This window comes from Sus scrofa, chromosome 17, assembly GCF_054392235.1.
Source record: "Sus scrofa isolate SSC_HxYL_T2T_F1_AM1 chromosome 17, Sscrofa_HxYL_maternal_Yorkshire_Landrace_v2.0, whole genome shotgun sequence".
Lineage (NCBI taxonomy): Eukaryota > Metazoa > Chordata > Mammalia > Artiodactyla > Suidae > Sus > Sus scrofa.
This window is the reverse complement of record NC_139399.1, coordinates 24,212,778-25,230,939: the sequence shown is the minus strand read 5'-3', so window position 1 is coordinate 25,230,939 and position 1,018,162 is coordinate 24,212,778. Positions and strand designations below refer to the sequence as shown.

Below are 1,018,162 nucleotides of genomic sequence, written 5' to 3'. Positions count from 1 at the left end.
TATTGAGTTTATTAAGGAATCTCAATTCGGAAGCGTATAAAGATTAAATAGTTAAATGTTATTCTGAAGTACAAAGTTCACTTTGATTCTTCTGAGGCTGCCTTTTCCTCTCTTTAATAACATCTCAGACAGTCATTCATTCAATAAACATTTTTGAAATCATTTATGAGCCAGACACTTTTTTTTTGCCCAGATATGGAGATAAAAGAGAAAAATCATTGCCTCTGTGAAGCTTAGACATTATCAGAGGAGAAAAACAATAAGTAGCGTATTAAGAATATATACCATCAAGTAATTCTGAGAACTTTGATAAAGAGGAAAAGCAAAAGGCTTTTGGAGGTGCAATGGGGGACTGCTATTTTAGACAAGGATCAGAGACAGCTTCCCTGAGGGTATAATATTTGAGTAGAGATTGGGAAAAAAGAGATGTTTAAGTGGGGAATAGTGCCGTCAGCAGAGGCGACAGCAAAAACCCTGATGTACTTGGCAAGCTCAAGAAACAGAAAAAGAGCAAGGGAGAGAGTGGGTGGAATTGGGGTCACAGAGGCAGCAGCAGAGGGCCAGACCGTGGAAAGGCCACAGAAAGGACCTTTGGGTTTGGTCTAAGCGTGATGGAAGCCCTTGGGAAGGTGTTGAGCAAGGTCAGGACATGATCTGTTGACAATTCAGAGAGCTCACATTGAGAACACCGTGGGGGAGGAGAGAATACCAAATGGGAGCCCATTAAAAAGACAGCAGTGATTCTACTTGGCAGGTTTTATCATTTTCAGTTTTAAAACTCAGATGACGTTAATTCTTTAACTCGATTTAAATCTAATCTAGTCCTCATTGCAGGCTCTAGCTGGATAGGGCTCTAGCTGGATCCCTTACTCCTGGAAGTGGAAGGCTGATAGCACAGGATCTAGCCCATAAACACTTTCTCTGCAGCCCCCTGCCTTTGGCACCTGACCTCCAAGGCTTAGTTCCTCCAGCAGGGTGGTCAGGAAAGAGGAAGGAAAGGGATGAGGGGTCTTTTGACCTGTGGCCATCATGGTTCTTGCTCAATGGGCTTCTTTGGCAAAGAGAATAGTGACACTGGGGCAGATGTCCCAAAGCCAGCTCTCTGCCACGGAGGATATAGGGAGGCCCTGGGAGGACCAGTTCCCTCCCCCAAGCTCAGCTCCTTTTATCCCAAGCCTCACGGTTCTCTCCATGGTGGTTCAGCCCAGGGCATCTTACTGCTCGGGCTCACATGCCAGGCAGGCCACCATAGGGTAGGACACCCACTAGAAAGTTAGCCCAGCATCCTTCCACAGTGTCCACTGGAAGCAGAGAGAAACTAGAGAAAATTGCTCATCCCAGCTGGGCTAAAAAGTTGGTAGGAAAGAGATGAAACCTATTTCTGCCACAAGGATATGTCTAGGTCCAGTTCTTTTTCAAGAATGTGGATCCCTGAGCACCTCTTTGTGCTTAACTGCAGGTTCTAGGGATCAATTCTGGGGCAACATCTTATAATGCGAAATAACATTCATCATAAGAAAGGCCAAGACGAAATATCAGTGTAACCAGTACTTTATTTAGCTTTTTATAAAATCTTACATGTTATTGTTGCCTTAGATGAAAGGAGGATAGGGGAAATGAGGACCTTTACGTTAATAGTCACACCTTTATTTGCAAAAGATCACATTGCATTCTTTTTAGAGAAAGGGCAGTACACCTCTTGTCCTGATTTAAAGCAATACATTAATCACAGCTTCTACCTAGCTCTTTGTGTGCTGTCCTTTGTAAATGAAAAGATCACCACTGGCCCATTTGTCCAGTTTGCCTTAATTAGGGACAAATATCTTTGAAAAGTGGGCAGCACACAGAACAACCTGACATGGGCTGTCTCTACCCCAGGGTGTCTCCTCCTTAACCTTGTGTCTCCTTCCACTAAAATGTGTTAGAGGCACTGGGAACCAGAGAGAATGATAGTGAAGAAAATCGCCTAAGGATTCAGTTTATGTAGACTACAGTGGGAGGGGGGAGAGAACAAACACTAAACTTCCGTTAAGTTAGTTGCTGATTGGCGTGTAAAAGGAAGATAGAAAGAAAAATAGAGAGGAGAGTTTAATTCCGTTCCAAACAACTTGACTTAAGAATGGAATTTTCTTCGTGTGAGCTAGGCTTAGAATTTGCTTAGAGTGCAGAGTGTCAAGCCTGCTTTATGATAATGATGACGGTCGTGGGGGTGATGATGGTGGTGATGATTGCTATTGCATTACAACATACGAAATAGAGCGTGAAAATCTTTAGTGAGAGCTCAAGGAATTTTCACTGATATAAATACCTACACGGCCACCCCCTGGATCAAGATGTTAAAGCATTTTTAGCACCCCCCAAAAGTTCCTTGTGCTCCTTCCCAGTCAATACCACACACACCATACCATCACCACCCCTACCATCACCTCCACCCCAGGTAATCACTATTCTAACACCATAGGATTGTCCTCTCTGCTTTTGAACTTCATATAAATGGAGTCATGCAGAATGCTCTCTTGTACTTGGCTTCTTTGGGTTAGCATTATATCTGTGAAATTCATCCATATTGCAGGTTCGTACCTATAGGTTATTCCTTTTTATTGTTGTGTTAAATATATCATTGTATGAATGTCTCAAAATGTTGTTTATCCAATGTATTGTGATGGTAAACTTTCGCAGGTGTTTTCAAAAAGTGCACTTGTAGACCTTGAAAGCCTGTCCTATTCCTTGTTACTGGTACAATAGTATACTAAGAACTCAATACTTAGTGGGTAGTTCTGTGAAAATAAAGGTTATTCTGTGTCATGAAAAAGTGAATTCCTGAGTGTTTTATGCAAAAGCACAAATAAAATTATGACATATTTCTGGATAAAAAATAAAGGATTTTTCCCAAGTAAGGCAAAGGACAATTAAATTATTTTTTTCTGATGCCAAAACATTTGTAATCATTTCCTTGAAGTATAAGGAATACGTGCTGTTAGATTTTTAAATGTTAGAAAGCCTCAGACATGGATGTCATCATTTAACCTGCAGGATATGATTTATAAATGAGTGCAATGTTCCTACTTACCTGATGTTTATGGCAAGATTACATAAAAGGAAATGAGAGCATATGGAAAATATACACACCACTTAATGAGGCTGCTAAAGTGCTGGCCTAATTGCATGGTTTTATGTTTCTCTCCATCCTTTAAATGTGAACAAATCAGTTTTTTAAGTACAATGACTCGTTCCTACCATTTCTATTATGCAGCAACAAGATTAGAAAAATACATTAACTTACAATATAAATATCAATTGTGCATTCAACAAGACTCAATGTTCTTTTCTTTCCTTCACTGACTCTGTGTGGTTGGAATCACAACAAAAGTACAATTCAGTTTAATTGATTGTTCGTTTATGTCTCAGGAAGTCCTAAATTTTCACCCACATGCAAAAATGAATTTCTTTGATCTTCCTTTTTCATTCATTCTTGCCATTGTGTTTCATGCTAGCCAAGACAAAAATAATGGTTTTTATAATTTGCCACCCAGAAGTGATCTAATCACTTCAAGTAATTGATGAACATTTTAAGTCTCAGAGAGATAGTTTTGATTTGCTCAGGTGGATGGCATACCGGAACCCTAACTTCTGTGTGCTGTCTGCTAACATTTCCTTGCTCCAGGTGAGTCAGTGGGTTAAGCCTCATGTCTAGGGACAGAACAGGGTGGCCTGCCCATAATGGGAGGCTACCACAAAGGGAAGGGTGAATAACTGAGGCCATCATTGCCATCTGCCACCCTGCATTATTAGACTTCACATTCCTTGAGGGGAAGGACCATTTCTTATTTAACTTCTAATCCTCTGGATTCAACATGGTGCTTGGAATATAGTGAGGTAGTAACAAATGTTTGCTGAGCTAAAAATGAATGGCTCTGCAAACCACTGAGTGGCTGGGACCAGAACCAGTGGGTCATTTTTTACTTCTTCTGCAGCCTCATATTACTCCTCAAGCGATCCTTAAGTAATATTGATTGACTCCGTTTTATAAATATCTCTTAAATCATTCTTCTTTCCATTCAAGACTCAGCTTCTCTAATTCCTCCAGGAGGAATTAAGCCTCTTATGTTTCCCCAAAGCACCTTGTACATTTCTATTTTATAGCACTTGCCTCATTGTTTAGAGGTATCTGTTTGTTTCACCTTAAAGGAGTGTGAAACTCTGGAGGGCAAAACTCAGGATTCTAACTGTTTTCTTGCAAAAGAAATAACAGGATATGGTTTAAAATAGGTAATACAGGCACAAGATACATAATTCAAAAGGTGTAAAAAGGATATAAGTCAAAAGTAGGGACTACCTCCCACCACCAAGCCTTTAAGTACCAAGATGAAATCATTATATTCCTGGGCCTGTGAGTCTTTTAACATACCAATTTAGACCAACTTACACACATGTATTCCTTCTGCTTCTTACACACTATACTGCTTTTTAAATTTAATACATTTCAAAAGTGACACCTACACTTGTAGAATAGCCTTAATCTTTTTAATGGCTTCATACCATTTCATTGTATAGATGTGCCACAATTTATATGAGTAGGATTTATTATTACTCCTTGCTATAAGCAAGAATGAAAGTAATATATTTTCACTTCCTCCTCATTTTTCTGCCTCCTCTTTATAACCAAAAATATTGATTATTTATGGGTTTTTTTAGTGTTTTTGTTTCTAGCTTTAAATCTGTCTTCACTTCTGTCACTTGCTTTATTGGTCTGTAACAATGTCTTTGATATTGTCTGTAAAGGTTATCAGTGTATTTTTACTGCTTTGCACCTTCTCTCTTTCTTTTCTGAATGTTACTTATATAGTTTTGTGGGGGGTTTTTTGTTTGTTTTTCTTTTAGGGCTGCACCTGTGGCATATAAAAGTCTCAGGCTAGGGGTGGAATCAGAGCTGCAGCTGCAGGCCTACACCACTGCCACAGCAATTCCAGATTCAAGCTGCACTGTGCCCTAGGCCACAGCTTGTGGCAACGCCAGATCCTGAACCCACTGAGTGAGGCCTGGGATTGAACCCAAATCCTCATGGAAACTAGTCAGATTCTTAATCCGTTGAGCCACAATGGGAACTCCTGACTGTTACTTATATTACTCTTACATTTTCAGAGTTTGGTTGGCATCTGATTTAATCCTTAGTCTTAAGATTAAATAGATCCCCTGGTAATCTCTTTGCTTCATTTTCTCCATCCATAGGCTGGTTTGATGAAATTTGGCCTCTAATGTCTTTTAGAAGGACTATGGGATTCATAATTCCTAATGATTAAATGTCAGGTTCTCTGTTCAGTGTATACTTGAATGATTGTTTGGCTTTGTATAAAATTCTTGGTTTACCTTGTCTTTCATTCAGGACTTTACAGGACTTTTTTCTAGCATCGAACATTGTTGTGATGAAGTCTGAGGCCAGCCTAATGTTTTCTTCTTGAAAGGTGATTAATTTTTGTATTCATATACCCAAAGAATTCTTTTTGTTGTTGTTGTTTTTGTCTTTTTGCCTTTTCTAGGGCAGTTCTCATGGCATATGGAGGTTCCCAGGCAAGGGGTCTAATCGGAGCTGTAGCTGCCAGCCTACACCAGAGCCACAGCAACTGGGGATCTGAGCCTCATCTGTGACCTACACCACAGCTCATGGCAATGCCGGATCCTTAACCCACTGAGCAAGGCCAGGGATCGAACCTGCAACCTCTTGGTTCCTAGTCAGATTTGTTAACCACTGAGCCACGATGGGAACTCCTCCCAAATAATTCTTTATTTTTGAAGTAAGATAATCCTACTAGAATACTTTTGCTCCTTTGGTAGTATTTAGTAGTGAGAGACAGCATGCTTTTCAAGCTTTAGATTCTAAGTTACTATGTCTAGAACTTTTTCTTGGGTATTATTAAGTATTTTACATTCTATTATTTCAGTTCTCTATTTTATTTATTTAAAATTTTTAATTGATTTTCCTTGTGACACAGGGGTTAAGGATGAATGTTGAAACTGCAGCACTAGGGCCATGTGTCCCTGGCCCGGGAATTTCCACATGCCATAGGCACGGCCAAAAAAATTTTTAATTGAAGTATAATTGACTTAACAATATTATATTAGTTTCAAGTGTATGGCATGGTGATTTGATATTTTTATACATTGGAAAATGATCAGCACTATAAGTCTAGTTATCGTCTGTCACCATACAAAGTAATTACACTAATTTTGACAATATTCCCTATAATATACATTACTTCACTGTGACACAATTATTTTCTAACTGGAAGTTTGTACTTTGTAATTCCCTTTACCTATTTCATTTAACCACATTCATTTCCCCTTAGGTAACCAACAGATTGTTCTCTATGAGTCTCTCTATTTTGTTATGTTTCTTCTTTTGTTTTGCTTTTTAGAATCCACGTAGAAGAGAAATCATATGGTATATATCTTTCTCTATCTGACTTATTCCACTTATCATAATACCCTCTAGTTTTATTCATGTTGTCACAAATGGCAAGATCTCATTCTTTTTTATGGTTAATATTCATGTGTGTGGGTATGTGTGCGTGTGTTTGAATTACCACATCTTCCTTACCCATTCATCTATCAATATACACAGGAGTTGCTTTCATATTTTGGCTATTGTAAATAGTACTTCAATGGACATAGGAGTACACATATCTTTCAGAGTTTGTCTTATGGTTTTCTTACAAAAACAAAAAACAAAACAAAACAAAACAAAAACCCCAGAAGTGGAATTTAGAAATCATATGATCCGGACAAAGCTCTACTTAAAAGAGACACATGCACTCGCATGTTCATTGCAGCACTATTCACAATAGCCAGGACATGGAAACAACCCAAATGTCCATCCACAGATGATTGGATTCGGAAGATGTGGTATATATACACAATGGAATACTACTCAGCCATAAAAAAGAATGACATCATGCCATTTGCAGCAACATGGATGGAACTAGAGAATCTCATACTGAGTGAAATGAGCCAGAAAGACAAAGACAAATACCATATGATATCACTTATAACTGGAATCTAATATCCAGCACAAATGAACATCTCCTCAGAAAAGAAAATCATGGACTTGGAGAAGAGACTTGTGGTTGCCTGATGGGAGGGGGAGGGAGTGGGAGGGATCAGGAGCTTGGGCTTATCAGACACAACTTAGAATAGATTTACAAGGAGATCCTGCTGAATAGCATTGAGAACTTTGTCTAGATACTCATGTTGCAACGGAAGAAAGGGTGGGGGAAAAATGTAATTGTAATGTATACATGTAAGGATAACCTGACCCCCTCGCTGTACAGTGGGAAAATAAAAAAAAATTATAAAAAAAAAAAAGAAATCATATGGTAACCCCCCGCCCTTTTTTTTTTTTTTTTCGTCTTTTTGCCATTTCTAGGCTGTTCTTGCAGCATATGGCGGTTCCCAGGCTAGGGGTCCAATCGGAGCTGTAGCCAACGCCTCCGGCCTATGCCAGAGCCACAGCAACATGGGATCCAAGCCGCCTCTGCAACCTACACCACAGCTCATGGCAACGCCGGATCGTTAACCCACTGAGCAAGGGCAGGGATCGAACTCCAAACCTCATGGTTCCTAGTCGGATTTGTTAACCACTGAGCCATGACAGGAACTCCAGTAACTCTCTTTTTAATTGAGGAAACTCCATATTGTTTTCCATAGTGACTGTATCAATTTGCATTCCCATCAACGGTGCACAAGTGTTCCCTTTTCTCCACATCCTTGCCAAGATTTATTTGTGGTCTTTTTGGTAATAGCCATTCTGACAGGTGTGAGGTGGTATCTCATTGTTATTTTGATTTGCCTCTCTAATAATTAGTGATGTTGAACATCTTTTCATGTTGGCCATCTGCATGTCTTCTCTGCAAAAATGTCTATTCAAGTTCTCTGTCCATTTCATTCATTAAGCTGACTTTCATTATGTTGATAGTTTTGTTCACTGCGCAAAAGCTTTTTAGTTTGTTGTAGTCCAGTTTCTTTATTTTTGCTCTTATTTCCCTTGCCTGAGGATACATATCCCCTAAAATATTGCTAAGATTGAAGTCAAAGAACATACTGCCTATGTTTTGTTCTAGGAAATTTATGATTTCAGGTCTTTCTTTAATCCATTCTAAGTTTATTTTTATATATGATATGAGAAAGTAGTCCAGTTTGAATCTTTGGCATGTACCCATCCAGTTTTCCCAGCTCCATTTATTGAGGAGGCTGTATTTTCTGCACTGCATATTCCTGCCACCTTTGTCATAGATGAGTTGACTATATGAGTATTCCTTTATTTCTGGACCTTCTATTCTGTTCCATTGATCTATATGTCTGATCTTGTGTCAGTACCATACTGTTAATAGTTCATAAAATTGTATTCAATTTATTTACTAAAATCTCAAACCAATGTATCAGTAGAGCTGCTTTATTTATTGGAATAGGGTTGATTTTTCAATGTTACATTAGTTTCAGGTATACAACATAGTGATTCAAAATTTTGAGAGATAATACTTCATTTACAGTTATCATGAAATATTGGCTATATTCCCTGTGCCATGCAATATATCCTGTATTTCACTTATTTTGTACATAGTAATTTGTACATCATAACCCCTACCCTTACTTTGCCCTCCCCTTCCCCACTGGTTACCATGAATTTTTTGTTCTCTATATCTGAGAATCTGTATTTGTTTTATTATATTCATTCATTTGTTTAATTTTTTAAATTCCACAGATAAGTGATAACATACAGTAATTGTCTTTCTCTGTTTAACTTATCTCATTAAGCATAATACCCTCCAAGACCATCCATGCTGTTGCAAATAGCCGAATTTCATTCTTTTTTATAGCTACGTAATGTTCCATTATACGTAGATACCACATCTTCTTTATCCAGTCACCTGTTGATGGACACTTAGGTTTTTTCCATATCATGGCTATTGTAAATAATGCTCTATAGATATTGGAGTTCATGTATCTTTTTGAATTAGTGTTTTGGCATCTCTGACTTTCTTTTCTTCCTGGCATTTCCACTTTCTGCAAAGTCCTTTTTGCCGTGTAAGGGAACATTTTAATAGGTTCTAGAGGTTAAGACATTGTCATTTGTGAAGAGGATATTATTCTATCTACCACAGAAGGAGAAAATGGAGTAAAGGAAAAAATTACCTGTTCTTATGCAAATTTAATTCTATACAGCGATAGTGAGGTTCTACCCGATATTAATAAGAACTTTAAATTTTCACGGTGATTAAGCACTTGGACTATCTGTGAGATAGGTGAAAATCTTGCACCTTTCAGAACAAGGTTGAAAATTATGGAGTTCCCATGGTGGCTCAGCGGTAACAAATCCAAATAGGATCCCTAAGGATGCAAGTTTGATCCCTGGCCTCACTCAAGGGGTTAAGGATCTGGTGTTGCTGTGAGCCGTGGTGTAGGTCGCAGATGTGGCTCAGATGCTGGGTTGCTGTGGCTGTGACATAGGCAGGCAGCTGTAGATACCATTCAACCCCTGGCCTAGGAACTTCCATATGCTGCAAGTGTGGCCCTAAAAAGAAAAAAAAAATTATATTGTGGCTCATATAAACAGGTAGATGCCCTGACTAGTCTTGTATCTAGAAGGAATAAAATATATAATTTAAATATATTATTTGAAAAGTCTGTTAAAGCATTTCCTAGATGTCCCATTTGTAAGTGTAGTAAATAATATAAGGGGTCAAATATAAATATAAAATTAAGTTTAAATATAAAATAGTATTTATAATTTAATTATAAGTATAAAATATAAATGAAAATATGCCATAATAGAAAGGCAGATAAAGAACTGATAAACACTGAACTTTGAGAACAAACAAGGAAATATTTCAAATTTATGATGATGAAGAAAAGCTTTCTTAAAGTTATTTTCTGAAATATGAGTTTATCATGGGAAATAAGAGGAAATATATGGGAAACTTTTGATTCAGAGAGACTGTCTGAAAATATTAACACGTGTCGATCAGAAATTATGGAAATGAAACACCTAGAACCTAGTTGTAAAAGGTAAGAGGTAAACTACTGATGACAACTTGGGTTTACTCTCTGACACCTTAATGAAATAGATAAATTCATTATTTTTAAAAAGATAATGAAGAATAGTTCTGAAATTCACTGTGTATATTACAGAAAATCTCAAAGCAAATTGTTTCTTTGAAACTGCTTATAGCATGTAGAAAAGGTTTTTATTTCTGTGTAAATTCTATTTGAAATATCAATAGATTCCGTGATGCTTCTTCAGGTGGCCCTATCGTCCCCAGTGCCCGTATGCAGATCCAGAAGCTTGGAAATGGCATTTGGGATGGGTAGCATCTATTGCCCACTGTGCCTCACTATTTTTAATACTCATTGATGTTTTCCCAAGGAAGCAGAACTCTAATTTCATCTGCTTACTGGAATAAACAGCTTTGGGCTCATTTTTCTTTTTCCTACTTTAAGGTCATTTCTGTGAGGGCACAGCCACACTTTTTCAGTGAGCCAGACCCATCTGATTATGGGCATTAAGACTGAATTAATTCAGGATTTCCCATTGTGGTTCAGCATGTTAAGAACCTGACTAGTATCCATGAGGATGTGGGTTCCATCCCTGGCCTCCTCAGTGGGTTAAGGGTCTGGCATTGCCACAAGTAGGTCACAGGTGCAGCTCGGATCCGTCACTGCCATGGCTGTGGCATAGGCCTGCAGCTGCAGCTCCAATTCAACCCCTTGCCTGGGGAACTTCCATATGCTGCAGATGCAGCCCTAAATATAAAAATAATAATAATAATAAAATAGTTCATTTAATTGGGGGGAGTGCTTGAGTGTAGTCCCAGAGTTTGTGAAACTGAATGAACACTAAGTATAATGCCTAATTCTCACATGAACCACTCTCAATTCTTCGAAAATGATGAAGTCTAGTAAGATATCTGCTAATATTAAGTTCTCTCCTTCTGGACACGCACGCACACACACACACACACACACACACACACACACACACACGCACACACTGCCTTTCTCATCCTTCTAAAGGGTATGCAGAGCTGTGATTTAATTCTGGCCAATAGATTATAAGCAACAGTAGCAGTTCTTTCTTTTCTTTCTGTCTGTCTGTCATTTTATGGCTGCCTCTGAGGCATATGGAGGTTACCAGGCTAGGGGTCAAATCAGAGCTGTAACCACCAGCCCACACCACAGCCACAGCAACACCAGATCTGAGCCGTGTCTGCAAACTACATCACAGCTCATGGCAATGCCAGATCCTTAACCCACTGAACAAGGTCAGGGATTGAACTTGCGTCCTCATGGATACTAGTCAGATTAGTTTCCACTAAGCCATGACGGGAATTCTGAAAAGTGTAATTTCTGATCTAAGAAACTGAAAATCCTTGGAGATTCCCAGTGTTTTCTTCTTCTGCTGAAAATACATGAATTTTTTTTAGAGTTTAACTGAAGTATAGTTGATTTACAATGATCTGATAATTTCTGTTGTGCAACAAAGTAATTCAGTTATACATATACATGCATCCATTCTTTTTCAGATCCTTTTCCCAGAGAGGTTATCACAGAATACTGGGTAGAGTTCCCTGTGCTATAAAAGCAGGTCCCCATTGACCATCCATTCCATATACAATACTGTGCATATGCCAGTCCCAAAACCCCCATCTGTCCCTCCCCATGCACCTTTCCCCTTCAGTAACCATAAGTTTGTTTTTGAAGTCTGTGAGTCCGCTTCTGTTTGTAAATAAGTTCATTTGTATTAGTTTTTAAGATTCCATATATATGATAGCATATGATGTTTGTCTTTCTGTCTCCGACTTACTTCACTTAGTATGCTAATCTCTAGGTCCATCTGTGTTGCTGCAAATGGCATTATTTCATTCTTTTTTATGGCTGGGTGGTATTCCTTTGTATATGTGTACCACATCTTCTTTATCCAGTCCTCCATCAATGGACATTTAGATTGCTTCCATGTCTCGGCTATTGTAAATTGTGTGCAATGAACATTGGAATGTGCATATCTTTTCAATTATGCTTTTCTCTGGGTAGATGCCCAGGAGTGGGATGGTAGGATCATATGGATTAAACAATCATAAGATGGAAGCGGGTTGAATCTCTGAGTCACCTCTTAGGAAGGATGTCCTGGAGCTCTGCTTGGTCCCACGGCATATTTTCCACAGTGAGAAACAGACCTTTGTTGAGGTCACTGGGGTTCCTGGTTCACTTGACTGGGATATATGAATTAATTGTAATAGGATAACTTAACCTATTCTGACTAATGTAGAAACTGAAACTGGAAGCACGGTGCCACCATAACAAAAACTTAAAATATTTGATAGGGGTTTATCAAGTCAAAGGGTGAGCACTAAAGTAATATGTTCATGCGTGTGTGCATGAGCATAATATTTGTTAAAATGCTAGTCAGAGACAACTTGGGAGATAGATTTCTATTACTGTTGTAACAACTCCCACACATTCAGACTTAAAACAACACAATTGTATATTATTTTAAGGTTCTGTTAGGTCAGAAGTCCTACACAAATCTCACCAAACTGTCATCAAAATGACAGCAAAAAGCTGCATTTTTTTCCTCAACCTGCTTCCTTGCTCAGTTGGTGGTTGGCAGAATCCAGTTCCTCGCAGAATTCCAGTTCCTTGTAGAACTTAGGTTTACATTTCCTGGCTGGCTGTTAACTAAGGGTGACTCCCAGCATGAAAGGCCTCCACATTCCTTGTCCTGTGGCTCCATTCCTCCCTCACCAAAAATAGCAAGGGCAGGGATAATCCTCACGTTGGATCTCTTTAACTGACACTTCTGCTTCCCTTTTTCACTTTTAAGAACTCTCATGAGGGGAGTTCCCGTCGTGGCGCAGTGGTTAACGAATCCGACTAGGAACCATGGGGTTGCGGGTTCGGTCCCTGCCCTTGCTCAGTGGGTTAAGGATCTGGCATTGCCGTGAGCTGTGGTGTAGGTTGCAGATGCGGCTCATATCCCGCGTTTCTGTCTGGCGTAGGCCGGTGGCTACAGCTCCGATTAGACCCCCTAGCCTGGGAACCTCCATATGCCTCGGGAGCGGCCCAAGAAATGGCAAGAAGACCAAGGAAAAAAAAAAAAAAAAAACTCATGAGGAGTTCCCATCATTGCTCAGCAGAAACGAATCCAACTGGTATCCATGAGGATGCAGGTTCCATCCCTGGCTTCGCTCAGTGGGCTGGGGATCTGGTGTTGCCATGATCCTTGGTATAGGTCGCAGGCACGGCTGGGATCCTGCATTGCTGTGGCTGTGGTGTAGGCAGGCAGCTGTAGCTCTGATTCGACCCCTAGACTGAGAACTTCCATATGCCATGGGAGCAAAACCAAAAATTGACAAATTTTTAGCATTAATAAAATGAATATTTTCCTATTAAAATATAATATTACATTTTAACAAAACAAAAATTGACAAATTTTTAGCATTAATAAAATGAATATTTTCCTATTAAAATGTAATATTTAAATTTTATTTTAAATACGTAAAAACATTCTTAAAAATAACAATTCATGCAAAGGAACCTCTGATAAATAAAATATCTACATTATTTATTTATTTTGTTATTTTTTATGGTCTCACCTAAGGCATATGGAAGTTCTCAGGCTAGGGGTAGAAGCAGAGCAGCAGCTTGTGGCAACCCTGGATCCTTAACCCACTGAGCGGGGCCAGGGATCAAACCTGCATCCTCATGGAGACTATGTTGGGCTCTTACCCCACTGAGCCACAATGGGAACTCCAGAATATCAACATTTTACATGAAGACAGACTCCATAAACTGAGATTATGGTAGAGGAATGAAGCCCTTGCTCTCAGATTTGTACAAGGCTCTTTTCTCTGTTGGATGCCAGATGTTTTGATGATAGAGCCACAGTATGAAAGCAGATAGAAACCTCAGACACCATTTGGACACGTGCTACCCTGGGGAGCCACCAGATCCTCAGTAGAGTTTGCATGAGTAAAGGACCCGAGAAACATAGATTTATATGACATAGGGCTTCTTTTTAAAATCTTTCTCCATTTTTGGTTTTCTCTAAGCAGGCATATTTTTATTTTTTGTTATTTAAATTTTTAAAATTAAGGTATAGTTAATTTACAGTGTTCTATCAATTTCTGCTATATAGCAAAGAGACCCAGTCATACATATTGAGCTATACAGTGGTTACTATCCACATATCACTATTTAGAATAAGCGTTTTAAAGGTAAACAAAGTTTGAAATTTTGTTCCTTAGTCACACTAGCTAGTTTTAAATGCTCAGTAGCTATGTGTTGGTGGTGGCTACTGAGTTGGACAACGTGGATACCTATAACCACTTCCTAGCATTTCATTATCTCAGAAGACTCTTTGAGACTATGCTATTATTCTAGAGCCTTATTTTATTTATATTTATTTATTTATTTTTGGTCACACCCAAGGCATGTGTAAGTTCCCAGGCCAGGGATCAAACCTGCACCACAGTTGTAACCAGAGCCCCAGCAGTGACAATGCCAGATCCTTAACCAGCTGAGATGAGGGAACTTCAAACCTTATTTTGTTTAAAGCAGAAAAACTCGTTGAAAATACTAAGACAAGAGAAAGAAAGATAGTAGCATGTGATAAGAATGCTCCTAAGATAGATAAATATAGGCACTCAGTACGCATTTTTATGCACATATATTTAGAAGCTATACTTTGATTTCTAAAATTATTCTTGAAATTTATCTAGGAAAAAAATAATAGGTTTGACTGTAGCAGACGATTGATCATATTATAAGCCTTAAGATATAAGTGCGATTATGAAATGTTCATTGCTTGCCAGTTGAGTTTCTTCATTTGTCTTCTTATATTGGATGTAGTTCTCTCTCGGTTTTTCCATTTTTTCAGTCAATTCTTTAAGAAGTTATTGCTCAATTACTTATGATCAACTTAGCTTAAAATGTGTTACTAAGCTCTCCTTGGAAATATTGCCCTGTTTGAATAATCTTATGAATTTGGTTCCCCAGTTAACAAAGAATTTTCATATCACCTCAGTGAATAGAATAGATGCAATTGGGAAGTTTTTATATGATAAGGATATTTAAGTATGTACCATTTTTGGCTACCTTCTTCCATGCAATTGATATAGACCATATTGGAGTTATTTTTATTTTAATTTTTTAGGTTTTTTTTTTTTTGCTTTTTTAGGGCCACACCTGCAGCATATGGAGGTTTCCAGGCTAGGGTTAAATCAAATTGGAGCTATAGCTGCCAGCCTACACCACAGCCACAGCAACACAGGATCTGAGCCGCGTCTGCGACCTACACCACAGCTCATGGCAATGGCCAGATCCTCAACCCACTGAGCGAGGCTGGGGATGACACCTGCTACCTTCATGGTTCCTAGACAGCTTTGTTTCTGCTGCTCCATGACGGGGAACTTCTATTTTTATTTTTTATTTTTGGTCACGCCTGCGGCCTGCAGAAGTTCCTAAGCCACAGCAGCGACCCAATCTGCTGCAGTGACAACCCCAGATTCTTAATCCACTGTAACTACAGGGAAACTCCTGAAGTTATTTCTCCATGTAGTATCTCCCAGTCACAAATATCTAAAATATTCCTAGAATTAAAAGATACTACTGTAGGAGTTCTAGCTGTGGTGCAGTGGGTTAAGAATCTGACTACAGCAGCTCAGGTCGCTGAGGAGGTGAGGGTTTGGTCTCCCGCCCAGTCCAGTGGGTTAAGGATCTCACATTGCTGCAGCTGTAGTGTAGACTTGGCCTGGCCTGGGGAGTTCTTATTGTGGCTCAGCAGTAACAAACCTGACTGGTATCCATGAGGATGTGGGTTTGATCCCTGGCCTCGTTCAGTGGGTTGGGGATCCGGTGTTGTCATGAGCTGTGGCAGATGCAGGTGGGATCCCGAGTTGCTGTGGCTGTGGCATAGGACTGCAACTGCAGCTCTGATTTGACCCCTAGCATGGGAACTTTCATATGCTGCAGGTGCAACGCTAAAAAGAAAAAAAATTCCCTGGCCTGGAAACTTCCATATGCCATGGGTGTGGTCATTTAAAAAAAAAAAAAAAAAAGACTGCTGTTAAGTCCTTCCTTTTTGTTTACAGCCCCACCTGCAGCATGTGTAAGTTCCTGGGCTAGGTGTCTAATCAGAGCTGCAGTTGCAGCCCTATATCACAGCCACAGCAACACCAGATCTGAGCTGCATCTGTGACCTACACCACAGCTCACGACAACACCATACTCTTAGCCCACTGAGCAAGGCCAGGGATGGAATGCGATTCCTCATGGGTACTAGTCTGGTTCTTAACCTTCTGAGGCACAATGGGAACTCCTTTTTTTTTTTTTTTTAATCTTTGATTATTTCATTAAATTTCTCTTATGAGTTCATCAGATTAAAATTTTACTTTTTTATTTTTTTTAAGTTTGTAATAAATTTACAAAGGTTAAAATTTTCAAAATAAATAAAACTAACAATAAGAATCTGAACTCCAAAAGTTTCAGAGTAGAGATTACTCTCTAGAGAACCCCCAGATTGTCCTCTCTTTCCTGATTAGTTGCAAATGTGTGAAATGGGGTAAGGTGTGGATGTTGGAGCAGCCTTTCTTTTTTCTTTTTCTTTGCTAATATCATTATTATTTTTATTACTTATGTCTTCAGTTCACTCAAACGACCCATGTAGACATGTACTTATATTAAAATAAGATATAGTTCTTTGGACATCAAGGAAGATCAAAAGCATTTTTTTTTTCTTTTTATGGCCACACCTGTGGCATATAGAGGTTCCCGGATTAGGGGTTGAATCAGAGCTGCAGTTGAGGCCTATGCCACAGCCATTGCAGCAAAGGATGAGAGCTGTATCTGTGACCTATGCTGAATCTTGCAGCAATGTGGGATCCTTAACCCACTGAGAGAGGCCAGGGGTGGAGTCCACAATCTCATGGTTACTAGTCGGTTTAGTTTCCACTGCACCACAATGGGAACTCCCAGGAGCATTTCTTAACTTACTGATTTTATACAGTCAACTCAGTCTTGAACTCCACGCTGAATCATCTGGTTTCATTCCTCCTGGATTCCTGTCCAGGATTCCTTCCTTCCCATTGCTCACTCACATCTTGCTCATTTTCCATCTCTAGGTCTTTCATGTAGCTGGAGACCACTAAGGTTCCTTTTATCAACTTACTTACCTGGAGGTTTGAATGGCTCAGGCTCTTTTTAGTCTGTGCACCTGCATCAAGACTTAAATTGTTAGAGTCTCAGTTATCAGTAATGGGAGAGTAATGAAAGCACCTCATTTATGAATTGTTTTAAGGATTAAATGAGAAATAAAGTACTCAGCATGTTTCCAGGTACCTATAAGAATTCAATCTCGGGAGTTCCCGTCATGGCTCAACCCTAGAACCATTAACCATACTAAATGCCCCAGACAGAATTGTGGACCAAAATTTCCCCTCCTGTGTACTTTTGCTGTCCCCAGAGCCATCTTTCTGACCCTCTTACATGTCTATTTTGTTATCCTGCTGTCTTTACTTTTTGCCTACTCCCATGAAAGACTGCTTTAAGGGGTTAAAATCCAATAACCTTGTTCACATCAAGATGTAAATTAGAAATTCCCTGCAAGGCTTCATAGGGTCTCTTCCATGGGGGATTTATATTTTAATGTGGATAAAAGAACCACATCTATAAAAGTATAATTTCGAGGATCAGAAAATTAGGTAGAGGAGGTCACACAAGGAGGCCGTAGGTACTTATCAGTTTTACAATAGTCAGATCCTGAGTCATGGAGCACAACAAACTCTGCAAAGAATAGCCAGGACCTGAGGACCAGGCAGAAAATTGTGGATGCTACTTTGAGAGTCAGGGCAAAGTGGGAGGTGGATTGGAAGGCTCAGTGGCAAGGAGAAGTCAGTGATCCAGCTCTTCCAGGGGTCTCCTATGAGAGGCCCAGGAAGACAAAGCTGGTGAGGCTCCTGGCATACAGAATAGGAATCTGGCAACACACAATAGGCAGACTGCAGACAAGTAGACAGCAGCGTCAGGAAGCATGGACTTCACTAGGAGAATCGGGCTTTTTGGTTTCGTTTTTTCTTTTTATGGCAGCACCTGTGGCATATGGAAGTTCCCGGGCTAGGGTTTGAATCAGAGCTGCAGCTGCCAGCCTACACCACAGCTACAGCAACATCAGATCCAAGCTGCATCTGCAAATTAAGCCACAACTTGTGGCAATGCTGATCCTTAATTCACTGATCGAGGCCAGGAATTGAACTTGCATCCTGGCAGAGATGACGTTGGGTCCTTAGCCCACTGAACCACGATGGGAACTTGGGATTGGGAGTTTAAGGTAGGCTCTGTTAGAAGATCAGAATGAGAAATTCTGAAGTTGAGTTCAAGTGGCATGGGGGCACCAGCCAGGAAACCAGAGTCAGGAATCACCATGGTCTTTGTAGCACCTGAGATGTTGGCTCCACTATTCCCTCAAAAGCAGCTAGATCCAGCCCAAATGGTTTGGAACAAATGGGCCATGGCTTTAATCCAGACAGACACTTACTTGCCTGGTTTGCAACACTCCAGGCCTTGCCTTTCTCCAGGACTGACCTCCACTCACTTCTCAGCTTGCTTTTTTCCAGTGGGCAGTTTTGAGTCTCTTGCTGCTGACCTTCCTGTGCTCTGGCCCTTTGGTTCTTGTTGTTTCAGGCTCCCATTCCTGTTTCGCACCAGCTAACTTCCCTCCATTCTCCATATCTGGCACTAGTTCCAGCTTCTCAGACTCACTTCCCTTGGAGTAACTTACACTGCACACAGAGTAATCAAGAGATGCTTCTGACAGTGTCCAAACCACTTCCCCCCTCCTAAGCCAAATCTCAATTATATTCAATGCCCTGAAGAAACTTTCTCTAGGAAGAACCTGCTCTATGCATGGTAGTTAAAAGCTGTGATGAGAAATCCGGTCTAGTAGCCTGAACCTTTTACCTATAAGAAGATAAGGTGCAGAGCCTCAAATTCACTGTCCCAACTAGCACTTCCACTATGTCAGGACCTATTCCAGATGCCACAGGTCTCCTTGAATGAGGTAACAAATTTGGGGAAGACTCTGAGATTCTATTTTCTGGAGGGCTTGGGGACTGTATTAATCAGTTTTTTTTTTAACTTCAATAATGCTGCATAATAAACAGACCCCAAATCTCATTGACTTAGAGGAACAAACATTTTGTGCTCAGATTCCTCTCTTGGAATTAAGGTTTACATCTGCTCCCATGTCTCTCATTTTAGGAATGAGGACCTCTTGGGCCATGTTCTTCTCATGGCAAGTGACAGGGGAACAAGAGAACAAGCCCAACTATATAAGCACGTTCAAAACCTTTGACAGACATAGTATAGATTGTATCTGCTCATATTCCATTAGCCAAAGAAAGACATTGAGAGATTTTGGTTAAGCCCAAAGTCAGTAGATTGTAGAGTAGTGTTCCCTTCTTATAGCGAATACTGGCATATCCCCAGAACAACAATAGAATTGTGAAAAAATAATACAATCTACAACACTGGACTATACAGTGGTATAGCAATAAAATGATTAGAGGAAGAGGATGAGGAGGGAGAAAAAGAGAAGGAAGCTCTTTTGACCCTTTGTTGAGTATCTTCTTTGGGTTAATCAATGGCCTAAGCATTATCTCATCCATCCTATGGACAAATCACAAAAGTAAATATCTTTTCATCCTTCATTTGATCAATGAGGAAGCTAAGCAACAGAGAGGCCAAGTAAACAACTAAAACAAGTAAAAACAGCAACAGAGTTCATAATTATTGAGCATCAATTTTGGATCTTTTCTACTGTAAATAATAGAAAACTGAACTGACCTTGCTTCAGTGATGTCCTTAATTGCTTACTGTGCAAAAATCCAGAGTTAAGAGTTTCCAGGTTTGGTGAGCTCAGTGATTCATTAGTATCTGCAAAGACCCAGGGGCTTCCTTCTTTCTGTCCTATCATCCTCAGCGTGGTGATATTATTCTCCTCATGTTACCAAGATGGCTGCAATAATGCCAGGCTTCTCAAACAGATGACAACTTCCAAAATATCCCTATCATGAATACCATTATTAAAGCCTTTATGAAACACTTCCCATCATATCTAGTTCGCCAAAATTACATCACATACCTATGTCTAAATCAATCGCTTGACAAGAGGTAAACAACTCAAATTGATTTAGACAAATTATGATTCACCCCTTTAGTCTTAGGAGAATCCTGGTCTTCTAATGGATATGGTCCTCTGAGGCAGGCAAATAAAATCGGGATTTTATTAGTGGGGGAGAAAGGTGTTTGGGTAGGCACCCAAAATATCTGTAAACATCTCTTACCATATGCCGGCCACTGTGCCAAGCATCTTGCCCATATCAACTCATCAAATACTAATGATTCTATTTCATAAGCTGTCATTAGGCTCCTGTAGGTTGCTTTTTTTTTTTTTTTTTTTGGCTACACCCACAGCATGTGGAAGTTCCTGGGCTAGGGATCAAACCCATGCTGCAGCAGTGACCTCAGCTTCTGCAGTGACAATGCTGGATCCATAACATACTGTACCATAAGGGAACTCATGTAGGTTGCTTTCATTTCTTGTGATTTGGTGTCATGACCAAAAAATTATTGCAAGATAATGTCAAGGAGATTCTTTTACAAGTTTTATGGTTTTGGATTTTATGTTTAAAGTTTTTTTTTGAATGAATTTTGTAAGTTGTATAAGACAGAGGAGATCCAATTCCACTCTTTTGCATGTGATTATCCAGTTTTCACAACATAATGTATTGAATAGACTTTCCTTTGCTCATTATGTGTTTTTGGTTTCCTTGTCAATCCTTAATTGATCATATATGTGAGAATTTACTTCTGAGCTCTCAAATTAGTTCCCTTGGTCTCTGCATCTATTTTTGTGCTGGTATCCTACTGTTTTGATTACTATAACTTTATAGTGTAGTTTGGAGTCAGGAGATATGATGCTTCCTGCTTTGATCCTTCTTCCTCAGTATTACTCTGGTTACTGAGGGCCTTTTATGATTCCACACATGCCAAAATTACATCACATACCTATGTCTAAATCAATCGCTTGACAGGAGGTAAACAACTCAAATTGATTTTAGGGTTTTTTTCTGTTTCTGTGAAAAATTCCATTGGAATTTTCATAGGGATTGCATTTAGTCTTTAGATTTTTTTTTTGTGGTAATGACAATTTAACAATATTAATTCCTTTGATCTATGAACATAGGATATCCTTTCACTCGTTTGTGACTTTTCTAATTTTTTTCATCAGTCTTACAATTTTCATACATAGTACAGACCTTTCTTTTCTTTAGTTACATTTATTCCTAAGTATTTTGTATGTTTTTTTTTTGTTGCTGTTGTTAATGGGACAATTTTCTTTATTTCTTTTTCAGTTATTTTGTTATTAATGTATAGAAATGCAACTGATTTCTGTATGTTGATTTTATATCCTGCAATTTTACTGAATTCATTGTTCTGTTTCAAAAGTTTTTTGGTTGACTCTTTAGAATTTTCTATGTATAATATAATATCCTGCCACCTGCAAACAATGATAATGTTCCTTCCTCCTTTCTGATTTCAATGTCTTTTATTTCTTTATCTTTCCTATTTGCTCTATCTAGGACTTCCAGTACTATATTAAATAAGAGTGATGATAGTGGGCACCCTTGTCTCATTACTGATCTTAGAGGAAAAGCTTTTAAAATTTCACTTGAGTATGATATATGGGATTTATTATGGTGATGTATGTTTCTTCTGTATCCAATTTGTTGAGAATTTTCATCATAAATGGATGTTTAATTTTTTCAAATGCTTTTTCTTCCTCTATTGAGATGATCATATGATTATTAGCTTTATGAATTTGGATGTTCAAATCTCACACCAGGTTTGGAAAGATCTCAGCCATTATTTCTTTTAATAAACTTTTATTGTCCCTCTTTTTTTCCTTCTGGAAGCTCAATAATTCTGATATTTGTTCATTTGATGATGTTGTATATATTGTGTAGTCTGTCTTTGCTCTTTTTTAATTCTTTTATCTTTGTTCTCCTCTGACTAGCTTTTTAAAAGTTCCTGTCTTCTTGATCTTTGATTCTATCTTCTGTTTAACTATTCTACTGTTAATGCTCTTTATTACATTTTTTAATTTCATTCCCTGTATTCTTCAGCTCCAGAATTTCTGTTTGGTTCTTTTTATGCTTTCTGTATCTTTGTCAAACTTCTCATTTTGCTTGTGTATTGTTTTCCTGATTTAAATGAATTCTTTTTATGTTTTCTTACAGCTCTTTTAGCTTCCTTAAAGCAGCTATTTTGAATTCTTTATCAGGTAAATTGCAGATTTCCATGTCTTTGGGATTGATTACTGGGAGATTTTTGTGATCTTTTGATGGTGTCATGTTTTTCTTGATTTTTCATATTCCTTGAAGTTTTGTGTTGCTCTCTTCATATTTGAAATAGTAGTCACTTCCTCTAGTCTTTACTGTCTTTGTGATAGAAATACCTCCATCAGCCCTGCTAGGGATTCTGAGGCTTTCGTTGACTTTCTATGGCTATGCCTACTCCACACTTCCTACTCCCTCTTGTGGCAAAATTCTTAAATTTATAATCCTCCTTTCAGTTGCACAACACACCAGGCCAGGTGCTGACAGCCACACTTTTGCTTTTCCGATTGTGGCAATAAATCTCAAGTTTGTCATCTCTCTGTGGCCCACATGTTTGGGCTGCCTTTCTGCACATGCTCACTAGCCACCTGCTAAACTTGCTCTCTTCACCACCACTATGAACTCACACGTGGATATGGACACAGGGTGGAGATTTGTGTGAGGGTGCCACAGGGAGCCTTGGGGTTGTACATGGGCCATTTTGTGGGGGGGAATCTTCAAGTGAGGTGAGTCAAGTGGCTCATAGGTAGGCTTTTTGATGGAGTCCATGATACAGTTAGTATCTGTGTCACTTAATGCCATTGAGAGTCCTATCTGCTGCTCTTCCAGCTTCTTCCTATCCATCAATCACAGTTCAGTACTCTGGTTGTAGAAAAAAGAGAGAAATGGGATTTTTTGGCATCACCGACACAGCTGGAGAAGCTGGACCCTTATTCACATGCTCTCACTCTCTACCCCCAGGCCCAATGGGAGAAATCATAGGCAATGATGATCTCCTTTGACCCTAAGCTGTACCACCTTGAGGGAGGGATGATATGGATAAAGTCAAGCTGTCCCTCTTATACACACACACACACACACACACACACACACACACACACACACACATACATACATATATGAATGTATATATTTTGTTCCAATGATGTTCTTCTCCCCTGGAAACCTGGAATTCCACAAGGGTTCTCTAATCTATGGATGATTGTCTGAGACGATACTCTTTAGGAGTTCCCATTCCATGGCAGAGAGGGGCTAGAGGTGGTTCACAGGCCTCTGCAATGTCCATAGCTGAGACCTAGATCTCTATGATTTTTTTTTTTAATGGACACACCCACAGCCTCTGGAAATTCCTAGGCCATGGATATAATCTGAGCCATAGCTGTGAACTATGCCATGGCTGCTGCAGCACTAGATCCTTAAACCGCTGCACTGGGCTGGGGATCAAACTTATGCTATTGCAGAGATAACACTGGATACTGCTGTGCCACAGCTAGAATTCCTCTATGATTTTTATTTAAAGCACAGGTGGCATATACTTTTGGATCAGAGTCTAGACACAGCCTGGCCTTCCAGGGAGCTCTGGAGCATGAATGTCACTACAAATATTCTCCCTTAAAGCAAGGGAATTGGGCTTCTCTTCCATTTCACCAACCACTGATTGAAGGTTCTTCACAGGAAAAGGCGCAGCTTCCCAGGCCATTCCAGGTCAAATGGCTCCCATAGGCCAAGGACAGTTCTCCAGGAAATAGTGCATCTGTGAACTATGAATAGCCATCACATATCAGCTGGGTGTCTGCATGGGGGCACCAAATTCATTAATAGCAGAACAGTTTCGATAAGGCTTAGTGGCACACTGGATATTGATTTTTTTTTAAATGACCTTTTTATATTATGTTTCCGTTTTGGGTTTTTATGGGTCTATACAATGAATGCATGTATTTCGAAACTATAAAACAATGTACAAAAAAGAGAGTGAGAAAGATGTAACCTATTTTATTTTTATTTTTTGTCTTTTGTCCTTTTAGGGCCGCACCTGCGGCATATGGAGGTTCCCAGGCTGGGGGTCTAATCAGAGCTGTAGCTGCTGGCCTACACCACAGTCACAGCAATGCCAGATTCAAGCTGCATCTGTGACCTACACCACAGCTCACAGCAATGCTGGATCCTTAACCCACTGATCGAGGCCAGGGATCAAACTTGCAACCTCATGGTTCATAGTCGGATTCATTTCTGCTGTGCCATGATGGGAACTCATGTAACTTGCTTAATACTGAATTAAATCTGCCTTTCTCCTCCTTTTCCATTCTAATAGAGATGGTATAGAAGAATGTCTGGGACTAGATGACAAGCTACATCAGGAAAGAAGTCAAGCTTTTCACCAAAGCTGTATATAATGGGACTCAATTCAAACTTGTTGGACAAAGAGGGACTTTATCAACTCGGGTCACCAGAAAGGATGCATTTGGGGTTGACCTGTAAGGTGACCTATGTAGGAATCATAAAGTGGTCAAGACTCAGTACTTTGACACAGATTCTGTTTGTGTGTTGATAATTTTTCTTACTCTGTGGATAGAGTAGAAAGGAACACTGTTGGACAGACAACTTCAGGCTCACCTCAGCTAATGAACTTAGAATTAAGATTAGACTTCTTACAATCCATTTCAGTATATGTAAATCTCAGGTAAGAATTCCGATTGGCTGTCTTGGGTCACATGTTTACCATTTGGACCAATCATTATGAGCGGGGTAAGTGGCATCAACTGCCATAGGTTGACAAATATTTTACTCCTTTTCTTGCTGGCACATAGACAGACCTCCTTTTCCAGCCTCCTTTGCAGTTCAATGTGGCCACATAACCTTGTTCTGGACAAGAGAATGTGGAAGGGAGTGCATGTCACTTCTAGGTCTTATTTATAAACACCTTCCACACCCAATCATTCACTTACTCTCTCTTCCCCTTTGTGCTGGGCAGATGCAGAGGACCAGGCTGAAGACTCTAAGGCCAAAGGGATGATGAAGGCACAAGATAGAAGGAGCCGGGATCCCTGAATATCTGTGTGGAAGGCAGCCTGCTGTCCCAACACCCAGCTGGCTCTTGCATGAGCAAGAAATATCTTTTGTTTATGAAAAGGCACTGAAATTTGGGGGGGGGGGTTGTATGTTACAACAGCCAGTATTTCTTTCTTTTTTCTTTTTTTTTTTTTTTCTTTTTTTTGTTGCTTTTTAAGGCCGCTCCCATGGCATATGGAGGTTCCCAGCCTAGGGGTTAAATCAGAGCTACAGCTGTTGGCCTACACCACAGCCATAGCAATGCAGGATCTGAGCTGTGTCTGCAACCTACACCACAGCTCACAGCAACGCCAGATCCTCGACCCACTGAGCAAGGCCAGGGATTGAACCCACAACCTCACGGTTCCTAATTGGATTCATTTCTGCTGTGCCACGATGGGAAATCCCATAACAGTCAGTATTTCTTGGTCTAAGAAATACAGGGTTAGGAAGAGCCAGACTGGCTTTGTGCTTCATTTTGTGGGAAGCAAGATGAGCATATAAATGTGGCCTTCAGTGGCAAGTGTCAGTAGTTAGTAACTAGGTCTGACTGGACTCTAACTGACCATGCTATAGTCACATGTCCTTGCCGCAATAATCACTAATGTCACAGAGATAGAGTACCAGATTCAGCTGGACCTGAGTCACACACCTTCCCTTGTGACCAAAGGCATAGAATTCTGTGATTGACAGTACCCTCCCAGGGCCACACAAAATGGGGAAGAAACTGATCCTCAGAGGAAATAGGAGCACTCTGCAATCATATCATCTAAAGTGAAGCCCTTAATGCCTACTGTTTGTACAATGATGACAAAAGAGTAGGATTATCTTCAAACAGCATGTAATTCTTTTTTGGGGGGGGGGCTGCACTTGGGACATATGGAAATTCCCAGGCTAAGGGTCTAATCAGAGCCGCAGCTGCTGGCCTACGCCACAGCCATTGCAATTCCAGATCCAAGCCTTATCTCTGACCCACACCACAGCTCATGGCAACTTTAGATCCTTATCCCACTGAGCAGGGCCAGGGATCGAGCCTGCATTTTCATGGATACCAGTCAGGTTTGCTACTGCTGAGCCACAATGGGAACTTCGAGCAGCATGCAATTCTTATTTAAAAATTTTTGTTCAGAGTTCCCGTCATGGTGCAGTGGAAATGAATCTGACTAGGAACAATGAGGTTGTGGGTTCGATCCCTGGCCTTGCTCAGTGGGTTAAGGATCCAGCGTTGCCGTGAGCTGTGGTGTAGTTCACAGACGCAGTTCGGATCTGATGTTGCTGTGGCTGTGGTGTAGGCTGGCGGCTATAGCTCCGATTTGACCTCTAGCCTGGGAATCTCCAGATAAAAGTGGGAGTTCTCTTGTGGCTCAGCAGGTTAAGCATCCAGCATTGTCACTGCAGTGGCTCAGGTTACTGGTGTGGCACAAGTTCAATCCCTGGCTTGGAAACTTCCACATGCCATGGGTGTAGCCAAAGTTTTTGTTGTTGTTGTTCAGGAAAAACCATGTTGACTTTCTCAATGTCTGAAAATAATCACCTTAACATATTGGTTGATTGCCTCTCTTTCTCTGCATGATTTTTTGTTTTTCTACCATCAGTGTGTACTTCCTGCTCCAACCATGTAAGTTTTCACCCGTCATAACCTGGGAGGCCCATCCCTGTAGCTATAGAGCAATGTGCTCAGCTTGGGTGTACATGAGACCCACCCAGACAACTCGTGAAAAGACAAGATTCCTGGGCACTGCACCTATGTGTGTTTGATTTGAAAGATCTGGGCTGAGGTTTTGCATTTCTAAATGTCTATCAGGTGGTGCTGATGCTGCTCGTCTGGCAATCAAATTCTGAGAACCACCACTCTAGGGAAAGTAGATGGGACAGTCAGCGTGTTGCATGTTGGCAACTGCAGATGAATTTTAGCAAAATGGTAGATCACAATTAGCTTAGACAAGAAATAGCTGGTTTCAAAGCACATCAAGAGAAATAGAAAGAATTCCTGTTCAGGATTGGACCCTCACACAGTAGTAGATCAAACTGAAAAGGCTTTGATTAAGTTCCAGGAAGATTTCATCATTGAACGAAGAGATTCAGCCAGAGGCAAAGATCAGATTAATGGCCTTCCCTTCTTCTCACCTTGAGCCTCCAGTTTCACATGGCCTCCAAGTAGCTGCCATTAGCTAAAGAGAAAGGCATGGGAGCTAGGACACAAACTAACAAAAAACAGATTTGAGATCTATGTTTAGGTTCAGAACTATGTGATGACGCGAGCACACGAAATTTTTTAAGCAATTGCATTGCCAAAGAAACTGTGAGCCAGGACTGAAAAAGTTTGGAGCGTTTGAACTTTAAAACAAACTTCAAGATATAGGAAAAGAGGTACCTCGCCTGTGTTTTCAAACCACTGTACTTGTGCCTTGCATGGGGTTACATGCAGGTATAAGCTTAGTAAGTATGTGTTGGGAAAAACAAAACGAAATAAAACAAAATTGTTCAGAGACCTGAAAGTTGCACCAGCTAGAATCTGCCTATGAAAGCTGTGTATCCACAAAGACAGTGTCTTCTCTGCACACCTCAGATATGGCCCTGGATATTTATGGACAAGAAACTCTTTGAGGACAGATCTGGGGACATGGGGATATGGTCATAAGGGTTGTTCCCAGAGAGCAGAATCATGGTCTATCAAGTATTACCTCCCCCACCTCAGATTCGATGTGGGAAGGGCTTCAAAACGCATGTCGAGCAGGATGTCATGATTGCTGAGTGTGTCTCCCAGTATCCCTTTCATGAATGTGGAATCTACTGAGTCTCTGCCGGATCACTGGTTACTGTGTGTTGGGGGGACTTCCAGATATGTCCAGCTCTGTTCTGATCCTGGAACAGAGCTGGACATAGTGATTGGATGGAGCTTTGAGTTGTCTCCTTAGGGAGGGAATATCTTCTTCTTTATTTTTTTTGTCTTCTTAGGGCTGCACCCTTGGCATATGGAAGTTCTCAGGCTAGGGGTCAAATTAGAGCTGCGGCGGCCAGCCTATACCACAGCCACAGCAAAACCCAATCTGAGCCATATCTGTGACCTACCCGCAGCTCACAGCAACGCCAGATCCTTAACCCACTGAGCAAGGCCAGGGATGGAACCCTCCTCCTCATTGACACTAGTTGGGTTCGTTACCGCTGAGCCATGACGGGAACTCCGGGAATATCTTCTTTTGTGGGAATAAAAACAAAGTAAATATTTTACCACTGAAAGAATGACGATGTGTTCACCAATCTGTTTCCTCTTCTTTTTCCCTGGGCTCCCAGATGGCCTACATCTGCCAGTCTCTTTGGATGTTAGGTGTGGCCACATGACTGAAATGTAGTCAGTTTGGGCTGCTATAACAAAGTACCATGTACTGGGTAGCTTATAAACAACAGATGGTTATTTATTACAGTTCTCGAGGCTGGAGGTCTGAGGTGCCAGGAGGGTCAGACTCTGGTGAAAGCCTTCTTCCACCTGGCAGAGTCCTAACATCTTACTGTGTCCTCACATGGTAGAAAGAGAGCCAGATAGCTCTGCAGCCTCTTTTCTTTCCTTTTTTTTTTTTTTTGTCTTTTTAGGGCTGCACCTGCAGCATATGAAGTTTCCCAGGTGTAGCTGCCAGTCTACACCAGAGCCACAGCATCGCAGGGTTTGAGCTGTGTCTGCGACCTACACCCCAGCTCACAGCAACGCCAGATCCTTAACCCAACTGAGCAAGGCCAGGGATTGAACCTGCATCCTCATGGATGCCAGTCAGATTCATTTCCTCTGAATCACAACGGGAACTCCTCTACCGCCTCTTCTAATAATCTTATTCATGAGGGCTCCACCATCGTGACCTAACTACCTCCCAAATGCTTCACCTCTCATCACTGTCACACTGGGGATTAGATTTCAACACATGAGCTAGGGGAAGATGCAAACGCTCGGTCCAGAGCAGTAGAAAATAGAACGTTCACAAAACTGTCCGGCCTGAATCATAAAGGTTTCCCGTTTGGGTTTCTCTGGGCCTTTTCTTTGTTAATATGTTGGGCAAGTCTCAAAGTCACCTGTTACAAATGGCACTGCCTCCATCAACATGGCCCCCTCACTGACTGAGTGAACCACCCACCACCTCCTGAGTAGAACACTTGCACTGGATTTTATGAGAAGCAAATAGATTTTGCAGTGTTAGGCCACTAAAATGTTGGATTTATTTGTTATAGCAGTTAGCATTACTCTAATTTATACCCTATTATTCTCCAAAATTATAAACTTAGGTAATGTAAAAGCTATCCATCTCTTAAGAAAAGAGGTCATGTTGTATATTACAGGGAACTATATCCAATCACTTGTGATAGAACATGACAGAAGATAATTTGAGCAGTTCCCATCATGGCTCAGGGGTTAACGAATCTGACTAGGAACCAAAAGGTTGTGGGTTCAACCCCTGGCCTCGCTCAGGCGGTAAAGGATCCGGTGTTCCCGTGAGCTGTGGTGCAGGTTGCAGATGCGGCTCGGATCCCGCGTTGCTGTGGTTCTGGTGCAGGCTGGCAGCTACAGCTCTGATTCGAGCCCTAGCCTGGCAACCTCCATATGCTACGGGTGCGGCCCTAGAAAAGACAAAAAAAAAAAAAAGATAATTTGAGAAAAAGAATGCATGTATATGGATTTTCCATAAAGCAGAAATTGACAGAACATTATAAATCAATTATAATAAAAAAACTTTTTAAAAAAAGCTATCCATCTCCACCTGGATGAACCCTGAACATCCAAACTAACAAAATATGCCAGTTATCTCAAGGGCAAGTTCAAATTCTACCTCTTGCCTGAATATTTTACTAATAGTTGAGAAAACATATACCTTGTCTTTTTCCTATGCTGTATTAATTTCCTGTGCTTGCTGTAACAAATTGCACAGACTTGGTGGCCTCAACTGTATTCTCTCACAGTTCTGGAGGCCAGAAGTCTAGAATTGGTATCACTGGGTCAAAAACAAGGTATCTCTGTGGCTGCCCTCACTCTGGAGGCTCTAGGGGAGAACTTGTCTCCTTCACCATAAGGTGGCTTTGGGCATTCCTTGATTCGTAGCCACATCACTCCAGTTTTCAAGGTCTGCATCTTCAAATCTCTCTCTGCTCTGACCTCACACCGCATTCTCTCTGTGTGGATGATCTTATTCTGATGCCTCCTGTAAGGATTCTTGTGAATGCCTTTAGGACCTACCTGGATAAACAAGAATAATCTCCCAATCTCAAAATTTAACACAACTGCAAAAAGTCTTCTTTCTTGTTGCCACTTGCGTATATTCCTCATAGAATACAAGTTGGAAGCTAATGTCATTTAATTTAGAATTTCATTTTCCATGTCACTTTGTATTGAACTCTGTTGCATGTGTTTCTATCACATACAATACTGATGTCATTCAATCATTTATTCATTCAGTAATTATTTATTTGTTCAAAGCGGTGTACTAAATTTTTTTGGAAAAATTCAAACCTATACAAAAGTAGGCAGACTATTATAATGACCCCATGTACTCTGGACCCAGCTTCAAAATGTTTCAACTTGCAGCTAATCTTATACCAATTACTTATTGAACATGTTATCTATGACATGCTTATGCTACCAAAGTGTAAGATTGTAAAGGTAAAAGGGAGTCAATCGTACCATGTTAAAGGAGTTCATGGGAGTTCCTGTCGTGGCTCATCGTGTTATGAACCTGATAAGTATCCATGAGGATGTGGATTCACTCCCTGGCCTTGCTCAGTGGGTTAAGGATTGCTATGAGCTGTGGTGTAGGTTGCAGATGTGGCTTGGCTCCTGTGTTGCTGTGGCTGTGGTGTAGGCTGGCAGCTGTAGTTCCAGTTCAACCCCTAGCCTGGGAACTTCCATATGCATCAGGTGCAGCCCTGAAAAGCTAAAAATAGAAATAAAAATAAAATAAAAATTAAAACATTTTTAAAAATGGTTCATAAACTCATAGGCAATACCCATGACTATAATAGACTGATGTAGTATGATGCGGGGCCAGTTGAGGGTGAATGAATAATACAATATGTGATGGGACAATGGGACACAGAGGAGGGCAGAGGAGGGATACTTAACACAGACAATACCACACTGAGACCTGAAAGACTGATTCTGTTAATGGGGTAGTGAGTGGGAGAAGCATGTGGTTGGGGGAATGGAATGTGCCAAGGCACCAAAGTTTCCAAGTGCATGGTTTGTACAAAGAAGTTCAAGTGGTTCCTGATCCAGTGGGGGCACAGAGAGAAGAGGCAGGAGGGTCACAAGACATGAGGCTGATAGGCAAACGGAGGCTGGATCATGAAAGGAGACATTTGCAAACCGTGGTGAAGATTTTGACTTTATTTCAAAGGCAAAAGGGGGCATCTGAAGGATTTTAAAATTGAGGATTATGCGGTCAGATTGGAGCTTTGGAGACATGACTGTGGCATAGTTTAAAGGATGGATTGGAGTTGGGCCATCATGGTCTCTGAAAGAGCCATGGCTACCAGCAATGACCTAGGAAAGACATGATGATGGGTGAGCGGGCATGAAGTAGGATTTTTAGACTTGTTACTAATCTAATTCCATCATGCCCATAGAACATACTCTGTAGGATTTCAATTGGTTGAAATTTATAAGGTTGTTTTTTTATGTTCAACATTTGGTCTATTGTGATGAACTCAATCTTTGCACTTGAAAAGAATGTGCATTTTGCAGTTATTGGGTAATATTGCTATAAATATCAATTAGGTCGATGTGGTTTATAGATCCTCTTTCATTTTAGGAAAAAATTAAAATGCCCAGTCATTTGGGGAGTGGAAATTAAATATGGTAAATTCACATGCATGACTATTTTATCCCTAAGTACTCATGAACAGTTTTGCCCATGGACAGTCTCAAACTTGGGAAGTCCTCTTACTGGCTCAACTCTGTTCTCTGTATTTTCCCATCAGACAGACTTCCTGAGTAGATGGGCATGACTGACATTTATTGGTGCCTACGTATTTATCATCAGGACTTCTAAAGCATCAGAATAGTTTAAGCTTCAGGTTTTCAAGTATTTCCCTGAAGGGCTTTTCAAAGCTAGAGTGACCAACCCATGAATCTGGGAATGGTTACATTTTGCTCCCCTTAATCACTGAAGACACAGTCAATTGAATCAGCTAATTTCTCTAAAAGAATGAGAAACTTGGAGTTCCCATCATGGCTCAGCGGTAACAAAACTAACTCGTATCCATGAGGATGTGGGTTCGATCCCTGGCCTCACTCAGTGGGTTAAGTATCCGGTGTTGCCACAAGCTGCAGTATAGGTTACAGATGCGGCTGGGATCCCATGATGCTGTGCTGTGGCATAGGCCAGCGGCTACAGCTTCAATTTGACCCCTAGCCTAGTAACTTCCATATGCCGCAGGTGCAGCCCTAAAAAGTAAATAAATAAATAAATAAAAGAATGAGAAACATGAGGGTCTGGGCAGTTTATCTCCTACTGTTACTATTCAGCTATGAGCAATAGCTTCCATGGATGCTAGAAAGATGGCCTGATTTTCAAGGTTCAGCATAAACCCAAATACTGGGAAGCATTCATATAAAATCAACAATTCTCTTGCGGCTTAGAGGATTAAGGATCTGGTGTTGTCATTGCAGTAGCTCAGGTGGCTGCTGTGATTTGGGAACTTCTGTATGTCCTGGGTGCAGCCAAAAATAAAGTAAATCAATAAATAAAATGAATTTTAAGTTGGTGCATTTGATTAGCTAGGGTTCTCAGCTGCAAGCAATGGAAATAAACCCTGGCTCTTGTGAGCCAAAAAAATGAGGAATTATAGGAAGCTCACGTAGATAGGAAGAAGGACAGATAGTTGAGATTTGAAGATGGACAGGGAAAAATGTCAGTCCCAGGCTGAGGGTGGTCCCACAGCATTGCTGTTCCAGGGCCTGCAAGAACATAAGGAGCTGATATGTATGTTTTTCAGAACTTTTCAGAGCATTGCTAAAAAGTTCTGGGTAGGAGCATCTGATTAACCAAATCCATTGTCCAGCCACCAGATAAAGGAGAGAAAAAAAAAATTTTATTTTTCTCCTAAAAAGCCCTACATTTCACTAAGCCTCATGCAGGAGGAAATGTCTTCAAAACAGGAAAAGGGTACAGACAACAGCAGGGAAAAAAGAGACAAATGTCTACTCAACAGTCCCCTGTTTCTGTCTTTGTAATTGAATATATTTACACCAAAAGGCCAAGGGAGGGCTTTTTGGGGTTTTGTTTCCTATTTTATTTTGTCAAAAGAAGTAAACTGCACTTCAGTCTGGTGTTTATCTGCACACTGGGCTGGGGAATCAAAACGGGGTTTAATGCTGGATTTTTTTGTGAAAGGGCTGTGTGATATTAGTCACATCACTGTTCTCTTGATCCTCATTTTCCTCACCTGTAAATGAGGAAATTTGAGTCCATAAGTCCTAAATTGTCTATCAAGAAATTAAAGTCTCTCTCTCAGCGTATCCAATAGAACTTTTTTATTTTTTGGCTTTTTAGGGCTGCACCTGAAGCATATGGAGGTCCCCAGGCTAGGGGTCTAACTGGAGCTGTAGCCACCAGTCTACTCCACAAACACAGCAATGTGGGATCCGAGCCGCCTCTGCAACCTACACCACAGCTCACGGCAACGCCAGATCCTTAACCCACTGAGTGGGGCCAGGGATCGAACCCAAGTCCTCATGGATACTGGTTGGGTTCGTTACCACTGAGCCACATTCTAATGGGAGCTTCTCCAAGAGAACTGTAATGCTGCTGCTCTTTACCTGGTCTGTCTGTCCTACATGGAAGCCACCATCCACAAGAGTCTATTAAGCATGTGAGTGTGGCTAGTGAGCTTGAAACACTAAATCCTTAATTCTTCTTAATTTTAACTAATGTAAATTTTAGTAGCCCCATTACATTTTAACGTGATTTGGGAGTTCCCATTGTGGGTCAGTGGGTAAAGAGCACAACATAGTCTCCATGAGTATGTGGTTTTGATCCCTGGACTCACTCAGAGGGTTAAGGATCCAGTATTGCTGCAAGCTGTAGGTCGAAGATGCTTCTTGGATGCCGTTTAGATCTGGTGTTGCCTTGGCTGTGGCGTAGGCCTCAGCTGCAGCTCCGAGTCAACTCCTAGCCCAAGAACTTCCATATGCTGCAGGTGTGGCCCTCAAAAATGGTGTGTGTGTGTACACATATATAGTATGATATCTATAGTGATATGTAAATAGTGATATATAATGTGATGTATATTATATATTGTATATATATGCATAATGTGATATATATATACACATAAAATGTGATTAGTGACTACCGTATTAGACAGTTTAACTCTAAATTCTAAACCCTGTAAAAGAAGGTACCATGTCTGTCTTGCTGACTTATTTACTCTTAGGGCCAGGGCAGTGACTGGCTGAGTGTTTGGCAGGAGTTTTGTTATTTAAATAGGGACATCAGGCAAGAGGAGGGTGTCATTTGAGTAAAGGCTTGCTGATGCATGGAAGTCAGCCATATAGATCTCTGGGAGGGAATATTCTAGGCAAAGACCCGAAGGCAAGATCATGCCTTGGAGGCTCCAGAAACTACAAGAGGCCAGCGTGGCTGAGTGTTAAGAGGGATGACAAATAAGGAGGTTGAAAGAGTAGCGTGGTGCAGGTGGGGGTGGGGGAGGTGGTTTCTGTAAGGCCTGGCAGGTTTTTTTAAAAGACTGGTGGGAATTACTGGAGGGTTTTGAGCAGAGGGCAGTGACATGATCTGATTTATGTTTGCAAAGGATCACTCGCTGTCAGCCAAGTGAAGATGCAGAAATACCCTGTTGAGGTCTGTGCACACGGGTCAGAAAGAAGAATTTTCTGGATCCAAAGCAAGGTGAAGAAAAAACAAGTTTATTGAAGTGAGAGACACTGTTAACCCAGTGGGCCAACTTCGTGATAATCAGGGAGAGCTGATCCTCAAAAGAAAGAAGAGTTTATCATGAGAGATATTGCAAGTGCAGCAGGACAATTTCCTGGCAATCGGGGAGAGCAGACCCTGAGGACGTGGTTGTGTCTGTTTTTATAGCCCAGGGAGAGGAGAGGTCTCATGATACACCTGCTGACCTGCTGATTGGTTGGGGAAAGAGGGGTCTTAGGATACACTTGCTGGTAGGTTGGGGGCACATATGTCCCTATAGGGCAGGGTGAGGAGTGGGCCACATACCTGTCCTGATAGGGGGCAGGAAGGAGTAGGCCATGTTGCTCAGGGTGGGGGAAGGTGCATTACAAAGAGACTGGTGGGGGAGTTCCCGTCGTGGCGCAGTGGTTAACGAATCCGACTAGGAACCATGAGGTTGCGGGTTCAGTCCCTGCCCTTGCTCAGTGGGTTAACGATCCGGCGTTGCCGTGAGCTGTGGTGTAGGTTGCAGACGCGGCTTGGATCCCGCGTTGCTGTGGCTCTGGCGTTGGCCGGTGGCTGCAGCTCCGATTCGACCCCTAGCCTGGGAACCTCCATATGCCGCGGGAGCGGCCCAAGAAATAGCAAAAAAAAAAAACAAAAAAACAAAAAAACAAAGAGACTGGTGGGTGATGATAAAGGTCTGGTAATTCTTGTCTTGGCCAGAGCCTTTGAGTTCAATCTCCTGGAAGGGCCCTTGAAGTCCAACACACCCCATTGACCCAACAAAGCAAAGGATGGTGGTGACTTGGACCACAAAAGTGGTAAAGATGATGCCAATGACCAGACTCCAGTTTCAGAGGGAGTGCCAACAGCTAACGGGTTGTCCACAGGCTGTGAGACAAAGAGATGAGGCGAAGATGACAGGAATCATCTCGGCAGCTAGATTGCTGGAGTGGCTCTTCATTGAACTGGGCAGGACCAGGGGTGCAGTGGGTTGGAAAGCAGACCAGGAGTTCCATTTGGCATCAGTTAAGTCTAGGATGAAGGTGTTTCTGAATCTCCAGCTCCAGGGATACCGGAGGCTGTAATTACAGCAGAAGGTATCTCTGCCCACCTCAAGGGACCCAGAGAAGCATGAAGCTCTGCTCTGTCAGGATGTGGATGTCCCTGGCCCCCACCCCCGCAAGTCACTCCCTCTTTTCTGAGAGCCCTGGGTCATCTATGACAGCCCATTTCCCAAGGAGCAAAGCATCCAGCTGGGCTGGCCACTGTTTATTCTGCCTGAAGGAAGCTGTCTAGACAAAGTCTTTCCCTCCTTGCTAATAGAGTTCTGTCTTTTTTTTTTTTTAATTTAATTTTAAGGTGGTGAATAGATTGAAATACTTTGTGTTTGTTCCCCCAAGGTACTTCCATTCCAAGACTCGAAACTATTACACAATTTGAGCACAAAAGGGATTTTTAAAATATGTATATCCTGGGGACAAAACATTGCCTATTGTTAGGGCATTTAAAAATACATTTGCCTTTATTTTGCATAATTTTTATTTAAAACTAGAAAGATATGATATAGGAAACAAATACAATTAACTTTGAAATGCATAGACACTGGGTTTAAAAAAATAAGGAGCCTTTCTCCACCGCCCCTCTGGAAAAAGCTCTGGAAATGATTTTCTAGGCTTTAGAATCTTTGATTTAGGAAAAGTCTGGAAGTCTGGCATTTGCTTCTTCTTGAGGTAGTGCCAAGAAAATAAAATGTTTATCATGTGACAGGACAGAAATCCTCTTTGATTTCTGAGGAGAACACAAACTTAGAGAAGGTAAAGCCAGATGAGAGGTAGCAGGAGAGGGAACCTCCATAGAAGGCCTGCAGGCCTGCCAAGCTTTCTCCTGCAGCAACCTTTGCAGAACAGGGGCTGCACTGCTAAGCCAAGAGGAACCCAGGGCATCTCCCTACTTCCCCACTGTTGAGTTTCTGGCTGGTGCTCCAGATTCACTCCTGGGTCCTAAACATACCCATGTTTCTTCTGTCCTAATTGAGGACTCAGGCTAGCCCTTTGCTTCTTTCACATCTCTCTGGATCTCTGCTTGCCTCTAACTGCAGTGTCCTTGGCGGGGGGGGGGGAGTCCACATTGATGCAATCTGTGTCCACTGCTGTATCCATTCTCATTTGCAGTGGACACCGTTGGTGCCTGGCTCACACCCTCTCTTACCATCCCGTACACTTGTCCCAGCGGTGAGAATTGTGATATTGACTCACAGAGGCACTTATCTCTGGAGAATTGACCTCAGCTGATGGGAGCCACCTTGCTGGAGAAGCCTGACAGGTAAACTCTCCCACCTCCATGTGCCCAATGACTAATCAGAGAGCACAAAAACTTGATCCCTTCTCTCCACGGGTAGACAACTCTGCTGTGGAGTTTATGCTCCAGAGTCCCCCTGATGTGATTCAGATTATGGGTCTTGAGCCCACATCCTTGCTCAGTGCCCCCCCACCCCCCCCACCGTCTTACTTCCCACTCTCATCCAGGCATCCTCTGAGATCACTTCCTGGATAAATTATGTGCAGCCTGGCTCAGGTTCTGCTTCTAAGGAAACCAAAGACTCTGATTCCAGAGTGAGGAGTATAGACTGTGACATCTTTGTGTGGTGGGAGAACCCCGCTGTTTTTGTTTTGTCAAGCAAGTTCTCTTGGTGTGTACCAATGTCATGTAGAGTGAGCTGACAGGAGGCCATTGGCAGCTGTCTATTTTCCCTCAAAGAGAAGCTTGCAGGTGTTTAGTGCTCACCTGATTGCCATGGACTTACTTCAAGGCTGAATTTATAGACAAATGCCACAGCATAAGTGGGCAACATACATGGCAAAACAAGGTACAAAGCAATCACAAGGATTTCACAAAACACCACTTTATTTTTGAAAATTATTTATTCATTTATTTGGCCACACCCAGAGCATGAAGAAGTCCCCAGGCCGGGGATTAAACCCGAGTCATGGCAGTGACAATGCCAGATCTTAACCTGTTGAGCCACCAGGGAACTCCTAGAACATTTTAACCTGTAAACGGTTTAACTTTTAGGAGTTTCCACTGAGTATCTTCACATAGCCTTATTATTATTATTTTTTTCTTTTTTGGCTGCACCTGTGGCATACGGCAATTCCCAGGCTAGGGGTTAAATCAGAGCTACAGCTGCTGGCCTATGCCACAGCCACAGCAACTTGGGATCCAACCTGCATCTGCAGCTTACACCCCAGCTTGCAGCAATGCCAGATCCTTAACCCACTGAGCAAAGCCAGAGATCTAACCCACATCTTCAGGATACTATGTTGGGTCCTTAACCCGCTGAGCCACAGCAGGAACTCCCATATTATCTTATTGTTAACCAAGACCAAAGCTGGTCTGGGTGGAGTCCTCCATTGAAAGCACCCTAACACCTTACCTCTCAAAGTGTGGTCCATGGACCAGCAGTGTCAGAATCACCTGGCAACTTGTTAAGGATGCGGAGTCTTGGACTCCATCCCAGACCAGCTGAATCAGAGTATGCATTTTAAACAAGATTCCCCAAGGACAGTCTTATACCCATGAAGGCTTGAGAACACTTGCTTGAAGATGTCCTATGGGTAAGTTTTGCATGGTTGATAACTGTAAAAAATTGAAGCTGACAGAAGCCACAAAAACAAATGCGCAAGATGGAATAAAATCTCACCTATCTAGAGGTTGTTTATTCTCTACCTTGAACTGCCAGCAAAAAAAGCCTAGGCCTGGGGATATTAAGTATCTTGTTTTAAAGTCCTCTGGAAGTTTGAGAGAAATTAAAAGGGGGAAAGTGGTTTCCTGGAGCACTTGTTCTCAAAGTATAATCCTGGACCAGCAGCACAGGCATGCCCTGGGGACTTTCTAGGAATGCAGGGCTCCTGTCCAGCCCCATGCCCTTAATTTAGAACTGCTGGTGGGTGGGGTCTGGCCTTCTGCAGTTTAATGGATCCTCCAGGTGATTCTGATGTGCGTTTGAATTTTGCTTCCACCATCCTAGAGTGACACCAATGACAGCAGAAAACAAAGGTAAAAAAACAAACACAGACACTAAACAAATAGAGAGAGGTCTTAGGATCACTTCAGTTTGAATTAAAGGGGTGAGGAGGGGGAACATCAATGAAAGAATTAATCAATTGTCAACCTAAGAAAGAGATAGTTTTTTTTTTTTTTTTTTTTTTTTTTTTAACAGCTGCACCTGCAGCATATGGAAGTTTTCAGGCTAGGGGTCGAATCATAGCCTTGACTGAGGGCTACGCCAGAGCCAGGGCAGCACTGGATTTGAGCCACAGCTTGAGGCAACGCCACATCCTTAATCCCCTGAGTGAGGCCAGGGACTGAACTTGCGTCGTCACTGACACTATGTCAGGTTCTTAACCCACTGAGCCACAATAGGAACTCCAGAAATGGAAGTTTTATTTGCATCAACCTGAGGATTATAACCCGGGAGACAATATCTCAGAGAGCTCTGAGAATTATTCCAAAGAGGGCCAGTCTGTATGTGATTTTGGCAAAGGGGTATGTGCAAACACTCCTCTTGGTAGAAGGTTACTGCTATTTGTGAGGAATAGATATCTCAGTTCATGGTTTTAATGCCTTTCTAAGTACGAGACACTGAAAGATGTCTCATTTTCTCCTGAAAATATCTAACTCTCTCAGGGCCAGTTCTTCAGTTTTCCCAGACCACAAAGTGCTTTGTTCTGAGTTCCTTTCCGGGTGCAGTGTAAATCAGTGACTGCAGTGGCTGGTGACTTTTTTATTGAAGAAATGGATGGAGGGCAACATGCTTTTTTAATTTTTTTTGTCTTTTGTCTTTTGTCATTTAAGGGACACACTCGTGGCATATGGAGGTTCCCAGGCTAGGGGTTGAATTGGAGCTGTAGCCGCTGGTCTACACAACAGCCACAGCAATGCCAGATCCAAGCCGCGTCTGCGACCTACACCACAGATCATGGCAATGCCAGATCTTTAACCCACTGAGCGAGGCCAGGGATCAAACCCGCAAACTCATAGTTCCTAGTCAGATTCGTTTCCACTGCGCCACGATGGGAACTCCATTTTTATGTTTTTTTTTAAGATTAAAAAAAAAATTAGGGTATAGTTGATTTTCAGTATGTTGTCAATTTCTGCTATACAGCACAGTGACCCACTCACAAACATACATACATTCTTTTCTCATATTATTTTCCATCATGGTCTATTCTAAGAAATTGAATATAATTCCCTGTGCTATACATTCTTTATTTCACAATAGGTCTCCTTTCCATCTTTTTTTTTTTTTTTTTTTTTTTTTTTTTGGTTTTTGGTTTTTAGGGCCACACTGGAGGTTCCCAGGCCAGGGTTGAATCAGAGCTACAGCCCCCGGCCCACACTACAGCCACAGCAACGCGGGATCCAAGCTGCATCTTTGAACTACACCGCAGCTCATGGCAATGCTGGATCCTAACCCACCCAGCGAGGCCAGGGATTAAACCTGCAACCTCATGGTTCCTAGTTGGATTTGTTTCCACTGTACCACGACGAGAATTCCACCTTTCAGTCTTAATTTTAGCCAAGGATTGGGAGTCATTTTGTGATTCCTTTGTCTCATGGCACTAAGAATGCTCATTCCCAGGTGAGGTGAGGGTTTTATTGACAGGCCACTCAAGGTGCTCCTTTTGGATTAGGTCTGTTACGGTAGCCAAAGCCCCTGGACTGCCTGTCTTATTTGGGGCTCAGTCACACATCTGGTAATACAAAAAATAATAATCTTGGAAAATAGGCAGAATACAAGTAATATACCTAGTAATACGAGTAAGGTCATAAGTAAGTATTTAAGCCAAGAACTCCCATCAGGTGTAGCCCAGTATATCCCCAGGTCATCAGACAAGTCTGTTCCACACTAATCGCCGTCTTAATGGAGAGGATCAGTTCGCATTGCACATACCTTTCACGCATGGTGTCTGCATGTACAGGTGAGTGGTGGGTTATTGTGACCCTTTACAGGTTCAGAAAGGAATGCATGCTATCTTCTAAGGAGTTCAATGGCTGGCTCCAGAAAAAGAAAAGTTGATCTTTATTGTTGAACAGGTATTTCTGCCACTGGGGAGGTCTGGTTTCAAGCTCAAAGCAGATAAACAATGCGCGCCAGAGGAGAGCAAGGAGACCCAAATGGGCAGAGAAAAAAAATGTTTACATTTTCCTTGCCTTGCCCTGAGATATGAATTTTATTTCATCAGGTAGATTTCAATAAGAGGAACCAGGATGAATAAAGATGTGGCGTCATTAAAGGATTATGTGACTGGGGCATAGATTTTAAAATATGGTAGAGAAGATGCTAGCAAGGTAGTGAAGGGGTCATTCATTATAGAATACATAAGGAGTTTGACCTTTTTACTTCCAAGGAATGTGGGAGCCACTGAGTCTCCAAGCAGTTGAGTAACATAGTTAAAAAAGAAAAAAAAAAGTTTTATAGTTGAAAGGGAGAGGATTCCATTATCTAAAGATTTAATTTACCAGTGATGCAGAATGAAGGAGGCATTTTTATATTGAGTTAAATCGTGAATAAAGCCCTGAGGGTAACCCTGAAGTCATAGACACAAATTTCTATGGTGACAGGATCTGGTTGGACCAGTTATAGGGGGACTGGGACTTTGTTTTGAGATAGAAATCTTTGCAGAAAATGAAAATGCTCATGTCACCATATCCGGGTACCCTTCAGTGTTACACTAAAGAACTATATCTCTCTTTAAAACACTCTTCAATTTTGTTCTAATGGTATTTTCACAAAGTCATATTTGCTTTCCCACTTTCCCTTCCCACCTTTCTACGTCTACCCACCGTTTTCTTATTCGTAATTATAAATACTGCATAATAAAAGGAAACCACATTTTTAATACTCATACAAAGCACGGTGGAGCTCAGCCTGTGGAATACACGTCATGATTTTCTTTCACTTTCTTGATTTTTTTTTCTCATTTCTTTCGAATGAGATATGCAGAGTGACATAGCATCACACACCATGTCACTCTGCCTAGTAGATAGCGAAGCAGAAAAAGTAAAACAGGATGCTCAAAATGTCCTTCAGGATGGAGAAATACGGTGGATACATTAAAGCATATCACTCTGGAGCTCCTGTTGTGGCTCAGCATGTTACCAACCTGACTAGTATCCTTGAGGATGCTAGTTGAATCCACGGCCTTGCTCAGTGGGTTAAGGATTCGGCATTGCTGTGAGCTGTGGTGTAGGTTGCAGGTGAGGCTGAGATCTGGTGTTGCTGTGGCTGTGGTGTAGGCCTGCAGCTGCAGCTCCGATTCAATCTCTAGCCTGGGAACTTCCATATGCTGCAGGTGTGGCCCTAAAAAAGCAAAAAAAAAAAAAAAAAAAAAAAAAAAACAAATAAAAAAATAAGAGAAACCTCCCAAATAACCAAAAAAAAAAAAAAAAAAAAATCATTCTATGTGCATTACTCAGTAGCTGCACTGCTTGGTGCTTTATGGTTAAATTATCAAGCAGTAAAAAAACACACACAAACAACTAGATGATGTTTTAGTGGCTTTAAGAAGTTAAGTGTCTCCTTTAAACCCCAATGCCAAAGGCAATTATATTAAATTAAGATGGTCATGTCATTTTGAGATAGACTGCAGCTGCGTTAAATGAGCGCCAGAACACTACATCGCATGGATGGGAGAGCTTATGCTTTTACCCCTGTTGAGGGTTCTGAGAGAGATGACAGCTCCAATGACTAGCCCAGTCTCAAATATGTCTTAATTTTCACCAGCACAAGGTGTTTTTTTTTTCCCTCCAACAGAAGAGAAAGACAGTTACACTTGACAGCCTTTGCGAAAACTTCAGAAAACATTCTTAACAAATTCACAAAATGTTCTCTGTAGTTCTACTATCAATGCGGTCTTTTGTTGATTGCAAAATAGAATGCCCACTTATATAACTGAGCCAAATTAAAAACATATTTCTGGAAATTTTTTTAGTGGTTGTATATAACCATACAGGGATAAGCAAAACCATGCCTTTCAAATGACGTAACATAGAGACATCATGGATGTTCCTTTCATAATGTAAAAAAGAATATTTATATGGTATGCTGAGGCAGAATACCTATATAGCTGTGTGTGAGTATATCCCTATATATATGTGTGTGTACATATACATATATATGTAATTTTTTACACACACACACAAACATAATCTGGGTTTGGTCTCATGGGTTACATGGTAAATTCCTCATAGATTTTGAACAATTCGCTCATGGGCATAGACCTGCATCTCTCTCACACACACACACATACACACACAGATCTATTTCACATCTTAAAGTGCAACATGTAAAAATAAGGGGGAAAAAAAAGGAATAACAACATCATAATCATTACTATTCCTTCATCAATGCAAAACAAGAAGATAGTAGTTGCTAACTTTATTGAATCCAATTTAGAGTAATGGGCATTAGAGTAATTCAAAATATTAAAAAAAATTTTTTAACTCTATTTTTTTTTGTTTTTGTTTTTTTGGTATGTTTCGTCCTGGAAGAGAAGTTCCATGGTTCTTATGCTGCCCTCTTATATGGGCTCTTTTTACGTCTCCAAAACCTATAAGCTCTCAGCTTCTCTTCCATGAGTGTATGTCTTGGCTTCCCAGGACCTCTGATTGGAGTTCACCTCCTTCAGGAAGTCTTCCCTGATTGAGGGCTGAATCGGGAGCTTCTCCTTGTTATTCCTGTGATGCACCCCCTCCCAGCATTTACAACTCTGCATTTTGTTCCTCAGTTTATCTGTCTGTCTTCCCTGGAAGACTGAGCCCCTTTGAGAGTTGGTAGGAAGTCTTATTTATTCCGGTGTCCTCAGGGCCCAGCATAGTTGTTAAATAAGGATTCACTTGTTGAACGAGTAAATTCTTATATTATTAGGAGATTTCATTTGGACTTTTTATACTCTGGTCATTATGTTCAGATATAACCTACTGAATAACCTACTGAATGCAGCAGTTTATAATATTTGACTCATCTGTTTCACAGATTTATGATTAAAGCTTTGCCAATGCACCTATAATGTTTAAGAGGACAAACTCTGGGGCCGGGAATGATGGGGTTCCAAATGCAGTTCTGTGAGAACTTAGAAAACTTACCCATAACTTTCAGGTCTCATTTCCTCATCAGTGGAGTGTTGTTCTGGATATTTAATTAATGCATATGTGTGCAGCAATTTGATTGGTGCCTGGCATTTAGTAAGTTCTGCAAAGTATATGTTGTTATTTTTAATTTTTTTTTTTTTTTTTTTTTTTTTTTTTTTTTTTTTTTTTTTTTTTGGTGGTCGCACCCACAGCATGTGAAAGTTCCTGGGCCAGGGATCAAATCTGAACCATGGCAACGCCGGATCCTTTAACCCACTGTGCAGGACTGGGGACTGAACCTGCATTTTTGCAGGAACTCAAGCTGCTGTAGTCAGATTCTTAACTCACTGCACCATAGCGGGAAATCCTGTTGTTATTCCTACCACTATTATTATTTGTAAAACAACTCACTGTTTTTTTAATTTATTTTTTAATTTTTTTGTCTTAAAACCACTCACTGTTAATAAGACTATTGAATATGTTTTGACAAGCTAGTTCTCTAAATATAGAGCTTTATTTCCTTTATTCTTCTAAACACATACATTTATTTTCTTTACCCTTTTTATTCTGCAGCAGCTGGGATGTAAAACTGCAGGCTCTGGAATCAAATTTATGAGCATATTTACAGTTCCTATCTTTCAAAGGCACTTTTTCTTCAGTTTCCATAAAATCCAAGTCCTCCCTTGTAACTTGCTTTGTACTGAAAAGAACCTCGCACTTTGGCACAATTTGAGATGCAAACTTGACACAGGTTCTACTGTCATTTTCTTGAGCTAGAGCACTGTGGGCTCTGAAGAAAGAGGACATTTGCATGTCAAATCCTCAAATGAATAGTATTTCCTCTGAGTTCAGGGTTGTGGAATGGATCCTGTTATTGTGATGGATGAAGAAGAAACAATTGTTTGCGCATAGTGTCTGTCCAATGCACGCTGTCCTTACATAAGGGATTTCCCTGTACTCTCTTTGGTTTCGTCTTCATATGAGGAGGTTGTTTAAACGTCAAAAATATTCATCCTTAAAATTTCCCTCAGAGTTCCCGGGTGGCTCAATGGGTTAAGGATCAGGTGTTGTCACGGCTGTGGCTTGAGCCGCTGCTGCAGAAGTTCTTTGGTCCCAGAACTTCTACATGCCACAGGAGGGGCCAAAAATAAAACAACCTCCCTATATATTCTTATCCTTAAAAACTTAGAGACCTCAGTAGCTTTGTCTTTAATTTTTTTTTTCTTTTTAGGGCCACACCTATGGCATATGGAATTTTCCAGGCTAGGGGTTCAACTAGAGCTACAGCTGCTGGCCTACACCACAGCCTCAATAACTTGGGATCCAAGCCGCATCTGCAAACTACACCACAGGTCACAGCAAGGCCAGATCCTTTAACTCACTGAGCAGGGCCAGGGGTTGAAACCACGGTCTCATGGATACCAGCTGGAATCTTTTCTGCTGAGCCACAACAGGAGTTCCTAATCTTTTATTTCCCTTTTACCTACTACCCCTTGATAAGCACTCAAAAAACTGTTTCCTGGTACAGGAGCCCATAAAAGTCCCTCTCCTTTGTCCTGTCACAGATGCAGTATGGTTCTTGCCACAAGGAACATGGCATATGTCAACTGTACTGTCTATAAAATGACTGCGCAAACATCTGATAGGGATGGAGTAAGCACAGGTAGTTGTAGAAGTCCCAATAAGGAACCATAGATAGAGAGGTAAACCTTGGGAACTTTGGGAGATCACTGTAAGCAATTGCTCTAGAAAGCCATCAGAACAATGCAGGCTTGCTTGACTATGGAGGCATGAGATTTGCCTCAGGTGGTTGGGTGGGGGATGTGATGAAGCCTGCATTCAGGTTCAGACCAAGTGCAGGAATCTAAGGACCACCTTTCCTCTGATTTGAGTACCGTATACCAAGGAGGAGCTGCTACTCCCAGAAAGGAAGGTTCGGTCTTTTCCCACTCCCACTCCACTTGGATGATAAAAGTGTAGCCCACTTAATTAATCCTCGGGGCAGAGCCTCCTGGCCTACCTGCTTGCACCTCTCACAAGCCTCCTATTTTAATAAATATTTCTTGCCTATCACTTTGTCTCTTGCTGAATTCTTTCTGCATGGAGGCATGAAGAACCTGAACCTCAATAAGTCCAGACACCAGCTGAGTGATTATAGTCTGAAACTGTGGGTTTAAGTCCCAATCTGGGTTCAGGCTGGGTTTGAGTCCCAGCACATGGGTTCAAGTCCCAATCTGTATTCTGGCTAGGTTCAGGCCCTTAGAGCTGTCAGTTTCACATCTGCATGCTGAAGCTTTCAAGCTCTCATCCCAGGGTATCTACATTCATGTACTCCCTGCCCAGAAGCCATTGCTTCTACTTGGTACAATAAGAAGTAAGGAAGAAGCAAAAAGACAGGGTGACAGGTTTCTTTTTTCAAAATCACAAAAAGAATTAGAAGAAGGGGAGAAAAGGGTGTTTCTGGGGCTTCCATTTGTTGAGTCACTTCCTTTGTTCATATACTTTTTCAGTTTTCAATAGTAGAATAGTTTTTTGGCTGCACCCACAGCATAAGCATTGAATTGCTAGAGCAGGGAGTGAATCTGAGCCACAGCTGAACCTACGCCACAGCTGCAGCAGTGAGGGATCCTTTAACCCACTGATCTGGACCAGGGATTGAATGCATGCCTCGACAGTTGATCAAAGGCACTGCAGACAGATCCTTAACTTACTGTGCCACAGCAGAAACTCCAATAGCAGTACGGTTTTCGTGTGTACAAGAGGAACAATACCTCAGCCAAAAAGGAAGACATGTCTTGAATATTGAGAAAAATCACTTGAAAACTGATTCCAATTAGAGATATGAAGCTAAAACTTTGCCAAATATCTGTGTATAGCTCCAGGCTCAAAACATGTGCATTTGAGTTACACCATTATTTGTGTGCTTCTCTGTTCTATCATGAATGTGTGGGAAAACTTAAGAACAACTCATAACAGAGGGCCACTTAAATCTGAAGCATCCCTTGAGTAAGACAAAGCTTTATAATCTATTCTGGATAGGGCAGAATTCTAAAAGTGAATATTCTAGTGCTCTGATTTCACTAATTTAAATGAAAGAATTTCACCATGGGCATACATTTTGTTCCAGGAAAATGAACATTTTAATGTAATTCTCAAAGAGTTTATGAAGTGCAGGAAGAAAATTCAAAGCCAGAGGAATGCGCCACAATGAGAATGCCAGCTTGGGCAACACTGACATTATCCAATAAAATGCATGGTAAAAGTATGCCATAGAATGTTAAGTTACCTGAGGATAATTTAGGCATCCTCAGATGGCATCTGCAGGCCATTTTTTCAAGTATGCATTTTATTTGTGGACTGTTGTCTCCATGTCAGGCTCTCTTAATTAGTGAGGGCTGGAGTGGGTGGGTCACAAACTCTCTCCTTCATGGACATGTCTGATGGCTCAGAGGAGTCCATAGCCATCTGGCCCAGGAGCTTGTGTTTGCTTGGTTGTACATTCTCAATATAATAACAGCTAACATTTACCAGGCACTGTTTTCTAAGCAGTGGACTAAGTTTATGTAAATTATTCAATTTCATGCTTATTACAAAGATATTTTGAGGATTCCTGTTTTAGGAGAAAACTGAGTATTACAGAGGACGAGCAGCTTATCTGAGGTCTTGCACTTAGGAAATAACAGAGTAAGTTTTGTATCCAGTGGTCCGTCTCCAAGACTGGTGATTTTTACCACTGGGCTACATTGTCCACACCTGTTACTCTTTTTTTTTTTTTTTTTTTTGGTCTTTTTAGGACCACACCTGCAGCATATGGAGGTTCTCAGGATAGGGGTTCAATCGGAGCAGTAGCCACCAGCCTATGCCACAGCCATGGCAATGCCAGATCCGAGCTGCATCTGCAACCTACACCACAGCTCATGGCAATGCTGGATCCTTAAGCCACCAATTGAGGCCAGGGATCGAACCTGTATCCTCATACTCGTCAGATTCATTTCTGCTGAGCCACAACAGAAACTCCTGTTACTTTTTTAAAATTTTCCCAATACATTATTATTTTTTTCTACTGTACAGCATGGTGACCCAGTTACACATACATGTATACATTCTTTTTTTCTCACATTATCATGCTCCATCATAAGTGACTAGACATAGTTCCCAGTGCTACACAGCAGGATCTCATTGCTAATCCATTCCAAATGGAATAGTCTGCATCTATAAACCCCAAGCTCCCAGTCCACTCCCACTCCCTCCCCCTCCGCCTTGGCAACCACAAGTCTATTCTCCAAGTCCATGATTTTCTTTTCTGTGAAAAGTTTCATTGAATTTAAAAAGTTTTTTGGCTGTGGCACTGGCATGCAGGAGTTCCCAGGCCAGGGATCAAACCCAAGCCACAGCAGTGACAATGCTGAATACTTAACTTCTAGTCCACCAGGGAACTCCTTCTACCTGTTACTTCAAATCAAATATGCATAGTATAAATCCAACTCTAGTTTATTTACAATAATTGGGAATTACTCCCAAGACAGCTAACCCTAATATCATTTGCCTCCTTTGTTTGGTATCTAACAAATGCCTTGTTCTGAGATGGTGGTGTGCGGTTTAAGATATATACTATAAAAGTGCCATTTACTGACCACCTACCATGCCAGCTACTATTCTGATTATCTATAAATGGCTCTGTATCAAACTGACACAACCTCAGTGCCATAAAACAACAATGGGTTATGATCATTGTCTCCCCTGGTTCTGGGGGTTGACTGGGCTCAGCAGGGTGGTTCTGATTGCAGCCTCTCAGACAGTGGCAGGTTGTGGGTATCTGCATGGTCAGGCTTGCAGACGGGGTGGAATCAACTCGAAAACTCTTTCACACACATGCCTGGCATCTGGGCCAGGAGGATACAGACAGCTGTACTGGAGTGGCTGGGTCTCTGTCTCTCTCTACCTCTCCAGCATGGCTGCTTGCGATGGTCAGACTTCTGAGATGCAGTTCACAGCTCCAAAGCTGTGTGACCTGAGAAAGCAGGGAGAGTCATGCCATGCTGGCCTCCACCACAGCCACAGCGATGCCTGATCAAAGCCACATCTGTAACCTATACCACAGCTTGTGGTAACGTCGGTTCCTTAATCCACTGAGCATGGCCAGGGAACAAACCCACATCCTCACAGATGCTAGTCGGGTTCTTAACCCTCTGAGCCACAAAGGGAACTCCAACCACATTCTAGTCTCTTTAGAGGAGAATCATTAGAAGGGCCAGCCCATCTTCAAGGGAGGGGAATTCGTTTTCATCTCAGGACAGGAAGAGTGACAAAGAATTTGCAGACATGTTTTAAAACTACCATAGGGGAGTTCCCATTGTGTCTCAGTGGGTTAAGAACCTGATGCAGTGTTAGGGAGGATGCGGGTTTGATCTGGGGCCTCCCTCAGTGGGTTAACAATCTGGCATTGCCGTAAGCTGCTGTGTAGGTTATAGATGTGGCTGGGATCCAGTGTTGCCATGGCTGTGGTATAGGTTGGCAGCTGCAGCGCTGATTCAACCCCTAGGCTGGAAACTTCCATATGCTACAGGTGTGGCCATAAAAAGAAAAACAAACAAACAAACAAAAAAAAACCGGCTATAAGAACAATTACAAGCACTCTCCATAATTACCTTCTTTAATTATCAAATTATCAGCAAAGTAGATATTATCTTTTTTTTTTTCTGTGCCAGAGTCATATGGAAGTTCCCAGGCCAGAAATTGAACCTGTGCCTCAATAAGGACCTAAGCCACAGCAGTGACAATGCTGGGTCCTTAACCCTCTGAGCCACCAGGGAGCTCCAAAGTAGATATTATCTTCATAGTACTATGGAAGCATCAGACACTGAGGTAGGAAGTGACAGAACTTGGATTCAAACTCACATCTGCCTGAATCCACAACACAATCCTCTTCTCTCATCCACTGTACTCCAATACCTTAGTCCAAAAAGATGTGAAGCTTCCAGCAAAGTTAAAACAGAAAACTTCAGAATAAAAAGTAAGACAGTTCCAGCAGTAAATCAATGGTATCAATTATTCATTCAACCATCAAATATGTATTAAATGCCTACTAAGTGCCAGGTGCTAGGGAGGCAAGGATATACAAATAGGATCCAAGCAACATAAGGATATGAAATTTTGGGGGATTGATTATTGGTATCAGCATTTTCCCCACATTTCCCATTCTTGTGGACATTAGTTCTAGAGCAACTGGCAATTTATAGACAACCAAGACACATTTTATGAGTTGTGACAGGTGCTCAGAAGGGAGTAAAGGGGATGGTGAAATTTGTGGTAGGTATTTTTCATTCTAGGTGGTTCTTTGGAATTGACAATCATATAACCTTATCCTCCCTCACACAGAAAATAACTTAGCTCAGGCCAGGCTCCAAATAGTGCCCCATTGCTCTGTCAATAGTGATTGGTCCAAAAGATGGACATGTGACTTAAGAAGGACCCATTAGAAAGTTTCCTGGAATTCACACGTGCGCAGAGGAAAAAGCAGCTTTCTTCCTGCTAGGGTTGCAAAGCTGGGGGAAGACGCTTGGGAGCAGTGGGTGGTCACTTTGATGAAGCTTATCTGGCTAAAGATGACATGATGCTGACACATCGAGAGAGAGGAACGCCTTGGGTTGGGGAGAGGCGAGCAGAAGCAGGAGAGGGGAAGAGGAGAGACAAAAACACGCAAGGAGAGAGAGAGAACTGATAACACCACGGAGCTCAGTCTGGGCCACTGGGCACTGTTGCACTCTCCAGAGCGTTCAACTTACCCTGACAACCTCGCACTTCCATTGCCCATTACCCTTTCAGCTAAACCCACTCAAGCACGAGGTTGGGACACAAGGTCTGGGAAACAACTGGTGTTCAATGAATATTTATCTAATGAGTGTAGGGTTGGTGGATGAGGCAGCAGGTGACTTTGAAAACTAAAAGAAAAGGAACCATGGAGAGGAAATTTGCTTTCCTCTGCCCAACTACAAGACCAGAATGCCTAGCTAAGCTGAGGAGTCAAGGAATAGTTTAGCACGTTCATGTTTTTAAAACATGAACTAACTACCCATGGACTAACTACCCATGGACTAACATAGAGTTTCCTCAACAAATTAAAACTGGAACTGCCACATGTGCTAGCACTTCTGGGTATATGTCCAAAGGAAATGAAAACAGAGTATCAAAGAGAGCTGCATCTCTGTGTTCGTTGCAGCCTTACTCATCATAACAGCCAAGACACTGAAACAACCTGAGTCTACCCACAGTGAGTGGATAAAGAAGATAGGTGTATATATACAATGGAATATTATTCAGCCATGGGAAATCCTGCCATTTGTGACAGTATGTCTAGACCTTTGAAGGCACTATGCTATGTGAGAAGATGAATAGGGTGAGGTATCACTTATACGTGGAAATCTGGAAAAAAAAAAAAAGGCAAACTCATAAAAAGTTGTTGCCATGAGCTGGAGGTTGAGGAAATACGGAGAGCTTTTTTTTTTTTTTTTTTTTTTGTGTGTGTGTGTCTTTTTAGAGCCACACCCATGATATGGAGGTTCCCAGGCTAGGGGTCGAATTGAAGCTGTAGCCACTGGCCTATACCACAGCCACAGCAACACCTGATCTGAGCCATGTCTGTGACCTACCCCACAGCCCATGGCAACGCTGGATCCTTAACCCACGAGCGAGGCCAGGGATCGAACCTGCATCCTCATGAATGCTAGTCAGTTTAGTATTTGCTGAGCCATGATGGGGTCTCTGGGAGAGCTTGATTAAAAGGCACAAACTTACAAACTTCCCACTGTCAGATGAATAAGGTGTGAGGATCTAATGGAAAACATAGTGGCTAGAGTTGACAGCATTGTACTGTGTAATTGAAATTTGTTAAGAGAGTAGACCTTAAATATTCTCACCACTGTCCCTCACCTCCCCATAAAAAAGGATAAATATGTGAGGTGGAGGATATGTTATTTACCTAGATGATAGGCATCTTTCCACAATATATATATATACATCAAATCACCACAATATACACTTTAAAAATCTTAAAACTTCATCTTTTTTTTTTTCTTTTTTTTCTTTTTTTTCAGTTCCCGGGCTAGGAATTGAATCCAAGCTGCAGCCGTGATCTGAGCCACCAGGGAGACAACGCCCAGTCCTTAATCCACTTCACTACAGCAGGAACTCCTCTTACAATTTCATATGTCAATTATATGTCAATAAATATGAAAAGAAACAACTTATTTAAATAAATGTTTTTGGTCATACCTGGAACATGTGGAAATTCCTGGGGCCAGGGATCAAACCCATGCTATGGCAGCAACTTAGACCACTGTGATGATAATACCAAATCCTTAACCTGTTGCACCACAAGAGAACTCCAAGAAGCATTAATGAAAAAAATAAAATAAAAAAAACCCCAGTAGTTCTCGTTGTGGCTCAGCGGAAATGAATCTGACTAGCATCTATGAGGACGCAGCTTCTATCCCTGGCCTCGATCCATGGGTTAAGGATCTGGTGTTGCTGTGGCTGTGGTGTAGGTCGCAGACTCAGCTCAGATCTGGCGTCTGGCTGTGGCATAGGCCGGCTGCTACAGCTCTGATTCGACCCCTAGCCTGGGAACCTCCATATGCAGTGGGTTCAACCCTAAAAAGACAAAAAAACCCTCCAAAAAACCAAAAAAACAGGAGTTCCCATTGTGGTGCAGTGGAAACAAACCTGACTAGTATCCATTAGGACGTGGTTTTGATCCCTGGCCTTTCTTCCTTACTGCCCTGAGCTGTGGTATCGGTTACAGACACGGCTTGATTCCACTGCTGCTGTGGCTGTGGTGTAGGCTGGCAGCTGTAGCTCTGATTCACCCCCTAGCCTGGGAACTTCCGTTTGCTGTTGGTGCAGCCCTAAAAAGCAAAAAAAAAAAAAAAAAAAGAGCAAAACAAACCATTATGGCTGGCTCAGCGGGTTAAGTACTGACTAGTATCCATGATGATGCAGATTTGACCCCTGGCCTCGATCAGAAGATTAAGGATCCACTATTGCCACAAGTTGTGGTGTAGGTTGTAGATGTGGCTTGGATCTAGCGTTGCCATGGCTATGGTGTAGACCTCAGCTGCAGCTCCAATTTGACCCCTAGCCTGGGAACTTCCATGTGCTGCAGGTGCGGCCCTAACCACCCCCAAAACAAAAAACATAGCATTGATTCAAACACTACATTATTGACAGTCATCAATTATAGCATATAATGTACAATCATAGCAGAAGCTATAATTTTTCTTCCACATGGACATGAATACGAGTTAGGTAATAAAACCAAATATCCCGAACCCTTAAAATATATACAAGTTTCAGAAGCAGCTTAGCTTAAGGAAACTCAATACTGACAGGTAGAGCACTAAGTCATGAAAAAAGTAAGAAGCAGTTAAAACATTCAGAATTCCTAGCTTTCTGCCATCTTAGGCTTCAAGCCTATAAAAACAATGGAACTTCCTTCAGAATCAAGTAGGAGATTAAGATGGCGGAATAGGAGGGCTGGGGCGCAACCTCTCTCCTAAAAACAACAAAATTCACAACTAAGTGCTGAGCATTCTTCACCCAAATGGACCGGAAACCTTAACAAAGATGTCCTAATCCAGAAAACAAAGAGGAGGCCACATCAAGAGGTAGGAGGGGCGATTTCGTGAAATAAACAACCCCATACCTCCCGGGTGGGAAGCCCCACAGACTGAAAACTAACTGGTTCACAGAGACTCACCTACAGGAGTGAGAGTTCTGAGCCCCACATCAAACTCTCATGTGTGGGGATCTGGCACAGGGAGAAAGAACCCCTGGAGCGTCTGGCGTTGAAGGCCAGTGGGGCTTGTGGGCAGGAGCTCCACGGGACTGGGGGAAACGGAGACCCCATTCTTAAAAGGTGCACACAGACTTTCATGTGCACTGGGTCCCAGGGCAAAGCAAAGTCTCCATGGGAATCTGGGTCAAACCTGATTGCAGTTCTTGGAGGACATCCTGGGAAAACAGGGGTGAATGTGGCTTGTTGTGAGGGAAGGACATTGAAAGCAAAGCTCTCGGGAATATTCAAAAGCTGCCTTTCTCTGGAGGTGGGCATTTTGGGAAAATCTGGCCCCACCTGTCAGTCAGCTGCTGAGAAGCCCCAGGGCAAACAACAACCCAGGTGGGATCACAGCCCCACCCCTCAGTAAACAGGCTACCTAAAGACCCCTCAGGCACACAGCTGCCTCTAATCCCATCCAGAGACTGAGCCCCACCCACCAGAGGGATTAGAATCAGCTCCACCTACTAGGGGGCAGGCATCAGCCCCTCCCATCAGGAAGCCTACAGCAAGCCCCCCATACCGACTTCAGCCACAAAGGGGGCAGACACCAGAAGTAAGACAGGCTACAACTCTATTAACTGTAAAAAGGTCAGAATCAAATAATAACAACTGGAGTTAGAACAATCAGAGAAGAATCAGGAAGCTAAGGCCCCAGAACCAAGACGTTACCAGATTGGATGTATCTTCGTGAAACCTCAGAGGTATAATTCAAAAACTTACTGGGTTAATTTGCTTTTTTCTATAGCCAATGGTCCCTGAAAATGATGGTGTAATTTATCACCCAGGCATGCGAATGATAAGTTCCTGGTGGGTAGCCAGGCCTTGTCTGCTCTCATAAATTTAGGCATTGTGAGATTTCCTCCATCCCTGGCAAGTTTATGGACACGGTAGATTTCCATGTTATCACCTTTCATTTCCAGTTCTGGCAATCCAGACCTTTTTATTAAAAAGAAATCAAAACAAACATAAAAGCCAATAAACATTCAGCCATAAAACTCATAAGGAATCCAGACATAGAGGAAGTTAGTATCTGATGTTGCTGGTCATTAAATTCCTCTTTCTTCTTTTCCATCAAGCTCAGGAAACTGCCACCCTCAAGCTCCTTCCCCTCCAACCCCCCCAAACTAGCCTTCACTCATCCCCACGCAGGAACAAGCAACAGTAACTAAAGGTATTTCTCTTTCAAAATGCCTTGGTGATTTAAGAGAGCAAAGCTTTAAGACAGGACAATGGGTTCTGATGGCGAGATGCCTAGATGAGAAGATAGATGGAGGCGTTTTGAGGACGGTGGGTTTTTCCAAAAACATTTCCTGTATTGTGGGAGAGCAGGTTTTTGCAAATCAACTCAAATTTGTCTTACTAACCATAAACTAGAGAATTTCCCTTCATTGATTTCTTCATCCTTTCATATAATCATTTTTTCATTTATTCAATAAACACCTGGGACTCATTTATTTTCCATCCTTGCCTAGATGAATAAATTTGGTAATTAATTACTTGATGCATCCGTTTCCTCTTCTGTAAAGTGAGGATAGTAATAGTACTTACAGTGCTACGGTGAGGGTGAATTAAGTAGTATGCAAGTCTCAGAATTGTGCCTGGTACCTGATGCTAAGTGTTTCAGATTCATCGTAATTATTGAGTAAATAGGAATTCCTGTTGTGGATCTGTGGATTAAGGACCTGATGTTATCTCTGTGAGGTTGCAGGTTTCAGTCCTGGCCTCGCTCAGTGGGTTAAGGCTCTGGTGTTGCTGTGGCTGTGGTGTAGGCCTGCAGTTGAAGGTCTGATTTGACCCCTAGCCTGGGGACTTCCATGTGCCACAAATGTGGTCCCAAAAAGAAAGAAAGAAAGAAAAAAAAAGGTGTTATCTCTAAATGCCGTTGCTCCTCTAAAGATACCAGGAAAATGGGTGTTTCTGAGTCCAAGGCAGGAACTGTCCATGATGTGCTACTAAGTCTCAAGAGTAAACTTGAAGAGTCATTGACCAAAAATGGGAAATTGGGACCATTAATCAAGTTAGTAACTGCAATAGATTATAATATATCACAGTTCAAAATGCAAAATCAAATAATAACAGAATAAAACATCTATTTGCTCACCTTTGGAGGACACCAGATGAAAAATCATTATTTTGAAAAGAACTTAATATGAACTCTATTTCAGGTCACTAAACAGTTGATTAGGGGAAGTTTATCTTTTTAATGAATCCTAGCTAACATTTTAATTTTTTTTCAAGTAAACTTTTAATTGTGTTGTGTTACTCTTAATTGCAGATTTTCGATCTTGTTCAGCTAATATTTTCTAGGTAAGAAACAAAGAAGAAAACAGGATATATTGTCACTTTGCAATCCTTAATAATTTACATGCATATCGATCTAGGCAATGATCCTTGATACCTGCTAACATCCTAAGAAAGCAAAGTATTACGTGCTTCCTAATTGAAATATGTATGCACACCAATGCAAAGTACTCTTTAAAAACATAAATCTATTTTTATTTAGTCTTTAGACCTAACTACCAATGCACAGTAAATACAGGGAACAAAGGAACGGGTTAAATAACTTCTTGGTGATATTGATCATCAGACTCAAGACTGTAGGAAACCAAATAGGACAAAAGCCCAGATTTATTCAATAAAAAACATCAAGGACCAAAAATTTGAGGAGCATATTATGTCAACCAAATATAATGTATAAGCCTTATCTGGATCTTGATTTATACAAAGAAAGTCAGGACCATGAAGGGAAAGTCAAAGACTGATGCATATGGGAAGATAGGAACTATTATTACTTTTTAAATGTGACACATGGCAGAAAAGTTATCTTTTTAAAATGGTGTATTTTGGATAAAGTGACATCATGGATAATATTTCTGGGATTGGCTTCAAAATAATATGACAAGGTTGGGGTGAGAACTACACATGGAGCCAGATTTGTTATGAGACAATAAATATTAAAACTGTGTGAGAGGTACATATGGGTCATTATACTAATTTCTATTTTTTAGTATGTGTTTTAAATTCTCAATACTGAAAAATTTTAATTCATATCTATGGAAGATTAAAGAATGAATATTGGCAAGAAACTGGAAATTTCAATTACCATGTATAAAATAAGGTACATTCATTTTATAGATAAAGAAACTGTGACTTAGAAGAGAGATCGATGGCATGGCATCCTAGGTTGGTACTTGAAATGGACAGACTTAGGAAAAGGAACCAGGAGGAGTCAGAGAAGAAGAGGGGCCAGTAGGGGGGTAAAGATAGAAGGATGCCGTAGAAATGAAGTTGGAGTTTGGAAAGGAAGAATCTCTGTGCTCAGAAAAATATGCTTTTTTGTTTTTTGTTTTATTTTTCTTTAAGGAAAATCCACTAATCAAGCATTTATAAAAGACCTACTGTTAATTCCCACTGACCAAAGCCCTGCTGGAACACACCCTGAGTCAAAGTAAAACTGAGTAAACCTGCAGCAAAGGAGAACAGAGCCATGGAAGGGAGTATCTTAGGGGGTTGGGGTTCATGGTGGATGATTTTACAGTGGGTTTAAGGAAACAGGGGCCAATTTTGTGGGGAGGGGGGATGTTGTCCAAGCTGAGGTATCTGCATAATTTTTCTCTGGGAGGCAGGAAGGTTAAAAGCAGGGCTAGATCGTATATTGTTGGTGGTCAGGAGAGGGCCATGGTTTGTTGAGGCTGCCAAGTGGCCTTGCCTCTGTCCTGTTTATGTTCAGTGAGGACATAAAGTGACATGGCCCAGTTGTCAGGAGGGCCATTCCTCCCTTTCTTGTTCCTCCTACACAGAGCTTTATGCTGGGTTTGCAAACCTCGGTAGCAAGGCTCTAGCCCCCAGGGGGGTCAAAGTCAGCTTGTCGTTTCAAGGCCAGTGGGATGGAGGGCTTGGGAGAACACGTTAGCACCTCACATGTTGAGCAAATTTATTTTGGATTTTGCTCTTTAAGAAGTGCAGACATAGGAGTTCTGTTGTGGCTCAGCAGCAGTGAACCCACTAGTAACCATGAGGATGCAGGTTTGACCCCGTCCTCACTCAGTGAGTTAAGGATCCATGAGCTGTGGTGTAGGTTGCAGAATGGGCTCAGATCCCAAGTGGCTGTGGCTGTGGTGTGGACCGGCGGCTTCAGCTCTGATTTGAGCCCTAGTCTGGGAACTTCTATTTGCCACAGGTGGGGCCGTAAAAAGCAAAAAAAAAAAAAAAAAAAAAAGGCACACATAGGCATCTGAAACACTTAGTCTCCCTTGCTATATAGCACAGCAAATTCTATCCAATAGTCTGTAAAATCTATGTGGAAAAAGAATCTGAAAGAGAATGAATATGTGTATATATATGATAGAACCATTTGTTGGACAGCAGAAATTATCACAATCTTGTAAACCAACTACACTTCAATAAAGCTTGAAACACAAAATGCTCAGAGGGAGACAACAGAGATTAAAAATAATCCCCAAATGGTGTGACCAAACATCAATCTCACAACTGAAAGGTGGGATGAAACTAACATTATCAATTACCCGGAAAAGTCCCATGTCAAGAGAAGAGATAATCCATTAAATAAAAAATTAAAATGTCTCATTAACGGTTACAGCAATCTTCTAGATTGTTTTAGAAGCTATTAAAAGAGAAAAAAAAATCCAAGTTGTGTTTCTTTAAGACACTTCACGCTATTCACTTTACATTAATAGCAGTGCCATCAAGAAATAAATGAAACAACATGACCAGCATTGTAGGCAGGATAATTTCAGAGAATCACCAGGTAAAAACAAAAACCCTAGATGCTTTAGCATTTATTTTTTGGTATTGGCCATATCAAACCTTTTCAGCCCTAAGAAGAAAGAGTAAAATAAAATAACTTCCCTTTATATATTCTAGGTTAAATTGGTGCAGCTGCTAGACAAATTTCTACCTTCTTGAGAACGGTTTTCAAATCACTTTTTGTTCTTCACTTTTTTGTATTTGGGATACAGATTTTGTAATGGAAATTTTGTTCATGGGTGTGACACTGATTCTAGAAGCCCCAAGTCTGGAAAAGAGAGCCCCTCTGGTTCCCCTTGTCACTGCCATGTGAGGCGGGTGGCAGGATTGGCTTGTGGATGGGGGCAGAGACAGGGTTTATTCTGGTCCTAGAGGAAGCGAGGTCATTCCTAAGGAGTAGAAGCTGAGCTCACAGGTCCCTGAAGTGTGAGCCCTTGAGGCAGAGGCAAGGAGTGAAGAGAGGAGAAAGAAAAGGGAGAAAGAAAGAATGAAAATGGGACAAAAGAGAAATGGACAGAAGAGATAGAAGGATGTAGGGAAAATGAATGAGGATGGATTGATTACCTTCAATATGCCAGCCACTCTACTATCCAGAGTGGATAACCCCATTCATTCTCAGAGAATCCCCTAAATTAGATGTCACCACTAAATTATAATTTATAGGAAATAGAAAGAAAGAAGGAGTTGAGTGACATGCTTACCTGATGTAGGGCTGAAGCTGTTGGAATCCACAGCCTGTGTTGTCTAAGGTGTTGGATTCATGCTTTAATTACTGCTCATCTACAACCAGGGACTGCAGACAGATTCCAAAAGAAACCACGTAGGTAGCATGAAGGGGTGGTTTGAACTGGGGGTGAGGAACTGCAGCCAAATGGAGGATATTTGCCCCAATTAAAGGCATTCCATTTTTTTTTTTTTTTTTTGTCTTTTTGCTATTTCTTTGGGCCGCTCCCGCGGCATATGGAGGTTCCCAGGCTAGGGGTTGAATCGGAGCTGTAGCCACCGGCCTACGCCAGAGCCACAGCAACGCGGGATCCGAGCCGCGTCTGCAGCCTACACCACAACTCATGGCAATGCCGGATCGTTAACCCACTGAGCAGGGGCAGGGACTGAACCCGCAACCTCATGGTTCTTAGTCGGATTCGTTAACCACTGCGCCACGACGGGAACTCCGGAACTCCATTTTTTAAAAAAAATTTGTTGGCATATAGTTGACTTCCAGTGCTGTGTTAGCATCAAATGTGTAGCAGTGTGAATCAATTATACATATACTTATATCCATTCTTTCTCAGATTCTTTTCCATGATAGATTATTGCGAGATAGTGAATATAGTTCCCCGTGCTATACAGTAGGTCTTTGTTGGTTATCTGTTTTATCTATAGCAGAGTATATATGTTAATCCAAAACTCCTAGTTTGTCCCTCCCTCCCACGTTTCCCCTTTGATAATCAAAAGTTTGATTTTGAAATCTGAGTCTGTTTCTGTTTTGTAAATAAGTTCATCTGTATCATTTTTTAAGATTCCATGTATAAGAGATGTCATATGATATTTATCTTTGACCGACCTCACTTAGTATGATAATCCCTTGTTGGATCTGTGTTGCTCCAAGGTCACTTGGCTTTTGACAGAGCCAAATGGTAAAGCTAAATGTCTTCATTCTTTCTATAGAATGGTTTCCGCTGTCTTTTATTCAGTTAACAGAAGATCCCAGCTTATTCATTCATAACAATTAGGAAAAGGAATTCAGGTAGCAAATACATCAGAGGAAGGGAAAATATGTCATATTAAGACAAAGCTTCACAGTTTAAAATCATCTTATTTGTTCGTACACAGCAAGCTTAGGAGAAGGAGAGAAAAGGTATTATTTCCACTTTCCAGATGGACAAATGGAGACTGAGAGGCTATGACTTATTTTGCTAAGTTAGACCCTAACTGGATGAGAAATCCAGTCTCTGATTCTGAACTGAAAGCCCTTGCCATCATGCCACTGTTTTCTCTTTTCCATAAAGAAATCAATACTTAGAGGACTTAATTCTGTTTCATTTGTTTCTTTTTCTTCTAATTTGCTATTTGCTAATGTGTTTTAAGGTCATAAAAACAATTCAGTTTCTTCAGTGCTGTCAAAAGCTATCTCGCGTGAATCCCTGATACCAGCCTGTGAACAAGCCCAGTCTAGTTTACTGCAGGAAGAGAGATCACATTGGAAAGTAGCCCATTTGTACTAGCTGAGGCCAGCCTAGTCCAGCCTTATAGCCAGGCAACCCTCAGGTGCGCAAGAGAGCCCAGCCAAGATCAACAGAACCACCTCCTTGATCTATAACTACCTGCAGAAGGCAAGACTTCAAGGGCACTCAACTGGCCTGGAGACCTGTGAGCAATAATAGTGTGTTGTTTTAAGATACTGAATTTTGGGGTGAGTTGTTATGTAGCAGTAGCTAAAGGATGCAACATCTTATCTTAGGGACGGACAGTATGGCTTCGACTTTAGACCCCCTCCCCCAGTTTCTACCGACTGCACAATTAGTTTTAGAGCATAGTACATTTGGAATCTGACTTCCAAACAAAACTTTGAACTTTCTTTTATCTTTTTAGGGCTGCACTTGTGGCATGTGGAAGTTCCTGGAGTAGGGGTTGAATCGAGCTGTAGCTGCAGGCCTATGCCACAGCCACATCAATGCCAGATCTGAGCCGAATCTGCAACTTACGCTGCAGCTTGCAGCAGTGCTAGATCCTAAACCCACTGAGTGAGGCCAGGAATCAAACTCGCATCTTCTTGGATACAACTCGATTATTTGAAGATGTGTTGGTTGCTAGGTCAACATGGGCCAATTGGCTAAATATCATTAAAAATAAAATCTATCTGGCTGTTAATATTTTGATGAACAGCAGTAGGTGGTTCGAAAAATACCTGTTCATTTCACTAAAAACATCTTTTAATTACCTGGACTGTATATTTCAAATCTCTTTATTGAGGAGTCTAAAAGTTCCAAAGGAATGGGCCCAGAATACAGACTGAAATATGTGTTATTATCCCAAGATTCTCAATGGGGGTGGTATTGCCCCCAAAGGAAAGAAAATTAGTTCTTGTGGGGGGAGTGTCAAAAAAAATCTTAGGTATTACAATGGCATGTAGCCTTCCAAAGAGTCATAATACATAGACAGTGTATCTATGACATTAGAATTTTTTGGGAGAGGTGACTTAGTATTTAAATAAGTCTAAAAAGTCCCCTTAGGAAAGGCAATAATGGAAAAGATGTTGAGAAACACTTTTTAAAGCAAAGGCCAGCACCAAATTGTCATGGGCAGTAATTTTTTCATCCTGTCCTCTCACATTGTTTATTTTCCTCTTAATTTATATCCATTAATGCTTCTGGTTTCCATTTTCCATTTTCACTCAACATGAAATCCATCTCTCCTCATTTCTGGAGTAACTTCCAGGGTAGAATCCTTGCTGATATTTCCATCATCAGCACCATCATTAATTATTTACTTTTTGTAAGGAGCCACTAGCAAACAGTCTCTCTGGATAAATATATTCCATCTGCCAGTGAGTTCTCTATCCTTGTTACCATGGCGTCTCTGAAGATAAAAGTCCCTTACACCTGGCTAGTTTAAGAGCAGGTGTTAGAGAAAACAGCTGATCGGTGTACCTGGATAAAGAGGTAAGAGAGCATTTTCATAGTGTGTTCTACTGGGGAGGCAAGGATTTCTCCTGGAGTAACACTCTGACCTCTCTCCATTCCCTTACTCATTCCTCCCTTGGACGGAACAAAGACTCAATGAATAGGTGAGTTGCAAAGAAGCTGAGCATGCTTGGCCCAAGTCTTGCCTGTGGGATCCATTTGCCAGTAAAGAGCATTTATTCCCATATTTCCCTTAACGTGAAATTTTCAGGAGCATGGAGTTCCTCTTGTGGCTCAGTAAGTTAAGAACCCTTGCTGTCTCTCTGAGGATGCCGGTTCAATCCCTGACCTTTCTCAGTGGGTTAAGGATCCAACATTGCCATGAGCTGCAGCGTAGGTCACAGATGCTGCTTGGATCGGGTGTTACTGTGGTTTAGGCCTCAGCTGCAGCTCTTATTCAACCCCTAGCCAGGGATCTTCCATATGCTGCAGGTGCGGCCCTTAAAAAAAAAAAAAAAAAAAAAGTAATTTTCAGGATCATGCCCTCATGGGAGAATACAAGTACCTGTAACTGTATGTAAGTTCCAAAGGAGCCATATTGGAGAGCAGATAGAAGGTATTTTCTTGAACTAGTCTTTTTCAGTCATAAACATTTTTTGATCTCTGATACTTTTATCTATCAGGTGGTTCTGAATTTGGGTGACTACAAAGATGGGTGTTAGACATTTGCTTCCTTAAATCCACACATGAATTTCCCTTAGAAGTTTTTCCAAAGTGGAGATAACCTTCTCAAGTTCAACTTCTATACACAGCTTTAGACCATAGAACGGCTCTATTCCATTGTTTATTCCACCTGTATAGCTAAGCCCATGTCTCATGTGCGAAACACACAATAATTGGACTTCTATAGGAGTGCCACAAATGGGTCAGGTGTGACCATCTTAGGCTAAATACCTCTATAGGGTTCATGATGTGAGAATCAAGAACTTTTAAAAGGAAAAATTCAGTATTCTTTCATCTGAAATGCAATTCCCTCATATATTTATTCAACAAATATACATGCCACACACATAAAAATCAGCCTTTATTTACTACCCTATATTCTTGCTGCAAGTGTTTCCCATAAGACACATTTCTAAATTATGAGACCTAAAGAGACTTTTTTTGTGTGTGCTTGTCTTTTTTTTGGGCTGCACTCATGGCATATGAAAATTCCCCAGGCTAGGGTCTAATTGGAGCTGCAGTTGCTAGCTTAGGCCATAGCCACAGCAATGATAGATCCGAGCTGAGTCCCCAACCTATACCACAGATAGCATCAATGCTGGATCCTTTAACCCACTGAGCGAGGCCAGGGGTCGAACCTGCATCCTCATAGATAGGGGTTCTCAACCCACTGAGCTACAATAGGAACTCCAAAACAGACTTTTGCTGCTCAACTTCTGGAAAGACTTTTGCTTTCATAGGGAAAAAGTATAGGAGTTCCCTTGTGGTGCAGCCAGTTAAGGATCTGGTATTGTTACTGCAGAGGCTTGGGTTGTTCTATAGTGCACATTTGATCCCTTGCCTGGGAAATTCCACACGCTTTGGGGCATGGCCAAAAAACATAAAAGAGAAAAAAGCATAAACCTGGCTGGTATTTCTTTATTTTTTTTCCCTTTTCCTGATCTAATTGTAGACCCAAAAGCACAGCAGCAATTTAGCACCCATAATGATAATAATAACAATAATGATGAAATGAAAATCAGTCAAGAGCTAAGTATGTTGAAGCAGGAAGATAGAAAGAGCCAGAATTCTATTTCTATTGTCAATCAAAATGATAGGAATCAAAGCCACCAAGTGCCTTCCCCTAGACTTCTTTTTTGGGGGGGAAGGGGGCTGGGTCCACAGCATGTGGACATTCCCAGGCCAGGGACTGAACCTGTGCCACAGCAGTGGCAAGCTGCTACAGTGATAAGGCAGGAAAGCTCTCTCCATCTCCAGATTTCCTTTTAGTTTGTGGGGGTAATAGCTTTTATTTATTAGGGCTCTGCTAGTCTGCTAGTCTTTGTCACTTGCCGTCAAATGTTTCTCTAATACATGATGTGCATCAATGGACAAGACAAGACATACGTCCTACTCTGAAGTTGCTCATAGTCTAGAGTGACCTCAATATAGGTGAAAAGCATTAGGATAAAGGTAAATACAGGAAGGCTACAAATAGAAAATGGGCCACTACCTTAGTCTAGGACAGACTTTTTGAGATAGTTAATTCCAAGCTAAAATCTGAAAAAAAGGAGTTAGGTACAGGGTTAAGGGGATTACAGCAACAACTAGAAACAACAGCAACAAGACAGTAGAGTTAGAAGAGGGGAGAGGAGCAAAGCCAAATGAAGATAGAGAACCAAGGGCAAAGTGTGATCAAGTCAAACCCCAACCCACGCTGTGGTTAAAATATCACTTATTCTAGGAGCTCCCTGGTGGCTCAGTGGGTTAAGGCATTGTGACTGCTGTAGCTCTGGTTACTGCTGTGGTGCAGTTTTGACCCCCGGACTGAAAACTTTTGTATGTCATGGGTGTAGCCAAAAAGAAAAGAATGAATAATTACTAACTCCCCCAAAACCAAAGCATCACTTATTCTATGCCAGGGAGCAGAAAAATATTGTAGTCATAATGCATTATAGGTAAGAGATTATGTTCAATCATTATTTATTTCCTACTGGTCTCCTTTTTGTCAAGAAATACATTTCCTTAGGAGTTCCCTGGTGGCCTAGTGGTTAAGGATCTGCTGTTGTCACTGTTGCTTGGGTCACTGCTGTGGCTCGGGTTTGATCCCTGTCCTGCGAACTTCCACACGCCTTGGGCACAGCCAAAAAAAAAAAAAAGAAAAGAGAAGAAATAGGTATTTTTACATGTGCTACATGTGCTGAAAATTTGGGGATTATTCAATATACAAATCTTGGGAGTTCCCGTTGTGGTGCAGCAGAAGAGAATCTGACTAGGAACCATAAGTTTGCGAGTTCGATCCCTTGCCTCGCTCAGTGGGTTAAGAATCCAGCATTGCCTTGAGCTGTTGTGTAGGTTGCAGACATGGCTTGGATCTGGCATTGCTGTGGCTCTGGCTTAGGCTGGCAGCTGTAGTTCCGATTGGATCCCTAGCCTGAGAACCTGCATATGCCACGGGTGCGGCCCTAAAAAGATAAAAGATATATACATACACACACACACACACACACACATCTCATCAGCCTTCCTTAATCTTAGCTGAGGATAATGCAGAAATCAAGCTTTGTTTCAGATGCTTAACACAAAATGTTCTATTCAATATTCTTTTAAAAACATGTTTTGAACCCAAATCTGTGCACTATCTTCCTCAAATTTCTCCAAGCTCTTTATGCTTTCATGGTCTGGTTCCCCTTCTGCTTTTGGTGATGGCTGAGTGAACCATGGGTCTGTGGAAGATACTAGTAATTGGCATTCATGCCTGAAGGGAGAGGAGGAGGAAGCTCAAGGTGCCTGGGTGAGCTGAGCCAAGCAACCCTCAGGGTAGGGGTGTCTGGATCATCTCCTCGGCTTGATTCTCCTTTCAAGAGTCACCATTTCATTGACTGTAAGCATCTTCTACGTGCCAGTGAGTGCTAAACAAACCTCCCCCAAACTTAGTGGCTTAAGGCAACCATATTTATTTAGCTCATAATATAGAAGTTCAGGTTCTTGGTTCAAGTTTGGCTTATCTTGATTGGGCTTGCTCATGCATTTATGCATAGTAAGGGAGCTGGGACTGGCTGTGCTTTTGATGATGATTGTAATTGTTACAGCTGGACCACTGGGGTCTCTCAGCCTCCAAGCTCGTTTCCATGGTGTCTCAGGTTCCAAGAGCAACAGATGAGCAAGCTCCGATGCATAAACACTTTATAAGTCTCTGCTTATGCCATGTTTGCCATCTGTCCAAGGTCATACTCCTCCTCCTGATGGAGGGAATGAGGAAGGACAAAGGCACATGGCAAAGGACATATACTAGGAAGGGCATCATTTGTGGCCATTTTTGGTGATCAGCCCACTACAAATGCACTTTAAAATCAGTTGGGGATGTGCCTAATGCCTGGGCAGCACACCAAACCAATGATATCAGCACTTCTGGGACTGGGACTAGGTATCAGTGCTAATATTTATTTATTTGCTTTTTTTTTATTGAAGTATTGTTGATTTATTTACAAAGTTATGTTAATTTCTGCTGTGCAGAAGTGATTCAGTTATACATTCTTTTTCACATTATTTTCCATTATGGCTTGTCACAGCATATTGAATATAGTTCCTTGTGCTTTATAGTAGGACCTTGTGTTTATCCATTCTGTATATAATAGTTTGTATCTGCTAACTCCAAACTCCCAATCCATCCCTCCCTCACCCTCATTTTTAATTTTTTTTTAATTTTAATTTTTTGCTAATAGTCTAGGGCTCTATCTCTAGCCCTGAAACACCAGTTTATAATTTTTTTATGGCCTTACCTGCATAATATGAACATTACCGGGGTCAGGTATTATATTGCATTATTTATTTATTTATCTTTTTAGGGCCACACTGATGGTATATGGAAGTTCCCAGGCTAGTTTTCAAATCAGAGCTGTATCTGCTGGCTATAGCAACTCGGGATCTGAGCCACATCTGTGACCTACACCACAGCTCATGGCAAAGCTGGATCCTTAACCCATTGATCAAGGCCAGGGATTGGACTCACGTCCTCATGGATACTAGTTGGGTTCATTACCACTGAGCCACAGTGGGAACTCCCCAGGCCAGGGATTAAATCTGAGCCACAGCTGTGCCCTGTGCCAGATCCTTGAACCCACTGCGCCAGGTGGGCAATTGAACCTGCACCTCTGCAGCGACCCAAGTCAAATTCTTAACCCACTGTACCACAGCAGGAGCTTCCGAAATACCCATTTATAGAAGAGAGTTATTTCTCCTGAGAAACGTATGTTGCAGTTGGTAAGTTTCAATAGTTTAGTTCTTTTTGATACTCAAACATTATTTCAGTCCAGCTGACTTGGCAGGTTGATCTGGTGAAAACAGGACCAGTCTCCATAGATCAGATTCCCTCAAACTTCATTGTGTATCTGAGTCCCATGGAGGGCTTGTTAAAGCTCAGATTGCTGAGCCCCACCCCCAGAGGTTTGGAATAAATAGGTCGTAGGTAGGGCCCAAGAATGTGCCTTGGAAGTTCTCAGGTAACTGCTGCTGCTGCTGATGGGTAATGACTTTGTAAGAAGCCACTCATGTAGAGGCAGCTTCATTTCAATACAGCGTTTAACTAGCGTGGGCTCATTGCCTGTAGACGTGGTTATCACTGTAAGCCAAAGTGACTTTTGCACAAGTTCTCAAAATCTTTTCCTTCAGGGCATTTCATCAGTAATCACATCCACAGAGGAAGGGTCCTCTGCTGGGACAAGAGACCGTGTGCCAATTTCCTGAGACTTTACATGTCCCTCTACGGGACATTCACTTGACTAACAATCCAGTTCTGTGCCTTCCCTCCCAGCTTGCTATTAAAAGATGAGAAACATGAGGATGTGGAGGAGCTGCTTCCCGCCAACAATGAAAGCTTGAGACTTTACAGTGACCTCATTCATCCAGTTAACAATTTTCAATCAGAACTCACAAAAGGGCTCAGATGAATCCCTGGGGAGTTGATGAACTGAACCCTCTACTAACAGAGAGTTAGCCATAATTGAGAAAAACCACTTGCTCTTTCCAAGATAAGAGCGGATGTGTTTTAAGTGCAGTATTTGCAGCTCATGCCTTGGGCAGGAGGAACAAAACGCCCTGGCTTATTCTGATAATTGCAAAGGAGACTGAAGGGGCTCTTATCAGCACTAGCCAGAAAATTATTTTCTATTCTTTAATGTAACCACCCATCTCTTTATAATACACACTCCATCGGAGTATTCCCACCCAATTCTAGGTAACACGACTTTGTTTTGAGTTTATTAGACACACAGTCCACTCTCTGTGGGAATCTACAAAGGGAGAAGGCTGGTTTTATATAACATGTAAGCCACTACTTGATAACTCGATTTTTGTGTCCATAGAGACATTACCCGCTTGGGCAGAGCTGGACACTCACCTCTATCCCCAATCTAAGCAATGCTCAGCCTGGGCCTCTGAAGTGGTGCTGACCTACTCTTGCCCCACCTGCCCCAATCAGTTTTTATCCTTGGGGCTCCTGCCTTTTCCTTATGCCTGAGTTTGTTTTAGTCCGTTAGAACACATGTTCTCCTTAACTCCTTTTTTGAGACTAAGCCCCTGTAGCAGAGATGTTTGGGCCTCAATTAAATGGTTTTTTCGGGTTTTCTTTCTTTCTTTTTTTTTTTTTTTTTTTTCAGGGCTGCACCTGTGGCATATGGAAGTTCCCAGGCTAGAGGTCTAATCAGAGCTGTAACTGCCAACCTACACCACAGCCACAGCAACGTGGAATCTGAGCCACATCTGTGACTTACACCACAACTCACGGCAATGCTGAATGGAACCTGAGTCCTCGTGGATACTAGCTGGGTTCTTAATCTGCTGAACCACAATGGGAATTCCCACTTATTTCAGTTTGGAGCTCTGTGAACTCTCTCCTCCCATGCTTAGGTAGGAATGCCCCAGGGGCACCAGTTCAGGTACATATTCATGTAACAGCAAGAATTAATATTAGGGAAAAAAAAGTTCGGACTGGTCACCGCTGTTTATATTGAATTAATTTCTTTAAGAGTTAGAGGTGATTATTTCCATTTTATAGATGAGGAAACTGAAGCAGAGACTCTTTGTTTCCTAATTTCCTGTTACATTAACTATTAAACCTGGGCCTGCTGTCTTTTTCTATGTTTAGGGCCTGTTGGGTGTAGGTTATGTCTCAAACTCCTCCTCAGTTAAGGAAACTCTCCTCTCTAGGTCCCTCATGGCTGTCATGATGCAATGGTGGTGTGGCTTATGGAAAGCTGCCAACAAGCTCAGTTAGAAGATTAAATACTTCTTTAAAGGACAAGGATACAGAAACCCATGGCCCTGGCGACACAGACTTTTGAAATCCCCACGTTTGTGCAAGTATCAGCAGCTGCTGCGCTGGTCCCTCGTTAGAGAGGGCTTCACTAGGACTCAGAAGATTGCCTTTGCTCTTCACAGTCAGAGCTGAGCATTTTTCTAAAGTCGTGCATTTCTCTTTTGGCTTCCCCTCCTGCTTTCTTTTTTTTTTGGAGAGTGTTGACCAAAATGGGACAGCATATATGACCTCTTTCACAAGGATTTATGGTTTGAGCAGAAGAGTGAAAGATCAAGTTTCCCAGCACAGCATGCTCTCCAGGCCAGGCTTAGGCTCCTTTAATTGTTTTCCATTCCTGGAACCCTATCCTCTTCCCCACCGCTCATCTTGGCACATCAGTTATTTTCCCTCTCTTTAAGACGCTCAAAAACTTGCCTCTTTTTCTTTCTTTTTCTTTTTAGGGCCGCACCCATGGCATATGGAAATTCCCAGGCTAGGGGTCAAATCGGAGCCACAGCCGTGGGCCTACACCACAGCCACAGCAATGCAGGATCAGAGCCGAGTTTGCAAACTACACCACAGCTCAGGGCAACACCAGACCCTTAACCCACTGAGTGAGGCCAGGAATCAAACCCTCGTCCTCATGGATGATAGTCAGGCTTGTTACCACTGAGCCTCAATGGGAGCTCCCCTTGCCTGCTTCTTAGTTGTGAAGTTTTAGTCTAGGTTAAGGTTACATTATTCTCTTCGTGGTCACTCTGGTTCACATATATATATTAGGAGGTTGGGTAAGATGCCAGAGGTGGTGATGGGACCGAGGGGAGGGAGAGGGGGATTAGCTGTGTACTCCTTCTTACTGTCACATCTAATCCCTGGCCTTAGCACCAGAAACCCTATTATATTTTCTTCAAAAAAAAAAGTCAGTCCGTCTGATAAAGTGTGGGGCCAGTAAAGTGTGGGCAACCCAGAAGCATAGCCGATTGATAATATTAACATTATTTACTATACACATTTGTAAGTGGCTTTGTGTGAAATGACCACTTGTCCAGGGACTATGTAAACAAATTCACTCTGGGTGAATAAAACAAATATGAGCCACATGAACATGTTTATCTCAAGCTGGTCAACTTGGAGCTATTTTGAGTTTCATAGGAACCTCATAGACCATAACATTGAGATTGAGAAAATTGTTTCAAATGTGTTTTCTAGTACAAAATTTAGCCAATTAATCAAAAGAAAAAATAGATTCAATAATTTGCAAGACCCGGAGCTCCCTTCCTGGCTGAGAGGTTAATGAACCCAATTAGGATCCATGAGGATGTGGGTTCGGTTCCTGAGCTCACTCAGTGGGTTAAGGATCCGGCACTGTGGTGAGCTGTGGTATAGATTGCAGACGTGGCTTAGATCCAGCATTGCTCTGGATGTGGTGTAGGCCAGCAGCTGTAGCTCTGATTTGACCCCTGGCCTGGGAACCTCCATGTGCTGCAGGTGTGGCCCTAAAAAGAAACTCACAGTAATAATAATAATAATTTGCAAGATCTAACTTTATAACTTTCTTTCTAGGATTTCAAATTTCATATTCTTTGTCCAAAGCAAATTCAGATGAGACCAATTTGAATATTTGATTAAAAAATTTAGTGACTTTTTTTTTTTTCCCTGCAATTGCATCATGTGGAGGTTCCCAGGCCAGGGATTGAACCCGACCAGAGCTGCTGCAGTGACAATGCCAGATCCTTAGCCCACTGTGCCACAAGGGACTTTCTAGTGTTCTTTTAAAATATGTTTAATATGATAATATTTGATTTATTTATATTTATTGTCATTACTGATATATTATTGAACTCACTTATTCCTTTTCATTTTGCCTATTTGACCTGTTAAAATAGTCATTTTTGTTCTGCTTTCTTAGATTGTTTTGAAATAAAGTTCACTCTAACTTTATCTACTAATTTTTTCTTTACTAAAAAACCAGTATTCTTTTCTTTTAGAAAATACCCTGAAAATTTTAATATCACTATTTAACCTAATAATAGCCTAAAGTGACTTATCAGTATATTGCCTGCCTCCTGAACAATACAATGCTTTTAATATACTTTAATCATCCACTTGAGTTACAGGTTTTGTTGTTCAGGATTTTGGTTTTATTTCGAATTTTGTGTTTTTTCTTATTGTTTACACTGCGAATATTTGTTTCACTTCTTGTGTTTTTTTTCCATTTTTTTCTTGCCCACAATTCATTCTCATACCTAGCTCTACCTTTCTAGATAATTTGTTTTCTTCCTAGATGACATTTTTTAGAGGATCTTTAGAAAGGAATTTTTTTTTTTTTTTTAATATGGCTGTGCCTGAAGCATATGGAAGTCTCCAGGCTAGGGGCTGAATCAGAGCTGTAGCTGCTAGCCTACATCACAGCCAGGTCCAAGCTATATCTCTGACCTACACTGCAGCTTTCGGCAAAGCCAAATCCTTAACCCACTAAACGAGGCCAGGGATGGAACCTGCATCCTCATGGACATGGTGTTGGGTTCTTAACTGGCTAAGCCACAATGGGAACTCCCTAGAGAGGAGCTAGCGTGAGTAAATCCACTCATTTTGCATATGTCTTTCTTTCTGTCTCTCTCATGAAGTACACCATCAATAATATAATGAAAATGTGTGGTTTAAATATAACATCAAAATATAACACCCGCCCAGGTTAAGCTTTCTCTCTTTGTCTAAAAGTATCTACATTTTCCCCTTGTTCTTGAAATATATATTTTTTGTTGTTGAGAATATCCTCTCTCTTTAAAGCTATCATCACACTATTTTACTCTTCCATTATTTTTGGAGGAGAAAATGACCAAGTTTTATTCCTTGGTAGGTAATGTGTCTTTCCTTTCTGGCTGCTTATCAGATCTTTTCTTCTATGCTTATTAAAATATGTTGAGGTGCTAAGAATTTATTGCACTTCATGAAATTTGATTAATTTTGGAAGTTGATAGCCACTATCTCTCAAATGTTGCCTCTCCCCTCCCATTCAGTTGGTTTTCTCCTTCTGAAACTGTGGAGAGATGTGTTTTGGAACTTCTCACTCTACCATCCACATCTCTTAACCTCTGTTTCAAAATTTCCATCTTTTGCTCTATGAGTTGCATTTTATTTTGTCTTTTTGTCTTCTTAGGGCCACACCCGTGGCACATGGAGTTTCCAAGGCTAGGGGTCACATCGGAGCTACAGTTGCTGGCCTATACCACAGCCACAGAAACTCGGGATCTGAGCTGCATCTGCGACCTATACCACAGCTTACGGCAAGCTGGATCCTTAACCTGCTGAGCAAGACCAGGGATCAAACCTGAGTCTTCATGGATGCTAGTCTGGTTCACTAACCGCTGAACCATGATGGGAACTCCCCATGAATTGCATTTTAAATAATTTCTTTAGATCTCTCTGACTCCTCAATGTTTCATCTATCCATTAGACTTCAGATTATTTTTAAAGTCTGCCTGATAATCATTAATAGTCTCTTCTTCTAGACTTGTGGTTGCCTGATGGGAGGGGGGTGGTTGCCTGATGGGAGGGGGAGGGAGTGGGAGGGATCGGGAGCTTGGGCTTATCAGAAACAACCTAGAATAGATTTACAAGGAGATCCTGCTGAATAACATTGAGAACTATGTCTAGATACTCATGTTGCAACAGAAGAAAGGGTGGGGGAAAAACTGTAATTGCAATGTATACATGTAAGGATAACCTGACCCCCTTGCTGTACAGTGGGAAAAAAAAAAAAGTCTCTTCTTCTGTTGTCATTATTTCAGTATCCTTTGGGACTTTTAAAAATTGGGAGTTCCCACTGTGGTGCAGTGGGTTAAGAATCCCACTGCAGCAGCTCTGGTAGCTCCAGAAGCATAGGTTTAATTCCCAGCCTGGTGCAGTGGGTTAAAGGATCTGGCATTGCAGCAGCTTCAGCATAGGTTGCAGTTGAGGCGTGGGTGCAGCCATAAAAAATATTTTAAAATGTCTTTGTTATTTCTTATTGGTTAATACAAACATCTGCTTTTTTTTTTGGTCTTATCCTGATGTCTCTGATCCTGCTTTGTTCTTTGTCCATCCATTAAAACCAAAGGTCTAAGATTCCGCTCCCTCCTGTAAGTTAAATACTTCTTCACCTGCAGTTCAGATCTACCTGGTTAGCCAAAGCGATGGCAGGGCGAGAACCAGAACAGAAAGAGAGTATGGAAGGTCTACTTAGTTAGACCCTGTCTGTTGTCCCTGTCACGCAGACACAGAAAGCATGGTGCCTGCCGTGATTAAGATGAGGGCAGAAAGAGCAGGCAAAAGGACCAGCTGTGCTGGAGTTTAACCAGGCGGTTAAAGAAAGGGAATAGAGATGAGGCTGTTGGGGACCCAATAACTTGGCTTACTGGTGAAATGGGCCCAATAAAGATCAATATATGCCCAGTTGAATTACTCAATATACATCCTTGGCAGAGAAGCAAATGAGGGAGAGGAGGTATTGGCAGAAGCCCCTCCTGAAAATGGTGTGCGGAAGACACTTCTGGTTTCCCACGTCACAATCTCCTGGCTCAGCTCTGATGCCAGCTACAGCTGTTGTGGAGAGTTTTTGTGAGCTCAGCCACCTCGATGACAGATTGCACCTGTAACAAGCTGTGTCTTCAGCTCTTTATCCTTGGAGTCTCGTTTGAAGCCTCAGCAAGCTGCTCAGCCTTCCAGCAAGATGGTAAAACTCAACGCACAGGGAGTCAGAGTGGGCGGAGGACCTGGCAGTTTCTTTGGGAAACTCTCAGTGATAGTCCTTTGGGTCTTTTCTCCTGAGCTGCTAACCTTCCCTCAAGACTATCTTCAATTCTCTTGCCATCTGGTAGCTAAAGTGGGAAGAAGGCAGAGTTCTCCATATTGAATATGTGTTTATGTAATTTCCTGTTTTCAACTGCAGAATCACCCACAGGGATTACAAAAATCTCCCATGTCCTCAACACTGTTCACAATACCCATCCGTGGCCAGAACAGTTATTGAACCTTTTCTAGGTGTAAGAGTTATTCTTTGTGTTGCAGTGCACAACAGCCCTCATTTTACATAGCTGGCTGTTTCTTTTCTTTTTTTTTTTTTTTTTATTTTATTTTCCCACTGTACAGCAAGGGGGTCAGGTTATTACAGTTTTTCCCCCACCCTTTCTTCTGTTGCAACATGAGTATCTAGACATAGTTCTCAATGCTATTCAGCAGGATCTCCTTGTAAATCTATTCTAAGTTGTGTCTGATAAGCCTGGCTGTTTCTTTTGAGCTTAGCTCATCCATTAGAAAAATGAGACACATTTATTATAACGGTGGTGGAGGGAAGAAAAGGTTTTTTTGTTTTTTTTTTGGTCTTTTTTTTTTTTTTAGGGCCACACCTGAGGCATATGGAGGTTCCCAGGCTAGGGGTTGAATCGGAGCCATAGCTGGCAGCCTACACCACAGCCACAGCAATGCCAGATCCAAGCTGTGACTGTGACCTACACCAGAGCTCACAGCAAGGTCGGATCCTTAACCCACTGAGCGAGGCCAGGGATCGGATCTGTGTCCTCATGGATATTAGTCAGATTCACTTCTGCTAAGCCATGATGGGAACTCCAGGAAGAAAAGTTAAAATTAAACCCAGATATATGTGAAAAATAAAGATATTTATTCAGTAACATTTCTCTAGCATCAAAATTAATGATCAACTGTGCTTATATTTTAAATCCTTTTTATTTGGAAAACATTCAGATGTTCAAGGAGTAGTGCAATGAACATATGCTTCATGTAAATTCATCAATTAACATTTTGCTACATTTGCTTTTCCTCTCTGTCTTTCTCTGTTTCTCCATCTCTCTTCTCTGTGTGTGTGTATGTGTACATACACATATATATTTGATGAACCATTTGAGAGGAAGTTGCTATGACCTTTTTTCTAAATACTTATGTATGCATTTGCCCAGACAAGTGTATTCTTACATGACCACATTGACACAATATGACTTATCCAATATAGAATACCTATTCAAATATTGCTAATTGCCTTGATGTCTTTGACAGCAATATTTTTTACCATCTAGTATTTAACATAGGATCAGGCATTTTATTTAATTGTTTGTTATATCTTTTTAGTCTCCTTTAATCTGGAAAAGATCATCAACTTTTTTTTTTTGTCTCTCGTGACATTGATGTTTTTGAAGGTCACATGTCAACATATAACCTGCTGACATTAAAAAAATAGTTTTTAAAATAGCTGATCTGAGAATGGGTAGTACTTCCAATCTATAGATACAGTTGCAGTTTCTTTAGATTAAATCTGTTGTTATCTTAAATTTGCAAAACTCCCTTTTGCCTTCAAAATACTCTTATGGAGATATATATATATATATATATCCATAAATTTCAATTAGGAGAAAATAAATGAACTTAGGGCTTTGAGACACTCCCTGATATAATTGAATAATTGGGGTCAATGCTGTGGTGTCACAAAGCTGTGGTTAGGAACCAGTGGTCTATTGTGAAATTCAGAACATACGGATCTGAACACGTCTGACAGATCAATGATCTCAATAAGTTACCCTGAAGAGTCACGCATCTGGAAATAAAATTTCAGGTAGTATACAAAATTAAAATGGTATTAGGAAAGTGATTTTTTGAATATTAAAATTAAAAAACATTTGCTTGCCTGCTGAGAATAAGATGGGTGATTCTATACAGTTCACACGAACAATGATATATGGTAACCTACTTTTTATATGATTTCCCTTTAGAACTAAAATCCCAGTTATGATGAAGAAAAAGGATATTACTTATTAGAAGAACATCCCAACGCCCAAGCACAGAAGATAAGCTACATTTCCACACAGCAGCCCAGCTCCCTGAGCTTTGCCATCCAGGATGTTCCAGGTGAACCAAAGCTCAATTGTTGCATTGCCTTTGAGGAACCATCTACAGAAGGATTTTCCCCTTAAGGATTTTGATTTTCAGAACAAAATGAAAGACAAAAATGAAACCAAAGTGGATTAGGAAGACAAAGAGTGGCCACTGGTGCTTAATCTCTGGACTCCTACAGGTTAATGGACCGGGAAGCAGGAACAGGTAAGTTATATTGATTCTATAAGCCTGCAAGCGTGGTGTTTTCTTGTTTGTTCCCTAAGTGTTTTCTGTAAGTGTAGCAGAATGTGATAAGAAAGACTCAAGCATGTGGTGCTGTTTTGGAGTAGTATTGCACTCCAAAGTAATTTTTTAGATACGGTGGTGTTGAAAATTTTAAATGTGTCTGCCCTCTGCCTCCGTCCACGGTACTCTCGTAATTACATTATACTGCATTATAGTTATGTTTAATTTCAGGATATTTCTGCTTTGTTTTAAAACTCTATTGATTACCCAAGGCACGGCACTGAGTGCCTTTGAATTTGTGCTGGTACTAATGTCAGCTACTGAATTATCCAAGGGTTTGTCAGATTCAGAGAAATGGAAACTCTTTCTGTAATCTGTGTGGCATTCCAGATCAAAGGAGGGAAAGAAATGGCCATTTGTCAAGGAGCATTATTATTCATTTTGGACTGAAGCCATAGGAAGGTGCTCTATAATGTATGTCTGTAGAGTGTGTAATTTAACAGGAGATAGTGTCAGAAAAAGGGGATTACAAAGTTGTATTTAGGTTGATGTTATTAATCTTTTTTACCTTTTAACTGTTGACTTGGTTCTCTGCTAGGAAGATCACACTTGTACTTTTCTATTTTTTATTTAAATGAAAAATAGTGAAACCATACACAGCAACGTAACATTTTCATGTGTAACTTTTACATGGAGACAATGTATGCAGATAAGGACTGTGGTCACATGAATAATTCACTTGATTACCTCATTCTTGTCCTGCCCTTAACAAGCTTAATGGAATCGTGGAAACTGAAATGACTTTTTGTCCAATGGATTTAGTGCCTCTGAGTGACCTTAAAAATACAAGATTTCTATCACAGATTTTTGGTTTGTTTGAATGGAAGGATCAAGAAAGGGGAGAAACTGAAATTGCCTTTTTTCTTGAGAGGTTGAGAGATGAAACTCAGAAACACTGAGGGGTTTTAGATACCTTGCAAAGACAGCATCAACAACAGAAACTCCACAACCTCCCTTTCTCCCCATGAAACGTTCTTGTTTTATTTTTGGAGCCACTTTCTCCTGTTATAGCAGCAGCATATCACTCATAAGAAGCTTTTCCATCAGGTTTGAAAACTGAAGTTTTAGGAAACTATGTGCTAAAACCCAAAGGCCTGTCATCCTGGGAAGGATGTGTGATCCCCACACTGAGGGAAGGATAGGGCAACACCGAAAAGATGTTCTCAAACCCTTTGAGTTTGGAACTCAGTTTGGTTAGTTAAAACGCTTTCTTCTTTGCTAATTCTGTTTCTTCTTTTCTTCCTAATCTTTCCTCTCTTCCATCCCTGCTACACGGTAATATGTTGAAAACATTATTAAGAACACACACACGCCCTGGTGAAAGGGATGGGCCTATTGTGGCTGAAACCCAGGGTAGAATAATGGAAAATGAGAATAAAGATCACACCTGAAGATCCTTTATTCCATATGCCATGAGTTGATAAACTACAGTCCACTGGTCAAATCCTGCCACTGGCTTTTTTTTTTTTTTTTTTCTTTTTGTAACTAAAGGTGTATTAGAATACACTTATACCCATTTACTTACATATTGTCTGTGGCCGCTTTCAGGGTAGAATATAGAGCTGAGTAGTAGTGACAGAGACCAGATGGCCAGCCAAGCCTAAAATATTTATTATCTGGTCCATTACAGAAACCATTTGCTGACTCCAGCTAAAAAGCCATACATTACTTCTCAAAGGGTGGTCCAAGACCACCAGATTCAGCATCACCTAGAAATTTATTAGAAGGCAATTTTTCCAGCCCCAAGGAATCAAAGTATCTGGAGGTGGGGTCCACAATCTGCATTTTAACAACCATTGGGTAATTCTGATGCACTTTCAAGACTCCTCTGGGTCAGAGCATCCCAACCAGATGTTGCTAATGGGTTGCAGGTGTGCCAAAGATATTAGTTCACAGGCCATGGGCTGGCATCATGTAGGATTGCAAGGCATCACAATCTGGCCAGAACATAATTAAAACTGTATTTTACAAGTTAATTTGGGCAAATCGATGATGATTCTCATACAGAATGGATTTCCCATCATTCTCAGAGCCAATTTTATAATTAAAAAAAAAACATTTTGCTAACAGTTTTTAGTTTACAAAGTAGTTCAGGGTGGTCTCAAAAGGCATTTTCAACTTGATGATGTTACTTTAGGATGCATAGTTCCTTCCGGATGGAAGGCATGTGTCTGTGTGTGTTTGTGTGGTCTTAATACCTTTTTCTTCAAGAAAGATATATATCTTTCAGGTGGATTCAGTAGAGGGTTATATAAATTTATTTTTAAATATCCTTAATGCAACCCTGTTGTAGCATAATTTAAATAGACATTATATATGAAAATCCAGACTAGATAAATTAGCCTAGGATTCCAAGATAGTCAATGATCAATTTACTTGAAATAGTCGTCTCCTTGTTTCTACCTAAATAGGACTCCACTGACAATAATCCATTGTAGGTCATATTTTCAGAACATTTTTGTTGCTTTCATTAAGGCAAGACTATAAGCTAGCATCCATAACTGGTAAGTGCTTGCTTGAATGTAAACTAGCAAGTAGCAAAAATGGCCCACTGCCCATCCATCCTAAGGACAGTGAATGTGGACTCTTTAATGATATCTAGAATAGGGCCAAAATAGAACACTGGCCTTGGGAACTGGGCCTATGGCTTACTGACTCTGGGTCATCAGATTCCTTTCTGCAAATCTCTGCCTTGGAATTTAGGCCTGTTCCAGGATCCCCACAATTATCTCAGAAGTTAGATCACTGGGTTGAAGGTGCTCTGAAAAATTCCCAGTGGCTTTTGACTATCTGGAGATTTCTTCGACATTCAGAGTCTTGCCCAGTGAGTTGTGCCTGAGACAATAGTTGGGCTGCCACACCCTGCCATCCCTATCCTTGCCCGCCAAATATACACTGGCATCAACATGGAGCATATGGGCATTTAGATCCCCAATGCTTATGGGGTGTGAGATGTTGCTGCAGGCTCTCCACAAGGTAAATAGGTCAGACCCACTTGACATAACTTCATGGTAGGGCTAAGATTAAAAAAAAAAAATCACACTTCCCCTCACTGGGAGGGGGAGCTTTGCGTGCCTGCACCCCAACCTCAGCTGGCCTTCCACTTACTATACTTAGGGGTACAATGCATTACCATGTAGGTATGCCACAGGGGAGACAGATGCAGGAAGAGGCCCCTACAAGCCCTGTGCAAGTTTTTTTTTTCCATATAAGTGCCATTTTATTTTATTTTTTTCTTTTTATTTATTTATTTATTTGTGTGTGTGTGTGTGTGGTGGAAAGTATTAATTTTTATTAAAACTGACAGGAAACTTAATTGAAATAAAGTAGCATATATTTATTTCCTTGTAAACAAAAGTCCAGAGTGGGCTACAGTAAGAAATGAAACATAGATAGATTATATTTTAGTTGAAAGAGCCAAATAATAAACACATATTTAAATTTACATATTCCATTTATGCCATTATTGAAAAGACAAAATTTAGTGGTTTTCAAAATTTAGGGTTTGGTATAGTGTGTTATTGGTTATATGTTGCTCTGCATGCACTAAAATTCATAAAAACACACATCCAAAAATAAAGTTTTTACTGATCATAACCCAAAGATAAGTAGACTGGTTAAAATTTAATAAAATGATAATAACAAGTTTTGGTAATGATGTACAATGATTGAACCATTAACTTACCAGATTTGTAGGAGCTAGCCCTACAAATCAACTTTAGAAAACTCTTTGGCGTATCTACCACATATGCATAACTTACAACCCCAAAATTTCTATCCCATAAATATATCCAACAAGAATACATACATAAGGCACTAAAAACTATGTAATGTGTATCTGAGTAGTTCTCTTTATAAGGGATTTTTGTGTGTGTGATATTTTCAAGGACAAAAATAACTTCAAGATAATTTTTTAAACGAGCGAATAATTTGAACTTAATGTTTATTTCTGAAACATATACAATTGCACTTTCTTGTTTTATTTTTTTCCTTTTTAAAAGTTTTATTGAAGTAAAGTTGATTGACAGGGTTGTGATCATTTCTGCCATGCCACAGAGTGATTGACTTATATGCACATGCAAAAATGATTTACTTGTATGTATATACAAAGTGATTTACTTATACATATATCCAAAAACGTCTACGGATAATGTGTGTGAAACTTGACCAAATGCTCTTGGCTGAGAACCACTGTTCTCTACCAAATACCACTTAGTCCCTGCATGTGTGGATCTCTCTTGATTGATCAGAACCAGATCCTCCCTCACAAGGCTTTTGAAACAAGAATGAAATGCAAAGTGAAGCAGCCCCTTTCCATTATATTCTGTGTCATCATTGTGCAAAATGGTGGTTCCTGGACTTATTTGTTCACAATTACAATGGAAGTTGAAGTTGGAAATGTGGTTTTCTCAAATTTTATCAGCCTGACATTAGAGCTAAATCCATCAGGCAGGTAGTTGCTATTTTAGAGCCAAACATCCAAAAAAAAAAAATCATCATCTCTTGCACCAGTTCTATCCAATGCTTACAATAAAAACCCAGACTTTGATTCCATTAACTTAGAAGAAAATCTATTTGGTGTTACAAATCCAAAGTTGAGAACAGAATGAAAATGTTCAGAATAGAAATAATGTCCATCAAAATATATCAAGAATAGTGGACATTACATGCAAGGCCAATTTCAACATGTAGCTAAATCTCATAGATTAGGGTCCTCTTGAAATCCTATTTCTATCATTCCTCCAAAATAAAATAATATGAAAATAATTAACAAGCTACCTGCTATTCCAAACCAACCAAATTTATGGTGTTGAGTTTTGCTCCATTTATTTATATTATTGAGTTTTGCTTTTAGTTTTTTCTTTCTTTTTTTTTAGCTTTTAATTTTAATTTTATTTTTATTATTGGCCATGGCATGCACTAGCTTGATGTGGAATCTCAGTTCCCAGACCAGGGATTAAGCCCAGGTCCCAGTGGTGCAAGCGCCAAATCCTAACCATTAGACCACCAGGGAACTCCCAGCTTTTTTTTTTTTTTTCCTGTAAATGTGCCTATTAAAGAAGGAATTCTGCTTTCATTAGGCAGGAAAATATAGGAAATTATATAGGACAGTACTTAGCAAATGATAGCCTGTTGCTCAAATCTAGAAGGTTCCTACCTTCTAAATAAAATTTTATTGTAGCACAGTCGTGCTTATTTATCTACTTCTTTACTATGGCAGTTTTCATAGTACAAGAGCTGACTTGAGTAGTTGGGACCAACTCAGACTCTATGGCCTGCAAAGATGAAAATATTTATCTTCCCTTTGCATGAAATATCTTTGACCCCTTCCTATAGGAGATATAGGCTTGTGGGGTGTCACTTTACAGGGCTTCCAAATATTTAAGTTAGTTCAAACCTTCATTCCTTGTCCTGACTGTACACTTAAGCCCTCATTTCGTGTTAATGAGTGTTATGGCAGTTGTTTTTGATCATTTTTATGGACATGCCAGAATGTAACTTGGGCACCAAGCCATTGTTTGCAGGACAAGGATGTTGTGTTTCTCAATGGATAAATCCAGGTTCTTTATGCCCTAGATGTTCGTCACAAGGGGATCTTGATTAAACGTGTCATTCTGATAAAGTTATCTCAAATCTGATTATATCTCCTTAAATTACATGTCCAACAATGTCATTGAAGGTTGCAATGGCCGTTGGAAGAAGCATCGCTCTTTCTCTTTTTCTTAAAAGCTCTCCTGATGTGTTTGCATTGGTCATATTTTCTGCTTAGTATCAAGAATGTACTTTCAAGATGGGTTCTTTGGTGTGCTCATGTAGAAGGAAGGGCAGTGGCTATTTTGAGGCCTACCATTCGTCATTAAGATGATTGTCCTGTTATTCTATGGCATTTTTATATTCTGATTATTCTTTTCCAGTTCTGGGAAAGTCAGTGATAGAATTCCATTAGGATGCCTTTGTGCACTTATATTTGTCTCAAGCCATCCATAAGAGTTTGTGAATGCTGTACTTGAGAGGATCGAAGAAACTGTAGAAAACATAAATCCCAGGGCCACAGTCTACTTTATAATATGTATTATATGATCCTTATATATCAGACATGTGGCTCTAATATATATCATACCATTAGTATCATAATATGCAATAACATATTAAGTAGCCTTAGTGTATATGTGGGGGTACATGTGTGTAGACTCTATGTATTTGTAGGTCTGTGGGCATATATTGTACAGTGTGTGCAAAGCAAAAACCTGCAAATAAAAGGAAGGATAAGAGTCTGAAACCAGAAACCGTTGCCAAGCTCAGATGTTTCTTGATGTAACTGAAGTCATTTATACTGACATTGCTGGCTTTGTGCGGCTTAGAAAATGCTGATTATGTAAAATGATGGGTTCTTTACTTCTCTGTCTGCTTTTTACTTTTAGAAACAGATTTCTTCCTTTTTCTTTTACATTTTATTGTTCACTGGCTTTTCTCTTTGGCTAATTCTGCAAAGTATTATTCATTGCCCTGGAATCCAGTGTTTCTTTCCCAGTTTTTTCAGTAGCATCTCCTACAAAGCCAGGCTTCCAAGGAGCATTCTGATCACCTGGTTGGAGATGATAAGGTGCAGCTCCCCACCCACTGATCCCACTGTCCTTAGGTCCCCAGCCCCTCTTCCTATCTGTTGACTATTCCTCAATAAACCACAGACAGCTTGTCTTAGGTCACAAGAAGGGCAGAAAACATAAGAGCAGCTAGACCAGCCCAAACTCACCCCCACTGACGGAAGAGAGTTCCTCCTGTGTGAGCCAAGTCTCAAGGTCATCTTTGCTGTCCTTCTAGAGAAAGCACCTCCCTTTAGACCATTTGCTCAGTTTCTGTACCTTGTATGCTTATCTCCTTCTCAGGCTCCCAGGCTGTGAGCTGCCATGTTGGAAGAACCACATCTTGATGATTTTTCTATTCCCCAGAGGGGTATCTCTGGACACAGTCAGTGACAAATGAATGTTTATTCAATGAAAAAAAAATTTAAAAATTAGTTTAAAGCAGTTTACAACAGAAAGAGCATGTAAGGAAACAGTGGATCCTGCTCTGTGCCAGCTGAACTGACCTAATCTCTGACACTAAAATGTAACAGAGGTCATGGAATTTTGCAGCTCGAGAGGAAATTCAGGCCACATAGTCCAGCCACTGCAGTTGACTTTGGCAAAGCATGAAGCTCTGAGAGGAAAGGCAAAATAAACATTTATAGGGCACCACCTGTATGCTGGGCCTGTACTTTGCAAATACCTAATTTTCACATAACTGTTTGCATACATCATTTGCTATAAAAGAGAGATCCACGCTATGAGAAATCATGGCATGTTTTCAAGAGACAGGCTCAAGTCCATGAGCAGAGCTAGTCCTGCTGACCTTCAAAGCCATGCTCCTTTCCTTGTATCCTGCCCAGGTATCCCCTAAGCTCTGGAAGTTTGCATTGCCTGATACTAACTTAGAACCAAATAATAGTGAACTAATTATTTACAAGAAATACAAAGTTAGGGAAGCATATTACAAGATAGCACAAGGAAGCCATCAGCCTTAAGTAGAATTGGGAAAGTCCTCTAGGGTAAATGACCCTTATGATCCTGTTACTTCCGCAAATAAATGACATTACAACAACAATAACAGCAACATTAACAATAGGGAGAGGACTGTTACATTACAAGAGGCATATAGGAGTTCCTGCTCTGGCACAGTGGGTTAAGAATCCCATTGTGGAATTCCTGTGGTGGCTCAGCAGTAATGAACTGGACTATTATCCATGAGGATGCGGGTTCGATCCCTGGCCTCACTCAGTGTGTTAAGGATCCTGTGCTGCCATGAGCTGTGGTGTAGGTCGCAGACAGGGCTCAGATCCCACAGAGTTGCTGTGGCTGTGGTGTAGGCTGGCAGCCGCAACTTGGATTGGACCAGTCTGGGAACTTCCATATGTTGTGAGTATGGCCCTAAGAAATAGCAAAAGAAAAAGAAAGAATCCAATTGCTGTGACTCAGGTTGCTGTGGAGGGGTGGGTTTGACCCCTGGCTCAGTGCAGTGGTTAGAGGATCCTATGTTGCCATAGCTGTGGTGTAGGCACAGCTGCTGTTTGGAATCCATCCCTGGCCTGGGAACTTCCCTATGTCATGGGTGTGGCTGACAAAGAAAAAGGGTATGCAGAGTGAAACCCTAAATTGGAAGAGGGTCTCCTCTTCTTTGGGGAGACTGTCACCATGGGGTCAGGCTGGACCACACTCTGAGCGAACCCTCCAAGGTCATCTGACCTGTCACACTTGGAGGCATCTCTCAAGCCAAAGCAAAGATCTCTCTATCCTATAGTCCTAGGGCTGGAAGCTCTGAAGGGAGCAAAACCAGTGGGCACAGTGACAGCTATTTTTGAAGATTTTTCTAAGGCCTCCTTTGCACAGCTGAGGAAAGTAAGACTACACAGCTCATTTACCTAAATGCTGTTGACTACAGCCTCTAAGAACCGCTATCTTGTTTTTAATACTCCTTTTGAAGAGTCAGTGGAGAGAAGAAGGAAAGAAAGAAAGGACTCACTTCCTGATGTCCTCTGTCCACAGACGCCCTCTAGGTGGGCAGCTCCAAGGTGGAAATTAAAGAGGGACAGGAATTGAGGAGAGACAGACCTTCTAAGGTCTCCACAGTTTGGAGGGAGAATAGAATCTTCTTTATCAGGGTAAAAAAAGGATATCCTCAATTTCTGCACCCAAAATGACCTTTAGTGCTCCCAGACCAATGCTTCTCAATCAGCAGTGTGTCCACAGAAAACCCTGGGGATTTTGCTAAAATGCAGGTTTGGGGTGGGCCTGAGATTCTGCATTGAGTTCCCAAGGGAGGCGTTGCTACTGGTCCGAAGACTACACTTGGAATCATAGTCATGTGGTCACTTTTAGAGCTGAGAGAGCATTTTCTCTTTCTCTCTCTCTCTCTCTTTTTCCTTCCTTCCTTCCTTCTCTCTTTTAGGGCTGCACCCGTGGCATATGGAGGTTCCCAGGATAGGGGTCTAATCAGAGCTGTTCCCGCCAGCCTACACCACAGCCACAGCAGCACTGGATCCGAGCCGCATCTGCGACCTACACCACAGCTCACAGCAACACTGGATCCTTAACCCACTGAGCGAGGCCAGTGATTGAACCCACAACCTCATGGTTCCTAATCAGGTTCATTAACCACTGAGCCACAATGGGAACTCCTTGTCTATCTTTCTAGGGTCAGGTCTTTATTATACATCATTTGTGCCAACTCATCTGTTAGCCCATGTGAATTCTGAGAGTCTAATTAAGACGTAATGTTAAATACATGGTGACTCTTCAAAACCAAAGATATTAGAAATCATTGGAGAGGACTGGAGGAGGAGGTGGCGAATGGGGATCAGAGACCAACATGCTTCAACCCCTGTTCACTGTGATGCTCTGGGCTTTTTTTTTTTTTTTTTTCATGTATTTTTCCCATTAAGCCTTAGAAGCATTCTCCGAGCTAAGTGTATTGTCCCCATTTTACAATAAAAAGAAGCTAAAGCACAAGCTTACAACCATCCAAAGCAAAATGTGGGGAATTCTACAGGAAAAATGACCTTAAAAAAAAAAAGGCATAAAAAAAAGAGGAAGGACAGGAACTATCATGGATGAAAAGAGGCTTCAGAGATACATTAAATGAATGCAAAATTGAGATCTTCTTGGAAACTGATTTTACCCTACAAAACCCATGAACAGATACTTTGAGACATTGGTAAAATAGATCGTGGACTGAGTATTATGTATTACAGAATTCTTCCTAATTTTGTTAGGTGTGGTAATGTTATTGAAATTATGTTATAAAGCAGAGTTTGTATCTGTCAGAGGCTGATTGGTGAAATTATATCCTGTCTGGATTTGGTCTAAAATACTCCAGCAAAACAAAACACAAAATTTTAAATAGATAAATAAATAAGGACTAGAAAAGGAACAAGAATCAAGAATGGCAGAATGTTGGTTAATATTTTTTAAAACTCTATTTTGAAACAATTTTAGATTAAAAAAAATGTGTTATTTTTAGCACAGGGGTCCTGAATTCATGTTGCCTGACTCCCCTAATGTCCACATCTTATGTAACTTTGGAGCAATGATCAAAACCAGGAAATTACCATTGATGGAACATTATTAACTGATCTACAGATTTTAATCTAATTTCCCCTCTTTTTTTTTCCCCATCAAGTCCTTTTCTGTTGCAAGATCCAACCCAGAGTCCCACATTGTATTTCACTGACCTGTCACCTTAGTCTCCTTGAATCTTTGACAGTCTCTCAGTCTGTCCTGTCTTTCATGCCCTTGACACTTGAAGAGTTCTGGTCAGTTATTTCGTAGAATGTGCCTCCATTTCATTTTGCATGTTTTCTCTTGATTAGATTGAAATTATACTGATAATTATTGAAACTGGGTGAAGTGTACCTGAGTTTTCATTTATACAATTCACCCTGCTTTGGGGCATGTTTGAAAATTTCTATACTAGATATAAAAATTTTAAAAAAATTAGGATGGGAGGAGTTACATAATTTGTTTTAAATTGACTTTTTTTTTTTAATGGCCAAACCCATGGCACATGGAGTTTCCCAGGCCAGGAAATGAATTCCAGCCAAAGCTGTGACCTACGCCACAGCTACAGCAACACTGAATCCTTTAACCCACTGCACTAGGCTGAGGATCAAACTTGCACCTCTGCAGCGACACAGCTAGTGTTGTCAGATTCTTAACCCACTGCACCACAGTGGGAACACAGCAGGTTTAGTTATTAAATGAGCAGTGTTGAGATTAGAACCCAGATTAGTTTGACTAAAAAAAAATATGTGACCTTTACATAATATGATACAAAATAAATGATATCTAGTTGTTAAGGTTGTTTTCATAGGTGAGCCCTGCAGAGAGATTTTTTTCTTTACTGCTCTGAAAATAATTAAGCCCTTATTTTTAGGTACTTGCCAATAATGATATATTGGATCAAGATTGAATTGTCTTGCAGGATGCCTTACTATATACAAGAAACTAAAACCCACACAAATCAGTTAAAATAAATATTGAATAAATGGTGGAGAGGTGGATCATGGAATTCAAAATCAGGAGACTGGCAGACAGGAGACAAAGACTGGGAAAAAGAAAACTATAGATATTCACCTCTATACGTCGCTCGGTCTGTGTGTCTCTTTGGAGACACATGAAACAGGGATTTTCTGTGTCTCTCTGTGTCTTCTTCACTGTCCCGATTTTTGGGATAATCATTTTTTATTACGTGTGGCCATAAAGTAGTAAACGGATACATCATCTTGAGTCTACAGACCTTAGATACAGGGATTATTACCGAGTGATGCTCAACTTCCAGGCTTCTTCATTCAAACACTCAGCATTAGAATCCAATCCCCCCTGTTTTATGGGTTAAATGACCATACTGGTCCAGTGAACTGTGGCTAGCGAGGGTGGGATATATGGTACCCATAGTAACAAGAGCCTTCATTCCTTCATTTACAGTGACATCAAGGCAGCGGATAGGGTCAGGCTAAGCTCAGAAGAAGCAGCAACGTAATATCTCACCTCCATAGAATTAGGCATTGATGAGTCTTGTCCATGTTTTCTTGACTCTAAGCCCTTGGAAGAGGCGACAATTGCCAATTCCTGGTTTTCACTGTTCCAGAGAGAAAAAATAATCTACTTATACTAGGTGATTTGAATTACTTGTAAGTCCTACAATTTTATGCTAAGAAAGAGGCATGATAGTAAGTTCTTTTGGTAGCTTGGCGCTTTTCTTGCCCTTGAAGAGATCAGAGGTGAGAAGAAGAGCCATATTAATAAAAATTGACAATATCGTGCGATTAGTGCTGCAGTGGAAGTATATACCAGGTTCATTGATCTGATACAGAAGGAAATGCTTAACTGTATCTGGAGAGCATAGATGAGAAAATCCTCAGAAAGAAGGGGACATCTGAGCTGAAGTTGAAGGCCAAGTTGGGAGGTGAAATACTCTTCTAAGATGACTCTTCTTGGAGTTCTCTGGTGGCCTAGTGGATTAAGGATCTGGCACGGTCACTGCTGTGGTGCAGGTTTGATCCCTGGCCCAGGAATTTCAATATGTCATGGGCTAAAAACAAACAAACAAACCCCTGACTCTTCTTTAAAGATCAACCCTCAGTCCCTGATCTTGAATCTGTAAGGAGTAGAAACCGAATAACTGGAATAGAGCACTCAGTTATTCAATTATTCAGGCCTCTCGCTGTTCAGGTTTAGTTGTGTGCATTTATATGTGTCCTGCTTTACTGATTGCTGAGGTGTTTGAAATTCAGCCCATTGATTAGGCTTTCTCCTTGACTTTTCTTTTTTTCTTCTTTTTTATGGTTGCACCCGAGGCATATGGAGGTTCCCAGGCTAGGGGTTGAATGTAGGCCACAGCCATAGCAACGCCAGATCCAAATTGCATCTGAGATCTATGCCATGGCTTGTCACAATGCTGGATCCTTAACCCACTGAGAGAGAGCAGGATTGAACCCACATCCTCATAGACACTATGTCGAATCCTTAACCTGATGAGCCACAATGGGAACTCCTTCCTTGACTTCTTCTTCTTCTTTTTTGCTTTTCTAGGGCCATACCCATAGCATATGGAGGTTCCCAGGCCAGGGGTAGAATCAGAGCTACAGGTGCTGGCCTACATCACAGCAACAAGGGATATGAGCCTCTTCTGTGAAGCTACACCATAGCTTGGGGGAATGTGGGATCCTTAACCCACTGAGCAAGGCCAGGGATGGAACCCATGTCCTCATGGATACTAGTCGGGTTTGTTACCACTGAGCCACAACAGGAACACCCCTTCCTTGACTTCTTAAAAACACTAACTTTATCCAGCCATGAGGCCCTCTTGGAGGGCATCACAGTGTGCTCCAATTTGGATCCATTGTGAACAGCATATCTGAGTGATCACCTTTGGAACAGAGAGAAAGGCAGTGTGAGTTGAAGAAGACCAACTGGTGATTTTTCTCCCTCCCTTACATTGTGAAAGTTAAATGTGTAGGGTGGGAAAAGCTCTTTTGTGATTAGGTAATTCCATCAACTATCCTGGTCTTAGAGGAGCAGATACTGGAAGAAGACTGGGTATGGAAAAGGCTGAGCCTATGAATTCTAAAAACCAGATTGTTTGATGTGAATCTTTCCTCATGTCCCAAAGCAATCATTTTAACTGCCAGGCTGCTGAATTGCAGGGTGGAAGATGGATTTGGTTACTTACCGGGAGTGCTGGGTGGAGAATGTGTGTACATATCAGCATTATATACCTACTGCCCTGTGGTCAACCTCTCTGTAACCAGAAGTCACAATGTTTAGAGTAACCATATGGGTAAAACAAAGCTGGATTTATTATAGAACAATGTAATAGTCACACTTCCCCCCGCCCCATAATATGCACAAGTGAAGCCAAAAAAGGGCTAAACACATTAAGTCAGAATTTAAAACGGGCATGTCTGTTTACTACCCGAGGATCCATTGGCCATCTGGAACCTACAATAAAAGGAAATCCATTAGAAGGAAACGTCCGAAACATTCAAACATTGTACTTGGCTTTGGAAGGTTGAAAGATGAGGACGGCAGAACCAGTTCCTACTTGGACTGGATTTTGTTTATTTTGCCTATTTGAAATCCGAGCCAAAGGCCCTAATGGTTTTGACTAACTCTCTAAGTGCTTTTTTGTTTCTGTACCTTTGGGCTCAGCCAGTATTAAGTGAGTCTTTGCAGATGGCATAAGACTTTCCCCTCTAGTCTGAAGGACCTTCAACATTTTGGGGAAATCATTCCTAAGTCAGGTCTTCTCCAAAAAGGTGCCTCTGTGTCGTGAGAAGACAAAGCATTATTTAATTTACAACCATTTACAGAGGCCTTGCTCCGTGCAGGCAGGATCAGTGCTGGGTGGCAGAATGGAAAAGAGGTATGAAGTGTAGACATGGGGAGAAATACATATGAAAGGAATAACTTTTACCCTCCGAAAATCTGTGCTTCACTAGGGGAGACAAACATATACCCAAGTCCCTTGACTTTGCCAAGGGAAGGATGGAGAGAAGGGCGAGGTGGGAAACCCAGCAGTTTAACAATATTGCAAATGGTACATGGTACATGTGGTACATATTCCCATCTCAACCTAGGGATGTGATTGAGCCCAGAGACTTCCCCATTCAAGTGCACATCACCAGCAGCCCAGGTGGAGGCCCCATCAGGCATCTCATTCTGTCCACGTGGTCCGCGATGGCAGACCCTCAGGACCTAGGACCCTGGAGAAACGTTTGCCTGTGATGGTGGGAGGATGTCTAAGGTGTCTTTGCTAGGAAATGGTAGAGCTGGGATTAAAAGCGCAATCTGACTGTCTTCAAATCCCATAGCTCAGGCCCTGGCACAGAAATATTGCAAACAGCACATAGTACATGTGGTATAACCTTTTCTATTTATCATTTCTGTTCAGCCTTTTAATTTTTTTTTTTTTTTTTTTTTTTTTTGCTTTTTAGGGCCACACCTATGGCATATGGAGGTTCCCAGACTAGGGGTCGAATTGGAGCTATAGCTTCCAGCCTTCACCACAGCCACAGCAATGCCAGATCCAAGCCGTGTCTGTGACCTACATACAGCTCACGGCAACGCCTCATCCTTAACCCACTGAGTGAGGCCAGGGATCAAACCTTCATCCTCATGGATCCCAGTCAGGTTTGTTTCCGCTGCACCATGATGGGAACTCCTAGACTTTTAATGTTGAACGTTGTACTTGCAACTTTTATCAAAGTATACATTCCAATCTGTAGTGTCTTTGGACACACGTTCTCCTGCTGGGAATTCCCTTCCCGTTCTTTTCTGCCTTCCAAACTCGCACTCATTCTTTAGGACACAGTTCAAACAGAACCTGCTCTGAGAGCAGTCCCCCAAATCAGCTGGGTTGATGCACTATACTTTGTAATGCACTGCCTGGAGTTTTTCTTCTTTATGTGTCTCATATGATAAACTATGACATTCTTTAGGGCAAAAGTCTGCCTGGAGTTTAGAAACTCAATAATGAGACTAGATAATATTTATTGAGCACTTGCTAAAGAACATAGATTAGGGAGTTCCCTTTGTGACACAGCGGAAACAATCTGACTAGGAACCATGGGGTTGCAGGTTCAATCCCTGGCCTCGCTCAGTGGGTTAAGAACTGAGTGTGAGCTGTGGTATAGGTTGCAGACACGGCTTGTATCTGGTGTTGCTATGGCTGTTGTGTAGGCCAGCAGCTGTAGCTCCGATTAGACCCCTAACCTGGGAACCTCCATATGCCCAGAGTGAGGCCCTAAAAGGACAAAAAGCCAAAAAAAGAAAAGAAAAGAAAAAGAACATAGACTATTTCAAGAATGTTACACTAGCTCATTTAACCTTCTCAAGCATTTTCCTTTTTTTTTTTTTTTTTTTTAAACGTCTGCATCTAGGAGTTGAATCAGAGTTGTAGCTGTAGGTCTACGCCACAGACACAGCAACATCAGATCTGAACCTGCCTCCTCTTGGACACTATGTCCGGTTCCTAACCCTCTCAGCCACAACGAAAACTCCTCCAGCATTTTATTGGCACAGTTTTGCCAATGAGGAACGAGGCACAGAGAAGTTAAGTAACTTGCTTGAGGTCACACAGCCAGGAGATGGTTAAAACAGGTTTCAAACCAAGCAGAGTACCTAGTGTGGCTTCCTGGTCTACCTCTTAATCTTATCAGGGCTTTCTCCCCTGGCATCCACAGACTACTGAGTCCATGAATAGAATCCAGGGGACCCTTATACAGGGATGGGGAAAATTCCATCTTTCAATAATTTTTTAAGCCAATTGTAGCACTTCCTTCAATTGTGAATATATGTAGCAAACCGTAACAGTGTTTGCAGAATCTGAGACTTTATTACAGGAGAGTATGGCTGTTCTCTGAAAATATTGTGTATTTTCTCATTTGCTTAGTAATTAGAGTAGTTAATATACCCACTGCCATGTGCTATTATTTAAAGTATTAAGTATTAGAGTTTCCTGGTGGCCTAGTGGTTACAGATTTGGTGTCTTCACTGCTGTGGCTTGGGTTCAATCCCTAGCCTGGAAACTTTTATGTGCTGTGGGTGTGGCCAAAAAATTAAGTATTAAGATATTTTAACTGTTTCTATAATAAATTGTTTTCCTTTATAATCCTGTTCTTAATTTATGCATTTAAAATATTCTGAGTGAAGTACTGATACATGCTCCAACATAACTACACCTTGAAAACATCATATTAAAGGAAAGAATCCAGCCACAGAGGATCACATATTATATGATTCCATTTATAGGAAAGGCCAAGAATAGGCAAATCCATAGAGAGAGAAAGCAAATTAGTGCTTGCCAGAGGCTGGGGGAAGGGGAGATGGGGAATAACAACTTAAGCGTATGAGGGTTTTACTTGAGGGGTGAAGAAAAATGTTGTAAAATTAGTTTCTCGCAATGGTTGCACTGTGTAAGTATACAAAAGGTCATTGAATTGTACATTGTAAACACATGAACTTTAGAGAATAGAAATTATAGCTCATTATGGCCATTTAAACAACACCACTGTTATTTGGAGAAGGGGGTCATGGGCTCCCCCAGACTGCTGGTGGGGTCCCTTGGTGGGTACACAACGTTTCAGAGAGGTTCTGATTTAAATTTTTGGAAAAGTGCTAACTAACCGTGGCAGCTTTAAGTCACTGAATTTATTTCATGAAATAAACCACGATGGAGAACTGGCAGGATGATCTGAACATCAGAGAACTCTCCTGGGTCACTTTAAAAGGACAAGGGCCCGTGTCCATTTGACCCATTGCTCCTTCTCCGGGTATCAATTTCCTTCCACTTTTCCAATTAAGACCCTGCTCCTCAGGAAACCCCAGAGGGCGCAGGAAACAGTGCCTTCCTTTCTTTCCAGGCTTCCCCCGCCCCACAAAGATGCCTCTGTGTCTAGGGCAAAGCAAGTCCTCTTCTGCCCGTTCACAGAGCCTTCACCTTTGCAGCCAGAGTTGACTTTTGTGGCTTCTTTGTGGAGGTTGGTGGTATGCCCCGAAGGAAACGTAGCTGTTTTTGTGGTGACTTTGCTTCATGCAGCTCCAGGCAGGGGCCTCTTCTAGAAGATTCTCTGGTGCCCACCAGTGGACAGCCTGCCTGGGCCCGAATCCATCCTCCTGTCCTTCCTCAGCTCCTCTCTCACTGCAGCACATTCACTTGGTACCCTGCCCAAGGTCTGCTGCAGCCCTGGGGACAATTTCCTTTTACTTTTCTTTCTTTTTTTGCTTTTTATGGGCACACTCACAGCATATGGAGGTTCCCAGGCTAGGGGTCGAATCGGAGCTACAGCTGTTGGCCTACACCCAGCCACAGGAACGCCAGGTCCAAGCTGTGTCTGTGACCTACACCACAGCTCATGGCAATGCCGGATTCTTAACCCACTGAGCGAGGCCAGGGATCGGACCCACATCATGGATACTAGTTGCTACTGCACCACAAAAGGAACACTGCAGGGACAATTTCTATCCATGAGGATGGCTTCCTATCTCAAGCACCTGAGATGCTCTTCCCCTGAAGGGTTTCCTTGGCCCCAGGAGGGTGCTCAGCAGGATGGTGCTCAGCCTGGACCAGCCAGGAAATAATGAGCAGAGAAAAAAAATCTGCAGCCAATCAAGGGCGGGAGTTGGTTGATAAATAGCCCATTTTCTTCACCCTCCAGGAGGATTATTCTCAAGTGTATTCCCAGAAGGACTAAGTCCCAGGTGTTCAACTGATAATCTGCTCATTAACACATTTTTTTATCAGCTTTCTTTCCTTCTCTGTCTCGCTTTGCCACCCCTACTTGTGCTTACTGCAGTCCTCTTCCAATAAAACTCCTTTGTACCTACGTGCCTGTCTCAGGGTTTGTTTTAGGGAGATCCCAGCTTAGGCAGCAGGGCCCACTGAGTAACAAGCCCAGGGCCAAGCAGATGCACTGGGACAAAGGCTCCCTGGACCCCTAATACTGCCATTGTTCAGATGTAAAGCTTCTGTTTTAAACTGCCTTCAGTGCCCACAAAGACTGGATTCACATCTCCAGAAATTTTCACATGCTGAGCACTAAGCAGATGGTTTTAAACTGCTTGCACTTCATTCAGGCCAAGTCTAAAAATCAAGTTTGATTCAGGTAATGTGAGAAAACTCTCCTTTTGTGGATCAAAAATAGCATTGAGAGGGAATTGCAAGAATGTGTTATCCAGTTCTCACAGCCACAAGGTAGGAACAACCCAAATGTCCATCAAGTGACAAATGGACAAACCAATGTGGTCTATCCATACACCGGAATATTATTCTTCCCTAAAAAAGAATATTGACTGGTACTTGCTACAGTGTGGATGAACTTCGAAGAACTTAGGTGAAAGAAGTCAGACACCAAAGGTCACATACTGTATGATTCTATTTATATAAAACATCCACAAGAGATGTGTCCAAAGAGAAAGAAAGCAGATTAGTAATTGCCAGGGGGTGGGTGGAGATGTACAATATAGTAATTCATAACTTTTTTTTGGCCATGCCCATGTCATGCAGAAATTCCTGGGCCAGGGATCGAACCCTTGTCACAGCAGTGACAACACTGGATCCTTAACCACTAGGCCACTAGGAACACCTGTAATTCATAATTTTTAAAGGTTATACTCCCTTTATAGTTACTATAAAATGTTTGCTATATGTGGAGTCAAAAAATACAACAAACTAGTGAATATAGCAAAAAAGAAACAGGCTCACAGATACAGAGAACAAACCAGTGGTTACCAGTAGGGAGAAGGGAGAGGAAAATACAATATATGGGTAAGGGATTAAAACATACAAATAATTATGTAATAAAATAAGCTAGAAGTATATATTGTGCAACCTAGAGGTTTTTGTTTTTTGTTTTGTCTTTTTAGGGCCACACCCACAGCATATGGAAGTTCCCAGGCCAGGGGTCCAATCAGAGCTGTAGCTGCCAGCCTACACCACAGCCACAGCAACTCGGGATCCGAGCCACGTCTGTGACCTACACCACAGCTCATGGCAGTGCTGGATCTTTAACCCACTGAGTGAGGCCAGGGATCGGACCTGAGTCCTCCTGGATGCTACTCAGATTCGTTGCCACTGAACCACGATGGGAACTCCCCAGAGCGGGTTTTGACTGAGAACAACTCCTCCTTCCCGCCCCATGGTCCAAAATGAGGGTGTGGCTACAGCCTGGCTGTGTCTTGGGGAGAGGTAGGGCTGACGCTAGTGACCTCACCTAGTAGCCATCAAGGCCTGACACCATGAGGACAGACACTTTTGAGCAGGATGTTAATCTTTACAATCTCATCCTTTCCCTACAAGCTGGGAAAAAAAAAAAATCCATATTTTGGAACCAGTGGAAGCACAGGTGGGAGGCTGCGCTCCATGGCTTTGGTATTCTAAGAGTGTTCTGAGACCAGCAACTGGGGTCTGCCCTGGGAGCTGGATAGAAATACAGAAACCCGGGGTGTTCCCGTCGTAGCGCAGCAGAAACGAATCCAACTAGGAACCATGAGGTTGTGGCTTTGATCCCTGGCCTTGCTCAGTGGGTTAGGGATCCGGCGTTGCTGTGAGCTATGATGTAGATCGCAGACGTGGCTCAGATCTGGCGTTGCTGGGGCTCTGGCATAGGCTGGAAGCAACAGCTCCAATTAGACCCCTGGCCTGGAAACCTCCATATGCTGCGAGTGCGGCTCTTAAAAAAAAAAAAAAAAAAAAAAGCAAAAACCTGGAACCCACCCCAGCCCTGCTGAATCAGGACCCCTGGGTGGTTTCTATGCACATTACAATTTCAGAAGCTTAGCTTTGGGGAACCATCTCTTAGGACCGCCTATTATTTGGTCTCAAATTGTAGGCTTATGTCTCTCTCTCCTGCATCCTCTTATAGCCAGAACTTGGAAAGAACATGTCATATCTTGTTGGATACCATCCAGGGCTTTTCTGGACACAACCAAAAGCAGCTCATAGAAATCCCTTACCTCTTCCCTTCTTCCTTTCTTTCCTCCTCCCTTCCTTTCTTTCTCCCTTCCCGCTTCCCTCCCTCTCTTCCTTCCCTCCCTCCTCCTTTTTTTTTTTTTTTTCTTTTTAGGGCTGCACCCGTGGCATATGGAAGTTCTCAGGCTAGGGACTGAATTAGAGCTGCAACTGCCAGCCTACACCATAGCTACAGCAATGCCAGATTCGAGCTGCATCTGTGACCTACAGCACAGCTTGTGACAATGCCAGATCCTTAACTCACTTAGCAAGGCCAGGGATCTAAGTCACATTCTCATGGGTACTAGTTGGGTTCTTAACCCACTGAGCCACAATGGGAATTCCCCCATACTTTTTAAAAGTCTTTTGCTCCATCTTACAAATTCATGTGAATGTTGTATTTTGTTCCATCTATATTGATGTTTACCTTAACCTAAAACTGTTTGCTTTTTACATCCAAAATCTTTGAATCAAATGGAGGTGAAGATGTAGTGTATTTTTATTTCCAATGGCATTGTATCCCCAGCACTATTTGCATGCTGCAGCCTGCAAAGCAGATGTAAAGTGACTCAGGAAGTTAGTGATTCCACAGGGAAACCACTGACCATTTCAGGCTCTTAATTATTAGGGTCAGTATAATGAGGCAGAAATATGATTAGCTTCTCTTTGAATTCTTAACTTTGGGTGGTGACCACAGAATAGAAAGAAAACTTCGTATGAGGTCTTCAACTAAAGCAGGAGGGATTTAGAACAGCTCTATAAAAGATTTCTAGACTCTGAAACTGTCTCATGTTGGGTTCCCTAGAAGCTGAGCCTGAGACAAGGATTTGGGTGCGTGTGTGTCACTCATTGAGGGGACCTCTCAGGAGATGGGGAGTGAAGGATGAAGAGGGGGAAGCGGGATGGGGCTAGGAGCTGGGCAAGGACGTGTCCTTAGGGGAAGTCTAGGCTTGGCTTGATTCACAGGGAGCTCTGGAGCATGGATCTTACCACAGAGTTGTCGCACCTTGACACTTTTGTACCTGAGGGTCAGCCAGTCACGATGGTAGGCTGCTTCTGATGGTGCATCTAGGTAATACGATCCCTGTTCAAACCAGGGCAAATCTCTGGAGAAAGGAACCTTCTTTATTAGCAAGTCATCACTGCAGCCCAGTAAGGAAATCTGAGTGGGCAGAAACAGTACCCACTACTACCTCCAGAGTGGTACCTACCACTGATATTCCCATAATGCCATTCTTTCACTTAGAGATGGTCTCTTGTTTGATTTAATCCCTTCGGTGTACATTGATGTCATTTTCCTTTCCAAATGGCTGCTGGCAGGACCACTGTGGACAGCCTCCGATTTCTGCTCTTGAAAACAAAATTCCCAGCGGATCCTGGTGATTCCCACCCATAGCCTTGCCCACTTGTCATCTCATTCAGGTGAAGTTCCTGAGGTGCCTCCCTTCCTTCCTACTTTGATTTCCATGTGGTCCTGGCCTGGCCACACCCATCAGTCCAGGGGGAGCTTTTTCCTGAGCACAGAGTCCCAAGGAAATAACAAAAGGGCAGCCCCGGTCTTATCATTCTAGCTGATTATTTAAACAGCTGCTGGAGAGCTGCAGTTGCCTTGGCAAGAGTCCCCATGAGGAAGGGAGTGAACCTACAGGAGTGAGCAGTTACCACACAGTGAGGCCCCTGCTGAGTGTCAAGTGGCCTTTAGATTCGGAGATTGCAAGGGTCTTGCCATTACCTTGAGTGACGAGGTATTGGGGAAGGTGGCCTCCTCTCAGACTATACAAAAATCTGGAAAGGGTTTAATTAGTGCATGAGTTAATTAGGATTCTTGTGTCACAATGATCTGGAGGCAGGCCCACTGTTTTCTGTGCCCCATTCATTTCTTTTTCACCTCATTTTCCTCTCTGTTAGAGGAACTAACTCTAAGTGATAAACAGTATATCTGTTTGGTATGTAGATGGCCTTTCTGAGATCAGCCTTTTTTTATTCTTAAACTTGTAGTATGTTCCACATCCTCTGCTATGTTGCCTGATAATACTTGACCAGAGAGTTCTTTTTCTTTGAAGTCTCTCCAGAAATAAGTGCTTCCGAAAATATTCTGAGAAGCCTTGGATTTTGTATTAGTCTGGGGTCTCCATAGAAATAAGACCAATAAGAGATAGATAGACAGACAGACAGACAGATGAAGATGATAGCTAGGGATGTACTATATGGAATTGGCTCAGATGATTATGTTGGCTGAACAGTCCAAGGACTGCAACAGGCAAGCTGAAGACCCAGGAGGGTTGAAGGTACAATTCTATTCTGAATTCAAGGGACTGAGAACCAGGAGAGACAATGGTTCTGGTGTGAGTCCAAGTCCAAAGGCAGGAGAAGATCAATGTCACAGCTTGAAGACAGGCAGAAAGAGAATTTTTTCCGACTCAGCCTTTTATTTGATGCAGGCCCAGCTACATTGAGGAGAGCAATGGGCTTTCTTAGTCTATCAATTCAAAGGTTAATCTTGGAGTTCCCTAATGGCCCAGAGGGTTAAGGATCCAGCATTGTCACTTCAGTGGCTTGGATTCAGTTCTTGGCCCAGGAACTTCCACAAGCTGTGGGTGTGCCCCTTCCCCCCCAAAAAAAAACCCCAAAACAAAAACAAAAACAAAATAAAAAAATGTTACTCTCATCCAGAAACACCCTCACAGACACAGCCAGAATAATGTTGAACACAATATCTGGGCACCCCTGGGTACCCTGTGACCAGTTGGTCAGATGGATAAAATTAACCATCACATATCTATTTCAGCCCCTTTCAAGTTGAGTACCCCAGGTCTCATCCTAATCATCTCTGTTTTCCATGGGCATGAAAATCTACCTCTTGGGGCCAATTTGTTCATCTGTGAAGTTTGAATAAGACATCCTATAAGATTCTGACTATACGATTTCATATTATTTCACAAAATTCATAAAAATGCAGTCATAATCATATTTGATCTTTATTTGGGATATAGGAATTTGACCTTGTTTTATGCCTAGAATTGTATTTGTCTGAAAGAGGGTCTGGAACTGTGGTGGCAGAGAAAGTAAGCTGCCTATCAATAATTGTAATTTTAATTCAAGCAAAAGACTGTATTCTCAAAACGCTCTTAAAAACCATGAGATGCCAGGAGTTCCCATCATGGCTCAGCAGTAATGAGCCTGACTAGTATCCATGAGGATGCAGGTTTAATCCCTGGCCTCGCTCAGCGGGTTAAGGATCTGGCATTGCCATGAGCTGTCGTGTAGGTCACAGACACGGCTTGGATACTGCATTGCTGTAGCTGAAGAGTAGGTGGGCAGCTATAGCTCCAATTGAACCCCTAGCCCGGGAATTTCCGTATGCTTCAGGTATGGGCATAAAAAGACCAAAAAAACAAATAACCAAAAAACTATGGGATGCCAAAAAATTTAAGTGGGACTTCTGGGCAAATTCCTTTAGAGAGATATAATCTAGATCTAGAATAAGTCCTACTTTACTTATTTCCTCTTACTCCTACTCCTTGCCTGGAAGAGTGGATGTAATAGTTGGAGTCATTTAAAGCCCTGAAGACATCTTGAGATTGGAAAACATACACTAAGGATGACAGAGCAGAAAAAAAGAAAGACCCTAGGTCTCCTCTGACACCATGGAGCCTTCATATTAACCCTGAACATCCAACTCTGAATTTCTATTATGTGGTGGATCAATGAACTTCTACCTCGTTTAAATTAATGTTATTTGAAAGTCTTTTTTAATGGGAGCTGAATTCAACACTGAACTGGTACCAGCGAGATCCTAGCTTCTGATTTTCTCAGGACATTATTTCTCAAACCTCAGGATGCATCAGAGGGTTTGTTAAACCATGAATTACTGGGTGTACCCCTGGAGTTTCTGATTAAGCAGGTCTCAGGTGGAGTTAGATAATTTGCACTTCTAATGAGGTCCCAGATGATGCTGATGATGTTGGTCCTGGGACTACACTTTCAGAACCCTGTCTCAGAACATCTCCAATTCATTTGGACAGGAAGGAAGAAACCTTTGCCTCTTGGCAAAATGATGCCCCAACCTAGATTATAGTGTGTCGGCAAAATGCTGTCTTACGACACATTTAAGTTTTATTTCCAAGTTTGCAATGAATGGTGTCCTGAGAACTTTTTATTTAAATGCACAGGAGAGGATGGGTCCTGAGTTCTTCCTTTGAGAAGGCAGAGTTGACTTTACTCTGCTTTTAAGTTCATGGGCAGAGAAATGGCTCCATGGAAGGTGGTGTGTCGCCATTTTCCACGTTTGCTGTTGCTGTTTTCTGTTGTCACAAACAAAAGTCCATCAGAGTTTATAATTAGTGTCAAACGCTCTATTGATGTCAAGATTCAGAGGGACATTTTTTTTTTCCCCCTCAAAAAAGCCAAAGAAGATAAACAACGAGGCCAGTTTAACCCAGTGTTTTGGAAAGTCACGTCGGGACGTCCTCCAGCTGAGGAAATGTGATTTTCCCAAGTCTCTTTAGGGCAGCCCTTTGTTCCTTGTTTTCTGAAGGGAACAGTATGTCTGAGAGGGTTTCCTCATCCCTCTGCTCCAGTTCACCAGTGACTATCAGGAAGCTCTTGTAACCTGGGCTGGGTAACTGTGGAAATCTGTCTCAATGACCCAGGGTGGTGGGGCTCTGGGGCTCATGGCCACCTGTGTCCCCGTGAATCACATCACATCAGCATCAGTCTTAAGCACCTTCCATGGGGATCGTGGCTGGGAAGTACTGGGCTTCAGGGTTGTGGGTTTGTGTTCAGGCTTTTAGGGAGAAAGAGAAATGTGAACACAGGTGGACTGGGGTCTCAGGAACTCCCTAGTCCCTCCAGCCCACGTGCACGGTCACCTCCTCTTCAAACCTTTCCCAGGAGCACAGGTGCTTCACCCTCAGACAGAACTAATCCCGCCAGGTCTGAGCTCTGGGTACTTACCTATTTGCTTCAACTTTTTTTCTCTCTCTCAGGCCACTTGGCCCAGATGAGGGGCTCAATAAAAGTTTGTGAAATGAATGCATGGCAAATGTGCAAAGGGTGTGACTCAGCTATGACAGCTTGGGGTAAACAATTGCTGTCACCTTTCTTTTTTAAAAAATTTTTAATTTTTTATATTTTTTTTGCTTTTTAGGCCTGCATCCACGGCATATGGAGGTTCCCAGGCTAGGGGTCCAATCAGAGCTACAGCTGCCAGCCTATGCCACAGCCACAGCAATGTGGGATCCCAGGTGTGTCTGTGACCTACACCACAGCTCATGGCAATGCTGGATCCTTAACCCAGAGCGAGGCCAGGGATCGAACCTGCATCCTCATGGGTGCTAGTCAGACTCATTAACCACTGAGCCACGATGGGAACTCTTTTGACACCTTTCTTTCCATCTTTCCTTCCTCCCTTCCTTCTTTCCTTCATGGATGCTGTGGGAGCTCTAAGTCAGTCTGTTGAGGCATAATGTACACATGGTGAAATGGACAAATCTTCACGTAGTTTGATAGTGGTGTGACTGTCACCTGGATCAAGAAAAAACATCTCTATCACCCCAGCAAGTCCCACTTTTCCGGCACTTGCTCCCTACTCCCATCTCCAGATGAAACCATCTGTTCTGATCTTTCTTGTAGATTTCCCTGATTTTGAATTTCATAAAAACGTCTGGCTTCCTTCTTTCAACATAATGTTTTTGAGGTGCCCCTTTCTTAATTTTCCTTAAAATTACCCTGAACCCCTGCTGAACATGCATCTGGATCAGTAGGACAGCCCTCACCCCACCTCAGTTACGATGTCACAGGCAAACCTCAGGTAGGGAGGAGGCAGGGTCTTAAGCACAGAAGCCTTTGGTGAGGTCCCTCCCTTTCCCTGTCCACACCAATTGGGCCATCGTCTGACCCTTCAAAGAGCTTGGAAACCGAGACCATTGGGCTTCCAGGAAACGTGGGACCTGGACTGAAGTCCCGGGACGTCAGTGTGGGGAGAAGGCCCCCAGGCATGTTTGCAGCTGTCCCTAGAGGTCCTTCCCCTCCTCCAGGCTCTGTCTTGAATCCTCAGAACTGGGGGTCCCCCATACCCAGTCTAGGGTAACCCCCTCCCTCTTTCTTTACTTTCCCTTCTCCCAACTCCACAACTCTGCCTCTGTGTCCTTATCCTTACCTTTTACAAAAGCCAGGAATAAGATTGCTTTCTCCCAGCAACTTCTCTGTAGCCTGGCCTGAGACAAAAAGGCCACATCTGATGAATTCCCCTGGGACAGGTGCTCCAGGGCTCTGCTCAGCTGTTCTCTGACTCCTCAGCAAAATCTCTAGTGTGGGAGTTCCTGTTGCGCTTTGGTGATAATGAACCCGACTAGTGTCCGTGAGGACATGGGTTCTATCCCTGGCCTCGCTCAGCGGGTTAAGGACCTGGTGTTACCATGAGCTGTGGCATAGGTCACAGACAAGGCTTGGATCTGGTGTTGCTGTGGCTGGGGGTAGGCCAGCAGCTACAGCTCCAATTCAGCCCCTAGCCTGGGAACTTCCATATGCCGTGGGTGTGGCCCTAAAAAAGACAAAAATAAAAATAAATAAAAATCTTCAGTCCACCACAGATGGCTCACTTTGGTGAACTAGTATAGTCACTGATTGCAATTTCACTTCCACCTTCTTCGTAGTCAACTGCCAATAAAGGGATAAAATAAACCAACACAAAATTGCAATTAAAGCTAAACACCTGCCCAGTCCACACCAGCACCAGAACCACAGCATGTTTGTAAGGAAAATGCACAAGCATGCTAGCTGGTCTTACTTCAAATTTGAGGCCACCCATAACAAACAGGTCTGGAATCCTTTAATACTTCCCAAGAATGTTCAATTTCCTGGTTTCCCAAGCAGCTCCTCTACTCTTCCTTCTCTCTCTTCAAACTTCCTGCTCAATTCCTTCCCTGCACTCCACAGACATACATCTTCCACCCCCTTAGCTGATGACTTGGTTCAGATTTCTGGGAGAAAATGGAAGCAGCCTCACCACAATGCCAAGCTCCTTTTATATCCGAATCTGCGAGACACCCACTCCCTTGGCCTTCCCTCCTGCTGCTGAGGAGGTCCAGCATCCTCTGGGTCCTCTGTTTTGTCTCCATTCTCAAGGATTCAACTCCTGAAACTATCCTCTTTTTCTCCTGTATCACTGATTTCTCCCTCTTTACTGGATTATTCTCTTCAGTACCCAGACATCCTCCAGTTAATTTTATCATAACAAACAGAAAATTTCTCCTGGAACCACTCTGTTTCCTAGAACTGCTGTAACAAAGGGTAGCAAACTAGGTGGCTTAAACAACAGAAGTGGGGAGCTTCTGTTGTGGCTCAGCTGGTTATGAACCTGACTAGTATCCACAAGGATTCAGGTTCGATCACTGGCCCACCGCTCATTGGTTTAAGAATCTGGCATTGCCATGAACTGTGGTTTAGGTCACAGACATGGCTTGGATCCTGCGTTGCTGTGGCTGTGGTGTAGGTCAGCAGCTGCACCTCTGATTCAGTCCCTAACCTGGGAACTTCCATATGCTGTGGGTGTAGCCCAAAAAAGCAGAAAAAAAAAATCCTGAAAAACAAATAACAACAAAACAAACCAACAAACAAAAGCAGTGGAAATGGATCCTTGTACAGTTCTAAAACCTAGAAGTTCGAAATCAGAGTGTCAGCAAGAGGATCCTTCTTGCCTCATCCCAGGAGGCTGAGTGTTTTCCAGACAGAATGAATTTCCGCTTTCTTTCTCTAATAGACATGGCGAGAAAGCATCAGCTTGTGAGGGTCCAAACTGAAAACAGAAGGATGAGGGCATTCAGATACCCTGGGTGACTTCTTCCCAAGTTCTACCTGGTAATCCACCTGCACTTTTTTTTTTTGGCTATGCCCATGGCTGGTGGAAGTTCCCAAGCCAAGGATCGAATCTGCACCATAGCAGCAACCTGAGCCACAAGCAATGACAACACCAATCCTTCATTGCTAGGCCACCAGGGAACTTTGCCACCTGCATCTTGCTGTGGCTCCTTGGAAGAGATTATTCTTTAAGGCCTGGGTGTAAATCAGTTGGCCTCATTCTGAGGTGGTGTCTTTGGACCAATGCCAATCCCAAATGAAATACCAAGGCAGATGCAGCTGAAGTTATTATAGGTAACACCAATCAAACAAGATGGCACACATTGGCCTCCTTAATTGCCCTGTCTAAGCCATTTTTTCACATTTCAAAAAGTCTCCAAAATGACTGATCCTTGTTCAGACCAAAGGAAGTCTCATTCCTCAGGATATGGTTTCTAACATATTTCTGTAGACATCATATGTAGTGTAAAGGGATTTTCTTCTTATTTGTAATAAATGCATTTTTGAAACCTACTACTAATGTAGCGCTTTTCAAGGCTTCAAAGGGAAGGAAAGTCAAAAATCTAATGCAAAAATTATATTTCAATAAAGATGACTCTATGTCTACCTTTTCATGAATAAAAATATCAAATCATAACACCTCTTTAAAAATATTTGACTTTTTTGGACACTCTAATTTAATCACAAACAATGCATATTACAAGAAAGTGTAAGTAAATGAAGGAAAACTAATATCACCATTAAATGCACAAGCTAGATATACCATCTGATTTTTATAGTATTAATTATAGAGAGAGGAACAATTTTCTAAATGGTTTTACTTCTCCTCATGGCCCTAGAATAATTACGGTTATTGATTATGCAGGAAGAATCTGGGAAGCTACAGGAAATTACTATTTAAAATGCTACACGAAGCAGCAAATGATGAACTGAGTTCTCCAGGGTCAAGTGGTGGATAATGCATTTATGGACAACTTTTCATGAAGGAAGACAAAGGTGCTGCTGAGATATGACTTCAAAGGCACAGCAGCTCTATTAAAATTTCCATTGCTAATCCTGGGATAGTCAACCTAAACCCTTTTAAGTTATTACAAGTGTTCAAGTGTCCTTGAATGCCTTGTCTGGAAGTCTAATGTCGCTGATTATTGTAATTTGTTAGAGACTTGACTTAGAGAGAGATCTGGAATCAGGGAAGAAGTGACAGAGTTTCTGCTCCATGGTTCACTTTTGAAAAGAGACAGAAGCAGTGCAGAAAATATTGAGAGTGTTTGTCCCAGTAAAATCTCCCTCTCTATTTCATCTCTGTGAAATTACAGTTCATGACCTGAACAATCTATGTAACTGAATCTTCAATGAATTACAGTTCATGACCTGAACAATCTATGTAACTGAATCTTCAATAGAAACACTTGGCCTGATTGCTGTCTATTTTATGGGACTATTTTTCCAAGTGACATAAAGTAATTAAGAGTTATCACAGAAAATCAAGCAGCCCAGTCAATCTTACATCTTCTAAACTCAGAACAATCATCATGACACTTAATTCTAAACTATGCCATCAGTCATCAGAAACAGATTCTCATAGATTTGGAATTATGAAAAATTTTTTGGTAAACAGCCTCATGGCCCTAGATATTCACTATTGGGAATATTTTTGGCTTTCTGGGCTGTATGCTCTCTGTCTGGACTACTCACATCTACCTTTGTAGCCCCAGAGCAGCTGTAGATAATATGTAAATGAGAGAATGACGTTGCATTCCAACATAACTTTAGTTACCAATACTGGGTGGTCTGTATGCCTTGGACTATAGATGTAAATTCTTTCAGAGTCCTCCAAGCAAATAGCCATTCTGTGTTGGTTCTTGGCTGGGGAGTGAGTTAGAGACTACCAAGGTTGGAGAAGCCAAAGCTAAAAGTTTTGGAAAATAAAAGCCCCCCACCAAAACAAAAAAACAGCAACCCAAGATGTATGCTAATTTTACTTGAAAAATAATGGTTTGCAAATATTTTTTTAGGTCAAGAAAAATTTATTTTTTTTCTCAAATGAACATCATCAGGAAACCTCAGTGTATAAAAGAGATTAAAAAGTAATGGCTGGGAGTTCCTGTCATGGCACAGCAGAAAGAATCTGCCTAGGAACCATGAAGTTGTGGGTTCAATCCCTGGCCTTGCTCAGTGGGCTAAGGATCTGGTGTTGCCATTAGCTGTGGTGTAGATCACAGACTCAGCTCAGATCCTGTGTTGCTGTGGCTGGGGTGTAGGCTGGCAGTTCTAGCTCTGCTTTGACCCCAGCCTGGGAACCTCCATATGCCACGGGTGCAGAACCCCCCCCCCCAAAAAAAAAAGAAATGGCTGTATTTGAAAGGGGAGCTGTGACAATTCATCTTCCCTTTTGCCATCTCAGCAACCTCCAAATGTATTTCTAGAAAGTTCCAAGACCTCTTGAATGGAACTTAAAATCTACTGCTCCAGTGTAATAGAAACATATCTTAATGCTATTATGATTCAGCAAGTAAAAATACAGGATGCGGAGTTCCCGTCGTGGCTCAGTGGTTAGCGAATCTGACTAGGAACCATGAGGTTGTGGGTTCAATCCCTGGCCTTGCTTAGAGGGTTAAGGATCCGGCCTTCCCATGAGCTGTGGTGTAGCTTACAGACGTGGCTCGGATCCTGCGTTGTTTTGGCTCTGGTATAGGCCGGCGGCTACAGCTCCTATTCAACACCTAGCCTGGAAACCTCCATATGCCGCTGGGAGCAGCCCAAGAAATGGCAAAAAGACAAAACAAAACAAAACAAAACAGGATGCATGGAGTTCCTGTTATGGCTCAGCAGGTTAAGAACCTGACTAGTGTCCATGAGGATGTGGGTTCGATCCCTGGCCTTGCTCAGTGTGTTGGGGATCCTGCATTGCTGTGGCTGTGGCATAGGCTGGCAGCTGTAGCTCTGATTCAACCCCCAGCCTAGGAACTTCCATATGCCACGGGTATGGCCCTGAAAAGACAAAACTAACTAAATAAAATTTAAAAATAAATTAAAAAAAATACAGGCTCCCAAGTTAAATTTTAATTTCAGATCAACAATATGCACTTTTTTTTAGTATAAACATATGATATGAAATATATGGCATACACATGTACTAAAAACGTTACTTGTTATTGACCATTGTTGATCTGAATGAAGTTCAAAATTTTTAAAAATTATTTTTTTATTAAAGCATGGTTGATTTATGATGTTTCAGGTGTATGACAAAGTGGTTCAGTTATACATATATGTTTGTTTTCAGATGCTTTTCCAATATAGGTTATTAAGAGATACTGTACATAGTTCCTTGTGCTATACAGTAGGTCTTTATTGTTTATCTATTTTATATATGGTAGTGTGTATCTGTTAAGCCCAAATTCCTAATTTATCCCTCCTCTTCAGTAACCATAAATTTGTTTTCTATGACTGTGAGTCTATTTCTGTTTTGAAAATAATTTCATTTGTATCATTTTTCAAGATTCCACATATATGTGATATCATATTTGTCTTTCTCTATTTGACTTAACTTGCTATGATAATCTCTATGTCCATCCATGTTGTTGCAAGTGACATTATTTCATTCTTTTTCATGGCTGAGTAATATGCACAACATCTTATTATCATTCATCTGTCAATGGACCAAAAAATTCAGATTTAACTGGATCCTGGAATGAACTGGCAAGCCCATCCACTTTATTTAGCCTCTCTGTATCTTATCTGTAATAAGGTGAAAATTCTCATCTCTAAAACGGGAAATGATAGTACCTACATAAATGGAATTCTTTTAAAAAGAAGTTAATATTTGAAGCACACAGAAGGTTTCCTGGCATGTAGTGAGTTGCTCTAATACTACTTATTAACTATTCTTAGCTATATTATTGGATAATTATTGTTAGTAGTGTATTTATTATCGGTGGTTGCAATAATACTTAGTGATTGATATACTTGTTATGGGCTGAATTATGTTCCCTCCCAAATTTATAGGCCAAATCCCCCCACCCCCTTTGCCACTGTATAGGGTGTTTAAAGAGATAATTAAGGTTAATGAGGTCATAAGGGTGAGATCCTGAGGCAATATGACTGGTGTTCTTATCGTTATAAAAAGGAGAGACACCAGGGATATGTACACACAGAGAAAAGGCCATGTGAGGACATAGCAAGGGGTGGGCCATCTACAAACCCAGGAAAGAGGCCTCAAGAGGAACCCAACATACTGGCACCTGATCTTGGACCTCCAGCCTCTAAAACTTGAAAAAAATAAACTATTGTTTAAGCACCGAGCCTGAGATGCTTTGTTGTAGCAGCCCTAGCAAACTTATACAGTTACCATACACATGACTTTAAAAATGTATTTCCCTTGGCCACTTCAGAAATTGAGAATTTATTTATTTATGAATTTTTATTAAAGTATAGTTGATTTACAATGTTGTCCCAATTTCTGCTGTATAGCATAGTGAACATATATATATTCCTTTTACGTTCCTATATACATTCCTTTTTTTATATTATCTTTCATCATGTTCTATCCCAAGAGACTGGATATAGTTCCCTGTGCTCTACAGTAGGACCTCATTGCTTATCAATTCTAAATGTAATTGTTTCCATCTCCTAACCCCAAACTCCTGTCCATCCCACTCTCTCTCCTCTCCCCCTTGGCAACCAAAAGTCTGTTCTAGCAATTGAGATATTATTTAAAATATATGTTAAAATAATACTTTGGTAAACTGTTCCAAGGATTCCTTTTATTAAACACACTTTGAAATGTTTCTCATTTTTGGACTTTTAAAAGTCTTGTTCTTCTGTGACATTTGTAACTCATTTGAAGTTTATTTTTGTACTTGTCCTTTATTTTAAAATGTTTCAGTAGATGAAAGTGAAGTGTCTTGAGGAAGTGAGGTTTTGGCCAAAAGCAATACAATTCTATTCCACAGATAAATTAATTTTGGTTGGCCTCTTGAAATTCTGTTACTTGAAATTTTCTTTTCTTCTTCCTCCTCTTCTGTCACTAGGATTCACGAACTAGATAAAAAGTAAGCGTTTACTTGCAGTTTTTTGTGCTCTTCATTATTCCAACCAGACCAGGCAGTTAAATATAAAACTCATCAATATTCAGCGTAAACCTCCCTTGACAGCATCTTGGAACTGACTCTCAATATTGTTGAACATGTTCTTGTGCTTTATTTCATGTCAAGTCACCTTACTAGTAAATCCCTTTTATTGTTTGGTAAACTCTTTGAGGCCTAAATAATCTCCCATGTCCTGCAAAAATATAGATTCACTTTCTGCCCTTAAAAGGCACACATAATATCCAGCGTTTGCTTCAAAATAATGAGGCGGGGGAGGGGGAGTGAAACAAGATTAGTAGTGAGATGACCGATGTAGCTGATGATGAGTACACTGGGGATTGCAATGACATTCTGTCTACTTTTGGATATGTTTTAAAATGTTCCATATTGTGGTAGATTTCCAATGCTTCACTCCCTTTAAGTAATAGGATTACATGTGTACACACTTTGCTGTTTGTGCATCGCCTCCTCCCGCTCTACTAGGCATAGTAACTGTCCCCTCTCCTCAGAGATTGGACTCAGCCCAAGGACATTCTTTGGCTAATGGAATGTGAGTAGACTTGACATGGGATGTCCAAGCAGGGCCTTTAAATGTACTTGCATGATTTACCTTGGCTTCTTACACTCCCACTCTTGGTCTTCAGAAGAGAGTGCCCTGGGTAACTGTTGTTCCTTGAGCCCAAGGCCTGGAAAGAATAATGAAGAGCAGACCTAAATTTACCTCAAATTTGGGTCCAGCCCAACCTAGTCCAGCCCAGCCCAGCCAAAAATGGTCAAACCACAGTCAATCAGCAAACTGGAGACTACAAAATAAATGCTGTTTTACACCACTGAGGTTTTGGAATTGCTTGTTATGCAGTATTATGATCAGAGAAACCTGTTGAATACACATAAATAATTTTTCTAAATAAAGTAAAACACAAAAATCTATATTCTAGCTTAAAAATTATATGTACCATAATTCATTCATAGTTAATCTTGATTTAAGTTATTTAGCTGCTTTCTTCTCTAAAACTCACCAGTATCTATTGAAAAAATTTCAAAGTTAGCAATTGACTTTACCTTTGGCCCCAATTGTCCTGCCCTGTCCATAGTAATTGAGAAAGATGACAGTGGAATTTTTCTGCTGTTGTTTTAAGGCCAGAGACCCCCCACAAGTTCTGTTTAAGAACAGAAAGAAGGTAGTAAGGATTCTCACCAGAATCCAAGGGCAGGGACCTGGCTATCTGATCCCCAGGGGAATAAGAATTGAAATTGGAACCAAGGTAAAGCCAGAGTCATCACATAAGTTTGTGAAAACTGGGCACCTAGGGTCGAACTTGCACATCTTAGCTATTACACATTTTGTGTTTATTATGACAATTTCCTGGCAGGTAACAATAAAGTGCCTTGTCCTCTATTATAAAATGTTTCAGTAAATCAAGGTAAGGTGTCTTGAGGAGGTGAAACCGCTCTGAAATTTTCAAAAGGCACCCTATAGGCTGGTAGTGGTTGTGATAACTTCATTTCTCCCCTGATCTCTTTTCTCAATTGACTTTCTCAGGTTATTCATAATTTTTATTCTCTCCTAATTTCAACTTGTGCTTGGTGCATTGTGTTAGGTCAAAGTTAATGGACTTTGAGGGAAGTGTCCTATTTCTCCATTTCACTCTCCATGTCTTAAGGGTTCTCCCCAAAGGCAGTTCTAACACAAGGCTGTGTGTACAAGCGGTTGATTTGGAGAGGAACCACAGGAAAGCACAAGGAAAGGAGTTAGGCATTGAGGCAGGGAAAAGAGAGAAGCCAATAAATGGAGGGTTGGGGAGCAGGTTACCTCTGTGGGCACCCAGGACTCAGCTCACTGGGGACCCTCTGCAATGAAATGCCTGAGATTGCCTTGTGTGGTTATATATCCACCTGACTAGGTCACAGGGTGCCCAGAGAGATGGGCACTATGGCTGGTTGTGTCTGTGAGTGTGTTTCTGGAAAAGGATTAATATATGAATCAGTAGAGGGAATAAAGCAGATGGCCCTCCGTAGTATGGCTGAGCCTCATTCAATTCACTGAAGCCTGAATACAGCAAAAGGGCCAAAGGAGGCAGAATTTGTTCTATCTGCTTGACTCCTGAGCCGAGATAGTGGTCTTCTTGTGCCCATGTACTAGGACCTGCATCCTCATTGCTGTTGGTTCTCAAGCCTTCACACTCAGGCTAGAATTAACCCACTGGCTTTCCTGGGTCTCCAGCTTGCTGATGGCAGATTCTGGGACTTCTCAGCCTCCATGATCACAGGAGCCAATTCCTCATAATAAATCATATATATAGGTTCTTCTATGGATTTTGTTTCTCTGGCAAACCCTGAGTAATATATTTCGGATAAAGCAAAGAAGCTGAGGTATTTATCTACTGACTCCTCTTTTGCATTGGTTAAGAGCTGATCCTGGAGGCAGTCAATCCCCAGCTTCCTGGCCGCATTGCAGGTGGTCCGAGCCAGCTTCTGAGGCTCTGCAGAAAGCCCTCAAACAGTGAAAGAGAGAGAAGCAGATGCTTCAGGTGGGGAGCTGATGGAGCAATAATGAACTGTCCCCACCCCACTGCCCTTGACTCAGGGATGGGTTGCAGGGCCGTGGGGAGGGGCTTACAGCTGCTGTAGTTACTTGGTTAGACCCAGAGTGATGTAAGTAGGAAAAAGGCTCTGTACCCAGTGTTGCAAATGCATTAACATTTAGGCTTGATAATCGACTCCCTGCAAAGTATATCTGAAGCCCCTAGGGCAAAGGAAGAAGAATTGAAAGGTTATAAAAAACAAAATTACTGCCTCCTATCCCCTTTGCGACCTTCTTCCTCCCAGGCTTCCCTTTGCAGGTCCTTGCAGAGGGAGGCATGGCAGGAAGCGTCTTCCATATCCAAGCTACCATCGCTTTTCTCTGACAGTGGGGCCAAATTTATGCTACCTTACAATAAAGATTTTTATCTTGTTCTCCCTCAGTTTTAAGGCTTCTTAGCTGCCTTAACATTTTCTTGAACCAAAGAGTGCTCTGAATACATTCATAGTCCCCAGAGCATCTTCAAGAATCTTTCCTATGGAAAAATACCATGTAGCCAGTAAATCAAGGAAAGGGGCACAGGACTGTTGAGATTATTTTGTGAGAAGATCTCAGAAAGGTAATGTCAGTTGCACTTCCCCTACCTGTGATGTACTCAGGAAGACAAGAATCGCAACACTGCAGGATGTTTAGTCAATGAAATGGGTTCCCTGGGCACACGTCATGATGTTCCTGAGTCTGCTTTTGTTGAAACACGGGTTGAGTTCTCTGCTGCTCATTGTCTTAGTTCCTCTATTTATAAGTCTAAATTTTCAAGGTGAAAAGACAACCTATGGAATGGGAGAAAATATTTGCACACTGTATGTCTGATATGGGGTCGGTATCCAAGATCTACAAAGAACTCATAAAACTCAATAGCAAAAAAACCAAATAACCCAATTTAAAAAATGGGCAAAGGACCTGAATAGACATTTCCTCAAAGGGGAATATAAGAAAGGCGAATAGGTACATGAAAACATGCTTAGCATCGGTATTCATTAGAGAAATGCAAATTACGACCACAATGAGATATGACCTCATACCTGGTAGAATGGCCATCACCAAAAAGACAAGAGATAACATGCTGGCATAGATGTGGAGAAAAGGGAACCTTTGGGCACTGACGATGGAATTGTAAATTGGTTGCAGTCACTATGGAAAATAGCATGGAAGATCCTTAAAAAATTAAAAATAGAGGTACCATAAGATCCAGCAATTCTTCTGGGAATATATCCAAAGCAAATAAAAATACTAATTAAAAAACCCCCCCTGCAACCCCATGTTCATTGCAGCATTATTTACAATAGCCAAGCAATGGAAACAACCTAAGTGTCCCTTGACAGATGACTGAATAAAGAAGTTGTGATAGTGTATACAATGGAATATTATTCAGCCATAAAAAACAGGAAATCTTACCATCTGTGACAACATGGATGGATCTTGAAGGCATTACACCAAGTGAAATAAATCAGACAGAGAAAGATAAACACTGTATGATTTCACATATAGGTGGAACCTAAACAACAACTAACCAAATCCATAGGAGAAGAGATCAGATTTAGGTTATCAGAGGCAAGATTTGGGTGGGTGGGGGGGGAGATTGGATGAAGGTGGTGAAAAGGTACAAACTTCCAGTTTTGAGGTAAATAAGTACTAGGGTTATAATGTACAACATGGTACATAAGGAAAGTTGTTAAGAGAGTGAATCCTGGGAGTTCCCTGGTGGTTTCCAGGCCTGCAGACATGGCCGGAAAAAAAAAAAAGAACTAACAGAGAGAGTGAATCGTAAGTGTTTTCATCATGGTGAAGGATGTCAGTTATTTCTCAATAAAACTGAAAAAATACACATACATATATTGATATATATTTTTGGTCATGCCCATGGCATGCAGGAGTTCCCAGGTGCCAGGGACTGAACCTGTCACCACAGTGACAACACCAAATCCTTAATCTTATAAGTCACCAGAGAACTCCAAAACATATATTTTTTTCAAAAGAAAGAAAATAATGGGGAAATAATGGGAAGCAGGTCGAAGAGGAGGAAGCTGAAGATGCAATATCAATAGAGGAAACTCATGATTCACTTAGGTCAAACCAAACTGTAAAGAAGCCAAAGGGTCAAATGTGGTAAAAGACACTTGAAGGTGCAGATCCAAAGCTAGATTCTTAGTGGGCAGGTGTTGCCCAAGGAAGGTCTCTGGATCATACCTTGTGCTGTTTCCAGCAGCCCTGCTTCCTCTGAATTGATGAACAGTTGGCAATAGTTCTATCAATTCCTGAAAGAGGAATTGAAAGAATCATTCTGAGCCCACTGCTTTCTTCCTCTGTGCAGATAAACATTTGGAAGTGAGGCTGTATCCACATGCTCTGCACAGGAACTTTCCAAGAAACTTCCCGGTTAGAACGTTTAATCAAGCCAGTCTGTCTGTAGGTGGCAGGATCAGCAGAGGGCACAAACATCAACATCCCTGACGGGACCACAAATAGGACATCCACTGCCAGCTGGTTGGACGGAAAACTGCATTCGAAGCCCTTCTGTTGGTACACAGACAGTGTCCGAGTGAGGGGTTCATAAAATCCATTCATTCTTTCAGCATCTAGGCTCTGTGTTTAATTTGAGATTAGTTTAATAAATTATTCAGAATGTACCCTGGGCAGAATTGCCAAGATCTTTTGCAGCCCTTGATAGATTTGGCTTCTGGCTTCTGACCCAGGGGGCCTGAGACTTCCCACTATTTAAAAGTCTCTAGTGAAGAGAGAAATTGCTCTGCCAAATAGGTGTAAACTCTGAATGCCACCTGTTCTGGAATGTCTAAGTCAGATTTCTGACAAGGCTATTTACTCTAAGTCAAGAGGGCAGGGTCTCCACTTTCTGTTCTGCACGGTGGTTACCAAAAAAGACCTTGCCTAGATCAAAAAGCAATTTTGAGGAGTTCCCATTGTGGCACAGCAGAAATGAATCCAACTGCTATCCATGACGATGTGGATTTGATCCCTGGCCTTGCTCAGTGGGTTGGGGATCCAGTGTTGCTGTGAGCTGTGGTGTAGGTCAAAGATGTGGCTCGAATCCTGTGTTGCTGAGGCTGTGGCCCAGGCCAGCAGCTGTAGCTCCAATTTTACCCCTAGCCTGGGAACTTCCATATGCTGCAGGCGTGGCCTTAAAAAGCAAAAAAAAAAAAAAAAGGATTTTGAGAATCAAGTAAGTGAAAGGATGAGGAAAAAAACCCCAAAACCAGAAAAGCCCAAAGTGCTAGGGGAAAGAAATGAGATCATATAGGGTTTGCTGCTCAGAGGAGTCCCTTGGGAAAGGCAACGTCTTCCCCCACAGTGATTCACCAATAGTGGAATGTCAGGTGCCGGGAAATAAGGTGGCCCCCAATTCTTCAGACTGTGAAATTGTGCCTTCTACCTGAATCTACCTGTTCCACCCTTGCTTATGGCTGAGTCTCTTTCCCTCAGGGTTTAAAAGCCCACCGGGATGCTGGTTATCTCAAGAGAAGGCAAACCAACAGCTACATCAGCAGATGCTTAGATACTAGTCTGCTCCACAACAAAAACTCATTTGAATCCAGCATTTTTTAAGCATACATTCTATGCCTGCTATTATTCAGAGCTATTTGAGCTTAAAAAAGTGGCTTTCCTTTCTGGCTCAGTGTAGGCTCTTAACCAAGTCTGTTGGGATAAAAATGAGTCAGATAATGTCTCATCTGCCTGTAGGCGAGAGAAGAGGTGAAGCAGATGCAAGCCCCAGTCAAGGTGCAGCAGGTGGTCCTCTTTTCTGACCTCCGCTGACACTTGCTACTGCAGACCCCTTAGCAGTGCCCACACACACAGCTTTCCCCATTTTCTCTTCTTAGTCTGAGCTGGATGGCAAATTTAGGCTATGCCTCTGACAACTGGAGAAACAAGAATTCATCTTCTGAGGTTTTGCTAAATCTTTCACAACCATCGCTTGAACATCCTACAAAAGCCCACTCTCTTAGTAGATGCCCTATTTAGAGTGATAGAACTGAAATGAAAGAAACTTCTCGTTCATCCTCTTAAGTTGAGTTCCAAAGCTTCAGCCACCATGAGGACTGATCTGCCCCCACAAATCTTATGAGTAAGAATAGATCAGATGTGTTTTTTTGTTACATGTAGTTGCCAGGGATCATTGGCAAGGGTGGCCAAGGGTCCGGGGCAGCCAGGAAAGCCTAAGTTCAAGGTAATGCTGAGTCCTGCCTTAGGTTTGTGACTGCAGTTTGAGTTCTTTCCCCACCAAACCTCTCACGATGGCTGCTAATAAGTAGTCATATTTGACAGAGCTTTCTTTCTTTTTTTTCCTGTTCCGTGGTAAAATAGGGCATGCAGAGAAACGATACTGCAGCAAGGGACTTACATAATTCAGTCTTGGAGGAGAGTTGATGGAGTTACATGACTCGATCCTAATTATTTCCCCTTTGGGCTCCAATTATATGTCAGGAACTTTCAGGCTCTCCACACATTTATCATCTTCAAATTCCCATGGATTATAAAAACCAAAGGGCCTGATCCTGAAGCTTAACATTGTTTCCAGTGCCAGCAGAAGGCTTAAAGGATTAGATCACGAGGAGCCTGGAAAGGATAGTTTATATCTTAAGTGGGTAAATAATGGCCTCAAATTTGGCTGGGGTTCTCATTGCAACATCTCCCTTTTCTCATCATGGTTAAAGGGGCTACCACATTATTGTTTCTTACAGTGGCATGTGACCTTTGGACTCAAGGTGAAGTCTGCGAGTGATCAAAATTATTGCTTCATGTACGGCCACTTTCTGTTAATGTTTTGTAGGGTCCTGACTTTCTCACCCTCTTTTGATATGTTCCTAGAGAATTTGGGGAGAATTGAGTTACCTTCCCCCAGTATGTTTTTGGTGTGGGGGTCATAGATGTTTTCTGTGAAATGGCACACATTTAAAACAAATTTGGATACTATTGCCTTCTGTTTATTGAATGCTTACCTAGGGTTGGGCATTATTTTAAGATGTTCTGGTCTGGGCCTCCGTGTGAAGCACAGGGTATACTCCAAAGGGATGGTTGAAAGGTGCTTAGTGAAGGGACCATTTGGGGAAACTAACAGAGGAAGTTATCCTAGCAACAGTATTTATCACTCATTAGCCTGAAGGAGGAGGGGTTTTAAAATTAATGAGGTTCTGAGAAAGGGCTGAGAGACTGGAGAATTTGGGCACTGCCTTGGTTGTCCAGTCTCTGGATGTGCTTCCCATTGGTCAAATGTAATCAGAAGCAGAGGGCAGGGGGGCTGGGAGATTTTGTCATTAATGATCAGCTTCCTGGGGCACAGAGCTGGGCGAGGCTGAATCTCATTCACTTTATTGTTATCATCCCTGTTTTCTTGGTCTTTTTCTGGTTGAAGTGTAGTTGAGTTACAATGTCGTGTTAGTTTCAGGTGCAGTGATTCAGTTACTCCCGTATATGTATATGTGTATATATGTATATATTCTCTTTCAGATTCTTTTCTCTTACAGGTTATTACAAAACACTGAGTACAAGTCCCAGAGCTATACAGTATGTCCTTGTTGGACCTACTGATGTATAGTAGTATGTGTATCATCACAGTTTTGCGGAGAAACAGAGGTTAAATAACTGGCCTACAGTCCCCTAGGTAGGAAGGGAAAGAACTGGGTTTGAATCCAGAGTCTCCTTGACTCTGACCTCCCCATTACCATGTTGCCACTGGCTGCCCCTGGGCACAAAACACTGAGAAAAATCCCAGAGACCCAGAGACAGTGATTAGTGCTTATCACTCTTAGCAATTGTCCCTTGATCTACAGGATGACCAGTCCTCCCAATAGACTCTATATTCCAGGACATGACTTTATGTCTGTTTCTTTCAGGGCTGAATTCTTAGTACAGAGCACATAGCAGACACCCACTCAGTGTCTTTTGCAAGGAATGAATGAAGGTATGGAGAACCTCCTATGGCCAGGTTCTGTGCCAGGTGCCACCTTGCTCTTTTCTTGAGGATGGCTTTCTATAACTCCCTTCTGCTGACTTGCCTGCAGGAGTCATCTTCTTTTTAAAGGCAGAAGTTCCTCAGGTCAGTTCTCCAGGCTGAATGGGCAAGAGTTTGGAATCCCAGGCTACAACCCCTCATGGCAGAATAAACGGATCTAAGAGGCACTGACTTCCCGCCTCCCTCCCTTCCTCTGCTCACGTGCTAACTGCAGGTGGATGGATGGAGCATCTCCTGCTGCCTCTGCAGTGGAAGAACACATAGGAGCCTTAGAGAGGGTCCCGGCGGCGCTCAGCTTGCTGGCGCCTTTGTTTTCTGCCTCTTTCTTTCTACTTTCCTTTTCTTGCCCTCAAATATGCAGCTGAAAAGTGATACTTTCTGACATTGGCTAGACCACATCTAGTCCTTATTTTTCCCATTTTTTCCAAACTGAGAGAACCCCAGCTTAACGAGCAATTGGATTTAATTAACCAAGATTCAAAGGAGGTTGGTGGTTGGACTTCCAGAAGGAAGCTACCAGGGCAGCGCAGAGAGTTTCCAGGCACTAATTCATCCGCCACGAACAGAGCAGAACCCTCAAAGACGGCAACACCATTTCCATAGGCATCCTGTATGGGAAAAAGAAGAAATCAGTAAAGCGGTTCCCTCTCCCACCTTGAGAACTAAGGAAATATTGTAGTTCTTTGACACATTCTGGGCTATTGGGTGGTTTTCTAAGTATTCTCAGGCAGAAGAATACCTTGGCCTTTGTTTTGGGAGAACAATTCAATTTCCAGTATAGTGTAGCAGAGCTGAAAAGTGTGTGTGTGTGTGTGTGTCTGTTGTGGGAGGAAAGATCCTAAAATATCTTTTGCTCTATGTCCCTGTTTCTAGGCCACTCCACATCATCCAAGACATCTCTCTCTCTTTTTATGACTGCATCCACAGTATATGGAATTTCCCAGGTCAGGAATTGAACTTGGACCCCCACAGTGACTGGAGCCACTGCAGTTGGATTCTTAACCCACTGTGCCACAGTGGGAAATCCTCTCTCTTTATTTTTAAATGAATTGTTCGAAAATATTTTTAAAAGCATGCATGAAGAACTTGGCTTTTTAAATACATTAAGCAACTTAATGTATTTAAAATCTAATTTTTTAACTCTAAAATATAGTTTCAATATTTATAAATGAAATTTTCTAATACATACAAAGTAGAATGAATACTACGATGAACCCCCATATACCCATCACCCAATTCAACAATTACCAAGATTTTGCCAAAGATGTTTATCTCCTTCTTTTTTTTTTAAAAAAAAAGGTTTATGATGGAGTTATTCTGAAGGAAATCCCAGAAATGTCATTTTGTGCCTACATACTGCAGCATAAACTGTGGTACTGCATACTACATAACTGTAGTACTACATACTACATACGCATCCATAAAATCTATGGCCACTGGCTTCCATAGCAATAATGCCAATTAATAATGATTAAAAAAATAGTAATAACCATTGTCACGTTACTGAACAACAAACAGTTCTGCACCAGAAATGGCATATTGCTCAGTCAGGGCATGTCTGTGATAAGAGACAAATTTATTAACACTTGTTTTGAGGCAGGATTTGTGCATGATTATCTCCCTGAATTAAGGGCAAAAGGTAATCAGGTTGAACCCAAGGGCATGAAAATAGGAAATGGAAAGTTGTCAGCAATAGGGGCTTCCCCAAGCTCTGACACATCTGCAGCAAGAGAAATCTCTGGCCCCTTCGCGTCTGTTCTATCTTATAAATTCCTGCCTGTAACCTACTCCTACGCAATCCTCAGACCTCTGAGGGTGTGCAGTCAGAGAGTTGTTATGACAACTTCGATCTGAAGCTCAGGTTTTTAATAATTTGTTGCTAGGAACACCAGACTTGCTGGTTTTGATACTCGAGTTCCAAAGCTCTGCTTTTATATATGGGCATGGGTAACCAATCTCTGCGTGTCATTGTTTTCTTTGTTAGTCTCTTCTCTGTGATGCTGGAGGATTCTAAATGAAAGGGTCTGCCGTGAATGTTTAGCATAAATAGTGGAATAGAAGGGACCCTTTCTCTCCCCTCTTTCTGGGGCTTCTCCCTAAGGGGGTGTGGATGCTTGAGGGACTGAGATGTGTGTGCAGCTAGGAGATGGAGGTGGGTGTGGTTCCATGGGCAGAATTTATGGCTTCAGATCTGGACTCATGAGCAGAACACCAAGTGCCACGTGGAATGGTGCAGGAGGCCTCTGTCCCAGGAGGAAGAGACTACTTTCTTTCTTTCTTTTCTTTCTTCTTCTTCTTCTTTTGCTTTGTTTTAGGGCTGCACTTGTGGCATATGGAGGTTCCCAGGCTAGGGGTCAAATTGGAGCTGTAGCCACCAGCCTATGCCACAGCCACATCCACAGCAGTGCCAGATCTGAGATCTGCTACCTACACCACAGCTCAGGGCAATGCTGGATCCTTAACCTACTGAGCAAAGCCAGGGATCGAACCTATGCACTTATGGATACTAGTCAGATTTGTTTCTACTGAGCCATGACAGAAACTCCTACTTTCTTTTTTTAAACAATTTTTTATTATAGTTGATTTACAGCGTTCTGCCAATTTCTGATGTACAGCAAAGTGACCCAGTCATACATACATATACATACATATATATATATCTATATTCTTTTTCTCATATTATCTTCCATCAAGTTCTATCACAAGTGATTGGATATAGATCCCTGTGGTATACAGCCGGACCTCATTGCTCTATTCTAAATGCAATAGTTTGCTTCTACTAACCCCCAAACTCCCACTCCATCCCACTCCCTCCTACTCCCCCTTGGCAACCACAAGTCGGTTCTTTATGTCTGTGAGTCTCTTTCTGTTTTATAGATGGTTCATTTGTGCCTATTTTAGATTCCACATGTAAGTGATATCATATGGTATTTGTCATTCTCTCTCTGACTTACCTCACTTAGTATATAAGAACCTCATCCATGTTGATGTAAATGGCATTATTTTTCTTTTTTATGGCTGAGTAGTATTCCATTGTATATATATACAACATCTCTTAATCCATTCATCTGCAAGAGACTACTTTCATTCTCTCCAAATAAATATCTTATTATGTGCTCATTATGCCCAATCTGCAAACCAGTTTCTTCTACCACTGCTTGTGGCCCAAACGATTGGCTGAAGTCCAGCTGCCTCAGATGAACTAACTGGACTTTCTATGTTCCATTTGTAAAAATTCAGGGGAAAAGAATCCAGGTCCAGGATAGATTTTGGTCCAGGACATATTTTGCCTTGGGTGTCCGTGCTTGTCCAATCGGAGGCCAGAGGAGAGGAGGTCAGAAGAACAGCACAGGTTTCCCCTGGAGTTGGGGGAAGAGTTCTCAGAGAAAGGACTTTTGGATGGGTAAACACATCTAAAAGGTGTCTACCCTATCTAATTTAATCACCACAGCATCCTACAAGGAGGAGAATCTTATTCCCATTTTACAGAAAGTTCAGTTGAGGCTTAGAGAATTGCCCAAGACTACCTGTTTAGAGGATGTGAATGCAGCTATCCATGATTGCGAAGCTCTCAGTCTTTTGCCAAACCCTCATCTTCATAATTCTCAACCTTAAATGAATTTATGAATCCAGTAATTGGATTCCTTTGAAGAAGGAACAATTTCTTTTTTTTCTTTTTTTTTTTATGATTTTCATCCTCTTAGAAAAAAAGAGAATGACTATTGCTGTGTTTCAATATAGGGGCCAAAAAATCACTTTAATTACCAGGTTTCAGCCATAGGCTTAGGAATATGTCCCCCATGGATGGAACCCCAAGAGTGCAAAAAGCAAGATTTTATCAGGAGATTGGCAAAGTTATTCTGTAAAGGGCCAGGGAGTAAGTATATTAGATTTTTGGGGCCAAAGGTCTCTTTTACTACTAAACACAATTGTTTTATTTTTTATGTTTTTTATTTTTATTTTTGACTGGGCTTGTGAAATTCTGAAGTTCCCAGGCCAGGGATCAAACACTCACACAGCAGTAACCAGAGCCACAGCTGTGACAATGCCAGATCCTCAACCTGCTGAGCCATGAGAGAACTCCCAACACTATGATTTTAGCACAAAATCACTAAAGTGCAAAAGCTACATGTTACCTAGACAGTATATAGATGCATACTGAATTGATTGACTGTGTTCCAACAAAACCTTTTTTGTGGACACTGAAACTTGAATTTCATATAATTTTCAGGTCATGAGGTACAATTATTCTTTTGATTTTTTTTTTTTTTTTTTTTTTTTGTCATTTCTTGGGCTGCTCCAGTGGCATATGGAGGTTTCCAGGCCAGGGGTCCATCGGAGCTGCAGCCACTGGCTGCAGCAATGCAGGATCCAAGCCGTGTCTGCGACCAACACCACAGCTCACTGCAACACCAGATCTTTTAACCCACTGAGCAAGGCCAGGGATCGAACCCGCAACCTCATGGTTCCTAGTCGGATTCGTTAACCACTGAGCCACGACGGGAACTCCCTGATATTTTTTTTTTTCTTTCTTTTTTTTTTTTACCATTTAAGAAAATAGAATCTATTCTTAGCTCACAAACCACACAAAAACAGGTGGTGGGATGTATTTGATCAGTGGGCCACCATTTGTCTACCCATGGTTTAAATTATTCTCATTCTAATAATTTGTTTATTAAATAAACATTGAGAAGACACCAGCTATATTTTAGGCATTGTTGGCAGGCCCTGAGTACATGGTGAGATAGATCTAGTCCTTGTTTTGTGGAACTCACCATGAGTGGGAAGATAATATCAGTCAAATAATCCCACCAAAGTTAATAAAAAAATTTCAATGGTGTTAAAGGCCACTAAAGAAAAGACAACGGAACTTTGAGTCTGTATTACAAGGGTCAGTGACCTAATGGGGGGGATGTTGGAAGAAACCCTTATGTATTGAGGTAATTTTTCCAGTGCCTCCCCTAAGCTCCACAGATGAAACTAATCATGCTGACTAACCCCATCTCATGGTGCCCATTGGCTCTTGGACGAGCCTCTACCACTGTTGTGTCCAGCCAGCCTCGCCCCCCTTTGCAGCTAGGTGGATTTTCATTAGGATGAGCAATAGTACATTTGTTTCCACTGTATTTTCTTTCATTTCTAACCTGCTCCTTTTTAATTTTTTCAGGATACTATTGAATTCTAGTATGATCCCTGAGCCCTTAGGAACTCCATTGAGTTTCATTTCACTTGCTGCATTAATCCTTATTAATCTTCCATTCCTTCAGCCAGGCAATTGATAAAGATATTCTGCACTCAGAGTCAAATTTTCTTCCCTCCTGGGTGCAGGGTTCTGATGCAGTTCTAAACATTTAAAGATTGTTTATTCCGTTTTCTTTGCTCAGAAGAGCAGCAAGTTGGCACTAGCTCAATGCCCAGTTTCGACAAATGGGTCAGAATATCCTGAAATTCTTTGCTAGGATGTAAGATATACTCATTTCCAAAGCATCTAGGGTCTTGGGGCAGAATATGTCACTGAAATGATTGACATTCACATAAACTCTAAACTCTCAGAGTCATAGTTTTAGGTATTGGACTTAGAGTCAAAAAAACCCAAGTTCAGATTTTAGTCCTGCAACTGAAGAGCTAGGGAACTGGGAGCCTTTCTAGGTTTTAGTTTCTTCAATAGAACAGGTAGAGAACAATGCTTTTCCTACAAAATTATAGGGTCAAGGTAGAGATATCTATCAGTTTTCATTAAGTGGGAACATCTTGTTGCTTCTTTGACAATAAATCTGTTAGAAAAAATTGGTTAGTTGTTTTGCATTTTTATGGCTATTTTTAACATTCTGGGTGAAGATCCCAGAGAAACATCAGTATAAGGAAGCAATCAAATTTAATGTGGTTATCGCCCTGGTCATAGTGTGACATTTTTAGAAAATGATTGAAAATTCATCTTCCTCCTATCCGAAGGTAGGGTCTAAGCCCCTTCCCTCTAATTTGGGTGGGTTTGTGTCTCACATACTTGTAACAAACAGAATGCAACAGAAGCAAGGTTGGTGTCTTCTGAGGCCACATCTGCATCCCTGAATTCTCAGGGAACACTTACCACTTACCACAAGGAAGCTATAAGTTAGGCACTCTTTAAGAAAACTGACTACCCAGAGACTACTGTGCTGGGAAGTAGTTGTCAGTGCTCCATTTATCAGCCCCAGCCGACCCCAGCTGACAGCCTGCACTGGGCAGCCATCTGAGTGTACCCACTCAGATGTCCAGTCCAGGCGAGCCTTCAGATGGCCACTCAGCTATTATCTGATTGCAACTTCATGAGAGATCCCAAGAGATAACTGCCCAGCAGGGCCATTCCTGAATTCCTGACCCACAAAGCCAAGAGCAAAACCTGAAGCTGCTATATTTGGGGGTAACTTGTTATGTAGCGATATTGCCAGGGAAAAAAACCAGAAGGTACAGTCACTATACCAGGTGAATGTGACAGTATGAGGATGGTTGGTAGAGATGCTGGGAGTGGTGGTGTTAACATTTTAACAGCTTTAAAATGTTAGATTTAATCTCTAAAATATACAAACAACTTATACAACTCAAAAAAAAAAAACCAACAACCCAACTGAAAAATGGGCAGAAGACCTGAATAGACAATACACAGATGGCCAGTAGGCACAAGAAAGAATGCTCGACATCACTAATTATTAGAGAAATGCAAATCAAAACTACAACTACATTCACACCAGTCAGAATGGCCATTATTAACAAGTCAATATATAACAAATGCTGGAAAGGGTATGGAGAAAAGGGAACCCTCCTACACTGCTGGTGGGAATGTAAATTGGTACCACCACTATGGAAAACAGTATGGTGGTACCTCAGAAAACTAAATATAGAACTGCCATATGACCCAGCAATCCCACTCTTGGGTGTATATCTGTACAATACTTTCACTGAAAAAGATACATGCACCCCTATGTTCATTGCAGCACTAGTCACAATAGCCAAGACATGGAAACAACCTAAATGTCCACCGACAGATGAATGGATTAAGAAGATGTGATATATATACATAATGGAATACTACTCAGCCATAAAAAGAACAAAATAATGCCATTTGCAGCAACCTGGATGGATCTAGAGACTCTCATACTAAGTGAAATAAATCAGAAAGAGAAAGACAAATACCATATGATTTCACTTGTATCTGGAATCTGACATATGGCACAAATGAACCTTTCTACAGAAACAAAACAAACTCATGGACTTGGAAAACAGACTTATTGTTGCCCAGGAGAGGGCGGGGAGGGGGAGGAAGTGGGATTTCTAGGAGTTTGGGTTTAGTAGATGCAAACTATTGCGTTTGGAGTGGATAAGCAATGAGATCCTGCTGGATAGCACAGGGAATTATATCCAATCACTTGTGGCGGAACATGATGGAGGATAATGTGAGAAAAAGAATGTATATGTGTGTATACACACACACACCACACACACACACACACAGGTATGACTGTTCACTTTGCTGTAGGGTAGAAATTGACTGAATAATGTAGATCAACTATAATAGAAAAAATAAAAACCTAGATTTTTACGTGTTGATTGTGACTTTTGTGTCACTTGAATAGAATCAAATAAGAAACCTACTGGAAACACTAGGTGGGGTTCAAGCCTTGGTAGTCTCCAATTCCCATTGAGGTGTTGGAGATAATGTTTTAATTGCTGTATTAACTCAACTGCACTTGTCAAAACCATGACTGCTTCTCAATCTCAGACAAGGTCTGGTTTTATTTCAACACATTATCTGTGAAGCACAGACCACATTTGAACCTTAGCCATGGCTTTAAAATGTGACCTTTGCTTATAATAAAAAACTAAAAGAGGTGAGGAAGGAGAAGAGGAGTCTAGTTCTGAAACTCACTGTCCAAAACCCACTTTTTGTAAAACAGTTTTTGACCTGGTGGAATGTAATTGACAACATAAGACAAAAATCCTAGGTGGAATTTTTTTCAAAAGTATGTGAGCAGTAAGGTAGTGATTCATTACCTGAGATCTCTAAACTTTGAGGGATCTCTACATGTTTACTTAAGTATTGTGTTTGGAGTTTTAAGTAAATGTTTTGTTGAAGTGTAACATATACACGGAAAAATGTACTAAAAATATCCTGTTTTTGAACTTTGTACAAAGAGTGTCACACATCACGTATGGTTTTGCCTGGGCTTCTTTTGCTCAATATTGTATTTGTGAAATTCATATATGTGGTCAGATGTAATTGAAAGTTTGTAAATTCTCTTTGCGGTATAGTATGTTGTTGTGAAAATACACCATCATTTTCTTATCTATTTTTTAATTGATGGTCTCAGTGGGTTAATAATATTTCATTCAGCTTAATAAAGATTTTGCTGCTCTAGCTGAAATCAGTCCCCTGAGGATTTTGAGCATCTGATGTGGTAACTTTTTTGGAATATGGGCTGTGATCTTATTGTTGATCTCCCACTATGGAGACTTTCTGAATGGCAGCCACTGTCTTTGATGAATTTTTTTAATGGCAAAGAAGCTCGGACTTGGCTCTATGTGCATCATGTTAATGATCTTGGTTGAGTCACTGAGGGCCTTTGGGCCTCAGCATCCATTGGGATATAGCTCTAAAAATGTCTGAGTTTTCCGGTTGAAGATAAATTTATGGCAATGAAAACACTGAGCTAAGGAAATCATTGAGCTCATGAGGCTTTTCAGGAACATCCACATCAGTTTTTGGAATTGCAGTCTGCAGTGTTAGTGGGCTTATGAAGGACAAGTTCATGTTAGCTTCAGAAGCCATGCCATGAGGCAACTTTCTTTATGTGAAAATATCAAGTGAAGCTAGACTCATGTTAGGAAATAGAATCCATGCAATTCACACCTGTTTGAAAAAAGCAGGCTCATTAACACTTTCCAACAGCGATGATGACTGCAATCAACAAAGAAGCTCTTCCAGCATCAGTAAGGGTTTGGGGCAGGAATAGACTGTGATATTTGCCTACAACTTGGGCCCCCACCTGACCAGTTAACTCTTCTTTTGTATAAAACAAGGGAACCTGGAGTTCCCGTCGTGGCGCAGTGGTTAACGAATCCGACTAGGAACCATGAGGTTGCAGGTTCGATCCCTGACCTTGCTCGGTGGGTTAAGGATCCGGCATTGCCGTGAGCTGTGGTGTAGGTCGCAGACGCGGCTCAGATCCTGCGTTGCTCTGGCTGTGGTGTAGGCTGGCAGCTACAGCTGCGATTAGACCCCTAGCCTGGGAAACTGTATATGCCGCGGGAGCGGCCCAAGAAATGGCAAAAAAAAAAAAAAAAAAAAAAAAAAAAGCAACCAGGGAAACTTGTGTTAAACCTAAAAATTCTCTCCGCAACGTTCTTTATTTAGACTCCTTAACACCTTGATGCAGGGCTATTTTAGGAAGGATTCTACTCCTGTAACCTCTAATTATTGCCACAAGGTGAATTTATTCTTTCCGGAGGTGGTTTCTTAAAATCTAAACATTGCTTTTTCCACTTGAGTCATTTTGTGATTTCCTGCAATGATTGTGTATTAATGGGTGGTGATATTAACCGCTGTAACAAAGAAGCCCCCCAAATATCAGTGCTTCAAGATAATAGATATTTATTTCTTGTCCACATAGTAGTCTAATGCAGGTATTCCTGGTCAATGGGTGGTCTTGCAGGGGACATTCAGGAGTTGTTTCCTCCCGTTTTGAGTATCAGCCTCCCCAGAGCCTCAGAGCCCTCTGTAATTTAGAAAGCTAACAAGGGGGCAGAGAAAATAGAGACAATACTTCGATCTAGAAAGGACACACATTACCTCCATCCACTGATTGGAGCTAATCACAGGACCCTGCTGAGATGCAAGGAACTACGGGACATGCAGCCACTGTGAGCAGCTGCTCTCAAGTTAAGCAGGATATCACAGAGTAGGGAGAACAAACTTTGGTGGAGAGCTAGTCATCTCCTCTCTGGAAAGTGTGGGATGTTACATTTTACCTTTTTAAATAAGAAACAGTTATAATAACAGCTAACACTTGGGTTTTAAGTGAAGTTTGAGAATCTAAGACTTCAAAATTGGGTGTGCAAAAAATGTATAATTTTACTTTCTGTAACTTGAAATGATTTGCCTTTTGAAGCTCTATCCATCTAGTACATCTAGCTGGGGGGTGGGAGCTTCAAGGTGTTCTTTCCAAGAATTTATGCTAGGATTCTAGAATGAATTACTGATATTTGGGGGGGAGGGCAGGGCAGGAATCTTTTCATTGATTCATCTGCTGACATAGATCCTTGTGAGGTGTCCGCTATTGAAGAAATTATTCCCTTTCATTTTAGTGATTTTGCTCTTCTCAGGACATGGGAATTTTCGTACATCTCCCCACAAATGAATCTCTTAGAAAAGAAATATTGAGGGAGTAGGGTGCTGTCCTTCTTTGATCCGAGATCCCAGATCCTTCTCAAGCACTGTTCTCCTAAGCCTAACTCCAAATGGAGGAGTTTAGCTAGAAATCTTAGCAGGAGGAATCCTTCTTTTTAACATTTTCTGGCCAAGATATTTTGTCTAAACCCAAATCCTTTCCTTTTTCTGTTAGTTCCTCAAACATGTAAGCTATAGTACTGCCTCTGGACCTTTGCACTCTCTATCAGTAATGAAGCCCCAGTACTTAAAACAGTAGTAGGTATATATAGTCATCACGCTATAATTATGTGGGGAATAAATTATTTTCAAGACAGATCATATAGTTCCCATTTTACAGAAATGAATTCTGAAAAAGATTCTAAAACTAGGGTCAGAATTTTAACCTAGACAGTCAATCTGCATTCATATTTATTTTTTAAAATGAGAGAAATATGTTGCCTTCTCTCAATTCACCTATAATGCATTAGAGAGATCCCTGGACTTGGAATATGAGAAGTTTCAGTTACCTACAATTGCAACAGTACACAACAGTGTAACAGCACACGGGCACAACCACACAACCATAGTGGCATACAACAGTAAAGTTATTGCTCACACATCTAGGGTCAGCTGTGGTTCAGCTGGGCAGCTCTTCTCTTGGCTGAACTCATTTATGTATCTGGGGTTAAAATGACTGTCAGCTGATCTAGGCTGGCTTTAGCTGGTCCATTTATTTCTCATCCTCTATCAGGTTAGCCTGAAAATGTTGTCATGGCAATAAGAAGGCACAGAAGGCAACAGAAACACGTGAATTCTCAGAAGTAGAACACCATCACTTCCACTGCATTCTGTTAACTGAAGCAAGTCATACAGCCTAGCTCAGAGTTAAGGACTGGAGGAATTCCCTCTGTCTCTTTAGCGGAAGGAATTGAATGGCAATTCACAAGGCAAGGGGCTTGAACATGGAGAGGCAAATAATTGGGCCATTAATGGCCATTAATACCCTTGGTCTTCCATTGTGATCAATAAAGTTTAGTTCAACCTGAGGGGCACTTGGGCATGTTAAAACCTGGAATCCATTTGGCAATCCTTCTAGAATCAGTTTCATTAACTTATTTTAGCCTCTTCCTTTTCTGTTCCATTGGGTGGATTTCTAGCTACCTCTGGAAAGGGAAGAGGTGGGTTGACATCTCTCAGCGGAGAAAAGCCTGCTCATCCAACTGGAGATTCTCCCTTCCTGCCCAGATGTCCACAAGGAGTAGATGACCAATATCTACCCCACTCTCTCATTTCCCCCAGTGAAAGGAAAGTCACTCTATTGTTGCTAACCTTTAAGCATTTCTATATGCAGAGGGCCAGGCAAAATTTTCATCAGCATAGTTATCTAGGACAGTTACCAAGCTCCTTCTTGTATCAGGGTCTAGTGAGTGTGTCCTGGGTGTTCTAGTGGACTCGCTCACTTTCTGACTTTTCTCTATTACGCTGACTATGAAGACGACTCCAAAGTCATGGGATGATGGGCGAGGCAGTGAGGGGCTGCTTCTTATTAAAAATCTTCTTTTAAAAAATCTTTTTTGGCTGCTTTATAGCATATGGAGTTCCTGGGCCAATAGGATCAGATCTGAGCCACAGCTGCGACCTAAGCCAAAGCTGTGGCAACACCGGATCCTTAAAACACTGTGCCTGGGCCAGGGATCGAACCTGTGTCCTGGCGCTCCAGAGATGCCACTGATCCCATTGCGCTACAGGGGAACTCCAGTGAGGGACTTCTATTCTGGACTCCTGTTTGTTCTCCGACAGAATGTCTGAAATAAAACACATCCCACCTTACAAGGAGGAATTCCTTCTGAAATCCCCTTCTAGTCTGTCTGTAGTATTTGTAATCTTTCTAATAATAGAACTATGACTTGTTTTTAGTGAACGACAAGCGTTTGTCTCCTACCTGTTCTAGGCATCATTATGAAGTTTTTATTACACTGAGTTGATTTTCCTAATTGCCTTGAGGTCAGTTGGTACTGAGTAGTCTTGTTTTACAGTGTCGGCGGAAATAATGAACAAACAATCAATAATAAGAACAGAAAAGCATTTACTGGAGCCCAACTGAAGACTATAACCTGGAAGCCAGCTTCCCAGATTAATCTGAGAAAATGCTCTGGAGAAGCATTGTTTTGAAGCAAGTTGTTTTTGCTTTTGTTTTTGTTTTTTTATCTCGTCAGAACAAAGAACATTAAATAAGTCAGGGGGATGCAATTTTTTCAAGGTTTCAAAAAAACCAGAGCAGCACCTATGCAACAAGTCAGTCTGGCCTTAGCACCATGGAAGGGAGTCTTATTATCAAAGGATTATTAGCACTTCTTCCCAAGAAGAGAGGAATTTAATCTTTATTTTTAACATGGACATTCTTTTGGTCAATGTGCCCTTTCTTTAATAATTAAAGCCGATGTGCAGTATATATTTGACAGGCCACAAACAGGTTGTTTTAGCATAAAATTCAAGTTTACTTATGTACAAGCCAGCATGACTTCTCCATACCTCAATATGTAAAAATTGCTTTTATCAATAGCCCACCCACAAATCCCCTTCCAGATAGTTAAGTTTAAAACTAACCGTATTTTTTTTTTTTTTTGTCTTTTTAGGGTTTCACCTCAGCATATGGAAATTCCCAGGCTAGGGGTCAAATCAGAGTTAACAGCAGCTGGCCTACACTGCAGCCACAGCCACAGCAACATAGATCTGAGCTGCATCTGTGGCCTACACTGCAGCTGTGGCAACACTGGATCCTTAACCCAGGGATTAAACCTGCATCCTCATGGTTACTGGTTGGGTTCTTAACTCACTGAGCCACAAGGGGAACTCCCACTAACCACATCTTTTTTTCCATACATATATCCCACCCATGTTATATACAAAGCTATGTTTTTCCGAGCATGCTTTGTCAATATATAACAAGCAGTTTTCCTTTCCATTAAATTTCTGTCTATAATGTTCTAACCAAATATCTCATCGCACGTATGGACAGAAATTCATTTAACCAAATTTCTTTGCTGATCATTTAGATATTCACTGGTTTGCCATGGTCATAAATAAAGGCGAAAGTGCTGGGTGTCATATTTCCACAACAGATTCTTACAGATGAGTTCTTGTATTAGGTGTTTGCATCATGCAGGTGACAGAGCTTAAAACCGTTTATACTGGACACCTGGTTATTATCCTAGAGCCTCAACTCATCCTCGAGAAGCTAGGCTAAAATCATCTACACAGGGGAGTCTTGAAAACCTACATCCTGAGTTCCTGTTGTGGTGCAGTGGAAATGAATCTGACTAGTATCCATGAGGATGTGGGTTCGATCCCTGGCCTTGCTCAGTGGGTTGTGGATCCGGCGTTGCTGTGAACTATGGTGTAGGTTGCAGACATGGCTTGGATCCCATGTTGCTGTGGCTTTGGCATAGGCCGGCAGCCATACCTCTAATTTGACCTCCAGCCTGGGAATTTCCACATGCCTGGCATGTGGCCCTAAAAAGCAATAAATACATAAATAAAGGAAAGAAAGAAAAAGAAAATCTATATCCATGGGGAAGAGAAGGGTGGGTGCTGTCTAGCCTACTTCTATTGATCAGGATTTTCAATAATGGTACCTCAACTGGCCCCCTCCTATTGTTAGCAAGAAGGGGAGACAGATACTGCTATCCCCATCATTGAGAAAGGGGTTCTGAAAAGGTCAGTGCTTGGTCCAAGTCACATCCCCTGAAGTGGTGGGATCTGTCCTTGAGCTCAGGTTTTCTGACTCCAAAGCTGGGAGTTGTAATAGGTAATTTTATCAGGCTTTTATCATATGCAAGACCAAGTTCTCGGTGCTTTGCAGGTATTAATTCACTCAGTCCTCAGAACAGTCATAGATAGTGGATGTTATTATCATTATTATTATTGTTGTTGTTATTATTTCCATTTTGCTGAGTAGTAACTGATTAACCAATTTTCCAAGGTCACATGATTGGTGAGTAAAAAAGCTGCAATTCAAACTCAGTTGAGAGCCCAAGCTCTCAGGAATTCCATTGTGGCTCAGTGGTAATGAGCCTGACTAGTATCCATGAGGTCAAGGGTTTGATCCCTGGCCTTGCTCAGTGGGTTAAGGATCTGGCATTGCTGTGAGCTGAGGTGCAGGTCATAGGCTCAGATCCCATGTTGCTGTGGTGTAGGCCAGTAGCTGCAGCTCCAATTCGATCCCTAGCCTGGGGACCTCCATATGCTGCAGGTGTGTCCCTGAAAAGACACACAAAAAAAGCCCAAGCTTTTAACCCCTATGGCACATAGATAAATATCGACTGACAAACATAACTTAAGGTCAGCCTAGAGGCTAAGCTATCAATGTTATTACCATGTTAAGTCCCAGGAAATTCCTTTTCTTCTTCTCTTCTTCTTCCTGTTCATCATTCTCCTGTGAACACACACACACACACACACACACACACACACGCTCACATAAATTGGAATGTTGCTTGACTTACCTCCAGTTTACAACCCAAAGGATGTTCTTATCATCAGAACAAAATAATCCCTTTTGGTAATCCTTCTCTCCCCCTACAAATCCCTTCTGGACCAAATTGTCAGTTGTCTTGTCTTTAGCCATAAATGATAAATGCATTGCTCATATGGATTTTATTTCTTGTATAAAATACTGTTGTTTTCATCTGATTGCCAAAATAGTATGCTTTTACTGAAGAAAAAAAAGGGAAGTAAAAATATAGAAAATAAAGTAAAATGACCTATCATCTCTCAGAAATAACCACTGTTAACATTTTTTCTTCTTCTACATGTTTTCCATAGGAATAGATCAGACAATAATACATTTTTGTGCTGACTTTATTCACTTAGTATATCATGAACATCCCCATGTTTTATTATCTAAAATGTGACTTCTAACAACTGCACAATATCCTCTTGTATTAATTAACATAACAATACACATTGATGAGCATCCTTTTACACACATATGAATGAATCACATTCCTGATGGTTTCTTTAGGAACAATTCCTAGAAGTGGAATTGTTGCATCTGAAGCATACAATTTTAGGAGTTCCCAGTGTGGCTCAGCGGGTTAAGAATCCGACTAGTATCCATGTGGATGCAGGTTCAATACCCTGGCCTCACTCAGTGGGTTAAGGATCCACCATTGCTGCAAGCTGTGCAAGGTTGCCAATTTGGCTTGGATCCTGTGTTACCCTGGCTGAGGTGTAGGCCAACAGCTGCAGCTCTAATTCGAGACCTAGCCTGGAAACTTCCATATGTCACAACTGAGGCCCTAGAAGGAAAAAAAAAAAGTGCGTACTTTTAGGCTCTTAGTAACAGTTGTCAAATTCTTCTCTGGAAACATGGACCAACTGGCACTTGCATGAGGATTAAAAAGAAGTCCTGAATCCTTTTTTATTTCCCCCATTTTTTAGAGTTTTATTGAAGTATAGTTGATTTACAAGGTTGTGATAATTTCTGCTGTACAACAGTGATTCAGCTATACATGTACACATATCCATTCTCTTTCAGGTTCTTTTCCCACATAGATTATCAGATAATATTAGGTAGAGTTCCTGTGCCATACAGCAGGTCCACAGTGGCCAGTAGTTCCATATACCTGAGTGTGCTTATGCCAGTCCCAGACTCCCAGTCCATTCCCCTCTCAACCCCCATCCGCCACTACCTATCCCCTTTGGTAACTGTAAATTCAATTTCAAAGTCTGTTTCTGGCCTGAATCCTTTCTGAGCTTACCTCTATAAGGACCACAGCTATGCTGTACTTTCTTCTTCTTCTTTTTTTTTTTTTTTTTTTTTTTTTCCTGAGCCTGTGAAGTACCCATCTTTTTTTGTTTTTTTCAGGGCTGCACCCATGGCATATGGAGGTTCCCAGGCTAGGGGTCCAATCAGAGCTGTAGCTGCCAGCCTACACCAGAGCCACAGCAACGTTGGATCTGAGCCGTGTCTGTGACTTACACGGAAGCTCATGGTGTGCCGGATCCTTAACCCACTGAGCAAGGCCAGGAATTGAACCCGCGTCCTCATGGATGCTAGTTGGGTTCGTTAACCACTGAGCCACGATGGAAACTCCTATGCTGCACTTTCCAGATCTCTATCTGGATATTCCAAGCCATAGGGATAACATTTGTAGTCACTGTGGGTCCACTTACATCCAGGTCCCCACAGGTAGATAGATGCGTCGCTGACCACTCCGAGACTGGTATTGATCCCATTTCAAAATGACAAAGGGGCCTACCTATTAGGAAATGATGTCTTTCCTACAGGCTCAGGGAATCAAATTCTCTTTTTTTTCTGTCCACCTGCCACACTACATTGGAAGGGGCCAACTGAGGCCGCCTTCTCCGATTCTATCAGCGCCACCCAGCCAGGCTTTGATTTTCCTAAAAATCAGTCTTTTGATTTCATTCTTCCAATTTCACTCTTCCAATGAAACCAATTCAGCTATGAACAAGTTCAGTAGTTTCTACGTAATGAGTTCTTAGAACTTGCATCATCGAAACTCCGCTCAAATGAAAGCTTGCATTAAAGATTTCAAGGTAAATGAAATCCCGGTCTTAAATGGTGTCTGTTCATGGAAATATTTATTGATATGCTAGATGTTAGGTGGTAAGACACAATTTCTCCCTTAAAGGAGGTCAGAGTCTGGAAGGGGAGGCAGTTAATTAGACCAATACAGAGAGTTGCTAGGGCATCAACAATAAGCAGAATGTTCCTTAGGACTTTAACCATTGTCTTTGATTTTGTTCCCCCATTCCCCTCCATATTTACTGCACAGGTCATGGCTATATACGTCTGTCTTTCTTTCCTCCTTCCTTTCTCTTTCTTCCTTTCCCACCCTGCGGCATGTGGAGCTCCTGGGCAAAGGATCAGATCTGAGCTGCTGTCTATGGGGCAGCTGCAGCAATGCCAGATCCTTTAACCCACTGTGCCAGGCTGGGAATTGAACCTGCATCCTGGCACTGCAGAGACACCAGGCACCTGTCCTGCTCTACCACAGAAGAAACTTCCTATTGTCTCTGAATGGCAGACTGTAGGAGGTAAATACTACACAGAAACTAAAGAGCTTCCAGAGGGTTAGCTTTGCTCCACTAACCATCTTATCACCCCCTCACCCCCACCATACCAGCTAGCCTATAGAAAAAGTTAGTGGAATTTGCTGGAGACTTCAGGTTGAGTTTTCAGGTAGCTACTCCCTCCTGTAAGATGTAGGAAAGGGATGCTCTTCCCTTCCTGCAGCCAAGGGAGAAGGGCCCAAAAGATGGGTTACCTGGAAGGAAGAAGGTCTGTCTCACTGTGCCCGACAGCTCTGTGCATTTGCCATTCTGATACTGAAACTTTTGCCCAAGTTAGGGTACTTGGTGACAGATAGAAGGGAAGTAGAGCACCCCCAACTCCACTTTGGGCACAGAGAAGGAAGTTTCTTGAGTTTCTAGGTGGGCCAGTTGCCCAAGGGGACCCTGATCTGGGGCCTTCTTTTTGTTACTTCCAATAGTTGAGGGTCACAAGAACAATAGCAGAAGGAGGTTGTGGGAAGCTGGGAATGGAGAATGGAGGAGTGATGGGGCCCCCTTGCAACAGAGAGCATCTCCCTGCCAGGGGACTCTACCTGGGAAACATCTTCAAGGGTGCCCCACCAAGAATTGAGTGTTTGGACAACTAAGCCATCAGGGGAGGGTCATAGCAGTGCCTGTGAAGTACCTGCCGTGCCTCCACTTCCTTCAGGTTTTGGATCATTGGCTATATCTTTAGTCATTCTCAATGACTGCGTAAGAGTGACTCATCTAAACTCTGTATTTCTACGTCCTGTTCAAAGCTGTGGTGGGAGACATGGTTGACTATACATAAATCCAGATAAAAGTTTGGTTACTGGGAAAAGCTTGCCTGAGGAAACAAATCTGGGGTCAGGTCCCAAAACTGACATGTTTTCCTTCTTGTCTTAACTGCCGGTAACCTCAGAACCAAGGTCTCCTCCAATGATGGCAATTAGTCCATCTGCTGTCTCTAGAAACATCAGGCTTTGTTCCATTTAAGTGGCTTCTGCCCTTCTGATTGTGCTGTTTGACAATTTGTTTCATTTTGCAAACTGCCTCAGGCCACTTGGTAAGTGTTGAAGCAAAAGTTTGTGTGTGTGTGTGTGTGTCCTAGTGTGAGATGTGAGGAGTCACACACCGACTGGTGACCTTAGATCTACTCCAAAGGAAGTGTGCTGTCCAAATAAACAGATGACTATGGCTGAAGACAGGAGTGTAAATATGACTAATCAGCAAACATAGATCTCTGTTTAAGAAATTAGCCCCAGTTTTACTTTTTTTTAGATCTTTTTAGGACCGCACCATGGCATATGGAGGTTCCTAAGCTAGGGGTCTCATTGGAACTGTAGCTGCTGGCCTACGCCAGAGCCACAGTAACTTGGGATCTGAGCAGCCTCTGCAACCTACACTTCAGCTCATGGCAACACCAGATCTTAATCCACTGAGCGAGGCCAGGGATGGAACCTGAGTCCTCATGGATGCTAGGTGGGTCCCCTGACCGCTAAGCCATGACGGGAACGCCCCAGTTTACTTTTATGTGTATGGGTATGTTCTCAGGTTTCTGTAGTTAAGGAAAGCCCTAATTTGTAATGCCTCTTTTAGCTATAAGCAGAAAACATCCCACCACCTGAAGCCAGTCAGTGAATCTTAGTAAAAATTTATCTCTGTGATTTAAAAAAAAAATCAAGTTAGTATTTTTGAAAGTACAAGTATTTTTCAAAGTTCTTAGGGGCATGGCTATGGGCTTGACCCGGTAGACACAAGAGTGAACACATTGGATATGGTTTTGCCCTCAGAAAGCTTACAGTCTGGCAGAGTTCTTTGCTTTCAGGCCAAATGGTTGTTCCTGTTCCTTTTTCTTGTCTTTTTAGGGCAGCATATGGAAGTTCAAATAGGCTAGGGGTCAAACTGAAGCTGCATCTACCAGTCTACACCACAGCCACAGCAACATGGGATCCAAGCCGTATCTGCAACCTACACCACAGCTCACGGCAATGCTGGATCTTTAACACACTGAGCAAGGCCAGGGATCGAACCTGCGTCCTCATGGATACTGGCCAGATTCATTCCACTGGGCCACAACTGGAACCTAGCTTTAGATACAGTGTCACTTCTCTTGTATTCTTTTGATTTCAGTCAAGTCACTACGATTGGCTCAGATTCAAGCAGAAGGGACATAGAGCTCTTCTTTTGATTGGAGGAGTCCCAGAGAATTGGAGGTCATATTTTAAAACCACCACAATCATAATCTGGAAGAGAAATTTTTCAGATGGTGTCTGGTCTTGCAAGATCTATTTGACTATTTAGGGAATCTATTGCTGGCGAGGCTGAGGCCTTACTTAGACATGGCTGGAATTTGAATCTACACCAACATAGCCTCCTCCGCTCTCGCTCCCTCTACATTTTCTGCAAAACTAATTGAGGAAGTGATTTCTCTACTTATTCCATTGCATATCAAGCTTCTTTTTTATTAATTCATTTATATTTTTAGGGTGCACCTGCAGCATATGGAAGTTCCTGGGCCAGGGATGGAAGCTGTGCCACAGCAGCGACCTGAGCCACTGCAGTGACAATGCTGGATCATTTAACCCACTGCACCAGGCCAGGGATTGAACTGAAAATGACAGAACTAATGTCCTGAACCTAGCCAGAACCCAGATTGGGAGTTGAACCCCTGTGTTGGGACTTGAACCCAGCCTAAAACCAGATTAGAACTTGAACCCAGTTTTAAATTGGAATCACTCACCTTGTGTCTGGAACCACTGAAGTTCAGGTTCTTCAGCATCTGCACAGAAGGAATTCAGGGTTAGACAAAGTGATAGGCAAGAAATTGATTTATTAAGATAGGACACTTGTGAAAGCAGCAGACAAGCAAGGAGGCTCTGCCCTGAGGATTCGGTGGGCTATGATTTTTTCACCCGAGGGCAGTAGGGATGGGAGAAGACCACCTCTTCCTCTTTCTTCAAGTTGTAGCTCCTCCTTGGTATCAGGTCCTGGTGCTTATTTATATCAGCAGAAGGGCGGTCCTCAAACTCCTGCCCTTGGTCTGAATCTGACTTGAGGCATCTATCTCACACCTCCACTAGTCAAGCAAGCTTATTCTGGTGGACCTCTTAAGCAGTTATTAACTTTTAGTGATCTCCCAAAGTCCCCTAGGTTTCCCTCTCTATCTATGGTTCCTTATTGGGACTTCTACAACTACCTGTGCCTACTCGATCCCTGTCAGAACCCAGCAGCTGCAGGAGGATTCTTAACCTACTTTGCCACAGCTGGAACTCCCATATCAGGCTTCTTAATGGCTACTTGGGACAAATGTAAACAGGAGTTTGCAGGAGACCACGCTGCAGCTTTCACATGGTTTTATTCCTCACCATCATTCTGGGCACGGGGGCGGGGTGGGGGTGGGGGACACTCAATCTCTATGTTAAAAATGGGACAACAGGGGGTGCAGTGCATCCTGAGTAACTGGGCATAAGAGTCAGAATTCCCCCTTTGGGAGTTCCCATTGTGGCTCAGTGGTTAACAAACCCGGCTAGTATCCAAGAGGATGAGGATTTGAATCCTGGCCTTGCTCTTTGGATTAAGCATCTGGTATTGCCATGTGCTGTGGTATAGGTCACAGACACGGCTCGGATCTGGTGTTGCTGTGGCTGTGGCGTAGGCCAGCAGCCATAGCTCCGATTCGACCCCTAGCCTGGGAATGTCCATATGCTTGCGGGTGTGGCCGTAAAAAAGACAAAAAGACAAAAAAAAAAAAAAAAAAGAATTCCCCCTTTGGCAGAGCATTCCCCCCAGTGTTCTTACTGGCATCTTCTGATACTTTGTGGGATGCTAGGGAAGTATGCATCAATCTCTGATTGAAGGTAGGAGGGCAGATGATTCCTAAAAAGCTAGAGACTGGCCTGAGATGAGATGCCCTATCATATGAGTCCTCATAATCTCATTCTCTCTCCACATACCATACCTGAAGCCCTCCCTCCACAAGAAGACGAACAGGTACTACTGGCAATACTGCACTACCAGCAAACAAGGCAAATCTGGCCATTCCCCAGAGCTCTCAAAAGGGAGATGTTTGTCAGTTTGGAGAATTTTAAATGGTGCTGGGCTCTGAGGCTTAGAAAACAGTGCTAATGAATTCATACACCCAGGGGTGGGCTTGAGGTTGGCCAAGTTTGTTAGTTTAAGAGGCTTGGAGGAGTTCTCTTTTGGCACAGTGGGTTAAGGATCTGGTGTTGTCACAGCATTGGCTCCAGTTGCTGCTGTGGTGCAGGTTTGATCCCTGGCCTGGGAGTTTCCACAAGCTATAGTAACATGTAAAAAAAAAGGAAAGGAAAGGAAGAAAGTAAAGAAAGAAAGGGAAAAAGAGGAGTTCCCGCTGTAGTGCAATGGGATCAGTGGTGTCTTTGGAGTGCTGGGATGCAGGTTCAATTCCCAGCTGGGTTAAGGATCCACCCAAAATCTGAACATGGTAGGTAGGTAGGTAGGCATTTACTAACGCTTGCTTTCTGCCTGTGAGCAGTGGCAAGGGGCTATGTGGCTGGAAGGATGAAATGTCCCTGCATTGTCAAACATATCTTGTTATGCCTGTGAGCAGTTTCCCAGAGTACAGTGCTTAAGGAGAGGTTGGCAAACCATATCCTGGAGGCCAAATCCTGCCACACATTACTTTAGGGACAGTTTATGGCTGCTCTCTGCTACAAAGGCAGAGCTGAATAGTTATGACAGAGACCATACTGCCCATGAAACTGAGCACATTTGCTATTTTTAGAAAAATTTCCTACTCCTGCATCAAACTTCCAAATGCTACAGTAGGTGAACAGTGGACACCTCGCTTCTCCTCCAAGGCTCTGTGTCCTCCACAGTGTCTGCCCAGGGGTCGTCACATGCTTACAGCTTTCATTATGGGCATCTTCCCTCTTCATGGCATCTCAGCTTCCAGATTGTTGGAGGGAACATGCTTGAAGCATAGAACTGTCCTTGCTGAGTCATTACAGGGGAGAGGAGCTGGTACAGAGGGAGGAGGTTCTTGCTAATACAGCCCCAAGTGACAGTGTGTTGCTCCTGAGTAGCAAGTGTGATAGTGGCCCACCTCTCAGCAGGGGAAGTTAGTGTCTGGACCTTTCAGCCAAGCTCACTGAGGCTGGGGCTCCTTGGGTTCAGTCCAGGATTGGCGAGATAGACAAGGGTTGGTGCTTCCTGCCCCACAGGCCAGGATGAATGAGGACTGAACTGAATTTTTTATGAATAAGCTTAGGAATGGGTTATATGATGAATTTCTCCAGGGAAGGCTCACCCCATCCTTGCTATAAAGCTGTCTACAACTTTGGGTCAGGAGTGTTGGTGGTGGTACTTAGTTCCCTGTTGCCCAGTTTTAAGGTATAGCCTGGTGTTTCTCAGGCCAGGAAGTACATAGGAGAGAGTGGAACTCAGGTTTGAAACCTGAGTTGTTTTGTTTTGTTTTGTTTTGTTTTTTGCCTTTTAGGGCCATACCTGTGGCATGTGGAAGTTCGTGGGGTAAGGGTTGAATCAGAGCTAAAATTGCTGGCCTAAGCTGCAGCCACAGCAATGCACAATCTGAGGTACATCAGATTGTGACCTACACTGCAGTTTACAGCAACACTGGATCCTTAACCCACTGAGCAAGGCCAGGGATTGAACCCATGTCTTCATGGATACTAGTCAGGTTTGTAACTGCTGAGCCACAACGGGAACTTCTAAAACCTGAGATCTTTATCAGAGCTATGAATAAAATTTAGGGATTTAACAAAATTGTATACAAACCCCTGGATTTGTGTGAACACTTCTTTAGGGACAGAGTCGATTTAATCAGATTCTTAAAGGTGTCAATGACCATAAATCAGTTATGTTTATAGGATTCTGTTTCTTTGCATAGAGTCCCCAACCCATTGGGTATATATTGTACTGCTTTCTCTATAAAATTCCTTAAGAATCAGCATTTTAGCTGATTTCACAGAATCCTATGAAACCTTTGAAAGTGATTTATTAGTTATCAACTGGCTATCTAGCGAATGCCATTCATAGAACTCATGTTTTAGTCAGTCTGGGATGTTATAAGTGAGTACCAAGGACTGGATGGCTTATAAAGAACAGAAATATATTGCTTGCTGTTCTGGATGGAAAGTCTTGAGATTAGGAAACCAGCTTGGTCGTGTTCTCATGAGAACCCTCTTCTGGGTTGCAGACTGCCTACTTCCCACTGTATACTCACGAGGCTGCAACAGAGCAAGCTAGCTCTCTGACCTGTTATTATAAGGGCACTAACCCCATTCTGAGGGCCCCACCCTCATGACCTAATCATGCCCTATAGGCCCCACCTCCAAATACCGTCACTTAGGAGATTAGATTTCAATATGGGGCAAGAGGGTAGTACCTGCTACAGGGTTTGTGAGGCTCAGGGCAAAATGAAAGTGCAGGACCCTGTATTAACTCATTATTAGGTATTTTCAGACAGTGACAGCAGAGCCTGAAGCCAAGCTGGGAGCCCTATGGGACCAGCACAGGCTGCAGGAGGGAGATCTCACCAGATAGGTTTTCTCATGGAAATAGGAAGAAAGAGGAGGAACTGGAGGAATGAGAGAATAGGTGGAAATTTGTCCTTTAGGGGAGTTGGAGATGGTACTGACTATGGACTGGAAAGAATTACTGGGCAGGGATAAAAGGACAGCACTGGTCCTAGAACAGGAACTTGAGGTAATATTGTGATATTTCACTATTGGATTTCAAAAGATTAGGAGTTCCTATCATGGCCCAGGGGAAATGAATCCGACTAGGAACCATGACGCTGTGGGTTCAATCCCTGGCCTCGCTCAGTAGGTTAAGGATCCAGCATTGCTGTGAGCTATGGTGTAGGTTGCAGACACAACTCGAATCTGGTGTTGCAGTGGCTGTGGTGTAGGCTGGCAGCTGTAGCTCTGATTTGTTCGAGTTTCTCTAGCCTAGGAAACTCTATGCCATGGGTGTGGCCCTACAAAACAAAAACAAAAACAAAAACAAAAAAAAAGAAACATTAGTTATAGGGGAGTTCCTGTCGTGGCTTAACAGTAATGAACCCGACTAGTATCCATGAGGACACAGGTTCAATCCCTGGCCTTACTCATTGGGTTAAGGATCCAGCATTGCTGTGAGCTGTGGTGTGGAGTGGGATTTGGCTTTAGTAGATGAAAACTATTACACTTAGAATGGATAAGCAATGAGGTCCTACTGTACAGCACAGGGAACTATATCTAATCACTGTGATAGAAGATGATAAAAGATAATATGAGAAAAAATGTATATGGAGTTCCTCTCGTGGCTCAGTGGTTAATGAATCTGACTAGTATCCAAGAGAGTGTGGGTTCCTTCCCTGACCTTGCTTAGTGGGTTAAGAATCTGGCCTTGCTCTGAGCTGTGGTGTAGGTCACAGACCTGGCTCTGATCCTGCATTGCTGTAGCTGTGGTGTATGTAGGCTGGCAGCTACAGCTCTGATTTGACCCCTAGCCTGGGAACCTCCATATGGCCCTAAAAAGGAAAAGAAAAGATTAGTGATAGGGCTTAAAACAACCTGAATGGTAGGAGTGAGGTTTTTCTTGGCAAATGTTCTTGAAGATCAAATGAGCAAAAGAATCAAAGCTAATGATTAGACTCATTGTAATTACTAAGTCCCTGAGGATGGGTTAGGGAAATTGCTGTGCATATAAAGTGCTCATATAATGCCTGAGAGTTGAATGGCCTATAGGTCAAGGTCTAAAAAAGCACAAGTGTAGAAAAATGAGCAAAAAGAAAGGAATGTTGAAAGGCTATGGACTGAGATGGGGTCATCAGGATTTCAGATTTTAGATGTGGAGTTCCAGGTTTTGATGGTCCGGGATCCATTTCTGCTGGGTTAAGGCTGCTTGAAATGATAACGACTTGACTCCCAGAATGTCAAGCTTCAAAGATGTGAATCTTCAGATCTAATTGAAGCAAGTTATTCTCCTACATGGAAGGAGCATCCTTGACTACACACGGCAAATTGGGTGTTGATGGATGCTGCATATGTTGTGACAGATGGGGAAAGTCGGGGAACGTGTTTTCCCTTGTTACAGAAGTGTTTTCTCTTGATGGCTTTGCTCCTTTATGGGCATAGCTGTGCTTCCCACACTTCGCTCCTCTTTCCTCCTCTGGTACAGAGAAAGGATGTGCCAGGTGTGACACTCAGAGGGAGAGGAGGAAACTGGCTGGTGTACAAACTGTCCAGGGAACCACAGCACCGTTTCATTTCTTCAAATCTATTTCTCATAAAAGTTTATACAAGTGCTGCAAACCATGAGTCGACACACAATGGAGTCAATACATTTGGCCCCTATGCCCCTTTGCTGTCACATCTCCACAAGGGTGATGACTTTCTTGGTTTTTAACACTAAAGTTAATTTCTTCTTAGTTGTATTTTATAAATAAAATTATGCAATATGTACACTTCTGTATTTGACTTCTTTGAGTCAACATTATATTTGTGAGATTTATCCATGTTGTATTAACTGAAATTCATTCATCCTAATTGATATATAATATCTCCTTGTATAAACACACTACCACTTACTTATTCATCCAGTGGGATATTTGAATTGTTTCTTGTTTGGGGTTACTAGGTAAGAATAGTGTTTCCTTGTAGATCTTCTGTTGAACTCTATTTATACTTCTATTGTGTTTGTACTTAAAGTTGGAATTGCTGGGTCCTGGGACATACCTATATATTCCGCTTCACTCAACAATGCCAAATAGGTTTCAAAGATAGTTGTGTTAATTTTCATTCTCATGAGCACTGTGTGGAAGTCCCAATTGCTCCACGTCTTTGCAACATTGGTATTGTTTATCTTTTTAAAGTTTAGCCATTCTTTTAGATGGTGTAGTATTTTACTCTATTCCTTTCTATTTGAATTTAAGATGTATTTATTTTTATTTATTTAATTATTTTTATTTTTTCCATTATAGTTGGTTTACAGTGTTCTGTCAATTTTCTACTCTACCACAAGGTGACCCAATCACACACACACACACATATATATACATTGTTTTTCTCACATTATTCTCCATAATGCTCCATCACAAGTGACTAGATATAGTTTCCTGTGCTATACAGCAGGATCTCATTGCTTATCCACTTCAAATACAATAGTTTGCATCTATTAACCCCAGGCTCCCAGTCCATCCCACTCCCTCCCCCTCTCCCTCCCCCTTGGCAACCATAAGTCTGTTCTCCAAGTCCATGAATTTCTTTTCAAAAACCTGTCATGGGCCTAGGACTAGGCTGGATTCTGGAGGATGTTTCCAATATATTTGTCAGGACTTCTCTACTTGCAAGTGAGAAAAACTCAAACTTGTTTAAGTGAAAAAGGAGAGATTTATTGTTCACATGACTAAGGTATAGGAGGGAGCCTCAAGTAGGAACTTGAACACTGTCAGGATGCTCTTGGCCTTTCATCTCTGCTTTTCTCTGTGTTCTAGTTTCATTCCTTCCCATGGAAGGCTGGTTTTTTCTTATGGTTAGACCTATGGACAATGCCCAAACTAGACTTACTGCAAGAACAAGGAAGGAGAAAAGTAGCTCTTTATCATAAGTTCCAATGATGAAAACCCTAGGGAAGTGCTCTTATTAGAATAACATGGGTTGTATGCCTATTTCTGGACCCAACTTGGAGGTCATCAGTGGGGGAATTGGGAGGGAAGATGGCAGATAAGTTACCATAATTCACACATTTAGGTCAGAAACTCAACCTTTATCCAGTTATTTGTACAGGAAGGGACTGGTTATGGAAGAAGATAAAAATTCCATTCTAAGAACATAGGTCAAACTGAGGAAGGCGCAGTTCTCCATAATGAGAAGGATAAACAGATGTGATTCCTGGAAGAATCCTTAGGAACCAGATTAGCATTGTGAGGTGGGTTATTTGTAAAAATTATGGCAACTAATCTCTCTAATATTCACTCCCTTTTGCAGTGTTATATTGTAGCTCTTCCTTAACAGATAGAGCCTATATCCTCATTCCTTGAATCTAGGCTGGGCACATGACTTTCTTTAACCAGTAGGAATGCAAAGAAATATCAGTGTACCAGTTCTGAGCCTAGCCTCTGCAAGAATTGTGAACCTTCATTCATTCTCTTTCCACTCTTCCCAGCTGCCATATGAACAAGCCCAGGCTAAGCTGGAAGAGAGACCACCCCAGCCATAGTCAAGTTTGTTCATTTGTCCCAGTGGAGGCCTCAGACATTTGACAGAATACAGCAAGATTAGAAAAGCCAAGTCTCAAATGAGAAGCCTGGCCAAGAGCAGAAAAATTATCCAGCTAAGTCCAGCCTAAATTGCCAGCCTGCTGAACTGCGAACAAAATGTAGGGCTATTGTTAACCATACATTGTTTAGTCACTCAATCTGGGGACTCTTTTTCAAACTTAACAATATTGTTATTGCTATGTCACTTAATTTGGGGATTGTTTATTGTGCAGCAGTAGCTAACTGATGACAAACATCCCAATTTGTGGTCATTATAAAAGAAAATTGTAAGATATGTTTATACCAGAAACTCATCATTTTGGTAGAAAAACAGAGTATTCACAAATGAAAAGTTTAATAGAGTTAATTGAATCATACATTGTAAAATGTGGAGAAACAACGGGTAATATAATGAGCGTAGAGAGAACAATATATGAACTTGAAGAATGTTTCATGGAGAGGCAGAGATGTGGGGAAGCCTTTGGGGAAATGAGAACATGAAGTACAGAAGAGATAATGGAAGGCATCCTAGATGGGTGAGCAAAGGATTCATGGTCAGATATGAAAATGAGCAGGACAAGTATGGGGAACAGATTAAGGAGCCAGCGGGTGCATGGAGCCAGCGGGTTAAGAGCTAAGAGGAAGAGGAGGGATTGGAGAAAAGTGTGTTCTGCGTGAGGGCAGAAAACAGAAGCACAGGTGGCCAAATGGAGACATGGTTTGGATTTACATTCTTTTCTTTTTTTTTAATGGCCCCACACATGGCATATGGAAGTTCCCAGGCAAGGTACTGAATCCAAGCCTCAGCTGTGACCTACACTGCAGCTGAGGCAACACAAAATCTTTATTCGACTGTGCTAGGCTGGGGATTGAACCGAGCCACTGCAGTTGGATTCTTAACCCACTGCATCACAGTGGGAACTCCTTTCTTTTCTTTTTCTTTCTTATTAGAGTATAGTTAATTTACAATATTGTGTCAATTTCTGCTGTACAACAAAATGACTCAGTTATATATACATTCTTTTTTATATTCTTTTCCATTATGGCTTATCATAGGATATTTTTTCTTTTTTCTTCCTTCCTTTTTAAAATTATTATTATTAAAGTTTAGTGGATTTACAACGTTTCACCAAGTTCTGTTGTGCAACAAAGTGACCCAATCACACACATGTCCATGTGCTGTGCAGTAGGGTCGCATTGCCCATCCACTCCAAATATAACTCCCACCCCCCAAATGCCTATCCATCCCACTCTCTCCCCTTTCTCTCTTGAGAACCCCAAGTCTTCTCTTCTTGGCCATGATCTATTTCTGGTTTTTGTTTGTTTGTTTGTTATTTTTAGATAGGATCATCTGTTCCATATTTTAGATTCCACAAATAGGTGATATCATATGGTATTGGTCTTTTTCTTTCTGGCTTACTTCACTTACATATTAAATGTAGTTGCCTGTGCTATACAGTAGGACCTTGTTGTTTATCCATCCTACATATAATAGTTTGCATATACTAACCCCAAATTCCCAGTCCATTTCTCTCTCCCCTCTCCCCCTTGGCAACCACAAGCGTGTTCTCCGTGTTTGTGAGTCTGTTTCTGTTTCATAGATAAGTTTATTTGTTAGGCTCATATTCTTTTTAGCACAGACAACATCTTAAAAATAAAAAAATATATATTTTGGCAGAATGCAGAAATGGCCCCATGCCTTTTCTCTTTTCTATATCTGTTTCATTTACAGGGTAGCTCTGTATCTCCTCCCATCAATAGATGTCAATCTCTTCACTCCATGAAGCTTCTGATTTGCTTTGGACAGTAGACTGCAGAGGAGAGGGTTGCATGCCAAGTTTTATGCTTAGGTTTGAAAAGGCCTTGCAGGTATTCATTTACCCTCGGAGGTCTGCCTCTGCTGTGTGGGCAAGCCCAGGTTAGCCGCTGGAGTTGAGGGGCACGTAGATCAATGGGGAGCCGTCACAGCTGATGCCATCCCAGAGCAACTGGTCCCCCATTGGACCAGGCAGCAGATCCAAGAGGGATGCCCAGCTAAAATCAGGACCCACCCGATTGTTGCAGAATTGTCACGGAATTGTCATTTGACAAGTAAAGTAAAACAAGTAAATCACTGTTGCAGGTAAAACAATGTTGCTTTAAGCCACTAAGTTTGGGGATGGTTTATTACACAGTAAAACAAATGGATTCAGATGCCAACACTGAAAATGCTTATTTCTCATAGTGATCTGGAAAAATGTCTTCCTTTGAAAAAAATCATATGATATGGAAATACTGGGCCTCCATTCCTGTTTGGCAACAAGTGGGAGTTGAATGGATCTATCTCTTAGGTGAGAATTGCAAAATCTAATTCCTTACAATTCCCACCACTCCCTATTGTCTCTCACCTGGCCTAATTATTCATTTGCATGACCTGATTGGCCCCTATGAAGATATTAGTTTGCAACTCTAGTTTAAGTAGTGTTAATGTTTTGGAGGGACTTGGCGGGCAAAAGAATTACATGATAAATGTAATTTTTTTTTAGTTTGTCTGGTGGCAACGTGCAAAATGGGGAATGTGGAGACAGGAAGCTAAAGAGTGAGAGAAATTTAGCATGAAGGAATTTGGAAGACATTGCAAATAAAAAGTATCTGAAGACCTGATAACTGAATGGTTAGTCATGAGCAAAAAGGAGAAATTAGTCAAATTAGTTATGAGGGTGGAATGATGTTTGGTTTATAAGCAAAGTTCAACTGCTCCCTTAGGAAATGAAAGCTATTACAATACAGCCTGCAATTAATAGCATCCACTTCTAATGATGAATTAATTATTCAGGAAAGACAATTCAGTTGAGCATGCAGGATCACAGCTTCTTCTGTCCTAATAAACATGGGGCATTATGTATTTTATCCATTGCTGTATAATAAATAACCCCAATTTTAGAGGCTTAAAACAATGATAAGCATTTTCTCTTGTGGTTTTAAGGGTTGACTGGGCTCATTTTGGCTGGGTGTTTCATGAGGCTGCTGTCATACTGTCATTGGGGCTGGTGTCATCTGAAAGCTTCCTTGGGCATATGTCTGGTGATCAGTGGTGGTTTGGCTGGGAGCTCAGCTGATGATTTTAGCAGGAACACCTACACATGGTCTTCCCGTGTGGCATGGACTGCTTCACAGCTTGGCAGCTAGGTTCCAAAAGCAAATGTCCCAAGAGAACCAGGCAGAAGTGCCGTTTTTATTGTATAGTCTTAGAAGTCTTATAGTGTCACTTCCACCATTTTCTGTTGGTAATGGCAATCACAAAAGGTCTGTCCAGGTTCAAGGGGAAAGGACACAGCCCCACCACCTGATGGGAAGAGTATCACCATCACCCTGTAAGAAGAACACCGGTGATAAGATTTGGTGGTCATTTTTGTAAAATCTAATCTGCCATACACCTATAGCAATAACAATTCAAAAATGGGTATAATTCCTGTTTTTTTTTATTTTGGTGCATGCCTAAGAATAAATGAGATCATGAACTAGAATGAGGGCAAAATGAATGGACAATGGAAAAAGGAATAGTTTGAGTTTGTTATCAATACAATTTAACTTATCAGGTCTGTGGTTCTGAACTGAAATGTCTTTCTACCTCAGGAATAGAAAAGTAAACTCAAAATCATAGAATTGCTGTGGTGGAGGAGGTCACTAGGGAATATTGAGCACATTCCTTTGACTCCAGACAAAACTGAATTTAACATATTCCAAGGAGACTTTTTAAAATCACTCTGCCCAGAATGTACCCATACAAGGAGACTCTTCTATGGAATTTACTGATTGTGTGTTCCAGGTTTTTAAAGAATTCAGAAACTTTAAGATTTTTAAAACTGTTATCAGTATTTGTATTTCCCTTGTCATAACATCTCATGGTATTGCTGAAACCTGGGTCTGAATCTGAAATATGTGAACAAATTAAATCAACCTCCATGGACTGAAAGATCTGCTTCAAACCACAATTGAGTTTTTCATTCTCTTAAATGTTTCTCCTTCCTTTCCAGAAATATCTTTTTTTTTTTTTTTGTCTTTTTAGGGCCACACTTGCAGCACATGGAGATTCCCAGGTTAGGGGTCAAATTAGAGCTACAGTTGCTGGCCTATGCCACAGCCACAGCAACGAGGGATCCGAGCCGTGTCTGTGATCTACAGCACAGCTCATGGCAACACCAGATTCTTAACCCACTGAGGAAGGCCAGGGATCAAACCTTTGTCCTCCTGGAGGCCAATCAGATTCGTTTCCACTGAGCCATAATGAGAACTCCTCCAGAAATATCTTAATGTTAGATATTCTAAGATCTACTAACTATATACAACCAGAGTGATAATCAAAGCCAATGACTTGCTTTAAGAGGGGACTATTAGGTCCAAATAAAATTTATTTGCAAAGAAATTGTCAGTCTTTAACATAGAAAAGTGATCAATGCAAAAATGCTCACCCATCCTTTTGATGTTAACGTCAATCTGTGGGTTTGCCAAGCCACCCAGCTTCCTCTCCTACCCTCCTCTCCCTCTGTGTTACCATAAGACCAAGGGCGCCACAGAACTTGGTTTGAAAACCACTGGTTACTACTTAGAATTCTGAACAGATTGGTGAGAATGATTATGAGGGAGATTTTGAAGCATTCTCAGCATGTCATTACCATCACTGTCATCATCATTAGAAACACTAAAAGCCTAAATGTTCATAAACTCTGTGCGAGGTTGAATGGAGAATAAGTAAACAGTTCCTTCATTCTAAGAAAAACAGCCCAGGCTGCCACGGTTCAGAAAACAAAGGACATGGTATAAAATTCATCGAGTTAATACATTTGTACCCACATTACCCAAAGTACCCACTTTCCCCCACCAGCTATTCTGAGAAAAGGGAGTGGGTTTAGGGATGACTGACCTCCCATCTATTTCAAATCCAAAAGGAAAGATGGAGAGCTGGGAGGGGCCGGTGGGGGGGGCGGTTCCTCTATGATAGGAGTCAAACTTCCTTGTCTTAGGCATTGGTAACCTCTCCAGGGGGAGTTGAGAAGTACATCACAGAAGCCTGTAAATTTTGGTTTAAACTATGATCTTCTAGTCCCAAATTTTGTTAAAATGCAGATCCTGACTTAGTAGGTCTGAGGCCGACACAGCATTCTACATTTCTAACAAGCCTCCGGATGATGTCCACAGAGCACACTTGGAGAGAAAGGATCTAGAGAAACATCCTTATTGTGTTTGAATGCAAAGGTTTACCAGATTATAGCTACCTGGAGAGGAAAGGGGTAATTAAGAACTTCTGGCTCATTAGTTGGAAACAATGACGAATTCCATCTACTTCCTAATACTTAATGGTGGCTGGACATGGCTATTTATTTATTATGGATACTGGTGAAAATGGAAGATATTCTTTATTACATAAGTTGGGTGTTATATACATATAGAACACATTTATATATATATAAAGAATATACTACATGATGTTACTATACCAAAGCAAACGCACATATATTTGTATATGTAAAACTTTTTTTACCCAGCAAAATTTTGCTATTTTTGCTTTCCTGTTAGACTAATGTAGAACAAGTTTCACACTGGGCTTTGAACAGGAAGACCATGTAAAGTAACCACATCACTAATTTCTTCCTCCATTAAATCAACAACTACTGAGTGTCTATAGTATCTCAAGCATTGGAAGAGAAGTTAATGTCCTTTCCTTGGCGGGGGGGGGGATGGTGATTCAGCCTAGTGCAAGAAACAAACATAAATTTCTAAGCAATGTGGCACCTTTGGCGACAGGTATCTCCCCTGAAGTTCTTTCCATATTGTAGGAAGAGTCTTGACTCATTACCAAGCCTGAGAAGACATTTCTGTCTACAAACACATTGTTGAAAATTGCAACAATGCAGGTGCAAAATGGGAAAGAATTCTTGTCCTGGAAAGCATATGGTTCTGACAGATGGCTGTTTTCGTAAGAGAGGAGACTGTCTAACAGTGAGAAGACGTCAGGATTCCTGTTATGTTAAATAGCTTAAATGAATGAAACGAAACCACCAATTCTTGACAACCTGCCATATGGAATCTCCAGTGAAAACCGACTTTTGTTGTTTTTAAATGATATACTTCTTTTTCTTTTTCTGAGGCCCTCTACTCATCTGTGAGTTTGGTCCATGGCCATTAGCCAAGTTTTTTGCTCCTGGGTAGGTAATGGCTTCTTTGAAAAGTCCTGAAAATAATTATGGATCTTGTCCACATAATGGCATCTTCCCTCTAAGGAGTGCTGGTAAGTTTCAGTCTCTACTATTTTCAGATCCATAAGCAGAAAGTTTATCAAACTTCCCTTGACCGTGACCAGCACCTGCAGAACCTTTGTGAGAATTACTTAAAAATGCAGGCAGTCAAGTTATAAAGACAACATCCCTTCCTACACAGCAGTTCTGAATCTCCTCAATTGAGACTTCCTCTTGGATTTGACATGATCTTGGATAAATGGCAATCTCTTCCATACTACAGATAGCTTGGTTAATACTTTCCAAGGACCAGACATTTCAGGCACTGTTTAGATAGTCAGTAAAATGAGGCAGAGACAAACTGAAGCTCAATGAAATTTATAAAGGCCACCAACAAAGCAAACCTCGGAGTGGGACTGAGAAGTATAGGAAGTGTCCACGGTACCTGGATCCTTGGAGTTTGTCACTCTGCCCTGAGGATGCTATAGGCAGTCCAACTCATCCTCTGTTGTCTTTTTAACTCTGTCTGTACTCGTATACATGGAAGAAAACGCTCAACAGAAGATGCTGTACTGAGACAGGCTGGGACCTAGGACCTGGGACCCTTTGCTGCAGTGCTTGCACCTGGACAAATATCTCCTCATGCAACAAAATACAAAGAAATCATAGGGACTAAAAATAACTGTGTGCATGCAGTTGTGTCAAATTATGAATAAGATACAAAAAGACCGAAAACCCAACTGCCACTTCTAAGGAACTGGGAGCAAAAGCAGGGTACTGCTCATGATCCCTGCGCTCAGCATCACCGAGGGGATGGCAGACCATCTAAACCACCACTCCAGCCTGACCCCTGCACCCACCCCTACCCTCACCCCATATAAGGAATCAGCTCACCACTGCTCCCTCCACCCCTGCCCCTCCAGAGAGCGAGCAAGGGAAACTATTGTTTTCACTCCCTGTGAAACTCCAATAAAGCCTTGCCTGAATTTCTTGTCTGGCCTCTTATCAATTTCTATTGATTAAAAAGGCCAAGAACCCTGGTTGATAACTGTACCCCTTCCCAAAGACTGCTTTAGTGGACTGGCACTATGTATTTCAGGAAGCTTTACGATTTTTTTTCTAGGGTCAGGACATACCTGAGGAAACAAGTTTGAGAAATGGCTTGTTTCAGAGTGATCTTTCCCACCCCGGCTGTCTCTCGGAATCGGCACAGGTTGTTGCATGCCCACTTGTCTCCAGACATTGTCATGTTCATTGCATCATTTAATCTTGACCATGATACGGTGAAGTAGGACTTTTTAATCCCTGTTCTGTCGTTGAGGAAAGAGGTTAATAAAAACAAAGGAATCTTGTCCGAATTCAAAGAGCTAGTTTGAGTGATGGGAAGAGTTTTGGCCCAGGGTCTTCAGGCTGAAGATCTATTTTCTTAATCACAGAGTGTGGCTTTGATTACTTGACCCAGGGGGCTCTGGGCCCAGTGTAAGAGCCAACACTGAGTCTGAGGTATGGAGATTGACCAGAACAAGTGTGATCGAGACACACATTTTATACGTAGCCATTGCCTCCCTACCTTTCAGGGAACCCCTTGTTTGTCTGCATAGGTTCCAGGTCTTTTTTCCTTTCCAGTGATTTTTGGAGAAATAGATGGGAAAAATTGGAAGAAGCAAATATGATTAAATAGTTCTTATAGAGGACTTCAAAAAGCTGGAGATAGGAAGACAAGTGTGTCATGTTATGCAATAATACTTACCTTTACCTTTGACACAACTTTGAGTATTTTTGGAAGACTTAAATTAATTTTTTTTTAATTTTGCTTTTTAGGGCTGCACCTGCGGCATATGGAAGTTCCCAGGCTAGGGGTCAAATAGGAGTTACAGCTGCTGGCTTACACCACAGCCACAGCAACACGAGATCTGAGCCGAGTCTGTGACCTACACCACAGCTCATGGTAACACTAGATCCTTAACCCACTGAGAAAGGCCAGGGATTGAACCTGGATATTAGTTGTGTTTGTTTCTGCTGAGTCACAATGAGAACTCCTAAATTAAATAATTTTTTTAAAATTAGGGACTTATATTTATTTGGAATGTGATCATGTACCAAGATTGGCCAAGAGGTAGTCCAGTTATCTCTGTCTTTTGTCTTTTTAGGGCCACACCTGTGGCACCTGGAGGTTCCCAGGCTAGAGGTCTAATCAGAGCTGTAGCTGCCAGCCTACGCCAGAGCCACAGCAATGCCAGATCCAGGCCACATCTGCGACCTACACCACAGCTCATGGCAATGTCAGATCCTTAACCTGCTAAGCAAGGCCAGGGATTGAACATGCAACCTCATAGTTCCTAGTCAGATTCGTTTCTGCTGTGCCACGACAGGAACTCCCAGTTATCTCTGGATTCTACAGTGAATAAGGAATCACTGAGGAGGTCCATCTTATTTATCAGTCCACTTCTGACTAATATTTTCTTCAAGGTTTTTCATGAATCTTGGTTCCATGGTCTTCTTACAAAACACCAAGGGGGGTGTGTGTGTGTGTGTGTGTGTGTGTGTGTGTGTGTGTGTGTGTGTGTGTATGAGTGCACATGCACTTTCATTCAGGTTTAAAATGGCAATAGGATCACCTGGCTCCACGATTTCTTCAGAAAAAGAATTTTAGAGGAATTTGTGCCCTATGTTCCAATGCCCTGAGATTCTGCCTTAAAAAATAACACCACGAAAGTGGTTGACTTTTCTACTTAGAAGGCAACAAGACAGCAGAATAAGTATGCAATATTCATATCAAAGAAATCCCCCAAGCTACCACCTATTTGCGGATTTCTTACATTAGGCTGATGTCTATTAATGTGCCCAGGAAGTTTGCCTGCACAGATTAGAGCTGAATATCCAGCCAAGGATTGTGTTCTATGCAGAACAGGCTGCCTGGGAACAGGGACCCAAGACAACCAGGGGAGAGAGAGACCTCTGAGGCAGGGCACAGATGGGATGGAAAAACCTTATAGTGACTGCTCCCAAGTAATTACTTGAACATCTTATATGAAGCATTTTGAATATCTTCACCAAGGTCATTAGCTGTGTATGGAGCAAAGGCTTATTTTTAAAGTTTGACGTAGTTCCAGGAATGCTTTGTTCCTAATTTAGAGCACTTGTACTGAGAACTTCCAAGACTTTCGGCATCTGCTGCCACCCACCACGTGCTTTGCAGCAGACCAAAGTTCACTTGTAGTGAAGCCCCGGAGTTTGTCAGGTCAACAGGGAGCCAACAAGGCCTGGGAGAGAGGTTGTTTTGGGGAATTCTTTAGGAAGAAAATGAGCTTTTGAAAAAGACATCTTGAGTATGAGAGTTTGGATTTTGTTTCCATAAGTATTCACTTCTTTCCCATTTCTGCTGTGGGAAGAGTATTCTTCTGTGCTTTTTTGATTTTGGGGTTGGCCTTGTGATTCACTTTGGCCCTAGCAGATAAGGAGGCAGACAGAGGCCTTAAATGAACTTGTGGAGTGCAGCCTGGCACTTGAACTCTGGTGATCTGCCAAGAGAAGAGTGTCTTCTTGGTACCTGCCACTCCTACAAAGAACAAACCTGAACTCCATGTATGATCTAGAGGACCTACACCCTAAAGCAGAGCTATTCAGCTGATTCTAGCCCAGCACTGTGATTGTGGTATTAATGATTGTCGTTATAGGCAGTTAGGATATTTGTTACATGGTATTGTCCTAACAATAGCTGACTAATACATGGAGTTTATATATATATATTGCACGTGGGTGGACATTTATATAGACTGATATAATAGAGTTAAAACTCTTTTCATATTATGATCCTAGGCCACATGTCTGTACCATAGTTTTGACTACAGGAAGTGAGTTTCTAGTGTCTATTCTGGGGATATGCAGGTTCACAAGGTAGAAAGACCCCCAAGCACAAGAACAGTGTTTATAAGGTGCTGAGAAGGCAAAAAGCATAAAGAAGTCCACCACATGAATGTGTAAATATGTTGGCTTTTCTGAACCAAGGGTTCCTAGTTTTCATCAGGTCTTCCAAGAGGTTCCTTATTCTCATATGTTAAGAGTCACTGTAGGAGTTCCCATTGTGGCTTAGTGGGCTAAGGATCCAATGTTTTGTCTGTGACCTTTGCTCAGTTGGCTAAGGATCCGGTGTTGCTGCAAGCTATGGTGTAGGTCCAAGATGTGGCTTGGATCCAGTGTTGCTGTGGTATAGGCCCCAGCTGCAGCTCTGATTGACCCCTGGCCCAGGATCTTCCATATGACACAGGTGTGACCATAAAAAGAAAAAACAGAAAAAGAATCACTGTAACATGGATTTCCCTTGTAGAGATCCAAATCTAGGTGTTTGTACTTTTCAGAATTGAGGACTGTGAGGTTTAATTATCTACATCTCTTTACTCCAATAATATAATCAATTAATAAAAGTTGGATGGGGAGTTCCCATCCTGGCTCAGTGGGAAACGAATCTGACTAGCACCCATGAGAATGCAGGTTCAATCCCTGGCCTCACTCAGTGGGTTGAGGATCCAGCATTGCCATGAGCTATGGTGTAGGTCACAGACACAGCTCAGATCCTGTGTTGATATAGCTGTGGTGTAGGCTGACAGCTGCAGCTCTGATTTGACCCCTAGCCTGGGAGCCTCCATATGCTGCAGGTGTGGCCCTAAAAAGAAAAAAAAAAAAAAAGCTAGATGGCTATTAGAGTGGTATTTTTGTTCCATTGTTAGATCTGTTCCATTGTTCCACTGTTAAATCTGTTTTATGTCCTCTTTGGGATGATGGTAAAGTATAAAGTTCATTAAAGCCTTGTGATGCCAAGGATGCTTATTTGAATGTATGGCAAAATCAAAAGAAAAAAACCCTGTAGACAGCTTCCAATAAGAATTTGTTTTAAAAATATACTTTCGGAGTTCCCGTCGTGGCGCAGTGGTTAACGAATCCGACTAGGAACCATGAGGTTGCGGGTTCGGTCCCTGCCCTTGCTCAGTGGGTTAACGATCCGGCGTTGCCGTGAGCTGTGGTGTAGGTTGCAGATGCGGCTCGGATCCTGCGTTGCTTTGGCTCTGGTGTAGGCCGGTGGCTACGGCTCTGATTCGACCCCTAGCCTGAGAACCTCCATATGCCGCAGGAGCGGCCCAAGAAATAGCAACAACAACAACAAAAAAGACAAAAGAAAAAAAAAATATATATATATATACATATATATATATATATATATATACTTTCTAGGGTGGGGTGAGGTGGTTGTACCTTAGAGTAAGAACATATTCAGCTCAAGTTTCTATAATTTCCAATACTTGATATACAAGCAAATTCCTTGGAGACTTGACGAGCACTCAACTATTTTAAAAAATCAACTTTTCTTCACTATTTTCTCTGCATTTAGGCAGAAATGTAGAGTGAAGCATTTTTAAAGATTCCACACAATGTATAAGATTAGAATTTAAAGGAATATCAAATCTGGGACATAGAGTGAAGTGTTTTGTGCAAGATTAGCAAGTTTATGGCAGCGACTGAGCTGGAATGGAGGACTTTTTTCCGGGAGTGGTACCCTCTCTAAAACAGCCCTAGGAAGGTTTGTAACAAAGATTTTGTATCAGTTAGTTACTGCTGTGTAGCAAACCACCTAAAAATTTACTGTTTGAAAACAAAGCCATTTATTAATTCCTGTAACTTACAAGTTTGAAGATTGGCGGGATGATTCTGTTGCTTTGGGCCAGCTCTACTACCTCAGCTGGGCTCACTCACACATCCATGATCAGCAGCTGGTTGACGAGATGGCTTAGCTAATCTTGGGTAGGCTCTTTCACACATCTAGCGTGATGTCACATCTGGTGCTTCAGCTGGGAAAATGAGGTCACCTCTTCTTCATGAGATTCCATTTTTCCAGCAGGCTACACAGACCTGCTGCCATGATTATCTCAGGGTTCCAAAAGATGGAGATCCAGTCTGAGAACTTGATTATTGGAGTCATTTCACTCTTAGCTAAAGCTCATCCTAAGGCCAGCCCTGTTCAAGGGTGGAGATGGGAGAATGCTCCCTTTTGATGGGAGAATCTACTAAGTCACAGTACAAAAATATAGGATGCTGGAAAGAATTAGTGCCATTTTTTTTTTCAATCTACCACAAGTTAAGTAATTCATTCAAACTTTATTGATTGTCATCCTGTCATACTTTATTGATTATGCCCAGCCTAGCACCACAATGAGCTCTGGGAATACAATAAAGAATAAGAATCAATCTTGTACTTATTTCTTAGTGAAAAATATCCTATAACTAACATATCTGTTTCCTTTGGTAATCTGGTGACTCGGGATCAGTTTTGTTTTTTTTTTAATCACTGTCCTGAAAGTCATTAGTCCTTAAATTTGATATTATACCTTTTATTTAAAAAATCACATAAATTTGGGAGGTATTTAGTGTGCATAAATTAAAATTGGCTTTGGTGAGAATAATTGACTTCTCAGAGGTGCAGCCAACAGGGAACTGTCAGGCTAGATGAGTTTTTACACATCTCAAAGAGAAATTGGAGCTCTAAATGCTAAATTTAGCTTACAAGGATATCATACGAACATTTGACAACCTGAAGGTCTTTGGATTATAAGACTGGTTTTTGCCATCTCTATCTGATATTTCTCTATCTAATTGCTATTTCAGCAGAGATGTGTTAATGGGACGTAGAGTGTCCCCAAACAGCAAATGAGCCACTTAATTTTTACCCTTCGATTGGCTACTTGGCAAGGTTATTGGCAATAATATTTTCATGTTATCCAGGTGCAGGACATAGTCTAGGCAGGATCAAAGGTGTTCCTCAGGAAAATGGCTTTAAAATTTCAAAGTACATATCCAATAGAAACTGAGTGTCTCTCCTGCAGAGAACAACTGAAATGCTGGATAAAGTAGAAACAAAATATTTCCTTAAAGGTAATCAAGAGGCGATGAGGTAGCAAGTAATTACTGGGCCAGAATTTAAGGGACATCTAGAATCCAGAGCAGTAAGTAGAGCACTGAAGCCAGTTTTATCCATGAATATTTACCTATTTAGACAAATTCAAACTTCAGTTTTTTCTTTTTATGACTGTACCCACAGCATGTAGAATTTCTTAGGGACAGGGATTGAATCTGAGCCCCAGCTGCAACTTACCATGCTGCAGCAATGCTGGATCTTTTAACCCACTGTGCCAGGCTGGGGATTGAATCCACACCTCTGTAACTACCCATGCTGCTGCAGTTGGAGTCTTAACCCATTGCACCACGGTGGGAACTCCTGAAGTTCAGTGTTTTTTTTTTTTTGTTGTTGTTGTTGTTTTTTTCTTCTCTTTTTAGGATCGCACTCACAGCATATGGAAGTTCCCAGGCTAGGGTCTAATCAGAGATGCAGTTCCCGGCTTACGCCACAGCCACAGCAACACCAGATCCAAGCCATATCTTTGACCTATGGCACAGCTTGCCGCACTGCCAGATCCTTAACCCACCGAGCAAGGCCAGGGATCAAATCCACATCCTCATGGATACTAGTTGGGTCTTCACCTGCTGAGCTATAGCAGGAACTCCCCTGAGTTTCAATTTTGATGGTCTCACTGAATGAGACAGATAAAAATAAAAGTCTAACTGTCCATTCAAATGAGAGAAGCTAATAGTAGACCCTTCATCCATTAAGCTAGTACCCCCAGGGGTTCAGTGTTAGAAAAAAGTAAAATCAGAAGTAATCCTAACATTATATTTATTTGTTTATTGATTTTTATTTTTTTTGTTTCATTAAAGTATTGTTGATTTACTATGCTGTGATAATTGTTGCTATACAACAAAGTGATTCAGTGATACATACACACACATTCATTTTCAGATTGTTTTCCCATATAGATTATCAGAGAATATTACTTAGAGTTCCCTGTGTTATATAGCAGGTCTAACCCTGTATTTATTATAGGACCAGTAAAAAGTTTCTTTGATTCTTGGCTGGAGGAAAAATAGTCTCAAAGAGATTGCATCTACAAACTATCCTCAAAAGAATTTTCATCTTTAAAATAGACCTTCATATATATTTATGGTTCAGAAGCATTAAAAAAATAACATAAAAGGTATCTGGGTTAGATGCCCCCTAGGTACCATGTGGAAACAAGCAGCAATTCTTTTTGTCAGAAGCCACTTCCGTTTTGGGTCTCAAAGTTGTTCATAGATAATTTTTCAAAGAAAATACATATTTTACAATAACAATTAATTGAGCACACAGGAAGATAAAACACCCTAAAAAAGGACCAGCAGAAAACAAACCGTAACACCGATGGTTATAAAACAATTGACTGTATCTAAGGAAAAAAAATAGAAATTATTTTCAGAGAACTGACATCATGAAAAGTGACCTAACAGTTTTTAAAAGAGTACCAAATAAAGTATCTAGAAATTTAAAAAATAAATGCAATAGCTGGGATAACAAACAAATGGCTATCCTAACTCAATGGCAAGGATATCAGCAAATTAGACACAGCCTTGGAGAGTATCACTCATTGAAAGATAGGTCAGAAGAATTGTGAGCTAGGTTTATCAGCTGTAAATGGCAGTTTTCTCAGAGGCAATCAACGTGCTGAAAGGACAGAAAGAAACTTGGGATGAGCAGAGAAGATTTGGGAAGCCGTGGATAGCCAGAATAGCTAATTTAAGCCACGTGGGTTATCCAATTTCTCTTTGGATTATGTGGGGCTTATGGAGGGAATAAATAAGATGAATAGCAAAGAGCATGGCCTCATATCCCCAGAATTATAATCTAGTACACAAATAAAATAGGATAATCTGATATATTGAACCTCAGACCAGTATGAGCCATTGGAACAGAAAAGGCAGAGTGTGGCATCAAGCATATTTATGTGAAAAATATTCAGGTGAAAATTCAGGTATGCCAGTGTCCTAAAATCAGAGAAGGCCAAATTTGGGATTAAATGAGACATCACCAAGATTGCAAGCAGGGAGAACAACTGCTTGATGGATAGTCAACATGTAAATCCCTAAAGGAGCTTTTTCTTTACCATGATTTGGCCAGTTGAACAATTTTCTACCCTGAATATCATAAAAGTGTGCAGTCCTCTGGGTTTTAAAGAGCACTTTGCATGAACTCAGGCCCTTTAGGTATAAAGAATTATCTTCATGAATTTAGAAGTGTTTGGTAGGATGTGCATTATTATTTTTTTAAAACTGAAGTTCACTTTTTTGAGCACTTTACTAAAAGATCTCAGTAAATTCTTTTCAATTGCAGCTGTGTTCCAGAAATGCTAATATATGCCAGAGGGAATACCTACCTGATCTTTAATTCATTTTCCTATGCAGGCCTCTACTGAGTCATCCATTGTCATGCTTTGTTCTGATCCTCCTGGTCCATTTATATCCAACAGTTCTTTCTGCTTCATCTGTTCCATCCTTGGGGGTCCTGGACTTTTTCTGTTGTTTCCATGCCATTCTAGGATGTAGAAATTTCTTGAAGCTAAGTGCAATTTGATAAGATTAACTGTGTTCCCTCTGAGGTCTTGTTATTTCTTTAATGCTTTGCATAAGGAGCAAAATTCCTCTTTTGATAACCCCTGAGACCTGTACTTATTATCTAACATCTCCTCCTTCCTCTCAGCTCAGGCAAGAGCTACTTTGTCTCATGATTTCTCCCAAGTATTTTGCCCATAGGTGGAGTCATTTCCAGCCTCCTAAGTGTACAGGCTTTAGAATAACAAAGACCAAGAGAAGAGACTCACAGATTTTCAGCTTTTCACTTTGCTGACCTCCTGTGCTGAGACATGGAACATAGGCTTAGCTTTTTGGATTAAAGGAAAGATCAGATGGAAGAAATGTTTTGGGCAAAGGACTACCTTATTTGATTTTAAAAATTATCCAGCTGCTTATATTTGGAAGAAGTGTGGCCCTACATCCAGCCAAGGGGATCCATGCATTAAAAGGCCTCACTCTGGCCTTTTTCTGGCTGTGCCTCTCCTATAGCAAAGCACTGGCTGTGTTTAGGGCACCAACCAACTAGGAAACAGATATTTTATCTATGACAATCATTTACATGGACAGGAAAAATGGGAAAAGTATTTTTTAAGAGACTTTATAGCATATTATGAATCAAATCCTACTTTGGTGTCAGTAATAGAGATTTCAGTCCATATTTATCTCCCAAATAAACTATTTGGACTCATAAACCTTTCAGTGGAATAGGGGGCCATATCAATTTTAAAAAGTTGGGGCTTCCCCTTGCTGTGGGTAACTCGGGAATGACCTGGGGAAGCAACTCTTAGAGGATAAAAAGGTACTAAATGTCATTTGATGCTGAAGGTCCTCTGTCCCCATCTGGGTGAGTGTGTGTGTGCAAATGCATGTGTGTAGCACTGTAGTGAGAAAAGGGAAGTACACTTTTCCTTTTTAACTGTGTTGGGGTATAGACACAGTATGATTTGAGGGAGTAGTCGTAAAGATATACCTATCTGGGCACGATTATGACCAAGAAACATAATCCATAATCCAACAGAGCCTGGGGTAGAACCAGTGCCTGGAACATAGCAGGTGTTTATTAAATTGTGTTGACTGAATGTATTACTGGGAAAATGTTGATGCTGGAGTATATACAGCCTCTCGCACTGTAAGAGTCATTCTATTTTTGCCTGCTTTACTTGTGAACATTTTAGAGGCTGAATTAGGCAAAATGAGAGCATTTAGGAAGGACAGAATGATTTACATTTAAAAGGTTAAAGGATTACACCAAAGGTTAAAGACTGTTGAAGAAAATAAAATAAATCCAAAGATGAAGGCTGGGGGGAAAAGAAGGCAAGAGCCCTCCCACGCTGGTGTTTGAGGAGATTTGGGGGGGGAACTCCCTTTATCTGTGACTATCACATACAGAGAGACAAGAAGAAGTGGGAAAGCAGTTTTAAGAGATTTGGTATAATGGATAGAAAGAGGAGATGAGAGGAGATGTTGAGAACAGAGAAAGGAGAAGAAAAAAATGGAGAAAAAAATAAGATGTATAATAAAATCACAAGGTGAATGAAAGTGAAAACATTAAGTTAATGAGGTCAAGGTCTGGAATATTGTCCAGCATCAGATTGTGGCCCTAGCTTTGTCACCCAACATACAGTATGTCCTAGATCACAGTGGCATGACTTAGCTAGAGAATGGGGATGGTCTAGTTCACTGGTTTTCATATTGTTTTGACCACAAAACAGAGTTTTTTGGTTGTTTTTTTCTAATGCCAGAATGAAACAGTTTTACAAAACAACTGACCAAATGTGATAGTCTCTAATATTATCTATCAGGTCGAACATGTGGTTGAACATAAAAGGCAATTGCCTTTTATCTGGTAAAGAAATAGTAAAGTGCTGGCAATTTTATTTGATTTTAATAAGCTAGTATTTTTCCCTTTTAAAATGTTCAAGATCCATTAAATTGATTTTGAATGGTTAAAAAAAAAAAGAGTTTGTACTATGCTATGAACCAAATCCTATTTTGATACATTTTATTTATTTATTTATTTTTTTTTTTTGTCTTTTTGCTATTTCTTTGGGCCGCTCCTGCGGCATATGGAGGTTCCCAGGCTAGGGGTCGAATTGGAGCTGTAGCCACCGGCCTACACCAGAGCCACAGCAACGCGGGATCCGAGCCGCGTCTGCAACCTACACCACAGCTCACGGCAGCGCCGGATCGTTAACCCACTGAGCAGGGGCAGGGACCGAACCCGCAACCTCACGGTTCCTAGTCGGATTCGTTAACCACTGCGCCACGACGGGAACTCCTGATACATTTTATAGAGATTTCAGGACAAATGTGTTTCCTTTTCAATTATCTTTTTTTTGGTCTTGGACTGGTGTTACTCCAGTGTTCTCTGGAGATTGGGCTTTCCACTGATTTTAAATAAATGAAATGTACGAACCTAGGTGCTTATGAAGCAAATATTTCTTTGAAATAAAAAAAGAAAGGAAATTATGATATTTTATTGATTCTAAGATACCCTTTTACTTTTTACAAAACCGCTAACATTTTTAAAAATTGAACTCTCTTTAATATTACATTGGTTTCAGGCATACAGCAGGGTGCTTCAGTATTTTTACAGATTATACACCATTAAAAGTTATTACAAAATAATGGCTATACATCTCTGTGCAGTATGATGTATTCTTGTTACTTATCTATTTTATAGATAGTAGTTTGTATTGCTTAGTCCCGTACTTTTATCTTGCTCTTGCCCTTTTCCTCCTTCACTGGTAACCAATAGTTTGGTTTTTATACATGTGAATCTGTTTTTATTTTGCTACATATATATATATATATATTTTTAAGATTCTACAAGTAAGTGATATCATACAGTATTTGTCTTTCTCCATCTATTTCACTAAGCATCGTATTTTCTGGGTTAATCCATGTTGTTGCAAATGGCAGAATTTCATTCTTTTTATGACTGAGTAATATGCCTATCTTTATGCATTCATCTCTTGATACATACTTAGGTTGTTTCTATATCTTGACTATTAGAAATATTGATATTATAAAGAATGAGGTGCATGTATTTTTTTTAGATTAGTGTTTTAGTATTTTCCAAATATATACCCAGGAGTGAAATTGCTGAATCATATGGTAGTTCTATTTGTAGTGTTTTGAGGAACCTCCAGAAAACTTTCCATCGTGGCTGCATGAATTTACATTCTCACCAAAAGTGTGCAAGTGTTTCTTTTTCTCCACATCCTCACTGATATTTATTATTTGCAGACATTTTGATGATAGCCATTCTGACAAGTGTGATTCATGGTTTTGATCTGTGTTTTCTCTGATGATATGTTGATGAGTGTAATATTCTCTTCTTGTATTGATGCTTTTGTCATTATATAATGCCCTTCTTTTCCGTTTGTTAGAGGTTTTGTTTTAAAGTCTATTTTGTCTGCATTTGCATGAGTTGCATCTTTTTCCACCCTTTACTTTTAATCTGCACATCTGCATGTCTAGCTCTGAAGTGAATCTCCTAGTAGAATATAGTATTTTTTTTTTTTTTTTTATCCAATAAGCCACACCATGTCTTTTGGTTTTGGCATTTATTTCATTAACATTTAAAATAATTATTGAAGTTGTGTACTTGTTGCCATTTTATTATTGGTTTTCTGGTTGTTTTTATAGTTCTTTGTTCATTTCTTCTTTTTGGTTCTTCCCCTGTGGTCTGATCATTTTCTTTAGTAATATGCTTAGATGCACTTTTAACCTTTTTGAAATTGGAATGTGCCTTTATGTTTGATGAAGAGTCATAGTTTTATTGGCTTGATTTTTTTTCTTTGTCAGTATTTCTATTGACACATTAAGCTTTTTTGACAGCCTAAGTTTGATAACATGCTATGTAATTCACTTCAAATCTTAAAGGCTATGTGGCAAATATTTCCATGGTAATATTCAAACTTTCACTTGTCCTTAATAAATTTCCTTTCATGAAAATTTCACTGAATCCCAGTGAATTCAACCCACATTTATGACACTTATTTTGCAGTTTGTTTTTAAAGGGAAAAGAGAAATCTTGGAAAATAAACAAATATTTGATATTTAGTAAAAATAGTAAAATTTTAGTAAAAATAAGCAGATAGATGACTTTAGGGCTTCACATAGAAAATAACCAGAACTGTTTTCTAAATAACCTCTAGCTAGTCAGTGGCACAGGAAGAAATGATAATTGAAAGAGGTTTCCGAAGACAAAGCTTTGGAGTGGATAGGCACAAAGGGGACTGAAGGACAAAAAATCGAGAAAGGGGGCCCAGATTTTAAAATAAATATCCACCCAATTAAGAAATGTATAAGAGATTTGAATAGACATTTCTCCAGAGATGATATGCATGTGATCAAGACACAAATCATCATTAGTAATGAGGAAAATGCGAATCGAAACTACAGTGAAATACTCTTCACATTCACTAGGATGGCAATACTCAAAACGGCAGAAAACAGCAAGTGTTGACGAGGATAAGGAGAGACTGGAATCTTCTTACATTTCTGGGGATGTAAATTGGTGCATCCACTTTGGAAAACTGTCTGGAAATTCCTCAAAAAGTTAAACATAGTCACCATGTGAACTAACAATTTAACTCCTAGGTATATACCCAAGAGAATAGATAATATATTTCCACACAAAAACTTATACATAAGTGTTAATAGTACCATTATTTATAATAGTCAAAAAGTAGAGACAGCCCAAATGTCCATCAAGTGACAAATGAATAAATATCTATACAGTGGTGCATTATCTGATCATTAGAAGGAATGAAGTACTAATACATATGCTGTAACCTGAACCTTAACCTTTTTATTCTAAAAGAAAGAAGCCAGACACAAAAGGCCACATAACGTGTAAATCTAATCATGTAAAATGTCCGGAATAGACAAATTCACAGGGATAGAGGACAGATTAATGGTTTTTAGGGACAAAGGAGAGGAGATGGGGAAGAAAGAGGAATGGGAAGTGATTGCGGTTGAGTATGGGGTTTCATTTTGGGAAGATGAACACATTCTGAAATTAGAAAGTGGCAGTTGATAAGCAACTTTTTTTTTTTTTTTTTTTTTTTGGCTTTTTAGGGTCGAATGTGCAGCATATGGAAATTCCTAGGCTAGAGGTCAAATTGGAGCTGCAACTGCTAGCCTACACCATGGCCACAGCAACACGGGATCTGAGCCACATATGAGACCTATACCACAGCTCACGGCAACACCAGATTGTTAACCCACTGAGTGAGGCCAGAGATCAAACCCGCCTCCTCATGGATACTTGTCAGGTTTGTTACCGCTGAGCCACAAAGTGAACTCCCAAGCAACTTTTTACTAAACTAAAAATCATTGAAGTGTTACTTTATTTTTTAATTTTTTTTTTGTCTTTTTGCCTTTTCTAGGGTTGCACCCATGGCATGCGGAGGTTCCCAGGTTAGGGGTCTAATTAGAGCTTAGCTACCAGTCTACGCCACAGCCACAGCAATGTGGATCTGAGCCGTGTCTGCAACCTACACCACAGCTCACAGCAACGCCAGATCCTTAACCCACTCAGAGAGGCCAGGGATAGAACCCACAACCTCATGGTTCCTAGTCGGATTCGTTAACCATTGTGCCACGATGGGAACTCCTGAAATGTGTACTTTAAAAGAATGAACTATAAAGTATGTTATAGCTTAAAAAACTGTAATTAAAAATATGTGTAGAATGCTAAAGAAACAACGGAACACTGCATAGATTCCAGGGAGCAAAGAATGGCTTCTGGTTTTGCCTGTGGGTCAGAAGAGGCTGTTGTTAGGACTGGAGTCCAAAGTGAGCCTCACTCATGCTTGGAGTCCAGGCACCATATTGTGAGAAAGCCCAGGCCATGTGGAGAAGACACATGTGATGTTCCAGCCTGGAGCCCCAGCTAGACTCTTGGCTGATGTATCATTACCTACCAGACGTGGAAGTAAAATAGTTTTTGGAAAACTCCGGCTCCTAAGCTTCTACTCTTCCAGCTGAGGCCCCAGGCATCATAGAAACCTGGCATCTCTACTCTGCCTGTCTGAATTCTTGACCCCTGAAAACTATGAAAGATAAATAATTCCTATTCCTTTAAGCCACTAGGCTTTGGGGGAAATGTAACCTAGCGATAGTTAACCGATATACTGCATTTGGAATATCTATGGGATGTTCTAATAACTCATATGTATATTTTTCAAAAATCAATGTTGCAGAGTTCCGTGGTAGCCTAGTGGTTAAAAATATGGGGTTTTCACCACTGTGCCGCAGGTTCAATCCCCGGCCTGGGAATTTCTGCATGCTGTGTGTGTACCTCCCCCCCTCCCCATAAATGAAAGTATTTATTAAAAAAATCAAATCTTCAGACCCTTTTAATCTGTTTTATAAGAAAATTTACATCAAACACTCTGTCAGTTCTTGCCACACCCACTATTTGACAGTTCCTTAGCTTGGGGCGAGGAAGGAAGGGGAGAAGGGAGGATCCTGAAGGTGGAGCAAAGGACAAGCGCAGTGCTACTCCTGGATGGACGTGCTGAACTGACAGAGGGATGGCCCCCTTGCCCTCTGGCACAAGCATGGCAGTCTCTTGATTTCCTACACAGCTACAGGTGTGCTCCATCAGGACGGGCTTTACTTCCATAAAAACTGGCATGACCACTCCCAGCTTCCTGCCCATCAAAAGAACGTTGGCCCTGACACCACGGAATAACAGCTGGGTTGTGTTAAGAAATTTTTATTGTTTCCTTTGGATCTGTGATGAAAGCACATAAAATTACAAGTGGAAGAAACATCATGCCACAAAATTGCATAGAATTATTACAAAAAATGTGAATTATGCATTTTAAATAATTTGAGATAGAAGAACCAAAATATGTACATTTTAAGAGCTTCAAATACTTTGTCCTATCTTTTTTTTTTTCTTCTGAAAAGGCAAAAGTCACAATGTCTAATCCATCACAAACAATATTTATACAGTGCACAAGAGCAACATTAAATTCAAAGTAACGCAAGCAATGGCCCTTTCTTTCGGAGTTATTTAACGACGGCTTATCTATCACAGGAGTATTCATTAGTGTATGGTGATACTGAAATGTTAAAATGAAATGTTAAAACCCTCAAACACATGGCATATCATTAGAACTTTGAAAATTGGTTTACATGGCCAACACCACGCTATTCTCAGTAGTGTAAAGATATCAGAAGGGCATAGTCTAATTCAATACACAGCTCTACTCTCTATTATAGGAAAAACCACAGTACAGAATTTCACACATTCAACAAAGAACAAGGCAAATACATAAAGGCACAAAACTGCACATCATATAGACCCCTTTTCTTTATCTTAGTCTATTTCAAGTAGTATTAATATTATTAAATGATAGTATCACTGTAGTAGTTTCAATGATGCAAGATGGACAGTGTTACACACTACCCCACAACTGCAAAAAGTGTCATTGTAGAGATATAAAAATGTGATTACAGGAAATGGCCAAATACAAACGTATTGCAAAATGACTACAGTCACTAAGATAATGAAATCCAACTACCAAAACAGTTTTGTGTACATCAAGGTTATTCAACTTTAGTCTATCTCTGGACTAAAATGTGATACACTGTTCTGTAATAATCACCATTGTGTTTGGTTATTAATGCTATTATTAGTTCATTCTTCAGCAATTTTAGACAGTCTGTAATTTTGTTTATAAAAATGCAGCATTCGATTTTGACCATTCTTGCTTCCTTATGATTAATGCCTTTCCTTCAAAGTGCAAAAGTAGAATGATTTACAAAAGATTTCTCATTCAGTGGAAGTTAAGTTTTATTAGGTGTCTAATTAACACCCAAATCCTTTAGATCAAAATATAATCATCTCCAAAGGGGATGGGTTTTTTTTCCCCTTGTGTCTCTTGCTAGATGCGTTTTTTTTTTTAATCAAACACTCTTTCCTGATGTTTGAACTAAGACACCATTTTGATTAAAACTTAATTGTGATCCTTAGTTATTGCTTAAATAGAATAATTTTCATAAAAATATTAAATTCTTAAAACACAATTTTCAGGACACAACTAGTTTTTGTGTTTTAAAATGTTTTGCTAAGCTACAATCAGACAGGTTTATTTTAAAGTAAAATAAAACTGTGAGAATCTTGCTTCAGGGCTTTAACTTCAATGTCCTTCGTGTTACTCTCTATATTTTCCTCTCTATAATTACTTTTTCTTTCTTAAGACCTTTCAATAACGTTTTCTATCAGTTTTAACATAATATAATTTGTTTCTCTTATGCCACTTAACATAGGAACTTAACAAAAAGACAGTTAAGTGAATTAAATGTACACAGTAAATATATAATGAAAGTTTTTTAATGTTAGAAATAAATTGAACTCTATCAGACTTAAAAATTATGGACGATACTTGCTGTCCTATATATTTTGTATATTCTGATCATTAAAAAACAAGCTTAAAATCTGATATCTAAAATCCAGTTTTTGATCTTGCAAAATATACATCAAAATCATATTCTAAATTCTCAATCTACCTCAGCTTGCATCAATGGCTTCAGTCAATGGTTTCTTAGAATTTCAATATAATTTAATATTCACATAATATCACCGCTTGACCATTTTTTTCCTCTATGGTTGAATTTGGTTTTATGTCTTTTGGAAAAGTTGGGTCACTGCCAATTAAGAAACTCATATCCACACTCATTTGAATGTGTGTGTGTGTGTATGTACTTACATGGCTGAGTGCATACATATATATATATACATGGAGATAATATATATCATTTATATGTGGGTTTGTGTATTCTCTAGATAAATATTCAATCTTTATCTCTATATTAAAAATAAATGAACCTTAAAAAAGTCAGAGAGCAAAATAACTGCTAGAACCTGTTCACTCTGATTGAATCTCTGCTCAACAGACATCAGCTCAACTATTCTTATTCAATCAAACAGATCTTTGTAGTTTTTTCAATCATTTTAGGCCAATGACCAATGAATACCCAGACTCTGAGTACCAAATAATTGACTCAGATAGCACACTGCCTGGAAGTGTGCGGCCAACTCACTCATGCAGACAAATGTACAAGCCATGTTGCCAAGTCTGGGAATGGCTTCACTGGATAAGGATGCAATCAAGACAGAAAACCAGCTGATTGGAATCACTACAGATTATACAGAATCCGATAAAGCCATGTCCACAGCAAATACACCGATGCCTCTATGATAAATAAATTAGCAAACTGCAAGCCACCAGTGCTTGCAAAGCAAAGGATGAAACAATTTAATATGCATGTTAACTGGAAGATATGACAGTTGAGGGGCAGTTAGGGAAAAAAATGCTCAAAGTTGGCTGTTCAATAGTGTTAAATAGTGCTATGCATTTCTCAAACTATTTCTATTACTTGGGACATACTTTACACCAGAGCCTCAAATCAAAACATGAGCTTGATCTTCTTCAAAGAAGACACGGTCCTTCATGAAATGTTCCATGGAGCCTGGAAGTTGCCTGCTTTGAATTTACTATTGGAAAGAAAACCCAAGTCCCACATACATGCACTCTCCACTGTTGGTCCTACAATAGTTTCCACATAACATATGGAGCCTGGACATGGGGAAACTGCATGGATCCTTCTGGAACTCTCCCTCTGGTGCAGATTTTAATCTAAGGGATGCTTCTCAGGAAGATGATCCTGGGCAGTGATCTTTGTGAGAGGAGAGAGTCTGGTGGAGCCGAGGTGGCCATGCGTGTTTGGAAGGCCTGGCAGGAACAATCACAGAGGAGTATCAAACTCTTTTCCTGGGTTTTCTCCTCCCAGCTCCTCACTGGAAGAAGGCTTGTGGTTCAGTTTTCCGGGGTCTGGGGCCAGCGGGGGAGGGGCAGAACTATGATTGCTATCTTCACTGATCTTGCCTTTCATGGCTTCCTGCACGAACTCCAAAATCTCCAGAGGCAGCCTTTTGAACTTGTCTTGGTATTCTTGCTCCAGCTCCACCTGCAGCTGGGAGACAGCAAGAGAGAGGATGGTTTTATGTCTCTTAGGCTTCTACGTAGAAACTCCTTGAATGAGATGTGCAAAGATGGGGAAGGAATCAATGAGTTTTAATATCATCCACTGGTTACCCACAGAGAAGATGTAGAACCAGGTTTATGTCATTTGTCCAGAGCTAAAAGTCAAGTTGAGGTTTTGCGTGGCATAATAAAGCTACAGAGCTATGACGCTCTAAATAAATACATACACACAAACACAGATGGGTCTTTTGAAAAAGTTTATAAAAGTAATATGCAGTGATGTGAAATTCTTAAATGTGAAAATTGGAAGCTAACTGATAGCTAGGAGTGTCAGCCATGAGTTAGGCTGGGAAAGCCAAGAAGTGAAGGGAGTGGACAGAGAGTCAAGGCACCAACTTAATGAAGTGCAGCTTCACCTAGAGGCTGGGAAGCTAATGCTTCTAAACAAGAGTTTGATACATTTCTTTACAAAAGGAACATACTCATGTAACCAACTTGAACTTCTATCTTGACTTGTTTTATTTTTTTGGCTGTGTTTGCACATGCTGAAGTTCCTGGGTCAGGGATCCAACCTGCGCTTCAGCAGCTAGAGGTGCTGCTGCAGTGACAACACCAGATCTTAAACCCATTTAGTCACAGGAGAACTCCTGTCTTGACTTATTTTATCACCTATGTATTTTGATTCCCTTTTCATTCTAATTTTTATTTGCCTCATAAACTGTTTTAGCTACCTTATAAACTGTCTTCTAATTTTATCTATTGAATGCTCTGGAGAATGTTCAGACTTTTAAAAGTCACAGAACCCTTTCTTCAAATGCAGACTTACCATTGGCCTCAGCCATAAAACAAGTAAAAGCTGGGCTACTGGTAGAAGTGGGGGTGAGGGGCGGGGCCAGCAGTGGGTGGAGCCTGCTGAGATGCTCTGCTGAGCAGAGCCCAATCAAAACCCAGAATTTTGAATAAAATGCTCTTTGCTTATTGAATGGTAAGCAGGGAGCTTAATCTTAGAAATGGCAAGCCAGACTATCTGCTTTTTCTCCTTTCGGTATATAGCCTTGATGTAGCTTTTCTTAAGATAAGTCCTTAACACCATTAAGAAATTTCTTTTCATGCTTCTCAAACTTTAAGGTGCTCACAGATCATCTGGGATTTAATTTTAATTGATTCAGGAGATGGGGTGGGGCTGAGAAATCTGGAATTTCTCAGCTACTCCTGGGTGATACTGATATGGCTGGTCTTCTTTGGACCCCCTGATGAGCTTCCTGTCCTGGTTTTATTCTGAGATCCCAGTTCTACTTTGGGTCTCCATCCTGGCCATATATCCTCCATTGGCAGCTTCGGTGCAGTCTGACCCCTGGACCTTCCCGGATGAAGACAGCCCTCAGGGCATCCGGCCCGTGGTGACCTGACCACCCTCCTCATCCACATTCTGGATGGTGCCAGCAGCTTGGTAACATTCCCTTTAGCTAAATTCCTTTTTGCTCTTGCTGCTCCACCAGAGAAATTTTGCCAGATTTATTTAATACAGATCCATAATCCCTTATCTGCTATTCTAAAATTCCCAAACTTCTGAAATTGGGGAGCTTTCTATAAATTTGTGGTGAAGTCATTGCCATGAACTGACATAAGACTATTTATTTATTTAGGTTGCCCCCGCAGCATGTGGAAGTTCTTGGGCCAGGGATCAAACCCATGCCCCAGCTGCTACCTGAGCCACGGCAATGACAATAATGGACCCTTAACCACTAGGCCACCAGGAAACTCAGATATAATAATCCTTACTTAATCCCGCTGCATGTGAATATCCATACATGGTAGGGTAGACAGGTTCATTTGTTTTATTGTGAGGATGAACCAGGTCCCCTTCATAGTGCCCATCATATTCCCTTTCTAAAGAAAAATTATGAATTCTGAAACATGACAGCCCCTCAGGTGTCTCAGACAAGGGATTATGGATCTGTTTGAATGAACTTTTTTTTTTTTTTTTGGTCACATCAAAAAGTGCCTGATAAAAATGGCTTGACTTGAGTATTGAAAGTTACCTATTCTCCCCAAATATTAAATGTTGGGCATTTATGAATATGTGTTGGCATGTGAATTCCAATAAGCCAAGGAGGAAACATGCTAGGAGAGGGGGAGGCACGGGACTGCAGGATTCACACTGCTGTGATGGAGCAAAGGCACCTTCACACCCAGCCTCACTCAGCATTGGGGACACACCTCCAGAGTATCAGACACAGAAGACAATGGCCAATTCCTCCGAAGGTGGGGCTTTTGCACTGTCACGTGCTGCTGTAAGTGAACTCTCAACTTGGGGCCTGACTGTTTCCACTGACTACCATCCAGACCTCCTCATCAATTTGCTTCAATTTTTACTCGAGCAATACATGTAGTTAGAGTTTCATTTCCAAGGAATGTAGGGAAAGGGAGAAAAGCATGGCACCCAGTGTTTAGGAAACAGCAGATTTCATTTAGGTTGGACTGGGGGATCTGCAGCTACAGATTTATTGCCCTTGACCTAGCGACCAGTTTCTCTTCATTCACTGGTGGATAAGACCCTGTGTGCTTGAGAGCCTGTTCTCTTTTTTCATTTGTGAAAAAAAGACATGAAATGTGAGATAAATATATTAAAATATTCTAATAACTTTAAATAATCTAATATTAATAATTATACTTCTGCACCCAATTCTTATATGTGGGTATTCTTCCCCACACCACCAAGCAATTCTCTGTGACAGTAGCTGGGTGTTCTACAATTGGACTCAGTTCTGACACTGTACACTGATTTTTTTTATTCATGTATTTATTCCACAACTAAATAAAAATTTAAAGCCATAACATTTTTAAAAGGTAAAGGAGAATTTGTGTCATAGTTGAACTAATAAAACAGACATTGGTCTAAAGTGCCACACTAAACAGGTGTTCTTTGGTCCCATGGTGGAATAAATACATACTCACGTCTAGCATTACATCTCAGGCACGGGTGAAGGGCTCAGTCCTATAAGGCTGCCTCCCACCTCCACCCAACTTTAGATGCCAAGTGCAAGTCCAGGTTAACACCTGTGCTTCTGACTGACTGGCTATAGCTTAGAAGCTCCCACGATTTTCCTGGTTTGATTTGGATTGCTAGATTGGCTCATAGAACTCAGAGAAACCTTTTACTTCCCAGACCATCAGTTTATTATAAAAGGACACAACTCAGGAATAGCTAGGCATACAAGGCAAGGTAAGGGAAACTGGCACAGAGTTTCCATGCCCTCTTCAGGTGGGCCACTCTCCTCATCTCCACGTGTTCACTAACCTAGAAGGTCTCGGACCCTGGCCTTTTGGGTTCTTGTGGAAGCTTCCTTACAAAATCATGACTGATGTGACACATTGGCCTCTGGTGAATGAACTACATCCCCAGCTCCTCCTCCCTCCCCAGAGAGGTGGGGAGGATGGACCTGGAAGTTCCGACCCTCTAATTACTAGGTTGGTTTCCCCTGACAACCAGCTCCATCCTTAGGTGCTTCTCCACAGTCACCTCATTAATATAAAAAAATATACCTTCATCACTCTCCAAACTTACACAATTCCAAGGCTTTTAGGAGCTCTGTGCCCGGAACTGGGGAAGATCAAATGTATATTCCTTACTATAAATCACAATGTCATCATCATAATCTAATTTTAATAATTATCTTTTTTTTTTTTTTTTTTGGCTTTTTGCCATTTCTTTGGGCCGCTCCCGCAGCATATGGAGGTTCCCAGGCTAGGGGTCGAATCGGAGCTGTAGCCACTGGCCTACGCCAGAGCCACAGCAACGCAGGATCCGAGCCGCGTCTGCAACCTACACCACAGCTCACGGCAACGCCGGATCGTTAACCCACTGAGGAAGGGCAGGGACCAAACCCACAACCTCATGGTTCCTAGTCGGATTTGTTAACCACTGCGCCACGACAGGAACTCCAATAATTATCTTTTTAAAATTTAAAAATTGGAGTTTCCATCATGGCTTAGTGGAAATGAATCTGACTAGCATCCATGAGGATGCAGGTTTGATCCCTGGCCTCTCCCAGTGTGTTAAGGATCTGGCCTTTCTGTGTGCTGTGGTGTAGGTCACAGTTGAGGCTTGGATCTGGTGTTCTTGTGACTGTGGTGTTAGGCCAGCAGTTACAGCTCTTATTAGACCCATAGCCTGGGAACTTCCATATGCCAGAGGTGCAGCCCTAAAAAGAAGAAGAAGAAAAAAAAAAAAAAAAAAAGATGAGCCAGTTGTGGCTAAATTATAACTTTGGTAGATTCTTCCTTTTATTATGGGTCAGTTGTAGATTTGACTCTAAACTATTTTCACATATTAACATAATTTAATTTATAAACTAAATTTATAAATTTAAACTAAATTAAATTTACATTAAATGCCAGATATTTCACCCTTTCAAAAAAGTCTTTTATTAATGAATGAATTACAAAATTGCACTCATTATTGAATTTCACCTTAGAGCTTTTAATTATTTCTTCTTCTTATAAATGGAATACTTGTTCATTGTAAGAAAATATGAAAAGTATGCAGGGCAAAGTCTGGCTCTGTTTCCAAAATGCCTTTCTAGCAGGAGTCTTGGGTTACTTTAGTTCAAGGCTGCAAGCTCAGGTGTTGGGGTTAGGGTGAGGGGAGACAAATCATGAAAATAGGAGAAGCAGGCTGTGTGCAAGGACGTCGGAGTGGTGGGGAGGACATGCTGGTCTAAAAGGGTCTAAAGGAGGTGCCAGGAACTCATCTCTTGCTGAGGCTCGCCAGGTTCTCGTTTTCAAGAAAAGCCAGAAATCCAAATTTTCATTTAAGGCCTCTGGATTTTTTATTGTTGGCAATCAATTCCATCCACTCTCATGGGCCCTATTGGGTTTGTGGAAAGGTTCTAACTTCTCTCCTGGCAGAACTAAACCTGGCTGAGATCAGAGGACAGAGCATCAGTCCAACTGCAGAATTTCAGTTTAGATTCCTCCTAGTCATCTCTCCCCGCAGTACTGAGCTTCAGATGGTCCTTCATTGAACACCAAGGCTTGTTCTTAATCATCCCTCTGCTGCCATTCAGTGCCCTCCCATCTAACTGCCACCTTCTGGTTCATGTACTCAAATGTGTTGAATTTCTAGTCCATGCAACTCAAGCTTTGTGTTCTTCGGGAATGACAGACAGACTGGACAGATGGCAGCCATTCTTCACCCCTCCTTATAGTCATAGACTTCTCAGCCCCTCCCACTTCACAGAGTGGCATTTACTTTTTGTGGGACTTCAAGGGTCTTTCAAGGAGATAGAACTCAAAGCCTCTGGCCAAGGTAGGAATTACCAGACCCTTATCATTGCCCCATCTGTCTCATTTTAATGCCCCCCCCATGAAGAACCTGGCCTACTCCTTCCTGCCCCTCCTGGGAAAGGTATGCGTCCCACTCCTCACCCCAGCCCTATAGAGGGTGCTGCCCTCAACCAACCAGCAAGTGTATCGTAAGACCCCTCTTTCCCCAAACAATCAGCAGGTCAGCAGGGGTATTATAAGACCTCTCCTCTCCCTGGGCTATAAAAACAGACATGACCACATGCTCAGGGTTGGCTCTCCCAGATTACCAGGAAGTCATCCTGCTGCACTAGCAGCATCTCTTATCTCAATAAACTCTTCTTTCTTTCACCCTGTTATGCTGGAAGATTCTTTTTCTGACCTGTGTGCACAGACCATGACACTTTTCATCTCTCTGTATGGGGGGAGAACTTGTGATTTGCTTTATCTAGCAGAATATGCCAGAGTAACAGTATGCAGTTATGAGCATAGACCCCAAAAGGTCTATGTGCTTCTGTTCTTCTTGTTGGAAGGTTACTCAGGCATCATGCGAAGAAGCTCAATCTAGCCTGCTGGAGGGGAAGACACATGGCCCAGTTACACCCATTTCCATCATGTCAATCATCAGCCATGAAAGCGCAGCTGTCATAAGTCAGCCAACCTTGGAGTTCCCGTCGTGGCGCAGTGGTTAACGAATCCAACTAGGAACCATGAGGTTGCGGGTTCGGTCCCTGCCCTTCCTCAGTGGGTTAACGATCCGGCGTTGCCGTGAGCTGTGGTGTAGGTTGCAGACGCGGCTCGGATCCCGCATTGCTGTGGCTCTGGCGTAGGCCAGTGGCTATAGTTCCGATTGGACCCCTAGCCTGGGAACCTTCATGTGCTGCGGGAGCAGCCCAAAGAAATAGCAAAAAACAAAAAGGACAAAAAAAAAAAAAAAATAATAAAAATAAGTCAGCCAACCCTTAGCTGACCCATCAGCTAAACACAGACTAGAGCTAGGCTAGTCATCAGCTGAGTGTGGCCCAGATTAAAACTGTTCACAGTCTTGCAAGTTTAGTAAACATTTATTGTTTTATGCCACTGAAAGTTTTGTGGTTGTTAGGCAACATTATTGTGACAATAACTAACTGATACAGTGGGGAGAGTACAAAAGAATGTCATATATGGCTTGGCCCCATCTTTTTTATTGCTATGGTTTTGAAACACATTCTTGGGGAAAAGTCACCATAAGACATATAGATCTCTATGAAAAATCTGATTTTGTAGGATATGCCTTGGAGCTTTTCTATATTAGCAAATGTGAACTTAGTTGATCTTAAGTTCATAAGATCTATTTTTAGAAATGGGATAAAAGAGGGAAGAAAATGGTCAAATTTAATCTCTAATTTTAAGGCAATTATATTTGATATTAATAAAAAGGCATTGCTAGAGTTTGATATTAATAAAAAGGCATTGCTAGAGTTTGTTTCATTATAAACTAAATTATCTGATTTGACTAGCTAGACTAAAATTTGAAATTTCTTAGTTAACATGATTTGCAAAAAATGTTGCTCACTCATTGCTTCTGTGAACTCTGGATAGTTAAGCAGGAAAAGGCAATTCAGTCGGGTTCAACTGTGTTCAGCCCTGCCTGATTATATCATTTGGGTTGCTCTTCTGCCTCCAACATTTTCTCAGCTGCCTAAAGTAAAGGTTTGATCTGGTTAAGCAAGGTTTTTAGATGCATAAATATAAGTGAAGACCAAGGAGAAAGCAAAGTTACTCATAAAGGTTCATTTACAAACAGGAATAAAAATCCTTAATACTCATTATAACATCAATGTGGTGTAAATACAAAATAAGCCAGATTACTGAGTTATTAAAGTGATAATAATCAAAACCAATTTTCTAAGAAAACCAATCAAAACCAGAGAATAATAAGCAATAATGGATAACAAAGACAGAAGAACTGCTAAAACTTAAAAAAAAAATGCTACAGACAATGCATAGATGAATATTTAAGAAGATTTTTGCACTTTGACATCAGGTATAACTCGAGTTATTTTGCCCAATGAAGTGTATTGAAGACCTTAATATAAAACATGAGGCAATAAGAATCTTAGGAGAAGACTTAGGGGAATAATTGTGTAATTGTGGGATATAGAGACCTTTTAAGCTAGATGGAAAAATCATAAGCTACAAAAAATTATAGGTATATTCATCTACACGAAAATTACATCTTTTTATGGGAAAAAAAAGGGGTAAAACCCAAGCAGTTCATAGGAGAACTGATCAGTTCTCTCACTAGCAATCAGGGATATGAAATGGCATAACATCTTTCCAAGGGACATCGTGTTGGCAAAAAAAAAAAAAAATGTTTTTTTTAAAGAAGCAATAACATCTAGTGGGAAACTGACATTTTCAAACCTTGACATTTGTCATTTATTGACATTTGTCTGATAATATTTATAAGAAGGAAAACGTACAAAGTTTTTGACTCAGCGCTCCATATCTGGGAATATGGCCCAGAGAAATAAAAGCACCAACATATAAGAATAGAAGAATTATCATACACACTGCAGCATTGTTTGTAGAGGCAAAAACCAAAAAACCAGCATCAATGACAACAGCAAAATCCCAGAAAACAACTGCAATTAATTTTAACTTATGCCACCTGTACATTACCATTGTCTATCACTATATTTTGGGGTAAGTCATTCGAAAATAAATTTCAAACATCACGGCACTTCAGCCATAGCACTGCACCACACATCGCTTAAAAATAAGGATATTTGTGTACTGAATGCCAATAGGTTCATCATTTTAAGGAAATTAATAGTAATTAACTTGTTGGCTAACATTCATCCATGTTAAAATCTCCCTGTAATCACCCCTCACAAATTTTTATGGTTTATCCTTTTTGACAAGAATTCAATCAAAGTTCATGTATTGCATTTGGTTGTTATGTCTTTCTCATTTTTAACATTTGAATTATTTACATTTTTTGACTTGGATTTTGTTTGAAAAACTCTGTTCTACTTTTTTTTTTGTCCTTTTATCTTTTTAGGGCCACACCCATGGCATATGGAGGTTCCCAGGCTAGGGGTCGAATCGGAGCTGTAGCCACCTGACCATGCCACAGCCATAGCAATGCCAGATCCAAGCAGCATCTGCGACCTACACCACAGCTTATGGCAACCCTGGATCCTTAACCCACTGAGCGAGGCCAGGGATCGAACCCACAACCTCATGGTTCCTAGTCAGATTTATTGACCACTGAGCCACGACGGGAACTCTGCCACTTTTTTAAAAAATAGAATGCCAACACTGAATTTCTCTAATTATTTCCTTGTGGTGTCATTTAAGTTGGTCCTAGAAACCCTAAATTTTCTGTAAACTAGAAGTTAAGCCTCTAGGCTTGATTGGACTATTCTTTAGGCAAGAATAGTCAGCAGGTACTCATATTGCATCAAGGCACATAGTGTCAGGTTTCTGCATTGTCTTATTCTAAATTTAATCCCTTAGCTAAAAGGAGCAGAACTTAATTTTGCCAAATATTTTTCCTTTTGCAATTGGCAGTTATTCTGTGAACTCTGGATACACTCAGAGCACTTTCATGAATGTGATGATTTTTGCTCATCTTACTGGGGTAAATGGTAATTTTCTAATTTTTTTTTTTATTTCGCTGGTATTTTTCTGTAAGGAAGATGTGGGGATGAACTAGAGTTCCTCTTGAAAAGACAAATATCCTCCTTTAATTATAAATATTCTGGGTAAGAAGTTGGGGCAATAATTATTTCAAAAGATGGCAACTGAGTTTCTTTTCCTTCTCTTTCCCTGAAAATAGCTACCAATAACACATTTAATTTTAGTTTAACTCCTTTTGTTCAAATCAGTCGCTGCCATCATTCCTTTTTAACCTCAAATCGTCCCAGGTGTGGTCAGAGGGGAGGCCTTTCAGGCAGACTCCTGGGTCCTTTAAACATGCCCTCATTAGTATTTGAGCATTTGTTTGCTTTTCGAGGTATAACAAGGTACCCCAGACACCTCTTGTACTTTCCCTGCCTCAGCTCTGGAGTCAGGCACTTTTCCAAGCAGCTTGTAGTGAAGAAGGTGTTAATAAGCCAAGCTCTGGGTGCTAAAATGCTTGCTGCAAACTGACATTGTACTTAGGCCATCTCAAGGGACAGGATGTGTATTTTGAAAAATTAGCACATATTGATATTTCAAATTTAAATGCAATATGTTAGAACTTTTTTTCTTTGATTTTATATTTGTATTTTTTAAAACTTTGTGATTAATTTTGTATATTTTGTTTTCCTATAACAATAACCTCTTTTCCTATTTGCTTTACATGCAATATATGGAAATACTTTCAATAATATGATCAATCAGTAGATCTGAAACTTGAGACTTTTTTGAGTTTCTTTTTTTCACAGAATACATCCCATTAAGGATGCACACTTACATTACTCTGCTAAATACACTTGAAATGATTACATTTTTTGCACAATTGTGTTGCCTTTGATATACATATAGGATCATTTGTTTCAGTTTGTTTTCTCATTAGATATTTTAGATTATTTCACCTTTTTTCCTTACTTTTAGAGTATCTGCTGTATTTTTAAACATTTGATTACTTGTGGTCTTTTAACCTTTTAAAAATATCTCTGGCCTTTTGGAAATAGGTATGGTAATAGAGTACTATAATTATCTTGCTCAAAATATTTTGAAATTTACTGCTAAAGATTAGGAAAATAATAAAATATGTAAACAAGCAAAAAAATCAATAAAACTAGAGTTTCTATAAAATAAAACATAAGGCTTCCATTTAAAGAAATATAATGCAACCAATAAATGTAAACCAATAATTGGCTATGAAAACAGGGAAAATGTATTACTGTGATAAATGAAGACAGTCTATGTATAGGAGTATATGTACTGTGGTTATAAGAATATATTAAAAGAATATGGAATGACTTTGAAAGGAAATACTGAAGTATAAACTGTGTTAGGATTATGAATATTTTAATTTTTTTATATTTCTTGTTTTTATGGTAATGCGATTATTTTAAACATAAAAATTGAATTCTAAAATAAAAGTGAAACCTAATATACATTAAAAAAATACCAAACAGAAAAATACAGAAATGCTGCATGTGGAATAAACAGGAACATTTTTTGAAAAATTACTACAGAGACTATAGTATTTTAATCATAACATCATCAATTAATTAGCTAAGAGGTTATTAAAAGCATTACAAAATACATACATAGGATGGATGGTTTCAAAATCTGCCTGAACAACCTTGCAAAGCCTCATCTTATTTTTAGAATAATCTCATGAACTTCACTTCAACCTAGAGTAGAAATAACAGGATCACATAAAAATTTACAGAGTGAGGTCAGTCAGATTATCAGAGGATTGTTAAATGACATATGGGAAATTGGGACTACATAATATATCTCAGCTATTGAAGGTTTTGTTTATTTGTTTTCCTCTAAATTTTTGTAGAGGAGTTCCCTCTGGTGCAGCATGTTAAGGACCTAGCATTGTCCCTGCTCTAGACATGGGTTGGATCCCTGGCCAGTGAACTTCCACATGCTATGGCGGCAGACAATAACTAACTAAATAACTAAATAAACTTTTGTAGAGTAAGTTTCTATGGGCCTTTGAGTCGAAATGGTTGACAGTGGGTAATTCTTTTTTCTACCTAAACACAGGTAAATGTGCAATGAAACAGGATATCTGGATTTATTTACATTTAACTGAGTTCTAATAAGAAAAGGAAATCCCTAAGTCACAGGAATAACAAAGGAACTCAAAGCCAAAAGGCCCATGGGTGGCAGAGTAGATGTAAGTCTTGGGGAGCTGGAGTTTTCATGCTCTAAGATGAGAGAGAAGGCCTCAGAATTTTGGGTGTTGGAGTGCTAAAACTGAAGACCCTGCAGAAAGCCTGAAGTATCCACACTTGAAATGGGAACTCAGAAAATGCAATTCATAATCTTGAGTATGGGTTGAGGAAGTTAGTGATTCATGGCACTCACTGGAGGGAAAAAATTCAGCAACAAGGAATCAGAAACCCAAACCAGCGCTGTGAGTAAGGCTCCAAATTCACATTACCCTTGTGAATGAGTACCCAGAGCCAATAAATCAAAGCAAGAACTGTTCAAAAATTGATAAAACCCATGTTGTCTCGAAGCAAAGGCATAGGAAATTTAGATAATTTGGATTCTCTACAACCCAAGGCAGGAGTGACCCCTATAGATACATAATATCTGCTGAACATGAACTCAAAGTTCAAAAGTATAAACCATTAAGGAAAACTGCAGCATTTGCTCAATCTTGTAACTGAAATCTCAAGAGAATGAGTAATGGTGATCACTGTATTTCTAGGTTAAAATGGAAAATATTCCAGACCCACACAGACATAATTTGTCTATGTGGAAGAATACAGTTAATTTATGAGTATACATTCCTGATGCTTTTAATCAAGTGTTGGAGTAGGGTGCATCCTATAATTTTGGAAGATGTTTCCTAAATAATTATATCTGCTTGAAAATGATATTAAAATTAATTTTCATCTTTTGAATAAATGCCACCTAGCAGCAGAGCCTGTTGCAAAGGGCTAGGCAAGCAATCGCAAATTAAACTGTTGCCACAGACCCACACAAGTGGATAATTCACTGAAGGATAGATAAAATTCTTTGGCCACAGACGGTGTTCGCATTTTACTAAATATGGCCTTGGCAGCTTATTTACCCTCTTGGAATTTAAATCATCTCATATATGAAATGGGGATAATGCAGTTTCCACAGACAAGGTTGTTATTAAAAGGTTTAAATGAGATCGTGCATGTTATGTGATTAGCATATTGTGCTTGCTTATTAATTAATTTTGTATAACTCTTAAGAGAAAGAGAAAAAAAGAACTTACAGCTGAAAACATCTGGAACCCTATCTATTTAAGGGGTCTTTGTTCTTTCCATTTATATCATTTGAGTTATTATTTGGTCAATGCAATGCATTTATGGCACTTATTAAATCTCTCTTTTTTTTTTTGGACTCTTTTCTGGGTTGTTGATGCTGAAGCAATTATCAGCAAATAGTATTTTTGAACACCCTGACTAGTACAAGGCTGTAGAGAATGAACAAATTAGACTCTCTTCAGGGTGACAAGCGATGTGTATGACAAATATAACAAGTTGGGCTGAATAGGTGCTGAGACAAGATGTGTTATGGGTGTTAAAAGTGAAGAGTGTATTGTAGCCTTGAAGTGATCCAGGAAGCATTTTATGAAGGAGGTGGGACTTAAAGATGGGCTTTGTGAAATCGGCCAATACCCTTGGGATTATCATCCTCCTTGTGTAGGACTTTTAGTCTTCTCCCCATAGGACATATAATAGGTGATATTTCTAGAGGGGTGGGGGAATAGAATTCTTTAGCTGTAACTTCTCCTTATCTTGCTCTAATAGTATGCACTGTAACTATTATCTATGCGTAGATATAGGTATCTATAAAGAGCTATAGATAGGTGTCTCTACATATCTGTATCATTGAATCTGCTCTAATATATACAAATTAAATCATTATCAAATTTCTTTTGTCTGTCCTTAGCCACAGATTACAATGGAGGAGCCTCCTAGTCTGTGGTTGAGAACACTGCTTTAAAAGATGGCTTCATGTTTAATGTGACAAGATAGGCAAGCTTCAGATTGGTGCCTCTCAAAAATTAAATTACCTGGTGATACTATTAAAATGCAGATTCTGATTCAATAGATCTGGGGTGAGGCTTATGATTCTGCATTTCTAAGATGCTCTCAGGTGATGCTGATGGTGCCAGTCAATCTAAGTACCATTTTTGGCATAGTACCACTTTAGACAAAGGATGCACAACAAAGGGCTCTTCTTGTGTTTCCCCTCAATATTTTTTTCAGGGTCCAGATTTATATAAAAGGACCCTCTGTAAAATTCATATTTCCAGCCCTCTGGAGTTGGCTAATGTTCATATTTGGACTCAAAGTATTTGTTGGAGGCTATTGGGTGAAGGCAGAATGAGTGTTGCTAAATTGGTAGAAAGCAAAGATGGAGAGATTAAGGCTAAGGTAGGCAAAAGATCCAAATACTGAGGCAACAAAAGAGGAAAGACAGGAGCTAGAGATCCTGTGATTTACTAAACTACTAACATGTATTTGAATTTTAAATTTTATTTCAATTCAAGAGCCAAATGCATTCTGATGTAGCTCTATATGTAAACTCCTCCCTACATCCATTACTCCATGAAACTGCCAATAGAGGTAACTTGTTCTTTATACAGCAGAGAAAATCAGATTCCTATGACATTTTCCCTAGCTCCAACCCCATTCCTCTTCACTGCCATTTCCCCAATACACCTCTCTTGAAAAGCTGCAATTTCCTAACTTAACCCATAATTTATACCTCCTCTGATTCTTAAAATGTATTTTAAAACTTCTGTTGTAATCATCTTACAGGTGTCTAGAGATTACTGTAGAAACCTGTGAAGGGATGTTAGCAATTACATAGTCAATTCCTCCAAGACTTAGTAGTATTGGAAAGGAATTTTAGAAATTATATAGCCAAACCTTTTTTTTTTCTTCTTAGTATAAATTTGTGGCTGAAAGAAGTTCAGTCGATTTTTCAAGGACACAGCTTGCTAATAGCAAACCTAGTTGATTCTCCTCTGCAGTAGATTGAGTGGAATAATGGCCTGATACTTCATCTTTCTCTCTCTCTCTTTTTTAGGGGCACACGCGTAGCATATGAAAGTTTTAGGCTAGGGTTTGAATTGGAGCTACAGCTGCGAGCCTACACCACAGACACAGACACAGCAATGTGGGATCTGAACCATGTCTGCAACGTACACTACAGCTCACGGCAATACCAGATCCCTGACCCACAGTCTTTGCGGGATCAAACCCGCATCCTCACGGATACTAGCTGAATTCGTTTATGCTGTGCCACAACGGGAACTCCCATCTTTCTCATATCCACCCACAGTCTTTGCTTTATGATTCTAAGTTCCTCTTAGGAAAGAGGTAGGGTCTATCTCGCTACCATTTAATTATGTTGGTCATGTGACTTACTTTAGCCAATAGGATGTTAGCAGACATCACACAAGCAGAGACTTATAAAAGCACTTGTGCCTATCAGTTTTCACTCCTGTTATTCTGCCATGGATATGGAGGCCATGCTGGATTATTCTGGCAGAGGATGAGGCACATGGAATAGATCTGAGTAGCCCCAGTTATCCCAGTCACACAGCCCAAATCATCCAAGATCAAACAGCAGCTGGCTGGTACCCAGAGATGTAAGCAAGTCCAGCTGAGATCAGTAGAGTCAACTACCTGACCTGTAACTGATCACAGATGAACAAGCCCAACTAAGATCATCTATACTCAGCCTGGATGAACTGAACCTTAAAAAGTTGTGAACTAAATAAATATTTATTATTGTATGTCAGTAACATTTTGTATGCAATGTTTATTGTGGCATTCCCCCCTAACCCCCAATGACCTCCATCATTTCTCTCAAAAAATGTTCGTGAAATTCTGTGGGGGTGGATATCAAAATCTAAAGATACTCAAATCCTTTGTATAATATGGTGTAGTATTTACATATGATCTATGAGCATCCTGTCATATGCTTTAAATCACCTCTAAATTACTTATAATACCTAATACAATATCAATGCTAGGTAAATAGCTGTAAATCCAATGTAAAGTCTATATAAATAGTTGCTGGCATGTGGCCAATTCGAGTGCTACTTTTTGGAAGTTTCTGGAATTTTTTTTCAAAGATTTTCAATCTGAGGTTGGTTGAAACTATAGATGTAGAAGCCATGGATATGGAGGGCTGACTGTTTACTACAATGTAGGCAAAAATTATGCTACTTGGCAAGCCACTTCATCCCAGCTAACATGAGTGTTCTAGACCTTGGAAATTTCTGTTAGCACTGGAATACTCTCTCCTTATAGGTGCCTGCTATTAAGGTCTAATGAAACTGAGTTGCCCTAAAACAGAGATCCCCTGCCAAGTTTATGATTAATCTCTTTATTTAAACCTTTATTCCCTTTCTTATCCCATGATGGTTCTCTTGAGGATTGTGGAGTATCAAAGAAAAGGGGAGATTGGAACTGAGCAGGGCCCTGGGGGACCCTCCTGGGTACAAAAGCCCCTTCACATCCCCTGTTTTTTGTTTGCAGAAAAAAGCTTTAGTCATCTAGGCCTTCCTTGAATTCCAAAGAGCAGACACAAGCAATTACTAATTAGGGAAGTGAATGGAGAAGCCATTAAGCAAGACAAGTAATGATGGCTTAAACAGTAATTCAGCTATAAAACAGAGTCCTAGTCCCTCTACAAGAGACATGCATAACAATCTGATAAATTATCTTTGAGCAGTTCTGAAGAAACTAAGGCCTCTTTCGCCCTGTAGTGGAACGCGGAGGTGGAAGCCTACATGCTCACCACAAGCACTAGACCCCAGACTGGCTGGAACCAGGAGGTTGATGATTAATATTCCTGAAACACCACTGTATTACCTCACCACTAACCAGTCAGAAGAAAGTCATTCACCCTGAAGCCCTCCCCTCAAATGTTGCTGTTAATAACCCTTACCTGAAAGCCATTGGAAAGTTCAGGTCTTTTGGGCATGAGTTGCCCATTATCCTTGCTTGGTGTCTGCAATAAATGTTGTACTTTCCTTCACCACAACCTGGTGTCAGTAGATTGGCTCAGCTGTTCAGTGAGTGAGTGGACTCAAGTTCAGTTTGGTAACACTAGGAATTTTCTATTTTTAGTTAATGCTTTCTGTAGGAAGACTCAGCTGAGGCCTATCACAGCTGGGCATAAAAATGATTGTGAATGAGAACAACAATTTTTATTTTACTCAAATGATTAATCATGGTCCAGAGACATCTTGTCAAATTGAAAGTTGCTATTGTATTTGAAATACCAAAAGATGGTCTAAATCGTTGAAGACCTGTACTCTGGGCTAAGGAAGCTACAAGACTTGAATGAATACAGATTCTGCACATTATTTACCATTATTCTTTAAAAAAAGAAAGTAAAGCCAACCACCCAAGTAGTTTAGTACAGAATCAAGATCTGAACACCAAATTCTTGCCTCCTAATCTCGGGCTCCATCCCCACCATTTTAGGCCAACCTCTCACTCTATAAAAACAGGATTTGTGAAGATCTCAATAACCTAATATTCTGTGTGTTGAGAGAAGAAGAACAAATAACTTCAACATATTTTCCTTATATGTACAGGATTTTAAAAATGCTTCCACAAAAAATTTGGAAGTGTATTTTACTGAAAAGTGATGCTGAGGAGGGGCTCCATGGCATAGTGTCTTATCGACATGTACTCTTAATAATATAGGCATACTTCAGAGATATTGTGGTTTCAGTTCCAGACCACTGCAATAAAGTGAGTCACATGGATTTGTTTCCTAGTGCATATAAAAGTCATGTTTACTCAGCACCATAGTCTAACATTATAACATTATAACTAAGAAAACAGTGTGTGTACTTTAGTTAAAAAATACTTTATTGTTAAAAAATGCTAGCAATCATCTGAGCCTTCAGTAAGTCATAATCTTTTTGCTTGTGGAAGGTTTGAAACATTGCAATTACCAAAATGGGATAGAGAAACACGAAGTGAGCAAAGGCTGTTGGAAAAATGGTGCTGATAGACTTCCTCAACATAGGGTTGCCACTAACCCTCAATTTGTTTTTGAAAAAATCAATATCCACAAAGCACAATAAAGTGAAGTGCGGGAAAACAAGGTATCATGTAAAACTAAGTATCTGGGTATGAACTTGTGGAGAACAATAAAGGCCGTAATCCAGCTACAATTAGTCTGGTCTATTTCTAAGCCTTCCCTGGGCTTTTCTGTTAGCGTCTTGTCATGCTTGGAAGATACTGGTTATGTAATTCTTCAGTTTAGGATCTGTTTATTTGGTCAGCTGGCTGTTTTCCTGTTTGTCATTAAGTGCAGTCTAATTTAACCTGACTATTTCTGTAAAGAGTTAGATATTCCATGAGAGGATAGGAAAATGGAAAACTGGAATAAAGAAAAAAAAAATCCTAGTTTAAAAGAAAAAAAGAAGGCTCTCTTGGGATAGAGCCAATCTAGTAAATATTGCTAGTAAGTTGCAATGAAATATAGAACCACAAAAAATAAAGCCGTAATATAATGAAGGCAGCCATTGCAATTTTCTCAGTGCTTATTGTATGGCATGCCCTGTTCTTAGGGTTTTTCATGTATTAATTTAATACATGAATATTAATTTCAAAGTCTCTAAATTCAAATATCCATAGGGCCTAAGAAACAACGTAAATCTGTGAATTAGGTTTGATAAAAAGCTACAAAGGGAGTTCCCGCTGTGGTGCATTGGGGATGGGCAGTGTCTTGGGAGCACTGGGATGCAGGTTCATCCCTGGCCCAGCACAGGGTTAAGGATCCCATGTTGCCACAACTATGGCTTGAGTTGCAGCTGTGGCTTGGATCTGATCCCTCGCCTGGGAACTCCATGTGCTGCTGGGTGGCAAAAAAAAAAAAAAAGACTATAAAGAGGTACCAACACCTGTGGCCAAGTGGAATTGTATTTTATGTTTCAAACATTCAAATTCGAAAATGTTAACATGTACCTGGAGTCAAATAAAAGGCTCACTTTAGGCTGCAGTCTGCAGTTTATGGATCCTAATTTAGCTGCTCTATAAGGAGCCAGGCCGTGACAGCAAAGGGCGATTTATGTCCACAGGAGTGAGGCTAAGAAGGCAGGAGCAGAAGAATTCCATTCTCTTAACCACATAACCTCCCAAAGAATCAATAAAAAGCCTCAAGTCAATGGAAATAAAAGGCCATTCAAAGGCTAATTATTTTTAGATGAAGTGTGTACTTTTTCTCAATCAAGTGGACTGCCGCCAATAGGGAAGAATTGAACATTAGGAATTCAATTCCTGGGCTGAGTCACATTAGAAACAAAGATCTACAGGGCGGATGGGGCTGTGACCATCTCAGAGAAGTGGGAGTCCCAGCAGATGGTCCTGCTAGGAAAGTCTCAGGCTGGGGGCCCTTAAGACCTGCCAGAAATTTATTCTCATGGCAGTCCCACCCTTACATGGGCCTCCCTTCAGACTACTCGCCTTACCTGCACACACCTCTATCTTAACTCCTTTGAATTTGTAATTACCCTACTTGAACCCCAGCTGAAACTACTCTCTCTTGACTTAAGCCTGTGCATTTAAAAAGCATTGAGAACTATGTCTAGATACTCATATTGCAACAGAACAAAGGGTGGGGGAAAAAAATGTATACATGTAAGAATAACTTGATCCCCATGCTGTACAGCGGGGAAAAATAAAAAAAAAATTATAAAAAAATAAAATAAAAGTTGATGTGATAGAAAAAATAAAAAAATAAAAATAATAAAAAGCAAAAGACAGGCTGTGTCAAGTGTCCTAGAATGAACTCAGCCATGTCCCTGGAGAGTGCTCTTCTCCTGATCACCTAAAATTAGTTTTAGTTTTTCCTTTTTCTTTTTATAAATGTGTATTTCAAGAGTGGTTAGCTGTACTTGGGTTGTATCAGGCTAATTGATTTTGATGTTTAGGGAGCGAGTATTTTCTAATTAGACAGTCAGTCCTAAACATGTTGTTTATGTTTTCTATTTAAATTGCTCCAGTTTCAGGTTGACCGTTTACAACTTGATCTGGGAGGAAACTAGACATTTATCTCCTGGCCTCATAAGGGTATGAGAAGTCTGACTATCACTTTTGAATTCTCCACCCAAGGTAAAGTTGGAATCAGTGAAGGTGATGGATTTTCTCAGAAAGAGCAAACTGACAGGGGGCTAAGTGTGGAGGCAGAGGAGAGATGGGCTGGGAGGACCTGCGGGGATTGGTGATCTCAGAGGGTGGCCCTCAGGTCCTTGCTTACAAAAATGAGCTGCCCAATCTTGCCAGTGAGATGGCTGTGGCTATTCTGAAGCTACTCTCGTAAGGACAGAAATGGGTGACTTCAGTTAAGTATGACTACAAATCGATTTGAAACATTATTCCCTTTGCTTCTGCTTAGAGAACAAAGCAGAACTAATCAGCTAAACCTTACTTTTTGCTTCTCTTTCCATTAGTTAACCATCTCCTGGTGTGTGTAACCCTGAGGCTGCTCCCAAAACCTGGGTATTTCTTTGAATTATGCAATCTAGGAAATTAACAGCCCTCTGATGGGTCACAGCCATCCTTACTTATACAGGGATAAATGGCTTTGGGGAAAGCTACTGGTGACAGAAGTCTTCTAAGTTCTACCACGCTTGTTGTAATTCTCAGTTGACTTTGCCGGCCAGTGAGCCACCTTAATCCCAAATTATGGAACACGTCCCCAGACTTAAAGTACTGGGCTGGACGGCAAATACCACTGATTCATGGATCATTCTCTACATGAGCCACTTTTTGGCCTTTACCCCCTCATGCATTCTTTGGTTTATTCATTCATATATACAAAATTTACTGAGTCCCCGTCAATGTACCTGGCGCAGTGACTAACGCAAGGCATAGACACAGCCCTGGTTTCAAGAAGTTCCCAAGACTAGTGGGAGATGTAAAATATAAACAATAGATAACACTATAATGAGACAGGCTGAGAAAAGTACCATGATAAAGTGATAAGCAACATACAGTAGTAGCACAAAGGAGGAAGTGATCACCTCTTCTTGGCATCACGGAATGGGAATTAACTAAGACCAGAAATACTGGAACATCATTAAACTCCAGTCCTTTTGCACACTTGTACAGGTGACTGACACTTAACTTTACCAAGGGCTCACCCATGTCATCTCCGACTTACTCCCTGTGGCATATCCAATTACATTCCAAAATAACTGAAAACAAAACAATGTAAGAATTCTGAATTATCTTTTAAAAACATGACTATTTTGTCTGTATGCAAAGTAAAACACTGTAAGAGTTGGAAATACCCTTTGATACAGCAGCTATCATTGACTGGAGCAATAATTAGAACATTTGGAAATCCATCATTTTTCATAGTGCTAAATGGAATCCCACTCAGAAAACCCATCTATCTAATCCCTAGGAGTCCTTCCTATGAATCACCCATGTTCTATACATGTCACGCAAATAAATCTTAGAGAATTTCAAAGTTGGATAGAAGACTCCAACTCTGACTCCTTGAGAGGTGGAAAGAACTTCCTCTGTCAACGTTTTCAGTTCAATGGACAATGTATTTCAAGGCCTCTTAACATTTTCTTTCTTACAAGTATAATATTCTTTTGGTAATAATGGTAAAACACAAGAATGATTAGGGCTGCAGCAAGCAAAGTATATGCGGATACATAGAGCTTATGGGATCTTATGAGAAGTGCAAGCTATCAGGCCCAGGTCAAACTTACTGAATTAGAACTCTGGGGGTGGGGCTCAGTTATCCGTGTATTTTTAAACCCTCTGGCTGATTCTGATCAATTTCAAAGTTTGAGAACTGCTGATTTAGAACTTAACAAAGCTTTGAGTCTTATTAACCCACTGAGCAAGACCAGGGATTGAACCCGAGTTCTCATGGATACCAGTCGGGTTCTTAACTTGCTAAGCCATGATGGGAACTCCTTCCTTACTTTTTAGATGGAATAACTCTAAGGTGCATGTTATACATAGATTGTTGAGAACCATTCTTTATATTTAATGATTAAGTCTTGCCCAAAACGTAGCATCAGATTTGGAAAATATTTTATAAATCTAAACACATTTGACTTGTCAAGGTACATATAGCAGATATTAGGCACTGGGTTCAATGTCATTGAAATCTGAATTACTGAGGCTATAGAATTATAATCTTGAATGAAGGGGTGTGTGTCTCAATTCAGAAGCTAAGTATAGTGATTGTCATGGTTTAGCCTAGAACCCTTTGGATTAACCACTGTAATGTAGCCTGCCCTATTTCCAACTGCCTGCTTTCTCTAGCAGACAGCACAGCTGGCTGAAAGTGCAGCCCAGTGGTTGGCAAATACATACTCCAGCTCCCTTACCTTTTTTTAAAAATCTTTTTAGGGCCGCACCTGTGGCATACAGACGTTCCCAGGCTAGGGATCGAGTGGGAGCTGTAGCTGCCGGCCTACACCACAGCCACAGCAATGTGGGATCTGAGCCTCATCTGCAACCTATACCACAGCTCATGGCAATGCCAGATCCTTAACCCACTGAGTGAGACGAGGTATCGAACCCGCGTCCTCATGGATACTAGCTGGGTTCTTAACCCGCTAAGCCACGACAGGAACTCCTCCCTTATCTTTTAGGTGGAATAATTCCAAGGTGCGTTTCTACATAGTCTCCCAATAGGACTGAATACCGGTAGCCCAGGGTTGTAACGTGCTTGATAACAAATACACCTTTTGCTGTTGTCTTCCCTTTCCTGGCTCCCTTCTCCACTCCCTGCTAGTTTCCTGGGATCACTTCTCAGAATCACTACTTGTACTCAAACCCTTAAATCGGGGTTTGCTTCTGGGGGACCCCAAACTAAAACATTTACTTAGGTTTTGATTTTATTAGCTGGCATATATTAGGTATAAAAACTGCTGTGGTTTTCTTGTAGTTTGAGGATCGATGTGCCCTGATGTCTAATGCACATTGACCGTATTTGACTTGCTTATAAACTACCTGAGCTGAAGATCTACCATAAATCCTCCACTGCTTAGATTTAGATTAAAAAATAGCTATTCCTTTCTGAATCTACATAGATCTAACTGGTCTTGAAGCACATTAAGTTCAAGCAGCAATCCAAGTAAATGTGAATTTGGATATGCTTTGGGCTCTGCTGTATAGACTGTAACCTCAGTGGTCATATATAATGTAGCAAGAGTCTAAAACTGCTGTGAAATTATTTCTGTGGAGAAGAGACATTGATGTACAGGAGAAAAGATAGGCTGTGTCTGAAATGTGCCTGGCAGGATGACAATGATAAGCATTTATTTCCCTGTTTATTCAGGAGCACATGGGACAGAGGGATAAACTCAAATGCCAATTGGTTTCAGTGTTTTTGTTACCTAACATTTCAAGTGAAAGAGATGCTGTCAAGAAAAGTTATGCTGAATGTTGAGAGGAATAAATAATGTATGATGCATTCCACAAGAGGAAATACTTTATACATGCACTAGATTTAGTAGCATAAATATAATGACACCTTTCAGAAAATGGCCTTTGCATTAAAATAATAATTGAATTATAATACCAGAGAAATAATTTACGTTTAAAGGGAAAGTCTTCTGCCTTAAAAGAAACATCTAATATCTAACTCAAAATGTATGTTTTCTTTCTAAAAATTTTTTTATTAAGGTATAGTTGATTTACAATATTGTGCCAATTTCTGCTGTACAGCAAAGTGACCCAGTCATACATATATTTACTTTCCCTTTCTGCTTCTTTTTTTTGTCTCTTTTGTCTTTTTGGGGCCACACCTGTGGCATATGGAGGTTCCCAGCCTAGGGGTCGAATGGGAGCTGTAGCCTCCAGCCTACACCACAGCAATGCGGGATCCGAGCTGTGTCTGCAACCTACACCATAGCTCACGGGAACACCAAATCCTTAACCCACTGGGCAAGGCCAGGGATCTAACCCATGTCCTATGGGTACTATTCAGGTTCGTTAACCTCTGAGCCATGACATTCCCTTTCTTTTATTACCTTCCATCATGGTCTATCCAAAGAGATTGGGTATAGTTCCCTGTGCTATACAGTATATATTTTCAATGTTTTTCTAATAAACCAAGTTTATACTTTTTCTCTCTAGCCCACCTTTTAACCAAATGCATTGTCTCAAAGAAAATGACCCACCTCACCAGTTAGTGAATTATCCTTCATTTATATTTCAAACAAACATTGTAAGTGCATGATTCTTTACTAACAGTTCCTATGCCTCTATCCCGTGTTACCACAAACACACAAACTAAACTTGTTTGCTTTATACAAGTTTGTTTGCATTTCATACTTGGGAGCCAAATGCAATCAACATTTTCAAGTGGAAATGCTGCTAATCAAGACATGGAACCTGCTTAAAAATATAGTCTTTTGGGTTAAAATATAATCAGAAGAATAACTGGTGACTTTTTTACCTTTACTCATCCATAAATTTCTATTTTCTACTTTCTTCTTCTACTCCCCCCAAATATTTATTTTTAAGTCTAATATTGACCTCATAAATCACTAAATTAATTTTTATGTCTAGTCTTGACTTTGGAAAACATGTAACAGAATAAAATTGTAAATGTGTCTGTCCTGGGCGCCATGATGATATGAACTCCTCCAAGAAAGTTGTGTCTACCATGAAGTCAACACAATGAGTTGAAAGTCAAGCCACTGGTTGGAATTATTTCTCACTGAACTTAAAAATTAATTAATGGTTATCCTATATGTGTACAAAATCTTCCTATGAGTTCTTTTAAGACATCAGGAAAATCATGTTCAAGAAACAAATGGGAGCACACTGATTATATACTAATTTCTCAAAGATAACAGGCCTTAAGATGCTTTTCCTGATTCACCTGCTTGAGTCCCTGTGGAGGTGTCTGAATTGCTTCAATTAGTCACTGAATTGACTAATGAATATTTATTGAGCATCTACTAATGTAAGTGATTGGCTCTGTGGTAGTTGGCTTGGGGAAACCTGAAGAGTATTTAATGGTCGTCTCTTAAGTGGTTAGAAACAAAATATAATTGGTGAGCCAAAGCAAAGTTATACAATAACATGAGCTAGTCATATAAGATGAATTGCTACATCAGTAAGTAGTATTGATTTGGGAACTGTGAATCACTGTGAGGAAACTTGCATCTGAGTTAATCCATGAAATGAAAGGCTCCAGTTACCAAACATGAAAATGAACTAATCGCCAGCGCCTTAGGGACAAAAGCTTTCTTCCATTGGGCCTGTAGTAATTTTCTATAATAGTTTTCAAATAATAATGACTACTACCATTAATATTTATTGAACATATTATGTGCTGGGCACTAGGTTAACTGGCTAGGACGGATCATCTGCATGAATTACCTCTGAGTTCTCACTTTATTCTATGAGGTAAATTCTACTATCGTTTAGTGACAAAGTGACACACCTAATCACACAGTTGGTAAATAATGAGGTCAGAATTCAAACTCAATAATTCTGACACCACAGTTTCTACTTACAATCTCCTCTCCTTTCAAGCAGCAGCAAGAAGTCATATATTTGTATCCCCTCAAAGATTCACTAAAGCAGAAAGTTGATAGAAGCTTTTGTATTAGATTAGAGGAAGAACAAAGGCAAAGTTGATGTATATTATGGTAGGCAGAATGGAGAGCAGGCCATTCTGTTTTTTGTTTTTTTTTTTTCTTCCCTCTCCCATTCTCACTGTGTTGTCCAGGTCTTACCACATTCAAGTAGACATTTATTCAGTTGAATATTCCATAACCTTTGAAAATATTTCACATAGATTAAGAGGTTTCAACTAAGGATCTAAACTAGAAAAGACTTCAACATGAAATATCAGACCAATGGTCCAAAATTAGAAAGGGATTCCAAAAAATTTCCAGAGAGATTTAAAAAAAAAAGACAACTAAAAAGTTTCTTAACAGAAGCCTGATGTAAAAGTTTCTTAACAGAAGCCTGATGTAAAAGCTTTACCAAAGACAGCCAGAAAGAAGGCCATCTCTAGAAACTAAAGTTCTCCAGTTCAGCTGTGTGTGGTAAAAATCATGTTTAAAGTATTGCTACGCAAAGTACCAGGATGAGCAGTGTCACATCAGGCTTATCCCAGACCCAGTGAATCAGAATTTGCATTTTTCACAAGAACTCTAGATAATTCATATGCATACGAAAGTGTGAAGAAAGTGGATTTAAAGGCATTTGTTATGATTTTTAAAATGCGGACATGAAGGGTTAAACTGAAAATGTTTAGGCTGTGCTATTTTGAAATATATATATTTGTCAGAAGATGTTATTTATAAAAGAAGTTCCAGATTTGGTGCTTCTTGGAGATAAAGAAAAGTTACTGAGCCAATCAAGAATGAGCTCACTTTTCCTAAGTGCTGCCCTTAGAGGTGGATGAACCTATTAGGAATAGGGAAGGGTATCTTACCAGGCACAGGGTATGCAATGGAATTATAGTAATCAAAAGATTGGTGCAGACACAGGATAGGTACGTTAACCAATGGAATAGAATAGAGACTGGACTATGCATGTATGCAACTGTGATATGTGAATATGGTGGCAGTGCAGATCAGTGGGAAAAAGAGAAATTATTTGATAGATAAAGCTTTAAATATGGTAATTTCTATAAATAAGTATGAAATTAGTTCCTCGCTGCACACCCTGCACAAAGATAAACTCCAAATTGATAAAAGATTTAAAAGTCAATATCAAAACTTTTAGAAGACACCATAAATAAATATAATTCAGACCTTGGAGTCATTAAAAAATGCTTAAACAAGCCTCAATAATTAACAAACATGAGAACATAAACTAAACATTTACCATTAAGGTCTGTTAATTAAATGACACTTTCATTAAAGTGAGAAACAAGTTGTGAACTTGGCAAAGACATTCATAACATACACATACGACGAAAATGCACTATTGGGAATATATTTTAAAAATTCTATAAAGCTATAAGATAAGAAAAAATAAGCCTAAGATACAAATAGGCATTTTACTTAAGAGACACATGTAGCCAAATCCAAAGCAACAGCAAACAAATACAAATGAAAGGTTGGTCATTCTCTTCACTCATCAGAAAAAGGCAGAGATGGCAATGAGATGCCATTTTATTCCCATCTTAGTGGGAAATACTAAGAAATCCGACTTGAATATTCATTGATAGCAAGTGTTTGGATCAACAGAGTCTCTCATGTACTGCTTAGGGAAGGGTAAAGTGGCAGAGTTACTTTGGAAGACGATTTGGCATCACCTCGTAAAACTGAAGATTCATATTCCTTTTGACATAGCAATTCCACACTTTCGTGTACAATCAAGAAAAATTCTTGAACCAAATTTGCATAATAGGGGACATGTGCAGGAATGTCATAGCAGATCTGTATATCACAGCAACAAACTGAAAGTGTCTAAAATGCCCACCAAAAGGAGAGTGAATAAGTAAACTAGAATACATTCATGGAGTAAAATGTTAGCAAACAATCTAGAGCCACACCCAATGATACGGATATGTATCTATATCTATATGTAGATATAATCTATACATAGATATAATGAGTTTTATGAAAATTGTTTAAATGAGAAAAAATAAAAGTGCATATATCACCAGTCTGGTAGATTGATTTTTTAAAAAGCCACACTTTTTCACTCCTCAATGGTGATTGCTTTTTTTTTTTTTTTGGGGTTAATAGAATATGATGAAGGTGATACTGATACTGTCCTGGTTCTATTTCTCAAAGGCCTCCTATACTTCCTCTCTTGCTTATTGAACCTTGCTACCAGCATGTGAGTGAGCCTGGGCTCACCTGGGGGCAGATGAGAGGCCAGGTGGAGGGACTTTGTTTCTTTTATGTGACTTAGAATGGATACATGAGCACATATGTTGGGGTTAGTGTGTATTGTTATCATACCTCACTATGATATTTTACGGCATATGATGCTATTTTATGAAATTGAAAACTAAAAATAAAAAATAAAAACATGTTATATGACTACATATGCATATGATATGCATGCATACATCTGTCCATATGCATATGTATGTATATATACAATTATATGCATAATGTATATGTATATCTATGCCTATGTAAATATAAAGATACAAGAATTATACACACAAGATTTAGATTAATGGCTACCTTGGAGGATAGAGGATTGGGAGAGAGGCAGGGGTATCAGAGGGGGGAAAAACCAGTGTTCTAGTTTTTTGTGTTGTATAATTATTTCACAGGTACTTATAAACAGACCAATATGGTCTTTCATGAACCAGTGAGCAAGGTGTCATTAACTAAGGATTATTATTTATACAATTCCATACACTTGATGTAACATCTATTAAAAAGTGTGTATAGCTGCTTAAATAAAGTAGGTGGTTAGAACTGATGGGTCCTGAAAAGTCACTAATCCATGTGGCAATTTTATATTTGAAAAGACCAAAGACAGGTTAGTTTAAATGACTTGGCTAAAGTCATTCAGATATTTTCATGACATGGATCCAGTGTGAAAAAGAACATTTTAAAGGTAGTTTGGTTTCCTCCTCTGTAGTTTATGATTGCTATGAATTGTTTCCTTACAAACTCTGAGCTCTGATGTTGAAAATATTGCCGACATAGTCTAGCATCATAGGTCTCAATCTCTTCTTAAAATGTTCCTGTTCTTTTCCATTTGAAGAGTATTCTTTCTTCAGATAATTTTTTTTTTTTTTTTGTCTTTTTAGGGCTGTACCCATGGCACATGGAAGTTCCCAGGCTAGGGGTCAGATTGGAGCTGTAGCTGCCGGCCTATTCCACAGACACAGCAATGTCTACACTGCAGCTCATGGCAATGCCGGATCCTTAACCCACCGAATGAGGCCAGGGATTGAAACCACATCCTCATTTATACTAGCCAGGTTTGTTACTGCTGAGCCACAGTGGGAACTCCCTTTATTTATTTATTTATCAATCAGACAATCCCCTCATTCTGGGGGGGGTGTGTGTGTTAGGCTGTGGGAGGTGGGTAGGGAGGACCTACTCCCCACCCCCTTTTTCTGAAATGTCTAATCTTCCTCTCTTCTAATCTTTCTCTCTTCTCAAGAATATCAACAGGGAAAGATTTTCAGATCGATTCTACATTTTGGTCACATCCCCTTATTAATCAGTTGTTTTCGCGACTTCCAAAACGGAGAGAAATTCTAAATTTCACGGTGCACACACATCATTTAAAATTTCCCCTTCTCTGTTATGTTATTTAAACTTTTCCTACATATCAATTAGTTTGAAATAATAAGTCTTTAGGCTATCCATTAATTGCTGCACTGTAGACATGATCTGTAGTTAAAATTACGCCAGGAAAATTAAGCTGCAGCGCAAAGGAGTCTTGGCTAACAGAGAAGGCTTCTTAGCTCTTCGGAGAAGCAGGAGGAAAGAATGGGGACAGAGAATACACAGGGGGCTCCTTTCCGAGTTTGTCATCTGTCAGCGTGAGATGTGAAAACAGACTGCTCCAGCTGTAGGCTTTTCTTCCTTGCTTTTCAGTTTTCATTTTGAATTCTTACTGTATTTGGTCATGCGAAGGCAGAAGAAAACAGTTGTCAGCCAAATGTCCTTTTCTAGTAGAAATTTATTATAAATAGTCTAAAGGCAACTCGGCTTCATAATGAATTTCCCGACCTCTCCTAACCCTGCCAAAGACAACACATCTCGATTGGTGATCTTGGGGAACTTTGTAGGAGGTAGAGGGGATGAAGGGAGGACAGGTGGGGTAGCTGGCAGCCTTACCCACCAGTGCCTTGATTTTAGTAAACACTCTGGTTTTATTTCTGGAAGAAATATGACTTGTAAGGAAGAGGAGGTGCCAGGACTCCCTGTTGGTTGCTGAGCACCCCTGAGGCTTTGGGGGTTACATAAACCTCCCTCTCTCCCTAACCAAGGCTCTAGGTTGCGCTGAAAAATGCCCTCTAAGATCTGACTCAGTCCCACCCTGCGGAGTGGTAGTTTCAATAACTGAGGACCATGGAATCGATTTTTAAAAATGGGAAGGGGAAAGGAAAGACAGAAAGAAAGTTAGATAGTGGCTCATGGGTGATTTTTTTTTCATACCCTCCCTACCCAGGAAAGTTTAAGCTTATGAGTGTTTATTTTGTTTTGCAGTACTCACCCCTTTTCTCTCTGGCTTCTTGTTTCTGCCTCCCCGTGATTCATCATTTTGACTACAGTTCTGGCAAAGGCAAGTGCTGCGAAGTCACCCTTGCCCTCTAGTGGTGAAATGGTACCTTACCCTGCAGGTTTCCCCCATTCTCTGAAAGTAGAGCGTTCCTAGGGAACCTTTGTAAGCAGACATGGCCTAAAGTGAAGAAGCCGTTTCCTAAGGACACATCTTGCTAATGGATGCACAAAATAAACTGAGATAAAGCACAGATGCTCACAGACAACAGCTGAAAGCTCTGGGAGCCTGATGCTGTGATGCTGAGAGTTATTCCCAAGGAAGGATTTTGGCGGTGTCCTTCTCCCAGCCTGGGGTCCGCCGCCAAACAGATGCTGAACACTGTTCTCATGTTTTTTTCCAAAGTGGAAATCCTCTTAGGATTTTGTTCGGTTTGCAAAACAGTCACTAGTGTAGGTCTTTCAAAAAGTGCAGTGGCGTAGAGTGAACTTTAAGAAGCAAGAGATCCTGTACTAGAAACACTTTATGACAAGTAAATGTTTAGAGCTTGGAAGAGCATTTTCTCTGTAGAATAACGCTTTGGCTGGAGCCCACACCATCTTATAAAAGGTCTCCGCACAGGAAATTGTCGCAGAGGCAAAAAATATCCCATTTTGGGTGTCGTTGTTCAAGAGATTCACACAGAAGAGGGATTGTTTTCTTTCCTTTGCCTGGATTGAATTTATAATTTTGAGGCAATTATCTTTAGGTCTTCACATTTTTCACTGTAGTACAAGTGTTTGTAGCAGCGTTTCTTACAATAGTCAAAAACTGGAAACAACCCAAGTTTCTATCAACAGTGAAATGGGAAAATAAAATTGTGATGTATTAAAATACTGTATAACAATGAGAAAAACCCAACCATGACTACATACAACAAATAAGTAATGCCAGATGCAGAAGACTACAGATTGTATGATCCTCTTAATAGAGAGTGCCCAAACTTCTAGAAAAAAAATCTCTATATTGACTGCAGTCAGCACTGTGTTTATTTTACGATGGAGGTGGTATTGATTGGACTAGTGCAAGGAGGCTGGTAATATTCTGCATCTTGATTTAAGTGATAATTTCATTATCTTTTTAAAAAATGATCAAGCTGTTCATTTATGACTTGGGCATTTCATTTTTTTTTTCTCCCAGGCTCTTACCTATGGACTAATAATTTATTTTATGTCTTGTATGCCCTTTGTTTCTTTGAAATGCCCTTTTTCTGCCCCCCCCGGGTAAGATAATTTCAGAAACTTTCCTATGTATCTGTATTTTTGTGGCATTTTTAAAGTCCTGTGGTTGGTAAAGGCTGTTATCAGGGATAACCAGCTCATCTTGCCTCTCTGGTCCTCAAATTCCCCTCATTGCTCTATGGACTGTTGCACAGTGGCCACTCCCTGGGGGTCCTGGTAAAGTCAGAACTCACTTCCAGGACCCTGGGGGCTGTCCAGGGGCTGCTTGGATGTAATTATGCTGGCGTATTAAGCTTCCTCTGCCTGTGATATCTGGCACTAGGGAGGTAGAAATGTCGGGCGAAGAGTATAAGAAAACAAGAAACATGACACAGAGGGGAAAGAGTGGGGGGAATCAGAAAGAAAACAATGATTTGGAGGTTTCTGGTGACTTCTGGCACTTTCCCATTTTCCTTCGTACACTTAACCCATCCATCCCAGAAAAAAGAAGTGCCTGTTTATTTGCAGTTTGCTCTTTGCCTGGGTCTGACTCTCTGGAGAGCAAGGGAAAGGTGAGGAGGGGGATTTCCTGGACTCCCAGGCTCACACCGAGAAGGCTAGGCTATAGCCTGCTAGGGTCCTGCATGGGTGAGGATCTCCTCTGCTCCTTGGGACATGGCCCTGATGTCAGTACCACAGAAAGAGGAATCCAGTAATTGAACAAAGTGGGCAGAGGAGCTGTTCTCACTTCTAGAGGGAGATCCCAAGGCTGGCATTCGACCCTTGCTTGGTTAGAGGGAGTTGGGTTTCCCTGGTTCTGTCCTGAAGGATGGTTTTGTTGTTGATGGAAAAGAACAGTCTGTAGTGGGGCAGTTTTCTCAAGTTCTTCAATTAGGGGTTAGAAAAATAATCACCTTCTCTTTTGGAAGACCTAATGAGAAGGCAGTCACCTAATGAGAAGACAGCAACAGTAGCTACCATTTAGAAACGACACTCAGTAATCCCAGAGAGGACTGGAATGACAGAATAATTAAGAGGCAGAGAGGAAGCACACAATAAATAAAAAAGGTATAGGGCTTAGGGCTCTGATAGACAGCAGCAGCTGTGGTGACCGTGGCAGACATCACTAATCAATTGTGGCAGTATTTTTGGGAGAGTCTGGATAGCCATGGAATCCTTATCAATATTAATTCCTAGCCATCTACTGCCATATGTCAGAGTTGGCATGCAAAAGGCAAACCAAGCCATCAGGATAAGGCATGTGGGGACTAAGCTTGGGTGGGCACTCAGGGTTATTCTGCAACCCAGTGTCGATTCCTAAGCAATGATTATCTCTAAGGCTAGTGTGGCCTGTTGAAGCAAGATTCATATATAAACATATACAAATAAACTACAAGGGATCTTGAATAGTAAACATGCAGTTATTAAATGCAAATGGCTATAAGAAGAAAAGAGGTAAAATAAGGAATATAGTGGTCGTGGTGATGGTATGTGGCTATAAGGCAACAATGAGTGATGGTGATTGTGGCTAAAGGGAGCACAGATGCTCATCTAAGGGGGAAATTCATTCCTTTGGTCCAGTTGGTTACTGCCAAGTAATAACAATGACTCCCTGCAGCTGGGTTTTCCAATATTTCAAAGGGCAGACAGAAAACATTTTTCAATAAGAAATCTCTTGATTTTTAAAAGTTAGGAAACCCAATTAAAAAAGAAAGTAAAGAAAAAGAACTATCACAATTTGTTTTGTTTTGTTTTGGGTTTTGTCTTTTGTCTTTTGAGGGCCATACCCGTGGCATATGGAGGTTCCCAGGCTAGGGGTCTATTGGAGCTGCAGTTGCCAGCCTATACCACAGCCACAGCAATGCCAGATCCAAGCCATGTCTGCGACCCACACCACAGCTCACGGCAACACCAGCTCCTTAACCCACTGAGTGAAGCCAGGGATTCAATCTGCAACCTCATGGTTCCTAGTCGGATTCATTTCCAGTGCGCCACGACGGGAACTCCAACTATCACAATTTGTAAGTCAAATAAATTGGGTCTGCTGGTTCTTTTCAGCCTGGCTGTCTGTTTGCCACCTCTGGCTTAAGGATTTTGCTTGGAAATAGGATTGCCAGAGATGGGCTCTGCGAACAGGCAGAAGGATTTTTAATACCAGTTTCTTCAGTTACTTAGGATGAACTCCACCGATTAACTCCCCTGGGAAGTTTAGCCTTTTATCTCTTCCTGAGCAAGTAAAGGGAATCCAGCCTGGTTTCTAAGGAACATTTGCCCCTGGAAGTTTCTGGACATCCATGATTCATGAGGACTATCTGTACAATTACAGCTTCTCACATGTGAAGCACACTTCCTGGCTCTGCAAGCACAAGCAGAAAATGTGGGTAGTTTTGAGCGGCTTGATTTGCCCTGAAGCTACAGGGTCTGTTCTGGCAGCGACAGACATTAACATTCATAGCGTCACCTCCTTTGGATTCAGAGGAAAGAAACTCTGCTGGGAGCCACCCCCGCTCCCAAATGAAAACTGCCCCACGTTTACACACATGTGTTTTGAGGAGGCGGTGGGAGGGGAGTGATTGGAGAATGTGAATTCCAGGGAGAGGTGCCTTGATTCACATCTCCACTCTGCCTGTGAGGAGCTGCAGGAGCTATGGGGCCGATGGTGGGTGTCTGTATCTCAGGTTCCTTGCATCACGTGAGGATGCTGAAGGCAGCCCCACAGATGCTGCTGGAGATCACAGGAGACGGCTCTAGCAAGAACTCACTCAAATAAGCTCTAACAGCTTCAAAATCCTGGAGCCAGGGCAGGATTTACTTTCCAGGGGGAACACCCAGATGAAGGCAGTGCCCACTTGGCTACTTGGCTTCTAAGTGTTTGGCTTCTCTTTTATTTCTAAGTCCCCACACGACAACAGCGTTCTAACAGAGCTTTCAGAGGCAGGAGGTGCAGCCAGCCTAATCTCTAATTTTCCTGAAGCCTGTAGCCACTCTCCCCAGGTAAGCTGTTTGGAGACTTTTTTCCTTCTCGGCCCTCAAAACCTGATCCATCTGCAAAAACACCACACGTTGCTGATTTGACTACCCGAGGGTAACTTCTAGGGTCTGATTTTTACTGAGGACTGACGGGCAGAAAAGGAAAGAGGGAAAGCTGTTCTGTAGGTCTAATTCTCCGGCAGAGTATCTTTCCCAGTGTACCTGGGGAATCATCAGCTTCAGAATCATCTAGGAGATGTCAGATTCACCTTGGACCTCTCATGATAGCACCCTCAGATCTGGGTAAAGGAGCCCCTACCTTGAGCCCTTATGACTCCTTCCAGCCCTCCTTCATGCATGTACTCCTGGCTAGGCACGCTTATCTGGAGACAGGGCCTCCTTGGTGTTGGAATACCCAGGTGGGCGTCATAAGCACTATAGTGGGTCTTTGTCTCTCGTTCTTGCACCAAGCTCTTAAAACCCTTGGAATTTCTTGGGTGATAGGCGTGCCTTTAGATCAGAGTTAATGCTAATGAGGTGACTTAGAGTAGGGCCCCTGGATGGCCTCAGAAGGACCAAGTAATGAGAAGGTTGGCAGTTTCAGCCCCCAGTCCAACCACCGTAGAAGGAAGGACGTAGCTGGAGATTGGGTTATAAAAACTTTTTTCTTATTATGGCCACACCTGTGGTATATGGAAGTGTCTGAGCCAGGGGTCAAATTGGAGCTGCAGCTGCCAACCTACACCACAGCCATAGCAATGCTGGATCTATTGGGTTCTTAACGTGTTGAACCACAACAGGAACTCCAGAGTATAAAAACTCTTGAGCAACAGTGTTTGGAGAGTTTCTGGATTTGAGAAGGTGTTCTAGGAGGATGGCAATCCCTTGACAGAAGGTCCTGAACTCAGGATCCTTCCAGACATTGCCCTATGTGTCTCTTCATCCACTGTTCTTTGTAAACCATTTAATAAACCAGTAAACAGAAGTGAAGTGCCTTTATGAGCTCTGTGAGCCATTCTAGCAAACTATCAAACCTGAAGAGTAGGTTGTGGGAACCACAACTTATAGGCAGTTGGTCAGAAGTATGGGTGGCCCAAGACTTGTGCTGAGCATCTCAAGTGGGGGCAGACTTGTGGGACTAAGCCTTTATGCCATGGAGTCTGTGCCAACTCTGAATAGTTAGTGTCATAATTGAATTAAATTTCAGGACACCCAGCTGGTCTCAGAAAACTGGTCAGTGTCATACAAACAAACCATTGGCATACTAGGATTTCCTTCCCAACTGGCCCCAAGCCCTCTTCCCAGTCCCTCATGGTCGTCTTTCCCTGTCAGTCCTCCTGAGAGCAGACCTTATCACCATTTTGCATACACCTAAGTCTAAGATACCTCCAAGGAGTGGACGTTTGACAGGAGTAAGGACAGATCTTGGACATATGTGCTGGGGTGTCCACTTCTATGTATAGAAGATCCTCTATGGTGGAAGAAACAAACAAACAAACAAAAATCCCAAAATGGGATAGGGTGGGGTTTTGGAAAGGAAGGAAGACAGCCATGGGCTTAAGAGTTTCCTTTTGTCTTGGGTGCTGCAAATGTTAGGAAGTAGGGGGTCCTGACCTTTTGAGTCAGAGTCTGAGGATGGTGGCTAAGAATCTTGCTGCAGTGCCTGCCTAATTGATTTGAACAGACGTTCTCAACTTTGGCTGTGCATTGTAATTACACAAGAGCTTTTAACATGACCCCCTCTCACCTCAAACCAATGACGTGAGGATCTCTGGGGTGGACTCAGGCATCAATAAGTCTCGAAGCTCCCCAGGTAAGTCTAATATTTAGCCAAGATTGCGAGCCCTCAAAGTTACACCGGCAGATGAACAATGTGATGGCCCATGAACAAGGGGTCAGTGTCACAGGGTTGGGGCTTATCATGGAGGGTAAATCATGGTGTCCCTAAAGTGACAGCTTCTACTGGGCTCCAGTGGACTGTTGCCATGCAGGGAAGAAGGCTTACTCTGACCAGTTCATCCCAGTTTTTAAGGGAAGCTTTAGATGCTTATATGAAATTTCACAGTTTGTATAGATTAGTAACTAATTCCACACAGGAGGAGGTGAAACAGCCACTGTCACAATTTGGTGTCTGGGCCGCCAGTTTGGGCTTTCAGTTAGTCTTCCTCCTCACAGTGTGGTCCATGGACCAGCAGCATTGGCATCACCTGGGAGCTTGTTATAAAGTCAGAGTAGAAAGGCAGACCTGTTATAAAGTCCCCCCAGGCCTAATGAATGAGAGCCTGCATTTTAATAGGATCTCCAAGTGATTTGCATGCATATTAAAGTTTGAAAATCACTGATTAGCAGGTAGAGTAGTATGGTGCCTGCAAAACCGAAACAGCGGGGGACTCTCTTCTTTATGGGCCACCAATTTTTCTGAGTTCCATGACTGTAAAATTGCATGCCTCCTTCTATGTGACTTCAGCAATAATGCCGGCCCCCTGGGGAAACTTGGCATCCAACTGTACCTGTGGCTCTGCTCTGTCTTCACTATTAAATCTAATATTTGTGGTCTGGTGTTCATGTTCTCCTACCTTTCTGAAAGGTGAAATAGAAGAGACACTCTTTTTCATCTTTGAAAAAAATTAGTATTTAATTGTTCTTCCTTTCCCACACTGTCCATTTGAAAGACCCTTTGTCCATTTGAAAGACTGTTTGAGTAGTTCCTGTTGGGGCTCAGAGGGTTAAGGATATGATATTATGTCATGGGGATTCAGGTTTGACTCCTGGCCTTGCCCCCGGCCCAGGAAATTCCATATGCCACAGGTGGGGGTGGTTAAAAAAAAAAAAAAAAAAAGGAAAGAGGGAGTTCCCATTGTGGCATGGTGACAACAAACCCAAGTAGTATCCATGAGGATGCAAGTCTGATCCCTGGCCCTACTCAGTGGGTTAAGGATCCAGTGTTGCTGTGAGCTGTGGTGTTGTGGTGTAGGTTGCAGACATGGCTTGGATCCCACATTGCTGTGGCTGTAGCGTAGGCAGGTAGCTGCAGCTCCGATTTGACCCCTAGCCTGGGAACTTCCATATGCTGCAGGTATGGCCTTACAAGGAAAAACAAAACAAAAACAAAAACAAAACAAAAAAAAAAGGATGAAATAAATAAATGAAGACCCTTGTTTTATTTGTCACATCCTCTGCCCTCAACAAGGTCACAGATTTACCTCCCCTTCAGCATTCTTTCCTCTCTCAGTATTTTGTGATCCTGATTATGCTCTTATCATTGTGATACAACTGATGAAAAACAGGCTTTAAAAAGCCCGGCATAATGGAAAGAGAATTGACTTGGATGGAAGGTTAGCAAATTAAAATTTCAAAGTCAACTTCTTTGTATCTGGGCAACAGGTGCAATTAAGTTCATTAGAGAGAAATCAGTCTTGGAAGGGGTGTTTATCAACTGTATTAGTCATGTTAGACTAATAAACTAAACCTTTAGCCTTGTGGAAATTCTCTAATAGTGCCTATTTTCTAGTTTGTTGATTTCTGGGTTTCATTTTTATTCTTTCAAAATTTATTTATTTATTATTTTTGAGACTGCACCTGTGGTATGCAGAAATTACTGGGCCAGAGATGGAACCCATGCCACAGCAGTGACCTGAGCCACTGCAGTAACAACACTTGAATCCTTATCCTGCTAGGCCACCAAGGAACTCCTGTTTTCATTTTTAGTATTTGTTTCCTTCTTCTTTCTCTGGGTTTAATGAGATGTTTCCTTCCGAGTTTCTGGAGATGGAAACTTAGAGCATTGAGTGTCTTCCTTTCGAATCTCTGCATTTAAAGTTACCCATTTTCCTCCAAACATTGCATAAGCTTCATATACATTTTGGTAAGTTGCATTTTCACTATTGTGCAGTTCAAAATATGTTCTCCTTTTGATTTCTAGTTTGACCTCTGGGTTATTTTAGAAGCATGTTCCACAGCCACAGCAACGTCAGATCTGAGCCGCATCTGCAACCTACACCACAGCTCATGGCAATGCCAGATCCTTAACCCACTGAGTGAGGCCAGGGATTGAACCTGCAACCTCATTGTTCCTAGGCGGATTCGTTTCTGCTGCGCCATGATGGGAACTCCAGCTTCATCTGTACCTTTCATAAAGTCTGACACTGGTGCCGTATTAGTGTTTGTCAGGTTATGAACACCATCTAGTGCTAAAGGCCTTATGAGGGAAGAGGAGGGTTTCATATCTTCGAGGGCCGGACCTAAGAAAGAGGTGCCCTTGCTTATACATTCACTTGCAGCTTCCTGCTATATGTTCTGTTCACCTGTGGCCAGGTTAAGTGGATTCACAGGCTACTTTAACTACTTTAACTAAACAAACCCTCATCAAAAAGATGAAAACGAGGATGGACATATTAGCAACGATGCAAGTGGTAAGCCAAAGGAAACTGACAGAGTTTTCACATTTCCCTGTCCTACATTAAAAAGTGAAAACAGAATCAATTTAAAAATCAGTTTAAAAAAGAAGACCGTTTGAAGTATAGATCGACTTCCTCTACAGCTAACAATAAAATTTCTCTTAAGCGTATAACCTGTAATAAAGGGTAGAGCCATCATAATTAACGAGCACTGAAAATTAAACACCCACCATAAAGTCTAACCTTCATAATTGGTGGATGGGATTGAATAAAAGGGATGTCATAATGTGGGAGCCACAGCAAAGGATGCACGTCTTCCATTACACTCTTCAAATCTATGCAAGGAATCCTTTTTTTTTTTTTTTTCTTCCAGCAGTGCCAGTCATTAAAACCAAATATTGAAAACAAACTAAATATAGAGCCAGGACTTTGAGTTTCTGAATCAAAGAGTCAAACTAAGAGTTTTGAAAATTGTGAAATTGATACAAACACATGTGCTCTCACCTGGAGAGCAAAGAGGCATTTCATTAACAAAATAAAACATGAATTTCATCTTTATCTCATCCTTTTCATTATTTTCATTTCATTATAATTTAAAAATAAACATATATTACACATACATTCAGTTATAATGAATATGTTATTCTAAGAATGCAATAACTAACTAAATATGCCTGTGGGTGAATGCTCAGTTTTTAGCAGTGTAAATTCAAAAAATTTGAATGCCGGAGCTCCCATTGTGGCTCAGCTGTAACAAACCCAACTAGTAACCAGGAGGGTGCAGGTTCGATTCCTGGCCTCGCTCAGTGGGTGGAAGATCCTGCTTTTCTGTGAGCTGTGGTGTAGGTCACATACGAAGCTCAGATCTGGCGTTGCTATTGCTGTGGCTGTGGCGTAGGCTGGCAGCTATAGCTCCAATTGTACCCCTGGCCTGGGAACCTCCATATGCTGTGGGTGCGGCCCTAAAAAGACAAAAAAAAAAAAAAAATTGAATGCCGTTAAAAAAAGTAACATACCCTAAAATATAGTCCCTAACATGTAATTTTGTTCCAGCAGGAAAGTAAGTCTTTGGGTTGCCAATGTCTAACATTAATCTTCATGAAATGAAGTTTTCCAAAGCCAGGAAGTCTTAATTTTGAAATACTTCCTTACAAAGGTCCTGTATATTTATAATGTAGAAGTTTCACAAAATTTATGTCTAGATGATGCCATCAGGTCATGATTTATTCACAACTTGGTAAAACACAAATGAGTGAAATATTGTTATTCTCCCAAATCAAATACTCACAGTTTCATCTCAGTAAACTTTGTATGTTTTTTGATATTTTAAAGACAATGTTCAAGTTAATATAAAAAATACATATTTAGAATTTATGATTTCTTTTCTTTCACATTTTGGCTTGTTATTCCTAGGTTACTTTGCTGTCAATTCCATAAATTAAATCTGTTATGTACTGCATCTGCCTAATCTCTAGGTTCAGTATGAAATATATATAAAACATAGCAGCATTATTTACAATTGCAAAGATATGGAGGCAACCTAAGTGTCCATCAACAGATGGATAGATAAAGGTGTGGCACACACACAAACACATGAAATACACACAGTGGAATACTACTCAGCAATAAAAAAGAATGAAATTTTGCTGTTTGCAGCAACATTGATGGACATGGAGGGCATTATCCTAAGTCAAACAATTGTCAGACAGAAAAGGACAAATACTGTATGATCTCATGTGGAGTATAAAAAAAATACAACAAACTAGTAAATATAACAAAACAGACTCATAGATATAGAGAACAAAGTGGTGGTTGCTAGTGGGGAGAAGGTGAGGGGAGGAAAAAAAAGAGTAGGGGAGTAGGAGGTACAAACTATTGGGTATAAAACAAGCTTACAAGGATGTATTGTGCGATATAGAGAAAGTAGCCAGTATTTTGTAGTAACTACAAATGAAGCATAAGCTTTAAAAATTGTGAATCAGTATACTGTACACCCATAACAGGTACAGTGTTGTGGTTATACTTCAACTTAAAAAAGAGAGAAAAAGGAGCACATAAAACAAAACAAAGCAAAACAAAATGCTTCAGGAGCAGATTTTGCATTGCCACAAAGTACTTTATGTGATTCAAAACCACACTTCTGAATAAACTGTAAGACAAAACCTACAAATAATCAAAACCAGTACTCATTAGCAAGAAATAACAATAAACTGTTTGATATATGGTTGACAAAACGCCAAAATTGATTAAATATTGAAAATTCATATAAAATTATCATTATTTACTTTCTATGTAAGCATTTATACTGATTGTTGGTCTATCTCTGTGCAGAAGGAAGCTGACCCTAGCCATTTTCTCTAGGCTTTGAAAATGTAAAGCAAGGCATTTCCAGCAGTCAAATCTCATTCTACTTTACACGGATGTCATCACTTCCTTGTTTTATCCTAATTTTATTACAGTTGGCAAGAGTGGCCTCATAAGCCAAGATGCTTAAAAATACAGACAAAGGATATTAATTTGAACTCTGAGAAAGGCTGGACAACACTAATGACTTATTTACATTTACCCTGTTACTACTCCAAAACAGAAACCACATCAAATACCTAGCTCTTTGCACAAAGCAAAAGGATCAAGCAAAAGCCTCTCCAGACAAACAAGTTCAACATCCCTATAAAATGACTCCCAGATGTTATCACAAGTATGAATCATACATTCAAGGACATGAGCTCAGTCAGTGGAGAGCTTGAATTTGAAATGGCAGAACCTGACAGCCCCGCGCATATAAATAAAACCAACAGAAATTGCCGCCTGCATAGCTCAGATTTATTTCATTTATTGGCATGGTCCCTGGAATTCTGATTTTAATATCTATTAACACAAATGTAAGGGTGGAGATTACAAACCAGAAGTTGCATGCACACGTCTGCCCATGTGTTTGCTATGGAGCCCCTGCCAAGAAAAGGATTTGTCTTATGGAAGAAGAGAGCGAGGAAGGCAGAAAAAAATTGGGCTTTAACTGAACACAGAATTAAGAGGACTGCTGATCCCAATTACTGTGATTGTGCTGATTTCCTTTTAATAGAGATTTATTTTAGAAGGAAAAAGCAAGCACATTAGCCTCATGATCCCTATACGGGGAAAAACAATACGTCTGTATTTATAACCATCATGAGAAGAGGTTCTGTTCTTTAAAATACAGCCACAGCTTAAGGTAATTAAGGTAACATGACAAAGTGTATTGTTTTAGAAATGATTTCATTAAACGACTTAATAATTACACATTTTAAGGAAACTGCCTTGGGAGACAACACTAGGCTACTTCTGCACGTAGACTGCAATTCATAGAAAATGCTGATGGACAGGGTTTTATGAGTTTTTTCTTTTTAACTTATAATTGTTGTGGGCTGCGATGCCTGCATATAAAATAAACACTGATTTCAAATTTAAAAACACGGGGAGTCATTTAGTACAGTGGGTGGCTCAGGTCACATTATTCTTGATGAGATTCAGTCTGAAGAGGTCTCTACTAAATTAAAAAAGAAAATGAAATCAACGGAGGGTGTTCCATTTGCTCTTACAGCATTTATGAATTTATTGCCTCAAAAAAAAAATGCTGGCCAAAGTTATTGAGAAGTTACAAAAGCTCAGAACTTTAAAAGAGGGCATCCATATTTTGCTCTCAGATAATTTGCTCAATTGTGTAGACGCTTTGCAGGTTTTCCACCTTCCCTAGATCTTTGGAATATCTTTCTGCACACAACTCACGATGTCCTTTCCCCTGTGCAGTTTCTACAGGCTAATCAGTCTTTTTTGTTGGTGGTGAGTTTTTGTCAATGTCACATAGCCTGGCCCTTATCTCATCTCATCATTTCACTTGGTTATATCACCCTAATGAGATTATCAGTGAACTGAAAGCAGGGACCATGTCCTTTCATCTTTAGAAGCTCAAGGATGCAAATGAGCTTATCTGCAGAACAGAAAGAGACTCACAGATTTTGAAAAACTTATGGCTACCGAAGGGGACAGGTGCAGGGGGGAAGGGATGGACTGGGGGTTTGGGACTGGCATATGTACACTGATTTATAGGGAATGACTGGTCAATAGAAACATGCCATACAGCACAAGAGACTTTACTCAATATTCTGGGATAATCTCTGTAGAAAAAGAATCTGAAAGAGAATGGATGTGTACATGTGTAACTGAATCACTTTGTTGTACAGCATAAATTATCACAACCATGTGAATCGACTATACTTCAATAAAACTTAATTAAAAAAAACCCAAATTCACACTATCTTTGGATTGGCTGATTGAGGAGCAGGACTGTGCCTGAACTCAGATAAGAGACCTACTAATGCTACTTCAGTTCAGTCTGTGAGGTACTGTCAGGCCCTTATGGCAGCACTGCAAATGCTGGAGAATTCTCAGCAGTTCTATGAGATATGAATAGGACACTGGGGAAAATATGTAAGAAAAACAACCCCAGATCAGCCTTGAATATTTTGGGGTCCACAGCTCTAGCAGTTTCTTTTAGAAGTATTAAAAAAATCTAATAAAGTAATGGAAAGAAAATAGGCTTTAGAATCTTCCATAACCATGTCTGATACCTCATTCTCTACTTATATGTTATAAAACTAGTCACCTGGTTTGAGCTCTTTGTTTCTTCATGGTGTGTGTGTATGTGTGTGGTGGTGGTAATATCTATTTCCCAGGTTTATTGGGACATGATACATAATATTACACCTAGACACTACTACTGGATCATCCAGTCAGTTGCAGGCCTAAATCGAACACAAAGCTGACCCTCTTCCAAGTAAGAGACCATTCTCCTACCTAATGGCCTTTGAAGTGCAGTATCTTTCTGGTTCCATAGCAGCTTCTGGGCTTTGGACTTGAACTCGGACATCTGCTCTGCAGACTTGCCAGCCTCCCCAAACCTGTGAACCAAATCCTTCTAATAAATCCTTTTATATCTCCTATTGGTTTGGTTTCTCTGGAGAGCCACCTCCTTAAGGTCGCTCGCTCAGTTATGCCTTCCCTGACCATCCTGTTAAGGATGGAGAACTTCCACTCCCCATCCCTCCTTTTCCTTTAATTTTCTTTGTAGTTTAAACAGGGAGTTTTGTCCATTTTCTTCCCCACTCAGAGCAATGCCTGCCTGGCACACAGAAGATGCTCAAAAAAAAATGTGTCGCATGAATGAACTTTAGAAAAAAGTAACTCACTAGCTCAAGAGTTGTTTTTAATCAAAATCGGCTTTTGAGCTCTGCAGATTTCACACATATAGTCTCTAAGAAATGCAGTTGTCATGGTTTAGACCACTGCCACAGAGGATATTCCAGGTGCGTGTGCAAGAGTATGGGAGGGAAAAGAGACCTTTAAGATTCCTCATCCAGAAGTGCAGATATTAGGGAGGTTACCAATAAACAGAGGGAACAGATTCCAGCAGTAGCATATTAGTTTCTCATGGGGGCTGTAACAAATGACCATAAATTGGGTGGCTTAAAACATTAGAAATTTATTCTCTTCCAGCTCTTGGAGGTCAGAAGTCTGAAATCAAGGTGTTGGCAGGACCCTACCCCTTCCAAAGGCTCTTGGGGACAAATGGGTCCTTGACTCTTCCAATTTCCTCATGGCTGCCAGCACTCTTCGACTTGGACCTGTCCCATTCCAGTCTTAGCCTCTGTAGTCACACTGCCTCCTTCTCTTCTGTGTCAAATCTATTCTTGACTCACTCGTACAAGGACATGGCCTGTAGGATTTAGGACCCACCTGGGAAACCCAGGCTGATCTCATCACAAAATCTTTCACTTGATTACATCTTCCAAGGCCTCTTTTCCAAATAAGGTTAACAGTCATTGGTGCAGGGCATTCGAATGTGGACATACAATTGAGGGGGCCACCACTCAACCCACTACAGTTTTGATAAGAATTGGAGTTTGCTATGACTCCTCAATGACAATTCTTTTTTGTGGTTTTTTTTGTTTGTTTGTTTTTTGTTTTTTGGTCTTTTTAGGGCCACAGCCATGGCACATAGATGTTCCCAGGCTAGCAGTCGAATCAGAGCTGTAGCTGCCAACCTACGCCACAGTCACAGCAACACCAGACCCAAGCCACAACTGTGACCTACACCACAGCTCACAGCAACACCGGATCCTTAACCCACTGAGTGAGGCCAGGGATCGAACCTGCATCCTCATGGATGCTAGTCAGATTTGTTTCCACTGAGCCATGATGGGAACTGCTCAATGACAATTCTTGATTGTTTTTCTAGCTGCCAACCTGGGGTGCTTTCTGAGGCTTTCCCTAGGAACCCAGATGAATCCATGCAGTTAAATTTTAAACAATGATTTATTAAAGATCTTTGCTCTGGAAGCCAAGTGCTGAAAAGAAGATCAAACATTTTCTTTAAAATAGAGTCATGTGTGGGTCAGGCTTCAGGTCCTGATTCTCTCCTCTCATTTCTCATAATCTTATGATAGGGATTCTTATAATCTGGCTCAAGAGCTATCATGTGTTTCAGTCCATGGAATAGACTGTACTTTACACTTCATAAAATGTCAGTGGTCATCAAGATCATCTTCTAAGCAATGATGCCAAACAAGGACATACGGAGAAATCCAAGTTCAGAATTTCTGGCTGTTTTTCTTGGTGCTAGCCTTTCTACCCCATGGCTGCATTTTTCACCTTCCCCTGACATTCAGGAGACCTGAAACTTTTATATAAAATATAATTTGTTTAAAGTAGTATAAAGGGCACTTTTTAGGACCAAGTGCTCCACAGTTTATTTAAATATGCTATATAACTCTTCATTTCCCTGAGTAAGTATAAACAACCATTCCATTTAAATTTTAAGACCACTAAATTTTATTATAGCCAGTAATAGTTTCCTTTTTGCTGTTAGAAACGAAACCACTTAAGTCTCAGTTCTTACCATCCCCAGGTCAATAAAATGTCTATTAAAAGGACATATACAAATGGCAAGTAATATCTCCAAGGTGAATTCCATAGTCTGAACCTGACTTCTAAAACTCCATGAAAAGTCAGTTTTAACTGGAAGAACAGGGAAGTATTTGTGAAATTTATTTCACAAAATGTATTTATCAAAAAAATTGCCATTTAAAGTTTTTTTTTTAAATTTTGAAGCTTTCAAGAAAAGGAGGCACATTACAATAAAAGGAAGTGGGGGGTGGGGCATTTATTCAACATCCCAATATCTAAGTTATGTCCTGAGGTCATTAGTAATGGACTCTACTCTTCTATAATGACCTGAGCTTCATACTAATGACCTTAGGGCACTGGAAATCAAGGCCAAATCATCCAATGATTTGGATAAATAATAGGAAGATTCTAAGTAAGTATTGAGAGAAGGAAAAGTCATTGATTAGCCTGTAGTCGACATTCTAGTAAAAACTGATAGGACTGTTCATCTTGTGACAGATAGCTGTGTGGCCAGTGGAAAAACAGAGCTGCCCTCATCTCCTGCCCAGGCTGCTCTGAACTTGAGCAGACATAATATTCTCTGAGAGTAGTGGAGACCTCCTCCTGTGGAGAACAGCATTACTTACAAAGGTTACATCTGGGACTCTAGTGTCATCCATGGGAAATCTGGGCTAGAATATAAGCCCTGCCTAGATATACTGATGCCAGCCTTTGGATAGATTTGATGCCAATCAATACATGGAGATTCCCATTCAAGTGGTAATCATGAGACTCTTAAATATTTTTTGAAAGCAATGATAAAGCTTCATTTCATTTGGAAAGGGTGCTTGGTTTGATACATAAGGGAAAATGAAGGTAATGAGTTGACAGTCTCCTAACTGTGTTCATTATCTTCCTTCATCCTTAGTTGTGGAAGAGTCTTATTCCACCAAACATGCATGGGGTGACCCTTACCTGTGCTTCTCAAGGACATAAACACAGAACATCACTGTTTATGGATTATAGGACGAGCTATCTAATTAGCCTCTTCGTTCACCTTTCAATTCACCATCCAATTTACAGAGAGATTCTATTAAAACAGTGATTGGAATATGTGTCTTCAATGGATGCTACTGTCCTCTGGATAAAGCTCAAGCCCTTACTGCTTCTAGCAATGATCTGCCTGTTTTGGTCTTTTTTTCTCCCTCAGCTTCTTTTCTATCACAGTGGACTTCTTTCATTTTCTCCAATGGTCCACTTGCTTTTGGGCAGCCACACCTCCCAACCCTCTGCCCAGAATCTCTTCCCAGAACTTCTAGAGTTCTCCCTTATTCACAACTTTATTATTGCCTTAGCACCCTCATCTTCCAGCAATGATGCATGGTGAAGCTAAGCCTCTGTTCTATTATTAATGGGCCATTTCTTGGTCCAGTGGTTATAAATCAAAGATCACTGATCGAACAAGCATTTAAAAAGAGACTTAGGATAATAGATGTAGACAATTTGAAACAATTATCAAAGACAGGTTGGCTTCATGATATTTTCTGACAAAGCCATCTATCTGGCCTTAGATACTCTACATGGTGAAAAAAGATCCAGTTCTTCCAAAATTGCTGCTGTGTGCTCTAGGAACCTCAATAATAATAATTCCAAAATCTTTTCAGTAATGAAAATTTTTATTCCAATTTTTTATTGGGTTTGAAAACCAAATGGCTTATACATTTCCAAACAAAATATTGTTCTACTCTCCCCATTCTTTAATACTAAATTGAATTCAATAAATCAGATGCATGTCACTGAAAAATCTAAACATTCAAAAGGATGGTTTTTATCTCCCTTTTGGTATGTCAGTGATAGTCCAATGACCCCCTCCAAGAGTGCTCTTGGTAGCACACTGACACTGAATGACCTCTTGATTTTCTATCATGAACAAATCAGAGTCCTCAAATTCACCTACAGGACATTCTGAGAACATCTGATGGCTGGAGGATGTAAAGAAAGACAGTGCAAACTAAGGTAGGTGTGTAGGGATCAGGCTCAGAAATGGCAAAGACTCAAGTATAAGGGCTCACGTTCTTTCCTTTGCACCATGGTCTAAACCTGAATTCCCTCCCAACGGCCAACAAGTGGCCCTGAGGCGAGAGGTCAGTGGGCACACATTACTGAGGAGGGGACTTGCATTTGTTCCTGAACCAGAGCCAGGCCCAGGCAAATCTGGACAGCAATCTTTAGGTCACAGATGATTTACTCCTTTGAAGTCAGTTAGGCTTAAAGCTAAGCCTAAGTAATTAGGAGGCTTCAACAAGCAATGCATTTGCAGAGAATTTTTTTCTCCAGATATAATCCTGTCCAGAAATGTTATCCAATGGGTTGTCTGGGCTCCTTAGGGTGCGTTGTCATGGGCTAGTCCATTCCTAGGTATAGATGACAAAATCTAAGCCTGCAAAAATTCTCAATAGCCTTGTGGCATTCCTAATAGGAATGACTAAATAGGAGTTCCCATCGTGGCTCAGTGGAAACAAGTCTGACTACTATCTATGAGGATCCAGGTTCAATCCCTGGCCTTGCTCGGTGGATTAAGGATTTGGCATTGCCCTGAACTGTGGTGTAGGTTGCAGATGCTACAGCCTCAACTGGACCCCTAGCCTGGGAACATCCATATGCCGTAGGTGCAGCCCTTAAAAGACAAAAAAAAAAAAACAAAAACAAAAACCTAATAGGAATGATTTAATAGAGTTCTTGAGTATACTTAAGCCTGGCTGAATAACAGACGACATGTTCTTCTCTGTGAGCTCATTCCCACGAGATGGGGAGAGATGGTAGCAATGAGAGCAGATTAATGCTGAGTCGGCTCAGGTCCACTGCAAAATAATTTTTCATTGTCTCAGCCATTAGCCTAAGAGAAGGTTAAGAAGATAATTGGCACTGCTGTCAAGAGGGTAAGTGAATTTCCTTGCTTCATATTGTCAAGCCTTTGTCAGAACTTAATTTGCCTTTGACAATGTAGAGGATAGTGAGCTGTTAGAAAGAAGTAAGCTTTAGACAGTATCTTAAAAAAATTACAGAAAGACACTGAGAAAGCTGAGAGTTCGATGAAGCCCTTAGGATTCATGTTAAAGGCAACCTCCAGCATTTCTGGAGCCGTTTCAGTCCACTGTCAGATCCTAAAAGGCAAGGTGATATCCTACAGCAATCCAATCAGGGCATGAGGTTTGAATACACTTTCCATTCCTCTGAATCCCTTTGGCAAAGCACACAGCTCAGTCTCTGGGGAAGTGATATGCGACACTGCTACCTTCTCTCCTTTAGCTCAAAAGTTGGCAAACTTTTCTGTAAAGAGCCAAAGAGTAAATGTTTTTAAACTTTGCAGGCTATAGGGTCTCTGCCACTGCTACCCAGTTCAACTGTTGTGGTGAGAAAAGTCATAGACAGGATGTAAAGGGATGGGTGCAGCTGTGTTCAACAAAACTTTATTTAGTGGCACTTGAATTTGAATTTCAAATGCTTTTCATGGGTTTTAAGACATCATCCTTCTTTTGATTGTCTTTAAGTCATTTCAAAATGTAAAATCATTCTTAGTCTGTGGGCTATACAAAAACTGGCAGCAGGTTGGGTGAGATCCCTGCTCTAGTTCAGAACTGTTCAATAAAACTTTCTGTGATGGTGGAAAGGTTGGATATTGGCACTGTCTGTCCAATACTGTAGACATTATTAAAATGAGGCTAATGTGATGGAAGAACATAATTTTTATTTTATTTAATTTTAATTAATTTAAATCTGAATTGCCATTTGTGGCTAGCGGCTACCATGTTGGATACTGCAGCTCCATAGTATTTTTTTATATTATCTTAAAAAACATTCTTATCTCTTGCCTACATTAAATTGAACAGCAAATCAAAAAATCCTACTACTTGCTGGTTAAGTTAAATAGTTAGTGCTCCTTCTGGGGAGATCACAGTTGGTGTCTTGGTTTTAATTATATAGTAAATATGGGAAAACACACAGAGAATATGCATCTACCCATAATGCCCATGTGCACACATGAACACAATGCAGCTTTTCCTTGGCATGTTGTCACTACCAAGTCCAGGGAACAAATAATCATGGAAAGAAAGCCATGCTTATCAATAAGGATCTTTCCATCTTAAGTAATATCTACTATGAAAACACAATATTGGACAATGAAATCTATTGTAAAATATGAACTTAAAATTTTCTGTTGGTTGTCTCAATTATCTGTTACAACATCCTATACTCTCTTTAGCCAGAGCTTGCAGTAATGAACTTGTACAACTGACTGAGGGATGTCCTCTTCTAACATATACAAAGTGATCATTTCTTTTCCTTTTTCTTTTGGTATGGCCATCCCCACAGCATGTAGAAGTTCCTGGGCCAGGGATCAAACCCACACCGCATTCAGTGACAGTGCTGAATCCTTAACCACTAGGCCACTGGGAACCCCAAAGATCATTTCTAAGTAGAGGACAGTGAGTAAACCCCAGGTTTTCTCAAAACAACTCTCAGAGCATCTCTGGGCAGAATTTCATGCTGACCTGACAAGTCAAGGACAGACTGATCATTAAAAGACAAATGCATAAAATCACTAACACCTAGATGGCTTTAGTAACAAGCATCATTTAGTGCATATATAAAGTCCTATGTATTAACGTCTAACCCAACTGTATTCTTCATCTTGATTGAGACCATTTATGATGAAACTTCTCCTGTCATCACTGGAAGAGGTGGTTTAGGATTAACTAAGGAATTCCAGAGTGAGGAAATTCTAGCCTTGGTAAAACAAAACAAAACAAAATAATAGGAAAGAAGTTTAGGTCAATGGTGGGGGGAAAAAAAAAACAAACAAAATTTGTCCCTAGCACAGTTTTCAGAATAACCCCAGGCCAAGGAGCTCCTTGAATACATCTCAAGTCTCTATCTGAGGTCTTCTCTTTCTTTTGTTATAGGCTTTATCTTGAGAACCTCATCCATGCTCATCTATTCCTCCATTTTTATACAAATATATGACTCTCAAATCCTTTCTTCTCCAGAAGACCTCCTCAATTCCAAATTGGTATATCTCACCATCTACACGACTTTTCCACTCAAATGCCTCAAAGACATCTCAATCATCCATTGTCTAATACTGTCAAGATGGTGTGCTCCCCTCATTCCAATTTGTCTGCCTTTTACAATTCCCTAGGTAAGTGATAGGTGACAAACCCACCTAGTTACACACACTACAAATCCAGGTTCTGCCTTGACTCTTCCCTTGCCCTCTGCCCTATCATCAAGCTGGTACGAAGTTATAGCTCTCACATCCTTATACATACTTCTCTCTAACTTCTCTCCAAGCCCACACTTATAATGTCTTGCCTGCACTAATATAATAGCCTTAACGAATCTCTTGCATCCTACTTGCCCTTTCCAACCTTCTATTTGTTCTCCTCTTCAATCATTAGAAATCTTTTGAAAATCTAAATCTGGTCATATTGCTACCTATACCCAGGTTTAATTCTTGTTAGGGTAAACACTGCTAAGGCAGCAACCAAAGCTGTATGGCTTTCACTTTGTCTACCTTTCTTTCCCCATTGTATAGTCTCTTCCTTGCTCTCTGTGCCCTATCTACCGTGGCCTTTCAATTCCTTGAACATACCGTGGTGTCTGGTACCATGCACTATTTCCATGAACTATTTCCTCTCTCTCTAAAGGCTTCCCTCCACTCATATACTCCTCCTCACCCCAATGGATCCCACACCTTTTACTCAGTTATTTCCTACTCAGCTTCAGTTCTCAATTCAATCAGGACTTCCTCTGAGAAGTCCTGCCTGATCTTTATCTTTCTATACCCACCCCATCCAGACCATTCTGGATTTTTCTTCTTGTAACCATGTTCCTTTTCTACATAGAAGGAATCTCAGTTTGTAGCCACACACTCATTTTTGTAAACATATGTTCCTTGTCCCCTCTGTCACTTTTCTATAAGTTCTGTTAGAGTCGTGACCATGTCAACTTGTACAAACCATGGTTTCCCAAGAACTTGGCATGGTGTTGGCACATTAATACATCCCAGAAATGCTTAGTGTGTGTTAAATGAGTACAATACTGCGGATCTGGGGACAGTTTAGGTATATGGAGGCCTCTGACTATGGGAAAAGTGTCTAATGCCAACCTTCCTTACAAGCCAAACAACTGCAAGGGTTTTTCTCCTCTTATGGACTCTGTGGCTCAACACCAACTAAATCACAGGCTATTATGGGGTGTGTGCTGTGTGTGGTTTACTACTGTACTCCTTCTGGCCTCTAAGTTACTTTTCTATTCTTATTTTCCCATGATCTCATTTTTCTCATTTACTCCCTGTTGATTTTTATCCTTCTATTCTGCACACACTATTGTCATCTGTGTTCCAACTTTATGGAACCTTTGTTAAATAATTTTATAATTATTAATCACAATGCCTACTGTGGCACTAAGGCCCTGAAATCCAAGTTGGGAGACAGTTCTGATGGCTACATGACAATCCACTAACCAGCTGGAGACACAAGCCTCATTGTCTCAGTATTAATTTTGCCTTTGAGGCTACTTGTAGTTTCTGTCACATGCTCTTCCTCATCTGCTCCCTGCTGCTCCTGAATTCCCCTGAATTTCTGGGCATGCAATAAAATTAAAGCAGATGAAGCAGAGATAGGACTTATTCAGACTCTTAGTATCCAAAGAAAATAATAGGAAATCATACAGACAGTATTTAAACCTGTGCTATGGTGTCTTTGGATTTACCCTTAAAGAACTTTTCTCTGGGAGCAGGTAAAAGTCCTGGGCTCTGTGCTTGTTGTATCAGCACTGTCTCCCAAGGTCCCCTCTCAGAGATCTATTTGCATCTATCTGACATTGAATCATATAGCCAGATGGCAGAGGACAGAGCTGGATCACTTAACAGAAGGTGTGACCTACTTAGAGGTCCAAAAATATGTGGTTTAATATTAAATAAAATATGGAATCTTTGAGTTAAAAAAATGCAGATTGGTTTGTTGGTTATCTTATACTCAGCATGAAGAATCTGAATGCTGACTACGTCAGTTTCAACAAACAAGGAGATAAGATGCAAAACTGATTCCTCAAGGATGGGTGATGAGATGTGTGGAAGGTGTCATGACCAATTCAGTGTTCTGGGGACAAAAGCCACTGAGAACCAGAAATGCACATTTTATGGAGCAAAAGGTCACTAGCAGACAACTGTGATGACCTTATGGCATGGTCCAAAGTGTCCCATAGTTGTTACAACGTGCAAATTCCTCAAGAGTTTTCTGAATTATCTCAGAAAGAGTGTACAGGGTAAGTGCAAAACCTTGAGTAGAAAGCCTTCCTGCTTCAAGCAGGTTCCCTATCAAAAATGGTATGAATCAAAAGAATATGAATAGAATTAGAACATCCCATAAAAACAGAGATACAATTGGGAAAGGTGTCTCCACATCAAGAAACAATGGGTTCAAGATGGCCTTGATCAAAACTGGCCACAAACATGTCAAATCAAATATTAATATTTCAGTATGATGTAGATCTGGGTAAAGTGTATATTAATTGATTAGGATGCTAATATCGGGAAATATTATAGAGACATCTCAGTTCTCCCATCTTCACATCTCATTTTTCTTGCAACCGGCCAAAAGGAGAAGCATTATTTCCTTAATCAGTCTTGGAATTCAGAAGGGTTTGCCCAGCTGGGGTTTTCCAATGACATTTATGAGGAAGTGTTTAGAAGGAGGTAGGACCATTGCTTAAGAAATGGATCCAGTGACTCATGTTTCACTGCTTTTTATTTTTGCTTTTTGGTGGAAATTCTAGAATTTTATAATGAAAGCTTTTGTGTCCTAAAGCTTTCCTTATCTCTGATATTCTCATCCTTTAATCTCCATGCAGTCTAGACATCACTATAGAACTAGTGACGAGAAATACCCAGAGTCCTGCCCTTAGCCCTTCAGTAAACTTGCCTTACTGCCTTGTTGATTTTACTCTGACCTTCATAAGCCCCTGCACTATCCCTAGTATGAGGTTCCTGGCTACTTTCCTATTCATTCTGTATTCCTAACATCTAGCACCATGCCTAATAGATAATAAATACTTGTTGAGTGGATGAAATAAATGGCTCTTTAAAGTTTATTGTTTCCAAAATTTAAAAAATAAATAAAAAAGTATGTTAGCTTTGGGAGTTCCCTTGTGGTGGTGGAGCAGGTTAAGGATCCAGCATTGTCACTGCAGTGGTTGAGTTTGCTGCTGTGGTGCAGGTTTGATCCCTGGTCAGAGACTTCCACATGCTATGGGTGAGGACACAACAAAATATGTTAGCTTTTTTTTTTTTTTTTTTCCCCTTTGGATGCCTCACAGCATATGGAATTCCCAGGCCAGGGATCAGATCTAAACCACAGTTGTGACCTATGTGTATGTGACACTGCAACAGTGCTGGATCTTTGAACCCACTGTGCCTGGCTGGGGACTGAACCTGCAGCAGATCCCATTGCACCACAGCAGAAACTCCTATGCTAACTTTTTATTGCCCCAAATATTTATGCAAAAAAAATTAACTCACTCTATTATTTTTAATTGATTGCCTATATGCCAGGTTCTTGGGGAAAAATAAAAGGGATGCTGTCCCTGTGTGGAAGTGAGACAGAAGACGAATAAGTAACCATACAAATAGGATACTTTCACAGTGAACAGTGCCACAAATAAAACAGAGAAAGGAGATGAGAGCCTGTTCTGTAGCCTGAGAAGGTCTCTATATGGACATGACATTTGAAATGAGGACAGAAGAAAAAGGAATCGATCACAGGGAAATCTAGAGGGATGGCAGTTGACAGCCAGAAAGAGCAAAACCAGGGGCCTGTTCAGAGGCACAGAGAGAGCGGGTGTAGCTGGAGCACAGCGTGGGGGAGGGGAGCAGGTTGGAGAGGAAGCAAGGACCATGGAGAAGTCTGTGGGGAAGGTAGGAGTTTGTGCTACACTCTCTGATAAGACCACAGAAGATTTAAGGCAAGGTGGTGGCTTGATGTGAATGACTTTATTTTCCACTTTATGTGGCTGTGGTGAATCATTTCAACTTCAGGAAAAATACTAAAGATGGTAGCATATGAAAGTATTCCATCTATCAAAATTATGTTCAGTGAACCAATACATCATGACTACACTCTTTCTCCCTTTTTATTTAAAAATGGTGTTTCTTCAATATTAAATAGACATAAAAGAAGATAAAATAAGATATAAAGAACAGTGAAAAACTAAACAGCTAAAGGATCCATTTACAAACACCAGGCTTCAGGTTCAAAGTGTGTCTCTCCAGGATCCCATCTCTTCCCTGACGTCTCAGAAGGAACAGCAGTTTGGATTTTTGTTTGTTTATTATTCCCACAGTTAAAAAAACATTTTACCATGTTTATATCCCTAAGCAATACACTGATCTGCTTTGCGGGCTTTTAAACTCACAGATGTGGAATCACGCCGTATGTATTTTCCTGCCACTTGTTTTTTCACTAAATACTGTGGTGCTGATATTTATCTAGGTCATTGCCTGCAGCTCGAAATCATATTTAGTTGCTGTGTGTTGTGGTTTTTTTTTTTTTTTTTTTTGGAGGTATGTGTTAAAATTTCTTCATTCGACTCGAAGTATAGTGATTTCCAATGTTTTGCTGATATAAAAAGTATTTCTATGAATCTTGCCCAACTCTCCAGATGCATATATGTGAGAACTTCCCTAGGGTGTTTCCACCTTGGCAGGGATTTTCTGGGAATGCATGTCTTTAACATTCCGAGATCCTGCCAAGTTGTTTTTCAGTATGTCTGTACTAATTTACACTCCTACCAGCAGTTTACAGTTGTTCTGGATGTGCCATATCCTTCCAAATTACTTGACATCATCAGACTTAAAACTTGCCAATCTGATGGTGTACAGCAATATAACATTATGGCTTAAATTTGCATTTCCTTGATTACTAATGATATTGAGTCTATTTATAGGTTATTGACCATTTGTGCTTCTCCATATAAGAAGCACTTGAGTTCTTACACACTTTTCTATAGTCTTTTCCTTTTTTAATGGAAATTATATTTTTATATTTTTGGATTTTTGAAGTAAAATTGACAGACTTTTAAAAATAGTAATTATAGTTAAATTTTATCATTTATTTTTGAAATATAATTGGCATACTTTTTCTTAATCTGTAGGAATTTTATTTTATTATCTTTTTTTGTGGCTGCACCCATGGCATATGTAAGTTCCCAGGCCAGTGAGTGAATCCGAGCCACAGCTGCAACCTAGGCTGCAACCTAGGCTGGCTATGCCAGATCCTTTTAACCTACTGCAATGGGCCAGGGGTTGAACCTGCGCCTCTGCAGCAACCTGAGCCTCGGCAGTTGGATTCTTAACTCACTGTACCATGGTAGGAACTTCAATCTGTAGGAATTTTATATATCTATGGACATGAACTTTTATGAGTTGTATGTGTGGCAGTTATGTCTTTCCATTTTCTTTAGAGAGTCTTCTGATGAACAAAATATCTTTTAACGTAGACCAAATTATCAGAGTTTCCTTTTATGTTTTCTTCTTTATATCAGTAAAGAAATCTTTCTCTTTTCCGAATTCACAAAATCACTCTGTTCTCTTCTAAAGATATATAGTTTCAAGGTTGTTTTTTTTTTTATTATTATTTCACATTCAAGCTTTGAAACCATTTGGACTTGATTTTTGAGTATGTTGTGAGGTATCTATCCAAATCTGTTTTTTTCCATATCAATAACCAATAATCCTGACAGTATTTATCAAAAAGCCTGAGTTTCTCCACTGATTTCCAGTGCCAACTTATCATTTCATGTTCCTCTCATCTCTGTGTATTTGAATATGTACCATCTATTTTACCAATGTTCAAATTGCTAATAATCCACCAATATTTTATTACTATATTTTCATAATGATTCTTGATGTGTGATATCTTTATACTCTGTTCTGCTTTGGGAGTGTCTCAATTTCTGAACCTTTGCTTCTCCATGTAAATTTTGAAATCAGCTTATCATATTCTACAGATATTGAGGGGATATTTTTGGCACTGCATTTAATCTATAGCTCAAGTTTAGGAGAACTCATTTTGTGCTATTGGTTGTTCTAATTCATTAGCATATTATAACAGATATTCTTTGATGTTTTCCAGTAAAGTATTATATATTTTTCCATAAGCTCAATATGTGTTGAGAAAGCTATTGCTGAATACAGCATATTTGCTATAATACTGTAAATTTTAATGTTATGCTAGTTGCTACTACTTATTTATAGATATGCAACCGACTTTTGTAAATTGATTTCATATTCAGTAAGTCTGTGAACTCATTAATTAAAGTAATTTATCTTGAAATCTTAGAGATTCATAGCATTTGTAAATTGTATTTTTCTTTACTTAATATCTAAATGTTATGCCATTTTTTCTTTTTCTTGGATAAGAGGGAATCACAGTGGTCATCTTTGTCTAATAGGAATATTTTAATTATGAAGTTTCTTTGGATTTGCTTTTGTTTTGTTGTACACACACATATACATATGTACATATAAACATTAGAAAAGTTTCTAATTGTGTTGTCTTGTCCAAAACTTGTATACTTTGATGATATTTTTGGAAAAGTCTGCTTGAAGTACTGCTTACTGAATAAGTATGAATATTTTCTACTAGAGAAGTAGATTCAATCTTGTCATTATTTTGCTTTATTCATTGTAGGAGTACATTATGACGTACACATAATGTTAAAATTTTTATATTCTGTTTGAGAACTGAACATTTTATCATTACATAGCCTTAACTCCCTTCCTTTCTGCCTTAAAATCTATTTAATTTGATATGAACATAGCTAAAGCCGATTTCGTTTGGTTAGTGTTTGTGCAGTGTCTTTTTTCTTTTCCTTTCCTAACCCTTATTCTTCAGCCATGTTCTTACTTTGTATCTTCAATCTTTGATATTTGTAAATGGAACATTCTAACATATGTTGTATACATTTAATTCCTCTGATGAGCATTAGGAAATTCCTTCACTAATTTCTGCTAGTGAAGGTCTACTTGTAGCAAACACTCAGCTCTTCCTGCCATACTCTCCCCCCACCATCTCCAGTCATCCTGAGCTGAGCTAAAAATGCCTTTATTGCTTTCACTCTAAAGTGATAATTTCCCTGGGTCTAGACTGACAAATGTTTTTTATCAGCACCTTGATGATATTATTCCACTGTCTTTTTGGCTCCATTGTCACTTCCAAGAAGTCACTAATCCATTTACTTGTCATTTCTCTACAAATAATTTCTCTTTAGTTGTTTTTAAGATACTTACTTTTTCTTTGGTTTTCTGAAAATTCAATATGGTATATCTAGACACAGAATTGCTTAGAATGTATCTTGCTTAGGATTTCTGAATCTTTGAGTTTATGACTTTCATCAGTTCTAAAACATAACTTCAAATATTTCACTGGCTTCATTTTTGCTCACCTCATCTTCTCACTCTGTCCTTCCTGCCTCTTATTCTATCATATTTTCCATCTATTTGGCACTCTGTTATATTCTGGATAATACTATAGACCTCCTTTTAAATTTACTATTTCTCTCTCTATTGCTGGAGTGATGCATTGAAGTATTTATTCATTCGTAGAAAATCAATTTGTTTTCAAACATACACCACTTTTTTTAGTCAGGTGATCTTTACTCATATTATCAGTCTTTAAAGCACTTGTTTAGGAGTTCCTGCCATGGTGCAGTGGGTTAAGAATCTGACTTCAGTTGTTCAGGTTGCTGTGGAAGCATGGATTTGATCCCTGGCCCGATGCAGTGGATTAAAGGAGCTGGCACTGCTGCAGCTGTGGTATAGGTCACAGCTGTGGCTTGGATGCAATCCCTGGCCCAGGAACTTTTCATAAGCTGTGGGTGCAGCCATAAAAGATTAAAAAAAGAATTTTAAAAAGTACTTGTTTAACATTCAGTTTCTCATAATTCCAAAATATTAAGTTTTTTATAGGGTTCATTTTACTCATCTTTTGTTTCTGCTGGTTCTCAGCCATGTACTTTCACTGTAATTGCTTTAATGAACTGGCATTTCTTGGAACTTTAAATGTGGTAATAGCTTAAGGTCTGATCTGAAGATAGGCTCCTTTACAGACAAACTGATTAACCATGCTAGGAGACCAGAGGATTTCCAGGATGAGACAGATCTGCATTACATTCTGAGTTTGTCAGGTAGTGTGAATTGAATTCAGGCTTCAAGCCCACATGAGGGAGAGCTTATATTCACGAATTCTCAAGAAGAATTTTTTCTTCCTCTATTCAACACTTAGTTTTGAGACAAGCAATGTTTCTTTGCAGTTCTTTGAGATCATGGGTTTATGTTTTTATTCATGGCTAGCTGGAGGCTATTTGGCCCTTTGTGGCCCCAGGTTTACGTAGTGGGTCTCTTATTAGACTCCTCACTTTGGTTTCGTTTTCTGTCTTCCCACTACCCACACACCATGAAAAATCTAAGCTCAGTGTCAACTTGGAGGCTACTTTCTTTTACTGCTCTGTCTACTTTTCTGGGTACCTGCTGTCACTTGGAACTTGTCCTTTGAGCAGTTCCTAATTGCTTTTCCAACCATTGATTCATTTAAACATATTTTAAAAATTACACAGAATTTTATTGGAAATTCAGGTCTCTCCAGCTTGCATTTTGAAGTTTTCACATCTTGCATCATATCAGCAACAGATGTAGGGTTTTATATGGCTGAGGGAACTAGATGATTTCAGGATTGCTTCAGAATCCTGTAATTCTACTAAAAGCCAATCAAATTTGAAGGCCTCATTACGTGAAATGCAATGATATTCAGGAACCATAATGGCTTCTTTTAGCCAAAATCGGCTTTTTTCCAAACTAAAAGTTGAAAGAAAGAAGGCTCTTGAAAGAAGTGGATCCAGATGAACAACTAGAGAAAAGCTTAAGATTTCAAACAATCTTCCATTTAAAATTAACTTTTAGCAGTAATAGAGTCTTTACATTAAACTTCAGAATATTTTGATCCCTCAGATAATATATAGATACGTTGTTTTGAGAAACACATACAAACACAAAACATGGAGAGCTGTACAGCACTCTTTGACCACCTGTCCAATCCCAGCCCCTTCCTCAAATTAGCCATAGTTTAAAAATTTAGTGTGTAACTGTCCAGAACTTCTCTATTTATTCTTCATATTCAAAGCTATGCACATACACAGAGAGAAACATAGAGTTGTGTTTTGCATTTTAGAAAAATACATAGGTGTTATGGTGTTTTGCATGTCTGAACATGTTTTTGTGTTCTACTCTCTCATAATAGTCCAGATATACAATCTCCATTAAACCATTTGATGGAGACTTTGCTTCATGCCCTTCAAACTTCTAAATTTTCTGAAGAGAAGCCTGATCCCATTCTGTCTTTCAACCCCTCTCTGATCTCATTGTGACCTCTAGTTTTCTTTCTAGAAACATAAGTCTCTTTTTGTTTTTGGTGTCCAAAAACTTCCCAGCTTTGGGATTTCATGTGGATTTTTTTCTTTCTCGTTGCTGAGCAATTGGTTTAGTTTCAGTCTAGTAAATAATGTCCTTCAGTTGTAAAAAAGTTTATCACCTTTCTTTGATAATTTGCTTTCCTCAGTTTTCTTTCTGGCACCCTTCTTGGTTGGGATCCTTTGCTCTGGACATTTAATCCCCCCCCCCCTGTTTTTTCCCTGCAAAATCAGTTACCTACCTTCCATTTGACTGCTATCATCTATCTTCCAGTTGTATATTGGTTTTCTAAATACTATTATCTCCTCTTTTGTATTCTTTGACTCTCTTTTTTACTATCATTTTATGAGAAACCACTTATATATCACTAGGAATCTGTCCCACAGAAATACTCAAGAATCCTTAAGAATATCTATAGATAGTTTACATAAATATATGTTTAAATATGTGTTCCATATTTCATGTTTTTTGTTGTTTTACTTTATACATAATTATATATACACACACACACAAGAAAAATTATTGCTGCTAAGAAGTATGTTTCTGTTCTTTCTTTTTTTTTTTTAATGGCCGCATCTACATATGGAAGTTTCCATAGAAGGAATTCTTAGAAGAAAATTTATGACCTTTAATATTTAAATTGCATCCAGTGACTAATAAGATTATTTTTTCTTACAGAAATTTTCAATAGTCTTATAATCAGCAGATAATTTTTTTTTTCTTTTTAGGGCCACACCCTGTGGCATATGAAAGTTCCCAGGCTAAGGAGTCGAATCAGAGCCATCAGAACCGCAACTCGTGGCCTATGCCACAACCACAGCCACGCCTTATCCTAAGCGCATCTGTGACCTATGCCTCAGCTTGCAGCAACGCTGGATCAAAACTGCTTGCATCTCTCATTGTCTATGTAATTTTCTACAATTCTCTAATTTAGGCTCTTCAGGGTTAGCAAGAGCTCTTTTATTCCACCTATGGATGATTACAAATTTAATTTTCCCATAGCCCATCAACACTTTTTGTGAGAATAATGAGAACAGCAGAGCATGGCACCAGGGTCTGAACTCAAGATGTTGTCAGACCAGTGGAAAAATCCTCTGTTAAGTCAGGGCAGATAAACCAATCAGGGGAAATGCCATTCCTGGAGACTGCAAGCAAACCCCTCAAGGCTATGTAATCAATTTTTCAATTACTATGCTTCCCTTCCCCTTTAATTGTGTATAAATTAATAGCAGCTGAAAAAGAATAAAGAAAGGAACACAGAGGAAAGAAGACTGGAACAAACAATGCAATAGAGCAGAAATTGCATTTCTCTGACATCTGCACAGCAGAGAAGGGAAGCATGTGATCTGAAATCAAAGGAGACAGGGTTTTAAAAAATAATGGACATTGTACCTGGGTAGCTAGTGGGGAGATAGCTGGGCAGCAAGACCTAACGAGGTGTGCTCGTCTGGGAATGTGTTTGCTGGTGTCACAGAAGAAGGATGTGTGTAATAACATTTATATGTGTTTTGAAAAAAATCCAAGGATTCACAAATTTGAGAGGGAATGCACATGGTGCAAAACTTAAAATGGACATGAGGCTATTTAGAGGCACTCATACCCGTCCTGCATTCTTGGACAATTTTACTGAAAATAAGCTCTTAAGTACCAACCCAGTTTTCTTTATATTAGACCTATGTACCAAAACAGTGAGTAGGATTACCCAGGTTACCAAAGGGGAAAGGTGGCAGAGAGGGATGGTTTGAAAGTCTGGAATTGGCATATGCACACTACTGTATGTGGAATGAATGGTCAATGCGGACCTGCTGTCTAGCACAGGGAACTCTGCCCAATATTCTGTGATAACTTATACAGGAAAAGAATCTGAAAAAGCATGGTATGTGCATATGTACAACTGAATCAGTTTGTTGTACAACAGAAATTAACACAACATTGCAAATCAACTGTACGTCAATAAAATGTTTAAAAATAGAAAATATGTTTACATACGTATATACATGCAAATATGTATCATGGATGGATAGACTGATGGACAGATGGAGGGATTAAGTGCTGCTTTCAAAGCCACTGCCCTCCAGTTCCAAGAGATAAATATTAAAAAGAAAACCTATTTTCCATTTTACTCTTTGACAAGTGAATATTATTATAATTCCAAACATCTAGGTGATAAAAATGGTTCTAAATATACAGTCTGTAGGATTTCCAATTAAATTACCTTGAATCTTTAGCCAGAATGTTCCTACAGGCCAGAATCCTGGTAAAACAATGGTAGAAATGTGATACCATTGATGACAAGGCAGCTTTCCTCTTCATCTTGGTTTCTTGTAAAATCTCACATGAAAGCTTTTTCACATTTTCGTTTGTCAATAGGATTTCAATATGGAGGAGGAATTGTAGAAATATAAATGATCATGGGAAAACTCTGGCCAACACACCAAACAACATATTTAGGCACAAAGCTTTACAGAAAAGGAAAGGATTATTTCTGAAAACCCCAGCTGAGCCCTGGTTCTGGGAGTCAGGTCAGCACAGAGAGTAAACTGGCAGGACACAGAGAAACCTCCCCTGGCTCTATGCTCTTGAAGGGACATGCATTCACCTGTGGATACAGCTATAAGATAAACCCACTGAAATAACACCAAAGAAATAGCTGTCAAGATCCAGTCCAATGAATTTATCTATTAAGAATAGTTTCTTTTAGAGCTTCTTTTAACAGAATCCTGGTAAAACAATGACAGAGCTTCTCTTAACAGAAGCTCTAAAATAACATATTTATTCTGAAACAGACATAAATAAAAAATTAATAAATATTCTGAAACAGACATTGAAAAATTTTTTTTCTGGAACTGGGCAAAATTTTCAGCCATGCCACAGCAAACATTTCTTCTTCTAAGCAATGAGCCCTGCCTCAAATCTAAAAATGTGAATTTAAAGGCTTTGACTAAAAACCTTGCCAAAGCTTTTGACCAGAGTTCAATCTAGTCGAGTAAATGATAAGAGAAAACAGGGAGAGGCTGGTTCCACCTCGTCCAGTGTGCCTTTTGTTCCCGTGTGACCCAATCATCACAAAACTGTTTCTTATTCATCTCATTACAAACATTTCTCTGTCGCAGCAGGTGATGGGTCAGGAGAGGACACGGTGTCCAGAAAATGTACAATCAGGTTAGAAAACTTCCAGGCAACCCATTCCTTTTCGATGGGCTCTGAATGGCTGGCACTGCCCACCACAGTCTTCGAGCTGCCTGCTAGTGAAATGGCTGTCATTCCCCCACTCACTCTTCCTGGAAGTGTAGCAGCTGCTCTTCCAATGACAGCGAGGGAAGTTGTCTTAGTCTTCCTATCCATTAGAGGAAATAGACAATTTCCTTAGGAGTTGCTTCAAAATTCCAACTCCCCATAGAACAGGTCTTAGAAGTTTCTTGCATCAATCTGTCTTGTTGGGGAAAGTTCAGTTTTTCAAAGATGTCCTCATTTTTAGCTCCCCAAGATGATGGCTAAGTCTACAGAGAACTCTGTGTCTTCACAGTGGGAGAAGGGAAGGTGGCAGGATCAAACCTACCATGCTTCCTTTTATATCCCCACAGGACTCTGCAGTGAAGTGGCTGTTCTAGATTTCTCCATGGACTAATTGGCTACTGGCCATTTGGGGTGATTGACTGGTAGCCACTGCTTGAGTCCACGATATGGGTCAACCGACCTGAGGGAACCCCCTTTCTCTTATTCTTGGATTTCCACCAGCCCACTCAGCACCACCACTGCCCATCACTGGGGCACTCAGGAACTTTTCTGTCCCTTCTAAGGCACACAAGATATAGGAGCAATGAGCCCTGTCTAGAACCTTCCAGATTTCTGCCCAGAGAGTAGAAGTCAGAGAGGTCCCTGTGAATGTCACTTCCTGCTTTATCCTCTCTTCCTTTGTTTTTTCCCACAGTACCTAGGGTTGGAAAAGTCAGGTTTTCCCCTTCCTCTAAGTCACATCCTGAGCCCTGGGTGGGTGTTCAGTAAGATGCTAGCCCATCTGGCCTGGAATTAAAAGAAGCTAAAGGAATTTGGAAAAATCCCTTACTGTCTTGAAATCTCTCTTTTTCAAGATTTCTTCCCTGCTCATGAGGGTCTTCTCCCTAAAGGAGTCCAGCCTTGCCTTTCCTTTCCTGCAGCCATGATTGGTCAGAGCAGGGCAGTGGGGCTGGGGGAGAGTGGATGGTGGGGGGCGGGGAGAGAAGGAGGTAGCTTAAAAGGAAAAGAACATATATCAGCTTGTTATGTGCAAAATAATTTCACTGCTACACAAGGCAGAGTGAATTTTAATTACAGAATGGGACATGTGGCCATATCTTGATCTTATAGATGCTTTAGTGCACCAGCCATGAAGGTTTTGTGCCCTTCAGGACCAGCTCTTAAGATCACAATGTAAGTTCTGTTATAATAGTACTTATACTGTGTAAGCACTGTTGTCAATGTACTACTAAATGGCAAGAGAAAACAAGCTAATGTTTATTTAAAAATTTTTTTTAAATGTCCATAATTTTTAATATAACTAAATAAATTAATTAATTTTTCTTTTAGGGCCCCACCTGTGGCATATGGAAGTTCCCAGGCTAGGGATCGAATTGGAGCTGCATTTACTGGTCTTTGCCACAGCCACAGCAATGCAGGATCCCAGCTGTGTATATGACCTATGCCACAGCCAGTGGCAATGCTGGATCCTTAACCCACTGACTGAGGCCAGGGATTGCGCCTGCATTCTCATGGATGCTAGGTGGGTTCTTAACCCACCGAACCACAACAGGAACTCCCAAGCTAATGTTTAAACGGTGTGTAGGGAAGCTGTTTACTGCTCTTGACAGTTCTGGAGAGTCGATGCTGTCCACGTATTAAGACACTATTCTTCCGCTGAATATTGATTTATCAGCAGAAAACACAATCCTGCCAACCACTAAGTGGGTGAAACCTCTTTTTCCCTGGCAATCATTATATTTAGTAATCTGATGATAAATTAGACTGGACCCTAGGTTAGAAGGGCTCGTTCATCTCTTTTCAAATGGGTTTTCCCCTAATTCCCGACATGCCCTCCGACCACGCCAGATTTCTGCTTCCATTCAAGCCTGGGCTTCAGGAAGAGTAGGAGACAAGCTGTCCCCTATTCCCTTGCCTCCTGCTCTCCCCACTCCTGTCTCGCTCCACTCCCATCTTTCCCGTGACCCCTCTGTAATAGCCAGGGCACCAATAACCTCCTGGTCACTAAAGCCAAAGGATACCTTTCTGTACCATTCAGTCATGTAGACGCTATGGACCATTCCCTTCACACTGATGTCTTTTTTTCCCCTCTTAGTTTCTCTGAAATCCCAGGTTTTCCTCCCAACTCACAGGTGGTACCTTTTCTGTCTCTTTCAGGTTTTGTCTCCTCCATCAGACGTCTTATAATGAAGACGTATTTGGAACTAAGTCCTGGGATCCTCTTTTCCCTCTCTGCCATGGATTTTATCCATCTGAAGCTGAAACTCAAGCTAGACTCATGATTCTCAAATTTCTGTGCAAGTAAGTTACACCCAGAGGAAGGATAGAAACTTCAAGTTACTTCTTTTTTTTTTTTTTTTTTGTCTTTTTAGGACCGCACCTGTCGCATATGGAGCTTCCCAGGTTAGGGGTCGAATCTGAGCTATAGCCGCCTCCAGCCTACGCCAGAGCCACAACAACTGGGGATCCAAGCCGGGTCTGCAACCTACACCACAGCTCACGGCCACGCCAGATCCTTAACCCACTGAACAAGGCCTGGGATGGAACCCGCAACCTCATGGTTCCTAGTCGGATTCGTTAACCACTGTGCCATGATGGGAACTCCAAGTTACTTCATTTTTTCTGATTGAATGTCTTATATAATCACCCTCTTAACAGCCTCATGTAAGATGCTGATAAAAGAAATCATAAAAGAACACGGCTTTGTTCAGAAAGCAAGAAGTACTGGTGTCAATTTGAAGTGAGACCTGAGCAGGAACTGACAACTGGCCCCTCCTTTGCTCTGTGCTCTGTGACCTTCATCAAGTCACTTTCACCTCCTGGGCCTCAGAGGCGAGAGACCCTGGTTGTGACTTCATTGCAGTTTTAATAAAAGACTGAATGAGAATTGTGCCAAATGGCATTTCATTTCCAAAGTCTGAGCCACTTCTTGTTTAGAATAAAAGGGCAACCTTAGAGAGAAATGTTTCCTATAGAAAATAAAACTTCATCTGAAAACTGCTATTTACCCCAGCAGGTTTCTATTCTATTTCATTTATTGTTACTTAAAACTGTTAATGGAGAAAAAAATGGCCTCTTGAAAACAAATGAGGCAAGTGTTAGTTTACCATTGGGTCTGGGGTAGTATTAGCAGTGGGAGGGATATTTTGTTAGAGCTGAGGCAATTTTTGAGTGGAAGACATTGCTGAATGGATTAGAAAAATACTGTCCGTATTAGATTTATGTTTCAGGGGACTTTTCTATTGTCCCCCAAATATTTTATATCTGTAGGGCCTGAAGTTCATAGGTCGGCAATGCAACACTGACTCTTTCTGGTGGAAGAGACATGAAAAAAAAAAAAAAGATCTTAAAAAAATAATAAATTATTTTTCAGTAGAAAGTTTTGTTTACAAATGATGGATAATAATGTTTTCTATTATGGTAAGTTGCAAAAGAAACTGAATAATCCTGGGAAAAACCTATTCCAAAAAAAAGTAAGGTTTGTACAGTGGTGTGCTGGTTAATGTTTAATAGGTGGTTGTCTGAGGAAAAAAAAGAGCCTGATTTGTAATGTTTGTGAATTCCATGGTGTGAATATACCCACTGTAGCCATTTTCGAGTTACCAAAGTGATGATGCTGACCAGAGTTGGAAGCCGTGTGTGGTACTAATCCATTTGTGTGACCTCGCAGACTCCACAGATGTCACTTACCTCCAGAGCATAGACACTAGGGAAACGTCTTTACTAATTAGCAGTGGTGAGTTTGGGACATTTGTTACCTTTCTTTTTTAATATAATTTGTTTAATTGTGAATTTACATAGTTTACTTTTTAACAGTGTCTGTGTTTAAGAACCAGACCACAGAGAGTTCCTGTTGTGGCTCAGTGGTAACAAACCCAACTAGTATCCATGAGGACACAGGTTTGATTCCCTGGCCTCACTCAGTGGGTTAAGTATCTGGTGTTCCTGTGAACTGTGTTGCAGATGTGGCTTGGATCCTGCATTGCTGTGGCTGTGATGTAGGCCTATAGCTGCAGCTCTCATTTGACCTCTAGCCTAGGAACTTCCATATGCCTCAGGTATGGCCCTAAAATGCAAAAGAAAAAAAAAAAAAAAAAAAAAAGACCACAGAATCCTTGGGAAATTTAAAAATGAGTTCCCTGTGAGCTAGTCTGACCAGCTCCATCACCAATTGTTTGTCCTTAGGGAAGAGAGGGAAATTAACATTAATATTTGCTTAAGCAATATTTAATTACATTTGGGTTCTGAGAGATGGACGCTTTGTTTTAGATTTTTTTTTTACTTGTTCATTTTCTGTGTTATCTGTTAATAGGCAAATAAAAATGGATAAAAAATCATCAGATGTTAGATCAGTAGGTGATCATTTTCCATAAATCTGTATGAGCTGAGCGTGGGGCATAGATCTCCTTTTCTCAGAAAAAAAAAATAGAGAAAAAGATATTTGTTTATTGAATGACATGTTTTATGAACTGAATTGTGTCCCCTCAAAATTCACAAGTTGACACCCCAAAGTGACTGTGGAGATGAGTCTTTAAGGAAGTAACAAAGGTTAAATGAGGTCATAAGGGTGGGGCCCTAATCTGACAGAACTGGTGTACTTCTAAGAAGAGGAAGAGAAAGCAGAGGTCACTCTTTCTCTCCCTCACTCTCTCCCTCCCCCCTCTGTGCAAGAATGCAGGTCAAAAGTCAAGTAAGGACACAGCCAGGAGGCAGCATCTGCACGGGTGAGAGGCCTCGCAGACAGCAACCCTGCTGGCACTTGATCTTGGACTTGAGACTGCAGAACCGTGAGAAAACAATTTTCTGTTGTTGAAGACCACCTTGTTGGAGATATTTTGTGATGGCAGCACAAGATAACTAATACAGCATGTGAATTACAAAATTACATGCAATTCCACAGCAGTAACATGATTCTTACACCTCAGGCGTTGTCATAGGTTGTCAGAAAAAAGAACTTCTATTTCATCCTACAGGTCAAGGGTTACCAGTTCTAGGAAGTTTTCCTTGATTTCTCCAAGTAGAATCAGCACTTCCTCCCATGAAAACAGCTCTGTTATGCCAATGATCGTAGGGCTTTTTCCCAACACAAATCTTTTGTAGAAAGGCAGATTACCTATTAGAAATTCAGATTTATGCAACTAGACATTCTCATACTAAGTGAAGTAAGTCAGAAAGGGAAAGACAAATGCCATATGATATCACTTGTATGTGGAATCTAAAGTATGACACAGATGAACCTGTCTATAGAACAGAAACAGACTCATGGACATGGAAAACAGACCTGTGGTTGCCAAGGGGGAGGGAGAGGGAGTAGGATGGACTGGGATTTGGCTTTAGTAGATGAAAACTATTACACTTAGAATGGATAAGCAATGAGGACCTACTGTACAGAACAGGGAACTATATCCAATCACTTGTGATAGAACATGATAGAAGATAATATGAGAAAAAGAATGTATATAGAGTTAACTGTTGTGGCCCAGTGGTTAATGAACCTGACTAGTACCCATGAGGATGCAGGTTCGATCCCTGATCTCACTCAGTGGGTTAAGGAGTCGGCATTGCCTTGAACTGTGGTGTAGGTCACAGACACAGCATGCATCCTGGTGTTGCTGTGGCTGTGGTGTATGCTGGTAGCAACAGCTCTGATTTGACCCCTAGCCTGGGAACTTCCATATGCTATGGGCATGGCCCTAAAAAAGCAAAAACAAAAGAATGTATAAATATCTATGACTGGGTCACTTTGCTGTATAGCAGAAATGGACAGAAAATTGTAAATCAGCTATATACTTTAAAAAATCAGAAAAACAAGAAATTCAGTTTTAGCATGTCACCTTCCTGTGCTGCCCATGAATTAGCCACTAATAGCATGTGGCTATTCACATTTAAATTTAAATAAAATTTAAATATTCAGTTCCTTAGTTGCACTAATTACATTTCAAATACATAAACAACCACCTGTGGCTAGTGGCGACTGCATTGGACTCTCGGAGGTGGAACATTTCCATCACTTCAGAAAGTTCCATTGGACTGGACTACCCTAGCCTGTAAATAATTGGGGGGGAGAGACTGCATCTTTTTGCATTATTTTCCCAACACATAGCCTAGTGCCTGCTATGCAGCAGCATTCAATACATATTAGTTAAACAAATAAAAGAAAAAAAATTAACACTATTTACCTACTTGTAGCTACTTAAGCATTCATGGTTCCTAGAGACCACGGAAATGAACACACATATAAAAGTGTATTTGTATTAGGGGACAAGTAAATGAAAACAGCAATTTTCATTTCCCCTAGGATGAGAACACCACTATGCAGCCTTAAGATATAATCATAGAATTTCTCTCTCAGGTGTTCATATAGCAATCTATAGCTGTTAATTCAGAAGCACAATCGATTTTAATTTATTTTTTCTAGGTCATCTGTGCTCCATTGTTCTATAACTGACCCTATGGACTCATTAAATCTTTCAGCATGATATTTATGCAACCCTATTTAATGAGTCCTCTAACACCTTGAATTCTCTGGATCTCATACCTATTATTTTAGTGGCAAACTTCTGAGTTTAATTAACCGTATTCTTCATGCACTGAAGGAGAACATAAAAAGGTCAACCAGTTGGTACACAACTCTCTGCTTGCAGACAGCCTCTTCGTTGGCACATTTAAAGATCTTCAAAGAGACACTGAAGGGGGGAGAGGGGAGGGACTGGGAGGGACTGGGAGTTTGAGGTTAGTAGATGCAAACTATTACATTTAGAGTGGATAAACATGTATGTATGTATGTATGACTGGGTCACTTTTCTGTACAACAGAAATTGGCACAGTACTGTAAATCAGTATACTCTAATAGAAAAAAAAAAAAAGAATGGATAGGCCATAAGGTCCTATTGCATAGCACAGGGAGCTATATCCAATCTTCTGGGATAGACTGTGATGGAAAATAACGTATATAAAACAAGAATGTATATATATGTATGACTGGGTCACTTTACCATACAGCAGAAATTGGCAAGACATTGTAAGTTAACTGTAATTTTAAAAAGGACACTAAATAATCCTTGGGCATTGTTTTAGGTATTTAGATATTCTACCTCCCAGAAACTTGTTTTTGTTTCTTGCTTAAATATTTCAAAATTTAGCCCAAGGCTGTTCTCTCGCTCTAACTCCAGAGCAAAAGGAGAAGAGTGTTACCTGTCACATACTCTGGAGATGTCCTTCCTGTGTTTTAAATGAGACTTAATTACAATCTAAAAGGAGATATTGCTCTTCCAAGACATTCCTTTGGCTTTCCTGGTAACCTCAGGGATAAATACGAGGGATGAGCAAATATTATTTGAATGAAAAAATGAAATCCATAAAAACAATTCCCTAACAAACAGACCATGGCCAGAGCCTGGGGTGGATGCCAACTTCTTTCTCACAGTCCAGTTCACAACTTTTCAAGTGGGGAAGTATGTGTTAGGGTGCGGTTCTAGAGCTAGGGAAAGAGAAGAATTTAAGAGGGAGTGTGGAGAGAAGAGAGGAAAGGAGATCTCAAAGGAGGCAAACCCGTGGGGTCTCTGGGTAACCTCAGCATCAACACATGTGAGCTGTGTGGCCTGTGAGTGGAGATGAAGGGAGGGAGGAGGTAAGTCAAGGTTTGGGGGAGGTGAAGGTGTCTGCCCTCAATCCTGATGCTTTAAAGGGGGTGCATGTGTGTGAGTGTTCAGTGGCTATGGATGGAGTAGTTTGTGTCAAATCCTTTGAACCACTCATGTGGTTCTGCTATGTCTCAGAGTCTCCCCACCCTGCTTGGTAGTGCTTTCTTGCTGGATGTGATGTAATCAGAAAATAGCTGCCTCCCTCTCAAGGACAGGCTTTATGCAGTTAAGGTCTGTTTTCACAAGGCTAGAAGTTTTCTAACATCTAGTCCTGGGAGATGTTCTCTAAGACATTTGTTATATACCTGTGATTTTGTGAAACTTGAACATCCTGCCTATGATGTTTAATTCTCCTGTGTTGTGACCAGTTTGAGGTTAAAACCCTGGCAAGATTTGGTTGTGCTCTTGTGGAGGCAGGGGTGTGCCACCAGCAAATGAAACACACTTTGTTACATGTGATGGATTCTGTCCCTTCCAACCACTTAGGGATCTGTTGCCTCCCACAGAGAGTCTGAGTCCCTCCATCTTACAGATGCATGTACCAAGGCAGACAGCATACCCTTATTACTTGCTCATGTTTGCAATATAGATAATAATTACTCACTACTTTTCTCACATTTGTATTATATGAAATGTGACAAAGTGACATCACACTCCTGACACCTAGATCACAAAATCATGGCTTCAGATGTTCACCAAGGAAGCTGAAGGACAAAAAACAAGGTTGGGCACTTCTTATATGACATTAGCCAAGTTCATTAACCTTTTCAAGCTTTAATTTCTTCAATGCCACATGGCAAGTATAAGAAGATAACACATGTGATGTGCTTTGAAGGTGCTTGGCAACATAGTAAGTGCTCAATGAAGCCTAGTTGTTCTTGTTTTTTTATTACTTAAGTATCCGGAAAAAACCTCTGTAATGTTTTTCGATGGTCTTGGATTACTCTTTATTTTTTAATTATTAATTTTTTAGGGGCACACCTGCAGCATATGGAGGTTCCCAGGCTAGAGGTTGAATCGGAGCAAAAGCTGCTGGCCTACACCTCAGCCACAGCAACTTGGGATCTGAGCCTTGTCTGCAACGTACACAGCTCACGGCAACACTGGATCCTTAACCCACTGAGTGAGGCTAGGGATTGGACCTTCGTCCTCATGGATGCTAGTCAGATTCATTTCCGCTGAGCCATGACAGGAAGGCCTGCTTTTTATTTTTTTTAAACATGAAGGAACTGTGGTTTCTGTGCATTTGTACTCCCTATAGAAATTGGCATAGCTCAGGATAAAGCAAGCACTTAATAAATACTTGGTATAAATGTATAGTTTTCCAATGCTATTTCATTTTGAGAGATTGCTCATTTTTTATTATATTATTTATTTTTGTTTTTATTACTATTTTTTAAATCAGTCATTTTACAGCATTTTATTGGTTCATACATACACACTACGAACAAACATCCTTTTTTTTTTTTTTTTTTTTTTAAGGCTTGCTCTACAGGAATTTTTATTTATGAAAAAATAGAAGTTACCAGAGTTAAAAGTATGACTAACTTGTCCCGCTTTACCTATTAATCTCTAGCTGATGATAAGGAATATATTTTTCACCTGAAGGTCTGCACTGACACATTTAAAGCTGTGAAATTTCAAGTATTTATGTGATGAGTAGTCTTGGAATCCATTTTATAGGAAAAAATCCATTTTTTCCTGGCCAATGTATGACAGCTTTAGGTAGTTACTTTTTATTCATTTACCATGTTTTCAGCTTTAGTCTATCAATGGAGATGTTTAAGGTGAGGAAGGAACATTTGGGGAAATTTTAAACTTGGTACACAATGTACTTTCCACATACTGTTATAAAAGAAGAACTTTTTGTTCTTTTTCAAAAAAACACAAAAGAGTGTGATCATTATTTTTTTCTGTTTTAGCAACGAGACCTATTTTTCCATGGAAAGTGTGAAATTGGTTCATTTTTATGTTGTCTTTTATATGTGAGAAGCTGAAGGGGCCAAACTCTGTGATTAAAGATTTTTTTAATGTCCTAGTATTGTGGGGATATCTGTCTTTTGAAAGTCATTATTTTTGCTAAGCAGGAGGCTCAGTTGACATTCTGAAGGGAACTCAAGGTTGTGAAACAGCCATCCCAAGACTGAGAGAGCACAGGGACAAAACGTAACCTTTATATCTCTATTGCATTTTTTGTGAAAGAAACAACCCAAGTCATGTGTCTCTGCTGTCATTTACTTCCTCTGAGAAAATTCAATACTCTACCTGGAGTATTAAATGTTTCACAATAGCTCTCAAAAATACCAGCATGGAAACAGCAAGTGCAACAACGAACAATCTGCTGATGCTTATAATCGATGACTTAAAAGGTAGCCTAAACATTTATAGCCCAAAGAGGAAGACATCCTCAAGGTCTCACTGATGTCTTGCTGTGGGGGGGGGGGGGGTCAATAGTACTCGCCCCTCCCCTGCCCCACCTTTGGATGTGGCTGCAGCACAAGGTCACCACAGGGACAAGGTCATCAATGCTGGGAGGACATGGACAGAATTGACAGCCAGGCTGTAGCTCTCAAATGGCATTGTCTGCCCTACTCTTTCTAGTGTCACAATCAATAGGACAACATAAAAAAGATATCAAAGGGTCAGACTTTTGATTAGATCCAAAGGCAGCCTAAAGCCTTTCTTTCTATGTGCTCCAGCCAGGAAGAAGGAATGTACTAGATCCCTGCTAAGTCAAATGTGATCCTTGGAGATGCGGCAACACAGGCTGGCAACACAGGCTGGTCAGCAGTACAGATCTCAGGTCCCACCCAGAGCTCCTGAATCAGAATCTGCATTTGCATAGGATCTCCATGTAATTCCTGGAGGATTCACTCATTCAAAATGAAAAGGAAAATCACTGAGCAAGAGCATAATTGTGGCAACTGATGTACAGAGAATGAGAAAGAACTTACACCTCTTTCCCAGTAAAATTGTTTTCACGAATGCCTCAATGTTTCAAAAGTGTACTGCTTCACAGATCAACCAGTGCCTGAAGACAAAAACATATAAACCTCTAGAACTCTTATTTTCAATACATCAGAATAGGAGTTTTCTTTTTCTTTTTTTTGTCTTTTTGAAATTTCTTGGGCCACTCCCAAGGCATATGGAGGTTCCCAGGCTAGGGGTCAAATCGGAGCTGTAGCCACTGGCCTACACCACAACCACAGCAACTCGGGATCTGAGCCGCGTCTGCAGCTCACAGCAATGCCGGATCATTAACCCACTGAGCAAGGCCAGGGATTGAACCTGCAACCTCATGGTTCCTAGTCAGATTCGTTCACCACTGGGTCACGACGGGAACTCCGGAGTTTTCTTTATAATCACCATAAAGTCTCTTTTCTCCTGAAATGCATACCCATTGGAATGGCTTAAACCAGTTTTCTTTATTAAGAAAGGAATCCAAGAGATTTCATGATGTGTTTCCTCTAATAAGTTAAAGTCCTTTTTAACTTATTTTCAAGCTTCAGTTGGCTCTAGCCAGCAGCTCCTGGCCCAAGCATCCCTACTGGTGAGGTATTTGCAAGAGCTCTTGATTCTGGAAAATCAGGAAAGACTGAGCTACCCCTTTACTCCAAATACTGTGCAGGAGGAATACAATGACTTTTACTGGCATTTTAGAAGGAGGGGTGTAGTAAATTGAATGGACTGTGTCGAGAAGACCCCCTGAGAATTAATTTAATCCCATTGGATTTTAAGGTAATAAGATTGTGGGAAACCAGTATTAGGAGACATAGGAATTTTTTAAATGTTTCAAAAGTGGAAAAGTGTAAGAGAGAAAGATTGAGGTCAAAAGGGAAAGCCAGTTAAGCAAATAGAGAAACAAAAAGAAGAAAGGAGAATAAGACAATACGTAAGGATGGAATTTATGTTAGAAGGGGAGAGAGCAATGATGAAGAAATAAATACCCGAGAAGGTAGGCCCATCACCCACCAGCATGGCCTTGAACTAGGGCAGGAAAGAGATGGGAGTGTAAAGAACAAAGGACGAGGAACAAAGAAGCAAGTCCACGATGCCTGTAAACCAGATGGCCATGTGCCACCTTCTCTCAAAAGCGACCCCTCCCATCCTGTCCTACCTGGCCGGAAGGACGGTGGTCACCACTTGAGAGCTTGAGGGTTGGGGGGAGTAAAGTTGGGGGAAACAGAGGGATCCTCATGGCAAGTTTCCGACAAGAATGAGGAGGAACCGTCCCCCTGTGTGGGAAAAAAAGGGAGGCTGTCATTTTTGTGACACTTAAATTGATTTCTAAGTCACCTGTTGTTTCAAATTATCTGTCTGGGAGCTCTCTTGGAGTGCCTTCTAGAATGGAGATTTAAAACCTCCACCTCCTTTACCTACCTCAACGCTTCCCCTCACAAATGCAATGGAACCGGAAATTGCATTCTCTTTGATTCTTCCCTGCCTTTGTAGGAAGTGGATGTTAATAATGATCGCTACTGCTACTTTTGAGTTTTTCTCCCCTAAATCCCACTACTGTCAAGAAACCTGAGAAAAGATTGCACTGAGTTACTGACAGCAGTTGAACAGCATGGCCCAAAGATTCTGAGTTAACGGCTGTACTTTTCTCTCCCAAAAAGAAAGAACTATCTTTTCACATACAAAGTTAGTTTTTCCTTTTAGCCCTCATCATGTCCTTCATTCAAAGAATATGCATCAACTATGAGCCAGGCATTGTTCTTGGATGCCTAGACCTCAAGCGCATCTGTGAGCAAAAGAGTCAAAGTCCCTGCCCTCATAGAGCTTACATTCTAATGGGGAGGGACCAACACTGAGAGACACACTTAAGGAAGAAGTAAATGACCAAATGAGAGATTATTAAGGCTGTAAAAACCATAAAGTAGAGCAGAATAAAGGGGAGAGGAGATGCCAGGGATGGGAGAGTGGAGGAGGGGGGTTTTAAACTTAAATGAAGTAGTCATAGAAGGCCTCTGAGAATACAGATTTGAGCAAAGACTTGAAAGACAGGAGAGAGTTACTCAAGCAGACAATTGGGAAATGAACATTCTGGGCAGAGAAAATAGACCATGCAATATCCCAAGGTGGTTTGACCTGGCTTGCGAGGGCCCAACAAGGAGCCCAGGATGGCCTAAGCAGTGGTCCATGAGGAAACCAAGAGGGACTGCAGCCAAGTGGGGTCAGATCATGTCAGATGCTGTAGACTTTTATTCTGAGAGCTATGGGAACCAGGGAGGCTCTTGAAAAGGGGAGTGACCTGACTTATGTTCTCAAAGGATGACTGGCTGCCATGTTTGGAACCAATTGTTAGTGGGCACATATGGAAGTAGGAAGACACTTTAAGGCTACTTAGAAATCCAGGGAAGAGATGGTAGTGGTTTTGGCTAGACAGCTTGAGCTGCAGTTGGCATCTTAACAATTAAAAAGATATTCTAACTGCTTTATAATATTTTTCAGGTCCTAGGGCTGTTTTGATTCCATCTAAAACAAAGACACAGTAAACATTTTAAGAATTGAAATAGTTCATTACGTTATTTCCTGAAACCTAGTGAAATCCTTTCAACCAAAGCAAGAAGACAACATATTTCCTGTTTTCTATATGTCACCGAAAACATTACCTGCTGCTGGCTAGTAACTTAGACATGATTTTCCCATATACTAGCAATAATTAGCTAAATCAAAATATATTTTGATGCCCAAATGGTTAAACATGCTAAGCTTCCCCCAAGTGTATAAAATTGTTTCTGTGTGTGTGTGTGTGTGTGTGTGTGTGTGTGAGTGTGTGTGAGAGAGAGAGAGAGAGAGAGAGAGAGAGAGAGAGATGGCCACAGAGAGTATGCAGTAAATAATCCATCCAAACTATCAGAAACATAAACTGTTTACTATTCTATCATAAATATCAGCAAAAGTTAAAACCACTTCTATTGATAAATGTTGAAATATGAAATTATTATTTGAGTCTTGGCTTCATCTACAAATTCAAAGACTTCCTTGTCAAATTCAAAGATTATCCTCAGCAAATGATTATAATAAATGCAGAGGCTTGTGTTTATTTTTGTTGACAGAAAATATATAGGTAGGACTCTAAGTGGAAGATTTGTTACATTAATTTGGCTTTAGGCATAATACATGGAAAATAGAGCAATGACTCTTGCTCTAAGAAACTGCTCTCCTGTCTTGAAATGAAATTTCTTCAGCATATGCCCTTTTTCTTTTTGGCCACAGCCACAGCATGTTGAAGTTCTCTGGCCAGGGATCAAACCCGAGCCACAGTAGTGACCTTTGCCACAGCAGTCACAATGCCAGATCCTTAACCTCTAGGCCACCAGGGAACTCCCAGGATATGCCCTTTTGCACTGCCCTTTTCTCTAGTCTCCACATACTGCTTCATCAAATATTTCAAAGCACAAGCACATTGCCTTTTTGGATATACTACATGCAAATATTTCTCTCGGTTTGAGTTTGGCATTCTTTCCCTTAAAATGTTGAAGATCATAGTAAAATCAGACAGCAGTTTGCTGAGATTGATTAATTGCTTCCATTTTTTTTTTGCTTAAAAAGTTTTTATGGTGTATGTGTTTGACTATTTTTATTATGCTTATTATAGCAAAGCAGAGCTTTAAAAACAAACTAGAGATACATTTGGAACAAAACATCTAATTCATACAAATTGTGCATGATGAGAGGCATACAGAGTAGAAATAGAAGTAAATCCAAAAGGTTTTGTGGGCCATTCATGGTTGTGAACTTCCAGTTTATGGTAGTTTATGGTAGCTGGGCAGATGAAATTCGTGGGATTGATGTCCACATCATTCTATTCCTGATGCTAAACTTGGTGCTAGCTGGGAAGACTCAACTCCATTAACACACACATTGTCTACTCTAGCAGGTGGTGAGTATTCTCTTTGGATCCCCTCCCCTCCATCCAATACACCAGTCACCATATTCCCATAGTAAAATAAGGACAAAGGAAAGGGAAAGAAAGTTAACGGGGTGGAGAAAAGGGAGAGGGATTGCTAGTGTCCACGTGAATCTCAGTGCCAATGCTGTTTAAATCTCAAACTCAGTTTTCTTGCAGGGGTCAACGGATAATAGAAATCCACAAAGAAGCCCAGGGAATGCCCTATAGACCTAAGAAGCAGCCTCCTCTCAGCTCTAGAGGTTTGTTTCCATGTTGGATCACTGTAATCATATAATCTAATTGTAAAGAAAAGGGGTTTTTTTTTGGATAGGAAAATCACAGATTTAAAAATAGTAGAGTTCCCGTCATGGCTCAGTGGTAACAAACCTGACTAGTATCCACAAGGATGCAGGTTTGGTTCCTGGCCTCATTCAGTGGGTTAAGGATATGGCATTGCTGTGAGCTGTGGTGTATGTCATAGATGTAGCTTAGATCTAGTGTTGCTGTGGCTGTAGTGTAGCTATACCCCTAGCCTGGGAACCTCCATATGCAAATGGTTGTGGCCCTAAAAAGACAAAAAGATAATAAATAAATAATAAAAAATAACAGTGTGATGGCTTTTTACTATGCCAACTTGGCTAAGCTGGACATGTGCCAGAGTTCCCTTTCTGTATTTCCCAGTTAGGGTGGATTACAAGGAAGAGTCTCCCAAGAGGTGGAGGATTGATCAGGGAGGCAGCAGCCACTTTGTAACACATGGGCATTGTTGCTGATCTGTTGAGCCATCTTGTTGGGGTCAGGCAGCAACTGGGCCTGTGATCGCTTTCTCTTCTATTTGGGTCTTCCTTTTTTTTTTTTTTTTTTTTTTTTTGTCTTTTTGGGGCTGCACCTGTGGCATATGGAGGTTCCCAGGCTAGAGGTCTAATCGGAGCTACAGATGCTGGCCTACATCACAGCCACAGCAATGCCAGATCCGAGATGTGTCTGCGACCTACACCACAGCTCACGGCAATGCTGGATCCTTAACCCACTGAGTGAGGCCAGGGATTGAACCTGCAACCTCATGGTTCCTAGTCAGATTCATTTCTGCTGCACCACAATGGGACCTCTGGGTCTTCCTTTAGTTGTTCTAACTCCTGGGCCAAGTGTATGTGCCTATGTGTGTGTATTCAGCTCTGTGACAGAACTTCAGCTTCTGAAGATTATCCTAGTTGCCAAGTCCCCCCATCCAGACTGCCTGGCTTACAGAGAGATTGCATAACCAGTCCCTACAACTACACAAGCCAATTCCCTGTAACACACATATAATCTCCTATGGATTCTGCTTCTCTAGCTGAACCCCAACTGATACAGATGTTCAAATGATATCCAAAGTGATGCTAAAGGAAACATTTTAGAAACACTATGTGAGAACTTTCTATTTCTGGTACTGGTTGCTTAGGTTATTTGGACCATTATTCTCACTGGAAATAACTAGAAAAAAAAGCTGAATTGGGTAGTAAAATTATGCTCTTTAAAAAAACTAAGAATCATAAAAGTTTAAAGAATGATCAGGCCCAAACTCCAAGGAACATCAAACCCAGACAGGTAATAAGCAGGGAAACTGCTTTTGTCCAGAGGAGTTTTGCTAATGATGAAAATTCTGAATTTATCTTTTGATATGCTTCTAGGATGAGGTCAAAATTCAAAGCCTGTGGCTGCCTAGAAATGAGGAATCTCACAGGAAACTTTCCCAACAATAAGCCAAACATACAAATGGTAGATTTGAAAATTAACCCAATAAATAAAGCAAGGAGAACTCCTAGGATTAAATGAAACACAAAAGCTATAGTTAGCTTAGTGGATGAGTAGAATAGCAGGACAAAGAATCAGTGAATTAGAAAAAGATTCAGAAAAAAAAATTGTCCACAGGGTAGCATAGATTATACTAGAAAAAGTTAAAAGAGGAGATGGAATAAGAAGGTTCATTATAGTTTGCATATAAATAATGTGAAGGAAGGAAGTTTTGATAGAATCCACTTTCAGACATGATAGCTGAGTTTTTAAAGACTAGTGAAAGCTATCCATCTAGCCATCCATGCATCTCAAATGCATATTTAGATATATTATAAAAATTGCATAAAACGTAAGAAAAATTCTAAATGCAAGAAAAGGAAGAAAAATACAATTATCACCAAAAGAATTACACTAAGACTCACAGTTAAAAGTCTCAATAGTAAGAGAAGCCAGAGGACAGTGCTATCTTCTTTTCAATGTGATAAAAAAAATAACTGCCAACCTAAAATTCTATACCCAGTGAGAATATCAATGCAGAATACAGGTAAAATAAATACATTTTCAAACAGAAATGAAAACAAGCAAAAAACCCCAAAGATTTTTACCACCAGTAGATTGTATAAAAGGAACTTCTAAGAGATGTAGAAGATAATGCTCCAAATGGACAATCTAAGGCACAAGAAAGAATATTCAGTTAAGAAGCTTGTGACTTCTGAAGATAAATCTAAATGAACACTGCCATAATGTCTTATGGCTTTAGAAATATATAGAATTAAAATATCTTTCAAAAATAAAGAGAAAAATGGAGGTAAAACTGTTTTAATGTTTGAAGATTGCCTGAAGGAGAGTAAATTTTACTTTCAAGAAAATAATAATGATATATATATATATATATATATATATATTTTAAAAAGGTAATGCTTCACATAGAAATGAAAAGGAGATTTCTTCCACACACACAAAAAACAAAAAATAGTCACTGGGTGGGTCATCTAAGACTTGACAAAGAGTAAAAACAAAGTAACCAGCCAGCTTGCACTCTTTAATCTGGCTTTTACCAGAAAGTCCAGTGGATGCTGGCAGGGAGAGTGCATATTTACCAATCACATAGCAGAGGATTAGAGGAGACACAAATGAATCATGTAAGAAGCATTTACTTTAAATCCCCATGTTAGTCTCTTTCTCCCTGAATCCTGGGAAGGAAGGACTTAAATAGTTGCATTTAGAGTTCTGTCTCAGGGCCCTGGGGGTAAGTTCTACAAGACTAACTTCACCCAGAGGGATGAGTCATGCTGTGTTACAAAGATGTCAGAGGGGAAATGAGGAAAATCTGTCTATATTCCCCTGGTGGAGGAAAAAAAACAAGCCAGTAGCTACATGATGAAATGTTCTTTGAGTATAAATTAAAATGCCCTAAAGCTTCCTGGAATTCTCTCTTGCTGATGAGCTAAATTAAAGCAGAAAACCTGTGTTCTAAGAAGCATCAAAGACAAATTAAGTGTCAGAGAAAAAGTAAATTACACATTTATCGACTGTTTTATGAGGTTATGGAGACGGTTCATTAAAAAGTCCCCTCAAAAGATGATTCTTCTTGTAATAAGAGCCAGTAGCTACAAAGTGATCAATATATGTTGGAATAACCACAGCAGATTCAGGGTGACTCCTGATTAATGATGTTTCAACATGTTAAAATAAATCTCTTTGAAGTGTTTGTGAGAAAGGATTCCTTTTTATAAGGAATCAATTCAGAGTCAAGCACAATCACAAAAGATGTGGTTTCTCTGCACTGGCAGTTGGGTCTCTGAGTTGTGTCTAACACTGTTTATACACATAAAATCTTTCCTGTTGGCTTTGGCAGACCCAGGTATGGAAATCCCAAAGAAACCAATTATGTCACTGAGTTGAAAGACTGGTTAGGGTTTATTGCATTCATCTTAAGACCTCTGAAGCTATGGATTTCACAAAAAGCTTTGAACAAAGCTGAAAACAGCGTACATTTGGGGACTGAATTAAATATTTTACTGCTAAGAAACATGCAGCTGAACATTTCTTGCATTTAGAACTCTACTGTAAAGGAGCTGAGATTTCTCTTTTAAGAACTTAATAAATTTCAGTGGGATTCAGGTACAAGGGTGCACAATGTAATTTCATGTTAAATTGAAGACCCAAATATTTATCAATTGCATAAGTTGCCTCCAGGGATCCCCTACTTCCAATTTCCTCAACTCTTTCAAAAATTTCATACAAAAGGAATAGAATAATTGTATCTCTTTTTGAATGAGAGAGTGGACTCTTCACATGCAAAAACTCTGGCACATGTCACAAAGAGGAATATTCTAAAATAAACTTTCACATTGTAGGTGCTGGCCAAATTTGGTCCAATACAGGCTAGCAGGATGGAAATTCTTGGTCCATGTGTGGAAATGAAATGGATTTTTAATCTAGTTTTGATTGAGGCACATTGTTCTGTTGCATGATGATAAAAATGCTGGAAACTTGTGTTGATCCTTCCAGATTATATAAGTACATGGTTGAGTAAAAAACTACAGTCTGTTGACTTGCTCTAAATCTAGCAAGAACTCCTTGCCACTGAAGAACTGTTGTCTTGGAGTTCCAGTCGTGGCTCAGAGGCAAGGAACCTGACTAGTATCCATGAGGATGTGGGTTAGATCCCTGGCCTCGATCAGTGGGTTATGGATCCAGTGTTGCCATGAGCTGCAGTGTAGGTTGAAGAAACAGCTTGGATCCTGAGTTGCTGTAACTGTGGCACAGGACAGCAGCTGCAGCTCCAATTTGACCCCTAGCCTGGAACTTCCATATACTGAAGGTGGGGCCCTAAAAAGACCAAAAAAATATATATATAAATAAATAACTGTTGTCTTTCAGCAATTGGATTTTCACATTTTTTTGCTTAAAAAATGTTTTTTATACTTGTTTGTTCACTTTTGTGTGTGTGTGTGTGTCTTTTTAGGGCTGTATTGCAGCATATGGAAGTTTCTAGGTATATGGAAGTTCCCAGGCTAGGGGTCAAATTGGAGCTGTAGCTTCCAGCCACAGCCACAGCCACAGCAACACAGGATCGAGCTGCATCTGCAACCTACACCACAGCTTGCTACAACACCTGATCCTTAATCCACCGAGCGAGGCCAGGGATTGAACCCTTGTCCTCATGGGTACTAGTTGGGCTTGTTAACTGCTGAGCCATGAAGGGAGCTCCTCGTTTGTTCATTTTTTTAAAGGAGTAGTTTAGTTACCAAATGCTTGGAAAACCACAGACTCTGATAGGGGCTCAGAATTCCAAATAACGACACTAGAAGAAAACAAGAATGTGAAAAGAGCTTCTTCCTTTTTCCAGAGGAGGTTAGAAACACAAAACACATTATCATATTAGTTAGAACAAGTAGATAAAGAGGAAGTAAGTGATCATAATCTACAGTAAGGGAAAGAAACTGATGAATGGAAAGAAATATGGTGCCGTGTAGTATATGCTTTTGCTGGAAGTGAAAGATAAGACTTTCTTGGTTTTTAGTTAAATATTCCTTATCCCACCCATAAAATACTTGAAAGAGGAACTCCATTCCCCTAGGCAAATTTTGGCAAAGTCTAGCATGCTTTCCTCTTCACAAGAGCACTGCAACTATTTTTAATATTACTACTACAGTGTCACCTCAATTCCTTGTCCAACATTGAGTGACAAAAGAGTTCATAAATTTCTAGATGTCATAAAACTACCTTGTTTTCTCATCTTTCTGACAGAATGGAACTCACCTGATTAACCTCTTTATAGATACTGTTGGTCAGTTTCATTTTCTTGAGTTGCTCCTCTTTCTTTTTGGTTTCTACTTTTGTTCATTTCCCTCATATCTATGTCAGGCTTCAAAGGCCATTCCAATAGTGGATGTAAAGAGGGATTAGGACAAGCCAGTGCTATTCTATTTCTGGTCCACATCCAGTAATTTATGGGAGCATGGATGACTGCTCCACTGGCCTGGCCTTTCATTTGCCCACATCTGCTGTCCTGTGCTTTGGTCTTTCTCCTCTTGACCTACACTTGATCTAATTGTTTTATTCTGCTGATTATGATTGTTCCTTCTGGTCATGGTCACTTCCCTTTATTAGCCACTGTGCCCTACAACATTAACAGTCATTGTTTCTTATTATATTACTAAAGTCATGGTTCCAAAGCAATTATTTTTAGACCCTGAAGAACACCTCTCAATAAATGTGTTTGACATGGAACCAGCAATCTTCAAGGGCAAACTTCAAGTACAGATACAACAAGATGATCATTAAGAGCAACCTCATAGGTGAAAAGCAAAGAGAAATCATTGTGGTCCCTATTTACAGTCAAAAATAAAGCCAATGAAATGACTAAAAATTCACAGAAACTCTTAAGATTTCTTTCTAAGGGGCCAAAAAGAAATGAAAACTTGATATACCTGTGGTAAGGGCACACATTGTTAATTACCCACCCAACTGTTCTCTCTCCCTTATTTCTTTTCATAAGAAAATATCAGTTTTATTCAGGTACCTGGTGACCGTGGAATTGAGAAAGTGAACTCCCCCCACTCTTCTGAGTGAGTCTTAATTACTGTAAGCCATCAGAAAAATTACAATCTTGGGTTTGTGATTGGTTTAGAAATGGGCATATGACACAATTCTAGCCAATGGGATGAGGCCTACTGGAGAGATTTAGGAAAGTTGTCCTCAAGCCTATGAAGGGTTATCAGATGAAGACATTCCTTTTTCTGCCTTTGAATAGTTTTATGTAAGGTTGTGATGCATGGAGCTATGGCAGCAATCTTGTGATTGTGGATTTATAGCTTGGGGATGAAAGGCAACAAACTGAAAAAACCCAGTAGAAATTCTGAAAATACCCTGATTCTTGATAATTTGTTGAGCCACTAACATAACCATTCTTCAAACTTCAATACCTCTGAACTTCCAGTAATGTGACTTACTAAATTTATTACTGCTTAAGTCAGTTTTAATTGGGTTTTCTGTAAAGTTGCTGCTGAAACATCCTTTCTGATAACAAATTATCCAACAGTTGTTTTTTCTTCTAATGTTTGGTTATATCCCATGAAGAAATTTACTACTAAAGTTGATTTTAATCACAATGAGCTGTAGAAGTAACATAAAATCTCACAGGATTCTTTATACTGAGATTTGTGTAATTTAAACACATCTGTGATTTCATTTTATCTATGAGCAAAGTAGTGTGACATTTTTTGGACAAAAATGAAAACAAAGCAAAATAAAACTGTGTGGGAATAACAATATTTTCCAAGAGAGTTTTTTTTTTTAGAAACATAAAAACTAACTAATGAAGTATCAACCATAAGCAAAGTATATCATACCAGTGTAAAAAGTAATGACAAATTTGAATTCAGACAACATGGATTGAAATGTATGTATTTGAATATATAACTAAAGACTCATTATTGTTAAGATGTTTCTGAAATTTCATTCCAACCTGGATCTTTTGCTCCAAACATTTGAGCATTTTAAAAAGACTGATCCTAAATGGAAAATATTTCAATGTAGGTAATTACGCTAAAATTTATTCTACCTTACCAATGCAAAATCAACTTGAGGTGGTGGCTAAGAGTATTTAAATTGCATATTTTTAAAAAACCCATAAAAATAGCAGCGTATCTCAGTAGTTATTAATTCTTGGATTTTCATTATGGACAGATTGTCCAACCTAAATACTTTGAGTTAAAAATATGAAATAAGTATTCTTCCCAGTAAATATAAAAGAATAAGAGCAGAAATAACCACAAAAAAACATATTTTAAATTATCCACAAGCAATCTATAAGAAGTAAATTGATGAATGGACTATACTAATATGAACCAAAACTAATACTTGATCTTGAAGGTTCAAAAAGTACTTGTATGTAATATCAGTGCCTTTTAGAGCAAATATTTTAAACTGCAGATGGAAGGACAAGAAAATTGAAGAGAACATTTTTCACAAACACAAAAAAATTCAATGATTAATCAAAATGATTTTAGATGGAATGATCTAAAACAGATTTTGCTAACCTGAAAGTATCTGATTTATGGATATTCAGTTCACTTAAAATTAATATTCATAAAACAATTGATTTTGACCAAATAACCATAAAGTAATTTTACAGTATACCCCCAATAAACTATTATGGGGAAAAATATTTTTTTGGTCTGGTTTATAAGAACATTTTGTCACATTAAAAACCAGGGTGATTTTGGTACAATAAATCCTCTGCTGGACAAAGTTTGCCTTTATAATATTGCATCATCAATTCAGAGCTAAAGAGGCTTGGTTAATTTCTCCAATTCTCTCTCTCCTGGTGGGGAAATGGCGGCAGGGGTCAGGGGTGTGCTTTAAAAATATCTATACCTGAGTCACATCCCAGACCAACCAAAACCAACAGGATTCTGGTTTTGTGCGTGTGCAGTTTTAAAAGCTGACCAGTGATGATCACTGCTTACTGAATATGGCTATAAAGATTTTTGCCATCATTGAGGAAGATGCACAAGTTTCACATTCAAGAACTGGTCTGAAACTGTGTGAGAGATACATGTACTAGGGAGGCTTTATTCTACTTCAGTGAAAGTGAAATTACTAAGTTATCATTTGGTTCAGTTTACCTTGGGTTTTTCATCCAGGATCTGCTGACGTATCTCTTTGTGTTTCTCTAGGAGTTTTTCTTGCCGTTTACTTTGTGCCTCTTCTAACTATAAGAAAGTGCCAGAGAAAGTCATTTTCATCTAAATGTTCAAGTGAATATTTTCAGAAAAAAATTAAAAGCTTGGCAGATCTACAGCATACATTTAATTATTTCGGTTCAAGATCTGCCCTTCATGTAGGAGACTGTAAGTGTTGGCATTGGGTACACAGGAGTGGGAGTGAGGTGATCAATGGATCATACCATTCTCACATTTTTGCTAATGTTTGAAAATTTCCATGATACCCATTAAAAAATAAAATAAGTGCCTTTGGAGGTTGCCACCTTCTCTGCCATTGGTGACAACTACAGGCTCTTCTGGGGCAGCCCCCATTAACATCATGTTTCTGTGTTTGCGACTTTGGAAAGGATTCTGAATGTCTATCTTTAGATGAAACTTTTTATATAGAGGTTTGCAATTAAATTTACAGAAATATTGATTACAGACCGCCTGCTCTGCAAGTAGCGCTGCTGGGTGCTGGTGATAAATCGTGGTACCAAGGCATGGCATTTCCCTCCAGAGGCTCCCATGGTACTTATCAAACATTCGCACGTGCTTTGCAAAGGAAAGAGGGATTAATCAACAGGACATACCCTCTTGATGTACTGCACCACCTCCTGGATGTAAGACCTGATCATCTCTGTCTTTTCCCTGAAAGCAAATGACAAAGAGATCATCAGCTGAGCTCATCCATCATGGGCAGACACAGGCACCTCAGGCTTCCCACTGAAAGTTTACAGAACTCTCAACATTCTTATTACTGCTGCAAGGAAGGTACAATCTGCCAGCTCTGAACAAAGGTCAGATTCCACCCAAGGCACAAGTTCTGTTTTTACTAAATGCCAGGAAGGCCATCTGACAATATCAGAAGTGAAGATTTAGCCTTTCCCTTAGGGAAGGTCTTTACTCAGCCTTTACCTAAAGACCCTGTGTGTGCCTCAATCGTGTGTTGAACTCCTCTTTGAGTTCACTGTGAAAAAGGGATCCTCAGAAAGGTTAATCAGAGGAGTAATTTCACAGATGGGTCTTTGTATGATGAAGCAGCTGTTATTTTGGTATAGAACAAATTCCCAGGTAAAAGGTAAAAGGTGGGAGAAAGGGAGCTCTTTCTACTTACTCTTCCAAAAAAAAAAAAGAGAAGAAAAGGAAAAAGAAAAAAAAAATACTTACTCTTCCATCTGGCTTTTGTCTTTGGATTTAGCTTCTGTTATCTTTTCCTGCCTCTTTTTATCCATTTTCTTCTTTAATTCCTTCTTCTCTCTGAAGGCAAAATGGAAGTAAAAGGGAAAAAAACAGTCAATCAAATAGCCATTTGTGTGAAATACATTTACATACACGAATCCATTGGGATGAGAATGGAGGCTTACTTCTCACAGATTTCTTTGAGCTTCTTTAACTGATTATTCTGACATTCTTCAGCAACATCCGTCAATTTTTGAATAAGCTGGGGAAAGAAAATGCCAGTTGGCTATTTTACATTATCACAAACAAAGCACCCTTTCTCTTCCTCCCCCTCCACAACAAGCAGTGGTGTCTGAGGTTAGAAACTCTGGGATTGATGCTTAACAATAGTTAAAATCATCACCATAAGGACTTCTTTTTAATTAAAGTATAATTGATTTACAATGCTGTGTTAATTTCAAGTAATAAAGACATAATTTAAGACCATCATATTATCTAGGTTTTAATATGAAATTCTTCTCTCTTTCTAATTAAACAGGATTTCTTAGATTAATAGCCTGGTTACTGCCAAGTGCAAAGACAAGTAGCAGTGTGGACCCAGGTTCCAATCTCCACTTTATGACTTACTAAAACTATGATTTTGGTCATGGGGGTTACATTTTCGGAACCTAAATTTTCTTGGTTATAGATGAGACTAGCAAGGCCTTTATCTCCTGGAGGTACTATGAAGCTTCAAATAAAAACGAGTGTGATACAAATGTAAGTTATAATCCACTGTGAATTATAAGCCTTGGTTTCCAGCTATCATTCATTGCTCAATTGCTTCAAGGACAGCATGAGTTACCCATCTTAGAAGTCAATGTTTGTGACCCCGGGCGGAAAACTTCCAAAGAACATCGGAAATTCTCTTCTGTGCTACCATTTTGAATTATGAATACATTTCCACAAAAGCAGTTATTTCATTGTCTTGCATCTGTTTTCTTATCAGATCAAGGTTCAAGAGGGCAGCACTGTGTTTTCCTATCCTTGGCCCTCTGCACAACTTCTAGCTTTCAGTAAGTGCTTAGTAGATGCTTGTCGATTATGTGAGGGTACCTGTGCCATTAATCCCTCCTCTTTCTTTATTCTACATGAAGACTAATGGAATTTTTTGCCATTGCTCAGGCAACAGAAGCAACTGGACTCAACACTTCTCACTGGAGCATCAAATAGATGGTGTGAGCTTCCTGTGAAAGGCCCACTCAGTACCAAGAGATGGAGGTTCTTGGATCCAGCAGACTGAGATGACCAGTTTTATATAAATGTGGCTACAAGAGTAACAAAGCAATATAATCATAATACCAGCAAACTCTCATTGATAATGTTTACATGCCAGGCATCATTTGAAGAGTTTTAAATGTATTAACTTACACAATTCTAAGAGCTGCCCTGTGAGGTCAGTGTTATTATCTTCATTTTACCTATGAAGATACTGAGCCCCCAGACTCAAGTTCTGAACTCAGGGCCATAGTGGTAGTATGTGGGCAGAGCTGGGGTACCAACCCAGATAAATCAGGATCCCCAGCTTGTGGCCTTCAGCACTCTCACCTTTTCGTTATGATTTTAGAAATTGTTTTTAAAAACCTCTTCTTATCTAAGGGAATAAAAAAGTCATGGAGGACATTCTCTTACAGAATTATAATAGTGAACCCACGTTGGGAGTTCCTGTCATGGCTCAACAAAACAAACCTGACTAGTATCGATGAGGACACGGGTTTGATTCCTGGCCTCACTCAGTGGGTTAAGGATCCAGCGTTGCCATGAATTGTGGTGCAGGTCACAGACTCAGCTTGGATCTGGCATTGCTGTGTCTGTGGCTGTGGCTGGCAGCTATAGCTCTGATGCGACCCCTCTCCTGGGAACTCCCATATGCCACTAGTGTGGTCCTAAAAAGCCAAAAAAAAAAAAAAAAAAGAATCCACCTTAACCGAATATCAACATGAAATTTGATGTACCCATCTATGAAACAGATAAAATCTGAACAAATATTAACTGGACCTTGGGCCGGCAAAAAATTTATTTGATCATTCAAAGGAGATGGCCTGGTCATGACTGTCACAATTAAAGAAATCATGAAATATTACAGTCTGGTAATGCTATTTTTCAGACTGTCAAGATGTAGAATTCTGTTGTGCAGAGATTCTGGCCATTTCCTCGAGGATTTCCATAGCGCCTCTCTGCTAGCTGAAGGTACATGCAGTCCCTCCTCCTCCCCAGAGGACCCTTCACACCAAGGGGTTACAGAGCATTATCCAGGGACCTCCAACCTTGGCTGCAACATGAGACTCCCTTGTGAGCAATTTCTTAAAAAATACAGATTCCAGGGCCTGCTCCTAGGCCTATGGACTCCTCATGTCTGTGGGGAGGACCAGGGAACCAGTGTTTTCAAAATCTCAGATGATCTGAATTATTTGCCAGATTAAGGGGGTCTTGGTGGGTCTGTCCTCATTCTATAGGCCACTGCTGTCTCCCAGCAATGCTTTTGATTCAATGGCAGGCATGCTTTGATCTCCATGTTTTTATCTCCAGCATTCACCTGAGTCCAGAATTGTTTCTGGGTTTTGCAAGCACCTAATGTAAGCTTTCTTCTCCTCTCCTGCCTTCTTCCTCCACAACATCAACATCCAGGCAATGAAGCCACTGAGCTTGAGATCTCCCAGCCCTTCTACCCACTCCATTCTGACTTTTATCTCCATTTGTTCTCAGCACCCACACAACTGCCAACACCAACCTCCTTCAAGGTTCTGCAGAAGTTTCCTGTCTGCTGCAATCCCTGATCTTCCTCTTTGCCTCTCTTTCGGACCATCTGCACTTGTTCTTTATTCTCAGAACTGGTTCCCACCTTCTGTCTCCCATAACACACACCTTTAGCTAAACCATTCCATTTAGCCACAATCTAACAAGTGATTTAGCAAGTGCCCACTAAATACCTGGCATTATTCTAGAAATTCTCAGCTGATGAGCTGGCTTTCTAGATCTTGCTACTCCACGTGTGGTCTATGAGCTAGCAGCACTGGCACTGCCAGGGAATGCATCAGAAAAGCAAATTCTCAGGCCCCACTTCATAAACTGAATGCAAATCTGCATTTTAACAAGATTCTGGAGAGATTCATGTGCACATTATTAAGGAAGATGTAGACAATTTAGAGGCTCTCTTATGGACTGAATGTCTGTGTTCCTCCAAAATAAGTACGTTGAAATCCTGACCCCCAAGGTGATGGTATTAGGAGGTGGGAATTTTACGTGATTAGGTCATGAAGGTGCCGCCCTCACCAATGGGATTCGTGCCTGTAATTATAAAAGAGTCCTCAAGGGTCTTCTCCCCCCTTCCACCATGTGAGGACAGAGCTAGAAGAAAGCTCTCTCTGAGCCAGGAGGTGGGCTTTCACCATACACCAAATCTACTTGTGCCTTAATCTTGGACTTCTCAGCCTTCCGAAGATGTGAAACAGATGTTCGTTGCTTATGTCACCCAGTCTCTAAGACACTCCCTCAGACTCTCTTTTCTCTGTCTTAAAGAGCTTCAGGACCTTATCTACATTGTTTTCCTTACCCTAAACTTAGCTTCCTCGCCTCTGAGATAGGGACAATGTTGTGAGAGCTGGAAGGGAAAACACACATGCGATTCCTAATAAACCACATCATAGGTTTTGGCTTAGTTTCCTTACCTACCTTTCCAGGGAAAGGATCTTCCTTTGCTTTTCATCCTATCTTCACACTCTGTGGTGGGATCACCATTTCATGTTCCTCTCTCCAACTTTTTTTGCACTGGGTATATTCATTCCCTTTGCCTAAAAACACATTTCTATTTTCTTATCCTCCCAGAACATTGAAATTTTGTTCTACCTTTGACCTTCCTTTCCTTTCCATCCCTAAAATGGAAGACCAATGGCTGCTTCCAAAGCTGCAATGCCCCACCCCGCCCCCATGCTTCAACCATCCCATCTCATTTCTACTCCAAATGATTTTGCATTAAAATTACAAAAACTTTTTTGTTACTAAACTTATTTGCCATTTCTCAGGACTGAACCTTTCTTAGTCCAGAGATTCATAAACATTCATAAGTACAGTGCCCTTATGATCTCAGTAATTTTTTCATGGTGTTCCTGGGCCAAAAGAAATAAAGGAACAGTTTCATTTATTTATTAAATGATTAGATCCAGATCTAATAGTTGTACTTTACACAGTATCCAATAGATGTTGCTGTTTGATTTAAAAATGTAAAATATCACACAATGACCCTGTAAATCACATGCAGTGCCTCAGGGTGACATGGCACACAGTTTGGGAATCCTGAATTTATCCTCTTAATAGGATGCCAGTTGCCAATGGCATGATGCTGTCCTTCTCAGATGATGCTCTCCTTCCTTAACCTATGGTAGCGCCAGCAGCTCCCATAGTCACTCTTCTCTGACTCTTTTAAGTGCTTCAATTCATTTCTACATCAGCACCTGCCTTAGGACAAACTCTAGCTGGGGATGGCTCACCAGCATCTCAACATCTCTACAAATTAAGTTTAGGATTTGTCTCACAGAAGACAAATCATCGAATTTTCCCTTTAAGTATTATCACTCAGTATAAAGGTGTACATTGCATTCGATGGCCCTCTTGGGGACTTTCCACACCTGGTGAGTCATGGAGATTTATTCATTTTTCCATGGCCCTCTCAGTGTTACCGTCAGTTAACCAGTGTTAACATCACTCTGGTGTAGATTCTCATTACCTCCTGTCTGGACTTGGCAAATACTCCCTCCCTGCCCTCTGTCTCTCCTTAGTCCTTCTACTCCATCCCCAATATTCTTTTTTGTATATCCCAGAGACTTCACTGGCTCTCTATCCTCAAAAAAGTTATGCTCCAGCTCTACATTTCCTTTGCTGATTAGCATTCAGCAAACTCAATAAGCCAGGCAGGATTTTACTCTCAGGCTTCTGGGCACACACTTGCTTCTATGCTTTTTCTCATTTTATTCTTCCACTTTGATGATATTCTCATTTGAATGGGAGACAGACAGCACAGATATAGGGCATTTCCAAGACTGCAGAAAGTTCCATTGGTCTGTGCTACTCTAACTGCTTTTTTTTTTTTTTTTTTTTTTGTCTTTTTAGGGCTGCACCTGAAGCGCATAGAAGTTGCCAGGCTAGGGGTCGAATTGGAGCTGTAGCTGCCACCCTATGACAGAGCCACAGCAACACTAGATCTGAGCCACGTCTGCAACCTACACCACAGCTCACAGCAAGGCCGGATCTTGAACACACTGAGCGAGGCCAGTAATCAAACCTGCGTCCTCATGGATGCTAGTCAAATTCGCTTCTGCTGAGCCATGATGGGAACTCCCTGCTCTAACTGCTTCTAATAAGTAAGTGGGCACCAGTCAAGGCCTCCTATTGTCCATGCCCTTTTTAAACCAGCCTTTGCTGATTCTTTCCTTTGGTTGCCCAGATAACTCTAGTCCTTGGCTCTTTATTGGCTTTTTCAATAAGATATCGCTTATATTTAATTGCCTTTGTGGGTATATACATTATTATTGCTCTAAACGATGCCACTAATGTAACCTTCCTTTCCTAATAATTTTTTGAACACCTAGACTCTACAAAATATAGGCATTCAACAATTATTGCAGATGAAATAATGTGTAAAAACCACATTGACCCCCAACCTTGGTGATAGCTATACAGAATCATAGCCATCACCATGGGCTGTCTTATTGAAAACGCTTTCTTCTTTTTACAGCTGCATCTGCAGTACATGGAAGTTTCTGGGTGAGGGGTTGATTTAGAGCTGCAGTTTCAGGCCTATGCTACAGCCACTGCGATGTCAGATCCAAGCTGCATCTGCAAACTATGCTGCAGCTTGCGGCAATACTGGATCCTTAAGCCAATGAGCAAGGCCAGGGATTGAACCTGTATCCTCACAGACACTATGTTGGGTTCTTAACCCACTGAGCTCCAACAGGAACTCCTAAAAATACTTTTAAAACTACATAACTTTGGTATTTAACAAACTAAGTTTTGTTCTTTAGGAACAAATGCCTTATTGTGAAATCCAGGAATGTGTATGTTTTACTTTTTGTTTACTTAATTAATATATTTTTAAAGTCATAGATTTATTTTTTGTTTTCTAATATCTTTGTTTTTAAAATGATTATTATTTTTTCCATTATCGTTGGTTTACAGTGTTCTGTCAATTTCTACTATACAGCAAAGTGACCCAGTCACACATATACATATACACATACTTATACATATACATTCTTTTTCTCACATTATCCTTCATCATGTTTCATCATAAGTGACTAGACACAGTTCCCTGTGCTATACAGCAGGACCTCATTGCTTATCCATTTCAAATGCAATAGTTTGCATCTATTAGCCCCAGACTCCCAGTCCATCCTACTCCCTCCCTGTGGCTTTTGCATACAACTAATGGAAACAGTGTTTCCCTAAGAATTTCAAAGAATGTATTTTAAAAAAGGACATCATCTCTGTGTTTAACATGACAAACATGAAAAATACCCTTCCACTCTGTTCAGTTCCCCATGGTCTGCCCCATTGTCCTATATTATAGACCGTCCCTGTGACATTGTGCCCTTTCCCACTATTTTTAAAAGACCATCACTCTTAGTATAATTCTGTCTTTACACTGTTTTACTGTTTTCATTCAAACTTCCTCTACTTAAAATCCAGGAGGCAGAATGATGAATATGATGACTTTGTTGAAAATATCCACTATTGTCAGGCTCACATTAAGCTGGCAATGGGATTATATGTATGCATCAATAATTTATTTCTTTCAGACACTAAAAAGAGAGTGCATGGGGCTCACCTAGAGTTTTCTCTATCCAACACTACTTCTTCAGCAAGAACTTCCTCTGCTTTCTGAGAACTAGGTCTGGGCCTAATGTGTGGGCTTCCCGTGGAGCTGCTGTATTCTTTGCACTCATCCCTTAATCAAGGTAACTGTGCCAGGGAAGGCACTGATCCAAGTTGGACCAGTCGTACCTTGACTCTGGCCACAGGTGATTGGTCTAAGGTTGTAAACTTGGCCAATCATATGATCCTAACAAGGCTTCCCCCAAGATTTTGTCAACGTGTCATTAGAGAAAGAAATATAACTGAGAAGGGGTTGGTGCCTATATTTTCTGATAAAGGGAAGCCTGTGTGCTGCTTTGGAAAAGAATAATACTAACATACAGAGAAAATCAGGAGAGAGAGAGACAGACAGACAGACACAGGAAGTGCTGTGAGTAGTTTCTGGCCGGTGTCTTTTTTTTTTTTTTTTTTTTTTTTTTAGGGCTGTACCCATGGTATATATAGAAGTTCCTAGGCTAGGGGTTAAATCTGAGGTGCAGCTGCCGACCTATACCACAGCCACAGCAATGAGGGAGCCAAGCCAAGTCTGCAACCTAAACCACAGCTCATGGTGACACTGAATCCTTAACCCACTGAGCGAGGCCAGAAATCAAACCTGCATCCTCATGGATAGCAGTTGAGTTTGTTTCCACTGAGCCACAATGGGAACTCCTGGCAGGTGTCTTTTTCTTCCTTCCCTTCTCCTGTGTGGATGGTAAATCTTTTCTTAGGTGACCTACCCTGTGTACTTTTCTAGTACATACTCTTCTTATCTAAGTTAGTCCAATATAGATTTCTGTCACTTGTAGCCAAGAGGATCTTGATAAAAAAAATAAAAACAAGTAAAAAATGTCATTCCTTAATCCCCCAATAAGATGATGGAACCTCTGAGTATTGAGCTAAGGTATTGTTTTCATGAGCTCAGAAAACAAGATGCAAAAGTGGGATTTTTCACACAATAATCGAAGTGCTTTTTTGCTACCCCAAGGGTCCTTTCACTTTGGTGTATTTATTAGCAGACTCTACTCAAAGAACTGTCCAATCATGAACTCACCACAAAAACTCACGGAGGATAGAAAAGAACAAAAGATTAGTTTAGGATTCTTAGGGGAAAAAAAAGAAAAATCAAGGAGTACATGGTAAACTGAAATACAGTAAACAATATTTAACTTTAACATTTATTTATTTGTTTGTTTGTTTATCTTTTTTACAGCCACACTTGCGGTGTATGGAAGTTCCGAGGCTAGGGGTCGAATAAGAGCTGCAGCTGAGGCCTATGCCACAGTCACAGCAACACCGGATCCGAGCTGCATCTGTGACCTAGTCTGTAGCTTGCAACAATGCCTGACCCTCAACCCACTGAGTAAGACCAGGGATTCAACCTGCGTTCCTCATGGACACAATGTCAGGTTCTTAACCTGCCGAGCCACACTGGGAACTCATAATTTTAACTTTTACTATGGTTTTTTTCCTGGCCCAAAGGAACAGACACATTTCAATTATTTTGCCTATTTGTTTACCACTCATGACAACTCTCCTAGTTAAATGTTCCAAACCTTTTAAGGAATGAGAAAGCAAAGCCCTGGGGAATATAATTTCATGCTTGTTCTGAGCTCTATGCTGAATTTCACTGGGTTGAGTCATGTGAGGGAGAGAACTGTTTCCAAAGAAGAGGATAATTCCTTGACTCTAACTCAAAAGGGCTTAAAATATATGGACAGAAATTGACATGTTTGGAACCTCTTCTAAGAAGGGAAATTTGGAAAAATGGGCAAAGAGTCAAGGATAGACTATTCAGACTTCAGACAAACCCATCTTCCTGCCCCTTCCACTAATATCTAGGGAAGACAGCCTCTTCTTTTCTGCTGGTTAAAGCACCTACTCTGAGTTTTTACCTTAAATTGTTTTTCTTCTATAAAGAATTAATTTATGATGCTTCTAAACGAAGCAATGATCTGTGGACTTAATGCATACTGACAATTTAAAAACAAGGTGGGTTTTTACACTAGGGTGTACCCTAGCTATTCACATGGAGAAATATCCATTCATTCATTCATTCATTCATTCCACCAACATTCACTGAGCACCTGTGATGTGCTGGATACTGTGTACTGATGGTCCACCTGGGAGCCAGCAAACAAGCCCTGTCCAGTGGAGCTGATATTTCCCACCAGTTTCCTTCTCTTCTCAGAAGCTGGAGATAGTCTTGGACTAAAGGAGCAAATACCCTGGTCATTCCCTGAGATAGTCTTTCCTACCTATGCAATTAATTGCTTTGTAAATTTCCATAGCTAAACAGAGTTTTCTAGCTACTTATTTGAATCCAAAAGGTTTAAAGGATCCTTGGATTTTTCTTTTTACTTGCTGGGCCAAGCAAGAAATGAAAGTGAAAATCTGACCACGAACTCCTAGTTGATGTCAACAAGTGGGCCAGATGAATCTATAATATTTAAAATTGTTTTTCACTTTTAAGATATGCCAAAGTGAATGTCAGCTTCTTAGCTTTCTGGGAAATATAAATGGTTCAATGAAGCATACTCCCTTGAATAATATTTCTGGTATTTTTTTTATAAGGCCATTAACAGGAAATATCTTCAAACTTAAAAAAATTAAGAAGTCTTGGAGTTCCTGTCGTGGCGCAGTGGTTAACGAATCTGACTAGGAACCATGAGGTTGCGGGTTCGGTCCCTGCCCTTGCTCAGTGGGTTAAGGATCCGGCGTTGCCGTGAGCTGTGGTGTAGGTTGCAGACGCGGCTCGGATCCCGCGTTGCTGTGGCTCTGGCGTAGGCCAGTGGCTGCAGCTCCGATTTGACCCCTAGCCTGGGAACCTCCATATGCTGCGGGAGCGGCCCAAAGAAATAGCAAAAAGACAAAAAAAAAAAAAAAAAAAAAAAAAGTTTAAAAAAAAGAATTAAGAAGTCTGATAAAGGAAGCTCTAGTTGCAGTGTTTTATCATCTTGGATGATGCTTGCATTTTGCCATCTCAATTCTTGGGCCCTGTTTTCTCATCAGTAAAATAGAGCATCTAAATGATCTCTAAGGTTCTTGTGATAAAATACAAAATTACATTATTCTATGGTTTTATTTTTAGAACTCGATTACTTTAAAATATCCTGAAAATAGTAGATATTTATGGCCATGAAATATTTATTTTCATGATAAAGGTGCTTTATTTTTATGATAAGGGAAGTTTCATTTAAAATGATTCATGGAGTTCCCTGGTGGCCTAGTAGGTTAAGCATCCGGCATTGTCAGTGCTGTGGTCTGGGTTTGATCCCTGACCTGGAGAATTTTGCATACCAAAAAATAAAAATAAAATGATTCATATATATATTTAAGTACAAATTTATAACATGCAAAAAATCATTCCTTTGTAATAGGGATAACTGCCCATAAAAAAAGAAGATGCCTGTAAGAGTCATTGATAAGTTGGTACAAGTAATGCAATTACAGATTTCCTGGTTAAATTAAAAGAAAATGAGAACATGTTTGTATATGGTTGAATTAGTTGAGATATTATATTTGATTAAACCAATCAAAAACAAAAATCCCAACCACCAAAATTTTAGGATTAGGCTTCAAAGTCTAAAAGATGTCAAGACGATTCAGTCTAGAATAAATGAAATAAATAAATATTGCTTACCACTCAGATGTGGGAAAATAGCAATACCATTCAAAGTGGAGGTTTTCAAATAATTAACAAAGGAGATCTGACTAAAAGAGGCATGATTTGTCTGGTGGTTTGTAACCACAATAGTGCAATAAATCAAGGGCTTAATATTTCAACAGCGTGTTTGGAAGTTAGACCCGGAAGAGCTGCCCATGAAGATAAATAGCAAGGCATGTCAGCTCCTTTTTTTTCTTAATGCAAAATATATCATTTCAAGCATCTCTCACTTGCCAGATGGAATGCAATGAGTCTTGTAATTCCTGAGGGCACAAACTCAATGATCAGACTGGTGGATTCTATTTTGGAATTTCCTTTTGGCAGAATTTCTGTTCTTTAAGCTTCTTTAAATTGACACAAGTCAAAACTATTATTTTCTTTGCCTTTGGGGATGGGTTCTGTTTACTGCCTTTTTTCTTTCTTTTTTTTTTTTTTTTTTTTTTTTTTTTTTTTGCCATTTCTAGGGCCGCTCCTGAGGTACATGGAGGTTTCCAGGCTAGGGGTTGAATTGTGGCTGTAGCCGCCAGCCTATGCCACAGCCACAGCAACGCAGGATCCGAGCTGCGTCTGTGACCTACATCACAGCTCATGGCAATGCCAGATCCTTAACCCACTAAGCAAGGCCAGGGATCAAACCCGCAACCTCAGAGTTCCTAATCAGATTCGTTAACCACTGAGCCACAATGGGAACTCCCTGCCTTTTTTCTTTCTTAACCTTACCTAAATAGTTATCAACTAACAACAAAAAAATGCGTTATGACCTACTGCACATGCACAAAAGGAAAAACACAGTTTATTGCATTAAACTGAAATCTCTAATTATTAATTTAATAGATCTGAGAGTTGACTCATCTCTACATTTTATAAACTAAGTGTAGCACTATAGTCCAGAGGGAGACTTTACCAGCATTCCTGGACCAACTTTTGCTTTTAGAAACAGGGATGCAGACAAAGAAGTGAACTGGTTTAGCTAAAGTTACATAACTAAAAATGGAAGTCATGTCTCTTTACTCTAAATCCTATGCAAACTGTCCTTTAGTCAAGAATGATGACAATGTTCTAGGCACTATGTTAAGTTTCCATGGATTATTTTTACTGAATCTCAGATGCAATCTATGAGGGCTGTGTGCTGATCACAACAGGTGCTAATGTTGGTTTGAGGCCCAGGACTGGTTGCTGATGGGATGGAGAGGAGGTATGAGAAAAATCCTACCCACTAAAGTCTATGTGAAGGAAGGGAGAAATGAATGGGCTTGGAACACGTGGAAAACAAAATATGAGAAAAAGGAGAAAAGGCAGGAAGCCAACAAAATGAAACAAGCCTCCTCTGTAGAGGATAAAGTATATGGTGCTGTGAGAGAAAATGAGAAAATCTTTTCTTGATGCAACTAAAAAGGAGAAGGAAGAGAGAAGACAAAATGGCAGGTCAAACACTGCTGCAACAGAGAAGTGATCCCATGGATGTCACTAAAACACCTTCTCTCCCTAGGCCGTGGGTGGTGAGGCTTGAGTGTGACGCTGGAGCTGATTCTGGGACTGATGGAGAATGCTCAGAGGGACCCTCCTCCAAGACTTTCTATCACTTACCAAAGTCATTTAAAATTAAGACCTTTCCCTAATGGCATGATAAAACTCAGGGTCAATCTATGGCATTAGTGAAAAACAGGCAAATTAGGGCAGATTTCTCAACCATATAGTTCTCCTTAACTGGGCTCCACAGACCCCCAAGAAGTCAGTGAAGAGACTTCAGGGTATGCAAGAACTTGAATGGGGTTGGGGAATTTACATCTTTATTTTCACTCACCTCTAAGTGAAAGTAACTGTCACCCTCAATTGTAAATGCAGACAGGAAATCACAGGTGTGATTTCCATAGGACCTGTGCTTTTGTCACCAACAGACAAGCATCCAGCTGGATGATCAAGCTCTGCGGAGTGGAGAGCATGATGTATTGCCTACGTCAACAAGCGGAACTTTAGTTTTGTTCTAAAATACATTTTGAGCAAAGGTAAGGATTAAAGGCATTAAAACATCATTCTTCAACTTCAATGTGTAAAAGGTCACCTGGGACTCTTGTGATTCAGCAGGTCTTGGGGGTGGGGACCTGAGGCTGTGCAGGTCTAACAGGCTCCCAGGTGATTTGGGGACCATCCTCGGAGTAACCAGGATACAGAGCTATTTGGATGTGGAGTTTTAAAGATAATGATCCTTAAGAAAATGTGGTACATACGTATAGTGGAATACTACTCAGCCATAAAATAGAATGAAATAAGGCCCTTTGCAGCAACATGGATTCAACTAGAGATTATCATACTAAATGAAATAAGTCAAAAAGAGGACAAATACCAAATGAGAGCACTTATATTTGGAATTTAAAATATAATTAGGTAAAATGAACTTATCTACAAAACAGAAACAGACTCACAGACATAGAGAATAGACTTATGGTTACCAAAGGGGAGGAGGAAGGGAGTAGATGGACTGGGAGTTTGGGGTTAGCACATGCAAACTGCTACATTTAGAATGGATAAGCAATGAGGTCCTACTGTATAGCAGGGAACTATGTCCAGTTTCTTAGGAGAGACTATGATGGAAGCCAATATAGGAACACATGATTGGGTCACTTTGCTGTACAGCAGAAATGGGCACAACATTGTAAATCAACTATACCTTAATAAAAATTTTTAAAAATTAAAAAAATAAAGATAACAATCCTTATTCGGATAGGTAGAACAAGTCCTTTAAAACTTCAGAGTCTATGAAGCTTGTGCGCATTTGACACCTCTTGTGATAATACGAACAGTCACCTCAAAAATATTCTCTCTGAAAAAAAGGGGTTCCCATTGTGGTTCAGTGGTAATGAAACTGACTAGTATCCATGGGAATGCAGGTTTGATCCTTGGCCTCACTTTGTGAGTTAAAGATCTGGTGTGGCTGTGAGGTGTGGTGTAGGTCACAGACATGGCTTGGATCCAGCATTGTTGTAGCTATGGTGTAGGCTGGCAGCTGCTGCTCTGATTTGACCCCTAGCCTGGGAACTTCCATATGCTGCAAGTGCAGGCTAAAAATCAAAAATCAAAAAAACAAAAAATAATTCTTCGGGAGTTAACCAATCTCTATAGTCAGGCCTTGTTCCCACATCTGTGTCTCCGTATCGGTTTGCTGACAGATTTATGGTTGTATTTATCACATGGTATCAGGACTGTAGTACCTGCTCCCTCACTTGTACTGACAATGCCTTCCTCACCTTCACCGCCAATGTCTATCAGTGAGTTTGGCAGATATTAAGTTGTAATGAACATCTGGCAGGAGTTTACAAGCCACGGTTTCTTTTTCAATCCTTGAACTGTGGGTTCACATTTGCATTTAATTCCCAAAGCAATTTTGGGAGATAAAATATCTTCTGCTTAATTTTCCTCATCACCCAATACTTCTTTTACCTGAGGCTTCCTTGCTTTTTAATTACACTTCCACGTATCTAATTTAGCCTAAGAGGCCCGCTTGTAATTCAGAACCACAAGCAAAGAGAGAACTGACACTCCTAGGTCCCCTTCAGTCAAAAGGCTTCCTGGCAGAACAATTTCTAGTTGTGGCAAATGGGGTTGATAGAAAGTTCTGATCTACACGTCAGCTGAAAGCATGTAGTATAAATTGTGAATGCCCTGAAATGGCCACTAGGTAAACTCTGTGTGGTTCAAATGCAAGGTGTTTGGATCTTAGCCTTCTTAACAAAAGCCCATTTATAGGTGTGTTCAAAGGCACTGGGGCTTTCTCTAAACCCAAATCCACAATCACAATAGTGAAAGGAGGATCATTTTGAGTAGTTTGCTTGTATCTGGCTTGAAAGGACCAGGCTATGTTGGACACAAATGTAAGTTTTCTTAAAACTCTTTGAAGCTTTCACTATGGACACACCCATTCTTTCTTGGGGAGGAGGGAGTGGAAGCACATATTCTAGGTTAGTCACCTCCAGTGGGAGTTTTACCACCTCTCCTGCTCCAAGGGTCCTTCAGGTGGGATTTCCCACCTGTAAGCTCCGCTTGCCCTTCCCTAGCTCTCCACCAACCTTCTCCTCCAGGAGAAAATCTGTTGGTGGGATTGGATGTGGAGCTCACACTCAGGTATTCCTCCCGGGACTTTGAGACTGTGCAGCTGTTTCTCGTGATTTCAGCTCCCCCTTTTTTGTAGCTCAGGTCTCCTCCTCCCTGGCAGGCCTTTCTGGGATGTGTGGGCTTCTGTTTTCATCCACACTCTAATTCTTGTTTCGAGACTCTTCTATGAGAACTCAGCTTCTCTCTCATTCTACCACGCCTCTTTCCCTGGGGAACAGACCTTGCCAAAGCTTGGCCCTTGGAGGAAATTCATGATGATTACAGCTGGATTGCCTCGTCTTTGAAGTAACATTGACCCTGTTGGTCACCTCTGTCATCTGCGGGAGAACCCCGGAGTCTCTGACCCTCGGACCACAGTTCCTCTGGACTATGCTTTGGGAGGGCCCTTTCCTAGGACTGCACTTCCTCCCTGTGCTCTGGGCAGCTCAGCCCCAGAGCAGTTCTTGTGGAAGTGACTTCAGATGGTGTCACTTCCCTGCTCAGAACCCTCCAGTGGCTCCCACTGCCCTCTGAGTGTAATGCAGAGGACACAGAGGCCCATAAGACCCCGAACCATCCATCTCTGGCCCCAGAAATCCCTTCTCTCAACCTCAGATCCTGATAGCCCTCCTCGAACACAGCCACACTGCTGTGCCTCCATCACACGGGCCTGTTCCTGACCCAGAGTCTTTGCTTACTCTCCCCCTTGGGAAAACTTTGCCCCCTAAGTTGGCACAGTCAGTCCTTCTCCTCCTCATTCAAATGCCGTCTTCTCAGTGAGTCTCATCCTGTACTCATTTAAAATTTCAAAGCACTCTCTGCATCCGACTCCACCTCACTCCCTATTTTCCCACTTCAGAAAGATTTCTCTCCTCGGCTCTAATCACCAACTGACATATCACATATTTTACCAACTTATTTCATGTACGGTCTGGATCCCCCGGTCCAATCTAGAATGTAAGCTCCATAAAGGTTAGGATTGTCATTTTTATCTGCTACGATTTAAAAGTATTTGCTCAGTGGACATCTAATAAGTATTTGTTGAATAAATGAGTGAATGAATCACGGTTTCTTTCTGAGATGATGAAAAGTTTCTAAAATTTGGGATGGGACTTTCTGTTGTGGCTCAGTGGTAATGAACCAGACTAGTATCCATGAGAACATGGGTTCGATCCCTGGCCCCACTCAGTGGGTTAAGGATCCAGTGTTGCCACAAGCTGTGGTATAGGTCTCAGATGTGGCTTGGATCCTGCGTTGCTGTGGCTGTGGCGTAGGCCGGCGGCTGCAGCTCTGATTTGATCCCTAGCCTGGGAACTTCCATATGCCTCAGGTGTGGCCCTAAAAAGAGAAAATAAAATAGGGGATGGCTCTCCATATTTATGAGTGTATATATATATTCTACAAACCTTTGAACAGTGCATTTTAAATAATTGCAAAGAAGTTGAAATAAAACTGTTTAAAAAGAGATAGGCGGCCCAGTTACACATACATGTACACATTCTATTTTCTCACATTATCATGCTCCATCATAAGTGACTAGACCTAGTTCCCAGTGCTACACACCAGGATCTCATTGCTAATCCATCCCAAAGGCAATGGTTTGCATCTATCAAACCCAAGCTCCCAATCCACCCCACTCCTTCCCCTTCCTCCTAGGTCACCATGCTGTACAGTAGAAAAAAAAAAAATTGTATTGGGGAAATAACAATTTAAAAAAATAATTAAAAAAAATAAAAAGAGGTAGGTACAGTGTCTCAGCCATCATAATGCAGGAGTGGGCTGTGTGCTCTCTGCTGCTGCATGAGAACTTAGCTGGAAAACTGAATTAGGAGGAATCTGCACAATGGTTATAAAGGAGGGGCTCCAAAGTCAGAGAACCAAGTTCAAATCCCAACTACTCCACTTTCTAGTTGGAGAAACTTGGGAAAGTCACTGCATTTCGCTGTATGTTTTTTACCTGCCAAATGGGTTGACAGTAGTACCAAATGCCAGTGTTGTGAGGATTAAATAGGGCCACTTAGCACAGCCTACGGCCTTGTGGTGGGGGGGTGCTCAATACACAGTTGCTATTTTAATTTTTATTATTATTATTTTCTGGAGTCCTAGGGGGATAGGGTACTGAGAAAGACAGAGTTGTAGCTGGGTCCCAAAGCCATTATCTCCCATTAAAATTCACATGGTCTTCTCAGGTCTTCTGCAGCCTGCACCAAATCCCCCCCCTTTGCCCAACCATTCTTTCCCTGCTTAGGTCTTATTTCAGGAGTTCACAACAAGGCAGACCATCCAAACTGTGGGGAGCTTGTTAAAAATAAGTCCTTGAGCCCCACATTTAGGTATAGAGCAGTGGGTCTCAAAGTGTGTGCCTGGTTCCAGAAGCGTCACCATCATCAGCCTTACGCCAGGCCTGTTAAATTGGAAATTTGGGGTAGGGTCTGACATTCTGTGTTTTAACAAGCCCTCCAAGTGATTCTAAGGCATGCTTAAGTGGACACTAACCAACCAAATGGAATCTGATTTTTTGATAAGCTCCCCTTGTGATTTTTTTGGACCTGCTCATTTGCATACTGTCATTGAAAAGCTGAACCATCTGCTACACAGTCATGACTAAACCACCCACTGCTTGCAACCTGCAAGCAGAGCAGCCTCCGAATTCTCTTCCATGGACAGGCCTCCAGCAATGAGATGAGCAGGTTATACAAACACCTCTCAGAACCCATTTCCTCTGGGTATACTATTTATTTCTGTTCAGCTTACTCATGTGTTTTGTGTTTGGCACAAGCTTGTTTTCAAGGTTCCTGTATTGCATAATTCATTTAATTTACCTGTCAGTAAATACTTGTCATGACCCTACTATGTGTCAAGCCACCCACAACAGCGGAATGTCACAATCTCTGAGAAAACATTTTGGAGGACAAAACTGACTACTAAGGGAGATCATGGCATTTCTTTTCATAAGGAACCTCACTGGGTAGATAATATTTCATATTGGCCACTTAAATATTGATTTTTCTGAATGAAGGAGAGTGGATTTTATAATTTTTTAGCTCTTGTTATTACTGTAAAGCTACACTACTACATAAACAAATGAACATTTATTTGCAGCATGTTCTTAATTTTCTTAAAGACATGTGTTGTGTAATTTCTTGTGTGATTTCAAACATCCCCCCAAATTATTAGAGCCCAAAAATGAGTTCGTGAAAATAAAAATAAAACATGGCCTTACTGGAGAATAGAGAGGAGCCTGGCAAAGATGCTGGAGGAGCAGGGCTTGTAAAATAGTAGTTTAATGGACACTATGTGGTCTATGCAATTTTCATTTCTAAGAAATGATGATTTCATTGCTTTTTTATTTATGTTGTTGCCTTTTAAAACCCAAGTACTGGGTTTTGATTGTGCTTTTACGTTAAGCACATGTTTAATCGTATGTCACAATATGGATCTAAGAAATGCATCTTACCTCTCTCTAGAACTTGGCAAAAAAAAAAAAATAAGATTATTCAAGTAAGGAAGTAAAATGAAAGTGCCAGCCAGACCTGCTGCTGTCTCCCTTTTTGTTATCCAAGAGCCTCAAAAATTTTCTAAAGAAAAGAAGGTTCCAGCAATAGAAACTTAAATCACAATTTTCAGGCTTACCAGTTTAATGTGTTCTCGCTTCTGGTATTTTTCACTGTAATACTGTTCTTGTCGAAGGTTAAGCAGCTGCTGCTGTTGTCGGTCCTTCAAGTCTATTAGCTTTTGGGTCATTTCGGCATCCAGGGCAGCGAGGTCTTGCTCAATGGTGGATGAACCATGGTCAGGGCTGCTGGGTTCTGATCTGCAGAAAACACAGAGCTTGACTCAAAAAAAATATGCATGTCAGAGCAAGGTGGAGGGAGAGGGCTGTTCACCAGATTTCCTCCTAGGGAGAGCACTGTGTTTGGAAATAAATATTTAGATAAGCCACTTGAGGCTGAAACCGCAAGGACAAGCTTAGCAGCAGAGGGTCTTCATACACAGTTGAGGTAGAAAAGGAAAGCCAGGAAGCTGGGGGGCTGAGTGGTGGTGATGGAGAGAAAAATAATCCTCCCTTGGGAGAAAACATGTCTAGTAAGGACTTTTCACAGCTTTTATTTATTTAGTTAGGTTTTTTTTTTTTTTTGGGCTGCACCTGCAGCATATGGAGGTTCCCAGGTGAGGGGTTGAACTGGAGCCGTATCTGTGACCTGCCCTGCAGCTTGGGGCAACACCGATCCTTAACCCACTGAGCGAGGCCAGGGATCGAACCTGCATCCTCATGGATACTAGTCAGGTTCTTAACCCGTTGAGGTACAACGGAAACTCCAATTTTTTATTTTGTTTGTTTGTTTATTGATTGATTGATTGTCTTTTGTCTTTTTAGGGCCACACCTGCAGCATATGGAGGTTCCCAGGCTAGGGGTCTAATCAGAGCTGTTGCTACCAGCCTACGCCACAGCCACAGCAATGCCAGATCTGAGCCACACCTGCAACCTACACCACAGCTCATGGCAACGCCGGATCCTCAACCCACTGAACAAGGCCAGGGATAGAACCCGAAACCTCATGGTTCCTAGTTGGATTCATTTCCGCTGTGCCACGACAGGCACTCCTATTTTTTTTTTTTTTTAACATGGCAAGTATAATGTAATTCCCAGCCACATTCCTCCTATACACCCTGCATGATGATTCTGCAGAGGGAGTTGAAAAGAAACTGAATTTTGCATCTGGGCCACATAGATTGACAACAGAGAGCATGTGCAGATGCCACATACAGGCAATCCTCCCGGGTGCACATTCTGTCTCCTGACATCTTTTGCTAGCAAGGATTTGTTATTAAAATAAGTTTCTTTGGGGGCTGAACCAACATCCTTGATCTCTCCACCCCAGATGGTACTTTCTTCAAAATGCTTTCATTCCCAGCGAAAAGAGGATGAATGAGGTTGATTCCAACATATTTATTGAGTGCTCACTTTGTACAGGGTGACTTTCTTTGAGTTATTCACAGCAGAGAATTATACAGATATTTAGAAATTTAGGACGGACACACGTGGAAACAAACCAGGGCAATTCTCACTAACTTCTTATTGTCTTAAAACAGTGTGATTTCTTCAAGCTTTGTGCTCTTACTTCTTGGAAGACAATTTGAAAGAGGGACAGTGTTGGGAACGGGATACTGAGAGCAGGTTTGCTCTTTGCATTTGTATGGAAACCTCTGGAGAAAGAACCACCTAAGATCCCCAGCACATCAGATTCTGTCTCTGTCTTTCCACTTGCGGCCAAGTGGAACAGGCAGAAGAGGTTTCTGGAACCAGCTGCCACGCATTCCTTATGCTCTCTCTTCGCATCAGGCCAACATCAGTGGTGCCACACCGAGAGGCCATTCGTAGAAGTTGGTGTTAGGATCCGATTTTGTCTAATAAGGAATGCAGAATTTCCTCCATAGTTTCTATGTGCATTTTACTTACAATGCCAAATGAGAAGGAACCCTCTCCCAGGCTCTCGGACAAGGTTGCCTGAGAATGGCAAGGTTGCCTGAAGGTGGCCCTCCATCCTAGGATAAGTCTATTCCTCAACCTCAGAGCAGAGAAGCATGGGTGGGGGAGCCTCCCTCTTGGCATGAACATGAGATCCATTATCGTCTTTTGTGGCAGGAAGTCAGTGTAGTCAGAGCATAAAGGTGCTGCTTCATTCAGCCACCACCACCACAGCAGAGGCAACGAGGCAACATTTCCTGACCACTCAGCAGATGCCAGGGACCTGCTGCTTTACTTCTGGCTTTTGTGAAACCCAACTAGGAGGTGGGACCACCTCCAGTTTACACTGGAAGAAACTGAGGCTCGGTGAGACAACGTGCCTAAGGACACAGAAAGGGGGAGCAGCAGTGCAGCTTACCCAAGGACAGACATCTAGAAAACAGCAAAGGCTGTGTTCTTCACATTATGTGGAAGCTCAGTTGAGATGATAGATGTTTGGATAAGAAACTAATCTAATGTAATACTGTACACATGCAATGCACATTGTTATAAGCAATGTTACCTCAAAAAAAAAATCTAAAAAAATTAACAAGAACCTACTGTAGGAGTTTCCACTGGGGCTCAGCAGGTTAAGAACCCAACAGAGTCTCTGTGAGGATGTGGGTTTGATACCTGGCCTCACTCAGCGGGTTAAGGATCTGGCGTTGCCTCAAGCTGTGGCGAAGGTCACGGATGCGGCTTGGATCCTGGGTTCCTGTGGCTGTGGCATAGGCCTGCAGCTGCAGCTCCAATTCGACCCCTGGCCCAGGAACTTCCATATGCTGTGGGTGCGGCCCTACAAAGAAAAAAAAACAAACAAAAAAAAAAAGAAGCAGCAGCACAGGAAAACCTACTCAATAATTTTTAATAACCTATATGGGAAAAAAGAATGGAGATATGTATAGGTATAACTAATTCACTTTGCTGTACACCTGAAATGAATACAATATTATGTCAACTATATACCAATAAAATTAAAAAATAATATTTCATTTGAAAATAATATGCCTATTATGTATTGATACATTTTTGTGAAAAATAACTGCACACTCAAAACAAAAAGAAAATTAGCGAAATTTTTAAAATTTCACTGGCAAAAAAAGGAATTAATCTAATGGACATTATGACTGTCACATGGAGGTATTTCCGGGATCTTATTATGTATCAACGGGGATAAGATATGGACAGACATAGTCAGATCTCAGTGGTTTTGCTTCTTGAAAAAAAGTTTCTCCTGATGTATTTTTCAATACTAGATGCTTAGATGCTTAGGGAGTTTTGTTGTTTATTGTTTGAGAGGAAAGTACAAAAAATAATAATAATAATAATAACCGAAGGAGCGATGTTTCTGCATCTCCTCCAAAAACAAGGTTGAAGACATTTTCCCCTGTTGCCTAATATTGCCGACATAAGATCCATGAGATGAATTCTCCTGTAATTTAATACCAGGAAAATGTTTGTCTTTCTTGAAAAAGCAAGCAAGTTTTCTTTAATCAGATAAGGAGACTGATCAAAGCCATCCATATTCCCTTTTCTCAGAAGCTAAGCACTAACTTCAGTATTCAAGGCCAGAAATTACATTAAATGGTAAGTGCTGTTGAGTCAAAATACAATGTGGACCACGCATTTGATTTTTTTCTCACATATGTGATTTGAAATTTCTTGTAGCTACCTTAAAAAGAAATCAGTGGAATTAATTTAATAATATATTGTGCATAACCTGATCCTTGAAAATATTTCAACATGTAATTAAAGTCAATATAAGTCAATATAAAAAAGGAGCTATTTTCCAGTCCTTTTATTAGTGAAGTTTTGAACTCTTCTGTGTGATTTATACTTAAGGCACATCTCAATTTGTGGGGTTTTTTTGGACTTTTTAGGGCTGCACCTGTGGCATACAGACATTCTCAGGCTAGGAGTCTGATCGCAGCTGCAGCTGCTGGCCTACACCACTGCCACAGCAATGCAGGATCCAAGCCTGTGTCTGTGTCCTGCACTGCAGCTTGTGGCAACGCCAGATCCTTAAACCACTGAACGAGGTCAGGGATCAAACCCCCATGCTCATGGACACTATTTGGATTCTTAACCCATTGAGCCACAATGGGAACTCCCACATCTCAATTTCAAGGAGTCACTGTTTGTGGCTAGTGACTCATGTATTTGACAGCAGGTCTGGTAACTGGTAGACAGTCTGTGTGCATTTTTTCCCTATTTTTATAGGATTTTTATACATGTCTTCTATGATAAGTTACTTCAATATTCTATTGGAAGTTTGCAGGATATGACTTACAAGTAAATAAATACAGGAATAAACTGATGACTACATACAAATCGCTAAGAAATTAGAAGTTTTAGGCCAAGCTTTGCTTGAACTGTTTGTATGACTGTGGGTACATGTTAAGCCTTTAGTTTTCCGCTTCTTCATTGAGGAAGTGACAAAAGTTCACTCAGACAGCTTCTAAGGCTGCTTTGGCTCTAAGAAATGATGACTTTGCTGCTTTTTAAAAACCAAGTACTAGGTTTTGATTGTGCTTTCAAGCTAAACACATGTTAACCATACGTCATAATATGTATCTGACAAATGCCTCTTACCATTCTCTCTAACGTGGCATCAAGATGGGATTATGGAGTGAGGAGTGACGGTAAGGATGTGGTACAGCCTGTCTGACTCAGCTTCCATGCTCATGTAATTCCTGTGTTTCCATGTTAGCCACTTTGGGGTGATAACTGGGTGGGCTGTATTCACCATTGTGTTCCCAGAGCATACAGTAGGCACTCAATAAATATTGGTTGAATGAATGTGTGAGAGATGCTTCTCCCCAGCACGATCTGAGTACAGGGGGCTGTGGGGACCCTTAGATGCTAAACAAGGGTTATCTCTCCAGGGCTTTGTGGGTTTCAGATAGAGCAGCAAAGGGTAGCAGAGATTTGATTTTCAACAAGACAACTTGCAGGATTTCCCTGGTAGTGACTGAATTAAGGATCCCGAGTTGTTACTTCAGGCTGCAGCTGTGGTCTGTTGGCCCTGGAGCTTCTGCATGCCAAGGGTGTGGCCAAGAATTAAAAAAATAAAAACCAATCTCATCCTCAACACAAGTTGCCCCTCCAACTAGATTCTAGTACAGCGAATCAGCTATCAACTCAGCCAGCTGGTCTTGAGCCCTGAGGCTAAAACTCAAGAGTAGGACTTCCTGAATCTCTAGTCTTAGGATTTTGCCAAATAAAGAAATTCAGCCTACAAGCAAAAGTGAGCTGAGGGGAAAATGGATGGTTTTCCTTCTTGCAGGGGTGTAGGTCCGAGACAAGGTATAACACATCGATTATCCATCAACTATACTTCAATTTAAAAAAAAAAGATCAAGTGAGCATCATGATATGAAAATTTGCAAAGGAAGAAACAGAAATCAACAATAAATATGCCAAAAATTCAACTTAATATGGAAACATAAATTAAGGTATTAATGATATAACATTTTTTTGCTCTTTCATACCTTGATGATAGTTACAAACTAAAAAACAAAAGGTATAAATTGATCTAGGGATCCCATTTCTAGAATTTTATTTAAAATAATTTATGAATATGTGAAAAGATTTATCCAAGCATGTTTATTACTACATTTCCTTTTTTTTTTTTTTTTTTTCCAGGCCACACCTGCAGCGTATGGAAGTTCCCAAGCTAGGGATCAGCTGGAGCTGCAAATGCCAGCCTACACCACAGCCATAGCAACGCCAGATCCGAGATATATCTGTGCCCTCCACTGCAGCTTGCAGCAATGCCTGATCCTTAGCCCACTGACCAAAGTCAGGAATCAAACCCACATTCTCATGGATACCAGTCGGGTTCTTAAGCTGCTGAGCTGCAAAGGGAACTCTGTTACTACATTTCTTTTTTTTTTTTTTTTTTTTTTTTGTCTTTTTGTTGTTGTTGTTGCTATTTCTTGGGCCACTCCTGCGGCATATGGAGGTTCCCAGGCTAGGGGTCGAATTGGAGCTATAGCCACCAGCCTACGCCAGAGCCACAGCAATGCGGGATCCGAGCCGCGCCTGCAACCTACACCACAGCTCACGGCAACGCCGGATCATTAACCCACTGAGCAAGGGCAGGGACCGAACCCGCAACCTTATGGTTCCTAGTTGGATTCGTTAACCACTGCGCCACGGGAACTCCCCTGTTACTACATTTCTTATAATAGCAGATAATCAAAAACAACCTGTATGTTCATCAATAGAAAATCATTTAAATAAACTGTAGTCTGTCCATTAAAAAAAAAATCACCGAAAATCCATATTGATGATTCTCTTCCTTTATACTATAAGACAAACCAATAAAAATATACCTATTCAACTTACTTTTTCTTACTATCCTTTTTGGCTGTCTTTTCCAAAGCTGCCCTCCTTCTCAAGTAGTCATTCTGGATTTCATTATATTTTGTAGTGTGTTCTTTGATAAGGTCAGTGGTTTTCTTGTGGTGTCTCTTAACCAGGTCTTTCATTTCTTTGTAGTGCTTCTTTTGCAGTTTTACAAATGACTTCTGCTGCTTTAGTTCTTCAATAGTCTGAGCTTCCACTTCTGCAACAAATGGGTATGTGAGGCATGGAAGGGCTGAGATACAGATGTGAAGAGAAGTAGCAGCTGTTTGTTAAGCAGCATTTGTCTCATCTGCGCCCTTTGAAGCTTGAGAGTGGAGCTCTGATATAAAACATTTATTCCAGTTGGGCTCTATCACTTGCTAACTTTGTGACTATGTTACCAAATTTCCTGAAGACCTGATTTCTTTACTTGCAATTTTTTTTTTAAAGTATGGGTTCCCTAGAAACAGAGCCCAAGAGAGGGATTCAAGTGCCTGTGATTTGCCGAGGGGGGCTTTCTGGAGGAGGGAAGTAAGGGCAGTAGATACAGAAGTGGCTGAACAAGGATGTTGTCACGGCTAGAGTCTGGTTTCTTGCCTGATCCTAGGGGGAGCTCTGGAGCAGTGAACTGTACTATAGAATCAGTCTCAGCTTGTGGCAAAAAAGCCAGTTCTTTGCATATATGGGAAAGTCACTGGGGAGAGGCAGAAGCTCCAGGAGAGGGTGCTTCCTTTTGGCTGAGGGCAATTTTCCTTCCTCTGAGGGCAGAGGAAGCTATGAGCTGTTAGTAGCCAGCATTCACCACAGTTGGGTGCGCCAGATGGTGAAAAGGACCTGAGTGGGCACCAACAAGATCCACTTAAGGATCACGGTATTTCTCCTTTTTAGGGTTGCGAGGGTGATGAAGAAATTAAAGAACGAATGCAAAGTTTTTCACATAGTTTCTGGCAGTGTGCTTTTGGAGGCTTAACAAGTGATTGTATAGGTTCTCCCGCACCATGTTTAAGGGGCACCATTCACAGAATAGACATTGTTGGTTTGTATATTTATCACAGCATTGCTCCCGTATAAATCAATAAAGTGAGGGAAGGCTCTTAACTGTGATTTGCCCAAAGGCACCGTGAGGTTGATGGTAGCTTACATCACTAAACAGTGTTTAATTTAAAGCTGAGAAAACTTTTAATGTGACAGAGCTTAATTTTAAAACAGTATATTTTACTGATTTATGTAATCAATTCTAGAATAGGCATTTTAAAAATACCCTAACATTTCTAAAATGAAGATGGGTCATGTAGTCAATGGAATGTCATGATCTATTGGAGCTTTTCTTTCTTGACCATCCATGAATAGTGGGTGCCTTAATATTGATGGTGTCTTAAATTCAGTGAGTTACCATTTATTTAAACCTAGATTAAGCCACAGTTCACATGTGTGCATCCTTTGATTTGAACTTTCTGCTTCTGGGAAACAAAAATAAGTTATCACAAATATTTAGAACTGTTAGGAGATTCAGAAATAATATATCCCATGAATAACAACAGACTAGAAAAGAAAATGAGATATGCAGTGGATAAACATTGAAATCAGAGTAATAATTTATGTTCTTAATGTTAAGGTCTTGAAGCAATTGAAATATGCTCCGCTTTTAAATAATGTATGTGTACTCCTGACATTTGATTCTTTTTCAGAAAGAGGCCAGGGAAGAATCAGGTACATTTATTTAACGGTTTCCCTCAGGTCCAAATGGACTCATTATGGTTACATAATGACTTATTATATTAAAATTCATAATCCTCAGGAATTTCTGCAGTTTGGTGACAGATTCAACCCCACTTCTTTAAAAATGGTGTGGGTACCAACTGTGGTAAGTTTAGCAGCAGAGTTCAAGATGTTCCATCCTATGATTAAAAATAATTCCACAGAAAGCACTATTTTTTAAAAGTCTGTGCAACAAAGGCTATTCTTTGAGTATGCTCTTAAGCATAAAAGTAAGGTCCATTTATCTGAAGGAAACAAATATCACTCATAAACTATCCAGAGATAAGCACTGCTAAGTGCTAATAAGTACAGATCCCTGATCCTCATCTCTGCAGTTATTTAAGTAATATTAGAATCGGTAATTACTTATTTACACGTGTCTCTTGTTTTATGTGTTAACATTGTATCATTTCCCATGGGATTAAATCTTTTTTGTTAAATTTTTACCTTTTATATTTTTTGGCCACACCTGTGGCATGCGGAAGTTCCTGAGTCAGGGCTAAAACTCCTGCCACAGCTGTAACCCAAGCCACAGCAGTGACAATGCCAGATCCTTAACCTGCAGGGAACTCTTTGGAGTTAAATCTTTAAGCACTTGTTTTCTTTTAACACATTTCTAAAGTAATTTTTCAATGCATATTTTATGTATTATTTTGCTGTGCACATACATGCATAAAAGTGTATAAAACATAGATACCCCTTTAAATGTACACACAGTGAACAGGCTTCTATAGCTATCACTTAGATTAAAATCGAAAACCCCTTTAAATGTACACACAGTGAACAGGCTTCTATAGCTATCACTTAGATTAAAATCGAAATACAATCAACACCCCAGAGGCCCTCTTTTTGTTTCCTGCTCCCCCCACCCATCCTCCTAAGAATAATCCAAATCCATATTTCTAACAGCACAAATTAGTTTTGCCTATTTTTGTACTTTATGTAGCCGGAATAAAAAAAAAATGTGCTCTTTTGTATCTGTCCTCTTTTCTTCAACATTATGCTTGTGAATTTTATCCATGTAGTTGTATAGAATTGTAGTTTATTTCTATAGCTGTATCCTATTTTATCTGTGACTATATCAGAATTTATTTATTCACCCTGGTGTTCATGGACATTTAGGTTGTTTACAGTTACCCACAGTGCTGCTTTTGGTGAACATGTATGTACATTTTTGTTTTTCTTTGGGCCAGTATTACAAAGAAAGCTTGTATCAATTTTAATCCTGCTAGTTTCAGTAGCTAACAAAATATAAAATATTTCTAAACTGTATCATGGTTCTTATACACTGTGTATTCTATGGTCACAAATCGTTCATATTATGCATTTCTAAAATATGCTTTATTGTGGGCACTTTGGGAAGAGTGAATTCCTGTTCACTAGGTCACATTTTCAGTTTTAAACTATTCCTTGATTCTAAAATACATTTTGTGAAATTATGTTATTTTTATACTAACAGGGTTCTATCTGCCAAGTATGGTTCCTTCTCTGTGCTTACATTGTGTGGCTTGAACCAGGAGGCATATCTGGAGACGGTTTTAGAAAAGAAATATTAATGGCATTATATTTCAAAGCTGAAGAGACATCTCTCCTCTAAATCCTTAGACTGTATAATATTCAGCTGCCTATTTCCATAGGGGAAAAGTGTAGTACTTACCTGTTAAAACACTCTGAATAAGATCTTCTGTTTTGGCAGGTGCCTTTACAGAACCTAAAATGAAAAGATAAAATAAATAGCCTCCTTTAACTTTAAAATTTTTGCCCTTCCTATAAAACAATATTTGGTCCTTGACTCTAAATTTCCTTATGGAGAAATTACAAACTGCAGGAGAAATTTCTCCTAAAAATATTCTAAGGAATGTCTTCATGTTGTACCTTTGGGGAAACCTAAATAAATGTGAACCTATAAGCTCCATTTATAGAGAGAAAGGAAATCTTTCCACTTTGAATCAAAACTGTCAACAGATTCAGTTAGGCAATGATATTGCCACCTTTTGGCAAAATCAGGAATAGCAAGTGGTGTTTTAAAAATCAAAGGCTTGGAGTTTCCATCTTGGCTCAGCAGAAACGAACCCGACTGGTATCCATGAGGGCACAGGTTAAATTCCTGGCCTCATTCAGTGGGTAAAAGGATCCGGCACTGCTGTGAGCTGTGGCTTGGACCTGGTGTTGTTATGGCTCTGGCATAGGCCAGTAGCTACAGTTAAAATTCGACCCCTAGCCTGGGAACTTCCATGTGCCATGGGTGCACCCTAAAAAAAATCAAAGGCTTGGAGTTTTCCTGTGGTGCAGTGGGTTAAGGATCTGGCGATGTCACTACTGTGACTTGGGTCACCCTGTGGCTCGGGTTTAATCCCTGGCCCCGGAACCTCCATATGCTGAGGATGTGGCAAAAAAATAAAATAAAAATCAAAGGCTAACCAGTAGGAAGGAATAATTTGCAGCAAGATCCATTGGTGGTGCCAGAATCACTGTACAAAAGTTTAAGAAGAAACAGGACAGTTGCATATCTAAAAGTACCTCCCCCAAGATATCAATTAACTATAAAAGGGAAAATTGTAACTTTCAGTGGAGAAATATGGCACCTTAACCAAGTGATCTGATATCACTGATGATGAGATAGTAACCTCACGTACCCCGAATATGGTGCTCTGAGAATGGCATCACTTTTGTGATATTCTTGCCAAAAATGCATAACCCAAATTTAATCACGAGAAAACATCAGGCCAACCCAAACTGAGGGACTATTGCCAAAGTAACTGACTAGTACTCTTGTGTTAATTAATTAATCAATTTTTTTTTTTTAGGGCCACACCTGAGGCATATGGAGGTTTCCAGGCTAGGGGTCGAACTGGAGCTGTAGCTGCCGGCCTATACCACAGCCACAGCCACAGCAATGCGGGAACTGAGCCATGTCTTTGACCTACACCACAGCTCACGGCAACACCGGATGCTTAACCCACCGAGTGAGATCAGGGATCAAACCCTCATCCTCATGGATGCTAGTTGGGTTCCTTAACTGCTGAGCCACGACGGGAACTCCTATTTATTTTTTAAATGGGAGCACCCTCGGAATGGAACGGGAATTCCTATGCCAGTGATTCAGTCCTAGCTGCATCTGAGACCTATGCCGCAGCTGCTGCAATGCAGAATCCTTTAACCCCACTGAGTCAGGCTGAGGATCAAACCCGGGTCTCCGCAGCAACCCCAGCTGATGAAGTCAAATTTTTAACCCACTGTGCCACAGCAGGAACTCCTGACTAGTACTCTTTAAAAAGGCCAAGGGCATGAACACTGTCAGAGATTTAAGGAGACTAAGGAGACATGATAATTAATACACTGTGGGATCCTGAGTTGGAACCTGGAACAATAAAATATGTTAGGGGAAAGAAGGTAAAGTTCAAACACGCCTGCGGTTTAGTTGAGTATTGCACCAATATTAATTCCCGGTCTGACTTGGACAAGCATTAATGCCGGGGAAGAGGAGGCCATTTTCCAATGTATTCTGTACTATTTTAAAAATGATTCTGGGAGTTCCCGTTGTGCCTCAGCAGAAACAAATCTGACCAGTGTCCATGAGGACGCAGGTTCCATCCCTGGCCTTGCTCAGTGGTTTGAGGAACCGACGTTGCCTTGAGCTGCGGTGTAGGTCACAGGCGTGGCTCATATCTGGCACTGCTGTGGCTGTGGCTGGCAGCTGCAGATCTGATTCGACCCCTAGCCTGGGAACCTCCATATGCTGTAGGTGTGGCCCTAAAACAGCAGGAAAAAAAAGACAAAAAAAAAAAAAAAGATTCTGAAAGTCAAATGATTCCAAATCATCCAGTTAAAAGACTAAAATACTAAAATGTTAAATTCTCTTTTACTTTCCAAAGCATAAGGTTATAGTCACTATTTCAGGGACTTGTTCATATTCCAGAAGCACTTAATGATTTGGTATATAAAATTTTCACTTAGAAACATCACTTCTTGTTTTATACTCAAGTCATCTCCTTACTATTATTGATCTCTGAAAACTTTCTCTCTTTTTTTAAGGGGTGCAGATATTGGCATATGGAAATTCCAGGGCTAGGGGTCGAATTGGAGCTACAGCTGCTGGCCTACACCACAGCCACATCAACGCCAGATCCAGCTGCGTCTGAGACCTATACAACGACTTGCGCAACACTGGATCCTTAACCCACTGAGGGGGGCCAGGGATTGAACCCTCACCCTCATAGTTACTAGTCGGGTTTGTTTCTGCTGAGCCACAATAGAAACTTCCCATGACTTTCTTAAGTGGCCTCAGTGGGAGCACAGAAGCTAAAAGCAAGAACTTCAGGACTGTGGAGAAGTGAGGTACTTCCAGAGGTACCCTGTCATTTAAAAACTGCCATTTCTTCCTCTGCAGCATGGGATTCTACAAGAGTAGAATTGAACTTCAGATGCCTGGTCTAACAGTTAAATGAGATAATCCATGGGAAGGGTTGAATAGAGTACTCAGCACATGGTAGACACTTAAATTCTTGAAAAGTAAGTTGGAGGAAGATGGGAAGGAATTCTTGGCAGAGACTTAGTGAGGCAGAACTACAAACATGCTTCTAAAGCAAAACAGAGTTCCCTTGTGGCTCAATGGGTTAAGGATCCTGCATTGTCACTGTGTGCATGTGATTCCTGGCCTGAGAACTTCCATATCCCTTGGGCATGGCCAAAAATAAAACAAAAATAAACCACACCCTGCCAGTGAATGGACCATAATCTATGACTAAACAAAGACATGGAGAATCTGGGTGATATACCGTTGTGGCTTCATATGTTATCAGCAGGGCCAGATGAGCACTTATGAGTCTCTTTTGGGGTTCATTAATTTTTTCCTCCATCCCTTCCCTTCCTCATTCATTCCCTCATCACACATTTCTGAAGCACCTCCTAGGCCCATGCATCTCTATTTACGTGATGCTAGTGCTAACTCAATCATGCCACTTCCTTTAGTGGAACAAATAAACTAGAGGCTCCTAGTCATGTGGCACAGCTCTTGCCTCAGAGTTTACCTGGAGCTGGCTGGCTGTGGAGAGCCTGGGAAGGTGGTTTTGGTGCCAGGGATGTAGTGTGATTCACCCCGTTCTCTGCCGGAGTTGTCCTGGTTTCACTTGGAGCTTCTGATGGTGCTTCCCCAGGATCAACCTAAAATTATAAACATCCCTTCATTTTCCACACTTTTTACTGTGCTTCTGTTACCTTCCTAAACCCACCAGGCTACATCAGATAGCATTTTCACAACTCATTTGGAATCTGAAATATCACATTTGGAACTGTGTAGAAAGTAGGATGTAAACAGCATGGTGTTGAACAATGATTGTGGCAGGTTAATTGTATTAAGGGCCCCGATTTTTCCACCTTCCTTTGTCCATGGCCCTTGGACATGTCCTCCTTGCACTGACGCTGGACCTCAGCATGGGATCTACTTCACTTAAATGAGAGTAGAAACCTTGATATCAGCAGTGAATTGAAAAGGAGTTTCCATTTTTTTTCTTGCTTTCTCAGACCCCTGCTAGAGCAGTTGAGAATGAGAAACCACATAGAGGAGAGCTGAGTCAGGTAGGTGGGGTGGGGGGGAGGTCCTGGGCCAGCCAGGCCCCAGCCAACCACATCCATTTAAGTGAGCTTGGCAGGATGAGCTGACCCCGTCCAGATCAACAGAACTGCTCGGATGACAAAATGACTCATGAACAATAATAAGCAGCTGATGTTGGAAGCCACTAAATGTGGGGGTTGTCTGTTATGCAGCAGTAGCTAACTGACACAGTAGTCATAAGCATAGGCTGTGGAGTCAAACTTATCTGATATCAAATTCTGGCCTTGCTGCTTATTAGAGTGTGATACCGGGTACGTTACTTGTCTGTGCTTCAGTTTTCTCATCTTTGTAGATGAAGATGTATATGTACTGGGGATCAAAATATTATCTATGCAGTAAGGCTGTTTAGAGGATCAAATAAGTTGTCATTTATAAAATGCTTAGAGTATTTCCTGGCACAGAGTAAACATGTGCATGTTAAATAAATAGATAAAACATTTAAGCTTGTATAACATCACCAATGAATAATAACAGGGAGTTCCCATCATGCCTCAGAGGTTAACGAATCCAACTAGGAACCATGAGGTTGCGAGTTCGATCCCTGGCCTTGCTCAGTGGGTTAAGGATCCGGCGTTGCCGTGAGCTGTGGTGTAGGTTGCAGACGTGGCTCAGATTCCACGTTGCTGTGGCTGTGGTGTAGGCCAGTGGCTACAGCTCCGATTAGACCCCCTAGACTGGGAACCTGCATATGCTATGGGAGCAGCCCTAGAAAAGGCAAAAATAAATAAATAAATAAATAAATAATAATAATAACAAATGCATTAAAACCTATGAAATCTATTCCATCCACTCTAGCTGCTAGTCTGCTATGCCCTGTGCAGAGCAAATATTTAATGCTTGATGAATAAATGATTTTTATAAAAAATAATTGCCTCAGGAGTTATGTACCATTTTGGTGATGCTTTTCAGGGTTCTGCAACTCTTTCCTCAGAACTGCCTTCTGAGTTCAAGGCAGATTTTACTGAGAGTGAGGCTATCCCAATGCTCTACTTTATAGTACATTATATTAGGAAATGGCCAGAAGTCCTCTGGAGCCCAATGGTGCAACATTTTGTCCTGTAATTACAGACAGCAGATTGTCTTCTGATAACATTTCCATAAAATGTAAGATGAAAACGAAAATAATGACACTGATTGTCACAGTGGCTTTTAGTCTGTCCCTGAGAGCATCTCTAAAACATGAGTTCCAACATTGTTTTTGGTGATGGCAGGACTCATCGTAATTCAACCAACAATCTCTATGGACACACTGCAGTCTGCTCTGCTCAGCTGCCGGCATTGAGATATAAGGGATGAGCCCTGAGGCCAGGAGGGAATCAAGTGGAGGAGGCAGATGCTAAGCCAGTAACCCAGGCTGCCTATAGAACTCATTATGTGGAACTTTTTGGAAAAATGGCTACTTTGGATGGGGAAGTTCTAGGTATATTTATGTTATTCAGTTACCCCCATCAGGAAAATTCTCCCTAAAGTCAACTATGCCAAGGGAAGGGATTGCATATTTTTTTTCTTCAGTAAGAAATTGTACACTAGAGGCTTAGGGTCCAAATGCAGTGCAATGGAAATGCTCACTCAGTGTTGTCAGATTTTTTTTTTTTTTTCCGGCTCCCACAGGCATTTGGAAATTCCCTGGTGGAGGATGGAAGCACGTCACAGTAGCAACCCAAGGCACTGCAATGACAATGCCAGATCCTTAACCAGCTGCACCACAAGGGAATTCCAGCATTGTCAGATTTTAAAATGGATTTCTTGCTTCACTTGAAAAAGCAGATTGGGCAACAGTGGGCCTGCATGCCCACTTGGGATCAGAACAGAGGGGTTTCTGCCCCTTCTAGGATGTTCCTTTCTGTATCATTTAGATTTCGCTTGCCTCACTCCTGTAGGCATTTGGGTTTGTAGGACACACTTGAGAAGATGGAACTATCAAAGATGTTTGATGACAAAATTTGGAAAAGAGATGCATTTGCACAGGAAAGACTGAAGGAAAGGGAGTATTCTTTCCTTCAGATCATCAGCAAAGTTACCCACTGGGCTTGGTCCTCTAGCTTGGATACAGTTGGGGTAAAGTCTCCCAGGCTCCCAGCCATAGGAGGTGCCTGTGGCCACCAAACTCAGTTGCTTGGAAAACAGGGATAGAAAGTGACCCTGTTCCATGTGCAGCTGAGCTTCTTCATATATATCCAGACAGGTTTCTGAAACCATGTGTGGGGTGAATCAGATTCTTCCTAGGGTGACTGCTGGCTGAAATTAGCCCTCTGGAGAAAGATCTGGAAGAATAACATTTTGATGGAGGAAAGAATGGAAGTAATAGAAAGCCAGTTTCCACAAAGGCAATAATGTGTGACTTCTAGGATTGATGTCTTGAGGGTCTCAAGCTGGAGGTGAACGCAACATGAACCCAGCAAGCCTGTTTGTCTGTATCAGGTTGGTTTGCGTGGAGTGGTGTGTCCTTAGGAGACCAAGTTCCATCATTAACTTGAGTCAAGATGCAGGAAATAGAAATCTCTGCTTAGCAAGGGTAAGACAAAGCCCTTACATTCCAGAAACTGACATAATGGATGACTTCAAGGATATTTTTTTAAAAGCAGATCAATTCTGAGGAAACATACTGGCAAACACTTTGTAGTTATAACTGAGGATCAAGAGTTCACCAAGGTTTGGGGTTGGCTCTGAGGGAAGCTTTGGAGAAATGCTTGGTCCAGGGGTCCTGGGGTTGCCACCAGCACGGAAGGTTGCATTACACAACCCTGGGGGTGGGGGTGGGGTGAGTGGGAAGCACCCTACACACTGTATAGGAACAGGCAGTTCCTAGAAATGATGGAAATGAGTGAAAAGGACTAGATTTAATGCAACAGAGCAAAGCGAGTCTGCGCCCAGAGCTGGAGAGGAAGCTCTTGGGAAGGGCCTCCTGAATTCAAGACTTTTACTGCTTAGGCTTCGAGGAAAGCCAGAACGCTGAATTTTTATGTCAAATCTCCCAATTTAAAATCACTGTGAAGCCAAACAAAGCTCATTTTCAGGCTGCACGTGGCCCAGGAGCAGCCCCCTCTATCATCTGCTCAGAAAGAGTTTGCCTGGATTTCCGGGATTGCGTCAGGGTGGGCCACCCACCCACAGTGAATGCCAGAACCACAGTGCATGGTGGGCAGGGCCGACTGGTCTGCAGCCTCCCACCCCCCACCTCCTTGCCCCAGTGGCCTAACAAAGGTGGAGAGAAGAGGGCTGGTGGGCAGGAAGGATGCTGAATGCTGGGCTAAGGAATCTGGGGCCCCTCCTGTAGCTTGTTTAGGGGCCTCTGAGGATTTTCTAGAAACAGATTTTGTCAGTTTTGTGAGAATCTATAATAGCAAATATTTCAGACTGATGCTTAAAATATGCTGCTAACAGGGCAGTATACACAGATTTTAATTGACATTTCCCTGATGGAGATTGACAATAGAAACAGCTGTAGATCACCCTATGCCAGACACTGTTATACATGCCAGCTTCATGGCACCCAGAGAGCGACAACCGCTCAACTCCATTATACAGCAAAGAAATCAGAGGTGTTGTTAAAGGTTTTTACTAAAGACATTATTAAAAGTCATGTAACTTGCTAGAGACCACACCGTTAACAGTGGGATTGGTGTTTGAATATAGGTTACAGTCTAAAGTCTGGATTTTTCTACTGCCCTAATTCACTCTGTATCCTATGATAATTGCAACCTAAGGAACCACTATAGTTGCTTACTTTGCTGCCAGAGATACAGAGATGTATAAACATTATTCTCAAAGAACTTACTCTGCTGCACTAAAAAAAGGCATTCATATATTAAAAGTTGAACGAATTAAATAAAATAGTTAAGTAAGTTAAATACAGGAGTTGAAAAACAAAAAAGCCCCTCTACAATTAAATTAAATTTCTAACATAATAACTAGAAGGTTGAATAATTCCCACTCCCTGGATATATGAGATGAAATGCAAAAGCCAAATTCTTTGCCCCACTCACAAGAATCACTGGAAGCTAACCCTTGTGACTTTATTTCTCCTCAGTCTTTTTCCAAATTTTTTTTTTTAAATGAGTTTGAACAAAATAATCATGAAGTCCTTTCGTATCATGCTGGAAATTACAATAGAAACAAAAGCACTAAAATTATCAGTTTTCTCAATTTAATAGTGAGACTTTGGGGATCCAATTAAACAAATTTCAAAGAAAGAAGGTTTAGAAGTTAATATTTCAGGTGTACTAGATATTGCTTCGCTGAATGGAGAAAAATGTGCATAATTATCTACAGCAGAAGTAGGTCACTGCCCTCCAGTGGCCAAATGAAAGCATTACAATATTTTCCCTTCAAAATACAGAATTGTGAATCTGTTAAATTCAAGGTTTTATAAAAATAATATTTATGTCCTTCCTGTTTCAAAATGAATAACACTGCCTTTAAAACATAATACAGAAGTACCCTGGTGGCTCAGTGGGTTAAGGATCCTGCATTGTCACTGCTGTGGCTTGGATCACTGCTGTGTTTTGAGTTTGATCCCAGGCCTGGGAACTTCTGCATGCTACAGGAGTGGGCTAATAATAATAATAATAATAATAATAATAATAATAATAATACAAGTGGATCAGTAAAAGAATAATAGGAAAGGCCATTTTTACAAGTTTTAGAGAAGGTAGAAATGCCATTTGGTATACTTGCTAGTTGAAAAGACTTCCATCCTGGGCAATGAAAATTTGGATCTGACAATCAAGCAATAGAAAACTAGGATTTGGGAAATTGGTGGTTAATATGTTAAGAAAAGGGTCTTTAAATACCAAAATACATGACTGCACTGTTGATGTGGGTGTCTTGCTAAGTCATCTAAAAAGTACAATCCATTCCATATCATGGTTAGGATGACAGCATCTTCCCTCAGAAACCAGATGGGTAAGGGGCAAAGACATCAGTGTTTCCACAATGTTAAGAGCAAGACTCATACTTTCATAAAGCAAAAGTCCAGTCCACTCAAGATGTGGGCAATGGATGTGGTTTCACCAAAACTAGCCTTTCCCTTAAGAAAGAGCTTCCTTAAACATATGTAAAACTGGTACCTTAAATTTACATTACTTGAGTGAAATTACATAATGGATTTGCCCCACATTTCTAAAAAATTCAGAACATTTGAAAAAAAATTATATCCTGATGTATGTGTCTTGAAGTGTTTAGGGATAAAGTATACTAATATTTGCAGCCTACTTTGAAATGTATCAAAAATAAGATGGAATAAAAAATGGCTAGAAGCATAGATAGATGGAAATATATGTGATCAAGAGAATGCATCAAAAATATACGGGTGTTCTTTGTACAATCCTTTCAACACTTGCATATGTTTGAAAATGTTCACAGTTAACTATGGCAAAACTCCTATATTTTGAAGAGTTCACCAGAGTGAGTTTGAAGCAAAAGATAGCTTTAAGGAGCTGAATAAATTCATCTGTTGGCTTCAGTCTTTGTCATCATATGTGTCATCATACAAAGAGATCATCAGCATTGACTTGGTGTCACTCTGTTGAAGTCTTAGTGACAGCAGAAAGTTATACGCATGTGTGAATTTTTACTAAAGTCCGTCTCTTCCTCAGACTGTAGGGCCTATGACAGCATATGATTTTTCTCATCATTATATCTCTATAATGCCCAGCATGGTGATTGACAGAGTGTGTTAAAAAAAAAATAAAAGCTTTTCTTGAATGAATGCATGGAGAAATCCAATTTGTTTCAATAGATGAGGTAATAAGTGTAATCAATAGATGCAGTATTAATGACAAAGTCAAGAAACTAAAAAGCCACATAAATATTACGGTAAAAATTTTTTTCAAATAAATGAATCAATGAGTCAAAGAAGCTATTCTTTCGTTGCCTGTGGTTAGAAAATCTCCATTTGATTCATAACAATTGTAACACTTAATTTAGAAAGTGATTGAAAGGTGACAGGACGTAGCTCTGCAGACCATTTTGTGTTGCATATGTTGCCATTTCCACCAATTCTAACTTATTAAAAATATTTTGACATAGTCTTCAAAGAAGTCAGTGGACTTGAACTCTATGAGTTAGGCAGAAATCATGGATTCCTCCTTTAAAGAAAACGTGGACCAACCACCCTTTTTACATTTATCTTTAGGAAATGTATCTTTCATATTAATTAAGCCAAGTTATTTGGCAAAGACGATAGTTAATCACTCACAGAACAGGTTCTGGAAAATTTCTCCTATAGCCCTTCCAAAGTCCTGTGATTGAACTGGCGTTTTAGAGTAGATGGAATTAATGGCTTTTTAATTCCATTTTAATTCTATGTAGGGAGAGGCACATGCTTATAAGAGACAGATGTAGGGCTCTCAATGTATGTTCCCTGGACTGGAAGCATTAGCATCACTACAAACTTATTAGAACGCAAGTTCTTGGGTTCACCCCAGATCTACTGAACCAGAAACTCTGTGCTTTAAGGAGCCATCCAGATGATCCTGATACATACTAAAGTCTGAGAGCTTTGCTACTCAAAATATGGTCCAGGAGTTCCCGTCGTGGTGCAGTGGTTAACGAATCCAACTAGGAACCATGAGGTTGCGGGTTCGATCCCTGCCCTTGCTCAGTGGGTTAACGATCTGGTGTTGCCGTGAGCTGTGGTGTAGGTTGCAGATGAGGCTCGGATCCCGTGTTGCTGTGGCTCTGGCGTAGGCCGGTGGCTGCAGCTCCGATTCGACCCCTAGCCTGGGAACCTCCATATGCCATGGGTGCGGCCCAAGAAATAGCAAAAAAGACAAAAAAAAAAAAAAAAAAAAAAAAAAGGTCCATATCCAGCAGCAGCAGCATCACCTGGGTGCTTGCTAGAAATGCAGAACTTTGTGCCCTGCTCCAGACCTATTAAATCTGAATTTGCACTGTAACAAGCTCCCCAGGTGCTCTGTATTCACATTAAAACTTGAGAAGTTCTGCTCTGAAGCAGAGTGAAACACTCTGTCATTTAGAGTCATTTATAATCCCTATGGTATTGGACAGAGAATGGATTACAACATTCAAGTTTCTGGATTCATTGCTGTTTTAGGCAGATGAACCCAAAGCCCTTCACTGGAATCCACTGAATTTTTAAAGAATTGTTTTGGAGGAGGTTTGTAAAAGCAGTAGAACTGAACTGTTCATTGAGTAGTTTTAACTCAAGTGAATACATGGTCTTCCTTTGAGATTTCCCTGGTTCTTCCGTTCAATGGCCATTGGTATTAGGCAGCCATTCTACCCTTATAAGCAACTGTTCCCTCTTCTAAAAATGGGGACTGTATGTCTGTCCTGGTTAAGGCTCAGTTATCCAGGGTATCCAATAAAAGTGCCTGGTAAACACCAAAGCTGTGTAGAAATGAAAGAGTCTATCTCCTAAAAGGGAAACTTTTGCTTCCTACCTTATTGAGTGCTTTAAAATTCAGGGATGGTGAGAAACTATTGTTTCTATAAATTGGTATTTTGCTACATCATTATTTGAGGAGGAATAGGATCTAAAATGACCCTAAACCTCATCTTTGATTTTAGCACCAAGGTCATGAACAGTGGATAAAGTGTCAAGCTCCCATCATGGAAAATTTAAATGACACCAAGGCCCTACTGAGTTTAAACACTATCATTTTTGAGAGCACCACCTTAGATTTTATTTTTGCTGCTGGATTACCTTACTGGTGAAATTCACACCAGATCACAGGATGTTTTTTTCTTTTCAAATAATCAAATTCCACTGAAGATGCCCATGGAGCCATACATTGAATTAGGAAATAAACTATTTTAGTAAAATTTCAGCTACTTATAAGAGCATCAGTCAAATAATTTAAAAAGTAGGCCCTTGGAGTTCTTTTCATAGCTCAGTTGAAATGAATCTGAGTAGCATCCATGAGGACACAGGTTCGATCCCTGGCCTCGCTCAGTGAGTTAAGGATCAGGTGTTGCTGAGAGCTTGTGGTATAGGTCGCAGATGCAGCTCGGATCCCGTGTTGCTGTGGCTGTGGCATAGGTCAGGAGCTACAGCTCCAATGTGCCGCCTAACCTGGGAACCTCCATAGGCCACAAGTGCGGCCCTAAAAACACACACAAAAAAATTAAAAAAATAAAAAAGTAAAAAGTAGCTCTCTCAGAATAAAAGAAATTTCATTCTTCTCAACATCAAAAGGACGTAAGGACCATGCACACACCTTCACTTGTGTGATGCACACACAGATGGCAGATGGCCAGCAGCTAGTGCACAAACTCATCAAATAGATCCCACATGTATAAACCTGACTTATTGAAGAACAAGCTCTGGTAATACCCAGTGATTTAAAGGGAGAAATTTTGATATTTGATTCAATAAGAAATTCAATTCAGAGGACTCTTATTTCAGGTAAAGGTCTTATATTCTGTGCTCAGTCATCCAAGTCCTTGCTGTGGAAGACAGATGAGTAAGAACTAGTCCTTGTTAAAGATTACTGGAAAGTCAGTTTTGTTGAGGTAGTGCTATGTGCTGTGGTGTAGACCCTTCCTACTCAAGGTGTGGACCATGGAACAGCATTATCCCATCACCTGGGCTTGAAAGAGATGCTGAGCCTCAGGCCCTCACCAGACCTGCTGAATCAGGATCAGCATGTTATCACGATGCCCTGGTCTGCACATGAAACTTCTGGAAGTGATAGAACATGAGTTCTAGAGCCAGAAGGACTGAGTTTCAATCCCACCTCTGCTCCTTAGTAGTTGTTTGGCTGCTAGTGCCTAAGTTTCCTCCTCTGTTAAATGGGAATAAGAGCAATATTAGGACACATGGATGTTTTTTGACTTCTCTGTGTTAATACATTAAAGGCTCAGAATAGTGCCAGGTACATAGTAGGCACTCAACAAAAATGTTTCTGCACATGTAAATGCTAAAAAACAAGTCATGTGTAAATACTGCACTTGAACATTAATGATAGCACTTCATATTTTGTAGTCAATATACTGGATATTTACTCTCTTTAGAGGTATTCTTTTAAAATAGAAAATAAAAGCATTACTTATGTCTCAGTTGTCTTTATAACTATATTAAACTATCAGGACTGTGAAACAGTTTTTTAATTAGGAATTTTTGCAAAGAAAAAAATATAAAACACACTAGGAGGATATGTAACAAAAATATTAACACTATCTGCAAAATTACTGAGAGGCCTTCTGTTTTCCTTCTTTATTATGTTTTTGTGCAACATTTATTTAGAGAAATAACCTATAAATATTATAAAGCCTTGTTATGATTCAGAGTAGGCAACTTTTACTAACCCGTGATCCTGAATTATGACTTTAAAAGAGACAAATTAAGTCCAGCAACTCAAATCTTGGTTATTCCTTAACTTCCAACATATATGTTTGGGAGTTTATATATATTTGGAATTATATATATTTAGAATTTTATGTAAACTAATATAAATAATTTTTTTCACATGATTGGAAATAAATGTCTGTTTAAAGCTGGGGGAATGTTCAACTTTCCTACTTATTTGGTTTGCAAATTACTCCATGAGGATAGTTTATTAGACTATCACAATTCTGGGAATATTTTGCAGACCAATGAAGTCTTTCATTTTCCAATAGAAATGACCTTTACAACTACCAAGTTAAAAGGATTATACTAAAAAAGTCTTTGTTGCTAAAATAGTGTCTCCAGTGCCTGCCATGTCCTAGATAGAATTTTCTTTTGAGAAAACCACAACTACTTATTTTCAGTGGCCTCATTCAAAAAAACTTATATTATCACAAGACAAGATAAAGGTCACATTGGTGTTCAGAGGTGTGAAATGACTTTTCTCTCCCAGCATTACATGGTAAGGGCAAGTGATTTTTTTCTTGAGCTTCAAAAATGAGGTCAGTTAAGGGTTTAGACATTGCAAAGGAAAAAAACTGTATTTTCTCTGTTGGACTATATGGAATCTTTGTGATTCAATGACTCTAATATTATGTCTAAAACTGAAAATATTCGAATGTTCTTTATATTTAACCAAAATTGTACATTTACTAATAATCCTTATAACCATCATTTTTATTTACTTATTTTAAAATTATTATTAATATTTTTTTTTGTCTTTTTGCCTTTTCTAGGCCGCTCCTGTGGCATATGGAAATTCCCAAGCTAGGAGTCTGTTTAATTGGAGCTGTAGCCACCGGCCTACGCCAGAGCCACAGCAACACGGGATCCAAGCCACATCTGCGACCTACACCACAGCTCATAACAATGTTGGATCCTTAACCCACTGAGCAAGGCCAGGGATCGAACCCGCAACCTCATGGTTCCCAGTCAGATTTGTTAACCACTGAGCCACGATGGGAACTCATAACCATCATATTTAGAGGGGAAACAAAAATAATGTTGACCTGAATTTCTACTTCTGTATTTTTATATCTATTAGTGTTAGATATAACACTGTTTTATAAATAGGTTCATTTGGGGGGGGGTAAAGTCAGACAGAGAAAGCAAATATCATGTGATATTACTCATATTTTGAATTCAAATAGCTTTTTGATTTGTCATGAAAGGACAGTGATGTAAAATACATGCACACGGTGAAGTGACTGACCACAGGGACTTGCTGTATAGCACAGGGAACTCTACCCAATATTCTATGATAATCTATATCGGAAAATAATCCGAAAAAAGAATGGATATGTGTATATGTAAAAAAAGGGGGGTCATTAAATAAACTACGTACTACAACAAAAATCTACAATCTCAAAGACCTTAGGTCTCCTACTCCTCAGAGTAACATCTTTTGCAATCGTTAGAAAAATGGTCTCTCTGAGGAACCATCAACAAAAATTTTTCACTACAATATTTTTCCCTCTGTTGCTGTACTATAGAAGCTGAAATTGATGGTATTTTGAAATGTTCTCTTCAAGTGAGTTCTTGCTCTTCAGAGACCCTAACACACAAGTAGAAGTTGATAACAAAAACAGTATTGTTTCATAATGGTGTTGAAACATGTAATTTTACCTGAAAGTGCTTTCTTTGAACTGTATTTTAGAAAATAAAATACATCCAGTTATTAAAAGGCTTCCTGTTTCCTAATTAGAGAATGCTTAATAGTAATTTATTTATAGCTATCTATTTTGAAATGTGTTATTAGTAAGCTAAAGCCAGTAGAAAAAAAGACTTTCTGAGCTTAGAAACCCACTGATTTGTAAGGAGAGTCTTTAATTTCATATTGGTGTTTATATGAGTAAAACAAGAGATTCATTGAATTCTCTCATCTGCATCTTTTCAGAGGCTATTGGAAAGGAGAAAACAGTATTGTCTCTGAAGAGACACTGGAATTAAAGAGGTAACTACTGTCAAACATTTAAATTCTAGTGTCCAAGCAAAACATTCAGAATTTAATTCTAATACAGCAGCTTCTTAGCATTGTGGGGTTCCCTATTATAGCAATGGGACATAGAATTCTTTATTGAAAGGAGGCACTCAGCAGAGTGAAGCAAGAAAAGCAGGGTAAGACAGGAAAAGAGAACAAACTGAAACACAGTTTCAGCTGGAGTCTAGCCTTAGCCTGACCCCATGGTAGGCATGGAAGCTTGAACTGCATCACAGAAGTTGCCCAGACACCTGAGCTGTTATTCTCCTGTATCTTAGAGTTGCTGGACATTGGTCATCCCCCTTCTGAGAAGAGCCAGTCAGATGCCTCCGAACAAGGTAGTTCCTTTCTATCAGCTCAGGCCAGTCCTCTGGAGAAGTCTGCAGCCATGAGCCATATGCAGCACCCCCTCTGGTAGCAGCACCCCCACAGCAGCCCTGCAAAGGAGATCTGGGCTAACCACCATCAGCATCTGCTTAGAACATGTACAGACACCTTGGACTTCATGACCCTGTACCAGTCAAGCAGTGAGTGCTTAGACCAACCTCTCAAAATCCAAGCAGGAGGCCTAAGTGTTTTTTAGTGTTTCTTTTTTCCCCTCTACAGATGCTAAGCATAAATGCTAAAGGCACAAAAAACTTTGGAAGTAAAGTCATGTCTACCATTAGGCACGATTTTCTGGCAGTGTAAAATTTCCTTATAACCCTGTTTACTGCGTGCAACAAAAAGCATTATTTACGGAACTTTCTAGTCTAATATCACAGAGGAAGATAGGCCTATTGGTTCCATAGGATATGATGCCTGAAGTGTAAATAAGAGCCTGGAAAATGTTACTCTTATGTTAACTATTTTTCTCCTTCATTTTCTTTGTGTTCGGTAACTCAACATCTTATATCAAAAATTTCTCTAATTCCATACAAGAAAATCATCATAGATGTGTTCAAAAACATATTTACATGATGTTCACTGAAGATCTGTTTAAAATAGTGAAGCTTTCAAAATATTCAATAACAGGAGATTGGAAAAATAAATTATAGTATAGCTATAAGATGGAAGATGAAGTTATGATGAAGTTATTAAAAGTCACGTTGTAGGAGCTCCGGTTGAGGTGCAGTGGTTAACAAGTCCGACTAGAAACCATGAGGTTGCGGGTTCAATCCCTGGCCTTGCTTAGTGGGTTGGGGATCTGGCGTTGCCACGAGCTGTGGTGTAGGCTTGGATCCCTTGTTGCTGCGCTCTGGTGTAGGCTGATGGCTGCAGCTCCGATTAGACAGACTCCTAGCCTGGGAATCTCCATGTGCCGTGGGAGCAGCCCCAGAGAAGGCAAAAAGACAAAAAAAAATAAAAACTCATGTTGTAGAAGAATATTTTATGACATGGAAAAATCTGCGTTAAATAAAAATAAAAGGCTGAAATACAAATTATAAATATTATTCAATTTTATGAAAAGAAATAATTATGCATTAAAAGACTAGCTACATATATACCCCATATTTACAGTGTTATCTCTGGGCGGCTTGGATGTTTGGATTATAGGTAATATATTTGTGATTTTCTTTTCTAATTTTTATTTAAAATTTTTTTCTATGATAAACCTAGGTTTCTTTATTCTTTTAGAATAAGAAAATAATTATTTAATAAATAGTATCCAGTTTAATGGACTTCCTTTTGGTCGTAGTGACCTAAACAATTTTCAAAGTTTTTTTCTATACTGATAATTTTCAATGTTTCTAATCTTTTCCCTTGAATACATCCTCTGAATATTCAAGCGAAATATGAAAATAGCTAGTTTCTATCACTATTTATAATATTGCTATCATGTCCAATAATCATTGAATTATATTTCACTCTCCTTAGAGGCGCTATACTTTCAAACTTCGCTTTTAATATTTTAGATCCTTCTTTATTCCTTGCATTGTAACATCTAATTTAGAATACTAAACCACTTATTGTGAGACTATGTATTATAATACACAAATATACAGAAATAATAGTAAATACTTTATGGCTCAGGTATTGTATTAAGTATTAACATGGTAAGTAAGGATGTGCTATAAGACATTACAATAGCACTTTGAAAATCCTGCTCTTTAAGATCAAGGAAAATACCAAATGACTTGATGATCACCTTTCTTTCTAAGTGACTTATTCACCTTTCATCAACATGAACTGATCTAGAAACTTTCACCTGAGACAGCAAGATGTGTACTGTTTAATGTGGGTCACAGAATAAGATGCTGGTGGTGGTCCCAGACTGCCAAAAGAGAAGCAAAACTGAAAAATTCAGGATATCATCCAGATGTTTTCTAAGGTGATGCTGAATTCCATCAAAGTGGTTTTCCAATGTGCTCTTTTCCTCTCCTGGGGTGTGTGTGTGATGCTATATAGGCAAAGCCAGCCACAAGATGTGGAAATCAAGGTTAATACCATGCATAAGATTAGAACACCCTTTCACCTCTTTCTTGACTTCTTCTTCATCTTCCAGTGTCAGTGCAGCCAGTTGCTTAGCTCTCTGCTCCATCAGATTCACATATCGGATTGGATTTGACAAAGCTTCAATCACATCTAAATGGGGAAAAAAAACATTTTAGATCCAAGGTCCTGTAGATGCTGATGATCCACCATCTATCAATCCACCCACCCACCCATCCATCCATGGATTCATTCACTGTCCATTTACTGATTCACTATCCATCCCCATTCTTCCAGCTACTCATACGACTATCTACTTATCCATCCAACATTTTGGAAAGGACAAGAGTCAGGACCCTTTGCTGAAACCTCTGGAAGAGAGAACGCAAAGGACACACTGGACAAGTTCCAGCTCAGGATGCTTCGATAATCCAAATTTGCAAATTTTTTAGTTTCTTTTTGAGGGTTTCATCCATTCCAGCAATGACCGATACACCTAACTTATTTGGCCTAAATGGTGTTTCATGATGGAGACGTTTCACATAAAAAGGCTGCTTTCCAGATTCTTGAAACAATCCAATGATTTGGCAATCTGGTCTCATTTGCGCATGATACTGTCTAGCTGGAGGGAGTTATGGCTGCCATCTTTGGATGGGGCATGTGTTCCAAGATTGCCAGAGTCTCCACCACTCCCCAGTATCTTGCACTCAGGCCACTTGGCACAGCAATATTAATGACTCTTGGTTAACATCATGATAATTTCTCTAAATTTAAGATTTACCCATAGAAAAGATCAGGGTTCTAAAACTGGCCAAGGGCAAATTCATTGCACAGATCTAGATAGACTGTGTAGTATCAGGTAGCATTGGTTAGAAAGTACTGGGCCCATGAGAATAATACAACCAATGGATAAATATGCTCAATATTTTATAGGAACTTATGGTAAACAAATTATTCACAAATTTTTGATCAACTTTAATCATGCATACAAAAATAGAAGTAATTCTGAGGCAATTATCTCTGCCTTTGGTCCAGTTTTCTTTCACTTTGCCACAAAAAAATGGATAATCCCAGGTGGAAATATCTTTTTTTAAAAAAAGCTGTAATACTTTTCTAGTTTTTCTCTTTCTTTTTTTCTTTTCTTCCTTCCTTCCCTTCTTTGTTTCTTTTCTTTTTCTTTCTTTTTTTTTGTTTTAGGGCGCCACCTGTGGCATATAGAAGTTCACAGGCTAGGGGTCAAAGTGGAACTGCAGCTGCAGGCCTACACCACAGCTTCAGCCACGCCTGGATCTGAGCCACCACATCTGCAACATACACCACAGCTTGAGGTGACGCTGGATCCTTAACCCACTGAACGAGGCCAGGGATCGAGCCTGCATCCTCATGCATGCTATATCGTGTTCTTAACCCGCTGAGCCACAACAGGAACTCTGGAAATATCTTTTTGAGTTAGATTGTTTACCTGCATATGTATCTGGAACATAGTCCTTCACCTCTATGTAGACAAAGACAGCTGGCAGCATCAGAGGCTGGTTCCTCTCATTCCTCAGACAGATGTAGTGGTAACCTGAAGGGTGATATGATACTGTACATATCATATTTTCTTCACAATGTAAATTATACCACGGGAACATTTATTCAATGGGAGTGTTTGTTTTAGGTGACTTTGGATGACAAACAGCTCACTTCTTTCTCTTTTTAATCATCTAATTTTCAGGGATAAGGTATTTTTCTCACCAGAGAGGAAAACAATGTTTTGTTTGTTTGTTTTTTGTCTTTTTGCCTTTCCTAGGGCCGATCCCACGGCATATGGAGGTTCCCAGGCTAGGGGTCTAATCGGAGCTACAAGCGCCGGCCTATGCCACAACCACAGCAACTCAGGATCCGAGCTGAGTCTGCGACCTACACCACAGCTCACAGCAACGCTGGATCCTTAACCCATTGAGCAAGGCCAGGGGTGGAACTTGCAACCTCATGGTTCCTAGTCGGATTCGTTAACCACTGAGCCAGGACAGGAACTCCAGGAAAACAATGTTGATTCTGATTTTTGTTTTATTTTATTTTTTTTTGCTTTCCACCATGCTTATTTCCACAAGAGAGATTTTGAAACCATATGTCATAGACTGAATGAATGAATATTCAAATCTGTCTCTTTTATATGATTTCTTGACTTGAGACTTAGTCTGCTTTGGACAATGAGATGTTAATGAGGTCGTACAAGCCAAGGCTTAAATGCACTTGCAGAAACAGGTGTGCCCTTATGCATTCCACTAGGCTTCCACGAGACCACTCCTCTTTCAGCCAGAGCCCCTGAATGAGTACCAGGGACAAACAGCTCGATGCACAGCCTAAAGCATAGCTACATGGCTTTGCCAAACATGGCCACCACTCAGGCCTGTGAGCATCAAGATAAAACACTTGGTAGAAGCCTTTGAGTTTGTAGACAGTCTGTTGAGTTGACCAATGCACCACAGCACATCACAAAAACAGAAAACTGCCAGATTTAAATAAATAATCATATAGTCCTCTTTTATATAACAAAACACCAAAGCAGCAGATAGCTTCCTAAATCATTCATTAATAATCATGGAAGGCAGTGATGATTTCCTTTACAGCTTTTACCAAACGTTTCTCACCACACTCTCCATACCTGGTCGAATTGCCTGTACTGGCAAAATCCGATGGCCAATAAATTTGCCTCCTTCTTCATAAACTGCTATCCTCAAACAGGCCAGAGAAGGAAGAACCACCTATAGCACACAAAAGATACACATGGTTCAAGAAGGAGCAACTCCGAGAAAGACCTAGAAAGGTATTGTTCCAACAGGTCTTACTTTTCCATATCTGAGCAGAAGTTTCTACTGAGCTAATAGATAAAAAGTTAAGCTGTTGCTCTATCATTTGAATTTTCAAAAAGAGAAGGACTAAGATATACTTCCTCTGCATTTATCACCTTGTCCTAATAAATTTGTTCACAGATTTTCTTTTGACATGAATAGTCTCAATGTGGAAATGACGAAAGTTCTATATTTATGAACAAAGAGTTAGTGGCATTATTACTGTTTGAGCATTTACTATCATATTTTCAATGCAAATTGCTTTCATACTTGAGAACTTTAAAAGCAAAGGCAAAAATTTTAAAATAGCTTTCAAGAATAGATTTCAAAATGAGATTTGCTTTGGAGTCCATGCTGTGGTGCAGTGGGTTAATGATCCAGCTCGTCTCTGTGGAAGTGCTGGTTCAATCCCTGGCCCCAGCGCAGTGGGTCAAGGATCTTGCGTTGCCACAGCAGCTGCAGTGCAGATCACAAGTGAGGCTCAGATTTGATCCCTGGCCCATGAACTTCCATATAGCAAGGGTACAGCTGGGAGGAAAAAAATGAGAGTGCTTTATATATCTGTAAATGCCCAAATTAGCAACACGCAATTACTCAACTTTTCCCTCAATGTAAAACATATGGAGTATACAGCTATATCTCATGTCAAGAACATGAGACCAATTTTATCATTAAATATTTATTTCTTTGATAACATATTTTCAATATCTAAGACATTTTCTAAACGTTTTCAGTGTATTAGGGAGTATTTATAATAACTCCACGAAGTTGACAGCATGTTAAATCCAATTAAGGTATGATTAAAAAAAAAGTTGGAGCACAGAGACTTTACCATAGATATTCTCTTTGCAGAAGAATGCCTCTGTAGAAGTTTTGGCTAGATAAAAGCAAGAGGGCATGGTAAAAAAGTCCACTCTACCTTCTTTCTTTTTTTTTAGGGCCACACCCACAGCATATGGAGGTTCCCAGGCTAGGGGTTGAATTGGAGTTGTAGCTGCTGGCCTACACCACAGCCACAGCAATGCAGGATCCGAGCCACATCTGCAATCTACACCACAGCTCATGGCAACGCTGGATCCTTAACCCGCTGACCGAGGCCAGGGATCAAACCTGCATCCTCATGGATCCTAGTTGGGTTTGTTAACCAAGCCACGATGGGAACTCCGTCTGGCATAGACCTTAGAGTGCCAGAATGGGCTTGTGAGTTCCAGTGGTGTCCTATCAAATAGATTGATGAGAACATTGAGGCTTAGTGTCGTTAATGCAGTTAGGGACTCTGCTTTAGTCACAATCCTAAGCATACATCTTTTATAAAAAATTTTTTATTGAAGCATAGTTGATTTACAATGTTGTGCCAATTCCTTGTTAACCACTGAGCCATGACAGGAACTCCCCACTCTACTTGCTACTGGATTTGCCATCTTCCTTTGTGTGTGATGCATGTTTGCAAAAGATCTGCTTTTTGGTCAAAGCAAAGGGAAAGCCCAGTCAAATGTAAAAGGTTCTAACTCTCTCAGAATCCAGACAAGATAGAAAGACCAACACCAGTGGCTGGAAATTCTAGGTAGTTGAATTAACTTTCTTTTTTAAGAAGTATGGACTTCCTTTCTCTCAGCAACCATATTATTCCCTACATTCCACTCTACTTCATTTAAATTACAGTGATGATATATCATTTATCACTTGTATTATGAAAGGCTATGAGTTAAATTTATGTTATTGTGGTCTTCAAAATGAAGTATCCTAGAATTAATTGATTCACAATACAATCATGAAAAATCCAAACAAGTGATTCACAGAAATCTTAGGTAGTTTTTAAGATAATTTTGGAAATGCTATTGCATTAGTAATGTGTAAATTCCAAAATGAAGCAACAAATAATTCCTCATTTCATTTTTTCCTCCCCAACATAGAATACCTAGAAGATGCAGTAACATCTCATGTGAAGGACAAGAGACCAACCTTTTTGAACACAATGGGTTCTTCTTCCCAGACAGGATTTACAGCATTTCCTTGTGATGTCTTGGTCTTAAATGCCTTCCTCCTTGTGTCCACAGGCAAACCAAACATATCCACTTCCACGTAAGTCCCGACTTTCTTATCAGAGAGAAACTGACCTGAAATAATCTAGAAAGTAATAAAAAAGGAATTCTTGATAAATGAATAACAGTGATATAAGAGAATACTTTAAGGAGGTACAAGAGGTGATGGTAAATGTTGAACCATAATCAAAATAAAACAGAAACAAGAAGACAATTATGATTTCTTTGTTGGGTAAAGAATTGGTTGGGGGAGTTCCCGTCGTGGCGCAGTGGTTAACGAATCCGACTAGGAACCATGAGGTTGCGGGTTCGGTCCCTGCCCTTGCTCAGTGGGTTAACGATCCGGCGTTGCCGTGAGCTATGGTGTAGGTTGCAGACGCGGCTCGGATCCCGCGTTGCTGTGGCTCTGGCGTAGGCCGCAGCTACAGCTCCGATTCAACCCCTAGCCTGGGAACCTCCATATGCCGCGGGAGCGGCCCAAGAAATACCAACAACAACAATAACAAAAAAGACAAAAAGACAAAAAAAAAAAAAAAAAAAAAAAAGAAGAAGAATTGGTTGGGGAATATTGAAAATGCTGAAGTTGGAGGTCAATTAACAAGACAGAGTTGTATAGGATGAAATAAATGAACAAGTGTTGAAAGTCTGATGAGATTACACCTTTTGTATTTAAGAGATATATCTATTAAGTGATAGAGATTGATCTTTAGAGCCAACCGAATATAAAGGTTTTCCTAATACTTAAAAATAATAAATTATTACTTTATCGTGATTGTAGATGAAACTAAAGGGTCATTTAAGAGTACCAACTTAAAACAGAGCATAACAGAAAGTTCAGCATTTAAAAAATATTTTCTTGTTCATAAAATGCAACTAATAAGAGTGGTGATAATATCACACTATTCTCTCAAAGTTGTCACACTTTAAATAAAAAGCCATGGTGATGATCAAAAAAAAAAGCCAAAAACAAACACCAACTTTAAACCATTAAACCCAGTTTATCATCACTCCTAACCCCACCTGATTAACCATCCACACAATGGTGGAGATCCTTTGCCTAACTATAAAATTAATTACTATTGTGGAGTTAAATGAGGTTTAGAATCACATATTTATAAAATGTCTCCCACATATGCCTATTTTCCTAACCCAATTTTTAGACTCTGAGGGGTTTTACAATATGTGTGAAACTCCCAAGTAATGTGAGTCACACTGGTTATTCAGAAGCATCAAAGAGGTGAACTTAAACACTATTGTTTATGGAATGGATGGTCAAGGGGGAATGTTGTACAGCACAGGGAACTCTACTCAATATTCTGTGATGACCTAGATGGGAAAAGAATCTGAAAAAGGATGGATATGTATAGAGGTATAACTGAATCACTATGCTGTACAGCAGAAATCAACACAACATTGTAGAATAGCCATACTTCAATTAAACCTAAAAAAATGAAAACAATCAAATAACTAAAAATGAAAAAAAAAAGCATATTATACAGAACAGACTTGTGGTTGCCAAGGGGGAGGGAGGAGGGAGAAGGATGGACTGGGAGGTTGGGGTTAGTAGGTGCAAATTATTATATTTAGAATAGATAGACAACGAGGTCCTACCGTACAGCACAGGGAACTATATCCAATCTCCTGGGTTAGAATATGATGGAAAAGAATGTAAAAAAGAATGGATATGTATGTATAACTGAGTCACTTTGCTGTACAGTAGAAATTGGCACAACATTGTAAATCAACTATACTTCAATAAAAAATTTTTAAAAATAGATGTATGCTTAGGAGTGTGACTAAAGCAGAGTCCTTAACTACGTTAACGACACTAAGCCTCAATGTTCTCATCGATCTATTTGACGGGACACCACTGGAACTCACAAGCCCATTCTGGCACTCTAAGGTCTATGTCAGACGGAGTTTTCATCTCAGCTCGGCAGTTAACAAACCCAACTAGGATCCATGAGGATGCAGGTTCGATCCCTGGCCTCGGTCAGCGGGTTAAGGATCCAGGGTTGCTGTGGCTGTGGTGTAGGCTAGCAGCTGTAGCTCCAATTTGACCCCTAACCTGGGAACCTCCATATGCCGCAGGTGTGGCCCTAAAAAGCAATCCGTCAATAAACCATAAAGTCTATGTCAGGAGATTGAAGCAAAGGTGGTGCTGAGCGGATGTGAGCTGCAGCTTGGCTCTAGCTGTCCTACTGAAGGCAGGACTCAGCTGCAGCTTGGCCTGTCCGCTCAGAGGACACTGATGTCTCCAGAACACTGTCTCCATTCTGCACTAGATGGCCGTTTACACCTGTCTGGGATTGAGCTGTTTCTGCTCAGTTTCTCTCTGTTTATAATGGTTTACATTGTCAGGGTAGAACTTTTAAGACAAAGCAAATAAGCAAGCAAACATGTAAAACAAGATGAACTGACAAACAAGGACAAAATATTATTTTGTGAAAATATTGTTTTTTCAAAATGTTATGATTTGACCCCACTATAACTACAATTGACAAGGATTCTAAAAATAACATTTTATCAGTGTGCCACTTTTAAGAGTTTATCTTAATCAGACTTGAGAGGAATTTAACATCCTTTGCAGAAACCAATTTCCTAAACTAAATATAATTTTAAAGCTTTGATTCTGCCAACTCTACTCTTGAGATAAATGGTGTGAAGTAATTTCAAATGATATCATTGTGAGACACTTCATTGGAATCTTATTTTTACTCTTTGGTATAAAGTGATAAAAATTTTAAAGCAAAAGTGGGCCCAACAAGCTTAAGGTAGAATATAAGTTAGTAAAATTGTTACAGAGCATTATTTCACATTATTTTTCAAATGCTTTTGATTTAGGGTCAATTGGAAAATGACATTTATGTCTGATTTTAAAAAATTTCTTAGTGCTGCAGTTATCCAGTTAAACAGAAAAGAAATGCAACTTAAAAAAGTGAATGAAATCTAGCTACAACAACCAAAGGCTACGGGATTCATCGAAAAAGCTCTTTATACAAGTTATTTCCCATTCATAGTATTAAAATATTTTCTCAAAGCTAAAAAAAAAAAATGTATCTGCTCAAACATCAATTTCAAAGCCTGCAGAAAACATTTGGAATTAATTTTTTAGGGTCACATGTATGTTTACTGACACAATTCTTGCATTTACGATCATTACTCTGTGTTACAAATCCCTGAATACTCTCATAGAGATTCAAAAGCCATACTTCATTAACTTGAGAGCTTTTATTCAATATTTAACAATTTATTGAGAGAATACTTTTTTCTCTAATTTTTCTCAGTGTGGCTATTTTTTCTAGGCCTAATGGGGTCAAAAAAAAGACCAGAAGATTTCTCCAATATAAGTCACTAATTTTCATGGTAAATTTCACCATGGGAATCTTTATATCAAAAGAAATTATACTAGCCACAGTGGACTACCCACTTGTTTTACTGATTTGGGGTATGATATTTTTATCCTACTAAAGAGTGGGGCTTAGTCCACTTATTTCCTGCATGTAGCTTTTGAAACTTCTAAGTTGGATTCAATCTTTAAAAAAAAAATGTACGAAGGAAGTGAAGACTTTGCTGGCAACTAAATTCTTTTTCTTTTTAAATTTTTTTAAAATTCAAGTATAGCTGATTTATGAGGCACCATATTTATAATTTACATATATACTTCTATATATATAAATTCATTTATACATACATGCAAATATAGAGAGATTCAGTTATAAGTGTGTGAGTGTGTATATATATGGAATATTTTTTAAGATTCTTTTACTTTATAGGTTATTACATAATATTGAGTATAGTTTCCTGTGCTACAGTAGGTCCTTGTTGGTTATCAGCAACTAAATTCTTAATGCCTAAACTACTTTAGACAAAACAGGTGATGTTGAAGACATCACCCTTTCCTGGGTGCAGTTGTGTGATGGGGTGTACGCACCTTAACAGACAAAGTGTTGGCCACTATCCCGTCCACGATGCCTTCGGTGAATGGATCAAAGCTCTTGTCAGGCCTCCTCATGAACTCCGGCTTCAGTCTGTAGCCACTCTTCCCGTTGTATTCATACATCCCCATATTTATTTGCATAGCCAGGTCTGAATATCAAGAACACAAACCTTACTGTGACTGTATTTCTACTCAGAGCAAGAAAGTAAGATTGTATTACAGTCCACTTTTGTTCCCCCTTTAAAAAGAAATGTTTCATCTTTGTAGAAACTTAGGAAACACAGACAAGAAATAAATTGGAAAAAAAAAAGAAAAAAAATTGAACTGTCTTCTCCAAATGTAGAGGTAAACCACTGCCAACAGGTTGGTGTGTATTCTGTTTTTATACTTAAAGTATATTTTAGACATGCAGTATGTCCATTTCTTTAAATATCTGTCTGCTTTAATTTTATTAATTGCATAAAATACTTTGAATATAAATATCAGACTACATGGATTATATCGTCCCCCTCTTTGCACACATTCATGTCTCATCCAAGTTTTCATCATTACATATAATGTTTTGATGAATAATGTTGTGGTGGTCTTTGAAGCCATCATTAATGATGGAGTGAGATTTCTAGGTCAAAAAAATGGGCATATGGAAAAGTTCTTTCTTTTCCCCTCCTGCATGTGCAGCATGGAAAAGTTCCTGGCCAGGGACTGAACTCTTGAGCTACAGCAGTGACAACACTGGATCCTTAACCACGAGTCCACCAGGGAACAAAATGGAAAAGCTTTTTAGTAATTCTTACTAAAATGCCCATCAGAAAGGTTAAACCACTTTACACCTCCAAGCCATGTTTTTGAGGGTGGACTTCTTTACACCTCACCAACAGCGAATGCTCTAATGCTTCTTTTGTTAATTCATAGGAAAAAAAGATTTCCTTTCGAAAATTATCATTTCTTTGACTACTTACCACCAATATCTAATCACACATTGACTCGTTTCTAAGGACAAAGATTATTGGTCAAAGTTTGGCTAAGGTTCCATCAATATATGAAATAAATGTCTACATTAATTGCAATTGCTAGAGTTAAACAAAAAATTATTTTAAAGGCATAAGGAACCTGGGAAGCTGTCAATTTGCTCCAGATTATGTGATTCATACCTCATCTCTATTGAGGTGGACAATAAAGAGGTGGTAGCAGATTTATTTTAAAGTTCTGCCTAACATCATTTTTAGAGCAGGGAAGATATGTCTCAAATCACAGCCAGCATCTATTCTATTGGCATCACAATGTGAAATTCCCGTTAGTGTCAGGATGAAAAAGAAATGCCCACTCTTAATACTATTCTTTAATATTGTTTTAGAACAGAAGGTCCAAGGTACTAAGAAAGGGGGAAAAGTAGATGTGATTAAATTATTGCAATTGTGTATCTGAAATGGCATCTGCTGGCAAAATAGGCTATTATGAGTTTAGAAAGATGATCACGTATAAAATAAATATACAAATATCAATATCCAGAAATAATCTGTGAAAAATACAGTGTTTGAAAAGCCTTTCATCTAAAGAAACTAGACCTCTAATGAAGAGGAGTGCGTTTTTTTGAGAAACTTAATATCATAATTTTTAAAGTGAAAAGAAAAATATTCTTTCTGTGACTTAAAAGAAAACTAAAAGTTGAAGTTCCTTGTTGGCTTAGTGGGTTAAGGACCTGGAATCACTGCTGTGGCTCTGGTTACTGCTCTGGTAAGGGTTTGATCCCTGGCCCAGGAATTTTTGCATGCTGAGCATGTGGCCAAAAATGAAAAAAAAGAAAAAAAAAAAAAAACACCTAAAAACTGACCTTTTGATGTCAGTTTTCTTCAGATGAATTTCTAAATTTAATGTGATTGTAATCAAAACCTTATTTGTCTTTCCAGTGGGGGAAAGGGGAACATAATAACAATTAAACTAATATGAATTTAATGTGATTTTAATCAAAATCTCATTTTCTTTTCGGGGGGGGAGATAATAACAAACTAAATTCACTTGGACGGAGAATCCCACTGGCAGTGGTGAGGAAAGAAGAACTTAATAGCCTTAATAGCTATGAAGGAGAATTTGGATTTCCTGGTATGAAACCACATCATTAAACATTATATAATAACAATGAGTTATTGGCTCCAGGAAGATGAAAAATTTATTAATGCAGAAGAATATCAGTGGAAAAAAATGGACCCAAAATAACAGCTAAAAAGGCCATATCTAAAAAGTTATACTTTCAGTTCAGTGTAAATAAGATTTGATCTGGGAGTTCCTGTTGTGACTCAGGGGGTGAAGAACCCGAGCCCACCTGGCCTCACTCAGTGGGTTGAAGATCCAGCATTGCTGCAAGTTGCAGTGTAGGTCACAGATGCGGCTCCAATGTGGTAGTTCTGTGACTGTGGTGTAGGCTGGTAGCCGCAGCTCCAATTCGACCCCTAGCCTGGGAACTTCCATTTGCTGTGGGTGCGGCCCTTGAAAAAAAAGAAAAAAAAAAAAGGTTTGATCTCTTACTGAGATTATACATGAAAATTAAATTTGGCTAAAAAGGTTAAATTACATATAAAAAAAAACTATGAAAGAAGTAAGGGTAAATACGGAACTGATCCTTGGTTGTGGAGCTTGTAGTCATGAAAAATAAACCAAGACTCCATAAAATAAAGCATTAATCAATCTGATCTCATCTGTTTCACAAAATAAGACAGCAGGACTTTAAGATAAAAGTGCTGCTATAATGCCACTGACTTTGATGATAGACAGGGAGTCTTGAGGAGAATTAGCTTGTAGTGACACTAGTGAGAACATTTTGGAAGAGGAACAGCAAGAAAACCATCACAAGAAACTTTTGCCCTTATCAGGAACACTTGAGGCTTTTTATGGAACTGCAACAGAAGACTTTTTGTCACCCTCCTTAACACCACACCCAGCCATCCCAGAACAAAAAGAAGCTCTGTCAGGAATATCAGAAGGAACAAAAGAGGGTTTCGAAGTTCAAAACTGCCAGATTGCCTAGAAAAACTAGGGCCTGCCTAGGACATGGGAGGTTGACATCCTAAAACCTAGTTTTGCAATTGTTTAGAATATATACAGCAAAATACATTACATGTAATTTGAAATAAGGCATCCTGAAGTAATTTGGTAGCAAGTTCTCTTATCAGGGGTATTTAAAAGGGTCAAAGTAAGTATCTAAATACTTTAGTATTTGGCTTGTTTTGTTAATTCTCTGAATATTGTCAACACTCTAAGTTTGCTTTATGATGCAGTGGCAGCATTTTGGGTTATTTTTCAAAGAATACTATGCACATACACTGTTTTTGTGTTTCGAACTAAGTACAAGCAGTTTTGCACCAGCTGTGATGTTGTGCGTACAAGATGGACCATTTCAAAGAAACTTTAAAAATTTCAAATAGAGTCAACAATTATATTACTTGCTTTAGCATTTTAAAGGCACTTAAAAAAAAAAAACCTACTTCTTGTAGGTTTTACAGCTAGGTGGCTGTTTAAAAAAATCTCTTCCCCTTTGACTGTCATTCTGTAATCTCTAAAGCAGAAAGCTACATGTACCCAAGGGAAAGTTTCTTTGATTAGAAGAATGGTATTTTGTAAAACTTTTTAAGTAAAAATTTTTATGAAAAATAAATTAATAAATAAATACACAAATAAATAAATAAAAGTGCTGCTATAAATTTATAGGAAAATTGACAAGTCTTGAATAGACAATTCATAAAAGGAGAAATGTAAACATAAAAACACATACTTAAAATGTTCAACCTCAACAATAACTAAAGAAGTGAAATGCATAAGAGTGAAATCATATTTTATCTGAATTATTATTATTATTAAATGATAATACTTAACCAAGATCTCAAGTGAGAGGGAAAAACTTATACATTGCTGATGGAGGAGAAATCTAGTGTAACCTTTCTGATGGACAATTTGGCATTATACACAAAGGTTCTAAAAACTTCCATATCATTTAACAGAGTAATTCTATTTTTAGGAACTTTTCCAAAAGGACATTAGGAGACATTAGGAGATAGATTTGACCATTTATATTCAAGACTGTTCTCAGGATATTATTTATAGCAGAAAAAAATGCCCTAATGTTCAGTGATAGGAAATGGGTTTTAGTGAGTTGTGAGATGTATTTAATATACAGCTATTAAAATTCATGTTTCTGTATAATTTAAATATAATTTAAATTAGGTATATATATTTAAACAGGTATATATATTTAAACAAGGTGTTCAGTGAAAAAGTATGTATATATATATATATAGCCAAAAAAACCTTACAGATGACAAAACCAAAAATGAACAATGTTGAATCTCTGAGTAGTAACATTACTGGCTGTTTTATGCTTTTCTTTACATTAAAAACATTTTTTAACATTTTCTATAATAAATACATATTACTTTAAGTAGTAAAGTATACAATTTAAAAAATTTATATGTATAGTTTTTTTTGAAAATAATGCAAAATAAGTAGAAATAAAGACTTGCTTATAAACTATTGAAAATAATTTCTCAATTTTCAAAATACACTTTTTTTGCAATGATATTTCCTTCCTAAAATATAGGCTTTGGTTTGTTTTTTCAATTAAGTCTAGCAGTTTTTCTCTCTTTGGGAATGGTTTTCAGACACTTGGAAATGTGGCTTTAGAACACAATGGAAATGAGCATTAATTGTGCTACTTACCCACTGTTTGGAAATTCAGTGCAACCATTTGGCAGCCTGCGTTCCAGAAGAGCTGAGGCATATAGTTGGATGAATCCACACGTGTTCCTTTTGGATATATCCTGCTAAGCTGCATTTTGTTATATCTGGACCATCATGTTAAGTAGTGAATCCAATTAAGAACTAGCCAATACTATTAACTGAGCAGCTGCCTCCCATCTTTCTTCACTGGGGAAATGAATTAAAGATGGATGATCTCATTGGGCTGGTGGGTCAAATAATTAAAAAAGAAAACTTTCCGAACAAACAAAATGAACGGGCTTTTATAATATAAATGTGGCATCACTTTTGCACAGCCTTGTGAGTGAAAACAAATGAAGTTGCAAAAGTGGTTGAGTCAATGTGATTTTGTGCAGATTATTAAGGACTGACTTAGCGATTGAGGGAGCATGAGGAAGTTCGAGCATGTCAAATCATGTGAGAGGATGATATTTTGTTTGGCAGAAGCAGATGATATGAACTGTATGGCTATTTTTGAAATGCTCTCTGCTCATTTTCTTAACCTTCTCTGGGAATGCTATTTGCCAAGACTGTGGTACTCTTTATGATTGATAACGAGGTATATATAGCACAGAAGGTTTTGACCTTGTCTTGTATTTTGGTTCTACCACCATGAGTTTTCCATCCTGAGAACCTTTTCATTATCAAACGATGCAATGTCTTTAAAACACTACTGACTCTTTCTATTACCATGTTTGGTAGAGGTGAGCTCTGGTTCTGAGCTTGGCAGAGGAGTTAGGCCAAGTAGAGTTTGAATCTCCTAATTCTGGAACTTGCTAGCTGTATGATCTCTTTTCGGTTAGTTCCCTTTTCAGTGCCTCAGTTTCCTCATCTATAAAAGAGGTTAAACAACTCCTACAGTATAGGGCTATTTTGAGGATTAGTGAGAGAAGATATATAACAAAAGGCCTATCACATAGCTAGTACTTAATGAACACTAATGATCATGATACATTATTTTGTTTATGGAGTTTACCCTTGTTTCCTCTCCTATTGTTGATGAGTTTTTTTTTTTTTTGTCTTTTGTCTTTTTGTTGTTGTTGTTGTTGTTGCTATTTCTTGGGCCGCTCCCGCGGCATATGGAGGTTCCCAGGCTAGGGGTTGAATCGGAGCTGTAGCCACCGGCCTACGCCAGAGCCACAGCAACACGGGATCCGAGCCGCGTCTGCAACCTACACCACAGCTCACGGCAACACCGCATCGTTAACCCACTGAGCAAGGGCAGGGACCGAACCCGCAACCTCATGGTTCCTAGTCGGATTCGTTAACCACTGCGCCACGACAGGAACTCCTGTTGATGAGTTTTAAAGGTGACTTTTTTTGTTTTGTTTTGTTTTGTTTTGTTTTGTTTTTTGTCTTTTTGCCTTTTCTAGGGCCACTCTCGTGGCATATGGAGATTCCCAGGCTAGGGGTTGAATCGGAGCTGTAGCCACCAGCCTACGCCAGAGCCACAGCAACGCGGGATCCGAGCCGCGTCTGCAACCTACACCACAGCTCACACAACGCCGGATCCTCGACCCACTAAGCAAGGCCAGGGATCGAACCTGCAACCTCATGGTTCCTAGTTGGATTCGTTAACCACTGCGCCATGATGGGAACTCCTAAAGGTGACTTTTGAATTCTAGGACTTTCATGAAGTTGGGCTGTTTAGGGAATTTAATATTAATTTTATGAAAAAAATTAAAGATTTGTGTCATTTTATTTTGATTCGGGGGTAAAATAATTTTTTTGTTGGCAGGAGTAATATATGTTTATATTCTTATTATCATCCCAACTATTTTTCAATTGGCTATCACATATAAGGATGTGAAACACTGAAAAGGAGTATACATTATATACACATAACTTTATACATATTGTATTTTACATATGTATAAAATACCCACACATGTTTTACATAAGTTGTCCTTAACCCAAACAGAAAGCCAAAAAACTGGTATCATCATTTCTGTCCTACAGGTCAGAAAAGTCAGCAGGATTAAGCAAATAGCCAAAGGAAAAAGAGCTTGATGGGGTGAAGGTGCACTTGAAATCTGGGCTTCCTTTGCTCCAAGGCCAGTTCTCTTTTCTACATGCCAGACTGGCCCACTCATCATTGCATATGAAACTTGAAACTATTTATCATTCCCAGGTGACAGACTTAAGCCATTTCATGCCCCTTTCTCCTTATTAAAAGGCAAAAAATAAACCAAGAGTGCATGACTTCACTCGTGTTGATTCAGCAGACATTCGTCAAATCAAGGATACTCTACAAATTCCACCGGAGACTTTGTAAGTTGCTCAAGTCCTTTGGTTTCCACGAAGGAAGACATTTCAAAGCTTCTGTTTCTTTCTGCGTTGACGACAACAAAAGAAAAGGTGAGGAGGAGTAAAATTCATTATTATAAATGATAGCCTGCAAGAAGTAGAAAAATGTTCCTGGAAGCTGAGGGCAAAGACTCCTCAGATAATTTGTATCTTCAACGCTGTTTTCTATGAACTATTTACCTGTAACAAAAGCTGAGTTTTCTAATATTTGTTACCTGGGTCAAATATGCTTACGGTTATACAAGTTAGGGACATGGTAGCCTTAGGGTAGGAAAATGAATTTTAGATGTGAATCCATTTATTAAATGAATTTTATAATTTTAGGTTGTATTTTATATTAATATAACATATAAAACAGTTTTATATTATTAGTGTGTGGCCATGAAAGCTATTTTGTCAAAAGAGCAGGGACATTTTGGGAATCTTTGGCTTAAATCCATTGAGATTGGTTTCTCGAAGCCACTGCTGAGGACTAACAATACAGATCAGTGTATATTCCCACTAGTTGCTGACTCTTTCTCATACCCTTGTTGTCATCACTTCAAGTTTGTAGAGACCCTTCTGGTTCTCAGAAGTAACGTGACATTAGAATTTTGTTCTTTTAAAGCAGAAGGGTGCTTGGACATTTTCCAGCCTGATGGCCTCATTTTGAGATTAGATGACGGGGGCATTAGATTCCCGTAGAGAGGAATGTACTAGAGGTCTTGATATTCTTAGACCCAGAGCAACATGTTGAAAGTGAAAGCCAAGCTTCCAATGAGAGTGAGAAACAAAGTTTAAAAAGACTGAGGATCACACAGCTTCTTGGTCCTCTTCCCAACCAGAAATCACTGTTACAACCTGACAAGACATGCCATCCCTGGGCTGTTATGGCATTGAATTAACCTGATGTAAATCCCGAGGCCACTTGGATCCCACGTTCCATCATTAAGGCCTCTTTTTCCTCCCTGTGTATTTCCAGAGTCTTCCTTTATCCGCCTCTTTACCCTCCCCAGTTTAATCAACTCTAAAGAAAATCCTTTACTTCTGCTTTGGTCCATCAACTTTCATAAGACTACTTTAAGCCTGTTAATTAGAATTAAGTCAACTTAAAAATAAATAAATAAATAAGCCAGTTTAATAGGTTCTTTGCAAAACATGTGCAGTGCTCTTTTTTCAAAAAGTGATAAAAGGAAGTGACATGCAAGAAGGAAAGTACTTGCTTGCTAATCCTTGGCTGGTACGGTCATTACCAGATTCCTAAGAGTCTAACTAGATCAGCTGCTTCTCAGCTTGGCTACTTGTCTAGGAACTTTTGACTCATGAATCAGGAACACTCATTTTATAGCCAAAGAAAGTTACAGTCATATAAAAATCACTATTTAAGGATATTTCGCATTGAAAGGCTCATAGTAAGAAGCACCAGTAATTATAACATCAAAGTGTTGAAATCTTTTATGCATGAACCTTTTTGGAAGCTAAATTCTTTGTTGTAGAGATCTAGATACCATAGGTTATTAAGTATCTTTGGGCAAAATTATATGATGCTACATAAGGGTGTTATGCAGAGGCTGAGACTTTGATATATCTATAAAACTCTCCATTGTAAAAGGCTGCTGTGTTTAAGTGAAAATTCAGCTTTTATGAGCATATGTTATAAAAGTAGCTAAAATGCCGCAAGGATTCTCTTAACCTGATAGCACTTTACAGTTCATGTAAATATAAAGAGCAATTTCATAAAAGGACTCTTTTCTCTAGGTGGAGAAAAGCTTATATATATATATGTATTATATATATTTGTGTATATATTGTATGTATCTTTATGTATATTATATATCTATTAATGTATTTTTTGAATACAGAATGGATGGGGAGTTGGAGGAAAGGAAAACACCAACTGATGTGAAGTTAATGATATATTCTGCTAAGTATATAAAGCACAGGCTGGACAAACGGAATGTGGGTGAATTGGTTTATTTAGTTCTATTTCTAGTTATCAGGGCTGATCATGTCTCTGGCTGCTTCCTTTCTAGGGGATGGCTAGATATTTTATTTCAACATTGTAACTTACATAATTGATGGAGTGTTCTGTGCAGTCACAAATGAAAAACATCTAAAACCCTCAATTAGCTGTACTCCGGTCTAATATCTTTTAGATAACCATGTATGGCTTGCAGCCCTATTAAGAATTTTGGGAGAACATCGTGGAATACTTTCTCACATGGTTATATAAATATAAGTATATATATATATATATTACATTTATATTTACATTTATATATATATATATTTACATATATATTTACTTAGATTATATAAAAACCAAATAGTAAACTCACCCACATATTCAAGCTTTCATAGAAGAGTTCTAATAAGAGTAACATTCTTCTTTTGCCTAATTACCCTATGTTTAAAATATACTCATTATATGCTAGGGGGTTTTCTCCAAGGAAAACTTACTTTTTGAAATTTCGAATGACTCAAACTTGACCGGCTGAATATAGTTCACCAGATTAGACATTTCTTCTGTGGCCATGGCCTCACTCCCAGCAGTCCCCTGGAAGCAGGGATAAAAATAACATCCCTGAAGTCAGCATTTATATTATTATTATTATTTACTTTTTTAGGGCCACGCCCAAGGCACGCTGAAGTTCCAGGCTAGGGATTGAGCTGGAGCTGTAGCCGCTGGCCCACACCACAGCCACAGCAATACCAGATCCAAGCTGCGTCTGCAGCCTACACCAGCTCATGGTAACGCTGGATCCTTAACCCACTGAGTGAGACCAGGGATCGAACCCGCATCCTCATGGGTTCTAGTCGGGTTCGCTACCACTGAGCCATGATGGGAACTCCAGCATTTATATTATTGAGGGCTGTTTTCCCAGGGCAATGATCAAATGACCCACAAGAGCCAAAAACCACATCTCTCCTTTTCTGAAAACAATTACTGCCAACAGAAAATTGATTGTGGGAGGAAGGCAAACAACACCAGGTACACAGTGAGGGCTGGAGGCGGGGGTTGGGACCAGCAGCATCAGCACCCCACACCCCCAACCGTGAGAGCTTAGGAGGGGGGCAGCCTCTAAGCCCCTTGCACAGGCCTCCAGAATCAGAATCTGCATTTTACCAAGGTCATTTAAATGCACAGCAGAGTTTAAGAAGCCCTGAGCTGTCTCATTAGCCACAGCAGGGAGTCTGCAGACAGTGTCTAAGGTGAATGTATCAAGAAGTCACTGAAAAATAAGAAAATGAGTATGTAGGTGACCACTGGATGAATTTAAAATTATTATTTAAAGAAAGGTTGCAGGTGGATGTGGGTTGGGGTAGACAAACCAAAAAAATGCCTTTTTTCCTCTCTCTCTCTTTTTTAAAATTTTGGCCACACCCACAGCATATTCAAGTTCCCTGGCCAGGTGCCAGGGATCAAACCCTCACCACAGCAGCAACCCAAGCCACAGCAGTGACAACGTTGGATCCTTAACCCACTGCACCAGAAAAGAACTCCATTTTTTTTTTTTTTTTTTTGAAAAACTGCTTTTCTCTACGTTCCTCCCTCCTTTTCTTCCTGACTCCTATGCAATGCACTGTAGGTCAGTAGCTCAAGTTCTAGAGTCAGACTGTCTAATTTTAAATCCTAAGCCCACCACTTAGAAACTGGGCAATCTCAGGTAAGTTACCTAACTGCTCTGCTTGGGTTGAGTAAACTGCTCAGTTTACTCACCTATAAAATTAGGATAAGTCTGTTCTCCATGTCCATGAGTTTGTTTCTTTTCTGTAGATAGGTTCATTTATGCCATATATTAGAGACTTGTGGTTGCCAAGAGGCAGAGGGAGGGAGTGGGATGGACTGGGAGTTTGGGCTTAGTAGATGCAAACTATTGCATTTGGAGTGGATATGCAATGAGATCCTGCTGTATAGCCCAAGGAACTATAACTGATCACTTGTGATGGAATATGATGGAGGATAATGTGAAAAAAATAATGTATATATATGTATAACTGGGTTACTCTGCCATACACCAGAAATTGACAGAACATTGTAAATCAACTATAATAACAATATTATTTTTTTAAATATATTTTGTATTTTTCTCTTTGGGAAAATACTCACCTACAGAATAAAGCTATTTACAAGTTCAAACAAATAAATAAAATTAGGATAAAACCAGTCCCAGTTGCATATAGGGTTTCTGTGATTATTAAAAGTTGATTTATGTGAAAAGGTTCAGAATGATACCTGGCACAGAGTAAAACCTCAGGTTACTTTAGCTCTTATTAGCTATTATATACCACTTTGATAAATTTTTAAAGGAGAAAGCCAATACTGAAGTACTGGCAAGGACAGACCTCTATAGGCTGATCTAATATTTTCTTCCATTTTTAATAGAGATAATACATGGAGACAAGGTTTCTTTTGAAAACTTCTTGAGTGGTATTTAGATTAAATGCTAATTGAGAAATATCCATTTGCCATCGAATTAATGACATTAAGTTTTAAATTATTAAGAATCACTGGTAAAAAGTTATGCATAATTGAAATAATTCGCAGGAAAATGTACTTTGTACAGTTTTCCTTCTGGACATTACGTTAAAATATAATGGCGGAACATAATTAATCAAAAAATTAGAGTACATATTCTAAGAGGAATAAATCATGTAAGAACAGCTTATTATTCATTACGTAGCCTTATTAACTAAATTGTAAAGACACAAATACTGAGACAGACACTTTCCAACATATTTGAAAGCAGATTCAGCATAAACTTTTTGAACAGGACTCCTATTAAAACAGTTTTAAATTCCAGTCCACCTCTTCCTGATTTGCTTCTAGATTCCATGTAATTAATATTTCTGAGCTGATGAAGTTATTTGGGAAGCTTGAGCTTATGTCAATAGGCACCTCTAGTGGTTCCAAAATTACAACAATGGAATTCATGTCATATTTCTGACAGTTTTTCCAAACCTCATGACTTCTCTGGACTCTGGTCCATTTAATAATCCAAAATTGAATGGGGATGCTGGAGGTCATAAATTTTGAATTCACCCTCAAGAGACGACATTTGATGGAAGCCAGCCTCAGCAACACTTTACTCACAGAGAACTCTGCTTAATGCGCTGCTTGTGCCTTTAGTGACCCAAGTTGGCAGCTTCCTCTTCACCACTAGATGGCAGAAGGCGACCACGGACTGAATTCAGCCTGGTCACGCAAGTGAGCAGAAAGCGTCTGTGACCAGAAATCAAGCCCTGGAAGCCTACCTCATCCATGGAAGACTTTTTACAGTCATCATCATCGTCGTCATCATCACTCTCCGTATCAGCTTCTCCTGTCAAATTTTAATAACCAATCATGAAACAAACATTTATAGGTTTGAAGCACGTGTACCACAGATTTCCTTGCAAGTTGGCTTTTCACTGTTCTGAAATTATTCTTTGGGATATTTAAATGTTATTTATGATTGAGAATTATACCGACAATTTGGATCTAGATTGTTTTTCTAAATTTGATTTGTGAATACCACTTGAAGTTCCCCAACTGTCAAAGATGGTTAACAGTTTTATTTATATATTTTAAAAAATATATGGCATCATATATGGTTAGCTATCTCTGGTACATGTATATTTTATTTCAGGATGTCCATGATTCTAAAACAGATAAACTATCACTTTTCCCTCTTTCTTTTTCTCAGCCCCGATTTTTCTATGTGGTGCTTGGCTGGCACTGAGTGACATTTGGTGCTACTTTTCCAAGTCCAGAGAGGACCTCACACAAGTCAAGGTAGGGGACAAGAGTTGGGACAGGAACAGGTGCTACAGTAGCACAGCTGATTCCTCAAAAACTGTAAGGTATCAGCTGTATCCTGTGACTTGCCTACAGGCTTATTTGATGGAGGTACTGTCATCTAAACAGTGCACGTATCTTTAAAAATGGTGATATTCTGTTTAAAAGGGTAGGATAAAATGGGTGAACTCTAAAATAATTATGCATAGAAATTACCTCATTCATATATAATGCAGCTTCACATTTAGCCAATATATGGTCATTTCAATAGATTGTTTTTCCTTCTGAAGATTAGGTGGCTGATTCCACTAGCTTAAATATTCCCATTGATATAAGGCATTATGTTCTTCCAAGTTCTGGGCTTCAGTCAGACTCAGTCATATCAATTATGTAACAAGATGTTCAAGTCAAAAAGTAAATAAAGCATACTTTTAAATTGTTGGATTTGACTTCTTTCAGGGTCCACTTGGTGCAATAGCATAAGAAGCCCAGTAGATGGCAATATTGGCTCAACAGTGAGGTAATTTACCATGGGCTAGTACCTCCCCTCCTTGCCTTCTCTCAGCTTCTCAATCTCTATAAATGACACTGCCCCCAGCACTGCCTCCAAGAAGCTGATAAATGTTTTCATTTGGCTGACAAAGTTCAATCGATTACTGAATGATAGCAGCGAGCAAAGTATTCATGAAATAATCTTTAGAGGGAAAAGATGTCTAGAACCAACACAGCTTATAATTTACAGTTTGTTTATTAAAGGGAAGCCACATGTAACTAACTATGATGCTGATACTGTTAGTTGATAAGATGAATCAATTCTACTTTGACTAGAAAACATTCTATCAGAGACACATTCTTTTAAGAGGTTAAAAAGTTTTTATAATCAAGTTTATTGCCTCGAGTTTTTGTAACTTTTTTTTTTTTTAATTAGAGGGGGGATTCTTTTGATTGAGTAATTTAGGAAGGTGTTTGGCAGAACAGTGCTTCGTGGGTCACAGCAACCCAGCAGTCATTTCAAATAATCCCGCCATTCTCTGACATACGTGGGAAAGAAAGAATTTATCTTCTTTTACTCTATGAGCAGGAAACTGATTTCTCCCTTATACATTTTTAGAGGGAACTTGGAGGAATCTTTTTGAACAATAAAAATTTACTATATTCCAGTTCTTTGACAAGGGTACAGGCAAAGAGCTAGATTTTGGGGGAGGATGTGGCCAACAGGGGCCGTGATAGACGAGCTTTGATATACGAAACATTTCAAATGTTTCAAGTTACATGGGTTTCCGATGCTGAAAACATCTAAGTTACATGTGTTCCTGATGCAAATGGTAAATGAGCAGTGCTCTTTATTCAGGGGCATACCTACATATTAAAATGCTCAAAACTTTCCATCAAAATAAAGATTGCACAACCGAGTTCGGGAGCTAGCTTAGGAAATCTACCCAATTACTAACAGATTGCTTGCTCTTTCTCTGAATTAAGCAACAGTGTTCACTGCCTGTAAAAATCGTTATTTGTGTTATGTATCCAGTTAATAAAAGGGAGGGGACTGGGAAAGGCAGATGGTAAAACAACAAGCTCCCACATGCAAAGGAAGGCACGTTTCCCTCACTAGCATTCAAGAGACAGGATCATCCTGAGAAAGAGGTGGCCTGTGAGTGACATTCATTCCAAAACTGCAAAAAGAACATGCTTACTGGGAACAAAAGTTATTTTTGAAAAAAGAATCAGAATTGCATAATAATGTTTGAAACACCCAGTCAAAAACTACCAAAAAACAAAACAAAACAAACCCAAAAAAACCCCAAAACCTAAAAAACCTTTCAAGGAATTATAAAACATCTGTTGATGAGGATTTTAATCTAAACAATAAAAGTAATTGGCAGTTGAGGTGGAAACATGGAAGAAAAGAAAGAGTCTTGGCCAATCTTTTTTTTTTTTTCCCTGATTGCCCTAGAGTTTATATTTCAATTTTTAAAAATGACTTTTAAATCTTTTTACATATGATTGGTATACAAAGAAGTACACATAGCATACGTGTACAGCCCATAAACAGATCACACAGACCTTAGGAAACAGTACCCAGGACAAGAAACAAAATATAACCAGTGTCCAGAAACCTCCTTGGGTTTCTAGTCATTCTTCACCAAGGGTAACCATCTCCTGACCTCCAATGGTCCAGGTTAGTTCTGCATGTTTTTGTACTTTATATAAATAGAAGCATAGAGTGGATACTTTCTGTTGCTGTTGTTGTTTTGTGTTGTTTTGTTTCATTTTGCATTTGACTTCTTTTACTCAACATTGTGTTTCTGGGATTTGTCCATACTGCTGTGTGCAATTGTAGATCATTATTGCTGCTCATTATTCTGTGGCATGATTATACCATGATTTACTTATCTCTTCATGGGCTAGTCTGAACAGTGTTGCTTTAAGCAATTCCTGTACACATCTCCTGGTGAACAGCTCTATGCATTTCTCATGGGGGTACATCTAGGGATGGAATTCTCTGGGGCCCAGAGGTTCATAGGTATGTGTTCAGCTTAGTTTTTGCAGATGATGCCAAACAGTTTTCCAAAGGGATTGTTCCAATGTCAGCTAAACTTTTTTTTTTTTTTTTTTTTTTTTTTTTGTCTTTTTTTGCTATTTCTTTGGGCTGCTCCCGCGGCACATGGAGGTTCCCAGGCTAGGGTCGAATTGGAGCTATAGCTACTGGCCTACACCAGAGCCACAGCAACATGGGATCCGAGCCGAGTCTGCAACCCACACCACAGCTCACGGCAACGCCGGATCGTTCACCCACTGAGCAAGGCCAGGGACCGAACCTGCAACCTCATGGTTCCTAGTCGGATTCGTTAACCACTGCGCCACGACGGGAACTCCTCAGATAAACTTTTTAATTGAAGAACTTCCTACATTCAAGCTTAAAGTTTCCTTCACTTGTTTAGCCTCCAATCAGAGATCTTCTTATGGCACATTGTAGATTGCCAAGATTTTGATTAGAGTTGGAAAAGAACTGAGACTAAATGAAAAATAATTAAAAGGAAATAGGTGATCATTTTTGAATTTTTTCCTCATCAGTCATAAGCACCTTTCTTTCTCCCTTCCTCCCTCCCTTCCTTCCTTTCCTCCCTCCCTCCCCTCTTCCTGGTCTGTACCTGAGGCATATGGAAGTTCCCAGGCTAGGGGTCAAATTGGAGCTGCAGCTGAGGCCTATGCCACAGCCACAGCAACACTGGATCTGAGCCACATCTGCAGCCTAGGCTGAAGCGCATAGCAATGCCAATCCTTAATCCACTGAGTGAGGCCAGGGATTGAACCTATATCGTCACAGACACTATGTCAGGTTCTTAACCCATTGAGCCATAATGGGAACTCCATGAACATCCATTTTAACTTAAATCTAAAATGAAAATTAATGGTACCAAGCCTCACCTAGTGGTATTGATAGATAACTCAAGTCACTTTACCATTTCATATTTTAAAAGAGCTCTGCAGACTATGGATAAATTGAATGGCCCAAACCTCTTCAGCATATCATCAGTGAAAATGCATTGGGCGAACATCTTCTGTCCAAATCTCGAGTTAATGTCAAGGGATTGTTGCCTTTGAGAAGTTTAAAATCATGAGGTCACTCCAAAGATTACTTGGCTTATGTGGGAACCAGAATCATGGCCTCCCCCAAATGCCCATGTCCTCTGAGTATCTCCTGTGTCCTGTGAACACACAGCCAGGAAACTTCATAGATGAGATTAAGTTAAGGACCTTGGGATGGGGGAGATTATCCTGGATTATCCAAATGGGTCCAATGTAATGATATGAGTTCTTAAAAGCAGAGGACCTTTCCCAGCTGTGGTCCCAGGGAGATATGAGGACAGAAGTGAGATGGGCTGGCTTTGAACCTGAAGGAAAGGGGCCATGAACCAATAAAAGTGGGTGGCCTCTATAATCTGGAAAATAAGGAATAGGATTCCTCAGAGCCTCTGGAAAATAAAGCAACCCTGTTGACAAGTGGAATTTAGCCCAGTGAGGACATGTGGGCCTTTTGTCCTACAGAACTGAGGGGCTAATATGTGTATTTTTTTTTTTTCTTTTTTTTTTTATGGCCGCACCTGCAGCATTCGGAAGTTCCCAGGCTGGGGGTTGAATCAGAACTGCAGCTGCTGGCCTACGCCACAGCCCCAGGAACGTGGGATCTGAGCCATATCTGCGACCTACACCACAGCTCACGGCAATGCCAGATCCTTAACTAATCGAGCGAGGCCAGGGATTAAACCTGCATCCTCATGGACACTAAGTCAGGTTCTTAATCCACTAAGCCACAAGAGGAACTCCCATGTGTGTAGTTTTAAGCCATCAAGTTTGTTGCAGAAATAGAAAACTAACACACTTTAAAGCTGTGCCCAAGTAGAAATGTTAAAAGTCCTTCTAAGCTGATTTCAGAGCAGCAATTCTTAACCTGCACATAACAAGGGATTGAGAACCTCACCTGCTCCTGGGGACGAGGGTTCAAATACACTGGAGGAGTCACTGTACGTGTTGGAGGCTTGTTCTGAGAGCTTCTTTTTGCCACTTCCTTCTGACGACTTGTGTGATTTCTTCTTATTTTTCACCAAAATTTTGTACATTAAATCCATAGGGCTTGGGAGAGGAACTCCAGATTCCAGCTAAAAGAGAGAAAAGCACATCCTTAAAAATTGCCGCCCCTTCCCTTGAGACTTCCTCCCAAACCCCCAGGACTGGGTTAAGTACCAAGAGCTTTTAGATTATTCTTTACTATATTCAACATAGTTCGTTAAGCTCTTCCAAGAATGGGGGCTGTTTCCTGTGAAAGGTATATTTTAATAACTGTACTTTTTATTTTTTCCACAAGAAATCGACATGAGTAAGACCACCGAAATGTACTGAGAGATTTGGCAGGATAATCCAAAATTTCACGAGTTTTCTGATGGACCCTATGAATCCAACCATCCTGACTTAGGACAGATAGGAAGGCCTTGGCTTGGACTTTCAAAGGCTGGAAGCCAGGTAAAGGGTAGTGTCTGCCAGGAAGACAGGATAGGCAGGCCCTGAGAATCAGCTTTTCATATGCAGTCGAAAACTAGCAAAATCCCCCTTCTGGCAGGAGGTCGTTAAGTGGCCCATCTTCTTGGCATCCACAGAAATGGACCTGCCGGCTTCAGAGTTCCTGGCCACCCCGGGATTCAAACTCTCTGCAAACCTTCTTTCTAGTGTGTCCAGCTTGGACATCTAATGAGAAAATCAATTTCTCACGGAGGGTTATTAGATATTGTATCAGAAAGATGTGTGTAAGTTCCAGGATGGGTTATTTTTGGAAAGTCTATGAACTCCTGTGAGCTGGTCCTTTATTCTTCCCTTGCAACCAGTGGGGGACTGATATGAGATCACTCAAGGATGTGTGGAGATCGGGGAAAGGGTTGGAGAGGGAAGAGACTTCCTGACGCTCCTTCTGCTGCTTTCCTTCGCAAAGCAGGGATGTGAGCACGGCACTAGGAGGCTTGGGTTCTGCTGGGCGCATGCGGGGGAGTGAGGGGTGGCCGGCAGGGAGAGGCCAGAATATCACTTTGCCACCTGCAGTGTCCCATTTTGCTGACCCATTTCTTTCAAGGGGGTGTGATGAGGTTCCCTGAGAGGTGATCAGAGCCAGTCCCCTGGGACGCCCTCTGCGGGCTGCTTGTGATTGTGGGAATTCTGCCGTTCTGACGGGCTGGCGCTGGCGGGCTGGCACCTGGCAGCCAGGGAAGGAGAAGGCTGTGGGCGGAGGAAGAGGCTGCATGCAGGTCTTCCACCCTCGGGCTGTGGGGAGGGCTCCCTGCCTGCCTCCCTGAGTCTGAGGCTCACTGTCAACGGCAAGAGTCACACCAAGGAACATAAACATGCAAAGGATGTCAGGAAGTCTCTCCCTAATCCGATCATAAAGAATGTGTGTGTCTCTCGAGATGCACGTCCAAACTGCTTACTGGGTACTTTTCCAGCGGCTCCATGAGAAGGGCGTCCCCGAAGATCAGCCGGCAGTACTCCGCCATCTTGGCCTGCTGCTTGGGGCTGAGGGGACAGAGAAGGAAAGAGAGCCCGCAAGGGGGTTATGCTAAGGGGCCGGCAGGTTTACTTTGTGTTATCAATGACAGAGAGAGGTCATTTCTTCCTCCTACCCTTCAGGGCTGTTTTCATCATCTAAATCCCTGGTCACCATTCTGGATTTGAATGTCACACGCAGGTGGGGGTGGGGCGTTTCCCAAAGTCGAGTTGCATGGACACAGGTGGAGAAGACAGCCAGTCACCTGCCTGTCACTGGATGCTTGAATGTCCCAGTTAGAGACTCGGTCTCTTTTGTTGTTTAATTTCCTGATTCCGAGTCCAATGCCAGAGACTGGGGCAGGGGGCGGAGGAGCTTATTCAGGACTCCCGTGAACTCTTTGGTGAAATTTGTCTAAGGGACAGAGCTGTGTGTGTCTCAAAGAAGTGTTTGCAAGGAGTCGAGGGAAGAGAGGAGAGGGAGAGAGGGAGGTGGACAGAGAGAGCAAGAATCTCAAAACATAGAAGAGAAAGGGCTGACACACAGAAGTGTGTCCACTTGGGAGGGGGCCCTGAAGGAAAGATGAGAGAAGCAGGCACCTTGGGGAAGGGTATCTGCAGTCCTTTTATGCACAAGAGGGAAGCAAAGGTGGTGTCAGCCTGTTGATGTTTGAGTGGGAACCTGATCTGATGGGAAAAGACTGGAGCTGCTGGGTTTGCCTAGTGGAGCTTCAGGCTCTCAAATTCTCAGGACCTATAAAATGAGGAGGAAAAGAACTGTTCTCGGAAAGGGGCAGAAGATACTGAGAAGATAAGTGAAGTAACAGATGCGAATGCCCTTGAAATGTAAGATGATTCCGGCGTTACAAGGCAGCCAGGTAGACCAGATGGATGAGAGCACATTCACATATAAACATGGTTGATATGAGTCCATAGTCTTTCATACTCCTGCTTCCTTTGACCTTTTAAAAAAGCCGTTCTCATTCTACAGGATGTTAAATATCATTGTAAAGGTATCCAATTCCACTGGGTTTTATGGACTGTGATTTTGATCTACAAGCTGTCAGACTTGATTTCCAGCAGTTGTCTCTACATGCTGCAATGTGAATACATTTTAGTAGAACTGGGGTGGTAGTAAGAATAAATAAGTGATAAAAAGCCTTTTTAAAAAAACTACAATTCAAATCAATTACAGAACCTGATTCTTATTTTCATTCCTTCTTTCATGACTGTTAAATCTGAATCATGGACTGTTTGTTCCTAGAAAAGGGGGTGCTTTGGGTGTTCAAATCATACTGCAGTGGTCCACAGGGAAAAGCACTCTTTATAGCCCCTATTTTAAAATCATATATTTTGGGGGTCAAACGAGTTTTCTGGGATTCAAATATGAGCCCAAGGTCACTGCTTTCTTGGAACAGCAGGGAGAGACAAGGGAGATATTCAAAGAACTTGCAAAGCCCTACATAACAACCTCCCACCTTCTCATCATGCCTTTCTCAACCTGTAGATTTTACTGTGTGGCTCATGCAGCCCTCAGAATACCCTGCAGCTTTCTTCCAGCTATCATTGAGGGTGGAAAACCTGCCAATCAGAGAACTGATTCTGCAAAGCACCGGGGGTGGTTGTGTAGGGATAATGTGTTATAGTTGGGGGTGGGAAGGGCAAGCAGAAAAGTGACTGACTTGGCAGAGGAGCTGTGGGCATCCACAGGTCAAAAGATAGCTGGCCCAGGGCTCTGTCAAGCCAGCGGGCTCTGGATCTGTAGCTGAGACAAATCCATTTGTGCTGGGCCTACACTTCCAGGTTGCACAAAAGAAATTGCCAACCTTCCCGTTTCATTTTCACAGAACGAGGCTGTTACATTGAGCTTCACTATTCCAAGCGTGGTCCATTAAAAAGCAGCATCAACAGTGCCTGGAGCTGGTAGGAAATGCAGATGCAAGGCCCCCTGAGAAGGCCCTTGGGAGGGTTCTGATGCACAGTCAAGTTTGAGAACCCCTGTGATGGATGAACTAAGTCATCAGGTGCTTACATAGATAACACTTTTCTTAAGTGTTGGAACTTGAGAGCCCTAGGTTCCTTTGAACAGAGGCTTTGGGTAAAAAGTAAAGGTTTTCCCCTAATGCACTGCTTTCAGGAATTCTACTGGAGCCATATTCTTACTAGAATCCCAATAGAGGGATTTCCTGGTGATATTCCAGTTGTCCCTAAGCAAGTGACAGGCACAGTCCTCGGTCCCCTGTTAAGTCCCCGGCAAGGATTTTGCTGGAGCAAAATCTTACCTGATTCCACTTAAGAATCACCTGGGCTGTTAATGTTGTGGGTGGCAGAGCCCTGTCCCCAGAGCCACTGCAGTGACAAAGCCGTATCCTTAACCCACTGCTCTACAAGAGAACTCCTCAGGGGAGGATCTTTAATGAAAATGCTAGTTCACAAATTAGGTGGCCCATCAGCTAAGTGGAACTTTAAACAAGACATTTCAAAGTCTCATTTCTGGAAATTCACATTCAGGTGTAGGAGTGAAGCTTGGGAATCTGTATTTTATGGGATTCTGATGTAGCTGGTGGAGAAGGATGAGTTGCCAGGAGCTCATGGCCAATGTCTCTTTGTTGTCTGTGGATAGGTGGCTTCACATATTTGGAGAAAAAGCCAGAAAATCCAATGACTTTCTCCTTTTTTTTTTTTTTTTCTTTTTGCTTTTTAAGGCTGCACCTGAGGCATATGGAGGTTCCCAGGCCAGGGGTCAAATTGGAGCTGTGGCTGCCAGCCTATGCCACAGCCATAGCAACACAGGATCCAAGCCACGTCTTCGACCTACACCACAGCTCACCTGGATGCTTAACCCACTGAGCAAGGCTAGGGATCAAACCCGCAACCTCATGGTTACTAGTCAGATTCATTTCTGCTTCACCACAATGGGAACTCCAGAAAATCCAGTTAAACAGGTGAGCTTTGAAGCCACACTAGCCAGATGCAAATCCCTGCTTTGTTACATTTCAGCAGCACAGTTTTGGGCAAATTACTCTTCCTCTTTAGGATTCTGTTTCATCATGTATAAAATAGGGATAATCATAATATTTACACTTAGGAGCACCTGGATTTGTGATGAGGGTTACATGAGCTGATGCTGTTCAGTACATTATTCAATAAATATCAGCTGTTGTTATTGTTTGTGGTGGGAGTGGCTGTTGATGCCCCTCTGGCTACTTTATGGCAGAGTTTAATGTAGCAGGTGTGACCATCAAGAATGAAACCAGAGCTTTTCATTTTGCCTAATTTAATTTTTTTTTTTTGTCTGCACCCATGGCATGCAGAAGTTCCTGGGTCAGGGATTGAACCTGAGCCATAGAAGTGACAATGCTGAGTCCTTAACACCTTGGCCACTAGGGAACTCCATTTTGTCTAATTTATATAGAAACATTTCTTGAAGAAAATAAATGTGCTAGATTTGGAGATATTTCTCCAAAAACAAAATGATGCATTAACCAAGTCTAGGAATTATAGTGCCTGAAAAAAAAGTGCTAAGGCATTGTTAGAGCCCAGTTACAAATGGATGGGCTGAGATGAAGAAAGTCATGTGATATCAGAGCTGTCACAGCAAATGAGGTGCTAAATATAGCGAATGAAGAGGTGCTCCCTTTAGTTAGAAATTACAATGAAACAGGATAAATTTTTTCTTTTCCATTGGCCCTCAGAAATGCTAGAAAAACTATGTGCCAAATGATTGCAATATTCAGTAGCTAATTGTTTTCTAATGAACCAGAATCATATGCTGCTAAATGCAATATGGATTTCCTCTGGGCAAACTAGAAATACAGATAATATAATTTAGTTACTTCAAAATAAGGTCTCTCTCCATTTATCCATTAACAAATGATCACATTTAATTACTCTGAAATTCCTCAAGCTGAAATTTGGTTACAACCAAACTGGTTTCTTAAGGTTAAGTAAATACTCTAGGAATTAGTGAATTAAAGCATGTGTTGGGAACGATTTCTGATAGGTAGGAGGATAAAAAGGAACTAAGAAACTTGAAGTGAAATTAGGACAGGTGTTGCAGGCTTTTTTAGTTGAAAAACTGGCTTTTTTCAAAAGGTCATTGAAATGACAGGAAAGGGGCTTCCCAAATGCTCTTTTGAATAGTGATGTTCATTACTCCATGGTTTTGTTTTTGTTTTTGTTTTTCGTTTTTGGCAGCCCCCGAGGCAGGTGGAAGTTCCTGGGCCAAGGATGGACCTCGCAACACAGCAGGGGCCACAGTCACAACTGTGACAATGCCGAATCCTTAACCCACTGAGCCAGCAGGGAACTCCCACCACCACCTAGTCTTGACGTTAATTCCATGGACTGGAATTTTAGTTTCTTGAGAACCTTTCATTTTGAGGCTCTTTAAATTAAATATGATAAATTGAATATATGATCAGCTAATATCCACGTATCCAATGTAGACATGTCTTGTTCTGATCCTTTGTGATGAAACGAATGTAAGTGTTACATCAAAATGACCTCTTCTTTTTATGCTTCAGCAAAAAGTACACGCTACTTTTGAAATAGGAAACTACTTACAAATATTGACAAAGAGAGAAAACCAAGAAAACAAGAAAAAAGGAGTATGTGGTGGACTGAGTTCTGTGTATGTGCAAAGTGGCAGAATAAAATTTAATTTATTTAGCTTTCCTTCACCCAACTCCGGTGTGTATAGAACTGGCCATATTAGGGTGGCAAAACCAACTACAGATGTTTGCACGCAAAAAAAGGAGCTAAAAAAAGGAAGAGGATTATAAACGTGGCCCACTGAAAGAGAGACACGTGTTATATGAGGAAATGTTTCTCAGCATTGTCAATAGAGGAGTCTCATTTGACATCCTGCCATGGCATGAAGATAGATTCCACAGGGCCAATGGATCATTCTAATGTTAATGAGATTTCAGTGAATGAGTTCCATCATATACAGATGAAAACATGCCACTTAATGTATAGCATAATTGAGGAACACCATTAATAATGTCAAATAATCTTAAACCTGATGAACAGTTATTTTGCATGCCCTATTCAATTCATCGTTATTGAATACTCACGAATCCACGTGGTTCTCAAATGAAAGCAGAATTGGAAAAGGTGACGTCTTAAAAGCACACTCAGCAATGGCTTCAATCACTTCCTACAAGAGAGAACAGATATATTCAATGCACCAGAATTTTAATATGTATTTTTTCCTTTGGGGTTACACTAACATGGTTGTCTTTTTCATTCATAGAATTGTATCAAAGGACTTAAATACAGCTAGAGGGGACTGGGCAGACGGCTGGATTGTAAATTTTCTTACTCTTGACTTAGCAAGGTAAAATGCTTTGGGTGGAAGCAGAGCCACAGCTGTGAAGGAGAATGGTTCTTGTCTGGTAATTATATCTCCTTTTTTTATAATAATAAAAGAAATTGAATCACATTATAAAAATTTTGGACACCAAGAGAAGGCAAAATTTCACCCAAAATACACCCTTTGAATCAAAGCACTGCTGGCATTTGTTTATATATTTATTTCTCATTCTTCATGTATTGGTATAACTCAGTTTTAATTACAGTGAATATTCATATTTTTTAAACATTATTTTGAGATATAATTCATCTATTTACAGTATGCAATAAATGGTTTCTAATAGTCACAGAGTTGTGCAACCATCACCCCAATCTGTTGGGACATTTTCATCACCCCCCAAAAAAACCATGTTCTCACTAGCAGTCACTTGCCATTCCTCCCACCCACCCCACCCCCTCAGACCTAAGCAACCAATTATCTGCTTTCCGTCTCCAGAGATTTGCCTCCTGTAAATATTTCAAATAAATGGAATCATGCAATATGCGGCTTTTTAAGCCAGCTTTCAGGGTTCATCCCTGCTGTAACATGTGTCAGTATATCATTCCGCAGTACATATTTTTTAAAAAATGTATATGTTATAGCTTTAATATCTATATAACATTCTAGGGAGTGGCAGTATTATAATTGATTTAACCATTACCCAATTGTTGGACAGATATATTTTAGGAGCTATCATTCAAATAATTCTACAAAACCCTCTTCCTTCTTCTTCCCTAAGATTTTGAATTATTTTCAAGGAAGGAATTCTCAGAAGGGAAAGGATTAAAGAATAGGAATACTTTTACAGTCTCCCATGTTCCTCCATATTACTTTTCATCTTAGATTACTTAGAGTAATATATGCAGATTTCAATGCATATTCACCAGCTTTGGGCATTTTTAAAAATATATTCCTTATTGAACTGGTATTAAAGGGTGATCTCATTTCTTTTTAATTATATCACTGTCAATACTATTGTAGTTTCAATCCTTTTTTTTTTAGTTTTGCCATTTACTTAAATTTTGGGTTTTTTGTTTGTTTGTTTATTTGTTTAGCTTTTAGGGCCACACATGTGGCATATGGAAGCTCCTAGGCTAGGGGTCGAATCAGGAGCTGCAGCTGCCAGCCTACACCGCAGCCTACGCCACGCAGGATCCAAGCCACATCTGCGACCTACACCACAGCTCACTGCAAGCCAGATCTTTAACCCACTGAGTGAGGCCAGGGATGGAACCGCATCCTTATGGTTACTGGTCAGGTTCATTACCACTGAGCCACAACAGGAACTCCTGCATTTATTTCTAGTAGGCATTTTCACTCTCATTCCTTATGCCTAAGCCTTTTCTACAACCTTCTCTACCTTCCTTAAACAATTCATAGCTTTCTTTATATCCATGCCAGAAAGCTATTTCCAGGGCCCCGGAGTAAAAATAAGGTTTTCTAATTCTGTACTACATTTGCATATATCCTCTAGGAAGGATTTGCCTGCATGGAGCAAAAGAATCCCTTACTGTTTCTTAGAAGTGAATTCACAGATTGCTTTTCATACATTAGCAATTAAACTTTTATGATAGTTGATACCATCAAAAATAAGTGCCCTATAAATAACAAGCAGCACCCAGAATTTAAATTCTGTATTTGATTTACTTGAGTATAGGATTTGGATTCAAACAGGATTGTATTTGAATTCTTCTCAGCCTTACAAGCTGTGTGACCTAGGGAAAAATCACTTTATGCCTCTGTGCATTGGTTTGCTGGCCTGTAAATTGGGAGGGATAAGCCCCATTCTACAAATCTGTTGTGGGGATGCAGGGAGAGGAGGTCCCAGCTCACGGTGGACAGATAGTCTCAAATCAGCTAAAATTACTTACCTTGCTGATGTCTCTTTTTCCATTCACCCTAAACCATTCCCCTGAGACTCTAATTCATACAAGAGCTACCATCAAATGAGCACTTATTATGTTCCAGATACATACTCTATCTCATGCTATAAACATTCCATAATGAAACATCACCAATCACCTTACAGATTATAAATGGAAACTCAGAGATATTAAGCAATTTGCCCAACATCACAGACAGGAAAGACCAAGAAACCCTGGGCAAGTTTATCTAACTCTAGAATTTAGGTTCTTAACTGTGGCAGTAACTCCCATGCAGCTAATGACCTTAACTACCCAAGTTCAAAGCCCTCAAAAGAATTGTGACTAGGTATCACAAAGGAAGTAAGTGGTACCTGGTGGGGTGGGGGAGGGCAGGGGCTAGATTTGGTTTTATTTCCCAATTTGGCCCTGTTTTATTAGCTGCAGATAAAATAGATGAAAGCCATTCCTGATCCCTCTTTCTCTTACATTTTTCTATTCCTCCACAATCCTGTCAAAGATATATCAGAATATTACTGCATCTCAGTACATCCACCTCTATCACCCTGATCCAAAAGCCTTTGCAATAACTGCTGTCATAGATTTTGTTGTCATTCCCACATATTCACTATCCCCTTCCTGTGAGGTCTGTCGACAATAGGCAAGGCCGTGGGTTTTGTTTTGGTTGATGAAATGCATGTGAAAACGATATGTGCTGCTGTTGGGCAGAGTCTTCAAGAGCCACCTTGGGGGTTCTGCCATTTCTCTTTCCCCACTGCCATAAGCCCAGTGATATCACAGATTGGGGTCTTCTTTCTATATGGATGGCAGACAGTATTTACCAGAGCAACATCTAATCTGAGCAAATTGTGTGGTTTGAATCCAGTGAGGTTCTGGAGCTTCTTGTTTTTGCAGCCAAATCTAATGGAGGCTGACAATGAAAGCCTTCTAGCTGCTTTCCTGGCTTCTGCGTTTTCCTCTTACACTACCTACCACAACCAGAATGATTGCTCCTAAACCCAAGTCAGATGACTTCACTTCTTTGAAGTAAACTTTCAATGGTCTTCCCTTTCACAGAGTGAAATCCAAGGGCTTGATCAGATCTGGCATCTGCCATCTTGCTAAATGCATCTTCTTTTCCTATTTACCATTGCTCATTCTACAACACACCACTGACCTTCTTGCTTTCCTTCCAATAAATATCCCAAGCATGATTTCATCTCTTTACGTATCTCTTACATATTTTTTCATCTTTATTACTTCTGTCAGGAATACTCTTGTCTGAAAGCAAGGCTTATTTCCTTAATTTTGGAGAGTAGGGGTCTCTGCTCAAATGTCACACCACCAAAGTCTTTCTCCCACCATCCTGCAGAAAATAGCATACCTCTAGCATACCTTTGCCTTCGATATTGATTAATGTTATCTTAATGCCATATTGTGTGCTTATTTTGGTCTGTTTCTCTCCACTAAAATATAAGCTTCTTCAGGGAAAGCACTCAGTTTTCACCATTGCTTTGTTCCCAGGATGCAGGAAGTACTATGGAGCATTCTAGATGCTTATTAAATATTCACAAATGAATAAATGAACTCTTAAAATCGTTAATAGAAATAAACACAATTTGTCTGGCTGTGTTCCCATTTATTCCTCCATTGACTCTTTCAGAGAATGGTACATTTTTTTTCATAAAGGGTTTTGCTGGCCCTATGATTTCTATGGCAACTCTTCAACTCTGCCATTATAGCCCCAAAGCAGCCACAAATAACATGTAAACACATGGAGGTACCTATATGCCAACAAAACTGAATATACAAAAACAGATGACAGGCTGGATGTGGCCCACAAGGGATATATTGTCAACCTCTGGATTCATCTGATCATTGGCTTAAGCAAATCTTAAAAACTAATTGTAACCAAAGGTAAATGTAATTTTATATTACAGAAGTTTGAATGTTGAGTCTATACTGAATAGCCCATTTAACTTTCACACTTTTCTGGCCAAAATTTCCAATCAAGGTGAAGTCTTACATTGAAAAATGTCTTTCAAATGTAAATGTATATGATTATGTAATTAGTCTCTGGTAACTTTGTCTGTTTCAAACTGCTCCAGCTACTTTTAATAATGAAAGTTGATTGTAGACCCATCCCATCAGCATTTGGGCCAATGGAGAGTCAGGCCTCCAAGTGAGTAAGAACCCAAGGGTCTATCTCTCTTTATCTCTGGTCAATGAAATGTTCCCATTTTTCTGGGCTTGCTCTCATTTTTGTAGGGAATTAGAGTCCCACCTATGTTACTAGGTCTCTGGGTGGGGTTCTCTCTTCCCACACTAGGGATGCTGGTATGCGTTGAGTTGCTATTAGGGTCTCGGGTTCCTAGACCTTCTTGACACATGTCTCCTACATCTCTCCTTTTCCTGCCTCTAATGTTGTACATGTTTGGTCTTGTGCACTTGATTCAGGGCTCCTGTTTGCAATGAAGCCTCTAGGCTCACCAGTTACACCCTTCTCAGCTCCCACAGGGCCTTTCACTAAGGCTGGGCTGTGTTTCATTTGCCACATGATTTGGGTTTCTGGTTTCCTCTTAGAGGTGAAGTGGATGCCAGGGGTTGTTCTGGGTTATGTTTATAGCCTCAACCTTGGCAGCCTTAGAAATGACTTCCTTCAACCCCTGACCCTCACCCTGACTTAACAACTCCTTACATATATAATACCACTATGACTACATGCCTAGAAAGAAAGCTAAAGTGTGGCTTTAAAAATCTCAATTATAATAACATTAGCTAACATTTATAGTGAACTTATGCATGCCATGCATTGTTCTAAACCGTGTCTGTATATTAGCTAGGGTCACTGAATGCTTACAACAACCCTTGGAGGCAAGCACTCTCATCACTTCCATTTTCTTATGAGAAAGATGCTTGGTCTGTAAGGGAAGTTTCCCTGGCTATGCAGGCCATTAGTACTGGTTCTGGAACCCTCACTCTCAGCTCCAGAGCTACATCCTGGGGAGTTCCCATTGTGTTTCAGTGAGTTAAGAGCCCAACATAGTGTCTGTGAGGATGTAGGTTCAATCCCTGGCCTTGCTCAACGGTTAAGGATTTGGTGTTGCTGCAAGCTGCAGTGTGAGTCACAGATGCAGCTTGGATCTGGCATTGCTGTGGCTGTGGTATCAGCTGGCAGCTGTAGCTCTGATTGAACCCCTAGCCCGGGAACTTGCATATGCTGAAGGTGCAGTCATAAAAAGAAACAAAACAAAACAACAAAGCTGCATCCTGAACTTCTACAGTCTTCTTTCTTTTCCTCTCAGCCTCTCCTTCTTCCTCTGTCTGTCTCTCCCCATCTCTCCCATAACTCTAGTCACCAGCATAAAAGAATTTTCGGAACTTTTAAAAGAAAACATTTACTGAATTTCATTGAACAATTTTAGTTGCAAGCCCCTGGAAACTTGAATCGAAGTTCCCTTAAAAACTTTCAGATTTTCATACCTTTGGAATACTTGGCATGATGTACCTGATCTCTGAGGACGAGAAAACTAATCATAGGTTTTATGTTTGGTTCTTTCACATAAGCTATCCTTAGTGGACACTGGATGTGAAAGTATCTTACTGCTTGATTACTCCTTATTGGGCCAAAATCATTTTTTCAGATCCTCTAACACTGGATTCAATAATCTATAAACCATATGGCTCAATTACTAATCTCCAGTGGGAAAAAACCGCCCTTGAAATCCTTTATCCTTGACAGACAACAGCAGGGTGTATTTGGATATCCATTTTATGTGAGCATTTGTGCAGCAGTCAAATCACATCCTAAATTATGATTATTTCTTTCAGAGAATGAAGCTTTATTTTCGGAAATGCTCCATTTAACCACATATTCAAATTTAATATATTTTCATCATATACTTTATTGCATAACTCAGCTTTCCATCTTATACAATTGCTGGTTACAAAGGAGCTGCCTGAGGAGGAAAAAGGGAGCAGCTTGGGGATGGAGTAGGTAGGTGAGCGTGCAGAGTGGGGAGGAAGCAGATGGGGTGAGAACAGAGAGGATGCAGGCTAAGTGGCGAGTTATTGTCTTGACCACTGGAAAGGCTAAGGCAATGAGGCAAAGACACCAAAGAGCAAACAGATGGGGTAGATGACAAATAAATCTGGAGTGCAAAATAAAAAGTCCTCCATAAGGAGTTCCTGTTGTGGCTCAGTGGTAATGAACCCAACTAGTATCCATGAGGATATGGGTTCAGTCCCTGGCCTCTCTCAGTGGGTTAAGGATCCAGCATTGCCGCAGGTTGTGGTATAGGTCACAGATGCAGCTCAGACCCAGTGTTGCTGTGGCTATGGGCGTACGTTGGCATCTACAGCTCTGATTCAACCCCTAGCCCGGGAACTTCCATATGCTGTAGGTGCAGCCCTAAAAAGACAAAAATACATTTCAAAAAAAAGAGTCCTCCACAAAGAGGTTGAATTACAGCATGTCCCCTTTCCCAGAACACAACGTTTTATTTTGGCCCATACAATAAATCGGTAGGCAATGCTAATGGGAAATTTTACTTTGAGGGATAGATCAAAGATGGTACAGAAGCGTTCCAGACTGCACAGACTCAGCACAGATAAACAGTTTGACATAAAAATGATGAACTTTTGCAATTATTTTGTTGCTGCAATACACTCAGGGGCTATAGAATATAGCCTAATTATCCTGTGAAGATCAGGTCCAAATACATAGGCTAGCCCAAGCTGGCAAACATGGGGAGAATCTTTTCACTGCCTACCAACATATAGACTTTCATGTGTGAAATGGGGAAAGACCAAATTCACTGGTCTGATGAACAGACACAAGAAAGACTAAAAACAAAGGCTCTACTATAATTTGCCTATTTGCTTTAGGATGGAAAAAGTCATTAAAATTTAATGAGCACATACTGTATGCCAGATTCTTTTTAAAGTGCTTGGGACAGATCAGGAACAAAACAAGGATCCTTGCCTTTGTGAAGCTCACATGTTGGAAGGAGGCAGACAATAAAAAAGGAATGTAATGTCGATAAGTAACAAGGATCTATTGTATAGCACAAGGAAATCTATTTGATACTCTGTGATAGCCTACAGGGGAAAGAAACTGAAAAAGCATGGATATATGTCTATGCACAGCTGATTCACTTTGCTGTACACCTGAAACTAACACAACATTGTAAGTCACCTATACTCTAATAAAGTTTATTTTTTAAAAAAAGAAGGAACATAATAATTGAATAAATCAAGCAGAATAGTAGAAGGTGATAAGTGCCACTTGGTAAATAGAGACATTAATTAATTAATTAATTAATTATTATTTTTTGCTTTTTAGGGCCATATGGAAGTTTCCAGGCCAGGGGTCGAATCAGAGCTGCAGCTGCAGGCCTGCATCACAGCCACTGCACACCGGATCCGAGCTGCATCTGTGACCTACACCACAACTTGCGGTAATACTGGATCCTTAACCCACTGAACCCGCATCCTCATGGATACTAGTTGGGTTCCTAACCTGCTGAGCCACAACAGAAACTGCAGGTAAATAGAAATAAAGTGATAGTGGGCATATCAGGAGTGTGGGAGTGGGCGTATTAAACAGAGTGGTCCCAGGAGGCATCCTTGAGAAGGTGGCATTTGAGAAAGGCTTTAAGGAGGTAAGAGGTGAGCCAAGCAGACACCTGAAGGAAGAGTGTTGCAGGCAGAGGGTCTACCTGTGCAAAGACTGTGAGGGGGGACCTGCCTAGTGTGAGACCAATAGGGCTGTAGCTATAGCTGATGGAGTGAGGGGTGCGTGGTGGTGGTGGGATGGATCACATGGGGCCTTGCCCCCCATTTCTCTTTGTATCCTTCCTTACACATTCACTGTACACTGTGGTTTCCGGAAAAGCAGACCACATGCTGATAATCATGCAGAGCCGGGCTGGAATAGGGAAGCAAGGAAGGTGTGTAAATGCAAAATTTAAAGAGACATTCAGTCTCAGGTGCCAACTTTGCATTTACACACCAGTGACAAGAAGCACCTCCTTAAATTTTGCACACGAGGTGCTTCACTTGCCTCACTCTGTTCCTCGTCCTGATGCACAGGATTCTTGCTCTGTGTATTTGTCCACATCACAGGCTGACATTTCTCCTCCTCACACTCATCCCCATCCACCAGCACCACCAGCACCACCCACTTCTCTGCCAGAATTATTGCTCCTGCAGCAAGCAAATCTGTACCAACCAACCAATAGGATGATGAGTTTCCTGCTCTTTTTTGGGCACCGCCCCCCCTCAACTCCAGCAGGCAGAGAGGAAGCAGAATTCTGAGCTAGATTTAGTCTTTTAGTCTCTAAATCTGTCTGCAAGTGTGTGTTTGTGGTTGAGAACTTATGCTTCCGGGGCCCAGGAATAGATGTTCAATCAGCCCATGACTCTGGGATCGCAGATGTGACTGAAGGACCACTTGTATGGTTGAGTGCACAGGGAGAGTCACTCTAAGCTGACTTGATGGCTGAGGCCAAGAAGCCAATGCTTCACATAAAATAAATATGCCTTAGAGGGTTCTGAGTGTTTAATGTTCCTCCCAATGTCCCCCCTCCTCCTGAGGAACTCAGAGAACCTTGAGAATTAAGACAATATAATTGCTCCTCACATGGACCATGAGTGGGGGTGTGTCTGTGTGTCTGGGACCTTCTGGCAGTCGGTGTGTACACAAGGCCATTGGCCCCCTGCCTCAGCATCAGGATGTGCTGTCTCCCACTCCAGGGTCCTCTCCATCCATCAACAGATAGATGAGCCCAAATTGCATACCCTCCATGCCAGGGTCAGCCGTGCCCTTTTTTTTTCTTTTTTCTTTTGGCTGTACTTGCGACACATGGAAGTTCCTGGTCTAGGGATCCTATCCAAGCCACAGCTGTGGCAAGACTGGATCTTAACCTGATGTGCTAGGCTGGGGATCTGCTACAGAGATGACAAAGGATCCACTGCGCCACCATGGGAACTACTACTAATAATTTTTAAAAAGCTACTAATAATTAAAAAAAATTATTTCAAATAATTATTTAAAAATTAATAATTTTTTAAAAACTATTAAAAATTTTTAAAAAAATTTCATTTTTAAAAATTATTTCATTTTTTTGTCTTTTTAGGTTTTGTCTTTTTAGGTTTAGAGCCACACCCCTGACATATGGAGGTCCCCAAGCTAGGGGTCAAATCAGAGCTGCAGCCGCTGGCCTATGCCACAACCACAGCTGTGCTGGATCTGATCCACTTCTGTGACCTACACCACAGCTCACAGAAACACCAGATGCTTAACCCACTGAGCAAGGCCAGGGATCAAACCTGCGTCCTCACGGATGCTAGTCAGATTCGTTTCTGCTGTGCCACGGGGGGGAACTCCACCCGCTACATTTTTTTTAAAAGGCCAAGCATGTTAGGGTTGGTACTGGATAGCTGACAAGGAACAATGGAAGAAGCTGAAGAGGTGGGGACTATGGAAATAAGACAAAACCTCACTGAGTTCCCGTTAAAGAAAATGAAAAGACACTAAGAGTGCTCAACTGCAGGAGCAGATACAGCTTCTAAAAATTTGGATTGAAATTAAAGTCAATTCCATTTTAAACTTTGTTGTAAAATTTAGTAAAGGGTGCTATTTTTCACTAATTGCTGTATTCTAGCCTAAGTGAGAAATCATGAAAAGTCAAATTCACAACATAGTCAATACATTTTAAGCTGCTAATATTATGTCAGAACACATCCTTATTGCTGTCGAATACAGTATCTTTGATCAGGAAATCCATTTTTCTAAACTGAAACCTGGATGCCCCTTTAAAATCTTGCTTCTTTTTTTTGCTGCCCTCTCAAAAGACAGATGTTTATTTTATCACATCCCAAGTGCTCCAGGGCTAAAAGCTGGATATTGAATTTTTTTTTTGCTCCCAATGCTACTTCTGAAACACTACCTTTCAATCTTCTTATCTTCAAACAAAAAAACCCCCAGTTTTCATGAGGTGGCCTATCCAGCTTTTCCACTCTGCCATCCACTGAGTTCCCCCTCCTTCAGCAAAGACTGTGGCACGACTCACATTTTGTTCATGCAGAGCTTTGTCACCAGTCTTAGGGACATTAACAACTAGCTCATCCTATATTCTAGCCTCGCAGCAGTGCAGCCTCCCCATTTTTAAGGACCTTGTTCCCACTCCATCTTAGCCACCACACACTTGGGCTCTGCTTTGCTTGCTTAGGGCAAGAGTTAGTGACCCAGAGCCAGTTCTGCCCTGAGACCCAGGTAACATAGGGCATCAAAGGTCTGCCTTGGGACCTGTGCTCTAGAGCTGTCCTCTGTCCCTTCTTTTCTGATTCCTTCCAAAGACTGAGACACCGGAGTCAGTCAAGAGAAGTCCCCCAAAGCCCATTTAACTTCTTTCGAGATCACTCTCTGGTAACACAGGACCCTGGATTTCCTCAAGCCAGATGGCTCCAAGCTCCTGGGGACAGCTCACTGCAGGGTATTCGAATAGAACTTGGATATTTGGGTGTCCATATGCATGCATATTAGGACTTTATGGTGTAGGATGGTGTTTTGGGTAGAAAGAGAGGGAAGATGACCAAACACACCCTCATTCCTGACTAATAAGAATAGCTGATGCTTTTTTTTTCCCCCTCAATTACCACTTTAATCTTGACTCCTAAATGGGAATTAAGATACCTAATCATAGAATTATTTCTGCTTACTGACAGCAAGCCAGTCTATAGCAAAATGCTGCCTCCTTGAACCCTCACACTATCACCTAATACAAGCCCAAATCCAATAAGTTCTCTCTAAGACACTTTTACTGACAAACACAGTCCCTCAGGCTATGTGTGCTCCCTTGTTGCATGAGCCAATAAAACCAACTTTGACCACAGGTGTTTTCCTAGGGGTCTTCAACTGATAAGCACTGGTGTGTGCAAAAAGCTGGCTATAATAGTCAGTGGTTTTTTTTTTTTTTTTGGTCTTTTTAGGGCTGCACAGATGGCATATGGAAGTTCCCAGTCTAGGGGTCAAATCGGAGCTGTAGCTGCCAGCCTATGTCATAGCCACAGTAATGCAGGATCCAAGCCATGTTTGTTACCTACACTACAACTCACAGCAATGCTGGATCCTTAACCCACCAAGGGAGGAGAGAGATTGAACCTGGCCCTCATGAATACTACTAGTTGGATTCATTACCACTGAGCCTCAATAGGAACTCCCCAGTATTCTCTGTTGATTATTATATGCTATTGCACAAATGGAATAGTATATGATAATTAAAACATGGCAATTAATGTTATCATCATCATCAAGAAAGCAAAGAAGCTAGAGATACATGCAATAATATTGTTGAATCTTCCAAACAATATGGAGTTAAAAAAAAAGCATAAGATGAACTAAGGCATATTACAGTGTGAATCCATGTATATCAAGTTAAAACACTGGTGAAACTGCATTGTTTAGAGCTGCACATAAAGTAGTACAGGTCAAAGAGAAGCAAAGTAATGATCCCTGTCATGGTCAGAAAAGTAGTCATCTCTGGAGGTAAGAAGGTCATCCTAATGAGAACAGGTACATAGGTGTTTCCGAAGTGTCAGTAACCTTCTATTTCTTTCTTTCTTTCTTTCTTTTTTCTTTTTTGGCTGCGCCACAACATATGGAGTTCTTGGGCCAGGGAGGAGATTCAAGCCATAGTTGTGACCTACACTGTAGCTGTGGCAATGCAAGATCCTTTAACCCATTGTGATGGGCCAGGGATTGAACCTGCATCCTGGGGCTGCAAAGACTGCCACTTCCAATCTAACTGTGCCACAGGGGGAACTCCAGTTTTCTATTTCTTAACTTAGGTGGTAGTTACATGAGTATACACTTCATATTCATTAGTTAAAACTGTACAAATAAGTTGTATATATTCTTTGTGTATGCTATATTTCACAATGATAACATGCAGTAAAAAAGAATGAGTGTGGCACAGCGGAAATAAATCTGACTAGGAACCATGAGGTTGGGGGTTCAATCCCTGGCCTTGATCAGTGGGTTAAGGATCTGGTGTTGTCTTGAGCTGTGGTGTAGGTCACAGACGTGGCTCGGATCCTGCATTGCTGTGGCTGTTTTGTAGGCCGGCAGCTGTAGCTCCAATTATACCCCTAGCCTGGGAACCTCCATATGCCATGGGTGTGCCCCTAAAAAGCAAAAAAAAAAAAAAAAAAAAAAAAGAGTGCTAAATAGACGAATAAATTGATATTTCCTTTTATAAGTTAGTTTCTTTTGATTTTGTTTAGCGATTCACCTCATGGCAATTACTCCTGGATAAACTGCTAAATTTTAGCCTCTGAAATTGCAAAGATGATTCATAGCCTATGGATTTAATTGTGACCACTGGGACTTTGTTTTAGCAGACTTTACCCAAAAGGGAGTCTGGTCTCCCCAGCTTCCTCTCTTAGCAATATTCATTCACTCTACCTTGAAGGATATTTCTGTGGTCATGGTGAAGCCATGGGTGATGACTGGCTCTTCTTCTGCAGTCCGTCCCTTCCAGCAGTCCAACTCCACACAGCGACAACCAGACAGGAGCACTTGGCGATACATCTCGACAGAGGAGTTTCCAGCCAGCTGACCAGCTATAACACACAAACAAAATGAACCTTTCTCAGGAGCAAGAAAGCCACTGGTGGTTTCCTAGAAAAGCTCTTTAACAATGGGAAAACACAGAGTTCAAGAGTTTGAGTAGTTCTCAGTCTTTCTTCTGCCTCAACTAACCAGAAGGTAGCGGCACAACTGGAAATGTAATTGTGGCTCCATTTCCACGACTGGGAAGAGTGAATAGCAGGAGGAGAGCATTGTAGCAACAACAATAACTTATGCTTACAACATGCCAGTTGTAGTTCTTTGGACTTTACATGTGTTACTACATTTAATCTTCACAAAAATCTGTATTATTTTTAAATACCCTTAGCTTCAGTAAGGACGTTGCCCTGGACTTTTAAGCTAGATAAGGTTTAATGATAGATTGAAGGGGAACACACTAGAATGTTCTGTCACGAAAGATTCAAACAGCTTCCAGAAACATTTCTTTGGATTCCTTGTGATTATCTTTATCATTCAAAGAATAAATAGAAGGAACTTGATGTACATTTTGAATGCTGATAAGTTAGGGTTTTGAAAGACATGGTAAGGCATGGTATTGGGTTTGTGAGATGGAAATGATTCTGGGGGGTACAAAGCCCTGAGAAATGGGAGGGTGTGTGTATGTGCATCTGTGTTGTGTTTACTGTCCAGCATTGAAGCCCAACAGAATTCCTCTAAGGTAAATTTATTCATTCTTAAAATGAATAATCTGCATCAGAAATAGAAATCTCTCAAAGAAAGCATTAAAAATTCACATTTATCCATAATTGTCCTATTGCTTAGAAAGCATATTAGATTTTCTTGTGTGTTTTTCCTCCACTTATGGAAATTTTTTTCCAAATATGTGCATTAATATTCTCCATTACCCTTTCCTTTTCTGCCTAGTCTCAAAGCTGGTTTATTTTTCTTCCCTAAAATTCCTAAGCCCTCACTATTATATCTCGTCCATCCATTACATTTCCATTTGATTAGATGCAATAAATAGAGCTTCTGGGGCCGGGGGATTGCTGTGAGTTGGGATTAATGATATGGCATGAGTCACTCAACCATGGTTGTTTCTGAAACTAGTATCTGACATCATCTCTGCTTGGCTGCGAACATCCTTTGGAGTACATTCCAAGGCCATGATTGAACTTTGGAGCTGAAGCTCCATTTCACATTAATTCATAATACTGCCCCAAGTTACAGCGCTGCAACTTCTCACTTGACTGCATTCATCTGGGGCAGCTGGCTATATTCACTTGAGCTTTGTCTTAGATTACCCAAGGCATCCATGGAAGGAAGAGACCAGAAAACTGAAAATAACAATCCCTCTATTAACACAGGCTTCTGAGAAACTTCCCGTCTTGCAGAGGGTGAGGATTAATTGCCTGTATTTATACTTATCATGACTTACTGTCTTCTCTTCCACCTCCAGGGTAAGAAGGTTCCAAAATGTGACGCATTTGTTAATTCAGTGGCTTTCTTCAGTAAACACTGTCTCCATGGAGGTGGGGGCCATTTCTCCTTGCTCTCAATGTGGAGATGTGAGCCACTCAGGTCACATTATCCAACAGTGACACTGGAGGGCACTGTCCAAACTACAGCAGATGTGTTGTTCATCCTGACCATGTCTTGGGCCATAAGTTTGATGTGATCTCTCTCCTCTACATTATCTGCCTGCTGCCCCCATGTGACCATGAAGTTTTTTTGAACATAGATCCAACAGCTATGGGATGGCTTTGTGAGAAAGTGAGAAAACAACTTCAAGCACATGCCTTATACCACTAGGGTCTGTGCACATTCTCAAACACATTCTCTATGGGAGGCAAAATCTTGCTTGCTTCAGATGCAAAAATTACACAAGACGTGTTCTCCTTATCCTCACCTTCTAGGTAGGGAGACAAATATAGATAAAGGAGAAGGTTCTCATGTGACAGGGAGTTTAAACCCTATTATACTTCTAGTTTTTCTTTCTTTCTCTTTTTCCTTGCCAACAGAATATTGTTTAGGTTCTAATATGCTTCAGGGTCCCCTCGCCAGCCCTGGGGCAAATCTGAATTCTTCTCAACCAGTTACAGTAGTTCTGTGACCCTGTTAATGCTTATTGCAGTCACTGCTGTATGGTGTCACTCTAGGCTACATCTAATAGGGCATAAGGGAAAGTCCACTGGGTGGGGTGGGGGAAACAAAGGGCCACAAGACAGGCTTCCCCTGGGCCACCAGTGGATCTTACTTCCTAAAGGGTCAATGCTTGGGGTGGACAATCATCTTGAAACCATTAGAGGAGCACAAAGATGAAAAGCATCTGGGTCCCCAATGACATCAATGAATTCCTGATTTAACCACCCTTCAGCTACTCTGCTTCTGGACTTGTTTCTGAGTGAGGTAATAAATTCCTAAAGTTTAAGCCACTAAGTAATAATTCTCTTACGTACAGACCAAAATACTCTAGCTATTTCAACTTACTTTTTTTTTTTTTTTTTTTTTTTTGGTCTTTTGTCCTCTTTAGGGCCGCACCCACAGCATATGGAGGTTGCCAGGCTAGGGGTTGAATCAGAGCTGTAGCTGCTGCCCTACATCACAGCCACAGCAACTCAGGATCTGAGCCACATCCTCAACCTACACTACAGTTCACACTGGATCCTTTACCCACTGAGTGAGGCCAGGGATTGAATCCACATCCTCATGGATACTAGTTGGGTTCGTTAACCACTGAGCGACAACAGGAACTCCTCAACTTACTTTCAGTTTATAAATGAAGAAATAAAGGCTCAGAAGAGTTATTTGACTTAAAGGTAAATTTAGACTTGGTCTGTTTATTTGCTCAGCTCAACTTCTTTCCATTCTACCTCAAACTTTCATAGGTCTGTCTGGTAGTGCTTTACACCAAAAATAAATTATGAAAGGTTACATAGGCTGAGGACTAAATGAGTAGAAGAGATATAAAAGGAAGGAGTGATACTAAGCATGAGTTGTTGTGAATGACTGATGAGGATAAAATTATACCTTAAAGGTTAAACCTACACCAGTTTTAGAACTTTGCAGTCAAGAATGTACACCTGAGGAGAAGAGGGGAATAATCAGTTTAATTCATCAGAGGGATAACTCAAATGTCTAGCTAAGGTTTTATTTCCCAAGCTGAATAAAAATGTTAATTATTCAGAAATATGTCACTTTACTTTCCCTGAGTTTATGCAGCCATTATCTCCCAAACGGTTTGGAGGATGGGGAAGATGCATGAAGAGCTGAGAAAGTGTAGGTTGAAATGAATGCACCCTGTTTAGTCCTGAGAGAATCTTGTTTTGAGTCATAAATGTAGGTTCCTCAAGGGAAAACAATAATTTAAACCATAATCACCACTTGATGTACTGCCAAGTTTATCCAAAACCCTAGAAAATGACCACTGTAATTAAAACTCAACTCATTCTTTGCATATATTTCTCTAAGTGATTTGATTTTATTTTTCCTTCTGGGTGTCTTGATGGTCAACAAAGGGGCAATAATGAGCAGAGAAGTAGACATATTAGACATCATAATGCTTTGCTAAATTGATTGGTTTTATACTGTATATTTAATTTTTACAGTTCCTTTGAATGCTCCAAAGAAAACACTCCAAATATTGAAATTCTCCTTACTTGAATTTACACTGGCATTTCTCAGGAATAGTAGTTTTCCTTCTTCTTCTTCCTCTTTTTCCTTTTGAGGGCCACACCTGCAGCCTATGGAAGTTCCCAGGCTAGAGCTGCAACTGCCAACCTACGCCATAGCCACAGAAACACCAGATCCAAGCCACATCTGTGACCTACACTGAAGATTGTGGCAACACCAGATAATTTACCCACTGAGTGAGGCCAAGAATCGAACACACATCCTCCTGGATACCGGTTTTTAACCCACTGAGCCACAATGGGAATTCCAGGAATACTAGTTCTTAAAATGTTCCAAGGATAGAAGTAGGGTGGTCATGGTGAGGGGAGGAGAGTCATAACGTCAGTGATTGTGAATCTGTCCATCCTGCAGTAGGTGCCAACCTTTGCTGTAGCTAGCATTTTATTTATTTTATTATGTATTTATTTTTATGTCCACACCTGTGGCATGTGGCGATTCCAAGGCCAAGGATTGAGTCAGAGCCACAGCTGCAATTTATGGCAGATCCTTTAACCCACTGCACCTGGCCCAGGATTGAACCCACACCTCCACAGTGACTGGGGCCACTGCAGTTGGATTCTTAACCCACTGTACCATACCAGGAACTCCATAACAAGCATTTTTAAAAACTCACTTGAATAGGAAAACCTTCCTTTTTCCACAACACAACCTTTCCATGAAATAATGTTTCTATAGAAAATGTTCCTACTTGTTCTGGAATTGCTTGTAAAGTAAAAAGTTGAACTATGAATTCTATTGGGTTATAAATTAATTTTATAAAATTCTTTTTTTTTTCTTGCCCTTTTTAGGGCTGCACCTGCAGTATATGGAAGTTCCCAGGCTAGGGGTTGAATTGGAGTTGAGCCACTGGTGTACACCACAACCACAGCAACAACTGCAGATCTGAGCCTCATCTTCGACCTACACCATAGCTTGCGGAAATGCTGGAGCCGTAACCCACTGAGCAGGACCTCATGGATACCAGTTGGGTCCGTTACCACTGCGCCACTAGGGGACCTCCCCTTATTATATTCTTTTTTTTTTTTTTATTGTGGCAAGCTTTATTTATTTTAAAAATGATTTTTTATTCATTAGAAAGACTCATTTATTTTTTCTGAAATAAACTTTAAGAGATACATGCATCTTAATTGGCTCTGGGAAGACTGAATTTCTACATTATAGGTATTTATATTTACCTAAGTCTCTGAGAGGATAGTTTTTAGTTTAGGTTTGTTTCTAATTTTAAAAAGGACACTAATCATTATCATATGAAGTAAAACCAAATTTTACCTATTAGTCACAGGAGAATTTCAGACAAAATATTAAGAGCCTATGTTAGAACTTATATGTCATTTTTAAGTTAATTATATGGAATTCTCTTTCATTCCCCTGCAGAGAGACTACTTCCAGGACAAGGCAATATTGTGAGAATGGGGATTTACATAATGCAAACCATGGTATGATAATACATGGCTCAGAAAATTGAGGACAAGTGAGAAATTAAAAAAAAAAAACCCTGAAGATCAGAATATGATCTAACATAATTTTAAAAATTGAATATTTGAAAATATGTGAATTGTATACTACTATAAATTTTAAAGTTGGGGAGAGGGTTGGTTTACTCAGTCAGAAATCATTTATATCAGATGGTGGTGATATGAAATAATTGTACAGAAATTTGGAGACAGTTATTTGAATTCTTTCTTCAACAAAAAAGTAGAGATCCTTTACTTTTTTGGTAGCTGAAAGCTCTACTTTCGGAAAACTATTGGCCATTAACATGCTAACACCCCAAACCAAACAGACACAAAGAGCTAAATTCTCTACACATATGTCCTTACCAAGTTATTGGTATATGTTATATGTTATATAGTTATATGTTCTACCAAGAGGAAGGGTAAATGACTCAATAAAATTAATTGTACCAAAAATCCTTAGGAAAATGCTTGGGGGAGCAAAAAACAAAAAAAAAACAAAAACAAAACAAAACTGAATATTATCCTGTAGTTATATTGTTTATATTGATATTGAACACTTTTCTTGGAGCTCTTATTGTGTTTCAGTAAAGCAATTGAGTAATTATGTATAATTTTCTAGGTATCAAGATTGATAAAGGAAGCACAGCTTATTCTTAAATCAAGAATTTAAATTGGAAGATAGGATAGAAATATTTACATAAACTCATGTGCCTTGACACAAGAAAAAAATATATCTTTTCTTTCTTTGTTCACTGCAATGCTCCAGAAACAATATTCCATAACAAGGGTTCAAATTTCTGTTACCCATATACATATTTTTTAACACTAAAAGGAACAAGGGGTCCTTAGGGGAAAAGTCTGATTCCATGTGTGGTGCAGAGGGGAACAAGGTGAGCCTGGAAGATCTTTATGTGCCAGAAAGTAAGAACATTTTTGAAGATCAATGGGTCATGTCGAGAGGACAGAGAAGCCAACATAAAAAATATTTCCACTGACCAAAGCTGAGACAATTTGAACATCAAAAGGGGAGTAGTGGTTGTGCTTGAGTGAATCCGTGTAAACTCAGAAAATATTAAATCCATCATGATATGCAGAAAGAGAAAAATTAATTATATTCTGAAAGAAAATAAAAAGAATAGAATGTATACCCAGTCGGTCTTGTCGTTCAGTGGTTTTGGTATCACTGCCTCATATATTATATGGCAAATAATTTAGATAGTAATGGATGTAAATATATTCATTTTTGGATTTATAAAGGACTATTGGTAAAATTACTGCCAATTGTGACTTCCAGATGGATGAAATAATATACAATGTCCAAGATTTAGCTGAACATGCATTTAAGTTTTTTTTAAGAATTTTGTGGTCCTAAGTATATGATAAATGCAACATTCAATCTTGTGTCGAAGTCTTTAAAGTTGTATTTACTAGGCTCTTATCAAGTCAAAGATCTAGATTCAACTTGAGGTGCAAGAGACCTCTTCAAATTTGAGTGAGGAAAAAGATTACATCTTTAACTCAAACCACTATTTGCAATTTAACATTCTCTTCAATTATGAATGTAGGTCACAAATCAACATAGTACTAGCAGGATTGTGACTCTGTCACCAACAGAAGTCACTGATATTTTCGTAACGTATTTCAGTTGTTGCAAATATAACATGTATTATTTATACAAATTTTAAAATTGCGTTAATAAAATATATGAGATTTTATTACAGATTTGTTTTTTAAAATTTGATAAAAATATTTCAATGGAATTTATTTCATTTTTTAAAAATTTTGGCCACACCTGAGGCATGTACAAGTTTCAGGGCCAGGGACTGAAACTGAGCCACAGCAGTGACAATGCCAGATCCTTAATTGCAAGGACACCAGGGAACTCCTGTTTCCTCTTAAATATTATGTACATTATTTTATGCATTTAACATTCTTAGAAGGGTCCATAGCCTTCACCAGACTGCCAAATAGGTCAATGATACCAAATAAGATTAAGGATTTCTGAGAAGGAAAAAGTCCTTTACAAAGGCTCATCAATTTGAAAGGGTGATGAAAAATTTTTGTAATAAGCCTAAAAAACTGAATCTGAGAAAATGAGCTAAGTGGACACTCTCCTCTTGAAGTTATGAAACTTGTAATAATTTTAAAACAGGGATAAAAATATTCTCTGAAGTTTCTCCCATTGGGAGCTGTGGTCTGTGTCCCCTTCCTTTAAAGCTGGTTTGTGATTTTTTTTTTTTTTTTTTGACACATAAAGAAAGAAGTGACAGTTCAGAACTTCACAGGTTAAGGGCAAAAGGCAATTAAGCTTCTTCCATGTTCATGGGACACTTGTTCTTACAGCTATAAGTTGCCATGTAAGAAGTCTACCTATCCTGGGACCGCCATGCTGTGAGGAAGCCCAAGCCACATTGGGAGGCCTCTTGTAGCAATCAGATAAGAAGTCCTAGCTGAGCTCAGATGTTGGGTCATTCCAGGCCAAGTGCTAGACAAATTGGAAGAGAAGCCTTCAGATGACTCCAACACTCAAGGCATTCCCCCCCCCCAACCCCGCCCCCATCATTCAGTTCCCAGATGAAGCCCAAGACCCCAGGGAACAGAAACAAGCCATCCATCCTGTGTCTTTTCTGAATCCTTGAGATACAGAATACGGATCAACATAAAATGGTGGCTATTTTCTGCCACTAAGTTTTGGCATGATTGGTTATGTAGCAAGAGATGACCAGAATAATATATTGAAAGAAAACAAGCCACATATAGCCTGAGAGCCATCCACGTTTCACGAAGAACATGCAAGGTGGCAGTTCAACTGACTATAGAATGTAGAATATATGATACCGACTAGATGGTCTCAGATCCTATGGGCATCCTGAGATTGCCCATTCCTGTTGTCCAGGGGCCACATTGCTGTCTTTGTCCAAGAGTCATTTCTATTCTAAGCTATTTTTCACCAAGTGAAGGATACAGCCCAAAGCTAGATTTGATGCCAACACAATATACACTTGTGCTGAGAGAAATGGCTCCCTGAAGGAATTCTGAAGAAAGAATTGGTTATTTGCCAGATTGTCAAACCCTGTCAAATTCTCTTGGACACTCATGAATATCTAGTGCCAGGATCTCCCTGCCATTATGTGCATGACACTGCTGGTCTGTCCTGCAACATAAACCATAACATCCCTCAGCAATGGGTCATGAGCACATCAAAACCTCCCCCAAGGCATTGCAAGCATGCCTTACAAATATCAAATGAGACCCTTGACTTCGGTATATATGCATCTTAAGATCTGGCTATCTTATATTCATTTGGGTGATGGACTGTGTGAAGCAAAGGAGAGATATGGTTTTTAAAGGACTTTTTTTTTAACCAGTAGATTTTTTTTTTTTACTAAGTTTTTCCAAGGCTGATAATCAGAGAGTATTCTGCAAGAAATATATTTAGATTATAAAAACATTTGTACCTTGTTGAAACCTGTATTTATTAAAAATTTTTTATTTTGGAATTCCCGTCATGGCTTAGTGGTTAATGAACCAGACTAGGATCCATGAGGATGCAGATTCGATCCCTGGCCTTGCTCAGTGGGTTAAGGATCTGGCATTGCCATGAGCTGTGGTGTAGGTCACAGACGTGGCTCGGATCCTGTGTTGCTGTGGCTGTGGCTGTGTCTGGCCAGCGGCTACAGCTCCGATTCAAACCCTAACCTGGGAACCTCCATATGCCTTGGGTGCAGCCCTAAAAAAAAAAAAATTTTTTTTCAGCTCCATCCATGGCATATGGAAGTTCCTAGGCTAGGGCTCAAATCCAAGCCACAGCTAGGGCAATACGAGATCCTTTAACCCACTGCATGGGGCCAGGGATGGAAACCACGCATCCCAGTGACCCAAGCTGATGCAATCAGATTCTTAACCTACTGCATCACAGCAAGAACTCTGTATTTATTAAAAATTTTAATTCTAAGCTATGTTGAGATAATATATATTATGTACAGTTTTAATATTTTTTCTACTTAACAACACAGAGCTATTTTTACCTCCTTTGTTATAATATTTACAACAAAATACATGTTGTCACTCACAGGGAAACTTTTTTGTTTCTAAAGCTTGTTACACTTTGAGCAAAATTATTATTTTTAATTCACTTTTTGGTAAATACAGAAGCTCCCAGGCCAGGGATCAAACTCGAGCCATAGAAGTAACTGGAGCCACAGTAGTAGTGACAAAACCAGATCCTTTAACTCCTAGGCCACCAGGGAACATTGTGAGCAAAGTTAATTTGCCTTGAGCAGAAGTTATTCAGGGATTCAGAACTTTGCTGTAGATGCAAAGGGTCCAGAGGACTACGATCATGAAATGTCTTGAAGTCCACTGAAGAATGAAATCAGTTACACAAAAATTCCACTGGTCTGAAGATACCAGACATAGGTATATTTTAGCAGACTTGAAAACCTAGGAAGAGATATTTTGTGAAGATATAATATTTCTGACTGTAGGCAGAGCCTCTGGTGGTGGAACTCCTGCTCTCAGAGGCTTTTCAGAGGAAGTGAAAGAAAAATGCACCTTCATTTCTGAGCAAGATTAAGCAGAAGTTGGTGAAATTTGGTGAGACTGGATAAAGTAATTGTCAAAGAACTATGAATTCATACCTGTGAGGTAGGTGTTGTGTGAGGAATTAATGAAATAGTGAGAAAGGGGCTGAGACATATCTTCATTCAAATCCAGTTTCTCAGGTGAAACGACTCCATTTTCTTCTCCACTCAGATAGCGCATAAATCCATCCACTGATATCTGTCCTGGAGGAAATGAAGAGTTAAGAAGAATGTGAATGTATTATTTTTTATGGGTTTCTGGTATCATATTGCTTAAAAAAATTTTTTTCCCAGAAAACTCTGGTAGCATCCAAAATGGAAGACAGTAGCCTCAACTGAAATTTAATGTGGATAAACAGTAGTCTAGGATCATGCTATTATATTCCAATTGTCTCCAAATGCCAGAACTAATAGGAAAAAAATGTAGTTGCATGACTCTCACAGACTTTCAGAAGATTTAAACACCTAAACACTAATCTCCTACTTTTAAATATAAGTATGGCTATCAATTTTATGCAGGGACACCAAAATGTTATTAGTGCTTATTTCTCAGTGATAGAATTAGGGGTGAATTTCCCAATATTATATTATCAATATATGTTATTTTTATATTAAAAAGTTATTCGCAAGGGGTTTTATTATTTAAAATGAAGTGAAAATATTTTCATATAATGATCTTTTTCTCTGAAACAGAAAATAATGATGACTTTGAGGAATAAAAAAATCAAATGCTCATAAAAATGAAGGTCTTTACATTTTTAATTTAGAATGATTATTCAAATGGGAAAGCATGTGACTCATACTTAATTTAATTTAGTCAGATTCTATTTAGAGTTTTTCTTTTGTTGTAAGCTTTCTGGGGTGACTAATGCTAAATACTCAGATAATTATCGTTATTAAAGTATGTTTATATAATAGCTAAAGAGGGCCCATAGTCACAATTTTGGTTTATCATCAGTTTATTTCTTCAACCTTAAAAATCAAAGCCTCAAAAAACAAAGAAACGAACTCAACCACCAGTGCAATCATGCATAGCAAAGATCTTGCCAATAAATGTTGGAGGGCAGTATTTCTTTCTCCTTGTTGCAAAAATTTTGTATTAATATAAAAGTATGTGTTCATGGAAGAAAAAGTAAGAAATGAGATGAGCAGAAAGGAAAACTGAAACTTTTCTGAACATGCCTAACTTCCTTCAGTGGTAATTACTATTAAAATCTTGCTGTAGGAGTTCCCGTCGTGGCTCAGTGGTTAACGAATCCAACTAGGAACCATGAGGTTGCGGGTTCGGTCCCTGCCCTTGCTCAGTGGGTTAAGGATCTGGCATTGCCGTGAGCTGTGGTGTAGGTTGCAGAGGCGGCTGGGATCCTGAGTTGCTGTGGCTCTGGTGTAGGCTGGCGGCTACAGCTCCGATTGGACCCCTAGCCTGGGAACCTCCATATGCCGCGGGAGCAGCCCAAGAAATGGCAAAAAAGACAAAAAAAAAAAAAAAATGACAATAAAATAAAATCTTGCTGTATATGCTTCCAAAAAAAAAAAATGTGTGTATGTGTCTGTGTGTAATTCTTTCATGAAGATGCAATCATATATATGTATATGATTTAGTAACCTTTGTATTAACTGACTATATTATGAATACTGTCATATAATATTTATATTTTATACATTATAGAATATATAACCATAACATGGCTAAGTAATATTCCATTATCTTTATAGTTGTTTCTCATTTTTCACTAGTATAAATAACATTGTAATGAATATTCTGGAGGTTGAACCTTTGTACAAACTTTTTTTTTTTTTTTTTTTTTAATTTTATTTTCCCACTGTACAGCAAGGGGGTCAGGTTATCCTTACATGTATACATTACAATTACAGTTTTTCCCCCACCATTTCTTCTGTTGCAACATGAGTATCTAGACATAGTTCTCAATGCTATTCAGCGGGATCTCCTTGTAAATCTATTCTAAGTTGTGTCTGATAAGCCCAAGCTCCCGATCCCTCCCACTCCCTCCCCCTCCCATCAGGCAACCACAAGTCTCTTCTCCAAGTCCATGATTGATTTTCTTTTCTGAGGAGATGTTCATTTGTGCTGGATATTAGATTCCAGTTATAAGTGATGTCATATGGTATTTGTCTTTGTCTTTCTGGCTCATTTCACTCAGTATGAGATTCTCTAGTTCCATCCATGTTGCTGCAAATGGCATGATGTCATCCTTTTTTATGGCTGAGTAGTATTCCATCGTGTATATATACCACATCTTCCGAATCCAATCCTCTGTCGATGGACATTTGGATTGTTTCCATGTCCTGGCTATTGTGAATAGTGCTGCAATGAACATGCGGGTGCATGTGTCTCTTTTAAGTAGAGCTTTGTCCGGATAGATGCCCAAGAGTGGGATTGCAGGGTCATATGGAAGTTCTATGTATAGATTTCTAAGGTATCTCCAAACTGTTCTCCATAGTGGCTGTACCAGTTTACATTCCCACCAACAGTGCAGGAGGGTTCCCTTTTCTCCACAGCCCCTCCAGCACTTGTTATTTGTGGATTTATTAATGATGGCCATTCTGACTGGTGTGAGGTGGTATCTCATGGTAGTTTTGATTTGCATTTCTCTTATAATCAGCGATGTTGAACATTTTTTCATGTGTTTGTTGGCCATCTGTATATCTTCCTTGGAGAAATGTCTATTCAGGTCTTTTGCCCATTTTTCCATTGATTGATTGGTTTTTTTGCTGTTGAGTTGTATAAGTTGCTTGTATATTCTAGAGATTAAGCCCTTGTCAGTTGCATCATTTGAAACTATTTTCTCCCATTCTGTAAGTTGTCTTTTTGTTTTCTTTTGGGTTTCCTTTGCTGTGCAAAAGCTTTTCAGTTTGATGAGGTCCCATGGGTTTATTTTTGCTCTAATTTCTATTGCTTTGGGAGACTGACCTGAGAAAATATTCATGATGTTGATGTCAGAGAGTGTTTTGCCTATGTTTTCTTCTAGGAGTTTGATGGTGTCCTGTCGTATATTTAAGTCTTTCAGCCATTTGGAGTTTATTTTTGTGCATGGTGTGAGGGTGTGTTCTAGTTTCATTGCTTTGCATACAGCTGTCCAGGTTTCCCAGCAATACTTGCTGAATAGACTTTCCTTTTCCCATTTGATGTTCTTGCCTCCCTTGTCAAAGATTAATTGACCATAGGTGTCAGGGTTAATTTCCAGATTCTCTATTCTGTTCCATTGGTCTGTCTGTCTGTTTTGATACCAGTACCACACTGTTTTGATGACTGTGGCTTTGTAGTATTTCTTGAAGTCTGGGAGAGTGATGCCTCCTGCTTGGTTTTTGTTTCTCAGGATTGCTTTGGCGATTCTCGGTCTTTTGTGGTTCCATATAAATGTTTGGATTGTTTGTTCTAGTTCTGTGAAAAATGTCATGGGTAATTTGATAGGGATTGCATTGAATCTGTAGATTGCTTTGGGTAGGATGGCCATTTTCACAATATTGATTTTTCCAATCCAGGAACATGGAATATCTTTCCATTTTTTTACATCTTCTTTGATTTCTTTGATTAAGGTTTTATAGTTCTCGGCATATAGGTCCTTTACCTCTTTGGTTAGGTGTATTCCGAGGTATTTGATTTTGTGAGGTACAATTTTAAAAGGTATCGTATTTTTGTATTCCTTTTCTAATGCTTCATTGCTGGTATACAGAAATGCAACTGACTTCTGAATGTTAATCTTATATCCTGCCACTTTGCTGAATTTATTAATCAGTTCAAGGAGTTTTGGGGTTGAGTCCTTAGGGTTTTCTAGGTATAGAATCATGTCATCTGCATACAGTGACAGTTTGATCTCTTCTCTTCCTATATGGATGCCTTTGATTTCTTTTGTTTGTCTAATTGCTGTGGCTAAGACTTCCAAAACGATGTTGAAGAGCAGTGGTGAGAGTGGGCATCCCTGTCTTGTTCCAGATTTGAGTGAGAAGGCTTTCAGTTTTTCCCCATTGAGGATTATATTTGCTGTGGGTTTATCATAAATGGCTTTGATTATATTCAGGAATGTTCCCTCTATACCCACTTTGGCGAGGGTCTTGATCATGAATGGATGTTGAACTTTGTCAAATGCTTTTTCTGCATCTATTGAGATGATCATATGATTTTTGACCTTTTTTTTGTTAATGTGGTGTATGATGTTGATTGATTTGCGTATGTTGAACCATCCTTGTGAACCTGGGATGAACCCAACCTGGTCATGGTGTATAATTTTTTTGATATGTTGTTGGATTCGGTTGGCTAAGATTTTGTTGAGAATTTTTGCATCTATATTCATCAATGATATTGGGCGATAGTTTTCTTTTTTGGTGGTATCTCTGCCTGGTTTTGGAATGAGGGTGATGGTGGCCTCATAGAATGTCTTTGGGAGTATTCCTTCTTCTTCAACCTTTTGAAAGAGTTTAAGGAGGATGGGCACCAATTCCTCTTTATATGTTTGATAGAATTCACCTGTGAAGCCATCTGGTCCTGGGCTTTTATTTGTAGGGAGTGATTTTATGACCTCTTCAATTTCATTTCTGGTGATTGGTCTGTTCAGTTGGTCTGTTTCTGCTTGATTCAGTTTTGGCAGGCTGTAAGATTCTAGAAAATTGTCCATTTCTTCCAGATTGTCAAACTTATTGCCATATAGTTGTTCATAGTATTCTCTTATGGTTTTTTGTATTTCTGCTGTATCCGTTGTGATTTCTCCTTTTTCATTTATAATTTTGGTGATTTGGGTTCTTTCTCTCCTCTTTTTAGTGAGTCTGGCCAGGGGTTTATCAATTTTGTTCACCTTTTCAAAGAACCAGCTCTTGGTTTTATTAATTTTCTCTATTGTTTTTTGAGTCTCTATTTTATTGATTTCTTCTTTGATCTTTACAATTTCCTTCCTTCTGCTGACTTTAGGACTTCTTTGTTCTTCTTTTTCTAATTCATTTAGGTGGAGGGTTAAGTTGTCAATTTGGGATCTTTCTTCTTTTTTGAGAAAGGCCTGTATTGCTATAAATTTCCCTCTGAGCACTGCTTTCGCAGCATCCCATAGATTTTGAGAGGTTGTGTCTTCATTATCATTTGTTTCAAGATAGTTTTTAATTTCCTTTTTGATTTCCTCATTGACCCATTGGTTTTTTAGTAGCATGTTGTTTAGTCTCCATGGAGTAGGTTTTTTCTCTTTCCTTTTCCCATGGTTGATTTCTAATTTCATGGCATTGTGGTCAGAGAAGATACTTGAGATAATTTCTATGCTCCTAAATTTATTGAGATTCGCTTTATGTCCCAATATGTGGTCGATTCTTGAGAATGTTCCATGAGCATTTGAGAAGAATGTGTATTCTGATTTTTTTGGATGTAGTGTCCTGAAGATATCAATTAAGTCTAACTTTTCTATTGTTTCCTTTAGGATCTCTGTTGCTTTATTGGTTTTCTGTCTAGAGGATCTGTCCATTGATGTGAGGGGGGTATTTAGGTCTCCTACTATGATTGTATTCTCATCAATATCTCCCTTTATGTCTGTTAATATTTGTTGTATGTATCTGGGTGCTCCTATGTTTGGGGCATATATGTTGATGATAGTAACATCCTCTCCTTGGATGGATCCCTTAATCATTAAATAGTGTCCTTCTTTGTCTTTCTTTATGTCTTTTGTTTTAAAGTCTATTTTGTCTGATATGAGCGTTGCAACTCCTGCTTTTCTGTCATGTCTATTGGCATGAAATACTTTTCCCCAGCCTTTCACTTTCAATCTATATGTATCTTTTGTCCTAAGGTGAGTTTCTTGTAGGCAGCATATTGAAGGTTTTTGCCGTTTTATCCACTCAGCCATTCTGTGTCTTTTGATTGGGGCATTCAGTCCATTGACATTTAAGGTGATAATTGATAGATGATTATTTATTGCCATTTGATCCTCGTGTTCCAGTTGATTCTATGGTTCTCCATTCTTCCTTTCTTTTTTTTTTTTTTTTTGGTTGGATGGTCTCCTGTTATTATCTGCTTGAGTGTATTTTTTTTTCATTTTTTGCAAATGCAATATTTGGTTTTGGCTTGTGGTTGCCCTGTTTTTTAAGTATGCTAACCCCTTCCCATAATTGTGTGTTTTAGCCTGATGGTCCTGTAAGTTCAAACACTTCATTATTATATTAAAATTAAGAAGAGAGACATACATACAAACAAAAAGGATTATTTACCTCCTAACATCCCTTGCCCACATTTTATGGTTTTGATGACTCTTTTATTTTTTTCTTTTTAATTTTATTTTGTTTGAAGCATGTTCATGATTAAATCTGTATGCTGGCTTATTTGAATGACTGCTCTCTGATTGTATCTTCCTCTGTCCTAGTTCTTCCTCTTCTTCTTCTTCTTTTTTTTTTTTTTTCTTTTCTTTTTTCTTCCCTTTCCTTCCTTTCTTTTGGTTTAGAGAAGCCCTTTCAATATTTCCTTTAACCTGGGTTTTGTGTTGCTGTATTCTTTAAGTTTTTGTTTGTTGGGAAAAATTTTTATTTCCCCTTCTATTTTAAATGATATTCTTGCTGGATAAAGTATTCTAGGTTGCATATTTTTTCCTTTGAGCACTTTAAATATCTCTTGCCATTCCCTCCTGGCCTGTAGTGTTTCTGTAGAGAAATCAGCTGATATTCTTATGGGGGTTCCCTTGTAGGTAACATTCTGTTTTTCTCTTGCTGCCTTTAGGATCCTCTCTTTATCACTAACTTTTGCCATTTTTATTATGATGTGTCTTGGTGTGGGTCTGTTTGGGTTCAGTTTGTTTGGGGCCCTCTGTGCTTCTTGTATCTTGAATCCAGTATCCTTTAGATTTGGGAAGTTTCCAGCGATAATTTCTTCAAATATATTTTCCATTCCCTTATCTTTTTCTACTCCTTCTGGAATTCCTATTATGCGTAGATTGGCTCGTTTTATATTATCCCATAGGTCTCTTATATTGCTTTCCAGTTTTTTGATTCGGTTTTCTGTCTGTTGACCAGATTGAGTGATTTCCATTATTCTATCTTCCATATCACTGATTCGTTCTTCTGCATTATTCATTCTGGTTTTTACTGCCCCTAGTTCAGTTTGCATCTCTGCAAATGAATGTTCTAGTTTTTCTTGGCTCCTCCTTATATTTTCTAGCTCCTTTCTGAGGGTATCTGCATTGCTGTTCATATCTTCTCTTAATTCCTTCAGTATTTTCACTATTTCTCTTTTGAACTCCAGGTCTGTCAGACTGCAGAGATCAGTTTCATTGTTGACTGTTTTAGGTGAGTTCTCCTGTTGGTTTGACTGGGGGTGGTTTCTCAGCTTCTTCATCTTGCTTGTTGTCTTCTTTCTCCTGAGGGAGTTGTACTCTCCGTTATCGGGTAGTGTTTGCCTTGTCACTGCCGTGGAATATTTCCTGAGGGCTGTCGTTGTTGGTCAATCTTTTTTTGAGGCAGTGTGGCTTTTCTGGAGTGTTGATGGGACTAACAGTGTTTCTTTGAAGCAAAGGAGGACTTCCTGAGGGCAGACAGGACTGGGAGGTCCACCCCACGATGGTAGCAGATTTCACTTGGTTCTCAGCACCCCCTGGGGTCTTGGGCGGGTAGCAGGGCCCTTGGAGACTCAAGAGGTTCCTCCCCAGGGCAGCCCGATTCAGAAAGACCGTCTGAGATCTTTTCCCGATTCCGCCAGGCTTGTTGCAGCTTTTCTGGGCTGCAGGGGGTCCTGCCTGGAGCTGGCAGTCCTATGCAGCTGGTCCACTAGGTCTCAGCACCCCTTGGGGTCTTGGGCGAGTAGCAGGGCCTTTGGAGACTCAAGAGGCTCCTCCCCAGAACAGCCCGACTCAGAAAGACCGTCTGAGATCTTTTCCCAATTCGGCCAGGCTTGTTGCAGCTTTTCTGGGCTGCAGGGGGTCCTGCCTGGAGCTGGCAGTCCTATGCAGCTGGTCCACTAGGTCTCAGCACCCCCTGGGGTCTTGGGCGGGTAGCAGGGCCCTTGGAGGCTCAAGAGGCTCCTCCCCAGGACAGCCCGACTCAGAAAGACCGTCTGAGATCTTTTCCCGATTCCGCCAGGCTTGTTGCAGCTTTTCTGGGCTGCAGGGGGTCCTGCCTGGAGCTGGCAGTCCTATGCAGCTGGTCCACTAGGTCTCAGCACCCCTTGGGGTCTTGGGTGGGTAGCAGGGCCCTTGGAGACTCAAGAGGCTCCTCCCCAGGGCAGCCCGATTCAGAAAGACCGTTTGAGATCTTTTCCCGATTCGGCCAGGCTTGTTGCAGCTTTTCTGGGCTGCAGGGGGTCCTGCCTGGAGCTGGCAGTCCTATGCAGCTGGTCCACTAGGTCTCAGCACCCCCTGGGGTCTTGGGCGGGTAGCAGGGCCCTTGGAGGCTCAAGAGGCTCCTCCCCAGGACAGCCCGACTCAGAAAGACCGTCTGAGATCTTTTCCCGATTCCGCCAGGCTTGTTGCAGCTTTTCTGGGCTGCAGGGGGTCCTGCCTGGAGCTGGCAGTCCTATGCAGCTGGTCCACTAGGTCTCAGCACCCCTTGGGGTCTTGGGCGGGTAGCAGGGCCCTTGGAGACTCAAGAGGCTCCTCCCCAGGACAGCCCGACTCAGAAAGACCGTTTGAGATCTTTTCCCAATTCGGCCAGGCTTGTTGCAGCTTTTCTGGGCTGCAGGGGGTCCTGCCTGGAGCTGGCAGTCCTATGCAGCTGGTCCCCTAGGTCTTAGCACCCCCTGGGGTCTTGGGCGTGTAGCAAGGCCCTTGGAGACTCAAGAGGCTCCTCCCCGGGGGAGCCCGTCTCAGAAAAACCGTCGGAGAATTAGGTCGATCTATTCACGGCCTGGCTAGGCTTGTTCTAGCTTTTCTGGGCTGCAGGCCTTTTCTAGGGGGCTGGTGGTGTTTGGTGCTGCTCTGTGGAAGTGTAGCCCCTCCAAAGGGCAAGCAGGCCTGTGCAGGGAGAGCCCCTGCGGTGGTAGGCTTCAGGCAATTGTTGAGGCCAGCCCTCCTGGATGGCAGGCAGCCCCAGGTTCGGCGAGAGCGTAGGGGGTGGCGGGGGTGGGGGGAGGGAATGCACTGGGAAGCACAGCTTTCTGCTAGCTAGCGGGCCTGTAAGCTTGCTGTGGCGTGGGGGGTATTCTATGGGGACCCACCCCTTCTTCTCTCCCCTCCCCAGCACGGGCGCAGACCAGGCTCTTCTCCCAGGTTCCCTCTGAGGCGGCTTTCCACTTCCCCGCCCCTAGAGTATTGCTCCCTTCCTCTGCGACAGCTTTGTTTTCTAGTCTCCCAGGCAGTCTCTGCCCCGTCAAATGGTTTAGAGACCTCCCAAGCAGTTTCCGCTCTTCCCCGCCCCCCTAGCCCGGGGACTAATCTCTGGAGCCGAGGTCTCGGTGCCCAGCCCCCACCCAGGCGGCGCCCCCCGGCCCTTTCTTGGGGACTAACCTTCGGAGGCGAGGTCTCGGTGCCCAGCCCCAACCCAGGCGTCCCCCGGCCCCCTCTCGGGGACCAACCTTCAGAGCTGAGGTCTCGGTGCCCAGCCCCCACCCAGGCGTCCCCCGGCCCTTTCCCGGGGACTAACCTCTGGAGCCGAGGATTCGGTGCCCAGCCCCCACCCAGGCGTCTCAATTTTTGGTGACTGTGCCCGTAGTTCAGATGGTCCGTTGGGTTCTTGATCGTTTTTCCGTACTCCGACTTACTGCTACACTCTTCTCTGCATCTGGAGATTCCTCCGGTTCGTTTGATCTTTCCCCCGGTAGGAGACTTTCCAGGGTGCGGGATCCCTTTCTCCTCCGCAGTTCCCTTTCGGGAGCGCCCGTCCCGCTCGGATTCACCTTCTCTCACTCTCCTCTTTTCTCCCGTTCTGCCCAATAATGTCACGAACTTCTTGCCGTTATTGGAGTTTAGGTTCCTCTGCCAGCGATTGGTTGTTGTTCTGTGCGAGTCATTTCTTCTGTAGATGTGCTTTTTTTGTTGTGTTTGTGGGAGAGGGCGAGCGTGTCCCCCTACTCCTCCGCCATCTTGTCCTCCTCCTGTACAAACTTTTAATTATTTCCTTAGAAGGAGTTCCCCCGAACAGAATTGCTGGTTCATAGTTTATGCATATTTTTAAGGCTTTTAGTATATATAACCAATTTGCTTTCTGTCAAAGTTCTAGCAATTTACTCTTTCACCAATGGTTTGCCTTCTCTTCAGTCCTATGCCAAACACATAGGTAAAGACATGATATCTAATAATTATAATTTTTATTAATTTGAATATTAGTCATTCTTGAATAGTAAGAGAGATGTCATCTGTAAATGGAAAAGTTAACACTACTTACTACAGTGTAAATCTTTTTTTTATATCCAGTAAATTTCTTGAAATAACTGATGAGTACTTTCCCTAATTCTGGAAACATTATAGCTAAATCACCTTGATTACCTTCCAGGAATAAATAAACACAAGGAGAAAGAAATTTGGTTATTCGTGTTGGATGAGTGGAGCTGTTTTATAAAAAGAAAAATCGTCCTAGACAAACTTAAATAGGAACAATGATTTTTACTGTAAACACCTTATAAATCAACTCTAACATATACCTTCAAAATTTCAATAGTGATGAAAGGAAATAGTCCTAAGACTGCCTCTTGCATTAGAAATGAGAAATATGGAGTTCCCATTGTGGCTCAGTGGTTAATGAGCCCGACTAGCATCCATGAGGACACAGGTTCGATCCCTGGCCTTGCTCATTGGGTTAAGGATCTGGCGTTGCCGTGTGCTGTGGTGTAGGTTGTAGATGCAGCTCAGATTCCTTGTTGCTGTGGCTCTGGCACAGGACTGTGGCTACAGCTTGATTCGACCCCTAGCCTCGGAACCTCCATATGCTACCTGTGCGGCCCTAAAAGACAAAAAAAAAAAAAAAAAAAAAAAGAAAAGAAAAAAGACAAAAAAAAAAGAGAGAGAGAGAGAGAGAAATGAGAAATATGACATAAAGTTCCACATACTGGTATGTCTGTGTGACCGATTTTTAACAGATGTCGTAGTTTATACCAAATATCTGTCACCTACCAAGGTGATCATTCCAGTAACGCTGCCATCAATGACAACACGTTGGTGACTGCCTTTGGAGCCTTCCTTTGAAATTCACTTAAGGTAAAATGCATTGATCCTTTCAGACTGGTTTCAATTTTTGCAAACAACCCAAAGTCAATCCCACTGCAGGCCAAAGCTATTAAAATAGATCGCTTCAAAAATATTTTGGAGCATTAAACATTTAGAGGAAAAATTAAAAAAAAACCCAAAAAACAAAAAACTAATTTCTTCCTAGACTTCCTTTTTCCTGTGACAAGTCCATTCCTGCCGGCTTCTTCTCAAACCACAGTCCATTCCTCCCTCCTCTTTCCTTTCCTTTCCCCCTCCTATCTTTCAGTCACTTAAAAATATATTGAACATCTGCCATGTGATGAATGTACAGAAAAATAAAGCAAAGTTCAGCCTCTGTCTTTAAATAACTCATAATCTGAAAGAAGACAGTTCACACTATGAACAGCAGGCAGGAGTTTCGCCAAAGCAGGATGCATGTATTTATCTATCTCTGTCATCCTTGGAATCTACCATGATTTGCTGCATACAGTAGGTGTAAGAACAGTGCTTAATTTTGATTGTCAGGGATTCAAAACAGTAAACAAACTGTTTTGAAACTGGAAGATCACCAAGGATGGCATCATTTTGATGCTTTTATTTGATTAGGTTGAATCCTATGAAATTGTATTTGGTGTTTTTAACCAATGCACATGATAATGTCCTACAACTCAATCTCTAGCTGTTGATACACTTCAACGGACAGGTGGTAAGTGAAAGTGTCTTTAGGGGCCAACAAAGGAAAGTAATGTAATTCCTGGAATAAAGGATGTTCCAAGGAAAACTCACCAGTGTTCACTCCTTCTAAAGGCATGCAAAAGACAGCAATGTGTGACCAAACATGCCATCGTTAACAGTGCTGGAGTGAACCCTGAGGCTGTGTTTATGTCTGGTACCTTGAGCAAAAAATATCCTTTGGTCCTATCAGTAACTTTTAAAAGCAGTTCAAACAAAACATATGCCAATATGGCATGGATGGCAAATGAATTTTAACTTTAGCATCGAGTTCCATGTATTGCCTCTAGGGCCTTCTAAACATTTATGTCGAGAAAGATTCAGAACCATGCCTGTGGTTAATGCTGATGTCGCTCATGGGTGCAGGACAGAAAAGAGGGGGTATACAAGCTGTATATTTGTTATTCCTTAATGAGGAAATCAGGAAGATGATAAAGCCATTTCAAAGGAGGCTATGAAATATTGACACATACATATATGTGTGTGAGCAACACATTAAAACAAACAAAAAATCCCTTCAAACCTATAAAAAAATTGCTAAATTGAATATAAACCTGGTTAAAGTTCTACAGGTATACTAAACAAAACCTTTGGGTTATCTTCTCTACCTTTATTATTTCATAGAAGTCAAAAATTTAACATAACTTTTAGCATTTATTAAAATTAGTAAAAAAAAAAGAATTGGGTGAATTAGTGTTTGTGAGGATTATTTACAATTAATTATATTAAATATTTTAGGAATCCCCAGTGGAGGAATTAACCTTTTTAAAAAATTTGCGGTATTGTTGATTTACAGTGTGTTCGTTTCAGGTGTATAGCACAATGATTCACTTATATATTATATATATGTACAATGTATGATGTATAAATATATAACAATATATAACATACAAATATTCTGTCAGATTCTTCTTCCTTATAGGTTACTACAAAATACTAAATACAGTTCTGTGTACTATAAAGTAGGTCCAGTTGGTTTTCTGTTTTATATGTAGCAGTATCTGTTAATCCCAAACTTCTAATTTATCTCCCCCCCCCTTTGATAACCATCAGATTTTTTTCTACATCTGTGAGTCTCTGTTTTGTAAGTAAATTAATTTGTATCCTTTTTTTTAAGATTCCACATATAAGGGATATCATATGATATTTGTCTCTCTCTGTCTGGCTTACTTTGCTGAGTATGATGATCTGCAGGTCCATCTGTATTGCTACGAATTGCATTATTTCATTTTTTTGGCAAAGCAATATTCCACTGTATATATGTGCCATATCTTTAAACCTTCTTAACCATATACTTAACCTTGAATCAGAACAATGAGTGAGTCTGGAGGACAGTTCGGACTATGACTGTAGACTGCAAGTGAGCAGACATCAAAGAGCTTTTCAACCCCAAAGCTTTGCCTTGCTAAAGAAGCAAATGTTCAAGATTTTTGATGCATCAAATGACTAGTCAGAGATATGTCAAAGTCAAGAAAAACCAATGAAAAATTAAAGATAGGGAGTTTACATAAAAAAGTAAAGAGGCAAGACCTCAGCTGAGGGGTCAAGAGTTCATGGGCAAAAATGTCGATGTTTTGGTATAATGAATTAGCCTAAAAATATAGTTGTGACTAGTAAAGGCTTTGGGACAGAAAAAAGACCCTTAGAGGATTTTTCTTTGTTTCATCGTTTCATTTAAACTATAGCTGGAATATTGCTGTTGTTGTTGACTTAAATGCATCAGTGCTCTTCTACTAATTTTTAACTGTTTTTGCAAAACTCTTTACAGTTTTTTTCAGGTCCACTTAGGCACAAGGAAGAATGAAAAACCTTGAGAATTCAGATAGGAAAAACACTGTTTTTCTAAACAAATTAGTCTAATTAGTAACAGTACAAGAAATGCAACTTCCATTCCTGCCAGCAGTAACTGGTCAGCGACAAATTCTTCAACCACAGGATGAACAAACTAGATGGGCTCTGATATCTCTTTCAGCTCTAAAATTCTATGACTTCAACTCGTTTAATAAATCGGGGGTGGTTATGAGATAAATTAAAACAAAATGTCCCATATTCGAATGAGATTATGAAACATCAAACCACAATTAAAAGCAATGTGATTCTTTTCTGGAATAAACTCAACAGGAAGAGAAGTTAAGTTTGTGAGGATAATGCCAGCTGAGAAAGGCTAAAAATAAATTCCCTTACATATTTTCTTAATAAAAGACTGGGATGCTTCCAAGTGGATATGTCACTCATATAATGGCACCTAAAGATCTTTGTAAGCATGTTTGACTCATTTAGAGCCAAAGTAGGAAAAATATAAATCTCTTAAGGATTGGAAAAAAACACTGCTCTATGAAGCTTTTCCTTTTAAAAGATGTTCTAGTTTACATTGAAAAAGTGAAGGCTAGTGATCAAGAGGGAAAAGATTTGACTTCAATGGTAAGGAACCATCTTCAGAAGGATACAGGAGGAAAATGGTCATTTAAAGGTCTCATCATTCTTTTTTTTTAATTTTTTTATTATTTCTTGGGCCGCTCCCGTGGCATATGGAGGTTCCCAGGCTAGGGGTCGAATCAGAGCTGTAGCTGCCAGACTACACCAGAGCCACAGCAACGCTTGATCCGAGCCGCGTCTGCAACCTACACCACAGCTCACGGCAATGCTGGATCGTCAACCCACTGAGCAAGGGCAGGGATCGAACCCGCAACCTCATGGTTCCTAGTTGGATTCATTAACTGCTGCGCCACGACGGGAACTGCGGTCTCATCATTCTTTAGCAAAATCTTTGCTGAAAAGAAGCTCTCAAGTGTCACACAGCTTTGCACACATCCCATGGCCAGCAACTGTACCTTTGCTTCCTTCTGCTTCTCTCCTTTCCCTGGGTAGATAATAACTGAGGCTCTACTGGCATTCTCCTAAACATGTCAGGAAGACAGAAATTTGAAATTTTGTTGTGACAAGATAAGGCTTTCTATGGATGCTTGAAAATCTTGCAGTGTATCCAGCGACATTCAGCTGGATACATTTCACACTTCAACAATGCATGCCAAGGCCTTTGACTATACACCGGGGAACAAGCTGCTCCCTGTCTTCTTTAAACCTGGGACCATCCCATGGACATTGGGAACAATTAAGAAGAGGAGGATCTGTGTCCAATACAGGGAGCTCTGGAGAACAGAAGGGAACAATCTACAGATCTAAAGAGCTTTGTGCACTGGTTCTCTCATTTTCTCAGGTCTTGATCTTTTTAATCTCTTGACCTCTAGAAACCTACTTCCAACATAACTTTCCAACTTCACCTCTTGTTCCAGGCATCTAAGAAAAGATGTTTTGGTTTAAGTCTCTCCAGGAAGAAGACTCTGTTATCCTTACCTTTTGTAATATGTTCAGACACAAGTATTCTCCCAGTTGCATTTTCTTGAACTCTTTCCTGGAGTCTTATGACCTACTACAATCTAGATTGATCAATTAACATTTTTTCACTTCTATTTTTTGTTGAATAACTTTTATTTATTTATTTTGGAAACCATGTTTTCCTCTTTCATGGTTAGCTTTTCAGTGGGAGCACATTTGCCAGTAGCTTGCTGAGAAAGTGCTCCTGAGTGTTACATTTTTTAAGCCTTGTGTATCTAAAAATGGCAGCATGACATTGGCATACTCAATTGCTAGTTTAGCTGGGTATACTATTGCAGGCTGGAAATTTTTTTCTTTTAGATTTTAGTGAGATTTGTTTCATTGCCTTTTAGCTTCTAGTGTAGCAGTTAGGAGATTTGAAGACTTCCTTATTCATTATCCTATAAACATATGTGGCCTGTTTTTTTTATTTAGCCTCTTTTGGAAATTTCTACCATATTATTCAGTTCCAGTTTCTTGAGACTTCACCATAGTTTGCTTTGGAATAGGTTTATCTTTATCTCCTGTGCTGGACACTCTTGGAGCCCATGCAATGTGAAAGCTATTATCCTTCTATTTGGAATATTTTCATAAATTATCTCTATGCTAATTTCTGTTCTTTCTCTTCTAGAATATTGTTTTTTTACATTTTTATACATTATCCCTCTGGTTTTTTATTTTTATTTCTCTCTCTCCTTTCTGGGAGATTTCCACAACTTTATTTCCAACCATTTTGAGTATTTCATTTCTGCTATCTTTTAATGTCTCAGAGCCAGTTTATAGCCTCTGACATTTCCTTAAAAAAATAACATTGTTCTTTTTTCAGAAGTTCAATATGTTCTATTATCTTTCGAAGGAGATTAATGATATATGTATATGTGAAGTTGTCTTCTCAGTCATTGTTTTCCCCAAGGTTACTTTTATTCCTGCTTATTTCAACTTTTAAAGGACATTTTCCTTAGATGTCTAGAGATTTTTAATAGTTCATATTTCAACTAAAAAGCTGATTGGAATTTTCAAAGCCTCTGTATATCTGGATATGAATTTGAAAAGTCTGAGAGTGATTAAAGCATCATTGTAGAGGGATCAGTCTTTGTCTCTTTGGAGTAACCCCTAATGCCAACACCTTTAGATCTTTCTTCTTGGGCTGATCAAGTCCTGAGAAAAGACCTGTTTAATCACTTGCCAGCAGGATAAAGGCCTGGATGCCAGTCTTCCAGAGCCAAGCAGGGGAAGAGGTACTCACTATGTTTATGATAACTTTATTTCCTTGTTTTCAAATGGTAGCTCTGGCTTCACCAAGGACTGTGCTATCCTCAGACCCTCTGCTTTCTGGTCTCTAGAAGGTAAACCTTTAGTTTTCTCCCAGGCAGGAGTTCTGACTAATCTTTAAACACCTATAAACCACCTTTGCTTTTTTTTTTTTTTTGGCCTCATCTCTATACTCACTTCCAGAGGAACCTAACACCATCCATTGCTGAGACTTTTAAGATTTTCGTAGAAAAACTCAAGTTGCTCCCCAGGGTCTCACGTGACTAATCTACGATCAGTTTTCTCAGATGTGTTATAGCTGTAAAGCTATAGGTAGCTGCTAAAATTATGCAATCATTGTCTCTTATCCTATTATTTCCACCCTAACCATATTATGTCTTTAAAAATATTTCTTTTAATGCTATTTTACTGTGGTTTCAAGAGAGAGTTTAATTAGATGAATATGTCTAGACTATTCTATATATCATGATGTTCCATGATTTTTCTACTATACCAGACTGCAGAATTTTTGTGGATTAAGCTTAAAAAGTCAGATTTCACAAGCTTTGTCCAAGAATCCTACAATTTTTTAGGTAAAATGAAATCAGATAGGAGAAACTGAAGGTCTGTCACAGATCAGCTTTGCCTGATCAGAGGCTTATTAGGGATCTCCCTGGTTTTCTTTTACTCACATCTTTCTGGTGAAAAGTATGCAGTGACTAGTATCTCACCACAGAGGGCACCATGTGGATAATTTGTCAGTCTGGTTTTCCTTGCTGTGTCTTTTCCCAAGTAGAATGTAGTCAGATTCACAGAGGCAACCTCAGCTCCCAGGTACTAATCAGGTGGAATATTTAACAGATGAGGTATTTCCTCCCTTATACTTTTCAGGACCCTCTGATTCTTCTCTGATACGGGCAGCACCAAAGCATTCTAGCTTTGTCTCAGGGAAGAAAAAGATGGCAGAGAAGGGAAAATTAAAGTAAGTGTATTGTTTCTGCTTGGTTATGAGGGCATTCTTCTACTATGGCTTCCTTGTCCCCATGCTTAGGGGAAGCCTCAAGTTTGACGTCCTGAAGAGAGAAGCCTGTGTCTCCTTTCCTTAGAGATGCTCCAGAAAGTTCCAAGCCCTCGAATTTTCCTCTGGCCAGAACAGCAGGAGAGTTTTAGCTTTATTTCCTCCCTCTGTCTAGTATCAGAGAGTATTAAAAAGAAAGGCATGAATATAGACCAGAAATAGGGGACTAGGGTAATTCTCAATAGAGTAAATCAATCCTTAAACAACACAAGAGTTGATTGTACTTCATTACATTGCCATAAGTTCCCTGCCCTGTCAATACTTCCTCCTCCTAATTTCTTTGCTCAGCTCTGCTAGAATTACTTTTGGAATTCACAAGTATGAAGTTTATTTGAAATAAACCCATAGGCTGTTCCTTTCTACTGAGAAGTTTAGGAAAGTGACTTTCAATAAGATCAGGTAACAGAAGTTGATGCTCCTTGTCACACCAAAATGTCTGAGCCTGAGGGCAAGTTCTTAGCACCAGAGTCTGTGCTGTGTGCTTTGCTCTAGGACTGGGCGAGGAAAAAGGATAGTGGGGCATGGGTGCAAGCTAATCTCTCTTTTTTTTTTGTCATTTCTTAGGGCCACACCCATAGCATATGGAAGTTCTCAGGCTAGGTGTTGAACTGGAGCTGTAGCTGCCAGCCTACACCACAGCTCACAACAGCACCAGATCCTTAACTCACTGAGCAGGGCCAGGGATCTAACCATCCTCATGGATACCAGTAGGGTTTGTTACTACTGAGCCACGAAGGGAACTCACTAATCTATAAATAGAATTCATGGTACTTGACTAGGTGCCTTGAAAGTCCCCTGCTCAGGCTCTTTCCTGTTCATTGTGGTTACCAGGATGGTTACCTTGGAAATGACCTCACGGCATCAAAGAATCAATATGGAAATGCTCCTGAGCTGGTTCTTAAAGCAGATGTAAGATGACAATGGGCTAAAGTAAAAAAATAATGCTGTGGAGGGTCAAGGAAAGAGCATGCGTCATCGCATCCAAAAGAATAAAATACCTAGGAGTAAACCTACCTAAAGAGACAAAAGACCTGTACTCTGAAAACTATAAGACACTGATGAAAGAAATCAAAGATGACACACATAGATGGAAAGACATACCATGCTCTTGGATTGGAAGATTCAATATGATCAAAATGACTATACTGCCCAAGGCAATCTATAGATTCAATGCAATCCCTATCAAATTACTAAGGACATTTTTCACAGAACTCAAACAAAATAGTTTAAATTTTGTTTGGAAGCACAAAAGACCCAGAAAAGCCAAAGATATCCTGAAAAAGAAAAATGGAGCTGGAGGAATCAGGCGCCTGGACTTCAGACTATACTACAAAGCAACAATCATCAAAATCATATGGTACTGGCAACAAGACAGAAACAGAGATCAGTGGAACAGGATAGAAAGCCCAGAATTCAACCCATGCACCTACAGCCAAGTAATCTATGACAAAGGAGGCAAGAATATACAATGGAGAAAAGATAGCCTGTTCAATAAGTGGTGCTGGGAAAACTGGACAGCCAAATGGAAAAGAATGAAATTAGAACACTCCCTAACACCTTACACAAAAATAAACTCCAAATGGATTAAAGGCCTAGATATAAGACCAGACACTATAAAATTCTTAGAGGAAAACAGGCCAAACACTCTCTGACATAAACGACAGCAACATGTTCTCAGATCCACCTCTTAGAGTCATGACAGTAAAAACAAAAATAAACAGATGGGACCTAATCAAACTTAAAAGTTTCTGCACAGCAAAGGAAACCCTAAACAAAATGAAAAGACAACCCACAGAATGGGAGAAAATCTTTGCAAATGAATCGACTGACAAGAGATTAATCTCCAAAATTTATAAACACTTTCTGCAGCTCTATACCAAAAAAACCAAACAACCCCATCACAAAATGGGCAGAAGATCTAAACAGACAGTTCTCCAAAGAAGACACACAGATGGCAAAAAAACATATGAGGGAGTTCCCATTGCGGCGCAGTGGTTAACGAATCCAACTAGGAACCATGAGGCTGTGGGTTCGATCCCGGGCCTCGCTCAGTGGGTTGAATGATCTGGCATTGCCGTGAGCTGTGGTGTAGGTTGCAGCCGTGGCTTGGATCTGGCATTGCTGTGGCTGTGGTGTAGGCCAGTGGCTTCAGCTCCAGTTGGACCCCTAACCTGGGAACCACCATGAGCCACGGGAGCGGCCCTAGAAAAGGCAAAAAGACAAAAACATATGAAAAGATGCTAAACATCACTCATTATTAGAGAAATGCAAATCAAAACCACTATGAGGTACCACCTTACACCAGCCAGAATGGCCATCATCAAAAAGTTTACAAACAATAAGTGCTGGAGAGGGTGTGGAGAAAAAGGAACCCTAGTACACTGTTGGTGGGATTGTAAATTGGTGCAACCACTGTGGAAAACAGTATGGAGGTTCCTCAGAAAACTAAACATAGAGCTACCATTTGATCCAGCAATCCCACTCCTGGGCATCTATCCAGAGAAAACTATGACTCGCAAAGACACATGTACTCCGAAGTTCATTGCAGCACTCTGTACAATAGCCAAGACATGGAAACAACCTAAATGTCCATCGACAGAGGAGTGGATCAAGAAGTTAATGAACAAAATACCAGCATTTTTAGCCACATGGATGGACCTAGAAACTATCATGCTAAGTGAAGTCAGCCATCCAATGAGACACCAACATCAAATGCCTTCACTGACATGTGGAATCTGAAAAAAGGACAGACTGAACTTCTTTGCAGAATAGATGCTGACTCACAGACATTGAAAAACTTATGGTCTCTGGAGGAGACAGTTTGGGGGGTGGGAGGATGTGCTTGGGTTGTGGGATGGAAATCCTGTGAAACTGGATTGTGATGATCATTATACAACTATAGATGTGATAAATTCATTGAGTAATAAAAAAAAGAAATTTTTTTTAAAAAAGGAACGAGCATGTGACTAGCTGTGTTTACAAACAGTACTTAAAAAAAAGAATGGGAGTTCCTGTCGTGGCGCAGTGGTTAACGAATCCGACTAGGAACCATGAGGTTGCGGGTTCAATCCCTGCCCTTGGTCAGTGGGTTAAGGATCCAGCGTTGCCGTGAGCTGTGGTGTAGGTTGCAGACACGGCTTGGATCCCGCGTTGCCATGGCTCTGGCGTAGGCTGGTGGCTACAGCTCCGATTGGACCCCTAGCCTGGGAATCTCCATATGCCGTGGGAGCGGCACAAGAAATAGGAAAAAAAAAAAAAAAAAGAATGGATTCTGACTTGAAAGAAAAAAAAATATATATATATGCATATGCAAGCAGGATGATAACAGAAGAGACATAATAGCCTTGTAAGAGCTTCATGAATTTAATCTATTTTCCATATATTATGTAACACACCTTTATATACTGTATTTACTACATGCAAATAGTAACTCATTCTATCCTCATAATAATTCTACAAAGTGGGTACTATTTTCATGCTTATTCTATGAATTAGAAACTCCAGGCAAGTAGCTTGCCCAAGGGCCCAGGGCTTACAGGTGGATAAAGTGGGATTTGAACCCAAAGACAGGTTGCGTGTTCCATGCTATTAACTGCCATGCTAGCCTGCTGTAGAACACACCATTTAATATTGGGGGAAAGTAAACCATCACCATCATAAGGGAAAGAGCCAGCATTACCCATGTACTGACCATGTGCCAGGCACAGACACCCTCTGAGAGAAGTTCTTTTAAATTCCCATTTTCAGCTGAACAAACTGAGGCTTAGAGAGGGAAGCAATTTGTCTAAGGTCACAGGGGAACTCAGTGTGAGAGCTGGATCTGGAGGTGGTGCCATGCGATGGAAAGCCAGATGGTGGTGGGTGGTGAGTGCAACTGATGATGCTTTTCCCTAGAACTTTCCCAACACCAGCCTGGATGACAGACAAGAATGATGAAAGCAGAAGATCCTGCCTTCAAAGCAGTTGGCTTCAATCTGGGCATCCTGGATTAGTCCTAAAAATAGCCCTGAATGTGACCAAGAAAGTTTTTTTCCCCCATGATTTACTTATCTCTCTAAAACATGTGACTTTTATCTTTCTGTTAAAAGAAGCTGGGCTCAGGCAGGACAAATGACCCATCATCTGGCAGAGGCGTGAGGATTAGCTCTTTGATTTGGATTTGTCTATCAAAGTCTAAAGTTATTTTCCAGACTTAATTTGCATTCTAAACTCTGCATGTAATTTAAAGGCATCCTCTAACATTCTTATTCTCCAGCCCAGGAGTCTTTCCTTTGGGGAGGACAACGAGTTATGCCAATGTGAGGACAACAGAAACGCTAAACAGAAAACGTGATGTTTTGTGGCTTTTGCAAAAAAAAAAAAAAAAAAAAATATGCGGCTTACCTTGTAAAAGAAATAGCCAAACACATGCAAATAACATCTTTCAAAGCCTGGAAGCATGGAGAAATCTCTACAAATTATGCCTTGGAAGACAGATGGCCTGTAAATCCTCATAGTCATCACACAGTTGAGATGGGCAAAACTGGACAGCACGTCTGCCAGCTACCATGGCCACTACCCTCACTTTTTTGAGCCAAATGGCAATTAGGCAGGATCTGGCACTCACATGATTGGATGTCATTGGGATTCAGGGGTTGCAAATCCATTCATCATCATTCAAGCCATGTTCTTAATGTAATGATAGCAGAGCCTGTTGGAAAGTTACTGGTCCAATGGCTTAGCACCTCCTAAAATCACTTCCAAGCAGAGCTCTGAGAAGGTATTTTCTTGGCTCACATTTCTTCCTGGTGCTGTGACCCTTATGTGAGTTCTGCTAGACCAGCTCAGAGAAAGTTTAACTGCAGATGGCTCTAATATCCCAAGGCTCACTCAAATCTATTAGCCTGCTTTCAGAAATAATCTATAAAGGGTTCCGTTTTCAATTACCTTTGCTTGGGCACAAACTTTCCTTTTACCTTTGCCAACTAGCTGTTTTTGTATGGTACATGAACTTTGCTGGCATCTTTGTCTATTTTATCAATTTCTTTCCAGTCCCGGAGTTAGTATATTCTATTCATGTTCTCATGCATTATGACTTTATCTTTGGCTGAAAAGTGTCACATGTTCTTATTCTATCTTGGTTGGGGAAAAAAAATTCTATTACCATCACTGTGTTCAAATTCAAGTCCAAGATATCAGATCCATCCCATGACCCTGCCGTCATGGCTTTTATGCTCCTAGAGTCTTCCCTGTATTTTGTTGAACTTGTTAATGTGGTTTTGTGTGAAAGTTGTAATAATAACACAACTTTGATTTAGCACTTTCCCTTTTTCAAAATATTCTCACTTTTGCAATTTATTTACTTCTCACTGTTCTATTTGGTAGGTAAGAAAACATTTTATTATTTAACAGGACAGATACACTTTGACCGAGTGAGATTAAACAGCCCTCTCTTTTTGGTGGTGGGGGGGGGGGGCGCTGCATCTATGGCACAGGGAAGTTCCTGGGCCAGGGATTGAACCTGAACCACAGCAGCGACAATGCTGCTGCAGTGACACCACCAGATCTTCAACACGATGTGCCACAAGAGAACTAAATGGTCCTTTTAATTTGACATGGCTAGATGAGAACAGAATCCAGATTATAACTCCGATCTCTTAAACATGGGCTTGGAGTATTTTTTACTAGATTTAAGTAAGGACTGATTTATCATTTAGGGCTAGAAGTCCCCAGAGGGTAAGGAATAGGTCCACTGCATTTTTTTTTTTTTTTTGGTCTTTTTAGGGCTGCATCTGCAGCAAATGGAGGTTCCTAGGCTAGATGTTGAATTGGAGCTGTAGCCGCTGGTCTACACCACAGCCACAGCAATGCCAGATCCAAGCCGTGTCTTAGACCTACACCACAGCTCACGGCAATGCTGGATCCTTAATTCGCTGATCAAGGCCAGGAACTGAACCTGCATCCTCATAGATACTAGTCAGATGTGTTTCCCCTGAGCCACAGTGGGAACTCCAGTCCATTGCATTTTATTAGAGTACTGTCTGTCACATTGCTCTATCAGGGGAGACCTTTCACAATGGTTCATGACTATACACAAAGGAGACCAAAATGTGCCAGATCTTTAAGCAGAATATCAAGTTCCTTGGTTAAGATGGACATTGGCTTTCTAAGGGCGAGAAACATGACCTTCACTTTGTTTACATCTTTCTCAGTGTCTAGCATAAAAGTGGGCTCAGGAGAATGCTCACTAATGCTTTCCAATGAGCTATTTAGAACACATTATCTCTTTGGGCCTTAAATGCCACCTGACTTTAGTCTGTCCCCCATCCAGCCCTCTATCCTATAGCATTCCTAAATACAGCTTAAACATTGCTTCCTCTTCAAAAGCCTTTGAGGTCACATCTTTCCTCACAGAGGATGTTCTACAACAGAGAGGATCTCACAAAGATGAGAATGGCAGTTTTCTATTGTCCAGCTCAGAGGTGGACACGAGCAGTAAGACTCAGTGCATTGATTAAATAAATGACTGAATGATGGAGTTTCCATTGTGGCTCAGTGGTTAACAAATCCAACTAGGAACCATGAGGTGGCAGGTTCCATCCCTAGCCTTGCTCAGTGGGTTAAGGATCCAGTGTTGCCGTGAGCTGTGGTGTAGGTTGCAGATGTGTGTAGCTCGGATCCTGTGTCACTGTGGCTCTGGCGTAGGCCGGTGGCTACGGCTCTGATTCGACCCCTAGCCTGGGAACCTCCATATGCTGTGGGAGCAGCCCTAGAAATGGCAAAAAGACAAAAAAAAAAAAAAAAAAAAAAAAAAAAGACTGAATGAGCCAAGAGTAGCATCAGTTTCCATGCCTTTCTAGCCTTGGACCTAATTCCTTCTCAAAGTTTCCAAAGTTCTTTGTGCCTTCAAAGACTCAGTTTCCTCATTATTTAATGAAGATAATAGTACAGATTCAAAGATTGGTTCTGAGGTTTATACAAGAAAATTAACAGGTGAAGAGCTCAGAGCAATTCATGGCACTCCCCAGAACCTCAATAAATAACATGCCCCTTTTCCTCAAAGCTTTTCCAGCACCTTAAAGACACTCATTAGAGACTGACTGGATGAATGAGTAGAGTGCCATATTCTATCTGCAATTACAGTTGTTTGTACCTATCACCTCCTCTCCGAATTACAGTCTCCTTCACAGGGAAGACTTTATCTTGATTTTGTTCCACTTCTTTGTAGTTCTTAAGTTAGATGGAAAATATAGGTTAGATTAAAATATCCAAACAACTGCATCAGGGATGGTAGAATAAGGAAAAGAATTCAATGAACATCAGGTACTTGGACGATCCTTTTTGACACACTTGTTATACACTGGGGATTCTTGTTACAGCTGCAGAACTGAATGGAAAGATCCTTTTTCAAACTATTGTGATCATGGTGAATATTGTCTTGTGGGTAATGACATTGAAGCTGACTGTACTGGGGCCCCAGGAGATACAGTGGGGCTGGACTTCCATCTGGATTTTTTGGCCTAATGGCTTACTTTCTGTACAGCAGATTGGAAGTGTTTGAGAGGAATACTTCCTAAGAGCATCTGCACACAGTAACTGTGTTTGAGAAACTCTGGTATGTGTTCTACACTGGCTTTTAGACTTTGCTGAAGACTGAGATGATGACGCAACACTTATTGGCTGCCTTTCCTTCATCATTCTCACTTCCTAAATTGCCTTCTGGTGCTACCTGGGATCACCTCTCAAATAAAACCTTTATCCTTGGATTCTCCTCCCAGAGTCAGCTTCTGGGAGGATCTAAACAAGACAAGTAGCAACATTGATAAAAAGCATTTGGGGCTCCTTTTCTACATATGAGGTTGAATGTTAGGTGAGAAGTTTAAATGTTTCAAATATCCTCAGTTAAGAATTCTTCTTAAAATAATTCCTACTCTGCAGGTAATTTTGCTTTTGCAACTGGAGTTCTACAGACCACAGTGGTTCAGAGAGACAGAGCTCCTAGAATCTCTATAATGAATGAATGAAACTATCAGTCATTCTCAGCTTCCGGACACCATTTCTCCCAATACCATGGCATGTTTTCCAGCTTTTCTGTTAAGTGTTAGGGTAGAAATCCACCCCTTACTTCATTTGGCTTCCTTGTGGTCATTGTACATTCTCCATGGAGTTGACTCTCTGCATTCAGTGTGTTTCCTTCCTGCTTATTTGTGTTAAAACCAACTATCAACAAAACTCAGGTCTGGGTGAAGCAGATGTCGGGGGCCAAATGTTTGTGGCTTCCTGGCTTTTCTGCAGGGTAGTGCAGGACTGCTAAGCTGTTCCTTCTAATTGAGCCATAGTCCCTTCCCCTCACCTCTGCTGAGAAGGGGAAAGGAGTAGTTGTCAGCCATTGTTAAAGCTTTGTTCTAATAAGAGGTTACCTCTAAGGGAAAAATAGCCATTACCTGCTTTGTTCTAGTAGTTCTCACATGCAATGGCAAGGCATCTTGGGAAGGTATTAGTCTGAAGAGGGATAAAGTTTTTTTTTTTTTTTTTTTTTTTTTTTTTTTTTTTTTTTTTTGTCTTTTTGCCATTTCTTGGGCCGCTCCTGCGGCATATGGAGGTTCCCGGGCTAGAGGTCGAATCGGAGCTGTAGCTGCCAGCCTACGCCAGAGCCACAGCAACGCAGGATCCGAGCCGCGTCTGTGACCTACACCACAACTCACGGCAAACGCCGGAACCCTGACCCACTGAGCAAGGGCAGGGATCGAACCCGCAACCTCATGGTTCCTAGTCGGATTCGTTAACCACTGCGCCACGACGGGAACTCCTGAAGAGGGATAAAGTTTTTAACCAAACTCAGCAGACTGGGCTAGATTATGTTACCAATTCATTTTCCCGACTCTGGCATTTGTTTTTTCCTTTTACTACATATATTTTTCCTAACTGGTTGTTTCTCTGAACAAAGGACATTCTAGCTGTGAATGGACATGGTTGTAGCTCTCTGGTTAGAATCATGCTTCTGAGTAGACACTTAGGTCCCTGAAAGAAAGGATGCAAGAGAAAAAACCAGGGCTGCTGGGCCAGGCATTTGCTTTCCTCAACCCCAATTCCTGCCTCCTGGGAAAGGAGGAAATGCAATCAAGAAAGGAAAGGGAAGGAAGTTACAAGTCTCTAACGAACAATGGATTCATAATGGTTGTCTTGGAAAAAAAATTTTTTTTTTCATTTTTGCCAATCTCAAGTACTTCAGAGAAGTTTATGAACATATGAAACACAGAGTTAAGAGGAGCTTGGAATATACTCACAGGTGATAACATCATTCTATGACCTTCCACAGAGGCAAGAAAGTCAATAGGTGGGATTTAAATGTGATCATAATCAATAAAATACTAGAGTGCCTTTTGGGCAGCTTTCTCAGTGTAGTAACTTAATTAAAGCATGAAAAGAACTGGCTACATCATACAGCTTTCATCTGTTACTGTCTTTTAGGAAGAAAATCTGTCTCATTTAAGTTGACTTTGTTCATTTATTTCTGTCTTTTTATTTCTTGTATAGATACACAGGTCATCTATATAAAAATACAATGGATGCCACCTTAATGGTGAGGCAGATCATTAAGCCAGTCAATATCTTCTCTAGATGAGTGGTTTTTAAACTGAGCATCCTGAATCTCCTGGGGCTTGGGCAGAAGTGGCTGCAGAGAATGGGATGGAGCAGAAGAGGAAACGGGAGAAGGGCAGCCACTACCAGCTACAATGCCAGCTCCCCTCACTCAACCAAATACTGCAAATCTAAAGGTTTTTCCTATACATTGGCTAATCCAGTGGGCTTTGTTAGGAAAAAACGAACACAAATAAAAGGCTGTTATGCCAAGGGCAGTCTGAAAACCACTGCTATAGATGCAAAGTGCTAACTTCTAAACAGCTGGCATTGCATCTCTTTCCTGAGCAAATCCTAGTGGAAGGTTCCCCTAGTGGGGCCCAGAGTAGTGCAGAGTGGTGCACAGAGAGTAGGACTGTGTTTCCTGTGTTCTGCCCTGGAACACTGGAAACACAGTCCTACTCTCAACATGGTCACTTCTTTTTTTTTTTTTTTTTTTGTCTTTTTGCTATTTCTTGGGCCGCTTCCGCGGCATATGGAGGTTCCCAGGCTAGGGGTTGAATCGGAGCTGCAGCCACCAGCCTACACCAGAGCCACAGCAACACCGGATCGTTAACTCACTGAGCCAGGGCAGGGACCAAACCCGCAACCTCATGGTTCCTAGTCGGATTTGTTAACCACTGCGCCACGATGGGAATTCCAATATGGTCATTTCTTTAGCTGCCTCTTCTACGACTTGAGAGTTTGGGTTAAATGGCTAAGTCCTTTGTAGACAGGAGATCCCATGATTAGAGCCACTGGCCAGGACTTCAGAATGGTAACAGCTAAGACACTTATGTGCCAGGTTGGAAAGGATGAGTCATAGGTACAGTCCTCCTTCCTTTTTTTTTTTTTCCTCTCTCAATGCTCAGCTACTCTGACTTTACCCATTTTTCACTTTAGATTCTGTTAAGGCCATTTATAGAAAAGTGCTTATCTTGGTTTGGGTTCTTTTTTTTTTTTTTTGTCTTTTTGCCATTTCTTGGGCCTCTCCCATGGCATATGGAGGTTCCCAGGCTAGGGGTTGAATTGGAGCTGTAGCTGCCGGCCTACACCAGAGCCACAGCAACACCCGATCCAAGCCACGTCTGCAACCTACACCACAGCTCATGGCAACACCAGATCCTTAACCCACTGAACAAGGCCAGAGATCGAACTTGCAACCTCATGGTTTCTAGTTGGATTCATTAACCACTGAGCCATGACGGGAACTCCTAGTTTGGGTTCTTCTAAAAGTGGGCTTTTAGATTAGGATTTGAGTGTAAGGGAATTCCCATCGTGGCTCAGCGGAAACAAATCTGACTAGCATCCATGAAGACGCAGGTTCCATCCCTGGCCTTGTTCAGTGGGTTAAGGATTCAGTGTTGCCATGAGCTATGGTGCAGGTTGCAGACATGGCTTGGATCCCCTGTTGCTGTGGCTGTGGTGTAGGCTGGCAGCTACAGCTCCAATTCAACCCCTAGCCTGGGAACCTTCATATGCCGCAGGGGTGGCCCTAAAAAGAAAAAAAAAAAGAAGGATTTGAGTATAAATTGCTTACTTGGGATATAACCCAGGAACTAACAGTAGGGGAGCTGGAGTGGCAAAGGATGCTGTTGACTGTGCTGGAAACATGGGTACCAGGGGAAACTGGATAAGCACTGATGTTTGCTAGTGTTGGTATCATCCCCTTTTACAGATGAGGAACCTGAAGTTCAAGTAAGTCAAGTCACTCACCTGAGTTTAACTGGCTTAACCATAACCCGATGCCAGCCTCTTTCCTTAACTATGGCATGTTTGATCTCTCAAGGCTGCACAATGGACATTAATAAAAATAATAATTATTGCTTATAATGTCTATGTGGTAAAGGGAGGTGGTGCTGGGAAAGCAATGATTTTTTAAAATTCTACTAGGAATATTAAGTGATAAAGTAAATGGTAAGATTTCAGTGTAAATCTTTACATTTTAAACTATAATTATTATTCCATTTTAATAAAACTATAGATAACTGTAGGGCTTCAGTGGCCTTTCAAGGAGACAGAACTCAAAGCCTCTGGCCAAGACAATTACCAGACCCTTATCATCGCCCACCCATCTCATTGTAATACCTCCTCCAATGCCTTGAGCAACCTGGCCTACTCCTTCTTGCCCCCTACTAGGAAAAGCAGGTGGCCCAGTCCTCACCCTGCCTTCCTAGGGGCCTTATAGGCCCCCAATCAATCAGCAAGTGTAGTCTAGATCCCTCTTTCACTAACCAATCATCCAGTCAGCAAGTGTATCCTGAGACCTCTCCTGCCTCTGGGCTATAAAAAGAGACATGACCATGAGCTCAGCATCAGCCCTCCCTGATCATCAGGACGTTGTCCTACTGCTGCAGCAGTGCCTCTCATCTTAAACTCTTTTCACTTTGGGGTTGGCTCTCCCTGTGTGTCAGGAAGTCATCCCGCCACACTTGCAGCATCTCTTATCTCAGTGAACTCTACTTTCTCACCATCTCGCATGATCAATAAACTCTTCTTTCTTTTCTCCCCTATATGAGTCTGGAAATTCTTTTCCGACCTGTGTGCACCGACCATGACATTTTGGTGTCCTGTACAGGACCTTACTGGGGGGTCTCTCCTATACAGACCACGACAGAAATAATGACTAAGGCACACATGAACACAGGGTACAGATATGGATTGCCATATTTTTTCAGTTTTCATTATCAAGAGAGTCTAATTTATTATTAATTGCAGTAAGTTTTTTTTTTCCTTTTATGGCTGCACCCTTGGCATATGGATGTTTCGGGGCAGGGACTGAATCCAAGGTGCATCTGAAATGTCAAAGCCAGATCCTTTAACCCACTGCACTGGGCCGGGGATTGAACTGGCACCTCTGCAGCAACGGCGGCCGCTGCAGTTGGATTCTTAACCCACTGTGTCAGAGGCCACAGTGAGAACTCCTAAGCCACAATAAATTACATAAGCCTGTTAGCCAGGAGACAGCAGTGTTCAGGAGTGCCTCTGCCTGTTGCTCTCAATCTTACTTCCAGACCCCTAAATGGGTTGAAATAATTGGGTATAAGTGCCAATTATCATTTTTTATTAGTTCAGATTAACAAGGGTTTAGTGGGAGTTCCTGTCATAGTTCAGCATTAACGAACCCGACTGGTATCCATGAAGACTTGGGTTTGATCCCTGGTCCCGCTCAGTGGGTTAAGGATCTGGTATTACTACGATTGTGGCGTAGGCTGGTAGCTGCAGTTCTGATTCTATCCCTAGCTTGGGAGCTGCGGCCTTAAAAACCAGAATAACAAAAAACAAGGGTTTAGTGGCAACAATTCATAATGCAACCTTCTTATCATGAGCAACTTAATTCTCCCAGCAAAATTCTCTCAGGGAAAATTTTCAAAGATGAGAAAAACTAGGGGGTGGGGCTGGTCCAAAAGATTAAACGGCTTCTCAAGGTAAAGTAAACAGTGATGATGGATTGTTGATTTCCGACCCAGTTTTAGTGGATCTGCCATCTTCATCTACCTGGTGACTACTCCTCCTTTTTCTAGGTAGCACTCCCCTGAAGAATTTCAGGGAAGTATCATTCTCCCACTGTCAGTCCTTGTGGTTCAGGCAGCTGACCCTTTATTGCTCAAGGGAAGGTCAGGTGACAGAAGTCTGTCCAGTGGGTACATTTCATCCTCCAAGCTACAGTGATCCTAGTTCAGGAGTGGCTGTGGGTGACTTAAGCCAAGCTCTGGTTTCTTTTGCTTTTTTAGGGCATATGGAAATTCCCAGGCTAGGGGTCAAATCAGAGCTACAGCTGCTGGCCTGTGCCACAGCCACAGCAACGCCAGATCTGAGCTGCATTTGTGACCTACACCACAGCTCATGGCAACACACCAGATCCTTAACACACTGACTGAGGCCAGGGATCAAACTCTCATCCTCATGGATACTAGTCAGGTTTGTTTTCACTAAGCCACAACAGGAACTCCATGGTTTCTGGTACTTCATATGGAACAAGAAGTACAAAGAATTTCTGTATATTGAAATAGGTAGGCCTGAGCTGTTGTTGGCTTTCTTGTCACTTCAGGAGAGTCTGCCCACCAAGAATTACAGGCAATACAGAGGACATAATGGGAGATGAAAGACAATTCTTGATGATGTCATTTGATCCTCTGGATAGAGACATGGCTGAAATCATTAATTCCTTCACTTTTTGCTTATATGCACAAGTCAATATCTTTCAGTGATACAGTTTGAGTAAAGTTTGTCTTATTTATTTATTTGTCTTTTTCCAGGACCACACTCATGGCATATGGAGGTTCCCAGGCTAGGGGTCTAATTGGAACTGTAGCCGCCGGCCTATGCCAGAGCCACAGCAGCGTGGGATCCGAGCCACATCTGTGACCTATACCACAGCTTATAGCAACACCGGAGCCTTAAAACACTTCTCGAGGCCAGGGATTGAACCTGAAACCTCATGGTTCCTGGTCGGATTTGTTAATCACTGAGCCAGGATGGGAATTCCTGTCATTTTTAAACTAAAGGAGTTCCAGCTAATACTACAGGTTGTAAGATTCCCAAGTACAGTGCTCTCTCTAGCACATTCTGGGTGCTTCTTGCTATTGACAATAATGACACAATATAGTTCACTTGCATGAGTATTTTAAAATTAAACATTATTGAAAATACAATAGGGCTATTTCTACTGATGCAAATCATTATTAGCTTAGGTCTATTTGAAGCAAAAATACAAGCTATACCTGAACTTCTATTTTCTTTGCTTAAAACCAAATTGGTCTGCTATTATTAAGTGGAATTCATTTCACCTATTAAACTATTAACACAGGGAGTACTGATCAAATACTAAAAGAGATTATGTAGCTTCATATTTATGATTTAACTGCAACAAAGCAGAAAAGCTTTTGTATACTACACCTGGTAAAAATTCAAGAGGAAAAACCGATGCTAAAAAAAGAAATATAGCTTGAAACATCTGCTAATATTATAATCTGTTATATTAATTCAATCGCTTAACAAAGCTTCATGAACACCTGCTCTTCACAGAAGAATAAAACATGAACAAACTCAACTGTTTTCTTTTTCTTTTTCCTTTTTTTTTTTTCTTTTTGGGCTGTGCCCACAGGATGTAGAAGTTTCCTGGGCCAGGAACTGAACCCATGCCACAGTAGTGACCTGAGCTGCTGCAGTGACAATGCCAGATCCTTAAGCCTCTGAGCCATGAGAGAACTCCGTCAACTGTTTTCTTTTGATCTGGCAGTTTATTTTATCAAAATTTGGCCTTCTTTTACAGGCACAGAATCTAAAGGTCTAAGGTACAAATATAACGATTTCATTTTTTTCATATTAATTGTACCCACTGCCTTTCTTCTAAAGAGTTTAAATGATTTAAAAAAAAAAACCTCCAAGACATTAGTCTTCAAAGTGACAGTCATAACCCTTTGGTTTGGAAGAGGCAGGGGTCACTGTGTAATCCTGTGTTAAGCACCATTAGGCCTACAGTGCAAACAGCATGGCAAGAAAAAAACATTTGTTGATCTGGGGCCACAGTGTTTTCCAGTGTGTGATTTTTACTTGTAAAAATAAACCTAACTCCCTTGAGAACAGTATCTTCTGCAACAAGATTCCAACTCTGTGAAACCCAAACATGTTAAACATTTGGCCTTAGACTGCACAGAAATCTTCTGATTATTTATAACCAATATGTACATCCAGGAACAGAAATTCCAGCGTGGAAATGTGGCTCACATACTAATGACAGCAGGCCCATGATGCATCACCATCTGTTATCTCACCTGAATTTTCACCTCGCACTCGCAGGTGCTGCGCCATCAGTCAGCTCACCTATGCTCAGATTTAGCCATTAGGCTTTTAGTCACATTGAAAATTTTTCATTTAATTTTCAATTTCCTTTTATGTAAAAACTATATAAAATGCAAATAAAAACTAAACACCAGCATATGTCAACTTTGTGTATTCCTTCTTTGTTTAACACCTACTTTAAAATATAACTTTCTCGATATCAGAGAGTATATGTATATTTATGTATATGTGTATAGTATATTATATATATATCTTATTCCTGTAATTTTATATTAAATATAGGCAATATGGAAGTGTCTTTTTCAGATAAATGAGACTGAGTTTATGGGCTAATTTAATTAATCCTTGGGCACATTTGAAGAACTACTCAAAATGTAAGCTGCAGCAGAAAAAATGATAATGTTACGTTAAATTTCTCTCTTTTCTTATGTGTTTATTGATCAAAACATATTAACTAGTTGACTGAAAGTTAAAAACTTTGCTTTCTTAAAGAGCACCCTGGTAGGAGATCTTAGGTCAGTCATTTGACCTCTAAGCCTTGGTTTGTTTCTTTGCAAAATGACAAGGTATATTTTGAAAGTCCCATGATAAATGAGAGCTAATTTCCTTGCATATCAGTTATCATATTGAAGCCATATAATAAACACTTTCAGTTTGTACTTTGTAATAGAAAGGAGTTCCTGTAAAGATCTTAAAGTCAAACATCAAATATAAGCTGCAAAATCAAGTAAAAAAATGACATTTATCATCAGAAAAAATATTTCAAACTCTTGGTTACTAAAAAATTGAGGTCTAACCCATCAATTTCTTTTTCCTACAAATGAAGATTTCAAAATTGTTATCTTTTTGACTCTGAAACAACAGTTTATAGAATAATAAGACAATCCTCTCTAATTGTCTATGTTCACATAAACAGGGCCAATTCAGCAAACAAAATAACTTGGTATGAGACATCTCACGTTCATCTTCCTACTGGTGTTTTATGTTTGAGAAATAAATGCTGTGAGTTGAAATAATCGCATCAAGGCTGACATAGAGGCTTCATGATCAATGTCACATTAAATTGTAGAAAAACAAAGTTGCTATTTTAAGTATACATGAATTTGTGTCTATCAGGATTATGGAAATCATATCTAGTACAGCTATAAGATGGCACTAAATACTCCTGCAGATGCTAAGAGACAGAGTCTTAATTTCCATGAGAATAAAAATTGGATCTTCCAGGATTGAGATGGTTGTATAAGAACCTATTGCAATTTTTTTTTTCTTTGTATCCTCAGAGTATGATGTATGGTGCATCCCTTGCTAGATGAAGCATGGACCATCAGCAGTGTGGTGTGAAGGGAGGAGAAAAGGTCAACGTTTAGGTTTTGTAGTGCCTCAGTGGTTTCACAAAAGCTTTTTGCTTTGCTGGTGTCATGGGCTAGCCGTTTTTGAGGTCTTGTCAAATGCGTTAGGTATTTTTGGTGAAGTTTGGATTTTAGAAGGGAACTGTCAATCTATCTGGGCAAAATCTCTAAGGAGTTGTTCCATGCTTCTTGCAAAGGAGAAATCCCATCTCTGTGGCACCAGAGAAGAAAGACAGTCAGATCTGAGGAGGTTGTGGGGGCAGGCCAGGCAATGCCAACATGTACTGTTGGGTCAGTTGTTTCCTTTGACCTGGGCAACAATTAAGAATGATGATGAAAAGAATTTGAAAGAGAATGGGTGTATGAATATGTCTAACTGAATCAACTGTTGTACAGCAGAAATTTTCACAACCTTGTTAATCAACTATATATCAATGAAACTTTAAAACAATGAATAAGAAGGCATGATGACAACAACAAAGGCAAAGTGCCTGACGAAGAAACTAAAGCCAAAATATGTAAAATAATAAAACCGAGAACTAAAAAAAAATCATCCATAAATTCCCAACTAATAATAGTAGGATAAAATTAATGATAAGATTTTACTTTGATACTTAATAATTTCATTGTTCACTTAGAGGACCAGTTCCAGAAAACATACAGAAGTTTAAAAACTTCTTAATCTACTTTTATGATAACCACTCTTATTAATAACCATAAGTTTGCTAGAGCTTTTTGTTAGTTACAAATTGCTTGCATATTAATGTAAAATTTATTTCTTCTTAATAATTGGTTAATTGCACTTTATTTTCTCCCTATGGACTATCTAGGCAATTTACAATAACTTCAGTGATAATACACTAATTTTCTCAGTGAAGGTATTTCAATCCAGATAAGACTGTCTTACTGGTAAAGGAACAGCTGATGATCCTGTTCAAGGCAATGATGCCACATATAATTGAAAACTCCAGCAATTAAGTCTTCATAATCTCATTTTAGCAAGTCATTTCTCCAGAATCAAAAATATAATGACTTTTAGGAAACTTAGTGCTGTCTTTCTGATACCAATTTTTTTCTACAAACACTTTTTTTTTTAACACAGAATGCCAAAGTTTATAATATTTTTTCAAGTGGAAAAATTCATCAATAGTGTATACTAGAATAAGATAAAGGTCTGATGGACTGAATGTTCTCTTTAGTTTTAGAGATTTAGAAAAAACTCTGGGACATGTCAGAGAACTAGAAACAGACTCAAGAGGGCAACCTTTAAGATCATGAAATTCCTGTTTGAAAAAAAAGATGCATTCAGTCACTGAGAAATTTAAAACAAAGCAAATAATTAGAAATTTAAAAAACAATGTTACATACACACATATACATAATAATAACAAAAACATCACATATCAAAGTTAAAAAAAAATCCTATGATTAAATCACCATTTTTTTTTTTTTTTTTTAAGGGCTTCACCCACAGTGGAAGTTCCCAGGCTAGGGGTCCAATTGGAGTGGCAGCTGCAGGCCTAAACCACAGCCACAGCAATGCCAGATTTGAGCTGCATCTGCTTGGGCCAGTGAGTGGAACCTCAACCCACTGAGCCACAACAGGAACTCCAAACCATCAGTGATTTAAGACAGAAAGAAAAGCAGGCATACAAATGTGAGAAACTGCTCTAAATGATCCTTGATGTTCCTGACTACCAGGAGTGGCCCACTCACAATGAGAACTTGAGTTTCACTCTAGTGCAATGAAGTGGACTGACCTTTTTTGGCGAGGCTGCTGTTGGGTTCATACTTCTCAATCAGCACTTGAACTTGCTCTTGCTTTAAGGGTGGGTAAAGTATTTCGTTTAGCCGGGGATCTCTCTGTTTTAGATTGATAAAATCCATCATCTGATCAACTGTAAGGTATGGTTTGCTTTTGGCACCACTAAAAACAATTACAAACCAAGTAATTAGAATATTCTTCCTTCAAGTCTTGTCCATATGCTTGCATTTACCTGCATGTTAACAAATTCCTGCATACCTGGCAAGACATGCTATATTGGGATTCCTATCTTGGCCTAAAAACAGTGTATTGTTCCATCACAACTGCTTTATCTCTATGGGATAATCACTGCCACAAAATCCCAATGCCCTTGAACTCTACCAGGTGCATAAGAAAACCACAGTAGGGAAACATTGCATCTTGTGTGTGAAGACACATAACTCTAAATGGAACACAAAAGTATAGATTGTTTTTTGATTATGATACTAAACTTTCGGTTTAGTCATCAAATTCTCATTGCCCACTTAATCATTTAAACCTATATTTATCACTCATTACTAAAAAAAAAATACGTTTGGGCACATTTTTCTTTTCATTAAAATTATGCTTCTGTAAGAGTCTATAACCCTGCAATATAGTGTGATTCAAACTTCCCATTTCTATCCTGTTGATAATCCAAAGGCAAGTTCAATGGTACAGATGTTGCAGATATTCAATAAATAATTGATGGCAATGAACACGACAAAGTGAGTAATCCAGTATGAGTCTTAGCACTGACTGTTTGCTTGTTTCCATTGTTTTTGTTTGTTTTCATTTTTGGCCACCCCTCAGCATATGGAATTCCCATGCCAGAGATCAGATCTGAGCCGCAGCTGTGGCAACTCTGGATCCTTGAACCCACTGTGCTGGGTGGGGATTGAACCTGTGTCCTGGTGCTGCAGAGACACCTCAGACCCTGTTGTGCCACAGTGGGGGGAATCCAGTTTATCAACTTCGGATTGAACTGAATCATGTAGATTTCAGTATATCCAGAAAGGTAAATTGCTATTTCCCTATATTTGCTTTGTTACTTTTTTTCATTCATTAAAAAAAGAATGCCTATATAATTTCTAACATAAAATCAACTAATTTTCCATCCAAATTTTTCATTTCATTAGTGCAATGCAAAGAGGTAAAATGACTGGTTCCAGGCAGCATGAAACTATCTCCTCTGAATAAGCCTAGATGCTACTCTGTTCTAGCCATAATCTTCAAACCACAGAGGCCCCTGAGGACATGAAAACTATACCGTGCAACCAATCACAACAAACTTCACCCATTCAAAGCAGTGGTTGAATCTCAAGGGTAGGAATGTGTGATTGTCTCCAAAAAATTACACAGAAGCACTGCTTTATTCATTGTGTACAAAGAGGTTCTTCAATCCCCTCTTCTGCTCAAAATCCTGCCCTAACTGCCCTGAGTACCACTGCAAGCCAGAACAAGTGGATTAAAATGTGTTGCCTTACAATTCAGAAAAGATGTTATCAATTTCAGGTCGAGGACAAAGGTTGTTCAGGAAAACTCTGTACACTTCTGGAGTGAAATCTTCTTGAGGTATCGAATCATTCTGGGGAATAAAACAAGAGGGTCAGTAAATGGTCTTTTTCTTCGTTATCTTCCCGTCTCCCTCTTTCATCTCTCTCTCTTTCCCTTCCTTCCCTCCCTCCTTCCTTCCTCTTATCTTTCTTCTTGGAGGTCAGGGTAAACATTCAATAAACATCTATAAGACCAGCTGTAGAGTTGACTTGGACACTGGCTTTGAGGTATAAAAAGTCTTATTTTATGTTTGTTGTTGTTATATTTTAAGCTTAGAAGTTTTCTTCTTCTAAAGGGATGCTAAGGCAATTTTTTAAAGTACCTTTACTAAAGTAAGTCAGACCTAGTGAAAACAGTCTGTTCAGATTTTTATTTTATTGGTGGCTTTAATCTCATTTTTATTTCTCATTAATTAATTAATTAATTTTGGCTGCTCCTGCAGCATGTGGAAGTTCCCTGGCCAGGGACTGAACCCACACTACAGCAGCAACCCAAGCCGCTGAAGAACAAGAGGACTCCAAGACTTTTGAATGATTACCTTTTTTTTAAAGTAAAGAACCTGGAGAAAGCCATTTCAAAATGAAAACATACAATTCCAATTTTGTGTCTTTTTTTTTCCAAACTGTTCCTTCTGGTTTAAATCATCTGATAAGTTGCAAAACAGTTTTCATAGGTAGGACATCAGTCAGGATTTCTCACTGACTCCTTTTGGCCCTAGTGTTTGGAAAGCAAGTTATTGATATGAAAAGTGACTTCTATGACTTATTTTTCTGTTTAGTCGGGCTGCCATGGAAACAGGAAGCATGTATTCAAGCCTTTGTTAACAGGAAGGACATTATTCATGTCGGTTTTCCTATTTCAGGTATGTGTTTATATGATTATTTTTATTTTCAAGCCTTCAAACCAAAGAAAACACCCTTCCTTTTACCATATTCATCTGTTTGAAATGTACCTTTATAGAAATATCTAAAAATTGCTGTCTGAATTATTGTCTGAGACTGTACACTGCTTGCGAACAGATAAGAAAACTTAGCTCACCACTTGTCAGACAGCAGGAGTCCCCTATTTGAGGAAGGAACAAGTAAAATAATATTTTCTTTACTAAGTCGATTTACAGAGCAAGAAAAAAAAAATCTGTTTTTCAAAAGAGAATTTCGAGATAACCCACCAACGCAAGTATCATTTCTATATAGCAAGGTGCATTATTACACCATTAAGCTTAGTTACATGGACACCAACTTTGAAATCATGAGCACAAATGGCCAAATCCAAGAACAATGGGCAATCCCCATGAACTGTTTCATGGTGTTTTGCCACGCATAAAATGGGGACAAGTATAACCTGTAATGAGGTTTCCAAAATTCTACTTAATTTACAAAATGAAAACAATCCTTTTGGCTTAGAGAATGCACTTTATTTATTTATTTTAGTGCCACCTTGTCTCTTTTAAGTAATTTTGAAAATAGCTACAAATGAACCTCTTTATTTTACTCTTTGGCTGAGAGATACAGGGAGGAGAGATTTAAAATAAAGCTCAAGGGAATACTCAGTGGCTCTGCTGGCCAACTCAAGCATCAGACTTCACTGGATAAAATGAACCTCAAACGTGTTCTCTCACTCTCCCTACTGTCTAGTTACTATTTAGAGTTCACTGTGCACCCTCCTCCCCACAACCTCTCCCAGATGAACTTGAACAGATTTTGTCTAAGGATATCAATTATTGTCTTCCTTTTCTTAGTGACTTCTTTTTTTTCTCTCCTTTCTTGTCTTAGCCTAAAATCTCCTCCTCCTAGACTTAGTTTTGTCTTCGAATCTGTGCTTGTCTGTGCTTCAAATACGCTTGTTTCATGTTTTAATACTTATTTAACGTTTTTGTGCTTCCAGCTATACAGGTCTCTGTATTATTTGCTAACCTGCAGATCAGCACAAGCTAGGACTCGTGCATTGCTTGTTAACTGCTCAATCTCTGTAACATGGAGCAGATCCACGATAAATATTTACTAAATGAATGAATATAACTTATGAAAACGGTGGGCATTGAGAGCAAGTATGCTTTCCACTGATTGGATTCACCTAAAGCCGTTTGCATAAGATTCCATACACATAATTTCATCAAACAATATGCTAAACTTTAACCATTTTTTATTTACCATCTATGAATTAGGACTTCCTATGAAAGAGGACAAATTGATGAGATAACTGAATGAACACAACATTTTATTTTATTATCAGTTGGATATTAGCATATAGAAAATGGAAAACATTTCAATACAGCTTCATTTGTTTCTTGCCCCATCTTAACTGATGAGGATACCCTTTGGGTCAATGAGTGAAAATGGGAGAAAAAAATATGTTGGAGAAATAAGTTAAAATGAGCATCATTGATAGTTAAGAGTATGGGGGAGATCTTCAGGGGAAAGCTGTGGGCAATGCTACGTTTAATTTCTTACATTTTAAATAAGGATGACATTTGCAAAGCTCATTCACTTATTTTCTTTTCTTGGATCTCATGACTTGGTGAAGTGGATAGCACAAATTCATTGCGTCCTGTTTGAGCAGGAGGAAGCCCAAGGTTTCATTCTCTGAAGATCACACTCAAAGTTCAAATTCTCCTCTGTTTCCTGACCAGACTAGGTAGAGATGACACACATTCTTTTTTGTGTGTGTGCACAATCCACCTTCCTTATAGCATCCATCACACAATTTCCCTTTATTTTAATATTTCTGATGATCTATTAGACTGTGTGTTTATGAGTAAAATGGCAATATCTTCATTCCCTTGTGTCCCCAGAATGATGCCTAGCATGTGATATATACCTAATCAATGTTTGTTGGATGAACCCAGGGGATGGGGCCAGACCTTAGGTCTTCTCTTTTATTGGCCAGGACTAGATTCACCACATCATGACTCTAACACAAAACTGATTGTCAGTGATTATTCGTTGCCATGGCTATCAAAAGCTTTTGGAGGAAGAATTAAGAAGGCCTAGTTAGTCTGAATCAGGCCCATTTATTCCAGAAACTACAATAATTTCCATACTTTAAAAATGGAGTTGCTCTAATTCCATGCTTGTCTATGAAGTCCCTCAAAAGGCAGGAGATTTTTTTTTTTTTAAATATGATAACAGTACTGGTGGTATTTGCATTTCTAGATTCCAAAGACAAGGTTAAGATATACCCATATGCCAAATTAAAAGTAAAAAAAGACTGTGGCTATGGAGTACGCCAGCAGCTGCAGCTCTGATTCGACCCCTAGCCTGGGAACTTCCACATGTTATTGGTATGGCCCTAAAATGACAAAAGACAAAAAAAAAAAAAAAAAAAAGAGAGAGAGAGAGACAGAGACAGAGAGAGAAAATCATATGTAGATGTGAAAAAATACTCAGAGGATAATAAGAATTAATATTTGTCGAGTACTTACTGTGTGCCAAGTGTATGGTTCTATGAGCTTTACTTAAATGTTTTCATTAATCCCATATCAACGCTATGAGTTTGGCATGACTAGTGACCCCTTTTATAGATATAAATACTAGGGAGTTGGGAGGTTGAAATTGTCTAAGGCCTCAAGTTCAGGGGGTGGTTTGCTATGTTTCAAATCCTTGTTGCTTGATTCCTTAACTTACACTGTAATCCATAAAACTAAATTTCATGTCAAATTTTGGATGTTTGTACTTTCTCCTTTATATTTTTGTAGCTTTTAAACAATAATTCTATACTAAATAGGTATTTAACTCTCATAAACATGTTATTCAAAAATATATTAATTTGATTCTGTAGACTCTAATGAATAAAGAGTCCCCAGACCTATTTTATCTTGACTAGTTGATGAAGTATTTCCTAGGAAATTCAGAGTTTCAACCTAGTCTCAGTATTTTTGTTCTACAGCTATAAATCAAAAGTTGAGTTAGCCAGAGAGTACATGAAATAATTACAAGTAAACTATTCATAACGAATCAAATACTTGGTGTGGTTCTAAAATGGAATCTTGATGTCAGTGTTTTAAGAATCACAGCTGAATAAATAACTGTATTTCTCATTTACATCCTGGGCATAGGGGAAAGGCAGCATATTACAATTATCCTGAGAGAAGCTGTTTTGTAAATTTTATTCAGGGTATCTTTTAGTAAAATTTATGGAATTCTTTAAATCCAAAATAATCTCTATTTTCTTTCATATTACGTGTATGTTGACAACTGTAGTAAACTGTATTATTTTAAAAAATACATGGATTTATTACTATCTTCTTCACTAAAAGGCCAAGGCTATGCCAAGACTATAATATGATTTCAAATGTCACTGAGGTTTTCTTTTTCTTTTCTTTTTTTCAAGTTAATAAACCTCAAAGGGAATTTGATGCACGTAAACTATTTTCTGTTCTCAAAAAGTTTGTGGGTAAAGTAGTAGTTTTCTGAATATGGAAATGTCCTCAAAGATCTGACTGGAGAATTTGTTTGGTTATTAATAGAAGACAGTAATTGCTTTGTCTCTCTTTAGAGAGAGTACTAGTTTTAACAATTAAGGTAACTTTGGCAAGCAATTGAAATCTCTAAAGGAGCACCCTTTAAGGAATGTGTTATTTCAGTGGATCATGTTGGTCAGGATACAAGTTCAAGTGCATTAATTATCCCTAACAATGTGCACAAAGATAATGTTTAAAAAATCTCAACAGGATATCCACTGTGTTTCTGGTAATGTATCTATTTACAGAACACAATTAAATCTAGTTTGAATCACTGCCGGCTATATGAGGCCTCTAGATACGCAGTACTAGCTGCCATTTAAGTAACCTTCTCTACTTTCTGTGGAGTATTGAAAACACCTCTTGTTCAAATCCTTTTTTTTTTTTTTTTTGCTAATTAGTGGTTAAATTTTGAAGCCACTGTTCTCTACATATGAAATTACAATAAGGATTTAAAATATAGTCAGCTCAGCTCAAGGAAACATTTATTTCCTAGCTCCAAAACTGACTTCGATTTTTAGATATTTTTATAGCATTCTTAATTCTATAAAAGTACACTTTACTATGAATAATGAGCTTTCAAAACTTCATGATGGAAGTTGATGATATTTTTAAAATATCTCCAATTTGTTTTCAGAAAATTGTCACAATGTTTAATTTAAGAAAGATAAATATTTTTTCAATTTAAATATAACTTCTGTTATTTGAATCTCAATTGAATCCAGTTGAAATTGGTCTGAAAGTGTGAAACTCCAATAGACATAGTGGATTGTAAAGACTCAATTTATATCTATTGACTGAATAGTCAGAATCTAATTGTTTAGAAAATTGCAATTTACAGAGAGTTGATTGATGGATTTGATTTTCTATTCAGCTTCATTTTCCTAGTCTTTCTTTCCCTTAGATAGGTTTATAATAAGTTAACAATTTTGATCATTTTTTTCCTGCAAGCTATTTTCCAGTTAAAGGTCAAATCAGGAGCAACTACAGAGGAAAAAAATTCTTTGCACTTTTTTCTAAACTCATGTCTCATGATTTCTTTTCATGCTTAAATACAGTGTTCTGTAATATGCTGAGTTATTTCCAGCCTCAGAGTTTTGTATATGTTCTTTTCTTTTTTCTGGAATGAGCTTCTCTTATTCTCAATGGCAGGGCTCATGCCTTTTGTTCATGGAGTTCCCTCCATTTACAGTGTCAGTCACATGTCTGACCAGCTCTCAGAGACTCTATGGTCCTTGAATCCTGGCACTGGAACTTCATTTTGCTCCTACCATGTTCTTAGTGATGAAAAACACGTAGTAAGAGTTCAATAAATATTTGTTGAGTCAATGACAGGACCTTAAATGTTATATTATTCCTCATGTAAAGCATCAAACCAAAAAGCAATAATAAACAAGTCTGATCATTATCTTTTGCATATTAAGGTGAAGGTTAAATGTTTGGGGAAACTTTCCATAGCTCTGCCCAGTGTTTGAAGCGTCAGCAGCTTTTTTGGTGCAGAGACCCAAAAATAGATAATGGAGAGTTACGCTTTTTTCCTTGTTACCTACCAAAGTTGTCAATAAACTTTACTTTTTTTCTTTTTTTTTTTCTTTTTTTTTTTTTAGCTGCACCGGAGGGATATGGAAGTTCACCTGCTAGGGATTGAATCCCAGCTTCAGCTGTAACCTGTGCTGCAGCTGCGGCAATGCTGGATTCTTAACTCACTGTGCTGGCCTGGGGATGGAATCCCAGCGCCACAGAGATGATGTGGGATACTTTAACTCGCTGTGGTGCAGTGGGAACTCCCTAAACTTCACTTTTCTGGAAAAGATTCACAGGAAGAACTGGCTGATGCAATTGGTGCAAGAGCCCTTGATACTTTTCATAACTTAATCTTAGGTTTCAGAATGGCTTCTCAGCTTCATTCAGTGCAACTTTAATGTCACCTCAGCTTGTTTCAAGAGGCTCAAAGGTTCTTTGGGTATAAGTGTTATTTTTGCTTACTTGTTGCTTAGATACTAGGATAAAAGTAATTTGCAATAGAAAGGAGAATTCTGCATATAGCACAAGAAAAACGTTTTATGCAAGACTCTATTACCCCAGAAACAATGCTGACATCTCATTTTTTTAAGAGCCAGGTGTGTAGAAATGCATTGAAATGAAGGCAGATTATTTTATGTGATAATGTATATTGAATGTCTTGAATGCATTGGGGAAAAAAAACCAAAAGCATGTTACTTCTTTGTTTGTCCCTTCATCTGTTTAACCACCATTGAACAAAGTAGGCAGTCTCCCACCTGTTTTGATCCTGCACCCCTCTCAGCAAGTCTTTTGAACACTGTCCTGCATGGTATGTTAATATATTTACTTACACATATGTACTACCATTCTAATTGTTTATTAACTTCTAAATCTTAAACTTAGATGTTTAAAAAGGGCAGGATAAGATGAAATTAATACTTTTAAATCTTCCTAATTATAATCCACTGAGTGAGGCCAGGGATTGAACCTGAAACCTCATTGTTCCTAGTTGGCTTCGTTTCTGCAGTGCCACAACAGGAACTCCTTTTTTTTTTTCTCATATATTGTAAATTTTAATGAATAAGTCCTAAGAGCTTCTTAATTTAAAAAAAAATGTTTGGGTAATACTGGGACAAGATGTATTATTTTAGTATGATTATTTAGGGCTATTTTTTGGTGCTAGCTTGGGGAAGGTAACATGCTTACCCTTGAAGATGGAAGACTGCAAGCCTCTAAAGCGGTTTCCACTCGCTTCCGGTCTGCTGAGAACAAGCGGTATATGCTGTGAAGTGAAAGCATACCATGTGAGAGACACTTAAAAGGCATGCGGATCACACTTGTAGATAACACCAGCTGAAGCATTCCATTAAATCAACCCTCTTTATCATTGATCTTTAAAGAACTTTAAAGATATTATTCCACATCAGCATATGTGCTCTGAAAGATCTATGTGTGTGCTTTTTAAAATCAAAGTGTCTAATAGAAAAATTAATATTCTGGTGATGACCCAATTAAAAAACATTAAATAACCTCTAGGATTAAGCACTAAAATAAATATCCTTGACAACAATCTCTCCTTTCTGCTACCCACTGCTCTAAAGGTGTATACTGTTAATATTATTAATAATAATATATTAATAGTATTAATTATTACTACTAATTTAATATTTTTAGGAGCAGAAGACCATTGGTAGCTAGTAAGTTAAAGGTTAAAGGCTTTTGGCTGAATACGGTCTAGAGATGTGCTTTCTTTGGTTAGTAGTTTAGTATTAAAAGCAACGTGGATGGACTTAGAGACTATCATACTAAGTGAAATAAATCAGAGCGAGAAAGTCAAATGTCATACTATATTACTTAAATGTGGAATCTAAAAAAATGATACAAAGGAACTAATTTCAAAACAGAAACAGACTCACAGATTTGAAAAACAAATTTATGGTTATCAAAAGGGAAACATGGGAGGGAGGGATAAATTAGGAGTTTGGGATTAACATATACACACTACTATATATAAAGTAGATAACTAACAAGGACCTACTGTATAGCATGGGAAAATCTATTCAATATTCTATAATAACCTGTGTGGGCAAGCAATCTGAGAAGGAATAGATATGTGTAAACGTACAACCCATTCATTTTGCTGTACCCCTGAAACTAACAACATTGTAAGTCAACTATACTCCAATAAAATTAAAAAACACACACACACACACATACACATTTTATATATATATATATATATATATATATAATTTAAGTACTGGACAATGTACTATAATAATTTGGATTTATGAGTTCTATTGAAACATTAGGAAATCTAGTGTCTGGAGCCCACCAGTCCCACAGGGAACATGGTGGAGCTGAGTTGTCCTTTTCTCCTTTTGATGGGATTTCATGCTTCAGTTTTCTTTCCTGCTCCTGGGCTGTTTCATCATGTATGTTCCCTGCCTGGCTTCTGTTGACATTTGAATTTGCAACCCCTGCTTTGAGGCTAATGTCATTGTGGTAGAAAGAGGCACCAAGGTCACTCAGTTTCCATTCCTAGAATAGACCTGGGTCTCAGATGGTCTTTTGGGTTTAGCAGTAAAGTTCCACCCCCTCCAACCCCTTCCTGCTTTGGTGTGTTTTGAAAGTGATGCCACAGGAAAGAGGGGAGGCCCAGGAAATCTCTATGAGAAAACCAGCTACCCTGAGGTGCATAAGCAGTGTGTGGGTGGGGTTACCATGTATTCCCATGCTCCCACTTGGGCCGGTGGAGAAATAAAACAGAGCCATGGCACAGATTCAAATCTTTGAGGGGGAAAATAAAAGAGAATAATGTGAAATGCTCACGCAGCTTACTTTTTGAGAGGAATGCGTCCTTCTGGAGTGACTTGCAGCTTAAGTTTAGTATAGCTGTTGGAGAAACAGAAACAAGTGTTTAACTTCTAAAAAGCTTTTTATTGAAGAACAAAATGCACAGAAAAGGGCTCGTGCATATGGACTCTTTGCTGAATTTTCACAAATTGCCCAAGTTTCTGCAATCGGCATTCAAATCAAGAAGAAGCCCCTCTCTTGCCCACTTCCAGAACCTGTCCCCAAATGGGAACCATTATCCTGACTTTGAACAACTCAGATTATTTTTGTACTTTATGTAATTGAATCACATTCTTTTGTGTCTGGCTTCTCCTTCTTCTTTTTTTTTTTTTTAATCGTCACAACTGTGGCATATGGAAGTTCCCAAACTAGGGGTTGAATTGAAGCTGCAGCTGAGGCCTATGCCACAGCTATGGCAATACCCCAGCCAAGTGACCGACACTGCTGCTTGTGGCAACGCCAGATCCTTAACCCACTGAGCAAGGCCAGGATTGAACTCTCATCCTCATGGAGACTACATCAGGTCCTTAACCCAATGAGCCACAATGGGAACTCTGTGTCTGGCTTCTTTCACTCAATATTGTGTTTTAAAGATCCATCCATATTTTTGCTTTTCATTGTAGATCTTTCCCTCTCATTACTTTATAGTATTCCATTGTGTCAATATACAACTCTATTTTTCTCTTCAGCTGCTTCTGGACATGTGGCTAGAGAGAAGGAGTCGTAGAGCTTACAAACTCTGTTGATGGGTGTGCAAACTGGGACTACCAACTGCTCTCACTATGACACAGCAATCCCATACCTAGGTGTAGGTGCAACAGAAATGCCTATAATGTGTTCACTGAAAAGCATGGTCTAGAATGTACATAGAAGCTATTCACAGGGACATAGCTATTGGAAATGGACATTTGCAGTAAATAGGATGAGCCAACTAGATGTTTTGCAAGTTATGCAATGTTTCAGGTAAAACATCTTATTTACCTCTTCTCACCTTTCATTAACATTATGTGGCACAACAGATGTTCTAGAAATGTCTGTTAGATGAAGAATGGTAAGATCAAAGAAAATGTAAAAAGAGTAATAAAGGAAGGGGAAGAGGGAAAAGGATATAGGAAGGGTCCTTAAGGTGACAAAGTAAAGTGATGAGATGATCACATGAAAGAGTATTTGAGTGAAGACACAGTAAAGGAACTCACGGACGGGTATGAGGAAATGTGGGCTGGAGTCTTCAGTCTGGAACTATGGGGATGGGATGTCTTACAGAAGAGCGAAGAGAGCAAGTCGTTAAATAAAATAAAGGACCACCTAGTAATGTTTCTGCTTGTGGTTTTGATTTCAAGGCTTCCCAGCCTCCTGGACATCCACAGTTTCCAAAGTGAAAACAACTAGCTTTCCTGGCTGCTCATCTGGCAGAGATCATTATTTTCCTTGGTCAAATAAATTTCAGAAGAGACTGTGTAATTCCAGAGCTATTGAGTAATCCTGTTTTGCTCTCTTTCCTTTTCTTTTTCATTCTGCTCTTTCCTCTACATCCTTTTTCTCTTTTCTTACTAACCCTTGCTGCAGTGGTCTATCATGGCAGGAATCAGGACGTCAGCCTATTGATTTAAGTAGCATCTATCACAATTTCTCAGACTCAGAATTGAGTCCCATATGTTGTTCATTCTCTTCCTCAGATTAATAATTGATACAACACAGGCAGATGTAGGACTAAAGATGCTCTGAAATGAATAATTTTTGGTTCTGAGTACAGCTGCCAGGATTTGGAAGTATCTCCTTACTGTGTGTCAAAGGCATTGACATTCAGCGGAGCACAGTGTAACGCGGATATGCCATTCTGAGGACAGAGCCAGCTTTCTTGGAAGTCTTCCAATTCCAAACAGTGGACATATCAGTTCTCTAACAAGTCCCACAGGGAAATTTATGTTTATCAATGTGAGAAGCCAGTGGAGCATAAACAAAAGACTCACAAAGGAGAAAGGAAACTGACTCAGATGAAGTAACACCCTTAGCAATAAAATTAGAGCTACTTACGCTTTTTCCAGAAATGCGTCCCTGGACATGTTCTGGGCCAGCAGGTTTGTTGCCAAACTGAAAACCTCATTTGTCCATTCCTGAAAAATGTAAATCGCACTCGTGCTAGCTTAAATACTGTACAGTCATTAGACACATGTTTTTAGCCAGGCTACTAGGAAGACAAATTAGCTCAATTTGTACACCTAAGTTTTTTATTTTTTCTGTGAAAATGATATAGTTAAATTCAAATCCTGAGTGACTACTCCTTTCCTAAGGAAATGTTCTTTATCCATAAACAAAATTCTATCTACTTTAAAAAATACCTACAGATAAATAACTGGTGTGTTGCCTCTAATATCCAAGCATGTCTAACTATTTTCCTGGAATATAAACAGATAAAGGGTTTAAAATATAGCCAAATATATTTTCATCACACCTGCAAATAGGGTCTTCCTATTTCACCAGTCAAGCCAAAGTAGCTATACCCAGCAATCTGATCTTTAAATGTTAATTGCAGTTCTAGTAGTTCTCTAAACTGGTTGCAGTCACAATGCCATACAATATCCAGTGCAATGTCATATTCTACACCAGCTCGATAAATCCCTTACTACTGTCCTAATCTCAATCCCTACCTCACACCATTCACCACTGATATCTCTTGGCTTCCAGGAAAATGGAAAAGAGTAAATCTACAAAAAAATTTTGAAGTTCCATTCTGGGTGATAATGTTAAATGCACAATTAACATTCTGGGCCAGAGCAAACAAAGCAAAACAAAACAAAAAACTTCTAATAGAAGATGACATAAGGACTAAATAATGTAATCATTTGATGTAGTTGACTTGGCTCTCTCCTCAATGAAATCATGTTTTTTTTTTTTTTTTTTTTTTTTTTTTAGTTTAACAGCTTTTCCACCTTGTTTTGTTATTTCTACTGCTGTAGTTGTGTTGGTCTTTTGTGTTTTGCCTCCTGATTTAAGGCATTGATAATATGCTGTCATGTAATACAGTAACATTTGAGGTAGAATTTGGGGTATAGAGTGTTGGGAGAGGAAAGAGGGTGCTCTAGGCAGTGCTTTTTTTGGGTTGTTTTTGTTTGTTTTTATGGCCGGCATATTAAATCTGAGCTGAAGATAACAGCAATGCCAGATCCTTTAACCCACTGTGCCCAGTGGGGATTGAACCTGCACCTTCAGTGACCTGAGCCACCTCAGTGGGAGCTCCTGGTTGGTTTTTGTTTTTTACTTTAAAATATTGAGTTTATTTAAAAAATAAGCACAGTAAAAACTGTCACACAAATTAAGTTATCAGTGAAAGACACTATTATCAATTCAAGTGCACATATGTAACTTCTCAAATTAAAAATCTTTAATTTTCCTTGAAGCCTTTTTCATTCTGAGGTTATATAAAATTAAGCAGGACAACATAAATATTAAATGAAAATCAATTTTGCACAAATGATTGCGATCAAGCAGTTTAAATTATCCCTTGAAGTACCTGTACTTCAGGAAAGAAAATCTGAGATGACAGCATTGTATATGCTATAAAAAGATTCCCACTATTCCATGGGGTATGTCTTAGTGTCAGGATTCAGTGGGAATGGGGCATGGGCTAAAGGGAATTGGAAGAAAGAGGGGAAGTTACCACAAAATAGGAGAGTTGAGGTGAGAGTAAGGAGAGCATTTAATGTCTTGTTCAGTTTTCTGGAGAGAGTTTAGCAAAAAGTCTAGTATCACTGAAGGCTTTTCTTTTAGGGTAAGAGGTAAGGAGAGCCAGGGCTCTATGGTATGTTAAGGAGGTTATCTGGCAGCCAAGTGCAGGGTGGAACTGAGGGTGAGAAACCAAACAGTGGGAACTCAGTTAGGAAACTGTTACAGTCCAGTCAAATATTGAAACCTTGGACTCTATAGACTATTGGTGGAGGGCTTAGGGAAGACAGCACTGAAGAGCAGAAAGTGAAGCAAACTTGAGGTACACACAGAAAAGTTTTGCAATAACTTTTTTTTTTTTGGTCTTTTTGCCTTTTCTAGGGCCACTCCCACGACAAATGGAGGTTCCCAGGCTAGGGGTCGAATCGGAGCTGTAGCCACCGGCCTACACCACAGCCACAGCAATGCGGGGTCCGAGCCACGTCTGCAACCTACACCACAGCTCAAGGCAACACCGGATCCTTAACCCACTGAGCAAAGCCAGGGATCGATTCCGCAACCTCATGGTTCCTAGTCGGATTCGTTAACTGCTGCACCACGACGGAACTCCCTGCAATAACTTTTTAACAGCTTTAAAACAAAATTTCTCAAATAGATTATTTACGGCTAATAACTACTGGCACTGATTTTTAAAATATGTATCTGGTATGGCATTTTCCAGGCTATGGGTCAAACTTCAGACTTTTCCAGCTCCATGGCAACCTTATGCATTGGTGAAAGCATTTATAATTGGGGGCAATGTACCATTTTGTGTTTACCGTGGGCTGATTCTACACCAGAAATAGGTACAGTAAGACATTATGAAGAGCTGGTGAGATTTAACTGCGCCTGACCTTTTAGTTTGAAAGCTAAGACTTCCATTACATCTGGTCCAATAGAAATATAATGTGAGCCGCACATACAATTTAAAATTTCCAGAGAGTTCCCTCATGGCTCAGCATGTTAAGGATCCAGCGATTATGTCGCTGCTGTGCATGGGTTTGATCCCTGGCCTAGGAACTTCCTCATGCCAAGGGCATGCCAAAAAAAAAAAAAAAAAAAAATGCAGTAGCCACTTTATAAAAAGTAGAAATAAGCAGGTGAAAATAATTTAAGAATATACTTTACTTAACCCAATATTTCAAAAATATTATTAATCATATAATCAACATACAAATTACTGAGATATTTTATAGTCTTTTTATGGGCTTAGTCTTTGAAATGAGGTGGGAATTTTGCACTTGCAGTCCATCTTAGTTTGCACTGGCAACCTTTCAAGCGCTCAACAGCTACACGTAGTTGGGAGCTATGGCTGCAGCAGTGGTCAGTGTAGGTCTTCTATATCCTTAGCTCTTTCTGTGAGTTCTCTATAAAGCCAGCTGAAAGACAGCATCAACACCACCTTCATGGCACAGCCACGGTTAGCTCATTCAGAAAGTAAAACATAATTTATTTCATCACATTCTCGGAATGCGAGCATCTAAATTCCCAAGTGTGGAATTCCTAGAATCCATTGACTTCCTACAGTCTTTTGTGATATGCAGAAGATCTGACCTAGATCGAATCAAAGATTCGGGGACTAAAGCAGTGACCAAGGAAACTTTGGAAATAATCTAACTCTTGGTTGGGTACAGGTCTTTGTACCACACTGAGCTAAAACAGCATGTATCTTTTGTTTGTTTGTTTTTGTTTTTTTGTCTTTGTAGGGCTGCACCCAAGGCATTTGGAGGGTCCCAGGCTAGGGGTCAAGTCAGAGCTGTAGCTGCCTGCCTATACCACAACCAATGCAGCAATGCAGGATCCAAGCTGCATTTTCGACCTACACCACAGCTCACAGCAATGCCAGATCCTTAACCCACTGAGCAAAGCCAAGGATCAAACCCATGTCCTCTTTTTTTTAAAAATAATTTTAATTATAGTTGATTTATGTTATGTCAACTTCTGCTATACAGCAAAGTGACCCAATTAGATATTTTATATACATATATATATATATATATACATATATATATACATACAGTTTTTTTTCTCACATTGTCCTCCATCATATTTAATCGCAAATGATTAGATATAGTTCACTATGCTATACAGCAGGATCTCATTGCTTATCCTCTACAAATGGATTACTTTGCATCTTCTAACCCCAAACTCCCCATCCATCCCACTCCCTATCTTTTCCCCTTGGCAACCACAAGTCTGTTTTCCATGGCTATGAGTTTGTTTTTTTCTGTAGATAGGTTCATTTGTACCATATATTAGATTCCAGATATAAGTGATATCATATGGTATTTGTCTTTCTCTTTCTGACTTATTTCACTTAGCATGAGAGTCTCTACTTGTATCCATGTTGCTGCAAATGACACTATTTTGTTTTCCTTTATGGCTGAGTAATATTCCATTGTAGGTACCACGTCTTAATCCATTCATCTGTCAATGGACATTTAGGTTTTTTCATGTCTTGGCTATTGGGAATAGTGCTGCAATGAACATAGAGGTGCATGTATCTTTTTCAATGAATGTTTTGTCCGGATATATGCCCAGGAGTGGGATTGCTGGATCACATGACCATGTCCTCTTGCATACTAGTTGAGTTCATTAACCACTGAGGCCTGACAGGAACTTCATGACATGTATCATATTTGGGGTTCCCCCAAAGCAGACCCCAAGACAAAGATTTATGAAAAATGGGTTTATTACAAAGTATTTCCTGGAAACATTACAGGGGTGTGAGCAGGATTGGACGAGAAGAAGGCAGAATGGTAAAATACCAAGCAAACTCCTGCAGATGGTAATGTTGGCTTAATGCCTTTCTGTATAGATTTTCTCAAAGTGAAGTTTTCTCTTTTTTTAATTTTATTTTTTAAGAGTTTTATCAAAGTATAGTTGATTTACAATGTGATACTTCGTGCTGTACAGCAAAGTGATTTAGTTACACATGTGCATGTCCATTCTTTTTCAGATTCTTTCCCCATATAGATTACCACAGGATATTTAGTAGAGTTCCCTGTGCTATACAGCAGGTCTCCTTTGGCTGTATAGCAGAATGTACATATACCAGAATGTACATATGCCAGTCCCAAACCCCCAGTCCCTCCCTCCTCCCACCTGTCCTGCTTTGGTAACCATAAGTTTGTTTTCAAAGTCTATGAGTCTGTTTTTGTTCTGCAAATAAGTTCATTTGAATCCTGTTTTTAGAGTCCATATTAACAACATCACTAATTTGAGAAATGCAAATCAAAACTGTGATGAGATATCACCTCACATCAGTCAGAATGGCCATCATCAAAAAGTCTATAAACAATAAACGCTAGAGAGGGTGTGGAGAAGAGAGAACATTCCTACACTGTTGGTGGGAATGTAAATTGGTACAACCAATATGGATAACAGTATGGAGGATCCTCAAGAAACTAAACATAGAAAGAACTAATATATGGAATATCTGTCGTGACTCAGAGGAAATGAATCTGACTGGCATCCATGAGGACACAGGCTTGTTACCTGGCCTCGCTCAGTGGGTTAAGGATCCAGCATTGCCATGAGCTGTGGTGTAGGCTGCAGACGTGGTCACATCTGGCATTGCTGTGGCTGTGGTGTAGGCCATCGGCTACAGCTCCAATTCGACCCCTAGCCTGGGGACCTTCATATGCTGTGAGTGAAGCCCTAAAAAGACAAAAAAAAAAAAAAAAAAGAACTAACATATGATTTAGCAATATTCTACTCCTGGGCATCTATCCAGAGAAAACCATAAAAGATACTTGCATCACCACAATGTTCATAGCAGCACTATTTACAATAGCCAAAACATTGAAAAGCAACCTAACATCTGTCAACAGGGGAATGGATGAAGAAGATGTGGTACATATATACAATGGAATACTAGTAAGCCATAAAAAATAATGAAATAACGCCATTTTCAGCAGCATGGATGGACCTAGAGATTATCATACTTAAGTGAGCAAAGTGGAGTTTTCTGATGAGCGGCAAGGAAGCTGAAGTATGGCGATTCCTCTCTCTATTAGTCTTGGGTAAAGGCTGCTGGAAGGGAATGGAAACCCCCAGCCACTTTCTGCTTCCCTGATAGCAGGCAAAGTGGGTTCCAGAATCCAGAGGGCACAGCCAACAAAGATACATGGGTGCTGGCTGTTGGAAGTAAAGACCCACTTGGATTTTGTGTGTGGAAATTGTGAAAGCATTGAAGGGGGTATGGGCAGAGCACTGCTAGAGGTAGCATCAGCAGGATAACAAATGCCAGGACTTTTGGGTACCAGAAGTAGCTACATTGTGTAATTAGGGCATATGCAGGATTTCCCATCAGGGCTCAGCCGTAACGACCCTGACTAACATCCATGAAGATGTAAGTTTGACTCCTGGTCTTGCTCAGTGGGTTAAGGATATGGCATTGCTGTGAGCTGTGGTGTAGGTATTAAACTCAGCTCGAATCTAGCACTGCTACGGATGTGGGATAGGCTGGCAGCTGCAGCTTTGATTTGCCCCTTAGCCTGGAAACTTCCATATGCCATGAGTGGAGCTCTAAAAAGACAAAAAAAAAAAAAAAAAAAAAAAAAAAAAAAAAAAATAGGGCATGTGCAACCAAAGCATTGGAGAAATTCACTCACATGTATTCTAGAGCAGGGCTTCTCAAACTTTCATGTCTCAACAAATCACTAGAGATCTTGCTGAAATGCAAATACTAGATGCAAATGCTGGGTAGGGGTCCAGGAAAGAAGGGGTGAGGACTGGGGAGGGGGAGGGACAAAGAATCTTTATCCCAAGAGAGGTCTATGCTGGATGATGTTATGAGCAGCAAGAGGACTTACAGCATTGATCGAAAACTTGAGAGAAATGCACGACTTTAAGCTCCACACCAGATCCTCTGACTCAGAATCTGCATTTTTTTTTCTGGAAACTTTTCTATATTTCATGTATGTTAAAGTTTAAGGGTACTGCTGGGCCAGGGGTAGCACTTTGAGTAGTATGGTGACCCATGACTAGCTTTCGGACACATTATTATTATTATTATTATTATTTTGAACAGCCACACCTGCTGCATATGGAAGTTCTTGTACCAGGGCTTGAATTGGAGCTGCAGCTGCCAGCCTACAACACAGCACTGGCAACACCAGACACGAGCCACATCGACAACCTACACTGCAGCTTGTGGTAAAGCCAGATCCTTAAATCACTGAGCAAGGCCCGGGATTGAACCCACATCCTCACAGACACTGTGTTCTGTTTTTAACCCACTAAGCCACAATGGGTACTCCAGGACGCACTATTCTAGTCTTTGTCTACTTGCTTACCAAGCAAATAAAGAAATTATTTTGGTTATTTGCTTTAGAATAGCCAAAAAGTCCTTGTAGTTTTATTAAGAACAACATGGCTAAGAGATGGGGCCAGAGCAACTTAAAGCAGCCTGGGCCCATCAAGTGATTAGGACAGATGCTTGGCCACAGGGTAGACAGATTCCACTCTGGCAGTGTTCTCATAAATCCAGCTCAGGGCCCTGGTTAGCTTGACTTTGAAAGGACAGCTTCTTTTTTGTTTGTTTGTTTTGCTTTTTAGGGCCACACCTGGGGCATATGGAAATTCCTAGGCAAGGGGTCAAATCAGAGCTACAGCTGCCAGCCTACACCACAGCCACGGCAACAGGGGATCTGAGCCATGTCTGCAAGCTACACCACAGCTCATGGCAATGCTGGATCCTTAACCCACTGAGCAAGGCCAGGGATCAAACCTGTATCCTCATGGATACTAGTCAGATTAATTTCCACTGAGCCACGATGGGAACTCCTATTTTTTTTTTAATCTAGAGGATTTGTTTTTCTCCTTTCAGAGGCAAAACTCTGATGACTGCCACCGGTTTAAATAGCTCAGTTCAGCCCCTGCTATTTAAACCCTGAAGCTTCAGAAGTGACATTTCTGCCTTAGGATCAATCTCTTTTGTCACTTCAGAAGCTGCAGCTTGATAAAACACACTGAAGTTTTTAAAGTAAACACCTTACTGCTATGGTGTGATGATGATGATGGTGGAGGAGAAATGATAAGATGGAGAGAAGACTGAGGTCTATCACAAAATGCAGGGTAAGTCGAAGGTCTTGGAACTTTGAGGGAGGTAATTCACAGATTTACTCAAACTTGCTTGAACTCTTGCGAAAAGAGAGTCAACCATAACATGCTTCACAATTGCCTTAGATCCAAACACCAGCTGTTCAACAACTGTTCCTAGTCCTGAGAACAGAGAGAAATTTCTCCTCTTGGCAATTCACACCTCAACGTTTTGGCTCAATTTATAACCACAAGGGGTCTGCAGACAAAGACAGAATCTTCTAGAAGAAATATCATTCTTGCAGATATTTCTCATGCATGTTTTCTTTAATATTTTAATGTATTTGTTCTATCTTTCCTTTTTTTTCAGCACTATATATCTCTGTTATACCTGAAAATACAGAGAATAGTGCCACTAACACATATCCAAATTTAACAGATGTAGGGAGTACCCATTATGGCTCAATGGAAATGAATCTATTATCCATGAGGACGCAGGTTTGATCCCTGGCCTTGCTCAGTGGGTTAAGGATCCGGCATTGCTGTGAGCTCTGGTGTAGGTCACAGACATGACTCGGATCTTGAGTTGCTGTGGCTGTGGTGTAGTCCAGCAGCTGCAGCTCCAATTCGACTCCTAGCCTGGGAACCTCCATATGCCCTGGGTGTGGCCTTACAAAGACAAAAAAAGATTTAATAGATAAAACCATTTTTTGATATTTGCTTTAGTGCTTTTTAAAGTATATAGTTAAGATATGGCAATGCAGTCTCATTTTATGTTGTGCTTCTCTCTGATTGCATTCTTCTTGCCTTCCTAGCGGCAAGCCCTATTTTTGAGAAGTAGGTATCAATACCACAGCTATTTTCCTGTGCTATTCTGAGGAGAATGGTCTTGATCAGAGTTCAGCAAATGGATGCCTGAGGGTTCAAGACAGCCTGCTAGCTGGTTTTTTATTTTTTACATTTTAATTTTAATTTTTTGCCATATATAAGTTTCTGGACAGGGATGGAATCTTCCCACAGCAGTGACCCAACACACTACAGTGATAACACCGAATCCTTGCTGTTGCACCACCAGGGAATTCCTGCCACCTGTTTTTGTAAATAAAGTTTTACTGGAACACAGCCATGCTCGTTTATTTATATACTATATATATAGCTGATTTCATGCTACCAAAGCAGAGTTGAGTAGTTGCAAAAGGGACTCCCAGGAGTTCCCATCGTGGTACAGTGGTTAACAAATCTGACTAGGAGCCATGAGGTTGCAGGTTTGACCCCTGGCCTTGCTCAGTGGGTTAAGGATCCGGCATTGCTGTGAGCTGTGGTGTAGTTCGCAGATGTGGCTTGGATCTGGCATTGCTGTGGCTCTGGCGTAGGCCGGTGATTAGACCCCTAGCCTGGGAACTTCCATATGCTGTGGGAGTGGCCCTAGAAAAGGCCAAAAAAAAAAAAAAAAAAAAAAAAAAAAAAAAAAAAAAAAAAAAAGGGGACTCCCAAAGGGCAAAGTATTTATGAGTCAATGGTATTTGTGCTCATTGTCTTTCAAAGGGGAGGATTTTTTATTGCACTCTTTACAGAAAAATACATGCCAGTCCCTGGTATGGATCCCTCTACGTTTATTTAAATTATTACATAAATCATATCATACTGGATGTATTCTTCGGCCAATGGCTTTTTGCAACCAACATTATGTCTTTAAAATGTGTCCTTGCTTCTCATGTACATTCGGGTCATTAATTTTAACTACTAAACTATTCCACTATAGGAACTGATAATTTATTAATTCATTCTTTTGTCAATGGACATATGTTTTTTTTTCCTTCAGCAATGTTTATTTGCACAAACCTACTTTGTGTTGCCTCAAGCCACATTCAGGAGATTCTCTAGGATGAATATCATGATGTATTCTTAGGATCCATGCATCTTCTTCAGGACCAGGCACTCCTGCTTGCTCACCAAAGTGGTAAGGACACTCTACCTTTCTTTGGGCAGCTCTCTCTTACAGAGCTTATATTATTCTATATTTTCAAAAACATTTCCTATCATCTGCCTTTCAGAAAATTTTTGCAAATCTGATGGGTACACGTGGGACCCTGAAGTGGTCTTAATTGGCATCCTTGGTTTACCAGCCTAGTTGAGCCTTTCCCCACACCCATGTCTGCACCTGTGCCATATGGAAGTTTCTGGGCCAGAAGTTGAATCGGAGCTGCAGCTGCCAGCCTACACCACAGCCATGGCAACACTGGATCCATATCTGCAACCTATGCCTCAGCTGTGGCAACACCAGATTCTTAACACATTGAATGAGGCCAGGGATTGAACCTGCATCCTCAGAGAGATAATGTTGGATCCTTAACCAGCTGGGCCACAGTGGGAACTACAAGCCTTTTTTATGTATGTCAGGGCTGTTCCACTTTTTCTTTGCTGCAAATTTCCTGTTCACATTCTTAACCCATTTTTCTTTTAGGTACTTGTACTCACTGTTTTTCAAAGAGGAGGATTTTTGTTTAAGATTTGAGTGGTGGTCAGTCTCAGTCCTATTGACAGAAACAGTCACACATAGTGACTATGTCTTGTAAATGTCACCCGTGACTGTGGCATGTGAGGCACCCAGTCCATGACTTGATACCAAGCAGCTGGAGTCATGCAGAAAAGGCACAGAATGTGAACTCTGTCCCCCCAAATATGTATTTGTTCAGTGAGTTCTTTGGGGAAATGACAATATTCTAAAAGGAACACTGCATCTCTCACATTCTCCCTCTCTTTATATCATACACACACACACACACACACACATATATTTATAAATCTATAATTATATAAACAATTATGAGCCAATGGTTACCCCAATGAAGTCAATAGTGACAAATTATAATAATCTAAAAGTTAGTATTTCCAAAGTACTTCCTGATTTGGAAGCCCCAATCTATCAATATTTAATTAATTTTTATGAGGTTCCTGGAATAAATAATTTAAAACAGAAATTTTTAATATTTGTGAGACATATGACGGTCCTAACAATTTTAACAGCTCTCTATTTTCCATTTACTGGCAAAGCCCTGTTGCTGTCATCGATAACGGTGCCATTCCCATTACCTCTGCTCGTAAGCAGGTAGCAGTCTGGGATTTGAGTAAGAAAGAACATTGCATGGCTCATTCCGAGTTGCATCGCCTGGCTGAGCACGTTTCTCTCACCTGCTGGCATGTATCAGAATTCATCTTGCCATGCATTTGTCTTAATGGCACAGTAAAGAATATTTTTATGGTGAAAGATGGTATGTGAGCTGCAAAGACTTTCATTAAAAGCAGAAAAGGATGTCTGAGGAGTATCTGAATTTATAGGTCTACTTAGAACATTGAGAATTTTGGAAAAAAATCTGGCACGGTTCCTTTGTTTCAGGAATGTTCATCTCATATTTAAAGAGAAATGGTTTTCAAATGTAATTACCAACACAAAATGAAAACCCAGAAGCATATTACAACCCAATCTTCTGAGCACTGGGATGCTAGAAAATCATATTACTCAAATGGTGTAATATCAAGGAAAGGTGCAGAGTTATTTCCAAGCCACGTGATTCAAATATCTTTAGGGTACAGTTGACTAAAGCACAACTCAAACTAGCCTAGGAAATAAGAGAATTTCCCTGGGACACTGGTTCTTTCCTGTAAGTGAGAAAAAATTGACAAAGTGCAGCAAAAGAATGTATGTATAATATAAGATAATCAGGATCCAGGAGTCTGAATGGCAGCAAGATTTTCTTCATTGTTTTTTCATTGCTATCTGCCTGAAAGCATTACTTTGTTCCTGAGTGACCAGCTTCTTCCTCATGGCCACCAACTGCATCAAGAATTGTCACATATGGCATCTCCCACCACCAGAGAGTATGAATGATTTCCTTACTTTCAGTATGAAAAATCCTGGCAACGATCTCTAATTGGTTTACTTCTAGAAAAATCCATCTGGATAAGAGCCTAGCAATATCCACTGGAAGCAAATCTTTGGAACTGGGGGAGAAGCAGTGAGCAGACGAATGGAAGAGTACAGAAAACGTTACATAAATCCATTCAAAGGACTACTGTGGAAAAGCAGATGGAAGAAAAGGATGTGTGTCATTCCACAGCTTGTGTGGGATCTCACAGTCCTGCATCCATTCTTTTTATACACTAAAGAATAAATCCATACTTGTTGACTTGAGTGGATGGCATGAATGAATGAATAAATGAGAGAGAATCATAGCCATGCTTTATAATTTTTAAAATTTTTTCTTTGTAGGGCTGCTCCTGTGGCCTATGGGGGTCAATCAGAGCTGTAGCTGCTGGCCTACACCACAGCCACAGCAACCCAGAATCTGAGCCACATCTGCGAACTACACCACAGCCCATGGCAATGCTGGATCCTTAACCCATTGAACAAGGCCAGGGATTGAAACTGTGTCCTCATGGATGCTAGTCAGATTCGTTTCCACTGAGCCATGACTGGAACTCCTAAAGTTATTCTATTGGAATAGATCAAAAGAAAAAAGATTGTAAAAGAAAAAAAAAAACCCAGCTAATTTCCTTAGTAAGATGTATATTAAGCTGCAAAAGGAGGAGCAATCATAATTTCTTGGGAGTTAAGTAGTGTTGCTTATTCGTTAAATGGAATTTGACAAAATTAGAACTGCTTTCCTTGAAACTGATTACTAAGTACACACAGGTACTTGCTCATTAACTTATAACTTAATATATGGAATTCTGCTAAAATATAATTTTCTCATTTGGAAACCAATTTGTTTTAAATAAGCTTAATTATTAACCTCCATATATATTTTAATACTTTTTGCAAGCTAGATTCTTCTCTTTAAATGAAGGGGTATTTAGCCCTTGGTAAGCAGCTCTCCCCTGTTGGTCCTTCACTATGGGGACTATTCTTTGACCTTAGTTCTGGTTGCCTCACCTTTGGTCAATCCTCACTGCCCACAGAGGCTATGGAAGGGTGAACCTTAAACACAATTTGTGCTTGTCTTCTAATTTAAAATTATAATACTGGTATCATTTTAATTAATGCTTCATCTTGACTCTTATACTGTTGCTAGTTTACTTAAAAATATATTTCAATGGATTTTAGAACCCTACTCTGCTACTCTCTAGCTGTGGGATCCCTGCTAAGTGCTACCTAATTTCTACTTTCTCCTTCCCTCCTCACTGAACCTGACATTATTCATGCCAGCAAATATAATAACTGAAATATCCGTATTTTCCCACTTCAGCAGCTAGCGTGGCGAAATGACATGTGGTAAATCACGGTAGCCGAAGTCAGCAGGGGGGTTCTGGGAAAGTGTAGCTGCCTGATGTAGGGGCTCCTGTCTTTTTGCTGTTGGGAACACAAATGCAATGGCTGAAGTGGCAGAGACATCTTTGATCTATGCAGAAAAGGCCATGAAAATCAGAGGGTCTAGGGATTCTTATCCTTGAGCCAGTGAATCAGTGTCAGAAAACACCTGCCTTTAGGCTTCCTGCTGTATGAGGGGGCGGGGGGGAAGCAAAACCAAACAAAAGGCAAATAAATAAGAAATCTTTTCTTTATCTAAGCCATCTTTTAGTTTGGTTTTTCTATTATTCAAGGACAAATATAACCCCTGCCTGATAGAATCATCTTGGAGAAGTTGTTGTTTTTAACCTAATATTCATTTGCCTTATAAAATGGAAGTAATAATATTATTTACTTTTATAATTTTCCTATTACAGTAACATTAAGACTGTGTAAGAATTGAGTAAGACATTTCGTGTTAAATGCTTGGACCAGTGACAGCCACAACAAATGATCAGTAAATAGTAGAAATCTAAAATTTAATTGTTTATCAAAGAAATACATACAGAACTAGTTGAAAAAAATTGTCCAGAGGGGTTATATCAAAAGTCAATGATTATGTATGACACTTTTATACTGCTTCTGGACAAGTATTTTCAGCATTCCTTTTCTTAAAGTTCTTGGGGTAAATTCCATATTTTTTGTGGGGGGTCACATTCAAGACATGCAGAAGTTTCCAGGCCATATATCAAACTCCCAGCACGGTAATGACCTGAGCCACTTGGTGAAAATGCTGAATCCTTAATCCACTGAGCCATGTAGGAACTTCCCATATTTCTAAACAATATATTTATACTACTTTTTCTTGATTGACTGATTTTAGAATTTAGCTATTGACATCCAACTCTGGTTGATGAGGCTTTAAATCTTTTATCCCATCTCCCATCTGTCCTTTCACCTTACTCCTGATAAAATTTTTACTAGTGTTCTTTTCTCCCCATCCCCTCTACAACCTCAAGCAACATACTTAGACCTTTTCTTAATCCATCAATTAAGTACACTATCCCTTGACTTCTCTGAGAAACACATTTACCCACCAATTCTTTTACCTCCATTTCTTGTTAGCTTAAATTTACTTTTTAAATTGTCAAAGTTGAAATGTTTTTATCTGTCCAGTGTCCATAACTGGCTTCAATTATTTACACACAAATTGATTCTAAAAATTTTAAGACAATAAAATACAAATTTACGTGACTATAAAAATGCAAATATAATATTCTGCAGAACTATATATTACACTTTGATTATCATACTTGCTATAGTTCCAACACCATGAACGACATGGCTTTCAAAAGGAACAGTCCTAATACCAAGACACTGTGGATATTTTTTGCCTACTCCTCCAGTTGTTGAAAATACTGTATACTTCAGCATAGCTTATATTTGGATAGTGAATTTCTTATACATTTATCCCCTTTTCAACTTTAATTTCTTTTTGGGAGAAGAAAATTAAGCCCTTTTCATTTATCTGATTATCTTCCAGCTTCTTATTCATATTGCCTGAGCCTATTCCATTCCAACCAACATTTTCTATTTCAACCTCAAGACCAATACCTTCCTTTAGCTCTCATATATTTTCTTGTATTATGTCTTTCATATTTTCATCTTATTTTGTCTTTTCATTGGCTACTGTCTTCTGTAGATTGATTATGCTTGTACCTTCTTTTCTCTCTTCTTGCTTTCTTTTTACCTTTCACTCGATTGTTTTCTGACTTTATTGTTGTTATTGTTATTGCTTGGTTTCACATTCTGGGAGATTTTCTTCATCTCCTCTTATGACCGTTCAGGAGAGTTTTGATTATTGTTCCATTATCTTATTTTTGATTTCTAAAAAAGCTTTCTTATTTTTGTTACCTATGTTTTTTTAATGATTATACGATAGGTTTTATTTATTTATTTTTTGTCTTTTTAGGGCCGCACCTGTGGCACTGTTACCTTTTTTTCATAACATCTTGTTCTTTCCTTAAGGATAAAATGTATTGAAAATTCTCTCTGAAGATACTTTCTAGTTTTTAAAAATTGTTTCTTTAATTATCCCTGTGTTTCCATCATTACTTCTCTTTTTATTCATCTTGATTCCTTTATAATTCAGTATGATACCCTTTCTGAATAGCCTATGTATATTTTACTGTTAGTTCACATCTTAGATGGGGCAATAGAAGGGCTGGCTGGGAGCTCTGAGTATGGGAGTAGGATTTATCAGCTTGCAGACTTCTTTTCCAGTGAGCATGTGGGTACTAACCTTGTTATCCATAAATGATAGAATGAGAAGAGTTTTATTCCAGATCCTGAACTCCAATACTAGCTACCATAATATTTTTCTAATAGTTTTGTCAGTTCCATAAAAGACAAACACTCAGTTTTTTGACCTGGGAAGTAATTGGTTATTAGTTACTCTGCATGAGGATCAATCAGGAAAAGGGACTTTTTCACCCTTAATTCTTACTCCATGTTTCACTGGGCTGGTAGCATCTGTCAAATCTCAGCATCTCTTCTGAGCAGATAAGGGACTTCCTTGGCTGCAACTCTCTATGTAACCTCGACTGTGGTCTTCTCCACTCATCTCATTAGGCACTGTCCTCTCTCTATTTCCTCTCCTGCAAACTTACTGAAATAAGTCATGTCCTAATGACCTATCTGATTCTCTGGTACTAGGTATTTATGTTCCTTTACCATCATTTTCACAGTATCTCAAGAGAGGTAAGAAGTCACACCTGTGCTCCTTTTTCTGTTTTGGGATAACACTACTTTTAAATTTATGTCCAAAACCAAATTTCTGATTTTCCCTTCCTAACTGGCTCTCTCTCCATAAATAAAATTCTCCAAAGCCCTGAGATGATCCCTAGCTCTTTCTTTCTCTCATTTCATGTATTTGATCCATGCAGTAAATCTTTTGGCTTTACACTGAAAATACACCTAGAAACTAACCATGTCTTACCACCTCTATCCAAAGAACTCTGGTCCCCCTGTATTTGTTTCTACACCCCTACTATGGCTTTTTAACAGAGAAACTGGAACAATTCTGTCAAAATATGTCACACCAAATCCATCCTTTGCTCAAAATGATATAAAAGTTACCCACGTTTACTGAGAGTAAAACCAAATTTTCACAGCAGCCACCCACCATTATTCGGGTCACCAGTCACCTCCCCCAGCTTCTCTCTCTCCTCTTCCTGCTCTCCTTCCTGCTCATCATTCCTTTCCACCAATATCCTGGGTCACATCTGTCCCAGCACCACTTTCCTCTATAATAGCCATTTGACTCACTCCATCACTTTTGACATTTTCCTCAAATGTCATCATCTCAATGTGATCTTATCTGGCCAACTTATTTAAAATTGGAATATGCACCCTCCCAACACTTCCTACCTCCTTTTCTTGCTTTATTTCCCTAGCATTTATCATCATCTTAGTTATTTTGTTTATCCTCACCCTACCCCTACCATTATGTAAGCTTCATGAAGACAGTCATTTGTGTCTGTTTATCCTCAGTACTCAAAACTGTGCTTGGGACACAGTAGACAATTAAATATTTGTTGAATGAATAAATGAAAGATCAGTATTATACCACCAATAGGAAAGTTATTACCCAAATATTTTCATTTTTTTAAGTTCTAAGGGGAAGCTTATTCCTTGGTAGCATTTGACATATGGGAAACATAAATATAACAACTGATGAAACAGATCAATCTGCCACTTTCAAAGGATGTCAGGTATTTTCCCACAGTAATTAAACAAGGAAGCCAAATTTTCTTAGAATTCTTCTTTCTTTCCAAAAATTATGGTGAAATTTTTTAAGCTATCTTTTTGCCTGCTTTAAGGCAAAATTCACAGATAATATAATCAGGGATTTCACAGCTGCCAAGCTCAGTAGACAGGGAGGCAGGGGAACAAGGAGGAAGCAGCTTATTTCTGTGTTATAGGGTGGTTGGAAGGAAAAGGGGAGATGCTGCTGCTTAAAACAATTTTCTGTCTTCGTTTTTCTTGGGAAAAAGTGAACTTGCATTAACACTAGCCCATAATCTGAAACCACATATATATTTTCCCTGAAATTAGGCATTGATTCCTTTCTGTGGCATCCTTGAACACTTCCTGGCTCAGAAAAAGCTCTAGTTTGAGGAATCAGAAAAGACACCATGGGAGGGTGGGTGGGGATGATTTCCTCCACAATCAACAGAACAGCAACCGCTAGTTCTTATCTGGGTATAAGAAGAGGTTAACATCTGAATTGCCTTTTTCCCACTTCTTTAAAATGAATATCTTTGAACTTTTAAACTTTTATATGGATGTTCCATTTTCACAATTTAAAAGTTTAAAATGTGCATCCTTCCTCTGACCCATACTCATCTAAAACTAAAGAGCAAAACGTGGGGTGAATCTCATTTTCCAACGAAGGACATCCACAGCTGTAAAATTCCAGGACTGACAGTGCAATGTAAAGACCTGATAAGAAGTTGGCCCTTATTTATGAATGGGTGGGGAAATATCCCAAGATGACATAGGCATTTTTTGCTAATATGAGAAGGTCAGGAATAGCAGCAATCTCACAAAATACAATAACCAAGAGGGCTAACTTTTCACATTTATAAACAGCAATATATATTCAATTTGGCAATATTTTGGCATAAATATATATATATATATTACCCCCAAGGAGATTAGCACAGCTTTCCATTATTTCCCCAAATGCATTGCTGTAAAGAATATATGGATCTCATTCTCTTTTTCTCAATCATTTTTGTTTCAAGTCAAACTTATAGCCATTGCTCACTCACCATAAACTATTGCTAAATTCAAAAAGAAAATGAGATACACCTGACATGGTGTACGGACTATCTGTTAATGTTTATAAATTGTTATCTCAACATATGCGCTCTGGAATAAAAAGAATTATAAGAACCTTGATTCTCTTGAGGTAGGTTTTAAATATCTATATTATTAATTTAGAGGAATGGCTAAGAAAAGTTTCAAAGTTTTTGATGACTCAAGTTCTATGTCAGGAATGGCCAGAGGTGACTGTGGTAGGACCCTTTAGTAGCCCCTTCTTCTCTTTTCTATTTTGTTTTGTAGACTATAATTTCTTTTTTCTTAAAAAAAGCCCTCTCTCTGTGGCATCTGCTCTTATTCCCTCCTCTGAAAGATAACTATTTGGCCAATTGAAGCTATTTTTCCCTTTCTCTAGAGAGCTTACAGTGACAATGACTCTGAGTGGGAACAAGGTTGGGTTTGGGATCACTTAAGAGAATGGAGGCCACTGTAGTTAGTGCCACGTCTGTTCTCCTACTGAGAATCCTGGCAAACTGTGGAGAGGGGTCTGTGCTGGGAAGAAGGAATCTGGAGCAACCAGCTCAGGCCTCCATTTATTCAACTCAAAAACAAGGAGATTAGAGTACATAATGTTCAAATTCTCCATGGCGCTATAATGTTTCATGATTTGTCAATTGTTTTGAGAGACTCATTAGCTTCTTTCTCCCTTCTTTGCTCCTTCCCTTCCCCTTTTCTCTTCCTCCTTTCTTTCTTTATCCCTTTTCCCCTCCAAACATACATTTATTGATTGAGTTCCTACTGCTAGCTAAGCACTAAGGTAGATCTTGGGAACACAAACGAATAAGCTATATTTTCTGATTTTAAGCAGCTTCCAAATCCAGGGCTGGGTGTCAGACACACTGACAGAGAATTATAGTGTGATAAATGCAATAAAAATATGCACATGGTCATCAAAGGACAGAAAGGAATGATTATGATTCAAGGAAATCATGCAACACAAGGAAGATGCATGAGATGCATGCAGCTGAGTCCCCAAGGAGGCTTAAAAATTCTCCTGGTGGACAAAATGGAGAGGGGTCATCTAGGAGAGCATATGACTCTAAAGGCACTAAAGTTACAATTATACAGGCATAAAGTACAAGAGGTGGTTAGGAATTACTGAAGCAGAAGGTGCTAGGGTCCAAATGATGATTCATCAGCACCTGACAGCGGAGGCTATATTTGTTTTGGTCAGTGATGAATCCCTAGTGCGTAGCACATGCTAAACCCTCAGTGAATATTTGCCCATTAAATGAATGATTAAATGAAATTGGCAGGGAATTCATTTTGTGGGTAACATGCATTGAAAAGGATTTTAAGTATGATTAGGTTTGAGGACTTTTTAGGATCATTCCTAGTAGTTAGACATAAAAAGTTGGAGAGCAAAGAGAGAATGCAAGGAAAGGAGGTAGAAGGTGGTTACAGAGGAGACCTGTTAAGAAATTGGACAAGATAGGAGGGGGAAGCAGGATGAGGGAAGAGGTATGAGAGCTAGTTAAGAGAATCTCATACTGAGTGAAATGAGCCAGAAAGACAAAGACAAATACCATATGATATCACTTATAACTGGAATCTAATATCCAGCACAAATGAACATCTCCTCAGAAAAGAAAATCATGGACTTGGAGAAGAGACTTGTGGTTGCCTGATGGGAGGGGGAGGGAGTGGGAGGGATCGGGAGCTTGGGCTTATCAGACACAACCTAGAATAGATTTACAAGGAGATCCTGCTGAATGGCATTGAGAACTATGTCTAGATACTCATGTTGCAACAGAAGAAAGGGTGGGGGAAAAAACTGTAACTGCAATGTATACATCTAAGGATGACCTGACCCCCTTGCTGTACAGTGGGAAAATAATAATAATAAAAAAAAAAAGAAATTCAGAGAGCTTGCCAGTTATTTGCATAGTGGGCAAGCAACTGGCCTGGATGAAGTTAAGGCAAACTTCCCGGAAATCCCAGATCACGCTCCCCAAATGAATGAACTAGATTCACTATGACATTCATAGCTGCAGAGGTGACAGCGGTTACCCCAAAATTCAAAAATAGCCACTCAAGGCTGAGATTCAGTTTATAGAACATATTTTGGGAGAGCTCAGTTATTTTGAGACAGTTTCTCCAATCTCTAATACTTTAACAGAGATGTTCTACTAAACTTTTTTTTTTTTTTTTCTGCATGAGTGAGTTAATGTTTAGGAAACGAATTGGCTCAACTAGTTTAGGAAATTGGCAATACCCATCAAAGCTGGACATAGCAACATATATGACCAGAAACTACGTCTCTCACACAAAGGTGTATGTTTCTAGCATCGCACTTTGAAATAGCCCTAAAGTGGAAACTGCCTGAATGTCCAGCAATTGTAGAACAGATAAATAAATTTTTGTATGCTATTTAGCAAAGAGAATAAACAAAGTACAACCACATGCAAAATATAGAAGAACTTCATGAATATAGATGTTGAGTAATAGAAGTCAGACTAAAAAGAAAACATATTCTATGATTTCATTTACATAAATTTAAAAAATAGGTACAACTGATCTATAAGGTTGGAGGTCAAATTATGGTGTAGGGTAGACCTCTAGGGTGTTGGTGATGCTCTATTTCTTGGTCTGGGTGCTGCTTAACATGGATGTGTTCTGTTTTCAAAAATCCATCAGGTTATATACAGTCATGACCTGTGCACTTTTCTGTGTATATTATATGTCAATCAGAAGTTATAAAAAATCAGGCTGAGTGCCTACTAGTAGCATGGCTAAATAGGAAAAATGAATTTATCTTGTTTTTTCTATTTATAAATGCTCAAGAGAATTTACTGTGTAAAGAATTAAGGATTGAAAGCAATGGCATCTGTCAATTCTTGTGCGAGAAGGGGACACAAGATTTTTCCCTTCATAACTCTGCCATTAGGCATCTCAGTCTGAGTCCCCCAGATCCTTGCTCTCTCAATCTGCCGCATTTAATACACTGGAGCAACATCTGGGATGAAATCTGCCAAACTGGATGGTGGTTCAAACTGGATGGTACCCACCTGGGGGTAGCGGGGGTGGGGGGTGGGGGGGTGGCTATCAGAGTAACCAATTAGAACTGAATATCAGAGCCGGGAACTTAAATCCTGTCTCTCAGAGGGTGATAGGCCATCTTGCTATCATGGTTAATACACTGCACTGAACCAGGATCTAGGATAGGGCAAGGGCTGGCAGGTGAGGTGGTGAGCCTCCAGCCATGGAAAGAGATCAGAATCCAGAGGGAAGACAGCCTGAAAATCATTTTTTATTTATAAACCTAAGGAGGGAAGAGCTCTACTTCTGCTGCCTTGCCTACAGAGATTCCTCTGTACTAATCATGAGACTGATTTAATTTCTTATCAAAAATTCTCTCGATGAAGCATAGTCTTTTGAGAGTTACATGCTGGATCCCTGAGACCTGAAGGTCAACACCAGCCTTTGGCCATCCTGTGAACCCTGCCCCCTACTCAGAGCAATCTGTTTTCCAACCTTCCCAATGGTGTTTAGGCTGCATGACTGCAGGAAGCAGTAGGCGCAATTTGAAACATCTTTCTACATAGCCTCTCGCCTCAAAGAAAAACAGAATATTAGAAAGAGGGACTAGAATTGGGCAGGAAAAAGAGAATTATTTTTATCCTCAGACTCCCTGACTTATGGAAAAATTTGCGCTGATCTTCCAAATCGGTTAGCTTGTTCAAATGACACTCTTTTGGGGGCGGATGTAAAGGATCTGTCTTTTGCAGTCCATGTTAACCTTACCAGTCAGATCTTAAAAGAAATTCACCACTTGGTGTGGAAAAAGCCTCGAGGATTTAGAAGTCCTTACTCTCAGCTACTGACTTGTGCCTTCTTCGGCATTGAGAAAATGGAGGCAATCAGAAAACCTCTCCAATTCCCTCCAAACACAAGTACCACTTACCAGCAACTCTACCAATGGACCCCACTTTTCCTCCTTTTACAGATTATGCTCTCTATTCTTTCTTTAAGTAAATATAGATAGATACAGGTATATCTAAAATATTTCTACAGTTTTTTTTTTATCTGATCCCTCTTCTTCCATTCTTGCCTCTCCCCTGCAGTTTACTGTTGACTAAAGAGTTTATAGTCAGATCATGTTTTTTTTCATCTGCTCAAAACCCAGTGGCTTCCATCTCCCTTAGAATCAAAGCCAAAGTCTTTCCAAAGCCTACACCAGAATATAAGAAATCAACTTCTGTTGCCAGTGCTAGTTTCCTTTGCTGATACCTCCAACAGTGCCAGGGGTCATGGAGCTGTGAGCGGAGGGCTGTTGGGAATTAAGGGTGAGAGAGGAAAGGGAAGGACGAAGATATCTGCCTCCTCCCTGCAGATCTGAGGAGGGGTCAGTGCATCCCCCAGAGATGGGGACTGAAGTCCAAGAATCCTATGGGTAGCAAAAGTGGATGTGTTCATTGGTCCCAGGGCAGTAGGAGATGCAGGGAGAAGTGTGCGCCTCAGAGAGCAAATGTGAAACAAACCTCCTATTTTCCCTTCCTGGCTGTCCCCCCCTAGGGAGCAGGGGAAGCTAATCTTTAGGACCCAGAGAGTTGACAAAATTTGCTGCATAACAAAAGGTGTGACTGTTGTTTAATTAAAAATAATATCACTTAAAAAAATTTCTTTCTGTTTTTTTTTTTTTGGCCATACCCATGTCATGTGGAAGTTCCCTGACCAGGGATCAAACTTGTGCCACACCAGGGACCTGAGCCACAGCAGTGAAAATGCTGGGCCCCCAACCTGTTGAATTTTTTAGTCCAATCACAGAAAGAAAAACTGAAAGATGCAATTTTCTTCTCAATCCATCTTTTAAAGGAATCACCTGACTTAGAGAATAAATAAAAAATTCAATCTCAGGAGTTCCCATTGTGGCTCAGAAGAAATGAGCCTGCCAGCATCCATGATGATGCAGGTTCGATCCCTGGCCTTGCTCAGTGGGTTAAGGATCCAGGGTTGCCATGAGCTGTGTAGGTCACAGACGCGGCTTGGATCTGGAGTGGCTGTGGCTGTGGCTGGCAGCTACAGCTCTGATTGGACCCCTAGCCTGGGAACTTCCATATGCTGCATGTGTGGCCCTTAAAAAAAAAAAAAAATTTCAAGTGATTTACGCAAAAACAAGAGCATGCAAATCTGGATTGCTATATTTAGGAAACCCTAAGTTCCAGTTCTGATAAAAAAAAAAACTTTAAATTGACTCAAGAGATTTCTTAGAAATCTATGATATTGTTGCAATTGAGTAACTTCCTTCAGATGTTTGCCTTCTCTGAGTATTCCATAGAGAGAGAATCCCTTCCCCATCCTCACACCCTCTCCTCCAGCTCTGTCCTTCCACAAAGATCTCCAATTGAACCACAATACGCTGACTTCACAGTGGTGATTTATTTGTTTATTTCTTCCAGAATGCTGAATCTCTGACACAGGAACTGTGGCTGACACAGAGATGGCACCTGAAAAATTGTGTTGAATGAATGAATGAGCCAGAATCCCTTTGTAAACAACATCTTCTGTAGAATTTGACTTTCAAAGGAGCTCAGGTTCCTGTTGGGAGTTCCACATAATGAGAGAAACTGTCTCCTTTGGGGCTGGCACTACACAAAGTACTGTGTATGTTAGCTCTGGTGACTAAATAGAAGGTGCCATGTTATGAGACAATACTGACAATTAGAAGGGTTGGAAATTAAGTTTTCAGAGTACAGGGTGTTTGCAAATCTCAACTTTCTGGCTGAGCAATTCCAGTGGGGGAAAAATACCCTACAGAATATCACAGTCAGGGAAGGCAAAACACATTCTGTAGCTTCATTAATTATACCAAGCAAGTAGCTGCTAGAAAAATGTCCATAGATGCAGTTCTGATGGGGAATACCACAGGGCTCAGTAAGCAAAATCCCTGAAGAAAATTAGTGAGCAGAAGCCCACAGAGAGGAGGAAATTAAAATGTTTTAAACATAACTGCACAAAGGTTTAATGCAATATAAGATATGCAGATGGGTTTGTAATATGAAATTGATATTCACTTATGGTAAAAGGTTTCGGGAAAGTCACTGTCATTTACTGAAGGTTTTTAATTGAGAGTTAATGAATATCATGAATCAGTCATTTTAAAACTGAATACGACTGCATTCAGGGGAAGGATATTTTAAAGATATTTTAGAAATATTTAGTATTTGTTTATATATGTTCATACATTCATCCAAACATCCATACCTATACTGAGAAGCGAAGTACATACACTCAACAGATTACCAGCAGATACCAGCATAAGAATGACTGCAAGGCAAGTGCAGTGAGGTCACACAGACGATGTTTCCTTGAATTGAAGTCTCTCTAAGCATAAATTATACGACAGAAGTAAATGGGTGACTTGGTTCTTAAAGAGTGAAAATAGATTGGGTTTGTAACACAGTCTTGAAGAGTAGTTTCTAAAGACCTCAGAGTGTTAAAACTGGTTGGCATTTTTTCACTCAATTGTAAGAACTGAAGTTGGTGTCATGCAAGTTTTGGAAATATGCCTCTACTGTAATTACTAGTGAAGTAGAGGTCAGATCAGACCATCTTGTGTAGGTCAGAAAACTGTCAGAGCACCAAGAGTTAGAAAATTATAGACCACAATGCTCAGACAATGAACATGGGCCTGACATGACCCCACAGTTGTGATCCATAATGTGAGAAGCAGGATAAGGGCATAGATATGATATGCACATTTCAAAGTTTTCTTAGATTCATATTCTTAACTCTAGAAAAAAATTATGTGAGGTATAAGGATCACCATCAGTATCTTATAAACTAGAAACATGGAAAAAGAAAGCTTTTCTTTCAATATATTCATTTCAGTGCTCTTTAATGACAATTGAACATTTTTAGACAAAGCATCATACTTAAGTCCAAGTTTCCCAGTTCATAGCTTCTTGTTTTTTTTTTTTTTTTGGTTTATTTGTTTGTTGGTCTTTTGCCTTTTTTTAGGGTCACACCTGCAGCATATGGAGGCTCCCAGGCTAGGGGTCCAATCGGAGCTGTTGCTGATGGCCTACGCCACAGCCACAGCAACGCATCTGCAACCTACACCACAGCTCATGGCAGCTCCAGATCCTTAACCCACTGAGCAAGGCCAGGGATCAAACCCGAAACCTCATGGTTCGTAGTCGGATTCGTTTTTGCTGCACCACAACGGGAACTGCCATAGCTTCTTGTTTGATATATTTTGCCTTTATTCTAGTTATTTCTGTAAGGGCTACTATCTTAGTAGATTAGCAACTCCTTAATGGAAAAACCAGGTCTATTTCCTCTTTCTAGTCCATGGCCGAATAAGTATCATTTATTATTGTTTAGAATTTTATTTAAATTGTTCTCATGTTAACTGAGTAGCTACTATGTGCATGCTCATGGGCTAGGTGTTGAGCATAGTCAAAGAACTTGGATAGGATGGGGTGGAAGGAAGATAGGTTGGAAGCAGCACAAGGTAAGGCTAAGAGCGAATGAGTTGGGACAAGATGTTTAGGTGAAATGGAATGTGATCTTATCTATATTTTCATTTTCAAAGAAATTATATCAAATACCTGATTTCGAATGAAAAATATCCATAATTCAAAGTAGATGCCATTATTTGGAAGTGTTGGAGTCACACTTCTACTTAGCAGTGGGATTAATTTTAGATGGACTTTTAGCACATGTTCAATATGACAAAACCTCAAAGTCTCTCACAGGCATCAGTATAATGTCATATGAATTCAGATTGAGGTAATAAGCTTCAGAAAGTTCAATCCACCATACCTTGGCCACATCTTCTTGGAAAGCAACGAGGTTCAAATGGGAGATGTTAACTAAGTCAGGCCCATACACCACCGTTATCATGCGATGTTCCAGACGCCCGATGTTCCCCACATCCAGAAGTTCACGTAATTTGGGGTCCTGGATAAAAAGAAATGTTGAAAAAGTTAGTCTTAAGTACAAATTCCAAAATGTTGGCATGCTTTCAAAAAAATTAGAGCTAGAATGCCTTCAAAACAAAGTTTTTATTCTTTTTATTTAAATTAAAATTTTTATTGAAGTACAGTTGATTTACAACATTGTGTTAGTTTCAGGTGTACAGCAGTAATTCAGTTACACACACACACACACACACACACACACACACACACACACACCATTCTCTTCCCCTTATAGGTTATTATAAGATACTGAGTATAGCTCCCTGTGCTATATATAGTAGGTTCTTGTTGATTATCTATTTTAAAGATAGTAGTGTGTATTTGCTAATCACAAAGTCCTAATTTATTCCCTCCCCCCTTTCCTCTTTGGTAACCATACATTTGTTTTCTATGTCTGTGGGTCTATTTTTGTTTTGTAAATAAGTTTATTTGTATCATTTTTTTTAGATTCCACATGTAAGCGATATCATATGGTATTTGTCTTTCTCTGTCTGGCTTACTTCACTTAGTATGATCATATCCAGGTAAAGCTGCCTTTTCTTTTTACTACAAATTGGTATGTGTTGAAGTCCCTCACCCCAGAAAGGCCCAGAGAGGTGAAGTAACCTGCCCAAAGGCATTAGAGAGAGAATTTCTGGATTAAGATTATGGTCCTCACAATATTATGATAAGTGAAGTAAGTCAGAAAGAGAAAGACAAACACTACCTGATATCACTTATATGTCATCTAAAAAAAGCTGAACTCATAGGAACAGATTATAGTGGTGGTTACCAGGGTGTGGAAAATGGGGAGATGTTGGTCAAAGAGGACAAACTTCCAGATACAAGGTAAATTCTGGGGCTCTAATGTACAGCATGGTGATTATAGTTACCAATATCTTTTATATACTTGAAAAATGCTAAGGGAGTAGATCTTAAATGTTCTCACCATAAAAATGAAATAATTTTTTTTTTTTTCCAGTTTTGGCCCCCTGTAGCATATGGAGTTCCCAGGCTGGGATGAGATCCCAGCCACAACTGAGACCTACACCAGATCCTATAACCCACTGTGTGGGGCCGGGGAACAAACCTGTGCCCTGGCTTTGTAGAGATGCTGCCGATCCTATTGCATCACAATGGGAATTTAAAGAAATGACAATTATGTGGTGTAATGGGAGCATTAGCTACCACCTTGGTGATCATTTTGCAATACATCAGTGTAACAAGTCAACATGCTATCTACCTAAATGCACACAATGTTCTATGTCAATTATATCTCAAAAAAGCTGGAAAAAGGAGTTCCTATTGTGGCACAGCAGAAACGAATATGACTAGGAACCATGAGGTTGCGGATTCGATCCCTGGCCTTGCTCAGTGGGTTAAGGATCCGGCGTTGCTGTGAGCTCTGGTGTAGGTCACAGACGAGGCTTGGGATCTGCTGTTGCTGTGGCTCTGGCGTAGGTCGGCGGCTACAGCTCCAATTTGACCCCTAGCCTGGGAACCTCCATATGCCAAAGGTGTGGCCCTAAAAAGGACAAAAGACCGAGAAAAAACAAACAAACAAACAAACAAACAAACAGCTGGAAAAAAAGGCTTCTTTTTTTGGTCTTCAGTCCTCAGTCAAGAGCTCTTTCTGGTCCTCAGTCAAGAGCTCTTTCTGTCATACTGTCATTCAGTAACAAATTTTTATGGGCCACAATTCTCCTTTTATTTCCTCAAATCATCCCCTGAATCACATACTGAAATGCAAAATCCCATCTCTCACTGACATATTAAGATGAAGAAGGTGGTTCTGGCAGAACCAAAATACAACCATGCTATCTAGAGTTGGGGCAGAAACACAGTTGAGGGTCGCAGTATGGACCTTCTTCTATACTGAGCACTAATAGAAAGAGAGTCTGTTAGTGTGAGCAAAAGGACAGCACCTGCCATCAGTAGGTTATTTCAATTCTATTTTCAAAAAGTGCTGGGTTTGGACATAGAGAAAGTCTGCAGTCTTTTCAGAGCAAGTTGCATTCTTTGGGACATCATAAATAAGAATCCCTTGGAGGCCTAGTCCTGCTGGAAAAGGGTTTCCAAGACTTCCAAATTCAAAGTAAATCATAGGGCTCAGTGGATTTGGCTGAATTTATTTTCCTCTCCTGTGACAGGCCTTGAAGAAAATGAGAGGTTCATGTGGAAAATTAGCATCAAGTCAATCACTTAACAAATTTGCAACCAGCTTCAGAGCAAGGAATAAACTTGCATTCTTATTTATTTATTAGCTAAATGCTGGGCCAACAGGGCTTAATGACTTAGGCTGGTTACTCTGATCCCCCTTCTAGGGTTCTGATACACAGCATCCTTACAAAGAAAGAGCGAACTTGAAAAAAAAACAAGAAAGAAAACAAACAGAAGGTTTCCATCTGAGTTATTTCACCGGTATCATGAATTCTCTCTTTAGTTAATAAAACTTTCTCCTCTGTTTGACTGCATGAAGAGGAAAGTTTTTAGGTAAGTTATGTAGAGAGAAAAATCCCATTTCAAAGCTGTGCCCAAAGTAACTGACTAACAAGCTGAGAACTTATCAAGAACATCAGGCCTCCTGGAGAGAGCAAATGCTATCACAAAAACATCAATTTGCATGACCTAGAAAAGGAGAGAAAGACAGTAAAAAATTTACTAAATAAATAATAATAGCAAAAAAGGAATTTTTTTTAGTATTTTAGCATTAATTGAAGATTAACAGAGAATGTTCGGAAAGAATAGACTTCTAGTGAAGGCTAATTAAAGAATGATATCAGCTGTTCTGTGAAGTAATTAATTGCATCACAGTTTTTGAACACAGTTGAGGCAAGCTTTGAAAATACATTTGCTCAGTCCTTAAAATTTTGGGGGGTATACTTAAAAAAGAAAAACAATCCACAGAAACCACCTGAAACTTGTAACTATAAATCCCAAGTGTTAAATCAGTGATTACAGAGTCCATCAAATCTTGACTTCTATAACATTTAGTGGGACAATATTTGGGAATGAATGGGCTCTACACTTTGTACCTTTTCTTTCCTTCCAGTGAGAACCAGGCAAACTAACCAGACTCACTAAGAATCCTCTGGCTTTTTTTTTTCTCTCAAACATTGTCTCTTCTGTCTATAGCACTTTACTGCTTAATTCATATGTCCGTTAAAAATACTTTTACCCATTTAGTACATAGTTGACTGATTAAAGAGTACAATTCTTAGAACTACAGGGACTAGGTGTGAGGCTCGGGGATTCATTTGAGATGTCTGTGAGAAAGAGGAACCCAAGGCAAGTAGAGAGCATTCACAGAAGGTGCCAAGAATAGAAAACAATTCTGGAAGAGGGCTTCCAGGATTCCAGCTGTCCTTAGCAATATCGTTAGATACAATCAACAGGAATTTATAAGAAGGATGACCAACTCTTTGTGGCATCTTCGTATGTTTTCCCTCTAATGGTTGTTTACATATCTTGTTAAAACACTATTGGTTTTATGTAATTAGAAATTTATAATGAAGTATTTAGAGGGAATATCTGGGATTGAGAGGGTAAAGCAGGATGGCAAAGTCACGATGATGATTGAATCTGAGGGGTAGGTATTTGAAGGTTCATTATTCTACGTCTTTCTACATCTGAGATAGTCACCATTCATACAATAAATAATTTTTAAGGGAGTTCCCATTGTGGCACAGCGGAAATGACTCTGACTAGGAACCATGAGGTGGCCGGTTCAATCCCTGACCTTGCTCAGTGGGTTATGGATCCGGCATTGCTGTGAGCTGTGGTGTAGGTGGCAGACACTGCTCGGATCCCATGTTGCTGTGGCTGCGGTGTAGGCTGTCTGTCAGCTATAGCTCTGATTAGACTCCTAGCCTGGGAACCTCAATATGCCATGGGTGTGGTCCTAAAAAGACAAAAAGACAAAAAAAATAATTTTTAAAAACACTATTGGGAACAAACTGGAGGGGCAAGAAATTTTAGAAATATTTTATTTATTTATTTATTTATTTATTTTTCCCACTGTACAGCAAGGGGGTCAGGTTATCCTTACATGTATACATTGCAATTACAGTTTTTCCCCCACCCTTTCTTCTGTTGCAACATGAGTATCTAGACATAGTTCTCAATGCTATTCAGCAGGATCTCCTTGTAAATCTATTCTAGGTTGTGTCTGATAAGCCCAAGCTCCCGATCCCTCCCACTCCCTCCCCCTCCCATCAGGCAGCCACAAGTCTCTTCTCCAAGTCCATGATTTTCAGCAATCAATGTCATACACCACATTAACAAAAGTCAAAAATCACATGATCATCTCAATAGATGCCGAAAAAGCATTTGACAAAGCCCAACAGCCATTCATGATAAAAACTCTTATCAAAGTGGGTATAGAGGGAACATACCTTAACATAATAAAAGCCATTTATGACAAACCCACAGCAAATATAATACTCAACAGAGAAAAGCTGAAAGCCTTCTCACTAAAATCTGGAACAAGACAAGGATGCCCATTCTCCTCACTGTTATTCAACATAGGCAATATCACGAAGCCACAGTCATCAAGACAGTGTGGTACTGGTACCAAAACAGACATACAGACCAATGGAACAGAACAGAGAACCCAGAAATAAACCCAGACACCTATGGTCAATTAATCTTTGAAAAAAGAGACAAGAACATAAAATGGGAAAAAGATAGTCTTTTCAGCAAGTATTGCTGGGAAACCTGGACAGCTGCATGCAAATCAATGAAACTAGAACACAGCCTCACACCATGCATGAAAATAAACTCAAAATGGCTTAAAAACTTAAATATAAGACAAGACACCATCAAACTTCTGGAAGAGAAAAGGCAAAACATTCTCTGACATCAACCTCATGAATATTTTCTCTAGGTCAGTCTCCCAAAGCAACAGAAATAAAAGCAAAAATAAACCAGTGGGACCTAATCAAACTGACAAGCTTTTGCACAGCAAAGGAAACCAAAAAGAAAACAAAAAGATAACTTACAGAATGGGAGAAAATAGTTTCAAACGATGCAACAGACAAGGGCCTAATGTTTAGAATATACAAACAACTTATACAACAGCGAAAAAGCCAACAAACCAATGGAAAAATGGGCAAAAGACCTGAATAGACATTTCTCCAAGGAAGATGTACAGATGGTGAAGAAGCACATGAAAAAATACTCAACATCCCTGATTAGTAGAGAAATGCAAATCAAAACTACCATGAGATACCACCTCACACCAGTCAGAATGGCCATCATTAATAAGTCCACAAAAAACAAATGCTGGAGGGGAGTGGAGAAAAGGGAACCCTCCTGCACTGTTGGTGGGAATGTAAACTGGTACAACCACTATGGAGAACAATATGGAGGTACCTTAGAAAACTACACAGAGAACTATCATATGACCCAGAAATCCCACTCTTGGGCAAATATCTGGATAAAACTTTCTTTGAAAAAGACACATGCACCCACATGTTCATTGCAGCACTCTTTACAATATCCAAGGCATGGAAATAACCCAAATGTCCATCGAAAGATGATTGGATTCGGAAGATGTGGTATATATACACAATGGAATACTACTCAGCCATAAAAAAGAACAAAATAATGCCATTTGCAGAAACATGAATGGAACTAGAGAATCTCATTCTGAGTGAAGTAAGTCAGAATGAGAAAGACAAATATCATATGATATCATTTATATCCGGAATCCAATATATGGCACAAATGAACCTTTCCGCAGAAAAGGAAATCATGGACTTGTAGAATAGACTTGTGGTTGCCAGGGTGGAGGGGGAGGGAGTGGAATGGATTGGGAGCTTGGGGTTAACAGATGCAGACTGTTGCCTTTAGAATGGATTAGCAATGAGATCCTGCTGTGTAGCACTGGGAACTATGTCTAGTCACTTATGATGGAAGCTGATAATGTGAGAAAAAAGAATGTATACATGTATGTGTAACTGGGTTACTATGCTGTACAGTGGAAAATTGACAGAACACTGTAAACCAGCTATAATGGGAAAAAATGATTACATTCCATAATGGTTATAAAAAAAGTAATGGCAAAGGTTTAAAAATCATAATAAATAAGATTCGGATAGTAAAATGGTTTAAAGCCCTGGAGAGCTGACCACTGAGGCAGTTCATAAATAGCATCATTGGGTGCGTAAAGTACAATGTGAAGTACAATGCTAGAGTGAATGTTTACAAAAATAAAAGGAGGCTTCTAATTGCTCCGTAAAAAACAGAAACATGTTTTCAAAAGAAGCCACAATACTTAAAATTTATGTAATTCTGAAAGTAACCAGAGAAATCATTTAAAGCATACAACAAGCAACTTCCTTACTAATATCCTTTCTTGGTGATGGATCAAACTAATTTTTAAACTATATTTTACTTTATTTCTCATCATTAATCATTTTCTTTTCTCTTTAAGACAATACTTTTTCTTCATCTAGTTCACTTTTATCAACACCAAACTTGGTTATGTTAGAAATACCTCCCTTAAAACACGATTTCACATTTCTTTTTATCTGTACTCTAAGTTTTCTCACTTTTAACACAATATCTCAAGCTGATGTGGTAGCTTCAAACCTCATTCTTCATTATTAAGCAGATGGATATGTGAAAAGTATACTAGGAGAAGACATCTGTCCTTTCAAGTATCAAAAATTGCCCTCAGTTGTTTTTAGCTGAGGAGACCCTCAGAGAAAAAAGCAAAGGCGGGAATTATCTGGAAGGATAAACAGCAAAGGCACCAAGTGTTTGGAGAAACTTAGGTGGAGGGATTTAAAGTAAACAGATGTCTAAAAAATGGTTGTTTCAGAGTTTCTGTTGTGGTGCAGCGGAAGTGAATCTGACTAGTAACCCTGAAGTTGTGGGTTCAATCCTTGGCCTTACTCACTGGGTCAGGGATCTGGTGTTGCCGTGAGCTGTGGTGTAGGTCACAGACACGGCTCAGATCCCATGTTGCTGTGGCTGTGGTGTAGGCCAGCAGCTGCAGCTCCCATTCAGCCCCTAGCCTGAGAACCTCAATATGCCAAGGGTGCAGCCCTAAAACGCAAAAAAAAAAGTTGTCTCGGGGGCAGGGGTGTTTCTCAGGTCTGGGAAATGAGTGGTTATATTTCAAAAATGAACAAAATCAAAATAGTAATAATAACAAAAACATACAATTTGCATAAAATCCACTCCTTCCCCCAAACCTATTATACTAAGGAATTTTATGTCTGTTTCTCACTGATTAAAACCTCTTGACCAGTTTTCAGAAAAAGATTTATCTATTTAGGTTACTGCCAGATTCAAACATATTTCTTGGTCCCTGCAATGGATATACAATTTTTGAAATTTTTGCAAAGGAAACAGGCTATTTCCACAACTCTACAAAAATGTTCAATTTCTCTGTTGCAGAATGCTAAAGGAAAAAATAAGCTTGGAAAAAAATAAGAGGTGAGGAGAACTAGGAATTTCATATTTTCACTAAGCTGTCACTCAGGCCCGTTTTCCCCAGAGGATATTCTGCATATGTCTCCACGGTTGGAATTAACCAGACCCACTAAGAATCCTGGCAGCTCTAATTTAAGTGCACTTTGAAAGTTAAATCCTAGATCATCTCTATTCTGGTAAGAGTTACCAAATAGAGACTGTCTGACTAAATAAGCTCATTTTTCTCTCAGTCATCAGGATTCCTAATTAAATGACTTCAGTTCTGTGCAAAGAAAGTTGAGTCGCTCAGATTAATGATTCCCATTTCCAGAAAGTCAAGACTGTTGTACACCTGAGACAAAAGAACTCCCTTTCAGCATGTGTTACTATAATTAGAACATACAATTCAACGGATTAGACCTGAATAAAAGGGATAAACACAGGCTAAAGGATGATTTTTAAAAGTCATAACCCAGTTTTAACCTTCGTTCCTTAACATATATGACTTTTAAGAAAAGCTATTTCATTTGTAGGTCAGCTAACCCACAAGACAGAAAAATCTTTTCAAGAACTTTAGATTTCCTTTTGACACCAGAAAGATTCTTGGTGCAGAAAACCTAGCTCACTCGTTTTTCATCCACATAAAGTATATCTTTACTGGATGTTAGGCTTATTGAACAATTTGCATATTAGGTTAATTTTATTCCCAGCACTTAAAGCAATATTTTCAACCTGAATTACAGTTATATGGATATAACTTTAACCCATCATTCATATAAGAACCAGGCATATAAAAGTCTTTCTATTAACACCCAGTACAACAGTTGGAAATGAAAGAGATAGATTCCTTGTTAGACCTAAGTGACATTAGTATGCTTGAACTCTGCATGGTTAAAGCTACCTTTACTTTGAGAAAACTCTTCTTGTGCTTTATTTAAATCTGTTGTGAAGGAAAGACATAAACTTACATCCAGAAGAGTTTTCCATCAAGGTCTTGAATTTCTCATGTGCCTTTCGAAAAATAAAAATATAAAATAGATGCACAAATTCCCTTGGAATCATTTTAAAGATTTCCTCTCTCTTTTTTACGAATGTGATGAGGAATACCACTCTCTTCTTCAGAATGGACTGGTAGTTTAGGCAGCTCACACAGCCAGCCAGCCTTTTTAGATAAAAACGCTATCTACTTGCATGGACTATGATTCTGAAATACGGTGCTATGAGCATTTGCCCACACAGAGGGGAAGACTTGAAGGACCTTGTTTATCTATTTTTTTCCTGTAAGTGACAGATAAGGGTGGACTGGATATTTTGCAGCTATTTCTTTCAATGGAGGGAACAAAGGAAGACCAGACTGACTATAGCAGAGCAACCATGGGCAAACACTAGAAAGAAAGGGAGGTGGGAGTATCATACTGGACTTTCTATCTCATATAAGCATTATTGTAACAAGATTATTTATATTTGTTTTGGTTGGAGTTGTGATTAAGTGGCATATACCGTTTTCACTGCATTTGTGGGAAGCCTTGGTGTACTAGTAAAGAAATCTATTGGTGGCGAAGAAAAAATGTAGTTGACCTGGCTATGCATCTCCAACCAGAACAAAGTGGCTTAAAGATGCCAGACATAAGTTTATTGAGCTAAAAACTAGCACACTGTTTAAATGTAAAAGAAAAAAAATAGTTTAGTAAAAATGTAAAGGCAACCATCCTGAAAAATATTCCCCTTGATCACAGCCCTATCCATGCAGCTAAAAATTTGTTTACCCTTGGGGTACAGAGGAAAGAGAAATAAATTCAAGGAAAATAGCATTCTAGCGATTAATTTAAAATTTAACCACTTGAGGTTTTCTTCTTTTCAATGAACAAGCTCAGGGTGTGATTTGAGGTAGTTTCCAAGCCAGAATGAAAAGAATGAGGAAAACAGTGCTAGAGGCATTCGGACGGTTGATACTCAGAAGTAGCAGAACTGTGGGATTAAAACAAAGTGCCCCAGAGTTCCAGTTGTGGCTCAGTGGGTTAGGAACTCAACAGAGTGTCTGTGAGGATGGATGCAGGTTCAATCCCTGACCTTGCTCAGTGGGTTAAGGATCCCGTGTTGCCACAGCTGCTGGCTCGGATCCAGCATTGCTGTGGCTGGGGTGTAGGCAAGCAGCCGCAGCTCCAATTTGACCCATGGCCCAGGAACTTCCATATGCCATAGGTGCGGCCATAAAAAATAAATAAATACATAAATGGCCTGGCTTCCTAAGAACAAATCAGTCCTAGAATGCAGTGATGTCCCAGGGATACTGGTCAGAGCTAGACAAATGTTGTCGTTTCGGGAAGCTACATTATCCAAGCAAGATTCCTGAGTTGGGAGTGCACATGCTTGGCTAATAGAACGCTTGTCTTGATGCTCCAGAAACAGACCCGAGTCAGCAATGTGGGGGCAACATTGGTTTGGAAGTCATCATAGGAAGTACAATGAGTAAGACAAAGAGGAAAGAAAGCCCATAGACTGTGTTTATAGTATATAGAGCAGTTTACTATTTGGAGCAACAAAGGCTCAACCCAATCAGTGCCCCCTAAGGGTGTGTGAACACAGACCCAAGGATCCTGGAAGCTGGAGTATTGATCCCTCAGTTCCCATCTGTCGTTGGTAGAGCGTCTCTCCTTGGTGTCAACTCCCTTCTCTTGCAGCCAGAAAACATTCTCAAGATTAGATGGGAACTCTGGGGGTGGGTCAGTGGAATATGAGTACAGAAAAAAATGACTGTTACACTATTGGAGTGACTGTAAGAAATAAGTTTTGTCTCAATATTGATTCATCTTCATGTAGTCTATGGGATCTACCTTTGAAGGAATTTCATCAGACCAAATAGATTCCTAACTATCCAGTTCTCTATAAAAATAAATACAGTGACAGTAAGTTCTTTAATGAGTAACTATGTGCCAAGCATCAGCCTAGCTTTTGTATATTTTTCTCTCCATTTAATCTGCAAACTAATACTGAGAAATAGCTATATTTTTGTTCCCTTCAGTTTGCAAATAAGAACACTGAGGTTTGGGGAGGTAAAGTAATTTGCCCAGTTTTATAAAATGGGGACGACTGGACTTCAAGTACAGCTGACTAAAAAGTCTAAGCCCGCTCTGTATCACATTGGGTTAAAAGCACAGTCAATTTGATGGAGTTGATATAAAAATAGTGCAAACAGTTCAAATGGAGGAATAAACTTAAATCAGCATTCATTGAAGTCATCTCCCTTAGGGATATTTTAGGCAGTTCCTTAAAATACAAAATAATCCCAATGTGAAATTAAAATAGGAAAGAAGTATGGTCTAACAGCACCACTTGCCTTGCTGGAAAAGAATGGAGGCTAAACGGTCAAGTTCAATCATCATTTGTACAAGCATCTTTACTAAACGTCAAAGAGCATGAAATATGTAGCAGATTTTATTAAAGTTGATGGGAAAAGTAGTTAACTTCCTCCTCCTCATCTACTCCGTATTTGTCAGACTTAAAAATTCCAAGGTATAAGTAGCTTGTCACTCATGTTTCAAACTATCCCTCTAGCCTTCTTTGACACATACAACCACCTAACTGCCAGCAAAATTCATATGCACAGCCATTTCTACTCTAGTGCATAAAAAGCTGCCTGTCCCAAGGGGTAGTGACGTGGGCAAAGCAGACAATTAGCCCTTATATATTCCTTCCTGTTTCAACCCCCCACGGGGAGGGGGACAGGCATTACTTTCTCCTTCAACTTTCAGAGGGAGGATCAGCAGTGCTTCTTCTGGGTAAGTTTCAATGTCATTGGGCCCAAGTTTTAGAATAATGAGGCCTGTTTGTCAAGAAAAGGCACATAACATTTAGAAAGTTCTCTCTGGTCCATGAGCCTTTTATTGGTGATGTACTTTTTTCTTATTTTGTTGTGGGATCTGCCTTATATGGCCCTTGATAAAGTTAGATGGGACCAAAGGGGCTTCTGAAACCTCAGAAATAAGTTAAAATCAAGTACATAAACTAGTATATACATATATTAAGCTCGTATTATAAGAATGGAGGCTAAATGGTCAAGTTCAGCATTTAGTATTAAGCAAACTAGTATATAAAGGATGGACCAGCAACAGGGTCCTACTATATACCACAGGGAACTATATTCAATATCCTGTGACAAACCATAATGGAAAAGGATATAAAAAAGCATACCTGTATGTATAATTGAGTCACTTTGCTGTATAGCAGAAACTAACACAAAATTGTAAATCAATTATCCGTTAATAAAATTTTTAAAATGCATTTTCTTAATTTAAAAAATCAAGCATATATAAAAAAAGAAGGCCCAACAATTCCTTAATAATGACCAACACAAGCAATGTTCCCTTTGCAGTTTCTGGAAAATCTATGTGCTGAGCATAGATTCTAAGGACCTCTGACACTTGGAGGGAGATGGTGGAAATTGCGTCCTGTCTGTCTGACCCTAGGTTTTGGATGTGCCAATTAAAAACAATGTAACCTTGTGAAGTTTTCTTAACCCTTCTATGCCTTATGTTATAAATGAATAATTATAGACGTGCTCAGGGCGGCACATAACATGCTGTGAGTATTTGAAAAATAAATCAGTATCTTGAAAATGAAAGACAATAGGGGAGCCTCTACTGAATAACTTAATCTCTTATGCACACCAGAACATTTTACTATGTATGTACAGTACATATTTACATATTTTACTATATTCACAAAGTATATACATATTATTTACTTTGTGAATTATCAAGGAATACATATATTTGTACTTACATTTATAAATTTACAGTCTGTATATATTTGGCTGATTTCTATTCTAAACACATGCACTTTACTTTTATATGTTCCTTAACTTGCTCTTTCCTGGGAAGCATAATTTGAAGAGCGATAAAAGACATTTCTACAACTCTTACATTTCTGGCTCCTTTTTTTTTTTTTGTCTTTTTGCCTTTTTTAGGGCCACACCAGAGGCATATGGAGGTTCCCAGGCTAGGGGTCTAATTGGAGCTGTAGTTACTGGCCTACACCAGAGCCACAGCAACACCAGATCTGAGCCGCTGCTGCAACCCATATCACAGCTCACGGCAACTCCAGATCTTTAACCCACTGAGCAAGGCCAGGGATCAAGTCCACAACCTCATGGTTCCTAGTTGGATCTGTTAACCACTGAGCCATGAAGGGAACTCCTCCTATGTTTAATAGCTTTGCAAACTAGGCAACTTGTTTTCTCTGGGCTTCAGCTTAATTTTCACTCAATATGATGATGATAATGTTTGCTCACCTTAAAGCGTTAGTGTGGTGATCAAAATTAAATGTGCAAACTCTACTGTGTCACATATAAAGAAACAATTCACATATTTTTGTGGTGACTGACATAATTAGTTTATTTCAAGTATGATATGAAAAATAGCAGTGAAAAAATTGTAAAGTGTTTATCTTTTGCTGCTAAAATCATAAAGGGTTGTAGGAGTTTAAAGGAAAGACATTTTCCTATCAATTTGAAATAGGTCTCTGAAGGAGTTTGAAGTAAATGGATAATTTATTTAGAAGTGTCTAAATATAGATGTGACTGTGTGTTTTCTAAAAATATTTCATGATTAAATATTATTTGATTTTCATTTATCTTCTTATTTTATTTAAATCTCTTTTCTTTTCCATTTCTCTAGATAAATGAGTTAACTATATTCCATAAAGAATAAAGATCAATAATGTATTATTCCTTCAGGAACACAGGGATATAAAGCTCTTAACACTTCAAAGTCTGGAGGAGGTCTGATATCTACTTTTATACGAAACAACAAATAGCATCTAAATAAGCCCTGTCTTAAAAATGCCTTTTTTGTGTGTTTCTCTTTAAAAGCAAGAAAATGTCTTCTAAAATTCTTTGTTATCCATCCATCAAAATCATCCAACATTACACATGAAGACCAAAGTTGTCACTTCTAAAACCTCAACTTTCAAGGAGAAAACAATCATCTCGAGAATTATACTAATGTGTCTAGTCACTAAAATTAGACAGATTAATAATATCTCCATGCCATTACAGCATCACCAAGATTGCTAGTATAATTCTAAACAGGAATGAAAGGAGAATTTAATGAGTTTGAAGCTCTCGAATTTTATAAAAAATGTACCAAAATATGAAGTATTCCCAGGATGTTATCAGCCGTTTCTTTGCATTTTATTTGTCAACTTGCACTAATCACACTGAACAATTTTTAAGTAATTTATTTTAACTTTGTTCTCAAATGCCGCTTTTCCCTCTTTTCACCTTTTTCTCTTCTTCCCACTCTTCTCAGTCATCTTATCTCTCCCCTATCTAAGTTTTCCCTGAAGAATTTGGTAAATCCTTTGGAAATTGGCAAATCAAATGTTCTTTTTGTTTGTGTGCTTTTTAGGGCTGCACATAGGGCATATGGAAGTTCCCAGGCTAGTGGTGGAATCAGAGCTGCAGCTACACCACAGCCATGGCAACACAGGATCCAAGCCGCGTCTGCTACCTACAGGACCGCTCTCAGCAATCCTTTGAGAAGAGGCCAGGGATCAAACCTGAGTCCTATTATATACTAGTCATGCTGAGGCATGAGGTGAACTCCCACAAATTAAATGTTTTTACATCTTCATAAGAAGATAGGATTAATTGCAATGTTGCCCAGTTTAATATCAAGAGAATTCAAATCATCCAATTGTCAAGGATTAACTCAAATTATTCCACTTCTTGAGTTCTCTAATTAATTCATTCAAATATTTGATATCTGATTAATTCATAGCAAACACTGACTTAGGTACTCAAAAAATAGAGCAGTCTGTGAAGTGGGAGTAAGAGGATTCATGTACTTTCCTTTTTTTCCCCCTTGAATGATTCCCACTAAACACATTTTGTGTGTGTGTGAAATATACTTTAGAAGATATTGGAAAATTTGTTCTGAATTTCTTTTCAATTGAGTGATTTCCTAGCATTTTTGGGTAATTTCAATAATTAAGCACAAGCAAATTGAATTGCATTGAAACATGAATAAACTGCCTTTCTTGGTAGGCTTGTATATGCTTAAGATTTTGAAAGGGGAAAAAAAAATCAACAAAACCCCTAAACCCATGCACACAAACAAGAACAAAAACTCCCACCTCCATGAATTATAATATGGACTGCTTTCAGGGTGCATATAATTCCACCATGGCCAATTTCAAGCTACCCAAGTAACATCTCTGAATTCAGAAGTAGAAAGGGATGGGCAGTACCACACTGTTATACAGTATTTTACTGTACAGATCCAAGAGTTGTAAATAGCCCTAAGATCATAGGTTATAAAAACTATAACAAAATAATTAGAAAGGAATGAATTTTTAGTATTTGCTACCTTTGTTTTAAATTCATAGCATTTAATTTTTAATAATGGCCCATGTTTAACAACCAGCAGCACATTTACCCTCAATTTAACAAATGACTCTTATGAACTGGTATGAGCTGGCTCCACTACATCACTGGTTGTGTCCAGAGCTGGTCTGTAAAAGTTAAGAGAGACTTCTACGCTTCTGGGAAATAGAGAAAGGTGTCAGTTTGAACAGCATTGCCCCAAATCTCTAAAGGCATCAACTTATCATTTTAGCTCCTTTCTGGTTTTCTTCTTCCTGGCTGAAGACCGCTGTGCAACTGCTTTATTGTCCAGATGTCTATCCTCAGGGCTTATCTGAGATATTTAAGAGGATGTACCACTTTGGGTATTCCCCAAGAATGGTCCTGTTGGGTAGATCCCAGCTTCCTGGGCTCTATACCTATAGAGCTGGGCCCTGGACAATCACCTTCAAATACAATGGTAGTCCCACTCATAGGCATATATCCAGACAAAACTATAATTCAGAAAGATACATGCACCCCTATGTTCACTGCAGCACTATTTACAATAGCCAAGACACAAAAGCAACCTAAATAACCATCAACAGATGAGTGGATTAAGATGTAGTACAATGGAATACTCCTTAGCCATAAAAAGAACAAAGTAATGCCATTTGCAGCAACATGGATGCAACTAGAGAGTCTCATACTAGGAGAAATAAGTTAGAAAGAGAAAGAAAAATACCATTTGATATCACTTACATGTGGAATCTAAAATATGGCACAAATGAACCACCTACAAAACAGAAACAGACTCACTTACGGTTGCCAAGGGTGGGCGAGTGGTATGGACTCGGATCTTGGGGTTGGTAGATGCAAATTATTACATTTATAAGCATGAGGTCCCACTGTACGCCACAAGGAACTATATCCAAACTCTTGGGGTAGAACATGATGGAAGGTAGTATGAGAAAAATAATGTATATATATGTATGACTGGGTTATTATGCTGTATAGCAGAAATTGACACGACACTATAAATCAACTATACTCTAATGAAATAAAATAAAATAAAAAAAATTACAGTACAACTCTAAGGAAAATAGTAAGAGCCTTTTACTCCAAAGTATAGTGACTAGCATGACTTCCTCCTCATTAGAACATCTGGTTTTCTAGTGACACTGTGCTACTGACCACAGCTCCAAAGGCCTCTTTGTAAAAGAACATTTAGAGTTTTCCTAGTGTTTGTGGGCATCTGCCTCACGGTTTTTATTCATCCAGTGAACAAATGTCTATTAAGTGCCTATGATTTACCTGGTATTGTGCTAGTCGATGGAGCTACACCGGTGAACAGAATAGACACAATACATCCTGGTGGTGGTTATACTGTTGAGGACACATGCATTAAATTAAAGTTTCTCTAAATAAACATGACCGAGCTTAGTAGCAAAGCCTAAAATAATTAACGGAATATGGGAGGGCTTCACTAAAGAAGTATTAGATGAATTTAAATTTGAAAAATGAGGATGAGTCCTAATCAGGTAAGGAAGGGTAGTAAGAAGCCCTTCAGGCAGGGCAGGAGGAATAGCATATGCAAATGCCTTGTGGTAAGAGGAAGAGAAGCAAGTAAAAGTTCTAAGTGTGAAGGGAGCTTGGGTGAAATGAATGTGAGAGAGAGGTAGGGGGCAAACTCTACTAGGAGGTAGGGTCTGTCTTTGTTAGGGATTTTTAAGACTTTGAACAAAGGGGAGCCACCAAATAGCTTCAAGCAGAAGACGAACAGGATGCGATTTGCTAGAATGTAGAGGACAGATTGGAGGGTAGGAACCTGCAGCGTTTCAAGTGGGAGAGGCTGGTAGCTTGAACCATGGGCATAGTTGGGGAGATGGATAAATTTGAAAGACATAGAAGAGGTAAAATTAGCTTGACCTAATGTTGGATTGGGTATTGGAACTGAAGAGATGGAAGTGTCAGCCATAACTCCCAGGTTCCGAACAGCTGAGACGAGGTATAGTCAGAAGACACAGGTCCATCCGCAGAAGGAAGAGCTTTGTGGGGAGAAGATGGTATGGTCATGATCTGGGTTTTTAACAGGCTAAGTCTGAGACGACTTTGAGACTGTTCCTACTTGTGGATCATCAATCTGATTGCCAGAGTCTTATCTACCCAAAAATGGCTACAGAAACAAAGCTCCTGATTTCAGTTTTATTCTGGATAGGATCCTCAATACAGCAGAAGCAACCTGCAAAATAAGATGTCAAGTGGCTTAGTTATACTTTCTCTTCTTCTAGGCATTTCAAGTCCTTATTCTTTAATCTCTCAAATATTATTTTCTGTGATTCACATGTTAAAATCATTTTATATTTATCAAAATATGGCCCAAGGAAGCCAAATGAAGTGTGGTACATTTAAAGAACAGCTTCTAAAGGACTTAAGGAGAGGCAACGAATTTTGGATAAGTCTCCACAGAAGACAAATGTTAAAAAGATTGCTGTGCATTGTTACATTCAGTAGTGGAAGTGAGCGCTTGAATTATAAAGGCACTTCATCAAAATCAATGATTTCTAAGGCTATTATGTTTTAGGAGGGTGGTTTTGAATAGTGATTTAGAACCAAAAAAAGCATCTTCAAAGTGTGATATATAAAATGTTTATGTAATTATGACAAAAGAACTATGAATCACTGTCTTCATGATGAATTTCATTTTCCCAAATCCAAGTGATTTGTAAAATTCTTAAATATTTTAGTATTTTTAAGGCAACATGTAAAACAAAAACCAGTTAAACATATAGGATGGAATTTTATGCAGCTTTTAAAATTCATGTTAATGTTATTAGATGTAAAATCAACACTAAGAACATATACACATGACATTCCTGTTGTGGCTTAGCAGTAATGAACCCTACTAGGATCCATGAGATGCAGATTCGACCCCTGGCCTCACTCAGTGGATTAAGAATCTGGCGTTACTATGAGCTATGGTGTAGGTTGCAGTTGCAGCTGTGGTCTGGTGTTGCTGAGCTCCGATTTGTTCCCTAGCCTGGGAACTTCCATATGCCTCGGGTACAGTCCCTAAAAAGAGCCCCCCCCAAAGTAAAAAAACAACTTGTACACACGATGTTAATTCTGTGCAAATATGAGTACAGAGAGTAAAGACTCAAAAAAAAAAAATAACAAACTATTAGCAGTGCTCATGTCTACATTGTAAGATGCTATTTTTTCATAGGAAAGAAATTCTGAATATGAAGATGTTACGTACGCTTATTAAAAATTCAAGTAACTGAGAAACAGATAATGAAACGAAATTAACTGAGAATTCCACCAGCTGGAAGCAACCATTGAAAACATGTTGAGAAACATCTTCCTAGCTCAGTGTTGCCTACCAGAACTTTCTGTGTTGAGAGTACTGTTCCATATCTGTGCTGTCCAATATGGTAGCCATTAGCTACAAGTATCTATTGAATACTTGAAATGTGGCCATTACAAATGAAGAAGTGAATTTTTAATGTGATTTAACTTAAATTAATTTAAATTTAAATAACAACATGAGGCCAGTGGTTAGCAAGTTGAATGGTATGTCTAAACATTTCTCTATTTAGATACATATCCAGATAGCTAAATAATTTTATATAAATGGGGTCAAACTACACATTTGCAACTTGGCCACTTAATATATTAATGAAATATTTATATAAATACAGTATATATTACCTTTTTAAGATATTCTGAAATATCCTATTGCATAGAAGTGCCATAATTTATTTATTATCTTTCATCACTGGATAGGCTTTACAAACAATGTTTTAACAAATATTCTTGTATCTATATTATCATGTACTTAACTGAAGATTTGCTTGGGATAAATTCTCAGGCACAGAACTGCAGGGTCAAGGGTATCCATGTCTAATTTGTGATACATATTGCCATATTCTCTTTAAAGAGTTTTTACTGGTGCACACCCCCACAAATAGCAATATAAGGTCTTGAACATGGGTTACTGGCAATATGTTGATCTTTGGTAGTCTACAGAAGAATAATACCTTGTTATTGTTTTTATTCATATTTTAAAAGTTACTTGTGAGGGTAAATATCTCTTTATTTATTGGCTATACATGTCTTTTATAGCATGAACTATTTGTTTAGGCTGTTATTCCCCTATTCTAGTAGGATATTTCTCTTTTACTTACTAATTTAGAAGATTTTGTTTTTATTGACCATTTGCCTGCCAAATATGTTGTAATATTTTTTTCTGAGTGTATCATTTGTCTTAAATGCTTGTCATAATGTATTTTTCCCTGTAAAAATTTAAAACAATTTGATATTCAAATCTATCAGTCTTTTCATTATTTTCTGATTATCTTGACAATACAGACATACCTGATTTATAAGAATTTATTTTTCTTTATCTTTTATATAATTTGCAAATGTTTATAAGGACCATACACCCTTAATATATTATTGTATATCAAGAAAAACATGAGGAAAACATTTTCTTAAAATAACTGACAATAAATTTTTCTTTCAAATGGAAACTTATGCTTATAGTTTCTTTTCAAATGAGGATTTACAAAGACCAGACTTTATAAGAGAATCTTACAATATTGACTGAAGGTTAAGTACTAGCACAGAGGGGAGCCAGCTACTTGCCCATGTTCTAAATTTCCCCTTGTGAGGTTATTACAATACCCATAGGGATGCTTAATGAGTCTAGCTAATCTTGCTGAAGTCAGTATCTAAATGCCTTTCATCGTTGAACTTGTCACTCCTAGAAGACCTTGAAATGGCTCTGCAATGATCATGCTCTAACACCTGAGTACTTGAAGAAAAGTATACATACATGTATACACACACATAGCTTTTAAGCATCAAACAGTATGCTGAAAGAAAATCATTGATAGTTGCCATTTTACATGACTGCTGTTTTTCCTGTGTGTGTAGCCCACAGCTAGATAATCCATGGGGGAAAATACAAATTCATCATAGTATTAGTAAGTATTATCCACTCCTTGAACAGCCTTTAAGAATCTTTTTTTTCTTTTAGAGAAATAAAGAGACACATGTTTAGACATTTAATATATGTAGTAGAGCCAATATTCACAATTCCAAGCTCTATTGCTTTATGCTAAAAAAAAGCAAAGAGAGTGGCTCTTGCACACACCCATCTTACATCCAGAGCTACTTCAGCTTAATCCTATGTGAGGCTCTGTCCTGTCTGGGAGACATACTTGAATGCACCATCCATTCAGGCCTAAAATTCATCCTGGAAGGTCATTAACAGATAATTAACTTTCTCCAGGTTGTCTCAGAAGATGCCCTTCATTCAAAAAGAACTGTGGCTTTTTCAGTAATTGGGTTGGTAGTTTTTTGTTTTGTTTTGTTTTGTTTTGTTTTTTCCTGTATAATGAAGCTCTTCTGGGAAAGTGGCTTAAAGTTCACAGGGGAAGCTATGGAGATCCCAATATCCTGAGACTTGTGCCTCAGTCAGTAATTGGGGCAGAAGGGTCAGTGATAACTTACAGATCTGTGGGGTTTGGTGGGTCCATGATAACACAAGTACCCAGGAAACACAGGACATGTAATGTCTCTGGGACATGTAAGCAGAGGGTAATTGGGCCTCCTACACCCCTAGAATTCCACCTGGGTCCTGGTAGAAGAGGGGACTCTAGGGTGCAGGAAAATACGGCCCTGAGAAGATGGGATTTGAAATGTATGGGGCATTGTGCTGAGGACAACAAGCTCTTGTATATACACCACACTTTCCCTTCCTTATTCATCCAATGACCAACAAAGATGAGAGCTCAAGGACTGCCTTCTTCAAAACTGCCTTTTGGCTCTCTATATCACAGAATCTCAGAAAACTGAATGTTTACTTAAGTGACTTTTAGTAGAGGAGTCGATCCATCTATAAACAAATAAATGTTCTGGGAGCGTTACAAATACCATAAAAATACTTTTACCATATATACTTTCATTTGTGCCCTTCCCCCCATTAATTCAACAAACTTTATGCTTTTATTTCCATTCCCTGTGCGAGGGTTATGTTTATAAACAAGGGAGAGTCTTTCCCTCAAGGTTCTAATGATCTGGAAGAGGAGATACTCATATAGGTCCTTTGAGTTTAATGGAATAAGTGCTTTTGGAGCATAGAAGTACATGTAACTGTGTTTAAGGAAATTTTTCAAAAAAAAAAAACAGCTATAAAGCTAGTTGGTTTTTCAACAAAGAAAAGTTTCCTCAAGACCATACCTCTTAAGAGTTTGCAGACACATGAATAGTACAAAGGGAATGTTCTCAAAATACCAGTAGACACATAAGGAAAGTTGATCAGAAAGTCAGTATTTCCTGCTCACTTAGCCAATAACACTCCATAAACTGTATTTAGCCAATAAAATTTCTTCTAGTCCATATTATTAGCCATCGTGATAATCCTAGTCCTCATGAAAAAGTTGTTTCTAGGTTTCTACAAGTGAAAAACATATGGAAATCATGTTTCCAAGGATTGAGGAACTCATAGTTTTATTTATTATAAAAATAAAGTCTTCATAGAGGCTCCTAACATTTTAAGATAGTCAGCAAAGTAAACTGATGTGAGTGAATTGAGAACAGCGGAAACCTTTCTTGGTAATCCCTTTGTTCAGATACTTATATATTGGAGTTCCCGTCACAGCTCAGTGGTTAACAAATTTGACTAGGAATCATAGTTGCGGAATCGATCCCTGGCCTTGCTCAGTGGGTTAAGGATCCGGCATTGCCATGAGCTGTGGTGTGGGTTGCAGACATGACTCAGATCCCGTGTTGCTGTGGCTGTGGTGTAGGCCAGCAGCTACAGCTCTGATTAGACCCCTAGCCTGGGAACCTCCATATTCTGCGGGAGCAGCCCTAGAAAAGGCAAAAAGACAAAAAAAAAAAAAAAAAAAAAGATACTGATATATTTTTAAATTTTAATCCTATGTAAGAATTTTTAATACTAAGCCTTAACCTTATCAAAACCAAAGTATTTCTCTATATTTCATAACTAATAATTCAAAAAGATGGAGCCTGATGAGGCCCATCTTGCATATATGTGTTCTTAACCTTAAAGACACAAGGGCTTCCTTTTTATAATAAAATTTTGCATTCACACAGAGTTTGGCACATATCTATATATATATGTATACTCGTATTCTACCCTAACCCTCTATAAATTAAAATAAAAATAAATAAAAGTAAAAATTTAAGTATAAATTCCCTCAGTAATATGGAATCTAGACTAATTTTTCTATAAAGTCTGAAAAAAATGATACATTTCTTATATGTTTATAATTTAACATTTCTTTAAAGTTTTTTAAGCTGTCAAATTTCTTAAATTATAATACACTAATTTAAAGTGAATTTTTTTTTTTAATTCTTGTTTATGCTCATTTTATTTATTTATTTATTTATTTATTTATTTATTTTGTCTTTTTGCTATTTCCTGGGCTGCTCCCGCGGCATATGGAGGTTCCCAGGCTAGGGGTCCAATCGGAGCTGTAGCCACCAGCCTACGCCAGAGCCACAGCAACGCGGGATCCGAGCCGCGTCGGCAACCTACACCACAGCTCACGGCAACGCCGGATCGTCAACCCACTGAGCAAGGGCAGGGACCGAACCCTCAACCTCATGGTTCCTAGTCGGATTCGCCAACCACTGCGCCACGACGGGAACTCCTAAAGTGAATTTTTTAATCATTGTCATAATGAAGTTGAACCTAAACCACACACTATGTAAAAAATATTAAAATAAATCAGAGACCTAAATGTAAAAGCTAAAGCTATGAAGTCTTAGAAGAAAATTGGTGTAAGTCTGTGTGACCTTCGGTTTGGCAGTGGTTTCTTAGACACTGAGAGCATAAGCAACAAAAGAAAAAACAAAACAAAACAGATAAATTGGACTTCATCAGAACTGAAAACTTTATGCTTCAAAGGACAGCATAAAAAAGTAAAAATACAGCTGATAGAATAAGAGAAAATATTTGAAAATTCTATCTGATAAGGGACTTAAGATACTGCCAACAGCCATATAAAATGGCGCAGCTACTTTAAAAAATACTTTTGCAGTTCGTCAAGGTGTTAAACACAGAGTGACCATGTGACCCAGCAAAGCCATTCCTAGGTATCTACCCATACGAAATGAAAACATGTCCAGACAATATCTTGTGTATGAAAGTTCATCACAGTGTCACTCAAAACAGCCAAGAAATAGAAACAAGCCAGATGTCCAACAACTGGTGAATGTAGGAACAAAATGTGGTTTATCTCCACAGGGGAACAGTATATAGCAATGAATGGCAACAAAGAAATATTACATGCTACAACACTGCTAAATCTTGAAAAGGTTACACTACTTTAAAGAATCCAGTCACTAAATACTACACATGTTGTGTGATTCCATTTACCTTAAATGTCTAGAAGAGCCAAATCTATAGTGACAGGGATTAGATTCATGGTTACTAGGGTCTAGGGGAGGTAGGAAGCAGTGATCGTTCATGCGTATAGGATGTCTATTTAGAAAATATTCTAGTGGTGATGACTGTGCATCTTTGAATATATTAAAAGCCACTGAACTATAAAATTTGGTTGTGATGATTGCTGTACAACTATAAATGTAATAAAATTCATTGAGTAATTTAAAAAAAAAGCCACTTAACTGTACACTTTGGAAGGGTTAATTTATTGGTGTCTGAGTATGAATGTTCTTCCACGTACCCCCCCGCCCCCCCACCAAGTACCTGTGTACACTGACCGTGCTGTGAAAAAAGCTGCTCTATGTCCCAGACAGAAGACATGGGTAAATCATGGATTTCAATGCTTTTGGAGAGAGCTTCAAAATATTTTTATTCCTGTATGTGACTGGGTTTTCTTGGTCCAATGAGAGTGAAGTGAAGGGGAAGAAGATGCTTAAAACAGCAGAGACTGACTAGGTTGATGCCTTGGAGTCAGTATTTATAATACGCAGAGCTTTTGAAGGATACATGTAGCCTGGCACAATGATTTAATTCTTAGCTCTCTTTGGTTGAACCTCATCATTCCCGCTTACTTACAAATGCTGGGGAGTTTCTAAACTTTTAACCTCCTCATTCTTACACTCTAAACCACAAATTTAAATGCTTGAACTAGGTCTAGCTTTTTTGGAAAATGTATAATTACAAAGCATATGTTATTTAAAATCAAGAATCTAGTCCCCAGTGGCCAACACTGTTTTTGGTCTACTAACCTGCCTGCTGTGTAAATGAATGAAAGTGTGTGAAAAAGTCTGAGGAAAAGAACACTTCCAAATCAATACAGCTTTTCTTACTGGACAGGGAACCTGAGAAAGGTATTTAACTTCCCCTAACCTTAAAAGTCCCAGGAATGCTTTTTAAAGGGACACTAGGGTGTCCTTTAAAGACTATGGTGTCCATATTAGCATGTCTTCAAATATTTTAGGAGCTAATATTACTGAATTAGCCTACTACTGTTGTACAATTGACAGTTTTTGCAGCATGCCAATTATGGTAAGTAAAAATCGAATTCACTCAAATATTAGAATCTACAAATAAAATAAAGGCTTGTTTGGAATCCTAAATAATTACCTCTAATTTTTAAATTTTCTATCCTCACTTATTTATTCAGAAAATATTTGTATTTCTACATTGTGCATGTCACTATGCCAAATGACTCATATTTGTGTACTTTTAAAATGCATTTATGAAATGCCTTATGAAAAGCATCAGTGTCTTTTGCAAGAAACCACTCTATAAATCTAAGTATCATTTTATAAATATCAGGAAATATTTTATTTGGATATTTAACAAATGTCCCATGGTCACATAAAGCTACCTAATTTAGGTGGGGATAAAGTGTTTTTGGATCTAAAACAAGTCGGCCCTGTGGACACACCCTTTTCTTTTAAGCCAGAAATGATTACCAGCTCCTTTTGAGGTCCTTCACTACCTTGAGTAAAGTGAGCAATTTTCCAACTTCACGGTTGAGCCTGGAGTTTTTAAAAAATCAAGCTTATTCTCAAATAAATTTTTAATTTGCATGTGCATTAGGTCCAAGAGTATGTAAAAATGGAACCTTCTGAGTTAGGCATGTCATCTAAGCTTTTCACTCTCTTAAGCTATTTTAAACACATATCCATTTATTTTAAGGGATAATACATAGGCATTAGAAAGGAGAATGTATTAATTTTAAGCATACAGCTTGATATACATATTTTCTAGCTATTTTATATCAAGCTTTTAAATATTCTTATGCTTCAGTCTCTTAAATTCACACATGCTTTATCCTCCTGACTGTATCCATTCATTCACTTACCCATTGAATGCATATTTATTGAAGGTAAACACGTGCCAGGCCCATGAACAACACAGATAATGTTTACGGTGCAAAAGAGCAATAAACAAACAACTATAATGAACAAGAAAATTTCAGAAAGAGATAAGTCTATGAAAAAAAATAAAATGAGAGGAGATAAAACAGTGGGTGGACTGGGGGTAGGAGGACAATTTTAGATGGAGTGGTAAGGGAGGGACCCATAAAACAAAACACAGATGGCAGAAGGAGGAATCACGCAAGAGTTTGGAGAAGGATGTTCCAGGCAGTGCTAATGCTCTGAAGAAGGAATGCATTGGCTTGCTTAAGGAACCTAAAGACCAGAGAGGTTGCAACACAGCAAGTAAGGGGAATGGTGCTCTGTAGTGAGGTGGATGGGGGCGAGTCATATGGGCTATTGTAGGTATGGAGTTTGGAGTTGTATTTGAAACACAGGTAAGCTATTAGGTTTAATGCAGGGGAATGACATGATTTGCTTTATATTTTTGGAAGTTCATTGCCATGTGCAAAGGTAGAAAGAGGAAGGCTAATTAGAAAGATACTTCAAAGGCTATTTTACGGAGGTGGGATTAACATGCAATGAATGGAGATGGAAGTGGATGTATTCTAGATGTAATTTGGACATGGAGGCAACAGGCCCTATGGAGGGATGGGATGTGGGGATGGTAGTAGGTGGGCTGAGATAAGGGGAGGGATTAAGGGAGGCTCTCGGGGCATCTTTCAACAGGGAAGAAGGTGTTGCATACTAAGCCTGAGATTAATAAAAAAGGGATGAATTTAGGAGAGGGTACCATCATCTGCCCAGAATGTTAGAACAACTTCCTTATAGATGTCTACTTTCAGGCCTGTTCCTATGATTCATTCTAGAAAAAAATCATACTTACCAAAGCTGATCCAAAAGAAGAAGAAATTTCTAACAGACGCCAAATAGAAGAAAACCCTGAAATGGTTTTCAAAGTCTTATCTTGAAGAAAGATTAATCTGGAGTTAATAGATGCAAACTATTGCCTTTGGAATGGATAAGCCATGAGATTCTGCTGTATAGTACTGGGAACTATATCTAGTCACTTATGATGGAGAACAATGAAGGATAATGTGAGAAAAAGAATGTCTATATGTATGTGTGACTGGGTCACTTTGCTTTACAGTAGAAAATTCACAGAGCACTGTAAACCAGCTATAACAGAAAAAATAAAAATCATTAATTAAAAAAAAAAAAAAGGAGAAAGGTTCAGGGCTCCTAAGAGTTTGGGAGGAAATCTGTCAACTTTAATATAAATGCAATGCAAATGTAAGGTAAAATAAGTTTTATATCAATAATATAGAAATAAAAAATGAAATTACCAAGTCCCTTATTCAAAGCCTGATAAAGTTAACAAAAACCCAAGAAACATAGACCACTCACTTCTGCATATATGTGTAAATATCCTAGAAAGTATAGGAAGCATGTTGAGTTGGAAAGGGCAATCATAATTAAATATTACAGGAGTTCCCATTGTGGCTCAGTGGTTGGCGAACCCGACTAGCATCCATGAGGATGCGGGTTCGATCCCTGGCTGAGTGGGTTAAGGATCTGGCATTGCCTTGGTCTGTGGTGTAGGTCGCAGATGTGGCTCAGATCCTGAGTTGCTGTGGCTGTGGCGTAGGGCATCAGCTACAGCTCCGATTGGACCCCTAGCCTGGGAATCTCCATAAGCCGTGGGTGCAGCCCTAAAAAAAAAAGTCAAAAAAAAAAAAAAAGGCCAAAAAAATTTAAATATTACAAATCATGGAATAGTGGTAATCAAATATTTACGGTGTGTCAGACACCTTTGAAATTCTTTCCATATGCTAGCCTTTTGAAGGATATGCTGTGTTGTCATTTTTTTCAGAAGCACAAACTAGGGCACATGAAAGTTGAACAACTTGCTCTATTTTACACACATCATCTAAATTTTTTTTCCAAATCTTTCCAAATTTTCCAAATGGAAAGCATTGTTCTGTTCAATAAATGAAAAGAAAGTAATTTTTTTTTTGGTCTTTTTGCCATTTTTTGGGCCGCTCCTGCGGCATATGGAGGTTCCAGGCTAGGGGTCTAATCGGAGCTGTAGCTGACAGCCTACGCCAGAGCCACAGAGGAGGTGGGATCCGAGCCGCGTCTGCAACCTACACCACAGCTCAGAGCAACACCAGATCCCCAATCCACTGAGCAAGGGCAGGGATCGAACCCTCAACCTCATGGTTCCTAGTAGGATTTGTTAATCACTGCGCCACGACGGGAACTCCTAATTTTTTTAATTATTTGGAAAAAATTTATTTAGATCTTTTTACTATCTCACAGAGCAACGTTCAAATAGAGTTCAATATAAACAATCAAATCACAATGATGGAGCTACAAGTACCTTTTTATATAATATTGAGGTAGGAAGCCAATAAGGAAAATGTTGAACAGAAAAATAGACATTAAAACCAAAATTCAAAAGAAATACGAAAAACTGGGAAAAATATTTTTGGCAGATAAAGATTGATGTTTTAGTATCAACGAAGATCTTACATATTAATGTAATGGAAAAAAATCTGCAAAAGCAAAAAAAAGGTATAAGGATGCTAGTTACAGTGATGTGTACTTTAATAAAGTAAACTAGAAGCAATTAATATATTCAACTATGGGGAATGAATCAGTCAAGTAAATTAAGTCTATAGGTTAGAATACTATGCAGTCCTGAAAATTGTGGAAGAATATTCCTTGCCAAGGGAGCTATGATATGCCAAGGGGAAAATAGGTTTTAAAATGGAATATGCTGCATGTTATTGACTACAGTCTTTGCATGCACTGTGCTGTGTGCTCTCTTTCTCTCTCACACACACACACACACACACACACACACACACACACACACACACACACACACATTCAGGTGCACTGAATAGTTGAAATTGGTCACTTTTACCTGTCCAACATAGAAGATAATAAAAATGAAAGCTGTTCATCCTAAATGGCAGAAATAGTTTCATATCAGGTTTAAATAAATATATACACAAAAGTAGGTCTCAATCTTCTGTGTGCATCGGAGTCACCAGCAGAGCTTATTAAAATACATTGTTGAACCCCATTCTGGAGGGTTCAATAGGGCAGGATCTGAGAATTTACATTTCTTTTTTTTTTTTTTTGTCTTTTGTCTTTTCGTTGTTGTTGTTGCTATTTCTTGGGCCGCGCCCGCGGCATATGGAGGTTCCCAGGCTAGGGGTCCAATCGGAGCTGTAGCCACCGGCCTACGCCAGAGCCACAGCAACGCGGGATCCGAGCCGCGTCTGCAACCTACACCACAGCTCACGGCAACGCCGGATCGTTAACCCACTGAGCAAGGGCAGGGACTGAACCCGCAACCTCATGGTTCCTAGTCGGATTCATTAACCACTGCGCCACGACGGGAACTCCAGAATTTACATTTCGAACAAGTTCCTAGACGATGCTAATGTTGTTTCGACTAGGGGACCACCCTCTGATACCCACTGATCCATGAATTCAGAATGGACAAGCTCCAACTCCTGTTTAAATGTGTAAGACTCCCTCCTCTTTAGAGAGAGAGAAAGTGGCCCATGTAGAGCCAGCTCGTGATGCTAAAACCCAACCGCGGGGATTACCCAAAAGGTTGTTTGAACGGCACCTCAGAGTCCCACTTCAGGGAAAGTGCAAATGTTAACCCAATTTTGAATTAGAGCCACTTGAAAACCTTAAACACAAGGCTTAGCCATGGATTTAGAGGGCTGTATATGAAAGAAGGGCACTTGATTCTTGAAATATATTTTTAGTGACAGGTTCCATTCATAGTGAGTTAAGGCCAGTGAGCAAAAATAACAATAAACAACAAATAAATAAAAGCATCTGGAGCATTTCATTTTTTAAGTAACAAGTGGGTTAATAATAAGGGGTTAAACCTTGGCTGAAAATCAATTTTTTTTTTGGCTAGAGCATTTATCCTGTTTTTCATAGACGACAGATCTTTCATTCTCTATAGTTTCAGAGTCCTTAATAGAGTTCAAATCATCCTACTATCCAAACAATGCAGTGCTTTAACAATGAATTTTCTTTTGTTTTTCTTTCTTTTGACAGCCACACCTGCAGTATATGTAAGTTCCCAGGCCAGAGGTTGAATCGGAGCTGCAGCTGGGGCCTATGCCACAGCCACAGCAACAGTGGATCCAAGAAGCATCTGTGAGCTATACAGAAGCTTCTGTAACACCTGATCTTTAACCACTAAGCAAGGCCAGGGATCCAACCCACATCCTCAGAGAAATGTCAGGTCCTTAACCCGCTGAGCCAAAACAGGAACTCCAAGAGTGAATTTTATGCAGCTGGGGCTTTTTGAAAATGAGGTGTGCTGAGGACAAAAAGACAAAACAAAACAAAACAAAAAAAACACTGGATGCTGCACTCCTAACAGGAGTTTGAATTGCCTTTGGACCCTTGTTCTCCAACAGTTAAGCCTTTAGAAAAACTCTATTGCTTGGGAAGAGCAGAAAACATTCTCAGCTGAGCTTCGAGCTTTTAATTGTACCTTCAGTTTTTCACACTTGCATAAGCCATAGAAGCTTTTTTTTTTTTTTAAGAAAGGCCTACATATTTGACATGACTGTAATTAAAGTAGTTTAACTCGCAGCAGCACACAGGTTTTTTTAAATCATCAAGAACAATAGATCAAGAAGAGAACAATTAAGTGTAATTTCTAGCACTTCGTTAAAAACTCCCTCTGCTTGCCCTTTCCATCATGGAAGCTTTTCCGTTAATATTCTTTGACCTGAATGCATTCCTCTATTAGAATTCTGAAGAATTTGATTGGATTTCAGCTAGAATCCACGACCTCTGGTTAATGGTCGTGTATTACACATTTGGTGGATAAAATACATTTGGACAGGGATAGATAAGTCTATTCATGTTAATTCACCACTGACATTCAGTATTCAGTTTTCAGAAGTGATGATATTCATGGCATTTCAGTAAGTTTGTTTTAATTAATATCTCCACACCTCCTTAAATACCATTTTGTATTTTATATGCCTGCTTTAAATTAAGGCAGTCTAAGGTCTGTTACTGTGGTTGCCAAGGGGGAGGGGGAGGGAGTGCGATGGACTGGGAGTCTGGGGTTAATAGATGCAAACTACTGCATTTGGAGTGGATAAGCAATGGGACCCTGCTGTATAGCACTGGGAACTATATCTAGTCACTTGTGATGGAACATGATGGAGGATAATGTGAGAAAAAATGTATACACACACACACATATATGACCTGGTCACTTTGCTCTACAGTAGAAATTGACAGAACACTATAAACCAATTATGATGGAAAAAATAAAAACCATAAAGAAAGAAAGAAAAAAAAAGGTCTGTTATAAGATCCCCTCTTCTGGGATTTCCAAGAGTCAACCTTGCCTTTTTTTGATGAAGACTAACAAACAAACCACAAAACTCAGTGTCAAACACTGTCCTTTATATAGAATGTTCTTATGGATATTAGAAAATTGTACTTCGTCTCTTATAATCAGCTTTCAAACTATTCTCATCAGAGAACTTTAATTCAGATCTGATCTGAAGCTAGAAAAGGTGATACCCCACATGCAAATGTGTTTAAACTGTGCTTTTAAGAATATTATGACATTAGATGAACTTCAGGTATCCTTCAACCTGGAATGTAAACAGAGATAAACAGTGGTGGTGGCGAAGGTGGTGGTGCTGGGAAGAGAGAAGGAAAGTGGGAGGGATAAACAGAATCATGCAAGTTACAAGCCTCCTAGAATAAGCCTTGTCTCAAAGCAAAGGGAGATCACACCAGTTAACACTGGGTTTATTTAGATGACTTTTCATTTCAAACTTGGCTCTCCATTGATGTCTAAAAGCTTTCCAACAAATGTGAACCCCTCCACTTTACTTAGGTACAAAGAAAACTGGCTCAGAGGCATCTCATTTAGGGGTGAAGACTTGGGTGAGTCTGGCTTTGTCCTGTTCCAGCCATCTAAGTGGGGGAAGTTATTCAACTTCTCCATTTCAGTCTCTTCCATACAAGGGGGTCAGAGAGCACTTGCTTGAGAGGCTTATTGCTTTGCCTAGTGATCAGTATATTAGTAAAAAGGAAGTGCTCAGTAAATGTTAGTTTGTAACATTGCTTTTAAGACGCCCTCTTTCACCTACTTCCAGTAAGGCTCTGCAAGTCCTGTGGACCTTGACCTTAGTGTCCTGTTGTAGGGTCTACACTGCCCAGTTGTAGCAAAAATGGTGCTACCTCAGTTTAGAGAGAATCCCCACCCTTCATATCTGGCCACCTTCACATCTTAGCAAATTCCTTATCTTCTACTCTTGGTATCTGACCACCCCGGCCTTTCTTCAGCAAGAATCCCATCAAATCAGTTGAGCCAGCATCACGCTCACTGCTGATGTTTCCTTTTAGGAATTTTACATCTGCTGCTCCCATTCTGCTTCTGAGCTATAAATCCCCATCTACTCTGCTGTATTCAGAATTGAGCCTGGTTCTGTACTGAGGTATCCTTTCTCTCCTGAATAAAATCTACTTTCACCACTTTAATTTCTATCTGGCTCTGGTTTTCTTTAACATTCCTATGAGCATCAGTATGATTTAAAAAATCTGTGGTTTATATACATTTTCACCTTGGGCATCACAATTCTGAGAAATGAATTAAAAGCAAGGTCAGTTTTCTTTATTTTTTATCTTTACTTTTTTGGTATATTTAGGTTGGTTTTAGTCTCATTACACATCCTTTTTCTCCTTGTATTTTGTACAGGCTTATTAATTGCCTTAAAAAAAGCTGTAAAAAATATAAAAACCTTGCACCTAGGAGTATGTACTCTAGCATGAAAATTCACAAATACATCCTAAAAAAAGTCCATAGGTGCTAGAATATGGAATATAAAATGTAAGACATTTTAAAAGACCGATCAAAGATTAAGATAAACATTTACTCCTTTAAGAAGTTACTTTAAGAAATGGTGGAGATGCCTTTTTAAGAACCCAATTTGGCTGAAGAACTGTTTTCTAAAAATGAATCAGACATGGGCTTAATAAATAATGGATAAAAGATATACTTGGTTAAATGTTGCATTTATAAAAGAGGTAATTTATCTGTCCCTCCAGTTATAAAATTCATTTAAAGCATTGAGCTCTTAGTGAGGTAAAGTTGTTGCCTAAGAAGTTCTATTTTTTTGTTTCTTCAAAGACACCTTAGGGGAGTCCTGCAAATCAACCAAATCAAAGTATGAAGAGGACACAACAATGAATAGAGAGTAACAGTGTTCTCAGAAAGCTTAAAATAATTCATAGGCCCTGAGTTGCAATTCATGGGTGCTGAGTGTGATTTGTGGACCAGCAGTAGCATCTCATCCTTTGGGATCCAGGTAGGGATACAGAATCTCAGGCCTACCCCTGACCTACTCAATCAGGATCTGTATTTTAATAGGATCTCCCCAGGTGACTTGTTTGTACCTTGAACTTCTGAGAAGCCATGACTTAAGGCAATGCAGCTGACTCTTGAATAACCTTGGGGTTAGGGGCACCGACCTTCAAGAAAATCCACCTATAATTGATAGCCTCACCTCTGTAAATGCAACTCCTCCCTATCTGAGGTTCTGCATCTGCAGATTCAACCAACCTTTGCATTTAAGTGGCCCCCCACTATTCAAACTCATGTTATTCTAGGGTGTAATGTAGCGGGTTGGGGTGATTATGTTAAATCTTATAATTTCAAAAGTTAAAGTGGCTTAAGAAGACACCTTATACAACATTTCTATTTTACAGTCATGGACTGGAACATTCAGCAATATATAATAATCAGTCCATGGCCATCCAGCTAGAGAAAACTAGAACCCAGAACCTCTAACTTCAAGTGCTATTTGTTTATTGGGTTTCAATTACTATGCTACATCCACAAATCTCCACATGAGCAATTCTATATTAATAATCCTCTCAATTTGAAAAATTTATAATCTCAGAGTTATAAGCTGGGATTCAACGGTGACACATGTCCAACTGTGTCATTTCTCCCCCATGCAACTTTGTTGGATGAATGTAAGTACTCTCAAAAATAGAAAAATTAGAAGATAGAAAAGCAAAACACTAATTATGTCTTCAATAGGGAATGTCTCTGCTCTCTTTCTTGTTTTTCTGTTTTTCATTAACTCCATGGAGTACCAATCCTCTTTTGAATGGATTGGAATATATCCTTGTTGGAATTTTCCCTTGCTTAGGCCATAATGATATTATTACGTAAGAAAGTCAAGAGACAAACTACCACATAGCCTCTTGAAAGGGTCTCTAGGCAGCCTACGTTAAGAACAGTGCTATGCATCACTGGATGACTGTTTTAGTTTCTACTAATTAATAATAACCCAACTCATTTAGTATAAGCTCTGGGAGAATTCTCTGCTGGTACTTCTCAAAGCTAAGTAGTTCTTACATCATACTTCTTTTGGAATTCCTAACAGTTTTTATATTTGATAGTTCTGGCATTAATTAGTCCTCCGAAATAGCAAAGAAAACAGATCTTTTTTTTTTTTTTCTTAAAACTTTGGCACAGTATTGCAAACTCTATAATACTTCTGGTAAGTAAAAATACTTTCATCTATTAAAAGATATTTTTAGGCCTGCAAGTTTAATAAAATTATCATTATATAACTCATACCAAAAGCTCATCCTCTACACCTTTACAAACTCCTAAACTAAAACATCATCTGATGCTGGAGATTTAGGTCTCAAAGATTCCACACTGTGTTTATATAAGGGTCCCAGCTTTTGAGATCAGACTATTAGTTAATATCATGGTTCTGGATCTGGGGATTAAAATTCATGAGCTCTGTTTGCTTAAAAAGGTCTAGATGGGAGTTCCCGTCGTGGCACAGTGGTTAACGAATCAGACTAGGAACCATAAGGTTGCGGGTTCAATCCCTGGCCTTGTTCAGTGGGTTAAGGATCCGGCATTGCCATGAGCTGTGGTATAGGTCACAGACGCGGCTTGGATCTGGCATTGCTCTGGCTTTGGTGTAGGCTGGTGGTTACGGCTCCGATTAGACCCCTAGCCTGGGAACCTCCATATGCTGCAGGAGCAGCTCAAGAAATGGCAAAAAGACAAAAAAAAAAAAAAGGTATAGATGGTCTGAGGGTAGCCCCACATTTATAGACCCTGGTGCACATCTATAGGAAACCGTAAATTGCATTTTTTTTTTTTTTTTTTTTTTTTTTTAGGACTCCACTTCATTCCCATCTTTCTTTCCAAATTGCCTGACCTATGGTGCTGTGGGTCCAACCAGCAGATGCAGTGGCATCATCTTTCATAGATTTCCTCACCAGCTCTCAAGTTTTTTAAGATGGAATTGCTCTAATAAATCCTGGCCTCATGTCACGCTGCATGGTCCTGTCTCTGTGACAGTGTGCCAGTGGCATTAGCACCTCTTCCCTCTGCTCCATTTATCAGGCCCCCTCCAATCACTACATGATGCATCTTTATGTGGAATATCTTCAGTTTGTATAAATCATGGCTTTCTGTTCACCTGCTGTAGAGAGGGCTCAGAAATGAATATGCGTTAAGTTCATTTTTTTCCTTTTTTAGGGGTGCACATTTGACATATGGAAGTTCCCAGGCTAGGGGTCAAATAGGAGCTGCAGCTGCTGGCCTATGCCACAGCCACAGCAATGCCAGATCCGAGCCACATCTACAACCTACACCACAGCTTGCAGGAACACTGGATCCTTAACCCACTGAGCCATAATGGGAATTTCCATAAATTGTTCTTAATCTAATTTACATCAAAATGAATTTTGCAAAAAAATGTACAAAGGAGATCCCACTGAATTTGCAAATTTAATCTTCCAAGCTTTTCTATTTGAGAGTGACCACTAGATTCCATGATACATTGGGATTTGTCATTGTGAGTATCAGACTATGCCAGGCAATTAAAGAGTGAGGAACTTAGCAAGCCTGGCTTAGCCACTGGCCCAGTGTCTCCTTTGAAGGATAAATTAGTTTTTCTCTACTCTGTATTACATTGATAATAAATCTGCTACCATCATACTTAATTATTTACTGTGTTTCTTTGTGCAAAACATGCCTGCATCAAAAGCCAATGACCTGGAGTTTCCCTGCGGCACATGAGTTAAGGATCCGGTGTTGTCACTGGTATGGTATGGGTTTGATACCTGGTCTGGGAACTTCTACATGCTGTGGGTGTGGCCAAAAAAAAAAAAAAAAACAAACAAAAAAAAAACCATAGGCTGGAGTTGGTGAAGGGATCTACAAAGATGATTTATCAGACACATTTTCTAGGATATCAAGCGCATGTCAACTTTGTAGGTCATACTGCAGTTCCAAAAGTCAGACAATTGAACCAATATAATAACATGCCTTTGACCCAGTTTAACCGATGGGATTAATCCCTTATTCATCCAGGTCTACATGCATGCATTCAGCAAATATTAAGTGAATCTGGGGTGCTAAGCTGGGTGCTGGAAAGGATTAGAATACAATTTTGAATAAGATGTAGTTCCTCTTCTCAATGAGTTTCTATAATTTGGCAGGAGAGATAAAATGTGGAAACCATGAAGAGTTATTAACAAACTGTCAAATTTGTGTAGAGAGGAAGCAATAAGCTTCATTCGACATCTGGAGATAGTGTCCAAATTTGAATTTAGAGAATGAAGAATATTTGAACACCTGAAGCTGACAAGAAGCAGGGGTTTAGGAAACAGAAGAATTAATGCTGAAAAAGCACATTAGCGTGAGCCCCAGAGGAGAGAGCTTATGGGATTTTGGGATGTGACAACTCAGCCAAGACTTAAGAGGAAAAAATAACTGAAGTAAAAAAGGTAAAAAATTGGAGATCTGGTTGTGATGCAGTGGAAAGGAATCTGACTACTAGTATCCATGAGGATGTGGGTTCAAACCCTGGTCTTGCTGTGGTGTAGGTCACAGATGTGGCTTAGATCCCAAGTTGCTGTGGCTGTAATGTAGACCAGCAGCTGTAGCTCCAATTCGACCCCTAGCCTGGGAACTTCCGTATGCCATGGATGTGACCCTTAAAAAAAAAAAAAGTAAAAACTTTATAGTTCTAAAAAGAATAGTGATATGATTAAAGGCAGGGAGTCATGAATCCACACGGTACACCAGAAACTAGACACCATTGGTCATAATGGAGTAAAATACATAGGGAGCATCACGCAAAGAGAAGAGGTTGCAATTTTTCCCAATTCCATCTCATACTGAACAATTCTGCAAGAGGCTGATCTAGGGATGAGTCAAACCATAACATCTTTTTTCTTTTTCTTTTTTTTTAAAGGACCACATCCATGGTATATGGAACTTCCCAGTCTAGGGATCTGAGCCACAGCTTCGAACTACACCGCACCACAGCTATGGCAATGCCAGACCAGTTAACCCACTGTGCTGGGCCAGTGATCAAACCTGCACCTCCATGGTGACTTGAGCTGCTGCAGTCAGATTCTTAACCGACTGTGCCATGGCAGGAACTCCCATGGACATCTTTTAAGGTGTGTATATTTTCAAGTCAGCAAACTTGGAGTTCCCATTGTGGCATAGTGGAAACGAATCCAACTAGTATCCATGAGAATGTGGGCGGGTTCAATCCCTGGCCTGGCTCAGTGGGTGGGGGATCTGGTATTGCCGTGACCTGTGGTGTAGGTTGCAGACACAGCTCGGATCGCGTGTTGCTGTGGCTATGGGGTAGGGTGGCAGCTTTAGCTCTGATTCCACCCCCTAGCTTGGAAATTTCCATATGCCACTAGTGTGGCCATAAAAGACAAATAAGTAAGTAAATAAATAAATGTCAGCAAACTGGAAACCTAGATATTGAACCCGCCCTGTAATATGACCCTTGCTCATGTGACAGCATGGGGGCACTGGCTGTAGGACATGTCTTAACTCTGGAAGGTGAGAGATTCTAAAAGGATCCATACAGTTCCTAGAACCTGTAGATAGGCACCTAGAACAGCAGCATTGAGAGTCTGGGAAGGATTTTGCTTCCAAAAAGTGGGCAAAATTTCTGGGATCACATTGGCAACATGGCCATAGGTGCCATGGTCAGGGTGCCCAGTGGGGACAGTGGGAGGGTGAGCTCTTCTAAGAAGCAAAAGGCTAGTGATTCTTGAGATAATCGTGAGCTAATGGGATGCTTGAAATGAGCAAAAAGAGGTGCTATGAATAGACTCCTGCTGTTATTCAGGGAAATAATTATTCCACAGAAATATAGCAACCTAGGAAAATCTACAGTGTAAGGTCAGGTGGTGGTTACCTTTTCGTAGGGGGGTAATTGAGGAAGATTTGCAGAGGTACTAGAAATGCTTTATTTCTATATGGATGGTGATTCTTTGTGTGTGTGTGTGTATAAATATTTATCAAGACATACATCTCAGATTTACTCACTATATTCAATGTAAGTTTTACCTTAATAAAAAGTAAAATTTAAGAAAGAAGAAACTCAAGATTAGGTATTTGTAATTCTTGGTTCTGAATTCTACTGCTGATATGATTGATGTATTCACAGACTGATAGAATTCCTACTTGGAATGGAGCAAGGCATCCCACTAGAATGATCATAGCAGCTACTATTTCTTCATATTTTGGATATAATCAAAATCTGCCACTTGGTTATCATCCTTTTTATATGATCTATCCTCTTTTTTAATTATTTATTTTTTATTTTATTTTTTTGCTTTTTAGAGCCACATCCTAAAGTTCCCAGGCTAGGGGTCAAGTGGGATGTGCAGCTGCCGGCCTATACCACAGCCACAGCCACATAGGATCCGAGCCACATCTGCAACCTATACCACAGCTCACGGCAATGCCGGATCCTTAACCCACTGAGCAAGGCCAGGGATGGAACGTGCATCTCCATGGTTGCTAGTCAGATTCATTCACTGCTGAGCCACGATGGGAACTCCCTATCCTCTTTTTTAAAAAACCTAGGAAGTAGAAAAATTATTCAAAATGATTCTTATTAATAAACTAATTCCAGGAGTGTTCTTCCAGCAGTCAATTTACAAAGGCACAGAAACCAATATTGTTTTTCTCTGCTAGAGTGCTTCATTTCATTTCTCTAAGGTCCTTATATTTGTGCCCCGGAAACACTCATTTAAATGCAGGTGTGAGAATGCATAAGCTTCTTAGCAGTGACTCAGAGTGCTGACGGGGCCCCTTTTTATGATTTTTCCAGACAGAGAGGAATGGTTCAGCATGTTAAGTAGCTACAAGTGGTATAATTCAGCCCTAAATGGCTGCTCCACATGATTGTCTCCTACCACCACATTTCTCTACCTTAAATGTCAGGCTAATCCACTGGAATGCCATTTCCCCTTCTTCCAGCTTAGTTCAATAAAGGAGAATCCAAAGTTCAAAATGCAAAACTCCACTCCAAAGCATTTCGAGGTTGCTACCAGTTATGTACAAGGCAATGTGGGAGATTTACAAATGAGATTCCAGAAGCGCAAGAATCAAAAGGAGGCTCTTTGCTCAAAGGAAGTATGAAGATTAGAAAGTTCTCTCAACAATTCATCAGCAAGTACCCTAGCGATCATATGTTCCTTCTATGGAGCGTCTCCTGGCCTGGGTATTCATGTTCCCTAGAAGCAGAGCCTAAGACAGGGGCTCTCTCTCTCTTTTTTTTTTTTTCCTCTCATTTAAAAAAAAACCGAAGTATGTTGATTTACAATGCTGTGTTAGTTTCAAGTGTACATTAAAGTGATTCAGTTATTATTAGATATATGTGTGAGCATACATATATATATACACACATATATATACATATATATATATATATTCTTTTTCAGATTTTTCTCCCCTTATATGTTACTACAAAATATTGAGTATATTCCCCTGCGCTGTTACACAGTAGGTTCTTGCTGGCTATCTAGTCTATACATAGGAATGTATATATGTTAATCACAGACTCCTAATTTATCCCCCCCAACTCTTTCCCCTTTGGTAACCTTAAGCATGTTTTCTATGTCTGTGAGTCTATTTCTGTTTTGTAAATAAGTTCATTTGTATCTTTTTTTCTTTAAGACTCCACATATAAGTGATATCATTCGACATTTGTCTTTATCTGGCTTCATTTAGTATCATAATTTCTAGGTCAAGATGGGGACTCTTTTTTTTTTTTTCTTTTAGGGCCACACCTGTGGCATATGGAAACTCCCAGGTTAGGGGTCAAATTGGAGCTGCAGTTGGCACCTACACCACAGGCACAGCCATGCCAGATCTGAGCCCCACCCGTGACCTACACTGCAGCTTGCTGGATCCTTCACCCACTGAGCGAGGCCAGGGATCTAACACACATCCTCAAGAATGTGCCACAACAGGAACTCCCAAGATAGGGACTCTTAAGCCAATGTTTTTTTTTTTTTTTTTTAGGAAGACTCTTGGGAAAAACAATGAAATAAGAGAAGACAGGGGATGGGAAGCATGTGGACAAGGATGTGATTTCATCTGGTGCCTGGTCTCAGTCTGATCCCAGAGAGAGTACTGGAGTATGCATGGTACCACAGTCCACTCGAGCTGAGAGGGCCAACCTTTGATAGCACTCTGAGTCAGTCATTGGCCACAGGCCACCACTGGGTACCTCCCTTGCATTTCCAGGCAAGGCAGCTCCTGTTAGCTGAGGACAATTCTCAGAAGAAAGGGGTGGCCAGGAGTTGCTGGCAGCCAACACACATAGCATCTGGGGGATAGACGCACTGCCTTAGAAAAGGGATGGGCTGGAGGCCCAACGGCATCTCCGTTGGGCTTTGCCCACAATGCAACATCACCAAACCTTCCAACTCAGCTTTCAGCAGTGGTGTGCCAGTAAATGTTTAAAAACCAGCTCTAGATTTGGGCGTGGAGGAGAAGAACTGTGATTTATAATACTATTTGCCGACTTCTGTCATATACATTCTCCCAGCATGGCCAGTTCTGATCTATCAGTGTGACCCATCAAATGTGGAATTGGGAAGCAATGAGCAGAAGCAGCTGCTATGCGCTTGTGAGTTGGTACCAGCGCAACTATGGCTTACAGCAGCCACACTTTCTTTCCCATCCTGGCAAATCAGGATTGATGGTCAACATAACTGAATGGCAGCTGAGATGCAGAAGTTTGGAAGAGTCCAGATCTCTCTAATCCAGATTTCTGATTTTGGAGAACTATGCATCAGCTATCCTTTGCAGGTGGATTAGCCCAGCAGACCTAGAGTGACCAACCATCCTGACTTGCCTGGGGCTATCTCAGTTTTGGCACTGAAAGTCCTTCCTGCATCCCAAGGAAACTCGTCAAGCCTGGACAGGCAAGCCTGGATGTGGGGTGGGGGTGGGGAGTCACTCTAGCAGATCTCATAAAGTGTTTCAACTGTTTCTTCCTGCTTGCGCATAGTAATTGCTGTCTATAGCATACATTGTAATATATAGCTCTATCCAATGCAAATGTCATTGCATAATCATCTTGAACTCAAGATATCCAAAATAGAACCAATTACCTTTCTTCCCAGATTTATTTCTTATTATCATTGCTGAACCACCCAAGCAAGATTTGGAGAATCATCCTAAGTTTATCTCTTATCTACCCCTTTCACAAATGGCCATAAGGTCACTTTCGCTAACTAGTCACAAGACTCCAATTTAACTGTAAGGATACTGAGAGATACAGGGAAGCATGTGGAATATTTAATTAGCACAGTGGCCTTGACCAAATGAATTATGTACTATGGACCAGGCCCTTCATTAGGTGCTGGGGCACAGACATGAAAGGAGACAGATAGGATAGAAGCCCTACCCTCAGGGAGCATAGGGTCCTCCATAGTAAAGCCTGAAGAACCCTTTACAAATGCAGGTTGTTGATATCACCTTTCTGCTTAAAACTCATAAGTTGTTCCCCATCCTTGTTGTGGTAAAGCTCCAACTCCTTAGGAAAGCATTTAAGATCCTCTTTGACCATGACCTACTTCCTGCTTAGCCGAATTTCTCACCACTTTTCCATGGGCATCCCCAGGTTCTGGTCATGGAAGAAATATTTGCAGTTCCTTATGACACCTTAGTTTCTATTTCTGTGCCTTTGAACATACAGCTCCTGCTACCTGAGGTTCTCCCTACAGCCAAGTGGCAAACTCATCCTTGAAGTTCTACCTTGAAGATCTCCTTTCTGAAGCTGTTTGTGACTCATTTCATCAGAGTTGACATCTAACTGTAGCTCAATCATTTGTTTTCCTATCATTTGTACTCAATAAACTGTGAGCCCCTTGAGAGCCTAAATGGCATCTGATTAAAATTCCCCATAGCACTTATCAATGAAGTCATTGTTAAAGTGTATTTATTGCCACCAGCTCCTATTTATCTCAGATTGTTTCCCCTGGAAAGAATTCATGCATTCAGGGAGTATGCCCTATATTTTTCACATACATTTAGAGTGGGCACTTAACAGAATGCTAAGATGGTCCCACTTTAATATCGAATACTGGAAATAAAACCCTATAAAGAAGACAGTATCGCAAGAAGTCAATGCCACGCACCTCAGATAGGACTGAGAAATGCTTTTGAAATATTTTGAGAATGTAGAGCCAATTTATATGATTGTGTGAAATTAAGTCCAGACTCTCCAGGCTCTCTTTCTTAGACCAGTAATACAGTATTGCTTTAGGAATATAATTTTGAAATGGGGGTTAAATTAACCATGCCTTTTTAGTTTCCATTTTTCTGATGCCTTGACATCACCATTCCTTGTTCACACTAGAGGGACTTCCCCTTTTGGGGCTCACTCCTAGAAGAGCTCATACTGGAGGTTCGTATGTAAATTAACCAATCCAGAACCTCATCTCCTGCAACCCATGACTTCCTCTACTGGGCTGTTATACTCACTGCCCTAATCAACCAGGCCCAGCTCTTACACTCTAGAGCTCACTGAAATTATTCAAGCCAACCAGTCCTCAGCCTTCTTGCCCTGCCTTGTCCATTCCTCTGGTGGAAACCACAGTAAAGACTTTTGCCCACATTTTCCCTTCACTCCTTCTCTCTCCTAACTGATCCTGGTGCTTTCTCCACATGTCCCCCCTGTGGCATGGTGTGCCCCTTTCTCTCGGGAGCTAAGGGTAGCAAATTAACTTTAAATGTCTTTTTTTTCCCCTTCCTTTTCTGGCTGTTCCTTGGCATAAGGAGTTCCAGGGATCAGATGTGAGCCACAGTTGTGACCTAACACCGGATCCTTAACCCATCATTATGCCTGGCTGGGGACTGAATCGGCATCCCAGGGCTCCAGAGACACTGCCAATCCCAGTGCACCACAGCGGGAGCTCCCAAACTACCTTTTCAATGGCAGCTGTCGGCTGATCTCTTAGTCTCACTATGTCTGATCATAACAAAACTTACACTTTAAAAACGGAGTGGAATTGTCTTCCTTGGGCCAGAGTGTAGAGTGTGCTGAAGAGCTTGCAGAAATGGGCATGAAAGGTTCTGGTCTTCCATCAGGAAGATACAGGCGTGACGGAAGGGAGACTGTTTGCAAAATGGCTGCCATGATTCTGTTCTCTGTAATTACGTCCATGAACGTTCCCCTCCCCTCTGCCGACTCCCTCTCATCCCTGCCTCTGGATGTGGCCAATGGAGTGACAGTAAGTGTGAAGCCAGGAGAGGTTGTGACGGTTTATGCCTACTGCTTTTACCCTCCTTTGCTGCTGGGAACATGTCTAATACCATCTGTCCACTAGAGGATAAAGGATTTCTTGGAGGGAGAGCTCAGTGGCCCTAGCTGAGACCCCACACTTGTGAGTGAGGCCATCCTTGGCTCTCAAGCTGCTACTGAGCTACCTCAGACCAGATCTGCCTCACCGACTGACAGAAGAGTGAAAAATAATAAACACTTATTGTTCTATTCTAGTCCATGCAACTGAGGAGACGGCCTTCCAGAGCGTTACTAAATTCTCTTGTCATGTTATCAAATGGAAAACCGTCAATCATTCTAGAGAACTCACGGCTTAGGCCAGCTGGATTCCCCTGCAGGTTCTCAATTCATTGTTGTGGGAAAAATGAAGAGCTCATAGTTCCAACATTCTCAGAATTTTGTAAAATTCTGCTGATTTTTAAAATTTACTTTGATACCATATCCCTAGAATCATGAACATATTCAAGGTATCACTGTTCCTTATCCATCTGCTTTTATACTGATAATTACAAGAAATGATTAATTATCAATTTGCATATTGAGAAATCAAGTTATATAGGTAGGTATTATCATATTAATGCCATATAACAAACTGTCTCTATACATAATGGCTTAAAACAGTAAGAAGCTATTTAGCCTATGCTTCGTGGGCTGGTTGGTGGTTCTGCAGGTCCTGACTGGGCATGCTCACATGCCTGAGGGTAGATGTGCTGTTGGCTGACGTAGGATGGTCTTGGCTGAGACAGTTGTCAGTATCAGCTCAGCTCCACGTGTTTCCTCTTTTAGTAAGTTAGCCTGGCCATGACCTTCTCATGGTGTCAGAGGGCAACTCTAAGAACAAGCCCAATTGCTCTGTGAAGTCATATCTCTGTTAATTTCATATTTACTACTGTTGAGCCCAAAGTCAGAGTAGAAGGCAACTATAAAGTTACATGTCTAAGGGCATGGTTATGGGGCGGGGGGCGGGGGTGGTAGGGAAGGATTGGGACCAATAATGCAATCAATCTTCCAACAAGGTAAATGGTAATAGGTATACCTAAAGGAAAATGTGTTCTCTAAAAACAAACTGGACTAATATTCTATCATTTGTCATAATGCTTGGGAACGAAGATGTACACTCATTAAATTATTTCCACTGAACTGTCATGTATTACTATCCAGATGTGACTGCTACAGGAAGTAGCCTCAGGTCTGTATATGATTATCCATCTTATTATTGACCTACTCACTTGTGGTTATGTATGGGATGAGTAAAGAAGAATTTGAATTATTGCTTCAAGTTACACTGGAAGACGATATGAAACAGTATGATTTATTTCTCAGGAATCCAGATCATGGTTGATTTCTTTTTTGATGACTGTGAGTGCTAATGGACAAAGAAGAAAGTGTAGTATTTAAAAAACTCAAGAGAAATAACTGAGGAACAAAGAAGGGCTGTTTCCTCTAAGAATTTAATATAATATCTACAGTTTGGATAGTTCCTTAAGCGATATTGGTTGGGATAATCTTTGCATAGACCTTTCTGTTTGTAACTTATTTACTCCTCTTACAAATATCTTAGACATGACTTCTAAGTGTGACTTCCAATTGTGGCTCTTGTGACCAATCAGCACATCCTTTGTATTCTGTTTCTCATTTAGGAGAGGTTATTTCTTATTAATTCATTTTTATGAGTCAATATTTTTGTTCCTTTCACTCACTCTGCTTCAACAGATCAAAGACTGTTCAATTCTGATCATTTATAACCTTCACGCACTGAAATAGTTCTTTAATACTTCTGGAGGGAAGAATGTAGTATTCAGAAGTGACTGTCTTCTGACCATCCAAAGGAAGTGGGTCCATTTAGCAAAAACATTAATGGCAGGTATAACATGTGCCAAGCACTGGACTGGTGTCTGGAAAACACAGGCACATGCACAACAGTTTGCAGTGTGCTTGTCATAACCTAAGCCATTCATCAGTGAAGACAAAGAAATGAGTACACCAAAAGTACATTACAGAGGCTTACAAAGGTTAAGGTCATAGTTACTTGTTAGTGAGTTTTATTAGAACACAGAGATGAAAGAAATGTCTACGGCCTAAGAGGTCAGGTTTATTAGTTGCTGGAGCAATTTTTTTAAGACATATTCACAAAGGAGGCCCTGCAGCCCACACTGCATGGATGCGATACAGTTGTGATGAGAAACTGGTATACATAAAAGTACAAGTGGTTTTCACAGGACAACCAAATATAGTAAGCAGTAATGAGCTTCTTGGCAGTTTAACTTTGAAAACAAAATCAAACTGAGAAGATGGGGGGGGGGAAGCTAAGAGAAATTGACACTCGATAAATTAGATGAGAAGTCATATGGTTTGTTGCCTATGCATTTACTTTTAGCCGTTTCAATTTATTTTTAAAAGGTTTATGTAATGTCAGTTCTCATCAGACTCTTTAGATACTAAACTAGGGCATCATAGCATGAACAAATTTTTAATTATTTTTTCCTTTGCTAGGATCAGATTGCTTGCATTAGAAAGTCTTCAAAGAATATTTGAACCTATCTTCTGACTAAATGTGGTTGCATTCAAGATTCTGAAAACTACTTACCTGTGATATATCTACAGATAATACATGATTTGATTATTGGTAATTTCCTCACTAGGACTCATTACTGTCCTTCATCCTTTTATCCCCAGCTTCTCTGTGGGGATTCTCTCTTCTTTTTCCATGACTAGGCCTTGTAGAACTAGGGTCAGTTCTGCATTACTTCTTTACTTCCTACAGTGACCTCTGTTTGTTCCTCATCTCAACTACAGGTCTCACTTGCCATCGCACACAGTTTTTAAAAATCTCCAAAATTTAAGGAATACATATATTATTAGTTCATTGATGACTACCCCTTTAAAAATGGCAGGTAACACAATCCCACATTCAATTTTAGTTCAGCTAGTAAAGTAAAAAATGAATGAATGTTTAAAAATACTAAGAAAAATGAATAATGAATTACTTCCTGAATTCTGTAGATCCATTTTCCTCGAAAATCTCTAAAATGAGCTTCTATTATTTGTGCGTCTATATATGTACATACATACACATTTATATATGTATATACACACTTACATATATATTTATATATTCACCTATACACACACATACATATACATATATATATATGTACTTCTATGAAAAACTGGAAAATAATAAATTTAAATTATTCTCTGGAAATACTGTCTGAAAGTATGTCAGTGTGGTGTCCTTTCCAAACCTTTAAAACCAAAATAACACAAAACTCTAAACATGGTGTTCCCATTGTGGCACAGTGGAAACAAACCTGACTAGTAACCATGAGGTTGCGGGTCCGAACCCTGGCCTTGCTCAGTGGGCTGAGGATCCGGCATTGCCATGAGCTATGGTGTAGGTCGCAGGCATGGCTAGGATCCTGCATTGCTGTGGCTGTGGCCCAGGCTGGCAGTTGTAGCTCCGATTCGAACCTTAGCCCGGGAACCTCCATATGCTGCGGGTGCAGCCCTAAAAGGCAAAACAAAACAAAACAAACAAACAAAAAACTCCAAACCTTTTGCTAAGACTGAAAAAAGAGATTCTTAACCTCTATTTAGAATTAAGAATGTCTGGTTAGAGAGAGGTCTTTTATTCTCATTGGACTCTTACTTATTGCTTTATACTTTGCTCATGCCAGACTGGAGGAATTTCATCAGTAACAAAGATGAGCTTACAGGAATGCCTGTAACAGCACAGCAGTCTCTGAACTTCTAAATAGCATTTTTAAAGATTAAGATACAAAATCAGGTTAAGTGTTTCAGGAGGACAGGCTAAATTACTAGCCTTGAATGAAAAATAGGTAAAATTGCCCACCAATTTTCTGAATATTAATTGGATCAATTATGAAGTAATTTATAAAATGAAATTATATTTTATAAACAACATTTTAAAAAGCATACTTGTCCTAAATATATGTGACCATGTGTGACTCTGGGATAGTATTTTAATTGTATTGTATGAATTAGTCTAGTCTATTTATGACTTAGTTAATATGCAAATGTTTGAAGTATGGGTGTCCTCCATGAAGGAGAAGGATTTGTTGCCTACTCACTTTGAGCAGTTAGTTCCAAGTAGCGACTGAAGTACATCTTTAAGCTTGTCGTCGGTATAAAATAAAGGGATAATACAAGCAGTGTGGACCACAAGTTCTGGAAGTGGGGTGGATATCAACTCGTTTATTTCCTCTTATGGCTGAACCAAGGCGTACGGAAGTTTCTAGGCTAGGAATTGAATTGGAGCTACAGCTGTGGCCTACACCACAGCCAGAGCAACACCTGAGCTGAGGTGGCTCTAAGCCCTACACCACAGCTTGCAGCAATGCCAGATCCTTAACCCATTGATCAAAGCCATAGATCAAACTTGAATCCTCATGGAGACAATGTTGGGTCCTTAACCTGCTGAGCCACGATGGGAATTCCATGACTATCAACTTGTATACAACGCTGGACCAAAGAGAAATCAAATCAAGATGATTATAAGTCAGAATTCTACATGAAATCCAGCCTTACTTTGTAAATGATTTAAAGGAGCACACACACAACAGAGAAATCAGACATCTTGATGTTTACTATGTGAGCCTAAAGAACATCAATAAATCGTGTCTTCGTTAATATGCAAATGTCTGAAGTACGGGTGTCCTCCATGAAGCCTCTCTCTTGAGAGAAGTTCAGAAATAGCCAAGAGTTTCCCCACTTAAGGTAAATCAAATCTGTCCACCAAAGGGATGACCAAAACCCTGGAGTGGGAGGATTTATCTCCAGATGAAGTGCTAAGATAGGGTCACTCCTTGGTCCTGGTCTAGTTCAAAGGACAGAAGAAACAGTCTCCCCAGTTCTCATGACTTACCTTTGCCAAATTTATATCTGAGTCAAGAAAGAAAACATGGGAGCCACAGGGAATCTACCCACAGACATATTCAGTGGGCACAACAGTCAGCTTCCATGGCAAAAGGAAAATTCCTGTTGGGGTTTAGTATCCTTTAGTATCCTTCTCTACTTCTGACTCTGGTTGGGACTAAGTATAAGTTAAGCAGTTCCCTTCACTTGAGAGTCCAAGACAGCTCTATTTTTCATCTTTAAGTATTTGAAGACATAATTTACAAATGTTCAGCAGACTGATATATTAAATATCAAGATGTCTGATTTCTCTGTTGCATCCATGCATCTTTGAGTCAGTTACTCCGTGCCACTGAAGCTCTCCATGTCTTCATATGTCATTCAATGGGTTAGACTCAATGGCTGATTTCCTATGGGGTTGTGGGAGGCCCCTTGTGCAGTAGTATCAGAAGCAAGTCCTGGAGGAGCTTTGTTTGAGCTATCACTGGGTCTCCCCCCACCCTCCTCCCTTGATGGTGCCCCACTCATACCTGCCCCCCTTTACTATTTTATTGCATTTGGACTTGATTTCCAACTGCCAGCTTTTGTACCTTTTTGTCTGGGGTGATTTTTCTGTGGTCAGAAACTGCTTAGTGCTAGCAGGCTGGAAGTGCCACAGACTTAATATCCTCTGGAAACAGCCTTCAACCAATGACCAAAGGAAATTGGTGAATAAAGAACCCAGCTCCCTTGCATCCCAGGGGGAAAACCTGAAGTTTGTATCCAATCCTGTCTCCTAGTTTCCAGTGGGATTGACTAGGTGCCCACAGTGGTAACTAGCTTGATAACACATCCTTTATTGACTGCATTCCTTCCCCTTCTCACTTCCTCATACCTCCAGGGCTGTTTCCTGGGAACTCCTTCAAAATAAACCATTTCCATCCAAATCCTTGACTTAGGATCTGCATCTGGCCAACTCAAATTAAGATACCTCCCGCATTAAGTGTTTTATGGTGGAAAATAATTGAGAAACATAAATATATATTACTTCTGTTTTCTAATGACTAAAATTCTGTGATCTGAAGATTCCCTAGTCTTAACCTTACCATTTCAAATAAGATTTCTCTTTAGCTCTTTGTTCCCTCACTCTCTCTTTTTCTTTTCTTTCTTTCTTCTCTTTAGCTCTTGATTCCTTCTCATTTGCTGTGTAAACTGGTTGATATGAACTTCTGAGATCTAATCTATATGCTTCAAACATGAATCAGATTTTTAAAACAAAGTCTTAGAGGAAATTCTAAAAAGATCCACACTTATCCCTCTTTTACCCATGAAATGATATTCATCAACTATAGACTGTGCAATGCAAATGCTTAATTACCCTGAAATAACAGGCTTAAAGAGGAGTGGAATTCTTGGCTTTTTTGTTTCGTTTTCATTTGATCATGCTCTGAAAGTCATGACAGAAACTATTGCTGTAATCACCCATTGATACTCCAGAGTTCTGCTCCAAGAGAAACAACAAACAAAAATTATGAAAAAAAAAAAAAAACCCTCATTATGCCTTGGGGAGCTTAGAGTAAAGCTTGATTAGCAGAGATCAAAGTGAAAATCAAAGTGAAACCATTTAGAACTTGAGAGGTTTTTGTTGTTGTTGTTCAAAACAACACAAATTTATTCTCTTACAGTTCTGGTGGTCAGAAATCCAAAATAAGTCTCACTGGGCTAAAAATCAAGGTTTTGCCCGAGCTGTGTTCCTTCTGGAGGCTGTAAGAGAAAGAACTTGAGCTTTTTACAGAGGGGTTAGGATACTTCAGCCAGAGTCTAACACTCTTGAATGATGTAAATAATTGGCAGCTCTGTTCTTTAATAATGAAATGGAAATTGGTACAACCACTAAAAAACAAACAAAAAGATGTATACATAAACATTCATAAGTATATGGTTTTGAAATAGAAAAAATAGAATTATAAACATCCTAAATGTTCCATAACTTAGTAAAATTATATAAAACTTGTAGTAGATTCAAAAGAGATCTTTAAAAGACATACATAGAGACTTGCCCTGCCCTGCCAAATATAGCCCAATGTGTTCCATTGTTCTTTGTATGAAAATAAAAATCTTCCTATGATCTTCAAAGGTCTGCATAACCTGGTATCTATGTTATGCTCCAAATTCTCCTTAGCCCACACTCCTTTTCATACCCCATACCTTTGCCCCACAGGACTTCTTGTAGTTTCTATGGAATCCCAGGATTGCTTGCACCTTTCAGCCTCTTATATAATGGACCTTCACGATGCACACTATACTCTGCCATTGCCTTGGCTACTCTTTTTTTTTTTTTTTAAATACAGATCTCAGCTTAAATGTTTCCTCCTCTAAGAGTCCTTTACTAGCCACTCCAAAAAAAAAAAAAAATCCGTTTTGTTACTCCAATAAGCATCTTGCTTTAGTTCCTTCACAGCATTTTTCTTGTTTATTCATTTATTTGTTTATTGGTGGTTTTCTCCCATGGAGATGTCAGTGCCATAAGATCAGGGACCCTACCTGTCTCAATTAATGTTGTATCTGCAGTGCCTAGAATAGTATCTGGAACAAGATAGGTACTTAGTGAAGATGCACTTACTGAATGAGTAAATGAACAAATGAATCGGCTTGGTAGCTCAGCTGTGCTTCCTCTGTAGGATGAGTGTACATGTATATCTGTATCTTGTACATATGTCCCCACATGTACCAACATATACATGTATATATGGTTACACACTATAGTATATATTGGCATTGCTCGCTCAGCACTTATGCTATGCCCTCCTCACTGTGTGGCAGCCATGGATTTAGAGCAGAACTGACCCACCCACAGTTGCAGAGGTGCTTTCATTGGTTTAAAGCCAATATTATCATCTGGTCATATTTTTAAATTTTAAAGTTCTGGGTGATGGGCATTTCACCCAGAACTTTGGGATGTTGTTCAATGTTTGAGGGAGAGAAGCTCTATTCGGAGTCTCAGTGTGACCAAGGCAGCAAGAGAAGAGACAAGAGAAGAGCCTACCTGCATATGAAGTGGATGTTCCAGAAGGCAGAGTGAAGAGAAAGAAAACAACTGGACTCAATGACCTGATGGACCTGGTCCTTGGACCTGAACCTTGACTGCTCAGCTTTCCAGTTACTTGAGGAAATAAATTCTTTCATTGCTCAAACCGGTATCAGCTGGCTCTTGTGTTACTTGCAAATAAAACACTGTCATTGTCACTGGTACTAAATTCTAATTACTGATAGCATTCTGGGTGTATTTTCAATGCTGTTAAAAGATAGTTGTAACTAGAGCACATGTCCACTTTTGTATACTATTTTCCCACTTATTCTTAAGTGGGAAAATAACATTCTTAAATGTTTCAGTAGAAACATTTGTATTCATGCCATTATCTATCTTCACAGCCATAATCTTGTTGGCTATATCAATATCCATTGATTGCATATGCTATAACTTACTTAACTATCCATTTTCAGAAACATAGGGTATTATCACACTTCTCATGTTTTGATTAGTTTCTTTAATATTTATTTCCTAAAAATTTAATTAGTAGGTCAAAGTATATAGAGCTTTACTTCATAAACACAATGTCAAATTGCTTTGTAAAATGATTTAAATATTTTTAATACCATCAGTATCCTGCCTCTATTAGACTATATCACAATTTTACTTTTTATGAAAATACAAATAAAGCTATAATGAAATTGTGTTTTAATTCTCATCTCTGACAACTAGAGTTTTTGGATAATTTCTGATATGTATTTTACTATTGACAGGTATTCTTTGGGGAAATATTTGTCACTCTGTAGTGGGAATTTGTAGCCAGCATCCTAGCAATATCTTCTGGGTTCTCGGAACTCCTTTGTACTCAAACCAATGTCTTTTACAGAAAACAACTGAAGTTTTCTGCCTGAGAACTTTGTTTGTAGGCTCACGTACGGCATGAGCAGGAAGGGGTTGAGTCCGATGTCCTCCCTTACAAGCCAGAAGCATCCATCCTTCAAAGACTGATAGGAGCTAGTTTGTAAATATCCCAGCTCCTTTTCCCCTCTTGTTGGATAACAGTAAGGTTGAGCTTGTACATCTTGCTCAGAGCATCCCAGGGGGATTAAGCTCCAGTTGTCCATGTGGTAATTTGTTTGATGACTCACAATACATTGGCTGCCTTCCCCTCCCTGTGTCACCTCCCACTCCTATATCTGAGCTTATTGACATCACCTTCCAAATAAATTCTGTACCCAAAGCTTCCTTCTCTCAGGCTTTGTCTCTAGGGAATCCAACTTAAGACACACATCATGTGAGATTTACTATAGTATAATGACTCAGGCTTTATACAATATTTATTGAGAATTTGAAATCTTCCCTCCTCTATGTTAAAAAAAAATCAACAAAATTCAAAATAAAGCAGTTCATTTTCTTTGGAAATAAGCCAAAGTACTTTGTACGGTGTATGCCAGCCTTTTAAAATTCTTAAAACACATTCAAGAAAACCAAGGAAAAATAACTAAAGACTTGCTCTGATTTTTAAGCTAAAAGGAGTATTTATTCATTATATAGTGGCTTTAGGACTTAGTTTTTTTTTTGTTTGTTTTTGTTTTTTTTTTTTTCCTGTTGGGGACTTCTTAGAGTTTTTGATAAGTACAAATTTCTTTCTCCCTAGGCTTTAATCATCATGCTTTAAGGAAATCTTTTGAAATGAAGACAAAATATGTTGCAATAACTAGGCCCTTTCATTAAATTCATCCCATAATAAAAGCCCACACAGTAACTGATTTTTGACCTCACTTCAAATAGAACTTTGGCTAGAAAATTCTCAGAGGTAAAATACCAAGAATAATGGGAACTTTTCATATTTTAAGGTTTTCCAACAACCACAATACACTTTTCTCAGCATATACTTGGTTTGGGCTGTTTGTAAAGTTCATTGGGAGTATAGATGGTGTTTTAGAGATTTTAGGAAGAGCCTGTTTTCCAAGTATACATGACTTCCTGTTCTAAGGGTTGATAATGTAAAGAGAAATTCTTCTTTTAAAAGAAAGTTTGTTGCTAAGCTATATCACAGCTATTCATGCATGTCGTTCCAAACACTTCTTCAGATATTAGAGTATGAGATCTGAAACTCAACTGATCATAAATTCTCTATAAAGTATAAATTAACTTCAAAGCCAGAGCTTTGATTGCTAAGTCACAGCTTACCAATAGTGTCTTTTAAAATCTTTTTAACAGCTTTCAATGGGTATTTCAACATTGGTTGGTTTTAAGCAGAGTGGGAAAAAGGATCACCTGCCAATAATGATTATTGTTCAAACTATTTTAAACTAAAGTAACGTAAAATAGTTTCTGATGTATCCTAGTGAAGTTACTGGTTTATGGGCATCATGACATTCACTCAAAATATTTAGAATCTGGAAGGAAAGTTTTGCCATCACAATTTGGAACATTATTGTAGAATGTTCTATTTATGAACATCATGTCCTCAAGACTCAGACTGTCTACAAGGGCAAAATCAAGTGTGAAGATTGGGAGGTCTGGACAATTTACGCTAAAAGCTGTTAATGTCATTAGTAGAAGTGTTAGAGAGAGAGAGAGGGAGACAGAATGAAATCATCACAGACCTTTATCAGAGTCATCATGTTAGCCATCCTACTCTTTTTTATTGTAAAAGCAATAGTAATAAAAATGTAGTAGAAGTAGGAAAATAAAAAAAGTAGTAAATTAAAAAAGTAGTAAAAAAGTAATACTTTTCCTAAGCTCTCATGTGTGTTCCCAGGTTTGACCCATCCTCTCTGGCTCAAGGTTAAGAGCATACAAATCAAGAGTGAACCCTGGAAAACCCATAGCATTTAGCTGGTTGAAAGGGCTACCCGCCTCCAAGGTTTCTGTGACTATTTCCCAGGTCAATATCACATAATTATCCCAAATGTCAAGAGTACCCTTATCATGAAAAACTGGATGTGATCTGATCAAGTTACCTGATGTGGGGCCAGAATTGCAAGTTCTGTGTTTTTTCCTCTCTATCTCTCCTAACAATTCTAAATTAATTCCATCCTACATAGCAACCTGAGGAACCCCCCAAGTAAAAATGGTACTAGCATAACTATAGTGTCAACATATTCTTCTTTTATTTAAAAAAAATTATGGGGAGTAGCCATTGTGGCATGGCATAAATGAACCTGAGTAGTATCCATGAGGATGTGGGTTTGATCCCTGGTCACTCAGTGGGTTGGGAATACGGCATTGCCATGAGCTGTGGTATAGGTCACAGATGTGGCTCAGATCCCAAGTTGCTGAGGCTGTGCGGCAGGCCAACAACTGTATCTCCAATTTGACCTCTAGCCTGGGATCTTCCATAAGCTGTGGATGTGGCCCTAAAAAGCAAAAAAAAAAAAAAAAAAAAAAAAAAAAAAAATTTATGGCCCCCACCCACAGCATATGGAAGCTCTGAGTCAGGGATTGAATCTGAGCTGAAGCTGTGACCTATGCCACAGCCGCAGCAATGCTGGATCCTCTAAGGCGCCAGGGTGGGGACTGAACTCACAGCTCTGCAGTAACCTAAGCTGCTGCAGTCAGATTCTTAACCCACTGTACCATAGCTGGAACTCCTCCACACATTCCTATTCTGACAAGATCACAAAAGGAATCTTCTCTACAAGCTATGTCTCCTGAATGTGTAGTTTTTAAAAATCAGAAATGATTTACTTTCTTACTGCTCAAGTTATGTAACTGAGGTCCAGAAAAAAATCTAAAACAGGCTTCAGCACCCTTAAGTACTACAGACAAATAATCATGTATTATAGTCAATTGTGCACTAAATTTATGTTTCATCAGTGAGACTATTCCACGAAATTCAATAATGTCTATTTATTAAATTTAGTGCTATTATTACCAAGCAAGCAAAACAACTCTAAAATATATTCAATGGAAATTGCTTAAAAGGTCTCCAATGGAAAAGTTATATTTATTTGATGATATTTAAATAATGATCATCATCTCATTCATATTCACATGATTCCAAAGAAACACTGTCTTTCACATTTCCAATGATAAATCACACATCATTGTACCATTTCTTAGCCCTGTTTGACTTTGAAGGTGCTGGGATATCTCTTGTCATGTTTATTAAAAAAAAAAAAACAACTTTTTGATGAAGTACACAATTGGTTCATAGGCTAAAAAACCCAATGTAAGTTGGGTGCTTTTTATACCCATTCACTTGATATAGTCAATGATGTCTCCATTTATAAATGAGGCAAAAGCTTAATCTCAAATGAATATCGCTCTCAAGCAGACAGTGGCTATTGTAAGGCATTCAAATATATGCTATAAAATTACAAATAGATTGGGGGCTTAAATCTAATTTTTAAAAAATTAAAAAGAAATGATTTAAAAATACCTATATCATATTTTAGTTATCTAATGGATAGCAAATAAATGATGAGATGAAACTTTTACACCGTTGAATATTTTTAAAGATATATAGTAATTCATTTTCTTTCTTAAAGAACAAGCTTAGAGTAGGGATCCAGGGCTGGTGTAGTGGCTTCATTCACTAGGGATGCAAGCCCCTAGGAAACTCTGCTCCATCATCCTTAACAATGACTTCATGGTCCAAAATGCAGTTGGAGCTTCAGTCTCCTCCCCTGCAGTACAGGTATCAGAAAGGAGAACAAGAGGGAGGATAAAAGGCAAATCTAACCTATCTATACACTCTTGACCAAAAAAACCCAAAACCTTCCTTAATGTCCTCCTTATGCTTTTGCTTATATCACATGGGTCTGAAGTCAGTCACATGCCCAAACCCACTCTTTTAGCTGATCACATTGCCACCACGAACGTTACTGAAGGAAAAGAAGGGAGAGGATGTGGGTTGCACAAATATACTGTATATTTTCTGTGTGCCCACTCAGATCCACTTTCCAGCCTTCCCCAGGGGACAGTTCTGCACTCCAAGGGACAGACCTCAGTGAAGTGCATCTCTGAGCCTTTGGCTTCCCTTTGAGTTTGGACAATGAGACACCCCAACAGGTGACTGAAAGGTGGGAGGAGGGAAATGATAGGACTTCTATTTCTCCTGCTGTTAGCTAAGGCCAGACCCCTTGTAGATGGAAACTAAATTCTTTTTCAAACGAGACCATTTTAACTTGATTTGCCTTTTCCCCTAGAGAGAGCTATACTACTCCCCCCACATCATTTTAAGAAAATCAATTATTTTTGTTCTAATTCTTAAGCAAACCTTGAAATGCATTGCATGAATGCAAGTCTTATTTGCTAATTCACAGAAGGACTGTTCCAATTGATAATTATTTACAAATTGGTTACCTTCCTATCCTATGATTTAAGATAATATGTAGACTCCTTTTTTGGCTGTCAGTATCATAGGTCTTTTGGTTTCATACACTATAAGCCACCAATAAGGTGCAGTTTCAGACAAGTGGGAGAAGTAACGTTATTCATGGCCCACGACTGGCCAGCAATATGTATCTCATGAAAAGACAGACTGTTTACATTAAAATCCGGACTGTGATGATGTCTTTTCCTGGCTTAGAATTTATTCTAGTTAGTAAGAACAGTGTATCCCCCAAAGTGTTTCCAAAAGTAGTAATTTGAGATTGAGAAATATTCTAGAAATTACTGTCTTTCATGTGTTACTAATGTTAAGATTACCTCTCTGTGAAGTCATGTCGCCTAACTGCTTAGGCTTTCAGTTGGTTATATTTAAATTGGGGTTACACTTCCTAAAAATGCCACCCATTTTTTTGGAAGAGCAATTTCTAGTCCCCAGAAGAGTCAGTATGCTGTTTGACAGAAAGACTGCACCCTATTCTGTTAGGTGGGTTGGATTCATAAAAACTAATGCAGCCAGAGCAAAAGAGATTGCCTTGGACCGGTTTCTACTTACATAAGCTGCAAGAGGGAGAAATATTTCAGTGAGCAGGGGACATGTAGCCTGATTTTTGGCTCTTATTGAGACAACTGCCTTTCCTTTCCCAAAGTGTCAGGCATACCCTGGCCACTGATAAGGCACTGCTTCCTATAAAGCATCAGTTCTCAGACGAGACCGCAGCTGTAGATCACTGGACAGCTTTTCTAATTCCCAGTCCCTGGATTGTACGTCCCAGCCCAAGTACCTCAAAATCCTGGTGTGGGGCTGGACATTAGAATTTTTAAGGCACCCAAGGTGAGTCTAATATGTAGCCATGGTTGAGCACTGCTGCTATAAAGAGACAAGGTACAAGACGTGAGTAGAATATGGAAAGGAGTGTGTCTTAATTTCTGTTTCCCGTGTAAGCAGCCCTTCCATTCTTAGCTATGAAGGAATGTAACTAAGGAGGCTAAGAACAAACTGAGCAAAGACCTCTCTCTTCCCTCCAGCTTACTTCACCAAAGGGAAGATCTGTTAAAAGTAAAGAAGAAAGCAGGCTTAGGCAGACTTTGTTTCATCTCATGCCAGGGAGAATTTCTTGATGCAAGAATATGAAGTTAAGCTAGCTCTGTAATTTCAGGTGATAGGGTGAATGGCAGGCACACATTCCTTCTATCCTCTCCCTTCTTCCCACACTTACATAATACAAAAGCAGGAGGAAAACACCAACTCACAGACTAAGACCACCCACTGCAGCCTGGAACATGGCATCTCACTCAATGAGGGACTTTGGCCTGAGCTTTCTGGGGCAGCTTTTGTGATTAAAGTATCTCTGAAGACATACTTTCTCCCTCCTTGTTGGTCTTAAGAGTTCTCTGGATAGGTTACACATTTGCTTTTTTCTATAAACCTCTGGCTTTCTTTCAGTTCTTAAGCATTTCTCTCGAATGTGACACTTAAAGAGCGAGGGGAAACATTTTTGTTTTAATGATAAGACTGGATTCAGTACATATGTCCATGGAGAATACAGTATATGTTACTATTTGGTTGCCAGGGCCTCATCAAAAACATCTGAAAATTGCTTAACTTGGAGGGGAATACACTGTAATTTCCATGTCTGCCTTAAATAATCAGTCACCGACAACGTAGAAAATTCTTACCAATAAAGACAGATCAAATTTTCTCCACTCCATCAAAACCAAGCATATTATTTTCAGAAAGAATTTTTAAAATAATTTCTAGATCTGACTCAAATTTCATGAAAGAGACAGTGAGTCATAAGAATGATTTTTAAGTGAAGAGAAATTTAATGAGTGACCATGAATGTCTGCTGATACGCTGGGTAACCCATCTTTGCTTATCAAAAATCTGTCTAATAATAACCAAAACATCCGGGTTAATGTTGGGATCAGAAAATTCTTTGAGTTAATGTGTCTGATCTCTCGGATGTCCCTTGGCTTCCTTCAACCTCAGTCTGTGATCACATCCATCTCTTCTCTCCCAGGTTAATCATTTTGCTTTTCTCAAATCCCAAAGGAGTCTACCTATTTGTTCATATCAAACAACAGGACTAGACAAAGACACAAATAAAGGTAATTGTGGTATATGACGCACAATGAAAATATTTCTAACATATGAAACATGGGAAAAAAACTTTGTCAGTGCAACTTGAGAAGATGATCAACATGAATGAGGTCCTACCAAAGGAATAGAAGTAATCACAAGATATTTTACCATAAAACTGCTTAGCTTTTTTTTTGAGGCTTGGCACTTGAAGGGTGAAGTTTCACTTTTCCAAAGAGTTTCCTTAAACAGAACATTTCATTTTGCAGTAATTTCACATGAATTGCATCCTTCCACATGATTAATTTGAATTTCGCTTCTGAGCTAATGTAGAAAAACTACAGGTAATATCAATGTTGTCAAACAGGAACTCAGAAGCTGGGCAATAACTTTAGGTAATGTTAACGGCACTTTACAGAGGTTGGATTTATATACAGATGATACACATTTTATGTACACAGATCACTGTAATTTTGCAATTGTTTATGACCATGTAATCACAACCCAGCCCAAGATATAAAACCTTTCATCTCTCCAGGAAATTTTCCTTATGTTCTTTTCCAATCAATCCCCCTGCATGCTAGAGCCAACCATGCTATTTTGGTTTCTATCACTATAGAGTATCTGCTGGTCTTTGAACTTAATATAAATGGAACTGTAGAACATGTTCTCTTGTGTATCTCTTTAACGTTCTTGAAAAACAGTTTTAGTATACACAATGGAATATTACTTAGTCATTAAAAAGAATGAAATAATATCATTTGCGGCAACATAGATGGACCCAGAGATTATTATAGTAAGTTAAATCAGACAGAAAGATGTTATCATATGATATTACCTATGTGCTGAATCTAAAAAGTGATTAAAAAATGAACTTATTTACAAAATAATAATAGGCTCATAGACATAGAGAACAAACTTATGGTTACAAAGGAGAAAGTGGGGGAGGATAAATTAGGAGTTTGGGATTAACATATACACACTGCTATATATAAAATAGATGAAAAACAAAGTCCTACTGTATAGCACAGCAAACTATATTCAATATCTTATAATAACCTATAATTGAAAATAATTTTTAAAAGTATATATATATGTGTGTCTGTATACATGATTGAATCACTTTGCTGTATACTTCAAACTAACAGTCATTGTAAGTCAATTATATTGTCAAAAATGTGAAATATTTTTGAGATTCAATCATTTATAGCTGGTTAGTTTTCTGATATATGATATACCTCAATTTGCTTATTAATTCACCAAGTGATGAACACTTGTTTTTTTTTTCCTTTGGGGCTTTATTATGAATAAAGTTGCTATGAACTTTCTTTTATAGGTTATTATGTAGATATATGTTTTATTTCTTTGGGGTAAATACTTAGGAGTGGAATATCTGGATCAAAGGGTAGGTAGGTATATGCTGAACTTGATTAGAAACTGCCACAGAGTTTTACAAAGTAGTTGATCTATCTTATATAACCATAGCATGAGAGTCCAGTTATCCTACATTCTTGTTAACACTTGGTCTTGTCAGTATTTTTTTTTTTTAATTTTAGCCATTTTAGTGAGTATATAGTTATACACTAGCCTTTTTTGGGTTAATAAATGGTTTTATTAAGGTTTTATTTAATTTTTTTTACTTGATTTTTTTAAAAACATTTCCATACACCAAATGCTATCAACAGTTACAACCAAGAATAAAAGATTAGAGAAAAATAAACACTTCACTGTGTTTGTGTACAACTATCAGAAATAGGCACATGGGAGAAAGGCATGCTTAAGAATCTGTTTCATTTTATTTATTTATTTTTAAATAAAGAGCATTCAAAGGCTGGGAAGTTTGTGGCTCTCAAAACAAGATTCATGGGTACCAAATTCTTGCTTTATTTCTAGAAATTATTCCACCTTGAACTTGGAGCTGTGTTGACATCATTTACTGACATTCGCTAGCTGAAATTTTTAGCATTCTACTAAGACTTCAATAGCAAATCTAAATAGTGAGAAACTGTATCTAACTCCTGCCTTACAACAGCAGAGACCAAAAGGAACCTTGAAATTGCCTTTTCACACTCGCAAAGAGTGTAGCCTTTTGAATTTTGTGATTACTGTGTCAGGAGAAAATATAAAATGTATATGCAGGTTATACAATCACCCTGATCTGCTATCTGATTTATCTGTGGCCTACCCTTGGGCATTTGTGACAAAACTCAGCCTCTGAAGTTTCAGTCTTGCTCTGTAGAAGGAGTGGAGTTAAGGACACAAATTGAACCATTTCCAGGGGTCATCAAATCTATGAGTGTGCAGCTCAGGAATAGCTTTCCTTTACACAATGCTCCTTGCTTGCCAATCCAAGATTATCTTGAATTCATAATAACTCCCCAAGGTGATTAACACATAATCACTATGAAATCAGCATGAAAATGCTTTTCTAGCCATAAAACTGACAATGTGGATGGGGAGTTAGGAGTGCAGGACCAGATGTTAAGTGTCTGCTGCCTGGGGTGGCAATGTGGGTAGTGGCTCTGGCATCTGGCTCTGTGCCTGGAATTTAATCCACCACATGTATCTGGAAGCAAATACCCACCATGGGTGTGTGTGTGCATGTGATAATGTGTGTGTGTGTGTTTGTGGGGGGAGTGCTTGGCCTTATATTTCTTTCCTCATGAACTTTCTCAATACAGAAAAAAAAAAAAAAATCATGGATTCCCTGGTGGCCTAATGGTGAAGGATTTGGCCTTGTCACTATTGTGGCTCAGGTTTGAGCCCTGGCCCAGGAAATTCACATGCTGTGGGTGTGCAAAAAAAAAAAAAAAAAAAAAAAAAAAAGGCAGAGGCAGAAATGCAAGGATAACCCCAGGGAAGTCCAATCCATCATATTCTAGTAGGCATCCTGTTGTTTGTAAGTGTGGGGGTGGAATGCTCTTTCTGTAGGGGTAGCTAAAATGGAAATCCTGACAAAATCTCCTAGACGTTGATCAGATGCTATTGTTCTCGCCCTTCTTCCTTCTCCTATCTCTCTCATCCATCCACATACTTATAAATCTAGAATAATCAATGGGACACAAAAAGCCAAAGGATGTCCGTTCAGAGAAGCAATAAAGAATGAGTCAAGGGAATAGAACTTCAAGGACTTCTCTCTCCAGTAATCAAAGAGAGAAATCTAATTTTCAATTTTTTAAAATTATAGTTAATTTACAATTTTTTGTCAATTTCTGCTGTACAGCAGTGTCACACTAATACATCTATACATGGCTAAATACACATTCTTTTCCTCATATTATCTTCCATCATGTTCTATTCCAAGTGATTGGATATAGTTCCCTGTGGTATAACCTCATTGCTTATCCATTCAAAAATGTAATAGTTTTCAGCTACTAACCCCAAATTCCCAGTCCATCCCACTCCCTCCTCCTCCCTCTTGGAAACCACAAGTCTGTTTTCTGCGTTTGTGAGTCTGTTTCCGTTCTGTAGAAAGGTTCATTTGTGCCATATTTTAGACTCCACATATAAGTGATATCACATGGTATTTGTCTTTCTCTTTCTGACTTACTTCACTTAGTAAGAGAATCTCTAGTTCCATCCATGATGCTGCAAATGGTATTATTTCATTCTTTTTATGGGTAAGTAGTATTTCGTTGTTTATATATACCACATTTTCTCAATCCATTCATCTGTCAATGGACATTTAGGTTGTTTTCATGTCTTGGCTATTGTGAATAGTGCTGCAATGAACACAGGGGTGCATGTACTTTTTGAGTGAAAGTTTTGTTTGGATATATGCCCAAGAGTGGGATTGTTGGATCATATGGTAGTTCTCTACTTAGTTTTCTGAGGAATCTCCATATTGTTCAAGAAACCTACTTTAAATCTGTATCAGGAAGGTGCCAAATTAACTACAAATAATATTAAGATATTTTGTAACCCATGTGGCAGGAACACTGGTCACTCAGAACTCTTGGTGCCTATCACATCAGATAAGGGTCTTGGAATCTCCCATTACAGCAAGTATTAGTCCTTGGTTGTTGAATAACAGGAAGGAACTGGTGATCAAGGCAGTGTCATGCCCTTTGGAGACTTAGTGGAAATAGCTCTTTACCAAATGACATAAAAGCATTTCAATACTTCAGTAATTAGTTGGACATAATAGCCATATAAGCATGGCTTTACACCTCAAATCTCAATTTAATTTCAGCTTTTGAAGAATACCAGGGACCTCTCTAGAAGCAGATACTTTCAGAGTAATCCAAAGTCATTTTCATTTTTTTTGTTTGTTTGTTTTTGGTTTTTACTTTTGTTTTTTGCTTTTTTTTAGGGCTGTACCAGTGCCATATGGAGGTTTCCAGGCTAGGGGTCCAATCGGAGCTGCAGCTGCCGGCCTACACCACAGCAACAGCAACGCCAGATCCAAGCCACATCTGCAACCTATACCACAGCTTATGGCACCACCTGATCCTTAACCCACTGAGCAAGGTCGGGGATCAAACCTACAACCTCATGGTTCCTAGACAGATTCATTTCCGCTGTGCCACGACAGGAACCCCCAAAGTCATTTTCTTTAACAGAAAAATCTAAAGCCCGAGACAAGGATTCTAGCATAAGCAGTTTATTAAGAAAATACTGGTAGGGAGATGGGATGGTGGGAAGGGAAAGGAAGGGAGACAGTGAAGGCCAGAGTGTCAGCAGTGACCACTGTGGACAACTGGGGCTTCCTCACCATGGCCCCTCTGGAAATGGTGTAGCCACGGAGGGGCTGAGAGGGTGTTTATCTACTAACAAGTCTTTGACTGCTTTACTCACTCCCAGCACCCAAATGGACTGTTCATCAGAGGAAGTTCTCAGACAAAAACATCCAGTTATAGGGTATGGAAGTCAGTGGGAAGCACAGGACAAACAGTGAAGTCCACACTCTCCAAAGACGATACCTCTTTCATGGCTTTAGAAGAAATAATGACTTCAAAAAAGGAAAGTCCATATATATTTTAACTGGGGCCAAGAAGGAGAATAAGCATCCATACACACAAAACCCATTTCTCCTAAATTAGACTAAAAGTCTGAGAATATTTACTCTCTTCAAAGCAGTCTGCACTGCTGTGATCTATAAGCAAAAAGAGATATTACAGTAGATCTCTTCTAGTATACAGATTTTTTTTTGTAGTTTCAGTTACAGCTAACTTAAAGGTAAAATTTCAATGCTTCAGTTATATGAAACTGAAACACACATTACAGCAAGAGAGGAATTTATGAGAGATTTGTGGTGAGATGCAGTCACTAATATTTTATATTACACTCAAGTCAGTTATTCCTGTTAATCAGTGGAAGGGGCCGTGGGAAGAGAGGAAAATTAGCTCCAGACGTTATTTGATGAAAAGTCTTAGTGTCTGTTCTTTGTCCACCCCACATGTCATTCCCTGTTATAGAATCTAAATTGGCCAACTAGAGGGTGTATCTTTTTTAATCTGCTCCTAGTAAAAATGTCATCATTCAGAGAGAGAGAGAGAATGAATGAACTGTCAGCTGGGATTATTCAACCTCTTAACTGAGAAGAATTATTCTTTTAATTCATTATAGGTGGTGACTTTCATGTAAGGTACACAAGAAACCATAGCAAAAAAAGCAAAGCAATGGTTTAAAATTTGATTCTAAGAATATACTCAAGGCACTGTGATGGCCCAGAGGATGAAGGGAGGTTTGAGGACGTGTATGAGTTAGGGCTTATTTTAGTAACTGAAACCAAACATTATATCTGGACTTTCCAATGGGTCCTGAACTGGTTGTAAACTGCTTTTAATTACTAATTGGCTAAAAAAAAAAAGAAAATACATTAAAAAAGCAAGCGCTGGCAACTTGGGCCTAGCCATTCTTCTTTAATTCCACTTTATTTCAAATATAAGAGTAGCTGAAGGGAAGGGTTCATTTTTATGTCCTTAATTTGGCTCCTCATATCCCTTTTAACTTCTTTTGATCTTCAAGAATTACATCTTCCTTTTCCTCCCCGCATTACTGAAAACCATTTGCTGAGAAATGCTAAAATTCTTCATTTTCTTGGAATCTAATATTTTGCCAGTGGTTACTTCTTCCCGATCAACATTCAGAGCACAGCAGAACATTTCAATTTATTTCCACTCACCTGTGCCAGACATGGAATTAGACGTTGAATATATAAAGTTAAGCAACTGCAGATACAACCACCATTCCCATGGAATTTATAGCTTAGGGTGAAGATCATGGACACAAATGCATATATTGAAAAAAATTTTTTTTTTGTCTTTTGTCTTTTTAGGGCCACACCCATGGCATATGGATGTTCCCAGGCTATGGATCAAATTGGAGCTGTAGGTGCTGGCCTACACCACAGCCACAGCAATGTGGGATCTGAGCCTCATCGGCAACCTATACACAGCTCATGGTAATGCCAGATCCTTAACCCATTGAGTGGGGCTAGGGATCAAACCTGAATCCTCATGGATACTAGTAAGGTCGGCTAACCACTGAGCCATGACAGGAACTCCACAAATGAATATAAATTTAGATAGATTAGATAGATACATAGACAGACAGACAGACAAGATTGATCCTAGAGGTTGGAGTGTGAAGTGGTTAGGAAAATTTCTCTGAGGTATTTGAGTTGAGACACAGCAGTTAGGTAAAGAATTAACCAGAGAAGAGGCGTGAAAGAAGCAGCAGTCTTGATGGAGGGGAATCTCTTCCTTCCAGAGAAAAGAATTAATAACAAATAGACTGGGGAAGAAAGTAGGGCTGGAACACACAAGGCATTCAAGGTTATGATAAGGATTTTGGTCTTAATACTCAGAGCAATGAAAACTATTGAAGGGTTTTAATCCTGGAACACACTTGATGTACCTATTCATCTAAAACTATCACTTTCACTATAATGTGGAGAAAATGCTGGAGAAGAACACAAGTCAATGATAGGGAGACCAGTTAGGAAGCCACTGCAAAACATCAATGGACCGAGCAGGGGCAGTTGAAAAAGAGAGAGAAAAAAAAAAAAAATGAACTCACCTAGGACCTCCTAGGATGGATTCTAGAAGAAATACTTCAGAACACTGAATGGTTTGGAAATGGGTTGGAAGAGGAAAATATAAAGGGTCTCTCAAACTCCCAGATGCAAAACTGGATGGAAGGAGGTGACAGCATGTAAACCAAGGAGGTAGTGCTTTTACAATCCATTCATCACGTGCCCCTGTGCAGGAATAATTTCCTTAGAATCAACTTTAGGTTTTCATGAGGGTAACTGTCGAGTCTAAATCTGTAATGAACACTTAGATCCTTTTTTCTTTACAACATCCTACTTGAAGGTGCTATGATAATTTATTTTTAAAAAATCATCTTAGAGTCAGCCGTAGGGCTTTAGCAAACACAAGAGCAAGCCATGAGCAGACAGAATGAGCACAGAAAACAAACTGCTTGATGCTTAGTAGCCTGAAGAAACAACGAGCTGGTTTTATTACAAGTTTGGGGGAAATGAGAAAGTCTTGTAAAGTGACAGGCTGCCACTTCAGATTCTTCAGAGAAGAACTGAAGTTATTCTTTTAGAAATGCATGCATTTCTTTTATCAGTGGGCCATTTCACCAGTAACTGTTAATTAATGCCAACCCTTGATTTCCAACCAGGGGGTGCAATTATAAATCTTCAGATACACATAGCAAAATATGCTCTCTGGAAACAGCAGAGGGGAGATGAGGCAAAGCCATGGCTGGGAGATGCTATTCAGAAAAGCACAGCTGAATTCAAAAGAACTCATTTACTGTGGCATAAAAAAGTCTTATTTGGAAAATAGAAATGTAATTTTTGTCAGAAAGGTTTATGACACTAGTCATTTCCTACAAACACACGCCTTGAATAAGAAGCAGAGAGAACACCACAATGGTAACGATGTTTATTAGAATATCATCAATTTCGGCCACAGATCTGAGATTTGTCAACGGTGTCCTGAATACACTAATTTTTGTAGTAAGGTCTGTTTCGGGGGTGATTGAGCTTTAATACACACGTTGTGTTACAGTACCTCTCCCCCAGATCTCAAGTGTATGGTATAGGTTTCCACATAGAATCAATGTGGTATCTTAGCAATGAAAGAAGGCTCTGAATTACAACACAGTTTAGGAATGAACTTGGGAGTGTATCATGTGTTAGCAAAATACTATAGAGACATTCATTGAGAATGATTCTCTGATATCCATGAGACCAGATCATTGGACCAGGAATTCAAATTCCTTACATTCTAGAGTCTGTAAGACTATGCAAACATATTGAATATTGAATATATTTTATAATGCTTGGCACTGTGTCAGGAAAGGGAAAAATTCACTTTCTCAGTAACTTCAGATATAGTCACTATGTGGATTCCATGTCTAGCTGTCTGCTAGATTTTTTGCAATGGTGACACACAAAGAACACAATATTTAGATTTCTTTTTGAATGATGATTTTGCCACCTTAGGCATGTTACCTTATCTTTTGAGCTTCAACTGCTCTCTGTGTAAAACTGGTATGATCTTACCCTTTTGACAAAGCCATCTTGAAGATAAAATAGGATAATACATGTATACGTGTTCAGTATAGAAGAAATACCCAATAATACTAGCTGTCCCACTAGTACCACTAACTCGGTATGTCCTAAAAACAAGTCGACCATCTTTCACCCAATACACTCTTCCAAGTTTTTTTTTTTGGCTGGAAATCTGAGCATTTTCTTTGATACCTTTTACTTAACCTCCCACACCCAACAAATTTTAAAGTCCAGCCAATTTTTTAATACCAATGTTACTTGTATTTGGGCTTACCTTCTTATTTTTACCTATAGTATATTAATTCAAATTCTCATTTTCTCTCCCCTTGTACATTGCATTTGTTTTCTAATTGGCCTTCCTAGCATTGGTCTCCCCCACATGAGTATACACACAGAAAAACTGCCAAATTCATTTTCCACTGGTCCATTTCAAGTCAGACCACAGTTCTGCTCAGAATCCTCCAGTGGTTTCTCATTTCCAGCCAACAAAGGCTAGCATAAGGCTGGTCTTGTCCTCAATTCACCTTTTTTCAGACTCATCTCCTCCACTAATACCCCTCAGGCAAACTGGCCATCACATCATTCCAAAAATGCCTTGTATTTTCCTGATTTCATGCCTTGGCTCAGTCTATTCTTCCACCTGGGACACCTTTCTTAGTGGTTTCCTACTCGTTCCTTAATGCTCACTTCAAACACCATCTCTCTCATGAAGGCTGCCAAGAAGAGACAAATGTGTATCCCCTTCTCCAATTCATCATACTAATTTTTTTCTTATACTATTTTCCACATAATTTTTTTGCACTCAAGTTACTTTTCGACATATACGAGCCATCCTTCTAGATGACAATAAATCTGTGTTTTATTTATCCTTCTTGACGGTGTTTTATTCATCTTTGTGTATACTTCCATGCCTTGCTCATGTCAGATGCTGAAGAAAATGTCATTGGGTACATGAATATAAATGTCTATATTGAATCAATTTTGTGATTTTCAAGTTTGTTACATGTGGCCCTGTCTTTACAAAACATATTTTTGCCTTTCACCATTCTGTCTTATGGAGAAGAAGGAGCTACCTAAAATGTGTATTAGAAGTGTGCACACTGGCTCTATTTGGGGAACACCTTAGCATGTGTCATCAACAGAATTTTTCATGAACATCAGTAAAAGCTGACCATGCCCTGCAATTGTGTCAGTGTTAGTAGTACCTACTAATTAAAGTCTTTACCAGCTTCTCGGTCTCCTTGATATGAATGTAACTCAGAGAGGGAAGTTTTGGCAATCACTTACATGTATACAATATCTTCTAGCTTTCAAAGCACCTTCTCTTATGCTACACTAGATCCTTAAACAGCAAAGTGGGATGAGGTGCTCTGATCACTACCCGAAAGAGAAGAAAATTGTCTTCCCAAGAAGTGACTCACCCAAGGTCACAAAGCTGGAAAGTAACAGAAATGGAAGCAGAAATAGAATCTGTCTTCTAGCTGCAGACCATGTGTTTCTTCAGCCAGTTACACTTTGAATTCTCTATTCTTTTGTTCTGCCAACTCCCAAGCTTTTTGGGGTCCTGAAAGGATGTTTTTTGCAGTTGACAACCTTGTATATACCACATATCCCTGTTCCTCTCCAAGTTTGGAGAGAAGTGTGGCTTCAACCACGACATTTTGCAAAAGCTTTTCTCTCACTGCTTTTTTTCTTTAACATAATTAAAATTATGTCTTGGTTATGGAATGCCTAAAATCTTTTCCACTTTTTGATAAAATTTGCATATAATAGAACACATTCATTCTAAGTGTACCATTAGATGGGTTTTTACCCATGGATGCATGTATTCCCACCACCGTCAAGAGAAATACTATTCCTATTACCCTCCAAAGTTCTTTGTGCCCTTCTCTCATTTCCAGGCCACAACTGATCTGCTCTCTGCCTGCTTAACACTTAAAGCTGTGTTCTGATTACAGGACAAGTCAATTAATTTGGGGTCTCAATTTCCTTATCAGCACAAAGGACACTGAAAATCACCTCTAAGGGCCTTTTTGGCTCAAAGTATATTATTCTATGAAGTATGTGAGAAACAATAATTCCCGAGAATCAGAAAAATGTCATCGAGGTTCTTCTATTTTTGTAAGCATTGTTCTTTCCCTTGCTCTCAACCATTTCTAGTTAGGAGCTTCCAGCATGTGATTGCAGAACTGTTGTCTGCTGAAGATTATAAGAAGAAAAGAAAGGATCTGGCATATTCATAGTCACAAGAAATTATAAGCAAATCCACATAACATCCAGTGACTCCATTTTCAAGAGTGAGTCATTAACGTGGAGAATATGGGGAGAACACACAGATTGTTTAAAAATGATCAAAAGTGGGTGCCATTTTCAACAGCTCATTGCCAATAGTTCCACCGACACTTGCTTTTGTGTTTCTCTTGCTGGGGTTTAATAAAGATGCCCTTTCCATTTACACAAAGCTGAGGTGAGTGCCTGAGGCATGAGTAGGCTGTCACATGGCCAAGTTCATGTCTAGGAAAGAACAGGTCATGGAAACACAGAAGCCCAGGGACAATTCACTTCTGGACTGCTGCCTTGTCCATGCAGAAGAAGCACAGGGTGGAAGAAGGGACAGAAAGGATAATCATCTGAGGCCACTGTATGAGTTAAATAAGCGAGTGCCTGCAATGACAGAACATCCTGGGTGTAGTGCTCCGGCCTCAGAACATGCTTTCAGTCTATTCAAAATTCTACCTCTGATTGGGAGGAAAATTACTCACAGCTGGGTAATGAAGTTGCATCTGTGTTCTGCAGCTAGCTGAAGTCACCTCATTCCTCTTTATCTGATCTAAATTGTACTGCTATTTCAAAATCTTATGCAAATGTAAAGGGAGGGAAGTTTGAAGGGAAAATTACATCTCAGAACTCTTTGTGGCTTCTGGATCTGAGGCATTGCTTGAAGGTCAGTGTTGATTCAGTACTGGATTATTAAACCATTACGTGAGGCAGGGAACAAATCATGTCTTTTACTCAGTGAATACTCAAAAAGTGAATATAAATGATTCAAAAGAAAATTATGCACCCTGTCCTGAACTCTCCTTAGTCAGTCTACATGTCTCCATCTTATAGTCTTTCTGTCTTTACTTGGGTTTGTCTGTCAATCATTCCATTGTCACAGTCATTTTTAGTGCTTTTTGTTTGTTTATTCATAAGATGAGAGGAATTAACTGTGTCAGAGAGAACGTCTGTATGTCCAGAAGGAAAATGGGGCTTAGCAACACCTGACATCGACCTCTCCCCTTTGCACGTTATCTCAAATCTTTCCTCCTACCATGTCACTATTCTGCTCCATGACCTTCAAAGGTTCTCTTCTGCCTGGGGAAGAAAGTCTAAACATCCTGGAATGACCTTCAAAACCTTCTTCAGTGTTTAAAGGGGGGGTTAGTGGTTTGCCAGCAGTCACATCACTAATAACTGGTGGGGCCCATACCAACCCACATGGAGTTGGCGCCAAAGCCTTACTTACTAATTTCTACCCATCTAGCTTCTGAGACAATCTATGCTTAACCCAGATGTGCTGAACACAGGTAAGAACCACACTACTGAAAATAAAAGAGACCATAGAAAACAATGATGGTGTCTTTCCCTTTTCAAATTTAATCTGTATACATTTTCTTTCCATAGGCATTTGTGTGTAGGACACACGTGCACTGTTCAGAACCAGGCATGTGTAATAATAATAATAACATGCCTCATTGCATGAGCAGTGGGAGAATGATTAAAAAAATAAATATGGGGAATCAAGGCTCTAAATCATTGGCTTAGAACAGCCCTGGAAAAAGGTGGTATTTTCATGAGTCAAAAACAAGTCCTAACTTCAATAGATCAATTGTGGGTGTAACAATGTGGTCTTTATTTGCTGTCTGTCAACAATGTGGGGAAGGTGGGGATAATTCTAATCATTAGTTATATCTGACACAACCTCCATCCTACTTTTCATCAACGGAGGTCTATGAAGAGGTGCGCTCCAGTGGTTTGGAAACATTTGAAAAGAAAACCAAGACTTGCGGGGTCATTAGGACTTGTGGGGTAATTTGAAAGGCGAGGGAGGGAGGGTGTGAGCATGTTGTCTGAAGGCTCCAAATAAATTGGAAAGAAGGTTAGCATGAAAGCAGCCATTCAGCCTGACAGGTACAAGGGGCAGGCTTTCTGAGATACAATGTGCTTCTGATTGCTGGCTGACAAGTTATTTTCTTTCCTGTCTTCTAAAATATGCAAAGCTTTTTCCACGTTGTGATTTACAACTGGGTTAGATTTCATCCACCTGTGGGCCTCTGAAAACTACATAGCTTGTTACCAGTGAGAGAACATGTTTTGACAGAAGCTTCACCACGTCAAGAAAGCCAGAGAAATGCGAAGTCCCATCCTGCCCTCTAGATGAGATGGTTATTGACAAAGCAAGAGAATATCAAGTAAAAGCTCGTTCCTCAGGCACCAGAGCGAAATAAAGGCTTCTGTATAAATGAGTTTTCTAGATAAAAGAAAAAATAATCTGGAACTTCTTTTCGTTTTCTTGAGTTAAGCACCATTTAACATTTTTCTCAGCACACTGATATACTTACGAGCAACCATGAGTATGTTGACCTAAGTGGAAAATATACTGAACCATTCCTTTGACATCAATTATTAATTGGTTACATCTTTTGCCAAGCCACTAGGTTAATGCTGGAGATTCTGTGGGGCATAAGATTGAAATAACCTCAACTCCATGGGGGCTGCTAAGATATCGAAGACTATTTGGTCAAATCTCAGTCTATTAAGCTTGTTACATGCTTAGCACTGTGTATTTCCACTGGCGTTTGTCTGGTTTTGGCTAAGTCCATGGCATGCCGAATTCCGGGCCAGGGATCAAACCTGAGCCACAGCAGTGACTTCACTGGATCCTAATTTCAAGGCCACTAGGGAACTCTTTGTTTTTAAAATGTCACTCATTTAAACAATAGAGAAGGAAAGAAGGATATACAGACCTAAGGAAAGGAGGGGAAGGAAGGAAGGAAGGGGTAGAGGGAAGGAAGGAAAGAAGGAAGGGAGGAAGGAGGGAAAGGAGGGAGGGAAGAAAGAGGAATAAAGGAAGGAAGGAAAGAAAGATGGACGATTTTGAGTACTTCCTTTGCATCATGTATAATCTCAGACACTGGGGATACAACCACAAATGAGACAGGTGAGTCCTTCCCTGTTCTCCAAGGGAGTAACTGTACCTTGTTAATCATCTTTAGTTCTGTATCTTCAATGTCAGCTTTGTACCTAGAAGAGTCATTAAATATGTGTCCCACTGGATGAGTAGTTCAGTCCTTGAATAAATGAATATGAATGGGTATGTTACAGGCTGGGCAAACATACAAGTTCGTTTGAAACGCATCCCAATCAGAGACACATGATTCTCAATTATTTTCCCAGAAGCCTTTACTTAGAGTATTCATGACATCAAGTCTCACACTCTCATAATTGGTTCCTTTTTCCATATAAGTGACTGAAGAAAAGGTTCTTTATTCATTTTAAATGGCATGCAGCTGAGAGAATTAAGAATATAGTGAAAATATTTGATGACTTTTTTGGGGGGAGACGTGTTTGTGTTTCAAAAGTGAACTGTAAGGAGTTCCCATTGTGGCGCAGTAGTTAACGAATCCAACTAGGAACCATGAGGTTATGGATTCGATCCCTGGCCTTGCTCAGTGGGTTAAGGATCTGGCATTGCCATGAGCTGTGGTGTAGGTTGCAGATGCGGCTCAGATCCCACATTGCTGTGGCTCTGGCCTAGGTTGGTGGCTATAGCTCTGATTTGACCCCTAGCCTGGGAAGCTTCATATGCCATGGGAGTGGCCCTATAAAGGCAAAAACACCAAAAAAAAAAAAAAAAAAAAGTGAACTGTAAAATAAAATGGGGAATGAAAAGTGTAAGATAGCTTAAATTTATTCTCATAGTCACAAATTCAAGACACGATACTTTGAAATCAAGAAATCGGATTGTTGGAGATCATTTTCTTTTTTTTTTGGCCAAGCCCATGGCATGAAGAAGTTCCTTGGCTAGGGACTGAACTTGTGCCACAGCTCTAACTAAAGACACCATAGTGACAATGCCAGATCCTTAACCCCCTGAGCCACGAGGGAACTCCAGATTGTTGGAGATCTTTGACAAAATGCCAGCTGTAGCATGAAATGTGGGACAAAGAAAGAAAAATAATGCTAAGTGCTGGTTAATTTGTGGCAGGCTAGCATGCTTCTATTAAGTGGATTGAGTCTGTCCTTCTATGCTGACACTTGCAAATGTCTATTTCATAACATATGGACATATTTTAATTACCTTGACTATCTGCACATTAAGTAAAAGTGAGATTGACTGACTCCATGGCATATCCATTCCCCAATGCAAACAGCAGCCCTGGTCACTCAGACATTTAAAAACAGAATAAGGAGTTCCTGTCGTGGTTCAGAGGAAATGAATCCATAAGGATGCAGGTTTGATCCCTGGCCTTGCTCAGTGGGTCAGCAATCTGGCGTTGCCATGGCTGTGGCGTAGGCCAGTGGCTGTAGCTCTGATTTGACCCCTAGGCTGGGAAACCCCACACGCCACGGGAGCGGCCCTAAAAAGACAAAAAAAGAAAAAGAAACATAATAAGATTTTCCAGTTATCAAGCAAACAGAGACACTAGTCAATAATTCTGATTAATCTAATACTGCTGACTCAGGTGGGCTTTAGTGAGCTTTGCTTCATCCACTCCCTTAATTACCCTACCAGGCAGTCCATCATCAGTGGAAAAAGAGTCTTTTTAGTTTGAGACACTTTTCATCAGGAGAAAGTAGCTTGTATCTGCTCTCTTAAGAAGTTTTCCAATTCAAACATTAATTTACCGTCCAGTTAAAAAAATGTATCAATGCCATTACTCGTAAATATTTGGAAATTTCAGCTAGGTGTCTACTGCTCTATTGTGAATTAAGGAGATCCAGATATTTTGCATATCATAAGCATGGATATGTCTTGATACTGGCTTTTTTTTTTGAGAATGTAATTCAATTCCACATATAATTAGTTATTCAATTATGCTGAATGCCCAGGCGAATCTGCAATACCCATCAGTCAAAATTCTTCACACTGTTGCATTACTAAACAGTTGAGGAAAAAGGGAACTGTGAATTCCTGTAGAAGACTCTCTCATTTTCCTTTCAAATAGATCCATTCATTTTTAAAGACTTTCTCATATGCGATGACAGTATAACACAGGCTTAAGAACAGAATCTTTAGGAGGACGTGAGTAGAAGGGTACACAGTACCCAGCTGTGAAAGTCATTTCCTAATAGTGGGGGCCTGACCTTGAGAAAGGAGAAATGGGCATGCTTAGGATTGCCACAACAAGTGATATTTCGGAACGGAGCTCATCCAGATTTACTGAGAAATAAGGGAAGTCTGACATCTGTTGAGGTTATTCCCAAGCCTGAATGTTTTTCTTCAGAAATGTTCCTGGACTTAAGGAAGAGAAGTACGGAACTTCACAGGCATCACACTATCTCCTGCTGTAGGCGTTTTCACCACATCCCTACTGGTAAGGAAGGGGCTTGCTCTCTATTGCAGACCCCTCCCTCCCTTGTGGCCGTTCCAGAAATCGAATGTCCCTTGCTCTGGTGGCTAGTGTTGCAAGATGGCCACCATCAAGCTGCCCCTTCTCCATATGTGTGCATGAGTCCTACATGGAGAGAAGACACTTATTCTTCCATCCTTTTCAATCTGGGCTGACTTATGACTAAGTTGAACCATAGAATATAGGAAAAGTGACAGTCTCCCAGTTCTACAGATAGCTGTTAAGGGAACTTCTCTTCTTGACTCTTAGAGTTGCCATGTAAGGAGACCAGGCTACTCTGCTGTCCAGAGAGGCCACAGGCAGGAGTGCTGAGACACCAGACATGTGAGTAGTGACCTCTCCCCATGGCTCTGGTTCCAGCCACCCTCATACTGCGACCCTGTGAGAAGCCCCAAATGGGAATTGTACTGCCAATCCCAGTCAACCTGTTAGGCTGTGGGGTGCTTTATGTAGCAGTAGGCAACTGGAACACACTCCCTCTTAGGGCAAAAGTAGCAGTGACAGAGACCAGGGTGAACTATAAAGGCACAAGAGGCAGCCTAAGAAGATAAAGATTTAAACCATAACAAACTCATGAGGGGCTTAAAATGGTGGTTTTCCTCCACATTATTTTTTCGGAAGGATTTATGCATTTTCTTTCTCTTAAAAATAATTTCTCTCATTATAAACAAATATAACAGCTTTCCAACACATTTGGAAACTGGAGAAGAGAAAAACATTATCCATGATCCCACCTGCCTTACATTATTGCAGTTGGCTATTTGGGTAATTTCCCATCAGATTTTTTTTTTTCCCTTGGTCATGTGCATTATGTTGTATGAAAAAATATAACCAGAGGTGGATCTAGTTTAGTGGTACCTTGTATAATGTCAAGGGGGAAAAAGAAAAATCTACATTCAAGAGAAAATCAAAATAATCTTAGTTGAAAAATTTCTTTATAAAACTCCATAACCAGAAGTCCCCATTGTAGCTCAGTGGTAACGAACCTGACTAGTTTCTGTGAGGATGCAGGTTCGACCCCTGACCTCGCACAGGGGGTTAAGGATCCAGCCTTGCTGTGAGCTGCGGTGTAGGTCGCAGACGTGGTTTGGATCTGGCATTGCTGTGTCTGTGATTTAGGCCTGCAGCTGCAGCTCCCAATTGACCCCTAGCCTGGGAATTTCCATATGCTGAGGGTGTGGCCCTAAAAAGATTTTTAAAAAATCTATAACCATATGAAACATAATGTTACACAGTCTCTAAGAGCTTTGAGAAAGGCTTGTGTAAGCAGAGACCCTATAACTTAAATCTCACTAGCCTCATGGTAAATTGCTGTTGACCATAATCAATGTTTACATTTCTATCTTGTTTTTTGTCATATTGTATCAAACTAATTTCCATATGAAAGCCTAGTAGCCTTTATGATATAAGCTTTAAAGCTTGCATATTCTTCTTCTGAGTCAGTGTACTCTAATTGCCCTGGTGCAGATTTTTGAATCTTGGAACTATTTATGTTTGGGGGTGGGTAATTCTTGGTTGAGGGGACTGTCCTGTGTATTGCCAAATGTCTGCTAGGGGGCAAAAGAGCCCCTCTCCTTGAACCACTGCCCTAATAAACCTCCAACTTTGATTACTTACATTATTTTCTTTTTCCACCGTTATAATCGAAACCTTTCCATAAATATAATTTTACTCAACTTTAAACTTTTTAAGTTAAACTCTTAGAAATGGAATTGTTAAAGAGGATGGCGTTGACATGGGTTTTGATGTATACTGCTAAATTTCCTTCCCCCGAAGACTTAACATTTATCTGAAATGTAGGCCAACACATTTTAGTATAGATGTGGATGTACTTAATTATATATTAAATTATAGTTATTTAATTATATTATATAATATATAGCTACATATTATAGTGAATGAAAAACAAAATAGTACATTTAAGCTATATAATATACTTAGAATATTATATTAAAGTCATTTGTGTTGCTAATAAATTCTAATTATTGTCTGAACATCTACTCTCCTACAGAATGGTCAGCAAACAAATTCTGAATTGACGCTTTCCCTTTTTTTTTTAACTTTAAAAGTCAAGATATTATATTTTGGAAAAGAATCATTCTATTTCCAACAAACAGGAAAAAGTCTTGAAAATGCCATTCCAGTTTGTTGTTTTTCTTGCTGTCTGCCCAGTTTAGGCTTCACAAAGAAAGCCTGCGTTTAAATTCAGAAAGCAAGTAGTAAAACTGTTTCAACATAATGGACTTGGTGGTTGGGGAAAACTGTAGGCATCTTGCTATGGCTGTTCCCCCCTGAACAGGGAAGACAGAGCAGGCTCCCAACCTGTGTCTGCATCTGTCCTGATGGATAATTAATCACAGCCCTCTTGCTCCCTTGTCATCACTACAAAAGCCCCCTGATCCCTTGGAGCCACCCCGTCCAAAGATAAACAAGTGTCAGGAACAGAATCTGAAAGATGGCATTTTGCTCTCTCTTATGCCTGCTGTGAACATCCCCTCTCTTGGAGAGAAAGTTCTCGAGCTGGACCCTTTTTCCCAGGTAGTTGGAAAAATGGCTTCCTGTTACTTTACTACAGTTGCAGGATGTTTGGGGAGTGGGGCAGACCTCTTCGGCAGGCAACCCCAACTGACTTTGCTTTTAGGAAGTCCACAAGCCCCTCCCACATGCCTGCCTCCTCCAATCCTGCTCTGGGTGTGATGCTCTCAACCCTTAGGTGGGCGGGGCTTGTACAATGAAAATCTAAATGGAGATGATGTTTGTCACTGATTTAAAGCATTCCTAGATGCAAACTATTGCCTTTGGAATGGATAAGCAATGAGATCCTGCTGTAAAGCACTGGGAACTATATCTAGTCACTTATGATGGAGCATGATGGAGGGTAATGTGAGAAAAAGAATGTATATATGTATGTGTGACTGCGTCACTTTGCTATACAGTAGAAAATTGACAGAATACTGTAAACCACCTATAATGTAAAAATAAAAATCATTTTAAAAAATTCCTATACTTACTATTAGATAAGAGTTTGGGGAGTCATTCTCCATATTTAAATTAAGACAGCATCAGTCTAAATTTTAAATGGTTGTGCCACTTACATTTTAGGATAAAAAGATGGCAGTTCATTAAACTCCTGATAAATAGGCATAAAAATAATAGATAGAAGTCATGAATATTAATTAATATTGTTGAAATAAAGATGTATTCACAGATACCCAAAAAAAGTATACTAAACCTTGCATAAGAAGTCATAAAATTAAGGTACATTCAAGTTTACTAAGTAATTAGCCACTTATGTAAGACTTTTTACCAAATCTCAGGAAAATAGAAATGTAGCAGAGATTGTCTTTCATTATAATACATTTTCATCTACTCTCAAATTCCACAAATGGCTTTATGGCTTTGTTCTGTTTCTGATCAATGTGGATCTTCAGAAACAGTTCATATAAACTTACCATATTTACCTCTCAGAAATTTCCCTGATCAAAGCTGACATACAAACGGGATCCTTATGACAGGGAAATGACAAAGAAAGGAACAGGAGATGCTCTCTAGCAAGTCCCTGGTAAGTTTGGGGAGGTTGGTGTGAAATGCAGGCTTCTAGAAGGGATTGCTTCCCCAACATCTGCTTAGCTTTCAGTGGGCAAGATTATGCAGTGTTTGTATATTTAGTAACTGATAAAACAACTTTCTTGTTGAAGAATTTGATGTTACCAATAGCTCAGAAGAATTCGATAGGTTTCCAATTTAAGTGCTTGTTTTGTTTTATTTAAATAGAAATGAATGCAGGCAACATAGAATTGGTTCAAAAACATAGTAGATCAGCAAGTGAGGCACTTTCTAGACTAAGAAAGGAAACAAAATAATAATGTTCTGAAGAAGGTAATAGGCCTTTCTATTCCCCAATTTACTTAGTAATAGGGAGTTGGGTATTAGATTAAGCAGAGCCCAGTAGAGAAGATTTCACCCTTAAACTCGCTAGTATTTTAACATTGCTATTATTATTTTTTAACTTCTAGTGTTAAAAATATAGTCAAGTGAAATTAAACTAAAAGCTAAGAACAATAACTTATGCTTAAAAAAATTCATGGGTTCTAAAATTCTGGATGAGGGGTAACTTTTTTTGTTATTTTTTAAATAGTTATTTCCCCAATACAATTTTTTTTTTCTACTGTACAGCATGGTGACCCAGTTACACACACATGTATACATTCTATTTTCGCACATTATCATGCTCCATCATAAGTGACTAGACATAGCTCCCAGTGCTACACAGCAGGATCTCATTGCTTTTGTTTTTGACATAACATAATCACAAATTTCCCTAGACACATATTTTTAATTCTGGAAGAATGTGTAAAGTCTTGATGAACTATTTTTTCTGTCTCTCTTTCCCTCCCACTTACAACCTCCTAGAGTGGTCAGGATGGATTCTTTGAATGCATAAAGAGGGGAGACCTAGAAGTGGAAGAAGCATTGATGAAATTATGTAAGTGAGCATTAATTTGCATGAATTCCACATATTTTAGAGAGGAGATTATAAGTACAAACATGGAACACTGGCTTAATTTACCAGCAGGGAGTTTTAGGTATGAGGAATACATGTATATTAACTTTAACATCATTTTCTAATTGTGACCATTATGTGTTGCAATTTTTGTTCAAAAAGTAAAATTCTTTATGGTTTAGACTAGAGTCAAAATAGCATAAAACATACATTAAACCATAGTTACCCGTTTCTCTGGAAACATAAGTAAGTACTGCAAGCATAATTAAGTGTGATGTTTGTCTCCATAACATGATGCCTTTTCCGGAGCAAATTACAGAGTCTTTTGTTACATGGTTTAAATAATCGCTGACAATATGCACTTATCTCTGTTGAAATATGCATTTTGATCCATTACAGGATCACTCTTCTTTAGGCAGAAAGACTATGATTCTATCCAGCTTTCTAAAGTCTCTGCTTCACTTGTCTGACTTTGGCTCTAGAGTGTATCTTTATGTCAAGGCCTAGTTTTAATTTTCATGGCTGATTAACATCTAATCAAAAAGACTCATCCTTATTTGAATTCACAGATGAGTGGAACAGCAGAGAAATCCACAAGTAAACCAAAAATATAATAATTTGGTGTCTAATAAAGGTGACATAACAAATAGGTAGTGAAAATGATGAATTAGCCCACTATTGTTATATAAATATATTTTGCAAATATATAAATATATATTATTTATACATAAACCTCATTAAATAGATATATTTATTTATATATTACACTCTTGTTTTAAATATGTATTATAAAAGCTATTGCCACAATTGAGAGTTGGAAAAAGTACTAGATCCCTACCTCACACTTTACATTGAGATAAACCCCAAACAAACCAAATGTTTGTATATTAAAAACTGAAAGCATTAGTTATACTAATAATAGACAAATAAGTTGTAATTGATGGGCCTAACAGTAAAGATGTAGAATAGTTGAAAAGTACAATTTAGAACTTCAATTTAGTGAAGAATATACATTATGTCCAAGCATATGAAGGCATTTTTGAAAGATGATCACATCTTAGCAACATAATTAATGTTATCAGATTTCAAAGTATTGGTTTCATACTGATCACATTCTCTGACCACATGCAATTTAATTTAAATAAATAATAAAAAATTACCAGAAATATCCCATCTTTTTTTGGGGGGGGGGTTGTCCTTCATGCTTCCAAACAGATATATATATATATATTTTTTTGTCTTTTTGCCTCTTTTTTCTAGGGCTGCTCCCGAGGCATATGGAGGTTCCCAGGCTAGGGGACCAATCAGAGCTGTAGCCGCTGGCCTACGCCAGAGCCACAGCAATGTGGGATCTGAGCCTCATCTGCAACTTACACCACAGCTCACGGCAATGCTGGGTCCTTAACCCACTGAGCAAGGGCAGGGATCGAACCCGCAACCTCATGGTTCCTAGTCGGATTTGTTAACCACTGCGCCACGACGGGAACTCCCCATCTTTTTTATAAATACAAAAATAAATACTTCTAAACAATACAAGGGTCAAAGCAGAAATAATAATGAAAAATAGAGATAAATTATAAATTAAGAGATAAATTACAGTGCACTTACTATGCATAAAAGTTTGTAAGATTGACATAAAATAATACTTTAAGAGAAATTAGTCTTAGAGATTTACATTAGAAAGTAAGACATGTTTAAAATTAGAAAGTGCTGCATCCTGATTTAGGGGACAAATATCTAGAATCCAGAGTATATAAGTATATATAATAAATTACCAGAGTTTCCATTGTGGCTCAGCGGAAACGAATATGACCAGTATCTATGAGGACGCAGGTTCGATCCCTGGCCTCGCTCAGTGGGTTAAGGATCCAGCATTGCCGTGAGCTGTAGTGTAGGTTGCAGATACGGCTCGGATCTGTCATTTCTGGGTCTGTGGTGTAGGCCATCAGCTGCAGCTCTGATTCGACCCCTAGCCTGGGAACTTCCACATGCCATGGGTGTGGCCCTAAAAAGAAAAAAAATATATTACCAAAAACTCAATAGGAAAAAAAAAGAATTAGCAGGATACTTGATATTCATGGAAGCCAAAACCTGAATAAAGTCTGAAAAGATGATCAATTTCATTATTATCCAGAACATGCATTTTAACTACAAAGACATATGACTTTATACTCACTGACCACATGCAATTTAAATAAATAATTTAATTTAAATAAATAAAAATTGAAAACACTTGACCTTAGGTACTAGCAAGGATGTGGGGCAACAACTCTCACCCACTCCTGATGGTAAGATACATCAGACCACTTTTTTGAACACTTACTTATTACATAGGTTGAAAATACCCATAGCACACAAGGCAGAAACGGCACTCTTAGTTATATTCCAAGAGTTACTGAACTTTTGAAAACATGTACAGTGGGAGACATTGACAAAAAGACTCATAGAAACAGTGAAATAGTAAAAATCTTAATTGGCACAAAAATGTCTAGCACTAGAATGAATAAGTGAATTGTAGTGTGTTCCTACAATGGCACATCACACAGTGAAAATGAAAGAATACTGTTACATGTATCAACAAGGATGATCTCAAAAATACAATATTCTGAGAAAGAAGCAAATTATAGAAAAATTTATACTGTAAGGTTCTATTTATGTACATATATTTTAAAATAATATGCTACTGGGGAATCCAAAATATATCTCTATGCTATGCACATATAGAAGTGATATATATATTTGCATACGTGTTTGCATATATAGAAGTGGTAAAATTATAAGGAGAAAAGAGGTATCATAAACAAAAATTCAGGATAGTGCTTCTCTTTATTGGACATGGGAAAAAGTGTCAGTGATAAGTTCTTAGAGGGGCCGGCAGGGAGTGTCTAGGGTCCTAGTGACATGCTTTGTTACCTTAGAATCACTCTACAGAGGGCAAGATAATAATATTTACTAAAATTACTAAAGCACATACTTTTACAAAAATGAAGATTGCAAAAATAACCATACACATACTTAATAGTGTATATCTTAGGTTATTCATTGCAGCACTATTTATAATAGTAAGATACTGGAAACATGCTAAATTCTGTCACTAAGGGATTGGTTGATTAAGTTAAGATTTATTCATGCAATAGAATACAATGGAGCTATACAAAAGGGTACCAAAACTATAAACTGATACATGAATACCTTAAACAAAGATACTGTTAAGTAAAAAAATAAAGGTTTAAAACACTGGGTACACTGTGTATAATATGTCAACACATATATAAAAATAGGATGAAAAATATATATTTATAGATGTATGTAAAATAATTCATCTTAAAGTATATGCAAAATCAACAGGAGTTCCAGCATTGCCGTGAGCTGTGGTGTAGGTTATAGACAGCTCGGATCCTGGGTTGCTGTGGCTGTGATATAGACCAGTGGCTGCAGCTCCTATTCCACCCCTGGCCTGGGAACTTCCATATGCTGCAGGTGCAGCCCTAAAAATCAAAACAAAACAAAAATGCAAAATCAAGATCACTGTTTAAGGGGAAGAAAACAGGGTGAATGGGAGAGATAAAAAGAGGCTTTTCACTCTGTATCATTTCATACATTTTCTATGTTGAACTATTTGAAAATATTTCTGGGGAAGGAAACAGGTTGATGAGAAGTTATCACTCATCGTTAATTTCTGAGAAATACAATGCTTACATTAACTATTGATAAAATAAACAAAATAATATTAAAACAACAGAAAATAAAACCATCCAGCTCTCATTCACTAGGACTTGGTCAAGTGATTGAACCAAAAATCTGTTAATGACTAGCCAAATGCCACAGAAATAACACTTTCTTAAAAGATAGAACTTTTCCTTATCTAAAAAACATATCACAATAAGCAACAGAGGTACTGAAAACCCCCACAAATATTTCTTGGGCAAATGTGTGAAGCGGTAGGAGGAAGTGTTGTTCATAGCCTCTCAAAGGAGGAGTTGTAGAATATATTTGAAATAACACAGGAGAAAATTAAACTTACCTTTTTCTCATAGATATAGGAAAATGCTAATAGTGCCATAAAGAATGCCTCTGTAGGGGCATATTTGTGCATTTTTTAATGTTTTGGAAAATGATAAATGGATACATAATTAAATACAATCATGAAATAACAGATTTTCATAAATTTCTTGATGAGGACGCAATTTAAAATTTATCAGCACTTCTTAAAATAGAACAAGAACAAACAGGTAAAAAAATTTCAGTAAAAAGTAGAAGTGTCAGGTGTGTGAGTTTGAGATATGATAAATATCTGATATTGAAGGGATTGGGCCCAGCTCTGCATCCACAATGGAAATCATTAGGAGGCTCTTGCGTAGAGCCACATTTTCACCATCAAACCATCACAACTTGAGCAGTTTCTCCTCAAACTTTCTTATATGTTGTGCTCTTTTAGAGTTATATAGGAATACCTTTCAGTTTCTCTGGGAATTATCACAGTTCGGTTAACTCTTTTTGGTCATTAGGGAGACTGAGAATTGGATGTTAGATGATCTAATCTTGGTTGTATATGTCCTTGGGCAAGACACACAACCACTCTTGGCTTTTACATCATTTTCTATAAATGCTAATGTTCCTTCCATGAATGTCATTCTCTAATATCAGAGTGACTGCCAGTGAAGTCTTTTGGAATATGGAGTGAAGTGAAGGCTTTTGAAATTCCTGTAGCCATTATTAATAACTACTTTCTACACTGACAAAATTAGAACAGCACTTCCTTGAATCTTCTCTTACAGGATGTTATCAGATACAACGGTTGAACAAAGAGCACTTTACAAAGAAGAATGGAAGTATATGGGTCCTGGCATTGGTTCAGCAGCTCAACAATTTCAGGATTGATATCTTTACAGTTCTACTGGGCAGACCCTCAAGGTCACAAGCTGGCTGCTACAGATCCTGCCAAACAAGCTGAAGACTATTTCCACCACCAGGCAATCCCCCACCTTCCACCTAGAGGAAATTTCTGTTCTAATACTCATCACTATAGATTAATTTTGCCTCCTCTGGACCTCATAAAAATGGAGTCACTGCACTGGACGTGGTTTTCTCCATTGTTCAATAAAAGCAAAAGGCAAGCTGGTAGAGATGAAGGATCAAAAGCCAACTTGATGACAGATGCAACTGCCAGGCATAATTTTCTGAATCAACTGTGTTCTTTAGTCACTGGCTTTGCTAGAAAACTGAATCAGTAGGTATATATTGACACTGCAGCTCACAGCTAGTCTATTACTGCTAATTGAGGCCATTTTTTTCATTAAAATGAAATTATTACCCCCAAGACATCAGTACACAAAAGTTTACAGAATGTAATGAATTGAGTATCCAATGCCAGAAAGGAGCATGGATTCAAAAAATACACGATGAGTAAAGATGTCTCTCACACTGAACATTTTACCATGTTGGAGGACAGTAAGGATGTTCATTGCCCAGGAAAGGATGATAGAAAGAAAAATCAAAGCTAGGGCTTCTATTTGAAGGTAGCTCAAAGCTTGGGGCACCATTTAATCCAATATTAATTTGTATAATATATTAGAAATTGCAAGAGGTTTTGCGTTATAGAAACAAAGTCCCAGTCAAACATCAAAGAAAAATATTAGAATACATTTGATAAAAATACATGTACCCATTATCAAAGAAAATGATGCAGCCAGCACTTTAAGAAAATATTAGGTCTGTGTGACAATTTCATTTACAGGAATGATTATAAGAATCCAACCGTTTTTTAATAATTCCTTTAATCGACAGGTGAATGGATAAAGAAGAAAGATGTGACATGTGTGTGTGTATGAATATTAGCCATAAAAAAGAATGAAATAATGCCATTTGCAGAAATATGGATGGACCTAGAGATTACCATACTAAGCGAACTAAGCCAGAAAGACAAATATCATTTGATATCGCTTATATGTGAAATCTAAGAAAACGATATAAATGAACTGACTTATAAACAGAAACAGATTCACATAGAAAACCAACTATGGTTACCAAAGGGGAAAGGTGGGGGGAGGAATAATTTAGGAGTGTGGGATTTACAGATATACAGTACTACCTATAAAATAGATAACTAACAAGGACCTACTGCATAGCACAGGGAACTATACTCAATATCTTATAATAACTTCTAATGGAAAAGAATATGAAAAAGAATATATGGGTATATATATGTATGTATAAATGAATTACTCTGCTGTATACCTGTAACCAATAAAACATTATCAATTATACTTCAATTTTAAAAAATCTTTAAAATATGTTTTTAATATAAAAGAAGTTAGATTGCATGTGCAAAACTCAAAAGTGCACAAGTCAATAATGTTTCAGAGTTAACACACCAGGTAACCTCTACCCAGATCGCACTATAGAACATTGACTGTGTCCCAGTGGCAACCCACATACCCCAAAAGTAACAGCTGTTCTAACTTTCACCTTAAGGATAATCTTTCATTGTAATGCAAGACTTCAAATACATACACTGATACTTGAGAAAAAAATAATGAAAATTGTAATCCAATGCCAATGTGCATTTGAGAAGGTGAACAAGTTTCATAACAATTTAACGGGACAGAGTTACTGAAAGAAATTTTGACATCCCTCTTCAGCCCACAAGCATAAAGGAAATTTGCTTTTCCTTCATTTTTATTGATTTTTCTTAATTTCACTTCCCTTAATTCAAACATTATTAATGGATCACATAGCTTATTATCCTTTGACGTTCTACCTCATTCATACATGACAGCAACACAACTGACTGCTGGTTAAGACATGAACTTAGCATTTTGTTTGTTTTGTTTTTTTCCAGTATTTGTATGGAGTGATTTCCTGGAAGTCTGCTTTTTAAGCTCTCCCAGGGCCCAAAGGCACAGCACAGTCAGCTAAAGTTGGAGTGAACTGTGTCCTGTTGGTACAGGTTTTAGTGTGACACTAGCCAGCCTAATTGAGACTGATTACCTGAACATGGCTTTATCAACATGACAAATTAAGTATTATCATGCTGACAATTATATATACCGTTTCAACCCCAAACAAATGCAAACCTGGAAAACGCTTATGGATACGTAATACCAATTATAATTGAAGAGCATGCATTTGTGCCAAGGTTAAGCTGCTTCTGCAATTGGTCTGTAGTTAGAGCTCCTTTCATCCTATCTCTGTGTGGGTTAAGGGGATATTTTATAATGAATTTATGTTTGTCTCTCCATCCACCAGCCTTCAATCTGAGATTGAAAAAACATATATATTTTTTTCTTTTTTCTTTTCCTTTACATAAATGTCATGGCCAGCAGCTTTCTTCCAGACACTGGAAGGCTAGAAAAGTAACTGAAGGGATGCAGATTGCTAATCATGATTTTCTTTTTTGAAAGCAAAGTGGTTGAACATTGACCCTCTGCTCACATCCCTCCAAATATTCTTAGCACACCCTGAAGGTGTCTATGGTGGCGCTCTCTGGAAGAGGTTGCTGCAGTGCCCACAGCTGTGACAGCATAGTCACCACTTCCCTTTTTATATTCCACCTTACCGAGGAATAGTGAAACTATTTCTGGAGAAAATGGAGAGGGCAATGAATTACTCAGATAGTATTTTTAGATGTCTCTGGAACATCAATTAATAAATCTTAGAAAGCACTGTTCACTTAAGATACTAAACAACCCAAGTCTGGCTTAAAAATCGTGCCCAAAGTTTTATGATTCCAATGTTTTTGTACCATGTAAGTAGACCCTGCAGTGTGACACTTGGTTTTACTTCTTAATTGTATCTTCTGCTCCATTTAACTTTACCCAACCGGACTTATAAATATTTAATCAGATCATTGCTGCTTGCTTAAAAAAGGAAAAAGAAATCCTGGCTGGTACTCTCTTGGCCGAACATGACCTTGAAAAGACAGAGACACTTACAATGTTACTCTCATCCTGATTTGCACTTAAGAAGGGAAACAAGTATGCCATGACTGATGAGCAAATTTGGAGTTATTAAAAAAAATTGACCTAGGCTTCGGTAGCCTGGAAAATCGTGTTTTAAAAAAAAGCAGTGTTCTCATCTCGCCCCTGCCCCCACAAGACCCAGAGTGATTGATTTTCCTTATGACTTAACTGAATTTTCTGAATTGCCAAAGTCATAGAGTTGTATTTAAACTTTTTTCTTTAAATACCATCTATAATATCAGTTTATAGAATATTAGAGTTGTAACTGGCATATCTGAATACAACAATCTTTTCGCTTTTTGGATATGAAGATTTTTAATACATGGCGTTGAAGTGAATGGAGATTACTTTTTGCTGTTTATAATCTCATTTGGTTGTCATTTTTCAACGTTTACACAAAACACTGAAATGTATGTTGGAAGTTTGGGGCATTTTAAAATGAATTAATTAAACAACATCAATTAACTATCGTTAAATCTTGAGGAGTAACACTCTCCTGCCTTATTCCGTCTAACAGGTGCTTAGCATAGTAACCCCTGGGCACAAGAAGCCACTAGCGTAGTTTTTAGACTCCTCTGAGTCACTTCCTCCGTGTACCACTGAGCTTTTCACAGGCATTCAGAGTCTCACACAAACTCATAACACACAAACATCTCTTTCTCTCCCACTGCACAGTGATCCCACTGCCGTCTCCATCTACTAGATGCTGGACAAATTCCACGTGTCTCCTTTCAGTGGATCTAAAACTGTGGACCAAAAACTCAAATGATGTTTACTGACACCCTCACTGTAGTCCAACAAATCACTCTATCTCCTTCCTTCCTGAGACTTCCAATTAAATTATCATACTATTCTATTCTATTTGCTGATCATGTACTTTTCCTTCCTTTTTTTGTCTTTGGGGTAGTATTCATACACACACACACAAATACATACACATAGTATTAAATTATATGTATATATATGTATACATATGCATGTAGAACTAGATGTCTATACACAGACATATATCAGATGTGTATTCACACATACACACATATATGTAGGATTAGGGTCATTTACAGTTTCTTGAGTCTAATTCTTGTTCCATGGACATGATCTTTTTTCTGCATGCTCACAAAATCACAAGCTTTCCCGGCCTTATCCATCCTCTTTTCCACCATATCTGGATTTTCTAGTCGAGGGTCTGGCACACAGCAGGCCCTCATGGAACATGTCAACATGGGTCATGTTGACAACATGGAAGATGTCAGAACATCACACTGGACCATTTTCTTCCATTAGAGGATGAAGAGACTCTACAAAGATCTCATCCTGAACTGTTTTATGGAAACATGGAAAACCATGAAGTATGTTTTATGGCCAACATTTTATTTGATAGCTTGGCTTGCACATTTCAGCCAGGTTGACTAAAATGCTAGCTTGATTCAGCCTTGCTTTAATTTGAGACTTTCTCATTTGAGAAGCAGAGACATCCCCTATCTTTCTTGTTTTGGCCGCTTTGTCTTAAATATTTATTCATATTTTTAATTATCCTTCTATGTTTAGAATAATGTACAGGCAAGAATATCTTTTACCTTTTTGAGGTTTAGAACACTTATTTTTTAATCTTATTATATTTATCACGGTAAAAATATTTAATTTCCTTGTTTTTAAATGACTTGTGCTTCCTTGTTTTTAAATGTCTGCTTTCCATGCTCAGAAGACTGTTTCATCACTGCAAAGTCAGCCTTAATCTGCCTTTGCCTATCTTTGAGAGAAGGTAGCTTTTAGTGTAACAGCAGTGCAGCACGAGGATGACAACATAGATAAGAAGACTATCTTAGGTTGGGTTCCCTAGAAGCAGAGCCTGGGATAGGGATCCTTATGAAGGCTGCTCTCAGGAGAAACCAGTAAGAGAGCAAGAAAAGAGGATAAAGAAGGCTGTTCCTAATGGAAGCTCTGGAGTGTGAACTGCATCTCGGAATCCATCCAGCCTTGATGCAAGGTGGCTAGGTTTTCATACCACAGGATGAGAGAGTCTTTTTGCTTATAAGCTTTAGAAGGCGTGGGGATAATAGCGAATTCAGTGCTGCTTCAACCAAAGGTGACTCCAGTGGCTTGGGACAACCTTCCAGAGGCATTTGCAAGTCCAAGATTTACCACTGGAACCCACAGCTGCTGGGTGGTTTGGACAAGGCAGCAGGGACGTTTGCCACAAGGGAGACACCTTGTGTTAAGGAAGAAAGAGGATGTGGACTGTCCTCCTGAACTTTGCTTGGTTTCTGTGGGGTTCAAGTACAATTTCACCCTTTCCTTAAGGTTTTTGTGTTTCCTCTTCCTTTTGGTTATTATTATTGTTGATCTAGGGCAGTTGAGTCTCCCAACATCTCTTTATTTCCCTCATTATGCTACAAGTGTCTTTGAGTGAGTATGCTCATGACTCTGAACTCTTGATTCTCCTTCCCACTCTAATTCTTGGCTCTTGGCTATACTCTGCATTCCAACTCTACACTAGTACCGTATTCCATTAATTCTAAGGCATTTATTTTTACATTTTAACATCTCAGAAATTAAGGTGTTTCAATACAATAATTGGCATATTCAATAATACACTAATTGGCATAGTCCCCATTAGTACAGGTTATATAAATAAAGGTACCTTTTATAGTCAATGGCTTCTTAGATTTGATAAAATGTTACATTATCTACATATCAGGGTGCATTGGAAAAGTGGTCTTCACCTACATCCGTGTGTGTGTGACAGGAAAATATTAACTTTGAGGTGAACTTTTAGAATACAGTGATTTTTGAACTAGTATACCACTGTATGTATTGCATTCTTTGTATCACAATTTATTGGATGGATTTAACTTATGAATGGAGGAGACAGTACCTTGGATCATGAACACACAGTAGGCCCTCAATACATTTACTTTTTTCACTTTCTCTTCCTTCTCTTTCTTAAGATCAATCTTCAGAACTTCACATAAAGATAACCGCCTTACTAGTTTGTACAAATGATAAGGAGGGCCTGCCTGAATTTATGAAAAGTTCTGAGTTAATGAAAATTATAAAAAAAAATGAACTTTTGCAATTTAAGAACAACTGATATAAGGTTAATGAAGTACTACCTAAGGTTGGCCCTTAAGGGGGTAGTCTTAATACATGGATAAAAATACCTCATAATTAGTCTTTTCTTTTTGCACTTGAAAAGTACTTGGAATGAACTTATTTATAAGAAGGTTATATATTTTCTACTGCCTGCAATTTTATTTTTATCTTTCATTTGTTTCAGGATGGTATTCTTCAATAGTGGTAACTAACTAAACAAAGCCCTTGCCTAGAGGAACACTTCATCACAATCAGAAACTTTCAGGGTGAGAAGGATGAGATTGATGCTGACAGGTTTAGATAGATGAAGTTGTGTATCCATCCAACGTTTACAGAAGCCCTAGGTGGATTATCCTTAATGCTTCAGAAATCCTCAAAATGCACAGATTTGAGTATAAGAAGCCAGACCCAAAATACTACGTATTCTATGATTCTATTGATACAGAATATTCTTTCATATGTTCTATTGTCTAAGAACAGACAGAAGTAAGTTATGGTCATACAAATGGAACAGTAGTTGCCTTTGGAGCTGGAGTAGGGCAAGATGGAACTTATGAGGGTAATATTCCACAACTGGGTGATTTTTAAATGGGTGGGTGATATGTCAGAATTCGTTGAGCTCATATGCATTTTATTGAAAGAAAATTATACCTTAATAAAGCATTGTTAACAAAAAGATGCATGGGTTACTACTTGAATCTTGGATCCAACTTAGAGAGGATGTTAACACGGCAAAAAAAAAGTTGGGCATGAACAATTTGAAGAATAGATAAAAGTGTCCTATGTTTCTATGATTTATCCAAACTGTGATCTTTGTCCCATCACCTGGTACAAACTTTAGATGTAGATTATGGGGGAAATTTCAACACCAACCTGCTATCTTTACAAACTGGGTACTAACTTTAAATAACCCAATGGGATACCTGGGAATTCCTAAAATGAAAGTCCAAAATAAACTTCTCCTTCATCAAATCCTTGTCTCACTGTGAACTTTTCAACAGTGTTACCTCTACAATTTAAAAGTTAAGAAGTTCCTACAATAGTTTTTCTTCAGGAAAAGTACTAATAACCCCTAAAGGGACTTTTGTTACCACTCTGCTGCCTAAGTATGATTTTCTAAGTAGCTTTTCTCTGTACCTGCCAGTTTTGTGAAAACCCAAATTCCCCCTCGATTAAAACATCAACTCTAAAGCATTCACAATTTAAAGAGGAAACTATATATATTTTGTCTTTTTCCAGGGCCGCACCCTCAGCATATGGAGGTTCCCAGGCTAGGGGTCTAATCAGAGCTATAGCCACTGGCCTACGCCACAGCCGCAGCAATGTGGGAGTTGAGCCGAGTCTGTGACCTACACCACAGCTCATGACAACACCAGATCCTTAACCCACTGAGCAGGGCCAGGGATCAAACCCGCAACCCTGTGGTTCCTAGTTGGATTCGTTAACCACTGAGCCACGACGGGAACTCCGAGAGGAAACTATATTTTAAAAAGCTGAGTTAGGTTGTCGTGATACACAGGTAAAAGTGGTTGCTCTTGGCTGAATATCATACTCTTTTGCATATTATGGGTCAGGAAATATCTTACAAGAAATTTGAGAACTAAATGGTCTTCAAGATTTAGTGAATGTTGTCCTAATAATGCCTTAAATTATTGAGCTAAGCAAGAGAACATATAAAAAATTTATTTCCCTATGGGTTTTTTTTGGAGGGAGAAGTTGGACATCTACATAGTACTTGTGAATATCATTTTGGTGGGTTTTCTGGAGTTGCAGAGTTCAGTATTTAGCTCCTAGAGTGTCTTCTGCCTTTATTTGCTCTAGTAAAACTAGGCAATTATATAAAATGGAAGCAACTATACAAAAATATTCAGATCCTTAAGACAAACTCCCTTCCTTAAGTCTTAATCATCATTATGTGGGGAAGGGATGGAGAGATTTTGCTCTTATTGATGATATTTTGTTTTGTCTCATATTTTCTACTTCCTACTCCTTTTTTCCCATCCTGGCTCAAGGTCTCAGCTCCAAATCCCTTAATCAGAGAAGCTCTTCCTTATCTTTCCCTCTCATATGTTTCTTTCTCTTTCAAACTAAATGCACTCTCATGTTGCCTATTTCCCCTCTGTAGTAGTCATCATGGTTGTAACCTTTTTCTTACTCTGCACACTTAGTGCTACCCCATCTCTGCTTGCCATTTTCATCCCAGCTGAGTTTTCCCTCTTCAGCCCTATTCTGTCTCCCACCTCTTTGAGAGGATCCTCTGTGACCTATGAGAACATTCTTTATCTACAAACATACAGTATTCCCGAAGCTAGGAGAAAGGAGATAAAAAGCAAACTCAGTATTTATGACCTTAGTCAGTGTAGACTAACAATGCTAAGAAACTTCTCCCAGATCTAAGTGGCACAATGCAAGTTAATTTCTAAGATCACATTACTGTTCAAGTAGGTTAAGAAAGGTAGTATGGTTCTCTCCTCCACACAGTGACTCAGGGACCCAGACTCCTTCCATCTTCCCCTCTGGTCCTGGAATCTTCTGCTTGTGATGAGCAGATGGGCTGGGACTGGAGGTGGGGCCATCCCTTCCACTTACATTCTATGGACCAGAGCTCAGTTATAGGCCCCTCTTGGCTACAAGGCAGGCCCCAAAATACAGCCTATGGGATGCCTAGGAAGAAGAGGAAAGAATATGAATGTTTCTGGAGCTGTTGGTGTGATATCTGCAACACAGGAATCATTAGACCCCCTTCTCTCCACTCTAATAAGACTAACACCACTGTTCATAAAAAGGTGAACTCTTACCAGTGTCTGAAGGATGACTGTGGTATCACCAACCTGCACTAGTTTTAGTTCCAAATGTAGAAAATGTCTGTTAGAGCATCTGTCTGACTGATATCTTTCCACGTTCTGGCAATCCTATCTTGTTCCTGTATCTTGACTAGGTTCCAGGTTGACCACACAGGCTCCACAGCGTTGGTACAGTATGACAGGGAGAAGGTATCAGACACAAAGAGCACTCCTTTTAAGACAGACTGGGAGCTGGGAGCTTGGACCCTGGTTTCACTCCTACATTCACCCCCATATAAGGAACCAGCTTACCCTCCCTTAGTGAGTAAGCAAGGAAACCTGTTGCTAATTTTCGCTTCCCCCCTGTTGCAGCAGGGGCCCCCAATAAAGCCTTGCCTGAATTTCTTATCTGGCCTTTTATCAATTTATATTAATTAAGGAAGGCCAAAAACCCTGGTCAGTAATGCTACCCCATTACTTGCAGATCCCCGAGTGGCGCATGATGTCATCTCTCTATGGAGAATTCCTGACTCTACTATCCTCCTTCAAGATTCTGATCCAATACCTTTTCTTCCATCAAGTGATTAAACTCACTCTCCATGAGAACTGGTGCATCATTTCTGATTGAGGCACTCAAAACTGAACTGACCCAACAGTGGGAATTAGAAATTGGAAAGGAAGTTCTAATTAACTACTCTCTGAGCTGATGACACAAGTTTCTAGACAGATCGTGCATGATTTTGAATAGTTATATGGGATACATTAAAACCCCTATGTTCATTGCAGCACTATTCACAATAGCCAAGACATGAAAACAATCTAAAGGTCCAATGACAGATGAATGGATTATATGTGGTACATAAACACAATGGAATAATACTCAGCCATAACAAAGAACAAAATAATTCCATTTGCAGCAACATGAATGGAACTAGAGACTCATACTAAGTGAGCTAAGTCAAAAAGAGAAAGACAAATACCATACGATATCACATATATCTGGAATCTAATATATGGCACAAATGAATCTATATACAGGAAAGAAACAAACTCATGGACTTGGAGAATAGACCTGTGGTTGCCAAGGGAGAGGTAGAGGGAGGGGCTGGGAGTGTGAGGTTAATGGATGTGAACTATTGCATTTGGGGTGGATAAGCAATGAGATCCTGCTGTATAGCACAGGGAACAATACCTAGTCACTTGTGATGGAACACGATGGAGGATAATGTGAAACAAGAATGTATATAAATGTATAACTGGGTCACTTTGCTGTACAGCAGAAGTTGACAGAACATGATAAACCAACTACAATAAAAATTAAAAAAAAAACAGCTCCGTATGAAAGCTGACCCTCATGACACAAATATATAGATTGTGTGATAGTAAGAAAGTTGTGGGAGAGGTAAATGATTAGGGTAAAATTTCTAATATTTCCATACAACCTGAGTGTATTTACTGTCATCATTACAAATACAATTTACAATAATGGTGTCTTCATGCTAACAGTTATTAGTTTAATAAAACCACTGCTCTAATAAAGTAGAGGGTATTACTGAAACAGCTCTCTAATTGAAAAGCTATTATTATAGTCACTTTAAAACAGAAATGGTAAATTGGTGGTGGTACTATTAAAAGTGTGGGGCTGTTTCTCCAGGGCTGATTATATTTAAACTTTTACCCTTTTCTGTTTTCTATAGAGCAGTGCAGTTGACTCTTCAACAACATGGGCAATGCCGGATCCTTAACCCACTGAGCAAGGCCAGGGACCCATATCCTCAAGGACATTCTGTTGAGTTCTTAACCTGCTGAGCCACAACAGGAACTCCAAATCTACATAGCTTTTAATCTAAGACCTTGTTACTCAAGGTATGATCTCTATGTTCCAACCCAGAACTGCAGAGTCAGAATCAGAATCTGACTTCACCAGCATTCTATGCACATTAAAATATGTAAAACTACAGTAAAAACAGCTCTTCCATATCATAAAGATGTACTGCAATCTAGCATCCAAAATCTCATGGTAAAACCCAGGGAGCATTTCTATATAATTGAATTAATGTCTTAACACTCACAACGTGGTCTATGCAGCAGTTTTACTTTTACCTGCCTACTGTGAGGAATCCAGTACCTCAGCCCACCCTTGCAATACTGTAGAAGAATCTCGGTTTTACTAAGATCTTCACGTGACTCTTATGAATATTACAGTTTGAGAAGCAGGCCTCTGTTTCCTTTCTAAAGAATTTTTTTACATCTGAAGCAGAAGATAATAATATAAGCGTATTCATGCATCCATACTATATGGGGTATATCATGAGCAAACTAAAACACATTGTTTTAACTTTTAGCCATGATTGTCTTTGTTAGGGTAGAAACAACACTATAGGAGAACAGAAAGGGCTTTACTCTATGGCACACAATATTGTTTAGGGATAGGATTGCTTGCTCTTTTATAATAGACAATCATTCTTTTTTCTTTCTCTTTCTTTCTCTTTCTTTCTTTCTTTCTTTCTTTCTTTCTCTCTCTCTCTCTTTCTCTTTCTCTCTTTCTTTCTTTCTCTCTTTCTTTCTTTCTTTTCTCTCCCTTTTAAGGCTGCACCTGTGGCATATGGAAATTCCCTGGCCAGGGTCTAACCAGAGCTGCAGTCACTGGCCTATGCCACAGACAGAGCAATGCTGGGTCTGAGGCGCATCTCCGACCTATGCTACAGCTTGCAGCAACACCGGATCCTTAACCTGCTGAGCGAGGCCAGGGATGGAACCTGCATCCTCAAGGATATCAGCAAGGTCCTTAACCTGCTGAGCCACAACAGGAACCCTATAATCTTTCTTTTAAATAAAAACAAATTTAAAATGCTGTTATTTCTTCAGCCCTTCACCATTCATTTGGCCTTATCCTTATCCAGTAAGTTTTAGGGAATTCCAGCTTATTTCAAGGGATATTTAATAGTAGAAACTGGCAGAAAGGGAATGAAATTTTTATAAGAATCTGATGGGGATATAATTTGTGTTTTCAGCACTTGTGTGTTAAATGTGTCTTCATTTTGCATTGCCCACTGTATTCTACCACATTTGGTGCATTTAAATGATGGTAACTGTTGCCACAAATGTAATTTGTCTTCTTACAACTTACTATGAACATAATGTGCATTCTGTGCCCTGATATCACTTAATAGATTCCTTTTTGTGCATGTAAATGAGCAAGTGCATGTTTGTGTCCTTCACTACTGCCAGAGGCTCTGATACTGAGTTCATAGCTTAAGAAATTTGTCCACATCTGTACCCTTGTGAGACCTACTCTAAGACAAGAGAATATGTCCACTCCCCCGAAAGCTTCCTCTGATCTCATCTCTTTGATTAATTTTGCCTGTTCTTATATGTCATATACATAGAGTGATACAGTAGGTACTTGTTTGCATCTATATTTACATATTGAATCATTTTGTTTAAACATTAAAAAAAAGAAACCACAAATTAAAAAAAAAATTAAAAGGGGGAGAAAAGTTGACACCTTAGCTCTTCAAGAATCAAAAACAATTCATTAGAAATATTCTAGAGAAGTCGTAGTAGGTTTATATTTGCAAAGTTTCCATATTTCCCCCATACGCAGGAAAAAAAAAAAAGAATTAAAGTACTTAGTAATACTAGTTGAAGAATTTGTGAAATGTATTAAAAGGCCTTAGGAATTATAACTAGAGCAACTATTTTCTAAATCTTGGGTTTTGGTATTGAAATAGTGACTTATTTGCTGCTTATTTACATATTTTTTCCCATAAATGCTCACAATAGCTTAATGAATAAGAAATGTACTCGAAAGTAATGATTGCTCACTTTATAAATTTCTGATTAAAATATCATCCTTATTTTAATTCCAAAATAACTGATCATTTAATTTAATCCCTAATCCTATAAATATTTCCATCATATGGACTGAAATTTTAGAATACAAAATCTTTTTTCTTTGCTTCTGTTCAAAATAATGGTTATCCTATCTAAAAAAGTTTAGATGAAAACACAGTGAAAATCCTCTCCTTTAAAGTAGTCCAGCTGAAGTTTAATTAGCTTCTGCAGAATAGTAATTAAAAATCAATTCACTTCTTCCGTGAGAAGAGTAAATTTTTAAATTACAGTTTTAAAAAGATCAGTATTATCCTAAAAAAAAGAAAAACAACTCAGACACCTAATTGTGTTATGAGTATAGAAGATTCGATTTGGCACGTGGAAAATTTCTCACTTGGAAGCAATGTGTCCCAGTTCTGAAATCATTTGGTTAATAGAAGAAAGAAGACCTTCGTTATATTTGACACTATATTCACTCTAAAATCACCAGATCTTTAGGCCTCATACATAGTGACAAAATGATGACTTTTACATTCCTAGAAAATCTTCTCAGATGCTTTGCCCCTTAATAGCCACAAAATCTACAGTGATCAGTCAACTGATCAAGCATCATGCAGTCCCCCACTGTGTGTCATAAACTATAATCGTTGCCAGAACAGACAGTGTGGAAGTTACAGTCCCTCAAAAAAGCAGAAATATAAGCAAGGATGCAAGGAACAAAGCAGATAGCAATGATTTTTTTCATGCCTACACCAGCCCTTAAGTGGCTTACTGGAGAAATACATTATCTAAGAAGTCACTTGAAACATTTACTCCTGGGTCTCCAGAAGGAGAGCATGGTTGAAGTCACCCCAGCAGTCTCACTTCTGCCAAAATAACCCTTTTTACTGACTTCTAATGTGTTTCATGGTTTTTCTAATGCCAGTGTCTTTACTAGAGAGCGCCACTGTGTAATAGCTAAAACCACTTTAGGTGAACGAGCTCATATATCCACGTTCCCTTCGCTGTACTTGGCAAACAGAAGGAATAATATAATTGATGCATTACATTAGCCAGCTTTCTTTGAGAATACAAACAAAATGGTAAACATCAACTGCCTTTGATTAGACCTCACTGAAGGATTTTTCACTTGAATTTGTGTTTATTGCCAAAGCACATGGAAAACCTGTTCAATGATCTCCCTGCTTCAGCTCAAAATGATGATTTCATTTTCCAAATTACCTTACAAGGCTTAGTGCTCTCTCCTGTGATGCGTGCTTGGAGGCACTTGGAAGCCAGGTGCCATTTCCATTTTACATTCCTAGATAATCTTCTCAGACTCTTCTCCTTGTTATCCGCAAAGGCTGCATTAATCAGTCAGTCAAATAAGGCATTAAGCAGTCCTCCACTATGGGTCATAAATTATAAACACTGCTAGAAATGGTGACTAAGTGTTCCATAATTTAGTCATAATATTTATATAAATATATCTATTTCTCTCACTGTATACTTACATATATATATTTGAATTATGTATATAGTGTATTTCTAGGTCTATATATTACCTTTAAAAATTAATGTTTACATGTAAATATATCTCCATATATTTAAATTATATTTGACATACATTTAAATATACTTATTTCAATTATGTATACACTATATACTTACCTATGTGTCTTAAACCCATTTTTATTATTTATTTGTACATAATCATTGCATTTTATATGAAAGTTCTTTTGGAAAAACCCCTGCTTACAGTCAACCCCTAACACATAGCCCACATGTACAGACTCAACTACACATGTTTGTTTCTAGAACAAGAAGTAAGTAAGGTGAATTCACTCCCTTTTGGTCAAAGGCCATGTCTCTTCAGCCTCTGTGGTATTATTGCATATACTAGACCTTAAGCCATAGATTAGAAATAAGCCAACATTGTACTATGATGGTAAAGACCAAGAACAGAACTTGGATCCCTTCAAGTGTGTCTGATGTGGCCACTTAGTATTTTACCTATGTTTAAAGTTTAAAGGACTGAAAGAAAGTAGGAACTCTGAGATGCTACATATTTATTGGGCAAGCCAAACTCTTGTTTGTTGTATTTCAGATTGTTAGCTGAACACTAATCCACATATTGTTTTCCTTATACTCAAAATTATCCTATTATTGGGAAGGTATTCTCCATAAATCCATGCTGGACCCACTGACAGACAAAAATATTTATAGATGCGGTTGGGATGCATTCATCTATCTTTAAATTTTGTGAAGAATTTTTTGGGTTAATTCTATGATTTTCTGAATTACTTCTTTTTTTCTGGGATATTTTAAAGTTAAACTAATTTTAAACCTTTAAAATCATCTTGGATACCATAGTACACAGCTATCGAAAGATGTCTGGCATAACTGCATTCCTCTCCTTTTGAGATGAATTGTTGATAAAATAATACAGAAGCTAGAGTAGTAGCTACAGGGTAGAGGGTGTTAGATTCTGCAAGAGTTTGTTTCAAACATGCAGACCTCAAAACTACAAATAAAAATGAGCTGCAAATCATGGCTTTATGAAGTGAAATAAATACAATTTCAATACTCAGTGAAGAATATTTGGTAATAATGTATTTTTCTTTTTCTTTCTTTTTTTGTTTTTTGTCTTTTTGCCTTTTCTAGAGCCGCTTCCACGGCATATGGAGATTCCCAGGTTAGGGGTCTAATCGGAGCCGTAGCCACCGGCCTACACCACAGCCACAGCAATATGGCATCTGAGCCACGTCTGCCACCCACACCACAGTTCACGCAATGCCAGATCCTTGACCCACTGAGCAAGGTCAGGGATCGAACCCGCAACCTCATGGTTCCTAGTCGGATTCGCTAACCACTGCGCCACAAAGGGAACTCCAATAATGTATTTTTCTTATTCCATTCCTTTTGTACTGTGCTTATTATTTAAATATTTATTTTCAAGTACTGCATTCTTAGCTTCTTTATAATTATCACATTAACTTGTCTACCCAGCTTTCTGGCACAGCAACCTCTTCAATCCCTTACATATTAGGAAATATAGAAATACCTCATGTTTGCCCACATGAGGCAACTCTAGCTTTTCACTTACTTGTAGCAAATTTTCATTGCCCTGTTTTCCAAATCTGCTATTTCTCTATATCCATCACATCCTGCTTCTTGGCTAAATCTTAAGTTGATGGATTCTTGACATCTTAATGGATACTGATTTCTGTTATTTCCATTCTACCTGGACTTTAGTCCCTGCTTACTGCTCATTGTAGCACCTGGGAAAAACATATGCCTTAAAACTTTCACTATTGTAAAGGGTTGGTAACTTACTCCTTACTCTGCTCTTTGGCAACTGTTATTTCTGCTACCATCCCAGATCCTGACAGTCATGAAGTAATCTTCATTTTTATTGAAGACAACAACAACTTCAGTAAAGTTGAAGTGACCAACGTGACCTTACAATTTATTGTTTAAACTTTGAAACTCTGAGTCATGGTTTTTAACTAAAAAATAGGTTTTATTAATTAGTAGACATACATGGTAGTTTTATCAAAGCTATTTTAAAGGTAGCATTTCAATAATAATAATAATACCCTATTAAAAATGTATAATCTTGGGCAAATGATAAACCATACAATGTCATCAGAGATTATATAAAATAAGATGGGGGAGAGTGACTCTTTTCATAAATGTCCTGGTTTATAGAAAATAGTTTTAGGTTAGCTGTGGTTACTTGGATGGACTAATAATTTGAACTCTATCTTCTTTGATAATTTACTCTATAAATAACTAGCCAACATATGGAAATTCATTTGCAATTGGCATAGTGTCCTTTTAAACACATCTATAATTATAGCTTCATTAAAGTTGATGTTTTTTAGATGTACTTTGGCATATTAAAATGTATAATTGTCAAGTTCTTTGCTAGTTGTTTGGTATGTTGAAATATGAAATTTCCATGTTCAATATAGAGGCCACCATCAAAAAGGGTGATCACGATAATTTCACATTGAGAAAGAATGAGTTGCTTATAACCTTCTAGTATCTCAAAGACAATACTGGCAAGAGAGAGAGATTTATTATTAGATAAGAAATTTCCGTTGAGTTAGTTTTAAGCCCACAAAGCTAAAAATACGATGTTAGAATTATTGGCCAGATGCTAATGAACGAATATATACATATATGAAGTCAAGCTTTTCATTTTTTTTAAGGCAAATGATTGTTTCAAAAATCCTCGCAAAACAAAAAAAAAAAAAAAAAAAAAAAGGCTACCAAAACCCACACAATGCTCTGTTGGCTTGAGTGTTATGTTAATCTGAATTATGAATGATCAACACCTGAGTATGAAAGAAAAAAGGAAAGAGAAATCAGGGGAATTCACAAATTGCTTGTAATGACCTCCACCCACACATAAGAGTTAATTCTTACATCCGAAAATGCACATTAAATTCTCCTGCTGTGTCAAGAGTTATTCCCTCAAGAAAAATGGAAAACAGTGCCTTCCCAGTTGTCCACTTTAACAGATTTCTCCAATAATAATAGCAAGTAATTTGCATGTAATCAAACCCATCTTTAATTAAGTTGTTACCCCATTCACTCCCTTAAAGGCCAACTTGTTTCTCCAAACAGATGTGACATAATTACCAGCTCCAAAGGATGGTTTCTCAACTGAGCCAACTGTATTTCCCCTCCTCTCTCTTTTAGATGCTAAAATTTCCAGTGATCTCTTGGAGAAGAGTTAATCTCATTGAGCAATTTGACAATTTCAGAAAATGGTCTCTATCACATCTAGACATAACAGGATATATGTTACGGAGCATTTCACACGATAGCCCACAATGAGAAATTCATCACTGCCAAGATTTTAGAGGCTTTTAAATTTATATTGGAAACACTCTAAACAGATGAGGAGGTTCTATTTCTTTATTCTTTCTAGTCCTTTCCTCCATTAATTGGAAAGGGACATAAACATTGGATTGTTGTTTTATTCACCAATTGCATGAATTCAAAATGTCTCCAGCAGGGTAACTAAAACCAATATGCATTCCCTACATCCCAGTCCATGTTTCCCTCTTAGTCACAGTGGGATGGCATGGAGCAAGCTGCTGAGTCTCAAGAGTGCTATCTGCTCACTCAGAGGGGAGGCAATAGACACAAGAAAAGTTAATGGTCCTAGAACAGCCACTGATGGAAGCATAGGGCCAAAAAAAAAAAAAAAAAAGAAAGAAGAGGAAAAAAAAGCCACTGGTCTTCCTTGAGTATGGGCTTGTTGATTCCTTATCAAAGTAAGAACTATACTGTATTTTCTTTCTAGAGAAAAAAAGCCACAACAGAGCACAACTGCCCACATCTCATTACCACACTAGTAATATTAGACTATTCAATTCAATGGTACCCTGGGAGATACCAAGCATTTTAGAGGGCACTCAGGTGCTTTTATTCTGGTTTGTTTTGTTTTTCTAGTGATTTATGGTGGCGCTGTGTTTTTAGGGTGAGGTGAGAGGTAAAGTAAACTGGCAAAAAGAAGAACAAAGAAAGAGGAGAAAATCTACGTTAGAGGCGAGGGGGCTGAGGCAAGAGTCATATAATTTTTTTTTTTTTTGTCTTTTTTGTCTTTTTCAGAGCTGCACCTGCAGCATATGGAGGTTCCCAGGCTAGGGGTCTAATCGGAGCTACAGCTGCTGGCCTACGTCACAGCCACAGCACCACCAGATCCAAGCTGCATCTGCAACCTATACATAGCTCACGGCAACGCCAGATCCTTAACCCACTAAGCAAGGCCAGGGATCGAACCTGCAACCTCATGGTTCCTAGTCAGATTCGTTTCCACTGTGCCACCCCAGGCACTTTGCATTATTTTTTTAATTATGTGAATTTCATGTGTAACCCAAAACAACTTGGGGCCCGGGTTACAACAAAATTAAAACTTAAATGGAATTCTACTGTTGACCTAATTTCTCAGAAAATATTTATCAGTATATTTGCCATAATTTGGGGGTATTTCTGGACACAAGGAGGCACTGCATCTCTCCACCCATTTTGAAGTTAGATATGGCCATGTGGATTGTTTTGACCGAAGAAATGTCAGCTGGAGTGGCCTGTGTCCATTTGGGTGGACACTTTAAGAACTAGTCCATAATTTGTCACTTGCCCTTTCCTTCTGCCACAGCAACTGGCAATGCAACAGATGGTGGCCACTCCATCACAGGGATTTCAGAGTGAAGACAGCACCTGTCAATCTAGAGCAGAACTTGACTGCAGTGGAGCCTGACTGAGAAATATGCTTTGTATTCAGCTCTCCTGTCAACACCCAATTAAAACTATGCCTTTGAAGTAAAACCTTTATGCCCCTGATTCTTCTCCCTGTTCCTGCTCCAGCCCTAGATGTCAGAAGTGTCAAACGGAGTAATGTAAAAAGACAAGGGTGGAAATCGTGACAAAATGGGCCACATTCTTTTCTCCCCTGCAAGCTTAAGAGTCAGGTAATTTATAGGCTGCTTGAGTGAATGAAACTTTTACATTCAACTCTCCTAGAGTTTTAAAATTTTATCTTAAATGTTTAAGTTATTTAATATTTAAATGAGAAACATACCCCCATGATTCAAAGTTCAAATAGTGTAAAGTACACAATGAAAAGTCTCTCTCCAACCATTGATCCTATTAGTCCAGTCCTAACCCTCAATTCCTCAGAGGTTTTATTATATTTTTATACTCACGTATGCTTGCAGAGACTTTTTACATTTTTATTTTAGACGCAGCTTACTATATGCACTGCCATATTAACTACCTTTTTATAAAAAAGCTATTTGTAAGTATGTGATAGCAATCTCGACCATTGTAATTCGTCAGGGAAAGGGGAAAAAAAAACAGTAGAATTTGATTAAAAGTTTGTGACAGGAGTTCCTGCCATGGCACAGAGGATTAAGGATTCAGCATTGCTACAGCTGTGGCATAGATCACAGCTTCAGTTTGGATTCGATCCCTGGCCCAGGCACTTCCATATATCACAGGTGCATCCAAGAAAAGAAAGTTTGTGAATTAAGAAATAAAGTTACTTTCTTTTCTGTTCGTTTGCATTCAATAAGTTGTCCATGTGACTCTCTAGGTTTCAAAAGGAAAGAAAGGAGGGACAAAAGCTGATATTCTGGAAAATTTGTTCTGTGAAGTATGTTTCGTGTAAATTCATGCAGCAGAAAGAGTGTCTGCTAACCCTTCAGATAAGACAGCAATGAAGAGATGAGTTGAGGTTGAACTGTGTGAAGCTGGACAGCGGCACCTTGCAAGGGATCCCAGGGAAAGGAAAACCTATGGGCAGTAGACATAAGAAACAGAAGAAACACCTTGTCTTATTAACTAATTTGATCTTCATAGTAAGCTCTAAGGTGGGCCTCATTTTATCATGGTCCAGATAAGGGTCAATTAGATGCCAAGATTTTACAGCAGACAGCTGGTCTGTGGAAGGATCCCACACTCCCTCCTTCTGTTCAGCCATGCCCAGGATTATGGAAGAGAGGTGATTGACTGGAATTGAGTAGAAGAGGACATTGAATCTGCCTAAGGTTTAAGGATTTTCTATGACTTCGGGAAAAGAAATGGGAAAATATGAGAAACAAAAATAAAATAAAATTAAATGAATTTTGAAAATGGATTTTCTCTAAGAATTATCAGCAAAATGACAAAAATATTATCTGGAATTGCAGTTTCGTACAACTACTCTACAAGCAAATATTCTGAGAATTCTCCAAAGATGCACACAAAACAAAATATATCCTTCAAGGTTTGGAGACTAGCACTTGGAATATTACTTAGAACCAACAATGGAGTTATTAACCAAAACTTTGGAAATGGTCTCATCTATGAGAATGCAAGTGTTCAAAGAATAACAAGAATTTGAAACAGTGTTCAATAGATAAATGCACTTAGATGATTAAAAAAATTACACTTAAATGCAAATCAGTGTGCTAGAAAATAAATAAAGCATTTTATTTCTTCCAAACAAGTATATATGTGTGTGTGCATATATATATATATATAACAATAAAAGATTTTCAAACTGTAAAGATGTCCAACCTCCTTGTCAAGCAAAAGATGTTAGAAAATTAACTTTCAGAAAAATGTATAGCTATTAATATCACCTCTATCCTTTACTGTGATAGTGGTGACAAGAATAAGAAAAGATTTAAATGTCAAAGTAGTTCATGTTAGGTATTTTTCCTTTCTAGAATGCCTTAAGAATATATATTTTTAATAGCTATTCTATCTTTAGAGCCACCCATGGAACACTGTTAATTTTAGTTTTAATTTTACACAACAGCAGCTTTTATGCAGTAGTCCCTTATATACATTCAAAACAGAAAATAATCTTAGTGAAAAAAAGATGTATAAGTTAAATTCCTTTGACAAAGGAAGTGAAGCCATTACTTCTTTTTTTTTTTTTGATTTTAATATTTTTTTTATTTTCCCACTGTACAGCAAGGGGGTCAGGTTATCCTTACATGTATACATTACAATTACATTTTTTCCCCCACCCTTTCTTCTATTGCAACATGAGTATCTAGACATAGTTCTCAATGCTCTTCAGCAGGATCTCCTTGTAAATCTATTACTTCTAAATTGTATTTCTTTTTATCAGTCATTCTTTATTTATTTATTTTGGAATTGCATCCCTCATGCCTCAGCAGAAAGTACTACCTTAAGAGAAATCAAAATACAGGCCTCATAGAAGCAAGAGAAACCCAAAGTATGTATGTAAATTTTTTACCCAAAATGGTAGTGTATGATATCCACTGCTGCACTTTTAAGTATCTTTTAAAAAGTCAACTATTTGTAGATACATGTCAACAACTTAAGATTGTGCACTGCCCTGCAAAAGCCACTAATTTAGGGGAAACTCAGCTCCACAGTAGAACTAGGCAGCAGACCAGGACCATGGCATGGGTGTATTTCATACGCCCATGGCATGGAATTCATCACAGATTGACATTTTCCTTGACCCAGTCTGAAATCTAGTAGGGCCCGGGTGGTTGTCCAGTGGCTCAGGGTGAATTGTGCAAAAAGCCTTCTCCACAGAGCAGCCTTAGGAGGGGGGACAGCACTCAAAAGCCCTCATGGGGGATACAGAGAAAGTGACGTGGATGACACACATTTCTTCCAACACAGAGGGCACTTCGCATCTTCAAGGAGCACACACTTGAGTACCCCAGGCTGGGGACTGTCCTCAAGTCTCCCAGGCTGGCTGCCTGCCAGCCACTGAGTTTCTCTGCAAATAAGTGAAGACTTGAATTTGGCATTGGGAACTGTACCAAGTGATTTGGTTTAGCAGAGGTCAGTCTTTGCTGTGGAAAAAGCATTCTCTTTCCCAGGCAGGGAATGGAACGAGGCCTCTCTCTGGTTGGCCCATGTGACCACAGAGCATTTTTCCATGGCAGCTGGCAGTGTGAGGAAGGGGATCAGTCCCAGGGGACCCAGTGGGTTGGCTGGACATGAACTGTTAGGTTATGGTGGAAATCTTTTATTTTTTGTAATTGAGGTATAATTTACAACTTCAGGTGTACAACAAAGTGATTCAGTTACTTCAGTTACATTCTTTTCCAGATATATTCCTGGAAATCTTAAAAAGAGACAAATATTCTAAGTTTCTAGGTGAGGAGCTGGTCCCTGAACGAAGGGCAAGAAACAAGAGAAGAATCCCTTCTCTACTATTCTTTCAAGTGACATGAGGAAACAATGGCACATTTAATGCACATTTACTAGAACTAAAGCAAATATGAATGCAAAAACAAATAGCAATACCAAATAGCCAAGATTTGGGGAGCGCTTTTGATACTTCAGGTGTTGGTCTAAACAATTTCAGGCATGATCTCATTTAAGCCTCCGATTATCCTACCAGCCAGTTAGGGCCATGAATTCCATGTTATAGAGTCTTAGGGGGGGTTAAGCCACTTCCTCAAGGCCATAACCTTGCCCAAGGGAAAGATGTGAATTCGGGCAAGAAAACATCTGTGCATGGGCTTTTAATCACTAATAAGAGATAAATAATAAAAAATGAGGAACAAAGATTTGGTAAAAGTTTACTTTCCTAAATTGCGGGAGAAAACAATCCTTTAGACTCTGAACTTTTTGTGCACCTAAGAGCTTCAGTGATCCATCATTCTGTGAGTCCCACTATCCATCACTGCTTGGGCCACCAGGGATCATGAGAAGCTCTAGATGCCAGTAAAAGTCTTAGCATTTTAGGCAGGACCGGTTTCTCGTGTATCTTAAATATCTTTAAATCCTAAAGCTTAGAATAGCATATAGAACCTATCACTAAACATTTGTTATATTGGCTGTAACAGATCTGGATTCACCAGAGACCAATTTGTATGGTAAGAAAGAGAATTTAAAGGTCTCTAAAATGGTCTGTGTACTTGCTTAGACCTCGTTTCTTTTTCTCTAGTTTCTTTATACCTCATGGATTGCTTTTCTAGATGTTTCAAATCAAAGTGACCTTTTCCTAAATGAATATGCTGCTAAAAACAAAACAAAACAAAACAAAAAACACCTCACTGGAATACTGGATCCAGCTCAACTGTCATGTAATCTTTTCTGAATTCCTTTAGTAAATTTCTTACGTTATGATTTTTACTAAAAATATCAGCAGCTTGTTTTTAAAAAGTAGAAAAACTGAGTTGTTCATCTAATATCCAACAGACCGTAAGCTCAAGGGGAGCAGGGACATTTTTCTACCTCACTTATCAATGTGTCTGTCCTCAGTACCTAAAACAATACTTAGCACATGTAAGCAGCAATTTTCCATATCCATTCCCTTATTACGAACCCAGGAGAGCTGAGTGTAACCTTTGAAATACTTTAATATAGGAGTTCCCGTCATGGCTCAGAGGTTAATGAACCTGACTAGCATCCATGAGGATGAAGGTCTGATCCCTGGCCTCGCTCAGTGGGTTAAGGATACAGCGTTGCTGTGATCTGTTGTGTAGGTCACAGACGTGGCTCAGATCCTGGCTTGCCGTGGCTGTGGTGTAGGCTGGCAGCTATAGCTCCGATTCAACCCCTAGCCTGGGAACCTCCATATGATGTGAGGGCAGCAAAAGACAGACAGACAGAGAGACTTTAATACAATAGACATACCAAGAATGCAAGATTGAAAGAGAGATGTCAGCAAACATACCAAGAATATAAGATTATATGGATTCACTATTATATTTGATTAAGCACTTGATGGTATCTGATAAAAGGAATATAGCCAAAAATTTATTTTGAATAGACCATAGACTTATACATAAAAGACAAAATGATACAGTTTCTGGAAGAAAACATAAGAAGATTATCTGTAACTTATTGGTAGGCAAAGGTTTTTTGAGCAGGGCACAGAAAAGCAGTAACTATTAAAGAAAAACATGGGTAAATTGGACTTCATCATAATTAAAAACTGCTCAAGGAAATAAATAACACAGCCATAGAATGGGAGAAAATATTCACCAAACATATATCTGACACTGAACTTGTATCCAGAATACAGAAAGAAGTCCATTAACTCCATCATAAGAAACACAAACCACCAAATAAAAACAGGGGAAAGATTTTAGCAGACACTTCACAAAGGAGGATAAGCAAATGACTAGTCAGCATATGAAAAAACCAAGATCTGGGTGCAAGGTGTGTTGTTGCTACTGGAATACCATTGTTTAAATGATTAGTAGACAGAAAGAACCAAGAAATATTTCTTTTTCTTAGATCATGAGTTAATATTTAAATTTATAATTCAAATATAATATTATAGCATTTTTCATATTTGATTTTATTGGATATGCGTGATATGAATTTAAATAAGGACCAAAATACTCTAAATTTTGTGAGTCAAAGCATATGAGGACCTTCTTTACCTTCTCTTCACTGAACACTTGATATGATACAAAGCATCTGGCACTGGTTCTGTACAGGTAAACTCCAGTGTATTGAATTCACTTTTTTGCCTTTTTGCAAATTGAAATTTTGCGATAGGTCGATTTCAATGAAAACTGAGAGTTTGTGATAAGCCTGAGTCTAGGAAGTCTATCAGCGCCATTTTCCAATAGCATTTGCTCACTTTATGTCTCTCATCATTTTCAAACTTTTAAATATATTATTTTTTTTCATTATTGTTATATTTGTTATGGTGATTTGCGATCAGTGATCTCTGATGTTACCATTGCAAAAACATTATAACTCACTAAAGGATCAAATGATGGTTAGCATATTTTAGCAATAAGATATTTTAAAATTAAGATATTGTTTTTTAGATGTAATGATATTGCACACTTAACAGACTATAGTATAGTATAAGCACAATTTCATATACACTAGGAAACCAAAATTTTTGTCTGATTCACTTTATGTCTATATTCGCTTTATTGTGGTGGTTTGGAACTGAAACCACAGTATCTCCAAGGTACGTCTATATATCTTCCTGCTTCCTTATGACAATAACAAAAATTGCATAGTTGTTTGACTTCCCTCAGTGTAACTAGTGCTCAATATTTTGCTTTAATATTGCATTAGTGTTTGACTGGCCAGGTGAATAGATGAGAAAGCATCTCTCCATGACATGTATAAAAGAAAGAATTAGGAGACTATTATTTTAAAAAAAGCAATACTTGTATTTTCTCAGAATTTTTTTCACCCTCTCCTGAAATACCCTGTAAGTTTCCTAGGGCATCGAAGGCCTTACTCATTAGGGGGGTCATAATAAAAGAGTTTTCCTTTGAGTGAAAATCACATACTGGTTCAATATTCAACAAATATACATCTTGGCATTAGGGTAGATTTCAAAAAGCTCACTAATATCACTCCAACAGCAGAATAAGTTTTCTTTTTTTCATAGGTTTTCAACTTTGACAAGTAATACAGGAAAATCTGTGGATCTTGGATCAATTTTTATATGGCATACTCTCAAAAGAATGAAACAAAGGCCAGAACGTTAGCTTTCCCAAGGACCTCTGCTGCAACTGAGAGCCTGCCACCACCACCATGTGAAAAATCTGGGCTCAACTGCTAGAATATGAGAGACCATGGGAAACAGACACAAACCATCTCAGTTGAGGACATTCTCTGCCAAACTCCAACTGATCTGCAAGCTGAGAGCACTCTTATAAGTTGCTCCAACTGAGACCAACTTAACCCGACCTCAATCACCAGAACCACTCAGCTAAAAAGGACCTGTGTTGCAACCAGATGAAAAATGAGCTTAAATAAAAAGTCGTATTTTTTATTTTTTATTTCGCTTTTTTTGCCTTTTAGGGTCACACCTGTGGCATATGGAATTTCCCAGGCTAGGGGTCAAATCCAAGCTACAGCTGCCAGTCTACAGCCACAGACCTGCAGTGGGATCGGAGCTATGTATGCCTCAACTCACTGCAACACCTGATCCTTAACCCACTGAGCAACACCAGGGATCAAACCCACATTCTCATGGATATAGTTGTGTTCATTTCCGCTGAGCCATAATAGAAACTCCAAAGCTTGTCTTAAGTGACTGAATTTTTGGGATAGTTTGTGATGCATTATAAGTGCACCTAACTGTCCATGAATTGGCCACTATTACAGTGTCATGTTCTTTGCAATATAACACAAACTATAACTGTTCTCTTTACTGGACAGTAATCTCTACAAGGGCAGAGACTTTGACAATCTTCCCTGTCTCAAGGTCTTAAAAGGGTTCATACTTATTAGTTGCTCAATAAATATTTGTGGAGTAAATAAATGAGTCTATTTCATAGAATTATTTTTGGATGGTTAAATAAAAAAAGCTATAAAATGAATATTTCAATTGTTGGCATTTAGCTTGCTATAAGGAATAGATTTTTCTTGTGGAATTTATTATCTTCTTAAAAGATAAACAGTGACCAAGAAAATAAAAAAAATATAAGCCAAAAATCATTATCACATAAAAAGACATATATGGATCTTAAGTACTTGTGAAAAATATCATGCATTAGATGATGAAATGAATGCAGTGATTAAAGAGAAACACTCCCTAATAAATAAGACTAAATTCCTGTAGTTAGTGAGCTTCTCACCTGTTTACTGATTTTAAAAATTCATGATTTCAGATATTTTTCCATACCCTATTTATTTAAACTTATTTATTTAAACATAGTCTGTTGAATTACCAAGAAAAGTATTTGATTAATCTTACTTTTTAAAATTTTTTATCATTCACACAGATAATCACCATAAAGTCAAAGTAATTTTTGTATCTATATAAAACCATAATCCAGCAGTCACAACAAATCCATTTTATAGTCAAGTGTATGGTTAAAATCTGTTATAATTAATTGGCTTGCAACTGCTGTGAGTATCCTTCAAAAACTTAAAAAAAAAAAGTCTTATTTTTCAGAAAATGCTAAGGATAAGATGGGTAATTTAGATAGTAATTTTCCTCTCAAAGCATATTTAATAATTGTTGCCAGAATTATATTCAAAATATTATCTTCTAAATTACCTTCCAAAATTACTTTTAGACAGATGATATTTACCTAAACCCTTATACATTATTTTTAATTTCAGTAACAAATATCATATGGGTATTTCAAATATTTGACAATGCATTTAATAAATTAAAATACCTAAAACATTTTGCTATTAATATATGGGCAGCAGGTATACACAAACAAGATGCAGATTTGTTATTGCTTCCAAATTTCATGTTTTTTCCTACATAAAATGCCTGAGCTTAGATAAAAATTTTGTAGATATTTTCATTCATTACCAAGCAATTAAAGTCATTAACACATCTAATATATAATTATCAGATTCCTCAGACACACATATATTATATATGTCATTCCCTGTAATCATAATAGTCCTTTACAATATATGTCAAACAAGCTTCCAATTATCTTCAAAGAAATCTGATCCTAGTACAGAGAGATCCCATACAGGCTAGTTTTTATTGATGAAGCCCCTTACTTCTTTGACTCAATTCTTTTACATGTAAAAGACATTATCTCTTGCCTAACCTTCAATGTTATTATAAAAAATCAACATGAAGGTTAACTTTTAAAGTATTAATATGAGTATGAAAGTTTGGTACTGAACAAAAGACTACATTTTGGAGGATTCATGCATTAACTTAGGGCCCACTCTGTCAGTCTTTCCCTGACCAATTTCCAAGTTCCACAAATGGAGATAGCATTTAAGAATGTTCTTGGCCAACTCTGTGCCAAAAAGTGTCCTGGGAAGAAAATCTACTTCTATAAGTGGCTTTAGAAGTAAGTGGCTGTTGACCTGGTCCATCAGCCTCTCCTTATGATATTCACAAGAAAGACAGAACTGGGAAAATCTCTAGTTGTCAATCATGGCAGAGTTGGGATACATATAAATGATCATACATTTTTGGAGAGTAAATTTTCTTTAAATGCTTGAAGTTGAGACAAGACGAAAGAAAAGAAAAGAAAAGAAAAGAAAAGAAAAGAAAAGAAAAGAAAAGAAAGAAAGAAAGAAAGAAAGAAAGAAAGAAAGAAAGAAAGAAAGAAAGAAAGAAAGAAAAAGAGGGAGGAGGATGGAGGGAGGGAGAGAGGGAGGAAGGATTGAAGAGGAAAGAAAGAGCAAGCAAGAAAGAATGAATGAACTAGCAAGGGAGGTAGGGAGGAGTAACAACTTAATTGCTTTAGAGGCAAAAGAATTACAGAACTCTTTAAGCAAGAAGGAAAGAAGTAGAAATTTACACAAAAACTGCCAAGGGGAGCATTTTGACACATTTAAAGAACATCCAGAATTACAGACTGAGAAAAGCCTCTTTTCTCTTCTCTTTTAGTTCCTAAAGTACTTCATTCACTTTGGCAGCTGGCTTTTGTTTTCTGATTTAAGAGCAAGCTAGTTTCTGAGATGAAAGAAAATGTTCAAGTATTTAAAATACATTACTAATTTTAAAATATTGTGATGGATCCTGGCATTTCCCCCACTACAATAATAACAAGACCTATCTTGTCTAGAATACATTCTTATGTAACTGAGTTAATTTCCTGATAATTATTGCCTTAGAATTTCTTAAAGACATAATAATTCAACCCCAAATAGTCCTGAACATCCACAGAAAAATCTAGAGGAAAAGAAACAGGAACGTTTAAAAAGCAGAAGGAAAACAGTATCCCAAAACGTTTTCTTGTAATCTTCCAGTTTATTAAATGCTCAATTAATTATTATTAATTCTTTTTAAGAATCCTCTGGGAGTTCCCGTCGTGGCTCAGTGGTTAACGAATCCGACAACGAACCATGAGGTTGAGGGTTTGATCCCTGGCCTCGCTCAGTGGATTAAGGATTGGTGTTTCTGTGAGCTGTGGTGTAGGTCACAGATGTGGCTCGGATCTAGTATTGCTGTGACTCTGGTGTAGGCTAGCAGCTACAGCTCTGATTAGAACCTCCATATGCTGCGGGGACTCTGGGAACCTCTATATGCCTCAGGGTGCAACTCTAAAAAGCCAAAAAAAAAAAAAAAAAAAAAAAAAAAGAATTTTCTAAGATGGAACTACAGACCAGAGGAAGGACTACCTGAGGTTCACCTTTAAATCATGCCAAACATGCAACATGCAAACTTTATGAGAAACAAAGTATCAAAACCTTCTCATTTGTGAGATCCTGAAAATTACGTAGAAATTTAGTAACTTTTCCAGAGACCCAAAATATACTCTACATAGTATCACATTTGGAACCTACCATAAAATCACACCATTACTTAAAATCTAGTGATGTATAACTACAATCATGGAATTAGATAAAAGTTAAATTAATTGTACAATCCAGAAAAGAAAATTTAACCAATGGAATGTTTACCTTTGTTCTAAATTTAGAAATTGCTTTTGGAATATTTTAAGTCAGTGTTCATTTTTTTTTACGACTTTTTCATCTAAATGATAAAAAAGTATCATTGATGACCTTGATGACCAGAAACTTTAAGAAATCAATGAAAGATGAGTGACAAAAAAGGATCGATTGCAATAGAAAACCATAATGCAGGGGTAGACTTTTACAAAAGAAGAGAGCTGCCGATGAGTATTCAAACCTCAAAAGTGGCTAGTATGGATGCAGAAAGGGATTCTGGGACCACCATCGGGGGTTATTCACATTAAACTCATTTCAATGATTACATCCTGGGAAAGAAAGAGATTGGAAATAAAAAGACGCAGGGGCATTTTATTTTACTTGAATTTCTTGACTTCTTTATAATGAGAATGCTCTTATTTCTCATGTACTTACATAATTAATTCAAGAAAGACACAGAAAAAATGAACATATATCAAATACCTTTTTTATTATAGAAACTACAGCATGAAAATATCTGTACTTAGATTTAATCCTATTATGTATTCTAAGGCAGATATTCTTAGTTCCTGACTTATGTCTGTATTATAATTTGAGCACAGAGGAAATGCATCATTTTCCCCCGTCTTATCACACTGAAACTATAAGCCACTAAAATTATTCCCTAACATTGGTATAGGAGGAAATCAGACTCAAAAAAACAAACATTTCCTGCTTAAATTTTGTGGCATTATACTATGTTATTTTTAAAAAGGTAAGAAGAGAAAAGACACTTAGTCATGCCAAACACTTCCATAAAACTTTCTTTGATGCAAACTTACAAAAAACCTATTTGAACAGTTTGTCAACATCACCAGAATTCCATTTGGAAGATGCAGTTAACTATTCAAACTTCATAAAAGTGAGTGACTCACACATGCAGTCAAATATATTCTTCACATGACAGAAGGGCTATTTTCAGAATTCTGAATAATGGAACTCTACGTAAGTCAACAGGAAGTGGGCAATAATTATTTTTACAAAAACAAACAGAGAGGTGCTGGTTGGATAAAAATGGTTGGCAAAGCAACTATTCATTAAAAGTGAGCAGGTCTGCTGATAAATGATTGGCCAAGACAAGCAATATGATTTGGAGACAACTACTTTAGCCCACCATGCGTTGATCCAAGAACATGTACTAATTTCTAAATCAATTTAGTTATTTCTGTTTCTAGTCAGAATGGAGTAATGGAGATCAAAATTACACTCTTACCTGAAACAACAACAAAAGCCAAAATGTGTGAAGCTACTCCTTTCAAGACACTGAACACCGAATAATGAACAGTGATCTCTGGGTGATGGTAAACAAATGAAGTAAGTCCTCTATATATCCAGCTATTGTCTAGAGAGAATTGGCAGTCTGGGTGCAAGGAGAAGGAACTCAGGCAAATTCAAGTAATTCCTTGAGTTGCAGAGCAGAGGTAGAGTTGAGTATCTAAAAAGACTATATCAAGAGTACTGGAGAAGAGAAAGCTGCAGAGAGAAGAACTCTGGAGAGATAAACAAAAAGCTTTGTCTCAGTAATAAGAATTAATTCACAGTAGGTTGAATGAACACTGTTGTGGTCAAAGAAAATCTTAAATGCAAGACCCATAAAGACTAAACAGTTTCTTAGTAACTTAGTTGTGCCCAGGACAAAGCCAAACCCAGTGGAATGCAAATAATATCCAGCACCTAACAATGTAAAATTCAAAATGTCCAGTATCCAGCCAAAAATTACCAGATTTTCGAATAAGTAGGAAGAGAATACATAATGAGGAGAAAAATCAAGGAGTTGAAACTAACCCAGACCAAATAGAGATGTTAGAATTAGCATATAAGGACAAACAGTTTTCATGACTATATTACATATGTACAAAATGTTAAGCAGAGACCTGGAGTATATAAGAATACCCCATCAAAATTATAGAAATAAAATTATACTATGTGAGAGGAAAAATCTTCCCGCAAAGGACACTCAAAGCCTAGATGTTTTCATTGGTGAATTCTAACAAACATTTAAAGAAGAAATAACAACAATTATTTACAAACTTTTATAGAAAATTAAAAGAAAATTGAATGACCCAACTTATAGTTCAAGAGGTCAGCTTTACCCCAATATCAAAATCATACAAAATTAAAAGAAAACCAAAGATCAATATCCTCTATCAATTTAGAAACAAAATTTTAGAAAACTGAATCCAATAATGTATGCAAAAAAACCCCCCCAAAACCCAATATTAAATGATCAAGTAAGTTTTATCCCAGGAAAGTGAAGTTGATCTTTCGGAAATTAATCAATGTAATTCATCATAATAACACTTTAAAAAGAAAAATCTTATGATCATCTATTGAGATGCGGGAAAGAATGACAAAACTGAACACACAATCCTGATAAAAACTCTCAGCAAAACAGAAATTTTCTTAATTAGATAAAAGGCACCCATGAAAAGCTGACAGATAATACCATACTAAATTATGAAAATCTAAATGCTTTCCCTTTATGATCAAGAACAAAACAAATGTATCCATTCTTACCACTACTATTCAGCATTGTCCTAGAAGTTCTAGCCAATGCAATAAGTCAAGGCAATTAGATTAAAAAGGAAGAACATAATTTTTTTTCTAAGAAAATCCAGTGGAATTTACAAAAAGCTATTATAACAAACAAGTTTAGCACAATTGTAGTATTTGGGATTAATGTAAAAATCTATTTTATTTCTATAAATTTTATCTTTATGTTCTGACAACAAACAAGGAAAAATTGACTTGTTAATGATGGCCATTCTGACAGGTATGAGGTGGTACCTCATAGTAGTTTTGATTTGCATTTCTCTAATAATTAGTGATGTTGAGCATTTTCTCATGTGCCTGTTGGCCATCTGCATATCTGCTTTGGAGAAATGTCTATTAAGGTCTTTTGCCCATTTTTCCATTGGGTTGTTGGTTTTTTGCTGTTGAGTTGTATAAGATTTTGTATATTTTTGAGATTAAGCCCTTGTCAGTTACAACATTTGAAACTATTTTCTCTCATTCCGTAAGTTGTCTTTTTTTTTTTTTTTTTTTTTTATGGTTTCCTTTGCTGTGCAAAAGCTTGTCACTTTGATTAGGTCCCATTGGTTTATTTTTGCTTTTACTTCTTTTGCCTTGGGAGACTGACCTAAGAAAGCACTTGTACAGTTGATGTCAGAGACTGTCTTGCCTGTGTTCTCTTCTAGGAGTTTGATGGTGTCTTGTCTTACATTTAAACTTTTAAGCCATTTCGAGTTTATTTTTGTGTATGGTGTGAGGGTGTGTTCCAGTTTCACTGATTTACATGTGGCTGTCCAGTTTTCCCAGCACTACTTGTTGAAAAGACTGTCTTTTCCCCATTTTACATTCTTGACTCCTTTGTCAAAGATTAATTGACCATAGGTGTCTGGATTTACTTCTGGGTTCTCTATTCTGTTCCTTTGGTCTGATTGTCTGACATATAACAAATGCTGGAGAGGGTGTGGAGAAAAGGGTGTCCTCCTACACTGTTGGTGAGAATGTAAAATGGTGTGACCACTATGGAAAACAGTATGGAGGTACCTCAGAAAACTAAACATAGAACTACCATATGACCCAGAAATGCCACTCCTGTGCAGATATACAGACAAAACCTTCCTTGAAAAAGATACATGTACCCATATGTTTATTGCAGCACTATTCACAATAGCCAGGATATGGAAACAACCTAAACGTCCATTGACAGATGATTGGATTAGGAAGATGTGATATGTATCACAGCCATTACTACTACTCAGCCATAAAAAAGAAGAAAATCATGCCATTTACAGCAACATGGAACTAGAGACTCTCATACTAAATGAAGTAAGTCGGAAAGAGAAAGACAAAGACCATATGATACCACTTATATCTGGAATCTAATATGTGGCACAAATGAACCTTTCCACAGAAAAGAAACTCACGGACTTGGAAAAGAGACTTGTGGTTGCCAAGGGGGAGGGGGAGGGAGTGGGATGGACTGGGAGTCTGGGGTTAATAGATGCAAACTATTGCATTTGGAGTGGATAAGCAATGAGATCCTGCTGTGTAGCACAGAGAACTATATCTAGCCACTTATGATGGAATATGATGGAGGATAATGTGAGAAAAAGAATGTATGTATATATGTGTGTGACTGGGTCACTTTGCTGTATAGTAGAAATTGACAGAACACTGTAAACCAACTATAGGAAAAAAAATCATTAAAAAAGTAAAAAATTGAAATGAAAAAGTAATCCATAAAACATGAAATATTTAGTGATAAATCTGAAAAAAAAGATTCCAAAAAGCTGTACATTGAAAACTACAAAATATTACTGAAATAAATTTAATAAGAACTAAATAAATGGAAAGCTAGTCCATGTTCATGGGTCAGGTAATTCACTATTTTTTAAATTGTAAATTTTCTCTAAATTTACCTATACTTTCCATACAATCCCAAAACCCCAAATTCTTTGTAGATATTGACAAAATGATTCTAAAATTCCAGACTCTTCCTGAATAATCCAGGAGATTGCAAAGTTAAACCACTAATGTCTTTTAAAACTTTTGCTAGGGCGTTCCCGTCGTGGCGCAGTGGTTAACGAATCCGACTAGGAACCATGAGGTTGTGGGTTCGGTCCCGGCCCCTTGCTCAGTGGGTTAACGATCCGGCGTTGCCGTGGGCTATGGTGTAGGTTGCAGACGCGGCTCGGATCTGGCCTTGCTGTGGCTCTGGCGTAGGCTGGTGGCTACAGCTCTGATTCAAGCCCTAGCCTGGGAACCTCTATATGCCACGGGAGCGGCCCAAGAAATAGCAACAAAGACAAAAGACAAAAAAAAAAAAAAAAAAAAAAAAAAACTTTTGCTAGGAAATGGATTACATTGCTTCTCTTACATCTCAATGTTCAAAGCAAGATATATATTCCATCCTTCCAGCAATAAGGCATGAGGGATAATCCCTTAGAATTGGGCTCAATAGGGAAGAACAGATAGGAATGGGAAGCAAATATTTGACAATAACACAAACCACCACAGTACTGTTGCCTAGTTCAAGGCATTTTATAGTGTTCTCCCTAGATTGCGTCCATCTTATCTCCAAAGATGACTGGATCACTGTGAATGGGTCCTAAGATGCCAGCAAGAAGGAAAGACTCTTCATCAAATAGGCCAAATATCTACCCCAGTGGAAGCACGGGGGCCCCAGACTTCATAGAATATCCCAAATCTGCAGAGAAGTAAGAGCTCCCCTACAGATTCAGATCTGTATGGTTCCACAGTGCCCATGATCATCCTAAAAAATTCTCTTTCAAACAGCATTTCCCCAAAGTGAGAGCTTTTGAGAGCTATCCTGGTATTATGATTAGCTTCACTGCATCTGCACTCTGGCCAACCTTAGGTCACCAGGATCCTGCCAGTCATGGCCTGGGCCCACCTTATTTCTGGAGGTGGTTGTGGTTGGCATCATTTCCCTGACCCAAACCATAATTTGCTACAACATAAACATTTTGAAAAATCTACTCAATAAAAGAACCCTTTGGGTTCCAAGAATTTAGTGGAGGAAGGCGATAAAAAGAAAGGTGGGCCAGCCCAGTTATGCTTTTTTACAAAGTGAGCAGTCATATAAAGATATGAAGATGTTTGCATTTCTCATGACTTTATCTCTCTCGGTCATTTAGCTAAAATATTTTAGCTATGTAATGCTCAACTTAAGGGGAAAAAAAGCTCAATAGAGCTTTCGTCCAAGTTCCCTTCATATTTTGCTCATTCCCTTGCAAAAGTACTATCCTGTGTTCTGCCATGCTATAGACAGGACTGGTGTACAGATGGTTACTTATAAGTTTTATACAGATCTGAGCTCACCTTCGACTCCCCTGTTCCCTCCCCACAATAGGCTGCAGCGTCCTTTTTGCAGTAGGATCCATATCCTGCCATTCTGGGTTCCCAGCCCTTACCAGAGTGTGCATACTTTTAAGGTATTCAATAAAAGTTTGAGTATTAAATTCTTTAATATGGTAAACACTGCTTATCAGTACCACGTAAAATGCCATATTTTATGTAGGAAAATGTTTCTGATACCCATTTGTCTTCTTAACATGCCACTGCTGAGATTAAACAGGACTATGAATCTTGGCCATGTTATATTTTTTATAATATAAGCTATCAATTAAATGTTGATCTCGATGACAACACTGTCCAGAGAAAAGTCATTAAACCTAGGAAACATACATACAGTCACTGAATTCCTCTACTTGTATTTTTACTTTTTTTAACAGTAAAATCATAGTAAGCAAATGCAGTTCAATACATTTTGATACCATGCTATGATGAGGAGACAGAAAAATTCTAAAAAAGTCCATTTGTTACTTATAGAACAATGAAGATTTAAATGATCTTGGAGGGTCTAGATGAAGAGTTCAGTGCACCAGCCTAGTGAAAGGCAGATGGGTGGGGCACCAACATATTTGTGGTTAAAAAAAATTTCCTACCTCTGTTGATTACAGAGTTGTTTACAGTAGTCAGGAACTATCAACAATCTAAATCTCTAACAAATATCTAAATTTAAATATTGTGTAACCACTCAAAATAAGGCTTTATATTGTTTTACTATAGAAAATATCAACCATGTGAAAGCAACACAGAACAAGCACACAAAGACCACATTAGTACTCACCGCTCAACCTTAACAAATATCAACGAAATGCTAGTTTGTTTTATCTATACCTTCTTCACTGACCTGACCTGCCTCTGAGTATTTTGAAGTAAATGTGAAATATATAGTTTCATCATAAATATTAACATAAGATTTTTGAAAAAGTTGTGATGACAGGCTGAATTTTTCATGTTTGAAATGAAAACTCAAATTATAAAAATCTATAAAATATTATCCTAATTACTTCTAATGTACATACAGATTAATAGAGGAAAAATGGTAATAACAGACCAAATTTTTAAGAGGAGGTTATCTGAGAATTGTGAGTTTATATTTGTTTGCATTTTTCAAACTTTCTACAATTCATAGGTCCTTCATAGTCAGCCCTCACATGTCTTTACAAAAATAATATGTATATAAATTATGCCTCAATAAAGCTGTTAAAAAATAGTTATCTTTAAAAAATACTCCACCTTTTTCAGGTCAACCTCTGAAGTGGGTTATGCAATGAAATAGATAATTTTATCAAAACCCTCTTTTATCTATACATATAGGCCTAGGTTGCTGTAGAAATTCTCTGAGGAGCTTAAAGAACAGATCAGACCTGAAAGCTACATTAGTCCCCTTGGCCCTTCTCTATCAGATTCAAAACAAATGAGAAGGACTTGATGCCTGTCCTATGTGGAAAAATCCCAGTCACCCCAGCAGAAGTAGAGGACAGCTAATCCTGTTAGATTACAAGCAACTTTCTTTTTATGGATTAAGAAGATGTGATATATATATATATATATATATATATATGCAATGGAATATTATTCAGCCATAAAAAAGAATGAAATAATGCTATTTGCAGCAGCAATGGATGGACCTAGAGATTATTATACTGAATGAAGTAAGCCAGAAAACGATAAATATCGTATGACATCACTTACATGAGGAATCCAATAAAAATGATACAAAAGAACTAAATTCAAAAACTGAAACAAACTCATAGATTTCATAACCAATGTTATGGTTACCATGGGTAAAACTATTAGGGGAAGAGAAGAATTGGGAGGGTGGGAATAATATATACACACACTATTATACAGAACAGATGATTAATGAGAATATACTGTATAGCACAGGAAAATCTACTCAATAGTTTATAATAACTTATATGGGAAAAAAGAATGGATATATTTATATATGTGACTGATTCATTTTGGTGTATACCTGAGACTCATACAAAATTATAAGTAAATTACGCATCAGTAAAATTAAATTTCTTTAAAAAAGCAACTTTACCTTTTACCAACATTGGAGAGTATTGATTTTTTAAGTGGTGAGCAATTAGACCTGATTTGGTAACAATCCCATATTACAAAATAGCTCTTGCAAACCCTTCTAAAGCTGGGTCATCACCACAAATGATCACTACAAAGCAAGTGCTGATCCCCTTGATGATGTCCAGGCCAAGAATATTTGCAGTCATTTCTCTGTCTTCTGGAAGCATCGATAAAGGTGTAGTTGGAAAGCCTCCACTCCTTTTTTCTAGAAATCCAACCAAATATGGCCAAACTAGTATCCAAAGGGATGGGGGGAAATGCATGCATGACCTATTTTGCAAATTTTAGGATTTATTCACGAAACATCTCCAACATGTCTTGCCTAAATATTTATACATAAACATAAGAAAAAATATAGATGAACAAAGAAAAATTATAACCTGAGAATACCAAAGTCTGTCTTCTGATTCTATCTTGTTACTAGATAAGCCTTTGAACACACACACACACACACACATATATGTACACAAAGTCACATGGTTCATTTGTTAATATGAAAAAGAGGGAATTGTTAGGAAGAATATGTGAACATAAAGCAGTTGAAACATTCACATTTCTGTCAAGATCTCTGTTGCTGCATATGAGACAAGATTCCTCCCCATGTGGAGTCGAGAGGGCAAGGACTTAGGAAGAAGCAAACCTTAGGACACTGTGTATCCAGTCTTGACTAGGATTCAATGGTTCATTTCTGCTGTTCACCTCAGCACTATAGAAGTGCTTAGAAGGCATTTTGATAGAAAGTGCTAATAAACAAATATTATTTCCCTTTAGCATGCCTGCAGGAGTGTCAGCAACTCTTAAGGAGATTTTGGAATAGAAACAATTGAGAAAACATAAAAAAATGCACTTAATACATGGTTATTTTAGCTTTTTGAATCTCAATTTCTTTTTTTTCCCCCCCAACTTGAAAGTCTATACTGGGAAAGTAACTAGTGCATTTGACAAATGTATAGATTTGAATAGATTAGAATCACAAATTTCTAAAATACTCGGTTGGAGTTTGCCTTTTTCAACTTTGTCCTGAATAGATCAAGATTTTTTTTAATTAGTTGATAAGGACAGCTTATCAACTAACATGACTAGCAATGTCCAGATTTTGCCACCACTAAGGGTGGAGTTTCATCCATTTATTCAACAGATAGTGAGCACTTATTATGTGCCAGGTATTGACCTAATTCTGGAGATATTGTAACAGAAAAACAAAACCAAAAATCTTACTTTCATGGTGTGTACATTGCATTGGTTTGTTCAAAATAGGTTAGGATATACTATTTAAGCTCATAACAAATTTCTGTGTTCCTAAAAAATCTTTCAGAAACTCAAAATACTAGGTATATAGACAACATCAAGCTACTTCTCTTTTATTCATTCCTATGGATAAATGGAAGTTTCACTTGTATTACTCCTCAAAAGAAGGGTCCTGCTAAAAACAGCACTATTGACAAACTTAAGGACTAAATTTAGTATTTCAGGTAGAAAGTCTATGATAGGATTTTAATAATAATCTGATTGACTGTTAAGTACTTATGATACTGGGTTTCATCAGCAAATTAGATGTGCACCCAGTCTTTACCATTTGAGATAGTTGTACATCTATCAATAACATGTTTGATTTATGTCACAACAGTGAATAATAAATTAGTTTACATGTTTATTACAAAGTAACTGATGGAGAAGTTGATGATGTAAATGGTTTTGGATAAAACAGATGCCAGTTAAAGAAGATGGGTTGGTAATTGATAAGGTAAGAATTTGAGCTCTAGTACAGAAAAATCAAGATATTACTGTATTTGGCATCTTTTCCATAGAGAGTCAGTTCGCACTGACCCTTCTTAAATCCAAGTCACATGTCTCCAGTAAAAAGCCATCGGCATTACCAAGTAGGACACCTTTTATTAACAAATGATGAACATAGTGCTATTTGGAAATAGCACTTAGCCACTTTTAAGAAATAAATAACAGTACACAAAACTTCTTATAGAAGTCTACAGTTAATTGCACTGCCAGTGGAAACAATGACTGTTTTGGTCTTACCCATATAAATAATCCACTTAGTGCTTCTTATCTGGTTTTTAATCACAAAACCACACAGTGAGCCTCACCAGTTACAAAACCACCATTACTCAACATCAAACAAAATGACAATACACCATAAAATTCACTTGGAGTTAAAGATAGGAGAGGAATGAAAGTGGTGATGCAAGCACTTAATTGGGAATCTAAGAATGCTCTAAATTACGTTCTTAATGAAAGAACCAAAATATCAACATCAAAAATCCAAACAAAAATTACCCCATTAGAGATGGCCCATCTGATAAGAGACTAACGTGTGAGAAAGTGGACTAATTTTCAGTTAGCTAAAATGCAAGGGCCTGGTGGGGGGAACCACCCCCTCCCAGAACACTTTGCTGAGTTAAAAGTATCCTGCAAGTTTAAGACAATAGGTGATTATTCAAGCCTGTGAAACTTTGAGAGTAGAGGTAAGGTATAGGGAGGGAACAAGGCTGGAGAAAAAACAAATGCCAGCAACAACAGCATTCTCATTGGCCTGGAAATGCATTAGGCTTTTTACTTTCAATATAAAATGCTCCAGAGATTTTTATGCCTACACTGAAATTAAATTTTCTAACTCCGCCCAGATTATTTTTCCACTTGACACTTAAAATATAAACATTGAATATGTTGACGTTTGAATTCAGTAAAGTTTAATTTCTATATTTTCTTTCCTCATAACAATGCAACATTCTTTGGCTTTAACAACACAAAAACTCCTAACATAGCTACCTTAACAAAATTTCCATTTCCTAACATAGCATTGAAACATTTTATCTACCATTTCAATTTTCTTTTCTTTATTACAAATTCAAATAAAAATTAATCTATAATAAATTAACACAAGGCTAATTATCCTGTCAATCCTATATTATATATATTTATAAATTTTTTTAATTTTCTAAGACTAATTTTAAAAGGATTTCAAACCATTGCACATATTTTAGGCAATGACATAAAAGTCAATATTTTTGTATTGTCGGAAAGGTTTTAAACTCTTGCTCTTAATTTGGTGAGCTGGAAAAAAAATGTACTACTAAGGGAGCTCCCTGGTGGCACAGTGGGTTAAGGATCTGACATTGTCACTGCTGCAGTATGGGTTTGATCCCTGGCCTGGGAACTTCCACACGGCTTGGGTGTGACCAAAAAACAAAAATGTACTGCTAAAACTATGCAGTCAGATTAGGATTTGCCAACATTGTACTGTTTTAAGAAATTTGTGATAGACTGAATGTCCTGAAATCTTTAACAAAACTCCCAAGGAAAGGAGGAGTTTCTGTCTCTTCTCCCCATTCCCAAGTCTCTCAGAATACCCTGAGCCACAGGAAGTCCCATGACCAAGGTCACACGAGGGGAGGGAGGGTCACACACGTGAAAGATCCCTGGAGAGGTCTGAAACTTCAGGAACATAGAGAGATGCTAACTATCCCCAGCTCTTTCCAATATCTGGCTCAGGATGAAACAGACCATTGCCGAGCTGAGACAACTCTTCTCCACAGGGCTCTGCCCATGGCCCTGGCAGAAACAATAACAAAATGGCTATTTTAAGTCTGTAAATTTTGGAATCGTTTTTTATGTGCAGTAGATAATTAGAGCCCTCTACCTTGGTTTTTCTACTTCCAGATATCTCATCTATTTTCCTTGAATCTCGGTGAATCCTTCCAATATCTGCGGAGGATTTAAAGGACACCTCTGTAGTTCCTGCATCTGTGAGTATGGAGTAGAGTACAGACTTTCACATTTTTAATGCTTTCCCTGTGCAGTTGAGAGGCACACTAACTTTGAAGAATCTCTGCTAAATTAAACAATGAGGCCATTAGATTGAGGTGACCCTTAGCAACAAACCAAAAACCTATGCTTCTGATGCTTCAAGGTTAAGAAATTGAAACCAAGGAGTTCCCCTGTAGCTCAGTGGGTTAAGAATTCAGCACTGTCACTGCCGTGACTTGGCTTGCTGCTGTGGCTTAGGTTCGATCCCTCCCTGGGGAATTTCCACATGCTGTGGGCAGAGCCAAAAAAGAAAAAAAGAAAAACAAAACAAAACACAACAAAACACAAATGAAACCTAATTACAACCAATCACAAACAGCCAACTTGACTTTCCCAAGTGAGGCCATCTCTTATGCTAGCAATAGCCAATCAAATAATCTCTTGCTTTGCTTCTACATCCTCTCTATAAAAGCCTTTCCCCAGCTCTGGTTGGTAGAGTATTCCTAACCACTTCCAGTTGGTGCTGCTCATTCACATTGATTTTTGCTAACAAACTCTTTTAACTTTTTGAATATGTTTCAGTTTAATCTTTTAGCACCGGTATAGCAGAATGAGACTCTGCCACTAATTAGTTGTGCTCATTCAGGCCCAAGTTCACTGGCTAAGGCCGTCTGGCTCTGAAGTTCTGCTCTGCCTTTGGCTAATGTTGTTTCTCAGGACTTGCCTTAAAAGAGTACAGATAATAAAATTTGTTTATGCACCAAATTGATTTCTGTGTGACTAATGAATCCATAAAACGGCATTAGCATCACCAAATCTTAATTAATACCCATCAGGTACAGGGGCCATCTGATGTCCTAGGAATAAGAAGAAATACTAAGTATGTGATATTTTTTGCCCTTAAGTGGTTTACCATTTATTTGAGAAGTTAAATTAATCATGAAGAAAATAATAAAAGGAAACTTTTAAAAAATTAAATACTTTACTGAAAAGCTATTGTTGTTGCTGTTGTTGCTATTACTGTTTGTTTTCCAGCTCCTATCAAAATCTCAATGGAGAGAAATGAGATTTGTGGAGGGCTGACTGAAGAATATGTAGTTATCTGCCCTTTTAAGTTCAGGAGGACAAAGTAAAAGACTGTTTTGGCTCAAGGAGGTTACAACAGAATTGGAAAGAAAATAAATATGTTTTTATTTATTCGAGTTTAATGTTTACGAGATAGGAAAAGAAGGCTGTTGTTGAGAATCGTGCTCTCAAATAATACTGGCCAGTTTAATCAACTAAGGTTTTATTTGCCCACCACCATTTCCTCACCCCCAAATAATTCCCTCAGTTCAATAGAGTACCTTTAGAAAAAAGTGATAAAAAAGAAAGTAGAACTGCCTGTTCTGCTTATACTGGCCAAACATCTCTTTGCCATTAATAACAGTGTCATACTTCGTGACTTTCTGGTTATGTTTTAAGCAGAAATTTTTAAAGCCCACTTTATTATACATGGTCTCATTTGGCAAGCAGACACACACACACACACACACACACACGTATATATTTCCAATATATAAAATTGAGTTCTTGTCATTAAATTGCTTTTTGTTTTTCCGAGTGCAAATGAGAACTGCGATCAGCATTTTTAAAAATGGAACGCATTTTGCTATAATGTGTTGTACAGGATCGTACAGAGTTGACTGGAGACTTAAATAATTTTGAAAATATAGCTTTTATTATTTTCAATAAAGGAGATATTATGGGATGTTACACAAATACATATTTTTGAGAAATATCCTTTTTATTTCTCAAAAATATGCTATAGGTTAATAGGTATGCTGCTTTGCAAAGCTGGACAAAAGACAAACATTTGATCTTGGGCTTACAGAATCAGAGTTTTGAAATCATTTTCCTCAAGCACAAAATAAATCAAGCTGTAAATAAGCATGAATTTCATTAAATGATGAATAAATGACATACTTAAATGATTTCTGAGATGTGGATGTTCATAAGGATTCTCATCACTATTTTGCTTTTTTTTAATGCTAAGCTTGAAAGTTTTACTGATATTTAATATTTTTTCCTCTTTCATAAGAGAGGCATTTAAGTAGACACCAACTCCAAGTTGGTAAATAATTTTAAAAAAATTCACAGAAAGCATTGGTTTTAGTTGCTTTTATCATCTGTAAATTTCAGATCAAAAACCCAATTCATATTATTTATTTGTTTGGTGCCTACAACAAACATTACTTTACTGATATTATCAAAATAAAAGTCAAAGAAGGGTAAATAATCTAGTGGTGGAAAAACAAATAGCATGTAAAAATAGTTCCCTCTAAAATGGTAATTAAGAAATATTACATATAATCTAGTCTATGACCTGTTTTGAGAAAATTAACAAAAATGAACTAAATTCAATGTATAGCCAATAAAGAACAAATATAAAATGTTTATTAAGCATTTGGTTTGATCAAACTAAATGCACCCTCCCCCACAAAGTAGCAACTGGGCTTTCAAAAGCCCTACTATATAAATACAGGGCATACTGCACACAATAATCATCCATAAATAAAAGCTAAAATGGATATATGCCCAGGGGTGAGCCTGCTGGTTCATATGGTAGTTCTATATTTAGTTTTCGGTAGTATCTCCATACCGTTTTCCACAGTGGTTGTACCAATTTACATACCCTTTTCTCTACACCCTCTCCAATACATGCACCCCTATGTTCAGAGCAGCACTATTCAGAATAGCCAAGACATGGAAACAACCTAAATGTCCATCAACAAGTGAATGGACTAAGATGTGGTATGTATACACAACGGAATACTACTCAAACATAAAAAAGAATAAAATAATGCCATTTGCAGCAACATGGATGGAACTAGAGACTCTCATCCTACGTGAGGTCAGAAAGAGAAAGACAAATACCATTTGATATAATTTATATCTGGAATCTAATATATGGCACAAATGAACCTACCCACAGAAAAAAAAAAAAAAAAAACGAACTCATGGACATGGAGAACAGACTTGTGAATACCAAGAGGGTGGGGGAGGAGTGGGATGGACTGGGAGTTTGCAGTGCAAACAACTGCATTGGAGTGAATAATCAATGAGATCCTGCTGTATAGCACAGGGAACTATATCTAGCCACTTGTGATGGAACATGATGGAGGATAAGGTGAGAAAAAGAATTTATATATGACTGGGTCACTTTGCTGCAGACAAAGGCCATAATCTGTCCACACCAAAGTGACCTAAAATTAAAATTGCAGGCAAATCCCAGAACACCCCACTGGAAGATAAGTGTCCCTTTCTCTGTGATCTCCTTTGAAACCACTCCTCCCCACTTTCTCCACCTCCAGCTTCTGGACTAACCATTTCTCAGTGCTCCAAGTTTGTTCCTTAAAATTTTTTTTTCATTCCTTTAACTACCAATTCTCAACCAAACTTGTGTAGGTGTTTTCCTGCTCATTCTGTACTGTTGAACATGAGCTTAATCACATCCCCGATTTTTTACCCTCTGTCCAGCTTGGGCACTGTACTGGATCCCTGGCTCATGACCCATTCAAGCATCAAGTCATGGCTTGTGGAAACTTTTGGTAGAACTTGAACCTAATCCTGCCTCTTTGTATCTCTGAACTACTATGAACCAGTACCTGAAGACCCCAAAGATAGAGAAGGCTGCTGGCCTAGCCAGTTTCTTCTGTTCCTTGGCTATTATCCCATTACTCAGAAAACCCATGTCTAGATATTTTTCCCACCAGCATCATATGCTAGATCTTAGCTCAGGGGACGCCTGTACACAGAAATCCCAGAACTAAGACATGGCAGCATGGAGGTGTTTTGTGGATACAGGCTGGTTTGGTTGGGACACCTATACACAGAAATCCCAGAACTAAGACATGGCAGCATGGAGGTGTTTTGTGGATACAGGCTGGTTTGGTTTGCTACTGTTTACTCCATCCACATTCAACCACAGCAAAGATGGGGAGCAAAAGAACTATGAATACATGACACTATCTATGTGGATGCTCAAGCTATAAAAGTGAATAATGCATGACTATATTGTAAATGATGGCTAGGAACAAACAACATGAGAACTTGCTCTTAAACCTGCAATGCACAAAAAAATCAACTTATTTCAAACAACACTGCAAGCAATAGATTTTCCAAGTCCTGAACCTAAGTCCTAGAATTGTTGCAACTTCTCTATTACCTATTAGTTCTCCAGATACATCCCAGAATGGGGCTAACTCTTCTGGGAGGCTGGGTGTCTCTGAGTTACATCCATTTAGACAAAGAACAGAAAACATCTTCTTGCCCACCTACCCACAGTCTTTGGATTTCTCATGTATACTCCCTTAACTCTTTATCCTTTGCTTTGTGTGTGTGTGTGTGTGTGTGTGTGTGTGTGTGTGTGTGTGTGTGTGTGTGTGTGTTTTAAAGGCCACACCTGCAGCATATGGAAGTTCCTTGGTTAGGGGTCAGTTGAAGCTATACCTGAGGCCTAAGCCGCAGCCATAGAAACACTGAATCTAAGCCCCATTTGCAACTTACGCCACAGCTTGTGGCAACGCTGGATCCTTAACCCACAGAGCCAGTCCAGGGATCAAACTCGAGTCCTCATAGAGATGACACTGGGTCTTTAATCTGTTGAACTACAATGCGAACTACTATCCTGTGTTTTGTTTGAATAATGATTTACTTCTTATTTTTCATTATCCACTGGCTAAAATCTCTTCTTCTCTGAAGTTCTAATTCCAAAGAGATGGCTTTTTTGTTTCTTTACTCACACTTAGATTATGGTTGCATCCTCTATACAAAAGTTTATACCTTCAGGGAGCTACATCTATTGAAAATATGATTTTATGCATGCAGTGAAAATAGATTATGAACAAACAGCAAAATGTAGGTCGTGTGCTGTATATCTTTGCCTCCACTTACAGAGGTTTCCTCCTAAAATGTTCTAGGGCAAGTTAACGGCCATACATTTTATGTCAAAGCTGATATAGCATGAAAATTATTTCATGTAAACCAGTGTTTTACAAGTTCTTGTAAGTTTTAGAAAAACTGCGTCTTCTGAAATATGTTTCAGCACTATTTTATTGTTGAAAACACACTGTATTTATCTATAATCCTAGATAAAAATGTTTACATACAAATGTATAGTTTGGTGGCCTGCACACTTTCTCTAGTTATGTAATTTGTTACAATTATTATTCCAAAGCAGATAAGGCAAAATAAACAGGCACAGTTGATAACATAAAGATTTGAAACAAATACATGAATTTATTGGGCATATCGCTCTGTACTATTTTGAAAACATGCGCTTATTAACACATTAATATTATTACCCCAAAATAGAGAATACCTATTTAGATAGGAATTATAAATCCTATTTCCCACATGGAAGAGTTAATGACAACAGAAATTCCAAACAGCACTTATTTAAAGAATTAGGCGTAATTGCCAGACTGCAAAATTGCATCTATAAACCACATAGTGAAGATTTTACAAGTATGATAGGATGAAGTTCATGAAATATCGGTACATAACTTGCAAGCAATTTTGAGCATTTTTAATTTATGAAAAGAACCTGCTCAAATGAACACTTTGCAGTTTTTAGATCATTACTAGCAGGAAAACTTTTTTCAAAATTAATATTTCATAAAACCTTTATGCTTTCCATTTTGAAGTTAGCAAAAATTACCAGGAAACACCATAATCCATCCCCTTGAGGAAAAAATAATGAAAGTTATAACTATTTAAAATATGTTTAATTTCAGCACTAACTACCTTCTTTAATAAGAATTAGAAAAACTGCTATAATTCCCCCAACTTATGTAAAATTCTATGCCCACAATTAAAAACATGAGCTATAAAATAGCACTACATGTTTAAAAGCAAGTTCTCATATTATTTGTTCCCTGCCATCATGTGCTGTTTAATTTTTTTTTTTTTTTTCCCTTTTCAAGCTGTTGACTCTAAATGGAATGTCCTCCATCTTGTACAGACTTAATTCAAGCCCCCTGGTTTCTGTGAAGCCTCACCTCAAACTGACACTGCCCTTCTCCATTTCATTTATTTATTTATTTTGCTCAGACTATCTGTGCCCTACTGTTAAGTCTTTATGCCTTTTCACTACTTCATAACTCAGTAACACTATCTGCATATTATTTGTGAGTTGTGACTTCATGTGACTTCAATAAGTTTCAAGCAACTAACCCTTTACCTGCGTCACCATCAACTTTAGCAGGTGCTAGGCACAAAGTGGTTCCTTAGTAAATATTTCATCATTCAGCCCCTTGCCCAAATTACAGCCTAGTGACAGGGTCTGCCTCACTGCAGAGTAGTAAAAATATGAGCACGGTTGTCTCCATAGCCAAGCAATCCCCTACTTCAATTATTTATCCAGTTTCCTTCAGTAACCCACTTCAGGTTCAGTCAAAGTACCATTATGTCTGCCTGTCTTCTTTTGGTCTTAATATTGGGCACAGGCCCAAACTATTAGACAGAAGAGGAGTTTACTACCTTACAATTATGTTGTTGTGGCAACTATGCAGGTTTCTCTCCCAGTCTGCAGTGTCTCTGGAAATTGAACATGGACTGGGATGCTTGGGGAACTTTTGGAACTGTAGATTCATATTCAGTAGATCTGGATGGGGCCTGAGAGTCTATTTGTCTCATATATATATATATACAGGTACTGCTGATGCTGCTGGTCCAGAGGTGACTTGTTAGATCCACACCCAAAGTTCCTGATTTAGTTGGTGTGGGGTAAGCCCTGAACATCTATGCTTTTAGAACCTGCTGAGTGATCTAAAATAGAGCTTGACCTCAGAAAATCTGGAATGGACCATCATCTTAGTGACAAAGTTCCTTTTCTGTAATGTTGATGTTTCAATGGTCCTTTATGGTAAGGACGTAATGCGATCATGGATCTTTGTGATCCAATAGCACAATCTTTGATCACTAGCCTACTTGATGAAGAAGAGTCCTAGTTTCCAATATTTCAAGCTATTTTTCAACATATAACTTCCTCTCCGCTTTAAACACCTCATAAACACCCTCCCACTCACACACCTGCCATCTTAATGCAAGACAAGGTCAAACGTTCTAAAGCCTCTAGGTCTACTCAGAGTGGTCCATGGATCCACTGCGTCAGCCTTACCAAGGAGCTTTCAGAAAATGCAAAATTTCAGTTCCCCAGACCCAATGAATCAGAATTTATATTTTTAATAAGATTCTAAGGTGATTTGTTTGCTCATTAAAATTTCAGAAGCAGCTGCTCAAATGAAAAAATTCTTTTGCATGTTTTGAAATGATTCACATTAAACCATTTCATAAAAGGGATCATTTTAATATTGCGGCCAAAGCACTTAAGAAAATTAACATTAGCATCCAGCCAGAATGAATAATACGAGAGAATGCACTCTTGGCCTCTTTTGTTTTGCTTCAGCAAGATAAAACAGAGGTTACGCCAAAGAGCAGGATACTCATTCTTCAAGGTCGCCAACAGCTTTGCTGCATAAGGGCATATGTCTTCAGATTAGCTGTGCTGAGCCTCTTAACAAGGAGTAAATGGTTGCTTCAGAAAGTCCAGAATCCATTGGAACACATTTCTTTCCTTTTATCCCCTCTACCATGACTCTACACCTGCTTCCAGTCTCATAAACTGCTCTGCTCGAAGATCTGTCATACAGCACTCTTGGAAAAGTATCCAGTGATGAATACGGAGCCCAAGATCCAGCTTCTGGTTGGGCCAGAGATGACTGTAACAATTTAAAACTCAAAGGGTGGCCCGCAGACCAACAGAATCCACATCACCTGGGAACTTGTTAAAAATTCAGAATCTCAAGCCCCAGCCCAGACCCGTGAACTAGAATCTGCAATTTAACAAGATCCCTAAGATATTCATACACACCTTAAAATTTGAGAAGTGGTGGTATGTGATATGGTGTAGGCAGTGTCCATACAGAGGTGTAGAGAGGCAGCCATGGGCATGATTGTAAGTCACTGAATTATTAATACTAAGTACCCCAGGGTGATAAAGAACTGTTCTTAAAGAAAAGATCATATATTCTCTATCTTTATCCCAGTATTAAGTCTGTGTGAGCAGATTCTACTTGTATTGGATTATCCTATTAATTGTGTTTTGATACTACATACAAACATTGCTCCCAGATATTAATTATATCTTGTTAGAAACAATCATTCATCCAAATAGTCTAGGTGAATTAACAATATTTTACTTATGCCAATTATTTCAAAAAAAGTAAAAATTGTACTAGTATCTGAACTTTGTTTTTGTTTCCGCAAACAAGAGACAAGACATGGAAAAAATGGCATTCAAATTCTAGCACTTTGTTACCAGCTCTGTGGACTAAGTACAGGCTGAACTCCTACAAGCTTCAGTTTCCTTGTTTGTAAAACTGAACCAGTCAATCATATTTGGCGTCATGTTGCATGTACTTTGCTTTTGTTTTTCTTTATTTCTTCAGTAGCACAGAGAAGCCCTACAAAATGGTCTTTGAACAAATGAAAATGTAATAAAAAAACCTTCCTGGCACATCATAGATATTGAGTCATTATTAGTTTCTTTACCTTAATAACATTTTCCATGTAGGAGATTTTGGTTCCAAATATACCACTCCACTTTAAATTTACATACTTCATGATTTGTCCTTGCTAAAGATGCTAAAGGATGTATACATATATGAGTGTTTGTGTTGGGTGTGTGTGTGCGTGTGTACGTATACACATAGTCTTCTTGTTTAAACAGCTATCTATTGTTACTAGAAGTCTGCAGGCTTTGTTTAGTCAATGTTTGATTGTGCCTGGCCAACTTCAGGCAAAAGCAGTGGTGGACCAAGGGATGCAGGAAGATGAAGTTAGTCTGGTCCTGTGGGCAAGAGTATTTTATCCTTGAATTTGTTTGAGCATTATGATGATAAAGAGTAGACCAACTTTAAGACCACTTACAATTGTTTTAAAGTTCTTGATGGACAATGCATCTCCTCATTGCCTGACGCCAGGACCTCCCAACCTTCACCAATCATCCATGGCCAGAAACAGCAAATTACAACCCTCAGCCCAAAGCAGAGCCCAATGACTAGAAAGCATCATGGCTTCTGGTGCTCAAGCATGAAAGTGAAGCCTCAAGAGGAGTTCATTATGGTATTATATACACAGTCCCTTATGATGGTCAACAGTAGCATCCTGAAGGTTTTGCTCCCACCCTGCTGCCCCCCCCCCACATGTTACGCCCTACCCTTCTACCTCTCCTTCATGTTTGCTGATCTATAAATTTGCCAAGTATACCCCCAGCCCATGGAGCTTTGCATGCAATCTTCTTCCTCCAAATTTCCACATGTTTTCTCCTTACTTCCTTAGGTGTCATATTCTCAGACCACCTATTTCCTTTACATGCCATTATCCCATCCCTCTCTATTATTCCACTCATCTTTCTTTCTGGCATTTAGCTCTTAACCTGGCATTAGATTATAGTTTTATTTGGTTCTAATCTACAAGAAGAGAAATTTTATTTTATTCCCTGCTAAATCTCCAGTGTCTATGCCATTACCAGGTACATAGCAGGTGGTCAGCATTGCTAAGTAAGTAAATAAAAACCATCTCCATATTCTGCCCCTCTTGGTCACTTGGGATTGGTATGAGAGTGATCTTCTTACCTAGTCTGCAATACCTGCTCAGATGATAGACTGACCTAAGTCAAGCTCATTACAGACCATTCTTTAATCCAACAAGTTCTCTTAGAGGCATCAGTTATGTTCTGGAAAACATGATCATGTCCTGTTTTTAAAAATAACCCATGGGCAGCAACGTGGATGGATACTAAGTGAAGTAAGCCAGAAAGAGAAAAGTTTTGAGAAGAAAGTCACTGCATTGTACAATGGCAATTAAAGTTCTTCACCAGGTTTCAATACTGCTGCTGGCTCTAAGAATCAGGCTGCTGAGGGCCTACCCTCTCAGAAAATCTGCTTTGGGAATAATGACATCATTCCCTAACTCCTTTGAATCACATTTTCACCCACTGAGCAGTTCAGACAAAACCAATTATGTGATGTCATTTTCTATTTCAAAAAGGAGGCCAGGGTGCTTGGATAGATCTTTACTTCATTAGCATACTAGAGCTATGGCAGACAGCTTGATCTTCCTGCTGATGGTACCTATTTGAACGATAACTAACAAGGCTAGGCTGTCAAAATCCATCCTCTAGCCATGCACTATGCTTAGCTACTCAGTCTAATGTTATAAGGCAATTCCAGAGATACAAAAATGAGCTGGTTATTTGTTTTGTAAATTGAGAACAGATCCTTTACTCAATAAAATTTGCCTTCCAGGAACACCAAAAACATCTTTGAGTCAATTTGAAAAGAACTTATTAAGTAAATTACTTAAAATGTTATATATTAATCATTTGGCTGGATTTAAATGTATAATTAATGTGCATATGTAATTTTGTTTCCTTTGGAGATAGCTAACTCCATTTCATGAGTCAAATTAATTTCAACACCATAAACACAAGAAAGCAAATATCCGGAGAGACTTGTGGCAGAGCAAGTCGCATGTTTAAAAAAAAAAATCCATTTCTTCTTTTAGGCATCCAGTGGAACTACAGGTCCCAGAAGGAAATTGCGGCCAAGTGACTAACTTCTAGCTGGTAGAGTAAAAGCTGAAGTGTGTGTTTCCAACCACCTTCCACTGGTGATCCTCCTTGCTCTCCTTGCTCCTTCCCCTTTTGGCCTCATGCAGCCGAGCAGGGTAAATTGCAAGTCCCTATTTTAAGATGATGAGCCTACAAAATGAAAGAACTTCAGTCTGTAAATTGTGGCCTGAAAGAGAACAGTGCACTGTAAGGAGCATTTTGTAAACAGCAAAACCAAATTCTCTAGGGTTAAGTTTTTGAGCTTTGGCAGTTCATCTTTTCCAGCATCTAGCATCAGAAAGGTCAATGGCGCCCCTCCTCATCCTTCTACACCCCTGGTGTTTTGATCTGTCATTCTATAATTATCTAAAATAACTGAGCGATCACTTTAAGATCTGTGAATGAAGAGTGTTGCTAGCCATATCGGTAAACAATGGATGTCTCAGCCATCAAACCACTACCACTGCCCTAAAATGAGCCCTGAGGGAACTCAGGATGGAGATAAAGACTACCAGTTTTCAAACCCTCAACCATGGCAGCCACCCCCCAAAATGCACACTGAGGGAATTTAGGATTGGAAAGAACAGGATACTGGCCCAAGACAGCTAAGTATATCAAAGGAATGATTTCAATGTGCCCAGACTCATGTATCTTCCCATACATAGAAAAGTGCTAATTCATTAACTTGGGATATCTGGTTTTATTCAATAAACAGTAATTTTTTGATGTGTCAACTAGCTGGTCTTTGTTACACAAATTCATTTATCTTGGCTCCTCCCTTAACACTTCAGAGAAGTCTCTCAGAGCTATTCTGAGAAGCCATCTCCCAGGCTTGAAGTCCTCAGAAAGTCCAGCAAATAAAACATAATTCTCAACTTTCAGCTTGTACATTTTTTTTTTTCAGTCAACAGATGTCAATGATAAAGACAGCTTTTCTTTCAGAGAGTCACTCTACAAAATGATGGTGTATCTGAGACAAGGTAGAAGGGGTAAGGGCACATTCTCTAAAAGAATGACATAGACAAAGAATGAGGATATGATGCAAACTGGTGAGAACCAAGTCCAAGACAGTGGAAGATTCAACTTCCAGTGAACCTTGAGCCTCATTATACACTCATTGTACTATATTAGCATCTAAATGACATGCCCACAGGTGCCATGACAGTTCCCAGGCCAAACATTAAAAAGACCAAAAAGTGGGTGATGGCCCAATTCCTTGAAATCCCTGCCCCTTCTCCAAAATAGTTGGAATGGTCTTCCCACTCATTAGCCTATGAAATTAGCCCATAAAAGCTAACCACTCCTGTATCCCAGTGGAGCTTTCAAATCTTTTGAGAGGGATAAATTCTGTAAATGGAATATGTATCTCTCTAAATAAATCCACTTCTTAGGTATCAGTTTGTTTCTAACTGAATTCTTTCTGTGTGAAATATAGAGACTCTGAGACTTGATAAGTCCTAACACCAGGTACATGATTTTAAATTAACAGATAGTATGTTCAAGTCCATCTCGTGGATTTTAAGTTCCAGTCTGAGTTGCGGCTGGGTTCAAGTCCCATCTGACCTGCAACTGGGTCTAAATCACAGTCTGAGCTGTGCTGTTTCATATCTGGGGTCAGATTAAGTTTTATCCTATCCGTGCCGCTGGCTGAGATGGCTTTAACTATTATATCAGCGGTTGTCTTATGCATCATTTTCCTTCTACCTAACAATAAAACTAAGTTACCACGAGAACATCATCACTGGTACCAGGGCACAAAAATAAGTTGAGTCAGATATGAAATAAGTAAAATTTTTTTTTCTTTCTTTTTTTTTTTTTTTTCTTTTTTTTTTGTCTTTTTGCCTTTTCTAGGGCCGCTCCTGCAGCATATGGAGGTTCCCAGGCTAGGGGTCTAATCAGAGCTGTAGCCGCCGGCCTACGCCACAGCCACAGCAACGCAGGATCCGAGCCGCGTCTGTGACCTATACCACAGCTCACGGCAACGCCAGCTCCTTAACCCACCGAGCAAGGGCAGGGATTAAACCTGCAACCTCATGGTTCCTAATCAGATTCATTAACCACCGAGCCACGATGGGAACTCCAAGTAAAATGTTAAATAAAGTAAAATGAAATAAAATAACAAGAAAAGAAAAAAAAAAACAAAAACCTCATTTCTTTTGAGTTATATACTGTGGGTTAATTTGGTCCAAAATAAATTCCACAGAGATTTGCAAACAATAATATCTTTACAATCAAGTTATCTATGCTTAATTTGCCTTGAAACAAAAGTTCAGCTATTTTGCCAAAAATAAAACAAGTAATAAGAGCGAAATTTCCTAAGGAACATTATCTCTAGAATCCTTAGGGGAAATTTTTTAAATGATCATTGTTGCATTTATTATGAACATGGAATCTTTTAAAAATCTTTTATATCTTCAACCCAAAGCAATGGGAACTGGCAAAGGCTATTTTTTTGTGGTTCTGGAGGGGGCAGTAAGAAAGCCAGGGCCAACTAAACTCTCAATTCCAATTTCCAGAAATAGCTGCATTCCCTATACATTTATGAGAAAATGTCACATTCATCAAACCATTAAGTGATTGAGAAGATTCCCAGAATTACGTTGGATGCATTAAAGAAGTTACTGGTCTAATATAATAGAGACAGAGAAACTTCACTGGCTATAAAGCCATTCAAAGCTTGCACCTTGAAGATTTTCTTGTGTTGAATTTAGAGCTCTTTGAAAGACAAAGAAGGCCTGCAAAATCCAGTTCACCTAGCAGGGGGTCAATCAGGAACTGTAGTGAAAAATAAACATGCCAGCTATCAGAGAGGAGTCTTAACAAGCTATCTGTCTCAACTATTCCCTTTTTTTTTTTTTTCCTCTTTCTGCTTCATTAATATTAATTTTCATTTGGTAAAATGTCAGACTCCTTCCAATATTAGTTCTGACCTTGTAACAGGCAACTTATCAGTTGCTGCTTCTCCATCGGGACATTATCCCTGTTCTCTTGTCACACTCAGCTCTCTATGGCAACACCCTTCCTTTTAGGGAAATTAATGTCTTTATTATTATTATTTCTTCTTTTTTTTGGCCACGCCTGTTACATATGGAAGTTCCCAGGCCAGGGGTCAAACTGGAGCTGCAGCTGTGGCCTATGCCACAGCAACAGCAACACTGGATTTGAGCCACATCGACGACCTATGCCACAGCTTGTGGCAACATCAGATCCTTAACCCATTGAGTGAGGCCAGGGCTTGAACCTGCATCCTCACAGAGACAATACTGGGTCCTTACCCTGCTGAGCCACAACAGGAACTGTGGGAAATTAATATCTGTGAAGCAGTGCTTCCCTGAGTATATTCTATTGAACATGAATCTCAGAACCAGATCATTGGGGAAGGGAGGGTTTAATAGCAGTCCCCCTCTACGCACAATTTCTCTCTTTGGTTTCAGTTACCCCTCGTCAGCCTTGGTATGAAACTATTACACAGAACATTCCAGAAATAAACAGTTCATAAGTTTTAAATTTTAAATTGCCCTCCGTTTTGTGTAGTGTAATGAAATCTCAGCCATCTTGCTGTCTTGCTCCATCCTGGCCAGGAGGTGAATTGCCCCTTTGGCCAGTGTGTCCAGCCTGTTAATCACACAGTAGCCTGCAAGGTTATCAAATCACCTATCATAGTGCTGCAGTGACAGTGCCCAACTAATCCTTATTTTACTTAATAATGGCTCCAAAGCACAAGAGTAGTGATGCTGGCCATTTGGATAGAAGAAGAAGTTTTAAAGGGTCTTCTTTAAGTGCAAAGGTAAAAATTGTTGGCTTAGGAAAGAAAAAAATGCATGCTAAGATTGCTAGGATCTATGGTGGGAATGGATCTTCTATCTGTGAAATTGTAAAGAAGGAAAAAGAAATGTGTGCTAATTTTGTTGTCAAACTGCAAAAGCTATGGCCACAGTGTTAAGATGAAACAGGCTTTAAATTTATAAAGTTAAGATTTTTTTCAGGCCACATCGGTGGCCTGCAGAAGTTCCTCAGGCCAGGGATCGAACCCATGCCACAGCAGTGACAAGAAAGGTTTCAGGCATCTACTGGAGGTCTTGGAATAGATTCTTCAAGGATAAGGGCAAGGACTGTAGATTCAAGCCCAGCCTCCCTCCAGAACACTTACAATGTTCATTTACATAGTGAAGGGTCAAGAAAGCCCTTTAGTTAAGACACTGCATTCTATTTATTGAATCTAAGGTTCTCTAGACTTATTAAGCTAAGAACCTCTTGCTATAACACCTAGTAATACGCAATGGAACAATTTGGGAAATAGTGATATTAAATATAGCATGGAAGACATGAATTAAGTACTATATTAAAACCAGTATGGAAGTAGCACATGATATGTTCTAACTAGTGATGGGGTTCAGGATGCATCACCCTAAAATATGGCACCTTGGCATATTGAGTATTTTAAACTAAAAGAGTTTGAGAAAATAGCAGATTTAGGAAGTTGAACAACTCCTGAGAGGGCTATCTACAAGGAAATCCACACTTGAAGAATTACAGTGAAACTGCAGAATGCAAAAGACAACATGAAAATAGTAGAAGCAACCAGAAGAAAAGATAAGTGCAGGCAGAACAACTGGATTGACAGGTGACTTGTCAACAGCTACCGTGGGCACCAAATTATGGGAGATTCTTGTCAATGTGCCAGGAAGGAACCAGTGTCCACCTGGAACCAAACCCCCTGTGAATCTAACTTTCACCATCAAGGATAAAAGACAATCATTTTCATTTAAAAAAAAAAAAAAGGGAAAATGTTTAACAACAGATCCTCACTAGAGGAATTCCTACAGAATGCTGCAGACAGAAGGAAAATAATTCTATATGCAAAGTCAGAGCTGCACAAAGAGGTAAATTAAGAAACTGGAAAATATGGGAATGAATTTAAATAGGCATTGATTATATTAAAATTTGTACCTTGTGTGGTTAAAGAAGATAAAAGCAAATACTGGATAATACCTGAAGCTAAATATTTAACATATGCTTATTATTTAAGACAAGCAAAGATTTTGATTAAATAAGAATTAAGTATACTATTAAAATTTCTGGGGTAAGCAAGCGATTAGAAAAAAAAGAAAACAGTATATGATTTCAAACTAGCTCAACAGGGAAAAGGAAAAAAATCATACCTGGAAAAACTGAGACAAATATAGAGCAGTGAAACATAAACAATTGTAGCTAATTACATCAACATAAGTAAATTTCAAATAGCGCTATTGAATGAAAAATCAAGTTTCACAAGAATGTATACAATATGATTCTGTTTATATTCAGTGTGATTCTTTTTTAAAGGATCCTAAAACATGTAAAATTAAACAGCATATTTTTAGAGCTGTTTGGTATGTAGTACGAATATAACGAGACGGATGGAAAAAATACACACAAAATTCCTAACTAGTGTGGTTACTTGGGTGGGGAAGAAAAGGAAGGGTCAGGATCCGAGTACACAGGGCCTCAAAGGTACACTCATTTTATTATTATTCTTTGAATCTTTTATACATACTATAAATATTTTAGTATATACTCATTACACAATTAAAAGCATTAAAAGTTTGCATGTATACACACACACACACACACACACATGCTGCTCTATGCCTGGTCAGATTGTTCCTGGAAAAATGCCTTCATTTATAAAAAAAACCCACTTTAAGGAGACAAATGGACATAATCTGAAAAAATAAAATAAAAAAAAATCCCATCAGGATAGGGAGGTGCCTAGAAATCAGAGTGCATCGGAAATAAACAGACTAACAGCAGTTTTTCCAGAAGAATGGAGAAGTTACATGGCTTCAGGATAATGGTCTTCAAGTGTCTGGATGCCTTTTACTCAGGTAGAATGGATCCCAAGGAAACATTAGCACTGATTCATAGCAATTTATGGAGACATACAGATTCAGGTTCACTAAAGCGAAAACATTCCGCTCTCTTTCTCAGACTTGGTCCAAAGGCGAAATTTGGCAATTAAGGAAGGGGTGAATTCTTTGTGACACCACACATTTAGGCTTGCTTATGAGGACTTTGGTGTTAGATAACTCTTGATACATCTTAAATGAATCTGCACATGTTATAAAAACTTCCCTTTGGGTCACTTTCTACTTCATGGAAATATCTCTTTTACTTTTAAGACATCAAGTTTTCAGAGGCTGTCCAGAACTATTTTTTACATTTTTCTGGTCATGTTTTACACTGATACAGGTATTTTTTTAACACAATATTTCTACTTAGCCTGGAATTTTCTGGTTTCTTCTTCAATTGTAGAATTACTAATTATGGATGTTTGGCTCAGAAATAACAGCAAACCTGAATAACACTACATATGGGGTTTTCTTTTTCTTACATAACAAGATGTGTGCCAGTTTATAGGGTTGTTATGGATGTTTAGGGTTCTGGACTCTATGTATTTCTGCTTTGATATTTTTACCCTGTGGATTTTTTTCTTCATGGTTACAAGATGGTTACTAGACCTTCAATTCTTATATACTCTCGATTGGATTTTATTTCTGTGTATGGTGTTAGAAACTTCTAATTTCATTCTTTTACATGGAGCTGTCCAGTCTCCCCAGAACCACCTATTGAAAATACTATCTTTTCTCCACTGTATATTCTTGCCTCCTTTGTCACAGATTAACTGACTATATGTTCACAGATTTATTTCTGGGCTTTCTATGCTGTTCCACTGACCTAAATTTCTGTTTTTGTGCCAATACTATACTGTTTTGATGACTGTAACTTTGTAGTATAGTCTGAAGACAGGGAGCCTGATTTCTCCAGCTCCATGTTTCATTCTCAAGATTGCTTTAGCTATTTGGAATCTTTTGTATTTACATACAAATTTTAATTTTTTTTGTTCTAGTTCTGTGGAAAATACCATTGTTAATTTAATAGGGATTGCCCTGATTACCTTGGTTAGTACAGACATTTTGAGGATATTAATTCTTCCAACCCAAGAACATGGTATACGTTTCCATCTATTCATGTCATCTTCAATTTCCTTCACCAATAGCTTATAGTTTTCAGAGTACAAGTCTTTTGCCTCTTTAGGTAGATTTATTCCTAGGTATTTTATTCTCTTCGATGAAGTGGTAAATGGGATTATTTTCTTAATTTTTCTGTATGATCTTTTGTTGTTAGAACAACACAGAAAAGTGTTCTCACAATTCTTTTTATTCATGGAAGTAGATTTTCTATAGATCTTTTCTGCTTATTGGCCAGTGGTAGTTTTCATATTCTATCACATTTGAGAGGTGGTTAGGAAAATCAAGTACTGTGGATCCAAGTCTTACTGTGGAGGGAGTTGTGGTGAAAGTACTCAGCAGCAGTGATGAGAGAGTCAGAATTTAGAACTCTTTTCCTGCCAAAGAAACTCAGAACTAACACAGAATTGATTCAGTATCTGGAGATTATTAACAGTTAACATAACATGTTTTTTAACCTTTATCCAGACTGATTGATTTACTTTAAAGTGTAATCTAGAATAATGGTAAAATGTCTGCAAAGAAACATGGATAAATGCAAAGAGGAAGCTGAATTCACTTGCAATATCAAATTCTAAACAAAACATTTAAATTATGTAATAAGGTCTATGGAGCTTGTTTAAGAATATATAAAAGCAGACAGCTGCATTACAAGCTATAAACACTCCAACTAAGAACATAAAATCAATCTGTCCTCTTTCAGAAATGCCATGGTTTGTTCTAATCAATCATTCTTAAATCATTCTGGTAAAGCTCCCAGGTCAGCCCTTTTATATATCATGATTATACAAAGGTCACTAGATGGCTGCTCCATGCCATCACCAGCAATAAGAAAGCCATCAATATTTTCTGAACTCAACACATCTGCAAACAGTAAAAGAGCTTAAAGGTGTACTTAGCCTCAGTGGATTTATATGTGTAAAGTGTTTAGAATATGCTTTGCACACTTGCTAAATGTTAGCTGCTGTGAATTTCTCTTTTGCCCACGAAGCAGGAAATGCTTGTAATATTTATATTTATATCTCTATCTGTCTATATCTATCTGAAGAGGAAGTGAAAAAACAAAAAAAGCCTATCCCAAAGCCAATCTTCTCTAGAAAAATACAAAGAAAATATGTTCTTTATTTGTTTTATCACTGTAAACAAGTGGGAAATAAGGTATTTGGCGAGTTGGAATGAGGTATTTTTAAGATGAGTGGGATTCATACAATTACAATAAGACTTATTAGCAAGACATTTATGACCCGCTTTTGTTAGAGAATTAAACAGCACAAATCCTCCCACCCTGAAATACTCTATTTCCAAATAAAGTAAAATGCAATTCAATGCAGTAAGGGAAACTTGCTAAAGCCTTCCTCCTTGACCGTCAGAACTGTTTTTCCCACAAGAGGAAAGATAGAAAACTGCACATGGATTTTTGTAATTATTTCACCTTCCAAGTAAGACTGCTGTGCTGTTCACATAAAGCATCTTTCTACATTGTTTCAGCAAGAATATAAATATTTAGGAGTTCTCTTGTGGCACAGTGGGCTAAGGAACCAGCATTGTCACTGCAGTGGCTTGGATTGCTGCTATGCTGTGGGTTAGATCCCTAGCCCAGGAACTTCCACATGCTTTGGGAGTGGCCTAAATAAACAAATAAATAAGTATTTAGAGGAGGCAAGGAATATATGCTGACTTAACCACAAAAAGTAGCATTTGCAGAGCAAACACCACTTTAAAAATAAGTTGGATAAAAATTCATAAAATAAAAATTCACATAGAATAACACATCAAAATTGTGAGGTATTACCATAATCATGATTGCTATTTTGAGATGAGTAAATTGATGCTTACAGGGATTAAGTGACTTGTCAGAAATTATCCTGTAATTGGTGGAAGCAGAACTACCTACCCATCAGGTCTTAATAGTTTTAAAGTCAAATCTTTTTTATTTTATGACAGTTCAATGAAGCTGCTCCCATAACTGGAGATTAAATCTCTTAGTAGGAGTGCCATTCACAGGTACACATGATGTTCTTGGGCCTGCACGAGATTCTGAAAGTTCAGAAATATGTAAGAAGAAGCCCTTCATCTTGAGATCACCTTTCTTGCTATTGGGGAAAGCCAATGAACTTTAAGAACTTATATTAAGTCCTCTGGCATAGGCAAATATAGTAAGTAGCTATTGAAATAGAAACTAATATTCGATAAAATAAAATTTCAATTCCTCAGCTACACTAGTCATATTTCAAATGCTCAATAGCCACATGTGGCAAATGGCCACTGATTTGGACAATGCAGGTGTGGAATTCTTCCCTTGCTGTAGACAGTTCTATTAGAAGGCACTGTTCTAAGGTCTTGATACCCAAGCACACCCTCAGCATCTTCTTCATCACATGGGAGCAATTAAGACATAAAGAACCTCAGGCCCCAATCTGGATCTATAGAGTCAGAACAATGACAAGAGCCTCTGGTGATCCACGGCAATGCTAAAATCTTTCTTTTGAATTAATTAATTTTTTTAGGCAGCAGGTGCGGCATATGGAAGTTCCTACATGGGGGTAGAATTAGAGCCACAACTGCTGGCCCATATCATAGCCATAGCTTCGACAGATCTGAGCCGTATCTGCAACCTACACCATAGCTCGCAGTGATGCCAGATCCTTAACCCACTGAATGGGGCCAGGGATCGAACCTGCATCTTCATGGATACTAGTCAGGTTTGTTTCCTCTAAGCCACAATAGAAACTCCCCAGACGTAATTTTTATTTTATATAGGACTATACTTGATTTACAACGTTGTGTTACTTTCAGGTATACAGAAAAGTGAATCAGTTATACAAACACGTATGTCCATTCTTTTTCAGATTTTTTTTCCTGTATAGGTTAGTACAGAATACTGAGTAAAGTTCCCCATACTATAGAGTAGATCCTTGTTGGTTATATAATTTATACATTGTAGTGTGTACAAGTTAATCCCAAACTCCTAATTTATCCTTCTTTCTCCTTTGGTAACCAAAAGCTTTTCTTTGTTTGTTTTTTGTTTTTCTTAAGTCTGAGTCTGTTTCTGTTTTGTAAATAGGCTCATTTCTAGCATTTTTTAGATTCCACATATAAGTGATATATTTGTCTTTGACTCACTTCACTTAAAATGATAATCTCCAGGTCCATTCATGTTGCTGCAAATGGCATTATTTCACTGTTTTTTTATGGCTAAGTAATATTCCATTGTGTGTGTGTGTGTGTGTGTGTGTGTGTGTCTCACATCTTCCTTATTCATTCCTCTGCTGATGGATGTTTAGATTACTTCCACATCCTGGTTATTGCAAACAGTGCTGCAGTGAACATTGGGGTGCATATATCTTTTCAAATTATGGCTTTCTCTGGATATATGCCCAGGAGTGGGATTGCTGGATCATATGATAACTCTATTTTTAGTTTTTTAGAGAACCTCCATATTATTCTTCATAGTGGTTGTACCAATTTACATTCCCACCAACAGTGTAGGAAGGTTCCCTTTTCTCCACACTTCCTCTAGTATTTATTGTTTGTAGACATTTTTGATGATGACTATGGTGACCAGTATGAGTTGATACCTCATTGTAGTTTTGATTTGCATTTCTCTAATAAGTAGTGATGTTGATCATTTTTTCATGTGCCTTTTGGCCATCTGTACATCTTCTTTGGAGAATTGTCTATTTAAATCTTCTGCTCATTTTTTTGATTAGGTTGTTTGTTTTTTGAAATTAAGCTGCATGAAAGTTAAAATCTTAAATGGGGTGTTTTAGACAAAAGTCTTAATAGCTTTCCCCAGGTGCTCAAACCAAGTAAAATATATGGGCTGGTGGGTGGGTGAAGGCAACAGTGATGGACATTTAGAAAACCTTATATTCATGGAGTTCCTGTTGTGGCTCAGCAGTAATGAACCCACGAGGATGAGGGTTTAATCCCTGGCCCTGCTCAGTCCATTAAGGACGTGGCATTGCTGTGGGCTGCGGTGTAGTTCACAGAGGTGGCTTGGATCTGGCATTGCTGTGACTGTGGTGTGGACCGGCAGCTGCAGCTCTGATTCAACCCCTAGCCTGAGAACATTCATATGCCACGGTGCAGCCCTAAGAAAAAGACAAAAAGAAAAGAAAAAAAAAAAGAAAAGAAAACTTAACATTAAGAACAAACACTAAAAGATCAATAATAAAGACAGTGGTCACCAAATATGGATGACCTACATTCCAGGCATCAAACAGAGACTCTGCACAGGTTAAAACGGTCGCCTCTTTTGGACAGAGAATTTTAAACAGTGATTTATGCTGACAGTGCATTCACCTGTGTTTTGATAAATGTTTGAGAAGAAGAATGTTTCCAATGAATCTTGAGCAGGCAGAATCATCTGCAAGGAGAGTTCACAAAGCTCTGAGCTGGGTACACTTAAAAGCAGATGCACAGAGTGTCAGCGAGCACATGGTCATGTATCCAAAACTGATATTCTAAGCCATGTGTAAGAGGATCACGTCCTAGCCCTTAGATAATGCCAGGAAAGTAGCTGTAGGGTCTCTTCCAATTGATACTGGGTAGTGTCAATATGTAACTGTAGCCAAGTAAGAGATGCAAACTATTGCCTTAGGAATGGATAAGCAACGAGATCCTGCTGTATAGTACTGGGAACTCTATCTAGTCACTTATGATGGTGCATGATGGACAATAATGTGAGGAAAAGAATGTATATATCTATGTGTGACTGGGTCACTTTGCTGTACAGTAGAAAATTGACAGAACAGTGTAAATCAGCTATAATGGAAAAAATAAAAATCATTTATTAATAAAATCTATAAAAAATAGAAAAAATGTTATGAATGTTATGACCAAGAAGGATTCAAAAAAGTACCAGAAAACAGAACTCACCCTGGTAATATTTCTGCTATTGCCTCATTCCAATCTTGAGTGTGGTAGAATGATTTCTACCATTTTTCTAATAACAAAGAAGAACAACAAAGAAGATCTGCACAAATAAGTATTTTCTAGTCACAAAGAATTAACTGCATCAGGAAGATAAAACATTAGTTAACAAACAACTTCTGAACTAAAAATTGTTACCGAAAGTGGCATAAGATGAGCATATATTCATTCTCATATTGACATTCATCAATTTCAGGGCAGTTGTTACCTAGTAACTTTTGATGTTGTTGTTACACAATACCTCAATTACTCTTCTTTCACTAATTCTGGTAAACTGTGTTGGTGAACATACCCTCATCCCTCATTCCAAGGTAATTTCTAGAAACTCTGATAGTTGTACCATTCAAAGTGGTGGTTTGAGAAATAACCTTGAACACAGTGGAAAATGCATAACATTGTGGCCTCCATGGCAGATCATGACATGCAACGGCCTCAATAATCTGAGGACATTTGAGGTTCCTGGAAAAATCCCATTAGAGGACTCACAGAGTCACCTTTTTCATGAGCATCATAATAGTCACAGTAAAAATGTTGTTTTCAACACCATCACATACCTCTGTCATATAAACCCTATTTAATTCTCTAATAATATACTATATGAGGGCATTCATTAGTGCCCCTAAACCAAGCCTGCACACAAAATTCAAGCGATTATCACCTGGTAACAACAATAAATGCAGTTGTCACACATAGCAGGCTAGACTTGCAACTTTCAAGTTATAAAGGACCAAACCACAGAAGTAATTAAGCACTCAACATCAATAATTTATTATATAATGATTCTCCAGGAACTATATTAATCCCTGTCCAAGGAATATGATGGAAAGAATAATTTCCATACAGATGCACATTCAGACCCAATACAATTACTATGCAAATGCCTAAAGGCAAAATTAACTTGCTTAGCCCAAACTTCCCCTTGGAGATGAGTAGACAAATTTCCATGATTTAGCTGCATAAGTGTTTCCGGTTTGCATTGTAGCCCACTGTTTTTCTATAAAGATGGATATGAATAAATACCACCATCACCTCTTCCTCTCCAAACCCATCACATTCGTCAGAGACTTTGCTAGACCTCAGCTTTTAAACTGTTTAATGGCATCAACGTAGCTTTATGCCTCCACTTAAGAGCATGACAAGCAATTGACATTTTATTATACATTGGCTTGTAATTCAAGTGAAACAGAATCTAAACATTTCATAGAGGAGACACCATGTTATTCGACTATTTAATTGAGTGCCAGGCTCTGTACAAACATTATTTCATTCATCTGCATGATCTCCATTCTGGAGTGGATGCCATGTTATTATCAACGTTTTTAAGTGGGAAAAGTTAGGTTTGAAGGTCAGCTTCTTTACCTGTCAATGGAAGAAGTTACATGAGAGTCCAGTACTACCATCTTCAATGTCTTTCCTTCCAAGCAGGAAATATTAAATGAGGTAAGCAGACCAAGTTGGATAAGCAATAGGAATGGAGAGTGGTACACAAGAAAACATGTGCTCCCAAGTTGCCAGTGCATCTAAGGATGCTGGGACTGCACAGTGTTTAAGAGTAAAGGCTTGGGACATCTCCTCTGGCAAGGAAGTCTGCTTTCCCTTAGAACTAGCACTTATAGACCTGTGTAGAAGCTCCCTTTTCTATATATTAAGAGTTGGATATATAGGAGTTCGCACTGTGGCACAATGGCATTGGCAGTGTCCTGGGAGCACTGGGACTCAGGTTTGATCACCGGCCAGGCACAATGGGTTAAGGATCTGGCATTGCCAGAGCTGTAGCTTCAGTCAAGACTGCAGCTCAGATCTGATCCTTAGCCTGGGAACTCCATACGCTGTGGGGCAGCCAAAAAAAGAAGAAGAAAAGAGAGAGCGGGATGTGTAATTTGTTGAGAGATAGAAAAGTTAGGACATGAGAATTTTATCATTAAGGTGCAAGCAGAGGGAGTGGACACTTACTATGATGAAATGTTCATTTATTCATTCATCAAATAGTGACTGATGATGAGAGGCTGAATTATGAATGGACAAGGGCCAGACCTATACATGACAACAGAACTCTGACCACAGCTTGTGTGGTAACCAGCTGGAAGCCAAACCACAACCTCACCAGTATCCAGACCAGGAAGAAAAACCAGAAACTCTTCAGCAGTTGCCCACAGACAGCCATGATTTGGTTGATGACTTCCATCTTTCCTATTTCTTCTCCCACTTACCTTCCAATTCAGAAATAACCAGAGAAAGCCAAGTATGCTTCCCCAAACAATCACATCAAATGTTCATTTCCAGTCAGACCGATTCCAGCCTCCCCAGGCCACAAGCCTTCAAGCCCACCTGAAAACCTTCCTTTGTTTTACTATGAATGTTTCCTACTCTTCTGCCTGCCTTCGAGTGCTTGCCAAGTGCAAGCACTTGTTGCTGACATCCTTGCAAGCCCTACGTGAATAGCTTTTATTTGTTCTCATTTGTGCGGGTCTTCATTTATTTTCATAAACATATATTAAAACCAACTCTATGGGAGTTCCTGCCATGGCACAGTGGGAATCCAACTAGTTTCTATGAGGATGCGGGTTTGATCCCCAATCTCGCTCAGTGGGTCAGGGACCCAGCATTGCTGTGAGCTATGGTGTAGGTTGCAGACCTAGCTTGACTCCCGCATTGCTGTGGCTGTGGCATAGGCCGGCAGCTGTAGCTCTGATTTGACTCCTAGCCTGGGAACTTCCATATGCCACAGGTATGGCCCTAAAAAATCAAATCAAATAAAATGAAATAAAAGAAAATAAAACCAACTTTATAAAGTGACCTAGTGAGTGGACAGAAGGGAGATTTTGCAAAGAGCAAAGGCACTGAGAAACATACACAGGATGGCATGCCACAGATAGTACTGGTGGCCGAATGTGTCTGGAGGGTACAGTGGTGTGTGCATGCGTGTGTGTGTGCATGTGCATGTGTGTGTGTACACTTGGGAGTATAAGCATGTGATGACTTTGAACAAAGAGGCCAGGAAGATCACGAAGGACACTAAATGACAAACTTGCCGGTCTATCTTCTTGCAAGTTTATCTTCTTGCAAGTTTATCTTCTGATTATGGGCAAAAGTGAAAAAAATTAAATAGGGAACTAATGGGTTTTAACTTGAATTTCTGAGGTATTATTCTAGCAAGAGGATGAAAGAAGAAAGGATGGCAGGCAATCCATGAGGTGAGGGTGGCTAGGAAATCATCAGCAGGGTCCAGATGAAAGATGCTAAAGACCTAAACATTGGCAGTGGGGCCAGAACTGAAGACACCATAAAAGACATCATATTTATGCTGGAGACACACAGCTAACAAGATGTGGGGTAGAAACAAGAGAAAAAGTGAGACTTATGCCAGGATTCTAGATGGCATGCTTATGGAGAATATTGGGTTAGGAACTAAATCACAACAACTAAGAGCAGCTGCTGAGTGGTGGAGATGGGACACGGGTCAAGAGGATGCCTGGGACGCTCGTGTTATCCCTAGTGAATATGTCATGTCCCAGGTAGACTTAGACCCACTGAATGACCGCAGACGGTGCTCCACACTTGAACTCTCTTAGTACATTTGCAAAGAAGTACGACTTCATTAGGGGGGAGGTCCTTTTGCAGCTGGAGTTTATGGGTATATAAAAATGTTACTGTATAAAAGAATGACAGTAAGGAATCTAACAACCTCTTCAGAAGTCCAAGGAGGATAATGTTGCATAAAATGTACCTTAAGGGAAGAAAGTAAATGTTTTCCCTTCTATACATGTTAAAGCTTTCCTTTTATATGAAAATTCATTTACTTTTCCTTACATGAAGTGTATGCTTTTAAACGTAGAAAGTACATCCCTGAAAAGATAAACTTACTCCTTAACTGCTACTATCAAGGCGAGGGTCAGGAAAAAAAAAAAAAACAAAAAAATTCTGTAATTTTTGAAGATATGACAATGCCAACAAACAGACAAATATGTCACTTCTCAGAAAGAAAACAATCACTCCAAATCTTTTGCTCCCAAAGCACAGCTAAGATGGAAATCTGCTTAACACTGTGGTATAAGCACATTAACCACTTTTCCCCTCGTACCTACATCATCTCACTTGTAAAGAACTTTTGTGAGGGGGGCAGATCATTCGGCAAGGCATTAAGTAAAGGCAGATACCCAAATTTTTTTGTTTTATGAGGATTGTTTTTGTTTTGTTGGTTCTCATGTGCCCAAAGAGAATGGTATGGTGAGACATACAGCAAAATCTTATTACTTAAAAATAAGCTCTAATATGCTAAGTTTTGAGATAAATTCATAATATGTTTCTCTCGGCCACTTTTAAGGCTGATCTTTGATTCTCTTTGCATGAATTGTGAAAGCAAGATCGGAGTCATTGATTAAACCATAACACATCTTCCTCTAATTTACCATGTGGTTTTGATTTTGATGTAAAAAGCTTTGATTCTGCTGTACACATCATTCTGATTACTGCCCCTGCTTGATTACCATCCTTGAACGCAGATGAGAATTAATACTCAGCACAAAGAGGAGAGGCTCTGAAGTAACCAGGAAATCTGCATAAGCCATAAGCGTCCCTTTGTGTGATGGTGATGACTGGGTGGTTACAAAAGGACAGAGGCAGGAGTCTGCAGCCACTTCCTTCACTACTCTCCCCCCAACCCTACATCCACAGAGCCACCGAACTAAGAACTACAGATCTTAGATCATTTAAACCAAAGATTAGGGCTTCAGTGTTGGGGACACAACTTGGCCCATCACAGAGCCTTTGCACTTGCTGCTTTTCTGCCTAAAATGCTCTTTTCTTTGATTTCTGCATGGTTGGCTTCTTCCCTTCATGCGGATATGAGACCTTCCTTAAGCACTCTTTGCAGCCATTCTATGCTCACCCTGTTTCTCTCTCTCTCCTTTACCCACTGTTATTCTTGGTCCAGCCTCTAATCACTACCTGACCTCAATCACGTAGTTCATTGCTTGTTTCCTGTCTGAGTCCCAGGAGGCAGGGACCTTGTTTTCTGCTATATCTCCAGGCCCTAGAATATCAACCTCTACATGTAGCAAGTGTTCCTATTTGTTGAATGAAAATTCTCAAAGCATTGACACCAAGTAGGTGCTATTAGCACCATCATACAGATGAGAAAACTGATACCCAGAGAAGTTAAATAATGTGCCCAGGCTTCCACAGTCATAACCAGGATTTAAATCTAAGTCTTCTTACCTCCCAAATGAACACATTCCATATATTATCAGCCCTATTATTTACAGCAGCCCTGTGAAGTGGCCACAAGAGCTACTGTTATTGTTAATCTCCCATGAAAATCTACAGGGTATTATTGTGCTGGATTGATGGCAGGGCCGGGGTTCAGAGGCAGAGAGCTTCATCGCCAAAAATTGGAGGCAAAGGGTAGCTATAGGAAGAAGCATCCTGGGAAAGATGCTATGCTAGAAACAGAGTTATCCTTCCAAAGTTGGGTTATCACACTCACAAAGGAGTAGATAAGAAGACACCAGGATGCAGAGTCCAGCAGGGTCCAAGGCGAGTGAATTTGTGTGTAGGTTTGAAATGAACAGAGGAAAATTCTCCTAGATGGAATTCTCATGGCCATGGCAGCTGGTGTACTCATAAGGAGGTGAACAAAGTGTTGTTGATCATAGATCATCATTAGGCCAACAAATGTTCCATCCCATATACTCCTCACAAGCCCTGCCTAGGTCCTAAGTTAACTAACTCAGGCTGTATCTACCAGGATAGCTTTCCTCCAGTGTATTCATCTGGTATAATTCTATTCATCCTTCAAGATCCAAATCACATAGCACTTATTCTCTTTGGCCCCCTGCCCCACCCCCAGCCCAGTCTCTTTGAACAGAAACAAATGCTCCTTTTCCAAGGTTCACTGAGCAGTACTGATAAAACCTCCCATTGTAGAAGCCGGCTCTGTTCTGGCACACAAACCAGTATTTGTTTTAGCTCACCCTCTCTTCTGTGATATTCCTAAAATACACCACCTATATGTTATTCATCTTATATTCATCCAGCATGCCAACATTCACGTAGCATTTGGAGGGACACAATAAATTTTTGGAAATTGAACTTCAATTTCCAAATGAGGATCTTGATGCCTGCCCAAAATAATTAACTAATGGCAGATCTGGGAAATGAATCTAATTCTTCTCCATAAAATTTCAATGCTTTACCAGCAGACCCTCTTGCTTCTCTTTAAGGCATTTTATCATATGTTCTCACATGGCTAACAAACTCTCAGGAGAGCCCTGCTCACCTTTCTCTTGAACTTCGGGCTTTGGCAAAAAGGTTAAGAGATGAATAAAAATGAGAACAGATAAGGAAAGTAAAGAGAGGAATCACTTCTTTCCATCAGAAACTATTTCTTAGCAGAGACACAAGAACAGAGAGTTAAAATAGAGTGATGTTTTGCAAATTAAGAACCATCTGAAGTAAAGTTGTTTCATGAATATTACCATTTAATAAAATACTCACAATTGAAATTTTTTCATATTTTCCTAGTAGACCTCTTATTATAGTTGGTACCAATCTAAAAAATAGGACAGAATTCCAGGTTTGAGGGAAACTTGCAATGGATACAAAAACTAAAATAATTCTTCCAAACATGTATATTATAGGATTTTTAGGTGAGTAAAAGAAAGAAGAAAAGAAGGAAAGGCATTGCTCATACGAAGTAATTTTAAAATGCTCTTTTAAAAAAAAGGCAAGCTGAAAGGATTCACCCAATGAGTCAGAGATGAACAAGTCCATTTAAAATGTCTACCCAAATACAAATTGCAATTTTTTTTTTCTTGGAACTAATTCTTGTATTTCTTATCATAGATAGAGTGAGTCTTTAATCAGAAAATAACTTTGTAATAAGAACATATATAGGTATAGCTGAATTCAGGATCAATGAATGAATACTATGTCTTTCAAAAGCAAAGACTGTTATCACTGGTGAAAAACAAACATAGAATTTCTCTATTATTGTGAAGTTTAGCCTCCATCCCACTGCTGATATGTTCTTGAGCATGGCCTCAGTGAGGTTCTTATCTCTACTTGCCATTTGGTGAATATCTCCAACTGGTATCACATACAAATTTGCAAAATATTTCTATCAGGTACAAGCCTACTCTTTACCACTTAGCAGCAAAGTGATGAGGTCTAGTGAGAGGACATCTACTAGTTGGTTTTCATTCATTTTGTTTTTCTCTTAATCCCATACCCTACCTTGCTCCTCCCTCTTCCCTCTCCCCACCCGTAACCACTAATCTGTTTCCTGCATCTTGTAAGTCTGGTTCTATTTTGCATCTTTTTATTTTTTAACTTATTTATATATTCTTAAATAACATGTATATATATTTAAAGTTCCTTTCTATTTTCAATTTAATTTTTATTTTATATGGAAGTATACTTGATATACAATGTTGTGTTAGTTTCAAGTGTACAGCAAAGGGATTCAGTTATACATATATGTATACCCATTCTTTTAAAGATTTTTTCCCATATAGATTATTACAGAATATTAAGTAGAGTTCATTTGTATCATTTTTAAAATTCCACATATAAGTGATATCACATGACATTTGTCTTTGTCTGACTTCAATTAATATGATAATCTCAAGGTCTATCCATGTTGCTGCAAATGGCATAATTTCATTCTTTTTTATGGCTGAGTAATATTCCATTATATATATACACACCCTATCTTCTTTATCCATTTCTCTGTTGATGGATATTTAGGTTGCCTCCACATATTAACTATGGTAAAGAGTTCTGCTATGAATACTGGGGTGTATTTATCTCTTTGACTTACGGTTTTCTTAGGATATATGCCCAGAAGTGGGATTGCTGGATAATAAGGTGGTTCTATTTTTAGTTTTCAAAAGAACCTCCATACTGTTCTCCATAGCAGTTTTACCAACTTACAGTCCCACCAACAGTGTAGGAGGGTTCCCTTTTTTTTATACCCTCTCCAACATTTATTGTTTATATATTCTTTGATGATGGCCATTTTACAGGTGTGTGGTAATACCTCATTGTAGTTTTGATTTGCATTTCTCTAATAACTAGTGATGTTGAGCACAGTGTTTGTTATAATAACCAGTTCCATTTGTTATAATAGCCAGTTCTATAACAGTTTGTTATAACCAGTTCTTATTTTTAGCCCAATATTATTGAGTTGGTCATATGTCATAAATGGAGGATGGAAGAATTCCTCAAATAAAATCCTCCAGCTAGGTTGGTTGTTGGTACAAAATGCGGAATCTCTCATAGATGCTTTACTAAGAAGAGTCTTTAAAAAGAGAGTGATGGGAGTTCCCGTCATGGCTCATTGGTTAACGAATCCGACTAGGAACCATGAGGTTGCGGGTTCGATCCCTGGCCTTGCTCAGTGGGTTAAGGATCCGGCGTTACCATGAGCTGTGGTGTAGGTCATAGACGCATCTTGGATCCCATGTTGCTATGGCTCTGGCATAGGCCAGCAGCTGTAGCTCCGATTAGACCCCTGGCCTGGGAACCTCCATATGCCATGGGTGCTGCCCTAGAAAAGACAAAAAAATAAAAATAAAAATAAAGAAATAAAAAGAGAGTGTGCTTCCTATCAGGCTAAGGAATAAAGGAACACATAATCCAGTACTCTGCTTGAGGCATAAAGCAAAGCCACCAGGAATCTGAGGAGCAGAGACTGATGAAAGTAGAAATGAAGGAGTTCCTGTCGTGGCGCAGTGGTTAATGAATCCGACTAGGAACCATGAGGTTGCGGGTTCGGTCCCTGGCCTTGCTCAGTAGGTTAACAATCTGGCGTTGACGTGAGCTGTGGTGTAGGTTGCAGACGTGGCTCAGATCCAGCGTTGCTGTGGCTCTGGCATAGGCCAGTGGCTACAGCTCTGATTGGACCCCTAGCCTGGGAACCTCCATATGCCGCGGGAGCGGCCCAAAGAAATAGCAAAAAGACAACAAAAAAAAAAAAAGAAAGAAAGAAAGAAAGTAGAAATGAAAAGAGCAGTACATTGGTAGAATTCTGATGTGACAACCATGGGCAAGTTTACTTCAGAATTACACTGTTTTCACGTGAAAAACACCATCTAAGAATGGTCCTGACTAATGGATGCTCCTACCTGTTGATTAATTTCAGAGTTTGACATGAAATTGAAAGAAAAACATATGTGATGACTTTGTTCACTACATTCAATAAAACTCTTCCCCAAATTGATGTAGCTGTTTTAATCCATTAGAGCTAAATATTAGGTTTGAAGTAGGTGGGAAGAGATTTGGCATGAAATTTTTCAACAGGAATGAGAACACAATCATTTTACCTACAATCTCTGACTCATCTAAGACCACAAAGGAAATTAATAGCAGACACTTCCGGGAGTGGGCTGGGAGGAAGCCTAGGAAAAATGATCTTGAAATATTCATGCTAAATCATTAGGCTTTTCAAAGACTTCAAAGGGTAAAGATTCTCTTTCATTTTATTGAATAATTGAATTCTAAAGAGCAAAGTTCAATATATTACCATTAACTTTCATTAAATTATTAGAGATGTAATGCCACAGAAATATTCCCCAGTTAACTAAGATGTGATAGTCAACCCCACGGTGCAATGGCCATTGTAATCCATTAATGGAATCATGCATATAACAAATAGAAGAGTTACGTACATTTAGGGAATGTCTTAGTTTGGCCTCCCACCAGGAGAGTACCTTAGACAAGGATATGAGTGCAGGAAGTTTATTTGGGAGATGATCCCAGAAGCAAAAATGAGGAGTGTGGGCAATGACATATAGAAGGAAGAGTTAGTTATTAATAAAAGATACAGGGATGAGTTTGTTTCTACTTTGCATTGAGTGATGGCTCTGTCCTGCTGGGGATGCCCTTAGAAACTGTGCCTCAGAACTATTCTCCTGTGCATGGAGAGTCTGTCTATTTACCTAGAAGCTACTTCCTAACATTCCACTGGTTGAGAGGGCTCAACCCTCAAGGATGTTAACTCCCCTGAATTCTATGTTGCACTGGTCCACTGACTGGTCTTCCAATTTCTCTCCCACATGAACTAGAACTAAGGTTCTGGTGATATGTAATGAATTGTCTATGACATTTGCTCCAATATCTAGCGGGTCAAGGTTGTGTGTTGAATCACTAGTCTGTCACAGAGATGCAGGATGATATAGTAGCCGAAAGAGTGATTGTTTAGTGTCACCTACATGGCACTTTCATATTATCTTCAATCCTCAGTTTCCTCATCCATAAAATGGTGACAATAATAGAATTCATAATGCATATAAAATATCTGATAGAACACCTGCCATATTGTAAGTGTTCCATAGAAATGAATTGTTTTCATTTTCCTAAATAAATATTTCTAATCTTTTTTATTGCCAGCAATGTTCACCAAACCAAGACTGACCATTTATGTTATTCTTTTCATTGAATTTTCATTGAAGACGATTCCATTCCCCTTCTCACTTTATTGGCATTTGAAACAGCCAATTGATGAGTTAAGAAATGTCGCATTCCCTGGTAGTTGGTATGCTCATGGAGTCAGAAAACATCAGGACAGGAAGGGACCTCCAAGTTCATCCCATCAAATCCCCTTAGCCATGCCTCTCAGCAAATGCAATTTCCTTTCATAACTAGAAGCCACCTGTTGACCTTAAACAACTGAAACTGATTCGAGTGAGACCCATTTCTTCACTTTGTTGCCATCACTACTCTACACAAACAACTAAAATCCAGACAGGACAGGAAAGCACAGTTTGAAAAATTCAAAATGCTCCTCCAAAAAGAAGGAGTCAGTAGAAAGAACACTTCTTTTTCAAAAATGAATTACCCTTGAGATATTATGTGGACATTTTCTCCAGATTTGCTCAGAAATGGTAGACATTGCTATTTCCATCTCAGTAGGAATCCTGATGTGGAAACAGGTTTTTATAAGAAGGGTTTTCACATTTGTCTTCAGGGGTGCCTAACACAGCAATTACTCTGCCAGCTCAGGCTTCTTCCACTGCCTTCTAAATGTAAACATAAACATCCACAGACTTACTTAGAAGTGTTTCAGCCACGTTTCCACACAAAGGCTTTGCTCCTACCAAAAACATAGCATGGCCCGAGTACCTTTGAAAAACTGTAATTATCAACTACTGGTGGTTTAAACAGAAATAGACACAAGACTGATGAGTGCTGAAGGTTTCCAGAGCCTACCCAATTAAGGTAAAAATACCTGGCAGGGCCAACAGAAAAACACAAACCCTGTGAGGTTTCTTGCCCCGCTCAAGACATTTTTCATGCTGGTCAAGAAAAGAAATCCCTTTTCAAAGGGATGTGGTCCAAGTTCATAAGCTCCTAGCCCTAAAAGCAGTTTCTTGAAGAAGTTTGCAAAGCTGGTGACACAGAAGCCATTGTGTGTCACCCAAAGGCAAAATCTGGCAGGCAAAATCGTCTCCATGGGAAAATACAGGTGGGATTGTCAAGTTTAGTTGGGACAGCATGTCTCAGGGCTACTGCCAAAGGGCTGATTTGAAAGAAGGCAACATGAACATAAACAAAGGCTGGAGCCATTTTCCTGATGTTCTGTCCAACATACACAGTGTCGGAAATCATAAAGTCCCCAAAGGAAATTAAAGGTCATTTTTGTCACCTTTTCTCTCTGTCCTGCCCCTCCCCTCCTCCAGCCCTTATTGCAGGATTTCCTGCTAAAGTCTTAGTTCACATACTAATTATCCAGTTTTCTTGAAAAATGACTCTAAGACTTTCTCATTAGCTTGTTTCCTTGTCGGACATCTAGAAACTAGAAAAGTCCTGCTATTGGGCAAAATTATATTTCCCTGTAATTTCTACTGAGTGTCTCCTTCTGATCCCCTAGGGTAATTCTCTTTCCTACTGAACCATCTTTCACACTTCTCAAGAAGCTGACCCCATCCCTTAGCACATCTTTTCTACCACAAACAAAATGCTCCCCAGTTTTCTGGACCGTGATTCATGTAACTTGGTTTCCAGACCAGTCATACCCTAGTGATTATGGGTGGTATTCTAGGCATTACTTGTGGAGTATTTGAAATGGTGGGCACTGCTTTATGAACATTTTCTCAATGAATACTCCAAATGTCTTAGGATCCCCACCTCAGAGATGAGGAACCTCAGGTATGTAGCTCTCCCAAATTTCACAGCTAGTAAGTGAAGGATCTCGGAGTAAAAACCGGTCACTAAAACCTAGCACTCAAAACCCTGGGCTTGGAACCATTTACTACACAGCTCTCCTGTTTGTTGACCTGTTCAGGGTAATGCCCAAAAGTGAAAGCATGTCTTCAGCTGCGGTCTGATTGATCCAGAGCACAGTTGGCTTTTGACTTCTTTTAATGATGTCTAGAATGTGACAAATATTTCTAAATGGCCAAATCACAATGTTACCTCACACTGCATTTGGATCAAAGCAAATCATTCAGTGTGTGGACATTCATGCATGCATACTGTAATGTGTGTGCAATTTCAATAAAACCCCAATTTTATGTATCCAGGATTCCAGATCATTGAGAGCCCTTTGAACCTTCATGCTATGATGCAATGAATCAACTATATCTCCAAATTGTGCTTCAAATAACATTTGAAAACTACATCTTCCATGATGGCTTCACAGGATTTCATAATAAAAATAACTGACCAGAAGAAGAGGAAGGATATAACACTGAGATACAATCCATCAAAAATACCCATTCATTGGGTTTGACTATACAATGAGATACTCATTTGCTTGACTAAATAACCTATTCATGTGCAGACCGCTAATTCTCATCTCGTTCTTTCCTAAGTGTTCCCATACTAGGGACTTAAAAATCCCACATCAGGAGTTCCTGTTGTGGTGCAGCAGAAATGAATCTGACTAGGAACCATGAAGTCAATCCCTGGTCTTGTTCAGTGGGTTAATGATCTGGCGTTGCCCTGAGCTGTGGTGTAGGTCGCAGATGCGGCTGGTATCTGGAGTTGCTGTGGCTCTGATGTAGGCCGGCAGCTGTAGCTCTGGTTAGACCCCTAGCCTGGGAATCTCCATATGCTGCGGAAGTGGCCCTAAAAATAAAGGGGAAAAAAAATCCCACATCATACACCAGAAATTGACAGAAAATTGTAAATCAACTATACTTTAATAAAAAAATTTTTTTTAAATCCCACATCAGTCAACAAATGGACTTATCTATGAAACAGAAATAGAATCATAGACATAGAGAACAGATTTGTGGTTGCCAAGAGGGAGGGTAGTGGGGGAGGTGTGATTGGGAGTTTGGGATTAATGGATTAACAGATGTAGACATATATAAAATGGATAAACAATGACGACCTACTGTATAGCACAGGGAACTGTATTCAATATCCTGTGATAAATCATAAAGGAAAAGAACATGAAAAAGAGTATATGTATACTTTATATACATGTAAGGCTATATATATATATATATATACATATATATATATATACACACACACACATGTAAAGTAATACACACACATACATATGACTGAATCACTTTGCCATACAGAAGAAACTAACACAACATTGTAAATCAACTATACTGCAATAAAATAAAAACAAATCCCACATCAGTCAAGATTCCAACTTTCCACCTCCTCCAAAATTTAATCAAAATAAATATTAAGTGAAAAGTTTTTCTGTTTTTGTTTTTGTCTATTTAGGGCCGTACCTGTGGCATATAGAGGTTCCCAGGATAGGGGTCCAATTGGAGCTACAGCTGCTGGCAGACACCACAGTCACAGCAATGCGGGATCATGTCTGTGATCTACACCACAGCTCATGGCAACGCTGGATCGTTAACTCACTGAGCAAGGCCAGGGATTGAACCTGAGTCCTCATGGAAGCTAATCAGAGTCATTAACCACTGAGCCCCAACAGGAACTCCAAAGTGAAGAGATTTTAATCAAGATTTAGAACTCAGAGGTACAAGCAGGTCAAGTGAACCAATAAGGGAAGCCAGTGCATGGAGGATTAGCCACTGTTGGGGGTGCTATTGTTACCCCTGGTCCTGAAGAGATGTGGTGAAGCAGAGGTAGGGATGTGATGGGAAAAGACTGACTCTATGTCATGAGAGCTGGAGCTGTAAAAGAGGGGCTGTCTTTTGGGAGTTGCAGTTGAGGAGATATTCAGCCACTGCAACAAATGTGGTGCTGAAGGAGGGAGGATGGAAGATAAACACCCCATGTCTCTCCTCTCTCCCCTCCAATAGCCTGACTGTCTCTCATTGGCCAAACTCCAACTGTCGCCCAGAGTCATGGTGCTGGGAAAAGGAGCAGATAAGACAACGGTGGAGAATGGACTTTGGGGGAAAGGGAACAGCCAACAGAGAAAAATAAGCATATATCTCGTCTCCAGTTTGGCTAATGGTCAATATGCCTTCTTGCCAATTTCTTCCTCACATTGGTAAAAGTGATTTTTAAATTAATATGGAGTGGTATACTCATTCATTACCATGTAAAAATCAGGGGTCTCAGCCCAGCAAGATGGTGGAACTTCCACTTCAGCCAATAATGTTCAAGAAAAATACAGTGCAAGGCCAGGATCCATAGTCAATTGCCATTTGCATTAAACACCACAACACACATTTATTTATTTATTTATTGCTTTTTAGGGCCACACCCGCAGCATACAGAGATTCCCAGGCGAGGAGTCCAATTGGAGCCACAGTTGCTGACCTATGTATGTCCCAGCCACAGCAATGCCAGATCCTTAACCCACTGAGCAAGGCCAGGGATGGAACCCACGACCTCATGTTTCCTAGTCGAATTCGTTTCCACTGTGCCATGACGGGAACTCCCACAATATACTTTTAAATCAAAATGTCAAATGCAGTTTTTTTTTCTGCTGTCTGGAAAACTGGGTTTTACTGAGTCTCTCTGTGGTAAACTAATATTCACGTAAACAAAGATGACTCTGTAGCTATTTCATAATTAATAGTATTATCCCAGCATGCTTAGTTTTTATGTTTGGCTGTTTTACTGGTTTTTCTACAGCATGGCAGAAGTAGTTACATGTTCTGGATTTCATCAATAAAACCAAGAAAAACTGAATAGATAGTATTGTAAATCTTGATAACTGATGTCAAGAAAGATAGATCCACCTGAATTAACTGCAAAAGAAGACAACTTTGATTTGGGGCTTTCACTAAACTCTTAATGTAGCTATTCATTGAACTGGGCTTTAATTTAAAAAAAAATCAGGAAAATTCTTAAAAAATAGAGGTACAATTAACTACTTAAAATATAGGCAGATTTTTTAGAAAACTCTCAAAATAAAAATAAAAGATGACTGAATCATTAAATTATATCCTGTATATAGACACATACACACACACACACACAAACTAAATGTTATTTTGTTTCTACAAATATTCTAGATTCAGTTATATGCAGTGTGCCTTGTCCTATTTTCATTTATATGAATAGCAAACTAGAACAGGACACATTTCTTGAAGCCAGATTCTTATATTTTTTTCCACATTCATTTATCTTAATACAATGCTTCTTTATATTAATTACATAACAAGTCCAGGTAAGATGCCTTATTGTTGCTGCTCAGTTAACTTTCCTGCATTGATATTTAAACTGGTTTAAGGAAATTTTCTAATACAAAGAGCTTCAGAGTTGAGCAAGCCAAGGGGAATGGTCAGCCTTCCTAAACACAGTTTGAGAAGGCTCCCACCCCTTGACCTTCCCCCTTCCCCACCTCCTCATAGGAATTTTTAACTTCTCCTGGAAGCTTGAATGATTTCAGAGACATTGTTTCTCCTGGTCAATCACTGCTCATGTTTCATATCTGCCTGGTACATTAGTAAGCAAATACAGTTCCCAAAGTTCATGCAAAACCATCTGTATTTAGATAAGTATTAAGTCACCCAGCAAACCTCCAGAATAAAGAGTATTTATTATTTCCTATTGACATGAGTTAGAATTACACTGATCAAATTTCTTACTCTGTGATCAGATTCTCTTGCAACCAGTACACTGCGAGGTATCAAAAACCTTGGCTGGAAAATGCATTCAAATCAATTCTCTCTTACAGCATATCACTCTACCCTTCAGAAATTTATATCATATTCAGGAAGTCTTTGGCTGAAGGTCTTTATTATCAGGCTCTTCTGTAAGTAACCTATTATCATCTATAAGTTTGAAATTGATACTTTCACACAGATTTCAACTACAGCCATGTCATTCTATATACATATTTTTTTTTTATTAAAGAGAATCACATGGGTACAGTTTTCACACAAATTCTGTAGCGCTAACACGCTTGAGGTCAATGAAGAAATGGCGATGCTGCTTTAACTGGAATATCAACAGAAACGATTTACATTTAATTGTAATAATTAGAAATTGTCAAGAAATGTAGCTACATCTTTGCAGGGACATAACTAGCTTTCTTGAGATGATGTTTTTAGAAAAGACTACTCTATTGAATGACAGCAGTAAATTCTCTTGAATTTGTTCTGCTTCAAGACCCTCTACTGATGTTAGTGAGGCTGAATTATTTCTTAGCTGTGTGCTAGCTATGATATACAAACTTTCCAGACATACGGAAACACGAGTAAGGCCCAAAGAGATGTATTTTACTAGTTAAAAGGTGTGAGATGGAATTAGGTATCACAGTCAATTCCTGCAGAAAGTCCAGGAAACATAAGGAATCTCTGGGGACCCCATTGCTCTGAGTTTCTCTTCTCCTTTCAGGGTTCCAGATATAACTGTTAAGCAGTTTTCTTAGACAATAAAAATGTGAATAAGTCCAAAGGATTTGAAGAATGAAAACAGAACAATAAAAATAATATATCCTTGTTTATCATCACCCATATCAATATTAGCTAAGGGTTTCTCAAATGTTTGAGCCTTTTTTGCCAGAAGAATATTGGCCACCATTAAAATGATTTTCCAGCCTCTGTTTTCCAGCCACTGATTGATTGCTGGCTTTCAAGCTGTAAGATAATTCTGTCCAAATACAACTAGTTTAAATAATTCCATTTCATGGTGACCTTGATATGATCAGCTTATATTTCAAATGCTCTAAGGAGAAAAGCTCTGAATATGTGAAATTATCTAGATTCTTATTGTTCCTTTAGCACAACCTTCTTTGAATCTAACGATCTTTTATATGAATCACTTCTGGGCACTTAACAAGATAATATATATGCACCACAAATAAGCTTGCAAATATCTCTAAGATATTATTAATTAAAATAAAATCGAAAGTAAAGGTCATAATAGTTTCAAAAGAGGATGAGGAATATTTAATAAAAGGAAGTTTTTAAAAATTTTAAGAACTTTGGTACACGATAAGTGTTTTCTCCACACTTACAAAAAGCCCAATAATCTAGGAAAAAGGAAAGAAAAGGAAAAAATCTAATCAGTCAAAAGGGAAGGGGAAAAGGCTTAAATCAAATATAAGGCAAAAGTTAGAAAATACAGTAAAAGAAAGATAATATTAGAAAAGATCCAAGTTTTATTTACAGACCCGCTCTCCACATATCCTCTATCTAAATATCTAAATGTCATAAATCTAAATATCCAAATACCACACAATTTTAAAGAGTAAGAAATGCCTGTTCGGAATGTGCTCTGAATAGTATAAACCACACAAGCTTTCAAAAAATTTTGACAGAAAATCCAGCTCCCTTGGCTAAGTATCTGAGTTTTTCTGTAGCACAGTTTTTCTTATGAAATAGTAACAGTTTATGCTACTTGTATTTAAAAGTTTTAGGAAAAAATACATCTTGAAGTCTTTAAGAATAAAGTTTTCTGGAGTTTCCATTGTGGCTCAGCAGGTTAAGAACCTGATTAGTACCCATGAGGATATTGGTTCAGTTCCTAGCCTTGCTCAATGGGTTAGGGATCTGGTGTTGCCACAAGCTGCACTGACGCATGCAGCTTGGATCCTGCTTTGCTGTGGCTGTGATGTAGGCCAACAGCTGCAGCTCCACTTCATAGCCCAGGAACTTCCATATGCCTCAGGTACAGCCTTAAAAAGAAAAAAAAAAAAAAGGAATAGAGGTTTTTGTTTAAGGTATTGTTTGCAAAGGGCCAATCAAAGAATCCCTTAGTTGTAAGAAACATGCCAGTGTACTACTGCCCAGAAGATACCTCAAAGCTTGGCATCTACAGCTACTTCAGCTACCGACCCTGAACCCTGTGGATGGAAAAGATGGAGTAGGCAGTTTGCTGTCAACTGTTCAATCATTTTCTCAGTCTTGCCAAAATATTTCCTGAATGTCCATTCTATGCAAACCACTGGGAATATAAAGGTAGTTTAAGGAAAACTTACAGGCTCTCAGAGATGCTCAAAAATAATGACAGAGAGGGGATTCAGAGGAGATGGGCTTCTAGAGCCTGTTCCTGAAACTCTTTTCTTCCCAACTTTCTTTCTGGAGTGAAGTCAACAACCAAAGTACAAATAGGCTGTTTCTGGAGGGCACATGCAAGGCCAGGGGCAGTGGTGGTCCACATTGCCAAGAAAGAGCAGTGTCCTTGGCTTCCTGCATCATGGGGCCAGACGAGACAGCCAGTGGCCAGTGATTAAGAAGACACTCTCCTTGTACTTAGGGGTAAGGACTGGGAATTTTGTGGCTTGTGTTGAGAAGTGGGGCAACGAGCTAGGTCTCAGTGATCCTCTGGGAAGGGACTGCACCTGTGGGCTGCTGTACAAAGGCCACTGAGAGGCAGGCCTCAGAGCACCTGGCCGGGTAAGGATTGATCCCCAAAGCATCCTAAACTTTATGATTAAGAGACAAGCGAGGCTTACATTCAGAGGTGCCTGAGAACCTCATGCCATGTTGATTTGAGCCATTTGTATGCTGAGGAGGACATATATTTAGTTTCTTTCTGATATACCTCATAAGTGTTTTTGTTAAACCTGTAACTTATCTTTTACCTTTGTCTGTTGAGACTTTGGCCAATCAGACATTTAACAGTGCTAAGCAGACATTCTGCCTATGTTTTCCTTTCTGGTTTCTGGGTTTTGTACCATGTCTAGAAATGTCTTCTCCCCCTCCACAGCGATAAAAAGCATTTTTGAATATTCTAGTAATTTTGGATTTCCCTCAATGTCTTTGATATTCATTCCATCCAGAACTTACTTGTTTGTATGGTGTAAGGTAGGGTGACAAAAGTAATTATATGACATATATTGATTCATTGTCCCAAAACCCTTATAGAAGACACCATTTCCCAATTAATTAGAAATGTCCCTTATACCTAATGCTTAATTACCAATAATAAACATATGTGAAACTGTATATAACATATAAACTAAATATAAAATGTACAAATACAAATAAAATATACAATATATACATATAAAATATAAAGATGTAAAATACGGTAAAATAATTGTATAAGTACATATATGAAGTAAAATATATTTATAAATATATAGACTATATACAATTATTCATGGGGATTTATTTATGTTTAAGGGACTGACTGCCTCATCCTGGCATAGTCTATAAAGAAATACTTTCTCAGTATTACTTACTGTAATTTTGTTTCCTCCAGCTGTCAATCCTCTGAGGCTGCAACAATGTGCATATGACCTACTAGTTTTCAAAGATTTTCCCTAATACCTAAAAACTACATAACTGGTGATTTTACCTAATATTTCCTTGAGGACTGTCTTGAGAGTGCCCAGAGCCCCAGGAAAAAGTGGTATTTGAACAATGAATATAATATCGTTCTTTGCCATTCTTGTGGACACTGCCATAGCTAATATATGCAGATTTTTATCAGGCATCTTGGCACAGAAATGTTCATGATAATATAAACTGCTGGTAGAAACAGACAGCACATCAGAGAGAACAAACTGACGTGGATCCAATAGGTTACCACTCTACTAGATGACTGGCTATTTGAGAAATACATATTATATGCACTAAGGACTAGAAGATTTGTGTTCATGTGCCTGTGTTTCATTGATTAAAAACATTTCTAAAACAATAGCTTTATAATGAAATAGCATTTCAGGCAGCCATTTTAAATGAGTTATGCCTATTTCAAGAGTGTCTAATCTCTTCCAGTCCACTGTCTCTTCTTGTACTATTAGGTGATATTTTAATAAATAGGTGCTTCAGAATGTTCTTTCTCCCTCCAATCTTTAGATAATTCTGAATGTGTTTCTCAACTTCTACTCCCTGGAAAGGCTTCTCTTTTTTTGGAAGTCTTTTTGGCAAAGGAAATTTTTCATCCATTTCTCTTTTTTCAAAAACAGAACTCCAGTGCACATGGTTTTAGTTAACTAACTTTGCTCCTGGCAATAGGAAAGGGCATGAATTCCGAGCCTGGCTACCAGATCATCAAAGTCCATGACCAGAGTGACTAGGTCAAGGACTGGCCCATAATATAAGTTTGTTCAATAAAAGGTATCCCAGGGTTCTTGCTGGAGCAATTGGAACCAGGCCTCCTTTTTTTTTTTTTTTTTTTTTGGTTTTGAGCTAGAAGGATGTAAGCCTAGAGCAGGGTTGGGGTGGGGGGCGGTCATTACATGGAGGAGGGCTAAGATATTAAGATCTAAGAAATAATGGGGGGAAAGAGAGAGGAGAGGGAGAGAAGAAAGAGAAATAGTGTTAGGTGATAACAGATTTTTTATATTAAAAATCTCATCCCATGTAGCAACAATATGAAAGGATTACTTGGAAATGCTTGCTTGCTTGTTTGTTTTTCTGAACACAGAGTGAAGTTTCCAGATTTAGTGAAGCAGAAATAGCCATTGCTGAAAAAAATTAACATATGCAATCCTGTATTATATTTAGTATTCCTAATGATGGACCTTTCAAAAGAAGTAGTGAAACACATCATTATTTTCTTCATATGGAGAAGAAATTTAGCATGGCTCACCTAGGGATCACCTGGAATGTTTCTAATTTATCCTTAGAGATGCTCAAACTCTTATTATAGTTCATCTTTCCACCTGGGGTTAGTCAACCACAATAACGGTATTTCAGAACATACAGCTTCTTTGGAAAAACTCTTTGCATTTCAGTCTATCTGACAGGGGGAAATGGGAAATTAACTTTTAGGTGAATCCAAAAGTCTACTCGTGAGAAATGGAACTACAGGAACAAGGCCAGTGACATGATGGAGACATAGGCTCAACTTCTGGGATTAAAACGGACATGTCACTAAGGTATAAGTATTCATTTTCCATTGCTGTGTAAGAAATTACCATGGATCCAGCAGCTGACAATAGCACATATTATCTATTTCCATGGGTTAGACATTGAGCACAGCCTCCCTGGATCCTCTGTCAGAGGCTAACACGGCTACAACTAAGGAGTCATCCAGGCTCTGTTATTATCCAGACTTGACTGGGGAATCTCTTCAGAGATCATTTAGGTTGTTGGCTAAGTTCAATTTCTCGAGTGGTATGACTGAAGACTGCTGGCTTTCTTCTGGCTTCCATAGATCCCAGAGGCTGCCTGCAGTTTTTCGAGCCTGCTGAATGACTGTCCCTGCCCTGTGGGCCCCTCCAACATGACTACTAACTTCATCAAGTCTAGGATAGTCTCTCACCTCAGGCATGGCCCTGATTCTTTTCTACAGGACTTCCACTTAATTAAGGCAAGTTCACCCAGGATAGAAGTCCATTTTGATACACTCTAACCAACTGCCTTGGGACTTGATCTCTGCAGAATCCCTTCACGGTTGTCATCACCTACTAGCACATGGCACATCCTAGATTCTGCCCACACTCAAGGGGAGGAAGCTATGGAGGGTGTGGACAACAGAGGCTGAGGTCAGGGGGCCATCTCAGAATTCCATCTACCACATCTATGTTCCATAGTTTTGTGTGGTCAGGATCAGAAACTGCCTTCATGTATAGAGGATATCTACACAAGAACTAAGAAGTGAAGTGAAGAGCGGCCCCTTCAAATCGCTGGGTAGCTGGTAAGTTTCATGCCAAATTTCATCCCCAGTGAGTTAGCTTTAACTTTGTAGCTCAATTCAACAGGTACTCTCCTGCAGGCATGTCACAGAATCCAGAACTGTGACTACATGACAAGGTCCCAGTATGATGTGCACAGACCTTCATTAGAACAGGTACATGTCTAGTTGTCTATGTGATGAGAGGCTGGGTGGTATGGTGGAAAAGCATGCATGCTTTGGAGTCCTGACACTGTCAGTTTGAACATGACTTCCACGAAGCAGGTCATGCCTTAAGAAGTCAGTTTCATTACCCATGAAGGATGGAAACTATCCCTCCACTTCTGTGGCATTAGGGTAAATATGGTGCTTAGCATATAGATATGAGTGGCTCAGTAAACTTTAGTTCTAACATTTTTAATATATGTAAATTCTAAGCATAGTAATTTATTGAACAAATATTAATTGAGCATCTAATCTGTTCCAGGCATTGTCTTAGGAATAGAGATAAAGCGGTGACTAGAAACTTTCACCCTCATGATCTTCCATGTTCATATAGATAGTATATATTATTATTATTTATTATTTATTTTATAATTGTGTCCTCTGCTGTATACTACACCATTAATGATAGAAACCAGGTGTTTCACCACTGTGAAACCTAGGTGTCTAGTGTTTTAGACACATTCACCCAAGCTTCCTACAAGGAAAGAATGAAAAAAAAAAAAAAGATAGAGACCATGCTTTCAAAATGTTTCAGTTTCAGAAGGAAGTGCAGACACTAACTACTGGAATGAATACAGGAATTAAACAATTGCCGACTAACTTCCTGTCTCATTTTAAAGCATGGTACATACTTCCTAGAATGTGCATGCTTTTTAGCTTACGAACAGAAAATCAATTCATGAGAAGGAAAAGAAATAAACATGTTAGCCACAGGAACTAATAGTCACTGTGATTGAAAATTATCTTGTAATTTTCTGGTACTAAGGGCAAAACCAAAAATACAGCGAATTGACTAATTCATATTTTACAATTGGAGGATGGGTACCATTCTTCCAGAGAAATAGCTTATCCCCTGGTGCTGTCCACAACTATTCTAGATGTCATACTGCTCAAAATTAAACACTTGCAACATTCATGTACAGACTTATTTCACACTGTGCTCCAGGGCAATTAGCAGGGAACCATTACCAACTGGATACAACCATTATCATCTGAAAACATCCAGCCACAATTATGATGATGATGATGATGATGATGATAATGACGACAGTATATCTATCATTTACCGAACACTTACTTGGTGTCAGCTCCCCTTTTATGTTTTCTATATATTTTCTCATTTAATCCTTGCAACAATCTATTGAGGCAGTTGCTCTGACTACGAGCATTTACAACTCAGGAAACTGAAGCACAGGTGATTAGGGAACTTGCCAAAGATCACGCAGAGAAGACCTGTATGACACCAGTATAGTCACTCCAAAGCCTATGCTTGACCTTGCTATTCATACGTCTCCTGTTTTTGGGGAGAACTTCAGAAAGCATGGGCAAAAAATGGCATTCATGTTGCAAATCAAAATAATCAGATTCTCCTGATATTTGAAACCTTCAGCTCTTGAACAATTAATCTCCCAGCAATTTTTCTAGAATCCAATCTTTCTCTATAATTATTAGAAAGTTATATTTTCTTTTACAGTTATTAGAAATTTATAGTTAAAATTGTACAATTATTAGAAAGCTAAGCCCCCAGATGTTTACAATTACACTCCTGCCTCTGAGGTCTGAGGCTTTCTCTCTCTCTCTCTTTTTTCTTTCTTTTTTTTTTTTTGTCTTTTTAGGGCTGCTCTTACAGCATATGGAAGTTTCCAGGCTAGGGGTCCACTAGGAGCTACAGCTGCTAGCCTCCACAACAGCCACATCCATCACGCCAGATCCAAGCCGCATCTGCTCACAGCAATGCCAGATCCTTAGCCCACTGAGAGAGGCCAGAGATCAAACTTGCATCCTCATGGGTCCTAGTCAGATTGATTTCTGCTGAGCCATAACAGGAACTCCCTGAGACTCTCTCTCTTGATCAACTAAGATGGCAAATAACGGACAGGACACTGGAAGGAATTTGCTTCTGGTTATAACTGTCCTGAAGAAAGCTACTTGTGTTAATAAACCATCCTAGGTCTAATCAGAAGTTTTGGTTAACCTCAGCTGACTACGGCTATGATGCTGAATCTGTTGACTCTGAGAAACTTGGTCCAGCCAAGACTAATGAATGGATCCCACATGTGATGAGAAAACCTACATATGGCTCAGGCAGAAAACCTATGAGCATCCCTGGGAGAAACTGTGCAGGAATGGTGGGGTCAGTACTAAATTCACCTCAGGACAGGAACTGTTTTCTATGCCAACTAGATTTGTGCAACTCTGCACCGCGACTTTAGATGCCTGTGAATTTAGATGGCTGAGTGATCTTTCTCCTATTTGTTGGATGGGTAACTAGCCTCCATCGATCAAAGGTTTAATGGTGGCAACTTCAAATGCCACTTCTAGGTTCCTGTCTCTTTGATCATGCGGGAAAGAATTTCTGAGAAAAGAAGCAAACATGGAATTCAAAGAAAATAGGATTTTTTCTTAAGACTGCCACAAACCACCGCACATAATCATCCAGTAAGCAATGAAAAATCACGTCTGAATTTCAGCATATGCTATGGATTGAACTGTGTTCCTCTCCAGCATCCCCACACCAATTCGTATGGTAAAGCTCTAATCCCCAAAGTGCTTATAAACAGGGAGGTAATTAATATCAAATGATCATAAGAGTTCAGTCCTGATATGACAGGATTAGCGGCCTTATAAGAAGACACACCAGAGAAGTCTCTCTCTCTCTCTTTCCCTCCTTGTACATACAAAGAAGAGGTCAGATGCACATGCAGGCAGACGGCAACTGTCCTCAAGTCAAGAGAAGGAGCCTCAACATGAAACTTACCCTGCTGGCACCTTGATTTTGGACTTCCCAGCCTCCAGAATATAAGAAATAAATTTCTGGGAGTTCCCACTATGGCTCAGAGGAAAAGAATCTGACTAGTACCCATGAGGATGCAGATTCCCTGGCCTCACCCAGTGGGTTAAGGATTAGGCATTGCCATGAGCTGTGCTGTAGGTCATAGGTGGGGCTTGGATTGCATGTGGCTGTAGCTGTGGCATAGGCTGGCAGCAGCAGCTCTGATTCGACCCCCAGCCTAGGAACTTCTATATGCTGTGGATGTGGCCCCAAAAAGCAAAAAAAAAAAAGCAAAAAAAAAAAAGAGAGAGAGAGAGAGAAAAAGAAAAAAAAAGCAATAAAAAGAAATTTCTGTTGTTTAAACCATCCATTTTCTGATATTTTATTATGGCAGCCTGAGCAGGGTAATTACAGCATCCAAGCCCTTTCAAATCAAATTTTTGACATTAAATTTCAGTTACTAGTTTTGTTCTTTTTAATATCCTCACGTGGAAACTTGAACTCCAAAGTAATATTTGCTGACACTAAATTATCTAGAGAACTTTACATCGTTGTATAAAATGAGCCTAAGCATACAAAAACCCAAAGGGGGAACCATCAGAATAAATACTGAAGGCCTGCAGCACCATGCCTACCAATCACAGACCTACAATCCCCACCCCAAACTTCTGAAAACCACAAATCTGCCCAGGAGTTTGCTGTAAACTCATCTGGCTGTGAAAACTGACTGAGAAAGGATGTGAATCAATTTATGGTATTTAAAGATCACTTGTGGAGTTCCCATTGTGGCACAGTGGAAACGAATCCAACTAGGAACCATGAGGTTGTGGGTTCGATCCCTGGCCTCACTCAGTGGGTTAAGGATCCAGCGTTGCCGTGAGCTGTGGTGTGGGTCACAGACTCGGCTTGGACTTGGCATTGCTGTGGCTCTGGCATAGGCCGGAGGCTACAGATCCAATTAGACCCTTAGCCTGGGAACCTCCATGTGCAGTGGGTGCAGCCCTAAAAAAAGATCAAAAGGACCAAATCAAACAAACAAACAAACAAAAAACAAAACAAAACAAAAACAAAAAAAAGATCACCTGTGTATTTATACATTTGTTGCATTTTGTTGGAAGGAATGCTTATTCTTTTTCTCCTCCCTATCCTTCTGTTTCTGTTTCTTTTTCAAAAAGCAAAGAGAGTGACATTTCTATTCCAGTAACTACTTCTCTAACATTACTTTCAGAGCATAACCTCATGTCTACCTGGAGACAATGAAGGAATCTTAGAGGTTTTGTTAATTCACATAAAGAATGTCAACATTTGGAATAGTACTTGAAACTGTGGGGGTTTTGTATTTTATTTTAAAGGCCACATGTGCGGGATATGAAATTTCCCAGGCTAGGAGTTGAATCAGAGCTGCAGCTGCAGGCCTATGCCACAGCTATAGTAATGCCAGACATGAGCCAATTCTACAACCGATGCTGCAGCTTGTGGCATCACCAGATCCTTGACCCACTGAGTGAGGCCAGAGATCAAATGCACATCCTCAGGGACACTATGTCAGGTTCTTAACCTGCTGAACCACTACAGGAACTCCTGAGTGGCTTCTCTATTGCTTGGTTTTCTTTCCCCCCTCATTTTGAGCTTGGAATTAACTGAATAGACAAGAATATAAGTTTATTTGTGTATAATGTGATATTTTTTTTGAGCTTGGAATTAACTGAATAGACAAGAATATAAGTTTATTTGTGTATAATGTGATATTAACAGATGTTACATCAATATATATTTATACAGTAAAAATATAAATTCTTTTAATATTTCAAATGAATAAACATTGGAGAACGTTTTTCTTTAACTCCCATTTTCTCTTCTCTCTTCTGATGAAAAATAAAAATCTAATTTTCAGGCCTTCCCTAGTAGCCCAGCAGTTAAGGACTTGGCAGTGTCACTGCTGTGGCTTAGGTTATTGCTATGGCTTGGGTTCAATCCTTGGCCTAGGAACATCTGCATGACACCCTGGGTGTGGCCAAATAAATCAGAATTTCATCCTCTTCCCAAGCAGGGTGATGCTGAGGCTAGTGGTCCACTGATGCACCAGCTCTGCCTACGCCAACCAAGTGCCCAAGAAGTATCATCTCTTCCTTCAGAGAGAACCTCCTTCCTGTTCTCTTCCCTTCTAAACAGTCCGGCTTTTGCATCCCCTACCACCTCTCTCTGGATCATCTAAACTTGGATGATCACTTTTACCCTCTCTAATTAAGTGGAAATTCTTCCATCTTGAGCTCAGCTGTGCTCTTTTGTAAATATAACTCAGATGCTTGGCACATTTTCCTACTTCTCCTATGAACTGTCTTCTAGTTCCAGACCTATCTTCAGAATCACACTTTTACTTGCCCGACCACAAAGCAAATAACTCTTGGCTTTACTCTGGAGTTCAGACTTTCAGCCTTCACCATGCACATACCTGGAAGATGCTTTCAGGTTTCTCAATCGGAGCTGCCTCTTTGTTGCGAACCTTGAACTCTAACAAACATACCACTGCAGTGTGGCTAATGCAGATCCATGTTCGAATTCAGGCTCTGATACATACAAGCAACTGGGAAGACGCAAGTTAATTTAAGTTTTTAAGCCACTGAAGTTAATTCACCTTTTTAAGCCATTAAGTATTCATCCATAAATGGTAAAACATCATGCCTAATAAACAGAAGCTGAAAGGATTAAAATGGCTCTGTAGAGGAGATACTCAATTTTTTTTTTAGTGTTCTTCCTTTTACCATAAAGAGCTTTCCCCAAAAATCTTCCTAACAGAAATACATTGATGTTTATCAACAGCATTATGTTTTTTCTGATCATGCCTCTCAGTCAAAATGCATTTTACATCATCACTCAAGACACTCATACACACAGATACACATGTAACTGAAACACACACAAACCAGCCCTCAAATGTGTTAGTTGTGTTAACACTCTGGTGTTTCCCATGGCATTGTATTTAACTCTATTACATTTCATTTTTAAAAATGGCAGTTCCCAACCCTTCAAATTGAATTTATAACCCATGAATAAGACAGAACCTGAAAGCACTGAGAGGTAACAATGTCGCTGTATCACGTTAGCCACAGATGGCATTGAAACCTATGAGCTCTAGTTCAGGAGATCTACAGGAAATACCCTTGTCTTTCCACCAGGAGTTATTTCATTTGGTTCTTGAAGAATTTAAAAAGTGTTTAAAAAATCACAGTCAGTTGTTTCTAATCTGGAAATTAAAATCCAATGGGTAGGTATTTATGGCAGCTATTCTGATGTTCCCAGAACATACCGAAACTGTCCAGGACTGGCAGGAAAGTGTGGACAGATCCCTCCTCCTCGAGCAAGTCCCCAGGACAGACGAGGATAGGATTCAAGTGAGTAAAGGGATCCAGTCAACACGTGGGTAGACACAAGGAAACGCCTCTTCTCTTACGGGGTGTAATATTGGTTTCTTGAAGTCTTTTAGTAGATGCCAACTATTATATTTAGAATGAATAGACAACAAAGTCCTACTGAAGAGCTCAGGGAACTATATCCAATCACTTGTGATGAATATCATTGAAGAAATCATGAGAAAATGAATGAATATATATATATGTATGACTGGGTCACTTTGTGTAGAGCGGAAATGGACAGAACATTGTAAATCAACTATACTTTAATACAAAAAATTTTTAAAAATAAAAGAAGTCTTCTCTTTCAGCCACCACCAATGGCACCAGAAATCATACATCTAATCCACAATCTACAAGTTCTCCATTAACTCCCATAGGATAGATTGCAAATCTTCTTCCCCTTTGTTCTAGTATTTCTGAGAAGCATGTGACAAAGATGCTAAGCAAAATTATAGGTGGAAGTCACAGAAGCTCCTAACTTCTGATACCATTTTTGTTCTCCATCATCTCTCAAAGATGGTCTAAACTATCTGAGTCCAGTCACCTGCTTCCCTGAGATTTCTGAACTCATCTAAAACAATGAGGTGTTTTCTTACTGAATCTGTCACACTTCCTTCTTCATGATGGTTGGGTCTTCCGTGCAGTTTAAAAGTGACTTGGACCCTTATACTGAGTGAACTAAGTCAGAAAGAGAAAGAAAAATACCATATGATATCACTTATATCTGGAATCAAATATCTGGCACAAGTGAACCTATCTACAGAAAAGAAACAAACTCATAAACTTGGACAACAAACTTGTGGTTGCCAAGGTGGAGGGAGTGGGATGCACTGGGAGTTTGGGGTTAGTAGATGCAAACTATTGCATTTGGAATGGATAAGCAAGGAGATCCTGCTGTATAGCACAGGGAACTATATGTAGTCACTTGTGATGGAACATGATGGAGGATAATGTGAGAAAAAGAATGTGTGTGCATGTGTGTATGACTGGGTCACTTTGCTGTACAGCAGAAATTGACAGGACATTGTAAATCAACTATAATAAATTTAAAAAAAAAGTAACTGGGGAAGGTGGGTGGGAATGGAGAATACAAACCAGAAGTTAATAATTCTGCCCATTCTATTGATACTACCCATTTTTTCCTGTGCAATTTCCTTTCCTTTTATCTAAACATAGCCACTAACCCTTACCATGGACCTCAGATTTATTTTTTGAGATTCAGGTCATGGAAGCTTTACCTTAGAATGTCCTGAATCATCTGGGCCCACCCCTGGTTTTATCTTCCTTCCCCAGCTTTATTCCAACAGTCTTTTTAACTGTCTCCCTCACCAGACAGCCCTCTGCGCAACCCCATCCCCCATCAAGCTCCATCTGACCCCTGTGTTTTCTAACTCAACTAAGACCAACTGTGATTAAAGAATCAGAATTCAAGGTTTAAGTCTTCAAATCCTGAGAAACCAGGTTTCCTTTTAGACTTTCTAGTTGGGGAACAAACTGGACTTTCATCTTCCATGAGTCTATGCTGCAAATTTGGGTGTATCTAGATTCCTGGTCTTTGTTATTATCTTGTTATAATAATCTTTTTCAAATTTTGGCACTTTTTCATCCTCATTATTTTGCTCTGTGTTCTGAACATCTCGGCCTCTATGAGGGTCTGAAGCTTGGACTATAAAAGGAATTCTATTTAGGTTCCATGTTCCTCATCAATTTCCTCTTCTGAGCTTCAAATCTGTGGGATGTGTGTGTATGCATGTATGTGTGTATGTGTATGCATACATATGCAAGTCTATGTGTGTGTGCAAACAAAGCTAGTTAACTTGTTTGGTTTTCCAGGAATGGAATAGAAAATCAAATTGTAATGGATTTCCTATTTTTTAACTCCCACTGGAAAGAAATAGAAACTTTTCTTTCCTTAGGATTATGATTTATTTTAAGCCTTGTCCAGAAACTACCGAGAATTAAAGTATCGCATTGCTCACAGACTTGGCCCCCAGTGAAGACAGATGGCTGTGCTATGTTTCATTTTTACCAATCATCCTTCCACATTTCAGGGAAAGAAATCACATTGTCAGCGAGTCCCTGGCTTTTCCAGTCAGAAAAGAAGCAGTACTTCCTGTGGTCCTTTCAACTCTGCATAAAAGCAGGATCTGCTGATGATGGTGCCAGAAAAATGTTACCATAAACTCAAAGTGAATGAGGGGTGAGCTTAAGCAGGTTTTCCCACTGCCTGCTGGAAGACACCAGAAAAATGAGAAGGAAGTTTTAAAAACAGCACAGAAGTGCTCTCTCTTGAAGAAACTTGCAAAAACTGTTCTTTTTTTTACCCCCCCTAAAATCAAATGCAGTGTAGACATAACACATCAGCTCTCTGCAAGGGAAAATCTAGAAATTAAGGGCTCAAACATCCTGGACTTTGCTGCTGACGGTGTATAATACTAGTCCTTTTTGTCCTCATGGCCTAGGAGGTTTATATTCATCTATTTCAGAGGTAAAGGATATGCAATGATGTCTCGAGGATGAAAATGAGATTCTTTAAGAAGAAGAAAGAGGAGGAAATGGGATCAGTTCCAGGAGAGTGACAGAGGTATTTCTTTCTAGACTTCTCCTACTCAAAGTGTGGTCCGTGACATCTCCTGGGACCTCGTTAGAGATACAGAAATTCAGGTCCCATCCAGAATCAATTTAAAAGGTTCCCCAGGGAATCTGGATGCACTGTATAGCTTGAGAAGCCCGCCTTCCTATAAGGTCAGTGTAAACCAGCCTATACAACCCACCTACACAACCCACATGGCTGTGCCCTCAAATAAAATACTGTTGATATACCAAGTGAAGGGCACTTCCAAAAGCACATTTTTATCAATTTATTCTTGGCTGCCCACCTGGCTAATAGCAACTGTACTCCAATTTCATAAGAGAAAATATTTTATATTTTATTGAAGTATAATTAACATACAGTGAAATACACAAATATGAAGTGAACAATTCACCAAATCTGACAAATGCATATACCTATGGAACTTTATCAAGATACAGACCCTTTCCATCATCCTAGAAAGGTCCCTTCTGTCCCTTCTCAGTCAATTGTATGTATTTTAGTTGCTTCTGGTAGAGATTTGTCTGTGGGCGTTTTACATAATGAGCAGTGCTTTGATTTCTCATAAATGTTTCACTTGCCAGAACAAACCAATAATCATATTTGAAAGTTATAATATCTATCGCAATTTTCAACAACAAGCTGCAATTCTGCACTTTCCTGCCCTTTTTTGTGCATATGTAAATCTTCTTCCTGAAGAGTTAGTCATGCTCTGATTTCAGTTAAATACATTTAGTTCTATAAGCTCCAGCAGCGGACACTTTGCCTGGGCAAAGGCACAGGCTTCATTGTTCGCGCTTTGTAATCCAGAGGTTCATTACTCACAACCCTCTGCACAACGGAGCAGGTTGTAAAGGTTCACTTAAGCCTCCAAAGACATCTCCCAGCATCACAGAAGCTAGAGAGGAGGCACACGCAGACTCTACTTGGGTTCAACAACTTTCCTGCAGTTCCTCAATTATTTAAATTCTACGCAGGAGGTATTTTCTCACCAAGTCTCTAGCTTATGGAAGTGAAGGTGGTAAATGAGAATGAAAATAGACCTGTGTTTCTCACACTTGAATCTGCCCATGGACCACTGGAGGATCTTGTTAAAATGCAAATTCTACCAATAACAAATGCTGGGGTGGGTATGGAGAAAAGGGAACCCTCCTCCACCGTTGGTGAGAATGTACATTGATACAACCACTATGGAAAACAGAATGGAGTGTCCTTCAGAAAACTAAAAATAGAACTATCATATGATCCATCAATCCTACTCCTGGGTTTATATCTGGACAAATCTGTAATTCAAAAAGATACATGAACCCCTATGTTCATAGCAGTACTATTCACAATAGGCAAGACATGGAAACAACCTAAATGTCTATTGACAGATAAATGGATTAAGAAGATATGGGTACATATATACAATGGAATACTATTCAGAATGAAACAATGCCGCTTGCAACAACACGGACGCAGCTAGAGATTATCACACTAAGTAAAGTCGGTCAGAAAGAGACAAATACCGTGTGATATTGTTTATATGTGGAATCTAAAATATGGCACAAATGAACCTATACAAAAAACAGAAATAAACAGATTTAAAAAACAGATTGAAAAAACAGAAATAAACAGATTTGTGGTTGCCAAGGGAAAAGGGGGAGGGAGTGGGATAGATGGAGAGTTTTGGGTTAGCAGATGCAAACTATTACATTTAGAATGGGTAGACAATGAGGTCCTACCGTATAGCATAGGGAACTATATCTAATCTCTTGGGCTAGACCATGATGGAAAATAGTATTTTTAAAAAAGAATGCATATAGATGTATGACTGAGTCACTCTGATGTACAGCAGAAATAAGTATAACATTACAATCAACTCTACTTCAATAAAAATTTTTAAAAAATGCAAATTCTGATTCAGCAGGTCTGTGGCTTGGCCTGAGACTCAGCATTCCTAACAAGCTCTGGGTGATACTGATGCTGCTGGCCCAAGGACCGCAGGTTGAGTACGCAGGACAAATTCAGGTGTGGTTAATAAAACTATACCAGTGTGCCAAGGTTTTAGGGCATAAAAAAGACTCTGGTTAAATAAATTTGGAGTCACCAGGTTAAACATAAAAGGTTTCTTTAAGACAGGACTTATCAGAACCTTTAACATGCTAATGGGAATTGTTATTCTCCAAGAGAACAATATGGTATGTGAGGTTTCCCATGTTTATTAGATCAGGGAGCACTATCTTTAAAGAGCATCTGGGAGTTCCCATTGTGGAAACGAATCTGACTAGGAACCATGAGGTTGCAGGTTTGATCCCCAGCCTCGCTCAGCAGGTCAAGGATCCAGCATTGCTGTAAGCTATGGTGTAGGTCGCAGGCACTATGGTGTAGGCTCAGATCTGGTATTGCTGTGGCTGTGGCGTAGGTCGGCAGTTATAGCTCCACTTAGACCCCTTGCCTGGGAACCTCCATATGTCATGGGTGCGGCCCTGAAAAGACAAAAAAAAAAAAAGAGTATCTGATAGGTTCCTTGCCCCTCCAGTAGGGCGAGGGGACCTTGTAGATTCTTTCTGAACCTAAACTTCTATTATTTCCAAGGAAGTTCTTGCAAGGGTTTGATTACCTTGAAAAAATAAATAAACACCAGCCACCCTTTGTTGTGTACCCTTTATTTCTGCTTCTCCCTTTCTGGAATGACAGGTTCCACAAACTTTCGGAGTAAGAAGGCTGAATTTGTACATTATTGGCAATTTATTGCCTAAATACTAAGTGGGTCCATATAAAACATACCATGTACCCTATGTAAGCAAATTAACCGCACTGAAGAATTTCACAAATAATGATAAGCTGACAGGATTCATTTTTCCACATTATAACAATGTCATTCAACTCTCCTCTCTTGCTTAATTCCAATTAGGGGAAGCTGAGGCCCGTGTCATTTCTCTACGTCACACCCTTTCCTCAGTATGTTTCTTGCTAGAGACATGATCTTTGTCTGACAGTTGAGTTTTTAAACTTCGTTTTCAGATTATCAAACAGGTCTACTCCACAGGGTATTTAAAACATAAAGAGACTTAAAAAATATGCACTGCCAGTAAGCATAAGAAATTCTGAACAACAATGGCAAATTTTTCTTTCTGATTTGGATCTTTTTGTTACTCTCACAGATACACTTGGAATTTTTGAAGTACGGCCTTGCATTATGTCATGACATTCCTGTTTTAGCTACTAAAGTGCACTGATTTAATGAACAGGGCTGCAGCTTTCACAATGGTATTTACTGAATATTTTTAAATGCTACCACTGCTCTTCAGTAGCATCTTATCATTCTTAGATTTTATATTTATGGCTTCAGATAATCCCAAACAAACCTGGGGGTTCACAGGATATTTAAAAATCACAAACTGGAGTTATGTCCTATGCCAGGATCCCAGGCAAGAACAGGTTACACAGATGAGGGAAGGTACCACCTGTTGGCTGGGGACCGGCATCTCAGCTCTGCTACCTTGCTCTCATTTAGCTTCTTTCAGAACTTCTGTTACTTGCATTATAATCTGTAGGGTAGATACTATTACCCATACTGTACAGGTAAGAAAATTAAGGACATTTTCTGTTACGAAAGTGAGTATTTATAAATGTCTTGGAAGTATCCTAAGAGCTGTCAGGAATCTGCTCCATTAATCAGAATTACTGCTGTGACCTTATTTAATAATGGAACTCTGACAGGGTCACTTCTAATATGCAAATCCATTTACAATAATTTCAGATCCAAATCGCTGCTTGTGGAAATACCCGATGCCCGCAAATCAAGGACAAAGGCAAAACCTACCACAATGTTAAGATAAAGTGTTACTTCAAAAATTTCAAACATTTATAAGCAAATTGGATACGCAAACATCTGAGTTACAAATAACCCATACTTTTGAACAAATGGTCCTGTCTCCTACTATTGCCTCCCTGTGAAATTATCCTTATAATTACTAACATTTTTGATTGCTTTTTATAGGTCAATCACTGTTCCAAGGCCTGCGACTAAAGTCACATTTCTGAAAATATAAGCTGATATAGTAAAAAGATCTTTCCTATGACAAATGCAGAAGCCACATAAAATCACTAAGAAGCACCAACAGGCACAGGAAGAGATGCTCATCATCACTAATTATTAGAGAAATGCAAATAAAAACTAAATAAGGTATACCTCACTCCAGCCAGAATGGTCATCATCAAAAATGTACAAATAATAAATGCTGGAGAGAATGCGGAGAAAAAGGAACCCTCCTACACTGTGGGTAGGAATGTAAGTTGGTGCACAGCCACTATGTAAAACAGTTTGGAAGTTCCTTAAAAAACTAAAAATAGAGTTATCATATGATCCAATGATCCCACACCTGGGCATATATCTAGAAAAGACGGAAACTCTAATTCAAGAAGATATATGCACCCCAATGTTCATAGCAGCACCATGTATGGTAGCCAAGACATGGAAGAACCTAAATGTCCATTGACATGAATGGAGAGAGAAGATGATGTGGTGTGCGTGTTTATAATGAAATATTACTCAGCCATAAATAAGAATGAAATAATGCCATTCACAGCAACATGCATGGATTTAGAGATTATCATTCTAAGCGAAATAAGTTAGACAAAGATAAATATTGTATGATATTTATGTGTGGGATCTTTAAAAATAATGCAAATAAACTTATTTACAAAACAGTTTACCAAAGGGGAAGGGGAGGGAAGGGATAAATTAGGAGTTTGGAATTAGCAGATACACATTACATAAAATAAAAAATAAAGACCTACTCATAGCACAGAGAACTATATTCAGTATCTTGCAATAGTCTATAATGGAAAAGAATCTGAAAAAGTATATATAGATACATCACTTTGCTGTATGCCTGAAACTAACCCAACACTGTAAATCAACTGTACTTCAATTTAAAAAAGAAATGTGTTAGCAAAAGCTGTTAAGTATTGTGTGAAGTTTAAAATGAGTGTCACATGTTTAATTTATATACCAAAGACCTGTTAACTTTGATTTTTAAAAGGTTATATTAAAAAAGCTTTCAAAACTTAGACATCTAATAAACAACCATTACCTACTAACATCAGTGTCAATATTTTAATTTAATGTCTCTAATTTTCCACATGACCAGAGATGCTTACATAATCATTAGCTGTAATAATTACGTGAAAATTACATTAATGAGCTTAACTGCTATTATCGTGTGAAAATTACATTAATGAGCTAATGGCAATATGAGATAATGGAAACATACAAGAAGTATTTTATACAGATGGGGATTTTAAGAAGGTTGTTCTGGAACTCTGAGAGATCCCAGTGTTGTCGCCCTCCCTGCTGTGCACTCCAGAAGCTTTGGAGAAAGGATTTCATTTCATCCAGGCTCCAGGATACAGGATGGCTGGGTTATGATAAACAAGAGTCATCAGTGTATTTGAGCCAACCCAGGCATCCAGAATACTTAGTGACTGTATGAAAATTATACTATCATTAGATAAGAAGTTCAGAAAGTAGTTATCCTGCTTCTAAAATGTAAAGATTTTTATTTTCTCATTTGCACATACCTTGCAAAACTCCAAGATCATCTTTGAAAAAATAAAGAGAACAAAGAAAGCTTTTATTTTATTTATTTATTTTTTATTTTTTGTTTCTTGTCTTTTTTTAGGGCCACGCCCACGGCATGTGGAGGTTCCCAGGCTAGGGGTCTAATTGGAGCTACAGCTGCCGGCCTACGCCACAGCCACAGCCATGCCAGATCTGAGACACGTCTGTGACCTACACCATAGCTCACAACAACACTGGATCCTTAACCCACGGAGCGAGGCCAGGGATCGAACCCACAACCTCATGGTTCCTAGTCAGATTCATTTCCGCTGTGCCACGACGGGAACTCCAGAGAACAAAGCAAGCTTTTAGAATGCGCTCCACTGATAGATAAGAGACAGCCATTCACCACTCACCGCAGAGTTCAACCAAATATGAACTTAGAAAACTTACGAATGTTCATTTTTGAGGTCTTTCGAGGGCGGGTGAACAGAAAGCCATGATTTGCCCCTTCTGGAGATATTCCACATCATGTAGTGCTCAGAGGTATCCTGATGAATGGGGCAGGGGGAATAGACACTAATGCTACTGGCACACGATCAGGGAGACAGAGACACTCAGAGTGACTTGGAGCCAGGGTTTATTAGAGCAATTCCATCTTATAAAACTGTGGGAGCTGCTGAAGAGATGTATGGGAGACTGGTGCCATTGCATCTGCTCGGGGGACCCACAGAACTGTACACCAGACAATATGGAAGGAAAGATGGGAATAAAGTGGGGGCCACTGAAGGCAACCAGGAATCTATGTCTGACTCTCAGCACTTCCAACCTACGATTCAGTTACTACAGAAAATCCTGACATCCTTCACCAGGGAACTGACCACGAGCCTCACCCTTGGACCTGATGGGAAGGACCCAACTGGAGCTCAGGGACTGCAGGCTGCAGATGGCAGATCAGCAACACCCCATATATAATGCTTGTGGGTGACCTGGTTTTCCTCCAGGTAGGTCTGTGGGCCCCTTCCAGCCGGCATCAGACTATCCTGCTGGACTGAACTATTATTCAGGAACAAAAAATGGGCTTCCAGTACCTGACAAATTGGATTTTCTCTCATAAAATTTTCTGCTCAGACATTCTGTCTTCTTACAAAGTATATGGGACTCCATTGAAAGTAGGAATTGAGTAACAAATCAATTAGAGAATCTGATTAGGCTGTATATAGTTTCATGGGCTCTTTTATTAAGATTGATTGCATTGAATGGTAACCCTTTTTCTACCTGTTCAGGGAGCTCTTCTGTTCAGTGTTGCAGTTCTAGTTCAAGGCACTCAACAAAAGCAAATAAATGGATAAACTCCTTAATGAATAAATCTCAAATACTGTTTTTTTTTTTGTTTTTTTTTTTTTTTTTTTTTTGGCCTCACCCGTGGCATGCAAAGTTCAAACCTGTGCCACAGAAATGACAACCCTGGGACTGTTATTATACAAAGCTGAAAAGCAAATGAATGATTGGGACAGTAACATCCTATTGCCATGATCAATTCAACTTTGCAAAAAATATATGTACAGTAAATCTGGTCTATTCATCTGTAGGGTCAAATCCCTCTTTCTGACCCCAAGGACTACACTACTAAAGATCTCCCCCTGCGCTCATGTCTCCCACCCCCCTTCACGTTTCTCCCTTTTCTTTTCTGCCAAATAGCCATCTTCAGTCAGGCTATCTACACACGGTCCCCTAAACCCAACACAGTCAAGTCCAACTCTATTTGCCTAACCTCCCTGGAAGTCTCTACACCTTCAAGGCTTGGTTCAAATGCCCTCAGGTTCGAAGGAGCCTTTAAGAGGATGTTAAATGATAGCCTTCTGCCTCCTCAGATCTTTTTCCACACATATTCTCCCAGTATCCACAGAATCTTCCCAGTCCTAAGCATAAAATGTATTCCCTTATAAGTTTATTTCATCTGTTCTTGGGCATATATCCTGCTTCCCAAAGGGATAAGAGGTTGCTTAAGGTAAGTGAGCATACCTTTGCATCCTCTGCAGTGAGTGTGACCATTTGTCCTGGATTTTACTGTAGAGCCCTTAGAATTCCATTTTATGGAGGAAAGTCAATTTGATAACACATAACTAAATCCAGTTTAATGCAATATTTTAAAATCCAAAACACTTTTTTTTCTATAAAGACTTTACCTTATTTTCTATCCACCAAGAACTTAGTCTGCACCTATGCAAATGGTTTTAAATCATTTTTGAGATAAACATAAATGAAAGCAAACAAAGTACAGAAAAATCTCCTTGGTCACACCATGCACGCTGCTCCTCTGGATTCTGCAAATGTAATTCAAACACTCACAATATCTTGAACTCAGAAGTAGCTAAATACACATGGGCCAAATGGAACTTCAAGCAAACCATACCTGCACTTTTGAGATTTATTAGCTTACAGGTTATTTTTAGTGTTCTCTGGAGAAATAGGGAAAGAGACAGAAAGGGCAAGTTTCAGTAAAACAGAGATAAAGTTATTAGTGAAAAAAGATGCAGAAGAATATTGACATTAGAGAGAGGAATAATCTCTCAGATGACAAAATCCAATAACTTCACTGTACTCTGTGGTCCTTAGCAATGTAAATAAGCCATATAATAAGACCATAGGAGACCTAGTTGAGAGTCTCCTGGTTCTCAGATCTCCCTCCCTAAGAGCCCTTGATCTCTTTCTGTAGGGTAATAGCCTATTGCAGAAGCAATTTCCATTATAGTGGAGAAGACCCTGCTGGACCCTCACACCATCATCATGGCACTTAGGAAGCCACCTGAAGCTTAGGTGGACTGCTCCCATACATGTTAGTGTGTCTCCCTGTATGAACATGTATGGGAACACGCACAGACCCATGAACCTCTTAGATGTCCCCCATGAGGGATTGGACCCCAATGGCTCACATCTGTGACACCCTCAGTAAGGTACCCTTTATTGACTTTCTCATCCCTGCTTCACTCTCCCCACTCCACTCACTCTGGTTCTTGGAATCATGGTCAAAGAGACTTCTTGTACCCAAATCCCAGAGTCAGATTTGGGGGAAATCCAAATTAAGACATAGGGTCAGGGGCCAAGTGCAATAAACTATCTTATCAACATCATTCTCCAATTCTAGCTCCTAGGATGTTTTCTTGCTTTAAACATTAAAACAAAATTTTTTATTGAAATGTAGTTGATTTACAATGTTGTGTTAGTTTCAGGTGTACAGCAAATGACTGAGTTAAAGATATGTACATATCTATTCTTTTTCAGATTCTTTCCCTCCTAAGTTATTACAAAATATTGAGTATAATTCCCTGTGCTAGACAGTAGTTCCTTGGGGGTTATTTATTTTATATTAAGTAGTGTGTATCTGTTAATCCCAAACTCTTATTTATCCTTCTCCTGTCTTCACCTTTGGTAACCATAAGTTTGTTTTCTATTTCTGTGAGTCTGTTTCTGTTTTATAAATAGGTGCATTTGTAACTTTTTTTTTTTTAGATAAAGACAAAAATGCTAATTCCAATCTCCTAATGTATCCCTCTCTCCCAACTCCTTTAGTAACCATAAATCTGTATGCAATGTCTGTTTGTCAATTTCTGTTTTGTATATAAATTCAATTGTATCATTTTCAAAATCCCAGCCCAAAGACTGAACCCAGTAAACTGTTTATTCCCTTTCCTGTCCCTTCACTGCAGAGAAATAAAGTTCATGCCTAAATTTAATGAGTTAAATAAATAATATTTATTTATTTTAAAATTTATTTAAAAAGAGATTTACTCAATAAATCTCAGAGACCACCTGCAGTGTAAGGACTCTGTTTCTTTTATAAATAGATGAATCACTGGATCAATTAATGGGGTACATTTTGTTCACATCTGGATTTAAAATAAGTAGTTGCAACACAATTACAACTCACTCCTGCTCATCAAATACTCTTCTGTGAGTCAAATGAGTATGTTGCTAATGTCTGCTAGTCCCTGGTAAAAATAAAGAATTCCCAGTTTTTCTGAATGGGTAATTAATTAACAAGTGGAAATTGCTCTAGGGCAGTACCTCTCAAACTTACATACCACTTGCCTTAGGCTGTTGTTAAAATGCACATTCTGCATCAGCAGGTATAAGTGGGAGCCAAGATCCTGCATTTCTAATAAGTTCCCAGATGCTGTTTATGCTTCTGGTGCAAGGACCTCGAGTTGGGTGGTAAAGTTGTGCATGTGTGCTTAACCCCTAAGGCAGCCACTAGCCTTATGTGCCTATTTAAATTTGAAATTAGATAAAATTAAAAATTCAGTTTCCTCGGTCACATCGGTCATGTTTTTAAGTGCTCAAAAGCCACAGAAGGCTAAGTGGCTGCCATACCACAGAGCACAGACAGGGAACATCTCCAGCAATGCAAAAAGTTCATTGGATAGAATTGCTTTAGACATTGGAGAGATGTTCTCAGATATTTTATTTTTCTTTGATTTTTCACTCTTTTAGTCTTTCCTTCTTCCTTTCCCCATCCCCCATTCCTCTCTAATTCCCTTCCCTTTTGTGGAGTTTTGTTTTTGTTTGTTTGTTTATACTTTCATAAAGTTTCTGCAATGGGTGCTTATAGGTGTCTTGTAGATAAAGTTCTTCTAAAAAAATTGGTTGAAACATCACAGGCCATGGAGACAAGGTACCCTCCATAAGGATACTATTTTTTTTGTAGATGTGGTGAATCATAAAGATGCAGTCAGATAGTTTGGGGCAAATACACTAAATCTGATATGGCTTAAATATCCTCTTGGAATACTAACTACAGCAGTAATGTCTCTCAGTTTTATTAACCAAAATAAAATACACGCAGAAATCACTCAGCTCTTAGTGTCAAGATTGAGGAAATAGGGCACTTTTCATAAGAAAACAGATTTCTGCTTTTGTCCTGATAGTGCTTCCTCAAACAATCTTTTCATAAAAATATGTTTTATTGACTCACATAGTAATTTTTCTTTCTCATAGCTGAAAATACTTCAGAGATATACTTGCTTGTTTCTCAGTTAATCTGTTAGAGTCTGAGGAAGTCAGGATTGGCTCTTAGATAACAATCTTTCTGGAAAATAAAGATACACCCAAAGTTCAAATGCAGCTTGAATTGCTTGACTATAACAAAATGCAATTAGGTTTAGAAAACTACAGCTGATGGCAGAATGTATCTATCATAGGCACTGCTTCCATGGAAGGTGCTGGAGACGGCACTGGTTCAAACATCCTAAACACTGAGATTTAAAATCAAATTTGAGACAGGGAAAGTTGCAAAAAATACAAGACGTAGAACATGTTAAAAATGCTGCTGATACTGCAAACAGGGAAGGATCTAGAATTGTGCTGGCTTGGCTCCTATTGTCTTTTACTTTTGTGGTCGAACTGCAGTGACAGGAGCCTTCTGGTGTCAGTCCTTTTGTATTGAGCTGGAATACTTTGAAAGAGTCTGAAAAGTAGCAAGTAGTGATAGACTCAACTGCAAGCCTGGAAAAAATTCAGCAGAATACTCAGTCTACCTCGAATGTTTGATCAACCTTCTGCACAGTAATTAGCAAGACTGCTAGTGGAAGCAACTCCTCATATTTTCAAATGCCCCTACTTCTTTATACTGACACCTTGAAAAAAGAAAAATCCAGATTGCTCACTCTCCTATGTTTATACCATTTAGTATGTACAAGTTTCAAAAATTAAAATGAACCTGGGAGACCCTTCACATTATGAGGGTTGATTGTGTCAGTAAACACCCATATGTCCATGAAAGGAAATCAAGTAACACTTGACCATTTTAAACAATAGTAGGGTAAAGCAAGAAAGAAATGGATGATTCTGTTGGTTACACACTTTGAACAGATGTAATATTTTAAAAATTGTATCAATTTATAGAAATCAAATTCACAAACATTTAAACATTTCTAGAAAATCCAACTGCTATCTAGGAAAACAAAATAAGCTTTAATGTTTGCATACTAATTTACATAATTTGGTGAAAGTCTTTAGGAAACACACAAATGTTGGAACTGGAATTTCCCAATTTGATCTAATACACCTAGTAAATTACTTTTTAAAATGTATATAGATCATTGCAGAAATCTGTTAAACTACCTAAATGTATAAAGAAAAAAAAGTCCTGGGAGTTCCCACCATGGCATAGTGGGTTAAGAATTCAACTGCAGTGGCCCAGGTCACTGAGGAGGCACAGATTCAATCTTTGGCATGGAACAGTGGGTTAAAGGAGCTGGCATTGCCACAACTGTGGCATAGGTCACAGCTGTGGCTCAGATTCAGTCCCTGGCCCAGGAAGTTCCATATGCCACAGGTACATTATCATTGAGTAATATTCCATTGTGTGTGTGTGTGTGTGTACATATATATATCTCACATCTTCTTTATCCATTCCTCTGTTGATGGCCATTTAGGCTGCTTCCATGTCTTAGCTATTGTAAATAGTGCTGCAATGACCATGCATCTTTTCAAATTATGTTCTTTTTTCCTGTCATCCTTTTAAATTAGGGTTAAAATGAGTAGCTAAATGGACAGCTAGATAGACAGATACAGACAACTATAAACTTATAATCTTTATGTGCCAGGTGCTGTGCCCACTCTCCATAAGTGTTACTGACTGAATCTTCCTGATAACTTTACAAGGCAGGTAACAGTTATCTCTGTTTACAGATAATGCACCAAGGTGTCAAATAATGGGTGTGTGTTCTTCATTAGACTACAAAGTCCTAGAAGGCAAGGCCTGGCTATTTTCTCATCTCTGATTTCCACTTTTCCTACTGCAGAATTTGATCACATATCAGACAGTTGACTAAGTTAAAACCTGATATTGAAATGAAAGTTAGATGAGGAAAACAGTGCTTTCTTGTGTGATAGATGAGGTTATTGTCATCAATTTTTCACTTCCTCATTACTGGGACCACATAATGGGGTCCAGCAGGTGGAGTGCACACTTCCATCCCATTGACTTTGCACTTGGCCATGTGATTCGTTTTCACCAATAGAATGTGGTGGAAGTAGATTGTGCCACACATAATTGGAGGCCTTAGGTGGCAAGAAGGATTTTGCTCATCTTTTTGGTTTCTTGGCCCTGTCATGGAAGAAGAGCCTCATGGAGTTTCTGTTGTGGCTCAGCAATAACAATCCCAACTAGGATCCATGAGGATTAAAGGATCTTCAGTGCATTAAAGGATCTGGCTTTGTCGTGAGCTGTAGAACAGATTGCAGACACAGCTCGGACCTGGTGTTGCTCAGGGCTGTGATGTAGGGGGCAGCTGTAGCTCCAATTAGACCCCTAGCCTGGGAACTTCCATGTGCCGCAACTGCGGACCTAAGAAGCAAAAAAAAGAGAGAGAAAAAGAACAGCCTTAGGTAAGTACTACTTCACAGAGATTACAGAGACCAGAAGAGAAAATCTGAGCCTATTTTGAGATCTGAGCCACTCAGCCAATATATAGCAGAACAGAACATAACAGAGCTGGCAATACACCTCTGAAGTACACCAACCCTGAACAGGATCATATATGCATGTTTTATAAACTATTGAGTTTGAGGTTTTTTTCTTTTAATGTAATTTTATTGCAGCCAAAATTGACTGATAAACTTTGTAATGTAATCATTAGCCTGGAGTAACTAGAGGTGGCTGAGCCATACTTTTCTTATTAAAATTGTCTATTTTTTAATGAGGAAATTATCTTTCAACTTGACAAGGTCATGAAGGAAAATGCCTCTGTTGGTCAAGTAACAAACCCACATGCTCTTTAGCTAAAAGGATTTCCCATATAGACTGAGGCAGTCTAACTAAAAAATGAATAACAGGATGTCTGAGTTTATAGCCAAATAATCTACTTAACAGAACTTGAAAAACAATGAACAATGAGTCTTTACTCTTTTATAGGATGAATAAAAGGATGATTTTATGGTGAATTGACAGTGGCTAGGTTGTGCTTCTTATAGACAGACCTCTAAGTGTTTTCACCATTATATTTCAGTAGGTCTATCCAACAGAATGATAATGTGAGCCACATGTGTTCCTGTAAATTTTCTGATAAACACACTTTTTTAAAAAGGCAAAAAAGGGTGAATTTAAATAATGTATTTTATTTTAACCCAACATATCCAAAATATTATTTCAACACATTATTAATCTAAGAAGCTACTAATGAAATAATTTACATTTTTATAGTAAGGTTTCAAAATTCATTGGTTATTTCATATGTACAATACACCCAATTTGGAGTGGCTACATTTTGAATATAGCTAGTGGTTACGATATTGGATTGATGTGTTTTAGATGATGTGATAAATTCTATTTTATTTTTTAGTTTAAGTATAGTGATTTACAATGTTGTGCCAATTTCTGCTATACAGCACAGTGACCCAGTCATACACACACACACACACACACACACACACACACACACACACACATTCCCTTTCTTATATTATCTTCCATAACGGTTGATCAAATTGTCTAATTTAATGTATTAATTTCCTTTGGCGGCAATGACACATTGCCACACACTTAGTGGCTGAGAGAAACAGAAATTTATTCTCTCATTGTTCTGGAGTCTAAAATTTCAAAATTAAGATGTCAACAGAGTAGTACGTCCCCTGAAGGCTCTAGAGGAGGTTGTGTTCCTTGCCTCTTCCAGCTTCTGGTGGTTCCAAGCATTCCTTGGCTTGTGGCTACATCACTCTTGTCTCTGCCTCTGTTTCACATTGGTTCCTCCTTCCCTAACTATATCAAGTCGCCCATGTAGGTCTCTTACAAGGACACTTCTCAATGGATTTAGGACCCAGCTGGGTATTCCAGGATGATCTTTTCATCTCAAGATACTTAACAACACCTGCTAAGACCCCTTTTACAAATAAGGTAACATTCATCACTTCTGGATTTCAGAACACAGACAAATCTTTTTGCATCATGGTTAACTAATTTAGTTGGGACCCTGTGGCAAGTGGATCTGGGTGTGATCTCCCCATCAATCTAAAACCCACAATAATGCTACTATTTCTGAAAAATTTAACTTCCAAAGCTCAACACTACGGAAAATACTGAAAATTAAATTTGCCTATAGAAAATCAACTGTACTGTGGATTCTAGAGTCTTTATTCATACAGAACACAAAGGATTAATATCAGTAATGAAACTGCACAGTTATTAGCAATAGCAAAATAGCTATTATTAATATTACTAGACACACATGGTTATCAAGTATCCCGAACAGGTTGCAATATGTGTGTGGCATGGGCATAAAGGCTGACAAGTGTGAGATGAAGTAATTTGTCTCAGCTGCCATGCTGGGTAGTGGTGCAGCTAGAAATAGACCTTAACGTGGTTGACTTCTTTACAGCATGATTTCAGCTACTTAGATAAAAATGCTAATATGCTTCAAGGTGTAAAGCTTTCCAAAATTAAGAATTACTGTACTGAGCATGTGTTGCCATCTACTACCTACAGATTTACACTACAGATATTTGGCGTTAAAACCAAATGCCCTAATATATCCAAGGATCATCTTTAAAAGGTAAGAAAATTTGGAAAGGGGAGTCTAGCATTTATGTCATTGCATTCTTTTTTAAATAAAATTTCCTTCCAAATTTATACAAATTTCAAATCATTATGCTGTCCCCTTAAAACTAATAAGAGGTTACAATCAATTACACTTCAATAAAATAAAAATAATGGAATATTAGATTTCTCTCAACAGATATACAAAACTGCTGCCAGGATGGTAGAGAATCCTACTATATACCCCACATCCAGTTTCCCCAATTGTTATTGTCTTACACATGAATGATTTTACATTTATTACAATTAAGGAACCAATACTGATACATAACTTTGAACTAATGTCCGCACTAAATTAATACTTCCTAGAGTTTCTGTTGTGGCACAGTGGAAAGGAATCTGACTAGGAACCATGAGGTTGCGGGTTCAATCCCTGGCCTTGCTCAGTGGGTTAAGGATCTGGAGTTGCTGAGAGCTGTGCTCTAGGCTGCAGATGTGGCTCAGATCTGATGTTGCTGTGGCTGTGGTGTAGGCCGGTGGCTAATACTTCCTTAGTTTTTACGTATTTTTTTTCTGTTCCAAGACCCCATTCCATCTCATAATATTATATTATGCTTAGTCCTTATGTCGCCTTAGTTCCTTAGACGTTCCTTATCTAAGAAAACTTGATGACTTTCAAAGTTTAGAGACATAAGGTTTAGACATTTTGTAAAATATCCTTTAATTTGGGGTTGGATTGGTGTTTTTCTCATGACTAGGGTTGTATTATTGGTTTTAAGGAGGAAGACCATAAGGCAAAGCATCACCTTTATGACAGCATATAAAGCCACCTGACCTAATGCTGATATGCTGGCCTTGATCACCTGACAAAGACAGTGGTTGGGACTTTTCCCCACCATAAATTTATTCTTTCTCTCCCTTTCCACACTGTTCTCTTTGGAAGCCAGTCACTATGTGAAGCCCACACCTAAAGTCTGTGGTTATGGGCCATCCTATTGAGGGGACATTATCTACATCAATTACGTGGATTCTTCTGCATAGGATAATTTTCTTTTATTGTCTATTATCTCCCATTTTAAAAGTTTATTCAATCATATAACAGTATGGTTACATGGACATTTATTTTACACTCTGGGTATAAGCCAATGTTACCTTATTTATTTTGTTGCTCACATGGTTCCAGCATGGCCATTGGGAGCTCTTTTAGGTGGTTCCTTTGTCCCCTTGACATACCTTCAATTTTGTGTTTTTTGAGTACTTCCTTATTTTCTGGAACCACAAATGGTCCAGGCTTATCATGTAAATTCCTTTTCATGTAAATTCCCTATCACAGCTCCAGAATAAGCCACTTCTCCTAAGAGCCCTGGTTCTTTTTATTGGAGAAGGGTGTTAGAAACCAAGATCTGGGTGCTGGGTGTGCTTATTGCTTCTGGGGGTGTCACTGCCTCTAGGTACTGTTAGTGGGCAGAATCTAACAATATACATGTGTATACTAACCTATGTATGTACACATATTTATAATTATTTCCCTATTAATCCATCTGTTTCTATATTAAGCTAAACATGGGTTCACACTGATGTCTTATTCTAGTACTGTCTGATTCATTCTAGCTTTCACCCCTTGGTCATCTATAACAATTAAAATACCAAGAGGTTGAGGACTGAAAGTTAAGAAAACAACCTTCCTAGAGCTATTACAGGCTTAGAAATAGAATCCTGATTCTTTACTTAGTGACCAGTCTAATTTTTCCCACTCTGAAACATCATATCATTACTAAGTTTCCACTATGCAATATCATATGCCAATGATTCATCAAAGCACCCCTTAAAAATGGATTTTAAAAATAAGAAGCAGCCCAGCCAAGTTGATCTGCCACATAGAAGTGCTATAATTCTTGCTTTTTCTGGGAACTCATAGCAAAGTCAGTACAACCAAAGAACAGAATTTGAGTAGCACTATTTTTTTTTTTTTTTTTTTTTTTTTTGTATTTTGTCTGTTTTCTAGTGCTTCTCCAGTGAGTTTTCTTTCTGAAAAGGCTCTCTGCTTGACAGGTGTGGATGAAATGACCTTTTGCTGTGCAGGAATAGTGGAAGGCAAACATCAACCCATCTGACTCAAGAAAATAAATAAGCCCGGTCTCTATCAACAAGGAGATAAAACACAGTAACTCACCTGCCTTTTGTTGCTTCTCAATACATAAAACTCATCCTTAAATTATTGTGTTGAAAACACTTAATATAAAGCAGTTTTCTCCTGAATGTAGCCACTCTCTTTTGTGACACTGGCTGTTATTTGGAAGGCAGCCATGCTTACCACTATACTACCAATGCTGCACTAGGACCATGGCTATCATTTGAAATACTGAATACTGCTTGCCTTATCCCCCCATATTAGTCTAAGGTTAAGCTCGTACCTTAACGTTAGCAGCTGAATTATGTTTTCATTTACAAACATCTGAGTTTACTAAAGAAAGAGAAAAGCAGCTTTTACCACCATGGTCCTTACTGCTTTTATTTGTTTGTTTGTTTATTTATTTATTTATTTATTTATTTCTTGTCTTTTTGCTATTTCTTGGGCCGCTCACGCAGCATATGGAGGTTCCCAGGCTAGGGGTCGAATCGGAGCTGTAGCCGCCAGCCTACGCCAGAGCCACAGCAACGCTGGATCTGAGCCGCGTCTGCAACCTACAATGGCAACGCTGGATCGTCAACCCACTGAGCAAGGGCAGGGACTGAACCTGCAACCTCATGGTTCCTAGTCGGATTCGTTAACCACTGCGCCACCACGGGAACTCCCTTACTGCTTTTAAATGGCACTTGAGGAGATTTAGTTTCTGCAATTACTCCATCTATTATCTTCCCTTTCTTAAACCAAAGCAATAAAACACGTAAGAATAAATAAGGTGAATTTGTGGCACTATGGATGGACCTTGAGGTTATTATGCTAAGTAAAATAAGTCAGACTGAGAAAGTCAAACACTGTATTATCTTACTTGTATTTGGAATCTCAAAAAAAAAAAAAGAAGAAAAGAAAAGAAAGAAAGAAAGAAAGAAAAACAGACTCATAGAAAAAGTAATCAGTTTTGTGGTTATCAGGGGTGGAGGGTGGAGGAGGGGTAGATAAAATGGGAGAAGGGGGTCAAAATGTGCAAAATTTCAGTTACAAAATAAATAAGTCATGGAGATGTATCATGCAGGATAGTAAAAATAGTTAATAATACTGCATTGCATTTTTGAAAGTTGCTAGGAGACTAGAACTTAAAAGTTTTCATCACAAGAAAAAATTTCTGTAACCATGTATGGTGATGGATATTAACTAGCCTCATTGTGATAATCATTTCACAATATATACAACTATCAAAATAAATGTTTACATCAATTAGATATCAATTTAATAAATAAATACATAAGGCAAATCTGTAACTCATGCTACAAAATACAGAAAGGGCTTGATTTGAGCCTCCAAATCCTCCATCACATTTACAGGTAAATGTGTTGATAAATGTTAAGCAGTTATTAAAAAAAAAAAGAGAAAAGGGCCCTGATTAATAGTCTTTGCCAGTTTCAGAGGTGTAAATCCTCCCATGGCCATTTTTAAGCTACCAACAGTATAGTACAGATTTAGGCAAAGATATGCAGTGGTGATCCATTATAAAACATTTCCACCATGCAGTTGTAAATAACCTTAAGCACATAGATAATAATAAGAATAACCAGGAAGTGGTGGGTTTTCAGTCATATCACCTTATTTTCAATGTAATGCATCTACTTATAAGTTTATGAAATTGAATAGCTATGTTTAACAACTGGCTCTGGAAGCTAGTAAAGGCCAACTCCAAAATATTAACATTCACAAAGAAGAGTCTTGGCTACTGGACTGTTCAGGTTTCAGTTGGCCTTAATTTTGGTGAAAGCAGTCAAGTTTGAGTGATCAAAAAAATGGCTCCAATTCTTCACCCTTCCTGTACCCAACACATTTTGCAGTGTGACTCCGCAGTTCTTCCTACTAAGAGGTAGTCCATCAGCACACCCTTAAATCGTGGCTGAATTTGAGACACTTTGGACTAAAGAATGTGGGATATCTGATGGGATGCCTGGAGCCTTGACCTAGAGAAGGCTTATGTGCTCATAGTTTCTCCCTTTTCTTCTGCAACCACTCTGAATACTCCCAGGCTAGCCTGCTCTTACACGCTTGGCCTCACCATGAGGACAGGCCCAGGGTAGACTGACACTAGGGAAGTGGTGGGCAAGACACACAGAGATGGACAGAGGCTAGTTCAGATCAGCCTAGAGCCAGGTGACTCCAAAACACACAGAGCCCAGTCTAAATTGGCAGAACTGCTTCACCAACCCCAGCTGATCCCAAACACATAAGTGAACCCAGCCTAAGCCAAAAGAGCCACAGAGCTGACCTGCAGACTCATTAGCAGTAACAAACATTTATTGTTTTATGATCCTGATTTTGGGGGAGGTTTGGTAGAACTTGAGAATAAGACTAATTTCTACCTTCTCTATGGAGACATAAGAAACCATACCATAAAAGAGACATTGGGACATTTGCTGGTAGTAAGTAAAAGACTCCTGACAATGAAAGAGATACTGTGCTCTTTTTTGCTAATCTGGACACAGGTATGGGATTTGGCATATTACTTAGATTCCAAAATCTAGTCAATAGCAGCAAAAATTCTGGCATTTTTAAGTATTAGAGTCGTATTTCCATATTTCTAACATATTTCTATGTTTTATGTATTCAATATTGGCTATGTCTTGTGAAAATTAAGACCTGCTTTAAAAAAAAAAAAATACTCCCCAGTAAGTACTAGTATTTCTAAGGGAGGATAACTAAAAATATCTTTTTTTTTTTCTTTTTATGGCTGCACCTGTGATATAAGGAATTTTCCAGGTTAGAGGTTGAATAGGAGCTTCAGCTGGGGCCTATGCCACACCACGGCAATACCAGATCCAAGCCACATCTGTGATCTATGTTGCAGTTGTGGCAACGCCAGATCCTTAACCTAGTGAGCAAGGCCAGAGACTGAACCCATATCCTCACAGAGAGAACATCAGGTCCTTAACCTGCTGAGCCACAACAGTAACTCTTAAAAGGCTCTTTGTATTTTAAAATTTGAATCTTCCAATCATAGACTGAGACCCAGCCATCATGTCAGACTGCCACTGAAGTATGGAATTACATAGCTTCAAAATTTCAAAAATGCACCATTTCCCTCATTAATAGTAAAAATGATATAACATCAAGAAAATACTTTACCCGTTCTTTTTTAATGTGAAAAGATTTTTGAAGTATATGACTCCCATGATCTCCTTCACCATACATTTTCTTCTCTTGCAGAGTATTCAAAAGGAAAGAGAAATAAGTGACAAAGGATTTTAATTTATCACAAGGAAGATGAGATGATTTAAGCTTTGAAATAAAAAGTGTGATGGGAAAGAAATTCAAATATCTAAAGGCAAAAATTCAAATATCTCAAGGCAAAATCCTAGAATGCACAAGGTTCCTTCCATGCAGGTCTTTCCAAATTCTTATGAAGAGTCTTGCTGGGGCATCTTTCTGGAGGAAGGAACTAAGTTTTGTCCAGCTGGACAAGCACCAAAGAGACTTTACCGCCAAGAGAAACAGGTCCTGTATTGTACTGTGGAAGAGGCTTGGTGGCAAATAATAAGGTACAATAACTGCCACAACATTTAAATTTCCCAAGTAGCTTGATATCTTGCTTCTCAGAGGAGTAAGAGGGAAAGACAGAAGGAAGGGAACAGGAAACAAGCTTGGGAATTGTCCCTTTTCTCCTCTATGTTAGGTACTTTTTAATCTCTTATTTTTAGGTCAGCACCAGGAGATGTGCTTTGCATAAAGAAATACAAACCATTGGACATACAAAATTGGGAAGGGTTAAAACTGGTCTCAGGACAGATGGAACCTAGCAATGTTATGAATCCATATCTTGATTGTACACCATAGAAAGCTGATGACAACTGGCTTTGTGTCCCGAGATATCCAGATATTTGGTCAAAACCCTGAAATAAAAACTTATATCCGTTAACACTTACCCCAGAGTATTTTTTCTATAAAATCACAAAACTCATTGCTTTTAAGGAAGGTAGACTGATACTATTCCTTAAGCTAAAACTTGTCTGCAAAGAAAAAATAGCTTTACTCTTACTACAAAGTGAACATCTATGCTGCAAGTGCAGCCCTATAAAGCAAAACAATCAGACAAAATGAATGTCTCATTTTTCCCTTATTAAAAATAGATAAAAATAAATTATTTGTCCATACATCCACAAACCCTATGAGTCAAAGAAAAGCCTGATTTATAACTCAAAGTCTAGGATAAATTCTGAACAATAAATCAAAGTGTAGGAAACCCATGATTCTCAATTAATGAAAAAAAATTATCCTAATTTTCAATAAAATGGGCATTCAAATTAAGACAAATGAGTTACTAGCGTCTTATTCCCACATAGATGCATTCGCAAAATAATATTCTCCAAATGTGCATGGGCATACTTATTCTAGGTGGTGCTTAAAAGCAAGCTTCAAAAATGAGTCCAGGGAGTTCCTATTGTGGCTCAGCGGTTAAGGAATTCGACTAGGAACCATGAGGTTGCGGGTTCCATCCCTGGCCTTGCTCAGTTGGTTAAGGATCTGGCATTGCCGTGAGCTGTGGTGTAGATTGCAGACGCGACTCGGATCCCACGTTGCTGTGGCGTAGGCGTAGGTGGGGGGGCTACAGCTCCAATTACACTCCTAGCCTGGGAACCTCCATATGCTGCAGGGGCAGCCCTAGAAAAGACAAAAAACAGACAAAAAAAAAAAAAAATGAGTCCAGAGGTCCCTGCTGTGGCACAACAGGGACTCTGTAGGGCTAGGATGTAAGTTTGATCCATGGCCCAGCCCAGTGCATTAAAAGGATCCTAAGGTCGCCACAACTGAGGTCTAGATCTGACCCCTGGTCCAGGAACTCCATGTGCAGTGGCACAGCTGAAAAGAGAAGGAAAAAAAAAAAGAGTCCCGATTTGTCCCTGGGTCTGGACTGGCCACCTGAACAACGCACTTCCTTTTCTCTTCTGAACATCTAATGAGATTCCATCAAAAATGTTACCTTCCCAGTGAAGCCTTGCCCATCTTCTCCCATCCCTGCCATCTCAGTTCCCAGCCCACTGAGCAAAATTAAAATCTTGTTATCCCTGAATGCTTCCTCTGCCTTCCAATTGTATCATTTACCACATTTGAATGTGAATTACAGACATTTGCATAATTCCTGTTGCTTTCTGTTTCAAGTATAAGAACTAAGAGAGCAAGGACTTTGTTTTATTTCTCTTTTTATATTGTTTGAGAAGAAACGGAGGGATCTTTCTGTGGGAGATACTCAATATTTTTATTGAATTAGATAGTTCTAATTCAAAAAGATTTCAGAATCTAATAAAATGATATCATCTATAACACTGATTAATTTTTGCCCAACCATAAAGGAATGAGAATTTTACCAAATCATCAAAATACATAAACTTAAGTTCAAAGATAAAGAAAAATAAAAGATATAAAATTTAGAAATGAGGAGACAACATTATCATTTGTTACACAGAGTATAGTTGTTAGAATGAAAAAAAAATCAACTGAAAAATATTGCAATGAGATTCAGTGATGTTCCTGGATATACAATGATACATCAAGTATTAGTCTTCCCTCATTAAATACAATACAAGGAACTTAGAAATATAAATGAAAGATCTACTTAGAACAGTGTCACAGTGATGGAATAATCTGGAAAACTTAATTGTAGGTTTGTTGTTGTGGTTGTTGTTGGTCTTTTTGTCTTTTAGGGCTGCACCCGCGGCATATGGAGGTTCCCAGGTTAGGAGTCCAATCGGAGTTGTAGCTGCTGGCCTACACCACAGCCACAGCAACTCCAGATCCGAGCCGCATCTTCTACTTACACCACAGCTCAAGGCAACGCAGGATCCTTAACTCACTGAGTAAGGTCAGGGATGGAACCCACATCCTCAAGGATGCTAGTCGGGTTTGCTAACCCCAGAGCCATGACGGGAACTCCAGGAAAACTTAATTTTAAATGTGTAAGATCTATATGATGAAAACTTTGAAACATTCAGAAGGCATATAAAAGACAACCCAAATAAAAAGACATAGTTTTTACCTGGATGGAAATTCTCAGTATGCTAAAGATATAAACTGTTACTATATTCACCTAAACATTTAAGGTAATATCAATAAATAATCAACAGGATTTTCAGGAAAATAATATAGATTGATCTGGAAATTCAGATGAAAATAAAAGTAAATGAAAAAATCTAATGAACTAGAACAATCTCTATAAAATAATAATAGATATCTACTAAAAGCTATGATAAATAAAGCACTTTATTACCAGTCTAAACTATATAGAAAGGTCAATGATAGCAGAAGGAAGAATGGAAAAACAGAGGGGTTTTCATTATATAGTTGGGATAGAATTTCAAATTAGTGAGAAAAAGATAGATGATGCAATAATTACAGTGGACAACAAGGCAGTCACATAGAGTTCAATAAAGTTGTTAGTGTAGTAGACATTACCAGTTCACTATTATTTGGCTTTCCTTTCGTGCCTGGGCATATTGGAGACTACATTTCCTAGGCCCCATGCAACGGAGCTGGGGCACATGACTAGATCTGGCAAATGAAATGGGAGCAGAGGAACATATACCACTACTCTAGGCTGATCCATTAAAAAGTCCCTCTTGATTCTCCAGCTGCTTCTCTTCTCCTTATTCAGCAAAAGCCAGTGCCTCTTGTTGAGATGGAAAACCCCAAAATAGCAACAGCCTGCCCTGCTGAGGGCAGCCTGGAATGTTTTTCAGACCTTGAGCAGACAGAGGAAGAGAGAAATTTTTGATGTTTTATTCCACTGACATGGAGCCATTGTTTGTTATTAGTGACTATCTTAGCCTATCCTGACTAATAAAGATCACTTCGTCACCATCATATGAAAAGGTCCGGATGGCTTAAAGATACAAGCATAAAAATTAAAACTTAAAAACATCAAAGAAATCACAAAATCATGTTTTATTTTAGAATGGATAACTCTTACAAGTAGCACTGCAAACTGAAAATGCATGAAAAAAAAGGATTAATAAAACTGACTACCAGAAGAATCTGGAAAGCAAAAATTCCATGAAGTCAAATTAATGTAAAAAGATGGTGATAACACATGACAGACAGCGCTTACTATATCAAAATATCTTATAAAACAATAAGAAAAGTACAACATTGGAAATCCACTGGAAAATGCGAAAAGGTTATATAAAAAATACAAATGTACTACACAGGGGGAAAAGATTGCTCTTTGCTCCTAATGGCAGAAATGCAAATTTAAATTATAAAGAGCTACTGATTTTTTACCTATCATATTTACAAAAATCAAAAATATTCATGAAACACTGTGTTCTTAAGAGTGTGAACAAATAGGTAATTTTGAATGCTGTTGATGGAAGTGTAAATTGTTCCAACTTCTTTAGAGAGTAATCTGGTAATTTACTTCATGATTTAAAATGTATTTGGATGCAGAAATTTCAGTTGTAGGAAATTCAAATTTACACATATTATGCCCCAAAACATATTTAATAAATCTATCTTGAAGAATTATTTGGCGCAGCAAAAACATTGGAAATAACAATTCAATAAATAAATTTCAATATATCTATAAAACAAAATACAGCTTCTAAAAAAAGCATGTAGTAGATATATTGTAATAATATGGTACAATTTCTGAGACATATTGTTGCATTTAAATAACATTTGATATGTATAAATAACATTTGATATGTATAATTTATATAGAATTGAATTTCTGTTAAATGGGCTGGTAAATTCATAGATTTCCTAGGAAATAAAAACAGGAAATAACTATGAACTGTCACTTTGGGGAAGGAAGGGAACAGAAGAAATCAGGGTCGAGGGCATACTTTTTAATGATTACTTTTAATACCATAAGATTTTATGTTTTTAGTAGATTCATGACTTACTTTTTTCCAAAAATAAAAACAATTTAAAAATATTAAGCAGACCAGTTCCACTGCTACCCAAATGGCTCATAACATTTGAATTTTCATGTCTCAAAGGTTATAAATGGAAAGAATGATTATGTTACCATGATTATGTTACCATATATATTCACTTTGCTGTACAGTAGAAATTAACACAACATTGTAAATGAACTACATTTCAATAAATAAATAAAATTTTTAAAAGTTGCCATAGCGGGGAAAAGTGAATGGTTATGTTTCTGGTAATCACTGTCAAGAAAAATTCCTCCTCAACTAGACAGGTCAGAGACACTTGCTACTTCTGACATTCTTTTAACAGAAAACTTAGTCAACCTGGAACATTGCTCTAGGAAGTGAAACTGACAGCTCTCACCTTCCTTAGATAAAAATCCAATCAGAAAATGTGACATCTTCACCCACATCATGCAACTCTGGTACTTCCTTATGCCACCACAAGCAGTCAAGAATGTAAAAAACCTCCTGACATTGTGCAAGATTTCTATCCCATAAAATTGATAGACTTCAAAAGCACAGCGCAGATGCAGTATTAATATGCTCCCACGTGCTTTGCGGCTATTTAAAGGGCCTGTCAACATGAATAATGCACAGGAGTTATTTTTACACAAAATGTGCTCAGAAATTATAGAACAAACAACTCAATGATGGCATAGATTTTTAAAAGCCAAATTTGTAAGACAGAATAACCACAATTGTTCTCTTAATTTCATTTCCTGGACCTCGTGGTTAAATTTACAAGATGTCAGTGTCAATTGTATAACTGATAATGATTTTGGCTATTGTGTTCTAGGGATTTTTAAAAATAAAATTTAAAAAATTAAAAAATTTTAAAATTAGAAAATGGCACGTCAGAAGTTCCCGTTGTGGCTCTGTGGTAATGGACCTGACTAGTATCCGTGAGGACACAGGTTCGTATAAAAGAAGGAAAAAGATCCCCAGGACCGACATGGAATGATTTTGAAGGTATATGAAGTGAAAAGGGCAAGCTGTAAAAGCATATGGATAGAATAGTACGTTTTGTGTAAGAAAGATAGTAAATTTTTACACACATTTTTTGAAAAAAAAAAAAAAAAAAACGGCATCTCAGATCACTGGAAAAATGTGAACTTTTTACTCAATGATAAGAGGGAATTGTATGTGTGTTGTGTGTGTTTTCTTATTTTTGCAAACAGAAACATGGGAAGGAAAAACTAGAAGCTTGAGTAGAAATGGGGGTTAAAGAGATCTGGATGGATGTGAGCCTTCTCTGAGTCATCTTATATGTATAATCTTGATTGTTTGGCCATGCACACAGCATGGATAAATTCCAGGGCCAGGGATGGAACCCGAGCACAGTAACAACTCAGGCCATGCCAGTGACAACACCAGATCCTTAGTCTGCTAAGCCACCAGAAAACTCCCTAATCTTGAATTTTGAACCATGAAATATTTTACATTTTCAAAATGTAGCTTTAATAAAAAGCATGCAAAATGGCAATCTCTAAAATTGAATATAATGACTCTAACTGTAGAGCAAACTAGTATAACTCTATAGAAAGAATTAATTTTAATAAATTGAATACCTATAACCAAAGTGAGAAATAGTCTAAGAGAGAAAGAGAGCAGCATAGAAATGTTGAGTTTTCTCTAGTAGATCTGTTACTGCTGGCACTAGCATATTTATTTTGGAATTAATTTGTGTAAACTGTAACACAGAAGTACTTATATCAGTGTGGTAAGGAACCAGACTTGCCACCAGGAGATAAAAGGAAATACGTATGTGGAAGGAGGGAAAATGAGGAAGGACCCTATGATGATGAATTAAATCAGATGCATTTGGACAGGTAATTCCATTGTTAGGACAAGAATTTAAGGAAATAACAAAGAAAAATGCAAAATGACAGATATTTGTTTTAGAGTTACATAAAAATAAAATGGAAATTTTTTAACTATTTGAAAGTAAATTAATGGTAAATATTTCACATGATTTCAATGGGTTATTATTCATTTATGGAAGTGATAAATATGAAAGACTATTTAGCATCACGGCTGTACTTAAGCTGTCATGTTAAATAAAAGAACCTTAATATGTCATGTATGCAAATGCATAGATGAGCACAGTGTGATCTTTTGGAAGATAAACACATGACTGAGTTTTTCTTTTTCATCTTTGGAATTATTCAAGCTTTAAGGCAATTTAAACATTTTTTTTCAAGGAAAATTTTTGTAATAGCTTCAAGGTAGCCAAAATTAAAGACAGAATCCTTTTCCATCACTCTCTCCAACTTGCTCTTCAACTATTCTTTATGCAAGCTCCCATTATTTGGTGACTGAGCCTTTATTAAGGCCATAATTCAGGACTGGCCCCTAAAATAATTGGTTTTTCTCTTCTCAGTCAGAGCCAAGAGGATTTATTTAGAGCCAAGGCGGTATAATTCTAGTGTTCCAATGTAGTGCTAGAATTAATAGTGCATGAAATTTTTGCCACATGCAACTAATACCAACCAATGCTATTAAAGCAATATGTTTTGTTATTATTAAAGGAAATATTTCGAATGGACTTGGATTCATCACAGCCTGAATTTCTGCCCTTGAGTTAACGAGGCCACACCTTTTTAATTGCAACAAAGATTCCATCAGAGCAGTCAGATGACACTCACTCCTCAGTGTCCTGCTCCTCACTGCCTTCGAAACACTGTGGTTTTAGATCCATGATTTATCATCTAACATCTTGTTGCCAGAGAAACCAGCTCAACTGACAAAGGCCTGGTTCAGCTCAACATATTATTTTTCTCTTACAACTTCATAGTTTCTCAATTCATAATTATGAATTGGGCATGACCGTTGGTAAATTAAAAGCAGAACATTTAAGAATGTGATTAAAAGAAGCTTGATGAATTTCTTGATTCTTGAAACATTTCTAAGAAATTACTTAAGGAATTTAGAGCAACGTAGCACAATTACGTCTCGGGAAAATATTTACAGAGCAGAGCATCAATCTACCCGACTTTGCAATTTATGCACTAGAATAATAATTTACTTTGGGTGGTTTTTTTTTTTTATATATATATTAGTTTTATTTTGGTTTTCTGGCAACACTCATGGCATGTGGAAGTTCCCAGGCCAGGGACTGAACCTGTGCCACAGCAGTACCCAGAGCCATAGCAGTGACACCGCCAGATCCTTATCCTGCCAAGCCACCAGGGATCTCCTGCTTTGTTTTTATTAATAGAAAAAAATAAGGGGTCCAGTCATACCTCTACAGTATTTCAAATGCTCTGCAGTATCCTTCAAATAAATTGACTAAGAACTATCAACTGGAACCATGCAATTTTGAGCAGCTGGCCATAAAATTAAATATCCATTCTAGTTTGCTGATACTGACACAATTTATTTTTAATATACATTCCAAAATTTCTATCAAGCATTAACTGATGAAATTTCTCACTCAATTATCTATTTTTGATATACTAAGAGCTTATCTTGTTCAATATTGTATGTACATTGATATTGTACATTATTGATTTTTAAAATGTGTAACAAAGAGGCCTATTTTCATTTTTCAATGATTCCATATTCTTAGGCATATGTGTAAAACAAAACTAACATGAGACCTTAAATTTTCATCTGCTATTCATATTTATAAGTAAAAATATGTAGACAATGCCTGTTAAAGAATCTTTTATCTTTTATCAGATAAAACTGTATAGGTGGAACCTGATTAATACAGGGTTGTGTTAAGTGCTTTACCTGCATTTTACCATTGAGTCCTTACAGCAACCAGATAAGATAAACACCCAGATTATTTCCATAATTCAGATGGGGAAACCAAATCTCATAGATGTGGAATAACTTCGTGGGTTATATAGCTAGTAATTGGCTTTGAGGCTTGGCCATCTGACCCCAGAACGTGTACACGTAATGACTACACTGTATTAGGCGCTTAGGCATAAAAAGACACACACTGGGTGTCTGGAGTATAGAAGAATCGATATGATTGTGCTGATGATACCAAAACAGCATAAGCTACAATAAAGACCCTCTGCAAAAGCAGTAAGTTGTGTCTATTTCTGGAGTGATTCCAACTACACATTTCTATCCACTTTGACAACCATATTGATTATGAAGAAAAACAATCAACTCATCGACATTAGATTTATTGTGAAATAATCCTTTGGGATGTAGTGAGGAAATACTGTTATGGGCTGAATCATGTTCCCTCCCCATATTCAGATGTTGAATCCCTAACTGCCTCCATCAGAGGGTGACTGTGTTTGAAGATAAAGAGGTAATTAAGGTAAATGAGGTCCTTAGGGTGCACCCTAATCCACTATGACTGGAGTCCTTCTAAGAAGAGGAAACTAGGACACAGACAGGTATGGGGAGAAGACCACGTGGAGACAAAGGGAGAAGACAGCCGAAGCCAAGGAGAGAGGCTTCAGAAGAAACCAAGCCTGCCAACACCAGTGTCAGACTTCAAGCCTCCAGAATGATGAGAAAATACATATCCCTTGTTTAAGCTACTCAGTTGTTGGTACTTTGTTATGGCAGCTGGCAAATACTAAAAGTACCATAGCGCACTTCTCTTTATTTTAAGTTAAAAAAAGACTAGACCAAAAAGTAGCCTTTTTGACAAGGGGATATTGCAGGGAAGTTCTCAGTGCCTCACTGCATAAAGTCCTTATTTTAAACAGAGAAATGTCCATTTAAGCTGGTCCTCTTTTTACTTAGATGAATGGTTCTCAGCCTTGGTTAAATAAGGCATCTCTGGAGAGATTTAAAGAAACTATCGATGCTTGAGTCCCACATCAGACATTTTGATTTAATTGATCTGGGTATGGCCTAGGTATCAAGATTTTTTAAATCTCCCAGAGTGCTTCTGATATCTCTATATTAGAACCAAAGCTTGAAAACCTTGGTGGAGAGAGTGAGCTGTTCACTATGTAATTAACTTAATAAAGTAATATCAGATACATCCACAAGGTGGCGTATTATTGCATTTGAAAGAATTAAAACTGAGAAATGTTTGTTTCCAAAAGGCAACTCTGTACCACTGCAAGTAAAACAGACTGGATTTAGATTGAAGTTGCACCAGGTAGAAGCAATGATAGAATGAATCAGAACTTTCTGTGAAGACCTGAGGTTTAGTGAACTCATGGTATGAATCCTGCCTTCACAAGGGGTCCACACTGGTCACCATGAGAAGGCTCTTGGCTGCCAGGTCTAGTATTTTCCCTTGACAGATGTAGGCATCTCTGAAATGCTCAAATGTAATTGTTGATAAGAGCCATACCAACCCCATCTCAAATTTGGGAATTTATACCAACATCCCAGAAAAGACTTAGCCTATCTGTAACTGCTTATAAAAAAGTTAAAAGCTTCTAACCATTAGCGAAGATATTGTATACTTTAATGGTGGCTTTAACAATCTTCTCTTATTCACTGTTGAAAAGCCATGAGTATGAAGGGCAGGTGGAAAGGGAGAGAGGCATTTTTCACTGCCAATATCTACTCCAGGGAACCATCCCTTATCCACCCCACCCCTCCCCCAGCATCCTGATATTTCTGCTACCAAGACTCTGACTAGTTATATAAAGGCTTTTGTTTCCAAGGAAACCACTGACATCTATGGAATTTAATGAACATGTAAAAGGAACTATGCCATATAATTTACATCTGGAGATAAATGTGAATAGCTGTCAAAACCATTACATACACATTGATAATTCCGTGAATTTTTAACTCTATTTTTTTCCCATTTTTAAAGATGTAAATAAACACATATTTATGAAAAGAAAATGACCAAAAGAAACACACACACACACACACACACACACACACACACAGAAAAATCCCAAGCAGCTATTGCACCATGTCAGGTAAATTAAGAAATAGTTGGAACCAAGATTAAGGGCCAAAAGTAAATCTCCTCAGCAACTGATGGAAAAGAGAGAAACCTTTATTTTGTTGTACAAAGGGTTTTCTTATTCTTTCCTAAACTTCAAATACCTGCATCAAATTTTATGACTGTGGCTTCACACAATGGTGAAATCTGTACAAAGTCAAGGAAATAGCTCATAATCAGTACAGAGGGACAATAAATAAAGCACAACTCCAGGACGCATAGATGATTCATTGAAACTATTGTTGTATAACATCCAAATAACAGCTCATTATGCGATTGATATATTGGCATCCAGATTCTATGATGAGCTATTTAAGATTTGACAACCCCTAAATAAAGAGCCTATTTTGAATATTAGCAGGGAAAGTTGATGATATAGGGAAAACATTCAAAGTATATATAAACTGGTGGGATGTTGGTGGTATAGTGGTAAGCATAGCTGCCTTCCAAAGTATATATAAAATGGTATCTTCAGTAAAACTATAAGTATGCAAAAATGGAGAGAAAAGTTAATAGGAACAGAAGGAAATTTCACCATTTTACCCAAATGATAAATTCCTCCTTCCCGAAATACTTTCTTAAAGCTCCAGGATACACTCTCTGATTCTCCTTCCTCCTCACTGGTTGTTAATTCTCAGTCTAATTTTCTTTTTATTGCGGTAAAATACACATATCATAAAATGTTATCATTTTAATGATTGTCAAGTGTTACAGTTTACTGACACTAAGTAAATTACATCTTTGTGCAATATCACCACCATTCATCTCCAGAACCTTTCATCTTCTCAAACAGAAACCGTTCTCATTAAACAGTCACTCCCCACTGCCTCCTCCCTCAGCCCCTGGTAACTGCCACTACACTTTCTGTCGCCACGTGTTTGCCTTCTCTAGTTACTTCATATAAATGAATCACATCATATTTGTCACTTTGTGTCTGGCTTACTTCACTTAGCATACTTTCTTCTAGGTTTATCCATGTTGGAGCCTGTAATAAAATTTCATTCCTGTTCAAGGCAGCATAATATTCTGTTGTATGTATCTAGCATATTTTGCATGTCCACTTATCTACTGAAGGGCATTTGTATTATTTCCACCTTTTGGCTATTGTGAGTAATGCTGCTGTGAACCATGGTGTGCAAGTATCATTGAGATTCCTGCTTTCCCTTCTTTGGGGAATATGCCAGTCTCAGTCTCTTTGACTGGTTCTTCTTCATCCCCTCAAAGTCTAAATGCTTGAGGTCCCAGGGTTTTGATTTCAGAACTTTCTTTGATACCTCGACTTCCCTTAGCTTTGAGCTTTAAATAAAGTTAATTGTACTTCCACGGCCAACCTTTCCCCGACCTCCAGATGTGTGTACTCAAATATGATATCAGGTAGAAATATAACAGGCATCTCAAACTTTAAACATCAAAAAAAAAAAACAAAAAAAAAACAAAAAAAAACAAAAAAAACCAAAAAAAAAACCTGAGGTTTTTTTCAGTTTCAATATGCTTCTTTCTTCCTATCTAAGGACCTGGCAATTAAATTCTCCCACTTTCCCAGGTAAAAACATTACATAAGAGTTGTTCTTGAATCCTTTCTTTTCCCCATATATCACATCCGATACATTGACAAACCCAGTGGATTCACCTTTAAAACATATGCAGATTTGTGACTTTTTCTACACACTTTGGTCAAAATTATCATCAACACAACACAGCCCAGGAAATTTGCAACAGCCATATAGTTGGTCAGCTTGCTTCTTCCTTTGTCTTCTGTGGTCTTCTCTCAATGCTGTGGCTAGTGATGCTTTGAAAAGCTAGGTCAGGAGTTCTCATCATGGCTCAGCGGAAAAGAATCTGAATAGAATCCATGAGGACCCAGGTTTGATCCCTGGCCTTGCTCAGTAGGTTAAAGGATCTGGTGTTGCCATGAGCTGTGGTGCAGGTGGCAAACGTGGCTCGGATCTGATGTTGCTGTGGCTGTGGTGTAGGCCAGCGAATATGGCTCTGATTTGACTCCTAGCCTGGGAATATCCATGTGCCTTGGGGTGGCCCTAAAGAGGCCAAAAAAAAAAAAAAAAAAAAGCTAGGTCAGATCTCTGTCACTCTTCTGCTCAGAACATTTAGATTCTTTCTGAACTTTCTCAGAGGTAAAGCCAAAATCATTAGCATGGCCCATGAAGCTCAAAATAATGTGGCCCCAGCCACTTCCCTGATTTCCTCCTTTCTTTGCCATACTGGCCTCCTCACTGTTCCTCAAATATGCCAAGTTTGTTCCTACCTCAGGCCCTTTGCTCTTGCTGTGCCCTTGGTCAGGAATGCTTCTTCTTCCCTTAATTCATGTCTCTGCTCATATGACCTCCCCTTATCAAGAGCGCTTACTCCACTAGGGCTCAATAAAACAGCAAGCCTCTCTCCCACTCATGGTCTGTGATCTCTTGTCCTGCTTTCTTTGTCTTAATGGGATCTATCTGCTATCTACTTCCCCCACCCAGAAGGTGCTGGAGGGAGCCTGCTCACAGGGGTTAGAGGCTACTGTATACATTGCTTTCCAACTCTCAGTGACATCAGGATGTGGTCTGAAACCCATCAGGTTCAGAATATTCACCAAAGGAAATCAGAAAGCACAACTCAGGGATTACCTTTTCCTTCCTGCCCTTCCTTCATTCTTTCTGAAAACCAGTTTACCACCTCCGCCTATTCCATGCTCCTAAAAAGAATGTTATATGAGGACAGAATGCTTTGGCTTTTTTGTTCACTGCTGTTTTCCTAGTGCCCAGAACAGCACCTGGCAGAAATAGGCTCTCAATGTCCATTTTTTAAAACAGCAATAAAATCAAAAAGCCATCATTTTTTATATAAGCATTAGGAAAACAAAACCTGATCAGCTTTTTTAGATTTGGTTCTACTCACATCTGCCTATGTGACTGTGCTGATACTCTATACAGGTTTCCCCCACTATCCAAAAGTAGAGCATTCCTGTGAAAGCTTATAAGCTGAAATGGCATAAAGGGAAGAAGCAATTACCTTAGGACACATCTTGCTAACGGAGGCACAAAATAAATTGAGATAAGGCACAGATGCTCACAGACACGGTGCAAAGCTCTGGTGCCTGGATGCTGAGAGGCTGGGTACAGTTCCTGGGGAAGGAGCTTGGCAGTGCCCCTCTCAAGGCTCAGAGGTCCCCTGACTCTATAAAGCCAACTCCGTTGCAAACAAATGCTGAGTGGTACTTTTGCTTCTCACCTTTTTTTTTTCCATACAAGTGCAAATCCTCTCTGGATTTCTTTCATGAAGCTACAACAGGTACCCAAGTAGGTTTTCATAAAAGAAAAGTGGTGTAAAGCTAACTTTCAAAATGCTGGGGGTACCTGTGCCATTTAGAATTTAATTATGATCTGGGTATTTACAAGGTAGCTGCATTGAAATTAACATCACACATTTGAAATACACTGCCTTTTATCAATAGAGAAGGAACTGGTTAATTGTCAGTTAAGCAGAAGAAATAGTCTTCTTTCCACAAAATGCAGTTTGAAAGTACAACCATAGAAATATTTTAGGGAGGGAGTGGGAGGGATCGGGAGCTTGGGGTTATCAGACACAACTTTTAGAATAGATTTACAAGGAGATCCTGCTGAGTAGCATTGAGAACTATGTCTAGATACTCATGTTGCAACAGAACAAAGGGTGGGGAAAAAATGTAATGTATACATGTAAGGATAACTTGATCCTCTTGCTGTACAGTGGGAAAATAAAATAAAATAAAAAAGAAATATTTTTTGGTGATATTGGTATGTGCATACGGAAAGTTGAATATGTGTGGCATGTCAGTTTCCTGTACTAAAACCTGGGAGAGCCTCTGTCACTGTGGAGTTCCTCTCTCTGGAATTCAAAGCAATCCTAGAACTGCTTTCAAGAAGCCACATAGAAATTTTGACATAAATATTTCTCCCTTTTTTTTCCCTTTTGTTTTCATAATACTGTGCCTTGGCTAAAATGCAACGTGATTTTTTTTAATTCATTTGATTTACTACAACCAAGGTAAGATGTTTTAGGTTAGGTAAACTTGCTGGACATCAGTTTTATGATCTGTAAGATGGAATGCCTTGGCTTGGTTCATTTCCCTTAAAGTTGGAATCAAAAGTTAGCAGAACTTACCTAAAATCATGTGCTCCCCCAACACCCATTTCACAGATGAGGAAGTAAAGGCAGAAATAGAAAGAACAACTTAAGCTCATTAACGACAGAGCAGCCGCCCCAAACCCCACTTCTACTTTCTAGTCCCCTATACTTTCTAACACTCCCGAGGATGAAATTCTTCCTAAGAATGTTGAGACAAAACTACCTTTTTCGGGAATTCCTGTTGTGGCTCAGGGGGTTAAGAACCTGACATGATGTCCCCGAGGATGTGGGTTTGATCCTTAGCCCTGCTCAGTGGGTTAAGGATCCAGTGTTGCCACAAGCTACGACATAGGTTGCAGATGCAGCTCGGATCTGGCATTGCTGTAGCAGTGGTGCAGGCCAGCAGCTGCAGTTCTGATTAGACCCCCAGCCCAGAAACTTCCATGTGCCACATGTGTAGCCTTAAAAACAAAACAAAACAAAACAAAGAACCAAACAAATTATCTTTTAAAACAGGATCTCTGAAATTTAATGAGATAGCCCATGGCAAAAAAATAAAAACAAAAAATACCAAAACCAAAACAAAAAATTATGTTGTGTTCCAGAACATACACTCACTTACACATACACAGTTTCACCAAACAACTTGATCTACACAAGCCACTGACAATGTTCATTCTAGTCAGGTCTGATTCATTCTTTTTTTTTTTTTTGTTTTTTAGGGCCGCACTTGCAGCACATGGAGGTTCCCAGGCTAGAAGTCTAATCAGAGCTACAGCTGCTGGCCACAGCCAGGGCAATGCCAGATCTGAAATGAGTCTGCAACTGACACCACAGCTCACAGCAACGCTGGATCCTTAACCCACTGAGCGAGGCCAGGGATCAAACCAGCAACCTCATGGTTCCTAGTCGGATTCGTTTCTGCTGCGCCACGACAGGAACTCTTGTTTCATTCTATTAATGCTGGACCACTATTAGATCAGAAATCACAGTGATAAACCCTCTTTTTAAAAGGAAAGGGCCTTTTGAAATGTAGATCCAGAGAGTTTGTATATATAGCATAGACAAGATGTATATGATGTAGCACCTTGCTCTTTACATAAGCCTGGAGAGGGAGGATGAGGGAAGGAAGGAGGGAGGGAGAGAACGAGAAGGGAAACATAAATATATTTTAGGTTTCAAAGGATAAGAATTTTTAGTTTAGTTTTTACATTTGGATAAAAATCTCCCAATTTCTCTCCAGTGACAAATTTCCAAACTGGTAACTTGAACAAAAGCCCAAGCAGAAAAGCAGATCTGGAGTTTGTGTGCATTGTGTTGGGAGTCAACATTTAAATTTCATTAACAGGGCAACACATAGAAGCTTTTCTGTTTCCTATAAATGTATTTCACATCACAGCAGGCAGAGAAAACAGTTCATCTTCAACTAGATCATGAATTTTTACATAATGAGATGCTGTGAAAAACAAAAATAATGTGAATACACAGATAAATATTTGCGGGGTGCCTGGGTATTTTGATAAATAGTATCTGCTCCACACATGTTCTGCCTTCTTCTGTGATCTATAAACCCCCACAGAACGTCTTCCACTCAATCTGTCTTCATATTATATCGCCTTTTGTCCTATGTTTCCAAGCTTTTCTCACTCCATACTGGTGTCTTTACACTGTGTAATCTTCCACTCCCAGGCCTGCTGCTTCCATTCTAGCCAACACAAGGGTCCCCTCCTACTTAGTTTTCCTCCTCCAGGCTATACGTCTCTTTCTATGAGGTGCTTATATTGCAATCATTCTGGAACATTCTGGAAGAGGCTAGCCTCTCTTTTGGTCCTGGCCACATAGCACTGCTATAGCACAGGGAAGAAGGGAGCTGCCAGGGGATGGTGTGCAGGGATGGCCACCATGAGGATCCTGAGGATGGAAAGGAACCCCTTCCAGAATCTTGGAAGCCAGTTTGGTGAGAGAAAGAGGGACATATGCCTTGGTGACACTTTTTTGAGTACCTGGATGAGATGTCACCTAAACCCAAAATTCCACTGACTTGTTCAATACCTTCCAATCATTTGTCATAAATTATCTTTTTATCTATCCAGTTCGAGCTGAGGTTTTCTTTTGCAACTTAAAGATTTTTAAATGGATATTATTATTCACTTCTTTCTTGCTCATCCATCCACAAAGCCCCTTTCGACCACACCCCTTCTCCAAACTCTCTTTAGAACGTAAACTTTTTCAAGCTGAGAAATGAACCCGACTTCCTGAAAATCTCACTCGAAAGTTTAATAGTAATAATGCACAAATAATGATGATAGTACCCACAACCGTGGCTCCTACTTAATGAGTGCTTATTATATACCAATGATAAGTTCAGGCAGTGGTGTTTCAAAATTTTTCTTCAAATTTACTCTCCAAAACCCTGATGTCCACACCACACTTACATCAATTAGATTTTGGTAGCACAAGAATCTCTGGGAGTAGAAAATAGGGTCATCATTTTTAAAGCTCTCCACGTAATTCTACAAGCAGTTGAATTTGAGAACCTCCCACTAAAGGTTTCCTAATGAATTATTTTATTTAATCCTTATAGCAATGATATGAAATGCTCATTTAGTATTAGTATCATTTAGCTAGTGAGGAAGAAGTCCGAGTCTCAGAAAATTCACACAGGTAACAGGCAACAGACATGGCTTTGAGAATATTAAAATAGACTGGGGTTCATAAACATCAGCACGTAATAGGAAGTGAAAAAAGCCAAGAACATGGATAATCCACAGAGAAAGCAAACTTTGGTGGAAAAAACAGCAAAAGCCAGAGTATTCAGAATACTGCTACCTGACCTTAGGAGAAGCGTTTTAAAATGGAGAAGTGGTTTCTAAGCTGAGCAGCGGACACACCCTAGTTCTCTTCATTTCCTATCATTCCATAGATTTTTATCAAACTGCATCCATAAATGAAACACTTAATTGATAAGCAGGCTACGGGCTGCAGTGAAAGAAACAGGCAAGCCTGAAAGAAACTCTCCATGTGGCAGAGGAATTGATTTAGACTCCCAAAGCTTGGAGACAAAAGGGGTCTGATATAGTGTAGGCAACTGTCTTTAACCAATATTGATAATGAAACTTCAAGTCAAGGCAATAAATCTGCACTCAAAAACCAACTTTATAACCATTATCAATACAGTTCTTGGAACTAACAAGCTTACCTGAAACCTGACTAAAATGTCATTGAGAGAAGAAGAAAAAACATTTTTTTATATTGAAAATTGAACAATTTTGAACCATCAGCAAAGCATTAATGTGACCAGCTTGATACAAAACTGAAAGACAGAACTGTTGAAATACAATCATATGATAAATGTAAATCATGGACTGTATTCACATGGAACATTTAAAGAAATCGTCTTGAAAATAATTCTGATTTTTCTTTCCTTTCATTTTTTGCATTTTCCTGTAGAGCATCTTAACCTCTTCAGCAATAAAAGCAGTATTTGGCTGTTTGCTCTATGACAAGATTTGCCACCAGCTACTGCACTGTTACATATCTGAAGAATAATCATTCTAGGGGACTTTTTGCTTCCTGCATCTCCGCAGCAACAGATAATTTTTGATGTCAAAGAAAGTCTTTTGACTTTTAAGGAATAAAACAAAAGTTGTAGGTAGGGATGCAAAGTAGAAAATCGCTAGTTTTATATCAATTATGGAAGGAGGTGAGAGTTCCTCAGTGACCCTATACAAACTTATTTGCCAATATTCTCTCTGTGCTATAAAAGAAGTCTTTAAAGTACAAAAATTTAAATATGATAAAGCATGGTCTCCACTTTGATGGCGAGTCAATACATCCTACTACTATACCCTACCAGATAATCTTTATTCAAGATTTTTACACAGTCTTCCAAAACTAAATAACTAAAAACACTGCTGTGACTATATCTTCAGTAAGTTTTCCAAACCCAAGCAAACGAACAGACAGTCCACATAACTGATCCCAAAGTCAGCCCTTGTTCACCAGGAACACTTGCAGAAAGAAGACTTGGTGCCCCCTGGCTTCAGGGATGGTATGATTCCAACCACAAAACATTTGAGCTAAAGGGTCTTATTTATCTAAAAGGTTAGTTCACATATGCTTAGGAAGCTCAAGGACTTTTTCAAATACTTTCAAGCACATTTTAAGTATTTAGAATTACCCAGTACCTTGGGCATTGTTTTTTTGTTTTTTGTTTTTTGTTTTCAAACAACAACAAAAAATTATTCGAGGACATAAAACAAGCCGAATAGCCAACTATGTATGTATTCATTGTTTCCATCTCTTAACAAAAATGGAAGTGTTTAGGGCATACTGGTTTCTGGAAGGACTCGCTGTTTTATGGTGTTTTACAACATCTACAACAGAGAAACTTTTCATTGGGGCAATTAATTGATACCATGACACAGCTGAACAATCAAGGCAGCATCTGGTGTGTGTACAATGCTCCATTTCCTACCTTGGGAGCCTTGGCATGTTTCCCGCATCTGGCATCTTTGACAAGGCTGAGATCTAACAGCTCGGTCTCCTGGAAGGCAAAAATGTGAAATCGTTAAGCATCCACACAGATCTCTTCTCTTTGTTTTATATCATTGACAGCACTTTAAAAAATGAAATATTATCTTGAGGCTAGCCTGAAGATTTCTCCACAGTTGGGATATTTTTCCTCTCACATGCATTGCTTATCAACTGAATTGGCACGGAAATAAAAAGGTAGCTCATCGCTAGTTCTCCATTTAATATAACAGGTATAGATTATAGTACACATTGTAAGTCTAATGTGTGTGGTTTGGGTCCCAGTCAATTCTACAAGCCATACCTAAGCAGTGATGAATCAGACCTTCCTGTACTCTTGTTGAAAAGTAATTCTGAGAGTCACTCTGAGTGCAGATCACGGCATGTCAGTCTTCATCATTAGGGAGGAGGGGTGGAAGAAAAGACACTTCTATCAGCTCGCAAGATCTCCCGCTCACTTGGCCAAGGAAAAGAGAGATCTACCTAACCTACGCCCAACCCCAGCCTTTTGTGCACCTAACTTATGCCATGATCTTTTCATTTACTCATTATACATTTCTGAACACCTATAAGATGCAAGTTGCTCTAGGATCTAAGACTCGTAAGAGATGGCATCTTCTCTGGATGGATTTGCCATCAAATGAGTAGTAAAGAACTATACATGCTTCTAAGGTCCAAAGGAGAAAAATCTGCAACCTCATATACTCTACCCAGCAAAATTATCATTCAGAATAGAAGAAGAAAGAAAGAATCTCTCAGACAAGCAAAGCCTAAAAAATAAAGCAATACTAAATTTATCCTAAAGGAAATATTGAATAGTCTTCTTTTCATAGCAAAGAAGTAAGGATCTATGGGAAAGAGAAAATCACCATTGGAAAGTAAATCATTTAAACAAGCCAGTACTCAGATTAAAAAAAAAAATCAAGAAATATACAAGGGAGAGTGTGCTAAAGCCAATTTTAAAGTTAACTGCACGGAGTTCCCTTCATGGCTCAGTGGTTAATGAATCCAACTATGAACCATGAGGTTGCCAGTTTGAGCCCTAGCCTCACTCAGCAGGTTAAGGATCCAGCGTTGCCATGAGCTGTGGTGTAGGTTGCAGATGTGGCTTGGTTCCTGCGTTGCTGTGGCTGTGGTGTGGGCCGGCAGCTGTAGGTCGATTTGACCCCTAGTCTGGGAACCTCCATATGCCATAGGTGGAGCCCTAAAAAGCAAATAAATAAATAAAGTTAACTGCAGAGGAGGGGCAACAGAGAAAAGACATCTTTTTTTTTCTTCTCTAGGGGCTCAGAAAAAAGTGGAGTAGTCACTGAGCATAGAGAAGGAGGAGAGAAAGTGCCACCCAGTTGGAGGGTATAACATGATCAAATATCCAGACAAGAGAGAACTGGAGTTTGGGCAGAACCTTAACGTCTTCATAACCCTTATGTGCTCAGAGAAAGAGAACGATGCATGGGAAGCAGGGAGGGAGGGGAGAGGGATAAGGAGGCATCCAGGAGTGAGGAAGAGCAGGGGAAGGCATGATGGCAGTGGGGGAGGGGAGTCACAGGGGCAACATTCAGAATCCCATTGCAGGGGCATGGAACCTAAGAAGACAACTCATGGGAGATGACACCAGCAAGGGATTTGGGCAAAAGGATGAAAACCCTGAAAGTCTGGCTAGGGTCACTGAGCCAGGAAGGTTGTGACCTGCACACCACCAAGTTACACAGTGGATTGAATCACCAGCCAGATGGGACTCTGGTGCCATGAGCAGAGTCCTCTTAAAGTGATGCCAGCCAGCCAACCTTTTCTAAACAAGGAGCCAGTGGGATGCAGACAACTGACCCCCTTCTCCAGGCAGGGGCATTGCATCTGGACAGGAGTGGCTATAATTTTTTTTTTTCCTTTCTCTTTTTTCATAAAAATATCTGGCATATAAGTGAATTACAATATTGTATTAGTTTCAGGTATTCAACAAAGTGAATCAGTCATATATATATATATGTGTGTATATATATACACACACACATACATTCTTTCTCAGATTCTTTCCCCATATAGGTTATCAGAGTATTGAATAGATGTCCCCGAGCTACATACTAGGTTCTTGTTACAGACTGATTTTGTATACAGTAGTGTGTATATGCCAGTTCCAAGCCCCCACTCCATCCCTCCCCCTCAGTATTTCCCTTTTGGTAACCATAAGTTTGGTTTCAAAAACTTTTCAGTCTTTTCCTGTTTTGTGAATAAGTTCTTTTGTATCATTTGTTATTAGAATTCACATACTAGTGATTTCACATCATATCTGTCTTTCTCTGTCTGACTTAATAGTTGTTTGAAGGAATTGTTTGGGAACCCTAGGGTGCCAGGCTTTGCAGAGGATTTCCAAATGTCTGGTGCAAAAAGGTCTGATTCTTTTCCTAAGTTAACGTAAGCCTGATGATTGCAGGATAATAAGGGTCAAAGAAGAGGTGGAGTCTCTCCATTGGGATGCAAACCTCACAGTAAATGGAACAGAACACCTGGCCCCTCACACTTCTACCTGGCCTGAAGGGAGACGAGGCAGCAGTGCCTTCTTGTTCTTTGCTCACCTTGGCCTTGTAAGTTTGTTTTCCCTCATTTTAGTGAACTCCTTAACCCATGCCCTGTTGTCTATAACTCTGTGGAAACCTTCCCAAACCCTGGTGTGACAGGCAGCCACCCAGAAGGATCTTGCAAGACAAAGCAACCGGTGCCATGGTTCCCCAAAGGCCGCACCATCCACAATACCAAAGGTCACCTTATGAGTGTTAGAAACCAATGGTATCAACCGCTAGACTCAAGGCTTCACTTAGGCAAATGCATGCAAAGTGTTCAGAGGTGAGGAGGTGGAGTCTCTGGCCCAGGTTTCTTCATCTCCATGGCAATGGCAGCCAGTATTTGTTGGAAGAAGAGAAGTAGGAAGAGAATGGAGCTTGAAGAAGCTTAAACCAGAAGACCAGAACTAAGTGGAATGTTGAGAGACAGGAGACCAAATGAAGGTAGAGGTATTGGGCATAAAGTGGAGCGTGATTATATGGAGGCAGAAGTGACCAAAGGAGAGCGACGAGGCAGAAACAGCACCAGGGGTCCCAGCTTCCTCCCAGGACTTGGAAGTTTGGGCAAAACGATAGCGCATTTTGGAGTTACTGGTCAGAGGGTTTTATCCAAGGGGAAACGTCAGTTATTAATTCATTCAAGCATCATTTACTGAATGCTGCCTATGTCAGGTACAGGCTAGGGACTGAGGAATGACACCCCAAAATACAAAGAGAACTCATGCACAAAACCAACTGTTGTACTCTGAAGGAGACATTTCAAAGTGCACCGCAGATGTGGACTAGAAAGAGCCATGGCCTTTTTTCAGTCAGTACATGAGGATGGAGAGGAGTTTGTCAGCCTTTTAATTCTGTGTGTTTGGTGAAGAGGGTTCCAGGGAGAGGAAACAGCAGTTGCACAGGCACAGAGGCAGGAGTCCTGTGTAAAAAAAAAAAGTCACTCTGGACCCACCACAGAAGTGTATAGAGGGTTGTGTTACTTCTGGACTTAGCAGTCATTATCTGCACCTCCTCTTTGTAATTATTCATAAACACTGACATGTAAGTTTGGTGCACATTTCCATAAATGTGGCATAATATTGTATACATATATATAGGCAGAATAAAGGTCACACACACATACACGATGCATTCACCTCATTTTATAGCAACATTTTCTATTCAAGGAAATCCCTCCCAGTTGAATAAACAATAGACTTCAACTTTACTTACTTGTTTTCACGCACGAAGCACAAATTGAGTTCACCAAGAACTAGACCTTAGCCGGCATCATTATATAGACTTCCCTATTACGGATAATGAATGCTGTTTTCTACTTTCAGCTCCAGAGGAAACATTCATTTCCCAAGTCACGGAGGGGTAGTTAATACCAGCTGCCCCAGGGAGTCATTCGGATACCAAGGCGACTAAGAAACTTCTCTGGAGCGCGCGTAAAATTGTGCGTGCAGGAAAACCACCGCAGGGCGCTATCAACGTGGGCGATGCAGCGTGGGAAAGACCCAGGTGGAAATATCCCCAGACTCATTCGGTTAGAAAGCCCTGATTAAAAGAGCGTCTCCCACTTCTATTAGCACACCAACAGCCACTCCTCTGGGATTTCACTACATCTTGGTCTCTCCTCCACTATCAAGAAAAGGAGGAACCCAATGCACATTACACAAATGTGTTACTGGTACCGTGAAAACTTTTTCTAGGTTAATTTTCTTGTGCTAAGAGTTTTAACAACCCACTTTCATGATTAGAAAGCAGTGAAGGGGTCCCTTTCTCAGTTCGTTTAAGGGTTGCTCTTTCAGGCTTATGGAATTCACTATTCCTTTCCTCTTTTCTTTAAGAGAGGGAGCCCATGTGGTTTTTAAGTGGAAAACCTGGGTTTGAGTGAGGGCCCTAAAGTGGACTCTTCATGTATTCAGTCAATCATCATTCCACACTGAGCATCATTACCATCTATAAAATGAGTATGACAATACTTTTTATATCAGCAGTTCTCAAAGCCTGCATTAGCCAAGAAGACTTGTAGAAATACTGATCAGATGAGAACCACCCATCAGAGTTTCTGGTTCAGTGGGACAGGCCTAAGAACCTGCATCTCTATCAAGCTCTCAGGTGATACTGTTACTACTGCTCCATGGACCATACTTGGAAAAGCATTGATATACTAATTCATAGGGTTGTTATTATAAGGCATTTTAGGTGAACATGATTGATAAAACTACACACTACCTATATATTATATTGTAGAAAGACCCTAAAATGGTCATTTCTCAATACAGGGCAGTGTCAAAAATTTTACACCTACTGAAGGCAAAAACTGTGCCTTGTGATGAATAACCTAGGCTCAAATTTGTTTTACTGAAGAAAAACTGGAATGCAAAAGCTGTCAACTCCTAACGTGTCTTTAGCATTAAGTTTTACTCTTTAGTGTTAAATTATACTTTAAATTTTACTCACACAAGAAATGCCTCCATTCAGAATTCAAGCCATTGTTTAATTTTTTAATTTTTGCTGAAAAATACTACACTATATAACCTTTGTGTTACACTTCATAACATTAGGGACATTTAGAAAAGCAAGAGAAGGAAATGTGTTCTCTCTTGCCTCTAAGCCCATCCAACAATAGACAGGGGGTTGGGGTGCCCAAAACCCTGTGGGCTAACTGGATCTATAAAGGAAGAATGAACAGACCCTCTTTATTTCCACAGCACCCAATGGCCCACGCAAAGCTCGAAGACCACATTCCTAGGACTCCGGATGCATCCACTCAAGTATTGAAGGATATGCTTTCATCAGTAAGGACAAAAGTGAATCAACAGTAATCAAAGATTTACTTTTGATCCTTTGAATGAGGGATGAGAAAACTGAGACAGGCAAGCTAAGGGAAGACCAAATTATCTCTGATGTTTACTATTCAGCAGAAAGATGTCCATCCATCAGCCACCAGCACACTGTGAAGTAGATGAGCCATGAAATGCACTGCAAACTCCGGAAAGAATACAATTTAAAACTCAAGCCTCTTTCAGAATACCAATTTCTGTGCGTTGCCACCAAATTCCATTAGTCACCCAATAGAATAATGCGTTTCAAGTTTACATAATACATAATCAGAGCAGCGACCATGGCCATCAACGTTACACAGGGAAGATATTAATGGCTGGGTATGGGGGGTGATTATGGCTACCTTTCTATGTGGTATATTCATTAAGTTGTTCAACCTTGATTTACCAGAAGTAGACGTCATTAATCTGTTTTATTGACTGCCACCACCCCCACCCCTGCAAATTGTCCAATGATTAAATGAAACAACTTTAGAGTGCTTCAAGGAAGTATTTTATTTTAAAGAGAAGAAGATGAAATAGATTCAACTCTTTGCTCCTTAACTTGATTCCACTTCTGAGGGAGTGAAAATCGGTTTAGGATACCTCGCAAAAAAGAAAAAAAAAAAATCCTTGCTCTCTCTGTTACCTAGTCTCTTATTTGTTTCCTAGCCTCAATTTTTGTCTTTTCCCCCACAGTCTGCAATGGAGCCTCAGTGTAGGAAATACTCATGGAAATGAGGATGCCCAGGTCATCAGTACCAACTGCAGAAGAGAAAAGAGAAAGCTGAAGCATCTGGATTTTTTTATTGAAAAGATCCTAGGTTTGCAGTTCCCATTGTAGCTCAGTAGGTTAAGAACCAGACATAGCATTAAGTAAGGATGTGCATTTGATCCTTGGCCTCACTCAGTGGGTTAAGGATCTGGCTTTGCCACAAACTACACTGTAGTCATAGATGTGCCTTGGATCTGATGTTACCATGGCTGTGGTGTAGGCCAGCAGCTACAGCTCCCCATCAACCCCTAGCCCAGGAACTTCTATATGCCGCAGGTGCAGCCATAAAAAGAAAAAAAAAAAATCCTAGGCTTCATACAAACTTCATAGAACTAGGAGGCAAAACATTTCAGTTGTCTCTTGGAATTATCATTTGTAATCTATGCATTATTAAGCCCGTTATTTCAAGATGTCTGTGCCTTGCATCCTCGTCAGTCAAAAAGATGCCAATGCAAGCAATGCCTTCCTCGGCAGGCTGCTGTTCAATCAACTGCGATATTAAACTGAGAATTTCACTTAGCAAGCAGGGAAAACTGCATACATACAAACTCCTTATGCTTGCAACATATCTCATTCCAAGTGAAGGGAAAAGACCCCAGTAGAAAAGACAGAAGCGGACAGGAAAAGCATCTAATAAAAAGGCACAGAATGCAAACAAACAGATAAAAAAATCTAGAATGCCTAAAGATATTTTGTAAAACCTGAGACCAAAGTAAGATAGACAACTTCTAGAGGAAATTGATTTTACTTTTAGCATCATAATTTTAATGTAAAATAAGGCGAACATTTGAAATGGAGAAAAAGCAATGAGTTGTGAGTTGTAGGTATTAACGTCATTTTGAGCCAATAAAGTAAAAACTGAAAAATTAGTGTAATGAGTAAAAAGGTTCCTATCACTAAAGAAGGTAGTCTTTGAAGGCAGTCTTTGCAGCATCACCATATCATGAGTATTACATTCCTCCCTTTTGCAGAGAACTAAGCGAGACCACCAAGAATGACAACTGTTGGTTGGTTACACAACTGCATCACCAGTTTCAAATTTTTGCTCACCTGTAGTAAGCAGAATTCCAAGCTGGCCACCATGGCCGCTGACCTTGATCTCCAAGCCTTTGTGCCACCCCCTCATGATGACTGTAGTCAGGACTTGTAACTTGCTTCTAACCAACAATACGGCAAAAGGGACGGGCTATTTATTCCTCTGGGATTATGCTACCTTAGATGGCAAATGTGAAGGAATTTTGAAGTTGTAATTAAAGTCTCAAAGCAGAGGACTTAAATATAACTAAATGAGAGTCTTTCAAAAGAGATCTAGCAGTGGGAGACTCAAAGCAGCAGCGACTTCGCCTGCTGACTCTGTTGTGTCTTGTCCATGAAGACCTAAGGGCCTCGGTCCTGTGGTGACAAAGAACTAAATTGTGGCTGCAACAAGGATGAGTTTGGAAGAAGACCTCCAGATGAGAATACAGACCAGCAGACACATTTAATGCAGCCTGTGAGACCCTAAGTGGGTGAGACCTTGACCCATTTGAAACTGTGAGATAATAAATGCATGTTGTGTTAAACCACTAAGTTTGGGAGTTCCCATCGTGGCTCAGTGGTGAACAAACCTGACTAGCCTCCATGAGGATGGGTTCGATTGCTGGGCTTGCTCAGTGGGTTAAGGATCTGGTGTTGCTGTGAACCATGGTGTAGGTCACAGACATGGCTCCGGATCCCACGGTGCTATCTATGGCTGTGGCATAGGCCAGCCACTAACAGCTCTGATTGGACCCCTAGCCTAGGAGCCTCCATATGCCATGGGTGCTGCCCTAAAAAGACAAAACAAAACAAAACAAAAACACTGAGTTTGTGGTAATTTGTTATGCAGCAATAGATAACTCATCCACTACCCCCACTGTTTCCAAGGTTCTAATGCATTTCACTAAAATGTAAATGACTTTATAAGTCCTGGCACTCTCCCCAGCATAAAAATAACTGCAAAGCTGTCACCTTTTCTGAGTATGGCCAACAGGAAACAATTACTATAATGAAACCATAGACTTTTGGGACTGGGGAAGATCTCAGATGAGGAAACTTGAATCCCAGAGAGAAACGTTAAGCATTGCCCAAGATCACTGAGACTGAGTACAGGATAAGAAAAGAATTCATATTCTCTCAGACCTATTGTTTTCACTAAGGAATTATTTTTTAATATTGATAAAATAGCAAGAATATTAACTACGTAATACAAACAGAGAAAGAGCACATGTCTTTGCTCACGTACAAGAAAAACATATCATGATAAACAGAAAGTAACACTAGTTTTTAGAGGTTGTGAGGTAATGTGAAGTATATTGGCACATATCTAGTTAATTTTTTCTTTGTAGATAACCAGAAAGGTAGTTTAGCTCCTAGTTATACAATAGCCAAATTTTCTCCTTACTTCCCTCTTCAGCTATCTGAGAAATGTTTATATCTTCATCCAATAATAAAAAAAGTTGCTTAAGTTGAAAGTCAGTGCCGCCGAACATAAAATTATATCCATAGCACCAAAGGTTTCATTGATATAAAATTAATAAAACTTAATTCTAACAGGATATATGTTTGTAAGTTGATACACGCATAACCCCATGCATCTAAGGCTGTGGGAGAAGATTCTAGAGCACATTATATCAGGAAATATCTTTGCGCAACTTTTCTAAATGATGAGTGAAAAACTAGAGAGACTTCAAATTATAGTAACTGGGTTTATTTCAAACTTATTTGATTGCTATTTTGAAAACTGAGAAAAAAAGTCTCCAAAGCAACATGGGAAATCTATATATACAGCCTAAAGATAAATTTGGGAATATAATGGAAGTTTATGATGAATAGATTTTATTTTCCTAGTTTGTATTTACTAACAGGCATCCATGGAGGGATTCACAGCATTTTTATGGATAATTAATGATATTTCATCTGCTATTTTTAAATTTCATTATGATAATAAAGATTGCCTTGTCACATTTTTCAATTCTGCCTGTGTTCAGCAAAAGTCCTGACTTCAGGCTAATCAGATTAATAGAAACTGCACTCATCATTTGGCAACTAGTTTGATAAATGCTGAAAACTATCTTTGTGGATATTTGAGGTGAGCATAAAATCCAATCTCCATAAAAGGTCTCTTGAAAAGAAATATGGAAATGATATAGATTAATCAGGCAAACAACCTGTTTCCACTTGAAAAGTCCAGTTAATTTTAAAGTAGCCAGATTTTCCCCTCATATCATCTAAAATGTTATCTCTGGTCTACACCTACTTCCCTATGGCTGAACAGCCGGCCAAGCTTTTTTATCTGGTAGTGCAAGCTGCTTCTAGCTCTTAATCTTACCCTGTTGTTACACTTGAGCACAGCACTTATCTGCTTTTATGACTTATATTCTGTCATTTCCCTAGACGAGTAGTTCTCAAAATGTGGTCCATGGACCAGTTGGATCAGCAACAACATCACCTTGAAATATGTGAAAAATGCAAATTCTCGGGTCCTACCCTAGACCTTCCGAATCTGAACCACAAGGGTGGGACCCAGCAATCTATCTTAAACAAGCTTTGGGGTGATTCAGATGCAATCCGAAGTTTGAGAACCTTTGTCTTAGATATTAAAAGGAGACAACAGCTGCTCATAGAGAAGGCCAATTCACCAGGGTTAAAATTTGTTATAGGACATTGGACAAGCTGCCTAGAATCCATTTCAGAAATAACTGCATCTAGGAGTTCCCATTGTGGTGCAGCAGAATATGAACCTGACTGGCAGCCATGAGGATGTGGGTTCCATCCCTGGCCTTGCTCAGTGGGTTAAGGATCTGGTGTTGCTGTGAGCTGTGGTGTAGGTCTCATATGCAGCCAGGATCCTGCATTGCTATGACTGTGGCTGTGGCCAGCCGCTCTGATTCAGTCCATAGCTCTGGAACTTCTATGTGCCATAGGTATGGGCCTGAAAAGCAAAAAAAAAAAAAAAAAAAAAAAAAAAAGAAAGCAAAAAAAAAAAACAAAAAAAGAAATAATTGCATCAGAGTCCTAAAAGCAGTGAGAGAATTGACAATAAGACTGTTTGAGAAAAGTCTTCTTCTGACTACTATGTTTATCAGTAACATCAGTATCACTATAGATTAAAGCAGTGATTTTCTTTTTTCTTTTCTTTTTTTTGCCATTTCTTGGGCCACTCCCGTGGCATATGGAGGTTCCCAGGCTAGGGGTCTAATCGGAGCTGTAGCCACCGGCCTACACCAGAGCCACAGCAACGCGGGGATCCAAGCCACGTCTGCAACCTACACCACAGCTCATGGCAACACCGGATCCTTAACCCGCTGAGCAAGGCCAGGGATCGAACCCACAATCTCATGGTTCCTAGTCAGATTCGTCAACCACTGTGCCACGACGGGAAATCCAAAGCAGTGATTTTCTCATTGGGCCCTACAGCATGGACAAAGTCAAGGAGAGGTTCTAAAGATGCTTGATCTATTTCCAGATGTGATTCAACCCTGTGCATAAGACATCTGGGCTGGTAACTAACATGTCCTTTTCTTTTCAATCACACAATCATGGTGTATCTAATGACTTCCAAATATTCTTAGGTATACAAAAATAGCATTTACTTATCCTTGCCTTCCCAAATAGCCACTTTGTAACATCTATGCAGATAGTCTCATTTTTCTCCTCCAGCTAGTCATTCCAACACATTATCACAAATGTTTCTGCCCAAAGGTTTGCATTTATCCCACCATGCCTCTCCTGTGTTCTGGCAATCACAAAACTTTTTTTAAGATTTAATAAAAATTTTACCCATTTCCTCAAGGACATTCCAAGGCTTTTTTAAAACCTGTGATTTATGTAAATTAAACAACACACTCCTGAACAATGAAGGAATCAAAAAAGAAATCAAAAGGGAAATAGAAAATATCTTAAACAAAAATGAAAGCACAATATACCGGAACTTATGGGATGCAAGAAAAGCAGCAACCACAGGATTTTGATGACCTTTTAATCTCACATGACATCCTTAATATGCAAGGACTTAATGTGGTTTCTAAAATGAGATATTTGAAGTTGACAAGTGTGTAATAACCTGTCACTTTTTTCTTTCTTTTCAAAGAGGACTTGCTTCTTAAGATCATTTTTTGTTTTGTTTTGTTTTCTGGTAAAACAAAAGGAATCCGACTAGGCTTTCTCCAATGATAATAGGTAGGGATACAGACTGGATATGCCTACTGGAGAATGTCATGCTTAATGAATTGCCCCTAGAAGAAGAATATTCACTAAGTCAATGAACACATCATTCCCAACATCCTACCTGAGTGCTGGAACTTTATCAGAGGTAAAATCCTTTTCATTCAACTGATAATCAACCTCAGCTCTGACACAAATACACAGAATGTGGCCAGATGTTTATATCAAGAGCTTTATATAATTGAAAAAGTTCACTAAATCCAAGGTCAATTTCCAGTTTACCAGAAAATTTTAATAAAGCTCCTATAGGAAATTCTATTGATGCCTACCAGCTGCTTGCTGGTCCCCTTTACTGGCTGGATACCCATTGCCCAGTGCCTGCAGGCTTCCCTCCTAATAACTGACCCTCTGCCTTTGACCTCCTGGAGCCACTAGATCCACATGCACAGAGAACAGGAAGTGCTTGGAGGCTATTTCCGCTCAGAACACTACAGCTCAGGAGTGACAGGTGCGGGAACACGAAAGCCCAGCAACCTTGACTCGGGGCAGAACACACTCACTCCCAGGTTGACCTCACCTGAAATCTCACCCTGGGTTGGCTTCTATCCCTTCCCTGCCCTGTTTACCCCACCCTCTTACGGCTGCCTCCTGGAAGCCTTTCCTTAATCCATGTGTTATGCACAGCCACTTGTATTGGGGTCTGTTTGGAGAACATGATCCAAGACAGGCATCCTTTACAAAAAATCAACTCAGAAATTAATGGTAAACATAAAAACATTCTGAATCACATATATGCACTTTTTTGGATCACATTTTACACATTTTTTTCCTTTGCCTTTTGGTATATTTCTATATATTCTTGGAGTTCTTACATTTTCTTCGAAGACATTCTTAATCATTACACATATCTACTAAAGAAGCATTCTTTGAACCAATGAATTCTCAGGCACTGTACACTGTATTTTATTTTAATCAGGTTTTAAAATATTTTGACCATTTTCTGGGATCTAGACATATGAGTATACATCATCTAATCTAACATGCAAATTGTTTTCTCTTTTTCTTACTGAGAAAAAAAATATAAAAAGCATCAGCTTACCTAAGTCTCAAACCAGGGTTCATTTTTGTCATATTCAGGGATAAAAAGAAGTATGTTCATACCCACAATATTTTAGGTCACTTTACTTTTGGTAAAGATTCATTCCATTTTCAACTACCTACTTCCCATCTTTTTAAAATACATATATATTTCTAAAGAGAACATACAGACTTTAATCTCAAGATGAATACAAATGATTTATCTCATAATTTCATTAAAACCTTACTTAAAAAGCAAATAAAGATGATTTTTTAAAAGCTTTTCTATAAATAGCATCCTCCTTTTTAAGTATTTTCACAAACACTATTCATTTAGTATTGCTACCTCTCTGTGAATGTGAGGGAGTAAGGTAAAAGCAAATGCAATTAGACACAGAGTGGGAGGAGGACAGATTTGAAAGACCAAGAGTTGAAGAGTTACAGCTCTTGAAAGGAGAACTCTGTAGGAAGAGGGAAAAGACATGCTTACCAGTAAAGGTCAAACCAGGATAAAGTTCAAGAACAAGTCAAATGGCTACATAATGTTCAGAATGTTCATAAAGCTACATAAACTTCATTCAGCAGAAATTTGGGGATAGCACAGAGATGGCATAGCCTTAGAAGAAAGAAATGAAATAGAGATTTACAATTTTATAGGAAGCTGGAGTTCCCATCCTGGCACAGTAGAAATGAATCCAACCAGGAACCGTGAGGTTGTGGGTTCGATCCCTGGCCAAGCTCAGCAGGGTCAAGAATCCAGCATTGTGGTGAGCTGTGGTGTAGGTGGCAGATGTGGCTTGGATCTGGAGTTGATGTGACTGTGGCATAAGCAGGTGGCTATAGCTCCAATTAGACCCCCGAAGCTGGGAACCTCCATATGCCATGGGTGCGGCCCTAAAAAGACAAAAAAGAAAAAAAAGAAAAAAAATTATAGGAAGCAGACTATATGTAGACTTCAGTAGCTAATATGGAAAGGGGGAATTTTTATGGTCTCTGTAAGTTCATTACACATGGAAATATTTTAATGAGGAAGTGCAGAATTTTAGTTAGCAGAGTAAAATGTGGACAGAATTGGAAGGTGGGAAGTAGGCTACTTGTAAAGAGGAAGTTTGAATGAAAGACCCTGATGGGGTTGTGAACTAGAGATTGGCACTTGCCATCTGCCTCTACATGGATTGAGTCATGAGCCACTGCAGCTGCCAACCCTCAACCCTGGAAAAGAGCTCAGGATGGAGATCAGGAGTGAGGTACTCTGTGCTCTGGGAAAACTGGCAGAACAGGTCTTCAGAGAGTTAGATATTTTGAGGAGAAGATTTCATGAGCCTAATTCTTGCATTTCCTCATATGTAGAAAAGCACTAAAATCCTTCATGGTGACATCTGCTTCCCTTAACTAGTAGAAACCTTCATGAGACTAGCAGAAAATTTCCGTAAAATGTGTTCTTGGCTGTATGTACCTTCCCCTTCACCGAAATCACATGTATACTGACCTTCCCCCATCTCTCTAAGGCAGTATTTCAGAGCTATCTGAAATGCTGCCTCCTGGGCTATCATTCTCACTTTGCCCCAAATAAAACTTAATTCTCAACTTTTAAGTTGTGCGTATTTGTAAGTTGACAGGATTCTTCAGCTTGGAGTCAAAAAGGGAAGGCTGGAGCCACATACCCAAATCTTCCGCATCTGCACTCCTCAATGATAAAAAAGGAACTTACACTGTGTAAAAATTATTTTATAAGACCTTGTGTTTACTTCAATTACAGCTTTAGAGCAGCAGGTGGAAACAGGACATAAGGACAATGAATAGGAGACACTGTCTTTTTCCAACACATCCTTGTCTTGACCTTCCTGCGAAATTCACAAGGCATCATTCTGCCTCTGGTAGCTCTGTGAGATGATGGCACAAGGGGACAGGAAAGCAGATAAGCTGGGCCAGCTCATAGGCTGGCCCTTCCTGGACAGAGCCAGGGCAGGAAGGAGAAACACAAGACTATGAATGGGGAAAGAGGCAAAGAAGTAGTGGGTCCACAGGGCTACCTCCCTTCCTTGATGACAGTGCTTGATGATGATGGCAGGTGTGCCTACTTGATTCCCTGAAAATTCACTTTAAGGTCAGTGAGGGAATCACTGGATCTCTTATACATGCTTAGGCATGAACTTCACCTTCTCAATGCTGAACGGTGAACACACAGAAAAGCCATGAAATCGTGCCCAGAAAGACAACCACAAAAACTTGCCCTTGGATAGCTTTCCTGAACTATTAAATTGAGGGATAAAATAAGCAGCGATTGAGGGTGGAATTGTTCCCAAATAAAACTGTCATTGGCAGAAGGCGGGACAGAATTTCCTTGTATCCTCTCCTTCCTTCAAATCAAGATAGTCTCATTGTTAATGACTTCTTTGTAAATGTAATTGAGAAAAAAAATAATTGTATTAAAAATTTTCATCAAGGATGGAACAGTCAGAAGAAATAGTCATTAGCTTCTTTGGCCACTTGAACAATACCTTCCTGGTATGTGAGTTATCTTCTTGTTTCAGAGCATCTCCTCAAAGAATAATATTATTGACAGACATTCTTCCTCACCTTTTGAAGTGAGTCCTATAGGCTGATAGTCCAGGCAGGCTCCATACTTTCTAAAAGGACCCACTGTCATTTTTTTTCTTTCACTCCAAAATTTTTCATGTTAGGGTAAACTACTTTACCTCTAAGGTATAGAACAATTGAGTTTTATAATTTCCTATAAGCCTAAATTTTGACCAGGGTCAATATCCCTGGGTATATAATTTTTTAAATAAATAACTCATGAATCCTTAATATAAGTGTTGAACTCCCAGAGAAGTGACCTTTGTTAACTGCACAACAGATTTCTTCTTACTTAGATGAAAGTAAACCTTAAATATTCCTCAGAATTATTTCCCCTCTATTATTAAGACAGTGCATACACAGGAAAAAATTCTTAAATCTCTATGGTTCAGAACCTGGACTCACGTTTAGTGAAAATAGCATACCTCGTTCATTTGGAAAGTTTTCATAATTTCCTTATTTTGCTTAATATCTGAGCAATTTACTGCTTGTGTACCTTTGGCCAAAACACTCCTCTCACTCTATAACCAATTTGTCTCCTTTTAAGCCCCATCATAAAAATCTATTGTGTTTCACAACCTAGGTTATTTGGGTTTTCAATTTTAAGTCAGATGAATCACATTTGCTCTATGTGGGTCAGTCAAAATTAAGTACAGAAGTCTCCATGTACCAAAATTGGAACCCTTCTGCCTTATGATTATGGAATTAAATTAACTTGAGTCTTAAGCACTCTATCTCTTTCAGCATTATTTTTTTTTAGTATAAAAGCTGGGACACATCAAATCGTCCAGCCTTCAAGATATTGCCATTTGCAACAATATGGATGGACCCAGAGATTATCATACCAAGCAAAGTAAGCCAGACAAAGATAAATATCATAGGATATTGCTTATATGTGGAATCTAAAAAAAAAAATGATACAAGTGAGTTTATATGCAAAACAGAAACAAACCCACAGACATAAAAGACAAACTATGGTTACCAACTTGGAAAAGGAGGGAGGGATAAATTAGGAGTTTGGTATTAACAGAAACACACTGTTTTATATAAAACGGATAACCAACAAGGACCTTCTGGATAGCGCAGGGAACTATATCAACATTTTGTAACAACCAACTAGGGAAAAGAATCTGGAAAAAATATATATAAAATATGATGATACATAAAATATACATTATATATGTCTATGTATATAACTGAAGCATTTTGAACACTTGAAACATAACATTGTAAATGAACTACACTTCAATAAAAATAAATACAATGAAAGATTAAAAAAAGAAGATGATACAGTGTAGACTTGATACCTTCATCCTTACCTCTTTGGTATTACTTGATAGAAAGATCATTGCTCCATAAATTACAGCCCCTGGACCAGCAATATTAGCATCACCCTACTTGCTGGAAAAAACAAACTCCTGGGGCCCATCCCAGACCTACTAAATTGGAAACTCTGGGAGAGGGACCCAGAAATCTGGGTTATAACAAACCCTTCAGGTGATTCTGATATACCCTCAAGTTGGAAAACCATTGACATGGACACACATAAATTGTTAGCACAGCACGTGGATATTACAGGCTTTCTTGTTCTTAGCAATTCCCTTATTTATAAACACTCATCTTTAAATGAGAGCACACAGAAAAAGTATGCCATCTTCTTTAAAGAAAATACTTGATGTTAATGATCAGAGGCTATTTTTAAATAAAATATGTGTGTAATTAAAAATTGAGATGCGGGGGGAGAAGAGAAGAGAGAGAAAGAGGGAAAGAGAATCTATCAGTGTAAATACAAAGGCAGATATGTTTCACATATGATGGTTCTCATCTTATATCATACCCATTCTAGAAGTCTATTTTTTAAAGAAGACAAATATAGCACAAAGAGATTTCTTGGTAACACAAAAAGATCAATGAATGCTGAAACTGTAACTAGTGATTTCCTTAATGTTATTTTCAGAATATATAAGCCTTCAAAGTACCTTACAAACATTCTCTGATGGATTTATTATTAAGTCCTTGAAATGGCACAGAAATGAAAATGTTAAACGCACCCTTTGGCTTGGTAATTACTTAAGGGGGACTGTATTATGATGGCGCCACTGTCCCTTGTGTGCAGGTGGGTGCACTTCAGTGGTAATGGACAGTGCAGACCTTAAGGCAGAGGTGGCTTGCTCTCCACCAAAAGTCTGCCCTTGGCCTTACACATTGGGCAGAATTGCAGCAAACTCACTGCCTAGTCATAAACCACATTTCACAGCAAGTCATTAATTTTAAAAAAGGTCGTAAGATCAGTTTTCATAAAGAGAATGTGAATGGAAGGGATGAGGATCATTTTAAGTCTTTTTCCTTCTCCTTTTTCCTTTACACAGTGCTCAAGGAGACCCTAAGAGATCCTGGGGCCACTAGGTTGGACCGAGCCCAAGTCCCTGGATCACCAGGTAGAAAAAAAAGCCATCTTCAGAACAGACACACGCACACTGGACTCACACGTGAATGAGAGATGCTTGTGTTACGTCATTAACATTCCAGAGCTTGTCCTTTATGATGGTTAGGATGCTCCAGGTAGCATCCTACTCAGATACTGACCAAACGTCTGAGTGTGTCTATGAGGGTGTTTCTGGAGGAGATGAGCATTTGAATCAGTGGGCTGAGAGAAACAGACCACCCTCCCCATGTGGGCGGAGGGTCTTCAAATCCCCTACGGGCCTGAGGAGTTCCTCTCATGGCTCAGTGCAAACAAGTTTGACTAGCACTCATGAGGTCTCATGTTTGATCCCTGGCCTCCATCAGTGGGTTAAAGATCCAGCATTGCCATGAGCTGTGGTGTAGGTCACAGATGCGGCTCGGATTCCACATTGCCGTGGCTGTGGCTGTGGCATAGACTGGCGGCTACAGCTCCAATTCAACCCCTAGCCTGAGAAATGCCATATGCCCTGTGTGAGGCCCCAAAAAGACCAAAAAAGAAAAGAAAAGATCCACTGGAGCCTGAAGAGAGCAGAGTTAAGGAAGAATGTCCTCTCTCCTTGCCTGTCTGAGCTGAGACAACAATATTCTGTACTCACACGGGGACTTACCCCCATCAACTGCTCTGCTTCTCAAGCCTTTGGACATGGGCAGGAGACTATGGGACTTCTCAGCCTCTGTAATCATGTGAATAAGTTCTTTATTTAAAAAAAAAAAAAAAAAAAAAACTATCTTGGAGTTCCCTGGTGGCCTAGCAGTTTAAGGATCTGGTGTTGTTACTGCTGTAGCTTGGGTTCTATTCTTGGTTCAGGGATTTCTGCATGCTGTGGGCAAGGCCAAAACAAAAAAAAAATATATCTCTCTCTAGATAAATAGATAGCTCTGTTTCTCTGGATATCCCTGAAAATACATATATAGAAATTAAAAAAGGGAAAAAAATTGTAAGTGAACAGCTAATTTTATCCCCATTTTATAGATGGTGAAACTGAGGGCCTTTGAAGGCTAAGGACTATAATGCCTCAGATACCTCAACATTTTGGACTTAACCCAGTTCTCTGACTTGGTGGACTCTCAGTGAAGTTACAACAAGCATTCTCTAAGATAAGTATCTTGATTGCTAGATCTTTATAGAAAAAAACTTGAAATCAGATGGAGTTCTCCAACTTTGTTCCTCCCTTTTCAATTGTGTTGGCTAATTTGCAGTTCTCTGGACTTCCATGTAATTTTTTTTTTTGTCTTTTTTTTTTTTTTTTTTTTTTTAGGGCCATACCTGAAGCATATGGAAGTTCCCAGGCTAGGGGTCTAATCTGAGCTGTAGCTGCCAGCCTACGCCAGAGCCACAGCAATGCCAGATCTGAGCCACATCTGCAACCTACACCAAAGCTCATGGCAACACCGGATCCTTAACGCACTGAGCGAGGCCAGGGATCGAACCCGCAACCTCATGGTTCCTAGTTGGATTCACTTCCACTGCGCCACGACAGGAACTCCTTCCAGGTAATCTTTAAGTGTGTTGATATAAAATGATTTCTGGGTTTTTAGTTGGGGCTGCACTGCACCCTTCATAGTTTAGTTGGGAAGAACTGTCATCTTTGCCATACTGAATTTTTCCACCCATGCACATGGAGTATCTCCCAATTTATTGGATCTTCTTTGACTTCATTCATTTGTATTTTGTAGTTTTTCATATGCAAGATCCTTGACATAGATTATTAGACTTAAATATTTCAAATTTTGGTGTGATTGTAAATGGCTTTTTTTTTTTTTTTCTTTGGCTTTTTAGGGCACCCATAGCCTATGGAAGTTCCCTGGCTAGAGGCTGAATTGGTGCTACAGCTGCTGGCTTATGCCACAGCCACAAGAAGGCCAGATCCGAGCCACATCTGTGGCCTACACCACAGCTCACAGCAAGGCTGGATCCTTTAACCCACTGAGTGAGGCCAGGAATCAAACCCACATCCTCATGGATATTAGTTAGGTTTGTTACCAGTGAGCCACAACAGGAATTCCAGCAATTGACTTTTTTTTTAATATAGTGATTTTTATTTTTTCCATTATAGCTGGTTTACCGTGTTCTGTCAATTTTCTTCTGTACTGAAAGGTGACCCAGTTACACATACATGTGTACATTCTTTTTTTCACATTATCATGTTCCATCATAAGTGACTAGACATAGTTCCCAGTGCCACACAGCAGGGTCCCATTGCTTATCCATTCCAAAGGCTATGGTTTATATTTATTAACCCCAAATATCCAGCCCCTCCTACTCCCCCTGCCGCCGGCAACCACAAGTCTGTTCTCCATGTCCCTGATTTTCTTTTCTGTGGAAAGGTTCATTTATGCCCTATATGAGATTCCAGATATAAGTGAAATCATATGGTATTTGTCTTTCTCTCTATGACTTACTTCACTTAGTATGAGAGTCTCTTGCGATGGAGCATGATAATGTGAGAAAAAAGAATTGACTTTTTATACATTGAATTTGTATCCTGCAGTCTTGCCAGACTCACTTCTCATATCCAGGTGGTGTTTCTTCATAGATTCTTCGGCTCTTCCTACATAAAATGCTATGTCTTTTGTGAATAGAGAGTTTTATTTCTATATTTCATTTTTTAAAATTCACTGATCCTCTTCCTCCTAATAATTGGTACTTTTCCCACAGCCTATACCAACCCTATATTTCTCCTCAGACTATTAATGATCCTATCAAACCTCCTTGCCATATTTCTTCATCTCAGCTCCTCTCACATCACCTCTTTAATGCCCCCAAATTTCCATGAGAAATGCCATCAACAAGCACCAAAGTGGCCTGCTGCATTTTTCTCCTTTCCAGACACAATCACCACACTGCAATCATCCACTCATCTCTTCAACCACAGAATTGCAAGTTGAAATGGAAACAGTAAGGATTCTTCATAGAAAGAATCCAGACACCAATTGCACAGTTTTCCTGAAAAAGCCACCAGTGGAACTGTGCGTTCTACCATGGCAGCTTTGCATTCCATTAAGCCCAGCTGAAATAAATGAGCATTAGTCAAAGATCCTTTAACCAGGATTTTGATTGCAAATGTGTCATATTAGGATAATAACCTAAACATCTTTCACGTTGTCAACACTGGAGTCCCTGTATCCCATTTCCCCTTCTTGTCCCCTGTCTATTCTTTCCTTCTAATGTTCAAAATCTAGTTCTCTGCCCAAACTCCCCAGTCTCTTTCAGCACTTTTCTTCAGCTATTTCCTCTGAACTGATGAGGCGTTAACTGTCTGTGCTAATCTTTTGTTCTTTGCTCTCCCAGTTCTGTTGGCGTGAACCTTTACACAATGAGATGTTTTATGTTGTTTTGTATGTGTGCATGTGTGTATACATATTTTTTAATGTCTTATTTTTTGCACTTTAAAGAAAGTCTCTTGAAGGCCAAAACTCCATTTCATCCTTCTTTTCAATCCATATACAATCAAATACATTTATTTACTTGATTAATATCTTTTTTCTGGGTTGTTTTGGCTGTGCGTACAGCATGTAAAATTTCCAGGCTAGGGACTTGCACCACAGTAGCAGCCTGAGCCGCAGTAGTGACAACACTGGAGCTTTAACCCACTGTGCCACCAGAGAAGTCCCTAATATCTGCTTTCTTTTTTCTGTTTTGGGGAGTTTGTTTGTTTTTTTTTTTTTTTTAAGCATTTCTTCTTTTTTTGGCCACACCCATAGCATGTGGAAGTTCCCAGGACAGGCATTGAACCCACACCACAGCAGTGACCAGAGCTGCTTTGTAGTGACAATGCTGGATCCTTAACACACTGCACTACAGAGAACTCCCCCAATATCTGTTTTTAAGCAAAGATATTGCCCTAGTTTTATTATAAACTGAGGAAATAATTTAAATTTCTAAATAGAAATTAAATGTCTTTTAATCCTACTTATAATCATAGTGAATAAGTAATAGTTGAGTTTATGTTCAGCTATAAATAAAAAAGAAATGAGCAGAATAATGGTAGCTTAGACAAGCTAGAGACTTATTTCTCTTTTAGATAAAAGAAGCCCCTGGAGATAGGAGTCCAGGCTTGGTAGGGCTGCATCACAAGGTTGTTTGGGTCCCAGCTATTTCCAGCTGACCATTTTTCAACTCTCAGCCTATGACATCTATCTCCTGGTAGGGATAGTTGCTCAAACACAATGCATAATCTGGTGATATTTCAGCCTATATCAAAGAGACAAGGTTGCAAAAACATATGCCTTTAGCTCTAGGAAAATGCTCTGGAGGTCTCACAGGTTTCTGTTTACACCTCTTGGCCAGAATTTAGTCTCATAGGAACACCTAGCTGCAAGAGATGCGGGACAGTGTAAAAGGAGAATGGATATAAGTCAATGGCTAACAGATTTCCACTATCTAGAGAAAGAAAAAGAACATTTATTTCAGCATATGCATGGATCAGTGCAACTTGTGTGTTCAAGAGTAATGAGATAAGCATTTGCTAAAAGGCAGCAGGGTCACTGCACGAATAAGTCCCTTTCTTTGGGATTACCCTATGACCTTCTCCAGGATATTATCTCTTAGTCATGACTGCAAATACCTCTTTTGCAACAAAAACTTGGAATGTGCCTACAGTCATATCTCCCCTGAAAATACTGCCAATCTTTTTCTCCTGTGGAATGATTTACCATCTTACTACCATCTGGCTTCTTAAGAAGCTGGGACCTATTTGACTTCTAACTACTTGAAACTAAAGCACACTTGAGAGTTCATAGATTTCTCATTACAGAATTAAGTGAAAATTTAACTTAAAAAACATCTTTATGTTTTGTCTTAATGTTAAAGTCTAAGTCAGTCCATTGTAATAGTTACAACACAAGGAGCTCTAAAAGAAACAGTAGCTATCACAATGTTTTGAGGAACCATTCCACTTATATTTTCTGACCACTCCACATCCCCTAATATAGGCACATTCTCAACTAACAGCAAATAAACTAAATGCTTCTGCCCACTATGGAACCAGTGTCACCGAACTAATGGAAATTTCCATGAAAACCAATCCAAGGAAATGAAAAAGAAAGCACACATGAAGTGTATTGAGATGAGTCATCTGCACCAGTTAGATTCCCTCCTCATTCCTGATTCAATCTCTGGTTTAGTTTAAGTCCTGCTCCTCAGAGTTCATGCCCATGGTTTCTTTCCTGGTGAGCAAGCATAATCACAATCAGGCACCTATGCTTTTAAAGCTCCATTGCAACAAACTGTGTGATAGGCATTTCAGGACAATGGGCCATATGCCCTTTCCCCTCCATACACTCTAGAATTTTTTTTTTTTATTTTATTTTTTGCTTTTTAGGACCGCACCTGTGGCATATGGAAGTTCCCAGGCTAGGGGTCGAATCAGAGATGCAGCTGCTGGCCTACACCACAGCCAAAGCAATGAGGAATCTGAGCCCATCTGCAACCTATACCACAGCTCATGGAAACGCTGGATCCTTAACCCACTGAGCGAGGCCAGGGATGAAACCCATGTCTTCATGGATACTAGTCAGGTTCATTACCACCAAACTACAACAGGAACTCCTTTAGAATTTTAATTACACAAAAATGTTTGCTCTGACATTCTTGCCTTTTATTTCATAAATAGCCAAATCCAGAGGTAAAACACGTCTGCTTCTCTTAATCAGCATATTCTTAAGACTTTCCTATTTATAGGTTTACACAGAAATGCTTTGAGAGCTGCTCTGCTTTCTTAACATCAAAGCTAAGGCTGTCCAGGGAGCATGGGCTATTTATTTCCATAGTTTCTATATTTAGCTCCTGGCTTTGTTTATAGTCATCTCTGCTCCAACCCACAAACACTTTAAAATCCTCTTTTCTCTTGCAATTCTGTATGTTCCATCTATCTCTCTAGTTAGCTAGCATTCTATCAAGCTGTGCATTTTCTTCTTGAGTTCTCTTCCATATTGTTCCTGTCTTTCCTCTTTGATTTCTCTCTGGAGGGGACAGAAATTGCCTTTTGGAACTGAAGAAGTGTGCCAGGGATATAACTCACACTGTTATTTGTTTTTTTTTTTTTTTTTTTGGGGGGGGGGAGAAGAAACACATTCCAAAGGCAAGTGTCAAGTGCAATTTGAGCTCCTAGGATAGAAGTGTATTTTTCACCCCCAAAATCAGTGGAAACATTTAATGGCTTGTTTAAAAAGTGAACATTAGTTTTATTTTAAAGCAGACTAAGATTTGGGGGACAAAATTTTGCTTGTCCCTGCCTTGATTAATGTAACAACATAATACAAAATTAAAGAGGTGTGTGTTTAATAGTTCAAATAATAACTAATGATTACTTTGGGAAAAGGCGTGATGTGGGCTGTATAAACCAAAAAAGAGAACATTTTGAAACTTTACAAATTAAATCTTTTTTATGCTAAGGGCCTTGCTCAGATGTGCATCTCCTGCATTTAACTCTCATCACTGAGTAAAGTACAAGGTCAACATAACATTCTTAAAATGTCAAAATCATAGTAATTAATTATTCAAGCCTTGAAAATCAGATTGGATTAATTATCTCTATCATTTGTAGGCCTTCTCTCAGGGATAAATGTGAAGGATTGAGTTGCAAAGGCAGATAAAAACTGAGAGAGAACATGGAAGGGTGAAATCTATCAGTAGGAAAAAGTTAAAATTAGCTTAGTCAGGCTTTGATTGGGGGGTAACATATTGAATAGTTTGTCTCCATCTTTATAATGTTAGGCAGTTACATTCACGGAGTTATTTTCTTTCAAAAATGTTGTAGAAGTCGGGGACACCATGAAACCTCTTTTAAAATTTTGTATCCTACCACAATCTAATGCAAAACGTATATATCCTTGGCCTCCCAACTTTATACCAGGACCATTTTTAACCTTAGCATTCTTCAGAGTAGAAACCATTTCATCTTCTCTCTTCTGCCATTTTGGGTACTTGGAGAAGAGCCCAATATAAAGGTGTGTTTACAATTGGAGGGGAGGGAATTGGAAATACCATGAAAAAACGAAGAACATAACCCTTACTTTGTAGCATAGCTCTACTCTCCTGTGTTCTTGTTAAAGTTTTAGAGAAAGATTTGGCTTTTGCCCCACCAAATGGTTTTCCATAGGGAGTGGTTTTGCTGCTACTGCTCACTGCTGGAGCCCTGGGCATTTGGCAAAGTCTGGAGATATTCTGGTTGCCAACTACGTGGACTGATACTGGCATCTAGGGGAGAAGACATGGGTGCTGCTGACCATCCTCGAATGCCCAGGCCAGCAACCTGTAACAGAAGGGGATGGGCACCTTGACCCCCGACGGGGTCTGATCAAGAGACTGATGGCATCTGCTACTCAGGGCTTCCAAATTCATGGTCCTAAAGAAGGAAGCTGCTGCTTAGTCACATGTGCATGATTTTTAACAGACTATCTTTTTTTGGCCATGCCCATGGCATGCGGAAGTTCATGGGCCAGGGATCCAACCCACACTATAGCAGTGACCTAAGCCACAGAAGTGACACCACCTTAACCCACTGAACCACCAGGGAACTCCTAAAAAAATACTATCTTAAAACATCAGAAACAATGAATTTTCACCTCCCTTTTAGAGGTAAGGATATTCTGCCTTCTTCCTCGAGAACATGAAAAGTCCTAAACCAGGGGTCTGTTCCCTGACATGAGCAATCAAAGGTACTTAATCAACTTTATCAATCAAAGGTACCAATGGGTGAAAATACAAAAGAACATAAAGAGTAAAAGAAACTCAAGTTTCGAATTGCAACTCATTTCAGATCCTTCAAATGCATCTGTATCAATGCATAAAAAAACGAAAAAACCAAAAAAAAAAAAAAAAAAAAAAACCCAGAACAAACAGCCCAGCTCGTCCCTCTTTCTTCCTAGGACATAGTGAAGAGTAAAGGAAGAGATGGCTTTGACAGTTCGGAAGCTTTTTACTTTTCAGAAACTCTAAAAACATGGAAAATGACTAAATGGTGTACCAGATACAAATGTCAGTTTGGTTAGAGCACTCTTCGGCTTTTAATTGCCATAGGTCTCACTTCCAAAAAAGAAAGCACAGATCATGAAGGGGCAAAGATTCCTTTCAGTTTGCCTGATCTGCATCTGCTGTGTCCACGGTGACAAAACCTACATCCGGCTTCCCTGAAGTCTGCCTGGATATTCAAGCATCTGCCTGCAACAAATACCTCCTTCCTCCCTCACATACCTTCTTTTTTTTTTTTTTTTTTTTTTTTTGTCTTTTGTCTTTTGTCTTTTCAGGGCCACACCCAAGGCATATGGAAGTTCCCTATCTAGGGCTTGAATCTGAGATGTAGCCACTGGCCTACACCACAGCCACAGCAACGCGTGATCCATCTGCAACCTACACCACAACTCACGGCAACACCGGATCCTTAAACCACTGAGTGAGGCCAGGGATCAAACCTGTATCTTCATGGATCCTAGTCGGGTTCTTTAACCACTGAGCTGCAATGGGAACTCCCTCACACACATTCTTACGAAAGCCAGACAAAAGGAAAACTGAGACTGAGCTAGAGGTCATTGCCTTTTGGGGACAAACTACCTGATTTTCATTGAGGTTAAAAAGATTAGCATAGTCCTGCCTGTGTGGGCTTCACCAGCTTGGGGTGGGAACCAGGGGAGGAGCCCTGTCAAGGACATTTTGGGAAGAGGGAACTAAGTTGATGAACAGAGGTGGGAAGGTATCAGTTTGTGACCTCTCTGGGGGACACTGAGAAAGAGTCACTCCTGAGCCAGGAGCCAAAGCTGAAGAGGAAGACCAAGACCACCAGGCACTCAGCTTCTCTTGGAAGCCTACAAGAACCTGGCCATGAAATGGCAAAACAGTAAAGAAGATGGATTTACACAGATAAAGCCAAAGCATCGGCCAATAAGGAAATCAAATTCTAGCTCAGACTCCATAAATAAAGTGACTGCTTCCACCCACAGGAGAGGAATGACATGTTCCCTTTTGTACTTGTGTGCAAAGAAGAAAGTGGACCAAGGACAGGGTGCCCAGTTGGCACCGACCGCGAGACCAAACAAACCCACCAGATCCATCTCTCGGGTTGGTTAGGAGAGCTGGAAGCTTGCCTCTGGCAGTGCATTCTGGAGACCAGTCAAGCCTCTTTATGGACGGCACTTGGAGTATTTACAGATTCAAAGAAAAAGAATTGGACCATAATCCCCACAAATAAATAGTAGCAGCAGCAGCAGCAGCAGCAGCAGCAGCAAATAAGCCTCACATCAAGCAGTCTGGAAAAGCCATGGCTTGGATCTCACAGGAGAGAATGAGCAAAACTCCTGTGGAGCCAATGGCCAGCTCAGGTCAGGAGAGAGTAGGGAAGTGTCTCCGGCTAATACTGGCCAGTTTCTTCAGACACTGGGCGTGGGGTTGACAGCAGAATTCTGAGGTCCAGTCTGATGAGTCCATCACTGGTAGTAGGTCTTAGTTACGGATTACTAAAGTTTGTAAACATCGTTCTATGGCATATGTTTATTCATTCTCAACAAATGCTTCTGTTGTCTGCAGCAGTCTCTGAAATAAAGAGTTGCTGAAGGCACTGATAAATACAGACATGAGCACAGGGCAGACTGTGCCTCACAGCTGCCATTAGATAACCAGAGATACAGGCCTCTGACAAAACACTGACTCTCGGATGTTTTTGCCAGCTGTATGTTAACAGCACGCCAAAGCATCTAGAAGCACATTAGATGGTCCACTGAGAATCATTAGCGGTTTCATAAACAAAGTGAGAAAGTATACAAAATCATCATTTTTCAGAATTGGAAGGAGAATTCTGGTGGTAGACATGGATCAAGGAAGTAGAGGGGGTGGAGAGACAAGTCGGGGGCTGTGATAATTATCAAGGGCAGTGGTTCTCCAGGAGCAGGCTCCAGTCCCTGAGATGGTTAGAAAGGCAGAATCTCAGTCCCTACCCACACAGGCTGTGTCATCATTTGTGTATTATCCAGAGCCCAGTGCTTGGTGGACACTGGAATTTCAAAGGTGGGCGAGGAGGTAAAAAGATGCTAAAAGAGGGATTTGCTATGGGAACCAGGAGGAAGAGATACAGCCTGGAGGGATGTTTGGGGAGGGTAGTGAACAGCAATGGCCCTTCACTGCAATCCAGTTGTATGAGACTATCCCTCGGATACCCACATGCACTGTGTTTGCTGGCCCTTTGGGATTTGGGGGTCCCCAAGATCCTTATTGATGAAGAACAGAGATTTTTTTTCATCCTGCATGGTTCCACAATCAGCCTTTTGAATTGCTCTCTTCTCCAGTTGCAAACCTTTCTGGGAGAGGGTATGGTATATATATATATATATATATATATATATATATATATATATATATATATAAATGCATTAATACAAGACTTCCACTGACTTTGGTCTTTTTTTGGGGAAGCACAGGTGGGAGGAGAGGGTGTCACAAGGAGCCACTCGAGAAGCAGAGATGGGGTTTGCTGAGATCAGGACAGACCCTGTTTGGAATTTCTGAGAGGATGGCTCTGGCTCAGGCTTCTGCAGGCTTGCCAGCCACAGATCAAGTTTCCAGGAGCGCTAACAAGCCAGGGAAGTGTGCTGTGAATTCCTGTAAAGAAGGCAAAGTTCAACCTGGAAGGTAGAACCCAACAGGTGGGAAACACCTGCTCTCCTAACTGCAAAATGCATTATAGCCGTTGTCCCTTGCCAATAATCTGTGAAGACCTTGGATTTAATGATTAAGTGGAGAGTCAAAGGGAAGAAAATATAGACCAGCCCATCTTTCCTGTTTTGTTTTAATTAGGAACTAGTTCTAATTCATCACAGATTACTACTTCATTAACAAGTAAACTAACACATATCTTATTTATAAATAATAAGTTTCAGAAATATGCCTACCATAAGACTTATTATAAGACATAATGTACTACTTTATCACATAATGAATCCTTGACACACGCAGTGCAAAAAAAAATGAGTATTTCACTGTGTCTGATCTATACCTTTCTTTGGCCATACCCATGGCATGTGGGAGTTCCTGGGCTAAGGATCAAACCCTCACCACAGTGACAACTCCAGATCCTTAAACTGCTGAGCCACCACGGAACTCCAAACTTTTTGAGTCATCACAAAGGCAAATCTCTGAAATTCTCAGCGCTCCAGAAGAAATATACAATGTTGGTTCTTCGCAGTTGGTGTCCCTAAAGATGATCTCCCCGCCTCCCCACAAGTCTCTCCATGTGCTCTCAGAAAGCACCAGGGAGCAGTATAACTCAATGGTTTCCACCTTAGTGATTTTGGTCACAGATTGTGGAATCAGAATATCCAGGTCGGAATCTTTGCACTGATACCGACAGTTATGGATTCCAAGTGCGAGTTATTGAACTCTCTCGACCTCAGTTTCCATACATATAAAACGAAGATAATAGTTCCTACCTCATAAGGTATTTATTAATATTAAGTGAACAAATGTATGCAAATTGCTAAGTTCAGTAATTAGCACGGAGATCATCATAGGTATCAGCTGTCATTACTGCCAAATGTGCGATCTGGTAGTTAGAAACTATGCCCTGAAATGATAACACTCATATCAATAAATGAGAGTCAGGAATGGATATATGCTGTTCTGGTTTTTTGGTTTTGTTTGGGGTGTGTGTGTGTGTGTGTGTCTGTGTGATGGTCACACCTGAGGTACATGGAAGTTCCCAGGCTGGGGACTGAATCCACACCTCCACAGCAACCCAAGCCACTGCAGTCAGATTCTTAACCCTCTGAATTCCTGGTTTTATTTTAATTTTTTTAAAAAGGTAAAAAGTAAGGCAAAGGGGTAAAGGAAGATCCTTTGGTTAGGACAATCCAACTGCTTCAAGCAGGTTACATCCAAGAGAAGTCGGCATCACCATGATGATCTTGGATAAAAGAATTCAGGAAGAAAAAGCAGCAAGGATGGTGCTCCAAAAACTACATGAAGAGAGAATTTCAAAGAAGTCAGGGAGTTCCCATCGTGGCTCAGTGGTTAACAAATTTGACTAGGAACCATGAGGTTGCGGATTCGATCCCTGGCTTTGCTCAGTGGGTTAAGGATCCGGCGTTGCCGTGAGCTGTGGGTAGGCTGCAGATGCGGCTCGAATCCCGAGTTGCTGTGGCTCTGGCGTGGGCTGGAGGCTATGGCTCCGATTAGACCCCTAGCCTGGGAACCTCCATATGCCGCGAGAGCAACCCAAGAAATGGCAAAAAGACACACACACACAAACACACACAAAGAAAAAAAAAAGAAAAAGAAAAAGAAGTCGGTCCATGAGCCCTGTCAAGGGATGCTAATGGGCCAAGTGCAATGAAAACAGATAACCAGATGTTGGGCAAGGGTAACTATAATAAGACCTCTTGGGTGTTCCCATTGTGGCGCAGTGGTTAACGAATCCAACTAGGAACCATGCCCTTGCTCAGAGGGTTAGGGATCCGGCGTTGCCATGAACTGTGGCGTAGGTCGCAGATGCAGCTCGGATCCCGAGTTGCTGTGACTATGGCATAGGCCAGCAGCAACAGCTCCCATTCAACCCCTAGCATGGGAACCTCCATGTGCCACAGGAGCAGTCCTAGAAAAAGGCAAAAAGACAAAAAAAGAAGAAGAAAAAAGAAAAAAAGACCTCTTTCCATGATGAGTTGAGGCAAGCACAGAATAGGAACATGTAGAGACTGTGAGTGAAGGACAGGCTCTAGAGTTCTGCCTCGAACAGCAAAATTGGGTGACCTCAAGTTGGAGAAAAGGAAAAACTATTCAGAGAGAGGGGTAAGGGGAGTAAAGGGGTGGAGAGAAGGGTGGGATGAGTGTTCCAAGGGAGGGGTCATGGTGGGCAGGGTCAAGGAGGGAGGTCCACATGCAGGCTTAGGGGATCCCCACGTCCACGCTGGGGAAGGAGGTGGCAGGGAGTGTGTGGGGGAGGGGCACTGGTTATTGGCGCCCTTCCTGGGGACTGATTAGGGGCGCCCTGCTGGAACACTGCAAGATGAAGAGCTTGGGAAAAAGTGAGCAGCTATTAGATCACAAGGCTTTAAGATAAAAGCAATGAACTCTCTGTTCCCAGGGTCACTAAGTCCCTTCTGTCATCATCTGAAAGGCACCCTTCCACATCCATGCAATTCTAGGGACACTGGAAACAGACAGTAATAGTATTCAGGTGTTCAGCCTGTGTGCAAACAGTTTGGAAAGGAAGAAGCTCTTTACATGACAAGACCAGAGTGTACCAGTAGATGAAAATCTCTGAAAATGCAAAAGGGAAGTCTATATTTAGCATAGGATCCTTCAAGTTTAATCCCCATCCTGGGGAATGTTGACTAAGAACCTCAAAGGGGCCCAGATAAAGTTGGTGGGAACTTTAAAGTCTGCAGTAGAAATGGTTCCTGGAGTTTGTGTTGTGGCTCAGTGGCTTAAGAACCCGACGTGCTGTCCATAAAGATGAGGGTTCCATCCCTGGCCTCACTCAGTGGGTTAAGGATCCAGCAATGCTGCAAGCTGTGGTGTAGCTCACAGATGCAGCTCAGATTCAGGGTGGCTGTGGCTGCAGCTGTAGCCCCAACTCGACCCCTCACCTGGGAACTTTCATATGCCACAGGTATGACTCCCTCCCAAAAAAAAAGAAAAAAAAATTACAGCAGGAGGGGTGGTGCAGGGATCAGCATGATCAGCATTTACTGAGCAGATGTGATGGGCACCAGAGCCTTGTAGCACCCTCGGTGAGCATTCACAGCCAAAGTAACTTTTTTTTTTTTTTGCTTTTTAGGGCCACACCCATGGCATAGGGAGGTTCCCAGGCTAGGGGTCTCATTGAGGCTACAGCTGTCAGTCTACACCACAGCCACAGCAATGCTGGATCTGAGCTGCATCTGCGACCTACTGCACTGCTCATGGCAACACCAGATCCTTTTACCCACTGAGCTGGGCCAGGATTGAACCCACAATCTCATGGTTCCTAGTGGGATTCTCCTCCATTGCACCACAACGGGAACTCCCCAAACCAACTTTTGATTGCTCACGGCATCCTCATCCCCATTTCCCAGGTGAGGAAACAGAAGCACTGAGATGGTAAGTAACCTGCCCAAAGTTACACACTGCTGTTTAAGTGAGCGAATGTGTGACTCCGAAGCTTTCATCCTAAGAGGGCAGATCCAGTTAATCACCAAAAAGAGAGGACAGAGATTTTGTGCAGCTGGAGGAATGCAGTGTGGATGTGGAGAGAGACCAAGCAGAGACGAGGTCAAGGTGCAGGTGGGCTGAAAGCCAGTCCCGGAATTAATTCTGTAACAGGGCCAGTCTGCCGATGGTATGACTCTTAATGGAAGGTTGGCAGGCATCACTGGGCTGGGAAAGGGTTCTGGGAGCAAATGAGCTCGTCCTGCTGGTGGGGGAAGGACAAATACTTCTCCAGTGCACTAGCTGTCATCCCAGTACCTCCCTTTCCCAGCCTTCTACTCTCTCCAGCTCAGGGGTATAAAAGACTTGAGGAATTGCCTGCATTAGGAGAGGATGAAGCTTCTGGCTCTGATTAGGACCATCCTTGTCCATGCCACACACTACTGGTGAAAGTACAAGTGACACAGAGACTTTGGGAAGCTGGGAGTTTCTAATAAAAGTAAATAGACACCCACCCTATGACTCAACAAGTCTACTCAAGAGAAATGAAAACGCAGCTCCACAAAAAGATCTATATGATATTATATTCGAGCGGTTTTCCTCATACTAGCTCACAACTGGAAACAAACCAAACACCCATCCACTGGAGAATGGACCCGTTGTGGGAAAGTCACACAAAGGAACGCTACTCAGCAATAAATAAGAGCAACAGAACATGCAGTAACAAGGATGCATCTCAAAAACAGTATGTGGAGTGAAAGAAGCCAGACACACAAAAACATGCTGTGGGATTCCACGTAGAAGAAGGACAAGAATAGGTAAAATGAAGCCAGGTGATAGGACAATAGATGTCTCTGGGTCTTTGTGTGTTTGCCAGCTAGGGCACAGGTACTGTCTGGAAGAGGGCAAAAGACATCTTTCTGAGACCGTGATAATATTCCATCTTGAGCCACTCTATGATTACACAGGTGTGTATGTGTGTCCAACTTCACTGAGCGACATATTTGAGGTGTGTGCTTTTTCCTGTATATAAATTATGTCTTGAAGAAGAACGCTTAGTGTACAAAATAAAAATATTAAAATTGTCCTTGCTATGATAGTGGGGTAAAAAAAACTTCTTCCTTGGTGACCTTTAAGCTTATCATCCTTGTCCCAGCTCTGCTATCAGACTCTTGACCATCACCACACATCAAAAAACATAATAGTTTGTTCCTTTTTATTCCTGAGCGGTATGCCAGGATATGGATTTATCACAATTTATGTAACCATTCACTGAACAACATGTGGGTTGGCTTCTATGAACAAATGTATACAGGGTTTTGTTTTGTTTTTTGTTTGTTTGTTTTTGTCTTTTTTAGTGTCGCACCCATGGCATATGGAGGTTCCCAGGCTAGGGGTCGAATCAGAGCTGCAGCCGCTGGCCTACACCGCAGCCACAGCAATACCAGATCTGAGACCCAACTGCAACCTATGCCACAGCTCAGGGCAATGCCAGATTCTTAACCCACTGAGCGAGGCCCGGGATGGAACCTGCGTCCTCATGGATGCTAGTCAGATTCATTGCCACTGAGCCATGATGGGTACTCCTGTGCACAGGTCTTTTTTTGTGTGTGGACATCAGTTTTCATTCCTCTGGGATAATTGCCAAGGAATACAATGGCTGGTGTGTATGGCAAAGTATATATTTAGCTGTTGGTTTTGAAGAAACTGCCAAACTGCTTCAAAGAGTGGCTGCGTCACTTGACATTTCCATCAGCGATACGTGAAACACCCAGCTTCGCCACTTCCTCTCCAGCATTCAGTATTGTCACTATTGTTCATGTTAGCTCTTCCCCTTGGTGTGTATCAAAATCTCATTGTATTCTCAATTGCCATTTCCCTAATGGCTAGTGATGCTAGACATCCTTCCACGTGGATATTTGCCATTCTTGTACCCTCTTAAGTGACATATCTCTGTGTGTGTTTTGCTCACCTTTTAATTGGATTGTTCAGTTTTCTTAATGTTGAGTTTTGTGAGGTTTTTATGTATTCTAGAGATGAATTCCTTGTCACACAAGTGATTTGGAAAGATTTTCTCCCAGTCTGTGAATTGTCCTATAAATGGGCTGATTTGGAAATTTACATGTAAATATGAATAGCCATAAAAAAATTAAAAACCAAGGAGAATCAATAGGTCAGAGAACTCACACCACAGCTACTCAACAACTATTCCTGTATTGGACTTTTTTTTTTACTTTTTCATTGCAAAAGGGTATTGAAAAAAAGGTACACATATCATTAACATTAACGAAATTATTATAATGCTGGCGCTGCAAGGGCAGGATATACTCCCACAGAGAAACAGGACAGTACTTGAGCTTTCCTTAAGAATGTGCCAGGCTCCATCAGCATACCTCTCACTGTTAAAATCCTGCTTTTCATGTTTTTTGAATCATGTGACTCTATTATCAAGATTCAATAAGTGGAGTTCCCGATGTGGCTCAGTGGGTTAAGAACCCTACAGATATTCATGAGGATGCAAGTTCGATTGCTGGCCTCGCTCAGTGGGTTAAGGAGCCAGTGTTGCTGCAAGCTGTGGTATAGGCTGTTGGCTATGGCTCTGATTTGCTCCCTAGCCTGGGAACTTCCATATGCTGTGGGTACAGCCCTAAAAAGACAAAAAAAAAAAAAAAAAAAAAATCAAGAAACCTAAGTATTTGGAGCAGAAACAAACAGGCTTGGCTAATTCCTAGGACTATGAATCACTCTGCAAGGACTGTCAATATCCCTGAATCATTGACACTCTGGGGTCTAGTTTCCTAGGCACCAGAATCTTATTCACAGGCACCTTTGGGGCACTGGCCCTAGTTTACTGCTCACCTTCTTCTCTAGCTCTTAGCAATGGCCACAATCTGCTGAAATGGGAAGATCTTGTTACGGACATCTGTGTGGCCTGAGATAGAAGGAACTCACTTGTTCATTTAATTACTCCTTTTCACCTTACTTATAGAAAAAAACAATCTCGAAGAATGAATACTAAGTCTTAAGCATAATTCCTAAGAAAATAAGCCTCTTTGGAAAAGAAATTGCATATCTGAATTAAATTCTCTCTTAAAGATGGTATGGAATATTTCAGCCAGTAGATGTAGCTTTGCAAAAAAAAAAAAAAAAAAAAAATTAAATTACTCAAACCAATGTTGAAACACAGGTATCCTTTAGGTTTAGCAAATGTCATAAAATTATAATGATACATTTACAAACATCTCAAATACATCCTATAAGTGGCATTTTAAGTTCTATTTCATGAAATTGGTTAGTCCAACAGACTCCCCGTGTAGAAGACAATCTGACAAATAAGTTAGAATTTACAAAATGCAGCATGGATCATCCAAATACCAAGCAATGTATACTTAAAAGATTAAGTTATCACAAAAATGGTACTGTAAAGATGCTAAAATGAAAACCCACAGTTCAGTCCAAGTTTAAGTTCCTGTCTTATTTCACATCACCCCAATGAAGTTTCCCAGTGTGGCTATAATAGTTGTGATCACCAACGGTAGAGCCAGTTGCTCTGGGCTCAAGTCCTAAATCTGCCACTTAGAGCTCAGGTATGTTGGGCAAATTCATCAGTTTCCCTGTACCTCACTTTATCTATGAAATGGAATAATAACAGTGCCTAATGTATAGGTATGTATTTTATATGAAGTCATCTAATGTATTTAAAACCCTTAAAGCAGTGTCTATGATGTAAGCTGTGCTTAATTGATCTTAACCATTAATATTATTATTTTTATTCTGGTTCCTGCTATTAGCATGACTAGGGACATCATTGAAATACAACACTTTTATTACTTTGGGAACTAACTTAGAGACTTAGAAATGATTCTAAAACTTACAAATACATATATTTCTAAGTAAGATATATAGAACCAATGGAATGTAAGGTATAGTGTGTGTATTTTTCTTTAATTTATTTTTCTTTTTTGGCCACATCCACGGCATACGGAAGTTCCCTGGGCCAGGGACTGAACCCGAGCCTGAGTTGTGACCTGTGCCACAGTGGCAGTAACCCTGAATCTTTAACCCACTGCACTGGGCCAGGGATTGAACCAGTGCCTCCACAGACACAAGCTGGATCATTAACCCACTGCGCCACAGTGGGAACACCATGTGCTTATTTTCAATGTTAAAATAGGAAAGTTTATAATCACGGTTACCATCATAGTCTTGTCCTCACCCTTCTAGATCCTTCCACGCTATCAACGGGTCTTATAGAAGCAGTGGCAGAACTCAGGTCTCGCTGACCAGCATTATTAATAGCATTCAGCTGATCTCCAGGAGTGCTTTCTTCTTCGCTAATAACTTCATTATGAAATGTCACCTTAAAAGTCAGAAAATAATTTATATCTCAAGCCACATAAATTATCATAGGGTTTTTCTTCTGAGATGTTCCAAAGGTACTGGCAATGCTAGGAAGACCCTGTAATGGCATTAATTGCACGGAATGGAAGCAAAAGGATAACTATCATGTGTGTAGTTCTTGAAGGAAGACAATGAGGGGCACCCAGCAATTCCCAAAATAGGAGGAGAACAAGCACTGGGGTGGGAGGAGACGTGATCATGGGCGTGCGGAGCCACTCAAGGTTAGCCAAGAACCTTGAACTGATTCCCTACAAAACAAGATGACAACTGCTGTAATAGCCCAGAAGCTATAAATCAAGAACCAGACTTTAATAGGAAATATTTAGGGGGCTGAGGGTTAGAAGAAGGTATGTAAAACCTCACGTTAAATTGTCTTTTTTTAATGGGTCAATGTCAAAGAAGTCTAGAAAAACAAGTCAATGTGACATGGATGGGTTGTGACAGGTCTGCCTCTTGGCATAGCTGGGCAAGGCCTGGTCAGTTCAAGACCCCAGCTGGTCACCTCCAGGACTGAGGGGACCTCAGACACATTGTATTTTTTCCTATGTATGTTGAACAACTTACCACACAAAAAAATATTTATTCAGAAGCCCTGGCATAAAAAGATATTTTTTGTCTTGTCAACTCCCATAGCTATTTTGGAAACATATATTATAGCCGTGGAGCAAAGAAAACATTCCCTAGGCAACAGGAAGAGACATTTATAGTTCAACCATTGATGGGTAGACCCCCTTTCATTAAGGATTAGCACTGTATTAATCTGTACTGACACCATTTGGTTCAGAAGTAGCTATGGCTTTGGGAAAGTGGATGAAGGCTGCTCTAAACCAATGTCTGAACTTTGAGCCACAGAAAAGAGCACTTGAGCCTATTCTGCACTGGCATAATAATCTTGACACAAGAACATGAACAGCCATGCACGCAAAAGCAAGGGAAGAGGTAGGTATGGGACACAGACTAGCTTAGGATGTGAAAGAGAAACAAAAGAGCAAACGACCACAAAGATCCAGAATGTCTGCAGAAGAAAGACCTTGGACCTGCATCAGGATAGTAACATTTTCCAAAGTCACTGCTGATAGAGGGTTTCCAGCTTCTTTGTCAAGAAGGGACTAGAAAAAAGATATATGCCTCCCTATGTTCATAGCAACACTATTCCCAATAGCTAAAACATGGAAAGAACCCAAATCTCTATCAACAGAGGAATGGATAAAGAAGATGGGGTTTGGGGTTAGCATATGCACACTGAGGTATGGGGAGTGACTGGCCAGTGGGGTCCTGTTGTGTAGCACAGAGAATCGACACAACAATCTGTGATAATCTGTGTGGGAAAAGAATTTGAAAGAGAATGGATGTGTGTACATGTATGGCTGAATCACTGTGTTGTACAGAAGAAATTATCACAACACTGTAAATCAACTATACTTCAATGAAACTTTAAAAAATAAAAAAATTGGTATAAAAAGAGAAGATATAGTATATATACACAATGGAATATTACTCAGCTTTAGCAAAAGAATGCAATAACGCCATTAGGAGCAACATGGGTGGACCTAGAGATTAGCATAATAAGTGAAGTAAGTCAGGAAGAGAGAGACAAATACCATATATAACTTATATGTGGGATATAAAATATAACAGAAATGAACCTATTTATGAAACAGAACAAACTCACAGACATAGAGAACAGATGTGTGGTTGCCACTGGGAGAGAGAAAAGGGGGAGGGACGAACTTGAGAGTTTGGGGTTTGTAGATGTAAACTATTACATATGGAAAGGATAAGCAACAAGGTCCTACTGTATGGCACGGGGAACTATATTTCCTATCCTAAGATAAATTATAATATAAAGGTACATAATGTATATATGCATGTATATATTACTGAATCACTTTGCTGTTCAGCAGAAATTAACACACCATTGCAAATCAAATGTACTTCAATAAAAAAGATGAAAGAGCTGAAGATTAACTTTAGTTTTGGCTTTTTTAGAAACCAGTTATTTATCCCACAAATAAACTGACATTATATAAACATCTGGGTCAGAATATGATGCTACTCAGTAAACTATTTCTGATTTATACCACTGTGCGCTTTCAGACCTTGTTAACAAGCTATTTCTCTCACATTTATGAAGTCTTGGGAAAGAAATTAATATTTACATTGAATGTTTGTTATATATTAGAGATTATGGCAAATGTTTTCATATGTATCATTTGATTTAGTGCTTATAAACTATAAGATCATTCCCATTTACAGATGAAAAAAGTGAAGCTTAAGGAGGTTTATTAACCTGCCCAAGATCATACAGCTATTAACAAAAAGATCTAGCTTGAAAGTCAAAGTCTTCCACTCCAACCCATGTTTATTCCCCTACAACATGCTACCTGAGGACCAAAAGTGTCTTGTCATCAAGAGCATGTGCCCTGGGTGATATACTTATTAAACAAGACCAGACAGAGTAGGGCGGTATCTCTATCAGTTCTTATGAGCCACATCTCACAAAACCACTGTAACACTGTTCATATCTGTGGCTACAAATATGCTTCTAAGGTTTCTCAACCTCAGCACTATTGACATTTGTGGCCAGATGACTGTTTTGTTGGAAGGGACTGTCATGTGCACTGTGGGATGCTGAGCTTCTACCCACTAGATGCCAGTGGTGCCCGCCCTCAAGTTGTGATAAACAAAAATGTCCCCAGACATTGCCAAGTGCTCCCTGCAGAGAGAGGGAGAGGGTAAAAGTGTGCCTATTTGAGAAACATCACCGTGAGGCCATGAAATAAACATTTTCTTTATTGAGGAGTAACAGAAGGCATTGCTAAATTCAATGATTTGCTTGGCAGTTTGAAGGATGGACAATAATAGAATCCTCGGTTCTTTATTCTGGTTCTGGGTTGAAGCAACAGCAGCTTTGTCCTATGCCTTGAGTAGCAGTTAGACTATGTAACTCTAGCTGCTATAACAGATAAAATCCCAATGCCTTAATTTATTGCAATATTATTCCTTACTCACATTGCAATCCAATGTAGGTATTCCTGTCAGATGCACTTCCTACAGGTGACCACTCAGAAACCCCCATCTCCTTACATCCTTGCTTCCATCATCTTCAACACACAACTGGAATTCCCTCTTATTCTGTTTGGCCGGGGTGGGGTGGGGATGGGGAAAAGATGGAGAGAAGAGCACATCCTCTTTGTAACCACATCAGTCTGGAAACATCACACATCACTTCTCTCACTTTATTGGTGAGAAATAGTCAGGTAGTCCTTCCCTGAGAAAATGTTTTCCAACAATAACCCTACATTGTCAAAGAAAAATATGGTTTTTTTGGTGTGTGTTTTTCTAGCCATCTATGCCTCAGCTCTGTGTTTTCCAAAGCAACTACACAAATATCCCAGCCTAATAAGAAGCCTGTAAGTTAGGTGAATATAATTGTCATTGTGTATGTGTTATTTCCCCATTTTACACATGAAGTTTGAACACAAATAGTTCCTGTGACTTGAGGTTATATCCTAGAGATAGAACCCCAGACTCTGACTCTATGTTGTTTCCAACTTCAAGGCAGGTGACCCATAATAAAGAGAGTGACTTTAGCTAAAAATGGTGGGGGTGCTCTTATAAGCACCATTGCTGGAGTCTAACTTGTCCTTGCCATTAATGGTTGTATGGGACATCAAACAAGTAATTTAGTCATTCAGAGCCTCCATTTTCACATACAGGGATAATCATAGATTCCATACAATAGGATGGTCATGACATTTAAATTAGGTAATACATGCATAGTACTTAAAACAATCTCCAATACATCTTGGCTATTGATATTATGCCACAAGAAATAATGAACACATGATCTATAACTTACAGAATTTTCTGGCTATTATACATCACATTTAAATTGCATGTATTTTGGGGTCTATTTAGCTTTGTCCACATTAGCCTGATTACAAAGAACAAATACACACTCTTTGACTTTGGCAGATGTACTCATTTCCACAGTAGAAACTGGGAAAGGAGGCATGTGGGAAAGAAAGTGCAGATGAATCAGCGTAAATCCATCCCCACTGCTGGAAAGCAGCCCAGAGTGTAAGCCCCACTGACGGCAATGGGGTAGAATCATGTTCATTTGAATACCAAGGGCCACGTGGAGCATTATGAAAGATGGAAGCAAGGTCAAATGCTTTGCGTGTTCTGCCAGTTCAGCAGCCAGAAACTCCATGGCTGAGAACAGAAGCCCAGAACCCAACCTCACTTTCCAGTTCATGGTGTTGAATCATCCCGTTTTGCGGATGTAGAAATACGAGACATGAGTCCCAAACCCATGTTTGCTAATTCTTGGGCCAACTGTGTTATCTGTACTGCTCTCATATCTGTGTTACTTTATCTTCTACAATTCTATAGAATGGAGTGAAATTAAGCCACAAGATGCTTAAGTAGAGAAGTCTACAGAGGATCTCTCCAGAAGCTGTCAATTTTTCCCATACACAATCACCTTTTTGAGTTTAAGAGATATTTCCCCAAATTGGAAGATGAGACCCCACCTTCTGTGATCATCTGACATTATTTCTTTAATAAAAATGAAGCAGAAAAAAAAATAACAATTTGACTCCAACAACAAGCTCTTTGTTTAGGATCAAAATACTCCAAAGCCCCTCTTTCCATTGGCTGAAGATGTAATGGCTTGGTGGATGCAGACATCACACCTCAGTGACTTCTGTCAAAAGATGGGCATGAAAAACTGCCCCTACCCCTTTGGCACAGACATGCCCTCAACCACAAAACCTCGTGAAAGTCATCAGCCTGCCAGGAGCAAAAGAGAACAGTATAAACAAAACAAAACAAACAAACAAAAATCCCTCAAATGTCAGCTCTGGGTAACATGCTTCGACTGATTTTAATAAGGAAAAAAAATTCACGTGGATGGAATCTCATTCTTTTAGGGTATATATTTGGCCTTGAGACTATAATGGCAAGCAGAGTATTCCAAAAGCAAGTCTCTGTCTCAAAAAGATTCTTTTGATAGAACCCCAAGAATGGGTTCTTAGAGCCAAATCCTGATTTCAATTATGCAATATTTTAATATCATCTGGAGGTCAAGCAAATTCCACTGGGTACTTTTGAGCTTTGTTTTATTGACCGAATTGGCAGCATAAATACCTTTAGATATGTGAGTGTATACACACACACACACACACACGTATATGTGTATACATATATATATATATATACATGTGAGTCTGTGTGCACATATGCAAGTGTGTGAATGGAACTTCTGCTGGCTGAATTTTTGATCTACAAAAATGTCTATTTCTTAAGATCCAACCTCATATATTCAAGAAGTGCCTAATATATATTAAATATGCAATATCCCCAGAAAACCTGTATCATGCCCTAGGAGAATACAACATCATGATTCCTACTTCTTTCCTTCATTGTCCATTCTATTTTACATCCATCCTTTATGACACAGCAAAGGACTCAGAGGTTGTCATCTCAGCTTCAGATAACATTTCTTCAATTCAACTAATAACAAATGGCATCAAAATGTCCAGACAGAGTCTTTTAGAATATATTACGTGTCAACGAGTTTATCCTCAAAGTAGGTTTGCAGAACACTCTGCTGACTTTGCAGGAAACCTTGAGCGCTATCAAGAAAATAGAAATCCTAAACCAGTTCTTCCACAGATTCAGGAAAGCTCTGTAAGGTGAGATGTGTTCAGCAGAATTACAGAACTGAGAGCTGGTCAGCGACTGAGATATGGGGGATGGTCTGATGTAACCAAACCATTGAAAGGAGGTTTTGGCAACATTTGAAACACTTCCAATGATACCCTTTACTGAAGCAACATGGCAGTTCTACAGCTATAAAATGCAGCCTTTTGAGCACTTACACGCAACACTTGGAAGAACTGCTCCTTGTTACAGTAGGTAAGTATACAGGCTCAAGCATACAGGAATTAGACTGTCTGGGTTCAGATGTCAGCTTTAGAGCTAAAGCTGTAAGACTCGGTGCAACTTACTTAAACTCTCTGTGCTTTAGTTTCCCCTCTAAAAAAGAAAAAGAGAATATATCTGCCCCCTCTCCTTGCTATAAAGATGAAGTGAGTTAATACAGTATAAGGTTCTAAGAACAAGGCTTAGCACATGATAAGCAATTAATAGATAAGAGTTTATTATTATTGATTCAATACCATTGTTTCTATTCATTCTAAGGCCCCCAAATTTTATCCTGTATTTTTTTAAGCAGGAGTGGGGGAGTGTCTTTAAGTGGGTTTCATAACCAGGAGAGAACTATTCATGAGGACCAACTGTCACTTACCTATTTTCTTATTTTCAAATGAAAAATATGTCAGCATTTAACAAGAAACAAACCTGAAACACAGCCCCTTTACAAACACTGAAGTCATGCTTATTTTAATGTACATTTCTGCTGTGTAGGAGATTTCATGAACTTCATAAGTGTGCTCATGAAGTTGCACTGTGGTGAGCCAGTCCAGAGTTAAAAGAGACCTAACTCTAATTTAGGTACCTGTTGGGGCATAGCTCTGTATTTCACAAGAGGACTCTGAAGCAAGCTCTGTAAGTGAACCGTAACCCAAATCAATCGAAATCAAGAGCTGATTTTCCTAAAAGAACGATGCTGAACAGTCTCACTGTAAACCTAGCTTTGGGCTCCACTAGCAGGGAAAGATATCATTGCCATTGGTGGCATTATCATTGCACATGGGACAAAATATGGTAGCTTCAGGAGGAAGCTGGATTCCTGACATTCCTTATGAAAAAAGGAAATGTTCCAGTCTTCTGCATGCAAGGATGGAAAGGAGAGAATGGCTGCAAATGTGGCAGACAGAAACAAGTCTTTATTTTGGCCTGAGAGGACAAAATGCTGCCTGTATTTAAAGACCTGGCAGCTCAGGTTGAGATGCTTTCAACCATTTCCAAACACATCTGCTAGAAAACCAAGTAAACATTTTAGAAGTCTTCTCTGAAAGAGGCTGAGATTAACATAGACATGTGTAAAATCAAACTTCTCCCTTTATAGAACACTGGCTGTAACTACAGAAATATAGAATTAAATTTTGTTATTTAAGACCTCCTGAAGATAGCCAATTGAGTAACAGTATTGAGTGAAGGTATCACTTTAATCTTATAACCTTATTTGACACTGGATTTTGAAAATATTGGGGCTATTCAAGTTTGAAAGCATTCCCTTGATTTTTGCCCTCAGTACTATGTCTTATACATCTGGATAGTTAGTTGACCAGATGTCTGTGATTAGTTATGATATCTTAATATTATGTGTATGACTCATTTTTCTCTCTAAGCAATCTCCCCACCCCTTCCCCCAGGGAGTCTTCTAGGAACCCTGGAGCAGCAAGAACTCTCTTGAGATATTTTATTTGGGGGCATTTGTCTCAGAGCATATCAAAACTCTAAACAACATCAACTTTAACATGCCCAAATTAGCAAAGCAGTAGAGTTGTAGTAAGCTATGGTTTCATAGGGCTGTCTACTTATTTAATTCTTAAAATTATAAAATTCCTATATAAATATATATTTACATATAAAATATGTTATTTATATTTTATATATCCTTAAAAATATATATTTATAAATCCTCCAATAATAAAGAAATAATAAATAAAACATACCAATATAAAGGATGCAGAACAACAAAAATTAAAATGGAATGGTTAGGACCACTATCAGGCAATGTACAAAAAAGCCACTAGTCATATGCTTAAAAATTAAGATAAGAAAAGCCAACACAGTGACAAGAAAGGCTGGCTGCAGACACCAGCAATTCCTGCATCTGCCTCCTCTTTCCATTTTGAGCACTCTGCAGAAGTAGCAGAATTCAAATTTAAGCTACAACAAAGTTCAGCAAAGGAAATGAGAGAAAAAAGGATTTGGTGAACAATTTAAGAAAATTTACCCCTAGTTATGTTCTCATATGTGTGTTTGTGTGTGTGTACGTATATTACTACATATGCATATACATATCACTATATACGTATTTACATATAAGATATATTGTTGTTACCAAAATGAATTAAAGATGATTGATTTTATACAGTGACAACTAGAAGACCATATACTTTTTCAACAATGTGTGAAATAACTTACCAGCCAGAAAAGCCTACTCAGGGGGCCTTAATATACTGCAAGTTCATTTAAAAATTAGAATACAGAATTGTGCATGAAGTGAAATTAGGAAGACCCATTTATCCACCAAAGTAAACTATGATGAGTAAGCCTTCTTTGGCAGAGACTGCTAATTGCTCTCCAATATCCAAGCTTCCTTCCTTCTTTTTGCTAAGTGCAGCCTCTAAGTGTTGATTGGACTTTTGACTACTGACCTAGAGACTACATTTCCCATTTCTCCTTGCAGGCAAGCATAGTCATCTGACTCAGTTCTGGCCAATAGTATGTGCTAACATTCCACTTGATGTCTTTAAAAGGAAACTGCTTGCTTTCCACTTTCTTCTCCCTTCTCTCAGCTGGAACAAAAATTTGATGCTGTGACCCATGTTCAGTCACATAAATACTCTAGCGTACATACGGTAGAACACAGATAAAAAAGACCAGGGTATCTGGACAACCACATGCAAGAGGATCACCTTAAACCGCCCATGGGTTCCAGACATAAACAGGGAAAAGAAATATAGCTTTCATCTTGTTTAGATGTTTTGTTTGGACCCCGTGGGAGTAGCCATGTCAACATTCAACTTTAATTGAACATCAAATAATTTTTGTTTCAGTGTGTATACCTCAGGTTTTATAAACAGGTATAGGTATATATATATATATATATATATATATATATATATATATATATATACATTTGAGAAACTTCTGGAAGGCCACTGAAGTAAATAAAAACAAGATGCAACCTAGCTCTGATTTCTTTTTTAAATGTTTTTTAAAAAAAAAAAAAAAAAGAGGAGTTCCTATTGTGACTCAGCAGGTTACAAACCCAACATTGTGTTGTAAGGATGCAGTTTTGATCCTCTGCCTCATTCAGTGCGTCCAGCATTGCCACAACCTGCAGTGTAGGCCACAGATGCTGCTCAGATCCAGTGTTGCTATGGCTGTTGTGTAGGCCTGCAGCTACAGCTTTGATTCGACCCCCAGCCCTAGAACTTCCATATGCCGCAGGTATGGCCACAAAAGAAAAACAAAAAAGATAAGACACTGGGAGCTACCTGGACAGAAGGTATATCTAGTAACAGGCATTCTGTGGCTTCAAAATATCATTGGTTAGTAGCTAAGTCACCAGCAGAACTTTGAAGCAGTAAATAACCTACATTGGGAACAATTTTATGAGTTACGAGAAAGAAATGTATTTTTTAAGACTGGTTAAATCATAGGCTAAGGAAAACCATAACCTATCATTGCTAGAAAGCTTTAAAACAATTGCAAATCACCTGCTCTAGCTTTCAGCATTGTTCTGCTCTGCTGAGGGAGCTGGGCTGGAATGCAAACCTTCCAGCTCCAGAGTCTTATTCTCGGTACATGGGTAAATATTTGCAAGCTGACAAACAAGCCACAACACACAATTAAAACCATGTAAATTACTTTGTATTAAAAATCTAATATGGAGAGGTCAACCCATACTCCATAATTTCCCAGAGAATTAATTCTTAGTATCTGGAGTTTTAAAAAAATAAGTTAGGAATCTTCCTGAAGTTAGACCCATGTAAACACATCAGCAGATATTTACACTTCCACATAGGAACACTTAAAGGAGAGCAAAATATTTACTTACATGACCCCAAAGGGTAAATCACTTTTAAAAGAGTAAACTTTTAATTACTCTTAACTAGAGTAGAAAAGTGGGTAAAAATACTTGTCACTTCATACAGATTTTCAATATATTCTAAAAAAAAGTTTGCTTCCTGGAAACCACAGCTTCTTCACTGGACTGTGTCCTTTGCCATTCAGGTCAAGGGTATCATTCTCTGTGGAGCTTCCAAGGTCCCTGAACAAAGACAGCCCTTCATCCTCCATGCTTTCTAGCACTTGCTGAACATTCTATTATACCACTTAATTCTGTGATTATCCATTTGCCAAATGCCTCCCATGTAACTAGGAACTCCTAGCAACGGCCCAGGCCATGGGCCATCACATACGTCCAAGGGCATGGACTCTAAAGACAGGTAGAGTGCAAATCTTATCTCTACCAAATAATATGCACGTGACCTTAGGCATGTTACCTTACCTTCCTGAACCTGATCCCTAAACTAGGTGACATTTTTAAATGGGCAAGTCTAAGGATTAAATGAGAAAAATATATTTCTCAGAGGAGTGACTGGCACATCATAATTGCTATGTAAGTTTTTTTTTCAAGTTAGTTCCTGATTCCATAGGTGCCTAATAAGTACTTATTTTAACAGAAAATTGAGTTAAAACCATAGCACACTAGCCTCAAAGATAATATGAATCTTAAAGGCAAGTATTACTATTAGAACATTTAAAACTTTTCCTGGAGTTCCCCGGTGCCCTAGCAACTGGGGACTCAGTATTGTCACTGCTTGGTCCTTGTCACTGCTGTGGCTTGGTTTACATTGCTGGCCTGGGAACTTCCATGTGCCATAGGCACAGCCAAAAAAAATTTTTTTTTAACTTTTCAAATGGAAACATAACTTCATGAAACATTGGGATGGCCACAACCCAACAAAATTACCTCAAGAGAAGATTCCAGAAAAACAGTCTAGGTAAGAGAGGCTACAACCCTTTTATCTGTAAAAAGGTCACCACACCAAAAACCTATAAAAATGAAAGGATGGAGAACTATAACTCAGATGAGGGAGAAAGGAAAAAACCCAGAAAATCAGCTAAGCGAGAGGAGATTCTTAGCCTCCAGGAAAAAGACTTTAGATTGTTGATGCTGAAGATGTTGCAAGACATTGGAAATAAACTGGAGGTGAAGATGGATAACTTACAGGAAACACTGACCAAAGAGATACAAGATATAAAACTTAAACAAGAAGAGATGCAAAATACAATAACTGAAATTAAAAATTCACTAGAAGCAACCAACAGCAGAATACAGGAGGCAGAAGAATGAATAAGCGAGGTGGAGGACAGATGAGTGGAAATTACGGATGCGGAACAGAAAAGAGAAAAAAGACTGAAAACAAATGAAGAGAGTCTCAGAGAACTCTGGGACAATGTTAAACGCAGCAACATCCATATTATAGGGGTGCCAGAAGGAGAAGAGAGAGAGAAGGGGACAGAAAAAATATTCCAAAAGATAATACCTGAAAACTTCCCTAAAATGGGAAAGGAACCACTCCCTCAAATCCAGGAAGCACAACAAGTACCATATAAAATAAACCCAAGGAGGAATACACTGAGACACATATTAATCAAACTGACCAAAATTAAAGACAAAGAGAAAATCTTGAAAGCAGCTAGGGAAAAGAAACAAGGAACATACAAGGGAACCTCAATAAGGTTATCAGCAGATTTTTCAGCAGAAACTCTGCAGGCCAGAAAGGAGTGGCATGATATACTTGACATGATGAAAGGAAAAAACCTCCAACCAAGATTACTTTACCCAGCAAGGCTCTCATTCAGATTTGAAGGAGAAAGCAAAACCTTCACAGATAAGCAAAAGTTGAGAGAATTCAGCAACCCTAAACCAGCCTTACAACAAATACTAAAGGAACTTCTCTAGGCAGAAAAGAAAAGACAGCAGCAGGAAACAAAAATTCCACAAATGACAGGGCTCACCAGTAAAGGTATATATACAGTAAAGATACGAAATCATCCATGCACAATTATACCACCAAAATCAGAAATCATGAGAAGAGGTGGGTACAAATGCAGGACACTGGAGATGAATTTGCAATTAAGAGAACAACAACTTAAAACAATCTTGTATACATATAGACTCTTATATCAAAACTTCAGAATAACTGCAAACCAAAAATCTACAATTGATACACAAACAAGGAAATATATCTCATAGTAAATAAGTGCATAATCCACCATGAAAGGGGTCATTTGACATCATTCTTGGAATGCTGAAGTCTTCTTACATCTAATTCTGATTTCCTCTCCATCAAAGAATTTATGATAATTATAATTAAATAATACAACTGTACAATTAAATAATATAGGTCTACAATTGTATTATTAATAACCATTTCCCTCCATGGTACAATGTAAAGTCTATAATGTCTTGTTTATCACATTACCTAGAATGGTGTAATACCTTTATTGAGGAATCAATGAGATGTAACAAATTGTGAGGACATATTTATATAGTTACACTGTTTTTTAACCAACTTATGCATTTTATATTTTACTTATTTTCAGAGGGTGAATTATTTTTGTTATTCTTACCAGTTGTTATTCTTTTTATTACGCTATATAAAATATTTAATGGTATATAAGCCTTTCTTCTTTATAAATTTTAGTTGCATAATACACACAATTTTAATATAATGCTAATTTTTAAAGAATAATTGAAATATAATAGATAATACTAAATAGTAAAGATGAAAGCCATACAAAATGGGACAAAGTATAGAATAAATTTCCTATTTGTCTCAGCATATTTTCCATTCCACTTCTCTGAAGGGAGTCGCTTAATATGTTTCTTAAGATCCATGATTTAATAATCTGTGTGAATGTAATTGTGTTTAAATATAAGCATTTTATTTTGTAAAAAAAAAAAAAAAAATTTAAAGAACAGGCATTCTTCCTAAACCATGCAAACCAATCACTAGATATTACTGAACATGAAAAGAAAATTGTATGCAGGGATGAATATATTTGCTTTGGAATTAGTTAACTAGCTAGCTACCTACAATTATAAAAGAGCTATGAAGATACAGCTGAAGGGTAAGATTTAAAATGTTCTTTAATTACTGTATGATAATAGTTTCTTACCACTATGCACTCAGAATTGTCAATTCAAACTGTTTCCAATTTGAATTCTACCAAGTTTTCTTAATTAGTTTCTAACAAGATTTGCTTCATTAATGGAGTTTTTATTATTGTTGTAATTAAAAATAATTATGGAATATGTGCACACTCCTCAAATAAAAAGAAAAAATAAATAAAAAATAATAAAAAAAGAAAAACAGTCAAAAACGCAAAATCCTAGCTCAGAATGGCAGTCCTTCCTTTGAAGACCTGGAATGCAAAATCTAAAACACTGCTTTAAAGAATATGCACTAAGGAGCTCCTGCTGAGCTACAGTGAACAAGCAATTCAACTGCAGAGGCTCAAATAGCTACAGAGGTGTGAGTTCAATCACCTGGCCTGACACAGTGGGTTAAGGATCTGGCATTGCCACAGCTGTGGTATAGGTCCCAGTTGTGGCCTGGCTTCAATCCCTAGCCAGGGAACTTTCACATGCCATGGGTGCAGTCATTTAAAAAAAAAGAAAAAGATACACATTTTTTTTTTTAAACTAACCAAGAAGATCAACGTTGTAGGTTTTTGTTTGTTTGATTTGTTTCGTTTTTGTCTTTTTAGGGCCGTACCCGTGGCATATGGAAGTTCCCAGGCTAGGGGTCGAATCGGAGCTGTAGCAGCTGACCTACGCCACAGCCACAGCAACTCTCGATCTGAGCAGTGTCTCCGACCCATACCACAGCTCACGGGCAATGTTGGATCCGAATCTGACTAGCATCTATGAGGATCGAACCCACGTCCTCATGGATGCTAGCCAGGTTTGTTAACCACTGAGCCGCGACGGGAACTCCAATGTTGTAGTTTTAAGCCATTTCTTTATTACAGAGCAAGTCTGCAATGTCTCTTCTGTCTCAGTAGTTAATTCCCATGATCTCCACCCCCGTGAATAGGTGGTGTCTTCGAATTGCTTGTATCATGATTGTGATACAAAGAAAACTTGTTTAAATGCAATGTTTCACAAGAAAAGTACCTGAAAACCTGTCCCTTTACTGTGCCAGTGTCTAAAATCATCAGAAACTCGAACATTTTCATCCTTCAAAAATTATTTAGAAATTCTTCTTACCTGGAAATTTCCTATGAGCACCTGGCAAATACCTAGCAACCCAGCCATAGTCTCTTAATGTGGCTTCTCATAAGCAGCAACGCCTGTGACCAGCATCTGAACACAGTCATTTTTTTTTTTTTTTTTTTTTGGAAGGTGAAGTGAGAGAGAGGGAAAGAAAGCCAATGAAAGTGTAATATCAAAAAAGGCAGCTCTGCAGAGCTTCAGGAATGTTTCATCAGAACTCTCAGAGCTAGAGTGGAACACGTGTCAAGTTATCACACCCAAGGCTGGAGAGAGCACAGGCATTTATACACCAATTCACAAAAGTCACTATATGAGGGCTGCTCCTATGGTTACAAACATTCTCTGGCTCACCCAGCTGCCACACGTTCTAGTAGAGCTGCATTTAGAATTTTGATAAAAAATAAAAGGAGCAGCATTCAGGCACACAGTCTGATCTTAGCAGGTAGAAATGGGCTGGAGCAGTGAAAGGTCTGAGGGATGGGGGAAGGGGACCACCAGCATTCACCACACTTAGCTAAGCCTTTGCCCATTTATAAATTCCAAGAGTAGGAGTTCCCTGGTGGCTCAGTGGGTTAAGGATCCTTCATTGTCACTGCTATGGCTCTGATTATAGCTGTGGCACAAGTCCAATCCCTGGTCCTGGAACTTCTGCATGTCATGGGTACAGCCAAAACCAAAAAGGAGAAAGAAAGAAAAGAAAAATAAACTCCAAAAGTGAAATAACTTAAATAATTAGGATAAAAAAAAAAAAAAAACTAACAAGTAAACACAACCCATGTCTGATCACTGAGAAAGTGATTCTAGAAATAGGTTGGGATTCTGAGGTCTACACATTCCTGAGACTGAATTAACACTAAAAGCCAATGGGAAAATGCCTCTTCAAATCGATTACACTTTGGTAAAATAAAGTGAGAGGAAATTAGTGCTCTTATTCTCTTTCAGCACTTCTATCTCAAGATAGTTCAGGACAGGACATCCCCAGCCCCAACAGAGAAGACCTGTCAATGGCAGGTTTTGCCCATTGATACTATGCAAAGCCTCATTCATTCAGAAACATCTGCATAATATTTATGATACACAAATCATAATTTGAAGTACAGAAAAACATATCAACCAGGTAATGCCTGATGTGACTAACCTTTTTTGTATGCTTTCTAACAGTCTGTTGTTTATAGTGTCCTTTGGATTGATGATGTATTTGAAAGAACATTAAGAACTGTTCCTGATGCTTCTACAGAATATGAAGACATATCTTTCAGTAATATTTCACTAGTACAACTTCTGCGATGATGGGCAAATAATCCTTGTCTCTCTCTCTTTCTCTCTCTCTCTCTCTCACACACACACACACACACACACACACACACACTTTAGGGACTGTGCACTCTTGAAAGCCCTAGCACTAAGTTCTATTCATAATTTTATTTTATTTTTCTTTTGGTTCCCCTATCCCATACCCTTCCTTTGTGTTAAGTTTCTCTGCATATTATAAACACTTTTTGAATTTTTCCTTTTTTCTTTTTTTTAATTGAAGTATAGTTGATTTATGATGTTGTGTTAGCTGTATGCATCACAGCCTAGTACAGTGTTATAAGAGCCACTGTAGTTGTCAGCTAAATTCCAGGAAAGACGCAATAGTACATCTTTCTTCTTGATTTTAAAGTCAACATCTTTCTTCTGAATCTCTAACTCTCCCACTTAACTCTTCCCTCCAGATAAATATATTTAAAAGAACAGCTGGACCGCACATAAAATTGAGCAAAAGCATTGCTGAAAGATAATTTTGATAAACTAGCCCATTTTTTTTTTTTTTTCCCAGCAAGGACTGATCCTAGTATTAGGCCAGATGCTTCGGGCTTACAAACACTGATAAGGTTCTGTAATGATGAAAGGGAATCATTGTTAAACAGAGCCTTTAAAAAAAAAAAGTCTTCACATTCTTTGATAATCCTTCTCTCAAGAGGTGGAGCCCAAGTCACTTTCTTAAACATGGGGTCTTAGTGACTGGCTTCTAACTTACAGAAGCCTAGTCATAAAGGACAACACAGCTGCTGCTCCAGGTTCTCTCCCTCGTGAGCCATTGCCCCTTTGGAGCACTGAGGCACCAAGGGAGAAGCCCAGCTACCCTGAACCATGCTACTGGAAGACCACCAGGAAAGAATTAAGCTTAGATAACCAAGCTCAGGCGCCCTAGCTGTTCCACACCCCAGATGTTCCAAGCTTCCCAGCCAGACCATAAATATATGAGTACAGAAGGAAGCCTTAGAGGTCACTCTGGCCCCAGGCACCTTCTGAGTGTAGATTCCTGAGAGATCTCAAAGGATCACTACCTACTACAACCCAGAATCAAAAGAAATAATAATAACAAATGATTGTTGATGTCTTACATAACTAAGTTTGGGATGGTATGTTATATATTAATATATCTATCTGTAATCAATATATATTAGTAATATATATCAATAGATGGATAGATAAACAGATAATCAGTCTATGGTCAGTTATACATCTGTCACATTATGTTCTTATAAATAAAGTGTCCTACTTTAAAGTATCCATGACTATGATTCAGAAAGGATATAAAACATATCTGAAAGAAAGGAACGGCCACATTCTCCAAGTGTGTGTGTATCAGAGGTCATTCTGGTCAGATCTCTCTGGGGCCTGTGTTTCCAAAGCAATCAGAGAACTGGGTTGGACTGGAAACCCTTTACACTCGGTGGGGTGGAGCTCTGGCTGCAGCAGGCAGCTTTTGTGAAAAGTTACACTTCTCTAATAAACACAAACCATTCCTTTCAGTTGCAACCCAACATGAGGTATATTTTTTATGTCAGTTTGGTCACACTTTGACATGTGGTACAGCCCCAAACAATTCAACACACGCCTGGTCAGTAACAGCTACTTCCTCTCCTCTGACAGACCACGCAGGCTGCCCACTCTACCCAGGGGAGGCAAATTCTGGGGAAGCTTTGCCAAATTTCACGCCTTCATTTGTCATTTTTTCATTCAAAACATTGGAAGTAAATTTAAGGTCTCTTCTCTTTGCTGAGAAATACCATGTGTTGATTTAGATAAGTGTTTTTCTACTTTATGTCTGATGAGCTATGGCTCCTTAAGAGTAATTTAAGAAATGTTTGTGGAATATCTCCTTGTTATTCTATTTATGTAACCATCTTCTATCTTGGAATTTAATGAGTTTGGTTTTTTCTTAAGGGCATCACCCACAAGAATGATGACGACTCCAGGATTGCAGTCTACAGTGTTGTACCCTACCTCCCTCCTCTCTTATTTTGTACATTATTCCTTAGCTGGTATCCCTTATACATTCTCCCAAAGAACTTCACCTTATAGGATGGGGCTATTTAAACCTTAGAATGCAAGAGAAAAGGTGAAATGGGGAAGGACTGACAGAGGAAAGTAAAGGTTAGAAAAAATTAAAAAATTAGAATGGCTTCAGTCATCTAATTTTTGGAATAATATGATAGATGTCTTCAATAGGGTCCCCCATACCTGAGATAAAGGCTGGAGGGCAAGGAGGTTACGTGGGAAAAATGAGCCCGAGAAACAAAGATAGGTAAGTAGGGATGCAAGGCAGAAGGGTGAAGGACGCCAGCAGTGGGTCTGTTATTAAACAGATAACAGTTGCTGGGATGGGTCTCAGTCCTGCTGAGCAGAACGTACCTCAGATTTATCCCAATGGGGAGCTGAGGGACTTGGGTTGTTTGGGGTTTTTTAAATTTTTTTGCCACATCCATGGCATGTGAAAGTTCCAGGGCCCTGAATAGAACTTGGGCCACAGCAGCGACCTGAGCCACAGCAGTGATGTCACTGGATCTTTAACCCACTGTGCCACCTGGGAACTCCAGGACTTGGGCTTCTTCCAAAGCTCATCTGTATTGGTATAGGGCTGCTCCCTAGGGCTTTAAGTCCTTACACTTTCAGTCTGCCCAGCACATGCTGAGAACACTCCAGAGGCCAGAGAAACCTCTGTACAGAGAGCAAGAAGCTAGCAGTAGAGACTTGAGCCAAGGGAGCATGGGCAGGGCACCCACCCACCCCCTACAGGAGCCCACATCCTCCCCAATGCCATGCACTGGGTATGGCAGATATATGGTCCCTTATAGTAGTTTTGATCTGCATGTCTCTAATAATTAGTGATGTTGAACATCTTTCCATGTGTTTTTTGGCCATCTGTATGACTTCTTTGAAGAATTGTCTATTTAGATCTTTTGTCCATTTTTTGATGAGGTTGTTTGATTTTTTTTTGGTATGGAGCTACAGGAGGTGTTTATATATTTTGGAGATTAATCCCTTGTCAGTTCCTTCATTTGCAAATATTTTCTCCCATTCTGTGGGTTGTCTTTTCATTTTGTTTAGGGTTTCCTTTGCTATGCAAAAACTTTTAAGTTTAGTTAGGTCCCATTTGTTTCTTTGTCCTACCTCAACATACTATAGGCCATATATGACAAATCCACAGCTAACATTATTCTCAATGGTGAAAAGCTGAAAGAATTCCCCCTACGATCAGGAAGAAGACAAGGATATCTGCTCTCGCCAGTACTATTCAACATAGTTTTGGAAGTCGTAGCCATGGCAATCAGAGAAGAAAAAGAAATGAAAGGAATCCAAATTGGAAAGGAAGAAATAAAGATAGATGGCAGTGCTCTTTAATTAGGGATTTTCATTTGCTTGAGACATCCTGATGACTTGGTAACAGTTCTCGATCACTTACTGTTATCAAAGTCAGTCTAACATTGTTGATTCCGGACTTTATTAAATGTGTTATTTTGAGAACCATGGACTACCGATAAAATATTTAAAGAACGCCTTGCCCTCTTTGGCTTGCTATCGGAAGCCTACTGTTCCCATCCCAGGACCCATGTCAACACCCCTCCCTCCCCCCATTGCTTCAAAGTCTCTCCTAACCTCCAGGGCAGCAAAAATGTTTATTTTAAAAGTCAATTTTGCACTAACATATACCAAACACATAAGCGGCAGAACATGAAAGTTTATATGAGGAAAATAGAGGGCTGAAAAACAAATTTATGAAGTGCGTGGAGGAGGACAATAAGGGGCTGGATGAATAACAACTGGGAGCAGGCAAAGGGCTGCCTGGTTTAAAAATCTGTTTTGAATCAGAATTTTTCTCACATGTGTTCACATTTTGTTATAAAAGGGAACAAGTGCATAACCATACAAATAAACCAAGGGGAATACTTTTGTGAGTTGTGAGACTGTGTACCATGTTCTTTTGAACATAGAAAATTAGTTTACTTCCTAACTAATCTATTTCAATGATGTGCTCACAGAGAAGTTCAGAGCAAAGTGTGGGTGAGCCAAAGAAAAATACTGAGAGCCATAGAAAAATACTGCAAACCATGATGCTTCCTTTTTCTATTTTCTTCTCTTGTCTTTCCCTCTCCCTCCATAACTTCCTTCCCTTTTATTTTTATTTTTCCCTTTCTTCCTTTTTTCCTTATTTCATTCCCTTCTTTCCTTAGAATGGAGGTTACCAGAAACTAGGAGGTAGGGAAAAGAGGAAGGTAAAGATCAAAGGACAGAAACTTGCTTGGAGTTCCTGCTGTAGCACAGTGGGTTAAGGATCTGACTGCAGCAGTTTGGATCGCTGCTGAGGCACAGGTTCAATCCTTGGCCTGGTGCAGTGGGTTAAGGATCTGGTGTTGCCACAGTTGTGGTGTAGGTTGAAGCTATGACTTGAATTCCATAAGAACGTCCATAAGCTGCAGGTGCAGCCAAAAAAAAAAAAAAGAAGAGGATATAAATTTTAGGTTATAAGATGAATAAGTGCTGGAGAACTAAGGTGCTCATGGTGACTCTAGTTAATCATAATGTATACTTGAAATTTGCAAAAAAAACATTTCATGGGTTTTCAGCATTAAAAAAGATAATTACATGAGGTAATGTATTTGTTAATTAGCTTGATTGTGGTTATCATTTCACAGTGTATTCATATATCAAAACATCACATTGTATGCTGTAAATACATTTTATCCCGCATATTTCAGTAAAGCTGGAAGGAAAAAAAAAACCTATTTCTTATTAAAAGAGTTGTGCATTCCTTGACAACACGTGGATGGAGAGCAAAGGAAAGTCTTGTTAGGTACCGAGTGGGCATTAATTAAGACAAAGGCAGATTTGGGCAAACAGCACCTATCAAATGATCTGCAAGTCATGGTTTGGTTTCTCTGAGAGTTGGTTTGAGGAAAAGCAGCCAGATTAGCATGGGGACCACATATGTATTCCCTCAATGAAGCTACAGCTGCACAGCAGTGGTTCAGGGCTGGAACCTGGAACAATCTAGCCTGAGGGCAAATCTCACTATTAGTTGTGAAACTTGAAGCAAGATAATGTCTATGATCTTGAATTTCTTCATCTACAAAATGGGGAAGTTGCTGCTGCCTGATACCTGCCTCCTAAAACTCAAATCTGTGAATAGAAGGGAGCTGCTAGAACAGAGCCTGGCATATAACAGACACTGCCATAAGCATTAACTGCTGTTACATGGACTCTCAGATATTTTGTGGTTGATTCTCCCAAACCCTCAATTTTATCTGTATCTGTATCTATGTTCCCCTGAAAGATGGTAGAGTGAAAATATACTTACTGTATTAATAACAACTCGCTAACAATACAAAGAGAAGAACATGCATTAATGCATCATATACTTCTCGAAAAAGTTGCATGTATTGCTCTAAATTTAGGTGCACGCAAGCAGCCAAAATACCAAGTCACAATCTCACCTTATCACTGCAAACCTGGTGCGAATACTTTCACTGAGGCTGCTCCTTTCATCATCACATTGGCAGTGACATGAGGCATGCGGCTCACTTAATGCCTTTTGGTGATGAGTGAGAAGCGTCCTTATTTCATCAAAGTAAGGCACCACCCATGAAGTCACAACAAGGAAGAGTGAAGTGTGAACCCTCCCTCCTTACCCAGATGAGGTATGAGGAAAATGCTCTAAATTGGCTTGGGAACTGCTGCAGTAGAGCACAGAAATGGCCCCAGTTCACCAGCCTCCCTGGACCCATACCTCTGCCATCAAGAAATTGAGTCTCTTACCACACGTCTTGAATCTGGCCTTATGGTGTTCCTTGGCCAAGAGAATGTGCCAGAAGTGACCATGTGTCATATGGAGCCTAGACCTGCACCTTCTCTCTCTCTCTCAGCCCAGCCAATGTGTGAACATGCCTGAGCTAACCTGCTGGTGCATGAGACCTACGATTTAGGATTCAGTCACCCGCTGTCACTGCAGCCAGCCAACCACCAGGCATACAGGTGAGCCAGACCAGATAAACATAATTGCCTAGATGATCTCTGCCTATCTCCAACCCATAGATATAGTAGCTAAATAAATGCTTTATTGTTTTAAGCAGTCATGCTGTACAGTGATTTGTTATGCAGCATTATTTGGCAACAGGCAACTGATATAATAATGAAGGGTTGATGCTGACACCAGTTTTTGTGACTCTTGAGACCTATGTTCTTGAAGCTATAAAAAAGCAGACACTGCATAATTAAAATAGATATATAGGTGTATACATATTATAAAATATATGACATTACAGAAAGATACACTGAGAGAATGTAGATATAATACAGCTAAACAGAGCTTATTTTACATGGGACAGATTAGCTATGGGAAGGAGGTAAATGCATATCACTTTGGCCAAAGCAAAAAAAAATAGTGACAATTTTATAAAAACAAGGAGGGAGCACCACTCTCACTTTTAATACTTAACTGATTATAAATCATCATTTTCAAGGATTTTACTTTTTATCTCTCAATGTTCTTTGAAAATCAGACCACAAAAAAATATACACAAAGATAAGCATTTTGTGGATGCACTGAAAATATCATCTTTTCCCCCCCAGACTGTTTCTTATCTGCTTTTCAAGGAACATAATATTGTCACACAAAACCACAAAATATACACACAGGAAAATACAGTGACCTTGGGTAAAGAAATAATAAAACTTTGTTAATGAAATAAGTCAACAAAAATCCACTGTACAAGTACCTTGTAGAGGGTACTCTGCTAACCTGTGGGACCCCAGAGGTGAATAAAGCAGCCTCAGTGCTTTCCTGCTTTATCTGTGTAACTGAGGAGCAGACAATTAGTAACAGACAACTTTAGGAACAGACGATTACTAAACAAACAAAGAAGGGCAGGGTTTCTATAAAATAGCATTTAACCTAGTACCTTCAAAATGTTCTGAAATGAAAGGGGCAGAAGATATGCATTTGACTCATCAAAATGGTCTTAATTCAGGTGGATTATGTTCAGTAGAAGCTTTTTCCCCCCAGAAAATCAAGGTAGGAGTTAATAACGAACTTGAGTTACTGTAAGGTCAGAAAAAAAATACAAACACCTACCTCTGCTATGGTTAAAGAATTTAAAAAATAAAACCCTGGAGATGATATAAACCATAAACAAATTACAAAATATTTTTGAATTAAAGCTCTAGTATGAATACTAGGATGTATCATAGAGATAAAGCTTCATCTCTTATCACAGAGATAAGAAAAAAGAGAAAAGAAATAACTCTTGATATACTATCTTTGGAAGAAAAATAATGCCCATTAGTGCTCAAGAGGAAATAATGAGAGTTTCTAACAAACAAAAAGAGAGCAGATGAATAGGTTATTTAATCACTGTCTTTAAAACTATGAAGTTTTACTGTTACGAAGGCAAACACTAACATTTTACTCTCTATTTCTATAATCAACAAAATAACTAAAAACCTTATTTAATGGAACCAAGATGGGTAAAAAACAAATAGTCAAAGCAGGTACCAAAAGAGGCTGAAGATTACCTCCCCTCCAGCTGTGGAGCTTTAACAATAATCTGAGTTGGAGGTGGAGTTCTTTTACATGTCAAATCTGGTAACAATTGGGGTAGAGGAATTACATTTTCATTTTATGACACAAAGGATTTGCAAGTTCCCAAATTTCACATATTTGCCTGGGTTTGGGGGAGGGTAAAACTGTTCACTGAATGACCACTTAGAGAGTGCTCACTTGTGCCAGGCACTCCAGGAGGTAATGGAGGTGGCAGGTGTGATAAGGATGATGCAGCTCTTGTTGCCATGGAGCTCACAGTCTGTGATGGTGGACATTCCTGGAAGAAACCATTGCCCAAATGAGGCTGTGATTACAGAATGCCTGTGGCAGTGTCCCACAGGTCTTAGGCTAGCCTGGGAGGCTCAGCAAGGCTGCCCAAGGACTTGCCAATTGAGCTGAGATCTCAAAGGTGTGAAGATCTCAAAGTCAAAGGAAGATAGGGAGAAACTGTCCCTGCCGAGTGAGAACATGGATAAGCCTGAGGAAGTGGAAGGAGACTTTTGTGAAGGGAACAGGGTGGGCACAGGGGACAGTGACCGAAGATACGGACAAAACTACAATTCAAAAAGACATGTCCACCCCTACTTTCAATGCAGCACCATTCACAACAGCCAAGACATGGAAATAACCTAACTGTCCATCGACAGGTGAATGGATTAAGAAGATATGGTACATACACTCAATGGAATACTACTCAGTCATTAAAAAAGGGCCGCATCTGGGGCATATGGAAGTTCCCGAGCTAGGGGTTGAATTGGAACTGCTGCCATTGGCCTATGCCATAGCCACAGCAATGCCAGATCCTAGCCGTGTGTGTGACTTACACCACAGCTCACAGCAATGCTGGATCCTTAACCCATTGAGCAAGGCCAGGGATCGAACATTCATCCTCATGGATGCTAGTTAGATTTGCTTCCACTGAGCTATGATGGGAACTCCAACAAAACCAATTTATAAAGAGCAAAGAAACTCAACTTTCAAGATCTATGTGTTTCTACCTCCCAAACCTTGACGTCTCTCTATGTTAGGACAGGTGCAGCTCTGGTTCCCTGGAAAGCAGAGACTGAGATAGAGATTTTTATATAAACATTTATTAAGGAATGCTTATGGGATCAGTACCTACAGGAGGGAGGGGAGAGAGGAGGTAGGGGCAGAAGGAGAAGTTAGACTGTGGTACAGTTCTAAACATACCTCAGCCAACCCCACTGGAGCAATGAATTGAGATGCCCTACAGAGATGTCCTGAGTTGGACTGAGAGGGCTGAGTCTTCTATAATGAAATCAAGGATGTGTATTACAGGAAAGAACGCAAGTGTAGGCAAGACTGCTCTTCCCAGACAATGCCAATTCCCAAAGAAGGGATCATCAATAAGAGATCATGAACCAGTAGCTAGTACCTAACCAGGACTGATTAATTCACCTGTTGGCCAGGGTGGGGATAGACATGGGGATACAAAAAACGACTTCCTTCAGTTTTTTTGGAATCACCTGTTCCAGAGTACTCCACGATGACATCTTCCCTTGGATTGCCCAGCAATGTGGCTCGGTGGCTCGTGTACTTTGTTGAGTTCACATCAAAACCATAAGAGAGTTTCTGCATGGAGAGAATCAGTCCTGCCAGACATCAATAAAGTGTCCAAGTGCTTATTCAAGGAGAGTAAAACTGCCAAGATGATAATTGCTTGTAACTGGAAGCAGGCAAAGAAATTAATGTTGCTGAAGTGTGTGCAGTCCCCTGAGAGCTGGCAAATTTAGTCAAGATTGCCCATCATTAGAAAAATCAGAGTGAAATGTTTCGGTTAGTATGGTCAGCTTTCCCGGAAATCCATGAGTGGTCATGGTTAACATGGTAAATATTTAATTCCATCACTGACGACTGCCCTTTGCCTCCAGCATTTACCTCGGCAGCTCTGAGAGCTTAGGTAAACATATGGGCTCCTTTCCCTTGCCTAGTGCTCCTTCTGGCTTAGCTGAAGGCTGTGGGACAGAATTGCAGGAAATGTATAAGCAAGACTGGAAGACTCAAGAAATAAAGGTAGGAGGTGGGATGACCAAAGTACAGACTTAGAACTGGAAATCTAAGTCCTTTGTTTACCCTTAAGGAGGAAGTCCACCCATACTCTCTATTAGACATGAAAGCATCAAGACCTAAAACACAGAGAGAAAGGTTAGGTGGTTTTTCCTAAGGTCACATGGCCAGATCTCCTGATCTCAAGGCCATTTCTCTTTCTGTTAGGAGACATGATCACTAGAGGTAGGTGGTGAGCCTGCAATGTGTCAGCTTCATTGAGGTGAACGAAATTCCCCAGTTTTCTGATTAGGGTGGGCCACAAGAGAGGCCTTGCCAGAGCTGGAAGAGAAAGGTCACACTCAGAAGGTCACCTAGGAGTCGGGCCATGTCCACCTAGGAGTCGGGCAATTGTTCTACCTCCCCCCACCCACCCCCGCTGACCTTCACCTCCTGGTCAGTCTCATGTTCAGCATCATGAAGAGGCTTCTCCTGCAGGGCACTTGGTTGACAAGGTCAGAAGAAGTGAGAACTGCGAGGACTCCAGGCAGTTTTAGAGCATCTGTCTCATTCATGCTCAGGACTTGCAACCTGTTCCATTCTCCCCACATTACATGCAGCCTCCCTTCCCTGCAGACTTCAAGCTCCAGCTTTAGATGTGCAAACAACACACCTACAGAGACTGTTTAGTAGCTCCCACAACTATCTAAGTTATACTTGTTTTCAATTCCTATTACAAATCCATAGTATTAGTGGTCCTCCATTTGGAATTGAATTTGACTGAAACTGGATGCTTGATGGAATCTGCTCAAAGGGGTTCCTGGTTTCTTGAGAATGGTCTACCCATCATTAGACCCAGGGTCACTAACCTTCTGTTTTTCTCATCAACTACCATCATCTAGGATTTCTAAATTCAGGAGTTATATTTTATTTTCTTTTTAAATGTGTATTTTACTTATTTGTAAACTTAGCACTGAAAGAGATGCTAGTATTTATTGGGCATTTACTAAGGGCCAAGAACAATTCTAAGCATTTTGTGTCATATGGTGTCATTTCTCAGCATATGGGGAAACTCAGGCAAACAAAGGCTATACAGTTTTCCCAAGGGCACAGAGTTAGACATCAGGAAAACCAGAATTTAAGGTCAGGTTGGTAACTGAGGACCCCTATCTTAGCACCTTACACTTTCTTATGAAGACATTTTGCTTGACTATACAGTTTTTTCATGTATCTTATAATATTTTGGCATCCCTTGCTTCCCCTTAAAGAGTATTGTAACTACTTTCCTCCAAAACTTAGAAGACCTGTAATGCCACTCAGAGAACTAAGAACTGTTTTGGTACCAAATGTGGATGGTCTCTCCCCTTCCTGCTTTCACGACAGACATTACCAATCTATGACGGTTCTCATTCCAACTCTTTTTTTTTTTTTTTTTTTTTTTTTTTGCTTTTTAGGGCCGAGGCATATGGAGGTTCCCAGACTAGGGGTTGAATTGGAGCTGCAGCCACTGGCCTACACCATAGCCACAGCAAAGCCAGATCCGAGCCAAGTCTGTGACCTACACCACAGCTCACAACAATGCCAGATCCTTAACCCACTAAGCAAGGCCATGGATCCTAGTGAGATTTCACTTCTGCTAAGCCACAATAGGAACTCCCTCCAAGTCTACCTTAAGGCTGCAGAATTGCTCTCATCACTACAGCTGAGGCAACTGGTACTAACTGACTGACCAAGGATGACACTCAAGATGCTCCCTCAGGTGTAGAAGGAAGATAGTGTCGGTGGAGACGAGGAGGAGAAAGTCAGCAACAAATGTGGAAAACAGACCTCCAATCCATCAACAAACTTATTAAGCTCTATAGAATAAGCACACTCAGGGGATACGAATAATCATAAATATGGTCCCTGGCATTACGGAACTTATTGAATCTTCTATCAGAATAACATGACATTTTACACACATGAAAATAACCACCAATATCAGGTAGTATGTAAATGTTCAGCAATGACACAGGACTTTGGTTTCCAGGAAACGTGTGAATTTGAGCTGGGTTTGGGGAAACACTTAGGATCTGGATAGATTAAGGGAAGAGGAAAAAAGATATTCCAAGAAGGAAAAATGATGAGTGTAAAATTTCTGATGGCCAATGAAAAAGGTCAAATTGAGTAGGAACAGGTGTCTGGAAAGCAAAAGAGAGAAAATATGAAGTTAAAATTAGAGCTTTAGGGGTTCTAGCCAGGGAGGTTTATATTTTGCTTGATAAAATAATTATATATTTGTGTAAAGCACCTGCCTCGAGGCCTATAATTCTTTGCCTCTCCTAGTATTCATACCTTTGGCCATTAACCTTGTAATGTTCTCCTATAGCAACCCTAGGCTTGACAATAAACATGGTTTAGCCAATGGAATCTTAGAATATGTGACACAAGCAAAGGCTTGAAAAACAGGTAAGTGAACCACTGGCTCTCATTCTTGCTTTTCAGGCGGACATATTCAGGTTGAGTGCTAGAGAATGAGAGTAAGAGGGCACAGCTGGAGAATGAGAGTAACAGGGCACATGTAATAACCAGCTGATCACCAGGCATGAGTGAGCCCTGCCAGACCAGAAGAACTGCCAGGCAAGCCTTGTCTCTACTGGTGAACCACAAGCTTCTGAGCTCATCACTCAGCTCTCTTCTGCAAAGAGATATTTGACACAGTTCTTTTTTTACTTCCCATTATTTAAACAAAACAAAACAAAACAAAACTGCTGATGTTTTTTGCTTTAAATAAAATTCATGCTCTAGGCAAGATAAGATGCCCTCCAGGGCACCAAAATTTTACTCTAAAGAGAAAGAAATGCTTTTCCCTTCCCTTTACATTTCATTAAAGTACAAATCTGCATAAACATCATTTTCACTGTAAAGCTAGTGAGCAGAATAAAGAGTGATGCTTTGTCTGTGACTCTATACTCATAGTTCTTTTGAAGAGAACAGTCACTTTGCAACCAATGGTGGCCCTTTCAAATACCGACAAGCCAAATGAAGGGTGAGGTCATTTTTTTTCCCCCAGAGAGAAAACATAGAGGTTCTCGACTCACAGAAGCTACAAAGTCTCTGGAATGAATTTTCTAATAACTCAAGGTTACGGTTTATACTTCTGTATGCATTCCTCCTGTTAAAAATTCTACAGATGGGATGAGTACAAATGATGCACTTTCAGATGCAGTAAGGACGAAAGAGAAGTTAAATATTAAAAACATGCTTTTCCTGTTTTCCCCTCCCATGTTAACTCGTGGGAGGATAATTACTCTTGGTTCTGTTTCATACAAGAAGAGTTGCTCCCAAAGTGCAACATGCAGCTGGTTTAAGAGCAGGAAAAAAATATGAAAATAGGACCCAAGGACCCATATGTTAATGCATCTTAGGAAGAGCCACTGCTGTTCTCTTAAGGTGGGGTCTCATTTCCCTTAGAGTTCTGCTGGGGACCTTCATCATTTTCATGGGGAAGATCAATAGGGAGACAAGTGTTTGATGGAGTTCCTGTTGTAGTGTAGCTGAAAGGAAACCAACTAGTATCCATGAGGATGTGGGTTCGATCCCTGGCCTCGCTCAGTGGGTTAAAGATCTGGCTTTGCAATGAGCTGTGGTGTAAGTTGAAGATGCGGCTCAGATCTGGCCTTGCTGTGGCTGTGGGGTAGACTGGCAGCTACAGCTCTGATTGGAACCCTAGCCTGGGAATTTCCACATGCCACAGGTGTGGCCCTAAAAAGCAAAACAACAGACAGGTGTTTGAGGGCAGTCTTTGCCTGGAGCCCACAGGGAGCTCTGCCGTGTGAATCATCCCACAGAGTTATCCCAACTTGGGGCAACAGGACAGGCCTGTTGGCTGGGGGGCAGAGGGGAGGCTTAGGTGTGTGTGTTGTGGATGGCTAAGTTTCTCCCTGACGAGACATCTGCCATCAGCCAAGGGTAAGTCTCCGAGAAGGGAGGCAGCTATGAGCCTAAGAAGCCACTCCTGACAGCTGGGATCTAGATGCACAACCTTGGGATGGGAATCCAGTTGAGTGCCCACAGCAATTTCTGCCACAACATGAACTCAGAGGTTGAGTGCTGAGAGGAAAGAGGCATTAACAGAGAAGAAAATCTACAAAGCAGATAGAGATCAAGGACTGTCTCCTCCCATCCAGACGATACTGAAGGTACAACTCTGTGGCTCAGGTTCTAAGCCTACGTCTGTACATTCATCTATCTCTTGTTCAATATGAACTGACCATAACTTCAGGGCAGGAATTCAGAGCTAACTTCCATAAGACTCAGCTGCCTCGCGGATCACCTTCTCAAGCTTCCCTGCCAAGTTCAAGTGGCAACTTAGAAAAGTCAAAGCATCGCTGTAAAAGCAAAGGATCACTCCAGAGTTTCAGGAGCCTTTCAGAAGGCAGAGACTTTGTGAACCATCAGTCAGGCTGCTGTCTGAGAACTGATGCACTGAACAGAGATGACAAACTAAGCTTGTCCTGGGAAACAGGGTTCTCCAAGGCCACCCAATCACAGACCTGATCATGGATGCCTTCTCTCTTGTTTCTGAAGAGGAAGATGGATCAAAATGAAGTCCAAATGGTCCACTTTCCAATCCAATCTAACCATGGCTGACCACATAAAATCATCAATCAAGGTAGTGTTTTCTGGAAGGAGACACATTTCCACAGGGATCTAGAGATTCAGGCAACTATTTGAAGGAACAAAATGAACATATCTGCACATAATTTCCAAGTATTTATTGCTGACTGAACTGCCACTAACCATGCGACTTTTTTTCTCAGGGTCTAGTTGTTCTGCATAAATACCACGCGCTAACCAACTGCACCACAGAGCTCCTAGTTTTTCTCAATATGTGATATAATAACCCAGCTTTTGCAATGGAGATCCAGATTGTTTTATTCTTTTTATTTTTACTTTTTGTCTTTCTGTCTTTTTAGGGCTGCACCTGAGGCATATGTAGGTTCACAGGCTAGGGGTCTAATCGGAGCTACAGCTCCTGGCCCTACATCACAGCCACAGCAACACCAGATCCGAGCCACATCTGCAATCTACACCACAGCTCACGGCAATGCCAGATCCTTAACCCACTCAGCAAGGCAGGGATTGAACCCGCAACCTCATGGTTCCTAGTCAGATTCCTTTCTGCTGTGCCACAATGGAACTCCTGGTTTATTCTTTTGAGGTAAAATTTATCCAAGGTGAAACTCACACATCTTAAGTATACCTTCCTGAGTTCTGAATGCACACAAGTGTAACCCAAACCCTATCAAGATAAGAAACAGTTTCATCACCCCAATTCTTGACCCCACCATCCAGAGGCAACCACTGTTCCTTTCTTCCTCATAAATTAATTTTCCTTGCACTAGAACCCCATCTAAACAGAATCAGTCTACACTCATATCAGAGGCATCACTAAGCATCACGTTTTTTGAGATTTATCCATGTATCAGCCCTTCCTTCCTTCATGCTGCTGAGTCATATTCGATGGAGAAATTTCAGAACCAAACATTTTCCAGTTTTAGCTCTGATGATTAAAGCAATCAGCTTTGAAATGCTGATTCAGGAGTTCCTGTCATAGCTCAGTGGAAACAAACCTGAGCAGCATCCATGAGGATACAGGTTTGATCCCTGGCCTTGCTCAGTGGGTTAAGGATCTGGCGTTGCCATGAGCTGTGGTATAGGTAGCAGCCTCGGCTCGGATCTGGGGTTACTGTAGTGGTGGTGTTGGCCAGTGGCTACAGCTTTGATTTGACCCCTAGCCTGGGGAAGCTCCATATGCTGCAGGTGTGGCCCTAAAAAAGACAAAAAAAAAAAAAAAAAGCTGATTCAGATAATTTGAATAATCTCTAAAAAACATGATACTTTTGAAGAAAATATTTCCAAGTGAATGGGGCAATATTTTTTCCACTATAGAAACCCACAGCAACAAAAACAAACAAAATGTCCAAAGCTAATAGGCTCCCAGAAATCCATGCCTACACCACAATAAAATCACACACACACACATCTGTTTTCACCACTTGCAAACTGCTTAAAAGATAGAGTAAAGGGGAAAAAAGGAAAAGAAATACTACAGATCTCACTGGAGACAATTTATCTTTAAGACTCAGTACTGACCTAAGAAAGCCAATCAACCATTTTTCAGTTCTTGGGCATAGCAGCAGTAATATAACCTCAGGAATAATTCCCCGGGTGCTTTATTTCTGGCATACTCTCTTAATTGGCTAGCATGCTAATCCCTTTCTTAGAAGAACACTTAGCACTGGAAATGTGTGAGGCAAACACAAAAATATAAGTCCTGGTTTGGTATGCAAATCAGCACCATGGAAACCGGCCTGGCAATGCTGAGCTCAGGGCAATCGGCAGGGAGCAGATGAGCTCTGATTCAAAGCCTGAAGAAAAGCACTGTCAACAGGATTATGGACACAGATTGCATCTCACCCTATGGCTCCCTTTATTTCTGAAGTAGGAGACATAAACTTGACACTTCAATGGACTAGATCATCATGGGGCCACTGTTTCTAATTCACAGCCTCAGTTGACAAATCCCTTAGCCACTTAGAATACAGACATCGAAGTGGGGCATTATTTTAGTTACTATTTCCAGTTAAAAGGAATATATTTGCAGAAATCTTGAGAATGTTGCATTTCTTATTCAAACGATAAAATAAATGCTTTTCGATGTCAGCTGCTATGTGGGCAAAGGAATGCTCTTGTCTTTGGTGCTACTGGCATGACCCTTGTGGTCCAGGAATGTTCTGGGCATTCTTCTGGGGGCAGAGAGAATTTCCCTCTCAGCGCCCCATGGAGGGGTATTTCCAATCAAAGTTCTCTTAGAAAACCATACCCTCTTGTTCACAGAAGTCCTTCTCTCACCCCAAGTGCCTCCCCAAGTCCAGTTAGAAAGCAGACCTGAAAAGATCTTTTGGCGAAAAGCTCCTATTCCACGAATAAGAGAGGAGCTGAAGACAGCCAGTTGTCTAGCCCTTAAAGACGATATTAGAGATTTAAAAAGCCACAAAGTGAGAGAGAAGCAAGGACACACGCGGGCAGGAGAACCATCCCATGTAACAACCTAGATCACCAGGGTTTAAAACATGTCATCACAGAACTCAGGGGGCCTGTGACTAGGATGGCAAAAAAAAAAAAAAAAAATTTTATATTTACAAGCCTCTAACAAAGTAATTTCTTTTTTCTTTCTTCCTCCCTCCCTTGCCTCTTCTCTTCCTTCCTTCCTTCCTTTGTTTGTGCCCACAGCATATGGAAGTTCCCGGGCAAGGAAATGAATCAGAGTCACACCTGCCACTACACTGCAGCTGCAGCTACACTGGGCCCTTTTAACCCACTGCCCGCAGCCAGAGATCAAATCTGCACCTCTGCAGCGACCGGAGCTGTCGCAGTCGGATTCCTAACCCACTGTGCCACAGCAGGAACTCCACAAAACAACTTCTTTAATTAAGGGTGTAGATAATAAACTGCATTAATATTGGTAATATTTGTTATTTTGCCACCAATAAAAACATGACAGATGTTTTCATATGACATTACAGAGAGGCCAGATGTCCATCACATATGCTCATTGCTACTTCAGCACTACAGTAGATACTAGACTATTAGACCTACGGCTAGAGCTTGCTATTAATGCATTAATAAAGAGGCACACATACCAAACCACAGTCAATGTTTTCCAGAAATACCTCTTTCAAAATAATGAGTTTCTTTTCCACTTATATAATTATATACTTGAAAATTTTATTAATTGGGCAGTAATAAAAACAATAAACCACTGATATGCACAATACCACCATGAAACTCAAACATAGTATAAAGAGAGAAAGAAGCTACACACAAAAGACCACATTATGAAGTTCACAACTATCTATGGTGGCAGAAACCAAGAGTGGTTACCTCTAGAGTCAGGAGTATTAACTGGGAAATGAATGAGGCAACTTTCTGGAATGACAGAAATTTTCTTATCTCAGTCTGGACGGTGACTATGGATACATTTGTCACAGCTGTACATAAGATATTTCACTTTGCAATATGTAAGTTAATAAAGTACTGAAACAACAATATTGTTCCAAGGACTTTGTCCAATGGGCTGATGACTCAGAAGAGCTTGATAATGTTTGATCTCCTCACAGTACCTTGGAGGTGCAGGAAAGCCAAGCCAGCACCAAACTAATCCTTGAGTGGCCACCATCCACAATCAGCCGAGAGCTCATAAACTGCCCAGTGTGACTGCTCACATCTCTGCTCTGAGACTCTCTCCAGGCCCCCACCCAGCTGCCCATTCTATGTGGACCATCCTCAACCACAGGCCAAGGTGCTCATCAGACTTACTGTGCCACCAACTCCCCAGGCCAAGACAGATGGAGGAATGCTTGGGCACCCTGCAAAGCCATGGTGGCTTGAGAGAAAAGTCCCCCTCCAGCCAAGGCAAGGTGATGAAGAAGATGTGGTACATATATACAATGGAAAATTAGCTATTAAAAAAGAATGAAATAATGCCATTTGCAGCAACATGGATGGACCTAGAAATTATCACACTAAGTCAAGTTAAACAGTGAAAAGGCAAACATCATATGATATCACTTATATGTGGAATCTAAAAAAAAAAAAAAAAGGATACATATGAACTTATTTGCAGAATAGAAACAGAACAACAGGGAGTTCCCGTCGTGGCGCAGTGGTTAACGAATCCGACTAGGAACCATGAGGTTGCGGGTTCGGTCCCTGCCCTTGCTCAGTGGGTTAACGATCCGGCGTTGCCGTGAGCTGTGGTGTAGGTTGCAGACGCGGCTCGGATCCCGCGTTGCTGTGGCTCTGGCGTAGGCCGGTGGCTACAGCTCCGATTCAACCCCTAGCCTGGGAACCTCCATATGCCGTGGGAGCGGCCCAAGAAATAGCAACAACAACAACAACAACAACAACAAAAGACAAAAAGACAAAAAAAAAAAAAAAAAAAAAGAAACAGAACAACAGACTTTGAAAAACTTATGGTTACCAAGGTGACAGGTGGGGGAGAGATGGACTGGGCACTGGGGACTGGCATATGCACTCTGAGGTCTATGTAATGATTGGCCTCAAAGACCTGCTGTATAGCACAGAGAACTCTACCCAATATTCTATAATAATCTATATGAGAAAAGAATCTGAAAAAGAATAGATGCATGTATCTGTATAACTGAATCACTTTGTTGTACAACAGAAAATATCACAACCTTGTGAATCAACTATTCTTCAAAAAATCTTAAAAAAAAGGTGACATCCCACACTGAGGTAGCACAGCAGAGGAGTCCCCAGCCCTGCAATGGTCTTCTCACCTCTGAAAAGTGGCAAGGGGCCTGTGGTCACTGTGTTATATCAAAGGATAACTTCATTCTGGTTATTGTATTTATTTATTTATTTATCTTTTTAGAGCTGCACCCGTGGCATATGGAGATTCCCAGGCTACGGGTCCAACTGGATCCTTAACCCACTGAGTGAGGCCAGGGATCGAACCTACATCTTCACAGATGCTAGTCAGATTCATTTCACTGAGCCATGACAGGAATTCCCAGTTTTTTATTTTTTTAATTTTTAAAATTTATTTTATTATTATTTCTCTTATGGCTGCACTTATATCATATGAAAGTTTCCAGGCCAGGGGTTGAATCGGAGCTGTAGCTGCCAGCCTACACCACAGCCACAGCAACACAGGCTCTGAGCCACATCTGCAACCTACACCATGGCTCACTCAACACTGGATCCTAAACACTGAGCATGGCCAGGTATTGAGCCCATGTCTTCATGGATACTAGTCGGGTTTATTACCAATGAGCCATGACAGGAACTCCCACTCTGGTTTTTTAAAATCAAGCACCAGTCAGGCTCACTCTAGAAGTTCATCCAACACCATCATTCATAGATGGGGAATCTGAGCTTGGCCCATCTTAAAATCTCATCATCAATTAACACAAGTCCAGGTAATACTCATCACCTGGTCATCTTTTTCAAAAGACAGTTGTCTCCTTCCTACCAAAGAGTCTGACAGCCCTTGAACCCACCTTGCCCTAAGTCCTATGGAAAACTCTTCAGCTGCCCAGGGAATACAGAAAAGACCAAACACACCTGCTGGATTTAGACGTCACATGTCCTTGGCCAGTCTTCTGGGCTGTGCCCTCTGAAGCTATTTCAGGAAAATGGTCCAGCAGAAAGGCTGGATAGGAGCTGGGAGTTATGTGTTCAGTTATATAAGTAGCTGGACCTATGACCCTGGTCCAGTCACTTCCCCTCTCTCACCTCAGGCTCCTCATCTCCAAAAATAAAGGGATAAGAAAATACTGACCTCCCAGCCTCATCAGGAGATGATCCCAAGGACCACATGATGACTAAAACAGAGTTCTCTCAATAATACTAAGTTCCAAATTCGTAGTGTTTTCTCCCAATTATTATTTGCTTTTAGGTCCATCTTTTGAGATCTTTATTTTAAATTGCCACATTTGAAGCTATTTTTAATATTAAAAAGAAGGCATCTATGAGCGTTCTCTGGGATTAAAAATGAACAGCATTACAAAGGCAAAAAAGTCACAATGCTTACGTTGGCATGTTTTATTGTCATTATTATATCATTTATTACACTTAGTCAAGAGGTGTGAACAACAAAAGTACTGATAGAGTGCTGATTAAGCTCATGAACACTGCCTGAGTTCAAATCCTGCCTCTCCCACTAACCACCTATGCAATCTTGAACAAGGTTATTCAATTTCACTGTATGTTTTAGTTTTCTCATCTGTAAAATGGGAAAGTTCAGGGTGCTTCACTCATTTAATCATTATGAGGATTAAATAATGTTTGCAAATATTAGATTACCTGGAAGATGGTGAGTGCTACATATGCACGTATTGAAAAATAAAGAGTCCCTGTCATGGCTCAGCAGTTAGCAAACCCGACTAGCATCCATGAGGACAGGATGCAGGTTTCATCCCTGACCTCGCTCAGTGGGTTAAGGATCCAGTGCTGCCGTGAGCTGTGATGTAGGTCAGAGATGCAGCTTGGATCCTCCATTGCCGTGGCTCTGGTGTAGGCCGGCAGCTGCAGCTCTGATTGGACCCATAGCCTGGGACGTGCAGGACCCATATGCTGCAAGTGCGGCCCTAAAAAGACAAAACGACCAAAAAAAAAAAGAAAGAAAAAGAAACTAAAAGAAGTGTTTTGCTCAGAAAAAAAGAAAAATGTGTATGGTCTTCTTCTCTAAGGCTTTTTTTTTTTATTGTTGGCTATGAAACACTGTCCCCTTATTGAAAGACAGTCCTGTGTATAAAGCAGCAACATATTTTGCTTGTTCAATCCAAGCAAGAAGTTTCTGCATTAACCACTTTGATATTTAAAGCTCCCTATAAAACAGACAATAAAGAGCTCTACTGTATAATTTGTAGAAAAGAAATAAAGCTCCATGAGTCAAGTACATGTGTTCTTAACTAACAGCATAATTAATGATAAACAGGGCAGGGTGGGGAATCGGCTGAACCAAAAAAAAAAAAAAAAAAAAAAAAAAAACTTGTTAACATTGAAATATTCTCTGACGGATAAAGGGGAACAGTCCTATTTTTGCAGCTAGGTCTTCAGTGGACTATTCCAAATAATAATCTGTAGCAAATCAATGGATTGTTCAATTCTTCCAGGAGATTTACCTCTGTAGAGTCATTCCATAATTCATTTGATGATGATGCCATAAAGAGAAGGAAGGCCATTTTTACCTCATTTTATCCAGTTAAAGTTGAAGCCAGAGACTAAGAACCTTTTAAGTGACCTCCCCAGAGTGTCCCTGTTTGCAAGGATATTCACTCATACCCACGGACACCCACTCCCACCCTGAGGTCTCCAGGCATGCTGCATTTATGAGAAACACTATATTTAGCCACGAACAGTGGATGCTTTTGTTTATTCTATTTCGAGACCATTGCAAGATGCCAGCTCAATGTCCCCTTTTACATCATCCCTTACCAGACCTGACAGTTGGAAACACTTAGTTCTGCTCTGCTTCCATTGTGTTGCTGAAGTCATTTGAATGATTTAAATCAGAGATAAGTATTTGCAAATGAGCTAAAAGAAAAAAGATGTGTCTGAAAACTCCAAACTGCCTTGTAAGAATGCACTCAGTTCTAGTTTAATTCTTGGGAATTTGGTTAATGCTTGTAAATTGCAGGGGCAGTTCTTTTCTGAGGGTACCATCTCATGGTAACCTTTTTTTTGCTTTTTAGTGACATAACCGGAGCATATGGAGGTTCCCAAGCTAGGGGTGGAATCAGAGCTATAGCTGCCAGCCTATGCCACAGCCACAGCCACAGCCACAGCCAGATCTGACCAGGTCTGCAACCTACACCACAGCTCGTTGCAACACCAAATCCTCAACCCACTGAGCGAGGCCAGGAATCGAACCCACAACTTCATGGCTCCTAATCGGATTCATTTCTGCTGTGCCACAAGAGAAACTCCTCACGGTAACTTTCAAAGATTCCCTGGGAGTTCCCTTGTGGCTCAGCAGGTTAAGGACCTGGTATTGTCACTACAGCAGCTCAGATCACTGCTGTGGCACAGGATTGATCCCTAGCCCAAGAATTTCTGCATGCAGCTGGAAAAACAAACAAACAAACAAACAAACAAAAAACACCAAACAAAACAAACAACAAAACAAAACCCAAAACAAACAGACAAAAAAGATTCCCTGTTTCCAGATCAAATATTTTTTAAATTTCCTACTAAAAAAAAAATCAAAAACTGGATTAACAGGAGAGTTCTTCATTATCTTTTCAAGAAATACACAACTAATACTCAACAGTAATTTTAATGGTATTGTATTTTATTGAACACCTACTAGGTGTCAGCATAGTCTGTCTCTGATAATGAAACACATGAGCTCAATCCCTAAGTCTCAAAAAGTTAGTATTATTAGTTCACTGTGAACTGCAGACATTCAAGCATTTGCCTAAAGTGAGAAGCTTTACTCAAGTGTTCAATCCAACACTTGAGTAAATTTGATCAAAAGGTAACGACTTTCTTCTACTAGACTTGTGTGCAAGATTCAATCGACTGACATGGCCATTGGCCTGCAGGTGGTATTTCTGAAACATTCCTTCTAAATGTGTCCAGGAATCCAGCTGGGAACTCCCGGTCCTTATTATTCATATTTAACATGGAGAGGAAAGAGCTGGAGGAGGCCAAGGGAAGACAAGTCTGAGACACTGAGCCTTTGATCTTTCCACTCTTTGGGTTCCTCCTTTTCCAATAAATCACTTATTCCCTGCAGTCTATCTCTGTCCACTGGAACCCAATGAAGCAATTTATTCCCTAAGATTTATCCACTGGCTTCACATCCTCTGAGAGTGTTTACACTTCAAAAGAGGAATGTGTTAATCTCAACAAACACTCACCCATCCTGTCAGTGGTAGAAGTGGAAGAACAGGCCCTCCCTTTGGCTCCTGGGGTCATTCCCGGGAGCATTCTTGGCCCCCCTCTGCTCCTGGCCCTTCATCATTAAGGGGCCGCATACACAGACCCAAGTAACTTTAGCAACCCACAAACCAAGCTTCCTACTCTTAGACTCTGTTGGCACAGAGCTCTGTAAAAATCAAAGCTGGCCATTGCACTGGCACAGAAATGAGCATTTCAGTACATTATTTGAACAGCTGCTAAAAGCTGAATCTAGGAGTTCCTGTTGTGGCTCAGCAGGTTAAGAACCCAGCACAGTGTTCATGAGGATGTGGGTTTGATCCCTGGCCTCGCTCAGTGGGTTAAGGATCCGGTGTTGCCACAAGCTGTGGTGTAGGTCACAGATGTGACTTGGATCTGGTGTTGCTGTGGCTGTGGCCTCAGCAGCAGCTCCGATTCAACCCCTAGCCTGGAAACTTCCAAATGCCACAGGCGCAGCCCTAAAATAAAAATAAAAAGAAAATCTGAATCTATATTGCAGTGCATGCGAGGTAAGGACCTTAGAATTAAGGAAGAGATAAACATCAAGGCTTATGGGGGTTCAGGGAACCAACTTTGTGGTGATTTTGCCTCTGAATGCCTGTGGTCAAGCCAGAAACCAGAACTTGGCACACCCCATCTCTCACTCCACTAGGGGGCACTAGTCGCAGGTAGGTAGGCGGACTCTGCTTTGCAGGAAGTGGCTTTCATTGATTTTTCACAGGTGGTTGGAGCCTAGAGCAAACCTCAACTGGCCATGGACCTTCAAGCAGGTTGATAGAATGAAAACTCAAAGGGTTTGACTCAGAAGTGCCTGGGTTCAAATCCTGACTTGACTGTTTTCCATTATCTTTAACCAGTTTGAGTTCATTTCTTAGCAGAAAAACAGCTGCTAATGTTTGCTGAGTGTTGAGAGGCTTCATCAGAACAAGTCACAAGCATATATCCAATGTGGCGCAAATGTTAAAAATGTCAGTTTCCCATAGGCGTTTGTAAATGGCTCCTGTCCTCTGGAAAGGTTGCGTTGAAACTGACAAATAAGAGCATGAGCGATGTTAAAATGTTGTGGTTAGGAGTGTGAATTCTGGATTCAAATCCTGGTGGGCATATTACTTAACCTCTGCCTGTCTCACTTTTCCTCATCTGTAAAATGGGATAATTCTAGTAACCAGTTCATAAGGTTATTGTGGGGACTCTATGATCACTTAGAACATTGCCCTCTGTAAGCACTATTTATGAATATAGTAATTATCATCATTTGCGAGACCGAGTGGGCATGCACACACTCACGCACATGCACACAGGCATGCGTGCGCACGCGCGCGCGCACACACACACACACACACACACACACACTCATATCCAGTGAAGCCTGTTTGAAAGATTCAGGGATGTTTTGTCCATAGAAGAGGCCCCTCAGGGGGAGTGTGAAACCTGCCTTCCCTTTTATTAAAGAGCTATCAAGCACAACAAGGGTTTTGATTCATTGTGTTTAGCCCTCAGGGATAAATCGGCCTCAGTGGATTAAAGCAGCAGGGGATTTGTTTGGGCTCCAGTTTAAGAAGAAATGGAAGCTGGCTGAATCGCTCAGAGATGAAACAGGCTGCTCCTGGAGTGAGAGAGTTTCAGGTCACCAGAGGATGCAGGCAGCACCTGGTCACACCTTTGGAAAAAGCGGTCCCTACAAGCATCAACTGAGTGATGGAAATAGAAAACCTTCATGAACCCTCCCAAGACAGAGGTTTATGATAAAAACATGATAATTCGAGAAATAATGCTCCGTAAAAATCAGAGCTGTTCAAGCTGGGGAGGCTGGCAAAATACCTTTGAGTCCATCAGATTTGTTCCCTATTTTCTGCTGGACCAGAACTTCCTTCTCTGTGTTTGCCAGTACCGCTCACCCCTTAGAGTCGGAGAGCTGGTGCGCAAGCTTGCTCATCTCTCTGTCTGAGATGATCTTTCAAGAAAACAGCAAGAAATGCTATTCATCTGAGATGAGAACCTAGCCTTGGGTGCACTGTTCCATTTTAATTCATGGCAATCGCTCATGTCCTGCTGGAAATTAATTAAGGCCTGTGTTCCACAGGAGCTGGTATTTGCTTTGAAACCTAGACCCCACCATCGAAACTCTGAAATGACAAAAACATGTCTCCAATTTGGGGCTAGAAGAGGCACAATTTCAAGAGCCCCCTGTCGTTCTCAGCTATTCTATTCTGAACAATGTGCTATAAATGTCCTCAGCAACAATGAGCGAGGTGGATTTTAGCCACCTGGAAGTTCCTGCTGATTTTGCCAAAAAAAAAAAAAAAAAAGTCTACCTAGGACTGGACATAAAAAGCCAATGTGAAGGAAAAAAAATTAGAATGTTCACTGTTCGGAGATTTAAAAATTACTCTCTCCACATTGAGCTTCTAGTTCTTTTATGAAAGAAGTAATGTACCATGCATAAGAAGGATAGTAAAAAGTTAATGATTTCTCACTCTTGACTTTCCCTTGTTTCTCCCCCCAACCCTTTTTAAAATTTATATCCATCTTTGTGGCATTCCTCTAGCTTCCATCTGCTCCGGAGGTTACTAAGCACAGCCCTCCTGGCAGCGTCAGAAAGGAACAGCTCCCCTTGCTGTAAAGGCAAACGGGCCCAAATTACCAAACAACGGAGGAGATAGAATCATGACCTTTCCTCTGCAATCCCAGATCTATATAAAAAGTAATGTAACAAAGACAGAACAGGAAACCTTCTTTCAGCCCAGATGCTCTTATATTTTCAGGAGCTGTTCTTGGGAGCTGACCTTCTATTTCAAAGACACAAGTAAGATGCTGAGATGGGGTCAACCCTGCCTTGTCTAGGAAAGAACATTCCTCACCTCTATTTGTCTTCCTAGTAGAGGCCGCCAACTCCCTCCACGTACACCAAGTCTTGTGGTATTTTCGCTACTTCCCAATATAATAGCGCAACCAATGTCACTTGTTGGAATTCTATTCGTCTATTTACATTTTTCATCCTTTTATCCCAAGGCTGTCTTCAAGCCTCCATCCCATTTTCCAGATACTATATTAATGACACAACATGGTATTTGATAAATGAAATTGTTCTCTGGAAAATTAAAAAGGACCCCAGGTTTTCCTTGAAAAAGAAGACAGAAATAACTTGTTTCTGACACAGTTTGTACATGAGTAAAGAAGAGTCTTTAAAAAAAATAAAATTAGGAGTTCCTGCTGTGGGACAGTGGGTTAAGAATCTGACTGCAGCAGCTGGGGTGGCTGTGGAGGTGCAGGTTTGATGCCCCAGCCCAGTGCAGTGGGTTAAAAGATGTGCCATTGTTACAGCTGAGGTGTAGGTTGCAGCTGCAGCTCGGATTCCATCCCTGACCTGGGGAACTTCCATATGCCGAAGGAAGACCATAAAAAATTTTAAATTTTAAAAAATAAATTAAATTTTAAAAAGTTCAAAATGGAAGGAGGCATTAGAGTAGGCAACTAGCAACTTCTCTCAGCAGTCGTGATTAGAATGTTCTTTAACCGAAGGAGGGAAAAAAGCTAGAAAGCTACATCCTGAACATTCAAGGAGAAGATGTGAGGTGTTGCTATTACACTTCTAATTGAAAGCCAAAGTTTTAAATAGAGAGAGCGCAACACTAACTCTTGATGTTAGATAAAGTATAATTAAAAGGCTAATTTTGACCCAATCAAGCCTGTTTAAATTGGACTCATAGCTAATTTAAATTGGCCACATATCTGGGCCTATTATCAAGTTGCCAGGGTCTTGAATAACTGTCATGACATCTTCAGATGCTATCATCAAAGAGAAGTAGTTTCCCCAAATTAGAGACTCGGCATGTGTTCCTCTAAGAGAAATTAGTTTAGTTTAAGAAGCTACATTATTTTTCTTGGCAAGTTAACAATTATTCACACACCAGGTAAAAGGGTTCAGAGAACACAAAGAGAAGGATTTAGTCCTGCTGTCAGTATCAATTGCAGCAAGAAAAAAGAAGAAAAATCCACAAATAATGCAAAACACATCTGAAAACAGTTAAGTGCTCATATGTACTGAGTTCTTATCAGGTGCCAGGCACTCTTCAAAATATATCATGTTTACTGACACTTCAGAGCTCCCCAACAACTGCAGGAGGTAGTTTGCTGGTACTAACTCCATTTTGTACAAGAGAGACTAGGGGCAAAAAGAATTAAGTGATCTGGTCAAGGTCACAGCCAGCAAACAGTGGAGCCAAGATTTGAATCCAGCCAGTCTGATGCCAAAGCCTGATTCCTGCTCGCCCAAATCCACGTCCTGGAGATGACAGAGACGCTGCTGATGTTCTGGAGTCTTGCCATGCAATCTCAAAGCACAGCTTCAATTGCATCCTTAAAATTAATCCTTCAAAACAAAGTCACTGGGTCAAAGTACATGCACATTTTCAATTCTCATAGTACCGAGTGCCTAGATGTGGTGCAGACTCTGGGCTGGCAGGAGATGGGGGAGAAGGTGTTCCAGATGGTGGAAACAGCATGAGCACCAGAATGATGAGGCTTATGATCCAGCAACAGTGGGAACTTCATTTGTTTAGCATGTGGAGGATGGGAAGAGAAGAACCATGGCAGGTCTTGGTAGAGCAGTGGGTGGGGGCTCTTACCAGAATTCTGGCTGACTTTTTTCTCTGAGGATTATGGATTCCTCTTGAATCCATGCAAATGTATACTCCACTGTATTAATGAAGCTTGCATTTGTTATTCGCTTGGGGGTGGGGGGGAAGCTCAGCTCTTTGAAAGGGCCTGTTTTCTTTGAAATGCAAGAGTTTTACAAACAAAAAGGTCGCCCTTTGAAAGGAAGATGATAACTGCCTCACTTGAGCATCAGATGCATTGCCTGAGGATACATTCCTTGAAGGAGACTTGGATCTCCAGGATGCAATAGGATTTCTCCAGCTCCCTTGACTTGTTCCTGTGATTCCAGGCAGGAATCTAACAGGAAGAAATAGGTAGGGAAGGTTCTTCTGAGGTCAATGTTTAGTACCGACTCCTGCCTCTATCTCTGATCCAGGGAAAGAGGTATATCATAGCCACAGCCAAAGCTCAGGAACTGGAGCCTCTCTCAAAAGGCCCATGATATCAGGAGTTTCATGGTGGATGGGCTAATTCATTAACCTGAAGTCCTTATCTCTACCTGCAGATGTAGACAGCACCTTAGCCTGGGGCACCCTGAGTCCTTCACTCCTTATTGTTTCCTGTCATATATTCCACATCTGTCAAGCACTGACAATGAACTAGGCATTCACTGTGCTAGGCTTTGAGAATGGATAAACAAAAGGGAGTTCCTTTCCCTCTGTTCTCAGGGGTAATAGATTTGAGTAGTAATGGGTATTAAAAAATAACCACTTGCCAAACATACGGCTATGAGGTCATTGAAAGCGTGCTGTGAGAGGATATAAATGGGGAGGTAAGACTCTAATTTGGTGGGAAGGGCATCTCTGACTTAGTGTGGTAGATTGATTGCTTTAATGGCCCCAATTCATCATCCTCCCTCCATCCATCTACACCCCTCACCATGGAATTTGCATATTTTCATTCAGGAAGTAAGACCCCACCCCTTGATCCCAAGTTCAGAAATGGCATTTGCTTCAGCCAATAGGGTGTTAGGAAAGGTGACAGATCAGACCATTGAACAAACACTTGGGGTCTTTACTTGTGTGCTTGTGTCTCTACCACCCACCCTTAGAATATTCATCCAAGTCATCCCAGTCTTCCTAGCTGTACCCATCCCAGATCAGCCAGCACGAGGCCGGGCGTGAGACATGGGAGTGAGCTCAGCTAAGACCAGCAGAGTGATCAAGAGGAACACTGACCCCCAAAATGTGTGAACCACAAATGCCCTCTGTCCTGTATGCCAGCCAGGTTTTGCGGTTGTGACATAGCATTAAGTGGCAAGAGCTCACTGATATATAAGCTGGCATTGGAGCTGAGCCCTAAGGAAGAGGCAGCCAAGAAAAGCCAGGGAAGTCCTTGAGCCTTGAGAGAAACTGAAAATGGAGGGTAGCGCATGGGCTCTGGATGGATAATGGATATAAAATCAATAGGACACTGTGACAGATCAGACCAAAGTGGAAGATGAGGGTGTGAGGTACCCAAGGATGACCTCCCACATATCCAGTCTGGGCAATTCAGCTGACAGCCATGGAATTTACTAAAGAGAAAGAATAGAGGAGCACTCATTTTGGGGGTGTATGGAAACTGAGGCTTCAATGGAAGATGAGGAATTGGGGGCATGAAAGACATGTAAGCGGTGATGTCAGGCAGTCTCAAGGTCAGAGACCAAGCATTTTATGAAAGAGAACAAGCATTTGGTAGGACTGAGATTTAAAATGGCAAATGAGGAATCTGTGAGCCTACCAAATCACACAGGAAAGCTTTGGGCAATGAAAGGAAGAGAACACCAGTAGGCTAGTAAGACAGCAAATGAACGCTGAAGTTCAAGATTGAAGGTGGCCCTGAGGGGGGAGCTACTCAGAGGACACAGGCAGAATACACTGAAATTAATAGATCTTGACAGACCAGAATGCCTCAAACCTTCCTGGAAAGTGTCTTATTGTTATTTATAACAACTGACTATTACTCACCTTTTCAACTGATACCTACAGCCTCAGAATCCCAAGAAAGCTTTCTTTTACCCATCAATCAATCCACTCTCAGCCACCCCTTGGTGGTTATAATTATTATGACTTGGCATTAAATTGGCCTTCCCCATTTTTCTCCCATTCCCCTCCAGAATTCTTATTAATAAACAATTAAAGAGAATAAGTTATTTAGTGGCTGTTTCCTATACTACTTTAGTATTGACTATTTTGGACATCAGTGTACTCAGCTAATCTCTGCATATTGGACATTATTACCACTCGCATGATTAATAACCTTTTCTGAGTTTAAATTCATCATTCCTGCAGATAAGGATAGTTTTTCAAAATAACTGATAGTTTTCAATATAGGGAAAAAAATCCTCAATTGCTATCGTTCTATACTAGGGCCATCTAATCCTTGATTTTATTTATATTAAAAAGTAAAATATATAAATATATATATAAATACAAGTACATATATACACATGTATATATGTATATACACATGTACAAACATATGACATATAAATACCTAATTTTTCTATACAAATAATTTAAATATAATTGTTATTGTATATGCTGATATAAAATATACTATATAAAATATCAGAATATACTATATAAAATATTATATACTGATATAAAATATCAGAAGTGCACATCCGCCTTAAAATTTTTCAAAAGGTTGAAGAAGAAGGAACACGCCCAAAGATATTCTACGATGCCACCATCACCCTAATTCCAAAACCAGACAAAGACACCACTGAAAAAGAAAACTATTGGCCTATATCTTTGATGAATACTGGTGCAAAAATTCTCAACAAGATTCTAGCCAACCGAATCCAACAACATATCAAAAAGATCGTACACCACGACCAGGTGGGATTCATCCCAGGTTCACAAGGATGGTTCAACATATGCAAATCAATCAATGTCATACACCACATTAATGAAAGAAAAGTCAAAAACCATATGATCATCTCAATAGATGCAGAAAAAGCATCTGACAAAGTCCAACATCCATTCATGATCAAGACCCTCGCCAAAGTGGGTATAGAGGGAACATTTCTTAACATAACCAAAACCATTTATGACAAACCCATAGCAAATATAATACTCAATGGAGAAAAATTGAAAGTCTTCTCACTCAAATCTGGAACAAGACAGGGATGCCCACTCTCACCACTGCTATTCGACATAGTACTGAAAGTCCTAGCCACAGCAATTAGACAAACCAAAGAAATAAAAGGCATCCAATTAGGAAGAGAAGAGATAAAACTGTCACTGTATGCAGATGACATGATACTATACATAGAAAACCCTAAGGACTCAACCCAAAAACTAGGTGAACTGATCAATAAATTCAGCAAAGTAGCAGGATATAAGATTAACATTCAGAAATCAGTCGCATTTCTGTATTCTAACAATGAAATATTAGAAAAGGAATACAAAAATACGATACCTTTTAAAATTGCACCCCCAAAAATCAAATACCTGGGAATACACCTGACCAAGGAGGTTAAGGACTTATATGCCAAGAACTATAAAACATAATCAAGGAAATTAAAGAAGACGTAAAGAAATGGAAAGATATTCCAAGTCTCTTGGTTGAAAAAATTAATATGGTAAAAATGGCCATACTACCCAAAGCAATCTACAGAGTCAATGCCATCCCTATCTAATTACCCATAACATTTTTCACAGAACCAGAACAAACAATCCAAAAATTTATATGGAACCACAAAAGACCCAGAATCACCAAAGCAATCCTGAGAAACAAAAACCAAGCAGGAGGCAAAATTCTTCCAGACTTCAAGCAATATTACAAAGCCACAGTTATCAAAACAGTGTGGTATTGCTACCAAAACAGACAGACAGACCAATGGAACAAAATAGAGCACCCAGAAATAAACCCTGACACCTATGGTCAAGTAATCTTTGACAAAGGAGGCAAGAACATAAAATGGGAAAAAGAAAGTCTATTCAGCAAGAATTGCTGAGAAACCTAGACAGTTACATGCAAATCAATGAAACTAGATCACACCCTTACACCATGCACAAAAATAAACTCCAAATGGCTGAAAGACTTAAATATAAGACAAGACACCATCAAACTCCTGGAAGAGAACAGAGGCAAAACATTCTCTGACCTCAACATCATGAATATTTTCTCGGGTCAGTCCCCCTAAGCAACAGAAATAAAAGCAAAAATAAACCAGTGGGACCTAATCAAACTGACAAGCTTTTGCACAGCAAAGGAAACCAAAAAGAAAACAAAAAGACAATTTACACAATGGGAGAAAATAGTTTCAAATGATGCAACGGACAAAGGCTTAATCTCTATAATATAGAAGCAACTTACACAACTCAACAGCAAAAAAGCCAACAACCCAATGAAAAATGGGCAAAAGATCTGAATAGACATTTCTCCAAGGAAGATTTACAGATGGCCAGCAAACACATGAAAAAATGCTCAACATCCCTGATTAGTAGAGAAATGCAAATCAAAACTACCATGAGATACCACCTCACACCTGTCAGAATGGCCATTATTAATAAGTCCACAAATAACAGATGCTGGAGAGGGTGTGGAGAAAAGGGAATGCTCCTGCACTGTTGGTGGGAATGTAAGTTGATACAGCCACTATGGAGAACAGTGTGGAGATACCTTAGAAATCTATACATAGAACTACCATATAATCCAGCAATCCCACTCCTGGGCATATATCTGGAAAAAAACTTTCCTTAAAAAATACACATGCACCTGCATGTTCATTGCAGCTCTACTCACAATAGCCAAGACATGGAAACAACCCAAATGTCCATCGACAGATGATTAGATTAGAAAGATGTATATATACACAATGGAATACTACTCAGCCATAAAAAAGAATGACATAATGCCATTTGCAGCAACATGGATGGAATTAGAGACTCTCATTCTGAGTGAAATAAAATAAGTCAGAAAGAAAAAAACAAATACCATATGATATCACTCATATCTGGTATCTAATATACAGCACAAATGAACCTTTCCACAGAAAAGAAAATCATGGACTTGGAGAATAGACTTGTGGTTGCCCAGGGGGAGGGGAAGGGAGTGGGAGGGATTGGGAGCTTGGGGTTAATGGATACAAACTATTGCTCTTGGAATGGATTTACAATGAGATCCTGCTGTGTAGCACTGAGAATTATGTCTAGATAATTACTTCGCAGCACAACAATGGGAGAAAAAATTATGTAGACATGTATATGTAACTGGGTCCCTATGCTGTACAGTGGGAAAAAAACCCAATAATACATTTACAATAAAATAAACACCCATTTACCCACCTTCCTAATTTAAAACATAGAAGATTACCAATACCATTTTGTGACCTATATTTTCCTCCCATATCACATTTTTCTGCCTACACACCTGCCAAAAGAAAGCATTTCCTTAAAATTCTGGGTTGATTGCAGGCCTGTGTTATTTCTATATCAAAGAGGAATATTCATAAATAACACATTTAAGTTGTGTTTATTTTCAACCTTATAAAAAGTGCATCCCACAATATGTGGTTTTCTAAAGTCTTTTTTTTTTTTTCCTTTCATGTTTGTGTTTTTAAAATTTCCATAAGGAAGATATACAGATGGCCAACAAACACATGAAAAAATGCTCAACATCGCTGATTATAAGAGAAATGCAAATCAGAACTACCATGAGATACCACCTCACACCAGTCAGAATGGCCATCATTAATAAATCCACAAATAACAAGTGCTGGAGGGGCTGTGGAGAAAAGGGAACCCTCCTGCACTGCTGGTGGGAATGTAAACTGGTACAGCCACTATGGAGAACAGTTTGGAGATACCTTAGAAATCTATACATAGAACTTCCATATGACCCTGCAATCCCACTCTTGGGCATCTATCCGGACAAAGCTCTACTTAAAAGAGACACATGCACCCGCATGTTCATTGCAGCCCTATTCACAATAGCCAGGACATGGAAACATCCCAAATGTCCATCGACAGATGATTGGATTCGGAAGATGTGGTATATATACACAATGGAATACTACTCAGCCATAAAAAAGGATGACATAATGCCATTTGCAGCAACATGGATGGAACTAGAGAATCTCATACTGAGTGAAATGAGCCAGAAAGACAAAGACAAATACCATATGATATCACTTATAACTGGAATCTAATATCCAGCGCGGATGAACATCTCCTCAGAAAAGAAAATCATGGACTTGGAGAAGAGACTTGTGGTTGCCTGATGGGAGGGGGAGGGAGTGGGAGGGATCGGGAGCTTGGGCTTATCAGACACAACCTAGAATAGATTTATAAGGAGATCCTGCTGAATAGCATTGAGAACTATGTCTAGATACTCACGTCGCAACAGAAGAAAGGGTGGGGGAAAAAACTGTAACTGCAATGTATACATCTAAGGATGACCTGACCCCCTTGCTGTACAGTGGGAAAATAATAATAAAAAAAAAAAAGAAAAAAAAAGAAAAAAATCAAATTTCCAGATATGACTGCATTTAGGCGCTCCTTCCTTTTCACTGTAGTATAGTATTCTAATGTAGAAATATATCACTAGTCTCCAGTAGATTGCTACTACCCCCATCTTTTTTTTTCTTTTGATATCATGAACCTGCTATTATCCATTTTCTTGTAGGTTATCTTAGTACACCTGTGCCAGATTTTTGGTAAGGTCTATCCCTAGCGGATTTTCTGGATTGTAGGGAATGTCATGTTCAATTCACACAATGCTGTTTTCCTAAAGGCAGTACAGATCTCATTTTCCAACAGGAAGTCTACAAGCAGGCTTGATAACGCACACCATCCTCAACCATCTTCAACCCTTGGTCTCGTCCCCCCTCTACATTTGCCCCAATGAGTAGACACCATTATGTGTGATATGTGCACTCCCCTGATTATTAGCCTGACCAGGGAGAAAGCAAGGAGGAAAACAGTATGTCATTGTAGGAGGACACAGAGCAGAATGTTGAGTTTGGCAAACTGGGATCCCTTGTCATTGCCTTGCACTATGATCGGGTCATAAAGTTTTTTTTTTTCCTAAATATATAATTTAGGTCATTCTCTAAGGAAGCTTACAGTTTCACTAAGAAAATGACTCTTGCACAAAAGAAGTTTGGAATGAAACATTTTCTTATTGTCCCCAGCACCAGTGGGTGCTCTATAAATCTTTTAGGAATAAAGAATTGCACAAGATGTCTTAAGAGGAACAGCTCAAAAAGGATAACTTCTAACCACCTTATGCCCCAAAATGGAAATAATCTTTTCCACCCAAACCTGCTCTTCTTCTAGTCTCTGCCTTCTCTTCAGTGGCATCTGTGCCCACCTTCATTCTTAGAATGGACCACTAAATCATCCTTGGCTTTGCTATACCTGTCACACCATCATTCATTAAAAATTTGCATACTGAGCTATATGGAATGACTGGCCAATGGGGACCTGCTATACAGCAGAGAACTCTACCTAATATTCTGTGATACTCTATGTGGGAAAAAAATCTGAGAGTGGATGTGTGCACATGTATAACTGAATCACTTTGTTATACAGTAGAAATGACTACAATATTGTGAAGCACCTATTCTTTATTAAAACTTTTTTAAAAATAGGAAAAAAAAAAAGCCCTGCCAGTTTTACCCTCTGAATATGTCTATAGCTCAGTAATTCTTAAAGCATGGTCCACAGACCACTGAATTTTCCTAACACCCTTGCAGAGCATCCCTGAGGTCAAAAGGATTTCATAATGACCCTAAGAGATTTTTCTTTTTTTTCCACTATGTTGACATTCACACTTCACGCAAAAGCACTTCGTACAAAAGTGCTGGTGCCCCCAGATGAATCGAGATGATGGCACCAGACTTCTCAAGGACCAGAAATCATCAGATTCTTCACTTTTACATGCTCTTAGAAAACATATCCTTCCTGAAGCAGCAACAATTATTTACTTTATAACAACTTGAGTCTTAAAAGTATGTTTTAAAAAATATTTTGTGTGGCAAAGCAGGAAGTATACAGAAGTATTACTCCTGCAGTAAACTGAAGCACTTAGAGGATTGTTTGAGTTTTGGAAGACATTCTTCCCATATAAAGTTCTTTTTCACTTGAAAAAATGCCTGACAGATAAATCAGGATTATTTAGACTTGGGTACATAGCAGATATTTTCTTAAAAATGAATGAAGTGAGCCTGTCAATAACTGAATGTATTTGTTGCCAGTGATCCAATTCAAGCTTCTAAGCAAAAATCATTATTTTGGAAAACTTGAGCTTGACAGCTTCTTAATACTTACAGACTTTTCTGATGAGATCAGTGGTAGTAACTTTATTAATGAATGGGACCACATATGAATTCAATTCATGCTAAGACCAAATAATATGTTCTGGGAACTACAGTATCAACCAAATGATGATACTTAATGTAAAAGTTCTCTACTGAGGCTACTAATCATCCATCCACCCATTTTACCATCAAATATTTATCAAGCATCTACTCTGGGCTAGGTTCTGGTATTGAGTGGTGATAACAACAACAAAAATTCCAGACACTGCCCTAGAAGCTCTGCATATATTAATTAATATGTTTTGCATATATTAATTAGGTTAGTATTAATAACCTAATTTTGAAGTTGCAGAAAATGAGCCATTGGGAGGTTGAGTATCTTGATTAGGTCACAAGCTTGCAAGTAATGGAAACCAGAGCTTGTTAAGTCTATTCATCATAGTACTAATATTATGATACAGGATAATACAAAATATTTAATCTCATCACATATACTTAAAATTACCCTCTGACTCTAGAGTAATAATAGCATCTAGCATTCAGAGCATCCTTACTAAGATCCAGGCACCCTTCCTGGACATTAATACTATAAGGTAAGCACAGATTATGTGCCCATTTTACAGATGAGGAAGCTGGGGTTCAACTACTTTTTCAAAAAATGAAATAATGCCATTTTGCAGCAACATGGATGCAACTAGAGATTATCATACTAAGTGAAGTAAGTCAGAAAGAGAAAGACAAATACCATATGACATCAATTATATGTGGAATCCAAAATATGGCACAAAGGAACGAATCTACAAAACAGAAACAGACCCATGGACAAGGAGAACAGATCTGTCATTACCAAGGAGGAGGGCAAGGGAGAGGTATGGCCTGGGAGTTTGAGGGTAGTAGATGCAAACTACTATATTTAGAATGGGTAGACTGCAAGGTCCTATTGTACAGCACAGGGAACTATATCCAATCTCCTAGGATAAACCATAACAGAAAAGAATAGTTAAAAAGAAGAATGTATACATGTATATAATTAACCACTTTGCTGTACCACAGAAATTAGTACATTGCAAGTCAACGACACTTTAATTAGAAAATAAAAATTAAAAATTAAAAAAACAAATACTTTATGTAATTTGTCAGTGTTAAATATCTAAGAAGAGCATGAGACTCAAAAACTCAGGCCCTCTGCTCCTTGAAATCCTTTTCTTAACCATTAGACTCTACTTCCTTTAAAGTACAATTGTGCTTGAATTCACATTCTCAAAGGTGACAAACCAATTACCAAGTAGTAAGATTTTAGAAACTTGATGTGAAAATAGAAAGGAATCAACTTGTCAGACAAGCAAAATCTTTTTTTATTCGTTCATCTGACTCTCATTTATATGTAGGGATTTGATCGTTATCTTAAAAGCTGCTGATTTAAAAGCTCAAACATCTATCTAGACTTTTTGTTCCTTTCTTTAGCCAAGTTCTGTTATTCTAGAACTTCAGCATCCTTAGAATCACCACAGAGAGCTGTACACATAAAGTCATGCAGAAGTGCCTTGGAGATATTTAGAAGCATTTTCAAGGGTAATTTTGACTTGGTGGCATTTTCTCCCCTATGGACTGCTTTTACAACCATCCTTTATTATAACAAAACCAGGGCAATGGTTTTCTTACAATAACCCAGAGAGAACATAGAAAAACTCTCTAATAAGTTTTGAAAAAAAAATTTCCTAAAGCCATATAGAGTGGGAGCAGAAAGGGGCTGAAGGATTAACCTAGGAGTCAAAATTAGTTAATATACACATGTCATCAGTCTTAATGCTGTTTTCATGAGAATACTGCCATGCTAACCTCTCATGCTTTAATTTCCATGGCTGTAAAATGGGGCTGAAAACAGGCCTACTGCACGGCGAAGTGATGAAGATGAAATGAGGTTCATCTGCTAAATGCTTAGGATACTCTCTGGAATTTTGATGAACACTACACTTTATTAATTAAAATAAAATGAAAATGTGTTATTGATTTACATAATGAAGCACACAAAAATGGACAGACGTTTCCAAATATCAAGAGTAAATGAGAGATGTGTTGTGAACTATTCCCCTGTTTGCCAGGGCCTATAAACCACATTATTCTTAAGGAGACAGTTGAGGCCTATAAGTTAATGAATAGAAGTTCCTGGGCCTCTCTGAGTAGCTTCACAGGAGGGACAGTAGAGCCGGGGAAGAAAGCCTTTCTTCAATTTGAGTCTGGAGTCAATGATCTCACTCTTTCTGTTTTGGGTTTGTTTTTCTTTTTAATATTTATCTATTTATTTGTTTGTTTCTAGGGCTGCACCTATGGCACATGGAAGTTCCCAGGCTAGGTTTTGAATTGGAGAGCTGCAGCTGCAGGCCTACACCACAGCCACAGCAATGCTGAATCCAGGCTGCATCTGCAACTTATGCCACACCTTGTGGCAATGCAGGATCCTTAACCCTCTGAGCAAGGCCAGGGATTGAACCCTCGTCCTTGTGGATACTAGTTAGGTTCTTAACCCACTGAGCCACAACAGGAACTCCCTCACTCTTTCTGTTTTGTCTTCCTGCCTATAGGTAGGATGAAGGCACACAGGTGGGCAGATGTCAGCTGGGTCTGAGAGGTGGCAAGACAGGCTGGGGGTGCCCGCCAGAAGACCTAGGGGATGACACCGGAGAGGCAGAAGACCCTGGGAAGGAGCCAAATGTATTTATCCTTGGCCTGGAATGCACTTTGTTGTTCTGTTCTCCTTTGACAATGCTAAACATAAATGTTGCATTGTCAAGATTAATTTTTAAACCCATTAAAAATTATTGCAACACAGAAGCCTCTATTCAATTTTCAGTTTGGCTAGGAATTCTTTTTTGTTTCCTTCAAAACACTGTTACCAAGAGTCCACTAAAGGTCAGGTCCCCATCATGATGGCTTTCTGAATAAACTGATGAAAACGATCCCAAAGTACTTTATTGTCTGCATAATCTCATCGATGACTGTAGTTTCATTTCCCTTCTTCTAGATGGGGATGCAGTGTTGTATTATAAAATAGAAGAGAAGCAACCACCTAGTTAAATGCCTCAAGTCAATGGCACAGGTAGTCTAGAGCACAGGCCCCCATGCAAGGTTGGGTGCAAGAGGCTGGGAACTGGGAGTCGGGGTGGGGACTTGCTGGTGCTCAAAAGAACAAAACAACACAATTGATATACAAACATTGTAACAGATGTTGTAGGTGCCCTGACTACATGCCCTTGGCGTTGACTCTTTCCATGCAGGCCCAACCCTGTGGCTCCAAGTGCAAATGCATTTACACCTTGAGCATTTTTTTTTTCTGGCTGCCTTAGCATGCAGGCCTATGCCCAGAAGTGCTGGGAGTTTGTGCTTTTTCCCCCAGAGAGAAGTCCTCTGCCCATGACTAGTGGGAAGGTTGAATAAATATCCCAGTTGGCTTGTGTCTTGTTTGGAATTACTCGGAAGTGGAAGATCCACCTGTCTCCCAGAGTAGCCTGGAGATGGAGTTTGACAAGGCACCCAATGTTAGTTTTACAGCCTCTTCTCTCCCTGTCTCTCCTCCCATTTCCTTCTGGGCATTTTCTGGCACTGCCTTCCAGAAAGCTGCTTGCACAGAAATCCTTGTCTCAGAATCTCCTCCTGGGGGATCTCAAACCAAGACAGGGTAATCCAGGGTGCTCTGTTGAACGTTGGAGTCAATTTTTTTCCTTTACATCTACACTGCAAGAGTAAAATCAATTTCTATTTACCTACCAAATAGAAGCCAGGTCTCAATTTTTCATAAACTGTGATCCAGCTGCCTTCTAACAGCTTTTAGGAAGCCTACTGCACCACCGTAGGATACATAGGAAAAGTTCATTAGACCCCAAGGAAGCCAAGAAATCAATTGGAGTGAATCAGGTTATAAATCTCCTGTTGCCTGCTATTCTGCATTACTGTTGAAACATCGCAACAGACAAATCAAATGATCTTGGAGAACTTATAACTGTTGTCATCCACCTCTATTAAGCACTGGCACTCACTCATTAGTTACCTTTAAGCCCTTGGGAAATACTGTCAAAATTCAGTGCCTAATGGTTCCCAGTCCTGGTAGGCTAACAGTGAAAACTGGTGGAAAAGTCTTTCTTTGTGCCAACACACACTCAAGGACTCTGAGTTTCCTAAGATAGTATCAAAGCATCTTGAGATCAGCCACAGAGATTCACGTCTTCACATACTGGCCTGATCAATTCATATCTTCATCTTTCAGAGGAAATTTATAGCCTTTAAGATGACATTTTTGGGGATCAGGCTGCCTGGGTTCAAATCCTGATCCCCAACTCTATGCAGCTGTGCCATTTTCAGAAGACACAAACTTCTCTGTGTCTCACTTTCCTCATCTGTAAAATGGAAATAATAATAGCATCTGTATCACAGAGCTGTTATGAGGATGAATGAGTTGAGCGTCAATGGAGACCAGGGGCCTAGACATCGGGGAGCTGGATAAAAACGCAGTTCCCCAGACTCTATGTTAGACCCACTAGATCCGAGTCAGCATTTTAACAGGATCCTCAGGAGTGTGTGCACATCAAGGCACCAACCTAACACAGGTCAAGAGGCCAGAGCAGAGCTCAACAGGCTGGAAGTGCCCAATCAATTTTCACTACTATTATCTCAGCTAATGAAACACTTCCCCAGGAAAGTCTTCAGGGATCTCTAAGAATCATGAAGTGCTTCTATAATACCATTCTTTCACGGCACAAGCCACAGCCATCCTTTTACATATTTTTCATAGTCACTTGATTCACGTCTTTCTCATGGACTTATTATTAGATGGCATCACAGATCCGATTTCCTAAAAGGAGACCCTTGAGAGGAAGATACCTACATGTACATACATGATTTACTGACATAAAGGAGAAATACATAGGGGGGTAGAGGACAGTAAAAATAGGATAGGTAATAGAAATAAGCCAAGCAAATTACGATTTCAGGCAAAGCCCTGATCCTAAAGGGAACTCCAGAGTGTAGATTATATTAGTGTTTCAAGCCTTGAAGCAAGGGAGCTGGACATACCTCATCATACCCTAGGCAATCACTGGCTGAAGACATGTCCATGAAGAAATGCCCAGATACCCCTGGGCATCTTGGAAGATTAGCCCAAAGGCTACTGAAGGGAGCAGGTGTTAACAAGTGAAGCACACAAAAGATGGGGGATGGAAACCCAGGACCAAGAAGCAGGCATCTGAGGCAATCTGGGCAGGGAATTGACTTTGTCCACTATAGCTGGGCACTATGCAGATGTCTGATGGTCACCAGTGGACCCTTTGACATCCTACTTCACCCCACTCCTACACATCCATTCATGTATTCAACAAATTATGTCCTGAGTACTTATTAAGTACCAGGCACTGTTTTAGAAGCTGGTGTGAGACTGTTGATAAAATACGGGGCTTAGGAAATCTAGTGGAGAAAAGACAAAAGGAAGAGCAGTAACACACAGATATAGGAGATATTTCCTGCCAGTAATAAGAGGTAAGACTACATACACAGAGTAATGGAGTGACTGATGGGCCTGGGAGAGGAAGGTAAAGTCAGTAACTGCAGTTGGTGCTTTGGTGCCCCACTCAGGTCCCCTCCGCTGGGCTGGCACCCCAACTCCAAGGAGACTGCGGGTACTGGCCAACAGCTCCTACCTGCACTCTTCTGGGGAGACTTGCCCTTGGCTGAGGAGTTCAATCTTGGCCGGAGGTGGCCCCAAGGTTGCCCACCACCATGGGTCGGGAAAGATGCTGGTAGCCAATGATGGGCTGGAATCCATGTTGGGCAATTCCTCCTCCAGAGCTTCCTGAGGGACCAGGCTGGGACAAGACCACCCCTGGCCCCGAGCCCTCTTATTTCCTTCCAGCCCTACCCTCTTCTGATCCCCTTACTCTCCTTCCCCTGAGCATATCCCCTTAATGCATTGCTTGCAGGAAAACCCTACTCTCTGGTTTTGCTTCAAAGGAACCCAACACAAAGTAGTAACTTCTTTTCTCCCCAGAACTGTCTTTCCCTGCAACACTCCGGGGCCAGAGCCCCAACTCTAGATGAGCATCCCCTTTTCTCTCATTTCCTTGCAACCTCCAGGCCCTTCTAGGAGAGGGAGCAGGATAGCAAAAGGCCCCATTTCAGTTCACACCAGCCTGTAGATAGGAATTCAGGAACAGGGAAGGGCAGTCGCAGTCGAAAAATCCAGACTTCAAGACCTGCCAAGAATTTCTGATGTGCTGGTTGGGAGGGTCCCCTGCTGTCCCACTTATGGGCAACTCTTCTGAGTCATGGAGAGACACATGGTTGACAGTTACATTATAAACAGAGAAATCCTCTAATTTATAAAGCAGTTCATAAACTGCTGCCAACTACATGCATCGAAATGTCCAACTCCAGCACTCTTGGTCCTCTTCTCAATGAAAACATCTAAAATCTTTCATAAGGGTGACATTAGTAAAAAGCCCCCTAAACCCTCAAAGCTTAAGCTTCACCAGTCATAAACAAGTTTTTAACTGCCCAGTGTACGTTTAGCTTTCTAAGGCCATAATGAGGCAAAGCTCATGGTCACATGTAAATGCCACCCATTCCTGGAGCAATTGCTAGTCTGTGTAGGTGACGCTGAGGTGCTGAACAAGCCAAGAGAGTCCATGCTGATTCTTTGTATATCCATCCGGCAGATGTGATGATTCTGTTGGCTTAATTATTACACCTTGTAGAGATGAATACGGAGAACATGCTTGCCTTGTCGGCAGCTTCCCAGGGGACCGGTGCTGAGTAATTGCTTTCCATCCCTGTAGGAATCATCGACATGGAACCACAGGCACCATCTGGCTCTCTGTCCCTCCCCTGCATACCCAGTAAGCCTCTTGGGGACAGAATGAAGTATTATGGGTGGCAGTTCTCATCAAAAAGCTGGTGACATCCTGTCTTCTTCTTTATTCTAATCACAAATTTTATATTACCAAACATCTGACACCTACAACTATGTTATGCTAAATATATATGCTATGCTATATATATATATATATATATATATATATAACACACACACACAAATATATGTTTATGCCCATGTTATATCAAATAGTTTGCTATCATAAATATATTATATGCCAGTATTAATAATATATTCAAATATATGTATACATAAATATAATTATAATATGTATAACTATATTATATATATATATATATACACACACACACAAATATAAAATATTGAAGTGTGATCCTTTGGAATATAGGGTTAATAAAGTCATGCGTGAACAGGTAAGAAATACTTAATAAATAGCACTGTAAAAACTGGCTGGTGATTTCTGAATACAGTCATTAGAATCTTATAAAAATACAAAATAAATTTCTACTGAAATGAAAATGGTAAATATTAAAATAAGAAATGAAAAATATGGACCTGAGTGTATACTAGCCTGAAAGACCACTGGAGTGTTTTTTCATACATAAAACAAACATAAGAAGTATTTAAAAAGCCACTGATTTCAACAATATAAGACTTTATAATTACTTCAGTCTAAAACCATCATAGGAGTTCCCATCGTGGCTCAGTGGTTAACGACTCCGGCTGGAACCATGAGGTTGTGGGTTCGATCCCTGGCCTTGCTCAGTGGGTTAAGGACATGGCATTGCTATGAGCATGGTGTAGGTTGCAGACGCGGCTCAGATCTGGCATTGCTGTGGCTGTGGTGTAGGCAGGCGGCTACAGCTCCGATTAGACCCCTAGCCTGGGAACCTCCATATGCCGCAGGAGTGGCCCTAGAAAAGGCAAAAAGACAAAAAATAATAATAATAATAAAAATAAAACCATCATAAATATTACAAAGAAAACAGAAAACTAGGAAGATATTTATTACAAATATAACAGATAAAGGAATCATGGCTTTATTATGAAGAGATCCTCTCCTGAATATACGAAGTTCTGGTAAATGGATCACTGGCATTTCACCCAAAGAAATCTCTTAAGAATATTCAGGATATCAAACACATAAGAGACATTATATATAACTATTTGTTCAACAATTCACAATTAACTAACAAGCAGGGGCATGCATAAAGAGCATGCACATACAATTCTCGCAGAAGGAAATGCACAGGAGTCATCCATGGGATGTTGTGTGTGCCCACCTCATCCCCATCTTCCAGCTCCTGTGTGGCAGCTGCTAACAGCTCAGAGTTGTGCTTTCTGAAAGCTGCCTTCATCCAAATGGGAGCTGTCTCATCAAGAAGCTACAGGTCGATCTAAGCATCAATTTCAGCCAATCACTGACCCCATGGGTGGAAGGGAGCAGGAGGAAGTAGAAAAATGATGTATGATAGTTTCATGGACTAGAAGGAAATCATTAAAATAATTTCTGCCAGAATGAAAAATAATATGGAAATATGGTGATTACATACTATGCAGGTCATAAAAGTATATATAGTCTAAGTTAATGCCATTGATATAAACTTGGCACTTATACATAAGATGGCCGCCTACGAAAATAAATCTTACCATCTTATGCTGTGCCACTCAGATCCTTTCTAAAATGAGGAAAGCAACACGTCAGCTCCAACACAATACAAACACCAGTCACCATCAAACTTCCGCTATTCATAAAGAGTCGGGAAATTGAAGGAAAACACAAAGGGCTACCTTGCACGCCTCTATCTTCAGAAATAAACACAACATGATCAAAAGCAATCCTTGCAGGATCTTAGGAAGAAGACACTTGAATTTTGTTACAGTAGCTAGACTCATATTCTAAACCAATACGTACATTTTCCAAAATTTCTACCATGATCTCCTCTTAATTTTTAAAAATTTTATCAGCGTATAGTTGACTTAAAATGTAGTGTTAGTTTCAGGTGTATAGCAAGGTGAAGTTATACATATATATGATCTCTCATTAATTTGGGGGGAAAAACAGTATTAAAAGAGAAAAGGAAGTTTAACTGAAAGCAGTTTGTAAATATAAAGTACCATATGATCCAGCAAGCCTACTCCTGGGCATATATCCAGACAAAACTAAAACTGTAATTCAAAAAGATACGTCCGCCTGTATGTTCAGAACAGCACTATTCACAATAGCCAAGACACAGAAATAACTTATCTGTCCATTGACAGATGAATGGATTAAGATGTAGTACTTATATACAATGGAATACTACTCAGTCATAAAAATGAATGAAATAAAACCATTTGCAGCAACATGGATGCAACCAGAGATTCTAATACTAAGTAGTCAGAGAGAGAAAGACAAATAACATATCACTTATATGCAGAATCTAAAATATGGCACAAGTGTTCTGTTTATGTACAGAACAGAAATAGACTCACAGACATGGAGAACAGACTTGGGTTTGCCAAGGAGGAAGAAAGCGGGAGTGGGATACATGGGGAGGGAGTTTGGGGTTGATGGATGCAAACTATTACATTTAGAATGGATAAGCAATAATGTTCTACTCTATAGCTCAAGGAACTATATCCAAGCTCTTTGGATAGAACACAATAGAAGATAGTATGAGAAAAAGAATGCATATGTATGTATGACTGGGTCACGATACTACACAGTAGAAATTGGCACTACATTGTAAATCAACTATACTTTAATAAAAAAATTAAAAAGAAAATAAAAGAATTTGCTTTTGACCTAACTTGGACACACATAGTCAAAAAACAAAACAAACTATAACCCTTTTGATTGATAATTTTACCTTACTTTGCTTGTTTATTTTTTTTAAAGTAGATTGTAGGCAATAAAGTCTATTTACATATTGCTGCCTCCATATTCCTGCTGTCATTATCTTTGTTGGATAGAGCATGATATGAAGATTATTTCATTATTAACCAAAAATATGAACGCTTAAAACAGCTTCCTGTTGAAGAAGGTAAGAGAGAATATTAAAATAAGAATGGAAGAGCTAACACTCTTTCATTGCCTCAAATTTAAAACATCAGATGACTCAAAAGCAGAGAGTCAAAGAGTTCTCTTACCCAACAGAGCCTCTGATCTAACCTAGGTCTAATAGCATGGGTATATAGAACCTTGTCCCCAAATGAGGCAATAAAAACGAAGATTAAGATCATAAGGGGAGAAAGCACGATTTACACACTTTAGATTGCTTCTATTACATCTTTATCCTCTTCCCCTGTTTATTATAAATTAAAACCAGCAGGAAGGAGAACATTAATGCTGAACATACAGCTGATCCCCACAGTAGGTAACATCCATGTTGGCAGAGAAACCACACTACATCGAAATAGCACATCCTGATGGGAGATCATGGTGACACCTATCAGATGTAAACAAATATATAATAGTTACACAATATGAAATATGAAATGATAGCCTTAGCATTTGAACACTTAAAATTTTTAAAATATCTTTTAAATGTCCCAGGTCAGAATTTCCTATGATAGTTTATCCATTTTTTTTTTCTTTTTTAATGAAAACAATAAGTAGCTGCAAAACATACTAGGGATACACAACAATAAAGTGAAAAATCAAACATCTCTAAATTTCTGAATTACTAAGTAGACAGCATTTAGAATACAGCCTACTATTATAACTATTCACAATATCTAGATTGTTAAAGGATAAAAGGAAAGGGAGACTTCTAATATTTGTTGAGTGGTAAGCCTATCAGTTATTGTTATTATTATTATTGTCTTTTGTCTTTTTAGGGCCACACCCACGGCAGGCACATGGAGGTTTCCAGGCTAGGGGTCTAATTGGAGCCACAGCCGCTGGCCTACACCACAGCCACAGCAACGCCAGATCTGAGCCTGGTCAGCAACTGACACCACAGCTCACAGCAACACCAGATCCTTAACCCATTGAGCAAGGCCAGGGATCAAACCTACAACCTCATGGTTCCTAGCTGGATTCATTTCCACTGCGACACAACGGGAACTCCATTCTTTGTTAATTTAAAAGAAAAATTAGGAAAAAAGTATGATACAATAATTAAAAACAACCATACCAAAAAAAAAATATTACTAGGAAACACCTTCATATAAGTTCTACTTAGACTTTTAAGGATCTTTTAAGCCCAAAGACACAAAGACAATTTGGAAATGAATTAAAGGGCAGAAAGAAGGGTTACCTAGTTGAGCTCCTGGTGTAGATCTTTGTTCCTTGACATGTGAAGATATATTGATAAAATGAGTCTGAAAGGTTAAAGGTATCTAGTAAACAAATATCTTCATTTCCTGTGCACTTTTAAAAATCTGATCATTGCTGCTGAATTATTTCCTGAAGAGACTTCATGGTGTTCACAATAAAATGATTTTCAAAAATAATGTAATCAAACAAATATAGTAGGAAAAAAAGGGGAAAAAATGCTTTAAAAAGAGTCCTACATGAGTTCCCATTGTGGCTCAGTGGGTTAAGGACCTGATATAGTCTCAATGAGGATGCGTGTTCAATCCCTGGCCTCGCTCAGGGGGTTAAAGATCCAACATTGCTGCAAGCTGCAGTGTAGGTTGCAGCGGCAACTTGGATCTGGCTGTGTGAAAGGCCTGCGGCTGCAGCTCTGATTCAAGTTCTAAGCCAGGGAACTTCCATATGCCACAGGTGCAGCCATAAAAAGAAAAAAAAATTTTTGAAAAAGAGTCCTACCTATAAAACAAACTTATGTTTACCAAAGGGTAAGTGGTAGTGAGGGATAAATTAGGAATTGGGGATTAATGGATATGCACTACTGTATACAGACAGATAAATAAAAAGGACCTACTCGACAACACAAAGAACTCTACTCAATATCCTGTAATAACCTATAATGGAAAAGAATCTTAAAAAGAACTTACACATACATATGTAAACCAAATCACTTTACTATACACCTGAAACATTATAAATCAACTATATTCCAATAAGAAAAAAGGAGCTCTATGTTTATTTATATGACTTTTTAAAACATAAATAAAAAGTCCCCATGCCTTTAAGTAAAGAATGGTTGCCCAAGTATAACCCATGAGCTTCCTAAAGTAGGTATTTTTTCCTAAGCTGACCGTCCTTGAAAAACTGTTCTTTAGATTTCCAACAAGACACTGCTTTCAGAGCTAAATGCCTACTTTCAAAAGAAACATGCTGACATTGTTTACTCTGATTCTTATTCAATGCTCAAGGCCATCTTAAACCCAAAATAAGAATTTTATTTTATAAAGCATTATTAACTTTTTGTGTAGCCATGCAGAGGGATGCATGAACATGGCACACAGACCAGGGAAGAAGCATTGACCCAGCAGGCCAAGGGTAACATGATATTCTCAACACAGAAGCCTAACCTTCTTGCATACCAGTGGTCCCTGATCCTCGGTGGGGAAATGGCTTGATTCAGAAACTGAATGTGTGGGAAGTTCCAACTGTGACTCAATGGTAATGAATCCAACTTGTATCCATGAAGATGCAGGTTGGATCCCCGGCCTCACTCAGTGGGTTAAGGATCGGGCGTTGCATGAGATGTGGTATAGGTTGCAGATGCAGTTCGGATGCTGCGTTGCTGTAGCTGTGATGTAGGCTCGCAGCTGCCACTCTGATTCAACCCCTAGCTTGGAACTTCTGTATGCCAAAGGAGTGGCCCTAAAAAAAAAAAAAAAAAGGGAGAGGACAAGATGGCGGAGGAGTAGGGGGACACGCTCGCCCTCTCCCACAAACACAACAAAAAAAGCACATCTACAGAAGAAATGACTCGCACAGAACAACAACCAATCGCTGGCAGAGGAACCTAAACTCCAATAACGGCAAGAAGTTCGTGACATTATTGGGCAGAACGGGAGAAAAGAGGAGAGTGAGAGAAGGTGAATCCGAGCGGGACGGGCACTCCCGAAAGGCAACTGCGGAGGAGAAAGGGATCCCGCACCCTGGAAAGTCTCCTACCGGGGGAAAGATCAAACGAACCGGAGGAATCTCCAGATGCAGAGAAGAGTGTAGCAGTAAGTCGGAGTACGGAAAAACGATCAAGAACCCAACGGACCATCTGAACTACGGGCACAGTCACCAAAAATTGAGACGCCTGGGTGGGGGCTGGGCACCGAATCCTCGGCTCCAGAGGTTAGTCCCCGGGAAAGGGCCGGGGGACGCCTGGGTGGGGGCTGGGCACCGAGACCTCGCCTCTGAAGGTTGGTCCCCGAGAGGGGGCCGGGGGACGCCTGGGTTGGGGCTGGGCACCGAGACCTCGCCTCCGAAGGTTAGTCCCCAAGAAAGGGCCGGGGGACGCCTGGGGGGGGGGGGGCTGGGCACCGAGACCTCGGCTCCAGAGATTAGTCCCCGGGCTAGGGGGGCGGGGAAGAGCGGAAACTGCTTGGGAGGTCTCTAAACCATTTGACGGGGCAGAGACTGCCTGGGAGACTAGAAAACAAAGCTGTCGCAGGGGAAGGGAGCAATACTCTAGGGGCGGGGAAGTGGAAAGCCTCCTCAGAGGGAACCTGGGAGAAGAGCCTGGTCTGCGCCCGTGCTGGGGAGGGGAGAGAAGAAGGGGTGGGTCCCCATAGAATACCCCCCACGCCACAGCAAGCTTACAGGCCCGCTAGCTAGCAGAAAGCTGTGCTTCCCAGTGCATTCCCTCCCCCCACCCCCGCCACCCCCTACGCTCTCGCCGAACCTGGGGCTGCCTGCCATCCAGGAGGGCTGGCCTCAACAATTGCCTGAAGCCTACCACCGCAGGGGCTCTCCCTGCACAGGCCTGCTTGCCCTTTGGAGGGGCTACACTTCCACAGAGCAGCACCAAACACCACCAGCCCCCTAGAAAAGGCCTGCAGCCCAGAAAAGCTAGAACAAGCCTAGCCAGGCCGTGAATAGATCGACCTAATTCTCCGACGGTTTTTCTGAGACGGGCTCCCCCGGGGAGGAGCCTCTTGAGTCTCCAAGGGCCTTGCTACACGCCCAAGACCCCAGGGGGTGCTAAGACCTAGTGGACCAGCTGCATAGGACTGCCAGCTCCAGGCAGGACCCCCTGCAGCCCAGAAAAGCTGCAACAAGCCTGGCCGACTTGGGAAAAGATCTCAGACGGTCTTTCTGAGTCGGGCTGTCCTGGGGAGGAGCCTCTTGAGTCTCCAAGGGCCCTGCTACCCGCCCAAGACCCCAGGGGGTGCTGAGACCTAGTGGACCAGCTGCATAGGACTGCCAGCTCCAGGCAGGACCCCCTGCAGCCCAGAAAAGCTGCAACAAGCCTGGCCGAATCGGGAAAAGATCTCAGACGGTCTTTCTGAGTCGGGCTGCCCTGGGGAGGAGCCTCTTGAGCCTCCAAGGGCCCTGCTACCCGCCCAAGACCCCAGGGGGTGCTGAGACCTAGTGGACCAGCTGCATAGGACTGCCAGCTCCAGGCAGGACCCCCTGCAGCCCAGAAAAGCTGCAACAAGCCTGGCCGAATTGGGAAAAGATCTCAGACGGTCTTTCTGAATCGGGCTGCCCTGGGGAGGAGCCTCTTGAGCCTCCAAGGGCCCTGCTACCCGCCCAAGACCCCAGGGGGTGCTGAGACCTAGTGGACCAGCTGCATAGGACTGCCAGCTCCAGGCAGGACCCCCTGCAGCCCAGAAAAGCTGCAACAAGCCTGGCCGACTTGGGAAAAGATCTCAGACGGTCTTTCTGAGTCGGGCTGTTCTGGGGAGGAGCCTCTTGAGTCTCCAAAGGCCCTGCTACCCGCCCAAGACCCCAAGGGGTGCTGAGACCTAGTGGACCAGCTGCATAGGACTGCCAGCTCCAGGCAGGACCCCCTGCAGCCCAGAAAAGCTGCAACAAGCCTGGCCGAATCGGGAAAAGATCTCAGACGGTCTTTCTGAGTCGGGCTGCCCTGGGGAGGAACCTCTTGAGTCTCCAAGGGCCCTGCTACCCGCCCAAGACCCCAGGGGGTGCTGAGAACCAAGTGAAATCTGCTACCATCGTGGGGTGGACCTCCCAGTCCTGTCTGCCCTCAGGAAGTCCTCCTTTGCTTCAAAGAAACACTGTTAGTCCCATCAACACTCCAGAAAAGCCACACTGCCTCAAAAAAAGATTGACCAACAACGACAGCCCTCAGGAAATATTCCAGGGCAGTGACAAGGCAAACACTACCCGATAACGGAGAGTACAACTCCCTCAGGAGAAAGAAGACAACAAGCAAGATGAAGAAGCTGAGAAACCACCCCCAGTCAAACCAACAGGAGAACTCACCTAAAACAGTCAACAATGAAACAGATCTCTGCAGTCTGACAGACCTGGAGTTCAAAAGAGAAATAGTGAAAATACTGAAGGAATTAAGAGAAGATATGAACAGCAATGCAGATACCCTCAGAAAGGAGCTAGAAAATATAAGGAGGAGCCAAGAAAAACTAGAACATTCATTTGCAGAGATGCAAACTGAACTAGGGGCAGTAAAAACCAGAATGAATAATGCAGAAGAATGAATCAGTGATATGGAAGATAGAATAATGGAAATCACTCAATCTGGTCAACAGACAGAAAACCGAATCAAAAAACTGGAAAGCAATATAAGAGACCTATGGGATAATATAAAACGGGCCAATCTACGCATAATAGGAATTCCAGAAGGAGTAGAAACAGATAAGGGAATGGAAAATATATTTGAAGAAATTATTGCTGGAAACTTCCCAAATCTAAAGGATACTGGATTCAAGATACAAGAAGCACAGAGGGCCCCAAACAAACTGAACCCAAACAGACCCACACCAAGACACGTCATAATAAAAATGGCAAAAGTTAGTGATAAAGAGAGGATCCTAAAGGCAGCAAGAGAAAAACAGAATGTTACCTACAAGGGAACCCCCATAAGAATATCAGCTGATTTCTCTACAGAAACACTACAGGCCAGGAGGGAATGGCAAGAGATATTTAAAGTGCTCAAAGGAAAAAATATGCAACCTAGAATACTCTATCCAGCAAGAATATCATTTAAAATAGAAGGGGAAATAATAATTTTTCCCAACAAACAAAAACTTAAAGAATACAGCAACACAAAACCCAGGTTAAAGGAAATATTGAAAGGGCTTCTCTAAACCAAAAAGAAAGGAAGGAAAGGGAAGAAAAAAGAAAAGAAAAAAAAAAAAAAGAAGAAGAAGAAGAAGAGGAAGAACTAGGACTGAGGAAGATACAATCAGAGAGCAGTCACTCAAATAAGCCAGCATACAGATTTAATCATGAACATGCTTCAAACAAAATAAAATTAAAAAGAAAAAAATAAAAGAGTCATCAAAACCATAAAATGTGGGCAAGGGATGTTAGGAGGTAAATAATCCTTTTTGTTTGTATGTATGTCTCTCTTCTTAATTTTAATATAATAATGAAGTGTTTGAACTTACAGGACCATCAGGCTAAAACACACAATTATGGGAAGGGGTTAACATACTTAAAAAACAGGGCAACCACAAGCCAAAACCAAATATTGCATTTGCAAAAAATGAAAAAAAAAAATACACTCAAGCAGATAATAACAGGAGACCATCCAACCAAAAAAAAAAAGAAGAATGGAGAACCATAGAATCAACTGGAACATGAGGATCAAATGGCAATAAATAATCATCTATCAATTATCACCTTAAATGTCAATGGACTGAATGCCCCAATCAAAAGACACAGAATGGCTGAGTGGATAAAACGGCAAAAACCTTCAATATGCTGCCTACAAGAAACTCACCTTAGGACAAAAGATACATATAGATTGAAAGTGAAAGGCTGGGGAAAAGTATTTCATGCCAATAGACATGACAGAAAAGCAGGAGTTGCAACGCTCATATCAGACAAAATAGACTTTAAAACAAAAGACATAAAGAAAGACAAAGAAGGACACTATTTAATGATTAAGGGATCCATCCAAGGAGAGGATGTTACTATCATCAACATATATGCCCCAAACATAGGAGCACCCAGATACATACAACAAATATTAACAGACATAAAGGGAGATATTGATGAGAATACAATCATAGTAGGAGACCTAAATACCCCCCTCACATCAATGGACAGATCCTCTAGACAGAAAACCAATAAAGCAACAGAGATCCTAAAGGAAACAATAGAAAAGTTAGACTTAATTGATATCTTCAGGACACTACATCCAAAAAAATCAGAATACACATTCTTCTCAAATGCTCATGGAACATTCTCAAGAATCGACCACATATTGGGACATAAAGCGAATCTCAATAAATTTAGGAGCATAGAAATTATCTCAAGTGTCTTCTCTGACCACAATGCCATGAAATTAGAAATCAACCATGGGAAAAGGAAAGAGAAAAAACCTACTCCATGGAGACTAAACAACATGCTACTAAAAAACCAATGGGTCAATGAGGAAATCAAGAAGGAAATTAAAAACTATCTTGAAACAAATGATAATGAAGACACAACCTCTCAAAATCTATGGGATGCTGCGAAAGCAGTGCTCAGAGGGAAATTTATAGCAATCCAGGCCTTTCTCAAAAAAGAAGAAAGATCCCAAATTGACAACTTAACCCTCCACCTAAATGAATTAGAAAAAGAAGAACAAAGAAGTCCTAAAGTCAGCAGAAGGAAGGAAATTGTAAAGATCAAAGAAGAAATCAATAAAATAGAGACTCAAAAAACAATAGAGAAAATTAATAAAACCAAGAGCTGGTTCTTTGAAAAGGTGAACAAAATTGATAAACCCCTGGCCAGACTCACTAAAAAGAGGAGAGAAAGAACCCAAATCACCAAAATTATAAATGAAAAAGGAGAAATCACAACGGATACAGCAGAAATACAAAAAACCATAAGAGAATACTATGAACAACTATATGGCAATAAGTTTGACAATCTGGAAGAAATGGACAATTTTCTAGAATCTTACAGCCTGCCAAAACTGAATCAAGCAGAAACAGACCAACTGAACAGACCGATCACTAGAAATGAAATTGAAGAGGTCATAAAATCACTCCCTACAAATAAAAGCCCAGGACCAGATGGCTTCACAGGTGAATTCTATCAAACATATAAAGAGGAATTGGTGCCCATCCTCCTTAAACTCTTTCAAAAGGTTGAAGAAGAAGGAATACTCCCAAAGACATTCTATGAGGCCACCATCACCCTCATTCCAAAACCAGGCAGAGATACCACCAAAAAAGAAAACTATCGCCCAATATCATTGATGAATATAGATGCAAAACTCCTCAACAAAATCTTAGCCAACCGAATCCAACAACATATCAAAAAAATTATACACCATGACCAGGTTGGGTTCATCCCAGGTTCACAAGGATGGTTCAACATACGCAAATCAATCAACATCATACACCACATTAACAAAAAAAAAGTCAAAAATCATATGATCATCTCAATAGATGCAGAAAAAGCATTTGACAAAGTTCAACATCCATTCATGATCAAGACCCTCGCCAAAGTGGGTATAGAGGGAACATTCCTGAATATAATCAAAGCCATTTATGATAAACCCACAGCAAATATAATCCTCAATGGGGAAAAACTGAAAGCCTTCTCACTCAAATCTGGAACAAGACAGGGATGCCCACTCTCACCACTGCTCTTCAACATCGTTTTGGAAGTCTTAGCCACAGCAATTAGACAAACAAAAGAAATCAAAGGCATCCGTATAGGAAGAGAAGAGATCAAACTGTCACTGTATGCAGATGACATGATTCTATACCTAGAAAACCCTAAGGACTCAACCCCAAAACTCCTTGAACTGATTAATAAATTCAGCAAAGTGGCAGGATATAAGATTAACATTCAGAAGTCAGTTGCATTTCTGTATACCAGCAATGAAGCATTAGAAAAGGAATACAAAAATACGATACCTTTTAAAATTGTACCTCACAAAATCAAATACCTCGGAATACACCTAACCAAAGAGGTAAAGGACCTATATGCCGAGAACTATAAAACCTTAATCAAAGAAATCAAAGAAGATGTCAAAAAATGGAAAGATATTCCATGTTCCTGGATTGGAAAAATCAATATTGTGAAAATGGCCATCCTACCCAAAGCAATCTACAGATTCAATGCAATCCCTATCAAATTACCCATGACATTGTTCACAGAACTACAACAAACAATCCAAACATTTATATGGAACAACAAAAGACCCAGAATCGCCAAAGCAATCCTGAGAAACAAAAACCAAGCAGGAGGCATAACTCTCCCAGACATCAAGAAATACTACAAAGCCACAGTCATCAAAACAGTGTGGTACTGGTATCAAAACAGACAGACAGACCAATGGAACAGAATAGAGAATCTGGAAATTAACCCTGACACCTATGGTCAATTAATCTTTGACAAGGGAGGCAAGAACATCAAATGGGAAAAGGAAAGTCTATTCAGCAAGCATTGCTGGGAAACCTGGACAGCTGTATGCAAAGCAATGAAACTAGAACACACCCTCACACCATGCACAAAAATAAACTCCAAATGGCTGAAAGACTTAAATATACGACAGGACACCATCACACTCCTAGAAGAGAACATAGGCAAAACACTCTCTGACATCAACATCATGAATATTTTCTCAGGTCAGTCTCCCAAAGCAATAGAAATTAGAGCAAAAATAAACCCATGGGACCTCATCAAACTGAAAAGCTTTTGCACAGCAAAGGAAACCCAAAAGAAAACAAAAAGACAACTTACAGAATGGGAGAAAATAGTTTCAAATGATGCAACTGACAAGGGCTTAATCTCTAGAATATACAAGCAACTTATACATCTCAACAGCAAAAAAACCAATCAATCAATGGAAAAATGGGCAAAAGACCTGAATAGACATTTCTCCAAGGAAGATATACAGATGGCCAACAAACACATGAAAAAATGCTCAACATCGCTGATTATAAGAGAAATGCAAATCAAAACTACCATGAGATACCACCTCACACCAGTCAGAATGGCCATCATTAATAAATCCACAAATAACAAGTGCTGGAGGGGCTGTGGAGAAAAGGGAACCCTCCTGCACTGTTGGTGGGAATGTAAACTGGTACAGCCACTATGGAGAACAGTTTGGAGATACCTTAGAAATCTATACATAGAACTTCCATATGACCCTGCAATCCCACTCTTGGGCATCTATCCGGACAAAGCTCTACTTAAAAGAGACACATGCACCCGCATGTTCATTGCAGCACTATTCACAATAGCCAGGACATGGAAACAATCCAAATGTCCATCGACAGAGGATTGGATTCGGAAGATGTGGTATATATACACGATGGAATACTACTCAGCCATAAAAAAGGATGACATCATGCCATTTGCAGCAACATGGATGGAACTAGAGAATCTCATACTGAGTGAAATGAGCCAGAAAGACAAAGACAAATACCATATGACATCACTTATAACTGGAATCTAATATCCAGCACAAATGAACATCTCCTCAGAAAAGAAAATCAATCATGGACTTGGAGAAGAGACTTGTGGTTGCCTGATGGGAGGGGGAGGGAGTGGGAGGGATCGGGAGCTTGGGCTTATCAGTCACAACGTAGAATAGATTTACAAGGAGATCCCGCTGAATAGCATTGAGAACTATGTCTAGATACTCATGTTGCAACAGAAGAAATGGTGGGGGAAAAACTGTAATTGTAATGTATACATGTAAGGATAACCTGACCCCCTTGCTGTACAGTGGGAAAATAAAATTAAAAAAAAAAAAAAAAAAAAAAAAAAAAAAAGGTGGGGGAGAAGAAATTGAATGCGTGATCCAAACAAGGGAGTTATTTGCCCGGCTGTAAGGCTTCTCTGCGGACAGAACCACTATCTGATTCAGGCCTTAGCCAAGTAGTGTTCAGTCTGGAAAAGGAACAAATAAATCTATCTTCCTTCCTAGTTTTCTTTTTATTTGTAATAATTACATGCCTTATGTTTAATGACCTAGGTCAAAAAGTAGGGTTTCCAAGTGGAACTTGATACAGAATGTTGGGTATCTTGTTATTCTCGCACATAAACAAGATGGATACTCAGGGGGAAAATGCAACGTTATTCAATTAATAGCATTCGAAAGTAAAACAGAAATCTGGCTCTTCACCTGGAGAAGTTAATCTGATGCAACTCTGCCTTTCAAGTCAGTGAGAACTGCTGCAGAAACATATTTTGGAAAGAAAAAGAACTTCAAACTACAGGCATACTTTAACTACCTTTTTATTTTTTTAAAAAAGTTTTGTTTTCAAGTCATTAACAATGCTGGAGTTTTAAACAATCTTGATAGTGTGTCTTACCTGAATGCTTCCCTTTGCCATGAGTTTTGTAAATCTCAGAGCAAGGAAAAATAAATCAAGAGGGAAAAAAAATCAGAATTTCCCAGCCATAGGAATGTCAATAGGCATAATCTTCTTTCTTATTCAGCTTGTAAGTGGTAAAAACAATAAAAAAAAAAAAAGTTGGGAAAATACAGGACCCTTGACACTGGAAAGAACTAAGAGTTAAAAAAATAAATGACACTCTGTTCAGTTAAACATGCTTCTCATAAGCTCAGTTCACACAGGTGGCTCCACTCTTCCAGACAGCTGCCCCATGGAGAGCACAATCCCTTCAAAGGCCAGAGGAGCAACTTTCTGGGCTTAGGTCAAAATCCTGTACTGATTTTCAGGTGAAGATGAAAGATGAAAGCTGCCTCAGAGAATACATTTTTAAAAAGCACAACAGTGAAACACAAAATGCAACAAAAACAAACAAGAAGTGAAGCTTGAGCCAGTGCAACAACTTGGACAGCTAAGAAAATAACAGAAGTTTCTGGGGCAGAGAGTGGCTGTGAATCACCATTTGACTTTCAACACTGATCCCTCCCCACAAGCCAATGGTGGAGTCCAAATTTACCGAGAACCACAAATTGAGAAAGAAACAAATTGACTAGGTTTCCTTTTAGCTTCCCTTGTCTAAGCAGTGTAGACATGCCTCTGAGTGAGGAACATGATTGTCTCTGAAATGCGGGAGGAATCCATCCAGTGCTTCAGGATGAATTAAGCCACCTCAAGACTGAGGGTGTCTTCCTGTAGGATGGGGAGACATCCCTTCTTTCTGGTCCAGGCCATTTACCAAAGTGTCAGAAAGGAAAACAGACCCTAGTATTCTTTTATTATTATTATTATTATTATAGCCCATTTACAATTTTTTTTTTTTTTGTCTTTTGTTGTTGTTGTTGTTGTTGTTGTTGTTGCTATTTCTTGGGCCGCTCCCACGTCATATGGAGGCTCCCAGGCTAGGGGTTGAATCGGAGCTGTAGCCACCGGCCTACGCCAGAGCCACAGCAACACGGGATCCGAGCCGCGTCTGCAACCTACACCACAGCTCACGGCAACGCCGGATCGTTAACCCACTGAGCAAGGGCAGGGACCGAACCCGCAACCTCATGGTTCCTAGTCGGATTCGTTAACCACTGCGCCACGACGGGAACTCCCCATTTACAATTTTGTGCCAGTTTCTGTTATACAGCAAAGTGACCCAGTCATACATACACACATATATATATACATATACATACATATACATATGTACATACATATGTATATGTATACATTCCCATATTATCTTCCATCATGGTCTTTCCCAAGTGATTGGATATAGTTCTCCGTGCTATATAGTAGGACCTAATTGCACATCCACTCCAAATGTAACAGTTTGCATCTACTAAACCCAAACTCCCAGTCCATCCGGCTTCCTCCCCACTCCTTCTTGGCAACCACAAGTCACTTTTCTATTAAACCCTAGTAGTCTAAGAAAGAATGAATGTATATGGCCATCGGGCCAGCCTCCTTTCTGAAGAGAAACAGAAGGAACTCTAAATACTCAGCTCTCAAACCATAGCCTATGTAGGGGAAACACTGTGGTCTCAGATAAAGGAAGAATGTCCAGAAGTCACCAATACTTCATTAGAAAAAACAGGTCCTTTATTTGAAAAGGACCATTCGAGCAAGATAAGAGCAAAGCAACTGTGCAAAATATCCCAGTCTAGAGGAAAATAAAGAAAAGAATCTTTAAAGCATCCAGGTGTAAAAAAAAAACTCATCACAGGGAAAGATCAGGTTCTCCTCAGACTTTGGCAACATCGAGTGCTAGAAAATCAAGGAACAATGGCTTTAAATGTGACCAAAGAATATTGCATTGAGGTATAGTATTATTCACGTTTAAGGTAAAAGAGTGACACTGGCCACTGTGGAAGATCTCATGAAATACACACACGTATGAGCCCTTCTGGAAAAGATCTTTATGTAGACTTTGACCATGAAGCAGAGACCAATTTAGAGATGAAGATAAACAATTTAGAAATGCAAAGCCATGGTGAATGATGGATGGAGAACACTGATTTCATTGAAATATACTGCTAATACTAAGCAAATATGGAAATAATGGTTCTAGGACAGTGCGAATGTTTTACGTGTGTATGATGCCAATAAAACACAAGTAACAAATATGGAGACATGGGGGCAGGTGGAGAGGGTGAGACACACAGGGGTGAATTTTCATGCTTCGTAGAGAGGCATTCAATACAGTATCGAAATTTTAAGGCTTCATGTTAAAATAGTATCTTTGGAATGATCCTATTTTTATAAAACTATTTTAATCATATCTATATTTAAATCTGCATATATGCTTAGAACTATATTTGGAACGACATTAACCTAATGTTAATGCTGGTTATTTCTGGAGGTTAGGATTTCAGGTGATATTGTTTTGTTTTGTTTTTTTGAGGACCACACCTGTGGCATATGGAAATTCCTGGGCTAGGGGTTGAATTGGAGCTGCAGCTACCAGCGTGCACCATAGCCACAGCAACACCAGATCCAAGCTGCATCTGCAAGCTACACTGGAGCTTGTGGTAACTCACTGAGCGAGGCCAGGGACCTAAACCATATCATCTCTGACACTATGTTGGGTTCTCAACCCACTGTGCCACTACAGGAACTCCTCAGGTGAATTTTAATTTGATTTTTGTTCTGTTTTCACTATCTGACATACACATACACACATACATGAATACATACAAATGTGTGTGTCTTACATAATAATGTCATTTAAAAAAATGTGAAAGTAAATATGGAAAGTTGCTAACACCTGGTTATTTATCATTTAAAATAAGTTTTTATTAGGGTTAGTCCCAATCATTTTTCCTCTCCTCACTCATCATTCTATTAATATGTGATTTTTCTCCTGTATTTCCCTATCACTTTGTTTGTTTGTTTGTTTGTTTGTTTGTTTGTTTCCTGGCCTTTTCTAGGGCCACACCCATGGCATACAGAGGTTCCGAGGTGAGGGGTCGAATCGGAGCTATAGCCGTAGCCGCCAGCCTACACCACAGCCACAACAACATGGGATCCAAGCCGCGTCTGCTACCTACACCACAGCTCATGGCAATGCCGGATCTTTAACCCACTGAATGAGGCCAGGGATCAAACCCACAACCTCATGGTTCCTAGTCAGATTCGTTAACCACTGAGCCAGGATGGGAACTCCCCTATCACTTTCAACAGTGTTTATACATGAAGATATCTACTTCTTCTACACCTTTATCTCTCAAATTATTGGCTTTGTTTGTTTATTTTTTGTCTTTGTTGTTTTGTTTTTTTAGGGCCACAGCTGTGAAACATGGAAGTTCCTGGACTGGGGTCCAATCACAGCTGCAGCTGCCAGCCTACAGCATAGCCAGGGCAAGCTAGATCCGAGCCACGTCTGGGACCTACAATGCAATTTGCAGCAATTCTGGATCCTTAACCCACTGAGTGAGGCCAGAGATTGAATCTGCATCCTCACTGGTACTGGTTGGGTTCTCAACCCACTGAGCCACAAAGGGAAATCCTCAAACTATAGTTATCTGAAAGTTACAGGACAGGAAGTGGCTTTTCTCAAGTACACCTTATAAGGAAGAGCTGACATCAGAACAGATTAGTCTCATACCAATGCCTGTGGTATTTACACTGTAACATTTCAGGAACAATTTATTTTCTTACTTTAAAAAATGAATCTATGTAGAAAAGTAATGCCTTTGAAGTCTATTGCAAACAAATTTCATGAAATAAATGGAAATTGTTGCCATCCCTAAATCCATTATTTTGAAAGAGCTTTGGAAAATTCATATACAAGGAAGATCATGGGAGGCAGTTCTTTGCCTCCATTCAGCCAATGGGGAAGTTGCCTGCTTCCAAACATTCCCAGGCTGGATGCTTTGAATCAGCAAAGTGGTAGCATTTCACTGATTCAGTGCCTGCCTACACTGCCACCAAATTGGTGATATATTTTATACTGTAAAAGTTTAGAAGCAAATTACTGTTGTCAAATGACATAAAGGTAAAATATAGTACTTATCTTAAAACAACTCCAATTAACCATCAGAAATGAGTTTGAAAAGTAATTCACTCTTGCCAATTTCACTTTATGAGACATTTAGATTTAAGTTCATCAGAGGTAAAAAGTAAGTAGTTGATGGTTAATAATATTAAGGAAATAAAAATCCAAGTCATAAAATGAGATAAATACTATGAAATTATTAAATTACTCACCAATATCCTTAAATATGAACTTGGTTATTTGTCAACCTCCCTTGTCAAAATTTGGTTCATCCAACATCTGACAGTAATCTATTTTTTTGTATTTTGTTTTGTTTTGTTTTTGTTTTGGCCATGCCTGTGGCATGTGGAACTACCTGGGCCAGGGACAGAACCTGTGCCACAGCAGTGACCCAAACCACAGCAGCAACAACACCAGATCCTCAACCCCCCATGCCATGTGGGAAGTCCTGCTTTCCTTTTATTGCTATCCCTTTCACTGGTGTCAGGAACTGCTGCTACACACTTATTGACATTGCTTAATTCTTATTGTCCTTTGAGCTTCAAAATTCTATCACCCAGGAAATAATTCCTTGAAAATAGGGAAGTTATACATGCATTGTATCTTCACCACTGGATGCTTGGCCATTCAGAGGAAGCACAAATACAAATGGTAGCAAAACAGCTATGTATCAATTACAATACCATTCACTTCAGAAATTATATTTAATTCATCAGGGACTTTAATTTTTTATTTCCTTAACTAAAAGTTATCACCCCAAATTTGAGACAAGCAAAGGGCGTTTCCCCTAGTGTCTGATAGAAATGGTATGGCAACATATTTCTCTCTGGTTCACCACTATCAACAAACTCAAACTTTGGAGAAAAGGGTAGAAACAATCTAGAAATCAGTTCAGAGTTTATTTTTCCAGTGTGGGTATACTCAAGGAGAATTAGGAAAATACACTTCTTCATTAGGAATTACTGTTGTTTCAGATTTACTAGCACAGGAGAGAGAAAAGATTTATTAAGACAGCTGTTGAATAAGAGAAATAGAAATATCTGTGAGCATGGTGGTTGGAATGATTCTGTTGCATTGAATGCCCCTACCAGAACCACCGATTACTATAATAAGGGCCCCTTTTTATTTTCTTCCTTTTCCTTCCCATGACGCTGTTGGACTAACCAAAAGTACCACATCACCCACCTTATCCTTAACAGTGCTGACACTATATTAGCCCAATTTTTTGGCTCACACATTCCAAGACACAAAAGATGTGCTCTCTCTTCACCTAATAACTGTCCTTCCCAACAGCAGAAACAATCTGTTCAAATAAATATGTTCTTAGTGGTTCTTACCCTCTTTTCCTGAGGTGCTGTTCTTTTAAAAAAATTATTAAAGAATAGTTGATTTACAATATTCTGTCAATCTCTGCTGTACAGCAAAATGACCTAGTACACACACACACACACACATTCTGTTTTCACATGTTATCTTCCATTGTGTTCTATCCCAAGAGACTGGATATATTTTCCTGTGCTGTACAGTAGACCTCATTGCTTATCCATCCTAAATGTAAGAGTTTGTATCTACTAACCCCAAACTCCCAGTCCATCCCGCTCCCTCCCACCTCCCCCTTGGTAACCACAAGTCTGTTCTCCATGTCTGTGAGTCAAGATGCAGTTCTTAAAAGGCAAGCATTGATTGCTTCTCAAATTACCAAGCTCATTTTTTTTTTTTTTGCTCCAAATAGTGGCTTGATAAAGGACTTTAAAGAATAAAACTGTTGGTCATCAAGCACCTGAGTGATATTATGCATGACACCCCCAAAAGACTTTAAAAGAGTGAAACTAATGCACATATCAAATTATCCTTAGTCATTATTCCTTAGAAATACTTCCCTACCCACCTCCTCTCTCTTTCTTCAGAGCCTATGTAGGTGGAATGGGCTGCCTGATAAAAGCAGACTAATTATATAACTTCACTTCTTCTTTTACAAGATGTTATACCAGGGTTACCTCATTTTGTCCCTGTTATGTAATCAGGTTGTAGGATGCTTAAGCCCATACTCCTACATCAATATTAATTTTATTTCTGTCCTGTTTGACTTCGAGACATTCAAGCTCTAATTTTACACTTTTAAGGACAACTTTATCTTTGAATACAAGACACTTTGTCTTCCCTCTTTTCTCCACTAATTGAACAATTTATATGTCAAACTTTCTTATGCCCCGATTATTTTATATGCTATACTTCTTAGATAATCTTATGTAGAAATTTCTCTATCTTAAACCAAGAGAGAGTCAGAAAGTAATAACGGTGTAGAGAACAAAGGATAAGCATAAGCTTAAAGCAATATACACTGGTTTCCTTAAAAAAATGTAATCTTATTTTTGGGTTTTAATTAATTTTAGAATATGGTTAATTCTATCAAGAATGACAATGAAACAGTGAGATTTTTTTGTGATTATACTAGGGAGGAATGTAGCAAAAACTTCATGAAAGCTCAAGACATATTAGTTAGATAGCCAGAAATTTCAATCATATAACCTGTTATTGGATGCCTTAAATGTTGATATTATAAAATCAACAAAAAATGAGATTAAATCCCAGAAATGAGAGGAAGCTTGACTGTTATCCCCTCTCTTTTTTTCCCCACATTTCCTCTAGAAAAACTACAGCTTCAAAGGGAATGATTCCTACCACTTTCAATGAAACTTATTGTAAAGAAAAAGTTTTTTAAATAGTTAAACAAAACACAATGGTATGGCAAGTAACACATGGCCCTGGCAGAAGAATGTTCAGTATTTTCATCTTGAGTTTAGGCACAATAATGCATTCTACTATGTGGCACGGGGGTTGGTGTCTATTGTGGATAATTTCTTCCATATTTGCGTAGGTTTGTTTTCCTATATCAGCAGAAGGGGTACAAGATGGGATTAAGGCCATTTATATAATAGCAGCTCTATAATTTTTAAGTGCTGTCATATGACTGAGGCATTTCCTCCAAAGCCAAATGACTTATTCCAAACATTATTGACAGAAATAAACAAGAATCTTTCACCAATGTTCACGTTCAAAAAAGTATTGGAGCAAAAGCTGGATTTTCGTCACAGACACCAAGATTAGCACACACTAGAGGGCAAATTCAATGAAAAAGAAATTTAAAATCTTAATAATTCTCATTGCTAGGTTTTCTTTGCAAAATTCCATCCTCTTTTATTTTTCCCCAGATTAATCAATCTGTTGCTTGATCAATCCACCTATCTATCTTTTTTTCTTCTTTTAAGGGCTGCACCTGTGCAATATGGAGGTTCCCAGGCTAGGGGTCCAATTGGAGCTACAGCCGCTGGCCTACACCACAGTCACAGCAACACCAGATCCAAGCTGTGTCTGCGACCCACACCACAGCTCACCGCAATGCTGGATCCACTGAGTGAGGCCAGGGATCAAACCTCCAACTTCATGGATCCTAGTCAGATTCGTTTCTGCTGTGCCATGATGGGAACTCCAACCTATCTATCTAAACGCATCTTTTTTCCCCCTCATTGAATGAAGGTTCAGTAATACAATGTGAACCTCTGTGTCCAAAGTTCCTCTGTGGCCAGTATCAACAATCTTGGAAATTTTCATGCCCATTTATTACAAACCCACCACTACATCATAACCGGTGTCAACCTTCACTGGACTCTAAGTCAGATAACATTTTTCCCTTCCCTTGAAATTTACAAATTCCTGAAGAAAATATTTTTGAACAGAAAACCTATTTAAGAAAGGAAATAAATTGTGAATTTCTACAAGTAAAAGGGAGGAAAAAGAAAGAAGCATATAAAGTCAATGCAAGGTGATTAGAGAAGTGATTTTAAGAGGGGATGTTTGCAGACACTGGCATTCTGAGGGTGTAAATTTGGTTAATAGTGTTTTGCAAAATCCCCATCAGCACTGGATTTTCATTAAGAAGAAACTCTTCAGAGTTCCTGGTGTGATGCAATGGGATCAGCAGCCTCTCTGCAGTGCCAGGACACAGGTTTGATCCCCAGCCCAGCACAATGGATTAAAGGATCTGGGCAGGTCACAGCTGTGGCGTGGATTCTAATTCTTTGGCCTTGGAACTCTATATGATGCAAGTGGCCAAAAAAAGAAAAAAAGGAAGAAGAAGAAATGATTGTTTTGATAGATTGTTTACTAATCATTCTGGCCACAGCCCTAAAAAGCATTATTTTCAATTTAACTGTACAATGACTCAAAATACACGTAAATTTTATTACTGATGTGGTACCAAAGAAAGGGTCATTTTCAACATGAATCTACAATCGACCAGTCTTAATATCTAAGAATTATTACAGTTCAGTAGAATTAAATTAGTTGACTTTTTAAAGAAAAGTATCTATATTTCACACAAAAAAAAGAATATTTAAAGCATTATTTTTTCCTCAAAGTTTACCAATTTTGAAAATTTATTTTGCCATATGCTTGAAGCAGCATTTAGAAGTCGTCATCAAAATATAATGTTAAAAAGAAGTGAACATTCCTTTATCTTACTGAGCTGATGTGATGAAAGCCAAAAATCTGTCTTCATATCCCCTGGATAGAGATACAAAACTTATGGTTCAATTTCAACCAAATGATATAAGCAACAAAATAATTTTTGAAAAAAAAAAGTAAGCAGTAAATCAGTGTTCATTTCTTTTTCTTTTTCGCTTTTATGTTTGTTTGTTTGTTTGACCTTCTAGGGCTGCACTTGCTGCATATGGAAGTTCCCAGGCTAGGGGTAGAATCAGAGCTGCAGCTGCCAGCCTACACCACAGCCACAGCAACACCAGATCCTAGCCAAGTCCGAAACCTACACCGCAGCTCACAGCAATGCTGGATCCTTAATCCACTGAGTGAGGCCAGGAATCAAACCCACATACTCATGGATACAAGTTGGGTTCGTTAATGGAGAGCCACAAGGGGAACTCCTGAATATCAGTGTTCTTTATTATTCCATTACTCCACTTCACTGGCACTCTACAAATAAAAGTAACATCTCTGTGGCCCCTTAACAAAGTCCTTTGACATGCATTATTACATTTACCAATTCCCAATGTATCTCTCACAACAGGAATATTATTCCTACTTTGCATATGAAGCTACTGAGACCCAAGTTAAATGATCTACCTATATTCTCAGATGTCTGAGCATTTCTGCTCTCTCTTTTGTTGCTCAGACACCTGAGAACATAGGTAGATCATTTAACTTGGGTCTCAGTATCTTCATATGCAAAATTCCCATGAAAATAAAACTGGGCTGCTCTGAGAAAAAGCCAGAGCTAGTCTGATAGAGGATGAAGTTCCATGAGAGCACCTAGCCAAGTTCAATGACACCACCCAGCTAATCCACGGCTGACTGCAGATGCTTGAATGAGTCCTGTTGAGACATGCTCATATCAGCAGGACCACCCCAAATAAAGTGCAAGGAACAATAAACAGTGATTGTTTTAAGCCATGAAGTTTTGGGGTGAACTGTTACATGGCATTACTGTGGCAACAGTCAACTGATCAAAACAACAAAACAAAGAAACAAAAGAAACAAAAAAAAGTCAACAATTCAAAGTTTCCAACACACCAAGCCTCAGCATTGACGCTGGCTGACCAAGGAGAATCTGGAGGTTCTGCAGTCTGTTACCCAGCATTTAACAAAGTAAGAGACTTAAAAGGTCAGGCAATTTAACTTAGATTCTACAGAAATATCCGGGTCAACACAGCTATTTTTACAATTAAAAACAAATTCTCCACCCTAATCCAAGGACTTAATCTCTACCATGACAACTTGTATAATTTTCAAATGGTAAGTGTGGAAAAAAATAAGATAATAAAACACAATGGTTCAAAAGTCACTTTAAACTGTTATTTCTTCCTTGGCACATGCTCTTACTGTGAAGTCACTCTTGCAGTGAAAAGATTATAATTATGTTAATATTATAATTATGTTAATATTAATTTAGCATATATGACTGAAAATGGATACATGTATTTATGCTCTGAATTCTCTATTTTAGAAATTACTGAGGTGCATACAGTGCAGAATCAAAGAAGCTTAAGTACAAGACAACATTAAGATGTAAACTTGAGATATACCTAGCTTCCCACGATAGTAGGTGCTCCAAAAACATTTTTGAAAGCATAAATGAAAGGATGAAAATGCTTCTGGAAGTGCTGGCTTCTACATTCCATCAAAGTTCCCTTCTGCTAAAATTGTGGAATGACCTCAATTTAGAAATTATCAGTGATATCATTACTTGGATTTTAAACGACTCTCCCACCCTTTGGCACATCTTATATGACACTTCATCATTCCCTTATAAAATGAAAATATTCAGAATCAGACAATTCCAATGATAATAACCACCCTAGTGCTGCCCCATGCCAGGTTCAGGAGCAAGTATTCCATATACATTTGCTCATTTAATACTCACAACAGTCCTATAGGATAGACTCTGGAATTCCCATTTTATTGATGAGAAAACTGACACTGTCCAAAATCACACAGCTAATGACTGGTAGGATTGAGTCAATATGCCTGCCACCAAAGCCTAAACTCTTAAATACTGAGAATTATGTATGATGTTGGATAAATGACAAGTCATTCTTGATATAGCCAGGCCCTGAATTTATGAAAAATTTCCTCTTCTAAGAGCTAAAGAATCTGGGTCCAGCTTTCTTTTCTTTCTTGCTTTTAGGGCTGTACCCGCACAATATGGAGGTTCCCAGGATAGGGGTCAAATTGGAGCTACAGCTGCCAGCCTACATCACAGGCACAGCAAAGCAGAATCTGAGCCGCATCTGCAACCTACACCACAGCTCACAGCAACCCCAGATCCTTAACCCACTGAGTGAGGCCAGGGATCGAACCCACAACCTCATGATTCTTAGATTTATTTCCACTGAGCCGCAATGCGAACTCCCCTGGGTCCAGCTTTTAAGACTTCCTCATTAATCCTATCTCATAAAGCATCCCCAACCTGACATGTTGGTGACCTAGGCAAAATTTCCCTTGAGAAATAGGAAGAAAGTACCAAAAATCTTTTAGCATGAAACTTCACATCTGGCACTTGTTAAGATGAAAACATCCTTTAATACCAACAAATATTGGTATTTTATATCACATTAGTGAAGAATCCTGATCATACATGAGAGAGTAAGAAATACACAGACATATTTTTATATATAAAATAAGAATTGAATTCTCAATTTTTATATTACATAGCATAGGCACTCAAATTTCTACTAAATTGAATTAACAGATGTTGTCATATTTGAGGAAATAATCTCAGGACTCAAAACCAAGCATTATTTAATGCCACAATTTGCAATATTAGATCAACTGAAAATTTTGTTGATGATACAATGCTCAGCATCTCCTTATTGTTGAAATCATTGTTATTTCTTTTTTTTTTTTTTTTGTCTTTTTGCTATTTCTTGGGCCGCTCCTGCGGCATATGGAGGTTCCCAGGCTAGGGGTCCAATCGGAGCTGTAGCCACCGGCCTACGCCAGAGCCACAGCAACACAGGATCCGAGCCACGTCTGCGACCTACACCACAGCTCACAGCAACACCGGATCCTTAACCCACTGAGCAAGGGCAGGGACCGAACCCGCAACCTCATGGTTCCTAGTCGGATTCGTTAACCACTGCGCCACGACGGGAACTCCAAAATCATTGTTATTTCTTAATGAACTACTCTGGTGTTTAGTCTAGGCTAATAATTAACAATATTGAATATTTACCATATGCCAGATGAAATTTTAGGTCTTTCTGACATTGGCTAATTCTTCCCCATTTAACAGACTGAGGAATTAGAAAGATTAAGTAATTTGTTCAAGATCACTCAGGCAGTTTACCATGCTGACTCTATTACCTCTGTACTGCACTTGGACCAGAAACATAGGAGAACATAAGAAACTGAAAAAAATGAAAATGGGCTTCTAGATATCAACTGTCAATCACACCAAGGGTTTTCCAATGACTGAAGACAATTCTAAATTTGATGCTTTTCTGCTCAGTCCTGTGCTCGACATTGTGTCTTCCTGTTTTTCTCCCCCCACTGGAATTTTCAAAAAATGAAGACTTTAGGCTTATACATTCCCCAATCTTCCTTTCCACAAAGATTTTATGGTTATACATTCCCCATTCTTTCTTTCCTCCAGCTAGCTCGTAGTTCTTGTGCTAAGAAGAGAAGGAAAAATATCAACAAGAGAGCAACTAGGAGTTCCTACTGTGGTACAGCGGGTTAGTGATCTAGCTTGTCTCTGCTGAGACACAGGCTGAACCCCTGGCCAGCAGCAGAGTGTTAAGATGATCTGGCGTTGCTGCAACTGTGGCATAGATCACAGCTCCAGCTGGGATTTGGTCACTGGCCTGGGACTTCCATATGCACCTAGGAGTGCTCTGTCAGTGACTGTAATTAATAGTGCAGCATCACATACGTGAAAGTTGCTTAAGTATTCTCAACACACCCATAAAGAGTTAATGATCGGAGGTGAGGAATGTGTCAATAATCTTTTTTTCTTTTTTTTTGGCTTTTATTTGTCGTTTTCTAGGGCCTAACCCATGGTACATCTTATATGTTCCCAGGCTTGGGGTCTAATCAGAGCTGTAGCCGCCAGCCTACGCCACAGCCACAGCAACACCAGATCCGAGCCACATCTATGACTCACACCAGAACTCACAGCAATGCCGGATCCTTAACCCACTGATCGAGGCCAAGGATGGAACCTGCAACCTCATGGTTCCTAGTCAGATTCATTAACCACTGAGCCATGACAGAAACTCCAATGTGTCAATAATCTTGATTTTGGGAATCATCCCACAATGTTTATATAAATCAAATCATCACGTTATACATTTTAAATATAATATACAACTCTATTTGTCAGTTATTCCTTACTAAAGTTGGGAAAATTGAGTTCCCACTGTGGCACAGCAGGTTAAGCATCTGACTTATGGCACAGGTCACAACTGTGGCTCTGATTCATCCCCTGGCCCGGACACTTCCATATGCTGTGGGTGCAGCCGAAAAATAAATAAAAGTAAAGTTAGGGAGAAAAGAATTCCCTGTCAGAGGTATCTGTGGAACTATCAGGATGATCAATGCATAGAGAGGCTTGTGCACTGGAAAGAATATATCTTACTGGGAATTAATCTCAATACTAATTAAAATATTCATGTCAAGAGTTCCCCTTATGGCTCAGTAGTAAGGAACCCGAGTAGGACCCATGAGGATGCAGGTTCAATCCCTGGCCTTGCTCAGTGGGTTAAGGATCCTGCATTGCTGTGGCTGTGACCGTGGCTGTGGCTGGCAGCTACAGTTCCGATTCAACCTCTAGCCTGGGAACTTCCATATGCCATGGGTGAGGCCCTACAAAGCAAAAAAAAAAAAAAAAAAAAAAGATAAAAAAAAATTCATGCCCTCAGTTTAAGAAGAAAAGCAAGTTTTCCACCTTCATCAGTCAGGCTCCAATAATTTATTATATTTTTGCCCTTTCCATTATTCTAGGGTAACAAGTAATCAAAGGCAAGACTCACGAGACGGAATCATCAAGCACTTTTCCCCACTATATCCTTCAATGGATTGAGTGACTTGGTTTTCTCTGCCTCCTAGATGAAAACTTAGGCAAACTCCATGAATTTTCTGGTTACACTTTCCCAGGTACCCCTGATCGGCATCATGGATGACAGAACATTCATGTTGGTTTCATATCAAGGCTTCTAAGGTGCAAGGCTGGAATTCTGTCTTCCACAACAGAGCTGGAATCTTAAAACAAAGGGCTGTTGTTGACAAGCTCTCTATTCCTAAACAGCCTGGTAAAGCATCTCCTTCTGGCCCTGCTACCATGGTGTCTGAGACTTAGAGAAACTCAGTAAAAATACATGGGGAGGCAGCAAAGTTCTTACTTGACCACTGTAAGTAGCAAGCTGAAAGTACCCTCTGCACGCTCAGCCCATGGTGAAAATGTATTATCCATGTTTCTCTCTCTCTGTTTCATGCTCACTTTCTCGCTTATGCTTTTGTGGATTCTTCAAAGACTCCTGCCTTAGCTTAGGTGCCCTTGATGTAGAGCCTGAAACAGAAATTCTTTGTAAATAATTTTCGAGGGAGAGCTCTTAGAAGAAACTTCCAAGGGACAGAGAGAAGCAAGATGCGACAGGAGAAGGAGCTTGGCAAACAGCTTGTTTTAGCTTAAGTTCATCATTAGCCTGACCCCATGGAGAGCTGTGGTTCATGGCTCTATGGCCTTAAGGCAAAGATGCTGAGATTTTATAGTTTTGTATTTTTCAGTCAATGGTCAAGGGCAGCCTCCAGATAGGTGGGAGGCATAAACTACAAGGCAGCTCTGGGCAAGGAGGCTCCTGTCAGCCAAGGGCAGCTCTCCAAAGCATGAGGGCGGCTGTGAGCTATTAGCAGCTGGTACCCACAGCCACTTGGGAATGGATGCACCTTCTCAGGTAAAGATATAGACAGAGCGCTAACAGCGTGTGTGCTAATCTCACTCCCATGGCTGCAGCCCTTTTGCCTGCAGCCCTTTTGCCTGCAGCTCTTTTGATGGGCACAATGCATTTTCCTGTAGCTCGTTTTCTTATTCCTTCCTTGGCTGTAAACATAGATCACCCTAGCTTTTCTCTGCTAAGCTCTGCTTGCCCCTCCCGGCAGCCCTGTGGAAAGCATATAAGGAGGCCCCATGAAGCTAGAGGCTATCCTGCAAATAGTCCTATCTGGCCCTGTCTCACAACACTAGAAGTTTAGGTTGGGACTCAGAGAACATTAAGAGCTCTCCCCAAAATCCTCTGTTAAGCTCTATGCTCCACTTTCTCAGCCTCTCCAAGCCTCTCAGCTGTGATCTTCATGAAGAAATGGAGCAGCCATTGTTTTTACACCTTGGCCAAAACCGGCACAAGAGGAGTTCTACTTTAATACCCTCCTAGTTGAATTTAGAATATTTTCCACAGGATGTACACTTTTTGAGTGACAGAGCACCTGGAAGTTAGATGATAATGCAGTATACCCCCAAACTACTTGATTCAATTTCAGGAAAATAAATGTAATGATTTTCTGCCAAATCAGTTATCATTTTATGTTCCGTGAGATACCAAAGTATTTCCAGCAGTTACCTAGAGAAAAATTGAAGATTTCGAAAATGCAAGGTGTTAACTACATTGTGAAAATGTGAAAAAGACAAGCACATTTTGGACTTAAGCAATAACAGAGCAGCGGTGATTGCTGGGAATAGTTTGAGAACTACTGAGGTGCCTGATTACACCAACTGACAGTACATCCTTGTTCTTATAACATCTTTGGACTAACACTTCCCCAGCTCCACTCCCACCCTACAAACACAGAGTACTTCCTTCATCATTTGACTATTTCCAAAATGAGTAAAAACATAAGTGCCAATACTTGTTATTAACAAAAACTAGAAACAAATGTCCCTCAACTGAGGAATGGATAAATGAACTGTGTTGTATCCACACAATGAAATACTCCTGAATGATAAAGAAATGAACTACTGATAAAAGCAACAGCCTGGATAAATCTCAAATGCTTCATGCTACATGAAAGGAGCCAGACTCAAAAGGCTGCATGTTGTATGATTCCACTTAGACTACATTTTGGAAAAGGCAAACTTACAGTGCCAAAAAAACAAAAAAAAAAAATTTTTTTTGCCAGGGCCTTGGGGAAAGGGCTGATTACAAAAGGGTTCATGAGGATATTTGGGGAGGTTATAAAACAGTTTGCTATCTTGATTGTGGTGATGGTTACAAGACTTAAACATTTACCATTTGTTAAGACTTATGGAACTCTAGACTTAACAGAGGTAATTTAACCCTAGGCAGATTACACATAAACTTAAAAAGAAATAATGGATAGCTTACCCATAAACCTATTGTTACATAAGCCAAAAATAGCAGTAATTAAAGTGAAAAATATAATTTATATATTTATTGATAGCTTTTTTTTTTTTTTTTTTGCTTTTTAGGGCCACACCCATGGAATATGGAGGTTCCCAGCCTAGGGGTCGAATCAGAGCTACGGCTGCTGGCCTGCACCACAGCCACAGCCACAGCAACATCATATCTAAGCCATATCTGCGACCTACACCACAGCTCACAGCAATGCCAGATCCTTAACCCACTGAGCGAGGCCAGGGATCAAACCCGCAACCTCATGGTTCCTAGTCAGATTCATTTCCACTGCACCACGATGGGAACACTCATTGATAGCTTTTTTAAAAACCCTGCTCATTTTTAATTTGCAAGCATCAGAATCTTGAATTCCAAGAGCAATTTCAAAATATTGTGTCCTCAAAAATTAATTTTAATCTATAATGAATTCTTCTTCATGATCAATTAATACTAATCCACTGCAGATGGAATTGTTAGAGCATTTCTTGCAAATGCATTTAAAGTAGCCTTCCAAAAAAGAAATCAATCCCTTCTAAAAGGAAGTTGCTCAGACACTGCGAGTGATGGACTATATATATAGTTTTTTTTTTTAGTTAGGCAAATAAGTGTTTATTGAGAGAGAAGAAAGGTATAAATAAAGCACAGGTTCAGGTGGAGAGGGTAGGAGGAAGCACACAGAGAGAGAGAGACAGAGGGCAGGGAGAAAGATCCAGAGAGAGACATGCCCTGGAGGTGGTTTAAATTGTTTGGATGGGGGCAGTCCTTCCAGGGTTATTCTTGCCAAGCATTTTGCTTCCTCTGGCCATCTTCTGATTTCTCTCTAAGTTTGCAGTGCTGGGAGGGCTTTGTGGATCCTACATTTTAGGGACCATCTCCGGGCCTAGCACTTGGCAGGTAAAAGCTGAACTTGAGACCCATTTCCTCAAAGAATGAGTGAAATTCATGCGCCACAATTTTTCCTCCCACACAGCTCACCACTCTCAAAGCAAATGTGAGAATCCATGGCTGGGAAGTGGATGGAACGGAATCAAGAGGAGCAGAATCTGTAGTAAAGATTTTATGGTGTTGGAGCACCCATCGTCGTGCAGAGGAAACAAATCCGATTAGGAACCATGAGGTTGCGGGTTCGATGCCTGGCCTCACTCAGTGGGCTGAGGATCTGACATTGCCATGAGCTGTGGTGTAGGTTGCAGACGCAGCTCGGATCTGGCTTGCTGTCGCTCGGATCTGGCTTCCTAGTCTGGGAACCTCCATATGCCGTGGGTGCTGCCCTAAAACAACAAAAGATTAAAAAAAAAAAAAAAGATTTTATGGTGTTGACATAGCCTGTTATCCAGGCAAGCTTCACAACCAACCAATGCTTTTTATGGGGTCCAAGGATGTATGAAGAGCATTATAATCACTTCCTTTTCTTTCTGGCAGAGTTCTGCCACAGAGAGGTCATTTTCAGGGGATAGTTAAAAACCACCAAATGAAGATTAAAATCCTTAACTACTGCAGGAGTCAAGAATGTGTCATTTGTCTGAGGCTTAATATGCTCTATGTAAAATGCATGCCTTATATAATACTGGGCCATTTCTGTGTAATAATTTCATATATTTAATAACACAATATTCCATAATTTTTTGTAATTTTTTGTATATTTGTAAGATACACAGAGGCTGAGTATAAACTTCAGAAAATCCAGCTAATTCAGTGCACTTTAGTTAAGAGCTAAAAGGTTCACCTTGGCTCAGGGAATTGTATGTGTAAAATCTTTTTTTTTTTTTTTTTTTCGAAGAAACACATCTCATGAACATTCTAAATGTCCTTCAAGCTTGACACAACTTCACAGGTGTCATCCACACGTGTGCATCTGTGTGTGTGGTGGGGCACTCCAGCTACTTGGGGGCAATGCCTTTGTTTTTTATTTGTTTGTTTTTCTTTGTTTTCTGCAGCCTGTGGAAGTGCCTGGGCCAGGACCAAACCCTTGCCACAACAGTGACCTGAGCCGCTGCAGTGACAATCCCAGATCCTTAACCTGCTGAGCCAAAAGAATGCCTTTTTTTTTTTTTTTTTTTTGTCTCTGTCTTCCAGGATCTTGGCACAGGACAGAACATGTGAGTTCAAACAAGTCTGGAAAGAATCCGTGAAATTGCATGAAGGTTGAAATAAAAACAAACCTGAAGTATGAACAGTGAGAGTTAACATGTATTGAATGTTTATCATATGTGTCACTGTCCTGCGCCTTTCTGAATCTTCACAATAACTTATGAAGCAAGTACCATTATCACACCCATTCTACAGGAAGGTGTAAAAAGATAAAGCAATGTGGGATGCACAAGTAACACATGATGAAGTTCAAATTGAAATCTAAGCAATCTACCTTTGAAGAAAGACAGTTTCTAACTACCTTGTAATATTACCTTGCTAATTATATTAGACTACAACCTTCACAGGCAGGTAGGTATACACAAATGCCATATTTTGTTCAAATTGTCCTAATAAAATTATTACCATATGAATAGGTCTTTAGCACTACCCTGTCTAATTTTCCTTCTGGTTTCCTTTAATTTTCTTTCTAATTTGTTCAAAATGAAACAAATGATTATGTAAAAATCACTCGAGTACCTAGTTATTTCTAGACTTAGTTGATGAAACTATTCTCAGCAGATTATATTCATTTTATCAGCAAGTTTTAAATGACATGTTAGCCCTTCTGGCCCAAGTTTTTGGCTAAATATAGCAATTACGTTCTACAGGTGAAGGTCACTTTGGGGAATGCGCCATCTAAAAACTAGGACTTTCAGAGACATCTCTGGAAAGAAAATGCTTGTAAAAGGATCTCCAAGCATTTATTTATTCAGTAAAGCATGCTCTATAATGTTCTCAGAATAAACACAATCCTTCTGCTGGTAATATCGGACTTTTAAAAGCATAATATTCATTACAATCAAAGAGAGAGAAAATTTGACCAATTTAAGTAAATATTCTACTTATTAATGCATAGATTAGATTAATTGCCACTTTTCTGTTCTTTTCACTAGATGCTCAGACAGAAGCAGGAAAGAGCATATTTTCTGAAGAATTTTCTGATATTTTCTGAAGAATTCCTTCACATTGCTGTCATAGAACAGGACAGCAAGAAAAAAACAATGTTAGGTTCATTGCACTGATGGTCCCAATTAATGACTTTCTAGTATCTTTGTCCTTTGCCCTGTGAGTACTTTGCCATTTCTCTTATCAAGGAGTCTAAGGAGTTCCCATGGTAGCACAGCAGAAAGGAATCTGATTAGTAACCATCAGGATGTGGGTTCGATCCCTGGCTTTGCTCTGTAGGCAGGGGATCCGGCGTCACTGTGAGCTGTGGTGTAGGTCAAAGATGTGGCTCATATCATGCATTGCTGGGGCTGTGGTGCAGGCTGTCAGCTGTAGGTCCAATGTGACCCTTAGCCTGGGAACTTCCATATGTCTTGGGTGTGGCCCTAAAAAGCAAACAAACAGTCTATTTCCCTTTCCCTTAAATCTAGCTGACCTGTGATTTGTTTTAGCCAGTAGAATATAGCCAAAGTGACACTATCCAAGTCCCAGGTGAGGCCTCAACAAAACTTCTCACTTTCTCTGTCTCCCTCTTTCTCCCTCACTTTTACTTTCCCTCTCTCTGTCGCTTAGAGCCCTGCCTCTGCCCTTTGAACAGGCTACTCTCTTGAGGATGAGAGGTGGTTGGGATAGGGAAGAGCTGGGGTATCCCACTCAATAGCCAACAAATCTTCAGAACCAGAGCAGTTTAGCAGGGTCAGTCAGGGATGAACACACACACAAGGGAGCCACCAAGACCAGAAGAGCTTAGAATAGTCCAGCTTAAATTACAATGGACCCACAGAATTGGCACTAAATAAATGGCTGTTGTTTAAGTCCGTATGTTTTGGGATGGTTTGTTACACAGCAATAGCTAACTGATATAGGAAAATATATGTAGAAATAATTCAAATAACATTTTAAAATGTGTGACAGCCTTTTAAATACCAACTATTTATGAAATATTTATACATCATAGAAGAAACTAAATTATCATTTAATATATAGTATAATTATATAACCTTAATTTATTTGGTTTGATGCATTTTTTATGTATTCTTAATTCTCAGTAAATGCGTTGAACTGGATATCAGGTTATCTTTAATGTTTTATGAGGAAAAAAAACTATTAAAAACCCTTCAGCTCTGTCTAGATTCAGGAATAATAAGCTTATAATATATAAAACCCTTAACATTTTTTGTCACAATTTCAACTTAAAATAATAATTGCTAAGTCTAAGGACAATCATCATGTTCTTAAATTTCTTAAAAGAAGATAAGGGCAATAGCATTCACTGTTATTTGTTTGGTTTTGTCTTTGAGCAGTGATTTGCAATATGAGCATTTTATATTTCCTTCCAGTGTCTGTGTGAAAGAATGTCTGTCTCAAAACAATGTTTATCCTTATTATCTCTAATATTTTCCTGTATATTCTGTTATATTCTATTCCACTGTTTTTTGTTTTTTGGGTTTTTTTTAATGCTGGATTCTAACCAACTAACCAATAAACTGATTTCACAACCTACTCATGGGTCAAGACCTCTTGTTTGAAAAACACTGGCTTAGGAGTTAGTTTCCATCTGCTATGAATCACAGTCATTGGAAAGTGTTTTCATGATAAATTACTTGCCTTAGGGTTGAGCTGTTCTTTGCTCACAGTTAAGACTTTTTCTCCACTCTGAGCAGCCACAGGTAGTTTTTGCAATACACTGATGACAACGATTAACAACTGCCTAGTGATTTTGAGATTACAAGGCATTTTTCATATATATTACCTCAAACCTCCATTGGGTTAATTGGCAAAGGAAACACAATAGTGTGCAATTAAGTTTAATTCTAGGTAGATCTCTAATTTTATTACTTAAGATAAAGTGAACCTTCAGCAAGTAAGACATATCACACCATTTTCCCATGTCCTGGTAAATAAGTTAGTTTTGAATGTACAATATGCAGAGATTTTCTGGAAAAGGTGCACATCATTTGAACTGAAAAGCTTATAAGTCATACAGCCATATGAGTCAACTCTGTCAGATTACAGTTTTTAGATTGTTTAGAATTTACCACTTCAAATCATGGTCAAAAGAAGTTATAAAGCCAAAGATCTGCAGTCAGAAAACAACTGTATAAGCCCATATAGAAGTGGCAACATTTTTTAAAACTGTCCTTCAGAAACAAAAGATCTGATTTATAGCTGAGTCCCAATAAGGTCACTAATGTTACCGTGTTTTTTTAATTACTTTACTTTGAACAACGGGACAATATTTGGGGATGACACCTTAGCCTGAAATTACCTCTATTTATTCTAGTTTGGATACCTTTAGAGGTTGGCATAAACAGAACTAGTATAACAGAAAGTCAGCGGATTAGTCCCAGGTGGGCATGTCCTCACAATTGCAAATGCTGTGTGTAACGCAAAGGGGTCTTTTCAGGATCGCTTTAAAAATAAATACAATAAGCAGTTTCACAGATCTCCCTAATATATGCAGGATTAATAGCCAAGAAAATCTATCCTAATTTTTGCAAACGATATTTATGGCTTGGGCTAAAATTTCCAGTGGTTGTAACACATGAGATTTCTAAAATTGCAGCATTTCAAACAATATAAATAGGCGTGGATAGATTTATTCTGGAAAAGGATTAGATGACTCCAAAATACGCCCCAGTGGTAGCAAAGGCAGTGTTCCCAAAAGTCATGTGAAGATTTGGCAGGGAGGGGCAGGTTCTATGAGATGAGTAGGATAAAAGCAGTATTCATTAAAAAATATTGCTTAATACAAGATTTAAATATCCATGTAGCAGTCACTGTTATCTGTCAATTCAATACTTATACTTTATTTGTGAATAAAATCCCAATTTCATTGAGATAGCAATGTATTCAGCCCAAGGCAATGAACCATAATTTGTCTAAACCAGTGATGCTCAACCCTGATGGCAAATTACAGTCACTTGGGGATAAATACAGCCATCTGTTACCGGTGTAAAGGTAGATCAATGGATTAGAAGAGAGTCCATAAATAAACCCACACATGTAAAGTCACTCAGATGGGGCCATCCCAGATAAACCTGAGCACGTGGTTACCTTAATACAAGTAAGGGCAAACAAAAGTGATGTCCCCATATAGGTGCTGTTTTATCTCATGATTACTATCTTGTAAATTGATACTAATTTTAGCCTCAGAGGAAGACATGGTGTAGCCAAAGGCCATTCCCGTCCTGCACTTCTCCACCAAACGCAAAATGGACTGGCCAGTAAAATTCTACACTCAGTGCTCTCTACGGCAGAGGTAAATGAGGGATGATCGGAGGGTTAATCAACTGAGAATTCAATTTGACTTGGTGTGTTAATGCAGTATTATTAAAAGCAATCTTAAGAATAGTATAGTCCCGCTGTATTGCTTATGCATGAAAGAGCTCTTTAATAAAACTGAAATTTCCTCAAAATGAAGCTCACATTTACTCTAATGGTATATGAGATCACTGGATCAGAATTAGCCATTGATGACTGATAGGATCTGCTTTCATCCTTCTTTCCTCCATCCCAGCATTCTGGAGGCATAATAGAAAGGAGGTACCATGAAAAGTTTTCTTGGTGTTAGTGACCCTGCACAGCTCCAATATGGGATTCACCTGTGTCGAATTAGACATAGTTTTTCCAAGTGAAGCCAGCTGTTTCATGCCATCGGAGAGACCTGGGTATTGTTCATTATGGACTGGAAGTGCTATGTTCCCATTGGATGTGGGACCAGCAGCTGTATGATTCCGAGCAATGGCCCTCGGGAGTCAAGCTTGGCCCAGGACATCTCCATGCTTATCTGGGCACCTGTATCTGGAGGTCCTCAAGTTCTCCTCGGGGTTTCCTTCTTCCCTTTCCAGTCTCTCATCATCCATATTCTCTTGCTACATTCCTCTCCAGCCTTGAGTATTGATCTCTAGTTGAGCCCTCAAGCAACATCATCCAGATCCTTCAGAACTTCCTGCCTTTTCAAAGAGCTTGCTTGATCCAACAACGAGAAAACACTCATACCAAGATCCCTAAGTTGGAAGCAATAAATATCTTTCATGTACGGCCATTCTCAATTACAACTATCTCTACTGCAACAAACAAATGAGAAAAAGAGTGTGTATATATATATGTGTGTGTGTGTGTGTGTGTGTATACATTATATATGTATAATATGTGTATACACACACACACACCCACACACATATATACGACTGGGTCACTATGCTGTACAGCAGAAATTGACACAACACTGTAAAACAGCTATACACTAATAAAAATATAAAGATTAGAAAAGCAACCTCAAAAAAAAAAAATGAGCTCAAACTTTATCACCACGAAATGGGTTCCAACTCTAAAGATTTCAGGGGCAAGAAGATCTGGTTTGACCATTACTTACAAGTATATAATTTTGGCTATTGAGAAATTCTCATTCCTATTGTCTTAACCATAAGAGATGCCTCCTAGAAGAACACACATCCTTTTGATACCTGGCAGGCAGGAAGGGTAAGAACCACTTTGAACAGCATATATAGCTCTTTATGATCTGATCTCCACCCACCCGTGCCTCTCAGCTACAGTTGTTCCTTGACTTACACTTCATTCTCCAATAAGACAGAGTCACTGGTGGATCCTGGGGGCTCTGGCAGGCTTTTGTGCTTTTACCTGCATTGCTTCCTCTGCCTTAAATGCCCCCTCCATGCTCTTACCCACCTGGCAAACTCCTCTCCCTGAACAAACCTCAGCTCCAAAGCTATTTCCTACTCCCCCTGGCAGATAGAAAGCCTTCCCTCCTAAAGACTTCACTGTACTTGGCCTAGCTCTTCATCAGAGGATGTACCCAAGTCTATGACATCATTTTATTTCTGTCTCTTCTATAACTTCTATGAATAAAGGGAACGAATCTTTCCAGCTCTGAATCCCAGCAGCTAACAAAGTCCCTAACATATCGTTAGGGCTCAATAAATATTTGGGGGCCAACAGCCTCAAAGTAAGATGAAATGCATCAGTGTTCTTGCCCCCTGGCCCTGCAGCCATCAATGGCTCCAGGATACTGTGGGGCTCAATAAATATTAGTTGACTGTGCAGTGGGGAAAAAAATAAATAATAAAAAATAATAATTTTAAAAAAATAATAAAAAAATTAAAAAATAGCTCCTAAAAAATATATTAGTTGACTGACAGAAAGGAAGATTAAATGCATCGGTTCAATAAAAAAAAAAGTTTAAAATAGGATTTGCATAAATATACTTTAATGGTAGTTTTTCTTAGTTTGCTCAGACTACAGATGAGGGTTAAAAGGTCACTCAAAGATGGCAAATGGGAGAGTGATGAATATCTAATTACTAGGCACTTTATAGACACGAAGTACCTGAAGCACTAGGTCACAAAAGCCAACAGATCACAATAATAAAAGAAAATAAATAAGATAGTGTATCATAGAAGGTAAAGTGTTTATAGTGGTGATCTATGCCATATGATTAGTCAATGACTTTCTTTTTAATCAACTGATGAAAAATTGAGAAGTATGAAATGGGGAACACAAAGGAGAAAGGTAGCCTTTGAGACACACCTTGTGAGCATCTGTCTAAGCCTGCTCTGCACATCCCCAGCCTCTGATTTTCACAAATATGGGGTGATGCCCATCAGATACAGAATAACAAGATTAAACTAAAATCCTAGTTTTCAACAACTCCCTATTTGTTTGATTTTCTGGTGCGCTGGAGAAAATGTACTTATTTTCAGACAATTCTTTACTAAATGTCCTAAGCCAGGAACAAGAGTGACTTGGCCTGCCTGTTAATATTTTGCACCTAAAACAATGACAATAAATCTCTGGCAGCAGACTTCAGCCTTAATTCCTCAGCCTTCTAATCCACTGTCCTACGGTCATAAATTTTGAATGGGTAACACTGGGAGCCAGAATAATTAGGGAGGGTATAGCTAATATGCTTAAACGGTCACATCAGAGAGATGACACAGACAGCAGTTTGCCAATAATCAAAAGAAACAAAATGAAGCACCAGACCTTCTGATTATGGGACTCAGCGAAGTCACATACACAGGCAAGCTGTCTGGTCTTTGTTGCTTCAGCCTGATATTCATGAAGACATAGTTTCAATGGGGGCTCAGCTATCAGAGCAAATGAGATCTAAAATCTCAGGGAAGCAAGGAAAAACGGAAAATGAGCTCTCCACTTATGACACCTTTTGTCAATCAAAATAGGTTGAAAATGCCACATCACTTCCATAATTAGTTTTGGAATTTTGCCAACCATTCACCATTTAAGATTCTGATTCCAGTTCTCATGTAGCTCCAGTAAGAGTTTTTTCCCCGGAAAGGATGTTTTTCTAGTTGCTTCCAGTGATGGACAGATACTCAACTGAGACAAAAATAATATATGTAAAAAGGATTAAAAAAAAAAGGAGTTCGCTTCATGGCTCAGCAGTAAACGAACCCGACTAGGATCCATGAGGGTTTGATCCCTGTCCTCACTCAGTGGGTTAAGGATCCAATGTTGCTGTGAACTGTGGTGTAGGTCCCAGATGGGGCTCCAATATGGCGTTGCTGTGAACTGTGGTGTAGGCCGGTGGCTATACCTCTGATTCTACCCCTAGCCTGGGAATCTCTATATGCCACAGGTGCGGCCCTAAAAAGCCAAAAAAATACATAAATAAAATAAATATATATATATATATATATATATATATATACATATATTATATATATGAATCACTTCTCTGTATACCTGAAACTAAAACATTACAAATCAACTACATTCCAATAAAAACTTTAAAAATAAAAATTGAAAAAAATAAGTCAAGGCCTCAGATTTTCATTTTCAGTATTACATTTCCTCAAAAACTATAATGGTAGAATTGGGATACCAGAATATTTCATTTTTCTTTTAACAAATATCCATGAAACTGTTAGTATTTCATTTCACAAAAGAATTTAAGAATCCCTTCCCAATCCTGAAACTTTTTTTGCTTTCTTTCTAAGCTGTTCTTCCTAAAAGCTCTAGTTAAGTTTACCCTTTCAAAAGTAAATCTCTCAGTTTAGCCATCCTTTCAGGAGGAAGAGCCCTATATGGCCTGAAAATTAATCACCAGTTATTTCCTTAAAAGGGATACTAGTAAAGCTGATTCTTGAACATCGTCCTCCTTCATCTCTAATGCGCGCATCAAATTCCTGCAGCCACATTCAGAGCACGTCTGGCAGAAGATTAACTGGGCAGGCTGAGCTTGACACAGATTTCTTGGGTGTTTCATCTTCAGAGATGGATTTGTTCCTGCTGATTGATATTGCTTTAGGAGCCGCTCACAAAAAGAATGCGTGGCTTTGACTTAAGCTGCAGCTTTGCCTTTCCTACTAGAAGGCCACCATTTAACCAGAGATTTGTTTACCTACACAGAAATCCCTATAAACTCTGAGATGATGTCTGGACACTGCTGTCACCTATCCAAACCCACCACCTCCATCCTTTGTGTGGGTTCCATGCACCCACCCGCAGCATGCTCTGTTCCTAAGTGGCTGCACCCATAGCCTACTTTGGGCCATTGGAGCCACCCATTCAGAATGGAGATCTGGGTGTGCCTGGAAGTTATACCAGGACAGCCCATGGCCAATGAGAGACTGGTACAGGGTGTGAAAGGAAGGCCCTCTTGCCTCAAGGCAGGACATAGTCTAAAGCACATTTAAGCTTTAGAAATGGAGCCCTTGGAGTTTCCGTAGTGGTGCAGTAGAAATGAATACGACTAGCATCCATGAGGATGCGGTTGACCCCTGGCCTTGCTCAGTGAGTCAGTGATCCAGCATTGCCCTGAGCTGTGGTGTAGCTCATGGACGCAGCTCAGCTCCCCTGTTGTTATCTATGGCTGTGGTGTAGGCCAGCAGCTGTAGCTTCAATTCGATCCCTAGCCTGGGAACTTCCAAATGCCAGAGGACAGCCCTAAAAAAGCCAAAAAAAAAAAAAAAGAAAAAAAAAAAGGAAGAAAGAAAGAAAGAAAAAGAAATGGAGCCCTTATCTGGCTTCTTCCCCATCTCTGGACTGTTCCCACCATGACTTTGCTATTTTCTCTTGGGATCCTTCCCTACTACTCACCTGACACAACTCGCATCTCAGGGTCTGCTTCTGAGGAATCCAAAGACAGAGGACTGGTATAAGGGCTGCTCAGTCACCAGGAGGAAAGGGAGTGAAAAAGGGAGTAAGCTAATATGTACAGAGCATTTATTCTTTCAGACCCTACACCAGGCACTTTACATGTATTATTTCATTGGCTCTTACCAAGGGTGATACACAGATCATCTATAGGTAAAGAAAACCCTGAACCTAAGGTAGAGAAACACAAGGAAGTCTGTACAAGTGAGCCTCAGTCCTGTGGCCTCCAATTCTGACCTAAGAAAGGAATATACCTATTTTGCCCCTCGCCTTCAAGATTAAGAATAATAAAGTCAACAGGTACACGACAAGATGCTCAACATCACTAGTCCTCAGGGAAATGCAATTTGGTACAACATCCTACCTGTTAGAATGGCTATTATCAAACAGACAATAAATAACAAATGCTGGAGAGGATGTGGAGAAAAGGGAACCCTCATGCACTTAATGGGAATATAAACTGGTGCAGGCACTATGGAAACAGTATGGAACGTCCTCAAAAAATTAAAAACAGAACTACGACCTGATGCAGCAACTCCACATTTGAATATTTATCTGAAGGGAAAAAAAAAAAACCCCAAAGCCCTCACTAACTCAAAAAGATGTACATCCCCATGTTTACTGCAGCATCGTTTATAACAGCCAAGATATGGACCAACCTACATGTCCATCGATGGATGAATGGATAAAGAAAATATGGCATAGATATACAATGGAATATTATTCAGCCATGAAAATGAAATCTTGCCCTTTTTGACAACATGGAAGGACCTGGAGGGCACTGTGCTAAGTGACATAAGTCAGACAGAGAAATACAAATACCATACACTCTTGCTTCTATGTGACTGTGGAAAACAAAAATAACTCATAGATACAGAGAACAGACTGTTGTTTGCCAGAGGCAGTTGGTGGGAAACGGGCAAAGTAGGTGAAGGGAATCAAAAAGTACAGACTTCCAGTTACAAAATAAATAAGTCATGGGATGTAGTGTACAGCATGGTGAATATAGTTAAAACTGTATTGCATATCTGAAAGTTGCTAAGACAGCAAATCATAGAAGTTCTCACCACAAGTGAAAAAAAAAATAACTATACACGGTGATGGATGTTAACTAGACTTACTGTGGTGATCATTTTGCAATATATACCAATATTGAATCATCATATGCACACCTGCAATTAATATAATGCTGCATGTCAATTATACCTCAATAAGAAAGCATAATAATAATAATAACAACCATTTATTGAATCTTTATGACAATGTGCCAGCTGTGTGTGTATGTGTGAGTGTGTATGTGTGTGTGTGTATTCTCATCTCTGAGCAGGGAGATTTGGCAGCAGCAAGAGTTTGAGTGTGTCTGTGTGTGTGTGTCTGAGTCTGTGTGTATCTGTGTGTGTTTCCTAATGTCACCCATAAGTGGTGGATCTTGAATATGAATTTTAGTCTGGTCAATTCCTGAATCCATCCTTTCATCTTCTGTGCCAAATGACGAAAACAAAAAAGGAACATTCACTAAACAACCAATTTAACATAGTTTTATAAGATTCCTTATGCAAAGATAAAATCATTTCTCTGCAGCTAGTAGAAATATCACATTGAAAGGATGAGTTAACAAATACATCATTGTAAGCCTTCAAAAGAAAAAAAAAAAAAAAGATGGTTCCTAGAAAATCCTGAAACAACCTGAAAATCAAATTAGATAATGTATAGGGCCAATGGCCAAGAAAAGAGAAAACCTTACATCTCAATCCATGAACTCTGTATGAAACTGACAGATATTCTCCTGTGCCTGAGGTTACTTATCTGTTAAATGCATGTCCTTCTTTAGCACAACAGGGAAAGGATGCTGGGAACTGAGAATATTTTTTTGGAGAGGATTATGAAGGTAGAGAAAGGGTCTTGGAAAGAAAGCACGACAGTACTCCTTAGAAAATGTACAACTTACACACATTATAAGCTATGTGAGTTAGAGAATCTGGTTGTGATGTACTGACTACTTTGACAAATGGTCTTCCTCGTTTGAAAAGCCAAAACATGTCATATCCTCTGGCTGCCTGAGAAATCGAGATTATGATCATTCAAGACAGAGGGACTTCAATCAAGAATGTGAGGATGGCTCTAAAGCATAGAGAAATTTCATTCAATTTAGACATTCAGAGCAAGCTACCATCTCAGGAGGAAATGTCCCCCCAAAAGAAAACTAGCTGTCTGCAAGCCAAAGGGTAAATATGTAGCAGGCATTCTCTGCAGAAAACACATATATATACACAAACATATATGCTGTACTTACAAGAAATCAGTGCTGGGGCTCTATGGGATGAATCAAAGTAGTAAGACTTTTTTGTCTTCTTTTCCCATGTTAGATGAGGTAGCAATTTCTTATCACAGTAGATCTTTGCCTCTCTGCCAGGTGACTTGCTGATAATTCCCATCGAATGGCTGAATTTGGGTTAGGCTGCGACAGGCTTTGATTTAGAGAATGTGGTAGAACCCAAGGTGAGCCAGTTCTAAGCGCAGGTCCCAAGAAATCTTGTGTGTTTCCATTCTCCCTCTTGAAGCCACACTATCACTATTCGCATAAGCCTGATGAAGCCTGCTGGAGGATGAGACCCCCATGGTCCAACTGTTCCCACTACTCCAGCTCATTGTCAGGAAATCTCCAGGCTGTGCTGCTCAGTTGACTCAGCAGCTAACCACAGATCCTTGAGTGTGCCCAGATAAAAGCAGAAGAACCACCCAGCTAAGCCCAGCCCAGCTGGGTGACTCACAGAATCATGACCTAAATACATGGCTATTGTCTTAAGCCACTACATTTTGGATGGTCCCCTACACATAAATAGCTATCTGATACATACCTCTCTGTTTTGTGTTTAAGTTTTTTGTTTTTTTTTTTTTTTTTTAAAGCCACACCTGTAGCATATGGGAGTTCCAAGGCTAGGGTTGATACAGAGCTGCAGCTGCAGGCTTATGCCACAGCCACAGCAACAACAGATCCAAGCTACACTGTGAACCACAACACAGTTTATGACAATGCCATATCCTGAGTGAGGCCAGAAATCAAACCAGCATCCTCACAGAGACAACATCAGGTCCTTAACCCACTAAGCCATGTGGGAGCTCCTGTTTTTAAATTGTTAATACTGTTTATGATTGACAATGTAATTTCATCATTTTTGAAAGCCATTCTATTTCATGTGACCCATGAGTATTCATATATAAAATAAAATGTCTAGTGAACATCACTTTTGAGAGGTAGATAAAATCATAGACTCTCAAGTGGGACTTGCAGGATACAAATATGAGATTTCCTGCTGACCCTGTGTAAATTATCTCAACTTCTCTCATCTGGAAAAGGGAAGAAAATAACATACACAGTGCCTCATTTTGTTACTGGGAGAATTAAATGAATATAGTCAAAACCCCTAGAACAGTACCTCACACACAGCAAGCACTAAACACAAAGAAGTTGTGATAGACAGCTAACAATGACAAAGCTCTTCCCATCATATCAAACACACATATTCCTGCATCCCATCTTTTTGATGCTTATAGCTTCCCTGTATTATGGGTGGGCATGTACAAATGTATCCCCTTTTGATGGATGAGGAGACACAGGCTCAGACAATTGAAGTGACATAACCCTCGTCACTATTTTTGAGTCCAAAACTCTCTTATCAGAGTACATAAAAGACCTTGTCTGACCAAAACCCTACACAAAGGATTGGTTAAGTAAATCATGCTATACCCACCCCATAGACCAGTAGGCACCATGACATATCACTTGACTTGTGGGCATTTTCATGGAGTTTCAATGGGACGATTAAAGCAAGATGCAAGAAAACGTATATGGTATAACACTACTTTTGTAGCACAAAGACAGAGAAACTTGTATCTATAGATGTATACACATACATGTATCTATGTCTATAAGTGCCTTATTATATGAGCTTAAAGAAAATTTGTAAGACATATGGTAGGTTGTGACACTAAGAGATGAAGTGATGTGTGGAGAAGAAAAAGGAAAAGCATAACCCCCAAAAACCTGCACTAAAAATCCTACATGAATGCATATGATCCTATTTATAGGATATGGATATATATGAATACACAGATATAAAAATGTTAGGTATTTTTACTAAACTTTCACACTTAAAATTGAAAATTTCTTCCCTTTTTGAATGTATCTGATATTATGTGGTATAATATGTGGTACGAAATATTTAAAAATTATTACTTGTCTCAAAAGTGAAAAAAAAAAAAACAAAACTCCCCTAAGCAACATCATTTCACTACTTTCACAGTATAACTAATTTACCTCTTTGCAATAAATACAGGGAGGTTAAAGCCCCTGCATTTGTGTCAATACTTCAAGTACATCCACCTCCTCCCTAGTTTGGCCCAGAATTGACCCTCTGTATTAGAATTAGCCTCTCCAACAGACAAGGGCCTCATCTCCAAAATATGCAAACAACACATGCAACTCAAAAACAAAAAACAAACAACCCAATTGAAAAATGGGCAGAAGACTTAAGTAGACATTTCTCCGAAGAAGACATAGGGATGGCCAACCAGCATATAAAAAAATGTTCAACATCACTAATTATTAGAGAAATACAAATCAAAACTACAATAAGGAACCACCTCACACTGGTCAGAATGGACATCATTAACATGTCAACAAAAAACAAATGCTGGAGAGGATGTGAAGAAAAAGTTACCCTCCTTCACTGTTGGTAGCACTGTAAATTGGTACAACCACTACAGAAAACAGTATGGAGGTACCTCAGAAAACTAAATATAGAACTACCATATGAGCCAGCAATCCCACTGCTGGGCATATAGCCAGAAAAAATTTTCACTGAAAAAGATCCATGCACCCCTGTGTTAGCCGCAGTACTATTTACAATAGCCAAGATATAGAAACAACCTAAATGTCCATCAACAGATAAAAGGATTAGGATGTGGTACATCTATATAATGGAATGTTACTCAGCCATTTAAAAGAAAAACTAATGCCATTTGCAGCCACATGGATGGAACTAGAGATCCTCACACTAAGTGAAGTAAACCAGAAAGAAACAGGCAAATATCATACGATACCACTTTTTTTGTGGAATCTAAAATACGGAACAGATCATCCTATCAAAAAAAAAAAAAAAAACAAAACCAGAAACAGATCATGGCCAAAGAGATCAGACTTGGGGTTCCCAGGGCAGAAGGAGAAGGGTGTGGGACGGATGGGCACTTTGGGGGTTTTTTGCATGCACACTGTTACATTTGGAATGGATGGGCAATGAGGTCCCACTGCACAGCACAGGGAAGTGTGTGTGATTGGGTCACTCTGCTGTACAACAACTTGAAGAAACATTGTAAATCAACTATATTTATATTAAAAAATTAGCTTTTCCATTCTCTGTGCAATTGGAAAGAGGAAAATAATTTGCTGTGAATCATTCTGAGGCATACAACACGAACTTCATACATTTATTAAGGTGTGATAACAGACACATGGTTAAGGGCTATAACCTTACGTGCACAGTAGGATGATTGTTACATATGTTTACACTCATGGAGGCACCAATTGGACCGGGATCTAGAACATTTCCATATCACCTGCAGATTCTCAGGTGACACTTTCCAACATTACCTTCCCCAGGAGGAAAGTAGATTGCTATTCTGATCTCTGTCACCATAGATTGTTGCCTCTTCTTGAACTTCATAGAAAAGGAATCTTATGTATCTTTTGTATCTGGCTTCTTTCATTCAATATGACATTTATGAGATTTCACCCATATTGCAGCATGTATTAAAAGTTCGTTCTGACAATGTGTTTATCCATTCTCTTGTTGATAGACAACTGGGTTGTTTGGGGTTATTACAATTAAACAAATGTTAGGAACATTCTAATAACTGTCTTCTGAAGAACATACATGCTCATTTCTATTAGGCTCATATGGCAGACACTTGCCTTATTTTAATAAATACTAATAAACAGTTTCCAAAAGCAGTTGTAACCAATTTACACTTGCACCAGCAATGCATGAGAGTTCCAGTTATATTAGCAAAACCTGGTCTTTAATTTTTGTCATTCTGGTGGGCATGCGGCATATCTCTACACTGGTGTATATGTCTTTATAAGTTTGCCATAATAATTTTCAGCCTAAAAATCTGAAGCAAAAGAGATTAATCTGATCTTAATTAGTTAAAACTAGCTCTTTTAATTCTTTGTAGAGAACCAAAGCATTTGCCACATTTAACTTCAAGGTAATGCATAAAGACGATGAGGAAATTAAAATTACACATATACATTATTAACAGTACACTACTTTGGGGAACTAGATAACATTTGTTTTCGATTCTAAGAGAATAGCTATAAACAATTATTATAAGCCTTTAGTGTTTGACCTTTTTACAAGTTTTGGGGAGGAAAGCATTCTTGGTTTCTGATTCTACAGCCAAATTACAAAGCATTCCTATGCGCAATGCACAGTCTTAATGAATAAAATAGAGGGGTTTTAGCAATTAAAATGATTGTAAATCAGATCTGGAGCTAAATAAAGTAACCACTATAAAGCATATGGCTTGTCTCCTTAAAGGTTCTATTTATATCCATTGGATGACAACCATTAGGCAGTACATAGTTCCCCTAGCTCGAGTTATAGAGACCTAAAAATATATTTCCTGGCTTCCACCAGGAACTGGCTAAGTCTCAAAAAGGAGTCCGTGGCTTGGCCAAAACACAGTCATTCTTTCAGACCAATGTTGTCTGCATTAGGGGATGGCTAAGTCCCATTAGCACAAGAAGAAATGCATATTCCCATAGTTGAAATTTTAACCATTTCCTGTTTGCACCCGTGGTCTAAGGCACGCTTTGGGAATCACTGGCCATCAGCCCAACAGAGGCTTTACAGCAAACTCCCACATCAGTCTTATCCACAGCAAAACTGGACTTGCTAATAGAGGATTCTCTGCTTAAACACCACCTCATGACCTGTCCTCTTCACCTGGAAGTTCAGTCACATACCCAGAGACAGCATGTCCTAAAAAGATGCAAATTTGGATGGAAGGCTATTGGCCATGGATTTGATTCCCCATTTTCCTCCAAAGCCCATCCTCCATCTCATCTCTTTAACTGCAGATTAACATGGCTTCGGGAGTTCCCGTCATGGGTCAGCGGAAAAGTAACCGACTGGGAACCCTAAGGTTGCGGGTTCGATCCCTGGCCTTGCTCAGTGGGTTAAGGATCCGACGTTGCCGTGAGCTGTGGGGTAGGTCACAGACACAGCTTGGATCTAGCATTGCTGTGGCTCTGGCGTAGGCTGGCAGCTGTGGCTCCGATTGGACCCCTACCTTGGGAACCTCCGCATGCCAAGGTGCAGCCCTAAAAAGACAACAAAAAAAAAAGTTTTCACATCTTATCCAATTCCTCTTGTACACACTGCACTTTCAGCCCATGGCCAGTTTTCACACACCACAGATGAATCCGAGACAATATTCCTCCAAATAGGTGCATTCTTTCCCTATTTTCACAATTACATTCCTTCTCCTTTATCTCCCAATGTCACACAATCTTGCTGTCCCTATCCTTAGATCTGAAAGCCTCCTTTTCTTTATAATCAGTCAATAAATCCTGTTTGTCCTGTCAAAGCAGCTCCTGTCTCCTCTGCAATCGCCATTCCTCTCCCATCTCTCTAACTCTAGTTATGATGCCCTATGCTATTATCTCTCAGCTCAGCTCTGTGGCACAGTCTCCCCATGGTTTCAACTTGCCCTGCATCAGACCCCTTCACCTTGCAAACCTTCCCATCTCAATTAGAGAACCAAATGCATATGTTTCCATGAGCCTTCAAGATACTCCCTGACCATACTGACCTCCCATTTTTCTTGATCCTGTGGTTCAAATGCAATCATTCCTTCTGAGAGAAGCCACCTGTGCCAGGCTACTAAAGACCCTGCTTCCAGACCAATGTGAGTAGGACCCTCGAAGCAGAGATGGACACTTGGCCCTGGGAATCTGGCCTCAAGGCTCAGTGATGCTAGCATGTCTATTGCAAGTGGGGTGACCATACACTGGGTAAAGCAAACAAGCCCTTCTGCAAAGACAAAGTAGGGAAGAGACACTAATTTCTCTAGAGAGACACAGTTAGTCATCTTAACTCCTGACTCCTAATTTCTGGCTGCTGTTTCTCATGAGCCCCCACTGAGTTTCTTGCCAAAGCCATTTGGACAGGGCTCTGTTCCATGTAGATAAATCTGATTAAACCATATTTGAGCACCACGCCTGTCTTCAGCTATATGCCTTTCACAGACTCCTCTTTCTCCTTAAATGCTAGCCTCTCCTCTCCTTTTCTTCCAAATCCTGGATATTTTTGTTTGTTTGTTTTTGTTTTTATCTTTTTAGGGCCACACCCATGGCATATAGAGGTTCCCAGGCTAGGGGTCAAATTGGAGCTGTAGCCACCGGCCTACACCACAGCCACAGCAACGCCAGATCCAAGCTTCATCTGTGACCTACCATGCCAGATCCTTAACTTACTGAGCAAGGCCAAGGATCAAACCTGCATCCTCATGGATACTAGTCAGATTCATTTTCCACTGAGCCACAGTAGGAACTCCTGGCTACTTTTTTGAACTTAAAACTCCACTTCTTCTAAGAGGCTCTCTTTGCTCCAGCTTTCACTGATTTCTGCCAAGATGGGAGGCAAGGTGGTAGAAAGAAGAGAAAGCTTGGGAACCTCTACATTTAGTCATTGTGTATCCCTCCCACCCCCCACCCCCCAAGCTTCATTTCTTGATACAGAAATCAAGTAAAATAAAATTTACTACATGAATTTCTTGAGCATTAAATAACATATGTGAAAATGCCTAGCCAGTTTCTTGCTCCATTGTCCATTGAATAATTCATCACATTTCTCTCTTTCTCTCTCTCTCTTTTTTTTTTTTTTTTTTTTTTTTTGGTCTTTTTAAGGCCACACCTGTGGCATATGGAAGTTTCCAGGCCAGGGGTCAAACCGGAGCTGCAGCTGCCAGCCTATACCATAGCTACTGTAAGATCTACACCACAGCTCATGGCAATGCCAGATCCTTAATCCACTGAGTGAAGCCAGGGATCAAACCTGTGTTCTCATGGAAACTAGTTAGATTCATTACCACTGAGCCACAATGGGAACTCTAGCATTTCTCATAGTATTTTATGCCTATAAAATGTTACTTCAACATCAAACTGACACAAGGTAGCTACAAAGACATGTCATTATTCAGAAATATATATGATGTGGGCCCAATTATCTTCAAATACTGGAAAGTTCAAATGATATGTTCTTCCAGATCAAGAGGCAAAGAGAACTGCAGTGAGGTTAACTGAATGTCTATCCCAGATCACTAGAGGTTTTTGACCCAACCTGACACCAGGATGGAAATGGACTCATGAAGAGTGAACCCAAATTCTATTAAAACATTTTTTTTTTGTAGAAAGTAAGGATTTGATTTTTTCAAGTATATTACTTGTGTGTATTTTGTCCCATTAACTCACTCTGCATATCTTCTTACATTTGGAAACACATCAAGTAAAGAAATAAAGATGATTTGGTTGATAAGCATATGAAAATGAAATAACCCAGGAGAATTTCAATTATACGAGGAAATACCCCAACCATGAAAATTTCAGCAGATGTAAGATTACAGGATTACCCAACCTGCAAAACATAACTTAAAACCAACAAGTAAAGAATCTTGTGTTTTTAGTACTTTCCCATAACTTCTAAATCAAAAACTGTATTTCTATTATTCTCCGACTTGTTGATTTAAATGACCAATCAGAAATGGTTTTGCTAAGGTAGTAAAGGATAGCAAAAAATATAAAGCAAAGTTTCAAAGAAGCTAATCTAATGTGTATTTTCTTCTTTTACAAATTTGGAGAAGATTTGGCACAGTCTTTAGAAATTTATCAGGGAGACAGGATACCTGATTCCTATTCCTTAGATTATTATATTTGGCAAGTTATATAATTTCTTTCTTTCTTTTTTTTTTTTTTCTTTTTAGGACCATACCTGTGGCATATGGAAGATCCCAGGTTAAGGGTTGAATCAGACCTGCAGCTGCTGGCCTACACCACAGCCACAGAAAGGACAGATCCAGGAGGCCTCTGAGAACTACACTGCACCTTGCAGCAATGCCGGATGCTTAACCCACTGGGGAAGGCCAGGGATAGAATCTGCATTCTCATGTAGATTAGTCAGGTTCTTAACCTGTTCAGTCACAACAGGAACTCCAATAATTTCTGTGCCTCATTTCCCCTTGGCAGAGAAAATCAGTGTAATTCTTTTGGAAAGTAATTTGGTTACATTAAACTAAAATGCATATAATTTCTGGCCCACCATTTCTCTTTATGCATCCTAAAGCAAGCCAATTCAAGGAAGCTCGTGCATTCCAGCATTATTTGCAAATAGGGAAGTTTCTGAAACAAGCCAAATGTCCACCTGAAGAGGATGACATGAAACAAACTATAGGGCATCCTTATAATGAAATACTCTATCCAATAAAAAGTGTGAAGTGGTTTCATGTCTACTAATACACAAAGGTCTCTAAGATGTACCATTTAATATAAAAAGCAAGTTATATAGAATATGGTGCTATTTATTGCACAGACACTAATCAATATTACATATTTCCTGTAGATACATATATATGTATTTCAATGTTTGTGAAAAGTTTGGAAAGTCACACAGCAGACTGATGATACAATGAACTGTGTGCTTCTTTTGGAGGCTGAGAAGGACCAAAGGAAACACTGACCTCATCTGTAGTGTTTTCAGTTTTTACACAAAGAAGGTATTCATAGATTACCTGTATAATTAGAATTAATTTTTAAAAATTAGAGTCCTAGTCTAGATCATCTCAAAGTCCCTCCCCAGTTCTATGTTTGTTGAGAAAGTATAGATGATTTATTATTTGGAAATCTTAATGCATATCTAATATCATAACTGATCTAAGCTTAACTAGTCTTTCATATCTGTTGGTCCACAATTTTATAAAATTGTATCTGATCTATAAGCAAATAGTTGGGAATTGCCTATCAGTTCAAAAGGAAGTGACATAAACGTAAAATAGCTTTACAGATTTGTAGCCAAATCCTTAGAGCCCTGCGCAGGATATGTAACACTATCTTTAAGTCAGCATCAACAAAGGACCCAATTTACAGTGTGTTAGTGGTTATAGTGCTGTGGCTCTTTGGGACTGAATGAACTCAAAGTATATGGTGTTGCCACTCCTACCACAAAATTCTAAGGTACAGAATAAAGTGCTCTTCCCTGTACTTAATAAAAAGGATCTGTTATAAAGCATCACATCTTTCTAAAGAGTTAACCAATAAACTCAGTACCCCATTCAACATTCTTTTCCCAAGAGTTATCTCAGAGTATACCAGGACTGCCTTTTTTTTTTTTCCCCCAAGAAAGAAGGAAACGCAGTTACAGAAAACATGAAAGCACTATTTGATAAAACCAAGTACAATGTACTGGAGACAAAATGTAACACTTTTACAAGTGGCATTTGGCACAATCTCTAATATATCCATGCCCCTCATTGGCCCACCTGCAAAACTCTCTAAATTGGTCCCCCGTTTTTTTAAATGTGAAGATAGTAACGTTATGAAAGTACATTATTAGTATTGTATGCAATGGCTTGAAAGTATTTCTGCATCGACCACAGGAAACTTTGTGACTGAGAGTCATGAGAGATCTTGTTCATGACTTTGAGCTTCTCCTTTATTTCACATTCCAATCAGACTTGGATTCCATGACTTAACCCATTTCTCTTCTGGAAGGAGTTAGTTCTTTGTCCAGGTCCTTCTCATCCTGAGAAATGGGCATCCTTTCTCTTCAAGGGCCAATCCTGGCCTTGGTATATTGATCCAATCCCATCCCACTTTCCTCCAGACCCTGTTCAATGAATCACACCACCCCCCACCCCGCCACTTGTACCATCAGTTTCCCCTCTCTCCTGATTTCCTCTATTCTACATAAAAATGCTCAGGCTTCTCTAAATAGAAATAAAAGTCCTTCAATCTGTGACACTACACTCTGAACCCAGAATCTTCCTTCCTTCCCACAGTCTGGCTTCTGCTTCCTGGTATCTTCACAGTATCTTGATGTCCTCTTCCTCGTTACTCAGTGGACCCTACCATGTCCAAGGTTAACCAATCCTTTATACTTTCAGGTCCAGTGGCCCTTCTCTATCCTCATTATCAAAGGTTCATCTAGAACATCTGACATGGTGGGCCTAACATTCCCTGACATTTGCCCCATTTCATTCTTCCCATTTTTTTTTAATCAGTTCAGTGTTTTCCCCTTGCCCATTTCACCTGTAAATGTGTGCCCTTGTTCATCTTCTGTCTTGATCTGCAGAGAGAACTCATCCAATACATGCCACCTTGCATGATGAAGGCATGAAAGGGGCATTTTTCTTAATACAGTTGATATGAGTGGTTTGCCCTGGACCATAACTTCGAGAACAGAATGAGAAGAGCTTTCCCTGGGGTCGGAGTTGTGCAATCAGGGGGCTCAGAACCCACCTGGAATCCACTCATTCACGGTGCTTCAGCTGTCACTTTTGGCAATGGACTCTCACCTCAGGATCATTGTCACTGATAGCTCTTACTCAAGGGCCAATTCCACATTTCCAAATGCCTGCTGGATATTTCTACCTGGGTAACCTGCCAAATCCACAAGTCATCTTACCTGAAATCACAGTTTTATCTTGTTTATTCCCACCTAGACCTTCCAAGTTACGTTTCCTTCCAGTAATTTTCTCAAGAGTCTAAATCATCACATATTCAACCTCTTCAACTCCAGTTCCTACAAGGGCCACTCTGAGGGCACAACACACTTAGAAAATATTTTATCAAGTCTTTGGGCCATTCATTTTCTTTCTTTTTTTTTTTGAGAATAATTTTATATCCTAATAGAAGAGGTAAATACTGAATTCTGTCCATTTTTCAAAGGTCATCTTCAACCTGTATAGACTAAACCTTTCCTCAGGACATTACACAAGCTTTTTACAACAAGTTAATGAGATTAATTTTAAAAGTTGGTACTTCATTGGTTTTGCAAAGAAAAAGACATTCTTTGCATAAGTATGATCTTGGAACAAGGATCCAATTTATGTACATAGTTAGCTAATTAATTCTATGGTTGGTGCCTAAATTATACTGGGAATTTTATTTGTGTCTACATTGAAATTAATGAAAAAGCTAGGTTATCAAAAAAAGCAGTATTGAAGAAGCCAGTGAATAAAGATTCCTCTTTTGAATTCTGAATTTAATAAATAGCTCTAATCATTCAATTTCTGATTTATGTAGTGTAAAACCAAAACACCTCTTGCAAAATAAAATATGATATCTTTATGATAAATTATTAAAGTTATATGTACTCACTGTAGAAAAAATTTGCAAATGTGAGGCAAGTACAAATAAGTAAATTAAAATCATTCATAACCCCAGCAGCCAAAGAAAACCACTGTTATTTTGGTGCTTATCCATATAGCTTTTAGGCATTTTCTCTCTTTTTAAAAATAAGATCTTTTTGTTCGTTTTCCTTTGTAGTCTGCATATTTCTTTTGACACTAGGACATGAACATTTTAATGTATTATTTAATTTGGCAACATCCTTTTTAATCCCTCCACAAGGTTAAGTTATAGACACAAATCATCACTATTTAACTGATTTCCTATTGCTGAATATTAGTTTATTTTCCAATTTATTTTGTTAGTTGATCAGTACTGTGATGAACTTTGTAATTCTAAGGAAATTATCACTTTCATGATAATTTCCTTAGAATAATGCATTAAAAGTGAAACTGTTGGATCAAAGGACTTGAGGATTTTTATGCTTTTGATAAATATGTCAAAAGCTACCCAGAAAAGCTGAATCAATTTAAATTCTCTGCAAATAGCTTGGACTGATATTTAACTGCATCACTGCCAACCACTGGCTCTCTCAAGTTTAAAAGGAAACCTTATGGATGAAAATGATTATTATTTTAATTTGTATTTCTTTGGTTAATAGCAAAGTTAATATTTTTCTTATTTTTCTTGATTGGCAAAATTCCCTCTTAGTGTTTCTCAAGAAGTTTCTTGAAAATAATTCATATTAACTTGAATTATCTTCTAAGTTTATAAAATATCTTTCTTAATTTGAATTTGCATTAATTTAATTTGGGACTAATGCATAGCTTTCAAATATTATCCTATCTAGAAATATGGTATCTTTATTCATTTAAAGCTATTTTTTATTCCCTTGAGAATATTTCAGATTTTTTTAAGCTCTAAATCCCTCATTTTATTTTTTTATTTTTATTTTCATTTTTTTGATTTAAAATTTTTTTATTTCCCCAATACATCGGTTTTTTCTACTGTACAGCATGGTGACCCAGTTATACATACATATAAACATTCTTTTTTCTCACATTATCATTTCAGATTGTTTTAAAATATATGGATTCCACATACTCCATAGGCTCTTAAAAATGTAGATATTTTACATTTCAAGTTGGGTTTTTTTTTTTTTTTAATTATTTTACTATAGTTGATCCACAAAGTTCTGTCAATTTCTGCTGTACAGCAAAATGAAACAGCATCTTCACAAACTTTTCATTACAAACATAATGAAACTTCTCATTCATAAATTTATTTTGGAAATATTCCCCTTATTGAGTTCTTCATTAGCATTAGTTTTTTTAGTTGACTTTGTGTTTTTAGGGTATATAATCGCATCATGTACAAATTATAAAATGGGTCCTTTTTCTAATATTGATAATGCTTATTTCATTTTATCAACCAGTGTTGAAGTATGAATGACAGTGAAGACTTGGCTTCTTCTCAATTTAATGGAAATATGCCCCCAAAATGTTACTATCATGTATGATATCCATTGCCAGTTTGAGATAGTACTATTCCTAATTTGGAAGTTATCTTAAAAATTATTAGGCATGGATGTTGAATTTTATCACATCTTTTTGTCACTTTATCAGTATGATCTTGTGATTTTCCTGCTTTTGTCTGTTGATGCAGTGCTAATATGGATATGTTTTCCAATATTAGAGTATTTTTACATTTTAGGATCAATCTCTACTATGTTGTGTTTTTCTTACACTGCCAGATTTTATGTATGGACACCTTCAATCTTATTCACCCAGTAGAATAAATTTGCATTATGGTTTATAAATAGAATACATTATATGAATTAATAGGAAATAATGAATTAATATTTTCATTTTCTCAAAGCTCCACATATATTCTACATGGTTGGAACAAAGACTATACAATTATCTTAGGTAACGCTTTCCATAAAAATCACATATGGAACTTATATTCAGAAATGTCCAATAAATAGCCTCTTAACCCAAAAAGAAGATACACAAATTGAGTTTGGAAAAATAGCACTCCTTTGCTACCTTTTAGGGGAAAAGATTTTTTTTTTTTTGAAGAAATCAGTGCTCATATGCCACATTCACTATGTGATTCTGAACCCCCCAAAGGTAGATTCTGACAGAAAGAAAAAATGAATTCTCACCATAATTTCAGAGACAAAAGGGGATAAGCTGTCAGCATTATGTTCTGGGTGATACTTAACATCATGGTAAACAGAAACAGACACTCACTCACATTGTCTCTTGAGACACTGGTCATCAGCCAAGAGGTCTATTTTTAGTAAAATACTGGTTTTAGCCTAATAATCCTCTACTCCAAAAAAAACACATTTGTCAATTGTTGCCAGATCCACAAAGTCAAAGCAAAGACAACTGAGGCCAAAAAAAAAAAAAAAAATTTTTGGATTTTCAAACAAAAAATTTCATATTCACTAGATCCTCCAAGGACAGTGAGTACATGAATGTCTTTGAGCAGGAGCAGCATTTTGAAGTCTTACATCCGGCTCCAGGAACAGCATTTAATAGGATGTGGAAATTTTACAGTTGACCTTTAATGCGGTACTGCCTTGAGAAGGAAGAAGTTCAAAAAGGGTAAAGTGTTACATTCCATTAGTGGCTGGAAATTTCAGGCAAGAATAAGCAAGGGGAACCCATGGCAGGATTTCAAATTCATGCACACGGCTAAACCAGTAAAAAAGCAATTTTGACAATGATACACTGCACATTTCTGGAAAACTCTTTTCCTGTTTTTTCCCTCCCTCTGGCTCTTACTTGCTCTTCAAAAGTCAGCACTGGGTAAAACCACTTTGAAAAACTATTTGTTAGCATCTACTAAAGCTGGACATGTGGATACTGTTTGTAACCAGCAGTGTGCAAAGCTGGCTTCCATCAGCTCATGAGCCCATGGTACATATCTTCTCCACTCTGCCATCAAGTCCATAACTGGTTATAACTCAGTAATTTTACTTGGAGCTACATGCCCAGAAGATAAGCTTCCACATGTGCAACATAGCTGTGCCCTAGAAAATCCACAGTAATACCATGAATAACACCTCCAAACTAGAAACTAGCCCAATGCCTATAACATGACAGTGGGTAAATCAAGGTTGGATAAACTAATGGATAAATGAATAATCACACAATGGAATATTACACAGTGATCAGAATTACAATTGCATGTGACAACATGGAAGAACCCAGCACAAAAGAGGACATGACTTATGTTCCCGGTGCTGTAAAGTATAATTACAGATACAGCTAATCTATGCTGTCAAAAGTCAGGAGATGACACTGGGGGGCAAGGGCAGTAGCATCTGGAAGGGAACAAGATGAAGGGCACAGTGAGAGTAGAGGGTTAGGCTGAGAGAATGTGAGGACTTCTGGGATGCTGGAAATGTCCTGTTTCTTAATCTGGGTGTCAAGGTGATGGTTCCATGGATAGGCTCAGGTTGTAAAAGTTCAGGAACCATGTACTGTTCAAACTGTATTTTATATTTTTCAATAAAAATACATTAGAAAGAAGGGGAAAAAAAGCTCAGACAGGTATCAAATTCTAAAGGGGGTTTCCCCTACCTCAGACACCTGTCCATCTCACCAAAGCATTGTGAGACTTTGAGTAGAAGTGTATATATACATTTTTATCCAAGGAGCAGTATAGTGCCTGGCATAAAGTATGCTACTCCAGAGTATTTTTATCATCATCCTCTGACTTTGCTCCTTATCTGTGTCGCCATATCACTTTGTATAATTATTCCCCGCTGTACCATAATCATGTTTTTGCTTCAATTCCATTCCCACTAGATGACCAGCAGCTTGAAGCACATGAGAACATCTTAATTGTATCCACAGGGGCTAGAACAGAGGGAGCACTTGATGAATATTTGCTGGGACTGAATGAAAGTCTGTAATGAAGCTCCACGACTGATGAGCAGGGTCCCAGGCAACTTGTTGGTCCTTCTCTCAGTCCATCTAACTGACTGTGTGGCTGAGTTACAAAGGAAGCTAAAAGCAACTGCCCAGAGCCAAGAGGGTGCCAGGGCTGAGACAGGCATCTCCTGGATTAGAGAGGGAGCTCCCTTTTTGCCATGAAGAAATGTATACACATCTCCTCAAGAGAGTGATTTTATTTCCTTCGGATTTCAAAGCAATATCTGCATTCCCATGTTCCCTGAGAAATTCTTCATAAAAGCCAAAGTTTGAAAATAACCTAAGTATCTTTTGAAAGATGACTACATAAAGAAAATATATAAGTATGCGCACACACACGCACACCAAAGAATATTATCCAGTCTTTAAAAAGAAGGAAATCCTGCCATTTGCAACAATGTGGATGGACCTGGAGGATATTACGCCAAGTGAGATAAATCAGGAACAGAAAGACAGTTACTGCCTGATCTCACTTATATATGAAATCTTTTCTTCTTTGGATGCAACTGCAACATACAGGAAGTTCCTGGGAGAGGGAGTGAATCCAAGCCACAGCTGTGACCTATACCACAGCTGTGGCAATGCCAGCTCCTTAACCCACTGCACCACAGCAGGTACTTCACATGTGAAATCTTTTTTTAAAAAAAGTCAAATTCACAGAAACAGAGTAGAATGGTGATTATCAATGGCTGGCATGGGCACTAGGAGAAAAGGGAGATTTGTTTCATGAAAGAAATATTATGGTGGTTGCCCTTTGGGTAGCCAGGGACTTGAGGAGTTACTGTTTAATGGATACAGAGTTTCAGTTTCACAACCTGAAAGGAGATCTGGAGCTGCACCCTGGCAATGGTTCCATGGCAATAGGAAGGTACTCAATTCCAATGAACTCAAGGTAAAGATAGTAAATGTGATGTGTATTTTCCCACCCACACACAAAAAAGAAATGTTGACACATTTCCATTTAGAGCCTGGATCACAGCCTCCTAGCAATGTCAGAATGAGAGGCTAGCACAAACTGTGTCAAGGGTATTGGACCACGCACCTCTGCTGGGATCAAATGCAATCAAGCCCCAGAAAGGCAGTGGCAAAAGTGCTGAACAAGGGAGAGGGCTTCACCTCTTCCCACCAGCCCAGAACAAGGGAACAGCAATACCTTGAAAAATCAGAGACTGGCATAAAGACACATGGGGAACCTCTGGGCAGAAACAGTGCCCAGTGTGAAGCACAGATGTTACAAAGTCTGAATTTTCAGAATGTGGAAAGGGGGGATCAATCTTTTCAGAGGAAGGAAGAGAAAAGCAGAAGAGTAGATCCCAACAATGCTGTGGAGCTGGGATATAACTCCTGGGTCCCTTCTTCATGGCTAGATGGCTACCACACTCAGCTAAGCTGAGTCACCATCCTGTAACATTGCCCCAGTACCAGGGAATGTCCTGGAGAACAGCACAGCAGCAGACTACAAAACACAGGCTTTCAGGTCATGAATTCCACTGCCCTATAACTTTGTATTAACTGGCTGCAAAGGATGGGGCCATGAAACTCTATGATCATACAGGTTGCCAGTGATGATGGGAATGGGACCTAATAAAAGCATCCACATATAGAAAAAAGGAGGGGACTGAAATGCACAGTCTTTTAGGTTTCCTCCAAATTCTAAAATCTTTAGCTAAGAGCTGCTTGAAAAGCTAACAGATCCGGCAGCTCTGGCTCATACTTAAAACAATAATACTGAGCATCACAGGGAGTTTAGCACCTCCCATTTATTCCTAGCCCAAATCTTCAGTTTAGCAGATTCCTTAATTTGTCCATCCTTTTACTGTTGATCAGCCAACTAAACCAACTGTCCATGGGAGACACATCCAATCGGAGACTCTCCTTTCTGTGGGACCCTTCCTCCTGGTTAGTGAGTTTACTCAGAAGATTAAATTAGACACAAGAACACGTTGACTACTGTGCAAAGAAATGGAGTAAAAGGTACAAAGGAAGAAAGCAAGGAAATACCTGATGATGACTGATTTCCCAGACAATCATTAATTTGTACCAACAAAGAGACAACTATGTGCAGAAACTGAAGTACTGTGGATGCCAAGTATCTCATACGCCTTTAGGGACTCCCCTTATAGAGTTTATAAGTTTAAGTAGTGGTTCTCAATAGCTGGGGAAGTCTTTTACCTAGGAAACATACAACAATGTCTGGAGATTTTTTTGGTGGTTACAACTGGGGATATTACCAGCATCCAGTAAGTAAAGGTCAGAGAGGCTGCTTAACATTCTACAGTGCACAGGACAGCTCCCAGCAAAGAATTATCTGCCCCAAACTACTGAGTACTGAGATTGAGAAATGCTGATCTAAAGGGAGGGAATCAATCAACAATAACAGAGTGTGATATGTGCATACATAGATCCTACCTAGGAATGAAAGGAGACACCCTAAATATGTATGTGTGTGTGTGTGTGTGTGTGTGTGTTTGTGTGTGTGTGTGTGGTATACAGATGATTTCTATAAAAACTTTTCGGAGCAGATGACCCATGAGACGAATTCTGACGTAGACACGAGTTGACGAACATGGAGAAGTGGGTAGAAGGAAGGAAATGGAACATACTGTGCTCAAGAAAAAGGACCAACAGATATGAAGACATGCGAGAATTAAATTATATGATCATTTATGTCAGAGAGAAAGGTCAACCTGGAGCACCACAGGATTTGGAGCTTGTGGGGTAGGCAGGGGCGAGATGATGCTGACCTCCCGGACACTGCCCTGGAGACTCGCTCAGCACTGTCCCATCAAACTGCCCTCCACTGAGTGGTCCTCTCCACCGAACATTTGGAAAGCATGAGCCTAGAAGGCAAATGGGGAGGTAGGGATATAAACAGAAGGCAAAGAGTCTTGCTAAGAAGCCATTCCAGAAATCCAGGTGGATGGTGGGGACAGAGAGGCAAGCACAGCTTCAAGAGGAACTAAAAAGGCAGAATCCACAAGACTTGGTGACTAAGCAGATGTGTGCGGGTAGAGGGAGTGTGCTTGCATCAGGCATCAGCGCTGGTCATTAAACCCAATGTCCTCTTCCAGGGGCCAGAAATATGGGCCAACCATAATTCACCTATTCTTTCATTTCTCATATTTTTGTCATTTGAGTTATCCCTCACTCATAAGAGAATAGCTCACTGACTTATTCGTTCAATTTACTGAACTACATTTAATTAGAATTATCACTTTCACACATCATGGTATCATTAGACATATTTTTAGGTAAGACTTGGAGTTAATCTAGCCTCATCCTTCTATTGATAAATCATCCTCTGAAATGGGTCGTCCCAGAAAGTTTGCTAATAACCTCCTCTATTTTATTTGACTTTTGGTGAGTGTTAAAGTCAAAGTGACCATTCCTGACTCATTCCTAAATCTTTGAGGTATTGCTTTATTCGAATCCTGGAGTTTCCACTTTGATTGCACAGCTTCCAGTTCTCTTTGTTAACTCCCAAACCCTGCATCACGAAATGTTCTCAAAGGGTGGCTGTATGAACCTTAAACTAAAAAGAGAGGGGGCACAAAATTGGGGATCTTGGAGTGAGATAACTAAAATGTACTCACTCAGAGTGGCAGCCAGGGTAGGCAGCCAAAACAGTACATTCTAATCACTTAGTTATCCTTTGTTTTAAAGTTATCTGGATGCTGTCCCAATAGGACCTGGGATTGCCTAGATCTGGGCTGTCCAATGTGGCAGCCACTAATCCTGAATGCTACGAGTCCAAACGGACATGTTAAGTATAAAATATACACCCCAGAATTCAAAAACTCCATGCAAAAAAAAAATGTAAAATAGCTCAATTATTTTTATATTTGTTACCTGTTGAAATTATAATATTTCAGATATATTGATTTGAACAGAAATATTTTCATATTAGTTTCATTCATTTCTTTTTCCTTAATGTGGCAACTAGAATGTTTAGCATTACCTAGGTAACTTAAAGGAAGGCACCAAATCAATCCTGGAAAACTGAAAAGCACCGTTTTACAGCAAGCCCAGGAGAAAGAAGTAGGAGGTTATGATGTAAAGGAGACAAGGAGGAGAAAGCCTAAGGAGTCTGGTAACTTCAAGGATAACCTAGAAGATGAGGGAGAAGGAGTTCCCATCGTGGTGCAGCAGAAACGAATCCGACTAGCGAACCATGAGGTTACGGGTTCGATCCCTGGCCTCGCTCAGTGGGTTAAGGATCTGGTGTTGCCGTGAGCTGTGGCATAGGTGGCAGACACGGCTCAGATCCTGTGTTGCTGTGGCTGTGGTGTAGGCCAGAAGCTGTAGCTCTGATTTGACCCCTAGCCTGGGAACCTACATATGCCACAGGTACGGCCCTAAAAAGCCAAAAAAAAAAGAAGAAAAGGACTTGACTATGGTTCAAAGATTCCAAAACCACTGCTCTTGGTTCCCTTCTTCTCCATATGTGTGTAATCTAAGGCACAATCAAATGGCAAAGGTGAAGCAAGTGACCAGCCTAAGGGGGGGCCTCACAGAATCCCACACACCACAGAGGGTGAAGAACAAGCAGCCATGAGTGTATAAGCTCCGATCAGTGGACAGATGAAGGTCTGGGGTTTGAGGCAAGAAGCCCATAGTGGAAGGTGAGCTTGAAAAGAGAGTTCATCGTGAATGTCAACAAGGGGCAGCCAGGATGACCTCCAAAATATACTGAATTCTCAGAGACCACAGAAGACTTGACCAGACATCAAGCAAGATGAGAGCCCACCATCAACCACTGACCATTATGAAAGTCAAGATGCCCCTCCCTGGGCACCCAGGCACTATCTTGGGATGGAAGGAACAAAAAGCCAAACTCTTGCACAGGTGATAGATAAGGAAGCAGAAACTTAAGACCAATGGTTTAATTGGAAACTTGAAAGGTCTCTTTGGTCAGGAACATTTACAGCTTGAAAATAAAATGAAATATAAAGGAAAATTATTTAAACAAATATATCTATCTGATCGTGTCAGCTTTACTGTTAAATTCCAGCCCCAGAGGCATATGTGAGAACCTGAAGGTGAGAACACTTTGGCTTTCTCTATACAGCTCTGTTAAAGGAACTTTCTCAAGCTTCAGTGATGAATTTCTTCAGACAAGCTGAGCTAAAATAGCCGGTTGTGCTTGTCACTTTGCAGGTAAATCAAAGGAGCAAAAGAGAAAAAAAAATAAAAAGGACTCTATAATTCTAAAGGCAAAAAGGTAGATCAGGCGACAAGTTCACCTCCAAAGCAGAAGAGGGATTTGGAGCATGCCAAGACATGAGATGCCAGGAAATTAAAAGACTCCCTCAATTATTAGGACTCCAAGGTATCATAAACCCCAGCAACAAATCTAATTTGAATACATTCAGAATTTTTCTCTCTTCATATGTATCATAAAGAACCACACCCCCACTCAAATAGTCAGTACATATGAAGAGAACATGGGAGTTCCCATTGTGGTTCAGCGGGTTAAGGACCTGACACTGTTTCTGTAAGGATGTAGGTTCGATCCCTGGCCTCACTCAGTTATCTAAGGATCCAGCATTGTCACAAGCTGTACCATAAGTACAGATGAGGCTCAGATCCCATTTTGCTGTGGCTGTGGTGTAGGCCTCAGCTGCAGCTCCAATTAGACCCCTAGCTTGGGAACTTCCACATTATGCATGCATGGCCATAAAAAGGAAAAAAAGAGAGAGAGAGAACACAATTCCCAACCTTACACTAGGCATTTAAAAGGTTTGTGCCTACCCTGTTTTGAAAAATCCAACTGGGGAAAAAAAAGTCACTTCTGAGACAATGAGGAAATATTTGATTCCTAACACAATATTGATAAATATAATTACTGTTAAATTTGTAGGTATGACAAAAAGAATCCTTTTCCTGTTGAGACTCATACTGAAATATTTACTTACAAAATGATAGGATGGTCATGGAAAGTCACCCAGTGCTTTGGCAGAGCAAGAAATTAGGTGGCTGAGTTTTTTGTTTATTTTAATTTTTACTGAAATATAGTTGATTTACAATGTTGTGTTAGTTTTAGGTATATAGTAAAGTGATAATATACATATGTATATTCTTTCTTTACATTTTCTTCCATCATAGGTTATTACAGGATATGGAATGGAGTTCTCTGTGCCATAGAGTAAGTCCTTGTCGATTATTCACTGTTTATATAGCAGTGTATATATTTAAATTCCAACCTCCTAATTTATCTCTCTCCTCTCCTCCCCTTTGGTAACCATAAATTTGTTTTCTATGTCTGTGAGTCTATTTCTGTTTCATAAATAAGTTCATTTGTATCCTTTTTTTAATCTCACATATAAGCTATATCATATGATACTTGTCTTTGTCTAGCTTATGTCATTTAGCATGGTAATTTCTAGGTCCATCTATATTGCTGGAAATGGCATTATTAGGTGATTGATTTGATGAAACACAGTGTTCATGACTTCAGATTGAAACAGGAAGCGAACATGTTAGGGTTCATTGTGCCTTCTCTTTATGTGTGTACATTTGAAATTTTCCACAGTAAGTCTTAAAATTGAATATCAGAAACACGATACTAAGCTGAAGAAACCAGATTATCAGAGAGTACACATGACATGATTCCATGTATAGAAAGGTAAAAAACAGACAAAACAAATCAAATTTAAGAGAAGTCATGTTACCTATGGTGAGGACAGGACAGAATGGAGGGAGCATGTGGGAATTCTGGCTGATGCTGGGAATGTCCTATTTGTAGATTTGGACATTGGTTACAAGATTTGCTCATTGTGTGAAAATTACTGTGAATTGTATACTTATAACATGGGCACTGTTCTATATGTATAACTCCATTTAAGTTTTCAGAAAGCTGAAATACAGAGTGATGGTTACTATTAAATCTATTAACATATATCTATGGTGTATGCAGTATATGTGTTGTGCACATTTATGAATTTAAAAGATTTTAATACATAGCCTCAATTGTCTCAACACAGCAACACCACTATGAAAACAATGCAACCTAGAAATTATTGGTCATAAACAAAAATGCTTTCATTTTCTGGTCTTGTCTATTCCCAATAATAATAGTATTTATTGAAGACCCACTGGATGCTGGCCGAATATCTGACCCCTTAATCCACCCTAAATGGTAGACATAATAATATAACTTCTAACATATAGAAAAAGAATGTGACTCAGAGGGGTTAACTGACTTGCTCAAAGCCACAGCACTAGTCATCCAGGATTCAAAACCCACATTTACCTGGCTCAGAAAACAATGTGACTGTTTCCATTTCGCCACAATGATTTCCAAAACAAGCATCCAACAAATGTGCAAATTAACTTACATGTTTGTTTTACATTAAGCAGGATGTTTGTTTAAATTTGGGTTTCTGTTTTTAACCAAAATAACTCCAAATGAAAACAATTTGAAATTGTAAGCAATGGTTTACTTTTAAAAATTCCATTAACTTCACAAATGTCATATCTCACTACAAATCACTGATTATATTATATACAATTATATATGGTATATGTTACTGATTCTATTCCTCCTTTGCCTTCTAATACTTAACTGTCTCTCTCCAAGCAAGAACTGTGGGGGTGATGCAAATTCACCCACCTGAACTTAAGGTATATTTTGTTCTAAAGAATGAGAGTTCTTTGAATCAGGCTTGGAAAAGTCATTTTCAAAACAATTGACACAATATGCCTCTTTGAAGAAGACATTTAATATACACACGTGTGTTTGAACTGAGTCACTGTTAAGAATGTATGCTCTTTCTGAATTTTACAAGTATTTGGCTGGATGTTTACATATCCAGAACTTAATTCTTTCCCATGGAATTTAACCAAGATTTTTATGCCCTGGGAAATGAAGAGACCTGGACTTAAGTCAACAAAAGCAAATGTGCACAGTAAAACAAGTTTAATGCTCAACTGATGAATTTTAAAAGTTGATACACATTATAATAGTAAGCAGTCATTCTTCTATTTTCTTGAGAAAAAGAAAAAGAAAAAGAAAAGAAAGCCTTTAGGCTTGAATGTTCAGCAATGCAAATGTGATGGTAAGAATGAATCTTTAAGTCTTGATCAAGGCAGAGAGGTCTTATAACCTTGTTCTAAAAAGAATTGTAAGACAATATAAATGTTCAAAAAGGCCAAATAAATCTGGCAATTTATAAGACTCCTGAGAACTGTCCTGTGGTTTCTATAACGGAAATGCAACCAAGTCCTTATTTGGAACATAAACAAGTAAGCTTAATGAGGCTGGAGCAGAAGGGAATTCCACTTAAAAGAAGCACTGCTCAGAGCTACAGTAAGAATTGGAACATTTATCTATCAGTGGAAGCTTGATCATTATAACTGAAATGAAGCTATCTGATTTGGAATAGTCAATAAATACTGGGGTATATATATCACTCATGAGTAAAATGGTGATTTAGTGGATTTTCATAAAGACCTGGTCACATACTTGTTGGACAGTTGAACAGTGTATCTTTAAACAAACAAACAATAACCCTCATGAAAAGAATGCAGTGAAAGCAATGGACTTATTTCACAGAGAATGCCGGAGTGACCAAGCTTGAGAAAGCCAATTTATTTATATCTGATTGCAACATTAAGGATATATGTTGAATAAAATTATTTAAAATAACGTAAGGGGGGCAATAGAAGTCTAACATACATGCAACTGGAACTCCATAAAGAAAGAAGAGAGAGAATGGAACAGAAGATAGTTATATAACGACCAAAATTTTGCCAAATTTGGTAAAGGATATGAATTTCCAATTAGAGGCTCAACAAAACCCAATAGAATTAATAAAAGAAAAACACACTTAGAGACGTTATTTTATAAATGCTGAAAACCAGAGATACAGAAAAAATACTGAAAGATACTAGAGTAAAACAAGATATTACCTATAGATCAACAACGATTTGAATGACTGCTATGGGGGCAAGAAATGGACAAACATCTTTAAAGTGTTGAAAGGAAAAAAAAGATGTCACCCTTGTATTCTATAGCCGGAAAAAGTATCATTCAAGAAGGAAGGTAAAATAGAGATATTTTCACAGCATAAATACCAAGGAAGTCTTCCTAAGTAGACCTGAACTACAGAAAATCCTAAAGGAAGCTCTTCAGGTTGAAAGGAAATGATAATAAAACATAAACTTGAATCTTAAGAAATGAATAATGAGCATTGGAAGCAGTAAATATGTGGGTAAATATTTTAAAGATAATTTCCTCTGAATATTTTTAAGACATATTTTACTGTTTAAAGCAAAATTATAACACTACCTTCTTGGGATCAGAATGTATGTAAATGTAATTAACATGCAGCTACTAAGGAACTAAGAAGCACATAAATGAGGCTATAGGGTTACACAATTTCTATAAGACATGGTACAATATTAATGATGTTTGAAAACTTTCCAAATAATTTGTTGGAAAAGTAATGTTAAGCTAAGCCTAAATAGCAGATATTTGACCTTTTTGCTTCAATTCAATATTCAAACATGCAAGCAAACATTATTATATAGCTAAATATACAAACCTATGGAACATGGAATTTTCAGGTCTCCTTAAATATTGAAACTTTTCTGTGAAAAATGAATTTGAACTCTCAACTTCTCTGCAACTTTCTCGTAATACCTATTTTGTCAATGCCTCTGAGTTGCTATTTGAGATTTTAAAACTAATGAAGAAGAATGCTTTATTGATAGTGGAAAGGCATTATTTTGTTCTTTTTATGGCCGAGTAATATTCCATTGTGTACAAATACCACATCTTCTTAATCCACTCATCTGCCTATGGACATTTAGGTTGTTTCCACGTCTTGGATAGTGGAAAAGAAAGCCCAGCCCAACTTCACAGAAGGTAGTGATAGAGTGTGAGGAGAGTCTGGCCTGCTTATTTCTCAAAAAAAAAAAAACAGTCTGATAACTTCAAATATTTAAGTGACATTTAAAATCTTGCCTTTATTTTGAAACATAAACCAAGACAAGAAAACAAATGCAAGGTCAAGGACTTTTTCAAACTCCTTGTAACTTTCTATCCCTGGGTACCTATTAAACAGTGGCCAAAAGCTGTTGCTGTTACTTTAAAAATGTAATGAAAAGACTGGAATGGAACTCAGCCAAATGAGGTTGATCAACCAGTTCCGGTTATCATCATAGTGACAAAGGCAAATTCTTTTACTCTGAGGGCAAGGTGATAAAGAATACTGAATAAAAATGGAAAATGCCATTTTTTCCAGTTCTTCACTGATATCTTCGGTAAAGTAAAACTATACAGAATTAGACTCTGGTTGCCTCAAGTTATATAGTCTACAGCAATAACCAGTAACCTTCAAAAAGTTATTATTCTAAGTTACATGTATACATATATTCCAGATTACATTTTTTTTTTTCTTTTTTAGGGCCACACCTGCAGCATATGGAAGTTATCAGGCTAGGGATCGAATCAGAACTACAGCTGAGGCCTACACCAGAGCCACAGCAATGACGGATGCATGTCACATCTGTGATCCATGCTGCAGCTGTGGCAATACCGGATCCTTAACCCACTGAACAAGGCCAGGCATTGACCCTCATCGTCATGGATACTATATTGGGTTCTTAAGCCACTGAGCCACAATGGGAACTTATCCAGGCTACATTTAATTTTCAGATCAATTAACAGGATACTGCTCTTACCACCTGGATATTTCAGCTAGGCAGTAGAATGTGCCCACACTCCACACTTGCTGCCAGTTGTGGAGCCATGATCCCATCTGTGTCTGTCTTAAACGCCCAAGCTTTTAAACCTTATGCTAGCTGCTTCTCTTTCCACCGAGGTCTGGTTAACGATAATGATGCCAAGGATGCCAGTCCAATGTCCAGAAGCCTGACTGCACCTCTGATTCTGTCCCATTCTTCACAAGAGGCAAAAATGATTACCCGTTGTAAGTTTCCTATGGATGCCACAACAAAGTCCTACACACTGGGTGACTTTAAACAACAGATTTTTATCCTCTGCTGGTTCTGAAAGCTAGTGACTCAAAGTCAAGGTGTCAGTAGGGTCATGCTCCTCTGAACTCTTCCTTGCCTCCTCCCAGCATCTGGTGGCCCCTGACAATCCTTGGCATTCCCTAGCTTGCAGCTGTATCATGTCAATCTCTGCCTCTGTCCTTCCATGGGTCTCTTCCCTGTGTTCCCTCTCTTCCTTTTATATGGACTCCATAAACTGGACTTAGGGCCCATCTTAATCCAGGATGACCTCATCTTAACTAATTAATCTTCAAAAAACAATAACATTTCTAAATAAGGTTACATTCTGAGGTTCAAGGCGGACATAGATTTTGTATACTATTCAGCCCACAACACCTCTCACGAATGCACCATTTCTCTGTGGATAAACTCAAATTCGATCCCACACTTTCCGTGGGAATTATTAAACCTTGCATTTTAGGGTTCTGTGGCTTTCAAATGGTTTTATCTGACTTCTCTCTGTTGATTTTAAAAACAACTTTATACATGATCTGGGCAAAAAATATATTACCTCAGTTTTTGGAGGATGAAACCAATGTTCTAAGTCACTTACCCAAGTCCAAAACTAAGTTCAATGACAAATCTGAAAGTGAAATGTAGAAGGCATGACTTCGACTCAGTGTATTTTCCTAAATCCACCAGTGCCTCACACAAGGGTTCATCCACTCCTCAAAGATGTACTGTATCCTTATCCCATGCCAGGCACTGTTTTAGTTACCAGTGCATAAAGATTCAAGACTGACTCCTTGTTTCCAAATAGTCTGCAACCTAGAAGAAAACACTCACTTGTGAAACCCAGATTAAGCTGGCCACAAAGACTTATTAGGAATAACAATGTAACATACATATAAAAGAGGAAGGGTTTTTTTGTTTGTTTGGGGTTTTGTTTTGCTTTGTTTTGTTTTTTTTGCCACACCTGCGGCATATGCCATGGCTGCAGCAACACTTGATCCTTAACCCACTGTGCTGGGCCAGGGATTGACCCCATGCCTCTGCAGTGACCTGAACTGCTGCAGCTGGATCCTTAACCCATTGTGTCACAGCAGGAACTCCCAAGAGTAATTTTTAACAGATAATTTAATTCAAATTCGTATCTGTCTTATAATTATCTCTCCCATGCAGAACGATGAGGTCAAGGAATAAACACTCTTGTGTTAGCCACAGAGCTTAAGTCCAGAAGTGTGTGAGAATGTGAATAGGTTTGGACGTAAATTCAATGCTGGTTTAGGTATAAAGCCTATTCTCCATCAGAAAGACATTAACTTCTACCTTGTTTATAAAGGTTCAAAGAGAACTGTCAATATCTTCTTCAAGTTAACAGCACTTGGCAAGCTAAGACCACAGCAAATCCCTCATGGGACTCTTTGTGCCCTTTTAACAAATACTTTCTTCATGGACAGAAGCCACTGTCCAGCCTCCAATAGCCATCTAGACTCAACACTCCGTCCTGATATTTCCCCAGGGCAGTGACTTGTGCTGGAAGGTCCCACCCATACCGGTCCCAGGTCTGCCACTGTCCAGCAAATTTCATTAATAAACTAAAATTCATCAATAATGTAACCATCGCTCTCCATCCACATACACGATGACTTAAAAACCAACACAGTGCTCTCACTATAATAAAGAGAAATGAAAAGAAGGCAAAATTACTCTAAAAGCACATGTATTTCAACATATCAGTGCTTGGCCACAGCTTCACTAGAAGACGTGGGAAATCTTTGGATTTTTGTACAAATAAGGAGAACCACAGAGAGTGTTTCAGGCTGATGGAGGTGCGTTGCTTCGGGACTCTGGGATTGGTGTTGCATTAGTGACATTCTGAAACGGTGAATAATTCTTGATAATGTTCTGAACCAAATAAAGTATAATCATCCCTCAATTTACAAGGCAATTGCAGCCCTGGAAAGTTGAGTGTATAATAAAACTCTGTAACACCTAACTTTTGCAATTATATGTAAGATGGAGTTATATGTAGCTTCAGAACATTTTAAACTTTTTTTTTTACCTACTTGAATGTCTGCTAGGAAATCTGAAACTTCTGCAGGATGTGCTAGCTCTTTCTCCTCATATTCTCTAATCAATAGAGCAACCAACCCCCAGAAAATTCTAAAACATAATCTACAGAGTGGTACTATCTCACCTAATACCCACTAGTTCATGTTCTGTGTTCTCTATTATATCCAGGATTTTGTCTATCTAACTGCCTATTGTTATTTATCAATACTTACTGTTTACTCTGTACTAAGACATTTATAAATATTAACTCTTTTAACCTTCAAAATAACTCTAAGAAACAGGTATAATAATAATTATTATTATTATTTTTGGTTTAGGCAAGGGGCAACAAAGATTTAAAAACATGCACAAGGAGTTCCTTTGTTGGCTCAGCAATTAATGAATCCCACTAGGATCCATGAAGATGTGGATCTGGTTCTCTGGCCTCAGTCAGTGGGTTAAGGGTCCAGCATTGCTGTGAGCTGTGGTGTAGGTCACAGATATGACAGGGATCCTGCATTGTTGTGGCTGTGGTATAGGCCAGGAGCTGCAGTTCTGATTCAACCCCTAGTCTGGGAACTTCCATGTGCCTCAGGTATGGCCCTAAAAAGACAACAACAACAACAAAAACAACAACCAAAAAAACACAAATAAAACAGGGTTTAGGAGAAGTAGACCAAGGCTTCACAGCAGCCATTTACCATCATGTAGACTGAAATTAGGTAGAGAAAGGCCATGAGTCAAACCACTTCGACAGTAAGTTGTACACAGAGGACACGTTAGGAAGGTCTCTGGTGAGGCAGGAGGACAGGGAGGCTTTAATGCCTAATTGTGTCAGGTCAGAGAAACCGGTTGACTTAACATTTTGGTTTGTGCTAGCTTCTCAATGTTCCACTAGTAGACTCAGAGCTCTAAGTACTTGGGTTTCTATATAGTCCTAGGTGATAACAGATCATTTTGTGTTTAGGTACATCTGCATCCTCTTCTTATGTGGTTCTATATATACATTGACCTCTTCAAGGGCAAGGATCTTCTACTTCCCAGAAATGTACCTTGAACTTGACTGGATGGTCAAGAAATCTACCTTGACCATCAACCTTGATCTGACTTCTATTTCTACTTAAATATACCCACTTCTTATCTTTTCTCCAAATTTTCTTTTTTTTTCCTCTGTACGTCTTTATTGAGATAGAAATGACATACAACAAATTGCACATATTTAAATTGTACACATTAATGTTTTGAAGCATGTACAAATCCTTAACATCATCAACACAGTCAGGTGAACACATCCATAATTCCCCCAAATATTCCCAGGCCCTTTTGTAAAGTAATGCATGCCTCCACCCACTACCTCTCCCCCTACATTCCAGGAACCACTGGTCTGCTTTTTATTTCATTTCATATTTTTATAGAGTTTTATATCAATAAAATTGCACAGAGCACATTCTTTCGTTGTAGAGGGGTCTGGCTTCTTCATTTTACACAATGTAATTACTTGAGAGTTTACTCGTATGTTATTTTTCATCAGTTATTGATTCGTTTTTTCATTTTGTAACCTTTTATTGGCATACAGTTGATTTACAAGGTTGTGATAATTTCTGCTGTTTAGCAAAGTGATTCGGTTACCATATACACATATCCATTCTCTTTCAGATTCTTTCCCCACATAGATTATCACAGAATATTGGGTAGAGTTCTCTGTGCTATACAGCAGGTCCCCATTGGCCAATTATTCCATACACCACAGTGTGCATATGCCCATCTCAAACCTCTAGTCCATCTGCCCCCACCTGTCCCCTTTGGTAACCATAGTTTGTTTTCAAAGTCTGTGAGTCTGATTCTGTTCTGAGAATAAGTTCACTTGTATCCTCTTTCTAGATTTCACATATAAGTGACATAATATGATGTTTATCCTTCACTGTCTACCTTCACTTGGTATGATAATTTCTAGATCCATCCATGTAGATTAATCTCTAAGTGCTGTCTCGGTTCTAGAAGGGTCTCTCACACTATGGAGACCAAATGCTTTGGCTCTTGGGAAGACAATGTCACAGTGTTATCCCAGTCTCCTGACTACTTCAAGTTTCAGAAGCAAATCCTGCAGCTTGAGGATCAATGAAGACCCACAACACCCTAGGGACTGCACTGCGCTTTCTCTTCTTTCTCTAACCTCAAATTCCATATTCCTCCATAGATGTGCTATATTCATTCATGCAATGGCCAGAAGTCCATGTACAAAGTATGGCGGATGCTTTCAGTTTTACTCTAAAGACTCCCTAGGTTAAAAACATATAGTTTACATAAAACTTTGCCAAGAACTCCCAAATATGGCAGTTCTGTAAGAGCCTTTCAGTTTTTCTGAACTCATGTCCCCATGTCTTATAATCATGTAAAATGTCAAAAGGATCTTAAAATATCAGCTAGTTTTAACAAACTCTTCAAAATCATGTTATGTAGCTTTTTTTTTTTTAATAAAAAGAATGAAGAAAGAAATCCTAACACTGTATTATCAAATGGTTAGGGTATCATCAAATTAACTCTGAATAAATTAGATATTTCTCTTACCTCTGTGGTTTGTGTACCGCCCCCTTCTACAAATTAAAAAAATATACATATATAAGTACAGACATACATATAAAGTTATTTAAAATATGGCAGATTATCTAATATTGTATCCCATTTAAGTGCTTCTCAAAGTTTTTCAGGCTTCCCAGGGTTGATCATTTTGTGCAAGTTTTGGATCAAAGCCCAGAGCACTTGGTCTATATAATAACAAAAATAATGCCCACCATCACAAAGCATCCAGCAAATTCAAGTTTGTCAAAATAGACCAAAAGCTCTCCCTGTTCACAACCCAGCCTGAGCCTCAATCTAGTGCCACCTAGGGAGAATTCCAAACAGATTGCATAATCTAGAGCTGTTGTGCTCCAAGGGGGTCAGGGGCAGTGAACTGTGAACTGTCAGCTATTGGAAGGGGAAAAAAACCACCTTAGAAAATAGAGTATGGCTCCTGACTGGCTATGAATCGAAGCAATCTTACTTCCGGCTCTGTAACAGAATTCTATCATCTCTAATCCCTCAACAAACAACAAAGATGCTCCCCAAACATCCTGTCTTCCAAGTCATCCTGGAATTTAACTTTTTCCCCCTCTGTTGGCTATTTAGTTTTCAGATTTTTATGGATTTCAGAGATTCACAAATTGATTTGGAAATGTCAACAGACCTATGAGTTTGCTTCTATTTATAGTGCAGTGGTGGTAGGTGGGAGGAGAAGAGGCTGATGGGAACTTTCAGGAAGTCAAGAGAACAGAAAAACAAGTCTTCTCAGTGGCCTTAAACCCACATGGTAGACACATAGCTTCTACATTCAGCCTAGTAGATTAGATGTGAATCAGCCCTGAAGAAGCTGGTGTGGATCTGGGGAGGAAAAGACTTTCTTAACTAGCAGCACACAAAGGAATTAGATGGTGGGAGACCAGTATTTTAGCAATAACTGCACAATTTCCAAGTTAGCTTGGCTTTTTTTTTTTTTTTTAATAGTCTCAGCAACCCCACACAATATTCAAACAAGCAAGTGCAAACAGTCTCCCAAGTAATTCAGGAGTGATGCCTGGGCTCTTTATATATGAAAGGAAAAGACAAATTGAATAACTCAGGACTGCCAAACTACCATCCCAAACTCCATAATAGCTTAATGGTCAACAAGAAAGCTACGTCAGACAATATTATCACATGAAAAAGAAATGAGGCTATATTAGTCCTTAAAACAAAAGACATTAGCCCTAAATGGGGAAAAAGTGAGGCTGCAAAATGTAATATGAGGTACATTTAGGTGGCCTTTTAATGAATGAAGACACTTTTTTTTTTTTTTTTTTTTTTTTTTTTGGTCTTTTTGCCACTTCTTGGGCCGCTGCAGCGGCATATGGAGGTTCCCAGGCTAGGGGTCCAATCGGAGCTGTAGCCGCTGGCCTACGCCAGAGCCACAGCAACGCGGGATCCGAGCCGCGTCTGCAACCTACACCACAGCTCACGGCAACGCCAGATCGTTAACCCACTGAGCAAGGGCAGGGATCGAACCTGCAACCTCATGGTTCCTAGTCGGATTCATTAACCATTGTGCCATGACGGGAACTCCCACATCTACTTTCATCAGCACATACTGGACCCATTTCTACCAAGTCATTATTTGTACATCGTTCCGCTGCCTTTGTTTAACTTTTACTTTTGAGCAGCCTTAATTATGAGTAAAAACACATTTACTGTTGTCTTGGCTTTGGTCGAGTTGTTAAGGATTAAATTATATTGCAACGGTTAGTTGTGGACACTAAATTGGACTGGGACTCTCCGCCCAGTAGGAAAATGACTTTATTAGTATTTCTTGGCTAAACTCTGAAAAATAACTGCATTGTTGAAAAGAACTAATTCCAAAAGAATCATGAACTATTTGCTTACATGGGCAACAGGTGCATGGTAAGCAAGATCATGACTTTTTAAAATCTAGGCCTTCTTTTCATATTTTATTACAATTTACGTAATGTAAACCCAATCAGGGTACCTGCCTATGAAAACACACACACACATACACACACCATCCTCACCTTGACTTCCACCTTTGCTTAAATTCATCACTGCCTTCTTACTGCATTTACAAAATAATCAGGCAGGCTTTGTTCTAGCCCATTTTGGCTTTACCTGTCACCAAACTTCACCTTGTGTTCTAGTCTCAGCCACATGGCTTTCTTTCAGTTCCTCAAACTTGTTTCCCTGCCTCCTACCACAGGGCCTTTGCATGTCCAATTACAAAGCTCTTCCTCCTAGCCCATTTACTACCCCAATTATGATGGTCGATTAGCTCCTACTCATCTTCAGAGCAAAGATCTTTTCCCAGGGAGCCCTTCCCTGCCAGCCACCATCATCAGACTGAAACAGATCCTTCTATACCCACAGGCCTCTTCTCAGTTGGGAAATGCACCTGCATTCCAACAATTATCTCAGTAACATCTCTGTCCCTGACCTATAAGTTCCATAGAGGCAACTGTGGAAGTTCCATAGAGGCAAATATGGAAGATACCACTTTTGTTCACAACTGTAGTAGCTTCAGCCTTCAGTGCAATACCAGGCCCAATACACCCTTGGGTGAAGTAGTGAATACACTTTTTATTGCCATCAAGTGTTTTTTGGTTTGGGGGTGTTATGTTTTGGTCTTCTTGGACTTTGGCCAGACGATATCAGTTCCCAGACCAGGGACTGAACCTGGGCCACAGTGGTGAAAGTGCTGAGTCCTAGGCACTACACTACCAGAGAACTCCCTATCACCAAGTTTTGAGACAACTGGAGTCTTTGAGTCCCAGCAGGAAACATGGTGTGTAATCTAAAGGACAGGTGGAGAGGCTTCAGCAGGTGAAGGAAGGAATTCAAAAAGGGAGAGATTTATTTTTGAATTTTTGGATTTGCAAACAAGAAAAAGCTCATAATGTTGATTATTGGCTTAGATTTATGGTAGTACAGGTAATAAAATAAATTTCCACACACTTTGGTGAAGCATTTTTTTTTTTTTTTTGTCTTTTTGCCTTTTCTAGGGCTGCTTCCCCCGGCATATAGAGGTTCCCAGACTAGGGATCAAATCGGAACTGCAGCCTCCAGCCTACGCCAGAGCCACAGCAACACGGGATCCGAGCTGCATCTGCGACATACACCACAGCTCATGGCAACGCCGGATCCTTAACCCATTAAGCAAGGCCAGGGATCAAACCTGCAACCTCATGGTTCCTAGTCAGATTCATTATCCACTGTGCCACAACAGGAACTCCTGGTGAAGCATTTTTATATAAGAACTCTAAAATACATACAAGAATGTTCTTTAGGAGTCTCTGCATGTGTGATGTAACTAAAACTTACAAGTTCTCTAACCATAAAAATGAATGAAATAATGCCATTTGCAGCAATATGGATGGACCTAGAGATTATCATATTAAGTGAAGTAAGTCAGACAAAGACTAATATCATATGATATCACTTATATGTGGAATCTTTTAAAAAATGATACAAAGCAGAAACAGACTCACAGATATAGAAAACAAGCCTATGGTCACAAAAGGAGAAGCGCTGGGGGAAGGGAAGGATTGGGAGTTTAGGATGGCAAATGTAGACTGTGGTATACAGAACAGATGGACTTGCTGTACAGCACAGGGATATCTATTCAATGTTCTGCAATAATCCAGATAGGAATGGACATGCATACATGTATAACTCAATCACTTCGCTGTATAGCAGGAATTCACACAACATCGATTACACTTCAAAAAAATATTGAAAAATAAAAATTTAAAAACTGAATAAACAAAGAAATGCTCTAACTATCCTTTAATAGGTAAATAAACAATAGTATACTCATACAGTCAGTTTTCAGCAAACAGTGCCAGTGCTTTTATCTAAGGTTGGAAACTATTTTGCCTTTTGTGTTATATATATCTATATGGTTTATGTTTTCTATTTGATATTCTGTTATAATCCTAAAACACAACAATTGAAATTACTACTCCAAGAGGCCCTAAAGTATAGGGCTTGGAATAATAATAACAATCACCATGACTGAATCACTTCATTTTATAAATGGAGACAAAAGAGACTTAACGAAAGATTCAGAGATCGGTTTATTTGGCAAAGTCATAGAACAGGAGAAAAAGCTGAATTCTTATTCCAGTGCTCTATCCACCAATCATATTTTCTTGATATGAATTTTATTTAGAATAAAGTGTATTTAAAATATGTAAATGTTCTTTTTATGGAGAACAGTATAGAGGTTTCCTAAAAAACTAAAAATAGAGTTACCATATGATCCTGCAATCCCACTCTTGGTCATATATCCAGAGGAAGCTCTAATTTGAAAAGATACATGCACCCCAATGTTCCTAGCAGTACTATTGACAATAACCAAGACATGGAAGCAAACTAAATGTCCATCAACGAAAGAACAGATAAAGAAGACACACATATATATAATGGAATAGCACTTAGCCATAAAAAAGAATGAAATAATGCCATTTATAGAAACATGGGCAGACCTAGAAAGATTATCATATTAAGTGAAGTAAGAAAGAGAAAGACAAATACCATATGATATCACTCATATGTGGAATCTAAAAAAAAATGATACAAAGGAACTTATTTATACAACAGAAATAGACTCACAAACATAGAAAAAAAACTTATGCTTATCAAAGGGGAGGTGGGTAGAGTAATAAATTAGGATATTGAGATTAAAAAATAAATACTATTATATATAAAATAACCAACAAGGACCTACTGTATAACACAGGGAATTATATTCAATATCTTGTCATAACCTATAATGGAAAAGAATTCAAAAAAATATATGTATAACTGAATCCCTTTGCTGTACACTTGAAACCAATACAATTTCCCCTGTAAACTATCTATACTTCAATAATAAATAGATTTTTATATATTCTTTTTGAACAAATCACATATCGTTTAATATAATGAACCAAATATTCAGATGCTGTGCTGAATTTTGTAAGTTGACTTCTCATTTATTTATGCTCAAGTTTTTATGTTCTTGAACATACAGTAAGATAATAAAGTTCCAGCTTTCCCAAATGAACCAATAATTGTATGTCTCTGCGACAATTCTGAATTTTGCTGCCATGCAAATTATAGAAGAGGCACATCTATCACCAGAAGTAAAATTAAAGCATAAATACGGTTCAATGGATCCAATGCTTTGGATCCCCCTGCGTCCCGTATGAGAACGATCTGGGTTCTATGTGTACTAGACTGAAGGTTGCTGACATAAGTAAGAGCAAAACCACTGAAGAGAACTCAAATATCAATTAATACTCAAAGCAATGACATTCAGCTGCTTGCAGTTGCTAATAAAGGAAATTAAGAAATCTTATAATATGAAAAGGATATTAATAGCTCAATGAAGATTGACCTAGAAAGAATATTTTTATTTTAACTCAGGATAGAATTATAGATAATGAGCTGCTTTGAATAATTTATTTTAGGAAAATTGAAACAAAGACATTTTTCAATCTGTTCCAATCATAATTCATGGCAAAACTGCAACAGATTTCAAAAGGAACTGGAGTAAACACATCTTCCCCTGTACAATACAAAATTAAGAAACACTTAAAGAATTTCAGAAACCAAAGGCAACATGATCAATATCTTCCTAACTTACTTCGTTATGAATACCCAGAGTTCTGCATCCTTTCCTTTTTTTGAAGACTTTCATGGACCAATCCACACCTCCTACAATTTCATTTGAATATAATTACGTGTAAGGAATCTAAAAGTTCAGATTCAAGAAAATCTGTTAATGCTCATTACTGGCATTTTTCTTGTAGTAACCAACTAACTCTGCAGACACATGATCTAGCATGCAGTTGCTTAGATGGAGATATGAGGGCACACCAACATTTTCCAAGAGAAACACAGGCATAGGGACTTTCAGGGAATGAGATTCCAGCAAATTTTAATCTTCTTTGAGTCTGAGCAACCTGAGAAAACAGTTAAAGTCACACTGGCCGCTCTGCCTCTCTCACCTACCCTTTCCCTGGTACCTTCAAACTCATTACAAAGCAAAGCCATGCCCCTCATCCCCCCTCAGCATCTTACTAAGGAGCATTATCCCAAGAAGTAAGATCCTCTGGGGCATCCAATGACAGGTATGATAAAAGGCTCATTCAAGGCATCACAAGCTTGCAGTGGTGCTCTGGATCCCCCTGCGTCCCATATGAGAATGATCTGGGTTCAGATATATTGCTGAGTTAAGGCGGTGGGAGGACTCACAGTATTCACTGAACACACTTGCCTCTCCCATTCCCTACTCTGGAGAATGAAGGCATCCTCCTGAGGGTGAGTCCCATGAGAACAAAGGGAAGTAAGGTGGGAAAACTTCTTGACAGCAGTAGAGCGTTATTTTACCAGGGCAAAAACTCAAGGCAAAGCTTCATGCCTCTGCTGTGTCCTACTCAGAATTCAGCAATGAGATGCAGATCATAGCAGTATGTTGGCAGTTTGTATTAACATATTTATTTGAATTGAAAAATGAAATCAGACTCTTGGACAATGACGGCTAGGCTTCTGAATTAGATTATAGGATGAACATTTCCCATAAATTCAATGAGTTAAGACTATAGCTCCAAGGTTTGGATAGTAATAATATTAGGATAAAAGCTTTTCTCAGAAAATATTATAGAGTCAAAGTGTACTGAAATTACCAATATTCTGATTTTCTGAAACCTTTAAGTTACACTTGCTGCCTCTACAGGAAAAACTAACTTGTATAGAGAATGATTTCTTGATGTCTTTCCCAGAAAGTGAGAAAGTAAAAGACCTCAAAATTGGTAAACAAATAGTTTGAAAAGTCAAGCTCTTTCCCATTCTTTAAATTTAACAAAAGTGAAGGCAAGTCTAATTAAGTCGTCAGCCAATAGATTCATAATGACTTTTAGAGATAGATCATTGATGATATTCTTTAGTGTATAGCTTAGGAGTCCAAAGACTTGAGGGGCATTGCTATAAAAATATATTTCCACTATCATCCACTTATTTACATGAGCATACTTCTCAGCATGTGAATTAATAAAAAGAACACTATTGATGGTGAAGCTATTTGATTTTAGTAATCATAATTTTGACCCCAGACACATGAATTTTAAAGAGATTTTCTTGTTTGCCTCATTAAGAGATATAATTCCAATAGTTTTATTTTTATATTAAAATTATTATATATATAAATTACAGGGTATATAATAATTATTTACCAGAAACAGTTTTTTTTCAGGTCAAACTAATAACTGAAATATTCCTTTCACTATTCAGCCATAAAAAAGAACAAAATAATGCCATATGCAGCACCATGGATGGACTTTCATACTAAGTGAAGTAAGTTAGAAAGAGAAAGACAAATACCATATGATATTACTTATATCTGGAATCTAATATATGGCACAAATGAAACTTTCCACAGAAAAGAAAGACATGGACTTGGAGAACAGACGTGTGGTTGCCAATGGGGAGGGGAAGGAATGGGATGGACTAGGAATCTGGGGTTAATAGATGCAAGCTATTGCCTTTGGAATGGAAAAGCAATGAGATCCTGCTGCATAGCACTGGGAACTATATCTAGTCACTTATGATGGAGCACGATGGAGGATAATGTGAGAAAAAGAATTATATATGTATGTGTGACTGGGTCACTTGGCTGTACAGTAGAAAACTGACAGAACACTGTAAACCAACTATCATGGAAAAAATAAAAATCATTTTTAAAAAAAGAAAAAATATTCCATCCAGAATAATGTTTTCAACACTTGAGAGTATAGTCACAAATTTTTAAATTAGCATATAAATCCACACACATACATACATACTTTTCCTACAGAAAAGTGATAAAATAATCAGTATAAGAATTTTAAGCACAAATATATTAAAGTTTTATGACATAAGTAGTATACAAGTAGTATACAAGTTCAAGTTAAAGTAAAATCAAATCATAAATCTCTTATTAAAAGAGAATGTAGGCGTTCCTGTCGTGGAGCAGTAGTTAGTGAATCCGAGTAGGAACCATGAGGTTCCGGGTTCAATCCCTGGCCTTGCTCAGTGAGTTAAGGATCCGGCATTGCCATGAGCTGTGGTGTAGGTCACAGACACAGCTCGGACTCGGATCTGGCGTTGCTGTGGCTGTGGCGTAGGCCGGCGGCTACAGCTCCAATTAGACCCCTAGCCTGGGAACCTCCATGTGCCGCAGGAAGCGGCCCTAGAAAAGGCAAAAAGACAAAAAAAAAAGAGAATGTACGTGTTTTCTAATGGGACAGTATTGGCATGAAAAAATTGGTTTTTGGATTCCATGGGAGAGATTAAGAGTGATCAATTTTTTTTAATGTTCATACTTAAAATAGTTACAGAGGATGTAAATTCTACCTATCTAAACTTGAGATGAAAAAAATGTAGATGCTAACTTAAACATCTGTGAAGAGATCTGTCATCACAATTATTTTCAGGGGTTTAATGTTAGCTAAAACGTTTGCTCACCTTGGATCTAAAAGATCAGGCTAAGTTCAAGTCTCTGCTACCCCCAGTGTGTGTCCCTAGAAGTAGGTCAAAGCTAAGAGACCGTGAAACATCATTAACCGTGGACTTGCTTTCCTGCAGAAACTGCCTGTGTCAGTTTGACAGTATTTCTGGCAGATGTACATGAATCAGAAGGGGAAGAATCATGTTTGGTTCTACACCTGATCTTAGCCAAAAGGCCAAGAAGTGATCATGTGTGATTCTTCTTTGACAGTACTCCTGAATGCATGCCATCTAACTCAATTTACTAATGGAGTAAATGACTATATTTCTCCTGGGTGGTTTTTTCTGTTTTATTACAAACTGCCCTTTGGTGAGAATGTAAACTGGTAGAGTATTTAGCAGTATCTTTCATAATTTCAAATCAGCATAGTTTTGGACTCAATTACTCTCCTTTTTTTCCCCCTCTTTTCTTTTTTCAGCCACACCTATGGCATATGGAACTTCCCAGGCTAGGGGGTCAAATCAGAGCTGCAGCTGCAGCCACAGCAACACCAGATCTAAGGCGTATATGCGATCTACATTGTGGCTCATGGCAGTGCTGGATCCTTAACCCACTGAGTGGGGCCAGCGATCAAACCCACATCCTCATGGATATTAGTCAGGTTTTTACCACTGAGCCACAACACGAACTCCTACTTCTAAGAATCAATACTATAGCAATATCTCAACATGTGACCCAGGATGTAAAAGAATGTCCATCACTGTTTCTATAAGACTAAAAGACAAACGATCTAAATACCTTCAATAAAGAGAAGATCTCTAGAACAAATGATGTGTATACAAACTAAGGAACTATCAAAAGCCATGAAACATTTACAAACAATAAAATAGAGCCATGTAAACAAACATGGAGATGGGCTTGATTTATGGCTAAATAAAAAAGAAAAATGCAAAAGATGCATAGAGTGACACTATTTTATTATAAAAACAAATATTACACATCTGGACATACATAGATATTCAGTTTATTTATTTAGGGTTATGTGTAATAATTAAGCTTTTTGGCTTGGAGTACATACTCCCAGGTTTGAATCCCAATTCAGCCTCCTATTAACTTTGTGAATTTGCATAAATTACTTTTAACTTCTCCATGCCTTGTTTTCTCCTTTATAAAATGGAGGTAGATAATGGCACCTATATTATAATGGGTTGTAAAATTTAAATGGAAAATGTGTGCAAAAGTACTTAAATAGAGTACTGTTTATCCAAGGGCTGGGATAAACACTCATGAATGTTAAATATGATGATTATATGTATATGTAAGTTTTCCTTTTACTTAGAATAAAGTACTAATAAAATGCTATTCTTATTTGGACTAAAATAATCTGTATAGTAACACATCCAACTGACCCCAGTGATGACTTCAGGGAAGATAAAGAAATGAAGAGAAAACTATACTTTTTATTTCACATACAGATACATTTGGTTTTTCTTTTCCAACAGGGATTTAAACTTTGGAGTTTGATAATCACCAAGGACTTGCATTAAGCAAGTACTACTTTTGTAATCAAAAAAAGTCAAAATACATTTTTGTTTAGAGAAGTGAAATAATGTAACACAGTGCAGTAAAATTACCATAAAATGACACATTCCTTTTCTTTTCCTAAATTACCTTTTACATATACCCATTATTTAAAACAATAACTAACTCCTCTGAGAACCTTTGCCAAGGAAAGTTATTTCCTACTTTCACTTACAATGGAAAAGTCATTTGATTGCTGAACTGAAAAACTGCATACTGGTTTGTTCCTGTAACTGCTCCTTTTATTCTACAACTGTTGACAAACCTCAAGGTTAAACACATTGTGCAACCTCAATACTTATTTCAAAAAAAAAAGGGGGAGTCTTTTCTTCTGCCCTCAAGTTTAATTAAAATAGCAATCAGAATTCCTATGGTCAGGGTGACTGCCCCTGGAAGACCATCTGTACGATGCACAGAACCAGTTTTTCCTTAATGCTATCTCTGCCAGTATTCATTAATCATCCTCTCCAAAGATAACTGCCAGCAAAGCATTTTTAGAAACAAACATATTAATTCCCTCAACTATCTGATCATAATCTTCACTAAAAAAGCCAAGATAAAAACTAAGGAAAATTTTAATATTATGCAGGACCAAAATCTCTTAAGTACTCTATTTTACTTAGTTAATTTGTGGCTCTGGTTAAACAAATTAAGTTCATCAATAAAAGGCTTATTTTGCACACTAGCTAATCTGAAAAAGTGTTTTTATTTTTTTTAATTTTTTTTTTATTATTTGCGGCTTTCTAGGGCCGCACCCTCAGCATATGGAGGTTCCCAGGCTAGGGGTCCAATCAGAGCTACAACTGCCACTACACCACAGCCACAGCAACGCAGGATCCCAGCCATGTCTGAGACCTACACCACAGCTCACGGCAACGCCAGATCCTTAACCCACTGAGTGACACCAGGGATCAAACACACAACCTCATGGTTCCTAGTCGGATTCGTTTCCACTGCGCCTTGACAGGAACTCTTATTTTCATTTTTATTAAATTATTTTCAACGATATTATGAAATAGATGAAAAACATTGCTTTTGTCTTTTCTAATTTGATTTGCAAATTTCTCACATTTGATATCTATACAACATGTTATCCAAAAGCACATATAAACTCCTTGGGGCAGAGACCATATTTTCGTACTCTAAGAGAACTACATCTTAAAAAAGATGTAGGGATTTCCCACTGTGGCTCAGTGGGTTAAGAACCTGACTAGTATCCATGAGGATGTGGGTCTGATCCCTGGCCTTGCTCACTGGGTTAAGGATCTGACATGGACACAAGCTGCAGCATAGGTGGCAGATGAGGCTAGGATCTGGCATTGCTGTGGCTGTGGGGCAGCTGCAGCTCTGATTCAACCTCTAGCCTGGGGACTTTCATATGCCTCTGGTGCTGCCCTAAAAAAGGGAAAAAAAGAGGGAAAAAAAAGATGTAATGATCCTAAGAGTAGGTCTATGTTTTACTCTATGTGTTTAATGAAATAAAGTCTGTTAAACTCTTTGATTAACTTTTGAAGATGCACTGCACAAACAAAAGACAGGGAAGTATTTGCTTCCCAGCAGCAGTATGTGGTGAGCGGCGGAATGAACCAAGCATGTCTATGTTTATTGACACACAGAAAAATGACATCTCCTCCTTTCCCCTTCCATTGCCAGTCCTTATCAAAGGTTATGTCCATAATCTCCAATTCAAAAGCAAGCCAGCTTTTCAAAGTATCTCATTTTAAGTGAATTGTACAGTAAAAAGGAATTAGCTAAAGCAACACTCATTAGCTAAAGCATGATCTTGCCTTCAGATGCCACATTCCAAGAATTTCTTTAAGTCTATGCGGGAACTTAGGACTTCAGTATCTCAGCAGGGGGAAGGGGGAGATAAACAAAAAGAAAAACAACTTCCTTTTCTTTTCTTTTGCTTTTTAGGGCCACACCCAGGGCATATGGAGGTTCCCAGGCTAGGGGTCTAATTGGAGCTGCAGCTGCCGGCCTACACCACAGCCACAGCAATGCAGGATCTGAGCCACATCTGTGACCTATACCACAGCTCATGGCAATGCCGGATTCTTAACCCACTGAGCAAGGCCAGGGATTGACCCTGAATCCTCATGGATACTAATCAGATTCGTTTCCACTGAACCCCGAAGGGCACTCTGAAAAATAATTTTCTATAGCTTGCTTCAAATACCTGTCTACCCTCTGGGATCCTGACCATGGGAAACAAACCTCGGATGTTCTGAAAATGCCTGGCAGTGCAAAAACCCCCAACGAAACATCAACTCCTTCCACAACCTATGCCCTTCACCAGCATGCAAACATCCCTCCAAATATAGGGCAAGTAGGATTTGTCGTGGTCCTCACCCATGGGTCAGAAAAAGAATTTTTCAGACAGAGCAGGTTAAAAGAAATGAGAGTTTATTCAGATAAGAGAGGCTGCTAGCTCAGTGGACTACTTCCTGATAATGAGGGAGAGCCGACTACATCCCTCACCCCTGCCCCCGGGCATGGTCAAGTCTATGTTTACAGACCAGGGAGAGGAGAGGTCTCACGATACACCTGCTGACCTGCTGACTGGTTGGGGAAAGAGGGGTCTTGCAATACCCTCTTGGTTGGCTGGGGGCATATATTGCCCCTATAGTGGAGGGGTGAGGAGTGGGCCATATACCTTTCCTAGTAGGGGACAGGAAGGAGTAAGCCAGGTTGCTCATGGTGGGGAAGGGGGGTTACAATGAGATGGGTGGGCCAATGATAAGGGTCTGGTATTTCTTGTCTTGGCCAGAGGCTTTGAGTTCTATCTCCTTAAAGCGGCCTTGAAGTCCCACAGGACTCAAATGTTAGCTTTTGAAAAATGTATCTACTATCCCAAAGCTGTAATGCAGGTGAAGGGAAGCAGTTATTGAAAAAGAAACTCAATATTAAAGAGAAATAAAATGTGACATTGTTGAAGAAAATTCTACTTCTGGGAAACATTGAACATGAGATGCAGGGACCCAAGAGCATCCCTTCCATCATTCCACTAGTGCATGTAGGCGCCCTCCTGGGGCCAGGCACTATAGTGGACAATGAGCCATTGCTGAATGTAAAATGGATCAAGTTCACCTTCTCAGGGAAGCAATGATTCATTATGACTGCAGGATTTACAAAGCATTTCTCCATTCTGTTTAAGGTGAACAAAGCCATGACATGCCCCCCCATCGTCTCTTAGAATATAAACTTGACTTAAAATATGTGCCAGTTCATTGCAATTTATTTATTGTATTTCTTCAGGTTAACTTTAAATTAATCTTCCATTTTCTTCCCTTTAGAACTCTATTTTCAATATAATTAGAGCTTTTCATGGAAGAATTATTTTTTTCATTATAACAACAGAAAAGAATCTTAAAGAAAAATAAATTACTCTTAATACCAATATTATAATGTAACAGCTGGCTTCATTTTTAGATACTCTCCCAGGCTTTATCTATAAATGAACATATGTTACATATTTATTATCAGAGTGAAAGTGTAATTTTTATTCTGCTTGCCTTTTTCCCTAATTTTATATCTAAATATTTCCATATTGCTTTATTTTAAAAATCCATTTCTCATAGTAGTTCAATAATTCATTCTGTGGAAATACCTTGATTTATTTTTACTTTTTTGCAACTTCTTATCAGTCACCTCATGTCTTATTATTCTATTTTTTAGTCCTAAAAAACTATATTTGTGTATATTTACATTTTTTCCTTTAAAAATATTTTGTTGAGGTATGTTTATAGGATTCAGCATAGCAGTTCTGATCATTTGTCATACCTATTCTTAGGAATAGAAATAATTAAAAGGTTAGTGTGTCAGTGAAGACACAGTACAATGTGTTATATATTTTGTATTTCATATTATTTTAGGCAGAAGCAAAATCTAGATACAGGTCCAAAACCAAATTTTATTAATTTTACCAAATTGCTATATTACATGAGACTATAATAATTTCCAACTCAGACTAATGACATTTCCTTTAAAAATGTAACAAAGATAGCAAAACTTTATCCTCCATTATTAAACTACCCATCACTCCTACCTCATTTTATCAAATCCTGAAGTTCTGAAACTGAGCAAATTCAATGAAGGAATAATAAGTAAGATTTAAACATCTTATTCAAAATACTGGCAATATATAGTGGTGATTAAAATATAAAGAAGGATACTAGGAAGATGGGAGAAGGGAAAAATATTTTCAGCTAAAAAAAAAAAAAAAAAAAACCCCACTGTGCTAACATCTATACAAGCCATGAGTAAGAGCAAGAACATGTATAAATGTGTTCTTTTCATATTCTTTGCCTCTGTGAACAAAGGTCAAAGCTGGATTTGCAATGAAATTGTTTTAATTGATTCTTAAACTGCTTAATCTTATTTCTACCAAATAGATAAATTTGAGAAACCATAGTATTATATAATGAAACATTTTTAATAGAAATATAAATCATGTTCTGTTAATACACTAAGAGTGATCTATCTATATGCTATTAACTTAATTTTCAGATTTTTATCAAGGGTAATTTTCAACATACACAAAAGTAAACAGAACTAAAAGAAATGAACACTCAGGGCTGTAAACCACCCTCAAATCATCCGTCCATAGCCCGTTTGCCCTGTCCACAGACCATCCTCTTCCCCCATTTCTTTATTCTAGTTTAATTATATCCCGGATATCATATAATTATATCTGTAGTAATTTAGAAAGCATCTTTAAAGATGTTGATTCTATCTGTTAACATAACAAAACACCTTCAAATTAACACTGATTCTTAAATATTATCATCTTATATTGTGTTCAAATTTTCTCATAAATATCATAATCCTTTTTTTAAACCACAATCTAAATAAAGGCTAAACATTGCAATTGGCTAAAATAACTGATAGTTTTTATTTATTTATTTATTTATTTATTTATTGGCCATGCCTGCAGTATGCAGAAGTTCCCAAACAAGGGATCAAACCCACACTGCAGAAGTGACCCAAGTCACAGCAGTGACAACGCCAGATGTTTAACTCACTGAGCCATCATGGGACTCCCAGTATTTTAAACTTAGTTTTCCCTCTGTCTTTTTCTTTTTCTTACAATTTGTTTGTTCACTCAACCAGGTTAATTGTGCTAAAGAGTCTACTATTTTGTACAGTATGTATTGTGCCTTTGTAGATTCCATTTAGTCACATATTTCTCCTCTCAGTATTTCCAAAGAATCAGTAGTTGGACTTCGAGGTTTTATAAATGTCAGGTTTGATTTTTTTGGGTGGTGGGGGGCAAGGCTACTTCATAGGTGGTATAGCAACAAGACTTTTAATTACATAAATGTAGCGTGTGCATGCTAATTAAGTTAGAAGCCAGAGAAGAACCAGATAAGAGGAGTTCCCACAGTGGCAAAGAGGGTTAAGGATCCAGCATTGCAACAGCTGTGGCACAGATCACAGCTGAGGCTTGGATTTGATCCCTTTCCCAGGAACTTCCATATGCTATGGATGTGGCTGAAAAGGACAAAAAAAAAAAAAGAAAAAAAGAACCAGATAAGAGAATCAAACAAGAAAAAAATTCATTTTTCTCTATTTAAGCAAGCAGTTTTTTTGTTTTGTTTGGACTTGCTTTGTGTTTTGTTTTTGTTTTTGTTCTCTTTTTTAGGGCTACACCTGTGGTATATGGAAGTTCCCAGGCTAGGGGTCAAATCAAAGCTGCAGCTGCTGGTCTACACCACAGTTAAAGCAACACCAGATCCAAGCCACCTCTGTGACCTACACCACAGCTCATGGCAATGCTGGATCTTTAACCCACTGAGTGAGGCCAGGGATCAAACCCACATCCTCATGGATACTAGTCAGGTTCATAACCCACTGAACCACAATAAGAACTCCCTAAGCAAGTTTTATAATATTAATTACCTTCTATAGTCCTGCTATACTTCACAGCAACATTATTAAATCAACTAATTTAAATAATTCAATATTTTTAGCTTTGTATTCCCTAATTATTACATTTAATGGATTTTAACTACAAAAAAATTTATAGCCACTTCAAGATGGCTACTCAATTTAAATGCAGAACATATTTCTAGGATAAAATTTATTATCAGAGCTGGCACAAACAGAATAAGTTAAACTGAGTTCAAGGTCAGAAAAGTAGAAGCAACCAGTGCTGCCAAATAAATGGTAAAGGAGAAAAACAAAAGACAAAAGGGGATCTGTCTTTTATGATAGAAAAATCACAAGTACGTCATATAGAATGTGCTTTAAAAATAGTATTTGTTGGAGTTCCCTTCGTGGCTCAGTGGTTAACAAATCCGACTAGGAACCATGAGGTTGCAGGTTCAATCCCTGGCCTTGCTCAGTGGGTTAAGGATCTGGTGTTGCCATGAGCTGTGGTGTAGGTGGCAGACGTGGCTTGGATCCCGAGTTGCTGTGGCTCTGGCGTAGGCCGGCAGCTACAGCTTGGATTAGACCTCTAGCCCAGGAACCTCCATATGCCGCCAGAGTGGCCCTAGAAAAGGCAAAGAGACCAAAAAAAAAAAAAAAAATAGTATTTGTTGAATGAATAATGAGCATAGATGTAGTATGAATGAACTATCCCAGGGGTATACTCAATAAACAAGTCTGCCTCCTACTGTAGGAAATGACAGAATAGATGATCAACAATGACCACACCTCAAGCTTGATTCATCCAATCTCTTCATTTGAGGCTCAGAGAATGAAAAGCCCTTGATCAGCCTCTGGTTCTGACCATGACCTATTCAACTGCTTCTCTATTCCATCACATCCAAGTTCTCTCTTTCTACAGTTGATCTTCCTTCTAACCCATTCAAGTTTTTCATTTTTAGGAAGAAAAAGAACAAATTTCCATTTTGTCTTTGGTCTGCTTGCCTGCCTCCCCCCACCCAGCCCCCAGAAACAGATGCTGCTTCAAGGATATGACTGCAATTTGGTGATCCCGAGGTGACTCCAGGGAGCGTAGTTGAGAAGTGAGACAGGGAAGGAAGGAGGTAATGAAAGCTGTGTTCTAACCAACAAGTTACTCACTGTGGGCAGTGTGGGCTGAAGCTTGTAGGGAAATTCCTGAAGACTGTGGAACCTGCTTCAGAGTTGTCCTGCTTCGGAGTTGTACCAATAGAAGAGCAAAATGCTGACGGATTGACTAAACAACTCCTATCTATAATCTGTTGGCTGTTCCCTTTGGGAACACTTGTCCTTCGATTTTCAAGAAAATATTCTCCAACCTTTCTCCCACATCTCACTGACCGTTCTTCAAGTAAGATGCTGGCTCCCATCACACTCCTTAAAAATTTCTATTTATCAGAGAATGACCATATGATCTAGCAATCCCACTCCTGGGAATATATTTAGACAAAGCTGTAATTCAAAAAGAGGAGCTGAATTGTGCCTCAGTGGTAACAAACTCTACTAGTATCCATGAGGATTTGGGTTCGATTCCCAGCCCTGCTCAGTGGGTTAAGATTCCAGCATTGCCAAGAGCTATGGTGCAGGTTGAAGATGTGGTTTGGATTTGGGTTGCTGTGGCTGTGATGCTGGCCAGCAACAGCAGCTCTGGTTGAAGCCCTAGCCTAGGAACCTCCATATGCTACAGGCGTGTCCCTAAAAAAAAAAAAAAAGGTTATGTGCACCCGCATGTTCCTAGTAGCACTATTCACAATAGCCAAGACGTGGAAACAACCTAAATGTCCATCAACAGATGAATGGATTAAAACAAATGAATGGAACATACACATAATGGAATACCACTCAGGCATAAAAAGAATGAAATAATGCCATTCCCAGCAACATGGATGCAACCAGAGATTCTCATACTAAGTGAAGTAAATCAGAAAGACAAATACTGTATGATATCACTTATATGTGGAATCTAAAATGTGGAACAAATGAACCTATCTGCAAAATAGAAACAGACTCACTTCTATAGAAAACAGACTTGTGAATGTCAAGGGGAAGGAGGAAAGGAGTGGGATGAACTGGTAGTATGGGGAAAGTAGATGCAAACCATTACATTTAAAATGGATAAGCATCTTAGAGTAATGACAATAAAAACAAAAAGAAACAAACGGGACTTAATTAAACTTAAAAGTTTCTGCACAACAAAGGAAGCCATAAACAAAATGAAAAGACAACCCATGGAATGCAAGAAAATATTTGCAAATGAACCAACTGGCAAGGGACTAATCTCCAAAATTTAGAAGCACCTCCTACAGCTCAATATCAAAAAAAAAAAAAAAACATCAAAAAATGGGCAGAAGATCTAAACAGACAGTTCTCCAAAGAAGATATATGGATGACCAAAAAACACATGAAAAGATGTGCAACATCATTCATTATTATAGAAATGCAAATTAAAACCACTATGAGGTACCATCTTCCACCAGCCAGAATGGCCATCATCAAAAAGTCTACAAACAGTAATAAGTGCTGGAGAGGGTGTGGAGAAAAAGGAACCCCAGTACACTGTTGGTGGGATTGTAAATTGGTGCAACCCCTGTGGAAAACAGTTTGGAGATGCCTCAGAAAACTAAAAATATAATTACCATTTGATCCAGCAATCCCACTCTTGGGCATCTATTCAGAGAAAACCATGACTCGCAAAGACACATGTACTCCAACGTTCATTGCAGCACTTTTTGCAATAGCCAAGACATGGAAACAACCTAAATGTCCATCAACAGAGGAGTGTGGATCAAGAAGATGTGGTACATATACACAATGGAATATTACTCAGCCATTAAAAGGAAAGAAATAATAGCATTTTTAGCAACATCGTTGGACCTAGAAATTATCATGCTAAGTGAAGTCAGTCAGACAATGACACACCAACATCAAATTCTATCACTGACATGTGGAATCTGAAAAAAGGACATAATGAACTTCTTTGCAGAACAGATACTGACTCACTGACTTCAAAAAACTTATGGTTTCCAAATGAGACAGGTTGGGGAGTGGGGGGATGTACTGAGGGTTTGGGATGGAAATCCTGTAAAATTTGGTTGTGATGATTGTTGTACACGTATAAATGCAATAAAATTCATCAAGTAATAAATAAATAAATAAATAAATAAAATGGATAAGCAATGAGGTCCTACATCCAGCTTCCTGGGATAGATCATGATGGAAAATAATATAAAAAAGAACGTATGTATGCATATATAACTGAATCACTTTGCTGTACAGCAGAAATTGGCATAACATTGTAAATCAGCTATACTTCAATTTTTAAAAAACTGGAAAAATTTTCTATTTATCAGCAACATGCTGTTTGGACAAATTCACGCTCTACCTTTTTTACAACCATCATCCACATCGTGAGGATACATACATCTTGCTCTTTCCTGAGCTCCAAACTCATCTACCCCACTGTATACTGACATTTCTCCTGAAATTGTCAGGCAGGCTCCTGTTCAAAACCAAATTCAATATCTTTCTACTCTTCATCACCACACTGGAAATCACTTCATTTATTTTTTGTCTTCTTGTCTTTCCAGGGCTGCACCCGCGGCATATGGAGGTTCCCAGGCTAGGGTCCAGTCAGAGCTGTAGCCACTGGCCTACACCACAGCCATAACAATGCTGGATCCTTAACCCACTGAGGGAGGCTAGGGATCGAACCTGCATCCTTAAGGATGCTAGTCAGGTTCATTAACCTCTGGGCCATGATGGGAACTCCTGGAAATCCTTTTTTTTTTTTTTTTTTTGGTTTTTGTCTTTTTAAGGCTGCACCTGCAGAATATGGAGGTTCCCAGGCTAGGGGTCTAATCGGAGCTGTAGCTGCTGGCCTACACCACAGCCACAGCAATGCAGGATCTGAGCCCATCTGCGACTTACACCACAGCTCATGGCAACGCCATATCCTTAACCTACTGAGCGAGACCAGGAACCGAACCCGAAACCTCATGGTTCCTAGTCAGATTCATTTACTCTGTGCTAGGAAGGGAACTCCTGGAAATCACTTAAAAAAAAAAAATAAACAATCTCTTCTTCCCAATTCTTCATTCCACTTGTGACATCATCTTACATCTCGGTCTCAAACTAGACACCTCTACATCCTCTTTGCTTTTTTCTCTTCTTTATTCTCCACGTTAAGTCTGTCATCCATTCCATCTCTCTCCAGTGTTCCCATTACTATTACATTTTTCAGACTCTGAACTGCCTTCTCAATTACATAGTGATCTTTAACTTTCTTCAGATTGCAAATGATCCTCCATACAACTGCCAGAATAATGTATATAAAAAACACAATGGGGAGTTCTCATTATGGCTCAGTGGGTTAAGAACCCAACTAGTATCCATGAGAATGCAGGTTCCATACCTGGCCTGGCTCAGTGGGGTAAGGATCTGGCATTGTCACAAGCTGTGGGGCACAGGTCTCAGATGCAGCTTAGATCTGGCATTGCTGTGGCTGTGGTGTAGGCCAGCAGCTGCGGCTCCAATTAGACCCCTAGCCTAGGAACCTCCATATGCCTTGAGCGCAGCCCCACCACCTCAAAAAAAGACAAAAAAAAAAAAATGCAGTGGATAAGCCTAGCCAGCCTAAACTTTTCTGATCCATAATCACCATTTGCTACTCACCACATACACTCTATATTACATGCATTTCCCAAGGAAGCAAAATGAACCCACAAGTCAGTGCCTGGGCCCCCTTCTACCTTTATTACACCCCCTTTTAAAGCCTAGGCCAATCTGTATTTCCTCTATATATCCATCCTCACTTCCGTTCTTGCATCCACCTTCAAACCCCTGAAAAGTGAATAGATTTCCATCCTGTGTTCTCTCAGCACCTTATTCATGATACTGGACTGTCAATCATCATATTATCTGATGTGAATGCTGTTGCAGACAATCTCCCTCCTTCTACAATGAAGTTTTTACTTGCGCATGAAACTCCAGAACACGATGAATCCAATATACTATACACAATACACTAAATTAAATAGACAAAGAAGCAACCTCCCGTGTTTGCTATCAGAATTATGAAGTCTAACAAATACTTGAAAATCTTCTGCATTTGAATGTCCACTCATGTGCCATAAATATCCACAGAGAGAGAGAGATCACTGTAGAAATAGATTCTGTACTGAGAGTGGTTGTTATGATGCACACAATGGCTGCAGTTCCAAACAGTGTATCATTAACAGGAGTAAAAAAATAAGCAAGCAAATACCAAGAAATAAAGAACAACATCCCCAAATACTGCCTTCCGGAACACACTGGCTGAAGAATAAAATTTGGAAACTTTCATTTGTTAAATGTACTAAATACAGGCAAGAATCAAGAAGGACCTACAAAACCCAACACAGGTGAAAATTCTATGAGTCTTCATTCATGCTGGAGGTAAACTATGCTTTTCATGCATTTGCTCTCTTTTTAAAAGTTATGATTTTCCTTTAACTTTATCCAACATTAATCTAAAATTACGTCATTAATACCACCATAAATTGCAAATTTTAAGAGAAAATTTTGCTCGAGACATGCCAAACATCACTTTTTTTTTTTCTTTTTATGACTGCACCTGTAGCATATGGAAGTTCCCAGGCTAAGGCCGAAATGGAGCCAAAACTGGGGCCTACACCGCAACCACAGCAACACTAGATCTGAGCCATATCTGCAACCTACACTGCAGCTTGTGGCAATGCTGGATCCTTAACCCACTGAGCAAGGCCAGGGATGGAACCCTCATGCTCACAGAGACAATGTCCCGTCCTTAACATGCTGAGCCACAATGGGAACTCCAACTTTTTTTTTTTTTTTCCTGAGCTATTCACCTTGCTTCTGCATGCTTGTGAATTCCAACTGCTTGCAAAGCAAATCCTTGGCTCAGGCTTAGTAATAGTCTATATATGAGTTACGAAGATTCCTGAAGTAAATGTTCTTCTCTGTTACATTTCAAGATAAAGGTTTGCTTCTGCATTAAGTATGGAATCATGATGTTGAAGTAGGTAGAGACTTAGATTTATTTTAAGCCTGAAAACTATAGCAATTCTCTTGGGCACCCCAGCTGGTACCATGAAGAATATATTTGAGGCTTCTGCTAAAAATGGTTTTAGATTTTTTTTTCTCTGGTTTTAAAATGAGAATTGCATAACTCCATCTTGGTCATGTACATAGAAAAGCAAACTCTGTGGTAGATAAGGAACTAATTTTATCTATTTAAGATTTAAAGGTTCACACAATAAAATACAATACCTAAAATATAAGAAAAAGAGAGAAGTAATGTTGGCAAGGGAGCCTTTTCTTTTTTCTTTCTTTTTTCCTTTTTAGGGCCACATGTGCAGCATATGGAAGTTCCTGGGCTAGGGGTGGAATCTGAGCTGTAGCTGCAGGCCTATGTCACAACCACAGCAACGTGGGACTGCCCACATCTGCAGCCTGTGCTGAAGCCTGCGGCAACACTGGATCTTTAACCTACTGAGTAAGGTCAGGGATAAAACCTATATCCTCACTGACACCATGTTGGGTTCTTAAAGAACCGAGCCACAACGAGAACTCCAAGAGAACCTTTTCTTAATAACACACAAACCAGGGACTAAAAGTAAATAACTGAGAAAATGTGGAAATGTTAAAAAAAAAATAATAAAGAAACAAGAAAATTTATACATACTCATGGTCATTCTAAAGCCCACACCAAATCAGTCACAAAAAGGAATTTCCTCATTTGCTAAGGAGCATCTTCTAAAAGTCTAAAGCACACTTCATGCTTAACAGTAACATGAGCAGCAGTCCCTCTAAGATTAGGGAAAATACTCAGATCCAGACAGCTTTGCCTTTATTCTGTATTGTACCAGAGGCCCTAGATGATTTAAGAAGACAAGAAAAAAAAATTAAACGGTAAAAAGATGTGGAAGGAAAAAATGTGATTATGTATAAATTACATACTTATTACTTTTCATAGAAAATCTTTGGGAAAAAAAATTGGAATGCAAAAGATAGTTGATCAAGATTAATGGTTAACAGATCAACATTCTAAGATGCAACAGCATTCCTACACACTGGAATAATCAATTCAAAAAGGTAGTAAGCAAATGACTTCATTCTCTGTAATAATAAAACTTTAATAAAAGCACCTAGAAGTAAATAAAATATGAGGTCCAAGACCCTTATAAAGAGATTATGTTAATAAATAATGCTGACACTCTAAGCTTTCTATAACAAAATAGAAATGATGAAGTTCCTACCTTACACCCAACAGAAAAATCAATTCCATGTTGATTAAGGCTCTGAATGTCCTGAATGTTGATTAAGGGCCACACCCGTGGCATATGGAGGTTCCCAGGCTAGGGGTCTAATTGGAGCTACAGCTGCTGGCCTAGACCACAGCCACAGCAATGCCAGATCTGACCCGAGTCTGAAACCTACACCACAGCTCATAGCAACACTGGATTCTTAACCCACTGAGGCCAGGGATCAAACCTGAAACCTCATGGTTCCTAGTCAGATTCTTTTCTGCTGCACCACGATGGGAACTCCAGATACTCGGGATTTTTGAAGAAAGTACTGAAGCCTATCTTTATGATCCAAGAGTTGGAATGGATTTCTTAAGCATGTCATGACAAAAGCATAAGTATAACCCTCAAAGGAAAAGACTGATAAACTTGACCTCATTATTATCGTCATATAATAGTTATGAACACTCCTGCATGACAAGAGATAGGATAAACAAAATGAAAGATTTCCAAGTGGGAGAAGACATTCACAGTGCATATGATTCAACAAAGAGTTAGTCTCCAGCATAAATAACGATTTTTGTAATTAATAATAAAATAAAGTGGTAAGAGCATAAACTAGAGTTCTTCATCGGACATTGAATTTCATTGTCTGTACTCATTAGCTATGTGTGGTTAGGCAACTTGTTCGACCTCTGTATACCTGAATCTGCTCATCTATAGAATGGATATAATATCAGGACCTATCTTGAATAATTTTTATGAGGATCAAATAAGCCAATATGCATAAATTCTTAAAGAAAAACCTATCAGTAATCACCAATACTGGCTTATTATTATATTTTAAATATGAGCCATGGTACAAAGATATCAATTATGTTATATACATTTTTAATAATTTCCTAAGTAATTGTTTTTGGTCTTTTTGTCTTTTCTAAGGCCACACCTGCAGCAAATGGAGATTCCCAGGCTAGGGGTCTAATTGGAGCTGTGGCCACCGGCCTACGCCAGAGCCACAGCAACACAGGATCTGAGCCACATCTGCAACCTACACCACAGCTCATGACAATGCCAGATCCTTAACTCACTGACCGAGGCCAGGGATCAAACCTGCATCCTCATGAATCCTAGTTGGATTCGTTAACCACTGAGCCATGACAGGAACTCCTCCTAAGCAATAGTTTTTAAATTATAAAGTAAAAAGATAAGTTACAAACTAGAAGATTTATCTGCAATATTAACTGATCCATTACTAATATGTAAATATATAAAATCAATGATATACAACCTCATTGAAAAATAAGGAAACTATAACCAAAAAATTATAAAAATATTATAAAACAGAAGAAGGAATAATATATACAAAAGTAATCAAAGAAATAAAACTGAGGCAACCATGAGATATTTTCATATCATTGAAAATTTCTTTTTTTTGGCAAAAGTTCACTGAAATGGAAATTTTCCTATTGGTGGGAGATTGGAACAACCTTATTCTGGAAGTCAGCTATATTCAACCAAAGACTCAAACGTTTATACTCTCGATTTACTAATTCCAATTCTCAACTTGTATCCAAAGGGAAATATCTGGGCAGAACTCAAAATCAACATACAAGGATGTCCATTGCAACAATACTGACAATGGTGAAATTTCCAACAATGTGAGACCAATTAAAGCCAGTGTGGAATACAAACTATGGAAAGGAATACTGTTCAGCCTTGAAAAATGATAATATTACTCTATATTCACAGTCATGGAAAATATTTCAATTATTAAAAACAAGTCTAAAATGGTATATTTATAAACAACTATGTATAAACACATAGAAAACAATCTCAAAACACACTCAAAAGTTAACATGTTTCTGTCCAGATAGTGGGTTCTAGTGTTTCCGTCTGTGACTATTCATTCATCCATTACTGCTGCTTCCCCATGGGGTCACAGTCTCTGCAACCTGCAATAGAGAAGGGATTCCTTGGAAAAGCAGCAAAGCTTCTGATCTGCAACAAGACTACAAGGAATGCCCTTGAGGCCCTTTGAAGGGGGTGCACTTGAGTAGCAACACCCTCCCCAAGCCAACTTCAGTGCAATTGTCTTTACCCCTCTTCATAACCCAGCTTAGAAGAACACTTTGCAATATTCAGATGTGAAATTTTAATTTCCCCTTTCAACATATGTAGGAAAAAAAAATCAGACTAAATTGCCAAATTGTGAAAGAACTCCATCTTTCCCTTCATACTCCACACATTTGTGAGTAAAATGAAGAGTAGGCAGCTAACATTGCAAGCCATCAAACACCTGTCAATAAGGATGAGGATGGAGTTCCCCTTATGGCTCAGTGTGTTAAAAACCTGACTAGCATCCATGAGGATGCAGGTTCAATCCCTCCCCACACTCAGCGGTTTAAGGATCCAGCCTTGGCCCAAGCTATGGCATAGGTCACAGATGTGGCTCAAATCCCAGTGTTGCTGTGGCTGTGGCATAGGCCTGCAGCTATAACTCTGATTTGACCCTAGCTTGGGAAATTCCATATCCTTCAGGCATGGCCCTAAAAAGAAAAAAAAATACAAAATAATGATGCAGAGCTCTAATTAGAGGCAAATTGTCAAATGATGCTTCAAAAGATCATTTTCTCCCGATTTTGCTGCATTGAGAAGGACAAAGAATCACTTCTATGACGTTCTTGCCCAAAACCTCCATCCAACCATGGGAAAGTATCCCAAATCTCCAAACTCAATGGAGATACATTCCAATACATTTCAAAAGTATCAAGAAAATGAAAGACAGAGAAGACTGAAGAACTGTCACAGATTTTAGGAGACCAAGGAAACATGACAATCAAATGCAACACGGGATGCTGCACTGGATTCTGGAACAAAAAAAAGACATCACTTGAAAAACTAGTGATGTTCAAATTAGATCCATAAATTAGTTAATAGTGTGGAATTGATTTTAATTTCCTGGCTTTTAAAATTATACTCTGATGATGTACGATGTAACATGAGAGGAAGTTGTATTATTTTTGCAACTTTACAGAGACCTAAAATTATTTAAAAATTGAAGGTAGGAGTTCCTGTGGTGGCGCAGAGGAAACAAATCCAACTAGGAACCATGAGGTTTCGGATTCAATCCCTGGCCTTGCTCAGTGGGTTAAGGATCCGGTGTTGCTGTGAGCTGTGGTGTAGGTCGAAGACACAGCTCGGATCTGGCATTGCTGTGGCTGTAGTGTAGACCAGCAGCTATAGCTCTGATTTGACCCCTAGCCTGTGAAACTCCATATGCCGTGGGTGCAGCCCTAAAAAACCAAAGAAAAAAAAAAGAAGAAAAAAACAAAAATAGAAGTTTAAGAAATATATATGATGGTAGGGTCGTAGGATAAAGGACATTCTTTAAAACCTTAAGTAGACTTGCTTCATCTCTCTCCTTTTATCTCACCTTGTTCTTCCTCTTGCTCTCTACGCTCTAGCCTCATTGGCCCCACAGTGTAAAGCTCTATAGGTGGCAGAGGTAAAGCTTCCACACATCACGAAGCCCCAAAGGACTCACTAACCTAGAACACGAGGTGCCCCTCCACCCACACCCACACGTTACCTAGACTTCAGCTCCCACTTGCTCAGGGTTCTCTGAGCCAGGTTCCTTTGTCATGTACTCTCAGAGGATGGCCTACTCTGCCTCCAAGGCATCCATCTTTGTAATCACCAGCATCTACTGAGGAATTCGCTCATTTTAAGACTCCTTTACACAGTTCTAAAGACATCATGGACCAATTCTACTATCTCTAGCTTCAAGGTTCTGGCACAGAGTAGGTGATCAATAAACATCCTCAGAATGATGAATACAGAAGTGAACAAATACAAAATATACTTAGTGTCAAGGCCTTTTCACTTCCATCTGTGGAAATTATCCTGTTGTGATGAGGAGAAGGAACCTTATCTTGAATGACAAAGACAAATTATTGTTATATCTTTTGAGCTTCTTTCCAAAAAAAAAAAAAAAGCATTTTCTTTTTTGCATAGTTTCTTCTTTACTTTCCTAAAAAATGTTCTACTTAATTGCATGTAGGAAAGCCCATCTCCATAATGTGGAATAATTATGTAAAAATGTATTTTAGAATATCTTTTCCTGCTTAAAGCAGAGGAAGAGGCTGCTAAATTGTGTGTGCAAATTAGAATCAGTATAAGGGGCCCCAAAGAAGTCATTCCAGGTCTAGGGGAAATTAGATATTATGAAACACAAATTGAATTTGTTTGCTTCTTCAATCTATTAAGATTTCTCTTTAGTGAGGTTATTACATGACTTTTCAGTGAGCAAGAGTTGATTTAGACAGATGGTACTGTGCAAGCACTGATAGAATTCCATCCCCCTTCTAAAATTAAAAAAAAAAAATGTAAGTCTTTCAGCAATGACCTAACAATATATCTTTTTGGGAAAAAAAAGTTTAAGAGTTCCCATTGTGGCTCAATAGGTTAAGAAGCCAACATAGCACCCATAAGGATGTGGGTTAGATCCCTGGCCTCACTCAGCAGGTTAAGGATCCAGCATTGCCTCAAGCTTCAGTGTAGGTTTCAGATGCAGCTCAGATCCCACTGTTGCTGTGGCTGTGGCTTAGGCCCATAGCTGCAGTTCTGATTTGACCTTCAGCCTGGGAACTTCCATATGCCTCACTGCAGACATAAAAAGAAGAAAAAAGGGTTAATAGTTACTTAATAGATATGGTTTATTTATTTTAGTCACATTAAGTAATGTCTTACTGAAAATACTTCAGCCCTTCCACCACCAAATAATTAACCTATGAATCTAAGAAATAGATTTCATCCATGTCTCCCTGTCCTTTTCTTTACTACTCCTATACTTTTTGCCTGAATTATAGGTACAGCAATAACACAGACATGTCCCTTTTCTAAACTGATGTATTTCCACTTCCTTAAGTCCATGATTGAGAATTTGAACATTTATTCTGACATGGCAAGTATGGTTACTTTAACTGCCTATTAAATATTAAAAATTCAGTCATACATCTACATTAAAAAGAAAAATGACATCATGCACTTGTGGGAATTTTTCCAAGACCAGCACTTTGGACTGCAAACCGCAGTGACAGATAAAGAGTCACATCTCATTGGGGCTCAGCAGCAATGAACCCGACTAGGATCCATGAGGATGCAGGTTCAATCCCTGGCCTCACTCAGTGAGAATCCGGCATTTCCATAAGCTGTGGTGTAGGTTGCAGACACAGCTCAGATCCTGCGTTGCTGTGGCTGTGGTGTAGGCCGGCACCTGCAGCTGTGACTGGACCTCTAACCAGGGAACTTCCATATGCCCTGGGTGCAGCCCTGAAAAAAAAAAAAAAGCACATCTCCTGATTCTCTGGAAATATTTGTTACAAACCATATTATTTCAACACAAAAAAGGGACTAGATTTGAAGAAGCAACAAGGGCAGAGGTCAAGAGTGCCTCAGCAAAGTTCACAAAAGAAAAGATCTTAAGGAAAACATGATTCTCCTACATTGAGAGTAAGTACTGCATTCAATTGTAATGTGTAATCCACAACCTTATGATCAAAATAGAGGAGTGCATACAAGACAAGAGTGAGTTTTTTGTTTTGATATTTGTTTTTGACTTTTTTTTTTTTCACTGAACAGAAAACAGGAAGCAGCCAATATGTTGGCTCCACAATATCCACAGGGACCCATGATTCTATCTTTCGGCTCTGCTGCCTTAACACATGGTCTCCATTATCAAGGTCATTCCATTGTCCTTGATGTCTGTTGAAACTCTGGACCTCAAATCTCTATTTAGGAAGAAAAAGGCAAGGGAGGAAAGTCCTCATGGATGAGATCTATGCAAAAAGTACCAAAATGTACACAAAACTTCTCATAATAGCTTACTGGTCACAGAGCCACACCTAGTTGCAAGGGAACCTGGGCATATATTATTCTAGGCCTAGAGGACAACATTCTGGTTTAAAATTAAAACAATTAGAAGAGATGTTTTGGTAGAAAATTAGCAGTCTCTGTCACTCCTATACAAACACAATAGTCCTCTTTTTAATTTTTTTCATTAACTAGTATGTGCGCATAGTTCAAAAATTTTAAAGTATAAAAAAAATGCACAGTGAAGACTTTCACACCCACTCCTGTCTCCATCTGCCAGCTTCCACCCACTGCACCATACTTTTATTCATTTTATTTCCTTCCAGTTTTTTATGCAAATGCATGCAAATGAGATTATTCTTGCCTTCCCTCTAGGAGTTATTTCCAAATTGGCACATGGAACAGGAATCATTTTCCTCTTCTTTTCTATTTTTCTTTTACAGCTGCATAGTATTCCACAGCTGGATCTACTGGGTTGATCTGTTCAGTCCCCAATTTCAAACACTTAGTGTGGGTTTTTATCTTTTTCTGTTCCAAACAGTGCACCAAGAAAAAAAGTTCTTGTGGGAGTTCCTCTTGTGGCTCAGCCGAAACAAATCCAACTAGTATCCATGAGGACATGGGTTCGACAGCCTGGCCTCACTCAGTTGTTAAGGATCTGGCATTGCCATGATCTGTGGAGTAGATCACAGATGCAGCTCGGATCTGGCATTGCTGTAGTTGTGGCATAGGCTAGCAGCTGTAGCTCTGATTCGACCCAGAGCCTGGGAACTTCCATACGCCACAGGTGCATCCCCCAACCAAAAAGAAAGAAAGAAAGAAAGAAAGAGAGAGAGAGAGAGAGAGAGAGAGAGAGAGAGAGAGAGAGAAAGAAAGAAAGAAAGAAAGAAAGAAAGAAAGAAAGAAAGAAAGAAAGAAAGAAAGAAAGAAAGAAAGAAAGAAAGAAAGAAAGAAAGAAAGAAAAAGAAAGAAAGAAAGAAAGAGAGAGAAAGAAAGAAAGTTCTTCTGCAATGAGCATAAGTGAATCAATAAGAAAAAGCATAGAGGCTGAACTGCCAGGACAAATGGCATATTTGTAATTTTGATAGCTATTACCAAGTTGCTCTCCGTGGCTGTTGTAATGTTTTACACTCCCACTAGCAACATGCCAACATGTGTATTTTCCCACAGCCTCTTCTACAAAACGTGTGTCAAGTCCACAGTCCCCTTTAGACTGAGTGCTCTTTGTCAGCACTATATAGAATCCTGTGACTTATATCATAAATTCTACATGCCAAGGGAGAGATCCCCCAGGCTGGACTTCACTTTGGTGACATGTGCATAAACAAAGATCTCAGTTATAGATGTAATCCAAAATTATATACATATGGTATTCTAAAAAAAAATGGATATTTGAAAGTTATCCACCCATCATGGTCAGTCTATTTCCATGAACTGGATGTTAGAGGTAATTTCCTTTGCACCCTATTTTCATGAAAAGTGACAATAAATTAAGGATCTCTGACACACACATTTACCCCAATCTCCTATGTGGCTACACTCAGCAGCAACCTGCTTCTTTGTAGTTATATAATTTTACTTACACCATTTCTTAGGGAAGTTTTCTTCCACCTCTTGACCAGGTCCAATCCCTCTCAAGTCTTTTCTACTTGCCTCTAAGACACCATCTTCTACCCCCTGAATCCCTGGTGCCATTCAGGTGGCACTTGCTACTGTACATGATATGAGTGCAGACCTGCCTCCATACCTGGCTTAGGACTGATGCACATACCCCTCCATGGCCCATGTGATCATCCAGGTGATGTGTTCGTTTTTCAAAACTCCCAATGCCAACCAAGAGGCTTGGATGTTAAAATACTCAGGAGATACAGCTGAGGGGAGGCCCTCCACCCGCACCTCTGACACATCCTCACAGGTAGGTAATCTTCCTGGTTATTCCTGATCTTTACATGTTTCTTCAGTGTTCCTTGAATTCCCACCACTTAGCTGTCAACAGCTCAGCCATAATTTCTGAATCACTTTCTAAGGTAACAGAACTCCATTAGCCATAATACCATTTCTTGAAACACAGATGTGAAAAATGAACACGAGAAAGTCAGGTAGGAACAGCTGATTCTAATGGGCAGGCATCTCCCTAAAGTCCTCAGGAAGGACTTAACCTTCTTAATTATTACCTCAATAGTGCTTCATTAGAAAGTGTGAATAAATTTATGACTCTTTTTTGCAAGAGGAAACATTAATTTTCTAATTTTTAGTAGAATTTCATCTTCATTTTTTGTTCTTTAAAGTTTTATTGAAGTCTAGTTGATTTACAATGTTATGATAATTTCTGCTATACAACAAAGTGATCCAGTTATACATATACACACATCTCCTCTTTTTCAGACTCTTTTCCCATGTAGATTATCACAGAATATTGGGTAGCGTTCCTATGCAGGTCCCCGTTGGCCAGTCATTCCATATACCTTAGTATTCATATGTCAATTCCAAACCTCCAGTCCATCATTACTCCCTTACCCCACACCTTTTCTCTTAACAAACCTTAACCATAAGTTTGGTTTCAAAGTCTGTGAATCTGTTTTAAAAATCCGATTTACTAAAAGTATGCTTTTTATTACTTATATTGTTACCCCGACTCTCCTGTAGGGCGTGTTGTTAAATTAGCAGTTCTCTGTATTTTATATGGATTTCTTCAACCTTTTATTGTATCTGTGTACTATGTTTCATCCTTAAAATTAGAAATCCAAAACCAAGTTCGAGGATGCTATCGATGAAGTTCACCTAAAAATTCAGCTTCAAGGAGGTGCAGTTATGGCTGAATATTAAGGCCAAAGCCAACTTTCCTTGACCTTTAAATCAAACCTGCTTTACAAATGTAGTGTCAAAACTGTGCTTGAGTAAGTGCCAATAATCATTTCCTTGGTAAATCACTGGGAAAAAAACAGAAAGCTTTAAAGTAGCTAAAATATGCAAAGGAGTTATTGAATAAGTGACTCACAACTAACCAGTTTTGGATCATCTAGCAAGTTTATAACTGAAATTTAGCCTAGCATGTGACCATTAAATAATTAAGTCCGCTTTATTTCACAGCAATGTAGCAACTAATAGAACTAATGTTGAAATTAAAGTCATTCACTTGTATTTTCTTATTTCTCTATATGTCATAACTTATCCAAAAAACCACACCCACAATTAGGCATGTATCATTCTTAAATTTCCTGATTTTGAAAATTATACACTGTAGTATGTAAAAAATGTCTTTCTGAGAATATACATGTTTTTGAAATTATTTAGAGGTCAAGGGGCATTGTGTCTGCAACTTTTTTCCAAGTGGTTCAAAAAAAAAATTATGCGGATTGATAGCTCAGTAGATGGAGAGAATGATGACACAAGTGGGAAAAATTATAAACCATAAGTAAGTATGTGTGAAGGATACATGTAGAGCTCTTCCTTGTTTCAGTCTTGCAAATTTTGTTTGAAATATGTCAAAATTAAAAGTTACTCCCAAAACACCCCTAAAGGTATTCAGCTCAAAATGCTTATGCATATGTACACTCATCTCATGAAGTTATTTTATTACACCTAGGATTGATTTTAGCTGCTCTAAACTCCTGTTTCATCTCCTGATCAGCTTTTCCTTGACAAAATATAGTAATTACAAACTCAATTCACTTACTATATACTGGCCGGCTATAAATAAGGAATTGTCTACCAGACCTGGGTGACTTGTTTGGGATAGGACATTAAATATTTGAAAGTGTGGAGTGACTTTCAGTGAACCGCACCTTAACAAAACCTGGGCATTTAAAGAACTGCACAATCATCTCCAGGCCTCTGGTTACTTATTAAATGGTTCCCTGGTGACCCAAGAGAGTTCATGTTCGCCCTTAAACACCCAACTTACACCAGCCAGTGACCTGGGCACTGAGAGGAGAAAGTCATCGGAGCGTTGTGTCCTTAACCGGTTGTCTGCAGACAGCCTCACATTCTGCTGGCTTTGCCTATAAACACGGCAGCCAACCCACCAGAGGCCAACTGTCAAGATGACTGTCTGAAATCTTCGCTTTGCTGGGTCATCAGAAACATGGAGCTATATGTGGGTATTAAGCTCACTAAGTATAGAACAGAACTTGCCCAGGACAGGGAAGGTTAGGGCAATTCAAATTTCAAGATTACCGGGTTCCTAGCTAGGAACAATTAGTTTGCAAAGAAAGTGTAAAAGTGAAGAGTTTCACAGAATCAGGCAAAAATAACACTAGCTTTTTTAAAAACGGTAAATACAAGAGAAGTTAGGAAACTACTTATCTGAGAATTTCAGGCAGTGTGTACACTCCGACCTATTTAATAATTAACTGGGTTCCACAAAAAGGGGATTAGGAATGTATGCTTTGAACAAAATGGGAACCACAGATCCTTCAAGAACACAGTGGTACTGGTGGCCCCTGCCATTTAGAATTTAGTTTCTCCAAAAAAATAAAATAAAACTTAAGAGAACTCTGACTTTACTGCTTGGTATGGAATCTTTTTTTTTTTTTTTTGATGTATTTCTATATCCATATAAGGGGAAAGAAGAAAAGTGAAGCCACATATTCATTATTAATTCAGGACATGCTAAGAATATTCTATCTAGTTTTCACATCATGACCTTTTCTTGACTATTCCTTAAAAAATTTTTTTTTCTCCTCTACACTTGAGCAATTTTTTTCCTAGTAAAACCTTCCCTTAAAGCATAAATGGTTAAGCATTGAGATTTCTTAGGGAATCTGTGAATGACAAATATCAAAGAGGTAGGAAGGTGTCACTTCTTGAATCCTTCCAATTTGAAATGATAAATTTATTGAATGAATTTTGCAATGAATAATACGACTGTAGAAAAGATGAGTGACTGAAAATTAAAGAAATTATCATACCCATATTTCTTAAGAAGACATAGATGATAATGCATTGCAAAAATTTTGGTTTTGAATTTGAATTTGATAGAAATTGAATTTTGATTTTGAATTTGATAGAAAATTCTAGTACATTCAACCACAAGCTCATTGTGTTTCCTATGACTGGATAAAAGTATACCTGCCAACATTTCTGGTGTAGAAGGAAGAGACATTTTCTGTGTGTAATATCTTTGCTTCTGTATAAAATTCAAAAGGAAATGTCTTGTGTCTACATAAAAAATTAAAATTCCTCCTAATACTAATAAGAGAAAACTTTTAAAACTCATTAAAACTCATTTTAATTCCTAAATCATTTGATTTACAGAGTTCTCTGAAATACAAAATATGTCAATTACCAATCAAATCATAATAGCGCCAATCATTTACTAATTTAACAGTCAACTACTTAAAGAATTATAAGTTCACTTTCTGGAAATCCATTTCCTGGGAATACATTTTAATGTTTATGTGTTAATGCTAGACTATTTGGCCCACTTTATGAGATGCTAACATAATTCGTTGAGATCAGTTTTGAAAAGTGAAAAACATCACACTATACTCAGCTCTTTGGATTGGTCAGGGATTATAAATGTGGATAAAAAGGAACAATTTCCAGGAAGTTTCCAAAAGCACTGCGAAAGTTATTTGTAGGTAGGTAGCTACTTTTATCAGAGAGTTAACATGTAATAATGCCATAAATCTTTTGTCGAAAAATTCAGGTTACCGTCTTTCAGTTTCCAATTTAATTTTCACAGGAAAATGAATCTCCTCTTCTAATGAGATTAGACATAGCAGCATGCAAGGCATGTACACACAATGGAGCCTGGGTTTTTTATATCTGTTTTCTTTTTATGGAAAGCAATCATTATAATTGTGTTAGATTGCATTACTGTTCCCTGTAACTTCACGCCTCCCCATGTCTACTTCCTTTGCAGATCCTCTCACTGGACTCTTTGAAGCTAGGTTTGTCCATGTAATTTGTCTTGGCCAAAGGAATGTTAGAAGACATGACTTAGGAGATTACAAATGGACTTGTTCAATGGGTCTTGCTTTCTAGCATTTCTGCCATCAGAAAAGCCTTCTTCAAGTGGCTGCTGGCTTGGCTCTTAAACCTGGGCTCCACAATGAAAACACATAAAGAAGACCAGACCCTAACCCACAGCCAGAGCTGGGAGTTGATGTCAAGCCTAGTTGAGCAGATCAGCTAAACTCCAGAAGCCCACAGACAAGAAAACTACAAGCATTGATGACTGCTGTCTGCCACAGAGGATCTGTGCTGGTTTGTTACACAAATAACTTCCTGATACAGTAATCAGTTATGTAAGGCTTCATCTTATCTATATATTTACACACACACACACACACACACACCACCACCACTATCACCACCACCACTACCATAAAATGTGTAATAGTTCCATACATTTACCAATTTAGCTACCTACTTTTGATACTTTCTGTAACACTGTACATAGAATAGGCACTGCTAGGCTCTAACATCTGGAACTTTCCCATGACACATAAAAATTGTCATTCATGAAACCAATGTGACAAGCAGAGGTAGAAAAACTGCCACTACCCTGCCAGCATCTATCAGTGCAGATGTTGGCCTTTCTTATAAACATAATTGCTGAAGAACTGTCAAAAAGGAGGTGATCAGCTATGAGAATTCTAGGAAGAGAAGAGATGCCTGCCAGTCACTACTGTTAAGAAATGGAGCAGCAGTCCCTATCCATTCAATTCTGTTCATTCATGTAGTAATTTGGGAAATGCAACACTCATTAATCCTTCTTTAAAATTAGCTGGTGAGAAAATCTAGCTAACCAAAAAGTGAATCAAATTAAATTAAATCCATTAAACCAGGAAGAGAAATGTAAACCAAATTAGGACCATTCCAATAGAAATGGAAGGAGGGACCAAAATCTAGAATTTTAGACCCACAATAGGTCAGAGAAGCTAGTTGGATGTTTGAGGCAAAGAGGAGGAAGAAGCACAGATAATTCCATGGTCTTTAACTTGGGAAGGGGAAGGAAGATGATGTGGTGAACTAAGATAGGAATAGAGGGACAGAGGAATGGGGGAAGGCTGAAGGAACATGAGTTCGTTGGTGGGGGGTAGGGTATTGAGTTTGGAGGGTCTGCAGGGCAGCCAAGTGAAGAGATATAGAAGACAACTGGAAAATAAGTTTGCAATGTCAGTGAGAATAGTGATCAAAACTACAGACCAGACAGTCCACGTGCTAGGACTAGATGAGGTCATCCAAGAACAAATACAAAGGAAGAGGCCCAGTTAAGCCTAGGAAAGATGCCCTGAGAACTCAGCCTGTTCAGCTCCTCTGAAAGCCATGACTACACTAATGCTGAGGCCACGGCCCTTACTGGTGCTCCCAGCCAATGACGAATCCCTACTGAGAGATAAAAGCAGGTCCATTCCTAGGAGACACGATGTTCCTCTGACAGCTGACTCTGTGTCAAGGATTCTCCTTCAGATTTGCTGTGCCTTCCTTAAAAGGCATGCCAGTTTAGGATTCTTCCAACCAACACTTCCTCCTCTTTCCTTCACTGAGGATCAAACTTAGATCATGGTCAGAAGTCTCTCCCAATCTCTCCCAGCTCTCGGCCTCATTTCTTCACACAGGTGTTTCCCCTAATTAAAACTTTTCACAACTTAATCACTTGGCATTTGCTTCTCAAATCACCTGGACTACCACAGGTACATAGGGGTACCTAGATGACTTTCCTCCCCTTACTGTTTTAAACTGTTTTAGCATCACACGGGCAACTCCTAGAGGTTTGCCAGATATTTTGTACCTTCTGCACATAGAAAAAAATTATCTACAAGGCTTATGTCACAGTCTATAAGGAACTGAACCCATCTATGAAACAGAAACAGACTCACAGACATAAAGATCAGACTTGAGGTTAACCAGGGGAAGAGGGAAAGAGTGGGATGGACTGGGAGTTTGGGGTTAATAGATGAAAACTATTACATTTAGGATGGATAAGCAGTAAGGTCCCATCATATAGCACAGGGAACTATACCCAATCTCTTGGGATAGAACACAATGGAAGGTAATATGAGAAAAAGAATGTATACATATGTATGACTGGGTCACTTTGCTGTACAGCAGAAATGGGCACAACACTGCAAATCAACTATACTTTAATTTTGAAAAAGTTAAAAAAATAATTAGAAGAATACAGCTATTAAGCAACCTACCTTTCTATTAAAAATCACTCATACAATTCAAAACCTAAACAATATAGTAAAGAGTTAAGAAAATTAGCATGTTTCATGATACATGCAATTCAGATGGGTATAAAACTTCAGATTATTCTTGTATTTCATTCACATATTGATGGAGAATATGTGAATAATTTCACAAAGAAAAATTTGAATCAAATCTATTGAGAGCTAAGGTTCCTCTCTGAATATAATTCATACTCAAAGGTTAGAGATAAAGCTAAGATTCATAAAATAATACAACATTAAGAGATAACCTTTAATAGATACAAACTATTGCCTTTGGAATGGATTAGCCATGAGATCTTGCTGTGTAGCACTAGAACTATGTCTAGTCACTTATGATGGAGCATGATAATGTGCGAAAATAGAATGTATACATGTATGTGTAACTGGGTCACCATGCTGTACAGTAGAAAAAAATGTATCGGGGAAATAACTATTTAAATAAATAAATAAATGTTTTTTCCACAAGCCAAAAAAAAAAAAAAAAAAAAAGAGAGAGATAACGTGAGAAGAAATTCAAACTTCTGGGTAAGATTAAAGAAGATAAGCCATTTTTAGCGAATTCCTTCACCTTAAAAAAAAAATTCTTCAAAACCACAACAGCAAAAAAAGAAAAATAGGAGTTCCCATTGTGGCTCAGCAGGTTAAGAATCAGGTATAGTCTCTGCGAGGATGGCGGGGTTCAATCCCTGGCCTCGCTCAGTGAGTAAAGGATCCAGCATTGCCACAAACTGCAGTGTAGGACGCAGGTGCAATTCGCATGCAATGTTGCTGTGGCTGTGGCAGACGCCTCAGCTGCAGCTCTGATGCAACCCCTAGCCTGGGAACTTGCATAGTTCACAGGTACAGCAGTAAAAAGAAAAAAGAAAAAGAAAGAAAAGTAGAAAATGAAAAAATCCCCTGTGGCGAAAATGCCACAATCCCAATCTAGAAGAAAGTGAAATGATGCTAATAATGTTTTGAGACAGAAACAAGTTAGACCAATGAACTGTAAATGTTTTCAAGTAAGGATTCACAGACAAAAACGTGATAGATAAATGCTCTCACTCATGCAGAAATTTAGGACATAGAATACTCATGAATCCTACTTTTAAATTAGCTGGGCGATAATAATCCAGCTAACCAAAAAGCTAATTAAATGAAAGAAGGCAGGAACGGAAAGTCTGAGACCAAAGAAGTGCTGCTGAGAATTGAATCCATTCAGTTAATGCTTCATTTTATTTTTCTAATAAGGAATGGTCACTGATTAATAAATCAGAATAATTCAGAGAACTAAAGTCCACCAGTGCCTCTTCTACCCCAGCCCCTGCCACACCAGGCACTTTCATTCATGTCATACATAACCATCCATATGCAAATACAGACAAGCATGTTCTTCTCATTTCCTTTCACTACACACTTCCTGAGCATGAACATATCAGCCTATCTTCAAGATCTTTCTACATCAGTACAAAGAGCTCTCTTTTCTCCTTTCCTCAATTCTCCTCCTTAGCCACACAATATAATTATAAAAATAGAGATATAAATTATGACAACCAATCCCCAGTGGATGGACACTGAGGGTATTTCTAAGACAGGCTTTTATAAGTAACTCTAAGATGAATAACCTTGTACATACAGCATTTTGTACACGTGCAGATATATATAAAAAAAATAAACACAGAGAAGAGAAATCACTGGGCCAAAAGATAAATGCATTTATAGTTCTGGTTTATATTACTGTATTACCCTCCATAAGAGTGGTGATTAATTGTACTTTTCCCAGTAATGCATAATAAGGCCTATTTCCCCATTAGAAGATGTGGTCAGATGTTCAGATTGTTGACAATCTGATAGGTAAGAAATAGAAATTCACTGTGGTCATAATTTGCATTTTTATGATTATGATAAGTTTGGATTTCCCTTCTCATATCTAAGCATTTTTTGGATTTACCATTTTAATTCAGTTGCTGGTTTTCTGACAATTAATTTAAACAATTTCAGGAATAATTATCACAGACTATCATGACATGATAGAAGCCTTAAAAATGTAAAAATAATATTATAACTAATACATTCAGAGACTGTGAGAGTAAAAGGAAAAAGAAGCATACATTATCTAATTTCTCCATTTTTCATAGCAAGAATTATATATGTTAACCATTTTGGTTACAAAAGTACTGACTTGGACTTCAATTTCTTTATAATCATTTTTTTTCCCTTAATTTTAGAGAATCCTTCAGAAGCAACATACCCTGCAGTGAAATTGTTATCTGTAGTTCAGCCCTCTAGATTATATTCAGCTTATTTTTTATGCTTAATTTGAAGTAAAATTAAATCTAAAATGTCAACTGAATTAGAATGTATCACATGTTCAAACTGTCCTAAAGTATTTCTATTTATGTGTTACCTTTCTATGTGTATAGAGGTAAACATATAGAAACATATTTTTTATACTCTAAAAATTAACAGTTTATGTTTCTGAGTGAATGTATCTAAAGAAAATTTTATTTAATTTTATTATGATTTTAAATTTTACAATAACATATCATTATTGCAAAAAAGCCATTATTTAAAACTAGAAATACTCAGAATTTTCAAGATGATATATGCAAAGAATGTAATTTATAGCCGAACCAAGAAAACTATTTTCCTTTCTTGGAAAGATAAGGATAAAATGGAAATATTTTAAATTATTCTAATAAGTAAATTTAAAACATTTCATTTTTTATGTTTTATTTTTTATTATATTTTTTGCCTTTAAAAAAATTTTTTAATTGTTGTTTCCCCAATAAAATTTTTTTTCTACTGTACAGCATATTGACCCAGTTATACATACATGTACACATCCTATTTTTGCACATTACCCTTCTCCATCATAAGTGATTAGACATAGTTCCCAGTGCTATACAGCAGGATCTCACTGCTAATCCATTCCAAAGGCAATGGTTTGCATCTATTAACCCCAAGCTCCCCAAACACTCCACTCCCTCCCCCTCCCCCTTGGCAATTACAAGTCTATTCTCCAAGACCACGATTTTCTTTTCTGTGGAAAGGTTCATTTGCACCTTATATTATATTCCAGATATGTGATATCATATGGTATTTGTCTTTCTCTTTCTGACTTACTTCACTCAGTTTGAGAGCCTCTAGTTCCATCCATGTTGCTGCAAATGGCATTATTTCATTCTTTTTTATGGCTGAGTAGTATTCCATAGTAGTATAGATATACCACATCTTCCTAATCCAATTATCTGTCATGGACATTTGGATTGTTTCCATGTCTTGGCTAATGTGATTTATTTAAATTTTATTTAATTTTTATTTAAAATAAATTAAATAAGGTATTGAGTCAATTTTTATCTCTGTGGCTGCAAATAAAACAACTGAATGTTGTTGAGATTTAATTGGAGAGATTCTTTCCTATATTTCAAAATCACACAAGGATCCATGGACCAGGAAACAAAAAGGTGAAAGTGTATTTAAATAAAGCCAATTTATAATTAATTATCTCTTTGCACATACCATTACTTGATTAGAGCATGCAAATTTTACTTCAAGGGTGCATCGGTTTACTTCAAGGGTGCATCAGACTGGAGCCTGACAGTCATATTAGACATTCTGAATGAAAAAAGGTGCCTTGAGTAAGTCAAAGCTCTTTTTGCTTTATTTTATTTAAAGACCCCCTTGGTAAGTCATATTTACAAAATCTAAAAACTTTTTATTCTCTAGCTAATTTCATATTTGTATTATCAGGATATCAAAACATGCCTGGATCAATTTAACACTTATTGGTACAGCATTAAAATACTCCTTATATTTATTTGTATTACTTAGCAAGTAAAAGATGAACTGTATTGGGGAAAATTTAAACATGGTGTATTATTGTAGAGCAGAGAGTTTTAAATTAAACTAAATTTTGAATTGTAGTTGACAGCTACTATATTATTTGATAAATACTTCATTTTACGCCAGCAATTTTGTGAGTTGGATAATTTTTTTTCCCATTTTATTTTATTTTGGCCACACTCAGAGCATATGTAAATTCCCAGGCCAGGGATCGACTCCAAGCTGCAGATATGACCAACACCACAGCTGGGTGATGCCATATCCTTAACCTGCAGTACCACAATGGCTACTCCTTTTTTCCATTTTATATATGCCACTTAGAGAGGTTAAAATATTTGCTGAAAGTTACATATCCAGTTAAATGCAGAACCAGAACTGGAACCCCAAAGCCTATATAATCCATCTCTTTCTCTATAATGGATGAAGCCAGATATATCTGTTATCTATTCCCACAATAATGGTGCATAACAAACAACTACAAAACTTCAATGGCATAGAGTAAACATCTATCTTTGCTTATGAGGGTGCAGACCCAATCAACAGTCCTGCTCTTCTGGGCCAGCCTCAGCTGAACTCAGCTTGCCTTGCTCAGGCCCATGCGATCAACTAGCAAGTCAAGTGAGAGCCAGATAGTCTCATATAACTCACCTCTGTTCCACGTGGTCTTCTGGCTTCTCTCAGGCTCACATGAGCTTGTCCTCTTAACAGAGGAAGAAACAGAAGCACAACAGAGCTCTTGAAGCCTAGGCTCAGATAAGACAACCCATCACTTCCACCACATTCTATTGGACAAAGAAAGTTACAAGGCCAGCCCAATTCCAAGGAGTGAGTTAATAATCTCCACCTTTTTATGGCAAGAGGTACACAGTGAAATTACAAAGAGGTGTAGAGAGAGGGAAGGGAAAAATTGAGGCTCCAAATCCTCCTCAACAGTATAGCTACTCTATATCTGGTTCCCTTGGTTTATTTCTCCTAGAACTGCTAGTACTGAGTAGCTTTTGACTTATGTTTCAGAATGATGTGAGACAAACCCTGTGAATGCTATTGCTTCAGTGTCTTAGAGATGTCACTGCAGTCATCATTCAGTAAAAGAAGAGATGGCAATCATCTTTTTTATAGGAGCACACTGGAGAAAACTCTTAGGTGTCAGTATCAATGGCAGTTATATTTTTAGCTATGGATGCCATCAAACTTCTGAATAGCTAGTCTACTTGCTCTAGTCAACACTGAGAATCTTTGCATGTGCTGCTAGAAAACTCAGGGTCAAACTGTAAATCTCTTTGCATTATTATGTGGGCCCTTTTTGGTATAGTAGCTATACCTCTGACTTCATCTCTTTTTTTTTTTTCTTATATCCTAGTTTTCTCTCTGCTCTGATATTTTCCCTAAAAGGAATAAAAAGAAACCCTCTTTTATCAGTTTATGGTTTCAAAATTAATATAGTCATCAGAAGAAAGCCTGGGGAGTTCCCATTGTGGCTCAGTGGGTTAAGAACTCAACATAGTGTCCATGAGGTTGCAGGTTCAATCCCTGACCTTGCTCAGTGGGTTAAGGATCCAGTGTTGCCACAAGCTGCAGTGTAGGTTGCAGATGAGGCTCTGATCTAGTGTCACTGTGGCTTGGTATAGTGTCAACAACAGCTCCTATTTGATCCCCTGCCCAGGAACATCCATATGCCATGGGTGTGACCATAGAAAGAAAAAAAAAAAAAAAAAGTCTGAATGTGAATGGCATAAAAAAGAAAATTAATTGCACCCATTTTCCTTCTAGCACCATTACTGGTAACTGCTAACATTCTGTCATATCGCTATGGACTGAATGTTTGTGTCTGCAAAATGTAGGTAATTGATACCTTAAGCCCCAACAAGATGAGAGGAGCCTTTGGAAGGCAATTGTGTAATGAGGGGGGAACCTTGTAAGGAGAAACGGGAGAGAACTCACTTTCTCTCTCTCTTTCTCTGCCATGTGAGGATGCAGGAAGATGGCCATAAACCAGGAAGAAAACCTTCACCAATATCCCAATCACGCTAGCACTTTGACCTTGGATGTCCAGCTTTCAAAATGGTAAGAAATAAATGCTATGTTTAAGCCACCCCTGTCCATGGTATTATTGTTATGGCAGCCCAAACTTTCTAGTTTTTTCTAGTCTTTTTCTTTTCTTCTTTTTATATATATATATATATATACACATTTATACATTATTGAGATATATACAACATGTAAAAATAAAAGTTCATTTATAAAATTTAATGTATGATACAGTTTTCCATTGCACTAATGACTCGTCAATAACATGAATTTTAGGGCTACAATGTTTATAAGTACCATGATTTAATCAATCCAGTATTACCAGTGGCTTTAGCCTCATTTATTGTTATTCTGGATACTATATATTCTATAAGCTACCTTAAATTCTCACTTGGGATAAAGAAGAGAAACGACAACAAAAAAATTTAATGAGGCAGACTGTGGATTTCAGAAAGTATATCACACACCCTTGGTATTTCTCATTTTGGGCCTACTACTCACCCATTTTCCAAATTCAACCAGCTTCTGGTACAGTCCTAGAAATATGCATTTACAGAGTATTCTGTACATGCCCAAAATTTTATCCTATATTCATATTCCTATAAGAGATAAAATATGATAATAACCATAATAAGGATAAGAAAAATAATACTTGGGCACTACATGGCACTCTTCATAAGCAGAGTTTAGAGTTGGTAATCTCTAACCTCATGTTTTATAGGAGGAAGTAGCAGCCTGGCATAGGAACATAAGTCCATATAGTCCAGAATCATCTCTCTCATAGCAGTCATATATTTGAATTAATTTACTACAATGTAAACAACACCCAGAAAATTAAGTGTCCATCGTTTGTACATTAGTGTGATATAACAACTAACATTTACTGATGAGCAATGAGTTCTTTTCCTGTGAACATCATACTAATTCTTGAGAATGGAGTCGTTATAATATCACAGTATGAAAAACCCCTCAAAAAAGGAGACTTAGCTCTATCATTTCTGTGGAAAGATGTCCTGAGATCGAGGCTATTACTGAAAAACTTCAGGTTCTACTTTGGGTGATATTTTTATTTCATTAAATTTTTAAAAATTTTTTATTATATTTGATTTACAATGTTCTGTCAATTTCTGCCGTATAGCAAAGTGACCCAGCTACACACATACAGACATTCCTTTTCTCACGTTATCCTCCATCATGTTCCATCACAAGTGATTAGAAAACAGTTCTCTTTGCTATAGAGCACGATCTCATTGCTTATTCACCTCAAATGTGATAGTTTGCATCTACTAACCCCAAACTCCCAGTCCATCCCACTCCCTTCCCCTTCCCCTTGGCCATAACAAGTCTATTCTCCAAGTCCATGAGTTCGTTTCTTTATTGCATTAAAAATTTTATTGAGATTATTATAGATTCAAATGCACATATAAAAAATAATATAGAGAGCTCCCAAGTACCCCATACAGTTTCCCCTAATGGTACTATCATGCAAAATACAGTGAAATATCACAAACAGGATTTGACAGTGATACCATCCATTGATCCAATTCAGATTCCCCCAGTTTTATTTGTACTCACTGGTGTATGTGTATTTACGTATGCATGTGTATGTGTATATAATTCTATATGGTTTCATCATATGCAAGTTCACATGATAAACCATATGTGATGGTGGATCCACCACCACAGTCAAGATACAGAACAGTATCATCACCACAAGGAACCCTCATGTCACTCTTTTTGTCACCACCAACCTCCCTCGCACCACTAACACCGAGCAGCCAGAAATACACTCCCCATTTCTAAAATGTCATTGCAAAACACTTATGTAAATGGTATTACACATTACATAATCTTTTTGGAACAGCTTTGTCCACTCAGCAACCTAGAGCTTTATCCAGGTTGTTGTGTGCACCAATAATTCACTCCTTTTTATTGCTGAGTATTATTGCATGATCTGGAAGTACCACCATTCATTTAACTATTCACTTACTGAAAGACATCTGGGATGTTTTCGGTTTGGGGCTATTTTGAATAAAGCTTCTATGTACATTCGTAGACAGGGTTTTTTGGTAGATGTACATTTTCATTTTTCTGGAATAAATGCTCAAGATATTGCTATGTTCAATGGTAGTTATGTGGAAGTTTTAAGAGAAGCTGCCAGTTTTCCAAAATTCTGCACCAGTTTTTACATTCCTATCAGCAATGTAGGAATGACCCAGGATCCATATCCTTGCCAGCATTTGGTAATGTCACCATTTTCATTTTAACCATCCTTAAAGGTACATAGTCATGTTATCAGAATTTTATTTTTGGCCACACCTGTGGCATGTGGAGGTTCCCAGGCCAGGGATCAAACCCACCTTGCAGCTGCAACCTGAGCTACAAGCTACAGCAATGCTGGATCTTTAACCTTCTGTGTCACAAGAGACCTTCCATACCTTATTGGAATTTTAATTTGCATTTCCCTGATAGTCAATAATGGCAAACATTTTTTCATATGCTTATGTGTCATCTGTGTATCTTCTGTGGTGGATTATCTGTATGTTTTTCTGTCCATTTTCTAATTGGATCATTCAGGTTTGTTTGTTTTGTCTTTTAGGGCCACACTCACGGCATATGGAGGTTCCCAGGCTAGGGGTTGAATCAGAGCTGTGGATGCTGGCTTACCCCACAGCCACAGCAACGCTGGATCCTTAACCCACTGAGTGAGGCCAGGAATCAAACCTACATCCTCATGAATGCTAGTCAGATTCATTTCTGCTATGCCACGATGGGAACTCCTGTTTTGCTTTTTTAACTTGAGTTAAGGGTTCTTTATATATTCTACATAAAAGTCCTTTGTCAAATATGTGATGTGAAAAACTTCCTCCCAGTCCAGTCCATAGCTTGATTTTTCTTCTTCTTCTTTTTTTTCTTCAGGGCTACACTTGTGGCATATGGAAATTCCCAGGCTAGGGGTTGAATGGGAGCTTCAGCACCTGGTCTACACAACAGCCTCAGCAACATGAGATCCAAGCTGGGTCTGCAACCGACACAATAGCTCATGGCAATGCCAGATCCTTAACCCACTGAGCAAGGCCAGGGATCGAACCCACATCCTCAAGGATACTAGTTGAGTTCATTACTGCTAAGCCATGATTGGACCTCCTCCTATAGCTTGTTTTATAATCCTCTTTTCAGAATCTTTCACAGAGCAAGAGATCTTAATTCTAGTAAGATCCATTTTTTTTTCAATGTATCATGTTTTCAGTGGCAAGTTGAAGAATTCTTCACCTAGTCCTAGGTGCAAAAATTTTCTTGTTTTTTTCCCTAAGATTTATAATTTTATTATATACATTTATGTTCATAATCCATTTGTGTTCATTTCTGTGTCAACGATAAGGCCATGTTGAATATTTATTTACTTATTTACGTACTTATTTACTTACCATCTATGGATGTCCAATTTCTCCAACATCATTTGTTAAAAGATTATTTTTCTTCTATTAAAATGGCTTTGTATCTTGTCAAAAATCAATTCTGCATATTTTTGTGGATTTGTTTCCAGGTTTTCTATGCTAGCACTTTGAGTTAATTATTAATATGTCAGAGTTTAACTCTGCCATTTTATTATTTGTTTTCTATTTGTTTACTTTGGTTCTTGCTCCACTATTCTGCTTTTCTCACCTTCTTGGAAGTTACTTAAACATTTTTTAGGATTCCACATTTATTTATATCTAACATATTTGGGGGGCTGTGCCCAAGCCATGTGGAAATTCCTGGGCCAAGGACTGAACCCATCCCACAGCAGCAGTCTGAGTCACTACCGTGACAACTCTGGATCCTTAACCTGCTGCTCCACAAGGGAACTCCCTAAAACTTTTTTTTAAGTGGATATCTTTGTACAGTTTTCACAGTGATTGCCTGGCTATTAAAATATATGTATAATGGCTATTTCAATATACGTTTGTCTGTTTTATTACTGCATTTTTTCAGTTTTATCATTTCCATTTGGTTCTTTTCTAAAATGTCTAATTCTTTGCTGAGGTTTTCTATTTTTGCATGTGTTCTAAAATAATTTTTAATTGATTGCTAAAGTAATTCTATCCCAGCTACTTTAAAATCCTTATCAGACAATTCCGACCTCTGATTCACCTTGGTGTTGACATCCATTGATTGTCTTTTCTCCTTCAAGTTTTCATTTTCCTGGTTCTTGGTAGGATGGGCAGTTGTCAATTGTATCCTGAGCATTTTGTATATCATGTTAGAAGACTCTGAACCCTATTCGCATCTTTTATTCTATCAGTCAATAACCCTATGTAGTTTATCATAAGGGTCCTGGTGGAATTTTACGGTTCCAACGACAGGTTAATTTTCAGAGCCTTTACTGTGTTACTGCAGTCTGCTGAGTTTATGTGACACTGCAGGGGCTTCCCCAGGTCCTTGTGCCTGAAGAGACAGGAGCAGCTTGACTCATTGGTCCAGATCCCCAGAGAGGGGAGCTTCAGGCCTGTGGGGACAAACAGACATCCCAGACCAAGTGTGCCCTTCAGTGGAATCCCTCCTCCCAGTACCATCCATCAGTTCCAGTGTCCCAAGGTGGGACAAGGGATCTCCTAGGCCAGGCTGCTTGTTGTAATGGGTTCCCTTTTGCTGGTGCCACCAGCCACCCCCTCCTTGAGTCACTTGAAAGAGAAGAGCTCCAGGCCTCGTGGGGAGGGAGAGAATTCCTCCTTGCCTCTGTTGTTAGCGGAGATCCCCTCTGGTCCCCCTTGGCAGCAGTGCCAGGCTCTCCTGGCGACAGTGGAAGGACTTCCACTAGATCCCTGAAAGGAAGGAGCTTCCCTGGGTCACCTCATGGTTCTATGTCAGGGGCCGTGAAATGTAACATGGGGCCCGGGTCACCTTCTTCTGCCGTTTGGGAAGAACAGGAAATGCCCTACTGTCACTGCGTTGGCCCTCTGGTCCTGATGTCACAAACCAGTTTCCTTCCTCTCAGCACCTGTCCAGAGTTCTCTTCTGGCTGCCTCTTGCATTACTTCAGGATTTATGTTGTATTTGGTGGAAAAGAGCAGAAAGACAGGAATCTACACCTTCTTGTTCAAAGCAGAAGGCATAGGAATTCTTTTTGAAACACAAACCTGCATATGACATATGTTTAGTTCAAAACTTTATAATGGCTTCAGACGTCATTCAGTAAAAATCCAAAGTCCTTAAAATGGTCTATAAAACCCAACATAATTTGCCCTTGCCTTATAGTGACCATTCTGACAGTCTCCCATTGCTGCCTCATCTCCCACTTGCTCTGCTCCAGCCAAATGGTCATCTTTCTGTTCATCAAATGATCCCAGAAGTCACCCACCTTCACACTTACTAATTCTTTTGCCTACAGTATTCTTCCTTCGGATTGTACCTGGCTTGTGCTCCAACTCCTTTAAATCTCTAATCAAAAACTCAGTTTTTCTTGCAAACTCTTACACTTAGAACAGATAAGCAATGAGGTCCTGCTATATAACATAGGGAACTATAACCAATCTCTTTGGATACACCATGATGGAGGATAGTAGAAGAAAAGAAAAGTGTGTGGATCATGACTTGGTCACTGTGCTATACAGCAGAAACTGGCACAATATTGTAAATCAATTATACTTTAATAAATTGTCAAGAAACAAAAAAATAATTAATTTAAGAAAACCAACTCAGCTTTTCAGAGATGCCTTCTTGAGCACTCACACCTTCACTATCCCTGCTCCCAGCTCTTCCCAGGGCTCTCAGCACAATTGCTAGCATGGCGCCTGACTTATGATGCCAATCAGGTGGTTGTGTATTATCCAGAAGAACCTAGTGCCTGGCACTTAGTAGGTGCTCAGCGAAACTGTGCTGAATACAGAAATGAATAACAGGATGCACAGGCACATAGTAAATAGACCCAACCAGCACTGATTGCTTTGTGAGAAAGAACACACCTGCAAAGAAATTACCCTACAACATACCTAAGGCAACAGCAGGTGGCCTGGTTCCCAGATGCATGAACACTCGAAGCAGTTTACTACTTCATCTACCCACTGTCACTAAATGTCAACTGATTAAGGAAACCCCACCCTCTAGGCTCATCAACTTGTGTGGACTTTATATTGACAAAGTCACACTCCTCATAGATGAATTTCTGGTCTACAGGAGAATCTAGAGCTTCTCATTCCGAAGGGCAACTAGTCACTCTCCAGACAGCCCAGGTACATGAGTCTCATAAAAAAGACTTTAATGAAAAATAATCATAATAAACACGCATACTTCCAGTATGGAAGCACTGATCTAAATATCATGTACTACTCCCTTGTATTTCTTTTGAGGAAGAGCTATTAGGATCCTTTTTTTTTTTTTTTTTTTTTTTTTTTGGCTATACCCACGGCATGTGGAAGTTCCTGGGCCAGCGATAAAACCCACATCACAGTAGCAAGCTAAACTGCTGCAGTGACAACACCAGATCCTTAACCCATTGAGCCACAAGGGAACTCCCATCTTTTTTTATATGTGTGAAAACTGAGGTACAGGTCAGTTAAGTCACTTGCTCAAAGTCACACAGCTCACAAGTTAGACAGCTAAGATTCAAACTCAAGCAGGTGTCTACAGCTGCCAACCTATAATGAATAAGAAGCAACCTAAATCAGTTCATCTCCTACACAACAAAAAGAGAACATAACTTGTGAGCAAATAAAATGATAAATATGTGGGAAGCTTATTCCAAGCCTGTTTTCTGTGAACTCAAATTTGAAGCTGACTTCTTAAGCAAAAGCTATGCTTGTGCTCAATTACATCCAAATAATGAAATATGAGGAGCCTATACAGATTCTTAAAAGTAGTGTATTCTCTCCTATTATTAATGAAATGTTGCCCTGTATACTAATGTGTTAGAATAAAGTCACATCCAACAATAGACAAAGTTACACTATTTGCTGCATCAGTGTTGGCTCAACACTGTCATCATCAGATGGCCAATTTAGCAAAAGTAACATTTGCTCTAATAAATGGCTTGTTGAACTAAGTGAAACTGCCCCTATTTGACCATTTTTGACCTACAATTATGGCAATTTCAGATGGCTCAGCTTAAGAGATTCAGGGCTCCTTTGTTTTTCTTAGAATCAAGTTTCTATTCATGGCTTTTATGTCCACATAAAGTCAGAGATTAAAGGCTGCCTGGATTCTATGTACTTAGCTCACCCTTTTAATATAATATGCTTCTTGCAGGTCAGAAAGCAGAACTTAGCATAATGCCTACTGCATTACCTACTTCCTACTGATGTATTGATTTGTTTTCCTATGAAGTCCTAAGCCATTACACTCTTTTATCCCACTCAGACCTTGCAAGACTAAAAATAATACAATTCAAAATAAATTTGTAAATGATATTATTTCCTATTCCAATTTTCCCATTAACATTTGAATGAAACTGCGATTTACTGCAAAGTTATACTTCCAAATGCTTCCCCCTCTTACCTCTGTTTTTTTTTTATTTTTATTAGAGCATAGTTGATTTACAATGTTGCACCAGTTTCTTCAGTACAGCAAAGTGACCCAGTCATATATATATATATATATATATATATATACCTTCCCTTGCTTATATTCTCTTCCAACATGGTCTATCCCAAGAGATTGGATATAGCTCCCTGTGCTATACACCTCTGTTTTTACACTCCACTGTGGCACAACAGGATCGGTAGCATCTTCGGAGCTGTGGGGCACAGGTTCAATCCCCGGCCTGGCACAGTGGGTTAAGGATCTGGTGTTGCCATAGCTATGGCTAAGGTGGCAACTATGGCTAGGATCTGATCCCTGGCCTGGGAAATCCATGTGCCACAGAGCAGCCAAAAAAAAAAAAAAAAAAGAGTTTATTACATGTGTTTTGTATACCCAACTGGAGCCACATTAAGCTTTGATATACAAGAAAAGAAACACACACCATCTTTTCTCCAGAGTCAGTAAGATTTTCTATTTGTCCAATAATTTACTGATTTGAGCAGGCCACACTTGCTAGAGCTCAGCTGCGACAAGGAAGAGTTGTGCCTACATCATAGGCACTCAAAAGGGATGGGCACCCAGGGAGTCGGGGTGGAACAACCAGGTGGGCACAGACCGGTAGAGGGGATAAGTCTGTGCCCTCTAGCTGCCTCAGGCCACCTTGACTGAGACCTCAGTCCCATTCTTTAATATAAAAAGCCTTGCTGAAAGCTGCCAGAGATGGAAAGAGAAATCCAACATGGATCCCATTTCCAAAAACACAGAGAATTTAATTCATCCCCCAGGGCCCACTTGGCCATTGGGCTTGCTGGGCTTGTCCAGATTCTTGGTTTGACTGACATGCCATCTTCTCCCCCTCAGGCTTCCATTCCTAACATCCACTGATGCAGATCACATGCCCCATGTCCTCTCTGAGTTCAGGCATCTGGATCCAGACTCCAGAGCTCCGGGGAGTCTGCTGAATGCATGGATGCTTTGATAGCCCCCAAATCTACACTCACTCAGGAGTTAACATCTGCAACCTAAGATACTGGCATCCCTTGGGGACTCCAACTTTTAGATCCAACTGAGTGGGAAAAGAAGATTTAAAATATAAATGAGAAGTATGTGAACACCTGCCATAAGTTCTCTCTCTCCACACACATACACACAGGTGTGTGTATGTATATTCAAATATACTAAAAGTTCTACTAAAAGTAGCTAGCAAGCATCGAGCATAAACTCTGTGTGTGTTTCAGATGTATGATCTCATGTAATCCTCACAAGTTTCTTAGATGGAGATGTACTGTTCCCACTTTGCAGAAGAGGAAATCAGAGCTCAGAGTGCTGACATGGCTTCCTCGGAGACACATACAGTGTTGAGCTGGGTTTTGAATCCAGGGAGTTGGATTTCCAAGTGCATGATCTTACACAGGGTATCTTACAAAAAGAATGGTTATGGAGGTCATGGACTAACTCCATAAAGTGCAAATAAAGAGATGGCAATAAAGTGAATGTTTTAACCTCAGTGGCTCCCCACTCAATCTACATTTGCTAGATAATGGCCTTCCTTCCTTTCACTGCGGGCGCTGTTGGCTCCTTTGGGTAGAAATACGCTGATGCCTGCATCTTCCCGGAGCACACTCAGCTTAAAAAAAGATGAGCTCAGGGTAAGGACTGATCCCTTTCCATGCTTCATTGACAAAACCTACCAAACTCTCCCTCAGTCAAACTCATGTGTTCCTCATCCCAGAAAAATGCATGTGGTAGCCAGGCTAGAAGAAGAGATCTGGAATGATATCCACCTCTTGACTGTGTAAAATTCACTACCATCCTTTTCCAGCAGTAAAGGATTCCAAGGTTTAATTTCCACTTCCCCAGTGTTCTTACAGATTCTGAATTATTTCCATGTTCCCAACACAGGAATATTTAAAAAAAAAAAAAAAGGCTAAATCAGTCACAGAAAAATCACTTCAAAATCATTTAGGAAGAGAAAAAAATAGCATCAAAAATTGAGAGATTTAGGAGTTTCCACTGTGGCTCAGTGGGTTAAGAACCCAACATGGTGGCAGTGATATTGCAGGTTCGACCCCTAGCCTCACTCAGTGGGTTAAGGATTTGGCATTGCTGCAAGCTGTGGTGCAGGTCGCAGATGCAACCTGGACCCAGCTGTGGCTGTGGCTGTGGTGTAGGCCTGAAGCTGCAGCTCCAATTGGACCCCTAGCCTGGGAACTTCCATATGCTGCAGGCACAACCATAAAAAGAAAAAAAAAAAATTGAGAGATTTATCAGCAAATAAATCTTCACACTCCTGTAGATTAAGAGTTCCCGCTCTTGTTGCAATTGTCTCCACACAGTGTCATTCCTCAACACACCTAAAAATGCTCTGATTTTAGGAGCTGTTGCTAGCAGGATACTGCCCACGCACATGCTGGGTTGGAATATGGCTCCACTTCCCCATCAGTCACAGGGATCTTTTCATCTCTGAATGTCAATGGAGGACCCAAAGTGCAGGGTATGAAGAGAGACCCCCTACCTCACAGCAGCCTAAGGTGCTAATGTTGGGTGTATGCAGTTAACACAGTTGTCTGGGTATTTAGCATTGCCTTGATATTTCAAGATGCATCGGAAGCCATTGGTCAGTTCTGCCCCAATGAGACACTTCACTCTTAGAGAGTCTTCTATGGTTTGAGGAAACAATTCCTTTTCCAAGTTTGATTACAAAAAAAAAAAGAAAAAAGAAAAAGAAAAGAAAGAAAGAAAGAAAGAAAGAAAGAAAGAAAGAAAGAAAGAAAGAAAGAAAGAAAGAAAGAAAGAGAAAAAGAAAAACAACAGCCACAAATCATTCCCTTAAGTGTATCCAAATCTCTTTGCAATGTGACTTAGCAGACTCTGTCATCAAGAGCGGGCATCTATAGCTCCACCTTATGAATGATTTGATTTGGCATATAAAATGTGGCACGAGTACCAATATGGCAATTTTTGACGCTACGGCCTTGCAGCTTCCATTCCCTCTTAGAACTCTGTCTATTCACCCCAAGGACAAGCTGGGAGAATGAGGGATCACATGGACCAGATCCAAGTCAGCACAGCCAGCCCAGCTGCAGCCTCAGGCGTGAGAGGCCAGGATGATCAGAGGAGCTTCAAATTACACCCCCCAGCTCCCCCAGATGCCAGAGGAGCCCAGCTGAACCAGCAAAAGGGTCCCCCTGACCCTCTATCAGCCTGTCAGCCCATACAGGAGTGATGGAAATACAGGGTGGTTATTTTAAGGCACTAAGTTTTGGGGTGGTTTGTTGTACAGCAAAAACCAACTCATATACTTATTCTGTAAATAACTACAAGAAATGATTAAGGGAGGGAGAATGATAAAGGGAAAATCCCTCTTAACAGAAAACTTAAAATTTAATAAAGAACAATCAAATATTGTCTTTTCTTCTGTAAAGTAGATTTATTTACGGTATGTTCAACTACGCCACTACATAATAACACAACCTGACTTCAATTAATAGTATTAAAAAAAAACTAACTTTTTGGAAATGATGGTGTGGAAGGAATGTGTATGGGCGATTAGGAAATATGCATTTTCACCTGGGTTCTTTCACCGGTGAGGAACGTAATTGTGCCAGATCTCATTCCCTGACCCTCAATTACAAGAGAGAAACATGAAGGGATTTGATGGGATAACTTAACCAAGACCTTGTTCAATTCTAAAATGATATGTTTTATGTCATTTTTCTGAAACATTAGCATTTTTTACCACTACATCTCTACAATGGAATAAAGACACTGCATTTAACCCTCCGACTGAATTACTATCTTCAACACGCCCAGCACTGCTCTATGTCATGATAACACATGTAGCAGTGCAGAGAGGATGACCATACCCCAGAGGTGTGCTAGAGTGTTCTTCCAAGCTCATGAGAGCCAACCGTGTCCTTCCCTTCCCAAATCTGTGTTCAGTGGCGATGTGCCGGTAGCTTGACATCAGATACAGTGGAAGTATCTACACGAGGGAAATCAGCAAATGCCACAAATCATTCTTCCCAGCGGGAGAGCCAGTTGTTAAACACGGACCAGGACAACTCGGACTCCTCTCCCATTGAGTCAATATGCTAACAGGGGAGCTAGACATTGTCTAACTATGTGAAAAATATTTCTGTACACCTGTGAGAAATGTGGCAAAGCAAAGGAGGGGGGGCAATGCCAAGGCTGATGACACATCTTCCAAGCAGAGGGAAAGCACTGGGGACACTTGAAGCAGAAGGAGAGGGAGGGAGGCCAGCTGGCTAGTGTGACTGGAGCACAAAAAGGCAAAAGGCCAGGAGCTTGAAGGGAAGGTGGAGAAGGAGGTGTAAAGGAAGACTTCCAGGGCTCAGATGGTGTAACTTTGAAGGGTGGTGACTTTCATAAGCCAACAGGACCAGGTCTGGGTTGAAGGCAGGAAGAGAACAATACCACCCATAGAAATGCTGGGTCTCAGGTATCAAAGGGACCGGGCAATGGACGGTGATATAAAATTGGGAGCCACTAGGTCTAGATGATAAAATTAAGCTATACGTTCAGATGTGATTCTGGGAGTAGAGAAGGAGAGCAACTTAGAGTCAACAAAATAAACTGGGTGGTTGGGGAAAAGGGGAAATGTATGAGAACAAAGCAGTCCAGAATATCACGTTTGAAGGAAAATAAGGCAACCAACAATTCTAATACTATTCCGATAAAAGATCAAAAGCACAAAGAGAGCTAAAAATGACCAATGTGTGTTGAAATATGGAGGCCATGAGTAGCTTTCGAAAGAAGAGTGGGGTGAAGGGTTTAGGATCCAGGTTGATATGGACTGAGAAGTTGGTAAAAGGTGAGAATGGGAGTTCCCGTCGTGGCGCAGTGGTTAACGAATCCGACTAGGAACCATGAGGCTGCAGGTTCGATCCCTGCCCTTGCTCAGTGGGTTAAGAATCTGGCATTGCCATGAGCTGTGGCGCAGGCCAGTTAGACCCCTAGCCTGGGAACCTCCATATGCTGCAGGTGCGGCCCTAGACAAGACAAAAAAAAAAAAAAAAAAAAGGGTGAGAATGGAGGCAAAGAGTACAAGCAGGTCTTCAATGATGCTTATGTGAATGCAGAGAAGAAAAATAGAAAAGCAGCCAGTTGGAGTCAGGGAGGTGTAGAGCTTCCTTACAAGATGGGAGAGGTTTGTCATGCTTAATGCTGATTGTATGGATCTGGTTAAAGGGGAAATATCAACAAAACAGGAAATAGAAAGGATAAATGTTAGCATAAAGTCTTTGAGAAGTCCGGAGCCTGGACAGCCAGTGAAAGGAGGAAGGAAACAGGAGGAAAGGGCTGCTGAAGGTGAAAGTGAGCTTCTGGGACTCATGGCAGGAAGGATATAGAGAGGCCCAACAGTGCTCTCTCTCTGATCTAAGAATTAGGTCACACAAACTGCTGGGAGTGGGGCAGCTGAAGATTGTGTCACCAAGGAGAAGGTATGTGTTAACATATGAGAAAGAGTAAAAAGGTCATTGGCTTTGATCCCAAACAGCTTGGCTTCCCACCACTCCGTAGCCTGTACGTAACCTTAGATGAGTGGCAGAGCCTTGCTGAATCTCATGCGTTTGCCCAACAATGACTGAGCAATTATCATACACTAGCTGTGGACTAGAACTGCCAGACATGTTGGATAGAGTCCTTGAATTCAAAGACTTCATCCTCTGTTGGGCGAGTAAAATGAATCAGACAAAATCAGCCCAGCACCAACAGGGCCAAGGTGAAGGAAAACATGAGGTATCCTAAGAGAGCAGAGGAAGGGGCTCCATTCCAGACTGGCAGGGCCTTCTGGCCTTCTGGGGAAATAACCACCCTAGACATAGGCTCCATTTCCTCAATGCAAAAATGGGAAAAATCAGTCAATTGAGTAATTAACAAGATAGTCTACATAAGCCACCTCAGCATGATGTCTATGACACAGTGGTTTACCAATAAGTTCTACTTTCCCTCCCTAGAAACCCTTCTCGTACAACTGACACTATTAGACCAATATACAGAGTTGTCACAAACTTTCATTTGCTGCACAAATGCTCACTCTTCCCCTGTTTCTCAAGACATGTTCTTCCCTGGTGATGGCTGGAAGCCATTAAAACTATCCCTGTAGCTAAAGTCCAACACAGAAAAACACACAAAACAACTAACCATGATGTCTTGTATAGGGAACTGGGGCCAGTGTGTAGATAGGATGACATGAATATGATCCCCTCTTTTATTTCTCTTTAATGTTTAGGGCCAGATATAGCTGGATCCTAGATGTCTGAGTCCCTGCCTTCCTTCAAATAGGTGACTACCCTATGGTATCAGTTAGCAATTTTGACTGCAAAGGGACAACGTCCCATCTTAAACTAGCTTAGACAAGCACGGAGATTGATTAGCTCATAGATTTGAAATGGTCTGATCTGGCATCTCCTGACATCACTGAGGATTTGGTCCTTCACTGGCGAATCTTCTGCAGGGCAAGCTAATCCATTAGGCTCCCAAAGTGGTATCCAAACCAGCCCACCACCTCTATCCATGGGAATAAAATAACAAATTCAAGTCCATGCAATATCCTTGCAGCACATGATCCAGCAAAAGAAATAAAGGTTCTTCCCCCCAAAAGTCAAAGAAACTTACCCTTTGCACTGGCTCTGAACAGACTCCTAATCCAATCTCTACGCAGTGATGTCCAATAGAACTTCCCGTTAGCGACGGAAACGTTCTCTAACTCTACTTGTCCAGTGGTCGCTACTGAGCACATGAAATGTGGCTAGCGTGGCTAAGGAAATGCATTTCTTATTTTATTTTATTTTAATTAATTACAATTTAAATGTTAAAAAGCAACATGCATCTAGAGGCTACTGTACTGGGCAGTACAACTCTATCATGGGGAAAGGGTTGGTTACACTAGTTGGCTAAACCAGTCAGTGCCCTTTGCCTTGAGCTGGGGATGAAGCTAATCCCGTTCATTCCGCAAGGGGAAGTCATTCTCCTTGGTGCCCCAGAGCCCACCATTTTTATTTCCCAGAGATTAATGGCCTAATTCCACACAAAATCATTTGCCAAGGAGTCATATTTATAAATTTTACCTAGCACAATGCCATGTGAAAGTCACTTTGGAGTAATAGCCTTTTAAAGCGGAGTGACCTCAGGGCTCACACACTTCAAATCCATATTTCACAGAGAAGACATGGGCTTAGAGCATCAATTGCTTTTCTTATGGCAGTTATGAGCAGGTCCTGGATTTGCTGACCTTGAGCCATTTTTCCACTGTAAAATCAGTCTTTACACCACAGCAACCCAACAGGCCCATTGTGACAGAATGGACTTCATTCCATAGGAAGCTTTGTCATCATGAGCTTATTGAGGCTTCCAGAAAAGGATGTTGCCACAGAGGTCTGATAATTTCTACTTCAAAGTCGAAATGAGCCCAAGGAATCATGTCAGTGAAGTAGGCGGGGTGGCCTGGTGAGGACTGTGGCCTCCTGGATACCACACGCCCTGTCTGGAGCAGGTGGACAAACATGGTCATGAGGGTGTGTCAACTTGTGCTGGCAGGCCTTCTGATTTTCTGAGAAATTCAGATTTTTATGAACCCCCATAATTTTTTCATGTTGGCCTTTACATGTTAACCTCTTGTGCAAGCCAAGCGAGATGTCTGCCTGGGAATGGGTTTCACCTCCTATTTGCAGCTGTAGTAGAGAGGTAATAAGTCTGACCTGAAAATTAAAGCCTTCAGGGTAGCTGTTGCTGGTGGCTATGTGTTCTCTTGTCTGCCCTCTGACAGCTTCCAGCTGCAACTATGTCTGAGGACTTTCTTGAAGCCTGGGGCCATTAGTCTGGAGGACCCCTGGTCATTGAGAGGGGCTGGCAGAAGTACTGAGAATTTAATAGTGTGGGGGGAGTTCCCGTCATGGCGCAGTGGTTAACGAATCCGACTAGGAACCATGAGGTTGCGGGTTCGATCCCTGCCCTTGCTCAGTGGGTTAACGATCCGGCGTTGCCGTGAGCTGTGGTGTAGATTACAGACGCGGCTCAGATCCTGCGTTGCTGTGGCTCTGGCGTAGGCTGGTGGCCACAGCTCTGATTAGACCCCTAGCCTGGGAACCTCCATATGCCGCGGGAGCGGCCCAAGAAATAGCAAAAAGACAAAAAAAAAAAAAAAAAAAAAATAGTGTGGGGAAGAGCTGCCCTCAAACACTGACAGGTGGGAACTAGTAGCTAAGTACCACAGCCCTCTTGGCCCTCTGTTGGGATAATTCTGAGGTGTGTTCCATACTATTCCCCAGAGCTCCCCAGAGGGATGGAGCTTCCATTGCCCAGAGTGTAAACCATGTGATAATCTACTCTTTCTGGGCAGCCTCCCCCTGCCTGCCTCACTTTCCCACTGCTGTGTCCACACTGCCTGGGGCCACCTTCCAAATAACCTACTTGAACTTGGATCTCTATCTTGGCGTCAGCTGCTAGAAGAACTCACCCTACAAATACCATAAAGCTGAAATTGTTTTAGAATTTTGTTTACTGAAGTATATTTAGTTTACAATCTAGTGTTAGTTTCAGGTGTAGAGCAAAGTAATTCTGTTACACACATATATACGTATATATTTTTTCAGATTCTTGTCCCTTCTAGGTTATTACAAAACATTGAGTATGTTTTATACAGTATGTGTTATACAGTATGTTCTTCCTGATTATTTGTTTTATATATGGTAGTGTGTATATGTTAATCTGTTTGTTTTGTTTTTAATCTTTCCTTCTTGTCATGAAATATGTAAGGGCTAAAACAGAGGAAAATTTCACGGGCACAAGTTCCACCTCCTCTGATCACTGAAGGTCTCAATATTCACATGTGGCACTGAAACCACCGGCTTCTTGCATAATGAAGCCACGTTATAGAAGCACATGTTCATCTAAAAATAGAACCCATTATGGATATCAGCACAGCCCTTAGTTTCTTAGCATAGCAACTAGTTCTGCCCCATAAAACTTATCATTGAGGCATTCACTTCAAACACAGGCACTGTTCACCGCACACAACACTAAAGAGAAATCCCATGCAAAATCATTCTCATTACAATCCATGTTCCTAGGGAAAACAGAAGTGAGAACCAAAAATTCTTATGGGAGAAACACGATTTTTTTTTTTTTTTTTTTGGCTACACCTGCGGCATATGGAAGTTCCTGGGCCAGGGATCAAATCTGAGCCAGAGCTGTGACCTACACCACAGCTGCAGCAACACCAGATCCTTAACCCACTGCATGAGGTGAGAATCAAATCCACACCAGCACAGGGACAATGCCAGAACCTTACTTAACCCACTGTGCCACGGCAGGAACTGTGAGAAACATGAATTTTACCACTCCAATTTATCATGTAGATGTGATTATATCACAAGTTTCCTGTCTGATCTGTATATGACTTGACTCTCTCTCATGTCCCTGCTGGGTTTATATGTCAATAAAGGAAGGATTCCTACAAATTAATTTTTAAAATGATATGATGTTATAATTTACCAAGATGATACCCGCTTTGGTATCCACAATACAAATTTAAGATAGCAAATAAAATAATTACAGAGAATCATTTTAAAAACCACATTAGCTTATTCAAACGTGCGGCTATTTAAATGTGGAATTCAAACAGTCACTTCGTTTCATAGAGGGTCAGAAAACACAAACAGAAAATGTAATAAACAGGACCTGAGTGCCGAACACGTTTCTGGTAAGAATAAAACAAAGAGCGAACACCTGGGACATTCAGGGAATGGAAAATTAAATGACTTTTAATCAACAGAACACAACGTAAATATCTATTTTGATTCAAAAATGGGTACTGAGAATCTTTCTAGAAAATGCTAGTACTTTTCTGCCTTCCTAAGTATAGCATAGGGAATGTTATTCAATCATAGTTAAATAATTCAGAGTCTTGTAGGGCCTCTGTGTGCTCAAGTTGAGTCTGACTTCTAATTGAAATGAGGCCACTGATAGGAAAGGGAGTGAAGTGAGTGCCACGCCTAAGGAAGTTCACGAAAGTGATTTGTGATGTCACCTTGCTTCCTGTAGGTGTTCACCTGGGCTGCACATGATTATCAAATGAGGAGCCTTCCAAAATCATCATCAGTATCTAATGCCCTGACTGCACCCCAAAGCAATTAAATCAGACACTCTGGAGTGGGGTATGGGCATCAGCATTTTTCAAGCTCCCTAGGTGACTTCAATGTTTCCATGTCCAGCCCAAGCTGAGAATCACTTCATGTCATTTGCCTTTTCCTTGCATGTGCAACATGCCTGCTGAGGTTTCTTTTCCAACAAATCTAAGGGAAATACATCTCACAGAGAAATCTAACTTTATAAATTAAACAGCTTCTTTCAAAAGCAAAAAGTTAAGAGCTAGGACACACAGCCAGATTGCCTGGGTTCTATTAATGAACTGCATGACGAGGGGTCATTACCCAACCTGCGTGTGCACATCAATGTCCTGACCTGGAAATGGGGATGAAACCAGCTCTGTGAGCCCTGGCCTCACAGGTTCATGGAAATGATTAGGTAAGAGAGAAAGAGGGTGTGTGCGTGTGTGCATGCACAGATGTGCACATGCACACGTATTAGAGCAGTGCCTGGCATGTAGAAAACACTATACATGTGGTTTCTATCACTGGTTATGATGATAACGGTGATAACAATAACAGTAATTAAAAGATATGTGCCAACTGAATTAGTGAATATGAAAAAAGCCTTAGTTATAATGTGAAACTAACTTCCCAATAAATCGGTTGTTTAAAATTTATGTTTTGTCTTTTTTTTTTTTTTGCTTTTTTTTTTTTTTTTTTTTTTGCTTTTTAGGGCCATACCTGTGGCATATGGAAGTTCCCTGGCTAGGGGTCTAATCAGAAATACAACTGCTGGCCACAGCCACAGCCGCAGCCACAGCAACACAGGATCTAAGTCACATCTGCAACCTACACCACAGCTCATGACAAAGAGGGATCCTTAACCCACTGAGAAAGGTGAGGGATCGAACCCACATCCTCAGAGATACTAGTTGGGCTTGTTACCACTGAGCCACAACGGGAACTTCCTATGTTTTTGCCTTTTAAAATAACTTAAATAAAATAAAGTTAAATGTGAAAAATGGAAAATAATCGTATTTTTATTTTAGTCTATTTTTATTGGGGTAAATGCTGAAGAATTCAACTGTCCAGCTCCATTTATTTTATCAGAAGGCAAAAGAGGGCTTGTCTTGATGATTTAATATAAAAATTGACAAGAACCTCATCAGTAGGATCAAACAATTTGGGATTGGCAAGAAAATGAACTACAGGTCAACCAAATATGCTCACTCTATCTACAACATCTATAATTCAAGCAAAGGCGCGTGACATTGTGTCAATACCACGTATCTGGGAATTCTACTCACAACAAGGGCAAATGGGTTTTCCACATAACAAGAAATACAATTATGAGCAATATACAAAATGTATTTCCTCTACACATTCCTTTAATCCAGTGTCTCAAACTAATTTTGTATCAAAAGGTACAAATATCTCATTATAATAACTTTATAGCATGGAAAGCATCCAACTTAATTTCTACTACAAGACTAGGAAGAGCTAAATATAAGCAGCTCATAAAGCTGAGGCATAATTTTGTAATTAATTATATTAGGAGTAATGGAGTTTGAATTAAAGCCAGGGTGTTATATGTTTCTAAACTCTGGTTATAATGTATTCAAATGAACACTGCTGTTATTGGCATGATGAAGGGCTGTGACAATGACATGGAAATCATACTAATGCACTTATACCCTAAAAATGACTCCAAAGAAAGTGCAATGATTCCATTTCATAATAATCAGCCTGATTTTAAAACACATTCCCTAAAGAAACATGAATCACAACCTTCTAAAAGCCTCCATCCTAATGTTTTCTTCAATTGCATCGACATAGGCTAAGCGATCACAACATCTGGTTATCCTACACCAGCTACAGTTCATCGAGGCAAAATCTTTGGGACTCATGGCAGTGAAGAGAAGGTAGGTACTGAGAATAAATCAAGCTTAATATCAAAGTGGATTTGATGAGAAGAGGCTTCTTCCTCAGTTATCCAACAAACCACTGACAACCTAAACTACACTCACAGACACTGAACGTTCCATCTCCAAGGATCTGATCAGCATGGAGGAGGGGGAGCTGCCTGGTGCCACTACAGCAGTGATCATCGCAAAGTAATGATCTCAGGCAAAATGACACAAACAACCACAGTAGAGTCCAATTCTTGTGAATAATAGCATTTTCTCCCATCCAAGACTTTTAAATCATCTTAAAGATTATTCCATAAGATGATTCAGATTCCCGAGAGTCAAAAACCTTTCACCCATGATGGAGTGTTTATTAGTGAATTATCCTCAGAGGAAAAGACTTTGAAACAATAAATCCCTTCTTTTGCTCTCCATGATTCTCTTCCTGAAACATTATGAAATACATAAATAAACATCTTGTTTGCCCAAAGAGACCTAAGCTTCAATGCTTTAGATCAAAAGAGCAGAGTCTAAACAGAAAACAAGTCACTTTCATCTTGAGGAAGAAAAAAAGATTTTTAAAATCTATGTAAATAGATGGTCACTTGGCTTTCAAAACAGCACATTTTAGTTAGGGACAAACTGCTTAGTCAGAGACTCATTGTTATATACCAATAATAGAAGCTACCACAATGGACACTGAAGGCATCATGCCAGGTGAAATAAAGCCATAGAGAGACAGAGAGAAATATGGCATGGTACCACGTAGATGTTAAACTTAAAAAAAAAAAAGGGAGGGAGATCAGACAGAACAGAAAGTAGAAAAGTGGTTGCCAGGGGCTCGGGTATGGGGAAACTAGGGAGTGTTTGGTAAATGGTTACAAACTTTCAAGTATAAAATGAATAAGGGTTGAAGATCCAATGTATAACATGGTGACGATAGCTGATAGCAATGTATTATGTACTGAAATTTGCTAAGAGGGTAGAACCTTAATGTTCTCACACATACGTGAAAATAAGAAAAACAAGTGAGGTAGGTGACAGACGCTCTAATTAACTAGAGGAAGAAGGGTCCTTTCACAATGTATACATATATTAAATCACCATGATGTACCTTTAATTATCTCACAATCTGGTCAATCAATTCTCAAGAAAACTGAAATTTAAAAATCTAATTTAAAAATTAAAATGTAAATGAAGACACCACGAAGACTGAGTTTACATAGTACTAGCGCCTAATGCTAAGGACTCCATGTATCACGTTTAACGGGAACTCGGAGAAAGTAATACCCCATCTTACAGATGAGGAAACTGAGACTTTGATGGTTGAAGAGATTCATCAGACATGACTCATGGAATATGAGGGAGAACTAGAACTCCAACCCATATATGTCCAACCTCCAGTTCCGGGCTTCCAAATGAAGACTCAGGAAAATCTCCCTTGAGTTCAGTGGGTTAAGGACCCGACAGAGTCTCCATGAGGAGGCCGTTCAATCCCTGGCTTCACTCAGTGGGTAAAAGATCCAGCATTGCCACAAGCTGTGGTGTAGGTAGCAGATGCAGGTCAGATCTGGTGTTGCCATAACTGTGATGTAGGCCAGCAACCGCAGCTCTGATTTGACCCCTAGCCTGGGAACTTCCATATGCTGTGGCCCTATAAAAGGAAGAAAGGAAGGAAGGAAACCTCCCTGGCTTAAAGCAAAGTACATAACAGGTCTCAGGGCCTCTTACTTAGTAATCCTTTTCATGCCCTTAATTATGAGGCATCAATATTAAATTGTAACCCATGAAGCATCCATGTTAAGTGGTTCCTAACCAAGGATTCTAGTAAAATGAGTTTATTTTAGAGGTCGATCCAGGACACGTGGGGAATCAAGACAGGAAAGGAAGGAAGCCCACAAAGGATGTTTCAAGTCAGTTACCACCGAGAGCAAATGGGCTTTTGGTCCCTGGAAGCAGGCTGGGAGAAAACTGAAAGCCTGGAACTTGAGGGAAACTTGGTATTCGCCCATCAAACTTTTTTTGGTCCAGTGGGTGTTAATTCCCAGGAACTTTCAGACAATGCGACACGGATGGCAAAGGAATGCAAATGCTGGCCACTGAGGTCCAACTCCCAGCCTCAGGAATAGTAAGGACCTGAGTTTAGATTGTGCGCTATGTGTGCTCTATTAATTTCTTTATGTGAAGGAAATTCAAGGAGGGTGAAGGAAAAGGCTTAGTCCACGGATGCTGCTGGTTTGTTGGCCATGACTGGTGCACTGCTCCAGGCCAAGCAAGGATCCCAGCCCTCCAAGAACAAAACTCACAGGCCCTTCACTGTTTTCCAGGGTAAAACAGTTAGTGTTTCAGGGTTTGGGGGAAGCTACCAAATAAAAGTGAATAGATTTGATCTTCTTCATTTAGAATCACATCACTACACTCAAACAACTACTGAGTGTCTTGCCCCATTTTCCACAGACAACAAAGTTCAAAATTGATATTTCTGGGGTATACTAGAGAAGTGTGTGTGTATGAAAGAGGAAGTGCCATTGCTAAACAACGATTAATGAAATCTGGGGTGCCTGGTGGTTCTTTATGAAAGCCAGACTTTTTTTTAACATAATATTGCTAGATTTTCTTGTAGAGGTTTATGATGCATCAGTTTAAATATTTTTGTACTCTGGACTTTTATACTGAAAAAGTCACTTTTTCTTACGCAAATATTTAATTTTTAAATTTTGCTTTTGAACTCCATATAGAAATTTAAGATAACCATATGCGGCAGTCAATATCTGTCATTAACAGAAACTTAATCATCACTCTACAAGGATCTCAAAGGGCTGCCTCATGCAAAATCACAGCACAGAACATGATGGCAGATGGTGCAGGTGGTGGTACCCTCCTCCTGTCCTGAGTCGCAAGAAATGACTGGATATGCAGGTGTAAATTTATGTCTATAAGCTAGGATCATGGATAAACAGAAAGGGCTGTACTTGTTGAAACAGAAAGCATGGAAGGCAGAAGAAAAAATGGAATAAAAATGAAGTTGGAAATGACATCCCAGAAACTCAAAGGCATTAAAACACAGGAGGAGGAGTTCCCTTCGTGGTTCAGCTGTTGACGAACCTGACGAGGATCCATGAGGATGAGGGTTCAATCCCTGACCTCGCTCAGTGGATTAAGGATCTGGTGTTCTGTGAGCGGTGGTGCAGGTTGCAGATGTGGCTCGGACCCTGAGTTGCTGTAGCTATGATGTAGACCAGCATCTGATTCGACCCCTACCCTGGGAACTTCTATATGCTACAGGTGTGGCCCTAAAAAGCAAAAACAAAACAAAATGACAACAAAAAAACAGGAGTAGATCTGGACCATTAAACCAGGTGGACGAGGTGTCAGCCCTAGGAGTGAAATGGGAGCATCACCTCAGGTCAACCTGCCACTGAGGCTCCCCCCGCCCCGCCACATCCTCAAGAAAGCTAAAGGAGGGAGGGTGCTGTCATAGCTGGCTCTAGGGAGCCACCATTTGAAGACTAATCATTGCAAGAAATTAGATTTAGAGCCCAACTTCACACTGGTCCTCAAAATAGATTACATGATTGCTCTGGTCTGAATGTTTATGTCCCCACTCCCACCCCTCCCCATGCCAAACCCACATATTAAACATCTAATGCTCAAGGATGGTATTAGGAGATGAGCCCATAGGAGGTGATTAGGTCCTGAGGGCAGAGTCCTCCTGCATGGGATTAGGGCCCTTATAACAGAGGCTGCAGAGAGATCCTTAGTCCCTCCTGCCTACAACCCGGAGGAGGCTTCTCACTGGACCATGCTGGCACCCTAGTCTTGGACTTCCAGCCTCCTAAACTGTGAGAAACGAATGTGTGTCATTCATAAACTACCCAGTCTATGGTGGTTTGTCAGAGCATCCCAAATGGATACATGAATTAAAAATCGAAACTAATAATAACACTGGCTATGAGGAGCCCAAGGAAGAAAAGACATAACTGAAGCAAAAAGAAAAAAAAAAAAAAAGGTTGAAATGTGAAGATATCAATGTTGAAAAATGTCAAGTCATCTTTTGCCAGGCATAAGTTAAAAGTTAAGAAATTCAAAGACAAGCCACAGACAGGAAGAAAGTACTTGCAACATCCCTAACAGCTAAAGGATTAACATTCAGAATATACAGACAACTCTCCACACAAGGCAAGGAACTGAAGTAGGTAATTCTTGTGAGGGAAAACAGAAATTGTCCATAAATGTATGAAAATTTACACAGCTCACTAGCAAATCAGGTAATACAAATTTGAGCAAAGACACAATGATTGCATCAGATTGACAAAAATTGTTTCTTAATAGCATTGGTGGGGTTTGAGGAAATAGTTCCTCTCACACAAGACTGGCAAAGTTATAAAATGACACAACCATTAACTAACATTTAGGATATATATAGCCTTCAATCAGCAACTGTACTTCTGAACATTTACCTCTGGGATGCCTGACCCATATACTCTGAGAGGGATACACAAGGCTGACTACTACTCTATAGAATAGTTTCTGTAGCTCCATACTAGAAAAAGACAAATACCAAGAGTCCGTCATAGAGAATTTTTTTGCTTTCTTTTCTTTTTATTTTTTTTTTTTTTTGCTCTTTAGTGTTGCACATGCAGCGCATGGACGTTACCAGGCTAGGGGTCGAATCAGAGCTCTAGCTGTCAGCCTACATCACAGCCACAGCAGCGTGGGATCCGAGCTGCATCTGTGACCTACACCACCGGTCACGGCAACACTGGATCCCAAACCCATTGAGAGAGGCCAGAGATCAAACTTGCATCCTCATGGACCCTAGTCAGATTCGTTTCTGCTGCACCACAATGGGAACTCCCATCAAAGAGAAATTTTATTGTTAAACAAAATGTGGTAATCTTTTCCATGACTTAATGCTAGAGTAATTTAAAAGATTAAGGTAAAACCAACTATACTTAAAATCAAATAAAATTTTTTCAAATAATAATAATAATAAAAGGCGACCCACTGTGGTACACCAGGATTGGCAGTGTCTCTGCAGCACCAGGACGCAGGTTCAGTCCCCAGCTCATTACAGTAGATTAAAGGATCCAGTTGCTACACAGATCTGATCCCTGGCCAGGGAACTCCATATGCAGCAAGGTGGCCAAAAAAGACATAAATTAAATAAATAAAAAATAATAACAAGGAGTTCCCGTCATGGCGCAGTGGTTAACGAATCCGACTAGGAACCATGAGGTTTCGGGTTCAATCCCTGCCCTTGCTCAGTGGGTTAACGATCCGGCGTTGCCGTGAGCTGTGGTGTAGGTCGCAGACACGGCTCGGATCCCGCGTTGCTGTGGCTCTGGTGTAGGCCGGTGGCTAAAGCTCCGATTGGACCCCTAGCCTGGGAACCTCCATATGCCATGGGAGCGGCCCAAGAAATGGCAAAAAGACAAAAAAAAAAAAATTAAAAAAAAATAATAATAAAAGAATAAGGTGGATACACATGTACTTAGATGAAATGTTCTATCAGACATACTATAAAGTAAAAAAGTAAGTGTGTGGAACAGTAAAAATAATATGCTGTTATTTAGGGTACAAATGGGTATAAACAAAACAAAATGAAATATTTCCATAGTTACTGTATTCATTAAAAAGACACCTGGAAAGACACTAGGAAGCTGTTACTAGAGGTAACTCTGGAGAGACACTAGAATTGGGGTCAATAGTGGAGGACATTAGCATGCTTTATTCTCTTACCAAAAGAACCTGTTTGTCTTATTATCCACAAAATCAAAAATAAATAATATCGGTAACACAGAAAAAGACAATGCACTAGGAATCCTTCACTTAAAAATTTTTCCTCCTCTTCCTTTTTAATTTAATGATGTGTTCCTCCTCCCCATCCCCAAGCTCTTATTTAGGGTTATGAGGAAAGGTTTGCTGAACTATATTGAACTTCTTGGATTGGAAAGAGTAGTGACTAGTTTTATTTTTACACCAACCTCTGCACAGATATAGGGCATCAAGTTGCAAGGCAAAGGTTTACTTTGTTTCATATTCCAGCAGGATATGTTTTGATGAGCCACTGACCTTTTTTTTTTTTTTTTTTTTTTTTTTCTTTTTTAGCTCTGACAGAGAGTCTTCCTGTAATAAACATGGTTTTCATGGCTAACACTTCCCATTTTGGTTTGTGGTCCTGATATGGCATAGCTCCAAAGAAAAGTCATAGCCTAATGCAGGCTGTTAAGGAACCCCTTCTCACTCACGATTACAAATAAACTGGTCCTCTTTACATAACACACTGACAGAGGAAAAACAACCATGCTTAAAATAGTCATATTCAGAAACTCATTTTTGCTAATTACAGTCAATAAGATTTACAGAGCCAAGAATAAAAGGGAAAGAATGACTAAAAGGAGCCCAGAGCTGGTACAAGGTAAGAACATTTATCCCTTAAGATAGTGTTCGTATTTATCTGTTCCCACCAACCCCAAACATTTCTTTCAAGGTTTCATCAAAGCACATTTCTGCTACCTAAAAATCACTTGCCAGCTCTGGTTTTTAATTCCTACATCTATCACCTGAGCTGTCTGTCTTCTTTGCCGCCTATCATTTCTATGGTGACAAATCGAAGGAGGGGAGACAGAAGGAAGCATGTCAATGTTCCTAGAGAGTGAAACCAGGGGCTTGAAATTGGTGGTTCAATGGTATCATGTGGCCTCGACAGGAGAGAGGACACGGATAAGACACTGTTAAATGTAAGATCCCCCTCCAGTGCTATAACAAGAAAGATCTTATAATGATATTCTTTGCCTAGTACATGTATAAATTCACATTCCTAATACTGTCCGAAGCCACTTCTTAAGCCACTCTGCTCGCCTCTGAGCAGGCTAGGCTTCAGGCTATCATGAATCAAAACACTTCAGCACAGGCTTCGGGGACGAAGGAGAAACACGAACAAAGAAAAAAGAAGAAGCTCCAGGGAGAAGAGAGGCCCATCACACAGATGGCAAAGCAAGCTTCCCAACTCATGCAGAAACCCCGAGGGAAAGGGGAAATCAGGGGATAAACTTTAAAAGTATATTTTTTCAGATGACTACTATATATAAAATAATCAACAAGGACCTACTGCATAGCACAGGAAAGTCTCCTTAGTGCTGTGTAACAACCTAAATGGGAAAAGAATCTGGAAAGGAATGGGTATATGTATATGTACAACTGATTTAATCTGCTATACACCTGAAACTAACACGATATATACCAACGAAATTTTTTCTAAGTCAGCTTATGCCAATAATTTTTTAAAGACGTACAAAATTATGGTAACAACCACCTGTTTTCTTTCCAAAATGTTTTATTTTTTTACTTTTTTGGGACAGGCTTTGGCCTTTAAAATGCTGTTTAATATGCCTCCACTTAGTACATATCTAGAAAAAAAGAACAAACTGACTTCATCAAAATGAGAGACTATTATAATATTATATGGGTGCGTAAGTTAAGTGTGCCGCTAAATCTTAGCTTGGGCTCCAAGCTAAGGTGTAATGTTAATTTAGTATTCATTTTATTCAATGCCCTCATTTTTCCTTAAAAGGAAAAGTAATAGATAATAATAAGGGAATATTATTTATTTCCTTTTGGGATTATGTTTTTTCCTCTTGAGAAAAAATAAGCAATTTAAGTCAATCAATCATAAGAATTATCTAAAGGAAAGAGCATACTGAAATAGTAAAATATACTATGTGAACTTTCTTGATAAAATGGAAGGCTTATTACTGTTTTTCCTGTAGAGAATAATTTATATCAACATGTGTTTATTTAGTGGCCACATATTTTACTCAAAATTTACTGTAACACGCTATTCTTTTTTGAAATTGACGTTACGTCTGAAAATACTAAAAAAAAGGTGTATTTTTTCCTCTGAGACATAATCTCTATAGTACATGTGATAAATTCACATTACTAACATTGTCAGAAAAAAACGGTAAGAAAGTGTCATTAAAGAAAGTGGAGCTCTAAGTAACACTGTGATTGTAACATTCGGCCCATCCCTTCAAATAACCTTATGCGAAAACATGAACTAAAAGCTCAGCGGGTCAGCCCAAATGTGTAGGCACCATCTCACATTCATTTACACTAATATACCACTTACAGGCCCCTGTCTCCTAGCAGTGGGAGACACTCACTTGTTCTGGCTCCAGGACTGGGCTTAAAGCCAGAAGAAAATGACAAGCTTGGAGTCACGCAAAGTTTGATTTATTTTCTTAAATCCTCTCATCTTTGAGATACTGATATGTGATCATTCACTTAAAAAATAAACCCCCAAACTCTGACATGTGACTGAGGGATGATTTTAAAAAGTGAAAAAACAAAATTACCATCTCTTGGCTAGAACTGTAAGATTAATACCCATAAAAGAAAAGTAATAAAGATTCAGAAGTATGGCTACCACATTATGTGTTTCAATTGGTCATAAACAGCACTGCAACCAAGAGAAAATGGTTCGTATAAAACAATCGAAAGACATTTTCAAACAACAGAGGTACATCAAAGAGCTTTTGGTCCTAAACTCTTTCTTAAGCAAAGAAATATTTATGATTGGTCTTAAAGGGGAGCTTAACTGAGTTGCTATGAATTATTTAAAAACCCCAAAATACCTTCTGTTGCTTTTAAAGAAGCTTGATTTACACGTTGAAAAATCAAACTGACAGTTTAGTCTCTTGTACAAATACCCAGCCTTTAAAAAGGCTTTAGGCATTATAAATATATCTTTCATGAATATAGCTTCAACAGTTCTAAAAATAACCGTTAGGAGGAAAAAAAAAAAAAAAAAAACCTCTTTCAAGCCATTGTTTTATACATAACAGCAGGAAACCAAAAAGAATGTCAAAGCTAAAGTGATTAACACACCCAGTAATAAACATGAACAGTAAGTATGAAATCTTACTCAGTGACGTTTTTTGACATTAGTTTGGGGGTCTATGGTTTATTTAGCTCCACATCTGTGGCCAGAGATGACTGTAGGGCACCCATATTCAGAAAATAACCCCAGGGACCCAGAGCTCAAATCTACCTTTTGGATGACATATGAACAGACCCACTTAGGCCTGGCTCCATGGGCCAGATGTTACTTTCCACATCCTAAGAGTTTCCCCAGGCTCCACCTTGACCCCAAACATGCCATTGCACAGAGCAATTTCCATACCACTACTCACTGGTGAAATCCAGACTGCCTTGAAAGGCAGAAAGCTAGGTTGACAAACACCAGTTACCTTGGATTCAGGGACCTAACTCTAGGATGTGAAAAGACAAAGAGCGCATCACAATTTCGTATTTTATTGGTCTCAGTATGGATTTAGCCCTCTCAAAAAAGCCTCTCCCCTCTTTCCAAGTATCAGAACTTACAGGACCAAAATATTCTGTGGTCTGTGGCCTTGCAAGTTGAAGTGCAGAACCATAGCATTGTCTATTGAAATAATAACCACTTTCTATGAATAGTCTTGTCTAACTGCCCACTAAACTCCAGATAAATCTCATGATCTGCAGACATTCTACTTTTTAATAATTCAATGGGGAATCATCTCAATTGGTTTCATAATAAATGAGATTCTAAATCCATAACATGGTGGGCAAAAAGCTAAAATGGGAAGAAACTCCCAAAAGTTGAAGAAACAAGCTCAAGGCGTCTTATACTTGATTTTCTAATGTGAACAAGTTATCAAGGCCACATTCCTGCTAAGGTGGGAGAAACCTTAATAAGCAGCAAAGGGGAGAAGGAAGAGGAAACAAAAAGCCACAGTTACAGTCACCAGTCTCAAAAGTGACTTTCTCACCATTTTTCTTCATTCTTTAGGGGGTAGTGTTGGAGGGGGGGGGCTTACATCAGTTATACTGGCTAAGTTCCCTCTAAAACAAAGGTAATTCACAGCTCCATGTTCTTGTCCTGAAAATTCTAGAATTTAGCACATCTACTATTTCAAACTATAGTCTTTGGAAAATCCCAAGACTTTTCCACCTTAGATATTCTTTTTAAGTAGAATCTTTAAATATACTGCAAAAAGTCATCCATGAAATGGATAGAAAGATAAACCCTTTGCAAATCAGCAACTAACTGGAAAAAATAAGACATGGTTTACTTCTTACCTTGTTTTGATCTGTCCAGTAAAAGAAAAATCCCTGAGGGTCAGTCCTCAAAATAATTGGAGTGACAATAGTGGAGTCCTAGAAATATAAGAAAATATATGTATATCAATATATGCTATTGTAGAAAGTCCTACCTGGTTGTTACTTAAAAAGTAATAAATGTTAAAGAGTTTCTCCAAGATCATCAATATATTAATAAAAATTTCAAAAATAATAAATATAGTATCTTTAGCATCATAGGATTAGTAATTACATAACTGAAGTACTTTACTAACAATTAGAATACTGGGACATCACGTATAAAGGAAGAGGCCAATATGCACGTACAGATTGATTAAGGCAAATTTTTAAAGGCACTGTCATGCTTTCTATTAAAAAATCTATATTTAGTTTTCCAAATAATTTTAACACTAAACAACATTACATATTTTATATGATTAAAATTAATTAAAATCCATGCTTAAGGGTATTATTTTAAATTACATTTGCTCTATAAAATCATTTTAATTGTACTAAAGAGAGTAAATGCATTATTTAGGCATTGCTGTTTCCAAGGTAACAGTAAATAAGGTCATCTTCTAAATATTCAGAGAGAGATACGTAAAATTGTTCCAAATTTAAATTTCCTGCAATAAAACCACATAGACAAATTGTCTTCTGAGTTTAAAACGTGCATATTATAAAGCAAAAACTGCCTGCACTGCAATTACAATATTAAACATTTCTAAAATATGTGTTCCTTTCTTTTGGCAATTTTCAGAAAGGCATACCATCTGCACAAGAAAACACATGTCACTGGATATGGATTTTTCATACTGAAATACTTGGGCCTTTGCAGGAATTGCACTTTCTAAAGAGACATAAATAACCAGTTTATTTCATTTTTTCATATACATTATAACTATGGTATATCATACCTCTATCTAATCTAAAAAGACTTGTAATAAATTTGGAACTTGCAGGGATAATTTTGGGATTTGGGATTGTCTTCCTGATGGGCAGAGCAGATTTATGGCTTTTGTGCAATAGCAAGGTTTATTGTAAGTACCAGGTTCTAGAGACCAACCCCTTGGGCTCAAACCTCTGCCTGTCTCCTCCTGGTGCCTCATTTTACACAACCACCAACTGAAAAAAAAAGATAATAATAATCCCTCAGAGTTTTTTGGTGAAAATTAAATAGGATAATTTGGGTAAGCGTCAATTCTTGAATATAAAAATATTTATTATTATAATGGATTATGTTTAAAAGCTGATTCATTAAAATATTAAATGATGGGGGAAGGAGTAGGATGAACTGGGAGTTTGGGGTTAAGAAATGCAAACTATGACATAGAATGGATAGACAAGAGGTACTACTGTATAGGAACAGAGACCTATATCCAATCTCCTGGGAGAGACCAGGATGGAAAAATAATAGTTAAAAAAAGAATGTATATATATGTATGACTAAGTCACTTTGCTGCACAGCAGGAATTGGCACAACACTGTAAATCAGCTATACTTTAATAAAAATCTTTTAAAAAGAAAAATATTAAATGAAAGTTTATCACAGGATGCAAACACTTGCCTTTGGAATGGCTAAGCAATGAGATCCTGCTGTATAGCACAGGGAACTATGTCTAGTCACTTATGATGGAGCATGAGAGAGGATCATGTGAGAAAAAGAATGTATGTGTGTGTGTGTGTGTGTGTGTGACTGGGTCACTTTGCTGTACAGTAGAAAATCGACCAAACACTGTAAACCAGCTATAATAGAAAAAATAAAAATCATTTTTTAAAAAAGAAAGTTTATCATGGAATTCTTTTTTATTGTGGTAAATATATATGGGGACAAAACATCATTTTTAAGTGTAAAGTTCAGAGGCATTCAGAACTTGCACTTTGCTGTGTAACCATGACCACTATCCACTCCCAGAACTTTTTCATCTTCCCTACCTGAAACCCCACACTCATTAAACACTAACTCACCCTTCTCTCCTCCCCCAGGCCCTGACAATCACCATTCTATTTTCTGTATCTATGAGTCTGACTACTCTTTGATACTTCATATAAGTAGAATCATACAATATTGTGTGTGTGTGTGTGTGTGTGTGTGTCTGTGAGTGTGTATCATACAATGATACAAAAAATGTTCTTTTGTGTCTGGTTGATTTCACTCAGCATAATGTGCTCAAGGTTCATCTGTGTGGTACTATGTGTCAAAATCCCCTTCCTTTTTAAGACTGAATAATATCCAATCATATGGATATACCACTTTGTCTATCCAGTCATTCACTGATGGACATTTGGGTCGTTTCCACTTTCCAGCTATTGTGGCTAATGCTCTCATGAACCTGGGTCTACAGATACCTATTTAGTCCCTGCTTTCAATTCTTTTCCATATAAACCCAGAAGTGGAAGAACCAGATCACAAGAGAGTACTATATTTAATTTTTTGAGGAATTTTGCCATTCTGTTTTATCCTGATATTCTTAACTTTCATTCTTTTTTTTTTTTTTAAGGGCCACACATGCAGCATACGGAAGTTCCTAGTGTAGGGGGTCAAATCAGAACTGCAGCTGCCAGCCTACACCACAGCCACAGCAATGAGGGATCCGAGCCATGTCTATGACCTACACCATGGCTCAAGGCAATGCCAACGCTAAATCCTGAACCCAATGCACAAGGCCAGGGATAGAACCCGCATCCTTATGGATACTAGTTGGGTTCATTACCCCCACAACAGGTACTCCCCTTCAGAAACATTCTTAAAATGCAATTTGAAAATATTTTTGTTACAGGGATTGTGCTGTTGCATAGAACTTCAGTTGGAATTTTACAGTTACAAAATCAACTTTTAAAAGGCAAAAAAAGACGTTTGGAAACAAATTTGATATTATAATGGAAGAATAATTTTTAAAATATTTTAGGCTTCTCCTAAGAGATTACAAGCTTAAAAGTTCAGAGCAATATTTCCAATAAGTCATAGCAATATTTTCTGTTCTGTTTCATCACCTCCTCCTCTAAAGCCAGGAGAAATAAAAGTTTCCATTAGACTTTGCAGAATATGCATCCCCACTTCCAAGGCAAATTTGGTTACTTATAGATGTAACTTATCATTCTCAGGTCAGTTCCTTTTCTCATCAGAGTGTCTGGCAAGAGTGCACGAGGAGATTCTAATGGAAATTTTGGTAACAATTCATTGCAAGGATCCCAGACAATCAAATATTTAAAGTTAGCAGAGTATAACTGCTCAAATTTATATTTTGGAATACTGTGGCTGCCTTACTGTTTCAGATTCTGCTATTTCTGACTTATTCCTTCTCCTCCTTCAAAATTAAAGCTCCTTTGTTCAATATTTTCTTAATCCCACTCTTCTAGCCACTGTTCCTCTGCTAAATGATCATTTATCTCAGTTCCCTGCCTATTCCTCCATAATCACTTCTAACATTCCAAGATCAGCTGGAACTTGGCATTCTTGCCATGCAAGGCAGGGTTTGACCCAGAAATACATGAATATCCATTTTCAATTCCACCTGCTTTTTTCCCACCTCCCACATAGCCACATTGTCTATATTCACCCTATACTGATGCAGCCACTCAACCCAGATCCCATGTATTCTTAATTGTCAGAACATATGCTCTAGTTTGCAGTTTGAAATGTATGGTCATTCTTCATTTCCAAGGCAAGTGCAGATGGATTGTAACTCTTGCAGCATTTTACTGAAAAATAATGGAGATAACACTCAGATTTTTTTTTTCATTCTTTCTCTTTCCATCAATATCTTTAAGATGGGTATTCCATAAGATGGTGGTTTTCAAACCTTGGGGTGCATTATATTTACAGGGAAGACTTTTTTAAACAGACGACTAAGCCTTTTCTCTAGAGTTTCTCATTTAGGAGATGCAATGGAGTCTGAGAACCTGCATTTCTAAGTTTTCAGTGATGCCTCTGCTGCTGGTCCAGGAACTAGACTGAGATTCACTGACACAAGCCTATAATGGATGAATACAGTGATATAAATGCCCAGTAGTAGTACAAAAGAACTTATTTATAAGACAGAAACAAACTCACAGATTTCAAAATCAATCTTATGATTACCTTAGAGGAAACCATTAGAGGGAGGAGTGAGAAATTAGGAGGATGGGGAAACATACACACACTACTGTATAAAATAGATAATTAATAAGAACCTACTGTATAGCACAGGGAAATCTACTCAATAGTTTGTAATAACCTATAAGGAAAAAAGAATGGATTTATTTATATGTGTAACTGATTCACTTTGCTGTACAACTGAAACTAATACAACATTATAAGTCAACTAAAAAAAAAAAAATGCCCAGGAGCACCGATAAGTTTAAAATATAGATATCCCTGTGTTCTGTAAGTACCTTGCCTCTAACTAGGAATTCAAATTTGCTTCTTTAAAATTATAAGGTATTTTTTCCAATAAACATCCATCTTGAAAAGAAGACTACTAATAAACACATCTGTCTTAAGTTAGTTATTGTGGATAATGTACAGTAAATATCTATTCCTCTTTCACTTGATAGGAACCATTTTACTCTCATACCTATCTCATCAAAAGTGAAGACTAAGGAGTTCCCGTCATGGCACAGTGGTTAATGAATCCGACTAGGAACCATGAGGTTTCGGGTTCAAGCCCTGGCCTCGCTCAGTGGGTTGAGGATCCGGCATTGCCGAGAGCTGTAGTGTGGATCACAGACGCAGCTCAGATCTGGCATTGCTGTGGCTGTGGCATAGGCCAGTGGCTACAGCTCCAATTAGACCCCTAGCCTGGGAGCCTCCATATGCCGCGGGTGCGGCCCTAGAAAAGGCAGAAAGACAAGACAAAAAAAAAAAAAAAAGTGAAGACTAAGACAATGATATCTGAAGGAATCTGATAATAAAGCAATTTATATGAATTTCCAAAAAGGTTTTAGCTCAAATAAAGGCCACTCAAGGAACAAAATAAAGGACCTTCATCAAACCTCAACATTCGAAAGTATGACAGACATTTGAGCAAAACAAACAAACAAAAATGGGGAGTTCCTGTCGTGGTGCAGTGGTTAACGAATCCGATTAGGAACCATGAGGTTGCGGGTTCTATTCCTGCCCTTGCTCAGTGGGTTAGGGACCTGGCTTTGCCATGAGCTGTGGTGTAGGTCGCAGATGCGGCTCGGATCCTGCATTGTTGTGGCTCTGGTGTAGCCTGGCAGCTGCAGCTCCGATTCGACCCCTAGCCTGGGAACCTCCATATGCTACGGGCGTGGCCCTAAAAAAGACAAAAGATGAAAAAAATAAAAAAATAAAATAAAAAAAACAAAGAATGAGTAACTAGAATTAACGTTAATACAAAGTCTTCTAACTTCTTTATTACAATAATTTGCTTGTCAATGTGCTGATATAAACCACAGACACTAATGTGATGTTATATCTCAATAAAAAGATGAAATGTAAAAATTAATCACTATAAAATAAATTACACACCTTAGAGTACAATCTATAAAAATTTGCACATCTGAAACCAACATAATAAATCAACTATATTTAGACAGAAACAAACAAAAAAAAGCAACAAAAAAAAGAAAGGAAATATCCTAATGAAAATGGAAAGAAATAACAAAGTTGGCCAAATTCTCTCCCAATACCAGAATATTTGGGGGGTTTTTGAAGATTTGTTTGTATTTTCTTTATTAAAGTATAGTTGATTTACAGTATTGCATCAATTCCTGCTATACAGAAAAGTGACACACTCTTTTTCTCATATCATCCACCATCATGTTCTATCCCAAGAGACTGGATATGTCACCTCTGCACAGCAGGCCCTCTCTGCCCATCCATTCTAATGTGATAGTTTGCATCTACTAACCCAATACCAGAATATTCTTTACAAAATTCTCTGACCAAATAATAAAAGGCACATCCTGGAGTTCCCGTCATGGCTCAGCAGAAAGAATCCTGCTAGGAACCACAAGGTTTCGGGTTCAATCCCTGGCCTCGCTCACTTGGTTAAGGATCCAGCGATGCCGTGAGTTGTGGTGTAGGTCGCAGACATGGCTCAGATCTGGTGCTGCTATTCTCTGGCGTAGGCCTGCAGCAACAGTTTCAATTAAACCCCTAGCGTGGGAACCTCCATATGCTGTGGGTGCGGCCCTAGAAGGACAAAGGGCAATAATAATAATAATAATAATAATAATAATAATAATAATAATGGCACATCCTAAACATTTGTTCTGAGCCAGTCACCACAGTATGAACTTTTAATGGATTTTTAAAAATATTTATAGTATTTTACGAGGTAGACAGTACTATTATCCCCATTTTACAGATAAATAGGCTAAGGCTTAGGTAAAATAACTTGTCTAGGGAAACCTAGCTAAGCTAGCAAGAGAGACATAGAAATAAACCTCAAGGACATGCTCTACACAAGTATTGCTCAACCTTATTTCATTACTGACCTGCTACAGAGCTTTCTTCAACACCTATTTTCCTAATCATCCTCCGTGAAATTTTAATATGACAGATACCTTGAATATCTATTGACATGCTGTATGTATATCTGTGCTTTATACAAAGCAAAAAGTAAAGAGTAAGAAGACTTTTTTTTTTGTCTTTTTTATCTTTCTAGGGCCACACCCATGGCACATGGAGGTTCCTAGGCCAGAGGTCCAATTAGAGCTGCAGCCTCCGGCCTACGGAAGAGCCACAGTAATGCAGGATCTGAGCTGAGTCTGCAACCTACACCACAGCTCACAGCAATGCCAGATCCTTAACCAACTGAGCGAGGCCAGGGATTGAACCCACGTCCTCATGGAGGCTAGTCGGGATTGTCAACTGCTGAGCCATGACAGGAACTCCAAGAGTAAGAAGACTTTTTGTCTCTCAAGAACCATTTCTCATTTCTTTGGAGATGATCTGGCCCAGATTGAGAAGGCATGTTTTCTACCAATGCTGAATATGGGCTCACCTGAGACCACAGAACATTTGAAATATGGCTAGTTTGGCTAAGATATACTATAAGATTTGAAAGACTGAAAATGAAAACCAGAAAGTCACCCATGAGGAGTTCCCGTCGTGGCTCAGTGGTTAACGAATCCGACTAGAACCATGAGGTTGCGGGTTCGATCCCTGGCCTCACTCAGTGGGTTAAGGATCTGATGTTGCCATGAGCTGTGGTGTAGGTTGCAGACGCGGCTCAGATCCTGTGTTGCTGTGGCTCTGGCGTAGGTCGGTGGCTATAGCTCCAATTGGACCTCTAGCCTGGGAACCTCCACATGCTGCAGGTGCGGCCCTAGAAAAGACAAAAAAAAAAAAAGAAAAAAAAAAAAAGAAAGAAAGTCACCCATGAATAATTTTTATATTGATTATATATTTAAATAAACATACTGGGTTAAATAAATGATACTGTTAAAATTAACTCCACCTGCTTCTTTTTACTTGTTTCAGGGTAGAAAAATTTTGAATTTCCAAGTTCCCTGGTGGCTCAGTAGGTTAAGGATCTGGCATTGTCACTGCTTCGGCTTGGGTCACTGCTGTGGCACAGGTTCAATCCCTGGCCCCAGAACTTCTGCATACTGTGGGTAGGACCAGACAAAGAAAATTTAAAATTTCCACTAGTGGCTTATTTTCTATTTCTACTGGGCAGTGCAGCTCTAGACCTTCATGAGAAAATAACTTTTCTCCTTAACAGGGAAGTCTTTTTCACAAAGCAAACTTGGTCACATAATTCCAGCTAGAAAGTTTTGAGATTTTTTTTCCATACATGCAGCTACTATTTAGTTTTAACATCTCGTAGTACAAAACAAATCTAGTTGCTTCTCCAAGGGTCAACTCTTCAAATATCTGAATAGAGCCAATATGTCGCTACCCTCTGAGTTACCAGGTTCAGGTGTGTAATGAACTGGATTTTCCCTCTCAGCCTTCACCCCACCCCCACCCCCACCCCCTGGAATTCATGTGTTCAAGTCCTAAGCCCAGTGCTTCAAAGTGCAACCCTATTTGGAGACAATCTTTACACTGAGGATTAGGTCATAAGGGTGGGCCCTAATTCAATACAACTGGTGTCCCTACACAAAGAGGAACTTTGAACACAGATACATACAGAGGGAAGATAATGTGACAATACGGAGAAGTCAGCCTACGAGCTCACGAGAAAGACCTGGAACAGATTCTTCCCTCGGGGTCCTCAGAAGGAACCAACACCTTGATCTCAGATTTGTAGCCTCCGAACTCTGAGAAAATACATTTCTGTTGTTTAAGCCCCTCAGTCTGTGCTACTCTATTATGGACACCCCAGAAAATCTGATATAACAATAACCCTAAACCTTAAAGCCAATGTCAAGCACCAGCCCCCAAACCACAGCACTCTCCTCAGTCCAACTGTCAGAAAGTGTCCTGGGCGAGGTGGACTGCCATCCTGTCTCCACAGTGATCCTGAGTTCTCAGGCTGTTGAACAAGAGAAGACACGTGACTAGAGATGTGTGCTTCTCAACTAATCAATGTTACAGAGTCAACAAGGGAAAAGAACAAGCCATGCCCCACAGGGATTGCCCAAGACTTGCATCACACCAAGCAGAGGCAAATATGGCAAACCCATACATTAGGGGGAAAACAGCTATGTAAGAGGAAAAGAATTCCAAGAGTCACAGAAAATCAAATATGATGCCCCAACAAATGTCAGCAGTGCAGCCATGACCATGAAACACACACACACTAAAGATAGTCTTGGATGCAAGAGTGTGAGATTAGGATCTTGAAGTAGAACTTCTATGTGTATCAGCATGGATAAGGGTTTTCTCCCCAGGGTCTGTGCAGTCTGAAATTTCCTCGAGTAAAGGAGAATAGAGAAAATAAAAATGTCCAGGACAGAGGATTCAAAACAATGGAGAAAAGTACCATTAAAATAGTTGCCTTCTACTGACTAGTATAAACACCTCTTTTAGCAAAAACCAGTAAAAAGTTGGAAACATGTTCCTTCAAATACCATGCAGGGTACTTCAGACAGGTACTAGGGATTCAAATGGAAGTCCAGATCCCCAATCATCCAAGCTACTCATTGTTTAGTGGGGGCATCAGATAAGAAAACCCATCATTTCAGTGAGATAGAGATCTGGTGGGTATAAAGTGGCATCTCACTATGGCTCTACTATGCATTTCCCCACTGACTAATGATGTTGAGCATCTTTTCATGTGTCTACAGGCTGTGTGTGTGTGGGGGGGGCATACGCATGCAATGGCCCAATACTTTTTAAAACCAGTTAAAATTCTGAAAAGATACATGCATTTCAATATTCATAGCAGCATTATTTACAACAGGCAAGATATGGAAGCAACCTAAGTGTCCATCAACAGACGAATGGATAAAGAAGATGTGGTACATATATACAATGGGATATTAGCCATAAAAAAGAATGAAATAATGCCATTTGCCACAACATGGATGGATCTAGAGATTATCATACTAAGTGAAGTAAGCCAGACAGAGAAGGACAAACACTACATGGTATCACTTATATGTGTAATATTAGAAAATGACACAAATGAAACCTACTTACAAAACAGAAAAAGAGTCACACGGAAAAAAAAAAAATTATGGTTACCAAATGGGAAGGGGAAAGAAGGGATAAATTAGGAGTTTGGGGTTAAAGCATATACTAGTATATATAAAATAGATAACCAAGATGGGCCTATTGTATAGCACAGGGAACTCCACTCAATACCTTATAATAATCAATAAGGAAAGAAAATGTAAAAAAGAATATATATACCCAAATCACTTTGCTGTACACCTGAAACTAACACAACCTTTTAAATCAACTATATATTTCAATAAAAATTTTTGAAAATAAATAAAATAAAATTAGTTAAGATTTAAATGAGTGGTTTCAACTTTAATCAGTGGTTCTAAACCCAAAGAAATGTTGGAAATGTGCAGAAACAATTTTGGTTGTCACACGGGGGGGTTGCTACTGGCATCTAGTGGGGAGAGGCCAGGGATGCTGCTAAACATCCTACAACGCACAGGCCTAACACCATAACAAAGGATTGTCTGGCCCCAAATGTCAATAGTGAGGAGGCTGAGAAACACAGTTTTAATGGCTTCCCATTGACTGCAGGATAAAATATGCAGTGGCCTAAGCAGTACAAATGCAACCCCTTGCCCTCCCGCCAGCATTATCTGAGCCACCATGCTCCACATTTGCTCATTCTCCTCTGTCCTTCCAAGTCCCGTGCTCCTTCTTCTCTCCTTGGGACACTCACACGTGAGGTTCCTTTGACCTGATACACATCCCATCCTCCTGTTGCCTTTAAGTCCTACTTATCACTCAGGTCTTTATCCTTAAAGAAAATTTCTCCAGAGAAACCCTTCCCCACTTCTCATCCTCACTTGTACTTTTGTACTTTTTTCCTGTGGTACTTATCACAATTAGAGTGAAATTTTACCTCCACTTGTTTAGCATCTATCTTCCCTGGCAAAATACAATCTCCATGAGGGCGGGAACCAAATCGCTAACCATCATCATAAATCCACCACACCAGAAAAATGTCTGGCTTATAAGACACATCAATGTATACTTCCAGTATGAATATGAATGAGCAGATGGAAGGAAACCACAGAAAAAGAAGGAAGGTTCTGAAAAGTATCAATTGGACGGCACCCAACAGGTTGCCGGCAGCCTTGGCAAGGAAAGTTTCCAAGCAGTGGCCAAGGCAGAATAGGGCTTTGATGGGCAGAGAATTTGCTGGGATGTGAAGGAGGAGCCAGTGGGTCAAAGCTTCATGCTCTTCATGGAGGGAGGGATGAGGGGGAGGGCAGGAACTGTAGGAGGAAGGTAGGGGATGGACATTGTGTTGGATTCTATGATGGCATCTTTATATCTAAAAGGCATATTCCTATGTTCTTAGAAGAGCTTCAGCAGAGGGGAGTCTTTCACAGATGCTGTCCAAGGGGAGGACAATTACGAATCCAGGATCCAGTGAAACCAGGAAGCATGGGATCTAGGACATGGACAAGGTATGCGGCTTTCCCAGGAACAGGAGGGAAGGCGGGATGATGGGGTACCCAAGGACATTAAACCAGGAGCAGGGGAGGATGCCAATTATATTCTCCTAGTGACTTCCATTTCTTCTATACAGGAGAAACCATGCAGGTGGAATTTTATTATCAATAATATTTTAAACTATATATCTTTCATTTGATATTTTTCTCATTTTGGCAATAAAGCTCACATATTCTTTTTTTTTTTTTTTTTTTTTTACCCTTGTGAATCATTATCTTGATAGGGAAGATGTATTTGCAACCATCAATCTCTTGTTCTGTCACTCCCAACACTTCTGAATTTCTTTAAGGGCAATTTTCATGGCAAAATCTAGGTGTATGTGTGAGTGTCATTTTCAGAAAACAGAAGCCACTGGTAACATTCAGAATAAGTGATGTGAATACATTAAGCATCATAATTTTCAACGAATATTGAATCCCAATTGAGTACACACTCAACCTCAGGCTGTATTTCGCCTTTACAGGAAATCAGCGCTGTGACAGCAATCAGCTCTGTATTGACAATAAACATTTTGCTTCTTGAGCTCACATGAAGAAACCAAAGAAGACCACAGAGTTCCTCAGACTCTGGGAGATTTCAGATGGGATAGAAGGATGTAGGACAGGGCTTTCCAACCAATGCCACACATAGGGTGTCGTGAAGGTGTCAAGAGCATAACCACTGTCTAGACCTCCCTCAAGACTGCACACTCCCCCTTCCTGTGAATCCACCATGAGCCGGACACATATCAGACCATTCCTCCATTCCACAAACATTCCATGAGCACCTCATGAGTGCCAGGCCTATGTTTTGCCCTAGGAAAAAAAGATAAATAACCTTAATCTTCCAGAAGCCCTGGTCCAGCTGTAGTATACACAGGCATGTCAACCTCCCTGCATGCACCTTCCTGCCCTGGCAATCCAGATCTGGCATCTCAGTGGATACTACCTAGAATGTCAAGTTATTGTGCACCTTGTGTGGGAGCAAGGAAGGTCCTCTCTACCTCCTTCATGCCCATCACCTCCTGCATCTTCAAGATCAAAGACCAAAAAAAAAAAAAAAAATTTCCCATTGGAAGCCACGGGACCAGTCTTAATAGGAATCCCACAAAAGACAATACTTGCAAGTATGCTGGGAAGAGAAATTGAAGGAAAATCCCATGTAATGAGTCCTTCTAGACACAAAAGTATCACTTATTAAGTAATGGGAAAATGACCTTTGTTTTAACACCATTCGCTGAATGTCTTTCTGTGAGCATGTTTTATACTGACTGACTGATGTAAAACATTGGTAGACTAGACTTAGCACTGGCCTCCGTGCCTCAAAGCAGCAGTGAAGTTTTCCTACCTTCCCATGTTCTAAGATGCATAACAAAAATGGCCTTTGTATATATATTATATATAAACATATATGTATATATAATAAAAACAGCTGTTTTTGAAGACATTAGCAAAAGGGATGAGTTTATAGGGATCGAAGCCCCATTTGTATGAATTCTAAGATCAGGGGGATTCTTTGGAAAAGTCAGTCAATCTCTTTAAACTTGTATTCATTTGGATTCTATGAAATGCTTTTTGTTACCAAAAGGATCCTGTTTGGGGATAGTATAGTAGACTGGAAAAGGTGAAGTTAAGCAGAAGACCTAGTTTTAAACCTGACTTTGGCTCTAACTAGTTGTGTGTCTTGGGTAACTCACCATTCACTAGCCCCAGTTTGCTTCAATTTAAAGTGGGAATAACACTTGTTCTTTTCCTACCACTCAAAGTGGTCTTGATCATGGAATGGAGTGACTGTAAACAAATAATAGTGGTTTATAAGCATCAGGACATGTTATAAGGACTCATTCACAACACTGAAGTCCAGAGGCAGCATAATAGCAAAACTCCATTTTACTCAAATGTAATATTCAAGGAGAAACTTACATAGGACGTGTAGATGGGTTTTGTACATTAGGACTGAAAGTCATGAAACCCTAGAACCACAAAAGGCCATATTGGGAGTTCCCGCTGTGGCACAGTGGGTTAGTCATACCTGGGGAGCACGGGTTTAATCCCCAGCCCAGTGCAGTGCATTAAGGATCCTGCATTGCTGCAGCTGTGGCGTAAGTCTCAGCTCTAGCTCAGATTTGGTCCCTGGTTTAGGAACTTCCATGTGCCATGGGGTGGGGGGGGGGGCGCAAAAAAAAAGGGGGGGCCATATTGGTCAGAGGTTAGTGTAGGAAACAAAAATCTCTCTGGAAAATGTGAACCTAAAGGAATTTAATTACAGGTAATTAATCACTTGACAGTATCACTAGGATTGGAGAGGTTGGTAGGCTTCAGGTAGGCCTCTACGAGAGGCCCCAGAATATGATACGCTAACCTTTAAGGAGAGCTGTTGCACCCACCCTACTTGGAAAGGTAGAAATCAAGAAGGAACATGGGAATCAAACACCTGCCAGCTTAGCTGAAGTCAAAGGAAGAGTAATCTGAGAACAGGCAGCAGCCACTGTCGCCAGTGTCTCTTTATAACCAGACACAGGAGAACGACAACAGAAGATAATACTTCTCTCTTCGGCATCCCCTGTGCCTGTAGAATCAACCCAAAGAATGCAGAAAAGTGGCCTCTTTCACATTTCTGCCCTCCAAATCTCATTTAAGTGCATCTCATACTGGTGGAACTTAATTTGCAGCCAGGATGTGCAATGCCTCAAGGAAATCTAGTAAATGGAGCTTTAGATTTCCAGATTCTATGTTATAAAAAGTCCCACTAAGAGAATGGATGGATGGATGGATGCTGAGACTCAACCAAACAGCACACCTGAAAAACATCCTTTTTTTTTTTTTTTCAATCTTCTGGGCCAGTTGCTGACTTGCTCTGATGTCTCCCACTTCCCTTTTGAACTCATACATATGGCCTCCTCTATAAAATGAATCAAATTAGCTTTCCCTTACCTATTTCATAAACAAGTTCCAAAGAATATTTGGTATTTTAACGGCAAAAGTATTCCTTAATCTCCTCTGTATCAATCTTACATACTAATAGCCACCAATCTTACATACTAATAGCCACCTAGCTCAGGTGAAAGTGCTTTGCTAACTAATCCATTTTCCTTGAGCATGTTCATAAAACTTCATTGAGATGGAAAGAAAGGATTGAGCAAATATTGTGAAATGAAAAGCAGATGCAGGTTGCTTTTCATTCTCTTTGAATACTAAATATTTTTCTTATTTTAAACAATAATCTGTTTCTCCATTTACAGTAACTTACTTTCTTGATAAATGTATAGAGATTTAGCTGACATCCACTATGTCTAAGCATATACCTAAGCTTTTTTTTTCTTTTTACAGCCGCACCTGCAGCATATGGAAATTCCTGGGATAGGGGCTGAATCAGAACTGTAGCTGAAGCCTGTGCCATAGCTTGTGGCAATGCAGGATCCTTAACCCACTGAGCAAGGCTAGGGATCAAACCCACATCCTCATGGAGATTTTGTTGGGTTCTTCACGTGCTGAGCCACAACAGGAACTCCTCTAAGCATTTTTTTTTTCCGAACAAAATTAAAATAGGGAGTTCCCGTTGTGATGCAGTGGAAACAAATCCAACTAGTATCCATGAGGATGAGGGTTCAATCCCTGGACTCGATCATTGGGTTAAGGATCCATCACTGCCGTGAGCTGTGGTGAAGACTGCAGACGAGGCTCATATGCTGAGTTGCTGTAGCTGTGGTATAAACTGGCAGCTGTGGCTTGGATCTGACCCCTAGGCTGGGAACTTACTTATGCCTGTGCCACAAGTGGGTCCCTAAAAAGCAAAAAAAGTGCAAAAAAAAAAATCTCCAAATTGAAAGTAATGTGAAAAAAATAATAAAATCAAATATCAGAACATAAAGATATCAGAGAGGAACATGAAGAACTCTTAAAGAGTCCAGCCTTCTTTATATGCTATTTAGTTTTGTTTTTTTTTTTATAGAAACTGAAGGCTTCCTTAAGATCTCATGTGCAAATCTCAGAAATATACGCTAGTTCCTTTCCTTACTGATATGCAGGGACATGAGCTCTGACTGAAGGATCGGACATGGAAAAGATGGGGCAAGGGGAGCATCGTGAAATCTGTCTGAGCAGATGGAATTTATGATTTGAGCTGAAAAGCCTGCTTGAACCTCACATTAGCTCTGGCAGCAGGAAAAACTAAGGTTTTTCAGTTACCAAAGATTTGTTATTTAGGTGGAAACCCACAGCATTAGTCAACAATTCACAATCAATCCCTTTCCATTTTGTTAGCACTGCTTGTTCATGATAACATGAAACAATCCTGATAAAGCAGCAGTTAACTCCAGATTACCAAGTTTGACATAAAAAAAAAAAAGCAAAATGTTCCTTTCTCATTGAAACAGTCATTGCAGGTAAATATCATTCGAAGCTATTCCTCAATAGGCTAAACTTTCATGGGAAGGATTGGAGATATGTTAATAGCCAGAGTAAATTACCCTAATGCACCATGGGTGAGAATATCAAAGTCAGGCAAGATAAGAGAGAAAACCTCCTAGAGGAAAACATATTCCAGAAACCTGTGCTCTCCTAGTCTGCTTTGCTCTGCCAATAACAGCCTAGGCATTGCATTTCCTTGCTCAATTACTAGAGTTTTGTTTAACTGTTTTCTTCGTGGCATTGCCTACACCTGCTTTGCTTCCCAGGCTTTACCTCATCAACGTCCATCTAAACTAGAATGAATCACTTCTGTTACTGTTGAAGAGGGTCCGTTCAGCAATAATAAAAGTGCTTGTCCCGGCTGGAGAACAAGCTTTTGTTTTGTTTTCATTGAAAATAAAAAGAAAATAACTTGATTACATCACAGACAGGCAAAACCGATCTATGGAGTTAGAAGTCAGGAGAGGGGGTGGAGGGGCTGGGGGTGGTGGTGCTGACAATGCTCTTTCTCTCGCTGGTGCTGCTCCCAGGAGAATGTTCATTTTGTGGAAACTGACCCAGCTGGGCAGAAGATTTGCATGTTTTACTTCACGGATGTTACACTCTGATAAAAAGCTTAAAATAGCCTTATTGACTCACTTTGGAAAACTTATCTTCTTGGACTATCATAATCAGTGTCAATGAGAAATTCACAAAACCCCTCTAGACAATGCAAACAGACAAATCCGGGCATATGTAAGTGACATTTTAGAGGGTACCTGCCAGCCTTCCAGTCAAAAAAAAAATCCACATATCCCCCAGGGGCTGCATTTGGATCGACCATCTACCAACCAGAGCTGCGTTTCTCTCTTTCCCATACAACCTTTCCAGAGTGAACACTGCTAACTGTCCACCTCATAAACCTTCTCCTCCGATTCCTCATTCATCTCGGCAGTCTCATCTTGTCATCATTTTGGAAACTACAACTGTAGATTTTACGTAGTGCAGAAGTTCTAACTGAGCGTCTGTGCAGGATGCTGGGAAATGTGCAATATACTAACATGGTTTGTTATTACTATTATTACCTATTTTAGCCCTGGGTTTTTCAGTGGGGGAGGGCAGGGCAGTAGAGAGGGAAGAGGGAGCTGTTTCAAATTCATAGGGAATTAGTGCAAATCCAAATCTCAGAGCTTCCTAGTCTTTTTCTCAAACAATTTAGCCAGCCAAGCAATTATGATTTTTGAATGTAAAATTAGACTTATGAGACAGGATTATGACGTGAGCTGTTTTATATATATATGACTTTTATATATTTATAACTTTTACATATATAAACATATATAATTATTTATAATATATATATCATTTTATATATTTATCTTTTACATATAATTTTTTTCTTGCTAAATTACCCAAGTTTTGTGTAACTATTTCCTCCTTATTCTGAGCACTTGTGCGCTTACTCTGTGTGTGTACATTTTCTTTTCTTGTTTTTTTGGGCCATGTCTGTGGCAATGTGGAAGTACCCAAACTCAGGGATCAAACCTGAGTCACAGCAGTGACCCAGGCTGCTGCAGTGACAATGCCAGGTACTTAGCCCACTGCCACAAGGGAATTCCCATATATTTTTTAAGGTTTTTAAGTAGAAATAAACTTTTGGATGCTTTAGAGTTGACTTGCTCTAAAGAGAAAAGATTTTGCTTTTTACATATCTTCATTTTCTCTGAAATACCTGTATTTTTTAAAAGGGTAAAAAACTGATTTTTTTTCCTTTTCAAAATATAAAATATGAGAATCAAGCACACATTAAAGGGAATGGAAGGAAGGTCTGGATCTTTCCACTTGTAGAACAAAAGAGTCACCCAACACATACTGACCTCTCTGATAAAGTTCACGGCCATCTAATTACTGGGGGATAATCACTTCTAAAAACATATCGAGTGTTATGTGTCAAGCGCCACACAAAGCAAGGCACGTGCCTTCCCTCTTTAATGGTACCAGCTCTTCTGTGCAGTAGAAAACACTACAATCCTCAGATGACACACGAGGAAACTGAAGCTGAGATGCATTAAGCAACTTACCCGCGGTAAGCTCTGGATTTGGAAGGTGAAAGTGGAAAAACAGAAAACAAGCAAATGAGAAGCCCAATGAGCCCCAGATGTGGCAGAACAAAGAGATCGAGCCCTAAGATGTTAAAAGGGGGCAAGTCAGGGGTTGGGGAACCTTCTTCTTTCCCTCCACATCCTGCCCAACACAGAGAAACAAGAAGGAACAGGCTCACAATCACCTAAGCTCCCTGAGATAAAGAAAGTAATTCCCTTCTACTGTCCACCTCACACAACTCTCCCAAATGCCCCAGTCCTGCACACCCACCTCCAGGTCATACACAAATGCAAAATAAAGGCAAGGAGACAAATACAAAATAAAAGTAAAGTGCATCCTTTCCTATCATGGGTGAAACACAAACCACCAGGGGTCAGTCCTCTATCAGCTGGCCAAGTGCTGGAGGACAAGCCCCGGCCTTGATGTTCAGACTATATAGACCTAAACACCATTACTAGTTGAAAAATTGAAATAAGTTCTATTTCTTTTTTCTCCCCATTTTTACGGCTGCACCTGAGGCATGGTGCATGGAAGTTCCCAAGCTAGGGGTCAAATCAGAGCTGCAGCTGCCAGCCAATGCCACAGCCACAGCAATGCAGGATCTGAGCTGCATCTGCCACCTGTGCCAGCAGCACCAGATTCCTAACGCACCAAGAGAGAACAGGGCTCAGACCTGCATCCTCAAGGACACTATGTTGGGTTCTTAACCCACTGAGCCACAACGGGAACTCGCTGAAATATTTTTTATACTATCACAGAGCCTGGGGACCCCCAGATCTTTCCACAATCAGGCAAATTAAAGGTTCATCCCCCACCCTGGTGCTATAGGATGTCTCCAGGACCTGCTCCAGCTCCACTACCCACCACCTGACCTTTGTGACTGGTTAACACCAATATCGACACTTTTGACGACCACCCTTGGAGCACCCATAGCCTCACCATGACATTGGTAGGTAGCCAACAGACTATGCAGGGCACTGTACCCTCTGGGTGACACCCCCCATTCCACATGGTGGTCAGGGCAATAGGACCAGTGATTATGGCACTTTAGCCACTCAAGGAACAAGAGATAATCTCTTCACAATTCTAGACAGCCCCAAACTCAGCATTTTCAAGTGGACCATTATGCTCTCCAGCGAGTTACTGAAAAGCTGTTTTATGAGTCGGCGCATCCTTCCTTTTAAAGATCAGAGAGGAAGGTTTACAGTTTTGAAGTGAGGTCAGAGATTTGAGATATTTTCAATTCCTTCCAGCACTTACTTTTCATCGCAAGCATATGGGGCACACTCTTGGGGCGGGGGGCAGCACGTATTTCCCAAAATCAGAGCCCAAAGGAAAAACACAGCAGTTTCCTCTCCCCAGAGACAGGAAGTCAGGCCAGACAGCCTCTCAAAAATCTTCTCTTTTTCCTTTCCTTTTCTAACACTCTGACTAGAAGCAGGTGAAAATGCCAAAAATGTTTCATTGCATATAAGAAATTGAAAAGAAATGCATGAATGTGAGTTAAGTTAGCCTGGGCATCAGAGACACTCCCTAAAATACCCCAGAAGATCTAAAAAAATTTGTCCACAATTAAGTCATTGAGGTTTTTCTACCTCCTAGGTACCTAGAAAGGTCACAAGGGGAAGAATTTCTCAAAATACGAACACGGAGATAAAATTAAACTTACAAACCGGTGAAAACATATACAGGCCAACAGGATTGTGCTCTCTACTATAGAGTCCAAGTTTTTTGTGTTTTTTTTTCCCACAAAACATATCCCTCTGGTTTCAAAGTGCGGGTCCCCAAACCAACAGCATCAACATCACTCAGGACCGTACCTGAAATGCAGATTCCCAGACTCTACCTTGGACCTTCTAAATCAGAACTTGGCCCCGGGGGTCTAAATATTTCCAAGCCCTCCAGATGTTTCCGATGCAAGCTCAAGTGTCAGAAGTGCTGCTTTATCCTATGGGCTACTGCCAACTCTTAGATAAACTAGGCAGGAAGCAGAGCACTCTTACCTTCGGTCCAAGAGGCAACAAAGATTCGGAAAGGTTAAGCAATTAAGCTAAAGTCACACAGCTGACTGGTAAAAGAATCAACAGATGAACCCAGCCTTTGGACACAAGGCCTCGTTCTCTGTTGTCTTTGACACTCAGTCTCACTAACATGTAATATAATTAGCCAGATAACCTAAAATGGCTTGATTCTAGAAGGGCAAATACGAAATGGGGAGAGGAGAAGGGTGACACCTGCGAGGGGGAGAAAAAAAAAAAAACAGCCTAAGAAATTCCTGGTCCCTCTTACTCCACAGATCACCATGGAGACCAAGAAGGCCAAGGAAGGAACTGGCAGGATGGTTCATTCTATTCCAGATAACTTGACTCCTGAGTGCAGTCTGAGTTCTCTACAAAATCTCTGAGATTCTCTCGATCCTGCCCTTAGTGCTTGCAGACTCCTATAAGGCTGCCCCGGAAACTCACTGTTCAATGCTCAGCAGGAACCCTTCTCACCTTCTGCAGGTGGCAGCCTCTCCATCATTCTCCCTGCACCCCTCATCCTCCCTGCATCCCTCATCCTTCCTATATCCCTGGTGTTCTTGGTAATTTTCTGTCTCCCCCACCTAGTAAGTAAGGTCTGTAACAGTAAGGGGTTTTGCTGCTTTCTTCACCACCCCAGGCCCTAGTCCAGGGCCCAGCATTAGTAGGTGAGGAAGAAATATATGACATAAATGCACAGCAGAAAAATCATCTACCTGGATGGATCCAAATGTGTTTCCATAAAAGACCTTCATTTTCAAAGGGATACTCATCTTTTCTTCCAAGCAAGACATTCGGGAGAATTATTTAAAATGCAGTTTAAAATCATCACCATGAATAAATGCAGAGCTTATACTGGGTTACCCTTCTTTATTTTCTGAACTCTCTCTCTCTCTCTCTCTCTCTCTCTCTCTCTCTCTCTCTCTCTCTCTCTCTCTCTCCCCATGCCTTCTGCCCTTCACTCTGTCAGTAAACCCATCACATTAGCTCTCTATTTGAAGATCTCAAGATGGGCAAGGCTGTTCTATTTGTGGTCAAACTGCATTTTATTTTATTTTTTGCTTTTCCTTGACATAAAGCATTTCACCTGTGTCTGAACTTACTGTTTAGATCCTATTCCATTTACACAAAACATCCGGTCATTAGATTAAGACAGAAGGAGAAAAGTGTAAAGTCCATAGGAAAAAGATGCCTACAGCATTTGATAATTGGCGTGAGCTTTCAAGGAAGCTGTGGGCTCCCCCTCCAAGTTCCGTTTGCGCTTCCAGGTGGACAAAATATAGACACAAACCCGCTCAGCTAAGTAATTGGATTCGCTACCTGGAATATTTAAATTGTTTTCAGACACTGGAAAATGGCTTAAGAAGATTAGAGAAAAATACCCTGGAGGATAACAGGCTATAATTTACTAGGTGGAAAATCTTTTCAGCAAGAAGAACGCCTCATTCTCCTGTAATTCCCCCTGTTTAAAAGATGTCTTAGTCATTAGGACCTAAATTTCCTGCGATCCAGCAGCTCAGATTTATTCCAGTGGGTTGTTATCAAATCTTTTGAATGACACCCAGGACATAAAATTGATAAGCAAATGTCCTCTGTGGGGAAGATGCTCATGCATTCAGCAAGATTACTAATCTAAAGGTTTGAAGGCAATTGGGGAGGGGGGTTCCACTTGAAGTCCTAGGGTCCAGGGTTCCTGTAAACCACTGGAGATCTGGGCTTGGCTAAGCTCTGCCTCTCCTGGCAAAAGATGAAGGTAAACTGGGGGGTATGTCTTCTCTTCTATTTTGAACTGAAGACTTCAGCCAGCTCAGTTCTCAGAAACTTGCCCTCCCTCGTTCCTTGCAGGCCCACTGAGCCCTCGCGAACCCCTCGGTCCCCCCTCTCTGCTCTTGAGCCTTCCCTTGGTGAGTCCTCCCCAGCCCTTCTCAGGGCCCTTCTCTGCGGAGCCGGGCGCTAAAGTTTGGTATCACCGACCACCTGTCGGCTGGACCGCTGCCGTGTGGGCTCCCAGCAAAGCGCTAAGACGGTGAGCAATCACTAAACAGTTTCAGACTCCGGGGCAGTTCCTTCTCGAAAGGGGCCAACGGAGGTAACGGGGGGTGCGTCTGCGGGCCGAGAGGGGTGCGACTCGTTAGCACCCCAGGCTTTCCAGCTGGTCCCAAATTCACCCTCCCCACTTAGCAAACTCTCAAGACCCGTCCCCCGGCCACGCCTGCTCCTTCAGCTCCACTGGCCCCCAAGATTTCAGACCCTCAGGGGGCCCTACCCAGAACTAGCAGGGACGTCAACTACTGAACCCGAGGACCCAGGAGGTCGCGGCCAGAAGCTGCCCTGGGCCCCCGCGCCCTCCCGGGTGCGCTCATTGCATAACGCGCCCCTCGCCCCACCCCCACGGACGGCCCTTGCCTGCCCTGCGCCCCGCCGGCGCCCCCGCCGGCCACCCCGACTTACATCATCCCACTTGACGAATTTGGTGCCCTTCTTGAGGCTGTCGGACACGCACACGGGCTTGAGTTGCAGAGCGTGCACTCCCGGCTGAGCCCCGGCCATCAGGGCTCATCGGGGCTCTGGGCGGCCCGGGCGAGCGCGGCAGGGACGGGGCGCGGGGCGCGGGGCTCCCTTCTCGGCTCCGGAGGTTCTCGCGTCTGCTCCCTCGCCGGCTTCTCGGCCTCCGCACCTCCTCCGGCGTGGCTTAGCAGGCGGGGCGCTCGCGGGCGAGGCGCCGGGCCATGCCCGGGCGGGACGCGGGGTCGGGCGCCCGCGGTGGATGCGGAGTCTCGGAGGGCGAAGAGCCGCCGAGCCGGGCTGCCCGGGCTGCCAGCCGCCTCCGTATACCGCTCCTCGGCCGCCGCCGCCTCCCGGCTCACCATTCAGCACATCCTCTAGACACCGAGCGAGAGAGCGAGTGACACACGCTCTGCGCCCCCCCCCCCGCCCTGCTCCTTCCCCCTCCTCCCTCCTCCTCCCGCCCCCCTTCCCCGCCACCCGCGCTCGCTCGGTCCCTCCTTCCCCGGCGGCTTCCAGCCCAACTTTGCGCGCTGGGTCAGGAGCGGGAAGCGGGCACGCAGCGGCACCTCCCGGCTCCCGGGCCCCACTGCAGCCGACGCCTCTGAGCATGCCCCGTGCCCCGGTGGCGGGGTGCAGGGGTGTCCTGGAGCCCAGCGTTCCTGGGGGTTTGCTGGAGAACAGGAGCCCCGGTCTGGGAGTGTCTTTGGGTCCAAATGGGGTGCAAAAAGGGAGCCTTCGGGAGAGATCGGAGAGGCGACCCAGAGTTTTCCCCTCTAGCTGGAGCTCTCCAGCGTTGGCCACAAACCAGCTATTTCAAAAGACAATTATTATTTATTAGCAGAGAAGAGAGCAGTTGAGAGGCTTGGAGTGAGTGCTCTTTGGGGAAACCTCGCCGTGCCTGAGAGTTTGCAGCGCGCTGGTCTTGACGCCCGGGCGGGCATGTGGTTAAGTTGTGCTTCAGAGACAGCAAGCCCATTCTAAGAGAAACAATGGTTTTATTTCCCAAGGAGATAGGCCTCCACTTGCCAGTGTATGGGTGCGCGTGGGGGGGGGGGGTCGTGTCAAACAGAGACAGACAGGAAGAGGAGAGAAGGAGAGAGAGTAAGGTGTCTTACAGATAGAAACTTGCTCACTTAGGAACAAAGGTGGTAGGATATTTGCTGGCATTCATTCAACAAATATTTCTCATTTCTTTTAAAACAAAGAGATTCCCCCTCTAGAGTAGATCATATTTAGAAGGCTAATTATAACAGTGTTTGAGAGGATGCAGAGCAACTGGAACTTTCATCCATTACTGGAGAGTGTATAAAATGGTAAAGCCACTAGGAAGAAGAGTTTTTAATAAGGTTAAACATTTACTTATCATAAAACTCAGAACTCCCACTCCTAGGTATTTGTACAAGAGAAATGAAAACATATGTTCACACAGACTTGTTTAGTAATGTTCATAGCTTTCTTCATCATACCCCCAAAACTGGAAACCAAAAGTCAGTCAATTGGTGAATAGATAAACAAATGTGGTATGGCAAATAATGGAATACTATTCAGCAATTAAAAAGGAGTGCACATACAACCACGGGGATAAATCACACAGAATTTAAACCTAGTGAAAGGAACTGGACACAAAACACTGCATATTGCGTGATTCCATTTGAGGAATTCTGGAACAGGCAATCTAGTCCATGTTCAGAGAAAGCAGATCAGTAGTTGCCTGTGGCCAGGAGTGAGCTGGGATTGACAGGGAAGGGGAACCAGGGAATTTTGAGAGGAATAGAAATGTTCTATATCATGTGTTTTTACAGTTGTCGAAATTATAGAACTGTATACCTAAAATGAGTACATTTTATCATCAGTAAATTATATCTCAATAAAAGTGACCTTAAAAAAGAAGAGGGAGTTCCCATTGTGGCGCAGCAGAAACGAATCTGAGTAGGAACCATGAGGTTGCAGATTTGATCCCTGGCCTCGCTCAGTGGGTCAAGGATCTGGCACTGCCATGAGCTGTGGTGTAGGTGGAAGACACTGCTCGGATTCCATGTTGCTGTAGCTGTGGTGTAGGCTGGCAGCTGTAGCTCGGATTGGATCCCTAGCCTGGGAACCTCCATGTGCCATGGGTGCGGCCCTAAAAAGCAAATAAATAAATAAATAAAAATTTAAAAAGAAGAAACAATATGAACAAAGAAGGAGAGAAACATTCTTTTAAGTATTTGTTCTTTCTTCCTCTGCCCCCGAGGCTTCCAAGGCCCAGTGTTGATAAACTCAGTAAAAATATTACGAAAAAATCCCATGGGGAATTTAATCCAACTAACCCAATTACATATTTCAATGCATTAAAAAATCCATATTGATTAGCAGCACCATGGACAACCTGGTGAACACAACTTAGGACCCCTGCTTTCTTTTGGGGGCCTCACCTTGTCCTTGGAAGCCGCTTGCTACAAAGAATCTCTTTAAAGACTGACTTGTTTCATTCTGATCCCATATCCTAAACTAAAAGCTGAGTATACTGTCCATAGACCCTCTCCTCAGTGGCTTTGGCTTGCTAGTTACTAAGCAGAAGGCAAGGCACTATCACATCCTCACACTGCTTCTCTTTACTCTGCAAAACAGCAACACAATTCTACTTGCAGCATCCCTGCCCTTCTCAATTGTGCCTACAACATCCTACCGGCCTTGTTCTCTTCTTTTCTCACATCTTCCCCTACTGCCCTCCACAATCGCTCAGGTATCTACTGGAAAGATTATTGTTCAAATAGGCTTTACACCAGAATGACATAGGAAGGTAAGATAGACCAGAGAGGTGCTCTCCAGAAGAGGATGTAGAGGAATGGAAATGGGCTCTAGGCTACATGAGATGATAGAATGAGCCTTTTTGTGGTGGATAATTACATCATCTTTCTCTGTTTGTTGTCCTCTGCATCCACACACTTTGCCATGTGACCTTAGAGTTTTCAACTAGACACCTGTGTATTTATCCACCTCATTGATATTGCCCCATGAGATGTCAGGAGATGTGCCCTAAGAAAAGGCTTGAAATATCCTTGTGAGGTTGGGCTTGCCCTCTTGGGTTTCTGGTCATTGCCATGAGACAAACACGTCTCAGGGAACCTCATGGGGCAGGCGTAGGGCTGATGTGCAGCCTGGAGGCAAGTCCGTCAGAACCCCATCCTAGATGTGCCATAACCCAGCCAACATGCAGACTTATAAGCATGACAATAAATGAGCTCACTGTTGAGTCCATTGAGCTGGGGGAGGGGGGAGTCATTTGTTACACACCGTTATTTCATTATTGTGGAAGTAGCTGGCTGACTCATCTAGTATTCTTGATCCTTACCAGCTGTTGCTTGTTGCTGTGAATGTAGGGAAAATAAAGCTGTGGAATTCTGAACAGTGTTTGTCTTCAAGACAAACATGGGCTGTGGGAGCTTCTTCTGCCTGCAGAAGGATGCATTTTGATCCAGGAGGGCTCTGGGATAACCCCCTTCAACATGTAAGATGAGGCTTGAGGCAACTTGGTTCAACTCCCTCATTTCCTCATCTTTGGTTAAAGACACAAGACAGAAGTCATTTTAAAGCACGGGGATTTTTGCCATGCAAGAGGATGGGTAAGAACATCCAAAATTGTGTGAGCCAGGCCTGTGATACATCAAGTTCAATGCTCTGTTCTGTTTTTAAAACAATAAAAAGGTCTGTTTTTTTGTGACAGCACAGAATTGCACTCGGGAATGTCAGCCTCGGGAAGTTGGCAAAGCTAACCTTTATTGAGTATTCACTATAGGCCAGAGCACTAGGCTAAGCACTCCCCAAATATACTCAATAACATAACACTTGCTGTTCAACAGCCCCCGCCCACCCTCTTTCTCTTGTTAAGCAAACCCTGATTTGGTTCAGGTGGCTATGCTTAGGGAAAGTGGCTCCGCCCTCTTCTCAGGAAATGAACTGTGATGGGTCTATGGGTCTAAACCAATCGTAGAATCGCATTCTCCTTCTCTGTGATTGGTTTAGGAGATCATTAGGGGCCCCAAACCTGCCCAATAGATTAAGGGAGGTGGGACCTGCTTCTCTCTCCTCTCCCTCTCTCTGTGTTACCCTGTGAAGAGGAATGCCAGCTACAAACAAGTTTAAGAACCTTGATTAATCCTTCATATGATTGTTAACCCTTTGCATATCGGTAGACTTCCTGATAAGTGAAGCGATAAGTATCTTTACTGCTTAAGGCTTATTGTTAGTCTCAGCTGATCTTGTGGACACTTTATTACACCCCCGATCTACTGACTATTAAATTGAGACTTAGAGATGTGAATTAACCTGCTTGAATTTACACAACTTGGATTCAGGATTGACACCTAGGATCTCTGACTTTAGAACTTAACTCTTAACCATCATGCTAAGCACTTCTAGAACTTACAGCTCAGATCTTTTAACCACAATATAATATAAATATTCCCAATTCCCCTAGAAAACGGTGCTTTGTGACCCAGCCTCTTAGCAGTTCATCCACTCACTTGATGCCTGCCACAGTGAAAAGGATGGATGTTGTGATTTGAACAGATATCCTTTCCAAGAGCCAGTTCTACCAATTCTGAAATACAGAAGCCTAATACTGGATAATACTTGGTAAATAATAATGATAATGAAAGCTTATCATGTACTATTCTAAGGGTTTTACACTTTTAATGCATTAATCCTCACATTAACCCCATGAACTGTGTTATCATTATCATCTCCATTCTATAGTTGAGAAAACAGAATCAAGAAGGATTAAATACATGTCCAAGATTTTCCAGCTAATAAGTGGAAGAACCAGAATTCAATCCCAGGCAGCTTGACCCTGGAGCAGATACATTTAATTGCCACACTATGCTATCTTGAAGAGTTATTGTGAAGATCAAATGAAATCATGTATGTAAGTCTCTGTCACAGAGTACTAATCAGTAGAAGTTAATGCCCTTATAATTATTCTAAAATTGTACTATATTGCCTTTTTGTGCCATAGAATAAATTTTTATGAGCAGTATTCAAAGACAGCATCCTAATTCTGTGGTCTGTGATTTAGTCAACTTCTTTCTGCCTGCATTGATTCTATAAACTTTAATCATATCCATTTTCATCACTAACCTTTTTGAATTCAAAAGTTCTTTTCCATTACAAATAAATGCGTTCTAATTGCAGCTAGGCATCAGAGTTCCTCCAGCTCTATTTTTTTTTTTTTAATAACAGAGAGATATGGAGGAAAAACTGCCCAGAACCAGCTTTATAATAACCACATCTGTGTTACATTAAATAGTCTTTGGTACATAAAACCCTCCATCTGAGCTGCTCCATACCCTTTCCTTGCCTGACTTTCTGGAATAAAGATGATCCCAACTATGACCCTGAAAACCACGTATTGAAAAAAAGCAGAGCCTCTGTTAGCCTGGGTCCCTAAAGGACCACAGGGTTAAGTCACCTAATGACTTACGCAGTATGATTCTGTGAATAAGAACTATACTTTGGGAGTACTTAAGAAGTAAATGTCATGAGCAACATTATTATCATCATTACATTGCACATCAATATGAGATAAGATTTATACATCTTAGATGGTAAATAAGAACAGGCATCATGATGAAATTGCCAAGTTCTGACTCAGTGAGTTCTATTATCAAGTAAAACCCTGAGACAGGCAGGGACTCAAAAGAAGACAAAATTATCACTATTGTGGGGTTCTGCTTTGGCAAAGTGGGTTGTGGCACCCAGGTTTGATCCCATGGCCTGTCCTTCAAGATCCATAGTTATAACCCAGATTCCATACCTGGCCTGGGAACTTCCATATGCCATAGGTGTGGCCAAATAAAAAAAAATTATCACTGGTGCATGGAAAAAAGCTATGCTTTTCCCCACTGCCACCCCCCACCCCAAGGATCTTGTCTGAACCCTTTCTTTTCTTTTCTTTTCTTTTCTTTTCTTTTCTTTTCTTTCCTTCCTTCCTTCCTTCTTATTTTTTTGCTTTTTAGGGCTGCACCCATGGCATATGGAAGTTACCAGGCAGGGGTCAAATCAAAGCTACAGCTGCCAGCCTACACCACAATCACAACAACGTGGGATCTGAGACACATCTGCAAACTACACTACAGCTCATGCAATGCCAGATATCTGGCCCACTGAGCAAGACCAGGGACAGAACCTGAATCCTCATGGTTACTAGTTGGATTCGTTTCTGCTGCGCCACCATGGAAACTCCTTGAACCCTTTCTTAATAGCACAATGCACTTTCTCTAAATTCTATCACACAAAAGAAAAAGCTTTCAGATTGCTTTAGTTATGATACAAAAATAATGCTTTTTTTTCCTTTTTAAAAAACAAGAAAAATGACATGATATTCATTTAAGCTCTATTTTATCCTTCATTTAAAGTAAAGGATTTCATTGAAAGCTGTCTGACTACCTTAAACACCATTTGGGGGCAAAAAAAATTAGAAGCACGGGTCCAAAAATGTCTAAGGAGAGATGCTCTAAGAAGAATCTGATTTCAAAGAAAATGGAGATGTTAGGGTATGTGGCCCATTCAAATGATGCCTCAAAATGATGAGAAGCTTCAAGAAAAGACCTTTTCACCTTACCTTGCTTCCCTCCGGCCATTCCAGACTCTCTGACAGAGTGACTGAGACACATAAGTGCCAAGACATAATCTTCAGGAGTCATTTTATCATCTCTGCTCTATATATAAAAAAAAAGTTAGCACAGTCCTATGTAGCCACCAACTTTTGGGTCCCTTGTGACAACTCACCAGAATTTAAAGGAGATATATTATTATCTTTGAGCTTCTGAACATATGGATGAACTCACATTTTTAAAAACTCATTTGGCCTATTGACTATTTTCAGGTAATAATTCTCCACCTAGTTAAACTAAAGATCAGTTATCCAATTGTGTACATCTTCTTCTTAGGCAAGGATTTCGATCACCATTTACTGCTACACTAACATTTAAAAATCATGGATGACCATCTTTTTGAATTTTCTCGGGCTTTTAGCAAACAAGAACATGACTTTGTGTTTCCAATCAGGCCTTTTCTCATTTCTCATTTCTCTTTTCTGGCCTTCTCTCATTTCTCTATCATGGCCCCACCTCCTAGATCCAGGAGCAAACTCTGGTTATAACCCATCATATTATTATGCAAAACATACAATAGTAGTGGGGAAAGGTGCTCATTGAGAAGTCTCTGTGTACAGGTAGAGCGCAATCACTTGGTTGTACATCAGAAATTATCACAACATTGCACATCAACTATACTTCAATAAAACTCTAAAAAATGAAAAAAAATCTGGAATTCAAAAAAAAAAAAAAAGAAAGAAAGAAAGAGGAGGAGGAAGAGAAAAGAAGAAGAAGTTTTCTCTGTTAGAGAGGCTCTGGTTGCCTATACAGCATCCATTTACCTAGAGACCAGCAGAACTGGGTTTGAAATCTCCATTGTTCTGGCTAGGGGTGGGGGAGGGTGGGGGGCAGAAGGGGGAGTGGGGGGCAGAAGGGGGAGTGGGAGGCATTGTAACTGGTCCCCATACATAGAGGACAGGAAGGGACCAAAGAAAGAGGCAAACACTCCTGATTGCCTTGTCATTAGGTGGCATGTTACAAAGGGAATTTCAACTCTCTTCTCTATGTCTATGAGTCTCTTTCTGTTTTGTAGAGGTTCATTTAATTGCCCAGGGGGAGGGGAGAAGGAAGGGGATAGACTAGGAATTTGGGGTTAGTAGATGCAAACTATTATGTTTACAATGGATAAATAACTAGGTGCTACTGTATAGCACAGGGACCTATATTCTCTCTTTTGGGATAGACCACAATGGAAAATAATATTTAAAAAATAGAATGAATATGACCAAGTCACTTTGCTGTATAGCAGAAATTGGCACACTGTAAACCAAATATAATTTTTTTTTCTTTTTAGGGCTGCACCCTAGTCATATGGAAGTTCCTGGGGTAGGGGTTGAATTGGAGCTGCAGCTGGAGACTACACCTCGGTTTGTGGCAATGCAGGATCCTTAACCCACTGAGCGAGGCCAGGGATTGAACTCTCATTCTCACGACACTATGTTGAATTCTTAACCTGCTGAGCCACAATTGGAACTCCCTAAATCAACTATACTTTAATTTTTTAAAATTAAACATAAAATTAAGGGATTGTCTTGGGCACCCTAAGAGAAATAGATCTCCCCACCCACCTGCAAGAATTTTAAAGTTTATACTTAAGGAGGTTCAGTCACACATCCCATCTAAATGGTCTCAACAGCACATGGTCTCTCAAGGATGTGTCCTTGAAAATGGCTCCCACCATGATAATTGTGGGCAGAATGTACATTTCTTTCTTTCCTTTTTTTTTTTTTTTTTTTTGGTCTTTTGCCTTTTTAGGATGCACCCATGGCATATGGAGATTCCCAGGCTACTGGTCCAATTGGAGCTGTAGCTGCCTGCCTACGCCACAGCTCAAGTAACACAGGATCCTTAACCCACTGAGCACGGCCAGGGATGGAACTCACATCCTTATGGATACTAGTCAGGTTCGTTAACCACTGAGCCATGACTGGAACTCCCAGAATGTACATTTCAAGGACAGGGATGGGGCAGGAGCCTTCAGTTGCCCAGATCCTGATGCAACAGATCATGTGGTCTCAATGGCCTCCTCCAACTTTAATTTGGAATGACAGTGTACTTGGCTCACATTCCCTTGTTCCCCCTTCTTACTGCCTGGAATGTCCACTTGAGGGCTGAACTTTCAGCCATGAGATAACCTTGAGAATGGAAGTCAGGAGCCAGGGCCAAGATAGAAGTCCTTAGGTCTCCCAACAGTCCCATCACCCTGGATCACCTAGAGTTACATCAAAAAAAAGGTTTCTATCTCATTTAAACCCCTACAGTTTGGGGGGTTTCAGCCTATGTGGCCATAACTAGCCCTAACTGATGTAGACGCAAACACCAAACATTCTGGTAGCTTCTAGGGCTATCGCTTTGTTCCACATAAGTTCTCTAAATGTCTTTCAGTGCTCTGTGCCAACAGGTTATGAAAAAATGTCTTTTGCTTTTTCCATGTGTTTCCCCAGGATTTCTGTTCCTGAAGAAATTGCTGGTGTTTCAGTCATTATACCAATTCAGGATCAGGGTAGAAACACTGGTTTTCATGGAAAAAAGAATTGTATTCAAAGTACATGTAAGGTTAAGGATGTCAGGGACCTGGCATAGTGATGCATTTTATTAAAAGTGGATTCCACCGGAGTTCCCTGGTGGCCTACTAGTTAAGAAGTCAGTGTGGTCACTGCTGTGGCTCAAGTTCTATCCTTGGCCTGGGAAGTTCTGCATGCCACAGGCATGAGAAAATAAATAAATAAATAAATAAATAAATTAAATAAACACAGGTCCCAATGCCACTGTAGAGGTTACACAGCAATAGATGTCACCATGTACATCAATCTATGATGATTTACAGAGACTGTGAACTTGGGCTTTTTCTTTTATGTTAAAGCTGGCATTATACTATGCTAGGGAATTGACAGAATAAGGGGTTGGACAATTTCATTCTTTATCTCACCAAATAGCATGACTCAAAAAATATATTCCCATTTCCTTCCAATTTCAAAGACTGAAATAAATAAATAATGCCACATCGTTGTTGCCTCAGCTTTGTAATGCCAAACTGAATCATATAGATAAGGAATGATGTTAAGCTAGATGTTTGCATTCACAAAAAGTACCAAGTTAGCACTGGAAGACAGGTAAAAATTCGATTTTGGCCTATATTTATTGAGTAAACACAGATATTTTATAAATACATATGCATTTCCCTAATTTAGACTACTTACACTGGTATGTATTAAATATCAGATTCCCATATACAAATATGTACAAGGAGCATCGAAGACCAGCTAAGGCAAACAACAGATGGTAGTGATTATGTTATAAATTTGAAAAGAAAAATAACTTGGAGAATGGTTTACTTAAAATTGCAGTAAAAAAAAAAAAATACAAGTCATAAGCACGAATATGCAAAACATCCTATTCTCTTGACTACAGAGAGAAAAAAAAGAAAATGCCTTAGAAACAAGTAGTTCACTTTTGTTTTGGGGAGTGGTGGAAAAAGAAAAACTGGATCTCCCTTTAAGGCTCAGTGGAAACGAATCTGACTATCATCCATGAGGACACAGGTTCCATCCCTGGCCTTGCTCAGTGGGTTAAGGATCCAGCATTGCTGTGACTGTGGCATAGGCCAGCAGATACAGCTCCAATTGGACCCCAATCCTGGGAATTTCTATATGCCGCAGGTGCAGCCCTAAAAAGACAAAAAGACCAAGAAAGAAAGAAAGAAATAAAAAAGCATTAAGTTGGAAATGGACAATGGGGAGAACTTACCCACACAAACAAAATACCTATTCAGTTATTTGAGCTAAGCTGTTGCCATTGAACCTTCCAAAGAATGAAACAATGTAAGATTTGCAATCTTCCTACATTCTAATTCTAATCTTAACAAGCAGAAGTGCTCAAATTAATGTGTTAGAAAATATATATTCTTTAGTTGTATGGCAGAAGAGATGGGCAAACATTTTAAGGTCAGAGAGTAGATATTTTAGGCTTTGCAGGTCACACGCTCTTTGTCACTCCTCAAGTCCACCACCATAGACTGAAAATAGCCATAGACAGTATGTAAATAAAAGGGTGTTTCTGTGTTCCAATAAAACTTTATTTACAAAAACAGGTGGCATGCTGGATTTGGTCCATGGGCTGTAGTTTGCAAACTCCTGTTCTATAGGAAGCAAATGGTTTAAGGCTCCTTGAATCTTTCCATTTAAGTGATTGAGCATTTATTGCCTCGTAATTATCCTGTTTCTTTATTTCTCTGTAGCATGGAATGTGTAGCTCCAATTAATTCTACTAGTAAACTATAAAGAAGCCCACAGCATATAGCAGGTTGGAAGCAAAAAATGTTTTATTCATGAAGACGAGCACCTGTCTGAACTAGGTGAATGTAAGTGAATATAAAATTTGGCCCATAAGAACCCCATAGCTACAAAAACAGCCTGGCAACAGCAAAACCCAGAATAAAGAAAAGTCTAAGGAAATCATCTTGCAAAACTATGTTCCCCATAAAACAATGTTTGGTGTATCTAATTTATAATTATTCAAATGAATCTTTCCTGCAAACATGTGAGAAGTTCAGTTATTAAAATAGCAATTCTCATTAGTGTTATTTGTGTAAATGAAATCTAAAATTCCACCAAGCATATATAGAGAAGAGTTTAGTTCTCATTAAATATGGCTAAGATATGTTCTCCGGGGTTTCTCTTTAACTTCATACTTGTCCAAGGATAGCAGAGTCATTCAAAAGATGTTCACTGAGTTCCTATTGTGTGATAGGCAATCTATTAAACCCTATAATTAGTTTTCTCTCTTTTATGTCAACCCAGGAAACCTAGCAATCTACTAAATGAGAAGCTTATGGCATCATTTAGATCTAACTACTCAATTTGTGGTCCACAGACCAGCAGCATCAGCATCCCTTGGGAGCTCTTTAGTGATACAGAATCTTGGGCTCCCACCACAGACCTACCGTGTCACAAAAAACCAAAGGGATTGGTGTACACAGAGGAGCTGAGAAGTATCTGTGTGATGCATTAGTGCCACAGGCAAATGAGGGATTTTCCAGTGTCCTGGAGTCCTGATTCCAGCTTTCTTAAGAATTAGTTTCTTCTCATTAAGAAGAATGTATTTTATTACATATAAAATAATCATGGTGCCTTCTAAGCATATATATTCAGCCTCATTTCCTGAGATGTATTTTCTTTGCAGAATAGCTGAAGCCAACTCTGTATAATGGAGTCACAGGCTAAGTTATGATGGACTGTTAAGTTGGGCAAAAAAACCCGCGTTCACTTCACACTCCATGGGCAACATACCAATTACCTAGTTACCAATGTTAGAATGTTTTTGTTTTGGCCAGGCCCACGCCATGTGGAAGTTCAAGGCCTGGGACTGAACCTGCACCACAGCAGTGATAACACCAGACCTTTAACCCACTGTAGCACCAGGGAACTCCTAGAATATGTTTTTATGTGTGGTGGCGAAAAACTAATATTGTACCACATGAGAAAGCTAACATGTGGCTTAAGTTCTATTTTCAGAGAATTCATTTGTCTTAATGCCCTCTCTTTTTTTAATCCCTGGTGTTGAGAGAATTGATTCTTTTTCTCATAGTACAGTAATCAGTGCTACTCCAAAAAAGTGTACCACATGCTTCTAAGTTGCTAATCGTTGATATTTGAATTTTTAAATATTGAATTAACCAATTTACATAATTTTTGTCCCTTTTGTATATGTTTAATTTCCAATCCTTCATTTAGGCAAAGATATATAAATTTTGATTGAGGCCTATTATTATCTTGTTCCATTTTTGGAAGGTTTTTTAGTAATAAAACATATTTTGTGTTTGTATAATTTTTTTTTCCCAGAAGAAGGGACAGAGGAGGTTGGTCATTGCTTTTTCGTTGGCTAGCCTTAGCTGTAAAGTTGCTTGGCAGGTTTGAGTTCTCAAGAATGTGAGATTAAATCTACAGATAAAAGTTTAAAAAAAGAACTGCAGTATTCACACAGTTGGGGGAGGGGTATATTTCACATCTAGAAAATAATTGCTTGGTGATAATGATGAAAGTCCATATGTCTGTGTGTGTGTGTTTGTATTCATCTTTGAAAGCTCTCTAAAACCTGTTTATTTGGAGAAATATTTGTCTTTTTTTTTTTTTTTTTTTTTTTTTTTGCCATTTCTTGGGCCGCTCCCGTGGCATATGGAGGTTCCCAGGCTAGGGGTTGAATCGGAGCTGTAGCCGCTGGCCTACGCCAGAGCCACAGCAACGCAGGATCCGAGCAGCGTCTGCAACCTACACCACAGCTCAGGGCAATGCCGGATCTTTAACCCACTGAGCAAGGGCAGGGATTGAACCCGCAACCTCATGGTTCCTAGTCAGATTCGTTAACCACTGCGCCACGACGGGAACTCCCTGTCTTCATTTTTTTAAAACGATAAAAGGAGTGTCACTGATACATCACTTTAGTTTAGATGTTATTTTCATAAATTATACGAACCCTTAATTTTTAAGCGTCCATTAAATGTATAAATAAAGCTTCTTATAAATAGAGGCAGTCTCCTTGCCCAGCCTCACCCAATTTCCCTCTCTTCAGTTATAAGTACTTTTGATTATTTTACCTGATTCTTTTGCCATTTAACTCTAAATCACAAAATAATACATCCAGATCACTACTTAATGATTCACTCTCTTCACTGGAGGTTGCTTTCTCAATATAGAAGATGAAGACTTTTGCTTTTTATCATTTTCCTCATCTTTCCCCTTCCCTCATTATACCACCATTTATCTTAATGCTGTTTAGCTCTATATTTTATATTTACATTGTCATTACTAAACATAGGTATATGTATATATATAGTCTATTCATAGCTGAGTCATGCAACTGTCATAATTACTTTTATTTTCCTGCATAATATTTTGTTCCTTATATGTTGTTCTATCATTTTCTCAGGTTGTTTGTTCTTACTGCTACTTCTACCTAAATATCAGTCTCAATTGTTGAAATCTCATGATATGCGGGAACATGCTCATATTCTATCTTTTTCTTGAAGATGTCTTCTCTGGCACATCTGCCCCTTTCTGATCTGAATTCTCTGCCCTGCACAGCTTTGTGCCACTGTTTCCTGGGTATTTTTCTTCCTGAGGTTGCAAATGGATTACCTTTGCCTTGTTACCTTGTTGGAATTCCTAATTCCTGTTTCCTCATTTTTGCTTAACCCTTTGATTTCAAGGATTTTTTCTTTATGTGGCTTCCTGAAAAGTATGCAAGGGAGATATACGATTTGGCAACTGATATGTATAAAAACACTTGTATTTTGCCTTTCAAAACTATTTGATATTTTGGCTGAGCAGAAGATTCTACATTAGAATTGATTTTTCTTGGGAGTTCCCACTGTGACAGAGTGGAAACGAATCCAACTAGTATCCACGAGGATGCAGGTTCCATCCCTGGCCTCGCTCACTGGGTTAAGGATCTGCAAGCTTTGCCATGAGCTGTGGTGTAGGTCACAGACAAGGCAGGGATCCTATGTTGCTGTGGCTGTGGTGTAGACCAGCAGCTGTTGCTCTGATTAGACCCCTAGCCTGGGAACTTCCATATACAGCAAGGGCAGACCTTAAAAAAAAAAAAAATAAAATAAAATAAATTATTTTATCTCAGAATTTGGAAGGCTTTCTTCCATTGTCTTTTGGCTTCCAGTGTTGCTATTGAGAATCCTAATCCTCTTTCTTGATATTCTATATGAAAAACATTTTTTTCTTTCTCTGAAAATTTGTTGGACTTTCTCTCTGTCCTCAACACTCTGAATTTACATGCATTTTGTACTTTGGTTTGGGTTATTTTTATTCACTATGCTGGGTATTCATTGGGTTCTTTTAATTTAGAAAATCATGTCATAAAGCCTGGGAAGTGTTCTAGAATTGTTTTATATATTACTTCCTCCCTTTAATTTTCTCTCCTTCTGGAACACCTCCTGTCTCAGATATTGGACTTTCTGGATTGTTCCTTTCTTCACTTTCTTTCTTTTTTTTCACTGTCTTCCTACTTTATCTTTTTGCTCTACATTCTGTGGCATTTTCTCACTTCACCTTCCAACTCTTCTGTTTCTGTTTTCCTCTCTGCTATCATGGTTTGAATTTTAAAGAGCTCTTTTTTTGTTCTTGGAATGATCATTTTTATAGCCTCCTGGTCTCATTTCCAACTCCCTAATGTTAATTTACTCTGTTTATTTTTAAAGTCTTCTTTCAATGGCTAGGCTTTGTTCCCACCTGGTTACTTTCTCCTATTTGCTTTTCTCTATCTTTCATATCAGACACTTCCCACAAATATCTGGTGGTTTTGGCTGCTGACTTATTTAAAAGCATAGAGCAGAGAGAAGAAAAAAACTGATTAAAATCTCTAAAGACACAGGCAAAGCTTATTCAATATGACTACTGTAGGGTAATCAGGCTGGAGTATTTCCTTAGTTAACATTAATATCAATATTTTTAGTCTTGTCTCTTATGTTGGTCAGATTTTCCAGCAAAGATTTTTCCATGAGTTGTGATATGGGTGTGTTAACAAAGTATGACTTCTAGCTATCATTATTTATTTATTTTTATTTATTATTTATTTAAGTTGACTACATTCTTACTTTATGCATATTACCTCATGTATTATTCCAATAATCACATGATGCAAGTAACATTACTATCCTCAATTTAAAGGTGAGAAGGTGATAGTTAGGAGGCAAACTACCCACTTGTCAATGTCATCTCATCAGTAACGTAGGAGCCAAGATTTGAATCCTAAGCTCAGCTTTCTCTACCATAGCCTTAAAAATGATTATTATTTTTAAATGTTATCAATATCCCACTTAAATGAATACACGAATTCAATGAACAAGAGGTTACAGTAGGCAATCAGTTAATATTTGGTAAATAAAAGCCAAAACAGAACTTGGAAATGGAAGGCTAGCACAAGGTTTTAATTTCCACACAGAGCCTGTAGATTGCCACAGGTCTTTGGGTTCAAAGACAGTTCAAAAGGCAGAAGAGAATGAGACTTGAGAGAAACAAGACTTTCAGTTAGAACTCTGGACAATGGAATATTGGAGTAACAGCAGTTTTCCCATATAATCCCACTACATATATATCATATACATTACCTAATGTTTTTAATCTTGGCTAGAACTAGTAAAAATATTGCAGGTTGTAGAATAAGACAAAATATTATTTTCCTACTTTATGGATAGTTAGAAAGCAGTTGACTCCTGAAAATGCCTGACCACTACATTTTATTATAGCTTCAAACTTTCTCTTAGGAATGACCATGGCTGGGCTGTATTCTGAAATACCTAAAACCATCAATGGCAACAACATTGATAGACATAGAGATTATTATACTAAGTGATGTAAGTCAGAGAGAGAAAGACAAATACCATATGATATCACTTATATCTGGAATCTAATATATGGCACAAGTGAACCTATCTATGAAACAGAAACAGACTTGTGGACAAAAAGTGACTTGTGGTTGCCAAGGGGGAAGGATGCAGGGGGAGGTTGGGGTTAGCAGATGCAAGCTATTATACACAGAAGGGATAAAAAACAAGATCTACTCGGACCTTTGATATTTGGATAAAAAACAGAACTATATTCAATGTCCTATAATAAGTCATAATAGAAAAGAAGATTTTTTTTAAATGTAGGAGTTCCCATTGTGGCTTAGCGGGTTACAAACCCAACTAGTATCCATGAGGATTTGGTTTCAATCCCTGGCCTTGCTCACTGGGTTAAGGATCCAGCATTACCCATAAGCTCTGGTATAGGTTTCAGAGTCAGCTTGTATCCCACATTGCTGTGGCTGTGGTGTAGGCTGGCAGCTGCAGCTCCAATTCAGCTCCTAGCATGGGAACTTACATATGCCGCAGCTGTGACCCTAAAAGAAGCAAAATAAAATAAAATATTAAAAAATACTAGAAAATAAAAAAATAAGTGTATATACATATGTGTGTAATGAATCACTTTGCTGTACAACATAAATTAACACAACGTTGTAAATCTACTATATTTTCATTAAAAAAAAAAAGAATTAGTTGGAGTTCCCTTGTGGCACAGCAGGTTAGGGGCTCAGCAATGTCACTGCCGTGACTTGACACTGGTGCAATCCCTGATCTAGGAATTTCCACATGCCACAGGCATGGCCAAAAAAAAAATCAAAAGCAAAAACAAACACAAAAAACTTGGTGCTCTCTCATGGCCTAGTGGTAAGGAGTCAGTGCTGTTACTACTGTGGCTTGGGTTTGATCTTTGGCCCAGGAACTTCTGCATGCCTGCATGCCATGGAGATGACAACAACAACAACAACAACGACAAACACCATTGTAGTTGTAGTCACCATTTTCTTAATTATACAACTTTACATTTTCTGTATTGATTTAAGTGACTTTACAATAAGTATCTGGTTTTCCTCTCCAAATAATATCCCTTAATTCTATTTTTTTCCGTATTCATGAAGATACAGGCAAAAAACTTCATTAACAAAGGCCATCTATCAGCCCCAAGATCCCTATCCATCCCACTCTCTCTTCCAGCCTCTTGTCAACCACAAGTCTGTTCTCTCTATCTGTGAATCTGTTTCTGTTTTGTAGACAGGTTGATCTGTGCCGAATTTTAGATTCCACATATAGATGATATCATATGGTATTTGTCTTTCTCTTTCTGACGTACTTCACTTAGTATGAGTTACATTTAGAATGGGTAAGCAATGAGGTCCTACACTACAACACGGGAAACTACATCCAATCTCTTGGGATAGAACATGACAGAAGATAATATGAGAAAAGGAATGTATATGTATGTATGACTGGGTCATTATATAGCAGAAATTGACAAAACACTATAAATCAACTACTCTTTATTAAAAATAAATAAATAAAATTTTTTTAAAGAGCCACCAAAAATATTATTGTCATTGATCTGAATTCCTCGTTGAAGACCCCTGTTTAAATGAATAAATAGTCTACACTGCAGAGGCAAAAAATTGTAAATACTCCCTCAGCCTCCCCCTCTTCACATACACACTTTTTTTTTTTTTTTGGTCTTTTAGGGCCTCACCCGAGGTGTATGTAGGTTCTCAGGTTAGAGGTCGAATTGGAGCTGCAGCTGCCAGCCTATGCCACAGCCACGGCAACGCCAGATCTGAGCTGCATCTTTGACCTACACCACATCTCACGGCAATGCCAGATCCTTAACCCACTGAGCAAGGCCAGGGATTGAACCTGCATCTTCATGGATACTAGTCAGATTCATTTCTGCTGTGCCATGACAGGAACTCCCACATACACACTTTATAATGATGAATTATATCAAGCAAATATGCTTTATATCAGCCCTTCATACAAAGGTTCACATTTCCAAATATGATTAAGTCAGTATAACTTTCCTCCATCCAAAAATATATGCAAGTGAGATGGAGGTTTTCAGGAAATGACATACATTTATTCCGTAAATAAAATCCAATATGTAAACTAATAGCAGCCTAAAAATTACCCCTGATAAGGGTGGCTGAGAAGGGGGTCACACCACCAGTTATTGCCTCTGATTTGATTGCTCAGGTCACACAAATGGGATATTTCAGATATTAGAAAATATGTGTCAGCTAAACTTGTTTATTCATAAAAACAGTTGGCATGTCTTACTGATCCATCTAAATACAAATTTGGCTTGCTCCATGCAGACTGCTGCTATTGCAGCAGCATGCTGGTATAGCAATGTCCAATTTTTTTTTTTTTTAGCAGCTTTTTAGGGCCACACCCATAGAATATGGAGGTTCCCAGGCTAGGGATCAAATCAGAGCTGCAGCTGCTGGCCACAGCCACAGCAATGTCAGATCTGAGCCCATCTGCAACCTGCATCACAGCTCACAGCAACGCCGGACCCTTAACCCACTGAGTGAGGCCAGGAATCGAACCCTCATCCTCATGGATACTAGTCAGGTTCGTTAACCACTGAGCCATGACGGGAACTCCACAAAGTCCAAATGTTTGAAGTTTCCCAGATGTTTATAAGCCTTTGACTATTGCTCAGGAAACAATTCAAATAGAGTAGCGTGGCAAATTGAATGCAAAAATGGCCCAATTCTCTACCACCCCTCATATCCATTCCCCTCTGCAATGAAATTTTGTAGCTTCTCCCATCCAGCAGTGGCAGTGGCATGTTTGCCTACTCCTCAAATCCGAACTGGTGTTGTAACCTGCATTCCCCAGAAAAATGATGCAGAAATGGCAATGTGCTTCTTCTGAGCTTAAGCCTCTGCCATGTCTAGCCATCATGAAAATAAGCCCTGGCTAGCTGCTAGAGGTATGTGGGAAACCAATGAAAAAAAGCTTAGTCATTCCAGCTAAACACATCCAAATTGGCTTAGAGCCACCCTACCTCCAAACACATGATATAACCAAGCCAAGGTTAACAGAGTTGCTTCCCAATCCACAGCTGACTGCAGACATATGACTATGCCCAGCCAGTAGCAGAAGACCTATCCAGCTGGCCCCATACTCAAAATAAGTTGTGTCTGCCTTTTTATTTTATTTTTTTCTTTTTGGCCATGCCCAAGGCATGTGGAAATTCCCAAGCCAGGGATCCAACCCATGCCACAGCAGTGACCATGCCAGATCCTTAACCCACTGTACCGCCAGGGAACTCCTGATGTCTGTTTTCTAATCTACTGGGTTTGAGTGTGATTTGTAACACAATATTGTAGCAATACTTACTGTAAATCATATAAGTATAATTTACTGATAGCTATTAAGCCAAAATCTTGCTAAACTTATGAAGGACTTTAAAAAAAAAAAAAATCAGTTCTTCAGTGTTCTTTCCCTTTGCAAATCCACGGTTTCTTCCACTTGACCGAAGTTATTTAGGTCATGACTTTCATATTTTCTTTTCTGAAATCCTAAAAGATTCCATTTTCACAGATTAGAATTCTGATTCTAATATTAGTCAAGAGCAACAAAACACGATTTACGTAACATGAAAATAAATTGACGTAGCAAATGTTATGACTCATCATTTACCCTAACCTAAGAAGTAACTTTCATTTTTATGACACTTCATTTTTTTTAAAGCACTTATTCTGTTAGCTCCAGAGACAATTCAGGAAGTGATTTCTTATAGTCCCCATTTCTCATATAGAAAATCTGAATCTTAAAACGAAGTGACTTTTCCATTTTTGTGCAACTTTTCATGATAGGTTGAAATAAAAGCACATCTCTTTTAATTAGACTAGGCCATGATCCCCAGGAACTATTCTGGAGAAAACAAAAGGCAAATGTAAATATTTAAATATTTCATATTTATGGGCAACAAGTGTAAATTATAATGCCTTATAATTAGGTGGCACTTCAGAGATGTCCTAAGGGGTGAGGATAAAAGTCTCTTTCTATAGATAGAATAGCAAAGTTTACAAGGGTTAACAAGTTCACAGGGTCATACAATGGTGAACCAGATATGTTTCATCCGGTTTTTAGACACCTTTACCAGAAGCCTGGGTCTGACCCTTTGCTCGAAAGAGATTTATTCAGGTCATTTCCTTAATACTCTGTGTGCACAAGTTGCACACCAGTACAGCTGAGATCATCAGGGCCAGAGAGGAAAAGCTGCACCAAGTAAGTTAAAAGGGAGACTACTGCTGTATCTAGAATATGCAAGCTAGGACTCTCTTGGACGCACCACACAGAAGAATCTATTCATGAAGAAATAGACCAAACTGATTCATTGGCTTCTGTGGTGTGTGTTGTTTGGAGTTCATAGTCAGAACAATCTTTGAATCAGTATTTTGTTCTCTAAAAAAAAGAGGGGTAGATGCACTGTCACATTTGATTAATGAAGAATATCCTTTGATTCTAGCAGTGTGGATAGATTGCCCCTGTACTTACAGAGCAAAAAGTATGCCAGTTGTTCTCTGGAAGATCTGGGGTACAAATTACAGCATGCGACCCTCTTGGACCCAGGACTGTAGCCACAACTGACAGCTGCACACAGGATAAGTGGTGAGTGAAACCACGGACCCCATCTGTTATGCTTCTTGACAAGAACGAGTTACTCTTCCAAAGATTGGCAGCAGCCTTATTAGCACACCAGGTCCTTCCAAGTACATTAGCTTCCTCAGCCTCCAGTCAAGCGTAGGCTAAGTACTCAAGTGAATTTTCACTTCTATCACTGAAGGTTTGGGGTAGCAAATACTTCATGTTGAATGTCTTCTTTTGGCCCCCTCCAGATCCACTCTCTCTCCATCCTTCTCTCTGCCCTGGCCCTGGGGATGCTAACCTGGATACATTTAACAATAGGACTGTCTTGCTCTTTGTTTTCTGGTTGGCTTCATCCATGGTATATACCAAGATGAGATAAGTAGAAGGGGGGTGGTAAAGTCAGAGTATTTTTTCTCCTGGCTCCCAGCCTTCTGGGTCTATGTAAATTAGCTGGTTCCATCTCCTGCCAAGTTGCCTTTAGATAATGCTCTCTCCATGGGTTGCTACTTCTCCTTGCCTCCCCAGGTCTAAGAGTGGTAGAAGCTCCTTGCTGTTATCACTGGGCCCAGTATCTTGCACTCTCCCTTCTTTTTTTTCCTGACCTTTAAAATTGTCCTTTTATTAACCTCCCTCAATTACTCAGCTTGAGTGTGTCATCTGCTTCCTGCTGGGACCCCTGACTCATACTTTGTTGGATGGCATCTCACTAGACCCACTCAAGGTTATTGTGTTCATTTATTTAAAAACACATGTGACACATTGATTGCATTTTAATGAGAAGTCTACATGCTGTATTGAAAAGCATAAGAACTTGGTTTTCATCCCAGCCATATGTGATTTAGTTTTGTGACCACAGGCAATTAAATTCTATTTTGAAAACTTTTTTCTTGTCATCTGATATATGCCAGGAACTGGCTAGGATCTGGGAATACAAAAATAAATAATACAAGATATCCAACCCCATGAAGCTCATAATCAGAACAGGTGAGGTAGAGACATAAATAAAGATCTCGAATACAATATGATCAAACTATGTGGTGATTTATATAAATGTTACATTTATCTACCTATGTGACCTTGAGTTTTCTTGTTTAGGAAAGTGACCACAATAATACGTGTCCTATGTATTATTTATGAAATGATAAAACACGTGATTCAAAACTGTAAGTGAAAATATTTTGAAATACTTGAGAATATTCAACAGTAAAATTATTAGTGGAAGTATTAGTATCACATTACTATTTATGTTACCTACTTTACTCCTTACCCTTTTAAAATGAATTAATTATAGTGTTTGTTCCTCCCTGGCATTATCAGAAACTTAGATATGACGCCTCTCTAGGAAAAATTTTGCCTAGCATGAGTTTAAAGAAATAAGAAAAAACATCTCAAATATCTCATCTTATGAATTTAATCTAATATTTGGCAAGCAGTATTTATGATAGGCTATAAAAATTTAGTCACAAAGTCAGTTGAATCCTGTTGATTCTGTTGGGACATAAATAAATCTGCCCAGATAGGAGTTGAAGATACTGCTTCAACTAATTTAAAAAGCAGTTAATAAAATAGTTTACTGGTTGTGTTCAGGTAACTTTCCCTGAAGATAAATGACCTTCTATATCTTTATCTAAACTTTAGCTGAAACTACTTGATAGAAAAAAGGAATCAGTTGTTTTCCTCAAAATGCACAAAGATTATGCCTGACATGCAATTTTTGTCTCCCACTTTACACATCACTATAAGTATCTCTTTGTTTGGGGGAAGTTTATTCATGTAGTTTAGGTTAGGCTGTTTATCTTTTACCTCTTTTCACCTTGGGAACATGAAACTAAGGTCTAAGAAAACCAGAGAATCCCAAATACCTAGCCATAAGATTTGGTTTAAGATTAGTCATGTGACCCAAGACAAGCCAATCAGAATCTTCACTGAAACTCCTACTGCACCTACTTGTGAAGACTCCCAGGTACCACTGGATATCTTGCCCTCATGAAGAGAGAGACTATTCAAAAGATGAAAAGTGAGATAGATGACCCAGCCATAATTAAGACAGATATACCCATGGAGTTTTCAATAACATCAGCCAAAAAAGGAAAAAAAAAAAAACAAAAACCAAAACTTTATTTGCTTAAGCTAATTTAAATATGTATCACTGATGACCAAGTCTTGGTTATTGCATATTGCAGTGTAACCTGAATCAAAAATTATTGAGTTAATTGGAAATTAGGATCCACTTTTTGTGTAATAAAATTTGAGGAAGAAAGAACTTAGAAATACTCTAATTACTATTTTCAAAGCAATATGAGATGATTTTGCAACTGTGAGACCAAAATAGGCAGCTATGATGAAGAAATAATATGAAAAAAAGAAAGGATTCATGTAAATTTGAAATAGAATGACTGAATCAAATGTTTAATTAAGGAGCAGGAAGAAAAAAATAATTTCATCTTCTAGGGCATAAAGTTATTTATTTAGTCAAAGAATATTAATTAAATACCTACTATATGCCTGATTCTGAAACTCTATACCAGGTTCTTTGGTTTTACTAGTGAAAGCAGTCACAGGCTCCTGTTCTTCAGAGATGACTTTCTAGCTGCTAGAGAAAGACAATAAATGTAAACATAATAACTAGTTAAACAGTCAGAGCATTAGGCAACAAATGAGAGCACGAACAGAGATACTGGGAATACTGGGGGAGGAGGCAGTTTTGGGAACCTGAGTGGGACCATCGGGGCCAGCCTTAGGTGCAATTAAGATATAAGTAAAGACTTGAGAAAAAGGAAGGAGTGAGTCAGGAGAATATCTGGAGGACATGGAAGTCCCAGGAAGAGAGAATAGCTTGCACAAAGTCTCAAAGGCAGGGAGGTGTAGCAAAGAGGTCATGGAGCTGGGTTGGAATGAGTGAGGGTGAGAGTAGCAGCAGATGGAAGCAGGGGAGTACCCGAGGCAGGTCCGGTGGGCTATTATTGGCCATTGCAGGGATTCTGCATGCTCTCAGAGAAATGGGAGCCATGGCAGGCTTTGAATAAGAATGTCATGATCTGACTTAATGTTAAGGCCACTGTACTCTGGCTACTGTATTGGGAAGAGATTATAAAAGCCAAGACTAAAAACATGAATATAAAGCAGGGGGGAATTATTTTAAAGAACAGTTTAGAAGTTCCCATTGTGGTTCAGTGGTTTAAGAACCTGACATAACATCCTTGAGGATACAGATTTCATCTCTGGCCTCGCTTACTGGGTTAAGGATCCCGTGTTGCCTCAAGCTGCAGTATAGGTCGTAGATGCAGCTTGGATCCGGTGTTGCTGTGGCTATGGTGTATGTAGGCCTCCAGCTACAGCTCTGATTCAACTCTTAGCCTGGGAAATTCCATATGCTGCAGGTGCAGGCTTAAAAAGGAAAGGGAAAAAAAAAAGTTCAAATCTTCAAAGGTCATTTTGGGAGGTAGAACATCTACATAATAGAAGTTCCAAAACAGACAACAGAATTGGGGATGAGGTTATTGGGGACTGTGGCAACAGAAATCATAGCAACATGTTTCTCATTAAAACTAGAACACAAAAGATTTGTCTTTTTTTTTTTTTTTAGGGCCGTACCCGAGGCATATAGAGGTTCCCTGGCTAGGGGTCAAATTGGAGCTGTAGCTGCTGGCCTACACCACAGCCACAGAAACACCAGATCCAAGCCATGTCTTCAACCTACACCCTAGTTCACAGCAACGCCAGATCCTTAACCCACCGAGTGAGACCAGGGATAGAACCTGCGACCTCATGGACGCTACTCAGATTGGTTTCCACTGAGCCACGACAGGAACTCCAAGATTTGGATACATTAAAAAGATCAATATCCAAAATAATTTTTTAACATGGAAAACAAAAACAAAAACAAAAACAAAAACGATCCCAGAGGCTTTCAAAGAGGAAAACAACAATAAGGTAGTTTCCCAAGAAATTAGAATAAGGATGACATCAGACTTCTCATTAGTAACAAAAGATGCCAGAAAATGATATAATAATGCCTTCCAAATTTGGAGAGAAAATTATTTTGAACTAAGAATTCCAAATCAGTCCAACTATCGGTCAAGCAACTGCAAGGGGAAAATAAAGATATTTTCACATGAAAAGAGTCAAAGAAATTTTGTGGAAATTCTATTTGAGAGTGAATCTCAGCCAAATACAGAAGAAATTCAAGAACATTGAGGACATTGTAAGTAAGAAACTAAGAAGAACTTAGAATAAGTGTATTATTTGAAATTATAATTAATGAAAGAACTGAAAATTAAAACAAAAGTAACAAAAGTTGAAAAAAGAAGGAAGTAAATAGGGCCAGGGTAGAAATGAAGTAAATTACCTTTTTTTTTTTTTCTTTTTTTAGGGCCACATTTGGGCCACATGGAAGTTCCTGGGATTGGGGTCAAATCAGAGCTACAGCTGCCTCCACGACAACACCAAATCGGAGCTGCATCTGTGCCTACCCTGCAGCTCACTGCAGTCCAAGATCCTTTAATCCCATCCCTGGATGCAGGCCAGGGATCAAGGCTGCATCCTCATGGATGCTAGTTGAGTTCTTAACCCACTGAGCCACAATGAGAACTCCATAAATTAACCCCCCCCCCTTTTTTTTTTGTCTTTTATTTATGGCCACACCTGCAGCACATGGAGGTTCCCAGGCTAGGGGTTGAATCAGAGCTGTAACTGCCAACCTAGGCCACAGCCACAGCAACACTGGATCCGAGCTGCATCTGAATCTACCCCACAGCTCACGGTAATACCAAATCCTTAACCCAGTGAGTGAGGCCAGTGATCGAACCTGCAACCTCATGGTTACTAGTCAGGTTCTTTAACCACTGAGCCATGACAGACCTCTGAGCCACGATGGGAACTCCCATAAATTACTTTTTTAAATCAATGCCAATATACAGTTTAAAGTTTGCAAAGAGAAATAGAAAAATAAGCGTAATTATTTATAAATAAGAAAGTAACTAATAAAAGTTTCAAAAATGCAGGTTACTTAAAAAACTAAAAAGAAAGTTACCATATGATCTTGCAATTCCATTCCTGGGCATACATCCAAAGAAAACTGCAGTTTAAAAAGATGTACTCCAATGTTCCCAGCGACCCTATTTACAATAGCCAAGATGTGGAAGCAACCTGAACGTCCACTGACAGATGAATGGATAAAAAGGATGTGCTACATATATACAACGGAATAGTATTCAGTCATAGAAAGAATGCCATTTTCAGCAACATGAATGGACCTAGAGATTATCATATTAAATAAAGTAAGTCAGAAAAAGAGAAATATCATATATCACTCATATGTGGGATCTAAAGAAATGATGTAAATGAACTTATTTACAAAATAGAATTAGACTCACAGACAAAGATAACAAACTTATGGTTACCAAGGAGATAGTGGAGAGTGGGGAGGGATAAATTAGGAGTTTGAGATTAACCTATATACACTACTATACAAAAAATAGATAAACAGCAAGGACCTACTATATAGCACAGGAAACCATACTCAATATTTTGTAATTACCTATAATGGAAAAAAATCTGAAAAAGAATATATATGCAAAACTGAATCACTTTGCTGTACACCTGAAACTCATACAACAGTGTAAATAAATTACCTATACTTCAATTTTTTTAAATGGTGAAAAAAAGTTTAAAAATGATTCTCTCTGAGAATTGGGGCTGCAGAGTCAAAAGGAAGGATTCTATTACTTTTCATTCCTACTGTTCCATTTTATTTAAATTGTTTCTATGTGCATAGATTACTTTTATAAGAAATTAATAAAGTTCAAATTTTTTGTTTTCTGTTTCTCATTTCCGTTGAAACAAAAAAAAGTAGAATGTCTTGGAAATCAAAAAAACCATTTATGGGTAATGTGTAATACCTAATGTATGTCTACAATAGGCACTGATAAAACACCATCAATGCCATCTGTTATAATGGAATGGAAACATTTGAGTAATTGAAATGCCTGTCTACTAAAAAAAGCATCTTTTAAATTTTCCCCAAGGTTAAGTTGCTGTATAGAATACAACAGGCAATCAGGGAAGACAAAACTAGTTATTTGAACTAAAAACACATTTTTAATTCTCTAATTAGTCTATGAGGTTGCAATGAAAACAACACAAGTTTAACAGATATGCATAATAACCCCACACAAATTATACTTGTCACAGTTAATTGCAGAAGATAATTTCACAGAGAGTAAGTGAAAACATTATCAAGTCCATACAAGATCAGGAGTAGGGAAGGTCTCTTGAAAGTTCTAATTTTCATGTATCACTCATTGTCATAGGGAATTTGTGCCTGTTTTCCACTTTTCTAATAACTTTATGAGATAGATATTTTACAGATGAGGAAAACTGGGCTTGGAAAGAAGTTCACTAAAATAGCAAATGCAAGATATGAACACTACACGTCTATCTGCAAGGTGAATAAGTTTAAACACACTTTCTAATTTTTCCCACTGAATTCCACCCTAAAATCAAAGATTCCTTAGAGGCAAGAAAATGTCCAGAGGCTGGTGTGCACTGCTGAGCGAAGGAGCTTTAAACATGGTGGGCTATGTGGTTGTCCTCGAACATGCTCTTCTGCCAAGAACTTCCGAAAGAGTCCCCCTGAAATTTCATGTTTCCGTTTTTTCCCATTTTTTAAAGTTTTATTGACGTATAGTTGATTTACAGTGTGATAATTTCTGTTGTACAACAAAGTGAATCAGTTATATATGTCTATCATCCATTCTTTGTCAGATTCTTTTCCCACAGAGACCATCACAAAATATTGGGTAGAGTTCCCTCTACTATACAGCAGGTCCCCGTTGGCTAATAATTCATATACCCCAGTTTGCATATGCCAATTTTTGCAGCACTTTTCTGACTGGCCATTCTTATTGACTGAAAATGACCTCTCTTTGTATTCTGTGTATAATCCTTGTCATTCAAGATCAGGACTTTTGTTGTCTTTATGTGGATTAGCTCTCAGGGACTAAAATGTATTCCATTCTTCCGCTTCCAAGCTAAGTGTCCCAGTGGGTTGCATCTTCAAAGGAAAAGTCGATTTTGTTAACACAAAAGCCTAACACCTGTGAGGCTGCTGTTTACCAACTACACACCTGCCTTGTGAAAAGCTTAGTCCTCTTTCCTCTTTTGCTTCATGGATGGTTCTTTAGTAGCCAATCAACAGCATCATGTCATCCTGATACCACCATGATCAAATCCAGGCTAAAGTGTCCTGCAGTTCTTCAGTGGAGGCTGTCAGTTCCTCCCCTACCCATATTTTTATTTTTCTTTTAATTTTTTATGACTACCCATATATTTTTTTAAATTTAACTTTTTATTTTATATTATTGTAGATTCACATCCAGTGTTAAGAAATAATACAAAGAGATCCTTTGTACACTTTACCCAACTTCCCCCAAAGGTAACACCTTGGAAAACAATATCACGACCATCATATTGACATTGATACATTGGAGACACAGAACCCTTCCATCATCACAAGAATCCCTCAAGCTGTCTTGTTATAGCCACTCCCATTTACCTCCTAACTGCCCCCTCCTCAACCCTGGCAACCACTAATTCATTCTCCTTTTCTATAATTGTGTCATTTCAAGAGTATTATATAAATAGAAGCCTATAGTATAAAATCTTTGTGATTGGCTTTTTCCCCTCAGCATAATGTTATAGAGATTGATGAAAGCAATTTTCACATATTGAGGTATGAGGAAGTCATTCTGGCTTATACATGAGTTGACTTGAATTTTATGCTAACTAAAACAGCCTGTTTGTGGCCTGTCAAATATGCACTGGACATCCACTTTAATTACTAAAGAAAAAAAGGTGCATTGACCAGAAGTAAAGAATGTCCATGTTAAAAAATAAAAATCGAATGAAAAAAAAAAGACTACATGCCTCCCTTCCTAAGATGCCAATGACGGTGTTCCTTTGATGATAAGACTCCCTTCACAGGTGCCAAGGCCATATTGACTCTGTGTACATGCTGGTCTGGTTTTTTATTTGTTTGTTTTTGAAACCTTGAAGAAATGTATCCCTGACTTGTTTAATGTTCTTTGTTCTCACAAGATATAAAACTGTGCTGAAAACCTTGCTTCTCTAGAGCAGTTTCTCAAAGGAATCTGGCAAGCTGGCTTCCAGTCTATAGTCCTCGGTTTGCCTCAAATAACTTTTCTACCCTTCTTCTTCTTATTATTATCTGGCCTTGTCCACCGCATGCAAAAGTTCCTAGTTTCATAGTATGGATGTATAACAAAGTTTAACTATTCACTTGCTGAACATCTGGCTTGTTTCCAGCTTTGGGCTATGATGAATAAAACTACTATAAATATTTGTATACAGGTTTTTGTATACATGTAAGTTTTTATTTTTCTAGGATGAACACCCAGGAGTAAAACTGCAGGGTTGTACTGTGGTTGCATGGTTTTTAAGAAACTGCCACCAAACTTTTTCCTAGAGTGTCTACTATTTTACATTCCACTCAGCAATGACTGAGTGATCTAGCCTCCTTGCATCATTGCCAGCATTTGGTGTTATCGATATATTTTTAAATTTTAGGCATTATGATAAGCATGTAGTGATATTTCATTGGGCTCTTAATTTGTATTTCCCTAATGGCTAATTGATGTTCAACATCTTTTTTTTTTTTTTTTTTTGTCTTTTGTCTTTTTAGGGCCTCGCCCACAGTATATGGAGATTCTCAGGCTAGGGGTCGAATCGGAGCTGTAGCCACCGGCGTACACCACAGCCACAGCAACCCTGGATCAGAGCCACATCTGTGACCTACACCACAGCTCAGAACAATGCTGGATCCTTGACCCACTGAGCGAGGCCAGGGATAGAACCTGGGTCCTCATGGATACTAGTTAGGTTCGTTAACCACTGAGTCACAACGAGAACTCCCTGAACATCTTTTCAGCATGTTTATTTGCCATCTGTTTATCTTTTTTGAAAAGTCTTTTGGAGGAGGTCATCAAGAGGACATCACTGCTTGTTCAGCCTCGAGCTGGACATGAGCAATCTGAGGCTCTTTACTCCCTCCGTGTTCTTAGAACGTAATTCCATCCACTTTTTCTATACCAGGAGCCACTCAAGGATGCAACCTTGAGAGCGTAATATATTACTGAGACCATCTGAGCTGGATGCATGATTAAACTCAGTTAAGGCCTCTATACAGTCTTAAGATTCTGGTGGCCAGGAGCAGAGATCTACTTACCTTGTGGCTGTCCAAGATAAACTTCATATGTAAGTTCCCTTACTTATTAAAAACCACCAGCTACCAAGCTGCAGAGGTCTGTCTTTCTCTTTGCCCTCCAAAAGTAGGAGCCAGTTTCAAATCTCACTGGGGGTAACTGTAAGTTGGCAAAGCAACAATATTTCTTCCTTTCTTTTTTTTTTTTTTTTGTCTTTTTGCCATTTCTTGGGCCGCTCCTGCGGCATATGGAGGTTCCCGGGCTAGGGGTCGAATCGGAGCTGTAGCTGCCAGCCTACGCCAGAGCCACAGCAACGCAGGATCCAAGCCGCGTCTGAGACCTACACCACAGCTCACAGCAACGCCGGAACCTTGACCCACTGAGCAAGAGCAGGGATCGAACCCGCAACGTCATGGTTCCTAGTCGAATTCGTTAACCACTGCGCCACGACGGGAACTCCTTTCTTCCTTTCTTTAGACCATGTTCTAACTGCATTGTTTGGTCTTTTATTGTTGAGTTTTGAGGGTTCTTTATATATTCTAGAAACTATCTAGTCCTTTATTTTATATGTGACCTTCCCATACTGGCACCCTAATCTCAGACCTTCAGCCTCCAAAACTGTGAGCAATAAATTTCTATTGTACAAGCCACCCAGTCTATGGGGTTTTTGGTTATAGCAGCCTGGTGGGACAAAGACATATGGTTTGAAAATATTTTCTCACAGCCTATATCGCTTGTCTTTTGATCCTCTTAACATGATTTTTCATAGAGCAAAAGTTTTTTAATTTGATGATGTCAAATTTAGATTTTTTTTTTCGGATTATGCTTTTGGTGTCAAATCTAAGAACTCTTTGCCTAGTCCTAGGTGCCAAAGTTCCTCTCCTATGATTTTTTTTCTAAAACTTTTAGAGATTTACATTTTATATTTGTCTGTGATACATTTTGATTTAATTTTAGGGTGTAGTGTAGGTTTAAATTAAGGTTGTTATTTTATTTTATTTTTTTGCCTATGAATGTTTTGCGTATGGCTTCAACACAGTTCATTGAAAAGGCTTACTTACTCCATTGAATTGCTTTTGCAAATTGGTCAAAAATATTTGTGTGGACCTATACCTGGGTTCTCTATTCTGTTCCATTGATTTATGTGTCCATTCCTCTGTCAATACCACAGTCTTAACTATTGTAGTTAAAAAAAACCAAACAGATCAATTCCTTCCACTTTAATACTTTTCGAAGGTTTCTTTTTGGTATGATAGAGATATTCTGGACTCAGATAGTGGTGATAATTGCACAACTTTGTGAATATACTGAAGACCACTGAATTGTACACTTTTAATGGGTAAATTTATGGTATGTGAATTATATCTTAATATTTTGAAGGGCATGTGCAGAGTCCTAGGAGAAAGTACCAGGCCTCTTCTTATCAAGAAAATCCTAACTTGCCAGGATTCTGCTCACTGCTGCCCCCTCAGTCCTCATTGCCAGTTTGGTGCATTTACTTATCTACTTTCAATGCCTCACTGGCCTGAAGTTTATTTCTACTCTAATAGAATTTCATGAGAGCTCTTGACAGGTCTGAAATTTTCCTCTAGGTCTCAGTCACCTCAAAGTATCTGAGATATTTTGCCTACTTTGCCTATACAATTGCATTTGTTACATCTACTCTCTGCAAAGTCTGATTCTTGCATTTATTCGGTTTAATTTGTGACCACTTGCTTGGCCAATACACTATATTTTCTCTCTGCTATTGAGCTCTGTACTTGGATCAAACTAGTCCATCTGGCTATGTAAATGTCTTACCTATGATCACCATCTATCGTCTAGCTCAGTAATCTCCAAATTTCTTGACCTTGTACTCCATCAGTAAAAAATTATTTCTTTCATATACCATCACAGTATATCTATTTACTAGTATACATATATACATTTTTCTTCAGATCACTGTTGTTGCATTAAAAGCCATCATAGTACCTAATAATATAAAACCGCATTTTGTCATGCTCATGTACCCTGTGGATCAAGAACTGGAACGGGGAAGGATGGTTATCTTTGCTCATAATACCTGTAGCTTCTGTTTCAATGCTGAGGTCTGGAATCATCTGAACACTTTCTGTGTCTGGTGCCTAGGCTGGGCTCAGATGTTTCTTTTGAAAGATCAGGGTGTTTATAGCTTGGGCTCCTTTGCAACATAGTGGTTTCAAAGTATTTGGATTCCTTATATGGTGGCCCAGGGTTGCACCAAAAAAAGAGAAGGCAGCATAGCCTTTTACAACCTTGTTTGGAAATTTACACGGTCTTCACTCTTCCATCCTTTATTAATGCAAGTGAATTCAAATTCAAGAGGAAGGGACAAGGACCTATCTCTTCATAGGAGAAATGTCCAAGAACTTATGGCTATATGTTAACCCTTCAACATGTGCACATTATATACATATTATATACACTGAAAAGATCAATTTAAAACCATGAGATAAAAATAAACATCAACAGAAGATGTAATATTTTCTTTTTGCCCCAATGAATCACCTTGGTCACTCCTGTGGGAATGGACCATCACACTAGAGATGTGAGAAAGTAAGATGTAAATTAAATGAGAAACAGCACTTGTCTGCTGAAGTCTTAATGATGGTTAATGTTCACATATGGGACACATTCTCCATGGATGTACAAATATTATACACATTTCCCAACACACTTATTGCAACTCTGCCTCTCTCTTTCCCCCCTAGAATTTATCTCACAATACAAAAAAATAAGAATGGCATTTTTGCAGGAGTAAACCTGAATCCATCCTCATTTAGTAACAAAGGTTATTCACAATATGATAGTAAGAAATTACTTGCATTGCATTTCTCAATAGATGGTGACACATCAATGTAGTGACACAAGGATCAACAGCTGTTACATGAAGTTATCGTCATCTAGGTTTGGTGTTGGCCCCCCTTGTCCTGGGATTCATCTCTGAAAAAAATGTGCCTGAGATAGTGGGTGATGGATGGATAATCTTGAGAGAGATCGACATAGCATCATATTGTAAGGCCAGGGACATCTAAGAGGAAATTGAGCACAGAGACAGAAAACAATGAGAGGAAGGGAGTCTAAAAATAAAGATCACATGATAGTAATATTTAATTGTGAATATCTGCTCTCCCATGATGTAAGGACCCTCTTCCATTGTTACAATTATCTCCCATGCTGGCGGTCCCCTGTCTTTCTACTGATTGACACCCCTGCTGGCTGGCAAGTGTAAACAAGATAGAGAATTTCACAAGCATAAGAAAGTGGAGGAGAGTTAACATGGGGATATAAGCCCTCCCTGGAACTTGTGGAAATCTTAGAGAGGGCAAGGAAATTTGCAGAGGACTTAGAGTGGGAATTTAAGGCAACTTTGTAAATCTCAAAGGACACAGTGTAATGTTTGGTTATAAAAGCATAAAGCCAGCACAAGTGTTGGCTGGTACTTGGTCAAGAGCCCAGTTTCCTCCAGTCCCTGTTGACAAAGTGAATGAACCTGATTCGGCTGCCTATAAAATGAGATCAGGGGAATCTGCCATGACACACGTGGAGCCGACAGAAAGCAGAGCTGGTCTCCAGCATCACCTGCTCTGCCTCATGCATGCTCCACCATCAGGCAAGTTTCAACAGGAGAAACATCCAGTCTGAAAGGGAACACACATCAATGAAAGTGTAAGATGATCTATAGAAACATGGCAAGAAAAGTTTGGAACTTCTGTTTTCACTTGTTCTTAAATCTGTTTTAAAATGTGTGAACTGTATTAGTATAGAAGAGCGTATGTATCATTTATAAATAAAGGTACTTTAAAGATGGTATGCACAAGTTGTTTTCGCTACTTAGCACTTAGGGATCAAAATATTGGCCACTGCAAATTGAAGGATAAGGTGTGATTTTAAGGCATCTTAGAGTTGAACCAGAGCCTGCCTTTAGGGTAGTCCAGCAAGGTCAAAGAATTGGCAAAGCTCTAGATAAACTAGTAAGCTTTTCCCCAGTTTTACTATATATCCCACACCAGTTAGTTACCTTCAGAACTGTGACAGGTTGAGAAATACTGAGATGAATTATACACATTCCTTGGGGAAAAAATCTGCTAAGAGAAGACATGATCCCTTGAAATATTAAATTGGCCCATACACGACTACAAGACCTAAATCTTGGAAGGTGGATATTGATACTTCCCCGATTCTTCCACCATTGATAGTTAATAAAATTCAGACTCACAGTATGTGCTTTACCATGAAAGCAGAAGGAATTGAGGAGTTCTTGCTGTGGCACAACAGGATAAGGATCTGGCATTTTCTCTGGAGTGGCTCAGGTCGCTGCTGAGGTATCGGCTCAATTTCCAGCCCAACGCAGTGAGTTAAGGATCTGGCATCATTGCAGCTGTGGCATAGGTAGCAGCTGTAGTTCAGATTCCATCGCTGGCCCAGGAACTTCCATACACCATGGATGTGGGGGGGAGGGGGGAACAGAAGGAAGTTATATTTATTGTCAGGCACTTTACATATGCCAATTCATCTAACCCTCATTATAGCTCTGAAAAAAAAATATCTAGTATTATACCTATTTTACAGGAAAGGAACCAGAGATTATGCAATTTGCCTATTATCTCACAGGAGGGAAAAAGCTGAGATTCAAATGCAGTTTTTCTTTATCCCAAGTGCCCTGTTCTTAGACAGTGGTTCTTGCTATCTGGATAAAGATAAAGAAGTTCTTTGAAACTCTAGGATTTCAAAAAGATAGTTTTCCCCTGTGTTTTTGCAGCAAAGGAGAGGCACTGCCCATAGGCCTGGTATTTTGAAAAGGAAGGAAACACATTAAAGGATTATCAAAATTCATTTTAAAAAGAGAAAGTGAGATCATTAAAACTCTTGTCACGGAGTTTAATTGTTGACCCCTGAATGATTTGTGGAGCTCCCGTTGACACGCGGCAGCCAAATGTTGAATTAGAGAAATGATGATGGGAAGAAGTTAATTGTCCTCTCCTTCCCATTAAACCAATTTTGTGAGACAAAGAGAGTAGATGGCTTTGCAATTTCCATGCATCATTTGTTTGCTAAGTCACTCGGCCCTGGATATCATTTATTTTCCAATTCAGAGCTAAATACAACTATGACCAAAAAAAAAAAAAAAAAAAAAAAAAAAGAGTCTAGAAAAAGAGTTGATGTGGGTTTGTTGAAAAAAAGGTCAGTGGGGGCCTTTTCAGCAATAAGCTCATTGGACACAGAAAGCATATCTTCCCTTAAAGTGTATGCACTTCAAAGCATGCTATTAAATGATAAGGAGGAGGAGGAAAAATGTAATTTCTCCAGAATAATTTTTGCAACCACAGAAATATCTCGCTCAAGTGGACACTCAGTTCTTACCAGTTCATTCCTAAATGTACATTGGTGCGGCCTATGATGAAAAACTTAGAATATCTAAGGAACCCTGTCTTCTGAGAGTTGCAGATAATAAAACCATTGCCTGCAATAATCGTATTTCTATTGTCTGAGAAGGTGAGGAGAAAAACGCCAGGGGACTACAGATGTGAGTAAAAATTCACTCAGTTTTTACACTGACTGTGGAAACAAAACTAATAATAAACTGCAAAAGAAAAGAGCAAATCTTATTCTGAAGAGTTTCATGAGAGGTGTTGATATGAGATAATTGAAGTAGTTCTTTTTTTAAAAAAAGGAAAAGGTAATGGGAGGTTTATATTCATGGTATTATATTGTCTGATAAAATATGTCCATTAAATATAGTCTATTAAATATTTCTAATACTTTATATACTCAAGTCCTATTTCAATACTGTTAAATATGCATTTTTTCTTTAAAACATCAGCAAGTAAATTAGAATAAAGTCACTAAAGTCAGCATAGAATTACCAAAGATGGGTAAGGCATTTGTTGTCCAAGCCTGTCTTATCATTTATCCTGAAATATCTACTTTTAAAATATAAATCTCTCTCCTTCATCCTCTCTAATCCTGTTGAAATCTTCAGCTTTTTATTTCATTTCTTGATTCAGTAACTTCAAAATTTCCTTGAAAGTAAGGGTTGGCCCATGAGTCAGTTGATAACAATACTTAGTGAATATTTCATCCCTTTTAGGAACCTTGGATAAATTGTTAACTTGACCTTGATCCAAAAGAAAACCAGATTCCTATATTCTCCATGGTTTTATCTACACTATTTTCCAGTTTCTGAGTGAAGGCAAAATTATTCTGAGTGCCATGCTATACTATCCTCCGTTGTTCCTTCCCTCTCTCTCAAACTCCGCATTATTCTCTCTCCTCCAATAATATTTTTATCCCCCCAAATTTTTATTCATGGAAACATAAGGGGCTACTGATGAGCACCTACTCTGTACCAAACACTATGCTGACTTCTCTAGCCGTATGGCAACAAACAGGGATGAGGACGAGGAACTATTTCATATATTTTCCCACTTCAAGATTTTCAATAAATCAGTTTATCAGGGGCCAAATGCAGAGCATTACCTGCCAGCAGCAGCAAGACATGAGAAATGGTTATAATTAATTAGACAGAAGCATAGGACTATAAGAAATTTTAAGATGCCTCTTCTAAGTTTATAAGTCTCTTGTGGTTTGGGAAATACAGATACTAATTCAGTACAAGCTTTTATTTATATATGCATCAGAAACAAGAATGCTAAAGTTTCCCCCTTTAAAAAATTTTTTTTAAAATAACTGAAAATAGAGTATTGGTAAAGTTTCTCTTCTTCCCCCCCCCTTAAACAAATGGATTACTTAGAAATTTTAATGCTAAAAAATTTCCAAGAATCAGTTCTAATAAGATTTAAGTCAGAGGCTTTCAGGGGAAAACTCATCGAAGAAAACCCTCTCTGCTCCATGTATTCATGTCTGATACACAATTTTTGGTAACCCATGTAAAGAGTTCTTAAATGTTCATAAATAATATCTTCTTGAAGTTTAATCTGAACCCACTGTGTTAGGATTTAGACCCATTTCTTTTTTTTTTTTTCTTTTTTTCTGCTTTTTAGGGTCACACCCATGGCATATGAAAGTTCCCAGGCTAAGGGTCAAATTGGAGCTACAGCTGCCGGTCTACGCCACAGTCACAGCGATGCCAGATCTGAGCCTTGTCTGTGACCTACACTACAGCTCACAGCAACACTGGATCCTGGACCCACTAAGCGAGGCCAAGGATCAAACCCACATCCTCATGGATGCTAGTCAGATTTGTTTCCACTGTACCACAATGGGAACTCCTAGATCTATTTTGTCTTGGACATTAGCTATTTCAAAGTGACTCTTTGAATTGAGTTATACTTGAATTACTTTTGTCATGAATTTCAAATAATCAATCTATAAGATCTAGAACCCCTCCCCTGCATGTAACTAATCTGATCCTTAAAAAATATTTCTGGTTCCATTATAATTTTTACTTCAATTCAATAGTTTTTTATTATATTAAAATATGTAATATTTTTTGAGTGCTAACTAGGTGGTAAGTATTGGAATATTATTTCCATAATTTGTTAGGAATAGTGGTCAAGAATTAATGCTCTGGAATTTGAAAATCTACATTTGAATTCTGACTCACTGAGGAAGATGTTTATTAATTCACAGTAAGGGATTACTTACTCCTTATTCTGCTTTCAGCAAAGATGTAATATTAGGGACTAGATTTATCTTTACATCTAAAATAATAAAACAACTGTACAAAATATACAAGCAATGGTTCTCAAGACAGAGAGCATCAGACACCAAACAATGGTAATTTCCAAGAGACAAGAAAAAAAAAAAAGATGAGCCTTATAATGGGTGCAGCTTATAAACTTGAGAGAATTTCTATGTCTTACACAGGGAAGGAGAAGCCCAGAAGTGTCTAATAGTTTCCATGAGTTGACAAAGGAGGGCTGAATCTAGGGAGAACAAGTTGGCGAGAGAGGTCTTTACCGAATGCTGCAAGGAGCTGACTAGAGAGAGAAACTCTGGATATCTGTAGAAGGACTCCCTAAAGTATTCAGCAGAGAACTGATCAGTATATGCATAAAAAGAAATTACCCAAGACCAGAAAAAGAGTCATATGAAAAGATTAGAATTAACATTGGCACTCATTTAGGGCTGGTAATAGTGATTGTACAAACTATCTCAAACTTTGCAGAAGTTGGATTCAATTAGATTCAATGCCCAGAAGGTACTCAGTCATGGGCCTCAGTAGTGGGGAATACATAGTCCTCATATCCACCCAATGATTTATAAAAGTCAAGGCCCCCCCCAAAAAAAATACTGTTTCTGAAATTTTTGTTGTGGCTGAGTGGGTTGAAGACCTGACATTGTCTCTATGAGGATATGGGTTTGATCCCTGCCCTTGCTTAGTGAGTTAATGATCTGGTGTTGCCACAAGACACGGTATAAGTTGCAGATGAAGCTCGGATCTGGTGTTGCCAGGGCTGTAGTTCCAATTCAAACCCTGAACTGGGAAATTCCGTATGCCACATGTGCAGCCATAAAAAGAAAAATAAGTTTCCAATAACTTAACTCTCTTTCAGAATAAAGCTCAAGATATTTATCATAATATAAATATTTTTAGCACCCCAAAAAGGTGAAATTTGCAAGAAATACCAAGTGTTCAATTAATATTACTAGGTAGGAAAAGAATCAGGAAAGTAATATTCATGATAAGAAGAAAAATCAACCAATTGAAATGGATCCAGAACTCACACAGATGTTAGAATTAACAGACAAGGACACTGACATATTTCTCATACATTTGAAAAGATAAGTACTGGAAGTTCCTCTGTGGCTCATTGGATTAAGGATCCACCATTGCCACAATTGTGGCACGGGTTCAATCCCTGGCTTGGGAACTTTCACGTGTTAGGATTGTGGCAAGAAAAGAAAAAAAGAAAAAAGAAAAGTAATGGATGACAATGAGATCCTGCTGTGTAGCAGTGGGAACTATGTCTAGTCACTTATGATGGAGCATGATAATGTGAGAAAAAAGAATGTATACATGTATGTGTAACTGGGTCACCATGTTGTACAGTAGAAAAAAATAATGTATTGGGGAAATTTAAAAAAAAAAGAAAAGAAAAAGATTTTTAAAACACCAAGTTAAATGTCCAGGAATGAAAACTATAATGTCTGAGATGAAAAATACACTGGATAGAATTAATAGCAGACTGAACACTGCAGAATAAAATATTAGAGATTTAGAAAATATAGCAATGGAAATCATCCACAGTGAAATACCAAGAGGGGAAACAAAGCAAACCTGAAAATAGCATCAGTGAGCTATGGAACAAAGTCAATTGCCCTACTTATATGTGTAGATAGACTTCAAAGGGGGGAGGGGCCATTTAAAGAAACAGAAGTTGAAATTTTTTCCAACTTGATGAATACTAAAAAAACAAATCTAAGAAGCTGAGTGGACAAGTCCAAGAAATATGAAAAAAAAAGTACACCTAAGTACAGCATAATTAAATTGCTCGAAATCATTAATAAAAAGATAAAAGCAACAAGGGAAAAAAGGCATGTTCTGTGTAGGGAAACTAAATTGACAGCAGATTTCTCACCAGAAACATACACAGGGAAGACAGTGGAACAACATCTTTAAAGTAATAAAACCACCCTAACCACCCCCCAAGCTCCCGTGCCAAAAGCAAAAACAAAAAACCCCCAGGAGTTCCCATTGTCATGGCTCAGTGGTTAAAGAATCCGACTAGGAACCATGAGGTTGCGGGTTCGGTCCCTGGCCTTGCTCAGTAGGTTAAGGATCTGGCATTGCCGTGAGCTGTGGTGTAGGTCGCAGACGCAGCTCAGATCCCATGTTGCTGTGGCTCTGGTGTAGGCTGGTGGCTACAGTTCCGATTCAACCCCTAGCCCGGGAACCTCCATATGCTGTGGAAGTGGCCCAAAAAAATGGCAAAAAAAAAAAAAAGACAAAAACAAAACAAAACAAAACAAAAAAGACAAAAAGACAAAAAAAAAAAAATCCCCTATTAAACTGGAGTCCTGTACATAGAGAAAATATCTGCAAAGATTAAGGTAAAATGATGACATTTTTTCAAATATGCAAAAGCTGAAAGAATTCACCTCCAACAAACCCACACTATAAGTAATCTTAGTAGGATTCCTATGGTCAAATAAAAAATGACACAGACAGAAATATAAATTTACACGAATGTAGATCCCTGGAAATGGTAATTATATGTGTAAATATATAGTTATTATCTTTTTTATTATTTAACTTCTTTAAAAGATAACTTACTGTTTAAACGAACAAAAAAAAACAATGTAATGTAGAGTTTATAACATATGTATAAGTAAAAATATATGGCAATAAGCATAAACTCAGAGAAGAAAAATGAAAACTTACTCTTGTAAGATTCTTCTGCTAAGTGATATAATAACAATTGATAATTGATAAGTTAAAGATTTATGCTCTAAGCCCAAAAGAGATTATTAAGCAAATAAAACAAAAAGTTATAACTGGTAAACCAACAAAGCAGATTAAATATAGTCATGAAAATACTCAAGTTATCCTAACAAAGGAAAAGAGACCAAAAAGCAAATGAGAAGAATGGAAAACATGTAAGAGATGATAGTCTTAAACCTTGCACATCTGCAATCACCTTAAATACAAATGATTCAAACACTCTAATGAAAAGGCAAGGAGTGTTAGATTGAAAAAATAAACAAGCAAGGAGTTCCTGTTATAGCTCAGCGGAAATGAGCCCAACTAGTATCCATGAGGATGCGCGTTTGATCCCTGGCCTCACTCGGTGGGTTAAGGATCCGGCATTGCCATGAGTTATGGTATAGATCACAGACGTGGCTTGGATCTGGCATTGCTGTGGCTGTGGTGTAGGCTGGCAGCAATAGCTGTGATTCGACCCCTAGCCTGGGAACCCCCATATGCCACAGGTGCAGCCCTAAAAAGCAAACAAACAAAGACGCAATTGTATGTTACATACAGGAAGCAAAATATAATTTAGTACGAAATAACAAATAAGTTCAGAGAAAGAGGATGAAAAAAAAAATCACACTAGTCCTAAACAAAAGAAAACTGGAGAGGTTATATTACTATCAGACAAAGGAGATTTTAGAGTTAATAATATTACAAGCATAAAGATCATTTCAGAGCAATTCTTGGGTTGATCCATCAAGGGGTCATAATAATCCTACTTTTTATGTACTTAATAACAGAGCTTGAAAATAGACAAGTAAAAACTGATAGAACTTCAGGAAAAATACCAAATTCAATGTATCTTGCTCAGAAAAATTAGAATAAGTAGACAGAAAGTCAGTAAGATTATCTATTTGAACAATATAGCCACCCAACTTGGTTGACCCAATTGACCTTCATAGAGCACCTCATCTAACAGAAGAATACACATTCTTGACAAGTGTACATTTGTAATGGAGAAGAAGCCTGACTACAATTTGGATCTATTCCTTTAGCTCTAACCTGTCCTTTGTTGCCTGTGCTTAGTCATGTTGGCTCCACACTTTTGTAAAAGAAAGTTGCCTATAGCCTGAAATATATATATTAGCCCTTTCTCAAGTCTCTGTCTCCCAGGATGATCTTTAAAGGTATAGCACTTTTCATACAAACAGAGATACAGAGCTGCAGAACAGAGAAAATTAACTGGTTTTGTTGGAGGTTTACAAGAGCCTCATGACCAGACCTACATGAAAAGCTGCAGGAACAGTTATCGCATCCCCTCTGTGATCTGGGCTATACCAAGTTCGTAGCAACCAGCCACATTCCCTCCCCTTTTTAAAAAATTAATTAATTAATTAGTATATTTAAAACATCTTTTCTTTCTTTCTTTCTTTCTTTCTTTCTTTCTTTCTTTCTTTCTTCCTTCCTTCCTTCCTTCCTTCCTTCCTTCCTTTCTTTCTTTCTTTCTCTTTTTTCCCTTCCTTCCTTCCTTTCTTTTTTTTCTCACTTTCTTTGCTGGGCAAGCACTTGTGATTTCTTTTTTTAATTTATTATAATTTTTTATTGAAATATAGTTGATGTACAATATTATATGTTACAGGTATACAATTTAGTGACTTTTTAAAAAAAAGTGTTATGGCTGCACCCAGGGCATATGGAAGTTCCCCAGCCAGGGACTGAATCTGAGTCACAGCTGCAAACTCCACTGTAGCTGCAGATTCTCTAACCCACTACACCAGGCTGGGAATTAAACCCGTACCTCTGTAACTACCTGAGCCACCCCAGTCATTCTCTTAATCCACCATGCTACAGCAGGAATTCCCAGTTTAGTGGTTTTTAAAGATTATATTCCACTTATAGTTATTATGAAATATTGCCTACATTCCCTTTGTTGTACAGTATATTTTTGTAGCTTATTTTGTACCTATTAATCTCCTACTCCTATTTTGCCCCTCTCCACTTCCTTCTCTATATTTGTGAATCTGCTTCTTTTTTGTAATATTCACTTGCTTATTGTATTTTTTAGATTCCAGATGTAAGTGGTATACAGTTTTGTCTTTATTTGTCTGACTTATTTCACTTAGCATAATGCCCTCCAAATCCAACCATGTTGCTGCAAAAACGCAAAATTTCATTCTTTTTTTTGACTTAGTATTCCATTATGTGTGTGTACATATATATACACACACATATATATATCATACACAAACACACACATATATATATATCATATACTACTTTTTCTTTATCCATTCATCTATGAATAGGGTATAGGTTTCTTCCATGTCCTAATAATTGAAAATAGTACTGCTATGAACTTTGGAGTACATGTATCTTTTTGAATAAGTGTCTTTTTTTTTCCAGATATATACCCAGAAGTAAAACTGCTGTGTCGTATGGTAGTTCTATTTTCCATTTTTTGAAAAAAATTCCATAATGTTTTCCACAATGCCTGCACCAATTTACATTCTTAACAACAGTGTATAGGAGTTGCCTTTTCTCCACATCCTCAACATTTGTTATTTATGTTTTTTTGATGATGGCCATTCTGATAGGTGTGAGGTGATATTTCATTTGGTTTTCTTTCTTTCTTTCTGTTTGTCTGTCTGTCTGTCTGTCTTTTTAGGGCCACACCCATGGCATATGCAAGTTCCTGGGCTAGGAGTCGAATTGAAGCTTCAGCTGCCTGCCTACATCATGGCCACAGAAATGCGGGATATGAGCTGTGTCTGTGACCTACACCACAGCTCACAGCAACGCTGGATCCTTAACCCACTGAGCAAGACCAGGGATCAAACCCATATCCTCATGGATCCTAGTCAGGTTCCTTACCACTGAGCCATGACAGGAACTCCTCTCATGTGGTTTTGATTTGCATTTCCCTGATGATTAAGTGACATCTGAGCATCTTTTCATATGCTTCTTGGCCAACAGCATTTCCTCTTTGGAAAAATGTCTATTCAGCTCTTCTGCCTATTTTTAAATTTTTTTTATATTGAGTTGTATGATCTGTTTACATATGTTGGATATTAACCCATCATCAGTCTAATCATTTGCAAATATTTTCTTCCATTCAGGAGGCTGTCTTTTCACTTTGTTGATGGTTTCCTTTGCTATGCAAAAGCTTTTAAGTTTGTTTTGTTTATTTTTGTTTTTATTTCCTTTGCTTCGTAGCAATATATTTTTCCATCTGTCACCCTCTCTCTTTTTAGTATAAATAAGCCTGAATTATAACCCTGGAAGAAGGTTCTTTAGGGCAGTAGTCTTCTATTACTTACCCTAATACATTATCTCTCAATTTATTGGCCTGTCATGTGGTGAGAAGTACAAGCTTGGTCTTGGTAATGCACATAACACTTACCAAGATAGACAATATTCTGGGCCATAAAAAGCCTCAAAAATTAAAATGGGGGTTCACATTATACAAAGTATATTATCTGTCAACAATGGAACAAAAATAAAAATTAATAAAATAATATATCTGAAAATTCCATAGGTGTTTTATAATAACATACTTCTAATAATCCATAGATTAATGAAATAAAAATAGATATTAGAAAGTATTTTACTCTAAATAAAAATGAAAACAGAACATTTCAGTATTTGTTAGATGCCTTTAAAGCATTGTTTAGTGGTAATTTTATAGCATTCAATTAGTATTTTACAAAAGAAGAAATGTCTTAAAGCATAACCTTAACTTACACTTAAGAAACCAGAAAACATAGAGCAAATTAAACACAAATTATGCATAAGAAAATGGTAATAATAATTATGGAATTCAATAGAAGACAAAAAATAGTAGAGAAAAATCAATGACACCAAACCAAAGGGTTTTTTTTTAGAAGAATATTAAAATTGGCAAATCTCTAGGTAGACAGACCAAGAAGCAAAAGGGAAGATGCAAATTACAAATATCAGGAATGAGAAAAATGACATCACTATAGACTCCACAAATATTAAAAGCATAACAAGAACATATTATGAACAACTATATGCCAATAAATTCAACAACTTAAGTTAAAAGCACAAATAATTTGAAAGAAACAAACTACTAAAACTCCTTTAAGAAGAAATAGGTAGGTTGAATAGCCCTATATCTCCTAGAGGAGTTTATTTTTCAGCTAAAAGCTTTCCCACAAAGAAAATTCTAGGCCTACATGGCTTCACTGGTGAAGTCTACCATACATTTAAGGAAAAAATAATACCAGTTATATACAAACACATTCAGCAAGTTGGAGCTCAAGCAATATGTCCCAATTCATTCTAAGAGGTGGAATTACCCTGATACAAAATCCAAACAAAAACATTCTAAGAAAGAAAAATGTTGCCAAAACTTGGCCTCTGTCTACCAGTGCCAAATAGAATCATCTTAGAAGACAGAGTTTTGGGTGAAGGAGCAAAAGATAGCTTATATTGCTTTGCCAAGCAAAGGAGGCCACAGCAGGCTAATGCCTTTAAGACTGTGCCCTCCATTGGGAAGAATTGTGGGAAGTTTTAGAGCAAAAAAGGAGAAAAGCAGGTTTTCAGACAGGAATCAGGATTGGGGCAGACATGCATTCTTCTTCTTGGGAGACTCTTAGTCATCAAAGCTGGTATCAGGAGATCTTGGCATGATCATGGTGGCGGTCTTCTGGGTTATTGTCTAGAATAATAGTACTTGCAAAAAAGGCGCATTGATCAGAGATTAGAACTAGGAAATTCCTGAAAAGCATCGTGTGCTTTAACCCACAAACAGTTATGCTCAGGGTGCCTAATCTTTAGCTTATGTGTGATTGTGTTTAGGGTAAGGCAGGGAGAAGGACAGGGAAGGACTCTAAGCTGTTCAATTTTAAAGTATTCATTCCTAAAAGAAGCATAAGGAATATAACTTTTCTCCTAGGTGTGTAAGATGCCTAAATCATTATTCGTATCCTTTGAGGGGGAACCAGGACACTGCCCCAAGGCTGTACTGTTGTTTCCTGACGTCCTCCCTTTTCTTTGCATCCCTTCATTCTCTGATCAGCAACTGTCTGAACCTACCCCTTGGAAATTAGGGAAGGTCATGGAGGCTGAATGAGGCCCATTTCCTAAAAACAAGAAATGGGGGACACAGAAAGGCTTTTGTGACCAGGTACCCCACAAGCCCTAAACCAATATGTTTCAGAAACATATGCAAGTATTTTATATAAAATTTTAGCAAATCAAATCATTCGATAAATAAAAAGTTAGTAAAAGAATGTATAGATGTATGACTGAGTCACTTTGCTACACAGCAGAAATAGGCAAAACATTATAACATAACTATACTTTAATTTAAAAAAGACCTAAGATTAAAAAACATTTAAAAATTAAAAAAGATAATACATCGTGATTGATGAGGGTATATCCCATTGATGCAGGTGGGGTTTTTTGGTTTGTTTTCTTTGTTCTTTTTATGAATGGGCAATCGGGTCTTACATGACTGAAGGTCCTGGAGCAACACCCCATGATGTGTGGCAGACATCGAGAAGGACATTGCTACCAAAATCTGGAAAGACTATTTTACATAGTCTTAAAACATGATTTCTCCTATAGAGCTTACATAAAGGCTCTTATTTAATTTATATTTACTTGAAGTTTCATCATATCAAGTTATTTTCCTTGCTGACAAATTTGCAACAGATAAAGTCTTATTTGATCTCTAATAAACCTAGGCACAATAGAAATATTATACTTAACATTAATGACTCTAAGACATGTCTATATTAATCAAACTGAAACTGAGCAGGGCCCTGTGGGGCTCCTAGGCACTAAAGCCTATGTTCCCCATTGTTTTTTAAGAAATATGCCTCATTCAACCTTCTTGACCTTCCCTGAGTTCAAACAGTTGCTAATCAGGGAAGGCAGGGGTGTAGAGTCCAGGGAGGATCAGTCAAGAGACAATAGAGCAGACAATAGTGCAGGCTTGGTGCAGGGTTCTTGGTCCCTCCTCAAGCAATATACATAATATCTTTGAGTTCTTCTGCAGCACTAAACCCCCCAACAAATGGAAGATGTTAATGAAGCATTTTCTTCATTGGGAAAGAAGTACCACCAGAACCACTTAACACCAGCTTTGAAAGACAATGAAAGCTTGAATCTACCCTGATCCTTAACTTTGGCCCTATTTGTTACTCCCAAATTATAAAACCACCTCCTATTCTCTCCCAAGAAGGGGGCACAGTCTTTAGGGCATTTAGTCTGCTGTGACCCTCCTTTGCCTGGCAAAGCAATAAAGCTATTTCTTTCTTTCTTTCTTTCTTTTTTTTTTTTTTTAGGGCCACACCCACAACATATGGAGGTTCCCAGGCTAGGGGTCAAATCGGAGCTGTAGCTGCTGGCCTTTGCCAGAGCCACAGCAACGTCAGATCTGAACCTCGTCTGCAACCGACACCACAGCTCACAGCCACACCAGATCCTTAACCCACTGAGCGAGGCCTGGGATCAAACCAACAACCTCATGGTTCCTGGTCGGATTCATTTCCGCTGAGCCATGACTGAAACGCCAATAAAGCTATTTCTTTTCTCCTTCATCCAAAACCCTGTCTCCAAGTTTGTATTCAGCAGCAGTGGACAGAGGCTGAGTTTTGGCAACAAAACCTACAAGCTTAAGCTAGCTTCAATACTGCATAGCGATTTAGTACTGGATGTTTGCCACATAATGTGAACCTGAAATTCATTCTGGAATTTCTTTTATATTTCTGAGAATTTATATGAGCGCTTAATTTCTTTTAAGCCAATTAAAAGAATGTATCTACAAACCAATCTTGGCAATGCCATTTGGAGGCAGAGACACAGACACGTCATATTCATAAGGTACACATAGACAAACATATATCTACATAGACACAGAGATCTCACAGTTTTCCTGCTAAGAGTTTAAAAAGGCCTTTTTTCTTTCCTTCATTCTCAGGGACCACAGGTGATTAAAGTTCCTAAGAGCCGGGTAGATCATTTATATCTCAAAGGCACAGGAAGAACCAATTCCTCCTGGAAAGCTAATTTCGTCTAAGGGCATATGCAAAAAAACATTTTCAGAATGTTAAAAGATTCCCATCTTGGCCATTTTCGGATATCTTTTTTTTTTTTTTCTGGTTTAAACAAATAATAGTAACAGACAATAATACAAAGTACTCACATTCACACTGCCTCACTTTCAGAGGAATATGTATCACCATTCAAGTTACTAGGACCCCCTAACCAGGAAGAAAGAACAGGATTTGGATTCAGATACCCAGACCCATACACCCAAGATAAAAGCCCAACCAATTCCAAAAGTCTCATGTTGGTACAAGAGTCATTAGGGTCATTGTTCTTTTAATACATCATCCAGAGTCAGGCAAGCTGCAGCCCTCCCTTAACTGAGAGAGCAGGCAAAGCATTTTGCCCTCACTGATGATCCACCTAAGTGCTATTGGATGGCTGGGTGGCTAGTCCCAGAGCCCACCCTGGACAATTCTTGGACAATTAACATATGTTTTCCCTAGTGCCTGGGCACCTAACATTTGCCTCCACTGTTAGCCCAGTATCTGTGGCTTTTCTTAACAAGCAATAGCCAGCCCAGAGCTGCAGCCACTGCATTATGGTCTAACTCCTTTTCCCACTGTAATGATGGCCAGTATCTCCACAGCAGCTTCAGGGCTGACTGTGAGTTCTCTGGACTCTCCTGGAGGCCCTCATTCATCCAGACCAGCACCACAGGCCCACATGCTAGTGAATGGCTCCCACAAGATTCCATTACTCTCCTTATTTCCTGACATCTCTGTGCTCAAGGGAACCTCCTTGGTCACCTGACTGCTTTGTCAAGGGTTGAGCTGCACCCCACAGGCCTTAAGCCACAAACTTGCCCAACCTGAAGAGCCCAGAGGCAGCAACAGAGACATCAATGTTTTAATGAATTGGGGGGACATTGTCTTACCTGTCTGAAGCAAGGTCCTGGAGTGACACCCCACTGTTTTGGGAAGCAGGCAAGATATGGTAGCAGGCTTGGCTCCCCTAATGAAAGTTTTAACATTAAAAAAAAAAGTCAGTATAATTAATTATGTTTTGTTCTGTTTGTCTTTTTAGGGCCACACTCGTAGCATTTGGAGGTTCCCAGGCTAAAGGTCGAATCAGAGCTGTAGCTGCTGGCCTACGCCAGAGTCACAGCAATGCCAAATTTGATCCTTGTCTGCGACCTACACCACAGCTCACAGCAACACCAGATCCTTAACCCACTGACCAAGGCCAGGGATTGAACCTGTGTCCTCATGGATACTAGTCAGATTCGTTAACCATTGAGCCACACCAGGAACTCCCTAATATGTTAATAGACTGAAAAAGAAGATCCCCGTGGTCTTCCCTACAGAGGCAGAAAAAGCACTGATAAAACCTGACATTCTTTTGTAATTTAAATTCTCAGTAAATGAGGAATAAAAGGGAAGTTTCCAGAGTCCCCACTGTGGCTCAGTGGTAATGTACCCAGCTAGTATCCATGAGAACGTGGATTTGATTCTCAGCCCCACTCACTGGATTAAGTATCCGGGGTTGCCTTGAGCTCTAGAGTAGGTCACAGATGTGGCTCGGATCTGACATTGGTTGCTATGGCCATGGGTGCTGGCTAGCTGCTGCAGCTCCAGTTCGATCCCTAGCCTGAGAATTTGTATATGCCATGGCTGTGGCCCTAAAAAAAAAAATAAATAAATAAAAATAAATAAATAAGTAAATAAATAAAAGGGAAGTTCCTTATGTTAGGGCCTACAGGGGGACTCATTGTTAAAAAGGCTCATTCTGCTGACCCACGAGAGTGACCACCTTGTTCAAGAGACATCCTGTTTTTGCCACTGGTGCCGACTTTCCCAAGACTACGAGACCCCCCTACTGTGGGACACTACCCACCTCCAGCTTTCTCAAGATTATGAGACCACCCTACATGAGACACCTTTGACTTTCTCATGACTACGCGACCACCAGAGTCCAGCTGCAGACAAAGATAAACTAATCTCCCCCCTGCTTCAGGGAATCGATTTCCCATCTGTGGGATAAAAGGAGGCCCCGCCAGAAGGGTAGGGGGCTGCCTCTTCTCAAGCGTCAGTCACTCTCTCCTTTTCCCTCTAATAAATTTTCTTCTCTTTGCCTGAACACCCGTCTCGTTCTCTTTTTCTCTGCACTCGCCTTACACCTTAGCCTGGTAAAGGACATCTACAATAAACCTATAGCTAACATCATAGTTAAGGGTGAAAGACTGTGTGCTTTCTCTCTTATATCAGGAGCAAGACAAGGGATGTATCATCTCATCACTACTATTCAACACTATACTGGATAAAGCAAGGACAAAATGTTTTATTTGTCTTTTTGCAGCCCTACCTGCAGCATATGGTAGTTCTCAGGCTAAAGGTCAAATCGGAGCTGCAGCTACAAACTGTGCCACAGCCACAGCAGCACCTTATCCAATCTGCATCTGTGACCTATGCCACATCTTGCAGCAACTCTGGATCCTTAACCCACTGAGTGAGGCCAGGGCTCGAACCCATATCCTCACAGATACTATGTCGGGTTCTTAACCTGCTGAATCACAATGGGACTTACGAAAAAGAAATTTAAATAAGCCAAATTGGACAGAAAAAGTAAAATTGTCTTCATTCAAAAAACACCAGATGTGGACTTCCCGTGTGGCTCAAAGAACAGCAGATGATCTATATTGAAAATCCAACTGATTTTAAGAATAAGTGAAAAACAAATTAGTGGAGAAAATGTGTCTTTTAAACAAATAGTACTGGCTCATTTGGATATCCAAATTAAAACAAAAAAGAAATTTTGTTCATATCCCTTATCATATAAAAAAATAAACACAAAATGCTAATATTTTTAATCAAACTATACTTAAGTAAAAACAAAACAAAAACAAAAACACAAAATGAACTGTAGACATCAATGGTAAACTTAAAAATTTAAAACTTCTAGGAGAAACCATAGGAAAAATCCCCATGTATGATCTTAGGTTAGGCAATGAGTGCTTAGATAAGATGCTTAAAGCATAGTCTTTAAAAAAAAAGATTTATAAGTTGAACTTTATCAAAAATAAAAAAATTTTTCTCTTCAAAATACAGTGTTAAGAGAAAAAAAAGATAAACCACAAACTATGAGAAAGTACTTGCTAATCATATATATATATCGAAGGATTTGTATGTAGAATAAGTAAATGCCTCTGAAACCGAAATGGTAAGACAACACCCAACCAAATAAAAATGGGCAAATTAATTGAATAGTCACTTCACCACAGAGGACATTCAGAAGGCATATGAAATAAGCACATGAAAAGATGCTCAACATTATTACCCATTAGAGGCATGCAAATTAAAACTACAATAGTATAGCACCACACACCTGTAACACTTCATAAAAATAAAAAGTCTATATCGAGTGCTGGAGAGGATGTGAAAAACTGGAATTCTCGTATACTGCTGGTGGAATAGAAAATGATGCAATGACTATCTCTTCAACTGTGACATATGCACTTGCCATACAATCCAATCCCGAGTATTTACCCAAGACAAATGAAAGGAAAAGATATTGTACATTGTATTGTGCATATAAAATATTGTACATAAATGTTCACATTTGTAATAATAAAAAGCTGGAAAGAACCCAAGTCCTTTTCAAGAGGTAAATAGATTAATTATAGGATGTTCATACAATGGAATATGCTCAATAGTGAGAGGGAATGAATTTTTTAAAATATTTTTTTTAATTTTCCCACTGTACAGCAAGGGGGTCAGGTTATCCTTACATGTATACATTAAAATTACATTTTTTCCCCCACCCTTTGTTCTGTTGCAACATGAGTATCTAGACATAGTTCTCAATGCTATTCAGCAGGATCTCCTTGTAAATCTATTCTAAGTTGTGTCTGAAAAGCCCAAGCTCCCAGTCCCTCCCACTCCCTCCCCCTCCCATCAGGCAGCCACAAGTCTCTTCTCCAAGTCCATGATTTTCTTTTCTGAGGAGATGTTCATTTGTGCTGGATATTAGATTCCAGTTATAAGTGATATCATATGGTATTTGTCTTTGTCTTTCTGGCTCATTTCACTCAGGATGAGATTCTCTAGTTCCATCCATGTTGCTGCAAATGACATTATGTCATCCTTTTTTATGGCTGAGTAGTATTCCATTGTGTATATATACCACCTCTTCCGAATCCAATCCTCAGTCGATGGACATTTAGGTTGTTTCCATGTCCTGGCTATTGTGAATAGTGCTGCAATGAACATGCGGGTGCATGTGTCTCTTTTAAGGAGAGTTTTGTCCAGATAGATGCCCAAGAGTGGGATTGCAGGGTCATATGGTAGTTCTATGTATAGATTTCTAAGGTATCTCCAAACTGTTCTCCATAGTGGGTGTACCAGTTTACATTCCCAACAACAGTGTAGGAGGGTTCCCTTTTCTCCACAGCCCCTCCAGCACTTGTTATTTGTGGATTTATTAATGATAGCCATTCTGACTGGTGTGAGGTGGTATCTCATGGTAGTTTTGATTTGCATTTCTCTTGTAATCAGGGATGTTGAGCATTTTTTCATGTGTTTGTTGGCCATCTGTATATCTTCTTTAGAGAAATGTCTATTCAGGTCTTTTGCCCATTTTTCCATTGATTGATTGGTTTTTTTGCTGTTGGGTTGTATAAGTTGTTTATATATTCTAGAGATTAAGCCCTTGTTGGTTGCATCATTTGAAACTATTTTCTCCCATTCTGTAAGTTGTCTTTTTGTTTTCTTTTTCGTTTCCTTTGCTGTGCAAAACTTCTCAGTTTGATTAGGTCCCATGGGTTTATTTTTGCTCTAGTTTCTATTGCTTTGGGAGACTGACCTGAGAAAATATTCATAATGTTGATGTCAGAGAGTGTTTTGCCTATGTTTTCTTCTAGGAGTTTGATGGTGTCCTGTCTTATATTTAAGTCTTTCAGCCATTTGGAGTTTATTTTGGTGCATGGTGTGAGGGTGTGTTCTAGTTTCATTGCTTTGCATGCTGCTGTCCAGGTTTCCCAGCAATGTTTGCTGAATAGACTTTCTTTTTCCCACTTTATGTTCTTGCCTCCCTTGTCAAAGATTAATTGACCATAGGTGTCAGGGTTTATTTCCGGATTCTCTATTCTGTTCCATTGGTCTGTCTGTCTGTTTTGATACCAGTACCACACTGTTTTGATGACTGTGGCTTTGTAGTATTTCTTGAAGTCTGGGAGAGTTATGCCTCCTGCTTGGTTTTTGTTTCTCAGGATTGCTTTGGTGATTCTGGGTCTTTTGTGGTTCCATATAAATGTTTGGATTGTTTGTTCTAGTTCTGTGAACAATGTCATGGGTAATTTGATAGGGATTGCATTGAATCTGTAGATTGCTTTGGGTAGGATGGCCATTTTTACAATATTGATTTTTCCAATCCAGGAACATGGACTATCTTTCCATTTCTTTACATCTTCTTTGATTTCTTTGATTAAAGTTTTATAGTTCTCAGCATATAGGTCCTTTACCTCTTTGGTCAGGTGTATTCCGAGGTATTTGATTTTGTGAGGTACAATTTTAAAAGGTATTGTATTTTTGTATTCCTTTTCTAATGTTTCATTGCTGGTATACAGAAATGCAACTGACTTCTGAATGTTAATCTTATATCCTGCTACTTTGCTGAATTTATTAATCAGTTCAAGTAGTTTTGGGGTTGAGTCCTTAGGGTTTTCTAGGTATAATATCATATCATCTGCATACAGTGACAGTTTGGATCTCTTCTCTTCCTATATGGATGCCTTTTATTTCTTTTGTTTATCTAATTGCTGTGGCTAAGACTTCCAAAACTATGTTGAAGAGCAGTGGTGAGAGTGGGCATCCCTGTCTTGTTCCAGATTTGAGTGAGAAGGCTTTCAGTTTTTCCCCATTGAGTATTATATTTGCTGTGGGTTTATCATAAATGGCTTTGATTATATTCAGGAATGTTCCCTCTTTGGCGAGGGTCTTGATCATGAATGGATGTTGAACTTTGTCAAATGCTTTTTCTGCGTCTATTGAGATGATCATATGATTTTTGACTTTTTTTTTGTTAATGTGGTGTATGATGCTGACTGATTTGCGTATGTTGAACCATCCTTGTGAACCTGGGATGTACCCAACCTGGTCATGGTGTATAATTTTTTTGGTATGTTGTTGGATTCGGTTGGCTAAGATTTTGTTGAGAATTTTTGCATCTATATTCATCAATGATATTGGGCGATAGTTTTCTTTTTTGGTGGTATCTCTGGTTTTGGAATGAGGGTGATGGTGGCCTCATAGAATGTCTTTGGGAGTATTCCTTCTTCTTCAACCTTTTGAAAGAGTTTAAGGAGGATGGGCACCAATTCCTCTTTATATGTTTGATAGAATTCACCTGTGAAGCCATCTGGTCCTGGACTTTTATTTGTAGGGAGTGATTTTATGACCTCTTCAATTTCATTTCTAGTGATCGGTCTGTTCAGTTGGTCTTTTTCTGCTTGATTCAGTTTTGGCAGGCTGTAAGATTCTAGAAAATTGTCCATTTCTTCCAGATTGTCAAACTTGTTGCCATACAGTTGTTCATAGTATTCTCTTATGTTTTTTTGTATTTCTGCTGTATCCGTTGTGATTTCTCCTTTTTCATTTCTAATTTTGGTTATTTGGGTTCTTTCTCTCCTCTTTTTAGTGAGTCTGGCCAGGGGTTTGTCAATTTTGTTCACCTTTTCAAAGAACCAGCTCTTGGTTTTATTAATTGTCTCTATTGTTTTTTGAGTCTCTATTTTATTGATTTCTTCTTTGATCTTTATAATTTCCTTCCTTCTGCTGACTTTAGGACTTTTTTGTTCTTCTTTTTCTAATTCGTTTAGGTGGAGGGTTAAGTTGTCAATTTGGGATCTTTCTTCTTTTTTGAGAAAGGCCTGTATTGCTATAAATTTCTCTCTGAGCACTGTTTTCGCAGCATCCCATAGATTTTGAGAGGTTGTGTCTTCATTATCATTTGTTTCAAGGTAGTTTTTAATTTCCTTCTTGATTTCCTCATTGACCCATTGGTTTTTTAGTAGCATGTTGTTTAGTCTCCATGTAGTAGGTTTTTTCTCTTTGCTTTTCCTATGGTTGATTTCTAATTTCATGGCATTGTGGTCAGAGAAGATACTTGAGATAATTTCTACGCTCCTAAATTTATTGAGATTCGCTTTGTGTCCCAATATGTGGTCGATTCTTGAGAATGTTCCATGAGCATTTGAGAAGAATGTGTGTTCTGCTTTTTTTGGATGTAGTGTCCTGAAGATATCAATTAAGTCTAACTTTTCTATTGTTTCCTTTAGGATCTCTGTTGCTTTATTGGTTTTCTGTCTAGAGGATCTGTCCATTGATGTGAGGGGGGTATTTAGGTCTCCTACTATGATTGTATTCTCATCAATATCTCCCTTTATGTCTGTTAATATTTGTTGTATGTATCTGGGTGCTCCTATGTTTGGGGCATATATGTTGATGATAGTAACATCCTCTCCTTGGATGGATCCCTTAATCATTAAATAGTGTCCTTCTTTGTCTTTCTTTATGTCTTTTGTTTTAAAGTCTATTTTGTCTGATATGAGCATTGCGACTCCTGCTTTTCTGTCATGTCTATTGGCGTGAAATATTTTTCCCCACCCTTTCACTTTCAATCTATATGTATCTTTTGTCCTAAGGTGAGTTTCTTGTAGGCAGCATATTGAAGGTTTTTGCCTTTTTATCCACTCAGCCACTCTGTGTCTTTTGATTGGGGCATTCAGTCCATTGACATTTAAAGTGATAATTGATAGATGATTATTTATTGCCATTTGAACCTCGTGTTCCAGTTGATTCTATGGTTCTCCATTCTTCCTTTCTTTTTTTTTTTTTTTTTTTGGTTGGATGGTCTCCTGTTATTATCTGCTTGAGTGTATTTTTTTTTTCATTTTTTGCAAATGCAATATTTGGTTTTGGCTTGTGGTTGCCCTGTTTTTTAAGTGTGCTAACCCTTTCCCATAATTGTGTGTTTTAGCCTGATGGTCCTGTAAGTTCAAACACTTCATTACTATATTAAAATTAAGAAGAGAGACATACATACAAACAAAAAGGGTTATTTCCTTCCTAACATCCCTTGTCCACATTTTATGGTTTTGATGACTCTTTTTTATTTTTTTCTTTTTAATTTTATTTTGTTTGAAGCATGTTCATGATTAAATCTGTATGCTGGCTTATTTGAGTGACTGCTCTCTGATTGCAGTTTCCTCAGTCCTAGTTCTTCCTCTTCTTCTTCTTTTTTTTTTTTCTTTTCTTTTTTCTTCCCTTTCCTTCCTTTCTTTTTGGTTTAGAGAAGCCCTTTCAATATTTCCTTTAACCTGGGTTTTGTGTTGCTGTATTCTTTAAGTTTTTGTTTGTTGGGAAAAATTATTATTTCCCCTTCTATTTTAAATGATATTCTTGCTGGATAGAGTATTCTAGGTTGCATATTTTTTCCTTTGAGCACTTTAAATATCTCTTGCCATTCCCTCCTGGCCTGTAGTGTTTCTGTAGAGAAATCAGCTGATATTCTTATGGGGGTTCCCTTGTAGGTAACATTCTGTTTTTCTCTTGCTGCCTTTAGGATCCTCTCTTTATCACTAACTTTTGCCATTTTTATTATGATGTGTCTTGGTGTGGGTCTGTTTGGGTTCAGTTTGTTTGGGGCCCTCTGTGCTTCTTGTATCTTGAACCCAGTATCCCTTAGATTTGGGAAGTTTCCATTGATAATTTCTTCAAATATATTTTCCATCCCCTTATCTTTTTCTACTCCTTCTGGAATTCCTATTATGCATAGATTGGCCCGCTTTATATTATCCCATAGGTCTCTTATATTGCTTTCCAGTTTTTTGATTTGGTTTTCTGTCTGTTGACCAGATTGAGTGATTTCCATTATTCTATCTTCCATATCACTGATTCGTTCTTCTGCATTATTCATTCTGGTTTTTACTGCCCCTAGTTCAGTTTGCATCTCTGCAAATGAATGTTCTAGTTTTTCTTGGCTCCTCCTTATATGTTCTAAGTTCCTTTCTGAGGGTATCTGCATTACTGTTCATATCTTCTCTTAATTCCTTCAGTATTTTCACTATTTCTCTTTTGAACTCCAGGTCTGTCAGACTGCAGAGATCTGTTTCATTGTTGACTGTTTTAGGTGAGTTCTCCTGTTGGTTTGACTGGGGGTGGTTTCTCAGCTTCTTCATCTTGCTTGTTGTTTTCTTTCTCCTGAGGGAGTTGTACTCTCCATTATCGGGCAGTGTTTGCCTCATTTCCTGAGGGCTGGCGTTGTTGGTCAATCTTTTTTGAGGCAGTGTGGCTTTTCTGGAGTTTTGATGGGGCTAACAGTGTTTCTTTGAAGCAAAGGAGGGCTTCCTGAGGGCAGACAGGACTGGGAGGTCCACACCACAATGGTAGCAGATTTCACTTGGTCATGCAGAGCTTGCTCTGGTGTTTTTAGGCTGTGGGGTTCTTGCAGGGGGTTGGCGGTGTTGGGAAGCTGCTCTTCAGGGGTGCATCACCCCCTGGGGGCTGGAGCAGCTATCTGGGTCACTGAGAACCTAAGAGGCTCTTCCCTAGGGCAGCCCAACTCAGAAGGACAGCCTGAGAATGTAGGCGGATCTTTTCACAGTCTGGCCGAGCTTGTTGCAGCTTTTCTGGGCTGCAGGGGCTCTTCCAGGGGGCTGGTGGTGCTGAGCAGCTATTCTGTGGGAGTGGGGCACCCCTGAGGTCTTGGGCGGGTAGCAGGGCCACTGGAAACCCAAGAGGCTCCTCCCCAGGGCAGCCCGACTCAGAAAGACCGTCTGAGATCTTTTCCCGACTCGGCCAGGCTTGTTGCAGCTTTTCTGGGCTGCAGGGGGTCCTGCCTGGAGCTGGCAGTCCTATGTAGCTGGTCCACTAGGTCTCAGCACCCCCTGGGGGCTTGGGCGGGTAGCAGGGCCATTGGAGATCCAAGAGGCTCCTCCCCGGGGCAGCCCGACTCAGAAAAACCGTCCAAGAATTAGGCCCATCTATTCACTGCCTGGCTAGGCTTGTTCTAGCTTTTCTGGGCTGCAGGCCTTTTCTTGGGCGCTGTTGGTGTTTGGTGCTGCTCTGCGGAAGTGTAGCCCCTCCAAAGGGCAAGCAGGCCTGTGCAGGGACAGCCCCTGCGGTGGTAGGCTTCAGGCAATTGTTGAGGCCAGCCCTCCTGGATGGCAGGCAGCCCCAGGTCCGGTGAGAGCGTAGGGGGTGGTGGGGGAGGGGGGAGCGGATGCACTGGGAAGCACAGCTTTCAGCTAGCTAGCAGGCCTGTAAGCTTGCTGTGGCGTGGGGGGTATTCTGTGGGGACCCACCCCTTCTTCTCTCCCCTCCCCAGCACGGGCGCAGACCAGGCTCTTCTCCCAGGTTCCCTCTGATGCGGCTTTCCACTTCCCCGCTCCTAGAGTATTGCTCCCTTCCTCTGCGACAGCTTTGTTTTCTAGTCTCCCAGGCAGTCTCTGCCCCCTCAAATGGTTTCTAGACCTCCCAAGCAGTTTCCGCTCTGCCCCGCCCCCCCAGCCCGGGGACTAATCTCTGGAGCCGAGGTCTTGGTGCCCAGCCCCCACCCAGGCGGCGCCCCCCGGCCCTTTCTCGGGGATTAACCTTCGGAGGCGAGGTCTCAGTGCCCAGCCCCCACCCAGGCGTCCCCCAGCCCCCTCTCGGGGACTAATCTTCGGCGGCGGGTCTCGGTGCCCAGCCCCCACCCAGGCGTCCCCCGGCCCTTTCCCGGGGACTAACCTCTGGAGCCGAGGATTCGGTGCCCAGCCCCCACCCAGGCGTCTCAATTTTTGGTGACTGTGCCCGTAGTTCAGATGGTCCGTTGGGTTCTTGATTGGCTTTTCCGTACTCCGACTTACTGCTACACTCTTCTCTGCATCTGGAGATTCCTCCGGTTCGTTTGATCTTTCGCCCGGTAGGTGACTTTCCAGGGTGCGGGATCCCTTTCTCCTCCGCAGTTCCCTTTCGGGAGCGCCCCTCCCGCTCGGATTCACCTTCTCTCACTCTCCTCTTTTCTCTCGTTCTGCCCAGTAATGTCACGAACTTCTTGCCGTTATTGGAGTTTAGGTTCCTCTGCCAGCGATTGGTTGCTGTTTTGTGCGAGTCATTTATTCTGTAGATGTGCTTTTTTTGTTGTGTTTGTGGGAGAGGGCGAGCGTGTCCCCCTACTCCTCCGCCATCTTGTCCTCTCTCCAGCGAGGGAATGAATTTTAGGTATACACACTGATGTGAATGCATCCCCAAATAATTATGAGTGAAAGAACCCAGATAATAAAATAGTAATTTTGTATTATTTCATTTATACAAGATGCTAGGGAATGCAAACATAGAGTGACAATTGCCTGAGGAAAAGAAGAGGAATGGAAGATTATAAAATAACATGAAGAAATTTCTGAGGGTATGGATACCGTGAACATGTTAATGATTACATGGGTGTATACCTTTATTTTATTTTATTATTTTATTTTATTTTTAAATAAGGATTTCTATTTTTTCCATTATAGCTAGTTTACAGTGTCAATCCCTTTAGACTTATAGCACTATACATGGTAAATATGTGCAATTTTCATGTAAGCTGTAAATTTGTTACAGAAATTGGAATTCCATTGTGACTCAGTGGTTAAGTATCTGGCATTGTCACTGCTATGGCTCTGGTCACCACGGTGGCATGGGTTTTATACCTGGCCCAGGGACATCCACATGCACATGACAAGGCAAAAAAAAGAAAAAAAGAAAAAAGAAAAGCACAATAAGAACAGTGCCTGGAGTTTGAGGTTAATTAGACATAGAATGTGTAAATATATATATAAAGCTCTTAGCACATTTCCTGACCCAGAGTCAGTTTTCAGTAAGTTATGGTATTGTGGACCTTTCTTTGTGAATCCACAGTCCTCGCAGGTTGAGGAATACTATATTTCACTCTCGATTTCATGAAAGTTTGGAGACCATGCTGGAAATCTCTACTGTAATAAAAGCAGATGGACCTCTGGCATCACCTCAAAATTAAAGATAGGAAAGAGGAAATGTAACAAAAATTCACAAATATGAAAGGGAGACAGTCCAAGTCTAGTTTTTCTCCTAAATCAAGAAAACTAACTGTATTTTATGTGGTCTATTGTTAAGCATTTCCGTGGGTATAAAACTTTCCCCAAATTCTTTCAGAGTGTAATGCCTGATTTAAGGAGACAACTGCCAAGTAAATTGTCTTCGGATGGGATCCTGAGACAAGGTTTGAACCCAGGAGTTTCTGTTGTGGCTCAGCGGAAATGGATCTGACTAGTATCCATGAGGATGAAGGTTAGATCCCTGGCTTTGCTCAGTGGGTTAAGGATCTGGCATAGCCGTGAGCTGTCATATAGGTCACAGAGGTGGCTTGCATCTGGTGTTGCTGTGGCTCTGGCATGGGCCAGCAGCTACAGCTGCAATTTGACCCCTAGCCTGGGAACCTCCATACACCACAGGTTCGTCCCTAAAAAGACAAAAAAAAAAAAAAAAAAAAAAAAAAAAAAAAAAAAAAAAAAAAAATTTGAACCCAACCAGCAACTGAAAATGAAACATGGATTTGAGTGCAAATATTTTATTTGGGCAGCCTCAGGAACGCTCATCATTATGGAGTTCCCTGGTGGCTCAGTGGCTTAAGGATCTGGTGTTATCACTGCTGTGGCACGAGTTCAATCCCTGACCAGGAACTTCCATATGTTCTGGGAATGCCCCCCACCCCCCCAAAAAAAAGAAGTTATCTCAGGGAACACTGGTAATGGAGTAGGGAACTGATACAGGGAAAGGAAATGGGGCAATAAAGTTTATATTATCAAGTTACCACTGTGGGCAACTGTTGCTTAAATGTGGCTGGAACTCTGGGAGACGGTGTAGAATAGGCATCAGAATTATGCCAAAAGAGCGTCAAGAGAGCCTGTCTTCCAGGCTCTGTTCCAATATTGGCTGGACCTTGCATCCAGAACATTGTCCTCCTTCTGGCATTTCCAGATTGCCAAGTGCATGGGCCAGAATGAAATCTCACAGGCAGAGAACAGCAGGTGTTTGTAATAAGTAGCCTTCCTAGTGGAGGGTTGAGTCTCAAGGGAGTAAGGGCAAGCTCTCAATAGCCTCAGCTATTAAATCAGGCAGGAATGCGGCCTTCTTTCAATTGTCCTTGCTAGTTAAATTATCTTTTAGAGTCTATTTAAGCTGACCAGTCTCTCACAGCTGCTATTGAATGAATTGCTTCACCACATTTGGGTGTATGACTTCAATTTGTTAGTAATGTAGTTGGGAAATACTGTGAGATTCCAAGATGCACTGCAGCTGTTCTGTGCTTGTTATTAGCGAAGAGAAGTTAGAAAGTAGTATACGATCTGGATTATCACTGTAAAGATAATAGAAGAAGCCAAATCATTGATGTGTCTAGGCAAGTTTGTCACATGTGTTTTACCTTTTTTTAAAAAAAATGCAGGTATTTATTATGACTCTGGTGATAATTCCTGTTTCACTCTTTATTATGCTTTTAGTGCACTATTATGTGGTCATTTTCCATTTTAATTTTCTGGAGATGACATATTTTACACAGGAAATATGACTGTAGAAAGACTCATTAGTCTAAACATGCATGACCTTCTCCTAAATAACAAGTTTCTTCTTTTCTATTGCAATAGGAAAGAACAAATCTGACTCCATATTAGATCTGTTTCTTTAAACTTTGTGCTCTGTGCCTGTGCTTAGTCATGCCAGCTCTGCACCTTTTGCAAAAGAATGCTGCCTATGTTCTGAAATATATAAAATAATTTACTCTCAAGGCTTTGACCTTTAAGAGTCCATTTATATAGAGCTAAAAAGTTGCAGAACAGAGAATAACATTTATCTCATTAGAGGTTTACAGGGGCATCATGACCTGACCTATGTGGACAGCTGCAAGAACAAAGGATTCCAATACTTAGCAACAACTAACCACTCACTTCCCTCACCTTGCCTTTAAAAGTTCTTGGCTGAAACCATTCCAGAAGTTCAGGGTTTGGGGACATAAGCCACCTGTATCCCTGCATGGCCTTTTAATAGACTTTTCTCTGCTCCAAACGCTGATGTTTTGGCTTGTTTGCCTTCACTGTACATCAGGCACAGGAACTTGCATTCAGTAGTACTATCAGTCTTAATCAATGATTTTCCTTATCCCCAATGAGATACCAACACTAATGACAGTTGATCACACAGAGATATGAAATTTTCTCATTATGAAGTGACTATGACAGGGGAGTTTCCAAACCCAACTGAAAATTTTATTAAAATGTTCAGAAGCGGGGAGGTGTTCAAGTGTGACTTGACCATCACTAGTAGGAATTTTATGAGAGTCTCAAATGTGTAATGGGGCACAGAGCTACTTGATTTTAAAGTCTCTTCCTATCCCAAGATTCTGAATTCCTTATAATAAGCATGGAATTTTCTGTCGTGAGGTGGCCTGTATTGGTTATCTATGCTGCATAACAAAATACCCAAAATTTAGGCAATAAGGCTTAAGGCAATATACTTTTATTATCTTACTGATTCTGTGGGTCAGGAATCTGGGTGTGGCTTAACTGGGTCTTTGGTCTCGAGGTTTCTCACAAGGCTGTAATCAAGCATCTCTCCTCCCAGGCTGTCCCAGAGCTGAAATTCTCACATACTTTTAAGGAAAGGGTTTTCTGTATCCTGATTCCCTTCAGCAAGTTATGTGAAATGCAAATGTACTTCATAGGAGAGTTATTTTCAGGAGCAGATGTGAGAATCCAGGATGTAGATCATCTGTAGGCTCATGACACATGTGGCAGAGGCCATTTAGTTTTCTTTAGGGTTGAAAAGTAGAGAAGAATACTTAGAATTTCTGAAGAGTCCAAAATATGAAAGGGCACAACTGCAGGAGAGAAGGTCAGCCCAATGTCATGGAGTCTGGTGGGGAGAAGGGACTTTTAAAGGAAATTTGAAGTAAAGAAGACAGGTTTTTATGTTGGGCAGTCCTCCCTTCAAGGTTTCCAGGAGTGTTAGTTCTTTGACCATTCAGTGATCATGTCCTTTTGCTGCTTAAAAGTATTCTTTTGGTTTCCCTCGATGCATATAACATACAAGCAAAACCTCCTAGTTACTTAAAGCCCTCTCAAATCTCTCTATACTGCCTTTTCAGCCTATTCTCTAATGACGCATACTCCTTTTTTCCACTGCAGTAGAACTAACACAAGGAATTGAGGAATTCCCCGGATCAAAAATGCCATGTCCCTTGTGTCCACATACTTGCATTTTTCTTGGCAGCACCTACAGCTTTCACAAGTTCCATGGGCCAGGGATCTAATCTGAACCCCAGTAGTGACAATGCCAAATCCTCAACTGCAAGGCCACTAGGGAACTCTACGTGTAATTACATTTTCGTAGGCATGTTCAGAGTTCAGAATCTAGCTCAGTATTTCCACATCACAATAATCTGGTTCCTCAAACTGGCATGGTTTTTATCTTTTATCCTACTAATTTGAAAGTTAATGCTGTGATATATTGAAGCCTCTCATTTATTATTGCTTTTGACTATGTCATATCATTTTTATTGTTTATGTCTCATTTCTCCAGATAGTGTTTAAAATGTTTGGAGGAAAAGAACTTGTCATATGCTTTCCCTATAGAGTTTTTTGTATTGATTGGCCCTGATGTGAACTTTAGATGTGGGTTCAAAACCCACAAACAAACAAACAAACAAAACAAAACAAAAAATATCTTAGATAGACTTTAATGTAGCTAACATGAGTCTATATTCTTTAACACTACTGAAGAGAAGGTCAACACTTTTCAAGTTTTACACCTTACAGACCTATTGTATCATTACAGCCACTGGTTGGGTTGTATCCTCTGGAGCACAAAGAACATAACAGCCAGGAGTACAGGAATTTGGCGTGTTACATTCACTGCTTTCTCCCAGGACTTAGAACAGTGTGTTGTGACTGCCAAATAATAGGAACTCAATAAACTCTGTTAAATAAATGGAGACCATGATTAATTGCCACTTATATAAAGTCTTGATATTTGTGCTATGATTTTAAAAGTTTAGATGTGACAAACTAGAGATTTAGGAGTACATGTGTATAGGAGTTCCCTTCGTGGCTCAGTGATAATGAACCCAGCTAGTATCCATGAGGATATGGGTTCGATCCCTGGCCTCTCTCAGTGGGTTAAGGATCTGGTGTTGCCATGAGCTCTGGCATAGCTTGCATAAGCCAGCAGCTGCAGCTAAGATTGGACCTCTAGTCTGGGAACTTTCCTATGCCACAAGTGTGGCCCTAAAGAGCAAAAAAAAAAAAAAAAAAAAAAGTACATGTATATATATGAGAATTTCATATATTAATTATGTGACATCTCCTATCAGGGAGGAAGTGAAGTATTGGGTGTACAGATTCCCCATCTGGAAAAAATAAAGTTTGAACCCTACCTCCCACCACTACTCACAAAAATTAATTCCAGATGCATTAAAATCTAAATATGTAAACAAAACCATAACAAAAATGAGACTCTGTTTATGACTTTGGGAAACTCCTGAAAATGCCATAAAGAGAAAATATATTTTAATCATATAATTTCAAAGTTAACTATTAAAATAATTATAAAATATATCATTATTAAAGTTAAAAGGAAAGTCATAAACTAGAGGAAACAATCTATCATACAAATGAAACAGACATCCAGGTTATATAAATGACTTTTTCAACAAGAAAATATAGTCACAAAATATTGCTAAAGGATAGATAAACACAACACCATAATAAACTTCAACAAAATTACCACATTTCCTCCTGAATATCATAAATAGAAAATTGAGAGGGAGGAAATACATCTGACCAGTAACCATATGGAAAATATGCTCAACCACCCTAGTTACCCAGGGAACTGAAAATTCAAACAAATTTGATGCAATGATTTGTGTCGGCTTGGCAAAAATTAAAATGTTTGTTAACCTCCTGTTGACAAGGGTAGGAGATACATTAACTTTCATGCATGACTAGTGAGAATAATTTGGCAGAGTCATTTAGGAGGAGAATTTGGCAGAATTTCTTAAAAATTAAAATACGCGTCCTCTTTGAACAATTCTGCTTCTGGTTATGCTGGAAAAACCTGACACATGTGCAGAGAAGCACATGCAAGGGAATGGTTAAATAAAATATCTAATATCTCCTCTGGAATAACAATACACGGTGGTTAAAAAGAGGTTAGTAGTTCTTTACATTCTGACAAGGTAAGATCTCTGATACATTTCTAAGTGAACTACACAATGATACAAGCATATAAAACTATTCATATGCCAAAAATTCCCATGTATTTATATTTCTATAGAATCTTCTTTGAATTTCCTAGGAAAAAGGAAATTTATAAAGGAGGAAAGGCAAATGGCCAATATATGGAAAATATGTTCAACTGCACTTATTTTCCATATTTTTATAAGCCTCTTAACCCACCCACATCCACGCACCCTCACACACCTGCATACACACATCGCAAAAGGAATGAAAGGATACATTTATGGTGGAAGGGCTGGTGTTGGTAAGTATTCAAGGTGCTTTCATTTTATTTGCTATTTTTTAATTAAAAATCATTTTTTTGAATGTGCCCTCAGCATGTGGAAGCGCCCAGGCTAGGAACTGAACCCAAGCCATAGCAGTAACACTGCTGGATCCTTAACCACTGGGCCACCAGGGAACTCCCTTATTTGCTCTTTTCAATAAATAATTTGGCAAGAGAGTCCATGTGTTAATCCTTTCCTGTGATGGAGCATGATGGAGGATAATGTGAGAAAGAGAATGTATATATATATGTGTGACTGGGTCACTTTGCTGTATAGTAGAAAATTGACAGAACACTGTAAACCAGCTATCATGGAAAAAATTAAAATCATTTAAAAAATCCATATAATAAAAATAAATACAGTTAAGTTAATTTAATAGCCATGGGGTTATAGAAATGGATACTTAATTGAAAGCATTCTACTAAACAAGATTTTAAATCTTTATTTCTCATTCCCCTCCCAGACCCACCCACAGGAGATCAGATAGAAGGTTCCAGAAAGCAAGAGATATGGGAATGCTCATGACGTCAGATATTCCCACAAAGTTTTAGGTTCTTGATAACTGTCTGTTCATGACTCTGGCTGCAGGCAGTGATTTCCTGGGGCGGCACAGACATGGAAATGCAACTGCTGGACTTCTCGGAGAGTCAAAAGAGTTCATGACCAGTGTCATCCAGCAGAACTCACTAGAAAAGTTCCATAGCCCAAGAACTAACTAGAAAATTGCCCATTTTCAATGGACTTAGAATGCCTGCCTGCCTGCCTGCCTTTCTTTCTTCTTTCTTTTTCTTTCTTTCTTTTTTGTCTTTTTAGGCCTGCACCAATGGCATATGGAAGTTCCCAGGCTAGGGGTCGAATCGGAGCTGCCACTGCCAGCCTACACCATAGCCACAGCCATGCCAGATCTGAGCTGCATCTACCACCTACACCACAGCTCATGGCAAAGCCAGATCCTTAACCCACTGAGCGGGGACAGGGATCGAATTCGTATCCTCACGAATACTAGTTGGGTTCATTAACTTCTGAGCCATGATGGGAACTCCAGAATGCCATCCTTTCAACTGAAAATCTATTTTTAGAATCTTTGTATAATAAGGAAATGTCTTTTCAATTACAAAAATTCATTTTGCATAATGATTTAATTCCAAATATTCCTATTGCTTGTTAGAATAAACACATAAAAACAAAGCCAAATTTTCATTCTGGAAAATTACTGTATTCATTTTTAAAGACTTTTAACAAGGAGTTCCCGTCATGGTGCAGTGGTTAACGAATCTGACTAGGAACCATGAGGTTTTGGGTTCAATCATTGGCCTTGCTCAGTGGGTTAAGGATCTGGCATTGCCTGTGAGCTGTGGTGTGGGTCGCAGACGCAGCTTGGATCCCCCGTTGCTGTGGTTCTGGCATAGGCCTGGTGGCTACAGCTCCGATTTGACCTGGGAACCTCCATGTGCCGCAGTAGCGGCCCAAGAAATGGCAACAAGACAAAACAAAAACAAAAACAAAAAACTTTTAACATGAAATATCAAACCATGTGTTAAAACTTCCCTAAAAATGTAGACCAAATCTACTATAAAGCCTCCTAAGCGGTATTGCTATTTCTGGCCATATATAATTTCCATGATTGGCTGATCTCAACCTTTTTTTTGTTTCGTTTTGTTTTTAAATAATGTTTGCTAAGTGCATTATCAATTATGGGGGGCCTGATTCCTTACATGTTGAAATCAATTCCTTAAATATTGAGAACTGACTCTGCTTTATGACTTGCCTTCTTTTGTAATATCTCATGATTTCTAAAAGTGTTAGGTATATGCTGTAAAATATACTGTTTCACTTTAGGTCTTTAAAATAATGATAATGAATTCTTTCCATATATCAAGGGTCACTCAAGTGAGCAGGGGAGAAAAATTTGCTTGGGTCCATGTACTTTCTCTGAAATAGCTGATTCTGGTTGACATTTATAAAATTTAAAAAGTAGAAGATATAAAACTTACATTTCATGATAAAGAAAATGTGCTTCAAGGGCATGTTGGCTATTTATAACTTTGGCAAAATCACAGTCATCTGAGTTATATCAAATGAAAAAGCCAGGAGCTGACTAAACTTGGTTATCTCTTCCAAGTATGCAACAGGCCTGCTTCTGAAAAATTCTGTCCTGAAACTCTTATTTAAAGAATACTTGCAAGCCTACAAACTGCCTCTGCTTTGTGAGTTGCACACAAATTACCCATGTTCTTACTCTAAGCTCTGATAATGAACAATGTGTGTTTATGTTTGTTTAGTATTGGAAAAAATGTGGGCATAGCAAAATTCTCATTTTTTATAGCTTTTCCAGCCCCAGCCTTATACATGAGTTCCAGAACAACAATAATATTACATTTGTCTTTCTGTCCTAGTCCTTGGCACTGTGCCTGGCACAAGGTGGGCACTAAGCAAAGGGCTATTCATAAATACATTAATGCTGCATATGTATTGTTCATATGTATGCATATATATGTATATAGAAAATTATGTACTGTGTATTTTTTTCTGAATGTAGTGTAAACTGAGATTTATGTGTGGAAATGTGGGCTTATACCTCCAAGGGGGCTAAATCTGGAGCTGAATCAAGCCCTTTCAGCTCTCTGAAGTCTATTCACCCAAACTTCAGAGAGCCTTCCATTTCGGTTTCTCTGCCAATCCAATGACTATGATGATAAAAGCGGTTTTTAGAAACTCATCATTGAGGCAAATTTGCAATGCTCAAAGGAAGGTGCTTCAAGAAGGGAATCACTTGACTGTCAGAGCCAGTTGCAGATGGAGGAGGCAAACCAGTTTCTATAAGGAGCCTTGTGTCCCCTAGAGGAAGGAATCCAAATATTTCCTGCTGAGTTACAAATTGGAGAGATTCATAAGGCTGAACCAAGGTGATAGCCTTATAAGGCTACAGATAAGTTAAAATAAAATTACAAGTCTGGTGGAGTTCCTGTTGTGGCCAGTGGTTAAAGAATCTGACTAGGAACCACGAGGTTGCGGGTTCGATCCCTGGCCTTGCTCAGTGGGTTAAGGATCCGGCGTTGCCGTGAGCTGTGGTCGCAGACGTGGCTCAGATCCCGCATTGCTGTGGCTCTGGTGTAGGCCGGTGGCTACAGCTTCGTTTAGACCCCTAGCCTGGGAACTCCATATACCATGGGAGGGGCCCTAGAAAAGGCAAAAAGACAAAAAAAAAAAAAAAATTTACAAGTCAGGAGAGAATGGATTCACAGGTCAGCTCCAGCATTTGAGTTTAGCAGAGTATTGGTGGAAGAGGAGTCTAGCAATTTTGGGCTGAGGGTTATTTAAATAGCAAAAAAAAAAAAAAAAAAAAAAAGGTTTTCTTTAAGCCGGAGAAGTCACTGTGCATTAACTGAAAGGACTGGCCACCAGGAATCCTCATAGCTGGAATCTATGTCTTTTCTCAGTGTATCCTGTCATGCCAAGAATGTTTTCAGCTATGGCTTTGATGGTAGAAGCAGAACAGAGGTCTCTCCTCACCAGGTTCCTCCCCAATCAGCAAGAATCCTTTTATTAGTGTGGATATCATCTCATCTGCCTATGGGACATCCTTCAGCATAAGAGTATCACTAAAGACTTAGTGGTCCCTAGAGTCTTCATCAAGGACCCTCCAACAGCAAATCTCTCTCTATCGCGCTGAGTCTAACGGCACCTAGAAAAACCATCTGGGTAGGGAGCTAAAAGAACACCAACCCTCTCATCATGGGGTCAATTCAGTCTTGAGGAAAATCTAGCACCAGAAAAAGTGTTGCTGTACCACACATGATTGCTTCAAAATTAGAAGATGAATCTTCTCCTGGCAGCAAGAACTCCTCTAAGACCGTCAGGCCAAAATGGACAGAACTACTCTTTCTTTTATATTTGTGAGCACCCATATGCTCCTGGTCTCAATGGTGTGGACTGGAATTGTGGAGGGGAGTAAACTCACTTCAGAACTTCTATTATCGACATTGGTAAACAACAGGCAACAGTCCCAGGACTGAATGAAAAATGTTACTTGTACTACAAATCTTATAGTATCATCAACTTAATAATAATAAGATGGTTTTTGAAGTTGGGCAAATTAGTATGTTTTATTAAAAGAGCTACAAGGAAAACCATGACTGTTTATAAGCATGTATGGTAGATGAGTTCTGCTAAAGTCCTGATTTTTGGACACCTCCTGGCATCTCCACACTGTGGTAGTCTCGCCTCCACTGATTCTGGCTTTGGAATCTGGTTATTGACCCAAGCAGAGCTTTGAAAAAGCAGCTTGGGTATCTTCACTTTCTTTCTTGGATCTCTCCCACTACCACAAGAGCATGTTTGGATTAAGCCAAAGAGGATGAGATACATGGACTAGACCCAAGTTGTCCCACAGAAGCCATGTTACATCATCCATTACTCAGCCAACCCACAAATTGAGATCAGATACATGAATGAGGCTGGCCAAGATCAGCAGAACCACCAAGCTGAGCCTCTACACCCATAGGAAATAACAAGTGGTTATTGTTTTAAACCACTAAGATTTAGAATCATTTGTTAACCATCAGTAAGTGATACAGCATGTGATCAGATTACAAGCAATGAACTATGAAGTTATGAGTTAAATAAAGAAAACTTATAGGATTATTTCTCTTTGAGTCTATTAATATATTTCTATGTGAAGAAAACAACTGCATTAATGTTTTGGGGTGTTTTTGCTTTTCTTTTTTTTCTTTCCAGGGCCATACCTGCAGCATATAGAAGCTCCCAGGCTAGGGATCAAATCAGAGGTGTAGCTGCTGGCAGACGCTACAGCCACAGCAATGCGGGATCTGTGGTGTAATGTCTGTGACCTACACCACATCTCATGGCAACACTGGATCCTTAACCCACAGAGCAAGGCCAGGGATTGAACCCGCATCCTCATGGATACTAGTTGAGTTCGTAACTCACTGAGCCACAGCAGGAACTCCTTCATTAATGGTAAAATACCTTATATTCAGGCTGGTAATCTTTCTAGCCTGACATGTGACATGTGATATGTGATAAGACTTCCAAGCAAGGAGATTTCTTCATAAACATTTTTAACTGATAACAGTCAGAAGTTGTTATGTATTAATTTAGGCACTTTACTGAAAAGCTTCTCTCAGTGATGCTCTTGGGCAATCCTCACACACTGAGGAAACAATTGCCACCCATGATCTCTTCAATTTTTTCCTTGGCTACACCTGTGGTATATGGTAGTTCCTGGGCCAGGGGTTGAATCTGAGATGGAGCTGCAGCAACGCCAGATCCTTAACCCACTGTGCTGGGCTGGGCGTCAAACTAGCGCCTCCGCAGAGACAAGCTGGGTCATTAACCCACTGCACCACAGTGGGAACTACTCATTTCAATTTTTAATACTTTTTTATTTTGAAAAATAATACCAAATAATGCAAGGACAACAAATATCTTTGTACCTACCACTCCGCATTAAAACATGCTTATCTTTTGTGTAAATAATGATAATTTGTTTAAAGATTTAAAAAAATAAAATAGGCATAAAAATAAAATAGTAAAATTTGATTTCTCCTGGGATCACTTTCCTCTCTCCTTTCCCACGATATAGCTAATATGAATTTGGTGTATATTTGGTCAGTTTTAAAATAATAATAAAAACAATAATTATTATATTTCTTTGAATAGTATTGTACTATTCATATTATTTTGAATAGTATTTTAAATTATTAATAATTTATATAAATATCATCCTGCATTGTATGCCTTTCAACCTGTATTCTATTCAATTTTTTAAAAAATTTATCTAATTCATTAATTTAACTGCTGTATATAATTTCAAAGCATGACTATAACATTCGACTAATGATGGACATTTGGGCTGTTTCCTATTTTTCATTATTGCAAAAAATACCAAAATATGTACCCATATTTTATATTTTCATATCTTCTTGAAAATTTACCTATAAATGGAAATTCTGGGTCTTAGTTACGTATCTTTTAGTTTTTATAAAATGGTGCTAAATTGACTTTCAGAGCAGTTGTGATAACTTACACTTTTACCAGCACTGCATGTGAATTCTCATTTCTACATACCCAGGCCATACTTGACTCTATCAAACTTTTAAAGATGTTGTCAGGAGTTCCTGTCGTGGCGCAGTGGTTAACGAATCCGACTAGGAACCATGAGGTTGCGGGTTCGGTCCCTGCCCTTGCTCAGTGGGTTAAAGGATCTGGCGTTGCCGTGAGCTGTGGTGTAGGTTGCAGACGCGGCTCGGATCCCGCGTTGCTGTGGCTCTGGTGTAGGCCAGTGGCTACAGCTCCGATTCAACCCCTAGCCTGGGAACCTCCATATGCCGCGGGAGCGGCCCAAGAAATAGCAACAACAACAACAAAAAAAAAAAAAAAAAAAAAAAAAAAATAAAGATGTTGTCAAATTGGTATACGATATTATTTGTTCTTTAAGTTTCACTTCCCTGAAAGTTAGTGAAAATAACCATTCTTTCATGTGTTTATTATCAGTGCAGATTTTTGTTCTGTGAATTATCTGATCATTTCATTTGCCACTTTCAGTTATCCATTTTTATGTTAATTGATTCAAATTTCTTATGTACTACCCTTTCTGAATACTAAATCTTTGAGTATTATTTGTGTTGTATCACTCTGACTAATGTCTATTTGTTCCTGACATCTATACTAGTTACAACTCAGCTGAAAACACAAACTCAGCTGAAAACAACACATGTGAACTACCTTACAGTTTCTGTGGGTCAGGAATCTAGACATGCCTTAACTCAGCCCTCTGCCTTAGAAATTCTTACAAAGCTACAATCGAGATGTCACACTGGGCCAGGGTCTTATTGGAAGGCCCAGCTGTAGAAGGATCAGCTTCCAGCCTGCAGACATGGTTTTGGGCAGTATTCAGTTCCTTTTGGGCTAAATAGAAGTTACTCACTTCTTTGCTGGTTGTTGAAAAGGCAACATGGCAATTTGTTCCATCAAAGCAAGCAAGGGAGAGAAGGTGCTGGCAAGATAGTGGTCAGAACCTTATGTAACCTAATCACAGAAATGACTTGCCCTAGATGTTGGGGGCTACTATTGTTAGAAAGCAATTACTTTAGGTGAGCCTACTACCCAGTCAGGAATCCCAAGAGAAATGGATATTTGGGGACCATTTTAGAACCTGACTACTGCCATGTCTTATTTGTACAGAGCTTTTAATTATGGTGCAATTCAGCCTACCAATCTATTAATTTATGACAATAACTTGTTTATGGTTTTACATTTTTCTTTATATCCTTATTCAAAAATAATTCTATATTCTGAGATAGTAAAGATAATAGGCTATACTTTTATAGGTTTACTTTTTTCAAAGGTACTTTCAACCCAGTTTCATTGTATTTTAAGATATTACTTTTTTCTACATAGAAAACCAAATATCTTAATTCATCCTGCCCTACCCCGATAATTTCTTATCCTTATTTTTTCTGATATGGATATCTCATGCATGATTGTTTCCTTTTGCTTTATTCTGTTTGTTTAGACACCACTATTAGTTTTTTTTTAATTCTCTTGTGATATCTTTACCACGAATCTTAATAATTGATAGGCAAGTCTTTGTTCTGCCTTTTCAAAATGATCTTAATAAAAGTATAGTACTTTTCTATACAAGTTTTAAAATTAGTTTGTCAAATTTTTTGATAAATTTTGTTTACTATTTTATTGGCATTGACTATATCATAAAGAATGGACATCTTTTTATATTGAATTATTTCATCCAGGATATGATATATCTTACCATTTAACAAGGCCTTTCTTTTGGTCCTTTAATTTTTTCAAGATAATTTTTCCCAAAAAAAGGCTTGCATAATTTTTTTTCAGATTATTTATTCAAATTCAGTTACCTTGTAATTTTTGTTAACACTTTGAATTATCTTTTAAATATACAGATAGATTTTACATATGTAAATGTATTCTAATACTCTGAGTAAGTCTGAGATCTCTAATATTAGTTTACAAAAAAAGGAAGAGAGACTTTGCCTTTATAAGGTATCAGCTCTCTTCGGTTTGGCCCAGTTTTTTGATATGGAAAGAATGACTAATTTCTCTTATTAACTGGACAAAAACAGATAAGGTTTGTTCCATGATATACAAGGAGTGTAATTTTAATTTATTGCTAAAATTCAATGAGTTGTGTTAGGCCGTCTCTAATGGAGTTCCAATGTCAAATTCTTGTGGCTTCATGAGCATTCCAGAGCTATGGCTCGCACATTTCCCCTCCTGCATCGGTAGGAATCATGAGGTTCTTGCTGCTGTTTGTCTTTGATGCATAGTATCCTTGATGCAAAATCTCCTGAGTCTGTGGCTGTCTTGGGATTCTGGCCCTGCAATGGCCAACGCTCTTTCCAGGCTCAGATGGACTAAAGGATGTCTTAGGTTAGGCCTCCAAGGATTCAGCCCACAGAATCTAGTCCTTCTCTCTCAAGTCCCATCACAATAGACATGACAGCTGCATGCACCCACCTCTTAGAAATTACAAAACATTCCCTACTATCTGTTCTAATTAGACATTGAGAGTTGACACCACTCTCCTTTCTTGGCCCTCGGAGGGTTATTATATTTCTATCAAACTTCAGAGCATGACTTGATGACTTAAGTGGACCAGTCTGACCTAAGATATCCTAAAGAATTTTCCACTATTCCAGAATGTGGACTCATTCTTTTTTTTTTTTCTTTTTCATTAGTTAAAGTTGTATTGAAGTATAGTTGATTTACAGTGTTGCGATAATTTCTTCTGTATAAGAAACAAAGTGATTCAGTGATACCTATACACATATCCATTCCCTTTCAGATTTTCCCCTCATAGATTATCATAGAATATGGGATAGGGTTTTTTGTGCTATACAGTGGGTCTCCATTGGCCAGTCATTCCATAATTCCATATACTTCAGAGTTCATCTGCCAATCCCTGGACTCATTCTTAATAATTCCCATTTCCCCATATCAGCTCTTGGTCCCTCATCCCTGGAGCTAAATGTGAGATCTTCATGTTACAGAATAGACATAAACACAGACACACAAACTAGACACACACACACAGGTTCATAAATTGAGTTCTCACTGGGTCTTCTGTCAAAGTTTTATTTTACCCCATTCTTGATGAGAAGTGATTTAAAGTATTTTATAAAGAGGACCTAAAATAGTCAAAATTAGTGTGGAATATTAGAGACAATAGACACAGTTCCAAGAAAGCCTGTACCAGTGAAAGACTACTTTTGCTTCTATCCAGAGATACCCATTCACTCTCCTCTTCTATTTGGAGAAATTTTGTGAAATATTTGGGAATCACTGGCACCAGTGATCCTATGCTCTTGTTTTAAACCTCAAACCATCTCAAGGCAAATTTTTTTTTTTTTTTTTGTCAGATGAGGCTTTAAAACTGTTAACAAACTAGCATCCTAGATTAAAGTGGTGAAATCAGGGTGTCCTCTTGATTTTGAGGTCCATGTGTAGGAACATTGTGTTATAATTTCCTTTGCTCATATCATTAATGATAATATAGTTATTATTTTTTGTATTAAGACCTTGGTTGTTTAGAATTGGATTAATCACAATCCCTTGTTTGTGACCCTCTCACATATAGCCTACTTTTGTGGCTATAATATTTATTTAATAATAACTTGGCCAACTAGCCAAAACAAAAGCTAAGCTTTCGATACTAACCTATCAAAATATGATCCCTTCCCATCCCACAATTACCTCTCATCACTGTAGATAGATAGCCATCATCCTGAATCCTACGTTCATAATTTCCTTTGGTTTCCTCCCCCTGACCTACTATTTAAAAGATATTTACTGATGGTTTTCAAACTCTCAATCTTTCTAAAACATTTAAGACTTTAACCCCCCAGGAGTTTATTTCTGAATATGGTTATGAGAGAGAAATCAAACTTCATTACTTTCCAAATAACTAACCACTTCTCCCAGTTCTGTTATTGAAAGGTCCATCATTTTCTGTTATAGACCAAAGGTCATTGCTCCTGGAGGCCTCTTTCTGCCTTTTGTTAAATTCCTTCTTTTTAATATTTCTCTTCCTATGTCATTACTGTTCTGTTTTAAATTCCATAGCTTAAAAACATAGCTGGATTTCTGGTACAAGTAGTCTGCTCTCTCTGCTTCAGAAGGCTCTTCAAAAAAGTCCTGAGTATTCCTGGCCTATTATACATCCCTGTAAATTATAGTATTATCTTATCAGTTTCTAAGAAAAGCTCTGTCGGGATCTTAATTGGAATTGTACTAAATCTGAAGGTAATTAAAGGTAAAAGAGAATATTTATAACAATTCTTTTTAATCATATAAATCTCTCCATTTATTTATAACTTCTTGGATATATCTTGATACAATTTTATGATTTTCTCTGTGGAGGTCATGCATATCTTCAGTTTATTCCGAGGTCCCTGGTATTCTCTGATGTTACTGTATATAGTGTCTTTTCTTTAATTATGTTTTGTAGGTATTTGGTTATTAATCTTATAACTAATGACCTTAATCAACTCTATTGCATCTAATAATGCATTTGTGAATTCTTTTGTGGTTTCTATGTCAACAAACATCCTGTGCAAATAATGAAAAATGTAGTTCTTAACTTTCAAATCCTTATGTTTCATTTCCATTTCTTCTCTTACTGCATTAGCCAAGACCTCCAATATAATTAGTGAAAATAATGAGAGTAGAGATCCCTAATTAATTGTAAAGTGGATATTTAAAATGTTCCTCTATTTAGAATGATGTTTCATCTAGCTTTAATCTTTATTTAAATTTTTTCAGAACTTTAAATTTTCTTCTACTCCTATTTTTTTTGTTTGTTTGTTTTTTTAGGGCCATACCCACAGCATATGGAGGTTCCCAGGCTAGATGTTGAATTGGAGCTGCAGCTGCTAGCCTACACCACAGCCACAGCAATGCCGGATCCGAGCCATGTCTGCAAGCTCCACCACAGCTCATGGCAACGTCGGCTCCTTAACCCACTGAGCAAGGCCAGGGATCAAACCTGCATCCTCGTGGATACTAATCAGATTCATTTCTGCTGAGCCATGTCGGGAACTCCCTTCTACTCCTATTTTAAGGAATTGTTTTCTTTAAAAATCATGAATGGGTATTAATTTTGCAAGTGCTTGTTCTATAACTACTAAACTGATTATGTATTTTTTCTCTTAATGTGATGAAATATATTTACATATTGTTTAGTTTAAACTCATCTTAGTCATGTTATATTATTATTTTTACACTCTGATTCAATTTGCATACATTCTGTTTAGAATATTTGCATCTATAATCATGAGTCAAATGGATCTGTAAATTTTCTATATTAACCATTCATAGCAGAATTCACCAAAGTGTGCACAGGGGTATTAATCTTAAAATATGCCCCACACAATAAAGGTTACATAGACATTCCATTATGACAATTTTGTATTCAGTATCACCCTTCTTGGTGATTTACTGCATACGCTAGTCATGCTAAAAAGTTCTACGGTAGAAACACACATATTTAATTGTTTCCCATCCAGTTTGACTTCAAAATTGTTTCTTTCTCCTGGAAAGTATCGTGTTGAGAATTCAGGGAAATGGAGAGTTAGCGGGAACAGGACACTTTGAAGTTTTAAAGAAATATAAGGTTTCCTTTGAACTTTATGGACTGAATTTCTATTTTTGGTGCTGTGCACAACACTCCAGCAATGGGGGTGACATAGTAGATTTGCCTTGGTTTAGCTTAGATAGAAAGTCCAAATCCAATTCAGTATTAACACTAGTACAATTGTGAAAAAGTTTCACATCATGAAATCTTTTTTATATAATGATTTTTTTCATTATAGCTTGTTTACAGTGTTCTGTCAATTTTCTACTGTACAGCATGGTGACCCAGTTACACATACGTGTATAGATTCTTTTTTTCTCACCTTATCATGCTCCATCATAAGTGACTAGATACAGTTCCTAGTGCTACACAGCAGGATCATACCATTAATGTTGATCAGGGATCTGCAAAGTATAGCCTAGAACATAAGCCAAATTCAAATTCAGCCTCTTCTGAAATAAGATAGGGGTTTCTTATTTAACCAAGACTGTTGCCTAAAGTAGCACAACTAACCCCGAGTATAAATGGGCACAGAGGCAAGTGCTATCATGTCCAAAGGCTAAAAGTACACGCCAGGATGTGTGACGAGTATGTCCCCATCTTCCTCCTTCCAGTCCCCTGTACTCGTTCTGTGAACCCATGCATGCCTCTGATCTCCGTTTTGTTTCTAACCTGTAACTTCCTCAAAGGACCACCATTAGGCTATTCTATCAGGTTCTTGGAGAGTCGGAAGTAATTGTATTTTCCTGCTTGCCTACGGACAATCTGTAGTCAATCACTACCTGGCAGAGGAGTCTAAAAGCCACTCCCTTTATGTGGAGCAGGGGTCAGCTCTCATACTGTGATATATGCTCTAGAGCGCCTCCTGCAATCAGGCAAGGATCAGGCTTGAAATCTTACCTTCACTGAACTTTCTGCTCTCTCTATTCTGTTCCTACCACTTTCTAACTTGCTTCCTTTAGGAACACTCACTTGATAAATCATTTGCCCATGTCCTGCTTGCTTACAGAGAAGACCATCTAAGTTATGTCAAGATGCTATGTCAAATGTCATTACCCAATAGTATTCAGTCCCAGGGCTCAGTTTGTGGCCTTCTGTCTATCATCTGTTGATATCTTGGCTAATCTGAGATGTAGTCCTGATCAGAGATACAAGAATCTTAGTAACTAGTCTTTCTGTTGAGAGGTGGGGGTGGGGGGGTTATCAAGAGAGTAGACCTATGAAATTTTTCCTACTTTAAATGACTTAAATATTTTTCTTTCTTTGATGGGTATGTAGCTCTTGCTAGATAAAATTACCTGAATTTATGAAAATTTTGCTGCAGTTTAATCAGTAGATTTGGCACAACTAGGCTACAGTCTGTTGCTCTTTATAGGAAATATATAATTTCGCTGAAAGATTTACAAGACATTCCTGGCTTGTTTCTTTCCAGTTATTATCTTTCAAAGATATAGCCAAGTAAACAAATGAAAGAAGAATGGAACGAAATAAAAATAGGAGTTACTGTCCCTTTTTATGAGTAATTAAATGTAATTACAGTCAATCCATTAATGTCGTAATTCCCATATGATCAAATGATAATTTTGCTTTCAAGATTGACCTGAGTAATGAAAGTTTGAAAAATAACTGCGCATACATGCAAAAAAAGAAAAACAAATGCCTGTAACAAGCAGAATTAAATTATTACTATTGCACTCAAAAAGAAAAAAGAGGAGTTCCCGTCGTGGCACAGTGGTTAACGAATCCAACTAGGAACCATGAGGTTGCGGGTTCGGTCCCTGCCCTTACTCAGTGGGTTAACGATCCGGCGTTGCCATGAGCTGTGGTGTAGGTTGCAGACGCGGCTTGGATCCCGCGTTGCTGTGGCTCTGGCGTAGGCCTGTGGCTACAGCTCCGATTCGACCCCTAACCTGGGAACCTCCATGTGCTGCGGGAGCGGCCCAAAGAAATAGCAAAAAGACAAAAAAAAAGAGAAAAAGAACTTAGCAGAGAGTTTCTGGAATGAAATTTCCCTCACTCGTTGGTGTTTCCAAATAAATGCATAACAAAAATGTTTGTTTATAATGGCCACAGAACAAAGACACAGCAAATGAAATAAAAATATTTCTTATATTCTCAAAGGCTAATAACAATATCTGTTTTAAATGTATATTCCTATCATAAATTGAAGAATAGAATTATGAATAATTTAATCAAATGAAGGCTTGGTTTCCTCTATGTTCAAAAGATTTGCAGCCGTCTACGAGGGCAGCACCTCATGTTCCCAATCTCCACTTTTTCAAATTAACGGAGCTGACATCACATTTGTCCTTGTTCCTGTTTCTCCTTAGCGCTAGTATAATCTAAATCCAGACTTACAAGCTTTGAGATTTGGGGAGAGTCTCTTAATCTCATTTTCTATAAAATGAAACTAGTTATAGCAACTTTAAAAATTGGACCTCTGATAAACACTGCTTACTTCTAAAGATAATTTGTTAAACTGGATTATGCTATATGAGTTACTAACATTTGCAAATTGTTTCTTCACCATTTGATTTAAAGCAGGCATTACATTTTAGAGCCCGGGAGACCATCAATCAAAAAAAAAAATTTTTTTTTTTTTCATTTTCGGCCTCCCCGTGCATATGGTGTTCCTGGGCCAGGGATCAGATCAGACCTGCAATCGTGATCCAAGCTACAGCTGCAGCAAAGCGGATCCCTATCCTACTGTGCCAGGCCCGGTATCAAATCTGTGGCTGTGGCCCAGCACTCCCAAGACTGGTGATCCCATTGCACCACAGCAGGAACGTCAATCAATCAAATTTTTGACAGGAGTGCTCTTGATGTTCCAGGGATAAGAAGGAAGTCTTTTCATGGGTCATCCTTCTACTCCTTCTTTTTTTTTAAGAACAGCAGCCATACTTTTAAAAAAAATCTACTTGATCACTTTGAGTGATTTATTTTCCAGCATTTAGTAGTTCATTAACACAACTCTTGTGTGTGCTTTTCGTTAGAGGAGCTGTAAAGTGCTCCTAATAAAGTGACTTGAAATGAATATGAATTTTTATTAAGTAAATATAATACGGGAGTATAATTTGATGGAGTCAATTCTTACACTAAAAGTCCACTTTCTACCTGTTATGTAATCTGGAATCCACAGATTAAAATTAACTAAGACCACTGATTAGGTCTTTTCCTTTCTGCCCCTGAAATAGCTTCCGTCTTTAATTCAATTTCCTTTCTCTAAATTTTAATACAAAATGAGAACATTATAATTTCACAAAAAAAATGTATAGGCATAATAATGTTACTGATATTGAACCCAAGTTTGCTCTTGCTGCATGACAGGCCAGTACATTTGGAGAAGAGTTGTTGGGGCAAAGAAGAACAACTTTAGTCAGAAATCTAGCAGACCAAGAAGATGGTGGACTCTGTCTCAAAAAAAACCATCTTGCCTTGGTCTGAATTCAGGCTCCTTTTATACTGAGAAAGAGGAGGGGAGGAGCCAACCATCATTCACTATCACTTGCTTGGGGGAAGGGCTCACTACAATGCTGACCAATGGCCAAAAAGGACCGCTAATGGTTTGCTCTCCAGTGGTTGTTTGCTTACATTACTGTGTGGAATCTGAAATCTTTCTTAGTAAAGGTCAAATTTGTGATTCTCCAGAAATGCACTGGCTAAAAGAGAAAGATTCCGAAACTAGTCAAATACATGGAAAATGGCCTTTTCCTCATGCTAAAGGCTCTCTCTCACCACCAATTATTGGATATATCTCCTTTGGTCATCCTATTCCACCTTCAGCGTTGTAATGCCTGGACAAAAAAAGCAATACAAAATGAATGTGTCTTTTTTAGATTACATTTTTCTACACTTTGAAGTCACTTTCCATAGCCTTCAATTTCATGACCATGTGCTGAGCTATCATTGACCCACCAAACATAATATTCTTCTAATGTGTTGGTGAGGATAAAGCAGACCCCTAAGCATCTTAACAGAGAAATTAATAAAAGTGTGAGCCTGTATGGCTTTGGCATTTCAGTAAGATGTTCTTTACTTACAGGCACCGTTACTTACATGTACACACATACACAGTTCTCAGTGCTACTCAGAAACGATTCCATTGGCTCACACTAAATCAACTAAACGTATCCCATCTGTCTTCATTTGGGTTCCTGCATTAGTAAACTCTATATCTAAGATTTAAGTACAAGAAGTTTAAATAGGGAGTTCTTGTGGCTCAGGGGGTTAAGAACCCAACATAGGGTCCAAGAGGGTTCAGTTTCGATTCCTGGCCTTGCTCAGTGGGTTAAGGATCCAGCATTGCCACAAGCTGCAGAGCAGGTCACAGATGTGGCTCAGATCTACAATTGCTCCGGTTGTGGTGTAGACTGGCAGCTGCAGCTCTGATTCGACCCCTAACCAGGGAACTTCCACAAATCGCCAGGAAGTAACAGGGTACTGACAACATCTACTCTGCAATCCAAATAGTCATGTCCTGAGATGTCCTAGAATAAGTAGACATGAGAAGTAATGTGATTCATTAAACATTTCATCCTGCAAGACCTCTCTTACTAGTGATGCCAAAACCCCTATATGTACCTCTATCACATAACATTATCACAGCATATTTTAATTATTGTTTTCTCTTCAGTTCTTACTTTTTTTATCTTTCCATAAAACCCCTGCCCAACATCAAGAAATCTGTCTCCTTTAAATTCACATGGTACTCATTGTATGTATCAGTTATTTGCAATAGTAATGTCCTGTTTTGTAACATTATGGATATATTTATGCATCCGTTTTCCCACATTTTGATATGTGCTTTTACAACCCAATAACTAGCACTTAGTGGACATCCCAAATTATTTTGCTTATTTTACTATAAATAAAAAAATCATGGATTCCTAAAGTTTAATATAAATACATAAGAATTACTAATTTACTTGCCCTTGATTTTATTTATTTATTTAATTTATTTTTGACTGCACCCATGGCATGCTTAAGTTCTCAAGCCAGGGATCCAACCAGTGCCATAGCATTGACCTGAGCCTCAGCAGTTGACAATGCTGGATCCTTAACCTGCTGAGCCACCAGGGAACTCCATGCCCTTAATTTTAATAAAAAGAGTTGGGGTCCTTAGAAAATAAGAAGGAAGCCAATTCTGGGTCACTTCACTATACAGTGGAAATCGAAGGAAAAATATAAATCAACTATACTTAAATAAAAAGTTTTTTAAAAAAAGGAAGTCAATATAAAATGAACAGTGAGTGGCAGCACTATAAACTTTTCTATGAAAGTGGTTTTCAAAAAGTGAGTGCACACATATATTTTTGAGCTAGGCAAAGTTTACTTAAAGCTTCTAAAATAATGCATCTGCAACCACTTACGGAACTTCACCTGAATATGTTGCCATTTAAAACCTGAAAATGTCATTTTATACTTTTTTTGGGGGGGTGAAGGAGGAAAAGATAGCTTTATTGCTTTTCTAGGCAAAAGGAGCCACAGCCGGCTAATGCTTTAAAAACTGTGCCCTCTTTGGGAAAGATTAGGAGATGGTTTTATAGTTTGGGGAGTGGAAAATGGGGCTGTAGATAACAATCAGGGAAAAGGCAAGCTTGCATTGTCATATTTTTTTAATTATTTACTTTTTTAAAATGATTTTTATTTTTTTCCATTATAGTTGGTTTACTGTGTTCTGTCAATTTCCTACTGTACAGCAAAGTGGCCCAGTAACACATACATATATACATTCTTTTTCTCACATTATCCTCCATCATAAGTAACTAGATATAGTTCCCAGTGCTATACAGCAGGATCTCATTGCTTATGCATTCCAAAGGCAATAGTTTGCATCTATTAACCCCAAATTCCCAGTCCATCCCACTCCCTTCCCCTTCCCCTTGGCAACCACATGTCTGTTCTCCATGTCCATGATTTTCTTTTCTGTGGAAAAATTCATTTGTGCCGTATATTAGATTCCAGATAATAAGTGATATAATATGGTACTTGTCTTTCTCTTTCTGACTTACTTCACTTAGTGTGAAAGTCTCTAGTTCCATCCATGTTGCTGCAAATGGCATTATTTTGTTCTTTTCTATGGCTGAGTAGTATTCCATTGTGTATATATACCACATCATCTTAACCCATTCATCTGTCGATGGACATCTAGGTTGTTTCTATTGTCTTTATACTTAAATCTTATTACTTCCTCAAAATTTTTCCATCCCAGTGAAGAATCTTTCACTCCTTCATCATTCTCTCTGCTTATAATATTATTTTATGGCTCTGTTATTTCAGTAAAAAAAAAGTCTGAAGGTTTCTGTCTATTGTGATACAGTCAAAAGTGACCTGCTGTAGTGCCCAGAAGAAAAATGACTCAGGACTTCATCCTTACCCCCCACACACCTCCCCCATCCAGCTGAAAGCCTGTTACCTTCTCTGATGGTGCAAGTTATGGAAACTAGTAACTGGACTGATCCTTACTGAGGTCTCACAACCTCAAAATATAGTGGCCTTGCAGGAGCCGTAAACCATGGGACAGCGTTCGGCAGCTTCAGTCAATGTGATTGTTTACACAGCTAGAATGGTTTTAGCTCACTCTTAAAATCCAAAGCCATGGACAAAAAGGTACACGCCTCAATATTTTTCAGGCAGGGATTTCCCGTTGTGGCACTGCGGGAAACGAATCTGACTAGGAACCCTGAGGTTGCAGGATTGATCCCTGGCCTTGCTCAGTGGCGTTGCTGTAAGCTGTGGTATTGGTCACAGACACTGCTCGGATCCTGCACTGCTGTGGTGTAGGCTGGCAGCTGTAGCTCCAATTCAACCCCTAGCCTGGGAACCTCTATATGCTGCGAGTGTGGCCCTACAAAGCAAAGCAAAAAAAAAAAAAAAGTGAATGTGTGTTTAGATTTAAAAAAAATATATTTTCCAGCTATTTCAAACAATGTATGCAATCCACTCGTGTTTAAAGACTTGGCAGCTCCACTCACATGATCAACTTTCACTCAAAAACATACCACGGTGTAACTCATCTCCACAGCACTTGTGGTGATTTACTTTTTACAAGGTTTGTTTATGTCTTGCAGTCTTCAGTAGAGTGAGAAATAAATTCAGTGCTTCAGCAAAGTGAGAAATCAACTCTGAACTTCAGTAGAGTGAGCAGTAAACTTCGACCTATGGTAAAGTGAGAGAGAAACTGCATGCCCTTCCTTTAATCAAGATCATGTGGTGTTTTTCATGTGGGTAGACATAGTGAGGCTAAAAATATATAAATTAGTATGGGGTTAAAAATAAAAGTGCATACAAGCCATCTTAATCATGTGTTTTGAAAAATTAAGCCAATACTTCAAATAAAATCTTAGAGGTCCGATGGATAAGATTTAAGATCAAATCTGAAGATTATAGAATACATAATGATGTAGAATAGATAATACAGTGAATGTATGACTAATATTGAAATATGGATGTAAATTCCTTTTATCTTGGAACACACTATAAAGGAAGCTTTTCACGCATAATAAATTTAGCAAGCTACCTTATTGATAATTTGGTTTTATGATTTCCCCTACTGGAACCTTTTCAAAAGAAACTAGTCATGGTTGGAAAAAATAAAAATCTATTTATTCATTTTCTTTTTTTTTCCTCTCTTCACATAGTTTTTTTTTCAACACACTTTTTTCAAGAATTTCTGTAGATGTTTAGCTTTTTTCATATTCTCTCAGAGGAAAAACACATATTTCAAAGCATCTGTAAAATCTATAAATACAATGGAACAGAACCGTACTGCACACAAATGATGCTGATTCAAGGTGAGAGTATCTTCCTAAATACTGTATTTCTTTCAGATGGTTATTTTAAAACATTTTGCTTTATTTCAGTGGAATTTTAGTATTTCAGGCAACTTGTACATCTGTGAGTCTGGAGTTGTGTTTATCAAAGCACCAAAAAATAAGTAATAATAACAATGAATTTTCAAAGCAAGATTTATAACACACAGAGGCCATAGTTCAATTAGGATGAAAATGTGCCCAAATGTGATTTTAAAGTAAGTATTTACTAACATACCACTATTAAATATTTTGATGTTATTGACAACTGAGGAAACTATATATTTACTTTTGAATCCTGGGAATTTTTCTGGGACTAAGATAAAACATAAGCCAGTTTTAACAGTGGGAGTCGATATTATATAAAAGAGTTTCTCACAGTGATGAAGTGTCCTCAAGGCCTTCTGTTTTATGATTTAATTATGTGGGATTCCAAAATCAAATTCTAAGAGGAAATAATAGTAAAAAACCAAAATAGAGTTTATTTAAAAATGCCTTTTATCTTCTCGCAATGGAGACCACTTAGAACAAAATTCATGCTTGAAGAGATGGAAGTAAAGAAGCAGAAACGAGCCAAAGCCTATTAATACAATGAGTACATCCAAATTTTCACAGTGACAGCAGAGCCAGTTCACTCAGAGGTTAGTTAAATAATTATTTTAAGGACTCACTGTCCTTTCTGGGAAAATGAACTGTGTAATGTCAAAAGCTCTCACGACGTGAAAAATTGGAGCAGTCATGAATATGGATTAATATCTATTCACAAATTCGGGCTTCACTTACTGAATTACAGGTGGCATATTTAGTGTTTATTTAGCATTTTACAGTTAGCGTAGCTGTACTGAAATTGCAATACCCACTTATCTCTATTAGACAGATGTCGCTTGGCTCATTGCGATTGTCAGGTGGAATGCAGGTTGTACATTACAATCATGGCTGTAGTTGCCTTTGATAATAGGAGGAAGAAGGTAAGTAAATAGAGAAGTTACTGTGAAATTTTTTTTGGGAGGGCGGGGAGATTATTTTTGGGTAACTGATAGAAAATTCTTGAGGAAGGCTGAGATTTGGAACTGACTGCGTGCACTGCTATATCCCAGTACTTAGGATAGTGCCTGAAACAGCTAAGAAATTAAAAAAAAAAAAAAACTTTCAAATCAATGAAATATAGTAACACAAAGCATTGATAAAAAGGACTTAAAAAGACAACCTATTTGGAAGATCTTTCCAATTTTAAGAGTATTCAAAAATATAGAGGTTAATTAAGATGATTTCTCTTAATTACTCACTTATTATGGTGCTGGCGACTCCCTGTTTGATGACGTTGGAATGAGAATATCAAGAAGGAGAACTTTTGTCTTCACAGAAAAATCTATGGTGTGTTTTGGACTTCTAACATAAACCATGTCATCAATACAGAATTTCCATCATTTCATGGTCCAAACTTGTTTGTCTTATAAATTTACCCCACTGTATTACTATTTAGCTTTAAATGTCTTTATCTTTTTTCCCAACAAATTGTCCCACCTTTGGTTTTACATTAGTTTTCATTACCATTCCCATTACATTAATAAATGCAAAGGAATTAAATTATCAAATTAAAAAGTCCAAAGTAAACTCATTATCTTCTTCCCAAGTTTAGTCTCCATCCAGTCTTATTAAGACTTTGAAAATTTAGAAAGTCATAAATCCTAAAATCTTCAACCACTTTTTCATTTTCTTCATCTAACAGGTTGTCGAGTTTAATAAAATTTGTTTCAAAAACATTATTTCAAATTAATCGCCCCTTTTGCTTTGTCTCTATTATCACCTATGTTCAGGTACTCATCACATACTAACTCTTCTTTTGCAAACGTCGATGGTTTTCTTGTTCCCAAACCTAATGTCACTTCATCTATTCTTTTCAAGTTTTCTAAAGTTACCTTCCCAGATTGTATGCATATCATTTCTCAGTTGAATATCGTTTCACAATTCCCTAGAGGCTACAAAGCAAAATCCAGTTACGGTCGTCAGGATCTATCATAATCTTTGCAGCCTCCATTGGTCTCCTTCCATTTTGCATATCCGTGTTTCCAGACCTCATGATCCTCTGAACTTTACATGTACAATATTTATCAATTCTTTCATTGCTACTATTTTAACAGCTTGATATATTCTTCTTGACTTCAACTCCAATAAATCCTACTCATCCTTTAAGGTGTCCATCAGATGCTAGTTCTGTACTAACAATCCTCCATGGTGATTTCTGTTTTTTTCTACTGAGGCAGTAGGTTGGCCCCTAAGTCAGTCCAGACTCCACTCTATGACTCAACTGGTACAAAAAGTGACAGTTAGGAAAATAAGCCTCAGATGAATTATGCTGAATATTATCAATGCATTTTCTTGTTCTTCAAAGAACATTAATTCACAGACCAAAGATGCAGATATCTAGCTCAATGAAATATGTCAATAATCAAGTCTACAAGCTGTTAAAGATGAAGTACATACAAGCTGTTAAAGATGAAGCCTTTTCGTGTCATTGTTTCGACCCTCACCTGGACATATAAGACTATATTTATCATTGAAACAAAAATAGTGCAGGCTTTGAAGTGACTTTGATCTGCTTATTTTTGTTCCAGTGCCCTTTTGTTTTTATTGGCTCTATGAAAGTGATTCATCTTTTCTTTGTTTTCACTCAGCGGTGCCTCTGGATTTCATCTTCAAATGGAATGGTTAGTAGCAAAGATCATCACAGTTTTTGGGCTATTCTTTGTTTAGCACATAAAATAATGACATTAATATATAATATTAATTGTGTTCTTACCCTCTGCCAGGCGTCATATTGAGTGTTGGTACATAGATCCTTTCATTAAATTACCTCCCACCCTGTGATGCAGACACTATTATTATCTTCATTTATAATTCCAATAACTACTTTTAAGATGACTTAAAGTCTGCTTTTATAATATAAACATTTAATTGCCAGCAAAAGTATAAAGCACTAAACTTCATTAAGAGATTATAAATTAAACTACAATCTAGTACTTCTAGAAAGAATGGCTAAAAATTAAAAGACAGACAATACCAGATATCTGATAAGGACCAATAAAAATTCTAATATACTGGCTAAAGGAGAAAAAAAAATTATCCATTACTCTGGAGAACTGTGTGGCAGAATCTTCTAAAGCTAAAGTTAATAAAATGATTTTCTTGACTTCAACTCTTTGTTAAATATCCACAAAAATGTGCACCAAAAGATACAGACAAGGATATTCATAGCAGCACTATTTATGATAGCACAAACTGAAAAATACTAATGCCCACCAATATGAAAATAGATAAATGAATTATAGTACATTCACCCCAAATGATCACACACAGCAAAGAGAATAAACAAAACTCAACCTCATACAAGAGCATACGTGTATCTTATAACATAGTGTTGAGGAAAACATGTCAGATACTAAAGATAAATACTATTTTATTCCATTTGGTAGAGTTTCAAAGAGATAAACTATAGGTGGCGCTGGAAGTTAGAATAGTGGTTACCTTGGAAGGTTGAGTTGCTTTCTATTTCTTGGTCTGAATGTTGATTACCCCGATGAGTTCAGTTTGTGAAAATTCATCAATTTGCACATTTATGATTTTTGCACTTTTTAGCATGCATGTCATTTCCAAGTGAAATTTTACATATAAAAGTAAACGTTTGCTATTTTTTCCTAACATTGCAGCTTGAGGCCGGAGGACCGCAGCCATATTGTGATTGTGAAGCAACCTCAGCATAAATTAGCTCTTTGAATAATGCCCAATCATCAAATGAATTGACTTCAAGTCAAATAAAGATGATTTGGAAATAATGGAGTTTCAATTCCACATCCAGAGGGTCTTCACTCTGTCTCTGGTCCCATCCCCCCCATCTCACTCTCTCTCCCCCAGCAGAGGCTCAGTATGCCAGCAGCTGCTTAAACTTACCAAGCTCATTCCTGCCTCAGGCTTTTTGCCTGGAGCTATTTTATCTGCTGCAAGTGCTCTCCCTCCAGAGAGCTCTGCAGAGCTGGCTTCCTCATTTCTTTTGTGTCTCTGCTCAAAGGTCTTCTCATCAAAAAGACCGGCCCTCACCTCCACATATAAAATAGTAGCATTTCTCTCTACACTCTTACTTTCTTTTCACCACTGATATAATTATCTTTGCCATTTAAATACTTTGCTCATTGGATCTGTCAGCTGCCTCTGTCCACTCAAACCTAAGCTGTGCTCTTTTGTTTGTGGTAATAACCTCAATGCCTAATAATTTCTGGAAATATGTAATATGTGTATGATAACCATTTGTCAGTAAATGATATTAACATATGACTTTATTAAAGCTACTGACAGTCTCTAAGAAATCTGATTATCCCTTCCTTTTTCTAAGTTGAAGCAGAGAAAGCTTGGCAGAGAAATATGGCAGGACAATTGCAGGGTGGGAACTTCCTAGGTCCCCTGACCCATCTTGCTCACTCCCTGAAGTTTAACGGGGCCTCTCACAACTTGAATGTTCAAACGGCCTCTTTCCTCTCTTTCCTCCTTTCAAAAATCAAATCCCCAAGGGTTCCCTTGTGCTTAAGGACCTGATGTCTCTCTGAGAATGCTGGGGGGATTCTTGGCCTTGCTCAGTGGGCTAAGGATCCCACATTGCTGCAAGCTGAGGTATAGGATTCTGTGTTGCCTTACTGTGGCTTAGGCCAGTAGCTGCAACTCTGATTCAACCCTTAGCCCGGGAACTACCATATGTAGCAGGTGCAGCCATAAAAAGAAAAAAAAATCAAATCCACAACTTTTCAGACAGTTTTAAATATCCACTTAGAATCCCAAAGTCCCTCATGTCTTTTCTCTTCCTCTGCATGTTTTGTGTTTTTTCTTTGATACTTGGGCCCACAGGAAATAAAGAACTTTTCTGTATTGGGAGAAAGGCAGGTCCTAGGGTCAATGCTAAAGGCTCTTAAGACATCCAGATATCCCACGGCATATACATGTGTACAACTGTGAACACTTACTCATTCAACAAATATCCATCCTGTATACAGGGTGGGATGGGGAGTGTATATAATGATAAATATTTTCCTATGTTTCCTGCTTTTAGCAGAGTTTATATTTTAATTTAGGGAATGTCTCAGGTCAAATACCTCAAAAGCAGACCCTAAAACAAGTACAGGAGCACAAATGGAGATGATGGGAGCAGGGGAGAAAGAACGGAAAGCAGGGAAGAGAAGGAAGATGATAAGTGCATTGGAGGGCTGTTAGTTCTGTGGGTAGTTGGGGCTCCATATTACTCTGCCTTTCCAGGATTTGTCACAAGGTACACCTTGGAGTTGTCCCACCCAAGGTTCCGTCAGCTCTCAGCCGTCATTGGTTGAGGGCTGCTCCTGGGACATGAACCCACTGGTGCTTTGGCCTGGCCCCTTGTGTAGGCTGAGCATGCCTTGTGGTCAGAGGAAGCCCCAGGCTGAGAAGACCAGGTATTTCCCTAGGGAGCCGCACTGAGTGGGAACCATAGGAAAGAGGGGCCATCAGGGAGTCAACAGCACGCCAATTAGGAACAAAGGAAAAGCCAAGAAAGAAAAAAGAGAACGGGAATGATTGGGTCATTCTTTCAGTTGGCCAAGAAATGTTGTTCTGAGTGTGTGATGCTGAGCTGAAATAAATGAAAGGGACTTAGTCCTGCTTACACTAGAGGAAGCACACCCTGAAGCCAAGAGAGCATCCAAGATGGAGGCTAGGATGAAGGAATTACTTTGGTGTGTTTAAGAAACTAAGAGGCCAGGGAGGTCGGAGTGAAGGAAGCAAGGGAAGGGAGGGAAAGGACGTCATCAGTGGTGTGCAGGAGCCAAGGCATGTGATGATGCCACTGGGGATTCTGTCTGGGAATTCCATGTGCCTACATTCGTTGCATAAGCACATGTATGTATGCCTGTATATCTGTGTATTCGTTAGCTATACATTTTGTAAATATAGAGATATATTTATTTATATATGTCTAGTTATGCACTTATTCATACACATCAGTCTAACGATGGATGAAAATAATGGAATCTGTTTTCATTCCAGTCATTGTGCACAAATGAACAAAGTAGACGAGTAAGTGTATATTTTGTGATCGAGGTTGAGGTATCTGTAAATAACTCTGTAAATATCTAGTCACATATAACCAGGACAGTGCTAATGAGAGTTATCAAGGGAGCCATATTTGTGGGAAGCTAGTTGGCAGAGAAGAAAGGAAAACAGGATTGACAGATAAAGTTTTATTTTTTGATGGAATCTCCTTAAAGGAAAGAACTATTATAAATCGAAAGGAACTAAAAATAAATTATTAAAAACCATATAACATGAGGCTTCAAGCATGATGGAGAAGGTTTTTTTTTTTCTTTTCCCATTATTTTTCTTCTTTTTAGAAATATTGGCTGTCACAAAACCAGAGAGATTGACTATTGAGTGACTCACTCCAGGACGCATCTCTAATTTTTTAGGTCTTGCTTTTTCCAGATTCCACGTTAGCGGGAAAGTCACAAGTATTATTTGACTTAAATTCAAGATGCATTGGCATTACCTACAGTGATTTTTGAGAGTCTTTTAACAAAGGAGGAAAGATTACTGCGATGACAGCGAAATTAGACAATTGTGCAGACACATTATGTTGAGTTGGCAGTGAAACGTTTGTGGTACACCTGTTTTATGCAAATGATACAATAGCAGGAGAAATTCAGCGAGGCAGCATTGTTCTCAGTTGTTTTAAAGGCAAGGGGGTCATGGAGACAATGCTGATATGGGCTCATTTTTAATGGATTAAAATTAGTTTCTTACCTATTGAAATCTTGCACAGCATGCGAAATGATTCAACTCTGAGTTATTGCTGAGGGGGAGCCGGATAATAGAAAAAGCAGAAATATCTATGTTCTTTCCCCAGATGGCCTCCCGCTGCCCTCGCCTGTTCACTCTCCATTCTGCAGAAAGCTCAGGACTCTGCCTAATCAATGGCATCATTGAGGACTGAGTTTTAGAAGTCAGCCAAGAGGGTGTTCCATCCCTAAACTCGGCTCCTGGCCTGATTTTTTACAAGTTACACACTTGGATAATCCCTTTGTCATCCAGTTGCTGTGAGGCCAGCTGTTACCCATTGAGACTTAATCTTCTTTCAACACTCTTCCTAAACATACTGGTTGGGAAACAGGAGCAATTGCATCAAACCAGAAGGAATTCAGTGGGTAAATTATTTATTAGAAAGAGACCATTGTTCCCCCCTAATATTTGCGCGATTCCCATCAGATTGATGATTGCTAACTTTTGCTAGTAAGAAACTCAAAATTACCTGGAAAGATAAAAATAGTTAAGAAATTAAAAAGTCTATGAAAGGATTCATTTGTAACATTTTCTGCTATTTTTCAAATTGTGTATGTTGAAATCGACCTGACTTTCCCTCATTGGGTAAAAAAATTAAAAAATTGTGGTATATCCTTACCATGGAATACTACTCAGCCTGAAAAGGAAAGGAGCTACAGATAAATGCAGCAACATGATGAATCTCAGATGCATTATGGCAAGTGGCAGAGCTGAAATAAGATCAGTAGTTGTCAAATGTTGGGAATGGGTGAAAAGAATTGACTATAAAGGCAGACTAGGGTATCATTTGAAGTAATGGAACTGTTCTATAACTCAATCATGCTGGTGGTTACCCGACTATGATTATATACTTTATTTTGTCAAAACTCATAGAATGGCATACCAAAAAGGGTGACTTTTACTGTATGTCCATTACACATCAAAAAATCTTCCCAGACTTCAAGAAATATTACAAAGCCACAGTCATCAAAACAGTGTGGTGCTGGTACCAAAGCAGACAGACAGACCAATGGAACAGAATAGAGAACCCAGAAATAAACTCTGACACCTGTGGTCAAGTAATCTTTGGCAAGGGAGGCAAGAACATAAAATGGGAAAAAGAAAGTCTATTCAGCAAGCATTGCTGAGAAACCTGGACAGCTGCATGCAAAGCAATGAAATTAGAACACACCCTCACACCATGCACAAAAATAAATTCCAAATGGCTGAAAGACTTAAATATAAGACAAGACACCATCAAACTCCTAGAAGAGAACATAGGCAAAACACTCTCTGACATCAACATCATGAATATTTTCTCAGGTCAGTCTTCCAAAGCAATAGAAATAAGAGCAAAAATAAACCAGTGGGACCTAATCAAAGGAAACCCAAAAGAAAACAAAAAGACAACTTACAGAATGGGAGAAAATAGTTTCAAATGATGCAATGGACAAGGGCTTAATCTCTAGAATATATAAGCAATTTATACAACTCAACAGCAAAAACGCCAATCAATCAATGGAAAAACGGGCAAAAGACCTGAATAGACATTTCTCTAAAGAAGATATACAGATGGCCAACAAACACATGAAAAAATGCTCAACATCGCTGATTACAAGAGAAATGCAAATCAAAACTACCATGAGATACCACCTCACACCAGTCAGAATGGCCATCATTCATAAGTCCACAAATAACAAGTGCTGGAGGGGCTGTGGAGAAAAGGGAACCCTCCTGCACTGTTGGTGGGAATGTAAACTGGTACACCCACTATGGAGAACAGTTTGGAGATACCTTAGAAATCTATACATAGAACTTCCATATGACCCCGCAATCCCACTCTTGGGCATCTATCTGGACAAAACTCTACTTAAAAGAGACACATGCACCCGCATGTTCATTGCAGTTCTATTCACAATAGCCAGGACATGGAAACAACCTAAATGTCCATCGACAGATGATTGGATTCAGAAGAGGTGGTATATATATACAATGGAATACTACTCAGCCATAGAGAAGAACGACATAATGTCATTTGCAGCAACATGGATGGAATTAGAGCCTCTCATACTGAGTGAAATGAGTCAGAAAGACAAAGACAAATACCATATGATATCACTTATAACTGGAATCTAATATCCAGCACAAATGAACATCTCCTCAGAAAAGAAAATCATGGACTTGGAGAAGAGACTTGTGGCTGCCTGATGGGAGGGGGAGGGAGTGGGAGGGATCGGGAGCTTGGGCCTATCAGACACAACTTAGAATAGATTTACAAGGAGATCCTGCTGAGTAGCATTGAGAACTATGTCTAGATACTCATACTGCAACAGAACAAAGGGTGGGGGAAAAAATGTATACATGTAAGAATAACTTGATCCCCATGCTGTACAGCAGGAAAAAATAAATAAATTTTTTAAAAAATCTTATTTTAAAAATTGTTTTTGGTTGAAAACTACATTTCCTTTTCATTTTATTAAAAGAAGAGCATGTCACTCTTGCTTTATTCCTGTAATATGAAATGGTACATGATATGAGGTACAATGGCTCAGAGTTCCTTCTGAGTTTATGGGCGTTTATGTATTGCTTTGGGTTGACAAAGTGGGTTAAGAAGAAATGAAGGTAATATGTAGCCTTTTTCTGCAGCAAAACTTTTAAGGTAGTTTTGTTAAAAACTACCTGCTTATTACCAACAGAACATACCTAGGGTTCAATGTAATTAAAACTTTTGAAACATATTCCTTATTGTTCAGAGCTCTTTTAACTTAATGGACAGAAATTTGCTTAAAACTAGAGTTATAAAAGAAAAATTGAAAGCTAGTAGGGAAGTTTGTGAAAAGAACAATATGTTATGACATTAGAAGCCTTTTTAACTGGCTTGGATTCTTCAAAGAGATCAATGATATATTGGTGGCTTTAAAACACAGAGCAAATTCTTTGACACTACTCCTATTAAAAGGCAGATTATCTGTGTCCTCTCCTCTTTGACAGCTTTGATCAGTACAGTAGAGCAAAGTGACACTCTGTAATAGCTGTACAGCTTCAACACTGTAGTGTTAGAACACTTGGTGGTGGATCCTGAGCCTAACTCTCCTAAGGCTGCCATGTTGTGGGGAAGCCTAAGCCACATGGGATGCCCACATGTAGGTGTTCCAGCAGACAACCACAACTGACTCCAGCCTTTGAGTTATTCCATATTAGGCAGCAGAAGCTTTCAGATGATCCCATTCACCAGCCACTTAAGTTCCAAGGCATAAAGCATCATGGAGCAAAGACAAGCCATATTTATAGTGCTCTGCCCATTTTTCTGTCTCCAGTATCTGTGACCATAATCAAATAGTGATTATTTAATGGCATTGAGTCACTAAGTTCTGGGGTGGTTTATTATGCAACAGTAGAAAACTTTGAACAGGCATGGGACAAAAAGCCAAACAAAAGAAAACACCTTAAAATCAGAGACTATTTTAGATTTAAGGAGACCAAAGGAACCTGACCACCAAATGCAATACTTGATCTTTACTGCATCTTTAGGGGCAAAAACAACCTAAAGAAAACATTAGGGACAAAGAGGGACTTTTCAAAATATAAACTTGTTGGGGAAAAAACAAGTAGAATTAAAATAAAAACTAAAAAAGAGAGAGATGCAATAGAATATTACTAAGCCATAAAAAAAGATAAAGATAATGCCATTTGCAGAAACATGGATGGAAATATAGACTCTCATACTAAGTGAAGTAAGTCAGCAAAAAAAAGACAAATACCATATGATATCACTTATATCTGGAATCTAATATATGGCACAAATAAACCTTTCACAAAAAAGAAACTCATGGAACTGGAGAACAAACCTGTGGTGCTAAGGGGAAGGGGATGGAGTGGGATAGACTGGGAATCTGGGGTTAATAGATACAAACAATTGCCTTTGGAATGGATAAGCAATGAGATCCTGCTGCATAGCACTGGGAACTATATCTAGTCACTTGCATGATGGAGGATAATGTGAGAAAGAGAATGTATATATATGTGTGTGACTAGGTCACTTTGCTGTACAGTAGAAAATTGACGGAACACTGTAAACCAACTATAATGGAAAAATAAAAATCATTAAAAAAAAGAACTCAGGGAGCATTTTGTAAGAAAAATAACAATAAAATATTTTCTCTACTAATTTTGAAAAAAGAAAAAAAAGAGGGAGAGAGGGAGAGAGAGAGGAGAGCGCAAACTTAGGCTCTGGCATCATTTGGCCTGGGTTCAAATTGTTGCTCTTCTCCCAGGGAGGTCTGGGACCATAGGTAGATAAAATCTCCCTCCATTTATAGGGTTGTAACAAGTATTTAGTTATCTTACCATTATGTGGATTGAAAGAGACAGTATATCATGTGTAAAGTGGTTGGAATAATTCCCAGTATACAGAAAATACTCAATAAGTATTATTACTAATAGTGATTATTTCCAACCTTAGAAAAGCCATTATGAACCCAGACGACTGTTCCCTGACTCCTTCTCAGCTTCTCTCTGGGTGTATCTGCTTTAACTTGCCCCTGTCTTTGCAGAATGGTTTGTCCTCCTTTTGAATGCATGTCTTACTTTGCTGCCCTGTCTCTCTTGAGCATTTGTGCCCTCTGTTAAGGCAACCAGTCCAGACTCTTGTGTCCCTCAAGCTCACTTCTAAATACCAGAAAGAGACAGTCTGATTATAGATCTCGGGTCATTCAGAGCCAATCAGCTTTAGAAACAAGTTGAACAGGCTCCTGTAGTATAAACATGGTTGTAACACCCCCAGATGTCTTAAAAAAGAGCTCTAAGAAAGGAGAAATGGGATCACCAGACTTATCTCCTAAATAGAAGATAATTTTAACATACATTGGCGATAGAAATAAAATTATTCATTTTAGGTTCATGGAGACCATTTTAATTGTGAAAATTAGAGTTGTATCTGGTGTTTCTAATCTGAGAGAATGTAGGAGATAGTCAAGCAAAATTGGGAAACCAGAGCTTAAAGGAATGTCTTACTTGCCCATCTTATTTCTGTCATTTTAAAAATCTGCAATAAAATGATTGTGAAAAAAGTGTTGCTTATCTTCTCTGAAGCCAGTAGACTGGAAAAGAGCAACAGAGAGTGTATTGATGACATCATTTTATGTCTTATGAAACAAATGTTGCATTTGTTGTACTTAAGCTATTTCAAAACCATAATAAACTGATTTATAATCTCTAGAAATATTTTAAGGGCATATTATTACAGGAATATATTCTCATAAAAACTCCAGTAAATCTTATGCTACAGATAGAACATTGACAGTCACAAATCAGATGTGTACCAAAAAAATAAAAAACTCTATTATACAACAGTACACACTTTCCTTGATCTCCAATAATCCATTTTCACTCACAATTGGAAAACTTAATATAATCATTTTTGGTGGAATTGCTGCATTGAAGAGTATAAGGATTTAAATTTAATCACATAGCCAAATTAGCCTCCACCATTTGAATAATCCTTGTCAAATTGCCAATTCACCACTGGTGTGAATGAGAATATTTACTTTCCCACATCTTTATCAAGCTAGATGATTTGAATCTCTTTGTTTTTGATAATCCAAGTGCCAGTTGAGTTAAAAGCAATTCAGGTGACTATCAATGAGTTTGAGAATCTTTTCTTCCTTTAACTGTCCTTTTCTCTTTGTCTTCTGTGATTTGACCGTACGGATTTGTAGAAGCTCTTTATATGTTCTGGGTATTAATTACTTTTCTGTTATGTTTTCCCCAAAAAAGTGCATTTGAATCTAAAATATACAAACAAACAACCTTATCCACAAGGGGTTGATATGATGGGCAGAGATTTCCAAGGGATTTCTTAGGAGAGTCTTTATCTGGCTTGAGTTCCATCCCTGCCCAATACTGGCCCTGTGGAAATTGTTCTCTCTTCTCCTCACACCTAGTGAGCAACTCCATTGTCCGTGAGGATGCAGGTGGGGAAAAGTAGACTGCTGTTTGTCTCTTGCTCAAGATGTCTAGAAGATGACAGATGGATTAATGAGAGAGTATAAAGGGTTGTATTTGGGGAGTAACTTCTTCCACTCACAGGAATGAGGGGGTCTTTTCCAACTGTGCCCCCAAGCCACCTGTGAGACCCCTGAAGAGGGGCCCACCAATTACTGGAAGCCTGGACCAGAGAGGCACAGATGTCATGGTTGGGGTTGAGGGGGATCATCCTGGTTTCCAAATGTCCCATGAGTCTCCTCAGAGCACAGCCAGACCCAGAGCATGACATGTCAGTTGTGAAAGGGACTATTCTCAGCCAAGCAGGGACCTTCCTGCTCTGTCCTTTTGTCTCTCCTTCCTTTTCCCTACCCTTTACCGACAAGCAGGTTCCAAAACTACATCCAGCTAGAGGGTGTGAGGTGAGAAGAGATAAAAGAACCAACAGAAGCCGACCACATCCTCTTCCCTAAAAATAGGGCCCCGCAAATGCAGCACAGAGCTGGGGAGGACGATGAGGAGAAAACTTATCTTAGAAAGAAATCCGAAGTGTTGATTAAGATCTTGGACTGAAATGAGAATATGTTTTTAACTTAACTTGAACCTAGTCCAGAGAAGTCATGGTGTCTGTCAGAGCTTCTCCTACTTAAATCATCTTGAGGATGTCCATTGGGAGACAGAAGTCATGTTACTTTTAGTTGCATCTCATACATCATGCTTTGGTTAACACACATTGCAGGTATTTTTTCCCCAGTCTGTCCTTTGGCTTTCTTTGTATGATGTTTATAGACAGTCACAACTCTAAGTCACCAAATTCATCTATCATTAGAAGGGCCTCCTTATCCTAGGGTTATAAATACATTCTAGTTTAAAAAAAAAAAACTCACATCACATATTTTAGATTCCTACAAGTGGTTTTTAGATACATCTGGAATTCATTTTGTGAATATTGTTGTAGTGTTAACCCTCTGAGGAGAAATTTCCCTCTGCTGAGGAGAGCTGCTTTGTTTGGGGTTGCAACCTCCTTCCAGAGGGCAACCCACATGCAGTGACTAATCCGGGTGGGACTACAGCACACTGCTGCTGCCCCCTCACCCCCCCACAACCCCAAGGGCTGGATGCCCAGCCTCAGAAGTTCTGCTTAGGGCTGGCTGAATCCCCTGAGACTAAATCACAGCCCAATGCCTCCCTCTGTCCACTGCTGCTTCCCTCACATCCCCCTCAGTTATGATCCAGAGAGCAAATTCTCAATTGGCTTCTTGCCAACAAATCTGTCTCAAAAATTGCCTCCTGGGGAAACTGATCTACAGCAAAAGTTAACTGAATTTACTTTTCTTCCCAATACAGAATTCACAATCTCAGTACTTTGTTGAACTATTAATCCTTTTGATTTAAATGTCTTTATACACACTACTATATACAAATTGGATAACCAACAAGGGCCTATTGCATAATGCAGGGAATTATACTCAATATTTTGTAATAAACTATAAGAGAGAAGGATCTGAAAAAGAATATATACACACATGTATATACATATATATGTATAACTGAATCACTTTGCCGTACATCTGAAACTAACACAACAGAATGCTAAATCCACTATGTCAATAAAAATAAAAACAGACTAGGCAAGATGGCAGAAGAGTAAGGGGACGCTCTCACCCTCTCCCACAAACACAACAAAAAAACCACATCTACATGTTAAATGACTCGCACAGAACAGCAACTGAATGCTGGCAGAAGACCTTAAACCTCCAAAAATGTCAAGGATCTCGTGACATAACTGGGTAAAACAAGAGAAAAGAGGAGAGGAGATCCCGTCGTGGCTCAGTGATTAACCAATCCGACTAGGAACCATGAGGTTGCAGGTTCGATCCCAGCCCTTGCTCAGTGGGGTAAGGATCTGGTGTTTCCATGGGCTGTGGTGTAGGTCACAGACGCTGCTCAGATCTTGAGTTGCAGTGGCTCTGGCGTAGGCTGGTGGCTACCACTCCGATTAGACCCCTAGCCTGGGAACCTCCATATGCTGTAGGAGCGACCCTAGAAATGGCAAAAAGCCAAAAAGTCAAACAAACAAATAAACAAACAAAAAGAGAAAAGAGGAGAGTGAGAGAAGGGGTGTCAGGACTGGACAGGCGCTTCCAAAAGGGAACTGTGAAGGAGAAAGGGAACCCACACCCTGGAAAGTCACCTAATCGAAGGAAAGATCAACCGAGTTGGAGGGATCTCCAGACGCTGAGAAGAGTACAGCAGCAGGTCTGATATCTGAAAAGCAGGGTGAGAGCCGAACAGATCATCTGAACCACTGGTACAGTCACCAAAAACCGAAACACTCAGGTGAGGGCTGGGCACCCAGACCTAGGCTCCGGAAGTTAGTCCCTGGGAGCGGGCTGGGGTCGGGGTGTGGAGACAGCCTGAGGGATTAGGAAGAGGTGCATCACGGGTGGAGGGAGCAATACGCTAAGGGCTGGGGAGTGGAAAGCCACGAGAGAGGGAACCCGGAAGAAGGTCTGGACCCACAGGAGAGACAACGTGCCAGTGTTGGGGAGGGGAGAGGGGGAGAGGAGAGGGGGAGGGGCGGGCCGTCATAGAATACTCCTTACATCAGAGCGAGCGCACTTGCCCGCCAGCTAGCAGAGAGCAGTGCTTCTCAGTGCATCCCCCGTCCCTTACCACGTGCACACCTGACCTGAGGCCACCTGCCATCCCTGACTGTCCTCACCACTCGCATGAAGCCAACCACCTCTGGGGCTTTACCTGGCTAGCCCCGCCTGCCCTTGGGGGGTGATGCACTCCCGCAGAGTAGGCTCCCAGTACCATCTGCCCCCTGGAAGAGCTCCACGGACCAGAAGTGCTGGGGCAAGCCCTGCCCGGCCACGGGAAGGCTGCCTCCATCACTGTGCAGACCTGCCAGTCCCTACCACCCTCAGGAAGTGTTCCTCTGTCTTGGAGCCAGCTGGCTAGCCCCGCCTGCCCTTGGGAAGAGCTCCAAAGCGTAAGAGCGTCAGGGCAAACCCTGCTTGGCCACGGGAAGTGCGCTGCCACAGTGATCCAGTCCTGCCAGTCCCACCCACCCTTGGGAAGTCCTCCTTTGCTTCAGAGTGACCCTGCTAGCCCTGCCAACCCTCAGGAAACACTCCACAGCAGTGCCAGGGAAAACCCTGCCTGGCCACGGCGAGTGTACCTCCACCATGAAAAAGAAAATAATGAGCAAGATGAACAAGCCCAGAAACCATTCCCAATTAAACCAACAGGAGAACTCACCTAAAGCAGTCAACAATGAAACAGATCTCTGCAGTCTGACAAACTTGGAGTTCAAAAAGGAGATAGTGAAAATACTGAAGGAATTAAGAGAAGATATGAACACTAATGCAGTCTCCCTCAGAAAGGAACTAGAAAATATAAGGAGGAGCCAAGAAAAACTAGAAAATTCATTTGCAGAGATACAAACTGAGCTAAGGGCAGAAAAACCAGAATGAATAATGCAGAAGAATGAATTAGTGATGTGGAAGATAGAATAATGGAAATTGCCCAAACAGGACAGCAGAAAGAAAACCAAATGAAAAAACATGAAAGCAATATAAGAGACCTATGGGATAATATAAAGCAGGCCCATCTATGCATAATAGGAATTCCAGAAGAAAAAATAAGGGAATTGAAAATATGTTTGAAGAAATTATCATTGGAAACTTCCCTAATCTAAAGGATACTGATTTCAAGATACAGGAGGCACAGAGGGCCCCAAACAAGTTGAACCCAAATAGATCCACAGCAATACACATTATAATAAAAATGGCAAAAGTTAGTGATAAAGAAAGGATCCTAAAGGCAGCAAGAGAAAAGCAAAGTGTCACTTATAAGGGAACCCCCATAAGTCTATCAGCTGATTTCCCTACAGAAACTCTAAAGGCCAGGAGGGAATAGCAGGAGATATTTAAAACACTGAAAGGAAAAAACATGCAACCTAGAATACTCTAGCCAGCAAGAATATAATTTAAAATAGAAGGGGAAATAAAATTTTTTTCCAACAAACAAAAGCTAAAAGAATATAGCAATACAAAACCCATTCAAAAAGAAATATTGAAAGGGCTTCTCTAAATCAAAAAAAAAAAAAAAAAAAAAAAGAGGAAGAACCAGGATGGAGGAAACCACAATCAGAAAGCAGTCACTCAAATAAGCCAGCATACAGATCTAATCATGAGGATGTTTAAAACAAAATAAAATTAAAAAGAAAAAAAGAGACATCAAAATCATAAAATATGGGCAAGGGAAGTAAGGAAATAAATAGATTATTTTTTTAATTTTCTTTTTTTAAGTTTTATTATTGTAATGAACTATTTGAACCTACAGGACTATCAGGCTAAAACACGCAATTATAGGAAGGGGGTAACATACTTAAAAAACAGGGCAAGCACAAATCAAAACCAAACATTACATTCACAAAAAATGAAAAGAAAAATACTCAAGCAGAAAATAATTGGAGATCATCCAACCAAAAAAAGAAAGGAAGAATGGAGAACCATAGAATCAACTTGGAAATGAAGTTTAAAATGGCAATAAAAAATCATCTATATGTCATCTTAAATGTCAATGGACTGAACACTTCAATCAAAAGTCACTGAGTGGCTGATTGGATAAAAAGGCAAAAACTTTCAATCTGCTGCCTACAAGAAACTCACCTTGACAAAGGACACATATAGATTGAAAGTGAAGGGGTGGGAAAAAATATTTCATGCCAATGGACATGACAGGAAAGTTGCAATACTCATATTAGATGAAATACACTTTAAAACAAAGGCCATAAAGAAAGACAAAGAAGGACAATATTTAATGGTTAAAGGATCCATTCAAGAAGAGGCTATTATTATTGTCATATAAGCCCCAAGTATAGAAGCACACAGATACATACAACAAATATTAACAGACATAAAGGGAGAAATAGATGGGAATACAATCATAGTAGGAGATTTTAACACCCCACTCACATCAATGGACAGATCCTCTAGACAGAAAACCAATAAAGCAACAGAGATCCTAAAGGAAAGAATAAAAAATTTAGACTTAATTGACATTTTCAAGACATTACATCCAAAAAAATCAGAATACACATTCTTCTCAAGTGCACATGGAACATTCTCAAGAATTGATCACATACTGGGGCATAGAGCTAACCTCAACAAATTTAAGAGTATAGAAATTATTTCAAGTATCTTCTCTGACCACAATGGCATGAAACTAGAAATCAACCACAGGGAAAGAAAAGAAATGAGAAAAAACCTACTACATGGAGATTAAACAACATGTTACTAAAAAACCAATGGGTCAATGAGGAAATCAAGAAGGAAATTAAAAAATACCTCGAGACAAACGATAATGAAGGCAAAACCTCTCAAAATCTATGGGACGCCACAAAAGCAGAGGGAAATTCATAGCAATATAGGCCTTCATCAAAAAAGAAGAAAAATCTCAAATTGACAACTTAACCCACCACTTAAATGAATTAGAAAAAGAAAAACAAAAAAAACCCTAAAGTCAGCAGAAGGAAGGAAGTCATAAAGATCAAAGAGGAAATCAATAAAATAGAGATTCAAAAAACAATAGATAAAATTAATAAAACCAAGAGCTGGTTCTTTGAAAAGGTAAACAAAATTGACAAACCTCTGGCTAGACTCACTAAGAAGAGAAGAGAAAGAACCCAAATAAACAAAATTAGAAATGAAAAAGGAGAAATCACAACAGATACTGCAGAAATACAAAAAACCATAAGGGAATACTATGAACAATTATATGCCAACAAATTTGACAATCTGGAAAAAATGGACAACTTTCTAGAATCAACTATCTAGAATCTTTCTAAAATCTGCCAAAACTGAATCAAGAAGAAGTAGACCAACTGAATAGACCAATCCCCAGAAATGAAACTGAATACATCATAAAATACTCCCTACAAATAAAAGCCCAGGACCAGATGGCTTCACAGGCGAATACTACCAAACATACAAAGAGGATCTGGTGCCCATCCTCCTTAAACTTTTTCAAAAGGTTGAAGAAGGAGGAACGCTCCCAAAAACGTTCTATGACGCCACCATCACCCTAATTCCAAAACCAAACATACCACAAAAAAGAAAACTATCGGC

General features: G+C 39.4%; 2 protein-coding genes and 7 long non-coding RNA genes across 14 annotated transcripts; 3 read left to right on the top strand and 6 right to left on the bottom strand.

Moving 5' to 3' along the window:
• The first annotated feature begins 53,798 nt into the window (after positions 1 to 53,798).
• LOC146395186 (uncharacterized) lies at positions 53,799 to 308,807 on the top strand. Of its 2 annotated transcripts, XM_085003047.1 has the most exons (7): positions 53,799 to 53,961; positions 76,283 to 76,610; positions 236,210 to 236,353; positions 238,724 to 238,839; positions 248,771 to 248,853; positions 301,393 to 301,449; positions 308,639 to 308,807. In XM_085003047.1, exons 2-5 carry the CDS (start codon positions 76,519 to 76,521, stop codon positions 248,782 to 248,784), a joined length of 366 nt encoding a protein of 121 aa, XP_084859173.1. In that variant the 5' UTR covers positions 53,799 to 53,961; positions 76,283 to 76,518; the 3' UTR covers positions 248,785 to 248,853; positions 301,393 to 301,449; positions 308,639 to 308,807. The 2 variants fall into 2 exon arrangements, with proteins under 2 accessions (XP_084859173.1, XP_084859174.1); XM_085003048.1 differs by lacking the exon at positions 301,393 to 301,449.
• On the bottom strand, positions 168,365 to 915,287 carry PLCB1 (phospholipase C beta 1). Of its 5 annotated transcripts, XM_021077401.2 has the most exons (33): positions 914,856 to 915,287; positions 892,867 to 892,944; positions 651,463 to 651,531; positions 433,223 to 433,360; positions 407,569 to 407,648; positions 405,520 to 405,573; positions 403,885 to 403,960; positions 396,647 to 396,747; positions 395,137 to 395,303; positions 359,148 to 359,294; positions 349,235 to 349,392; positions 336,627 to 336,709; positions 331,494 to 331,578; positions 330,002 to 330,179; positions 324,996 to 325,063; positions 322,200 to 322,296; positions 319,701 to 319,785; positions 317,415 to 317,539; positions 312,702 to 312,856; positions 308,688 to 308,852; positions 306,539 to 306,638; positions 305,351 to 305,455; positions 303,932 to 304,041; positions 289,560 to 289,692; positions 286,187 to 286,240; positions 282,772 to 282,991; positions 276,545 to 276,725; positions 258,453 to 258,529; positions 258,256 to 258,345; positions 257,679 to 257,736; positions 257,008 to 257,094; positions 245,813 to 245,930; positions 168,365 to 171,649 (listed from the first exon to the last, which is right to left on the bottom strand). In XM_021077401.2, exons 1-32 carry the CDS (start codon positions 914,952 to 914,954, stop codon positions 245,832 to 245,834), a joined length of 3,522 nt encoding a protein of 1,173 aa, XP_020933060.1. In that variant the 5' UTR covers positions 914,955 to 915,287; the 3' UTR covers positions 168,365 to 171,649; positions 245,813 to 245,831. The 5 variants fall into 5 exon arrangements, 4 of the variants coding, with proteins under 4 accessions (XP_020933060.1, XP_020933059.1, XP_084859172.1 ...); XM_021077400.2 differs by lacking the exon at positions 245,813 to 245,930; XR_014831904.1 differs by lacking the exons at positions 168,365 to 171,649; positions 245,813 to 245,930; positions 257,008 to 257,094; ... (2 more) ...; positions 258,453 to 258,529; positions 276,545 to 276,725 and having other exon boundaries at positions 282,787 to 285,269; positions 285,334 to 286,240.
• On the bottom strand, positions 427,626 to 433,159 carry LOC146395185 (uncharacterized). Its single transcript, XR_014831909.1, has 2 exons — positions 432,489 to 433,159; positions 427,626 to 430,474 (listed from the first exon to the last, which is right to left on the bottom strand). It is a non-coding gene; the product is annotated as an uncharacterized LOC146395185 (long non-coding RNA).
• Positions 559,910 to 565,823, bottom strand: LOC146395184 (uncharacterized). Its single transcript, XR_014831910.1, has 2 exons — positions 562,188 to 565,823; positions 559,910 to 562,109 (listed from the first exon to the last, which is right to left on the bottom strand). It is a non-coding gene; the product is annotated as an uncharacterized LOC146395184 (long non-coding RNA).
• Positions 646,817 to 650,462, top strand: LOC146395183 (uncharacterized). Its single transcript, XR_014831908.1, has 2 exons — positions 646,817 to 647,313; positions 647,865 to 650,462. It is a non-coding gene; the product is annotated as an uncharacterized LOC146395183 (long non-coding RNA).
• Positions 713,772 to 724,366, top strand: LOC146395182 (uncharacterized). Its single transcript, XR_014831911.1, has 3 exons — positions 713,772 to 721,047; positions 721,361 to 722,182; positions 724,059 to 724,366. It is a non-coding gene; the product is annotated as an uncharacterized LOC146395182 (long non-coding RNA).
• On the bottom strand, positions 736,949 to 745,631 carry LOC146395181 (uncharacterized). Its single transcript, XR_014831905.1, has 2 exons — positions 738,288 to 745,631; positions 736,949 to 738,214 (listed from the first exon to the last, which is right to left on the bottom strand). It is a non-coding gene; the product is annotated as an uncharacterized LOC146395181 (long non-coding RNA).
• On the bottom strand, positions 766,375 to 772,342 carry LOC146395180 (uncharacterized). The gene is made up of 2 exons (XR_014831907.1): positions 769,278 to 772,342; positions 766,375 to 769,119 (listed from the first exon to the last, which is right to left on the bottom strand). It is a non-coding gene; the product is annotated as an uncharacterized LOC146395180 (long non-coding RNA).
• Positions 836,963 to 842,668, bottom strand: LOC146395179 (uncharacterized). Its single transcript, XR_014831913.1, has 2 exons — positions 840,634 to 842,668; positions 836,963 to 839,899 (listed from the first exon to the last, which is right to left on the bottom strand). It is a non-coding gene; the product is annotated as an uncharacterized LOC146395179 (long non-coding RNA).
• Positions 915,288 to 1,018,162: the final 102,875 nt, after the last annotated feature.

What these genes read in the sequence shown, in the direction of transcription:
- LOC146395186 (XM_085003048.1), top strand. Translation starts at nt 76,519, where the DNA reads ATGAAACCAAAGTGGATTAGGAAGACAAAGAGTGGCCACTGGTGCTTA. An exon ending in GGACCGGGAAGCAGGAACAG is followed by an intron (nt 76,611 to 236,209) that starts GTAAGTTATATT and finishes TGTCTCTTTCAG; the next exon opens with GTTTTGTCTCCTCCATCAGA. An exon ending in ATTCTCAAATTTCTGTGCAA is followed by an intron (nt 236,354 to 238,723) that starts GTAAGTTACACC and finishes CCTCTGTGCAAG; the next exon opens with AATGCAGGTCAAAAGTCAAG.
- PLCB1 (XM_021077400.2), bottom strand. Translation starts at nt 914,954, where the DNA reads ATGGCCGGGGCTCAGCCGGGAGTGCACGCTCTGCAACTCAAGCCCGTG. An exon ending in ACTGAATTTCCAAACAGTGG is followed by an intron (nt 312,857 to 317,414) that starts GTAAGTAGCACA and finishes CTTGATATTCAG; the next exon opens with ACCTGGCTATGCAAATAAAT. An exon ending in AGTACAGGCAATTCGACCAG is followed by an intron (nt 305,456 to 306,538) that starts GTATGGAGAGTG and finishes ATCACCCTTCAG; the next exon opens with GTTACCACTACATCTGTCTG.